The sequence below is a fragment of the Balaenoptera ricei genome, chromosome 12 (genome assembly GCF_028023285.1).
Source record: "Balaenoptera ricei isolate mBalRic1 chromosome 12, mBalRic1.hap2, whole genome shotgun sequence".
Taxonomy (NCBI): domain Eukaryota; kingdom Metazoa; phylum Chordata; class Mammalia; order Artiodactyla; family Balaenopteridae; genus Balaenoptera; species Balaenoptera ricei.
The window spans coordinates 34387499-35540931 of NC_082650.1; the positions used below are offsets into that span (position 1 = coordinate 34387499).

General features: G+C 36.3%; 6 protein-coding genes and 1 pseudogene across 10 annotated transcripts; 5 read left to right on the forward strand and 2 right to left on the reverse strand.

Moving 5' to 3' along the window:
- The first annotated feature begins 83083 nt into the window (after window positions 1–83083).
- Window positions 83084–636816, forward strand: PTPRK (protein tyrosine phosphatase receptor type K). Of its 4 annotated transcripts, XM_059941248.1 has the most exons (32): window positions 83088–83461; window positions 202374–202496; window positions 285419–285690; window positions 365013–365094; window positions 367595–367710; window positions 385584–385758; window positions 422053–422346; window positions 520727–521029; window positions 528080–528189; window positions 529229–529430; window positions 532934–533039; window positions 542307–542580; window positions 545540–545576; window positions 593853–593991; window positions 602111–602271; window positions 604101–604136; window positions 606069–606080; window positions 608406–608590; window positions 610284–610371; window positions 611469–611545; window positions 614294–614330; window positions 615637–615734; window positions 616162–616278; window positions 621043–621197; window positions 623842–623977; window positions 624169–624318; window positions 625205–625378; window positions 628262–628393; window positions 628534–628659; window positions 631268–631431; window positions 631966–632101; window positions 635330–636816. In XM_059941248.1, exons 1-32 carry the CDS (start codon window positions 83365–83367, stop codon window positions 635381–635383), a joined length of 4368 nt encoding a protein of 1455 aa, XP_059797231.1. In that variant the 5' UTR covers window positions 83088–83364; the 3' UTR covers window positions 635384–636816. The 4 variants fall into 4 exon arrangements, with proteins under 4 accessions (XP_059797230.1, XP_059797231.1, XP_059797229.1 ...); XM_059941246.1 differs by lacking the exons at window positions 604101–604136; window positions 606069–606080 and having other exon boundaries at window positions 593856–593991; XM_059941245.1 differs by lacking the exons at window positions 604101–604136; window positions 606069–606080 and having other exon boundaries at window positions 83089–83461.
- A 15833-nt stretch (window positions 636817–652649) lies between these two features.
- On the reverse strand, window positions 652650–657232 carry LOC132376070 (ADP-ribosylation factor-related protein 1-like; annotated as a pseudogene).
- Window positions 657233–697055: 39823 nt separating this feature from the next.
- Window positions 697056–864322, forward strand: THEMIS (thymocyte selection associated). Its single transcript, XM_059941616.1, has 6 exons — window positions 697056–697146; window positions 731666–731824; window positions 754618–755076; window positions 781338–782386; window positions 852233–852386; window positions 864213–864322. The coding sequence occupies exons 1-6, from the start codon at window positions 697056–697058 to the stop codon at window positions 864320–864322; spliced, it is 2022 nt and encodes a 673-aa protein (XP_059797599.1).
- Window positions 864323–947222: 82900 nt separating this feature from the next.
- LOC132376073 (protein LEG1 homolog) lies at window positions 947223–964300 on the forward strand. Its single transcript, XM_059941617.1, has 7 exons — window positions 947223–947518; window positions 953539–953552; window positions 956270–956347; window positions 956664–956848; window positions 957746–957864; window positions 959678–959916; window positions 964203–964300. The coding sequence occupies exons 1-7, from the start codon at window positions 947223–947225 to the stop codon at window positions 964298–964300; spliced, it is 1029 nt and encodes a 342-aa protein (XP_059797600.1).
- Window positions 964301–975253: 10953 nt separating this feature from the next.
- On the reverse strand, window positions 975254–992318 carry LOC132376074 (protein LEG1 homolog). The gene is made up of 6 exons (XM_059941618.1): window positions 992018–992318; window positions 990091–990177; window positions 988452–988636; window positions 987428–987528; window positions 983424–983662; window positions 975254–975387 (listed from the first exon to the last, which is right to left on the reverse strand). Exons 1-6 carry the CDS (start codon window positions 992316–992318, stop codon window positions 975254–975256), a joined length of 1047 nt encoding a protein of 348 aa, XP_059797601.1.
- A 39887-nt stretch (window positions 992319–1032205) lies between these two features.
- MTCL3 (MTCL family member 3) lies at window positions 1032206–1075372 on the forward strand. The gene is made up of 7 exons (XM_059941249.1): window positions 1032206–1032252; window positions 1034171–1035393; window positions 1035863–1036087; window positions 1037889–1038047; window positions 1067342–1067413; window positions 1072652–1073827; window positions 1075262–1075372. The coding sequence occupies exons 2-7, from the start codon at window positions 1034266–1034268 to the stop codon at window positions 1075370–1075372; spliced, it is 2871 nt and encodes a 956-aa protein (XP_059797232.1). The 5' UTR covers window positions 1032206–1032252; window positions 1034171–1034265.
- Window positions 1075373–1075492: 120 nt separating this feature from the next.
- On the forward strand, window positions 1075493–1112212 carry KIAA0408 (KIAA0408 ortholog). Of its 2 annotated transcripts, none has more exons than XM_059941251.1 (6): window positions 1075493–1075567; window positions 1092740–1092994; window positions 1102802–1103161; window positions 1103250–1103329; window positions 1105135–1106467; window positions 1108622–1112212. In XM_059941251.1, the coding sequence occupies exons 2-6, from the start codon at window positions 1092860–1092862 to the stop codon at window positions 1108793–1108795; spliced, it is 2082 nt and encodes a 693-aa protein (XP_059797234.1). In that variant the 5' UTR covers window positions 1075493–1075567; window positions 1092740–1092859; the 3' UTR covers window positions 1108796–1112212. The 2 variants fall into 2 exon arrangements, with proteins under 2 accessions (XP_059797234.1, XP_059797233.1); XM_059941250.1 differs by lacking the exon at window positions 1075493–1075567 and adding an exon at window positions 1087395–1087631.
- Window positions 1112213–1153433: the final 41221 nt, after the last annotated feature.

The following is a 1153433-nucleotide window of genomic DNA, read 5'->3' on the forward strand; positions in this document are numbered from 1 at the left end:
GGTGGGGCTAATGGCGGACTCTGGGGGGGCTCATTCCAAGAACTTCTGTTGCCAATGTCCTTGTCCCCGTGGTGAGCCACAGCCACCCCCAGCCTCTGCAGGAGACCCTCCAACACTAGCAGGTAGGTCTGGTTCAGTCTCCAGTGGGGTTACTGCTCCTTCCCCTGGGTCCTAATGCACACACTACTTTGTGTGTGCCCTCCAAGAGTGGAGTCTCTGTTTCCCCCAGTCCGTTGAAGTCCTGCAATCAAGTCCCACTAGCCTTCAAAGTCTGATTCTCTAGGAATTCCTCCTCCCCTTGCTATCCCCCAGGTTGGAAAGCCTGACGTGGGGCTCAGAACCTTCATTCCAGTGGGTGGACTTCTATGGCATAAGTTTTCTCCAGTTTGTGAGTCACCCACCCAGCGGTTATGGGATTTGATTTGTGATTGCACCCCTCCTACTGTCTCATTGCAGCTTCTCTTTTGTCTTTGGATGTGGGGTATCTTTTTTGGTGAGTTCCAGTGTCTTCTGGTCGATGATTGTTCAGCAGTTAGCTGTGATTCCAGTGCTCTCACAAGAGGGAGTCTCTCGTTCTCCAGGATGGAATTTCTTCTGGACTCTGCTGTGTACCTTCCACTCTCTCCTCTTCAGAAATAGGACAGCAAGTAGTCTTCCCTCCAAGGAAATGGCAAGCTAAGTCGTGACTATGCAACAAAGTCTTTTTTACTCCATTGGAATCACTGTTTAAAATTTCACGTTGAGCTTTTACATTTCCTTAATATTCATGAAGGGGCCTGGGTGGTAGACAGAGTCCAATCTTTAGTCTGTATTGGATTTTTGTAACCAGTACTTCCTAGATCTATTTGTACTAATTATTCTCTAGAATAATACTGAATAACAAAGGCATTTTCTGTTCTTTATGATTTTAACAATCACTCATTATAATTAAAATGCCTTGAAAATACCTTATTTTCCCTGGAATGATGAAAAAACTTAGAAAGAACTAAAAGAGCTATTATTTTGACTTAAACAACAATTACTCTTTCGCTCCCATCACAACTCTTTCTTACTCCCAATACAGGGTTTGGTAATTTGGAAAAAAGAAGAGACAGGTAATGAAAAGAATTATGTGAAACTATCTCTTTTAACCAATTCAAAACTTCACTTTTAGAGGCCAAGTGACTACTGTATTTATTATTCAATAAACTTGTAATTTCTAACAATGACACAAAATTTTATAACAATCAGGCCATTTGTTTTTCCCAGGAAGCTTGCCATAATAGAATTACCTTTCAAACTGCATACTGTTATTATTCAATGGTATTAAAACACTCCTACCGTGAGCATTAATTTGCACAAACTACCATTGCACTTGCTACTCATGAAAATACAAATAATAAATTACACATTTCAAAACTACATTTGAATTTGAAAATATGTCCAATATCACTGGTTATCCCAAATAGAAGGAACTAGCTGTGGTAACTGGGTAAAAATATGACTGCTTACATCTGATGTTTTCCAATAAGAGAATTTCATGTGCAAAAAAAAAATGTAGTTGTTTATAATTATGAGGACTGTTTTTTGTGAGCCATCCTCCTCATTTCTCCTTTGAGAGAAAGTCAATACAGTAAACCGTGGCTCTCCCATAAAATTTAGGGTATATGTTTGTAACACCTAATTTGTACCCGATACTGGGAATATTGATAGAGACTAAGTCTGCAGGACGGGCACAGTCTAGTGGAACAATAGACATATCCATCAATTACTACAATTTAAGTTATAATGGGGCTAAAAGATTCAGTGAGAGCTATATTAGTTAAGATTAAATTAGCGGCTATGATGGATAAATTCCAAAATTTCAGTGATTTAACACCATGGAAGTTTGTTTATTTCTCACTCCTACAATGGTCCCATGCAGGAGTTGCTAGTTGGGCAGTTCTCCTCCAAGCAATGACTCAGGCACCTGGTCTCTATTTTTCCGACAGTTCTACCAGCCTCAATACACAGCTCCTGACATATCCTTGAGGGGTTCTTAAACCAGCCATCTGAAAGTGGAGGATGTCATTTGGGAGGAATTTAGAGTGAAGCCTAAGAGCTCCACTAAACACATTGTTTCCACTCACATTCTATGGCCATGTCAAACAAGTGAGGCTCTGCAATGTTTCCTTGTGTGCCAGAAAGAAAAAGAAATGTATTTGTTATTCTCCAGCAAGGTCTGCACAGAACTAGGGAAATAAAAGGAAATTTCACAGGGATGTTAATTCTGCTACTAATTTTTCAGAGACATATCCACTTTCCAGGTAAACAACGCATTGCTAAGAACAGCTGAGGCAGAGGTAACAGCTTATGTAAAGGCAAAGAAACATGGAATCATCTGGAGTATTGGTGGAAGAGTAGGCTATACAGTGTGGGTGGAGTGTAGGATGCAAGGTAGCAAGACATGAAACTAGAAAACCAGAGACCAGATTATTTAGTTCATCTCCACAAAACCTATTGCACATTATATTTTATATGCTTTTAGGAGTTGAAATGAGAAAGAACATACAGAAAGAGCCTCATCAACAGAAAGCTGCTTCCAGTTCAGTGGAGATCACAAGAAGAGAAACCTGATTAAGAAAAAAGATAGACTCATGACATATTTAAGGGAAGAATCAATAGGACTTTGTGTCTGATGGATGGGAGGTGGCAGGAAAGATAAGAGGAATAGGCAGGGATGAAAAGAGAAGTATAAAATGACTTCCAGGTTTCTCACTTGGGAGACTGGATAACTAGGAGGGGGAATGCAGGAATAGAAATATATTTGAGAATGGGTAGGGTCAATTAATGAAATTTATTTTAAACCTTTTGAGCTCTAGGATATGGGACATCCATCTCAAGACTAGCAAGTCTTAAAATTCACATTTTGTGTGATTACGATTTTGCTCAATCATGGTGAAATGCATCATGGAGGAGTGGGGAGGAGCACATCATGGAGAGTGGCCAGTGAGCTGCACTTGGAGATCTGCCTGAAGGACCCAGAGGAGAACCACACTTGCGTTACTATCAAAAAAATCCCACCTGGATTGCAAATTGGTGCAGCCGCCAGGAAAAACAGTATGGAGGGTCCTCAAAAAACTAAAAATAGAGTTGCCATATGATCCAGCAATCTCACTCCTGGGCATATATCCAGACAAAACTATAATTCAGAAAGATACATGCACCCTTATGTTCATAGTAGCACTATTTACAATAGCCAAGACTTGGAAGCAACTTAAATGTCCATCGACAGATGAACGGATAAAGAAGATGTGTTATATATATACAATGGAATATTACTCAGCCACAGAAAGAATAAAATAATGCCACTTGTAGCAACATGGATGGACCTAGAGATTATCACACTAAGTGAAGTCAGAAAGAGAAAGACAAACACCATATGACATCACTTACACGTGGAATCTAAAACATGACACAAATGAACTTACCTAAGAAACAGAAACAGACTCACAGATATAGAGGATAGACTTGTGGTTTCCAAGGGGGTGAGGGAAGGAAGGGTTAGGTGTTTGAGATTAGTAGTTACAAACTATTATATAGAGAATGGATAAACAACAAGGTCCTACTGTGTAACACAGGGAACTATATTCAATATCCTGTGATAAATCATAATGGAAAAGAATATATATGTATAACTGAATCACTTTGCTGTACAGCAGAAATTAACAAAACATTGTAAATCAGCTGTACTTCAATAAAGTGAAAAAAAAAAATCCCACCAGTCATCTGGTACTGGAGAGACCATCAGCAAGGAGTCCCCACAAGCACAACAGGCTGTACATGAAGGCAGGGCCCTTCCTCCACTCCTTGGTTGGGGACACCGACAAGGGCCAGGTGTCGGCCAGCCAGGAGCTCAAGTAACAGGCCTCTATCTGGCCAAGAAATATGAATGGAACCTGGCCCAGGCCAGAAGAATGCCGTTCTTTGGGCCGGCCAGCAGCAGCCCTATCATTTTCCCCGACATCAGCAAGGGTGCGCAGAACCTCAAGTAGAACAGTGCCGCCTGGTGGCCGGCCTCCGGGGGCCACCGAGTAGGTGCGCTGCGCCAGTAGCACAGGAGGGGCCCTGCGCCTCGACGTGACGTGACGCTGCACGGATCTATCCTGAGCGTCCCCACGCCAGGGCGCTACGTCTACGTCACGCCGGCCACCAGCCCTGCACCGAGCGCCCATCTCCTTGTGGAGGTCTGTGTCTGCACCAAGGGCCGGGTGGCATCTACCAGGCCCTGAACAGGTAGCGGGGCCGTGTCTTAGAGGAGGCTCCGGTGGCCGGCACCACCATATTTTTCGTTAAGTCCCATCCGCGAGGCCTTTGGCTTCACCTCCGACCTGAGGTCCACACCGGCCGCCAGCCCTGTGCGTGTCTGACCCCCGCCGACCCTGCCCGCGGACCCCTTCCACCACACCGGCAGCCCCAGCCAGGTCACGCGGAGACACGTAAGCACAAAGGCCTGAAGGAAGGCGTACCCAGCCCCAGACAACTTACGGGACAGATTATAGGCGGCCTCGCAGCCCCTCCGCCCAGGCGGGATTCGGCGCAGCACCTGCGTCCAGCTGGCGATCGACCGCAGCCACGAACCCTCGCGTCCTCCTGGCGACGCCTCGCGAGACTGTCCGGAGCCCTGATGCCCCGCCTGACAGGGTTCTGGGGCCCACTGCGTGTCGTCTCTTCACGTGAACACTGGATACCATTTATTTCCTTATCTATTTGAAGATTTCAGAGCAACAGAAACACCCTCGCAGCAGGTACTTATTGGCTGGTGGAAGTGGCTTTGGGGGTGAGACCCAACACTTTTTCATTTCTTCAGGGGGAAACTCAAATGTCCTCCCAAAACATTTTAAATTAACGCATTAAGAGGTTTATGTGGGTACAAATTTTTTTTTTTTGTCTCAGTCATTCACAGCTGGCTAGAATCAGGCTCTATTGTTTCTGTCTCTTCACTCTATTTGCCGTATCTCCTACTCGAACTTCTTCCGAGTTGGTCAATAACACTTTTATTCTATAATAAAAAAAAAAGCAGCCTCCTATAAAATACCTCATCTAGCTATCACTCCATTAGACAAAATACTTTCCAAAAAAAAAAAGAGAGAAAGAAAAGAAAGGAAAAGGACTTCCTTACTTCCTGTGTCCACCCCATAGAGTTCTGTCCAATCACAGGAACGAAACTGCTTTCGTTAATGTATGCCATGAATCATCTTCTAATTGACAAAACCAGTAGATTCTTTTCACTCAGGCTACCAGGAGTCTTTGGGAATGTGGCTTTTTTTGACCACACCCCTCCAATTAACAGTATCTGCCCCCTCCAGGTGTGATGATAATGCTCTCTCTTGCCTTGTAAATACTATCCTCTGCTGCCACTCCAGCATATACCAAATTGTGATGATTGAAGCTGAGGTTCTGAATGTTTTGAAAAGTTTAAATAAGAAATCTATCATAGATAATAAACTCTCCTTCCAGAATGGTGCCGTGAAATCATGACCTTTTGACCAAGGCAGATAGTTACTCTCCATCTGTGAGGACATCAGCAATTATATGTCCAGCATCACTCTCTCCTTCTTCAAGTCATGGAACCTCTCCTTTCCTCCTGATGACTGTCTGTCTCCCATGCTGGAGTTAGTGGTTGGGTGGGCAATCAAAGGGCCACATTTACTCCATCACACTACAGGATTGGAAATGTGTATTAGTTTGCTAGGGCGGCCAAGACAAAGTACCAAAGACTGGATGGCTTGCTGAAACAATAAAAATTTATTTTCTCACAGTTCCAAAGGCTAGAAGTCCAGGATCAAGGTGTCAGTAGGGTTGATATCTTTTGAGGCCTCACTCTCTGGCTTGTAGACGGCTATCTGCTCCCTATACCTTCACATGGTCTTCCCCTCTGTACACATCTGTGTCTAAATTTCCTCTTCTTGTAAGAACATCAGTCATATTGGATTAGGGCCTGCCCTAATGACCTCATTTTAACTTAATCACATCCTTAAAGAACATATTCCAAGAAATACAGTCACATTCTGAGTTACTAGGGGTTAGAAATTCAAAATATGAATTTGGGGGAGAATACAATTTGGCCCATACCTGGGTGAACCAAAGCTGGCCAATCAGTATATCCCATGCCCCTGAATAGAGAAGTTGGTCCCATATGGGGATATTTTCAGGCAAGGTTATGCAGTGTCTTTTTGAGGATTGATAAATATGTGGAAAAAGGAAGGTCATATCCTACTTTCTGAGATCCACAGTTCCAAAAATGATATAGGTTTGGAGCTTACCTATAAGCTTACAAGGCTTCTTTTTTTAGCCACGTAGAGGGAAAACTGTCAAGGATCAACATGAGGAAAAAAGACGTGAGAGACAGAGAGGAGGAGAAAGAATTCTGATATTATTTGACCACACATATCCAGCATGTCTAAACTAGGGAACTTCTATAATTTTTACTTGAGGCCATATGTTTTTCTTTTACTAACTAGTGTCACTTCCAATTGAAAAAAGCCAAACAAACTGTACCGTGGAAAAATAGATACATTTGGCAAAGTAAGGTAGACTGACTGTTGTGTTGCTGTAAATATGAGTCAATCATAGGTTACCAAACATTGCTAACAGTCAGTGCCCCTACTGAAACAAATCTAGGATGTGTTGCAGATCAAGTGATCACTACCCTCCAGAATTTTTCCCTGTATGGAACTTCTTGGTAAAGGGAGGCCATGACAAGTCCTTGGTAATAACTTGAGAACAACTTCAGTTCCTCAACCAACTTTTTATTGGACTCCACCAACATACCCATTAATATGCAAGACAAGAAGAGCATGAACAAACAATTCACAGAGGAGAAATTTCTCAACCTTTCTTGCAGTATTAATGCAAAATAAGGCAAGGTGTCATTTTTCCACTATAAATTTGTGAAAATGTGTCACAATCCTAGTGCTGATCATGAAGTATTTTCTAGCTCTCTTCCTTTTTTGTACATGGTAGATTTGTATTTCCTGGGCAACTTATGACTAATGGTGATGTGAACATAAGTGCTACTTTTCACTTCCAGCTTAGAATATTTCATTTCTGATTTAAAACCCTCCAGATCTCTCCTGGGTAGGATTCCAGAGCAGAGTGCCCATCTAGCCTGAAAAAGATACATAGTTTGAGCAAGACATAAACCTAAGTTACTGTAAGTCACTAAGGTTTGGGGGTTGTTTGCTACTATGGATAATATAGCCTGTCCTGACTGAAACAAAATGTAAAACATGACAACATCCTATTTTGATGAAGCAGATTAAAATTGCATATTTATGTATTGTTAGTGACAAGTAAATTGGGGTAAATTTTTGAAGTATACATTGACAGGATGTCCTACGAGATCATTAAATTTTTAATCTTTCTTTTGGTAATATATCCTAATATAAAAAGGACAAAGGGAGAAAAGAAGTATTAGCACTGATAACAGAAGTTTTCTTTTCTAGAAAATCTAGGGCCAAATTAGTTTTAATAAAGTTCCAGTGTATTATAAGTTAAAAGTGCCTAAGCTGAGGTCAGGCCCTGTATTAGGGTTCTCCAGAGAAATAGAACCAATAGGCCATATATGGATATTTATTTAGGAATTTATTATAGATTTATTATCGGAATTGGCTTATGTGGTTTTCGAGGCCAAGAAATAGGACAATCTGCTGTCTGCAAGTGGAGAACCAGGAAAGCTGGTGGTATAATTCAGTCCAAAGTCTTGAGAATCCTAGGGGTGATGGTGTTAAGTCCAAGTCTGAGCACAAAAGATGGATATCTCAGCTCAAGTAGAGCGTGTGAATTCACCCTTCCTCCACCTTTTTGTCCCATATAAGTGCTCAACAGTTTGGATAATATCTACACACATTGGTGAAAGTGATTTTCTTTATTCAGTTTACTGATTCAAAAACTACTTTCTTCCAAAGATACCCTCACAGTCACACCCAGAAATAATATTTTACCAACTATCAAGGCATCTCTTAGCCCAGTTGAGCTGACACATCAAATCTTCCCCTTGTAAGCTAATTTTTCAAAGAAATTAAAGTCCATACTTATTCCTCTACAATTACTGCTGAATCCCGGCAGAAGCATCTCACTCAGACACCTGGGTGGGTTTCAAGTTTCTTCAGCAGCTGTGGCCTGGGATTTTTTATTACTGGAATGCTTGTGGTCTCTCATTCATGTTGATAAGTCCAAAGAGTTAGATGATTACACAAGATATTCAAGGCATGCACCTGTTAACAGTTTAATTTGTTTCTTAAATTGACCTCTTTATTTTATGTAGGACTCTCACCATTGGTAGGTTTTCGGTGACTATTTCTTTTTCATTTTCTTGACCTCTGAGGTTCTCTCTCAGGCCTGGCCATTTGTTTCATTTGTTTTTCAAATCATACTCTTTAGATCTCTGGCGTAACCACATGAAGTCAGTGAGTTTTTTATGTTCCAAAGGTACCTTCCCCACCCTAGAGTGGATAATCTCACCAAAACAGTAACAAACCCTGGCCTGGATTTAATCTTTTGCCTGGCTTACATTTAATATGGTTCAATTTGTTTGTCTTCCCTTAAAGTCTCCATCTACTCATTTTTTGAACATGTTCCCTAAGGACACAGGACTCTTCATGCTGACTATCCACCAGTAATAGCTTTGTCACCTCAAAACCCATCCAGCAGTTCTTTGAAGTGTTTACATTGCTCTTCCTTTCTCAAATCTGCTCAGATTTCTGTAACTATTTGGTGTAGCTCCCCGATCTTCAGGCGGTTCACTACTTGCCCTTTCCATAAGTATGATTGGAGTGAAAGGTAAGTAAATGGATTCCAACACCATTCTTGCCTGGAAGCTGGGAACTGAGACAAATGACATTAGTCATGCAGCCCAGCTCCAAATCTGCTTAAACTTCTAGTTGGCTTCACGCCTTCATTGAAGAACTAATCCACATTAGAATGGGATCTTCAATCACATATCAAAAGAAGTGAGAGGTTTTAAAATTTACAATTTGAGCCTTGGGGCATTTCATTAGATTAACAGATGGTATGCAACATATTGGGAAATACAGGAGCTAAAAATGGGATTGGCAAGGCTATACTCTCAGGGATCATTTCTATAGCTCATTACTAGAGAAGTTTCCCTGAACATGTAGAGCACTGATAATAAACCAGTGATCTAGTAAGTTAAAAAAAAAAAAAGGTGGGGGGATAAAACTCCTATAATAATGGGAGTTTTGTGTTTTGCTGTAGAGGAACTCTTTGTCTGCAAGACCCAGAGCCTTTAGACTTTAAAATAATAGAAAAAACTCTGGAATTTACTAGAATAGTTTTGAAGTTCTGGAGGCCAGAAATCCAAAATCAAAGTGCCAGCAATGTTCTCTCTTTTTTTTTTTTTTAAGTTATTATTTATTTATTTGGTTGTGCTGGGTCTTAGTTGCAGCATGCAAACTCTTTGTTGAGGCATGCACGTGGGATCTAGTTCCCTGACCCAGGATCGAATCCGGCTGGGCCCCCTTCTTTGGGAGCGTGAAGTCTTAACCACTGTGCCACCAGGGAAGTCCCCACCAGCCATGTTCTCTTAAGGCCTCTCTTTTTTGGCTTGCAGATGGCCATCTTCTCCCTGTTTCCTCCCGTGGCCTCTTCTCTGTGCATAGCCATCCCTGGTGTCTCTTTATCTTCTTATAAGGACACCAGTTACATTGGAATAGGGTGCCATCTTTAGGACATCACTTAACTTTAATTACCTTTTTTTAAAGCCCTGTCTCCAGATACAGTCACATTGGGGGTTAAGGTTGGACACATGAATTTGTTGTGGGGAAAGGAGGCACAGTTCAGTCCGTAACACCAGGTACATGGTGTACTTCAATAAGAAAGTTAAAAAGAAAAGATGAAGCAAACTCCATAAAATGGGAACACTTTAATGTAAACAAAGAGAGTGAATTCACTGTATGAGTTTAAGATATCCCAAACCTTCCAAGAAAAAATGTGATGGAGTGGGCATGAAGGTAGAGATGGGAGGCAGATGGGAGAGAGTAACAGGAAGGAGGTGAGAGAGAAAGAGATGTGGGGAAGGAGGAGAGAGGGGAGAAAAAGGGAAAGATGGAGAGGGGGTTAAAGAGAGAGGAGAGGAAGAGAAGGAGGGAAAGAGGAAAAGGGAGAGAACGAATAAATGGGACTCCACAAGAAGCAAATATATGGCTTAACGGTTAAGTAAATGAACACTGGAGGGTGACTGCCTGGGCTTATGTCTCAGTTCCGTCACTTAAGAGCTATGTGACCATGGGGAAATCACTAAATCGTTCTATGCCTTTGTTTCTTAACCTCTCAAATGAAGTAAAGAATATACCTACCTCATATTATAATTTATAGAATCAAATGAGCTAATACATGTACAGACTGGCATATGTTTAAGCAAGTGCTATGTAAACATCTACTATTATCAGTCAAGTTTAAGATTTCCACCTGAGATCCAACGTATAAACAACAAATGAGGACCTACCTGCCTCTGTGAAGATCCAGAGACAGTGCGCAGCTTGGGAAATAGCCCGTTCCCTTTTTCACTCCCATGCTTGCCTCTCCTGCTTGGGCCTAGGTTTGAATAATCACAGCCAGCTCCGAATATAGAGCTAGACAGATTGCTCCACTGAGCTGTGCTGAGGTGGCTGGGATGTACACTGTAGTTCTCGTGATTTTATTTATGCCTGATATTTCCCAGCATAAACCTAATTTCCCATCTAGGAAATGCTCATATCCTGCCTTTCCATGGTAAGGCTAAGTGAGAAATCTGTAGTTCTCAAATGTAATTTTTTCTACATGGGTTATCTTGCTAAGTTTTTTGCATTGAAACAACCAAAACAAAACAACACCTCAGCAAATACCTTTTTATTCCCCTCCAGTTCACTGTGATACAGGTTGATAGAGCACACCAACACTGAAGATTATCCTTTCTGAAATGTGAGAGTGTCGGTGTTTTGCCCATTTCCTACATGGGCACTTCCAGAGGCTACAACACCATGCAGTAACTGGGAGCTGGAAAACCACAGGTAACGTTTACTCTGTGTGCTTATTAAAAGGTGTTAACCAGTAATTGCATGGCATCACCCACCTAGACACATCTGAAACGGTGTTTTTACCCTGAGTCTGAGGTATGTTTCCTTGGCATAGATTTTTATAGCTTTTAAAAAGAATATGGTTCTATAGTAGATGCCAAATGTGTGGCTTCATCCAGTGCAATTCAGATGGCAGACAAGATGTGGTTCAGCAGTTATGGGGGTTGCAGTGAGTCAGCTATGGAGACAAACGTTTCCATGGTGACCTTCCCCATTCATCCATTGTGAGGCCTCCTTACACCCATGAGGATTGATGACATGGCATTAACACAGATAATCATAATGAAGAGAGCTCTCAAGACAGTGGGGCAACCCAACCCTGACATGTGTGAGGGTTCCATGGAGGAATTTAGCCAATGTGTAGAGGAAGAAAATATTGAACTACAGGGAAAGGAAATCCATTTCTTTTTCTTTTATAGAATAGTTTTCCTGCCAGAATGGACCCTGCTGCTGACAGACTTCTATAGTCTCCCCTCTGAGAATTCTCTTACTACTACGACAAAGTGAGGGTGGAAATAAGTAACCCAAAGAAGTGATTCACTAAAGGTCAAAAGACACAGGATGAGAGAATATAGAAGGGGCATAGGCTTAAACTCTACTCAGTCATCCTGGTTTGTTTGTTTGTTTAAATACTTTAAAATGTCCTTTAGGAGGTCCTTTTAGGAAAAGTCTTTTTCCTGAAAGACTTACCTTTTTCTATAGCTTCATGGCAACATTTTTGTTCCTTTCAGGGAAAAAGTGCTTTTCACATTGTGCTAATAGCAGCACTTTACTTCTGTGTTCACAGATGTAGGGCATTGTACAAACAGAGAATGTGAAACATTAGGAGTCTACTCTCTAACTCATATGCCAGCCTGGGTAAAATTATAGACACAAAGAGAGATTATGCTTTCTCAGAGCAGGATGCAGATTTTCACAGGCTCCCAGGGGATCGGGCCTTGTGATTTAGCTAGTTGTTTGCACGGTTATCTCATTTATTAAATTTTAAGATTCCATAGAGCAGAAACTTCATCTTATTCATCTTCAGCATTATCAGCTCCACTCCCACTGCACGCACACATGCAAATATACACAAGTACATGTGCACACGCAAACATTAATCTAGCATTATTCTTTATACACCACATACTATGTTACTACATATTTATTAAATGAGTGGATTTGATCAGCGACATAAAACCTCAGGTGAGGCAGTTAAGCACTTTGTATGTGAAGTTTTAGAAATCCATAGAGCTAAATTATAACAGTTTTTAAAACTATGTAGCACTGTTTTGCTTTTTTAAATGTTTACACAGTGGATTTGACACAAATACAATAAAGCCTGAGAGGCAGTAAATGACAAACATGTGTGAAGAAAATCAAGAGGCTCTGAAGGCAGCTGGACTATTCAGATTGATTAAATGACATCTGCAGAATGCTGATGGCTGGACCTACTGTGGCATTTATTAATCTATCAAACATTTATTGAGAACCTACTTTAATAGCTATTTGCTCTGTGCCAAGCACTATTCTAAGTGCTTTATGCATATTAACTTATTTAATCTTCCCTAAGAGGTAAACACGATTATTAAAATACCTATTTTTCATGCAAGTAAACTGAAATACAAGTAATTTAAGTAACTTGCCAAAATCCACACAGATAGTAGAGCTGGAGTCATAAATTGAACCAAGCAGCCAGGCTCCAGATCACAAGCTCTTAACCTCTGTGTGATAACTGCTGATCCTTGGGCTGGGAACTCAGAATAAAGCCAGAATCAGGAGGTACATACATTTTCTTTGTTTTCATAAAGCTTAGAGTTTTGAAGGAGAGACATGCTGAAAACAACCAATTACAATCACAAGTGGCAAGTGCTATATGAGAGCCAAGGAAGAACTGTAGAGACAGGGCAATATAAATCATCATAACCTAAGGATTATGAGGCTTCTCATAATGAGGAAAAGATCGAGATAGTAAATGAGGCGAGTGCCATTTTTGTACTGACCTTGTGATGGTCGTTGGTGATGAGGTATGAATGGCTGAGCCAGAGGTGTTGAGTCATATTCAGGTGGGAATCTTTCCAAGTGATTCCTAAGGTCAGCTGATGATCTTTGAGAGACACACTTCTGGTAAGTGTGTCACAGGACAGAAAGATAGCATCTGACTAGACAGGGACCATCATACCAGGTAAAATGTGTCAGCAGAGACTGTTGGGAGGGACAGTATTGCCACAAAGCTAGAAGTGTAGATGTGGACCTTCTAGAAAACAGCACAGTAATAATACTGAGAAGCTCTGCTAGGGTAAGAGAATGCCATAGATGTGAGAAACTTTGGGGAGCCAGGCACCTGCTAGAGAAAGTCCCTCTAAAAGTCAATCTAAATCTTAATGATAATTACAGTTTTATTCATCACCATAAAAGTTAGTACATATTGAACAGTTTCTATTTATCCAGCTTTATGCTAAGACTAGGGGGAAAGTATTATTATTACAATTGTTGTTGTCGTCATCATTGTTGTTTATCCTGATCAAAGTTACGACATAGTAGAGCTGAAGCTTTGACCCATTGTCATCGCACAACCCCCAGAAGTTGTTTGTCACTTAAGGTTGCTGATTGCCACCCTTTTGACTCCGAAGTTTGATAATCAAATCTATGGGGACACATTGAAAAAAATGTAAGTTTTTTTTTCTCACTTCAAAGTTTTTATGAATTTCAAGTATTGGTTGATTAGCTTCTTTCATACAACACTAATTACAGCAAAATATGTAGGGACAGGGCAAAGTGGAGGTTAGAAGAAGCCCTAAAACTGGGGAGAAATATATTTTAAAACATCAAGGAAATGAATAAACAAAGAATCAAGAAGACAGACATAAATATTGGAAGTCAGAGCAAGTCGGGAGTTTTAGAGGCCCCAGCAAACAGCTTCTAGATGATCAGCAGAAATAGAAGGGGTAAAAGCAAAATGTGTGACCAAACAGGCAGGCCATCAGAAATTGCCAGGGGAGCCAAAGAATTGTAGGGACAAAGCACGACTTGTGGGACAGGAAGCCAGGACAGGGACCCTGAGCCCAGGCGGCCTACTCTCCTGCACCTACTTCTTGGGTTCCCTCCCATCCTGCTGAGAATGAATGAGCCTGGGTGGAGAACCACATTTGGGGAGAGCAGAAGGCAGTAACCAGGAGTGAAGCTGTGAGTGGAGGCAGGTGCTGCTACATCTGAGTTAGTTTAAATTGTTAATGGCCTCTCAGTGTTTCCTAGGTATACCTCAATGATTAAAATAGCATTCATTTTTAAGAAATAAATGACTGAAAAATCATTCTTAAAATCTTCTGCGATAAGAAGGGTCTTATTTGGGAGCCACAAAATTTTAATGCTTTCTAGTACAATTCTTTCCTTCTGTAATTTTGCAATTGCCCTGTACCTTGCTTTCTGTATCCTCTCCTAACCATCATCCCTTCCAGGCTCTTCAGAGAGACCAAAATGTGGCATACTGGCGCATCATTTGAGTGTGTATTGCTCCTGACACCCATGTTTGAAGGCACTTTATGCATGGCCTAAATTGTACCTTTACATTTGATTACAATTACTTTACAGGATATTTGTTCATCTTTCGTGCATCATTACTAGGACTGCTAAATATTGGGAAAAGGGACTTGAAAATATCCTTTCTAAATTATGGCAATGCTTAGATAAATGTATTTCAATATCTAGGCACAATTAGTTAACGATACTATTCCTTTTTTTTTTTAATTTATTTATTTTTATTTTTGGCTATGTTGGGTCTTCGTTTCTGTGCAAGGGCTTTCTCTAGTTGCGGCAGGCGGGGGCCACTCTTCATGGTGGTGCGCGGACCTCTCACTATCGTGGCCTCTCTTGTTGCGGAGCGCAGGCTCCAGACGCGCAGGTTCAGTAGTTGTGGCTCACGGGCCTAGTTGCTCCGCGGCATGTGGGATCTTCCCAGACCAGGGCTCGAACCCGTGTCCCCTGCATTAGCAGGCAGATTCTCAACCACTGCGCCACCAGGGAAGCCCTCCTTTTTTAAAATATAGGTTCAACATAAGGTCGTTGAACTCAGATAACGTACTTATTTGAAGATCTATACCTGAATGAGTTTCAAGGAGAGTCCTCAAAATCTAACCAGTTCACTAATATTGTGGACCAGGGAGTAACTTCCCTATTTTAGCAATAGGAAGTATTTTTATGACCTATAGTACCTTGGGTGGTACTTTGGGGAATTATGAAGCAAGAATTTCCTTCCCTGTTCGCAAACCTCTAGCTACAAGTTATTGCCCTTGGTCTTGATGCTTCCGGCTGGCTTATTAAGGGTCTGATGTATTGTCTTTTGTCCTTTTGACTTCTGTCACTGTCTTCACTTTCCTGTCCTTTTTGTGGTATCTTCTCGGTTCTGGAATCTCTTTTTGGTTGCTTTTTCTCCCTTGTACAAAATGTTGTCTTGTCTTTTCAGCATTTCAAAAGGTTTCCCCAGTGACTTGAATTTGAAGAAAGCTGCATGGTCGCAGATCAGTGGAAAGCTTAGAATGACAGTGAAATCCCTAAACAGGGACTACTCTTTCTGAATAGGGAAACCTAAAAATAAAAGCTGTCTGCAGCTGGGACTGTGTGCCAAGACAACTATCACTGAAATGCAGAGGAAATTGAAAGCATAAATAAAAAACAACCTTGCTAGAAAGGACTAAGGTGTTAAATTGGTGCAAAGATAGAAATCTGGAAAAGGCCAACTTCATAGTAGGTGGTTTATCACCCACAGAGAGTTTAATATGGTGGAAGTTTGATTCATCCAAGAAATGTCAGCCCCAAGAATGCAAGGATACAGCAAAGAGGCTCTAAGTCAGCCTAACTTCCCCAAAACAACTGGAGAGCTCCACGTTCCCGGGGCACCACTATCTGCTTTTCTTCATTCTACACGAGGAGCCCTGATTATTTTCCACCAACGTGCTCCTTTGGAATGGCGATTTTTTTGAATCAGCAGTCCCAATTCCAAGTCTCCCTCTCCTTAACCCCATTCTTGCCTGGACTACATTTCACATCATCCTACTTTTGTGCTCCTGTAATCTCACTCTTACTGCTGTTCCAGTGCATTTTGACCTCCAGCTTTTCAACCCCTCCCTCTTAATCCTGTCTGTCATCCTTGCATAGTTTCACTTCCTTTTCTCTTGGAAAAGTTTAGACCACCCCCTTGGTTATCACTTGTTTGTACCCAGGCTGTGATAACATTTGAGGAAAAAGAAACATACAAATGTGCAACTAGCCCTACTGAAAATGTACAGTCCTCTCTTCACGGGACCATCCAATGCTGCTCGGCAATTCCAACGTGTCCCTGTTTCAGCTCCCTCATCTATGAGCCACAAATATGACTTCAAATCTTCACCAAGCTTCAAAATCCTCTTTATTCTGTATGTCCCATTGTTTCTTAACATATGATCTGTATGGAAAAAAGTGGGGCTCTCTATAGTACACAAGACTTCAAATTATTTCTATCTATATGGCATATCACGTACTTTCTACCAGCGTAGTTGAAAAAGTGCTCCTTCTAGTTCTTTTTATTTGATCACCCACTCTTCTGGCTTTCCTTCAGATTATAAAATCATGCTTATTTTTCTTAATTTAGCAGGAAAAAAAAATCTCTCAAACCTATGTTCCTTCTCTAGCTACCTTTCCTGCATTCTCCATCCTTCTATTGTTAAGAAGAATAGCCTTCACTTACCATCTTTACTTATTTACTCACTTCACCATATTTCATTTATTTAAAGAATATAATTCTTTAACATCATGATAAAGGAATGCATGTACCTATTTTTAAATAAAGAATTCCAGACCTACCACTGTCCCCCTCCCGATTTGGCTACTCTTGGGCACCTCTTTTAACACTTTCGGCCACATGAACACTACCATTTTAATATTACTCTTCACCAATGGATGTATTTTTTTCCTTCCCTTATTTAAATAGAGTGGATTCTTCAGTTCTGATAGAGCTTTCTGAGTTCTTGTGTATCTGAAAATGTTGCTGTTCTACACTCATGCTTGATTAATAGGTGATTTGGGCATTGAATTATTTGTTGAAAAACAGTTTCCCTCAGAATTTTGAAGTCAGTACCCCTCTGTCTCTAGCATCTAATGTTACTATTGAGAAGTTCACTGTTATTCCGATTATTGTTCTTTTTTTTATAGTCAATTTTAAAGTTAAAAAATTTCTCAAAATTCTCAAACATACAGAAAAGTTGCATAAGTAGTACAAAGAATTTTTTTTCCTGTTCTATCTGAGAATAAGTTATCAATCTGAAGCCTCAATACCCTGATTATTTTAGTATATATTTCCTAAAAACAAAGATATTCAATATGCTCCTACATAATAAAATGCAGCCATCAAAATCAGAAAATTAACATTGATGCAACACTGTCAGCTAACTGGTTTAATTCTTTAGGCTACCTCTTTGGACCCTATTCAAGTTTGCCAGTTGTTCCAATAATGTTTATATTTAAAGGATCCAGTTCAGAATCACCTCTTACAGGTCTCTTTAGTCTCCTTCAGTCTGGGACAATTCTTCAGTTTTTCCTTGGCTTTTATAACATTGACACTTTTGAGAAGGACAGGTCAGCTATTTTGTGGGACAAATGACCCTCCAGTTGGGTTTGTCTCATGATTAGATTCAGAGTATGCATTCTTGGCAGGACTATAACAGAAGTGGTGCTATAGCCCTCTCAGTGTATCATAACAGCTTTATAATGCATGGTCCATCTCTTTCCATTCTTTAGCTTTTAAACCTTTAAACCTGTGTCATTATATTAAAAAGTATATCTCAAGTAGACAACATGTAATTGGGTACTCCATTATTTATCTATTCTGACAGTCTTTGCGTCTTAATTGGTGTACTTAAATCATTTGAATTGATGTAACTATTGATAGGGTTGCATTTAAGGCTCCAATCTTACTATTGCTTTCCATTTGTCCCATTTCTTCTTTGTTCATTTTTTTTCCTCTTTTGTGTCTTTTGGATCATATAATTATTTTGTAGTGTTCAATTTTCTCTCCACTGTTGGCTTATTAGCTATATCTATTTGCTTTATATTTTTAGTGGTTTCTCTATGGTTTACAGTATACATCTTAACTTTTCACAATTTGCTTTTAAAAATTATTTAAATGATTTATTCAACATAAAAATAATATTATACCTCTTTATGTATAACGTGAGGACATTACAACTATAAACTTACATCTCTCCACTTGGCACTCTTGTTATCATATACTTTGCTTCATCAATCCCAAAATACATTGTCATTATTTTTGCTTTAAATAGTATGATATCATTTAAACAAGTAAAAAATAAACAAAACCAAAAAATAAGAATTTTGTGGAAGCTGAAAAGGTTCTGGAGATGGATGGTGGTGATGGTTATACAATAATGTGAATGTACTTAATACCACTGATCTGTACACTTAAAAATTATCAAAATGGAAAATTTTATGTTATGTATATTTTATTACAAGAAAAAAGAAAATATTTTATATTTACTGCTAATTTACCATTTCCGGCACTTTTGAGTCCTTTGTATACATCTGGGATCATTTACCTTCAACCTAAGAACTTTGTTTAATATTTCTTGTGGTTAAAATATGCTAGCAATTCTTCCAGCTTTTGTTCCTCTAAAAAAGTCTTGCAACAAAAGCAAAAACAAACAAGTGGGACTACATCTAACTAAAAAGCCTCTGAAACAAAATGAAAAGGCAGCCTACTGAATGGGAGAAAATAATTGCAAATCATGTATCTGATAAGAAGGTAATATCTGAAATATATAAAGAACTCATTCAAATCAATAGCGAAATGCAAAACAATCAGATTAAAAATGGGCAGACTATCTGAACATACATTTTTCCAAAGAACACAAACAGGTAGCCAACAGGTACATGAAAAATAATGCTCAACATCACTACATGAGGGAAATGCAAATCAAAACCCCAGTGAGCTGTCCTCTCACACCTGTTAGAATGGCTATCATCAAAAAGGCAAGAAATGACAAGAGTTGCCAAGGTTGTGGAGAAAAGGGAAGCCTTATGCACTTTTGGTGGAAATACAATGATGCAGCCACTATGGAGAACAATATGGATGTTCTTCAGAAATTTAAAAATAGAACTACCGTATCATCCAGCAATTCCACTCCTGGGTATTTATCTGAAGAAAACAAAAACACAAACATGAACAAATACGTGCACCTCTATGTTCACTCCAGCATTTTTTACAATAGCCAAGACATGGAAACTAACAATTGTCCATCGATGGATGAATAGATAAAGAAAACATGATATATTCATCCCATGAAATATTTTTCAGCCATTAAAAAAAATGAAATCTTACCATTTGCAACAACATGTATGGACCTTGAGGGCATTATGCTGAGTGAAATAAGTCAGACAGAGAAAGACAAATACCATATGATCTCACTTATATGTGGAATAAAAAAAAAAGACAAAACGGAGCTTGTAAATATGGAGAACAGACTGGTGGATGCCAGAAACTGGAGGTGGGGAGGTGGAAAGGGGTGGAATGGGTGAAGAGGATCAAAAGGTACAAACTTACGGTTATAAAATAAATAAGTCCTGAGGATGTAATATACAGCGTGGTGACTACAGTTAATAATACTGTATTTCATATTTGAAAGTAACTAAGAGAGTAAATCTTAGAAGTTCTCATCACAACAACAAAAAAATTATAACTACGTTTGGTGACAGATGTTAACTAGACTTATTGTGCTGATCATTTTGCAATATGTGCAAATATCAAATCATCATATGGTACACCTGAAACTAATATGTTATATGCCAATTATACCTCAAAATTTTTAAAAATAATTATCTAAATAAATAATTTAAAGTCCTTATTTGCGTGCTTTTTTTGAAAATATTTTGTTGGATATAAAATTCTTTTAGCATTTTAAAATACTGTTTCATTGCTTTCTGACTTGCATGTTTTTGAAAAAAAGTCATTCTCATGTGCCTTTTTTGCTTCTGGCAGGTAGGGCTTAACTCATTTCTGAAGGAATTACAGTGCCCTGCTATCTTTTGGCCAATGTCTGGAAATAATTGTTTCATATATTTGGTCCAGTTTTCTAATTGTTTACAGAGAAAAGGCATATTCTATACCAATTTTTTCCTCATGGATAAAGCAGAATTTGCCATCTCATCTCACAAATTATGTTAGATATAAATAAATTACTTCTTCCTATTAAAAGACAGAGGGCTTCCCTGGTGGCGCAGTGGTTGAGAGTCTGCCTGCCGATGCAGGGGACACGGGTTCGAGCCCTGGTCTGGGAAGATCCCACATGCCACGGAGCGACTAGGCCCGTGAGCCACAACTGCTGAGCCTGCGCGTCTGGAGCCTGTGCTCCGCAACGGGAGAGGCCGCGACGGTGAGAGGCCCGCGCACCGCGATGAAGAGTGGCCCCCGCTTGCCGCAACTGGAGAGGGCCCTCTCACAGAAACGAAGACCCAACGCAGCCATAAATAAATAAATAAATAAATTAAAAAAAAAAAAAAAAAGACAGAGATTCTTCACCTGGATTAAAAAACAACAACCACCACCAAAAACTCAAGACCAAACTATAACTTTTTATTCATTTTCTATTTCTCTCATCTGTTTATTTGTTCCTGTCTTCTTTCTTGCTTATTTTCTTTTAGATTAACTTGATTATTTTTTTCTTTGAATTCCTTTACTGGCTTTTTATTTTTAGTGGATGTTTAGGGGATTTCAACATGCATTATTAACCTACCATGGTCTACTTAGAGTTAATTTTATAACATTTTAAATAAAATGTAAGAACTTTGCAGAGTTCCTTTTATCCACTCCTGTCCTTTTTGTTATCGTTGCCATACATATTATTTCTACAAATATAGAGTTTATAGTTTCAATCATATAGTTTGTTTTCTCAATCATAGGTTTTTATCATATGAGTTTTACAGAAACTAATTGAATATAATTATATGTTTAGCCACGTATTTACCAAGCATAGATGAAAGAGATGGAGTTAAGAATGTGCTTGGGTCCCCATATTCTCAGAATTCTATATTACACCCTTCTTGTCATTCATGAAGGAAAGCAACTTCTCTCCCTCTCTTCTGTACTTCTGTGTTTATTCCACTGTAGTAGAGACTTTGTTAACCAGAAGCAAAAGCTAGACTCTGAAATGTTTCATCTCCATTTCTTCCAGTATCTGGTGTGTTCTCTCTAAAAGAAAAAAAAAATGTATCATATTATTTTTCTTGCTTAACTTTGCTGACTCTTCCCCTGACCCATATTTTGCTGTTTGAAATCCACTCTCTGTCTTGGTATCATCCATTAAATGGGCCTTGACTCAGTCTTGTGCCTTGTCTCTCATTCTGCTTTAGCCAGGCTGAGCTCCTTTTTGTTTCCTGAATTCACCCTGCCATTTCCCAGCCTGTGTTTTTCCTCTGGTTCTCCTTTGGAAGAAGAGTACCTTCATCCATTGACCATCTGGAAAAGCTCTTTTGAACACTCAGGTCATGCATCATCTGTACCCACAAAGCTTCTGTTTCATCTCCCCTCTCCCAGATGGTAAAAACCATACCTTCCTTTGGGCCCCCAGAGTGCCCTGTATCTCCTTCTGCCTTTGTTCTCTTAACATTTAACTGCACTTGTTTGTTTACCTGGCCTTTACAAGCATTTTTAGATCATAGAACACATCTCTTTCCTCTTTGTTTCTGGCACAGTGTCAGCACTAGAAGTTGCTGAATGAACAAATAACTAATTGACTGAATATATGAAGGAAGGAATATAAGTTTGAATGTATTAGGTTGTAGTGGGTAATTTTAAGGTGGTAAATATTTTAACAAGGAAGCAGTGTCTTAAACTGAAGAAGTTAAACTGAGACGAAAATGTAAAGATTATATCACATAGAAATAGTTAAGAATGACAAAAGATCCTATCTGAGATTTCTAAATATAAATTGGATCCCTGTGTACAAATTTTTCCATTTTTTCCCTTGAGAAGTATAGATTGGCATGCAATCTATAGCTGATTGGCATAGGATGCTCACAGCATCTGACCAAGCATAAGAAGCCAGCATAAGAGAGTTCAAGAAAAAGAATGTCTTCCATGGAAAGACAAAATGCAAATGCAAATGTGCTCGACCATTTCAGGAACTGGTAGAGGAATGGATTTAAAATTCTAAAAAATTTAAGTCCAAGGCAGAAAAAAAATATGTCTCTTAAAAAATCAGTGTTTCAGTGATGAACAATTTTGGCCAATTAAAGTTTAGACTAATTGCTATGGTGATTTTGGAAAAGAATGAAGCTAATGAGTTTCTGAATGTCAACTGCAATTTTTGAGTACTTTTAATTTGCAATCTCTTTATTTAATGGAGAAAGCATTGAAGACTCAGCCTGAATGTATTCAAACTGCATTTTAGTCTTTACAGCTGTACTTTACCATAGGAATTATATTTTACTATAATATCCACTCAGTTTTTAGAAGTAAAGTCTTAGATATCTCCTTTAGGAGTGTCAAATCATACCCTCTGTCAGATTCTAAAAATAAGTTTGTTCAGTGTTATACAGGATAAGACTCTGGCCTGATATACTAATCCTCTGATCTAGAGGAAAATAGTTGACAGATTGCTTGACCTAGCAGATCATTCAGATAGCTCTGCTAGGAGCAATGGCCCTGCCATTTTTTTTTAATATAAATTTTTGATTCTTATCAATTTTCACTGAAGGAAACTTTAAGAAAAATGCCCAAGGGTTTTTGAATTCACTGTAGTTTAAATGTCTATTTCAAGTAGATAGAAAGCAATCCTCTATCTTTCCTACTTGTGCAGAGGCAATTGGGGGAAATAATGAGTGACAATTGTCTTTTCCTTCCTGCTTTATATATTAATTACAATAAATGTAAAAATACAGCCCAGCCACCTACACATTTAAATCTACTTCAGCCTAGACATTTACCTAAAGATCAATAGTTAGAAACCCTCACAAACTATGTACATACATAAATAATGGGTGCTTTTCCTCCCACTTTAGAACTTTCCTTTTTATTTCCTAGTATTGATGTCTACAAAGAAAGGAGTGAAATGACACTACAAAGTCTAATGCACCAATCACGTGAGCCCCATCATACATGGGAGAGAAGTAATGAGATGATTTTTTTCATCTTTCTGCCTGCATTTTCCCCTCTTGATTTTTAGCACCAAGGTAATATTTGATATCAGAAAAAAATGCACCAAAATAAAAACATGAAAAGAAAAAAAAAAAACGTGGCGTCAAACCAAGGGTGACTTTCTGTGTCTGCATTTCAGATTCACACTGCCAATTATTTCAGACATAAGGAACTCAGAGACACAAGGATTACCTACTCCTACAAATACATTATTTTCCCCTTAGTTGTCAGGGTGGCAGGCAACACAAAAACAAACATGAAAATATGTATTTTCAATGTTTTTATATTCAGTTAATGGTTTACTAGTCCAACATTCACTAAAGCAAACTACTGTAGAAAAATGCCTGCCCTGTGGTTTCTCTCTCTCTGTCTCTCTTGCAATTGAAAGACTTTAATGAGAAATACCACTAGTTCTGAGGCTTTTAGTTAACATGCATAGGACTGAGTTATGAGCTTTGACTTTTCCCTGACTAACTCAAGGGCACTGATCTTTGCCTTTCTTTTTATTTTATTTTATTTTTTTGTTGCTATCATCCATTCTGTTTGTTTTCTTTTTTAAAATTGAAATATAGTTGATTTTGAATGTTAATTTCTGCTGTATAGCAAAGTGATTTAGTTATACATATATATATATATATACATTCTTTTTTTTGGTATTCTTTTCCATTATGGTTTATCACTGAATATTGAATATAGCTCCCTGTGCTATACAGTAGGACCTTGTTGCTTATCCATTCTATATATAATAGTTTGCATTTGCTAACCCCAAACTCCCTGATCTTTGAAATAAACTTTGCTCAAGATAAACAAACACACAAATGAGGAGTTCAGTACAATTACTTGAGCGCTAGATGGCATTAAATTTAACAAATAATATGTAGGTAATGGTTCATGTTATCTACAGATCTATTATGCTAAATTATATCTAATTGTACTTTTACAATAGACATTCATATACTTTTATCTCCATCAGTATTTGAGGCAAATAAATTCTACGAGAGAACTTGCACCCATCTCCAGTAGTGGTCAGTTATCAGAGCGATATTACACTTTAGTGATTATTTTAGACTCTCTACATACTACCTCCGTGTGCCTTCAAAATATTTTTCTGTAAATATTTAAATAATTTTTCAAAATCATACCATGGTATCTGAATAATTTAATAATATTTTAGAAATAGGAGGACTTTAAAGATTTTACAAAAAAAAAAAAGATTTACAGGCAAACCTCTTCCTTTGACATAAGAGAGACAAGACCCTAAGAGATTAAGTGATCTTCCCAAAGTCAAAAGTTGAGTTAGTGAACAAGGCAGAACTAGGAAACAAAGACTTCAAGTGTGAGATACATTCATCAGCACTAAATCATGATGAGATGTCAGAATGTTTTCATTGTCTTTTTTTTTTTTTTTCTCCAGAAGTTTATATTTTTAAAAGCTGCTTTTAATGGATTATTTCCTATGTGGTCCGGAGGCAGAGTCAAGATGGCGGTGTGGGAAGACGTGGCGTTAGCACCTCCCCACAACTAGGGTGCCTGCCAGCCGCTGGTGGGGGACTCTGATGCCCAAGGAGATGGGAGGAACCCCAAAGTGAACCTGCAGCTTGCGGGATCTTGTTTCATGAGCGCAGGGTTGGGTGGAAGCTCCTGCAGTGGGAGCTCTGAGTCCAAACCACTGGACTAATAGAGAACCTCAGACCCCAGGGAATATTCATCAGAGTGAGGTCTCATGGAGTTCCTCATCTCAGCACCAAGACCCAGCTCTACCCAAGAGCCTACAAACGCCAGTGTTGGAAGCCTCAGGCCAAACAACCAGTAAGACAGGAACACAATCCCACACATCAAAAAAAAAAAAAAAAAAAAAAAAATTGAGACAGCAAAAAAATATGTCACTGATGAAGGAGCAAGGTAAAAACATACAAGACCAAATAAATGAAGAGGAAATAGGCAATCTACCTGAAAAAGAATTCAGAGTAATGATAGTAAATATGATCCAGAATCTCGGAAGTAGAATGGAGGCACGGATTGAGAAAATACAATAAATGTTTAACAGAGATCTAGAAGAACTAAAGAACAAACAGAGATAAAAAACACAATAACTGAAATGAAAAATACACTAGAAGGAATCAATAGCAGAATAACTGAGGCAGAAGAACGAATAAGTGAGCTGGAAGACAAAATGGTGGAAATAACTGCCACGGAGCAGAATAAAGAAAAAAGAATGAAAAGAATTGAAGACAATCTCAGAGACCTCTGGGACAACACTAAATGCACCAACATTCGAATTATAGGGGTCCCAGAAGGAGAAGAGAAAAAGAAAGGGTCTGAGAAAATATTTGAAGAGATTATAGTTGAAAACTTCCCTAACATGGGAAAGGAAATAGTCACCCAAGTCCAGGAAGCACAGAGAATCCCATACAGGATAAGCCCTAGGAAAAACACACCAAGACACATATTAATCAAACTAAAAATATTAAATTCAAAGAAAAAATATTAAAAGCAGCAAGGGAAAAACAAAAAATAACATACAAAGGAATCCCCATAAGGTTATCAGCTGATTTTTCAGTGGAAACTCTGCAGACCAGAAGGGAGTGGCAGGATATACCTAAAGTGATGAAAGAGAAAAACCTACAACAAAGATTACCCAGCAAGAATCTCATTCAGATTTGATGGAGAAGTCAAAAGCTTTTCAGACAAGCAAAAGCTAAAAGAATTCAGCACCACCAAACCAGCTCTACAGCAAATGCTAAAGAAACTTCTCTAAGCAGGAAACACAAGAGAGAAAAAGACCCACAAAAACAAACCAAAATAATTAAGAAAATAGTGATAGGAACATACATATCGATAACAACCTTGAATGTAAATGGATTAAATGCCCCAACCAAAAGACACAGACTGGCTGAATGGATACAAAAGCAAGACCCATATATATGCTGTCTACAAGAGACCCACTTCAGACCTAGGGACACATACAGACTGAAAGTGAGGGCATGGAAAAAGATATTCCATGCAAATTGGAAATCAAAAGAAAGCTGGAGTAGCAATACTCGTATCAGATAAAATAGAGTTTAAAATAAAGACTGTTACTAGATATAAGGAGGGACACAACATAACAATCAAAGGATCAATCCAAGAAGAAGATATAACAATTATAAATGTTTATGCACCCAACATAGGAGCACCTCAATACATAAGGCAAGTGCTAACAGCCATGAAAGGAGAAATAGACAGTAACACAATAATAGTAGGGAACGTTAACACCCCACTTACACCAATGGACAGATCATCCAAACAAAATAAATAAGGAAACACAAGCTTTAAATGACACACTAGACCAGATAGATCTAATTGATATTTATAGAACATTCAACCCAAAAGTGGCAGAATACACTTTCTTCTCAAGTGCACATGGAACATTCTCCAGGATAGATCACATCTTGGGTCACAAATCAAGCCTCGGTAAATTTAAGAAAATTGAAATCATATCAAGCATCTTTTCTGACCACAACACTATGAGATTGGAAATCAATTACAAGAAAAAAACTGTAAAAAACACAAATACATGGAGGCTAAACAGTGTGCTACTAAATAACCAAGAGATCACTGAATAAATAAAAGAAGAAATTAAAAAATACATAGAAACAAATGACAATGAAAACACAAAGAATCAAAGCCTATGGGACGCAGCAAAAGCAGTTCTAACAGGAAAGTTTATAGCAATACAGTCTCACCTCAAGAAACAAGAAAAATCTCAAGCAATCTAACCCTACACTTAAAACGACTAGAGAAAGAAGAACAAGGAAAACCCAAAGTCAGTAGAAGAAAAGAAATCATAAAGATCAGAGCAGAAATAAATGAAATAGAAATGAAGAAAACAATAGCAAAATCAATAAAACTCAAAGCTGGTTCTTTGAGAAGATAAACCAAATTGATAAACCCTTAGCCAGACTCATCAAGAAAAAAAGGGAGAGGACACAAATCAATAAAATTAGAAATGAAAAAGGAGGAATCGCAACTGACACTGCAGAAATGCAGAGGATTGTAAGAGACTACTACAAACAACTATATGCCAATAAAATGGACAACCATGAAGAAATGGACAAATTCTTAGAAAGGTACAATTTTCTAAGACTGAACCAGGAAGAATTAGAACATATGAATAGACCTATCACAAGTAATGAAATTGAAACTGTAATTAAAAATCTTCCAACAAACAAAAGCCCAGGACCAGATGGCTTCACAGGCAAATTCTATCAAACATTTAGAGAAGAGCTAACACCAATCCTTCTCAAACTCTTCCAAAAAATTGCAGAGGGAGAAACACTCCCAAATTCATTCTACGAAGCCACCATCACCCTGATTTGAAAACCAGAAAAAGATATCACAAAAAAAGAAAAGTATAGACCAATATCACTGATGAATATAGATGCAAAAATCCTCAACAAAATATTAGCAAACAGAATCCAACACCACATTAAAAGGATCATACACCATGATCAAGTGGGATTTATCCTAGGGAGGCAAAGATTCTTCAATATACGCAAATCAATCGATGTGATACACCACATTAACAAACTAAGGAATAAAAACCATATGATCATCTCAATAAATGCAGAAAAAGCTTTTGACAAAAATTCAACACCCATATATGATAAAAACTCCAGAAAATGGGCATAGAGGGAACTTACCTCAACATAATAAAGGCCATATATGACACACCCACAGCAAGCATCATACTCAATGGTGAAAACCTGAAAGCATTTCCACTAAGATCAGGAACAAGACAAGGCTGTCCACTCTCATCACTCTTATTCAACATAGTTTTGGAAGTCCTAGCCACAGCAATCAGAGAAGAAAAAGAAATAAAAGGAATACAAATTGGAAAAGAAGAAGTAAAACTGTCACTGTTTGCCGACAACATGATATTGTACATAGAAAATCCTAAAGATGCCACCAGAAAACTACTAGAGCTAATCAATGAATTTAGTAAGGTTGCAGGATACAAAATTCATGCACAGAAATCTCTGGCATTCCTATACACCAACAATGAAAAATCAGAGAAATTAAAGAAACACTCCCATTTACCATTGCAAGGAAAAGAATAAAATACCTAGGAATAAACTTGCCTAAGGAGGAGAAAGACTTGTACTCAGAAAACTATAAAACCCTGAAAGAAATCAAAGATAACATAAAGAGATGGAGAAATATACCATGTTCTTGGATTGGGAGAATCAACATTGTGAAAATGACTATGCTACCCAAAGCAATCTACAGATTCAGTGCAATCCCTATCAAACTACCAATGGCATTCTTCAAGAATTAGAACAAAAAATTTTACAATTCATATGGAAACACAAAAGACCCCGAAGCCAAAGCAATCTGAGAAAGAAAAACGGAGTTGGAGGAATCAGGGTTCCCAACTTCAAACTATACCACAAAGCTATAGTAATCAAGACAAATATGGTACTGGTACAGAAACAGAAATATAGATCAGTGGTACAAGATAGAATGCCCAGAGATAAACGCATGCACATATGGGCACCTAATTTACAACAAAGTGGGCAAAAACATACAATGGAGAAAAGACATCCTCTTCAACAAGTGGTGCTAGGAAAATGGCAGCTACATGTAAAAGAATGGAATTAGAACACTACCTAACACCATACACAAAAATAAACTCCAAATGGATTAAAGACTTAAATGTAAGACCAGACACTATAAATCTCTTACAGGAAAACATAGGAAAAACACTCTTTGGCATAAACCACAGCAAGATCTTTTTTGGCCCACCTCCTAGATAATGGAAATAAAAACAAAAATAAACAAATAGGACTTAATTAAACTTAAAAGCTTTTGCATAGCAAAGGAAACCATAAGACAAAAAGACAACCCTCAGAATGGGAGAAAATATTTGCAAATGAAACAACAAAGGATTAATCTCCAAAATATACAAACAGCTCATGGAGCTCAATATCAAAAAAACAAACAATCCAGTTAAAAAATGGGTGGAAGACCTAAATAGACATTTCACCAAGGAAGACATACAAATGGCCAAGAGGCACATGAAAAGATGCTCAACATCACTAATTAGAGAAATGCAAATCAAAACTACAGTGAGGTATCACCTCACGCTGGTCAGAATGGCATTATCAAAAAATCTAGAAACAATAAATGTTGGAAAGGGTGTGGTGAAAATGGAACCCTCCTGCACTGTTGGTGGGAATGTAAATTGATACAAACACTGGAAAACAGTATGGAGGTTCCTTAAAACAACTAAAGATAGAACTACCATATGACCCAGCAATCCCACTACTGGGCATATACCCAGAGAAAACCATAATTCAAAATGAGACATATACCACGATGTTCATTGCAGCACTATTTGCAATAGCCAGGACATGGAACCAACCTAAATGTCCATCGACAGATGAACGGATAAAGAAGATGTGGCACATATATACAGTAGAATATTACTCAGCCATAAAAAGAAACGAAATTGAGTTCTTTGTAGTGAGGTGGTTGGACCTAGAGTCTGTCATACAGAGTGAAGTAGGTCAGAAAGAGAAAAACAAATACCATATGCTAGTGCATATATATATAGAATCTTAAAAAAAATGTTACTGATGAACCTAGCTGCAGGGAAGGAATAAAGCGGTAGACCTAGAAAATGGACTTGAGGACATGGGATGGGAGGGCAAAGCTGGGGCGAAGTGAGAGTAGCATTAACATATATACACTACCGAATGTAAAATAGTTGGCTGGTGGGAAGCAGCAGCATAGCACAGGGAGATCGGCTTGGTGCTTTGCATGACCTAGAGGGGTGGGATGGAGAGAATAGGAGGGAGGTGATATGGGGACATGTGTATGCATATGGCTGATTCGCTTTGTTGTGCAACAGAAACTAACACAGTATTGTGAAGCAGTTATACTCCAATAAAGATCTATTTAAAAAAAAAACAGAATCATGTGGTCCTGTGGACAAAGCCAAACATATTCAAATAAATGCTTAAATCCTAATTATTCACTAACACTTTATAGATAATCCTCAAACCTACTCAGCTGTGGGTCCCTGAATTTCTAACTGGGTTGATCTTATTTATACTTTATGTCAAGCAATAATGTTAAGAAATTAAAAAATAAAAATGGATTATTTTCTCACCAATTCCCTAAAATATAAGCTTTTATTTTCAAACCTTAAGGTTTTTTTTTTTTGAATTAAAAAAAGTACTTTCTGTTGAAGACTTAAGGGTTTTGTACATTAGGAAAGAATAACTTAGAATTTGGAAATTGACTTTAGAACTTTAGAAATGTTTGTCAGTTTATATTTCCCCTGAAAATCCATTTGGTATTCAAGACATTGATTCATCAAGGATTTAGGGGTACTTCGTTATACAATGCCGAAAGTGAACATGTATGTTTGACATCTGATTTTGGTTTTTTCCCTTTCCTACTTTAAGCCCATTTGGTATTTGGTGACAAGTAGAAGACTGCAAACTCAGTCAAGAAAAAAAATATTTTAAAAATAGACAAGTTAATAACTGTTTCATATTCAAGGGGTTTTATAGAAACTGACTGGCCCATTGAACTAACTGTGTTCTTTTTTTTAATGTGAACACCTTTGCAAATCCTTTAGTTTAATTTTGAAGAAGAGTATTTTGTTTGTTCTGTAGGACCTTGTGTCTAATGATGTAGCAGACATTAAGCAAATGTTACTGGAAGTTATTTGAGACTATGGCCTGAGACTTTTTCATTGTAAAAAGTATAAAGTCTGATATTTTATATTATATTTATACATGTAAATGCCTCACCACTTACTGAGTCACTCGTGAGAGAAATAGACTGCAGATTTAAGAGATCAAACCATAAGGGATCAGCAAAGCCATTCAAAGTTCCCCAATTAACAAATTTATGAATCAATCTTTTTTATAACTCAATTTAATTGATATTCCTTTTGTTATAGATTAAGAACTGAATTACACACACACACACACATTGGCCTGGTGTTCCATATTGAGAGATATGCATAAGTGATTGTTTTAAAGTGACTAATCATCTGTCCCGCCCTTACACGGATTGTACCCAGCCAGCCGTTGCTCAGTGACAGAAGCTGCTCTCCGTGGGATACAGCTTTGTATGTACACCTCTAGTCTAACAATTATAATGGTGCTTTTTATCATAATCACAAAGCATTTAATTGCACAGAGCAGTTTAGGAAACAGAGTCTAGGTCAAGACATCATAATCTAAGACAGATAACACTGACATGGAAAACATACAGGGTAGGCAGACAACAAAATATTAAGCAATGAGTAATTACAAAGATAAAACTTAGCAGTTTCACTGTATTTTTGTTCAGGGTAAATGCATTTTAGACAACTCACCTTTGACTGCTAAATGCTTTAAAGGGTCATCAGATGCTATTATTTCCTCACTGAGCTTTCATTACTCCAGAAATCATGCTTTCTGAGCACTTTATCACTGGATAAAGCGATAAAGGGTGAAATGAGGAATATAGTGAAAAATAAATAAGTTCCAAGAGTCATTTCTGTACAACATCATTTAAGCCAGGTGTTCTCACCTTGCACAACATGTACACAGCTAATTACTAAAGACCTCCCTCCTTCATACAAGGGATGACTATAATTATCAAGCATTTTTTGCATTCCTTAAAACATTGATTAAAAACACAAGAATAAAAATATTTTGGAAAAGGGTAAATAGGACAAAGAAATATATATTCAAGGAAATAGTAATAACAGCAATAATGATACTAATAACAAACAGCTATTCCTATTAAATCTTCCTACAATGATGTCAGACTCCTAATATTCTTTAAAAACCTTTTGGCTCTTACCAAAATATCTTTATTTCAAGAAGAGAAGGAAAATTTGGGCATTTTCAGGTATTTGTGTATTACAATGATTGGTTAGCAAAAAGAGGAAATTAAGGAGAAAGGCATTTTTTTCTTGGAATGTTTTCTGATATGGACTAATATATTTTAGTACCTACAACCTGCAATTTTGGAGTCAAACAAAATAAATCAATATGTAAACTGGTAAATATTTTAAAGGCTATCACTCCCTGGTGGTAAAAACTTTAAATTCAGTTTTCTATGCTTGCTAACGAGGAAACAAAATAATTATAAGTGTAAAAAAAAAAAGTTTGCCCTGAAATAAGGATTATAATAGTTTTAAGTTGCTAAGTTCTGGTCAAATCACACTCAGTTCTGCTTTAATGGAACATAGGTGTTTCTAAAAATCTCCACACTGGGCTTCCCTGGTGGCGCAGTGGTTAAGAATCCGCCTGCCAATGCAGGGGATACGGGTCCGATCCCTAGTCCGGGAAGATCCCACATGCCCCGTGTGCCACAACTACTGAGCCTGCGCTCTAGAGCCCGTGAGCCACAACTGCTGAAGCCTACACACCTAGAGCCCATGCTCCGCAACAAGAGAAGCCACCGCAATGAGAAGCCCGCACACCGCAACGAAGAGTAGACCCCGCTCGGGGCAACTAGAGAGGAAACTCGCGTGCAGCAACGAAGACCCAATGCAGCCAAAAATTAGTTAATTAATTAATTAATTTTTTAAAATCTCCACACTATGCAAAAGAATGCAATTAAAACCATAGGGGCTGGGGCATGATACTCCAAAAATTTGTCAGTGGAACATTAAAAAAAAAAAAAGTAAAAAACCTAATGAAAATGGTAGCACAGTTTTACACTTGTTAAATGGATAAGAAATACATAAATACTACAATAAATATGGCACTTTACTTTGAAAAGGACCTGAAGTTTGTTTGTGAAAGGGTCGCAGTTTGTGAGTCATTGTGAAGTGTGGAAGGAAGGTTTTCTGAGTCACCAGGAAGTGAAGCATCAGATGCGGATGAGTGTGAACCACTAATTATCCTTGTAAGGTGTGAATGTGTGTACATTTTGTACATTCCTAGGAGGTTCAGCTCAGCAGTGTACAGTTTCCTGTGTTTACCTGTTGTTTTTTTATAGCAGATGAAATGGTGCATAAGCAAAATTTGTCTTATGTGAAACTTCTTTCTTAAAATATCAATTGCATTGGAACACATTTTAAAAAAATAATCATTATAACAGAACTGACTGTACAAGGTTGGTTGAATTCAAAATGTTATTGGTATGTACCAGAACATAACAAGAAAACAATTTATCTGGGTCTCAATTGTCTGGTACACCTGAGTCTCAAATAGCAATTAAGTGAAAGTAAATGATCCTATGAAGTACACATGGAAACCGCAGGATAGTGACAGTTGAAGGAATTGTTAGACCAGAGCACTGGTTCTCAAACTCTAACGTGATCAGAATCAACTGCAGTGTTTGCTAAAACTCAGATTTGCCCACCCCCAAAGTTTTTGTTTCAGTATTTGCATTTCTAAAAGTATTCCCAGGAGATGCTGATGCTGCTGGTCCCTGGGCCACGCTTTGGGAACCACTTGGTTGAACCATACTAACGACTGCTGAAAACAGTTGACAGTACTGTGTGTCAGTACTTACACAGATGAGAAAATCTGTTTTCATTGTGGTTACCATGAAGAATGTGACTTTCTCATCAAAAGGATCCCAATAACCTTTCTCTAACTTTCTTTGCTCCTCTGTTAGTGGAAAAAACAAACAACAAAAAGAATAAAGACAAATTTAATGTTTAGGTTCATGCTGTATGATGGGCATTTTGATTACCACCTACAAGTATTTGTCATTCTCCATTGTACAGAAACCATGCACGTGTGGTGCAATTGGCCTCCTCCAAGGATGAGCCTTGATTAGAATAAATCATTTAGGTTAAACTCATTCCCCCTGGGCATCCATGATTGATTCACTCAGAGAAAAATTTAGAACTTCAATTCAACAGTTTGGGAAGCAATGTTTGCTTTTCTACAAACCTGAATTAAGAAACAGGTCACTCCAGAAGCTGCTGGCAGTCATTTTATAACCATAAGGCAAGACAGGCTGAGGGCGAAGCTGAAACTGAGGGAGGCCAGAGCCAAGAGAATTACCGAAAAATAGGGCTGGATTCCTCACTGAACAGAGCATGAAGCTCAGACTACCACTATGACTCTCAGTTATGAGAGTGAATTAACCACTTTTAATTTTTAAGCCACTTTAAGTTAGGTTTCTTGTTACTTTAACCAAGAATAAAGCAAACAGGGACTTCCTTGGTGGTCCAGTGGTTAAGACTTCGCGCTTCCACTGCCAGGGCTGGGGGCGCTCAGGTTCCATGCCTGGTCAGGGAACTAAGATCCTGCATATGGCATGGTGTGACCAAAAATTTAAAAATTAAAAAAAATAAAAGTTGCTGTGGGAAAAAAGAAAAAAAAAAGAATAAAACAAAGTCAAAAAACCCCACAAAACTCCTACCTGAATAGATACAGACAAAGGCAAGAAAAGACCAGAGCTAATAGGTAAATCAAGCAGCGAGCATATGGGAAGGATGCAACGTCTCCATAAAAATCTATTGATAAACCTTCTACTTAAATCAAACTTTGGCTATTTATACATCCAAGGACCAAGATCTTATTAGTAAGGATTCCAGGGGGAAAAAATTTCAGTTCCAGCTAGTACAGCCTGGAGAAATCCCCAAAAGGATCGAAGGAAACAAAGTGTCTAGAACAATTAAAGGTACCAGCTATTTCCATGGCCACCCTACCTAAACGTAGGTGACCTATCCAGAAGATGAATGTAATCCCCATTCAGGAGTGCAGTTAGTCATTCTTAATAATTATTTTGGTCAACTTCACAAAGTCTCAAGTAAAAAGAATCTTTCTGACCTATTATCCCATACAGATATCTGGACTGAGTAGACTCTACTGATTTTTATAGAGTTTTGGACAAAAAGTGAACAAACCCAGTTAGGCAGTCTTACTTCCACTCACCTTACAAAATTTCACCTTAACCAAATTTACTTCTGCCCAAATATGTTCAATTTTTACCAACAGAAAACAAACAAAAAACAGAGCCATGAAAAGTGAAAGATCCACGGAGTCAAGAAAAATAAATTTAATTTGCCAGTTTGCCTATCAGGAGAAAGATTCTTTCACTGTCATTTGGCCTAAGGGTAAATTAGGCCCACTAAACCAAATAGTTAAACAGAAAGAGCTTTATTTTAGGAGTGAGATAATCTATTGAAATCCCACCTCTGCTATTTAACTTTGGACAAGCTATTTAACGTTCTTGAGTACCAGATTTCTCATCTGTAAAACAGGGATAATATGTAATTTATAGAGGAAGTTTTCTGGTGTGAAAATTAAATAAGACAGCATGTAGAAAGCACCTTACAGTGCCTGATGGATATTAGATGCCTAATATATGATGGTTTCCTATCTTTCCCTTACTCTAAATACCTCATTAGCCTCTTAAAACAAAATATAAAATAGCTATATTTCACCAGATTATTTAGGATATTCATGGAGGAGGGCAATCTGAGTCCTGTTAACCATAGGTGCCTTGAGGGTATGGCTGTACTGGAGGGGTTATCACTTTGAGGGTCCTCTAAACAGTATTGGGTAAGGGGTATCTACTGGCAAAGGAAGCCATAATAATATTCAGGGCAATGTTCAGGTATATACGAGAAAGATAACAATTAGTTCCATAGAAACCAGATATACAAAGTGTTTCCTATTAACAAAAAGGTAGGAGTTCTTTATGTGCCACTTGACCAGCAGCTTTCACATTTGGCAGTGGGACATAAGACATAAGGACTGAGTGTGTCCATGGAAAGTAAGTCATCAAACAATGAAGCTGCAGGAAAATCATGTGGCATTTTAGGACTCATTTATAAACACATTCTCCTGGAACACTTCTACAAAGCTGGTGAAATTGTGGTCCAATTTACTCCTGCTTGCCAAACAGTAATAATATCAAACTGCTGAGTTTAAGAAGGAAAAGGAAAAAAAAAGGGAAAAAAAAAAAAAAAAAGAAGGAAAAGGATACCTTACCATGTATTAGTGGATGAGTAGCTAGAGTTTTGTTTTGTTTTTTTCTGGTTGTTTTAACCTTATTTTGTCACCTGCAATGTACTTTTAAAAAATCCTTGTCTGAATGATAGGTTCAGCTAAGAAAATTGTAGAATATAGTCTGAAAAACAGAATGCATAGTGTAGTAGTTTTGTGATTTTGCTGCCTGCCACTGTCACCTCATTATTCAAATGGTGTACCTGGGTGTTATTCAGAATATGTAATGTTATAAGAAAATTTAATTTCATGAGATATTAATTCATAAAGCATTCAAAAATTTCTATCATATTTATGGTGAATTTGTAGGACTCTGCCTAAAAGAATATAGAGAGATTAAAGAAAATATTTGTCTGGTGTTTAGCATACAGAGATGATTTTTTTCAATGAACGTGGCTGGATTCCCCATTGCACCATTACCAGCTAGATGACCTTGGACAGATAACCCAACAATTCCACACCATTAGGTACCAAAATTAGAGAGGGGTCAGTAAGTACCACATAGATCGTTGTGAAGAACAAATTAAATAATGAATATAAAGATATTTTCTAAATTGAAAAGTACTGAGGCAGTTTTGGAATATTTAATTGTTCTACATTCAAGCAGCTCAGCTACTTACACCTGTGTGACCCTGAGAAGTTATTTTGTCTAAGAGCCCAAGTTTTGCATCTATACATTGCAAAACAACAGTAATAACGCCTATCTTCTTATCTTATCTGCAGAATTCAAATGAAATTGTATTCTCCAAAAGAACATGGTCAACTGTAAAATATTATAAAATTTTAAGTGAATAGGTGTTCTTGTCCCAATTATACTAACATGAATTCTTAAAACAGAGACACTTCAGTTAAAAATATTAGATTATAAACTCCATGAAGTTAGCGATTCTGTTTTGTTCCTTGATGTATCTTGAACTCCTAGAGCAATATCTGATACATAGAAGGTACTCAATAAATACTTGTTCAATAAATATTAACATAAATATATAGAAAAATGTATTGAAGTTTCTATGTTAAAAGTGACAGGTTGGAAAAAGGAGATGATTTGTGTGCTACTAAGAAATCAACTGACAATGAGAATGAAGAATTTTCTGGAGGGTAAGGAAATTATTTGAGAGAGGACTGTGTACTTTTATTTCATGATTTACATTGGGAAAGTATAGCCATATTACCTTCTCCCTGGGGCCAAGCAATACATTGGTTTTCTTCCATATATATGAAAAAGAAAACAAATCAATGAAAATAAACTAGAAGCAAGCATTCAGCAATCTAGGCATCTTTTCAAGAAAAAATGTGATGTACCTCCTCAAATTGACATCCATTTGTCCCTACATCCTATATCTCTATCTGCATGTACACCTAAAGCTGAATTAAATAATTATTGCTCATAATAGTGACTCAGAATTCTCAAAGAAATGATGTCACATTCAGTGTTGTTCTTTCTAATTCAGAGAAGTATGTAATATGTTTCATAATTATATCCTACCAAAAAAAGAATTATTACTTTTTTAAGTTGTGGTATTTACTTCTTTCCTCCAAACATTTTAATTAAGCATCTACTATGTGTCATGAAATGTAGATAATTCAAAGAAAGAATAAATATTACCCATATTGTAATGGAGATTATAACTCAATGAAAGATAAAGAGAAATTTAACCTCTTTTTTATTTAAATTATTTTATTCAGTCTATCTATTTTCCTAGACCACCAGTAAATATATATCAGGTTTATTTTCTGTAAAATTTAAAGAACTAAGACATATTAATATGCATCTGGGTTGATATGCATTTTCCTTTCTGGGTAGCTTTGATTCTTACTATTAGTTTTTTGTTTGCTTTTGTGTATTTTTGTATGTGTAAGTGTATTAGTCAGGGTACAATAATGTTATCCTGTGTTATTGTCTAGCAGCTTTCAATGTGTATTTCTATCCAAGTATTCATCCACAGTGTATTATAATTATTAATTTACTTGCCTGTCTACCCAACAACTATAGTCTGGGTTTATTAGGGTATGGATTATCGTTTGACTTTGTTTCTCTAATATGTAGCTCGGTACCTGGGATATTATATACACTAAATAAATGTAGAAGGATGAAAGAAAGGAAGGGAAGGAGGAAGGAGATAAACATTCATGTAAATACGTGTCACAGTTTATTCCAGTGGTCACATGATCTGAACCAGGAGAAGTTCTAATATAGAAGTGAACATATTGATGCCAAATTATGCTGGAGATTTAGGAGCATACAAGAGCAATAGAAATAAGGCAATAAGTGATAAGTTTGGAATCAGGAATTAGATCATGTCTATCTACATGCCCTAGTTAACCTCATATATTCTTTTTTTTGAACATCTGTACTGGAGTATAATTGCTTTACAATGTTGTGTTAGTTTCTGATGTACAACAAAATGAATCAGCTATACATATACATATATCCCCATATCCCCTCCCTCTTGAGCCTCCCTCCCACTCTCCCTGTCCCACCCCTCTAGGTCATCACAAAGCATCGAGCTGATCTCCCTGTGCTATGCAGCAGCTTCCCACGAGCCATCCATTTTACGTTTGGTAGTGTATATATATCGATGCTACTCTCTCACTTCGTCCCAGCTTGCCTTTCTCCCCCTGTATCCTCAAGTCCATTCTCTACATCTGCATCTTTATTCCTGCCCTGCTACTAGGTTCATCAGTACTGTTTTTTTTAGGTTCCATATACATGTGTTAGCATCCGGTATTTGTTTTTCTCTTTCTGACTTACTTCACTCTGTATGACAGACTCTAGGTCCATCCACCTCATTACAAATAACTCAATTTCGTTCCTTTTTATGGCTGAGTAATATTCCATTGTATATATGTGCCACATCTTCTTTATTCGTTCATCTGTCGATGGACACTTAGGTTGCTTCCATGTCCTGGCTATTGTAAATAGTGCTTCAATGAACATTGTGGTACATGCATCTTTTAGAATTATGGTTTTCTCAGGGTATATGCCCCAGTAACCTCATACATTCTTTACACCACACAAAGAGAAGTCACAGCCTACTGAGCTGGATGGAGTCTACTTTCACAATACAAGTCACCTTGAGCCACGAGAGGTTCAGGTTTCCATAGCCAGAGGAAAGCAGAACATCGTGGTTGTTGCCTCAGTGACACAAGCAGGAGGTAGAGGAAGCCTTAATCATCCTCTCTTTATTTTTACCTTTGGGCCTAAACTACCTAGATAATTGGCTTACCTCTCCATTCTGCCTAGAATGTGGAATGTTGGCAGAGCTGCAAGAGGAAACTTGCCCAGGCTTAACCCATGGTACCAGTTTCTTCATTATTATTCACCCCACACTCTAAATAAACAATAAAACAACTAGTAACTCGCTGAGAAAGGCTCTGCCAAAATGACATGCCTGCTGCTTCCAGACTTGAGAAACAAACTCAAAAGTGATTTGCAGGAAAACAAAAGCACAAATAAAAATCTAGTCTGGTGCAGTCCTACAGAGCAGGTTTTACTGGTAGAGCGGTAGTCTCACTACTACACTACGTGAATGCTCTGTGCTTCAGCCCTAAGGGCATGCCCCCAGGGTTCTGGGATGGCTTCCCACCACCATTCTGTCCACAGAGGGCATTTCTCACTGGTATCTGTTAGGACAGCTGGAAAGATATTATTTTACCAAAATAAACTTTTTTTATTAAAAGTTATGATTGCACCTGCAATACAGCCCAGCATGTGGCATGTCAGCTTTGTTGTACCTTATTTTCCTTACTATTCCAGGAAAGATCTCTATCAATGACTGCCTGCAGAGTAGGGAAAAAATCCAAAATGGAGCATTATAACTTATAGCCTAGAGGATAAAAAAAGAAAAGAGAAAACAGCAACAACAACCTGGGATTCCATGTCCTCCTTTCCCTTAGGAAAGGGAAAGATTTACCTGATTTTGAGTATCTTAGTTCACATATGCAAGGCTATTTTTTATAAGTCTATGAGAAAAGAAAGTGCTGCATCCAGGCAGTTTTAAACGTATTTAAAATGTGGATGGATATTGCCAAATTACATGCCAAAGAAATGCCTTATGTATATGACCTCTCAAGTCTTACCCAAACCGCGTGCAGTTCATCCTCCATACTGGCTTGTGTGCAGGCTTGGGAGGCTGTGTTTTTCCCTATACTTTCTCCCCGTCCAGTCCTTTGTCTTTCTAAATATTTAGCTTAGGGACTTCCCTGGTGGTGCAGTGGTTAAGAATCCGCCTGCCAACGCAGGGGACACGGGTTCGAGCCCTGGTCTGGAAATATCCCACATGCTATGGAGCAACCAAGCCCATGTGCCACAACTACTGAGCCTGTGCTCTAGAGCCCGTGAGCCACAACAACTGAGCCTGTGTGCCACAACTACTGAAGCCCCCGTGCCTTGAGCCCGTGCTCCTCGACAAGAGAAGCCACGGCAATGAGAAGCCCGCGCACCGCAACGAAGAGTAGCCCCTGCTCGCCACAACTGGAGAAAGCCCGCGTGCAACAACGAAGACCCAATGCAGCCAAAAATAAATTAAAAAAAAAAAAAAAAAAAAAAAGGTCTGGGAGCCAGAGAAGTATTAAAATAAAATAAAATAAAATAAAATAAAATAAAATAAAGGTTTAGGTTAACTGGTCCCTACTCAGAGACACCTTTCTTCCCTACTGGGTTCCTTATGTGTTTTCTTCATCAAAATTTTTACAAATTATTACTACTTAATCTATTTCCTTATTTGTATCTATTTCCTTCAGTAGAATTTACATTCCCAAAGGGCAGGTACCTTCTCTGCCTTTTTGATCATTGCATTCTCAACACCTAGCTCTCTGCTTGACATATATTAAATACTCAGATATTTTGTTAAATGAATGAATGAATTGTGTAACCTGGTGTTAAATAACCATATTTAATTTATTGGCCTTGCTAATTATTTACTGCATGATCTTGAGAGTTAATTACCTCCCTAAATATCTTTTTATTTCCTTCCTTTTTAAAAATAATAATAGTTCTAACCACATAGAGATGTTGTGAGCATTAAGTGAAATTATGAGTAAAGAGCACCATGTGTAACAAAATAGAATTCAAAACAGTTATCTGTTATTGCCTAAACTAGAAAGAGGGGCAGGGAGATAGGCGAATGAGAGAACCCAACCAGGAACTCAGTGGGAATTGTATATTCACTCATGACAAGGGGAGGCAATTTGAGTTGTTGATTGGCAGTTTCCTGGAGGCAGAAGACCAACATCTGGTCGACCACAATTTGATTAGAAGGTGCACACATGCCTCTAGAAGGAGGAAATCGTTAAGGATACTTCTCCCATAAGACATTCAAGGGATAGGATTTCCACGAATTATTTTATTGAACTCCTTCTGGATGCTGTGGTGTCTTTCTGTAGGTCATCCCTGGAAGGAACCAACTGTGAAACATTTGTGACAGGGATAGGATTTTCAGGACTTTATGTTCAATGCCATCCTACCATCACCGCCCATCACTGTATAGCTAGAGACAAAAAAAGGTTGGGAGAAAAAATCTGAAACAGAATATTGAATCACTCTATTGCCTTTATTAAGGAAGCCAAAGAAATCTGTTGGAGTTTGACTTGTAACATCAGAGATGAGATTTACTCAATTGGAAAATGTGGAGACTTTTTTTTAAAAACCTAAAACATTCTACTTTGATGTATATTTGTATTTAAACTATCCCTATAAAAGTAAGGAATCTTTTGGTAATGAATTACATTATAAATCATATAAGTGAATTAAAAGTGTCACAAGAACAATACAATATTTATTTTAACTGAAAATGTGTGCAGATTATCATTTGGTAGCCAACATAAAATTAAGACACATTTTAATTTTTACCTAAAAATTTTTTAAAACTAGCCAATTATTGGTTTGAATTGTTTAGTTAATTTGCTTAATCTTGTCCTATTGCTTTGTGAAGGCTTTAACAAAGTATATTACACAAGCTCTATTTCATATGCTAGTCACAGGTTTACCAGAAGTTCTTTTTTTTTTAATTTTTAAAAAAATTTTATTATTTATTTATTTATTTATTTATTTATTTATTTTTGGCTGTGTTGGGTCTTCGTTGCTTTGTGCAAGCTTTCTCTAGTTGTAGTGAGTGGGGGCTACTCTTCGTTGCGGTGCACAGGCTTCTCATCGCGGTGGCTTCTCTTGTTGTGGAGCACAGGCACTAGGCACGCGGGCTTCAGTAGTTGTGGCTCGCAGGCTCTAGAGTGCAGGCTCAGTGGTTGTGGTGCACGTGCTTGGTTGCTCCGCGGCATGTGGGATCTTCCGCGAGCCGGGCTCGAACCCGTGTCCCTGCATTGGCAGGCGGATTCTTAACCACTGCATCCCCAGGGAAGTCCTCATTGATTGATTTTGATTGGCTGATTTTCCCCCTTAATGTGGGTTGTATTTTTTCCACTCTTTTTATGTCTAGAAAAATGTTATTAACCATCAGGCAATACAGATTTTACCTTATTGGGTGCTGGATATTTTGTATTCTAAAAATATTTTGAGCTTTTTCTGAGATAAAATAGTTTGATCCTTTGGAGTCCTGCTTTTAAGATTTTTTATGCAAGACTTGAGTCATGTGTATTTTAGTTAAATATTCCCAGTGCCAAGACTAGACCCTACTACCCAGGGCCCTGTGAATTGTGTAGTTTTCCAGTGTGGCTGATAGGTGCAATGACTATTCTCCATCCTACATGATAGATGGGTCCTGTTCCCTTTAATCATTTTGGGTGTTCTTTTCCCCTCAGTTACTATGGAGGTAGTTTTCTCAAATGCATGCACTGATCACTACTTTGCCGACTATACGAGGGTGATTCTCAGTAGTTGTCCAGAATTTTACTTTCATGTAGCTATTTCCTTTCTGGTACTCTAGCTGCCATGTGAACTTTAACTACGTTCTTCTTGGATTCTTAGCTCAGCCTCCTCAAATCAGGAAGTCCACTGATCTCCACCTGAGTTTACCCTCCGTATAATCTGGACATTCTCTCAAGGTTGGCGCAGTCAGAAGGTTCACCTCATTTGTTTCCTATCTGTGAAAGATCACTGTCCTTTGTTATATGAGGCCAATGTCTTGAAAACTGTTCTTTCCTATATGTGTCCAGATTTTTAGTTGTTTCAGATTGAAGAGTAAATCTTATTTTTCTTGTTCTATCTTGGCCACAAGTAAGGTCAATGTGTCTTTTAAACTCCATCTATGTCTATATCTATCTATCTATATGGATTTTTTATATATTCAGTTTTTAAGTTGGAGTTTAAATTCATGAGTCTAACCTATTTACATTCATCATTATTACTCATATACTTGAGTGTTTCACCAACCTTAACTTATTTTTGTTTACTGTTTCTTTTTAACACTTTATCTCCTAAAAAAAAACAAATCTAGTCTTCCCTATTAAGACAAGAAATTAGCAAGTTCTTAAATTCCTTAATTCTCCTCCACAACAATTCACATCGTGTAATTTTTTTCAAGGCTTTTAATTCTGGATTATTGTGGATGTATTTCCTCTTTTTATTTGGTCTTAAATAAATGGCTACAATAAGAACAAACTTCGCCAAGCCTGTCAATCACCTTTAATTCATATATATTTTGCAGCATCTCTTGGATTTTTCTCTCATCCTACTTTACTTAAAACTGTTGTCTCTGTGCGTTATCTCACGGCAATTCTCTTGAAACTTTCCATGCCTGAGAATTTTTTTTTTATTATGCTGGCATATTTGAAAATTCTATATTTTAAATTATTTTCCTTTAGTACTTATAAAATACCTCTTCGTTATCTTCTTATGTATGTTTGTTGAAAAATCTGATATCAATCTGATTTTAAAGTCTGTTAGTCTTTTATATATGTATATGGTGTGAATTTGGCTACCCACACTCTTATTTATGTATTTTGTTTTTTATTTTTCTAATATCTTCCATAATTTAAAATTCATAATCTGCTTCTGTGGAGATCTGTAATCCAGAAATTCGTTTTGAAATGGCTGTGCTCCTCACGTGTCCTGTTATGTTATTCTGTGAGTGCTTTTTCTTTAGGGATAGCTCCCAAGCTTTGCTGCCCATTAGAATCACCTGTGGAACTTTCAGAATCCCTAAAGTCAGGTCCCACTCCATAGAAATTAGATCAACATGTCTAGGAGTGAGAGCTAGGTGTTTTAGTTTTTTTTAACATCTCCATGTGATTTCAACAAAATTTGGGAACCACTGTTCTAGAAGTATCAGCTTTGCTGTCAAGCAATGTGTATTTCCCAATGTGTCAGCTCATTGAGTCAGGGAGTACCTGTGAGGGGGTTTGATGACTCCTAAGATGAAGAGTTCCAAATTCCAGAAAAATCACACCTTACTCCAAAAACCTCTCAGGTCAACGCTTCACCTTTCACCACCCTTGGTAGAATCAGTATTAGAGGGAGATACTCCTTAGATTATAATTCTTTAGTACTAAACTGTATAGAGAACCCCTTAATCACCAGGCCACACCCTACACCAACAAAATCCAAAGCTTTTAAGGGTGGGACCCAGGCATTCATTAGTATTTCTTAAAGTTCCATAGATAATTCCATTGTGCAGCTAAAACAGAGTACCACTCTCCCAAGAATTTGGAGAATGAGGGTGGAGACACAATTGCCTGAGGGTGGATTGTCTTCACCTATTTTTCTTAGTTCCTTAGAAGGAAAGAACTGTTTCTACTGACCAAAATTTACTCTTGAGGCTATTGGGACAAGAGTTCTGAGCAGGGATTTGGAGCAGGTGTTAACTGTACCAAGATAAAAGGGGACAGGGGAGCAAGAACAGAACTGAATCTTATCCCAGGCTAAAACCATCTGAGGGCATGCACACACACACACACACACACACACACACACACACACCCCAATTGCTGAGAGAGCAACAGAGAGGTGATAACCCAGTGTTGTTCATTTTCCTGTTCTGGTTGCTGAAGGTTGAAAATAAAAGAGGAATCTAGCAGTTGGACTAGTTTAGTATCTCGGTTAAAATCAGCATCAAAATCAGTGCAAATGAAAACCATTCCAAAAAATTAAATTAAATAAAAGCTTTGTACATAATGAAAAACAGAGTTAGGCTCTGGGTTCAGATGAAGTTTTGAACACCTTGTGGGCATGTGAATGTCATGCAAGATTTCTTGTTATGTAATTCCCTGTTATATAGAACTGCCCTGCACATTGCAGGACATCAATTATCCCTGGCTCCTGCCTTTCCCTCCAAATAATAATATATTGTGCCAAAATGTGAAGGGTCTTGCAAGCCCTGATAAATTTGAACCTTATCCTAAAAGTCACTGGAATATGTTAAAGTTTTTTTTTTTTAAGAAAGGAAAATACAAGGTTTAACTGAGCAGTAGTGAAGTAGACCAGGCTGTTAGTTCCTTAAGGGAGGCACCACCTTGGTGCCTGGGCTAAACCGGGGTTTAGTCAAGAACACGGCAAACAATAGACAATAAATAGATAGGTAGACGGATGGGTGGAAACAAAGAGAAAGAAAGAGACAGGGACAGAGACAGAACAGAGGCAGGAAGACCAGTTAGGGGGTTAATATAATTATTTAGTTAATTATTAAAGAAGTACCAAATTAAAGTAATAATAGTGGAATAACAAGAACCGAATAGATGAGAAATACTTAGAAGAAATAATCAATAGGTCCTGTGAAACAGTGCAACGTAGTAGCCAGAACAAGAATTCTGTAGCCCAGATAATCCCTGATTTAGGTAATAATTTCTTTTTATTTTTTAATTATTTGTTCTCTATGTAGTTCATTTTTGTTTTGTTTTGTTTTGGCCGTGCCACACGGCTTGCGGGATCTCAGTTCCCCAACCAGGGATTGAACGCAGGCCAGGGCAGTGAAAGCCTGGAATCCTAACCACTAGGCCACCAGGGAACTCCCAGTAATTCCTTTTAAGCACAGAGGAAGGACAATCACATGAGAAGTCCAAAGATAAAGCTACTAAATTGTTCGTTTCTGTAAGATATGCAGTTTCTCAAACTCATCTATATTTTTCATATAATGTATCAGCATACTCAGGTATATAATAAACTTCAATAAATAACCTGTTGATTTTGTATAAGTAAGCAAGGCTGTATTTTATTCACATAATCAAGCTGCTCAAATTTCCATCACTGTTGCAGCTTCAACAGTGGGTCTTTCTGATATTAGCTGTGGTTGAATGAGCAGGGTTTGGTACACATGTACAACCATTTTTTAACTGTTTTTCTAATTTTACACTTTATTGTTGTGGATTTTTGCCAGTTCTTTTTGGACTGATCATATTTTAAAAACACCTACTCACGCACATCATTAATTATCAAAACCAGTAACGTGTATATTTAAAAGAAAGCTTAGGCTGTGGCAAAGGAGTTTGAAGGGTGTTAGGTATAAAGGATATACATTGCTAATGTAGAAGTGAATTGAACAAATGCAGCAGTTTATGAGAGAATAAAATCGTTTGGAATGTAGGAGATTAAATGGATTAGAAAAAAAAAGCAAAAGGGCAAGAAAAATTAAAGAGAAGTAGGTCATAGATATCAGTGCAAAGAAGAGGAAGTCCCTGACAACCAGAGTGCCAAGGGCTAAGATTGAGTGCAGGATGGAAAAGAAAACGGAGCAGATTACAGAGAGCTTGAAAAAGAGAGAGAAACAAGAATGAGCAAAGGCTTGGTCATTGATTGATTGGGGTGACTTTGAACATCTTACAGAAGGATATAAAGAAGATGGGTTTAGTGAGAAGAAAAAAATTAAACACAAAAAAATATTTATTGCAGCATTATTCATAAGATATTATTCACAAAATTTGGAAACAACCTAAGTGTCAGTCAATAGGTGAATGGATAAAGAAGTGGCATATATATACAAAGGAATATTATTCAGCTATGAGAAAGAAGGAATGCTACCATTTGCAACAATGTGGATGGATCTTGAGGGCATTATGCCAAATAAGTTAGAAAAAAATACTGTATGATACCACTTACATGTGATGTGGAATCTAAAAAAGCTGAACTCAACAGAAACAGAGAATGGAATGGTGGTTACCAGGGGCTGGGGGAGGATGGGGGTGGCAGGGAGGAGATATTGGTGAAAGAGCAAAAAAAAAAAAAAGCCACAAAATACAGTGAGAAGAAAACAACAAAAGACATGTTAGTAAAATTAAAGTCACCGTGTAAAACTTATTAAGTGAAGCAGCAGAATTGAGGATGTTGCTACGGAGATAACTGAACTCAGAAAGAGAAAAAATCTTTTAGAGAAGTCAAACTACAATAAAACCCAAAGGAAGACACAAGTATTTATGATGTTTTTCATATCATAGTTCCAAGTAGCAAATTTGTTTAATACATCTGAGCACAGAACAAAAAAAAAAGCTTTCAGTGGTGTCAGAGAAAAAGTATACCTGGGAGGATACTGAAGAGGGCAACCTACCTGTGCTCTCAAATCTAATTTACAGAAACTAAATTATAGCAAGAGATGAGAATTAAATATTGAATAGTCAAGTAATTATGGCAAAGTTTTGGACATTGGGACAGTGGAGCACTTGTGGCTGGCAAGACCGTCAAAATGACGAGGCAGTTTGTCCTGAGTTCCTCCCATGTGTTAATCTTCCTTCCTTTTGAGTCCATCTAACCTCCCAGGTTCTTGGTCTTCTCAAGACCCTATCTCTTTTCCCCAGGGCCTGCCATTGGATAAGCATGGATAATCGCCATTAAAATGTTGGTTGATAATAGATTAATGTGTTTTGCATTTATACAGGAGACACTTGTGCAAATCCTTTTAGGCAAGTGGACAACGGCATGTATCACTGGGTGTTAAGAATATGACTGAGAGGAGTCAGAGCTGTCAAGACTGCTGGTCTCCCCTAGGCTCTTAGATGCACATCTTTTTTTTTTTTTTTTTTTGCATGTACAGTATTCTATAAAGAAATATATGTATGCCATGCCCTCCCAAAGGAAGATTTTATATCCCCATAGTCTAGAAGAAGTTAAGGAAATTTGAATTAAACCTAATATTCATCATCCTTCATCCCCACCCTTACCTTTATGGAATTATAAGCAGTGGGGAGAATTTTAAGGTGGACGGCATTCTAGGTGATAGAAAGGAGAAAAAAAATGACTAAAAAAGAAATGTGGTAGTATAGATTAATGTGAGTGGTGAAAATGTACATTTTCCAAGCTAATAGTTCTTTGGAAACTTAATGATTTTGAAAGCTAAGGTAACAAAGTGTAGAAAATGGAAAATAATTGGAAGAAAGGGAAAAAATAGCATAGAGAGTAGGAAGGCAAACAGGGTAGAATAACCTTATAATAATAATGTTTATTTTTTAATAACTTACTAACAGCAGATCTTGATCAATTATAAAATGTTTCTTCCACTGCATTCTCTTCTTACATACTTTGTGCCTCTTATCTATTCACAGCTGCAGATGAGCTTGTTCTCATCATAAGAGTAATTGAGTGTGAACATTATTTGAGCAGAGAAGGCTTTCTGAAGAGAGGTGTTGTATTGTTTATTGGTGGATACTGTCTCACACATACACAATGCATACACAGACCTCTGATAATATTTTATATCACATTTTGTGAAAATATTTTATAAACACTAATTAAATATCATAGAAGCTCCTATTAACAACATCTAAAGGGAAAGAACACAGTGAACCTACCAGTCCTGAGATTACTGGACAAGTATGAAGAACACAAATTCAAGAAGACTGTTGTGACCTCCAGATACCTGTTCTCTTCATGGTTCTGACAAATCTATTATAAACCTCTCCAATCACATATTTGATCAAAAATAAGCTGCATTTACATAATTGTTTAGTAGTTGTTTTGAAACAAATTATCATTTTATAAAGATATTTGTGAAGTTATAATCCTATATATTATTCTAAAATGTTGCCCTAAAATGCAATTTAGGTTATTTTTTTTTTCTATCTCTAATATTGTTTCAAGCTTTCTTGTTTTTCCAGGGCACTGTCTGTTTCTGATTCTTCCTTTCTCCTGCTTCCTTTTCAATGTTTATTTCCTCTCCTGATGTAATGTACCATCTTTTAATTATTTTATGTGCAGTCCATCTGTTAAAGTTCTGTTTCTATCTTTTTCTTCTATTCTCTCAATCTAATACATTATCCTCTCTGGATCATCTATGTTTTGCTCTCTCAGTATTAGGGGATTCCTAGTTATTTGCAAATAATATCGCAAGCTGATGCTAGATTGTAATAAGCCAGGGCCAAAATACGAAAGGCAAGGGCCAGGGAAGGAGGCCAACAGAGTAATAATTTGACAGGATCAGTGCTAAGACTTCCAGTCCTAAAATTATTTGAAATTTTTATTCATTGGTGTGCTTTATATTGATAATTTTCCACTTTGATAATTGCTCAAAAAATGTTTTTAAAAGAGAACATCAGGGACTTCCCTCATGACGCAGTGCATAAGAATCCGCCTGCCAATGCAGGGCACATGGTTTTGATCCCTGGTCCAGGAAGATCCCACATGCCGTGGAGCACCTAAGCCCGTGCACCACAACTACTGAGCCTGTGCTCTAGAGCCTGCAAGTCACGAGAGAAGCCACCGCAATGAGAAGCCCGTGCACCGCAACAGAGGATAGCCCCTGCTCACCACAACTAGAGGAAGCCTGAAAAAAAAAAAAAAAAAAAAAGAGAACATCAGCTGTGTTAAGTAGCTGATAAAGTGATGGTACACATATTGTGTTTTTCTTTGCAGAATTTCAGTATCTGAAGAACATCAAAATGTGTCCTCTTATTGTAGTATAGCATATTGACTTCATCAGTTAGATATAGGTAATCGTCCTCTTGTAATTGTGCACAAAAGCAGTTTATGATTTGTCATCTTTCCTACAAACTGTTCTCTCAGCATTGTCTGCATTCCCAGTCAAGTCATGCGGTATGTAGGGCTAGAAGGGCCCTAATAAATAAAGAATCTCTTTGATTAGGAGTTATCTCACTTGGCTGGAGGATATTGTGTTAGTTTCCCAGGGCTGCTGTAAGAAAGTGCCACAAACTCTGTGGCTTAAGACAGTAGAAATGTGTTGTCTCACAGTTCTGAAGACTAAAAGTCTGAAATCAAGATGTCAGCAAGGCCATGCTTTCTCTGAGAGTTTAGTAGAGGATTCTTCCTTGCCTCTTTCTAGATTCTGGTGGTAGCTGGCAATCCTTGGTGTTCCTTGGTTTATGGCAGAATAGCTCCAATCTCTGCCTGTCTTCACATGGCCTTCTTCCTGTGTGTGTCTCTGTGTCTCTGTTTTCTCTTCTTATAAGGACCCCAGGCATTGGATTAGGGTCCACTTTAATCCCGTATGGCCTCATCTTAACTTGATTACATATGCAAAAATCCTGTTTCCAAGTAAGGTCACATTCATAGATCCCAGGGTTAGGACTTCCACACACATATGTTCTTTGTTGACACAGTTCAATCCATAACAGATACCTTTCCTTTTGTTTCTCCCATTTGAAATCACAGTGATGAATTATCTAATATGATGCCATATATACTGGAGATGTTTAATTCACATTATTTGATTTTGATTTCTACACATATGCTTTTTACTATTAGTTATACTGGTGGTAATGGTCATAAGAAGAAAACTGCCAATGAGAAAGGATTTTCTGCTCTCATCTGTGAAAAACAGGTTGAAATACAAGTTTTAGTAATGTTATGTCACTCGATATTTTATATGTTGCTCAAATAATATTTTTGCTTTTATTTTTAGTACGTTTTTAGAAACACAAAATCCTTATTAAAATAAATTGAACTATGCTAAAATATCCAGGAGTAAATTGAGAAACTATCTTCATATGAAATAAAACTAGGACTACTTTAAAACAAAGTAATGCAACTCAGGCTTCGCTTGAATGAAGAGCAGATGTAAGATCTGAATATTCAATAACTACTGAGCAGAAAGAGTAAACCTCTATTTTTTGTTTGCTTCAGTTAATTATACTAATTACAATTAGAATTTCCACCATTAAAATTACCTGCAGCTGTATGGTTCTTGATGCTATTGTTGGTGTACACTGAAAATACTCCAACAGAGGGCACCAAGAATTGCTTGTGATTAACATACCCACACATTCTTGTCATTTTGGAAAGATTGCAGACAGCATAACAAAGTTATTGTGCTCTTGTGAAAGAATAATAGCATGTTTGAAGAGAGTGTATTAACCCTGTTGTAAAGTATTGATTGCACTCTGTATTAAAGGAAATGAAAGAACAAAGATAAAGTGTTTTTAATTCTTACCCTGTTTGCTCTTGCTTGTTTTATTCCATTTCAATTTACACCTATATTCAAGAACACTAAAAATATATCACTGGGCCTCAAAGGCAGTTTTATTTTTCCTACACACTTTTGTAACAATTTGATGTTTTAAAGAACAGATGTATAATTTAACTTAGGAAGTGATGAATAAGAAATATTGTCCAATCTCAAATAACTGTGAACTCAATTTGCTATGTTCACTATTATAAAAAAAGAAAAAGAGGAAGAAGGAGAATAGGAGGGAGGGGAAGGAAAGACAGAGAGAGACAGAGACAGAGAAAGAGAGAAGTTTTGTTATTTTGTTTTACTTTTTTGTTGACCTTCTGAAATTTCTATTTACTGGATAATCCTGGTTGTAAACTCCCAGAGAATATAATAATAAGCAAACAATCAATAGTTCTGAAATCCCAAGTTTGAAATTAGAAATTTTTAATGTTGTGCTGACCCTCATTAAAGACTATTAATGCCAATAATATGTTCACAAATATGAATATTCATCCAAACCAGCAACCCCTGTATATAAGGAACAAGCTCTTTGAAGATACAGAAATAATGGAAATTATTTGAATATTGGACTATTTTGTCATTGTTGAAAACAGGAAAGGGAATTACTGAAATTTTTGACTACAGAATTTATATTTACAACATTGTTGCTACTCCTTTGTTATATTACATTAAAAAAAGCTGTGCCTGAAAATAAGTAATATTTACATATTGATTGCTTCTCTATTCATTGTGGTGTAACAGGTCTTCAGAATATAGCTCATGAGTATTGATGTATAAAAATAAATTGGATTCCAAATAAATTTTCTTAAATGTTCAAAGTTTAAAATTTGAAATATTTTTTTAAATGAAAAAAATCACAAGATGAAGCTCCACAGTTTTGAGTGGCAGTTGATGGCCATTTCATGCATTATTTATTAGATATAATCCAATATTTAAAAATCAGATCAAATTCTCTTTTATTGTTAATGAACATGATTTGAAATTATCCTTGTGTGGTGATCTAGTAAGTATAAAAATCGGTCACCTTTTTTGAACTACTTCTTTTAAGAGCAGAGTTCCTGTAATTGCATTCTCATCTTTCTTTCTCTCTTTCCTTTTGAGATGTATCTGTAAAGACATTTGGCATCTCATCAGCAAAAACAGCAGCTGGAGAAAGGCCTTCCTATATGCTCTGTCAAGGGAATTGCAAGTTTAGGTGGGGTTTTAATAGACCTCAAGGATTTACTGACATAACATAGATTGCATGCTTTCATTCTATCTATTATTTGTGCCTTTCTCTTTTAATGTAAATGAAAACAATTACAGAGCAGAAAAGATAAAGCTCCCCTTTGAGAGTACTGTATTATAGCCCATGAAGAGGTATAAACTGACAAATACACACATAAGGTAGGTATTTACACATCAGATGACACTAGTTAAAATTAATTTCTATTTTGAAATTTCGTAGGGAACATCTGTGAAGATCAGCCTAAGGCAACAAATCAATAATATTCCATATAAGTCAAGGAAGGTTTTATTATTTTTTTTTATTCCGATTCACATGTTTTCTGGAACTGCTAGTGATTATCTGACATTTTTATACTTCTAATGTTGTTAATAAATTTTTTAAAGTTTGAACTTTAAAAAAATACAAATTAGACAAAATTCCCTGAATCTAGCCCTGAAGATTTCCTTCATAGTGTGCTGATAGTTCTTCAATGTGCAAGCCCCCATCCTACATGCTGTGGTACTACATCAGTCAGAAACTGTTCAACAAATTGAGACTCAAATCTCAATCTAAAAACAAAAAGGAAACTGTAAAAATATACTTGATAGGGCTGTGTTGAATATATGGAATGCAGACATTATAAAACAGTTCATTTACTCTGTGTTTGATTCATACTTAAAGAATCATAGAAATATAGAGATGGAGGTGGCCTCATCTGTCAAATTCAACATTCATTTTAAAGTAACATTTTTAATTTTAAAATTAAATCATATTTCTTGTGGTAATTTTAGGAAACAGATTTCATTTAAGCACCATAGATTGAACTCTTGTGTTTATTTCCACTCCCTCTAGAAATGAAAGGAATAAAAGTAATGGAACATAATGCTAATAAAAGAATAAACCTGTAAGGACAAAGAGAATTAAAGAGAAGACAATAGCAAGTCAGGGATGTGAACAAGTTTTGAAAATAAGAAGCAGATAACCATAGGCTGTGAAGCCAAGAGGAGGCTGAATAGGCTAGGTTAAATGCATCTCAAACTTTTCCTGTGAAATATCCATAATGACAGAGAAGAAAAGCTTATCTCCAAGGCTTGAGGGCTCAGCTCAAAGTAGGCTATCAAAAGCTGTGTAAGTTCTAAAGTCTTGAGTTTTATTTTTTAAATATTTGAAATTCCATGTTGTATCTGTATTTGTTTTAATTTTAAGTATTAAGTTATTTATTATTAAGTAAAATAAACAGTTAAAAAAAAAAGCAGATGGAGAGTAATCAAATTGGCAGAGCTAAATGAAGATGAAATCTAAGACCTGTAAAGGAGAATTTTGAAGATTAGCTAGCAGGTTCACCCCTCAGAATCCCAGAAAGCCTTGGGACAGAAGATCTCAGGACTGGTACAGGCAGAGGTGTGCTTGGAGCCCATGGACCCTCAGATCAGCTCCCCAGCTCTAGCAGAAGGCCTGAGGTTTAATCTGAGATACTGAGGCATTGCACTGACAAAAGGAATAGGTTAAGTGAAAGACTAAATGCTGAATACAGGCACACCTCATTTTAATGCACTTTGCTTTATTGTGCCTCATAGATAGTGAGGTTTTTTTTTTAACACATTGAAGGTTTGTGGCAGCCCTGCATCAAAGCAAGTCTATAGGTGCCATTTTTCCAACAGCATTTACTTACATCATGTCTCTGTGCACATTTTGGTAATTCTCACAATATTTCAAACTTTTTCATTATTATTATATTTGTTATGGGAATTAGTGATCTTTGATGTTACTATTGTAATTGTTTTTGGGGTACCCTCAACTGCATCCATGTAAGACAGCAAACTTAACTGATAAATGTGTCTGTCCTGACTGCCCCCAGAATCAGCTGTCCCCCCATCTCTCTCCCTCTCCTCAGGTCTCCTTATTGCCTGAGACACAACAATATTGAAATTAGGTCATTAATAACCCTACAATTGCCTCTTAAATGTTCAAGTGAAAGAAAGAGTCACACGTCTCCCATTTTACATCAAAAGCTAGAACTATGATTAAGCTTAGTGAGGAAGGCATGTCAAAAGCCAAGATAGGCTGAAAGCTAGGCATTTTGTGCCAAATAAATAGCAAAGTTGTGAATGCAAAGGAAAAGTTCTTGAAGGAAATTAGAAGTGCTACTCCAGTGAACACACTAATGATAAGAATGCAAAACAGCCTTATTGCTAATATGGAGAAAGTTTTAGTAGTCTAGATAGAAGATCCAGCCAGCCACAACATTACCTTAAACCAAAGCCTAATCCAGAGCAAGTCCCTACCTATCTTCAAAGCTATGAAGGCTAAGAGAGGTGAGGAAGCTGTAGAAGAAAAGTTTGAAGGTAGCAGAGGTTGATTCACGAGGTTTAAGGAAAGAAGAAATCTCCATGACATAAAAGTGCCAGGTAAAGCAGCAAGTACTGATGTAGAAGCTACAGCAATTATTCAGAAGATCTAGTTAAGATAATTAATGAAGGTGGCTATACTAAACCACCTTCTAAAAATCTAAAAAAGATTTTCTTTTTTCTTTTTTTTTCTTTTTGAAATCAGTCAATGTTTTATTTAGAAATTAGAAGCTCCTCTGAAAAGGGTTTATATATTTAGGAAGTACACTGGAGCACAACACTGGAGTTATGATGGTGATTGTTATTACATTCTTATAGCTGTGTGCAGGTCTTTCAACAGACACAAAAAATAGTTTTACAGAGAGCAAGAATTTTTAGACAACAAATTTTCAATGTAGGTGAAACAGCCTTCTATTTGAAGAAGATGCCAACTAGGACTTTCATAGCTAGAGAGGAGAAGTCAATGTCTGGCTTCAAAGCTTCATCAGACAGGTTGATTCTCTTGTTAGAGGTGATGTAGTTGTTGACTTTAAGTTGAAGCCAATGCTCATTTACAGTTCTGAAAGTCCTAGGGCCCTTAAGAATTATGCTCAATCCACTCTGCCTGTGCTCTGTAAATGGAACAACAACGCCTGGATGACAGCACATCTGTTGACAACATGATTTACTGAATAGCTTAAGCTCACTGTTTAGACCTACTGCTCAGAAAAAAAAGATTTCTTTCAAAGTATTACTGCTCATTGACAATGCACCTGGTCATCCAAGGGCTCTGATGGAGTTGTACAAGGAGATTCATGTTGTATTCATGACTGCTAACACAACATCTATTCTGCAGCCCATGGATCAAGGAGTAATTTCGACTTTCAAGTCTTATTGTTTAAGAAATCCATTTCATAAGGCTATAACTGCCATAGATAGTGATTCCTCTGATGGATCTGGGCAAAGTAAATTGAAAATTATCTGGGTAGGATAAACCATTCTAGATAGCATTAAGAACATTTGTGATTCATGGGAAGAGGTCAAAATATCAACATTAACAGGAGCTGGGAAGAAGTTGATTCCAACCCTCATGGATGACTTTGAGGAGTTCAGGACTTCAGTGGAGAAAATCACTGCAGATGTGGTAAAAACAGCAAGAGAACTGGAACTAGAAGTGAAGCCTGAAGGTGTGACTTAATTGCTGCAATCTCATGATAAAACTTTAACAAATGAGGAGTTGTTTCTTATGGATGAGCAAAGAAAATGGTTTCTTAAGATGGAAACTACTCCTGGTGAAGATGCTGAGAAGATAGATGAAATGACAAGAAAGGATTTAGAATATTACATAAACTTAGTTGATAAAGCAGTGGCAGGGTTTGAGAGGACTGACTCCAGTTTTGAAAGAAGTTCTACTGTGAGTAAAATGCTATCAAATAGCATTGCATGCTACAGAGAAATCATTTGTGAAAAGAAATGTCAACCAGTGTGGCAAACTTCATTATTGTCTTATTTTAAGAAATTACCGCAGCCATCCCAGCCTTCGGCAGCCACCACCCTGATCAGTCAGCAGCCATTGACAGCGAGGCAAGACCCTCCACCCGCAAAAAGATTATGATTCATTAAAGGCTCAGATGATGGTTAGCATTTGTTTAGCAACAAAATATTTTTAGATTAATATATGTACATTTTTAGACATAATGCTATTGCACACTTAACGGACTACAGTGTAGTATACACATAATTTTTATATTCACTGGGAAATCAAAAAATTCATGTGACTAGCTTTATTGCAATATTTGCTTTATTGTGGTGGTCTGGAAACAAACCTGCAATATCTCAGAGGTATGCCTGTAGTTATTACTCCCATCCCACTAACAACTATCTTCCATTGCCAATGTCCAAGGACATCAACAACAAGCTACAAATCCCAGCACACTTGAAGAAAACTTCCAACATTAAACACAGAGGACAAAACATGAAATTTGACAGTTTACTCTCTCATCAACAGTATATGGGAATACCTATTATTTCCACACCTCCTTCAGTCTTGGATATCTATAATCATTTAAAATAAAATAATCTCTTGTTAAGTATACTTATTACCACAGTAAATAAAATAAATAAATAAGCAAATATACAAATAAATAATAATCAAAGCAGAGTGTTTATATAAATTGTCCAAAGCATAGTAAGTGATAAAGTGGTACAAGTAGGATCTGAACCCAGTTAGTTACGCTCCAGAGCTCATGCTTTTAGCAACTTAATCTCTTTAGAATATGGATTATGCATATTACTTTCCAATTTGTTGTTTGCTTTCTGAACTTTGATATTTGTAAATTTGTTGATTTATTGCTGTTCAGATGGCTAATTTTTTGGTATTCAAATCTGCCCATCCTCTTTTAATGGCTATTTTAAAAAATGAAAAATTTTCCACATCAAGACTGTATCAAATATAATGATAGTTCATTCCTTTTTATTGCTGAGTAGTTTTCATGGAATGGATGTACTTTTGAGAGACATTCAACTATTTAGAGACATTTTAGCTTTTTCCAGCTTGAGGCTATGGCAAATAAAAGTGCTAAACAATCATGTACAAGTTTTATGTGCACATTAATTTTCATTTCTCTAGGATAGATGCTCAAGAGTACAATTGCTGCAATGTATGGTAAATATATATAGTTTTTAAAGAAGCTGTCAAACTATTTTCCAGAGGGGCTGTAATTTATATTCCCAACAGCAAGTATGAGAGATTGAGTTTCTCCACATCCTCGCTAGCATTTGGTATTGTGACCATTCTTTTATTTTAGCTATTTTAGTATATGTGAAGTGATATCTCATCATGGTCTTAATTTGTATTTCTCTAATGGCTGATGATGCACAACATCTTTTCGTGTGCTTATTTGCCATCTGTATAGCCTCTCCATTTGTTTTGAAATGTCTCTTCATTTGTTTTGTTTGAAATTTTTTTTTTGTCTTTTACTGTTGAGTTATGAGAATTCTTAAATATTCAAAATAGGAGTCCTTTGTCTGACGAAGTATACAGACAGTTTCTCTCAGTCTGTAGCTTGTCTTTTTATCATCTTAACAGGCTCTTTTGAAGAGCAAAATTTCTTAATATTGATGAAGGCAAGTTTATTGGACTTCTTTTCATCTAGAGATCATGGGGTATTTTTTGTTTTTTGGCGGGGTGTCACGTCTAAGGCTCTTCACTAAGCCCTAAATTCTAAAGATTTTATCCTATATAATCTTTGAAACATTTTACAGTTTTTGTTTTACACTTAAATCTATGATCCATTTTGAGTTAATATTTGTATAAGGTGCAACGTTTTGGTGAAGGAATTTTTGCCTGTGGTTATCCCATTGCTCCAGCACTATTTGTTAAAAAAGACTCTCCTTCATCCATTGAATTGCTTTTATCATTTCTGTAAAAAATCAGTTGGCCATAGTTGTTTAGAGCTATATATGAGTCTTTTATTCTGTTCTATTGATATATGTGTCTCTCCCTGAACCAACACCACACAGTTTTTATTACTGTAGTTACGTATGTATTGAAATCAAGTAAAATAATTTTTCCTGCTTTATTCTTCTTTTTCAAAATTCTTTCCTGTTTTAGTTCCTTTGCCTTTCCATATAAATTTAGAAAAAAATCTTTTTTATTTCTAAAAGCAAATATCTGTGGAATTTTGACAAGAATTACATTATACTTATATATCAATTTGGGAAAAATTGACATCTATACTATGTTGAAGCTTCCAATCCAAGAATATATTACATCTATCCATTAATTTAGAAATTTAATCATGTCTTCCCTCATCATTTTATAATTTTCAGCATACAAGTCCTGGATATGTTTTGTTAGGGTTACACCTAAATTTTTTGAGTGATTGTAAACGGTATTGCATTTTTAATTTCAGTGATCGATCATGTATTCATTGTTAGAATATTAAAATGCAATTGATTTTGTGTCTTGATCTTGTATCTTGTGACTTCGCTGAACTCAATTATTAGTTCTAGGAGTTTCTTTGTAAACTCCTTAGGATTGTTTATGTAGAATATGGTGTCTGCAATTACAGACAATTTTGTTCCTATTTCATCTGTATGCCTTTTATTTCTTTTTCTTAATTTATTGTGCCAGCTACAACTTCCAGTACCATGTTGAATAGCCATGGTGAGAGTAGACATACTTCCCTTGTTCTTGATGTTAGGAGAAAAACAATAAATATTTAACCATTAAGTATATCGGTTAGAGGTTTTCTGTAGATGTTCTTTATCAATCTGAGGAGTTGCCCCTCTATTCCAAGTCTTCTGAGAGTTTTTATCATAGGTAGGTTTTGAATTTTGTCAAATGTTTTTCTATAATATGATCATGTGATATTTCTTCTTTATCTTATTAATATGATGAGTTCTATTGATTGCATTTCAAATATTGATGTATCCTTGTATCTTTGGACTAAATCCCACTAGCTCATAGTGTATAATTCTCTTTACATTGCTGAATTCAATTTGTTAATATTTTCTTAAGAATTTTGGCATCTCTATTTGGAGGAGATATTGATTTATATTTTCTTCTTTTGTACCATCTTGTTTTGATTTTAGTATCAGGGAAATACTAGCTTTATAAGATGATTTAGGAAGTACTCCTGTTTTATGGAAGTGATTATATAGAATTAGCATTGACTCTTCTTTAAATGTTTGGTAGGATTCTGCAATGAAACCATCTGAGTCAATATTTGGGAAGAGAGTTTTTAATTATAAATACAATTTTCTTCATATTTGTAAGGCTATTCAAATTATCTATTTCATATTGAGTTGAGTTAATTTGTGCTTTTTTGAGAAAATATTTCACCTCAGATAAGTAGTCAAATTTATGAGTTTAATGTTGTTTGTAGTACAGTATTCCTTTACTATCATTGTAATGGCTGCAGGATAATGTAGTGATATCCCCTGTTTCATTACTGGTGTTCGTAATTTATGCCTTTTTGTTGTTGTTAGTTTTGCTAGAGATTGTTAAATGTATTGATCTTTTCAAAGAACTGTTTTTTTCTTTATTTTTCCCATAGTTTTTATTTTCAATTTCATGTATATCTGTTCTTTACTTTATTATTATTTATTTTTTAATTATTTCCTTCCTTTTGGTTGCTTTGGTTTTGTTTTTCTTATTTTTCTAGGTCCTTAAGGACCTAGGAAAATAAGTTTAGATTATTGATTTGAGACTTTCCCTTTTCTAATGTAAGCATTTAGTGCTATAAATTTCCCTCCCAGCATTGCCTTACCTATGTCCCATACATTTTGATTTTTTTTCCATTTTCATTCAGTTCAATGTATTTCTTTTCCTTGAGACTTCTTTTTTGACCCATGAATTATTTAGAAGTGTGTTGTTTAGTTTCCTAGTGTTTGGAGATTTTCCTGTTACCATTTTTGTTATTGATTTCTAGTTTGATTCTATTGTCATCAGAGAACATACTCTTTATAATTTCAATTCCTTTTAATTTGTTGAGGTTTGTTTTATGGCCTACAATATGATCTATCTTGGTATATGTTCTGTAGCACTTGTAAGTATTCTGCTGTTTTGGGGTAGAATTTTCAATCTCAATTAGATCTCACTGGCTGATGGTGTTGTTGAGCTCTTCTAAATCCTGTCTTGTTTTTCTATCGATTTTTGACAGAGGATGGTTGAAGTCTTCAAGTATAATTATGGCTATACCTATTTCTCCTTTCGGTTCTATCAGTTTTTACTTCACACATTTTACAACTCATTGTTCAGTGAGTACACATTTAGGATTGCTGTGTCTTCTTGATGGTTTGACCCTTTTGTCATTGTATAATGGCCTTTTCTGTGTCTAGTAATTTTCTTTGTTCTTAAGTCTACTTTATCTGATATGAATACTGCCACTCCTGCTTTCTTTTGATTAAGGTTTGCATAGTATACCTTTTTCTATCCTTTTCGTTTCAATCTATCTATGTCATTACACTTGAAGTGACTTTGTTGTAGACAGTATATGGTTAGGCCATGTATTTTTATCCACTCTGCCAATATCTGTCTTTTCCTTGTGTTTGTATAATTTACATTTAGTGCAATTATCAACACATTAGGGTTCAAGTGTGCCATTTTATTTTTTGTTTTCTGTTTGTTCTTTCTTTTGCATTTATATGTTTTTTTCTTGCTGTCTTGCAGGTTACTTGAACATGTTTTAGAATTCCATTTTGATTTATCTACAGACAGTCCCTGACTTTGATGTTTCAACTTACGGTTTTTTGGCTTACTATGGTATGAAAGCTATATGCATTCAGTAGAAACTGTACTTCAAATTTTGAATTTTGATCTTTTCCTGGGCTAGTGATACACGTGTGATACTCTTTCATGATGCTGGGCAGTGGTAGCAAGCTGCAGCTCCCAGCCAAACACATGATCCCAAGAGTAAACAACCAGTACACTTATAGCCATTTTGTTCCCACACAACCATTCTGTTTTTCACTTTCAGTACAGTATTCAATAAATTACATGAGATATTCAACACCTTATTATAAAATAGGCTTTGTGTTAGAAGATTTTGCCCGACTGTAGGCTAATGTAAGCATTCTGAGTACATTTAAGGTAGGCTAGGCTAAGCTATTCTATTCAGTAGATTTGGTGTATTAAATGCATTTTCAACTTGTAATGAGTTTATGGAGACATAACCCCATCATAAGTTGAGGGGGTTGTGTATAGAATTTTTAAGTGTATGTCTTTGTATGTATTTTTTAGTAGCTATGCTGTTTATCACATTTTATGTACCTAACATACCACAGTCTACTGCTGTTGATAATTTACTAGGTCAAGTGACATGTAGAAACCTTAGCTCCCTTACAATCCTTTACCCATTTATAATATGTCTTAAATATTCCCTCTACATACCCTTAGAACCACATCACACACTGTTACAATTATTGCTTCAACTGTCAAACACAATTTGAAAACTCAGAAAGAGAAGAAAAAAATTATTGTAAGTAAACACATATTTACCTTTCCATTTTTTTCAAGATTTATTCTTTTATTATTTCCTTCCTGTTAGGGAACTTCCTTTAGCCATTATTTGAGGACTGGTCTACTGGAAACAAATTCTCTAAGTTTTTCTTCATCGGAACATTTCTTGATTTCCACTTTATTCTTAAAGAATATATTTGCTAGATATAGACCTCTGGGTTGACAGACCTTTTCTTTAACCACTTGAAAAATATTGTGCCACATTTTAGTGGTCTTCATGGTTTCTGATGAGAAATCTACTGTCATTTGAATTGTTTTCTCCCTTTGGGTAATGTGTCATCGCTCTCTCTCTCTGCTTTAAATAGTTTGTCTTTAGTTTTCAAAAGTTTGATACTCATGTAGCTTAGTGTGAATTTCTTTGTGTTTGTCCTATTCAGGTTTATTTACGTCCTTGAATCACTCTATATTTACCTGAAAAAATTGAATTTGTAGTTAAAAACTTTCCCACAAAGAAAATTCTAGCCCTAGATGACTTTACTGGTGAATTCTGCCGAACATTCATTAAAGACATAATACCAAGTATTTGCAAAATGTTACAGACAATTAAAGAGGAAGGAATACTTCCCATGTCACTCTATGATGCTAGCACTAGTATGCTAATACCAAAATCAGACAAATATTTATGATGGGCGTAGATGAAATAGTTCTTAAAATTTTAGCAAAACTGAAATCAATAATATATAAGTTAACCTAAGTAATTCACCATATTAACAGACTAAAAAGGAAAAACTCTTTGCAGAAAAAAATGCAGAAAAAACATTTGACAAATTCAATATTCACTCCTGATAAAAACTCTCAACTGACTAGGAATAGAAGGAAAGATCTTCAACCTGATAAGGGCCACAATCTGCAATTAACCTACATGTACTTAGAGTAACAGCATGGATGGGTTTCAAAATAGACTGAACGAAATAACTCAGTCAAAAAAGAAATACACATTGTATGATTCCATTCATATAAAATCATAGTAAATACATACTAATCTATAGTGACAGAAAACAGATTAGTGGTTGTCTGAGGACAAGATGGGAGAGAAGGCCCAGAGGAGTGGAAGGAAAGGGTGACAGAAAATCTTGAAGAAACTTTTGGGGGTGCTGAATAAGTTCATTATCTTGAGTGTGTTGATGTTTTCACAGATGTACACATATGTCAAAATTTATCAAATTGTGTACTTAAATATGTGCAGTTTATAGTAGGATATATTTACCATTCTGAGTTGATAGAAATTTTACCAAGTTAAAGAAGTTTACTCTCAAATTCGTATTTTTCTATCCAGACCAAATGTCATTAACATATGAGCTATGTTTGATTAATTTATATGATCATATTATCATTTGATCAAGTGCTATCTAATAGCATTTTCATAATAAAGACAGAGTTAATTACAATTATTTTAAATAGGGCAATATTCATGTATTTAACTTCCATATGAGAAAAAAAAGCATTGTATTTCAAGAGAAGGGCTTCACATTGCATCAGATTTCTTAAAGATAATATTCATTTGAAGGAAGAAAGGACAAATGAGCAGGAAGCAGGGAAGAAAAGATGGAAGGAATAAGGGAGGGAGAGAAGAAAAGAAGGAAGAAAGGAAGGGAAAGACCTAACATAGGCAAAAGTTTATATCTTTTTGTATTAATAACTTGACTTCTGAATTCCCATATATAAAAATCATAAAAAATTTTTTATCATCAAAGAAAGGAAATATAAATATTCCAGGTTTATATATGAGATATAGTACTAAATGGGAAAGAAATGGACCGGTACAGTAAACAATTACATGATTCACAGAGCAGGATGGCAGAGCACCAAGGGCCATCTATCAAAAACTTTGAAGACAGCTGGATTATAGTAGATAATCATGGGACTCTTAGCAGTTAGGATACAGTGCCAGGCATCACTTTTTGAGATGTGTTGCTAAAATGAAACTTCTACATTTAAATAAGATTACCTAGAATTTAGCATTCTATTTCCCACCGTGATAAGGAATCATATCTTTTTGTTTGTTGGTTTTCAAATGGATACCCTTGTATAACATCTAGTGTTCTCCCCTGTTCTGTAATAGAAATAATTTCAATTCCACTTTTAATGGATCACAAAAGAGGCTCTGAATTATTAACCCCTGATCAATTTCTAAACAAAGCTGACCTTTAATGTAGTCCAAGTTTACTGAAATTTTACAAAATAGAAATAAAGAAGAAAAGTTGAGAGTCAATACAACAAGAATAATCCTAAAGGAAATCCACATCTGCAACCTCTTTCCTGAAATTCATGGGGCAAGATGTATATCAGAGTTAAGAACTTTTAGAATTTTAGAGCAGTGATATGGTACATATACCATATATCACATACATCTACAGTGGAGTCTGTAGAAGCACTGTAATCAAAGGCTCAGCTATTTTTGCAGGGAAATGTGTTAACATCCATAAGTGTGTAAAATTGAGATCATAAATAATCTCATGTTCAGCTAGGTTTTGCCGTCGTATGAGTTTCAAAACATCTTCTGGTATCCAGACTATTTTGGATTTCAGATTTGCAGATAAGGCATTATGGACCTGTAATTTCAATATGTTGAGAAGAAGAGAAGAAAACTGTGGCATAAAACTGGAGGAGATAGCCTTAAATATGAAAAATAAAGTATATGCACACATTTTAACAGATTGCCATTAACTTTCAAAGAGATGATAATATAGATATATGGCTGGTAGTTTTCAACTATTCTATTTCAATTTCATTTTTCCAGAATTTTAACAGAATGGCCATGTATTTTCTGAAAAGTGTGGCTATGGATCACGAAACTAATGTTTTTTTAGAGAAAACCTCAAGAATTATGAATGGTGGTGTGGTAGGCAGAACCGTAAAAATTATAATATATCATATTTAAGATAACATACTTAAGATATACTTTTATATATACTTATATTAAATTTAAGATAGTAAATTATGTTCCTATTACATTGGAACCTCATTATGATACTATCATCAGGGTCTGTGTAGAACAAACTTATAGATAAGACTATCACAGTGAAATCTTTCAGGTCTAAAATGTAGTACATTGAGACTGAGGGCCAACTGACTTCTGTTTCCTTTTTAATGAAAGAAAACAAGATAGCAGGAAAGGAAGAAGAGAAGGAAGGAAGGAAAGAAGGAAGGAAGGAAGGAAGGGGGGAAGGGAGGGAGAAATCAAAGTGTATTTCATTCTGGTGAATAATGTATTAGACATTTCATATTGGATGATAGAAATTGTTAGCTCAGGCTTCCTGCTTAAATTAAAATATGCATTAATTTCAGCATGGTTTTCATATGTAATATTGTTTTTTAGAAACTTGATTTTTATTCAGATTAGGTTGGACTTTAATAAATTGAAAAGAAATTCTGAGTGCACAAAGTAGCCTGAGTATTTATAATGTTAATACTACTAAAATGCCATGTGCCTGTTCCCACTCCTAAGCAATTATAAACTCTAATGTTTTTCTCTGAATCATTTAATAAGTAAGTCTTTCTCTTCATTTCGTTGACACCTTCTCCCTTAAATTTCAAAATGTTTACCCATATAAAGAAACAAAATTATTGTAATTAATTTCAAAATATAGTAGACAAACAGCTTTCTCTTAAACATGATTATTTTTAAGCGTAGTTGAGGTCAGATGAGGGAAGAAAAGGATAACTATTAAAACAACAAGAAGAAAGCCATTCTGTTCCCAGCGCCATGTGAAGTCATTTCACATATGTTACTATTATTTAACCTTCATCACAACACCCTCATATGTATACTATTGTATATTTTACAGGTAAATTAATGAGATTTACCGAAGTCACAATTATGAACGGTTTCTCTGTCTCTGGATTGGTAGCCTTTTCTTAATATCAGACTACTTCCTTTTTTCCTCATTCTGCAAAAGATTGAATCTATAGACCCACGTAAATATTCTCCTGATGCTAAGAGCTTAATGGAATTCTCAACTAAATTCTCCCACTAAAACATCAAAGCATACAGATTCTCTCCCAAAGTTTCTGGCGACAGGCTTACCTGGTCACTTTGGCGCTACACAAAGTAGAGTGTAAGAAATTGAATCAGGAGCTCAGATGCTTAATTTGTGCTATTATCCCCACACATACAGCCTACTAGTTGTTTTTAGCTTCATATATTCCCTAATCTGCAATCTGGGGCTCTCAATGCCCATCATTCTTTTGTCTCTCTATTAGAATGGGACATTTTAAGATTGAATGAAATTAGATATGCTTCAAAAGCAGCATCTCTGAAATATTATTATGCCCTATTGCAACCCACATTTCTCTCTCTTTGTCCAGAATGTTCAGGCAACTTCAAGTAGTGCCCAGATGTTTTGAGACATTTGATTAGCAGGAGTTATTCCTCTGAAAGTGTGAGGGATTTATTTTGAGATGTGTGCTGTTACTCTGACTGCTGCTATAAAGCAGTGGGTTGTTCTTTCCTTTTTGCCATAGGAGTACTTTATAATTTCAGTAAGATTCTCTCTGCATGAAATAATGTACTTTAATGTAGATTTCCTGCAGCAATCCACAAATACTTCTCTGTGGGATTTTACATTTCAACCAATTCAATGTACTCATATCACTTTAAAATTCATTTTTACTTACATTTTTATGATGTTCACCCTGACTAGTAATTTTAGCCTTACCATAGATATTTTTTGTCATGTTCTCTCTAAATCTTAAAGCCCTAGAACTCTGAACCACAAGGCAAAAGTTTGTTGTTGTTTTTTTTTTTTTTCTTGGACCTCCTTTCTAATATGGAATGACAAGTCTTAGGTCATAAAATATTAAATAAAAATGAAAAATTTCCTCAATGTTAACATGATTAGCTTGGATTAAAAAATAAAAGAGTCTGGCTTTTGCTAACTTGCATTACAGTCTGACCAAGGTAGAGCAACATTCTTATTTGGGTACAGCCTACATACATATTTTTTTCCGATCCCAGACTGGTTCTTTTGGTTTAAGCTTTTTAATTCCAGTTCCAATTTCAATAAACTTTATTGGCATGGCAAGGAATGCAAGCATGGCTAGAATCCATAAATTATGTTTGTGACTTTAAGGCAGAAGGTTTCACAGAGGAAATGGGACTTTTCTCCTTGCATCTTCATTTTCCATTAAGTAAGGGAAATGGAAGAGAATATTTCAGTCCTAGTAAGAGAGCAGAAGGAAAAAAATGGACTTCTCAGTGGGGCTGCTTTTTGCAATGAGCCATGAGCTAGAAGCAAACTTTGTCTTTAAAAAAATAAAAGAAATACCAATTCAGTATTTTATATCAAAATAAAATGTATATATAAGAGAATATGTAGGTTCTGTGAGGCCTGAAGTCTAATACAACTATGTGGACCCTTTATAAGAAAAGAAATTACAATTAAAATTTAATTAGATTCAAAAGTGAATATTTAAGATGATAAAAAAGCACAATAAATTGTGTATTTTTAAAAGCTGACAAATAAACATCACAAAATTCAAGAAAAAACTAACATTATTAATGTCATTAATTAATTATAATTAATTAACTGCCCATCATACCTGTATAATACTTTTTTCTTTATGTGACGATTTCTATGTTTTCTTTAAATGGAATGAAAAGATAATTCAGCCTGTCTTCTAGTCTTGTAGAACAAATGAGTTTTAATTAATGCTGGTTTAGAAACCTTTATTTCAGCCTCACAGCTGGTGGTTGGTATTGTCATGTGAAGATGCCCCTATATTGGAATGCCCAAAATAGGTGACTTTAAAAAACAGACATACACAATGTTTGTAGTACTGCTTTAGGTGTGTGCCCTACAATCAATCTGAAGAGTTCTATAAATTCCATTTTGCATAATTCTCATCAAAAAGAGAAAAATGTATGGTGCATTTGCAGTTGTGTATGCTGTGTTATTTAGTATGTTTCCAACAGAAGAGGACTTCTGTTTTGAGTAGTCAGCCTCCCCTTGCTTTCGCTATTCAATGTTTGGAAAAGTTATCTCAGGCTAGCTTCTGGCTCCACAGATTTCAAAACCCTTTTCTCCTCCGCAACCTGCTTATATACTCTACTGTCAATTACTGTAGAGCCAGTTCACATACAATTTCTGCTCTTCCATCTTCATATCATGACCCTGGGGGTATCAGCACAGACTATCCATGGAAGCCATTTCTACACCAGGACCAGAAATAACTTAACTCTACATGAAAGTGATTGCAAACCACAAAAATGTGTTCCACTAAATCAGGATTTCTCAGCCTGGCAATATTGACATTTTGGGCCCAATAAATCTTTGTTGGTGGGAGGGAGGGACATTCTTTGAATTCCAGGTGTTTGGCAGCCTCTCTCTCCTCTGTATGCCAGTAACATTCCCACCTCCCACCCAAGTTGTGAAACCCAAAAATGTCTCTAGACATTGCTGAATATCTCTTGATGGGCAAAATTGTCCCCAGCTGATAATCAATGCATTAGACAATCAATTGCGTTCCCAGCTCATCTAATTAACTGAATACCAAAAAACTTCACTACTACTCCAATATCTCTCAGTAGGGCAAAACATGGCACAGGGAAAGATGAAGAGGAAAGAGACAAAATCTTAACCAATTGCACATATAATAACTTTTATCTTCCACAGATTTTACAAAAAGCTTATGGTGATATGTGCACCTTGTTAGGGACTTCCCATGGTTTTGGAAGGGGTCAATGTAAGAGGCTTTATAGATTAAGGTTCATTAACTTTAATAAATCCATTTCTGTTTGTAGTTGAGACTAGAAAGAAAATAATAACCGTTGATATTTTTATACTCTATTATTCAAGGGTTCCCTAAACTTGGATAAAATGTTGCTAGTAGGTAGTGGTTGTTTAAATTGTACTGAATAGGGAAAAGCCTGGGTTTCCTCATTCATTATTACTCTCCTTGGTCTCTAGGGTGAAAGTCTGTTAGTGAAAAACATATGTGTAGTGTTCAAATAATAAGGAACTGAGCATTAAATTAAGTTAAATATGTTTCTTGCCCGCGGTGTGATGTTTTTCAAGCAAAAACTTGATGTTTTTCAAGTTGATGATAAAGCCCTTTTTCAGGGAACAGTCTTATTTTCTCACCAGACACTAGTATCATTTGGAAAAGAGTTTGATGAATGCTGGTGTTATGGTAAGAAGATGGCATTTGGCACGAGGCAGTTTGGGGTCCAAATCTTGCCTCAGCTCTTTACTGCAATATGGCCATTATAAAGTCAATTAACCTCTCCAAGTCTCTGAAATCTTATCTACAAAACTGTGATCGAAATACCTGCCCTATTGTATTATTGTGAGGTTTAAACACAACCCACAGAAAGTACCTTGTGCTTTCTATGGTACATGGTACATGTACCCATAAATCACACCTCCTGTTGATGTTTTAGTGTGTTCCTTGAAACACTTTAAGGAAGCATTAATCTGAAATCATAGGGAAGACATTTGTATGGAGTTGTAATTCTATTAGTTTTTACTTAATGTAGATTGATTGAGTTTCTAGGGAGAATGAAATCTGCCTGGATTTGTTGAACCCCATGAAATGCTCAATAGTTATTTGTGTAAAAATCTCTCAGCTCTAGAAGAAGCAAACAGCTTTTTCTAGTAGAGATTGATTCACTATTAATTTAATATGGTCTTACACGAAATAGTAGTATTCTTAGTAAGGTTATACACCAAGTAGCAACCATGGTTGTGTCTAAGTGGGTAGGAGTTGTGACGTTTTACAAGTTTTCTTCTTTCTAATTTTTCTGTCATGGGTGTATATTATTTTTTGTAATGAGGAAATAAGTTATTTTAAAAATTTAAAATAGTAAACTCCTGAGTATTTTGTTGTCAATGTTCTGGTAATGCTTATGTTCCTAGTAGGAAGGTAGTGCTGTACAAAACACAATTCTTCTGAGACCTAAAAATAATCATAGCCTTTAAAACTAAAATCGATCTTAAGGATTATCTTTTCCTGTGATTTCCTATGAAATATGAAGAAATGGATTCCTGGAAGTTTAGAGTACTTGCAAGCAGTTAATTAATGATAGAACCAGGACTCCTGTGCGTTTCAACATGTTTCTGTGTAACAAACAATGAAGATCCTAGGTGACTGGGAGAAGGGTTGATTAAAAGGAATGTTCACGATTCAGGTACTGTCAGTTCCATTATTCATATTTTAATTCCTTCCAAATTATCCTACTAGTGGAATCCCAACTGCCTTGTTGCTTTGCCTCTTAAAACAAACTCTCAATAGCAAAAGTCTAAAATAGTCACAGTCTTATGATCTTCCCCTGTCCCCATCTCCCTTTTGACATTTTCTCCCAAATTCTGAATCTATGTCTTCTCCACTACCCACTGTCTTTCGCTATTCCTGGCTGCTTAAAGTCTCTATCCTGGCCTTCACGCCAAACCTCCCTGTTTTAAAATGTTTAGGATTCCAAATTCTTCCCTCCTTCCCTAGCTCTGGTTAACTCCAACTTAAACTTCAAGATTTACCTCAAATCTGTAATCCTCTCTCTGAAGCCTATACCCAGTTCCCAAGGCAGCACTGGTGGTTGTTCCTTACAGTTTTCATTTATTAATGTTGTGTTGTATTTCTTTCCCCAACTGGCATATGAGTCAGACAAGTCTTCTCCATTTTTGTAACAAGTTAACCTGAAATAGGATGCTAAATAAATAGAGCCTGAATGAGTGAATTAGCCTCCCGAAGGTAGCTCATGACCTCTAGATGTTTAGGGGAAAAGGATATGATAAAATAATTCAAACTGTGGTATAAATGACTGATAGAACTTCTACTCTACCCTCACAGGAACATTTGAATGCTTGATAGGACAAGTAAAATGATGGCATTTTAGACAAAGTGACTCTGGAGAGTGTCTATAATTCATAACACATAGGCAACCAGGCTGTCCTGTTACATAGACTGATCTGTACTTGAAGTACGCAGCGACTAGAATAGTCTGGTACAAGGAACTAGTAAGGCAAAACACTGGGAAATCCTAGGAAGGCATTGGGAAGTTGGAGGGAGAGGAAGAAATGAGAAAATAGGCTCAAACAACTAGTATTGCAGGTCCTAAAGCAGAAACTGGCAACAGAAACCTAGGATCACTGTTCGTCATAGAGGTTTGGTCACCAAACTGCTCTTTCACGGTATTAAATTAAATACAGCCTCTTCTATGGTTGACATCAGAATAAATTTCATCCTCCAGTTTCACATTTCAGTAGCGGAAACAGACAACCCAGATCCCAAATTGTCCCCATAAAAAGTGAGAGAAACAGATGGGAGGGGAATAAGCAGAGTGAAGATATTTTGTCACCCATCCTTGCTTAGAAAATGACAGAAATTAATTGCTTCTCTATCTGTGTTTTCAAAGCCGGTTGTTTGTACCTCAGTTGTGCCTATCATTTTTGCCTTTACTCCTAATTCTTTTCCACATGTCACCCTCCAAGTCCCCACACTCACCATTAGATGGTAGCTTAAGCTCTTGGAGGTATGGGACCCTGTGCGCTACCTCCTTACCCTTCAATGCCCGGTAGAGAGCATTAAATACATCAGTAGAAAGAAAGGGAGAGGAAGGAGGGAGGGAAAGATGCAGAGAGAAATTGCCCTATTAGGAAGGTATTGATTAGCCTGGGGTGGCCGGCGGGCAGGGGGTGGAGGTTGCGGGGGAGTGGAGGTAATTGGATGAGCTGGAGTTGGAAAAACGGAGGTAGAAGGTTAAGAGGAAGAAAAGGGAGATGGAGATGACAGACCAATTGCAAAACCTAGTTTCATATTCACTTGCATTTTCTGTGATAACTGCTGAGAGTTTTTCAGAGTCTGGTGTTTCAATTTGTATTGAAGTAGTTAGGGCCAACTTTTCAAATTATTCCACTGCTAAATGATTAATCTACCCCCGGGCTCCTTAGTAAACTGATCAGCAGCTGTATTACTACCGGACAAAATAATTCTGTGATGTGTCTTGTCACTTGCCAACTCAGGTGTAATTTTTCTTCATTGAGAAATCATACCTTTGGATCTGAATCACATACTTTCTTTTTAATGCAGGAGTAGGTTGCAGTAATTTAAAGGCATTTCTAGTGTCTTACCTAGTCCCCTCAAACATGTCTATTTGCTAAGATTTATAGATTCTGTACCAAGATTTATTTTTCTTGATGGTTTTGTTAAGAATTTGGAAGACCTGGTAGGTCATCCTAATACCTTTCTCTCACCAAAATCCAAGGATAACTGGCAGAATGTCACATAGAGGAGATAGAAACTTAAAAGCTACTAGAATTCTGTGATTTAGAGATGAATAAACTTAGGTTACATTTTAACCAGTAGCCTTTCCTTATGTAGATACCATTCCTGGCACCATTCACCCTGACAAGGGGTTAATTAGCATATGCTTGAGGATGCACTATTAACTCTTAGGGCACTTTAACTTTCTGTGACTTGGCAATTTTCATCTAAAAAGATTTACAAGCAGGAAGGTAGAACCTCTTGAGTTATGCTATAGATCTACAAAACTTAAGTACCCATTCTCCTGGGGTAGTTTTGCGTATTTATTGGGAGACTTAGCTTTTGATTTACAAAAATAAAACCAATACATTAAAATATAAATAAGTAAATGTATCAAGGTAAAAGGAAAACCAGGGTAGAAGAGTAAAATGAGACCACTGGAAATTGAGTATATAAAAATGTAGGCCAATAAGTTGTACATAATTGCTAAATAATGACCACAAATTTAGCTCTGAGTTTCCCAGCAGCCAAAGTAAAAATGGAAACCCAGATAGTTACACAATTATTCATAAAATATAAAAAGACATGGTTTCAAAGAAAAAAAATGTTATCTCTTAATCATACAATCTTTTCTTATACTGAGTAAAAATTTTACTTTTGCTAACATTATTACCAAAGTGAATTGAACCCAGGCTTGGTTTCAAATGCAAAATACAACAAAATTATCTATGTTTGTGACATTTTTGAGATATCACAATATCAGTTGTAATGATGGCAGTTATTTCTATACAACAAAATTATCTATGTTTGTGACATTTTTGAGATATCACAATATCAGTTGTAATGATGGCAGTTATTTCTTGGCCATCTATATATTTTACTTGGTTATCATCCATCTCCCTCTGTTAGAATATAAATACAGTGCAGAGATTTTTGCCTACTTTGCACCCTGTTGTTTAAGCAGAATAGTACCCAGCACTGTGAGGCACACAGTGAATATTTATTAAATAAATGAAGAAAAAATCAGGCTGTGTAGGACAGGCTGACAGGAGAGATGTCTTGAGTCACACCACCCTAATTAAGGGTGTATAACCAGTAACTGGATCCTACGCTATCAACCTGATTACGATTTGTTTACTGAGATATTTTACAATGGAAAGACAACATTCTGAATATGAGGTATGAACTTACCTTTCCTTTCTTGAAGCTATCTAGAAAGGGACAAAATCCTCAAACACTCCGATCTAAGATGAATTCAACAGCCCTAAACTGTTTTAGGGTGCAATCTCACTTTACCCAGGATGCATTGGATTTAGAATCACAGCTCTCATTGCTGCAGCAGGAACTGAGTTCTGAGTATCATACAATGAGTTGTAAACCTAAACCTTCAATATCTCTGTGTGCAGATAAGTGATGTTGACAGCTGTTTGTTATGCACAAAAGAAAATATTTCATTAGCAGGAAGAACACAAAAAGAAATAAACGAATATGTCTGCATTCTTGGTCAATATTGTAGCTATAAACAAAAATGTATTAGAAATGAAATAAAGGAAAAAATGAGCTTCAATATCTTGCATCAGAATAATAGTTTTAAACTCCAATGGCCATAGGAGTTAAGATTTTCTTACTCTGTTCTTTTGTTCTTAAACCTTCTCTCCAGGGGTTTGTTCTTTCATTATCTCAGAATTCTACATCTTTTCCTGCCAGACTATAAAGCCATTTGACCTTGAAAAGTCTTTTCATTCATCCATCTATCCATTCATTCATTCCTCAACTCCATGCATCCATTCATTCATTCTTCATCTATCATTAATTGAAAAACTATGTGACAGTAATTATTTTATGGGTGGAGATACAATGATAAACAATACACAATCCTTGACTTCCGCCAAATTAGAGTGACAGCCTATGCACCAATGAAACAAAAATTTGATTTCTGAGGAGGCAATGATCCCTAGAATTAATGACCAACTGATTCATGTAAAAAAGATTCAAGCAAGTGGTTATGATGACATGGGCTGTGGGCCTTGTAGAAAATAGAGGAAATATAGTCTTAGCCCTTTCAATATGTTATAATCTATAGAAGACAATACAGTGAAAGTTACCACAGGAAATATACCAAATGTAAATGATGGTTAATCTTCAAGATAACTATTATAAAGGCTATTTCCTAGTTTATGTGTTCCTCTGACTAAAGAATATAGTTATACCAAACCAAAATGTGATTGCTAGCATTTATAGTAAAGGATTTGTAGCAGAAGGTTAAGAAATGTATTCATAGCAAATATAGAAGCTTACAAATACACTTTTAAAATTTTATAAATTTTCTACCACAAGTGAACCTTTGTATGGTATTTCAATATATTTTTACCATTCAAAATTAGCGGGAGTTTTTAATTTGGAGGAAAGTTTATTTTATTTTTTTTCCAGTTTTATTGAATATGTTGACATACAGACTGTATAAATTTAAGGTGTACAGTATAATGATTTGAGTTACATACATCATATGATGACCACAGTAAGTTTAGTGAATATCCATCATCTCATATAGATACAAATAAAAGAAAAAGAAAAAATATTTTTTCCTTGTGATGAGAACACAAGATTTACTCTCTTAATAACTTTCATATATAACATACAGCAGTGTTAATTATATTAATAATGTTGTACATTACATCCCTAGTACTTATTTATCTTATATTTGGAAGTTTGTACCTTTTGACCACCTTTATCCAATGCCCTGTGCCCCTCCTCTGGCAATCACAAATCTGATCTTTTTTTCTACGAGTTTGTTTTGAAGTATAACTAACACTATGTTAGTTCCTTTTGCACAATGTAGTGTGATTTGATATTTCTATACATTTCAAAATGTTCACCACGATAGTTCTAGTTACCATCTGTCACCATACAAGGATATTACATTATTATTGACTATATTTCCCACACTGTACATTTCACCCTATGACTCATTTTGAAGTTTGTACTTCTTAATTTCCCTCACCTATTTCACTCATCCTACACTCCCATCCCCTCTGGCAACCACCTGTTTGTTCACTATAGCTATGAGTCTGTTTCTGTTTTGTTGTTTGTTCATTTGTTTTGTTTTTTAGATTCCATTGTACATATAAGTGAAATCATATAGTATTTGTCTTTGTCTGACTTATTTCATTTAGCATAATGTCCTCTAGGTCTATCCATGTTGTCACAAATGGCAAGGTTTCATTCTTTTTATGGCTGAGTAATATTCCATTGTATATATATATACCACATCTTCTTTACTCAATTCAACTATTGATGTCCACTTAGGTGCTTCTATATCTTGGTTATTGTAAATAATGCTACAATGAGCATAAGGGTGCATGTATCTTTTCTAATTAGAGTTTTTGTTTTCTTTGGAAAAATACCCTAGAGTGGAATTGCTGGATATATGGTAGTTCTATTTTTAATTTTTTGGAGGAAACTCCATACTGTGGAGTTCTATAGTGGCTGCACCAATTTATGTCCCCACTAACAGTATACGAGGGTTCCCGTTTCTTCACATTCTCATCAACATTTATTATTTCTTGTCTTTTTGATAATAGCCATTCTGACAGGTGTGAGGAGATAACTCATTGTGGTCAAAGTGAGTGTTTTGAAATGGCATATTTCTTAACACTGCAGACTGTAGAGTCAGAGTGCCTGGATTTGTGCTTTAGCTCACCACTTAAGCAGATTGCTTAATCTACTTGAGCACCAGTTTTCTTATTTTTCGTTTGAGCTTATAAAGTGGGTATAATATCTTTAAGGATCAAATGAGATAACCCATGTGTATTAAGCTTCCTATTGATGCTGTAACAAATTATTACAAACTTAGTAGCTAAAAATTATACAAATTTATTATCTTACAGTTCTGGAGGTCAGAGAAGTGTATTTCAGTGGACTAATTAAAATGAAGGTGTTAGTAGGGCTGCATTCCACATGGAGGCTCTAGAGGAGAATCTATTCATTTGACTTTCCCAGCTTCTAAAAGCCACCTGCATTCCTTGGCTCCTGGCCCCTTCCCTGTCTTGAAAGCTAGCAGTGTAGCATTATCTCTCTCGTCTCTCATCTCTGCTTCCATCCTTCCATTTTTTTCTCCCTTACTCTATTGCTTCTCTCTTATAAGGACCCTGTGAATTACTTTGGGCCCATCCAGATATTCCAGGATAATGCCATCTCAAGATCCTTAACTTAATCACATCTGTAAAGTCTCATTTGCCATATAAAGGAATATATTCACATATTCACAGTTTCCAGGGATTTTTGGGGGAGGGTGGGAGCTTGTCATTATTCTGCCTACCAACCCACATAAAATGTTTTTTTTAATTAGCTAATATTATTATTTCTATGTACATTCCCATTGACAACCAAGCTTCTCTAAAGTTTATAAAAATTAGTTAACTGACCATTTTACATTATGCAGAAACTGAACTGAACTAAAACTGGGTTTTAATCAACTCAGCCTCTGATTCTTTTCCCAGACTATTGTAGTTTGTCATCCTTTGACTTTCTGCTGAGATCAGTGGACCATTAGCTTATATCAGCTGTAGTTGTCAACAAGTGAAGGGCTAATTGACTATTTCATTATGGCCCCAAAGAAATTACATGTGATTTTAATACTCCACTGTGCTTGTATGGCTATTTCCTAATGAACTCTGAGTTTATTTAGTTTAGGCAGTTGTGAAGCTTTAAAAGCATATAAACGGATGTTACGACATAAAGGTATTTTATATGTCTTCTGACAGAACTTCTCAGGTGATTTAAAAACGTTCAACAACGAAATGAGAACTTACTTCCAGGATAGATAGGTATTGCAGTCAATGAGAGGCACATTTTGAGCAAACTATTTCATAGAAAGCCTGTTCAAGCTCAGAAAAGTAGTTTACATCTCATGCCTTTTTTCCCCCTGCCAGTCACAACTATCACTTTCTTCAAGATATAGCTTAAAACTGGTCATCCCCAAAAGCTTTTCCCTCCTACTGCACTTCATCAGGACCTAATATTTTGCTATCTATTTCTTCACATTTTGAATATATTATATCACACACACACACACACACACACGCATGCATGATTTGTTTTCTATTATTATTTTTTGTCTGTTAATCTCAAATGTAAACTGCTCTCCTGTATCTCTCATAGAGTAACTAGCAGCGTGTTGTACACTTAATAAATGCTTTCAAGTGACAAAATGAGTTCTTTGTTTTGGTTAAACAGGACTTCAGCACTGAAATGAGCCCCTATGTTTGTGTGTAGGTTTTAATGGTTCATTTTCTTGTCTGACTTCCCCTGGTTATGAATGTGGTGGCAGCACCAACAGTGTAGGGAGGATTTTATTGGAGAACATTTGGAGGATTAGAAAAATCTCTAGAGCTTTGGAAGCACCACATTTTGTGTTCAGAATTCTATTTCATTCTGTCTCAAGACCAGAATAAGCAAAGAAGAAAGATGGCAAGATCCACAGGGTTCCATATGTGAAGCCAGCCCCCGCCCCTCCGAAGTAAGTGGGAGGAAGGAAGGAACATGATCACTAGAGAATTTCTCATTCAGCTCTATTAATTCTCCTCAGGCTGCAACTTTGCATACAAGCTTTTAACCCTGCAAAATGTATTATTGAATACATGATGTATTTAATTAGTTTTAAGAGTTATCCTCTTTCTTGGGTTTTACTAAAATAAAAAACAAAAAAATACCCCAGGATAATTTGTCTATTCAGACCAAAATAATTCAAACAGGATTCAATGGGATGCTGTATAGCTGGTGCCCTTTATGCCTTTTTTCTTATAGTGAGCCAGGGGAAAAGATACTTTTTTTGGTGTGGAAATTGCCCACTAGTATAAAGGTTGAATAAGATACCATATAGATACCATATAGTAGATACCATATAGGTACCATATAGTACCCCAGAAAAAGTTATTTATCAAACACATACTAAGGTATCATGAAGACCAAACATTTTTTTCCCTCAATCTTTTATTAACATCATTAGACTAGGCTTTTTGAAAATGGGGAGAGACTCTGAAGTCAGAATATACCAGATCTGGAAGTGACTGTCAAGTCCCATCCCTCCACCTCAATCCAATTCACACTTTTATGATTGGCTTCCTTTTTGACCCATGCTTGTTAATTATATCCAGCTGTATATATCCAATTTGCTCTTCCAAATTGACAACACTGAGCTCTCAAGCTGCTCACATTTTTTTTTTTTCCCTTCCCTGGATAAAACCTTTGGATCATGCATTATCTTGACTAGTGTTTTCTAAACTAATCTTCAGTTATGGATATTTTAAAGGGTTCAAGGGACTCACAAAATAACGCTGGGTTTGCGTACAGTGTGTTTCTTTCCATTTGATCCAAAATTTCCTAAGAGCATACAGAGAGGAGGATTTCCTTAGAGACTTATAAGCACATAGCTATCACAATTCCATTTGTTTCTGGAGGCTCTGGTGTCAAGATCTCAGTAGTAACTGGCCATGTTCCAGCACTACTCCTGGGATCAATGGGCTTTGACCTAGTCTCCAACGCTTATCCAGAACAATAGCTTTCAAAGGCATAACACGCTTTTTTTTTTCTGGAAGTCCCTGTTCTGTTCAAGGGCTTTATTGTCAGAAATTCTCTGCCCCTCCCTTCCTGGAGGACTCTACTGACAACATACATACCCATGCAAGGCTATGACTGTGAGGAAGTGCTTTTAGTTTTTTGTTTGTTTGGTTTTGTTTTTTCTGCTTTCAGAGAGAAAATAGAACCTCATTTCCATCCACTAGCCTAAGAAGCTCTATCTAATGAATTGGCATTGAGAAGTTTGACAACTAATTCAAATGAACGTTTTTAGAGATGAGAATTAGGTACATTGATATTGGGGGAATGGGGGAAAAATGAAATTCAGAATCAGAATATGCAGTTCAGAGTGACAGCTTTGCTATTGACCAGCGTCAAATTTTGGCCAAGTATTTCAATGCCTCTAAACTTGGGTTTCCTTATCAGTTAAGTGAAAATTAATAATGCTACCTGCCCTGCCTACTTTGCAGGGTTGGAGCGAGGATAGATTGAGATCATGTGGGTGAAAAGGCATTACAAACTGAAAAGCATAATATAAGCAATCAGTTGTTATTAACAAACTGAGAATATTATCTAATTGCTTATAAATACATGCTGTGGGTACACTCATGGTCTCTCAGTGGGTAAATAAAACCTTGCTTTTGCTGGGTACATGTTTGCACATAATCCTTCAGTGAACAAGAAAAGAACATTTACTCAGCAGTTAATATCATCCGGGCCCTTTCATATCTATACCTATAACTAAATTTACATCTTTACAAAAATACATATTAAAATATACTATATTTCATTTAGTCCTCTGAAAAATCTGATTGATAAGCCTCGGTTTCATATGAAAGAAATTGAGACACAGAGATGTTAATGCTGCTTAAAGCAGTGCTTCCCAAATTCTGTTCCCTGGAACCCTAATCCTGAGAAATACTTCTCTTTTAAGGAGTTCTGTTGTCCAAAACTTTGAGAAACGATGTATTCTTTTCCTCTCTCCAACAGATTCACTTTGTACAATACCATACTGGTAACCATTGAAAAGTTCTGCAGTAAAGAAGCCAGCTATAGTAAAGGAACCTGTTTAACTTTGCTCAATCTAGAGTTAAAGCTAATTTGATCTGAAGACCCTATTTTCCAATTTTACTTGCTAAATTTTGATAGAACTGGGATTCTACAGAAAACATTTTGTCAAATGTAGATCTAAAATTTTGACTGGAGTTATTTCTTGGTAAATCTGCAATCAATCAGACTACAAACCTGTCTTCTTTAAAAAGATATACTATAACCACATACCAAAAATGGTAGGAAAATAGGGAAGGGCAGTTATAAAATGTTACTATTCTACATTTACTTCTAATTATATCAATATTATGGTTTATGGGGGGTTTTTTCAGCCTTTTTTCTTTTCTTATTTGTAATCATAGTATATGTTGACTTCATCTTCCGATTATTTAAATGTAGTAAAACATGTATAACATAAAAATTACCACTTTAACCATTTTTAAGTATACAGTTCCATGGCATTATGTACTTTTACATTGTTGTGCAACCATCACCACCATTCATCTCCAGAACTTTTTCATCTTCCCAAACTGAAGATTTATCTGTATTGTCTTCTGATCTTTTTTTTTTTCACCCAACATTCTATCAGAAACATCTTCCCACTTTGCAGCTTACTCTTTTTTTAATACCTTCATTTCTAGTGGTTGTGAGATATTCAATACAGATAATGCTCATGAATCTGCCTATGGTTGGACTTTTGTATTATTTCCAGTTTTCCCTTTTGTAAGTGATAAATATCTTTGTGTCTGTAACACTTCCCATATTTTGGATTATTTCCTTTGAATAGCTAGTAGATTAAAGAATACAAACATTTTAGTGATTTTTTTGAACACATGTTGACAATTTTTTTTGTTATATCAAATTTACACTTCTATTGTTTGATTGATACATTCATCCATTCTTTCAAATTAACAAAGACCTAGTAAATTCCTAATATTTGCCGAGTACTATGTGAAAGACACATATATTCTCTACTCAAATGATTTCAATATACCGTGGCCAGCATTAGGTATTGTGGCCAGCATTAGTGACAACTAAGGACAAAAGTACTGATTTACTTGTCCAAAAGTTTTGTTGCATTGCTTTGATTTTTAGTGAGAAGACATCCTTGCTAGTTTGCTGACTCCATTTGAGGATTTCCTGGTCCCTCTTTGTTTCCCCTCCCCCACTTCTTACCCATATATGTGCTGTTGGACAAATTAATCTCTAACTTTGTTTCCTCATTTGTCAAATGAGAGTAATAACTGTACTGGTGTCATAGGATTGTTGTCTTAACCCAAGGAGACTTTGTATATCTTAATGTCTCAATGAGACATTATGTATTTTAAACCAGTGCCTAGCACATTGTAAGCACTCTGTAAACATTACTTGTTACTGTTATTACTTCCTGAATGGAGAAAGTGAGATGAATCTTCTGTCAGTTGACCCAAGGAATGGGCAAGCTAGAACTGTGTGCACTTTGCCCTGGCACTGTATGTCAATTTTTAAACAAGCTTTCTGTGTGTTTAAACAAACAAACCTACCAAGTCATGAACTCTGTCAGGAATAGAACAGATTAATTAGTATATGGATGGGGGAGGAGGGGTGTTTGTTTTTCCTGAGACATATTATTGCTAAGTTTTACAAAGTTCTGCTTAGTCCTTTAACAGGAAAATATATGTCCTTCAGTTTTTGTTACCTAGGATTTAGGAATATTCTTCAAAGAAATAGGAACAGTGATGTGCTAACAGTTATAGGTTAATGACTTAAAAAGTAATCTACATTGCACCCTAAGGAAGAATGAACTTATTGCTGAATTGAATTGACAAGTGCTGAGCTAGTCAGTGTGCCAATGAGACAGCTATGAGACTGCCAGTTACGTTTAATCAAGCGTCTATTCTTATCAAATTTTTATAAAGAAGTATTTTCCTTGCTGATTGGTATATATATATATGTGCGCGTATATATATAACGAGTTCTATCATAAACCTGGTCTTTCATAGCGTATACTTAATCTGAATAAAGGGATATGTGTCCTGGTAAATTGTGTGAATATTATATTAAATTGAATGTCACATTGTCCGTGATTTACAAAAGCTAAAGATGTCTGAGTAACTGACAGATGTCAATCAAGAGATTCCATTGTTCTAGGAATTGTATATATGACACCAAAATTCTGAATAAAAATTATTTATTCTGTGACCACATCTATTTTATTCGCTATTTTACAAAAATGAATGAAGTATGCACTATACAGTCTTTTCACAGAAGCAAGTATAAATGTGGCATATGGTGAAACCACTTAAAGCTTCTGAAGAATCAGCAAACTGTAAAATACTTTACTGTCATAATATAGCATTATTTTCCTCCGGATGAAATCATTTGTTGCTGTTTTCATTGTCCGTGTAAAGTTCTTTTGTTAAATACTTATGTCTTAAATATCTCTTAGATATTAAAATCAAAACAAAAAGCCTTTCCTACTCCAGCATACCCTCGTGTTAAGGCAAGGATAATAAGCCCTGATGCAGTTGTTAGGTTCTTCCGGAGGGAAGTAGAAAGAGGCCGGAAGGTTTCAGAACTACAAGCAAAGTCAGTGAAGCAGAGAGTAAATCCAAATAATTCGGCAAATGACAAACCAAAAAGGAGACATGCCAGCTGTTCACACTGGGAAGTTACTGAACATTTATTTTGGTTCAAGTTTTATTTTTATATGAAGAAGGAACAATAAGTTTTCTACGGGGGTGGGGTGTCTCATTCCTTATTACACGAATAGGGAACAGAGAGTTTGCGATGCAGGTGGGTGTTTCCTCTGGGCGCTTCTACACTCCCCCTTCTTCCTACCGGTCACCGATACGGTAGGACCTCCGTCTTGGGGACAGAACCCCGGGGCGCCTCTGCTTGGGCGGCGGGGTTTCTCCGCGTTCATCCTCTGGGGTCCCGCCACACTGCTTACCCAACTCTCGCTTTTCGAACTGCGATTTCTGAAACAGAGCCGACAACGGCGCGGGTCCCCTTTCGCGCCCGCTGCCCCCGTGCGGCGGCGGGCGGCTGGGCCCGGGCGGCGAACAAAGGCGGCGCGGAGCGCGGGGCGCGCGGCCGGGGTTGGCGCGCGTCTCTCCGGCAGGAGGCGGCGGCGGCGGCGGCGGCGGCGGCGGCGCCGCGCCCGAGCCTGCATTCCTCAGAAGCGCCCGGAGCCCGCGGGGCGACGTCACCCCCGGCTCCGCCCCCATCCCTCCCAGAGCAAAGTAACTCTTGACTAACAGGAGAGCCTGTGCCGAGCATGGAGAGCTGCTGCCGCGGCCGGCCGGCGACTCGGGCGACGCTGGCGCCCCAAAGGTAGTTTGGCGACCGCGGAGCAGGAAAAAGTGCGGGCGGGAGGCTGTCCACTCCCCGCCCTCACCCCGCCGGGCCCGGCCGACCCCTCAGCTGTGGATTTCGCTGAGATTCCCCCCGGCAGCTCTTTGCAAAGCGGCTTGAAACTTCTCCCAAAGTCGACATGGATACAGCGGCGGCGGCGCTGCCTGCTTTTGTGGCGCTTTTGCTCCTCTCCCCTTGGCCTCTCCTGGGGTCGGCCCAAGGCCAGTTCTCCGCAGGTGAGTGGCCGAGGAGGCGTCCGGAGCTCCGACGAATGCCCCCGACCCGGGGCTCGCCAGGGGTGGAGCCGGCTCCTCTCTAGGGCCGGGGGGCAAGGGTTTGGGGGAAGCTTTCGCGACCCGGGGTGGGGGTACCGGGCAGAGGGAGAGATGTCCCCAGACTTCGTGCCAGGTGGGACGCGGGGCACCGGGCTGGGCGCCACGGGGGCAGGTAAGTTTCCTCGTCGCGACCCATTGTTCCTGGAGGAGGATCGCTCCGGGCGCAGGCGGGCAGGGCTGTGCGGGAGTGCGCGAGACAGTGCTTTTCTTGGGGAACTGGGAGCCTCGGCGTCCGGCGCCGGCTGCACCGCGCCGGGGAAGAGAGAAGGAAAAAGTAGTTACGACTCTGGGGACTGCTACTCTGTTGCTCGTAGTGCGGGCTTGTTGCTCTCCGCCGCTAGAGCGTTACAAAAAACATTTCCCGGGGAAGCCATTGTCAGAAAGGTGGAGACTCGAAGGGAGTGACCTCGGCGCGCTTTGCCAGGTGCTTTTTGTCCCGGGAATAACCTCTCCTGACTATTGTCTAACTACTTCCCCGTCCCTCCCCCAGTCCTTGTCTCCTCCTCCAGCGTTGGGCTGCTCCTGGGTTCGCCCCGTGGGTTAGGGCGCTGCGCGGAGTAGGTTCTGTGTGTGTGTTGGCGGAGCCTGTAAGATGTTTTGAAACATGATTCTAAGGATCCACGCCGAGCCGTCCTGGGCAGCGAGGTCTGGGCGCCGGGTCCGGGAAGCCTGACCCGCGGTGTGGGAGCCCGCTTCTCCGGCAGAGCCACCGCGAAGCTGACCCAGCTCCTCCCGGAGCCGGCCTGCGTGATGGGGGCTACAAACGACTGCCGCCCGCCCAGAGAACCCAAGAGGAGGCATCCGGTGCGGTCTCGCCAGTTAGCCCTTTGGGTTCTAGTAAAACCACTTAGAGAAGTCCGTGAAACCCCATTTCTCCCAGTCCCGTCCTCCGTTCCCTTCCAGTTTTGTGATCCTTCCTGGCGGTTGCTTCTTTCGTTCTCTCCTCTGGGGGCTCTGAAGTTTCACCAGGTGGACGCTGGGGAGCAGGCTCCCGGGCGATCGTCTGCCTCCCGCCAGTCCAGACAACTTTTCTGGCCAGCCCACCCAGCTCTGCTTGGCTGGCGAGCGCATCCGCTTCCTTGGTTCGCGGTGCAGATGGAGACGCAGAGGTGGCCGAGGGCTGCTGGACAAGACGGGGGAAGCGACAGCCGCGCTCCTGGCTGAGGCCACAGGACGCGGAGAACGGACGAACTTTGCACTGTCAGTTTCTCTCGTTGTGGCTGCCTGGTTTCCTGGAAGTAAACTCAAATTGTTTTCCGGAGTAATGTTTATTTCCCTTCCGTTCTCTTTCCCCCCTTTAGAACTCTGTAAAAGGAGGTAGATAACAAATTCAGATGGCAGCATGTGCTGTGCACTCAGGCAGGTTATGAAATGCAGCGAGTACAGGAAAAATTATGTATACAGGTGATGTATACAGAGGACAACAGCTATGTGCAATGAATGATCCGATAGCCTAATTTTAATTCTTTCTGGAGTAAGCATTACTGCAAGCATGTCTGACATATAATGCCCGTTGGTACTGGAAGCGTGCTTGATGTAAGACATTACATGCAGGCGAGTTGGAGTGGGTATTGATTTCTGCAGTGTTTGTCAATGCACGGAGAGCCTACGCTTGAAAAGGCATGTAGTTTGTTAATTGAAAGTTGGAATTCTACCAGTTGCATGATTAAACTTACATGTATTCAAAATTTGCAACTATTAATGTCTCAACAACTGATGGATATATTTTCATCTGTAAAGAAAATTTTCTTTTTCTCTTTTCAAATGTTATTTACCCTTTAATGAGCAAGTAAATATTAAATTTCCTCCAGCGGAATGTACAGATGAGCTTTTCTGATCCCTGGAGTTCAGATATCTCTAATGAACAGTTATGTTCTTAGACATGCAGTTCCAAGTAATTTAACTAAATAAGCCTGGCTTTTCTTTTTTGACAAAGCAAAACATTCGACTTTATTTTATAGTTAAGTGAAAGAATGTGCAGTCCTAACAAATACAATTGTGGCAGGACTGTATCTCAAAATTTTGCCATTCAGGATTTGTATATATGCCCAGAAATGAATGTCTTTTATTCCCACAGTTCAGATTGTGGGTCTGCCTTTCTCCATAAGGTAAACTTTTGCTTTGTAAAAATTTGCATTTTCTGCTTCACCTAAGTCATTTGTTATTCTTCTGTCATCAGATTTTATGGCAGTCAGATTTGTTGCAAAGACACGGGGTCAGAGATTGGAGGTGTATTCTTTCTTGCGTTTTTTTCTTACATTCTACTTTAAATGATGAACTTTTATTTCTCTTGAGAAATTTAAATAAAAATGCTTTAAAAGTGTAAAACAAATACATGTTCAGAACTTTAAAATATGTTTTAAAAATCACACTTATTAGGCCATTTTCCACTCTTAGATATTATTGTGTGCTTCCTAACATGGTGAGCCTCAAAAGCAAAACTTGAAAGACTACAGATTGTTGGATCTTTGATATATCATGTACTCATCCAGTCTGCTTTCTTTAAACCACAGTTTAGGAACATTTTCGTCATTTTGAATTTTTTCTTAGCTTTTGGGGTTAAGGTGTAAAAATGCTACATGGTGAGCCTCTTGAAAACCTGAACTTCCAGAGCTTTTATAAATCTCAACTTAAATTCTTTCAGTTTGATGGCTCACTTAACACCTAAAAAAATGTGTCATATCTGTGTTACATCTGGGGAAATTGAGGCATAGAAGCACAAGGATGTGCTGAAGTTTATTCACTGGGTTGTGTAGTTGCCATCTCTTGATATAATGTGAGAAAGTTTTTTGGATTAGGACTCAGATGACAAAATCAGTCATAGATGAGGTACCTGGAGACTCAGCTTTCTCATCTGTAAAATGGGGATAATAATACCTGTTCTGACCTTTCCTCATGCTTTTTATGAGGATGGTGTGAAATAGTTTATATGAGCTGGAACTGTATATTGTCAAACATTATGCAGCTATCTGGGGTGTAATCATCATATATTAAAGTAGCTAAGTGTCTTGACTTCAGTCTTTTCTTGCTCCCCCAGTCTGTCCTAGTAAGCGCAGACTGTTCAGGAGTGTGTGTGTGTGTGTGTGTGTGTGTGTGTGTGTGTATTTGTGTGTGTGTGTCACTCAGCCATTCATTCAAATTGTTAAATATAAACATCCTAGATTGGCCAGACCATAATTTTATCAGCACATTGAGAGAAATTATCCTTTAATTTTTTTTTTTTTACTTACCTTCCGTGAATCCTTACTTGAGCTGAACCTGTGGAAGAGTCACTATTAACATTCATAGTATTCAAACTATAGAAGAAATTTATTTTTAGTCAATTTCTTTAGCTGTCTGTTTAACTATTGGCTGTTCACCCTTTTCATCTCAGTGGGAGAAAAATATGTGGCTTTTTAGATGCAGTCTTATCAGTGACCTAGAGAGGGACTATTGTCTCTGTAGTATGATGTGAGCCTGGAAATGCAACTCCAGATCCTGCCTTGGATATAGTTACTGGCATGTCACACTGTAAGCGTTTACTTACTTGATCCCTTAGAACCTTGCAACTCATCTAAGCAGTGCCACTTTCCCAGTGTCTCACTCTTTGCTGTCTCTGTATGTGAGTTAAATTTCTCTTATACTTATTATCTCTACTGGGAAGATACATCAGAGAGACAGCTTTTTAAAGGTTTGCCTGTCGGTTTTCTGGTTTTGATTGGCCAGAATCTCTCGATCCCTCAATTCATTAAAACTCCAAGTTCTAAGCTATTAATAATATGTAACCAGACATTTCTGGGACTGGTTTTTCTTTCACCAGTCTCCATATAACTGACTCTGTTGATTTTCCTACATTGCAAGATGTCGTTTTGTGTCTGGCCAACCCAGACGGGAAGAGGCAGGTCTGGCTGCTATTTGGGCTTTGGCATGTGTGCTGCTGACAGCTCTTCTCTTTGTATTCATAAATGTGAATTTGAAAAATAAATCCACCCCTCTGCCATTCTGCCCCTCTCCCACACTCCTTCCCACTCCCCTCTAGCAACAACAAAGCCCCACGTGCAGATACACAAAATCACAGCCTTTTTGTTTTCACCAAATATCTTTTGGTGCTGATCATGTTCTTAGAAACTGGAAATATGACTCAACTATTACCCAGAGCAAACGCCAGTCCTCCCACCTAATCTCATATTTTAGGCAGTGATGGTTTACTACACGTTTTTATGGCCTTTATCAAACATTTAATTCATGTGATATGGTCCTGTATAGAGAAACTAGGTTGTTGCCTACTAATGCTTTTGAAGTGCTGTGGTCTAGGTCTGCTCAAGATGGTGTTAAAGACAGTGTAAGTCATGCTAAATATGGATCTGCTTCTCTGAGGCATGGAAAATGCTGTCCTCCTCTGCCTTGTGCTCTTCCTATTTCCCCTACTTGCTCTTCACGGAGGGCAGGAAGAGGATTGTTGGAAGACTGAGAGCAGGAAACATCAAGGGAGTTTACAGATTGTTCTTAAAGACAAAACAAAACACTGGGATCGTGTGTGTGTGTGTGTGTGTGTATGTGTGTGTGTGTGTGTGTGTGTGTTTGATCTTTAATTTTCTAAAGAGGGAAAAAAGCCCTATTTTTGATTTGTTTATTGGAATCAGCCTTTGCCTTTGCCCGAACACATTCATTTTTTATTTACTTATTTATTTATTTAATTTATTTATTTTTGGCTGTGTTGGGTCTTCGTTGCTGTGTGCAGGCTTTCTCTAGTTGAGGTGAGCAGGCTTCTCATTGCGGTGGCTTCTCTTGTTGCAGAGCAGGGGCTCTAGGCACATGGGCTTCAGTAGTTGTGGCTCGCAGGCTCAGTAGTTGTGGCTCGCGGGCTCTAGAGCGCAGGCTCAGTAGTTGTGGCAAACGGGCTTAGTTGTTCCGCTGCATGTGGGATCTTCCTGGACCAGGGCTCTAACCCATGTCCCCTGCATTGGCAGGCAGATTCTTAACCACCGTGCCACCAGGGAAGCCCCACATTCATTTCTTATTCTGTGGATGTAAAAACTTCCCTCTGTGTCTTCCTCTCAGACTTTACCCTTTGATCATATGTGTCTGGTTTGTGTTCCTTTATCAGATGGTGTTTCTTTTTGCCTAAAAATGTTGTAATTGCTTTTGAACATGACTTGTTTTTCCTTCATCAAAACTCATGCTGTTTGTCATAGTTCTGAATAATGGTATTTTGTCAATTCATGATGTCTTAAATGGGTATTTGATAACAAAGTAAGTACATCAATCAAACTAATTTTTATTTCAACTGAAGGTAGAAATAAACTTGTAAATCCATGAAATAATCTTTTAATGTCACAGAGTATTTGTTTGTGCTTATATATCTCTCAATGGAAGAGAGACTTTGAGTTCCTTTTTGTAAATGGGGTTAGAAAAAATTTGAGTGCCACATTGCCTGTTATTTTGAGATAGTGACATACATCTGGGCTTTGGAAAACTTTAAAAGTTGTGTTTGAATGTGTGATGTCAATGAGAAGTCTGGAGGTAGATGGTTTACAAACTTCAAATTCCGTCTTAGTGGAAATTGTGTTTTTATGAGAAATGCTCTTAAACATAGTTCCCCATAAAAGGTTTTATTAATTCCATGAAAATTCTGTTGGGAAAGGTATGTTTATTTTCCTGCAGTATTCTTATGGGGATTCTTTTGATTTGTAGTTAGTATTTTAGTAATAAAAACTGAACTTACATAATTAAAAAAGTTTTGTGTGGTTTTGCAGATGGTTGAGCTTCTGGGAAACATTGGGCTTGGGATGTAAGAATCACATCGATCCTGTTGTGGAACATTGCCATTTCCCCACTTAACTCTGGTTGAGTTTTTTGGCATTCTCCTCTGTGTGTTGGTAATCCATAAAAATTACAAGTGGCTTATTTTGTCACTTACAATTGTTTTAGGAGCAAATTAAGTGGTCCTGAATGAAATAATCCATGTTTCCACTTTATATGATTGTAGATAGAGCTCTGTTAATAAAAATGATGAACAGAGCAGTGCTGGCTGAATCCTTTTACAGGTGTCATTCTAGGAATTATTTTCAAAAGAAGAATTCAGAAACAAATCCAAATAAAATAGTGTCTAGAGTTACTGTTTGCATTTATTTTGTTGAGAAAATTGAAAGATGTAAATATGTGTATTCACACACACACATATCTTAACAATGATAGAACATCATTGTCCAAAGGTTCGAGTGAGAAGGAAACCAAGGATATCTACAGATAGGATCAAACTCCTATACTTATATTCTAGATAGAGTATTGAAAGTAGAGAATTATTTTGTCAATTTCGTAGATGAAGAAACTGAAATGGAAAATATATAAACTATATAGTATATAATATACTGCACTGTACTATACTTTAAAGGAGATAATAAGAAACCTAATTCCAATAGATTGGTATCTATTTATATAAACTCTTCCAAATGCAGCCTGTGCCTTAACCAGCTGCTTGTAGGCTGATTCTCCAAACCCAGTCCAGGGCAGCAGCTGATCAGCTACAGAAATTCCCCTAGTCCTTGTTGGACGGTAGGGTGCTAGCAGCTGCTTAAGTGGCAGACCGGCCACAGCTCCTTGATGTGGTGATTCGACTTAGGTCATCTGGCAAATTCAAGAGTAGAGAGAGGAAGACTTTCTAATGCCCTCACTGCCCATTTAAAGGTTGATGGCTGATTGCTTCATGGTCATTGGATTCATCAATGGCAAGATGCCCTAGAATTTTGCTACTTGAATTATGGTCCACGGACCAGCAGCATCAGCATCACCTGGGAACTTGCGATGATCTTGTGATATATCAGGGCCCACCCCAGACCTACTGCCTCAGAATCTGCATTTTAATAAAATCCCCAGGTGATTTGCTTGAACATTTAATTTTTGAGAAACACTGCTCTAGGACAAAGAAAGATCAGCTTGAGGGGCTCCCTGGTGGCGCAGTGGTTGAGAATCCGCCTGCCGATGCAGGGGACACAGGTTCGAGCCCTGGTCTGGGAAGAGCCCACATGCCGCGGAGCAACTAAGCCCGTGAGCCACAACGACTGAGCCTGCGCGTCTGGAGACTGTGCTCTGCAACAAGAGAGGCCGCGACAGTGAGAGGCCCACGCACCGCGATGAAGAGTGGCCCCCGCTCGCCGCAACTAGAGATAGCCCTCGCACAGAAACGAAGACCCAACACAGCCAAAAATAAATAAATAAATAAGTAAATAAATTAAAAAAAAAAAAGAAAGATCAGCTTGAAAAGATTTGCCACATGCTCTTTACTGTAGAGTGGTAAGAGTACTGTGAAAGGATTCATTACAACATGAAACAAATTTCCCTGGAATTATATTTCTGATCAGTATTTACTGAATTATAATTTAACACCCCAGATGCATCAAAACAACAATACTGTTCAGGTTTTTTAAAAAAAGAATACTTAGACAATTTTGAAAAAAATATTTCATGAGAGAATAAACATAAGGCTAAATACTTTTAGCTATGAACGTATTATATAAGAATATTTAAAGGTAAACATATTATCTGAGGGACCAAACATGATATATGCCAATCATTTTTACTTTGCATATTGACATGTTGATATGGAAGACGATAATTCCCTCTTTTTTTAACTAGTAACTGCAGTTTCTTGTTTTATATTTCTCTTTCTCTTCTAAGTGTATTTTAAGGATTTTTGTAATAAGGAGCTCATTTATAGGACAGTCAAATTTAATGAATGGGAGTTAGGTAGAATGCATTAAATATCACTGGTGTTCTTTTTACTATCCTTTGTGCTCATATTTAAGAACAGAGATTCTTGTCAGTTTTCTCCAGAGAAAAATTATGATGTAATAGACAGTGTACACTGTTCATATCAGAACACAATTTTACTTGCATTTTGTAGCTTGCTTTAGCATTCTTTGAGAAAATGAATTTTCCCAGAAGACCTAATTGCCTTCTTATTAATGAGCCTGTAAGTGTGTTTTGTTATCCATTTACTATTCTAAATGTGTCTACTTTTGCTGGCTGTTTGAACAGTGAAGTCTCTGATTAAATCACGATTGCTCTATTTGTTTTTGCCATTCACTAGCGACTCAGAAAATACTGGCATAATGACATGGTTATGGCAGAAATTAATGAAAAACAAGAGATATAAATTAATGTTAACCCATAATAGTTGTATTGTGATATCAGGACATGGAGTTTGGGGCAGTGCACAGCAGAATTCTCTACATGTTTGATACTATAAGTGAAAGTCTGCTTAACCTGTATTGTTTTAAATACACAAAATGTAGTTACTGGATTAATGAATACAAATCAGTGACTTCCACGTTTACTTGATTTAGACATTAGAGTTCAAAAGAAGAGGTTTAATTGCGGACAGATCAGTGTTAGAGAACTTAGTGATGGAGAGAAACTCTCAAAGGTACTTCCATACATCTTGAAGAACTTTAAAGTCTAAAGTCTCTGATTTGTTACCTTTTCTAGTTTTACACCAAATTCTTGCTGTTTGTACTAATTCTACTTGTATTCCTGTCAGCAATAATTAGGTTCATTTATTCCCTCACACATTAGAGAGGACAGAGCAAAAAGCAGTTGTCAAAACAACAATTGGAACTACCATTTACTGAGTGCCTACAACCTGCCAGGCCTTATGATCGGTGTTTTACGTAATTTAAAATCCTCACCATAATCCTTTAAGATCAGCATCATTTCCATTTTGCAAACTGTGGCCTAGAGAGGTTAAGTATTAACTTGCCTCAGGTGACAGTGTGAGGGACTAGTAGAGCCAAGATTCATTATTGAATATATACACAGATGTAGCAATAAGACATTTTTTTGGTTACTTAGTGGCAGAAAATGCAGCCTAGACTGGTTGCAACAAAAGGGGAATTTATTGTCTCTCCTAACTGACCATTCAGGTGGAGCTTTACTTAGGAGTTCACATAATTCCACTGGGATGTGACCTTTCTCTGCCTGCTCAACCTAACTTTGGTGTGCTCCAGAACTTCGGTCTTAGGCTTCTTGTAGAGGCGAGGTGCTTTCGGCAGCTTCCAGGTTCTGGTCCCTTAGGAAAATGTGAACTGTGTGCTGGGCACCTGAAAAGGCCCTGTGGTTCACTGGCCTTGGATTCAGTGAATCATATCTCCAGCTCCTGAGGGGAAGTAGGCTGATTGGCTTAGTTTACTAGCATTCTGGGTTCAGCCCTAGGTCCCCCAACCAGGTCATGTGGACTGATGGGGGCGAGGGGACTGTGGATGAAACGATCAGTTGTCAACAGATAGAAGGATAGGTTCTGGAAAAGCAGCCTAAACCACAGTGTGGTTACTTGTGATAGAATTAAATAAGTCGTGAGCAGTGAAAGCAGAGAGTGGTGTACGTGTGTGTGTATTTATAATCCTTCTGAGCGCGGGTGAAAGGAGGTGGTGGGGAAAAGACAGATGGAGCAGATAGTTCCCTGCTCTGGACCACTAGGTGGTAATATCAGGAAGACACGGTGGTCTAAGCCTTAGTCTCTAAGGGGAAGGAGGTGGAGGAGGAAGAGAGGAAGGAGGCTGTCAGATGGTGGCAGGTTTGTGTGCACTGCAGATCAGCTGTTCATCATTTAGGGAGTGTTTCTTTTTTGGTCTTTAAGCCCTGCTTTAAAGCATGCATTTTATTATTTTCATGATTGTTTTCTCTTTGCCTCAGTATTGAATAAGTCCAACATTAAAATTTGACAGAATTTTGAGTGTTAAAAGGGACCTTTGAAACAAATGCCTCTTAATTTGCTATAACTTGCCCAAAGTCATATAGCTTGAAAGAACTTGAGGTCAAACTTGAGATTTTGATTTATTTGGTCACTGTTATTAAAACATTTGCGTTGTTTTTGCTTAGTGGTTATTTATATAGATAGTTATTATTTAAGGTTTTAAAAAATTATTTTAGTTTGTACTCTGAAGTTCTAAAACCAGTGTTTCCAAGGGCAAACCTGACTTGACTGGCTTTGATTAGAATAGTATTCCAAGTATGAGGTGATAATAAGTTGTGTGTCTGTGAATGAAAGAGATCATTTTATTTATTTATTTATTTATTTTTGGCCTTGCCGTGTGGCTTGCAGGATCTTAGTTCCCTGACCAGGGATCGAACCCGTGCCCCCTACAATGGAAGCTCAGAGTCCTAACCACTGGACCACCAGGGAATTCCCAGAAAGAGACCATTTTAGATAATTGCTTGTTTTTTTCAGTTATCCTGCAGGATTTATTTACATATATATGTGCACGAACAGGTGTTTGCATGTATGCATTTGTTTGTTTTCAATAGATGCCAAAGGGTAAGCTACCATGGTAAATGATGCTAATTGACACAGAGAAAACCTAGTTAACTCTTCACTTTGGAAACAAATTTTGAACAACTCAAGAGGTGAAGGTGAACTTGTTTATAGTTTTGATCCTCTCAACTCTTGCTGCCTGACTTTATAATGCATATCTGAAAACATGGGATGTTGGACAGAGTTGCTGTGAGAAGGTACTGAATAATGAATGAAGTGTAGAGAAGTAGCAGCTGTTTGCCTAGCCTCCCCCTCTCACGGTGAGAGATTTATCTCCCGGGCCTGAGTGAGATAGGCGGCCTGCCGCTGGCTGTGCCTGAGGATCAGGCGCCCAAGTGTGGCTGTGCCAGTTTAGACTAGAGTGTCCTCCCTTCTCTGGCCAGAGCAGCTGGCCTGGCACTTAGGGGTGAAGGCAGTGGTTAGGGAGGAAGGTTGTTGACTGCTGTTTGTTCAGCATGCTTCCTTCTGTCGCTGGAGGTTTGCTTTCACACACCTTTGTTATCTTAAAGAACTTAATGAATTATTATTTTCTTCTCTGTGTGTTGCCTGTTTTCTCTAGGACTCTTTTTTTTACCCCTTATTATACCTTCATCAGGTGTGATAGCTGTGACTCCTGAATGGTGAAGTTTGTAATAATTTGCCTAACACCCTGCTTGTTTGAAGCAGAGTGCTGTATAGTCTTGATCCATTTTTGCCTCTTTATCTAAATTTGTATTTAAGTACTTAGGGAGTACATGAGGTGAAGGATTTAGCAGCGATCTGCTTCAGAGAGAGCAGGAGGATTCTTTGGATTCTTTGGAGGTCTGTGTACAGAGCATTTTAGTGCACAGAGCATTGGGCTTCTGTAAGACTGTGTCCCACGCTTAGCTCTGTCACTTTCAGGCTCTGAGATTTGGAGTAATTCCTTTCTTCTTGACCTTGGTTTCCTTATCACTAAAATGGGAATATTACAATGAAGAGTCATTTTAATAGCTTCTCTAGTTACTCAATAGGACACTTTTAAAGGTAAAATGAGTAATATGTGTGAAAGTGTTTTTCTGATTGGAAAGTACCATAAAAATGTAAATTTTTGGGGGGTGAATAGAAACTTGGATAATAAAGAAATTATTGTGTTGAAGGCATAAAATACATGGTGAAGAACGGAAATGAAAACAATAGATGCTTTGTATATTTGCATATCTAAGTTACGCATTGCCATCTAAGTTGTTTGCATATCTAAGCTTTTGGGGAAAGTGGTATGGAAGAGTCAGTAAGATTCTTGTGAACAATGAGTAATTTTGTTATGTATCATAAAACTTAGCCCCCATTTTCACATATCTGTAAGTTTTACTCTTATGTAAGTTTTCATATATATATGTAAGTTTCATATATATATGTAAGTTTTACTCTCTTGTGTTCCAAAACATTTTTTGTACTTTCGCCAGATATGTTAATGAAGATTATGTGATTATAAAATATTTTTACTGATAATTTTTGAACATGTGTTTTAAGGACTGTGCTCATATATAGCAAGTTGTGTGTACAGTTTTTCTTCTTGAATATTTTCATGAAGAGAGAAAAAAATGCTCTTGCTGTCTGAGCTGGTTTGTAATTGGTGAGAGCACGATTGTAAGGTTTGCATCGATTTATTTACTCTTCCACTCCACAGTTCTTTGAGCGTCTACTATGTGTCAGTACTGTGGCAGGGCCTGGGTATGCTGGTGGGCACAGATATGACTTTTGTGACAGTTAAGCAGTGGTAACCTTCGCATAGCTCCGCATTTAGCAACTCACGGGTGAAGTCTGGAGCTGTTTTGTGACTGACCTTACCCCTGTGGCTTGGCAAGTCTCAAAGCCGAAGTCTGTCTCTCACAATTTGTGGGTCCACAATGCAGTGTGTCAGCAGTCTTTCCATATCCTTGATTCTACACATAGAAAACTAGAAGCTTACCAAAAAAGAAATACGCAGAGATATGCTGCAGTGATAGTAAAATTCCACCAAGTGGAAATTCCCCAAAGTTGACTAATCGGAAGTGTAAACAAGTCGGCAGAGGAGAGAGCACGTTTATTTTCTGGAAGCTTACTTTTCTCCCTTTAGAGGCAGGATGAGGAAGGTGGGGAGGCGTCCTCACGGCGGACAGTGTATGTAAATAATGTCTTCACAACCTCAGCATTCTTGCTCAGAGGCCCTGGATTTTGGGCCGCAGATTCATACTGGCTGTGCCTGCAGCTGCTTATCAACGGCCGCTGGTGCCTCGACTCTGACCTGTCTCCTCTCTACTGCTTCAGGGGGGCGTGTTGTCCTGAGCGGTGGGCAGCCACTAGGGAGGGGATCCGGAGAGGCAGCTGGGAATGAGAGTGGACCTTGACCATCCCCCAAACTGCCCTTGCACCTGCATCCTGGAAGCGGAGCAAATTCTATTCCTGGCGCCTGGGTCAATCATTTTGAAGGGGAGCAACAGTACTGTCATTTCAATACACCTGTTGCCCTACTAGGAAATGGAGATTCTGAACATCTGTATGAAAGGAGGCCCACAGGACTTGCAGTGGGTGAATGAAGGAGAAAAGTAATTTTGGAAATGTGTAAACTTTTTTGAAGCAAAATCAAAATTGCCAAATTACGAAGACGCAAGCTTCAAAAGTAGAAATTTAGAAAACTGTTTTAGTCGAGTCACTAACATTTTATGCCCATTTCATATTTAAGCAAAGGACAGTCAGAATATATAGCATAATATTTAAGATCACAGACTTTGGAACCTGACTGCCCGAGTGTGAATACTGGTTCCGGCATTTCCTTGCTATGTGACCCAACCACATTCCTTCAGTTTCCACATCTGGTAAAATGGGATGATTCAAGTACCTATCTCAGATGTTTGTTTTGAGGAATACTGAGTTAAAGTGCTTAAGAGTGCCTGGCACACTAATAAAATTCATCCACTTTAGCTTTTATTATTATCATCATCATCTTTTTGTTTTTGAGCAGAGAAATGTTTATTGAAGGGCCAAGCAAGGAGAATGGGCCCTTGGCCTTGGGGTTCATGCTCAAAACCCCAAACTCCCTGATGGTTTTCAAGGAGAAGTTTTTTATAGGCAAAATTTGGGGTGACGGCTGCAGGGTGCATGACTTTCTTCTGATTGGCTGGTGGTGAGGTAACAGGGCGGTGTTCCAGGCATCTTGTGCTCAGCCTGAAGTTGCCATCCTCCACCTGGGTGGGGGCCTTGGTTCCTGGTCTCAGGGCTTAATGAAGCTCAGGTTCTTGATGTCTCATCACAGAAAGAATTCAGTGAGAGACAAAGTGATAGGTAAGAAGTGGATTTATTTAGAGAGACACACTCCATAGACAGAATGTGGGCCGTCTCAGAAGGCGAGAGGCCATCGTCATCATTATTACTGGACTAAATTAAACAATGTTTGCAGAATATCCTGATCCCATGCTGTTATCTTTTAAAATTTCTGACTGCATTATCTTTTACTTTAAAATAAAACCAGCAGAGAGTAGATAACAGGATGCCTGAAATAGATCAACTCATCTGCCAGGTTAACAAAGACCACAGCAAGCACTATAAAGAATATAATTCGGTGTTTATGAAAGCAATAGGCAAATTTACACTGATTCCTAAGAATCAGAATCTTAGAATGACAAAAATAAAACAAACCAAAAAACACTATCAAGTGATGGGTGTGGGAGCTAGAGTGAATGTGATCAAGTTTTTGGTGTAAAATGCCTAAAACAATCTGTGGAAAATGCATTTAACATTTTTTAGGGAGCCTGCAGGAGGTGGGAAATTTGGGACATTGGTGAAACAGCTTACCCCTGGAGAGATTTAATCTCAGTTAAAATATGGAAACTCTAATTCAGGAATAAGATTAAAATGAGAATTGACCAGAAAGTTAAGTGTGATCTATACCACTTCAAGAAGTGTCCATCCCAGTGAGACTAGTGTCTTGTCTAGGAGCAGCACTCAGATTTAGAAATGAGATTATTAGAATTAAGCAGAGATAGGGAGGCTCCTTAGCTCCTAAAGAATGTTGTTTAACTAAAGGATATAGAAAAGGATATCTGTACTGCTTCATTTGCATTTGACACACGGTAAGTAAATACATTACGGGCATTTAGAATAGCCGTTTACCTATGAATTTTAGATAACTTTTTTTTTGTTTTCTTTTTCTTTTTGTTGATGTTTAGTCCTCCTTAGCCTTGGTAGTTTCAAATCTGTTTTTCAAGCCATTGTCAACAGGGTAAAGCCCTTTTAGAGTCCTGCTGTATGGAGTGTGGGGCTGGTTGAACTTTTGACAACTGTTAGCTCACTTGCACAGCTGCCCTTTGGCCAGTCAGTGCAGATGAAAGCCTTCTAAACTTGAACAAGGATTTCATGTCCAATTCAAGCTTTGGATTTCTTGTTCTCTTTCACCTTCTTACTGCATCTCTTCTAGCTTTAATTGAAATAAACTTCCCTTTTCCATGGGTTATATCTGTGAAAATGTTTGCTCCCCAGATATAATTAAACATTCTTGTCAGTTTTTTTTTTTTTCTAAGTCAGAAGCTATTTGTACTGCAGGCTTGAATCTTGCAGAAATAAGTGCTCTTATAATATTCAGTTTACCATAATAATGCAATTTTGTATCCTCACTGGTTGCTCCTCCTGACTGGGTCTTTGTGATTCTGGTGGTAGCAGGTCTTCATAAGCTCCTCTCCATTTACAAAGTAAGTTTCTTAAGATGTTGTCATTTTGGTACACTGTATGACCAGGTTCATGTCTTAATAAAAAGGAGCATTAAAAAACAAACTTCTGGGCCTTCCCTAGTGGCACAGTCGTTAAGAATCCGCCTGACAATGCAAGGGACACGGGTTTGAGCCCTGGCCCGGGAAGATCCCACATGCTGCGGAGCAACTAAACCCGTGTGCCACAACTACTGAGCCAGCGCTCTAGAGCCTGCAAGCCACAACTACTGAGCCTGCGAGCCACAACTACTGAAGCCCGCACGCCTAGAGCCCCTGCTCCGCAACAAGAGAAGCCGCCGCAGTGAGAAGCCTGCGTACAACAATGAAGACCCAATGCAGCCAAAAATAAATAAAATAAATTTATTTTAAAAAATACCCAAAAACTTCTGTGGCACATGTAATCTTAAGTGAGTTGTTTTTTAAAAAAAAATTAATTAATTTATTTTTGGCTGCGTTGGGTCTTCATTGCTGCGTGCGGGCTTTTCCAAGTTGCGGCGAGCAGGGGCCACTCCTCGTTGCCGTGCACAGGCATCTCACTGCGGTGGCTTCTCTTGTTGCGGAGCACGGGCTCCAGGTGCGTGGGCTTTAGTAGTTGTGGCACGTGGGCTCAGTAGTTGTGGCTCGTGGGCTCTAGAGTGCAGTCTCAGTAGTTGTGGCACAGGGGCCCAGCCACTCCACAGCATGTGGGATCTTCCCGGACCAGGGCTCGAACCTGTGTCCCCTGCATTGGCAGGAGGATTCTTAACCACTGTGCCACCAGGGAAGTCCCAGCACATGTAATCTTAAATATAGATCCATTCAAAAAAGGGGATGTGTACCTTGACTGTTTGTTGTCTGCTCCAGAATCATGACCCAGTTATTTGGAAAGCAGACTGATCCTTATATATTTCATAACAAACATAAGGGATATTGAATCAGAAGAAGACTGAGAATGACAGACCTATGTATAATAGACCGAATACTTAAATATAATAATCTATACAGGAACTGTAAATTCTAGTTAGTGTGGTTCAGACTGTGGCTTCCAATCTTTTTGCATGAGGGAATTGGACAAGCCCATAACCAGGTGCAGATATCTCTTGAAGGACCAGGTGCTCTGACTCCTTGCTCTTAAGGCAAAGTCTTAGATTTTGAGAGTAGATTGTGACCTTTCCTGGTCTGTTTTTTTTTTTTTTTTGGATGTTTATAACATCTTTATTCATAATTGCCAAGACTTGAACCAACCAAGATGTTCTTCAGTAGGTGAATGGATAAATAAACGTGGGTGCATTTAGACAATGAGATATTTATTTAGCACTAAAAAGAAATGAGCTATCAAACCATGAAAAGACATGCATATTAAGAAGTGAAAAGTCGATCTGAAAGGCTACATACTGTATAATTCCAACTATATAACATTCTGGAGAAGGCAAAACTATGGAAACAGTAAAAAGATGAATGGTTGTGGGGCAGTGGGGGAGGGGAGGGATGAACAGGCAGAGCACAGAGGAGCTTTAAGGCAGTGAGACTATTCTGTATGATAGTGCAGTGGTGGATACATGTCATTATACATTTGTCAAAACCCATAGAATGTACATCAAGAGTAAAGATGGCCTTTGGGTGATAATGATGAGTCAATGTGGTTCGTCGATTGTAACAAACATACCACGCTTGTGTGGGATGTGGAGAGTAGGGGAGGCTGTGAGTGTGTGAGGAGAGGGGGTATATGGGGAAAAATATGTATATATATATTATAGCTTATACAAATGATAATCCACTTTTTAAAAAATAAATTTATTTACTTTTATTTTTGGCTGCGTTGGGTCTTCGTTGCTGCTCACGGGCTTTCTCTAGTTGCGGCGAGCGGGGGCTACTCTTCGTTGCGGTGCACGGGCTGCTCATTGCAGTGGCTTCTCTTGTTGCGGAGCACGGGCTCTAGGTGCGCGGGCTCAGTAGTTGTGGCTCGCAGGCTCTAGAACGCAGGGTCAGTAGTTGTGGCGCATGGGCTTAATTGCTCTGTGACATGTGGGATCTTCCTGGACCAGGGCTCAAACCCATGCCCGCTGCATTGGCAGGCAGATTCTTAACCACTGTGCCACCAGGGAAGCCCCAGTAATCCACTTTTAAGAGAGGAGAGATAGGAAAGAGGGAGCTACACAATCAAACAAATATATTGGGTATGAATCTTAGTTTGCTAAATTTATTTTCCTTAAATCAAGTTAATTCTGACTCTAAGACTTCATCCTTCCTACAAAAATCCATCTTGGGCACTGTTGGGCCCCTCCCCCTGATGCTGAAAGCTCAGCTTCTCTGTGCACCGGTGCCAAATCAAATCTTGGAGACGGAGTTTTGGGTGAAGTAGAAAAGGATAGCTTTTTTGCTTGGCAGGCAAAGGGGGACACAGTGGGCTCCTGCCCTTGAAAACTATGTGTCCTCACCCAGGAGGATTTGATAAGGAATCCTGGTTTTGTTTTTTTTTTTTTTTTTGGACGCTTGGCATGTGGGATCGTAGTTCCCCGACCAGGGGTCGAACCTGCGCCCCTTGTATTGGAAGCACAGAGGCTTAACCGCTGGACCGTCTGGCCCATTCTTATCAGGAGTGCAGATCCTAGGTGAGGCCTGGGAATTGCTTTGAGGGCTGTTGTTCACTTCTTTAGCTTAGGTACAGGAATCCATAGGGCAGTGCTTTGGGTTTCCCACAAGTACATGCTGTTCACCGAAGTATCTATTTAAGATCTTTCCTGGTCTCTTCACAGTTTGCTCACAGTTTGCAGTCAGGACAGTAATAGATAGAAGCACTCTATCCAATGCCATCACTCATTCATAATTACACCACAAGCTTCCCTGGTTGCCGACACATTTTCGAAAAGCATGTAATTTTATTAAGAGTGTCTCATGTTGCTTTCAAATATAGTCAAGTAAAGAGGACGAGAGAAAGGAGGGGCAGGATGTCATATCAGCATTTATTTTTTCAGGTGCCAATGCCTTGAAAACAGTGAGAGTTTTCCTTTGAGGTGGAGACTTATAGTTGTTGACACCCTCATCTATTGTTGTTGGGATTATGGCTACACCAAGTGTTGTCTTTTATGTGAGCAATGACAAAAAGGATGTGTCTATTCTGTACATTATGGCAATAGACTTAAACTTTAATGACAGCATGTCAAATATAATATTCTTTTGAGCTTGTTAAAGTAGGAGATACCAGTCTAAATTATTAGCACTTTCCTTTTAGCAATACCTTGTTGGGGCAGGCAACGTTGTTATGTGCACTCATATGATAGATTAAGATCCCTGTTAGAGGCTGGTGAGCTAGTGGCCTCTTGATTCACTAAGATGTATATGGCAGAGCTTGTCTCAGTTCTTTCATGTTAATTTGGTTAAGTTCACCAAGCGTTTAATGCATGTCCATTTTGTGCCAAGCAGTGTGTTTAGCCCAGAGGGCAAAAAGATGAAAAAGTTGACTAAGTCCCTATACTCACAGACTAGTTGGGATCTAGAAATATAAAAGGTATAATTCAGAGTAGGGGGGTACTCTGAATGAGAGAGACATGGGGCAAGGACCATCAGGACATGGGCAAAGGACACTCACTCTGGGGGTGATTAGTTAGGCCTTTCTGGATCAGAATGCCAACCATGGCAGAATTCCCAAGAACGGGCACACAATGCTACCTTTTTTATGTAAAGCATATATTTCGTATCGTAAATTTATTTGAGGTCTTGGTTTAATGATATTTTATATTATTATTTTCCACTGAATTATGCAGTTGATAGCTAAAGTTACTTCTGGTTCTTTTGCTTGATTTAAACATTTTTTCATTATTTAATCTCTACCAGTGTCAAATACAAATGAAATGTTTGTTTTAACACATGCTCTTTTATATTTATTTCTATAAGGCAAGAATATTCCATGTTCTAAAAAATGTCCTATAGGTTAAACCTGCTAAATGAAAATTCCTGTGCATGCCCGTATGCCTTTTTTAGGCTCTGCCCACAAAAAAGTTAGTGTCTAAAAGTAAGATATGCATACTTTAGAGTATATTGCAAGATTTTTTTTTTGAAATTGGCAGATAGTGAATATGTTTTGTACGTGTGTTTTTTTCTTTTTGATAGGAGGGTGTGTATGTGTGTATGTATGTATGTGTTCACTGAGTTTTGCAATATGACAAAGTGCTGACTGTGCCCAAGTGACTTATTTTGGCAAAATGGATTTCTCTCTGTATATCTAATATAAAATCTTTCATCTCATATCTGGGGAAAATCTGTCTTCCCTCATATAAGACAATTTCAAGAAATTGGAAGCATTCCAAACTTTACAATTTGAAACTAATTCCATAACAAAATGTTTCCAGTCTAATCAAAACAAAATATAGATTTTAATTCTTCTCAATTAGTGGTCTCCCATTCTTGAAGAAACTAAGTGGGAAAAAAGAGACAAATATTACTCAATATTAACAAAACGTGTACAGGCATACCTCAGAGACGTTGTGTGTTTGGTTCCAGACCGCTGCAATAAAGTGAACGTCGAAATAGAGAGTCACACGAAGTTTTTGGTTTCCCAGTGCATATAAAACTTACGTTTACACTATACTGGAGTCTATTAAGTGTGCAATAGCAGTATGTCTAAAAAACAGTGTACATACCTTAATTAAAAAATACTTGATTGCTAAAAAAATGCTAACCATCCTCTGAGTCTTCAGTGAGTTGTGGTAGTAACATCAAAGGTCACTGATCACAGATCACCTTAACAAGTATAATAATAATGAAAAAATTTGAAATACTGTGAGAATTACCAAAATGTGACACAGCGACACGAAGTACGTAAGTACTGTTGGAAAAATGGCGCTGAAAGACTTGCTCAACACAGGGTTGTCACAGACCTTCAAGTTGTAAAAAACTCAGTATCTGCAAAGTGTAGTAAAGCCAAGTGCAGGAAAACAAGTTATGCCTGTAGTATGTAATTGAAACTTCTGTTTTCTGCACTTACATGGTCATAAAAAAGAGGCATATGTTCATATAAACTCTCAGGGATTTACTTTATAAAATCAATTTCTATTGTGTGACCTGGGATCAGTAGACTTTAAACTCAGTCTCTTATCTTTATGCCTAGAATACTCTAGCAATTAATTGATATTCACAAAGATGACTGAATTAGCTGTATAATCAAAGATTTAATTATGCTAGGTATATTGTAATTCATAAGGCTGGAAAGCTTACCAAGAGTGGTCACAGTGATTGAAATGAAAGACTCCCCCCACCCCCATTCTGAGTTAATCACATGATTATATTAGCTGGGACCACCCATTTTAGAGCATCTGTTTTTGAGAGACAGCTTCCACTTTGCATTATTTTGTATCTCAACACTGTTTATTCAGCAGAGCCTGATAAAGATCTGTAATTCATTTCTCACTATATTTAGCCACTTTTTCACTGAAGCCTGATGACATGACACAACAATGATTTTACCTGAGCATCAGGATTTTACCTGATCTGTGTCAGTAACTGAAGCCCTTAGTGTATATTTCTCTGGGTTGTTTACAGGTCACGTCTAGACTGTCATTTCAAGGGCAAAAAATATATCCTTTTTAATGTTTTAGGTCCACTAACCTATGATGACATTTACTTTTAGAAGTATTATTTTCAGTAACTAACATTTTAGGGTTTACTGGGTCCAGCACTGAGCTAAGAACTTTATAAGCCTCAGCTCAGTAGTTTCAAAATGCACGTGACCACCCATTTTGTGGGTACCAAATTCAATTTAGTTGGTAGCAACCAGTTTTTAAAAAAATGAAATAGAAGAATATATATTAATAACAGCAATAATAAAAATAAGCATGTATCTTATAGAGGAAGTATTGTTTCTTGAAACTTTGGCCTTTATTACATAGATTTATTTATCTTTATGTTTCTGTGTACTGAGTCAGAATGTGAGATGAATTTTCCTCTGTGGCTCTGACCAAAAAAGTGGGAAAGCCTCTACACTTTTTTTCACATAATGCTCGCTACAATCCTATGAAGTAATCCTAGGTCTGTGATGTGTCCAAAGTCAACAGTTTATAAACTCCAAGGTCATTCTTTAGCTATTATGTTGTGGCACTTCTAGCAGATTACAAAGAGCACAGGTTTTGCTTAATTTGGCAAATTACTGATTTAACTTCCCCGGGCCTCTTTCCTTACCCTCCATTGGGGAGAATGCTACCACCACCACCCTAACTCTTTACAGGCTTGTAAGGATCAAGTAAGGTAATTGATGTAAATATGCTCTTCTAACCTTAAAGGAGCTATACACAAAGTAAGGTATTAGTAGTACAGTAACTTGCTCTCTGCCTCTTCAGAGGCTTCATTGACTACCAGGTTTGACTAGAGATGGTCGGATTTAAGTGCCTTTTAAAGTATTTTTCAAACTCACAAGTCTCCAATTCATTGTTTCATGAGTAGAAATCATTCCTGTCGAGTACTTTTAATAGTTTTTGTTTCTTGTTTATGACAAGATGTTGTGAATAAAGTAGCTATGATTTTTATTTATATTTACTTTTCCTATTTTGGTGATATTCTTTACAGAACAACAGAAGGCAAATGTACTTTGGACATACCTGTACAAGCTCATTATCTACATGTGTCTTCAAATAAACCCGCATCTTGGTTTTAAAAGAAAAATAACACTGTAAATAAAACTTGATTTTCAACAAAAATTTGAAATACCAGTGGAACATTCAGTGGAACATCTAAAAAGTTCTAAATAAAAAGATATCCAAGATGTATAGAAAAACAACAGCAGTGGAACAGAAAGCAAACATAAAACCTCCAATTGATGATAAAACTTTTGAGTGGAGGTATTTTAATAAATACAAGTAGCCAGTAAAGTAGCTAGTTGTCTACTGCCTGTCTCCTCTCCTTCTGTCTCTCTTTCTTTTCTCTTTCACTCTTTCTCTTTCTCTCTCTCTCCCCCCAGTCATCTGTCTTTCTATCTATGTGGCCATCTGGTATGTTTTTACTCCGTATTTATTCTGTGGCCTAATTTCAGGATATAATGATAAAAACATGCATATTTTGCATTTTGTATGTCAGTATGGAATAACCTCATAATTCAGTATACATTCAGAGGCTTAGAGTTATGAACGTTATCGTCATTAAGCAGATTTCTCAACATTTAGAGGAACAGGAAGTTATCTGGACAGAGGAGCATTGATGCCTCTCTTCTCCAGCAGCTCCTGAGTCTAGTCTTAACTAAAAGCACAGGAGGATATTGGGATGCAAATTAAGTAGAGGCAGGCTCTTTGCCAAGTGTTGTTTATTGAGCTGAGTAAACGTCTCATGAGTGGGTTGGAGGGAGGTGGTTAGTTTAAGTGGGCAGGAAGAGCCCCCATACTCCAAGTGCTGAGATTTCTCAAAGAAATACCCCAAATGTGGATTCCTGGGCCCCTGCAGGGAGGGGCAGGCCTTCTGGAATTGTCCTTAGATTGCAAGTGAGGGTCCTTCGAATGCAAGTGTGGCTGTGATTTATCTTTTTAACAACTTGAGAAAAAAAGTGTTAAGGAAATAGGATAACTACAGTTTCGGGGGATTTATTTACAGTTCCTAAGAGAACTAATTGTTTTACTTTTTCACACTTCATATATAAACAGTATGCTAATAGCAAAGCACCCATACCTATTCATGAGAAAAATCCTCTAGAGGACTTAATGTTAGTCAACATGTTAAAAAACACTCACTGTTAGAAACAGTACTTTGAAGTATAAAAAATTTTTTCTTTTAAAGTATTCATCAATTCAAAATTTAAAATGATTCACAGAATCACCTCACACCACCTTCAATTAATGAGATTTTACTGTTTTTGTGTTAGTTAGATCGACAGAAAGGGAGGGGAAAAAACCCTTCTGATAAGTGATAATCACTTAAACTTTGGATCGAAACTAAGAGCACAGGGCTTCTCAAAATATGCATGAATTAATACTGGGAGAGAATGTGTAAGAGTGATGGAATAATGAGAAATAAAGGAGGGGAAATGGGAAGGATTCAGTCAAAACAAGAAAGCCAAAGTATTTAAGTGTACAACTCTCATTTTTGATGTTACTTGGTTAAGTGTGAAATTTTACATTTACTCATTTCAAAGCAAGATAAAAATCTCAAGTATTTAGAGTTAATTTTATTTCTGTCTACATTGTTTTAAAAGTTTTATTTTTTCAGTGTATAGCCAGGGATAATTAAGTTAAAAATATTTAAAAAGGGAGTTTAACGTTATTCAGTCCCTCATTCCCTGTCAGCTTAAAACTATTATATTAAGATTAGTGTTCTGTTACTGATTAGCACTTGAATGTTTATTTTATACCTCTGAAGTGAAAATTTACTTCACTGCTGGCAGTGTAGAATACAGTCATCTCCAATGTTGACAATTACCATAAGGCAATTTTATAAGTGATTAGTCCCATGCTGTTGTGTGTGTGGAAGGGTTATGGCATAGAGTTATTTTGTTATCCTTTTCGGATATTATCCCTTTTAGTTTATAAGTAATCTGATGTTTGTTACCTGTAATGTTTTACTGATTCCAGAGCCCCTCTGGCCTTCTTTAGTTTACTGTGATGCCAAGCATTATAAACATATTTTGAGTAAAAATTTCTGAGGGAAAACTATCATCTTTTCTGTTTATAAAGAATTTTATTATAAAATGAGAGCAGTTCCACAAGCCGCACCTGAAAATGTCACATCACATCATCGTTAGTTCATTATCATACCGTGTGTAACACTTATTTAGAAGCAGAGTTGGTTTATACGATGTTTGTTTGTTTAAAAGATAATGAATTTCACTGGATGGTAATAATTTTAAAGGCTGTGTATGTTTTTACTAATGGTCAAGCTAAAGGAAGTGACATTATTTTAAATATTGCTGTCTTTAGGATCTTCTAGGACAAGGCCATGTACAGATTAAATCTGGACCTGGTCTCAAAATCCCAGATCCTAAATTAAATTTAAGTTATTTCATTTTGACTTAATAGTTTATATTAAAAATAGTCATTTATTAAATACTACTATATGTATAGCATTTAGATAGAAACTGTCAAGATATAAAGTATATGATAAATTCCTTACTAGATGAAGTATATAACAATCATAGGAAGAATTTTATAGTTAATATTCTTTGTTTTTCACTTTACTACAGGACAGGATTTTATGACTAGCTCCCTCTCTGTCTAACCTACTTTTCAACCTCAAGATTTAAGAAATTGTTTTTTTCTAGCTATCACATTGCTGTCATCTAAGATCAGACTTCCTCATTAGGCCTGCTTCTTCTCCCAGGATTTTGGAGGACACTCAATGAATCTTTAAATATACATTGAGCATCTTCACCGTGGCATGTTTTTAGGGACTGAGGACATGGTCCCTTACATCATGAACCTTTCCTCATGGTCCTTAAAGTCTAGGGTAGACTGATGTTAAACAGATACTTATACATAATTAAGTAATGATAAGGTTGTAAAGTTCTATAAAGAAATGTAGGGAGAAATATAAGGAGAAGTTCTCTCAGGAAGATTACCCTTGCCTTGAAGTCACTGAGAACCCAAGAGTGAACGGGAATTCTTGACTCTAAGAAAGCTGGGCAGAAGATACCAAGCAAAGAGCACAGCCTGCATGAAGGCATGAAGACTGGAGAGAAGGTGGTATTTTGTAGCAACTGACAAAAGCCGACCGTGGTTGGAGAGGAGACTGTGAAGAGGAGCTTGGCTATAAGTAATTGTGAGGATTTTTTTATAAGGAAAAAGGGGAACCAAAGTGGGCGAAAGACATCATCCGATTTTCATTTTATAAGGATCACTCTGAGAACAGTGTGAAAAATGGTTTGGATAAGACCATATGGATTTGGGGGAGACCAGTTAGGAAGACATCCTGGTAATCTCAGGGATGATAGTGGTCTGGATGAGGGTAGGGTGAGAGAACGGACAGGTAAGAGAGGTATTTTGAAGGTAGGAACGATAGAGCTTACTGATAGATTTGTGGGGATTTAGAGGAAAGGATGAGAGATGCTGCCTAAGCACCTGGTTTAAACTGTAACATTTACCAAGATAGAGAACATGAAAGTTGGGTGTTTTGGACCTTTGCCTCCCTAAGAATTTAAAAACAAATTTGCATGTTACTTTTCCCCTGCTTGATTGTATTTTAGGCATCATGATTGAATATTCTAACTTCAAAATTGTTTCCCTTTCTACTGTGGTTTAAGGGATATGTGTAAATATATGTACATGTGTGTCTGTTGAAAACTTAGTCATTGAAAATTACCCATTTCAGTTCCAAGCTGGCTCCTTATCCTCGGGCACCTTTCTGTATTGATTCTTTCTCTCCTTTATACTTTAGCTTCCTTGAGCGATAACCTTTACTCTTTTCGAAGTTCTTCCCCTGTTACCTTTCTCTTCTTTAGAGTATATATAAATACATATATCTGTATATGTATGCCCCAACCCTTACATATATACACAGTTTCTTTTAGATTGCATGGAGTTGGTGTGTAATAAGATATGGAGGAAGGAAGAACACTTTAAAAAAATTGCTTTCTTTAATGACTTGTCTTAGAAAATGGACACATACGAGAACTGAGAATCTTTTTTTTTGGAAAATAGCAAAGATTTTACCATTTGGCTGCTTACTAAAGTCAGAAAAATAGGAGTTCAACTCTTATTTTTCCCCACATACTTTGAGGGCATTATGACAATTTTAACGTGAATTGTAAAGTGTAGGAGGTATACTCTAATTCCCTTTCATGCACATAAATCAAGTTTCAGGCTCTTTCAGAAATGTTTACTAGAAAACATCATGGGCAGACTTTAAAATGCTTTTGGATTGCATGACGGCATGGTGCCCCTTCGATAGAAGGCTTGTAATATTTTATTTTCTTTCCCAAAGAGTCAAGATAAATCCTGTAAACGTTTTTTTCTTGTTTTGTTGTTTCTGTTGTACCATTGTGTTTGGCTCTAAGCTTTTACCCCCCCAGGAAACAAGTGTTTTCTTACTTTGGGGCTCCTACTGAGTCCTCCAGCTGTTGGGCAGCGGTTTCAAAGCTGTTCCTTATTTACACACTGTAATTCTGGCTGGTCAGAAAACTTCCTAAGTCTTGTCTGAAGTATAATAATACGAATTGTAAGAGATGTATTTTGAAGGGAAAATCTTTGTCAAAACTTACCAGAATGTAGCTTATTTTATTATTTAACATAACACCTGATTTAATTAAATTATTATATGCTTTTAAAAAACTGGTCACGATGAACTTCAGCACAAGACCTAGTCTGCAAAACCTCAAGCAAATTCATGAATAGCCAGTTAGTAACAGCAAATGTGTTAAGCCATGAGTGTATGCTAGGCACTGTGTTGGGTCTGTTTAGATTTTGCCCTCCAGGAACTTCAGTCTGTTGAGAGAAATGGACTTGTTGAGAAACATTCTAACTCACTTAGGAATGAAATGCTGAGAGACAACAGACTGGGGAAAAACTGGCTCTCCCTGGAAAAGTCGAGAAAAGCAGCACAGATGAGGGAACAGCTGTGTTAAGTCTTACCCTTGGAGTTTCCAGATGAAGAACAGGGGAGTGGCTTACATATTTACAGCATACCAGTATGATAAATTCGATAATAGTGTTAGGTTTTGGCATTGTGGGAACACACTGAAGAGCCAGATTACTCAATTGGGGATGGTTGGATGGAGTTTACCTAGTAAGTGATAGCAGTTTTGAGATCTAAAGACGTGCAGGAATGAGAAGGTTAAGAGAGAGCCAAGGAGGATTTTCGAGGCAGAGAGAGTAGCCTGTGAAGGGCCCAGAAATAAAGCAGTAAGAACTGGTACTGGTGTCTTTGAAGACACTAGAGGTGAATGTGGCAAGTTGTTGGGGCTAGATTGGAAAACCCTTGGGTCTTGTGCCATGGAGTGTCGACTTTATCTTGGAGACAACCTGATGATATTGAAGGGTTTTAGGCAGGGGAGCGATAGGATCAGACTTCCACAATTAGAAGATTATGTTAAATTCATTTAAAAAATTGGGAACATTGGTGAATCAATTCCCAGGGGGAGCTTCATCACCTAGAACTCTTCCTGCCTTAATGCTTGGGCTCTTAGTTACCTAGCAGCCTTGCTTAGCTTTTAGCATCCTGTGCTTGTTGTAATTTTTGCTACCCTTGTCCTTTCTGCTATCAGCCATTTTCTTCTGCACCTGTCATGTATGTGGTACACAGAGCCCTGACCAGGATCATGAAGGGCGATTGAAAAAGTAACAAGATAAAAAATTATATATTAATGTAAGCCTAATTTTAAGTTGGTGGTAGATTTTGGTGTTCGTATGAGTACTTGAGTCTGTCTAAATTAATCTGACCTTCTCATCACTGTTTTCCAGCTTGGGAATTGACCTCAGGTAAAATAATTGGAAATTACTGGTATAACCCAAACTACAGTACAGCTGCCAAGTGTGGATACATGGGAGTCAGGCTGCTTTTGTCTGCTTCCTCATAAACATTCCTTCCGCATTCTTTATCAGTACCTAATCCTGAGACACAAAAAGCCTTTGTGTCCCACTGGGAATGTGAGAAAATCAAACCTATATATTGGTTTTGCTCCTGGTTAGGAACTACTAACATTTCTATATTAACCACCCTGGTTTTGAATTGAGATAAATGTTTCCAGAAAGATGTGTCCTACATTTTCCCCTAAGATATCACCATTCCCATACAAGACATTTTAAAGACAGATTACTAATGTCTGTTTTCATCCACCTGATGCTGTGATTTGTGGGTACTTGTTAGAAATGTAAATTTAATGGAACTTAGCCTAATAGTAAGCACTTATATAGTACGTCCCGTGTGCCAGACACCTTATGTAAATTAACACATTTAATCTTCACTACATCATCTGAGGGTAGGTATTACTGTTATACACTCTTAGAAACTGACTTGTGATCCCCCCCCCCCCCATTCATATGTTGAAGTCCTAACTCGGAATGTGACTGTATTTGAAGGTAGAGCCTTTAATGAGCTAATTAAAGTTAAATGAGGTCATAAGGGTGGGGCCCTAATCCAATAGAACTGGTGTCTTTATAAGAAGAGAAAGACACCGGGGATGCAAGTGCACAGAGAAGAGGCCATGGGAGGACACAGGGAGAAGGCAGCCATCTGCCAGCCAAGGAGAGAACCCTCAGGAGAACCTTGATAGCACACTGATCTTGGACTTCCAGAACTTCAAGAAAATAAATGCATTGTTTAAGCCACTTAGTGTGTGGTATATTGTTATGGCAGCCCTTATAGATTAATAAAGACCAATTTTGCATATGAGGAAATGGAGGCACAGAGATATTAAGCAACTGGCTCAAGGTCATACAGCTAGAAAATGACCAAGTCAGGAATCACACTTGGAAAGTGTGATTATTTAATCAATGTGGTTAACCACTATGCTGTACTGGTTCTCATGTGGACAGAGCTTCCCACTAACTGGGCCTGGGTTGTGTGACTACATACTGCCTCTGGCATTTTCCCTTCCCTCCTTTCCTCTGCCCACCTCCTTGCTTTCTAGTGCACAGTATCCATGGCGTGTTCACTTTGGGCTGTACTGTATAGGAATGATATATCTGTAGAATCCCTTATTTTTATCATGGTTAGTAATTTGCGTGGCTCAAACAATTTCATGGTTCAGAATGAGCAGGGTCAGCAAACACTGTTGAAATTTTCTTGTCTTGCATTAACTTCTCAAATGATAGCAAAACTCACCTTCATTTTTTCCCAGCATTAGTATCATTATTTCTGTTACAGGATGCTTTTGTAGTATATCCCTGATTGCCATCTTTTGGAAAGGAATTTCTGGGAAAGGACAGGAAGAGGGAAAGGGAGAAATTAGAGGAAAATTTATTAGAATTAAAGTGTCCATGTTGGGACTTCCCTGGTGGTGCAGTGGTTAAGAATCCGCCTGCCAATGCAGGGGACACGGGTTCGAGCTCTGGTCCGGGAAGATCCCACATGCTGTGGAGCAACTAAGCCTGTGTGCCACAACTACTGAGCCTGCGCTTTAGAGCCCACGAGCCACAACTATTGAGCCTGAGTGCCACAACTACTGAAGCCCGTGCGCCTAGAGCCCGTGCTCCACAACAAGAGAAGCCACTGCAATGAGAAGCCTGCACACTGCAATGAAGAGTATCCCCCGCTCGCCCCAACTAGAGAAAGCCCACACATAGCAGTGAAGACCCAGAACAGCCAAAAATAAATAAATAAATAAATTTATTAAAAAAAAAAAAAGTGTCCATGTTAATGCCCAAGACTGGTCTAACTGATGGATTGAATGCTTTTTAATTATTTTAAAGCATGTTTAATATGTTGTATGTTTTAAAATGGTCTTTAAAATATAATAGTGTTTTTGGTAGATATTTACTTATGCCTCATTAAACCTAAAGAAATGGTGCAGTTGTAAAAATGCTGTGACCATTGAGGGTAGGTACATTGTGGGATCTTGCCTGAAAATACATACAGAATGGATTACATACATAGCTACATTGGGATTGGTCTGGGAAATAATTATTTCTGAGCTTATTAACCATTTCCCATGCATTTGCAAATGTGTAGGTTGTATAGGAAAGCAAAACTTATAAATGAATACTTGGACTCTTGTCCTGATCTTCCTTTTAAGATGTAAGTAATAAAGGGAGACTACTTTATGTACTTTGTCAGGTGCCTTTCATATAAATATAATTTGATACAGATATTTAGACATAGATGAAAATAATTACACTGTAGTGATTAATGTTAAGATTTTATATTTTACTTAATTTATATGATTGACTATTACATGATAAGCATAGTTTAGTTTCTGAAATCATGTTAATATCACTTTTTTTTTTTAAACTTTTGGCTTTATTTTATTTATTTAATTTATTTATTTATGGCTGTGTTGGGTCTTCGTTTCTGGGCGAGGGCTTTCTCTTGTTGGGGCAAGTGGGGGCCACTCTTCATCGCGGTATGCGGGCCTCTCACTATCGCGGCCTCTCTTGCTGCGGAGCACAGGCTCCAGATGCGCAGGCTCAGTAATTGTGGCTCACGGGCCTAGTTGCTCCGCGGCATGTGGGATCCTCCCAGGCCAGGGCTCGAACCCGTGTCCCCCGCACCGGCAGGCAGACTCTCAACCACTGCGCCACCAGGGAAGCCCCCACTTCACTTTTTATTATGATAGATTGGAAGAAACAAGGTATTATGCTTTACTTTAAGTGTGAAACTTGAAACATAAACTGCCTTAGAATGATTTATGAAGTGTTTTTTGTCTATCAAGGAATCACTTTATCTCTGTATTTCTGTGTATAATTTCAGTAGAAAATATATTTTATTTTCAAAATAAGATATTTGTCTTTATAAAATAGTTACCTTATTTAATACCTGAATGTACCCTCCTCAGTTTATGTCACTGAAATTGGATGCTGTGGAAATATTTTCAAAACACTAGGCTTATGATTTGTGGAAAGTATATTAGAGAATCACATGAATTGTATTTTTTTTTTAAGTATGCTCTTTTCTGAAGCCTAGTCACAATAAAAATAAAAGGATGTAATTTTTGAGAAAAATTATTTTCATATACAGTAGATTTTTTTTCTTTCCCATTAGAGATCAATGACTTTATGTCAGTGCAATTTTTTTTTTTTTTTAATGTCTCTAAGCTTGGTCTAGTTTTAAACCATTTTATTTGCCAGTGAAAGGCGAAAGAAAGTAATTATTGCATGTTTCATTACAGATGAAACTCAGTTTTAAAAATTCTAATCAGATTTTAAAGAATTAAATGACATTTAAATTTATTTATTGAAAAACTTCAATACCACTGTAACAATGTAAGTATAACGATTTTCTTCCTGAACGACATTCCCTCAATACTTACTCCCAGAAATGCTAAATCTGGGCTACTTATTGGCAAAACTAACTGTAAATAGGTTTTTTTTTTTTTTCTCTCTGCATTCAAGCAGTTTTAACATGGAATTATCTAACAGGCCTCTGATACACCAATTCCAATGTGCGTTTTTTTTTTCTTTTTTCAACACCACCAAGCACTTAACTAAGTTCTGACACTGTTTACCTGGAGATAACATCAGACTCCACAGGTTAAGGGCTCAGCCCTGTAAGGCTATCCCTGCTCCTTCAGATGCCAATCGCAAGTCCAGGTTGTCACCTGTGCTTCTGATAGACTATAGATCGGTGGTTCCCACAGCCTCCTCCTTGACTTTAATTAATTTGCTAGAGTGGCTACAGAAATCAGAGAAACATTTTACTTACTAGATCACGGGTTTATTATAAAAGGATATAATTCAGGAACAGCCAGATGGAAGAGATGCACATGGCAAGGTATAGGGAAAGGGCTCAGGGCTTCCATGCCCTCTCCAGGCACCCCACTCCCCCAAAATCTTCATGTTTTCACCAACCCAGTAGCTCTCTGAACCCAGTTCTTTTGGGTTTTTATGGAGGCTCCATTACAGAGGCAAGATTGATTAAATAATTGGCCCTTGGCAATAGAGTTAACCTCCAGCCTCTCTTCCCTCCCCAGAGGTGTTTTGTGTTGTGAGGGGGTGGGACTGAAAAGTTCCAACCCTCCAATCGCGTGATGGGTTCCCCTGGCAACCAGCCCCCTTCTCTAGGTGCTTTTCAAAGGTCATCGCATTAACATGAACTCAGGTGTGGTTGAAAGGGATTTGTTATGAATATCAAGACCTTTATTGCTCTTTTCACTTAGGAAATGCCAAGTGTTTCAGGAGCTCTGTGCTGGAAACAGGGCTGAAGACCAACGTATATTTCATATTATAAATCACAGTATCACGGTGCTCAACATGGAAGGTGAGGTGGAACCCTTGTTTCAAGGATAATTATGTGCTGTTATTTAGGTTCCAAATATTATATTCTTTTGGGTCCTAGAGCAGGCAACTGTGGTTTGTGGATGCCCAGCATCTATTCTGCATTCTGAGAGCAGCACCCAGATTTTGCATCGTGAAAGTACACCCCCTCATTGTATGCAGTCTTGGAGGAACTTTTAGTCAGCGTGTCCTTTATCCAGAGGTGGATAGCTGAGACACATTAGGGAGATAAGCGTCCTACCCTAGGATTTCTTAAAGTGAGACAAGAAAGTCATTTGCTAACAGGTGGTGAATTTGTAAGATTTAAAATGTTAGAGCTCATGACATCCATCTTTCCTGCCTTGTGGAGAAAGCAGTAGAAGAGTATTAGAGGAACTGAAGATTTCCCACCCTATTAAAAATCCCTGGTTCTGACTATTAAAACCAAGGCAACAGGCTCCAAATGGAGTTGCTTATTCTAAGCCTCAGGTCACAAAACCAAGATTTAATTACAGTTTTATCTCCCGGAAGTGGAATCTTAAACCAGTCAATCAGGAATCACCTGATCAGCTCTAATTAGGTAATCTGCCTAATAGACCCTAAGGAAAGTAACATTGCAATAACCATTCCACTTTTTAGCCTAATATTCTTTGTTCTTGCTAGGAACTATGAAAGTCTTTCATTTTGTACAGCAGCTTGGAGCTGCTATGTATCTGCTAGATTGGGTGCTGCTGATTTGTGAATTGTTGAATAAAGTCAATAAGATCTTTAAAATTTAGCAGTTGAATTTTGTTTTTTAACTCAACTATTTATGAGAACTAGGTTTTTCCTTGCATATCTTATGGTTTATTATTCAACACTTCCTTTGATTCCACAAGTCAATACATTTCTCCTTTTGCCTAAGCTAATTTGAGTTCACTTTCTGTCACTTATGACCAAACTCATAATCAAATTGTTTTTTTCTGTGTTCATATTTCTTTTATAATTTATTTATTTATTTATTTATTTATGGCTGACTTGGGTCTTGCTGCGCGCGGGCTTTCTCTAGTTGCAGCGAGTGGGGGCTACTCTTCATTGCGGTGCGCGGGCTTCTTATTGTGGTGGCTTCTCTTGTTGTGGAGCACGGGCTCTAGGCTTGCGGGCTTCAGTAGTTGTGGCTCGTGGGCTCTAGAGCGCAGGCTCAGTAGTTGTGGCGCATGGGCTTAATTGCTCCGTGGCATGTGGGATCTTCCCGGACCAGGGCTCAAACCCGTGTCCCCTGCATTGCAGGCGGATCCTTAACCACTGTGCCACCAGGGAAGCCCTGATTTGTATTTCCTGAAAGGAAGGAATGATTGAGTTTTAAAACGTGATTTGATTTGAACAAACTCTGCTTAATAAATTTATTTTTGAGGACACTATTTGTAGAAAAAATTTAGATGGGGATAATTTTCCATTGCCTCTTTCTGCATTACTGAAGTATAACTCAGTATTTTCTTAACATTTTGTTTTTTAAATAGAGCATTACCAAAAGTCATTTACAAATGACTTATTTGCATTTTAAAAGTTTACTTTACAAAGGATTACTCAGGAAATATTTTCTTCCCTAGTTTACTTCTGACCCTGGGAACAAATAGTCTTAGTATTATCATTTGATAACTGGCTCAACAACAATGAAATTAGTGTCACAGATTCAGTTTTACTCAAGTTTGTTGAAGCTAGTATTAGATTGTTTAACTTGTTAAAACTTGGAGATAGATGTTTATTGATGGTTAATAATTCACTTGAAAATGTAGTTAAGATTATAAACAGGATTAAAACAATCAGTAGAAAGCATTACTTTTTAAGATTTAGATTTTAATTTTACTCTTAGGAGTTTAAGAATGTTGCTAAGCATTTACTGTTAAGGCTTCTATAAAAGGAAGTAGAAAGAAGAATTAGTGGAACTGAAACCCACTATTCTTGGGAAAATCTAGCTTTGATAAAAGATTACTGCTTATTAAACCTGTTTTATACTGTCTTGGAAACAATTTAAGACCAAGGGTGATGGATAAGCCCATGAATACCGCATGAAAAAAAAAACCAGCTTTTTTTTTTTTTTTTTTGACTTGATAAACGTGGCTATTATGGCCATTGTAATATGTGTATCATCAGTTCCTATATTTGAAGGACACTTTGGTCAGTAGTCAGGGTATGTTTCTGAGGAATCCAGGGACATTGGGGATATATAACAAAACCATGAAGAGGAGAAAATAAATTGAAAAAGAAATGACTGACTCTGGAAATTACCAGGACATCCTGCCCAGGATGTCATTATCAAATCTGTGTTCCGTTATTTTTATGAAAAGATAAAATCCATACACACCAGAAGACAACGGCAAACTGAGACATAATTGGTCTGTGATGATCAAGGACATTTCATATTGCATTAGCCTAGTACTTTTAATTAGGGTTTCAGTTTAATTACAGTATAATTATAAACTAGTTGTAGGCACTATCTGATGATAGAGTATAGAGATTTTACTTAAGACTTCATATCAAGTGATAGCCATGATTGCATGCAAAATGACATTGAATGCACAGCGCAGCGTCCACGAGCTGTACATTAGGGAAATGTGTGGGTTCCTTTACTACATTAGATTCCCATTATTATGTTGTTTTCTGTTCCCTTGTTCATCTTCATGAGTAAATAGTTACTCAGAAAGAGAGTCAGGCTCAATATTACTATACTTAAACTACACTTGTTCATAATATATGAGGAAAAGAAGATGAGAAAGAAAAGGAAGTGAAAAATCAGAATTATTAATTTTGAATTATATTACTTCTATGAAAGGCTGCTTTTTTGTTTTTAAACACTCAGAGTAGTGGAAAATAAGATGTAAATGAGTCAATAGGATAAAATATGTTGGTAGAAAAAAATCCCTTTCTTGTAGGCCTTGATAAGGTAATGTATTGCTCAAGCATTAAAAATGAATAAATAGAAAAATTACTGAGCCTAGTATTGATGATATTCCTACACTATTAAGAGCCCATGTCAAAATACTTAATAATAGATATTCAGATTAGTAAAGTTTTATTTTATCAAGAATCTTGCATCTAAGGAAGTTAGCCCTAAGTTGGCTCGGTTAGGAAAAAAACGTGATGTCGATGCATCAAGTGGTTTTACGAGCAGGATACCACCTGGTTCCTCCTTGCTCTGACTTCATTTATTGTTGTCTGGGATAATGAGGACTGTTCATTGGCTTATGCCTTTACTTGTAAGAGACAGATGCTATCTGATCTCTCCTGTCAGAAGAATTCCCAGAATAAGCCATTCAACCAAGAACAATCGGTGTCTTGTTGATTGCAAACAGTAGGGAATTCTCTGTATTCTCTTGTACCCAGCTTTTTCTGTTTTTGTTTGCCCACCGGTAGCAGAAACTGTTCACTGACTGACTAACTGAAGGGGCATATCAGTGGCTTTTTTTTTTTTTAAATTAAATTTGTTTATTTATTTATTTATTTATGGCTGCGGCGGGTCTTCGTTGCTGCGCTCTGGCTTTCTCTAGTTGTGGTGAGCGGGGGGCTACTCTTCGTTGCGGTGTGCGGGCTTCTCATTGTGGTGGCTTCTCTTGTTGCGGTGCGTGGGCTCTAGGCGTGCATGCTTCAGTAGTTGTGACACTCGGGCTCAGTAGCTGTGGCTCACAGGCCCTAGAGCGCAGGCTCAGTAGTTGTGGCGCACGGGCTTAGTTGCTCTGCGGCATGTGGGATCTTCCCGGACCAGGGCTCGAACCCGTGTTCCCTGTATTGGCAGGCGATTCTCAACCACTGCGCCACCAGGGAAGCCCCACATCAGTGGCTTTTGAGAAGATACTGCTTTTCTGTGATTTGGCTGTTCTTTATTACTGTGATGTAACCAGTCAGTATCTGAAAATGTCCACATTGCCAGTACACTTTTAGCATTTCTGTTGAGCCTGTCTCCTACTGTGTGTTTCTGTTTGTCTCTTCTGAAATATACCTTTTATTTTAAACAGGTCTCTCTTTTTAGTCTTTCTTTTCTTTCTCCACCTCCTCTTCTAATTTCTCATCACTATGATCACACATCATTGATAGTCCAGATTTTCTTTCAGTCTGTTCCCATTTCAGAGTAGTTTAAGCCATACATTGTGGCTAAAAACAAACACAGTGCAGTGTAATATGAATGATGAGAAAATATAGATACTGCCAGACCACAAGGAATATGTTTTTGATTTCATTTATAGGCTGGGGTGGATATTATAGCTCTGGCTATTTCACTTGGTACTTCACTTCTTCAGAGGGCTGGGGAATATTGTTCAATATTATCCAGGTCTTATTAGGGCTCTTCAGTCACTTTTCTTGTTTGAATACAGCAAGAACATGCTTTCTGTCACTAGGAGTGAGGGTTAAAAACAAGCAGACAAACGACAACATATAAGAATCCCTGTAAACTGCTGATTTGTATTAATGCCTGAAATCCATGCAACAGGATTTATGTATTCATTCATTTATTTTTATGTATTTTATTTTTTTGACAGTGATTCGATTAGAACAAAATTATATTCTGAGAAGAAGATGCACAGCAGCCAGTTGGTCCATTTTAGAACCACTCTTGAGTTAGTTAGCAAGCCTTTACTGAGTGCTTGTCTTCTGGAAAATAGTATGCTATGTAGTCCTGGAAGAGGTAAAAGACCTGTAAGACCTGGTTCCTTTAAGTATGTAAATCTTGTTGGCAACTCTTGAAATGTCTGTTTATAAAAATTCTTGGTAGAAACTGAAGACCAGCTCACAGTAAGTTAACAATATTACAGTTTAAAACAAATGAACTAAAGGGATATAACATGATCAAAAATATGAGGTAACTGAGGAGTGATGTTTGAATCTGGTCAAGAAAGGAGGAGATAGATTTAGAACTGGAAGAGAAAAAGGTGTGAAAGGGTTTGTTTTTTTAATAAAGGGGGACTTGATACCACAGTCTTTGCGGTACAATATTGCAGATGTTGCATGGGGAAATAGGAAAATAATGAATCACATCATCACTTAGAAAGTGAGTCTGCATTCATTCATCTTACGTCAGCCCACTGACTCAAGGTCTGGACTGGTTAGTCTCTCAGCAATTGTTGTAGGTTGTAAGCATCCAACACTATAAAGCAGTATAAATACAAAACATTTAGTATGCAAAATTGCAAAATTTTAAAAAGATAAAGGATTTCATGTTCTAAATCTTGACAAAACCATTGGTATATGAGGTAAGGCAAGTGACCAGTTAACAGTTGAGCTTAAGTAATTGGCTGTATATTTAGTTTTTGTGGTAGAACAAAGTTAAAGAATTCGTATGAGATGATGAAAATGCATTTTCAAAATTACTCCGAAAGATAAGGTGTAATTAGGGCTCTTAAATAATTTTTTTGCTGTTTGAAATTGGAATTGGAAATGCAAGACTAATTGAGTCCCATATTTGTCTTAAAACTGTTGTCAGGACTCAAGCATGGGTCAAAAATAGAGGATTGTCTTTGCAGGGTGTTGTATGTACACTCAGCAGTGGGGTTAAAAGTTATGTTGGTATTAGCATAACAAAAAGAGTGACTTAGAGAAGAGGGGTATAATGATGAGTAATGAGAAATGAGTTTGGAGAAACAGTGAAAGTATGTTTAAGGGCTTGAATGGACCAGTGTAAGATTTTAGGCCTTCTATAGTGTGATGCATTAAGACTCAGAGTTGGCCTTGGCCATGGTGGTTGATGTGATTTGGGGAAGTGTCCTGATGCAGTGGGTAGAACACTAGACTGGAAGTCATGAACCCTGTGTTCTGTAGCCTTGGCTCCATCTCCCAACTATTGATATATATGTAAACATGGGAAGTTACTTCACCTCTTTGAGCCTTTGTTTTTCATCAGGAGAATAAGGGTGTTAGACTGATCTGTCAGGTGTCCTCGGTATTTGGTAAAGGTTATTCTGACAATTCAGTTATAGAAGAAGAAAATGAAGGTGGATGGATGAGCTAGAGACTTATTGTTAATTTATGTGTGAGGAGTAGGGGCTTGGGCTGGAATGACATTTAAGAATGAAGAGGAAAGAGAGATCTGGGAGATATGGTAGAGGTAGAAATGGCAGAGTTTGCAGATGAGTTGAAGGTTGAGGATGAAGAAGAGGGAAAGAGTCAAAAATAACTCTACATTTTGGAGCCTAGGGGATTGGGAGGACTGAGTGAACATTGTTGACAGTTATGGGAAATTTGCGAACACTTGCTTATTGTTGAGGGGAAGAAGATGAGCTCAGGTTTTCACATGTCAAATGTTAGTTGACATCTGAGTGAGATGTCCTGCAGGCATCTGGAAGTACCAGAGTGAAAGAGGGATGAGAGAGGTCAGGCCTGGTGATGGCTCCTGGGTGTCAGCCACAGACTGTCTTCAGAACTGAAATGAATGAGCTCATTGAGGAAGAAATGGGAAGAAGAAAAGAGCATGGGCCTAAGGTTGGAGGGAAGATGGGGGAAAATCCTTCATGTAATTTATAGCCAACGGTGTGGAAGTTAAGGCCAATAATAAATTAGAGAAATGAGAGAAGGCCAAGGGGACCCGAGAGGTTGAGAAAGCCACTGAGTTTGGTTTTGAGACAGTAGGTACCTCGGGTAGTCTCCTTGTACTATTTCCAGAATATTAAAGTGTAAGAAAGAATTTTATGGAAGAAGTAGAAATTATAAGAATGGACTCCCTATTTTAACCACAGGACAGAATATGGAAGTTCTAATAAGTAGGAAAATAAACATTCTGAAGTAAAATTCAAGACACTCAATTTAGTGTGCCAAGAGAGAAGAAAAATGTTTTTCCCCCCTTTAAGTCTGACTTCAGTGAGCAATTACAATCCTTTCTAATCATTCCTTTTTCAAATCCTACCTAAACTGCACTACCCTTTACTCAAACAAAGCATATCCTTTGCAGGAAGGCAGAGAGAGGAAACCTGTGTGTGACATATCCTCTTCCATAACTATTGAGATTAAAAGTATACCGCCTCCCAATCTGTTTACTACAAAGAGGCCCTGGGCCAGCTTTGTTTGATCACCCCCATCTGTAAACACTATGTGTGAGTTCAGATGGATTTTGTTACAGTGGAATTTGGACAGTGGGATTGAGTCAATACCGGACTTTATGATGCTGTTTAGTTTGTAAATAAGAACTTGAAGGAGGATTTATAGTAGGTAACATCTACCCGAGAATGGCAAAGATTACTGTCTTCCTCCCTGCCCCCAGCTAATTTTCATTGTCGTAATCATTTCAGAAGTAAAATGCAGATTTTTTTTTTTTTTTTTCCCCATCTGAGACATCTAATTAATTTCACTAACTTGGCACTGGAACCATACATTTTATTGAGCCTGGGGAAGTAAAGCACTAGTGAACATCTGGACTATTGAGTACACCACTAACATTGTGGCAGGACCAGAAGTCTCCTGGATCTCAGATGGGCTAGTCACTGAGCAGTTGTGTCTTTTTTCCATCTAGAACTATACCAGGTCCACTCTGGTATAGTCAGTATTCGCTGAGGCTTCACCCCAGCCTCAGAACCACCCTTCTGCCCACTGAGAATATGTGGCTTTCTGTGTAGCCTTCTTGGAAGGATTGGGTACCCCACTACCTTGGGTGACGAAGATTAACCCTGGAGGATGGTAAATGCTCAACTCACCCATTAGTCCAGGAAGAGGAAGTGCTGTAGGAAATGGCTGCTGACTTGTGAATCCTAGGAATTTTATTCTGAACAGTATATCTTATCCTAGAACTGAATGCACTTCTTTTTTTTTTTTTTGGCCTCACCACGAGACATTTGGGATCTTAGTTCCCGGACCAGGGATCAAACCCGTGCCCCCTGCAGTGGAAGTGTGGCGTCTTAACCACTGGACTGCCAGGGAAGTCCCTGAATGTACTTCTTAATTTGCCTGCAAATTAACAAAACTTTTAAGATAATTGTTTTACTAATTTTTTTCTAGCTATAATACTTCTTTTCTTTGATGTGGGCAGAACTATGAAAATGTTCTGCTAAGTAACAGAAACCCAAGGCACGATTATCTTTCCTTTTGCTGAAAAACAAACAAACAAAACCCCACATGTATTTGAGATCATCTCTTTCCTAGAGTGGCAAAAGCATCCTAAAAATGCAAAATGGCCTGTATCCACACTCTTGTTTTGCAGCATTATTTTGTTTGCCTTTGTTAAGATAAAGGTCATGTTCGGTTTCCCTGAAAACATGTATTCCGCTTTCCAGAGGCGATAGGTGACCAAAGGCACGTGAGAGCAGTCCCAGCATAAGTAAATAAAAGTACCCAGCAGTACTTCAGGTAGGAGGCAGTTCACAGGGAGGGAGAATAAACCACTACAAGTATTTGCCTCTGACCCGTGCGTGCATCCCATTGCAGCCACCAAAGCTCAGACACAATAATGGCGCTGGACTGGATCCAGTGAGGAAGGAAGAAGTGAAGTTCTTATGTATATGCTGTTATCGCTATCAGAAAACAAAGGCATGGGGAGGAGAGATGTGGGCAAGGTGGGAAGGAATCCATGAACCACAAGCAAAATTGTGCCGGTTCTTAAACTCTTTGATCTTTGTTTCATTGAGGATTGATATCAAAACAGTGTCTCCAGAGATTGCCTACATTCATTAGTTACAAGTTGGGAGGAATGCCTTGCCCCTTCTTTCATTTACTTTTATTTAAATAGCATCAACACATCCCTTTACATGTAGTGCCCCATTCTTTCTCTAATTTAATGATAGTGGCAATGGCATATGGAGAATGATGGCAGAGAGTGGAGCTATTAATGTCTCAGAGTTGAGCTCTGCCTCTTCCCTCAGACCTATGAAATGAGGGTGGTTTTTGAATAAGAACTTTATTATCATCAACTTTGCTGTATTCTGAATGGAGAAAAAAGGCAGTATTTAACTTGTATATTTGAATATGTTCTATATGTGCCAAGTTTACATCACAAATATCGGCTGCTTTTTTACACAAAAGTTTTTCTTCTCCGAGTGTTTTAGAAAGCACTAGGTAAACGTGTTCTTTTTTTTAGTGTTTTTTAAATAATAATAGTTGATTTATGGTGGTTGCTCCTCTTGAAGTTTAGCTTTAAGACTTTATAGGTTACAAAAAAGAGATTGCAACTTCATGGTAAATGTTGACTGTAACCATGAAAATAATGGTATTACCTTTTTCTTTTTTCTCTCTCTCTCTCAGCTATAATATGTCTGCAAGAGAGTCCTAAGTGTAACTGTGTGTATTTTTTTAATAGAATTTGTTAGCTTCCTGAAATAAGATTGGCTTGCTTTATTTGTCAGTAAGTGTGTTACTTTTTCCAACATTTCATGCAGGGTAATTTCACACCAAAATGGGTAAACATTTTTATTCTATGTGGCATTCTTGACTGTTCTGTTTCTTTTTAAAATCACGTTTTAACTTTTTATTGCCTCTTTATTAAGTGTTCGGAAAACCAAACACATGGAAGCGTTCTTATTTCACGTATTGGTGGTAACTGACAACCTAGTAAAATTTGATTTTTTTTTTCAATTTCAAGATTGATTTTTTTAAAAAGCAGTTTAGAAAGAACCCATGTTTGTTGACATTTATCATCATCTAGACCTTAATATCACATGGTCTAAGTTCCTCATTAATTATTTGCAGGTTTCCAGGACTGAAGTGATAAACCATAAACCTGAAAAATATGCAGTAATTTGCTGAATCAAGTCAAAATGAAATTATGATTTTTTAGCCATGAGTGAAACTAAATTATTTAAAAAGACTACCAAATCATAGTAAAGAGAGTATTGAAATAAAACTAAATCTACATATTTTATACACTTATTAAACCAAACCTGCTTTATTAAAATAACTTTATGATTCTCTAGTGTATTATTTATACATATTTAATCCAAAGATTAACACCTACCTGACAATACTGCTTACATAGTTTTGGATGAGTTGACCTCAGACAAAAAGGATGCTCCCCAGTGCACAGGACATGCTGGACATATTCACAGCCAGGATACTATGTGAGATGTTCTTGAGGTTCTGTTTACATGACCCCAGTACAAACAAGACTGCTTTTTGGTGTGAGAGGAAATGATGCCGGTGAACATAAGGATTACCATTGGGAGGTGTAGTTCATGGACAGCAGAATTAAATCTGCACTATGCGTGCCCTCTTTGGGGAATTACAGATCGAAATAATGAATGAAACATAACAGAAAACCTAAGTGGGGAAAACATCTTTTCTAATCTTTTGATCTGTCTGTCAAAACCGGTGCTAATTTTGAAGAATTGATGCAATGTTGATGGAATGACTTTGATGTAAGTATGAAATACTGTACAGAAATACTTAACACTGAACACGGTACTAGGATGTGGCCGTAAACCCCCTCTTTATTAGGAAGTGCCATCTGTTTCTTCTCTAAAAGAAATTTAAAATGTTTTTCTCATCAGTGAAATATGCTTGACTCTCACCCAAAATGATATCCCAGCTCAGACCTTACCTCTGTGCTTGAGATCTGTTTAAGGCAATAACCCACTGGGATGCTCCGGAGTGTTTATCTTAATCTCAGCATATTTATAAGCAGCTGTATCATTTGCTCTCAAGCATGCTTCATACCAGTCCTTCAGAGTTCCAGTTACCAAACTGATTCTTTCTCTTTCCTTCCTTACACCAAAACCTCTACTGTCTCTTTAAATTTTCCCATACCTGCACCTCCTGCTTATTGCAACTGCTCTTTCGAAGACCCTCAAAATATCCTTCCTGGACTATTGCAGTAGCCTCCTTATCTGCTCTCTTGCCTTGGCTTCATAGATAACCTCCTCTAACCAATCCATCTTTCACCGTGCTCTCAAAGAGATTTGTCTGACACAAAAATCTGATCATGTGAGTCCTTTCTTAAATGTTCACTGCTTCCCTATGGCCAAAGGAATATAGCTTTACCTCTTAAATGGTTTCTATGTATGAGGTACTCTTTAAATATATTATCTTGTATAATCCTCACAGCAAGTAAATGAGGTACTTACTAACCCATATTATCTCCATTTTACAAACGAGGAAACAGACACAGAGCGTTTAAGTACCTGGCCCAGGGTCACATAGCTGATAATGACAGGGCCCGAATCCGGCCCAGGGAGCCTGACGCTAAACCCACTGTCTGTAAAAACTATGCTATGATGCTTCTAACTTCTTAGCTTCTCACAAAGGCAGGGTTTGAAATCCAAAGTGGATGGAGAGAGGATGTACTCATTTTATATCTTCATACACTTGTGTGTGTGGCCTGCCTTGCCACTTCCTATAAAGGTGATTGTTTTAAATTTTATGGTATAAAATTAGTGTGGAAAGGCAATAGTTCTTGGTCTGAGAGCTGGTATATCATAACTACTAATGGTTCTTAAAATATTAGGTACATTGTATGGCTTCAGCTTTAGTTGAGTTATTAGGCATTTTTAAGTGTGTTTGCCACACTCATACATGATCTTTTTCTTTTTTTGGAGGTGTCCTTTTCTGTCCTTGTGTAGTTGACCGTTTGCGGTATACATTTTGCTCCAGACAAAAATATAATGACACTGAGCATTGGTATGAAGATTCTTCACTTCTTGCTCCGGCCTCAGGCAATCATGAGTTTTCAGTTGTTGCAGAAGTTCAAAAAACTTAAATTTTGATAGACAGAGCCATTGAAAGCTTTTTGTCTTAAAGTTTGATTTGATAAAAGGAATATACAAATACAAATATACAACCTCATTTTACCAACTCCTTACCATTCTTTCAATTCACAGTTTATTCTAAACATTTACTCTGTCTTCTGAGGTCACTGATTTTCCTTCTAGTGTCAGGTAAGTTAGAAAGATTATTTTTTCCATTGAAAAATGTATTGTTTCCCGGTCATAGTTCAGACATTTGCGAATGACTCCGAACAAGTCAATGTCTAATGTATCTTCCATATGACAACCCTTCATCTATTAGATGACAGCCATCATGTCCCCCTGTGTCATCTCTCTTTTAAATGCATATTCAGATTCCTCCCACAACATGACTTTCAGGGTTTTTTTTTGCCATCATGGTCCCACTTTGAATTAGAAGACCCAAGTATACAATAAGTAGATATGGTTTAGTGCCGCCTAGAATATCAGTGGCAGATATCTTAAATAGAACCTCATTATTGGTTGCTGTTATGGTTGAATTGTGTCCCTCCAAAATTCATGTGTTGAAGTCCCAACTCTCAGTACCTCAGAATGTGACTGTATTTGGAGATAGAGCCTTTAAAGAGGTACTAAGGTAAAATGAGATTATGAGTGGGCCTTAATCCAATGCAACTGGTGTCCTCATAAGAAGAGGTTAGGAAGAAAAAAAAAAAAAGAATAATAAGAAATTAGGGCATAGACAAGTATAGTGGGAAGACCATGTGAGGACACAGTGAGAAGGTGGCCATGTGTAAGCCAAGGAGAGAGACCTTTTAAGAACACAATCTGCCAAATCCTTGATCTTGGACTTCTACCTCCAGAATTGTGAGAAAATAAGTTTCTGTTCTTTTCAGCCACAAGTCTGTGGTATTTTGTTAGGGCAGCCTTAATAAACTAATATAGTCCCTAAACTTTGTACCCTAATTCCTCAAGCCCAAGACAGTGGTAGTTGAACCCTGTGGCCGTGGTAGGTTAAGTGGAAAGGAGTGATTTATGCACAGACTCACAATTGAGATTACACAAAATGTTAGAGGTTTTTTTGTGTTATTTTGTCTTGGATGTCTCTTTTCTACTTTGTACTATAGAAATCAATGTTCATTTTTGAGTGAAAACAGTGGAAGTTAAAAAATATAGCTTTTAAACATAACTGGTAATTCACAGGGTAGGTTTTGTATAATATAAGTGGGAACTGTACAAGATAGGTTTTGTGTGCTGATGAGCAAGGGATTCTGATTATTTGAATGTTGAGAACATTTGCCTGAATTGGTATTCTGGAGCCTGAGAGACTTTAGGACCATCAAAAACTAAGAGTTCTAGAAGTTCTAAAATTCTCTAAGAGCTCCTTGAAAAATAACTAGGAACAGATGAGTCATTTAATATTTCTGAACATCTGATTTCTGATCATAAACTGATACCATCTTGGATTCTGTGATATTACAAACAAATTAAGAAATTACCATTTTGCATCTATCAGTAAAAATTGACTTGGGAAAGAATCATTAGTGGATGTTAAATTGGGGGCAGAACAAGTTTGATGGAGGGTAGAATGTTTACCTGGTCTTGAAGCATCACTGCAGATAAGAGTACTTATATAGTGGAGAAACAGAACATCAAAATTAACATCTTTAAGGAGGGGCACACAGATATCATATGCACCTGGGTATGATACCATAAGAAAAACACAAAATTATTTTTGTAGTGTTCTGACAACAAGTGCATTAGCTGAATCTAACCATGAGGAAACATCAGATAAACCCAAATAGAGGAATATTCTAAGAAATACCTGGCTTGACTTCTTCAAAATGACAATGTCATTAAAGACAAAGAAAAGCTGAGGGATTGTTTTGGATTAAAGGAGGAAGAGAGATGTGAAAATTAAATGCAATGTATGTTCCTGGATTGAATCCTGGACTGAGAAGTATAGGTAAAAAGACATTATTGAGACAACTGACAGTGGAACATGAAGCATGAATTATATCAGGGATAAGCAACACTTTTTTTCTGTAAATGACCAAATAGTAAAATTTTTAGGCTTTGCAGGCCATACTGTCTCTCTTGAAACAACTACTCAACTCTGCTGTTCTTCACATTGTTGCCATGGACAAAACAGAAAAGAATGGGCATGGCTGGGTTCCAGTAAAATTTTATTTACAAAATCACTTGTAGGTCAGTTTTGGCTCAAGGGTTTGCTGGACCCTATATTATGTAATCGTATTGTATCAATGTTAAAGTTTCTGAATGTGATAACAGTATTGTGGTTATGTAAGAAAGTATTCTTGTGGTTTGGAAATATACACCATGGAAATACTGGGGGGTAAAGGACATGTTGTATGCAACCTACTGTCTAATTGTTTAGGAAACATAACTAAATTGTATACAGTTATATAGAATAAATATTAAATATATGGAAAGAGAAAGAAAACAAATGTGACAAAATATTGAAAATTGGTGAATTTGGTTAGTAAAGGATATACAGGTGTTCTTTGTATCATTCTTGCAACTTTTCTATAGGTTTGAAATTATTTCAGGATAAAAAGGTAAAAGCAAATTAACAGAGTTCCCGATACTGAAAGGAGGTAGGGAAGCAAAAAACAAAAGTAACAGTCAACACACACGGGCACACACACACACAGCCACTCCCTGTGTTTGGCTGTGTTGCACCATCTGTGACATACAGAACCATGTGAATAAACAGAAGCTACAAAACCAGGCTTCTGGGGGACTATTCAAATAAAATAGGCAGAATTCATGAGGGAAGAAAAAACAGAACAGAATTAAGAACAAAGGCTCAGCAGAACCTCCTGATTTCACATGGCTTTCATGCTCTCTTGAGGGACAAAGCCTTGGGGAGAAAGGGAGATGTGGAGGCGTTGCTTCTCCTTTTGCTCTGCCTTCCTTATCCTCCTCCCGGTCTCAGTCTCTCTTTCCTGCCCTCTCTCCCCAACCCCCTCCTCACCCTTTTTGTTTCTGTTGTTGGCCTGTTTTTAGTCTTCTTCCTCCCTTCCTCTACTTTTCACCTCCTTCTCATAAGGTAACACATGGATTTGCTTCTGATATAGTCTTATACCTTAACTCTGTTAAAATCATTGTAGAGAAACCATAATCAGTACAACTATGTTCAAAGCATTTGAAACCCAGCCCCGAAACTGCAATATGAAAATATCCAGTGTTAACCTCACACACACTCACATATACCTGCTGGACCTCTAGCTTGTGATTAAAAATAGGAAGGAATGTGGTTCAACTGTGAGTCCATTAGCCTGGTCCATTTCACAGTCAGGCTACTTTCTCTGTATTGATTGGCCTGCTTTTGGGGGGTGTGTGTGTGTGTGCTGGAGATTGTTTTGTATCTGTTAAGTGCATTTCTGATTTCCATTTTTCACTTACTGGTAATTGTTTCCCTTTAAGACCTCTCTTTTCCCCACTGATATAGTCCCTATCCCATCTCTATCGCCCCATCTGCACCAAACTCTTCTTGACAGCTGTCTTTCCTTTTTTGTTGCATGTAAAACAGTGTTTATTTTATTTTTAAAAGATGTATGATGTGATGATTTAATATACATACACACTGTGAAATGATTACCACAATCAAGTTAATACATTCACCATCTCACATAAGTTACCATGTTTGCTTTATGTGCTGATAACACTTAAGATCTAGTCTCTTAGCAAATTTCAAGTGAACAATGCAGTATTATTAACTATACATTATCACCATGCTGTACATTAAATCCATAGAACTTACTCATAACTGAAAGTGTGTATGCTTTGACCAACACCTCCCCATTTCCTCCCTCCCCACCACCCCCATCAGTCCCTGGAAACCACTGTCCTGTTCTCTGTCATGGTTCCACGACTTTTTTTTTCTTATCATCATTGTTTTTCTTCTGGAACAGGATTGTCCCATCCTTTTCTGCTTATATTCCATAATATCTAGAATCCTCTGCCCCATTCATTTTTCTTTTTCCTATGCATTTCCTGCCACAATTTTTGCTTCCAGATACACACACATAAAATCACATAATTATCAGAAAACTGGATATTCTGCAAATACCTTTATAATTAGGCATATTTATGATAGTGGTTGGGAAAATGTTGCATATATACGTACTCTGTTTTTGTCTACTGGCCTCAATTGTTAGTTACTCTCAGGCATACTAAATTCATTTAAAGCCAAGAGAACATTATTGCATAAAATTTGTTTTTAAATGTTGTCCTTCAGTAGTGTTTGTTGAAGGCACTATCACGGATTCTAACGATATGATATTTTGACTCTCCAGCTTAAAGGAGACTTAGGTTAGCCCTTAATGTAATGTGGCTTTAACTCTCCTAATCTGGTTGCTTTTCATTTTGGTGGCATGCTGTCCTTTTTAAGAGAAAGAAATTCACTGCATGGTTAAATATAGTGAAAATGAGTAGGTTTTTTTTTTTTTTTTTTTTTTAAACTGTGGATATTAAGCCATATAACCAGGACTTGTAATAGTTTACAGGAAAGGCTTTTTAGACATTAAAAAAGGAGATATTGTTTCTTCTCTAGATAATGCGTTATTGAACCTGTAAAGGTCTGTATGTTAAGAATTATTTAAAAGCAAAATTCTTCACTGATTCTTCATTGATTTTTTTTTTTTTTCTGCCTTGCCTCTTCTAAGATGACAACAATGAAAAAAGGTGCCTGAAACTACTAACTGAAGCATTCTTTTGCTTGAACTTGGTCTTTTTGAAAGATGAGAGAAGTGACATAGTAAAACAAAGAAATTGTTTAGAGGCCTAAGGTAAAAAACAGTAGGTTACAATGAATAATTTTGTGAACTTAGATTTACTTTCACATGATTATTTTTGTTAAAAAGCTCATTAGAGGTTAACAAAAATGATTTCATAGAAAAGAAAACAAGACTCAAAACAATTAATAATTAGCATTCATGAAACAGGGAAACAAAGAACTTTAGAGCTCAAAGGAATCTTAAGAACATTCCAACAAACTCCATTATATGAAAAATAAGGACACTGAGGCCCAAGGAGAAGTAACTTAACTAATTGTTTTAGTGAGGCCCGAAGTAGACCATGAGTTTTTGTTTGTTAACTACATGGGTGGTTACTTTACCGTTATGCTTAGGAATAACAGAATGTATGAAATATTTTGATAGTTTTAAAGTTTTTATTATATTAGTTTATGATTGCTGCAACAAAGTTAGTGGCTTAAAATGACAAAAATTTATTAATTTATATTTTTGGAGGTCAGAGGGCAGATGGGGTCTCACTGGGCTAAAATCAAAGCAGGTCTGGATTTCTTCTGGAAGCTTTAGGGAGGGATCCATTTCCTTGCCTTTTCCAGCTTCTGGAGGTCGCCTACCTTCCTTGGCTCCTCGTCCCCTTTCTCTGTTTTTAAAGTCAGCATGGTCAGGCCACACACTTGCCACAGTGCTGTCTCTCTGGTTCTCTTCTTCTGCTTCCTCTTCCACACGTAAGGACAATAATGATTACATTGGGTTTACCAGGTAATTCAGGATAATCTCCTTGTCTCAAAGCCAGCTGATTAGCAACCTTAATTCCATCTGCAACCTTAACTCCTCTTTGTCACATAATCTAACATATTCATGGTTTCCAGAGATTAGGATATAGACATTTTGGGGGGTCATTATTGCATCACAAGTGTTAATCTAAGTACTCATGTTAAAATAAAAATGTGACTAGAATCACCTAAATGCTTATTTGTTTGGAGGCACAGATACAGACTTATTTGATTGTTTAATGTTCCTGTTTCTCCCACATCCTCAACCCTTATGTTAGGGTATTTCCTTAAAGGTACTCTAGGGTGTTAATAAATAACAACAATATAAGAAATGGCCAGCATTTTGTTTTACTGGATTTGAAGTGGCTTTCCAGGTCAGGATATAAATTATTTTGGAGGTATTTTCAAGTTACTGGGAGTTGAGCAACTCAGGCTGCTCTCTTCGGGCAGATTCTTACCCTGATAATTTGTAACAACTTCCCTTGGCGTATATCTACAGCTAAGCATACAAGATAACCTTTTGTTTCTTGATAGATGGCTTAATATATGCTTTCTAGGTAGATAAAATAAATGGAGGAAAGCACTCATTTATAGCGGTCATTTCTATTTTTTCAAGGTTAGATACTGGTCTAGTTTTGTTAATCTTGCCGTGGATATTGTGATCTTATTTTGCTACAACTGTGAAAAGTACATTTATCATTGCTATCAACAGACTACCTTGTTTCAAAGTTGTGAGATGTATTTATCAAAGAGAGCTTCTGTGAGAAAGGAATTTACATTGTGGTGATGAAATCAGATACATTAAGACTTTTTTTGGGAAAAGGTGTTTAATGTGTATATTGAATTTCCCTAGTCTGAGGCAGTATTTCTGTTTGGTACACAGATTTTAGAAAATTATTTCTGATTGAGATAGATGAATTGCAACTTTAAAAGGGTTGGAGAAATATCTGATTAAAGGAAAGTGACAAACACTAGTTAGGTGGGAGGTAGGAGAATATAGAGCTAGTAGCAATATGTTTCTTTGTGTCCGGTCGGGGGAGGTGGAGATGTCTATAAATGAATGGCCAGTGAGGAGGTCTGGATGCTGTCCATGGAAAGTCATAGAATTACTGGTGGGTTGGTTAGGAAATCCTTTTCCTTAAACCGATTCCAGAAGAATTTTTTAGTTATAAAATTTTATGTCAGAGATAATAGATTGAACAGTGATATGAAGTCGAGCACTGAAAAAAATAAGGAGTCAGTCTAAATAGAGACAAATTACATTACTTGAAAATAAACTTTATATAATAAGAAATGTCCAGCGGTGGTGTTGACAGGCAGTTAAATGACGGTCCTAATAAACTCCTGCCGAAGAGAATAGTTAACTGAAACCTTGGAATTCAAGATTTGTGTGATGCTGCCAGACTGAAATTTGTCCAATGTTCTGTGTATTTTGCATATATATTTAGTAAACATAGGAATATCAACTTGTTAATATTTGTAGAAAGTGTGAATCCCAAATTAATTTGTCCTGATGACTCAATCACCAATAAAAAAGATTATCAAGTAAGATTTCTCAAATTAGAACAGTCTTTATTTATTTGACAAGGACTTGAGTGTCTACTAATTACCTGGTACTATGCCAGATGGTAGATGGAGGATACTGAATATAAGCAAATTTAGTCTTTGACCTCATGGAGTTTATAGTCTAATGAGGAAGATACATATTAAATAAGATATACAATATTAAGATACATGCTGCTATGAGTATCTGGAAAAGCTTCCCCCAAAAGGTGAGTTGTGATTTGAGGGACAAATATAAATTAATAAAGTAAAGAGAGATGAATTGGAGGACAAAGTGTTCTAGTTTGAGGGAACAGCATTTACAAAGATTGTGTGACTGAAGGTGCTGGAATCCACAGAGTACAGAGTGGGAGAATGTGTTGAGTGAGATGAAGATGAAGAGGAAGATGATGCTCAGACTAAGGGTGGACAATAGGAAGTCATTCAAGGGTTGAAAAAAGGAGTGGTAATGGTGGTGATAAAATTGCATTTCTGTTTCAGAAGATCATTTTGGCTACAATGTAGAAAGAATGGAAACAGGTAGGAGTGGCACAGAAAAAGGAGTTGAAACCTCTTTAATTATATGGGTGAGAGAAGTTGGTAACTTGGTTGTCTTGGAGGATATGGAAAGAAGGGGATGGACTTGAGAGAAAGAAGGTAAAATCTCAAGATTTGGTGATGGTTTGAATGGGGGATGAGAGAGAAGGTGGAGTCAAGACTGTATCCTGTTTTTTTCTGGGTAAATCTGGATGATAGGAGGTATTATTTACCGAGAGAGGGAGCCCTGGAAGAGGACCACGTTTGAAGGTGAGGATGAGGATGTAGATTATAAGCTTAGATATGGATATGTCAAAAATGTCTTTATGACAGAGAAGTTGAGAGATCAACTTAGGCAATTGGATATATAGGTCTAGAGTGCAAAGGAAATGTTTGGATTAGAGAACTTTATGAGACATCTGCTTTAGCTTGTAATTGAAGCTATTGATACTGATAAGAGATTCCAACATTTAATAACCAATGAGAGGACAGTGAATCTGCAAAGAAAACCTAGGAGTGGCCAGAAAAGTTGGAAGAAATAGTAGCTACACATCATAGAAAGCAAGAATGTGAAGAGGATGGAGTGGTCATCAGTATTGAATTCTGCCGAAATATCAAGAATAGTGAAGGCTGAAAAATGTGCATTGCATGGCTGATGTGTAAGTCACCTGTGACTTTAGTCAAAGTGGAATCAATGGCATGATTTCTTATGGTGGGTTGTAATTCTTCTGGGAATGGATACTTAAACTTACCAGAAGTGGTCATTTGCTATTTTATAGAATTCTCATCCGTATGCAGGGTTTACTTTCTTCTTCTTTTCCTCCTTCATTTAACTTACCCTCTCAAAACCAAAATAGGATTTGCCATTGTTAACAATGCACTATTTGCCCTGATATGAACATAACTTTTCTTTGTTCCTCTTGTCCAAAATATAATAGTAAAAGCATCTTTTGTTATTTTTAGTATCTCTCAGGAGTCTTAGTTCATTCACAACTTTAGTCTCCCAACATTATTTGAGGGTACATTTCATCTGTGTAATTTTGTTCTCTTAGTTTTATTTAAATTTTATGTATAGTAAATACCTTGGCTCAAAGAAAGTACTGTGTGCGTTGCTTTTAAGTATACCCTACCTTTCTAGCTGATTCATTTTAATCTCATATTCAGTTGTTTGTTTGTTAGAATGAGCCATACTCCCTTTCCTCTGTACTAGCAAAGTCGTTATTAGTTTTTTCCCATCCCCAGTTAAAAATGATTTATTTAAAAAATGTCTATATATCTGACCATAGCTGCTCTTCCCCGCCCTGGTTATTAGGAAGGAACGTAATTCTCTCCCATGTTTCTAATCACTTTGCATTTCAAAGATTTTCAAAAATTTAAAAATTTCTAGTCATTTAATATATTTCAAAGGCTTGAAATGCAGCTACCGCCAGTTGTTACCCTAGGGCCAGTAGGAGTCTTGTACATTATGCATAGGAAACTTTTCAACTGTAATTGTTTTATTTTTTAGATTAAAAAAACCCCTTATTTGTTGGTATACTTGCCATTCTTGCCCATACTATTGTCTTCTTTAAATGTCAGGACCGACTTGCAGTTTGTATGGATTGTCTGACACATGAATTAATAGGTAAGATATTGTATAGCCAGTGTATTTTTCTTCTTGTTAGATTTCTACTATTTGTAATTGTAACATTGACAAAGACTTGGAGGCAGATATTATGAAGGCAGTTTGAATCAAGTAAAGCGGCAGTAGCTGCTACAAAGAAGCGTTCAGTAGTTGTTTCACTTCATCTGAATCACGGTTGTCAGGGCTTGCTTCTTGGGCAGGCAACCAGTGCAGTCACACAGGGCCTCAAATTCAGAAGAGGGCACACACTTGGGGTTTAATGCCCCGAGATTGCTGTCTTGAAATTTGTATTAATTTTATCTTTGATTTGAGTTTTGTAAATGGGACAATGGAGCAGGAGATTAAGTAAGGCTTGGGCCCTCAGCTCACATGTGGTCCGCCTCCCATTGCCTCTTGTCCCCATGGGTTGGGTTCTTGGACACGTGCTCTTCTGCCCCGCCCACTCCAGTGATTCTTCACCCTCTGCCCTTGAAGGGAGCTTGGGTGCTGGTGCAGGGAGGGTTGAATCTAGAGTGTGCCTCTTGCTTATTGAGTTACAGTAAAGGGGCCCAGGCACATTTGAGGAGCTGTAATCACCCCATGAGTATTCCCACGTCTAAGAGAGCTTGACATTAAACAGCAAATAAAAAATATTATGTGATATTGAGACACTGTGAAAGAAAGAAGGATAAAAGAAATATTTCCTGGATTTTGAACAAGGATCCTGCTTTTTCATTTTGCTTTGGTCAAATTATGTAGTTGGCCCTGACAACTGTTAACAGTGAACTAGTGCCCAGAAACAAACTTCACCTTTGCAACTTATTGTGTTACAGTATTATCAATAAAACATTTTCTGTATGTTTACAGTTTTCTTTGAAACATGGCATATGAATGGATTTCATTGTACTTAGAACCCAAATATTTTATAATAGTGGTTTGGTTGTCTTTCCACAGATCATGCTGTTAGTCTTTCCGTTTAAATTTCATTAAAAAAAAAAAACTTTTGAAACTGTGCTATTTATACCCTCACAATAGTAACAAATGGAATTTGAATTTAAAATATGGATTTTCAAAACTAATTCCAAATATTGTACAGTTATGTTTACCCTTTTTGAAAAATAAGCTGCTTGATAGTAATTGTTTAATAAAAAGGCTTCTTCATAATCTTTTTTTTTATTATGATTGCACTTCAATTCATGACAGTGTTGGGAGACTTATTTTTAAGTTGAGCACGATCATTCATTACCTCTCCCTGACCCCCATTGTGCATCTCAGCCATTCTTTCACCCTCAATGCACTTAAGTTATCAAACTGCTTTCGTTGGAAAATATAAATTTTATTTGTTTTACTGATGGTCATATTTGCTTTGGACAAGGCCTTTTAATACATAAGAGTAGTGTAGGGCTGCCCATGGCAAATTCTCAAACCGCTTTTCAGCATAAAAATCAAACCCAAGAGAAAGAGAGAATAAGTTGTATTTAATCTTTACATCCATAGCTCGTGTGACCTGTTATTACCATTTCTGTAGACCAGCAATATTTTTGTCATGTTGTTGTTATCTTAAAAAAAAAAAACCTCAATGACTTTATTTCTAAATTAAAAAAAAATATGGGTGTTTTTGGTTGCATTTTCTCTTTTGTCATGAGTTGGAAGAGTTGATCATGCTGGTGTTCCAGTTGCTTACTGGGGACTGTGCTGGAGCAGTTGGGTAGCTGTCATTGTTGTTGTTGTTTTAACTAAAACAAAGTTTCTAAAGGGCTGTTTGTGAAATACATAAGGGAATGTTCAAAGACTGCTAAGTTATTGCTTTTGATTTCAGAGATCTGCTTTGTTGATTTTATACAAATTAACTTTTAGCTTTCTTTAATGTCTACTAAGGCAGATCACACAAATGGATATTTTGGGCTATTAATGCATGCCTCTGTTTCTCAAAAGTTCTAGGGATCTTAAGGAATTTACTTTGGCTTCTATGCCAGTATTTATCTAGTTTGTGGCTTAGCATTTTCTTTCCATCTAGGGGTTAGACTGCCCCTCTGACTTAATAATGGTGATTTTCTAAATGATTTCGCAACTGAAGCAACTATTTATCTATATAAAGATACAGGAAGCTTTTGTGTTGATTTTAATTTGGCTTTTTGCCTATATTATGCAATAATGAATAGGTGCTTGCATGCCAGGCATAATTTAGTTTATCTCTAAGTTTGTCATGGAATTCAAAGGTGAAATCATTTATTTAAAAGTAAAGTTTGACTTTTCTAGAGAAGACTGAATTATTTTGTAGAAATTATAATAAAATTTGAATTAAAATGTTTCAAATTTTGCTAATAGCTACCTTAATTTTATGTTGTAGTTATCTAGAAGGGCACATTATTTAAAATTAAAGTGTAAATTTGTTGTATATAAAACAACTTAAGGTAGAATACTAATGATGTAGCACTACATACCAATAAGAATTCTTAGAGTGGCTGGTGGATGTTGGCTACATATGGTATGAAGTTATAGTTTATAGGTAAATTGAGGCTTTAGTAGTTTGAAGAAGAGAATGCACATCACAGACATGACGCATATGTAAGTAAGCAGAGCTCCAAATCTTACACTGGTTACTAACCCTGGGAATCGCATGCTAGAGGTTACTGGGTGATGAGTACACTAACATCAAGCAGGCTTTTCATTTTAAACTGTTTTAATACAGGCAATTCAAGTGTAAAAGAGCACAGAGTGAGGATAAGACAAACTTGGAAGGGTAGTGCTGGATTCTCCCAGCTGTGAATAAATTCCATCACCTCTAAACCATTTCCAGTCACTTTATCTGCATCTGTCATATAGGGGGTATCACTTTCTAACTTAAGAGTTTTAAAAAATGTTTCTCTCTCTTTCTTGGTGATATTTTATCGAGGACAGGCATATATTGCCTTTCTAGTCTCCCCAGTAACCCGGTTAGTCGGTTAATTCTCCCATGTGTCATACACTATGGTAAGTACTATAGATGTGGGACTCAAAAAATGTTTCATTTTTTTTTAGAATTAAAATATGTCTGTCTTTTTTTTCCCCTGATAGTCTTCCATTCTCAACTCTGTTTACACTTTATGTTCTTCATTTCTCATTGTTTCTAATTATTCTCTTCTTTCTCTGATGTCCCTCTCCTGTTACTTTCTCTCTAAATCTATCCTGCCCAAATGGTAGCAACTAGCCACATGTATCTTTTGAGCCCTTAAAATGTGGCTAGTCGAAATTGAGATCTGAGATAAATGTACGTTACATAGTGGATATGTTTTGAAGAAAAGAGTGTAAAATATTTTCATTTTTATATTGATCACATATTGAAGTGGTAATATTTTGTATATATTGCATTAAATAAAATATTATTAAAATTAATGTCATGATTTTTACTTTATAAAATGCAGCTAACTAGAAAATTTAGAGTTATGTCTATGGGTCTAATTATATGTCTATTGGAAAGTGCTTCTCTAGATCCTTTTACTGATTTTTTTTTACTAATCCTCTTCAGACACCTTCCTTCCTGTTTTATCCTCATTGGCCCCCTCCCAATATTCTCAGAGGTCAGAAATTAGAAAAATGGCAAATCTCTTGAAACTGTCTTTACAACAATAAATGCTGAAGAGGGTGTGGAGAAAAGGAAACCCTCTTGCACTGTTGGTGGGAATGTAAATCGATACAGCCACTATGGAGAACAGTATAGTTACTGTTCTGTTACAGTATAGTTAAGTATAGTTCCTTAAAAAACTAAAAATAGAACTACCATATGACCCAGCAATCCAACTACTGGGCTTATACCCTGAGAAAACCACAATTCAAAAAGACGCATACACCCCAATGTTCATTGCAGCACTATTTACAATAGCCAGGACATGGAAGCAACCTAAGCGTCCATCGACAGATGAATGGATAAAGAAGATGTGGCACATATATACAATGGAATATTACTCAGCCATTAAAAGGAACAAAATTGGGTCATTTGTAGAGATGTGGATGGACCTAGATACTGTCATACAGAGTGAAGTAAGTCAGAAAGAGAAAAACAAATACAGTATATTAATGCATATATGTGGAATCTAGAAAAATGGTACAGATGAACCTATTTATAGAGCACAAATAGAGACACAGACGTAGAGAACAAACATATGGACACCAAGAGGGGAAAGGGGGAGTGGGATGAATTGGGAGATGGGGATTGACATATGTACACTACTATGTATAAAATAGATAACTACTGAGAACCTGCTGTATATCACAGAGAACTCTACGCAGTGCTCTGTGGTGACCTAAATGGGAAGGAAATCCAAAAAAAAAGGGGATATATGTATACATATAGCTGATTCACTTCGCAGTACAGCAGAAACTAACACAACATTGTAAAGCAACTATACCCCAATTAAAAAAAAGAAAGATTGATTATTTAGCAATAACGAGCCGTGGAGTACTGATACATGCTACCACATGGATGGACCTTAAAAACATTATGCTAAGTGAAAGAAGCCAATCATAATAGAAAGTATACTAAATGAGTTCACTTATATGCAGTGTGTAAAATAGGTAAATTGCTAGAGACAAATTAGATCAGTGGTTACCTAAGGGAGGGGGGAAGGTGTTGTGAGGAATGGCTACTGGTAGGTACTAGGTTTTTTTTAGGAGAGAAGAGATGTAAAATTACATAGTGGTGATTGTTGGGCAACTCTGAATATACTAAAAAACCACTGAATTGTATACTTTAACAGGATGAATTTTGTGGTATGTGAATTATATCTCAATAAAGCTGTTAAAACTAGATCATTCTCATCACATCATACTGTCATGAGGTTGGTCTTTTTGGTACTCTGCTTTCCTTTTTCTGCTTCTTAGGGCAAATTTTCCTTATTCTTTATTAATCAATTTAGCCTTCCTAGAAATTAAGTGTATGTTCTTTTTAATGTAAGTAGTGGTCAGGTGCTTTTGTCTTAAAAAAGGAAAAAATAGGTCAATATGTGTTGGAACTTTTGTAAGCAGTTACAATCCGTTTTTAAAATTGGTGTGTGTGCAGAATAGTTATTTTAATGCAGTTTTCCCCCTCAGGGGACTTGTTAGGCAAATGTATTTAAGTATTATTTTAATGCATTCTTATAGCTTTTATTTATTCCTTGTATCTCCATGATGTTTCAACGTCTGTTGAATTGTGGCTTTTCATTAGGATATCTGGATTTCTTATATATAAAAAAAGAGTAACAAAAGAGAAAAAAAATCTTTTCTTCCAAGATGGTTACACATATCTATTTTATACTACAAGTGCATAAATATGTATTTTTTCCTAACAGTTCTGGACAATACATGGGTCTGTGTGCTGAAGAGAAATATTTTGATTAAATTGGTCCATTATAAAAAATGAAAAATGATTAGTCTGAAAGAGTATTTTTTAAACAATTTCTTTCAAGCTGCAGTTTTTTCTTTTACCATTTTCCTTTAAAGATGGCTGCAAGTTGTAATATCTTAAGAAAATATTATTTTTATATTTATACCTATAAATGTTAATTATTTTATATCTGTCCTCTGTTTTGAGGTGCTTACTTTTCTAACCTTCAAAATAAATACGTAAGTAAACAGTTATAAAACTAATATAAATTTTGACAGATGCTACCTGCCCCTTTCATCCATTTGACCTTAAGTGAGTTGGACTGTTTTATCATTTCTTACAGAAGTTCAGCGTCTTTAATGGAGAAGCTTTTTTCTTGCATCTTTTCCATCAGCTGCAATTGTGTCTCCACTACATTAGGTGTGCTTTGTTTCTCCTAAGTGAAGAATATTATAATCACTTGAATTGTGCCAGTAGCTTAATGAGCAAGGAACCCCCAAATCTGCAACTATAATCATCCTTAATGATTGCTTCTTTTGGAAGGAAAAGGATGTTCTTCATGGTTTTCAAGCCACAGTTGGACCATATAACAAATAAATAATCAGTGATGTATTATGACTCTCTGTCTCTTTGTATCTTTTCCCTTTAATTATAGACTATTTGCTATTGACTGAATGTTGGTGTCATCCTAAAGTTTATATGTTGAAACCTAATCCCCAGCGTGATGGTATTGGGAGGTAGGGTCTTTGGAGCTATTATTAGGTCATGGGGGTGGAACTCTTGTGAATGGGATTAGTGCCCTTATAAAAGAGTTCCCAGACAGCTCCCTTGCCCACATCTGCCATATGAGGACACAAGGAAAAGACAACCACCTATGAACGAGGAAGTGGGTTCTCACCAGACACCAGATCTGCCAGTGTCTTGATCTTGAACTTCCTAGCCTCCAAGACTGTGAGAAAGAAATTTCTGTTGTTTATAAGCCACGCAGTCTCGGTATTTTGTTATAGAATCCCAAATAGACTGAGACATTACTGTTATCTTCAATGTAATGTTGTTATTTTGATAGATAAACACCATTATTGCCTTATTTATTAAAAATGGTAGTCCATGAAGGTTTAGCACTTGGAGGAACTTAAAGAATTATAGTAACAGACTATAGGCACACCTCATTTTACTGTGCTTTGCCTTATTTTGCTTCACAGATAGTGCATTTTTTACAAATTGAAGGTTTGTGGAAACTTTGTGTTGAGCAAGTCTGTCAGCGCCATTTTTCCAACAGTGTTTGCTTACTTTGTGTCTCTGTGTTACATTTTTGGTAATTCTTGCAATATTTCAAACTTTCATTATTATTATATTTGTTATGGTGATCTGTGATCATTAATCTCTGATGTTACTATTATGACTTGCTGAAGACTTAGATATTGGTTAGAATTTTTTAGCAATAAAGTATTTTTAAATTAAGATATGTACATTTTTTAGACAATGCTACTGCATACTTAATAGACTGTAGTTTGGTGTAAACATAACTTTTATAAGCACTGGGAAACCAAAAAATTTGTGTGACTTGCTTTACTGCAATGTTTACTTGATCACAGTGGTCTGGAACGGAACTCTTGGTATCTCTCTGAGATATGCCTATGCTAGCAGCTTCTTGTAGTCCGTAGAGGGAGGGGCCAGCCTGAGGGCCTTTGTTTTTTCACTGGTCCAAATGACTCTGTTTTTGCTGTGGGTGTCAGGTTGTTTTTTTGTTGTTTTTTTTGGGTTTATTTATTTATTTTTTTATTTATGGCTGTGTTGGGTCTTCGTTTCTGTGCGAGGGCTTTCTCTAGTTGCGGCAAGTGGGGGCCACTCTTCATCGCGGTGCGCGGGCCTCTCATTATCGTGGCCTCTCTTGTTGGGGAGCACAGGCTCCAGACGCGCAGGCTCAGTAGTTGTGGCTCACGGGCCTAGTTGCTCCGCGGCATGTGGGATCTTCCCAGACCAGGGCTTGAACCCGTGTCCCCTGCATTGGCAGGCAGATTCTCAACCACTGCGCCACCAGGGAAGCCCCAGGTTGTTTTTTAATAGCAGCTCTGGGTACAAAGGTTTCAAAGTCATCTTTTCGGAGTCCATAGAAAGCACTCAGATGGTGTGAGGATGGCCTGTATCATTTGCTTCCAAGGTGGAACTTGGTGAGATGGTAAAAGGTGCTCTGAGGGCTGTGGGTTTCCTTTCCTTTTTTCTTTTTTCCATTGTAACAGTGGGCGGTGAACTTTGCCATGTTTTGGTACCGTGTCCTGACTTTTGTAGAAACTGGGTATATTAGTTAGTGTGATAATCGAACGACAAGGAGATGTTTTGATTTACTGGATATTAAAACTTTAAGGAACATAGAGATCATGATTTTCCAGATGAGGAGTCTACCAAAGATCCCACCACACTGAGCATCCTCTTTCTTCCTTTATAATACACTCCCGATAAATTTAACCCATAGTACCCACCTTTAGATATACCAGCTTTCAAGCTATGAGGATAGATTTTTATATGCATATAATTTTAAAGTAAATGCATGTATTTTCAAAATTCAGTGGGCTTTAATAATCAAAGGAATATGTTTATTATTTAATGGCCATGAGAAAAGTTACTGATCAATATGTGTTTGCCTTTTTACTGGTGATAGAGATGGGTGTGGGGAACAGTAAGGAGAAGATGAATATAATGGATTTCTTTCATATGTTTAACAAAAGATTACATTTAAAAATGCTCTGGTTCTTTCAAGTGGTGTGTTTTTTTTTATTGTGAACAATTTAAATGAGATAACCATTTATTTCTAGTCAAAACTCAGATATCTAGTGTATTTATGATCTTTTCTGAGGTTGTATTTTAAATTTCTTTGTATAGAGTTATCTATCTATCTACCTTGCAGGTGTGTGGCTACATACTCCTAATCTGTGAGGAGATTTGTAGCTTTTTATTAACTTCATTTTGTCTTTATTTTATAATAAAGACAATAAACTGGTTGGCTTAATTTCAAGGATAAGCAATGCCTGTCAGATGAGTTACTTTTCATCTCTCCTCCCTTTCCTGGCTTTGTTTCCATCCGTTCCCCAAAATATTTACATCTTTTCCAATTTTTAGTTTTGATAAGGGAAGGGGATTGATTTTGTTGTTTATCTTTACAACTCGCACCATTAGATTCAGGTGAAATGGCTGGAAATCTGCCCATATTTCCGCATAGTGTTGCCCCAGCAGAGAAAGTTGAGAATAGGAATCGAGCACTTGTCTGCCGCTTGTACATTTGACAGTACAAGGTGTTTGAGGGCAATACATGTGGAAATGTTAAGGAGTAACATCAATAATGCTGTGGCTACACAGATGGTGTAATTAGCCCACAATGGGGAAGAGCAACGTTTTCATGTTTGGATAAAAAGAGCTCACTGTGGGTGGTAGAGTAAGAGGTTCCAAACGACAATATCCTTTTCTTTTTAAATTAATTAATTAATTAATTTATGGCTGTGCTGCGTCTTCATTGCTGCGCTCGAGCTTTCTCTAGTTGTGGTGAGCGGAGGCTACTCTTTGTTGCAGTGTGCGGGCTTCTCACTGCAGTGGCTACTCTTGTGGAGCACGGGCTCTAGGCACATGGGTTTCAGTAGTTGTGGCATGTGGGCTCAGTAGTTGTGGCACACGGGCTTAGTTGCTCTGTGTCATGTGGGATCTTCCTGGACCAGGGCTCGAACCCGTGTCCCCTGCATTGGCAGGCAGATTCTTTTTTTTTTTTTTTAAACATCTTTATTGGAGTATAATTGCTTTACAATGGTGTGTTAGTTTCTGCTTTATAACAAAGTGAATCAGTTATACATATACATATATCTCCATATCTCTTCCCTTTTGCGTCTCCCTCCCTCCCACTCTCCCTATCCCACCCCTCTAGGTGGTCACAAAGCACCGAGCTGATCTCCCTGTGCTATGCGGCTGCTTCCCACTAGCTATCTATTTTACATTTGGTAGTGTATATATGTCCATGCCACTCTCTCACTTTGTCCCAGCTTACCCTTCCCCCTCCCCGTGTCCTCAAGTCCATTCTCTAGTATGTCTGTGTCTTTATTCCCGTCTTGCCCCTAGGTCCTTTGTGACCTTTTTTTTTTTTTTTTACATTCCATATATATGTGTTAGCATACGGTATTTGTTTTTCTCTTTCTGACTTACTTCACTCTGTATGACAGACTCTAACTCCATCCACCTCATTACAAACACCTCCATTTCATTTCTTTTTATGGCTGAGTAATATTCCATTGTATATATGTGCCACATCTTCTTTATCCATTCATCTGTCGATGGACACTTAGGTTGCTTCCATGACCTGGCTATTGTAAACAGAGCTGCAATGAACATTGTGGTACACGACTCTTTTTGAATTATGCTTTTCTCAGGGTATATGCCCAGTAGTGGGATTGCTGGGTCATATGGTAGTTCTATTTTTAGTTTTTTAAGGAACCTCCATACTGTTCTCCATAGTGGCTGTATCAGTTTACATTCCCACCAACAGTGCAAGAGGGTTCCCTTTGCTCCACACCCTCTGCAGCATTTATTGTTTGTAGATTTTTTGATGATGGCCATTCTCACCGGTGTGAAATGGTATCTCATTGTAGCAGGCAGATTCTTAACCACTGTGCCACCAGGGAAGTCCTGAATGACAATATCTTATAAAGATTAGGAGAGTGATGGTTTCATACTTCATGGTTTAGGCATGTATGTATATATGTGTACATATACATAATCTCTAAGCCTATTTTATTTAAGTATATTAACCCTTGTTACATTTAGAAAAATTCTCTATTAAGTGAATTCAGCTTAGTCCAGGAGATATGGCTAAGTACTGTGGAGGATTCAGAAACAAATTTGGTCTTTATATCAAATAACCAATTTTCTGGAAGAAGTTCATAGGACAGTGGCAAATAGAGGACCCCACAAACATTTTTATAGCAAAAGTATATTGTAAATGATTAGTTGTGTGAGTTACTTAACCAAGTGTAGTATTCCTCAGAAGGAAAATATTTTCAATAGATGGTGGAAAGAAGTTTAAGGACTGAGTGTGTATCTTCATCATCTAACATTGTCACCACTTCTCTACGTGAAATAGTTTGCTTTTGTCAAATTTGGTTTATTCTGAACTTGGTTATTTATATTTTTACACAGCACAAAACTGATACAACAAGCAAGAAAACACACTGAAATGGATAAAAAGACTATGGCAAGCCCTTCTGTTTGTATAATTTGAACGTTTTCCTCAGTAAAAATTCAGAAGTTGAAATTAGTTGTATTCTGTTCAAATTGATCTTAAACTCAAATTTTTATAATAATGTAAATTTAAAATAATACCTGACACTTTGGTTAATTATTAGAGAGATATTTGCAAAGATATTTTCCCCCCTTGTCAGCCCATCTGCTCCTGTGGTACAGTCATAATGCAGAAACATTGACATCTCAATTATTTCCATGGCAACAAATTGATGTCAGGATCTCACATTTGACTTCACCGCAGGACCAAATAGAATTTGGATTACAGGGGTGGATTGGGAGTTCTTATTGAAGCCCAGATCTTTAAGAAAGAAAATTAAATATCTTTGGGAAATAATTTTAAGCTTTTAAAAAATGTAAGTGGGACTTCCCTGGTGGTGCAGTGGTTAAGAATCTGCCTGCCAATGCAGGGGACATGGGTTCGAGCCCTGGTCCGGGAAGATCCCACGTGCTTCAGAGCAACAAAGCCCATGCTCCACAACTACTGAGCCTGCGCGCTATAGCCCACGAGCCTCAACTACTGAGCCCACGTGCCACAACTACTAAAGTCCGCGGTCCCAGACCCTGTGCTCCACAAGAGAAGCCAAAGCAATGAGAAGCCCGCACACTGAAACGAAGGGTAGCCCCTGCTCGCCGCAACTAGAGGAAGCTCATGCATAGCAACAAAGACCCAATGCAGCCAAAAAAATAAAAAATAAAATTTAAAAAAAGTAAGTGTACTTTTAAAGAGGAAAGTATAAAACTATACATAAAGTATATGAATACTCTTCTATCTTTCTATGTATACAAAGCGATAATGAAGGGCATTTACTCTCTGTGTGATATTTGCAAGTAAGAGTTTGCATCTGATTTAATGTTCACTCAGAAACTTAGAAAACTAGAAACTCAGGCAGTTGTCAGTAGTTCAGAATAGTAAAGGTCCAGAACCATCTTACTTTTCGTTAAGTAATGTATATAAACTGTCAATATGTGGTAGCTCAGCCTTAAATTATATACTCTCTTCGTCTTTGGTTTAGGATATCATAATTATAGACGATCCTCCACACTGTATGGATGGCTTAGTTTCAAAGATTTTGTGGTATTTTGCCTTCCTTCTTGTGTCATTTTGTGCTCCATTGAAGAATATTTAGTATTCTACTACTTATTCCAGATACGAGTTCTGCCCATTCTTAATTGCTAACTCTCAGGGGAAACAGTTAGATTTGATCCCTATGAACAAACTTCTCTATTGAATCTAAAGTTATTTCTGACATTTCTCTGTTCCATAGCCCTTTGTGTGTAATTTGTCATAAGGCTGGCCTCATTTTCAAGTTCGTTTGGGCTTCTGACCTCCCTGACTATATAGTGAAGGGCAGGGACCATGTCTTTATACTCTCAGTGTCTGGCAGTGGGTACTTTGTTTGTTGAAAAATAGATGTGATCTCATGGATCGTCAGGGTATACAGATTTTCAGAACCTTGGCGATGTCACTCCATTCGACTGCTGGGTTTTGAGTTTTGCAGGTTTAAAATTTTGGTTTAATCTGTTTTTTAGGAGACTGATTCATCATAAGCAAACTGCAAAGAAACTGACTTATGATGTATAATTGGAGGTAATTTCCTGATTCTGTCTCTCTATTAATTTCTTTTGATGACCAAGTTCATGAACGAGATAGCATTATTGATTAGATGGTTTCTAGGTGAACCAGTGCTGGAACTTGGTGAATTAGGTGTTCAGAGTATTTTGGTTGCTGTATAAATTGTCTCTGGACTTACTTGCTAACCATGTCTAGGATGAAAGAGTTTTCTCACTCTGAACTGTACTGGACAAATACCACTGCCGCTGTGACCGTTAATTTTATATGTGTACTTGACTGGGCTAAGGGTATGCCCAGACAGCTGGCAGAACATTTCTGTGTGTATCTGTGAGGGTGTTTCCACATGAGATTTAGCATTTGAATTGATAGACTGAGTAAAGAAGATCACCCTCACCGATGCTGGTGAGCATCATCCAATCCTTTGAGGGTCTGACTAGAACAAAAAGCCACAGGAAGCGCGAATTTGCTCTCTGGTTGAGCTGAGACATCCATCTTCTGCTCTCGGACATTGAAGCTCCTGGTTCTTGAGCCTCCTGTTACCGAACGCAAGTCCATGTGCCGGATGCACAGTGAGGCCAAACAATACCAAAACGTTGGAGTTTGAAGTGGAGAAAGGTTTCTTGTAGGGCCATGCAAGGAGACGGGCAGCTCATGCCTTAAAAAACCCCAAACTCCCCGAAAGCTTTCAGCAAAGCCCTTTTATAAGAAAGGTGAGGGAGGGGCATGGTTAGTTTTTACAAGCTTCTTGGCGTCAGATCCTTTGTTCTTGAGGTCAGGTCACGAGGTTCCTGGAAACCTCCACCAAAACAAATGTTATTCTCTGTTCTGACAAGAAGGGGCAAGGTCCCAAGGCTCAGCTTTCAGTCTGCAAGGTCCAGGCCCGGGCTAAGAGGAGGGGTCCCTGCGTGGGCCGGTTGCCCTGACCGGGAGTGTTTGTCCAGCACCCAGTCTGGGTCCTCCTGCCAGTGCCCAGGCCCTGCTGAAGAGGCAGATCTCAGCTGGTGGCGCCCTCGGGGCCAGGTCCTCAGACCCTTCCCAGCTGTCATCACTGAGGGAGCCAGGTGCCCACGACCCACCCAGCTCTCAGGGTTTTCATTTAAACCGGAGAGAATCATTTGTATAGGATCAATAGGAATACATGTGGCAAACACCAATCAGGTGAACTCCCAGCTCACAGCAATTGCCCTTCTTTGAGAATAGCCCCAGCCACAGAGGTGGACCTGAACTAATGATCTGCAGTGTCCTTGCACCTTAACCCTGACCTCCGGCCACCTCCTAGGGGTAGATGGCTGATCTAAGCTGGACCAAGCTTTGAAACTTGAACGGAGAGACTGAAGCTGGTTGAAGCTCTTACCTTGATGGCAGTGTCTGTACACTCCAACTGCTGAGGCCTCCATGCCCTGTGACCCATGGAGACTGCCACCACCATTAGGTCACGGAGGTAGCGCTGGGGGAGAGGTTCTCTGCTGCTTCAAGGCCTGGGCCTGGTCAGTGGGTGGCAGTGAAGAGGACTCTGGAGCTCTGCGGGACACAGCCCTCAGCCTGTCCCCGGGCCCCCCAGTTCACTGGCCAGCCCCAAGGCCAGAGGGTCTGGAGGGGCGCCGGTGAGAAGGCCGCCTCCATCAGCCTCTCGCTGCACTCCCGGCCTCGAGGACCACTGCGAGGCTGTGTGTTGGCGGAGCAGGACCTCTAACCGCAGCGCTAACGGTTGCACGCTAATGGTCATGCACTGTCGTACGATAAAGGTTCCCCGATAACGGTTGAGCTAACAGCTGTGCGCCCACCCCTGCCCCTATTACATTCCCACTCAGCCCAGGACTTACACCATTGGCCTCCCTCTTCTCAGGCCTTCAAACTCAAACAGAATTATACCACTGGCTTTCCTGGTTCTCCAGCTTGCAGATGGCAGATCATGGGACTTCCTGACCTCCATAGTCTTGTGAGCCAATTCCTATAATAAGTGTGTGTATACATATGTATGTATATACACATATATAATATTATGCAATTAGTTATTTATATGTAATATACATAATATATATTATATTATGTATTTCTATTGGTTCTGTTTCTTTGGAGAATCCTGACTCATACAACAACCAATAATTATGTTCTTCTCTTCCCCGAAAATGGCTTGCATATCTTCGCCCTTGCTTTAATTATTACTTCAGACAATAGAGTGTGAGTAAACTTGTAATAGTTCACTTATGTGTCATGTTCTAACTTTCCTGAGAATACACTCTGGGACTCTGCGACGATGACTGCCAATGTGTGTCAAAGGTTTACTCTGTACCTGACATTGTGCTAAGTTCTTTATGTGCATGATCACATTCAGATTGTTTTAATAACCCTAGGCGATAACTACTCTTGCTTTCCTATGTGACAGAGTGGGAAAACGAGGTAGAGAAACATGCAGTAACTGGCCTCAAATCACATCCTGGGATAAGTGAGGAGCTGGGATTTAAATCTGATTCTGGAGTCAGGGCACTTGCCATTGGGCTCATATCCAGGTTGATAGATTTTTTTTAAAGGTGGGATATGCTGCTTTCTAATTTTTTTGTTGTTTCATTGTTGTTAATTTTTATTGTTTTCAGTATTGGAAGGTGAGCTTGTTTCCAAATTCTGAGAAAGTCTCACTGTAGTGAGAGCTTAAGTGGGAATGGTAGTTTCCTACCTGCAGTATCCCTGCTTTCAAGGTCACAGAAGCAGAGAATTGGCATGAGGCTAAAAAGAAAATGAGTGTACTTAATGATAAGAATTTTAATGAGATTTCAAATGAGCAAATATACCCATTTTGGGATCATTTAATTTTTTTCCATGCAGCTTAATAGCATTGCAGTAAAAACTTACTAATTTAAGAATTGTGGGCAACACCTGTCTGAATTAACAAAGTCTAAATCATAAAATAATGTTGTAGAAATTGTTTTATTATTTTTCTGATACATATAACTAGCCTATCAATTAGGAGCCGAAAAAACTAAGCTTCTGAGTTACTTACTAGAATAGTTCATTTTACATTAGTACTCTATCTTCAATCTTCTTTATGCTATTAATTGCCTTCTAAATTACTCTGATATTTTCTACATAGAGATCAGTTCTTTGTGAAAGGCTTTCATATACAGCATTATATTTAACACTCACAAGAACCCTTGGTTTTCAGACTAGTCAATTTGATGTGAAAGGAGAACAGTAAAATGATTTCTTCAGGACCACATGGCTGGTTAGCCAGAGCCTGGTCTGGAACCTGTGTCATTTGAGGCATTTTATTATCAATACATTAATATATACTGTTTAGACAATCATTTTTGAATTATCAAAGTTTGTTTAACAGCATCTGAACTTGTGTTTTTCCCCTTCATTCATCCCTCTCTCCCTCCTTCCCTCCCTTCCCTTCCCTTTCCTTCCTTCCTTATTATGAAGTATGCAGGGAATGTGTTTTTCTTTGGCAGATTTTCTGCTTTTTAATTTTCTTGGTGGTCATTTAAAATTTTCATTAAGTTCTTGTTACTATTCAAATTTATGCTCATTGGATCGGATTATTTTAGAATGTGGTTAAGTTACTGATTGCATTTGTTTCCTAGTGTTTTGTCATTTGGAATATCTATCTAGAATTAATCTGAAATAGTCCCTGTAATTGACTGTTGCAGTGTTTTAAGATAGGAATAAAGTAGATCCCTCTTCTGTTCTCTAAATTCTACTTGTATTCAGAGCCCTGAAGATTGTAAGTAATAGAATTGGCACTGACTATTTTGAACAAAGAAACAAAAATCATTATAAGGACATTGGGGTGCCTAGTTACTAAGGGACAAGAACATGGTGAGTTTCAGGATCAACTAGAGTCAGGAACTTTTTGTCTGTTTATCTTCTTTCCCTTGTCTGCTTCCATCATACCCTCTTTTCTGCTTCTGACTCCATCACGACTTACTCTTCGTATCCTGCCCTCCCTTATTCCTCTTTCCTCGTTCTTCTTCATGCTTTTACTCTTACCTCTTTTTCCTCTTCTCCCTTTTCTCTCTCTCTTTCTCTTCCCTTTCCTCTTCTGTTTTCCCTCTCCTCCTCTCCTCAAACCCCTCCTCCTTTCCTACTAACCTCTTCCCCCTCAAGTACTTCTACTGCACCATATCTCAAGGAATATAAGGACTGATTGCCTCACATTTACTGGTGGTAAGATTGACCAGTGGCTTCAGGTGGTAAAAGCCTAATCGTTCTATTATAGGATTTCTCATCAATCTTATACCTAATGATTCATTTGTCATTCATTGATGACCATTGCCTTACTCCATTTAGGGTTGCAAAATGGAGATTTCCTGATTATATCGTTCCTTCTCCATATATTATCTAGAAATATTTTCTATAGAAGAACTTTTTTTTAATCTGCTAGGGCCATTTGGTTACCTTGAAATACAGTTCATAATGAGAAGGTGGGACAATTCTCTTATGTGTCAGTTTTCAGCATGCTAAGTTGGATCCTCAGCATGCCTTGTATTTTTTAAAATTTCTGCAGATGATTCTTATGTGCAGCTAGGATCGAGACGCACCAATCTAGAGCTTGGATGTATCTCAGATTCCAAAGTCTTATTGCTTATTATAAGAGCAAACTTACAAGATAACTATTGTTCTTACTACATGATATATTCCTTTGCCAAACTTTATCACAGCATATGGATTTCATTCAAAGCAATTTATGTAGGTGTGTTCTGGGAGTTGCTTGTTTACTTTTGTTAAATTACAAACTAAAGTAAATGAACCATAGAGGAAGCACTCTCAAGGCAACCTGAAAATAATAATATGCTAGCTAATATTTCTTCCAGGCTTATTCTGTGCCCAGCTTTATGCTTAGCCCTTTACAATCATTAGCCCATTTGACCCTCAAAACATCTTGTAGAGAATCTAATTCTTCATGAAGTGGAGGAGGAACTGGAAGCTGAAATATATCTACTTGTCTAAAGTCATGGGATTAGCAAAGGGTGGGGCTGGGGCTGATAGGTGCAGACAGCTGGGAGACCCAGAGCCTGTGCAGTGGATCCCGGTTCTCTGCTCCTGTCAGAGTGGGATATTTCCTATGTTTAATCCCATCCTATCCTTTGTGTGGATTTCTTTTACTTTTATGCTGTGGCAAAGAAATGGAATGACTCTGCGTTTTTAACCTTCAGATTATGCCACAGAAAAATGGTCATATGTATAGTTGTATATGATGATTGGAATTTTATTAGACCATTATAAGTAGCACTTTTTGAATGGTTACAATGTGGTTACTTACCTTTATGATATCTTTCAATCATAAAGTCTACAGGTTAGTTGTTTTTAGTTCTTCTGTATGTCTGAGGAAATAGGCTTAAGGAAGTTAAGTGTTCAGTGTCAGTCACACAGTGAACTTTGAACCAAGGCTCCTCTGCACAGGGTTTATTCTTAACCACCTTATGCTGATAAGGTAGAGGAAGAGTTAATAGGAATTAAGAGTGGTTTGGAGAGCAGCATATAACCTTTTCCAGAAGCCATTTAAGGTTGTTTCTCAGCCAGTACAGGAGACCTACCTAGCAATGAACAACATGAATTTTAGAGAGTGTGATCCAGTTAACTTTCTCAATGTCAGAACTTGGTCATATCTCTGTAGCCTGTTTACATTTTTTTAGTTACTCCCTAGTGTTGAACAGCGAAGGAATAAAGTGTCAACTAATCGTGACCAGCTTAGAATTTTGCTGTGGTTTTTCAGTAGGTGTTGCTCATTATTTGGAATTGAGCGCTCAAAAGAGATCTTGTTGTATCTTATTCTTCTGTGGCTTGCCTCATTGTAGATGTGGAATTTAAACTTAAGAAAGTATGCTTGTATTATTTTCTCCAGTGATAAAAGCTTAGGTTTTAGAGGTACATAATTTTACCTTATCTAAAGTTTTAAAAATCTTTAAGCTTATAAAGAGGATACAGTGAATCCCTACGATACTCTTTGGTAGTAAAGAGTAACCAGCAACAAATTAACTCGGGGGGAAAAAGTGATTTGAAGGTTATACCAAATGCACTTTTGCATACTTTAAGTGAAAAGGAGGGAAGACTCAGATGGGAGGCCTTGCTTATTTAAAAGGTGAGGGGGACCTTTTATATGACAGTTGGAAAATCCAGAAAAAGTGAAGGGAGACCAAAACAAACAAAAACCACAGGAAATATGATAAGCAGAAATTAATAGTGGCAACTTGAACTGGTAAGAAGCATTCTGCATTCTGAACTGGCAGAACAGTGATGCTGACTTTGAGCGTGGGTTCAAGCTGCCGCATGTCCTGTACCCAGACGGTTCTGGGATGACGAGGACGTCTCCTTGTGAGACTGTAAGCAACTTGAGGGCAAGAACTAAGCACTTTCATCTTGTATGCTGAGGAGTTAACATAGTGCTTGGCATTTTATAGGCTCTGTTGTGTGCCTAGGAAAAGTGTATCTTAATTTTATTAGGGGTTTGGTAAAAATCCTGTCGGAGAATTATGTTATAAAGTAGTTAATGAGCCTTTAGTTTAGGTCAGTGGTTCTTAAACTTTTTGGACCCATAAGGATCCATTTATCATTTTAAAAATTATTGGGGACACAAAAGAACTTTTGTTTATGTAGGTTATGTCTACCGATATATACCATACACCATGTAAGAAATTAAAACTGAGAAGTTTAAAAAATAATAATTAAAAAATCCATTACATGTTAACATAAAACATATTTTTGTGGGAAAAAACCCCTACATTTCTGGAACAAAAAATTTAGTGAGAAGGCTGGCATTTCTCTACGTATTTTACAATTCTCTTTATTTTTATTTTATTTTATCTTTATCTATTTTTTTGGCTGCGTTGGTTCTTCGTTGCTGCGCGTGGGCTTTCTCTCGTTGCTGTGAGCAGGGGCTACTCTTCGTTGCGGTGCGCGGGCCTCATTGCGGTGGCTTTTCGTGTTGCGGAGCAGGGCTCTAGTTGCACGGGCTTCAGTAGTTGTGGCATGTGGGTTCAGTAGTTGTGGCTCGCGGGCTCTAGAGCGCAGGCTCAGTAGTTGTGGTGCACAGGCTTAGTTGTTCTGCAGCATGTGGGATCTTTCCGGACCAGGGCTCGAACCCGTGTCCCCTGCATTGGCAGGCAGATTCTTAACCACTATGCCACCAGGGAAGCCCCTACAATTCTCTTTAATTTCTAGTTTATTAGAAGACAGCTAGGTTTTTGTATCTGTTTCTGCATTCAGTCTCTTGTAATATGTTCTTTTGGTGGAATATATGAAAGAAAAGGGAGATGTATTTTAATAGACTTAGAAGATGTTCTTCTTTGATACTGCACTAAACCTCTACAGATTGTAATTTCCTAAAGGTTAGTTTCAATGAAGAAGAATCGAAACCTTTACAATGAAAATTTGGTACTTTGTTACAGTAAAATACGTTGGTATTTTTGTTCTTTGTATAGATCTTTACCTATGCATGATTTGTAACATCATGCATTGGTCAATTGGAAAATATCAGTTCACTAAGTTGTACAGATCTTCTGGATGTGGACGTATTTCATTATGTGTGTAATCAAACAATAACATTTCTTAATATCAGAAGATGGCTTTTTAAGTGTTGGAAAGCTGTCAGGCTCAGGATGGTGGATAAAATTTTCAAGATATTAATTTTCACTTAAAAGTTCAGTTTTTATCATTGGCAACAGACATTGTCAGTTATTTTCCTTGAAGTGACAGGCTCACTTGCTCTTTTTCCTGAAAATGTTAGTCATACCCAATTCTGAATAGGTTGTCTTCAGTTACTCATTCAAGTAAAAAATAGTGTTTTATGAAAAGAGTGGCTAGTTCACCCCATATCTCAGTCTCATAATAAGTTAAGGGTAATAAGTTAAGGGTGTTTGACTCTTCAGTTACTGCATTCACTTGGGGTCTAATCTACACATAAGTATTAAATATTTATTCCTAATTTTGGTTAACAATTTAAAAAATTGCACCTTGGGGAAAAAAACCATTTTTTTTTTTTTAACCTGGGAAGCAGAGATCGTATTATGTCTTTCTGTTTTTCTCCTTCCCCCCTTTTCTTTCAGGTTTCCCTTGTGAGGAAAAAAGCAACACTAAAGTATTAGTTAGAACCATGAGAGAAGTGTCCTTCTAACAATAATAATGCTTATAATGCATTTTCTTCTTTTTTTAAAAATAAATCTATTTATTTATTTATTTTTGGCTGCGTAGGGTCTTCGTTGCTGCATGTGGGCTTTCTCTAGTTGTGGCAAGTGGGGGCTGCTCTTCATTGTAGTGCGTGGGCTTCTCATTGTGGTGGCTTGTCTTGTTGCAGAGCACAGCACGGGCTCTAGGCACACGGGCTGCAGTAGTTGTGGCACGCGGGCTCAGTAGTTGTGGCTTGCGGGCTCTAGAGCACAGGCTCAGTAGTTGTGGCACACGGGCTTAGTCACTCCACGGCATGTGGGATCTTCCCGGACCAGGGCTCGAACTCACGTCCCCTGCATTGGCAGGCGGATTCTTAACCACTGCGCCACCAGGGAAGCCCTGCGTTTTCTTTTCAAGTTATACAAGAACTTAAAACAGTTCCATAGGTTGATGTCAAATACCAGGAAAGACCAAAATAGTAAATTCTAATGAAATAATAAAATATAGATATTAGTCTGTGTTTTAAATAATGCAAAGTTACATAGATAAAGGAATAGGTTTTTAAAAATGTTTTACAGGAGCCTGTTTTCAACTATGTACAGTATACAATTTTGTGACGCCCCCTCCTGATGCATATGCATGTTTATGTTTAAAAATTGCTCAGTACAAACATTTAAACACAATTTGTAAAACTGGAATGTCATAAGGAAGGAACGCACAAGAATTGATGTGATCTTTCCTACTGACACATGGCAAAATATTTTGTCAGGGTACCACTTTTAAATGTTGTACTTGGTTAATATTTTTTTGTGCTAGGTTAATGATTACAGTTGAAGTTGTAAATGATATTTGTAATTTCTTGCCCCTACCCTACTCCAAACATACAGAGTAAAACATCTTTGATTCCTGATGGCAAAGAGCTAGCATCTTAAAGAGCCACACACATAAATAATTTATTTCCAATAATTATTTAGTGCCTCATATATGCCATGCTCTGTGCTGGGGGCTAAAGATAAAAGAGCAGCAAGATAATAAGGTCTTTATAGTTTAACAGAGGGAGACAGTGGGGAATGTAAGTGAGGAAAAAGTGTTATGAGGTCTATAATAGGAATAGATACTGGGGGCTCAGAGTTTAATTTTATGGAGAAGGGAGTATGTGAAGCGAAAAGACCAGAAAAGTCTTTGCAGAACAGGTGACCAACTGGAATTATTTGTACTCAAATGATGTAATAATTATAAATAGGAATTATTTATTGATTCTCTAGGACTCTAGAACCAAGGTTATTAAAAAAATTAATAGTTCTTAGTTTAGTCCACAAAAAGTTTATGAAACATCTATAGCATCTATTATCTGGCAGGCCCTAGTGTTGCTGGCATGAATAGCCTTGTCCTTATTATTAACTGGGTCACAGTCTAGTGGGAGAGTCACATAATTTTAGTATAATATAGTAATAAGTACTGTGAAGGTGAAATACGCAGAAGGGCATCTAACATGGCCAGTGGCTGGCCAGATCAATAAGACATTTGTGTTTGCTAAAACGTAAAGAAAAATGTTCAGTAAGTCATGGAATATTTTCTTATGTACATGACACCAATATTTCTAAATAAAAAGAGAGGCTTTGGGGCTTCCCTGGTGGCGCAGTGGCTAAGAATCTGCCTGCCAATATAGGGGACACGGGTTCGAGCCCTGATCCGGGGAGATCCCACATGCCGCGGAGTAACTAAGCCCGTGCGCCACAACTACTGAGCCTGTGGGCTAGAGCCTGCGTGCCACAACTACTGAGCCTGCGTGCCACAGCTACTGAAGCCCGTGCGCCTAGAGCCCGTGCTCCGCAACAAGAGAAGCCACTGCAATGAGAAGCCTACGCACCGCAACGAAGAGTAGTCTCCGCTTGAGGCAAGTAAAAGAAACCCGCGTGCAGTGAGGGCCCAACGCAGCTAAAAATAAAATAAATAAATAAACAAATAAATAAATTTTAAAAAGAAAAAAAGAGAGAGAGGCTTTGCTTTTGCATTGTGCATATTTCTTATCATTAAGGAACATGGTCTTGCTTCTGCACACTGGAAAATGGCCAAGGTTTTTCCACTACCTTCAAGCACCCATAACAGGTTAAGCCTGGTTCAAACCCTAATCCCATCACTAATTAGCTATTAGGTTCTTGAATCAGTTATGTAACTCCTCTAAACTGTACTTTCTTCATCTGTGATGAGAGTAAACATAGTAGTTAACTCCTTGGGTTTTAGTGAGCATTTAATGAGATAATCTACATACAGTGCTTAGCTTGGTGCCTGGCATGTGGTAGATGCTTGTTATATGTTAGCAATTATTATTTTGTCTTAAACTACTTTAACAAATCACCTAGCAGTTAGACCTCAAAATAACTCCAAAATAGACTTCTTTCTTGTTTCCCAGGTTAGGTGGAAATATTGGCATTCTTGCCTAGCCCCGTGCTACTAACCAAGAGAAGCTTGTCTGCTCAAACTGGTGTTGGTAATGATTTCGTAGAGAGTAATTCTATCCAACTCTTTTCCGTTAAAGTGGGATAATAAATATTTTCTAATCCCACACTGTGTACACAGTGCTGTGATAAGTATTCTAGAGGTAGGAAACTGGAAACTGAAATTATCTTTGTCCATAAGAAGCTTACACTTTATCGTCATAAGTAAGATAAGTATTTAAATAACTAGGCATAGAACATAGTGAAAAAAAAAAGGATCGATTATTACTTAGCTTTGTCTCATTTAAGCTTTAGATTTTCTGAGGGGTAAAAAACCGTAAGATTGTAGTTGTTAGAAAAGGCCTTTGTTAAAAAGATGTTTTGAGAATATTCCCCTACTGTTTTCCTTAGTTTGATTTGCAAGCTGGAGCAGGTATTAAAGATGAAGTGTTCTGGTGGGAACGGTAGCCTGGAGCGCTTGAAGCATTGCTAATTTCGAACCTTGTAATTTAGTTAAATTGAAACATAACTGCATTTAGATGAATGGGCTGCTAGTTTCCCTTCCCAAAGCAAACATGCCAACCTTTCATTAGTTCTTATCTGTGCTATGGCTTCTGTGCTATTCTGATCTGCTCTTTTACACGTAATTGACATGTTACGGTGGTGCAGATTTTTTTATTATGAAAAAAAGAGCTTCAAAAAAAAAAAAAGAATTAGGGATGCTTTCCATAGCATATTACATCAATCATTTTACGTTTTGAAGTGAGAATGAGGGAGTGATTCCAGGTAACTTGATGTTCCCTGTGGAAGGTGGTTTGGCTCAAACTTTTACAAACCCGGGAATGAGTAAGTGACACAGTAGGTCTGATTACAAGTACAGTTTATCTTCATTTGGAATCCATGACTTCTATTAAATTTAATTACTCCCCCCCCCCCACCCCGTGGCCTCTATTAAATTTAATTAATTTCCCCTGCAGCTGGCATAGTGGAGGTGCTGTTCCTAAATGAAGGTGATTGCTAATTGAGGGAGTTTTCTGTAAGAGGTTTCTTAGGCTTTCTCTTGTTTATTTGTAAATCTCTTACCTAGCCAGACATCTCAGGACATTAGTGAGAAGTCACAGGTTGCAAAGTCGTACATGAGTTATCACCATTACCTAGAGAAATCTGTGAGGTTTTCTGTTTTGTTTTGTTTTCTCTTCTGATCCTTCAGTTAACATGTCTTTTTGGTGAGAGGCCAGCCTAGGTTTCTAAGCAAAGAAAACGGGCCCAGTCTTAACCTCGACAAGATGGGACGTGTTAGGCCCATCTACACGTGGAGGTTTCTGGCAACTGTACCAAGGTTAGCTGCTGTTCAATTTCAAAAACACAGAGGAAGAGAGGCAAAGAATTCAGCATTTGTGGACAGTGTATTACCCGTCTAACAATTATTATTTGGGGAACTCTCTCAAATTAGACAATCTTATTAATTTGGTTTCTCACCAGGACTGTATAATTGTACTGATAATATAAACATCAGTATATATTCCTAAGGCAAAACCAAAAATTTCAAAACATTAAAAAAAATCAAGGGCTTCCCTGGTGGCGCAGTGGTTGAGAATCTGCCTGCCAATGCAAGAGACACGGGTTCGAGCCCTGGTCTGGGAAGGTCCCACATGCCGCGGAGCAACTAGGCCCGTGAGCCACAACTACTGAGCCTGCGCGTCTGGAGCCTGTGCTCCACAACAAGAGAGGCCGCGATAGTGAGAGGCCCACGCACCGCGATGAAGACTGGCCCCCGTGCGCCGCAACTGGAGAAAGCCCTCGCACAGAGACGAAGACCCAACACAGCCAAAAAAAAAATAAGTAAATAAAAGAATTAACTAAATGTAGATCAAAACATAAATCTCTAAAAAAAAAAAAAAAAAAAAAAAAATCAAGATATGTAAGGACTTCCCTGGCACCTCCAGTGGTTAAGACTCCATGCTTCCACTGCAGGGGCATGGGTTCCAACCCAGGTCGGGGAACTAAGATACCACATGCCGAGCAGTGCGGACAAAAAAAAAAAGAAAAAAACAAAACTGGCATATTTTCATTAAAAAAAAATCAAGATATGTAAATATTACATACCTATTGCCCTTGCTTGGTTCCTACAAGTTGGCCACATGGTAGAAAGAAAAAAATGTATAATGTAAATAGATCTGTATTCATTTAATGCATTTTTATTCTCAGCCTTTCAATTTTTAATAGAAAAGAACTTTCATTTTTGAGCATCAGTATGTGCCAGAAATTATATATACATTGTATATACACACATATTATATATATATGTATCTATATATAAATTTTCTTAGCAGCCCAGTAAAGTATTCTTTATACATGAAGAGTTGAGGCTCAAGTTCTTGTTTCTTCTGTCAGTAATTAAATGCCCATTTAAGTGGTATGTGAAAGTCCTGGCTTTGGAGGAAATTTTCTTGTTCTTTGAATGGACAATACTTGGATGATACTCTTTTATCAACAAGCTCCTTCAAAAGCTATTTCCTGTGTTTTTCATTATCTCATTCTCTGTTTTTTTCTCCTACCTTTCTAGCCCCATCTGCTTAGCTCAAACTGGGAAGTCCATTATCTCTTCAAATTTCAATTTTAGTTTGATGTCCTTGGGGCTTCATAATGGCCTTCTCTTTTTTATTCTATATTCTCTTCTTGATCATTTAATCCTAGAGTTACTAGTACCATCTAGAAACCCATTCATTACCCTAAATTTATAACTCCAGTCCTGACCTCTCTTCTGAGCCAGTTAAAACCAGAGTTGGACAGTAGTTAAAGTGGTAAAAACAGATTTTATTCAGGAGCTATTGCAACAGGGAAATAGAGACCTTAGTATAGAACAGGGCTTCATTCGAATACAGCATGGACAAGTGGGGATTCATAGCCAAGGAGTAGGGTGGGTGTCAGTGGATGGAAAATTACTAAGAGGAAACATCAGGAGTAAGGGGGGATTCTGGTTGAACCTCCTTGGCAGGGTTCTTGCTGAAGGCAGGCCAGGGTGATGGGATATCATGAGGGGAAATGGTGGAAGATGAGGAATTTGATCTGATATTGAGGTTGATCAGATTTCCAGGGTGGGTGCAGGATTTTTGCTAAGATTGGGCTATGCAGGTCTGGCAAACATGGGGCCTAGTCAAGAAAAAGGCTCAGAGGAGCCTGTATAAAGTTTGGTCAAGGGGACGTCTCTGTCAAGCTCCAGGACCTTCCTTTCACTCATTCCATGTCTCCATTTGGTTATTTCCTAGTCATAATAAATTGAAATAATCGAATTCCTGTACAAATCTGTGTTTTCTTCTTCCAGCCCTCCCTGCTAGCCTTGACTCAGTGGTTACTATCAGAAACCTGGGAGTCAGTCTTAATCTCTCCCTCTCCCTCGTGCCTTGCCTTCAAGCATTAAGCGCTATTTAGTCTATTATCAGATCTTTCTTCTTTCTTTTCTTTTCTTTTTTTTTTTTTTTTTTTGGGCTGCATTGAGTCTTCCTTGCTGTGCGCTAGCTTTCTCTAGTTGCGGCGAGTGGGCTTCTCATTGGGTGGCTTCTCTTGTTGTGGAACACGGGCTCAGTAGTTGTGGTGCACAGGCTCAGTAGTTGTGGCACACGAGCTTAGTTGCTCCGCGGCATGTGGGAGCTTCCCAGACCAGGGATTGAACCATGTCCCCTGCCTTTGCAGGTGGATTCTTAACCACTGTGCCGCCAGGGAAGTCCCCAGATCTTTCTACTTTATTACATTTACCCCATCCTCACCATTTTAGTCTATGCCACTGAGACTACTGTATTTGCTCCCTAATTTATTTAGAGTTCCCTCAAATCCATTCTTCATAGAGTATGTTATCTTTAAATTGCAATTATGATCCTTTTACTTTTCTTTTTCCCTGCTCCTCTCCTCCTCCCCTTTTCCTCCCTTCCCTTTTCCTTTACCCATGTACTCTGTCTACTCTGCCCTTATCTCCTCCTTCCTTTCTTCCTTTCCAATCTTCCTCACTCCTCCTCTCTTATCTTCTCATCTCTCCCTTCTACAGGTACCTGGCGAATGGAATGATTAAAGACTTCTGTGTTTTAACTCAACTGTGGTACTTATCCATGACTTAGACTGAGCTTATTAAAAAAAGTATAGATTATCTTGTTGTTATTATTTTTTTTAGAATGACCAGAATGTTTTTCTCTGCCACCATTTTAAAGAAGTTAATCTATTTGTTTCTTATATTTATTTCTTTGTGAAATGTAGCCTCTCTTGCTATGTTATAATGTTATTATAACTTGATTTGCCAGATTTATTTTAAAATTGCAACCAACTTATAAAGTTTTGAACTTTACAGTTCTGCTAAAAATACACATTTGTGTGCTATTCACCAATGCTATCAGAATTTGAATTGCTTTTACAATAAATCTTGATTTTTCTTCTCGATTAGTCATTAAGGCTCCTGATCATTCGTTACTTCACAGATACTGTATTAATGTACTGGCTATACTAATTAAAGCCATGGAAACACATGAATTAGCTCTCTCAGTTAACCCTTCGTATGCCTGTGCCTGTCCTCAGTTATTCTACTCAGGACATAGTGGAGACTGCCCTACCATTTTGGCACAACTTTAGTTTGAATATATTTTTTTGCCGTGTATGTATGAAGACATACTTTTATTCATTGGAATCTCATCACTGCATAGGAGAAATGACATAGGTGGTTGTTAGGGGACAAGAACCTGGGGTTAGAAACAAGTAGGTATATTTTATGGGCACTGGTGGCTCAATTTTCTACAAGGGAGAGGTTTATGGATAGCCTTGTGTTGCGGGCAGGAGGCCAAAGGGCTTGTTATGAAGCTGCATTTGATAGCAAGCAAATGTTTATTTACTTGGAATGTAGTTTAATTGAGGTGATTTGGGGGGCCTGAGAAAAGGAGGGGGTAGGAGGTTAGACTTTATATTCCTCGTACACTCTGGTCCCACCAATGTTGAAGGAACGAAAGAGATAAACGACAGAGATAAAGTAATGGAAGAGTTACAAAAGGGGGTAGACAGTGTACAGAAAAGTGAGGTGACTATGGCAGTAAGGCTAGAAGCATTTTATCTGGCAGGGAAGAGAGAATTCAGTGAGGAAAATCCACCTGCTTCATTTATTTAGGGTTCCAGAATTAACTTTTGCATATTTAAACTTTTACAAATCTGCATCTCTATTCAGAATTGTAACTAGCATAATAGTATTATAAAGTACATTGAGGACATGTCCACTAGTATTCATCTTTGTCTGTCTTTTTTGATATTTATTCAAATATCTTTTTAGTACCTGAGATTTGACTTTTGCTGGTTCCTTGGTTGGTCTGGATTTGGAAGTCTGAGGTCTCTGAAGGGTTAGTTATGCTTGTTCTTTAGATGTGACTAGCTACTGAGTGTTAGTGGTGGCTGTGGTTTCTTCTGAACTGTTCCTCGACTTTTCTGCTGGCTTCTCTTTAGGATGATGGTACAGACCATTTGTGCTTTCTTAACCTTTTCTTTTTACCGTAATAGTGAATAACACTAGCTGCCTAGCTTTCATGTGTAACCACCCTATACATGTCAGCTTAAATTACTAATCTGTGATTACCTTTTAGGAAGTCAATATTAGTGAATCTGTCTTGTTATTTTTTTTGTTGTTGTTGGAACCGATTGGGTTATACATTTATTATTTTGCCTTTCTTTATGGAAGACAGTTTTGTCTGACTCCCAAGCTAACATAGATTAGTGCTCTTCTGGGTTGTCTAGAGGAGAAAGATAAGTGCCTTAATATAGGGAGGCCAGGACTGGCCTTAGGAAGAGGAGCTTTGAGTGTGAACTCTGGTTGTCACAAGCAAGAAAACAAGTGCTTTTAATCAATTGACTTAATTTTCTAATCTTTGGTTTTCTTATTCATAAAAGAGAACTTCAGAACACCTAGGCCAGGCTGACCTAGCTCTTTGTTGATTACTTCTGCCCGATCATATGTTCTCCCTGCACTGCCTGAAGTTTTCATTTCACATTTTCATGTTTTCTGAAATAGCACCACTTAAGGGCTAATGTGGATGATTAAGTCTACTTAAAAAAACATCAAATGCTTTTCAGGGGTTTAAGTGGCTACCCAAAGTTCCTATTGTAGGTAGGATGTGAATAAACTGTTTACAGAAAAAGAAATACAAACTTTTAAATAGATGAAAAGATGCTCAATTACCCTCATAATAAATAAATGCAAATTAAAATTATAGAGAAATGCTATTTTTTTCACCTATCAGATTGACAGATGTCCAGAAATTGGATAATGCTCTGTTAGCAAAGGTTTTGGAAACAGGCATTCTCTTACATGTTGTTTGGTGTGTAAGTTGGAACACACACCATAGGGGATAATTTAGCAATGCCCCTCAAATACAGATGGATATATCCAATAACACCTCCCATGGGAATTTATTAAAAATATCTATGTACAAGATGTTCATTGCAGTATGTTTTTAATAACAAAAGATTGAAAGCAACTAAATGCCTACCAATAGGGAACTACTTAAATCAACTTGTCCATTTATACAGTGGAATACTCCCCAGCTGTTGAAAAACGAATGAGGCAGTCCTTTATATACCGATATGGAAAGGTCTTCAAGACATTTTATTAAAGATAAAAAAAAATTTTTTTAAGGATACCCAACAACATGTATAATTTGCTGCCTTTTCTATTAAATAAGGGAGAAAATAAAGTGTATTCCCATTTGCTTGCGTACACACATACATGCGTATAAAAAAAAACTTAGCAAGAATCCAGAAGATAAATGGTTACAGTTACCTGTGGAAGGGGAAATTTTCACTATATTCTTTTAAGTTAAAAAAAAATTTGAAACACGCAAATATATTATCTATTTTAAATTTAATTTTTTAAATTAATTTTTGGCTAAGTTGAGTCATTGTTGCTGCGTGCAGGCTTTCTGTAGTTGCGGCTAGCGGGGGCTACTCTTCGTTGCGGTCCGTGGGCTTCTTGTTGCGGTGGCTTCTTTTTGTGGTGGCTTCTCGTTGAGGAGCACGGGCTCTAGGCGTGTGGGCTTCAGTAGTTGTGGCATACGTGATCAGTAGTTGTGGCTTGCAGCCTCCAGAGTGCAGGCTCAGTAGTTGTGGCGCACGGGCTTAGTTTCTCCACGGCATATGGGACAAGGGCTTGAACCCCGGGTCCCCTGCATTGGCAGGCAGATTCCTAACCGCTGCACCACCAAGGAAGCCCTTAAATTTAATTTAAAAAACAATACTTTAGTATGAAATAATTTAATTACATTGTTTCCTTCTTAACACTTACTTGAAATGAGTTGCCGTGAGGTGAGGGAAAAGTTTTGATTAGGAAGGAAGGAGGAATGTGGCAATTGCCTAGCATTCAGTCCTCAGGTGAGGCAGGAGACCCCCCCATTCCCTACAGTGGGGGACATCTTGCAGCCCCTGGGAGATCTCAGAATTAGGTAGTAGGAGCTTTGCAAGAAAATGGAGGTAAAAGGATGCCAAAGGCTAGTTTAAATTACTTTGAAATTTTGCTTACAGCCAACTAACTCCAAGCAAAGCAAAAGGTAGGATGGGGACATTCTTCTTCCTTATCCCTCTCCTGCTTCTTGTGTGAATCAGAATTTAAATCAGATTCAGAACCAAGTTTTAAAGCAGAGCTTTGAATTAGCACATGGTTGAGGTATATTACAGGCCAAATATATTTAATTATCTACTCTGGGAACCTTAACGTTTAGAAGTCTGGTTGCAATGAGTTTTCACTTTCAACAAACTAATTCTCAAACATTTGTAAGACTAATTAGGAATAGCATGTAATAATTTGCAGGGCCCTAGACCCTGTCATTCATTGTAGACTTTACTCTTTGGTGTTTGGCCTTTTTCCCCCCATACATTCTCTTTACCCTAAAGCATAGATTTTAGAATCCTGGAATCATACTAGAAATCATGAAGATAATATGTCAAAGGAGATTCTGTTATTGTAAACCTACTATAATTCTTTCACAGTTGAATTAGCCCTACGTAATAAGGCTGATTGTTTCAAATTATATCCGTTTGAACAGTTTTTCATTTTTCTTAATTATTCTTTTATTAAAAAATATATTGTACACTTGCCATGGGCAGAATTTATTTATGGCTGTGTGAATTCACTGGTGAATCAGACAGAGTTTTGGTGCCATTTAATTTGTAGTTTTATAGAAAAAGATGTTCATCTACTGTGTTCCTTCATAACCGCCTCCCCATGCCCTTTGGTAATTTAATTGTAAAATATTATGAAGTAGGAGGAGAGGTGAAAGACGCATAATTGCTCAGCTATTGTTTCTCTTCTAAGTAGTCAATTCACGTTTAGTAAAGAACTTTATCACCATTTACTGGACTCTTGATCTCTTAAGAAATGTTTCTCATTTTTAAAATGAGAATTAAAATTAAAATTAAAAGTAATTCCTTGATTGCTGCTAAGAACTTTGTAAGCAAATCTTGGTATGCTCCTTATATTATAAATATATTATTGTGTAATGGAAAGAACATAAGATTTGGAGATCTGATTGGAATACTGACCCATAACTTCCTAATTTTATGGTCATATTTAAGTATTTGTCTTTGAACTTTAGTTTCAGTGGGGAAGCAAAAGCTACCTCCCAGAGTTGATGCGAAGATTGGAGGTGTTTATTGTATGCCTGGCATAGAGTAGGAGCTCTGTAAATGCTAGCCATTATTTGATAATTAGTTCAAAAGCAGCTAGCTGATCACTTAGAGCTTAAGAGGCGGTACTTGTATTTGGTAACATGTTCACATTTCAGCTTTAGAGCCTTATCTCCCTTCTCTTTAGGCTTTTCTCAGCCTAACTTGGCACCGGGAGCAGCCCTTGTTGGCTATTTATATCTCTTTGTAAGTTGATAATGCATTGCATCGGAGGTGGGGCTACAGCTCTTTGATTTGATCCCCAAATCAAAGGAGGTAAGATAAAGGCAGATGGAGAGAGCTAGAAGTAGTTGGACAGAGGTAGAGAGATGAAGGCTGACTAGTTCTCTCCTCTCTATTCCCTGCCTGCGGCAAGCAGCCAGCTGTTTCCTTAATTCAAACTTCTCTGGGCCCCAGCAGTGATAAAGCACATTCTTCTTAGAGAAATCCCTTCTGGCAATTGCCATTTCAAAGAAGAAACTTAGAGTAGAAGAATCATTTTGATTTAGAGTGTTAAAGTGTGTGTTAAGAGTAGATAGAGTGAAGAGCCAGGGATTGGCAGCCATTTAAAGGTGGCATGCCAAATCTTCATTTATTCCTTCACTCCTAAGCAGAGGTGGAAATGTCGGTGGGGGTCACTCAGAGACAAGCCTCTCTTTTGAATCCCCTGTGCTGTGAAGTGGTTTATACAGTGAATCAGCTTCAACATACACATTCCATTGAACCCAGTACTTCTAGGAATAGCGACACCTTCTGGCCAGTGGTAGGAAATGTCTGTTTTATCAATAAGTTCCACTCATTCACTCTCCTCAGGGCCCTTGTGCTATATCCCTATGGCACCACCCAACAGGGAATAGCACTGCCTGTACTGTTGCTTTTGGGTGTGCCTTCATAACTTCTCCACTTACCTCATTTAATTTTATCTCATTCAATTTCTTTCTAGCAAGAACTTCTTTATCTCCATTCTTTTCTCTCTTCCATATTTGGCCAGCTAAATTTTAGGAGAATCTTTCACAAAAGCAATATAGCATAAAAGTTAAGGCTGTAGAGTGTGACTGCCTGCGTTTTTAATTCCTCTTCCTACCTGGTGGTCTTGGGCAAGTTAGCTTGTACTCTGTGTCTTTGCTTTCTATAAAATGGGGAAAATAATACCTACCTTACAGGGCTGTTTTGAGGCTAAAATAAAATGATGTATGTAAAGTTCTCAGCATGTCATTTTATGCAAAAAGTTACCCACTGATTGTTAGCTTTTATTATTTAGCTGCCACTGTGCCCTTTCATTTATGTGCCATAAATCATTTCAATTGATGAAATTAGTGTCAGTATATACTCAAAGCATGGAAGAGAAAAAAGGTGCTTTAGAGAAAGTAGCTTTGCAACAATTTCTGAAGTGAGCAAAACTGTCAAAAGTTGTCTTCAGAAACTTTATGCATAATCTCCAAATACGCCTCCTCCACAAATTTTCAAATTTCCTTTTCTTTAAGCTCCAGCAGGTGAGATAGATATATTTTGAAAGGTTCCTTCAGTTGGATTATTTTACCATTTTAATTGCTAGTATTGCTACTTGATTATTTTCTGTCATTTTCTAATTTAAATGCAGAATTTTAAAACTATACTTTAAAACTGGATTTAAACTGCCTACCAATCTTTAGGGGGCTATCCTGGGAAAGTAAGCATTGTTTTAAATAATTTGGAGAAATGTTGGTTGAGACCTTAAAGAGTAACTTACAAATGATTTTTTTGTATATCGCCTAGGAGGTTATTCTTTGTTACTCTACCTGTGACTCTCCAAAACTTGTAAGAAGTCTAAGTCTTGCCTTTTATATTGTCTTATTTTTTATCTTTTATTTTTTTCATTTTGGCAAGCCAATTAGTTGGCTTCTCTTCTTAAACTACATTCAGTCCTAATGCCAAAATGTTTGTTTCTGGTTACGTGAGAGCTCGATTGGACGACTAGAAAGGGAGGTTGTTTACAGTCTAATTTCTCAGTACTGGCTCTTCTGAAAATTTTTGTCCAGCTTCACATATTGGCCAAGCTATGACAATACAAAAGGGGTTTACTTCACAAATAGTCATGATTTCTCTCCTGCCTTTGATCCATCAACTCTTTGTGACTTGTACCTTGAGAATAGTCTCTAATCACTGTTTGGGTCAGCATTTCTCTTTGAAGTAACGGATAAGGAACTGCTTTAAAATCACTCACTAGCAAGATAGAAAACTATCATTTTCTTCTACTTTCATCAGCTGACCCAGGCTGTTCTGTATGACTCTTGGTCTTTGCCCAGCCTCTTCCTGGGTACTATAGTAAATTCAGACCTAAGCCATTGGATAGTTATGTTGAGATCATTTCTACATCAAGAAAATAAATTTAATTATCATTATTGGTGATAGATGTACATTATACCTTCAGTCAAACTGTTTCATCCTCAAAAGTCCAGCTGATTTTTAGGAGAAGCTATTTAATTACGCATTTGTAGGACTCAGAATATTAGACCCGGTCATAATGGCTATTGCAAGCCAAGCTTTTGGAAGTTTTAAACTTTGGAATTGTTTTAAACAACTGTGGACTCTATTCGGGAGAATTTCAACCATAGGCATTTAAAAAATTTTTATAATAAAGACACATGAGGTTTACACATGAGGAATATTTAAATTCCTTCCTTGAAGTGAAATAATTCTATTTATTCAACTTTATCTTGGAATGGACCAGCATAAGAGAGACTCTAGTACTTCGAATTTGATTTTTTTTTAAATAAATTTTTTTAAACTTGTATTTTATTTTTTTTTAACATCTTTATTGGAGTATAATTGCTTTACAATGGTGTGTTAGTTTCTGCTTTATAACAAAGTGAATCAGCTATACGTATACATATATAAAAATAAATTACATAACATTTACTGAGTTTTTGAAGTGTCAATCATACTCCATGTGCACAATCTCATTTAATACTTCGATGTATATATATATATATATATATATATATATATATATATGGCAAGTTCTATGCCTGACTCATATAGCAAGTAAATAAACTGAGATTTCAGGAGGTGAAGCAGTTTGATCAAGGTCACATAGCTATTAAGTGGTAAATCTACCCTACTGTTGCTGACAACTTTGCTCTACTGCCCTCTGTATCGTACATCTCTCCAAAAAAGGTGGAAGGGAGGTTCAGAAGTATCTCCGTACTCTCTAGTACGAGTAGTTTTGAAACTAAGTAAAACACCTTATTGGCAAAGCCCTGTATGCCTTCTTGTTTATACTGGCTGGTTTGCTCAGGAGAAGAAGCCACATCCTGTAACTGTGCTCAGAGACTGTGGGTTTTAGTATATCTACCTGTCTCCTCAGAGAGGTGGTGAAGATAATATAATATTATATTATCGCTTAATATAATATTGTTGCTTCAATTCACCTGGGCTGTTTTGTAGGCTAGTTTGTCATCCTTCTGAAGGAGTGATTTTACCTGTGTGGTTCCTAGACTGTTGTCTAAATGGATTAAAAAATAGGTGTGTCAGCCGCTACTTGCTAATGATAGTTGGGATCAAATTCTCCAGGATTGCCTGGGAGATCTCTGACTTGGGTTGTGGGTGGCTCTATATGGAACTTCTCAAAAGAAAGTTGTCCTTCTGTCTTCTCTATTGTGGCTTATGGATTGTGTTCCTGTGACTATCTGCTCTGCTCTCGTGCCTTCCTCATTATCTATTCAAAAGAGGGTGAAAGTTTCTTAGAAATTTCTAAAAAAAAATTAGAAAATGCTATGGAAATTGAATAATTAAAGAATAAAAGATAAAATACTTAAATACTTAAAAGATAAAATATTTAAAATATTAAACTCAGAATAAAATAAAATTACAAAATCAGCTAAATGGATACTTTGATTAAGGAAAGTATTAAGGAAAGAAAATTTAAAGTCACAAGATAAATACTAAATAAAAGTTTATAGCAAAAATATAAAAGTTAAATTGAATAAACTACATTGATATGTATGTGTGTGTGTGTGTGTTTGAGTGTGTGTGTGTGTCTGTATATATCTGTGAAACACAACATACCTATATGCTAGAGGTAACATTGGTTTAGACTAATCTTATGTTTCATGCTTTTGGTCAAATGACACAACTGAGCCCTTTGTGAGAATATTAGTTCAACTCTGGAAATCTTGAATTGATGACCCACCTTAAATAGTTTCATCTTGGGAGGAAAATAGGATCATAGGCATATTTTTGTATGGTTCAGATGAGAGCTGATAATCTTATAGTTTGTAATGGATAGGTTCTACAATTTTATATAAAGCATGTTAAATTGCTACATAACCATAGTTCTACAATAACAATAACTTGCATTTGTTTAGCCCTTTGTCTCTAAGAACTGCTCTCAATTACATTATTGCATTTTCAAATGCACCAAAGGCACACTTTGATTTTATATATTACAGTAATAATTCCTAAAAAGTTTAGTTTACTTCAGCAGCTTTTTTTCCCCTTTGCAACTGAATCCTATTTAAAATATAGCAAGGTATGCATACAATATAATATGTTATCACAATTTACCTGTTAGGTAAGTGAGGATTTTTGAATTTCTGTGGGAAATTCAAAAATTTTTCAGTGGGATTTTTGAATTTCTGTTTGAGGTTTTAAAAACAAAATCCTTTGAAAATAGTAGTTATAAATGTGATCTTGGTGGTTTATAACAATTCTAACAAATTATATTACATACAGCTGTAAGGGGCTATGTTTTCAACACTTTCTCCTCTCTCCCCTTCCCTGTACCTCCACCTCCTCACCTTCCCCTCCTTCCCTCCCTTTCTCCCTCCCTCCCTCCCTTTCTTCCTGTATCAAAGGTAAGAAAATACTTAATACATTTTCCTCCTATTTCTACAAAGATAGGGGGTGGAAAACAGTAAATTTTTAAATGAAAATGTCAGGGTACCACGATATCTCTACCCTGTCCTTAGGCCAAGTCTTATTCATTTGGGCATTTCTCTTGGCTTTATAAGGAAACAGTTTTACTGTTGGGTATCCGTGATTTAAAAGGAGATCTCACGTTAAGTTTTACTGTGCACTTAAATGAGGTTTTATAAGAGACTCTTGCTTCATTAAAAAGGAAAGAAAAACAAGCAGTTAGATCCAGTAGGATGCTAGACTATTTAATGGTTTAAGATAAGCATGTCTTGAGCTTTTCCAGTTCACAATGAGGACTGCCTTTCGGTTGATATGCTCTTGACATTATTTGTAGCATGTGATAAGTTTAAAAGCATATTTTAAAAAATGATTTTATTCTGATATCATCAGCCTTGACTACTAGTTGAGTTGGAGAGATTGGAATCTGTTCTCTTATTTATTAAATGAAACATTTTTCAGAATGCTTAGCTCACGAGACAGTTTGTATTGTTTTTCAAAATATGTTTTAGATATAATAGACACTTGTGTTTTAAGACTGTATATTTATTTAAAATTTGTAAAGAACCTCCCCAACACAAACACAAAATCCAAACATTTGCATAATAATGAAGAATATTTTAAAAATCACCATGTTGACTAATATTTATTTTTATGTGGGAGTGTGTGATAGGCATTGGGGAGGGAGGGCCTAGTATGTACTTGCTCTTTCTGGAAGATGCCATGTATATTCACATCTCCAGACCTCTGCTTAGGCATACTTGGTGCCAGTCCAGGGCCTGGCACATTCTAGGCTGCTTCATCAATATTTACTGAATTAATGTCTCCTTTTTTCCCAATGTGGCCTTTCTTGTCTTTTTCCCATGACAAATTTTTGCTTATATTTCAAGGTCAAATCTAAAAGTCACCTCTTTGTGGTTTCCCTTCTTTTTTTGTTTCAGCAGAATTAAATATTTTATGTGTGTTTTGTTACACTCTTATAATAGTATCTACAATGCTACATTAGTTATTGTTCTTTCTGTCTTTTTTATCATCATTAAAGGCATGTAACATGTTTTAGTTATCATTACATCACCAGCTTTTAAAATACTACTCCCTGATATAATAGGCACTCAATAAATGCTTGTTAAGTCAAATAAAACCTAACAGGGTTCAAAGGGGGGTGACTTAGAAAGGGAGCTAACATGTGTTGATTGCCTAGTCTATGTTAAGCTCTTCATTAGTTACTTGAGAATTCAGTGCCACATAATATTTCAAATAATCTTGGGAGAGGAGGTACTATCCCTATTTTACCTTTTTTACCTTCAATGAGGAAACTAAGTGGCTGACAAGTACAGAACTAGGCTTTCTCCTCTTTTGTCTCCTATCAAAGCTGTATTAAGCTGTCTCCTGAGAGTTTTTTTGCAGCTTTTTTCTTTTTCTTTCTTAAGTCATTGCTAAGCTCAGATGGTAGAGTCTACTATTTTCAAATCTAAGTTTCTTTACTTAAATTGCTCATATTATAAAAACATACCCAATTTCCCATTCATTTATCAAGGTGATTCCATTATTCCTACAAGTAACCTTTTCATCATCAGAATCACATGTAAAATCTCTTACAAACTACTGTGGATTGAATTCTGATTGTTTATGACTAAAATACCTTAGAAGTGAATTAAAAAATGAAAACAACACCCATAATTTAAAATTAACTTTACACAACGTTGAAAATTATGCAAACGTATCTCATCATAGTGGATGTTCTCAACTGTATTTGATCTTAATTACTTTCAGTCTTTCAAGACAGAAGTCATACAATTAATAATATACACTGCGTTGTGTAGAGTAAGTTTACATTCTGAATCACTAAGGCAAACTTCTAGAAGGGCCTCTAGTGTGTGTATATATAGATCGATAGATAGATAGATATTCACATTTATATATTTGTATTTATATTTATTTATTCACAGTGATGCCTCTTACTTTAAAACACTTCTCTGCCCCTGTGTCTCATCACTAGAATGCATTGGAATACATTGTAAGGGGATATATTTTACAGATGAGTTGGATAGGGATGTTTTTAGTTGTCAGACTTTCTTTTGCTCTCACTTTGGAAGTGGTGCTGTTACCTTTGTTTCAGCATAGTCTAGCCCTTGCTGTTAAAATGGTGGGCTTTAGGAAGGATCTTACTTCCAGATTATTTTTTAATTAGTAGGATAGGATCAGGGAATATGAATATTTTTATCAGGAATCCAAATAGATTTTGATATTGGTAATTAGCTCAGTTGCTTGGAATAATGTAGTAGTCAATTTGAAGTCATAGGTTTATTACCTGGTGGGCCACCTGGTGGTTCCTGAAAGATTGCTTCTACCTAAGCATTTTGTACTTGATGTTTGCTCTGCCTGGAATGACTCTTCACCACAAATCTTCACTGGAATCCTTCGTTCACTCATTACAGCTCCTCCTACGGGAGGTGTGCATCCCCACTACTGTTCTGCATTACATTCCCAAAATTACCTGCCATTGCTTGTGGAATGTAGACTCTGAATATTTCACTGTGTTTTATTTTTGGAATGCTCAGAACAGTGCCTGGCATTTAATAAATATTTATAGAACAAGCTGAAAGTTTGTATAGATAGTTAGGCCCAAGATCTTTTTAGTGGTCTACTACGGATGTGCATCTTTAGAGTGCTAGGATGGCTTTCCCCTGGCCTAGGGGTATGATGCTCAGTGATAGCGCAGTCCTGCTCTAGAATTCCAAGCAGCTTCAGTTGTTGAATAGACTCAGTGTTAGCCCTGAGCAAGTGAATCCTTAGGAAGAAGATTCATCAGTCCACAGTGCCTACAGATTCTTATATGATTCCTTATTTCACTGTATATGGAAAGGACAGTGCTAAATGTTTTATTGTTTATTGTCTCGCTAGCTGGTGGTGGTTGGTACTGGAAGTGGGGAGGCTGATGGAGGGAGAGGTTAAGGAGAAAGGACTGATTCTGGTGTGGCAGTCATCTGGGAACTGACAAAATTTTTTAAATTTTACTTTGAAGAACACAGAGGTAATTAATTAATTAAATCTTTAATCTAAAAATAATTAAATCATGAAAAGTTTTGAAAATCATGTTTGTCTTTTACGCTGTCATTTTCCTAGAGGACACATTTCACTTGTCTATGAAGGAGTACAGACATTATTTTCCAGTATCTTGACGTACCTTCAGACTGTCAGTAATGGCAGGAAGTGTGCTGGTTGAGAGGAGTGGCTCTCCAACCACTGAATGTAATTGCAGAGTATTTCTTGTGTGCTTTATAGAAGGCAAGTAGGAGAGGATGGTGGCTAAGAGTTTGGACTCTGGAGTCAGATTACCTGGGCTAAAGTCCCGGAATATCCTTAGTGTACAAGCTGTGTGAACTTGGGTGAATTATGTAACACCTCCCTAGGTTTTCTTGTCTGTGGAGATAATGATAGTGCTTTCTTCATAGAGCTGTGGGGAGGGTTAAATGAGATAATGCATGTAAAACACATAAACATTCTCTGGCACATCATGAGTGGCAATAATTGTTATTATTAATACAGTCAGTGCTAGCTCTACACCCTTAACACATGCCTGTTCAGTACTGATGCACATTAGAAAACATCATGGGGAAATACATTAAAGTATGGTCATAATCTTTCAACTTTTTGGTGTTTTATGTTTTGAAAGGAGAACTTGTGCTTTGGCAGTTGCAATGCTGGCTAAGTGGAGGACTCCCTATGGAAGGTTGAAATTGATGAATACCTGAAAAAGTCAAAGCTCTGAAATCTTCAGAGTGTTATCAGTTTATTAAAAAAAAGAAAAATGTTTCCTTGACAGTTCTAATTTGAAATTGGAACACTGTGTATTTAATTTCAGGTAAATCAAGAAAGAATGGCTTTTTAAGGTTATCTTATGCAGGAACAAATGCTTTTCTTTTGTTTTCACCTCCTCCCCCCAAACATGGGTTATAAAGCCTTTTTAGTTACAAATGACAAGATAAAGTGACAAAATGTTCAGTAAAACTTTAAAACTACAACTGTTTCTTTTGAAAATGTTAGATTTTGTTCCTATATAATTTTAAAGATGTGGTGAGTATTGAAAGTGCCGACTCTTTTTATTCATTTTCTCAAAGCAGAAAGCTTTCGATGGAGCATGGTGTGTGATAGGGGTCATAGGGAGTTATAAGAAGTTATAAGGATTAGGCTACATTTGAATTTTTCACTTAAGAAATAATCAAAACCCACTCTTGGGTGCTGAGAAGAATAAAAAGGTGAATAAGGCCCAGATGCTGCTTTCAAAGGGATTATAAAGATTGAATAAAATACTAGAAAAATAGCTTTAATAGAAAGTAGAAGGTGGTAGACAATGAAAGAAAAGTAGAATCAGTGTTCTCTGGGAGGTATTTCTTCCAGCGAGGGACCTCAAGAAGAGCTTTAAAAATGAGTTAGTGTTTGAACTGGGCCTGGAATTGATAAATACCATTGCACATTGGAGGCCATGAGGGGGAAATGCATCCTTGACAGGGCCAAGGGCCACAGGGCCTTGCATTATTGCAGGGCCAAGCAAGGAGAATGGATGGCTCGTGCTCAAAAACCCTGAACTTCCTGATGGTTTTTGGGAAACGTTTTTATAGGCAGAATTTGTGGTGAGGGCTGTAAGGTGTGTGGCTTTCTTCTGATTGGTTAGTGGTGAGGTAGCAGGGGGTGCTCCAGGAATCTTGCCCTCAGCCTGAAGTTGCCATCCTCCACCTGGGTGGGGGCCTTGGTTCTGCAGAAGAACTCAAAGATATTGTTATATATATTCCTTGAGGAGGAACCAGGACCCTGCCCCAAGGCTGCACTATTGTTTCTTGACTGCTCCTTCCTTGTTTCTGCATTCCCGCCCATCCCTGATTAACAACTGTTAGAATCTGCCCTTCAGAACTCAGGGAGGGTCAAGAAGGCTGAATGAAGCCTATTTCCTACAAACAAGAAGTAGGGGACACAGAAAGGATTTGTACCCAGGAGCCCCACGGGGTCCTGCTCGGTTTCAATGTTCTCTACTCCTTTTTAGAAGAGAGAGGATACCAGAAGAGTCTCCTCTAGTCGTTTGGGCCAAAGGAAGTGCAGATTTGATTGAGAGAAAAGGAGTGACTGAGCATCAGAACCAGGATTCCCTCAGGACTTTTGCCATAGGCTTTTTCAAGCTGTTAGTAAAAGGGAGGGAATCCTTCTGAACTTCCACAGGTATCACTTACGTATTTACTTTCTAAGCCCTATTTTATCCAGCCACTGTGAATAGTGTGCCTTGAGGTTAAATGCTGCATTTTTGAGAGGTGTGGACCTTACCCTCAGTCTTCTGGATATTAATTTGACAAGATAACAGGCTTAAACTTCCCTTCTCAAAGTGATTTTTCAGTGGTAGCCATTCTTTCCCTTCAGAAGATCTTTACTCTCTTGCTGGAAAAATAAAAAGTTTGTACCACATTTTATTTGCTGTAGTTCTCTTAAGAGTAATTTAATCTGTTATTTTTCCTTAAGATTAAATAAATTAAAACATATGTTCACCACTATACATTCTATTCTTACAGTCTGAAGAACTCAAGAAATGTTTATTAAAGAGAAAACACCAACTCTCCCACCCAAACAGAAATATCAATCCAGCAAATTATTATGAAAAGACATAAGGTTTAAATATATAATTCTTACATTGCTCCAAAATATATTGTTTGACTCTATATACTGGCATAAATGTTAATGTCATGAAACTCATGATTGTATTTTTTTTCTTCTCTTACTCCCCTGTCCCTGCCACCTCAATGAAACAACAACAAAAACTATTAAAGTCCCAGAACTTGTCCGTACTGGTTTCATGGAGTTTAGTCACTTTATAAAATGTTAAGCTTTTCTTTTTCCTTTTATAATTTTTAGATTGATAGTGTTCCTAGGTCATGAGAAGAATCTAAAACTAGTTTTTATTTATTGTTAGTCACAGAGCTGTTATTACTAACCAATGGTCACATCCTCATTAAAAACAGCAAGAGAAAAAAATTCAGTTTCCTCTTTTTAAATCAGAAAAGCTGGCCTTTCCAAGGTTTTTCGGCCAGACAATTTAATTTGATCTTAGGTGCTCAGAAAAGAACACACCCAACTTTACTCATCAAAGGGTTTTTAACTGCCAGAGAGAGCTGGACTTGTTTTAAGATGACTGTATGCTAGTCTCAGTTTGAACCACAGAGATTAGGGAACACAGAGAGTAATTTTGAGGATTTTTATTTTAGCTCAGCATGTATACCACTGACTGCCCAGGTTATTATGTTAGTCACTTAAAGTTTTTAACCTCAGTTTTTAAACATTTCTAAAGATCAGAAATGCTCAGTTTATTTTTTTAAAAACATCTGTGATACGTTATAAACTATTTTGAGATCTTTGGGAAAAAAGCATTCTCCCATGCTATAATGAATGGGACCAATATTTTGTTAGTTAAGAATCGTTTGGTTATAGACAAAGGTCTGATGGTTTGAGGGGGAAAAGAAATGTATTAGAAAACTACATGGGAATCTAATGAAGTCCAAGGATAAACTGAATAATAAACAAGTCATAGGGAGGTCAAGCATGCAGTCTGACCTCTGGAACAAGTAAAACCAGGACACAGAACCCCTCAGGGTGCCATCTTCATTTCATTTCTCTATTTCTTTGTGTGTTGGCTTAATTTTTCTTTCTTTGAGGAACATTCTTTTTTTCAACACAGTAGTACGACTGTTGAGAGTTCTTAAATTTTATATCCTAATTTCTATTAGCAGAGTGAGTCTTAACCAGGCCCAAAATTCCAGGCAGGGAATTCTCATGTGTTGGGTTTGGTTCCACCCTTGTGCCAATTCACTATGGTAAGGGCAATGGTCAGAGGAACTGGCATTACAGTTCCCTGAATAACCATGTTGATTTGGAGTGAGGCTGCTGTAGGACCTACAGATATGTGCTGTGCAAAAATCCCATGTGTGGCCATGGCAAAAATAATGACTTGCATATGGTACTTGATTTGAAATTTTCTGAATAAATTACTGGTAATTGTATCTGTGTGAATTATCCTAGTGGCACGTGTTTTGTTTTCCAGAGTATAAGACAGTTTTGTGGTACTTCAGATCTTTCACAGAGAGTTGTATTTGTTGGGAGAAAGTGGAGAGGAGTGGATTTTTATTTTAGAATGATTATAAGGTATCAAAATCAATTTAAACACACACGTATGCACACACACAAGAACTACAACATTAAATTCATAGCTTAGGGCTTCCCTGGTGGCGCAGTGGTTGAGAATCTGCCTGCCAATGCAGGGAACACGGGTTCGAGCCCTGGTCTGGGAAGATCCCACATGCCGCGGAGCAACTAGGCCCATGAGCCATAATTACTGAGCCTGCGCGTCTGGAGCCTGTGCTCCGCAACAAGAGAGGCCGCGATAGTGAGAGGCCCGCGCACCACGATGAAGAGTGACCCCCACTTGCCGCAACTGGAGAAAGCCCTCGCACAGAAGCCAAGACCCAACACAGCCATAAATAAATAAATAAAAAATTTAAAAAAAAAAGAAATTGAAAATTGTATTAAAAAAATTCATAGCTTAAATAACATTAAAAATGTGTGCATGGGGAAAAATAATGCATGATAGAAAATCTAACCTAACCTTTTATCAGCACACTTAGGAAATCTACAATATGAAAAAGGGGTTGCAGGCAGGGGCAACTCGGAATAGAGGTACAAAGCAGCTCTGTTGGCTCCTGGTTGCTGGCCTGGGCTCTGAGGTGGGTGAGCCTTTGTATGTTGCTTAGCAATGTGTGTTTTTTTTGTTTAAATGGATCTTGCCTCATGAATCATGAATTGTTAGTTTACAAGAGTAAGGTGTTCTTACAAGCCTGCCAAAACGGTAACCAAACCCAGGCCCATTTTATACCAGAAGGATTTTAAGAACAGAATTTTAGCTTCTCAGTTTTATTGTGGAGCTTGAAGAAATATTATTTGATGATAATTCTGTCATTATAATCAACCTCTCACTCTCTGCTTTTTGTATGAAGATCTTTGTGATTCCAGCTGAAAAAGAACAATACTGACTAATTCTACTGTTTAGCAACTCATTCTGGGTATATTGTGTGGGGTGGAAAGCAGAGAGGTGCTATCTTGTTTAGTTACTGAGTCCTTCCTTCCTGAAATGGATTGTAACTCTGGAAGCGTGAGTATTAAAGATAGTCTTGAATGCTTTGTAAAAAATCATGTTCTCACTATTCAAGACGTTTAGAATCTCTCTCAGAAGAGTGTTCTGTTTGATTAAAAAAAAAATAAAGATTAAAAAAAAAACCCAACCAAACAATAAATACTTATTTCCCCACTCTTACCTTATTTCCATTAAAAAAGTGAGAATCCACTTTTTTTCTCCTTTCATCCAAAAAGGGAAAAAAAACTGACTAATATCTTCTGCCACAAACACCAGTGTTCTTTTATAATACTAATGGAGGGCTTCCCTGGTGGCGCAGTGGTTAAGAATCCTCCAGCCAATGCAGGGGACACGGGTTCGATCCCTGGTCCGGGAAGATCCCACATGCCGCGGAGCAATGAAGCCCGTGTGCCACAACTACTGAGCCCGTGTGCCACAACTACTGAAACCTGCACGCCTAGAGCCTGTGCTCCACGACGAGAAGCCACCGCAATGAGAAGCCGTGCACTGCAACAAAGAGTAGCCCCCTCTCGCCGCAACTAGAGAAAAGCCTGCGCGCAGCCACGAAGACCCAATGCCATAAATAAATAAATAAATAAATACTAATGGGACTATTTCTGACAACCAGTCCCCCTTTTCTGTTTTTATACCCCCATTTACTCCCACCTTTCCAAACTAATAAACTCAAAAATTATATTCCCCAACTTTATTTTATGTGGTGAGATTCCCCCCCCCCCAAAAAAACTTTGTTGCTGTAATAATTTTTAAGACAAAATATTTTAATAGTTTTCTTTACTGGTTAATATACTAAAATAGAGTAAACTTTTATTTGTTTAAAAATCACAAGTGGGAAAAATAAACTTGCTGGTTTCATGAATATTGGTTTAAAATAATCTGAGAATGAATGAATTTGTATATACGAGCAACTAGAAGCTGATGTAGGAAGGGCAGGGTGGAAGTTTGAGAGGCAGAGGAGCTGTTGAGGCAGGAAGATAGGATATCTCACCTGGGCAAAGAAAGTCTCTTCCGAATACCAAAATTGGATTTTATCATTTTCTCTAGAGTTGAGGATGATTTATACTAAGAACAACCATTTAATTTGTCTTCATCTCCTTCAGATAAAATCTGCACGCACTGTTTCTTTCTGTCCTATGCTGTTCACAGTCTGAATGTGCTCCTTCAGTGCTAGTTGGCGGAATCTTTTTTTTTTTTTAATTTTTATTTATTTATTTATTTATGGCTGTGTTGGGTCTTCGTTTCTGTGCGAGGGCTTTCTCCAGTTGCGGCAAGCGGGGGCCACTCTTCATCGCGGTGCGCGGACCTGTCATTATCGTGGCCTCTCTTGTTGGGGAGCACAGGCTCCAGACGCGCAGGCTCAGTAGTTGTGGCTTACGATTGGAGTTGCTCCATGGCATGTGGGATCTTCCCAGACCAGGGCTCGAACCCGTGTCCCCTGCATTGGCAGGCAGATTCTCAACCACTGCGCCACCAGGGAAGCCCTGGCTGAATCCTTTTAAGGCTTAGTCTTGGTGCTGCCATTTCCATAAAATCCTGACCATTAAGTGGCAAATGTGAAAGTGTTCCTGCTTTCTTCTAAGCAGTTACATAATTTTGCTTGTGCTTTCTGTTTTAATTACCACAGATGGCTCTGTGTTGTTGTTTTGTATCCTTGCCCAGGCTTCTCCATGCAACTCTAAGCTCTCTGAGGGCAGCTGCAAGGTCTCATTCATCAAAGCAAGAGCCACTTATCTAGTGTAGGGTCTTGGATTTAGTAGGTGGTAATTAAACAGTTATTGATTTAAAGCAACAGTTGATTCACAGATCAAAGAAGGAAAAAGATAATACATTTTAGCTTTTTACTAGGAAGACTTTCAGGCAAATTTGTGCAAAGTTATAGCTTTGTATTTATTTTAATGATTACTTTCACTATGTGTAGGAAAAAAGACCATTCCCAGAATTCCAACCTCATTGGACAAGTTATATTTTTATCTTTCAATTTGAGTTAGTCATTTGGGATGACTGTTTTTCTCTGTAGACTTTATAGCCAAAGACATCAAAGACCTTTCCTTTTTTAGGGAGAACAAACAGCAATATTTTAAGCAATAGGCAAAGTAGAGTGAGTACACATGAACAGTGTTTGGAAATGTATTGGCATAAACTCACGACAAAGTAGATCTTATACATGTTCAATGTTATGCATGATTATTCATTTGCTGTGTATTAATTGGGCTTCCTTACTAAGCATCTACTGTGATGGATTTCATACCTAGCTAAACCAACCTCCTGAGTTTCCACAAGAGGAATGTGTTGATCTTGGGAATCTTGGAAGCACACTTTTGGATCCTTTGGTACTTTCTTTTCTATAGGGAAGATTTTAGATGAACAGATGTTTTTCTCACCATTTTTGCTTAACAACTTTTTGTTGAAAACACAAAGAACATGTGATCCTTTTCAATCCCAGAATTGTTCTTGCCTGGTTCTTCAGCACTGGTAGGGAGGGGTGCCCAGGGCAGCAAGTTTGTTGGAAATTTAAAGTCTTCAGCATGTTCTCAGGTTTATTTCCTATTGAATTCCAATGACCTGTTCTTCTACTTTCCGTTGTTCGAAAGAGGCAACTAAAAGCCACATCTACTCCTTTTAGTCTCCATTTTCTTCCTTTCTTGGTCTGTAATACACAAATTGAATAGATCCCTATGTTTCAAGTAATAGCCCCTTTCCCCCAAATGTTTTTTACTCCCGAATGTTTTCTGAGCTTCATGTAGTAAGATTAAAAAAGAACCCTGGTGCTACTATTTATAATTTACTTGGGATTATTGGATACTAGTTATTTGTAGACATTTGGAGATGTCTCCATGAAGCCCTGATAAGAATTTCAGAAGGAAAGAAGGCCAAAGCCTTTATGTAATTGACTGAGTATATTGAGGAAGTGTCGTGGATGGTGACATAATAGAGTGCTTTACAGAGCTAGAGGGAATCACTGGAGTGTACTATTAGTGAGCAGGGGGAAGCATCAAAAATAGGGATAGGAACCCATGCCTTTGGATTGGAAGAATCAATATTGTTAAAATGGCCATACTACCCAAAGCAATCTACAGATTTAATGTGATCCCTATCAAATTATCCATGACATTTTTCACAGAACTAGAACAAATAATCCTAAAATTTATATGGAATCACAAAAGACCCAGAATTGCCAAAGCAACCCTGAGGGAAAAGAACAAAGCTGGAAGCATAACCCTCTTAGATTGCAGACAATACTAAAAAGCTACAGTAATCAAAACAGCATGGCATTGGCACAAAACAGACATATGGATCAATGGAACAGAATAGAGAGCTCAGAAATAAACCCACACACCTAATGGTCAACTAATCTTCAACAAAGGAGGCAAGAATGGAGAAAAGAGAGTCTCTTTGGCAAGTGGTGTTGGGAAACCTGGACAACAGCATGTAAATCAATGAAGTTAGAACACTCCCTCACACCATACACAAAAATAAACTCAAAATGGCTTAAATACTTAAATATAAGACAGGATACCATAAAACTCCTAGAAGAGAACATAGGCAAAACATTCTCTGACATAAATTGTACCAATGTTTTCTTAGGTCAGTCTCCCAAGGTAATAGAAATAAAAGCAAAAATAAACAAATGGGACCTAATCAAACTTACAAGCTTTTGTATAGCAAAGGAAACCATAAACAAAATGAAAAGACAACCTATGGACTGGGAGAAAATATTTGCAAACGATGCCCCCTGCTGTTTTCTTTGTCTGGCGGTCTTCATTCTTCCTTCAAAACTTAGTTCATATGTCAGATTTTCTGTGAAATCGTTGTTAACTACCTACCCAAGTATAGTGTTTATTAATCACTTCTCCTGTTGCTATACGTATGCTGTATATTTCTCATATTGTAATCACTTACTTATATTTCTCCTGCTCCCTTTATGGCAGCCACTTCATCCATTATCTAATGCAGTACTGGTACTACTGGTACTTCAATTAGTGTTTATTGATTTGAATTCTTTACTGGTAATTAGATTCATTGAGCTCTGATATTACCTGAGAAGATGTTATCAGCCCCAAACATTTAATCCCAGCCATCACAAACTTAACACAACCAAGCTTTTTAAAAATCATACATATAATAATGTTTTTCGTCTTATATTTTCAATTATTTGCAACAGTTTTAATTAAAACCTTTCTATGTTTCATGTACCTAGCTATGTTCACACAGCCTACTGTGATTGAGGGAACAAAATCCAGTCTCTCATAGATGGGGACTTAATGTTACTGTAATTGTAACAATTGTTGGGTTATGGGTTTTTTTTTTCCATGACACTATCTTCTACAAGGCTCTTCTGCTGTCTCTTGTGTTCAGGTGCAACTCCTTAGCTTGTCTGTTCTCTCAGAATTGAGAAGGGGACTTGACAATTGGAAATTATCCTCAAGAGTCATCTCTGCCAAAGTGGTTTGTGAGAGTGATTTGTGAAAATGTTTTTTTTCCTCACTACTGTACATCTCAAATGGAGCCTTATTCACTACTGAAATATGAATACCTTTTTGTGTGTTTATTAAAATAATAAACTATTATTTATTGAAAGGAAAAGCTTTCTTTAATTGTGGCAATTGTCTTGTGGCCTTGGGCATTAAGCACAAATTAAGTTTTTATATGATGCCTCATCCAGGTTTTTCTCAAGAATAAAAAGCAAAATTCTTAGAGAAAAATCTCTTTTTAAAATTTTTCACATAGAAGCCTTAGCATTGGAGAATTCTAAGGTTGTTGAGGAGGAGATTTGGAAGGGGACATTCAGAGAATAGCTCTTCCAGTTTGTTCTGACCCTTGAGTCATGGGAGCAAGTGAGCAGAAATTAAAGAAATTTTATCAAAGAAAAACCGATTACCTGTTTACTTACACCTAATCTAGACTGTGTGCTTATGAACAGTTACTGCTGTTTCCTCATTCTCCTGTATGTCATCAAAACCCCAGTTGCTTTTGTTTTTCACATGGATTGAAAAGTATACAAGCTTTTGAAAGAGATACAGGTTTCAGTTTACCAATTAATAGTTATAGTACCTTGGCCAAATTGATGAACTGTTCTGTATCTCAGTTTTCTGAACTGGAAAAAAAAAAAAAAGACTCGTAAAAGTTAATAGGTCCCTAAAGGAAGCAGAAACTCCAGTACTGAGATTCTGATGCCCCATGGGTCACAACTTGGAGAAAAAAAGAAACTGTATCCATTCAGTTTCATTTTCTGAAAATGAGAACATCTTCACTGACTCTGTTTGTAGATATTAAATGAAATTAAGTATTCATATTAAATGAAAAAATCTGGAAGTTAATATTTGTAAATATTCAATTAATTATATAAAATTTAAAAAATGTTTGTAAATTTTAAACAGTAGTATTATCTACAGTATCTGATGCATAATATGTGATTTACAAAAAATACTTAAGTTTCTTTTTTCAAAATTTGATCTTTGAACTGTTTGGTTTCTCATATTCTAAACCACATTTAGAAAAGCTTACAGATGGCTTTATTACAATAGATTAACTGGGACAAGGCAGTGAAAGAACTAATCTCCAGAAAATGAAGTTTTGAAAATAGTTAGTGGCAAAGCAATCCAACTGCTCTTCTGTTTGATTCATTTAAAAAAAAAAAAATTAGGTGAATGATATACAATATCTGCTATCTAAAAAATTCTTCCATTCTGAGGAAATTTCATTTGTGAACACTAGCAAAAAAAAATTTTTTTAATTAAATTGGCTGATAAAGCTGAACAATAAACATTGGAGGACAGTGTGTAATAGAGGAAAAAGAATTGCTGGACAAGGAGAAAGGGATCCTGGGATTGAGTGTCTCTTTCACCATTTACTGAGTCTGGGAAAGTCAGTTAACCTTAGAGAGTCCCCAGTGTAAAAGGAGGCTGGGATACCTTTCCTGCCTGGAGGTAGGGAACTGATGAAGGTAAAATCTTGATGTCCCTTTTCTTCTGATACTTACATACCAGGAGTTGGATAAAATGTAGTCTTTTTCTATGAACATTCATTTTACATAATACTACAAATATATTTAGTACAAACAGTCTTGTGCCTTAGAGTTTGGGAAGTATCACATAGAATTTTTTTCTCCACGTGCAGTTTCTCTTAAAGGCTGAATGGATCCAGTTTCTTTTTTCCCCAAGTTGTGACCCATGGACTCATCAGAATCTCAGTACTGTAATTTCTGCTTCCTTTAGGTACCTATTAATTTTTATTAGTCTTTTTTTTTTTTTTTGGATCAGGGTTGTAAGGTCAATTCAATAGGATGGAAAGAGAAAAATTAAGGAATAGACCAGTTTGAATACGAAAAAGTCAACAGAAATGAAGCTTTGTTTTGAAAAGTTGGCTCAGTAGGGGAGGGCAGTCCTCATACAGTGATCATTATAGACTAAGCTTCACATATATACACCTGTAGACCTCCTACTTAACTAAATTTTGGTCAAGATTAAACAAAAAGTGACCTATGCTTAAATGATCATTAAAGTCTTTTCCAATTCTGAAGTTTAGTGGTTCTATTACACACAATAAGCTGTAGTCTTTGGGAAGATAAAATTTCTCAAAAGTGTCATACCGTTCCATCGGAATTGTTAAGGGAGTTCAAAGCCATCATGGTGCAATACCATTGATACCACAGAGGTCCTTGCCTTGGATGTGAAAATATCCAAGCAGATGCAGAGAGGCCATCTGTCCTGAGACTCTAGAGGACATTCCTGTACTGGGTGGAGAATTGTACTCAATGAGCTTGAGGATCTTTTGCAGCTCCTCGCATTCTCAAATTCTTTAATTTTATTTTATTTCATTTATTTACCTTTAATTTATTTTTAATTTTTTTATTTTTGGCCACGCTGCGTGTCTTGTGGGATCTTCGTTCCTCAACCAGGGATCACACCTGGGCCCTCAGCAGTGAGAGCATGGGGTCTTGACCACTGGACGGCCAGGGAGTTCCCAAATTCTTTGATTTGAAATAAATGAGCATTTAAAATAAGTGGAGCCCTGCATTTTCCTAGAAAACTAGGGTGGACTTCATTGAGGTAAGGGAAAAATTAATGTTCTTTTAATACACTGGTCTAAACATCACTCCATGCAGATAGACACTTGGCAGATATCCCTGATGTTTAGTTTCTTTTTCCTTATGGGATTGCTTTGAGCTCTGTCAGGAGTCAGGTTAGAATGTCACTGCCTGTCCTGCTTTAGTGGTATGTAGGCAGGCTTAAATACAGTTACCATCCTCAAATAGCTAGCTCTAGTAAATTAAATGCCATCTACTACTAAAGAAATACATGGGTTGTAGATGCTGAAATAAACTGGGTTAAAAGTATTTATTACACAAAAGAGATGCTAGCTGAAAGAGGCATGTATCTTTGCTCTCCCAACAGTTTCTCACTTGTAAATGGCATCTCTGAAGGGATGTCCAAATTCCTGGTGCGGGCATGGAGAGTAGACAGCTGAGTCACAGCTGCTAAAATGAGACTATGCCTCCTTCCCCCTCTCCAAGAGAAGAAATGAAGAAAGAGGTGAAAGAGAATTCGTGCCAATAGCTTACTTAAAATTCACTGGTTTGAGAAGTCTATGAGATTCTTAGGCCGAGAGGAAGCCATTACGTAACTACATGGGAGTGTTTGGAGCATGAAATCTGCTTTTCCTAAGGGACCTCTTGTAATTGATCATAGTTTGTGCAAAAATGTATCTTATTTCTCTAGAGATTTTTCCTGCATTTGTAGGAATGACTGTATTATCTGGCATATGGGTTGCGACTGCTTGTTTAGTCTGCATTTTGATTTGGTAATACCTGGCTTGCTTGTTGGCTTTTCTCCTCAAGTTTGATGCTGCTCTTCCCTTTGAAACGCTTATTCCCATCCATTTGAAGAAAGTTCAGAAATACCAACTTTGCTTGGATTTGGATCCTGGATTGGTGCCTCACTAGCAATGTGACCTTGAGCTAATAACTGAAGCTCAGGTAAACTAAGCTTACCTTAGTTTCTTCATCTACAAAATGGAAGTACTGATAGTACCTACTTTTTCAGGTTACTGTGAGGATTAAATGAATTACTTCACATAAAGTGTTTAGGATAGTACCTTGTCCATAGTAGCCACTCCACGTAGTTAGCTGCAATTATTGCTGTTGCTGCTGGTGCAGTTTTCATCTCTACTATAGTGATGTGTGTTTCTTTTACTACTTCTAACACATTTATACTTCTGTATAAAGAATATCCTATATATATAAAGATATAAAGAATATCCCCTTTTGGTAGTAGCATTGAAGGTGAGTACAGAGAGATAGTAATCTACCAAAAAAGTTAACATGCCAGCTAAGAGGAAGAGCACTAAGAAATTAACATCTGTTCAATATCACCATTATAAATATTGTTTTAGAAATTCCTGTGGATTTAGATAATTATACATACACAAACACACAAAGGAGAACAAATGTAGCATTATATAGACATTATGAATTTATACTTTGGAGTCCTGGTAGCGTGAACTGTAACACTATTAGATTTACAGCATTGGCAAAATGGCTGGGTACTATAAATTTTAGGAAAGTGGTAGCTTTCCTAAATCTTAGCAATAAGCAGTAAGATAATATAATGTGGGAAAGCCTAGAAAGAAACACACACCAAAATGTTTGCACTGATTATCTCTGTTTGGTGGGAATATATGTGATTATTTTTAATTAAAAAAAAAAACAAACCTGTTTAGTGCTTACTATGTGCTGTGAACTGTGTTAAATATTTTTTCATGTGAAAAATAGCTGTTGGCTTTACACTTTGTATTCTTATCAAATATTTTCATTAATCTCCTCTGAGAACCATAAAGCCTTTCTGAGTTTTATTTGTGAATTCTAATGCATCTAAAAATTGTAATTGCAAAAACACATACCAAATGGTACACATTGTAATTTCCTATTACTTATGTCTGCTTGAAGCTGTCAATATGTAGAGAATAGTTTTGATCATAGGATTGAAATAAAGCTGCTCTCAATTTTGGAGTGGAAACTTGAAAAATCTCCTCCTTTCTCTGTATGAAAATACGTGTTTATATGTTCTGGTGTATAATGTATACAATCATGTTGACTGGTTTAGGTCTGCCTTTTCTCCATGGTAACATTGAGATTTGGGGGAAAAAAAAAAGCTATGCCAGACACACTGTGTCCTTAGAGAGATTTACTTTGTGTCTTAGATGTTGAAGAAGAGAGGTGTGTTCATTGGTTTTCTTTGGAAGCTGTGGTTGCTATTGTGATTATAAATTTAAGTCTGGGAAGAAAGTTTGACCACTGAAGGCTCAGCCAAGTTAGTGATTGGGCAGGAAGTCAGCTCTCCTGCCTTCAATTACTCACTTTTCAGTTCCCTTCCCCTGCGCCTTCTACACCAGTTTTTTATAGTACTATAAAATTTTATTCTTTGACTCACACAATTCTCACTTCACCCTTGGAGGTGTAATTATTGCCATTAAGTCAGATTCAATAGTCTTTCACTCATTAAGCTTTTGTGGTCTTTAAAGAAATTACAGATAACCCAGTTCAAGACTGCATTTTGTAGACATTGCCACAGCCTGGGGCAAGGCCACATGACAAGTCACTAGCTTTTAATGACTTTCAATGTTTTGGTAGAAATATTTTTTCTTGAAAATATGACCATGTTATAGCCAGTATCCCCACAGCAAAAATAAGTCTTTTGGTCTGTGTTACAAGATGCTTCACATACATGAAAAACAAATCCTAATATGAAGCATAGCCAATCCCTTTTATGTGGACTACTGAGGGGTGGGGTAGGGGTGGACTGCAGAATCGTGTAAATGGATTATGCTCGTCTTGTGGGGGGATATTTGCTTGTAGACCTGATCGCAGCAAGGAGAAGATTCCTAGCCTCACACATTTCCCTTTCGTGTGGCAGTCCTTAACAGGTTGGAGGTTAAAACCTGCTGAGCAAGAATCTGAATGCCTCTTACTTGTCTTAAAAACATCTGTGTGTATGTGGGCAGTTCTTAAAGAGATGCAACTTCATACGATTCATTGTATCACGAGTGGTTGGCCACTTATACCTGACTTATGCCTTTGCCACTTAGATTGAGTCAGGTACAAACTTCACTGTCATATCCATCTAGGCCTCACGTTAGTGGTCTCTGCCCCCCTACCCTCCACCCCCTTGGACCCTTCACGCTCTTAGTCTTTAGCACAGCTCCCCCACTCCCACCCCTCCCAAGTCTCTTCTGTTTCTTCCCCAAAAGATGCTTTCATTCCTCTGAGTCTCTGTCACCTAGTTTCTGTAACCCAACAGCCCTTCTCCCTGTTACTACTCACTCCATAGAGCATTTCCTGAAAGAATCTTAGTCAAATACAGCTACTTGGAATATCAGCTGACTGCTTGCTCTAAACCATGATTTTCGTGTCTCACTTCCTCCAGTTCTACTTCCTCCATGCATCATCTTGATCAAACTAAAATCTATGTTAACATCTAACTTGTAGTCTAAAATTAAATGCAAAATTGAGAGATAAGAGGAGGGGTTAGGCAGGTACTTGAAGTTGGAAGATATTTTCCTATTTCCTCTAATAAGGTTAACATGTGATTTCACTAACTGATTGAATTATATTCTACCAATTGAAAGTGCTTTTCTAGAAACAGGCTTTATTTTACTAATATCAGATTATTAGAAACATTTTGAATTAAATAATAAGTAGTAGACAGATAGTCATAATCATAATCCAAGCATTTCATATGGAAATACATATATGTATGCATTCTCTGACAAAGTTATTAACCCATCCTTTGCAGATAAAGTAGCATCAGAAAAGCTTTTGACATGTTTAGCTCTCTATTATGCCGTAATCTACTTTTCATTCTGGTTGTACCTTCAGATGAGGCCTGAACTTACTGAACTGATAAGTGGAAAGGAACCATGTTATATTATTAGATGTCAGGAGAATACTAGGAAGTTATACTCAAAGCCATTCTTTTAGATAATTTTATTTTGGAATGACGATGCTATTGCTGTAATCAGTCTTATCTTGAATGGTTTATCATAGACTGTTACTTCTCATAAGCAGTTTTTCTTTGTTTCCCCAATCTGGTTAAATAGCCAGTTGAAAGAATTGGTGGCTAGGAGGGATACTTTCATATCATTGATCTCCTATGACATGTTCTTCTTTCCATTTGTGCATTTGATTCAACATTTTTTTTACCTCTATCTTTGCATCTTTTTATTGTCTTAACATTTACCAAATAATTGTAGATTCTATATTGCCTCTTAATATATGCTTTGTCTTTATCTTCATGAATCGATAGTGTTGAATATTTACGTTTCTCATGTGAATTAAGTATTAAAATACCTTACTAGTGCTCATTAGTACAAAGTTTGTGATTTTATTTGTGAATAATTTTGCTGTAAGTGCCCTTCAAGCTTGAAGGTAGTCCTTGTCTTTGGATGCTATTGAGAAGACCCATACATAATTTGTTTTGCTTTTTTTTTTTGGAAATTGGTTGGCCTAGCTCGTATTTATAGGACTGAGGACTGCACGTATGTGAATATTTATGTAGGGTAGATTTCGAGAAGTGTTATTGCTGGTTTGAAAGGCAAGTGATTAAAAACCAAATTGCCCCCCTCCCCCCAGCCAAAAGTGCCTTTTGCTCTGCTGTTGTTACCCCGTGTACTGTCAACACTAGATATTATTAATCTTTAAAGTTTTGCAAATGATATGAACAAAAATGCTCACTTTTGTTACAATTTGCCTTTACTCGAATAGTGAGGATGGTAACCTTAGGTTTACTAAGACATTAATTAGGGGCAATTTGTTTTTACTAATTATTTGCTAGGATGGGCTTGTCAGATTTGCACTGTAATAATGTCTTTTATTTTATCTACTTTTAGAGCTTTGACAATTTCAAAATACAAGCTATGGCTTGAGGTGAGAAGTGAGGCAGGAAAGCTGTCCTGTGGCACAGCAGATACCATACTTCAAAGGCTATCTCCATACTGTTAACTGCTTTTAATCTATTATTCAAATCTGTGTGCCAGCTTCTCACCCCTCATATTTGAAAATAAAAAATTTCCAGGTTTTCATGGTTCATTCTGAAGAAAAGTGCTTGCCTTTTATCTGTAAACTGTACAGTTCAATGGATTTAAAGTCGGTCATTATGTTTTAGAGCAAAACCTGGAGGGAAAATTAAAGTAAGTATGTTAAATAAATGGGATATAATGCTTTCAGTCAATCATCCAAATTTAATGAGACAAGGATATTTCAAGTCTGTAGACAGTTTTATACCTACTATTCTTGGGAGCCAAGAGCCGCTGATATGCATGGAGTTTGCAACAAAAGAAAGTTAACTTATCTGTATGAAATTATTCTTCCAGGCCCAGACCTCTTTCTGCACTGAAGCATTTTTTTATATTTTTGAATTTCACATGAAATGCTATTACAGGCAGAGTCAACATCTTTAAAATATTTTTATTATGTAAGAATAGTTGAATTGTGGTAGTTTATATTTTAGGAGTTCTGCTAGGGAGTAGAGTCAGTGGTGGCATGAATTTCTGACATATAACTGAATTTTTTTATCATATGAGCTGCTTTATCTTTTTACAAAGGCCCAGGAATGATGGGATATTGTTGTAAGCTCATTTTCTGTTTTCTAATCCTTCAGATTTTGGTCATACTACTTTAAAAATGTCATGTAAATATGAAACAATAATAAGGATCTCATCTAGATGTTTTCTGAACTAAAACCCAAACTTGATGCCTTAAATGTGCATAGCATGTAGCTTTACTAGTCATAGGGTATTGTGGAGAAATTTTTAAAATTAATTGGCACAGCATTCCTATGTAGTAGGTGGAAGTAGAAATGGAAAAGTGAAGCCAAATTGGATGTTTTTGTTTTTGTTTTTTGGTATTGAAATGAGAAAATAAGGATACAGCCAAACCTGAATCTCACTCAGTGAGGCCCTGTGTAAAACCTTATTCATCATTCTCCCAATTATGACTCTCTTTATTAGGTTAGAGTGACTGTTGACTTACATATCACTTAATTGTCTGTGTTGAGCATTGGTTTTTGCTGGTTGAGGGATCTTTATTTTATGTGGTGATTCCACTAAATGGTAACCATATGCACTGTCCTGAGAAAGGAAATTTGAGCAGAGAAAGTTATTATAATTCAGCCTTCAACACTGGCTTGGTCAGAAGTTGAAGTTTTTAAAGGCTAGTAAAAGTCTCACCAAAACATTGGTTAAAGCCCCGATTACTTCCTTTATGAGAAAGGGGGCAGAGATCTCTGACAACAAGGTCTCTAACATCACTCAATATTAATGTAAGGATTTCCTTGTGTTTGGTTGAGTGGCTTGTTTGCTGTGGACTTGGTAAAAGGCCAAACTGACTGTTTAAATGATGCTTAGAATGAAAGAACTGATTAATACATCTGAAATCAGTAGTTAATATACTGATAGAAATGATAATATCCAGCTTTTTTTCCTAAATAAAGAAAATGGCAGAAAGAACTGTCTTTACTCTTAAGAATATATTTTAAGAACTGTGGAAAACCCAAACATTGACCTGTACACCTTCTATATTACACCAAGTCTAGAAACATTTCAATAGGAAAGGGGCTTCAAATTAATGAAAAAGATAATTTTTTCTTTTTACTTTCAAGATGCACTTTAATTACCTAAATTAGTTATTTTTTTCGAAGTGTATTTCAGTCTTACAAAACCGAACTGTTGAACTTCTTAAAATGTAGCTGAGAATATTTGATTCCTTTGCCAATCTGCTATATTTTGAACTCAAAACCTCAAGGCAGATCTTTGCCCTTCCTCTAGGAGGTTGGGTTATGGAATTCTGTTTTACATGGCTTCAGCATTTTGCAGAACTCCCTTCATAAATGAAAAATGATCCATCACCCATCATGCTTGAGCTGAGTCAGGAGCAACTGCTGAAATAAGCCAGAATGTGTCTGATATGGGTGAAGTGGAGCCCACCAGGAATCCCTCCATGAGAAACAAAACAAAACAAAGAAATGTTTAAATGTGAGCTTGGATGGTTTCCAGTTTTACCAAAATGTAAATATGGCTTCAGTTGTGAATTTTATTTTTCAGTACATTTACTCTCTATTACTTTGTTCAATGGGTTTCTCTAGATTGTGTATCTAACGCTAGACAAAAAAGATGAGATTTTACTGGAATAGAAAAAAATGATGAAAAATAGGAAAAGAAATTTAGGTAAATACATTATTGATCTTTGCAAAAACACCTGGTTCCTTATCCTAGGACTCATGTTAGGGCTACTGCAAAAATTGCCAGAACAAAGTTGCTTTTGATTTATTTTAATGTTTTTAAAGATAGAAAAGCCACTTGTTTATACATGTTTTAGGGGAGATGAGGTGAAAGTGAGGGTTGCCAAACAAGAGTGATAGGACAGTGCTATGATCATATACATTCTCAGCCTTAAGTCACTGTATTGAAATAAAATTCTTTGCTGAAGTTACTAGTTAATCAGCCTGGCTTTTATAGCTCTGTCCAATAAAGAACCTTTCCTATTGCTGGCATCAAGTCTAGGAGACTTTGACATGTAATATGGTTGAAAGTTTACTACATTTTGTCCACAAAGGATGCAGCACCCCGTACTATCACCTGGGTGAGATGGGTAATACTCTCTTTGTTGAGCAATAGCTTGAGGTTATGCTGATTGAAGGGAGCTGCACTGTATGATTCTGAAGATGTCTAATCACACTTCATTTGAGGAGCCATTTAATGTCATGGTCAAGAGTAAAGAACCTATATAGTATCTGGGTTCAGATCCTGACTCTGACACTTTCTTGCTCTGTAACTCTGGGAAATTTTAATTTTTTCTAGTATGAGGTACTTTTTATTAATATGTTCCTTTTACATTTTAATAAACCTGTTTTCATCTGTGAAATCATTTCTATGGCTGTTTGGCATGTAATCATCCATTAGCTCCATAATGAGGTTGGATGAAGTCACATATGTACTGTCAGGGCTGCCCAGGTCTCAAAGGCTTAGTTTTGGACCTCAGCTTGTACCTGAGACCTGAAAATAAGGCATAGAGACTTGGATTGCTTACGTCTGTCTTCTGGGTACCGTCCCACAATGGACATATGCTTGTGTGTAGTGGAAACAGAGGATTGCCATCCTGTTTTCTTTTTCTCATATCTATTGGGTTGGCCAAAAAGTTCGTTATGGAAAAACTTGAACGAACTTTTCGGCCAGCCCAATACTTCCCTGATTCACGCAATTACTCTTAATTTTATTTCACTTATAGAAAGAGCACCAGACTAGTGACCCATAGTTGGAGATAATAAATGATTGAGTGAATAAATGTATTTGTGTTCACACACACTGTATATTTGACTATTTGCATGCATGTATGCATGTATCAATGTATGCTGGCTCACTGTGTAAAATATATTTCCCTTTGTTGTCTTAAAAGCTTGAAGCCCAGACTAGAGGACCTTGAAAGTGTCTTCAGCTCTCTCATATTCTCACTTTCTGATTTAGACCTCTGTCCAGCCAGACAATCTGATTTGGTTTTAGACGTAGAACTGTCGTTGACCCCATTTCCAGTTTCAGTTTCCTGGCTGTGGCCTATTGCCACTCGTCTTGATATATGAGAAAGAAAATCAAGTCATATGGAGGTGATGCAGAAATCAAAGACCCTTGTTTGTAAGCTTTTAACCAGACTGTGTACTACCTATAATTTTCAAGGATACTTAAGATCAGAGTGATCTAACCCAGGGGTTGGTGAACTATGGCCTGATGGCTAAACCCAGCTTGCCACCTGTTTTTGTAATAAAAGGTTTTTTTTTAATTTAACTTTATTATTATTTGGCTGCATTGGGTCTTAGTTGCGGCACGTGGGAATTTCATTGCAGCATGCAAGATCTTCATTGCAGCATGCGGGATCTTTCATTGCGGCACGTGGGCTTCTCTAGTTGCATCGCGCGGGCTTCTCTCTCGTTGTGTTGCACGGGCTCTAGAGCGTGCAGGCTTAGTTGCCCTGCAGTATGTGGGATCTTAGTTCCCTGACCAGGGATTGAACCCAGGTTGCTTGCATTGGAAGGCGGATTCTTAACCACTGGACCACCAGGGAAGTCCCATAAAAGTTTTATTTGAACACAGCCATACCCATTTGTTAGGTATTTTCTGTGGCTGCTTTCTTGCTACAATGACAACAGTTATGTAGTTGTGACAGAAATGATATGGTCTGCAAAACCTAAAATATTTATTAATTGGCTTTTTACAGTTGAAGTTTGCTGACCCTTGATCTAAAGTAAGGTGTTTCCTTATTGAAAGCATATCTGATGAGTGTTCAGGGAAAACTGGTAATGGTAATATGGTAATATTGTCTTTATGGGAACTCTCTTTAGTCTTTCTGGATAAACTATATGGAAACCATAAGTTTCTTTCTTCGACTTTGCTGTTTAATATGTGCATAGGTTTGCATTTGTATAGCATATATACAGAGTACACTGTTAAGAATGGAACATGAAAAAATAAGGTGCTGTTAAAAAAAACTTGTTGAGTGTTAGGGGCTTTACATGCATTATCACTAATCCTCATACAACTGTACTGTAGCTATTATTATCTTGATTTTATTGGGAAGGAAATTGAAGCTCAAAGAAATAAAATAGGAAAGCTGTATATGTGCTTAGCCATCTCTCCATGTTTCATCTAGAAATGCTGTCTCTTTCTTCTGCCATCTAAGTGGTGGTATGTACCAGTTCCTTAAAATTCCTTAAGTCTTCTTAATTGAAGTTGAGGAGATTTTAATATTGCTTCTCTGCAAAGATGGAGGGGAGTAAATCTAGACTTATTTTTCTATTCTGGTTATTTTAGTCTTATTAAAAGATTATTCAGTCAATTGGAGTATAGCATTTGCTTCTCCAATTTGAAGAAGCAACTTGAATAGAAGTCTTACTAGCTAAATAATCTTGGATTGTATGTATTAAACATATATTCTTGGCTAGAAATGGAACTCTAGAGATGAACAATTAGATAATTTATGGGTGTGTTTGAAATGAGCTCTTCTCTCATTATTAAGAGTCATTTATATCTATCAATATAGGTTGGGTTTGGATTTCCATTATGTGTTTCAAGTTCCTTTTCCTTTATGGAGGAGCTAGGCTCAAATAATATTTTCTTCTACTACTTAACTACTAGCAGGGCAAAAGAGTTTTCTTCTGGATCTGAAGTTGTTATCTTTTAAGGAACTCTTATTCATAAATTTTCTTATTTTTCTTCATTAGATCTTCTTTGGTATTGAACCAGAGTGACGCATTAAGACCAGTGACTCATACTTATGACCTCAAAGGCATTCGTTCTTTGCATCTACTTGGATTTTTTTTCCTATTTGAATTTCAGTACTTAAATTGAGAACAAGCATTGTTTATCCTTAGACTGGAGGTAAACTTCCTAAGCATTGACTATGATAAGTCAAATCTTATTTTGTATCTTCAATATTCCCAAAAGTTGAAAGGAAAAAAAAATATTTTAAGATATCCCAGTAGATTTCAGAGGAAATATGAACTTTATTTAAAAGCATTAATTTTTACACTTTGTAAAAATCTGCTTTTCTGGGAGAAGACAATATTGACTCAGATTATGAATGGAATTACATTTAAGAGATTCAGTAATAAGTTACTTTTCTGTTCTTTTAAATTTTTGTGTGTGAAATGTATCAGTTTCTTTGTAATGGGTTTTGGGGCTTATACCAGTAAAATTATATTATGGTCTGATTAGCATAGACAAAGATGATCTATTCAAAGTTAGTTTAATTCAGTATTGCATGTGTCCTAATGTGACATATGTTAATCTTTCATTGTGTTGTTAATGGAAGAAAGATTATTTCAAAGTTGATGATCACTTACATGAGCAAAGTTGTGTATCACAGCTTAATTCACAATTGGAAAATATTAATGTGCCCATTTTTGAGGGTCATAAAACAGCAGTGTTAAGGACATTGCATTTGCCAACATATTTTATCTAGGACTTTACTCTTACTTTTCAAAACCCTGTATATTCCAATCATTTTAAGAAAATAAAAACAAAAAATGATCTGTATCTTGAGCTAAATGAAGCTTGTTCTTTACAAATAGTAAAGAACCATGAAAGATAATTCTGTGTGTTTCTTGCTATTAGATTCAATCAGAAAATTAAGACTGCATAGGTGCCTTGGAAGGGAGAATGTGGAACGTCCTAGTACAATAGCTTTCAAAAGAATGTCCTCCATAAAATGTTCAGAGTTGTCCAGGGCCTTACTGACCTTTTATTTTTCTCCAATTCATCTTTGTTCTAAATTAACCTGACCCTGGGTTTTATTGAAAAGTTGGATATCAGAAGGGATTTGAGTTTAGTATTCATTCTTTTATGATTCCACAGAAAGAATCTCTGTTTCCATACTCTCTCATAGAGCTATCTGTTTAAATAAATACTCAAGAATCTCTCTAAATGCTAGATGTTTAGGCAATATAATTTTGGGGATAGGAATACTTCTAGTTCTTGTACCTAATGTTTCTTAATACCTATCTTTTCTTTGAGTTGCTTAGGAATGTAAAGAAATTCAGGCAAGTCCAAATTAGCTTGACTTTTATTTTAGGTGACAGCTTGCAAAGCCCCACAAATGGGTTGTCATAGTGGAAGCAGACCGTTGCAGTGAAAGATCTGTCCTTTAGCTGACTGACTGGCATAGAGGAATTAGCAATCTGAAATGGCTCTTCAGAAGTAATTTTCCTCCAAGGGTCAAGGAACTTGCAGTTGCCGTTTCGCTGAAATGATTTTGCTGTACTCCCTGTAGTCCTGTCACCAGTAGCAAATACAAAAACTGAAAATGTAAGGTGTTTCCTTGTTCATTTTCATCCCCTCTGCCTCAGGACATTTCGTGAGCACCATTTCAGTATTGCCTCCTTTTGTCTAGCTCAGTGAAACTTTAAATTCATAAATTATGTTTTTATTTATGAATTAGAACCTTGCTATTTCTCTTTTAAATAGATCATAATACTACATATAAAAATGTCTGAACAGAGGCGCATGTGTATAGAAGACTATGTATTAAAGAAGACTTTGTTTTTAGGGCTTTCTAGTGAGCCTTAAATGGTAAACTGGGATTATACAAAATGGAATTAGCTCAAATTATATTATGTGCTATCTGTTGTAAGGTTGAACCAAATTATCTACCTCCGTTTTCCCTCATTACTCTTTAAACTCTACATAGCTGTTGTTATTATTGTTGTTATCACTATTATTATTAATGTGGCTTGAATTGTGTCATACTCCTGGATAAAATCCTTTAATGGCTTCATACAATTATAGAATAAAATCTAAATGTTTTATAGTATCTAAAAATGTTTCATATTTAGTTTTGTTTCTATTTTGTCCCCTACATACTTTTCATGCTCATTACACAGAATTATTTGAGATTATTTGAGACTCTCCAACATCTCATGTTTCTTAAGATTTGTTATGCCCTTGCTTTTGCTTTTTTTCTAATTTCAATCCAATTTCCTTTCTGGCCTGGCACATCCTTACTCATCTTTAGGCCTAACTCCATGAAGCCTTCCAAAACCAACTCAAGTATAGGTAGCCAATTCATTTGTCATTTGTGTTCTTTGTGACTTTGGTCATACTGTTATGATCCCTTGTAACATACTGTATTTTATATATATATACTCTCCCATGCATGTCTGTCTATCCCATTCATCAGGCCAATAATAGTATTTTTTGTATTTTTTATACCCAGTCTGATACACTGTATTAGTCCTTAACTTTGAAATACAAAATTCTTTACAAAAAGATTCATAAACATCTTTTACCAAAGATTTATTCCTATGTTACACATGTGGTGGATAGATATATTGTACCTCTTAGATTAGAATTTATTGTAAATTATAAAATAAAAAGTCATCTTTAAAAAATTCTTTTATCACTCAAGTCAGATCGACCAGAAACTTTTCCCAAGACTCTTGACTGATACGGCAGTGAAGTGCAGCAAATAACAGGGGTTGACCCACTTATTTTGTATAGCTACTCCTAGTTGTTATTGCTAATAAGAATCCTGGAGTCTAAAATTAACAATGGCTATGAAGGACAGCAATTAATCCCATTTGTCTTCCAAATGAGCCAATGTAGGTTCCATAGGTAGTTTAAATTTATATACGGAGGTCACTCACATTATTACAAAGGGCAGTGGAAGCCCTGAAGGTATGTGTTGCACAGCAGTGAGTCATTTTAGGATTGTGAGAGCAAAATATATTTTGAGAAAAACTTTCCCCTTGCTATGTGAAGATTCATTTCCTAGCAACCTCTTTTCATTGATTAATTTTAAATTAAAAAATAAATCATTTTTCATGAGAGCATTTATATAAAGGCTATTTTAGGCCTTTATATTTAAAAGACAACATTAAGCTTTCAAGCTGCTGAAGTTTGGTTATTTTAAAGGATTGATGTGGTCATAAGAGTGATTCAAGGATACCCATATATATATATTCCACTTTTGAAAAAGGTTCTTTGGGCCATAGTGTCATCTGGACATTTCTGATTTTGCCTTCTTTGCCTGTAATGCTGGCTTGTCTCTGTCATTGGTGAGGAATATAACTTTTTTCATATTCAGATTGATAAATTTTTGATGAGGAAAATGAATTCTCTGTTTACAGAGAAGAATTTATAGGCCTGAAGTTTATCACCCTCTAGCCTGCTGTTTGGTCAGAGAATTCACTGAGTTTCTTCACAAAGATCCCCATGGAAACTAAACAAATAAGCTACTTGAAAGGAGACAGGTTATTGGTTTTTCTCATTAAACCTACTGCTGAATTTTCATTAGTTCTAATCCATTTTCTTTCAAGATTAGACATATAGGCCAGTTCTGATTTTCATGAATTGAATAAACTAAATATGTTGAGTTGTGTGTGCCTGTATATGTAGGCTGAGAAGCAAAAGTAATTATTCTACTTCTGCCATACAATTACCCCAGAAAATAAAGCCAGGAAAAATGACTGATGTAAAGGGGAAAGGCTACCTTCATTTTTAAAAAAGAGGTTATTAAATAAAGTGGAAGTAGTGAGAGTGATTGTAGGCTAATCTGATCGGTTTTATGCTTCGTTCAGTTTTTTCCCACTTTTAAGTCATAATTGTGTGTGAAAGCAATCTAAATGAAGTATGGAAGCATGTTTCACTGACCTCAAACACTTTAGACCTCATAAAGCTGTAAGTATTTCATTTGCTATTATGAGTAGATTTCAAAGTGTTCTTCTAAAGCAAGAAATTTGGTCAAATTTAATTATTAACTTCACCTTTTTGAACTTGCTGTATAAAGAAAGACAATTTTCACTTTTTTCTTTCCTCCCTTTCTCCCTGCTAAAGTTGTTAAAAACTAGATTGCAGGTGGTTTGTATATTTCCAGAAAGCCTCACTATTACATATATCTTCTAATATTATTCATATCTAAAAATCTCAGCCTTACTTCTGAGGCTCAAACCACTATCTTATTCACACAAGATACGGATAGTAATTTCATTTTATGTGAACATTTAATGAAAATAGTGATAAATAGGAGTACCATTTATTATTAAATTTATGAGTACCACATTGTACATTTCAGTATAATGTTTTCTTCTCCAGCACATTCTACTGTTTAAAATGTAACAGTAGTTCTTCTTTTCCCCTTTCAGGTGGCTGTACTTTTGATGATGGTCCGGGAGTTTGTGATTACCACCAGGATCTATATGATGACTTTGAATGGGTTCATGTTAGTGCTCAAGAACCTCATTATCTGCCACCCGAGATGCCACAAGGTGAGAATCCTTCTGTTTATCCAGTGTTGGAAAAATCCCTCTGGAATGTGTAGCATTTTCTTTTTTTTTTTTTTTTTTTTTTTTTCACACACACACACTGTATTTTATTTTTACAAGAGATAAATCGACTGACACCAAGCATTGTACATGGATGACCACAACAAAAGCAACAATGATTGCAATTACCAAACATAGCATTTTCTTATGTTAGGTATAGTACAGTAATTTAATTATTATAATAAACTAGTGTGGTAAAACTGATTGACCCCATCAAAGACCCTCGATGGTTTCTTTGCCTTTCCCTCAATAACTTTATATAATCCTATTTTCCTCAAGAATGTTCACTGTATCTTCATTATCTCTAACTCTGGAAAAATAGAAACATTAGTTTTTTTCCCCCTGTTCAATAAAAAGCAAAATGGAAATGAAACCAAGAAATAAAAAAATAAATAAAATGAAGAACAAACAAAATAGTCTAAAAATGAGTTCAGCTCACTTACTACCTATTCTATTAAATCACAAGATTTGATCTAAGCAGACTGAAGGGAAACATTTTTATTTCATGGTAGGGAGAGAGCTTATCTCATTCCACTGGCCATGAGCATACCAGTGGCTCTGAGGAGAGGCAGCCTGGAGACCAAACTGTCAAATGGAGAGATCTTTTATGAGTGGATTGTAGAAAAATAGGGCTGAGCCCTACTTTCTTTACCTTGACCTTGTTACATCCTTTGAATTTTGGTTTTGTGAAATAGTACATCTTCTTATTGTTTAAGCCAGTTTGAACTGTGTTTTCTCTTAACTGACATAGGATATTAACATATACATACCATTTTATACAGTAGCAGACTAATGTTTGTGCCTTCAATTCTGCATATTAATTTTGAATTAATTCCAAGCTCTGTGCATATATGTTTACCAATCACTTATTAAATTGAGAAATTGAAAATGCAGACAGGAATTTTAAAATACTAAAGATAATGAATTATTTTTCTAAAATTTAGAAATAAACAAGCATGGAATATAATTATGTATGATCCCATATATAATATGCAATATAATTATATTTAATAATGTAATACATTAGTTACTATTTAATAATATGTAATTACTTTATTATAGTATAATATCATACATAATTGATGGGATGATTGCCTATTATTAATAACTTAAGTTTTAAAATATATTTTCAGTATTTTAATCATGATTATAAACACTTTATAACTAATTTTTCTTATTGGTCCACACTGTGATGTGCGTTTTGAGAGTAGGGTGAATTAAATCTACTTTTTATTCTAAATTGTCACTTATCTCCCCCCGCCCCCCCCGACTTTCCGCTTTGGTATCCATAGATTTGTTTTCTAAGTCTGTGAGTCTGTTTCTGTTTTATAAATAAGTTCATTTGTATCATTTTTTTTTAGATTCCACATATAAGTATATCATGATATTTGTCTTCTTCTGTCTGACTTACTTCACTTGGTATGACAATCTCTGGGTCCATCCATGTTGCTGCAAATGGCATTATTTCATTATTTTTTATGGCTGAGTAGTATTCCATTGTGTGTGTGTATGTGTATATATATACACATATATACCACATCTTCTTTATCCATTCATCTGTCAATGGACAATTAGGTTGCTTCCATGTCTTGGCTATTGTAAATAGTGCTGCTATGAACATTGGGATGCATTATCTTTTTGAAGTATGGTTTTCTCCAGATATATGCCCAGGAGTGGGATTGCTGGATCATATGGTAATTCTGTTTTCAGTTTTATAAGGAACCTCCATGCTGCTCTCCATAGTGGCTGTACCAATTTACATTCATGCCAACAGTGTAGGAGGGTTCCCTTTTCTCCACATCCTCTCCAGCGTTTATTGTTTGTGGACTTTTTTAATGATGGCCATTCTGACTGGTGTGACGTGATACCTCATTGTAGTTTTGATTTACATTTCTCTGATAATTAGTGGTGTTGAGCATCTTTTCATGTGCCTACTGGCCATCTGAATGTCTTCTTTGGAGAAATGTTTACTTAAGTCTTCTGCCCATTTTTTGATTGGGTTGTTTGTTTTAGACGCATTTAGTTGTGTAAGTAGGTTTGTATTTTTCTTTCAGAGGTACATAACCATATTTCTCTGGTACATTTTAATTAAAGAAACTCCTGTAATATTTCACCTGAGTTTTCTCTGTGGTATATTTAGACTGAATTTTTTATATAAAAGTAAAAAGGGTAGGCTGGGATGCACATATTTTGACTGTTTATCATCAGAGAACAATCAGAAAGATGTTGATTTATGGAAATGTTACCATTGTTAATTACTATTGAAGATGGGTAATGAATAGCTGAAGAGATACTGCTCAGGTGACCTTGCTGGTTCACCATTGATGAACAGCTTAATCGGTGGTTACAGTACGGGATGATGTGCACAGAAAATGAAAGTGTTAGAAATTCAGCCACATCTTCCAATTAATAGGACATTAATTAATTAATCATGCAGAGGAGGGAAAAAGGTCACAGCCACTTTATTTTTGCCAAATATAATTTGTGTTTGGTTTTCAGATAAGGTGAAAGAAAGCATCCGTGTATATATTCTTCTTTCACTGTTCTCTTTTTACAATCTATACTGTTTTTTTCATTTTCCTTCTGATATTCCTTTAAAATGCTCACTGAACATTATCTATTCATAAATTGGGAAAAAGAAGACATTTAGATTTATCTTATTAAAATTTTATGAATGATAATTTTATTTTAAAGTAAATAGTAAATGTTAATGCTTACTTTTTTCAATTATTTAAAAAAGAGAACTCAAACATTTAGCAACTCGAAAGTAAGAAGGCTGGGCCTGTGATGCAAACTTGTTAATTGAACTCTCTTTACAATACTTGGACATTGTTAATTGACTTCTGTTTATTGATCTTTTTGGAATGAAAAGGTAGACGGGAAGATGAAAGAGAGGGTGAATAAATAGATTAGAATAAGAAAAGAATTGGTCTTCCCTGGTGGCACAGTGGTTAAGAATCCGCCTGCCAATGCAGGGGACACGGGTTTGAGCCCTGGTCCGGGAATGTCCCACATACCGTGGAGCAACTAAGCCTACGTGCCACAACTACTGAGACTGTGCTCTAGAGCCTGCAAGTCACAACTACTGAAGCCCGTGCGCCTACAGCCCGTGCTCCACAACAAGAGAAGCCACCGCAATGAGAAGCCCGCACACCGCAAGGAAGAGTAGCCCCTGCTCTCTGCAGCTAGAGGAAGCCCACGCACAACAATGAAGACCCAACGCAGCCAAAAATAAATAACTTAATTAAAAAAATAAAGAGAGAGAAAAGAATAAGAAAAGAATGAAGATGGGTAGAAAAGAAGGAAATTATTTCTTCTCATTTGAAGACGTAATGCTGTCAATAATTGCTTAAAGTGTTCTTCAGCAAAACTGCCTTTGTCAGGTGACAATGATGGTGGCTGAAAGGCCAGCTAAGTACGCTTAAAATAGCATGCAAAAGAATGAGTATATCCTAATGGCCAAAAATCATATGAAAATATGAGCACCTGCTCAACTCAGTCATCAAAGGAATACAAATTAAAACCACAATGAGAAACTTCTACACACTGAGCAGAAAGATGAAAATCAAAATTTCAAGTGTTGGTGAGAGTACGGAGAAAGTGAAACTCTTCATATACTGTACTATGGTCAGGTATAAATCTGTACAGCCATTTTGTACAGCCTAATGACCCAACAGATCCATTTTGGGGTATATGCCCAGCAGAACTGAGTACACATGTTTTCCAAATGACATGTACAAGAGTATTTACAGCATCAGTATCCAAAATAGTCCCAAACTGAAAACAATCCAAATGTCTGTCAACAGTGCAATGAATAAATAAATGGTGATTAGTCACATAATGGAATATTACACTGCAATGTAAAGGAACAAACTGTTGCCGTATATGATATGGATGAATTTCACACACACAATCTTGAGGGAAAGAAACACAAAAGGATAATGTACTGTATTTCATTTATGTAAATTTCAAAACCAGGCAAAACAAATTGATGATAAAAGTCAGGGTATTATTTACCTCCAGGAAGGGCTGGCAGGGGTTGGGGATGGTTAGTGCTTGGAAGGTGGCATGAAGGGGGCTTCTGGATGCTGGTAATACAGTCTTTCTTTAACTGGATGGTATTTTCACAGGTATACTCAAACTGAAAATCATTGAGCTCTACAGTTATGAGCTGTGTACTTTCCTCTATGTATCTTATATGTTAATAGAAAATGACAAAAAACAGTAAATAAAACCAACACTCGCAAGGATACTTTGGGGAAACTAGACTAAGAATTAAAAAATGTTATAGATTAGAATGAAAGGTATATAATAGGATACCTCAGATGGGCTCAAACTCCTTTTTTCTCACCAACCTGGACCCCCTCCCCCACATTCAAAGATAATATGCTCTTTGACATCTCTGAGCCTTTGTATGTTCTCTTCCCACTGTTGAGACAATTCTCTGTTCGCTTACCACTCACCAAATTCCTATCCATTCTTACTATGTCTACTTAAGTTCCATCTGCTTTGGGAAGATTTTCCTGGTTGGCATGGAGCTTTTATATAATATTTCTTCTATCCTCACATTCAGATATGCTCCCCACTGTACTTGGTACGTATTTCAATTGCTATGATAGTACTTTTTAAAATACCTCCTTCTCTCCACTAAACTATAATGTCCTTATAAACATGAATCATATTTTTCATCTTTGATTTCCCAAGGCACTATTTCATTTTACTTAGGAAAATTGTCAACTTATATCATGTGGTTTAAATATGTTGGTCAAGGGTTAAACAAAAAAGGTCTTTCTCTTGCTAAAAAATTAATTGAATAAGAAAAAATACTTCATTTCCCAATATTATATTCAGCTCAGATTTTAATGTAGTTAGAAGATCTTCACATACTTACTAATATTTAGCTTTGCCTTTATAAATGATTTCACCTATTTATTTTGGATATAATTTTAAATATTATTAATACTAAAGAAGGAGCTCCCTTTTAGGATCTCACTCTTTCTTTTGTCTTTTGCTAGTCAAATTAATCCCAATCTTCTACTCCTCAAAAGTCTAGTCTATAAAAATCAAATCCATAGAGAATGAGAAATGTTGCAGGGAACTGGAAATTGTTCTTCTGTCTCAAATATATCTGTGTTCATGACCTTGTTTGTCAGATGTTCCTTTATACTTGTGACATCACGAAACAAATTCATTGGATAATTTTACTACATGTTCTGACCTAGATCTGAGCATAGAGATCATGATTGACATCTCAATACATTTATCTTCAAGTGTAATTATAACTGCTTTTTCTTTTTAACAGGTTTTTGTAAAATGACTAATTGAATTTTAGAGTCTCTAGAGTACCCATTTGACAGCTTAAAATTATGCTACATTGTATCCTACCTTGAATTTTGTACTTTTCACTGATAATAATACACTATACAGAGTTCCATCTGTAAAATGGAATAGAATAGACATTCTTTCTGTCTATGTATCTATGTATCTATCTGTGTATCTAAAAGGCCTTTGTCATTAAATTAATCTGAAGATTGAAGTAAGAAACCATTCCTCCTTTGCTGTAAAGCTTAGTGAGGTGTGATTCAATAGTTTAAGGCCCTACTAGATCTCAATTTTGCCCTCTTATCAAATCCTCAAACTAAAATTTAGAGAGCAAATGGCATTACACTGAGAACGATAAGAAATGAAATGTGCCTTTATATTTACATATTATTTTTAGAACTGTGTATCCTTTTTTTCTTTTTTTTTTTTTATCCCAGAGTTTAAACATAAATTATTAGCCAGGTTGTTAAAATAAGGCTTGCTTTCTTCAATATCTATTTGGAGAAACTAAATGTGTTTTGTATTCAATAGTGAGCATGCATAGGTATCATGATTTTGTGCCCTGGCTTTCTTCTGAGAGTGTTATATAGTGAAAATTGAATAAAATATTTGATTTATATGATAACATTTGATAACTAACAGAATTTCAGCTAAGTTTTTCTATGTAATGATAATAGTCTCTTAGTTTTCTAAGACAAGACTTAGGCAAAATTTACTAAAAAATATTAGTATCCAGTGTATCATATTTTAATATATCTAAGAAATTTCAAGGGCATTTTTCCATTTCTAACCTATAGTCTATCTCTCTGGGAACCTTAGTCACTCATTAAAATGAGTGGATCACCTTGCCTAATATTTCCGTTACCCTCTTGTAGACAATTGATAATAAGGCATGGGTTTCTTTTTTTTTTTAATTGATTTTTATTTATTTTTAATTTAATTTAATTTTTTTATACAGCAGGTTATTATTAGTTATTTTATACATATATGTCAATCCCAACCTCCCAATTATCCTCGCCCCCGGCTTTCCCCCCTTGGTGTCCATACGTTTGTTCTCTACATATTTGTCTCTATATCTGCCTTGCAAACCGTTCATCTGTACCGTTTTTCTAGACTCCACATATATGTTTTAATATATGATATTTGTTTTTCTCTTTCTGACTTACTTCACTCTGTATGACAATCTCTAGGTCCATCCACATCTCTACAAATGACCCAAATTCCATCCTTTTTATGGCTGAGTAATATTCCATTGTGTATATGTACCACATATTCTGTACCCATTCATCTGTCGATGGGCATTTAGGTTGCTTCCATGACCTGGCTATTGTAAAGAGTGCTGTAGTGAACATTGGGGTGCATGTGTCTTTTTGAATTATGGTTTTCTCTGGGTATATGCCCAGTACTGGGATTGCTGAGTCATATGGTAATTCTGTTTTTAGTTTTTTAAGGGACCTCCATACTGTTCTCCATAGTGGCTGTATCAATTTACATTCCCACCAACAGTGCAAGAGGGTTCCCTTTTCTCCACACCCTCTCCAGCATTTGTTGTTTGTAGATTTTCTGATGATGCCCATTCTAACTGGTGTGAGGGGATACCTCATTGTAGTTTTGATTTGCATTTCTCTAATAATTAGTGATGTTGAGCAGCTTTTCATGTGCCTCTTGGCCATCTGAATGTCTTCTTTGGAGAAATGTCTTTTTAGATCTTCTGCCCATTTTTGGATTGGGTTGTTTGTTTTTTTAATGTTGAGCTGCATGAGCTGTTTATATATTTTGGAGATTAATCCTTTGTCCATTGATTCGTTTGCAAATATTTTCTCCCATTCTGAGGGTTGTCTTTGCGTCTTGTTTATGGTTTCCTTTGCTGTACAAAAGCTTCTAAGTTTCATTAGGTCCTATTTGTTTATTTTTGTTTTTATTTCCATTACTCTAGGAGGTGGGTCAGAAAAGATCTTGCTGTGATGTATGTCAAAGAGTGTTCTTCCTATGTTTTCCTCTGAGAGTTTTATGGTGTCTGGTCTTACATTTAGGTCTTATTCCATTTTGAGTTTATTTTTGTGTATGGTGTTAGGGAGCGTTCTAATTTCATTGTTTTACATATAGCTGTCCAGTTTTCTCAGCACCACTTATTGAAGAGACTGTCTTCTCCATTGTATATGCTTGCCTCCTTTGTCATAGATTAGTTGACCATAGGTGCATGGGTTTTATCTCTGGGCTTTCTATCCTGTTCCATTGATCTGTATTTCTGTTTTTGTGCCAGTACCATATTGTCTTAACTGCTGTTACTTTGTAGTATAGTCTGAAGTCAGGGAGTCTGATTCCTCCAGCTCCGTTTTTTCCCCTCAAGATTGCTTTGGCTATTCAGGGTCTTTTGTGTCTCCATACAAATTTTAAGATTTTTTATTCTAGTTCTGTAAAAAATGCCATTAGTACTTTGATAGGGATTGCATTGAATCTGTAGATTGCTTGGAGTAGTATAGTCATTTTCACAATATTGATTCTTCCAATCCAAGAACATGGTATATCTCTCCATCTGTTTGCATCATCTTTGATTTCTTTCATCAGTTTCTTATAGTTTTCTGAGTACAGGTCTTTTACCTCCTTAGATAGGTTTATTACTAGGTATTTTATTCTTTTTTGTTGCAATGGTAAATAGGATTGTTTCCTTAATTTCTCTTTCTGATCTTTCATTGTTAGTGTATAGGAATGCAAGAGATTTCTGTGCATTAATTTTGTATCCTGCAACTTTACCAAATTGATTGATTATCTCTAGTAGTTTTCTGGGGGCATCTTTAGGATTCTCTATGTATAGTATCATGTCATCTGCAAACAGTGACAGTTTTAGGTCTTCTTTTCCAATTTGTATTCCTTTTATTTCTTTTTCTTCTCTGATTGTGTGGTTAGGACTTCCAAAATTATGTTGAATAATAGTGGTGAGAGTGGACATCCTTGTCTTGTTCCTGATCTTAGAGGAAATGCTTTCAGTTTTTCACCCTTGAGAATGATGTTTGCTGTGCATCTGTCGTATATGGCCTTTATTATGTTGAGGTAGATTCCCTCAATGCCCACTTTCTGGAGAGTTTTTTATCATAAATGGGTGTTGAATTTTGTCAAAAGCTTTTTCTGCATCTATTGAGATGATCATATGGTTTTTATTCTTCAGTTGATAATATGGTGTATCACATTGATTGATATGTGCATATTGAAGAATCCTTGCATCCCTGGGATAAATCCCACTTTATCATGGTGTATGTTCCTTTTAATGTGTTGAGGGATACTGTTTGCTAGTATTTTGTTGAGGATTTTTGCTTCTATATTCCTCAGTGATTTTGGTCTGTAGTTTTCTTTTTTTGTAGTATCTTTGTCTGGTTTTGGAATCAGGGTGATGTTGGCCTTGTAGAATGAATTTGGGAGTGTTCCTTCCTCTGCAGTTTTTTTGGAAGAGTTTGAGAAAGATGGGTGTTAGCTCTTCTCTAAATGTTTGATAGAATTCACCTGTGAAGCCATGTGGTCCTGGGGTTTTGTTTGTTGGAAGATTTTTAATCACAGCTTCAATTTCATTCCTTGTGATTGGTCTGTTCATATTTTCTATTTCTTCCTGGTTCAGTCTTGGAAGGTTATACCTTTCTAAGAATTTGTCCATTTCTTCCAGGTTGTCCATTTTATTGACATAGAGGTGCTGGTAGTAGTCTATTATGATGCTTTGTATTTGCGGTGTCCGTTGTAACTTCTACTCTTTCATTTCTAAATTTATTGATTTGAGTCCTCTCCCTCTTTTTCTTGATGAGTCTGGCTAATGGTTTATCAATTTTGTTTATCTTCTCAAAGAACCAGCTTTTAGTTGTATTGATCTTTGCTATTGTTTTCTTTGTTTCTATTTCATTTACTTCTGCTCTGATCTTTATGATTTCTTTTCTACACTGACGTTGGGTTTTGTTTGTTCTTCTTTCTCTAGTTCCTTTAGGTATAAGGTTAGATTGTTTATTTGAGATTTTTCTTGTTCCTTGAGGTAGGATTGTATTACTATAAACTTCCCTCTTAGAACTGCTTTTGCTGCATGCCATAGTTTTTGGATCATCGTGTTTTTGTTGTCATTTGTCTCTACTATTTTTTGATTTCCTATTGGTTATCCTCTTGGTGATCTCTTGGTTATTTAGTAACGTATTGTTTATCCTCCATGTGTTTGTGTTTTTTACGTTTTTTTCCCTGTTATTGATTTCTAATCTCATAGCGTTGTGGTCAGAAAAGATGCTTGATATGATTTCAGTTTTCTTAAATTTACTGAGGTTTGATTTGTGACCCAAGATGTGATCTATCCTCAGGAATGTTCCATGTGCATTTGAGAAGAAAGTGTAATCAATCTGCTGTTTTCAGATGGAATGTCCTATAAATATCAGTTAAATCTATTTGGTCTATTGTGTCATTTAAAGCTTGTGTTTCCTTATTAATTTTCTGTCTGGATGATCTGTCCATTGGTGTAAGTGAGGTGTTAAAGTCCCCCACTATTATTGTGTTACTGTCCATTTCCCCTTTTATAGTTGTTAGCAGTTGCCTTATGTATTGAGGTGCTCCTATGTTGGGTGCATATATATTTATAATTGTTATATCTTCTTCTTGGAATGATCCCTTGATCATTATGTAGTGTCCTTCCTTGTCTCTTGTAACATTCTTTATTTTAAAGTCTATTTTATCTGATAGGAGTATTGCTACTCCAGCTTTCTTTTGATTTCCATTTGTGTGGAATATCTTTTTCCATCCCCTCACTTTCAGTCTGTATATGTCCCTAGGTCTGAAGTGGGTCTCTTATAGACAGCATATATATGGGTCTTGTTTTCGTATCCATTCAGTGAGCCAGAGTCTTTTGGTTGAAGCATTTAATCCATTCACATTTAAGATAATTATCAATATGTATGTTCCTCTGACCATTTTCTTAATTGTTTTGGGTTTGTTTTTGTAGGTCCTTTTCTTCTCGTGTTTCCCACTTAGAGAAGTTCCTTTAGCGTTTGTTGTAGAGCTGGTTTGGTGCTGAATTCTCTTAGCTTTTGCTTGTCTGTAAAGCTTTTGATTTCTCCCATCAAATCTGAGTGAGATCCTTGCCGGGTAGAGTAATCTTGGTTGTAGGTTCTTCCCTTTCATCACTTTAAATATATCATGCCACTGCCTTATGGCTTGTAGAGTTTCTGCTAAGAAATCATCTGTTAACCTTCTGGGAGTTCCCATGTATGTTATTTGTCATTTTTCCCTTGCTGCTTTTAATAATTTTTCTTTGTTTTTAATTTTTGTCAGTTTGATTACTGTGTGTCTCGGGTGTTTCTCCTTGGGTTTTTCCTGCCTGTGAGTCTCTGTGCTTCCTGGACTTGGGTGGCTATTTCTTTTCCCTTGTTAGGGGAGTTTTTGACTATAATCTCTTCACATATTTTCTCTGGTCCTTTCTCTCTCTCTTCTCCTTCTGGGACCCCTATAATGTGAATGTTGGTGTGTTTAATGTTGTCCTAGAGGTTGAGGTTGTCTTCATTTCTTTTTTCTTTATTCTGTTCCACGGCAGTGATTTCCACCATTCTGTCTTCCAGGTCACTTATCCTTTCTTCTGCTTCAGTTATTCTGCTATTGATTCCTTCTAGTGTAGTTTTCATTTCCGTTATTGTATTGTTCATCTCTGTTTTTTTGTTCTTTACTTCTTCTAGGTGTTTGTTCTTTAAGTCTTCTGGGTCTTTGTTAAACATTTCTTGCATCTTCTCGACCTTTTCCTCCATTCTTTTCCCAAGGTCCTGGATCATCTTCACTATCATTATTTTGAATTCTTTTTCTGGAAGGTTGCCTACCTCCACTTCATTTAGTTGTTTTATCTTGTTCCTTCATTTGGTACATAGTTCTCTGCCTTTTCATTTTGTCTATCACACTGCAAATGTGGTTTTCGTTCCCCACGCTGCAAGATTGTAGTTCTTCTTGCTTCTGCTGTCTGCCCTCTCAAGGCATGCGTTTCTGCAAGGTCATAATTGCTAAATTCTCACACACTGAATTAACAGAATTTTTTGACAGCAAATCCAACAGAGTCAAAATATGGCAGTGAACTGTAGAATGAAGTTATGTGCATATAGTGTTTGTTAAGAGATACTGAGTTGCAGTGTTATTGCCAGTTTTGTTTATGTCACAGGATAGAGGAAATCAGGCCAAAATATTGGTTTATTTTCTGTTTGTCATCTAGTTATTATTGTCTGTGAATACTAACAAGGATAATGTGTGTTATGAACCTGTGCTGTTGTCTGAAGGAGAACTTGAGAGATGGGTTGTAGTGGGGAGAAGAACGGAAGGGTGGCAAGAAGGAGAGAGAGGGAAAAGGTAAGAGACAGAGCCTGAAAACGTCAGAAGTTTAAAGCTGGAAGGTTATGCATCAAAATCATTTGATTTTCAGGTTAAAAAAAAATGGTAGAGTTCTTTTTTTGAAAGCAATACTTCTCAGCACTCAAATATGTAAAATTCATAACAAGGAGCCACTGGTTCCAGAACCTGCTTGCTTTGTACTCCCTACCTACCTCCTCTACCCGTTTCCTCTCTACCTTCCAGCTCCATCAAGATGGCTTCTCTGAAAAACACTTACAGAAGTCAGGCTCCAAGAGACATTTTGCAAACAATGGTTAGATGCACACTGAACACTTTCAGATAAGCATCTCTGAAATGAGTGTACTTGCTACCATTACCTGTGACTTACTGGTAGTTTACTGGGTTTTACTGTACCAGGAGCATGAGATATATTTTTAATCCTCACATGAACCCTACAAAATTAGTGACATTTTAGACATAAATAGAGTAAATAACTAGGTGAAAGCAACCGAGGGGCAGAGTTTCAAGTTAGGTCTGTCTGTCTAATATCACAGTTACTCTTGCCACAGTGCCATCCTGCTTCATAGTTGTAGTGTAGCTGATAAATTTCCTTGGCTTGGTCTTAGATCTCTAAATCCTGTATAAAGTGAGCTATATATTAGACTTAATCCACAATGATTTCCTACTACTTCATGTAAAATACTATTTCTTTACAAAATTTAACAGCTTTAAATAATTGTGTCTTAATCATCATATGAAATGAGATCTGAGACCCCCAGTTGTTTGGAATTGCTGCCGAGCTTCAGGGTTTCCTCTGTGACATTCTCACCCCCTAGTGAGATGCTTTGTCCTTTTTTTGATTTACCTGTATGTTATTTTTAGTTATTTGATGAATACTTGCTGCATGGCTGTCTAAGCAAGCCTTTTGAAACACATATATTACCTGCTGTCTCATTAGAGCATGTATGGTAGAAGAAAAATTTTTGGACTAAAGAACTCAGACTAAAGGTTAGGGTTTGAAAATAATCTTAAGACTTTGTTTGCAATGGGGTATTTTAGGACTAGAATTATGGGCTTATTTCCATGTGCTCTTCCAAAACCATGTCATCATGTGTCTGTTGGTGCTTTTGCCTTCAGCACAGAGAAGACAATTTACCACATTTGAGTTGCTTATTAAAAACAGTGGGAGTTGGAGGCAGTGCAGGGTCAGAGAGTGAAAGGCTGTAAAGGACTACGTGAAGGGTGAGCTACTTCATGAGGACCAGTTTTTAATGTAAGTACTATTACCCTTGTGGACATAAATGCAGCATGAAGAATGTCTAAATTACAGTGGACAGAAATGGCATGCTGAGACAGGAATATTTTCCTGTTATTTCAAGTATGAAATGTATCTAGGTTAGATATGTCCCGATATATCTCAGGGGAGGAAAACAGGCCAGTATTTAAAAAAAAAAAGAGGAAGAAAAGAGATTAATATTGGTGTCAGTGCTAGAGAACTTCCAACCTCCTAAATGAATTGGGGGTAAGAATACAGAGTAATCTCGAAGACTATGCAGTCACCTTTAACATATGCCTTAAAATCAATACATGGCCCAAGGAAACAAAATTACTTTTCCTTGGGGGGAGTGTGACTGAAAGTACAGTTACGACCTTATACTTTCCTCTCTAAAAATAAACTTGCCTCATGATGGCTAAAGAACTCTCTTAGACACTCTCAGCTTAAAAGCTTTGTCTTCAAACACAAGAAGAATGACAGGGGAAATAATTATGCAAAAAAGCAATGAAATCTAAGTGATTAAATTAGAGATTATTTAAAAATATATGATGTTAATTTTCTCATATAGTTAATATTGTGAAAAATATAGAGCTATGCATATATATTTATCATTACATAAAAAGAGACTTTGGAAATCTTGGACGATTGTCAGTCCAACCTTATATATGTCGAGAGTATGGTGGTATGTTGACAGACCTCTTCCCCCTACTTCAGAGAGGAAATTATTGATTGAGAAATATTTCTTAACAAAAGTGAATGTTTTATATATTTAGAGCACATGACAACTTATAAACGCCAGCAGCATCATGAAATCTTCACCTCGGGACAATAAAAAGATATGCTGACTTGCTTCTTGTTGTTTATGAGAATAAAATTAAATAGGACAGTTCCACAAATTTCATGAAGTCAATTATATATTTCTGTACCTCCCTCCCTTCCCCAGTTCTGAAATAGTTGGTGAATTAAATAGAAAAGTAGAATGGCAAATCTGGCTATTTAAAAATTATGTTTTGAGTGTGTGATTTTTATCCAAGCTAGGTTAGACTTAATAGATAATTTTTTTAAAAAATGCTTTTCTGACCAATTCTATCCATTCCTAGGCATTTTTATATGACATTTCACTTAATTCTCATAAAAGCCCTTTCAGGTATGTATTAACGCTTGCTATAGATGAGGGAACTGAGGCTCCTAGAGGTCAAGTAAGTTTCCAGAGGTTTCATGTCTTGGGAAACTCAAGATTGGGAATCCAGGTATGTAGAAATATAGGAGAAAGATCTCAATTTTGAACTCTATGTAAACAAATTGGAGTACAGATCCTTCTTTAGAGAATACAGAAAAAAAAGCTTCAGGGCTGACTTGGAAGTATGGCAGAAGTTACATCTCTCATGCTTTCTCCAGCTCTAAATAATGGAAAGCCCAACTCAAAATGTCTTTAAACCACAAATAAGGAAAGCTGCTTTCACATAACAGGAGGTCCAGGATTGTCTAATTAAGTGGTTCAGTGATGTCCTCAAGATTCCAGGTTCTTTTGTCTCTCTGCTCCTCTACTCTTAAGGTCATCTTTTAACCTCAGGCTAGCTCCCCTCATGGGTATAAGATCTGCAGCTATTCTAGGTATTAACATGAAGAAAAAGAGGTTGTCTCTTCATTATGTCTGTTTTTATTTTTTTAATCAACATAAAGAACTTTTCTGAGGTACTCATCAACAGATTTCTCTTCTTGTCCAGTTGGCCAAAATTATGTCCCATATCTATGCCTAAACCAATCAGTGATGAGCAGAATAAGACATGATTGGCTGATACTATAAAGCCTGTCCTCCTCCCCTAATTGGAACTGAGGTTGAAGTTAATGCTGGTTTCTCCTGATACATGTGGCTAGCCAGGTTGTAATGGAATAAGGACGGGAGGATACTGGGTAGGTAAACAACGGTGCCCATTACAAAACTATCTAATGCAGATATAGTAGGAGAGATATATAGGTAGTAGAATTCAGAAGCTGTGAGATTTAGAAGAGTGAACAAATAAAGCAGTTATTATAGCAGCATGATATTCTCTAATGCTTGTCAGCCTAGTGTCAGTTTTTCCTTGATTTCAAAGCATTTACTGTATCTGAAACTTGAGAAATGGGAAATCTTCCCGCCTTAGTAAATTTATTTGTTTTCTAACCGCAATTGTTACTATTGAGAGTTTTTATATTCTCTCTTTTTTCTTATGACATAGAAGAAATAAGTCAACATAGTTTATAAAAACTCAAAACCTAAAAATGACTCAAGTATTATATAATGTAAATGAACACGTGCTAAAGATATATTTAATTCATTAATTTGGGAACCAGCAATATGGTAAGGCTGGTTCAAAAGATTATAGGAACAAGGGAGGCATTTATAGTCACTGAAAGAAAGAATGCTGAAGTAAGATTCCTAATTTTATACTAAATAAATTAATGTCTAGGAGGGCAATACATTTGAAACCTTTGAGGTTATCTTTACTACCAAACAGAAATCATTTGCCACTCTACTAGACAAAATTTATTTGTATTTTTCTCGTTTAAGTTTGTATTGCCATGAGCTTTCTGCAAATTAACATCTTCTCTCACAGATTTATAAAATGTCTTAATAATGAATAGTGACTCAGACAGAGGTACGTAAAATTAAAGAATCAGCTAATCCTTGGGTGAAGGATATGTAGTTATTCTTTTGCCTAGTTCCATGTTTTGGAACTTTTTTAACAGTTCCCCCTTATGATCGTAAATACTCTCCAGAGATAATTCTTGTTAAAAACAACAAAAAAAGATGGTTGAAATATATAGAGCATACCAAACAATTATTTTTAGTTTCTGTGGTCTCATAAGTTAAGGGAACAAGTCTTTGTGGTTGTCCAAAGCCCCATAGGAAATTTCACAGTTTATGAGGAAAGGCTTTTTGAAATTTTTATTTTTCTGAATTTAGGGTCTTATTATGCAGGCAGAATCAAATGATTTATTGCAGGAGATTAGTCACTTGACTAAGATAGTAGCATAGGTGCCTGAGAACAAAGAATAATATCAATATTTTAATATTGCTCATAGTAATATTTATTACCATAGTAATTATATTAATTTCTATTAATATTTAGTATTTAAAAATAAAATAGAATATAATGTAATTATAAGAAAACTGTTCTAGAAGTAATGAAGTTGTGTTTGTTTTTAAAAATCAAAACCATAATAAAATCAACTTAATGCACAAAAGAATTTATCTGTAGAGGTACAGACTCTATGCTCAAATTACACAGAAAGTTGGGAATAATTTTTACAACCTCTTTTTAAGAGGAGATTGAAATTGCTAAGATCAATTTGTTATTTTAACAGAAAGAAAACATAATTCTAGTCTGGCATTAATGTGATATTTGGCAGTAAAAGCTAAGAAAAAATTACGAGAAAGACTGTCAAAACTGAGCCAAAGTTTTCAACACAGTTCATCACCTCTTTTCAGGACACATTATTTGCAGGTATTATACTTCAAAAATACTCCAAAATAAATAAATTTTTCTCTGCAAACTTATTAGAGTTTCTTATATCCACTGAAGTTTTACCTGGACTAATTTCTTTCAATGTTCTAAAACAATCATACTTATTTTTTCCTTTAAGACAAACTTTCTATCTTTACCCTTGCACATAATAGGTCATCCCTTGGTTCATAGGCATCTCCACTTAATGTCAAAAGTCTGTTTCCGAAAAGTAGATATTCTCTGTGAGAATGCTAAATAACAAGGAGTCAATTTCCTATTATTTTATTATTTATTTTTATTTATTTATTTATTTATTTTGGCTGTGTTGGGTCTTCGTTTCTGTGCGAGGGCTTTCTCTAGTTGCGGCGAGCGGGGGCCACTCTTCATCGCGGTGCGCGGGCCTCTCACTGTCGCGGCCTCTCTTGTTGTGGAGCACAGGCTCCAGATGCGCAGGCTCAGTAGTTGTGGCTCACGGGCCTAGTTGCTCCGCGGCATGTGGGATCTTCCCAGACCAGGGCTCGAACCCGTGTTCCCTGCATTGGCAGGCAGATACTCAACCACTGTGCCACCAGGGAAGCCCCAATTTCCTATTATTTTAAATGGGAAAAAATGTAATGTGTTAGATTGCTAACCAAAATGCCTGATCAGTTAATTAAAATGTTGCTGAAATATAGCATACATAATAGGTTATCAAAGTAGGTGGTATAATGCTTGAAAAAATTTTTTCCTGATCCAAAAAAATTATTATGATCCAAATAACTAAATTTATTACAGTTTCTTTGTATGGAATACGTTGCTTTATAGTCATTATATCTGCACACATACCACTTGTAGTCATTCTGAGCTTTTCAAAATATTTAGACAATTCTGATGTTCTACTGTGTTTGGATGTAACTCACAACTCTTGCCATGCATAGTTTTATTTATCAACTATATTGATGTTTTGAGTCATAAGTAAAAATATTTTTTCAGAAAAAATATTGGCCAAAAATCTTTGTATTGAGAGGTATCTCTATTAAGTTGGATATTAAACCAAGAATCATTCTACTGATAAAAATGTTAACAAGGGAAACATTTTGTGGGAACACCTGTGTATGGAATGTATCAGAAGTTCACCTGACACTGGTTGTCAGGACAAAGGTTTTATTTATTTATTTATTTATTTATTTATTTATTTATTTTTTATTGGGTAAAATTGGTTTATGACATTATATGTTTCATGTGTACAACATTATATTTCTACTTCTGTATACACTATGGTGTGCTCACCACTGAACATTTATTTTCTATCCATCACCATACAGTTGATCCTTTTTACCCATTTCCCCACCCCCCACCCCAGCCCCTTCCCCTCTGGTAACCACTACCCTGTTCTCTGTATCTTCATATTTGTTAAGACAAAGTTATTCTTTAATGAGAAAGGAGTAATTTTTAAAAAAGGAATAAGTTAATTTGAAAGTCTTGATTTAATTGTTGGTAAAGAGCAAACCTGTTCAGGTACAAATATACTTCCTAAATTAGTAGCTACTTCAACAAATAGATAATTCTCTGAAATGTTTAAGAAATAAATTCAGTGTTAACTGTAGATAGCATTTAGTATTCAGTTTGTCTCATGGTTCTAGTGTTTCACTCTACTCCATACAGGACTAAGAAGTAACTTAGAATTTTACAGAAAGTAAAAATCTGTTCCAACTGTAAAAGACTTGTGAATGTAACCCTACTGCTGATTTTGACTTTCATTTATTTATTTATTTATTTATTTATGGTTGTGTTGGGCCATTGTTGCTGTGCGCAGGCTTTCTCTAGTTGTGGCGAACGGGGGCTACTCTTCGTTGCAGTGTGCGGGCTTCTCATTGCTGTGGCTTCTCTTTGTTGCAGAGCATGGGCTCTAGGCGCCTGGGCTTCAGTAGTTGTGCCATGTGGGCTCAGTAGTTCTAGCTCACGGGCTCTAGAGCATAGGCTCAGTAGTTGTGGCGCAGGGCTTAGTTGCTCCGAGGCATGTGGGATCTTCCCAGACCAGGGCTCAAACCCTTGTCCCCTGCATTGGCAGGTGGATTCTTAACCACTACGCCACCAGGGAAGTCCCTTGGCTTTCAGTTTTGTGGCTTAAAACATTGATATCTAAAACAAAGCTAAAGGATATGATAGTGTTCATAAAGTTATGTAATTCTTGAAAATAAAGTTAAGAGACTGAAGCTTAAAATAAAGAATCAAGTGAAACAATACCACCATTCACTTTCGTGCACTGTTTGTTACATAGACCTGCAATAAATAATTGTTGAATGAATGACTCAAAATCTTTTAAACTATGATTGAGTTTTCTCGACATTTTTTCTTGAGCACATATATTAATTATCTTGAAATTCAAATTATTTTTGCATAAATAAGTAGAAGGAATGATAATATTGATAAAAAATGAGAAAAGGGGGTGTTTTAGAAAATGATTTGAATTAACTGCTGTTAATGTATTCTGTTGCTAAATTGGCCTTTTTAAACATTTCCACGTAGATGAATGGAATGGATCTAGTACTTACAAGGATGGTCTGAGTGGGTTTAATTCCAACCCTGTTGTATTTCATCTTTCTGTATGTAGAAATGATCTCTGGTACTTCTCTTGTCATTTTTATACTATTTTCTGATGGTTAACACTATAATAATATTTCATTGTGTTTATGTGTATGCTATGTGAAATTTTTGGAGTTTCAGATCTTTGCAGCAGTTTTGGAAGATGATATTTCATGTTATGTTTTATAGTGTAACTTGGCTACTGAGAGTATAATTGTGACAATGAAACCTTGCTTGATGTGATAGGCACTGATTTTTAATTTTTTTTTTTTACTGAATTGCTCATGTAGATTCATTGTCAGTGAAATCGAGAAAGGGTCTGCTTAGCTTGGTAGAGGTGAATATTTCTTCTGTTCTCTTTTACTCAAAACTAAAATCAATGAAGACAATAAGCCAGTGGGAAGAGCTGACTATTGCTGTTATATGTCACATTCCTCATCATAAAGTCCAGGTTTCTGTCTAGTCACAGTGTTTATATAAACCCTTTGTACTGAAATCCATTTTAAAAAATAGGACAGCTTTCATGTTATTCTCTTGTTTGTGCAGGCTGAACAATTTTTTACTGGACCAATGGCAGTGATCCAAATGTTGTTTGGAATTTCAAATGCTCTATATCTGTGTTTAGAAAGTGGATACCTATAGGCCCCAAGAAATCATTTAAGTGGAATGAATAAAGAGAAATGAGTGGTCAACAGAAATGATTTATAATTTTCATATAGGTTCTTGCTGCTTTTAAATATTCACTACCCTTTTTTTTTTAATGGATACTTGACTATACAAGTTTTTACTGTAATACTATATTATAATAATATAATAATAATAGTATACCATTAAAGAAGGCATTTTCCTTTGTGCTCAATTTTCCTTGTATTTTGACACTTGAAATCCCCAAATTCAGGGTATTGTAAAAACCCCTTGGTTGGTAGCACCAGACTAGTTCCCTTAGCATCATCAAAATAAGTTTCCATTAAATCTAAAAGAGACTTTAGAGATTGTCTCTAGACCAACTTTTCATTTTACAAATAGAATAGTGTAGGAATAGGTTAACTGACACAGGAACCAGAGTAAACTGAATTCAAATCCAACTTCTGTTGCTTGCTATTTGGTCATGATACAGAACCTTTCTGAGCTTCCATTATCTCATCAGTACATTTGGAATAATAAAATTCTTTCTCAGTCTCTCTCCCCGCCTCTTCCCTCCCTCCCTCAATTTTGCAGTATCAGTGGAAGTAAATGTCTGTGCAGCATTTGATAGTATCTAGCATGTAGTTGATACTTATTAAATATTATTTCTCTTTTTCCCTATGGCCCAAGGTGACATGGCTGGTTAGTAAACTCATTAATCTGTAAGCAATTGGTTTGAATTCCTTTCACTTACTTTTTTTAGCAAGGAATAAATTGCCTTTCCCCATTATACTTTTTCAGCAGCTCATTAGGAATTATTTTATGTCCAATTCAGAAAATTACCTTTCCTACATAATTGTTCACTTAATGCAGGTGCTTTGCACTATGACACATAATAATATCTGAAAATGATTTCCACAGAACAGTATTGCAGGTCAACTTGAACTTCTCAAATATTATTCTTAACAAGGATAGGATATTTAGGATATGGAAGTAATTTTGGAAAAGGTTTATTCTTTCTCAACTTTTTAAGACTTTCTACATAATTATATCTCTATTTGGCTTACTGAATTGCTCTGTGATCATTCTTATTTTAACATTTGAAAAATGAAATACATCATTTTACTTTGGATTTTATTTAATGTTGAAAGCAGCTGCAGCCTATAATGTCATAAAGGCATAGAAAGAAGATACATAAAAGCATTTGAAACATTGTGAAACTGGAAACATTTAAAGAAAGTGTCTTGTGCTACCAAAACTGAGTGTCTGTTACTATACAAATATCTTCAGGCAAACGCCAGTAAATATCCAGATTTGAAAAATTGCAGATCTGAATCTGTCTGATAAGGTTTATTGCCGTTATCTTTCAAATCTGAATTTTCTGTCATGCAAACTGATTTTTATAGCTTAAAATAAAACTTGTACAAGTACTTACTCAGCATCTACATATTTGGGGAAAAGTTTAACCTTTTATCAGAGGCTAGAGATATGCTCAGGTTGCTAGTTGTAAGTTCTTGTTCTAATGAGAAAATAGATTATGTCAGCTCTTTTGATGCCTTGGTTTCCTCTTTTGAAGAGTGAGAGAAAGGTAAGTTCAATTCCCTCTGCTCTTTATACATCTCATCTACATATTGCATTAATAATGCATTTTTATGCGGTTTATGAACCTTTAAAAATTGTCATATTGTATATATGGTGTTTGTATCTGTGTGTAGGTATGTATGTGATTTTCCAGGGAAATATTAGATGCTGAATATCAGAAAAAATCACACAGAATAGTACAGAATTCTTTAATAGAGTCCAAAATTGGACAGTTCTCTAAGGCACAGTTCTTAGGGGAAGGTTGAGTTTTTAATGGGGAACAGAACTCGCACTTTGCTCCTCTCCTGCTCTGTTATTTTGTACTGACTCAATCAAAGATGATATCTTTCTACAAAGTTTCCCCTATGTCCTTTTAATTTTATCTTGACTACTTCAAAGAGAGTCATATCTAGAGTTTAAAGGATTTTAAAATCCTTTATTTTCAAAGGATTTTTCTCTGAAACTTTTTTCCTCCCAATTAACCTGTTCCTAGGTTAATTCTGTTACTAGATGAACCCATTTTTGATGTTCTTCATGCCACATGGTGTTGGGATTGAAGGCTTATTTTCAGAGGTTTATATCCAGGATGAACAGGAGTTGGAAAGTCCCTTCCCTACTTTTTCTTCCATGTACGTGTCCATGGGAAAGCTTAGATAAAATACTTCATTGTGTTCTCCATTTCCTGCAACTTATTGTTGATTATTCCAGGTAAAACCATCAGTAAAAACAAGCGGAATAAATAAGAACAAAACATTATGAAACAAACAAACAAAAAATAAAAACTGAGGGGATTTGCTCTCCACTCTGTGAAGTGAATACCCTGGACTCAATACCTTGGACTCAAAGCTTTTTCTCCCTGATCTAGCCAACTAGTGTTAGAGAGGACAATATGACTTCCTAAGCATTTCCCAAGAGTCTGTGAATATCTACAACCTGTAAAGGATTTAATGTTTTGGGGAGATATACCCAATACCTTATGAGGAAAAGGAAGTAATCAAAGCAATTTTTACTGTGAGCTTATTATTTTGGAAGATGGAGGCTCTAGATTCTAACACTTACGACTTGGACATAAGTCCACATGATTTGGACAAATGGTCCCGTCTTTAAAGATAAAATCAGGATGGGACTTCCCTGGCGGTCCAGTGGTTAAGACTTCACCTTCCAGTGCAGGGGGTGCGGGTTCAGGGAGCTAAGATCCCACATGCCTCGGGGCCGAAAAACCAAAACATAAAACAGAAGCAATATTGTAACAAATTCAAGAAAGACTTTAAAAATGGTTTGCATCAAAAAAAAAAAATCTTAAAAAATAAGATAAAATCAGGACATTAATAGTTGCCCTTCCTTTCCAAGATGGTAGTTGTAAGGACCAAAATAATACATGGTTGTGAACATACTTTGAAAACAGTGAAAGTAGATTTTAATAACCCCGACAAGTACTAAGGGTATTGTGTTGGTAACGTACATGGATTGGTCTTGTGTCTTTAATTATTCCATGTCATTTTAGTAGCCAGTACTTCAGAGGAGAGAGTGAATTATATGGTTCCGAGAAGTGCATTGTATTTCATATAATTGATTCATGGTATTTTATCCCATGACTGTAGGTAGCAGTGGCAGAGTGTAGAGAGAGAGTGGGAAGCAAGAACCAGGTACACTGGAGTATGTGGAAATAAAGTGGCTGAAATAGGAGTTGACTAAGTTCCGAAAAGAACAGAGTAGAGCTTTTAGTCAGAAGCTAGGCAGTCTAATAGAAGACTTTCAGGGAGATGAGGCAAGTAGCCAATAATTAGGTACTATGTTTTACTTTTTTTTCCTAATAGTGCCTACAGTAATACTTTACTGTGGTAAATATTCAAAACTTAAAATAGCTTCTTACAGTTTAGTCTCTAAGATCATTTTAGTTGTAACAAATAACTCATCATTTCATTCTGTTATCTTCAATCTTATTTGAACTTTATATAATGTAACAACTATACTGGAATGGAGGTAAAGGTAGAAGATAGTTATACATAAGTAACCCTAGCATTTTAAAAGAGAAAATAGAAGACATCAGGAAGTGACAATATTCTCTGTAAAATTTCCCCCAAAGTGAATATATATAATTTTTAGTTATGTAGCACATTTCATGGAATAATTTGGGCTTCTTTGAAAAAAAGGAGAGGTTCTACATATGCATTAACAGTAATTATTTTGGAGAACAGTCTTTGCTTTCAGATTCATGAAAGGTGTTTTTCTCAACATTTCTTCTTTATTTGTATTTTCAGTGGAGATTTGTCATGCCCATTTTTTCTCTGATCTTATAACTATACATGTATAGTGTACAGAAATTTATTTATTAATTTAATATTTATTTATTTATTTATTTGGCTGTGTTAGGTCTTAGTTGTGGCACGTGGGCTCTTCGTTGCGGCACGCGGGCTTCTCCAGTTGTGGCGTGCGGGCTCTAGAACACGCGGGCTCAGTAGTTGCAGCGCATGGGCTTAGCTGCCCCACAGCATGTGGGATCTTAGTTCCCCAGACCAGGGATTGAACCTGAGTCCCTTGCATTGGAAGGTGGATTCTTAACCACTGGACCACCAGGGAAGTCCTCCAAAATTTAAATAACTTAGAAAACCATTAAAAAATCACAAATAAGTTTCATAACCAAGAGAAAACCACTATCAATATTTGATGTTATTTTTATTTTGCTCCCAATGAGAGTATATGTACATTATATTGTGTTAGCATGGTGTTTATGTGTACATCTCTGTGTATGTATACGTATGTTTACGTGATGAAATAATGACCCTATAGGATATAAGATTCTTCCCCTTTTTTTTATTACCTAATATATTATCTGTATTTCCTTATCTTTCAAGATAATTTTGGAATGGGTTACATATAAAGATTCTTTGCCATATGAAAGTGACATACATTTTAAAATATTTCCACAATACCAGGCATATATATCTTCCCTTTTTTTTATTATTATTATAATTAATGCTGCAATAAATATCCAAAACTTCTATAGTTTATAATTGTCATCTTTGAGAAGGTTGGTTCAATAAGAACTATTCAGTCTTAGGTCTTCTTGGCAGTCCAGTGGTTAAGAATCCACGCTTCCAATGCAGAGGGCACGGGTTTGATCCGTGGTCGAGGAACTAATATCCCATGTGCCACGTGGCACAGCCAAAAAAAAGGAACTACTCAGTCTTGTCCAGAGGCAGAGCATAGCTTATGTTTTATTTACCTTACTTTACTATTTACTTTCTACTATATAAATGTAATAATTTATATATATATAAATGAAAGTAGCTTATAATTCATTTATTAAAATATAACTTTCACTTTAACATGTATAGTTAATTTGTTGTATTTCTGTAAAGATTTGTGAGGCTTCAGATCCTCAAAAGCATACAGTGTCCACAGATTACATCTGAAACATATTTCTTGACTGTATTGGAGTTAAACAGGACAAGAAACAAGTCGTCTTTTTCACATTAAGAAAGGAAGAGTTTTAACGTATTTAAAATACAACCTAATTTATATGCTTATAACAGTTCTGAAATGGATTAAAGTCTGTAGAGTGAATGGAAATTGCATGTAGTTCTCATTTTAGTTGACCTTCCATGTTAATTAGGACATTTTTTTCATTTATTTTGGAGTTAAGTACATTTTCTTTGTCTAGTAAACTTTGATTCTGTTTTTTTTTTTTGGCTTCTTCTTGCTTTAATGAAGTTGATCACTTTCAGATCCCTTTTGACTTTCCTCAAAATTTTGGATAACATTTAAGTACGGTGATGAAGATAATTCAGTCAGTTCTAATGACCACCTATTACTTACCAACTCATTCATTAATTCACTTTACAAATATTCATTTAATAACGTATGTGCCAGGCATTCTTCCAGGCACTTGGGATAAATTCAAGAACAAAATAGATGGAATTACTTACCCTCAAGGAGCTTATATTTTGAAGGAAGAAAGATAGTAAAAAGTTAGAAGTAAAATATACAGTGATTCTGAGTGCCATGGAGAAAAATAAAGACTTAGAAGATTGTGATGGAGCAAACCATGCAGATATCCAGGGGAAAAGCATTCCAGGCAGAGGGGTCAGTGAGTGGGAAATCTCTGAAGGAGGAGCATGCCAGCATTTGGGCTGAAGAAGAGTGAGTGTGAGGGGTTGTAGTAGGAGATGAAGTCAGGGCAGTAATGGTGATTGTATAGGACCATCCACAGGACTTTGCATGATTTTAAGTGGAGTGACGTGATTTGACTTGTATCTTTATTTTTATTTTTAATTATTTTGTTTTTTTATTAATTTTTATTGGAGTGTAGTTCCCTACAATGTTATGTTAGTTTCTACTGTACAGCAAAATGAATCAGCTATACATATACATATATCCCCTCTTTTTTGGATTTCCTTCCCATTTAGGTCACCACAGTGCATTAAGTAGAGTTCCCTGGGCTATACAGTATGTTCTCATTAGTTATCTATTTTATATATAGTATCAATAGTGTATATGTGTCAATCCCAATCTCCCAATTCCTCCCACCCCCGCTTCCCCTTGGTATCCATACATTTGTTCTCCATATCTGTGTCTCTATTTCTGGTTTGCAAATAAGATCATCTATACCATTTTTCTAGATTCCACATATATACGTTAATATACGATATTTGTTTTTCTCTTTCTGACTTACATCACTCTGTATGACAGTCTCTAGGTCCCTCCATGTCTCTGCAGATGACCCAGTTTTGTTCCTTTTTATGGCTGAGTAATAGTCCATTGTATATATGTACCACATCTTCTTTATCCATTGACTTGTATCTTGATAGGGTCAAACTGACTGAACGATGTGAAGAGTGGACACTGGAATGGAGCAAGAGTAGAAACAAGGAGACCAGTTAGGAGCCTGTTGTGATAATCTAAGTGAGAGAAGATTGTGGCTTGGGACCAGGATATAGTCAAAGGAGGTGTTTAAACATTAGGGTTAATGGGATTGGGTGACAGATTGGATTCATTGTGTCTAGTATGAATAAAAAGTGTTTCGGCCTGAGCACTTGGAAGGATGGAATAGATGTGAACTGAGATAATGATGAATGTGGGCAGGGCAGATATTTGGAGAGGAACAGGAGTTAGGTTTAGAGATGTTGTATTTGAAGTACCTACATATTTTCCAAGTCTGATATTTGGGGGAGAGGACTATCTGGGAGTTTCCATGAAAACTAGATGCGATCACAATAGTAGGTATGAATAGGGAGCAGAAGGGCTCCAAGATCTGAACCAAGCATTACGCCAATGACTAGAGATCGAACATGAAGAGAAATATACAAAGGGAACTAAGCAGTAATGGCCTGTGTCATCAGAGGAATATGCCCCATATTGACAAATACAGCAACAAATACTGAGAATGATACAAGTGAATTTAGAGTAGCATAGAATTATAAAAATCTGTCTATTTTTCTATCTTTATCAATAAAAGAAGGAAAATAATATGAAACAAGGTGTGAAATTAAAATTTAAATGTACACTGGGGAGGTCCTCGAAGGTTGGAAGATAAGGACTATATTATTGTTCCTTTGGCTGTCTTCTTTTTTTATGCAGCAGATAAATAAATGAAATACAATAATTGCAACGTGATAAAAGGTAATCATACATGCAGTAGAAACATTTTTGGTACTCAAGAGATAGTTTTTGTAGAGATAGTTTTTGTAGTGAGACCACGGGGTACCCATAGGTCAGCAAAATGTTTGTCTCATAAATTTGGGCTGACCACTAACACAAGGACAATTGGATGATGGAAAACCCCACATTCTCGATCACTATATATGAAAATGTATTTATTTTATAATTGCCTTTAATAATTTGTAATGTATTAGTATTAGCATAATGGACTATTAGGATACTAGGCCTAGAAGAGAAGATAATTTCAAGTAACATTTAGGGAATGTATTAAAGCAATTGTTGAACGCTTGTTCTCAGAGCTGTCTGCATTTTAGAATATCTGGGGATTCTTTATAAAGGACCAATGCCACACCCTCAGAAACTCTTGTTTAATTGGTTTCAGTTAGGGCCAGGGTATAGATATTTATTTAAAGTTCCCCAGGAGATTCTAATGTACAACATCAAATTAATAAACATCAAGTAATGGAAGCAAAGGGCATGTTTATCTGTGTATGTTTTGTGTAAACCATTTCTAGCATTTTGTGTTACAGTGGTCCATCCTGTTTTGTTATAGATGCATCAGTGCCTGATTGATGTATATGTACTGCACATCAAAATGTGAATTGACATAGACGCGTAGTGCATAAAGTCAGGGAATAATAAAGTTTAAGGCCTAAGCCTTGAAATTGTATTTAAGCATATCATCATTGGGTGAAAAATTCTAAAAATAACATATGAACAGTAGGAACAAATTGAGTTGGTTGACTAGCAGCCTTAGTACAGAATTTTTGGAGGGAACTTATGGTGTGCTGTTGTGCACCTTGCTTTTACTTGGAAATACTAACTAAAAATATATTGGAATGTTTCCAATCTTAGATTACCATTTCCTGCCTTGCAATTGCTTGTCTCACTTTCCAACATTTACAGTGTATGGTGCATCCACATGGGACTATATACACACCCAAATTCACATACACAGATGTACCAGTCTTTTCTGTTCATTTCCCCATTCCATGTTCTATTCAAAATTTGGCAAGGAGAATTGAAACAATTTATGACACTGACTTATTAGAAATGTCTTTGTGAAATACCAAGAAGTTAGATACACTTTTTTGAGAGCAGAGTAAGTGTCTATTCTGTATTCCATGGAGTAGTCATTTGTACCAGTCATCAGAATATCATGTTTGAGCATTTAAAATACAGCCTAACTAAAATTGTCAGTCCTAGTTATCATTATCTGTCCTCAGTAACTTAAAGTTAAGTAAAAAAGCCAACTGCAGATAGCCTTTATTTGTCCTTAGGTTTCTGGCTTACTCTTTAACTCTTTGAAATTCATTTCAAGGATTAAATGAACAAGGTATACAATGTGCCTACTGTACCCCTGTCACTTTTCCTTTGATTTTCCTGGGTATATTGAATGTGGGAATGGATTGACACCTAATATTTGGCTTAATTCTCTTGTTCTTGGATGTTCTTGTGGATGTGTGTATGAATCACCACATCCAGAGCATTAGAAAATCTTTTCTACAGACTCTCCCTCAGTTTTACTTATTTCTAGTTTGTGTTTATCGCCATTCATTACCTAGTATCCTTGTGCCATGCCTCTGAAGTCCATTCCTCTATTATGATATAGGCACCTGGTAGCAGAGCTATTTCTAGAAAACCTTATTTGGCAGTTTAAAAGTTCTATAGTCATAACTTGGACATAGAATAAGAAGACTTGGGCTTCAGGCTACGTAAACCAGTTAATTTATGCTAGAGAAAGGCGTGCTAACTGCATAGGCCTAAAATAACAGGGACAAACCTAGGACAATTGGGACGGTGTTCATTCCATGCAGCTGTGTGTAATCTCTACGCATTTTTCCTTGCAATAAAATGTCATTGAACTCATAGCTTAAACAGTTTCGTCAAAGAACTGAGAACTTGGGATGAGGAATGAAATCTGGAATGGCCAGTCTTTCTTGGGGTTAAGTACACATTTACTTGTTATTCAGGGAAGCAAAAATTTGTTTGGTTGGGTGCGTTAGTGGTTACAGTGGTTACAGCCACATCCCAGTGGCTCCCAGTATCCCATTTTGACCTTTTGGAAGGAAAGAGGTTGGGTAGCAAAGAAATGAGCTAGGGTGGAAATATGCTGATGAGGTGTGAGAAGGACAGTGGCAGATTGAGGAGACATTGAGTTGTTACAGTTGTTACAGTAACTACCATTCAGATAAGAGTAATGACAATATTACAACAGTTGTCAAAATCTAAATAGATTGCATTCAAATATTTTTATGAGAATGTATACAATTAACATATGCTAAGAAGCTGTGCAATTTGGGCTAGAAATGCTTTGCAATAAAAGTGTTATTTCATGTGATTGATATGGAAGTAACCATTTATTTTTACTAGCTAACTCCACATTATAGTACAGATAGAGTCCAAACTGATTAAACAGAGGCAACTAATAAAATGAATTGGGAGAATAATAATGGAGAGGGGCAAGAATCGAAGGGAAAGCAAATGTTTTTTGAGTCTCTTGTTGGTAGGGGTGGCAGGAGTGACAGAGTGTGGAAGAGCATGGTATAATTCACAGACAAATCCCAGTATTTCTGTTTATTCAGTTTCAATTCACTGGGTTGTCTGATTATAATTGAGTTGTTCATATTGTGCTCTTGAAATGTTTTGAGGCAAATGAAATCTTCTAAGAATTCAATTATACTGAAACAGTAGCCCTAAGACATCATAAAGTTATTGCCTATGTTAACAAAGGGCAAAATGAGAAAATATGATGTATATTTAGCTGTGTTGGTGTGATTGCCTCGAACCAAATACTTAAAATTATTTTGAAGGCAAACAGACTTTAACAGTGAATTTTTTGTAATAAATCACAAAGGTAATCTTTTTATCCTTAAAGTAATAAAAGTTCTTTTTAATAAGTTAATGGATTTAAAAAAAAATATAGTAACAAAAATCTAGAACTAGTTTACAAAATGGTGATTTTCTTTTTGGGTGGTACTTTTATAGTGAAATTTGAAATGTTTAGGTGATAATTTTTTGGTTTTTTTTCCCACCAGATTAATTTTTAATGCAGATCATTGTTTATACTTTGGAAATGTGATAGACAAATTAATAAACCATCTACTGATGTATTTCATTTATTTTTCTGTTAGGGCACATTTTATTTTTATTTTTAAAATGGAGACAACATTGATTTGTAAGATTATATACGTTTCAAGTGTACATTGTGTTTCTACTTCTGTATACCCTACATCGTGCTTACTGCCAAAACTTTAGTTTCCATTTGTCACCATACAGTTTATCGTCTTTACCCATTTCACCCTGCTCCATCCTCACCCCTTCCCTTTTGGTTATCACTACTCTGTTCTCTGTATCTATGTGTTTGGTTTGGTTTGTTCATTTATTTTATTTTGTGTTGTTGTTTGTTTGCTTATTAGTTTTTTTTATATATCACCTGTGAGTGAAATTGTACCGTATTTGTCTTTTTTCACCTGACTTATTTGCAGGTGATAATTTTGAATTTAAAACTTAAGAGTTTTCTTGAGTGGAAAAGTTTCATCAGAAAAAATAGTGTCCATTTAAATAGGTTTTAAAATAGAAAAATGCGAACGTGATAGGATGAATTATCTTGATGTTAAAAAGGCACTGCTTCATGGATAATATTACTATGAAAAACTACTTGAGACCCCTAAAGGCCTATAAAAGAGAAATATTTTATTTAGGAAATGAAAAAAAATATTTGGAGCAATAGCTTAGGGAACCCTGAGTTCAATTCCCTATTTTACTGTTAATTCTGTAGCTGTGAGCAACTAATTTAACTTTCCAAAACCGTTTCCTCATTTGGGTAAAGAATGAATAATACTTTCCAGCTACATCAATAACAGGGATGCCCTGTTGGATGATGATGTTTATTTAGTACATTAAGCTCTGTAGGTGGGAAGGCAAGTACTACAATATGAGCACAAGTTGTTATCATTGAACTGCTTGTTTTTTTTAAAAAATGTTTATTTAAAAAGATATTTATTTTGGGTCTGTTATGTGCAAGAGACCAAATGGCATGTCCTTCCTGGTAGATTCTAAGCCTCTGAAATGCTGCTTCCATTTTTTACTCATTGTTGTATCCTGTCTGTTTAAGATCTTGCTTTGAATCTTCTACATGGGAATAATCAGCAAATGTTTATTTAGGCCGTAAATATGAATGATGTAGTTTTATAAGTATACCTTAAGACATAAAATGTGTGTATGTGTGTGTGTATGGGGGAGACAAACTGAATTAGGAGAGACTTTCGTTTCGAACAAGAGCTCCTAACTTTATTTGCCTTCACTGTTATTTCCTTCATGATTAAACTGTGCCTTACCCTCAAATTTCAATCTCTTATGTGCTTTTGTTTTATTCTGAGTTTTTTCCCCCAAATTTTGAATGGTTTGTCCCTCTACAAAACTGTTGGCTTTAGAGAAAAGGGACTCATGTTCCCTACTTTCTACTTACCTTCCCTCATCAGAATGAAATGCTCAGTTCTGAAGTAGATTTCAGAAATATGACATCCACATCTATATGGCATAGGCCACATTAGGTATACACTAAAATGCAAAAGAAGAGATATAACTTAAATAAATTTTAAAGAATTTCTAAAGCTTGTTTTTTTAAAGATTTATTAAATTTTCATAATCTACAAATTTCTCAAAAAATGTATGTTGAGTTTGGAAGAAAGTAATTTCTATAAAATTTAATCAACTAAATGTACTTGGACATGTAATACAACTAAATTTCTTTTAAATATCCACTTCTATGTCAAGAATTTAAGGATGAAGAATAGTCAGTTTTCATCTATAGCATTTTATTTCACCAGGTGAAAGGCAAAATTAAATCTAGATTTATCAGATCATGGCCTGATACATTTTGAATGTCTTATAGGTCTATCCATACTGTGCTTATCTACTGAGGATTTACTTAGAATGCTCAGTTTTGAACCTTATTTACCTATGGAACCTTTTCATTTTCTCTTCAGAGCTCTTTGAAGTTAAACTGTACTTTGGAAATATCCTACTTTGTAAAATCATTATTATTGCACTTTTGAAAACTACATCTCTTCTTCAGGAACGTATAAGTAGGAAATGATTCAGTGAAACTTCGGTAAGAGTGGTGGGACAGTGAGGAGGCAAAAATCAGTATATAAATATACTTTCACAGTAACTTTTTTTCCCTTGATGAAATGCCTACTATATCTTAAAGGCAGAAAGCTTGACTTGTGAAGTGGTGGTGGAATTTAAATTGCATGCAAAGTTAAGGCTCTTTATAAGAAAGTGAATTAAGTCAACTGTGCAGTTTAGTTCTTTGGTGACTTGTTCTTTCGGAAAGAAGTGAAGAGTTTTATTCTTATATATTCTCTGAATAATGGAAAGATTTTCTGGTATCTGAATTTTAAATACCATTATTGTAGTCTGTAATCTTACAGTACTTTGGAACTAGGGAGTGCTTTAGAAACCTAGCTCAATTTCCTTACTTTATGGATATGAAAATTTAGTCCCAGAGAATTAGCCATACTTGTTTGGTGAAGAGCATAGAGCTACTTAGAGTTTGGTTATAATAGTGGTGGCTGGCCGGTCTCTCACTCTGAACCTGTGACGCTAAAGAGTTAAAAAAAAAGAACTTCTGACTCAGATACTCCTCATTCCAGTTAGTAGGAATCTTGGGTCAGTAGCACTTACTTTGTGTTAAAAATAAATTGGAAGTAACTTGAAAATAAAGATAAAGCTTCACTGGGGGAGAATTAGGATTACTCAAAGGAAGCTACAACTAGTCAGAGGAAGCAACTTGTAAAGACAGGATCTTGCTCATTGGCCTTGTAACAACAGATTGCCTGCATTTTTATTTTATTTTTTTTAACAGGAGTTAATTGTTAAGGCACCTCTCTCCCTTTATTGGAATTGCTTTTACACTAATTGATTTTCTTTTGTTTGTTTAATTAGAGTAAGCGTGGATCATGGCCCTGTCCTTTTCTTTTCATCCCAGACCCTCCTTTAATTTATTTTCTCTGCTCTCTGTCACCCTAAATTCAGTTATTCTTTCCTTCAGTCTGTGCTTCCTGTTTCCCTCCTCATCCCCAACACGCTTCCTTTTCCATGTCTAAATTTCAGTGAAATTGATTTTACAATTTCCTGACATTTGTAGTTTTAATGCCAATGACATAAAATAAGCTCAACGATTCTGGAATGAGATGGCATCTATGCATTTTGCGTTAGTTTTGATTGTGGAAGTGGGGAAGGCTATATGGATGCACATTAGAGAGTCAAATCATAAAAATTAGGTGCTAGATTCACTTCACTTTAATTACTCTATAACATTGAACTAACATTGTAACTCATCAAAGTGAGAATATTTTTTTCCCGAAGGTTCTCTCAAACTCTCAAATAGGGCATTACTTTGTGCTTTTTATAGTAGTTAATGGTTTCCATTTTAGCACTGCTATTATGCGCTGAGAGACCTGTGTTTGATGTAGAGACCTAGTATTCATGAGGCCCAAGTTAGGGGTTTGATTTATATATGAAACAACTTCTGAGTGTCTAGAAGGAGAGACACTCTTTATTGCCATACTTACTATTATCATTTGTTTTAATATGAGCCTCTGTCAACACGACTCAGAGATTCAGCAAAGGGCAGTGGTAATCAAACCTGATTGCTTAGACTCTAAGGGAGCTTAAAAAAAATACTGGTGCTGGTTCCACTTGAGGCCAATGAAATTTAACTCCAGAGAGAGGGCCAGAGTGTTGGTGTTTTTAAAAGTGCTCCAAGGTGTGTCAGGACAGAGAATATTGGATACACTATGAGGATTTCTGAATTCACCAAGATTTGGATTTGAGAAGTCTACTATTTTGGGCCCAAGTGGGTATTCTCATGAGTGTTTTACAGATACCTAAAGTTCTAGAATCCTGTGATATATTGGTAATTTTTCTTTAAGTAAATATTGTCAAACTGGATAGAATCAATGGTAGAAGGGTTGGGGGGGCCTGGATAATTCAGTATCGCTTATTGCCAATGCCGGAAAACAGCATGAAGACTACCACGTGCAGTAGAACTGCATTTAATTTAACCATACATCACATCAACAAATACTTATTTAGGGCCTGCTATGTATCAGACACAGGGGTTAGAAAAGTGAACAAGATAGTAAACTATTCTGCCCCATGGAGTTTAGATCCTTAAAGGAAGATGCCGCATAACGACCAAGGTACTTTCATTTAGTAGGTCCAACACAGCTCCTATCCTCCATGCCCCGACCCCTGACATCCCTAGTGTTGGAACAACTGAGCATCAGATGAGTAGTTTGCTTGGAGTTAGAAGTCCTCTTCTATGAAGACACATATTTTCTGACACTGGAGTCATCCTCTGCATCTAAAGAAGCTGATACTGTGAGCTAGAGGAAGGAAGTGACAAGATGAAGGGTATAGCAGATCCACGTTTGCTGTCTCACATGCATGTTCATTAAATCTAAAAGCAGGCAAACTGCATTTAAATTCTAATGATTCTAATTCACTATCTTTCCTGGTTCTTGAACCCACACAGTTAATTTGATATCATTTAAGTACGTACATGAGCTGCCTCCACATCCTCATTGTATATTATTATTGCTGTAAAACTGCAGGGCACTGTGGACACAAAGGCTCTGGGGTCAGAAAGACCTGGTTCATTTCTCAACTCTGTCTCCTATAGTGATTGTTACCTTAAACTTCTTTAGGCCTTTATTTATTCAGCCATAAATATGATAAAATGATATCTACTTTGTAGGGATCTTGTGCAGGTTTGACAGATATAAAGCCCTTAGCCTGGTACTTGGTATATATAGAGATGCTTAGTAAACAGAAGTATTTGTGTTATTATGGAAAGGAGCAGCAATTTTTATTTAATACTTAAAATCGAGAAATAGGGACATTATAAGAACTTTAATGTACCACAACAGAAGAGGTGTGAGACATAATTTGTATAAATCCTTTAGTTTAAGGTTTAAGTGTTTTAACTAAATCTGTTGGATTAGTTAGAACTGCTTTGGATAGCTACAATGTTTTTGCCCAAGTGATTCAAGCTTACTTTTCTGCAGACTTTTTCAGAAGAGTGCCCTAACATCTATAATTTATCAGCTAAAGAGCTGGTCAGAGTGATAAGCTACACAGAAGCACCTAGGGTTCAGTTCATTTCTGTGCTTACCTTGGGCTTCTTTGATTCCTATACTGACAAGTTTTTCTAATGGTGAAGAGCTAGTCCATCAGGTGTACTCTGTGGAAAGGCTTATCTGTTTTAAACTCAAATAACTCGTATTTTGTGACTGATTTGAACACAGAGGAAATCTCCTGGCTCAGTTCTTCCACCATGTTTGCAAAAAGATTCAGAAACCAGGAAAACACTACTTTCTGTGGCTTGAGATATGGGTGACAGGTATCACAGTTAAGATACTACTGATAGTTTCTTTGGGAATACTCAAGAATGGCTTGGCATTTGGATATCAAACCTGATAGGGTTTAAACCAATCTTATCAGGTTTTCCCTGTTTTTGATTTAACTTAAACATTACGCAGAACAATTGTCTTGGAAAACACCCAGCCCTGGAGCTAGGAGAGGGACCTGTTCTCTCTGTTCTAAAAGACTGATATCCACAGGTTATGTAACAAACACGTAATCACAGTCCTAAAGTGCCAAAATGCTATCAGTAGCTGAAGTAGGCACACCATGCTAGTGGGTATGTACCACTGAGGTACTTGTACGCGTGAGTGTGAATGGCCACTGACTAGAAGAAAAGCCATTTCCACTTCAGGTCAGTTATAAAAGGCTTTGGAAGGACTTTTATAATCTAAATTTTAATCCGCTGAAAGTACTTTCATTTTGCCAATAAAGTTGTTCTTATATAAATAACACCTCAATTTTCCTTTCACCTCTACCTCTATTCAAATGAAATAAAGTCTCAAATGACACATAAGACCCTTAAACTTTAAACCCAGAAATGACTTTTATTTTTTTAATTTTTTAATTAATTAATTAGTTAATTAAGTTATTTTTGGCTGCGTTAGGTCTTCATTGATGTGTGCGGGCTTTCTCTAGTTGCGGTGAGCGGGGGCTACTCTTCGTTGCGGTGCGCGGGCTTCTCATTGTGGTGGCTTCTCTCATTACAGAGCACGGGCTCTAGGCATGCGGGCTTCAGTAGTAGTGGCACACGGTCTCAGTAGTTGTGGCTGGTGGGCTCTAGAGCGCAGGCTTAGTAGTTGTGGTGCACGGGCTTAGTTGCTCCACAGCATGTGGGATCTTCCCGGACCAGGGCTCGAACCCGTGTCCCCTGCATTGGCAGATGGATTCTTAACCACTGTGTCACTGGGGAAGTCCCAGAAATGACTTTAAAACTGACTAAATATCATTTGATTGTTCCTGGCTGTGGAGATTTAGATTAAGATTGTTAGGAAAAAGAAAACTGAGCATGTGGGTTATACCCCAGATTAGAGCTTGAATGTGGCCTATGATGCCTGCAAGTTTTATTCACATCCATATTTACTTCCTGTGGCCTATTGTGCTAGGTTCTGTAAGATGCTTCCAAGAAATTGGAGATAGGTTTGAATCACATTGTTTATTAGATATTCTTTGCCATTTTTGAAATATATCTAATGCAGATATATGCTGATACAGTATATTTATAATAACCTGTTCTCAATTTTGCCACTAACAGTACAGAAATATAGCTCATCATAGTCACACTGTGACTAGGAAAGGATGAAGTCATTGATTCCATCACAGCAGTACTGTTTAATAAACTCATACTTGGATATATGAGATGACAGGAAAAGGAAAGTTTTTTTTTTTAAATTGATTCAGAATATTAAAGACATTATAGGCCTATGGGTCACCCTAAAAGGAAAAACCAGTATGTGGTAGAAATGATGTGACTATTCATTACTATATTTAAATTAAAATGTGCACATGTAAACTGTGTTTACATAGGTGAAATAAACAAGTGAGGTAACTGTTATCCATATACTTTAAAGTAAATTAAGCATTGTTGCTTGGGAAGTATTATTTATTTATTTGTTTGTTTAATTTGTTTTGGAGAAGTCAGTAATCATTATTGACTCTATTGAAAAGCTTAATAATGCCTTCACTTTCCTTTTTGAATGTTTTTAAAAGCTTATCAAGATGTGAGAGATATTCATGAGAATAAATTGAAGCTGTTTTCATGCAGGTGACAAATCAGTTATCTGTTTCTAATGATATGTTTTTACAGTCATCCTGTATTACAACATGTGTTGAATTCAGTAGAAGTAACGCAGACTTCTGCAACTGTCTGGCAGGTTTATGTATGGATCATTTTGCCCCCATAACAGGACAAGAAATAAAATGTAATTGTTTGAATGCCGTTTGCTTCTAAGAAATATATAAAAATCTGAAAGTCAGCATTGAGAATGTTTAATAAAAATTAGGCCTTGAACAAACCCATGTGACTCTGAATCACAATATGTTAGACTTTTATTATATAACACAGTATAAGTTTCCACATTTGAGTTACTATAATTATATAATAATGAGATGATAAAATTTGAGTATGGTCTGTTTATTGCATAAATTGCTAGATATCTAATTTGGAGGTTACGATAACACCAAAAAGTTCAGGATTTTTCTCTGTTAATTACTAACTGGGGGATTTGGTTTCCTCATCTATATAATGGGAAGGGGACTGATTAAATAATTTGTTCCTTCTACTTCTGAAATGCTGCAAATTTGATAAGGTAATGAACCATGAATATGAGTATAGAAGTATCATTGGAAAGGTATTGTCTATCAAAAGCAGCATGTTACAAACTTAAATTCTGGGCCCGAAGGAAACACATAGGAAATTCTCCAGATTTACAAAAGGGGAATTTGCTCTTTAATGGGCTTTCTAGGGACTGTTTGAATTGTGTTGTGAATATTTTTACTTCGCCATGATTGACCAAACATCAGTGGTAAAAGTAATAGATAGAAATGAATGACCAGGAAACTGATCCCCATATAAAGAAGATATAGTGTTTATGCCTGTTTCTAGTGAGATTGCAATTTATGAACCCCAGTAATAGGGAGGGACCTGAAGAAGGCTTCCAGATGTGCAGTTAAGAATGGAAGCAGATACTATTATACCAAATAGTTTAGAACAGTCCATTGTTTTGACTATCTCTTTGATTTTGGAAGGTCTTTTGGTTGAGCTAGACTAGATTATGTTGTAGTTCCTGATTAATCATGGCATTCAGGGACAACACCAATTTATTTCTTACTAATGTTACCTGTCCATAGCAGGTCATTGGGAACTTTGTACCCAGTTGTAGTTGTAGTGACTACAACTCAGAGACCCATGCTGACTGAAGCTCTGCATGTTTGTAATTGCACCGTTTGGATCACTGAACTTTCTCTATCTCAGTGGTAAGGGAAGACAGTGACTAGAAAATCTCCATGGGCATTCTGCTGCTTTTTTCATTGGTCAAAAAAGTCACATTGCATCATCTAACTACAAGTGGGTTGGGAAATGTGGACAGCAGATGGAATGCCTGATGCTCATCACTGCCGGTGAGACAGAGATGCTACAGAAGAAGGTTGCCTACCTCTTTCTACCTTTTTAAGTTTAGAGAGTTGTATTAACTACAAAAAATTTGACTTTTATTACTGGATTTGCAGTAATTCTTTTCCTTCCTAGCTTTTTTTTTTTATTAATTTATTTATTTTTGGCTGTGTTGGGTCTTCGTTTCTGTACGAGGGCTTTCTCTAGTTGCGGCAAGTGGGAGCCACTCTTCATCGCGGTGCGCGGGCCTCTCACTATCGCGGGCTCTCTTGTTGCGGAGCACAGGCTCCAGACTCACAGGCTCAGTAGTTGTGGCTCACGGACCCAGTTGCTCCGCGGCATGTGGGGTCTTCCCAGTCCAGGGCTCGAACCCGTGTCCCCTGCATTGGTAGGCGGATTCTCAACTGCTGCACCACCAGGGAAGCCCCTTCCTATCTTTATTTCTCTTTTTGGTACCAGTTCTCTTCAGTTTATGATGCCCTATTTCATGATAGTTCAATTTTCCGTTTACACTGTGTCATTAGCACGATGACATCTTTGTTTGAGGGGAAAGTATATGTACATTTGATCTGGGCATTTAAATTTATTTTACTTTATTTTTTTGGTGTACATGTATCTTTTAAAAAAATTTTTCAATTTTATTTTATTTTTTTATACAGCAGGTTCTTATTAGTCATACATTTTATACACATCAGTGTATACATGTCAATCCCAATCTCCCAATTCATCCCACCACCACCCCACCCCCCACTTGCCCCCCTTGGTGTCCATACGTTTGCTCTCTACATCGGTGTCTCTATTTCTGCACTGCAAACCGGTTCATCTGTACCATTTTTCTAGGTTCCACATATGTGCATTAATATACAATATGTGTTTTTCTCTTTCTGACTTACTTCACTCTGTATGACAGTCTCTAGATCCATCCACGTCTCAACAAATGACCCAATTTCGTTCTTTTATGGCTGAGTAATATTCCATTGTATATATGTACCACATCTTCTTTATACATTCGTCTGTCGATGGGCATTTAGGTTGCTTCCATGACGTGGTTATTGTAAATAGTGCTGCAGTGAACATTGGGGTGCATGTGTCTTTTTGAATTATGGTTTTCTATGGGTATGTGTCCAGTAGTGGGATTACTGGATCATATGGTAATTCTATTTTTAGTTTTTTAAGGAACCTCCATACTGTTCTCCATAGTGACTGTATCAATTTACATTCCCACCAACAGTGCAAGAGGGTTCCCTTTTCTCCACACCCTCTCCAGCATTTGTTGTTTGTAGATTTTCTGATGATGGCCATTCTGACTGGTGTGAGGTGATACCTCATTGTAGTTTTGATTTGCATTTCTCTGATAATCAGTGATGCTGAGCAGCTTTTCATGTGCTTCTTGGCCATCTGTATGTCTTCTTTGGAGAAATGTCTATTTAGGTCTTCTGCCCATTTTTGGATTGGATTGTTTGTTTTTTTAATGTTGAGCTGCATGAGCTGTTTATATATTTTGGAGATTAATCCTTTGTCCGTTGATTCATTTGCAAATATTTTCTCCCATTCTGAGGTTGTCTTTTTGTCTTGTTTATGGTTTCCTTTGCTGTGCAAAAGGTTTGAAGATTCATTAGGTCCCATTTGTTTATTTTTGTTTTTATTTCCATTACTCTAGGAGGTGGATCAAAAAAGATCTTGCTGTGATTTATGTCAAAGAGTGTTCTTCCTATGTTTTCCTCTGAGAGTTTTATGGTGTCTGGTCTTACATTTAGGTCTTATTCCATTTTGAGTTTATTTTTGTGTATGGTGTTAGGGAGTGTTCTAATTTCATTCTTTTACATGTAGCTGTCCAGTTTTCCCAGCACCACTTATTGAAGAGACTGTCTTTTCTCCATTGTATATCCTTGCCTCCTTTGTCATAGATTAGTTGACCATAGGTATGTGGGTTTATCTGTGGTCTTTCTATCTTGTTCCACTGATCTATGTTTCTGTTTTTGTGCCAGTACCATATTGTCTTGATCACTGTAGCTTTGTGGTATAGTCTGAAGTCAGGGAGTCTGATTCCTCCAGCTCCATTTTTTTCCCTCAAGACTGCTTTGGCTATTCAGGGTCTTTTGTGTCTCCATACAAATTGTGAAATTTTTTGTTCTAGTTCTGTAAAAAATGCCATTGGTAATTTGATAGGGATTGCGTTGAATCTGTAGATTGCTTTGGGTAGTATAGTCATTTTCACAATATTGATTCTTCCAATCCAAGAACATGGTATATCTCTCCATCTGTTTGTGTCATCTTTAATTTCTTTCATCAGTGTCTTACAGTTTTCTGCATACAGGTGTTTTGTCTAACTAGGTAGGCTTATTCCTAGGTATTTTATGCTTTTTATTGCAATGGTAAATGGGAGTGTTTCCTTAATTTCTCTTTCAGATTTTTCATCATTAGTGTATAGGAATGCAAGAGATTTCTGTGCATTAATTTTGTATCCTGCAACTTTACCAAATTCATTGATTAGCTCTAGTAGTTTTCTGGTGGCAGTTTTAGGATTCTCTATGTATAGTATCATGTCATCTGCAAACAGTGACAGTTTTACTTCTTCTTTTCCAATTTGTATTCCTTTTATTTCTTTTTCTTCTCTGATTGCCATGGCTAGGCCTTCCAAAACTATGTTGAATAATAGTGGTGAGAGTGGACATCCTTGTCTTGTTCCTGATCTTAGAGGAAATGCTTTCAGTTTTTCACCCTTGAGAATGATGTTTGCTGTGGGTTTGTCGTATATGGCCTTTATGATGTTGAGGTAAGTTCCCTCTATGCCCACTTTCTGGAGAGTTTTTATCATAAATGGGTGTTGAATTTTGTCAAAAACTTTTTCTGCATCTATTGAGATGATTGTTTGGTTTTTATTCTTCAATTTGTTAATATGGTGTATCACATTGATTGATTTGCGTATATTGAAGAATCCTTGCATCCCTGGGATAAATCCCACTTGATCGTGGTGTATGATCCTTTTAATGTGTTGTTGGATTCTGTTTGCTAGTATTTTGTTGAGGATTTTTGCATCTATATTCATCAGTGATATTGGTCTGTAATTTTCTTTTTTTGTAGTGTCTTTGTCTGGTTTTGGTATCAGGGTGATGGTGGCCTCATAGAATGAGTTTGGGAGTGTTCCTTCCTCTGCAATTTTTTGGAAGAGTTTGAGAAGGATAGGTGTTAGCTCTTCTCTAAATGTTTGATAGAATTCACCTGTGAAGCCATCTGGTCCTGGACTTTTGTTTGTTGGAAGATTTTTAATCACAGTTTCAATTTCATTACTTGTGATTGGTCTGTTCATATTTTCTGTTTCTTCCTGGTTCAGTCTTGGAAGGTTATACCTTTCTAAAAATTTGTCCATTTCTTCCAGGTTGTCCATTTTATTGGCATAAAGTTGCTTGTAGTAGTCTCTTAGGATGCTTTGTATTTCTGCGGTGTCTGTTGTAAGTTCTCCTTTTTCCTTTCTAATTTTATTGATTTGAGTCCTCTCCATGTTTTTCTTGATGAGTCTGGCTAATGGTTTATCAATTTTGTTTATCTTCTCAAAGAACCAGCTTTTAGTTTTATTGACCTTTGCTATTGTTTTCTTTGTTTTTATTTCATTTACTTCTGCTCTGATCTTTATGATTTCTTTCCTTCTGCTAACTTTGGGGGTTTTTTGTTCTTATTTCTCTAGTTCCTTTAGGTGTAAGTTTAGATTGTTTATTTGAGATTTTTCTTGTTTCTTGAGGTAGGCTTGTATAGCTATAAACTTCCCTCTTAGAACTGCTTTTGCTGCATCCCATAGGTTTTGGATCGTCGTGTTTTCATTGTCATTTGTCTCTAGGTATATCTTGATTTCCTCTTTGATTTCTTCAGTGATCTCCTGGTTATTTAGTAGCATATTGTTTAGCCTCCATGTGTTTGTGGTTTTTTTTTTGTTTTTTTCCCTGTAATTCATTTCTAATCTCATAGTGTTGTGGTCAGAAAAGATGCTTGATATGATTTCAATTTTCTTAAATTTACTGAGACTTGATTTGTGACCCAAGATGTGATCTATCCTGGAGAATGTTCCATGTGCACTTGAGAAGAAAGTGTAATCTGCTGTTTTTGGATGGACTGTCCTATAAATATCAATTAAATCTATCTGGTCTATTGTGTCATTTAAAGGTTCTGTTTCCTTATTTATTTTTATTTTGGATGATCTGTCCATTGGTGTAAGTGAAGTGTTAAAAGTCCCCCACTATTATTGTGTTACTGTTGTTTTCCTCTTTTATAGCTGTTAGCAGTTGCCTTATGTATTGAGGTGCTCCTATGTTGGGTGCATATATATTTATAATTGTTATATCTTCTTCTTGGATTGATCCCTTGATCATTATGTAGTGTCCTTCCTTGTCTCTTGTAACATTCTTTATTTTAAAGTCTATTTTATCTGACATGAGTATTGCTACTCCAGCTTTCTTTTGATTTCCATTTTCATGGAATATCTTTTTCCATCCGCTCACTTTCAGTCTGAATGTGTCCCTAGGTCTGAAGTGGATCTCTTGTAGACAACATATATATGGGTCTTGTTTTTGTATCCATTCAGCAAGCCTGTGTCTTTTGGTTGGAGCATTTAATCCATTCACGTTTAAGGTAATTATCGATATGTGTGTTCCTATGACCATTTTCTTAATTGTTTTGGGTTTGTTTTTGTAGGTCCCTTTCTTCTCTTGTGTTTCCCACTTAGAGATGTACCTTTAGCATTTGTTGTAGAGCTGGTTTGGTGGTGCTGAATTCTCTTAGCTTTTGTTTGTCTGTAAAGCTTTTGATTTCTCCATTGAATCTGAATGAGATCCTTGCCGGGTAGAGTAATCTTGGTTGTAGTTTCTTCCCTTTCATCACTTTAAGTATATCATGCCACTCCCTTCTGGCTTGTAGAGTTTCTGCTGAGAAATCATCTGTTAACCTTCTGGGAGTTCCCTTGTATGTTATTTGTTGTTTTTCCCTTGCTGCTTTTAATAATTTTTCTTTGTCTTTAATTTTTGCCAGTTTGATTACTATGTGTCTCGGCGTGTTTCTCCTTGGGTTTATCCTGTATGGGACTCTCTGTGCTTCCTGGACTTGGGTCACTATTTCCTTTCCAATGTTAGGGAAGTTTTCGACTATAATCTCTTCAAATATTTTCTCTGGTCCTTTCTCTCTCTCTTCTCCTTCTGGGACCCCTATAATGCGAATGTTGTTGCGTTTAATGTTGTCCCAGAGGTCACTCAGGCTGTTTTCATTTCTTTTCATTCTTTTTCTTTATTCTGTTCCGCAGCAGTGAATTCCACCTTTCTGTCTTTCAGGTCACTTATCCGTTCTTCTACCTCAGTTATTCTGCTATTGATTCCTTCTAGTGTAGTTTTCATTTCAGTTATTGTATTTTTCATCTCTGTTTGTTCTGTAATTCTTCTAGGTCTTTGTTAAACATTTCTTGCATATTCTCGATCTTTGCCTCCATTCTTTTTCTGAGGTCCTAAATCATCTTCACTGTCATTATTCTGAATTCTTTTTCTGGAAGGTTGCGTATTTCCACTTCATTTAGTTGTTTTTCTGGGGTTTTATCTTGTTCCTTCATCTGGGACATAGCCCTCTGCCTTTTCATCTTGTCTCTCTTTCTGTGAATGTGGTTTTTGTTCCACAGGCTGCAGGATTGTAGTTCTTCTTGCTTCTGCTGTCTGCCCTCTGACATTTAAATTTATTGGCTTGACCTCTATTTGGTGCTCTTTGAAGAAAAACATATTACGCACATATTTATATTTATACTATGTAATTTTTCTCTTTGCAGTTTTGGCATTAAATATGGTTTTTACCCTCATTTATAAATGCAATTTTATTTGATACTGGGTTTTTTAATTTTTTTTTTAAGATTTTAAAAAATTTTATTTTATTTATTATCATTTATTTTTGGCTGCGTTGGGTCTTCGTTGCTGAGCGTGGGCTTTCTCTAGTTGTGGCAAGCGGAGGCTACTCCTGGTTGTGGTGCGTGGGCTTCTCATTGCAGTGGCTTCTTTTTTTGCGGAGCATGGGCTCTAGGCATGCAGGCTTCAGTAGTTGTGGCTCATGGGCTCTAGAGTACAGGCTCCGTAGTTGTGGCTCATGGGCTTAGTTACTCCGTGGCATGTGGGATCTTCCCGGAGCAGGGCTTGAACCTGCATCCCCTGCATTCACAGGCGGATTCTTAACCACTGTGCCACCAGGGAAGCCCCTGGGTCTTTTAAATTTTTAATTCAACATTTAAAATTCAGTAAGCCTGGCAATTCAATGATCCTTAATCTGTCTTTTTTAAATGTAGAAACCAAGATTTCTGTTATTCTTTACCAAAAAGTTGCACACCCATTCTTTCTCTTAATTCTCCTCAATGGTTAATGAGGAATCAAAAGAGTTTCCTTTATAAATGACTTTGAGTATAATTTAGATTCTGTTTATAAATCCTCTCCAGAATAGTACATACTTAAAATGACCTGGTTATATCTGTGTACTCAAATTTACAAATTAAGTACACAAAAGATTCTGTTCTATGCTCTAAGATATAAAATATGGATATATTTTAATTAAATTTGGTTTATATATTACTCTGTTAAAATGTCGAGGTAGTATATGAGTGGGTGGGAATAAGCTGGAAACTATGAAATGTGTTATTTGCAAGGCATTTATTTGACAAAGCTATCTCTATTTAGATGAATTAAACAACTTAATATACTATTTAAATATACAAAATGTTTCATATTTATTGGAAATTTTACGTAAGTTAAGGGATAATCCACTGTGCTTAATGGCCCTTGTAGAGTCAAACCTGTGCTATAAAAAGTTAAAAACAAACAAACAAAATAATGGAAAGTAGTAGCTAGATATTGTTTTGTTGTTGTTTTTTAATGGAGAAATAGAGGTTTAGTTTCATAGAGGAAAACAATAACCATTCCTAGGCACAAAATGGGAGAGCATATTTTCTCATAGGTAAATATTTTTCTTTCTTGAGATAGTAATTTTATGTGTATGGTTTGTCCAGGGACTACCTATATGTAGAGTTAAAAGTTGTATTGTTGAAATAAGTTCTGGAATCCTTATAAACTGTGCTACGTATGAAACATTCTTAATAACTGAAAAGCTAGTCCTTATGGATTTAGATACTTGACACTTGGCCATATTCATTTCAAGTAGTTAATTATTCTTAATATGCTCTGAATTCTTAAGTGTAAGAAAGAAATAATGGGGGTAGTGAGTGTCCTATGTCCCATTTTCAATGTTTCAAAAAAGTTTAAAGGCTATTGTATATTTACCATTGTAAATTTGTTCATTCTAACACAATATCGAAATTCTCTAATTTTTATTGAAATTGTATTATTTCAGAATTGTGACATAAGTTATTTCTTGTTACTCAGAGGTCTGGATTGGCAGTATTTATATATCTGAAACTAAAAAAAAAAAAAAAAATTTAGTACAGTAATGTTGTGTTGAAAACAAGCTCAGGCTAATTTTAGTCATAAGGGGCGTTGGAATGACATTGCCATCCAGCCCAGATTAGTTTCTTCACTGTCTGTTTCCTCTTTGTTTATCTAAAAGCGTATAAAGGCACATTGACATTTTACGAAGGCTCAAATCAACATAAAGAGAATCACGTGGGGTCTAAGAGATTATGAACATTTTGGAGAAGTAGTCTAGGAGTTCTGCCAAGGGAAGTAGAAGACATAGACTAAATTTGGAGGTGAGTAAATGGCTTCGTACTTACCATCCATATTAGGTTAGTACTCTGGATGTGTTTCTCAAATGCTAATTAGTGATTCACCTTGACGTTATGTAATAGCAGCTGTCCTCACGTCTTAATGTTCTCTGACTGATGAAATTTCAAGAAGATGCTGTTCAAAAGAGCAAAAATTTGGAATCCTGTCTGTACCACTTACTGGCCCTTATACAAAGGGCCAGTAAAGAAATACAAAGATTAAGTGAGGATTAAATGAAATAATATTTGGCAAGGTTTAGTAGTCTGGCCTTATACATATTAGGAGATCAATAACTGTTGGTTGTTTTTCTGATAGTAAAGTGAACAAGCCCTGGGAAATAAGAGGCGTTTAAGTTTTTTAAACTTTCTTAGATTTATATTAAAATGATGGGAATTTTATGGGATGTTCTCTTAAACTTTTTTATTCTCAACAGATTATGCATATCTCAAAGAGTTTTTTTTATTATAAAAACTTTGTAGGATCTAATCGTGAGTAACAACGAATGTAAACATGCTTATATTTGAAAGGAAATAAGAAATTTCTATTTATTTTAGATAAATGCATGTTAATGAAGAAGCCTTTCCTCTAACGTACATCACTCAGGAAGCAGTGAATTGAACTACAGCAGTGGAAAATGTGTGTGAAAGAGACCAGCCTTCTCTTGATTCTATACTAAAGGATAATTCCAGCTGAGCAGTCTATTGAAATATTACTGTGTAGCCTATGGCTAATTCCTCACTTATCAATTGAGCTAGTTGGGAGGCACTCACAGATCTGTTTCAGACTTTTTTTGATTTGCAAAGGTACACACATAAATTTTCACTTTCGGATTGCTAGTAAATGTTATAAAAATTTTATTCTTTAGAGAAAATTGAATTATACCACTGTATAGAGAATAACATTAGATTTACTCAAAAATAGAAAATATTCTTTTTAAATCAAATAAAATGAAAATGTTAGTAAATTTATAGAGTATAAGTACTATTGCAAATTTAAAACAAGAATTTTTGCAGGCAATTGAAATGCATGATTCTTAAATATTTAATCATGTGTATAAAATGCAATATAATGTAGTAATCCATGAGGCACAAAATGCAAGCATAAAATAAATGAAATAATATCATGTGGCTATCAAACTGGAAAATGGAAACCATTTCTTAAAATTAACTGTTTCTTACTCGATAAATCTCTCTGAGATTCAGCAAGACAGTGATTTTTCTAGTGTTATATAAGCTGACTTTCCTAAAGCTTCCTTTAAGTTATCCACCATTTGTTTTCTTGGGTTGCCAGGGGTGGAGTGGGTACAGCATACTAGGAAATCCTGTCGCTCTTTTTCAAAGTGTGACCCAAGGACCCCACACAGCAGAATTTCTTTGGGCGCTTATTTTAACTGGGAGACTCCTGGGCCCAAACATCAGAATGTGGTATCTGGAAATTGTGCTTATTAATGAGCAACCATTGTGTTGTGTGGTTGCCCTCCAGTTGGAATCCTGTGCCATATTTGAGTGCCAATACCGTGGGGAGTATGTACCTTAATGAGGCAAGGCTAGAGAGGATATTGCCTGTATCACATATCCTTCCTAACTAGCTTATGTGGTGGAAACCATGAGCATAAATATCACATAGGTAAAGACTTTTATCCATATGTGTATCAGTCTTCCCACTTTTCTCCTTCTGCCTTCAAATCTGAGCCGTCTATTATATTTTCAGGAACTACTCTTCCCATCTGAAATCTATTGCTGCTTTCCAGCTGCTGCCTGCAGATATTTAAAAATTGAAACGAGCATCTTGTTTCATATTATCTTTCTGCCTACCCATGTGCTGAGATAATGCACTGCACATTTTTGTTATTCAGTTGAACAAGAGTTCTATTTGCATGATTTATCAAGATGATTATTTGCTTTGAAACAGCAGATTGAGAAAGACATCTCACTTCCAGGTAATCTGCTACTGAGGAAAGCCCAGTATCGTTGAGTTATTCCACTCTCCAGTGAGAATTTTTGGTAGACTAAACCTCCCAGTCTTTGGAAAATGCCCTAGAGCTGTGCTCAAGGTTTCTTCTTTCATCTTTTTCTCATTCTTCTACTGTGGCTGAAACTTAGGGACGTGCAACCCGTTCTACTAACATTTCTCTGTGGTTGGAGCAGTGTTTTCATTCAACTGCACACAGCTGGGTTGTTCTGAATAGGTAGCAGGTATTGAACTCTTCAGGTGACACAGAAGCCATGAGCTGTGGTACAGGAAGAGGAAGGGCCAACTTGCACAGAAAGGTATGAGAGAGAACCGCCCACCTCCTCCGCTGATGGTGTCTGAATGGGATTGTAGGCTCTGGCCTGAATATGCCCTCTCCTTCAGGGCTAAGGACCATTATAGTAAATAGTGATTATTGTGGACCAAGTGGAATTTGGTCTCTGCTTTATTACAACTGCTTAGATTATCACTGGCTGCTCTTACCACTCTTTACTTCTGAATAAGTAAACCTGTTTTGATGTATTGGAGTATTAAAGGTTATAAAAATACATTGAATTTAACTTTGAGAAAAGTTTACAAGTCTGAAATAATATTGTAATTGATGCAGGCTCTTTGAATGGGCCTATTCTCTATAATCATTCATGTACTTCACAGAAATTTCATGAGTGTAGTTATGGCAAAGAGAGGTGATTGAAAAGCTATATAACATCACTACTAGTTAGTGTTAAAACATATCAGTACTTCATATATTCCTAAATGTGATGCTACATCTTAAATTTCTAGAAAAGAATGCACTGGTAAAAGAGATGTTTATAGTCAAGTTAGGAGGACAGACATAAACAATAGTTCCAGTGTAGGAAGACATATTACCAATACAATATGATCAACAATAAGTTAATTATAGTAAAGTGCTTGAAATGGAAATATTGTATCATTTTTCTATCATTTTGAAAAATAAAGACAGTTGCTCTTGAATATTTGTAATTAATTATAATTATGAATGATAATTATGAATATAATTAAGCATGCATTTTTATAACTATTTGGGTAGTGTTGATCTCTTTTTCTGGTTACAGAGAGCTAGTTAGTCTATAAATATAAATAGGCTGAGGCTGGGAACAGTGTGTACTGTGACAGTGGCCAGAAATGCTGAATTCTTAACATACATGGTGGGACTAGGTATCTGGGTGCTGGGGCTCCCCATGTAGGCAGTGCAAAATAGACCTCTCTCCATACTTCTTTCCTACTCCTGCCTTTCTTGCCCTCTAAGGGAAGTGACTACTTCTTAGATCATGTTATACAACTTGTAAAAGGCAGTTAGTAATCAGAGGTCCTTGATCTCTATCTTTGCCTTTTTCCTGCTGCTTAATATTGTGATATCAAATGAGACTATTAAAATATGAACTCTGATCTATAACTGGTTAAATAGTTTCTAAGTTACAACTACAGAATGAACACACTTAAAGCTCAGATTTAATAGCATGATAGATGCTACCTTGCATTGTTTTCTTCTGTAATTGCAAATATAGCAAAAGAAAATATGGAAGATGAAAAATGTCTCAGTTTTTTGGTTTATGAGGAATGGATCTTTGTACCCTGTCTCATCTCCCAACACTTCCGGGCTCCATCTCATTCTTAAATTGTGTCTAGAAATTTTAAACATTCTTAATTTCCAAATCCCAGCTTCACCATGAAGTACTACCCTTATGTAAAGTCCTGAAATTCACATTTCTTCTACTCTTTCTTTGAAATTTAACATTTCCTCCCTTGTAGAATTAGAAAAGCTATGTACCATGTTAGAAAATGCATGGGACTAAAGTGGAGTCAGAAATCATGGCTTATAGTTTCAACACTGATCCTGGTTTGTCTTCATGATGTAGAGCAAACTGAAATATTTCCAGACTTACATTGTCCATACTAGTTTGGAAAGTGATCTGAAGTAGAAATATAGATTTGTGCATCATCAGCACCAATTGATGGCTGAAGCCATGATTCTGTGGTAGATTGTCCATGAAACATTGCAATTTCTGTTGTGAAGAAAGAAACTCAGATGAAAATCTTTAACTTAGGTATCGGCAGAGAAAGAGGAGGCCATAAGAAAATTGAGGAGGATCATCAGAGAGGTAGCAGGAAAAACAGCAATAGTTGTGTCAGAAAATACAAGAATTTAAAGAATGCAGAAGAATGGTAAATTCCTCTTGTTTCTATGGAAAGATATACTAAGGTGAGAAACGCCCAATAGATTCATTAATTAAGGACTCATTGGTGACCTTGGTGGAAATAGTTTTACCCACTGAAGCAGACAAAAGCAAGGTTGCAGTGAAGTGAGCTCACTGGGCAAGTGAGGAACCCCATTGATTATGCCTTCAGTAAGCTTGGGTGGAGATGGGGAAAACACAGGAGATAGAGAGGAATGTGGACCGAAATGAGGGGCTGCTGGTGCTGTGATGATGGAGGAGGTTGTACGCAGGGGCTAATCAGTCAAGAGGGATGGACTAAAGAGACAGGAGAGAATGGGTATAACTGTTGGAGGAGGACCGGGAAGAGAGTGAGGCCCTGCACCTAGAGAGAAGGCTTAGCCTTGAACAGGATGAGTAACACCTGTGGCCTAGACGTTTCTCCATTTGGCTCAGTTAAACACATTGTGTGGACTGATTTTCCTTGATTTACTTTGCCCAAAGCTATTTGCCTTTCAGTTGGCTCACCGATGTTTAACAACGGATGCTTTGAGAATGACTAGGGCAAAACCGCATTCAGCAGCAATCTCAAATTATGAAATTCCAGCAGAAAAAACTGTTCTTGTGTAGAAAAACTGGGAACTTTAGTGAAAATATTTTTTAAAAATTTACTTAAATTCTTTATTTTTCAGTTGCTAGAATTTTACAATATGATAGGCACACATACACACTCAGACTCGTACATTATTATTGGTAGAGAACGGCTGCTCTACACACTCTAGGCCCTCTACAAATATGTGTGGACTGTGCCTTGTTAAATATATTAAAAAACCTTTCTTGGATAAGAATGGAAAGGGAAAGTACAAGACCGACAGTATCAAATTTTAAGTATTTCAATTCTGCTCTTTTAAATTTCAAATAATTTGGACATCCTGGATAGAAATGTACTTTTCTATTATCTTTGGTAAAATGATTTGCCCAGCAGCTGCAGCCTATACTGTTTCACTTTTCGACACAGCATAATTTACTGAACTCAGTTGTTCTGAGTGTAGGTGTAGGAAAACTCTTTCATCTTCACAACATTAACATTCAGAGGGTAAACACTGCTAAAGAGAGGATGTTTAAGTAGTGTACAATAATGAAGTCAATATACCTTTAAGAATTTCAGAGTTCGCTGTTACCATAAGGAAAACATAGCCTTTTGTTTCTATAAAAATAATCTTAACCCTCCAGCAAAGTGTTAAATTCATTTAAACATCTACTATCCTTAATTTCTGTTAAATATTTGCCAATGAAATAAAAATACTTATTTTAAAACATGCTACAATTTGGACTTGAATGGATAAGAGCGGACCATGAGAGACTGAAAGCATGTGATTACAGAGCAGTCCAGATGAAAATGGTCTGGGCTTGAATCTGAGCTCCATCATATATCAGCTGTGTAATTTTTAGTTAGTTTAAACTGTCTAGGACTCGTATTTCATATGAAACAGGAACAATAATAGTACCTTCGCACTGTCATACGAATTGAATGAGTTAAAATTTATAAAATGCTTAGCACATTGCCCTACTCTTTCTAATGATGTTAGCCATTCTTATTGCTGTTTATATTGATTCCTGTGTTGGGTAGTAAAAGAAAATTGAATAAAAACCATAACACATTCAGAATATATTATGTAAAGAAATGCACTTTATAAGAATGCGTATCCTAGGAATCTAACTTTGTTTGGGAGAAAATCATTTCCATATATAGAAAAAACAAATATGTTAAAATGTAAATAAACAGTGATTATCTCTGGGTGGTATGGTTATGAGTGCTTTTAATTTTAACTTTTTTGCATTTTTCATATTTTCTATGAGCATGCATTACTTTTGTAAAATGTATGTAGCAAATGTTATGAGATAATACAGATCATTCTAAATATGAAATATTTGGAGATTAAATGCAAAGTTTAACAAGAATACAAGATGAGTCTTTTTATATTTGGGATGCAATTCCCTTCTAAAAAATTGAAGCACTTTCTGGATTTAATCAATGAGCATGGTAATTAAGTGGATGTTTTTAGCAGATTTTACATCCTGGGATAAGATTCTTTTGCTACCCTGCAGCACACTTTTGAGATGGCTCATCCTAATGTCAGTGGGTGTCTGTTCAAGACGTGAAAACCAGCATTTTAGCATGGAAATTGCTGGGTAAAGCAGAGTAAAATTAAAATAAGATAAAAACAAAACCAAACCAAAACCCCACTAAACCATGTCTAAATTATTTCTAGAGGGTTTTTTATTTCTTACATTAGTAACAGTAGATAGTCATGAGATGATTTTAAACTCCAGAATTTGGACAGTGTTCTTTCACTAGAGTTCAGTATTAACATGGTTATTAATACCAGTATGACTGTGTTTGTGGTTTCTTTTCAGGCTTATGTTTTCATATTATGAGAGTTCACATTTACTGGGAACATTTATTACAGTCTCTCTCAATATCTACATAAGGAGGAAGTAAAGGATACGATGAAGAATTTTTTGGCAATAATGCCTGGGAAAGTAGGGGATCACATACTAGTTGGTATATGGGACAAGTTCAAGCAGCCTTTGCTTGTACTGCTGTTTACCAATCCACCAGCAACATGGTCAAATTTCAGTTACTCTGGTTTATTAACTGTGAGTAGTTGCATAAAACACAAACCTTACTGCTAGGTGTTCAGCCCACAAATCATTATATAAATAACACATGTGCATCATGATCAATGACAAATCACGTACCTTCTTTCAAAATCTGTTGGTAAGCGGTCGCTGCTCATCTGTCTTCAGTTCAGGCAGACAGCAAGCATGTAGTTGTGTTGCCTCCTTGTCTCCCTGTGGTCAACCTACAGGACATTTTATAGAAATGGGTAATTTAAAGAGTAAATTGTCTGACAAAGATGAAAGTGCAGCGAAGAAACAAAAAGTGATAATGCTGGAAGTAAAATTTGAATTGAACTTAAATGGAGTCAGGAGAAGAAATTGCTGACCATGGAAATGTTGATCTTCCAGCTCTTGAGACTAGATATATGGACAGAGAAACTTATTGAAGGAGAATATATTGTCATAAATGAGAAAGGGGGTTGTGACAATAAAGGAAAAGATGTCCCAGACGTGACACTGGCAAAATACTCAGATTAAAGGAATTCTCATAGTTATTTCACGACAAGTGCAAAGGATAAAATGTTGGAAGCTAATCCAGATTTAGATAGGAATGTGACAAATGATGGAGGCATAAAATACCCACTAGCTCCATATATAAGACTTATGAAGGAGGCAAGCCCTGCTCAAACTACTTTTGATAATTGTGTAATTCAGTTTTTATTTTTGAGATAATTGTAGATTCATATACAATTTCAAGAAATAATAGAGCTCTTCTGAATCTTTCATCCATTTCACCCCCATGATACTCTTACATTTTGCATAACTATGGTACAGTAGCACAACCTGGAAAAGGATATTGATACACCCTGACCTTATTCAGATATCGCTGGTTTTACATGAACTTCTATGTGTGCGTGTGCACACATGTATGTGCATATGCATGTGTATCTGTGTGTATGTAGGCAGTTCTGTGCAATTTTATCACTTGTGTATATTCATATAACCACCAACCTGGTCAAGATATTGAACAATTTTGTTACCACAGTATCCCTTGGGCCGCGCTTTTATAGCCACATCTACTTCTTCCTGCCCCTTCATCAATACCCACTGGGAACCACTAAACATTTCTCCTTCTCAGTAATTTTGTCATTTCTAGAATGTTATATAAAGGGAGTGTGTGTGTGTGTGTGTGTGTGTGTGTGTGTATGTACAGTATGTACTTTTTTTAAGTCTGTGTAATTCCCTTGAGATCCATGCGTGTTATTGAGTGTATTTGTAGTTTCTTTTTATTGCTGAGTAGTATTCTGTAGTATGTATGTACCAGTGTTTTTTTAACCATTCTATCATTGCAGGACATTTTTGTTGTTTGTTATTTGGCTATTATGAATAAAGTCGTTACACTTTTCTACATGCTTTTGTGTGTAACTGTAGATTTCTATTTTTTGATAAATGCTCAGAGTGCAGTTGCTGTATAGTATGGTAGATGAATGTTTAGTTTTATAAAAAATTGTCAATCTGTTTTACAAAGTGTCTGAGCCATTTTATATTCCCACTGGCATTGTATGAGTGATCCTTTTTCTCAGCATCTTCTCCAGCACTGGGTGTTAGCACTGGTTTTTATTTTAGCCATTTTGATTGTTTTTTAGTGATCTCATTGTGGTTTTAATTTGCATTTCTCTAATGGTTAGTAATACTGAATGTCTTTTCATGTGATTATTTGCCATGTCTAAAATGTCTTCAGTGAGGTGTCTCTTTGTTGAGTTTTTAATGTCCTTTATATTAATGTTTTCTCAACATTTTTAATGTTTTATGTTTGAGTGTACCAAATAATTATTAGTTTCACTTTTTTTCATTTCCCTGTAAATTTATGATTGAAAGTAAGAATTTTTTAGAACTTTGACAAAAAATTTTAAAGAATGTTTGAATAATCATAAATTTCCTTATTGACTATAAAGGTTTATTTGCACAGGTTTAGCATGCATGCTAATTTTTACAGCCCCACACTGCTGAGCAAAGTTGAGGACTGTCTGTAGCATTATAAATGTGAAATGTGGTTTGTTAGGGGGGATATACACAATGCTGTGGAAGCTCACAGCCTTTGAGAGTGTGATGTCTCATTTGGGATCTGTACATGGATAAGAGCTAGCCCGGCAGAGATAGGTGGAAAGGCCACCTTCCAGGCAGAGAGAACTGCATATACAAAGACTTGGAGGTATGAGAGAGCATAGCACTTTAGAGGAAATAAAAGAAGTTCAGTATGTCTGAAGCATGGTGCAAGAAGGGCTATGGAGAAGCTGCAAAGATAGGAGATAGGGTCAGAAAGATATTGTAATCTGTGTTACAACACATGGTCTTTATACGGGGGTCATGGGAGAGACCCAGTTAAATCTGAAATTCACAGAGATCTCTTTGACCACAGTATGGAAAATGAATTGTAGGATAATACAACTAAAATATTAAGTACTTTATAGAAGTGTTTTACATTCAGAGATGTTCTAGTGTTTGTGCTTGTTTTGGTGTTTGTGGGCAGTGGATGATTTTTGTTTGCAGAATGGTTCAAATTGATTATATACTAACCCAAATGCCTAATATCAAAATGTAAAACTGGTTAAAGTTGAACTATTATGCTTAAAGTTGAGGTGGATAGTCCAGACTCCAAAGCACCACCTGATTCTCCTTTCCTGCTTCTGATCAGATCTTGACTGCATCTCTTCAAACCTCGAATACAGTGTCGCTTGTAGGCTGGAGTGCATGGCAGAGAGGCCCCTTACCATTTCAACCATGACATTTTAGCTTTTACTTCTTTTGTGTAAATTTCATTGCATGATTTCATTTTTATAAAAAATCTTCCTAAGAAAATATTCGAAAATCCTTACCCTAAGCGTTTTGGAAATTCACCTTGGTAAATTCTAATTTAGAGAAGGGAAGTTTTAAACACTGGGATACATTTTTAGCAAGAACTAGGTGAGAAAATGAACTATCAGGAACTTTTATTTAATCAGTTTGACTTGTGAAAATTATGTCCTCAGAGATATCTTTTATTTTTGAAGTTTAAGTTGCCATGTCCCTTACAGTCATCTATCAGATCTTCTGTCAGATCTTGACGGAATTATAGTGATGATTTTTCTCTATCCTACCTGTATGAACATGTTGTATTTAAACTCGCACTTCATTTTCTATGGTATAAAATCACCAATCCCTTTATACAAAGTAGGACTACTGTTGTTTTTGGATTTACAGATGTTTTTGTTCTACATTTATATCAAGTCACCACTCATTTTGACACAATGGTGCTACCCTTTTATTTCCTTGAGGTTGTGAGATTCCTTACACTTTTTTTTTTTTTTTAAATTCACGTTCTTTTATTTATTTATTTATTTATTTATTTATTTATTTATTTATTTATTTATTTATTTATTTATTTATGGCTGTGTTGGGTCTTCGTTTCTGTGCAAGGGCTTTCTCTAGTTGCGGCAAGCGGGGACCACTCTTCATCGCGGTGCGCGGGCCTCTCACCATCGCGGCCTCTCCTGTTGCAGAGCACAGGCTCCAGACGCGCAGGCTCAGTAATTGTGGCTCACGGGCCCAGTTGCTCCGTGGCATGTGGGATCCTCCCAGACCAGGGCTCGAACCCGTGTCCCCTGCATTGGCAGGCAGATTCTCAACCACTGCGCCACCAGGGAAGCCCGAGATTCCTTACTCTTGATCAAGTTCCTCACTCTTCAGGCCCTTGGACTTCAATTAGTAGGATGTGGTAGAAGTTACAACTTCAAGATTGAATGAGTCATTTTTTAACCATTTTTAGAATCCTGGCTGATTTTAGGATTTGTCTCACTGGTGTGATTCAATACCTAGCAAAGTGTCACGCATTCTTGTATTTACGTAAAGTTCCCTAGAATTGAAAAAGTAGACAGAGCTGAAACCTTTTTTTTTTTTTTAAACTTCTAGATTAGAGAGTAGGGGCAAAAGAGTACTACATTAAATTGGAGATAAAAGACTAGCTTTCTGGTTCCTAAGGAGTTAACACGGTTTGCAAATTCAAAGATCTGCTAGGCCAATAGGTAGTAAGAGCTTAGTGATAATTTTTCCATTTAAAGTTTAAATATTGAAGAATATTCCAGTCCACAGTGTTTTTTTCTGTTTGTTTGTTTGCTTGTCTTTTGTCATGCTGAGATATAGGCCCAGTGCTTCCATTACTTTCAGTTATTCTAGAAAAGCCAGAAATCTTGATTTTTATGTTAGTTTCTTTTTTTTAAAAACATTGGCTTAAGTGTTTACAAAACACTCTAAGCCACGCAAAACATTTCTGTGGACAGATTGCACCCTTCATCTATCAGTTTGAAAACCTTGATCCAGAATACACATTACTGGATTTTATCAATGTTCGTTTCATCGATGAATACCTCTCTGGGTGCTCATCCCTACCCTCTGTCCCCTTTTTCTTTAAGGGCATTTTGATACTGTTGATAAGTCTACTTGTCCTTAAATTTTATCAAAGTTAGTTTCCTGTCCACCCTCCACCTTTGCACTCCCAAAACATGTAATATCTGCTGGGCTGTTTTTTTACAACAGACTGAAGCCTTTGAAGTTTAAGAACTTTTTTTATATCTGACCCTGATTGGTACCTTCAGTACTTTCTTCCTTGACTGTGAGCTAGTCTATGAGTATCCTATAAAAATTTAGTGTCTTTGATCATCTAGCTGTTCATTCTGGCCTCTTATTTCTGGCTCCTCTCCTGCTGCCTGGAGTTTTTACGTCTTACTTTCTGCCATCCCCATCAAGTGCATGCATGGGTAGGTCCACCTACGTGGACTTGGTACATGGTTTTCTCTCGGTACTGGCCACAGTGAAAATGCTGCTTCATGTTCTGAAACTGATGGGTAGATTGCCCGCCTGTCCTGATTTTTCTGGGACAGTCCTGGTTTATACTAGTTACCTGCGCATAATTATATATAGTGTCTGTTTCACTCTGTGTTTTTGTTTGGAGAAAGTCTTAAATGGTCACCCCGGGCCTTTTCTTTTACAGTCGTTACTGAGTTTCCACTGTTGGAAACCTAGCCCAAACTCCAATACTCAAGTAGATTTCAAATGCATAAAATTTCCTTATTGCTCAAGTAAAACAAAACAGAATGTAACACCTGTCTTTTCAACAGCACTTCTTTTCATCCAAATTCTGCATGTATTTTACGAATAAAGCCCATGATGTCCACTGATTTCTGTTGAGTACTGTGAACATAGTTGTGTTACCTTTCCCTCTTAGCAGAATCAGCTTCTGAAGATACGCTTATTTGTTGTTTACTAAGTCAGTAAAACAGCAGAAGCTTTTTACCTAAATTGTCTCAGTGGGCCTTTCACTGCATGTTTCATTTATTCATTTATTTATATTTGATACAATAAAAAGAAGATAAAAAGGCCGAGATCATGAAAGCATAAAGCTAGAATGAATTTCTATTTTTTCCTGTTGATAAAATCTCTCATTCATCTGCATTTGTTCATTCAATTATAAAGCACTATCTCAGGAATTTAATTCTTGAAAAAAATCCTCTGGGGAATACTTATGAGCAAATTTATTTCTAATTTTGTTTCCTGCTTACATTTCACTAAGTGAAAGAGCCTAAGAGGTGTGAGGAATAGTAAAAAAAAAAAAAAACAAAAGTAACATCACATGTTTTTAGGTTTGCTGTAGTAATTCCCATTGCCCTTGGTTGACTGCATTATTTTTTTTCCTTTTTGTGGATTTCGTTCTTGAGTTCTTTGGAACTCTCATAAGAATTTTCTATTATGCCTTATTCATATGTCTTTTCATGATTTCTCATTTACCTTCATTTCTTTCTTTACCTATAATTGCCTTCATGTGTAGTATAAGGGAAGGTTGGTACGGTATGGAAATCTCTGTTTGCAAAAGCCCATAGCAATTACCATCGTTCTTAGATAGTTGGGTTATCATTTACTTTCTTATTTAATAAGGACACAGTCATTCCTGTGCTGTGGTGCCACATATTTTTATTCATTGGTAGCCAAATTAGTGATTATTTTTCTTATCAGTGCTCAACAGGATGTTTGATTTGCTCCACCTCCAATTTAGAAATTAAATTATAGACCTTCCAAGTTTTCATACATGGCTTATTAATGGCATAGCTAAAAATACTTAACAACTAACTGAAAAGTAATTCTCTTCAGTTTGACTGCTAGGATTATGTTTCTGGTAAAACTTCTCACATAATGCAAGTAGGAAAAAATAAAAATTGATTGTATATTTTGTTAAAATAAATTAAGTATTTCAATTTAAAAATGGATATTTGGATTGTAATTCTCATAGAAAGTTTTTATAAATTGTTATGACTTTAATACTATGAATAAAATACAATAAGCACAGGTCTTAATTGCAATCATATTTTAAAGATTTGGGGAAGGGTTTTGTTATGTTAGTATAACTAAGAGACATTTCAATATATTGAACAACTATTTTATTTGCAAGTGTAGGGTACTTTTTTATTGGCCTAGAGATGGTAGGTTTGGAATTCAAAAGTTTAACTAGAAGTCTTCATCAACATTTGACTAAAATAACTAATTTTGGCACAGTTTTACTACTTGGAACTTTCATTAATCAGATATGTTAGTTAATATTACATTCTTTTCATATAATGAGTTAATTGGGAGTTTTATTTGCAAATTATGTAAATAAATACATATTTGGAAATCATATAGCTTAATTTGATGTTTTCATACTAATAATGCTATGGTGACTTTTGAATATTATTCTTCGTCACAGCTTTTTACCAAAGCATCTGTGTTTGTGTGAAATCTACAATAGATGACCTATGTTGAGAACCATGTCTTAATATTTTTTGTCATGATGTTTGGGTTATTGACATAATCAAATTTCTATGGCTACTATATCTCTGACTAAGCAAGATTTCAAGAATTTAGAATCAACATTTTGAGCAAAAATGAAAACAGCTAATTCATGTTGCTTAGTCATGAAATATTATGTTTTGATGCTGGGTTGCACTTTTAAATTTCAATTACAAGGTAGAAATTGAAGTGTTATTAATATATAAATGTAGGAAACTTTTAATTTCTTAAAGAGTTTATTTCCAGATAATGGAATTCACTAGCTGAATTTGTCATGGTTAAATATTAGTGTACATATATTTAACTGTATTTTGTATGAGAATAAGAACAGTAATTAAACTTAAAAAATGTATGAAGTGTGAGATTGCTCTACCTTTGCATGCACCTGCTGCCCCCTCCATATCTCATATATATTCATATATAGACTTACAGATTAAATGAAAAACTTAAAGGTCTCTGATATAGGGTGGGCTTTTCTGCTTCTTAGAAACATAAGCAAATGAATGAAAAATAATCTCAATATATTACATTGACCTTTCTTCACTATAGATTTAATTCCTGTTCTGCAAGTTTAGATATACCTCAGAATGGTAGATATTGGCTCTGCAATGAGTTTAGTCCATCTTTCAGTTACCTGAATTAGCAACATTTTTATGGTGCCGTTTTGACAAGGGAGAAGGTATAATCTATTGATGCTATTCTTGTTGTCTCAAGGAGACAAAGTCAGACCTCCCCCTGAGTCACTAGACAAAGCCACCGTGATTTAAATGATACCTCTTCTCACCTCTCCTTCCCATTACTCCCACTGTCCCACCACGCTTGCTGGTGAATGACTAAGATTTCTTTCACCGTCACATATCAAAGATTAAAAGAGTAATTTATATTATTGTTCCTAGTGAGATTGTAATAGTAACATTGTAATAGTCAGTTGTTAGGAAGCCTCATTTACTGTTTCATGTGCTTGAGAGTCAAAGTATTATCACTTAAGTTCAGACTTTTGATGCATATAAATTAATATTTTTAAATTCCTTTCCTATTGTTATTAGGATAACAAGCATGGGATTCTCATTTGTCATAGATTTACCATGCTCCAAGCCTCATATTGAGTGCTTTGCTGATACTCTCCCATATATTCTTTGTGCCAGTCCTATGAGGCAGGCTATGTTATCCCTGTTTGATCGGTAAAGGACCTGTGTTTTAGAAAAGAGAAATAATGTGCTCAAGATCACCATATTAACATGTATTCAAGTGAGTTGGTTGACCCCATCTGAATTGTTGGGAATAATTTTAAGCTTTGTAAGTGTTTTATCTTTCCCTAAAGCCTGTCTGTTTATTGAGAACTAGAATCTGCACTGGATTAATTTGTCAGGCAGCTGAAAAGAAAAACAATTCTATTTCATATAATTTATGAAACATTTTGGATTGGGACTTTACAGCAGACTATCTATTAATAAGATCATTATACTCAGGAAATTAATTGAAGTTTTATTATACTATAGGATGTATCAGAAAATTGGCTAAAACCTCCAACTTTCTTAATGACAGGATTACTCACTGTCAGGCAAAAATAAAAGACTGCTTCTCAGTGTTCATCTTTCCATTTTCCTTTGCTTCCTTGACTATTTAAAATATTTGTCATTTAGGTATGTCTCTCAAATTCAGTGTTTTTCAGATTTTTAATGTATAAAACATATGGCAAAATGAAATGATCTCTAAGGTCCCTAAAACCTCAGAATTTTGTGAGATTGTGGCCGCTCAGAGCCTAACAGGGAAACATCAGCAATATAATACCCTTCTGTCTCCCTTTTCTTTCCTGCTTCTGGCTGTTATTCATCAGAATATTTTTGAGACAGCAGGTGTATACTAAGGTGAAAGTACATTCTTTTCTGCTTTTCACTAAAAAGGTGAAAGTAGATAAATAGGACATTTATTGCCTGAGATATATGTCCTTTTAAAATGTAACTTAAAAAAAATAGATACAGTAAGTATTAAAAAAAGAACACCAACCGCTTTCCTTTGTAGTTAAAATTGAGTGCTTCTATTTTGAGGATTAGATACATATAATTCTAATGGAAATAAAGCTTATACATTTAGATTCATTATCTCGGAGCATTTGGTATAACACGCAAGGCTGTATTAAACACCTTCATGGTAACAAGATATATCAGTGAGAAGGGATACAAATGCAGGTAGTGTATTCTTCCTTTGCATGGTGATTAGCACATATATTATCTCTCCAGTCTGACTTATGTACTGAAGAGAAATCCTAGATAGTGTTGGAGGAGAAATAAATTGGAAAACATTCTTGCTTCTCCTGAAGCTAAGCTTCACATCATAACTTAATTATTTGTGTCTCAGATGTTGGGATTTTCTCAAATGTCAGTGATTGAATTAGCCAGTACTTATTGATTCTTGACCCCTTCTTTAGTACAGTGCTGGATGCTGTCGCTTGAAGCAGTGTAGGGTATTGTCATCAGCAAGATGACTTGTCTTCTTGAGGAGATGGCGGACACACACAGAATAATTAAAGAATAGACAACAGGATGAAAGCAGCTACCATCCACTCGATACTTCCTTTGTGCCAGTCTCAAAGTTAAGTGTTTCATGTATATAATGGGAACAAAAATGTACCTTCTTGTCTGTACCTGAAGGCTCAATTCCCTTTGGTGTCACATCAAAGAGAAGCATATATTCAATATCAAAAAGCGTTTAAAGTAGCATGCATGCATTCACTGAAGACTCCTGCAGATTTATGTGTATGTATGTATGTGTGTATCAATGTATTTGTGTTTGTGTGTATGATACATATCATGATAAATGGAAAAACTGCTTTTATAAAAACTCTATATGGCTCCTCAAAGGTCCACATCACTAATTTTGGCTCTAATTTTGTGCGTCTTTGCAAAAAAATAACCTTTATATTGGCTTTGTATTTAGAAATCTACCTTTTACTTACATTCAGGGTCAGTGTTTTCTGTTCCCCAGATAACTTTCTGCCCTTTGTTAAATAAACAAATGTATAGTTTCTCTAGATCCATTAAAAAAATTTCCCCATTTATTCTCTCTGTCAACAGGGGTATGACAAAAACTGAGGAGTACAAACAAAAGTCCTCCTTAGAAATGGGTGATTGGAGAGAGTGAAAGAAAGACTGAGAATAATCATAGTTTTATTTTGTTGAGCCTGGCTGCGTATGTCCTACATTGTGCTGTATCACCTTATGTTTTACAATATTTTGGTAAACACAGCTCTCCAATTGTTAGCAAATTCAGGATAAGGATCCCGATGTAACTTGAGTTTATTTTTGAAAGATGAGTGTGATTTCTTTGGCTGAGTGGTGATGGGAGGGTTTCTGAGAGAGGGAGCAGCCTCAGTGGATGCAGAGAGGATGGCATAAGAGAAATATTCACCCTGGTACTGTTGATCAGAATACAGTTGCTGACTTGATTACAACAAAAAATCAATATGAGGGATTTGGGCTTTTTTTGGCGGGTGGTGAGAAGAGTAATGAAGGATTTTTGACATAAGAAACCAAAGCGTAGAAATTTCTTGTTGGTGTTTTTTCTACGCAATATTTGAAACATTTAAAGGGATAAATCTATTCCATGTATGCCTCCCAAAATTTCTATAAAGCAAGTGGTGTTATCTCTCTTTTGCTGATAAGGAGCCCAGTTCTCTAAAAGGGGAAGCAAGTTGTGAAAGTCACTTAACTTTTAAGCAATAGAGCCAGGATTTGAACCAAGTTTGATCTGAATTCAGAGTTCATTCTCTTAACTATGTGCTTAGAAAAATAGACAACATTGCAGATGTTTTTTAGTTTAAGATCTGTCCTGTTTATTTCAACTGGACTTGGGAGAAATAAGAACTTTGCCCTTGTATATTTTGTTAAGCAGCTAAAAATGCAAACAACTCTGTTTCACATAAATTTATGAAATGTTTTTCGATAAAGCGTTTAACAGCTGAATTTCTATTTAAAAGTTTTTAAGGGAATTTGTTAATGGAAGTTTTACTGTACTATAGAGATAGCCTGTATGAAATAACCTTTTATGTGAATTAGGTCATCTTCTATTTCTTTATTTTACTTTTATTATTTAAATGTTAGAAAACCTTGTATTACTTTCATTAATGATAACAAAATATCTATTGATTTAAAAAAAATTTATTTAGTTAATTTATTTTTGGCTGCGTTGGGTCTTCATTGTTGCGCACAGGCTTTCTCTAGTTGCAGTGAGCGGGGGCTACTCTTCGTTGTGGTGCACGGGCTTCTCATTGCTGTGGCTTCTCTTGTTGCAGAGCACAGGCTCTAGGCACATGGGCTTCAGTAGTTGTGGCACGCAGGCTCAGTAGTTGTGGCTTGCGGGCTCTAGAGCGCAGGCTCAGTAGTTGTGGTGCATGGGCTTAGTTGCTCCGCGGCATGTGGGATCTTCCCGGACCAGGGCTCGAACCCGTGTCCCCTGCATTGGCAGGCAGATTCTTAACCACTGTGCCACCAGGGAAGCCCCTATCTATTAATTTTTTTTAAATGCTTTATATAGACATTTATAGCATCTGTCTTACAATATTGTTCAGATATCCAGAATAATGTTCTTTAGGAAGATAGGGGACATCTTTCTTGCTTTTCTGATTTTAAAAGAAATCTTTGTGAATTTTTACTAATCAAAATGATGATTGATGTAGGTTTTGTAAGCTGTGCTTTTGAAGATAAGAAAGATTTCTTTTAATCAAGAGATTTCTTCTTTGAAAATTTGCTAGAATGAACTATTAAAATAAAAAGATGATTTTTCAAAGTCTTCTTTGAATTTGTTACAACTTTTGACTGTAGTTCTATCATTTAAATTTTGTTCTCAATTTGGATTTTCTGCTTTGCTTTAAGTGGGGATCCATTTACAATTTATAATACATTTTAATGCAATTTATAATAGTCTGTTCTACAGCCAGCACACTGCTATTCAAGGAAGATGAGGTTGTGTTGGGACAGAGGTATAACTACACGATGGGCATTTTTTTCTTGACGTAACTGTGTTCAGTTTTAGTATTGAGATAAATAACCAGTAGATGGTTTTACTTCTTAGATTTAGCTTAGCAGGCAATCACAATTGACTGTCTTCTCCATTCACAGTTTTATGTAGAATTGGCTTTTGGGTTTTTGGCAAAGTGGTATAGGCATGTATGGAAAACTTGACCTTAGTAACAAGTCAGGGCTGTCTTAATTTACTAATCATTCATTATTTAATTTATATACTTTCATATAACTTTCATTGTTACACAGATAATTAGAGGTGGCTTACCTCTAAGATAATTACCCAAATGACCAAGATAAATAAGGAGAAAAGACTCCTGCTATGTGAGAAAGCAAATATGATTATAAAATCAAGTTCATAGCCAATAAACCTAAATTTTCCAGCCACTGAGGCCTACATTGCTGTTCTAGCTGAACTTCAAATTAGACGCAACCTTCCTGGCACCAACTTGAAAAGAAAATACATAATTAACTATTTAGTTTTTACTACTTTCAGGGGCAGCAAAGCCTTTCCTAGTATTAAATTCTAAAGCTGCGGGCAAAGAGGAAACCATAGAACATAAAGTGGGGGTGAATCCCTCTGAATACCTTTTGAAAAATGTTTTTCTTTAGAAAAGTTAAAGAAACTTTAACTTTCAGATATCTGTATTGTAAATGATAAATTTGCATTTACAGCTATCTGTATTGTAAATGATAAATCTTCCTTGAGGCTGAGTTTATTATTAAGTGAGCTAGGGCAGTGCTTCTCAAACTACAATCTATAGGTACATTCTCTGAGTTCTATGAAACTTTTAAAAATTGTATGGGCTTTTTTGAGTCTAAAATTAATATTATACATATTTAAGATGATGCAGATGATTAAGAAATAATTTAAAGGCATTATTTCCATTTGTGTTGATGTTATATCTTTGCTAAGGGAAAGTACAAATTGCATCAGTTTAGGGCACAAATGAAGGTTTAACAGTAGTTCACACAGAGAAAAGTGATGGGAGCATTTAGCTACTATGTGGCAGATAATACATACTATAAGTGTGAGAAGCTTATAGTAAACTGTGCCATTTATATTAGCTGATATCATACTATTTTTTACCATATATATTGTGTAGGTCCTGAGTTTGTATATATTAGCTTGAAAAAAGTTCATTAACAATAAATATAGTAAATAATCAGAAAAGAAATGTTTATAAATGGCTTTAAGTTTTTTCTATTATTGTGTTTTGGGATGCACTGTTAAATTATTGGCCCAACAGAAACATGAATCAGGGGCTATAAATCACTATCAAAGAAAAATAACAAAGATATAATAACACTGACTGAAATGATGTTTCATTGTGATCAAAATCAAAAGAAGAATCAAATCCAAAAGTGAAATGTAATTATACAAAAAAGTATACACGTTTTCACTATTAAATGTAATATTTGCAATATTGATTCTGCAAAACATAATTTATTACATTAAATCAGTTTTAATTTAAATGTTATTGATTTTTACATTTGTTTTTATGGATAAGAGTATGATAAACTCTTGTTATAATAAGTTAATGCTCAGAGATTATCTGTGTATAGTTTAACACTGAGGTCTGTGAGAAAGTTTTCCTTTTTAAAGATTAGTATTTTACTCAGGTTTGAGAAACACCGAATTAGGGGTTTAGTCCTAAACGGTTTCCTGCCCGTAGGGATTTAACAGACCATGCTTTCTTGCACATTTGAAGTTTGCTAAAGTAAAAGTAATAATGCTTACTCAGTTGCTGGGTCTGCTAGAATGAGGGGATTCCTTATGTGATTGGCATACCGAGACTGGTGCTTGAAACAAATGTTTATCAACAGAGAGAGTCTTGAAATCCTATATGGTTCTGTATTTATGTTATGAGATTTATGTTATTTACGTATTTATGTTATGAGACATATGGGTTTACTCTGACTGTTCAGACCAATGAACTCTTAGCTATTTTTACTGATTTGATAGAGAACCAAGAAATAGTTTATACTTAGACAAAATGACTAATTTTAGGAGGAAATTGTATCCACTGGAGAAATCTTATCCTTCTTGCAGGCCATCTGAACAAATCTATGTAGTTGGTCTGAGAACTAGATTCCTCAGGCATCTGCCTCTCTCCTTTGATCACCTCCTTAACAGTTTACAGCTCTCTCACCACCACCCTTTTTATCTTGTTTTGTATGGGACGGGGCTTGGGGTAGTAATTTTGACCTTTGGATTTCATCCTACATATGATGCTAGGCACCTAGAAAGGTGGGTGGAACCATTCTTTCCATTACTACCTTAAGGAACTTGATCCTGAGGCCATTTCTACCTGTAAAAGAAGAATCTGAGTCCCTGTGGTAAGACTGGTGTCCCTCGTGGGACCTTTTCTAAATCTAAGGGAAGTCCTGAGCCCCCTGTCCTTTGTGGAAGCCCAAGGTTGATATTAGCGTGAATTTCTTCATTCAGCAGATGTCGCTGCAGCTAGTATATCCATAAACTTGTTTGAGTCTCATTTATTTATTTATTTTCATTTTTTCAGGTGTAGAAGGACATTTATGTGCTTTTCTGTGTTCCAGGAAACAATTTTAGGCCAAAACTACTGTGGAGAGGATAATCACAATGGTGTTTCAATCACAATTAGTTCTAATTTTCCTTCTCTAGATAGGTTTGTCTGTTTTAGCATCTTGTCAATTTTTTCTTCGCCAGAACACATTGTCTTTTAAAATGAATGCTGCTCAGGATAAATATACAACACACTCAACAGGGAATTTTGGTTTTGCATTTGAAAAAAATAAATCAGGAGACAACTGTTCAGATTCAAAGATGTGTTTATTGAAGGTCAAGAGGTGAATATACTCGAGATACCCAAACTAGTTATGTGTGCTTGTGAGTGCAAGATTAAGTAGCTTTCATCCAGCTGCAGACAGAATCTGTTGTGAGGTCTTGGAAATCACTGAAATGGCTAATCGCTATTGAAATAACATTTTGGTAAAAGATGGTAAGAACATTCGTAGTTATCAGAGATAGCCATATAAGTTAGAGGTTTAGAATGAATTTCTCTCTTGTCTTCTGAAGTATTTCTATCAATATTAGTGATAAAAAGGTTTGCAATCAGATTGTTGTGTTCCGTGTTCCATAATAATATGTGGCGTGACATTAATTGGATTAACTTTACTCTGTAGCATCATGTTTATAAAATATTTAAGATTTTGTTGAAAAGTTTATAAAAAGCAAAAAACACAGTAGGATTATGGAATTTACTTACATGTGTAAATATAAGTGGAGATAATTCACAAATGTGTTTATAGCTAAGATCTTTCCTCTAAGATACAGAATCATACATCCAATTGCCTACTTGACATCTTCTCCGGTATGTTTCAACAAAATTAATGCCCCTTCTTCCTTAGATGATACTTGTTATTCTTTTTGGCAGCCTTTCTTATATTTGGTGAATTTCTTGCCTTATGAGTTCTCATGGCTTCAGAAAGAAGTCCAACACCTTTAAGCCATCCTTATAGCTAGGGTATTGATAGGTGACCAAATCTCCACCATTCAGACCGCCCAAAGGAGGTTTGATTAGGAAGCTATTGGCTGCAGAAAGGAGGCATCATGAGGTTTTCTTCTGCAGAGAGTAGAAGCATAGACATCCATGGCCAGCAATGTATAGGACTCAGCCTGGGTGTTGGGAGGAGTGTTGTTTGCACTGAACCATGGGTCTCCATTGAAGCGGTCCTCGGGTATATTTTGGTCATCGTCTGGGCTGTCTAATGTTCTTTAATAGGTTTCTTTTTTGCTGAAAATGGTATAGTAGCTTCTGTTGTTTACAATAAAAATCTTGAACTGAACTTTCCCCCCAAAATGATCTCTGTCTAGTGTGCCAAGACTCAGGAAATTGCACTACTGTCTATTTGGGTATTTGAGCAAGAAACATAGTTGTACATTATGGACCCCTGTCTCTTCTTCACTTCTGTTTCTCATGCAACACCAATTCTTGTGATTTTTACCTCTTATATAGGTTTTGAATGGTTGCTTCACATTATCTTCACCATCTACTATCATAATTAAATAAGGGTTTCTCTTTGGGGATGCTGTAACTATTTCCTAACTGGTCTCTACACTATAGCCAGAGTGATTTTCTAAAATGTAAATCTGATTTAGGACAGCAACCTCTGCTTGCCCCAGCTTAACTCTTCTCTATGTCTTTCTGTAACAGTTAAGATAAAGGCGAAAGTCCTCATTTTGTTTATAAGGCCTTCTTGGGCTGTTCACTTCCTTCATCTCCATCTTCATCTCCCCCATTTTCTCCTACCCAGCCAAACTTTCAGTCTCTCTTATTCATTATACTCTGCCGTGCTCCAGGTCCTTCACGCAAGCTGTTTCTACTGTCCTAAATGATCTTCCTTCTCTTCAGCTATAACTCTCATGCTTCAGATCACAGATCTTTCTTCATATCACATCCTTTCCCTTTTCTGAGATAAAGGATCTCATTATACAATCTCACAGCCAACCTCTTTTTTAAGGAGGCAGAGATTTGTTTTGACATATATTTTTTGACCCTTTGATTATTTTTGTGATACTTCATCCATGTAGACAAGCCCCATGAAGGAAAAGTACTGAAATGATATTTGTTAGAGCATTTTAAATACATTTCACTAGGTTTCCCGAGCAATTAAAAAAATTTAAATTATGTGTTACCTTTGTAAACTGAACTTCTTCTTATCCTCTTTGACAGGCAGTATCATATAGAGAGGCTAAAGAAGTTGGTTTTAGTGTTAGATTTGGATTGAGTTCTGAGCAAGTAAAGTTACTTTTCTAAACCCCACATTCGTCTGTATAATATTAAGCACTTTACATATTCAATGTCTTTCTCACTGGAATGTTGGATGATTTAAATAAGATATTTTTACTGTTTTAAATAGTTCCATTAATATATTCCAGTTAACCTCCATCATCACGTGCTATGTGTAGCACATCATCTGCTATGTGTATATCACTGTGCAGAATCAGAGGCAGTAGAAGTTTAACTTTAAGAAGTTTACTGTCGAGTTTGGAAAATTCTACATATTATAAACTCCAAGGTAGGAAATGTAAAATTTGTTAATTACCTACAAAGTTATATGTTCAATCATAGGAATTCCTAGAGAAGGTAGGAATTAGGCTCCACAGGGGAGAAAAAGAGACCACAAGCCTTCTAAGCAAAAAGGAGGGGTAAAACAAGGCAAAAAAGCATGTTGTATCATTATGAATTGTGAACTATGAGTTCATGCTGGTGATTCGTGGCAGATGAGCAACACAAGGTTTATATGGACCATACTTGTGAGGATTCTGAGTACCAGATGAAGTGTACGGTATTATCTGTGTCTGTGCATACACGTGGTTACATCTAGTGGACGTGTAACACCATGATTGGAGTGTCACTGCCAGTTCATGGTACTTGCAGAGTTTAGTCACTACTTGTAGGACCATTTAAAAGTAATTACTTTTTTTTTTTTTTTAAAGTTATGTAAACAGTTCTTAGGGAGATATTTGGTAATTTTATAGTTAGAAGGAAAAAATGTTGGAGACCTATCCCTGCTTCTGGTTATCCTCAAGGGAGAAGAACTTGATCCTCTTCTGTGTGCTTAAGGTATTTCCACTTATCTTATGAATATTACTGAAATCCTGAAAGTACATCTCAATAGTAGATTGAGTCAAAATTTTGAAGTTATTGAAATTTACCTCTTCCCTTCTCCACATTCTCCTTTTGCGGGGGGCGGGGATGGTGGTTTGGGAAACACCTGTGCTTGATTGTTGGTCAGAGTTCCCACTGTTACTTGTTTTGGCTGAAACTATTTTCTATTTTAGCTTCTACAGTACATCCCAGAGGGAAGCTTTAAAAAGTTAGCGTGGGAACTGAAACTCTACAATTTCTCAATGTTTGTGTTCACTCATTGAGCCTTAAGTTAGCATTTATGAAAACAAAATACAGTCCTTATTTGCTCTTAGGGCAACAAGAGCACTGTTGGAGTGGAGGTCACTTGTTCACTTGCATCATGCAATTTTTCTGGTTATGTTTAGAAGGACTGTTTTGTTGGAAGAATATCCTTGGGTGATTATATGTGCTAAGAGGAAGTTGAATTAATCGTATTTCAGCAGTCAGAGAAGTATTTGCCTGTTCTTCCTTTCCTCACCATTGACCAATACGGCAGTTTACAATTGACCAGGTGTGTTTTGGTGGGATTTTTTTCCTTTAAAAATTTTTTTTTTCTTTTAATAGCAGCTGGATTGGCAGCATTGGAGATGGAATAGCTTATCCTAGAGAACAGTATTATGCTTTGTTCTAGTATTGGGAACCACTAATTCCACTAGAGCTATCTTAAATTAATGTAGGCTCAGGAGACTTCAAAAGGGCCTTGTAGTTTTAAAAAATTTTATATCACATCCTTGAATTATAGAAGACTAATCGTCTTGTGACCAAAAGCAACAATCTCTGCATTTGAGGTGATGATATCATTCTCTTTTGCTTTCTTGTTTCCTGGAACTTCAGTTTCTTTTATCATATTTGGATGGTTTATGAAGTGACTTGGGAAGACAGAAAATAAATGTAACCCCAGTTTTTTCTACCACTGCCTTCGTGCCTCTTTTCTCTTGTCTTTCCAAATTTTACATTTAAAGTGTAAGCACTTCTTTCTTCTCTTTTTTTCACCTCTCTTGGACTCTTTTCTTTATTTCTCTATATTCGATTTCTCACTTTTCTCTCATGTTCTGTGTTCTCATTCCCTTTTGCTTTTTTTACACTTTGTCTTTTGCCTTCTAAGGCAGGCACTGTTTTCAAAAACAAGCAGACAGATTTTTGGTTTAAATAATACATTGTAAGTAAAAAAATAAAAATATGTTTTTACTTTGATAGTTCCTATTTCTGTAATCCCCATAACAATCCTCTCAAACAGTATTTTTATTATATCTATGACACTTATCTTTTCTGGGACTGATTTTCATCAGTAAAATGGTAGAGGAGAGGTGGATGGCTGGGGTAAATGGTGTCAGAGCCAGGCTGCAGAATCAGGTCTCTGACTTCAGAGCCTGAATTTTTAACCTTTTCATAGATGGGAATATGACTTCCTTTGGGTGAGAGTGGAATGAATGTTGTTCCTTCCTTTCAGGTCTTTTATAAAGCGTCTTCTATTGTAATTTGGAACTTTAGGGTTTACTAAAAGAAGCAACTTCCTTGGTTGCCAGTTGAATTCTTGTAGCCTGATTATCCTTGAACCTGAGAACTCAGCTGAGAAATTTTGCTCAACCTGAGTTGTTCTCTGATTGATCATTGCTTGCCATTTGCTTATTCAGTAGTTGTTGACTCTTGTTACTAATTTTAAGTCAAAATAAAGTCTTATTCTTCTGGTATATGGCATATTAACATTTTAAAATAGATTTTTGGTACCCTTAGACATACTGTGACTGCTGAGTAGGGTATTTTGTTTTTGGGAATATCCATTTAAATGGAAATAAGTAAATACTATACCCTCATTCTGGACTGACCTTAAGTTCTGGTCTTTCATTATTAACAGAATTAAGCTATATCCAGACAACAGGCTGGAATTGTTAATGTGATATTTAGTCTTTAGGCAGTTTCCAGAGACCTCAGGCTATACTATCTTCTCATACCTTTCAGTGTTCTTTTCAGTCTTGGTTCCTTTGAAAAGGCAAGTGATGATTACAAAATTAGCTATGGAATAAAGACTCTCTTGCCTTTTGGGGTAATGCAACTCTGATCATTCTCTCTGAAGTTGCTTTTCATTTTAGCAACTGCTTCTCAAAACATTTCAGTACCACATAACACAAAAGCTACACAGTTTGGAGAGCCGTGGGGGGGAAGTGCCAAGATTTCAGAAATCAGAGAAATCTTAGAACAAAGATCTTAAACTTAGATTTATGAGTTTTATAGCTGTTGGTAATGTTATGTCTATGTGTGTTTCCAGTGTGTATTTATACCAGACTTTAAAGATAAAAAGTGAAAAGGGTAGAGTTAGAAAGAAATAGGCAAGAAGGAGGTGGGAAAGAGGGTTGATTCACATGGGTTGAAAGGAGTTAGGTAGAATCTTGAAGGGAAGTGTTGAGAAAGGATTGAGTGCTTCTGTATTGGAAGTTTTAAAGCTTACTATTCTTTAACATTGTTATTTCATTTTTCACCTTTGAAAATGTTCTTTTCATACATTTTCCAGTTTTATTCTATGTACTATTTGATAGAGAAAGGAATGAATATGACCAAAGGAACACATATTAAGGACTCGCCTAATCAGTGTGTTTTAGCACATCATACAGACAGTCTCATTTAGTCCTGACAGTAGACCTAAGGCGTTTAGGTGTTCCAAGATAAAGAAACCAAGACAGAGAAAGGTTTAATTATTTGCCCAAGCTAGAGAGTTGAATAGATGGTTAAGGAGTAGGGAAAACTGGAGTCCTAAAAGATCCTGATGAGAAAAGCACAGCAGGTTATAAAATTAGCCTCTCTTTAAGAGAGGTTGGGTGATTATTAATAATAGGTCTTTTTGATAATAGGTTGCACAGATTTTCTGTGTCATACAGGTGAAAATGAAAATTCAGGTAGTCAAAGTAAGGGCCAATTAAGTTCATGTTTTTGCTTTGTAAGATGTTGTAGGGGAAGGAGATTAAACTGTAGCACAATGTTTGGCCCAGTTCCTAGATCTTTTTTTTTTTTTTTTAAATATAAATTTATTGGGGCTTCCCTAGTGGCGCAGTGGTTGAGAATCTGCCTGCCAATGCCGGGCACATGGGTTCGAGCCCTGGTCTGGGAAGATCCCACATGCCGCAGAGCGGCTGGGCCCGTGAGCCACAACTACTGAGCCTGCGCGTCTGGAGCCTGTGCTCCGCAATGGGAGAGGCCGCGGCAGTGAGAGGCCCGCGCGCCGCGATGAAGAGTGGCCCCCGCTTGCCAGAACTGGAGAAAGCCCTCACACAGAAACGAAGACCCAACACAGCCAAATTTATTTATTTATTTATGGCTGTGTTGGGTCTTCATTGCTGTACACGGGCTTTCTCCAGTTGTGGCGAGCAGGGGCTACTCTTCATTGCAGTGTGCGGGCTTCTCATTGTGGTGGCTTCTCTCTTGAGAGCACGGGCTTCAGTAGTTGTGGCACGCGGGCTCAGTAGTTGTGGCTCATGGGCTCTAGATTGCAGGCTCAGTAGTTGTGGCACATGGGCTTAGTTGCTCCGTGGCATGTGGGATCTTCCTGAATCAGTGCTCGAACCCATGTCCCCTGCCTTGGCAGGCAGATTCTTAACCACTGCGCCACCAGGGAAGTCCCTCGTTCTTAGATCGTAATGTGTAGCAGGTAAACTTCCTGAGGTGACTAGTCTCCCAAGAAGGAGAAATGTTGTGCTATTTTACCTGAAACCTTCTTCTTACAGTTCTGTGTTTTCTGAAAGTTTCAGATGCCGTTCTTGAACATAAAATACATTTTATTTTCAAATGTAAGTTGGCTACCTAGAACAAGTACAAAGCCCTTACTCAGGGATTAAGAGAAATTTTATTCCTGCAGAATGTTGATGAAAATGTTTTATGTTTTGTCAAGGCAATTGAAGGGACATTTTCGGGAGAGTAAAGTTGTTGGAATAGAATCCTGTGAAGTTGCACGTTCTGTCCTTTTGTGTTGGAGTTTGGGGGACGAATTTACTTTTTCTAAATGTGTGCCTCATTCTGTCCTTTAGAAACAAACTTTATAATGTAGGGGGTGAATCTAATAGAAGGCATTATCTTAAGAAATAATGGAAGGTAAATGTTTGAAGAAAATAATAATAGACCATGAAAAAAGTGAGGGCACCTATGTCAACCTTACCAAAATAATGGAATCTCTGGGGGGAACTGTCAACATTGAGAACATTGTTTTTTTCTTTTTTTTTTTAGAACATTGTTTAAAGTTATTTGATTCAATGATTTATTTTTCTTTTTTGTTCTATCTTTGAAAAAACAACACTGCTACAATTTTTGAAATTCTTCATTTTTGCTCACTTTTATCGGAGTTCACCAAGAGTTTATATGTGCAGAATTCCTCTATTAGGTGCTAGGAGGAAAAAGAGGTTTCTGACCTTGAAAAGATTGCGCTGGGGCTGGGGAGATGCACCAACCAATATGGTATATGTGGTACATAAGAGAGCATTATAGAAATGCTACAGACATGCAGAGCAGGAAACCTGAATAGATGGTTGTCAAATGTTGTCGTAAAAGCCTTCCACTCCATGCTGAAGGCTCCTGACGTTGTTCTAGATTTTTGAATGAACAAGATAGATTGAAGTACAACTTTCTTGTGGAGTTTTTCAATCAGGTAAACAAATTAATTAGATTTGGTAAATGGCAAGTGCTATGAAGGCAATAACAAAGAATGGCATGTTAGAAAGAATCTTGGAAGGAACTACTTAACAGACCAAGGAATGCTTCACCAACATACGGTATTTGAGATGAGACCTGAATGATAAAAATAAGCCAGCTGAGGAGAGAGTATTCCAAGCGGAGGAAAATCCAGTGTAGAAACACTGACACAGACATAAGCTTGGATCTTTAGCATGGCAGACATAGCTTGGATCTGGAGCATGTTGAGTAAAAGCAGAAAGGGGTAGGAGACAGTGTGAGAGAGGAAGGCAGGGGCAAGATTATACTGAAGCTGAGAGGTTAAAAAGTTTGGATTTAATTCTCAGTGCAGTGTGGAGATGAGAAAAGATTGTATGTTTTGAAAAAATCTGGCTGCCTGTGGAAAACTACTGCAGGGCTGCTAGTGTGGAATTCATGAAACCTGTTAGGAGCCTCTTCTAGTTGTCCTCCTGAGAGGTGAGAGGGACTTGATAAACTAGTGAGGATGAAGAAAAGTTGGATGGATTGAGGAGACAGTTTAGAGGCAATAGGAATTGCCAGTGGATTACAAGAGGAAAGTGAGGGAAAGGGAAACATCAAACTGATTTCTAGGTTCTTAGCTTTAGTTACTTGGTATATCATGTTGCCACCTAATCAGATGAAGCAAAATTGGGGTGAGGAGAACAAAGTTGATTAAAGGAAATGAGAAGCTGAAAAATATTGTGAAAAATAAGACATTGCCTTCAGTTTAGTAATGGCCACATAAATGCTTAGAGATATTAATTTTACAACAAAGAAAAAAATCATCCCAGATGGACTGGGACCCAGATTGCTATTTCAGTCGTCACTATTCTCTCTATCCAGCGGTCCTGATTATGGCTTCTTAAGCTGGCTGGGCATGAAATTATATTAGTGTTCAGTGTCTTTAGTTTTTTCACATCAACAGTTTCTGGCATGTCCTTTGTTTCTGCTGGGAAAATCTCACTCAGGGCCAAGAACTAACTGTTTTGCACAGTGTGCTGGTGTTTTGGTAGCTTTTGGTAGCTATTCAACATGGTCTTCAGAACACACAAAAATGCTTTTCTTATTAAGGTAGAATATTACTTAGCCTTTGGACTTGGGCTGGAACTATACCATTGGCTTTCCTGGGTCTGTACTTCTCAGCCTCTGTAATCACATAAGCCAGTTCCGTCCAATAAACCTCTTTCTTTCTTGTGTGTGTGTGTGTGTATTTGTTTGTTTTTCTGATGTACCTTGATCAATACACCCTTTATATTAATACTGGTGTAAAACTATTCAGTCTTTTTGATTTTTATTCTCCAGACATCCAACATCCCAGTAAAGACTTTTGTTTTATAGAGATCTTTAAACCATGCAGTGACTGAATGAGGAAGTAGATTCAGTATAAATAAGTGCACTGATAATGTTCTCATTATAGCATGAAGTTAAAGAGAATTGTGCATATTAAAATATAGTGATTTCTTCATATGTAGTCCAGGGACCACTATGGGTCCCCAAGACCATTTCAGAGTATCTGTGAGGTCAAAACTACTGTCAAAATAACACTAAGATACTCCTTTTCCTTTTTTCCCTTTCATTTTCTCATGAGTGTATGGTAGAATTTCTCAGAGGCTACATGATGTGTAATATTACAACAGATTGAATGAAGAAGTAAAAATGAGAATCTAAGTATCTTCTATTAAGTCATACATTAAAGAGATTTGCAAAAATATGCCTCCATACTATATTTTTTGGGAAAATGTAGTAATTTTTCATAAAATATTTTATTTGGGTTATATATAAGGGCTTTATTACTGTTAATATTAACTGAATTAACAAATGTTTTTGAAATTTCTTGGTTTGAATTCCTCATATGGTCAATATTGATAGAGAAGAACTCACAGGAACAAAAGCTCTTTGATATTCTCAATATTTTTTAAGAGTGGAAAAGGGGTCTCCTAAAACTAAAATGTTTGAGAGCCATTGCTCTAATAGAAGGTTTTGTATATATATGAGTGGCTCTGACAAAAATGTTAAGTGCATGCGTACTTCCAAACATTATACTCTTTGATCAAATGATTCTGTTTGAAAGCAGCATAAGTCAGTTCCAGTTGTTTGCTTTTTTGTTGTTGTTGTTTTGACATTTTCAGATAATTTATCTCAAGTAGAGTTGGTACTGCCTCAACAGTTATATGCTGTTATATTCTAAGAGCTAGTCTGTTTGTCTCCTTCTCACTCATTCAGTCATTCAGTTAACCAAAGAAATTCTCATTGAACCTCTACTATATGCAAAGTTGTTGTTTAATGCAGTGTCAGTTCATTGCTAAGCTGCTCTAAATCTACCCTGCAGTACCTGCTGTGTGAGAGTGGAGCTTGACCCTTTAAGCATTTCTCCTTTGTAACTAGCACAATGTTAAGCTTTGTCAGTAGAGGGTGCTGAGGGGGCATTTTAGTGGGAAGGAACTTTTACTCTTTTTTTAAAAAAAATTTTTGGCTGCATTGGGTCTTCGTTGCAGCACGCAGGGTCTTTCGTTGTGGCGCGCCAGCTCTCCGTTGCGGTGCACGGGCTTCTCTCTAGCAGTGGTGTGTGGGTTTTCTCTCTCTAGTTGTGGCACGTGAGCTCTGTAGTTTGCAGCATGAAGGCTCTCTAGTTGAGGCGCGCGAGCTCAGCAGCTGTGTCACACGGGTTGCCCCGCGGCATGTGGGATCTTAGCTTTCCGCCCAGGGATGGCCCCCGCGTCCCCAGCATTGGAAGGCGGATTCTTTACCACTGGACCCCCAGGGAAGTCCCTGGAGCTTTTACTCTTGACTGAACTTTGTTTGTATTTTAGTTTCTTCTTGCTGGTCCTGCGTAGCTGTGCATCTCCCATTGCATGCAGTGCCTCCGTGAGCTTGCAGCCCCAGCCCTGGCCTGGTGACTACCTTGCCGTGGCCCTCCCAGCATTCACATAGCTCACTCCAAACCCTGCTATGTGGGAGCGTTTCCTGCTTACCCCGCAGGTGTGGACCAGCTCTAGACTGAGTGACCCAGCAAAGGTCTTCACCACCCAGTGGGCTGCAACCACACCTTTTAAGGGGATCTGATTCTAGGCAGCCTCACTCCCTTTTCTACATTTTTTTTTTCCTGCCTTGGGTATTGTGGTTACCTTTAGAGTTCTCTTTATACTTTTAAAGTCTCTACCCTCTTGTAGTTAATAATTCTTTATATTATACTTTTACTGTTACGTTTACTGTGTGACTTCTCTCTTCTTATTGGACTCTGAATGAATCACGTGCTTTCTAAGAGAACATTATTACTCTTCTGTGGGAGATAAATGTTCCTATGCAAATTATTTAAAATTTGTATAAGAACATTGTATTGTATAATGAAGGGATAGAACCAGAAAGGCAGAAACTGTGTATTGAAGGCAGGGAAAGGTCAAGGCCGTCTGGGGCTGAAGAAGAATAGTGAGTAAAAATTGGCTAGGGGCTGAGATGAGCGGAGGATTTCTTATAAGAGCATGAGCCTGTTCTGGAGGAGAAAACTGGCATGATATGTGGAGAAAATAGTGACCGCTCTGTCAGTTTGGGGAAGCTGGTTTGTGAAGAGTAGTGGGAGGTAATGTGGAAAAAGTACTTTGGGGCAAGATCATGGAGTGTGGTCAGTACTAAGCAGAGAAGTAGAAATTTCTCTCTGCTTACTTTCTAGGGAAAATTCAATGGATATTGAATAAAACTGACTTAATAGAAATATTGTTAATATACAATAAACGAGTTTTAGGAAGAAGTGTGGAAACCTATTTATCATTCATTATTTTCTTAACAATTCATCCTATTGTCTGTGTTACTATGTTTTTCCTAGAAGTATAGCTTAAAGATAAAATTTTCACTAGTACAGAAAATCCATTGGGCATTATTTGTTTATCTAGATATTAGACTGTGGTGTTTATGAATATGGGACTTGTTTTCTTTGTGTCTTCTTTTAAATAAAAACTGCTACTTAGTCTAAGTACTTGCAGCCTCTCTCTTTTTTAATGAACTGAAAGAAATGAGAAGTTCCTGGTTTTTGTATTGTGTGTTTTTGAAAGCCAAGTTGCTGTTAATCTGTAGGATTCAACTAGGATTTATTTTTAAAAGGCAAAAAAAACACAACAACCCTGTGTTTATTTCCTAAGTATTTATCATTATTCATTTGATGTTCCTGATGTAAGATAACATTCATGTAGTCTTTTTTTTTTTAAAGTGCGAATCTAATGCATGTTCATTGTAGAACATGCAGTGAATATATGTGAACAAAAATAAGAAAACAGAAGACAAAGTACAACTTCCCCCTGATAGCGCAGTTAACATTTTGCTATGTATTTTTTGTTCTTTTCCAGTCAAATGCATGTTTATGTGTACATATATGAATACACCCACACACTTACACAAATGCATTTATTTAATATAATATATTTTCATAAATGAGTATAATATCTTATAACCTGCATATTTTACTTAACGTATTATATCTTCCATTAAATGGTTTTAATAATATCCTTTTAATGACTTCATAATTATTCATCAAACTATTTTATCATAATTTTACAAATTGCCTATTATTGGACATTTAAATACTTTTGCTTTTCTTTATTTTAAGCAGTGTAATGATGAGATAGACATCTTTTTTAGGCTATATCTTTGGACAGATACATGATTATTTTGCTAGTGTACATTCTTAGATTTGGAATTGCCAGACCAGAGGGCATATATCTTTTAAGGTTTTTGATTCTCATTGACAAATTACTTTACAGGAAGTTTACACTTTAAAAAAAATTATAATTATAACCATTTACATTTTCCTCCTCTGTCTTAAATGATATATTTGAGAACTCTATTGCTCAAGAGACTGTAAAGAATATTTGTAAGGCCACACTAAAGAAGTTACATTGATTAAAATTAGTACATTATATGTGTGTACACACAGATACTTCATTATTAAGCCTTGAGATAGCTAAATTACAACTGAATAGAACTAAACTCATCAGAAATCTGAGGGATTAGTTAGCTGATAACAAAACAATAGTAAATAAGCTTAAATTATAACATAAAGAATGAAGGAAGAACGTATTACACACTTCTTGACCCTACTGGTTGGTAGCCAGTTATGCTGGGAGTCTGTGGAAGTAATTTTTAGAAGTTGATAAGAATAGCATAGTGTTCTCTATGTTTGGGATGATGGAAGGGAATCTTGTGTCAAACAGGCAGCTACCTCCATGGTGCCTACGGGGTAAATTGCCACTATTTGAAGTCAGATGGCAGAAGGATTTAGATGGCTTTTTGATGCTAGTGCTTCTTCCTTTCTGGAACTGTGAAATAAATACATATTATTCCATAGCACTCAGAAAATGTAGCAATAGTCAGGCTGCATTGAAAGAAGCCCATTTAGCAGAAACACTCTATAGAAATAAAATATCAGCACTTCTAAAAATTTATTTAACTTGCACCAAATGCCCTTGAAATGCTGAAATAGTTTGGACAAGGTTTTATTTTGTGGCTTTTGTCTTTCTAATGATCAAATTGGTAATTCCTACAAGTTAATATACTTTGCTGATCCCATTTTCTTAATAAGAAAATTATTGTAGCTTAAAAGTGCAACTGGCTGAAAATTGCTAAATGGTCTTAATGGTAAATATCATACTATATAATTAAAATGTGAGACAAAACATTTTATTTCAAAGTTTATTTTACAATGGAAGAAAATAACTATTTGAAAGCCTGTAAATCATTTAGAGGGCACTACTTTAAAATTGACAATCAGAAGCCATAATTGATGCAGACTTGTAAAAATAATTAAAACCCACTACTGCCATAATAGGTCACTGAAAAAAGTTGTGATAGCCGTGGAGAAATAGGTCACTAGGTTTGTGAAGAAGCTGAGTCCCAATAACACGAAGTAACTTATCCAAGATCTCAGGCCTGGTCCTACTTAAAAGCCATAACCATAATTGATCTGTTCTGCTGTGGTGAATCTGAAAGACATCTCTGCAATTCAACCATGGACTTCAGAATGTGTGTATAACCAAGAATAGAAACATCCTGCTTCTATAAATTGTGTTGGGATCCAGGATATCCTATTTAAAAGAGAAAGACATAATTTCTTCAAAATATACACGGCCATTTTATTCTATTAATGTGCGATCTGTGAGAATCAGGGGAGAACAAAGGAGAAAAGAAAAGAATTCCAGGTTACAAGAGAAGATGAGAACTGGGAAAAATGAAGCGAAAGTAATGTCAATTACTGTCACTATAGTAAGTTTATTCTGTACTTGGCTTGGTAACTGACAGTGTTATCACATGAACTCTTTACAAAATTTCTGAACCGTAAAGTACCACTGACCAGGAATTAGTAAAATTTGAAATTTCAGTTTCTAAAGTAGTTGAAGCCCTCTTATCTGCTGTGATTTGAACTTGTAGTTGGGGGTTAATTGAACTAGTTAGATGGGTAGTCAATGAGTGTTTAGTGCGTCATGGCAACAGTTACTGTGTTTTAAGGAGGAGACACAGAGGGTTGATTAAAATTCTTCAAGTTCATCAGTAAGAGAGGTCCAAGTGTAACCTTTGTAACACTGGGTTCTGTAACACTACATCTAATACATTTCGGTTAAAATTACACCCTGGGGAAAGATATTTTACAATAAAATTTGTGTTCTACGTTAAGTGTGATAAATGGGTGTCATTACTTAAAATGTAAATAGTTACATTTTTGTGATACATGTCTTTGTTAAAATCCAAAGGGACATGGGAAAAACTGGTTGTTTTTCTGAAGAGGTCCTAGGACTAATATCAGCAGCTAATGTATATACTTAGCACTATATGACTTTGCCTGCCACGCCAAGAGTGTGTGTTTGGGGGTGGAACTATGAGGAACTGGGAGGTTGAGACTCTTTATGTTCTTTGCCTCCTCATGATAGATTACCAGGGAATGTTTAAGCCAAAGGTAGTGGAGTAGATTAGTGATTTTCAAACCAGATTTCTTGCAGCTCTAGAAGAGCTTAGGGACTATTACAGAATTGGGGACAACAGCAATGGTGATTAGCTGACAGGTTAGTGGAGGAGGCTTCAAGTAGGTGAATCTACTGTGTGTCAGAGTCTCAGCTCTAAAGGTTTTGGCATGTTAAACTTCAGCCCTCACACTTACACTGCAAAGTATCCATATTCCCCGAACAAGTCCAGAGTTCTAGTACATTGCAAAAGGTCACACAACTTGCATAAACGATAATCTTGGCATCTGAAATCAGAAATGATTCCAGTGCCTGCACTCTTAGCCCCTCTCTGCATTAATATTATGAATGGGGAAAAGGAAAAATACACTCCCTATGTAAACCAGGCCAATAACATATTTCTTTTGTTTGTTTATTTTTTTTGTTTGTTTGATAAAAGACCTTTGTTTAGCAAGACTAGAGATTATTTAGAGTGGGATCTGGACTTGAACCAGGCTCTACATGGTCTGTTTGACTTAGAAGAAGTTACTAATTGTGCCTCAATTTCCTAATTTGTAAAATAGGAATAATAACATGTTGTGAAGAGTAAATGAATTTGTACATGTTATGTACTTTGAACAATGTCTGTTACCCACTATAAATTCAATTCATCTACTTGTTTGATACCTTTTTATACCTCTGTTCTGGAAGATAGTCTTTTAAAATTAAATTTAATACTCAGAATAGATTAGTATTTTCGCTTTCTTTCTATTCTTATATTTCCCCTTTTGCTTATATATCTATTTAGCTTTATTTTATGTAATGTCATTTCAGGTTCCTATATGATAGTGGATTCTTCAGATCATGACCCTGGAGAAAAAGCCAGACTTCAGCTGCCTACAATGAAGGAGAACGACACTCACTGTATCGACTTCAGTTACCTATTATACAGCCAGAAAGGGTTGAATCCTGGCACTTTGAACATACTGGTTAGGGTGAATAAAGGCCCTCTTGCCAATCCAATATGGAATGTGACCGGATTCACAGGTAGAGACTGGCTTCGGGCTGAGCTAGCAGTGAGCACCTTTTGGCCCAATGAATATCAGGTAATCACCTCTTCTTTTCTGGTTCATGCTTTGATGTCATTGGATCTCACTGTGTATGTAATACTTAGAGGTAAATACTAGCCCCATAGGAATGAGAGATTGTTTCTTTAGCTCTCCTCCAGTGCTATGCTTGAGGAAATGTTTGACTACATTGGCACAAAGTCTTCAAAGTAGAGAAAATATTTCAACATATGGAAAAATGTAGTTTAGGTACAAAATTTGTTGGTTGTTTGGCAAAGAGCTGCTTATTGACAGATATATTTCTATGTCTCTGTTTAGGAAGAAATAGGCTTTTTGAGTTGAGTGTACTATTCAGACTGGATTGGTTTACTGGCTTCTTGAAAATAACATTTGAAAAATAAACATGAAATAGTGTTTCATGAAATATGTTATCTAAGGGGGAGGCATTTTCAATAATTTTAAAATATTTTTGTCAATTACATGGAGTATAAAAATAGGCAAACAAAACCTCACCAAGAATTGAGTGGGGGACAGTTTTGACTTCAAGGTAGCACTAAAGAATTTCAGTAAGAGTTTAGAGTCTTCATTCTAGTGACGAAGTGAATGCTTCATTCCATCCCACTGCCACTTGACTGCCTCTAATTACTTATTATTACTCATAAGTCTCCCTTACATGGCCTATCATGGCATCTCCAGCCCCAACTATAAAAAAAAATAAGCAACCAACAAAAAAAGTTGTCCATATGTCTTTGGATCTTCCCCCCCCCCCCCCCCCCCAGAAATGTTTGATTTAATTATGAGTAAACCAGACAATGAATAGTGTCAATACCTACATTGTGATTTGTGTGACAGAGTTTATATGGTTGAACCAAAGAAGTCCATTTACCAGTTTGGAAAGTTGTTCAGTAATCTTCATTGTAAGGTTCAGGACCTGGTAACAGAAAGTTACCTCTTCTGAAAGTTCATTTCTGTGTTAGATCTTGAGATTTAAACTTTTTAAAAGATTTGCCTGTTCGTAGCTTATTATAGAACCTAATGGGAATGAGTTTATGTAAAAGTATATTTTTTATTATTGTTGGTGAGTAATTTATAAGCTAATAGTTTTATTTCTGCTTTTTAAAAAAGCATGTTAGGCTTATCTTTATTCCTGGGAAGAGGGGAGAGGAAATCAATGCATTCTTTTAATTGCTTTGTTTTGAGTTGATTTTTTATTTTATTAAAAGTCTCTTACTTCATACAGGTAAGGTTCTCCATTCAGGGTTATGTGTCTATGAAGATTTCAGTGGATTTTTATTAGGTACTAGTTGATTGCATTATTCCTGAACAGAAGGACGTTTCCCTTCAGTCCTGGAGAGCCACCTGCTTCTTCAGGGCGCATAGCTCTGGGCGGGCTGCTTATGTGGTAGGTGAGTGGGTGGAGGTGTGTGAAACTAATGCTGAAGCACGGAAGCAAGGTTAACGGCCTCATCTGTTGACAACAGTGGGTTGATAACTCTCATTGCCGGGTCACCCTTACAGCACATTATCATTATACTGATTTCTTTAGAATCTGTTATTGGAGCTTAACCTAACACTAAAAAGAAAAAGCTCTGATTCAGCAAAGTAAAACTGTCCACAGATTCAGCCTCCTTAAACGAAATTAAAGCTCAGATAACAAAAAATCTAGCAAAATTATTAAAAATTTGGGTTCTGGAGTAAGGTTGCATATATTCAACCCTGTTTGTTGTTTGCTACCTGCGTAGATGGTACATTAAAGAATCAAATTGTTAGTTGTATCTTTGAAAATAAAACCCATAGAAGTAGATTTTGATAAATCCAGCAAATAATGTATCTATGGTATCATATGGCTGATCCTTTGTAACTAAGAAATGGCATACATGTAATTACTTTTTCCTATTTTTTTGCTAAGATCTATCTTTGAATCATTGATATTAATAGCATTTTCTTTTTTTTTTTTTTACCAAATTGTAGTTTCTATTTTATTTTATTATTTTTTATTGAAGTATAGTTGATTTACAATGTTGTGTTAATTTCTGCTGTACAGCAAAGTGATTCAGTTATACATATATACATTCTTTTTTATATTCTTTTCCATTATTGTTTGTCACAGGATATTGAATATAGTTCCCTGTGCTATGCATTAGGACCTTGTTTATCCATTCTACATGTAATAGTTTGCATCTGCTAACCCCAGACTCCTAGTCCATCCCTCCCTCACCGCCCCCAATATCATTTTCTTATGGCACAGATTTCTGGAATGTTAATTTTAATGTTGAGTTATAGTACCAAGAGCTGGATGAACGCTTCTTTGTTCAGTCTCATTTTGCATGACAAAGCTGCCTAGGTTACTTGTACCTGTGGTATTTTAAAGCAAACAGTGCAAAAGGAACCTGTGCAAGTTTCAGCCTGGCTAGTGAGATCTTTTTGGAAATCTCTTGTCAGAGAAAATGATTGCTAAATACATAGAACCTGTGGGTAAATGCCTCTTTGTTGCAGACTGAAATTTGAGCAATAGGTCATTTTTTAAGTGATTACTTTGCTTCCACATGCTTTTCCTTAACTTGCAAAACTTAACAATCAATGAGAGCAAATAACAGAGCAGAATATTTTTTATTCATGTGCTTAGTGCTCAATAAATTACTTGATTGATGTTTTCATCGATTTTGTCATTTAGATACCTAGTGGTATCTGTGTATCAGTTAATTAGAAACAACTATATTAATGTAGCATTTTTGCTATTAGGAAATAGCATGAAAAACTTTTGACTATTGCTTAATGCAGACTCTTTATGGATTTTTAAAAATTAAAATATAGCCATTGCAATGTGCCATGTTATAAGCCTACTCTTTCATTCTTAAAGAAACACTGCATATTTTTAATGTTCTCAGACTCTATAGAGTCTAAATAGAGTTATGATATTCATAGAAATTGTTCTCCTTGGTTCCACAGTTTACTCAGCTTCTCTTCTCCAGAGATCTTACACTCTTCAAACTTGTTCTTTAACCTTGTTTTTTAACTTCTCATTTTTCTTTTGTGTGTCTAGTGAAGACTCCTTTCTCTTCTTTGCTTGAGCCATTCCTTATCCGACCATCCCTTTGGTACAACCCCTTTTCACCCAACTTTAACAATAACAACAGAAGCAATCAAAAAGAAAATAGGCTGAGAGAGCTCCTACCTTTAATTAGTATAGGATAACTTTTGTATAAAAACCATGATCCTGGGAGTGAAAACAAAATACTCCTTACAAGCTAGCTCTTCTCTTTTCCATTTTTCTGTTGAACTAAATATCTGAAAAAGATATAGCACACCTTTGGTGTGATTTTCCCTTCCCAGAGATTCCATCTTAGCAGATACCTAAAGAGAAGATTGATGTGGTAATTTAATTATTTAAGCTGTGGACTATTCAATAATGAGGAGATGCCAGTTTTTAACCCCAAGAAACTTAACCTCTGATTTGAAAAAAAAAATACATGAAATTGTGAAATGAAGGCAAAAATGATTCTCTGAATAATGAATTTTGGTTACCTGGAAGATCAGGATAAGGGTCCTTGTCTCTGGGACCAGCCCTTCCTGGGCAAATCTTGACTCTACTATTTAGCGGATGTGCAGCCTGGGGAATATTCTTTAATCTCTTTGACTGTAGTTTCCTCATCTGAAAAATGAGGATCACAACAGTACCCACCTCACTGGGTTGTTCTAAGTACTGAGTTAATACATAGTGTTTAGAAAAGTATCTGACACATAGTAGGGGTTTACCATAAATTAGGTTGATGTTATGATGAGTAAACAAAAAGATTGTGAACTCTATTGGATTTAATAAGTGCTCAGCATTTTCTTCTATTGTGAAAGCATACTATTCTTTTCTTTTTGAACACAGTTTTTTTTAGAGCAGTTTTAGGTTCACAGCAAATTTGAGAGGAAGGTACAGAGATTTCCCCATATCCCCCCAGTTCCCACACATGTATAGCTGCCCCCATTATCAACATCTCCCACCAGAGAGGTACAACAGATGAACCTATATTTGGTACAATAGATGAACCTATATTGACACATCATAATCACTCAAACTCTGTAGTTAATTTTAGGGTTCACTCTTGGTGTTGAACATTCTAAGAGTTTAGACAAATGTATAATGACATGTATTCATCATTATAGAATCAGAGTATTTTTACTGCCCTAAAAGTCTTGTGTGTTCCACCTATTCATTCCTCCCCATCCCTACTCTCTTTTTTTTAAGGTTTTTTGTTTATTAAAACATCTGATTTTTTTGCACATTATTAGCATGAGGTCACACCATGCTAACCTCTGGGGATAAAGTCCTTCTTCTCTTGAAGCTTACAGTCTAGCTTGGCCCTGTAGAAGATAAAAATGTAAATCAGATGTAGGGTCTGCCTTTAAGGAGCCTAGTCCAGATGGGAAGGTGAGATATATGTAGATAAAACTTTGAAACAATGTAGCATTATTAAATGACTTAAGAGGGGCAGATCTAAAGTGTAGTGGGGAAAATGAAAACAAAAGACTTGTTTCCAAAGTAATTTGAGGCAGCAATGGGACTATAATTCTTGTTGCTTGATTTCTCTATTCCTAGATGAGTTTGCTTTCCACCGTACCTCATTGTTTTTGTTAAACCACCGTTATTTGGAACGAACACTTTCTATAGTGAAACACAACAAGCAAAAGTAAATTGCATTTATGACATAAGCATTGCAGTGATACAACTAATATATAAGGAACTGTTTCTCACCTGTGTCTTCAGAAGTAATAGATGTCTTTTTAGCTCAGTATACTAATTATAGAAAGTATCATATTACATGTATTTTATTTGCCATGGTTGCAAGTTGCTAATTCTTCCTGTTTTTATAGGCCTTAAGTAAGTACTGTAAATTTCTTAATTGCTCTAAACAGAAGTAAAAAGAAAAAAAAAAAAACAACAACCCAAACATTATGAGTTATTATCTCAGTGTTAAATTTCAACTGAAGATCAGCATACCTCTAAAAGTGTTATTTTCTCCACTCTGGAAATCTGACCTGTCTTGTATGTGTAAAACTAAATTCTGCTCTTGGATTAAATCCATTAGTTTCTTACTGAACAGCGAGGTTGTTACCAAATGAGGCAGGCAGACATAACTTCCAAAACTATTAGTGGAAACCTAATCTGCTGGTTTCCATTAACTAGGTGCACATCATTAATCACAAAAATGTTGCGTGATGAAAACTACAGGGGTTTGGCCTGAAATTGGAAAGTGATAATATAGCTGAATATGCCTTTTTTTTTTTTTCTTCACCTCCTAATTCACTGAGAAATAAATGCTGAACTTTTGCCACCCATTTTCTTCTTAACATTTTTCACTGGTTTAAAAAACTGTAAGAACTGGACAAGCATTGGGGTCTTTTGTTTTTGTCTCCTTTTTAAAGGTTTGTGTTAACATGCATTGCACTGATATTTTGGCAATGAAATGTTTGTTACACTCCAGAGATGCTACTTCTTTGGATCCAAGAAGATTGGGACTTAAACCAAAGGACTGTTTACTTAAATAAAACGTCTCTAAAAGATTGATCTCGAAGGACGGAGCTGAAGTAAGAGCATGCTCATGAACCATCCATGCAGAGAGTGAGGAAAGAGGATATCACTCCTGTGCCATAGCTCTTGGAATGCTCCCAATTTTTACTGCTCCTCATCCAACCATGTAGAGCCCCACTGAAGAGAGGAGGGTGGCAAGATTTTTCTTTTGTAGATGGATTTTCTTTCCTAGTCTGCTTGAGCTGCCATAACAAAATACTATAGACTGAGTGGCTTAAACAACAGAAATTTATTTCTCTCATGGTGTGAAGGCCAAAGATCAAAGAGTTGGTCTATTTGTTTCCTGACGAGAGCTCTCTTTCTGGCTTGCAGATGGCCACCTTCTCCCTGTGTCCTCACATAATGAACAGAGAGAGCTCTGGTGTCTCATCCTCTTCTTATAAAAGGGCACCAGGCCTATTGGATTAGGGTCCCACACTTTTGACCTCACTTAACCTTAATTACCCCCTACAGGCCCAATCTCCAAATACAGTCACAATGGTGATTAGGACTTCAACATATGAATTTGGTGGGAGCGGACACAATTCAGTGCATAGCACTAGGTATATCTTACAGCTGTAACTTCATTTATAACCATTATAAATGACTCTGGCTCATTATCTTGTATGACAATATTGCAGATATTATTAATTTCCTGTTGAATAGTCATTCTACTCACTTTTTTCCATGTTGGCTAGGTACCCTCCCACCTTACTTACTTTCCCAACTTACTTTGCAGGTAGGAGTGGTCATGTGACCAGCTCTGGCTAATGAGTTATGATGGAAAGTCAGCTGGGAGACTTCTGGGAAAGGTGTTATTTTCCCTGATTAAAAAGAGATACATGTGGTTGCATGAGAACATGATGCTTGGCACTACTGTAGTTATTTTGTAACTCTGAGGAAGAAGATAACAAACTGAGGGTAACAGAAGAAAGTATGGAAGGAGTCAGGGGCCTACTCTCAGACAAAATAATAACACCAGCAACAATAACAATAACAATAATAACTTTCAAAACAACTTTTAGTTGAGTATTCTCCTATGCAGCCCAAAGCACCCTAATATGTCACATCTTTGTTGACCTTTCAGGCAATCCCACCTCTTAACACATGTTTGTAGATAGCACATGTGAGACATATGGCAGAATTAAAAGTATACGTATCTATCTATGAATGAAACAATTAATATTTTTCAGTCCAGTTGCAGGGAGAAGACAAAGCTATATACCTGAAAATGTAAATAAGACTGTAATAGAATGAGTCAATGACTGAAGGGAGTAGAAAGAAAGGAAGGAAGGATAATTTGTTGAGTGTCTACCATGCATAAGACACTGAACTGGATACTTCCATATATGTCATCTTTACTTTGTTTTAATATTTGATCAAGTGCTAAGTGAATGTTTCTTATCTTCATACATGGACTAAGTTGCTGGTTATTAAGTGGTTGAAATTATTCCCCTTTTCCTTTTTACTAATTTAACCTTGCTTTTAAAATTTTGGAATTTAGCCATATCAGTGACATCTGAAGTTGACTAACTTCATAACTAAATAGGCTTATTTTAGTTCTGGTAACAGTAATTGCCTAACATGGGCATTTTGGCTCATTTTTACCTTCTGTTTGATAGGCTGTTAACAAAGCAGCTTTTTGCTGCTCATTTTTACTCTTAATGTTTCCTTATTTGTTTCATTTAAAGTACTCCAAATAGGTTTGAAAAAACTTTCACATTATTATAGTCATCGTTTTCTTAAAACTTATCATCCTATGAGGATGACTTCTCTCTGTTTCCTGATGGTGATTTGCTTTTATTATAAAACACCTGCTTTACTTTTCCTTTGGACTCTGTTTGCATTGATTCATTGATGAAACTTAGAGTGTGTAAACAAATGTAAATAAATGAAAAAAAGAGTCCTGTTAACACAGTGATTATTGCAAGCATATGACAGAAGTCTGTTGTTATTCTACTAAGTCATACCTGTTTTCATTTAGTGTAGCAGGAGCTGTCAAGTGTCCCTTCACTAATTCTTTTGAGAAATATTTCCATGAAATTAATGCACTTCCCTTTTAATAGCAGATTGAAAAATAATGAGCAGTAAGCAGAGTTAGGCAGTGTTTGTTCAGCTTATGACTTTTTCTTAGGCGTTTGTTTCATCCAAGGAGACTGGGGAAGACAGATGCTCCAAAGGGTGGAAGAGATGCCCGTACCTCGCTTGCTCACTCACTTGCGTTCAGCCCATCTTGTTGAATCCAAATTAACACACTACTGATTCTTTGTTTTCCATACCTCAGTATCCATTAATTACATACATTTAATGGGCTAATCTTCATGTACCAAGATGAAAAAAAAAATGTATACTACTGGGGCAGGATTCCTAGCCAAATACAAAAAAATATAAGAACCATTTCCTTCTAATCCGTTTAATCTGACAATGCTGTACCATTTATTAATGCAATACCATATCAATGAGAAAAATATAGATAACAATTTAAAATCAATTCTTTGTTCAGTGATTTATGTCTGCTGACTTTGATGGTTAATTGGAATTCCCCCCCCACCCCCACCAAGGGCTTTTGATTTTCTGTACAATCTGAATTTCTATGCGACCTCTTTGTCCATTTCCATGTCAAAGACTGATTTTTCTTTATTTTATGTTTACGTGGTGTGTAACAAAATATTGCTTCCTCAAGGGAAAAACAAAACTAAACTGGATGACATTATGTTTTTATCTAAAATTTAACTTTTTTGCTGTGGTGATTTCAGTTTCCATTCTTAGAACATAATGGAAAAAGGAAAGGTTGTAATTATCTATTTTAGCATAAGCTTTTCAATTGAAAGAGTATGGTAGGGAGGAAATATAAAGGAAATGTGAGACATATTTGTAGTTCGTATCTAGTTTACTATTCCTTTTGATTATTCTGTTATTAGTAATAAAAGTTGGAATTTAAAGGAAAGCAAACTTTGGACACTGTAAATTAAAACATCCACTTATGTAATCTAGTGGACATTATGGTTAATTTTAGCTGTTTTGATTTTCAAAAGGTATTTTTAAAGCTGTCCTTATAAAGCTAGCTGCTACCTGTTATTTCTGCATTTAGTTACATAAATAACCACTGCACACACCACTGGAATTCCCTGATGAGATTTAGATCCTTAATATTCTTTGAATGATCTTTTAAAAAAATCATTCTTCTCAGCTTTCTGGAAGCAGTAAATCAATTCTCATTTTTTGCTTAAAAATAAGGTGTTTACATTATATTTACATTCTTATATTTTAAAAACATCTATATGACTGGACACCCAGATTATAAACAAATACATTTATTGACTGAGTTAACTTAATTTGAGGAATTTTAATTTTTGAGTGAGTTATTTTGTATTACCCTATATATTGATTAAAATTATTTTATGTATTTAATAAAATATTGTCAAAAATAAAAAAAAATAAGGTGTATAGTCATAAATTTATACCAAGTAATAATTCAATAAAGTAATAAAGAATGGAAAATTTCTAGCACCTAGAGATCAAAGATTGGTTCAAACTTCAACATCTTTAGATCCTGGAGTTTTGCAACAGCAGCACAAATATAATACTTGGGAACAGATACAGCGATTCTCTGGGTTAATATTTATTAAAGGACACTTTTGGTTTGGTTGTGAACTTCAGTATGTTAAACTTACAAAGGAATGAAGTCAGTTTAGCCCCATAAATATCAGAGTGAATTTCTGTCCTGTTTTTGTTTTGGTTGCTGTTTGTTTTCTTTTTCTTTTATGTTTTCCCCTCATATTATCCACCCCCTTCCTTTGGGGAGAGGTAGTTATAAGCAAACCAATAAATACATAACCAAATAACTATTTTTTGAGTATGTTTATAACATTAGGTTTTGTGATATGTTGCATGAGAATTAGAAGTAGACGGTCTCATTTTTTTATGTTGGTAGAGAATAAAGCTGAGGTCATTTTATATATAGGGTAAAGGTTTAAATTAGAAGCCTTTTGGTCTGTGTTCAATCCCAGGTCCATTGATCATCACGTCCTTGTTCACTGAGTGGCTCTTTTGTGTGACCTTTTGAGTTTCAGTCCCTACAATATGGGATGATAGCTAGTCTACTAATTATACATGTGTTTTATGAGGTAATGAAAGCCTCAAAGTATTCTCTTTAACGCTCTTATTTACAAATGAAAGGTACCAACTAAAGCTAGCAAAGTCAAAAAGAGATAGAATTGAAAAGATTTGGGATTCTGTCACAGCATGTTAGGGAAGTAGAATATCCAAGCCTGAAGAAGGTAGGGGCCCTGGAATAGCAACAATAACATTGACTTTTTCTCTGTATGTCACCATGAATGACTCACTAATTTATCCCTTTCACAAGTATTTATCAAAGCAACCTAATCTATGTCAAGCACTATTCTGGCTGCTGGGGATATACAGTTCAAGGTTCCTATTCTCCCAGGAGTTCTACTCTAGGGGTGGGAGGGGGGAAAACAGATAGATAAATAAATGAGCAAAATATCAGAATGCAATAAGTGCTAAAAAATGGAAGTAGAATAATGTGAGAGTTAGAGTTCTGGAAACCATCTTGGACCAGGTGGTTCAGGAAAAACTATAGGAGAAAGTGATTTTTCACCTGGAGATCTGAATGGTGAAAGGGGTCCAGGCACACAAAGATCAGGGAAATGCAGCAGAAACAGAGCAAACAGCTAATTCAAGGCCCTAAATTTGGGGAGATTGGCATCGTGGAGGGATAGAGGACAGGTGGAGGAATGGTCAAAGGAGACCTTTTCTAGGATGAGATGGGCAGGTTCTAGTTATGTGGAGCTTTGTCATCCAAGGAAAGACTTTCAACATGTCTAAAAAGATTTTTATAAAGGGATTCTATTTACTCATTTTTGGTCTCATCTTGGAAATGTTCCAAATATATATTCTTCTTTAGTCTTTTCACAGCTTACTCTCCAGTCACAGCTCTGCTTGTGTCCCCTCTTGATAATGGTAACAGTTCTCTGTTTCCCTTGCCTTCAATTCTATTATAAATCAGTTACTTTTGGGGGATGGTATTTTGCTGATATTGACCTCCTCAGATTTTGCCAGTGTTTCCTTTAAAGTCAAAATGTTTAGCCTTCATTTGAGGTCCTTCATAATTTAGCCTCAGTCAACTGCTCCAATCTCTTTACCATTATTTTTTTACAGGCACCCTCTGCTTTAGTCAAACTGCAAGATGCTCTAATTGTTCTTTGGGCACTTTGCGTGTATATGTGAATGTAAATATGATATATATATATCATATTTTATATATATATATATATATATACACCTTAATATATAAATATATAATATATATACTATGTACCTTATATATAATATGTATACCTTATATATAAGTATTATATAATATATATTATATACTATATATATACCTTCTAAAATGCCTTTGTTTCTTCCTTTGCCTCGCCCAGGTTCTATTAATCTTTTAAGACCCAACGTTATGCCCACTTCTACCATGAAGCATTTGTTAGTCACTTCACTTCTCCTTATATCTTTATTGCTTACATTGCTATTTAGACATTTAACTTGTAATATTTCAGAGAGTTTTATGTTTTGTGCCCCCAAGTGGATTATAGAACCTCTTTGAAAAGGGACTGGGTGTGCCGTAAAGACAGTGTAATATTTATGTGGTGCTTTGTATTTTGAAAGCAGTTTGACAAATTAAAAAAAAAATTCATCTTCACAGTAGCATTTAGAGGTCATTAGGAAAAGGAGAACTATTTTTATTTTAGAGATAAGGACTGAGAGAGGATAAGTGACTTGTTTAAGGTCATGTTGCTAGCTAGAATTGAGTTAGGTCCCCTAAAGGTAAATTCTAGTTCCTCTCTTATGTATCAGGCTGTCTGTTTGTTTATTGATAATGATTTTTCAGTCTCGGTCTCAAAAGAAAATTTGATTTGCTGATTAAATATTAAGTGATGGGATAAGAGTAAGGTTATAGTTATTTCACTTCCATACAATATCTCAGGAAGTTCTTCCTTATTATTATTTGCTAATATTTCTTTAAAAACATTGAATATTTTTATGGTTTGTCTGTCAAGAATTGATTGGATGAAGTAAGCTGAACACTTAAGGGCCAGCTCAGAACTTTGGTGGATTGGATTTCAATTCCTTTCCATAACCAAGTATTTACTGAGTTGTTATTACATGCTTGGCACTAATGTAGGCTCTGGGAGAAAACAAACAAGTATGAAAACAATTTCATACCTTTCTTTACGGAATATAGAGTCCACTCAGGAAACTGGCCATGTGTTGACAAGTTTTGGTGGTAGGTGATGGTTAAATGGGGTTCTGTTATACAGTTATCTCTAATTTTATATATATTTGAAAATGCCATAATAAAACAATGGGAAAAAAAAAAGTCTTCTGAGGGAGATGAAACTTCCATATTGGCGGTCTTGTATTGTTATTTAATTAAATGGCCAAAGAAGTGAAGAAAACAATGCTGTTAAAGGAGCTCCAAGAAGGAAGCAACACACAGGCTCTGTGGTCAGACAAAAATGGAGTGGGATCTGGGTATGCAAAAGCAGGAGTAAAAAGGGGTTTAGGTTTCCTCATTGCCAGGCATAGATAGCGCCCTCTGCTGTCAGAAATGAGAATGATCATATTGTGTGAGGGGACAGCCACCCTGGTCTGGCTGAAGTGGAGGATTTTGACATGAAGAGGAGTGACAGATGATGTTGAATCGGTTGCACCCTATTATTCAGAAGTTTCCAAATCCAGGTGGTGAGATTTGTTTGTTAATTTGACTCCTAAATGTTTGTGGACCACTCAGAAAAGTCTATAATCAGCATAGCAGCGTGATGACAGTGATGATTTTTAAAAGTCATTCTTTTTAAGGCTAAGCTCAGCAGATCAAAGGTGGACCTTAACTCAGCATTTGCTGGTTATCCCCACACTGCTATTATTCAAGCTCCATATGTTCAAACCAGACTCTTGAAGTTGTGATGTTCAACATTTTTGCATGAAGACCTGTGGGGGGGCAAGGCATATTTTTGTTATTTAGTTCCCTTTCTGCTAGGTAGAAATTTATTTATTAAGAAAGGTAATCAGGTTTTGGCAGACAAACTCACATTTGAAAAAAAATGTCTATTCAAGGATTCTGCCTTTGTCAACAGAATTGCTAAATTTTGTTCATTTAAGCTTATTTTTTCCACTGGGATTGCGGGGGAACTTTCCTTTATTATAAAGGATGAAGGCTGTCCAGGTGATGCTCTTCTCCATCTGCCCGTTAAGTCCTTAATCTCCTACAGTGGGTGGCTTCTAATCTTTTATTTGCTTTATGTACCAGTGGCTCCAAGTTGGACAAGTTCTGTGTCACATATGCCAACAAAGTAAGTTTCCTTGTGCCATAAAAGGGCATGCTATGACCCAAGATCTCTGGAAAATAAAGTGGCTTGCTGTTCACAAGCGGGCCTGCTGGTTTTAATGCAACCCAGTTAGTAAATGGCATTCGCTCACTATACAACCAGGAGTGCCCTATTGATTGGTGGCAGGAAGCTCCTTGTTCACGTTGAGATTTCCTTTTGCAGGGTTGCTAGCCCCTGAGAGTTGTCAGTGTGTTGCCTTTGTGATGCAGTGAAAGGTCCTTTCTGCTTTTTTTCTTTGCTGTTTACTTCTCAGTTTGGAGCCAGCTGAGTTATTTAGTCAAGGGCCTGAGTTATAAGGCACAGAAGTTTTATTTTTTTTATTTATTTATTTTTAAAATTATTTATTTATTTATTTGGTTGCACTGGGTCTTAGTTGTGGCTCGCTGGCTCCTTAGTTGCGGCTTGCTGGCTCCTTAATTGCGGCAGTCAGGCTCCCCACGTGTGACGTGGGAACTCTTAGTTGTGGCATGCATGTTGGGATCTAGTTCCCTGACCAGGGATAGAACCCGGGCCCCCTGCATTGGGAACGTGGAGTCTTCACCACTGCGCCACCAGGGAAGTCCCAAGGCACAGAAGTTTTAAATGAGTTTGTTTTTGGATTTTCCTTGGTCAGGGTTCTTTTTGGAAGAAAGTCAAGCAAATAATACAGGAGGCAAAGTTATCCACTGCTTCTTAGTTATCACTCTACTGCCTTAAATTCAGTGGGCTACCTTGTCAAGGGGTTATGCCCTGAATTGAATTTCAGCCTTGAACCCCACTCTACTTCAGAGAGCGCTCACGTTGCAGAAACATTCTTCTCACTTCAGAAACATAAACCTTCCTAACAAATCATCTTTACACCCGGTGAGATCTTTTATCTATCAGCTACCTTATGTGATAACTGGGACTCAGAAGGACAGTCACAATCCATTTCCTCTGTTCTTCAAGTAAAAGCCCATAAAGAGTATAACTAACTTAGTAGAGGATAGTGCTTGTTAAGTCAAGACAGGGGATAGCACACTTAACTTTAAAAAAAGAAAGAAAAAGAAAGCGTTGTTCCTCATCCAGTACTTTTGCATCTCCGATTAGCAGTCATATAAATGGATGACACTGGTTTGTAGAAGCAGAGACTGGAACTTTTTATTTTATTTTTTCAATCTCATTGCCACTACTAAAAAGACAGTGGATAGGGAGATTACTTAAACCATGATTTGTGATCATATTGCCTGGAGGGGGTGAATTGGTATCAAATGGGAAATTTTCTATAAAAATGGTGTTTGTTAACTTTGAGGAGAAGGAGAAATTTATTAAAATGATGAATATTTTAATTTGGAGGGAATCATATGCATTAAGAGAGACATGTGGGCTTTTTATCACAACCGGACCACACAAAATTGCTTTAATTTCTAAGTGTTACCACGTTCTCTCCTTCAGCAATATAAAGCAGTTAGGGCCATGAGAAGTTAATTACACCTTCTGATGTAAAAGACTCTGGAGGCAGTGCCTGCAGTGAGAGGAAGTTCAAGGTGTTTTACAGAGCAGCTCCCTGCATCCCTGCATAGCTGTTGTTTTGTGAAGGGTCCAAGAGCCTCACTTATAGACCAGGGCTTCTGCATCTGGTCTCTGACACTTCCCTACTGTTTGGGTCATTCCCAGAGACTCTTGACTCTTCCTAGACTCTGGATTCCCTCACCCCTCTCTGCCTTCAGCCTTGCTCTGGAGGCCCAGTAGCATCTACCACCCCTGTCCCAACGGAAACAGTGTCCCTCTTAGGAGAGAATCTTGTCCTTGGACCAGGAGCTAGGAGAATTGGGGAGTGGGACAAGTGATGCTTTGCCATACCCTTTAATAAGACCCATTTTTAAAAGTCTAGGGAGTGCTCAGTTGGATTAGACTTGTGGTGAGTTAAAAGGAATGATGAGAAAGTTGAACTCTTTGAACTAAGAAGCCATTCTGTAGCAGAGGTGTAATTTATAGCCTATTGACTATTTTTTCTGACTGTTGAGTGAGACATTTAGGGAATAGTTACCTTATCATTTTTTAATGCCCAAGATTATAATATTATTTATTTAAAAGTGACATATAATCTCTACAGTTACCTCCTTTCTCCTGTGTCTTTCGTTCCTCTCTCCAGGCCCACCCCAATATGTCCCATGTGCCCACTTGCCTGCCCCTCTCTCCACAAACATGCAAAGTTTCATCCAGCTGAAAAAAATGTGTGCTGTACTTCCATGCGTAGCTATCTCCACAGTCCAGCTTCTGCAGAGGGTGGTTGTTACTTGCTGCCTCAGGTTCCTCTCAAGGTGTTCTCATACCTTATAGCTTGGTTGTTCTCTCTTTCATGCATCTGAAAATTACTGTCTTGAGATGATGTCTCTAACATTTGTTTCCCGTTCCAATTCCCCTTGACTTCGGTGTAACATTTGACATTCCTGGACTCTCTTTTTCTTCCTTAAATCTAAAAGCCTATATTATCCTTTTTTTTTTAAATGTCTCTGAATATTTATTCATCTTTATCCTTTTCTGGTCTTTTTTTCTGTCTAATTCTTCTAAATGTAAGCAGTTCTGAGTATTTAGTCAGTTTTCTTTTATTAATATTTATTTTAATGAAATATTTTATAAAAATATGACTATGCACAAGATACAAAGAACAGTAAAACAAATGTACATGTACCCATAAATCAACGGAAGTAATATCACCAGACCCTTCTGAGAGTCTCTTTCCATTCAGACTTTCTTTTTCTTACCTTGACTTATTTAAAACAAATATTTTATTAAATTTTTAATGTTTTTGAGATATTATATAAATGGTATCATGCTCCATGCATCTTGGGCCACTTAACTGCTGCTGCCAACCCCACAACATTCAATATCCGTAACATCTATGTTTTTTGTGTAGCTGTATTCTTCTTCACTGCTGTATTGTATTCTGTTTTTGAATATGCTAAAAGTAATTATCCAGTTTTCTGCCTATGGATATTTGGGTAGCTCTTGGGCTCCCTAGTTGCTGTGTTACAAAGAAATGTTGTGCATGTGCATACATTCTTGTGCATCTGTCTTTGTGCACAGGTACACGCTCTTCTCTTGTTGTGAAATGCAAAGTCATGCGGAGTATACATTTTCGACTTGATAAGATGGCCCTAAGTTGTTTGCCAAAGTGGTTGAATATTGGCATTCCAACCAACATGGTGTAAACACTTCTATTATTGTATATTCTTACCCAAAATAACTATACTTGATATTGCTAGATTTTCAGATTTTTCAGAAAGGTATTTTTAGATTTTTCAGATTTCCTTTTCCATTGAGTGGGTGTAAGATTGTAATCGAAATTTGCAATTCTTTTTCTGAATTTTTCTGAGTATTGTTGAGGTTGAGAGGATTTTCGAATGTTTGTATTTGTGTTTCGACTTTCTTCAAGTGCCTATTTATGTCGTTAGCCCATTTTTCTACTGTTTTATCCGTTTCTTATTAATTGGTAAACATTACTTAGTCTGGATATTAATCATTTGACAATAATGTGTTTTTTTCAAGTTTGGCTTTAAGTTTTCACTTTTGGTACAGTTCTGTAGACAAAATTTTAACTTTAATGTTGATGATTTTATTGAAATTTCATGTACAGATTAAAAAAACGTTTTAAGAAACCCTTCCCAACTCTGAGGTTATTTTTGTCTATGTTTCTTTTAAACATTTTATGATTTTCCTTTAAAATTTAAGTATTTAGGGATCTTGGAAGTGATTTTATATATGGTGTGAAGTAGGGCTTTTTATGATCATCTTTATTGGTGCTGAACTCATGAATGTGCATTCTCCCCTCCCTGTCTCTGAATGTGTGTATATGTATTTAATTCATATTTGCATTTTGTTTTGATATATTTTCTTGAGCCCTGAGCCCTCTTTCCAACTGCCTGCTAAAAATTTCCATGTTGATGTACATCACCTTAAACTCATATCTAAAATAGAATTCCTTTTCCTACGCTTTCCCAGCCCTCACCCCTACATCTAACAAGTTCCTGAATTCTTTGAATGTTTCCTTTAAAATGAGTTTTTATCTGATTGTTTTTATTTCTGCTACTGCCCTTTTCATACGATGCGACCTAAACCTCATATCTCTGTAATGTTTCAAGTAGACTCCCTGCATCTCTATTTTTCCTAACCTAATCATGGGTGCTGACACTATATTGGTATTAATCTTTCTAAAGCAAGACTTTGAGTCTCTCCAATTAAAATGCCTTTATTAACTCCTCGTTGTTCTCATGCTAAAGGGTCTACTCCCTAAGGCTTTCCAGTTTTTCTTATGTCTAGCCCCAACTCTGCTTTACCTTATCTTCCTCTACAAAATCTCTCTTCTTCTAAATTAGTTTCTCTTTAGATTGTCTGGTGCTTTTTATTTTCATTCATTACATCATTCCATTGTACCCATTGTTCTATTTCTTGGAAAACCTAAATCAAACCCTTTCTATCATTATTTTGGCATTCGTGTTTCACTGACTTATAACTTTCTGAAGGTTTTTGTTGAACAAAAGGTACCAAGTTTTATCATTTTGTTGTAGTCCCTGTAGCACCCATTATAATACTTAGCACGTAATAGATAATTAATAAATATTGGTGGGTTGATTAGTAGAAGGATACTAATTTTATGCAATGCAATTGTATTTGGATTGCCCTGGGTGAGTTTTTAAATTTTTATTTGATTTGAGGAATTGGGTTTTAAAAATTTCTACATCAAACAAATTTTATTTGGGAAAATGACAGACTCTATGTTTTTCTGAGCGATCCAATTTTTCAGTCTCCATGGAGAGTCTTTTCTTCCTAAATTATAGGTATTTTGTAATGCTAACTGTAAGTAGTTAATTTCTATTTTTTTCTTGATTTCGTTTTTTTTCTGTAGCTTTCTTCAGTTTCTCAGTATCCCTGCTGAAAGAATCCTTCCACATTCTAATAGACATTTTCTTTCCTTTCTATTTTCTATAAACAGTCTAAGTACTAGTGAAAAATGCCTAGACTAACTATTCAAGCCAGATAGCGGAGAAAAGGAAACTTTAAATCCTCTAAGCTGCTAGTAATATAGACAGTGAATTTAATATTTTTTGGTGATTCATGCAAGGTAGGGAAAAAAGGAAAGAAAACGGAAAATCTGTTCAAGCCTCTCCATTAGTCAATTTTATTTCAGCTGTTAATTGTTCTGCACCAAATGGCAGTGATAAATCAATGAAATGGTGGCTTTGAAAAGGAGGTTCTTAAAAATCTACTGAAAGGCATATCAACCTTTCTTTTCTCTCTTTTCAAACTTGCAAACAGTAAGTCTCCTCTAAAGCAATTGAGAAGAAAATGCTTAGAAGACAGGTAGAATAAAGAGCTATTCTTATTTTCAGAAACATTTTTATTTAAGAAAAGAAATACAGAAATAGCAAAATAGGAATAGAGCTGTGCTAGCCAATCCAGTCCTTAAACTGCTATGATTAGAATGATTCATTTCTCATAAGTTTTGTTTTATAAAACACATGTTTCTTGTCTTTTACCTTTTTAGATTATCAGCCTGTTACCACCCTCCTAGATGTAATAGGGAACATATACTGATTGTATGTTAAAATGAATTCTCTGGGAATTTAATATTCTCAATTCTCTTAAACATATAAATCTTGAAATGCTTTTTTTTTTTTTGTGCACAGTCACATTTCTTAATAGACATAAAGATGGCTTTTAAACTTAGTAATTGGTTGAGTTATACATGTTTTCAACTGAAAGGCTTTAATGATTATTTTATCCAACCCCCTGATTTTGGAGACTCATTGAGGCTACATGATCTGTGCGTGTCATACAGAGAAAAGTGCCTGAGTGGGCCAGGATTCCCTTTCTGTTCAACTACTTTCAAGATAACTAGCTATTTTAAGCATTTCACAATCACGTAACTTCTTCCCCTTAAAGTCAAAGATTATTTTGTGTATTTTTATCATTTGCATCCCTTGAAATGACTTGTTGTATACAATATAATGAATCACGGATAGTTAAATAAGTTAAAATATATGGGTAATGTTTTGCTTTCCTGATGATGGATGCTGCTACCTTCAATACCGACGTAAATTAAAGAATACATTACTCTGAAGGTTATCCTATAATATTTTTTTTCCGTAAAGAAGTTGTGTTCCTTTTTCTTAGTATTATACTTTGGTTTTACTTGTCAGGATTATGTGGAAAGAGCCCTTACATCATCCCAAATTTACCACTGAAGAGCAGAAAACACTGGTGTGGCTCTCTTAGTCTTTTTAAGTGAGCCACAGGCAAAATATGGAACACACTTAATTGTAGTTTTAATGCTCCGGAATTGCATAAGTCATGGGCTGTGATTGGATCTTCCATGACTGTGTTTTATTCTGACCACAGTGCAGCTTTTGTTGTTTGACTGTAAACACCTCTGTTATTTCGACAGGTATCAAGACTTCAAGTAATTGTTAAGTGAGTGTTGTAATTGAGATAATCTACTCTTGGAACTGCAATAACAGTGGAAATCTTTTGCTCTTTAAATTCTGTGTAAACATAGTCCAAGCGTTTTAAAGAAAAACTTTTCCATTTTAGAAAAAGAGATTTGCTTGAACAATTTATTTTAATGGAATAAAATTAAGTAATGAATCTTAATGCCACAGCTTTAACTGAAGTCTTCTAGCTTAAGAAAATCGCTTTATAGGAGAGATTAGGTTAACCTCTTGAGGTAGTACAGAGTCACTTTTACTTAGAGACTACATGATTTATAACAAAGTAATATGAGTGAATATTGAATGGCATTCCACCCATATTTAAACACTCAGGCAGTGGCATGGAAAAGAATTGATGAAAAATGTAATAGGACAAATACACTAATGGATGTGATCTCCAAATATTTATTACTGTCCCCATCTTGAGCCATAGGCATACCTTCACCCATATTCCTCTCCACCAGCCAAGGGCATCTTCCTATAGATTGACAGCTACCTTAACTCCTTAAAGGAAGACCACTAATAGAGATCCATAGTAAAAAAGTCTAGAGGTAGAGTTCAGTGGATGAAAAAGGGGACTAACTTTGTAAGATCTAGCTGGAATGCAGAGCTGATAAGGTACTGGAATTAGCTTACCATTTAGAAGACTGTTTTAGTAGTTTAGGTCAGAGATAGAAACAGAGGACCGGAAATAGGCTGAGACTGACAGTGCGGACTTGAATGAAATCAATTTATTTCCCAGAAATGGTTCGGAGATGGAATTGATAGGAGTTGAAGGTTGATTTGGCATGTGGGATTAGAGTAAGAAGGAAGAGGTAATGCTGTGTTTTCTAATTGTGCAGGTGTCATGGAGTGTGGTGCTATTTGTTGTGATATGGGTTATTTGAGAGGAGGCAGATTGGTGTGTGTGTGTGTGTGTGTATGCTGAGAGTTGTGGACCTGGATGATGCTGATTTGTTTGACTGTGGGTCATCCATGTGGAGTTGACTTATAGTTTGGATATCCTAAAGGTCAGGAGAAAGATCTTTTTAAAACAGATTTGAAAGTCATAAGCATGAAGATGCTGATAAAAATCAGAGGAGGCTAGTATTGCTCAGGATGAATAAATTGAGTAAGAAGAGAGTTTCATAAACATTGGTAATCTGTAGAAGAGTCCAGCAAGTCAAGTCTGAAAAGGAGAAAGAAGGGAGATACAAAGAATGAAGAGAAAATCATGAAATTGAGTGACAGGAAATTTAAGGGAAGAGACCATTTCAAGGAAGTTTGATAATATCAAATCCTGCAGAAATCTCAAAGAAGATCAAATAAAAGGGGTTTATAGACTTTAACATGGAAGACTTTACTTTTAACTTCTAAATACATGTTTTGAGTAAATAGAGAAAAAGAAGGGTAAATAGTTCTGGGGCAGAGGATATTCTTTTTTTTTTTCCTGGCTTCTTATAAAAATGAGGGATTTTGTTTGTTTTTTTTTTTTCTTTTTGATTTGTTTTGTTTGCTTTTTTGCTTGTTCACAATTTTTAGTTTAGTGGTAGGAACTTAAAATGAATGAAACTATCAGCATCATCTGCCATTCTTAGTATATGTTTCTGAATGTGCTACAAAATAACCTCCCCGATGCAAGCAAGGCAATAAATGTACATAATTTTATTTTAGATTAGATAGATCATTGAGATAATATCCTTATCCTAAAAGAAGAATGAAATAATACAGTTTTCCAGAAGTAGAAACAAGACAGTCTAGTTATCAAAGAATAGCAGCAATGATGATCCTTTTAAAAGAGTATGTATATTAAGACAAAATTCCATAAATTGTATTTATAATAGTTAGATGTGCATTTGTAGAATAAATGTTTTTTCTAAAAAGAAGAAAACATAATTTTTGCTTTTACAATTTAAATAAATATTTTAGAAATGTAGATACTCTATGCTTGGAATCATAACATGCTTTTGTGTTTAACATTTCTCTTCTTATGTTTTATCCTCTATTTTATTTTTTGTAAATTTATTTATTTATTTATTTGGCCGTGTTGGGTCTTCGTTGCTGCATGCAGGCTTCCTCTGGTTGCGGTGAGCAGGGGCTACTCTTCGTTGCGGTGCGCGGGCTTCTCATTGTGGTGGCTTCTCCTTGTAGAGCACAGGCTCTAGGCGCATGGGCTTAAGAAGTTGTGGCACGCAGGCTCAGTAGTTGTGGCTCATGGGCTCTCTAGAGCGAGCGCAGGCTCAGTAGTTGTGGCAGACAGGCTTAGTTGCTCTGCGGCATGTGGGATCTTCCTGGACCAGGGCTTGAACCCATGTCCCCTGCATTGGCAGGCGGATTCTTAACCAGTGCACCACCAGGGAAGTCCCTATCTTCTATTTTAAAGCAGCTAATGATTAAAACACAAAATTCACCTACGCTTGAATGTGAAATATACTGTTACTGAACAACTTTAAAATATTGAGAGGGTGATGAAAAGTACTATTTTGGTTTCTGTACTTATCACCAAGCATCAGGGCAGTTGAGAAAACTGACAAGAAAATTTCTAATTTTAAGATCTGAAAAAGATAATTTGAGTAAAACATTGTTATTTCGGGAAAGATAGAATTGTATTAAAAGCTATGCTAAAATTATTTACAATCATACAATTGTTATATTTTATGCCTATATTAAAAATAAAGTCGTGATATTTACTTTCTATTATTGCAAACATTAATTCATTTATTGAACAAATATTTTTCAAGGGCCTTCTTCATGTCAGGCACTGTTCTGGGTACTCACAATGTACCAGTGAGTAAAAGAAACAAGTAAATTGCTACTCTGAAGCAACTTATATTATGGCGGGTCACAGGAGACAGTAAACAGTTATAATAATATTATAAGTAAGACTAGAAGGTAGTAACAGCTACAGAAAGGAAAATAGAGCAGGACGGTAGGTGGTGTTGAGAGTTGAAGGGCGGGGGCCGGTTGTAATTTTACACTCCATATTCTGGGTGGGTTTCACTGAGTAGGCTCTTGGAGAAAGATGGAAAGAAGATAAGGGTATAAACCTTATGGTTATCTGTCAGAAAGTGTTGCAGGTAAGGGAAGAGCCAGGGCAAAGGCCATATGGCGAAACATACCTAGCGTGTTCAGGAGTAGCCACTATGGAGGCCACAATGAGGGCCGTGAACCGGGGAGAAGAGAAGGAGGTGAGGATTATAAGGAGGTGTTGGGTCAGCTCATTTTGAAACTTGTAGTGCCCAGGAAGGACTTGACTTTTACTCAGAGGGTAGAGGGTGTAGAGATTCATTGGAAGCTTCTGAGTAGAGGAGAAACTTGATTTTGGTGAGTTTAATTATTTTTCATGTTCTTTAGCACATACTCTATAAGATTGTAAATTTAAACTTTTTTGTTAATGTTTATAACAGTGTGCTATAGATAATTGCTACAGTGTAGCCTACAGGCCATGTATGGAATTGTTGTGTGACTCTTTAGCGTCCTGAAGTTTAAGGTCTGTCGGGTCTGCATATGCCTCATTTTCAGAATCCTAAAAGTTTAATTTTGGAAAATTAAGATTTATTTAAAATAATCACCTTGACTTGTAGATGTGGAAACTAATTTGCCTAAGATTACTCAGTTGGATTTGCCAGAGCTAGGATTAGGGTTTAGGTTTCCCGAATATAAATGAGAATTATAAGCGAGAACCAAAAACTACCTACTATGATCAGATTTGTACTCAGTGCCTTACTAATTTTCTTCTAATCCAATTTCACCACTTAAATTACATTGCTGCATCTTTAACACATCTCTTTGTCTAGGTCTGAGTGGATCACTGCTTTTACTACTGGGTCTTTCCTATTAATTACTGTATCAGAATCAATCCTTCTTCTCCTCCTCAGCATCAGTTTTTAAGCATTCTTGCTTTATATGCACCTTGATAGATACTTATAGTCCATTCCCGCCTGATGGTTTTTGCATATCCTGCAGCAGAGTTGGGAAAATTGTGATCAAATCTAGCCTATGACCTGTTTTTGTACATCGTGATCCAGTAATGGTTTTTGCAAAAGAAGACTATTTCATGACATGTGAAAATTATATGAAATCAAAATTTGTTGTCCATAAATATAGCTTTATTGACACACGGCCGTGGTCTCGTGCTGCAGTGGCAGAGTTGAGTAATTGTGACAGAGAGCATATGGCCCTCAGAGCCTTAAGTGTTTTTTATGAGGCATTTTAAAGAAAAAGTTTGGTGACCTCTGTCCCAGAGCAGTGCTTCTCAGACTTTGCTACGCATAGAGTTGCCTGGAGGGCTTGTTAAAACCCAGGTTCCCAGGCATCATCACTCAGAGGTTCTGATTCCATCAGTATAGGGTGGAGCCTGAGACTCTGGATTCTACTCTCAAGCAATCCAAATCCAGCCAGGCCACAGAATGAACACATTTCATACCATTGCCTTAAAGTGGTCCTTCTTGAATTTAATGCCTGTCTTAGCTGAACTTCCCCTGTCTTACAATCATTAACCAATTTTGGAGGAAGAAAGTGGAAAGGGTTGTCTTTGGTGAACCTTAAAGCAGCCTGCTCCAAGCAGCAGACCTAGTTCAAACACTGTACTCTTAACATACATCTGAGTGTATTTTAATATAAAAATATCCATTCCTTCTTTCCTACTCTGTCCTTCCTACATAAAATCTTCTATATACTCCTGTTTATCCTGACTTAGATGCCTTTGCAGAAACTTCCTAATTGCCGTGTATAAATGACTGTGTTAAACTGAATGGTTAATAACACTAATGGTATTTTACATTTTATTTTTCTGAATTATCTCATCCTTGGACTGGTCAAGGTTCCTTTTGTCTTTTTAAACAGTGAAAACAAGTCAGGGCCATAAAGTTTCTATTAAATTATTTTAAATTTGAAGAACAGTGGTTCAAAAATATTCATATGGCGATGCATACATAGTTTATTGTATAGTCTATGCCTCAAGTGCAAGCTAATCATATAGTTAATTTATGGAAGAAAATCCAGTATTCATAACCTAAGGATTTCCATACAGTATAATGAAATCACATATGTAGTTATATACTTGCATATGTAGGATATTATATACTTTCTGTTTCATAATGTAATTCTGCACCAATGTATTTTTTTAATGACTCTAGCTTTGCTCCCAGAGGTGTATGATTTCTTTTTGAGTTGGTCAGCCCTCTGTCATTTATTCATATTTGCAGAATGGTAATAATTTCTACAGTCATGAATTATTTAACAAAACTTAATTGAATTTAGGATAAGGCAGAGGCAGGATATATATTATACAAATATTATGTAAACTCTACATTTAGCATATCTTAAGCCATCAGAGTGAATAAGGTGAAAATTAGACTCCTAGCCAATGTGATTTTTAGCTAAATCTAAAAGTTTTGTTGGTTACTGCAGGTATACTCCAGGTTCAAATATACTGTCTGTCTACCAAAATGAGAGAGATGAAATGCAATTAGCTTTATCTCTTGTCCTAAAACTTTAATTTAGTAAATTAACTTAATAAAACTCAGTATGTAAAATGCAAGCAGGGAACTGAGTCTACCTTCTTTTTGGGCATCTACCCTGTGCTTTTTGCACATGAGTTACCTGTGCTACTCAGTCACAAAAAGGTTGCTGAAATGAATCGAACTCTATTTCAGTCAGTGGGGTACCTCCTCTTTCCTCAGATTGTTTAATTATTATTGTTATTTAATTTTAGTAGACTCAACAGATTGTAACTCAGATAATTTCTGGAAAAATGTTTTGATCTATTATATTGCTGTGGAAGAGGTCTGAGTTTTACTTTCCCTAAATTTTATTAGGTACTTTACCTCTGTCATAGATAGGCTGGTGAATGAAGTTTGGTATTTCTGGTAAGGTTTTAGAAATCTCAGCCACGTGAAACAGAGAATAGCTCTATGAAAGTTTGAAACACAGAATCATTTTTGTAACAACAAGTTACCTCTACTTGCTTTATACTGATATCTTTACTTGCATCATCTATCAATACTTTGACCTTCACAACAACTGGATGAAGTGAAATATCATGTCCAATTTAAAAAGGAGGAAACTAAAGACTTAGTGAATTTTACTTAACCAGGGTCACAAAGCTAATCAATTTCACTTGTGCGTTGAACCCCAAACCATCACACTCCATTGGCTATTCTTTGACCACTAAGGCATTTTGTTTTTTTAATAAAGGTTTTTGGAATTCCTTCTGCAGATAGTCATTCTTTTAGATGTTGGGATAAAAATATGGATTACCCAATGCTGTTACCTTAGAGTAGTTTCCTGTCTTGTTGGGGATGCAAAGGAAACAATAAATAATTACACTAAAGTTCAAGTGCTATAATGGATGTATGCCAGTGTATTAGGGAACACAAAATGATTACCTATTGCCTGAGACTGGCAAAAGAATTCATAGGGCACTATGCACCTGTCCTGAAAGAAGCATTGCATTTTGTTTTTGGGAAAAGGGGGAAGTTCATGACAGAGAATGTAACACATATAAATCTAGAATATTAAAGAGATGTTTTGGGAATTGTATTTCTTTGTGTCTGGAGCCTGGGAAAAATAAATGTAAAAAACTACTTGACATAGAAGTCAATGTTTTGAAAGGGAAATATAGGTTAAGTTCTCATTTATACACATACTAATTTTTAGTTTTGATTAAATTGCAATTAGAATATCAACAGGAATGTTATTTAATATGCTTAAAAATATTCTGGTCTTCATATAAACCAGTGTAAACCAGTATTTTTCAAAGTCTTTTTAAAAAGTTCATTTGAACTTTCTTTTCAAATATAATATTAAAAGATTTATGTTTAAAATATATGGCATAATTTTTATGAGAAAGATATGGATTACAATCATGAAGTCAACAACACACAATTATATAAAACTTACCTGTATATGTGTTACTAATATTTGTTTTATTTTTCTTGTGAATTTTTTATTGTAGTGTACAAATATACACTACAAATATTGTAGTGATATTACTGTATTTCTCTGTATATTCTCAACTGTTTTTTGCAAGTTCATAAAATATATAGTAATCTTTCTTATGGACATCTGACCAACTTTTTAATTCAAATTTTTTTAGTATTTTATTGGTAGCCAATGATATCTTCTGTGACGAATGCCATATAGATCTTTTCCTCTCTAACAATGTTGTATTTTATTTCTCTTTCATGCTATAGTGCATTGGCATGAACTTCTAAAACCATAGATTTCCCCTAAGTAGTCCAAGGAGTTAAAAGTTCTGGTGAGAGGACCTCACTCTTTATCTGTAACAAGAGAAGTAAAAACAAATGCCTATCAGGGCCAACCTAATAACATAGATGTGCGAGCTGGACCAGTTGTAAGAAAGTTGAAAGTGACAGAACCAGAGAACTAGGGAGGGTATTCTTTTAACACACCACGTCAGTCAATCACAACACATATGCAGATTGATTCAGGTAAAGGACTGCTGTTAGGTGATCCCAACTGAGAAAGAATGTAGTACTCCTGAAGAGATTGCTAGTTGTAACCAGAGCAGCATTAGAAATATCAGTATGCTGTAGGAGCTGTTAAATGCTGGCTGTCACAGGGTATTGATGGTAAAACAACACCACCCCATGGAGAGCCTCTGAGCTCAAATTCTGTAGCTCAGCCCCCTTCCAAATGTTGTGGCCTTGAACATGTTGCTTACTGTATTAGTTTTCTCTTGCTGCTGTAACAAATCAACCACAAATTTAGTGACTTAAAACTCCCAAGTGCATGATCTTACAGTTCTGTAGGTCAGAAGTCTGACGTGGTCTCTCTGGGCTAAAATCAAGATGTGTTTAGCAGTGTGTTTCTTTCCAGAGGCTCTTGGAGGGAGTGTTTCCTTGGCTTTTCTAGCTTCAAGAGGCTACCCACATGTATTCTTAGCCCTTGGTCCTTTCCATCTTCAAAACCGACAGCAGCGGGTTAAACCCTTCAACATTGCATCACTCTGATTTCTTCTGCAGTTACATGCCTCTGACTTTCATGTCCCTCTTCCACTTTTGAGAACTCTTTATGATTATATTGGGCCTACCTGAGTAATCCAGGGTACTCTCCCCATCTCAAGGCCAGCTGATTAGCAACCTTAATGCCCTTTTGCAAGCTTAATTCAATCTGCAACTTTAATTCCCCTTTGCCACGTAACAACATAGTCACAGTTTCTGGGGATTAGTATGTAGATATTTTCTGGGGCCATTATTCTGCCTACTAACCTTTTATTTTTAGTTCCTTCATTTGTCAAATGAGACTGTTGTGAAGATTAACAACAAAAACAATAAATTGTATGAAGTGCCTTGTCTAATGCCTGGTATATAGTAGCTGGCATTCAATAAGTGGTATCTGCTGTTATTTCTTGTTTCCTGCATTGCCTTTCCTATTACGCTTCCACTTTCTTATTGTGCTCTGTATTTCAAAAATCAATCTTCACAGGTTTTCTCTGGTGATTAAAAGTTTCAGATGTGTTGCTTTCATACTAATAAGCATACAGAGGGGCTTAAATAAGTTAGAAATTTTGAGAGCTTAAAAAATTAAATTGCTTATATGTAGAATCCTTTAAAGCATCCTCTGATTCTCTATCCTATATCCTAATGCTCCTGTTCTGTGAAACTACACCTTGTTCTCAAACTTGAGCAGGCATCAGAATACCTGCAAGGTTTGGTAAACTTAGATTTTTGGGCCCCATCCACAGAGCAGAATCATTAGGACTAGGAAAGAACCTGAGAGGTTGCATTTCCAACAATGTCCCAGGGGGTATTGAATGCTGTTGGTCTGGAACCACTGCCTTTTGAGAACCACTGCTCTAAAAATAGCCATGAAGAAAATGGGGTTTATTTGGCTTTCTTCCTGTGTGCCCCTAAGTGTATCTCTGTGTTTTCTGTTTTGTTTTGTTTTGGTTGTTAGCTCCTTAAATACTGATAAGATCTGGGTGGTGGTGGAAAGTGTAAATTTTTAATGGAAACGCGTAAGCATTTCTTTAAATCCAGAATGCAAATATGGTCTCTAAAACATTGTTATTTGAAGTGAAACAAATTATAACCGTGAGGTAGATATAAAAAATCTGGACCTAGATATAAAAAAAATAGCCAAGGAAGACTATCTGACCAGGATTCATGTGGATTTTTTGCTTATTTCCCATCTTTTTTTCAGTCAGTTTAGCAGGCAGTTTTCCAATTGTGAAAATCATAAAACTGAATGGTTCTCCATCTGATTGTGTTACTGCTTCACAAATCAAGTGTCTTTTAATAATACTGTCTTGAAGTTAGTAAACATAGTGCCATTATTTTGCAACATGGGGCGAAATTATTTTATTCATGAAAGATAAAATGTTAAATTAATAATGTTGTTTGACACATCTTTGAAATTGTCCTTGAGTTATAGTACTATAAAATACCTAACAATTTGTGCCATGTTTAAACTCAGATTTACTTTGCTATAGAACCCTATAATAAGTTTCTGAAACTTATTTCTTCATACAGTATATTATGATGGCACGGGTCAAATTTTCTGTATTTATCTATGTGGTAGAGAATGATATCTTAAAGGGAGGGAAAAAGACCTCAGAAAAGTCTCATTAAAACCTTCATGTATTGTTAAAAAAGTTCAGCCATACAGAATCAAGTTTTTTTTTTTTTAAAAAAAAACATGATTCTTTAAGAAGTTTAAGGTCATTGCATTGATTGGATAATAGAGAATCAAATGCATTGTTGAAACACTTTGAATTTTTGAGTGATTTAAACTATTTAAGTCAAACATTCTTTCTCAATACTTTTGAACTCAGACTGGAGTTGGATTTTATAAATTCGATTTGTGGCTCATTTCCTAGAAGACTGTCCCTTAAGATAGACATTAATTCATTGCTAACGAGTTGTGTTTGTTGTAATATTAATGTTGATTGAAAGATCTGAGTGACACACAGCTCCCAGAACTCTGATATGCACAAGAATCTCTAGAATTTAGGGTCTACACCAGTGGTTTGTAAATGTCAGAGGGCCTAAGAATCATTTGGTTTGCTTCTTAAAGATGCAGGTCCAAAGGATTCCACCACTCAGAGATGATGACTCACTAGATCTTCAGTAGAATTTAGAAATTCTCATTTATAGCATTTATTTTGGATGTTTCATATGCAAATTACTCAGGGACCCCACTGTGAGAAGTACTGGTCTAGGTTATAGTGATGGTGGGCATAGATTTGATGGGAGAAAGAATGGATCCTTGAAGATGGAAAATGGACCATGGCCAACATAGTGATAAAAAGGAAGAAGAAAGGTCAGGAGCCTGACATAGAAGGTGCATGTGTGTGTGTGTGTGTATGTGTGTGTGTCACCTGTGTGTACCTGTGTGTGAGTGTGTGTGTGTGCATGTGTATATATAGCGAGAGGGATTGGGGAAGGCCAAGAAATGAGCATTGAGTAACATCCATAATTATGAAATAAATTAAATAAAATGAACCCCAAAATGAGAACAGCCAATGAGCGTACAGTGAGCTAAAAATTTTCACTGTTGTGAAGCCAAGGCATTTCAATGTCAAGAAGCAAGCCATGCACCTGAAGAATGACCTTTGTGTCTAATAATTATCCTGCTTCAATGAAAAGGGCTCTGGTAGAGTTTCGGGCGAAGAAGCCATATCTCAGTGGGTTGATAAGTTAGTTGGAGTTTATAAAATACAGAACGTAAGTAGAGAGTTGGAATTTGGATGAGAAGAGTATGTTTGGACAGTAGCCACAGGATAATCATGATCCAGGGAAGGGTTTTAAAAATGAAAGGAACTACTTGAGTATATTTATAAAAGGCTAATGGAAAGGAACAAATAGAAAGGAAATACTAAAGATAACAGAAGAAATTGACAGATGAAATGAGATCCAGGAAAGCAAGTAGTCAAAGCATAGAGTTGGCCATGAAAAGGTGAGATGAACTCATTGTCCAACAATGATGGAAAGCAGGAACAATGTTGGGCATGCACAGAAATTTATAGCTTGATGACAAGTTAAAGGAAGTGGTGTCTGATTTCTTTGATTTTTCTTGATAAAGGTTGAGAGAAGAGGCTTACTGTGTATGTGAGGTTGATGAACAAGCAGTGCAAAGGCATCAGGGTTACAAGTTAGAGAGGAATTTAAATGATCAACTGTGGGGTTTAAAGTAAATAAAGCATTGGCGCATTGGAGGTTTCTCTTAGGTGTAAAAGCAGAAAGCGAGGGGGAATTTTAAATTATGTTCCTTGGGAGAAATCCTGCTTTTGTCCATGAATGATTAATTGCTGTAGGAGTTGTCCTCCTGAGCAAGAGTTTTCAGACATTGGACATCAGGCAATAGAGTATTGTAATCCCTGATAGAAGAGAAACAAATGAGATGATCCCTAGGATTGTCTCAGTTTATAGCCTGGAGGTAGTTTTCAATCCTGGCACGGGGAGAAGACCCTAAACAGAATCGAGCACTTTTACTGAGATCTCTTTTATCTCAGGAGACTTGAGGTCAGAGTTGGGGAGGCTGAAGTGGTGAGAATTTGTGGGAAACGGAAGTGTAGAGAAAGATGCACAGGGAGAGAGAGCTCCAGATATTTGCAGAAGGATCCTTGCAAGTTGGCATATACATGAGTGAAACTCCGAGAGGCAGGATGAAGAATCACTGGAAAGCAGTAGGACAGATAATTCTCAGAATTCACCCAGAGCTCAGGCTTATTTGCATTTCCACCAGCCAGGATGGAGAGCCTTCATTACACACAGAGTATTAGGTAGAGTCCACAGAATGATATTGCCTATTCAAGGGAGTAAATTGGCCTTATTTTAAAGGCTGCTCGAGACCCACCATAACAACGCTTAAAACCAACACTTCAAGGGATCATATCGAATCACATGTAATAGTGTGCGCCCGCCCCACCCCCCACAAAGCGCCATACTCTTTAAAGCGATACTACAAAATCTAGCACCAAATGTACAATCCACAATGTTTAGCATTCAATAAAAAAATTATCTTGCACGCAAAGAGGCGGGAAACTATGAACTATAACTAGTAGTCGGAAAAAATAATCAAAGAAACACACCCTGGAAAGGTAGAGATGATGCAGTTTGCAGACAAAGATGTTAAACAGCTATTGTATGCATATGTGCCATATGCACAAGAGACAAAGGAAAATGTGAGATGATAAGGAGGGAAATGGAAGATACAGGAACGAACCAAATGGAACTTCAAGGGATATTCCTATTGTTTTGAAGCCATAGCAATAGAAAGTATCAAAACTAAAGAAGAGAAAAAATACAGATGAACAGAGTCTCAGTGAGCTCAGAGTCTCATCAAGCAGCCTAACATGTGTAATCGGTGTCCCACAGGACAAGAGAAGGAGAACAGAAAAATATTTGGAAATTAATGGCCCAATATTTTCCCAATTTGATGAAAACTATAAACTCACAAATCCAAAAGGACAATGAATTCCAAGTAGAATGAATGGAAATTAAACCACACCAGGGTACAATCACAGTAAAGTGACTGAATACCAGTGATAAAGAGAAAATTCTAAAAGCAGTCAGAGGAAAAAGGCATAACCCCACTCTCTGCCATGGGGAGAAGATATTCACAATAGAGCTGGATTTCAGTTTCACCCTGGGGTCGGTTGAGACAGCCAGCAGCATTCAGAGCTAGATGACTGGGTCCCACATAGAGGGGAATTTAGCAATGGCAGGGATCTTCCAGAGGGCATGTGGAACAGCATTTTTGGGGGATTAGGGGGAGAGGGAAGGGAGTCATTGAGATTGAGTAGAACTATGAAAACTAATCCTCTGGTGTCTGAGGAGTGCTAGGATTGTAATGAAGAGCCTCAGTGTTCTTGACTTTGATTTATGACATTTTGATATTAGAAATGGCTAAGAATCTCAGACAGTGACCAGTGTGGCCTCAGGACAGTGATGTGCTTTGCTACAACATTTGCACAGGGATGGCAGAAATCAGTTTTTAGTTCTTGTAAAATTTTGGTAGGAAGAAGAGAGCTTTCCTCTTAATATTGTATATGAGTACAGAGTATTGGTATATAGACTCAGGAAGAATGAGGACTACATTTGTTTTATTCAACTTTATATTCTCATGGCAAAGCACAGTGCCTGGCCCATAACTTGGGATTTAGTAAGATATTTAATGAACTTTTCCATGCTCTCTTAATTGGTGGCAATTCTTTAATACCAGAAACAAACTGAGATTTAAAAAAATCTGCAACAAATCCCACATACTTACCAGCCAAGAACAATCACAATGGCCTGAAGTTTTGTTAAATAATTGTATAGTAGAGCCTTTTGGAAATATTATTTGCGGTCTACTTTCCTGAACTTGAAAGGGAAGATGATGCTTTCTGACCTATTTAGTATGTATTATGAACAATAATTATAAAATGTCATGTACTTTATAAAATGTTCTGTAAATGCATCTCTTCTATAAATATCATGCCGATTTTAAAAAAATAGGTCATTGTGTTTTTGTCCTTCCAAACTCATATAAAATTGAGAAAAATCTTTAGGAGTCTTGTTGAAAAGTAGAAACATTCATTGTTGCATTCTATACCATTCATTGAGTGAACATTTTAAGCAGGGGCCACATGAGGCCAAGAGTTGGAGAAGGCAGAGTTTCTGTCCTTTCAGAATAAACACATGGGTCAGTATTGATGGCCACATCAGTATATGAAAAGTATCATGTGATTAGCTCAGGCTACGTGCTCTGACTGTGAAGCAGGGAGGCTGAGTATGGAGGTGCGTATCTATCTAATCAACATGATGTAGATTTTAAGGATTTTAAAGAGGGATTTGAATGGTTAGGATTGAGTCCTGGGAACAGAGAGTGGTATTTAAAAAGGTGTTTGGGCTTTTTCAATGAATTGGGAAAGTCCAAACTAATAGAATTTAGGATTAGTTTTGGAATGGAGAGCCAGAACATAACAGCCTGAATGGGGCCAGTTTGTGAAGACCTGTGAATGCCAGGCTAACAAGTTTGAGCTGTATTCAGGAAAAAAATAGAGAACCACTCTGAAGGTTTACCTGTGATGAATATCTTCGGAGCCTTGCTTTAGGGAAATTTAAGTTTCTGCCATTTCTAGATCACAGGAGTCAGGAGTCAGGTGGATTTGTTCGTGGGCTCTTGTAGTAGTCTAGGTATAGTGTGCTAAGGGCCTAAAGAGTGGAGTACAGTGTGAAAGAGAAGTGAAGGGTGGATATCAGAGATATTGTTAGGAACTGCTTATATTATACAACGAAATGAGTGGATCCTTAGATTGATGAGTTGCTGCTTTGCTGCATCCTTCAAGGGCAGTTTAATTATTTCTGTAACTATTTATTCTATTTTCCTAATAAATGCTATTGATTTTAATTTTAGTGTAAATATGCATATTGCTTCTATTCATATTGTTTTTCAGTCTATATTCCTGTATCAGAAAATGATCATTTAGGAATGATTAATTTGTGGAGTAGAACATTGAAAATTATTGAACGTACTAGGCAATGTTTATGAATTTATAATAATGAAATAATGATTTGCACATAAAACTCCACGCTTTTAAAAATGCTTTCCCCCCACAAAAGCCATATTATGGATATGAGAAGGAAGAACTATCTTTTACGTGGTTACATAACTGTGAAACTCCTCTCATAAATCAAAAAGGTACTAATTGTATTTTTAGCTCTCCTAAATAACTTTTACTCCTAGGTTAATATATATTTCTGACTCCTGTTTGCTGACTAGATTGGGCTCTACTTTAGGCCTTCTCCTTTTTGGTTCCCTGTCACCCTTGTCGTTTTCTAAACTGAGGGGGGCACCCTTGGAGAAAATGGTCTGTGAAGGACGTTTGCACACTCAGGACTCTGTAGCCAGGGCAGGTAAGGAGGGAGCCTAGGGGTGAATGCAAGCTGCGTTCTGGCTGTACTTGCCTTCCAGGAGGAATGGGGCACATTGTCCAGGGAAAGTGTGGCCTGTTTTAACCCCTTGTGGTGGGCTGGTTTGTTGCAATGCCCATGGAAGAAGCACCAGGCTTTGTTGTGTTTATTTGTAGGACTAATATACCCATATTTCTTATATTTAGTTTCCCCTCTAATCTCTTTCAGCAGGTATCTCATTCACTTTGGTCCCAATTGCCATTTCGTTTTACTCTCATAGCTATATTATTGCCTATTTTTTCTTTTCTGGTATAGTAAATACATGATGTTTGTAAGGTATTTTTGGAAAAGAACTCAGTGTTTTCTGGAGGTATCTACTAATTAATCTTTACAGAAGCCCAGTGAGGTAGATAGGGCTGGATAAGGGTTTTCAGCACACAATTCACTAGACCATGCTATCTCTCTGTTATGACAGAGGATTATTATTATGTTAAAATGTTTATATATTGAGTACATAAATTTGTAGAGATTGATGTAAACCGAATCCTTTAGCAAAAATATGAACATGCTGTGGCATAAAATTGGAATTGTAAAGCATGGTTTATCAACTTCTGGTGTTTAAAGAATTATTTCCTGTCCACACAGTGAACCCCTTTTGGATGGATTTGTTTCCTTTATCTTGTTTCTTAGGGAGCCAGGGGAGGGGAGGTGGGGCAGTGAGCTACTGAACTGGGATTCCAGCAAGTGACAAACTCTGATTCTTGATATCATGATTTAAAAATTACAGCAAGCTCCTCTGCCATGTGTGAGACTCATGTTCATGTATAGAATAGCTTAACTGACTTATTAGTATTTCTGTGTTGATATACTGATAATATTTATTGAAACCAAGGCAGGTGTTTATGCTTTTATAGAGCTTGATGTGGCTCATCTGGATTACACTTTTTTCAAAACAAAATCGTGCTAAAGACTTTCTGACTTAAGGGAGGAAGCTTCACTATGTTTCTTAATTAAAAGCAAGATGTAGTTCTAAGGTGCCTTAGTATTTCCCCCACTGTATCATATGGATTCACTGGGAAAATAGCAAATAAGTGATGTGGAGAGGGAGGGCTGGAAAGGGAGGTCTTCCTATCTCTTCCCTTCTCTTTTTGCTCAATTTATGCATGCTGCCTTTCTCTTCCCACTCTTGCAACTGTTGAACAAGTAGGAAAGTACTGTTCTTAGATTCCCATTCTGTCTACACACACAAAGATAGCAGATTAATTCTGGTGGGGATTCTTGGGTGTATCAGAGAATCTTGGGAGCTGTAAGAAAATGGAGTCTGTGTATAGATACATGGCCGCTACTCTGCACCTCTCTGTCTTCTATCAGGATTACAATAGAGAGGGATGTATCGTGGGCTTGGAATCTGTAGGATGACAAGTGCAGAGAGAAGTTGTTTTTTGTTTTTATTAATTTGTTTATTTTATTTATTTATTTTTTTGGATGCATTGGGTCTTCATGCTGTGTGCGGGCTTTCTCTAGTTGTGGCAAGCGGGGGCTACTCTTCATTGCAGTGCGCAGGCTTCTCATTGTGGTGGCTTCTCTTGTTGTGGAGCACGGGCTCTAGGCCTGCGGACTTCAGTAGTTGTGGCACACGGGCTCAGTAGTTGTGGCTCGCGGGCTCTGGAGCACAGGTTCTGTAGTTGTGGCGCATGGACATGTAGTTGCTCCATGGCATGTGGGATCTTCCCGGACCAGGGCTCGAACCCATGTCCCCTGCATTGGCAGGTGGATTCTTAACCACTGCGCCACCAAGGAAGTCCGAGAAGTTGTTTTAATGTGTAGGCATATGGGCTCCAGGTTGATGGGGAGGTGTTCTCTTATCACTGAGATTGAAGGGAAGTGCTCCTTCCTGGGAAGGAGTTATGGGAAATAGGATTCCAATTTTATATAAGGCCCTGATTCTGGACCACTCAAGTGCCAGGCATGAGGGAGTTCCTGATGGTTTGTAAGAGGGGGAGAGTGGGGTAGTAAAAGTGAAATTAAAGGAAAACTAATTTATCAACCATTTAGCCTCAGAGAGTCTCCTGCTGGGCTCCTGAACTCCATTTCACATGCATTTGGAGGGAATGTTTGGTGGGGGGGCAGTGGGGTTTATCTTTCTTATATGTCTAAGGTACAGATTATTTCTGAATAGACAAAAGCTAAAGATTGTTTTCTTTGCCATTAGACCCTAAAGCTCAGTCCTAGCCTCTGGTCTTTGCCTTGTTTGGAGAACCCCAGTCTGGACAGGCCCTGTTCTCCATTTACCCCACCCTAGCCCCAGCTGCCCCCCAGCTGCCTTGGCTTTGGATGGCCATTTGACCCCTGACCAGCTCTGCAGGCTTCTGCAGAGTGGATCCAGTTAGTGGGGTCTGCACGATGTCGAACTATCTTTTTGTGTTGATGTAGAGAAATAATTGCTGCTTTTGTGCTGTAAAATGTGGCTGAATATTTGCAAATGTAGATTTCCTTTACGAACTCTAATTCTCTTAAACGGTCAAAATATGAAATCATTAGTACATAAGTTTTTCCTTGAAAGTTTGATTTGCTTAAGGAACAAAGCATTTTTTTGAAAATAATTATTCAAGTAATTTGCTACAAAAAGTATGGAAAATAGATTTTGAAATTACTCTTAAGTCCTAAACATCTAACATAACTATGATGACTATATTAACATTTTCTAGATTTTTCTAAGTATGTTTCATAGTTGTGGTCATAGTATAAGTAAGCTATCATATCCAGTTTAAAAATCTAGATGTTTGACTATAATAAAGTTTTCCCACCTCATTCTGACATTTTTTTGTGATTATAATTTTAAGACTGGAGATAATACTCGAGAAAAATGTTATAGTTGACTTAGTAATTCAGTTGATTTTATATTTTTTCTCAAATTTTGCATATACATTTTTTATTTTACCATATTTTATATTATTGCTTTACACCTTAATTCCCTCAGGATGGCATTTGACCTCAAAAAAGGTGACTCATGAGCTATATTATTGTTAAATGGCTTTCTAAAAATATTGTGTCACCAAAAGTTATTTTTTAAACATATGTTTTATTAGGTCGTATTATTTTCTTCTTTGATGAAATTTCCTGATAGTACATTCACAAAGAGGAGAAGGACGGTGACAATTGTATGGCCACTAAGGTCATATATAAATATATTTTAAAATGTTTTCACTGACACTGAGAAGCTACTAAGCACCTATCACCACGATGGGTTCCAGGCCCCCAGGGATGAATCTGCAGAGCCCTGCCCCTAATCCTGCAAGCCCAGAGGGACACTGGCTAGAGCAGACTGATTTAAGAGATGGATATGAGGTTGTTTTGTTTTTAAGCCTTGATATTTATCATAGATACATGATTTTTAAAAAGTTACTGCTACTAATAAAGGTAAACATCAGAAGCTTTTCTTTTTCTCTTTCTCATTGTTTCTCTGTCTGTCTCTGTGTCTCTATGTCTGTGTCTGTTTCTCTGTCTTTCTGTCTCTGTCTCTCTGTGTCTCTATGTCTCCTTGTCTGTATGTCTCTGACTCTTTCTCTCTCTCTGGGTCTCTTCTAGTAAGTCAGTAATTAACAAACCCTTTACTGCCTGATCATGGGCTTTTCCAGCCTGCTGGTAACTATAATTTACAAATTTGCTGGTAGTGAGATGCTTAGAAATAACTTGGTGGCGCTGTGGTTAAGAATCCGCCTGCCAATGCAGGGGACACGGGTTCGAGCCCTGGTCAGGGAAGATCCCACATGCCGTGGAGCAGCTAAACCCATGTGCCACAACTACTGAGTCTGCACTCTAGAGCCCGCAAGCCACAACTACTGAGCCCACGTGCCACAGCTACTGAAGCCCGCGTGCCTAGAGCCCGTGCTCCGCAACAAGAGAAGCCATTGCAATGAGAAGCCCGTGCACCGCAACGAAGAGTAGGCCCCGCTCGCCGCAGCTAGAGAAAGCCCGTGCGCAGCAATGAAGACCCAACGCGGCCAAAAATAATAATAATAAATAAATAAAAATTAAAAAAAAAAAAAAAGAAATGACTTCGAATTTGAGAAGTGGTTAATAATAAAGGCTTTAGTGTTTACCATCAATTCTTTCTTCCACCCACTGACTAAAATTTAGGAGGGAAATGTGTAGCAGAAATCATATATAACTATTCTTTTCAAAATACAATAAGTAATATTTTAATAGTCACTTTGGGGATGCATTTTTGCATTCCTTTTCATGCCTAACTATCTGAAATGTTTCAAAAGAAACTTGAGAGTGTTTTCTTCCATTGGTTTCAATTAAAAAAAGGGGGGAAAAACAGCTTTTTGGTTTACTGCTAAAGTGTATATCCACTTGGCTTCCAACTGCATCAATCCCTATCAAATGACTGTTGCTGTAACGGATTTACCTGGCAAGCAATTCTGTAGTCTGCTAAGGAAAACCGTTCACTGGGGAATGAGTACATTTTACTTTGTGTTTTTAATTAAAGGTGTCTAATGCTGGAGTGCCTGTTGCTTTTCCATTTTTCAAACATCACAAGTCAATTCTTTTTTATTTTTCTTAATGTAGGGTCTGATTTACATTAACTTCTTTGTTGTTGTTAATCGGAATCAGGCTGTAACACATTCAAAGAACAGACTTAAGCCCTAAGCAGTTTTTTCCAGGCAGCTTTTAAAAATCTGTCCTCAGTAGAAATTTGGGAAAATTGTTCCTCCAGGGACTGGTGTGATTTCCAGCTCTGAATTCTGTTATATTCAGCTTATAATGGCTCACAGTGTGAGCTACTTCTAGTCTAAATAAGTGCTTAGGCCATATCTCAGGGTGATTAATGACTGAGTGGGAAAGGTAAACACAGCACTTTGTAGACTGAAGACCAGAACAAACCAGTCTGATTCTACTCCCTTCCCTGGCCTCTTGGCCCAGGTCCCCTTCCTGGATTATTCTTATTACTGATTGGAAGTCTCCACTCTTTTTTTCTGTATGAGTATGTTGGGGTGTAGTAGGAGCACTAACCTGAGAAATCAGGAAGTTTGTGTTTGAACCAAGGATTGTACATTGTCTCTAATACATTTTATCTTGTTAGATGTATCACATTATCCCAGCGTGTAAAGAATTTTTTTCCCCTAATTTTCTCAGCCAGTGTATTAGGTATTCTCTACGATCTTGTGTGTGTTTGATAAGTATTAGCTAGTTATGTTCTCTTTCAAGTGTTTGATAATAATAATAAATAGACTAAGGCTAAAGACTGAGCCCTGTGGCTTTGTGCAGGATGGCTTCTTCCTGCTTGATAACAGTGCATTAGTCACTTCTTTTTCCAGTATAGAAGTTAGACTAGTCAGAAAGTGACATTACTATGTTATTATCCATCTGTCATTTCTGCATATTGCCCATAAGGGGAGTACAAGAGATTTTACCAAAAATGCTTTAGTGAAATATGGACAAATTATGAACTGCATCATTTCCTTTATCTATTATTCTGGTAGTTCTAGCTTTTTGTTGGAATTACTCAGAAAATATTCATTTAAATATTAAGAGAATTTCACTGAGAACTTGGAAACGTTGATTTGTAGGATTTTTAACTCAGTATGTTCAGTTTGTAAAATAATGGGACTGTCTTTGTCCTTGTGTTCGTATATTACACTCATTTTTATTATTCTCAGTATTCGCAAATAGCACATTGGATCATTCAGCCATTCATTCAGCAAATAGTTTTAAGTACTAGAGAGGAGACCATGTACTTCTCCAAGTTTTCTCCATAACTTAAGAGTATAAGTTGTTTGGACTAGGAGGCTGGAATTAATTCAAGATGGCTATTAATTTAAGCCTAAGCGATTGACTGAGGTCATTTCATAAATCATGCTAGAATGTTATTCTAACCACAAAGAAACTAATGTCTATTCTTTCCTCAACCTTTACTTCTTTGGCCAGGAGTCTCTTATGAGCTAGGCTGCCAAAGATCGACATCGACTCTCCACCCCAATTATTGATCTCATTTCAGAATCAGTCTCTATATTACTGTTTCTAGAGTCAGGGTCAGCAAGAATATTGTTTTGAGAGAAGAAGTTCCATATTTCATTAGGGTAAAATATGATTGTATTCTAACCTCTCTTTTTAAATTGATTCGCAGTGTTTTGACAGAGCTCTTACAAGCCTGTTCTCTAATAGAGGACAAAATATAACCATTTTCTTATAGATAGTTTGTCATCATTTTGTTATCTCAATCTGAAAGTGGCATACATTGACAACTGCTCCAGCTGTTAATGTGTTATTTTCTTTTGTCAGTGTACTGTGACTGACATTTATTTGAAGGACCCATACAAGTTACCCTGGTTTATACTTCACAGGTAGTATTTCTTAAGCTTAGCTCCAGTTTAAACTTCCTATGTTTGTTTTACTGAATTACTTTTTTTTTTTTTCCAGTCAACTGAAGCAGACAGCTGCTTTCGCATTAGTGAAACTTTTTTTCAGGTTCACACTGTTTTGCCATGCTATAAGGAATAGACTTTCCAGGCAGCAGATCATGCACTGTCTTTTAGTTAGAGAAGACTTAGAAAAACTTTTCTAAGGAAATCTCTATTCTTGTGGTGTTGCCCTCAACAACGAAGGGGCACCCATGTGGACATGGTCGAGTTTTTTTAAGGCAAGATTCCTTAATTCTCATTAAAGTATATGAACTCCTTATACATAATTTCTTAAAATTTAGAGTTTGTTGAAACATGTGGCTGCATTTGATTGGCATTGTTGAATAGTTTTGTGCCATAGCCCTTTTCAAGGAAGGGAGCAGTCTTGAACTCATTGGAGCTCATAGTTTAGAGAAACAGTATTTGGGGAAGATTGCTTGAAAGATAGGCAATCCTTTTTTCCTCTAGGTTTCCCATATTATCTAAAAGCCATCTCCAAATCAAACGAGATCTTCAGAGACTAGCACAAGGAACACGTCAGTTTGACTCCCAAAGAAATTATTTTAGTGAATCAAATTACACTGGGAGCTGCATGCTACATTTATTGCTAGAAAGCTTAGAACCAATTTATGGCTCTCTAATATGAAGTATATAAATGTTTATGGTAAACATATTTGAGCTTTATTTCTGGCTCTAATTGATGTCTTTATTCTCATTTTTCTCCTTCTTTCTCTCTGATTTTACACTTGTGGAATTTTCTTGTAGTTAATGTATCTTTTCAGCTGCCTTTAGTCTTTTCTAGAAAGGAGGCAGATCTAAATAAATAAATATAAAACATCTGTAAGCAGGAAAGAATAGTTAGGAAAGAAATAAATTTGTTTTCTTTTTGAACTTCTTTTGAACTTCTGTTCTATGTTTAAAGACAATATTTTTGCTGTCTTAAGATGTACTGGTAAATGCTGTTAGTAGACATAAATAAATTTATGTTTAAATTACTTACAGACATCATAAAACTTTACATATGTTGCCTCGAGCAGAATCTTACGCTCTTGTTTATTCAGTGATTTAGTACATTGGCATTTGTAATTAAGACATACTATCTTATATTAACAAATTATTTTAATATTTAATTATTTAATATTTATTTGATATTTAATTAAATAAGCTTATCTTATGTACATATTTCAAAACTCTTTAAAGGTTTACATGTACCATTACACTGGTTAAATTCTACAAAGTAAGCATGGCTTATATATAATACCCCCATTTTGGAGGGTTGGTTGGTTTTGATTTGCCCCAAAAAACAAAGAAAAATATATCATGTGGCAAAGAAAAGTAAGATACTCAATCTTGAAAGAACCTTAAGAGTTACTTATAATTTATCGAATATAACAAGTTATCTTTTTAGCCCCAGAAAAAATGAATACTTAAAGGGACCTTAGAAAGCATTTTGTCCAGCTTTCTCATTTTATGGGTGAAAACAATTGGGGTCCTAAATTTGCCACTCATGTGATATTGTACAATGGGTTATTGACAGTGGGATTTCAAGTCCTATCTCTCAGTAACCAGTCCTCTTTGTGTTGTGCCATGTCTCCTGTTGCTGTTGTCCATTCTCATTCCAGAACACTCAAATGAATATTAAATCTCCTTGTAAGGTCTACGCATTGAGACCACGCTTACCCCCTGCAATAGAGTTGAGTAGTCTAATCCTTATACCCGGTGATTACCATCAGAAACTTCAAATCCTGGTTCAGTATTTTTCTCCTTTCAGTCCCTCATTATTGTAACCATTCCTAAAATTAACGCACTGCCCTCACTTACTAATTTAGTACCTCTTTTCTCTTTACAGACAAATAGACCCAGAGGGGCCTATAGGCACTTAAACTCTTTCTTTACCCTTTTCAGGTTACATTATGGAATCTTCCTGTTGGTTATAAACAAACAAACAAACAAACAAAAACCCCACAAATAAATAAATATATAGAGTAAACCATCTCAGGGCTCTGAGCATTCAACTTCACATTGAGAAAAGTAAACAAAAATATATAGAAATAATTCTTGCAGTGTTGCATGCAAAGTAGGAGCACAGGCTTTGGAATCATTTGAGTTCATTTACTGTGAACTCAGTGAAATTAGTCAACATCTGTGAAGCTTAGTATCTTCATCTGTAAAATAGGGATAATACTTACATCATAAGTGTGTTGTTATGAATAAAATGAAGCACTGTCATGTGCTGCACATGCTGTTGAAGCACAAGGTACTTGTGCACATGGTAAGTGTTCATACTAGTGTCTGATGTATTGCAGTCACACAGATTTACTTATTCTTCACTGGGGAAACAGGAGCCTAACATAGCTTATGGTGTAATTGAATTGATAGTATTGCAAGGTGCTTTCAAATGTGATTCTGTTGAATAATTTTAGTTATCAGACCTCAGCAGCAACAAAAAGGCCATGTTCATTCATATTGCTTTTGTTGATTAGCTTAAACCAGAAATTTGCCTTTTGACTTTTTCCATGATAATCAAAAATGGTACAGACAGGTATTCATTTTATCCAAATCAGGCTATTTCACTTGACACTCTTCCATGAGCTGGCCTACAGATTTAATGGGGAGACAACCTACTTGTAACTTTTAGGAGGTATTTCTGAATCATTTGTCTGTACCCAGAATAAAAATGCTTTCAAGTCTGTTTCTGTGGTGACCAACGGAACAACCTGGGCTTTTTATATGAGCGTGAATGCCAGTGATTTCCTCTGCAGATATATCTGCCCATGGGACTGTGACATAATTTTAAGTTTATTTAGGAGAAATTTAAGTCCTAGGAAGCAGTTCACTATGACTCGATAGTAAATTTTAAAATGCTCTCCAAAGTATTTTCAAGTTATGTTTTTAATAATTACTGAGGTATCTTTATAGACTCATAGTAATAATTTATTTAGCCAAATATTTGATTACAGTTGTAGTTTTCTGATTTTTATAGAATGGCAGTTTCTTTAGAGGATGGAAAATTGATTTAGTTATCAGAGACAAAGTCTGGGCAGGGAGACTGTACCCAGTGTCCTGTGTCCTAGGAATGCACTTCTTCCAGGAAAATAAAAACAATAACAACAAAACCAACAATTTGCTGTTGCTGTTGTAATTTGTAAAAATCTTGTTTATTTGAAATAGTGGGTCATTATTTGGACTTGCTATTTCTATTGGCCAACATTTTAAAAATTATAATTATATCGTAAAAGTGGAATTTAAACATTTGCCCCTTACAAAATAAGATCTTGATCTTTTAGTGACATTAGTCTAGTGGTTTATGTTGTTTTCACTTTACTATAATACATTCAATAAACTATGTTCACTAATAATTGAAAAAGGAACCCTGGCTTATCTATATGACTATGTATTTGGGAAAGAGATGGGATATAACTTTATAATAATAGTTTTAAATTTTATTCACTGAATAATTATTTGATTTTGATAGTGAGAAGAAAGCTTGTAAAATTCATACTATTATGGGGCTCTTGAGACATTACAGTAATAAATTGCTACTTCTGCATTGACTAATATTCCACATATCCTTACTAGAATTCTTCTTAACTGGGAATTCCTTGAATGTATTCAAGGGTGATGATTCTAGATATTCCTGTATCCAAAATGGACTGTTGGTCCATTTCACATGGACATCCTTTGGTCTAGAGTTCAATTTTGAAGTGATTACAGCCAAAGACATTGCATGTTAGATTGTAAATTTGAAGGAATTTCGAAGCCTCAGTTTCAAAATCTGGGGTCTGTGGATCACTAGGTTGTCCAGTTTTGATCTTGAACTGCTTATAAACTTAATTTTACATACTCTATTAGGGTAGAGGATCTGTGGTTTTCACAGAGTGGGTTTTGGGACTTCACAAAGATTAAATACCACTGCTTTCTGTAAGTACTTGATATATTCTTTAACAGCATACTAAAAATCCATTGTTTATTATATTTAACTTACGTTTTCATGGTTAATGCATATGTGGTTAAATCCATTATAATTAACACATGCAAAACATTATGGTTGATATTAGGGTTCTTGTTTTAGAAGATTGAATTGTTAATATAATTAAGGGTGCTATTAATATGATAATACTTATTTTCCTGATAAACTTCCAATTAAACTACTCAGTTTGATATTAATTTTACGTGCATTTGTTCCATCTCTCCCAAATAGAGTGAATAAATCTGTCAAGTTTGTTAAGGGCACAGAGCATTGGCCAGAGATTATTCAACAATAGTCTTGGAAGAGAACCAGAGATACTGTAATCACAGTTCGCCAAGTTTGAGTAATGATTTCTTTAAAATTGAGAACACCTGTGTGCTCGTGTTTTTTTGAATCCTTTAGACTTTGATCGAGGAGGGGGCCTTCAGAGCTTAGGCCAGGATGCCAATAGAGATTTGCACCTGATCAGACCTTTCTTTTTTTGAGTAGATAGTAGCTGCTTCTGCCAGAAAACCAGATCAAAGCATAGCAGGGGAGATTACTACATTGGTTTTATCAGCCACTTTCCAGTTACAGCTCTTGTAAAGCTGATAACAGTGTGGGGGGTGAATAAAATCATCTGCTTTCAACCTTCCTGTGGTGCTTTCATCATGATTTGTTTAAGAACCAGGGAGGACCACGTCTACAGTGTGTGGACACCTGGTCGGTCCCCTCTCCATCCCTGTCAAAGTTTAAAGCTCTTAACTAGTAATCATTGCTCTCACTCCAGGGCAGTTGGGTACCATGTTTCCTTTGCTATTAACGTGGCAACTGCTGTGGCACCTTTGGCACCTGGTTTCTGCCAGCCATCTCAGTTACCTTGGATTAACTTCAGATGACTGGTTTTTGGAGGTTTGTGTTTCTCCTACTGTTATCAAGGCAAAGGGTTGCAGTTTCTATTCCCTCCCTGCACAGACCATAGCACTCATGCAGCCTTTTGTCTGTTTTTTTGTTGTTGTTGTTTTAAAATTTCTTCAAGGCTGTTCTTGATGTTAAGGAGCTGAATAAAGCAAGTCTTACTTGCCACAGGTTGGCAATTGAAGTCAGAATCCTGGCTCTTTAAGATTTAAAAAGAAAAAAGGACCATAGCTACCCCGTCCTGCCCTCTTGTTTTATATAGCATATATACTAAAAAACAAAGCAAGAGTTAGAATCTTGGCTTCTTGATGCCTGACTAGTTCACTGATTCCTGTGTGGAAAAGTGCTACACTGGCTACATTTAAACAGACTGTTTCCTGAGATGGTTTTATTTTTATTTTTTTGGTGGAGAAATAAAATTAAAAATTTCCTGAGTAGCATTTTAAACACATATGCACTATCTAAATAATCTTCAAAAGTGCATTCTAAAATCCTGGGTGCTCATACTGTACACTCCCTAGAGACACATGTATATATGATGTTTCTGAGATTTCTGGCATCTGTTCCATATGTGGAAAATGCTCAGAACTGAATATGTGGAATTGCCTCTTTTATGTGGAATACGTTTACTTTGTAGCACATTGGCTCTCCTCTTATGGCCAGTGTGTACTAATTACTTATGGCCATTGTATATGGTTTTGTAAAGTTGGGGAATGAAGGTTAAGTATCTTGACCTTTGAACCAGTAGAACTCAGTTAAAGTCCTGTTTCTGTCTCTAATATACTGAAATCATTTTGAATCCAATTTAATCTACGTGTGTCTCTTTTTTTATCTGAAAAAAATATGATGTTGCAATTTAGACACTTCCTAAGGTTTCCTCAGTACTGAAATTCTGGGAGATGACTTGGAATATAATTTTCCTAGTTAAAATGATTATATTTGTGTATGAATATATTTGCATTTTTCTTTTGTTTTCATAAGGTATGATTGACATCGTCATAATTTATTGATGTCAGAAACTCTACCCAACTTATAACATTATTCCTATGGGAAAGCATAATCCTCTTTACAGCCATCTGTAAGATGTGGTTTCTAGGAAACCTTCGTGGCCCAAAAGTAAGCACTGCCTGCTATGGGTTAAAGATAACCGGCTAGAAAGTGCAATCAGCAGAAGGGAAGTTAATTTAATTGGTTTAAAGACTTTCTTGTAGCCACAGAGAATGCTAAATTGATTTTGCCTTATTACATAGAAAAACTGCAGCACATTCATTAAACAGGAGGAGTTACTTTTGGAGAATATATTACCTTCTACATACTACACCAATGATTTTAAGATACTTAAAAACAACGATCCCAAATTTAACATCTGTCAGTTCTTATCCCTAGGACTTTTGCAGGTGGTAAAGGAAATGCATGCAAATAAACAAAGATTTTGCATAAACATAGCTGGCTGCTTTCTGTTTTCAGTTATCAATAGTTTAGACATGCACTGTTTATATTTACTCTTTATACTTCAACTATGTCCCAATTTCTATATTTCTATCAGTGACACATCATTCTCAGAATCTCTCTGGTTGGAAACTTTGCAGTTGAAACTGATTCAACTTTATCATAACCCAAACTGCTCTTCATTTTTCCATGATAAAGTCAGTTCTTGAATTGCATTGTCTTTGTAATGTGTTTCATGTCTGGGTAACATTCTTATTCCCACCATTAGCTAGATTTCTATATGTCATTCTCCTGATTAACTGGCCTCTTTGGCATCAGTATCCAAAGTTAAGGCATCCTGCAAACTGACTTTGCGAGCCTCTCCAGCTTTACCTGACTTTTAGTCTCTCCTCTGTGTTTCAGCAGATCTATGTAGCTACAGCTACCATAGCCCATATAAGTTTGTTTTGTAACTTCCTTCATTTTACCTAGTCTCTGGCTTCTTGATTGTTCGGATTGTCTTTATTTTAGCTTTGTAGCCAAATGTCCTGATACATTGCCTGACATTATAAATAGATGCTTTTAAAAATTACTTTTTCTGCTGCTGAGCACAGGATTCATGTATTCTACTGTAACCTCTCTTCTCCATATTGTCTTGCTCAGTGCTGGGCACAAAATTAGTTGCTAAAATTAAAAATTGCCACTTGAACCCTTATCTCAATTTAAGTACTTCTGTATTTTTGATTTAAGCTATTTAATGATTTTTGTTTCACGGATATTTGCCTACTCAAAGCATTCTCAGTTTTAGTACTTAAAATATCACGTACTACTTTTTATACATGTAATTGTGGAAATTTAGTTTTTCTTCATGTATTTTCAGTGACAGGTTTACAGCATTTACTTGTAGCTGTAGGCTTACAATTAGGGAATTTCATTCTTATTCTAATAATGGAGAAATTAATGAATTTAATGACTGGATTAGTTACAAATTTTTGCAGGACAGTTAGATGCCATTTTCTTTTTTTATAAGATTGATAAACTCTGGAATTTTGCAGACCATTTTATTAAACTGTTTGCCTTTGTTTTATCAAAGGGAATAAATTCCTGCCCTCTGGGACTTTTCTGGAACTAATTAGCCCTGAGCTTGTGAGCTTGAGACACTTTTACCACGTTACTCTCCTGTCTGATTTTAACTTGACAAGGGAATTAATGATTGATGTGATCTCTTTTTTCTGTCTGTAACATCAGAGAGATAGCTTATTGTATACGATTTCACCTGAACTGTTTCTTTTCATGAGGGCAAAAGTACAAGAAATGACTGAAGAAGATCGCATAATAGATGAACAGTCACAAGCCATCTTCATTGAGTTCGTATTTACATTTTATTGGCAGAAAGCAAATGATAAGACTAATGATTATTTCCCTTAGGATGTTAAGCATATAGTTCTCCCTTTCCTAACAAAGTAAGGAAAGAAATCTGAAAAGTATCTCTCAAAGCAATACATTAAATCTTCTACTTTTGTTTGTAGACTCATTAATAAACACTTTATCTTATTTTGTCTTAAGAGACTATATAGGTAGCAAAAAGTAAAATACTAAGGATGGGTTCAAGATACTGAAAATATTTTCCTTTAGATGACATTTATATTAAAGAGGACTTAGCACCCCAGATAAAGGACTGATTTAGGGGCAGATGATCATGTTATTGCACAGTAATTTAACTAGAGCCATTGTGTTTTAGAGATTGTAAAACAAATGAATTGTTAAAAATAATTTTACTGTTCAGTGGGGCACAGTGATTATTACAGAATAATGATAGTTTCTATTGGTAATGCAGCTGGCAAATACAAGTAAACTGCTTTACTCTTTTTGTCTGTCTTTGATGCTTTGCCTTTCTGAATATGGACCCTGTTTCCCAAGAAGACTGAAAGCATAAGTATTTCTAATAGTTCTCTGTCTTATATAAACTTTAATTAATGGTTCTCTCACTTTCTTTGCATTTTATATTTCCTCTCATGTAAGAAATATGTCTTTTTGTGTTCGATAACGGATTACTCTTGGAATTTAGTGACAAAGGTGGGTTAATTTAAGTCATCACCATCAATTTAACAAGCACCTCTGGCAATATGTTTTTCATTTTTAAAAAATTGTATCATGAAGCAAAATGATACAGCAATGATTATAGGATAATCACACACCTCTGGGCATAAGAATGGGAAAGGTGCAAAAAAAAAAAAAGAATGGGAAAGGTGCAAACAAATGTATCTATTCCTTTGACATGATGATTATTTCATAATAACTGAGTGCTTCATTCCAATCTTCCCTGCCACTAGTATCCCATTTTTTTCCCTTACTCTATTAGGCTGAATGAGGAATAATAGAATTTTTCTCAAAATATGATGCTAAAATATGATGCTGGTAGTTTTATGATGGTTCAGTATATATTTCAGCTCAACTGTATATTTCCTTATAATCACAAGGAAATCAGAATGGTCCATTAGCCCAAGAAGTTGATATAATAGAGAAAATAGATTTTTTTAAGCTCTTTTGTTCATGCCTTTCCTAATAAGACTTACCAGATCTTTTTTCATAAATCTCAGATTTTAACTTATATTCCATTGCTACTGACAGCTTTGATATACATTCTTGTGTGTGTGGATTTGCACTATTCTTAGGATATTTAAGCTAGAAATGAACATTTTACTCAGTGTTTCAGGAGCCATACATAGCCATGGTTCTAAGACCACAGACAAGGGAGTTTTATATGTTGTTGCTGTTAACTGTGGAGTCTTGTGGGTTGTTTGGTCAAGTACTTAGTGTAAACTTTTCTGGGGAAGATGTTTTGTGAATTGTTGGTAGTAGCTGAATATTGGGGGAAGAGTTACACAGTTTTAAAAAGCATGGGCTTTAGGATTAAATCCAGTTCTAGTAAAATCCCAGCTGAATCACTAGCTATCTTTTTCCTTATAAACTTATTTATGGCGTCTAGACCTCAAATTTTTTCAGAAGGGCCTAAGGCACTGTCTGGCAAATGAGTGTTCAATGAATAGTAGTTCTTTGTTTTTTCCATCTCATGTTTGCCCTCATGTTCATAAGTTTGGTTGGACTATGTGTGTTGAACGGGTGGGTGGGTCTGAGGTAGTGGTTGAGAGCTTTGTATAGAGACACGAATAAAGACACCCAGGCATTGTTCTATTCCTGGGGATAACATGAGTTACACAAGAGATTCCTGAAATCCTGAAAGGTCATTATAACTGTTTCTTGTCAACATACTGGAGGCCTTTGCTGAGAGCTGTAGGAAGCCTCACTGAAGCCATGACCTTTCTTGATGGGACTCTGATAGGAAATGAAGAATGTATTGAAAGCCTATGTATTGAATCCATGTTAGAAGAGTTCACATGTTATCACATGACTCCCTCAAATCAGCCCTGTGTTTCAAAGAATGAAGAAGGGACGTGGGAGGCTCATATAACATTCTCAGAGTCACAGAGTAAATGATGACCCAGGATCCCAGCCCAGGTGGGTCAAGGCTGAATTATAAACCTAATCATGGCTATTTTTGGTTTGTATGTTTTACATATATATGTGCCCACATGTTTTTATTCTTTGTTTTTATTATAGATGTGAAAAAAATATATAAATAAAGGAGAGATTTTTGATCCCATGAAACACAAGTTTTTTTTTTTTTTTTTTTTTTTTTTTTTTCACACACACACTGTACTTTATTTTTACAAGAGATAAATCGACTGAAACACAAGTTTTAAATGATACAGCAGTTAATAGGTTTTGGTGAAGTAATAAACGATAGGGAAATAAGAGAAAGAACATAAAATAGTTCATATTTTATTGACTGACCTAGTGACTTCCATTCCTGTAAATTGGTTTAAGAAATGCATTACATTTTTGCCTGTTCAAAGATGCGTTTATGGCATGTAGATGAATGAAAGACTTTCCTCCTTTTCCCATTAGTTTGTACAGACTCGTCAGTAATATTGATTTGTTATTTTCTGGGTGTGCATTAATATGTGGATATGTTGTTTCTGCTTGTTCCTGAAAATCTAAATATCAAGAGTAGCGTTTAATTAGCTGTACTTTTATAAGATTAATAACATAATAGCCAATCTCATAATAAATAATAAAATGTTTCATTGTAATATTTGTTGATAATCTCTAGAACAGAGTGAGATCTAATATTCGAGTGGATTGCTTAGCAATTTTCCCCCAAAATTACACTCTTCTATATGCCTTCATATTCTACTTCAATTTCATGTTTTCACTTACATCCACAGGCAAGCCCTGTTGGTTAAACAAACTTGGAAATGCTTGGAAATGTTATTCCCAAGAAGCACATAAAAGCTTTTGAGTTGAGACTTGGTTTAGTACAAGATTGTTTTATTTCTGGCACCCTGTATGCCTTGCCTGAATCCTTCCCTTTGGCATCGTTGTATACTTAGTTAAGTAATCACTTCCCTGGTCTTCCGGTGACCAGATCTTCCGGTAGTGATCTGCTGGTGAGCTAGAATCATGATTCTAGAGAGACCTTACAGATATTATGGTCCAGTGATTTAATTTTATGGAAGAAAGAATTGTGGCCCAGAGACACTGACCCAGTATCACCTGTAAGTGGCATAACCAGGATTAGAACCCGGGCCTGATTTCTAAAACCAGTGTTCTTTAGCTCATACCTAACTGTGTAGGCCTTTGAGTGTATTCAAGTTTTGGCTTGTAGGAGAGCATAGTATTTAGTTTTTCTCAGCTTCATTTTTAGTATCTGTAGGGCATGACTGTTAATAACCGTCCTACCTACCTTGCATCTGTTTTCTGTGAAGAAAATAAAAGAAAGTAGTGCATTAAGATACTATAGTGTTGTGGGTCTTAATAATGATGACTTGCATATTTAGAGCACTTTATAGCCCTTCACATTTGCTGTTAATCTGTGTTGGAGAAAAGATGCCCACATAGAAATAGCAGGACAGCATATATCACCCCTGTGTGGCATCATTGTTTAAAAGAGCAGGTTGTTTTTCTGTAAAGGAAAGGTTATTTTTTAAATCTTGGTTTTCTTGTTAGCAGTGTATACCTAGCATGCTACTCTAAATACCTTAAGCTATATCAAACCAGTTTGATGAGAGGTTTCAGGAAACCACTAGCCATTATTTTCATACTTTGGACAGATTTCATTATTTTTGGTCATTTTCAGTTATTAAAATCCAGGTCAGCCCAGTTTAAGTTTACATGCTCTAATTTTGCCTTTCCTCCACTCACTGTCACCTAGACTTGCAGTTGAGCTTTTGAAGGAGAGAAGTCAGTATACAGCTGACTGTTTCTTTTGTCTTTTTTGCCAGGACTGGGTTTGGAAGCAGACATAAAGGGAGCAGAGGTCTTCTTCCTTAACTGGACCTATGTCAGATGTGGGGAGGAACCCCTGATTTTACTATGAGTTTGCTTCTTTTATGGCTTTTCGCTTTGCTTCAGAGCTCCACTCATGGGTGTGGGCTTTCCTCATAGCTGCCATAGGGATGATTTACTTGACCTGGTATTCTGCTTCACACCAGCCCCCTCTATCCTCAAGGACTCCCTTGGAAAGAGGCTACTATGTCCCTCCCAAACCTTTACCAATGGTCCACCACTCTGACCTTTCCAGCCGGGTGGCCCCTCACTTAGCTGCTGCCTGGGGAGACCTGGAGCTCCCAGTACCATCTCCCTTTCTTTCCACAGTCTCCATGTGGAGACAGGCGAACTGCCCCCATGTCCGCAGGACAGCAAGGAAACTCCCCTGTACCTTCCAGACACATTAGTGCTGTGCAAGAGCTGGCTTGTACTGGCTCACAAAAGCTGATTGTTAAATTTTTAGGAATTTTGTGATCTTGCTGTTAACATAGCCATTACTAATTACATTATATAAGTGAATAATCAAATAAATTATATTAAAAACAAAGTAATAAATATTTAAAACTGATCACTTCCTAGTTAATTTACTGCATTTTATTATCTATACTCTTGATGTTGTTTGCATCTGTTGTCTTTTTATGGTGGAAAATACTATATAATAGCAAGCTACTGCATGTCTCTTCCCACTCTGCATTCAGTAACTTCTCATTTGTAGCTTGAAATTGGCCATGGTGGGAGTATTTTCGCCACTGAAATAACAAGTGCCACAAGCCAGGATCTGTCTCTCCCCTGCTTCCCAGTAGGTTGTTGAACATTTACCAGCATACCACTGGGCTCACTGCATTATGGTCCCTTCTGATCCTACCGTTGTAGGCCACCACAGCAAGTGTCTCTCCGTTAACAATCTCCTCTTCATTCTTATGTGATTTTTACCCAATTCTTCCAAAGGCTTTCTCAGGAAGCATTTTTCTGGGAGCCATTTGCCTTCTCACAGGTACTCCCAGTCCTGATGAGTGATTCTTTTAGAACTTCCTTCTACTTGGCCTTGGAAAGGTTCCGGTGGGGTAAGGTTCCCTGCTTCCCCTCCCTCACAGAGGTGGGGGTGCCCATCATGGACAATAATGTATTTCTCTCCCTTGTCAGATCAGCTGGCTGTCAAGTTAGTGGGCTGTGTAGGGCTGGACCTTCCATTGTTCAGCAAACCCTGCAGGAAGATAGGCTGTAACTGTTTATGAATTATCTAGAATGTCAAGTATACTTAGAACATTTTTTGCCTTTGGTTTTGTACGGCAGTTTCAAATTCTTGCAAAAAAGAAGTACCAGTTAATCTGCTATTATAAAAAGACTAAAAGAGCCAGAGTATTTTGTATATTTTAGTTATTTAACAAAGTAGACTTTTCATGTCGATGTTTCATATTGACATGTAAACTAATAAAAGTAAAATGTAGATATTTCTGTTGTCTAAGGCTCTGCTCTTAAACTGATTTTCTAAAGCAACTGACAGTTCAGATGATTTTGGGTAAAGTGTCTATTACTCTCTCCCCTCTTCTCTGCCCCACCACCCTCCATAGCCTGTAGGTGGGGATAGTTTAAGATTTACCTTTTTAAAAGAAAACTTAAATAAACACTCTCATTTCTTTTCCTTGGGAAGTTAGTATTCTCTTTGTATGTGGAGAGTTTAACACTTTTCAAAGAATTCACTCCTACAAAAAAAAGGGTCCAAAAATTTAGGATTGTAAGACACATATTGATGATCAACATTTGTATTTTAACTTAAGACTCAATCTGATTCCCTTAAGATAAAAATCTCCTTTTACGAGAGTATAGTTTATAATACATTTTCACTGCATAAACTTACTTGGTTTCAAAAATTTAATCTTGAGTTTGTCTCACACTGTTTGAATCTAGGGAGAAAGCATGTTGGAAATTGGACATTAAATTGGTGTATCAACAGTTTTGTGTTGTAGTATAACTTTCACCCATGCTGCTTATTTTGTCATCCGTAAAATTGGGATGAAATCCAAACTTGGAAAGTAATATTTGACTGTAATAGCAAACCATATAGCACTGCATGATCCATATAAAGCACCCTTGACCTGTTTTGTCATTTGTACACATGGAGAGACTTTTCTCAGGCTGAGTAGCTACTGGTGTTGGATTCTAGATTTCATCATGTTACTCTTGCTTGTTTGGTGCCATTAAATAATTAGTCCACCATGTAAGGGCTCAACTCAAAGCTTTCCGTAAGAGTAGAGCCTATTCTTGATCCTTATGGAATTTAGATTGCTCTTATATGAAAATTTACTGTGACACTCCATTTATGTCTTTTTTACTTTTGACTTCACTAGCCTTAATATACCTCCTAAATGCTATTCTCCAAATTTGTTGAAATGCATATTTCAGAGCTCTACTGTCCAATGAGGTAGTGACTAGGTAGATGTGATTATTTAAATTTAATGAAAGCTAAACATGGCAACATAGTGCCCATCAATAGATGAATGGATGAAGAATCTGTGGTATAGATATATATTGGAATATTACTCAGCCATAAAAAAGAATGACATCTTGCCATTTCTGACAACATAGATGGACTTAGAGGGTATTATGCTAAGTGAAATAAAGCAGACATAGAAAGACGAATACTGTATTCACTTATATATGGATTCTACAAAACAAAACAAATGAACAAATACAACCAAAGATAAATACAGTCATAGATACAGAGAACAAACAGGTGGTTGCCAGAGGGGATGGGAAGGATTAGAGAAATAGGTGAGGGAATTAAGAGGTACAAACTTACAATTACAAAACAAATGAGTCATGGCGATGAAATGTACAGTGTGGGAAATATAGTTAATGATAATGTAATATCTTTGTATGGTGACAGATGGTAACTAGACTTATCTTGGTGATCATTTTGTAATGTATAGAAATATCGAATCACTTTTTTGTGCACCAGGAACTAACATAGTATTGTGGGTCAATTGTACTTCAAAAACAAACAAACAAACAAACTCATAGAAAAAGAGATCATATTTGTGGTTACCAGAGGCGTGGGGGTGGGAGAATTGGATGAAGATGGTCAAAAGGTACAAATTTCCAGTAACAAGATAAATAGGTACTTAGGGATGTAATGTAAAACATGGTAAATATAGTTAACACTGCTGTATGTTATATATAAAAGCTTTTAAGAGAGTAAATCCTAGGAGTTCTCATCACAAGGAAAAAATATTTTTTTCTTTTTCTTTTCTTTTTTTTAATCGATATGGCATGATGGATGTTCACTAAACTTATTGTGGTAATCATTTCATGATTCATTTAACTCAAGCCATTATGCTGTACATCTTAAACATATACAGTGCTGTATATCAGTTATATCTCAGTAAAACTGGAAGGTTAAGAAGTTAAAACAAATACTCCTTTGTTTAAAAAAGAAAAATATATTTACTCAGCCACGCATTTCAAGAGCTGAATGCCTACATGTTGCTGGGCCACAATGTAGGATGAATAGAGAACGTTTCCACGTGGCACACAGTTCTGTTGGATGGTATTGCTCTAGACTCTGCATCTCCCTTATGTAGTACCTGTCCTTTAGTAACTGTAGACATGCGGCTAGATTGTATTGTATTTTAAACATTTTGCTAATTCAAAAATTGGGAAAAAATGTATCTTATAAAGAAAGTATAATAAAAATAAACCTATGGTAAAGACAGCATAGTGTTTTACCTGTTAAAATAACTTAAGGACCAGCTTGGAAAATTAACTGTTATTTGTTTTTTGTAACATTATTTTTCCCCTCTAGAAACATCATCTTCAAATTTCAAATCCATACAACCCATTGAAAAGTCTCTGTGAATATTGATTTCTGTTTTTATATCTTTGATCATATGAGCCAAAGGATATAAATCAGTGAATCGTCTAATATGTTGAAAAAGAAATTGAAGTTTTGTTTTGAATTTCTAATTTTAAGCATTGGGTTTGATATAGAGTAAAAAAGCTATGACAAGATGGAATTTATATTTGTGCAGGTAAAATGAAAAATGAAGTTCAGAGCTGGATAGAGTGACAGATCAAGTTGGGTATAAAAGAAATTATGGCTAAACAGGTTCAGGATGAAAAATTGATTAGAGACCTCAGCCTGTAACTAACGAGAGAAGTGGAAAAGCTAAGAGATTGCAAATCAGTTTTGTAATTTAGGTTAATATTTTGTTTTTCAGATTTTAAAGGGGAACTATACCATTAAATGTTAAGCTTTTAAAGGAGTGTTTCTTAGGTGCCTTTAGAGTAACTTGTTATGACATCCTATTTTTTTTTTCTGTAAAATCTTCTAATGTATTTGAAATTTCAGTGACAGCATACTCTAATACTGGACTTGAGCTAAAAATGAAGTTTGTTGAAAATAATTTTTTAAAATAGTGGTTATATAAATCTTTAATTGCTTAGGAGATTAATAAACTGCTTTCAGAAATGGACATTACACAAGTATCTCCAAGGAGAGTGTTCCCATCTCTCCAACTCAAATTAGAAAAGCAGTACACTACAGCCCTATGACTGGCTGGCCTCCCTAACTCTCTCACTTCCTTTTTTCCTACCTGAAGATGTGTGTATGGAAGGCATACCACATGCCACTTGCTATGCTGGACATTGAGGCTGGCAAAGACAAGGACCATTTTCTCCATTTCATAGGCCATACCCATAGTTAATACCATCGTCACCCTTTCCTCGAGTAACTGCAGTGGTCCCCTTAATATTGCTTCTGCTTCTGGCTCTTACTCTCCCACAAAATACTTACCCCACAGTTGTCACAATCAGTTTCTTTAGATCATAATTCGGATTAAGTCTCTCCTCTGCTATAAGCCTGTTCTACTACATTTAGAATAAAATCCGATCTCTTTTTTAAAAAATGGATTTTAAAATATATTTTTGAGGAAGCCATGTCATCAAAAATGTAGTTCAGAGAATGATAATATAATCTATGGGCCTAAAAAAGATTTTCTAAATTACGTCAGTAATATATAGATAAATTATAAAAATTCAAATACAGAAGTTGAAAAAATAAAAAAGTGAAACTCCTCCATATTATTTCACCCCTTCTACCCAACACCTCCCTCGAGGTAACTACCATTGGTTGGGTCTATATGCTTTAAGACTTTTTTCTATGAAATTACAGTCATGATTTTACCTTCTCAGAGATTTCCCTGATCACATGTCTCATCCTCTGTTCTTTGTCACCATAACATATGTTCACTTATTGTCTTTCTTCTATATTAGAATGTTTTTTATGAAGGCACCAAATTTTTCCATGTTGTTCATCTCTTGTTCATTTTCAGGTGTTAATAGATAGCTATTAAACATTCAAATGCATATGCTATGCTAAAAGGGTCAGTAGACAATGAAGCCAGTATTTTAATTCCATATTTATCTCCTTTACTTTCCCATTGCCTTGGATTTCTCAATTATCTCTAGTATTAGCATGGGCACTTCAGGAAAAGGGAAAGGAAAATATAAAATCAAGACTTAGCTGGGAATTCCCTGGCGGCCCAGTGGTTAAGATTCTGCACTCTCACTGCCAAGGGCCCAGGTTCAGTCCCTGGTTGGGGAACTAAAATCCCACAAGCTGTGAGGCCAAAAAAAAAAAAAAAACCCACTAATCTATTAGCCAATTAAACCATGCATGATTAACTCTGTGGTATCATTGTATGTGTAAAATATTTTGATCTTTTAAGCATAATCATATGTATTGCCTTGCTTGATTTAGCATTATGCAGTGATCTTATTAAAGACATTTGAAGGGATTTCCCGTAACCTTTATCCTTTTGCAGAAGAAAATAGGTACAAACAGTATAGATACAGCTAAACTAGTGTCTTTTAAAAATGAAGAAAACTGAGGTGTAAGTAAAAAGGAAATCATTTTATTTCCTGTAAATTCCTCCTGGTGCATCTCCTCAAAATATCATATTTAAGTAATTCTTAGTGGTCCTAATTCATTTCTGAATAAAAAATACATTCTGGCTATTTTTCTTTCTGCCAAGCTTTTCACCAGTAAAGTTTAGGTCTATTTACAATTCAGAGAGCCCTCTGATTTTTGAGAGTCCAGAGTTTGAATTAGTTCAGTAAATCGTTGGTTTTTTGGTGACATACAATATAGGGAAAATTAAAGATGAATTTTCACCCCTCTCCTATCTATGAAAACTGGATTTAACATAGAGTGAAAGGAATAAAAACTTTGCATTTTATTACATGAACTTCACTTACTGTTTTATAAATCTCAGAGTGAAGGCAACGTTTATGACATTATTTTCAGTCTCATTAAATTTAAGTAAAGCCTCTAAGATTATTTACTTTAAACACTGGTGTTTTGGTAGTAAAATTTTGGATTAATAAAACAAACAAACAAACAAACTACACACACACACGTTTTCCTGGAGATATAATAATACATACTTGCTCTCTTCATAAATATGTATATGAATATAGGGATAAAAATCTTCTCACATTGTTGTACATGTGTGCAATAGATATTTCTTGATTGGCTGAGTGATATCCAAGCATGTTTAGGTGTAATTTTAGATGTTTAGTTCCTTCTGATGAGATTCCAGTCCTTCATTCTAGTTATTGCTGCCAGTGTCCTTTTTTAGGTGCAAATCAATCACATTAGGTACTTCTTTCTTTCTGGTGACTATCAAATATTACTCACTGCAGACATTTTTTTGATGGATAAATGAGTAGCCAATTGTTTAAACTTTATAAAATTAGTATTTTATACAGACATTCGTATATTTTAATTTTAGCTGGGTATCTGAAAAAGACAACCCATGAGTCCAACCATGAATTGATTTTCCATGCAAAGAGAAAGATACTGAAGCAAGAAGACAGGTTCTTAGAACCAACTCTTCCATTACTAATTGTAGGACCAAGACAAAGACTTCTAGCTCTGTTTCTTTATCTCTGAACCAAGGTAGATCAGTTCAGATGCATGGTTCTCAGACATGAGCCTGCATCAGAATCAACTGGAGAGACTTTGCGGATGAGGCCTAAGTATTTTGCATTTCTAACAAGTCCCCAGATGTTGTTGATGCTGGACCATTGGCCTGGCCTCTCCAAGGTATTTTTGCAACCTTCAGCATATATATGATTTGCTAATATATTAATGTCTGTGCAGAACCAGGGCAAAGTTTAAGAAGGTTAAATATCTTCTGAAGTCTCTGGAAAAGGGCTTTGATTTTTAAAAATTTCTAATCTACTTCTAGATTCATTTGAGTGACTCTTTCAGGTCACCTAAATCGCTTTAGGTTGGTTTCTATTGTTTATGCTGTTCATTAAAGAACATAGTTGGTCATTACAGTGTCTGTCACATTCCCTCACCTATAACTAAATCCTGTGAAAAAAATTAAGGCTTTTCCTCCCTTCTCATTCCCTTTTCACAGTAAAGATAGAGCTTATCTTTCACTATCTATCTTTGAAGGCCAATTTTATTCCATTCCTTTTGTCTGCTGTGGGTAACAAAAATGGTTTATGAACCAATCACATTTTTTATATAGTTTTAGGCTTTTGTAATTACACAAAGAGTTCCAATGATTTCTTTCTCATCAGTATTGTTATTTCTAAAATTCTCTGCCTCAGATAACCCATTTTTTGATTTCCAGATACCCTGAGGGGTTATGAGATTCTTCAAAAAAATTATTGATTTTATAATATAAAAAGGGATGTCCATTTTCCTTTTTTGATTGAGATTTCAGACTTCAGTACTAGCTAACTTCAGATCTCTGAGTATTCTAGATAAAAACTTTTTGTCTTAAAATTTTATCAAGAAAGATTCTTAAAGTATGACTGTGTCTTTCACTGATGTATGACACATGATTATTTTATTAACTATGTCACCGAATATTTTAGTTGATATTCTATAAAGAATTAAATGAAGGGTTTCCCTGGTGGCGCAGTGGTTGAGAATCTGCCTGCCAATGCAGGGGACACGGGTTCGAGCCCTGGTCTGGGAAGATCCCACATGCCGCTGAGCAACTAGGCCCGTGAGCCACAACTACTGAGCCTGTGCGTCTGGAGCTTGTGCTCCGCAATAGGAGAGGCCGCGATAGTGAGAGGCCCGCGTGGCGCGATGAAGAGTGGCCCCCGCTTGCCGCAGCTAGAGAAAGCCCTCGCACAGAAACGAAGACCCAACACAGCCATAAATAAATAAATAAATAAATAAATAAATAAATAATAAAAATAAAGGAATTCTTTTTTTTTTTTAAAAGAATTAAATGAAATGTATACTTTTAGTTAATTAAGCTCAGAATTTTTAAATAAAAAAGTCAAGGCAGATATGTGTCTGCACATTTCTGTGTATGCACCCATTTTTCAGCAGTGCTGGGATGTCTAGCATTATTCTAGTGCTAGGATTTCTTCTAAAGTTTCCCACTAATATCTTAAATTATATAATAGCTAGTTATATCTGTACTATTTAATCCTTAGAGCCAAAGATATCACTGTTCTTGCCCATTTACCTGCAAAATAAAATGGGAAAAAAATTTATGGAGTTATTTATCCCTATGTTCAACTAAGTACACAAATTGGTTACACTGATTAACTTTGTGTAAAAATCTCTCCCTTCCCTAACCATAACCTGTTTTTTCAAGAGGGAAAGGTTACTTGTAGTACTTTTGAAATTACTTAATTCTTAAGCCAATATGATGAAAATAAAGAGTTCTTTTTTTACACGTGGTCTTAACAAAACAATTACTTATTAATATGTTTGCATTTGTGATGTGAGGGCTCAGGTTTAGCATTCAGTTGAACTTTACCTTGATGTAGTCTGATCTGGTTATACTACCTGTTGAATGGTATTTAATTACCTGGTTCACGTAAAACTTGCTTTTCTCTATAATATAAATGCATACTACCAACAGATTTTGTATGTTGATAGATTTTTAGTGTGATAGTACGTATAGGTTGCTCTGCTCATTTTAATTTTCTTAATTGAGCTCCATGAGTATAGATTAAAGCTCTTGAGAGTCACTTATATTTGGTGAGAAAAAGACTTACTGTGTTAGTTTGAAAGAATTTTTTTCAGATATAGTTGTGCAAGTGAAGTGATCTGCTTCTGCTATGTGTGAGATTGGACTGTTGGTGCTAAAATTTAAAAGGTTCTGCCTGTGGATTGCAGGAAGACAAATGGCACATCTCTAGAAGCAAGGAAAAATAGTGCTGTAATTCAGTGTCATGTTGATAGAAATAGCAACCTTAACCAGTCATCTTTTATTTCTGGCTCAGACAACTAACTATAAAATATAACCCAGATGGTGGAGCTATGATAGCAAAGATACAGAAATGACATTTTGCTGATGAATTTGCTACCCTTTGCTTCTCCACTTTCAGTTTTATACCAGATCTTTTATGATGTAAGTTGTTTGCTTATGTATTTAAGGACAGACCCATAGGATGAAAAATGTGATGAATGGCATTTTTAGATCTTGGATTATTTTAGTTAACTTTTATTTCATTTCCCTCTTCTAATTGCCTTTTTGACTTTTCCTCTCTTATTGCTAAATTCATACTCTAACGTAAATTAGGCTGTGCCATGAATAATGGGTCCTACTTCAATTTATTTCTGATACATATTTAAAGGCATTTCGAATATAGTATTATGCTCAGTCTGTCTGCCTGTCTTGGAATTGGGTATTCTAAAGAATGAAGGGAGTTGAACACATTATACTGTGGTATCTAGTCTCAGCTGGGTTCACCATAGTAGGCCTCCAGTTGAGATAAAAAAGTTTTCATGAAAGGGTAGTTTAGTGATGCTGGTGTAGGATTGTTTAAAATGTTTTTTGCATTAGAGATTAAGAATGGGTAAGGTAGTGGGTGTGTTACTGCAGTACTAAAGAGGTAAGAGAGGTGCTTCAAGATGGCAGAAGAGTAAGAAGTGGAGATCACCTTCTTCCCCACAAATACATCAGAAATACATCCACATGTCGAATAACTCCTACAGAACACCTACTGAAAGCTGGCAGAAGAACTCAGACCTCCCAAAAGGCAAGAAACTCCCCATGTACCTAGGTAGGGCAAAAGAAAAAAGAAAAAACAGAGACAAAAGAATAGGGACGGGACCTGCACCAGTGGGAGGGAGTTGTGAAGGAGGAAAGGTTTCCACACACTAGGAAGCCCCTTCGCGGGTGGCGGAGGGGGGAAGCTTCAGAGCCATGGAGGAGAGCACAGCAACAAGGGTGCAGAGAGCAAAGCAGAGAGATTCCCGCACAGAGGATCGGTGCTGACCAGCACTCACCAGCCTGAGAGGCCTGTCTGCTCATCAGCTGGGATGGGTTGGGGCTGGGAGCTGAGGCTCAGGCTTCGGAGGTCAGATCCAAGGGAGAGGACTGGGGTTGGCTGTGTGAACACAGCCTGAAGGGGGCTAGTGTGGCGCAGCTAGCTGGGAGGGAGTCCGGGAAAAAATCTGGAGCTGCCTAAGAGGCAAGAGACCACTGTTGCTGGGTGTGCGAGGAGAGGGGATTCAGAGCACCACCAAAACAAGCTCCAGAGATGGGCGCGAGCTACAGCTATCCGTGCGAACCCCAGAGATGGGCATGAAACACTAAGGCTGCTGCTGCAGCCATCAAGAAGCCTGTGTGCAAGCACAGGTCACTATCCACACCTCCCCTCCAGGGAGCCTGTACAGCCCACCACTGCCAGGGTCCCGTGATCCAGGGACAACTTCCCTGGGAGAACACACGGCACGCCTCAGGCTGTTGCAATGTCATGCTGGCCTCTGCCGCCACAGGCTCGCCCTGCACTCCATACCCCTCCCTCCCCCCGGCCTGAGTGAGCCAGAGCCCCGTAATCAGCTGCTCCTTTAACCCTGTCCTGTCTGAGTGAAGAACAGACACCCTCAGGTGACCTACACACAAAGGCAGGGCCAAATCCAAAGCTGAACCCCAGGAGCTGTGCGAACAAAGAAGAGAAAGGGAAATCTCTCCCAGCAGCCTCAGGAGCAGTGGAATAAATCTCCACAATCAACTTGATGTACCCTGCATCTGTGGAATACCTGAATACATAACGAATCATCCCAAATTGAGGCGGTGGACTTTGGAAGCAATGATATATATATTTCTTTCCTTTTTCTTTTTTTGTGAGTATGTATGTGTATGCTTCTGTGTGTGATTTTGTCTGTATAGCTTTGCTTTTACCTTTTGTCCTAGGGTTCTGTCTGTACTTTTTTTTTTTTTTAGTATAAGTTTTAGAACTTGTTATCATTGGTGGATTTGTTTTTGTTTTGGTTGCTCTCTTCGTTCTTTTTTTTTATTACTTAAAATATTTTTTAATTTTTAATAATTATTTTAAATTTTTACTTTAATAACTTTATTTTATTTTAGTTTTTGTTTGTTTCTTTCTTTTTTTCTTCCTCTTATTCTGAGCCGTGTGGATGAAAGGGTCTTGGTGCTCCAGCCAGGCGTCAGGCCTGTGCCTCTGAGGTGGGAGAGACGAGTTCAGGATATTGGTCCACCAGAGACCTCCCAGTTCCACATAATATCAAATGGCGAAAGCTCTCCCAGAGATCTCCATCTCAATGCCAAGACCCCGCTCGACTCAACAACCAGCAAGATACATGCTGGACACCCTATGCCAAACAACTAGCAAGACAGGAACACAACCCCACCCATTAGCAGAGAGGCTGCCTAAAATCATAATAAGGCCACAGTCACACCAAAACACACCACCAGACACGGACCTGCCCACCAGGAAGACAAGATCCAGCCTCATCCACCAGAACACAGGCACTAGTCCCCTCCACCAGGAAGCCTACACAACCCACTGAACCAACCTTAGACACTGGGGGCAGACATCAAAAACAGCGGGAACTACAAACCTGCAGCCTGCGAAAAGGAAACCCCAAACACAGTAAGTTAAGTAAAATGTGAAGACAGTCACACAGCAGATGAAGGAGCAGGGTAAAAACTCACCAGACCAAACAAATGAAGAGGAAGTAGGCAGTCTACCTGAAAAAGAATTCAGAATAATGATAGTAAAGATGATCCAAAATCTTGGAAATAGAATGGAGAAAATACAAAAACTTTTAACAAGGACCTAGAAGAACTAAAGAGCAAGTGAACAATGATGAACAACACAATAAATGAAATGAAAAATTCTCTAGAAGGAATCAATAACAGAATAACTGAGGCAGAAGAATGGATAAGTGACCTGGAAGATAAAATAGTGGAAAAAACGACTGCAAAGCAGAATAAAGAAAAAAGAATGAAAAGAATTAAGGACAGTCTCAGAGACCTCTGGGACATTAAACACACGAACATTGGAATTATAGGGGTCCCAGAAGAAGAAGAGAAAAAGAAAGGGACTGAGAAAATATTTGAAGAGATTATAGTTGAAAACTTCCCTCATATGGGAAAGGAAACAGTTAATCAAGTCCAGGAAGCACAGAGAGTCGCATACAGGATAAATCCAAGGAGAAACACGCTAAGACACATATTAATCAAGCTATCAAAAATTAAATACAAAGAAAAAATATTAAAAGCAGCAAGGGAAAAACAACAAATAACATACAAGGGAATCCCCATAAGGTTAACAGGTGATCTTTCAGCAGAAACTCTGCAAGCCAGAAGGGAGTGGCAGGACATATTTAAAGAGATGAAAGGGAAAAACCTACAACCAAGATTACTCTATCCAGCAAGGATATCATTCAGATTTGACGGAGAAATTAAAACCATTACAGACAAGCAAAAGCTAAGAGAATTCAGCACCACTGGACCAGCTTTACAGAAGCAGTTAGCAGAAGGAAAGAAATCATAAAGATCAGATCAGAAATAAATGAAAAAGAAATGAAGGAAACAATAGCTAAGATCAGTAAAACTAAAAGCTGGTTCTTCGAGAAGGTAAACAAAATTGATAAACCATTAGCCAGGCTCATCAAGAAAAAAAGGGAAAAGACTCAATAGAATTAGAAATGAAAAAGGAGAAGTAACAACTGACACTGCAGAAATACAAACGATCATGAGAGATTACTACAAGCAGCTCTATGCCAATAAAATGGGAAACCTGGAAGAAATGGACAAATTCTCAGGAAAGCACAACCTTCCGAGACTGAACCAGGAAGAAATAGAAAATATAAACAGACCAGTCACAAGCACTGAAATTGAAACTGTGATTAAAAACCTTCCAACAAACTAAAGCCCAAGACCAGATGGCTTCACAGGCGAATTCTATCAAACATTTAGAGAAGAACTAACACCTATCCTTCTCAAACTCTTCCAAAATATAGCAGAGGGAGGAACACTCCCAAACTCATTCTACGAGGCCACCATCACCCTGATACCAAAACCAGACAAAGATGTCACAAAGAAAGAAAACTACAGGCCAATATCACTGATGAACATAGATGCAAAAATCCTCAACAAAATACTAGCAAATACAATCCAACAGTACATTAAAAAAGATCATACACCATGATCAAGTGGGGTGTATCCCAGGAATTCAAGGATTCTTCAATATATGCAAATCAATCAATGTGATACACCATATTAACAAATTGAAGAATAAAAACCATATGATCATCTCAATAGATGCAGAAAAAGCTTTCAACAAAATTCAACACGCATTTATGATAAAAGCCCTCCAGAAAGTAAGCATAGAGGGAACTTACCTCAACATAATAAAGGCATAGGTGACAAACCCACAGCCAACATCGTCCACAATGGTGAAAAATGGAGACCATTTCCACTAAGATCAGGACCAAGACAAGGTTGCCCACTCTCACCACTATTATTCAACATAATTTTGGAAGTTTTAGCCACAGCAATCAGAGAAGAAAAAGAAATAAAAGGAATCCAAAACAGAAAAGAAGTAAAGCTGTCACTGTTTGCAGATGACATGATACTATACATAGAGAATCCTAAAGATGCTACCAGAAAACTACTAGAGGTAATCAATGAATTTGGTAAAGTAGCAGGATACAAAATTAATGCACAGAAATCTCTTGCATTCCTATACACTAATGATGAAAAATCTGAAAGAGAATGTAAGGAAACACTCCCCATTTACCATTGCAACAAAAAGAATAAAATATCTAGGAATAAACCTACCTAAGGAGACAAAAGACCTGTATGCAGAAAATTATAAGACACTGATGAAAGAAATTAAAGATGGTACAGATAGATGGAGAGATATACCATGTTCTTGGATTGCAAGAACCAACATTGTGAAAATGACTATACTACCCAAAGCAATCTACAGATTCAATGTGATCCCTATCAAACTACCTCTGGCATTTTTCACAGAGCTAGAACAAAAAATTTCACAATTTGTATGGAAACACAAAAGACCCCGAATAGCCAAAGCGATCTTGAGAAAGAAAAACTGAGCTGGAGGAATCAGGCTCCCTGACTTCCGACTATACTACAAAGCTACAGTAATCAAGACAGTATGGTACTGGCACAAAAACAGAAATATAGATCAATGGAACAGGATAGAAAATCCAGAGATAAACCCATGCACATATGGTCACCTTATGTTTGATAAAGGAGGCAAGAATATACATTGGAGAAAAGACAGCCTCTTCAATAAGGGGTGCTGGGAAAACTGGACAGCTACATGTAAAAGAATGAAATTAGAACACTCCCTAACACCATACACAAAAATAAACTCAAAATGGGTTAAAGACCTGAGTGTAAGGCTAACCACTATAAAACTCTTAGAGGAAAACATAGGCAGAACACTCTATGACATGAATCACAGCAAGATCCTTTTTGACTCACCTCCTAGAGAAATGGAAATAAAAATAAACAAGTGGGACCTAATGAAAGTTAAAAGCTTTTGCACAGCAAAGGAGACCATAAACAAGACGAAAAGACAACCCTCAGAATGGGAGAAAATATTTGCAAATGAAGCAACTGACAAAGGTTTAATTTCCAAAATTTACAAGCATTCATGCAGCTCAATATCAAAAAAACAAACACTTGAATCCAAAAATGGTCAGAAGACCTTAATAGACATTTCTCCAAAGAAGATATACAGATTGCCAACAAATAAATGAAATAATGCTCAACATCATTAATCATTAGATAAATGCAAATCAAAACTACAGTGAGATATCCCCTCACACCAGTCAGAATGGCCATCATCAAAAAATCTACAAACAATAAATGCTGGGCAGGCTGTGGAGAAAAGGGAACCGTGTTGCACTATTGGTGGGAATGTAAATTGATACAGCCACTATGGAGAACAGTATGGAGGTTCCTTCAAAAACTAAAAATAGAACTACCATACGACCCAGCAATCCCACTACTGGGCATATACTCTGAGAAAACCATAATTCAAAAAGAGTCATGTACCACAATGTTCATTGCAGCTCTATTTACAATAGCCAGGACATGGAAGCAACCTAAGTGTCCATCAACAGATGAATGGATAAAGAAGAAGTGGCGCGTATATACAATGGAATATTACTCAGCCATCAAAAGAAACGAAATTGAGTTATTTGTAATGAGGTGGATGGGCCTATAGTGTGTCATACAGAGTGAAGTAAGTCAGAAAGAGAAAAACAAATACTGTATGCTAACACATATATATGGAATCTAGAAAAAAAAAAAGGTCATGAAGAACCTAGGGGCAGGACAGGAATAAAGATGCAGACCTACTAGAGAATGGACTTGAGGACACAGGGAGGGGGAAGGGTAAGCTGGGACAAAGTGAGAGAGTGACATGTACATACATACACTACCAAATGTAAAACTGATAGCTAGTGGGAAGCAGCCACATAGCCCAGGGAGATTGGCTTGGTGCTTTGTGACCACCTAGAGGGGTGGGATAGGGAGGGTGGGAGGGAGACACAAGAGGGAGGAGATATGGGGATATATGTATATGTATAGCTGATTCACTTTGTTATAAAGCACGAACTAACACACCATTGTAAAGCAATTATACTCCAATAAAGATGTTAAAATAAATAAATTGGTAAGAGTTGTTTCCTCATGGTGTCCGGCATCATTGCCACCTGAAACTGCCCTCTTGCCTTATTTCTCAAAGGCTGGGGTCTTAGGGCAGTGCCCATTGGATCAGTCACTGGAGAAGGATAGGAAAGGGAGGAAAGGGTTAACATTTATGGAGAACCTTTCAAATTGTGTATAATCTCTTTTAATCCTCACAATGACTCCATGAGGTCAGCACAGGGAATTGAGTTGAGGTCTGTGACTCGGAGTTGAGGCTCTGCCTGATGCTGGTGTGCTCTTGTCTGTGTTTTGCATTTGTGTGTGTGTGTGTGTCTCCATTATCATAAAAGACATATCAAAATCTTGTTTTTTAAATTAATTAATTTATGGCTGTGTTGGGTATTTGCTGCTGGGCACGAGGTTTCTCTAGTTGAGGCGAGCAGGGGTTGCTCTTCCTTGTGGTGTGTGGGCTTCTCATTGTGGTGGCTTGTCTTGTGGAGCACGGGCTCTAGGCGCGCCGGCTTCAGTAGTTGTGGCTCGCAGGCTCTGGAGCGCAGGCTCAGTAGTTGTGGCACACGTGCTTAGTTGCTCCGCAGCATGTGGGATCTTCCCAGAGCAGGGCTCGAACCCATGTCCCCTGCATTGGCAAGTGGATTCTTAACCACTGCGCCACCAGGGAAGTCCCTCAAAACCTTTTTGAGAAAGCAGTATATGCCTTCCTCCTCCCCAAAGTCATCTTAATAATATAGAGAACATGCAAAGAACACAAAAATTCCTCTTGCATTTATTTTGTAAGTATTATTTATTCTTGTTTCAAGTTTTAAGTTTATCTGTTTTCAGAGATGAAGTTTTGGTGTCTCTTAGCCATATTAAGGAGTCATGTGTTTTTTTATACGTATGAATGTACATCAATACCTATTCAAATTAAAAGGACCATTGACAGTTTTTTACAAGTGTGTGTTTAAGGAATGAAAATTAATTTAAATAACTAATGGACTATTATTATGAGCATAGACATTCTGGTTTAAGCTCTAAAAATGATTATTATTAGTTCCTTTATTTAGATCTTCTAGATACTTTTGGTGATTACATTAGAGACAGCCAACTCCCTGGGCTAATTTGAAGCATAGGAATGTACTATGCTTGCATATTTGTTTTAGTGTGGAGCTTTCTCAGACAGCCTTCTTTGGGCTTTTATTTTATACAGTCTACTCTGGTGTGAAATCTCTTAGGTTTTATTTTCTCCTTTTGATCTGTGGTCCTGCATTTTTTACTTTTGTCTGGACACTGGCATGTGCTTTCACTGATGTTCTGTTTTTTATCAGGCAAACACAATACCACTCTGGAAAAGGGTTGCAGTTGCTTTTGATGCAAGTGCGGTCTTGTTATACCTGCTGTTGTCATCCATGTTAGATAATGTAGCGGTCCCTCTCATCACTTAGGCAATTTAAACCTCAGGATATTTTTGTAACATTGACATTTTATTCAAGAACACTTGTCACCACTATACACAGAATTTGCATGCAAAAATCTACTGAGGTCACTATTGTATTATTATAATTGTGTGCGGATAGATAGGACTGTGTGTGCGTACGTGCGTGTGCTTCTGTTGCATGGTAGGCCTTGTAACTATACAAAAAACCTGTATGTATTCAGGTAACAGTGTAGGTTTTGGAATCTCTGGAACCCTCATTACTCTCTGCAGACTGCACAGTCCTAATGTTAAGTCTTGACAGGACTAGTCCTCCTAAGAAACTGATCATATTTAATCTCAGGACATCTTAAGGAAAATGACTGATTTTGAGTCTTTACATACCTGTAAGTCATGGAGGTGCTACGGATAGCTAAACTCTGAAATATGAAAGGGTTTTAGATGAAGAATCAATTTCGGCTATATTATATGTCTTAACTGCCTTCCATATTTAGTATGCATTATAATTAGAATCCTCTAATTACTCTCACAAGCAGCTTTAAAGCCAAAGAATATACCTGTATTTCTTTGACTTACATATTTTTTCTAGGTACCTTTTGCAGTTGCAGGCATTTATCTTTTTCAGGAGCTAAATAAACAAGTAAGCAAGCTGTAGGCAAGGGCTGTTAACAATGCATTTGTTTCAGAAAACCCCCAGGCCTTTACTTAAGACATTTTCACGTGTTAGACTCTTAGAAACCAACTATTACATGACTCAATAGGCAAGCCAGCCTGGCATGTAGGGGTCTAACAGGGAGAAGCTCCTTTTCTATAATACTTTCAGCAAATCTTTATTGAGAAAGCAGAACCCCAGACTGACAGTGCCTGTGAGAGGAGCTACAGTGGGGGACAGTGACGGCTAGCTGTACGCTGGACTTTTGGTATCACCTGCCAGTTATGTGTGTATTAATTTTTAAGTATGAACAGAAATAGAATATTTTCACACTTGAAAAGAAACTGGATTCTATATTTTGAAGTTTCCACATAGGTATTTGACTTACTCAGTTTAAGATCTTCTGGGGCCTGTAAGCAGAAATTTATTCCTCACAGCATTATTTAACTATTCAAGGGAAGTAATTATGTTTTCATGATTTCTAAAGTAGCTTGGGAAAATTATCTGGTACTTTCTCAAGGGAGAGTCATTTTATTATGTCAACAAAATTTTATGAGTTAGGTAAAAGTGAATTAAATACCTTATCCCATAATTCCCCTGAAAACAAAACTATTAGCTAGAATTAACTGATGCATGGTTGTTTTCTGTAACATGTTGGAACTCTTTCCAAGCCCCAGTTTTCAACAGGATTCTTGTGGTTCACTGATGCTGTGGGGAATAAACAGGTCACTGCCCTCAATGAGTTTGTATTTCAGTAGTAAAGATAAACCTTGAAAATTTATTGAGACAATTAATTATGTTATAATAATCATGCTCTGTTTGTGGCTCTAGACTGAGGACACTTCTTCCCAAACAGTCTCTAAAAGGGCAGATATTAATACCCTGCAACTTAGGATCAGGTTAATGGATGGGAAACACCCGTGCCCCTTTGAATTCTTTCAACCATGCCATCACCCTCATGATTGCCTTCCTCTGGATCCCAAGTCATTTTCTTCTATTCATCCTGAACTTCAGTACTGGTGTCAAACTTGCTTTCTTCACTCCCAAGGCCCACCATTATCCTGATGGCTTTGGTATATTTGTGGAAAGTTCCTTCACCTCCTCATCTCCAAAAATCACCTACCTTTTTTAACCTGCTGCTCTTATTATACAGATCTTATAATATCTCACAAGGGTTCTAGCTTTACATGTAAACATCTCACCTTCTGACCATAACATAAATTAATCTCTTTCTACTTGATTAATTTCACTGAGATCATCCATTAGCCTCATGGGGAGCATCCGTTGATCAAACCATCTGTCTTTTGCTAATTCATCAATTTGCTCATTGTATCAAAATTTGATTTCTTTGTAATCTTTTTTTGGTCACATTTTCTATTTCCATAAACTCCTTGATTCCTTTTTTTCTGTCTACTTTTTAATGAGCTTAAAATCAAGCAAATTCTATTTTAAATAGAATCACGCTCCATGGTAGATCAGGATCACTAGAAATTCACAGTCACTAACTTCCGATGGGCCCACAATACTCCTGGAGATCCTATCACACTTTTCGTTTCAATTCCTTTTCTCCTCTTCTCTCCATTCTACTCCATTCATTTCTCTCCTAACTCCAACCGCTCCTCCTTCCCACTAGCTCATCCCTTGTAGCTGAGAAAACTGAGGCCATACAAGAGAAACTCCCTTATCTACCAATCCTACAAATCCTACTCTTATCTTCATTCATCCTCTCCTTCTTTCCTCATGTTATAAAAGAAGTAGAGCCCCTCCTCTCACCTGTGATTTGGATCCCGTGCTATTCTATCTCACATTAACAGTTATTTCTCTCATGTACACTCAAACATTCCCTTCAAATTGAATCATCCTCATCAACTTCAAAACATCTAAGTGTTTTCCATCCTAAAAATGATAATAAAAAGTTGAACGCTTCCCTTGACCCCATATCTTCTTCCATCCTTGGTTAGATTTCTCCACCGATTCAGGCATACTTCCTGTAGGAGGGTTACAAACATCTCCACTCCTGTGCTGTCTTCATTATTGTCTAATATGGTTTCCATTTCTGTTACTTCATACGATGGTACTTCAGTTGGTCACTCTTAATCACAGTGTTACATATAAGGAGTGGTTTTGTTCCAGCTTTACTGAGATATAATTGACATATAACATTATGTAAGTTTAAGGTGTACAATGTGCTGATTCGATACAAGTATGTATTGCAGAATGATTACCACTATAGCATTAGCTAACACCACCCTGTCACATAATTACCATTTCTTTTTCGTCATGGGAACATTTAAGATTCACTCTCTTAGCAACTTTCAAGTATGTAATACAGTGGTTTTAAACACAATCACCATGCTATACATTAGATCCGCAGAAATTATTCATCTTATAACCAGAAATTTGTGTTCTCTGGTATGACATCATTTCTATGTGGAATCAAAAAAAAAAAAACAAACCCTCAAAGAAACAGAGACTAGAATGTTGGATACTAGGGTCTGGGGTTTGGGAGAAGTGGGGATATGTTGGTCACAGTGTACAAACTTCTAGTTATAAGATATATATGAGGGTGTTTTTAATCTCCATCTTACTTAGTGTTTGATCAGCATTTGGTCCTGACATCTCTTCTCCTTTAGATATTCTTTTATTGGCTTTTATGATACCATGTACATCCATTTCCCTTTTATATCTCTACACACTTTATTTTTTCTCAGTTTCCTCTGTCTTTTTGTAGGTTCATCTTCCTTTATCCTATCAGGGTGAAAAGTATGGCAAAAAGAGAGAAGGTGGCTTGGGATGGATCCTTGAGAATCCAATGTTTAGAGTTTGCATGAGAGAAAGAGAAGTCAATTATATGTAATGATGCTAACATACTTATGTTCCTGTATATTATACACTGTGTGTGTGTATATATGTATATATAATTTGTTATTGTTGTTGTTCAGCTAGCATCTATTGAATGTCTGCTATGTGCCAGGTAGTAAGAATAAGCTTTGAGGACACAAAGTTGAGTCAAGCACAGCTCCTTACTTTGAGGCCTCACATTGACATCAGAGATGTAGATGTATGTGCTTTACTAGCACTGATATGGATGGACCTGCAGCTTTAGTAATGTTGGTTAAGATGACTGTTTTATTCAGGTGACTATTTTATTACAGATGGCTATTTTATTCATTATCCAAATTTGGACAGGAACATATAGAAGTAAACCTATTTCTATTCTGCAGGTTTTCATTTTGTTACATTTATTCTTTGAAGGCAAATGTGTAATTTACTTTGAACTTTACATTAACGATATTCAGTGTTTTAAGCATCAAATCACAGAAAACATATTTGAGGAGGTTTATGGGAACAAAATACCAGTTTATTCTAGGGTATTTTGGGTTTTTTTAAATTTTATTTTCCAGATTCAGGGCAGGGAGTTAAGTTTTTGAAAAGAGAGGAGGGAATGGGAAGAAATTTCATTTTAGTACATGTGTCCTTTATGGATATTTTCTTCCCATGATGGCAGTGGTGCCCCTTAACCTAGAATGCTTACCGTGTGCCAGGAGCTGTGCTAAATGGTTCACGTGTGTTATCTCATTTAATTCCCCCTTAACCTTGAGGTGGATACTAATAGTTTCTTTTTATAGAAAAAGAAACTTAGGTTTAGACTGTACATCAGTTAAATTACATAAGTAACTTTACATATGTTTTTCTATAAGTTAAAGTTAACATTTAAAGAATGTGAACTCCATGTATATCTGACTTTGGAGCCTACACTTTTAACACTGTGATATATTGAAAGAAAAATAAGTGCAAGTTTTTATTTCAGATTTTTCTCATGTCCATAATGTCTTGTCTTACATGGCATTCCATATATCATTTAATCATTTCACATATACCATTCAATCTTCACAACAAACCTGAGTTATGGGCAAGGCCAGTATTGCCCATCTGAGGCTCTGAAGACATGGTTAAATTAGTTGCCTGGGTTACATGTGATAGCAAAGCAGCAACCAGAGCCCAGGCTCCTTACTTTGAGTTCGGCTTTCCATTATATGAGGTACTTCTTCTGCATTAATTCAGTTTGCCAAAAGATAAAGTTGTTCTTGTTCTTTAGGGTTCGCCGCCTCCCCTCCTTTAATTTGACTTGACTTCACTTATTTAGTTAATAATCCAAGAATGTTGCTAGAGTAGCAAAAATTTGATTAGAATCATCACCTTCAGTATTTCAGGTGACAGAGTGGAGTGGAAACAGCATGAAAAGCAGAGCCCTTTCATTCTGTTCTCAGGCTGGCCTCCTGGATGGGTTCAAGTTGACATCTGGTATGGCTTCCCTTGCTGTCTTCTCCTGGGAAGCCCTAGTTTTCTATTTGACACCCAGCATTAGCTCTGACCTGAGCATTAGCCCAAGCAAGTTTTGCATAATTAAGCTGTTGAGATTGGTTTTCCCTGAGTGGACAGAAGAGACTTACAAGGTGAGGGCTCTGTTAAAGTGATAAAGCTGATTAGATACTTAGCAGTAAAGGAATCTGATCTTAGAAATTTCCTCTTGCTCTAGTTAATGAGGCAGAGACAACACTTAGGGAAAATGAGGTCACTAAAAAGAGAAACAGTTTTTCTTTTCTTTACTAAAGAACCAATTCTTTCACTCCCTTTTAAATCAAGGCCTAAATTTATTGTCCAGAATAAAGCTCAATTTAAATGAACAAATAAGAAACTTTTCCTCAGGGGTGTAGTAAACATGTTTAAACTTACCACCTACGAAGTAAAACAATTCGAGAAAGTAAAACTAAGATAAGCCTAGAATTAAAATAATTTAATTAATGCTGACTGTAACAAACCTGAAATAATGAACTGATTAATTATTCAGCTGTGTGGTCTATTCATAAGAATGTATTTTTTCCAAAAATAATTTTCTCATTTTTTCTTTCTATACTTTCCCTTTCCTTGGACTACCATTCGAGCAAGTAAAACTTGTTTTCCTGGGATATTCTTATACAAATGTCCTATATTAACAATGTTCATAATCTTACCTTTTGGTTTATATAGCACTTTTACAGATGCTACTGTTTAATCCTCACAAAACTTTATAATGAAAGCTGCATTATCTCCATATTATGGAGTTGGGACTTGTCTCTTAAAGGTTATGTGATTTGCTCAAGAATTTGTAAATAGGAGAGTTGGGTGTCAAATACAAATTTTCTCACCCCCGAGAAAGTGGCCTGTACCACAATTGCTCCAAGTTATACATTATTTAAAGTCTCTACTTCTCGCCTCTATTTCTTGCTAAACCTTTGTTCCAATATTTAGAAAGTGACATGACAGTTGTTCTCATGTCAAATACCTTCATGTGAAATGCAAATGATATGTATACACACACTCACGTATACACACACTCACACATACACACACATATATTTCTGTCTTTATAGATTAGCCCTCCTTTCATCATGAAGTATTTGTCTTCCCCCAAAAACCTCATTCTCCTACTTCTCAGCTTTAACTTATTCCAGGGAAATTAATAGTCATAAAGGGCAAACTTGAAGTAGAAAAGAACTAACACAGGAGGTAGCTTATGATGGGAGTAATTGGAGGGGAGGTGAACCATCCACCCAGCCTGCTGTGTCCCATTGTCATTGGCTTTGGGGTGGATGTAGATATGGTATGAGAATGGGAAGGATGTAATGCTGATGATACTATTTAGTCAATAGAATATCTAATTAGTTTGCTATTTAAAATGACACTTTAAAAATTTAACATATTAAACTTTTAAAGGAAATTTAAAGTCTATTTAAATGAAATGTTTTACTCTGTTTGTTTCTTGATCTTGAGAGGAAGTGTAGGGAAGCTGATGGAAGATTAGATCCTGGAGGTTGACTTGGGTCCATCCCTGGCTCTACGACTTGTTAGCTGTTAGACTTTGGTGCAGTCACTTAACTTTCTTTAAATTGAGGATAAAAATAATAACTACCTCATATGATTGTAGTGAAGATGTAATGAATTTGTGTGTGTGCAGAGAGAGAGAGAGAGAGAAAGAGAGAGGAGGGAAGCAACAGCAGATGTGAGCATGAATGAGCATGCTCAGTTAGAACAGTCTCTTGAGTATAGTAAGTGCTCAGTAAAAACAATAAAAACAATCAAACTTATCCTCCTCCACTTCAGTAAAACTGTGTCAGAAGTTACCAGAGAACCCTTAATGGCTAACTTTAATTGATACTTTTTTAGTTTTCCTTGACCTCTCTCCTACAGTTCATGTTTTTTGCCATAGTCTGCGTCTATTTTATTCAGACTCTTAAATTTCTAGTTTGTTGTTCTATTTTTACACAGTTACAGCAAGCTTCAGTGTTTTCACTTTCTCCCATAGAGGCCCTAAATCTGTGCTGAGCTAGAACCACAGCCTGATTCCAGAACTGGCAAATAGTCCCATGGGAAAGAAGATCCGGGGATCACATTGGAGAGATCCTGTCCTCCTAAAATTTGTGCTCATCTAGATGCCATTGTTTACGCAGATATCTGATGTTTTAAAATTATGGTCATTGTAATTTATCTGGCCTTTTCTAATCCTTTTGTTGGGAGTGTTGACCTGCCTGACTGGGGGGAGTGCCTCCTCGACCATTCTGTCTGAATCGTACTTTGTTGGCCTTACCTCTGCTGGCTGTCTTCTTGCCTTCCATGTCATGGTTTGCTGCTCTTTATCTTCTATGCCGTCTTACTCACCAATCCCTGTAACTTTCAGATCTATAGCTTACTCACTGCTGTGATGATGACTTCCAAATCTATAGCTTTATTTTAAAGCCATCTCTTCTCTTTGAGATATGTCTGTCTAGTTATCTCCTAAGCATTTACCCCATATGTATCTTAGGCTAATCGCATCTGAAATGTCTGAAATGTACTTAGTTATCTTCTCCCTCAAATTTGTATCTTTTTCTGTATCAGGTGTTCTGGCTAGGCATCCTTATAGTGTTGGGGCATGGGGTAGGCTGCCCCAAAATGTGCCTCAGCGGTGTACTGATTATTTTCAATGAGTTTCTTAAGAAATGGCCAGTGCAAGAGGGATACTCTGACCCTTCTTTCTGTCTTTCTGAAAGCAGGAAATAAATCTCTCATGTGAAAGGTTGTACCCCCTGCATCTGGAGGTAGAAGAACACCCTTATCACCCTTATCTCTTATCAGAGATAGAGAATGTGGAGCTGAAAAGTCTGTGTAAACAAACCTTGCTACTTCACTAATTTACTACCCCAGGTCCAAACTCTGTTTAGGTTCTTCACTAATTGAGCACCCAAAAATGTTTCCTGTCGCTTCCTCACAAATTTATTGTTTCTTTGTCTAAAAAGCATAAAAGCTACCTGCTTTGGCCACTTCTTAGGTCCCATTTCTATGAGGCCTGCGGGAAGTTTCCTCCTTCTCGACAACAGACAATAGCATTATCTACCTAGAGACCCAGGCCAGGAATGAGAATTTTCCTATTATTTCTATACAACTAATGAATCAATAATTTCTATTTTGTCTATTTCTTTAGTATTATTTCTTTTATCTCTCCTTTTTCTTCTCATCTTTCTATTTTCACTGCTACTAGCATATTATTTGTTTGTTTCTAGTCTTCTTTGGGGCCATCCTCCACCTTTTAGCCAAATATATTTCTTTATTTTTTTATTTTTATTTTTTAAAATTTATTTATTTATTCATTTATTTTTGGCTGCGTTGGGTCTTCGTTGCTGCATGGGCTTTCTCCAGTTGCAGCGAGTGGGGGCCACTCTTTGTTGCGGTGCACGGGCTTCTCATTGCGGTGGCTTCTCTTGTTGCGGAGCACAGGCTCTAGGCACACGGGCTTCAGTAGTTGTGGCACGTGGGCTCAGTAGTTGTGACTCGTGGGTTCTAGAGCGCAGGCTCAGTAGTTGTGGCGCACAGGATTAGTTGCTCCATGGCATGTGGGATCTTCCCAGACCAGGGATCGAACCCGTGTCCCCTGCACTGGCAGGCAGATTCTTAACCACTGCGCCACCAGGGAAGTCCCAAGCCAAATATATTTGTAATAGACCAATTAGATTATATTTTATTCCTACTTTAAATATCAATTTCCAATATGTTTCCTAAAATGTTTTGCAAAACACTCCAAAGATAACCTATGTCTCTCCACGAATAAAGGAGCCCATAGTCAAATAAAATGTTGAAATGTGGCATGCTTAATCCGTTTTCTCTTGAAGAGTCACAGCACACATTACTAAGGGAAAGTCTTTACGAAGTTCTGTGATTGACTGTAACAACAAAATTCTAAAACATTAGCTTATATTTGAACATTGATTTTTAAAAATATATTTATTAAAATATTTATTAATAATATATATATTTTTAATTGATTAATCATTGACAGGATATGCTCCTGACTTCACTCCCATGGTATTCAAAGTCTTCCATGCCTACTTCTCTAATTTCATCTCTTCCCTCTTGAGTCTTTGTAACTATACAGATTACATTCATTTGGTTTCCCAAACACAGAGTTCTGTTCTATTCCACTGTATATGGTTCCTTTTGCCTGGAGTAACACTAATCTATCTGATGACCTCTGTCTTTGAAAATTCAGCTATTTAAAAGCTTAGATCAGTTGATGTCTTTGCTGGTTAACATACTGCTTGGCACATTTGTAGGTGCTCAATATATGTTAAATAAATAACAAAAATGGAAAAAGTCAATAAGGGAAAAATGTAGAGATATGAGATTTGCTCTATCTGCCTATTCATTCTGCCTGTATATTGCCCATTCAGGAAATCTACAACACTTAATAATAGTTGCTTAAAAAATTTAGTGAGAACTGCTTGACCCCAATAATTTAATTGCTCTTCAAAAAAATGTTGTTTACCTGTACAAGGTTTAGGAAATTACATTATAAGATGAAATTTTAATTCTTATTGGATGAAAATTAAATTTTAATTTTCGTAAGTGTGTTATAGCTATTTTTCTTTCACTGTGAAAATTCCTTAAAATTGATTGCTGTAAGTGTTTTCTATTTCTTCCTGACAGGTAATATTTGAAGCTGAAGTCTCAGGAGGGAGAAGTGGTTATATTGCCATTGATGACATCCAAGTCCTGAGTTATCCTTGTGGTAGGTTGTGATTAAGAACTGTATTTTTCTATATCCTTTCAACACTTGTCTTATATTGGTAGTGACTATTGATTATCACTTGGTCATTGCTGTCTCTTTTGTTGTTACTCATAGCCTTTTGTTCAGTTTTAAAAGAACACTGAAATATTTCTAGAGTTTTTGAATCAAATATTTTTCAGACTTGTACTACACATGTTAAAGGATTCTTTTAATTAATTACTGTTCAAAAGAAAACCACAGTCCCAAAAATGGCATCACTCATGCTAAAAGTTCATGATACAAAACCTAGATTTATACCTGATCCAACTGCAGTTTCAGCTTCTTCCAGAAATGTTATCTTAATTGACCAGTCTGGATTTCATGGTCAAGCACCAGTAGGATAATCTGTCCTGTGATCCCTCTCCATCTCCCAGAGAAAGAAGAGGTGATCTGAATCATAAAACCCTTGCTGTTCCTCAAAGAAGATGTCCTGGCCTAAAAATTATTACTTCTTTTCTTTTTGCTAGTAGCTCCCTTGCCCCACTCTTCTTCTTATAAAAACCTTCCATTTTGTACAACCCCTTCGATCTGTCTTATAGTTAATAGTTGGGATGCTGCCTGATTCATGAATCCCCTAATAAAGCCTGTTAGATCTTCAGTTTATTTAGTTGACATTATTTTTGACAGAAAAAATTAAAAATGTAAATGAAACTCTAGGTAGGACTCATTCCATCTTTTGGTATTATTAAATTGCCTAGGAAAGCAAAGAATAACAAATCAGTTCAGTGAAAAGAAAGTAAAAAGAAGCCTCACCAACTTATGTGATCTGCTAAGTTGAAAGTTGGGGTGAAATGAAGAAAATGAATTAACTCATTCCAAACTTAAGACTAATTTTTTAATGTCATAATAAATTTCTGGCTAATTCATATTAAACAACAAAACAATAGAAAGCACACAAAACAAGGAACTCAATTTATTAACACATAGTTTGGTATGTCCTTAGATGCACATTGATTGGTCTTCAGATGGGGTAACTACATTTGTGTTTATATCACATACCCTGAAAGACAATTATTGCATGCATTCAGTAGAGCCAGGCATAAAACTGTTGGTATAAATTCAGACTTAAGCTATATCTCCCAACAGCAGTGATTTATAGGGCCCCTGAATTCTAGATGATCTCTTCAGTAACCCTCCTGGTGGAAATTCTCTAATACTTTATAAGCAGCATGCACAGGGGGCACCATGCCAGGGGCCAAGGCTCATGCTCCTGCTAACTGGTTGTCAAACCCTAGTGTGCCTCAGAATCACCAACTGGATGTGGCAGATCACACATTGCTTGGCCCCTCGCCTGGTTCTGATTGTTCCCAGGTGATACTAATGCTGGATAGTCTTGAGTTCACAATTTGAGAACCACTGTTCTAGCTTGTGTTCTAGTGCAAGCATTCCTTTTTCTGAAGCACCTACTGAGATGAGGCACTGGAGAAAGATGTAGCAGGCAAAGGTCAAATGATTCATTACATGTGGTGTATTCTGAGAAAAAGGAGAACAAAAGTATCTCACACAAAGTTCAAGTTGGTTTACTAAGCTCCTTCAGTCCATTCATATATGAGAATGACGTTTCCATCTACTGTTCATTTACACTTCTTGAAAGAAGATATTAAAGAAAGGCTTTCATGAGTAAACAAGTTAAAAAATACAGAAATTGAGCACAACAGTAGTTTCATTGTGATATGGTCCTCCATGCACTATCTTTACTCACTGAGGCTTAGCTTTTCCCGTTTATGTTTCCTTTCAGTTGAAAACATGAATAAGCTTCAGTTTTAAAAAGTAATTATAGAGAATGCTTGTTTGACAGTCATATAACTCATGTATATTTTGATGGCAGTCATCATTTTTTTGTTGGTCTAATACTTCTTTTGGGTAACTTTCTTAGGACTATGAAGGAATAGGAGGTGGATTTAACAACAGTTAAGCTAATACTCTGAGAGGAAGAAGAACAGTCCCTTACCTTGTTCTTTGAAGTACTAGAGGATTATAGTTATTGAAATTTCTTTAAAAAAGAAAAGAAAGATGTAACTGCTTAAATTGTAACTTAATAGTTCAACGGCCATGTATTTGTCAGTTTTTGAGCTGTCATTCTATGTTTTCCTTATAGTTTTCTATTACGCTCTGCTTTGTGCCTATTTGATCTCTTTTGTTTGCTTTGACTTGTAACTGTTTTATTATCACCCTAATGCAACATGCTACGGGGGTCCTCCAGCAGTTATCGTTGGGTGCTCACTCTGTATAGAATTGCTCTAGCAATTATGGGGCGATACGTAATAAAGCTATTAAAAAAAGAGAACTGAGCGTGAGAGAGGCAACAGTGTCTTTCAGCACAGAGAAAACTCAATTTTCTTTCATACGACATTAGTCTTGGCCAAAGGTAAAAGTATGAACAACATTATTCTGTTGGGAAAAAGTAACACGGCATGTTTTCTTCATGTGGAAAAAAGTCATTTTTTTCTTGCCTTCACAGATAAATCTCCTCATTTCCTCCGTCTGGGGGATGTAGAGGTCAATGCAGGGCAGAATGCTACATTTCAGTGTATCGCTACAGGGAGAGACGCTGTACATAACAAGTTATGGCTGCAGGTAAGGCCACATTGGCAGCTGGACTAAAGGGTACACTTGATTTTTAAAAAATCACAAATTCTTTCTCCCTGTGTATGTGTGTGCGGGGGTGGGGGGTGGAATATGTGTGTGACAGGTTGTCTTTTGTGTAGGTTTGATTTAATTTGCTGCAGATTCATTTCAGATATTTCTATTTTTGGAATATGAATAAAAATATAACAGTGTATAGTTAATAAGTATTTGGGTGAGTTATTCATGAACTCATTAGAGAATCATAATTCTCTAATGTTGTGTCCAAACTGTAAAAACAATTTTTCTAGATCCATTCAAAATAGGAAAAAAATCTCATTTAATATTTTGAAAACAACTTACAAGAGCATAGTACTTAAGCAGGAACTGTCATACTCTGATAAAGTTTTCAAAAGTATTTTAAGAAACCTTTGGGAGTATTTCTGGAAATGTGAATTGGAAGAGAGCCAATTAGAATTTTTTTCAGGATTTTTGTGTATAAGGGTTAATCACAGATCTGAGGACAAGATATTTGCCTTGCACATATTAAATCCGCAATAAATGTGTATTTAATGAATTGCAGTTTAGCATACGTGTTGGGGAAATGTAAATGGTGCATATAAAGAGCTTTAAAAGAATCTGTGAGAAAACAGTGACTAAGGAATGTGCCATATCTTCAGAGAATATCTGTCAATCCTGGGGCAGAGGTGGGTGGGGAGGTGGGAGGAGCTAAGAGCAACTAAAGCCTTGAGGCTGGACCTAGGGCAGATGACTGTTGAGCTAAATATTTGAAGCTAGAATGTAAGAAATAATATTCTCTGAGCACCTTTATTATTATTATTATTGTTTAATTCTGTTTGCACCAGAATGAGGAAAGGGATTTAATTAGTTAGAATTTTAAATTCCTGAGAATGCCAATAGAGACCAAAAAGGAAAATCATTAGCTTAGTTTCTTGAACATAGACATCAGGCTTTATTTTATGATACCTTTAGAGAGATAAAATTAGTGTCAAGGATCATCATTAGGTTTCAGGAAGTTGGGGTAATAATTATAATAAATGATTATTGAAATCATACCAATATAATGCCTGATATTGTACTGGGTGTTATAAATGTGTTTTTTCATTCAATTCCCACATCCAATCGGATGTTATAACAGATGTATTTCATATAAATCTAATTATAGCTACTTTTGTAATTTATTTGATATGTGGATATCAGGATACCATCCTGAATACGTGAAAAGGAAATGAACTCTCTCCTTTTTTCCCTGTGATTATGCTAATTTCCACTACAAGTATTTAAATATAAGATAATTCTTCCTGCAGAGTGTATTGTATAATGTACAACTTGTTTCATCATCTAAACATCCAGTTAGAATCCCTCTTAACTTTCTCTGTCTCTCAGCCTATATATTGATAGTATTAAGAATGTGTTTAGATATATTTTCTAATTACTTTGCTAGTCATTTTTCATTTACGTAGAGACATTTTTGGCATTTGATTTTTATTGTTATCTATATAGTCTTGTCTTGGAGAACCAGAGACTCCGCAGTCTGCCCCTGGGTTTACACCCCAGGATTTAATGTGACGTTGAAATAAAAAGGGTTTTGTGTACTTAGACACCAGCTGCCTTGTGGCAACAAAGACTTTCTGGCCCTGCTGGTCTGAGTGGGTTGCAGTCAAAATACTACTCGTTTATTGTTTGTTTCTTACTTTTGTAAATTGGCTCATTTCATTATAGTTTTAAAAAATTTTCCTCTTGCCATTTTTCAAATAAAGATGAGAGATAAAAATATTCTGTTCAATTTCTGTTCTGCTTTCTTTTTTCTCCTCTTCTTTCTCTTTACAGTTTCCAAGGTGAATTTATATATTTCTCATCTATTTTGACATTGCCCAATTCTTCAGCAACTTACATGCTTATTCATGAAAAAGCTTTCCTGCCTTTTTCAATAATACCACTTAAATTACCTTAACTTATTCTCTTGAATCATTCTTCTCCATATTTAAGAAACATTGAAGATTATCAATTGCCTGGTTTAGGGTTGTTTTCAAATAAATAAGACTGAGATATAGAGATAAAGGTGTAGATATATGGATATAATTGATATGTGTGCATCTATAGAGTGAGTGAATCAGAAAGTGGCCATTGATTAAAAAAAATGATCCATCTTTTGCTGAAACTAGTAGAAACATAATAAAGGGAGAAGAATCTTGGTTCCACAGTGCATCTACAGGCCAACACACACAGATAGATGTCAAGTTATTTTTGCTTGGTGTAGAACAACTTCCTAAAGGTCAAGGGGCCCAGTTCTTAATTCTAACCTTAATTCTAACTCTAATTCTTATAACCCAGTTAATTGTATTGGCTTAGAGAATTCATTGAACTTTTCCAGGCCATAGATTTTTTTTATCTATAAAAGGAGATGTGGGTAGAGACCAAAATCCCTTACAGCTGTAAGATGCTAAACCAGGTCTCTACATTATTTTCGATGGTCTGAAACATGGCCTTGATCACCTTTTTTTGTTTCATGGAGGAATATAAAATTTTTAAGTTATTAGTTTTGTGTGGGAAAAAAATCATTCGTTAAATTAAGTATCATTGTGAGAACAACTGCTTAAAATCTCTGCTGACTGCTGTGAACGAATGTACTCTGAAGTAACTCAGAATGAAAGGTCTTTGCATCCTATTACAAAAGTAATGGAATAATGGAGTAGCTGTTACACCTGCCAGGGTCAGGTGTAATAAAAATGGCCATCAACTTTTTATGTCCTCCAAATCACTTATATAATATAATAATACTGAGCTTCAATTGGTAAGTGTTGTTTGAATATGGTGTAAAAGAGCAAAAACTAGAAAGCGTCCAATTTTCTATTTTAAATGAAAAATGATACACTACAACTGCCATGAATACCTGATAGTATATGACATTTAAAGTAATTTATGTATAGAATACATTTAGAGAATAACTTCGCACTTGTTTACTGTCTTTAGCTTACAATTGATATTTCAATCATTTTTATTGTTTAAAATGACATACAAATTAGGTAAATTAAAGAATGGAGCACAAAAAAGCAGACAGTGAGTTACCTGAGATAATCTGGGATAGTCCATAAGACATATCATAGTGGGTCTGCTATATCTTTAGGGAGTGTTCTTTTTTTTTTTTAATATTTATTTATTTAATTTATTTTTTTGTCTGCGTCGGGTCTTAGTTGCCACTCACAGGCTTTCCTCTAGTTGTGGCATGCAGGTTTTCTCTCTCTGGTTGTGGCGTGCAGACTCCAGAGCACGTGGGCTCTGTAGTTTGCGGCGCGCGAACTCAGTAGTTGTGGTGCGCGGGCTTAGTTGCCCTGCGGCATGTGGGATCTTAGTTCCCCAACCAGGGATGGAACCCTCATCCCCTGCATTGGAAGGCAGACTCCTTATCACTGGACCACTAGGGAAGTCCCTTTACGGAGTTTTCTTTCCTGCAAGATCTCAGATTATAAAATTAGAGAGTCTTAAAAGAAGGTCATTCACTCTAGACATTTAGAAAACAATGACAAAATATATAAGCCAAATTAACCTCCTTGCACATGCTGAGCGAACTACTGATGCATAAAACAATATGGATGAATGTTTTTAAAAGTCCATTGGTGTAGCATTATGCATAATGGATATAGCACAACCAAAAGAAATACCTTCAATAAAATATATCATGCTCTAGTGTAAAAAAAAATGTCCATTGGTGTCAGCAAGTATGTTATGCAGTTCATTCATATTGGATAAGGGAGTTAGGATAAAGTCTTTAGTTGCTCCTAGAGAACTTCCAAATTCGTTTTCTTTCGTAACACTCAGTGAAGTAGCTTGCATTCTAGATATGAACACAACTTTTTTTTTCAGCTTACAATTTGCAGTTTTCCCCACGCGAACAGATGTTTTTTAATGCTTACAACAAGTTTTAAAACTATACCATTTTGTGTTCCTAAGGAACCCCCAATGGTAGAGAATTTGTGGATCATAACTTAAGGCTTATGATAAAACCCAGGTTATACGAAATAAGATCATAAGTGAGATTTTAATGTATAATTTTATGTTTAATGTTTTTCAATGTTCAGTTTATAGTGAAATAAAATAATAAAAATATCTGTTTATATTCCTGAGAGGTACCAGATAATTTTCTCACAGGAAAGAAAAAAAATAGGTTATATATGTTCGTGGGTTAAAAATTTTAGTCATGTCCTTTTTATTTCAACACAATAATATGGATAGTAGATAAAGTGATCACAGGAAAAAGTGAATATATAAGGGAACAATAACATATGACACAGCAGTTCCACTCCTAAGTAGTTGCATAAGAGAAATAAAAGCATGTGTTCACAAAAAGACTTGTGGAAGAATGTTTATAACAGCTTTATTCATTATAACCAGTAATTGTAAAGAACCCAAATGTCCGTTAACAGGAGAATGGATAAACAATTTGTGGTTCATTCACACTACTCAGCAATAAATTAGAAAGCATGCACTACTGATACCAGCATTTATAAAGCTCAGCAATATTATGCTTTCTGAAAGAGAAGAGACACAAAAGAGTGCATGCCTTATGACTCTATAGATGCTAATCTATGGTGATAGAAATCAGAACAGTATTTGACTTGGGGTAGGGGGTGATTAGGAACTGGAAGTGAGCAGGGAAACTTTTTGAGGTAAAGTAAGTGTCATATAGCTTTATTGGGGCTTTGGGTCTATGGGTGTATATACATTTGTCAGAAGTTAAGATTTATCCAATTTGCTGTATATAGTGTACCTTAATTATCCATGAATGAGGAGAAAGTGAGTATATGAAACATTTCCTCAAATAACCAAATCACTGGCAGTACTAGTCATGCTGTAGATCAGCGGTCCCCAACCTTTTTGGCCCCAGGGACCGGTTTTGTGGAAGACAGTTTTTCCACGGATGGAGGGGGGCAGTTTAGGCGGCAATGCGAGCGATGGCGGGGATGGTTCAGGCGGCAATGCAAGCGATGGGGAGCTGAGCCTTACCGGTCCGTGGCCCGGGGGTTGGGGACCCCTGCCGTAGATGGCAATAGCCTAGTACAAACATTACCTGCATTTTTGTCCATCTTGTCCATTTGAAGTAATTGGATTAGGTTCAAGGGTGATTTTTAATCATCAGTGTAAACTGAAATATAGAATAAAGCATGTTCTGAGTGTTCTATTATCAGAACATGTTATAACGCTCGAGGATGTGAAAGAGTTGAAACGGGTTGGGCTGTAACTTATAAATTAGTATTCTTTCATGAAGGTCCGGTGTAGGTGGACACCTACATGACAAATCAAATAGAACCCATTGCTGGAACATCTGTCAGACCATATGCTTTGGCCTCAGGTTCAGTGTAGAAACGAAAATGCTAATGACTCCATCCATCATTACAGAGCTTGGTGGGCATGCATCATTGGGTTGGACAGAGAAATTCACCAGCGGAGTAACTGAAAGCAGGGAATTGTGTGGGGAGATTTGGTGGCACCGTTCGTTTTGGTGAATTGAAATGAGGCTGTTTAATGTGTGACTGGTAATTCTATGCAGATTGCCATCAAAGCTGTGGCAGTTGGGCCAGTCTGTCAGTAATCTCCCCAGGTGCTGACACGGCACCTCCTGAGTAGGCCTGCCAAAACAGGAAAGCCAGCCATCACTTTGCCCTTGGTGAGGCTCGTCACTGCTAATGTACTGTGATACAGCTAGTTTCTCAGCCAAAGGAAATGTCATTCCTTCTGGAGCAATAGATAATTAAGCAATACATTGAGAGTAAAATTAGTATAATTAGGTGCAGATTGCTCTAAAAAACAACCAGAGAGAGGCTGACCTTTTGCAGTACCAACTGTTGCCAGCTGAGGGTCAATGAAAATGGTTGGTCTGAAACGTCTGACCATAAAGTGTTTTATCTATCCAGGCAAATGTAATAGCCTTGTTCCTGTACTACATGGGAATATCATCATGTAGCATTGGAAATGAGAAGCATGATTTTTAAAAAAATGAATAATTTGAGTACAAAAGTACTCAAATTTTATCTGGTGAAATATATCACTACAATCACTACAATCTGGTGAAATATATCACTACAACTAGTCATTGCTCACAAAGCTCTTTTTGATGCTGCCATGCTATAGTATTTTCTTGTGTCTGTTTATACTGTCGTATGAAGTGCCTGGAATCTTGTATCATGTTTAATTTCCACAAGAGATTTTACTATCCCTGAAACTATTTCTTTTTGAGAAAAAAAAATCTGGTAATTTTCCATTTATTATAATGAAGTGAAAATGTTGGAGGAAATTTATCTATGCCTAGAAACATGCAGTTTACAGTGGGCAACTCATTGAGAACTAATTTGAGAGGACTATTTCAAAGCCAAACTGATTAAACATTTAATATATGATCAGCTCACATTGGATACCATGGGGGTGGGGAGAGAAAGGAATGAGATAATGTGAAATTGTCCTAATGTCTAGACTTGGTGAAAGTTCTGACGTTTTCGAGATTGGCCCTAAGAGTGGCTGACACATATCTGAAATATTAGAATAACAAAAGGCAGCAGCATATAATTACTAGGACATTTGGTAAAGTTGAAGAAATAATGTCAGAATGGCTAAAGGTACATTGTATAAATATATCTTGAGATTTGTGGGAGACTGGATAAGTTTCTTAAAATCTTAGAATATTGGGAATATACAGGAGGGATTTAGTTTGTTTTTTATAGATAGTAAAGTACAATAATAACTAGTGGTTTGAAGCTGTTTGGTGAGAGATATAAGCTGATTATGAGGAAGACCTTTGTAATTGTAGGGCTGTTGAAACCTAGAATGAGCTACTGTAGGAGGTAGTAAAATTAGGGGAAGTGTCCAAGCATAATCTGGTTAAGTACTTGCTAGAGATGTAGAGGACATTTAAGCATGAGGCTGAATGCTTTTTTAAGATCCTTTCAGCCCTGAGAGATACTTGTATAACCAAATAAGAAAAGATCGTATGGAGTCTAAGCCCAGCGCTTTTTCAGAGTTGAGAGAGAGCATCACAGACTGGAGTGTTTGGTGAAATCATTAAGGAAGATTTGATTGAGTCTTTGAAGGACATATAGGACTTGGATAAGCAAGGATTAAGTGGGCATGCTTATCACTGCAGTTTAGTGTATGTGTGTGCTGGTGGGGTAGGAACATCAAGAGAAGAATCTTCTTGAAGTGTAAGGTTCACAATGGGAAGTAGAGGTAAATATAGTTTATGGCAGGGTTGGGACTAGGCCATGATGGAGACAAAAGCAAGAAAGAAGCTTCTGCTGGCAGTACAGACATCAAGTAGTGAAGGCCTAGGACTGGACAACGCCGGTGGATTTGGAAGAAATGTGAAGAGGGGAGGAGAAGGACCAATGAAAGAAGACACAGAGTTTGGATCTGGTTGGTACCAGGTGAAAGAATTTGGAAGAGTGAAATAGTAAAGATGGCTTTTTAAATTTCCTCAAACGTTTATTTTTTACAGCCAGTCTGTGAATTTGTTTTCCCATTTTCTGTCTGGGAACTAATTTACCTGCTCGACGCATTTGTTTACTTTTTTCCCCTTCTGCCTTGGTAATTGCATGTGAGTTTTCCTAAATAGGAGTGAAAAATGAGGAGACATTCCCATTCCTTTTGACTCTTTAGCCTTGAAAAAATTTTACCAAGACAGTTTGAAGCTTGTGGCCAAATTAAAAACCTCTGGGTGTTCCTGATTTCACTTAGGAGAATTCATCTGTGGGAAGGCTGTTGGTGCTTTCAGCCTTGCCTTCTGTAACTTGTGGCTCACAGAACAGGACCCGTGTCAGAGAAGAGTATTAACCATGTCTGTTGTGCTTTCCTGACTCCTTGTAAACTGATAGATGAACACTAGCCTGCTACTTAATTCTAATTTTCTCTGTTTATCCTGTTTAAGCATTAGTGATTTTTTCTCTGTGTATATGCTGATTTACAATTAATTCTGCTCCACTTAAGAGACCATGTTCTATTTGGTAGCTAATGGCTATCACTCTTATCAGTCCTGCTTTTCCTGAGGACCTTGTTTTATTCGAGTTCATGGCATTATATTCTTCCTTCATGGCTTCATGTAAAGAATTATAATCATTGGTCTTGAAGTAAAATCACTGACCAAGTATCATGGATTGTAATGTTTATCTTTTACCCTTGGCATTTTGGGTGTGTATGTATGTAACAACGAGCATCAGAAAGTTTAATTGTATTTAATTTTTAGAATTTCCAAATATTCCTGAGGTCATTTTGGTTGGCTTTGTGTGGCTTTCTACCATAAACAGTTCAGTGCCTTAAAGATACGAAGCATTCTTTTCCTTCTTCAATAATTCATAAACTCTGAGTTTGTTGTCTACAGATTACATAATTGACTATAAATGAATGATGTGTGGAATAGTCTTTATCTTCTTTATGTATCCCTGGAACATGACTCTAAAGGCCTGGCAGTCATAGAAGCTCAAGGATTTCTTCTTATCGATATCTATAAATAACAATTTACTACTTTTTCTGTACAAGAATAATGCACTCTCCTACTGTTCTCAGAGCTGCCCTTTCGGTGTGTTTTTCAGGTCACGTCTAGCACTTTACAACTTTCCATTGAACTCCTGTGATCAGTGTTACAACATGGGGCTCTGGCAGTGGGCTGGGTTTCTTCTCTATGAAAAGTAGTCTGATTTAAAGATAGTATATTTATAAAATTCTTTTATTTTAAAATAAAACATAGAGAAAACCTCACAAAAATGAAAAACTATGACTCAATGAATTTTTATGATACCCACCACACAGGTCAAGAGAAAGACTTTGCCAGCCATCGTAGAGGCTCTTTCCAAGTGGTCCATCCCAGACACAAATGAGCCATCTCTCTACAAATAATAAGTTGTAGCCTACCCCTACAAATAATAATTATCATGACTTTCAGCCCTTGTATTTTTTTCCTGTTTTTTTTCCACTTACATATATTTAGTCTCCTTAGATACTATAGATTAGTCTTGTCTATTTTTTTAAAATATGTCTTTTAGAATCCCTTTAATCTGTGTGTTTGTCCTCTCTTGTGTTTGTCACAGTTTATCTGTTGAGGAACCCAGGCCATTTGACTTGTAGTTTTCACACAGTCTGCATTTTACTGATTGCATACAAATGTCCTCTTCAGTTCAACATGTTCCTTTTAATTTCCTGAAAATTGGCAGCCAGATCTAGAGTCAAGTTTGATCCTCTGGCAATGCTAGAGGAGGTGTATGGTGTGATTACCAGAGGCACAAAATGTCTCCTATTTCTTTTTGTGATTCTGATACCAATTGATGCTTAATGCCTATATTCATTCCTGGTGGTTGTAAATTGTGATATTCTAATTTTATTATTTCTTTTGTATTTTGTTTAATTAATGAAGACACACTTTCATCATCTCCTATCTGGCTACCCAGTGACATAGTTCATTTTAGGAAAGGCGTGGTAACTTCTCAAATCTTTGCTTTAATTATTGGTTTTCAATATAATTTTTTGGTTCCTATCATCCTCCAAAGGTGACTGATTCTTCTTCCTCTTTTTTTAATATCATGAACTTATGGATTTAAGCGTATTTAATAGACTTCAATTCATTGCAATTAATACTATTTTTAAGACTCAGATCATCCCAGGTTGGCTCCAGTGTCCATTTGATATAACTTCAGTAGTCTTCGATAGCTTTCTTGTATTGCTATCTGATGTCAGTGTCATCTTGCACATTTTCTCTTTCAGACCTGGTACCCTGTTTTACAATTTTGAGAAATTATATTTCAGGACCATTATGTGAATGCTGAGGGGCATTCATTGCTAGATCTTTTCAGTGAACATAACTAAGAAAAATATACACATATATTTAAAGGTAAAATAACTATTAGTTTATATTGATATTTCAAATTCAAGCCTAAAGTTTTTCACTTAATGTTTTCTTTATTACAGTTTGTCAGTTACATCTTCTTTTTATCCACACTAATATTTTTGGTTCTCAATGACACAGAGAAAGAGACAATAAGAATATCCCATAATCACTCATTTTTAAATCTCATGTTATTTTGAATACTTGTACCCTATCTCCATTGTTAGCATAGAACCATTGCATATTGTACTCTCTCCCATTTAGCCCTTATTTGGTGTTAGTTCTATGTGTAGCTATGTTTTTTAATGTTCATCATCATTATGTATGTCATGTCTTCTTAGTAATTTTGGTTGTTTGAAACTTATTTTCTGGGAGATTCCACAGGAATAGCTCATGTAAATAATATTCCCTGAGCTCTTGGATGTTGATAATAGTTTATATGTGCCCTTGGTTCTTAAGTCAGTTTTGAAGGTTATAAAATCATTCATTCGCATTTTCTTTCCTTGAGTAACTTAAATGTGTTACTTCATTTTCTTGTGGCATAAAGCCTTGCTGTCAAAGTCTGATAATAAATTTTCTTTTCCTTATAAGTCTCCTACCTGCTTTTCTAGGTAGTCAAAGGATTTTTTTTTTCTATTTCTTTAAAGATTTTAGTTTTGTAAGAATCTATATCAAGGTAGCAAATACATGGTTACCCAGAACTTAAACTTCTGTAGGTATTTGATCAGGGATATCTATCTAATGGTGATATTTTGCATATCTCTATTACTGCATCATGCTATGGACTAGCAGTGTCTTCTTTACCAGTGACACTGGAGTTATTTGTACCTTTAAATCTAATCAGATTAGAGAACCAATTCCAGAAAACCCAGAGCCAGACCAAATCAGAAAACTCATCCCTAAAAATCTTTTCCTCCAGAACCATTTCTAGTAACAAAATCATCTCTGTTAGTCAGGGTTCAAACATGAACAGCAGACCAGAAGGAGAGATGATAGATAGATAGATAGATAGATAGATAGATAGATAGATAGATAGATAGATTTTTTTTTTTTTCAAGAGATTTGTTGCAAGGAATTGGTTTTTGTGATTGTGGAACCTGGCTGGGCAAGTCTGAAGTCTGTAGTCAAGCGCTTCGAGAGGGCAGGCTGGAGTATTCAGGCACAGACTAAAGTTGCTCTTCACAGGTAGAATTTCTTCTGCTTCAGGGAAGCCTCCGATCCATTCTTAAGACCTTTCAACTGATTGAATCAAGTCCACCCAGATTATCTAGGCTATTCTCCCTTACTTAATGTCATTTGGGTATGGACTTAAATCCCATCTGCAAAATACCTTAGTAGAGACACCTAGGTTAGTGTTTTGATTGAATAACTGGCAACTGTAGCCTAGTCAGGTTGATACATTAAAAGACCATGACAGTTATCAAATATATTATTCACTTAGATATTGTTTTGATTATTATCTTCGTAATATTGCTATTATCAGGATTTGCAGTTAGAACTTTTGCACAATTATCTCACCTAATATTCTCAGCATCTCTGTTGAATAAGCTGTTACAAATTGATATCCCCATTTTTAGAAGAAAAGGCAGAGATTTGAGAAGTAATGAGAAACTGTGAAGCTAATAAATAGTCATTGCAGGACTAGAACGTAGGTATCATCTCCCATAGTTCGGTCTACTTACTCTGCCCTCTTTGTGTGGCTCCTCGTATTGGTCGCCTTGTCCCAACATTGCAAAGACACCTTCACTTCTTAGGTTAAAGTTCATTTTCTTGTTTAATACCTGACAGTTTTTGTGAAACTTGGTTAATGATCCTGATTCTAGTAATTTGCTATCGCCAGCACATTTTTACCCTACTTTATATCAGAATTATAATATTTGCCTCCTCTTTCTTTTTCTGTGTCAAATATCATTTGCCTTGTTCAGTACTTTTATTGCCGTATAGTAAATATGTTGTGAACTTAGTATTGTAATTTTAGGGTAATTTCTCCTAGAGGAATGCTATTTTCTTATTGTTTGATCTATTGAAATCAATATAATAATTTCTAACGGATGTAAATGAGTGCTTTTCTCAAAATAGTAACAGTGTTTCTAATTTTAGAAATTTATAAATTTCTAAACCTTTAAGTTTGCCATGATCCTCTTTCATTTTTCTAAAATTCTTTGCTTTAATTGTTCAATAATAATGATGATGATGATAGCTTTATCATACCTATGAGAAAGAAAAACATTTCATATGGCAGACAAGCCCCAGTAAGGAACCCTCAGGTCCTTGGAATTAATTTGGCTGGATTGTTGTATGAGTCACATCAACCTTACTTAATTACAGTGCGCAAATTTACAGACATTAGTTTTGGAAAAAGGGCAAGTACTGACAAATTATATGCGGTCCTCTTAATATTATTCAATAGGAACTTAAATACCTAACATAGGAAAACAGTCTCTTTCCAGTTTCTCCAACTCTAAGAGGATGGAGGAGACATGTATCATTGTGTGCCCAGGAAAGGCAGTGAAAAATAAATAAAGCAATAAATGTAATTTAATTTTTTCTTCAAGCCAATAGAGTGAAATAATCTCTGCAAGTGTTCTAAGTGCTGCATTATTGAATTTAAAATTAAATTGGATTAATTATATTCCTCAAGCTTTGAAAAGAGAAGCTGAAATAAACTGTTCCATATTTTAACCATACCACATTAGCTTTTAGGATTTCAAGTTGAAAGTAAGTAATAGAAAACCAAACATATTACATCACTTAACAGGAAGTCCAGAAATAAGGGGGCTCTAAGAGCTGTTGACACCATTTTATTTTATTTCAATTTTAAATTTTTCTCAAGAGAACAAAGTGAGGATTTATTAAGTGGTAGTACACTCTCAGGGGGAGAGTGGGCAGACTCAGGTGAGTAGCTGCCGACACCATTTTAGAGACGTGATCAAGAACCTGATCCTGTCTTTCTCCTCAATGCGCCATTCTCAGCATTTTAGTCATGGCATTGAGAAAAAGAAAAGGGGACTCACTGTGTTTTCTCTAGAAGTGAGGAAACCTTTCTGGAAATGACTTGGCTTATTCCTATTATTTCTCATTGGCCAGAATCACACCCATTTTTAGACCTGTCATCTTTTCATGGGAACAGGACCTCCATCATGTTTTCAACCAGTGTCTCAAGCTGAAATATCTTGCTGCATAACCGAGGGATCTTGTAAAAATGCAGATTTTGTTTCACTAGATCTAGAGTGATCTCTAGACTTTGCATTTGTAACAATCTGACAGGTGATCCTAATGCTACAATTTATTATAGATATTGGGAATTAACCAGTATTACCACTACACTACTTTATGCCAGGAACTGAACTTGTCAAATAAATACTGCATGCACCCTGCATGATGAAGCTTACTTAGTTTACTAGAGGAGTCATAATAGTAATTCCAGTGACTTGCCTAGAGTTACTTGGTAAGTGACGAGTCTCAGCAACCTGTACTGGAGACAGAATAAATAAGAAAGCATGACAAGGATCCGGGGAGGAGGGGAGAGGAATGAAAAAACAAAGTGCTAGGTTATAATCCTTGGATCATATAATTTTGTGGTTCATTTCTTAGTATTTCTCAGGGTTGGGGATTTTGAAATGGAGAATCACATAAAAATCTCAAAGCAGGATAAAGAGCCCAGAACTGAAGAATATAAGACAGAAAACTATATGCAAACACTGCTGTATAAGAGATAAATTTACCATTACTTCTTATTTCCTTCTTCCATAGCCCTGCCCACTCTGCTAAATTGATAGCTTGTAGGCAGGCAAAGACCTGTTATTTTGGATTATAAAAGAAAAAGTTATCATTATTTTTGACTTCTGAAATGTACATATCATGAATTGCTACTTTGAAATGTAATGCCTTACTGAAAGTAAATAAAGCAAATAAAGTAAATAAAGCAATGTCTAATATAGTAGATTACATTTTCTCATTGATACAATGCATTGATCAAGACTCAACAACAAATAATCAACTCACTGGACTGTACCTATGATACAAATGAAACAAAAAGCAGCTTTGGTTTATTTTAGAGGAAATACTACTGGATTTTGTGTCTTTAAACCTAGTTTTGAGTTTTAATCCTGCTACTAACAGGCTGTGTATCGCATTTTTAATCTTTCTGAATTCTGATTTTATAATCTTTAAATGGAAATGACTATCACAGAAGGTTTGTAATAGAGAACAGTGACAGAACCAAGGTAATAGCTAATATAGTATGAGGTACATGGAGGTGCTTATTAAATGATTTTTGAAGAAAAATCTGAATATTATGACTCTATATTATTTTTATTGTTATTTCAAGAGATAAATAGCACCTAAGTGTACTATGCTTATTAATTATAGAAACAATGTATATCCTATATAAGCATATATAGTTATGTTAGTATAGTAATGTACACAAATACAAACACAATGTAATCAACTTTGTGATCTCCTGATGGTCCTCAACATCTCTGAGTTCAGAAAGAGCTTGGCATAAATGATCTCTAGATGTCCTTGAGTTTCTGTATTTCTGTAGCTTCCTTTTATTATTAATTTTAATTCATGATTTTTATATATTTTGTTATAAAAATTTATGAAAAACTAAGGAAGTTTTACATGACTTTTGTCTCTAAAAATATCAGCGAATTTAGTTCATTTTAACAAAGAACTTGAGTACCCACTAAATAATGATAACATACTACATATAAGATGCTGTGGAAGAAAAAATACAAGATTTGGAGCCCTACCTTCAGGATGATTTCAGTACACAAAAAGGTAAAAGGACATATATAGAATATAGTGTAGAAGAGATTCAAGATAGAAATGCTGGTGATTACATTTTTATGATGATCTTTGAGTTTTTGAGACACTTCATGGTAATTTCAGTGGGAATGGAAAGTGAAGAGTATGTATAAGTTGATGAAATGTGAGGTTGAGGCAGAGAAGACGTTGTTAGATTTCATAGCTCGTGGCACTGTGGGCATCAACTAGGAATATCTAAGAGCTCTTGGTCTCCCTTGTTGGGTAATTCAGATTTTTCATGAGAGCAAATGAGTGATTGCAAAAGTCAGTAGTGGTCCTGTAATTGTTGCAAAGAAATAGTGTATATCCTGTATTGGCAGTGTATAACAATGGAAAGTTTTTAAAAATCCAGAATTCTTTCAGGCTAGTGAAAATCTCTGAAATGGCTGCTTGTAAAAGTAAAGGGTCAGAAAGTAAGGTCTCATTGACAATGCAGAAGATTGAAACAATAGGAGACAATGCCACGGGCAATTGTGATTCAGACTGAGAAAACTATCTTAGCACAGGGACAAGGTAGTAACGAAGGCTGTTGGGCATCACTGAGGCCAGAGTGAGTTTTGGGATCACTGAGAATATTCACAGAACTATGGTGGAGAGGATAATCTGACCTGATAGATAACTGACTGGAAGGCTATTTGGGCAAGCTGGGAACTCTGGAAGTTGAGAGGCTGTTGAGTGGGATAGTGAAAGAGTGGCCTGCAAGTGAGGAACCAGGATAAAGGGTAAGAAAGTAGAAGAAAATGTGCCCTCCTTTGAGAAAAGTTTGGAGGAAAGTGTTATTGTGAGATGAATGTCAATTAAGATGGAAAGATGAAATAATAATTATTCAGAGGGAAACATTAAGGGTACTTAGTAACTCTTCACAAGAGAAGACGGATTTTTTGAAAAAGACATGGTGTTAAAAGACGTGAGTGTTGTGTGTGCACAAGCAAGATGATTTAGAAGACAAGGCGGGCAGCAGGAGTTGGCTGGTCTTGCCAAAGGAAGAACTGAGAAAGGTGATGGAAGATGGAGAGCACCACTGGAGGGGTGAATTAGGGGAGGATGAGGTGAGGGCATGTACCTGTCTAAACAGTGCTGAGTCATGGTCTGCCTTCCAATTAGAAAGATGGTATCAAATGATATGATAATTGAAAAAAATGCTGTTTGAGATTCTCATGTGTAAAATTTTTGTTTGTTTGTTCATGTGGTTTATAGGGAAAGAGAATTTAGGCTAGATTTTATGGATTTATATTTTAGGGCTTTTGAGTATAAGCTGCTTTTTCTCTTTATTATTATTCAAGGGAATGAGCAGGGGATCTTGGTGCAAAAATCATGGAATATGTGGGTCAGGAAAGAAGAGTCAACAAAACACTGAATGAGTGAAAAATTTTGACTTTAGTCAAAATTGGGACTTTTTTATCCTTAGGTATATATGCATATACAGACACATACGCATATGTATAACATAATTTGCACATATATATCATTTCAGATATGGAGAAGGGTGTTAAAGGTACAGTGGATTTTAGGATTTTAAAAATTATTAAAGTAATAGGATGATTCCTTTATTATTTACCTGTTTAAAAAATGCAAAGTGTTTCAAACATACAAAAACAATTATAAAAAAAGATAAATTGATCACTAACATACCCACCACTCTAATTTAATAGAAGTTGACATTTTTCATTTTTGTCTCCTATCTTAATTTTTGTTAAGGATTTTTTTTTTTTAAGATTTAAACATGTATTTCAGTGGAATGCAGGAGATGTTCAACTTTTTTTTTTTTTTACCAGGACCCTACTGGTTTTAGTTTGCTTAGTTTAACTGCCACATTGAATTTTACTGAATGGATAAATCTCAGTTTATTTACCCACCACTCAGGAATATGTGGATCTTTCCCATACTTAACTATTACAAACGATTCTGAGTTCAACATTCTTGTACATATCTGCGTGATCACACATAGAAGAGTGATCCAAACATAGAAATGTAGAAATGGAACTGTTGGGTCCTAAGTTTTATGCATCTTCAACTTTACTAGATAGTAACAAATTATTTTCTAAAATGACTGTAACCATTTACACTTCTAGTAATTTTACGGTTCTGTTTTCTATATCTAGTGATGAAATGATATTTCAAGTAGTGTGAAAGGGTACCAGGAGTAATTAGCATTTTACCAACAAGAAGTTAAGATGAGGATCGTGACCAATTCTCTCTCATAGTTGTAGCTTTTCTTTGCCCTTTGTGCTATCTTTGACATAAAGAATTTTAAAATTTAAGTTGAGGATCTCTTTTCATGGTTATTAGACATACACATTTTCTCTTTTTATAGCTTGTCCATTTTTTGATAGGGTGGTTTGTCTTTTTTCTTATTGAACTGTAGATGAATTTTACATAACCTGGCTATTTATCTTTTGATGATTATTTTCATGACAAATATCTTATTACAGTTTGTGGCTTGCTTTTTTCACTTTATTTATGGTGTCTTTCAATATATAGAAGTTAGAAATTTTATTATAGTTGAATATTTCAACCATTTCCTTTATGGTCTTGTGTGAGGCACCCTGATAATGTAAATATGTTTTTCCAATAGTTCATTTTAAAAGTTGACAGATATGCTTTTAACTTTTAGGTTCCTTTGATTATTTCTTTTAAATGGTATAAATTGGCTGTCATTAATGCCAAAGAGATAAAATTTTGCAAAGAGTACAGATTTTGGTTTGACTCTAAATTATTCATTAGTATTTTATAGTCATGATCGCATGCTACACATTTAGAATAGATGCATTGGGCATGGTCTCAGTCTCCTGAAGGGGACAAACCTATTAAGCACATGCAGTATAGTATAAGGGCGAAAAGAAGACTTTATATATAGAGAGGCTGGCAGAAGGGAGGGGGCAGTGGATCATTTGCCAAAGAGCCATTAACTGTCCTGCTAATTCATATACTCTGGGCTAATAACAATTTTATGGAAAACTGAGATTACTATTATATAGTTTCAGCACTTCACCCCTTAAAGGATAGCAGTGTTTACTTACATACTTTTCCTGATTGAAAGACAATGGTAAAAATTTGTGGGGCTACACAGATATTTTCCGCCTAATTTTAACAAACAAGAATAACTTACCACAGATGTTCGTTGCCAAGATGCTTTAGATTTCTAGAAATGTTAAGAACCTGTTTTTTAAAGATTGGTTTCTGTTTACAGAGGCGAAATGGAGAAGATATACCAGTAGCCCAGACTAAGAACATCAATCACAGAAGATTTGCTGCTTCCTTTAGATTGCAAGAAGTGACAAAAACTGACCAGGATTTGTATCGCTGTGTAACTCAGTCAGAACGAGGTTCTGGTGTGTCCAATTTTGCTCAACTTATTGTAAGAGGTAAAGTAAAATTGCTTTCACTTCATGAAATGACATCACTTCATTAGAACAAATGCAACTTTTGTAGATATTTGGATCGATTTTTAAATCAAGTACTCTTCATCTCAAGTCACTATAAAACCATATCATTATAAAAGTTCTGAAAATGTCTTAAGGTCAAATTAAGACTGTAGTTGTATAGTTTGTCAGGCAAGTTTATAGTTGTATAGTTTGTCAGGCAAGTTTTCAACAAATGATTTCTATCGAAGGGAATCTCTTTTTAAAAGCTCTAATAGGGCTAAACATATAAAATACTTTATTCCATATTGCCATCATCTAGTTTGCATTTTAACTTTAGATTGATTTTTCCTGTTTACAATAGTTCTCTAGATACTTTAGTTTTTCAAAGCATTGTGGCAATTATGTCAAGGTCAAAGTTTCTATCCCCATGTATACCAGTAAATTTTACCGGTATCAAAACCCAGTTGTGGATGTTCACTAATTCTGGCCCCCTATGGAATCTTAGAAAATTAGACTTTCTAAGAGGTCCTCAGTATTCTGGGATACTAAGGCTACCAGAAGAATTGTGAGGGATTATGACGTACAAGTACATATCTTTAGTGAATACTGGAAAAACAAGTACAAGTGCTCAATGTATATTACATTCATTGAAAATTGACTGAGTCCCTATATATTCCACTGTTCTAGATTGTGGAGATACAGTGATTAGTAGAATACAAAGACTCTGCCCGTATATAGCTTAAAACTGAGGTATATTAGGAACATCATATAGGAAGATGTTGAAAATGTAGTATCAAGTCATGGTATGTGTTATGAATAAAAATAAATACACAAAATGACAGGGATTGATATTTTAGTTAAGATTATCTGGAAGGCCTCTTTGAGAACATGACAACTGAGCTGAAACCTTAAAAAAATGACAACGTCAGCCATGTGAAAATTTAGAGGAAAAGCAGCTTTGTTGAATAGGCTATCATGCATCAGTCGATTATGACACAAATGAAAATAATTATAAACCATGTAAGTCTCTTCAAGGAGAAGTTTGGCAGATTTTAACAGAAACATCTAAAATGGACTGAGATTTGTCAGAGACATCAGGGAAGGCCTTTGTCAATGACTTTCTTTGAGATAGAATCTGAAAGTTGAGAAAAAGTTGCCCAGATGCGGGTTGTGGATGTGAGGGGCAGGGGTAAGAGAAAGAAGGACCAGCAAGCAGAGAGCAAGGCATGTGTCAGTGCTTCGAGGCTGGAAGGAGAAAATGAGATACATCCATATTCAAGTTAATATATTTATAATGCTTGACAGCAAATGTATTTTGATGTCATGTATTATTTCATTTTAAGATTTACTTGATTTTAATACTTTAACCTTTAGTACTTTTAGAAGAAAATTGAAATTCAGACTATTTGATAATTGCCCAGAGCCACAAAGATCTAATAACTGGCTGAGCCAGAGTTTAATTCCATGTTTCTTAACTCCTGGTGCCAGGCTCATTCCTTTCCACCACAGCTTTATCTCACATTAACATTATTAAATAAGGCTATTAGCCACTTGTAATGCTTTTGTCACGAGAGATTCTGTAGCTCATCCAAAAAAAAAAAAGTTCATCTTTGTAAATTGGATAGGACTCTATTACAAATAAAACTTCTCTCATGGCTCCTGAGTTAGCTTATATCACCTGCTTAAGTTCATGAAATCATAGCCCCAATTCACTGACAAATAAGAAAATATGATAATATTTAACTCTAGTGTTTAGATAGGGAGGCAGTTTAACTTATGTTCATATATGTTTGTATATTCATCTTTGGTGAGCCCTCTTGCTGCATCTTTCTCACCTGAGCCTGAAGGTACTTTTGAAAAGCTTGAAGGTGTCCTTGTGTAATCTTCAGAGTGACTAAGATGCTATGGATACAGGAAGGTGGGTGTATTCTTGAGTCATCAAGCTCACTGTATCTTCACGGTACTTGTAGGTGCATGCACGATGTGCAGCCCCTGAAGGAGATGGTGGCTTTTAATAGTGCAGCTAGAGTGCTTTTGAATAACTTACAGTTATATACTTATATCAATATAGATATAGATACATAGATAGAAAAATTTTTTGAGGGAGTGGCCCCCGATGCATTCAACAATTCATAGAAGGCAGAGTCGAAGCTTTTATCCAGGTGTTCTCTTTAAAGATAAATTTCCTTCTTTCAGATAGCCATTTAATGCCTGTTTATTTTAAAAGAGATTTATTTTGGATTACTAGATTTCTCTTGTTTACCTGATCTGAAAAGTAGATTTTATCAAAGCTTGGTGTTCTTTACTTGGAGAAACTCCATTATGGCTATTCTAGGAGTGTCGCTTGTGGAGTGAATAATTATTTCAGTAAGATTTATAAAAGGACACTCCTTGAGTTTCATAGAAAGTTTTGGCTGTTTTTCTTTCCCTTTTTAAATTTTTTTATTTTTTAAGAAAGTCCTGGCATTTAACCTATATTTTGTTTTAGATTTTATATTGTACCTGTTGGTTTAAGATATGATGGCGCTTTGAATGTACTCTCCAGAGTGTGTTAACATTTTAGAAATGTATTTTGATAGTTTTGGCAGTTTTCTTTTTCTTTTCAACATATTCTAGTTTGTCATGTATCTAATACTTACAGGTGATACTCTGCTTGGTGTTTTATTTGAAAACTAATATAAAGCAATACATTTTCTTGTTTGTCCAGATAACCACTGAATAAATATTGCTAACCACAAAACACACCCTTCAGGGTCAGCTCTCCTGGTGTTGAAATAGTGCTGAGAATTAACTATGGTGACAGGTCTTGTCTCTCATTGGCACTTTCAAAGCTGACATCCTGTTACATGGATACAAAAGATGGTAATTTTAAAGGAAATTTTTGGGGCAGTGATATGAATAGTCCTTAATAAGATCTGGCATAGTATTGCCTGTTGTCAAAGATGACCCAAGGGTAAGAGTTTATTAGTGCATTTTCTCCTAAACTGAAAGTGACAGGGCATGCTTAAGGCTTTTTGGTTGCTGTTTGTTACAAATGAAAATTTCACTGCAAAATTCTCATGTTGAAGAGTATTGATCCCTGTGCTCCCACAGCCAGAGGAAGAAAAAATAAAGTACGCTGAATTTATCACGACTTTAGGTTTGCTTCCAGATCGTTTTGAGTAATGATAACATTTTGTTTGTGAAAGCCAATCTTTATTGACAAAGAAGTTTTTACAGAGATGAGATGAAGAGCAGATATTTTGCTCCATGTTTCTACAAAATGGAAGTGTAAAAAATGTGAAATAGTTGAAATGATGTTTACAAGCTTCAGACTAAAAGCACCACCTTTGTAGTCTAAGTTATGTTATAGATTCTCAATCTTGATCTCATTTTCAGTCTTCTCCTTTCTTTTCCACCTGGCTGAATCAAAGACCCAACTAAATTTCTAGCCAACTGACCCACAATGAACTATAAAATTCTGATTGCTACAACTGACACTCAATTTCCATTCCCATTTGTTAGCTGTGCTTTTTAAATTATTTTTATCTGTGAAACTCCAATTACATTTTTGAAGTTCTTTAATGTGAAAAGCATAGCATTTTGTTTGTCTTTGTTGTTGGTTGGACTTTAAAATTTTAGTGGCAACTATTAGCCATTATCAAAATTCTCTGGACATACATATTCTGTTACTATTTTTATCTATTCCTAATGAATACCACTGACCTCTAGCTGTAAAGTGAGGTGAATGTCAACACATGTACCAGTGTAGGTGGGCCTGTAAAACAAATTTTGGTGTTTAAAATCATAAGGACTTTGGATTCTTGTTGGTACTTCCCTTTGTAAGACAATACAAATTAATGTAAAAAATAAAAATGTATTTGCTGACTTTTATAACTAGAAGGTGCAGAGATAGGCTTCAGGGTTGGTTCATTTAGTCAGGAAGGATCCAGGTTCTTTCCAGTTCTTCACTCTGCAGTTCATAGTTTTGGTTTTTATCCTAAGCCAGTGTCTCTTCATGGTCATAGGCTAGCCATATGGCTACATACTTCTTTGGTCTCATCTACTTGGGGATAGAGAGGTTACGACCTCTCACAGGTATCCAAAATTGCATGGCTGCATATGGAGAGACAACTGGAATGGCCAGTAGAGAACTTCTGTAAGTGGGACTACAGAGCATAACAATGCTATTCAAAGGCAGTCATTATTTCTATTCAGGTAAAATAGGAATTGAGGAAATTTTTCAAAAGAAGGTACAACTTTGCTGTGCAAAAGCTTTTAAGTTTCATTAGGTCCCATTTGTTTATTTGTGTTCTTATTTCCATTTCTCTGGGAGCTGGGTGAAAAAGAATCTTGCTGTGATGTATGTCATAGAGTGTTCTGCCTATGTTTTCCTCTAAGAGTTTGATAGTGTCTGGCCTTACACTTAGGTCTTTAATCCATTTTGAGTTTATTTTTGTGCATGGTGTCAGGGAGTGTTCTAATTTCATACTTTTACATGTATCTTTCCAATTTTCCCAGCACCACTTATTGAAGAGGCTGTCTTTTCTCCAGCAATCCCACTACTGGGCATATACCCTGAGAAAACCATAGTTCAAAAAGAGTCATGTACCAAAATGTTCATTGCAGCTCTATTTACAATAGCCAGGACATGGAAGCAACCTAAATGTCCATCGACAGATGAATGGATAAAGAAGATGTGGCACATATATACAATGGAATATTACTCAGCCATAAAAAGAAATGAAATGGAGGTATTTGTAATGAGGTGGATGGAGTTAGAGTCTGTCATACAGAGTGAAGTAAGTCAGAAAGAGAAAAACAAATACAGTATGCTAACACATATATACGGAATCTAAGGAAAAAAAAAAAAAAGGCCATGAAGAACCTAGTGGCGAGACAGGAATAAAGACACAGACCTACTAGAGAATGGACTTGAGGATATGGGGAAGGGGTGGGGTGAGATGTGACAGGGTGAGAGAGTGTCATGGACATATATACATTACCAAATGTAAAATAGATAGCTAGTGGGAAGCAGCTGCATAGCACAGGGAGATCAGCTCGGTGCTTTGTGACCACCTAGAGGGGTGGGATGGGGAGGGTGGGAGGGAGGGAGATGCAAGAGGGAAGAGATATGGGAACATATTGTATATGTATAACTGATTCACTTTGTTATAAAGCAGAAGCTAACACACCATTGTAAGGCAATTATACTTCAATAAAGATGTTTAAAAAAAAATAAAAAAAAAAAAAAGAAGGTACAACTTTACCTTGAAGGACATGCAGAGTTCGGAACTTGGTAATGTGGCAGAAGGGTGTAGTTTATGTTCCATTAGAGTATGTCTAGTTCATCTTTGCTTGGTACAGCACCTAGCACATTTTTTTACTCGAAGACGATAAATAAAATGTAGTTGAAGTCAGAGCGTGGGTCTGACCCAAAAAGATACAGGGAATGGATTATGAACCGCATTCCGCCCTTACCTACAGATGGAGGGAAGATTGCTGGCATACAGGAAAAGATGATGGCAGTTGTTTTTTGTAGGGTCTGAACCTGTCGCTTTCCTTCTCATATGAACTAGGGAGGGTGACTTTTTGTTTAGCATGAATTTTCTTCTCACTTGAAAAACAATCTTGATTTAACTAATATGTTGTATTCTATATTTTTTTTGCGTATATCAGTTAAAAATCAGATCTGACGGTCTCATTTTAGTATTTTTATATTAGAAGCAAGGACATTTGGGAAGTGGAAAACATGACATATTAATACTTTCGTTAGTTGGTGGTGAAAAGCCATGGAATTTCTAGCTTGAGTCCTTCAGCATTCTGCTTAATACCACACACTATTGATTTTTAACTAGTTTTCATAGCACAGCTGCCAGACTCTTGAATTCATATAAAGGTCCTTTTTCTTAATGGTGACTTGAAGATCCCTTTTCTTTGCTTCCATTGTGAAAACTAGTCAACTTGACAGGAAATTTAGAGTTACCTTGGAGAATTCAATTTAAACATTTATGTTTTATAAAATCTAAACTATAATAAAAGTCTAAGAATGCATGGATAAACCACATACAAATTTCCCCCAACTGCCCTCACGTCGCTAGGAAAGCACCTGCAGTCAGTCAGGGGATACCAAATGTTTCAAATATGGAGGAGATCCCAAATGTTGCATATCTAAAAATGTTACATTGCTACCCTTGAGTATGATAAAAGGAACATTTGGAGTCTCCTCTCATCCATAGTAGCTACTTGTAATTCAGGTGATTCAAGGTACAAGATGTCTGGTACATTTTTAAATTCTAAATGAGCAAAAGGATACTGGAGGTCCTTATTTCAGATAGTATATTATTACTGAAACTCTGTTCTATCCACTTTTGTGTACCATTATTACAAATACTTTTTGCTATTAATTTTCTCCTCCTCTGAGTTTCCTTATGCTACTTGATGAAAATGGTAGAGTGTAGCACTTGTCTTGCCCGAGTGGTTATTTTCATGCTATTTATTTTCTTGTTTGTTTTAAAAATGGAAATGCAATGAGAGTTCTTTCCCAAAGGATTTCTGAGTGTGTTTGCATTGGTGAGTCACGCGTAGAGCTCTACCTAATGTTTAGCAGTTGAATTGCTGGTCACTTTTTTTGGAGTGTGTCTTTGGAGATTTTGCTTTTGTTGAAGCTTTCTTCTTAAGAATTTGAGAAAGATCAAAGAGGAAGCAGAATGATTTGCATGCCGAATAATTCTTTCTGTTGAACTCTAGGGAATTTGATTTCAGAGCACTATATTTTCCTTCTGAGCCTCTTAATTCTGTTCTCTTGGGGTTTGTGATAAATGTAATTTGCGTTCGTTTGTTCTAAAGGATATATATCAACTTCCCAGACTAACAGTTTGGGACTAACTGATTTATATTCCCCTCCCTGCTCATTCTTTTTCTTTCTCTTACCTACCCCAAACCAAAAAGGAAGCAATGAAGTCAATTTGTAATTTCATTGAAAAATCAGCTAGCAGCCTTTATTGAGTATTTAAAATGGTAAGTAATAGACACCAGGAAATTACAAAGAAACCTCAGACATAGTTTCAGCTCTCAAGCAATTTATAATTTAATTAATTGTATAGGAAAATGTAGAATTCTTGAATATTTTGACAGAGTTTTGACTTTGATTTTGGTCACATTTTTAATTCCATAGGAGGGAAAAAATAAGATCCCCTAACAAATAGAAAATATACCAAAAAAAAGAAGAAAAAAAAAGAAAATATACCAATGGGTATTTACCAAATTTATTAAGCACTATTTTGGTAAATAATGTTGTACTATAGAGTCTTATACCATTATAAACAGAAGCTCTATAGCTGACAGATTGAAATCAGTCATCAAGTCAGAGAGATACTTCATAGTGTTCAGTGGTACAATGTGTATAGATGGTGGTATAAGTATTGTGGTGGGACATGACTTGAGTTTCTTCCACTTTCCCACCACTTCATCTTCTTAGAGAGTCGATAATAGCAGACTTCCCAACCAGTGTATGACTGACAGGTGAATTTCAGTGTTTAGCTTTTTGTAGTTAACATAAACTATTTGCCAGTTAGATGTTCACATCTTTTTAAAAGCTAGCTAATACACATTCTGCTTACTAGTAAAATGGCATCAGGAACTTGACTTACTAAGTACAAATTAGGAAATACACAGTAACAGAAAACACTCATGAAATGTTAGGTAGAAGTTAAATATTAGGTAAATCAGTCAAAACCAACTTGTTCAACAAAGTCTATCATATTACCGTAGAAAGCACTTTTCTTTCCAGCTGGGTTAATATAAATCATGTTATTTCCTTTTCTGAGAAACATTTAGTCTAGTAAGAAATAAAAACAATTGTAAGGTCAACACAAATAAGTACAGGTAAACATTTATGTTTTGTTAGTCCTCACCATGGATTTTATTTAGTTCATAGTTACTAGTTTTTATAAAAAAGAAAAAAAAATTGTACCATTTTAGTGTTAACAGTGAGGATTTGGAGACTAAGGACTGGACAGAGGTTAAATAATTTTGGGAGTGTATGTGCAGCTTTTCTCAGTACATAAATCCATAAGAACCTCTCCTTATACAGCTTTCTCTTAGCTCTGATGTTTGTTTTTAGAGAAGTGGCCTACAGAGGTGGTCTGATCTCTTATGGGCTATAGGGACAGGATTACATTTAACTTTAGGATATAATTTGGAAGATAACTTTGTTTTGCTCTCCATTTCCTGCTTTCTGACCCCTAAACCAAGAACATATTTTGTTGTCTTTTCTGCAGTGTTGTGCAATTCGAAATCAGATTCAGTTACAATGGCATAGAATCTGTTCTTGTGTTAAGGCAACAAAGAAACTGCAAATGAATGAACCTGTACGCTTGTTAGAAAGAAATTTTACCCACATGGTTATTTACATCTTCCTAATTGCCACTGGCATTTTCTGTCCTCTTCATATGCATATGGAAGAAACCATTGCTATTCTCATGTTACCATGCTACTCCCTCCAGTGACTTTCCTTCACATTAAGGAAAAAGAAAAATTACAGCACTTTCCTGGTCCAAAAGGCTTTAAATGAAATATGCCCTGGGTACCACTCAAAACTTATTTCCTATCACTCACTGCCTTCCTTAATCCACAGCAAGCATACTGACTCTTCCAAGCATACTCCTGCCTTAGGGCTGTTACACTTGCTGTTTCCTCCACCTGAACTTTCTTCGTTCCCTCAAATACATGTATAATTTCACATTCTTATCTCATTCGGGTTTCTCTCATTTCTTCCCAAAATACCTAAAGGCCAAATGATAGTTATTTTCTGGTACAGAAGAAAATTCATTGATTTTGTTTTACAATTTTTTGCTCCAGAGTTATTTAGCTCTAAGTTTTCAAAAGATCTTTATGTAATGCCTACCATTACTATGTGCAGAACAAATATTTGTACAAGACAGTGGTCTCAAATACACTCACATTGTTGGGTGAAATACAGCAGATAGAAATATGAATGTTATTTGACTGCTTCTTTAATTTTCCAAATTTTATTACATATCCTTTGGGTGCTTAGCACTTTCTTTACCTTTAATGCCATTGCTTTTATCCATATCACCATCTTCTTTTTACTGTACTTTTTACTTTTTTTAAATTAAGAAAATTTTTTGTGCCGATACTTAATTTCTTTATTTTTTATTGAAGTATAATTGATTAACAGTATTATATTAGTTTCAGGTGTACAACATAGTGATTCAATATTTTTATAGATTATACTCCATTTAAAGTTATTACAAAATAATGGCTATATTTCCCTGTGCAGTACAATATATCCTTGTTGCTTATTTATTTTATACATAGTGGTTTGTATCTCTTAATCCCATACCCCTATCTTTCCCTCTCCCCACTCCCCACTGGTAACCACTAGTTTATTCTCTATATCTGTGAGCTTTTTACTTCACTAAAAGTGCTCACTGGTCTCCCCACATCAGCACTTGCCTCCTCCAGGTCAGTCTTCGCACAGTAGTAGACAGACTGACTATATCACACAAAGTAAGTCAGTGTATGCTCTTCCCATTCTCATGGCTTCTTGTTCATGCAGTATCAATCCCAGATGTCTCATCGCAATCTCTAAGGCCCATCATCATCTGGCTCTGCCCACCTCTCCAGTCCAGATTCTCCTTTGTTCACCAAACTCTAGCAAAACTGGCCTTCTTTCACTTGCTTTAACGTGCTATGCTGTCTTCAACCTTAGGGCGTAGGTGTTTTCTGTCTGCAGTGCATCTTCACAAGTCTTCAGTATATTACTGCATTCCTAACATCTGCCTCCACCGCTAGATTGACTAAGTCAAGGACTCTTCCTTTTTGCTTGTTTACTATTGTATTTCTATAGCCAGCACCATGGCTAATACCCAGCAGATATAATCAAATAATTCAAAAAATAGCATAGATTGTAAAGTGCCATATCAATGACAAGGTCTTCATGTGTAGAACAGAGGAGAACAGCTTCATCCTTGACTTTAGTGGTCAGGGAATGAGCTGATGAAGAGGCAATGTTTCATCTTACCATTGATGGACGGGTAGAGGCCTAACTGTGGAGCAATTTGAATGCCAGACTAAGGAATATAAATTATTATGTCATTTGATCTGGGAACTTTTGGGAGTTTTGTGGTAGGTTACTCATGTATTCATATCTGTCTCAGAGAACTAGGATGAGAGATGATTTGGAGAATGATGAGTTTGCAGGGAGTAAGTTTAGGGGACTCTAAAAATCTTAAAAACTTGAGATGGTAAGGCATCCTTGAGGGGGATTGTGATGGAAAGGGCAAGTCAAGGTTGAGAGATAATGGTGGAGATATTGTTAAGAATATTGTGAAATGACAGGGGAAAGAATAGTCAGCCTGGGATACTAGGTGAAATATGGTATTACGGACAAAAATTTGGAAGACCTGTAGAAGAACTTATTTGAGAGTATAGATGGTAATTTTAGTTGTAAACTCTTGATTGGGGTACTGGAGAGACAGGTTTTAAATCTTTAGGCACGTGGGAAAGGCTTCAACTAGTTGAAGGTTATTAAACAGGGATTCAACACAAGATAAATTAAACAGTAGATAGTGTATAGAAATTCTTCGTATTTTGTAAGCTTCCATTTCATTGTCTTTAGCCAATATCATCAGAATTTTTCATGTTGTTAAACTTAGGATAAAAGCAGATGTATGCAGTTAAATGGAAAATTTAGAAAGAGAACCCTGACATGATTAAATATAATCTCTGTCTTTATTCCTGACATTATTCATATATAAAAACACATGTGAGATATATCATGTGTAAACATTTTTTCCCCTGCTGCTTGACGTAGATTCCTGGTTGGATTTGAGACTATCTGTTAAGTGGAAATCTTTTTCCTGTTCTCTGTAAAAACTTTTTACTTCATAGAAACAAAGCAAGCTCTCCAAAGACTTCACTTTCTCTGCTCTTCAGAATTTGAGTGCCCCCCATGCTCCTAGACATGTCTTTTTCTTACATCAATTTTTTAAAGCATTGGAAGGGGGGAGGTTTTCTTTCTAAGACTTTTGTCCAACAGCATTTCTCAATCCTCAAAGAATGTCATTCACTGCAGCGGGTCATTTAAAAATATTTACTTAAGGATAGATAGAGTTCCCACCTGCCATAATTGTTCTATGTTAAACCCCCCCACCAGGTTTGACATTTCTTTGTATTGTGCAGGATTGTTAAAAAGTAGTTACCATGACCAGACTGGCTGATGCATCACAATGATGAAAATCGGGGTGTTTGGGATTCAACATGGATGGTGGAAATGCAAGATGTCAGCGGAGCTGTATATTAAAGAGAATTTGAATTGGAAACCGAATCCCAATCTGCCACTGGGAACATTTTGATCATTTTGATTTATTAAACTTTTATAACAGCATTCAGATGGAGCAGAATTAAAACCTTTTAGTCTTGGATAGTTTATGGTACACCAACCACTGTGTAACTGGTATCATTTTTGAAGGTTCTCTTAGCATTCAGTGAGGAAGGAAAAGAATGGGTAGGTGAGAGATTTATTTTAAAAGGCAGTTTTGACAAATATTCTTGCATTTAACTTTTAATCCTTGTCTTTTGTTTGCATTGTGTCAAGGATGAAAACACATCTTGCAGTTTCAACCTACTAAGTACATTAAAGTTCTGATTTTTACTAATAAGTATATTTGAAACTCTGATTAATAGTTTTCAGATTAAAGTATTGCATTTATGTACATATCATAGGCTGTCTTTTCTTTCTGGCTTGTGTGCTTTTGCACTCAGAGGCATCTATATCTGTCTATATCTGTTTGTGTTTCTGAGTCTTATGAATAAATATTCAAGTAGAAATACTAATGCAATTCTGAAGCCTAACTTGCAAAACAAAACAAAATAATGTATTTTCCTACAATTATTGGAATTCTGTATCTTGGATTTTTTAAAAATCATCTTTCGGCATCAGTAAGCATTGGTATTCTTTCCTGAACTGTGGCTCTGTAATAAAGAGAATTCAATTACTATTAGAGAGGCACTGTAGGTTAAAGGCATTACAGGTTCACACTTGGTTTTGCAGCTGGGAGAGGGTACTTAGCTGTGAATCAAGAATGATGCAAAAGATGGATGAGACAGAGTTCAAGGAGCAGTAATGTGAGGGTCCAGGACTATCGTTTCAAGCTGTCTGTGCAGCAATGATGGATGGTTTGGTGGCAAGAAGTAATAATACCAGATGATGAAAGGTGCATCTCAGCCTCTTGAGCCACAGCATACCAGCTACCTGTTGGAGTTCTGCGGCATAATGATTCCTGATTTGCAACCAAATGGTTTTGCTGCATTTAGCAACCCAGATTTCTGGCAGCTCTGAAGGAAGCAAGTAGAATATCAAACACTCCTGACATTGTAAATTTAATTACCTCATATTTATGCATAGTAGTTGTTAACGGGATCTTATAAGCTATGCTAATATGGTAGGTAATTTGTTACCTCCAGAAATCACTTTCCATGTGTCTTCTGATCATTATCATGAAACATGATAAATGATCTAGCCCATGAGGTATAAATGAAAATGAAATGGATAATTGGATTCTATGTCTAAATTGTGGCTGGAATAGTCACAGCAATTATAATTGAATTTATCCCATAAAAATGTGTTTGGCAATATATTAGTGACCTTTCATCATCTTGAGCCTATGGTGTTACATGAAACTATTCTTAAGATACTTATAAGAAGTTTATCACAATTATTTTTTAAAATTCTCCAACACTTTAAATTTTCTCTTTTCTTGCTTTACTTGCCTATATTTTTAAAGTACTATCTTGTTTATCTACAATGGGTTTAACCAACTGATACTGATAATCTTCTTTTGATACTGAAAATAAAGTGTTCTGTTGTTGCCAATGCCTTGATTGTATGACTTAGCAACAATGCAGGATACAACTGAAACTGTTTTTATGAATACCTTTTGTCATTAGCAGCACATTTCTTTCTGCTGGGTGTTAGAACTATACCTTCTTGCTGAATGTGTGTGTTTTATTTGATTCCTATAAGAGAATTTCTCTGAAATACTAAAATAAAATAGAGTTTGTTTCAAATATCATCAGACTTCTATTCTTTCTCTCTCACTTCTTTTCAATTCACTTTAAATAACAAAAATATTATTTTACTATAAACATTAAAAACTCCAATTTATTCATTGATTTGATTAACATTTTTGAGCAGTGACCATAGGCTGATCATTGTAATTTTTACTAATAAAAATAACTAAACACATGATCTTTAGGGTCTTATAATTCTATATGTAGCTATGGGGATATCTAAGTCTTTAAATTATAACTTATTATTATACTTCTTCTGTGTGCATGGTAATACTATAATCCCTTTCTCTTTTCTAGTTTTTTTCCCATGATGGTCCAAGAAGCCAATAAAACTTCTGTTTATGCCTCTCCTTTTAATTTCCAACTAAAAAATAGCAATTCCAGATGTAGTTAATAAGAAGTACATGGAAATTAAAAAGTTATCTGTAAATGTGACTTTTCTTTTGACTGAAATATGTCAATAAGGAGAGCATGTCCCTAGGGATTTGTTTCTCCTCTTGAATTTTTGTGCCTGAAATTACTTCACTTTCCTTTTATGCTGGTAGTCAGTGTAGCTTAGCACCAACTCATAAGCTTATTTTAGTAACTGGTTGAAGTAAAAGGGGATGGTGAACATGGGTAAGCCATTTATTCTTCTTTCTAGGTGAATGTAAATTTAATAAATCAGAATATAAATATTCAGTATAACCTGTAATTAAAGCACCCATTTGTAATAATTTTACACTGTGTCAGGTGCTGTGATATATGGTTTACATGCATTATTTCTCTAATTTCATATTAACAACTTTTAACATACGCATTTTACCCATAGGGAACCTGAGGCTGATTGGTAAAGTTGCTCAGATCAGATGGCCTTTAGGGGCTGACCCCAGATTGTAACCCCAGTCTAACTCCAGAGCTCATACTGTTTTCACCTCACCGTGGCAACAGTATGGTATGCCATGTGCTATACTGCTTGACTACTGTTTTTAACTGCATCCTGCCCTGGTAAGTAGTGTGATACCTATAACCTATCATTTTATACCAGTGATTCTCAAAAGAAGAACAGGGAATGTATGACACTTTTAAAATAAAATACAGGGTATTTTAAAAACTGTGACCACCACACATATCCCTATCCTAGATTCTGATGTACTAACATAAACATTTGTGTGCATTCATGTTCACATGTCAAATTGTACATGCTCACTCAACCTAGATTTCAGCAAGCCTAGGAGGGCTTTGTTAGAATCTAGGCAGAATCTTGCACATCTGTGGTTTATGAAAAGCTAGGAAACTATTCTGATATTCCTTCTGCATTCTTCTTCCCCTCTTCCCTGAACATTCTTCTTGGATTTTACATCAAGAATTATGAACTGCCTCTGTAGCTGTACAAAACTTTGGAAATATTTTACATCTCTAATAAGATTCTCTGGATTTTAAATCTTCCTTGATTGTGGAAAAAAATAAATTATTCAAAATTCAATAGACTGTCCTCTTTCTGAGGGTACAGTGCTTGGTAGTAAAAGAAAGTCCATCAGCTCTTATCCTTAATTTCATAAGAATATTAAAAACTTCAGGCAGCTTCCTGGATGGCACTCAGCAAGGTGGGTTCTTCTTTGGTCTAGTCATCTTTGATCAAGTCAGATGAAAATCTCAGACTCTTAGTCTTGTTCATATTTTTAAAAATTTCTTTCTTTATAGACTACCTCTATCATCTTATCATTTTTAACTTGGTGAAGTAGGACTTAGAAAACTTTTAATGTATGCTCTGGAGGAAGTTTTCTCCTCCACTTACTCTATTTTTATATTCAAGGTAGGGATGTGCTCTGAGTAGCTCTTCACACTGAAAGTCAAATCAGGAACCAGATTCTCTTTTTTGAATTATTCACTTGCAGGGTAGCTCCATTTCTGTGTTTGCTGAGTAAAAATCCAGAGAGATGCTATGAGATGGGCTCACAGAGTTTTTCTTTGAACTAACAGTGACAATGCAATCGAAGTTCAAATAACGTCAAGACACTAATGACCTGAAATTGGCATGATTCCAGAATAATGTTAAGTAACAGTAAATTTCAATGGAGAGATGCTATGGGAAATGTGTGAACTGTGTAAAAGTAGTATATCATATATAGATGAATTCAAATAAGTAATTCTCAAGAACGTATAGTTAAAAGCAGAAAAAGTTCACTTGATGCTTGTATATAATGTAGTCACCACATAATACGTTTTATTGTACAAAGGTGACTATAGAACTCAACTGCTCCCTCCAAGATGAACTTGACTCCTCTTAAAAGCAGAAAGGTTTTAATGCCTAAACTTTTGCAGATAAACATACCTCTTGTTTCTTTTGAACTCAGAGATTCTTACATTTTACAAGCCAAAAGAGCTGGTACAATGATGTATATAAGGAAAAAGACATAAACTAGTCTTTGTGAGTGATTCAGGAATTTTCAAGAGAAATTTTGACCTAATTAGATTTTTGCCATAAATAGTGACTTTAAATTTCAAATCTCAGGATGAGATTCTAATTGTATTGTGTTGAGTTGTGTGTGTGTGTGTGTGTGTGTGTGTGTGTGTGTGTGTGTGGTGACATGGGGGTTTCTGGGCAGGAGTCTGGGACCAATTAGATACAGAGCCACCTTTCTCTTTACTTATTTTTTAATTTCTTATTTAAGTAGAGTGTAGATATGCAGAAAATTGTGCATTGAATATATAGCTTGATAAATGTATGGCCTGATGAATTTTCACAAACTAAATATACCCAGAATCCACATCAAAAAATAGAATATTACCAGCAACCCAGAAGCCCCCGTCACTCACCTGCAGTCACTAACCCAACTGCTCCAGAGTAATGATTGTCCCTGGTTTCTAATAGTAATAAATAACTTAGGTAAATGGAATTCTACAGTTTATACTCTTTCATCTGGCTTCTCTCTCCAGCATTGTGAAATTCATTCATATTGTTGTATGTATCTGTAGATCATTTGACATCATAGTTGTAAAATATTCTATCTTATGAATGTGCTACAATTTATGCATTTTACTGATGATAGGCATTTGACTTTTAAGGAACAGTTATACTCATTTTGGGGGAGCATCTACCTGGAAGTGGAATTGCTAGGTAATAGCATATGCTTAGGTTCAGCTTCAGTAGGTATAGCGGTTTTTGAATTTACTGTATCAATATATACTCCACCTTTCAGCTTGAAAGTTCTAGTTGTTCCATGTCCTCACCAACACTAGATATTATCCTACCTTAAATTACCTTTTTATGTTCATTCTTTCCTTTGTTCATAAATGCATTTATTCAACAATCATCGATTGCCTAATGTGCTAAGCACTGAAGTCTGAAGTCACAGACTTAAAGACAATATAAGTCTTTAAGGAGCTTGATAACTAGAGAGAGAGAGAAAAATATAAATGAATCTCTTACAAGAAAAGGTACATTTATTTCAGGCTAGAGAGCGTGTGCTGAGGAAGGCTTCTCAGAGGCAGTGATAAATGAGCTGGGAGTTTTGCTAGGTCTATAAATGGTAAAAGAGCACTTCAGGCAGCATATAAATGGTGAAGGTAGATGAACACAAAAGAAAATTTTCCCATAGAAAATACAAGTTGTTATATATGAACATGCGATTGGAATTGGAGAGCGGTAAGACGTGAGGCTGGACAGGTAAGCAGGGGACAGATCATGGAAGAGCAGTATTTTTATGTTAAGAAATTTGCAACTTTCATCAGAGTTTTCCTTCAACCTCTTAATAAGACATAATTTTCCATTTATCTACTGCTGCATAATAAAATACCCCAAAACTTACTGGCATAAAACAATAACCATTTTATAATGCTCACAGCTTCTGGGAACCAGAAATTCAGAAATGCACAACAGGGGTGGGTTTTTCCTGTCCCAGGATGTTTGCATCCTCAGCCAGGAATACTCACATTGAACAGCTGAAGGTGACTCAGACTCCTGGAGGTGAGAATCATCTAGAAACTTCTTCATGCACATGTCTGACACCTGGACTGGAATAACTCCACCAGCTAACTGAACTTTTAACGTGGTGGCTCAGGGCTCCAAGAGCAAATAGTCCAGGTTCCATTGAACAGAGGGGAAGCTGCGTGGTCTCTTGTGACCTAGCCTCAAGTCTCATTCCACCACTTCCACTGTGTTCTATATATTTAGGCAGGTCCAATATCACCCAGACTCAAGAAGACAGAACATGGATGCAACCTCTCAAAAGGAGGGTTTTCAAAAAATTTGTGGCCGTGTTTTCAAATCACCACAGTAACTATGTTATTTTATGTTTTTTTTAAAAATTTTCCTGTGTGTTATCTATAGTACTGTGATAATCACAAAAACTAATATTTTTTTTCCCCTAGCCATTCTGCCTGTAATCACAGAAACTAGTAGTTTTTTCCCTAACCATTCTGCCCGTATCCCACACCTGGCACCATGGCACAGAGTACATAGGCTTGACCTTTGACTTCTTCCTTATCACCTAATTGACATTTGATTTCATAAGGAAGAGAATATGAATTTACAATCAGTAAAGTGTCCATTTAACATAGTTTGCATTTATATATTAAAATTAAATAACTTTTGAAGCAAGATGAAAAATAAACAGGCACAAATTAGTGCCTATACATTTTAAACATAACATTATGCCTTACAGGAGTAATACATCTGGTATAGCTCTATGATTAATTTCCAAAATAACTTTCTTGACCTTTGCCCAATGTCAGATTCTTAATTTAAAACCCAAACATGGACATAGACATACATTTAAAAATATAAGTGTATGGTTTTGGAACAAGAAATGGTATCCTTCAGGTACAACAGGGAGATCTCTCAGCTATCTACTTTTTTAAGTGTGTCATTTTACAAAAATTAATACCAAAGAAGCATGATACTTTTTCCTCCTTTTTATAATACTTAAAATAGTAGGCTTCCTTACCCAATACCTAATTATCTTAAGTTCACTGATAGAGGTACTGTTTACAAGATTCTTTGGTGCCTATGAAAATGTATGCACATTTTACTTATGTTTGTTTTCTTCCCCCTACCAAATTTTCAGTTGATCTGGTTAACGTTGCAGAAGGATGGGAAATTTGAAGTTCACAGAAAGAATATATGAATAGTTTGCATCAGTAGCCATTTCATGCCCTTATTTGTAAAAGGCGTGATATTTATCAAAGTAGAAAAGGGAGGTTTCTTGTCACTTAGTAGCAGCGGCTGTGGAAGAAGAGCCCAACCCCTTAGCTGTATAATTGCATTACTTATGGTCTTGACACCCTTTATTTTACTACTAGAAACTTTCCCTAGCTGTGCACTGATGGTTTACAACTTGGACTGCCTTCCAACATTTTATGTTTAGATGATATACTTTATTTTGATATTCTGAATGTCTAGACGCCCCGTTATGGTGTGGAAATAGGGGTGGTTGAATGGAATGGAAATAACAGGTCTCTTGCTGGCTGAGCTGTCACACTAGTGTAAAACGTCCTTGGGCAGGTAACTGTTTACATGGCTAAATATTTTTAAAGTGTCACTATCTTGTTACTTTATCAGATAGGTCTGTAGTTATTATTGCCAGCCTCCTATTTCCATCTGATTATAAAACTAGGTGTGGTTATCTTATTTTTGATGACATTCTGACTAATGGGGATGATTAAAATAATTATTCAGAAGTCCTTGTAATTATGGTGACCACATTGATGGCTCTATTTTTATGGCATTCCCTTTTGTTCATTGTTATACCTGTATACTCTTGAGTTACCCATAAAAACCTGCTTTTATTAGTTCAGAGACTAGGTTCAGAAATCTGTCCTCTGGTCCTCTGTTCAAATCCCCTGACTCTTTCAAAGTTGCCATCAGGAAGAGTTGATCTGGAGTCACTGACCACATCTGATAAACCCATTTCACATCAAAAGTTCTTGATTTCCTGATTTAATCAAGGGCATCTAACCCCATAGGACACATAATTGTTTTTTGTTTTGTTTAATCTCAGAATTGAGGAAATGTTCTGTAATTGCTAATTTATATCATTTGTTCTTTGAAATGAATATATATTAGGAATCTTTAAAGTACAAAACTGACTTGGGTCTGTATTAGCTAATGACACAGTTTCTTTGACGTGAAGATTTTGAAAGTCTGAAAATTTATGCTTTTTGAACTGGAAAGCATCCTAAAAATTATGACTATGCTGGAGTTAGTAGTACATTCATAAAGCCTATTATCTAAAGGAGCTATCTATAGGACCGAAGTCTTATTTAATTGTTTTTACTATGTTATCACAAATTCTAATAAAAAAGTAACTATATCACTTATACACATAGAGGAATATGCCTGTCTAAAAGATGGTCACTCTCTTCCTTCCAGAGTCATGTAGCAATAACGGGTCAATGATAGTTTCCTGATTAACTTGGGGTAAATAAAGTGTTAGATTTTACATGCCTGGGAACCAGGATCATTGAATGGAGGGAGTGAATAGTATCTCCTGATTCCATTACTTGACTAAGTCATTACACTAAAAAAAAATAACCATCTGTTGCTGGCTACATATACATAAAAACTGCATGCATCATTTTGAATTGACTTGGAATAATCACAAAGTACGTATTCATAACAAACATATGCTTATTATGTGTTATATTACAATGAGTCAACACAGCAGAGTATTTAAACCCAACGATCAAGATGGCCAACTTATATTGTGTATGGTTATAATTAAATTTTGGAAAATTCTTCTAATTTCATAGGTTTAAATTTTTTTTATTTTGGAATTTAGATTCATGAGATTTTTTAAAATGTTTTTAATATTCTAGATTTGGAAGATTCAGGATATTTTTAAATAATACTTTTTTCTTGATTATGTTATATGTGTTACATATACATGTATGTAAACATGTATATATGTGTGTATATGTGTGTAGATAGAGAAAGAGAGAGAGAGAAAAAAGAGACAGATTATAATCTAGTTACAGAGATTTTGCAGTGGAGATTTTCTTTTAATTGCTATCTTTTGATTTAATGGAGTCAGCCATTGTGTCTTTACACATATTAATATAAAATGAATATAAATAGTATTACTCCAAATCCTTTGGCCTATTTAAATTCTAGGCATATTTAACATATTACTGGGACATATATTATCATTGCCAAACACAGTTCTCCTCCTTTCTCCTACCATATATTTTTTATTGTCTTACCTCATGAAGGTGACTGATGAGATGGTGATGTGATTACCTGTGTATGACCCTAGACTTGAGGGATCCAAACAAAGAGTTGAAGACTCTCCCAGTTTTACTGCTTACCTGATTGTTATTCTTGAAATCAATTGGATGTTCTTTCCCTGGAATGCATGAACAGTTTGAACTCTGACCAAGCTGAAATGAGGGATTAAACAGCCATAAGAGAAATATTCTGTATTAGTTTATGACTCAATCAAACGGATCTATAATTTTCATCATAACATATGAGGTTTGCCGCCATGCCATATGGATTGTGGTAGTGATGGAGTCTTTTGTAAAGTTGTTGACTTATTACAGTAATTCATAATTCTGAACCAATTCATTGCATAGATATAATTAGAGTATAGTTTGGGGACAAAATGAGATAAAAATGTATAGTTATCTCACAGTTTTATATTACATGGACTAAAAAGCAAATAAACTTTTAAAAATCCCCTTTCATATACCCTAAATATGAACCTAACCTTGTTTTTAGTTTCTGCTGGCAGATCTAAAACAGTATGCTGCTGCTGTGCCTTTTTATGTCAAGCAGGTAATAAAGTTATTGCAGCAGTGTTTTCAAATCAAGATGAATAAAATGCCATGGTAATATATAGGATATAAAATTCAGTATGCAAAATTTGCAGTTTTGTTGCTGAAATGATTCTTCTTATTTCAGCACTTTAGGCAGCAGGAAAGAGCCATGTCATAGAGATTAAATACTGTAATTCCACAGACCTTGCAGTTAAAAAACAATGAATACATATCACATGGGGATTGAAAGACAAAATAGCTGTTTAATATGAAGAGTGGCATATTTAGTATCAAAATTTTTTCCTACCCTGAATTAAATTTTTGTTCAAGAAACTCAAGTTATTGGTATACATTCTGCTATTATTAGTGCAATTGTATATTTTGATAAAATGATTGATATTTTATATTCAAATTTGTATATATATATGAAATTTTTCTTCACATGGAAAATCTTTTTTTTTTTTAAAGTTTAATTGATTTGATTTGACTGAAAGACAAAAAAGAATTATTATATGGGTTTGTAACTGTGCCTTTTTTTACAAGCTGGATAAATCATTTGATGCCACTCGGTCACTAAGCAATTGCCTAGAAAGTGTTCCTTTGTTCCAGTCAACTAACTCCTTTAATTAAATAGTAACATTTTGTAGGTGCTGTGTATCACCGTCAGAGCAATTGGCTAGCTACATGGTTCAGAGCTCAAGGTGGTAAATCTTACATTTTGAGGACTTAATTTCATCATCTCAAAACAAACAAATTAATAGATAAATACACAAAGTTTTACTATTGCCATCTCCAAATTATGGTTCTCACACTGAAGTAGCAATCTGTGTTTTCACGTATGGAATAGACAGAATTTATGTAGATAAATTTTTCTTACAGTGGCATGGATAACTTTTTTTTTCAAGAAAAAAAATGTTGAGCCAGCCACTCATTCTGTAATGATATTATTGAACTTAGGCACTGCGACAGACACTGAGATTGTAACAGTGAGAAAGTTTTATGAGCACGTTACAAATTTTATTGGAAAATAGAGAAAAAAGAAAAAGCAAGACCACTCGTGGTCTCACAGTTCCCCAATCACTTATTAGCTTTTTGGTGTATTTCCTTCTGGTGGTGGTGGTTGGTGGTTTTCCTTCCTTTCTTTTACTCTTTTCCTTTCTTTCTTTCTTTCTTTCTTTCTTTCTTTCTTTCTGTCTGTCTGTCTTTCTTTTATTAATAGGGATATACTCTTTACTTTTTAAAATGAAAACAAATGACATTTGTTGTATAATCTTCACAACTTGTGTTCTTGAACTGTATGGTGAAATTCTATTGAAATACCACAATTTGTGTCACCATTTTCCTATTGTAGAATATTTTGATTGCTTAATTTTTTGCTCTTCTAAATATAGATTTAATCATCTCCTTACATTAAATTTCCAGAAGTGGGATTACTTTAGTCTATAAACACATTTTTATTTCTTGATATATAGTTTTCCAAAAACGTCAGTTCAGCCGTCGATGGGCAAGTTGTATACTCACATGCCCATTTAACTGTGCCTCACTGACAATGGTCAAGCCTGTGTGAGTAAATGATCACATGTTTAGGGTTCGCACCCTCTTCAAAATTCTGCTCCAATACTCTTTTGAGAAATAGAAATGTAAGTGATGTAATTTTAGGTATGCATAACCCGTGGATTGCTGAGGGGAGATTATTTTTAACATTGTGGTGTTTCTCCAAAAGAGCCTTTGGTATTTTGGACTGGAGGATTCTTCATTATGTGGGCCTATCCTGTGCATTTCATGATCAAGTAATCCTGGCCCCAGCCTACTCAAAGCAAGTGACACTCCTCAGTCATTTGAACAACTACTGTCAGTGGAAAATCACTGGGAGAGAATGAAGAAAGTCTTGTTTAGATGGATATAATTAATGCTGATAAAAACACATAGTATAAACATACATGATATATCATTTAAAAAGGACTTTGTTGTTCAATTGTATGTTTTCACTTTATTTAAACTATTTCTGCCTACTTATAGCTGTAAAATCATGGGTGCTTACTTCATGCGTCTCAGAATTTTTTGTGTATGTGAAATGTTGTGAGTATGGGCAGTGGGGCACAGCACACACTCTTTCCATGGTCTACACCCATGTAATTTTCATGGAGATGATAATAGGTAACAGTGGCTCCTTTTGATTGATACTTGGTCTAGGTGCTGGCATAAGAACCTCAGGTTTAACAACGTCCAAACTTTGTCATATCTTAGCATTAACTTTATTTGACCAGTTCAAGCTTATGAGCCACCTGAATGATATGATTTGAAAAAAGTATCTTTCATTGGATTGTTGGATTTAAAAGAATTTTAATATATTAAATAAAATTTTTTGATTTAAAAATCTATCAATGCACAAATGTATAAACACAATTAAAATAGTAATTTATCTGCAAGGTGATTTATAGAATTTACTGACTACTTAATTAATAGGAGCAAACATTATGAGATAGTAGCCAAAAGAGTGAAAGGAGAGGTATTTGGCTTCCTAAGGAATTTGTTAGGACTGGAAATCTGAGCTTTCAGAGAGATAACAGATTGAAAATCATGAAAGAACTGTTACTCTTCTCATAAATCTGCATTACAGTTTATAAAATGTGGCTGCAGGAGAAACCTTGTTGAATATGTCTGAATATTTTCAAATATGTATTTCATGTTTTTGCCTCTAAGGAAAAAAATGAAACAAATTATGTTGCCATACATATGACATTAAGTGTGCCAAAACACTGCTTCTAATTATCTATAACCTGCTTTCCATGTCTTATGGGAGAAAAGGCCACCTTCCATTCATCAGTGTTATTATTTCAAATTTCTTGAAACACTCAAGTACCATTAAATTATATTGTTATCCTTTTGAGGCATAATTTAAGATCATTTAAAATTATTATAGGGTAGCTGATAAATAAATGCTTGAATTATTTAGTACACTGATGTTATTCTTCCTGCTCTCCATCTCTAATGTTCTTTTCTGTTTACTTGAGCATTTAATATGTGATAAGGAAGAAGGTTAAACAACATGAAGCATGAACTTGTGAATATTCTTTTTTAACTGGAACTAGATCAAAATTTTAATGAGAAGAATGATAAAGAAGTAGAATAACATTGATTTGAAGTGATCTGTTCATTTAAGTAAACAAATGATAGCAAATAAGAAAATATCTATCTCCAAGGCAAATATTCTAATTTGATTTTTACAGGAATTTAGACATAGTAAGGGAACATTGACTCTTTGTAGCCATTTTGAGTAGTAATTTTTATCATCTCTATTTTCATTTCATTTAAAAAAATAGCAAAAACCAGGCAATGTAGTTACATTATTGCCTCTTAATTCCACTGCTCTGAACCTAGATAGGAAATTTTCCTAGGAGAATTATTTTCCTAGCTTCCTACCACCTGGAGAAAAGTTGGAGCTGAGATGTCTCCCAGGAGGAAGGATGAGTTCATAGTCCATGTCAGTGATAGGCTGAAAAATGGCACCAAAGATACAAGATCCTAATCTCTGGAACCCATGACTATTACCTTATCTGGAAAAATGGTCTTTGAGGATGTGCTTAAGAGTCTTGAGATGGGAGCGTATCTTGGATTATCCATGTGGACCTTGCATGTAGATATAATCACAAGAATCCTTATAAGTAGAGGGGAGAGATGGATTTGACTACAGAGAAGACGAGAAGGCAGTGTGAACAGTGAAATAGAGATTGCAGTGATGTGGCCACAAGACAAGGAATGCCAGCAGCTAGCAGATATTGGAAAAGGCGAGGAACTGATTCTCCCCTAGAGCCTTTGGAGGAAGTATGTCCTGGTACCACCTTGATTTCGATCCAGTGATACTGATTTGGAACACCTGGACTCCGGAATCATGAGAGAATAAATTTCTGTTATTTTAAACCTCCACATTTGTGTTAATTTGTTACAGCGGCCTTAGGAGACAAAGGCATTGTCATTGCCTGCTTCTAAAGTGAGAAGGCCAATCTCGAGATACTTTTTTGTCAAGGCTTCTTTGACAAGTAAATAAAACAATTTGGAAGGAGATAGGATTGAGAGGTATTTAATATATTTATTTGGAAAGACAAATGTAGAAGTGTCATTTACTTGATATTTACTTTGCTGAGTGACTTTTTCTAGCTTCATAGCTTCTATGTCTGATTTTGCATTTTATTAATTAACTCGATGTTGATAAGTGACACATGTTTGTAATATAACATTGTAATAGGAATAATTGGATGAGAATATTCTTTCATAATGACTTACCTTGATTTCAAGACACTTAAAAACTATTTGAAATAAAAAAGACAAATAAAGCAATTTGAATGTATAAGTGCAATTTTATAATAGGTTTAGCTCTAGAATAATGAATATAAGCCATTAATTGAAATTTAGTTGGTAACATCAGCAAAGTTCATCTTGTATTTTGGGGATTGCATGCTTCAGTTGTTACCTGCTGTACATTTGGGATTTATTCACACCACACCTCTGGGTCTGATAGTGTATTAAGTTATGAAGAATATTAATATTGCTGCTGAACAATTACTTGTTCATTCGCTAACTGATTAAAATTCATGCATAATTTATTGAAATGAATAGAGATTTTATAAATAAGCCTCCTTGTTCTCAAGGGCCTAAATACAAAATGCATATGCTAATATGAGGCTACTTTTTACCTCCACCATAAAAATTTAATATGTATCGGTATATTAGTCTCATTAATGCTAGGTTTCACTTATAATCATGCTGTTAGTCAATGTATATGTTTTTAAGCCTCTCTGAACTTTGCCACAGTTCCAAATCTGAGCTACTGCTTTGATTACTGGACTGCTCCTTTTGTTGGCTTGACCATAGTAAGTGAGATGTAAAACTGATCAGAGTGAATTGTTGCCCTTCTTTGGGCCAAGAACCTGATTACATCAAACTCAGTTCTTCATGTACACAAGACACTAGTGTTGAATATTAATTTTCCATTTTAAAATTTATATGCTCTCTGGCAGAAACAAAACAAAGCAAAATAGCATCAAATATAGGGCTTGTTGACATATTTAGAAATGCAAAGTCTTTTAAAATTCTTAAAATTATGCCTAGTTTACCAATGAGGAAATTGTAATGCTAAGAAGTTAAATAACAAATTCAAGTTTACTCAGCTATTAGTGTATGCATTTTTTGAAACTAAATCTCTTGATTTTAAATTTCATTTTCTTTTACATGTCATTTCTTTAAAGATAGAAATGATAGAAGAAATGTTATGCTTTACTTTTTCACTTGTTTCTAATAATATGTTTTGCTGTAGCTTTCCCCCTCCTCTCATTTCCATCTTCTGCTCTCCTCTTTTGTTTTCTCCTTATTTTCCATGACAGTGATGTGCAGGGTTTTGATGGGTGAGATTTAACATTCAATATACACTTATTAGGTCAGGTTTCACAATACCCATAAATTTATAGATTAATAACCAAGGCTTGTTATTTATAATTCATTTGACAAATTGTTATGTCATGTTAAATATCAGACCTCTTCAGGTTATTGTTCAGCTGTAATTTGAGTGAGGCATTGCTGCTCTGGGTTAGAACCCCAGTAAGCTGTGAATTTAGCATCATTTCCTACTTAGATTAGTCAGTACATGAGCCATCTGGAATGAAAACAAACATTGCACATATGAGGCAGCTCAGTTTATTCGCAAAATACAGACTGCTTCTTAAAATATGTGCAACATTGAGTTAGTCTGGGAAGATATTTGCATTTTTTCTGTTACATTCATTTCTCTATTCAGTTTCATTTTAGTTTAAGGTTTAGAAAGTATATCAGTGTTCTGTTTGTCTACCAAAACTTTTGTGAGCTTGAAATACAGTTGTTAGACTAGTTGGTAAAACTTCATGATATGAATTGTCTAGCTTTATCTTTCTTTAGCTGATAAATGAAAATTCTAAACTATTTTGGTATTATTTAAACATTTTCTTCTGTAACTTCTCAGTTGAAGTCAGTTGTGAAATTGGAAATAATTCACCCTCTACCCAATTTTTACTATATATTGTTGAAACAATTTTCAAACCATAAGGAAGAGGTTTTGTACTTAAAGTTTATAAATCGGGTGTTAAGAACTACTTTTCCATAGAAATAGAAATAATTCTAAATGTAAACAGTTTAAATAGCATGTGAATTATCTTTTTAAATCTTAGCTTTATTTTCGCTTATTTTTTTTTTCCCTTTGGCTGTGCTATGCAGCATGTGGGATCTTAATTCCCAGACTAGGGATTGAACCTGTGCCCCCTGCAGTGGAAGCACGGAGACGTAACCACGGGACTACCAGGGAAGTCCTGCTTTATTTCCACTTTAAACAGGGGCAATAGTGAAGCACAAGTTCGTATAATTTTACTGATAACTGGTTTGAAAGCTGTTGTCATAATGAGCCATGATTTTTGATGGGAGTAACTTTATATTCTTCAAGTGATTTTGGAGAGAAAAAAATTAGTATTACTCACTAAATACCTCTCACCCCACCATCTATTATTCTTTATCTCAGTATCTGTTTTCTACATAACTCTCAATTGAAAATAATGAATTTGTTGATTTATTGTTATTATGTCTCCCTTGCCATACTATATGAATAACCAATGTGTGGAATAGCTTAGCAATTAGCTACTCAGTAAATATTTGTCATATGAATTTTGGAGGAAACTTCTTGAAAATTACTTTAACCTGTGTAGAGACTTAGGCCAGCTGTCTTATTCCTTATGTTAAGGATGTTTGTAACGAAGGAGTTCATAAGGTGGAAACTATACTTTGGAGTTTAAAAGCAAATCCTGGGCTACAGCTGGAAACCTGTAGCAGAAGGTAGAACCTGTCTATGAGTTTTTGGCACTGTCGTATTCTAAACATTCATTGCCATTAAGATAGAAAATCCAGTTTAAAAAATATTGGCTGTTTTTTCTTAGCTTCTGTCTATCTGCATCTTCTCCAATCCACCCCTACCTGCGATGGAGGGGAGGACGCTGAGAGAAGCATTGTTAGGTTGCATTTAATAGTTTTTTTGGTTTTTTTTTTACCAGTGATATTGAGCATCCTTTCATATTTTTATTGGCCATTTGGTACCCTCTTTGAAGTGTCAAACTCCTGCTCATTTTTCTTTTTTTCAGATTTCACTTGTTTATTTTTTTTTATACTTTTTTTTTAACATCTTTATTGGAGTGTAATTGCTTTACGATCGTGTGTTAGTTTCTGCTTTATAATAAAGTGAATCAGTTATACATATACATATATCCCCATACCTCTTCCCTCTTGCACCTCCCTCCCTCCCACCCTCTCTATCCCACCCCTCTAGGTGGTCACAAAGCACCGAGCTAATCTCCCTCTGCTATGCGGCTGCTTCCCACTAGCTATCTATTTTACATTTGGTAGTGTATATATGTCCATGCCACTCTCTCACTTTGTCCCAGCTTACCCTTCCCCTCCCTGTATCCTCAAGTCCATTCTTTAGTAGGTCTGCGTCTTTATTCCCGTCTTGCCCCTAGGTTCTTCATGACCTTTTTTTTTTTTTTTTTTTTTTTTTTACATTCCATATATATGTGTTAGCATAAGGTATTTTTTTTTTTTTCTCTTTCTGACTTACTTCACTCTGTATGACAGACTCTAACTCCATCCACCTCACTACAAATAACTCAATTTTGTTTCTTTTTATGGCTGAGTAATATTCCGTTGTATATATGTGCCACATCTTCTTTATCCATTCATCTGTTGATGGACACTTAGGTTGCTTCCATGTCCTGCCTATTGTAAATAGAGCTGCAGTGAACATTGTGGTACATGACTCTTTTTGAATTATGGTTTTCTCAGGGTATATGCCCAGTAGTGAGATTGCAGGGTCGTATGGTAGTTCTATTTTTAGTTTTTTAAGGAACCTCCATACTGTTCTCCAAAGTGGCTGTATCAATTTACATTCCAACCAAGTGCAAGAGGGTACCCTTTTCTCCACACCCTCTCCAGCATTTATTGTTTCTAGATTTTTTGATGATGGCCATTCTGACTGGTGTGAGATGATATCTCATTGTAATTTTGATTTGCATTTCTCTAATGATTAATGATGTTGAGCATTCTTTCATGTGTTTGTTGGTAATCTATATATCTTCTGTGGAGAAATGTCTATTTAGGTCTTCTGACCATTTTTGGATTGGGTTATTTGCTTTTTTGATATTAGGCTGCATGAGCTGCTTGTAGATTTTGGAGATTAATCCTTTGTCAGTTGCTTCATTTGCAAATATTTTCTCCCATGCTGAGGGTTGTCTTTTGGTCTTGTTTATGGTTTCCTCTGCTGTGCAAAAGCTTTTAAGTTTCATTAGGTCCCATTTGCTTATTTTTGTTTTTATTTCCATTTCTCTAGGAGATGGGTCAAAAAGGATCTGTGATTTATATCATAGAGTGTTCTGCCTGTTTTCCTCTAAGAGTTTCATAGTGTCTGGCCTTACATTTAGGTCTTTAATCCATTTTGAGTTTATTTTTGTGTATGGTGTTAGGGAGTGTTCTAATTTCATTCTTTTACATGTAGCTGTCCAGTTTTCCCAGCTCTACTTATTGAAGAGGCTGTCTTTTCTCCACTGTATATGCTTGCCTCCTTTATCAAAGATAAGGTGACCATATGTGTGTGGGTTTATCTTTGCCTTTCTGTCCTGTTCCATTGATCTATATTTCTGTTTTTGTGCTAGTAACATACTGTCTTGATGACTGTAGCTTTGTAGTATAATCTGAAGTCCGGGAGCCTGATTCCTCCAGCTCCGTTTTTGTTTCTCAAGATCGCTTTGGCTGTTCGGGGTCTTTTGTGTTTCCATACAAATTGTGAAATTTTTTGTTCTAGTTCTGTGAAAAATGCCAGTGGTAGTTTGATAGGGATTGCATTGAATCTGTAGATGGCTGTGGGTAGTAGGGTCATTTTGACAATGTTGATTCTTCCAATCCAAGAAAATGGTATATCTCTCCATCTGTTGGTATCATCTTTAATTTCTTTCATCAGTGTCCTATAATTTTCTGCATACAGGTCTTTTGTCTCCTTAGGTAGGTTTATTCCTAGATATTTTATTCTTTTTGTTGCAATGGTAGATGGGAGTGTTTTCTTAATTTCACTTTCAGATTTTTCATCATTAATGTATAGGAATGCAAGAGATTTCTGTGCATTAATTTTGTATCCTGCTACTTTACCAAATTCATTGATTAGCTCTAGGAGTTTTCTGGTAGCATCTTCAGGATTCTGTTTGTATAGTATCATGTCATCTGCAAACAGTGACAGCTTTACTTCTTCTTTTCCGATTTGGATTCCTTTAATTTCTTTTTCTCTTCTGATTGCTGTGGCTAAAACTTCCAAAACTATGTTGAATAATAGTGGTGAAAGTGAGCAACCTTGTCTTGCTCCTGATCTTACTGGAAATGGTTTCAGTTTTTCACCATTGAGGACGATGTTAGCTGTGTGTTTCTCATCTATGGCCTTTATTATGTTGAGGTAAGTTTCCTCTGTGCCTACTTTCTGGAGGGTTTTTATCATAAATGGGTGTTGAAGTTTGTCAAAAGCATCTATCTGCATCTATTGAGATGATCATATGGTTTTTATCCTTCAGTTTGTTAATATGGTGTATCACATTGATTGATTTGTGTATATTGAAGACTCCTTGCATTTCTGGGATAAACCCCACTTGATCATGGTGTATGATCCTTTTAATGTGCTGTTGGCTTCTGTTTGCTAGTATTTTGTTGAGGATTTTTGCATCTATGTTCATCAGTGATATTGGCCTGTAGCTTTCTTTCTTTGTGACATCTTTGTCTGATTTTGGTATCAGGGTGATGGTGGCCTCGTAAAATGAGGTTGGGAGTGTTCCTCCCTCTGCTATATTTTGGAAGAGTTTGAGAAGGATAGGTGTTAGCTCTTCTCTAAATGTTTGATAGAATTCACCTGTGAAGCCATCTGGTCCTGGGGTGTTGTTTGTTGGAAGATTTTTCATCACAGTTTCAATTTCATTACTTGTGCTTTCTCTGTTCATATTTTCTATTTCTTCCTGGTTCAGTCTCGGAAGGTTGTGCTTTCCTAAGAATTTGTCCAGTTCTTCCAGTTTGTCCATTTTATTGGCATTTAGTTGCTTGTAGTAATCTCTCATGATCCTTTGTATTTCTGCAGTGTCAGTTGTTACTTCTCCTTTTTCACTTCTAATTCTATTGACTTGAGTCTTCTCCCTTTTTTTCTTGATGAGTCTGGCTAGTGGTTTATCAATTTAGTTTATCTTCTCAAATAACCAGCTCTTAGTTTTATTGATCTTTGCTATTGTTTCCTTCATTTCTTTTTCATTTATTTCTGATCTGATCTTTATGATTTCTTTCCTTCTGCTAACTTTGGGGTTTTTTGTTCTTCTTTCCCTTACTGCTTTAGTTGTAAGTTTAGGTTGTTTATTTGAGATGTTCCTTGTTTCTTAAGGTAGGCTTGTATTGCTATAAACTTCCCTCTTAGAACTGCTTTTGCTGTGTCCCATAGGTTTTGGGTCGTCTTGTTTTCATTGTCATTTGTTTCTAGGTATTTTTTGATTTCCTCTTTGATTTCTTCAGTGATCTCTTGGTTATTAAGTAGTGTACTGTTTAGCCTCCACATGTTTGTATTTTTTACAGATTTTTTCCTGTAATTGATATCTAGTCTCATAGCGTTGTGGTTGGAAAAGAAACTTGATACGACCTCAGTTTTCTTAAATTTACCAAGGCTTGATTTGTGACCCAAGATATGATCTATCCTGGAGAATGTTCCATGAGCACTTGAGAAGAAAGTGTATTCTGCTGTTTTTGGATGGAATGTCCTATAAATATCAATTAAGTCCATCTTGTTTAATGTATCATTTAAAGCTTGTGTTTCCTTATTTATTTTCATTTTGGATGATCTGTCCATTGGTGAAAGTGGGGTGTTAAAGTCCCCTACTATGATTGTGTTGCTGTCGATTTCCCCTTTTATGGCTATTAGCATTTGCCTTATGTATTGAGGTAGCTCCTATGTTGGGTGCATAAATATTTACAATTGTTATATCTTCCTCTTGGATTGATCCCTTGATCATTAGGTACTGTCCTTCTTTGTCTCTTGTAATAGTCTTTATTTTCAAGTCTATTTTGTCTGATATGAGAATTGCTACTCCAGCTCTCTTTTGATTTCCATTTGCATGGAATATCTTTTTCCATCCCCTCACTTTCAGTCTGTATGTGTCCCTAGATCTCAAGTGGGTCTCTTGTAGATAGCATATATATGGGTCTTGTTTTTGTATCCATTCAGCCAGTCTATGTCTTTTGGTTGGAGCATTTAATCCATTTACATTTAAGGTAATTATCAATATGTATGTTCCTATTACCATTTTCTTAATTGTTTTGGGTTTGTTATTGTAGGTCTTTTCCTTCTCTTGTTTTACCTGCCTAGAGAAGTTCCTTTAGCATTTGTTGTAAAGCTGGTTTGGTGGTGCTAAACTCTCTTAGCTTTTGCTTGTCTGTAATGGTTTTAATTTCTCCATCAAATCTGAATGATATCCTTGCTGGGTAGAGTAATCTTGGTTGTAGGTTTTTCCCTTTCATCACTTTAAATATGTCCTGCCACTCCCTTCTGGCTTGCAGAGTTTCTGCTGAAAGATCAGCTGTTAACCTTATGGGGATTCCCTTGTATGTTATTTGTTGTTTTTCCCTTACTGCTTTTAATATTTGTTCTTTGTATTTAATTTTTGATAGTTTGATTACTATGTGTCTTGTCGTGTTTCTCCTTGGATTTATCCTGTGTGGAACTCTCTGAACTTCCTAGACTTGATTGACTATTTCTTTCCCATATTGGGGAAGTTTTCAACTATAATCTCTTCAAATATTTTCTCAGTCCCTTTCTTTTTCTTTTCTTCTTCTGGGACCCCTATACTTCGAATGTTGGTGGGTTTAATGTTGTCCCAGAGGTCTCTGAGACTGTCCTCAATTCTTTTCATTCTTTTTTCTCTATTCTGCTCTGCAGTACTTATTTCCACTATTTTACCTTCCAGGTCACTTATCAGTTCTTTTGCCTCAGTTATTCTGCTATTTATCCCTTCTAGAGAATTTTTAATTTCATTTATTGTGTTGGTCGTCACTGTTTGTTTGCTCTTTATTTCTTCTAGGTCCTTGTTAAACGTTTCTTGTATTTTCTCCATTCTATTTCCAAGAGTTTGGATCATCTTTACTACCATTATTCTGAATTCTTTTTCAGAATAGGTAGACTTTTTCAAAATAGGTAGACTGCCTATTTTCTCTTCATTTGTTTGGTCTGGTGGGTTTTTACCCTGGTCCTTCATCTGCTGTGTGATTCTCTGTCTTCTCATTTTGCTTAACTTACTATGTTTGGGGTCTCCTTATTGCAGGCTGCAGGTTCATAGTTCCCGTTGTTTTTGGTGTCTGCCCCCAGTGGCTAAGGTTGTTTCAGTGGATTGTGTAGGCTTCCTGGTGGAGGGGACTAGTGCCTGTTCTGGTGGATGAGGCTGGATCTTGTGTTTCTGGTGGCCAGGTCCATGCCTGGTGGTGTGTTTTGGTGTGACTGTGGCCTTATTATGATTTTAGGCAGCCTTTCTGCTAATGGGTGGTGTTGTTTTCCTGTCTTGCTAGTTGTTTGGCATAGTGTGTCCAGCAGTGTAGCTTGCTGGTCGTTGAGTGGAGCTGGGTCTTGGCACTGAGACGGAGATCTCTGGGAGATTTTCACTGTTTGATATTACGTGGACCTGGGAGGTCTCTTTTGGACCAATGTCCTGAACTTGGCTCTCCCACCTCAGAGGCAGAGCCCTGATGTCTGGCTGGAGCACCAAGAGCTTGTCATCCACATGGCTCAGAAAAAAAGCGAGAAAAGAAAGAAAGAAAGAAAGAAGAAGATAGAATAAAATAAAATAAAATAAAGTTATTAAAATAAAAAGTAATTATTAAAAAAAAATTGTTTTAAGTAATAAAAAAAAAAAGAAAATGAAGAGAGCAAGAAACCAAAAAACAAATCCACCACTGATAACTGGCACTAAGAACTATACTAAAAGAAACCCCAAAAAATAAAAACGGACAGACAGAACCCTAGAACAAATGGTAAAAGCAAAGCTATACAGACAGAATCACTCACAGAAGCATACACATGTACACTCACAAAAAGAGAAAAAGGGAAAAATATATATATATTGTTGCTCCCAAAGTCCACCTCAATTTGGGATGATTCGTTGTCTGTTCAGGTATTCCACAGATGCAGGGTACATACGTTGATTGTGGAGATTTAATCCGCTGCTCCTGAGGCTGCTGGGAGAAATTTCCCTTTCTCCTCTTTGTTTGCACAGCTCCAGGGGTTCAGCTTTTGATTTGGACCCGCCTCTGCATGTAGGTCGCCTGAGGGCATCTGTTCTTCGCTCAGACAGGATGGGGTTAAAGGAGCAGCTGATTCGGGGGCTCTGGCTGATTCGGGGGCTCTGGCTCACTCAGGCCGGGGGTTGGGGGAGGGAGGGGTACGGAGGCGGGGCGAGCCTGTGCGTGCAGCAGAGGCCGGCGTGACGTTGCACCAGCCTGAGGCATGCCGTGTGTTCTCCAAGGTAAGTTGTCCCTGGATCACGGGACCCTGGCAGTGGCGGGCTGCACAGGCTCCTGGGAGGGGCGGTGTGGATAGTGACTTGTGCTCGCACACAGGCTTCTTGGTGGCTGCAGCAGCAGCCTTAGCGTCTCCTGCCTGTCTCTGGGGTCCGCGCTGATAGCCGCGGCTCACGCCCGTCTCTGGAGCTCCTTTAAGCGGCGCTCTGAATCCCCTCTCCTTGCACACCATGAAACAAAGAGGCAAGAAAATGTCTTGCCTTTTCCGCAGCTCCAAACTTTTTCCCGGACTCCTTCCCGGCTAGCTGTGGCGCACTAGCCCCCTTCCGGCTGTGTTCACGCAGCCAACCCCAGTCCCCTCCCTGCGATTCGACCTCCGAAGCCCGAGCCTCAGCTCCCAGCCCCCGCCCGCCCCGGCTGGTGAGCAGACAAGCCTCTCGGGCTGGTGAGTGCTGCTCGGCACTGCTCCTCTGTGCGGGAATCTCTCCACTTTGCCCTCCGCACCCCTGTGGCTGCGCTCTCCTCCGTGGCTCCGAAGCTTACCCCCTCCACCACCCGCAGTCTCCACCCGCAAAGGGGCTTCCTAGTGTGTGTAGACCTTTCCTCCTTCACAGCTCCCTCCCAGTGGCGCAGGTCCCGTCCCTATTCTTTTGTCTCTGTTTCTTTTTTTCTTTTGCCCTACCCAAGTACGTGGGGAGTTTCTTGCCTTTTGGGAGGTCTGAGGTCTTCTGCCAGCGTTCAGTAGGTGTTCTGTAGGAGTTGTTCCACATGTAGATGTATTTCTGATGCATTTGTGGGGAGGAAGGTGATCTCTGCGTCTTACTCTTCCGCCATCTTGAAGCTCCTCCCATTTAATAGTATTTCTTCATATAATTTGCTTTAACTCTTTTAAAATACCTTTAAAAGAATTTAGGGGCAGTTATCACTTTTTATAGATTAACACTTTCCTTTAAAGTCTTTTGGCCTCACCAATAAGTGTTCTTCCAGAGATTCAAAGAAGATCCCACCTGGTAGCAATGTACTAATTAGAGGCCATATGGACAGAGCTAGAGCTATGGGGTCCATAAAATTCAGTATCAAATTTTACCTCATTGTTGTTAAGGGAAAAAATGCTCTAATTCATTATTTCCATAAGTTCAAACATTGGTATAATGTTTCCCAAAGTTTCTTTCAAGCAAAATATCTAAGCTATTTAAAATTAAATTACAGTGTACCTTTGACATTTGAGTTTAATACTTGATGCATTGCCTTATCACATGCTACTCCCAAAGGCCAGTGATACAGAGTGATTTGTGATTTTCCTCCGTGTAAATTTCAGTTTCCTACACCAAGAGGTGGATGTATGGAAACAAGTCAGCACTGGGCATCAGCCCCTGAGTTCAGCTTTGCTTTGCCTTCTTTTCATTTCATCTGCAGGAAGTCTGCTGAAGTAAAAAGAAAAAAAACAAAACAAAACCAACAAAAACAATACTTGGGCATATTTCATGAACGAAATGAGTTATAGCAGTATTCATTAATTTGGAGATTTGTAAATGTCTTAGTATGCCAAGAATGTCAAAGATCAACTGTACTGTGTTTAGTAGCTAATCAGAGCTATCCATCTCTAAGTATTTTCTCTTTATTTCCCTTGGTTACCGTGTCTTTACAAATTTGTCTCCTGGAGAGGTATGTTTTTAATAAAAGAAAACTTGTGGCAAAAGGGTCATATTCCATGTGTGAAAGTATTTGCTCTTTAAAAGTACAGTTTCCAGACCACTCATTCCCAATTTTAAGTATTTATTATAAACTCCTAAATAAATTATTCCTTAAGCCTTTAGACTTAAAGAGATATTACTATATCTATGTACTATAGTCTTTTGGATTTTTAACTAATGAAATTGCACATTTGTCTCCTAGAACCACCAAGACCCATTGCTCCTCCCCAGCTGCTTGGCGTTGGGCCTACATATTTGCTGATTCAGCTAAATGCCAACTCCATCATTGGCGATGGTCCCATCATTCTGAAAGAAGTGGAGTACAGAATGACATCAGGATCCTGGACAGAAACCCATGCAGTCAATGCTCCAACTTATAAATTATGGCATTTGGATCCAGATACTGAATATGAGATCCGTGTTCTACTTACAAGACCTGGTGAAGGTGGGACGGGGCTTCCAGGACCTCCACTAATCACCAGAACCAAATGTGCAGGTAAGACTGAAGAGCTGGCCACTCTGCCAGTGAAGGAATCTAGCATAAGACATATAATATTCATACAATATTAAAAGTACTAATTATTTGGTACATGATTAGTCACACTATTCTAAGACTTCCAGTTGTAACCTTAAGTATGTCATAAATTTGACTTATTTAAGGGCAGTGTGAGTGTTTCTCTTTTATTTTTCAGTAGTATTATGAATCCACAGTCTTTTCTTTCATGGTAATTTTGCTCGGCTTGCTTGTATTTAGTCCAAAATCTCTGATTGATGCAGGTGAGTGTATTATATAGAGAGAAAACCTTTGCAGTTCAAGCAAATGTTGAATACCTTTCTACTATGTGGAAATTGTCTTCCTCGATAATTTTGTTATGGTCAGTGCAGAGGCCACATCTGATAATACACATAAGAAAAGTTACTCTGAGCCAATCCTCAGTAAGATAACCCTTCAATTCAGAAAATCCTGTTGTTGAGGATTAATGCAGCAGCTTGGCACCCAGCTGTAAGATACAGAGGCTTTCCTTATGTTTAAGCCTTGTATTGCCCTCCTAATGCCTGAAACAGAGTGGTGAAAATAATAGCACATGGAGAAAACACAAAGAAAGAATAAAAAGTGAAATAAAAAGTAATATAAAAGCATACATCCTAGTTCCTTATTGTACGATTGTTATAATGAGAGAAAATGTTAGCTATTTATTAGAGGCCCCTGAAAAGTTGGTCTAAGTTATTAGAGTATACTTTTAGTGCACTGTTTATTTTATTATTGAAAATAGTTTAATTTTTTAGTTCAGTGAAAGAGACATTTTTTATCCATCAAGCATTATGTTGAAACACCTGCAAAGTTAGTACCTGGGTCTATGCGTCTTGAACATTTATAGATTTAGGTTCTGAATATTGAAAACTAAGACCATGGGGATCTATGAAAATGTAAATGCCTGTAAAATGTCTTTTATTTCTTTAACATCTATTTAGCAGTTACAGTATTCTGAGGCTACCCACAAAGAGTACTGATCTAAGATCAAAGCAAAACCCATGCAATTACCTAATGTACTGTCATCCGTAAATAGTTTTTATTCTGGCTCAATTTTTATATGTTAATATTTATATATTAATTGTGAATATTAATATATTTCATATATTAATATTGAAAAATGCTCACCAATAGGAAGCTTAACTGCTCCATCATTAGTCTCAGATGTAGACAATAGAGAGTCTAGTAATTTGCTGATTGGTGTCATACATTTATCCTGTGGTTGAAAAATAGCTTAACCTCAAAAACACTGGGTAAGTCTCCATGGCTCAGCCTAAATCACGCAATTTGCTTTTCAAATTTGTTGTACAGCTAAGTCTTTTCATTCTAGGTAATGTGACAAATTATTCTTATTGTAGTAGATGAACTTCCTGAGGGGAAAAACAACTTAACTCTACAACCTCAACTAGTCAGAGAAATAATTTAAAAAGGAGACAATATGGAAACTGAGAAGTAGCTCACTCTTCCAAATTTAATATCCAATGCTGGGCTTCCCTGGTGGCGCAGTGGTTGAGAATCTGCCTGCCAATGCAGGGGACACGGATTCGAGCCCTGGCCTGGGAGGATCCCACATGCCGCGGAGCAACTGGGCCCGTGAGCCACAATTACTGAGCCTGCGCGTCTGGAGCCTGTGCTCCGCAACAAGAGAGGCCGTGATAGTGAGAGGCCCGCGCACCGCGACGAAGAGTGGCCCCCACTCGCCGCAACTAGAGAAAGCCTTCACACAGAAATGAAGACCCAACACAGCCAAAAATAAATAAAGTAATTAAAAAAAAAAATCCAATGCTAACATAAAAAGATGAATAGTGATGTCCATTTTACTGAAGATATTGCCTACACATATTTTCTGATAAAATTACCTTTTTCTGCCTACATTTAATCCTTATAAGGTATATACAAATTAAAATAATAAGTGTTAATTTACTATTCCAGAGATCTTCCTTGTGACTTTTTGTGCCCTAACTTCTTTCTTTTAAATATCTCATCTACCTTCTTATTTTTTTATTTCATCAAAATAGATCCTTAAAAATTCACAGTACCACACAATGTGTTGTTAATATAATGTAATTTTTTAACTTAGGAATTCTTTGAAATCGGCCATTGGTGTGAGGGCCAATGGAGATGGCAAATAAATGAAACTGTGGGGTTTTTTTTAAATATATCTTTATTGGAGTATAATTGCTTTACAATGTTGTATTAGTTTCTGTTGTACAACAAAGTGAATCAGCTATGAGTATACATATATCCCCATATCTCCTCCCTCTTGAGCCTCCCTCCCATCCTCCCTATCCCACCCCTCTAGGTCGTCACAAAGCATCCAGCTGATCTCCCTGTGCTGTGGAACAGCTTCCCACTAGCCATCCATTTTACATTTGGTAGTGTATATATGTCAATGCTACTCTCTCACTTCATCCCAGTTTCCCCTTCCCCCCTGTGTCCTCAAGTCCGTTCTCTACTCTGCATCTCTATTCCTGCCCTGCCACTAGGTTTATCAGTACTGTTTTTTTAGATTCCATATATGTACATTAGCATATGGCATTTCTTTTTCTATTTCTGACTTACTTCACTCTGTATGAATAACTCAATTTTGTTCCTTTTTATGGCTGAGTAATGTTCCATTGTGTATATGTGCCACATCTTCTTTATCCATAGCAAGATCTTTTTTGACCCACCTCCTAGAGTAATGGAAATAAAATACAAAATAAACAAATGGGACCTAATGAAACTTAAAAGTTTTTGCACAGCAAAGGAAATCATAAACTAGACGAAAAGACAACCCTCAGAATGGGAGAAAATATTTGCAAACGAAGCAACTGACAAAAGATTAATCTCCAAAATATACAAGCAGCTCATGCAACTCAATATAAAAAAAACAAACAACCCAATCCAAAAATGGGCAGAAGACCTAAATAGACATTTCTTCAAAGAAGACATACAGATTGCCAACGAACACATGAAAGGATGCTCAACATCACTAATCATTAGAGAAATGCAGATCAAAACCACAATGAGGTATCACCTCACACCAGTCAGAATGGCCATAATCAAAAAATCTACAAACAATAAATGCTGGAGAGGGTGTGGAGAAAAGGGAACTCTCTTGCACTGTTGGTGGGAATGTAAATTGATACAGCCACTATGGAGAACAGTATGGAGGTCCCTTAAAAAACTAAAAATAGAACTACCATATGACCCAGCAATCCCACTACTGGGCATATACCCTGAGAAAACCATAATTCAAAAAGACACATGCACCCCAATGTTCATTGCAGCACTGTTTACAGTTGCCAGGACATGGAAGCAACCTAAATGTCCATCGACAGATGAATGGATAATGAAATTGTGTTTTAAGGCTAGTTATGCTGTATTAAGTGGATGAAAACAACATGTTGATGAGCACTGATTTATCCCTATTGAATACTTATGTTCAGAATGCATATTGAGCTGCAGTAAGTAAAAATAGGACTGTAAAGTTCTTTGAGGTATTTTACTTTGAGAATAACCTTATCTGTATGGGAGGGGATAGAGTAAAAATAACTTATACTCATAGCTGCTTTCAAATTTATAAATGTCTTACATTTTGAAATAATATTGGTCTTTTTTTCTGATATGTTATTTGAGAAACATTTAAGTTGTGGGCTCTGTGGCATAAAATGGTATCAAGCTCACTCATCTGTAGTTTTACTTCCAACTGTAAAAATTTTTTTTTTAAACTATCTTTCACATGTGGTGAGTCTTTGTCACATATCTTTATTAATTTATTAATGTCCTTATAAGATGTGTTTGATGCAGGTTTTATGGTAAAAAAAAAAAAAGCGCTTATAGACTAGATTTCCAGGTACGTTGTAGATTGGAGAGAAACTGGTTACTGTTTTATAGGAGTGTCTACTAATCTTGCTCTATTATTAGAAAAAGAGGGAAAGCTTATGCAATTATATATTCTATTAATTTTTAAATAATCCTGAAAAACAGAAGTTGGATATAATTGATAAACATTACGTGTCTAAATACAGAGTCAGTAAAGGTTAAATTTATGATGTCCATCCACTTCTCTTCAAGGTTCCTTTCCCCAAGTTTAAGATCCCTCAGACCCTACCAGCACCAGCATCATCACTAGACTCAGCCTGGTGTTTTATAACAACAAAATAGAACACAACTTACACTATGATATTATCTGATATTTAGTACAAAAATTCTTCATAGTCTGGGGAAATGATCCCTTTAAGACACCAAACATAACTTTTGGAGAAGTTCCCATCTAATTCTATTAAATTGTGCAAACTCTGAATACTGGTTCTATAAACCATTCCATTTTAACAAATATTAGGAGAATGTCATGTTGTAGGGTAGTGTTTTACCATTAATATCATCTGGTTGAGTAAATATTCATTGCTTTGAAATAGCTATTTTAATGCATTCTACATGTTAGACCACCAAGAAGCCTTTTAAGATAAGTATAAAATTTTTTAGCTATATGTATGTGTCTGATATCAATTTCACATGAATTTCTTATAGGTAACAAAGGGATGATGATTACTTTCAGTGTCTCAGAAATTCTTATTTATTTTGGTGTATCACAGAGGAACAATTTTTGACTCCTAGGGACCTATCAAAGAGTAAATTAGTTACTACTTAGTATCTTAAAAACTCCATTTTAATGTAGTTAAGCCTTTGAAATTTTACTTCTGGCAATAGTAAACTTTTTCTTTCTTGGCAGAGATCTGTCAATAAATAATTTTACAGCAAGTTAATGAAATGGTTTTATTTATGTATTAATGAGTATATTTTGTATTTTAAATGCAAGTGTAGATTTTCATAATTCAGTATTGATTGGTACTGCTTTATAATTATTTGGATATTATTATCCCAATTTTGTAGCTGGTGAATCTAAGATTCAGGAAAAACAAAATAAAAAACAGTGATTTGTCTAACCTCAGCCAACTGGGCAACTGGGGCTCACACCCATTTTCTGGAACTTGAAAAGCCTGAATTTTTTCCCCTCTTTCTTCTACTATAGGCGATCTTCCCCCCCACCCCCCCACAACCCGCTTCCGGAGAGTGTAGCCTGAGTAAATGAAAGTATGACGTCTGGGAGGCATGTACATTTTAAAAAATTGAATCTTCATGACTGAATTATTCCTTGAGAAAACATAGCTTAATGTTTGCAACTTCAATTTTATTGAAAGCACAATGGATTAGTGTGCTTAACACTCAAGTGTACACTCTTAAAATTTTAAACAGTTAAAGAAGTGTAAAAAATGTTTTACACTATCCTTTTCTGAAAATGTCCTACCTAGTTGCCAAAGCTGTGTCTTTGTTTTCTTTCTGAAGTACATTAAAATCATTTGGTAAGTGCAATTACCTGCTTCAGGGTTACTCAAGTTAGGAGAGGTGGTAATTACAGCCTCTGGTGGCTGTAGCCACTTACACTTGCCTCATGCTTCTCTATGTGCCTGAAGGGTATGATTACTTAGTTGTTAGCTTACAGCCTGACCCATGTTATTGTTCACATAATGCTTTTTCAGGCATTTTATACATTTTTAAAAAGGTATAAATGTGACATTGTCTTAAGTGGGAAGTAATTCAAAAACTCCATTGAACAGTCAAAGAAAGCATACTTGTTTCTTCAGTGTGTCTGTTTCCTCTGGGTATACCATCTGGTACAGAAGCTAAGAAAATACAGTTTTCTCTTTCTCTTATTAAATGGAAATGAAATATGCCATCATCAGAAATTGTCTCCATTGCTTGCTTTGGCAATTGCATGTTAAAATTGCTCTTTTAAATTGCCTTCTGCTTCTGGGTAACCCATTGTGGCACTGCTTTATGATTAACTGACATTTTAACAGCATCTCCTTCATAGGGAAAGTCAAGAGTTCAGGGTGTCCAGAACGTCGTATATTTACACAGTTGGGAAAGCTACTCTCTACTCTTACATTGAAGTCCAGTGCTCTTGGCAATTCTCACTGAAAAATGTAGATCTATGAAGCAGTGAAAAAGAGAGTGTCTTATTTTAAACGTAAACATTTACTAAAACTGAATTTTTTTTCTCTCCTAAGTCCACAATGGAAGGAAACAAAACAAAACAATACTCAGGCATACACCAGAAACCACAGAGTAAGGAATTAAATTTTGGCCTTTTGGCTATAGTATCATCAGCAAAGTGGAACCATATATTGATTTTTATTGTAGTCTAAGATAGTTATCAATCACAAAGACTATTTATCATTGAAACTCAGCCTTGCAGTTAAACAAAAAACAAAATAAACAGCTCTGTAAGGATTGGTATGGTTTAACAGTGTAAGGTTGCCATATGGTTTGATTTCAGTTGAAGGCTTATATCAGTGCTTGTTTTAAAATTTTTTTGAAATTTATTAATATGATTTTTACATGGCTTCTTTATTGTTTTTGAGCAAAAATTTTAAAAGGCAATGCTATTATTATTGAAGTCAAAAAAACTAAATATAAAAAGCCATAAGAAAAGTAATGGAAAACAACAGTTCTTCAGTTTTCTTAAAAATCTAAAAGAGTAAAAAACCCTCTTATAGATTTTTTTCCTTTTTTAGTGAGTAATAACCTGATTTTGTTTTTCAGATTCTGTAGGGAATATTTCAGTTTGATAGACATTTATCTATTCAGAGAAACTTTTATTGGCTTTGTTGTTTGTTAACAGCACTGGGTTAAGTACTAGGTCTTCAAAGTTATACAAGCAGTGCCTTGCACTGAAGTTCCTAGTAGTCATGAGGGACAGCGCTATAAACAAAGAGTAAAATGCAAAGTGAGAACACTGAAGCTCTTCCTGTTTTTCAAGAAAGTGTTTCCGAGAAGCTGTCACCAGGAAAGGATGGCTTTTAAACTGGATCTTAAAAATTGACTATGAGTTTTTAAGGCAGAAAGAACAGAAAATAGAATAAAAAACAGAGGGAACCATATGCTTATGCCAGTTGTTAACATTGCTGATGTTTTTTGGATTATGAAAATAGATGGAGCATTGGCTGACTCTGGGCTGTGGTAGAACAGAAGCTGCAGGTGGGATGTGGCCAGGGCTAATGTAGCCCAGGCTGCTATCCTGTTATTTTTAAGAAGCAGATTGACATTACTGGATTTGCTTTTAGAAAGGTCATCTCTCTGTGGAAGAGGAGTTAGAGCTAAGGAAAGACTGGGAGCAGAAAGACCATGAAAACATGCTTATAATCAAAATATGCTGTCTATTATCTTCACTATAGCATGTCTCTCACTGTAGATCAGAAATAGGAAATATATAAATTCCTGGAAATATTGTCATTTCTAATAATCAGGAAAGTTCCTTTCATTAAAGGGATTTTAAAGATATTTTATAGGTGATCTAACTTACTTTATTGTTTGATTTACTTTTCTTTTTCAAATATGTGGGTCAACCATTGTCCTTAATGCGCATGCAAAATCCATGGTATAATACGTTATTGTAGAGGAGAAAATTATGAAGGATTGGAGAGAAATTCAAGAGCTACTGTGTATTTGATGGGATATTTATTCATTTCATAAATTTTATTGAGGTCAGAGTTGCTTACATTGCCATGCTGAGGACTGTAGAAGATACAACATTAGTAGGACAGGCTTCCTACTCTTCAGGAACTGACAGTCTAGTGTTAGAAACCATAATACCAATAAAAACATAGTAAGTTATATAATAAAAATACGAAGCACTTTGGAACTCCAGAAATGAGAAGGTTAATTTCTGACCCCAAAACCATTTTTCTCAAGCAATATGTTTGAAAACAATATCAACCATTCTTTCCTGAACACAGCTAGATTAACACTTGTTAGACTTATCCCTAATTCCTTAACTGTGAAATAATGTATAAAACAATGTGCAGCCGGTAGTCACCATAAGGATGATTTGCCTTCTCTTTTTCCTTTCTTCTAACACATAGGGAAACTATATGCAAAAATGGAGGCATTAAATTGAAAATATAATTCACATCCTAATTTTTAAAAAATTTTTAAAAAGATTTATTATTTATTTATTTTATTTATTTATTTTTTGTCTGCGTCGGGTCTTAGTTGCAGCATGCAGGATCTTTGTTGAGGCATATGGGATCTTTTTCGTTCGGCGCGCGGTCCGCTGGGGTTTCTTTCTAGTTGCAGTGCGCCGGCTTCTCTCTAGTTGTGCTGTGCAGGTTTTCTCTTCTTTAGTTGTGGCGCGCAGGCTCCAGGGCGTGTGGGCTCTGTAGTTGTGGCACACGGGCTTTGTTGCTCCGCGGCATGTGGAATCCCAGTTCCCCCACCAGGGATCGAACCCGCGTCCCCTGCATTGTAAGGCGGATTCTTTACCACTGGTCCACCAGGGAAGTCCCTCACATCCTAATTTAAATTATCAAAGTAATTTGTGTGGTTGCTTTTGAATTCTCTGGGGCCCATGGATTATAGCAATGTTATTCTAAATTTCAATGGAGAGAGAGATTAATTTATAATATAAGCAACTTCTGTTAACTCTGCTAGTGATCTATAATGCTAGGAACCCCAGTATAAGAGTCATGAAAGTTGAACAAATATGAAATCCTCTTTCCCACTGCCCCTTTTGTTTTTTGCCTCAGGCATGGGATGTACTGTTAACCATACGTACAGTTTATGGCACGTTTTCTAATAGCTGTGTAACTAATTAAATAGAGTTGGGCTGCTTTCAGCTTAAAATTGTCTTCTTTTGACTTATTTGGTTGCTAGAAAGCATTTGGTAACCAGTAAAAAATGACACTTTTAATTTATCCACAGTACTTTACTACATGCTGAGTCTGTTAACAGTATCATTAAGTGCTCTTTTTATTGGCTTCATTTGTTTTTATTGAATTTTGCATATGCAATAAAGCTGACAGGTGAAAATGATTTGAATAACAGCATCAGTTCCATTAAATATCCTGGATATCTCCTCTGGTCCTAGGTTTTTATTTGATATTAGAAAGTAGAAATAGTAGCAAAATAATATCTTAATAATGTCTTAAGTGATAATAACATAAGAATATCTGAAGAAGAAAACGACATGGGTAGAATTAAGAAGCTATGGGTCAAGATATCAAACACTAAGGGATGTGTTCTGTATGAAGGATGGGCTCAAGTGACTTAGCCTGTGAACTTCAGACCTCTTCAACGGTGCCATTTTGGTTACACTGGTACACAGACTTGTCCTTGATTTTCTTCCTTTTTACCCAGAGAATCTACCTTTGTCTTCAGTTGTCACTGCCTGTTTACTTCCTTATTTGAATTATAATTTATTTTCTTTGCTTTGGAATAAAAAGCAAAATTCTTAAAGTCAGGCTTTGGCAAAAAAAAAAATTGCAGTCACATTTTCTTGGGTAGGGTTTGGTGGGGGAGGAGTACAGCTTATTATTTTTGGAACTCACTTATTTAGAAACATTCTAGTTATAGTTAGTATTTTTGAAGAGTGTTGGTCATTTTGTATGATTTCTTGAGTGGAAAAAATTACTTTATAAAGATGTATCTCGTTATTTTCATAATTTAACTTTACTCTTAAAATCTGAGGATGTGATCATCATCTGAGAATTTCATTTTTTGATCTTCACTGTCTTCCTATAAGATACGGCCTTATTATAGCTAATAATTGCTGTAAGGATGACTCTTCCATCCTTTTTCCTTTCCACCAACCTGTATATAAACTACAGAGGAGAAAAAAGCATATTTGAAGGAAAAATAATGAGTGGATTCTAATCTTTAGTATTGTAAGTTACGTTACACTTTTTGAACCCAACAAAAAATGAACTTCAAAGGGCAGAAATTCATGCGTTCATGTCACCCTAAGCAAGATACGTGCAAATTCAGCTGTCACTACATATGACATGGCCTAGAAATCATTGAGTGATGTCCATTTTAATTGTCTCGGCCAAATAATATGGGTGAAGTTTGAGTTAAAATAAGTCATCTTTCATTTTCTGACTTTGTTACTATTTCCTACCTCAATGTAGTACTTCAAAATAAAAATATAATCATTAAAAAAGTTTATTTTTACGTGTTACTGTATTTTTAAGCCGATACTGTTAAAATATATGAACATCATATTTTTTGTACTGTTACATGTGAATCTATAATACTTTATTGTCAAAATACCTTTGTTTTAACATATTATATATACATATATATATAATAGGATCCCCTTTTAACAGTAATTATAGAAGGAAAGTGAAATAATTTCTCTGCCAGTTATTAGGCATTTCTTAAGTCAAGAGCACCATATACATAGGATGCTCACTCAAAATTTATGGTAACATTTATTGGAAATCATAATATATTGCTTTGCTAGACCTTTTTCTTCTCTGAGATATATCTTACAGGTGAACAGTGGAATGGATATGTAGTTTTGAAATATAAATGGCAGTATTCTTTGACAAGTTTGTTTAGATACTTCATTAACTATTTTTTTAACTCTTTTTTTGCCATCCAGTAAATTATAACAATAAAAGAAGTTTAAGAACATGTTTTAGAGGTTTAATTTCTCCAATACTGAACAATATAATCTTAAGCTGTCACTCATTTTATCACCATTATATGATGGCATTTTAGAGCTTTTGGGAAAAAATGTAACTTAAAAACAAATTGGTATATTGATGAATTTGTGATTTTTGGACCGATATGTTGGAGCTCACTCTAGTAGTTTAAGAACTGCAATATGAAGATAACAGTAGCTGTTCCTTCACCGTGCATTATCATGAAACGTGATGATGCTGTAGAGCATGAAGCTTTGTTTTCTTAAAACACAATTTACATACATCAGATTATTAACATAGACTTTCTGATGGGTTGGGCCAGCAGTTCTGTTGTCCTTGATTTAGTCAATGAATTTTGAACTCCTACCAGCACTATGGTAGAGCTGGGCAAAACGTGAAGAGATGACAACTTTTCTCATTTATCTTGTTTTTAAAAGTAAAATTAACAGGTAACTTAGTTAACTTCTAACAAGTGACAGAATGTGGAAACTGACTCATTCTATTTAATTTTACTTAAATGGGTTATTTTTCCTCTGTATTTCCAACTCACATAAAGTACATCAGTAGAATACAGAACTCTGCTTATTTTTGAAAGCAACAGGGAGAAAAATTTTTCTCTGAGTCCTCCTTCCAGCTGGCTCAGATAATCCTTTAATTTCTGCCTCCTCTTTATTTCTGGCTTACTGTCCATCAATGGGAACACGCATTTTTGTAAGGCTATGAACCAGTTACTTTCACAGCAGGTCAGCTCATTGAATTAAATTAATATTTGATTTTCTCAGCTTAAATGAACCAGTTTAGGTTTCCCTTTAAAATTTTTGCAATCAGTTTTAACAATTTGGATACCGCCTTAAAAATTATATAACTGAGGAATACTGAAAAGCAGAATTATTGTTCCAGAGTTCCCTTTTGTGTTTCTCCATTCTCTCTTCTGGTGAATTCTGCATCATAGGTATATGTGTGCACTGTGCATGTGTCTGCTCTCTAAAATAACCAGCTTTGCTCTGCTTAGGAGGAGAAAATGTGCTAGGGGAGCACTAACTATCCCTAAGCTTAATTTTTTTGGAGGTGCCTTACTGGAAGTCCCAGATTTCGTAAAGACTTCATTAGAATACATACACCCAAATAGTTTTTATACATTATCCATAACAAAGCATTACACTAAATTTCACAAATAGAATTTTTAAAAAAAAGCATTTTCAACACTACAGTGTTTATGCAACTATTGTCATTTTTGTCAATGCAGTATTATTTTTCTCCATGCCCATGCTTTTTTCTTTAAGATGTAAGTATAAGATATATACAAGTTTACATTCTGCTTATTTTACTTGCTGTGATATTAACTCATTTCCCATGTTCCCACAGGACATTCTAACCATCATCTTTAGTGATTGCTTAATATTCTATTGGATATATGTGCTAGAATATATTTAACCATTCTAATAAAGGTTTAGGCTAACTCCAATGATTGGCTATTGTGAATGTTGCAGTGAGGATTATGCACTTGTCCTTTTTCTACGTGGCTGAAAAGTACTTGACACATACTCTTCAGCTACTCTGTAAGTACTGTATTAGTACACTTTAATGGACCAGCAAGGGCATGCATTCAGTCATGCAGTTTTAGCACAAGAAAGTACTTTATAATTAATCAAGTCCATGTCCCCCATTCATAACTATTCTGCACAGAGACTCAGTGAGGTGATCTGATCAATATCTTACAGCTATTTGATGAGAAAACCAAAACTATTATTCAGATTGCACTTTTTTGTTGTTGTTTTTAAACATTCATGTGACTCCCTTTTTAAAAAAAAATTTTTTTTTTTTAATTTATATTTTTGGCTGTGTTGGGTCTTCATTGCTGCTCACAGGCTTTCTCTACTTGCAGCGAGGGGGGCTACTCTTCGTTGTGGTGCATTGGCTTCTCATTGCAGTGGCTTTTCCTGTTGCGGAGCACGGGCTCTGGGCGCACGGGCTCAGTAGTTGTGGCACGCAGGCTCTAGAGCGCAGGCTCAGTAGTTGCGCACGGGCTTACTTGCTCCGGGGCATGTGGGATCTTCCCAGACCAGGGCTCGAACCCGTGTCCCGTGCATTGGCAGGTGGATTCTTAACCACTGCGCCACCAGGGAAGTCCCACAGATTGCATTTTCTTGTTTTCTTTTATGTGAGTGTGTCCTACGTGCCAGATAGCGCCTTGAGTGCTGGGTATTCTAAAACGAAGACTCTGCTCTGCAGCCACTCAAAATCTGGGGAATCATGATCATAGTAATTACCATGCATTGAGTACTTACTATGCACCAGGCACTAGTGTAAACTCTCAGATTCAAATCCAGGCTGCCTGATTGCATATCTTTGCTGAGCTGCCCAGAGAGTTTAGCAGATAGGTATATAGGTAAATAATTAGACCAATAAGTGGCATAATAGATGTGCTTTCAGGATTTATGGAAGCACAAAGGAGCCTTGAAGTAGGAGTAGAATTTTATGAAGCAGCAGATCATGAGCAATTATGAGCTGAGATTTGTGAGTCAGTAAAATCTAGATTAAAAGCTGACTCTAATATTTACTACTGGGCAAGTAAGAATCTCTCTAATGTTTCATATTGTCATCTGTAAAATTATGATCAATAATTGTACCTGCCCAACTTGCTGTTTCTGAGGTAATCAGTCACGTGCTAAAGCTAAGAACTGATTGTTAAATTTTCAGGAATTTTGCCAGCCAGTTTTAAAATCATTATTAAAGAATAAATCATACAAACTTACAATTATATCAATTATATTTTAAACAAAAGTAATACATACTCAAAGGTTCCTAACTATTTTAATATAGTGAACTATAATCTATGTTCTTGAGACTATCTGTGTCTATTTTATCTGTATGTTGGAGATAAGACACATGAACGTTTATCTCTTCCAGTTCTGTCTTGGGAAGCTTAAAACTGTAGTGGGAATATTAGAGCATGGAGATTGGCAAATGCTGCAAATCAGGACTTTTTTCCCTCACCACCTCCTCTGTTTTCTGGAGAGCCAAAACCATGTTGAAAGTGCTAAACATTTTCCAGCACACCACTAGAGATAATGCATGCAAAATGCTTACTTAGCGCAGAAACAACCCACAGTAAATATTAGCCATTTCTACATAACAAGCCATTTCACTAAAAACAACTTTTCTCTGATATTTAAAAAATTACTAACATGCAGAATATCTGAAAGAATTATGCATTGAACACAACTACAGTTTTCCTTTTGTTGTACTTCCTATATCACATATCTATCCATCTTTCCAACTTTTTATTCGTCTATCAGTACATCTTAACTTTTTAACATTATTTTTTAATACATTAGAATATTTTGTTCAAGGGAGTGATTTTTAAAGAATAGTTAAAGAATAAGTAGTTTGAATATTTTTACTGAAATGTTTAGAATGGTTTGGTTTTTAGAAATATTTCTCTAGTGGTTGTTGGGAAAAGGATTGAAAGGAGAGTTCAGGAGATTTAGAAGGCTTCTAATATCAGTCTAGGCAAAAAATGGATCAGTGCTTGAACTGAAGCAGTGCAGATAAGGATTCCAATGCTGAGGCAGAGATGAAAGAGATTTGAGAGTTGCAATCAGTAGAATTTTGTGACACATTGGAAGGAATTCTGGCTTGGAAAAGTAAGGTATAGTGACAGGTTTTAACTTGAAGGGGTAAAACATTGGGAAAGTGTTGGAAGGGAGGTTGCTATGTTTAGTTTTAGAAATGAGATATTGGGTAGGCAGTTAGTTTTATTCATGGATCTACAGTTCAATAGAGAGGGTAGAGAGCAGGATATACAGATTTGGGCGTCATCACCATTTCATTCGTGATGTTGGAGTCATAGGTATGCTTTCCTTGAATTAGAAATTCAAGTAAATTTTGTTCAACCACATTTAAAAAAAATTTGGGGGGGGGTTGAATTATATTGTATACATTAATATCTTTTTGCATGAACTATTCAGATTACTGAAACTGTTAAATGTTTTTATGTAGAACCAACTTAAAAAAATACAGTGGCTGTTTTTTATTTACAAATGCATTAAACTTGATCAGTATATACTTTAAAAAGACTGATTAGTTTGTCAAATTATGACATCCGTAGTTACATTTTAAGTGTTCCCCATAATGGGTAGCTCAGAGCATTATGCTAAAGACAGAATCAAAATGTGGTTTAGTTTTGGTTTTCACCAGCTGATCCTAGGTGAACTTGCCCTCTGTTGAGTGCATTTCTGTCTTCTTTCCCATTTGCTCTCTGACCTCCTTTGGTACCTCATCTCAAAGATTCATGGTGTTCTTATGCAGAATGCATGCCTTTCAGGAACTCCACACCATGACAGGAGAGGGTCATGAGCACGTGTAGGAGGGATTAACAGCAGCAGGGACTTGGTCATTCTTTGGGATGCTAGTATGCGACAAACAGTTGTGTTTGCACTAATATCCTAATAGAACTTTGAGTTATAACAACTTATTTTTTCAGTTTTGTATCAAATTCTACACTTGAGTGCTTTGAAAATGAACTAAAATAATTACTGTGATTCTTTATACCCTCAAACCAGAAGCCTCTGTAGGACAAATTTAAATAACTAGACTTTCCAAGGATTTTCACCAGAGCAAATGAAATAAAGTACCTATTTCAGTGAATAGCAGAAAATAAGTGTTTCTTTGTCAGATTTTAGTGGAATGTTCTTGTAGTCTAAAAAGTAGGTCGGCAAGACTGAGATTGTATTGTAAAACAGCAGTACAAATATCTTCTTAAGGAAATGACTCTACAGTTACCTATTATTAAAAAAAACAGAAATTTTAGTGATTTATTCCTTAAACTATTCCTTAGTCTTTGAGTATAATGCTAATTATATGGACTAGGTTAATTGGATTTCTACTTTTTTTAGCTGATCACTTTTTCTCTCAGTTACAATATTTTATAATTGTAATTTCGTAAATAATCAGTAAGCCCTTTTTAAAGCTCTGTTTATTCTAATCATTTAGTTGTGTACAATTTCAATGAAAGGATTCTCAAAATACATTCTAAAGTTGGTTAATCAATTCTTTTATTATCTTTTAAGATGAGTTGGTATGACCTCTATTATGAAATTGACTCTCAGAGAAAGTGTCAAAGTTGGAAATCTATTAAGCTCCTGGAAATATATTTTGACAGAAACATGTATACATATATTTGTAACAGTAAAGTTAAAATTGAGTAATATTACTATTATTTTAACTTTAAAATCATGAATTGATCTGATGCAGAAATCTTCAGGAGTTAGAAGTATTCTTTTAAAAAAAATAAGAGGGTATAATCACAGCCTTTTAATATACCTGTCATCAAAAGTCTGAATAATAGAGAAATGAACATGGACCTGCATGCAGCAGAACAGTAGAGCAGAGATGCTCCCATATTACAAACAGTACACAATATTTTAATTTTCATGGGACTAGTAAACCATTTATTATATTACGGTTTTTAGCAATGAATAGTGCATATGTCTTCAGTTAAAAATATATCCTTGGCTTGGACAGGTGGTATTTAAGAAGTTTGGAGTGAGAAATGGTTTGGCAGTGTAACAAGGCATGGTAAAGTGCCTACCTTGAAAAGAAAGAAAAAGAGATAGACATTTCCCATTACTACCTACTGTTAAGGCGCTCACTTTATCCCTAAACCTCATGCTTGTGGCAATAATCATGCATTGTCATTTTCTGTACTAATATGAAAGGGCAATTCAATCTTTTTGACAAATACTGCATCACTTATGGCTTGGCAAATTTTCATCACACAAACCCAGTTGATACATATATAGGTTGTGACACTCTGGCTGAAATGACTTTGGATTAACTGTATCGAGGAAAGTAAAATTTTATTTAAGGCGTTATTTTTCTTCCATTTTCCTTTTCCTCTCTTCCCACCCCAGCCTACCCTCACTCTTGCCCTGAGTTCAAATTCATCCTACTTCCTTGTTCCTTTGTAACTATATCATTATATCCAGAAAATGTCTTACAGTGAAATTGAAGGAAGCTTTCCATGTATGTTTGTAATTTGCTACTTTGTTTATATTTTCTCAATTGTGTATGCACATCTATGTCCACATGCACCAATGTACAGTCTAAGGGATTCACAAAATTTTTGCTTTCTTACTGGGGCTCTTTTCTCTAAAAAGACCTATTGTATAGTTTTTATAACCGTAGCCTCTTAGAGTCATTCATAGTCTCTGAGTTGGTGTGAAGTATGAACAAAAAAACAAAGGCTTTTTGCTTTGATGATGTTATAGTTACAAGTTTTGTACTCCTAAAATGTCCTTTGCAATCATGCCTGGTTTGGAAGTAGTTGTTTTACTTTTTTTCTTCTTTAGTTGCTACATCTTAGTTGCTATATCTCTCGTGGAGAGGAAATGAAAGGTTTATTACATTATTACTTTAAAAGATGACACATGAATTCTGTGCTGACTCCCAAAGTGGCACTCCTGAGAAAGAGGTCATTTCTCTGGTAACTTAATATGCCAGGTAAGATTTGCTTGTATTTTAAATAAAGTTACTGAGTTAGGAAATATTAACTTTAGAAAATGCAGACTAAAATCAATAGTTTTTCTAAACCCCCAAACAAGATTGCAAAGGAATTATTCATGTCTTTATCCTCTTTATCATTCTTTCTCAGTGAAGTACCCTATGTTGAGTAAAAGCATAACAAGAATAACAAGTAGAAAAATTTTATATATGATTTTTAATTTAGAAATTAATGATTACAGTCTTTTTTCCATAGCAAATAGCAAATGTAATAAACTTTTTGGGAAAAATGTTTGGTATAGTTTTTAATTTAAACTTGTACCTTTAAGATAGATTTCATTTGCTAGAGTGCTTGCCATCAAACACGATATTAATGAAATCTTTACTATTAAAATTGGATTGTTTTTTCCTGGCCCTGTACATATTCTGCCATTTTGCTTTTCTCACCAACCAAGTTGTAATAGTATTTTGTATTGTGGTGAGGTTTGAACATATACTTATTTATAAGGCACAGTACAGGCTTTGTCTCAGGTTAAACACTGGAATGCTTCCAAAGAAGTTTTTTTTTGTTATCATTGTTGATTAATTTTGGAAATTTGTATATTTTAATCCTGAAGTGGCTAGTTGTTGTTTGATGATATTGATAACCTAAGTGAACTTAAGTAACAGAAAACATAATACCAGTGTTGATTTTACAGGATATAAAACATTATTCAAATAGTCTTTATTTTATTATTTATATATTTACATACAATTATATGTGTTATTTACATCCTTCTTAATTTCAAGAACAATTTGAGATGGTTTACTAGAACATACAAGATTGAACAGAAGAAAAGGAATTGATAAGTAACTTGGGAGAAAAAGAGACACTAGGGGAAAAAAACAGATAGATTTAGGGGGTAATAAGAGTAAACAAACATTTATGTCATTGAATCTGGTGTTATTAGGTAGACCATAGATTTGGTTCTGAGTTTATTAGTAGTAAAAGCAAAATCTGTGTCAGTTAATAACTATGATATTGTTTATAATAAAAAGCTAATGTTTCAATCACTTACAGCATTCTAAGAACTGTGCTCAGTATTTGACACGTAATTATGTTATTTAATTATTGCAATGCCCCACAAAGTGGTGATTTGTTCAATTTTACGTATGCCAGAGAGGAATCTCAAAGAAGTTAAGAGTTTTGTCCCAGGTCACACAGCTATTAACTGGTTGAGCTCGGATGTGAATCTGGATACTTCTGACTCCAAGATCCGTAGTCTTATCCACAGAAGTCATAGTTTTCATAAGATAAATAAGTCAGTTTCTTCAGGAAAATATACCTTGTCTTAATTCTGAGCCTAAGATAAAAAAAAAATCTTCTCTGGAGCTCAGCCTTGGTTTAAGGATAAACTGGAGCCTCTCTAGAGGACTGTCTGTAATGCATATCCTTCAGGCAATCCTTTTGAGTATCTCTTTCCTCTTGTTGCTACCAAATTATTTTGTCTTGAGGCTATGAGCAAATTGATTTTCTAAAAGCTAGTCTCCTATGAACAGTTAATATTAAAGCCACAGGAAAACTTGCTGGTCAGAATTTTAGTATCTTTTTCCTCATCAAGATCTAGAAAAAATACTCATATAATTGATACCTAAGCTAGAAATTCATCTATCACACAGAATTTTGATAAATATCCAATGCTATATTACATAGTTTTAAACCATTTTTACATATCTGTTTGCTTTTCTATCATCTTTTACCTATCGAACTATAGTTGTTCTATTTTATAAACTTTTACAAAGATGATAAATTAGGTTTTAGTTTCATTAATTTTTAATAAATCCTTGAATATTCATTCATAGTACCACATGAACTTTATAATAAACTTTATTACTTATTTTACTAAGGTAGAGGTATTTTTGAAAGTTTGTCTTAGTGAAGGCAATGCAAAAAAATTAAAAAATATCCTCATTAGTGGTTACGAAAATCTTGATTATTTTACTTACCTAGTTGTGTGTAGGTTTTGGGTCTGCTTTGTATTACTTTATGTATGTAGATATTTTAAAAATAAGGTTCGTATTTCCTAATTGTTTTTAGTGCCCGTGAAGTCAGTTTGATTTTTCTATTGCATTCCTATCATAGTTTTAAAGGTTGAAATCAAGTGTACAAGAAAAGAACAAAATTGCCTAAATGTTCTATCATGCAGGAAAAAAAAATTCGATCATTAACTTTTGGTGAATTTCATTTCATGCATCACTTTCTATGTGCATGTGTGTGTATGTATTCATATGTGTGTAAAGAGGAAAAAGAGAGAGGAAAGGGTTAATGGTTGGATAAAATAACTTGTAAAATATATTCCATATGCACTAGTTCTTAACAATAAATATTTAATTAATTTTTCTATAATAAAATAGGAAACTAGGTAAAACTAAAATAATGACCATCAGCTAGGTAAAATGTTCCCATCACAAGTGTTTCTTTCCATTCTTTCTTTGGTTCCTTCCTTCATAGAAGTTTTATTCAATGCAACGCACCAAAAATTCCTGGGTGATTTTATAGCAATTCTAAACATAAACTTGCACACATAAAATTTATAGGATATCCATGAAAACATGTAGAATTGCATCTGTGAGATTTGTATGAAGGAGTGTTATGTTTGTTATAATATGGGAAAACAAATCTAGTCAATGAGGTCAAGTATGTTTTAAAGATCACACGAGGTAAGAAAATGGATCGTAATAAATATTATAGGGTCAAAATCATTATATTTTGAAATTCAGTATTTATTTTGGATGGTAACTCTTGACTTTTTGCTATAAACATGAATATCCTAATTCACTACCACTAATTATTAATTAATTAATAACGTATTAGAAATATTGTTATTTTACATTGTGATGTTATGTAACATTTGTATTTCATTTTGTAGCCATAATTCTTACTGCTTTTTCACACTACTTCCACATTTAAATGCTTGTAACCAGTCATTTTACCATGATTTATCTACTCCTTTGTTTTTCGTTTGGTATATCCCTTTTGACTGGAATATTCCCAATAGATTGTTTTGGAGAATGTGGTGTTTTGAAGGTATTTTTAAAAATGTATTAAATGTATGAACAAATATATCAAATAACCTTTTCTCTTAGTTGTAAGTTTTGATAATTATCCATGTAGAACCATATCAGTCCAGTTTATTAATTTGTGGCTGAAAAATTATTCCACTCTGTGACTTGTCATTTAGTACCATTCCTCTGTAGATGGTCATTTACATTATTTCCAGGTTTTTTTCAATTATAAACAATGCTGTAATGAACATTTTTGTGTATGTCGTCTTCTAGAATATACAAGTTTTTCTCTGGTATATAACTAAAATTGGAATGGTAATGTCATATGGTATATCCATATTCACTTTTACTAGAAATTGTCAAATTGCATTCCAAAGTCTTATATTTGTTAATACTTTGACCGGCAATTATTAGAGTTCCAACTTCTGTACTTCTTCTCTAGTATTTGATATCGTCAGACTTTAACTTTTGGCACCCTGAGTGTAAAACTGAAATTTGTTTTTTTAATTTATATTTACATATTTTAATTATTTACCTAATTAACCCAAGCTTGAACATCTTCTTACTTGGTCATTTGGATTTCCTTCTTTGTGAATTGTGGCAACTTAATTTTCATCTCCTTTTGTTTTATAGCCCCTTCTTTGAACTTTAATTGTTTACAATTAGAACATTTTTATTCTCTGAAATTTCTTTGAAAATATGGAATCACTTGAATGTCTCCCTGTTTTCTTTCAGCTAATTTCATTTTTCTGTATATTGTCTACCTTTTTACAAATGTTCCTTTCCTCTGGCCTTCCTCCCACCTTCAGTGATTTGCTAAATGTTTTTAACCTTCCACCATCCCCAACTGTATCTTTATTTTATGCCTTTTTAAAGCAGTATTTATTAAATGCACATCAGCAAACTAGTTCATTCCAACTAATGATTAGAATGCAGATATTAAGACCCAGTTCTGTATTTAATAACTTTTTAAAGATGGAGATATTAATTCTGTATTAATGGTGTCAAAGCCGACTCATATTTTTTTATCACAAGTTGGAGGTGCTGGAGAGTTGTAGTTTTACCAGAATAAACCATAATATTACTGGTCAGCCAATTTCATGTAATATCATGTATAAAACTCAAAGTCTAAAGCTATTAATAATCCAGAACAACCAGTGGGTAAAGATTTTCTTTTATGGAGAAAGCAGCTGAGACATAAACATAGGGTCACAACTTGTAATAACTAAGACTATAGGATCATGCTTTATTTGAGAACAGATGCCGTACTTTCTCCGTGATGAGAGTTACACTGCTGAATTTGAACAGTTGTGTCAGAGTATTGCCTTTGTCTCTGATCATCATTAAAGTTCCTTTTCAAATATCTTTATTTATGCATGGATGTCTATATTTATGTATAAGATGTGCCGTATAGTAGCTTCAGTGATGGCCATTACTGGGCGATGTATAGAGTTGGTTATGGCATGTCCTCTAGAAGACAATGGTTGGAGATATTCATGAGAGATTTATGTGTGTGATGGGAGGGAGTTGTAAGGAAAGATGATGGAGGAGACTGGAAAATATTCCTTTGAAACAAGGGTTCTTAACCTGGGTGTTTTTGAATTAAACTCAGACTGCTGGAGAATTTGTACATAAAAAAAAAATTACATCTTATTTTCTCTAACTTCCAACTCTGAGTATTTCCTTTAATTGTGAATAAAGGCCACAACCCATGATAGTATTAGTAACATCGATGACTTTATTTCTAACAAACATCACAGATATTTTCATATCACATTACAGATGTTGTAGATAACTTGAAATATCACTTACCCTTACCACTACTTTTAAATTGCAGTAGTTTATAGACCTGTCTCTATTTAATGCATTACTAAACACGTTTATTACTATATTACATATTTAAAAGATAATATATACCTGTTATTCATTATAACTTGTTTCCAATGCAATTCTCTGTATTTTATGCATTTGTAAACCTTCTTCTCATAAGAGGACTGGACTTTAGTAGACTGCCAAAGGGAGTCATGACATAAAAAAGTGTAGGAACCTTTGCTATAAGTGTAAGCTAACTCAGCTTGCTTTTAACCTGCCTTTTCCAAATATGACAGCATCTCTCCATTTTCTCTGCCATCAAGCATAAAGTTCTAAGGGAAACTGAACTTTGAAATTGAAAAATATTTTTCTACCAATCTGTTTATCACATTGTTTTATTTTTATGGAATAAATGTACCCCAAATAATAGGGGAAAAGACAAATTGGTAACTTATTTATGTCTGTTCCAGCCCAAAGACATTTAAAACATCACAGTGGAGAAAAAGCAGAATGATAACTGCATTTACAAAAATTTCTCGTTAGAAAAAAAGGATTTTGTTTTAATAATTGATGGCATAGAAACATCACAGGTTCTATTCCTTAATAATCTTAGGTTTCATTTTGATGGTTTGAAATAATTCTAAGAAGAATTACTGATACAGTGATAAAGTAATAAGAACACCTAAAATTGTGCTAGTCACATAGAAAAGAAAAAGGAAAAGCATGTCATTGTTGATGTCCACATACTATTTTTTTCTGAGGTCTTGATCACCATCTCTGAGAAGGACACTCTGCAGATCTTATTAATATTTGCAGCTTTCTGTAATTTGTTTCACTGCTCAATTTTGAACATTAATGGACCTCACCCAGATAGAGTTAACTGGAAAGAGAATTTACTCATTCTTTGACTAATTGAACACATAAGAACGTATTTAGTTCATTCTAGGATTGAAATGCAGCCTTCGCCCAGGATTTGACAATTATTTCTAAATATAATTGGATCTATTGCTTTTACCTCAGGCTCTTTCTCTATATGTAACAAGTTTAAGACAGTTTTAGTGAGTGTATTAGCTATGCCCACATTCTGGCTTTCCTCCCACAGATAGACTTGGTCAAGCTCAAAAGATCTAGGCCATTATCTTTTTATTCTCTCTCTTACACACAAACTCACAAACACACCCACAGACATAGAGGAGAAAACAAGATAAAATGAGTAAAATTAGAAAAAAAAAAAGGTTAAGATTCAGTTCATTGGTAGTCGTGTTATATAGCATACATTTTTATTCACATATGTAAAATCTATGTCTTAAATAATATCAAACATTAGTTAAAATGCTTGCAAAACATTGAAGTCTTGCAGTCCTACATAAAAGATAAACAGCAAAACTAATATCTCCATTAGGTTCTAAAATAGTATATTTTCACTTACTGTTATTTAAATGTCATCCCCATTTCCTTTTTCTAGTGCTGATGTTAACCTTGTGAGCTCTAAATTGTCTGGAAGTTAATGGTCTGTTATATGAGTATAATAGTTCTTAGTGAAAGAATATTAGATTATGTTATGCAGTTTGAAATGTACCTTGATCTCTATCTCGTAATAATGACATAGTCTTGCTTGAAATTAAGAACATTTGTTTCTTTTTGCTGATGCTGTACTTAGTATAAATGAAGGATTTTTTTTTATCTTGATAAACATTTATTTGCCCATCATCACACCCTGGTTCAGGGTGAAAAATAAGAGAATGAAAATGACCATACATTCTAAAGGGTAGAGTGTTCTTTGTGAAAATCAAAATTTGAAAATTATTATATTAAAGTTAGCAAATTCAGAAGCATTATGTTCTGTCAGGACCCGTATATGCCCCTGTCAAGCTTTTTGAGAGTTTTATTTTTTTTAATTTTATAAGAGTTAAATTTGAATTGAAGCTAATGTAACTGACAAGAGGGAAATAGAAGCAATTGGCTTGCACTAAACAAGTTTGAATGGTTGTTAATGTGAATGACTTTCAGGCAGTGAATGTCAGAGAACAGTAGATTACTTTCTTTACCTCAGGCATTTTAAGCCATCTCCTGTGGTAGAATGACATAATTTCTCTCCCTCTCTCTTGAATCTAGGAAGCAAAGTAATTGGAGTCTGGTAATTTTGGCCTATGGCTGATGAAGATAAATCATAACGAGCTATGGAATACACACTGACAATTCACATAGGGCTACTAGAACATGAACTTTCAGTAATGCACCAATCAAATATTATTTCCTTCTGATTTATACTCAAGAAAGCCCTGGAACTGTTAATTATGAATGCAATCATCATTTGTTATTTTTGACAAAATTTCACATGCTAAACAAATTGTTTCAAAATGTAAGCTTGTGTCTTTTAGAACATGGGCTAGAGTCTTATCCTTTCAATTATATCCAGTATATATGATTTTAAGCTAGCATATTTAATACAAACTATTTGAGGTTTGAAAATAATAGAGGTGGAAGAGAATTCAAGACCATCTGGTCTAGCCCCTTTCCTTAAGGCTCATGAATGTATAAAAGTCATCTTGAACAGATGGAGGTGTAGTCCCCTAAAATTTTATAGAAATAGAGGTTCTAAAGCTCCTTCAGTAACTCATTTGATCACTCTGTTTGCTCAGGGACTCATATTCAAACTATTTTCATTTAAATCCATCTTCTAATGTCATTTTCTAGGCTTTTGAAGACTAAATCACCTCAGTGTTTCAAGTGGTCAATATAAATTTGTTAAACTACATATTTATTAATATTTATTTAGTAGCATGTATTGATTATTTTCAGTGCATTAGACGCTGTACTAAGTATTCATTTACATTATTGTACCAGTTCAACAAAGGAAAGTAATGTGGACAAGACAGACATCCAATGAAAACTTGAGCTATAACTTTAATTCAAATTTTTCTGACTCAGTTCTTTTCCACTGAACTGTCTCCTCAGTGTGAGAGCCCAGACTCCTTCTTCCCTCTTTAAGTTAAATTTCCATGGCTTTGTGGTTCCTCTACTTTGTAACATGTTACTGACTCCTTTCCTTAGCTAATGGGAGTATAATCGATGTTTCTCAACCACTTTCTCATTGTCACCCACTCCCCTCAGAGCCATTGTAGAATTTTTAAAATCTCCTCCCATGAAATTTTAATTCCACACACACACTATATACCTGTTTATGTACTGTATATAAAAAAAAGAGTAATATTTTTTGTCCCCTCCAAGAACCAATTTTCATCCCCTTGGGGTAAAATTGCTCCCCTTTAAAATGAATATGGTACATCTCTATTACTCTATCTTTTGGATTGTATAAGTGCACAGTTACTTTACTTGACATTAATGACATGTTTATTTGTTGTATGAGGAGTAATAATAAATCGATAGTAATCCTTTTTCAAATTAAATGAGTTTTTCATTGTCCTGAAAAAAGAAGACTAATTTTGAATAATTGTATAAATATCAGGGCATAAGTGAAACATGATACTTCTTTAATAATATGTAATTTGTGCTACTGGGAAAAAACCCCTCAGGACATAAGTAAATGCGATATGGCCATTTTTGTCTGTTTTGTAGACCTTGTGCCAAATTTTGTATCTACAGACATCCCATTCTTACTATAAATCTATATTCTTTTCTGTTTTGACATCACAATCTATTACCATAGAAATGATTGATACCTTACATTTATCTTTCTGTCTTCACAGCAGGTTCATAAGGAGATTGTCAGGGGAAAAAATAGACTTTATTGGCACCAGCAAACTTTTAAAGATAATGTACCTTGTTTTATGTTCATCTTCATTTTCCTTTAAAATTCAAGAGTTACAAATTGCTGCTTTAGAAAGTGTATAAACTTTGCTTTTCATTCTGTGATTTCTTTCAGTAACCATATTGGAATGTGATGTTGTCTAAAGAATTAAAATAATTGGTTTTACACAGTTTTTATTTTATACCTTAAATATAAAATTAGCTCGTACCACTGGCTAAGAAACTGTACTAACTGAACATATCCAGCTTTATCATGTTCTGTAGGAATATAGCAGTTAGGAGTAAGCCTCATTGGTTGGTTCTTATACTGGGCAAGAAACCGGAAGGTGAGAGAAGTTACTTGGAGCTTCCAAATGTAGTCTGTGGAAAGTTTCTAGTCTGGGACTTGGATCTACTTCATTGCATCAAAAAAGTGAAAAACTGAATCTTGAAACATTTTCATACCTTTCTGGAGGTACACTCTATATGCAATTATTCACAGAGATGAAACTGACAATTTAGGTTTTAGAATCTTCCTTTCATAATAGTATCCATTTCTATTTTTCATGAAAGTTATTTTTGTTCTGTACTGAATTTTACAACCCTTCAGACTTAAGAGAGGCATTTCGGCAGTGTCTTTTGTCACCTAAAACTAATTTTGACCTCATTGATGACCCCATCTATGTCCAGAAATTAAAAGGAATGCTATATAATAAATTGAAAGCAACACATTTGGCCCTCAAAATCATTTTCATGTATATTAGTCCTGAGGAGTTCAAAGGAACTTCAGAAATTATCACTTGTGAGGGGAGACTTTTGCCAGCTATGACATTTTCCGGATACATATAGAAAAGAAGGGTAGTATATATCAAAGTGAATGAAATAGAAGAATTAAACAGGTTTCCAGTTCAAATGGAGAGAAAGGGAAAAAAAGCTAAAATAAATGACTATTTGATAAAGGTCTCCGAAGAAGACAGAGAAATCCGAAGTGGCCACTGCAAATATGTTTCAAGTTACTTAAAGAGTCAAGTATTTGAGAGCACTAGTGCTTCATGTGCATTTAGATGTAGACCTCTGTAAGTTAACTCCTGGCGATTTATCTTGAAATGTCTGTGTGTTGTGGAAAAAGTACTCAGGCTTCCCTCAGAAGCCTTGCCCCTCTACTGTTAAGTGTGTTCACATCCCAGGGTTAACTCAACTCAGTCAATAAGAACTACACGGAGAGGACATTCATCAAAAAGTTGTCATTTTATCATGGATGCTTTAAAAATTATTTTTCTTGAGTATTTATATTTAATGCCTTTGGATGAGAGAGAAAATTAGATATTCAAATGATTGTGGAATGTTTTTGACCATTCCACAATGGTGATTGTCATAACAATCTAAAACAAATAATCAGGTCACTGATATTAGAAAAATGTCATTCTTTGTAGTGCTTGTGGTTGTTTTTAGTCAAATGTGATGTACTTCATATGTTTACTTTATGTATATATACCAATTAATGTAATAAATATATGTCAAAAATGATAATAAATAACATAATATAATTTATATGTTTTAAGAGGTGAGATAATCCTGACAAGTCTTGAAGTACCTTTCCCCTTTAAAAGGAAAAGTGATAGTGTCCAAAGGATGCAATAGTGTTCAGGGGGTTTAAGGAGACTGTGAAAAATCTGGCCTATGCTCAGACATGAAAGCATAGTAACTCTCCACTGGGGACTAGAGCAACATTCTGTGATCAGACACATTAATACCTCTGCAGAAAAAAGAAGGGGGATGACCAAACACTATAAATTACTTCATCATTGTTCCGAATTTGGATAAACGATTATAGGCCTGTGTTAACTCATTTAAATTCTCACAAGATGAGGTATTAAGCCCATTTTAAAGGCAAAGAAACGGAAACAAAGAGAAATTAGGTGCTTCTTTTTAGTCACACAGTTATTAAAAGAAGGAACCAGGATTTAAACTACGGCAGCCTGGCTCCAACAATCCCTAATTGTAACCGCTGATGCTGTGGCTGCTTCTCTGACATACATACGTGCATACGTGCATGCATGTGTACAGACAGGGACACTTACACATAAGCAAGCAAGCAACAAGACCCATTTACAGGCGGGTCCTGAAAATTCCAATCATTTATGTAATTGTTTTAAATAAAACTTATATTCTTATAATAATACCTATTTTATGTTGCATTTAAATTTTGTTGCTAATAGATATTAACTAAGTTTTTTATTCTCTATTTTAATAAATATTGTTGAAACTTGTATATAACTTATATTTAGTTTCTTTTTCTGTAAATTCCACATTTGGTGTTTTAACTTCAGGTAAAATGTATAAATTATTAGTTTATGCTAGGCATTGCAATTCTGTGACAGATTATAGAAAAATACTTGGATGACCAAACACAGAACAAAATTAGATGAAGATTTGAACAAATCAACTAATAACTATTGAAGCTAGGTACATGATGGTTTATTACATTATTCTACTTTGCCATATGTTTAACATTTTCCATAATAAATAGAAAAATGAAATATAACTTTGTGCATCTAACTATATTTTCATCTTGTATCACTACCCAAGTAACAAGTTATGAGAATTTATAATAGCTACAAATTGAGTTATCATTTTCATTATTTTTGAAATTATCTCTAATTGCATTTTTATCTCCTGTTTGATGAAGTAATTACTTAGGTGAATCATTTATTTTGTACCATATATCCAGTTAGTTTTAATTATGTGTACTACATTGTGGTCACAAAATGAGATAGTACAATTTATGCCTTTTCAGAATTTATTAAACTTTTCTTCATTAACCAAGTAAATGATGCTTTTTTTTTTTTTGCACAGATATGTGTACTGTGAAATGTAGGCATTCTCTTTTAAAATGTGATACTTTACTATAATTCAATCTTTTGTCATTATATTATTAAGGTCAGCTATGTCACTTTTGGTTACAGTGATCTTTTAGAGATGCTAATAATAGAATTATCAAAAATAAATTTTGAGCCCAGGACCAGATGGCTTCACAGGCAAATTCTATCAAACATTTAGAGAAGGGCTAACACCTATCCTTCTCAAACTCTTCCAAAATATAGCAGAGGGAGGAACACTCCCAAACTCATTCTACGAGGCCACCATCACCCTGATACCAAAACTAGAAAAAGATGTCACAAAGAAAGAAAACTACAGGCCAATATCACTAATGAACATAGACGCAAAAATCCTCAACAAAATACTAGCAAACAGAATCCAACAGCACATTAAAAGGATCATACACCATGATCAAGTTGGGTTTATCCCAGGAATGCAAGGATTCTTCAATATATGCAAATCAATCAATGTGATACACCATATTAACAAACTGAAGGATAAAAACCATATGATCATCTCAATAGATGCAGAGAAAGCTTTCGACAAAATTCAACACCCATTTATGATAAAAACCCTCCAGAAAGTAGACATAGAGGGAACTTACCTCAACATAATAAAGGCCATATATGAAAAACCCACAACCAACATCGTTCTCAATGATGAAAAACTGAAACCATTTCTTCTAAGATCAGGAACAAGACAAGGTTGTCCACTCTCACCACTATCATTCAACATAGTTTTGGAAGTTTTAGCCACAGCAATTAGAGAAGAAAAAGAAATAAAAGGAATCCAAATCGGAAGAAAAGAAGTAAACTGTCACTGTTTGCAGATGACATGATACTATACATAGAGAATCCTAAAGATGCTACCAGAAAACTACTAGAGCTAATCAATGAATTTGGTGAAGTAGCAGGATACAAAATTAATGCACAGAAATCTCTTGCATTCCTATACACTAATGATGAAAAATCTGAAAGAGAAATTAAGGGAACACTCCCATTTACCATTGCAACAAAAAGAATAAAATACCTAGGAATAAACCTACCTAAGGAGACAAAAGACCTGTATGCAGAAAACTATAAGACACTGATGAAAGAAATTAAAGATGATACCAACAGATGGAGAGATATACCATGTTCTTGGATTGGAAGAATCAACATTGTGAAAATGACTCTACTACCCAAAGCAATCTACAGATTCAATGTAATCCCTATCAAACTACCAATGGCATTTTTCACAGAACTAGAACAAAAAATTTCACAATTTGTATGGAAACACAAAAGACCCCGAATAGCCAAAGCAGTCTTGAGAAAGAAAAATGGAGCTGGAGGAATCAGGCCCCCTGACTTCAGACTATACTACAAAGCTACAGTAATCAAGACAGTATGGTACTGGCACAAAAACAGAAAGATAGATCAATGGAACAGGGTAGAAAGCCCAGAGATAAACCCATGCACATATGGTCACCTTATCTTTGATAAAGGAGGCAAGAGTATACAGTGGAGAAAAGACAGCCTCTTCAATAAGTGGTGCTGGGAAAACTGGACAGCTACATGTGAAAGAATGAAATTAGAACACTCCCTAACACCATACACAAAAAATAAACTCAAAATGGATTAAAGACCTAAATGTAAGGCCAGACACTTTAAAACTCTTAGAGGAAAACATAGGCAGAAACTCTATGACATAAATCACAGCGAGATCCGTTTTGACCCACCTCTTAGAGAAATGGAAATAAAAACAAAAATAAGCAAATGGGACCTAATGAAACTTAAAAGCTTTTGCACAGGAAAGGAAACCATAAACAAGATGAAAAGACAACCCTCAGAATGGGAGAAAATATTTACAAATGAAGCAACTGACAAAGGATTAATCTCCAAAATTTACAAGCAGCTCATGCAGCCTAATATCAAAAAAACAAACAACCCAATCCAAAAATGGTCAGAAGACCTAAATAGACATTTCTCCATAGAAGACATACAGATTGCCAACAAACATATGAAAGAATGCTCAACATCACTAATCATTAGAGAAATGCAAATCAAAACTACAATGAGGTAGCTCCTCACACTAGTCAGAATGGCCATCATCAAAAAATCTACAAACAATAAATGCTGGAGAGGGTGTGGAGAAAAGGGAACCCTCTTGCACTGATGGACTGATGGTGAGAATGTAAATTGATACAGCCACTATGGAGAACGGTATGGAGGTTCCTTAAAAAACTAAAAATAGAACTACCATACGACCCAGCAGTCCCACTCCTGGGCATATACCCTGAGAAAACCATAATTCAAAAAGAGTCATGTGGCACAATGTTCATTGCAGCTCTATTTACAATAGCCAAGACATGGAAGCAACCTAAGTGTCCATCGACAGATGAATGGATAAAGAAAATGTGGCACATATGTACAATGTAATATTACTCAGCCATAAAAGGAAACAAAATTTAATTATTTGTAGTGAGGTGGATGGACCTAGAGACTGTCATACAGAGTGAAGTAAGTCAGAAAGAGAAAAACAAATATCGTATGCTAACACATATATATGGAATCTTAAAAAAAAAATGGTTATGAAGAACCTAGAGGCAGGACAGGAATAAAGACGCAGACATAGAGAATGGACTTGAGGATATGGGGAGGGGGTGGGGTGAGATGTGACAGGGTAAGAGAGTGTCATGGACATATATACACTACCAAATGTAAAATAGATAGCTAGTGGGAAGCAGCCGCATAGCACAGGGAGATCAGCTTGGTGCTTTGTGACCACCTAGAGGGGTGGGATAGGGAGGGTGGGAGGGAGACACAAGAGGGAGGAGATATGGGGATATATGTATATGTATAGCTCATTCACTTTGTTGTAAAGCAGAAACTAACACACCATTGTAAAGCAATTATACTCCAATAAAGATGTTAAAAAAATAATAATAAATTTTGATCATTTTCTTCTTGTTTTTAGTAATATTTTTTGCTGCTGATATTCTAATACTATAGTCTTAAATACATACTCTTTTGTAATTTAACAATTATTTATTATGAATTAAATTATCTCTGTCAGTATACAGTACCTCAATTAATTATTAATATGTTGATCATTTAGTAACAAATGCCTATAAGAGATGTGACATGCAAATGGGATCACTAAATTATGTATAACAACTGTGACCCATTTGTTAAGTCTAAGCAAATAACCCTGACTCAGCTTTCTCTTTCCTTCTTATGGAATTTTTCTATCATACTCATAGCCTGTTTCAGTCATAAGTCAGTTCTTAGCTAAAGAATACATGTTTCTAAATTCCTAATCTTCCATCATCATTATTGATGGTATTTATGGAGTTTTACTTTTTTCTTGGGACCATGGAGAGTGAAGCTTATTTTGATAAATGGAGGCTGTAACTGCACCTTTATATTGGTTGTCGTAAACCCTTTTTAGCTATTTTAATAATTTAGAAGAAAAGTCCATTTTTTATGGGAATATTGCATGGATACATTTCCATCAAATGAAATGATTAACAAGGCCTTGATGAAGTTCATATTTTTCATTTAGCAGGAATTGTATCTAGAATGTTGTCGTTGTCTGTCAGAACAGCAATGTAATGCTTTTATCTTAAATTCTTTCTAAACTGGCTGATTCTTGAAGGGGAGGGCAGTGTTTTTACTTACATAGTCATTGTAGCCTGAAAGATGGATTTCAATCTGTAGAGCTGTGGTGAAAATGTAATGCTAATTGTAGTTTGAATGGTCCAGTCACCTTCTGATAGTACGGTTTTACACCCAAGTAAGTTAAATCAAATTCTGGAAAACACATTTTCTTTCTTCTGATAGCAAATGCATAATATGCTCTAACTAATGGGAAAACCCACATGCTGGAGAAAGATGAACATGATTAAATAGATTTAATTATTTTTCTTATACTATATATTAATAGCTTTCTCAACCATGTCCCAGCAACTGAGCACATTGTGCTATGTACCTTACTGAGAAAATTGTCTCATTTTATCAGTCTTCACCATCTTGCCTTTTTTTGCCTTTTTTTCACCACCTTTGCCATTTTAATTTATTGCAGTTCTGTTTTTCTCATGTCTCTGATCTTCTTTTGATTTTACATATAATATATACCAGTTATTTATGTTTTGTTTTGTTAATCAACTAATTTCTTCATGTATTTTATTTTATTTTTCCCAAACACATTCTGTGCTCCTTGAAGGCAAAAACTGTCCTAGTTCTGGGCCATATTTCTTATTGTATTCCGTTTTAGAGAGATGGAAGGCATGTGACAAATTCTAGTTTGAGTTATTTAATTTTAAAAAGAGCAATTGCTCTTCCGTGTGTCAGTTCTTCAGATATGTTTTGAGTTCTGACCTGTCTCAGGCAGGTCACTAGGTCATTCCCCTGAGACTTAAGTGATGCCTGATAATTCTGTCACCTTCTGTCTTTCCTGAGGTGCTCCCTCTTTGTGAGTCACAACATATAAATGCTGCTGTCGTTTGTCATGATCCTCCAACTCTCAGCGAACTTTTCTTATTTTTCATCGTCATTTTGCCACCTAGGTCATGCTTTTTCCACACTTCACTCTACTACCACTTTAGGTGCCTTAACTAGCCAGATAGGTAACTCATTTCTTAGAGTATTTTCTTTTTAAATGAATCCGTGCATGCATTCCTCAGACCCTTTGATTTCTACCATTAAACTTATCAATTCAACCTCTTCCTCTGTACTACTCTCATTGTTTTTTCTATCCCATTATAAACCCCAATTCCTCAGTCTCTCTCAGCTTGTTCACACCCTCCGCCCTCTATCAGATTCTGTTACTTGAGTATTTTACCACTTTAGTCCTTGGCTAAGTTGAATAAACCTTCATGTCTCCCCCTTCATGATACCGTGTGACCAGAAGTTCTTTCACTGTACTGATTGGCTTTAGTGCAAGCCCAGTTTACCATCAGTACTTTCATTCATCAGTACTCTATTCAACTCATTTCTGAGAGCAAATGCTGACCCTAATAATGGCCCTTTCTTTCAAACACCTAATTACTCTCTTAACTCTCATTTGAAAATCTTACCTTTGATTTTAGTGAGAAAAATCAAAGCCATCTGATCTCAACTCTACAATTGATTTACTCTTTCTTCCCTTTCTTTCCTGAACGTAACCATTTTTCAGAATTTACTACTTACTACCTTCCTTCTGATCGTGTGGCAAGTACATCCTATGTTTTTTTCAGGTATAATAACCCTTTTCCAAGTCCACTTAATCTTGGCTGCTTGTATCTTTCCAGAGACCTTCTTCAAATAATTTGTCTTATGTGTTTCTCTCATTCATCACATCGATTCTTTCAAACAGCCTGCAAATATTCATATTCTTAAATCTCTTTATCAAAGAAAAAAACCCTGTTATTTTGGGCCCAATGGTCTTTTTTTCCTTCACTAATAAAGTTCTCAAAAGAGTTGCCTTTTTCTACTATACTTTCTGTCTGTATAGTATTTACTCACTCATTCATCATCTGTTATGCTGTTTCTTTGAAAACTCCGTTGAAACTTCTCTTTTAGAAGTTTGTAATAACTTTCTAATAGGCAAACCCAAGTCATTCCTCTTACACACCACCTCTCTAGAGGAGAAGATTTTGTGTATAATACAGTAAGCATAAATTTATAGAATATGCATATTACTTGCATATATTTATGCTACATCTGAATATATACATATTTTAAAATTTGTTTTAAAATTTCATCTATGAAGAATTTATTGTTTTTTCTGCTACTTGTTGGAGATTAGCTCATTAGATGAGTATTGATCTCTGTCTGGGTTCTTTTACCATTTATATTTTCTTCTCGTATCTAATATAACAAAATAATCTACTAAAGTTGATGTTATGTTCTCCTGTAGTGATGAATAAACATACGAAGTTTAAGTTAGTTCTCCGAGATCACATAGACACAGTCTGGGTTTGACCTTGAATTTGCCTCTTTTTATAGCCTGCATTTTCTTCCTTCCATATTTGTATGTTCATAAACTTGTGACTCCTCAATAAAAATATGAGATCAAGGAAGGAAGGAAGAAAGGGAGAGATAAACAGATGTTTATGTTATATGATAACAAGGCACATTTTCAAAGCATTGATAGCAGTCAACTGTTTGGAAGTTGCAGTGAAGCAGGGAAGGCTGAACAGAAGGAACGGCATTTGGGATGCCTCTGGAAAGATGAGCAAGACAGGCAGGGGACGGAAGGGATATCGTATTACCAAGAGGGGGAATGGTGAGTGCAAAGTACAGCCCCTTCTGAGTCCAGTGAATCTAGAATATAGGGCATATACCAATTTAGTTGGTTTTAGTTGTTTGCTTCACAAACAGTGGAAGGGTTACATAGCTCCTCTCTCACGTCCAGTTGTTTTTGTTTTTTTGAACACTCAGTTTATTTGGCCTATTGCCTCGTATATACTTGTGTTGAGTCAAAGGAGTAAAATCAGAAACGATTTTATGTGATATTAAAAGCTTTAAAAAGCAGCACTAGGCCCAGTGCAGTAATTATAGATCTGTTACCTCATCTTCACCCCAACCCCTGGGGACTTTATTTTTGGCTTGCTTGTACAGTGATTGTATCAAAAATTACAGCCAAATTCACTGAACTTCTTGGCATTCTTGGCAACCCAAATTGATACTGTTGAATGTTGTAAGACTACATCCTGCTTCTAGCCCAGGAGCATGCATTCTGTCTCTTTCACCTAGTGGAATGATAAGAATCACTTAGGGTTACTGAGGAAGAGCCCATAATTCTTATGAAATCCTGGCATGTTGTAACTCCCAGACACCTTTCCACCTAGCAAACATCTATAATTACCTGAAAGTGATCTCAGTTTTAAAGGCATTTAGCAATGATTATTTCTTCTCTTACCTATCATTTATTTGCACACAGATCCAAAGCTGATTTATTTTGGCAGAATGGAGGAGGGAGAGAGGAATGATGAGAGTAATAAAAATGGGCTTCATTGTCGAAAAATAAAGTTATGCTCCCAACACTGTATAATCTTCTATTTACTGAGACTTTGCCCACCCCTGCCTTTATTGAGACTTTACCAAGTGCTAGATTCTTTACCAAGTATTTGCATGCTTTATCTATTTAAATTCTCACAGTTACCCAGAATGTACATATCCTTAACCCCACTTAAAATAAGTGAAGCTATAACCTTAGCGAGATTAGGCGAGTGTCACACGGTGAATGCTAGATCGAGATTGGACTTTGTGCTCATCAGATTCCAAAACTGTCTACTGCATGTGCACAACACTGTATTGCTACTGCAAAATAACAACTATTAAAAGTTTAAAATAGTGTTCTTAAGTCAGACAAATCTAAAACACCATTACAGCACATTTCACATTTATTATATAATATTTTCATCTTATGATTATCATCAATGTATTATTATTTCATTAGCTATGCTGTGTCATAAAGATTGTGTTTGATATTCAGTGATAGCCTATACCATAATATGAAGCAGGCTGATTCAATTTATGGTTCCCTTTGATTAAAATGCATCATTCATTTATGTAAGATATGGTAGATGAATTCCCCTTGAAATCATGGGAACAGGTAATTAGTTCTGTCATTTTCCCAAACTTTGGCTTTGTTCTTTTTCTGGAAAGACATTATATACTCTTAGAGTAAACCAGATCTCATTCCCACAAAGTTAATTAACACACAAATAAATTTCTTACACACTAGTAATTGTTTTTACTAAGTAAATCAATGTAGCTAGAAATATTTTTAATCAGAAAAATTTTAAACATTTTTTTCATAACACTAACATGTTTTGGAAGTCTTGCAAAGATAAGAAACAGAAAACTAATGCATTCTTTCTGCACAATCAGCCAGTTCTCGGTTTTTGCTCTGATTGGTACATTGAAGAAATGCTAATAATATATTGGCAACCTGTTAAGGAATATCAAGTCTTCTCAGGAAATGAATAACAAAATGCTAATGGTTAGCATTTAACCATCTGAGTCAGAAGGGATTATAGAAGAACATTTGTATATTCTCCCTACCAAGGGACGGTTGCCCCGTGTAATTATCCAACACAGGAGTTAGTGGTACCTTCCAGATCATTTCTGGAGTAGAAATTCTTTGAAGGAAAAACTGTTTTGTTATAATTATTAACTGTAATTCCTACTGCCTTGCATAGCCCTTTGTATAGTGTATGCTATATAATATATGATAATATATGCTAATGAAATTTCTGAATGAATATTTTTAAATAATCAGGATTTTCTACCTCACAAAGCAACCCTTTTTTATTTTTAGACAGCATCTACCTACTGAAGAAAATGTATTCTCATTCATCCTTTCGGCACTAACTAGCAACACCCTAATTATTCTTCCATGATGGTCCTGCAGATGTTCGAACAAGTTCATCAGCGTCCCCCTTAAAATTTTCAGTGGTTCAACCAATTCTGGAGGTGATAGGTTTTTCTCCTCCCTTTTTCTGGTCAGTAAGATTACATTGCAATTCTTGGCAGCCGTTTCTTGGCTCAAGTTTAGCAGCCAGTTCAAATTCCTGTGTGTTTTTTGTTGTTTCTCTCCATCGTATGATTATTAGATAAATTGAGCTTTTAACCTTCTCCACCACAAGGAAGATTCCACACACTGTACAAGCAGTGAAATGGGGGAAATTGAGCAGGCAGAGCAGCCTTTGCTTTAGTGGGTGTAGGGAGGAAGGACAACTATAAACTTACATTCATGGTTTTGGTCCCTCACATATTTTCTTATGCAGAACACTGTCTCATTTCTCAGGTTTTATTGTTTGTATGTTTGTTTGTTTCTTTATCTTATGTTGTTTTCACATGAACTGTTGTTGGGCCAGGGCATACACATATGCATTTATATGAGAGAATTTTTAAAACACAACTGTAGCGCTCTTTGTTGAACCCTCACAGTCAATGAAGATTTCTCTGTTTGAGTATTGAAAGCTATTGACTTTTATTTTGTGCATCCATTTTCTTTCTAATGATATTATGTTTTTGTCAATTGTATAGTCTTAAGACTATAAAATTTACAGATGTTTGGAAATAGCTCTCCCCTGGAAGAGAGGCACTGGTAAACTTGTTTGAATGATGACCATCTGAAGGACCATCGTGGAAAAAAAAAATTAATGTTTTGCTGTTTAGTGCTAGAAGGATGAATGCTACCTCTGAAAACATAAAATGTCACTGGTTTCTTATCATTTTAAATACAAAAATTATAGAAAAAGTATAACTATTTAGCCTTAAGCAGATTATTACTTTATTAGAATGTTTAAGCACTTCTAAATGTTATCATTTTTATTCATAAATGTTTCCCATATCTATTTGCATAAACCATGTGTAAATGTTGCATAAACCATGTGTTATGTTCTATACATCATACTTTTTTTTTTAAATTTAGAAATGTTTATTCTTGGAGATCTCTCTATTTACCTGGGCTGTACAGCACTAGTTCTAGATCGAACTGCTTTAACAGAAATATATTTTAATATTATGTGGATGATTTTCACTCAGAACTTTTCTAGGCAACGGTCGTCTTTGGACAATCTCTTTGTCTTTTGTCAATTATTTCACAGGCCATCACAAATTAGGTTGTTCAAAACCACTTAATAGTAAATCAACTATACTTCAATTAAAATAAATAAATAAATAAATAATTTAAAATGCAAAAACAAACAGACAAACAAAAAACCCCACCCCAAACCACTTAATAGAAATCATCCTGAAAAAATCCTCTCAAAGAGTAGAGTTAGCTAAATTTTTGTTTTATTTTCTTTTGTCTTTCTTTTCTTGGTTTCTTCTTTAGACTTGCATTATTTGGTTTTCACTTGTTAATTACTTTGGAAAAAATTGCATTATTCCTAATTATTATAGTCAATATCTAATTATCTTTGGGAATATGTTGAGTTTAAATCAGTGACTGCAAAAATTCCATATAAAGTATGTGTAGATCTATATTACACAATATATATTAAAACTCCTATTACATTTTTATATATAGTGAAAACCAGTGTATTTGCTACTTAAGCAAATAGTTAAAAAATGAAAGTAATATTCTTTTTATACAAAGCAATACCTCAGAAGATAACAGGAGAGCAAACTGAGGTAGAAGAATGATCTAATTAGATTGGAATACAAGAAATGTTCCCACTTTAGTTCTCAAGTGCCCATTTTTTCAAGCTGTTCATTTGTATTAAAACATGTTCCAAGTTAAAGCAATCATATGATGCTTATAGATTGTTCAAGTGAGATATGCAATTGTTGAGCATTGTACACTGCTCCACAGAATGATATTAAAGTATTAATTTTAATACCTGTCATGGCTTCTTATATCATATTTGCAGAATGGATTGCAGAAAAATGTCATTTAGCTGAATTTGTCTATATATTAAAACCACATGGTAAAACACAATTCCAACAAACAACAAATTATATAAAGAAGTACATTGGAATTTAAAAATTTTAAATCAGGTTGAGATATTATTTAGATAGAATAAAATTAAATATGCCCTTTTCAATACACAGTTGTATGAGTTATCACAAACCACTTCCATAATCAGGTTATAAAACATTTCCATCACTCCCAAAAGTTTCCTCATGCCCCTCTGTAGTCACATTTCAATGTCAGTAGCTTTACTGTCTCCATTCTTGCAGAGCCACAACCAGAAAGGGAATAAACCTCTAACTCCAGATTCAGTGGAAGTAGCTGACCTAGGTCAGGGGCCACCCCTCCATCCATAACCACATGTGGAGGGGCAGAGGACCACACCTGACCCAGCTGTGGCCAAAGCTGGGTTTGTGAGGAGATGGGACGCCCGTCAAACCAAATCAAAGAAAGAGCATTTCCCAGAAAATGCTTTGTCTTCCCAAAGGCACAGGCTTGGAGTGCTAGGAACATAAAATAATGAATGTCTATTCATTATACTAATTTGGTAAAAATTAATTAACCAAATAGTTACAATTATTTTTTTTTAAATAGGAAAGACTTTTAATATGCTAACTGTAAGATATCTAGGTTGCAAGGTAATAGATATATCTGATGTAAAAGAAAATTTATTTATCATGCCCATATAATTTGAATTTATGTTTACTGTTTATTAAAAAATAAGGGTAATCTTTTGATCATGTTTAACTCCTCCAAATAAAATAGATTTTTCACTCCTGTTTCTTTACCTCAAGAATAAAAAAATATATGACTTTTTTATTTTAATTTTTTTTAATATTCTGAATCTCACCTAAGTATATTTGTTGTTTAGTAATGAGTACACAGTAAAATCAGCTTTGATCCAAAGTCAAAGAGACTCAGGTCCCTTCATAAGTAAAGGAGCAATATCTTATGAATTGACTTACAGTTTTCTTGAAAGGCAATGTGATTTAATTGTTCATGATTTCATTTCATTAGGCGGTTTTCTGTATAAAGCTTGTTACAGGTGATTGCATCCCAAACATCTTAAAGTAATTGTAGACACTTGTTCTTACATAGCTTTTGTGAAGTAAACTTTAAACAACATGTCAAACAGTTAAAACTTAGCCCCTGTCATGACGGTACTGCCCTTCCTGAGGGATGGAGCTCATGCCTGCTATTTTTTCCCTAACTTTGGAGCACACGGTAAAGAAACACTAAAAGTATAATTTGAAAAGATACATGCACCCCAGTGTTCATAGCAGCACTATTTATAGTAGCCAAGACCTGAAAGCAAGTGCCCTTCAACAGACAGTGACTGGCTTAAGAAGATGTGGTATATATATATACATAATGGAATATTACTCAGATAGAAAAAAGAATGAAATATTGCTATTTACAGCAACATGAATAGACCTAGAGTATATTATACTTAGTGAAATAGGTCAGACAAAGACAAATATCATATGATATCACTTGTATGTAGAATCTAAAAATAATACAAATGAATCTATATACAAAACAGAAACAGGCTCACAGACATAGAAAGCAAACTTATGATTGCTAAAGCGGAAAAGAAAGGGAAGGGGGGACAAACTAGGGGTATAGGATTCACAGATACAAACTACTATGCATAAAATAGAAGTGCAACAAGGATTTATTGTATATTATAGAGAATTATACTTAATATCTTAAAATAACCTATAATGGAATATAATCAGAAAACAATAACTGAATCAATGTGCTATACACCTGAAAGTAACACAATATTGTAAATCAACTATACTTCAATTTTTAAAAAGTGTATCATTGTGAAAGAAAGTACACATGTATGTTTACAAAACCACAGAAACCTTTCACCATTATCCAAATACTTGTGAGAATGCCGTACTAGTTGTCTTAGGTTATATATCTGGTGAAATGCATAGAGTTATTCAATACCATTGAATACCTACTGTGTGCCAGGTAGTATGGGAACTCAGTAGCAAAAAAATAAAATTATAGACTTCATGGAACTGAACTTGTGTTGGAAGAACAAACAATAAAAAATAACCATGTAAGAATGCTGAGTAAAATATAAAAGCTAGGAGGAAAACTAATGCAAGGGGATGGAAAGCGTCGGCAAGGTTTTATTTTGATAAATAACAGGTGATGGTCAGGAAAGTCCTCTCTGAGATGGTGACATGAGAACTGAGGTGAATAAGATAAGGAGAAAGCCATGTGGCTTTCTGGGGAAGAATATTCCAGCAAGGGAAACAACCAGAGCTAGGCCTGACCCCAGCAGTGCTGTTCAAAGTGTGATCATTGGGCTGGTGCCTGAGACAAGCTGTTTATCACTGATGTACAACAAGACAAGAGAGAACGTGAGAGTGAGCTTTTATAGCAATTTGATATAGTAATTGTGTGTGTTGAATCTGGTATTTGATACATGGTGTGTGTCTTTGCTTTTCTATTTCAGTATTAATCATTTATTTTTATTGTATTCAACAGAAGTTTAGGTTCCCATTAGATTGGGGTGTAGGGGCTGGTCCTATACCCAAGGTAATTTGAGAAACTGCGTTAGAGGAAGAGAAAGGACCACTGGTGTAAGGAGAGAGGACCTTGGATCACTGAGCTGCTATAGGACAATGAAGAGGTTCTCCTGAGTCAAAAAAAACCAAGCTAAGCACCTAAGAGTAAGAGTGGAGATGGAAAAGATGTGGGGAGAGAGGTGTGAAATAGTCCTCCCAGGGGAGTGAATAGATTGGGAAATAGAGTAGTTGCCTGGCTATTCTGAGGACACACCTCAGGTTTGTGGTCAAAAATTGAATGTGAAACCAGTCATCATGGTTGTGCAGGGTTTTGTTTTGTTTTTTATCCTTGGGCAAATTTCAGCTATTCCATTACAAGGGCAGAATAGGCAGAGAATGGAATTTAACTGGGAGTTGGGATTTCTCCAGGAAAGTAATAAGAAGAGCAAAAGAATTGAGAGCTTATGAAAGGATGTACTTATAATGATGTTCTTGGAATCTAAGCTGGGCAAGGAGGGAAGAGAGGTCATAAGAGGATGATGATCAGTGACAAGACGGTTGGATCAGTGGACTAGGAGTCCCAGGGAGGTCAAAGCAGTCCTGCAAGGGGAGTATTGGAGAGCGTGGCCTGACAGGTGGGAATAGATAGTCAATGAGAGGGATGCCCAAATTGGTGTTTTGGAAATGTTGCAATTCTTGGTGATGATTGAGGTGGGAAAGAGGTCACAGTGATTATGGTAATATGCTAAAATACTAATGAAGAACCTCATTTTCAGGCTTATGTAGGACAACATAGCATTACACTGCCATAGCACTACACTACCACAGTTTTAGGTGAAGCTGTCACCATTAAAAAGAAAAATACGTAATTGTTCCAATGACATTTAATGTTTCAAATCAAATCATTAAAAAGGTTTTCATCAAATGCTCTTATTAAGTGAATGTATAGTTCCCTTCCATTTCTGTGTCTTATGAGAGGTGAACTCTGTTCTGTGTTTGGTGATAAGTCAATATACTGGAAGAAAGGGAAGAGAGAGTGAGGAGTTGAGTTACAATCTTTGTGTCTGATATCATGTAGCTTAATACCAATCTCTTGCTTTTTCTTTTAGCTCCACTATGTCTGGGAGTTGGAGAGGAGGCATTTCTAGTGGAGGGATCTGCATGATAGGAGAGAAAGGTGGGGCAGGGGGAGTGTAATAAATTTCAGGACCAATCAGCTTTGGAAAAATAATACTGAACGTTTTGAATCATCTTTAACGTGGATAGGTTTTGAAAAGCGTTTTGAGAATAAGTCAGTGTTTTAGATCAGAGACTATAAATGTCTTGAAGAGTTATATTAACAATAATATAAAATTATGTTTAAGAAGCAATGTACCAAATTGTCTCTGTTTTGCTGTGGCTTAATATATGATAGTACCAAAATCTTCCTGTGTGTGAAATATGCATTTATATGTATAATATCAGGATACTTAGATGATGAGTTATTGCATGAATAGAAGAGCATTCGTGCCTTATTAGACTTCATTTTTTGTTAAAGACTAAGATTTACTGGTATTTTCTTCTTGAGTCCACTTCTGTATAAAAAAAGCACTTCAAAAGTTTCCTCTATGTTACCATCTCTATAAGAAATATATTTTTATTTGGAAGACACATGTCTGTGAAAGTAATATATATATGTTGTGGTATTTATATTCATAACCTCCAAAGGAATGTTATATTCATAACTTTCAGTGTACTTCCGTGTTTGACTTGCCTGGATGAGAGTTGTGGTGGATTTGTTCACCTTAGATGATATTTATTCCTTTTACTTCATTACACATAATCCACCTGTGCAAGATCTTAAGGCCTGTGGTAGACTTTATACTCTACTAGACAGCTTATCAGCTTCTCTGCAGGCTTCTCAATTTGAATTTTAAAATAAAAAAGAATGAATTTGTGTTGCTTGTTGAGCCCATGTTCTGAGCTACGTTGGCTCTCTGGTTCTGGGATGATAACTAAAGAATCGAAAGCAAGTTCATGATTGTCATTTACAATGGCTGTATTATATCTATACGGTCTTTATATATACATATACACATACATTTACATATACATATACTTATATGTTTAGATACACATTAATAATATGTAACTATTTGCACATGTATATGTTAGTGTATCTTTGGGGTATTTAAGGAGTAAGGGAAAAGAGCTGGTTATTGATTATCAGAAAGAATTTGATTCTTGGAAGAAAAAATACTTTCTCAATTTAGATGTGCAGTATAGTGTACCTTCTACTTAAAAAAATGATCAGTCTTATAAAATTAAAGGTAAAATTGAAAAACATTGAAATGTTTTCCTTCTGGCTTCTCTATGAAAGAAGGTTTAAACAAATTGTTTAAATGCATCCCAGTACATAAAAAAGGGCAAAATATCAGAAACCTAAGGCCAAGTTGAGAGGGAACAATTTTATAATCAAAACAAATAAATATAAAATGCTTTTGCAGCCAAGGTTGAATTAATACTCTTGCTTTAGCGCATAAGAAAGCTTTTTAAAAGGTAGTCAAAGACTGTTCCTCAGGTTTGCACTCAGATCTGTATCTTTCTGATACTGCGTTTAGCTGTTTGAGGACTCCATACTTCAAAACAGCATGGAATTTTAGTAGAGGAGTTTTCTTTTGTTTTGTTTATGCTTTTATTGTTCTAAGGTATATGTTAAGGACTAAAAGCATTTTAAAATCATCCTCTCACATTTATTTCTTTTCGAAGAGCTTATTATTTAATATGTTCTTTGTAACTTTTCTGGTAGTAGTTGAAAATATAAATAAGAATTTGTCCCATTTTTTAAAATCTGTATCTTTTTCTCAACATATATAGAAGAATATTATTTTATCTTTGGAGATATGACAATATTAGTCAATAATTTGTACAGAAATTTTAAGCTTCTTTGTCAAGATTGTTCCCTTGAGCCATAAGGGGAGTAAATGTTAGTTATATATTTTCAAAGTTTCCTTTATGGTACAATAAATTGACATACTATTTAATAAAATATTGCACAAATGAAAATAATCTAGATCTTCCTTTGTAGTTTAATTTCACCAAGAATCAAGCGTTCACATGCTTAAATTTTTCTTACCAATCATGAAATCAAGTTGTGTTTAATAGGTGATCAAAATGCATTGAGTGTAAAAGTGCCAGTTAATAGGCTTACTAGAAGAAAAGTGACGGACACCAAAACAGGCTTCAAGCCATGGAAACAATTCTCCTTTATGATCCTTGCTTCTAAATACAGTCTTCTGCTACCTGGTGAAAGCAAAATGCTGTGTCCTTTTTACATAGTTAATCTTCATATTTAAGGGGTATAGATTATTTCTGCCAATATGAGATTATTTTGTTAAAATGAAAACTGAGCTTTTGTATGAATTTTAAAGTATTTTCAAATGCAAAAGCCAAGAAAAAAATTTAAACCTGTAAGACCAATTGCATTTATCTACCTCCTTCATTTGTATCTGGTCTTTTCTCCTGAAAATGTTTACCTGTAAAATGGGCATCCTAAATTCTAGTCATAGTAATTCTTGAGAGTGTATTCAGTAGCTCAAATAATCAATTTAATCCTTTTTGAAAAAAAATCAATTTTTCCCACAAATCATTGAAAAATTACATGTATAAGACTCAGTAGTCAATGTATTCAAATCACGTTTGTTGTAAGAATCATGGAACCAAAAGACACCATAGCAATAATTCAGGCTGAGGATGGGACTGGTAAAATAGAGATGCCACAAGCATCTTGACATTTATTGTGAGATATTTAACTGCTGTTAAATATACTTTGAGTTATTTATTTCAAAGGTAATGTTTGAAATTAAAGGTAAATATGCTTATATATATATTTTAATTCACCAATTTCAAAGGCCTCTTGTACAAATTATATCTCATCCCTATAGCATTATAATATAGTCTCCTCATTTTGTTTATCTGATTCTAAATGATGCCTTATGTTTAGGGTTATTCTTCAAAGTGGTGTGAACAATATTTTAGCTGTTGTAAATGTTAGTCATATACATCTAGATTCCCAGGTGTGCAATGAATTCTACATATTGCCTGTGTTAAAGAGTCAGGAAGCAACGTATGCATTTGGATGGAAGAAAAGTGTGCAGTAGCATTTTGAACAGGAAATGAGGATATGTTTTCCTCCACTGCAGAAAGAGGGATGATGGGATGATGGTGTCCGAGTAGTCAGGGCTGTTCACAGCATTTGTTGGAGTTCTGTTTTCTGTTCTCTCAATTTTAATTTTAGTTACTCAATGCAGGTTTATTTGTGTTTAAAAGAAAACGTTGCTAGAGAAATAAAAGCAAAACCACTGTGTCCTAAGTGGACAGTGTAGAATTAAAACTAAGCGTCTGGTATCTGACATCAGTTGAATTTGGAGAACTAAAGCAGTCTACTCTCCTTAGCTCTTCAGTACCCCATAGCTGACCCAGAGCTGCAGATGTTGATTCTCAAATCCAGAAACTGTCAATGAAGGATGACCTGGATTTAGGTATGTTTATATATTAGGATTAGTGCTAGAAAGAGAGAGACAGAAAAGGAGAGGAGAGGAGAGGAGAGAGATTTATTGACTGCATTAACTTCATGATCAAAAGGAACCCTAATCATTCAAAAGGACTTCCCCAAAGTTTTATGTTTCTTTATTAGTGTAAAAACCTACTTTCCTAACTATAATGATCTTAATAGGGGACCTTTGAGAGCAAAAAGAAGATAGGAGCTCTTTAAACTATAGTTTTATGAGATTCCACATTTCACGTTAGTGACATGTCTTTTTTTGGTGACATTTTATTCTTAAAATGTTTGCATAACTATAAAGCTATTCAAGCTCTCATCACTTCACTTGTGGACCAATGTAGCTGCTTTCAAGATGACTTATCTTTTTCCAGACTTTCCTAGGAAAAAAAATCTATTCTATACACCAACAGATTTATTTTTTCTTACACTGTTTTTTATCATACTTGGTTTCCATGCTCTAAACTTGTAAAGGCTTAGCACTGGTTGCAGAAAGTCCAAATTCTTCATCTAGAATTTAAGATTCTCGATAATGTGGCTGTTCTCTGTGTAATTTTACCTCCTACTGGTCTCTGACCAGAGCCAAAACTTCCCCTGGATACATTCTTTTCATTCTACACTGTCTCCTGACCACAAGGGTTGTTCATGCTGTTTTCTCCAGACTGCTCCAGCTCACGTGATTCTCCCTTTCTCTGAACTTTCACTGATAAATACCCCTGCATGTGTTGCTTAGTTGCCTACCCCTCACTCCATTTGATTTAAGTCTCTTGGGGAGACAGAAACCTTGTCATTTCTGTTTTATTTCCCACATCGCTGCTCTGATGAGGAAGGCTGTCTGCAGAGAAAGCACTCAAGTGATTACAGAATATGTCCATTAAGTTTCCCCAATGCAAGACCCTTACTTTGTCTCCCATTATGCTTCTACTCCGAAAACTAAACAGAGGATCTGAAAGGCTCAGGATTGCTGGTGCTCCAAAGACAGGGTGTCTAGTTCCCTGAAATCCTGAATAATGGGTGGGAAAAATCATTGTTTCAGTATAAAAATGAAATTGATTAGCAAATGAAATAGTAATAAAGAAAAATGAGCATGATTTCACTTAATTGAAAGAGAGGTGAAAATAATCGAAACTAGTACTTTCAAAAAAAAGTCAAGGTGGTAAAAGCATCAAGGAGAGTTTAAGAAGTTTTGGGTAAGTCAGTTGGACAATAATTTCTAAGATGTAGAAAAAACATTGAATCATTTTGAGTAAGAAATGAAATTATGGAAATATGCAAGTAAATGAGGTTTCATGAGGTTTCCCCATCTTTGTTGATCACTGCTCAGGAATCTGTACCCAGACTGCCTATCGGATCTTCCCTACTGAAAGGCAGGAAAGAATCAAAAAGGGAAAATGAGACACGTAATTTAACTACTGTATATGGTTTGTATACCTACTTTATATTCATATGAGGTTGGCCAAAAAACAATCTCTAGTAGGCAAGATAAAATTATTCTGGTCAATCTCTGGTATTTACAGGGACAGTACGTGTTCAACATCTCTTTTATATTTCTTAATATCTAAACAAGAAGATGTAGATGATTTCCATTTTTTATTTGAGGACTGAGTATATATTAGCTCTTTCAAAGAAAAGTAATTTGGCCCAGATCCAGAAACACATGTTCCCTTGATAATAATAAGCCTTTATTTTTATAAAACTATATATGTTGAAAATGAAATATTTGTTGCTTAATGAATTTGTAGCAGGTGTTTATGTTTCAAATGGACAAGAAAAAAACTGAAGAGAGAGATAACCAATTTTGTGAGATGATCCTCCTTTGTTTTTCTTGATTAATAGTTGGTATTCTTGGAAATAATTCATAAGAGATATATAACTTTGCATTTACTGCTTGGAAAGTTCCATGTGATCTACTAAATATTGCATTGCTATATTATTTTAGCTTGTGGGAACATTTAGTATAATTACTTTGGCTGTTCTTCATTAGATTGTGAGCCTCCCTTTGCTTCAAAAAGAGTATCTTGGATGCCATTTGGGTTCAGTAAATAGCTATTTGTTACTGTTAAGAGATACTGAGATTTCTATTTTAAATGGTGTTTGGCTAGCAGCGCTGGACATAACATCTCTAAACTTCCCACCAAAATGACTATAAAGACCCAGAAAAAGATGAAAGTTCACAATATGGAAAGCATAGACTTTTGGGCAACTTGCTGCCAGAATTTGGGAAGAATTCTGGATGTATTTCCTGTATTTGATTTCAGAAGACTTCAAGAGTACAGCAGTTGAAGTAATTTTATAGTGAACACCTGTATACTAACCAGCTATTATCATGTTACTCTGCTTTCTTTGTCATACATATATCCATAGCTCTGTTGTTGGAACTGGATTTTTAAATGCAGTTGATGGGTTACCTGTGCTGTACTTCTGGATAAAGCTAACTAAGCTTGCTTGAAGCACAAAGTAAAAACTGTATTGAACCTGACTTAATAAACATTTTTCTCAAAGTGAAAAACTGGGCAACTACTCCTATATTGTAGAAGTTTTGCTTCTCAAAGTAAACCCCATCTTCAAGTACCTACTTATTGGTTTAAAAGTACATTCAAGAAAGTAACAGGGTATAAATGAGAAATAAGGAGGAGAGAATATGTGGTTATATTTTGCACCCTGCAGAGTACAGTTCCTGCAAGTGCGACACTATAAACAAAAGAGGAAAATCCCAGGTAGCAGTTTATGTTGGAGCTTCTCATTTTTAGGGTATTCCAGCTGTTCTGAACATTAGACGTCTCGGAATGGGAGAAGAATAAGATCCACCTTAGGGCTGTGGAGCTTCACCAGAGATAGTCAGCTAGATTCTAGAGCTTGGAAAGGAACCATGCACATCAACTAGCCATCGCATAGCCATGGGATCAGCCGTCACAAGAGGACATATGGAGTGGAACAAAGAGCAAAAGATGCATTGTTTTTGTTAGATATCACCCCAAGTTCAGTCTAGCTCTAGGCTTATCCAAAAATACATAAACAAAGAAGTAGCATAGGAACTTTTTTTAATAAAAATACTATAGAATTAGTCAACAATAGTAAATACCTGAAGAAAATGCAACAGCATCTACAGTGTTTTGAGGAAAAGTAGTGAGTCAGAAATTTTATACCAGTCTGATTAACATTCATATGAGAAGGCAACAAAAAGGCATTTTTATTAAGCAGGAATTTAGAAAATACACCCTCATACAACATGCATGAAAAAAGTAAGAGTCTGAAGATGCCATGACATTCAATTAGTCGGACATCTTCCTTTACACATTTGGATCCCACATCTGAGGAACTTAGTTGGGATGTATGTTTGATAGGTGAGGCCCAGAAAGAACTTTGTGTTGTCTGTAATGCCTTTCTCAGATGTTCTACTATTTCCTCATTTTCTGATACCACATGTATGAGTTTGCCAAGGTTGCCATAACAAAATACCAGAGACTGCATGGTTTGAACAACAGAAACTTATTTTATCACAGTTCTAGAGGCTAGAAGTTCAAAGATCAAGGTGTCAACAGGTTTGATTTCTCGTGAGGCCTCTCTCATTGGCTTGCGGATGGCAGCCTTCTCGCTGTGTCATCACATGGTCTTTCCTCTGTGCATTTGCTGCATCCCTGATGTCTCTGTGTGTCCAAATTTCCTCTTCTTGTAACACCCAGGGCCCACCTTAAGGGTCTCTTTTTAACTTAATCATCTCTTTAAAGACCCTTTCTCCAAATATCATCACATTCTGAAGTACTGGGGTTTAGATACGAATTTGGTGGGGGGGGCACAATTCAGCCCATAACACCATATTTAATCAGGTATCTGATGACCTCTTAAAACTCTACCAGATGCTATTCTTTCTTGAGCACTTGATAGAAATGGCCAACTTCTTTACCTGAGTGTAACACTCAGAGGCAAACTCAGAGCACATACTGTAGACTTGGTTCACGGTTACAAAACAGCAGCATTTGTAAATTAGCAGCACTGAGAGACTCAGAAATCACGGCAATATCCTAGATGCAAAGTTAGCTAAGAAAGCCTTGCTTCTAAAAGAAAGTGGATGGTGCAGACCCTCATGCAACTCCACCGGAGTGTCCACTTTGAAAGTGTATTAGGGTTCTAGCAGCCAGATGGGCATCACATTGTTCAAGGTCACTTCCTAGGCAGAATCTCAACAGCACTGAAAAGCAGTTCTGAGAAACCCTGGCTTCACGTGGCTGAGTTTAAGCAAAGAGTCAACAGGGGCTTTTTGTTGTAGAAGCAGCAACAAGTGGCTAAGACTCAGCAATGGCTTCCACCTGGGGGAGCCCAAGCCATAGTGAAAGGTGGACCCTGGCACAATGGCTTCACCAAACCAAGAGCTCCAACTCTCCATCAATAGCCCTCCAACTTGTTAAGAAACAGAGTTCAACAGCAGTTGCCATGAACTATGAGGGTGAAAAGAAGAGGTCACACAGGCTTTGTTTGTGAACACAATCAGTCATGGTTAGAACTTGCCCCTCATCTTTAAGACTAAATAAAGAAGAAAATAAAAAATGTGGTGATGTATTAGTCAGGGTTCTCCAGAAAAGCAGAGCAATTTGAATGTGTGTGTGTGTGTGTGTGTGTGTGTGTGTGTGTGTGTGTGTGTATGTGGGGGCTGAGGGGGGTGGATAGAAAGGAAAAAAGAGAGAAAGACTGATGTTTAAGGAGTTGACTCATGGGGTTGTAGAGGTTGGTAAGTCCAAAACTTGCAGGGCAGGCTGAGAGGCCATAAAATCTGGCAGGAGATGTTGTTGCAGTGTTGAGTCCAGAGGCAGTCTAGGGGCAGACTTTTTCGGGGGATCTCAATCTTTTCTCTTAAGGCCTTCCACTGATTGGATGGGGCCCATCCATATAACGAAGATTAATCTGCTTTACTCAAAAGTCTACTAGTTAAATGTTAATTACATCTAAAATCTTCCTTTACAGCAACATCTAGTTTGGTGTTTGCCACACAACAGGGCACCATGGCAGCATAGCTAAGTTGGCACTTAACATTAACCAGCACAGGTGACTAGGAAAGGTTCCCCAAATTTGATGAATGAAGAATACTACACTCACAATGGAGGAGGAGAGCACAGTGTGGACAATATTATAAAAAACACTTCAGAAAATATCATATTTGACTACTCAGCCATAAAAAGGAATGAAATAATGCCATTTGCAGCACATGGATGGATGAACCTAGAGAGTGTCATACTGAGTGAAGTAAGTCTGAAAGAGAAAGACAAATACCATATGATATCACTTATATGTGGAATCTAAAATATACCACAAATGAACCTATCTACAAAACAGAAACAGACTCATAGACACAGAGAATAGACGTGTGGTTGCCAAGGGGTGGGGGTAGGGAGAGGGATGGACTGGGAGTTTGGGGTTGGTAGATGCAAACTATTACATTTAGAATGGATAAACAACAAGGTCCTACTGCATAGCACAGGGAACTGTATTCAGTATCCTGTGATGAACCACAATGGAAAAGAATATAGAAAAAGAACGTCTGTATGTGTATAACTGAGTCACCTTGCTGTACAGCAGAGATTGTCACAACATTGTGAATCAACTATATACTTATATAAAAATTTTTTTTAATCAATAAAAAAGGAAAATATACTTGTATTCTTAGTACAACTTAAAAAAAAATAAAGTCTCTGAGATAAGAGCAGCCAGAACTCAGGAATATTTTTTTCAGGTTATGCATGCTTAAGAGAAGCTATAAATATGCATGTATGTTTGTTTTGGCATCATAGAGGTGCACTTGGCTGCGGAAATGGAAATATATGCATCACCACAAATGCAGTTTACTCTGTGCTAATCAGTAGTGAATAGTTTTATTAATGAGTATTTCAATAATATTATTATTGAAACCATTCAAAGTAAAAAATCAGAACTCATGGTGTGCCAAAACTGTTTTGCCAATTTGGTTTCAGGGAACAGTGTTTGAATCTTAAAATAGCTGGAATTTTATACCATTCTAATGATTTATAGGTAGAAAAAAGCTAGAATGTTTGGCATTGGGACCATTCTGGAATAGAAGGGACATAGAGTTGCGTGCGATAAGTATTTGAGATCCACAGCATCCAGTGTATTACTTTTTACTTTGAAGATTTTCCTTTAGTCATTATTGCATACAGATAGTGATGAAAGTATTACTTGCCTGTGGCTTTGCCCTTTTTTTTTTTTTTAATTTATTTATTTATTTATGGCTGTGTTGGGTCTTCGTTTCTGTGGGAGAGCTTTCTCTAGTTGCAGCAAGTTGGGGCCACTCTCCATCGCGGTGTGCGGGCCTCTCATTATCGCGGCCTCTCCTGTTGCGGAGCACAGGCTCCAGACGCGCAGGCTCAGTAGTTGTGGCTCACGGGCCTAGTTGCTCCGCGGCATGTGGGATCTTCCCAGACCAGGGCTTGAACCCGTGTCCCCTGCATTAGCAGGCAGATTCTCAACCACTGCGCCACCAGGGAAGCCCGTGGCTTTGCCCTTTAACAGCATATTCATTAAGATATCCAATTTGAATTTTTACATTGTGAAATGCATTTCTTCAAAATATAAACTCTTACCGTTTTGATCCTCCAAAAGAAGTTTAAAAATGTTATCTCATTTATAATTTTGTCATCAGTTGTGGATACATAAACTTGAATCAAATGTAATACCTTCGGGCTTCCCTGGTGGCGCAGTGGTTGAGAATCTGCCTGCTAATGCAGGGGACACGGGTTCGAGCCCTGGTCTGGGAAGATCCCACATGCCACGGAGCAACTGGGCCCGTGAGCCACAACTACTGAGCCTGCGCATCTGGAGCTTGTGCTCCGCAACAAGAGAGGCCGCGAAAGTGAGAGGCCCGCGCACCGCGATGAAGAGTGGCCCCCGCTTGCCGCAACTAGAGAAAGCCCTTGCACAGAAACGAAGACCCAACACAGCCAAAAATAAATAAATAAATAAATAATAAAAATAAAGGAATTCCTTTAAAAAAAATGTAATCCCTTCATAAGGATGTTTCAAAGTAAAAAAGAAAAAAAAAATCTAAAGTCACTGCATGTTTTGTTTTTAAAATTTTATCCAGGCAAATGAGAAATACCAAGATTCCTAATATTCTTAAGTTTAGCTCATCATCTGTATGTGTCCTGTACGAAAATATGTTTTGTTTCTGATATTTACATTAGATATCAGAATGATACAAATTTCAAAGTGGAAGAGATCTTAGAGATCGGTTGTCAGGATCATCATGTCTTATAAATCACATCGTTCTATTCATAGTGTCCAAAGGAAAGTTACTGTATAGAGCAAGGGATATCAAACTCATTTGTAAATTATATGCCTAAAATTCTAAATGTTCATTTTCAACATTTGATACTAAATAGCTGTTTTTAATCTCTTCCTACATAAATACTCTGAGCTAAAATTCTCAGCATGTTCCTCTCATCCTTAAGATTGAATGTTGACTAATGACACCTTGTTAGAAAGGTATCTGTTCTATTTCATTTTTTAACTGATGTGATAATGTGAGTCAGTCTCTGACAGTCTCGGTAGCTTTTGAGTGTCTCTCTATGGAGAGTTGCTCTCTTACTGGAATGGAAGATGTTGACATCCAGGTGTTCAAATCTGGCTGATGGGAAAATCATGATCATTCTCTAGTTTACATGTCATCAGGTTTTAGAAAATGACATGAAGAATAGCTGTTAATATTTGCTAGTTTATCATTAGACTTAAATCAGCATAGGTAGAACTCAGGTTGTGTGTGGTGGGAAAATTTTTGTGGAATATAGAATGAACGTGATATTCATATACTAAATGAAAATCAAGTATGCCATACATTTAACTAATGTTGCTTATCTTTTGTCCATGTAGTGGTGGTGTCATCTGTGTGATTCTGGAAAGATCTATGATAAAGCTTGATATTAGTAATATTCTCCAAAATCAGGGAAGCAGCTGTAAATGATGACACTAGTTCTTGTTTTAATTGCACAGCCTGTAAATATTTCTATTCTTGATCTTTTATCTTATAAAATATTTTTAGTGTGCGCTTTATTTCACTGCTTCGATTGTAGATGTAGAGCATTTTGTAGTACAGTGGTTTATAATTATTTGTCTGAAAAAAGTATATGGCCTTTGAAGACATCAATGGCAATAATTATTTAAATATTTTGTATACAAACTATTAACCAGTATCACATTTTTCTTTAGTGCAAAGATCAGAGCTAAAATTAAAAAACACTAATGACTCAGTTTGCAGACTTTGAATCACATTATCACATTATCATAGCATTAGTTGCTTCTAACTTAACATTATTAAATAAAAATAGTGAAAAAAATCCTAGAAGAGTTAATCATGCTTTCTTATAAACTGTGAGATGGTTGTTTGGGGATATCCCTTTTAAAACTCAGTCTCATTAAAAGAAAAAAAAAAGCACGATTATAAAACTTCACTTGACTTGAAGGAGGACATTTTATTCTGCAGGTGTCCTAATTTTACTTCTGGCTGGAGGGACACTGGAAGGTTTTCTGCCAAAATAGCAGTGAGAGTTGGATATCTATTCTATACTGAGATGCTGAGATGTCTGGGAGCAGAAAAGAGCTGATTTTACTGTTGAGCAGTAGTTAATAGCCTACCTGTGTCCAAATGCACACCTGCCATCCCCTCACAAGCAGATGCAGACTAGAGCATGCTTAGTGGTGTTATCTCGCCTGACGTGGCTCCCCATAGATTTTTATTAGGTCATGTGTCCTTTGTTGCCCCCACCTGATCACCATGTTATGCCACCAAGAAGTAGTTTTTCAAGTAACACACAGCTGAGATTTGGAAGATTGCCAAAGTCACAATTGCTGCTTTATCTTCCAGTGACTTTGAAATAAAGCCACGGCATGAACTGAATGCTCCAAACTCTGTCCTGACACAATCTGTAATATATTATTTCAGTTATGCTTTTTACTGCATCTTAGGGAATTGATTTTTCTTGTCAGTATAACACCCTCCCCTCAATTCTCTCCTCTTGAAATGGAAGAGAGAAAGAAAAAAAATTTAGTGCACAAGGTGTTTGGAAAGAGGAGCAGAAAGTAGGCATTTACAATCCCATGAGGATGTGAAATGGATGGAAATTATAAGACAGAAGACAACAATTGCTCTTTCATGCAACAGCAAATTATATAGTTCTGGAGTGGAAGACTGACCGCAGAACCTTGTAGCTTTCAAAGCAAGTTCCTTAAAATATAATTCAGTTATTCAGTTGTTTGAATGTGTTTCATATCCAGTGTTCCCTTATTAGTTAGTGTGTCTGTTTCCAGAATCTTGGGCTTCTAAATTAGAGGTGAAATCTCCCCATTTTCATATACGTTCTGTACCAATACCATCCTTTTGTCTGTGGAAAAACAGTTCAGTGTTCAACTAGTCCCCAAGCATTTAATTGCCAAGTGAATTTTCAAAATGTGACATGGAGAGTTAAAATGACAATAGACATGTTCAGTGCTCAATAAGTCTTCTGGTAAATAACTGTATTTAATTTGCTTAACCCAGCATTTCCTAAACTAGAAAACAAACAAACAAAAAAACCCTTTTACCCTATGATGCCTATTTTTTTTCTCACTATATTGGATTAATGTGTAGATAAGAGAATTGCATAGATTCAAAAGACAGACAAGAAAAATTGATAGGACTTGATGAGATAGGAATATGCAGGTAAGGTGAGCCAGGTTCCTAGGTCTCCAACTTGTAACTTAGTGGCTGACGGTACAGCTCACTGAGATGGGACACTGGTGTATACGTCCTGGCAACAAAGTGGGCCTATTGTTCTTACATTGAAGGAAAGCTGGTCAATCAGTACATTGCAAGATTTACTACTGAGAGAACATCCTTAGAAGTAATGTAATGTTTACAGAAATAGGTTTCGTATTCTAACTATGTGAGGAAATTGAATTTAAAAGTATGAGCTAGAAAAATTATAGCCAGAATAATTAGAACAAATTATATTCCACATTAAGATGCCTTAATCTTTTGACCCAAGCAATTATTTAATTTATGCATTATTATCATTAAAAATATTCTATGATTTAGACAAAATATGCCATATTATATTCTTGCTGTATTCTCTTAAATCTTCTCACCCAGCAACAGGAGCAGAGTTGTGCATTCCGAACTGGCAAGATGATTGTCTGAATGTGACATTATCTGATGACACTCAGAAAGCCTTTAAACATAAAAGATATAGAGAAATGCTTCATTGCTTTCCTTGGATGGAATTTTTTTTTCTTTGAGCCTGAGCAAGATTAATGTTCTCAACTGACATGATGACACATCTAGTCATGAAATGACAATGAAGAGTATACGACATGGGAGAAGGGACATGCCTAATAAAATGCACTACCTTAATTTTTTTCTAAATACTAATAGTTTGAGATTGTTCTGAAGGTAATGATGTTCAACTTGTAAATGGATTGAATGGGCTATTATGTTTTTACATTTATGTGCATGCCCTGATTTTGTTAGCAGTGATAGATCACCTCACTTCTGCCTTGACTCTTGTGTCTCAGAGAAGTGATGGCATTTCTTATTCCCTTCAGTTAAATTTAGCAAACATTTATTGAGCAACGTCTCTGTTTAAGGTACTGTGAAACTGCCTCTTGTATGAATGTAACAAAGAGGAAGACAAGAATCTGAGAGCATCAACCTAATTTCAGCAAATACTTAATTCCTGGTGATGAAAGCTAATCAGTGATTGAATGAAAAAAGTAACTAGCAGTATTACATTGAAGCAATGGATTCTAGTGTGATAAGGCAAAAATATTTTTTTATTTTTCATATAAGCCAATATATTGCTGAAAACATGCACCACACATGAATAATACTGGTAAATATTATATCTTGAATAGCTATGATGAGATGGCTTACTCTGAGAGGTATGGAAGAATCATTTGTGGAGACATTGAGCAAAGAGTAGAATAATCAGAATTACAAGAAATAAGTAGATGTAGGCAAAGTCCCAAGCCAACTTAAACAGATAACAGATAAAATTGTATAATTTTCAAAGCAAGAATGAAGACCCATATTAAACCAAGATCTTTGGCTCTACAAATCATGAGTCAAATAAACAGTATATGCAACTAGCGGAAGCATTTCATGGTGGAATCAGTAGTTCCTTTTTAGCCTCATTTTTCAAAATGGGCACTGGTAACATCTTTGATAGAAAGAACTCTTGTTGCAGTACTTGGTTGAAGTATTGAAGTATTAGTTCGTGTCATTTCTGGGGCTTATTTAGCTCTCATCTGTCATCCATTCCAAAAACATATTTTTTGTACCTAATATTAGCTTGTAAATATACCAAAGTAACTCAGCCATCAAACTTTTCCATCAAAGAACTCTGGCATTAGAGAAGATGGACCACAACCTCTGGGAGAGCCTGACTTCTTCATCTCCAACAGGACAATTCCTTTGAAAGTTTTGGCTATGTCTTAAAAATTCATGTGAATTTTCTATTCTTTCTTCTGGCATTTTAACGTAATTTCTCCCCTAAATCTTTGGAATCCAAGGAAGGTTGGTCATAGTTAACTTGTGGTTCCTCCTGTTTCTGGTGGACACACACACATATACCCTCATTTGAGATACAGTATCATACAGATGTTGCTCTTAAGGACTTTACCATGAAGTTTTGAAACATTTGCTCTGAGTACTCTGAGAGTTCTGGGAAGGGAGTTGATGGCTGGGCCTGTGTCCATTGAGAAGGAAATTTTTCAGCAGGGCCTTGAAGGATAGGAGTGCTTTTGGTACTCTGAGAAAAAGAAAAGGAGAAGACCGTCCAATCTCAAGGAAGGTGCCAACACTTGCATAAGCAGTGTGCCTGGAGGATGGGGTGAGAGTATCTAAAGATGAAGATGGGAAGATGGATAGATATCACCCTTTTGGCTTACTTTGAAAACTAAGGATTTGGGTCCTCATACAGTAAGTTTTTCTTCAGCGTTGAAAGTCATTTTTTAAAAATGAAATCAATGTGAAAGCCCAACAGATACTTCTATAAACATGCATTTATTTCAAAAGTTTATAAACTTTCCTTATAAACCAAGGGTATTTTGATAAAAACAAAAATTGAACTTTGTTGGTTTGGGATGAGGGCTGCTGTCTTACTGGCCTCAACATGAGGTTGATTTCTGCACTTTTTTGGTTTCATGGTATCAGGGAAATCTCAATTCATGTAGATAATTCATGTAATTGAAAAAATGTATTTTAGTAGTTTATTTTGCAATCTTAGGATAATCTCTTATAAAACTGATTCAGAGGCTTAAAAGAATAATTGGAAATTGTTGTTTTAGTGCAGAATCACTAAGAGACTTCAACTGCTGTTCACAATGCTTACTAGCAAAGAGTTCAATTTGGGTGAAGCAAACCAAAATGTTGTAGGGTACCATTTCAAAATACTCTCAGTTATGTCAAGGTTCTACTCAGTCAGATATTCAGTACAAGTTTGCAAAGTCATTTTTACCTTACATTGTACGTTGAGTCTAAATAGCAAGTTTTAGTTTCATCAAAGAGATATTCCTGGCAGGTAACATTTTGACCCTGCATCAAGAAAGTGAGTTTGTTCAGCTAAATAAAATCCTAAGCCAAAAGCAAGCCAGAACATTGCATCTCTGTCCTAGTTGAGATATTTATCTAAAAAGGCCTCCTCAGCAGAAAAAATTTTAAAAAGTGATTATTCTTCTCATTTCCAGTGGTTGATTAACACCTTGCCTCATGAGCAGCAGTGAGCTTTGGTTTGTAACAAGAAATTCTGAAAGTCCCTGCTGTAATTTATTTAAACACTGTTCGTGACTATGAAAGACAAGTTGTAGGCCATTATCTCACAGTGTTTCGTAAGATGCTGTCCTTCCTAAACAGAGTGTGCTTGGTAGTACAGCACATCACAGCTGCCTGCATGTAGTTCAGCCTTTACTTTTGTACAGGCTGCCACTGCGCTAGTTCCCACCAATACCATAGCATTTTCCTAACGTGCTGCCCTGTGTGGCCTTGGACAACTGAGTAGACCTCTCTATAGCTCAGGGCCCTAATTGGATAATATGATGATCCTAGTAATACTTCATAATCCTAGTACTATTTCATAATAATAGTTGTGAGGATTAAAAGAGCTAACGTCTATTAAATAATTAGCCTTGTGCTTGGCAGATAGTAGGTTATAAAGGGTTGAATTGCGTCCCTTCAAAAGATAGGTTGAAGTCCTAATCCCCATTACCAGTGACTGGGACCTTATTTGGAAATAGTATTTTTGAATATTAATTAAGATGAGGTCATACTGGGTGGATCCTCAATCCAATCACCGATATACTTGTAGGAGGAGAACAGACACTCAGGCAAGAAGGCCATGTGAAAATAGAGACGAAGGTAGGAGTTACGTTGACACAAACCAAGGAAAAAGCACCAAGGATTGCCAGCAGCCACCAGAAATTAAGAGAAAGGCACAGAACAGTTTCATTTTCAGAACCTTTAGAAGAAACCAACTCCCCTAACACCTTGATTTCAGATTTCTAGCCATAATGACAAAAGTGTACATTTCTGTTCTTTTAAGCTATCCATTTTGTGGTAATTTGTTATAACAGCCCTAGAAACTAATACAGTAAGTAATCAACAATTTGTAGCTATTACTGTCAACACTGTTATTAAAACTAAGTACATATTTAATGTCAGACATAAATTCTGTTGGTTTTTAATAGCATGGCATTGTAGAATATATGCTAAAACAAACTCAGAACTTTGTTTCATCCCATGGTCATGTTGTAATTTGATTCCTCCCTGAAATAATTTTTCAGGTTTTCACTGCATTCTACACACTGAGGTCTCAGACACTTGTTATTGCCACAAATAGTGAACCCAGCTGGCAGGAAGTAATCATAATATTTTCCATGTTAGATGAACCTTTGCTTCTGAGTGATAATTTTGGATATACTGCTTTTATACTGTTGTCAATATTGTCTACACAGGTTGAAAAATTACATTGTACAAATATGATCTGTCATTTATTATTGATCCTTACAATCTTGACCCTTCTAGCATCAAATTTCTTCAGAAATTTTTTTAGTAGTACTTATTTCTAATCACTTGAAATATTTTAGTATTAAAATTTAAATAAGCAGTACCCACAACTGAGCCCAATAGTTTAAATTCATTCTACAAGTATTTATTGGCCCCCTCATATGTGCCAGAAAGTTGTTCAAGGTATTTGGAACATGTTGGTGAACAAAACAAAGATCTCTGCCTTTTGGGGACAATAATATAGTAAATAAGTCAATCGTATAGTAAGTTGGAAGGTAAAAATTAGGAAAAATATCTTCACCATGACAAGAACATGAGCCAAAGATATGTACCTCAGCTTGGTTTGAAATTTAACTGAATGCACTGAACATACATAAAAGTAATATCCTTCCCTTAGGATTGAGAACAAGGTAAAGATATCTTTTCTCACCAATTTTATTTAACAACATACAGTAGTCCCTCCCCCCTTTTTTATGGGGGGATACATTCCAAAACCCGCAGTGGATGCCTGAAACCACCGATAGTACAGAACCCTATATATACTGTTTTTTCCTATATATGCAATCCTATGATAAAGCTTAATTTATATATTAGGCACAATAAGAGTAACAACAATAACAATGAAATTGAACAACAAAAAAGTTATGTCATAAAAGTTATGTGAATGAGGTCTCTCTCAAAATATTGTATTGTACTTCTTAACCCTTCTTCTTGTGATGGTGTGAGATGATAGAATGTCTATGTGATGAGATGAAAAAAGGTGAGTGACTTAGGTATTGTGTCCTAGCCTTAGGCTACTATTGACTTTCTAAGGATGTGTCAGAAGTAGGATTACCTGCTTCTGGTGATCCTGGATCATCGACCCATATTGATGTAGATGGCTGGATGTCAGGACAGATGATGTGATGGTTGGGGTCTCAGGGGTTATGGAGTGGGACAGTTTGAGGTTCCATCACGCTACCCAGAATCGTGCACAATTTAAAACTTATGAATTGTATATTTCTGGAATTTTTCATTTAGTATTTTCAGACCACAGTTGACCGTGATAACTGAAACTGTGGAAAGAGAAACTGTGGGTAAGGGGGGAATACTGTACTAGAAGTCCTAGTTAGTACAGTAAGGCAAGAAAAAGAAATAACCTGTATACAGACTGTAAAGTAAGAAATAAAACTGTCCTTACTCCAAAACGTTATGATTTATGTTGAAAATCCCAAAAGACCTACTAAAAACCTCTTGGAAATAATTGCAAATATAAAAATGTCACATGATATAAGGTCAATATAAAATAGTCAGTTGCTTATTTCTGTAGCAACAGTAAATAATTGGAGTTTCAAGTTTTCCCTCTGAAAATGATTTACTCTCTTATTTGGATTTCCCTCTCACTAGTATAATTTTCTTCCCCCTCCTTCCTGCACATGCACACATATGCTTTTTTATCCATTTAATTCATGTCTTCCCCCCAAAACTTAAAAATTCCATCTTAATGATGTAAAGACAAAAACTCTGCTGCAAGCAAATGTAGCATTTCTAGAGGCTAATAAAAGTAGGTAGTTGCCAAGTAAATGTATATGATGAAATAAGTGATTCAAATAGAACAATTAACAGATGGTAGGAACAATTATATATTCATATTCCTGGCCAACAGCATTTGGTAGATATAATTACCTTACAGGTGTTAACTGCCCTTCTATCATGGAATGAGACATCTCTGAACACTAGAGAGGCACAGTTTAATGACTGATGGCCACAAATTAGTAAAAATTCTTTTGGCTCATTTTTTTAGACATGAATCAAAGAACTAAATTCAGTTCTTGGAGGCTAGTGCTAAGTTCAGCAAAAGTGAAACTTAGACAGGAGAGCAGGTGTGGTGTAATCTTAATGTTCATTGCTGGGGTGGGAAAAAAAAAAAAAAGCCCTTAGCATAAAAAGACATTTAAAATTCACTCAACATTTGGAAGGTACAAAGTCCAAAAGGCAGTCATTTAGGGAAAAGGAGGCAGCTGTTATGAAGTATTCCTTTGAGTTTTAAAAAATTAGCTAAGTTTCATGCGCAAAATAATATTATAATACTATTTTCAAAAAAGGTTCTGTGTAGATTAAGTTTGTATATATTTCATTATAGCCTTAAGAGTATTATACTAGAATGAAGAAAAAATATAACTTTTAATGTTGTTAATGTTTTAATTATTTTGACCAGAAATATTTGAAAACAAAGACAAACACTAACATACGTAAATTAGGTCAGTCAAGCATTGCCATTTTAATTTTATTTTTGTATTGTGAAGAATAAATATTTGGCACTTCCATTTAGCATTTCTATCAGTTGCAGCTATCAGCCCAAGGAGGTGTTAAATGAATCTCAGTTCCCACCAAGAATGATATTGTCTGATAAAATTTGGAGATTTCCTCAATTCCCTTCTAACTTCTAGTAACACTGAATCTCTGAATTTGAGCTATACTCAGCATCATCATTTAATGCTTATTTATATTACTGTCATTTAATTTTTCATTATGCTTTTCTAATTGTTGGCTTTATTGTTTTACAAAGTAATAGTTTCACAACTATTTTGTAAAGTCCTTGAACATAAATACAGCTCTTCTCAATTATCTTATTTATTGCTGGACAAATAGTTATTAATCAATAAATATCAATGTTTTTGATTAATTGATAAAAACATTCTAAGTAATCTATTTTTAATTGTATTTCTTCTCTTTCAATTCTGTGCAAGAAAAACAGAATGGAGTTTTTTCTCTAAAAATTGGGAAAATATTCCTTTAATTCATTTAGTACTTTAAAATGTATACTTTTGGTGACACATTTTTAAAGTTGTTAAGTTGTCCATCTAATGTATGGAGGTGGATTAGTATGGAGGAAAGTATTTATTGTGGTATATTCCTTTTTTGTCTTGTAATGAAAAGTTGGATTTTAGTAATATAAATGTTATTTTATTGAAATAGCTCATAATTTTCCTTTAACATTATATTCCCTATGATAGCAGTTGAAATTAAGTTATGTGTTGAAATCCTTTAAAAAAAATCAAACTGAAAGGCAGGATTTGACTTCTATTGTCTAAAATATTCTTCAACAAACCTGGTGCTTTAAATTTCTCCTTCTTCTTGTGCAGTTAAAGACGTTTTACTTTTCTGCCTTGATCATGGTGAATAGTCAATAAGTAAAGTTTTCCAAAAGCAATTAAATATATAAAATACAATCATTATCACACACCTCCACTCTTACCTGGTATCTAGGTTATGACTTTGGTAATACATTAGCATTAAAAGATTGTCACTCCACCCACATGGCAATGTGTATGCAGTGCCTTTTTGATAGATTTCAAATAGTGGAATTACTGTATTCAAGATAAATAATTTGAAATTGAGATAAAGATTTATGTTTAGTGACACTCTTGCTTTAGGTTGGAAACAGCTCAGAAGCTTCTGAGTTGGAAATTGTTTAAAAAAAAGAAAAAAGTTGCGCTTCCTGATAGAAGACTTTTAAGAATAATATTTCAAGTATTTCTTAATATTAGGAGCAAAATGCCAAACTCATTATTGGGACTATAATCTCAATTTTTAACCACATCTGTGAGAAGAGATTTGTATAGGAAAGGACTAGGATTGGTATGAAAAAAAATTAATAGTATTATCTTTGAAAGTAGGATTAAGTTTAAAAATTATATAGTGATAACAAAATATAAAACTGGAAAGTCTTTGGTAAATTAAGAACATTTATTTCAATAAGCATTTTTAAAAAATTTTATTGGTTTGCAATATTGAAGAACCAGAATTCTTCCTACATTACTGTGACCTTGCACAAAACATTTAACCTTATTTTTAATATGGATATAACAATAGGAATAATCTCATATTGTTGTCGTTGGAATTAAAGGGAATGACATGTAAAGCAAATAAGTTCCCAATTTACACCCACTTTAATATATGCTGTCATTAATTAATTTTTAAAATATGTTCAGTATAAAACTGAACTGAAATATGTTATATAAAACTGAGGTCTTTCTCTTTTGGGATAAAGTCAATTTGATCCTGAGTAAATTTACTCTTCTAGCTATTATTTTCTCATAGACAGCTTTAGCTTATTCCTTGAAATAACTGCCAAAGTCAGCATCACTATTAGAAATAAATCCTTTGAGGAAATATTTTCAAGCCACTATTATATAGTTCTGAATTTTTAAAACATTCCTAAGGAAGTTTGTGAAATGTTTTTAGCAAGAAGGCAAATTTTCAAAACCTTTTTATATTTTAAGAGACTTTGTATTCTTCACTTGGAGAATAAAGTTGATACTTAAGTAACAATCCATCTAAAATAGAATGTCATTTTGATCTTTGAAAATTAAGGGGAATAACAATCAAAAAGTATAAGTTTTTAACAGATCCACAGCTTGTCAATTTTTTGTTTAGTTATATTTTCATGCTAAAATTTTTTTTAAATATGTTTTTATTACTAGAGAGAATCAAGCCCGTATAAGTATGCTTTACTAGCATATTAGATTTCATTTAATTAATGGATTATGTATGAGTCTAACAGATGGGTGAAATTTAAATTTACTCATGTCACTTTAATTTGTTCGCTTGGCTTTTTCAAAGCAGCTGATTTATACTATTAGGGTATTTAAATTATGTTCCTGACTGTTCTGTTCAAGACTAAATAGACCCTTACCTGAGAGAAATCCAACAAATGAAGTGTACTGGCAAAATTATGTATAGGGAAGGGAAATGCTTGTGTGGTTCAAAACTTCTGAAAAAGTTCCTTACAAGACAAAGCTAAAGAAAGCTGATGACCAAGGATTAACAGGAAAATTTCCTTCTCAGATTTAAAACTGTAGAACTGATAGAAAGCAAGACCAGAAATAAATGGACTTCTCAAGTGGAAAGAGGTTAATAATGGGTGCCCTCAGGATCAATTTTAGTAGTGATGGTATTAAATCTATTAATGATTTAGAAGACAAGATGGAGAAGTTTTGCTAATGTCATCATTTTATTTATCATAAAACAAGGAAAGATTAAGAACATAGCTTAAATAAAAGTACATTTTAAAAAAATTCATAGGTCATTATAAACATAAAAATCAAAAGAGTGAATTCCAAACTTTTGGCTGTCCTATACATGCATATTAATGACTCAGAGGAAACTGATGAGAGAAAACTTTTCAAGCTTTACTGTTAACATACCAGAAATGATGTGTAATTCAGCTTTCTTCTTGCTTTTCTGAATTCTGTTTTCCCTATTCATCAAAAGAAGTCTCCATATTAGAGAAAAATATAGTAAGGAAAAATAATATATATATATGTGTGTGTCTATACACACACACACCCCAAAACTATATTTAGAGCAAACTGCTTATTTCTTTTAATTCCTGAATTGAGACTAGATAGCTGATGCTAGTGCCATGGTATTTGCTCAATGCAGGCATGCCATGATGCAATCCATGGTAATCCAGATTTATTGCCATTGGATGTAAGTCAAGTCTTACATCCTTTACTGTAAAGTCTGATGGATAGAAGAATAAGTGGAGTTATTTTAAATCATAGGTCACTATAATTATTATTTATTAGCATCATTTTTGTTTGCCTGTGAATGTTATTGTAATCAGAAAACCTTTGGATGATACCTGGATCCCTTCTACTTTTTGCATTGAGGCAGCCTCCTTGTGGAGTTTGTGCATTTTCTGGCTCCATCACAGATAAATAGCTTAATTATGAAAACACAAGAATCTTAGAACTTTGGAACAAGAATATATCAATAAATACTTATATCCCCCAAACTAAATAACACTGAAAAAGAAGCTATGTAGATCTTAATGGATAAAAAAAAATTAGACTGGAGATATAAAATAGAGAAAGCTGCAGAATATAAATATAATATTATAAAATGTCATCTTTGGGAAATACCAATTTCTGTAAACAATGCAATCAAACTTATTAATTTGAGATTCTTCCTTCTAAAGCTTGAAAGTCTGCACAACTAAGAATGTCATATTCCTTTTAGCAGTATTACCTAATCAATTTGTTTTTGCTCAATTGTTATTGAATATATATTGATAATTACCCCAAGTTACAATCACACAAAGCTTAGTACAGAAATTGGTTTTCAAACTGCATTTTATAGAACTGTGTCTTCTAGGAGGAACTTTAGGAGATCATGAATGCTGTCATCCATAATTCTGGAATTCAGATAGAATTGTTCATCAAAACAGCTTTGCTATTTGCCACATCTTACCTGTTTCTCTTTGATTATGCCATGTCTTATCTGTTTGAAAGATTATTATAGAGAAGACTCCTAATTTTCTTCCAGATACATAATTATCAATATATTAACATGAACTTGTAGCATGACCTTTTCATAATTGAGAATAAATCAAATGACTTGATATTTTAAATAAGGATCAGATGATATTGCTACTACATTTCAAAGATTAAGTATCGAACACATTAATTAATTATAAATTAAATAAGGAAAGACAAGCAGTATATAAAACTTCTAAGAGGTTATGGACTCTAAATCTAAATTTAGATAGTTCTATATCCCTGTTAACCTTAAGCCATATCTCACCAGTTAACAGATACTGTAGACAGAAGAAGACAGATTAGGACATCGAGTATCGAAGATACAACTAAAAGCATCATAGATTCCCTAAAAACATAATGAAGACAGAAAAAATCTTTTGAGAAGCAACAGATCATTGAAACAAGCTGTGACTTGCAAATATATTAGCAGTAGTCTGTGATTAGGCTTGGGGAAGGTAGTAGTGGGAATTCAGCGTGAGAGTAGAGAGAGGTTTGTGATTGTATACCATTCTATGCATTTGTTTTGCAATTAAAAATTTTTTTAAGCTTGTGGCTAGTATGCATTAAGGATTCAAGGGTAAAAAAGATATGCATTGCATAACATATTCAATTAATTTTCATCTATTTTATTTTTAAGGTAAGACTTGGTCAGTATAAGAACATGTGAACATTGAGATTTTTAATTCTAAGCTCAAAACTAATAATAAAATATACTTTTAGACATATATATTTTCAAATCCCTTTCCATATATATTACTTAATGTCATAATCATATCAGCCTTGAGAGCTCTTGTAAGATAGGTATTAGTATTCCCATTTTATTGATAGAAAAAAGCTTCCGTAAAATTGTAGTGTGAAATTTCTCTCACTCTTTTAAATAATCTTAAATAGTTTCTGTTATTTACCAGGTACTTCCAAAGTTTATTTTTATAATCCATTTTTCTTGATAAAATCATTTTCTTGTAGCTGTATACATTTCTGTATATATCTTTTGATATTCTGCACATTTTGACCTAAGCATATGTTGAATTGTGCGAGGGAAACACCCATGGGAAAATAGAGGCAGGGTGGAGAATCCTAATTTATACATGAGCACAGAGGTTGTATTGCCTGGAGAACTTGCTTAGTTCTGATTGTCCTACATGTATGAGCCAGAGGATCTTGGGGGACAAGTGTGTTTGACTCAGAGACACAGAGAGTAAGTGACTGTGTTCGGTCACTGAGCCATTCAGGTTAGCTAGAGTCCAGCATGATTGTGGGTGTGGTGAGAGGTGCAGGCCAATAATCAGAACATGCCCACAAAGCAGAGTGTGTGTGCTTTCAGGGCTGTTTGGCATTATCCTGAATGTGATTGAGAGTAGAGGATTGACATGATGGCATTACATATTAGGAATAGTACCTTTGAGAACAGTATTTTCATTTTTTTTTTTCAATCACAAATTAAGGCACATGCATAAACAGACTGGTGATGGCAGAAAAACATAAAGACTGTAGTCTTTTTATCTATGGCACAACTTGACGTGGGTACCACCTCTTTCATAAGCCTAATCGCCTGGACTTGCCACTCCTGTTTCTTTATCACCACCACACCTGCCTTTATTTCCATGGCCTCCCTGGGCTGCCCTATGCTCTGCCTCTGGGCTTTCAAGCTGAGCTGCCTGCCGGGAACACACCAACAACTGATTAATCAGTTCTCATACCCCTGCAAGGTGCAAATGACATGGTTCTTCTTCAAGGGAGCTTTCTTGATGCCTTATTACCAGTCAAAGCTCCCTTGTTGTATGTTGTCATAATTCCTTGTAGTTTACCTTTAAAACAGTAATCACAATTTTAATTAAACAATATATGATACCAGTAGGATATATATATTATATAAATAAAGGCAGTATGTATATGTATTTATGTATATATATATGTATATCTGTTATTGTGTGTGTGCAGAAAAAGTTAACAGTGACACTTTGTAATTTTTTCTAGATATTTTTCTTCTATCTGTGTGTACATATGTGTATTGTATCTGGGTGTGGTTAACTGAAACGAGTCCATAGATATGTTTTGTGTCCATCATTGTATGGCTGTTGTACTAAGAATATATTTTCCTGTGTAATTAGAAACAAGGGAAGGCAGAACTGAAGGAGATTAGTAAGGAGGCTCTTTCATTGTTCTAAGTGAGCTCTGGGAGTAATAAGGAAGGGATGAATATTACAGTAATAAATAGTAAGATTTGGAAGTTGATTTGATGTGAATGTATGGAAGATGGGGACAATTCGTTTATACAGGGTGACTCTTGGGTTTGAGCAAATGGGTGGGTGATGTCGAAGGAGGAACCAGTTTGGAAAGAGAAATAGAGAAAGAAAATGATGAGTTCAGTTACTGACATGAGTTTGAGTTGCTTGTAAGAACTCAGACTACATTTACCCAGTGAATTAGGCTATTCTAATTCACCACTAAAGTGAAAGCAAAAGAATATGGCCTCTGAACTCAATGTGCTAAACTGTCTTTAGGTACCATGTTTAAAAAAGGCTTAGTGAATTATTAAGGGAGATTATGACTCCTCTTCCCCTAGAGGCATTTTTTACGTGCACAGAAGCATTTGTCTGCTGTGTTTTGAAAATGATCTTGCCAAGGCAAGGGAATTGCCAGCCCAGATAACCTGTCAAGAACTCTCACATCCCAGAGCTTTGAATCTGTGATAACTTATCTTTATCTTGACTCTATCACATGCTTCTTGTGTACCACAGTTTTCATAAACAAATGTTTTCCTTTTGCTAAGCCAATAAGAATTCATTGTAATTTACTAAAATATGTTTTCTCCATTTTCAGTGTGACCTGAACTAAGTGCAGAAAGCAAGGGCTTAGCATCATTAAAAGCTACAATTTAAATAGGTATATTAAAAAGTTTGAATATTAAGTTAAAGTCAATTTATAAAAAGTAAACTTTTTGTTAAGTAAATCTGTAACTATCCTCGTAACCATCTGTCTGGCTCATCACGATTTACTTCACCTTCCTCAAACATGGATAGTGAGAGTAGTGATTAGAAGAATAATTTTATTAAAGCTATGAAACCTTTACCATTACCCTCTCCTCCATTCTTACAGGTAAAATTGAGCATTCATTTGATTGTAAGTCATGTTTTGATACATCTCCTGTGTATTAGATATTGGGTTAGATTCTGAAAATATAAAAACAAAAAAGAATTAGAGTTGCTTACATTCTAGTAGTAGAGATAAATATATACACTGATAATTTAAAAGTGTAAGTTCCATGATATCAGTATCACAAAGCCTTATAAATGCAGATAACTGAGCAAGGAGAAGATGTGGGATCAGGGAAAAATCCCTGGAGAACATCTAAGCTCATATAGAAAGAAAATACCTAAATGATATTCAGCTAAGTGATATTAAAGGATGGCAGGGAGGAGTTAGCCAGACGGAGTGTTGAAAGAGGGAGGGGCCATCAGAGAGGGAAGTGTGTTATATTAGGGGACACAGCAAAACAGAACTATGGAGGTAAGAAAGATGCATGTAATATGAAGAACTACAGATAATTTGGTATTCCAGAAACATGAAAAGGGAAACAGTGGTGAGAAGACAGTGAAGAGGTAAAGGGAGCCTGGATCAATGAAGGTATTATGTACTTTGCCAAGGAATTTGAACTTTACCGATTAGGTCAGTGTTATTAACAACTTTGGTATCTACAAGTAGCATGTGGGAGTTTAAAGCAACTTAGAAAACACAGTTATAGGTATATTTTAAAATAAAACTTTATTTTCAATTAAAATTGATATTTGTTTCATATTAGAAAAAATGTCATTAATTGCAATTTTCATTGTTACTTGTATGTAGATTTAAGATGAATATTCTGAGAAACATCTTAAGTTCTAGATCCATTCTGTGTTTTCTCTTTTCCTTATTTCCTCTAACTTAGTAAGTACTAACTCTTAATTATAGGTCAATGGGAATGATCTCTAGCAAGTGTTTAGTGGCTCTCAGTTCTGGGTGTTTAGAGCTAATGTGGAACCAGAGGTGATGAATAGATATTTTATTGGAAAATACATTTAGCAAATTGTCAGAGTCTAAGTTGGCAAGTGTATCCTTCTCAGAAGATAGTTAAATGTTCAATTAAATGTTTTAACTTAAGACATAATGACAAATTGATATTAATATACTCTTTTGTTGAATTCAGGACTAGAAATTTTTTTTTCATGTTTCGTTGCAGCATTGGATATGTTTTTAAATATATGTACCAACAGGACACCAACCTCTGTCTCCTCTGTCTCTAAAAATATAAAAAACCATTATGTGTTGAACTAGATTAAAGTTGCAGCAATTGTATTGTTGTATTGCTATTCAGTCATTTTTTTTTAAAGATTTATTTTATTGATTAATTGATTGATTGATTGCTATGTTGGGTCTTCGTTTCTGTGCTAGGGCTTTCTCTAGTTGTGGCAAGCAGGGGCCACTCGTCATCGTGGTGCACGGGCCTCTCACTATCGCGGCCTCTCTTGTTGTGGAGCACAGGCTCCAGACGCTTAGGCTCAGTAGTTGTGGCTCACGGGCCCAGTTGCTCCGCGGCATGTGAGATCCTCCCAGACCAGGGCTCGAACCCGTGTCCCCTGCATTAGCAGGCAGACTCTCAACCACTGCGCCACCAGGGAAGCCCCGCTATTCAGTCATTTTAAGAAATCTTTCTGATCCTCAGAATTAAATATGGTGATATTTTGTCTTTGATATGATAGGTTTAGACTATTCAATAAATTGAATATATTGTGGAAATTGGGTTATTTGGGCATGCCACTTGAAATCATTGAAATGGTCTTGTGGAGAAAGAAATGTGTTTATCACATCCTTCATTGCGAAACCCTGTGTGAGCTTCTTTCCCCTTGACAGTCAGCATACACCAGTATGGCAGGACAGTTTCGTATTCACTGCCCATTTCTTCACTCAATACACAGAAAATCAACGTGATTATATTCCCCACTTTATTATTTCCTTCAACACTGAATGAAGATCTGGTAGCATTATGCTTGACTCTTGGCTGTTATCAATGAATAAAATATCTGTACTGACACTTGAGTTTTATTTAATTCTCTATTCAGAGTGCCAACTTTCCCCTCTGCATACTTAGCTGTGTTCCATCGTGTTGAATTCACTGCCTTGTTTCCACATCTGTATGTAGTCCTGGTTTGGGGGGACGACCGGTACCCAAATTTATGGAGCATTCTGCCCTCAAGTTTATTCCACATATCCATCAAGAGCAAATCCTCTGCACATCAGTGATTTGTTCAACTGTTGAATGGAGTGTGTTACTACTTCCAAGAGGCATTGCTCTTCCACATCATAGAGTTCCTCCATGTTGACATTATGCAATGTCTAACAATGTTCATTGGTGTAGACATTTTGTCAATAGTTTTTCCTGACTTTTTGAGTGTATAATATTTATTATTAATTGTCTCAGTGACTTTATGAGCCTCTCAGAAATAGTGTGAATTTGAAATCTGCTTTTGGTCCCCTCTCATCTTTGGTGACTAAAGTTATCAACTTCATCACTGAAAGCATTATTTTGCTCTTACTCTGTAAAAACTTGTTTAGTTTATTACAGAGATTACTGAGCTTGTTTTATAAATGCTGAGAACGTGGCAATAGATCTAAGCCACTATTTGACAATATTTTATTACAGACAGTACAATGAGATTTAGAAATGTAAGAAACTGCAAGTTTCAAGTACTTAAGTTGTACATAACTTTTTTTTTGTTCTTTTTAAATCACTGCTTGTCTTAGCACAAAGAGATTTACATTATATTTTGACACTTGAATCTTGTTCACTCTTTATTTTAAGGACATGGATATGTTGTTCCTTATGTTTTTAGGTTTCGATAAACCAATTCTGAGACATTAATACATTTTTAATTGGTGCCATTTAGCAACAAAAAAAACAATTAAAAAAAATTTAACATGTGTGAATAATAGCACACACAGCTTGAAAATAAATAGATGAGAGAACTAGACAAGCACAGTACTTATGGCAGGTGTGTGCCATTAATAATGTAACAATTATTAAGGATGTTAAGTGGGTTACACTGAAAATCATAATGAACCTTATATTTCAAACTTTTGACACATGTGAAAAAGGGCAAGAATGGGAAGGATGAGCTCATTTAGAAGGGTAGTTTGGCTATTCATTTGCATTTAGCTACTCTGATGTTATTTAAAGAGATATGGACACAATTGTATAAATTAAATGTAACTACTAGAACATAGTAGGTATTTTACATTTTTTAAATGTTGTAGTAAATTTTAATCCCTTTCTGTGGAAAACTCTCTCTATATATATCATTACTTATGTTTTGCAGATTCCTTAATACAAATTCTGTACACTGTTAGAAACTAGTATTGTTTTTGAGTCCGCCAAAATTTGAATTCTGGTTGAGCCATCAATAAGTTACTCATATCCCTCCTAGTCTCAGGTTCATGTTTTATAAAATTTGGGGGAAAAAATATCTACCTTTTAGAGTTGCTGTGAGCATTGAGTAAAATAATATACTTGAAGCTTTTTCCATGGCATGCAGTATGTATTTAATGCTATGATGCCTGCATTTTTTTCCTGCGCTCTATAACCACATCAAAAATTTTTAATTTCGTTTTGCTTCTTTTGTCATTTTATTGTTTTTTTTTTTACTATGTTTAATTGTCTTAGCTAATTTTTATTTAGCAACATGACTAATTTGCTATTTTAGCATCAAATAGAGGAAGCAATAAATTTACTGTAATTTTTTAGTTGAGAGATCATTTTCAACTTCATGTAAAATTAAGAGAAAATTGCAGGGATGAGATGGTTGACAAATGAAAAGAAGTACAGTTGTGTCAAAGGGAAAGTAGAGGCCTCTTGCTGCAGGGTCTTTGGCCTGTGCCCAGGAAGGGGGCTGCATCTTGCTCAGCAGGAAATGCCATCTCAATTATGCCTCTCAATGTGAGTTCTCACCCAGTGATGCAGAGCAGCAGTGAGGGGATCACACATTCTATTGGAGAAACTTGAAAGTCTTTCTTTCCCAAATTGTCACAAGTACGATTATTTAACACAGATATTTTCATCATATTTTTAAAAGAAACGTGATGAAATAATTGATATACTATTAACACTTTTTTGTTTCAGTCTTTGAAAACATAACTAATGATTCTTTTATTTAAAATTATATATATTTTACTTGAACATAAAGTTTGAAGATATTGAATAAATATTATTTATTTCCCCATCACTTTTTTGCATTATACTACTTTGGACTAGAGGTTCTATTACATGCTTTTGCTCACTCAGGAGACATCAATCAAAAAATGAGATGGTTGTGTTTAAAGGAAACAGATTTAATGTGTTAACTACTGCAAGTTATTCATTCTTTCATGCATTAGGTTAATTTTAAGGAAGTATTTACTATGTGACATTGTGCTTGAATCCATGATGGATGCAAAGAAATATGGCATAACTCTTGTCTTCATAAAATGCATAGTTCCCTTGGAAGAGAGAAGACATTCTAAAAAACCAGCAAATATTCAAATTAGAGACTATTAACTTTACCAGGATGAGTAACAGCCATGATGATGAGCTTGAATAATTGTTTTAGTTAATATTTTCCGTATATAGTGTTGAGGATGTCAGGAAAATATGGATGACATTCTTGAAAGAAGATTCCCTAAATGGTTATAATAATCAAAATGGGAATGCTTTAAGGAAAATGTTTCAAAATGTCTTTAACGTATATATTTCTGATGTACTTCATTCCTTGATGAACCAGAGAAATGAGTTATGCTTTACTTTAGAAAATGTACACAAAAATGCATTCTCGAAGGGGGGAAAAAAAAAAGAATGAGATGGAACTGCCAAACCTCAGTTGCTGAGTACTACATTTTAATTTTAATGGTTTTTTAAAGGCCCTTCCCTTATGGTATAATTTTTTTTAAAACAAACAGAAATCTTACATGCAAGTGAAGTTCAGTAACCTTAATTGTTGAAATATAATTATTTGAATTTTTATATGTGGTTTATTTATGAGAATGTATTAGTAGATGACTGAATATATTGTCCTATATTTAAGACAAATTATCATAATTTCAGAAGAATCCAAAAATTAACCACTTGGATATTTCTTTAAATTAAAACCAATTTTGAAGAATTCATAGTAAAGTGCCTTTTGTTAAGCACTCAGATAGTTTGGGCTTGCCAAGTTCTTTTTTTACATTTACAAAAGACATGCTAAAATGTTCCAAGAAACCATTAGCGTATATTAGAATATTAAAAATAGCTAAAGTTTGATCATGACATTTGGTTGTTGGAAATGTCCTTAAGCAACCATTCAGATAGAAGGTAAATAAACAGCAAAACCTCTTAACTCTCCCTATAGCTTTACATTCAAAACAAGATTTCTTGAAATTTTCAGTCCTAGTGTTTAATTATTTATTGAAAACTTCACTTATAGAGAAAAAGTGTATGCATTCACATGTGAAAATGAGTGGGTAGGCTCAAGGGATTCCGTTTATGTTCAGCAGCACTATCTATCCATTTGTAAAGTTCTCTGTTAGATTTCTGTTTGATTTTAGTTTTTATTTCAAGTTGATGTTTTCCTTAGTACCTTACACACATATTCTCCAAGTACCTGAAAATGGGCCGAGTAATCCAGAAACTATGCTTTAAAAAGTTTATTTAACTTGACATTTTGAAAATTATAAATGAATGCTTTTACTTTCTTCTTGGAGAGTAGAAGATGGATAAATAGCCATAGGTGACAGGTAATCCAGTTTGGGGCAAGGCTGGGGAGGGGTGAAAACTTCTTCCCAAACTTCTCTGGGATTTTATTCTCACAAGTGATAATGTTCGTAGACCATCAATATAGAATTATAATAAAATTAATAGCTACATTTTATTTATAAAATGTGCCAGGTAGTTTTCTAAGCACTTTACATATAGCATCTTACTTTATTCTTACTATCATTCTTTGAGGTAGGTACTATTTTTTCCCAAATTTTGTGGATTTGAGAATGATGCATATGGATGTTAAGTAACGTACACTCTGGTAACCAAAAGTCTGATTCCACAGTCCATTCCCTTTAACCTGTTTCATATATGTATACGGTCTATTCACGAGCAGAGGTCTCTGTCCTCCTATTGTGGCTAAATTCAGTAACTTAAGAAATGTACCACATGTAGAAACACATAGAGGCTAGGAAATAGTCTTGTGAAATTTGTTCTAGGTCACTAAAATAAACAGGCTAGTATAAATAAAAGCAGTGCCCAAAAGAACTTGGCCCCAGGAATCAGAGAGCATGATTGACAGTAAACTCATGGTAAACAGTACCATACTGAGGCAGGCTCTAATTAAAGAACTAATTCTTTAGGTCTCCATGCAAATGAAAAAGATGTTTAATATGTGTTTAATGACAGCATCTGTTCTACAGTGAAACCTAAAACAAAATCAATTATTTATGAATTAAGCTCAATTTATATAGAATATCTAATTTTTAAGCTGAAGTATCAAATCATCTAAATTACCAAAAGTTTATTGTTCCTGTGCTTTGAAAATAACATCCATTGACTTCAAGGATTTTCTTTTTTCTGTCTTGATGAGGTTTATTTTGATATGTAGTGTTCAAAGCCCTTAGATTTCATAACAACCCCTTTAGGGTAAATTTGCTTAAAGTTAATATATTCATCGCTTTCTTATTCTATGCTTAGCACTGAATAAGAAATAAGTGAAGTAGTAAATATGTTCCTTGCCCTGGAGAAACTTGCTCTCTAGTTGAGAAAATAAGAAAAATACTTGAAAGATCAAAAAACAATAGAAGGCAGTTTAAAATGAATATCATTAAACCAGCCTGATATTCATGATAGGTAAAAATGTTAAAGTACTTTTCAAGTTTCTGACATTAAATGAACACTTCCTCTGTCAAAGATTTTCCACCTTAGTTTTTCGGTCTGCAATAACGTTTTCCCCTCCTGTCATTTGATTTCTCCCAGTAATTTGACATTTTTATTATTCAAATTGAAATCTTTACTTTGCTTCTTAAGCATGAAAACATGTTAAGGCTATTTCTAGAGGACGCATGTGGTCAGTAGTTTACATTTCATTTTATAGCTAAATTCAGATGTAGAATTTTAAATGTGGCTTTTCTGTTATTAAAAGTTAGCGTCAATCAGCCAAAATATGTAGCTCATTTATTATGTGCCAGGAACTTACTCACTGCAGAAGATACAAAGATCCATTAATTCATCATTCATTCATTCATTCATCAGCCCAAATATTTATTGAATAGTGATTATGTACCAAGCATTTCAGTATGACAAAGCAGGAAATAATAAAAGTAAAATTTAAATGATATTAGATGGCATTAAGTACTAGGGAGAAAAATGAAGCAGTAAACAGACACTGGATTTTAAATAATATGATCAAGGAAAGCTTCACTGACATGTGACCTTTAAATAAAGCCCCGTAGCAGGAGATGGAGTGAGACAAATGGCTATCTGGGAGAACATTCTAGGCAAAGAGAAGAGGAAGTGCAAGGGCCCTGCCAGAGACAAAAAATGTGCCTGACATGTTTAAGTGGAGTCTACTGTGTAGATTAGACCAAGAGTAGTGGGAGATGAGGCCAGACTGGGAGCAAGGTTGGGGGTGGGGTGGGTAGGAGAATGTGCAGCACCCAGAAGCCCATTGTGATGACTGACTTTCACTCTTACTCTGACTTAGGTGGGCATCACTGGAGGATTTTTCAGGGTCCCTCTGACAACTGTGTGAAAGAGGAGCAAAGGAAGAAGTAGGGGTTCATTCCAGTTTAGTCTGGATTCAGTTTCACTGATTGCAGCCCCAGCTGATAGTGGCTAAGATCAAAGAAATAACAACGGTGGAAGTAACCATAAGCGGTCAGATGCTAAACGTATGTTGCAGAGAGTAGGAATAGAATTGATGATGAAATGGATGTAAAGTATAAGGTGAAAGAAGGCCTTAGGAGGACTCCAAGGTTTTTGGCCTGGATACCTAGAATATGGAGTTATTTTACTGAGATGGGGAAGACTTGCATAAATTGTTTAAGGATAAATAGGCTGTAGTATAGCAGTAGGTCAGTTTTGCAGACATTGTTTGAGATGCCCATTAGACCACTCAGCTGAGATGTTTGAAAAGTAATTGGATATATGAATCTGGAATTCAGGGAGAGAGCCAGCTGGAGATTAATATTCAAAAGCGTTTATCTTTCCCATACACACTTTGCTTCTCCCTACATGAATGAATACAGTGATGGAGAAATACTAAAAGTATGGGTGGAAGTTCTTCTCTGTCCAAAATGGCAGCCAGGATTCTCTGCAACCCTGTTATTTTTGTTCATTTGTTTTGTTTTGTTTTTTCTGAAGGTCCTTCATACCCACTCCCTTCACAATGAAAATATCTAGTTATCCAAAAAAAGAGCTTGACTGTTACTGCTATGGTGAAACAACTGATTGTTCCTGTCATTGAAGTTGTACAGTTTCATTTACCTCTTTGGTCCAATAGTGTTTTATTCTTACCACATTAAGGTACAGCTTACCTGCCTGTGGACCTGTACCTCACCACATTGTGAGTTGTACAGGGAAAGGAGTCATGTCTTAATTATTTTTTTATCCTAGGGAACTATTCTGGCCCATTTGTATTTACTTGCTAAATATTTGTTAAAGTTAATTATTTTAGTAAGAGCTGATTTTAGAGTTTATTCTATGTTTTAAAAATTGACTCTATATGGCAAATGTATTAGCTGATGAATTATTTTAACATTTATTTATTTAGCACTATTTCTTCAAAGCCCATTTTATATGTACTGTTTATTTCTACATAGGGCATAGTTTCTGATTTCAAGTTTCCATATTAACATAGGAAACCTGAACACACAGACACACAGAATGAATGGAAGATATTATGCATTAAATGCCTTAATACAGGTACAGGTAAAAGTTTCTGAGAATTAAAGATCATTTATCACTTTGTCAGGCTTCCTGGGGCAAACTTTCACTGGGAAGATAGTATATTTCTAACTGGATGTTGAACTACTTCAATAGGAAGATCTACAAAAGGAAGATATTCTAAATAGATGGAATGAAACGGACAATAGTACATATGTTGGGCAGCTCTGTACTAGCTTTGGTACCTGATGAGTTGATTGGCTAGAGTGCAGCACATGGGGAGAAGTATATGATACAAAGTTGTATTAGGGAATACTTCTATGTACTTTGTATTAAGAGATTCTTGGGTTATACAACAAGGTTTTTTGGGTTTTGGGTTGTTTGCTTTTTGTTTTGTTTTTTTTAAACTATATTTGTTTAGCCTACCTAGGAAACCTCCAACAATGGTTTGAATGGACAAGTTATGTAATTAGAAATGCACTTTGGAAGATCTGGTTGAAGAAGGCACTGGGAAGTCTTGGTAGTAACAAGAATTTCAGGCCCTGGGTTAAAGAGAGGGTCTGAGAAATACCATAGATCTTACGAAATGATGTAGTAAATAGATGTGGTAATTTATGAGGGGCTATGTGAGGAACAGAGGAGTCAATGATATGGTCAAGGTTTTAGTCTAGGAACTAAAGCCTTTAATAGAAACAGGGAGGTTAGAATGAGGCACTCATGAAAAGAAGATGATAAATCTTGTTTTAAAGGTATTGTATTTGAGCATCCAGGTGGAAATCTACAGGCAATTGAAATTCAGAGCCAGCAAGAGATGGTTTGGAACTGGTCATATGGATTTGGATATGGAAAGAATATGATGACTAAAGTAGCATATGCACAGAAAAACATAAAAATAATTCTTCAGTGCTTTTACACTTTTACACACTTTCTCTTTCACGTACAGTTTGTGAATGTCTAGAAATTAGGAACTTTCATAATACTTCAAATTTAGCATTACTAGGACTTATTTGTGGAAACAAAAGAAAGCAATCTCCCAGGTTGTCGTTTCTATGTGTTGTCACCGTTTTATGTTATTCTGTGGAATCATTTGAAAATATTAGTAAATTTTATTTTATTATTTATTTATTTATTTTTACATCTTTACTGGAATATAATTGCTTTACAACGGTGTGTTAGTATCTGCTTTATAACAAAGTGAATGAGCTATACATATACATATATCCCCATATCCCCTCCCTCTTGTGTCTCCCTCCCACCCTCCCTATCCCACCCCTCTAGGTGGTCACAGAGCACCAAGCTGATCTCCCTGTGCTATGTGGCTGCTTCCCACTAGCTATCTATTTTACATTTGATAGTGTATATACGTCCATGCCACTCTCTCACTTTGTCCCAGCTTACCTTTCCCCCTCCCCGTGTCCTCAAGTCCATTCTCTACATCTGTGTCTTTATTCCTGTCCTGCCCATAGGTCCTTCATAACCATTTTTTAAAAATTCCATATATATGTGTTACCATATGGTATTCATTTTTCTCTTTATGACTTACTTCACTCTGTATGACAGACTCTAGGTCCATCCACCTCACTCCAAATAACTCAATTTCGTTTCTCTTTATGGCTGAGTAATATTCCATTGTATATATATGCCACATCTTCTTTATCCATTCATCTGTCGATGGACACTTAGGTTGCTTCCATGTCTTCACTATTGTAAAGAGAGCTGCTATGAACATTGTGGTGCATGACTCTTTTTGAATTATGGTTTTCTCAGGGTATATGCCCAGTAGTGGGATTGCTGGGTCATATGGTAGTTCTATTTTTAGTTTTTGAAGGAACCTCCATACTCTTCTCCATAGTGGCTGTATCAATTTACATTCCCAACAACAGTGCAAGAGGATTCCCTTTCCTCACACCCTCTCCAGCATTTACTGTTTGTAGATTTTTTGATTATGGCCGTTCTGACTGGTGTGAGGTGATACCTCATTGTAGTTTTGATTTGCATTTCTCTAATGGTTAATGATGTTGAGCATTCTTCCATGTGTTTGTTGGCAATCTGTATACCTTCTTTGGAGAAATGTCTATTTAGGACTTCTGCTCTTTCTTGGATTGGGTTGTTTGTTATTTGGATATTGAGCTGCATGAATTGCTTGTAAATTTTAGAGATTAATCCTTTGTCAGTTGCTTCATTTGCAAATATTTTCTCCCATTCTGAGGTTTGTCTTTTCGTCTTGTTATGGTTTCCTTTGCTGTGCAAAAGCTTTTAAGTTTCATTATGCCCCATTTGTTTATTTTTGTTTTCATTTCCATTTCTCTAGGAGGTGGGTCAAAAAGGATCATGCTGTGACTTATGTCATAGAGTGTTCTGCCTATGTTTTACTCTAAGAGTTTTATAGTGTCTGACCTTACATTTAGGTCTTCAATCCATTTTGAGTTTATTTTTGTGTATGGTGTTAGGGGTGTTCTAATTTCATTCTTTTACATGTAGCTGTCCAGTTTTCCCAGCATCACTTATTGAAGAGGCTGTCTTTTCTCCATTGTATATTCTTGCCTCCTTTATCAAAAATAAGGTGACCTTATGTGCGTGGGTTTATCTCTGGGCTTTCTATCCTGTTCCATTGATCTATATTTCTGTTTTTGTACCAGTACCATACTGTCCTGATTACTGTAGCTTTGTAGTATAGCCTGAAGTCTGGGAGCCTGATTCCTCCAGCTCCGTTTTTCTTTCTCAAGATTGCTTTGGTGATTCAGGGTCTTTTGTGTTTCCATACAAATTGTGAAATTTTTTGTTCTAGTTCTGTGAAAAATGCTGTCGGTAGTTTGTTGGGGATTGCACTTAATCTGTAGATTGCTTTGGGTAGTATAGTCATTTGCACAATGTTGATTCTTCCAATCCAAGAACATGGTATATCTCTCCATCAGTTTGTATGGTCTTTAATTTCTTTCATCAGTGTCTTATAGTTTTCTGTATACAGGTCTTTTGTCTCTTTAGGTAGGTTTATTCCTAGGTATTTTATTCTTTTCATTGTAATGGTAAATGAGAGTGTTTCCTTAATCTCTCTTTCAGATTTTTCATCATTAGTGTGTAGGAATGCAAGAGATTTCTGTGCATTAATTTTGTATCCTGCTACTTTACCAAATTCATTGATTAGCTCTAGTAGTTTTCTGGTAGCGTCTTTAGGATTCTCTATGTGTGTCATCTGCAAACAGTGACAGCTTTACTTCTTCTTTTCTGATTTGGATTCCTTTTATTTCTTTTTCTTCTCTGATTGCTGTGGCTAAAACTTCCAAAACTATGTTCAATAATATTGGTGAGAGTGGGCAACGTTGTCTTATTCCTGATCTTAGTGGAAATGGTTTCAGTTTTTAACCATTGAGAACGATGTTGGCTGTAGGTTTGCCATATATGGCCTTTATCAACACCATTTTTTATCATAAATGGGTGTTAAATTTTGTCAAAAGATTTTTCTGCGTCTATTGAGATGATCTTTTTTCCTTCAATTTGTTAATATGGTGTATCACATTGATTGATTTGCATATATTGAAGAATCCTTGCATTCCTGGGATAAACCCCACTTGATCATGGTATATGATCCTTTTAATGTGCTGTTGGATTCAGTTTGCTAGTATTTTGTTGAGGATTTTTGCATCTATGTTCATCAGTGATATTGGCCTGTAGTTTTCTTTCTTTGTGACATCTTTGTCTAGTTTTGGTATCAGGGTGATGGTGGCCTCATAGAATGAGTTTGGGAGTGTTCCTCCCTCTGCTATATTTTGGAAGAGTTTGAGAAGGATAGGTGTTAGCTCTTCTCTAAATGTTGATAGAATTCGTCTGTGAAGCCATCTGGTCCTGGGCTTTTGTTTGTTGGAAGATTTTTAATCACAGTTTCAATTTCAGTGCTTGTGATTGGTCTGTTTATATTTTCTATTTCTTCCTGGTTCAGTCTCGGAAGGTTGTGCTTTTCTAAGAATGTGTCCATTTTTTCCAGGTTTTCCATTTTATTGGCATATAGTTGCTTGTACTAATATCTCATGATCTTTGTATTTCTGCAGTGTCAGTTGTTACTTCTCCTTCTTCATTTCTAATTCTATTGATTTGAGTCTTCTCCCTTTTTTTCTTGATGAGTCTGGCTAATGGTTTATCAATTTTGTTTATCTTCTCAAAGAACCAGCTTTTAGTTTTATTGATCTTTGCTATTGTTTCCTTCATTTCTTTTTCATTTATTTCTCATCTGATTTTTATGATTTCTTTCCTTCTGCTAACTTTGGGGGTTTTTTGTTGTTGTTGTTGTTCTTTCTCTAATTGCTTTAGGTGTAAGGTTAGGTTGTTTATTTGAGATTTTTCTTGTTTCTTGAGCTAGGATTATATTGCTATAAACTTTCTGTTAGAACTGCTTTTGCTGAATCCCATAGGTTTTGGGTCGTCGTGTTTTCATTGTCAGTTGTTTCTAGGTAATTTTTGATTTCCTCTTTGATTTCTTCAGTGATCTCTAGGTTTTTAAGTAGTGTATTGTTTAGCCTCCATATGGTTGTATATTTTACAGATTTTTTCCTGTAATTGATATCTAGTCTCAGAGCGTTGTGGTTGGAAAAGATACTGGATACAATTTCAATTTTCTTAAATTTACCAAGGCTTGATTTGTGACGCAAGATATGATCTATCCTGAAGAATGTTCCATGAGCACTTGAGAAGAAAGTGTATTCTGTTGTTTTTGGATGGAATGTCCTATAAATATCAATTAAGTCCATCTTGTTTAATGTATCATTTAAAGCTTGTTTTTCCTTATTTGTTTTCATTTTAGATGATCTGTCCATTGGTGAAAGTGGGGTGTTAGAGTCCCCTACTATGATTATGTTACTGTCGATTTCCCCTTTTATGGCTCTTAGCATTTGACTTATGTATTGAGGTGCTTTTATGTTGGGTGCATAAATATTTACAATTGTTATATCTTCTTCTTGGATTGACCCCTTGATCATTATGTAGTGTCCTTCTTTGTCTCTTGTAATAGTCTTTATTTTAAAGTCTATTTTGTTTGATATGAGAATTGCTACTCCAGCTTTCTTTTGATTTCATTTGCATGGAATATGTTTTTCCCATCCCTCATTTTCGGTCTGTATGTGTCCCTAGGTCTGAAGTGGGTCTCTTTTAGACAGCATATATACGGGTCTTGTTTTTCTAACCATTCAGCCAGTCTATGTCTTTTGGTTGGAGAATTTAATCCATTTACATTTAAGGTAATTATCAATGTGTATGTTCCTATTACCATTTTCTTAATTGTTTTGGGTTTGTTATTGTAGGTCTTTTCCTTCTCTTGTGTTTCCTGCCTAGAGAAGTTCCTTTAGCATTTGAGTAAAGCTGGCTTGGTTGTGCTGAATTCTCTTAGCTTTTGCTTGTCTGTAAAGGTTTTAATTTCTCCTTTGAATCTGAATGAGATCCTTGCTGAGTAGAGTCATCTTGGTTGTTTTTCCCTTTCATTGCTTTAAATATGTCCTGCCACTTCCTTCTGGCTTGCAGAGTTTCTGATGAAAGATCAGCTGTTAACCTTATGGGGATTCCCTTGTATGCTATTTGTTGCTTTCTCTTGCTGCTTTTAATATTTTTCCTTGTATTTAATTTTTGCTAGTTTGATTAATATGTGTCTTGGAGTGTTTCTCCTTGGATTTGTCCTGTATGGGACTCTCTGCCCTTCCTGGACTTGACTGACTATTTCCTTTCCCATGTTAGGGAAGTTTTCACTGTAATCTCTTCAAATATTTTCTCAGACCCTTTCTTTTTCTCTTCTTCTTCTGGGACCCATATAATTTGAATGTTGGTGCGTTTAATGCTGTCCCAGAGGTCTCTGAGACTGTCCTCAATTCTTTTCATTCTTTTTTCTTTATTCTGCTCTGCAGTAGTTATTTCCACTATTTTCTCTTTCAGTTCATTTATCTGTTCTTCTGCCTCAGTTGTTCTGCTATTGATTCCTTCTAGAGAATTTTTCGTTTCATTTATTGTGTTGTTCATCACTGTTCGTTTGCTGTTTAGTTCTTCTAGTTCCTTTGTAAACGTTTCTTAGATTTTCTCCATTCTATTTCCAAGATTTTGGATCATCTTTACTATCATTATTCTGAATTCTTTTTCAGGTAGACTGCCTCTTTCCTCTTCATTTGTGTGGTCTGGTGGGTTTTTACCTTGCTCCTTCATCTGCTGTGTATGTCTCTGTCTTCTCATTTTGCTTAACTTACTGTGTTTGGGGTCTCCTTGTCGCAGGCTGCAGATTCGTACTTCCCGTTGTTTTTGGCATCTGCCCCCAGTGGGGAAGGTTGGTTCAGTGGATTGTATAGGCTTCCTGGTGGAGGGGACTAGTGTCTGTGTTCTGGTGGATGAGGGTGGATATTGTCTTTCTGTTTGGTAGGTCTGCGTCCCGTGGTGTGTTTTCAGGTGTCTGTGACCTTATTATGATTTTAGGCAGCCTGTCTGCTAATTGGTGTCGTTGTGTTCCTGTCTTGCTAGTTGTTTTGGCATAGGGTGTCCAGCACTGGAGCTTGCTGGTCATTGAGTGGAGGTGGGTCTTAGCGTTGAGATGGAGATCTCTGGGAGAGCTTTCGCCGTTTGATATTACGTGGAGCTGGGAGGTCTCTGGTGGACCAATGTCCTGAACTTGGCTCTCCCACCTCAGAGGCACAGGCCTGACACCCAGCCGGAGCACCAAGACCCTGTCAGCCACATGGCTCAGAGGAAAAGGGGAAAAAAAAGACAGAAAGAAAGAAAAAAATAAAGTAAAATAAAGGTATTAAAATAAAATATAATTATTAAAAACAAAAAAATTTTTAAAGTAATAAAAAAAGAAAAAAGAAAAAAAAGAAAGAAAGAAAGAAAAGAAAGAAAGAAGAGAGCAACCAAACGAAAAAACTCCACCAATGATAACAAGCGCTAAAAAGTATACTAAAAAAAAAAAAAGAAAAGGCAGCAGAACCCTAGGACAAATGGTAAAAGCAAAGCTATACACACAAAATCACACACAGAAGCATACACATACGTACTCACAAAAAGAGAAAAAGGAAAAAAAAAATATATCGTTGTTCTCAAAGTCCATTGCTTTAATTTTGGGATGATTTGTTGTCTATTCAGGTATTCCACAGCTGTAGGGTACATCAAGTTGATTGTGGAGATTAAATCCGCTGCTCCTGAGGCTGCTGGGAGAGATTTCCCTTTTTCTTCTTTGTTTGCACAGCTCCCGGGGTTCAGCTTTGGATTTGGACCCGCCTCTGCGTGTAGGTTGCCTGAGGGCGTCTGTTCTTCGCTCAGACAGGTTGGGGTTAAAGGAGCAGCTGATTCAGGGGCTCTGGCTCACTCAGGCCAGGGTGAGGGAGGGGTACGGAATGCGGGGCGAGCCTGCAGTGGTAGAGGCCGGCGTGACGTTGCACAGCCTGAGGCGTGCTGTGTGTTCTTCCAGGCAAGTTGTCCCTGGATCACGGGACCCTGGCAGTGGTGGGCTGCACAGGCTCCTGGGAGGGGAGGTGTGGAGAGTGACCTGTGCTCGCACACAGGCTTCTTGGTGGCTGCAGCAGCAGCCTTAGCGTCTCATGCCTGTCTCTGGGGTCCGTGCTGATAGCCGCGGCTCGCGCCCGTCTCTGGAGCTCGTTTAGGCGGTGCTCTGAATCCCCTCTTCTCGCGCACTCAGCAAAGTGGTCTCTTGCCTCTTAGGCAGTTCCAGACTTTTTCCCGGACTCCCTCCTGGCTAGCTGTGGCGCACTAGCCCCCTTCAGGCTGTGTTCACGCAGCCAACCCCAGTCCTCTCCCTGGGATCTGACCTCCGAAGCCTTAGCCTCAGCTCCCAGCCCCCGCCCGTCCCGGCGAGTGAGCAGACAAGCCTCTCGGGCTGGTGAGTGCTGGTCGGCACCGATCCTCTGTGCGGGAATCTCTCTGCTTTGCCCTCCACACCCCTGTTGCTATGCCCTCCTCCATGGCTCCGAAGCTTCCCCCCTCTGCCACCCCCCGTCTCCGCCCGCGAAGGGGCTTCCTAGTGTGTGGAGACCTTTCCTCCTTCACAGCTCCCTCCCACTGGTGCAGGTCCCGTCCCTATTCTTTTGTCTCTGTTTTTTCTTTTTTCTTTTGCCCTACCCAGGTACGTGGGGAGTTTCTTGCCTTTTGGGGGATCTGAGGTCTTCTGCCAGTTTTCAGTAGGTGTTCTGTAGGGGTTGTTCCACATGTAGATGTATTTCTGATGTATTTGTGGGGTGGAAGTTGATCTCCACATCTTACTCTTCTGTCATCTTGAAGGTCTCCCCCTAAAAATATTAGTAAATTTTAATAGAAAATATCTTCATCAACTATCTTGCATAAAGTATGATAAATAGGTTCCTTTTTTATTTTTACAATTTAAGAGGATGTCATTTTTTTCAAGTCCCTTATAAAACACACTGGAACATTTGCCTCACCATGTAGACTGGCTCAAGGCATTCCATGCTCTAAAACTAATTGTTGAATAACTTTTCAAATATAAGGAGAGGAATTATTCAGGATTCCCATCAAGATGAATCACCTTTTACTTATTTCTGCCTTATGTGTCATCATATATAGGACTTAAGCAGATCTTGGACATACTCAATTAGAATAATAAAAGATTTCACAAAGGAATAAAGGTGAAATAATGTTCAGAAATCTGTAATAAAACATTAAAAAAGTAAGATTTTTATTGTGGAAAATATTAGCACCTCCCCCCTCTCGGCATTTGCTGAGTTTATAGATGTTTATTGATTTTTTTCTGGACAATCTCAGACCTTAAAATAGTGGGCATAAAATATACAGCAGTTCCTTAAAAGTTTTTAATGTAGGAATATTCATAAAGCAGATTTGGATATGAATTTTATATTCACTAGTTTATTTGCTAACTTTAAAATGATTATATTTATTTTTCTAGTAATTAAATTTGTCCTCGTTCCTTTATCTTAAAAGAGATCATGAATCTTCAGTTGTAATATAGGCTCAGTTTGTCCCAGGTGGAAGTTAAGGAGTTCATTATTCTTATCTCTGTCAATTTCCTAATTTACAAATGAGCTGAAGCAATTAATTCTTGCAAGTCTCCTGTATTAATTATAGTGTTAGGCAGGTTTCCTTGTGGTTTTGTAATTCTTTTTGTCACATTTTCACTCTGTTTACTATCTCAGCTTGATGCTTGTTGACATGCTGATTCATGTTTTAGTGTACTAGAAGGGTTTTATTCATCTGGAGGAATGAGTATAAAGAGGTCACACCTTATCATCACACTGGCATTTCTAGTGTGTGTCGAGCATGTATCTCCTTTTAATTTAATTTCTGAAAAATGTACAGGGATTTCTGCAGCTAAGCTTTACAAATCAATAAAATTTGTAATCAAGGCTGTCTAATCTCTAAACCTGATACAAAACTTCACAACTATTGATTACATGTGAAGGATCTGCAAGCTGTTAATCATGCATGAAAGCATAGAATAAATGGTGGCTTCAGAAAAGGAAATGGACAAATAATCATCACCCCTGCAGTCCTTATCTGTCTTTCTGTTCCCCTGAAGCAAGCATGTTACCAGACTTTCATTTTATTAAATCAAATGATATATTAAAGTGTGTCAATAGCCATTATCACTTTCAAAATTTGTATTACTCTAGCCTTTTTCTATTATAATTTAGAAATTTTCTCATCTTTCTTCAGAAAAATGATCCAAAGCAAATTAGTTTATTTTGTAAGTTTCCAGAAGGAATGAAAGAAGGACCTAAGTTGATGTATTAAAATCATAATCTTTGTTGGGAGTGAAATGAGCCATACATACTTGGAATATCATTATAATGTAATTGTTGTAGTTTATTTTGGGTGGTCTTGGGGGGTCTTCATGCCATAAGATAGCCTCACTTAAAATGGGCCCTCCTAACCTCTCATTTACTAATATACTTTATAATAATTTCCGAGTTTGAATTGACTGGCTTGACTCATTCAAGTACAGATGTAAGATGTTTACAAAGGAGTTATGTAGTTGAGGAAAACATGTACTATTTCTGCATCTAAGTAGTATTAGAGGGATTTGGATAAAAATATATATGTAAATGTATTTTTATGTTAGACCTATCCATTCAAAAGTAAAGAAATTTAGATTATATTGCTGATTCACTTTATATATACCTGTAAACTTATATTGATATAAAAATTAAAATATTTTAATAAATGTGTTGCAGCGATGGATTAGGGTGCTAGAAAACGACTCTAAATTATTATAGCTTAGAATAAAGTATTGACATGTCTTATACCTCATAGAATTATTAGTCCAATATTTAATATATTAGTATCTGTGGGAGCATAGTGAAGAAATGAACCTGCCCTCAAAGAGCATACAGGAAATAAAGACAAAAATATATTCATTTAAAGTAGTTTTTTAAATCTTATATCATACTGCCACAATATTTGGCACATGCCAGGCCCTTAATAAATGTTTACTTTAATACAAAAAGAATACTGAATAAGCATGTAGTGGCTCAGCACAACTCATTATTAGAGAAATAAAATTTGTAAAGTACTGTTCTATGGAGGGATCACTGGCATAATCTTCACAAAAATATTTAGGTAATTTACCAAGTGAAGAGATTAGGGATAGGGATTATATCAAAATGCTGAACAATTACTAACCACAAAATCTCATCAGTGGCAGAAGGCCTCTGATGATCTTGTCTGGCTCACAGATCTGCTGGTGGACTGGCAATTGGCTGGTCTAGATGACCTTTGCTGGTGCAACGAGGTGACTAACTCAGCTCTGTTCCACGTGCATTTCTTAGTCCAGAAGTGATGGTGGAGGTGTAAGAGCAAGAGGAGCTCACAGGACTTTTTGAGATATAGGCTGAAAATTAGCACACCACCACTTTTGCCTCATTCTGTTGACCAAAGCAAGTCATGAGGCAAGCCCCGAATCAAAAGATGGGGAAATTAACCCCACTTCTTTGGTGTGAAGGGTTGTAAAATCACATGGCCAACAGTGTGGATACAAAGAGAGGTGATGGGGCTTCCCTGGTGGCGCAGTGGTTGAGAATCTGCCTGCTAATGCAGGGGACAGGGGTTTGAGCCCTGGTCTGGGAAGATCCCACATGCCACGGAGCAACTAGGCCCGTGAGCCACAGCTACTGAGCCTGAGCGTCTGGAGCCTGTGCTCTGCAATAAGAGAGGCCGCGATAGTGAGAGGCCCGCGCACCGCGATGAAGAGTGGCTCCTGCTTGCCGCAACTAGAGAAAGCCCTCACACAGAAACAAAGACCCAACACAGACAAAAATAAATAAAATAAATTAATTTTAAAAAAAAGAGTAAATACTAACTTGATAGGAAAAAAAAAAAAGAGAGGTGATGAATTGGAGCCATCACAGAATTGAGTTCTTAAGTTCTATTTTCATTAGCTCTTGAACATAAAACATATTAAAATTAGTTGCTTTATTGTTCAGAAAATGAAGTTTCCAAGCATATACTATGGGCCAACCACTTTGCTTGGCATACAAAATATTTGCCTCATTTTTTAGTACAACCTAAGAAGTGTGTCATTTATCTTCTTTTTAGGGGTGGAGAAGGCATTGAAAATTCCCTCTAGAGTTTTGTCATTGCTGTATACAGCTCCTCTCCAGTCATCTTATTTTATACACTGTATATTACGAAGTAGTTTTTTCCAGATTACTTTTTTAGGGTAATATACAACTCACTGTACGTTTTTGTATGTGATTAATGCTGTTGCTAAATATTTTTATGAAAAATAAAGTTTGTTTTTACACTAGGGGTAGATTATTCTCTGCTTTTTTTCCTTCAATAAATTTTTTAAAATGCCTTTTCTCTTTCTATTTTATGTTTTATCCAAGTATAGGTGGCTAGCTATAAAAAATGTTTTATTTTTTGCATTGTTTAAAGTATAACATATAAGCAGAATATGCAGTATGAGAGATGAATTGAAGTGGATTGATTGACTGTAATTACATGGTTCTTCCAACACAGTCTGATATTATTAGATAAAAATTTAAGCAAAAAACATTAAAGAGCCCCCAAATTTTCAACTCCCCATGTTTTGAGAATTAGGTTTAATAAGACATTCAGTAGGATTTATCTATTGGAAAAATAGTTATTTTTGTCTTTTTTTTCCACGTCACTTTGGTAGTAAGTTCTTGTGAAAATCAAACAATTTCCTTAGCACTATTGTAGAGAGTATGCAAATGTTATTAGAATTATCTGATGAACTTCAGTCAGACTCTTGAGAGCAGTGAAGATGACATATTTTGGTTTAATTTGATAATGTGCTTAGTATCGTTCTGAAGGTACTGGGTAAATATTTCTGTGACTCTGCAGGAGAGCTGAGTGAGCCATGCACCCCCTGTCATTCTATATCCCCTGAAGGCAAACATGTCATTTCAGCAACACAGCCAGAAAGCCAAAAGAGCTGACAGCTGGTTTGTGGTTATTCCTGGACCTGAGGCTCCCTCATATTACAGTACTAATCAAGTCATCTCACCAACTTATCATTAACTCAATTTGACCCGTGGGAGCAGAGATGAAATCTTTTTGGCAAGACTAATGATGCCGTAAGACTGAAAAGATGTGCAGTGTAAAACCTTGATTATCCTCAGTCATTACCATGAGGAAAAGAATAAAAATACAAAGCATCAATAGAGAAAAGTAAAGACAATGTCTTCCAAAGCATTTCAGTTTTTTCCTCCCCCAAGGTATGCCAATGTTTTCTTCCTTTTTTAAAAAAAAAAAAAAAATTCAACTTTGTTCAGAAATTTCATCTCAATTATTTTTTATTTTACACCAACAAATATTTTCTCTAACAGTCAGGAAGTTCACTTTCCTTGTGTTTGTTTTGATAAATGGAATGGAAATTGTGCTTTGCAGTCAGCTTCTAAGGTTTCTGATGAAAAGGCAGCCAGAAGCACGATGCTCCCTGTCATGCTTCAGTGTTCTTAGTTTGTGACATCTTTGACAACATCTTCCTTTTCTTCTTGGCATGAGCTTTGGGACATCTTCTATTTCTCTCTGACTGACAGCTGGATAATAAGTTTTATCATTAAAAACTGATTCTGGGGAAATGTGATCCCTGCCCTCAATTCTCTTGTAGCTGCTAAAGCTTTTGTTTTCACAACTCTTTCAGAGTAACCAGAGATTATCACTAGAGAAGGATCTGGATATTGACCTGTCATGTCATGTGTTGTTTAACAAATACCCAAAATTGAATTTCCTTTTATCTGTTATCTAGAACCACTTATTAAATCATCTTGCTGTTGAGAGGTGACTCAAAGTCAACAGGTCCTGTCTACTCATGTTGCCTTAATTTTTCTTAATCTTCAGAGAATTATTAAGTAGTTCTTCATTTTATCCTATCAAGTTGTGTTAAATATTTGACACAAAAACTATTACAAGCATAAATTCCATGCTCGATCTGTTTAGAATTTAAGTAAGGGCAGTGATATGTTATTTCTTTATTTATCTGCTAATTGTATATTACTGGTCATAGATTTGATATGTAACTTTTCTGCTATTTCTTTTTATTTCTTCTTGATTTCATGTGGCTTTTCTCACTGTAACAACTAGGAAATAGGTGAACAATAAAAGGAAAAATGGAATGGGAAAAGTTAGTAAACCTGGCTGATCAACTTTTGGCAGAAAAATAAAGAAAACCATTGTCTACTGAAGTCACACTCCTTCTTGGCACCTTATTCTCCCCTAACACATTGCAATCTTTGGATTTTTCCACTTCCAGTGTCTGCACACTTGACAAAACCTCCAAATTAATTTTTCTAAAGTAGTTAATTAATTGTGTTAATTTCCTGCTCAGTTACTTTCCATTGGCTCTTAGATCAAGTTACCTCTTATCATGACATCCAAAGTTTTTCCAATCTTTTCCCAACCAATTTTTCCTATATAACCTCCTATTAGATAACTTGTACAGCAACCAAATGGGATTACATATTTTTTCCAATTGTGTTCATATTTATTCATCTTGTTTCCTCTGCATTTTTATTATTTATCCAAACTATGTCTATAGATCTTCTTGCCTTACCCATGGAGACCAAATGCAAATATCTCTTCCATTTGACAGGTGGAAGTTGTTTCTCTCTCTTGAATTCCTATAGTATTTTATTCCATTCATATACCATTTATATCATACTGTTTTAATTTTTTTTCTTAGTTTATCATCTTTACTAAATAAATATTAAGCTCCTTGAGGTCTATTATTGTTTTATTCACTTTAGAATCCTCCACAGTGTCTGGTATCATACACTTTATATAATAGGCAATCTATTTTTTTTCACAATAGATGGATTACTTGTTCAAAATATTTTAGTATGATCCTTTGCTGCATGAAGGTCACTCCCTTGCTATATTTATTCCCAAGTTTCTGCCAGAATTTTGCCCCACAACTTTTTCCAATTCCTTGTTTCTCTCCCAAATTTCCTTTTACTAGAAAATCAAAATGAGAGAGAAGGAAAGAGAACTGTTTTATAAACACATGTATGGAATACCTAACAAAAATTTGAAAATGAAAAGTAAAAAATTGGGAAGAAGAAAGAACATTTAGTAAAATTCAAACCACTTGACAAGTAGTGCATTGATGAATGTGATCCCCATTGTTTTATCATCATTGTGGTGACCTATGTTGTTATATAAATACTGTTTACTGTGACGCCTCTATGTGCCATTCACTGTACTAGGTCATTTATTTAAATTATTTAATCCTTAAAACAGCACTTATGCCCAGCTTTATATAACATAGTGAGTCCTGAGCAATATCTTTCTACTTCCGTTTATTCTACAAAAGTTAATTATTCCAATTTTAAAAGTATAAATTTTTACTTATGCATTCATATCTCAGAAATACAACGTAATTATTGGTGAGGCACAAGACTAATGGATCAGGGTGAGGAATTTAGGTAATTTTCTTGTCAAATTCTCTGATAGAATTTTCTTTGAATGGATTTCATGGTAGTAGAACAGTCTCAAGTCCCTGCTGTTTATATACTGATTTTAAAAAATCTATGTATATGTGGTTGTCAGCCCATGTCAGAGCTAACAGACTTCAGAGGTGTTGCGTAGCAGAGTGCCTATTGTATGTGTCTATGTATGTGTATGTGCTTATATATGTATATGTGAATATATACATAGATGTACATGCATGAATACATATATATGATTATAACATATATGTAAATATAGCTGAGACTATCCAACCTCAATAAAAACTGGAAAAAAATAAAGCACATGTCAATTAAATAAGTGTAATTAGACAGTGACTTCCTCTGAATTACTGCAGATGCCTTAGAGCTCAAAATAATTGAATTTTGACTTTAGATGTGTTTCTGCGTACGTGTGTGTGTGTGTTTACTTTGTTGTATGTTGGTTTCTGAATATTGCCCTAGGTGGCAGTAAGATTATATTTTAAGTCACTATTTTAGTAATAACAATTCATTTTGCAGCATTTCTTCAAGCCATTGTGAAAAATATAGATTTTAAATACCATATTGACCTCGTAGAAAGATTCTTTGCCTATTAAAAAGCTATTTCTTTTCACAAATCTTTGTTTTTTTTACCAGTTAATAAAGTGTTGGCAACTGATATTATGATTGTGGTTTATGCACATATGTATAGGATTTCTAAAGCTACCTTTTCCAGATTTTAAATTAGAGTTTTAAAATCTAATTTATATTAGTGTCAAAGTTAGCAGCATTTAAATACACCAAAACAGAATTCTCACTCAAAGTGAACTCTATGTATTTTTTTTACATACTACCAATACATAATAAATATATCTTTTGCCAACTCTTAAAAATGAATAATTGAGGATGTGGAGCTATTGTGTCCTTCACAGTGTCTGGGTATGCTTTTATTTTACTTTTTTTATTTTAATTTCAAATACGAGAATAAAAAGAGTGGGGGTAGTGAGTTCCTTCTGCTTTTGACAGCGAGTCCCTCAGTATGCACACATTTACATCTCTTCTGGCTCTTCCGAGCCTAGAGAAACCCCAAGTTCCTCCAAACTTTGACTTGCTCTAGGGCTATTCAGAATGTCAGGCAGTTCTAATAGGCAGTCAGCTAGCTGCAGCAGCTGAGCAGAAATTGAATAGCACATACATTCCCTATTTTCAGTGCTCCATAAAAGGGTTGAATGAAGGAAGCCGAAAGGCAAAAGAAATTGGATATAATGAGATTAGTTAGGAGAAGAAAATTTCTATTTATTTTTATAATTATTTAACTTTATAAATAGAGAAATTAATTTTTAAAATTATTTTATTATTAGTTTGGGAGAAAATGTAAATATGTAGTCAGTAATTTGACAGGCAAATTGTAGAGGCTTTTAGTCCATGAAGTGTTAAGTAGGTTTTTTTTCTTTACCATTTTGCGTTTCCACTTTTTTTCACATTCGTGTGTACACTTTTTTTTATTTCTTTTTTTTAAAAGAGGCCTCTAAATTTGCTGTTCAGAAATACGGTCCCTCTGTGATGACTAAAGTCATGTGTAAACTTTAAGCCATTCCTATGAATATCCACTTTTTTTGTTGTTTTTTGTTCTGTTTTTAGGGGTTTTATTGGTCTTGTAGTTTCTAATCATTGCCAAAGTTACTAAGGTAAAATTTTCCTCCACTCCTACCAATGAAGTTGTGTCATACATCTGTAAAACAGATTCTTTTAAAAATTTTATTTCATTTAATTTTTTAATACATTATACCCCCTTTACTTATTTCTCTGACCCCTCATCCCCTGCTTCTGGCAACTGCCAATCTGTTCTCTGTAACTGATCTATGATCTTGTTATTTTGGTTATTTTTTGTTTTTGTTTTTAAGACCCCACACATAAGAGAGATTATATGGTATTGTCTTTCTCTGTCTGATTTATTTCATTTAGCATAATACCCTGAAAGTCTATCCATGTTGTTGCAAATGTCAAGATTTCGCTCTTTTTCATGGCTTAATAATATTCCATGGTATATATGCATATATGCATAGATATGCATAGATATGTATATGTAAACACATCTTCTTTACTCATTCATCCCTTGATGGACACTTGTGTTGTTTCCTTGTAAATAGTGCTTCAGTGAACATGGGGGTGCATATATCTTTTCAGTTAGTGTTTTTATTTTCTGCAGATAAATACCCCAAAGTGGAATTGCTGAATCATATGGTAGTTCTGTTTTTAATTGAGGAACCTTAATACTGTTTTCCGTAGTGGCTGCACCAATTTATATTCCCAACAGTGCACAAGGGATCCCTTTTCTCCACATCCTCACCAACACTTGTTATTTCTTGTCTTTTTGATGACAGCCATTTTGAGAGGTGTGAGGCAATATCTTGTACTTTTGGTTTGCATTTCCCTGATGATTACTGATGTTGAACATCTTTTCATGTACCTGTTGACCATCTGTGTGTCTTCTTTGGGAAAATGTCTATTTGGATCTTGTGCCCATTTTTTAATCAGCTTGTTTGGGTTTTTTTGCTATTGAGTTGTAGGAGTTCTTTATATATTTTTGGATATTAACTACTTATCAGATATATGATTTGCAAATATTTTCTTCCATTCAGTAGGTTACCTTTTCATTTTGTTGATGGTTTCCATTGCTGTGCAGAAGCTTTTTAGTATGATGTAGTCCCACTTATTTATTTTTGCTTTTGTTGCCTTTGCTTTTGGTGTCAGATTCAAAAAAATCATGCCCTAGACCTGTGTCAAGGAGCTTACCACCTTTTTTTTTTTTTGGGGGGGGGAGTTTTATGGTTTCAGGTCTTTAATCCATTTTGAGCTAATTTTTGTATATGTTGTAAGACAGTGGTTGTGTTTCACTCTTTTGCATATGACTGTCCAGTTTTCCCAACACCATTTAATGAAGAGATAGTTCTTTCCCCATTGTATATTCTTGACTCCTTTGTCATAAGTTAATTGACCAGATATGTGTGCATTTATTTCTGGGCTCTCTATTCTGTCCATTCATCTATGCGTCTGTTTTAGTACAAATATCATATCGTTTTAATTATTTTAACTTTGTAATATAGTTTGAAATCAGAGAGCGTGACGCCTCCGGCTTTGTTCTTTTTTCTCAAGATTACTTTGGCTATTTGGGGTTTTTTTGTGGTTTCATACAAATTTTAGGATTATTTGTTTTATTTCTTCGAAAAAATGCCATTGGAATTTTGATAGGGATTGCATTGAATCTGTAGATTGCTTTCAGTAGTATGGCCATTTTAACAATATTGATTTTTCAAATCCATGAGTGCTGAATATCTTTCATTTGTGTCTTCTTCAATTTCTTTATGCTTTTCTTAGTCTTTTAAAGTTGTATTAGAATGCAGGGTAAGTGCAAATTGAATAGTGGTATAAAATGAAAAGATGTATGAAAGAGAATGATCACTTGGAAAAAGAGAAGTTTATAAAGGAATAAGATGTCAGATTCAAAATGAAGGGTGTATGAAAACAGGTATATGACTACTAGACCTAAAAAAATTAAAACAGAGGAATAAATATTTATTGGTGTTTTCTTTTATTGCTGTATGGGATATTTGCATTCATATGCATCAGGTATTTTCTGGAGAAATTTCTCAATCTAGACACTTTTAGAACAACGTATGGACTAACTGCAATGTGGCCACTCAGTTGTATCTGATTGCTACCTAACAGGCAGCAAAGTCACAATTTATCTGGGAAGTTTTTGGATGATCCTACCTATAAGTGCCTAGCCAGTTTGTGGGCAGTGATGCCAAAGACTGTGTTTTTAGTCTAACTAGACGGAAAGGAAAATGTCATCATCTCACTCTTGTGCCTGGCAGGGAAAATGAAAACATAGCGCTAGACATATAAAGAGATTTTTTAAAATGATTAAAAAACCACATCTTTCTTCCAGCCTACTTAACACTGAAACAAAAGTGGTAAAATAGGGGGACTGGATATTGTAAACAATCAGAAGATCAGACAGAATTTAAAACCTAAACTTTGGATTCTACCAAAGATTAATTTGCATATATATATGTGTGTTTTTATAGTTTTGAGGTTTTAAATTAAATGGCCACCAGAGTGTATTTCAGATTGCACATTAAATATATTGAACTGGAATCCCAATTTGGGTTTGCCATCTGTGTGCCATGCTGATTATTTTTACACAACTAAGATTTTAATCTCAAAAATGAAAATTTATAAAAACACCCATATTGGACTTTTTGTATTACTTATTTTTCTTCACTTTTTCCCTACTGATTTCTATTTTTCATGAGCACTAACAATCCCTAGTGAGTTAATGGAGGCACCAACAAGGCCTCAACCTTGACCGTGACTTTAATCTCTTTGTCAAATCAATGTATTAAAGTTTTGCTGTGTATTGGTTTGTTTACTGTGTAGACTTTGCCACGGCCATGACTTTCATAGGGTAATTATTTTGATTAAGTTAGATGATTAAAGTTAGTCTTGCATGAGAAAAGTATACACTTGGGAAGCAGTGATGGATGGATTCCAGTCTTCAGAGTGTTTAGTTCTGCCAGCATTTTCCAGTTGAATGGAAATTCACTTCCCAGTTTGGTTTCGGTGACACTGAATGGATTGTCAAACCTGAGCATTTCCTAGAGAAAGACAAAAAGAGATCAAGAAGGATAGATGACAATGTGAATATCCACATGTGTTCTTGCAATTTTTCTCAGATATTTTTCTGCTTTGATGAACAACATCATTACTGAAATAATAAATGTTAATATCTGCATCATTTTTGTAAATGGTAGTTTAGTGTTACGATTAGACTAATTAGTATACAGCATAGCTTGGTGACATGACAAATCAGAGAGCAGAACATGTTGACTCTTATCCATTATGATGTATTAGCTAATTCACTTGCTCAATAATGACCAAAGAAAGATGGGGAATAGGGCAGTAACAACAGAAACAACTATAAAAGCATTGTGGCTACATTTTCAGGTTTCTATTTTTCTGCCATGTTCCTGAGTACTATGGATTGTGGACATTTTACTTCCCATTTCTCTTCCCATTGGTAAATCATAGCCCTGACAGAAACCTTTAAGAATAAGATCATGAGTAATAAAGAAAATGAGAATGAACGATGACTTCCAGATTTTCCTAGGTTTACACATGCTATGTCATGCTCAGTGTTAAATTTTTTCAAGATTATTCATGGTAAAGTTGACAGCTATCTGTGTCTTTGATTTATTTTTCAGAACCTATGCGAACCCCAAAGACTTTAAAGATTGCTGAGATACAGGCAAGACGCATTGCTGTGGACTGGGAATCCCTGGGTTACAACATCACTCGTTGCCACACTTTTAATGTCACTATCTGCTACCATTACTTCCATGGTCACAATGAGAGCAAGGCAGACTGTTTGGACATGGACCCCAAAGCCCCTCAGCATGTTGTGAACCATCTGCCACCTTATACAAACGTCAGCCTCAAGATGATCCTAACCAATCCAGAAGGCAGGAAGGAGAGTGAAGAGACGATTATTCAAACTGATGAAGATGGTATGTTCATACTTCCTTATTTTTAAAGGGGGGAATTATATGACAAGAATTATGTACTTGCTTACAGTTTTGTCTAGAGTCCCCAAAATTGAATTGGATTCTGAAATCTGCTAAATACTTTTAACAGGGTTAACTTTGGAAACGGTTTGCTTTTAACAAAAAACTTAATATTCTTCAGGGTAGCATCAAATACTAAATGAACTATTCCTTTATTGTTTTCCATTTTTATACAATATTAGAAAAGTAGCAACTACACTAAAAGTCTAAATAAAGTTTTTATCAAATGTTCAAAAATAATTTTCACCATTTGTGGCACTACATCGATTACCTATTGGTGAAATGCACTTAGTTAAAAATTTAGTTTTTTGCATTTTACAGATCAATAGTAATAGCTTTCATTTCCTTTAGATTTGAAAGCAGCATTGTTTACCTATTCTATTCATTTTTAGATAGTTTTATGTAATTATAAATATAAAAGAAGGTCAAAGTTTATATGTTTAAGTCTAAATAAAGGTCCTTATCAGATATTGGCAAGCTATCATCTTTTATCCATCTTTTTACCACCCAAGTAATTGAATTATAACTTGCCCAATTTCTATGTGTATTACTTCTAAATTATTGAATAATAGGAAGAAACATTTATATTAATATTATAAGTTACACACACATACTATAGTATGTCATTAATGTGAATTTGAATACATTTTCTGATTTTAAAAAAATGTATCCTAGACAAAAATATATAAAAATGATAATCTAATAATAACACTGTATTCTTCCAATGTAAGACATTTCATTTGCAATATTTCCTTTTATGAATGAAAGCGTGCAGGGGGAAAAAAGTGTGCTATATAGTGAATTGAGGCAAAACCGAACTGGGAGTCAGGAATCATGAGCTTTCAGTCCTGGCTCTAATAACTCTGTAACCTTAGCAAATCCTTTCACCCCTCTAGTTCTCTATTTCTCAACTCTATATGAAAAGGTTAAATTAGATGATGTCTAAGGTTCCATCTACATTTTTATTTGGGTTTCAGAAAACAGGATGTATATGATACCCAAGTGTTCCCAATTTCCCTCGAGTTCTGAACTTTAGGCTCAGATGTATATTTTGATGCCTACCAAGTATGAGATTGCCATAAAATGGGTCAATATTCCATATTTTCTAGAAATTCTCCTTATTACTTCAAGCTTTCTCGCTCTGAAAAATGGAAATGATCTTGGATTATTCTGCTGTTTTTGTTGTAATAAAGGGAAGTGAGAGCCTTTTAACCTCATTTAGCTCAGACTTTCAAGGAAACAGTATTGTCCTAAAATTATGCATATTCATAAAATTTCAAAGAATAAACCTAAGACTTATTCATGATAAATGTATTTTTGTCATCTTTGAGACAATAAAACAGTCACCTCAGCTATCATGTTTGAACTTGCACTTAATCAAAGCATTAATAACATTTTAAAGAACAAACCCTGCTTTTATACATAAACACACAAACACTCGTATTACCCCCCCTGCCCCCCACACATACACAACACACACACAACACATGCTTATGAAAGAAACAGTGGTTGAGTGTAGTTGTTTCATACGTAGAGTATCAAAATGGGAAGTCTAAGCATGGATTCAAAAGCTCTGAAAAATCTCTATCTCATTTTATAAAGTGGGATAAATATTATGTCTATATTATACTAGACATTTTTAAGTATAGTTGATTTATAAATTGTGTTAGTTTCAGGTGCACAGCAAAGTGATTCAGTTTTTTTTTTTTTCAGATTATATTCCATTATAGTTTATTTCAAGATCTTGAATTTAATTCCCTGTGCTATACAGTAAATACTTGTTGCTTATCTATTTTATGTATAGTAGTTCATATCCATTAATCCCATACTCCTACTTTATCCCTCCCTCCCTCCATCTCCCCTTTGGTAACCATGAGTTTGTTTTCTGTGTCTGTAAGTCTGTTTCTGTTTTGTATATAGATTCATTTGCATTGTTTTTAGGTTCCACATGTAAGTGATACCATATAGTATGTGTCTGTCTGACTTAGATCACTAAGTGTAGGATTCCCTAGATCCATCTATGTTGCTGCAAATGGCAACATTTCATTCTTTTTTATGACTGAGTAATATTTCATTGTGTATATATATACCACATCTTCTTAAGCCAATTGTCTGTTTATGGGTACTTGGGTTGTTTCCATGTCTTGACTATTGTAAATAGTGCTGCTATGAACATTGGAGTGCATGTATCGTTTTGAATTATTAGAGTTTTTGTCTTTTCTGGATATATACCCAGAAGTGGGATTGCTGGATCATATGGTAGCTCTATTTGTAGTTTTTTAAGGAACCTCCATACTGTTCTCCATAGTGGCTGCACCAGTTTACATTCCAGCCAACAGTGTGCGGATATTCCCTTTTCTCCACACCCTCTCCAGCATTTATTATTTGCAGACTTTTTGATGATGGCCATTCTGACCACTGTGAGGTGATACGTCATTGTGGGTTTGATTTGCATTTCTCTAAGGATTAGGTTATTGACCATCTTTTCCTGTGCCTGTTGCCCATATGTATGTCTTCTTTGGAAAAATGTCTATTTAGGTTTTCTGCCCATTTTTTGATTGGGTTGTTTGGGTTTTTTTGACATTCAGTTGTACAAGCAGTTTGTATATTTGGGTATTAACCCCTTGTCGGTCACATTGTTTGCAAATATTTTCTCCCATTCTGCAGGTTGTCTTTTAGTTTTGTTGATGGTTTCCTTTGCTGTACAAAAGCTTTTAAGTTTGATTAGGTCCCATTTGTTCATTGTACACTATACATTTTATAATCCGTGATTTTAGTAATAAGAATGTACTCACGTTTTATTGCCTGCACTTAAAATTGAAAAAAAAAAGATTTCTTTTTTTTTATCATTATTGGAGTATAACTGCTTTACAATGGTGTGTTAGTTTCTGCTTTATAACAAAGTGAATCAGATATAGATATATATATATATATATATATATATATATATATATATATCCCCATATCTCCTCCCTCTTGCGTTTCCCTCCCACCCTCCCTATCCCACCCCTCTAGGTGGTCACAAAGCACCGAGCTGATCTCCCTGTGCTATGCGGCAGCTTCCCACTAGCTATCTGTTTTACATTTGGTAGTATATATAAGTCCATGCCACTCTCACTTCATCCCAGCTTACCATTCCGCATCCCCGTGTCCTCAAGTCCATTCTCTACAACTGCATCTTTATTCCTGTCCTGCCCCTAGGTTCTTCAGAACCTTTTTTTTTTTTTTTTAGATTCCATATATATGAAAAAACATGATTTATTAATTGGTAATGTTAGTCTCAGTTATGTGAGTTTTGTAGTTCTTCAGTCAATCATTCTCTAACAATATAATTCATTTTGATGGTATTCTTTAGTATGAGTTTTTAGTCTGCTTTTCTTTCCACAAACCTAAGAATGCAGTCAGGCTTATATAATCTTTTTTCATACTGCATTAAAATTTTTAATGTATTTTTGGATACACATACGACTAGATTACTAATCAGGAAGTGAATTGCCATGGAAATTTAAATTAGGTCCTAAAATTGATCAAACTCATGACTGTGTTATTTATTTCATCTAGAAATAGTTTTGTAAAAGTAAAATGGCATTAACTATTTGGTCTAATTTCAATAATATTTCTTACTTATGTTTTATTTTAACCTCTGTTTTGAAGAATTTTTTATTGTTTGTAATGATATTGAAGTGCATGTTATTATTTCATGGTAGTACAGTCACAAAGTAATTCCTTCTACTGTAAGGGTTTTTAAATTTTTTGCTTTATATATAAGACTAAATGATTGAAGTACAAGCTTTCTATGAAGTATTTGCAATTAATTCAGGCTCCAAATCTGCTCATTATAAACTCCAGTTTCTACATAGAGTACTTGATGTGTCTTAATGTTCCTGAATTGGGGGGGGGGGTGACAGAATATCTAAATCATAATCTATTGTTGGAAGATCGATGGATTACGATGATCTAATTAAGTCAGTCTTGCTAAATTATTGCTGCCCTATATACATAGAAAAATAATAAATTATCAGCCATCTAATAAAAGAATATAATTTCATGAAAAGAATTCTGGGTACATCCATAAACCATGAGAGCAAAGCTAGAATGATTTCCCACCAGAACCCTAAGGTAGAATTTATATTTAATTTATTGCATGTATTTTTTAATGCACGGGTAGAATTTTGTGTAAGAGATTTTGTTTTCATTTTTTATTCTAGCAATCATAAAAATCAATATTGTGAAGTTAGCTCAGCAGAAAAGCCTGGTTTGGGGACATTTTTTGACTAATACAAAGCTATTTTTAAATGTACATTTATTATATTTTAAAGGCTGTAAAGCTTATTTAATGTAATCTTGCCCCACCCACATTTCATTTTCCTCTCTTCCACTTTGAGAGTTATAAGGGACTTTTTTATGTGCAAAAAAAAAAAAATTTAGCTGAAACAGCTCTCAAATAAATTACAAGCAGGGGAATAAAAGTCAGCATTCTGTCTCCATTAAAAGTTGTTGATGTGGAAATGTGAGAGGACATTTCCTGCACTATGAAGACTGCCATGATGATGGTCTTAGTAACTTCATGTTGTATTTACACAAATCATATGTACATATAGATGTCTGTATATAGAATTGTCTTCCTTCAAACATAGAAAATTATTGAATACAGGTTGTCTGTAGAAAATTATTGAATATAGTTTGTCTGTGCCCTCACCCCTTTCCTCCACATGTTTTATGTGTGTGTTTTGTAGTTCACCTAAGTGTAATTCTTTTTCTCATTCACTATACTGGTCTCAGTGCAAGATCAGTAGTGTGGAACTTTCTTGGCTATAATTTTCCCACAAACTTTTCCATAAGTATATGAAGTGAATCCTGTTGACAAAGTAGAACATGTATAAGAAGAGCAGAGAAATACACAAATTCCAGGAAGGCTACTTTCCATTTCTACCCTTCTCTCAATGTAGAATTTACAAACATTTAAAACTATCCTTGGGACTTCCCTGGCAGTCCAGTGGTTAACACTCTGCACTTCCAATGCATAGGGCACAGGTTTGATCCCTGGTCAGGGAACTAAGATCCTGCATGCCGTACAGTGCAGCCAAAAAATAAAATAAAATAGAATAAAATAATAGAATAAAATAGAATAAAATAAAATACCATCTATAGCTTTCAAATAATAAAATTAAAAAAAATAAATTAAAAAAAACTATCCTTATTTGTGAACAATTTGAAACATATCCATGCCATTTCATATTATTTTTTTGACCAAATCGTGTTTGGTGAACACAGGTAGTAATTATAATACCATCAAATAAACATTTACTCACTAGTTGGGGCTTTACTTCCTCCTCCCCGCAACAGCCACCCTCTATGAGAGTTGTGGAGAGGCAAATAAATACTTTCCCTTAACTACAATTGTAAGCTTATGTCACTTGAGTGGAATGGAAACAACAGGTACTCTCTTAGGAAACAAACCAAGGCCCATGGTAGCCTCAGCAGATGCCACAGATTACACACAGGGGCCATCACGGGCCCTCTGACTCGATAACTGCATAGCCTGTGCCAATACTGTGGACCTGGGGGTCGAGGGGAGTGGATGCCTTAGGTTAACTTTTCCCCAAGCCCTCGGCTGTTAGATGCATGAATATATCTTCTGGAGTTTAGTCCTAGCATCTTTTCTGTTTACTGTGGATTTTTTCCTTTATGAATTCATTATTAATATGCCAAATTATGTTGGCTCTCCCAGAGGTCATAACATCATTCATCATCTGCTTGTAGATTGAAATAAATCTTACTCTTTTGACATACCATTCAGAATTTCTTGATGCTGCTGGCCACATTGCAATGCATTTACTTTGATCCAGTGATTTTTAATTTATTTCAGTCCTCACAAAATTGCTGTGTACTCTGAAACTACATTTCTAGATAATGTCATGTGTAAAGTTCACTGAAACGTTAGATTAAGGAAAAATATTAATTAAAAAACATATTTGCCCAATATTGGGTTGATATTTTCAAGAGAAAGCATATTTTTAAGCAAAGTAGGATGGATAGGATATATTTTTAAGCATTATGAGAACAAGAAACTGGATATTTATGTAAATAAATAGCAACCGAATATTTAAATAAAATACATACAAGGAAAATACACAATAACAAAAGTATCTCGTATCTTGTATTTTGTCTATAGAAGCTGACACATCATTCATTGCTGCCACTGGGTTATATGACATTTGCAAATAAGGACTGGAATGGTTTCTCAAATCTTGTCATACCTGGGGACACTTCAAAACCAGTTATGTTGATAGTTGAGTTCTAAACAAGTCCAGTGTTATAAAATGGTTGGATTCTTAGCTTTGAAAAAGGGAATTTCATTTGAAAGACTGAAGCAATGACTTTAAAACCTATTCATCTTAAGGAGTTTTTTAAAAATTGTAATAATCAATGCTCTTTTTTTAAGTTATAGAAATGTAATAAGTACAGCTATAAAAGTCAGATTGACTGTTAATGAACATTTCAATTCAGTACTATATAGTTTGGCTTTTGAGTCTAAGGAGTGTTAATTATTATTATAATTTATTATTGTATGAACATTGTTTATGGAGACACTTGAGGGGCTTATAATAATCTTCAAAAAATCTTTCAGGGAAATCTTTCAGGGAAAGCTCTGTTCTTGAAACGAATTACAAATGAGATCTTCATGTCATTAGAGGTATACAACAGAGAAAACTAGACTACACAATTTATTCAGCTCTCTAAGGTGATAGAATATTCTTCTGAATAAAAATAACTTTGCAGTTGTACATAATCTGCATTAGAAGCTTATAGATTGATTTACTTTGAATTCCCATGTATTCCCATGTATTAAAAACTTGCCATACAGCTTATTTTCTTTTTAAGGACACATTTTTATTTATTTTATTTACTTTTAACCTGTTTAGCTTATATGTTTACTTTTTCTGTTTCTGATATAAGGATCCTTATAACCAAAAATGTATTTATTTGTAGTGCCTGGCCCTGTACCAGTCAGTTCTCTTCAAGGAACATCCTTTGAAAATAAGATCTTCTTGAACTGGAAAGAACCTTTGGATCCAAATGGAATCATCACTCAATATGAGGTACTGGGAAAATAAGGAAGTTTATTGAAATATGGATTGAAGGGGAGAGTAAAAGAAAATGTTAGAGGAAAATAATGGAAAAGAAGTAAGTGAGAATTGGGGATTAAAATCAATGTTAGTTCTTCTCTGTTTTAATTTATAAATTCCTTTATTCCAAAATTAAGCATCAAAACAAATATTATATGGCACCTAGAGTTTTCAAATTCTTAAGTAAATGTTGTTGTTTTAGAGAAGTAGGATGGGCCTTGTCAAACAGACTTACTGGTGATTGTAAAGAATAAACTTTTATAAAATTAAGAAACTCATATTTCATACTATGATTTAGGAGAGGCCATTCAATGTCAGTTGTTTCAGAGTAGGGAAGAAACACCTAAAAAGCAAAATATATCATAAACCTGACTATTACAGAGCTTCATCTCAACTTTGAATATAAATCATTACCTTATTTTTAAATATGAGAACCTGAAAAGAAGAAAAGAAAGCATCATTTTAATTGCACAAATGTGTAGTTCTGTTCCTGGGTAGTCAATATTGATTATAGCATAAAATACTTACTTTCTATTGGCAACAGAGGACATCACAGGAATGGGGAGTTTTGTGTGCAGAGAGTTTATTAAACTATTCTATTTCACTTCTAGTGATTGGTCTGTTCAAATTATCTATTTCTTCTTGATGCAGTTTTGGTGGGACTTTCTGGGTTTCATATGCATTATATTATATATGTCTGTAAGATTATATATAGATATATATTCATATTTAAGAATATTCATTTATCTTTTGATGGAAGAAAATAGATGTATATTGATCCAGTCACATAACTCTAGGTTTATCTGTGGATGAATAGATAAATAGACAGACAGACAATAGCTACAGAATGACAGTGAAATAACCATATCAAAAAGAGAAGGAAAAGAAGTGAAAAAAATGTGATTCATTCCACACAGATGCCCTTGAACGCTATCTTACTTAAAGGGGGTTTATTTAGAATGTATTATGACTTATATTGGATATGTAATAGGAAATATATTTCTTAAAACAGGTCAGTTACAGCAGCATAAGATCATTTGATCCTGCAGTTCCAGTGGCTGGGCCTCCCCAGACTGTATCAAATTTATGGAACAGTACACACCATGTCTTCATGCATCTCCATCCTGGAACCACCTACCAGTTTTTCATAAGAGCCAGCACAGTCAAAGGCTTTGGGCCAGCCACAGCCATCAATGTGACCACCAATATCTCAGGTATGCAAATGAATACAGGGCAAACAGAATTGGTTTGTAATAGCATGTCCTAGAGAATCACATATACACTGAGTGTAATTCACCTCATTTATTGAATCTTTAACATAATTAGTCATGATTGAAGGCACTTTAAAGAATTATCTGAATACAGTTTATTATTTGTTATATGTCCAAACCCCCAAAATCTCAAAATCTCTGTCATTTTTAATTGACAAAGGTATTTTTAAAGACTATATTATATCTTAATTAGAAATTTTTAAAAGTTCATTATGAAAGTTCATATTAAAAACCTATTATACGTTTGAGGAGTTGGTAATTATTAATGGTATCTGATCTTTACTGTAAATGGATTTTATCAAAAGCATGGTAGAAGATCCTTGCAGTACTACATACTTTGTCTCTCTGTTCCATTTTTCCCTGACATTCTGATAATTTTATGACAAATAAATATGAACTGTTCTTTCTCTTAGAGATCTCACATAAATTCATCTAAATTTCAGAATGGTAATGTGCAGGAGAATTTTAGGTTGATTAACAAATACAATTAAATTTCACATTATGTTATGTTCACAATTTCACAGTTTGCTAGGAATTAGCTTTGCAATATGCCCTGTATCTACCCCAGCGTATGTGTATTAATATTTTATCTTATTTATTTAAGATTACTAAAACGGATATATGTTACTTATGTAACTGAAAAGTTAAATTTGAAAAATAAATGTTTTAAAGGGTCAACCACTTAATATATTAAAATACTAATTTTGAATTTGTAAAGTCTTTTTGTTCCTTCATGTTCATTTTTATTATAGTTCTACATAGCATATATTGGTGGTATATCATAATACATCATTAAAAAATCTCTACCATTCTTCTGAAAATACATAATTTGAATCAGAAAGAAACCACATACTCTAATTTTTTTTAAGTCTAAAATTTTATTTGGAAATTTCGAATATAATATAAAACTTTAAAAATTTATGTCATGGAAAAAATTATTCCAATATGAGTTATGGTTCCTTTTGCATAGCATTTGATATATCTTAATAGTCTAATAGAAAAGAATTTTAAAATAGTATTCATTATGTTAGAAAATAGCAAGGTATTAAAATTGCCAATTCTTTTCTTGATGGAACAATTCTAAATCATCAATTTAAATATTTATTGAAATTATTTTACTAGAAAATATGACTTGGTGATATGATAATATAGTAAAACATATTTCCCACCCTTTAGAATTAGTAATAGTGCTATAAATAAGATCCTTCAGCAGAGATATGTACAAAATTTACATAAACTTTATAAAACTGAGAACATTGAACAAATGAACATTATTGAGAGCCAAAATTTATTGTGGTCCAGACACAATTTTTTTTTTTATTGAGTAAAAAAACTTATAAAGACCAGAACACCCACCTAGCATTTTCTTTGAGTTATTTAACTGCAGTTTCACTTGAAGCAACCTACGTACATGGATACTTGATTTGAACTTTAAAACTTGGTTGCAATCACTGTATCTTGGGAACACATAGTAATCAAGCTAAGGCTAATGAAATTTATGGTTAGTGTGATTCTCAGGCTCACTTGAACTTTTAAGGTAATATATTGTTCTTTATCCCTTGAGTCCAGTAATTCTATCTTTCAGCATTTTAAAAGCAACTTAAATTAAAGTGAAATCAAGTTATTGGAGGCATGATGCTTGGCAGTATTGTTTACATGTATGTGTATGTGTGTGTGTGTATGTATAATACACATATATATTATACACCCATATAAAATTATACTCATATACATATTATGCCTATATAGTATCTGTTGATTCTACTTGTAAATAACTCTCAGATAATTTACCTCTTTCTAAACTGTTTCTTTCCATCTGGATCATATTTTGAGCAGATCATTGACATATCTTTCTAAGCAGCATCCTTGCCTTTAGACTTGCCTTGCTCCAGTGTTTTTTTCTATTCATCTTTGTACAACATATATTTCTTCCTTAATTTTTTTCAAAATCAAGTATATTATATCCAATATGATAAAGCCCAAACATCCTTGCATGATTAGCATTTGTGGCCCTTCATTTTATGGCCCCTCCCATCCTCCACTCCTACCCATGAATCCGAAGTTCCAGGCATAGCAAACTAATTGTAGCTGTTAGAACACTCTGTGTCCTTTCACGTGATGATATCTTCAGATATTCTGATTCCTCTCTCTGGAATATTATTCCATGCATTCTCTTTCTGATGAGTTTTTACTCTTCTTTTAACATTCAGCTCAAGCATTGCCTAAACAGTGAAGTCTTCTGTTTCATCTTCCCAATCCCCAACACTAGTTTAGACAAGTGTGGTCCCCCAGCATCAACTAGTTTAGACAGCTGTGGTCCCCCAGCATCCAGATCACCTGGAAATATCCTGGAAATGTACATTATCAGGCCCCTCCCCAGACCCACTGAATCAGAAACTGTAGGGGAGAGGGGCAGCGATCTGTGTTTTAAGAAGCCCTCCAGGTGCTTCTGATCTCCCTAGTTTGAGAACCACTGTGTTGGCTAATTAACTGTCCCCTCTTTTGGTGACCTAAATTTTGCTATAATTTTTTTGCTTTTTATAAGACTCTCACGCTTGATAAATGTGAATCCCTACTTTTAATTCTATAAATGTCAGAAACCACACTTCATTTGCTTTTATATTTATAGCATGTCTCGTAAAATTTGACACATAATAAATATTCAGTAAACGTTGAATGAATGAATGAAATACTCTAAAATTTTTATTAAATACTATTTGTTCTCAATTTTTCTGTTAATGCATACATTTCACTGTTCATATACTCCCTTAAACATCTTTCTGCATGGAAAGAATCAAAAGCCATTTGAAGTTATTCACCCAGTTCAAGATTAGGAAGCCCTCTCACCCTCAAGCATTGTCAAATATTTTGAAAATTTTTAAGTTTCTTCTTTTCAAGAATGTGGCAACTAATGCACTAGTTTATGGTAAATAACAGCTAAAGTTCCCATTCCCATTCAACATGCTTCCTAGATTTCTATTGTGACCACAGTGGTGAAAGCAGTCCAGGCTAATGCTGGGTCATTCCACAACCATTAGGTCATAAGCAGCACCACCTTTCCCAGGCAGCCCTTTACCTAGGTTCCTGCCATTTCTATCTCCACATTTCCAGGTGCAGCCAGGCCTATGCTGTTAACACCTTCCTCCCATCCCATCAATGCTGATTTCACGATCTCAGGACACTAAAAGCTAAAACATCGTCACAAAATGTTTGGAGTGTGTGTCACATGTTGCCAGATTATAATTTAAATTTCAACAACAAATCTTTGCTTCATATCTTCTGCTGCTTTAGGTTCCTGGAGTTAACATTCAGTGGCATATGTTAAGGTACAGTTTAGATATTAAGTATTGATTTTTCCCTTAGTGAGGATCATTTATTCATTTTGAACTATGATATATTTCTATTCATTGATTGAAACTTTTTTTTCCTCATTAATCATTTATCAGCTCCAACTTTACCTGACTATGAAGGAGTTGATGCCTCTCTCAATGAAACTGCCACCACAATAACTGTATTGTTGAGACCAGCACAGGCTAAAGGTGCACCCATCAGGTAAGAGGGGGAGGGGATTTTGAGATATTCATGAACTGAACCATTCACTTCTCTGTGCTGTTTCATTTAACAGCTTTGCTCTTTGATTTTATTTTCTCTAGTCCCATTTCATTTCCCTTCCTCTGTTAGCATCTATGGTATATGAGCTTCGAAGGTATTTGTCAGGTATAGAATGAGAAAATAACTCCTGTCCATTGCATTAAATCTGTTATGAATAATTTCATGAGTGATTGAAAAATAGGAAGCTTTGAGGAAATAAAAGGAGAATAGTTAAAATGAATGCAGCCTATGTGACCTATAATTCCTAAATTGTTGCTTATCGGGAATTCCACAGTAAATATTAAAATTCAATTTGCCATTTACTTTATCTATCCAGTATTAAAATCTCCCACCTTATCCTCATCTTGCAGAAATTATGAGCCATGTTATTTTCAGGGATTGAGTCAAATCATTCTAACGACTTTAATTCCTGTGCGTTTGTAATTAGACAGATTGTCCAAAACTTAGGCAAGTTTCCATTTGAAACTTGTAGATTTTGTGGATATTTTTGTTTTCATACTTCTGTTGAGAAATAAATCAAGGCACAGAAATTAGTGCAGGTATTTCATAATTGAGTTATATCAAGTTGTTTACATATTCATTAAAAAATAAAATTAATCTTTGTTCTATGTGTAAAATGAATACATTTGACCTTATGAGCACATATTAACCATTTAAATAATCCTATATCATTGGAAAGGAAGAAATATTTTTGTTAATTTGAAAAAAAATTGATAAAAGAACCTGAGTCCATAAAGGAGACTCTTACCTCATGTCTGGCTGAAAATCACGGTAATACCACACCAGAGAAAAAGAGATGATTGGATACATTTGTAATATAAACACTTGTGAAACACTGGCTACTTGAAAATGCAAAGTCCATACTGCTATTCATGAATGAGTGATCTGTGAGTGAGTCTGATTGCTGATCCAAAGGAGAAAGAGAAAATGCCTGCATTCAACATCGTTTACTATTGACCAGTAATCAGAGTCATTCACATGTTCCTACCTGTGATAAAATTTACTTCATAGTTGTTCAGTTCTGCTACTGTTTAATGAGCTACCAGTTACTTGCAATTATCTTTTAAGAGTTAGATATTTGAGTGAACTCAGCTTTACTTAATGTGAGCTGCACACACAGTATATTATTATTATTGCACAATAGTGCTACATAATGTAAATTACCCTCTTTATTAATTTAATCAAATTATTACACAAACATTAACGGACCATGAATTTTGTGCCAGACACTGTGCTAAGCATTGTAAATCAAAGATAAAATGATCACAACAAAACACAAACCTTTGCCCAGATTTGTCATGGACGATGAGAGGGGCCGGCAGCCTTGTAAATCCTTTGCTCATAGTTGGTGTTCACAAACTTTATTGTATTAGTGAGTATATTATCGATAACATGTTTTTAAGTCAAAAGTCTTTCTTTGATTTTATTTACATTTACTTACCACAAAATTTCTAATTTCCAGGAATACTACAAGAAGAAATAATTAAATATTTTTTAAAATAAAAAGTTTTTTAAAAGAATGTTACTACCAAGAAAAAATCTGTTTCCCAACTGACTTGCCCAGCTACTTGGGATCACCCATAGGTGGGGGCCGGTGGCAGGACCAGACTGGTCTAGTCAAGCTATTAGGCTTCAGATGAGCCCTGCCTCCTTTGCTTGTTTGACTCATCCAGTCGGGTAATCTTGTCTTCCTTCCTCTGACCACATTCCTACCTTCAACACTGCTACCAGTAACTGGAGCCTGATCTTGAGGCTCATCTTGTCCAATGCTCGAATTTCTTTGAAAATGAGGACGCAATTTGATGTAATCCATTTTCATATCACTGTATTTATGGTACTTCAAATCTTTGATTGGATCCTCATCACTTCCTTCAGATTCTTGAAACTATTTGACTTTCTACCCAATTTCTTTTTTATTTATGTCAGTCTATCAGAATCTCTTTTCTGCTAATGCTTGTTGCCATTCCACTTTGTCTGTGGCCCATCACCTCCCCTCTGGATAAAAGCCAGACCTGTTTACCACCTAGCTAAACCTCCTTAGAGTATCCATTTGTTAGCTTTGTCTGCTATCACAGGCCCTAAATACTAGGTTCTATCTTCCCCTACTTTACAGTACTACTAGCCTCTGCCAGACTGCATTTTACCATCAGTTTGTTCCAACTCCAGTGGAAATATAAATCTTTCTCCTCTGGTCTTCCTAATGTCAAACAAACTCCAATTTCCAAAGCCTCTGTTATAGCGCATAGGAAATCCTTGTTACGCAGAGTTTGTACATTTAGTTTAGTTTAGTTGTATCAAAAAAGCTAAAATTACCAATGGTTTCCATATAAATTTATTGATTTAATAGCATTCAATATGTGCCAGAAGCTGAGATGGATACTTAGAATAGAAATCATGAAAGGAAATGTAGTATGTACCCTCAAGTGGAGGTGGTAGACTCATAAATGAATGGTAACAATGCAGTATGATAAGTGAAGTGACAGCAGTTAGAAAATGTGGTACTAGAGCTGAGTTTTGAAGGAGAAGTAGAAATGAGCTTAGCCAAGGGTCACTTGGAGGAGAGGGGAGAGGTTGCTCAGAAGAAAAGGGACAATGGGCTTTCCAAACGACCACAAAGAGAAAGACTGGATATGTGACATAGTGTAGCGTGTTCTATTGATAGAACAGCAAGTAGTTCAGGTCATTGAGAAGGAAGGGTGTGTGGGAGAAGTAACAGGAGCTGAGATTGGAGAAATAAGCAAGAGCCCTAGCAAGAGGCTGTTTAGTGTCCGTCTAAAAACTGAAGGTGGCCACAGAAGGATTTTAAGTGGAAACTATCTTGAGCAATTGTATATTCATAGAAAGATCACTCTGAGTAGAAACATGGAGAATGAACTGAGGGTAAACCAGACCTGAAGGCCCAATGGTCTCAATGAGAAGAGCTACTGGATCACACTACAATGAAAGCAATGGAAATGCAGGTGAGGCTGTGCCTCCCATATAAGGTTTTACTGTGGTAGGGTGTATAAAGCTTGGTGAGAGGAGTGATAGAATGGAGACTATGGGTGAGAGATGATGGTAGCTTTTATTCTAGAAGTGATAACAGAGCAAAAAGTCATCTAAGAATTCAAGATATTGGTTTTTTGAGGTTTTTAAGTAATAACAAATATTTTTATTGTTTTATTTGATTGCTACCCCAAATCAAACAAAAGGCGTGCTCTCTCTTTGGAATGAGTTCTTTGGTATATTATAAATTATATAATATTTTTGTATATTTGCCTATCTTACCAATGCTTTAACCCAGCTTTCTTTCTAAGGTGTCATGATGTGTACAAAATATTGTACACCCCAGTGAAAAATCCTGTTCTGAATAATGCAGAACTCAGTATCACCAACCACTTTGTTCTTCAGTATTCATTAAGATGGTGTCCATATGCTAACGTAAAACTTGTGCAATGTAGTTCTGGCAAGTGTGGTTCTTTGACAAAATTAATTTTTGAATATATAATCATTCTAAAGGTTGAAAGTTGACTTAAGTAGACCTTTGAATCTCCTTACCAACTTTTTGAGATCTAGCCTGAAAACTGTCCTCACTTGACAATCATTACTACGATTCAAAATGAATATTACCCACATTTGGAATCAGTTCCCTAGAATGCATCATTTATTTTTTTCTGAAACATTTTATATTCTTCTTAAATGAACTCAAGTTCTAACCTGAGTAGGTATAATTATAAATTAGAATGTGTAGAATGTCCCATTTATTAAAAGATTGATCCAATGTAACTATGTTTTCAAATAGCAGCAGAATATTGCTAAAATACAGAGAAGAATTCCTCATTGGTGAACTCAGTTTATTGTAAGGTGTAATAATGAATGTGTGTTTTATCACAGCATTTTCCAAATATAAGCTCTACCTATTTTAAGCTGGCAGGAAGCTATCTATTCTAGGGTATAACTAAATGTTTATTTTGTAGGTAAAACCTAAACTTGCATTTTAAAATATTAAGTACCATATATTTTTAGATAGGTAACTAGGATATAGTCATGAAATGCCATCAAAACCATCATTTCTTCCACAGTTATATTAGGAAAAGAAATTGTCTGATGCTCAGTATTAGCTTAACAGAAATACGGATCAGAATATAGAACTGAGTTTAGTTGGAGTTCAAAACTTGTATGTTGGAGTTATTCCCTGGGTCAGTTGGTCACATATACACAGCTTGAAACATTAGGACTACCGTCCTCATAGATCTGCAGAATATTTCATTACATCTGAGAATTTTAAAGAGATCAAATAGTTGCATCTGATTTTTCTTGCCACTGTCATGACACAGAACTTACTTGAATTCCAGATAAAAGTGCTTTGAAATTTAAACAAAGATGGAAATAATCCTTTTGGCCCATTTTATGGGCACACAGGTCATGTGGTCCAAATAAAATCGAATAGATGTTATTTTAACTTAATGTTTATTCTATAGAATCATAGTAGGTAGAATTTTTTTTTCTAACAGAAACCATGAGGAGGTGTGCCCTTTGTGTTAAATCTTCTTTCCAGCCTTTAGAGGACTTCAGCCCAGCCAACAACTTTTGTGACCTTGAGAAACTCTGAGCCAGAACCCCTAGCTGAGCCACTCCCAAGTTCCTGATCCCTAGAAACTGTGGGATAATAAATGCCTGTTGTTTTGAGCCACAGAGTTTGGGGATAACTTGTTATGCAGCAGGAGATAACTAATACAAGCACCCGCAAAGCTGAAGCTTTCTCTTCCTTCAGGTTTCTGCTTAAAGGGCACATAGGTCTTTCTTGACCACTGCTTATAAAATAGAACTCTTCATCCTGTCATTCCCTATGCCCCATCTTGATTTATTTTTCTTTATTGTTTTTATCCCCTCTTCAACATATGTGTAGTTTTTAAAAAAATTTATTTTTATTTTTTTATATTTCCCTAGTAAAATGTAAGTTTCATGAGAGGGGAGACTTTTACTACTATGCTCATTATTGTAACCTCAGCACTTAAAATGGTGCATGGATACTATTATAATAGTATAATACCAGATAATATTTGTAACATAGCATGGTAGTGATAAAAGCAATAAATATTATAAGACAGTGGTTCTTGGCCTTTTCTCAACCCCAGAATTCCTGAGGGATACTACTGATGGTACCTATCAGTGCATCTGTGGCATTATCATTTGTGGGTGGATTAAGGACTAAATTGAAAAGGCATCCCACATGACTGAGTTCTACCCATAGTTCACCCTTTTGTTACCTCTACCTCAAGAATTACTTCCATTGGCTTTAGGAGACTGAGTGAACTAGTTAGAGAAGGCTTTATGTCAGAAGTAGAAAAGCTAGAAAAGGAGAAAGGAGGAAACTCTTTGACAGTATATTTGGTATGTTTAGGTAACAATGGTCATACAAGTTTGAGATGGATGATATACATTAGGAGGTAGTGAGAGCAAGATGGAGATACCAGGATGTGGTAAGATATTAACCCCAGTGTAGTGAGAATAGATTTTGATAATGGGAGAGCATCACATAATTTTGACAAAGCTGAGTGTTGGAGAAGAGTAGTTAATGTCCAGAGTGGTGTTTTAGGAAAATATCAGCAGTGTTCAAAATGATTCTCTTTTGCATTCTCCATGAACAGTTCATGGCATACAGAGAATACTCAAAAGATAATTGACAGAATGTATGGTTAGGTAGGTGGGTGCCTAGATTACCTGAAGGAGAAAATGAAGGCAAGAAAACTAGACCAGTAATATGAACATTAAGTTATAAATACCTCCCTAATGATGGAAGCAATAGGGATGAAAAGAAATGGTATATTGCAAGGGAGCTAGAACATGATTAAAAATAAAATTGGTTAAACTTAATGCCAGCATTTTGAGCTTTGTTGATTCAGGAACTAATAGTTCCTCTTACAGAAATAGGAAAGTTGTGATAGACCTGGATTGTATGTTTAAGGAGTGAAGAAATGGAGAGCAGGAAATGTGATGTGCACCAAAATGGTCATTAAACCTTTACTTCTGTGCATTATCAAAATGTTGGCATTGGGGCAGTCAGTAGGAACAATGGTGGTTATGAGATCTTGGGAAGTCTATCGATGAGAGGAACTGTAAAACATTGGAGCTAGGGACTTTCTCCTGAAGCTTTAAGCGGACATTTTAGATAAAAAATGAGGAAGTATACAATTGTATAATTTGTTATTTGATATCACCTAGAAGTTGTACAAGCGAAAACTTAAACCGGAATCACAGAGGGTATACTTTCTAATGGGTTAAAAAAAAAATCCATTGTAGGTTGTTATAGGTGACTTTGAGTTCATCTCCAACATTTTTAAACATTAAATAATGAAGAATATCTACCATGTCTATCATATAATTGCTTTGAGCTAATGGCAAAATCCCTGTGTATATTTTTTTTACAGTCTTATAACTGAAGGGAAATTGTATGATGAGAAGTCATTATTTGGCCTCCTAAAAAACTAAAAATGACTACCTACCAATGTTTAATCAAACTAAATTACAGTATAGTGAAATCATTTTTAGTTTTTTGACATAAAGAAATCATATTTTGAGTATTAAGTAAAGATTCATGATGCCAGTATATTGATTTTAACTTAATTGTAGAAATATTTTAAAAATTAATTAAAAGGAATGGGGAAATATGAAATATAGGTAGAGTGAATAAAACTATCCAGTGGCTTTGGAATATTTAAATTTGCCAGAGTACTAAGCTCAAATAATATTTAGATCTTGCTAGAGTTAAGTACCATTAGGTAATTAGACCCCACAAGGATGAAAGAGCACAGACCCATTGCATGTAATCAGTCAAGTCACTTCTAATTTGATTTCCCATTCCTTATTTTCTGTCCTTTAATTAATTTGTATTGATAAATAAGAAAGTAGCAGGGAAAAAACAACTTTAGAAAAATGTGGAATATGTGGTAAAGAACAACCTACTCAGACAAATTGAACAATGAAGGTAAGATCATTTATTTTAAAAAGAACTTTATAATTTTTAGTTTGGGGCTCCATCTCAAGTTCGATGAGATCTTTCCCAAAGAGCAGATCGTACCTTTTCTTCCTTTACTCCCCTCCAACATCGGCAGTTTGCTTTTGTTCTTAATAGATCTGAAGAGACAAGCTGTCTTGTGTGAAGTTCCTTAATTTGGAATGTACAACCTATGTCATTTTAATAGAATTAGTTAAGACTGAATGTTCACCAGATGTTCTGGATTTTTCTAGAGGTATGGACTAATTAACAAGGAATTTATTTTTAAAGATTAGGTTAAATGATTAACAAGGATGGGTAATTATTATTATTGCCCATTAGCGCAAGAATATAAGGTTAGATTTATTTGAGGAGTGTGCATGTGAGAGTTTATCTACACATATGTATGTATCCACAGGATACACAGATGTATAACATACAAATAGAGATTCTAAATTAAAAATAAACAGAAAAAGAAAAGACTAGGTTTGCCTAACATACCATATGTCAGCTATGATCTCGCTCCTTTTTTTTTTTCTCTCCAAGGGCTATGCTTATGTATTTCCTATATTTTAAAAGTGACAAGTGCCTGCTCCACAGACCCCTCAGAGAGCATGTATCTTGACAATAGCGTTCCCTGGAGCTTAGAGACCCAACTTGGCAGAGGTATAGAGAATGATGCAGTACATATAATTTCAAATAACATAGAATTCTGCCTTAGTTACTTGCCCAAATCTCAATTTCTGACATTTGTACAATTTCTGTCCTATTTCTAAAGGAAAGGAGATGGATACCAACCTACCAATTTCTTAGCATTATTTTAATGGAAAATGGGAACTTGAATAATTAGGAAGAAAAGAAAATCTTTAATTTATAAAGCTCCTTTCTCTTAATCTATGTTAAGTTTTCTGTTTCTAGGTATAACAGAGTTTATATTAAGTTAGAGTTTTATACTAGATTCTAAAGTGGCATAAAATTTAATGTTTAATTGCCTTCGATGCAAATTTTATCTCTCTCTCGCCTTTCTTTATTTTTTGGAAGTTCATTAAAGAAAATATTCTATTGCTGCTGGAGATCCCTTGAATAGAAACTGGTTTCTCTGTATAGAATGAGCATATTTGCCTGGAAATTCAAGATTCAAACACACATCCCTACACACAGCTTATTTATATTTAATTTATATGTGACCATAGTGCCTTCTCTCATAATTGTCAGGAATTTTAAAATATATTTCTTTTAAATTCATAATATATATGTAATATACAAAATATATAAAAATATATTGATAATGTCAATTTTCTCAGTTGTACATTACCTAAAAACAGTTTGCCTAAAGAATGTTCTACAAAGAAAATTATTAATATACCAGTTGCAGAAATTGATTAAAATTTTAATTAGTGATGAGGCAGATCTTTATTTTAAAGTTGCATTATTTTCTCTCTCCTTTCCTCTATAAAAGATTAGCTATTAGAGAAAAGTTTTAAGACTTTTAAGAAAGGTATTAGAAGGTTTAAGTTTGAGGTTTAATAGGCCAAATGCCATCTGTTCCTACAATTTGTAACATTTTATTATTAACAACTCTAGCAGAAGGAGGCAGTCTATTTCGGTGGCGAGGACAGATTTCTGTCCATCTGTGCCTGTATTGCAGTGTGTCACTTGTGCTTTAGATCTGCATAGCTCTGAGCCGAAGTTGATGCCATGGCAAGGTCAAGAGGTGGAGAAGCCTGTCAGCACATTCTGTCTCTAACGCGATGACAATCACAAACTGGGGCTTCAAGCCCCGCCCTGAGGCAGTCACTCTGTTGGGCCTTGGAGCTGGGCCTTCCACACTATGATTTCAAAGGAAAATGTTAACTTTAAACCTTTTAAAATATCAGACAAAGAACTTAATGTATGATGTGTCTCTGCTTAATGTCAGGTTCCTTATTAGGGTGGTTCATCTCTCAACATTTAAAAATGCATAGAGTTCTGTGGTGATTCGTCTTTTTTTTTTTTTTTTTTTTCTTCAGGTCCTTAGTAATTACATTGGGGTTAGAGGGAAGCAGAATCCATGTGAAATTCTATTTTACTGCGAAATAGCTTGAAAACCAGAATGCAGGAGGTTAAGTCTGACTTGAAAGACTTTGAAACGTTGCGTGTTGACATTAAGTACCCTGTTCCTTTTTTGAGAAATCTCACTATCTAGAATCTCTAAATGTGTGCTTTTTTTTTTTTTTTCTTTTTCCAAAAAGTGCCTATCAGATTGTTGTGGAGGAACTGCACCCTCACCGAACCAAGAGAGAAGCCAGAGCCATGGAATGCTACCAGGTTCCTGTCACATACCAAAATGCCATGAATGGGGGTGCACCGTACTACTTCGCTGCTGAACTACCCCCAGGGAATCTTCCCGAACCTGCCCCATTCACGGTGGGCGATAATAGGACCTATCAGGGCTTTTGGAACCCCCCTTTGGCTCCACGCAAAGGATACAACATCTATTTCCAGGCAATGAGCAGCGTGGAGAAGGTGAGCTTCCTCCAAGATTTTGCTTCTTCACTGACCTGAGGAAAAGCTGCTGTCGAATTTTATAAATACTCAGTAACATTTGTCAGGTGAAAAAAATAAAAAGTGAGAAACAATCGGTGTGTAGGGGGTGTGTTGTTTCTGTTCCCAGCAACATGCACGGTTTGGGGCCTACTGTAGGGCTGGGGCCCCATGCCAATTACATCGCCCAGCATTCCTGTTTCCTGGTAACTGCTTCTCCTTGAGCGCTCTTCAGGAAAGCCCACAAGGGCAATGGTGAGTAAAATGATTTGAAAAGGTGGATGTGCTGCTGCCGGGACTCCAGCCCCAATAAATATGGAGCATTGTTTTGTCTTCTTTGCTCAATAGTGGCACGCTTCAGAAGATTAAATTTACTGCAGGATAAACAGAATGCGTGTTCCACAGCAGGCTAATAAGCCCTTATAAACTTTTCAGGGGTTACAAGCCAAATAGCAAATAACTAGTAACAGTCCTCTGATTACAAAGTAATAGGGCGCCTGAGGTATATCGTGACAAAACCGAAACAGAAGGCAGCTTGGCGAGGGTGGAATGCTGTGCGGTTAAAGAAGTCTCTTTTCCGTCTCCCTGGCTGCCCTTCTTCTTCCCATTCTGGACACAGTTGTTTTTGAACACTGCCATGGATCCCAAATGAGTATTGAAGAGGGAAACACAACAGGAAGTTAGAAACTACCAGTGGTTCCATACGTGGGGAAATAACCTGGCCTTTCATGTCTCATGCTCTTCTCTTGAAAGATTTTCTTTCCTAAAACATTTTTTTTTTTTTTTTTTTTTTGCAGGGCAGTGTAGAAAAAAAAAATGTTGAGAGTAGAAACCTTCTACAACTTAAAATTCAATAGAAGAATGACATTTTTATGTACTTGTAGCTATATAGGAAATTGCTGGGTTTGGGTAATTGAGTCCCTGAGGTGGGTAACTGGCAGATGTGAAATATGTGCTATCCAATTGCAAAAGCCCTATTATATCTTGGAAGAGTTTCATTGGAAGATATAACAATCCATTTGCATTTCTGTAAGGGGCCGTGAGAACTTAGGGTATTGACTGGCTGCTTTTGAATGAAAGCTTTATCTTTGTGCTTACCTGCATGGCTGGTTTACAGTATATGGAAAGAAAAATGCCACAGCATCTTCTAAGATGTACTTCAAAGCCAGAGGCTGCTCATGTTTTAAAATGCTCTTCTCATCTTCTAGTTTATTTTTACCTAAGTGGGAGTTGGCTGCCCACTTCCCACCCACACATCATTCCATGCCACTACCATGATGGGACTGCTCAAAAAAGAGACAACCATGGAAGTTTTATTCCATTCTGGGTATAAAGTAGCATGGTTCAGTGTCTGGGTATTCATCTTTAGAAAGGTGAGAGATTCCAAATTAACTTTTGTTACTTGGTCTGTGGTATGAGAGAAGTGTTAATGAATGTCTGTTACTTACAAAGAATTTTCTCTGGCACTCTTTAAAAGCTTTGATATGAATTTTCTCTTCTAATTGCTAATATATCTACATGTGGTTTAATCAAAGTACAGAGTAGCAAGAATATATTTCACAGTTATCTTGGAAAAAAGTTTTAAAATTGACATGGCTCCTGTCAGCAGAGGCTGGTAATCCTGATAGACTTAACAGCAATTGCTTTTAGGAAATCAAAGTCCCTTTGAGCCTTTATGGGCATGTGAAACAGTTTCTTGGAGCTTACTAGGAAGGCTTCAGGTCACAGTTAAATAATAGAAGTGCAGATTTTCATTTTTAATTACTAATTTCCCCCTCAATGCTTTATTTTGTTTAATTTAAAAATAACAAATGCCTAAGAGAAAAGTATATAAAGTCTTGGTTTATCAATCTATAGAACTGCTCAAGATGGAGTTACAAATGCACCTTGAAAACGGATAGCCTCTGTTTTGTTCACTGTCTTTAACATCTTTTCCAACCTCTTGTACATTCAAAGATATAAGCTGAATGAACTAAATCCTGAAGGAATGAGGTGCAGACCTAGCGCTGTGTTCCACACCCTAGTACCCCCCCACAACATTTAAAAACAGAAGAAAAAGAGATTTTTAAAATTCTGAAATGTCTTGTCTTTTACCATTTCTACTTCTACTTCCTCAATCCCATCTGTCTAGCAAGAGGAGGAAAATAATCCCACCAAGAAATATTTAATCCCTAACAACTAAATTAAAAAGGAGAAAAGAACAGATAAAATATGCTGCAACTGTGATGCAATTTTTTGATGATCTTTCTAACTTTCATCATTTAGCTCTTTAGTCATGCTGAGATCCAAGTGAAAGTATATAATGTTCAGCTTTGGTCTGAGTCTACAGCTATGAGGTGAAAATGAAATTTATATTTGGGGGACTTCCCTGGTGCTGCAGTAGATGAGACTCCATGCTCCCAATGCAGGGGGTCTGGGTTCGATCCCTGGCCAGGGAACTAGATCCCACATGCCTGCCGCAACTAAGAGTTCGCATGCCACAGCTAAGGAGGCTACATGCCTCAAATAAGGAACCCTGCTGCAACTAAGACGTGGTGCAACCAAATAAATAAATAAATATTTTTTTTAAAAAACAGAAAGAAATTTATATTTGGGTCTGATTTGTATTAGCTTTGCAAATACATTTTTCTTTCTGATCATTCAGAAAGTACAGTAAATGCAAATAGAATGCTATACTGCTTGTCCCAGACAAGATAGCCTGTTTCATTACAAGGTGAAGACAGATACCTACACCTTTAGAAAATACTAAAATTTTTTAAAGTTATTTTAGATTTTTAAAAGATCTCTGCATGAACATAAATAAAGAATCATGTCCTTAATACCGCTATTCTATTCTTTATAAACCTGTTTTATAACCCCAGATTGATCTTCATACTAGTTATAGTTTATGAAATATCTATAACTGACCGTTTTCTTTCATTTTTTTTTTTTCCTCCCTCAGGAAACTAAAACCCAGTGTGTAAGAATTGCTACCAAAGGTAAGAGGTTTGCTTTTTTTTTTTCCCCAAATTCCATTCGCCAACTTTCTAAAATGAAAGAGCTTTTTCCCTGTTTCAGGGCTAATTAAAGGTGGCACTTCTATTACAGAGTATTTGTAGTAGGGCCTAGTTAAACTGCCAGCCAAGTTCTCTGACTCACTTGGGTGTCTTTAACATGTAATGGAGTGATACTTTCCATCCTCTAGTATTTGACTGGAGTCTTGTTTTGAGAATAGGAAAGATTTAGAAAACTTTAGAAGGACTTGTTTCTGCCATTTAGTATCTGAAAGGTCTTGTGCTGCTGATCAGCCAACATATTAGGAAAAGCTCAGCAATATCAGCTGAAAATAGCATATTCCTTATTTAAAAACCTCTGTTACTTTCTGTGGTAGACAATCAAACACAAAAAGATGGAGCTAGTCTAGGCATATGCAAGGGTATGGACAGAGACGGGTCCATATTGGTAGTGCAGTTTGATTGAAGATGCTTTACTTTTTTTTTATTTAAAAAAATTTTTTAATCCAACTGATGCCAAGAAATTAGATCTGGGAATAGCCAAGGCTGTTCCTCCTGATATTGCATATTATAGTTTAGTTGCCTTGTTTCTTTAAGAGAAAACATTTTCATCTTTGAATGAATATTTAGAGTTCAGAGTGGGAGAAAGTCTCCTGCATTCACAATGTTTATAATCCTTCACTTAAGAGTTATTTGACTGTGCCAACAAGGGAGAGAGAGCTACTTGGTGTATGTATTCTAGCAAGAGAAATGAGAAAAAGCTGTTCGCATGCAGAGGTAGGGCTCCACAGAGGGTTGGTGCTTTGGGTGGTTTGCTGCCAGAATTAGTATTAGGCCCCCATTCATGAGCAGTAGTTGATTCATTTGGAGTAAAAATGAATGGCCATATTCTGTTTGTGCTGGCATCTTTCCTTTCATCATTTTTCTCCATCTAATCATCAATCTGCTCAATTAAGCATTTGTTTTATACTCTTGATTTGTAAAGGCAATAACAAAAGACTATTCCCTTGACTCATGAGGAGTAATAAAAAAGCTTCACAGAAGAGAAAAAATATACACTTTTTCAATTCAAATACTGAGATTCCTCATGATATTTTAACCAATAAAGCAATCCTAAATGAAGGAAAAGAGAAAGTATATACAGATGCATATAATGTATAGGCATTTATTTTATTTTAAAAGCTTGGCATATGGATCAAGAGTTAAAGTTGAAATTTTTAGAAGATAATAGCAGATGGCATTTAGGACCTATGCTTTTCCGGATTTGAAATAGAACCAGAAATGTAAAATGGTCTCATGTCAGCCTGTGAGAAGTTTTTTAGATATGGATAAATGATTCTAAAATTTAAAATTTTCTTATTCGGCTATTTAATTATTTGCATTTATATAAGCTTAAGTGTCATTTTGTCCCACGCTCAATACAAATAAAATTATGATGACAAATATCATTATATTTTGACTGCAGGAGAGTTGGGATTATGGAAATTAGATTTACCATGTGGCATAGAATATTTGCCAGAAACTCAGAGGTAGTAAGATAGGGTCCATTTGTGGTAGTTTCTTCTTTACCTAATAATCTAGCCCTGCTGTACAGCTGGGTCTCAGGTTGACAGTGTGGTTTACTGCGTGAAAGAAATCTGGCCCCAGACTATCTGGGTTCAAATCCTGACTTTGCCCCTTCTTACTATTCTTTAAAGTTGAGCAAAATATTTAACCTCTCATTCTAAAAATAAGAATGATAGAGTACCTACCCCTTACTATTATTGTGAAGATTAAAATAATTTATATATACAAAATGCCTGAATAGTACCTAGTATACTATAACTATCAGTTAAGAGTTAACTGCAATTTTATCATCACCATAATTATCATAATCCTTTCGTACCTTGCTTCAGAAGGACATAATCTGTGTTATGTAGTAATGAAAGAAATAAAAATAAAAATGAAACTTAAGTTTTCATGATAGAGATTACTTGGGGAAAAAGTAAGGGTTTTTTTTTTTTTTTTAATTTGTTTATTTTTAATATGTTTCTATCCAGATCTAATGTAATGCCTTCTCTGGACACTTAGCATTTTTCTACATAGAAAAAAAACACATTATTAAGGTAAAATTACTTTTTGCCTGACTATGTTTTAAACTAACAGCATACAAGTATGGTCAGCTTTGGTATAAAAATTTTCAGTATGAAAATTAAAACGTTTCTGGCAGGGCATGTTGAAGATACACTTATTAAATGACGTAACCATATTGACTAGGAAGCGAAGAAGGAACCTTCTGGGCAAGGAATGATTCAATATTTCACAGGTGTCTTGTATACATAGGCAAAAACCTATTAAGGTGTATACTCAAAATGTGTGTACTGGGGCTTCCCTGGTGGCGCATTCGTTAAGAATCTGCCTGCCAATGCAGGGGACACGAGTTCGAGCCCTGGTCAGGGAGGATCCCACATGCCCCGAAGCAGCTAGGCCCCTGCACCACAACTACTAAGTCTGCGCTCTAGAGTCCACGCGCCACAACTACTGAAGCCCGTGGGCCTAGAGCCTATCCTCCTCAACAAGAGAGGCCACTGCAATGAGAAGCCCGCGCACCACAACGAAGAGTAGCCCCCACTCGCCGTAACTAGGGAGAGCCCGCGTGCAGCAACAAAGACCCAACACAGCCAAAAATAAATAAAAATATAATAAATAAATTTTTTTAAAAATGTGTGCACTGTACTGACTTAGGGCACTGGAAATTCTTGTGGGAAATGTGAAAGAATTTAAAAGCCAAGAACAAGTAGCCCACACACTAGAATAGCATGATCATTTTGAAAATATTTTGACTTGTGAAAATTATTCTAAAAAATTTCCAATGTAATGGATTGTTTCCTGCCTTCTTGGAAGTCACACCTGTTGGTAGCCAACAAAAAAAGAGAATACATACGTTGACTGGTAAAGAAAACATATGAATAATCAACGTCATAATGTCTAAAATAAATAGTGATGTGAATATATATTATGAGACAAAAGAAGCGTTCTGGGAGTTAGGTTCATTGCGGTTGGGATCATTGGTCCTGCTCTCTGACTCACATTTAGTTAAGAAGTCCTTGAGAAGATATGTGTCAGGAATGGAGTGGAAGGGTTAATCTAAATTATACTGGAAATCATGAAAGTCATACCGTTTATAAAATAGCATATCCAAAACCAAAATTGTAAACATACGAAAAGGAATTTAGTCCGCTGCTATCTTTGGAAAGCAAAAAGGAGAATAAGTCTCAGGAAAGGTTTCTTTTGTACATCAAGAAAAAGGGCCAAGCTTGGAAAGTCACTTGTCCAGTGAAGAGCATCGTGCAACTTGCATGCTCAACATGTATAGGCACAAGTCTCTCTGACCACTGAAAGAACTGACCACTGATATCAGTTTGCTTTATGTCTTTTTACATATAATTTATAACAATGCTCGAAACTGATATACACCCACAAAATTATTTGTAAATTAGCAGCTAAGAATCTTGTGCCATGGTGCCATAAAGAATGTGTACCACTATAACTTTTATTTTTTTCTCAAGGAAACTATTCAGTGAGTGATATTTTAATGGTTAGATTTAAATATGAAAATATTATATGATTATAATAGAAATTACTCAGTGGGTTTTCAAAAGTAGTTCTCAGGAAATATGCTTTATTCATATTAAACTAACAAGAGATGCATTTCAATTGAATTTTTATTTTATCTTGGTCAATAATATCTAGCATATTATATCATTTAAAATATTCTCATTATATAAATAATCATTTATGGAACCACATACTCAATTTACATAAAATTATTCTATAAGCAAGCAAGCATTGATAAGTAATCAAGATATCAAATAATTCCCTAGAATAAAACTAAGAAATAAGACCAATAGTATATGAAATTGAAAGTATTATAATCTGTTTATATAAGTAGTTTACATTTTGAAACTATTTTGATTGTGTCCAATTTCCCCTCATCTGCATTTCTGGTTTTTTTTTTAGAAGAAAACTGGTAACTTAAAATTTTAATTTCGATGGAGGTTCCTCTGTTGGTAAAATCTGTCCATTTCCAATAAAAGCTATCAAGTTTAATAGAACAGAAAAGTGTAATATAAGTAAATTTATTTGAACATAGCATTTAAGGTTAAAAAGAGGATTTTTTCTTAAGTTAATGAAATACAGCTACTTTTTATGTTGTGACAAACCCTTAAGTTTTCAAGTCAAGAATGGATTTTATTCCAAATCTCCATTTGTAAATAGTTTGCTTTGGCAAACTGCTGTTTGTCTACCCATTAACCATTCTTTGACTTCTTCCAATTTCATTTGGATATCAATATGCCAGTCATGTATTTAGCATTTATTTAATGCCTGTTGTACACCAAACAATGTTCTATGCCTTGGGGATAGAGCAGTAAATAAATATAGACAAAGCCCTAACTTCTATGAACTTAAATCCCAGTAGAGGGAAACAGACCAGACACAAATTCTTTGCAGAGAAATAAAGCAGTAAGTGAGGATAGGGAATGCTGGGACTTGTGTCTAGGGCATTGCTATTTTGTATACAGTTATCAGAGAAAGACACACTGGTGAGATGAAGGAAATGAGGAAGGGACCCATGTAGGGGAGCAGCTTTCACGGCAGAAGGAACACATGCAAAGACCTTGAGGGCAAATTACCTTCGCTGCTCAGGGAAGGTGAGCTCAGACTCGGGATGAATCAGATTGGTCTTAATTAGCGATTCTCAAACTTTAGCTTGAGTCAGAATTACCTGGAGGGCTTGTTAAAGCGGATTGTTGAGCCTCAACTCCACAATTTCTGAATCAGTAGTCCTGGAGAGGGGCTCAAGAATGTGCATTTCTCACAGGTTTGCAGCTGAGACTGATGCCATTGCTCAGGTGACTACACTTTGATAATCACTGGTCTTCCAAGAAAATTTTTTCTTCCTGACTTTTGGAAAGGAGAGATAGCAGAGACTACCCCCAACCCATCCATCTTATTTTGAGCATTATTTTGTAAGGATGTGATATTTAGAAAGTTGAGAACCAAATTGGCTAAAAAGAGGAGAACATCAAAGAAAACAAATAAGCCAACTCAAAGCCCTAACAACTCTGAGCTGAGATACCCATTGCTGGAACTCCTTAACTCCAAATATTTATGTGTGAAAATAATAAATGTCCTTATTATCAAAACCACTACTGGTGGGTAATCTGTTACTTGCAGCAGGTAGTGTCTGAACTGACATTTGATTTTTATTTCCCCTTAGGAATAATAATGAAAAATAGTAGTTTGGTTCCAAGATGAGGTATAAAGGACCAGCTATTTCATGGAACGATTGGAAGAGAGCACTTAAAGTCCATATAACTCAATCATTGACCTTTAAAAGTAGGGAATCTCCTGTTAGGTGTCAGTCTAGAATATCAGGAACCCGTTTGTTGCCTTGGCATATGTACTTTGGTAGGATTATCCTTACTTGGTCCTCGAAGGAGCTGGAAAGGGGGAACCCACATGGTTCTTCTAGAAGCCATGGAAAGAAGAGAATTCCAAACACTAAAGCAAGCATATGTCCATTCATCCATTCATTTAATATCAGCTTATTTATTCTTTTGATAAACCCAAAGTTGACCTGTGATTGTGAAAGGTGTTGGTTTAACTCTTTTGTATATTCCCATCCTGGGAATGGTCTAAATCAGATCATTATTAATTCAGAATATTACTTATATTAAACAGTGATGATATAGGTCTTTGCCAACCCCTCAAAATATCTTGACTTCACTGCTAGCATGCATGTTAAACATGCATTCCAATATTAAGAAAAATTCGCTTGTCACAAAAGAGTAGGTGTGCATGGAAGATTTTATCCAATATATATGGAAGCATACAAACACTGGTAATATTTTATTTACTTTATTCTTTCTTCCTTCCTTTGCTATTTATTCCCTAATTACTGGATAAAGAATAGTTTCTTAAAAAACATTTGCTTCATAGTTTTAGTTTTGTCTTATGCTCCTTTTGTCAAATTTTTTTTTTTTGGTGCCCTTTTCTCTGAGTGTGCAGATGGATGAAAGTGCCTTATTTTAAGTGATCAGGCATTCAAAAATAACAAGCATGAGAAGAAAAAGAACACTTAGCCTGTCAAGAAGTTACAGTAATACCATGGAAGCTCCATTTGGTTGTACCACGTGTGTAGAATCTTTCTGACTGAATTCATTCCCACCATATTTATCACACATGAACTTGAGTACATATCAACAATCTCGGCTCTTAAATTGCACTCTTGGGCAGTATCCTTCACAGCTGCAGAGAAGGGGGATTTGAAAGTAGGGGTGAGGTCTGAAGAAAAAAATATATTTAATTGGATTTCAGGCTCTAAAACACTAACCTTAATTTCTTAAATTTTACGAAGATGCTTTATATTTTGCCAGCTACATGTTGAAGGAAATGGTAAAGCATCAGGAAGAAATTTTCAGATCCATTTATACCGCTTTTTATGCTGATGGAAACTAAGGTCAACTGTGATACTTTAGTCTGGCTATTAAGAAATTCTGGGTAGGGGTGGGGCTTTTCTTGGTCCTGAGGATAGAATTAGCTTTGAGGAAGCTGCCAGCTCTTCTGAAAAATTGTAATCAGCAAGAATAACTTTGTTCTTCCTCTGAATGCCTAAGTACTTTGGCTGGTACTCACACCCCTTTCTCTCCCAAAGGAAAAGAATGTGCATCATTCTTCTTGCCTATTGTATCTATGTACTCGTTTTCAAAAATTAATCTGATTTGGGGTTTCATTTTTCTTCAACTCAGAAGGGAGGGAATTGCAGGAAAGTATATTGGTAATAGACTACAGCCCGAGGAAAACGAAAGTATATCTAAGTGAAACCAAGCAGGGAGGAAGTACAATTTTAATAAAGCTTAAATCAGTGATTCATGGCTTGGAACTAACCTCTGTCAGGCAGCAATATTTCCTGGTGCTCTGTCAAAGGCCTTATCATTGTAAATTCTTTTTTTTTTTTAATACAGAGAAAGTTACTAAAAATTAACAGCTAGTAGATTTTTTTCAACTTATTTGCAAAGCTAAAATATTCCTTTGCTTTTAAAAAACTAGAGTAGAAGAAAAGCATAATATTTCTACAGTGAAGTCAAAGGCTAATGATTCTCCAAATTATATATTATTCCGAAATTTCTTAGGATGAAGAACTCTCTAGATGGAGTGTAAGGTTTATGAGGGTAGGGGTAACATCCGCTTACATTTGTGAAGTCCATGCCTGATATTTAATATAAATGCAGTCTCTTTGGAATGAATGAATATTATTGTCCAGAATTATTTCACTTTTCAATGCCTTGAAGATATATTAGTCGTCTTCTTTTACTACGGCTCTGTTTTATTGACATACTTGAGTAATAATTTGAAGTGTTTCTTTTTAATCTACAGAAAAAGAAAAAAATTAATGAATAAAAAGTTTGCCCTCTTGGTATTCCAAGTCAGTTTTTGCTTCCCTTCCATCTAAACTATACTACAGTCTTAGAATGTAAAAAAAATTATGTAGAAAGAAAAGTTTTGCTTGAGTTATTCATTTTATTTTTTCTTATATTAATTTTTACCTTTTTCTTTATGAGGAGAGTAGGTTTAGAAAGTAGTTAAAGACTAGTAAAACTAGAATAAAAATTGTGTGTGTAATCTAAGTATGTATGCTGTGTAAGTATTCTGCTAAAGTAATGGGCAGTTTTCAAAAACAGAAAAGTTACTGATGGGAAATTTCTGGCTAGTGATGATTTTTAATTCATTTTAAGAAGCCAATTGAACTTTATTAACTTATTATTATACTTATTTCTTATAATTTTTAGCAGTTGTACATTAAGAAAATATTACTAGTTTATTTTGCAGACATTTTAGAAATTTCAAGAGCATTTCCTCTATTTTTGTAACAAACTATTTTTGAAATTGAAAATAATGCTTACATACACACACCTGTTATATACAGAATATTAACATGAGCCAGGAATGCAGGTGGCCTCAGGAAACTAGAAAGGACAAAGAAATGATTTTCCCCTTTGAGCCTCCAGAAGGAACACAGGCCTGCCAAACCTCAATTTCAGTGCCATAACATTCATTTAGGACTTCTTTTTTTTTTTTTTTTTTTTTTTTAAATTTTATGTATTTATTTATTTATGGCTGTGTTGGGTCTTCGTTTCTGTGCGAGGGCTTTCTCCAGTTGCGGCAAGCGGGGGCCACTCTTCATCGCGGGGCGCGGGCCTCTCACTATCGCGGCCTTTCTTGTTGCGGAGCACAGGCTCCAGACGCGCAGGCTCAGTAGTTGTGGCTCACGGGCCCATTTGCTCCGCGGCATGTGGGATCTTCCCGGACCAGGGCTCGAACCCGTGTGCCCTGCATTGGCAGGCAGACTCCCAACCACTGCACCACCAGGGAAGCCCCCATTTAGGACTTCTGACATCTAGAACCATAGATAATAAATTTGTGTTGTTTTAACTCACGAATGCGTGGCAATTTGTTACAGCATAAAAAGTAACTAATACAGATTTTGGTGCTTGGAAGTGGGGTCCTGCTGTAACAAATACCTAAAAATATGGACATGACTTTGGAAGTGGGCAGGGGCAGGGGCTTGGAAGAATTTTGAGGAGCAGGACAGAAAAAGCTTGAATTGCCTTTAACATACTGTCAGTAGAAACGTGAATGCTGAAGTGTCTACTGACAAGGGCTCAGAAGAAAATGAGGAACATGTTGCTGGAAACTGTAAGAAAAAGGATCCTTTATATGCGCCAGAAATTTAGCTGAATTGTGTTCTGCAGTTATATGGGAAGCAAAATTTGTAAACGATGAATTTGGATATGTAGGTGAGGAGATTTCTAAGCACTGTTGAACGTGCAGCCTTTCTGCAAACACACACGTTCACACACACACACACATTTATTATTTGTTGGTATTATTATCTTTATATAGTGGCAGTACAGATTCCCTATTTTAATCCTTTGATTTTGAACAAGGCAAATGCTAAACAATAGAAAACTTAAATTATTTTTATTCTTAGTAATTAAAAACAGGTCTTTAGAGTGAATCCCCACATCAAAAGGATTACGTTAGTTTTACTGCAGTATTATGGTAACATGAGCTCTGCCTCTCTTTTTTTTCTGTATTTATCCGATTGTAGGAATAAAAGATTAAAATCCAGTTTGGCCTCATTGAAGCACATTTGCAGAGTGTTATAGAGCATTGGTTTATGATTATTGCTCCATAATACACAAAGTATTCTTTATCCCCTATCAGTTTAGTGTCTGAAATTATGCATTCTATTCAGTTTTTAATGAAATGTGGATTACTTTAAAGATTATCTCTCTGATTTAATAAATGGCATTAGAGTAGAAAGTTAATTGGATCTTTCTTGAATGAGCAGTGACCACTATGTGTGATTGATAGGAGGAAAAGACAGTGAATAACATTTTTTGATTTGTTTTATGTGTTTAAGACTTTTAGATTAGTAAAGTGGGTATTTTTGTGATCAGTTTTCTCAAGTAAATTATGTAGCACCTATTACCCTTGTAAAAATCATGGTAAAATTCTAATTTCTTTTAAAAATAAAAATTTCTCAGATTTTGTGAAATTGAGATATAAAAAATGCCCCATACTTGAACACATATAATTTAGTGTGTTTACATTTTAAAGACAGAAAATGAATGTTATCACCCAAACATCGAAATAGTTCTAGATTTGTCACCTTCCGTTTTTTACACGAATTTCAACTGAACTTTAAAATTCGGAATCTTGTTCACTTCTTTCATTGTCTGCTCTTTATTCCAAGAGCCCCTGCTGAATTTACTGGCAAAGAGATTACCACTTCCGCGTCCTTTCTTTAGGAAATGCAGAAATTCATGTTTGTAAATATGATGCTAGAGGTGACAAAGTGATTATCACCACATTTTGTATATCCCTGGTGGTAGCAGAAGGAAGTTTACAGTTTAAGTACCACTGGCCTTTCATGAAATATACAAATTGTCCTTTTAAACCAGTGTTACTCTTCCTGATAGATGTTTGTGTGTGCAGGTGTGCCTTCCATATTGTAAATTCAAAAAGACAGTGTTTTCTTTGCTGGCTGTTGCTGTTATTTACAACACCTGGCTTTACATCTGTGCCTTTAAAGTCCCAGTCTTTGCCTTTGAGGAAACCATCAATTCTTGTATACCTCCTGCTTTCTTGGTCTCTTTGCTGCTATTCTTTCCCAGGTGAAAATCCAACTAGGCTATGCCTTTGAGGTAGGATTTCACTCTACTAGTAAAACTTTCCTCTGCTTTCCCTGATACCATCATCTCAGTTCTGACTCCTTTATAAAAAGCTGCTTTGTATTGGCCAGGTATTCTTCTGACATATTCAGCCAGTAGGGGAGATAGTTTGAAGTAAACGTGGTTCATTGGTGGTGATCTAACAGTGCACTAAAGACAAGAGCAAATAAGAAAATTTTTGTGGAGAAATAAGGAAGAAAGAAAACTATAGATCCTAGGAAGTATGTAGCTAAGACTTCACCTCACATAATTCAGCTTTTCTATAGGCTTCCTACCATATCGATTTTCAGAAGTGCTCATGGTAACAACTACTTTTGTTGGTCTGTGATTTTTTTTAATTTAAGTTTCACATCATCATTGTGGCCAATAGTCATCCCTGGACTACATCTTTGTCCATTGCTTAATTCCCTACACCTACCTGTTCCACCAGCTGCTAAACATTGGGAATTTGGTCATCCATCCACAATGTATTTATTGTGTGCTTACTCTCTGTCAGGCACTCAGCCAGATATTGAGCTTCAAGTGAGAGGGTTGTGGGATGGAGAGCAGGACACCTGTATGCAGTTACTATGCAGAGCAGGTTTGGGGTAAAAATAGTCATTGGCCACATCTGTCTTAAATCATGAGCTATCATCTTCTTCAGGGAGATTCCTCAACTCTGCCAGGATCTGTTCTTGGAAATAGGATGCTTCTCTTTTCATTTTGGTAGGATATTTACAGTCTATGTTATAGACTTGTTATAATCTAGAGTTAACTAAGAACCTGCATTAAACAAATATCTTCCTGTATGAAAACTATGGAGGTGTTTTTGTTCAGATTTTGTGAAACAAGTCACCAACCTAAGGTTGTGTTGTAGATACAAAATTTTACATGTTTACCTAATGTGGGGATCTCTTTCCAGACTTATTTATGATCATAGAGGCATATCTATATTTCTGTTTCTACCTAAAGATAGATTTTTTAAAAATTTGCCATCATCCTAAGAGAGTGGTCTGAAGCTTGCATTTTTTTAACACCTTTATTGGAGTATAATTGCTTTACAATGTTGTGTTAGTTTCTGCTGTATAACAAAGTGAATCAGCTATATGTATACATATATCCACATATCCCCTCCCTCTTGCATCTCCCTCCCACCTGCCCTATCCCCCCCTCTAGGTGGTCATTAAGGACTGAACTGATCTCCCTGTGTGATGCAGCTGCTTCCCACTAGCTATCTATTTTACATTTGGTAGTGTATATATGTCAGTGCTACTCTCTCACTTGGTCCCAGCTTAACTTCCCTGCTCCCCATGTCCTTGAGTCCATTCTCTACGTCTGCATCTATATTCCTGTCCTGCTCCTAGGTTCGTCAGAACCATTTTTTTTTTTTTTTTTTTAGATTCCATATATATGTGTTAGCATGTGGTATTTGTTTTTCTCTTTCGAACTTACTTCACTCTGTATGAGACACTCTAGGTCCATCCACCTCACTACAAAAACTCGATTTCATTTCTTTTTATGGCTGAGTAATATTCCATTGTATATATGTGCCACATCTTCTTTATCCATTCATCTGTTGATGGACACTTAGGTTGCTTCCATGACCTGGCTATTGTACATAGTGCTGCAGTGAACATTGTGGTACATGTCTCTTTTTGAATTATAGTTTTCTCAGGGTATATGCTCAGTAGTGGGATTGCTGGGTCATATGGTAGTTCTATTTTTAGTTTTTTAAGGAACCTCCGTACTGTTCTCCATAGTGGCTGTATCAATTTACATTCCCACCAACAGTGTAAGAGGGTTCCCTTTTCTCCACACCCTCTCCAACATTTATTGTTTGTAGATTTTTTTGATGATGGCCATTCTGTCCGATGTGTGGTGATACCTCATTGTAGTTTTGATTTGCATTTCTCTAATGATTAGTGATGTTGAGCATCCTTTCATGTGTTTGTTGGCAATCTGTATATCTTCTTTGGAGGAATGTCTATTTAGGTCTTCTGGCCATTTTTGGATTGGGTTGTTTGTTTTTTTGATACTGAGCTGTATGAGCTGCTTGTATATTTTGGAGATTAATCCTTTGTCAGTTGCTTCATTTGCAAATATTTTCTCCCATTCTGAGGGTTGTCTTTTCATCTTGTTTATGATTTCCTTTGCTGTGCAAAAGCTTTTAAGTTTCATTAGGTCCCATTTCTTTATTTCTGTTTTTATTTCCCTTTTCACTAGGAGGTGGGTCAAAAAGGATCTTGCTTTGATTTATGTCATAGAGTGTTCCTACTGTTTTCCTCTAAGAGTTTTAGAGTGTTTGGCCTTACATTTAGGTCTTTAATCCATTTTGAGTTTCTTTTGGTATATGGTGTTAGGGAGTGTTCTAATTTCATTCTTTTACATGTAGCTGTCCAGTTTTCCCAGCACCACTTATTGAAGAGGCTGTCTTTTCTCCATTGTATACTCTTGCCTCCTTTATCAAAGATAAGGTGACCATATGTGCGTGGGTTTATCTCTGGGCTTTCTATCCTGTTCCATTGTCTATATTTCTATTTTTTTGCCAGTACCATACTGTCTTGATTACTGTAGCTTTGTAGTATAGTCTGAGTCAGGGAGCCTGATTCCTCCCGCTCTGTTTTTCCTAAACAAGATTGCTTTGTCTCTTTGGGGTCTTTTGTGTATCCATACAAATTGTGAAATTTTTTGTTCTAGCTCTGTGAAAAATGCCATTGGTGGTTTGATGGGGATTTCATTGAATCTGTAGATTGCTTTCGGTAGTATAGTCATTTTCACAATGTTGATTCTTCCAACCCAAGAACATGGTATATCTCTCCATCTGTTTGTATCGTCTTTAATTTCTCTCATCAGTATCTTATAGTTTTCTGCATACAGGTCTTTTGTCTCCTTAGGTAGGTTTATTCCTAGGTATTTTATTCTTTTTGTTGCAGTGGTAAATGGGAGAGTTTCCTTAATTTCTATTTCAGATTTTTCATCATTAGTGTATAGGAATGCAGGAGATTTCTGTGCATTAATTTTGTATCCTGCTGCTTTACCAAATTCATTCATTAGCTCTAGTAGTTTCCTGGTAGTGTTTTTAGGATTCTCTATGTATAGTATCATGTCATCTGCAAACAGTGACAATTTTACTTCTTCCTTTCCGATTTAGATTCCTTTTATTTCTTTTTCTTCTCCGATTACTGTGGCTAAACTTCCGAAAGTATGTTGAATAATAATAATGGTGAGAATGGGCAACCTTGTCTTGTTCCTGATCTTAGAGGAAATGGTTTCAGTTTTTCACCACTAAGAATGATGTTGGCTGTGGGTTTGTCATATATGGCCTTTATTATATTGATGTAGCTTCCCTCTATGCCTACTTTCTGGAGGGTTTTTATCATAAATGCATGTTGAATTTTGTCGAAAGCTTTTTCTGCATCTATTGAGATGGTCATATGGTTTTTCTCCTTCAAATTGTTAATATGGTGTGTCACATTGATTGATTTGCATATGTTGTAGATTTCTTGCATTCCTGGGATAAACCCCACTTGATCATGGTATATGATCCTTTTAATGTTCTGTTGGACACTATTTGCTAGTATTTTGTTGAGGATTTTTAAATCTATGTTCATCAGTGATATTGGCCTGTAGTTTTCTTTCTTTGTAACATCTTTGTCTGGTTTTGATATCAGGGTGATGGTGGCCTCGTAGAATGAGTTTGGGAGTGTTCCTCCCTCTGCTATATTTTGGAAGAGTTTGAGAAGGATAGGTGTTAGCTCTTCTCTAAATGTTTGATAGAATTCGCCTGTGAAGCCATCTGGTCCTGGGCTTATGTTTGTTGGAAGATTTTTAATCACAATTTCAATTTCAGGGATTGTGATTAGTTTGTTTATATTGTCTATTTCTTCCTGGTTGAGTCTCAGAAGGTTGTGCTTTTGTAAGAGTTTGTCCATTTCTTCCAGGTTGTCCATTTTATTGGCATATAGTTGCTTGTAGTAATCTCTCATGATCCTTTGTATTTCTGCAGTGTCAGTTGTTACTTCTCCTTTTACATTTCTAATTCTGTTGATTTGAGTCTTCTCCCTTTTTTTCTTGATGAGTCTGGCTAATGGTTTATCAATTTTGTTTACCTTCTCAAAGAACCAGCTTTTAGTTTTATTGATCTTTGTTATTGTTTCCTTCATTCCTTTTCATTTATTTCTGGTCTGATCTTTATGATTTCTTTCCTTCTGCTAACTTTAGGGTTTTTTTTGTTTTTCTTTCTCTAATTGCTTTTGGTGTAAGGTTAGGTTGTTTATTTGAGATATTTCTTGTTCCTTGAGGTAGGATTGTATTGCTGTAAACTTCCCTCTTAGAACTGCTTTTACTGCATCCCAGAGCTTTTGGGTCATCGTGTTTTCATTGTCATTTTTTTCTAGGTATTTTGGGATTTCCTCTTTGATTTCTTCAGTGATCTCTTGGTTATTTGGTAGCATATTGTTTAGCCTCCCTGTTTGTGTATTTTACAGTTTTTTTCCGTAGTTGATATCTAGTCTCATAGCATTGTGGTCAGAGAAGATACTTGATATGATTTCAATTTTCTTAAATTTACCAAGGCTTGATTTGTGACCCAAGATATGATCTATCCTGGAGAATGTTCCATGAGCACTTGAGAAGAAAGTGGATTCTGTTGTTTTTGGATAGAATGTCCTGTAAATATGCATTAAGTCCATCTTGTTTAATCTGTCATTTAAAGGTGTGTTTCCTTATTTGTTTTCATTTTGGATGATCTGTCCATTTGTGAAAGTGAGGTGTTAAAGTCCCCTACTATTATTATGTTACTGTCAATTTCCCCTTTTATGGCTGTTAGCATTTGCCTTATGTATTGAGGTGCTTCTATGTTGGGTGCATAAATATTTACATTTGTTATATCTTCCTTTGTTTGGTCTGGTGGGTTTTTACCTTGCTCCTTCATCTGCTGCATATTTCTCTGTCTTCTCATTCTGTTTAACTTACTGTGTTTGGAGGTCTCCTATTCGCAGGCTGCAGGTTTGTAGTTCCTATTGTTTTTGGTGTCTGCCCCCAGTGGGTGAGGTTGGTTCAGTGGCTTGTGTAGGCTTCCTGGTGGAGGTGACTTGTGCCTGTGTTCTGGTGGGTGCGGCTGGATCTTGTCTTTCTGGTGGGCAGGGCCACATCTGATGGTGCGTTTTGGGATATCTTTGAAGTTAGTACGATTTTAGGCAGCATCTCTGCTAATGGACAGGGTTGTGTTCCTGTCTTGCTAGTTGTTTGGCTGGGGCATCCAGCACCGGAGCTTGCTCTCCATTGCATGGAGCTGGGTCTTAGCACTGAGACGGAGATCTCTGGGAGAGCTCTCTCTGATTGATATTATGTGGGGCAGGGAGGTTTCTGGTGGTCAAGTGTCCTGAACTTGGCTCTCCCACCTCAGAGGCTGAGGCCTGACACCAGGCTGGAGCACCACAACCCTGTCAGCCACATGGCTCAGAAGAAAAGGCAGGAAAAAAGAAAGAAAAAATAATAATAAATTTTTAAAAAATTATTAAAATTAAAAAATTTAAATAATAATTTTTAAAAAAGAGAGCAACCAAACCAATAAACAAATCTACCCATGATAACAAGCACTGACAACTATACTAAAATAAACATGAATATCAGAAACAAATCAGTTGCAGACAGCAAACCCAAGTCTACAATTGCCCCCAAAGTCCACCGCCTCAATTTTGGGATGATTCGTTGTCTATTCAGGTATTCCACAGATGCAGCATACATCAAGTTGATTGTGGGGATTTAATCTGCTGCTCCTGAGGCTACACGGAGAAATTTCCCTTTCTCTTCTTTGTTCGCACAGCTCCTGGGGTTCAGCTTTGGTTTTAGCCCCACCTCTGCTTCTAGGTCACCCTCAGGCATCTGTTCCCACCCAGACAGGACGGGGTTAAAGCAGCTGTTGATTAGGGGGCTCTTGCTTATTCAGGCCGGGGGGAAGAGAGGGGTATGGTAGTTATAATTGGAATGTGAGGCTAGCCTGTGGCGGCAGAGGCCGGCATTATGTTGAAACAGCCTGAGGCGCTCCGTGTGTTCTCCTGGGGAAGTTGTCCCTGGATCACGGGACCCTGGCAGTGGCGGGCTGCACAGGCTCCGGGGTTGTGGTTGGGGGGCAGATAGTGACCTGTGCTTGCACACAGGATTCTTGGTGGCTGCAGCAGCAGCATTAGCATTGCATGCCCGTCTCCAGGGTCTGCGCTGCTAGCCGCAGCTCACGCCTGTCTGTGGAGCTCATTTAGGTGGTGCTCTACCTTCTGTGGGCAGACAGGGAAGGAATCCTCTCTCCTCGCACACCCCGAAACAATGGTCTCTTGCCTCTTAGGCAGGTCCAGAGTTTTTCCCGGACTCCCTCCTGGCCAGCTGTGGTGCACTAGCCCCCTTCAGGCTGTGTTCATGCAGCAAACCCCAGTCCTCTCCCTGGGGTCTGACCTCCGAAGCCCGAGCCTCAGCTCCCAGCCCCCACCTGCCCCAGCAGGTGAGCAGACAAGCCTCTCCTCTCAGGAGTGCTGCTTGGCACCGATCCTCTGTGCGGGAATCTCTCCGCTTTGCCCTCAGCACCCCTGTTGCCGCGCTCTCCTCCGTGGCTCTGAAGCTTCCCCCACACCACTCCCCGTCTCCACCAGTGAAGGGGCTTCCTAGTGTGTGAGAACTTTTCCTCCTTCACAGCTCCCTCCCAGAGGTGAAGGCCCCGTCCCTATTGTTTTGTCTCTGTTTTTTGTTTTTTCTTTTGCCCTACCCAGGTACGTGGGGATTTTCTTGCCTTTTGGGAAGTCTGAGGTCTTCTGCCAGCGTCCAGTACATGTTCTGTAGGAGTTGTTCCACATGTAGATGTATTTTTGATGTATTTGTGGGGAGGAAGGTGATCTCCACTTCTTACTCCTCCGCCATCTTGAAAGTCCCCCCCTGAAGCTTGCATTTTTTTAACTTAAAATGTCTTGGACATATTTTCAATTTAGAAAATACAGATATTCCATTGTGTGAATGTATGTTTAATCCTTCCCCTATTGGTGGACATTTAGGATGTTCAAAAGTGTTACTATTACATACAATAGTGAATTAAACGTTGTTGGCTAAGATGTTTATATTTTCTGTTATAGGACAAATTCCTAAAAGTGATATTTCTAAGTCATATATATATGTTAAAATATTACAAATTACAGTCAAAAAGAATTATATAAATTTACATTTCAAACAGTATATTAGAATGCTGGTTTCTCCATACCCTTATCACTACTAACTGATACCAGTCTTTTAAGATTTTGCTTGTCTAATGGGTTTTATTGTTAAATGATCCACATATTGATACCACTGATTGTTGCTTTAAAACCATCCTGTAAAGAATGAAGAGATGATCACAGGAACACAGTTAACTATTTATGTGGTGAATTTTGTTTCAAGTTGATGAATGAAAAAAATTAACAAACATTCCAAAGTCTTTTATTGAAGTCTGCTGCTTTGAGAAAACCTGGAAATACTTCAGTTTGCTTTGAAATATTTTCAAGTGCATAGCGGTTTTGTAACATTTCCTGAGCTACAATAGGTTGTAAACCATCTTGGTTTATGATATGCTTTTATTAATCACTGACCGTCTGATTTCAGAATTCTTCAGACATTCTCACAGTGAGTGGGGAAGTATTCATAGAAGTTGTGAAAAGTGTCCTTTTTTTTATTCTTTAAAAGCAAACAAAATGTGTCAAAAAATAATCAGAGTGGAGGAAATCATGAGTAGCCACAGGAATAAGTTGGGATTCATTTGGTAAGCTGGTTGGCAGAGGCAAATGTGGAGAGTATTTTTAAATTCACTGCTAAGAAAAATTTTTAATCCAGTTTAAAGTAGCTATTTGAAAAAGTCACACAATACTTTGCAGAGTGACAACAAGACAAATGTCACAACAATCATAAAAAAATACATAAAGTACATTAGTATTTTAAACTTCTCCTGGAAAAAAAATGGTTACATCTCTTTTAAGATATATATCCAAGCTGAAAAAAAGTTAGAAAAATATGCACATCACCAGCTAAGTTCAGTTTGAATTGTGTTTACCAGATGTTTGGATAGAAATCTTTTTCAGTGTTCAATATATGATGTCTGTGAAACATTGCTGTAAAACATCTAAGCTGTATATCCTGTTTGTTGATAAAGAACATATGTTTTGGGGAATCGGTGTTAAAACCACATGGAAATTTATTGTAAAGCAAAAATTACAGTTTTACTCTCAATATAATAATTGTTTTAAAATTCTTAAAAAACAAAGCGAAATTTCACCATGATATATACAGTCATCTAAAGTAATATATGGCAGAGAAAATATAAGAATATTTCACACTGCTAAACTGTGGACTACTTCTGTTTCAGAGGAATTCAGTTTTAGACCTGCCCAAATAACCTGTGATGTGCTCATCTCCCTGATCTCTTGTCATGATCACAAGATATTTATTTACTGAAATGATGCTAAAAATGATTTCTGCAGATGCCTAAAACATGACTTCCTTCTCTCTATTTTTCTGTATCAAAATAAAGACTTCATTGAGATAAATATGTACTAAAATCCTAATTATGCTAGACTTACATGTGTTAGTATCATATGAATAATGAAATCTAAATTTGATTTTCTAAATATTTTAAGTAAGCGTCTTAAGCCTTGATAGGCCAAGGTCCAGGAGACTCTGAGAAGTCTGGAGCCTCAGGTGGAGAACCCTCTCAGAAGACTGACTTGCCCTGCATTTTCTTCATGCTTTTATTTGGATTCATTCACAGGAACAGTTGCTCATCATGCAGGGTATCAGGAAATGACCTAAATTAACTTTTCTGCAGGAAGTAGAAGAACCTCAGGATAGGAGACTCCAGTTTCAAATTTCCCCTGAGGTGTAAATTAATTCAGTCTTTATCTGGGATGACTTAAACGACTTAGTATATAATGTCTCTTGTTTCTCCCAAAGAGGATCTATGAGCATCAGAGACCCGGGTCTAGTGATCAGATACACAGGACTGCTTACTGAGAGGAGGCAGAAAAATCTGATCAGCTCAAGATAAAAGGGTGGGGGCGGGTGGCACTGTGAACAAGACTCACAACTAAAAGACTGAGTTAGGAGGAAGACTGAAAGAAATCAGGTCATTAATTTAAAAAGAGAAAAAAAGGGATTATCGGTAGTCCTTCTCAAGGAAACTTTATAATTTTGAGAGGTACCTATTTTTTTTTTGGCCATTTTGTTAATTCTTTATTTCCTATATTTATTTCAATATGTTATTAAGAATGTGTCATGCTGTGTATTAAGTATAAACAGTCTCAGGAGAGCAAAGATGAATGAGATATGTTTATTGATCCGTAGGCACTGACACCCTACTTTTCTACATTGTTTTTCTTGCCATTTTCCATTGATGAAAGTTATTTATTTTCTCTTTTGTCTATGGCTTATAACTATCATTTCCCCTCTTAAATATTTTTTTGGTAATAATTTCTTACCTATAAAGGTAGTGTTCTTTATACAACTATGTTACTAGCAGCCAACTTAGAGTTTGGTTATCTGAAAAACTATTTGTCTCCAAAGATCTCCTGAATGGAGCTGCTCCTAGGACCATGATGTGGCCACCACAGAATATAAGATCTTGTAAAACTCAGTGGTTTTGTTGAACTCATTCTCCCTCGGCCCTTGGATTCCCTGTGCCTTAATTGCCTGGACCTCTTTTTGTTCATATTTTGAGGAAATTTTATGGAACAGAGATTCCCAAACCATACTAGTCCTCAAAATAACAACTATTTGGTAAGGCCTTCTTTACTGTCATGAAACAAAATCCATTCAGTGTACGAACATACATAATTTTTAAAAGTAATCAATAAAGTTTCCCAACACTAATATATAAAAGAGCTAAAGGAAATAACTTAAGATAGTGTGTACTTCATTACCTAAATGATTGGACACAACCACACAAAAAACATGTGGAATACTCTGATGTTTGCTGCTATTCTTAGAATCACAGACTGCAACATGTATTAATGCAGACTGCTCTGCCCTCCCACAACTAAATATTATAGAGCCTCAACTGTAATCATTGGGAGACCTAAATGTCCCTACACATTTTCTAGGTGCTTCCAGAAGTCACTAGTTGCCCTACTGAGAACCACTGTTATAGAACTTAACCTTCCATACCAGTGCATATTTTTGGCATTTGTCTCTATTTGGTTGCTCCAAGGAACGCTTTGCTGTGGAGCGTCTGTGAGCACAGAATCATAGAATATTTTCTTTTTCGAGTTCCCAAAATAGAACCCAGACATGCCACACTTGGACATGATACATTTTAGTGAGCATATCTTCAAGTGGTAGATTATAAATTGAAAATCTGAATTTCCTTGTATCATTACCATGTTGCCATCATGTGTCCAGATGTATTGGCAGAAACCACTCACTGCAGGATTTGGTAATGTTTCATGAAAAGAGAATTAATATAATTGTTTTTAATAAGTAATGTCCTTTGAGTGGGAAGACAGCATTTTAAACAGCAAAAAAAAAAAAAAAAGAGAACTCCCTAATTTTTTTTTTTTTAACCAGCACAAGCAACATTAAATAAGTGGTTTCAAAATCATGTGTATTTCACTTTCCTCTTTCTTCTTGCTGCTATTTCTTTGTCACCCAGCTCACATAACCACAAAACACGACATTCCTTCACATATGTGCTTCTCTACCAATTTTTCACTTTATACCACTTTGATTTAAACATTTCACTCAAATCAGTCCACAAATATTAAGGAACTATATACTTTACATATCTCCAGTTCATGTTTCAGCATCACATCTTGCCCATCTACTGCTGATTTCCCAATCCTTTTTCTTCAGATTAAAAACAAAACAAAAATAGCATCTGACACAACTACTCTACTCTCCAAAGAGGAATTGTAAAGTATAAAACTTTAACAGTTTTAAATGCTAAAACTGTTAACATTTAAAAATGTTAAAAACTTTTTTGAAGGCCTGTTTTAAAATCTATGGAGACTATAGGTTTCACGCAACTCAGATCCCTTGTCTTCTTTGGTATCAGTCTCTACATCACCTCATTTACTTTACAGTGCCTCGGATATTTACTATTTTTGTACTAGCTACATGAATGAATGAATGAGTGAATGAATAAAATGTGTTTGTTAAACATGCAAATATAAAATCTAAACAAGTAAATATATTTCTTCAGTGAGGATTTCAATGATTCTTTTCCTTTACCAGAGGGTAGCTTGTACCAAACACTTCGGTTGAAACGCTGCTGATCACAAAAAGGCCATCAATTTGAATGCATGTTATAGCTTTTCAATCATGTTGTTGGATTATTTCCTGAAAACCTAAAGAAGTTGATTGGGCTGCCTTAGCTGCCTTTCTCTGAAGTGAGACACATTTAGTCTTTAATGGCTTTAACTGTGCACATAGTTCTTTCTGTTTTTATTTTATTTTATTTTTTTAATGCACTGCCCTTTGTATAAAAAAATAATATGGATAACGTAATTTTGAAGATGGTTTAGTTACCGTGTGTACATTTTGACCAGGGCATAGCTTGTACTGGGGAACCCATCTGCATTCAAAAAACTGGTCATATGTGTAAAGGAGTGTTTCTTTTTATGTGAAGACGTGTGATACCTGAGGGATTCAAATTCTCATTAGCATTCATAGGGCCCTAATCAGATCCAATATTGTGTACAATACTATTCCTGACTGGTGAAACTGACCTTTAATCACCAATGTTACCTTATAGCACAAAATCTTTCATTAAATATAAAACCACCATTTCATTTAACTTCTAAATCTGTGTCAGTAAAATAAAACAAAAATTTATCTTAATGCAGTAATAGCAGACATATGCTGTTCTATTCTAAAATCCTCAGAAATCTGGCAAGGTGAAAATTGTGAACATAGCTATGATCTCATGAAGTTCGAATATAGTCCTAAACGTTTTGGAAAGAGATTTGTGAGCTGGATTTTCATGCTCTAAATCTGACTTCAACAACTGCTACTTTCTACCACAGTTTAGCCAGTATACCTAAGTATCTCCAGACATTTCCCAGCAAAATCCACTTTCAGACTAAGAGCATAGCTCTGGCATCTGTGTCAGGTCCTAAGTGCTCCCCTTATGTACCAAAGTCTGTAGTTCTTTTCTTAGTTACTAAGCAGGGAATACAAACAACTGGAAACGATTTAGAAGGACTGAAAATGTGTTCAGTCTTTTCCTATCTTCTTCACATCTCTTACTTTCTCCACTTCCCAAAAGCCCCGTATTGTCTTCACCCACATTCCCATCAGTTTCAGACATAAAAACTCAACTGCTTTCTTTCTGGAAAGATCACATAGCTTAGAACTAGTTTAAGGTACACTTCTCAGTTATCAAAATCAATCTTTAAAAAATATATTTATTATGCAAGGGAATAAGACCTGGTGCCAGGTGCCCGCAGTCCTGTCGTGACTGTGCTTTTTGTTTTTCACCTGGTGAACCTCACTGCTGCCGATTTTCCTTCAGCAGCCAGACCTACATCTGTGCCAGACGCTACTGACTCCTTTCTTCATGGGACTGATTTAAAATATAAAAAACTGAAGAACATACATAACCTTTCAACCCTTGGAAACCAGAATTACTGCATCTGTTCATCCTCTTAGAGAGCTGTATGTTTTCACCCTGATAGTTTGACTGTTCATATTTGATGCTTGGTTTTTTAATCTAATTATCATCAGTTTATGGGCAAAAGTAAGACATTATAAATAATGACCTTTATATTTGGTTGAAAATTTCCTGGATTATAATCAGAGTTTAGAATTACTCTCCTAGAAGTATGACTTGATGAAGCTATTGGAGCGGTGGCCTTTACAAACCTTTAACAAAATAGGGAAAGTCCTGTTACTGATCTTCATTAGGTGACTGGCTAAGCTTGTGGGAATTAGCATGACACATCACACAGAGCCAGAAGCCAGAAGGAGGAAACCACAAGGAGGCTGAGAAACAGCACACAACCCAGAAGCAGGGGTGGGGTGGGGCAGGAACCAACCAGTACTGACTTGCAGGGAAGACTAAGTTGGGAGGCAGAGCTTACATGCTGGAGGTGAGAGGCATAAGCTGAGGAAGCCACCAGAGTCTGCCTTCTGCAGAAGCTGGAAGTTAGGAACAGGTCAGAGGTCAAAATCAGACAGGATTTTGAGATCGGAGCAGGCACAACAAACAAGAAATGCTTGAACTGTTCAAATAAAGCCCGCCTTCCGCAGGAAGTCCCTGCTCTTGTGACTGCTACTAGACTGCCGCCAGCTGGAAGCTGAGACAAGTGCAGCTTGGTAGCTTGTCGCACCTGGAGGGCCTTGACCTGGGGAGAAGGTGCAGCAAAAAACAGGGCCTGAGCTCCAGGACACTGATTCAGACAGGCCACTAGACCAACTGGTCAGCTGCTTTTCTTATAGGGAAAGAAAGTAGGGGGTGATTCATCTCTTAGTCACTTTAAATTTTAGTGTTTCTTAAGCTGTCTTAACTTAGTTCAAAATCTACAAATTGAAAGACAAAGGAAAAGACAAGGAAAGATGAGAAAAGATTGAGCTGGGCTCAATTTGATTGCAAAACATTTGGAGGAATGGGTTATTGGGGGACAGAAGCATAGGTGATTTTTAAAACTGGAATTTGAAGTTTCGGTACTTGGCTTTTTCTCATTATCTGTCTGCTCCCTGCAAAACCCCACAATAAAGATAATTACCACAGTCTAGTCTTACATAGAACATACAGAAGTTTTATACCAACACTGAAATTACTGCATCAGTTTTTTTCTGAAAATGACTCAGGAGAGTTCAATTTCACGTCTCTCCTCTTCTGAATTTCCAACATTTATTCTGCAGCATTTACATAGTCACACAACTTGTACTGTGATTTTGTGCATTTTATTTCCAGACAAGGTGCAAAGTTTCAGAAGACAGGAACTATACCTTTAGCTGTGATGTGAAGGGAAATGTACCAGGCTTTGGAATCAGATAATCTGGGTTCTACAAATCAAGTTGTGTGGCCTTAGCCAAATCACCAGTCAACAGCGTTACCTAAACTGTACATCCAGTTAGATGAGTGGTTTTTGAGGATGTGGGGCAAGATGAAGTCAGAGCATTCAAAGCTTAATTTCCTTATCTCTGCTTCAGCTACTGTGTCTGCCCTCTCATTTATTTCTTTTCTTGGGCTTCTACATAGGACTTTAAAATTTCCTTGCTATTAAAAGTTTTGGTGATATGGTGATGTCTAACATCACTTCCAAACATGGAGTTTCATCTTATTTTAGTTTATCTGCCAGACATATCTTTAGTGTCTTTCTTTGGACCTAGTAACTGTCTAATAAATATTTGTTAGGGGAGAAAAATGAATGCTGTGACTCAATCATGCAATGTTCAGATGTTCATAACAATTTCCATGTGAAAAGTTTTGTGTAGCCTGTAGCGAATGACATTTTTGACTTTTGAGGAGAACTCCTTTCATGTCAGCTTGAAATTTTTCTTGAACTTGATCTCTGACTTAGGGAAATAAGAAGCAAACCTGATGTGCACGTGCTTTGTGCAGAGAATGAGCTGCTTTTAAGAGAATAATCCAACCGCTATCTGATCAACCATGTAGGATTGATTCTGTGGGAATGAAGAAACCTTCCTTTTTCAGTTTGAGTCACACATATGAAGGCTTTGATAAGATTAAAATAATCCAAGGAAGCAATTTCAAGACACACAGCTAGAAACAGGAACTAAGAAACATCCATGTCTCATATGACACAGTTACCTAATGGAAGAATCAGGTTTTAAGGACCTTCTACAGGTAATGTCAGGATATACAGATAAATATGAACAGCTCTGGCTGAGCTAGAAACACTGCTGGCTAAGTTAGAAATCCTATGATGTGTATCTTTCAAAATGTCTCTTGCTGCTTTATATTCTTTTTTTAAAGAGCTGGTTATGCTGTCACTTGAAGGTTGTATTTTTTTATGATTCTTGTCACTTTTGGTGCTCTGTCTTTTACCAAGCGTGTGGACCCATTCCCAAGTTTCTGTGAATGTTAGCTGCCAGTGGCTCACAACTCCCCTCTGCTCTTCAGAATCATTTCTGGTTTAAAAGCATTTACATTTCCCAGGGCTTTATGTGCTCACCTCCTAACTCTGTCAGCTTACAGCTGGTAACTAACTGACATGAAGGTACAAAAGCCAGCTCCCTCATTTCAAGGTGAGGTTGGCTCTGGGGCAGTTCACTCTCCTGAGCTTCCCCTTGGGGTCAGTCTGAAGTTAGACTCCAGCTGAGACCACAGTCTTACCTGTCTTATCCTGCTGCCCTCTCTCCTTTTCTCCTGAGAGCACTCCCTTCAGTCATGTGCACCCGAATCCTTCTCTCAGGCTCTGCTTCTCGGGAACCTAACCCAAAGCAGTGATGCATTGAAGAGCATTGATCCTGTCATCCTCTCTCTTCCATCCTCAGTCTCCAGCATATCTGGAACACCACGCTCACAAGTATTTTGAAGAGTGGGCAAAGTAAGAAATTTGACCTTCCATTGGGCAAGTCCTCACTCTGAAATATGGATAATTGAAGTCACAAGCAGTCTAGCACAATTTTAACCTTACTTTGAATCTGAATTCTTAGCTCACTAAAAGAATTAGGAAGTTGGCAGAATTGGGGAGCAGAATTATGACCATGTCAAAGTGGAATCAATTTACCATCCTAACCTGCCATCAGAAACTGTCAAACATCATATCAAATAGAAGAGGTTCTCACTGATGGAAGTGTACAAAAATACTCAATTAACATAATTATGTTGCACACCTACCCTCTGCCACATTGAAAAAAATAAGATGTGGCTCATGCTTTCAAGGAATTGTGAATAGTGAGAGAGCCTGAAAGATGAGCTAATAATTGTGATAGAATGTGCCAAGACAGAAAAAAGAATGCTGTACAAAATGACACTTGTGATCGGCTGGTGGAAAGACCAGAGACCTTATCTAGAATAGGGACCAGTATGAGCAAATTTAATGGAATGTTCAGGAAAAACTATGTAGAGAAATTAGGCTAAAAGGCATGTTGATGCAGGGTTATAGGAGGACTGTAAGACTCAGGGTTAAACTTAATCTTGAGAGCAGGAGCCAGCTATCAATAGTTCTTTAGGGTTTCATTTTCTCCTCTGCTTTAAAAAATTATTAAAACAATTTTATAACATGAAATGTTTTGAAACATATATCCTTAAAGAATTATTATCATTTTGCTTGTTTCCTTCCTCTTATCAAATGCTTACATAAATATTTTCCATAATTGTAGCAATTGTAATTTCTTATTATTTGTACTTACTGTTGTATCATGAGCTTGTCCCACATTATATGTTTTCAGTTTCGGTGGCTAAATACCGTTATTTAATTTACATCCTCATTTTCATTTTCTCTGAAAGTTTTGTAAGATATTAAACAGGCCAATAGTAGGAAAACCACACATGAATGCTGGAGATAGATAGAGATGAGTGGGACTTGGAATCAGAAACTTCAATAAGGGAAGCACTGCCAGGTAGACCAGGGAAGAGGTGATACCAGCCTCTGTGTCTTCATCCTCATCTGTAAAGGAAGATACAAATACCTGCCTCACCAGCCTTATAGGTGCTTGTGAAAGTTGATTGAAATAATATATCAAAAGAACTTGGCATTTAAGAAGCTCTTAAGTTATCATTCATTCAACAGAGGAAGTTGTGAAAAAAATTTTTAGAAGGTCACTTTGACGTTTAGGCACACAATTTCCTGAAAGATTCATTGAACTGTTTGAAGGCAGGCGCTGTCTTAACTCATTTTCATGTGCTAACTATACCATTTGACTTACATTTTTGCCCAGCGTACATATTTCTTCAATGAATGAACTAATGAACAACCAGACAATAATTACCTATTTGCTAGATGGACAAACAATTCTGTCTATTGGGAATCATGCTAGTAGAGTCTGCTACTAAGAAAAATGATATATGCGCTGTTCCAAGATACGATGAATAAGTGAAAATACTTTAGTCATCACATGGTGATGTTAGGTATTTTCTTCTCTTGCTAGTGAAAGTGTATGTTAGCTGTGTACATTAATGGGGCCAGACTAGTGATTGTTGTAAATTATGAGACAAGTGGTGAGGTCCCTCAAGAATCCAGAGTTCTCTGGGCACTGTGAAATATAAGTCAAGTCTGGAAAAGAAGTGAATTGTCTTTTTCCTTTGTGGCACTGAACTCACTTATAATTTTTTGTTTAACGTCTGTCTCCCCTTCTGGACTGTAGGCTCCATGAGAGCAGGGCTTGGGTCACCCTTGAGTCTGCCCTCAGCCGCTTTCACAGCAGGTGCTCAAAAATATTTATTAAGTGAATTAACAAATACAAACTGAATGAATGAAATGGGGAGATGGTTAGAATGTTGGGTAAGCCACAATTTCAGTGTGAAGATGTGTTCTATTTATTGCAAGGGGAAGGGAAATAATATAAAATGATTAATAGCTTCCTCATCTACCACTGAATCCCTGTTCCATTTTAAAAATAATTTTTAAAACGTTTGCATGAGACACTCTATGCAAAAAAATGCTAGTAATATTTTGCAAAATTATGTAATCTTGCCAAAGTGTGTTGTATGTTGCATGCCAGTAATTTTTTACTCCATAATTTTGATACTTAATCTATATATTAAGTTCCTGCTATGTGCAAAGCACTTCCAGATGTATATTCAATTATCTAAATATGTATTCAGTGATCTTCAAAACAAACCTAAAGAGCAGGATTTATCCCATTTTAAAGTTGAGAAAATTGGGTCTCAACAAAGCAGAGTAACTTGGCCAGAGTACACAGCAATTTTTCCTGCTGCCCTTTTGACCTGTAAAACGGTGTCATACCTGGTTCTTTGGCTATTCTAATAACAGTAAAACAAACCTGTAAACTCATTCTAAGATATTTATAGAGAGAGCTGATAAAAATACAAGCTAGACATAATATGATTTTCATCATTATAATACAGAACCACATATGTAGATAAAATTTTCATGGACCATAAACTTTTGGAGAACTATTGATATATTGTCAACTGCTTTATCAAATTTGTCCCCAAAATGCTCCTTGTCAATTTCTAGTTGCTATCTATTAATGGATTATAGGCTTTAGATGTATCATACTTAGTAACTCATTTATTCCATGCATGAGGTTTAAAATAATATATATATATATTTTTTCACTTTACAAAGAACTTAAGTCTTTTGTGCAATTTGAAAATGTCCAAATAAACATGTTCCTTGCCCTCTAGTTCTCATACTGAAAAATAACAATTAAAAATAACCTTTTGGGTAAATACTTCCCCTGTTTATCTAAACTTAGAATAGGACTAAACCAAGAGTTTTGCTTTCCTTGGCTTCTTCCATAATAACCTACTATCATGGTTTGTTGGGAGTTTTTTTTCCATCCACAATTTCTTAGCATGTTTTGCCAGCTTTTACTCCTTTTTTGGTGTTTCTTGGGGCTTGGATAGGGGCCCTCTTCTCCTCTCACTTGGATTTGCTGTACAAGACTTTACCATAGCTGCAGTCATGTTCTGTTTTAGGATGACTTTCAAACCTGTATCTCTTAGATATCTCTTCCAAGTTACAGCCCTGTAGCTGTAATATCTCTTTTTCACTGGCACGTATACTCAAGAAGATCAAAACTAATCTGATCTTTCCCCCCTACAATTTGCCTCTATTCCAGTGTTCTTTATCTCAGTTTATATCACTACCATCCACTGAGTAGTTCAAATACTTGGGAATTATGGTTGACTCTTTTCTCTTCCTAACATCCCCTATCCAACCAATCATCAAACACTATTAATCCACTACCTACATTTCTTAAATCTGTCTGTTTTTCTTCCCCATGGCCACCGCTACTAGTTCAGTCAAAGCCACTTTCATCTCTTGTGTGCACCGCTGTAGTATCACCATAGCTGGTCCTTCCGGTCTGCCATTGCCTTCTTCCTACTGACTCTTCATATTCTAACCAGAGAGAACATTTAAAAATGAAAATCTGTTTATGACACTTGTTTGAAATACTCGTTGTGGTTTCCAAATGCTCTTAAAATAAAGGTTAAAATCTTTAGTGTGGCCTACAAAGCCCTGCATTATCTGGTTGTAACCTAGCTCTCAAGTGCGGCCTTGTGTCAGTTCCCACTAGTTAGCCACACTAAGCTGTCTTTAATTGCTTGTCGCAAGAAGGCCTTTGAACCTGTCTGAAATGTTTACCCACCCTGTTACCTTTGTTTTTAACCCCTACTCAGGGCTTGGATCTGGGCCCTCTTCCTTGTACTCTTGCTACAAGATTTTTGTGTGGCTGCAGTCACTATACTACAGTATACTAATATTCTATAGTAGGATGCTCGTAAACCTGTTTCTCTTATCTCTGACCTCTCTGCATAGTTACAGCCCTAAGATAGCAGTATCTATGCATTCAACATCTTTGTCTCACTGGCACACACCCTTGAGGCCTCAGTATAATTATCCTTTTCTTATTCCCCAAACTAGATTAGAATCTTCTCATAATACCCTATCTTTTATGTCGGAAGATTTATCACAGTTAGTTGTATACCGTCTTTTCCCCTTTAAGCTAAAAAGATAGGTTCTAACTCTTACGGGCTGATACATCCCCAGCATCTATCCAGCACCTGGCATGTAAAAGTATTCAAGTATTTGTTGAACAAATAAAGACTCTATACTTCTTGGCTTGGATAAAATAAATTTGTCTATGATCTCCTATATTTTGAAATTTCAAAAATGATGTATGTACTCTTTGATAGTACATATTATTTGAATGTACACTTTGAAAGAGGTTTTTTCCCCAGAGAAATCATATCATTTGAAAGACTAAAGCATATGCTATAATGTAGTCCTTTAACAGTTATTTCTCTTCTTTGAAACAATAATTTTTATTCTGGGTAGCTATTTAAAATAACCAATTTCAATTATAAATCTTGCCCCTCTTTAGTCATTCAAATCCTTAAGAAATATATATTATGTGTCTTATAGTAACTATCCTTTTTACTAAGAAAAGATCATCTTTCTCCTTTATAATTTGACTGGGGAAGCAAAGTCATATAGTCAGAACTACTTTGCCCAAAGTAGAGAACAAGCTTGATTAATTGAACAGTTATTGAACCTCAGCCATATGAACGTCTCTTTAGCAACATATGGATGGATAGATCCATATGAGTAAGACAGTCCTTGCCTTTAAGGAGCTCACAGTGTAATGGGGAAAATATATGTATATTTAGTGAAGTATGAAACAAGGAATAATCCAGACCTTTTTTTAAAAGACCGTTAAGTGAGATTCTAATTTTAAAAAGATTTTTTTTAAAAAAAGACCATGAGATTTTCATATATAAAGTGGTAACTTGTTACCAGAGCAAGTGGTGGAAGCATCATGGAAAAGATGGATTTGAGATAGACATTGAAGGAACAAAGGAGATTGGACTTGCAGCAAAGGGATAGAGCAGGACCGCAGCTGGAGATGCAATGAGTTTAGAACATGTGAAGAAACGAGAGGAATTAGGGTATTGGACTCCTTTCATTATATTAAGGGCTTTGTGAAAATAAGGTTGGAGTATATGAATGATTCTCATACCTTTTCCAAATATAGCCCTTCAGCTCTTGAGAAACAGCTATTATGACTGCATTGTGTTATCTTACCTGATTTAAAGGAAGGACCATTTTGGTACATGTACACATAGAATAATAAAGTTTTGAAGCACATCACAGGCCCTTCTCTAGCTACTGTGTGTGTGAGTATGTGCAGAATGAGGAGAGGTTCTGTTAGCAAAAAAAACAAATAACTAAACAGTGGGAATGAAGAGAAGCAGACCTGCGACAAGCACTGTCAAAGGTGGCAAATTGTCATCTTTGTCTTCTCTGTTCCCTGCCACTCAGCACCATCACTTTGATTTCTTTCCTTTGGAATTCTCTTGATTACCTACCACGTTCATCTTGAAAAATATTCTTTAAAACACATTAGAAAGCATACAGATTTTAATAGGCTGAATAATGGCCACCTAAAACTATCAGGTCCTGATCTCTGGAACCTATAAATGTTACCTCATAAGGAAAAAGAATATCTGCAGATATAATTAAGTTAAGGATCTTGACAAGAGATTATCCTGTATTAACTGGATGGGCCCTAATCCAATCATGTGTCTATTATAAGAAAGAGGCAAAAGAAAACTTGACACCCAGAAGAGAAGACAACATGACCACAGAGACAGAGGTTGGAGTGATGTGATGCTAACAGCCGCCAAAGCTGGAAGAGCCAAGGATGGTCTTCTACCCTAGAGCCTTTGGAGGGAGCATAAACAGGCCAATACTTTGATTTTGGCCCAGTTATACTGTTTTTGGACCTCTGATCCCCAGAACTGTAAGAGAATAAATGGGTGTTGTCTTAAGCCACCAAGTTGTGGTAAATTTGTTACAGAGACCGTTGGAAACGAATATGTAGATAGAAAATTATTTTATGAACTTTTCTCTTAGGTGTAGCTGTTTAGTCGGCATTTTATCTTTTTTGAGCAAGGATATAACCAGTGTTTTCTAAACTACAAACCATTGATATTCATCTTTATTTAAATGTGTTTATGTAGTCTTTCTCTATAAGGTAGGACAATTTAGCAAAGATTTATAAGAATATCTTGTCTCCTTTGAGGTTCAGCTTAGATAACTTTGATATTACAAGAGTTGGAGAAAACAATCTGTCTGAATCAGAGACTTTGGAATAAGAATTTATAGAAACTAATGAAGAAAAACAAAACTTGGCCTCATAGGGAAAGAATGTCTTATGCAAATCTTTGTTGTTAGCCAAGTTCACATACCCAGAATACAAAACTCTGTTTCAATGTTTGTTGGGGACTTGGAAATAGCTTGAGATAATGTAATTTAAAAGGGCTGGTAAATTCCTTTAGCTTTGTAGAATTTATTCCATATATGTCAGAGATATGCTTGTTGTACTGCAAAATAAACTAGCACTGTGTGGCCTTCCTTGAAAAGGTAAATATTGCTCTTACATTTTATTCTTTCATATTCATTTTATTGATACATGCTAATGAACTGCAAAAATGTAGTGGCAGTACTGCAAAGTCGACTGGTAAATTCTGGGAATTATCATAGATCAGTTCAAATGTAGTTCTAATTTTATGTAGTACAAAACTATTAAATTATTAATTTCCATTCCTGCTACTGAATTTATATTTATTGTAAATGCAAACATATAACAGTAACCATTAATATTTTCTTTTCCCTTAAAAAATGTGCTGGGTAGACAAGAGGATTCATAAGATTGTGGTTTGCTGATGCCATAGCAACATAGTCTTATATTGAGAACATCATCTGTTACATTGCAAGTAGTTGTGGTCACGTGCTTAGAATCGACTTTCAGTTGCTAAAGTACATGGTGACATGATAGGATATGATTTATCCAGATGTTTACACAGCTGTTACAAAGAAATATTTTAGTGTGTTCATATGGCTTAAAATGTTATGTATTTAAAGGATTGCATTACTGTTATGACTTGGAATATTTAAGTAGCTTTGAACTTCATGAGTAGGTTCAATGCCTGTTTTGAAAACAAAAATATGGATGGACAGAGACTAAAATCTCTGAATTATCTGATTGCCCTAGAGGTGTTCTCTGATTGCAAAAATAAGAGATTAAATGGTTCTATTTTAAAATATACTACTTGAGAAGTGATTGTTTCTTTGTTTTTATCATATTTTTGAAAAGAATACTTCCCAGAAGAGTTTTAATAGTAAACCATAGCAAAATATAGAACGTTCAAACAAGCTGGGGGCAAATTCAGTGCTGGAAATAATATGAATGGTAGTGTATTACTCAGAGTTCTCCAGAGAGATGGAGCCAATAAGAAGTTAGTAGGGAAGGGCTACAGAACAGATGAATGGGTCTGAGGTTGTCTGGTCCTCTCTAAAGAGGGGTACTGGTTTCAATATACAAGTTTAAGTCATACAGATTCCCAAGTGAGTGGTAACCACTGATCTCTGATAGAAGCTCCCTGCCTCCGTCTCAGTTCTTAACTGGAACACTAGTATAGCTGGGCACCCTCTCTGTTCCTGTCCAGAGGTGGGTCTCTTCACTTAGCTATGCAGAGCAGTAAAATATGTTTATTCTTACCATGGTGTGCTGCGTAAAATTGCCTGTAAATTCTCTGATAAATTCTAGTAGTTTTCAGAGATTAGTTAAAATGTAATTCTAGCTTCATACCCTATTAAAATAACACTTTTTTAAACTTGATACTAAATTTATACATTTATTGTATTGCAAACATAATAGGGAATCATTAATCTTGTCTTTTTCTTTAAAAATGTTACTGGAAAACAAGAGGATTTATAAGATCATAGTTTGCTGATCCATTTTAAAAGCCACTGGCTTTCCAGATCCGAGGAAATGGAGCAAATCAGGCCCATCCCTTCCCACCCATGTACCCACCCCATTTTGTTCCACCAGATTAAATGGTTCAAACTGCAAGCAACATGGTTATTCAAGGTCTTGTCCTGAAGGAAGACTGTAATGGTGAAGAAGGGATACATAGGGGAATTATAACTGACTTAAGTATACTTAGTTCCTTTACCATCAGTGAGAAGCATGCTTCTATACTTAGACCTTCCACAAGAGGTTTCCTTTAAGGACACCTCTCCTTCCTTCCCCATTCTTTCCTTCTTAAAGCTACTCTGAGAGTCTTCAGACTCTCACTCCTTCTTTTAGAAACCATCAAATGTGCCCGCAGAAGAATGTGTCACACTTGGCATCCTTCTTTCCTGCTACAAAATGGAGCCCTCAGTCATTAGCCAGATGTTCTATTTCTTCAGGTCTATGAGGCAGGTTAGAGCATGTTGAGAAGGTGAATTCAGGTGGATTATGATATGACTGGAGGAACCTAATTCCAGTGCAGTTTCCTTTCCAGGGAGAGTTGTGTCATGGTTGGTTCCTTTTATGAAATCCCCTGTGGTATAAGGATACCTTGCAAAGAGAAGAATATTTTTTTCGAACACAGCACAGTTGAAACCCAGGATTGAATTTGTCTCCTATCAGCATGTTTTGGGGCTCATCATTTAGAATAATCAGACCTACTCATTCCCACTATCCATTGGTAGCAGGTAAACATGTCCATGACTGAGCAAAAAGTTTGTGCTACCTGAGAACTGCTTGTTCACAAGCGAATTCACACTCCTTGTCAAGGCTCATTCATTTTGCTACCAGAGAGGGATGGGGCCAGCCGTCTTGTGTCGATTTGGATTGAATTCCTTTTGATTCTCTGTCCACTTCTGATGAAAGAGTAGTGGGTGGAATTTTGCCAGTTCACACCTTATAAATGCAGCTTGGAAATCACAGGTGCAACATGGGTGTGCAGGTGAGAGTGGAGAGCTTGTGTGAGGCACACACACACACATGCACACACACTACTGCTCTTGTTTTCTGCAGACTCAAGACTAAGCTGTTGGAGACATCTCACAGATCTAATATGATATGGAAAAGAGATGTGGAGCAAACCGAGTGACCCTTATCTAGAGGAAATGAAAGGAAAAGAAGTTGAAAGAAGGAAATGAAAGAGTTAAAACAGACACTAATCTTTATTCTTGCAAAACTGAAGGAATTATTATGCTGCAAAAACCAATAAGAAAAACAGAGTAGAGCCTATGATTTTACCTGATTTTTTGCTTGTAATTTCACCTTGTTCTTTGTCAAGGCAATTAGAAATCAATCTTCAGTTAAGAATCTTGGAATAATTGTTAATATGCACATGATGTTATTATTAATAATTTATTGACTATCTTTAATGATCACAGTTCCTCAAATTATACTTCGTTGTTCAGATTTTAATCTTTGCTTTACCTCTGTTGCCCTTTTCCTGGCTTCTGCTAATCCCACTATTGAGTTCGCTACAGGTAAGAGAAGTTCAGTATTCTTAAAGAAGAACAGTGTATTGAGGATGGGATTTTATGAAGTAAGTGTCTTATCTCTGTGTCAGAGCATGTTGGTTTATGTAGTGATCTCCAGTACTTAAGGTTAGACAGGATCTAGCACATCATCTACCAAGTGTGTATAAACTTTGTAGAAGAGCACAATTTTCCTTTGAAACGTTTGGCTTTCTATATTCCCAAAATATAAAAACGTATTAGGTTGGGGGGACTGAAAAAGAAATATGCTTATAAAATCTAAGGCTCAGAGAAGCCCATAAAAAAGAGCAAGTTCACATTGAGGTTAATGGAAGAGTTGTTGATCAGCATTGTCCAAGAAGAGCAGATCTGCCAGCGAGTATTGAGGACTGGGAACCCAGCTGTGGGATCTGGTGATACTGGGGGACAGTGCCTCAGAGATCTCTTCAGAATAAATGACATTTTTCTTTTTCCCCATAAGCTAGGAGTCCTTGACAGTAGCAGGACTCATTTGGAGTGAGGTGCTTAGAAACCAGCTTTAAGGAATTCAAAACAGAAAGTGGAAGAAGTATGTGAGCAGTGGATTCAGTGAGCTTGGAGGTAATTGAAAAAGCAAATATACTAAAGGTCAAAGAAAAATGAGGCCACTTGTTTGAGGGCTCTGAGAATTAGATCTTAAGGGAAGAAAAGTAAGGGACCAACAGTTGGGATGGCAAACAGGCAAAAAGACAAAACAAACAAAACAAAAAACCCACCGTGGTTTAAAAATTAGTCACAGTGGAATATAAAGTGAGGATAAAGGATAAAGGAAAAGAGGATATTTCTCAGGGTATGGGAGAGCTGAAGCCACCACTGATGGGCATTCTTCTTCTGAGAATGAATTTATACCAAATACATACCTTTTAAAATAATAGGCACAAAGGTTAGGTAGCCTATTTGCATTTACACTATAAAACTCTTATCTCCCAAACAGTGTCGTGGTTAAATCTCTAACTCATATGAGGGATTTGGAGATCAAGTATTTCCTGAATCCCTACTATTTGCTAGAGAGAGAGAGAGAGATGCTGGTGTATGCCCTCAAAGAAGAAAAGATATGGAAAACACACATAGGAAACAAACCTTGATGAACTTTCTTTAAGATTATCTCATTTACTCCTTAGAATATGTATGAAAGAGTATTATTGCCCCATTTCATAAAAGAAACTGATATTCAGAGAAGATGTCTAATTTCCCCCGAGTTCATATAATCAGTGAATGTTAACCTTGCTCCTCCCAAAACTCCACCCTACCTCTATTAGGCTGTGATTTACAGTACAGGTAAGAAACAGAATCTATAAGGGCATAGGAATTCAGAAGAGCGTGAGATTGAAGAACAGAGGCAGCCTTCATTGAGGAGATAGAAATTTTCTATTGAAAGGGTCCTATTTAGACAAGGGGAGGGCTTTGAGTGGAAAAAAAAGGCTTATTATCTAGAAGTGTACAAAATGTAATTGATTAAAGTATCTTGGATTTAAGTGTTTGCTAGATATTTTGAGAAGTAGAAATTGTGAAATATAGCCAGGGCTTAGATAACTTTACACCATCAAGAACCATTTAAAAATGCGCCTCCTAACTGTTCACTCACAGCCAAAAGATATTTTAGGATTAAAACCAATCTCAAGTTCTAAAACATTTATTAATAATTTAGACTTTATACTAAATTATCTTAGAAAAGTTGGAACTCAAATAAAATCACTTTTTAATCTGGCTCCTCTGCACAGTATTAAGGCAGCCTATAATTTAGTAAATAAACACCTGTGAAAATTGCACTGCAACCTCTATTAATATGATTTAAACCATGTTGCATGCTCTCCTGAGATATGCCAGATTAATGAATTTTCCAAGGCTTGGTGGAAAATGACCTGCTGAAAATGAAAGTGGGATTCATAACTAAAAGCAGTCAAAAAGCAGCTAATCTTAATCCCATTTTACAAATAATGAAAATGGAAATAGGTTAAAGGTAGGTCATATTTATTTTAGACTACATCACATCCTTGTAACATCCACATTTGAGCACTAATAAAGGTTTTCTTTGGTTTCTGTTTCTTTCTCTATTATTTCAAATTATATTATATTACATTCAAGTGTGTGTGTGTGTGAGTGTGTGTGTGTGTGCGTGTGTGTGTGTTTCCTGTTTGTGCTCTAAATGACATATTGGGATGACTGGCCCAGATCTGGCATTCTGAGTTCTGTGCCAACAAAAATGTCAAGTGCATTTGCCTTTTAATTAAATGCAGTGCCTGCATTTAATATTCCAGATTTTTCCCTGAAGAAGAGACTTTCCTGATCTTGTAGTTTATAGGAGAAAAAAAAAATCACTGACATTATCATGAAGCTTTCTTCCCCTGACAACACCAGATATCTACATTATCACTTTATAAACATTTCACTTTAAGGTTCAGGTTTAGTTGTTCTGTAGCCTACTTTTATACACACTGTGCGTGGATACGTGATCCAGCGTTGTTTGTTTTAATTTATTCCTCTTATTTCTCAGTAATCTTCAGCTCAATCTACTTTATTCTTAATAGGCCACTACTACTTGGATGTCCTACATGTAATAATTAGTATGTGGAAAGTGTAGTTCCTTACCATTTACACTTTCCTTTCCACTTCCTGTACCTTTGGCATAAATGTTGGCCAGCTCATTATTCCCCAGGGTCATAGCATTATATTATTTGTCTTCTTATTTTTTTACTTCCCCAAGTTAATTTTAATTCACTCTATTGTTATTCTTTGATCACCTGTATTACTTGAGGTTTAAAAAAAAACCTTTTTTTTTAAATCAGGTAGACAGCTCTATAATCTCTGAACCCCCTTTAATACCTAGTACAGAGAAAAGGCTTTCAAAACATTTTGCTACTGATATGGTATACTCTTCCTTTTCTCAGTAAAAAGCCACACTATCTACCTCCAAGTTTTGTTCAGAGAAATCGTCCCTCACCTTTGAATCTAAAGCGGTCACCATGGTCTTCTGCCTCATCCCCTATTTTAATTCTCAGTGTAGAACTTCCCACTATCAGATGATGCTTATTTACTTGCATCTCATCTGCTTCACAACACAGGGATGTAAATTGCATGAGAGCAGAGATATTCTCTGTCTTGTTCAGTGGTGAATCTTCGGAGCTTAGAATTGTGCCAGGTACACGCCAGGGACGACAGTTAATTCATTTATTAATGAAAGGAAGGAAAACCATGCCTTCATGGATTTAAGAGTCCATTCATCCATCTATCTACTCATGACTGATTTTTTCTAGAAAGGATTTGGTTTGACTGCCAATTTATTTGTATTTTTATCTCTCCAACTTTACTCCTTTCTTTATGTTTAGGTAGTGATTGAAGTTGATACCTCTCTGATCTCTTTCTCTCACTCTCTCGCTCTCTCTTTGAGTTCACAGTGGCAAAAAATATTCCTAAAATAGGTGGCTAATCACATTTCTCCCAAGTGAAAGCGCTAGATAGGAGTCAGGAAGCATGAACTATATTTTTAATTGTGTCAATAACTGATACTGTGACCATGAAAAAGCCATTCACCTCTTCTGAGTTTTTTCCTTATCTAAAAATCAGAGTTGGACTTTGATGTTGAATAATTCTAAGAAATGTTTTAGGATGTCAACAAACCAGATACAGTTTTATGCCCCTATTCAGGACCCCTGGTTGTTCCTCTTTTTAGTACTTGGCATATTCTGCTAATAAGTACAATTATTTAAGTACTTATCATTTTGCTTCTAGATTATATACTCTCTAAAGGAAGAGCATTTGTTCATCTTTCTGGTTTTTAGCCTAATACAGTCTTTTGTACCCCTGAGGTATTCAACAAATATGGGATGTGATAAAGAGTAATGTTAATAACTCTGTATTTTTAGAAATTAGACTTCTCTCCGTTTGATGCTGTTTATTTGAACATGTATTAGCTATGGTTCAAAAATCTAGATTTGGTAAAAGAGTTTCATCTGAATTTAATTATGCTTTATTTAATTATTACACTTACTGAGACCTTATGTACCAGGTATTGTCCTAAGGACTTTATGTATTTTAGCACATGCCATCTTTCCATCGATCTAGAACCTAGGTATCTTTATCATTTCTATTTTACTGATAAGAAAACTTAGGAATGCCGTGGTTAAATAACTTTCTCAAGATTACCCAGCTAGTGAGTGGCAGAGCTGGGACTGAAACCCAGATCAATTGTTTTGTTATAACAAAAATATAGAGCTGGTACTTTTGAGGGGTTGCAGAGATGGTCCGAGCCCTATGTCACCTCATGGGTACTGGCAGAAGCTGAAGCAAGTTCTCTTTTTTAGATGAAAGCATGATCAATTTAGGTCTGCAGGATTCTCACAGACTATCATAAAGCAATTAACTCACAATCAAAGGTCCCCAAGCATTCATGAAAGTAATTCACTGTGAGGGATAGCAGAAAAAACAGATCTTATTTCCCAAAGGACTGCAGGGATTAGGGTTGTCAGGTACAGAATACAAAAGCGCTATGAGCCGTGTACACAATATTTAAAGAAACAAAAGTGCAAATCATAAAGATTAGCAAGATACTATCAGGAGTTGCTAAACAAAGAACCATTTGCAAAGAACCAAATGGAACTTTTAGGAAGAGAAGCACAATTGTTTGAATTGAAAAATAAGTCTTTGGCTGTGGCTGGACTACTTCGACAGCAGCTTTAACAGAAGTGAAGGGATCACTTATCAGCTGGACTTTAATCTGAAGAAGTTACCCGTGGCAAAACATAAAGACCAGTCAAGATACTTCAGAGGAAGAGGACTAGGCATGGAAACATGCCCATCATATATTATAACACACTATGGAGCTATAGTACTTAAAACCATGTTATGTCAGTACAGAATATTGTCTCTTGGTAAATAATGGAAAATCTGGAAACTGAATTCCTCCATTTATATAATTTGGATATAGGACAGAAGTGGTTTTGTAGATCATTTGGATAAATTGAAAACTTGTCCACAGATAACTGGATATTTATGTGAGGGGGAGGGGCCTGAAATACCTTCCTACTGTATATTATACTCAGAAAGCAATTCCAGATAGAGCCAGGGTTAAATATGAAATACACAGTTTTAAAACTTTTAGAGAAAAAAGAAGAGATTGTTTTTATGAATTCAAATAAATGATTAATATATTTGACTTCACTAAAATTAAGAACTGCTATTCGTCAAGATACTATATTTAAAGTGAAAGAAATGTCACCCACTAGAAGGTATTTGCAACACTTATAACTGACAAAGGATTAGTATCCACACATAAAGTATTACTATAAACAGATAAGAAAAAGATGAAACCCAAATGGAAAAAATGGGTCAAAGTTGTACACCAAGCATTTCAGAAAAGAAGTACGTATAAATATTTCAAATAAGTATCTCAAAGATGATATTAGTAATCAAATGCATATTAGATATCATTTTCTAGCACTAAATTGGCAAAAATTACAAAAGTCTGATAATACAAAGTTTTAAGATGTAATTTAAACAGAGTTTACATACACTGCTGTGGGTGTGTTAAATCAGTAACAATTTGTCATTATCTTGTAAGGTGGAATATTTGCAATCATATAATAGTTGCAGTCAAAATCTGCTGGATGCAATCCAAGGGAGCACAGTTTGCCAAACCCTGGAATAGATGGAGGATTATTTCAGTATTTGGGGAATGGCTGATGCTTTTAACTGATTCGGGTTGTAAGATACCCTAAAGCAGTGGTCCCCAACCTTTGTGGCACCAGGGACTGGTTTCGTGGGATACAATTTTTCCACGGACGGGGTGGGGTGAGGGGTTGGTTTAAGAGGTAATGCAAGCAATGGGGAGCAGCAGTTGAAGCTTCACTCCCTCGCCCGCAGATCACCTGCTGCTGGGCGGCCCGGGTGGGCTGGCGGCCCCTGCCCTAAAGTAATTGTCAGTAGATGAGATTGAAAAGGTTGATTAGAGCCTCATATTGAAAGGCCTTATATGCCATACCAAGAACTTTTGCCATTCCTCTTGAATGGAAAGCAGTTAAAGGAGTCATTTAATCACATTTACATCTTAGAAAACTCCTTTTGGTGGCAATAGAGAGGATAAATCTGAGGAGGCCTACATGGGAAGCAGAAAGGCTTAGTGAAAAAGCAGGATGACTGGGTCTTGATCTGAGGCAGTGAGAAGATGGAATGGAGAATTAAGGACAGATTTCAGAGATAACTTAGTAGACAGACTCCACTGTGTTTAAGAAGTAAGAGAGCACACTAAGTCTCTACTTTACCCAATTAAATAAATTGAAAGGGGAAACTTAATGGAAAATCCATATGTAAAATTAAATATTTGCCCTTCATTAAATTACCGTGAAATAAAAAATAATATTTTACATGGTTTTTGACTTTTAAGTACATTCCTGAAATGTGATACTTATTTCTTTTGCTTTTTCAAAAAGTATTTCTATTATTTCTTCAGGATTTTATATAACATTTTGAACTATGGTTTTAAAAACAAATTTAGAGACTCGAAGACTACAAAAAGTTGCTTAAGCAGTGTGAAATTAAGTTTAAATATTTGTAATATTAATCTATACTTTAATTTCATAGTGTTTAAAGCCTCCATAGACTTCTGCACTGTTATTTTCCACATCAGAAATTTTCAGATAATACCCATATCTTTATTAAATAAGAACAAAAATTATATTCTAGTTATTATTTAAAGAAAATATGTGACATATAGCTGTTTTCCCTTTTCACCAATATAAAACTCTGATAGACCCTGTGTTTTATTCAATAATCTAAGACAATTTTCATAAGATCATATGACATGATGAAGCAAGTGACTTCAAAGAATCCCTAAGTTAAATAATGCATGCTTCAAGATGCCCTTAAGGCTTAGACATCCACTGCGGCAGACTATTTAATTAATAACATGCACTTTACAAAACTCATCATTATATATTTATACAATAGACTGCTAAGATTTTTTTAAAACTTTTTCAGTAATGTCAGTTCCCCTATTCATAATTTTTAATTTTGATATGATGGACCCAAAGGGCTAACATCCAGGCCATCTCTACCCAGGGCAGCAGCATCTACTTCTGCTTTCCACTACAAGTGTTTCAGTTTATAAAAAATATTTCCCGTCATTATGTCACTTACTATTTCTAAAAGCTATATAACATAGGCACTGTTATTATTTTTACTTTTTGATGAGATATTAACTCTAAGAGATGCTAACTTGCTATTGCCACACAGCAAATAAGAGAAGGAACTCAGAATTAAAATAGAGTCTTGCTGATATCAAATCTCCTGTACTTCGCATGATGCTGGAATTTCCCTGCACTTGGGTTTGGTGGTAGATGTGGCAGATGGTAGAAAAGGTTAGCCTTGTGAAGGAATGGCTAGCAGAAGGGGTCGAAATTTCTAGAGACAATTTAGAAATGTATGTACCAAGTTCGTCTTATGCCAACACCCGAAAAAACAAGATATATATGTCTGGTCAAATATATCCTTGTGTTTTTTAAAAAAGACAACAGATTTTCTTTATGCCACTACAATCAACCATAGGCAGGTTTAGTTTTATTCTTTCATTTATTCAACCAATACTTTGTACTGTTGCTCCTTTCCAGGTCCTACTGGAAGTACAATGGTAAGCAAAATAAACATGGTCCCTGCTTTAATGAACTTTATTTTAACAGCAGTGGGAAGCCGTTGGAGGGTTCTAATTAGTGGAGTGACATGGTACAGTCTTAGAAAGACTATGTGCTGCAATGTTGGTTTTGATGTGGGTTAGGCTTAGAGAATGCAGTCAGGGAGATAAGACCAGTGGCAGCTGTATAATCTGGGTGAAGGATGATGTTGACCGGAGTTAAGGTAGTAGCAGTGGGGATGGAAAAAGTAGAGACAGGAGATATTTAGGAAGTAGTAGTACTTTGAAACTAATTGTATGAGGAAAAAAAGTCAAGTGACCATACATGCCAGTTTGCCCAGGACAATTCTAGTTTTTGCCTTTTGTCCTGTCATAATTATTAAGAGTATCCCCCTTTACTTTAAAAAGCATTCCAGTTTGGATGATAAATTATATGTTAATCCTAGAGATAAGGAGAGGAGGATGCAAGAATGGTGCTCAGGTTTCTGGCTTGAACACTGTGTAGAAAGTTGTGTCATTTTCTGAAAGGTGACACACTAGGGGAAGAACCGGTGTGAGGGTAAGATTATGAGTTCAGATTTGGATATAGTGTGTTGAAGGTGACTTTCCTACATTGAGGTGCAGACATATAACAAGAATCAGATGACTATATGGGTCAGGAGTTCAGGTTGGAGGCCTTAGTTAGAGATATGTGAATATGGTATCTCTCTCTCTCAAAATATCTTATTGTATGTACCCTTCTTCTTGCAGTGATGTGAGATGATAAAATGCCTACCTGATGAGATGAAGTGAGGTAAATGACATAAGCATTGTGTCCTAGTGTTAGGCTACTATTGACCTTCTAACGATGTATCAGAAGTAGGATCATCTGCTTCAGGTGATCCTGAATCATGGAGCCATGATGAAGTCGATAGTTGGATGTCAGGAGCAGATGATGTGATGGTTGGGGATCCTGGGTGGGAAGGATTGGGATGGTGCGAGATTTCATCATGCTACTCAGAACAGTATGCAAGTTAAAACTTATGAAGTGTTTATTTCTGGAATTTTCCATTTAATATTTTTGGACCACAGTTTACCACTGGAACTATGGAAGGTGAAACTGGTTAAGGGGGGACTACTGTGTATTGATTTGAGAGTGACCAGCATGGATGGCAACTGAAGTGACAGAAGTGGATGAAATTACCAAGCCAGAAAGTATGGAAAACTGTATCAAGAGGTTCAAGTTGTCGCTGAGGAACTCAAAGCAGCACCCAGTTTTAAGGGAAACTTGGGAGGGACTCACAAAGGAGATCTGGAAAGAAAAAGCTAGTCATAGGAAAACTGGGAGATGGCCAAGTAATGGAAGCCCTAGGAAAGGACTGTTTCACAGAAAGAGTGGATAGCAATGTCAGATGCTATCAAGAGGTTGCATGAAATAAGAAAAGTTGTACATTGAACTCAGTAACCAGTAAGTCATTAGAGATGGTGGTGATGGTAGGTTGGTGGCATTGGTAGACATAAGCCTGATTATAGGATTTTAAGTAATGATTGGAAAGTGAGCGTGAACAATTTTTCAGAATTATAACTGAAGAGAAAAGAAAGCATTAGTGAAATACCTGGAGAATATGCAGAATTTGCAGGACGATGGTGTCTCTAAAGCCGCTGTGAGATCACCTAATATATTGTACTTAGAGGCTTCTATCTCTAATATCCATCATGAAGATGGATTGCATTTGTATGATTGCAGCTATTGTGTAATTTTAATTAAATTTATGTATTTTTAGGTATTTGTATATTTTTTACCTAAATTTTTTAGGTAAATTCTTTTTAAGTAGTGGGAGCAAGGACACAATTTATAAAGTTGCTTTAATTATTTTTGCCCCAAAAATGCATCTCATAAATTTGCTCCATAAAAATAAAATACTGCCTTAGTTTTTTTCCCACTGTCCAAAAAATTATGCTGCTCTAGGCTTCAGAACACTGCGGATTCTTTGAATATTCTTTGGCAGATAAAAAAGGTAAAGATTTATGGCAAAGGAAAGCATTTCTGAAAAAGGTGCTCCACATTGCCTTTGTGTACGTGCATAAATTATAAACGGGGCTCAGGGGTGCAGTCACTATAATAGCTTTTTGCTCTCTTTGAAGAAAATAGAAAATGCTCACTTAGGGGCTAGTGCTTGTGTTTCCATTAATGAATCTTCTAAGGTTGAATGATTTTAAATAGGATATTTATGTTCCTTGGTTTAGCAGGGCAAGAACTGGGAGAAATACATGTGATTAAGGTATCTAATGTAATAAATTTATACAGACATTTAATAAAAATGCTGTTAGTAATAATAATAATAACTCATAGCTAAAGACTTTGAGGAGGATTCACAATCAAGGGAAAACAACCACCAAATCATATGTTCCTGGAGAACTTGATTAGCCTTCAATGCTCAAGATTTATAATGATTTGAAGCACTGACGAACAACTCTTTTGCACCAGAGTTGTAATCATGACAAACTAGCAATCTTACCCAACTCAAATGAATGAACTTGGCGTTTTTTTCTTTCTTAACCACTTGGTAAATATTAATTGAAGTCCATTGTTTTACAAGTACATATATTCTATGACTTTATAGTGGTAACACTGTTTTACATAATAGATTATAAATGTTTCACTACTTTGCACCCTGAATACACCTGCAAGGTTATCAGTATCCTTGGTCAGAAATTTACTTTTAGATTTGGCTTTTCTTTTCTGGAAATATGTTTAGATTAATTTATTAGCAGATCTATATTATTTAATGAGACTTTTAAAAAATTCTTTATCTTCTGTATTTGAAATTGTTTACCCATCACCTACATGTCACTTTTGTTATATAATAATTAATCACAGTTAGTATTAAGTCTGGATGTTCGTACTTCATGATGATAGTCCATTTTGCACCTGTGTATATTGTGAGGGTTGTCTGCTTCTGGTGGAGCTTAGCAGTTCTGAAGATTCTTATGAAATATAACATATGCTACTTACAGCATAATATCTTTGTAAAGTTATTCTATAATAGCATGTGTTTAATTGAATTAAAGTGTTATATTAAAAATATATTTACCTCACTGAACAAGAAATAATCTTACAAAGACTTTCAGAAAGTTTAATTCTGTGAGTTAAGTCAGAAAATCACAAAGGGATCATTATCCTTGCCCTTTGAAAGCCACATGTAACACAGAAACTTATGAGCGTAAGCTTTAAATAGTGAATAATGATGATTCGTTGCATGCCCTAAAGTTTTTTCTAGAGATTTCTACATCATTGTCTCCCTATTTCAAGCAGTAACTGTGTCAAACCAATCCAATTTGAGAATTACAAACAATAAGTATATTCTTTTTAGCTTTATATCCAACTTTGAAATATACTCCCCCTGTTTTTATTGAATATATATGTATACATACATAAATACACACATACATTTATACATACACACACACTGATATACGTATGTATTTCTAAAGTTGCTCTTGGGAAAGAAGAGATCTCCATTATATTTAATGCATGTTTTGATGAACTGAAACAGAATATGTAGTTTGAAATGTGGTAAGCATTGAACTACCTCTATTTGAGATTGGAAATTCCCTGAAGCCTGGATGTAATGGAAAGTGTCAAGTCAGAAAGGAAAACTCCCTTGCTTACCAGAAGAAACAAACTGAAGGCTTGCTTTTCTTTCTTGAGAATTATAGTTACCAAATACTGGGCCATGGGGATTTTATCCTATCCAATTGAAATAGATAAATTAAGACAGTTATAGTGAATTATTTTCCAAAGTTAACTGTGTTCTCCCTAACACTTTTCTTCAAACTATGTTTCCTACTGGTTTACCTTTAAATCGCCATTTTATGAAATGACACTGATATTAGATATATTAGTTCTTTTTAATTTCCTACTTGGAAAAATTAAAAGTTAATGACCTTGTGACCATCCCCTTTGGGAGGAAACTGTGGCTGGTTGGAAAACTGAAGTGGATATTTAAATGTGCAGAACTGGGGGTGAAAGCAGAGGTTGGGGGTAAAGAAGCCAAGAGAGAGAAGCTAAAGAAGAAAGTACTGGTATGTAGAAAAATGGGTAATTTAAAAAGGGAATTATCAAATTATCCATTAGGAAGGTCTGAGGTTAGATTTAGGGATCCTTTTGTTTGTTCATTCAGCCATCATCTCTTGACACTGATGGTTACTTTAAGACAGTTTCCCAAATGTGCCTAATTCTAAGAATCACCTGTCCTCTGTCACACAGATTCTTAGCAAGAGGGGCCATGGATCTGGAAACATTGAGAAATGCTGCTTTAGAAGACAGAAGATATGTTAGATTTTTGTCTCTGTTCTTGAGCAATTTCTAATCTGTCCTATATCTCTAAGCCTCAGGTTTTTTAATCTGTAAAATGTAGATAATAATGCTTTCCTTGCCAGTTTTAACGGCAAATGAGGTAAAAAGAAGATGTCTTCCAAGGGTTACTGGAGCTTGTAAATTGAGTAGGATTTATAATATTAATTGTGTATGTATGTGGAGGATGGTGGTGGCTTTGAGAAAGAAAGAAAGTGAGGCGATTACAAAGAATTAAAAAAAAATTTTTTCATCTTCTCAAAGTTCTGTTTCCCAAGTTTATTACCTGGCTTTTATTTGTTAAGAGAATGTGAAATATTCCTTAATGAATCTGTTTTCCTTTGCTTATTCTTGTCTTCCTCCAAACCAACTGTTTATTTCAAATCTTTTTTTTTAAAATATTTATTTATTAACATCTTTATTGGAGTATAATTGCTTTACAATGGTGTGTTAGTTTCTGCTTTATAACAAAGTGAATCAGTTATACATATACATATGTTCCCATATCTCTTCCCTCTTGCATCTCCCTCCCTCCCACCCTCCCTATCCCACCACATCATAAACTCACACCTCCAGCACTTAGACTAGGCATTTATTTAACCTAACCCTTTGTGTCCCAGACAAATGCCCTTGACACTGCTTTAAAGGCCCAAGCACAACACCTTGCATTTTAGTGGAGAAGTGATTATTGAATGAAGTGATAAAAGAATGAATCTCTAAATTTGACCCTGTCTCTTTCCACTGTACTATTTGCTAAAACTCCTGTGTTCTTACTTTTAAGGATACTTGGAGAAAAACAGTTCACCATTCCCTTTGATAGTTATTTCTAAGTTTTTATTTTTTTATGTTAACAAAATCTCTCTTCAAAAGTTTCCCTTAAAAAAAAAAAAAAAAGTTTCCCTTTACCGTTAAGTCTCTCATGCTGGAGTTTAGCATGCTACTGTATTTATATTTTCGAGTTATCTTTATTCAAATAAAATAAATTGTCTTTTTGTAGTAATCTTTAGCTGGGAATAATTTTCCTTTCTGTGATAATTAGCTGCTTTCAGTAACTTATTTTTTTGATTCATTTAGCAGCAGCAACAGAAGAACCAGAAGTGATTCCAGACCCAGCCAAGCAGACAGACAGAGTGGTGAAAATAGCAGGAATTAGTGCTGGGATTTTGGTGTTCATCCTTTTGCTCCTAGTTGTCATATTAATTGTAAAAAAGAGGTAAGACCTGATTTTGTTCTGTCCCACTCACTTACCATATGTCACTGTCAGTAGTTTTGAAGCACTTTTTTTTGTTTCCCTGAGTGTTTTTAAATTAGAACAAACAACAAGAATTGAATTTTAACAATGTTGCCAGCATCTGGGTCTATTTCTTATGCTTTGCAAATAAATTCTTATTGGTTATTTGCAGTTTAATTTTGGATATAAAATATACTTTTTGTCAATTTAACCTTGAAATTAATGTATGAATTTAAATTCCTCGAACGCTTGAGTTATTAACGTATCTTACGTTTTGAAGCATTATGTATTGCGAATGGCAAAATAAGAGTTTATTATGATATTTGGGTTATGGTCTATGAATTATTTTGTACTCTTACCCTGTTTTTCTGAATGTTGGCTACAAATAAGATAAGAAGAATATGGGCATTATTTTACAAAATTGTATATTTATATTCACTGACTAAATATTTCAGCACTTTAATATGAAGAGTCAATTCTTTTTAATTGAGCATTAGTCTTTTATACTATATCAACCAATATCGCCATCTTCTGGAATTATATGAAGATATTAAGACCTACAGGAATTTAAATTGAATTCTATTTGGGAGATTAAGGTATACTTCTACCAGAAAACATTTCAAAGAATACAGTTTTTATAACTTGAACTTTTTCCTATTCCATAAGGTGTCATTATCTGTAAGGCATTGTTTTAGATATTAATACAACTCTCCAATCTTTCCAATCGTATGTTTTAAATAATATTAAAATTTGGAAGGATTTAAAAACAAATCTTTACAGAGTATAGTCCTAAAATACTTTGGTGTATAGAAGTGTTTGTCATTCATTAATTATATTGACTATAATAAAAGATGTTGCTTACATTATATTAAATCATATAATGTACTATTTTGATTGTTATTTTTGTACTCAAAATAAATCATTAATAATATAGATAAGACTCATACTACATGTTTAATGATTCCATGAGAGTTTATTTTAATGTATTGCCTCTTTACAATTATCCCCTGGAGATATATATGTTGGAGAAGACACATCTGCATTAGAAACATTAGGTATGCATTGTAGTGTTTTGTGTTAAATTAGCTACATACGTGCTTTCCCCAATAGTGCTTTCTCTTTTTGCTGTTGTCTACCTCTGTGGTTGGAAAATACATCATATTTGAGACAGGAAGATTTAAGTATTTTACTAACACAAATTTGCCAATCAAGATCAATAAAATCTTTGAATATAACTTTCAGATCTTATGTTTCCATTTAGTTTAAATTTATATTTGGAGAGTTAAACTAAACAGTTTAGAGAGTTAATTAAACTTTGCTTTAGAGTTAAAATTATCTCAGCCACTTCAGATTGGATATGAAAACATAAAAATGGCCTCTGGTTATGTCTTCACTCAGTTAGAATTGGGTTAAACTTACTGATTTTATTGGTTAATTATTTGAAAACACTTACTTATCATTATAAAATTTCTTATCTGTGGCCGTCTGTTTTAAAAAAAACTGAAACATAAATTTTCTAAAGTACACCAAAACAATCTCTAAGCGTGATTTTTTGTGTGTGGGTAAAATGCTCTGACAGCTCTCTAAAATTGCCTAATGCATCAAATTCTTTTTCTGGTTCATATTTTAAATGGTTGGATAAATGAGCCTTTCTATGAAAATGTTTAATGTTTGAGTTTTCATAATTATGCTTTAATTGATTGTCTTCTACTAGAAAGTATGCTAGGGCTTTTGTTTCTCTTCCTCATCACTACCTCTAGGACTAGAAAAGTTGCAATTCTATAGATAGATGAAGTTACATGTTTAGATATATTACCTTCTAGTGTATAATATAACTAAGAATCCCTTACGTACCTAAGAAACTTTGTAATGACTTTTAGTTGTATGTAGTGTGTCACACATATATTGTGTATGACAATCACAAATATGTTTATTATACATACACAAAAGCATAGATATATAACAGTATTGGTTAGTATCAAAGTTAACAATTTTAGTATATAATGTAGTTTCCCTACATTACATACTAATACACAAATTTATAATAAAAATAATGGAAAAGCAAATTATTTTAGCCCCTTAGGATCTTTATTTTTGTGGGAAATTGTTAAGTTTCTCAAAACTTTATCCCTCACTGGGAATAGTATACGTAGGTATATTTCTCATGTTGAAAAAAAAAATCTGTGTATTTTTGGTTGTTGTATAAAGAAATGGTTTGGAATTTAATTTAGTAAAATTCTACAGCTAAGGGTATATCTAAAGTAAGTTTTTAGGCTAAGAAAAGGGATATTGCATCTTTCAAAACGCAATGTCATTTTAATTTAATCACTGTTGAATTATTTCCAAATGTATGCCATTTTTTCATTGGTTATGTATTATTTTAAATTTGCAGCATGAATACATTAATAATTCCAAATGTAAATTTGAAATTATGCTTCAGTACAGTAAATGTTTGTGTGTGATATCATGGTCACATACATCTACTGTAGAAATAAATATCTTTGTGCATATATAGTGTATGGTGCATATGTATATTCACATAATATATGTATGTACCTGTGTATTAATAAGATATAATGACTTATTTATAGAAATTTAGGTGTCATTCTGCACATATTCTATATTAACCTAATAGATCTTTATGTTTTGTATCTAAAAAAAAATAGTCAATTTAGTGTAGAAGTTCTATACACAGCTGTTCCATCTGTCATGACATTTAGATGGTAATGGATGATATTATGCTTAACTGCATGTTGAAAATACACAATCCATTTAATTTTTCAATTTTTTTGGCTATAAAAAAGTCAGCATGTTATTTTTTCCAAATTATGTATTTTATATTTTATTTTCTATTGCATATCTGTTTAATTGCATGGCAAAAGATATCTAACCAATGCATGAGCAAATTGAAATACAAACCAAAAAAACATGAATTTTATTTTATTTTATTTTATTTTTTAACGCACATTTTTCTGCTTTATTGAATGTGACAGAGTCACGCTTTTCATTCACCATTGCTTCTCTTTTTCCACTGTCTGTGATTTGCTTGCCAGGAGGAGCTACTATTCTTACTCCTACTACCTGTAAGTAGAAAATGGGTGATATATGACTTTACATGTGTTAAAGATGCAGTATCCCTTTTCAAAAAAATACATAAATAAAACCCAAACCAAAAAACAGAATGTTTGCAATTTTGGTGACATTTCAAAAAATATGTTTTCCTGGACTCTAAAACTATAAAGTTTACCTATTAACCTATTTTGTTAATCTTTTTAAAAAGGGATATTGTATTTCTGTATGTTCAGCTACTTTTAATTTTTATTTACAATTTTCCATAAGTAGCCATAGTCTACAGCCTAAAGCATCATTTATTTACTTAAGTCAAACCTGTACCTTATCAATATGATGTCTCACTATCTGGTAAAGTAGAGATAGGGTTTGTAATTCACTAATACCTATCTTTACATAACACTTATGTTTGACAAAATGAGCCAAGTGATGTATTCATAGAAGAACATTCAAAATGCCTTCACAGAATGTGAATCAGGTCAGGTCTTACTGTGATAACATCTCTCTCCACATTTCCAGGAATCCAGGATGGGTTATAACTTCAGAACACCTTTTGGTCTGCTAAAAGCATAATGTTGCGGTGACAAAGAAATAAAAAATTCTTTTTAGAGAAGAAATTTTGAGTTTGTTTATTATGACTTAAATAGGACAATGATTTTGTAAAACCAAGACCAAAAAAAGAAAAAGAAAACCTGTCAACCTACACAAAACACACCTAGGTGTCACATATCTCCTTTTGTCCTCCAAAGTTTTAGCTCTTCCTGTGCTTAGGTATGAAATGCTACTTTGGATGACGAAGGCGAGTATTGTCCACTCTATTTCACTAATCATTTTCAGTTTATTACCTTAAATTCCAGGGTATTCATCCAATCCAAAGGAATGATACAACAAAGTTTTCTTGGTCAGTGCTTGATCAATATTTGATCCACCAAATTTTGAGACTTAAAGATGGTGATTAAGTACTTTTGGGGCATATATCCCACAATATTTATTTCACTAGGTAAATTTAAGCTAGCTTTACTAAAAATTTTGCTAAGAGTCTCAATGACTATAACAGAATTCTGCCAACATTTTAAATATTATAAACATTTGGCTTCTTAAAATCTGCTAAAATAAGCAGGTGTAAAGTAGCAGTGCTCCTAGCTTATTGTGATGAATCATAATGTCCTTGTTAAATCATGTTTGATGAAGCCAAAGGTAATTAAATGTACCATTTCATACAATGATGGAGCACTTTTCCTCTTTATAGCCCACCCATAAATCCACCTGCAGAAGTTTATGCTGTTGGCTGCTTTGATAATGAAAGTCATTTGCACATCTGTCAAACTCAAGGAGTTGCAAAATGATTTGCTTAACTGTCCTGAAGTGTACATTATATATGCTGGTTGTTCAGAGAGAGACAAAGCATCAAACATGCAGGAATCAGTAAATGTTTAATTATGAGAACATCAATAAGCTTACCATTAGCCATCCATTTATCTATAATGTTAGAATGGGATTGCCTTTTTAGTTGATAGGTAGCATTTCTATATTCTAGACTATGTGGTGGGTTTTGATACTGTCATTGTAATACTTAGGGTTACTGGCATTATCAATCATAATTAGAAAAAATGCTGCAGACCTATGTTTTTAAAACCTGCTTGAATAGATGTAGTGAAGCTACTATGAATTAGACATTTTTAAAATAAAACTAGAAATAAAATAGAGTAAAACTTAAAAGAAAACCAGGTGTGATCTTTGAACTAAAATTCATTGGCATCATCATAGTAAACTGTCAGTTCTTGATCAAAACACTTAACTCTAATGCTGATTTTTATTTCTTTTGTAATAACCTGAATTAAAGCCTACCTCACAGGGTTGTTGTGAGGATTAAGGTATAAGAACCAAGGTGATAGTGTACAGTTGGCAGATATTAACAAAGGTTATATATGTTCACCCATAATTTGTCGACTAACAAAGGTTTGTGAATCTGAAAAGTCCTTCAGTGCCATGAAAACTTTTGCCTGTCATGCGTTTGACAAGTTCATTACTTCTTATTTTTCCTCAATCATAAAATATGTTTAAATTATATGTTTTAAATAAAGCCTCAAAATTTAAACATCTTTTCCACTTGCCTTGAACTATTCATCTTCAAATTTTTTACATTATTTTTCATCCAAATTTCAAGTTGTCTTATTTTTATCCACTTCAATCTCTCAAATTTTTTGAGGAATGAATTCATCCTTTCTTCTTATCCAAGAAACAAAGATTGGAAGTTATTTCTTAAACTTTAAAATGGCAAAACATTTGCGCTACATTGATATTATTCTCAAATTTATAACAACTAATGTTTAACTCCTAGAGCAGTGGATGCTTCATATTACAGTACACTTGGTAATGTGGCAATTAAAAAAAAAAGTGAGTAACTGGATATAGTATAAGGGCTTAGGCCTTGGAACCAGGTCATTCTTTACTGCTTATTAGATTAATAACCTTGGCCAAGTTATTTAACTTGTCTGAGCCTGAGTGAGCTCATCTATACAATTAGAATTCTCATGCCTTTTTCAGTTCATTGATCTGAGAATTAATTGAGTTAACAAATGACAAGTGCCAAGCACATACCAGACCTAATTCATCCATTCAACAAGTATTTATTGAGTGTTTGCTATATGCCAGACACTGCTCTAAGTGCTAGGGATATACAGACGGTTCTTCCATTCATGGAACATACAGTGGGGAAAACAATTAAAAGCATACTCACAATAATAATGTGATGAGTGTTATTACAGGCAGAAAACATGTTGCTATAAAAATACCTACCAGGGAAACCTAACCTGAGACAGGTTGTATTGGGTTCAGTCAGAGAAGTCTCCCTGATGAGGCAAGACAGAATGGAAGTTAACCAGATATTAGAGGTAAAAAAACACTGTAGGTCAAAGAACAAATATCCTATAGGTAAGTTTGGAAATGTCCTAGAGGTAAGTTTGGAAAGTGAAGCCTATAGACTAACATATGACCTGCTGATGTGTAATTTGCCCCACACACTCTTTCAAAAAATAGAACCACTTGAAAGAATAAGGAAATTTAACATAAATATTCAGAGTCATGACTTCTCTTTAAAAATAATTTTAAAATGAGAAACTCAACTCTGGGATCAAATGCCAATATTCACTTAGGCAAGTTGCCCCCTAAACTGCTCTCCAGTTCTCTGCAGTCCCCACCCTACCATGTGGTGTCTCATCACAGGCAACAGCACTATTTATGTTCCCTGTGTGAAACCTGTAAGGGTTTTACAGGGTTTTTGCCCCCTAACCTAGAAAAAAGAGATAAGAGATCTTTCAGTGAATAGAGCAAATATTGCTACTAAGTGATGGTGGTGGTGACAGTGGTTGTGATGGTATAGTGGTAGTGATGGTGGTGGTGACAGTGGTTGTGATGGGGTAGTGGTAGTGATGGTGGTGGTGACAGTGGTTGTGATGGTGTAGTGGTAGTGATGGTGGTGGTGACAGTGGTTGTGATGGTATAGTGGTAGTGATGATGGTGGTGGTGGTAGTTCTTGTTACAGTTTTGTCATTGTTTTCTTACTGATAATACTGTCCTTATCATTATTATTATTTCTAAAAAATTAATGCCATTTCCATCCCTAAAGCCTAGTTTATGACTATCTTACTTAGGTATCAGATCTGCTATGTCAATATATTGGGTACTGTTGGGTATGTACCCCTGAGGCCAAGTACTATAATTCTCAAAGAAAAATATCCTACACGTGAGTAGCTCTCAAATCACCAGATTAATTTTCTAAAGGAAAAGCCTTTGGACATAAACACAACTACTAAATAAGTCTTTTTTTTTTTTAGGTATTTGTAGTATATTTACTCTAGTACAGATACTCATGAGAATCAGAAGAATTTATCCTAGCTAATAATCCAGCTGAGAAATGTTACTCTTAAAACAACTAAAAAATACTTCCAAAGCAACGTAAACTGCTGCCATAAACTTAGAAACATAATCTGGCTACTACAGGCATTTAGAGTTTCTTTATTTCTTTTTAGAGTGCCTTATTAATGTGAGATAAATGTTTTATATGCCTTTAATAGGTTTTTAACTGCATGTTTCATGAGTAACATTCACAAAGAACCAGAATGTATTTCACATCCTTGGTATGTAAGATAAAGATATCAGTGTTTGAGTAGCTCAAAAGTCTAACTCTGCTAATTTCCAAATCCCCTGTGTCATTTGCCTTGCTGCATTCGTAAGGCCATTCTGTACTTGGTACTCTGCCATGGGGTTCTGAAACACATTTTTAGGATTTGACCATGTTTGTCATTCAGTATTATGATCATTTGTATAATATCTCTGCATAGCATTTTCCAAACTTTTCTCAAAGTACTTTTCTTATAAAGTATATAATTTTCCCATATATTCCTGAGTATTTGCATTATATCTAGCTGTGGTTGATTCTACAAGTTTCTAGGTTAGGTTTGGATTAATATTATAAATATATTGCTACATATGTTAATTCTACATGTTGCATTTTTACTGAACAGTAGAACAAAGAGTGAAGAATGGGATTTCCTTATCTATTTTAGTTGGATGACTATAGTAAAATAAACTTGAAAAAGTAGTCATGTTATTCCCCCAGAAGAACTTCTAAAAGTTGCTCAAGCGTGTTAATCACCCAGGAGGAAAACCAAAATTTAGCATTAGCTTAAGTTTTCCTTGAGCAACTCTACTAAGGAAGTATTTACTTACTGTTTTAATAAAGTATAGTCATGCTTTATGATATTTTATTTTAATGATAAAATACAAGAAGTGATGAGACATTTGGGTTGACAGCTTGAATGTTGAAATATCCATATGACAAAACAATTTTATAGCAATCAACAAATATCGTTTGGATGTCAAACTTAATTCCTGAAATTATGACATGTTTTTAGAGTTTCTAAACCAAATCTGTATTCTTATCCTCGGGCTTCCCTGAACTATTTACTGCTGGTGTCAACTCTCCTTCAAGCCTCACGCTAAGGTTTCCCTTTGGTGTTTGTCTTGGCAGCAAGCTTGCTAAAAAACGCAAAGATGCCCTGGGGAACACCCGGCAGGAGATGACGCACATGGTGAATGCTATGGATCGAAGTTATGCTGATCAGAGCACTCTGCATGCAGAAGACCCTCTTTCCATCACCTTCATGGACCAACATAATTTTAGTCCAAGATGTAAGTTCTTCATCAAAATTTTAATCAAAGATTTTTAAAGTTCTTTAATGTCTCTCTGAATTCAACACATTACCTTTTGAATAGTGAGGGGAAACAAGAAAGAGAGATGGGAAAAGTAGCTGGAAAGAGAAAAAGTGATATAGAATATTATGGAGTTTATCAGAAAGCTTATTTTCAGTCTTGATATTGGATTTAGTTGAACTTCAAACGGTATGAATTTTATTACTATGTTATAAGACATATCCATATACCACTCACCAAATCTTACGTTATTGCTTTAGGTTAAAATATACTTGATTGCCTACACAAAATTAGTTCATGTCAGAATTTATTTATAATTGTTTTGCCATTTGAGTCTTCCTTTGTGTAAGATAAAGTTCCTTTTGAGATAAGAAATATCATAATTCTTTCTGGGAGTTATTGGCATGGGAAAGTTATTCTATTTAATTATTCTATAGACTTCTGGAGAATTTCAGTAATAAAAAGTTAACCAGGGAAAAGAGGAATCTACATACTCTTAAGTATCTGGTGTGAAGTCCAAAAGTTTACTTGAATTGAGGGATTGGCAGGGAATGGTGAAATCCATCCATTCACCTATCCATGTTAAGAATACCTCATGTTGATCTATGAAGGCAGATCTTTTAAAATACTGTCTTTTAAAATATTTCCTCTGAAGTAGTATACTGCCTCACAATCAGTATTATTGTTTATCTTCGAATTTTCTTTGATTTTTATATCTTGTTCTATAGCACTGTCTTTATTTTGTTACTTTAAGTTAAATTACCTGACTGTCTCTTCAAATCCCCAAGTAAAATTGGTACTTGAAGAAGGCAAATTTTGTTTATCCTTGGCCTTGTGTACACAGAGGCATTTTGTCACAGATCCCAGAGATATGTTTACCTCAGTTTGGGAAGCACATGTATAAGGAAAGAAGTAAACAATAGAAGTATTATTTTCGATACAGATTATAAACATATGGAATGGTAAGATTGAGAAAATAAAGTATTTGTAGCTTGTATGCATTTATGGCTTTTCAGAAAGGAATTTTTTTCTGAAATGTTCAGCTTGGTGAAAACTTTTAGTAGTTATTGGCCATCATTTTCTCTGATATATATCTACACCAAATTATTAGTTAGAAATGTTGTAATGAGTCATTTTGGATTTAGTTTTGATAATGATAAAGCTTTTCTGATCTATTTTATTTTCATTTCACTATAAGATAAATGATAGAGAAAAACATAAAATCTTATTATTGTTGAAAGTAAGTTTTGTTAAAAATATAGATGTATCATCTCTCTAACCACTTGATTTAAAAATTAATCAGTTAAGGATTTGAAAGGATTTTTGTTTCCAAAGCTTTTCTATCTACTGACTGTGTACCTTATTAGGAGGCTTGAATTTAGCAGTATAACTATAAATATACACTTATGAACTTGGAGAAAGGATTAAATCTATTTCCCAAAGTTAACTAAAAAAATTTATTTGGAATGAATATAAGATAATTACTTCTCTAAGTACCTCACACTTGATAAATCTAAAATACATGTTTTTCCCCCTTAATTTTATAATCTTTATAATGTCATGCTGAATCTTCTTGGCTTTTAAAATTGAACTGACTACTGAAATATATTTATAGATGCACCTTTCCTGGTATTTTGAGATAACCCAAGCTTTGAAAAAGAGAATTTTACCTTTGCAGGTTATAGTAATCAAAGAAAGTTTAATAGTTATATTTCTTAAGAAATGATAAATCTATTTTAAAGCAAAAAAAGAGCATAAAATACAACTTTAGGGCAATATGTTCCTTCATGAGCTTTGTTTTCCTACAGTGCCCAATGATCCACTTGTGCCGACTGCTGTGTTAGGTGAGGCCCTAATTCTTTGTCATCCTTTTTTGCATGGATCACCCCTCCTTGCATGGGTTATAGCTTTGTCTACGCAGTAATTATTTACAGCACAGGAAGCAGTTTGATTTTGAAAATATAGTCCTGGTTTTATCAAAGAGAGCAACTGTGGTCAACACAATTAGATCTAGTGCATTTCAAATTAGTAAGGTATGCTTTTTTAAAACAACATATTCTTTCATTCTTGGTTCTGTTAGATTTGGAGTGAAAGTACAAGGGCCCCCAATATATAACTAATGTTTATATATGCAAGTAAGTAGAATGAACCCAAATGCACACATTTCAGGGGCCAGTGCTACCTGAATAATTAGTTTATATATAAAAATCTACCTGATTTAAAGGGATTTTCTAAATCCTCCTAATTTTATAGCAACTAAAGAACACATTTCCAAGTAAACATTAGGAATGTGTGCATGTGCTTTAGTTTTGTCTTTGTTAAGAATTTATAAATGCAGGTACAGTTGCTACAATATTGATATGGAGTTTTGCATTCTACGTGCATCTTACATAAGTGTTATCTTTCAACAAATTTAGAATAAGCCAAGATTTACCACTATATAACATCTAAGACAACTGATATTGCTAGTGATGAATAAGACCTTTTCAGCTCTAAAATTAAAATAATGTTTAATCCAACTGTATGTTTAAGAATAGAATGAGTTTCATTTCAATTTGTACTCTATTCCTTGACTGATTATACACCAATGATTCATGACCAGCTTGCTCGTATGTTCGCAAGTTGTCTTATCAGTTTGATCCCCGTGCTTCTAATATTTAAGATTTAACCAGAGAAGTGTAGAAATTGCCAGATAAATGTATCTTAAAAGTTCCCAGTTCTCATGTTTTATATTTAAATTTCTTTGAACATAAAACATTAGCTTACACATGTTTTTATTATCCATATATTCAATGTTTAATTATATTTTAAAAATATGTTGGAACAATACAACTAACTCAGTTAAGCAAAATATACCTCTTTTTCACTAAAATAATTATTAAAAATTATAATTTTATAATATAAAAATATATTCTAAAAGAATCTGTCTCTGATTGCACTCTCCCTTTGATGTCCACACCAGTAATGGCAGGGAAGTGAGCTGGGGAACTTGCCCCAAGGGATGGTCTGATCACGTAGGAAGGAGCCAGGAATCATGATCTTTGGGAGGCATCAAATGCCTCTGAAAATGTCATCTTCTGTTGAGCACTGTAGAATGCTGTCAGCATCAAACTAATAAGTTAAATTCAATTAAGTTATTAAAAACTCAAGGAAAAAGATAGTTACCTCACTATTAAAATTTCATTACAGTAATATTCAAGGACATGTAGAATTAGGTCTAAGTCTCAGTCCTCTTGTGGACTCACAGTATGAACTCATGAAAATACCTTTGTCTTTGCTTCTCCATCTGTAAAGTAATATAATATTTCTTACCATACCTTTTCCTCAGAGCTTAGTAAAGAGAAAAGGAGATAATGTATAAAGTTTAAAAGATTATTGTAATAATTTTCCCTGTGAAAGAGGATATTTTTGTTTAAGGAAGGCTAGAGTTAACACAATAGAGTTATAAAATCTGTTCATTTAAACGGTCATTGTGCATTTTATTTCACTTTGAAAGTCAAGCTGATTTTTTTTTTATATTTCTTCTTAAAAGCTAAAAAGCTCGTTAATCATACCAGATTTAGAAATGATTTGTTGCATTTTTTCATCATTCTTGGAATCACCGTGTTTACAGTTGTTTTGCATCCAGTTGATTTTGTATTTATAAAGCAATTTTTGAAGTCACTTCAAATATTGCTTGATATTAATATCTGCTTACTGATTTAAAAAGAAGTTAGAAATTTTTGTATTGATTCATATTTTTGTTTTTTGTGTTCTACTGCTTCATTGGGTTAAAGTCCCTATAACTGGTAAGTGTATTACAAAGAACTCTAGGAAACCTTTCCATCAAGGAAATATTTGAAGTTATTCTTAAATGTGTGATAAGGATAATGCTTAGTACATGTACTCTTACTTCTAGTCACATTATTAGGTAATTTAATGAGGTAGAAATGTATAGAGATTAATAATTCATGTGTGATTATTTTAAAAAATACTGCTCATTGTACTACTGTATTAAAGCTTAATGCAAAACAAAAGGCACTGTCTACTTCATATTGAGACATAATCATGTAAGATTTGGAATATGGGTGAATTCTGTGTTTCTCATTGAGCCTTTTACAAATGTAAATATTCCACTGCTCCAGCAGGTGCAATGTGCGCTCTGGGGCTGCTTCACAGAGCACTGACTACCTTACTCCAGCTTGGGTCATTGCGTTTTGCCTCCCTGACGTTGTTCTCTTTACTTCTCATCCTAAGCTTTATATTCTGTGATAGTGCCCAAATCGGTGGCTTCTGAATTTAATTTTATTGGGGAGATGTATATATTCTTTATGTCAGTGTATTGATTACAGTAGTTTAGCAAAGATAGATCAATTGAGTGTTGTCTCATAGAAAAAACAGGAAACTCTCATAAATCATGTTTGCTAGCAAATGTTTGTGTGTAGAGGGGTGGGAAACCAGAGTAAAGAGCATTAATTCATTTGGGTGTTTTTAGGTCACAAAAGAATCCAGCAGAGTTTTGTTTTTTTGTTTTTTTAGTTCAATGTAGAGTTTTAGAAGTAAATTCAAAAAGAAAAAATGCATTCATTCTAATAAGAGAAAGTAAAGTAAATGCAATCAAGCTAAATTATAGAAGCATACAAATCTGATTGTGGGGTTCTTTTTTTTTTTTTTTTTTTTTCCTTCTCCAGGAAGAAAACATGTTTATCATGGGGACAACAATTCATTTTTTGCCATATCCTATTTGTAGAGTTGGTGATAGAACAGGCAAATGTACCAGCACTTGAAATATGTTTAACTGTTAACTAAATATCGTTCTCTACAGTATGCATTATCATTAAAACAAAAGTTCCCCTAAGAGTGTATTTTCTCCTCTGTTAATGAGTATGGCAGTGTAATGTTTTCTAAAGTAACACCCCTTAAAACATTTGTTTTTTTTTTTAACATGGTAAGTTTAAATGTGCTGACTATAAGCATGCTTCTTCTCATTGTAATGATTAGTACTGTGGTCATTAAAATAATATTTATTTTTCAGAGGTAAAATGTTCTTGTTCTTTTCTTCCTTCTTATGACAGAGACTTAAGAGTTTCTTTTCATTTTAAGCTAACAACACAGTTGAGGTGGGGCCTATACTTAAATGTGGGTGGTGAGGGATTTAATGGATTTTTAACTAACTGAGTCATTGAAATATGTATTGAGTGACTGCTTTGCACCAGGCACTAAGAATAAGGAGAAAAATATGACTGTTGTCTCTACATGCTAAGTATTGAGAGTTTAGTGAGGAAAATAGATCAGTAAGTAAATGATTAAAATACACTGTAAGTGAAATGAATGTAGGAGAACAGGAGGCCATGGGAACACAAAGCAGGTGCTTTGTAGCTCAGCCTCGATGGGCCGAGGAAGAATTCCAGAGGAAGTTCCTAAATATTTTGCCCCAGAGACATACCCCCGTTTCTTTTATACAGTAGCCAGAAAAGTCAAAATGTATCAGCAATAAAAACACAACAATAATAATAAACCAAGGGAATGGAGATCAAGTATAAATGCACATGTAACCTGGCTAGCAGACGTAGTGGGCCCAGGGGCTGATTCTGTAGAATGTTCATGTTTCCCAGTCTGGGAGTGTATCGTGGTAAAAAGCCGGAGGTGGAAGGGCATAGTACGGCCACAGGGCAAGAAGAGCAACCCTGTGGGGATGGGTTGCCTAGAGGGAGGTTGGGATATGGGTGGGAAAGAATTTGTTCAATTTAATCAACAATGAAAACACTCTCCAGTTGGCAACTTGATCTTCTGGTCCCACTCTATACTGCTCTGACTGCAGGTACAAGAAAAAGTCAGAACTCAGCAAAATCTCCCACTTACAGTTTTTAAAAGTGGATCAGGTGTCTCTCTCTACATCTCACAGCATGTATTGTCTTACTGATATACACATGATATACCCTGACCTCCCACCTTGAGCTGAAGTAAAGGGCTTTGTCTTTATAGGGATGCTGCCCTAGGTCTATACTATATTTCTTTCCCTTCCTCCTATTATCAGAAAGATCATAAGATCTTAAAATCTTATTTGCATAGATATATATTAAACAAGGTAACTTTGTCTTTTTTTTAATCTTCTGGAATCTGAAAAATGGCAGATGAGAACCACAGTGCTACAGCAGAATCCAGTCGTCTTCTGGATGTACCTCGCTACCTGTGTGAGGGGACAGAATCCCCTTACCAGACGGGACAGCTGCACCCAGCCATCAGGGTAGCCGACTTACTGCAGCACATTAATCTCATGAAGACATCAGACAGCTATGGGTTCAAAGAGGAATATGAGGTGAAAGTTTCAATACTATGTTGAATTTCATTTCTAACCATGATACCCAGCACCATTTAACAGCTTTAACATAGCAAGCAGTGGAATACTCTGTAGACTGTCTAATCCTTTCTTTGCAAATGTACAATCAAGTGTACATATGAGGAGAGGGGGGTAGATGGATTGAAAGAAAAGGGTACTTCCTGGGGATATATCTGGGTCAAAATTAATTTTAAGAAATAAAAAAATATTGGATCCCATAATTTATTTGACTGTTATTTAAAAACCACTTTGTTAGACTTTATATTTCCCCCACTCAAAAATCCATAGCAAGATACCTTGAGTCCCATTGTATCATTGCAGGTTCTGCTATTTGAAAGACCTAAGCAGTGGATGCTTTTCTGCCTCTTTGCTTGTTGACCCTTTGTTGAGAAATAAGATCTAGCTTTGTGCCCTAAATGTACTACTTGTCACTCTGAGTTTTGTTTTGAGGATTATAGGTCGAGGGGGACTGGGAAGAAAAACAGAGCACGGAAAATCCAGGCAATAAAAAGAAGCCCAAAAAAGGACATGGGAAATTCTTCTTTCATCTTTATTGCCCCTTGCTACTCAAACCAAAATACCAAGATTATACTACAAAGGAAGTGATTTAAACTAACCATCCCAATAAACATAGTATAGCAAAAAAGAAACAGTTCCTCTGACACTTTTCAATTACTGAGAAGTATCAGTCTGGGGTGTAGAAGAAAGTTCCTCCACCACTATACACACATACCTAAAGTAAAAGAGAACAAGCAGTACTTTACTTTGAAAGACCACCTAAAATACATCTAACTTCGTAAGGAATCTTCTAAACACTACCTTTTATTTAAGATTACTTGTTATACCTTAGTTTGGGAGTGAGTAAATTTATTTTTGAATTTTGAATGTTGGTTTTAGATATATGCAGGAAACACTATGCTGTGGAAACAAAACAGTGCAAGGAATTACAATATTCTGCCAGAGCTGGGTTTTTTTTTTTTTTGTTCATTACATGTATATTCTTGTGTACCTCACTTCAAAGACCGTTGACTCTTTGAAGACCCCATTTCCTGTGTTGAGCAAAGTTTAAGTTTTTCTGCAAAAAGAAATCTATACCCATATTTTAAATTGCTGCATATGGTAATTAAACCAATCAACAATTTCATCTGTTCCAAGATTCTTGGAGATAGTGACTCTTTTTAATTTCCATATGGTCTCTTGTAGAGACTCAGTCCTTTCCACGATCTTCAAAGAAACTGAAATGTGGTGTATTGCACACGATTTAATGAATAATTATGGGAGAAAACAGGTTTTCTTTTTCCTGTTAGAAATGCTAAAGGAAGCAAACTTTTGAAAGATGCTCATTAAAAGTAGTTTTGAAGTTTTTGATGCTTCCTCTAGTTCCATCTCACAAAGTTATGGTGATCTTAAATTTGAAATACTTTCAAGGTCCTTTTTTTCCCCCTAAAGTTGTTTCTTGTCCTTAATTTGAACTCAGTCCAATCCAAGATGAACAAGTAGGAGTCCAACAAACAAGCTTTGAGGTCTGAAAATTGAACTTGTTTACTGCTGCAGTACTCCCTTCCTCCCTGAGAAGATGGCTTTTACTATTTTGGTCTTCAGAACAGACAGACCTGATTCAAGAAAAGGAATAAAATTCAGTGTGCTTGTTAATTTTGCTTTTTTTTTCTAGAGCTTCTTTGAAGGACAGTCAGCATCTTGGGATGTAGCTAAAAAAGATCAAAATAGAGCAAAAAACCGATATGGAAACATTATAGCATGTAAGTTCTCTTACAATTCTTGGTGAAAGTAAATACTCTGTGTAGAAGATAAAGAGTAATTTGCAATTCCTCCTTATATGGTTTTAAACTTTAAAAAAATCCCAGAGGGTGGCACATCTGTTCATAAAATAATCTATTTAATATTAAAACAGCATTGGCTATTGGCAGGGATTCAGAAATTGTCATCATCCTCATTAATTAATTGACTCAGACTCTTCACCGTGTGGAGATAACGTGCCACTTGATTTTATGTTTGCACATAAATGCATGGGGGTGTCATTAACAGCTGAAAATATTAGAATAACAAATACGAAGGATTTTTTTCAGTCATAAATTGCTATAACTCTTCCACCAAACATATTCAAGGTGGGAGTGTTGTTCTTTCCATATACCATATTTCCTTTCTTGGAGCCAGTGCCTGAACCCCAGGTGTTCCATGTTACTTATAATAAGGGACTTCCTCCTGATGAAGTCTTTACAATGTATTCATGAGATAAATAAATTGATTATCATATGAAACCAAAGGGGCAGTAAGAAAAGTAACAGATAGTTTAGCTTGTAACTAACTGCTGATTTACTTAGACCACTTTATTCTCAATTTAAATTATTTTACACTGTCTTTTGAATACATCAGAATTTAACCTTGACTCTCACAAAATAAGAAGTTGAGAGCAGGGGTTCGAAATTCACTCCCTAGTTCTGTGGCTCATTTGCTGTAAAGTAAGGGGAGAAAAGATCCCACCCATATAAAATCATGCCTAACAAGCAAGATTAGGAGTTAAGGCAAGTTCAGTTCTTTAGAAAAATTTATGACTCAAATGATAATTTGTCAGACATTATCATGTCCTCTAAAAGCTTCCCGACTATAAAGATGCTAGTCATTGAAGCTTTTTAACAGAATATTATCATTGTAATAAGTAATGAACTCATTAATGTTCTTGCATTTCTTCAAATGACTGGTATCCAAGGAAATTTTGAAAGTATATTATGGATAATCAGTTGTTAACCACTGAATTATTTTAAGTCTCTACTAGGGTCATTGTCTCAGAACAGGGGGAAAATTTAATAGCTTTTCTTTTATCCTTTAAAAAATTTAGATGATCACTCCAGAGTAATTTTGCAACCTGTTGAGGATGATCCTTCTTCAGATTACATTAATGCCAACTATATAGATGTAAGTATTTTTATCCTTCAGTATGCCCAATTTGTTGGCTTATATATGTAAATCTTTTTGCTTGTTATTACCTATAAAGTGATTGCTAGCTTTTTAAAATAAAGAACAAACTGTACACTTTTCCTTGTTCTACGTCCTAGTACTTACTGACGTTGTTGTGCTTTCTTTCACACCTGACTTTGGTTTGGGCTGTAGATTTGGCTGTACAGGGATGTAAGTACCACTATATGTAAATAACAGCACCCTATTATAAATATTTAATGTTAACTACTCAATTACAGTTACTACTAATGCTTACTACTAGTTATCTCTGCATGCTTCCCCTAATTAGCCTCATACGGTATACCTATGTTCATTTTTTTGTAACTCCTTTACATGTGTAAAGATCTATTTTACCTCTTTCCCTTTTCTATGTTTAGAAAAACAGGACCATTTTTAGCTTTTGACAATTTATTATGTACTCGAGTTTTATTTGTTGATGGTTTCTGTTTCTGGTTTTTATTCCTTACCCTTCCCCAAACATATGTGAGAAGCTGGATAGTATGATGTGTATTAGTGTTTCTGAAATTTTACTTTTTCACATTTGACTTCTGATGTTAAAAATGGGTAGGGAGACTATTTTGTGGTGTGTGGTATTGGTTTGTAAAGTATTAAAATTACTTAGGCAAAATAATTACTAAATTGCATTTGTAAAATACACATATCGCACATATATATTGAATCATACAAATGAAAGTTTGTTTTGATCATACATTCTGCTGTTCAGTTTTGGTTACAAACATATCTACATGTAAATTCTTTATTTAATGGAAAGTAATTATCAAAAAAAATAAAATATTAAGGAGGCAATATATTACATTACATATAAGAAGGACAGGCTCTGTTCATACTTCCTGGTTCAGAATCACACTGGAAATTGTGAGAATGTTGATTCATCTCTCTGTGCCTCAGTTTCCTCATCTTTACAGTGGGGGTAATAATAATACCACTAACCTCATCATTTTGTTGTGAGAATTAAATGAAGTAATTCATGTTGAGCATTTAGCACAATGCCTAGCACATATTAAGCACTCATTAAACTTAAGCTATTTTATTAAAAAAATAATCCAAACCTAGGTGTGCTGAAATTAATTAATTCTAAATATGCATTAATTGTAAGGCAAAAGGTAGAAATATCAAGTATTGCAGCATATATGATACATTTTTAGATATATAAAAGATATGAAAATGAGGACCCAACTTTTTCTAATTTCTATAAATAGAAAATAATTTTTATCACATTTATTAAGCTCATGTTTTACTGTTATTTTGTGAATTGTCATTATTTATATATTTGAATTAATGAATTTTATTAAGTATAATCTCTGAGTATATTGGTTAAATTTCTGATCATCATTTTACTCTCATTCAATATTTCAAATTTATCAGACATCTCAACATGGAAAACTAAACTTAACAGTCTACTCTCTAGAATAAAAATATCAGCAGTTCTCTGACAAATTTGTACTTGTTCTTACCTATTTAGCTTAACCTTGGTTTTCTGCCAAGACCCTGGCAGGACATTTGGTCCTATCCGAAACATCCATAAGACATTTGGTCCATGCCAAAAGGTCCTTGATATTTCGTCCTGTCCAAAATGTCCATGGAGACATTTGGTCCATGCCAAAAGTCTTTGATATTTGGTGCCATCCAAAACCATTTGTCATGGACCTAGTAAGCTCATGCACATTTTAGATGGAACCAAATTTTAAGGACCTTTCAGCATACACTAAGGGTCTTGTGGACATTTTGGACACAACCAAGGGATCCTGTAAATATCAAGAACCTTGACATGGACCAAATGTCTTAAGGATATTTTGGTTAGGACCAGATTGCTAACTCAGGCTTTTACTAAAGCCCTTTGCTCAAGACACAACAAAGTCAAAGCTTAACCTTATTATACCGTTAACATTTTTGCTATTCATGGTCTTTTGGAATTCAAACCAGTTGAAAGCAGCTAACAACTTATCCCTTATCTGGAATAATTTCTTTATTGAAACAATATTAAGTGCTTAACCACATAGAACTCAAGGCACACTAAAAAAAAGAAAGAAGGAAATACTAAACCTTTTGTTCAGGATAAGATGCATTTTTTAAAAGATTTATTTCCCTATATATGTGTGTACTATAATTATGTGTGTGTAAATTAATATTATCAGCACACACAAAATAGTTTTGGCAGATTCCTGAACATATTATAGAACAGAAATATCCTCTAAAAAATCTCAGCAGGACTTTGACTTGATGCACACATGCATTGTCCAGCTCTAACATTGGAATGTTGTTATTTTTTTATGGTTCTAATATGTCGTTGTCTATTTGTAATGCAGTGTGTTGTACTTTTGGATGATAAAATAAGAATTAGTATTTTTGAACACAATTTTGCCAGGAATGAATGACTAAAGATTAACATGAAGGCATAAACATTTTAGTGAAACCAAACAAAATCTATGAAGTTATTTCCTAGCAAACAAAACTCAATTATGTAATATATATTTTAATCAGAGCCCTTAAAATATTTAATTTTTGCTTTATTTTTACCTTTCAGATAACCTAGGTTTGAGAAGTGAACTATGAGTTCACTACTCATTTCTGGACTTTTTACTGTAACTTAATCTTAACAGGTGGTTGTCTTCATCTTTTTATGCCTTCATTCATTTATTTCTGACACTGATATAAAATGATGACCAATTTGTTCTCCTATTTTAGGGCTACCAGAGACCGAGCCACTACATTGCAACTCAAGGTAAAACTTTGCCTTTTTAAATGTAATAGAGTAACCAAACTTGCTTAAATCATCCATGTGATTTTTTTTTGTAATTTTATCTGAATTAACTGAAAAAAAAAGATCAGCTTTTCTGATTAACACTGCTTTTTATTCATTTGTATAATACAAATTGTTTTATCCATTTAAAATGTATATAAATTAAACCTTGATTTATTTTTTTAATTAAAAGTAAAAGAGAAGCTGCTGGTAGTTTTGAGATTTGTTTCTTAGTATCCTGATGTCCCAGAGCACTAGTCAACAGGGATGGGCAGAGAAATTACTTATTTTTTGATGAAAGCAAGTTAGATCTCATCTTGTGTAAGGTGCCTGTTTTCTTGCAACAGAGTCTGTCGGCCTGGCACGTGATAGTACCCAAGACCAACACTGCTATAATGAGATACTGGACTGTCTTGCAACAATTTTTTTAAAGTCAAGACTAAGACAAAACAAAGGGCTAAAGGGAACTTGGTCGAGTTCATTCTTCATGGAAAATAAGAAGACAGTAAAGAAATCTTGTTATAGTGGCATACTGGGAAATAAAAGTATACTAACAATAACACCAAAACTACTCTAGTTATCTCCCCAAACTGACCACTGACCATCAGAAGAGAAACCTGCACATCTTATTTTATAAAAGACGAAAGTAAAACAAAAGTTAATTTGCTTTTTTGACAGAGGTCATTTCTAAGTGTTTTTCACATATCTTTGGTGTAATTGAGTTTAATTATAAACTCTTTAAAGTTAGAAACATCATCCATGGTGAATAATATTCTTGTTTCATGGTATAGGGTAGAGTAGAGCCCAGTAGCTGGTTTTGCAGTTCAGAGATGATACTGTAAGATTAGAATGTGTCCTTATATGTATGATAGTTCTTCATTAACCCCTAAACATGCACTGTTTATAAATGATGTGTGTATATTTATTTGGTAATATGTGCTGTTTGGTTGATGGTGGTGTAAGACTTCCTATTTTGACGTGTACATGAAGATGCATTAAAGTAACTTAGAGACAGTTATAAGTACCCTAAAAACTAGTGATTTCTTCTTCTGAATTTGAAAACATAGAAGGCAAACTGAAACAAACAAACTTGTACATGCCTATGTTTTTGCCTTTAGTGTGAATTTAGATATGAACTGAATTTAAGTACTTTCAGTGACATTTTGTGTTAGACCTTTAATTTTTCTTCTTTGGGTCATTTAGTTTATATTGCTTTTTATCTTATCTAAACTTCTTAATAACTACAAAATTTCTCTGATAGCATAATATTCAAATTAATTTTTTATAGGCCCAGTTCATGAAACAGTATATGATTTCTGGAGAATGATTTGGCAAGAGCAGTCTGCCTGCATTGTGATGGTTACAAATTTAGTTGAAGTTGGCCGGGTAAGAGGCACAAAAAAATCTGTGTGTCACAGAATATGACTGTAAGTTGAATAGCAAAACATAACACACTTAAAATAGAATATCATTCAATTGTTTGAAAACAAATTCTTAGGCATACCATTTCAAGTGAGTGCTCCTAAGTGAGGCTTTGATTGCTGAGAAATTATTTCTTATTTAATAAATAAAATAATAAAATAAAATGAGCTTTGATTTTATACTAGAATCTAATTGCATTATCAGGCTTGTATGTTTTTATGAAATTACACAAAATCTTTCTGTTTATTGTGTAACAGATTATTTTATCTCATTTATAGATTTTTACACTGTCTTTTAATTGTGACCTGAAGAGTTATCACCGAAATTAAATCATCTTGGTTAATGTGTATTATATACTCAGGTTCACCTATATATACTTTTTGTTGTTTAGGTTAAGTGCTATAAGTATTGGCCTGATGATACTGAAGTTTATGGTGACTTCAAAGTAACTTGTGTAGAAATGGAACCACTTGCTGAATATGTAGTCAGGACATTCACCCTGGAAAGGGTAAGTACCCTAAAGTTCTACAAAAATATGTATATTGCAACTGTTTGGTTTTTTTTCTTAAAATCCATGTTAAGATTTGTCTTGATGATGCTATCATATCTATTCATTCATTCATTCCACAGATATTTATTTGAGAGCAGAACATGTGCCGGGCATGTTTCTAAATCTTGGGACACATATTAAATCCCTGCTCCTGTGGAGCTTATAATCTGTTGAGGGGAGAAAGACAATAAAAATTAACAAATAAACAAATACATCATATATTTTGAAAAGTACCATGGAGAAAAATAATGTTGGGAATGGAAGTAGGGAAAATTGCTGAGGTAGAGGAAGGAATGGCCTACAGTTTTAACAGAATGATCAGGAAAAGAGTTGTTGAGAAAGTAACATGAGTAAGGCTTGAAGGAAATGAGGGAGTGAGTGATATAACTATTATATAACCCAGGGAAGTTGTCCCAGGCAGAATATTCCTGATGGAGGGAAGAGTCATTTCAGAGACCTAGAGGCATGATATTCCTCTCACCATGAGAAACAGCCAGGAGTCTAGGGTATTCAGAGATGGGTAAGTGAAGGGGAAAGAAATATGAGATAAAGTCAGAGAAATAACAGAGCCAGATAAGTGAGCCCTTATGAGCTACTATGATGATTTTAGTTTGTATTATAGGTAAAAGTAGCCAGCCATTGGAGGGTTTAAGCCCAGGAGTAACATGATCTGACTTTTTTTTAACAGGATCAGAAAGACTGAAGCAGAGTGGGCAGTGTAAGTGGACTGAAGTAAGACGTAGGAGCAATAACATACATTGTTGCAGAAAAGTTTAATAAATTTGACCACACAAAAGTATAAAATTATCTGTATCAAAAAATTTTTAATTAAAAGATGCACACACAACAAAAAAAATCTGTGATTATTTAATATTCTTAATTCATAGCGTTAATATAAATAGAAAGGAAACAATAGAATCCCCCCCAAAAAAGCAACTGCTAAGCAGCCTATTGAAAATGTTTAACCTCATGATATACCATTTTGTACTTTGAAATCAACCAGAACTTTTTAAAAAAGAATGATAATCCTTATTGATTTTAAGGATATGGTGAGACAGATATTTTCATATGTAGCTGATCGTACTTAAATTGGCATAAACCCTCTGTAAATCAGTAAAGCAGTGTATCTACAGAACTTTAAAATATTGATGTCCTTTGACCAAGAAACTTACCTTCTATGAATCTATCCTAAGAAATTTATTTAAAATACAATGACTCATATATAGTCTTGGGAAATTATAGATAACCATAACTGTCCACAATAGATAGTTAAATTATACATCTATGATCTGGAAATACCACTCTTTACAAATGATACTTATAAGTAATTTTACCATCATAAAAAATAATTAGGGGAAATATTAAATGGAAAGTACCATCATACAGAACAACATAATTATGATGATCACAACTATAAAGTATGTACGAAAATTTCTTAGACAAATCAAGTAGAAAAAAATAAGCAAAGATATAGGAGATTTCAAGAAAAGAACCATCAAGCATGATTTAATGAATAGCTAGATCCCATTATTATGGAAAGAAAGAATTTGGAATATACGTTCTTCTTGTAAGTTCATTAATGTTTTATAAAAAATCAATCATGAACTTAGTTATAAAGGAAATCTGAATATATAACAAAAACTCAAGACGTTTCCAAAATCCAATGGAAAATAAAAACAAATCACTGACCAACGATCCCCCAAATTAGGCTCAGAAATCACCAAAGCCTCTTTTGAATAATCTTTGAACTATAGTCTTAAAACTGAAATTATATTGTAGAGATAAACAATTTCACGTCAAAATTTCCCACAAGTTATCTTATGAGAAAAATATCTACTAAAAAATGATTTGTATTTTGAAAGGCAGTCTAAAATCTTGTGAAAATTCATAAAACTAGAAAATCAGAAACAAAAGTCAATAAAACAAAGGAAAAATTAAATATAAAACTGAAACACAAACAAAAAAGAATAAATTTAATCAAAGAGCTATTTCCTTGAAAAGAGGAATAAAGTAACTAAACCACTTGTCAATTCCAAATGAAGAACAATCAAAACAAAATATGCAACATTAGACAACACAAAAGGTGTATAACTACAGTTACAGTGCTATTAGGAAAATTATAAAAAATAGTACGTGTGAACTTGGAGACAGATTTAGTCTAGGTACACTGATATTCTAGCAAATAATAACTTCCAAAATTTGATTCAAAGAGGGTTAGGAATCTGAACAGATAGTAAAAGAAAATAGAAAGAGTGTTAAAATTTGCCATTAAAATTGCATTACGGTTTCATAATTGAGGTTTCTTTAACCTTTAAAGAATAACTAATGAATAGCTAATGCCTAAGTTAATCAAACTATTTAGGCCATAGAAAATCATTAAAACCAACTAAATGTATTTTAAAAGCTAGCATAACTGTGATAACAGAACCACATAGAAACAGGACTCTCTCAAGCTCTTCTCTCTGTCTCTATCTCTCTTTCAATCTCTCTCTCCCTTTCTCAAGTATGTACACACACATACATTGCAGACCAATTTCATTCAAGAACATGCTGAAAATTTGAATCCAGCAGTGAATTAAGAAAAGATCACAACATGATCTTTCATGATTGTTTTTTAAGAATGCAAGGATTTTACAACTGTGGTAGGAAATCTAGCAGGATATTTCATTATTTCAGTGCATTACAGGAGCAAAACCATATGATTTTATTAATAGATATTGTAATGCACTTAATTTTATTTAAAAGACATTTATAGTCATACTCTAATTATATTAGAAAAATAAGGAGACTTGCTAAACATGATAAAGGTGATTCAACAATAATCAGTTGCATGCATGTTAAGGAATGAAAAACTAGGGGCATTGAAGTTATAATCAGAAATGCAATGTGGATAATCATCCTCACTAGTATTCAACATTTTTGGAAGCTCTAGGAAATGAAATAAGACAACAAAAGGAATAAACAGCAAAACTATTAAAAGGGACAAAATTATTTTAAGGTGTAATGATTTTATACCAAGAAAACAGGAGATAATGTTTTTAAATGGAACTAAAAAGCATTTAGTTAAGTGACTAATTCAAGATAAATATTCATATCCTAGCTTTTCTTCATGTTAGCAATAAACAGATATAGATATTAAAAAATCTTTCACAATATTAAAAAAAATTCTGTAGTGTCCAGGAATATATTTAACAAGAAAGATACTGGTCTTAAGTGAATAAAACCACAAAAATGTATTGAAGGACACAAAATAAGATGTGAATAAATGGAAACACGCACCATGTCTCAGAATGGGAATACTTGGCATTAATACCTTGTTATGGATTTGACACAATACTAATTGTAACATTATTGGGGTTTTATTTTTAATTTATTTTCTTGTTATTTAGAAAAAACACTGAAAAAGAGTGATTTTTTTTTTAAATCACATATTTGAAAATCACTCAGGAATATTTAAGTAAAATGAACAGTAAGGGAACATGCATCGCCAAATATTAAAATTTTCTAAAAAGAGCAAGGTCCTTACAGCAACTCCAGCAAAAGGATCAACGCAGAGGAGATGAAGTGATTGTCTAAAGTCAGATCTTTGAATAATTTATGGCATTCCTCACCAGAGCTGACTTGAAAAGTAGTTAAGAAAGTGATTTTATTTGCACAATTCCATGGTGATATTTATCATTGTCACTATTATACTTATTTGTTGAGCCCTGCTTTGTGTATGGTATTGTACTAGGAATGGGGAAGAAAAAGAATTATAAGATATGATCAGTGGCTTCCAAGGTTTGTGTGGTATTAGTCTGTTTAAGATGGAATCTAAAGATAAACTTTCTCAATTTAGTTCATTTATTTAATGCAATTTTCCCACCTTTTCTGAGGAACAAGTGAGACTGAGATTCACAGATATCTCACAGTAGAGTTGGAAATATATGGATCATAGTGGGGTTTGGGGGGCTACAAATGTGGATTCTTAAAAATAAATTACGCAGCATTTCATCTATATTCTCCAAGCACTGCTACTACAATCTACAGGCTTCTTTTAACAAAAAGGAAGGGAAGAGCTTTGAAGTGTGTATTGAAAGGGTTCTCTTAAATTAACCCAACAGGAGAGGGACACAACAATGGATGCTTTGCTTCTTTCATTTTGTATTTTTGTTGCCATAAATAATCCTCTGTGTGCTGAATTATTTCAGAGTTTAGGAAAATAGTCTGCCCAAAGAACAGTTTAGCTGTCTGTATATTTTTACAAACCAATCTAGAGTAGTACTGTTCTGGAAAATCCCTATATGCTATGCTTCAAAACTATTTTCAACATGGATAAGCAAGGCATCAAAATCTCTGTGAGGTGAAAAGTAGAAAGTTGCTTTTATACACCACTTGAGAACTCAGTGCATTGGGTCAGTAGGGCAGCATTTTAACTTCCCATTTCTTCCTTTTCCCCTAATCATTTTATGTGTTGTCATTCCAAGTAAGGAACAGACTGTCAAGGTAAATAAAATTTACCCAGACTTATAGAACTGAGCAAGACTTCTAATTTTCTCTCTTTGGCAGTTGTCTGACAATAAAGGTAAGCTCCTAGGCCATGTCAGCATCCTTTTTCAGAAAAAGCATGATCTTTGATAAATTTCTCATTTTTTTCGTTGTCAATCAGGTCTAGTACTCGTGGTTGTCTTTAATGGCTCTATTTTGGTCCTTTTGAAAACACTTCTTTACCTGTTTGCACAGAGGGGATACAGTGAGATGCGTGAAGTTAAACAGTTCCATTTCACCGGCTGGCCTGACCATGGAGTACCCTACCATGCTACAGGCCTTCTTTCCTTTATCCGGCGGGTCAAGTTCTCCAACCCTCCCAGCGCTGGCCCCATCGTTGTGCATTGCAGGTAAGTGGTAGTCCAAATGGCATTGACTGGGTGCAGCCAGCTTTTTAAAAATATCCAGACAAGGTTTGTAACCACAAAAACTAATGCATACTGACAACAGGCGTCCCCAACCCCTGGCCTGGTACTGGTCCGCGGCCTGTTAGGAACCGGGCCGCAGGGCAGGAGGTGAGCGGCAGGCGAGGGGGGGGCGGGTGCCAAAAAGGTTGGGGACTGCTGGCTTACAAGGTTTCAGCTTTCATGTATTACAGATAGGGTAAAACAGTAATAAAATAAAAGTTAACTCTAAGGAAGATATAAAATAGAAACTTCAGAAATAAATATATTCATCATAATGTGTGTAGTATTGTCTATAATTGCAAGTGTAGAAACTCTGCCTTTTAGTGGCAACATCTGTGTGTGTGTTGTGGTGGATTTTTTTTTTTTTAATCACTTTTGCAAATCCCATATTATATTATGGAATGGTAGGTAAAGATAGAGGTTTCTTGCCTATCTAGTAAATTCCCAATAGAATCCCAGCTTTTAAAACTAAATTTGGTAAAAATAAAATACGGTGTGTGTGTGTGAAAAAAAAAAAAAAAAATACAACAATTCCATCATTGCTAAAAGTTTTCTCATGCCCTTTCCAGTTTATTGTCCTTCCCACACAGAGGCAACCATTATTCTGATTTCTATCACCACAGATTTGCTTTGCCAGGCCTTGAACTTCACATATATACAATCATACTTATGTCTTCTTTGTGTCTGACTTCTTTTGATCAACTTAATGTTTTCGAGATTCATCCAGTGTGTTGCTTTTATCAGTAGTTTATTTCCTTTTACTGCTAAATAATATTCTGTTTTATGGACATATATCACAATTTGTTTATCCATTTTCCTGTTGATGAATATTGGCTTTGGTGCCAATTTTTGGTTAGTATGAATAAAGCATCTAAGAATAAAAAAAAAACAACTAAATTTGAGGCATACAGAGTTATTAAATGGTCTAAATTGCAAGAATTTGTGCTGTAAGACAGCTACTTAAGAATTTTTTTTTTTTTTTAAAAAGCCACCCATCAGAGAACCTTGAAGACTACATCAGTAAAATCCAGCAAATATATGCCAGAAAAATGTGATCATCCAGACTTTCTTCTGATTAGAAACTTCTCTTAAAACAAGCATTTGGAGACACTAAAAGCAAATTACATGGCCTCATTTTGAGATATGAACAGAAAAATATGTACTGAATCTGAAAAGCTTTTCCTAAATGCTGCACACTATTTTCAAATACTATCCCTTCCAAGCTACATAATAGGTTGTGCTTAAGCATTTTTTTTCTTTCTGAAAATCCAGCCTATTCAGTATTTAAATGACCATGTATAAAAGGGGAAAAATAAAGCACAGAAAATACAATAAAAGTAAGGCGGCCCATTAGGATCAGATACTGTGTACCTTGCAAAAAAAATCTGTTCAATCCTCCTCAAGAAATCTGATGTACTCTTCAATTACTTTCTTGTCTCAAATCCTGGGAACAGTGATTGAGAAGATGGTAGGCGAAAAAAAGAAATAGAGATAGCCACAATACCTTTTACTTAAATTTCTTAAGTAACAGTAAGTTTAAGAGAAATGACCAAATCTGGACAACAAAGAAATAATGTTAATAGTCTATCTATGCATTTAGAAAATGAGATAAATGGGTTTTCAATTATGCGGTGTCCTGACTTATCATAGAGGTTTACTTTCCTATGAATTGCTTGCTTCAGAAGTGCTCCAAGATTCTCAGATACTCACTTGAAACAGAAGTGTCATTTTCTACTTACACTTGGGTATCTGAATTTATGGAAAAGAGGAAGCTAACTACAAAGTGAATTTCCTGTAAAAATCCCAACTATATCTTGTTTGCTCCATTGACTTCTATTTATAATTGGAGAAATATTTGGAGAAATATTTCCAGTGGGTAAAATAATCAACAGTGAATTATGATTCAACTACTGAATTAAATACAGTAAGATAGTGGCATTTTTGTGACCTGTTAAGAATTATATTTCATGCCTCACAATTCATTTTCATCTTCTCTTTGGATCACCATTCAAATATTCTTTTTACTGTTGGTCTCCTCCCCATTGATAACCGCCATTTTCTTCCCCACCCTCACTATTAACACTTCCCCCGAATTGTGACTCCTCAGATTTTCCATTTAAAGGTTTTGGAATTAATGTTCTTTTGCCTTGACAAGAGTCTGTCTGACTAAGACAGCATTCCTGCATTTTGCCTGAGTGCCCACAACCACGTGAGTGTGAGTCTCTCAGTCTCAGGTGAAAGTTTAAAGCACGAATCCACTCCTTGATCAATTCTATGAGCCTGAAATTTATGCAAAGTGAAGACTGTAAGAGAGCTATGTAACTTGAGTGACATATATACATTATTTTCAAAACACAGTTTGATTTGCAAAGCTTGTATCTTTTCATTTGTTCCAATCCTCAGTTTACACCAAAGTAGATACTCTACATGAAGTTATTTGTTCATTAATAAGCATTTACACAGTAAGTACAAATTATGTATTGTACTTTGTTAAATCAGTTTGATTCCACTTATTTGAAAATCAGAAGGATCTTTCAATTTTCATAGACATGCTTCCTGCAGTTCTTTAGGTCTGTTTATTTTTCAGTGCTGGTGCTGGACGAACTGGTTGTTACATTGTGATTGACATCATGCTGGACATGGCTGAAAGAGAGGGTGTTGTTGACATCTACAACTGTGTCAAAGCCTTAAGATCTCGTCGTATCAATATGGTCCAGACAGAGGTGTGTTGATTGCTGATTAACCTCTAGTGGCCTTTTTTTGTTGTTTGCTTTCCAATATTTATCAAACTAAATACTAGGTGTTTTTCACATAGAATCGATATTAGCTCATCAAGTCATATAGAAAAAATTCTTTGATGACAGAACATTTATATTAAATATTATGAAATTTTTCTTTTTCTTTCTTTTGATAGGAACAGTACATTTTTATTCATGATGCCATTTTAGAAGCCTGCTTATGTGGAGAAACTGCCATACCTGTCTGTGAATTTAAAGCTGCATATTTTGATATGATTAGAATAGACTCCCAGACAAACTCTTCACATCTCAAAGATGAATTCCAGGTATTTACTATTTCTACGACCTCTTTTATGAACAACTTATTACAATTTGTTCTGGGCAGTCTTAATTCTTCTAAGAAACATCTTTCAAGTCAAATTTATAACCTTTGACCCTATTTTAAGTATAATATAATACCCGTCTCTTTCATTATACGTATTATGGAGTCACTTTTGTGTTAATGAGCTCATATCTGCTGTATCTTGAAGGGCAAATGAGTTCAGACTCAGGGAAAAGTGTGGGCAAAGGTATCATAAAAGTCAAATTTAGTGGTAATTTGGGTGTGTTTACAACCTTTTTCCAAATGCAGTCCTATGGATTTTAACCTTCTATGTTACTCACAACGTGAGATCAAGAACATTAATAATAATAGCTAGAGTTTGTGCTAAATATCGTCTCTAAATAATCCCCAATGTTTTCATTGCCCTTAAAACACCCCTAAAGCTATGTGACTATGAAGTCAAGAATAACTCTAGAAACCTAATACTTTCATTCTTTGCCCAGTGCTCTTTCCAACATGCAATAGCACGTCTTCAAATATGGCATATTAAAATGTTATTACAAATGATAACTTTATGATGGGTCATCATCATGGGCCACTCTGATTGCATTTTCTTTGGTTAGGCAATACATTTTGCAGGTTGCTGTGTTGTTTAGCATCCCTTTCCCTTTTAAGAAGAGACCCATTGTACAATGTGTGTATTGTTTCTTTGTCACTTCTCTGGCTTCATTAGCTTTAACTACAAAGTCTATCAGCATGTCATCGTGGCAAATGCCATTGGCTTGCACAAATCCTTCACTTTCTACTTGGCCTCCAAAATGCTTGATAGATCTGTGTTATGCTATTAAATGGGTCACTGTCTTTTAACCTGGGTTCCCTTTTCTTTTCAGACCTTGAATTCAGTCACCCCTCGACTACAAGCTGAGGACTGCAGTATAGCTTGCCTGCCAAGGAACCATGACAAGAACCGTTTCATGGACATGCTGCCACCTGACAGATGTCTGCCTTTTTTAATTACAATTGATGGGGAGAGTAGTAACTACATCAATGCTGCTCTTATGGACGTAAGAGACTGCTCTCTTTGTTAGTGTAAAGTGTCATGAAAAGCTGCAAAATTGATGAACACTGGCTAGTTCTCTTTTCAAGAAAATTTAAATGGCCTAAAAAGGAAAATTTGAAACTTACATTGAAATACAAATTTTTTTTGGAGAATGATTTTGAATTTCCCTTACAGTGATTCTTAGGCACTATAAATTTTAGACTTGACTATAAGTTTGGCACTTGGTTGTCAATTATTATAAAATTTCTGTACAAGAAATATCTACAGGTGATAGTTTTTATCCTAATTATTTTCAGGAAAGAGAATCATGCTTATCTATTTCGAAGTTTTAAAATCACAGAATGCCATATTCTACTGAAATTGTGTTAGTTTGGAAATTTTTATCTCTGACATTTAATGTTCCAATACTTTATAGCTAACTTGTTATATTGGTTATTAATTAATAGAGACTAGATATAAATAACTAAGGAAGACATGGAAGATATCATGGTAACACATCGATCATAATGAAGGAACTCTCTTACCCCACCCCAATCTTCACACTTAGATGGTAGAGCATGTACTCAGCATGTTAGCGTCCCATAGACAGAACAATACAGAAAGAGAATTTTAAATTAGTCTTTGACCACCTTGTTTTGCTTACCTTGGGAAGAAGTAAGAAGGGTTTCAAGTTCAGAATCCTTTTAGTTTATCACCTTCATTCATAAGCATCTCTAGTTTTTGCCCTTTAGGCTATGGAACTGTAGTAAGGAGAAATCAGAAGTCAGGGTTCACTCCTGGGTGACTAATAATGAAGCTTTCTAAGTAATTGCTCCTATTGTGTTTCCAAAATTAGCTTCTGATAGTAGAGACTTAGAAAAGCCCACATTCCAATTCTAACTTTCACCCAGTTGCTTTGATCTTTTTATTCTAATGCGTGGAATAGTTTAAAGGCAAGCTCAAGTAGAAAGATGCCACTCTTGCTGTGACCAGAGTCTTGCCTTGTCATTACTCATATCTCCTGAAATCACATTGGATCCTCATTATACTTTTTCTTCCAATTTTAATTGTCTGGAAAGGCAAACATACTAAATACAGAGAAAACCCACAGAACTTTTTGTTTCTGAGCCAGTTTAGATTTGGATGAAAAAAGGCCGTGTGAAAAAGGGAAAAAGAAAATACTAGGAAAGAATATTGATGAGGCATGTGTTTGAGGCACTTTTTGTCTTTGGCATTTCTTTCAAATTTTTTCCTAATTTTCGGATTGTTTTCTAGTCAATATGAAGACTGAAGCTTGTATTCTACCTGTTATTATTCTCTGTTTAATTCCCTGTGATTCAACACAGATATATTTTATAGGTGAAACTGCCCTGTGGATTTAGTAGTGTGGTTAGGGCTTCAGAAATTTCAGTTGGGTTTGGCTTATAAGAGTGGGCTCACTGGTCAACACTCCCCACCTTCTCCTGCCCTCTCTACCCCCATCGAAAGAGGCATATACCCTGCGCCATACCTGTGAAGAATTAGGAGGTAAGGCCAAGGATCCTGTGATTTCAAAGCCTTAGATGTGCTCTTGCATTTAGAGAGGAAGGAAAAAGGAAATCTTCAGTCTTCTCCCACATCATCTGCTCCTCATCTATATCCCCTCCCCTGTGACTCAAAACAGGAATAAAAGGCTTTTAGCCTTTGACTTACTTTCCCATGGAGCAGACGTTTAATTGGAAGGGAAGCTTACTTCTTTCTTCTGATCCTTTCCCATGAGCTTTCATACCCTCTTTAGGAGGGTACTCACCCCAACTGTGGGTGTGACTTTGTGAGGTCTTAAGGTCAAGTAGAAGAAGCCGGTGAATTACTATCTCCTCAGATTTATCCTGAAGTCTTCCATGGAGTGAAATGCTATGGTTAGCAGCATTTCCCAAATGGTGATAGGATCTATGAAGTTTAAAGGTCAATTTCTACACTGGTTTAAGACACTTGAAGGACTTAAAGAGTAGTATGATACAAATGAGTTAGGAGATCACTGACAATTTTTATCAGCATTAAAGAAATCCATCTCAGGCAACTGTCTAGTAATATTTTTACAAATCATTAATTTCATAGAAATATATATTTCTTTTTTAGTGCAGATCATTAGTCTGTAGAATGACAGATTGACTGGCCAGATGAGCCTATCCTCTCCTTCTGGAAAGAGATAATGCGCTGTGTCCCAATCAAGGGGCATTTGGTAAACAAGGAGACATTCCCTCTTATGTGGGCCCAGGAAATGCATTGGTTTTACTCTTTGGCACTTGAAAAATCTTAAATGATTGAAACCATCATTCTGATCATTGATATACATTAGAAATGCCCAGAAAACTATGGAAAGTGGATTGCCTACAAGATGTGTTGATAGTGTCGATATAATATAAAAGCACAAGAGTTTGAGGCACATGTGGTTTTTCTTATTTGGAGTGGAGGAGAGCCAAACAGTTCCATTCACAGCTGATAGCAGATAGACATAGATAGATACACGGAGACACACACACGCCAGGGAATTTTATGCCTTTAACCTCTTAGACTTTGGAAGACTGAAACAGTCCAACAGGTACCTCACAAAGGATGTTAGCCTCAAGAAGTTTTCTTTTCTTTTTTTTTGGTATTTGTGCTATATTTACTTTTATCAACAAAATAAAACAAATTCTTGGCTTACCTTACTGCTGAGGCATCAAAGTCATACAACAGATTGACTGATTACTAGTTGCAGTATATTGCAATGGTCCAAATCTGTTCTTCCATGGCTTAAGCAGCAGGCTGGCTCCATCTCCATGTTGTGTCTTACTGGCCCTACATTGAAGTGTACTGAATCTGTTCGTACAACTAATTATTCATTTGAAGTTCTTATGTTTCCCCATCTACCTTGTTTTTTTCACAGAGCTACAGGCAACCAGCTGCTTTCATCGTCACACAGTACCCTCTGCCAAACACTGTGAAAGACTTCTGGAGATTAGTGTATGATTATGGCTGTACCTCCATTGTGATGTTAAATGAAGTCGACTTGTCCCAGGTTAATGGTTATAGGTTGCTTTTGTGTACTTACGCACAACTTAATAAGGTAGTAATAAAATGGTAAAATCTGCTTTATACTACCCTAGTTAGAAAAAATAATGCTCATTTTCTTTTTCTTTCAAAACATTCATCATCTAGGGCTGCCCTCAGTACTGGCCAGAAGAAGGGATGCTACGATATGGCCCTATCCAAGTGGAATGTATGTCTTGTTCAATGGACTGTGATGTGATAAACCGGATTTTTAGGATATGCAATCTAACAAGAGTAAGTCATTAATGATTTTAACTGAGCTGATCCAGAACCAGGTGACCATAACCATGATGGGGTATGTTTCCATTCAGACAAAAGAGAGAGTAAAACTAATAAGCATTATATAATCATTCCCAAGGCTAGTAATCATCTCATGCCTTAGCACTGGAATAAAAATGCATTCTAAAAACAGGAAAGCAGAAATGCTGGAAGCTAGGTTTCCTGGTCAGTTACTAGCCTATTGTATTCTATATGGAAATCTAAATTCAGATTCCTAGGTTCAAGTGAGTTTGATTGTCTGTGCCTGGCCCCTGAGTATAAGTAGACTTATCTCGAGGTTGACTGCATGTTTTATTAGCATTGATAATCCAACCCAGAAGAGGCATGCAATTGAAAAATAAGAATATAATACTGATGACAGGAGGAAGTGATAAGTCGGACTAGCCATTGTAGAAGGGTTCCGTGTCACTATTCCAGTTCTGCTTGTAAGAGAGGGCCCCAGGCATGAAGGAAAAAGTAAATCACAGCCATCACCAATTCTCCTCCTACAGCTCATCTACAATTTCATCTTTCTAAATGTCCCAGCATCTGGCTTTGCCCAAATCTATAGCTAGATCGAGTGCTGCTACCACTGTGCCTTTTCCCAGCAGCTAAGTAGCAACTGTGTCCTTCAGAAGTCTTTCTTTCCTTGACACTTCATGTGTTTTGCCATCAGTGACAAATTGTGTGGGGTCTCTCCTTCAAAAAACCAAAAAGTACTAATAAAAACTGTTTAGATTATGTAACCACATAGCAAGCAGAATTTGAAAAGAAAGCAGTAGTAACTTCTATGGAATTATGGTCTTTTTAAAGAGCTAGGTTACTCTTTTTTAGAGCAGCAATTCTATGTATGTGTCTTGTTTTAAGTGTGTGATTAGAATTGTCATGTTTCAGTGTTTCTCACATCAAAATGGCTATATGTGTTTCTGGTTAATAAGTCTATATGTGTATAAGTAGAGAAGAAATTCATATCCAATTCTATTGCTCATTTCAGTGGAGAAAAAAAGGATAACTTCAATCATGTCATAATATTCATGCATATCTTAGATGTTAATTTAAAGGAATCTCATTATGTCTGCACATCTGTTACATTATGGTTCTAGTAATATTTTAGCTGAGAAACCGTAGCTGCTAAACTAAGAAAGTAAGACCTGTCTGTTAATTGAGCTGTTTATATGAAAAATATTCTAGGAACAGGAACTGAAATTTGCGTTACATTTTTTTTTGGTCAGCATATTTATCTTCCTCTGTATTTGGTGTTCTGGTCCATATTAGTGCGTGATTTTTCTTTCTGTTCCCATTCTCATTATTTAATATCATTCACCTCACCAAATATTTAGTATGCGCCAACTAGAGGTTGGGTGTTATACTAGATAGTATAGATTGTCCTACCAAAAGATGCATGAGCCCTTGCCATGTGAAGCTTCAGATCTGATGCCTTATGATATGGCTTACTTGTGCATTACAAATTCTTCCTTACATTTTCATATGAAGGTTTAAGGTCTTGATTCATTTATTCAACAATACTGTTCTTTGGAAAGTATTTTGCTAGGTTCTAGGATAGAGATTTTAAGGGAAAAAGAGATTATCTTGTCCTTAAAGAATTTGTATTTTGTCAGGGAAGACAAACATTAAAAAACTTATATAATCATTTACAAATAAATGAAATTTTACAGAGAAAAAGTACAAAATACAGAGGATTTGGGTGATCTGACATAGCTGGGTGATCTGAGAAGACTTCTTTGAGGTAGTGATATTTAAGTCAAAATTTGAAAAATTTGTAGGAGCTCTCTGGGCATGGGATAGCCAGCTACCTTGGTTTACACAGGACAGGGAGGTTTCCTAGAACACATGAATTTCAGTGCAAAGACCAGAAAAGTCCAAGGCAAACCCAAGACAAGTTGATCACTCTGTTTGGGACTGAGAAAAGCAAGCAAGAAGGAGATGTTCAAGGTGAAGGGGAGAGTATGTGCAAAGTTCCCAAGGCAAGAAATGACTTGATAAATAGATTAAGAGAAGGCCAGTGTGTCTAGAACTTGAATAGGTTGTTAGAATAAAGGGAAGTTAGAGAAAGAGGTGGAGCCTTATCATATAGGTATTTTTAAGCCATGGCAGCAATTTGGGTTTTATGCTAAGATCATTTGGAAGCCATTAAATCAGGAAGTGACAAGATCATATTTGCATTTAAAAATAATCATGATGCCTTCGGTAAGAATGGTTTGAAAGGAGATCAAAGTTTGTTCAGGGAGATCAACTAAGAAGTGATTATTATGATTTGTGATTGAGAGTGCAATGTTGTCAGTGGCAATAAAGAGGAGGTGAATTTGAAAGTTATTTAAGAAGTAAAAACATAGGAATTGATTATTGGATATGGAGCATGAGGGAGAAGCTTGTATAACGGATAATTCTCATGTAACTTAGAATGTTTCTGCACTGGTATGTACATATTCTGGACTTGCATCAGCTAGATTCAATCCATTGTAAGTGTCATTTATGTCATGGTGTAAATTGATATGAACCTTTTACTTTTTAGTAAAAATTCTAGCCCCAACTTATTTACATAAAAATACTTTTCCCTCTGCAGCCACAGGAAGGTTATCTGATGGTGCAGCAGTTTCAATATCTAGGGTGGGCTTCTCATCGAGAAGTGCCTGGCTCCAAACGGTCATTTTTGAAGCTGATACTGCAGGTGGAAAAATGGCAGGAGGAATGCGAGGACGGGGAGGGCCGAACAATCATCCACTGCCTGTGAGTGTGGTGGCTTGGCTTGGCCATCTGGGGGGCCTTGGTGGTCATTTCCTCATTAGTCTTCACGTTTTCTATGTTAAAGAGTAGCCAACTCCCATCTTACAGACCTTGACTAGATATTCTTTTGAAACAATCTTCCTGTTTCTTGATTCTATAATTCACTACTAACTTAAACTTTTGTATTTTTTAAATTGCTTATTGTATAGTTATTATATAGTTTAAACTCTTTTGAACACTACTCTGAATAACTTTTCTGATTTATGCTGTGTACAAATCTATCAAAATCTCAAAGTATCTAGGTTGCAGCCATCTATACCTATAACATGTCCCTAAGTATAAGCTACTGAGTTAATGTCATCCTCAAGTATCTTTCTTTTTTGTTCTCTACACATACATGCACACATGTGAAGCAAAATTAAAACACAAAGGGAAAAAATTTGAAAGATAATGTTTTCTTTTCCCAAACATATGATTGTGTGACCTATGGTCACCAAAAGCTTCACTCTAAAATGCCTTTGCTTTCTTTGCTTTTAGAAATGGTGGTGGGCGAAGTGGCATGTTCTGTGCTATAGGCATCGTTGTTGAAATGGTGAAACGGCAAAATGTTGTCGATGTGTTCCATGCTGTCAAGACGCTAAGGAACAGCAAGCCAAACATGGTGGAAGCCCCGGTGAGTCACAGTCTTGAACGCAGAAGGGAGGGTAGAGATTAGTCAATCATATACCTACTTGTTGATTTGACTTGATACACACATAGCGAATCATATGTATAAATGTGTCTTTGTGGGGACTTTCCTGCTTAATTGATGAATTGCCAAGTATCCCTCTTTACCCACATAAACATAATCACATATTGCCTAAACTGCTAATGATGAAGAAAACTACTTTCATTTAACTTGGGAAATGTATAGGATTTTTGTTTGTTTCTTCTGAGCAATAAATATTTGCTACAGTAAAATTTGGTAAATGGTTCTATAATAAGAAAATCCTGCTAGCTAGGTTTTATTCTTGTTTATTTTTATTTCTTAAACAATATTGAGTTAACTGGTAAAACATTTTGAGGGATATACTCATAGGTTGCATCTAGCACTTTTTATATCAGTTCTTTTTGTTTGTTTCTTTGTATTTTTAATTTATTTTTGGCTGTGTTGGGTCTTCGTTGCTGCGCATGGGCTTTCTCTAGTTGCAGCAAGTGGGAGATATTCTTCATCACAGTGCGTGGGCTTCTCATTACAGTGGCTTCTCTTGTTGCGGAGCACGGGCTCTAGGCGCGCGGGCTTCAGTAGCTGCAGGACGCAGGCTCAGTCGTTGTGGTGCACAGGCTTAGTTGCTCCATGGCATATGGGATCTTACTGGGCCAGGGATCAAACCCGTGTCCCCTGCATTGACAGGCAGATTCTCAACCACTGCGCCACCAGGGAAGCCCTGCATCTAGCACTTTAGACACCCAGTGTTTTTAAAGGGCAAATGAAATTTATTTTAGTCATTATCTATAATTCTTCATTGCTGGTCAAATTATAATTTTTTAAACTATCGCCATTGACAGTTTTCAGCTTTACCAATTTTAGAACGTAGTTCATGTGATATTATTTGAATTAGCCAGGGCTCACAAATCACAACACAGATTACAAAATAAGAGCAGGGAGGTATGTGTATGTAGGAGCTCGTCTGGTTGAAGCTGTATGCAGAGGAAGAAAGTTAAACTTCTCTAGCACATTCGACTTCTAAAGTGATGGCTGTGGGTTATACATATGTGCATGGTAGGATAAGGTCAGGGGCAGCTGTGTAGTTTATGCTCACAGAAAAGTAAACCAGAAAAACCAAGACATCATTGTTGCTTGCCCTACATTTATCAAGATGATCAGATAACAAAAGTGAGCAATTCAATAAACCTTTAAAGTATTTTCACCACTTCCTGCTCATGGATTGTTCACACAGGAGGTGCATTGCTTCCTGAGACAAAATCTGAAGAGTTACATTTATACTGTTTCACTTTGAAGAACGTCACAGACTTCTTCCCCTTCTACAAGTCCTCAAAGCCCCTCTACTCCAGCTCATACCTTAGGTATTGCTGTTGTCCCGATAAGATGATACTGGCTTTGACTGGGGTGTTGGCAATGGAGCTGGAGGAAGTGGGGAGATAGATTTGAGGAATTTTTGAGGTAGAACTCTGAGGTCTTTTTACAAAATGGGCGGGTAATGGTTAGGTCTTTAAACTCTCTGCTGTCTGAAGAGTTTTTAATGTAAACTCTGCCTCTATCTCTCAGATCAAGTCTTCCAAAATCATCAATAAGATCACTTCTGGCCGCAGCATTCAAATCATACTTCCAAATTTAACTCTGATTTCTCACTGTTCCTTAAAAAAAAAAAAGTCTATGATTAAACTCTGCCATTCTAGAACGTTCTTAAGAGTTACTATTTACCTTTATATTCATGTCCCATGAATCCTGACTAAACACCCAATTTGTGTTTAATCAAGGTTAATGATTAGTTCAGCGTGCTGTTGAATTGAACTGACGAGTTTGGTAAGAAAATTTAGAGAGTAAACCAAATTGCTAGAGACTGATTAAAGAGACGTAACAGTTCCCAAGCACTTTTTGGTTCTTGAGATGCACTTGCCACAGTGGTAGGCTAATTTAAATCACACCTACTTGATAATTAGGGTAGGATTGATAAAGACCTCTTGGGGAAAGTTTTTATTTCCCTCATTTATTGCTGGAGACACCTGGAAGTTCTCTTTTGAAATAATATGCGTTTTAGATTGTTCTCTAATTCAGCCTGAATTTTACCCACTTGGACTGAATTGGGAAGATTTTAATACATATTGCAAGTAATAATTTGTAATGCAGTCTGAATTTTTCTAAATTCTTCATAATGGAGCGACACACAGATGGACTGAGAGGAAAGGCAGTTTTAACTCAAAAATTTTTGTCAACCAAGTTGTCTTAAATAAATAAAGGCAGAAGAAATAAATTTTTCTGGTAAAAGTAAGCTCAAAAATATTTAAGAACCACTAACCATTTTTGAAAAATTTACTTAAATTCTCTGATAGACCAAAAACTGTGTCAAAAATTAAGAATTTGGATGTTCACGTATGTAAGTCAAATCATTATGCCGTACACCTTAAACATACAGTGCTATATGTCAATTATATCTCAATAAAACTGGAAGAAGAAATTAAGAATTTGGAATTGTTGAGTGGCAGTCTGAAATGACTGGCTTTTTTTAATACCACTAAGGAAAATATCTGAAGTGCGGAGAAAAATATTTGCATGTTCACTCTAGGATTATTTACAGTAAAGAAAAAAATAAATGCAATATTACAGTCAATCCACATATTAGACTTTTATGAAGTATTAAAAGAGGTGTTAAATAACATAAGAAAAGGATACATAACAATGCTAAACAACAGAAAATAAAATATAAAGTTATATCCCCAAACATAGATAAGCAATTAATATTTATTCTAAAGTAATTATTATTTCAACAATGCATAAAAATGGACTGAATTAACACTAAGGTAGTATCTTAAAACAGTTGTTTCTGATAACAGATTTATAGAGACTTTTTCTGATTATCTTTTTCTATACTTGGAAATTTTTCTGTACTGATCAGGTATTACTATTATAATCAGATAATACTGCAGATTTTTTAAATTTGATATAAAATATGAGGCAAAGAGAACATATCTTTTTACATCAAGTTCCTTTTTCTTAAACAGCAATCATTAGACTCAAATGTAAAATATGCATGCCTGATGTTAAACTTGTATATAGAAAAAAAATCTGTAATTCTTGAAAAATCTAAACTGAATGCAAGTATTCATTTGATAGCTATTATTCTCCATTCTTCTCCTTTTTCTTAACTTTGCTCCACCCTTTTGTTTTAACATCTTTCAGGAACAGTACCGTTTCTGCTACGACGTAGCTTTGGAGTACCTGGAGTCATCTTAGTTGGGGGAGACTTCAAAGTGCATCCAAGCAGAGCCCATTCATCTGTTGAGCCAGCAGCTGTTGTACGTGTCACACCTGTGCAGAAAGATTCTAATGTGGGGGGTGGGAGGCTTTTACATTTGAGAGGTAAAAGTATTTTTCTTATGAAGTTGTGTATCTTAATAAAAAAGACTCAGTTTCTATTATTGTACAAAAGCATCAACATTTCGTGCCACATAAATTTTATTTAATAAGAAGCAAATGCAAATGAGAACTTCTTAGTGTTTGTCCAGTGAACACGCAGCCTCTTCTCTCCTGGCTTTGGTAGAGCAGCCACCACGTGTTGCATGAATCAATACTTTCTCTGTGGCATTTTTCTCCCTTTTTCAGATAAAAGATGTTAAATCTTTCAAGGAAGAAGAAAGAAAAGCTGTGCAAATTCATAGGAAAGTTCATTTTTTAATATGTTTCAAGTGTAGCAGATCTCTATATAAATATATAAATGTATATAACTGGCTTATTTTCCTTTAATGTGCAATGATGGCTGGATCATTTAAAGTTCTTTTTAGAAAACAACATAAGCCAAAGACTCAAGTGTAAATATGTCTATATGGAGAAAGCACATTATATTTATTGGTTACTTACATTCCTTTTTTGATGGCTAAACTACTACCACCACACAATCATTTTTTTTTTCTGAAGAAAGCTTTTTCTTTCACTAAAATCAACTGTAAACAATTTTTGTAGATTATTTTTTGTATGGTTAGTGTAAGTAGAGGATAAACTTTTTATTCATAAACCAGGAAGCAATGTTCTTTATAGTGAATCTCTTGTGTACATGCTTGTGAATTAAATTTATGTAAAACACCTTGGCAATTGGGTCTTTTAATGTAGGACCAAATTAAAACATTTTGCTGAAAATATATAATTTTCCACGATTTCCTTAGGTCAGTAATGGTTTGGTGATCATATATGAGAATTGCACACATTCAAAGGCCTTGCTGATGACTTGCATAATGTTGAACATAACCTTTAAGCATAATTTAAGTTTTAAAGGAATTGGTCTTTTCAGCCTATGACCACGCACTGGTCAAGAAATCAAGATGGCAACATTTATGCTTTCAGGGTCAAGTGTTAGCAAACTGTAAACTGTCAAGGTGATCCAGTGTTTCTTTTGATGTGTACATGCACAAGCTTTGGGTTCTGAGCATAGGAAGTGTGAACAAATCGATGCCAGAATCCTGTTTTGTGCATCATCGTGGGATTCTCAAGTGAACCTTTCTAAATGTGGTCTTGCACACATGCTCCGTGTAGCTGTAACTTCATATCATCAGCTTGCAGTTTGTTATTGACTAAAGCATTCCAGTATCCTCTTTCTAGATTGCCAGTTCATGACATGGTGCTTATGAAGATTTAATTAAAGTAAGAGTGAAATAAAATTGTTATAATTACAACAGTTATTGTTTGCACATCATTTTCTGCCCTTAATTTTCATACCTTCACTCCCAAATAAATACCTTATTCTCATTGATACAAGTAGACCACATAAAATCTATTAAAAGTAAAACTTGGGACTTCCCTGGCGGTCCAGTGGTTAAGACTCCACGCTTCCACTGCAGGGGGTGTGGGATCAATCCCTGGTGGGGGAACTAAGGTCCTACATGCTGCGTGGCACAGCCAAAAAAAACACAAAAAACTGATGTCCAAGCAGTAATTTCTTTCACTTTTGTTCTTTAAATTGAATTTCAAAAACTCCAAATGAGTGGAAAGAAAAAAAGGCCAGGGGATTGACATTGATTTTTTTTTTTTTTTGAGTTACTATATTTATATGTTACTATCTCTTTATATACATTTCCTTATTTCTTCCTTATAACAAACTTGACAGATAGTAATTGTCATCCCTATTTTACCGATGATAAAACTGAAGTTGAGAAGGTAAATGATTTGTCAACAGATTTAAATCTGAGTCTGATTTAGCAGCTCACTCTCTTCCAGTAAACACACTGCTTCCCTGATGACATGGCAAGGGAAATTTGGCACTTCATTCTTATTGTTCCTCATTAATTGATTTTCTCATAAAGTATTATCTTTATGGGTATCTTCAAACTTCCACTTGCTGTGTACATTATTAGAACATTTGTGACTTTCATTCGTAAGAATTTAGATAAGAGAACTTATCTTTTCCTAGGAAGAGTAATTTTCATTTAAACACGGATGCATTTAACAAAAAATCCACAAACTCACTCAAGATTGCATTACCCAGTAATGTTCATGATGTTGAAGGATTCTGCTTTGCAGCATGACCCTGATTTCATTTCTATTCACAGGATTAAACCCACACATAACCAAAATCACCATGAGTACCACTGACCACAAAACTCAGAGGTCCGTGTGGCCTCCAAAATTCAAGCAAAGAACAAAAAGAGTCCTCTTTCTCTCTAACAGAAAATAAAAATGTTACGCTTGCTTTGTTCAGGCACCACCACAGAGGCCAGTGCACCTGGAGACAACTGTACTGGGGGAGAAGGGTGGGATGTTATATCTGTTTTTCTTAATACTCTTATTCAAAAATTCATACTTTATACCGTTGTGGAGTAGTCCCATGCATGGCCATGTCCCACTCAGCTGTGTCCCTTTAGGCAGGAGATGTCTTAGTAGAACTCTTAAAATATGCTCTGCTTTTCACAGTTAAAGGCCTCCTATCTCTATGTCAGTTATTCCTTAAATGGCTGTCATGACGTGGAATTTTATAGATTCCCTTCCTCTATATTATCACTAGGGAAATGTTGGAAGTGGGTGGGCAGAGACACACAGCAACTGGGAATTCGAGTTTTAACCAATCTTGAAAATAAGTGTTAACCTTCTTGTCTGTGCTGCCTAGCCTTTTTCTAATGTTTAGTCTTTGAAGAAAGAAAAGGGTTTTGCATGAATGTGTTGCAGCCAAATGATCTCTGACATTGAGAGATAAACAAAAAGGAAGATATTTCTGACTGGACCAGTAGGGAGAGGAGACGTTTTTACCTCTCTACTGATGTGCTCATTCAGTATTCACCTCGCCATCTCTTGGGTTCCAGGTCCTCGTGTAATAAGCTTGGAGATCAGCCATCAACAGCTGCTCCCTCTCAAATCTGCTCTGTTGCCAGAAAATGGTGTCCGTAAAAAAAGTTCCCGGCATATTATTTCATAAAGTCTCCCCACAGCTTAGGGAGGCTTGGAGTGGGAGAGATATTATCTGAATTTGTTCACAACTCTGGTCTATTCAAGTGGTCTGCAGAGTATTAGAAAATTATCTCTCTGAAACTAAAAAGAAAAGCTCTGTCTCGGGATCTGCTTTAAATAAGCTATCAGTGGCTTCTGGAATAGAAATTGTCCAAAAATCAATGGAAATGTGGTAGATATATAACACTTCCGCACTTCCAGCTTCCTCCAAAGTGAATTGAAATGCTAACCTGGAAGATAACAAACACCAGAGAGACACTGTTGTTATCACATCCCGAAAGAAAACAATGGAAGGGGTTTCTAAACTGTTGAAGCAAACATAAAGTCCCTGTTGAATATCTGAAAGCTCTTTCTTTAATGTTCAGATCTGCTCGGGGTGGGAATGGTAGGGAGATTTTATGACAGATACTATCTCTCGTGATGCACTTGCCAGTTGTAGAAAAGGAGCTACAATACCTGAAATCTAACCCAGAAAATTGTGTGCTGATTTATTCTGATGTAGTTGTGTTCATTTCAACTTAGTCTTATTAGTCTTGTCAGTTTTATCAGTCTTAATTCAGATAGAGGAAATATAGCATTTAGGACAAAAATACAAACCCTCAGTACTTAGATGCAATCTATGTAGATACAGAATATGAAGAACAAAAATATCTAAATTGAATCACCAATGAGTTATTTCCTTAAATAGTTGTTTGAATGTACAGACGGGCAAAGGCCATATGTTCCCACTATGTTGCATAGTCTAAGAGACAAAATCAAACTGGAAAAGTAGAGAAAACAAGATCGTCATGGCATCCACTTGTTATTTGTTGAGAAAGAGGAGATGCCTGCGGAGCCAGCGGGTATTGTGAGTGAGAGAAGTAGGCCAGGTATATTTCAGAATGGTCATTCCGTTTGTATTATTACAACAGACATCTTCAATGTATGGATTTCTACAGGGGTATTTTTCATCTCAACAAAAATATATCTGCTTCCCATTTTTACTAAAACACATATTCCTTTTGGTCCATTTGGCTTTTTCTTACTTTTGACTGAAATACGGATAGTAGATATTCTGCCATCTTCAGCTCTACTACAAGAAACACAATAGCATGAAACTGATGATAAATGACAACTGTTGTTTGACATGGGGACCAGAGGCAACGATGTGGGGAGGCCAACTCCCACTTGGACCCGAAAGCACAAGTGATGCCCAAAGAGAATGCTCCTCATCTCCCAGTAGTGTTTGCCGCATGAGAATACGGCCCAACAGTGTCTCATCTCTCAAGAGGATGTGGAAATCTAAACCTTTATGTGAACTCTTAAAATTTTTGAATATTAGCAACCAGTTAAATTCAAAAACAAAAATATACCCCTGACCCAACTCTGTGAAAAACAAAACCTGTCAGAAGGCTGCATCTGGTTGTCTAAGTTTGTGACCTCCATTGTAGAATAATTGTTGTTTTACTGTTCTGACTTTCTAAAAATGTGTTTTAGAGAAACATGAGTTTTAGTTGTCTCTAAATAGCTATCATAACTTTTTCATACTTGTTCTTGGTTTCCTATTTACCTTATTTTCTCACATATTTTTCTGTTTTAAAAATATATGTAGTTGAATCTTAACTCTTAAGATGAAGAAAAACAAGGTCGATGTCCCCGCTCCCTCCTACCTGGACTAAATTCAGAAGAGCATATTTCAGAAAGTAATTCACACATTTCACCTAATAAGCACCCCCAAAATGATGACTAGAAAATAATTCTTCTGGAAATAATAGTACTGAGAGCTCAAAAGGGGAGCCCTTGTTCTGTGAGCCATGGGATAGCCTGAACTGTTTTAGCACAAGTGCAGTAAAGCATCTGTGGAAGCACCACACTCCAGATTGTGATGGTACATGCTGACTTACATGGCAGGTGCAAAACATTTTGGGCTCTTGCCAGCCCACGGTGGGAACCTGAACTCCAGTTCCATAAATCTAATTACCTGGCGCACAGTCAGCAGACTGGATTTCTCTTCACCTTCATGTTATATTCTTGGAATGACAGTGAGTAAGTATTTGTTAATTACTTGCTTTCCAGTGTTAAGTTCTGTATTGCCTGAGTGCTCAAATGTGGTCATTGAGGAAAAAAATACCTTCACATAAGAAATCCACATGAAATCATGGATGTTACAGGGATATTAGAGATGATCAAATCCAATGCCCTTATTGTTAAGTTTAAGAAAGTAAAACCTAGAGGAGTCATATGTCTATCAGTAAAGGGTCAGATAATAAATATTTTAAGTTTTGCCCACCGTTGGTCTTTGTTACCTTTGTCGTTAGACCTTCCTTAGAGAATGGCTAAAGGAAATTCTTCAAACAAAAAAAGAAATAATTTAAAAAAAGAGGAAATTTCAAGCATCAGAAAGGAAGAACAGTGGAAAGAGCAGAATTATGGGTATATAAAATAGAATATCCCTTTCCCCATGTATGAGTTTTATAAATTATATTTGATGATTGAAACAAAAATTACAATACCATCTGACATTCAAGAAAGTAATATTTAAAAGTAGGAAAGAAAAAGGGATCTAAATAGAAGTAAGGTTTCCAGACTTTACTGTAAGTGGTAAAATAATGATACCACTAGATTATAATGTCATATATTTATATTGTAATGCCCAGAGAAACCACTGAGAAAACTACACCAAGAGATACACTCAAAAACACTATATATGAATGAAGATAAAATCTTAAAACATGCTTACACAACACACAGGAAATTAAGGAAAGCAAAACTGGAATAAGAACCAGACAAAATAAACAGAATAATAATAATAAAAAGGCAGATTTAAGTGCTAACATACCATACTCAACAGAGACAGTACAAAAAAAGTAAAATTATAAACAAATATATCTCATGAATTTTACATAAAAATTTTCAACAAAATATTAGCAAACTGAATCCAATAAAGTAAAAAGAAATGCACGTAACCAAGTGGGATGATTTCCATGTATGCAAGGCTGGTTCAACATTTGAAACTCAATCAATGTTATGCATCATATATCAACAAGCTAAAGGAAAAAAAAGCATATGATTATATTAATTTGAAAAACCATTTGATAAAATCCAACACTCATGGATGATAAAAGCTCTCTAGAAGGGAACTTCCTCAACTTGATAACATCTAAAAAAATATTTACAGCTAACTTCATAAAAAATAGTGTAAGACTGAATGCTTTCTCCCTAATCTTGAGAACAAGACAAATAAAATATCACTATTTTATTCAACACAGTACTGGAATTTCTAGCTTGCAATAAGGCAAGAAGAAGAAACAAAAGCCATACAAATTTGAAATATAAAATAAAACTTTTCCTGTTTACAGATGGCATGATTATGTAGAAAATCCCAAAGAACCTACAAAAATCCTAGAACAAATAAGTGAGTTAAGTAAATTCACAGGATACAAGATCAACACAAGAATGTCAATTGCATTCCTATACATTAAAAATAAAAGTTATGAAACTGAATAACACAATACCATTTATCATTGCTCATAAGAAAATGAAATACATAGATATACACTTATCAAAACATGTACAGGATTTACATGTTGAAAATTACAAAATTCTGATAAAAGGAATCAAAGTATACCTAGACAAATGGAGAGATACATTTGTTCAGGGACTGGAAGATTCAACATAGTAAAAATGACAGTTCTTTTCAATTGATCTATAGGTTTAATGCAGTTTCTATAAAAATTTTCTAAACAGTTTTTTTAGATATAGACAAGCTTATTCTAAAATGCATATGGAAAGGCATAGCTAAAATAGCTAAATAATCTTGACAAAGAATAAAAATGTGTGGGGGAGGGAATCATTCCATCCATTACTGAGGCATCTATGTTGCTATATTAATTGGAAGAGGGCAGTATTGGTTATAGAAAAAAAATAGAAGATTTTCTGAATTTAGGACTAAGCGGAGTTCTTAGACTTAACCCCCAAAACATGATTCCTATAACTAAAAATTGATAATTTGGGCCTCATCACAATTAAATATTTTGCTCTGTGAAAACCCATGTGAAGAGGATGAAGACCAGGATTAGAAGAAAATATTTACAAATTTTATATCCAGTAAAAGGACCAGCATCTAGAATATATAAAGAAGTCTCAAAACTCAACAGTAAAAAAAAAAAAAAAACACAATTTAAAAATGTGCCAAAGACATGAACAGACATCTCGCTGAAGAGGATATACAGATAACAAGCTTATTGGAAAGATGTTCAACATTGGTAGCCATTAGGAAAATGGGTATCATAATGAGCGTCACTGCACATGCATCAGAATGGCTAAGACAAACCTTAGTGACAACATCAAACACCAAAAGTTGGTGAGGTTGCAGAGAAACTGGACCAGGCATATATAGCTGATAGAATGGTAGAGCCATTCTGGAAGAGCATGACAGATTCTTATAAAACTGAACATGCAATAACATACAACCCAGAAATTATGTTCCTAGGCATTTATCCCAGAAAAATGAAAACTTAATGTTCACATATGAATATTCATAGCAGCTTTATTTGTAATAACCCAAAACTGGAAACAGCCCAGAGAGCCTATACCAGGTAAGTGGTTAAACAAACTGTGGTATATCCCTACTATGGAGCACTACTCAGCAATGAAAAATAAAAAACTACTGATATAGGCAACAACTTGAAAGAATCTCCAGGGAATTATAATAGGTGAAAAAAGCCAATCCCAGTAGGGTACATGCTAAAAAGCCAATCCCAATAAGGTATATGCTATATGATTCCACTTACATAACATTTTGAAATGACAGAATTTTAGAAATGGAGAATATATTACTTGTTACCAAGAATTAGGAATGTCGGTGTGGTGGGTGAATGGGAGGTGAGTGTGGTTATAAAAGGGCAACATAAAGGATCCTTGTGGTAATGGAACCATTTGGTATCTTACCTGTGGTGGTGGGTGAATGAACCTAAATATGTGACAAAATTGGACAATGTTTCAAGTGACCTGGATAGCTGCAGATAATAAGGGAAAGAATCCTTTCAATCCAAGACCCCAAAATAGGAAGAAGCTATGTGTACAGGGAAGAGAAAGTGGCCAGTGAGGCTGGCGCCCACTGAGCAGACTAGTACAATGTGAGGTCAGCAAGAGTGGTCCACGGCATGTGGGCTTAGTAAACCAGAGCCAAGAGTTTGGATATATTATTCATCTTTGTCCTCCATTCTCTCCACCCTCAAAATGTAAAATCCATGGCTTAACACATTGTATTACACATGGCAGATTTCAATAAATGTTTATTATGTGTAATCTAAGCCAGATCTAGAATCTAAGCCTCTTTTTCCTTCTGTTTTCCTCACAACATCATACAGTGTCTCTGATTCTAAAAAAAAAAAAGCAGACAAATAAATGAAACCCACAGGCATCTGCTCCTGGGAACTTTCCAGGATTTTCCTTTGAGTACACTAGGTAGCTCATTCCCCTAAGTACTTTGGCACTTCATACGTAGTATTCATGAATTCAATGAACTGTTTAGTGAGTAGTTTGACTCTGGACCGTGAGAAACAAAAACTAAATCTGGGTCTAAGGAGGCTATGGCAATTCATCCAGTTCAATATCACTGATGGAATATAAGCAAAATCTTCCTCCATTCCAGTCCAAACACATAAATGACAACAACATATAAACATATAAGCGCAGAGGCTACTATGAAAACTGGAAATGAAAATCTCATCAATCAGAAATGCAGAGGCTTTCCTAAAAAGCATATTGAACGCCACAGCAGCGAGTAGGGGCTGAAACTGTGTAACCTGGGGGTGTCAGGGAAGATGGGCCAGCCCCAAACTGAAGTCACAGGGCTGACTGTGGGCTCTTGGACCACACTGTGTCTGCATATTGGAGCCTGAACTGTATCAGGGCAGGAGAAGAACAGCCTGCCCTTGACTGAAAGATGGCATCACCCACCTATACCTAATGGAGACTCAAAGTCGAGAAACATGTTACTTACTCTGGGTAAGAATCCTGAGATTGTATTAGATTCTTAAGGCTGTTGTAACAAATTACCACAAACCAGGTGGCTTAAAACAACAGAAACTTATTGTCTCAGTTCTGGAGGTTGGAAGTCTGAAACTGAAGTGTCCGCCAGGCCATATGCTCTCTGACACCTATAGGGGAGAATCCTTCCTTGCATATTCTAGCTTCTGGTGGGTTATCAGCAATCCTTAACACCCCTTCTCTTGCAGCTGCATTACTCTAATCTCTACCCACATCTTCACATGGTATTCCTCCTGTGTCTCTTCTCTTATGAAACCAGTCATATTGGATTAAGGGCTCCCCTTACTACAGTACGACCTCATTTTAACTTAACTAACTGCATTTGCAATGACCTTATTTCCAAATAAGTTCATATTCTGAGGTACTGGAGGTTAGGACTTCAACATGTCTTTTTGGAGGACACAGTTCAAGCCACAACACACAGCAATAGATAATTAACACACCCAGCCAAACTATGCACGTGTAGGGGGGGAATGAAGATATTTTCAGGCATAGTCATCCCATAACAGTGATGTATACAGAACTTCATCTGCAGTGGTTACTGCTAGACTATCCTTTTTTACATATTTATGTATCCATAAAATATGGTTTTATTGGATTTTAAATATTATATAAATGTTATAGTGTGGGTATCCTGCTGCTGCTTCCTGTTTTTCACTTGTTATATTCTTGAGATTTACTTACTTTGGAAAGCTAGTTCAATTTTTAAAATTCCTATATGGTATTTGATTGTAGACACATAACCTATTTTATCAAAATTTTCTCTCGTGGAGGAATGTATGTTATTCTCTATTTGCCTTTCAAGAGTGCATATTTTTCTCTACTGACCTTTTAAGAGTCATCCTCTGCCCTTCTCTACCTGGCTGTGTGTCCTGGGAAGCTGACCTCTTGGGACAGCATCACTGGTACTCCCTTGCTCTCTGACTTAGTGTTGGGTTTGGCCAAGGCCAGGCACCAATGGGAGACCAGGTGGCAGGAGGACAGTGTGGTGGTGCTTTCCCCCTGCTGGTCCACATTTTTTATAGTGGCTGCCCTCTACCAACCTTTTGGAGGGCAACATTTCACCTCTGACTTCAGCTCTCCAAATTCTAGTAACACTGCTTCATCCTTCGGGTCTCAAGCTGATAATGACTTTCATCCCTTGCTACTTCCTGGGTGCTTTACCAATCTTTGTTGGTCCCCTAAACTTGCTAAAACTTGTAAACAGTCCTTTTTTAAAATCTTTCTATTTACTGTTTGACTACACCATCTATTTCTTGTCCAAATCTTGACTGATACACTAACTGGTTCCAGAAGTTGCCCTAAGACACAGTCCATCAAACTGGATTACAGAATTAGGTCATTTATACATTTGATGAGTGCGTGGATGAACTCTTCACCAAGGGGAAATGGGACCTTGGTAATATGAGGCAAACAATAGCTGGTATCTTTATTAAAACAAGTCTGCCTCTGGCATGTGATATGTGCCTACTGAACTAGCAAATGTCTTTCCTTTAGTTTCCATCAGCAAGTATAACCTGCAACATCTCACCTTTGCCCAGGGGTTCAGCAGTACACCTTTGCTGTCTTTTATCAAAGCAATGTCTGATCTCTGTCATATTATAGTCTAGACTAGAGCAGTGATCCTCACCAAGTGTCATTTGTGAACTGGTTTCTGGTCCATGTTTCTTACATGTTCCCAATGAATTAGGGAGCTTGCACCAGAATGTGAACTATGGCACTAAGTACACTGTTCTGTTCAGCTGACAATTTTTTCTTAGCAAGACTTTTTCGATGAGGGAGCAGTGCATTGATTTACATTCTGGTATAAGCTCTTTTCATCATTGTCACAGACCACGGCTTTGAATAGCTGATATTCTGGTCTGGGGGGACCTTGATTACCTTGACATGGAACAGGGTATCATGTTGGGACATCAGGAAGAAACTAATAACCAGATGCCTTAGGAAGAAAAAGCGTAGTTGAGGAAGGGAGGCAACCATGTGAACGTTCACAGATCTCTGATGTTATGAAGTTTCTAGTAGGACAATGGTATAAAAACGTCAAGATATTCCCTCTTAAATGAGAGACAAGTTGCCTCACTTTGCACAGCCCACAGCGGAAAGAGCCCTAGGACTTAACTTATCTACGGCATTATATTTGGGCATACTGCTCTGATCCATCTACAAGGTAACTTGTAAGGCTTCCTGTTGCAAGAGGTATGTGGAGCAAGAGAGGGTCTGCAGCAGGTCCAAGTTTTTACACAAGGTGACCTGCCACTTAGGTCTATGACCCAGAAGACCGAGTAGTACTTGAAAAATTTGTGGCAGAAAGGGATGAAGTATGTGCCAGCAATAGTAACATCACAAAGCAGATCCCTGAGGTTTTGGAAGGAAGCCTATTTCCTCTTCTGCCAACCACTATTTTCCAGTGGCAAAGCTGCTTTGTGTTTACTACTAGGCTCTAATAGAAAAGAAACAGCCCAATATGGTGTAGAACACCACGTGACTCTAAGAATGGACTATAAGAATGTCTACCATCAACTGAAGACATTATGAAGTTGGATGTGTGCAACAGCATTCATTCCCTTATGAAATGTGATTGGTATGTATGTATGTGCAAGACTGAGCCTGAGCGGGTCAAGAAACCACAAGTAAATTTCAGGAGTGATGGCTCAGACTCCGCTGACATCTGCTCCTGCTCTTCACTTTCTCTTCCCTAATTCTTCTGGCCTTGTTGAGATCCTAAAATCATCGTGGTCTTATTAGTCAGTGGCCAGATTGTTGACATGTCAGCACCATTTCCAGCTTTCTTGTTTTGCAGAGTCTAGGACAAGGGTTGGCAAACAACTGTCTGTGGCCCAAATTCAGCCTGCCACCTGTATTGTACTGCTCAAAGCTGAGAATGGTTTTTACAAATGTAAATGGTTGGGGGGAAAAAAAATCAAAAGAAAAATAAGAGTTTATAACATGCAAACACTATCTGAGATTCAAATTTCAGTGTCTCTATGTACTTACTTTTCACACTACATTGACAAAGCCTAAAATATTCACCATCTGGCCCGTTATAGAAAAATTTTGTTGACTCTGATCTGGAAGCCTGGAAACTATGTTGCCCAAAATTCCTAGTAGATTAGATTCCACTCATGAGAGGTTCTCATAGGAGATTGAGAAGGAAGAAAAGAAGCAGAAGGTAGTTTTCTCCTGTGAGGTGTTAGGAAACTTCATGAGCTTTGGCAAACAGCTGATAGGAGGTGTCGCTAGCAGCTTCTGGGCTTCCTCTTGTGAATTAGCCACAAAGGTCCAGCAGAGATCACAGGTGACTCCTGTACTTTATCGTATCCTGAATTTGAATGGCATTTTCCCCTAGGCTTCACTCTTCCCACCCTTCCAAAGACTTGTGTGGGCTTTGCATTCCCATATTCAATTCCTTCTTCCTGGAAGTACCTACATTAAGTATTTCTGATCTTCTACCCAAACCTTTCTGAGCCAATAAGAAAAACACTGAATCACTGAGGGAAAGAGAGTAGCTAGCACATAGCTGCTGCCATAACTGGAATTATGTGTTCTGTGAGAGCATACAATAAAGGAATTCTTACTTATTCTGAGAAATCAGGTAAAGTTTCCCTGAGGAAGTGAAGACTGATCTTAGATCTGAAAGAATAAGAATTAACCAGGCAAAGGACTGGAACTTTCAGGCCAGAGGAAGTGTTATAGGAATGAGGGCTGGTATGCAAATAACCCTTTAGAAGGAAGAATATGGTGCTATAAAGAGAAAAATGCCAGTGGGACTGAAACTTCGAGAGCAACATGCAAGAGAAAGCTGGACAGAGAGAGAGAGAAAGGCCATGTAATGCAGAAGCTTCTAGGCTGTGTTAAGGGTTAGTGTCTTTCTCCCATGAACTATGGGAAACATTTTCATGACCTCTGTTGGTCATGAAAACTTTATGAAAGAGATGACATGAGAGATGGGATTCACTAGCGGGTGGGAGAGTGGTGAGAGAGGAGGGCATTCCAACAATGGCACAAGACATCTTAGTGAATTATTTATCAGCCAGTGTAGCTGGAGCAGAGTATAGTGGAGATTAACTTAAAGACAAAGTGGAGAACCTACCATGGCAAGGGTTTCGATTTTATTTTGTTGGCAATGAAACATTATTCCGGCAACCATAGAGACACTTCTGGAGATGGTTTTTGTAGTAAACAAACTGAAATATCCAATTTGAATTTAGGTTGAGAAATACTGCTGGCTTTTGTTAATGATAGTGTTTTTGTGGTTCTTGAAATGAGACAAGAGGCTTAAAGATACAGGAAATTGGTGGCTTTGGTAAAGACTTTACATTGTTTCATATTAAAAAGAGCCGCTGCGGGGGTTTCAAAGGAAATAGGTTATGGCACTTTTTAATATTAGATGAGTAAGTACCACATCTCCTAGGCTGTGTCTTCAGTATCCAGCACTGGCAATCTTATCTCATGAAGAAGGCAAGAAAAGGATGCTAATTGAAATTTGACACACAGGTCTTGAGAGACATGCATGCAAGCAGTTTATTGGAGAAGTGGTCTTGAGAACAGCATATGAGAGGGGTGAAGAAAGCAGGATGGAGCAGAGGGAAAAGTTTAACCATGATGCAGTTGCAACAGAGCTGGGATGGCCCTTCAGAGTTGCAGGTTGCCCCAACGGAGGCAAAGAGGTTAGGTTTTGTACCCCTGCATCAACCAATCACTGGCACCAGGCTACCCAGAGGGAAGGGACGTAACCTTGGATGAGGAAGCTTCCACAAACCAAGGGTAATTCTCAGAGAAGCGTTCAGCTAAGAGCTGTCAATAGTCAACACTTCTGACAACTGGGGAATGGGCACATAGGCTCCGAGGAGGGACCTGGGAGGTACACCGCAGCATTTATTACATTTCACCCCTGTGTGTCTCTTGTATCCATTTACTTCACATAATGAATTTATCCCATCTGAAATCAGCTCTTCCAGGATTCTGGTTGGCCTCTGTTACCAGGAAAACATGCAAGAGAAGAGTTAACAGCACAAACTGAAGACCCCACTGCTGCAGCTAAGTTCAGGGATATACATCATCTCCCTCCTTTACTACTCATTCTGGATTTACCTCACCATTGACTAGCTCTCTGCTGGTCTTGATGGCTTATGTGGTTGAGTGATGCAGATTCTTATCCATGAGGGATGAGAGCCCCTAGTCCTGTGCATTTCCCAAGCAATAACTGCTGTACTTGACTATTTACTGTCAATAATGAACATAGGAGAACCAACAGATGCCCCAGTGGACCACTTGGACGGCAAATGAATTCTTCCCTATCCCTATTATGTACCAGCAGCCTTGCCTCCCTATGAATATCAGGATCAATTATACCTGCCATGATGGTGCCACCATTGCTTGCCTGCTGAACTCTGGGTACAAGAAGTTTGAAGTGTCCAGGGGTCAATTTTGACTTAAAGTTTGGTGGGACTCTTACTGTGTCCTCTGGCGGAAGGGTTCTCTGTCTGGAAACCAGAATATCTAGAGCCATGGAGTCTAGAGTTAAAGCTATAGGAAGCAAAACTCCGAGTAGGTGTCTGAGATTGATTATCATTAGAGACACTCTTACCTGCACCCCTTGGTTCCTGTGTCCAGGTGTTTATATATTGGGGACCCAGCACAATATAACGGATGTTGATTTTGGGGAAGTGTCATATCATGAAGGATGGTGCCCCATTATCCAAGCTGGTGTCTCATCTGCACATTCCATCACCCCACCAAGCTGGTAGTTTCCAGGTAACACAGAATGTAACAGGACCAATGGAACCCATAACCATGTGCTCATGACTGGACCACTTTTTCTTTAAAATGTTTCCTCTGGTTTTGTTTGTTGTTTTGAGGGATCCCATGTTGGTAGATTAAAAACTCTGTAAATCTTTGTATAGTGATACTGGTTGAGGTCTTGAAAGTAATAAAGGTAACCCGTACTCAGAATAATTGTCGGTTCAAGTCAATATAAATCACTGGTTTTTGCAGTGTAGAAGGAATCCAATGTACTCAACTTGCCACCAGATGACTGGTTCATCTCCTCAAGGGATTGTACCATATTGGAGGCTCAGTATTGGTCTCAGTTGCTGTCAGATTGGACATTTGCCAGTGGCTAAGGACATAGGCTGTGTAAGCATCAATTAGCTGTTGAATTCTGTCCACTTGGTTGTGGTGGATATTCTCTGGTATTAATATACAATACAAGGATCTTCATACTCCGTATCCCCCTTGATAAATATAGCCAATACATCTCTCCCTGCAGTCTTCCAATTTTTCTCATACCAGGGCCCCAAACAAATAGCCAAGCCATCCGTCACTGTCCATGAATCAATGTATGTTCATACATGACTATTTCTTTTTCCATACAAAGTCAATGACCAGGAGCACTGCCCAAAACTTTATTGAGTGCTGTAATTTTCTCTAGCCACTGTCTTTCAAGGCCACCACTAAGTGGGGCTGTAGTGAAATAGCTGTCTATTTTCAGCCTATACCCATATGCTGAGTCAACCAATTTATGAATTTAGCTTGGCCTTTTCTCCTCCAACTTTAGATGGTCACTTCTCACTTAGCTATTGCTACTTGATGAGAGAAGAGTTTTGGTGCAACAGTAGTGGGTGACATGGCAGTCTGCACTGTTTCACCAGTATCTCATTCCAGTTCACCATTGGTAAAAATTCTAAGAATCGCACTGCAAATGATAGGGTCCTTATTGCCACATAGCCAGCAGTGGATCTGGATCCAAAATCACATTTCTGCGTTTGCTTCCTAGGTATACTCCTAGTACCAAATCTCTTAGGTTAAATTCCACAGTAAATAGATTCTAAGACTCTAGCATCTGCATGCAGGTTTATTGGGGAGTGCTTTTACTGGGGAACAACACAAGTGAGGGATGAGGAAGGTAAAACAGGGCAGAGGATGAAACTGAACTGTGATTATTTGTAACAGAGGCCTCACCTGATCCTATGGATGTTTCTGAAACTGGGAGAGCCCCTCAGAATTGTCTCAGTTGAGTCAGGAGGATCAAGAATTTTGCACCACGACTTTGACTACTCATTAAATTCAAGCAGCCCTCAAGGAAGTGTTTTAATATTGACTAAGGCTATTTCTTTCAACCAAGGATAATTCTAGAGATGAACTCAGTTGAGAGCCATTGGCAGCAACACTCCTAGTAGCTGAGAGAATGAATGCATTAGTTTTGAGCCCTTAACATTTATTTCAACTGAAGTAATAATCAAAAGTATGAAAAAAGTTACTAAAGTTACTAAAGTAATAATCAAAATATGAAACCAATATATATTTAGTCTTTTAAAAAAAGGAAAACATGCAGAAATATGTAATCTTGTAATATTTGTATTACAAGAAGTGGAAAGATAAAAGAACAGAAGCACTAAGCCTTTGGGGCCAGTCCACCTTTAATGATTTATATTTCCCCTCCAGCTAAATTTGACTTTAAAGAAATCCCTGCCCACCATACCGGGTTTGAAGACCCAGAAAAGACAAGCACTGAGGATTTTATAATAATGCTATAATCAACTTTGGGCAGAGGAAATTTTTCAAAACTGATACCTCTGACACTAGGAGTTCTGGTTCTTAAGGAAACACAGGGGAACTCTCTTATAATTTCATAACCACTTTTAAAGAATTTTAAGTAGTTCCATTTTGCCACTTGAGACATCTCTTTTACATAAAAATTAGAGAAAGCATAGACTGCATCCTAAATGTTTGGTTTCAAGTCCTATCTGCCACCTAATAGCTGGATGACAAACAAGTTTTTAATTTCCCTATGCCTCAGTTTCCTCATATTTAAATATATGGGAAAGATAATGAACCTACCTCATGGGTTGATAGGATTAAATGAGCTAAGAAAAGTACTTTGTATGGTGACTGACATCACTCAATCAATGATTGTGGTTATTATTTTGTTGTCTAAGTAGGTGTTTTGCTATCCCTTCATACATAATCTTGATAATCTTATGGTATTTTAGCAGATGAGACACACTGTGTCTTCTCTATTGTGTTGTGCTGGTCTTTACCGCATATTTTGGATTCCACATATTGCTGTTGGGGCGGATGCAAACTGGTTCACTGAGATTAACTGTGGAATCTGTGTCAAAAATAACCCATTTATGCCAGGACTGACACTACAAATCTAGACCCTTGGTACCAAAATAGGAAATGGATTCTTAGCCCAGATTTTGCCATATTTTAGTGTTTTTAGAGATCATGAGGATTATGTTATATTCCTTTTTAATTATTTATTTTTGGATATATTAAGGCTAGATAAAGTACGAGTGCTATCATTGTAACGTGTTTACAGAATAATCCAATCTTGGTAGGGTACAAGCAGGAAAGTTTAATTTTTCTTCACTATTGCTTTCAATCTGTTTGGTTTGATCTAGTCTTCTTCATCCCTTGATGAAGAAGGGCAGGCAGATGTCATAGCTTCCTGAGAACTTTCAACTAAAAGGAGTTTATGTGTTATAAGTTCCACAACAGACTACAACATGACTTACATCTTAATCCAGTTTTTAAAAGCAACTCCCTTCCCTATCCTAACTCACGCTGACCTAGGGCTTGTGGTCTTGAATTAGTGGAGGGCCTATTCATTTATTCCTCCTCCCTCTTACCTGACATGAAAGAAATCTGAAGCAGCACAGTGAAGGAGAAAAGAGATTAGAACCAAAGTGCAAGCTTTTAATTTACTTTGTACTTCTTTGGTCCTGCAATTTTATTTTCTCTTGGCTACTGTTGATAGGTTGTCAATGCCTGCTCTGGGACAGACACCCAAATGCCAGCTTGTGCTGCATTTCATTCTTTGGCGGAGTTGTGGGGATTTCTGCACCGCATGGTTTAATGATATCGACGATGTCCTCTCCGGCTGACATCTTGTCATGCCCAACTCAGACCCTACACCTGGTGGGTTTATTCCGCAGTCTCTCACTTTTTTTTTTTTTTTTTTTTAGTCTCTCACTTTTGGGCTTCCACTGCGCCAGCCATCCACCTTCATAAATGGGGACCTTCAACATAGATTCATCCTGGCTCTGTCATGGCAGACTGTTGGGAGTTGTGACTGTTTATGGCTCCCTACCTTCAGGCCCTGCAATAAGGGGCTGCTTCACTTAACTTCAGCGTTATCCAGATACGAGGTAGGTATATGATTCTATGTCTGTGTATGCTCCCAAACTCCAGAGGACACAGGTTAAGCTACTGAGAATTCTCTCACTGCACCCCAGCTTGGTGCAGTGAGCTTGGGAGGGTCTATGAGTTTCTGACGCTTAGCAAATATGGGAGTGAGATGAGCATCTCTGGATTCTTCTCTTGGACAGCACAGCTCTTGAGGAGAAGAGGGATGTGAAAAGAAGAAAGGAAGATGGGAAAAGCCACAGCCCTTTTCTTCAACCTAGTAATGATTATCTGAAAAGACAACTATTTTTACTTCCAAGAAACCCTTTCCAAACTTCTGGTCTTCTCTGGATGTGGGTGATGGTCTGATGATGGCAGAATTGTTTGACATACCTTCAAAAAAGCCCCTCAGAGATGTGTATATTGGTCCTTCTTTAGGCTGAGTGGGTTCCTATCATTTATGACTTATAAGGTTGGTAATTTAGACAAAATTCTGAAAGATAAAAAAAAAAAATTCAATTTATCTCTGGGGTATGGTGGATAATTTATCTCTTTGTTCTTTAGCTTTCTCATTTGCAAAAGGGATAAGATAATAGTACCTACATAGAAAGTTGTTGTGAAGCTTAAATAAGGTAATCCATGTAAAAGCTATAGCTGTTTAACACATTTTTTTTTTTTTTTTAAACAAAGCAAATGGAAAAACCACAAGGCAAAGCAACCCCAGGCCCCAGGATGGGTGGCACCGGGCGGGCAAGAGCTCCCGCGGCTCTGGGGATGAGCGGTGGGCGCCAGGGGGCGTGGCTGCGCTTGCGTGACGTCCTGCTGCCGGCGGCCGGCGCACGTTCCGCACGACGCGCTTCACCGACGCCCTCGCGCAGCCCCTTGCCTGTGAGGGCCGAGCAGGCCTGGGTCAGGCTGGCGCGCCCGCCCGGTCTTGGAGGTGCAGTGCCTGAACGCGGTCTGGATGTCGCGGATCCAGAGGCAAGTCTCAACGTCCTGCTTGCTGGCCAGCACCAGGATGGGGACGCGGCCCAGCGCCTCGCTCGTGACCGTCTTCTCCAACGCTTGGACCCGGACAGTCTCTCCTCCTCCGTGGAGGCCATGACATAGAGGACGCCGTGGCCCTCTGCTTGGTCCTTGTCGCACAAGGACTGCAGCTCTTCCTGCCCCGCACCCCCCCCCCCCCGCCCAAACCCCGCAGCAGGAGGCGAGCCTTTCCTGCGTCCACAGTGCCGAGGTTTAGACCCACGGTGGTGGTGATTTCGGACAGAATCATCCCCTTGGAGTTCTTATGAAACCGGGTTTTTGACCGCTCCAAGACAGTAGTCCTCACGGCGTTGTCCAGACCCAGGATCAGGATGCCGTACTGGTCCTTCAGAAGCATGTCCTTGTACAGGTGACGTCCTGCACCCACCCCTGGCCCCTGGAGCCACCGCGCGCCCGACGGCCCGTGGGCCGTCCCAAGCACAGTTCTTCGTACACGGTAAGAATTCAATCAGGGTGAGCCACCATCATATAATCTGGTATCTTTATTTCACTATAAATAAATGTTGATGGAGTGTATGTTTGTTCGTTTACTTAACATATATTTACCAAACATTTAACTGTCATAGGAACTTTGGGGAGAGGTAATGAAACAATCAGCCGTCGTGAAGCTTATGTTCTAGCGGGGGGAGGGAAATAATAAACAATCGAATAAGATTTATAATGTGTCAGATAAAGATTAGTGCTATGAAGAAAAATAAACAGGGGGAGTGGATCAGGGGTGTGGAGAAGTGCTGCTATTTTAAGTGATGTAAGGACTCACTGATGAGGTGACATTTGAGCAGTGATCTGAGGTAAAGAATGTTATTCAGCATGTTAGCAGAAAATGTGTTAATTAAATTCAGTATTACAATCTCCAAAAGTGTGATACTATTTATAACTCAAACAGATAACTAAGCCGTATGCCCAATGAAGAAAAAAATTACCTTGAATCGAGTAGATTAATTCAGTTATTCAGGAGAGAGTTTATACTGTATATTAAAAATATATATTGGTCCAGCCTGGAAATCTTCCTTTTTCTTGCCTTTTATCTTGTCTTGTGATTTTTTTTGTTTAAGGTCAGGCATGAGATAATAAGAATTATAAACAGGCCCTTAGTGTGAGGTTCTATGTTAATCTGGCTAGAGGTTGGGCTGTGTTTAATGTTTGCTCTAGCCGTAGGTGCCACTGGCTTCAGATTCCTGGAGTGTACTTGTTTTTGTCTCCCTGTTTTTGGAAGCTTCCCTAAGAATTCCTCCTTAGATAAAGTCTGCACCTTGCAGCTCTTTCAGTGTTATCTACTGTTATTATACTGGAGTCCTGTTGGTGTGGTAGTAGGGTGTGTGGGTGGAAAAGTGATCTATAATCTTATGATTAAAAGTCAGTCATTTAGTGGGCCTGTGTCCCTGGGTTTTGACTTTCATAAGTGTTTCTTTGCTCTCTTCTTTCCCCCTTAGGTGAGACAGGAAGGCTAGAGGGAGCTGGAGTTGGGTGAAGACCCTTCCTTCTACCTAGGGTAAGTTGCTGGTAGAGTCTTTTTCCCTGGAGAGTAGGCCTTTGTTATAGAGAATGCTCCAGATGTATTTCAAAATGATTACTTTTCCTCCGCCTGCCAGAGCCAGGATGGGATAGTTCATAGCTGTTCGCTGAAAACCTGGAGGGTTCCCAGAATGAAAACCAATGAAAGTATAGGAGCAAGATCTTATTTTTAAAAGAATAATTATTGACATACAGCTTATTAGAGATATGCACAAATCATAAGTGTACAGCTCAATAAATTTTCACCAAGAGAAAGTACCCATATAACCAGCAACCTGATCAAGAAATAGAACATTGGCAGCGTCCCAGAACCCCACTAATGACCACTTCCAGTCACTATGCTTTCCAAGGTAGTCGTTATCCTAACTTCTCACAGTATAGATTAGTTTTGCCTATTTTTGAGCTTTATATAAATGAAATCAAAAAGAAGGAATTCTTTTGTGTTTGGCTTTATTTCAATCAACATAATGTTTGTAAGATTAAACTGTGCTATTCCATGTAGAAGGAGTTCATTCACTCTCATTACTGCATAGCATTTCATTGTATGAATGTAAAATCATTTATTCATTCATTCTGCTGTGATGAACCTTTGAATTGTTTCCTTTTTTACTTTTTTAAGGAGAGTGCTGCTATGCACTAGTGTACATGCCTTTTCATGAACATATGTAGTTGTTTCTGCTAAGTGTATATCCAAGTTTATATCTAGGAGTGGAATATACATATTTGTCACTAGTAGATACTGAATGCCAAATAGACGTGCAAGTGGCTGTAACACTTTCAACATATGAGAGTTTGAGTCGCTCCACATGCGCACCAATACTTGCTATGATCAGTCTTTTTCCATTTAGCCATTTTTGTGCGTGTTATGTGAAAAGAGCAGCTGATAAAATGTAAAACCTACCTGTTAGTTTTGAATATTGGCTGCATGCGGTCTTGAACTCCGAGTTTTGTCTCTTCAGCACCTTGATATTTTCAGAAGTTCTCTGTGGGTTCTCTGCCTCCTTGCAGTTGCCCCCTGACTAGACCCGTTGTCCAGAATCTTGGTCTCTCACTGTGTTCCAGAAATTGGCAGATTCCCTGAAGGAAGTATGTTTTTCATCTCCTTTGTTTTTTTTTCTTTTTGTGGCTTGAAACAGCAATCATCATTTTGTTATCTCTCACAGTTTCTGTGGGTAAAAAATTTGGAAAGGTTCAACTCAGGGTATTCCATGAAATTGCAGTCAGTGATGTGAAACAAGAACAGTGGAAGCTGCAACAGCTGGGCACTGCCTCTTCATGTAATCTTGGGGCCTCTCTCTTCATGTAGTCTTGAGTATCTCCATATGGGTTCTACATGTGGTCTAGTTTGGGCTTCTTACAGCGTGGTGGCCTCAGGGCAGTTGGACTACTTATGTGGTGGCTGTAGGACTTTGCTCCTCAAGTTCTGTGCTTCAGCAGTCCTCCAGCACCTTCAAAATTATATATGTGTGTGTGGTATATACATACATACATATAGACATACGTATAGACATATGTATATATGTATGTATATATACATATACATGCATGTATATATCACACATCATAAACAGAAGTAGAAATAGAAGTCCTATTTGATGAGTCTTATTTATTTGTTCTTAGGAACACTTGTAAGGGTTTCTCTGAAACAAAAAATGATTTTTGCTATTTGGTTCGTTTGCTTGTTTTTTAAGAGAGAAAATTCTAGCCAACGTAGTCTCTAAACATTATATCTCTTCCACAGGAGAATCAATATAGAATAAGCTAGTCTGAAATTTGTGGATTTCCAATTCTAAATAGAGTGTCATGAATTCATGCTTAAAGCTTTTGGTATAACCCATTTTCAGAAGTGTTGAGGACAGCACTTATAATACACGGTATACATCAAATGCCCTGCATTGATCTACAATTTAGTAGAAAGGCAGACAGATAAATGCGCTGACATCATTTTGTCATCCACAAACATACCACTAAATGTATTTCTGAAAGTGTTGAAAAGAGCAGTGGGTACTGTCATTTTATGAAATGTACTGCATTTGTATTGAGAACTGATGGGGAAAAGAAAATAATCCACTGTGAATGTGCTTTAACCAAGAGACTGGATTTTTCTAAAAACAAAAAAGCAAAAAACAGTAAAGTAGTTGCCTTAAGGTCACAACACTCAAAGAAGTGGTGAGTCAGCAAAACAAAACTAAGATAAATCATCAGGAGGAAGAAAATGTTGAAAGACAAATATAGAATTATTTCTGTTCTTTTGGTTTTTTATTTTTCCAAATAAATTACTTGCAATTTAACCAAGGTCTACTCAAAGGGTAGAGAATTGTTCTGTGATGTTTTTAAAAGAGCAAATATTACATGATGCTGTTATCAAACTTCTAACCCCAACCATATTTAAGTTGCTAAAAATTTAAAGCATGCTTTACTGCGTGAATGGCTACACCAAATAACAGATTTTCAATGTAGGCAAAACAGCCTTATATTGGAAGAAGATGCCATGTAAGAATTTTATAGCTAGAGAGGAGACATTATTTCCTGGCCTAAAAGCTTCAAAGGACAGACTGACTCCCTTGTTAGGGCCTAATGCACCTGGTGACTTTAAATTGAACCCAATGCTCACTTACCGTTCTGAAAAATCCTAGGGCCCTTCAGAATTATGCTCAATCTACTCTGCCTGTGCTCTATAAATGGAACAACAAAGCCTGGATGACAGCACATCTGTTTACCTCATGGTTTACTACATATTTGAAACCCACTGTGGAGACCTATGGCTCAGAGGAAAGATTCCTTCCAAAATATTACTGCTCATTGATGATGCACCTGGTCACCCAAGAGCTCTGATGAAGGTGTGTAATGAGAATAATGTTTTCATGCCTGCTAACACAATATCCATTCTGCAGCCCATGGATTAAGGAGTGATTTTGATTTTCAAGTCTCATGATTTAACAATATATTTCATAAGACTATAGCTGCCATAGATAGTAATTACTCTGATGGACTGGGGTAAAGTAACTTAAAAACCTTCTGGAAAGGATTCACCATTCTAGATGTCATTAAGAACATCCGTGATTCATGGGAAAAGCTCAAAATATCAGCATTAACAGGAGTTGGGAAGAAGTTGATCTAACCCTCATGAATGACTTGGAGGGGTTCAAGACTTCACTGGAGGAAATAACTGCAGATGAAGTGGAAATAGCAAGAGAACTGGAATTAGAAGTGGAACCTGAAGATGCAACTGAATTGCTTGCAATCTCATGATAAAACTTGAATGGATGAAGAATTGCTTTTTATGGATGAACAAAGAAAGTGGCTTCTTGAGATGGAATCTACTCCTGGTGAAGGTGCTGTGAAGATTGTTGAAATGGCAACAAAGGATTTGGAATATTTCATAAACTTGCTTAATAGAGCAGCAGCAGGGTTTGAGAAGAATGACTCCAGTTTTGAAAGTTTTATTATGGGTCAGATGTTATCAAATGGCATTGCATGCTACAGAGAAATTGTTCGTGAGAGGAAGAGTCCATAGATGCGGCAAACTTCACTGGTGTCTTATTTTAAGAAATTACCGCAGCCATCCACCCTGATCTGTCAGCAGCCGTAGACATCGAGGCAAGACCCTCTACCAGCAAAAAGTTTACAGCTTGCTGAAGGCTCAGGTGATGGTTAGCATTTTTAATTAAGGCACGTACACTGTTTTTTAGGTGTAATGCTACTGCACACTTTAAATAGACTACAGCATAGTGTACACATGACTTTTATATACACTGGGAAACCCAACAATTTGTGTGACTCCCTTTATTGTGACATTTGCTTTATTGTGGTAGTCTGTAACTGAACCCACAGTATCTCTGAGGTATGTCTGTATTTTCTGCGCCTAATTGGGTGAAGAGTATCTTACTTTGAGGTGGTGACCAAAGCATAAAGGTCAAACAGATGCCTGCCCTTGTCAGAGACTCCCTCTTCCCCTTCCATGTTCAGGAATCTTGTGTGTTTAGCATTGGCCAGGTTTGCCAGTGCTGTTCAGTCCGAGATCTCAGAGCTGGTACTGGCCCCCAGTGTATGCCCTGAGATTGGAGAATGCTCTGCACCCACCATGTTATTGGTTTTATATGGTACTCTGGCACTCTGGTGGATCCGTAGGCCTGAGAATTATAGGGGTGGACTGCAAGGCTTGAGTGCTTCCTCCTGTTGTCCCAGGTAGATGGGCCTTCAAAGAGGGAAGCTCCCTCTCATCCCTCAGTGTAGTGTCAGAGAAGTTCAAAGCCAAAACTGTTTTGGGTTCCCAAGGCTACAGCTTCTTTTGTTACAATAAAGTGTTGTCACTGCATAATGCAGTGTTTACAGTGAAAAATAGGTAATATTAACAGCAAGAATTTATTACATTGCTTTTAAGCTTAGCTTATATAACAGACATGCAGTGAATAATAGGTGCTATTATTAACTTCATTTCACAGGTGAGAAAATAGAGGCACAGAGATGTTAAGTAAATTACACAAGATCACATAAAACAGAAGAATTGTCCACAGTAAATAAGTATCATCATTGAAGATCAAGTTCACAGAGATGTAGTTGGATTATTCCACTCTTCTTGCCATGCTGATGGCTGCTAGTGCAGATTCCTGGCCTGGGCAGAGGGGATAAACCCCACTCCTCCGGAGATACTGTGTCAAGAGATCTCCATGCAAAAACTGACCAGGGGGGGCTTCCCTGGTGGCGCAGTGGTTGAGAATCTGCCTGCCAATGCAGGGGACACGGGTTCGTGCCCCGGTCCGGGAAGATCCCACATGCCGTGGAGCAACTAGGCCCGTGAGCCACAATTACTGAGCCTGCGCGTCTGGAGCCTGTGCTCCGCAACAAGAGAGGCCGCGATAGTGAGAGGCCCGCACACCATGATGAAGAGTGGTCCCCGCTTGCCGGAACTAGAGAAAGCCCTCGCACAGAAACGAAGACCCAACGCAGCCATAAATAAATAAATAAATAAATAAATAAATAAATAAATAAAATTAAAAACAAACAAACAAACAAAAAAAACTGGCCAGGGCTGTCAGGGCTACAGTTTTTGAGATGCATTCACTTCCCCAGAGTGTTAGTCTATTCTGCATCAGATCTCCTTCCAGTTTTTTCAGCTCAGAGATCAAACATTTTATTTTTTCCTTTTCCTCTATTCCAATCCACTGCTTCTGTCTCTTGTGGTAGTTTTATTTTAGGTTCTCCATTGTCCTTCCCTGTAACTAAACCTTAGTCAGGCCTTCTCTTTCTCTCTCCAAAAGGTTTCCTTAGTTTTATGATTTTCTCACTGAATGTAATCCTGAAGATGATGCAGTGTGCAAATAGGTATCACATGATAATGATGACGATGACGATGATGATGATGATGATGATCGTGATGATGATGGTGAAGAAACTTTCCTACTATAATACAACTTTGAATCAAACTTTGGCCATAGTATATAATATTCCAGATATGCTAGTATCAGTCAAGTCTGTCTATTTAGAGCTTCATCATGAATAGGGAGTAGTCACAATATTTACCCCTAAGGCTTGGATAAGTGGATTTGAAGTTTCTTCTGGTTGTATTAGAAGAAAGATGATTGTTAATTTCTAACTTGCCAAACAGCTACACAAGGTTCCTGCTGCTTCATGTTTGCTGTGCACACCATTTGTTAAACATTTTCTCACTGCACACATCTTCCCTCTGAAGGACTCCTAAGAAGCCTTGACTGCTGTTTTGATTCCATGAGCATTTTTTTGAGAGCCCGTATATGTTATATATAGTGTTGGGAGACCCAAACTCGAGTTAGACAAAGTCCCTTTCTCCAAGGAGCACTTTTGATCTGTTTGGGTAATAATCTCTGGGTCTAAGGGTAGGATATATCTAATACAGAAATGTGTTCCTTCCCTCAACTAAACTTCATCTAACAAATGAAGACATAAGTGTCAAAAGGCTAGATCTCTGATTTTCAGTGGTTAGCAAAAAAGAAAAAATGTTTCAGGTTTAACAGCTATATACAAAATATGTAAAGACACTGGATTGTCAGATAATTATGTCACCCAGTTAAATTTGAATTTCAGGTAAACAATGAATATTTTTTATTTTTACTTGCTAAATGTGGCAACCTTAACAAAGTGAGAATGTGTGTTAATTCCTGTTTATGATAAATATTATTATTTTTTCAAGAAGGAATGACATAGTAGAAAAGGAAAGAGATTTGGAATCAGCTAGATGTGGATTAAAGTGTGATTTTATCAGTATCTTGCTAGGTGACAGTGGGAAAATAATTTGTCTCTGAACCTCAGTTTTCTCGCAGAAATGGTAACAATTATGGTCAAATGTTGTTGAATGGCTCATTAGTGATATATAAAAATAGCTAGCATATAGTGGGGACTGTATTATTTTCACTTGCCAGTGGCGGTAATAGTAATAATAATAATAAAAAAAAAAACTAACATTTATTCAACACTATGTGCTAAGGACTCCACATGTATATATTAACCCATTTCATCCTCACTACAACTTCTTGGGGTAGATAAACAATTTTTTTTGTTTTAAAGATAAGACATATGAAGCACAGAAAGTCACACAGCCAGTTTATGTGCAAAACAGGATTAAACATTATGCCATAGTGTCTTTCCTCTATGCACCATTTAGAAACAATGATTTTAGACAGACTAGTGTGACTAGCAGCAATACAAATATTTGATGGCTGTTGAAGATCAGAGATGCTCAAAAGAACATTAGTGTGAGAGGCAGGAGCGTAACTATGGACTCCTTCACCACCAAGGGCCAGCAGAACCACCTTGTCAGAGTTATTGGTCTTTTCAGTTACATCTTGGGATGGAGATGCTTGTCACTGCTACTGCTGCTGTTGATGATGATGATGATAATAATAATAAAATAATAATAGCAGCTAACATATATTGATCATTTACCATGCGCCAGACCATAGTTTAAGCATTTTACATGATTAATCTACTTAATCCTTACAAGATTTATAAATAAGGAAACTGCGTCTCAGAGAATTTAAATAATTCACACAGTTCAATCACCCCTCTTTTACTTCAACAATGAACATTTACAAAACCTGACCATAGCTATAATTAATCCTTTATTCCTCTATGTTCCTGTAGAATTAGTCACTTTTAAAGTACTTCTCATAATGTTAATTAAAACTTTTCTACTTTTTCCTTGAGAAAGAGATTCTTGTTTTACTTTTCCCTGTATCCTCCCAGCATTCTACATTGGACATGGCTGTTCTGGTTATCTATTGCTACATGATAATCCATTCCAAAACTTAGTTGCTTAAAATAACAATATATCTTTTATCTTTTCTGGGTGTTGACAGACTCAGTGGTTGGTTGTTTCTTAGGGTCATTCATGTGGTTGCAGTCAGATGGCCTGTGGCTGGAGTCATCAAAAAGCTTCCTCACTCATGTGTCTGTCACTAGGGCCCATCAGCCATCTCTCCCACATGGCCTCTGTGTGTGGTTAGCCTGGGCTTCCTCATACAGTGAGACTCAAGGGCATTAACGTTCTCACAAGGTGACTGACTTCTCCCCAGGACAGGCATTTCAAAAAATACGAAGTAGAAGCTACCAGTTTTTCAAGGCCTGGCTCAAAAAAGGAACAACATTAATTCTGCCCAGTCAGTTATTCTAATTGGTCAGAGCTTTTGCAGAGCCCATCTAGATTCAAAAGAAAGGAAAATAGACACCCCCCGCCACCTCACCAGATCTCAATTTGAAAAGTGTCAAAGAATGTGTGGCCATCTTTAATCTACCACACTGGAGTTTCTCAGTAAGTGTTAGATAGGTGGATTAATGGATGGATAAATGAAAAAGATCTAGGCCAAAGAAAGCAAATGGATGAGGAGAAATGAGGGGTAAAGATTAAAAATAAAAATATTTACAAAGAATACTACTAGTTAAAGTTTACAAGTACCTGGGAGCATGTGTCATGTTCTAGATATTACAATGGAAAATATATAGGTAAAAGATACAATATATACATATCTTAAATATGACACAGGTTCTTCCTTTTCATACTAATACATTGGAATGGAGGTATTTGGAAAATTTTAATAGGCATAATGGCTCTTGGCATTGCCTTTTGATCAGATTGGCTTATTCTTCTCTCCTATTTTCATTCAAGTGTTTCTTCTCCACTTAAGAGTTTACTTTTGAAAAGTCAGAGACTTGGAGCACTCTACCGTTTTCCCCCATGTCTCTCCTATTCTTTTGCCTAAGAAATTTCAAATAATGTAGTGGTTTTATAATTTTTTTCTTTCCCTAAATGCTGAAAGTGATTCTAGACCTCAGCTTCCATTTTATTTTGAAGACTTCTACATAGTAGGTAGAAGAATTCAGTTATTTCATAGCCATCATAACCAGAACAAACTTCCTTGACTCTTTTTTTTTTTAATTTTTATTTATTTATTTATTTTTGGCTGTGTTGGGTCTTCGTTTCTATGCGAGGGCTTTGTCTAGTTGTGGCAAGTGGGGGCCACTCTTCATCGCGGTGCGCGGGTCTCTCACTATCACGGCCTCTCTTGTTGCGGAGCACAGGCTCCAGACGCGCAGGCTCAGTAGTTGTGGCTCACGGGCCCAGTTGCTCCGCGGCATGTGGGATCTTCCCAGACCAGGGCTCGAACCTGTGTCCCCTGCATTGGCAGGCGGACTCTCAACCACTGCGCCACCAGGGAAGCCCTCCTTGACTCTTGATATGTTCATTGATGCTTCTGTCTCAAACCTTCTTCTGTCCCCATCTCTGAGAAATTGCTTTTTAAACTTGCACAAATTATTTCAACTTCCTCACTGCTTCTTAGAGAAGAGTAGAGAAAAATATGGGACATGAACAGGGACATAATGAGAGAGTAAAAACCGCCAGGACTTTAAATGTTAAAATCAACAAAATATGCAAAATGCCTTGAGGCAATGTAATATCACTGTCTCACAGAAGGCAGAAAATTACTAGGAGAAATTTAAATGATGTGCTGGAGAATGTCAACTGCATTCGGAATGGAGCTTTGGATTTTTATAGGAATTGAATACACATTTCAGTCATTAAAATGAAACACTCTGAAATTGTTTCAGATTGAACTTTACATGGGCCGAGGAAGAAATTACAATTAAATATATCATGCCAAGTTTTTAATTTATGAAATGAGACATGGGGTTTTCTGAGAAAGGAAATAAAATGAAAGTTTGTCTCTAGAATCCCTTCCATTCCTAGGGTGTCAAATTTGGGGACCAAAATTTCACCTCCATATCCACCCCATTAAAACCCTGTGGGAAATGATGTAGATATGACCTTCAGGGGCTTCTAGAGAGTGAGTAATAACCAGAAGCAAACAGATAATAAATCCTCTTTGCAGTGATTTGTTTTCAGGTGTTTCTTCTTAATAACCCCTGAACAAAATAATTTTATTACAGTCTCCTCTCCGCTTCACTGTACCTCCACTGCTGGGGTCATGGGCTTTATTTGGTTACCACATTCTGCTTTTTATTTCTGATCTCATTATATTTCTATTTTGTTGATTTTGCGTCTCCTCAGTTACACGTATCTGGGTTTCTAACCTAAATGCAATTCTTAATTGCCCATTTAATTGATGATGTGGATGTGGCATCCTTGACCTTGGACAGTCACTAGTGAACCACCCAGTTAACCAAAGAGGCCCAGACTCTTTCTGGGGAGTCTTCCGAGACATTCACTCATGAACTGGGCCTCTGTGTCCCCTGCTCAGAAATATACAAAATCTCAAAGGGACTGCCAGGTATATCACCCGCTTTGCCCTGCAGATGGTAGGGGCTTCCAGCCATCCAGACAAGAATAATCCTGTGAGGATCACAGGTAACACAGGGATTCTTGACTGAGGTGACACCACCTTTTTTATCCAATTATCCTTCTAACACACCACATCTTAAAAATCCCTTCCCAAATACTCTATCAACTTTGTTCTTCCCACTGGTCCCCACCAAACTTCGTTTGCTACCTCAGGTTGTTTTTAGATTCTGCCCAGCATGTTTTTTTTTGTTTGTTTGTTTTGTTTGTTTTTTTTAATATCCTTTTCTTTCCCATATTACAACCCACAACAACAATTAGAGATCTTTCTTCAGCTGTGGAAGGTGAATCATTCTTTCAGTTAAAAATAAAAATGTGTAGTTACTCACACAAATATGATATCAGAATCTGGGTTCTTAGAAGATAATAGCCCAGCTTCAGAAAGAACTTAGTTCTTTCTATGCCTCTTCCTTTTCTCAGTCCTGTCATTCTTCTCTCACACCTCTGAGACCCAGTATTATACTCATTTTTCATTTTCCTGCTCTGATAGGAAGGATTTGAAAATTATATCAAGAGTAATTGGCAACACAGAAGTTTTCTCAATGCAATAAAAAATCTAGCAGTAGGTAATCCTGGATTGGTATAGCAACCCTGTGATACCCTTAGGATGATCCAGTTCCTTCTGTAATTCCTTTTCTTTTAAATAAACTTCTTATTTTAGAATAGTTTTAGATTTACAGAAAAATCATAAAGATCATACAGAAAATTGTTATGTATGTCCAATTTCCCATTATTAACGTCTTGCATCTTATGTACATTTGTCACAATTAACAAATCAATATTGATGCACAATTATTAACTAAACTCTAGACATTATTCAGATTTTATTAGTTGTTTCCTAATGTTATTTTACTGTGCCAGAATCCCATCAAGGATACTGTATTACATTTACTTGTGACATCTTCTTAGGCTCCTCTGAGCTGTGACAGTTCTCAGACTTACCCTGTTTCTAATGACCTTGACAGTTTTGAGGGGTATTGGTCAGATATTTTGTAGAATGTCCCTCAATTGTGGTTTGTCTGATGGTCTTCTCATTGTTAGACTAGAGCTATAGGTTTGGGGAAGAAAACTCTAGAGGTGAAGTGCTATTAGTATTTCATTATATCAAAGGTACATGCGATCAACATGACATCACTGTTGACTTTGATTATCTAGTTAAGGTAGTGTTAGGTTTCTCAACTGTAGAGTTAACTTTTCCCCCTTTCCAAAGTGTACTTTTTGGAAGGAGGTCATTATAATCGTGACACAAAGCTTGGGGAATTATGCTCTACCTCCTGGGGGAGGGGGGAATATATCTACATAAATTATTTGCAATTGTTCTGAATAAGATATTTGTCTTTTCCTTCATTTATTTATTTATTCAAACATTTGTTTATATCAGTATGGACTCATGAGTATTTATTTTTTACTTGGGGTTATAATCCGATATTCTTTTTCAAATCGTTTCTAGATTTGGCCATTGAGATTCTTTCAGTTTGTTTCTGTGTCCCTTTGAAATACCCTATCAGTGTGTGTGTGTGTGTGTGTGTGTGTGTGTGTGTGTGTGTTTGTGTTTTGTTGTGTTTGAGTACTTCCTTTCTGGCACAACGAAATACTCCAGGCTCATCCTGTATAGTTCCTACCCCAGTCCTAAAATTAGTCATCCATTTACTTAACCATTCAATACCAGTATACATGTATAGCAGTGTCAGAATTATATCCCATACCCCCATGGGAAAGAACTAAATGGATGGTGGTTGTGAAAACCAGTCTCTCACTGTTGGTGTGGGAGGTTAGAAATAAGGGGAGGACGCTAGAATGATCCATGCAGTAATAGATTAGCATTAAAGACATCACTATGAACTCATGTTTAGCTTAATAGAAATATTTATAAATATGCATGTACATGAGGGATTCTATACACATAGATATATTTCTTTGCTCTGTCATCTGAATAAGCCTAGAAACAATGACATCCCAGAGGCAATGAGTACACCTAGTACTCAGATCTTGGCTTCTAGTACCATCCTGCAATAAAAGGAACTAGGACTCCTTGGAGAAATGACTGATTGTAGGATTGGGGCAGGAAATATACAAGATGAGCCTGGAGCTTGTATTTGCATTTGATTAGTTTTCTCATCCTGCTTTCAGTCTTTGGAAATTAAAAGTCCAAAGCCCTCTTTTAATTTTCAGTATTCTCGAACACAATTCTTTTAAAACGTTATAGGCTTCCTGTGTATTAATTCTGATTTATTTCATTAGACAAAAGCCACACCCACAGATATCTTCAAGGTTAGCCCTTTTCTACCTTCAGTTTACCTGTGAGGTTGCTGAGGGACAGTGCTCTTAAGGTTCACAGAAATCTTTTTGTTTAACTGAAAGGCATGCCCTTAAGGTCTTTTTCAGCCTTTTTGTCTGTCCAGAAGGTGCCAAGAGGCCCTGCCTTAGGTTTTTCTGATACTCCATAGTCACATTTTGGATTTGATCTTTGGCTTGGGACCCTTTCTCATTTTGAGAGGCTTTTGCTAGCTGAAAGGACTGTTTCAAGGGCCTTTGCATACTCTTCAAATCCAATTCAAACCTGCATAATTGTTTTTCAGTTCATCTCTTCTCTCATTTTACCGTAGGCAGCTCAAAGAAACCAGGCAGCGCTCTCAACGTTCGACCTGGAAATTTCCTTAGTTAGATCACCAAGTTCATCAGGTACATTCTCTGTTTTCCATGTTACTTCAGATGACAGCTTTGTTCAATTTTCTGTCACTATATAAAAGGATCTCCTTTCCTTAACCTTCTAATAATATTTTCCTTACTTTCCTTCAAGCTTCCACAGACAGCTTCCTTGAGGTCTTTTAAAACCTTACTAAAATTTTCTCCAGGCCTTTTAGGCTTTCCTAAATAGTCTCTTCAAGGCTCTTCCAGCTTCTGCCTGGTCTCAAATCCAGTGTCACATATTTTTGGTTTTTATTGTGGTACCCACTTTCAGGTATTAGATTCTGTTCTAGTTCTCTATTGCTGCATTACAACTTATGGGTCAACAACAATAATTTCATTCCCTGCTGTGGTAAATTTGGGAAGGGCTTGAGTGTGTAGTTCTGATTCAGAGCCTCATGCAGCTGCAGTCAGTGACTGAAGCCGGAGAAGGTGAGAGCTGCATCCCTCTGTCTTCTTGTGGTCTTAGGGCTTCTTTATTGGTCCCCCTATGTGGGTTGGTTTGGGCTTCCTTACAGCATGGTGGCCTCAGGGTAGTTGGACTGCCTATGTGGTAGGTGAGGGAAGCAGCATGAGAGTTTGAGCAAGCAAGAAAGAAGGTGAAATGCCTTTAGGCATCTATCCTCACAATTTATACAGCATGTTACCTCCCATATTCAGCTGGTTTCGAGAGCCCCTATACATTCAAGGGGAAATTACATTCCATCTTTTGAAGGAGAAGGGAAAGGGTATAAAGGCACAGTTTTATTTTGTATACCTGTGATTAGTACAAAAAGCCTTTGCCTTTGGCATGCAAAAATATAGAGATGGTGGACCTGTTGGAAAAAAAACGCCAGGACCCTCTGGGAAGCAAGCCCCCTCTGCTGCCTAGAAATAAAAGTTATAGATAATTACTTTTTTTGCAGTAAAATATACACAATGTAACATTTGCCATTTTTAATCAATTTTAAGTGCACATTTCACAATGCTGTCCATTGAATACCTTCACAATGTTGTATAACGATCACCACTCTTCAAGAGAAATCATTGCTTTTGGCAGAGGACCAGTTCATGAAGACCTGAACCAAGTTCAATGACAAGGAAGAAACCACAGCGTCTAAAGAGGAACTGTGCTAAGACTGAAAGATTTGGGGCTGGTGACCTAGGCTTAGTGCAAGGGCTGTGGAGGGCTTAATCAGGTGCTTATGTATCACCCAGATACCCTGCTGTTAGCAGCCGTGATGGCAGGTGCTGGGCTTTAGAGAAGAGTAGAAAAGTAGTTGGAAAAATGAAGAAAATATGACTATATTTTCTCTAATTTTGTATAACTCATCATGCCTGTTGCTTAGAGTTAAGCCTGCATACACTGATCTTCAAAAACTAGAAGAAGTTGACTTTGAATTTAACTTTCAGTTTAATATATTCTTAGCAACTGTGTTCACTAGAGTGGGGGTTATTTCATTTCTGACTCCTAGTAACTCAGGCATTAGAACAGATAAGGAAAGTGACAAGTCCGTTTTCATTCTAGTATTATTATAGCTCTTTGCTGTCAGGAAAGCCAGGCTGTTTTGCTTCCTTTCTGTAGGAAATTGTCAGTTGATAGGCAAAACTTCAAGAATAATTAAAGAAATAGGATATGTTCCCTCCCTTGGGAAAATCAGTCTTTTGCAAATGTATTTAAATGAATTCAGTATCCTTTCCTTTTAATAGTGCTTATCTGGGTGAAAACATTTATTTTAGATTTTATTATGGCACCCAGAAAACTATGATGCCTCTTTAAAAATAAATTATAGTGTAAAAGCCACAGAGGAAGCTGATTGAAAGAAAAAACCTCAGGAACATTCCTTGTGTCTCCTGCTGTCTCATATGCACTTAAAGTATGCCAAATAAGTCTCACAACACTTCCTGTTACCCGAGACTATCTTGAAGTGTCTCAGTAAATGTTTAATGCATCTCTGTCTCTTATTCAGCATGCCAGGAGGAGAAAGATTTGTTTTTGGCAGAGGTGGGTTTTGACAGATGCCACAGGTTAATTCAGCAGGTGTTATTGCATTTGTGTAAATCAAGGAGGTTTGACAGCTGCTCAGAAATACTAGACGTTCTCTTTGGGAAACGAGACTTTGACACGTGGATTAGGTCACAAATGAGTGTCAATTCATCTGTTCACCTCACTTCTTCCTCCATAAAAACACGAAAAGATTGTTTTCATCAATATAAATACCCCTACTTTGAGAATGCTCAAGGCCGTGGTGTTTGTGTTTAGAACTGGAGATGAGATGGCAGAGCTGTTTGGAGGACTGACATGGGAATAGAGATACTAATAGTTCTAGAACCATCAAAAGGTTCACCATGTGCTTGGTGCACTGTGGGTGTGTGTGATATGTCATTTCACTCTTATGGCAATACTCTGTGAGTGATACAATTACTATCTTGTTTTAAAGATGAGAAAGCCAAGACTTGCAGAGTTTAAATGACTTGCTTAGGGTCTGCCTGGTGAGGTGCAGTACAGGAACTAAATGACTTCATGGTCAATAGCACCACCTACTACACTGTGTTGGAAAAGAGGCAGACAGGAAGGAGGAAGGAAATGTGTGGACCTTCATGAAACTATTCAACCTCATTTGATATGTATTCATTCAGTGCAATTTACCAATTATAAAACATGGAAGACATTAGATTTGCATAGCTGATTATAGTTGCTCTCAAAACAGAGAGTAAAGTGAAGTAGAAAATTGCTCAAAACCAGAAGTCAAAAGATTTGGATTTCAGTTCCACCTCTATTACAAACTAGCTGAGTGAACATGAGAGGGTTACTTAGACTCTTTTGTGACATGCAGAGGAAATAAAAATGAAAGATGGAGAGCGAACACTTTAAGTTCCAGATGGCTTTTTGATTTGTGGTTCCAGTTTTTACCTGATCCCCAGCTGCAAGCTTGCCATTAAACAATTCTGAAAGCTTATAATAATTTTACTCTTCAGATTAATCTAACTGGAATTGGTTGCTGTTACTTTCAGCTAACACAGCAGGAAATACTGAATCTGGTCCAATCTGAGTTTAACCACATCAAGATTTTAGAGCTCTACCCCCCTTTGTAGACATACCAGGTTCACAAATCGAGCATTCTGAAGACTCAAGGTTTATATTTACCCTTACAAGGTTTATATTTACGTTGGTCTCCTTTGCTGGTGTGTGGGCATGAGGGGGAGGGGCCTTTCATGGCACCCTTCTTCCCTTCAGGAGAGGAGAAGACCTGGGCTGCTCCAGTGCCCTTATGTAGATAATAATCCTTAACATCAGCCTCTGTGATCAAATGTACAGCTCTTTGCAGAATAGTACCTTCTACATAAGACTTTTGAGGGCCATAATTACCACAAGTTATATATATATATATATATATATATATATATATATATATATATATATATATATATAGTCTCAGGGTTTTCTTCCTTCAACTAGCCAATTCAAGTAGCCAGACACAGTTTAGATAAGAATTTCTTTAAAAAAAAAAGATTGCCATTACCAGCAGAGTCAGGTTGATAATCCTTCTCTTTCTTTAGGATTAAAATGCTAATCATAGGGCATGTGTTACGGGTTTATTCATTTACTTTTAATGGTGGGAGTCTGTCCTTTGGAGTCTTAAGTGCCAGTTTGGATTTAATGATAAGGCACTGTCTATACTATACTGCCATTAAGGTCTGTCTAAGAAAATGGCCAATAGAGAATGACTTCTAAGTTTAGTCAAGTCATGCATGATTCTTAACAACCATCACTGAACTTTGGAGTGAGAACTTTAACAGCCTAGTGGTTAAGGTTCTCTCAGATATCAGTGAGATAAGGTGAGTCATGCTAACTTCAGCAGAAAGGAGAAATGTATTAGAAGCATATTATGATACCTCATAAGATCCAAGGAAATGTTAAAAATCATTAGGCCTTTGAAATGTGGAAACCAGGCAGATCTCAGAAGCAGGAGTTTGTGGCTAGTTCTGCAAAAGTTCTATCTTTAAAGACACTTAATTCCCAATTTCCAGCATGTCTTTAGTCCAAAATCTAAAATTCTGGGGGAAAGAATCTGATTGGCCCAGCTTGTCTCATCCCTTGAGGACGGATGTTGGTCCCTCCTCAATCAACCGTGGTCCAGAAAGTGATCATACAATACAATTATGGCTGGGAGGCACCCCAGCTAATGATTCCAAGAGCAAGGGCTTGGCAGATAGATCAAAAGGATGTTAAACAATGATCATCCTGAGGAGCTTTGACACAAGGAAGCACTTAGAACTGCCGATTTGGGGGACTAATGTGAAAGACTAGGTAGAATGCTCATACATTCCAGATTCTTCTGCCCTGGTTCCTGTCTTGCTTTTAGCATCCTGTCAATTCTGTGTACATTATTCCACTAATACATTCCTCCGTATTGCTTTAATTAACATTTATAAGTGTTACTTGCAACCAAAGGACTCTAGATGACACAGAGGTTGGTAGCAGAAGCAGCTACTGTGTGTTACAGTCCCAAAGTATAACTGGAGAACCAACTCCATTCTGCTCTCTTGACTGACTTCCAGACCACATCTGAGATAGCTTTGGGAGGATTTGGAGACCATCCCACTTTTGTAAACCTTATTTTATAGTTTGTGAGATTTGGGATTAGTTTAGAGTTTGAGTAATCCAGTACTTTGTCATTTGTCAGGCTTTGTTTTCTTTAGAAATAAAACTCTTTAAAAGTTTTTTTGGTCATTTGCTTCTGTCTATTTCCATTTCCTGGACTTTATGGACTAGATTTCAAACCCAGTGATTTTACAGAATCAAACTCTTGGATTCTAGTTCTGGCCGGAGAGTCTCAATTTCTTATCAGTGAACCTGAGCCTAGATGTTTTGACTGGTCCAACAACTTAATGGTCTCTATCTTGTGCTTTGGGGCAATCTGAAACAATTGCCTGGTAGTATGTTATTTAAGGTCCTTGGCTGCAAGCAACAGAAATTGAATCTGGTTTAAGTAAAAAGGAAATTTATTTTAAGCTTATTAGAGAGTTCACTGACTACTAGAAGGTGGAATTATCAGATTTAGAATCTAACAGTGCAGCAGGAAGTAATTAACTATCTTGTCTTAGTGTTGTTAACCACCGAAATGAATGAACTTCATTCACTTTATTTTTCTTGCTCTCTTTATCTTATTGTTCTCAACATTTAAGTTTCCCACAGAGAGGATATGGTTCTAACTTTGGTCATCCTTCTAACTCTTTCCCTAAGTTTATTTTTTTTTTCCAATAAAAGAATTTGATTGTAATGTTAAAAAAATAGAAATTCTTTCTAACACTTTCTCTAGGTTTCAAAATATGAAATAATTTTTAAATTAAACAAATATAAAGCTAATTTTCTGACTCTGCCCATTTCCATAAAAATAGGAACTTCTGCAGTCTATCTTAAATGCTGGAAAAAAGTTTGCCCATTCATCTTCCTTACTTGCTTCTCCCACAGGAAAAAATCCTTTTCTGGTAAGATTGGGATAAAGGTTCCTGTGTGGTTCACGCTTTCTTTCTCTCTTTCTCTCTCTTTCTCTCCTGCCCCCAGGTGGGCTACTTTATCTTTCTTTGCCCCACTTTAATTAGTAAGCACAGCCAAGTCAGAGCCCAAGACCTGTTTTCTAGAGATAAGCCAGAAAGTATGACTTGTGAAGGAGGTTGTGAATTTTCTAAAGTTTAGAATCTGGAACTTAAACTCTCTCAACTGTCAGTTCCAAACTCTGGACTTGGAGGAAGGTGGCTGGAGGCTCTAATTTAGCCGATATTCACAGATCTGTTCTCTACCCTAGCTGTACCAAACAAACAACAAATAGATAACATACTGCCATCATCACTTTGCTTCCTATGTTTGCTTTCAGTTTTGTTTGTTCCTAAAGGGGAGGAATACTAAGCCCCATTCAACACCCCAACAAAAGCTTTAAAAGGTTTTTCTGTGGTTTTTCTAAAAGTACATTTTCTATAAATAGGGCAAAAGATGGATCCATCAGTAATGTACTGTTATATTGGGACTTCAATATATGTAAAATTAAAATAATATAGAGTTGAGAATAGAATGTTGAGGAAAAAAAATTAACCAAGGAATTGAAAGATGTGTACACTGAATACTATAAAACATTGATGAAAGAAATCAAAGACACATGTAAATGGAAAGATATCCTGAGTTCATGGATTAGAAGAATTAATATTGTTAAAATGTCTATTCTACCCAATGCAGTCTACAAATTCAGTGCAATCCCCATAAAAATTCCAATGACATTTTTTACAGAAATAGTAAAAACAATATTAAAATTTGTGTGGAACTACAAAACAACCCAAGTAGCAAAAGCAATCTTGAGCAAGAAGAACAAAGCTGGAGACATTACACTTCCTGATTTCAAATGACATTACAAAGACATAGTAATCAAAACAGTATGGTACTTTTTATAAAAAACAGGCACAGAGCAATGCAACAGAATAAAGAACCCAGAAATTAACCCACACATATACAGTCAACTAATTTTTGACAGAGGAGCCAAGAATGCACAATGGGAAAAGGATAGTCTCTTCAATAAATGGTATTGGGAAAAGTGGATGGCCACATGCAAAAAAATTAAATTGGACACTTACAAAGAAAACTCAAACTCAAAATGAATTAAAGATTTAAACATAAGGCCTAAAACCGTAAAATTCCTAGAAGAAAACATAGGGAAAAACCACCTTGATATTGGTCTTGACAATGATTTTTTTTTGGATCTGATACCAAAAACGTAAGCAAAAAATAAACAAGTGGGAATACATTAAACTAAAAAGTTTCCACACACCAAAGGAAACCATCAACAAAAATGAAAATGGAACCTATGGGAGAAAATATTTGCAAACTGTCTATTGGATAAGGGTTGATATCCAAAATATATAAGAAACTCAGACAACTCATAACTAAAGCAAAACCAAACAACCCAATTAAAAAATGGGCAAAGGACCTAAATAGTCATTTTTCCTGGGAAGACATACAAATGGCCAGCAAGTAAATGAAAATATATACTCAGCATTGCTAATCACCAGAAAATGCAAATCAAGACCACAATGAGATATCACCTCAAACCTGTTAGAACAACTACTATCATAAAGTCAAAAGATAACAGGTCCTGCTGAGGATGTGGAGAAAAGGGAACCCTGTATATTGTTGGTGGAAATGGAAATTGGCACATTATGGAAAGTAATATGGAGGTTCCTCAAAAAATTAAAAATAGAACTACCACATGATCCAGCAATCTCAATTCTGCATATATAGCCAGAGGAAATAAAAACAGGATCTTGAAGAGATATCTGTACTTCCACTCATTATTCACAGTAGACAAGATATGGAAACAATGTAAGTGTATATTAGTGGATGCAGATAAAGATAAAGAAAATGTGATATATGTGGTAGAATATGATTCAGCCTTAAAAAAGAAGGAAATCCTGCCATTAGTGATAACATGGATGAACCTGGAGGACATTATTTTAAGTAAAGTAATCCAGACACAAATAAAAATATCACATAATCTCACTTACATGTGGAATAAAGAAAAAGAAAACTTGAACTCATTATAATAGAGAATAGAATGATGGTTACCAGAAATTGGGGGGTCGGGGGAAAAGGGGCATATTGATCAAATGGTGCAAACTTTCCCTTATAAGATGAGTAAGTTCTGGAGGCCTAATGTACAGAATGGTGACTATATTTATGTATTATATACTTGAAATTTGTAGATTTCAAGTGTTCTCACCACAAAAAAATTTAAAAAGGTAACTATTTGAGATGATGCATATGTTTGTGATTGTGTTAATTAATGACTATGGTAATCATTTCACAGTGTATGCATTTATCAAACGTGTTGTACACCTTAAATTTTTATTTCTCGATTATACTTCAATAAAGCTGGAAACAAGTAATACAGAGTTGATTCTAAAAATGGTTCAGCACCAACAATTAGCAGTTCTTTGGGTTCACTGGTAATTGTAAACTAAAGTCAAGTTGTGTTTCAAGTCACTTCTTCTGATAACCAAACCATGTACATTTATAAAATATTGTACTTGGAATTTTATCTGTAATACTGAATTATTTCAAACAAAATTGAACTTTGTAGAGGTTATACAGCTATGTCCTGACTACTGAAGAAAAGGATCCTTTCACTTTTAAAATTCTATTGTTATGTGAAATGATATATAGCATAAGGGATTCATGCCATAGGGATTTCCAAAGTAACCAAAAAAAAAAAAGGAATATAATTTTTTCTTAGTATCTTCACAGATGTGCCCTTATAGGAATAATAGTATAAGACTTAGCATCTACCATTTCTCCACTATTCAGTAAGGGATCTGAGAAAAATATTTCCTCGAGATTAGGTCCTAAGAAACACACAGTCCTTGACTGTCACCACTGATTCAATACTGGTAGTCCAGGAATATGGTACACGTGACTGAATTCTAAGGTATGAGCTATAAAATCTTATTCAGAAAAAAAAAATTTAACCTCTTAATGTGGTTGATATTTGCTTCAAAGACAGATTAAATAATGTATTGGAGATTCAAAGCCTGGATTAATAGTCCTACTTCAACTGAGAGTCTCTGCTTGAGACAAACGCCCTAGCATTGGCCTGTGACCAGGTCTGGTCTTGACCTTACTCTGTCATCTTAAGAAAAAGAAGAGGAGGGTGAAGTAGAACTTAACCTGCTTCAGTTTCAGATAATTTAATTAAATACAAATATGTGAAAGCTGTTCATTTCTTCGTTTAGAAAATATTTCTTAGCACAGTGCTTGGAACTATGAAGCACATGTAGCTGAATTAGACACAAATACTTCCCTTAGGAATTTACAATCTAGAAACAGAAAAAAGTACGCAAAAGACCACTTAATAAGAGATGTTTGGCTAATGAGACTTCTGTGAAAGAAGAGAGAATTTTGAAAATGGTTGAAAGATCAGAAAAGGCTTCATAGAGCTAAAGGAATTAGAGCTGAACCTTAAAAGATGAGTGTAGGAGGCATTATTATTTCGTTCTCACCCAGCATCTCTTTGCCTTTCTCCAAGGGAGGAATCACTTCCTACTTCACTCTTCATCGAGGTGTTTTGTATTGTGTCCGAATGGGCTTCAGACCTAACCTGGCCAGTCAGAGCATTTCAGTCTCCTGGCTGCTGAGGCTGTTCGGGGATGGATGAATAACCCAGCCAGACTGCTGAGAAAAGCACACAATAATGATCTTTTTTCCACTGGATTAGTGGCATGTTCCTGGAAGAATACGTGGTTCTGTGCATGGGTTAACGTATCTGAAATCTCTGTACATGTATACTGGGATTGAACAAGTAAGTAATTGAATGGCAGATAGTGGGAGGCAGATTTCTCCTGTTTGGAGTGGAAGGTTACAAATGAGCAAGGGGAGAAGGCTAGAATAAACTAGAAGTACTGGTTTGGAGTTGGAGACATCAGTATGAGTTCATGTCTAGCTTTATGTAGATACAGACAAATGCATATAGAAATATTTATAGATATGTATGTTTACAATGGTCAAAACTGGAACAATTTGAGCTACAAAGTTTATAAAACAAAGTGGTATTAGAGGATAACCCAAAGTATAAAATAAATATCCATGAATCCATACTGATGTAAATACATGATTGAATTAATAAATAAATGAAGGAGAAGACATTTTATAAATCTCTCATTCAGCAGAATTACAAATTATTTATGTAGCTACTCCCTCCTCAAGGAGCTGGAATGCAAATTCCCACCCCTTAAGGGTAGACTATGCTAATTACTTGCTTCCAAAGAGAATAGTATGAAAGGAAGGGAAATGTAAATTGGAGAAACCTGGTAAACACACTACCTTAGATGATTAAAGTTATCATCATCAGTGACAAGTCATATTAGCAGCATAAATCCTTGATATGATGAAGTGGGAATAGATTTCTTCTCTGTGGTCTTTCTGCCCAAGCCCATAACCTCAGTCTAACCATGAGAAAAACATCAGACAAACCCAAATTGAGAGGCATTCTACAAAATACCTGACCAGTACTCCTCAAATTGCAAGGTCATCAAAAACAAGGAATGTTTGAGAAACTGTCACAGCTTAAGGAGCCTAGGGAATCATGACAACTAAATGTGAATAGGTATCTTGGATGGGATTCTAGAACAGAAAAAGTACATTAGTAAAGATTTAATAAAATTCTAATTAAGTACAGAGTTTAGTTAATCGCAATATTGGTTTCTAACTTGTGACAGAAGCACCACAGCAATGTAAAATGTTAGCAATGGGGGAAATGGGTGTGGAGGTTACAGGAAATCTCTGTACTAACTTTGCAACTTTTCTGTAGATCTACAACCTATTCTAAAATTAATTATTTAAATACAAAAAATGATTGTTGCTCTACTTTATAAGCTCCATTTTAAATGTGAAGTCCTCTAATGATCTTCTTTGCTTCATGGTGATGGTAGGAACTGGCTCCCCACACCTTGTTCTACTTAGACAGTTTTATTTTGGGAATAGTGTTGCAGGAAATAGATTAAAAATATTAAATTACTTTTGAATACATACCATCAGAAAACAAATACTCACATAATGTGGTTGTTACTGTTTATGACGTTAAGAATTTTCTTCCCTGATAACAAACTCTTGAAGATAAAGAATGAAATAAATACCTCTCCTAAAACAATAAGGTCTCAAAATAATGAGGCCGGTTACAGTGCTCTCAGAGTTTAATTGGAAAACATAGTCACTGAGAAGGTAATTTGAACTATGACTATAAATTTTTTTGAAGAATCATCATCTGTAACAAGTCTTTTACTTCATTTATTCTTAGCTATTTCACATAAACGGAAAAAATTTTTCTTAAAGAAATTGGATGCACTAGAAAGTAATGAAATCTAAAGTCATTCTTTTTGTACAAAGTGAATCTGTAAACCTCTCCAGTTGCTACCTTTTCAGTCCCTTTCTTTGAGATTTTTACTTGACGGGGGTGGGGTAAGGGAAAGTAGTTTCTCAACAAATTGCCTTCTTTCCATAAGTAGTTCCTGCCCTGGGTTTTCTTGTCACAAAAATCTGTAACTTTTCCAACTTTGAAAATTATTTCAGTCAAATTGTGTATCATGTGCTTACTTTGTAAAATAGAAGAATTTTGAGAAGCATAATGATCTCAGTCTGTATTGCTTATCTGCCAAGGGAGAAAATTAGGCTCTTCAGTTATTTAAATACTTCAGGAAATAGGAATCCTGGGTCATTCTCTCTTTAGCATATGTATATGCAAAAAATAATAATATATTTTTAGTGGGGGTTGTTATTTTACATTTGTATGTTTTTGTTGCTATCTCTATCACTTTCCCCATAATCAATTTGCTATTGATATTACAGAGTTTTGGTCACCTGTTACCTCCCAGCCTTAATCCGGTGCAAAAAGAACTTGTTTATAAAGAATAATTTCAGGTGAAGAGAAAGGTCTGTTACTCAAAAAACTGACTTGGGTTAAAGAAATACATAATCTAAGTTAAATTTACCAAGCTAAATAATTTACATTTAACATGTATTTTAGTATTTTATTTTGATAATATATTTTATTTTTATTATGAATTTATATTTAATACATTCTTTTAGTTTTAGGTCCAAATTCAGAAAGAAAAGTCCTGACTTTTTAAAGAGGTTGGCAACCTATCAGTGTTTAATTTGTATTGTAAACTATTTTAAATATTTTTAAAATTTATTTTTATTAATGCTTGGGACTGAATTGTTTCTCAGAGACTGTAAGATATTACCACACTGAAACATGACATCCTCGATTATCTTTCAGATATAAGAAATTTGTGAAAAAGAGAAAAGAACTGTTAAAAGTGGGAATATCCTTTCTGCAAGCATATTGCAGTTAAGTTTTTAAATAATGTTATATCGTCAGAAGAAAACGTTAGAGTTATATCACAGAACTTGCATCATTGGGAGAGAAAAAATGGCGTCTCTTTTATTAGTGGAGCGGTTTTATTTTTTGATTAGTCATTATGGTTCTGAGGAGAGGGGTTGAGAACTATGGCAGGGAGAAATGCCAGCGACGAATTCATACGATGATGCCAACATCCACGTCATTCCTCTCCCCAAGATTCGTGTTTCTACTGCTGCCCCTGCTCTGCACTGTCTGGCAACAGGCAGAACTCCGTGCAAAGAAATCCATCCATTTGAATAAAGCCTCGGCAAGGTGAGCAGGTTTAGCTACCTAACTGCGGCTTAACCTGAGGAACATTCTCCTTAGGGAAACCCAGTCTTAACTCTTCACATGTCTTGGGTCTGGTGTCCCGCCTGTGTGTTCCCATAAAGTAGGCTCCTCATCTCTACGGAGAACTTTATATAACTTTATACACTGGGTTGTGATCTTAATTTGTGTGCATTGTCTGCTAAAATGTAACCTATCTAAGGGCTTATTTATATTCTCAGTGCCTTGTATAACCAAAGGCACAGAGGAAGGGTCAACAAATGTTTGCTGGAAGAACAAGCATTAAGCATTAGGGTAGAAAACAGGATGACCAGAATGATAAACCTACTTGGGAAGAATTATGAGCCCTGCCTTGAGCTTTATCCAAAAAGAGAATAAAAATGCTAGGAGGCATAAGCTACTTTGAAAGTGGGGCCATGATGAAGGTTGTGAGTTACTTACACAGAGAGTCACTGGGGAAGGTGAAAGATTTTAATTTAGCAATCCTTTTAAAGATGTGCAGTTTTAAAGATGCCCATGTAGATTTTGACACGATAAATAGGTTGTTTTATAGCAGATTTTAATTTTCTTTCTAGATTTTTAAAATAATTTGTACTCATTTCTCTGAATTAAAAATGTACACAATTACATCTCCACTTGGAGATGGAAAAACAAGGTGATCAAAGTACTGGAAACAGGGAGCCATTTATGGCACTGGGAACACTTTTGGTAGACATACTATGATTTTGCCCATCGAACACCGATTTCTCCTTTTTTGGGTAATATCACACTGCTTTTCCTTTGAGAGGTCTCTCCCAACTCTGTTTTTTGTGACTTTTTTGTGGGGCAACTGCCTAATAAAATCTGGAGTAGAGCACATGAACTTGATCTGGGAAACTAGTGTATTCCATTTTCTAAGTCCTAGTAGTTGGTTTAGAGATAGACATGTAATACAAGTTGAATCAATCAGAGCTTATCCTGGGACTTTTCCTGGTATAAAAAGAAAGTACATTTAGTCCTCCACATCCACAGGTTTTTCATCCATAGTTGGTTGAATCTCTGAATGGGAAACCTGCAGATGTGGAGGGCCAACTGTATTCATTGTACTGTGCCATTTTATATAAGGGACTTGAGCATCTGATTTGGGTATGGCAATCAGGGGTTTTGGAACCAATCCTGTGCTGATACTGAGGGATGACTGTAGTTTCTTTCCATTGCACTTGGATCTATGAAGATGTAGGTCTTGAGTTGCCAGGGGTCAACACAACCTGAAATGCAACCTGTGCAGAAGAAAGCTGAGCCTGATGCCCTGATAATATTGTGTAGCTCTCCAGAAGCAGCCATCCTGTAGCTAGAATTACTTCTTAATTCATCAATGACTTGAACCAATAAATTCCACATTTTAAGCAAAAATCAGGGCGTGATTCCTCTTTTCTAGGCAAGGCCAAATTCTTGATTTTTCCGAATAAACAATGAAGAGAAAGTTTTAGAAAATGAAGAGATTTATGTATCAGTCAAAATAATCTCTAAGATTGAGTCTTCACTCAAAGGAATAGTATGTCATATTCAGATATTAAAATACTGGTTTTAAATCCCTGCTTTGTAGTTCATGCAGTGAGGGGTTTTTGTTTCTTTTTGTTTGTTTGTTTTTTTAGTGTTCCGGTAGTTCTCACATTTTAACAAAGTAGCTACAGAGAGATTAGCAAAGGAATGGACATTTTATGCAAAGCTTGTTCTTAGCTTTTCTTTTTTTCCAGCATTACTTTCCTTAGGGCAGAAATCATTGGCAATGACAACACTAACTATAACTCTAATATCTCGTTTGAGGTGTATTGATGGGCAGGTCCATCTCTGTTCTTTAGTAAATGCATTGAGGAGCAAGCTCAGAGAGTTTTCTCAACAGAAATAGATTTTTTTCAACAGGAACTTTAGAAGCATGTTTGAATTATTGGAATGATGTGAAATGCATCTTTCTGAGAGAAATGCCATTAGACATTTGATGAGGCTTACTTGAGAACAAAACCTTTCAGTCACAAGTATTTGTTCCCTCTTTTCCTAAAAGAAAGGACCAAATTTCATGCACAGGATGCTTCGTCTATAAAGGGGTCAATTTGGCCACAAGTCCTGTGGAGCAGGCTGTTTGAGTTGAGTTCCTGTCACTTGTAATTTATTTATTGCAAGGGAGAGACTTCAGATAATAACCACTGAAGAATAAAATGCTGAAGAGTTTTAATAAGGGGAATGACTTGGTAAGATTCATACTTTAGAATGATTACTCAGGCTTAACAGTGAGGAAGGAGGCTCTAAAAATTTGATAGTCTAAGAGCTTTTTCCCTAATATTGGCAGGAGATGGTGGTGGCCTTCATTACATAGGCACAGTAGGCTTGGGGAGAGGTAGAAGACTTGAGAAATGTCCCAGCAGTAGACCTGGATTCCCTCAGTGATCATTTGGTAGAGCAGACGGCAGAGAGGAAAGTGTCACTAATAAGACCCAGGATTCTGGCTTGGAAAGTGGGATGGAGGGTGGTGTTTGTGTGTGTATGGGGGGTGGGGAGGTTGGGAGTGGGGACAGCAAGAGGAATGAAACATTCAATTTGGGGCATGTTGAATTTAAGGTTTGAAAAATATCCAAAAGGTTTTATGTAGATCTGGATCTCAGAAAAGAGTCTGAGGCCAGAGACACAGATTTAGAAGCCATCACCATACCAGTTCAGATCAAAGGATCAAAGATCATAATGGGAAACCCTTTTGTAATTTGATTACAAAACCCTTTGTAATAAGTAATTCCACTTCTTACAGTCATATTTATTTTTGGCTAGCATTCCCTTTTCTGAGAATAAGTTACACATATTTAGTAGAGATCAGGTAATTCCACATAAAAGTAATAATGTGGCCATCATTTTTTAAAATGAGTATTAGTTGCAAACATATAAAGGTAAGTTAACAAGAAAAACACCATCTTAAATTTTTCTTGAAAAATTTGAAAAAGCTGGAGATGCAACAGCCTTGTTTTCTTGAACTCAGACCTTTCAGTGCTTTATATTACCTTTTACTCAGACCTTTCAGTGCTTTATATTACCTTTTACATTACTTTTAAGATAAAATTTGCATTTGAATACCCAAGACAAATGTTGTGAGTGAAAACACTACAATATTTTTTTTAAATTAATTAATTATTTATTTATTTATGGCTGTGTTGGGTCTTCGTTTCTGTACGAGGGCTTTTCTCTAGTTGCGGCGAGTGGGGGCCACTCTTCATCGCGGTGCGCCGGCGGCCTCTCACTATCCCGGCCTCTCTTGTTGCGGAGCACAGGCTCCAGATGCGCAGGCTCAGTAATTGTGGCTCACGGGCCTAGTTGCTCCGCGGCATGTGGGATCTTCCCAGACCAGGGCTCGAACCCGTGTCGCCTGCATTGGCAGGCAGATTCTCAACCACTGCGCCACCAGGGAAGCCCAACACTACAATATTTGAACTCAGACCTTTCAGTGCTTTATATTACCTTTTACATTACTTTTAAGATAAAATTTGTATTTGAATACCCAAGACAAATGTTGTGAGTGAAAACACTACAATATTTAAAAAGCAGACAGAAAGGAGGCTGTAAAAAAGACCAAGAAGTGGCAGGTAGAAAAATAGAATGAAAAATGAGGAAAGCCAAAAAAAGGATATTTCAAGGAAAAGGCCATAATTGTAAATATGAAGGTAAGGTAAGGAATAAAAAATGTCCACAGGATATAATAAAGAGGAACAGGGTAATAGGTGGCTTGGGTGTAAACAGTGCAAAAAAGGTGCTAGAAACCACAGAATTTAAAAAGAAAGTAATCTTTATTTGTTCAAGAGAAAAAAATACCTTAGTAGTTCATTGACTTTTAATCTTTAAAATTTTTTCTTCTAAAAACACACACTCACACACATTAGAATATAAAATTTGTTACCTACTCTATGTTTTTTTTTTTATGCTGCTTCTCCTCTATCCTCAATTTTTAGCATTATATTGTTAGTATTTTCTCATAAGTTTTTTCCTTGAAATTTTTTTTAGTGGCAGCATAGTATAGTCATGTGGATAATTGATGTAAGTACTTCCCCACTCTTGTACTTTAAGTTTTTTTTCGCCTTTTTTTGGCCATTAAAAAGAATAAGCACTTCAATGAATGATATAAATTTTTTTGCATATCTGATTATACTAGATCGAATTATTTTGAATTTAAGTTACTAGAGCAAATGGATTTCAAGATAGATCACATCAGTTTTCAGTATATGTGAGTGACTATATTCTGCACCCTCAGCAATGTGGATTTCATGAGTTAAATATTCGGTGGTTCCATCAGCTATTGAATATATATGTAAATGTTTCTTACTGTGAAGGTGGATTCTTTGTCATAATTTGGTTAATTTTTCTTTAGATACTTTGAAGCTATGTTATTGGGTGCGTTACAGATTTAGACCTGACATCTTCCTTGTGAGTTGATCAGTTTTTCATTAAGTTCCTTTTCTGTCTAATAATGCTTTTTGTCTTTAAATCTACTTTATCTGACATTGATGTAGTTTCCTGAGCTTTCTTTTGCTTAATATTTTCTTGGTATAGATTTTCCCATCCCTTTACCTTTAGACTTTTCTGTGTACTTACAATTAAAGTATATCTTTTTAAAGCAACATATATTTTCAACATGCAATTTGCCAATATTAGTTTATTACTCACTGTTAATTTAATATTTATTTGTATATTAATTTAATTTAAATTAATTCAACAAAGAATATATTTGAGTTTATTTCTACCACCTTATTATCTACCAACTATTTTAGGGTCCTTTTTCTTTCCTTCCTTGCCTTTTTTTCTGGATTAATCAAAAAATAGTTTTATTATTCCATTTACTATATTTTAGTGGTTTTCCTAGAAATTATAACATGCATCCTTATTTCAGTCCAGTGCTAACAATTACTTTTACAACTTCTCTAGAAGCCTAGAAACTTGGATATTTAAACTCATTTACTAGTTCTTTCTTTTGCATTATTGTTCTATGTTACAATATACACACGAACTATAACTAGTTTGCATATATTTAAAAATTTTTAAACCATTAAAATTATTGTTTTGGGGGCTTCCCTGGTGGCGCAGTGGTTGAGAATCTGCCTGCTAATGCAGGGGACACGGGTTCGAGCTCTGGTCTGGGAGGATCCCACATGCCGCGGAGCAACTAGGCCCGTGGGCTACAATTGCTGAGCCTGCGCGTCTGGAGCCTGTGCTCCGCAACAAGAGAGGCCGCGATAGTGAGAGGCCCGCGCACCGCGATGAAGAGTGGCCCCCGCTTGCCACAACTGGAGAAAGCCCTCGCACAGAAACGAAGACCCAACACAGCCATTAATAAATAAATAAATTAATTAATTAAAAAAACAAACAAACAAACAAATAAAAATTATTGTTTTGTACAGTCAATATTTAGTTAACCCATGTATTTACCCTCTTCATTCCTTCTTGCATTTTTGACTTTCAGTCTGAGATTATTTTCATTTTACCTGAAAAACACCCTTTAGAATTTGTTTTAGTGCAGGTCTACTGAAGACAAATTTTTTTAGTTTTTGTCAGAAAATGTCTTTGTTTTGCTTTAACTTTTGTAGATCATTTTCTCTGGATGTAGGATTTTAAATTGATAGTCATTTTCTCTCAGCATTTTAATGATGCTATTCCATGTGTTCTGGCATTATTGGTTTTTGTAAATAAGTCAGCTATAGTCTTACTGTTAATTCTTTGAAGGTGATGATTTTTTCCCCTCGTATTGCATTTAAGAAATTCTCTTTGACTTTGGTTTTTAAAAGTTTTAGTATGTTGTTCCTCGGTATATTTTTCTTTGTATTTATCCTCTTTGGTATTCTTGGCAATTCTTCAATCTAAAGATCGATGTCTTTTTCAGCTTTGGAGACTCTCCAACCACTATTTCTTGAAATATTGCTTCTCCCTCTATTCTCTTTCTCCTTTCATGTTATGACTCAATTTACATGCACTTAAGGACCTTTTAACTATGGTGGAAATATCCCTTATATCCTATTCTTAATGGTCCCTTAATTTTTATCTCTCTGTAGATATTTTCTACTCCCCCTATTTCCAGTTCAACAGTCTTCTCTTACTAGTATATGTCCACATTGCTGTTAAATCACTATTGAATTCTTAATTTCAATTATTGTATTTTTCAACTCTAGAATATTCATTGAATAGTTTTTATGAATGGCGGTTCTCTTCTGAAATTCCTCCTTCTTGTCTTATAGTTTTGAACATGTTAATAAAAATTATTTAAAATTGCACACCCAGTAATTCCTATATCTGAGACCCCGATGGGTTTGTTTTAATGGCCTCTTCTTTTTTTACTTTGTCCTGTCTTCTGACATGCTTAGTCTCTCTTTTCTTTCTTTCTTCCTTTCTCCCTTCTTTCCTTCCTTCCTTCTCTTAGATGTTATCTTTAAAAAATTTAGAAGTTCTGGAGTTCTGGTTATTTTTCTCCTAAGGAAGCTTTTATCTGGCAGCTAAAATGGGCAGATTACCTTAATCCAATCAGGGATTGATCTCAATTTAGTCTGGGCTTCGATTTTTGTGAGGCCTATTTTATTCATAGTCAACTCTGTCTTTTAGGGAGCAGTCTTCTGGGGACCGTGCTGAAGACACAGGGCATTTACTGGAGCCGCTCCCTGCAGGCCCTGTCTTCCCAGCTCTATGAGACTCTGACAAGCACTGCTGGATTCTTCAGCTTCTTACAGAAGAAACTTTCTAGCTGCTGTCTCATACAGTCAACCCTGTGCTGCTTTTGAATGGACCAAACCCTGAAGGGGAAACGTGGTGCTGAACCACTCATACCTCTGAGTTTCCCTGGCTGCCTTGCTAGCCCCAAATTCCAATTATTGTCTCCCTAGCTATGTGCAGCTGCTAAAGACTAAACTCGGCTTCTTTCCTCCTTTACCAACCCCCCCCCCCCTTTTTTGACATACCTAGCAATAATCACTTTATTTTTAAATTTAATTTAATTAATTTATTTGTACAGCAGGTTCTTATTAGTTACTTATTTTATACATATTAATGTATATATGTCAATCCGAATCTCCCAATTCATCCCACCACCACCCCACCCTCCATATATTTGTTCTCTACATCTGTGTCTCTATTTCTGCCTTGCAAACTGGTTCAGCTGTACCATTTTTCTAGATTCTGCATATATGAGTTAATATACGATATTTGTTTTTTTCTTTCTGATTTACTTCACACTGTGTGACAGTCTCTAGGTCCATCTGCATCTCTGCAAATGACCCAATTTTGTTCCTTTTTATGGCTGAGTAATATTCCATTGTATATATGTACCACAACTTCTTTATCCATTCGTCTGTTGATGGGCATTTAGGTTGCTTCCATGACCTGGCTATTGTAAACAGTGCTGCAATGAACATTGGGGTACATGTGCCTTTTTGAATTATGGTCTTCTCTGGGTATATGCCCAGTAGTGGGATTGCTGGATCATATGGTAATTCTATTTTTAGTTTTGTACTCTTCTCCATAGTGGCTGTATCAGTTTACATTCCCACCAACAGTGCAAGAGGGTTCCCCTTTCTCCACACCCTCTCCAGCATTTGTTCTTTGTAGATTTCCTGATGATGCCCATTCTAACCGGTATGAGGTGATACCTCATTGTAGTTTTGATTTGTATTTCTCTATTAATTAGTGATGTTGAGCAGCTTTTCATGTGCCTCTTGGCCATCTGTATGTCTTTGGAGAAATGTCTATTTAGGTCTTCTGCCCATTTTTTGATTGGGTTGTTTGTTTTTTAATATGGAGCTGCATGAACTGTTTATATGTTTTGGAGGCTAATTCTTTGTCCGTTGATTCTATTGCAAATATTTTCTCCCATTCTGAGTGTTGTCTTTTCGTCTTGTTTATAGTTTCCTTTGCTGTGCAAAAACTTTTAAGTTTCATTAGGTCCCATTTGTTTATTTTTGTTTTTATTTCCATTACTCTAAGAGGTAGTCAAAAAGGATGTTTCTGTGATTTATGTCATAGAATGTTCTTCCTATGTTTTCCTCTAAGAGTTTTATAGTGTCTGGTCTTACATTTAGGTACTTAATCCATTTTGAGTTTATTTTTGTGTATGGTGTTAGGGAGTGTTCTAATTTCATTCTTTTACATGTAGCTGTCCAGTTTTCCCAGAACCATTTATTGAAGAGACTGTCTTTTCTCCATTGTATATCCTTGCCTCCTTTGTCATAGATTAGTTGACCATAGGTGCGTAGGTTTAACCCTGGGCTTTCTATCCTGTTCCGCTGATCTGTATTTCTGTTTTTGTGTCGGTATTCATATTTTCTTGATTACTGTAGCTTTGTAGTATAGTGTGAAGTCAGGGAGTCTGATTCCTCCAGCTCCGTTTTCTTCCCTCAAGATTGCTTTGGCTGTTCGGGGTCTTTTGTGTCTCCCTACAAATTTTAAGATTTTTGTTCTAGTTCCGTAAAAAATGCCATTGGGTATTTGGTAGGGATTGCATTGAATCTGTAGATTGCTTTGGGTAGTATAGTCATTTTCACAATATTGATTTTTCCAATCCTAGAACATGGTGTATCTTTCCATCTGTTTGTGCCATCTTTGATTCTTTCATCAGTGTCTTATGATTTTCTGAGTACAGGTCTTTTACCTCCTTAGGTAGGTTTATTCCTAGGTATTTTATTCTTTTTGTTGCCATGGTGAATGGATTGTTTCCTTAATTTCTCTTTCTGAACTTCCATTGTTAGTGTATAGAAATGCAAGAGATTTCTGTGCATTAACTTTGTATCCTGCAACTTTACCAAATTCATTGATTAGCTCTAGTAGTTTTCTGGTGGCATCTTTAAGATTCTCTGTGTATAGTATCACGTCATCTGCAAACAGTGAGAGTTTTACTTCTTCTTTTCCAATTTGTATTCCTTTTATTTCTTTTTCTTCTCTGATTGTCGTGGCTAGGACTTCCAAAACTATGTTGAATAATAGTGGTGAGAGTGGACATCCTTGTCTTATTCGGGATCTTAGAGGAAATGCTTTCAGTTTTTCGCCATTGAGAATGATGTTTGTTTTGGGTTTGTCTTATATAGCCTTTATTACGTTGAGGTAGATTCCCGCTATGCCCACTTTCTGGAGAGTTTTTAATCATAAATGGGTTTTGAATTTTGTCAAAAGCTTTTTCTGCATCGATTGAGATGATCGTATGGTTTTTATTCTTCAATTTGTTAATATGTTGTATCACATACACCATTGTGTATCAGTCATTGATTGATTTGCGTATATTGAAGAATCCTTGCATCCCTGGGATAAATCCCACTTGATCATAGTGTATGATGCTTTTAATGTGTTGCTAGATTCTGTTTGCTAGGATTTTGTTGAGGATTCTTGCATCTATATTCATCAGTGATACTGGTCTGTAACTTTCTTTATTTGTAGTATCTTTGTTTGGTTTTGGTATCAGGGTGATGGTGGCCTTGTGGAATGAGTTTGGGAGTGTTCCTTCCTCTGCAATTTTTTGGAGGAGTTTGAGGAGGATGGATGTTAGCGCTTCTCTAAATGTTGGATAGAATTCACCTGTGAATCTTCGTTTCTGTGTGAGGGCTTTCTCTAGTTGTGGCGAGCGGGGGCCACTCTTCATCGTGGTGTGCGGGCCTCTCACTGTCGCGGCCACTCTTGTTGTGGAGCACGGGCTCCAGATGCGCAGGCTCAGCAGTTGTGGCTCATGGGCCTAGTTGCTCCGCGGCATGTGGGATCTTCCCAGACCAGGGCTCGAACCCGTGTCCCCTGCATTGGCAGGCAGATTCTCAACCACTGCGCCACCAGGGAAGCCCCTGATTTCTTTAGTGATTTATTGGTTATTCAGTAACGTATTGTTTAACCTCCATGTGTTTGTGTTTTTTACGTTTTTTTCCCTGTAATTTATTTCTAATCTCAAACTGTTGTGGTTGGAAAAGATGCCTTATATGATTTCAGTTTTCTTAAATTTACCGAGGCTTGATTTGTGACCCAAGATGTGATCTATCCTGGAGAACGTTCCATGTGCACTTAAGAAAGAAGTGTAATCTGCTGTTTTCTGATGGAATGTCCTGTAAATATCAATTAAAGCTATCTGATCTATTGTGTCATCTAAAGCTTGTGTTTCCTTATTAATTTTCTGTCTGGATGATCTGTCCATTGGTGTAAGTGAGGTGTAAAAGTCACCTACTATTAGTGTATTACTGTCGATTTCCTTTTTTTTTTTTTTTAATATTTTATTTATTTATTTATTTACTTATGGCTGTGTTGGGTCTTCGTTTCTGTGCGAGGGCTTTCTCCAGTTGCGGCAAGTGGGGGCCATTCTTCATCACGGTGCGCGGGCCTCTCACCATCGCGGCCTCTCTTGTTGCAGAGCACAGGCTCCAGACGCGCAGGCTCAGTAGTTGTGGCTCACGGGCTTAGTTGCTCCGCGGCATGTGGGATCCTCCCAGACCAGGGCTCAAACCCGTGTCCCCTGCATTGGCAGGCAGATTCTCAACCACTGCGCCACGAGGGAAGCCCCGATTTCCTCTTATACAGCGGTTCGCATTTGCCTTATGTATTGAGGTGCTCCTATGTTGGTGCATATATATTTATAATTGTTATATCTTCTTCTTGGATTGATCCCTTGGTCATTATATAGTTTCCTTCCTTGTCTCTTGTAACATTCTTTATTTTAAAGTCTATTTTATCTGATATGAGTATTACTACTCCAGGTTTCTTTTGATTTCCATTTGCCTGGAAAATCTTTTTCCTCCCCTCACTTTCAGTCTGTATGTGTCCCTAGGTCTGAAGTGGGTCTCTTGTAGAAAGCATATATATATGGGTCTTGTTTTTGTATCCATTCAGCGAGCCTGTGTCTTTTGGTTGGAGCATTTAATCCATTCACATTTAAGATAATTAATGATATGTATGTTCCTATTACCATTTTCTTAACTGTTTTGGGTTTGTTTTTGTAGGTCCTTTTCTTCTCGTGTGTTTCCCACTTAGAGAAGTTCCTGTAGCATTTGTTGTAGAGCTGGTTTGGTGGTGCTGAATTTTCTTAGCTTTTGCTTGTCTGTAGAGCTTTTGATTTCTCCATCAAATCTGAATGAGATCCTTGCTGGGTAGAGTAATCTTGGTTGTAGGTTCTTCCCTTTCATCACTTTAAATATATTGTGCCACTGCCTTCTGGCTTGTAGAGTTTCTGCTGAGAAATCATCTGTTAACCTTCTGGGAGTGCCCTTGTATGTTATTTGTTGTTTTTCCCTTGCTGCTTTTAATAATTTTTCTCTGTCTTTAATTTTTGTCAATTTGATTACTATGTGTCTTGGTGTGTTTCTCCTTGGGTTTATCCTGCCTGGGACTGTCTGTGCTTCCTGGACTTGGGTGGCAATTTCCTTTCCCTTGTTAGGGGAGTTTTTGACTATAATCTCTTCCAATGTTTTCTCAGGTTCTTTCTCTCTCTGTTCTCCTTCTGGGACCCCTATAATGCAAATGTTGGTAGGTTTAATGTTGTCCCAGAGGTTGAGATTGTCTTCATTTCTTTTCATTCTTTTTTCTTTATTCTGTTCCATGGCAGTGATTTTCACCATTCTGTCTTCCAGGTCACTTATCCTTTCTTCTGCTTCAGTTATTCTGCTATTGATTCCTTGTAGTGTATTTTTCATTTCAGTTATTGTTTTGTTCATCTCTGTTTGTTTGTTCCTTAATTCTTCTAGGTATTTGCTCTTTAATTCTTCTATGCCTTTGTTAAACATTTCTTGCATCTTCTCGATCTTTGCCTCCATTCTTTTTCCGAGGTCCTGGATCATCTTCACTGTCATTATTCTGAATTCTTTTTCTGGAAGTTCGCCTATCTCCACTTCATTTAGTTGTTTTTCTGGGGTTTTATCTTGTTTCTTCATCTAGTCCATAGTCCTATGCCTTTTCATTTTGTCTATCTTTCTGTGAATGAGGTTTTCATTCCACAGCCTGCAGGATTGGAGTTCTTCTTGTTTCTGCTGTCTGCCCTCTGGTGGATGAGGCTATCTAAGAGGCTTGTGCAAGCTTCCTGATGGGAGGGACTGGTGGTGGGTAGAGCTGGGTGTTCCTCTGGTGGGCAGAGCTCAGTAAAACTTTAATCTGCTTGTCTGATGATGGGTGGGGCCGAGTTCCCTCCCTGTTGGTTGTTTGGCCCGAGGCGACCCAGCCCTGGAGGCTCAGGCTCTTTGGTGGGGCTAATGGTGGACTCTGGGAGGGCTCATGCCAAGGAGTACTTCCCAGAACTTCTGCTGCCAGTTTCCTTGTCCCCATGGTGAGCCACAGCCGCCCCCATCTCTGCAGGAGACCCTCCAACAGTAGCAGGTAGGTCTGGTTCAGTCTCCTATGGAGTCAGTGCTCCTTCCTCCTGGGTCTTGATGCACACACTAGTTTGTGTGTGCCCTCCAAGAGTGGATTCTCTGTTTCCCCCGGTCCTGTCAAAGTCCTGCAATCAAATACCGCTAGCCTTCAAAGTCTGATTCTCTGGGAATTCCTCCTCCTGTTGCTGGACCCCCAGGTTGGGAAGCCTGATGTGGGGCTCCGAACCTTCACTTCACTTCTCTTTTCTCTTTGGATGTGAGGTATCTTTTTTGGTGAGTTCCAGTGTCTTCTTGTTGATGATTGTTTAGCAGTCAGTTGTGATTCTGGTGCTCTCACAAGAGGGAGTGAGTGCACGTCCTTCTCCTCCACCATCTTGAACTAATCTCTTTACTACCACTTTTTGCTTTGCTTCTCAGCTTCTCTCTTGGTGCCAACTACTAATCCACAAATGCCTTGAGGGGAAAAGAAGTGTAGAATATTGGATTCCCCTCACTTTGTGTTTCCCTGCCTTTCAAGATCTTGACTCTCAAGTCCTGACTGCCCTGATGGCTCTCTTGTTCTTTAAAACAGGTTTAAAAAAATTATCCACTTCTCAAGTTGTCCTTGGTGGAAGAGTTGGTCAAATCCAAGCTCATAGCCAGAAGCAGAAGTCCTTAAATATTTTTATTTTGTGTGAATAATAAGTGATCTTTATAGATCCAGGACATTTTTTATTGAAAGTATTTTTTCTGTTTTGTTAAAGCTCATTTTTAATTTATAGAAGTATTTCATATGTCTGTTGTCAAATTTATTAGTCTTTTCCTTTAAGACTTCCATTGATGCTAAGAAATAGTTCTTTCCTTACTTCTCCAGATATTTTTCTATTTTTTTCCTTTGGTTTATTTTTACTTAAATTTAATTTTTCAATTGATATAAATTTAATTTTGTTGCATAGAATTTTGGGAAACTTATTTTAAAAATTATTTAACCACTATTTGTTGGATGAAATATTTTTCCCTACTGCTTTGAAATTTCATCTTTTTCATATAGTAAATTATTACCTATACTGTTGATTGAAGTAAAAATGCAAAACGTGAGAGCTGTGAGTTTCAGTTTTATTTGAGGACTTGTTGAGGACTATAGCACAGGAGACAGTCTCTCAGATAGCTCTGAGGAACTTCTCAGAAGGGGTGGGGTGGGAGGTCAGCATATATGTAATTCTGGAGAAGGCGTACGTGCAATCAAGCACACAGCTCAGTGGAAGATTGCTGCTAGTCATGAGGAACAGATATTTCAGTTAATGATTTTAGTACTTTTCTATGAATGGGAAGATGCAAGACAGTGAGTTCTTAAAATTTTCTCCTGAGAATACCTAACTATCTGAAGGCCTGTTCTGCCAGTTTTCCCGCAGCACCGACTGCCTCATTCCTGATCTCCGTCCTGAACTCCTTTCAGGATGTGTTGAAGACCAACAACTGCAGTGGCTAATGACTCAGTTCTTGTAAAACTGGGTGGTGAGGGACCGTCTTTAGTTGGCAATGCCTTGCTTTATTTCTGAATTCTCATTGATCAGACTATTATTATACCTGTAATCTGCTGTTTCGGTTATTAAACTTTAATAATTGATTTTACTACTTTGTTGTTCAGGTACTCTTATTATTCTTATTTGTCAATTTCATCTTGGCTGTTCATGTCAGGATTTCTTTGCCTACAGTGTCAGAAGTGATTATGATCCGAACTAAAGTAGTAATGGTGGAGATACAGAGCAAGAACAAAGTGAGTGTTATTGATTATTGCCACCTATAGTGCTTGAGGGATTTGGAGGCTGGATATGGCATCTCCCATGATGCAGCCTTCTGGCTTGAGAAAGTGAGAGAATTGTAGTGTCATTAACTAAGATTGAGAGAAAGAAAGAAGCAGAATGTAACAGAAAGGGAAGATCATTTGTTGAAAGAGCAAAAGCAGGAGTAGCAAAGACAATTGTAAAAGATTGGTAATATTTTGAAATAGCTTCTTTGACTAGTAAGATAGAAAGTTGATGTGGGAAAATATTTTAAAAATCAAGTGAAGTCCAGTTTGGTTTAGATATCAAATGAAATTTGCTGTGGTACCAGTTCGAACAGATGTACGATTTTAAAGGAGCAGTCCATAGCAGCTCTTTTCATATATTCAACCATGTGAGATACAGTTAGGCTGTAAACAATTTTTGTAGTCGATTGAAGGGCCTAAGCTTGGGAGAAGGGGTGCAGAAGGCAGACTGATCAAGTTTAGGAGGTTTTTGAGCAAAAAAGTTGCAAATGAGGAAGTAGAAGCTACTGGTGAAAAAACTATTGATGTGGCCTTATAAATTTTAGTTTTGTAAAGAAAGAAATGAAGCCAGGCAGATTATTGCAAGTATCAAATATGATTTGAAGAACTGAAAGAGTTTTATAAGCTCTATATCAAAATAAGGCAGTGCTTTTTATTTTCTTAGATATGTACGTGAAAGTGGAGCTGGGATGTGCTCTGACCCTCTCTCTCTGGCTATGCTCTTTGCCGCCTAAGGCTAAAACAGTTTCTAGACAGGGAGCTTGGAGTCCAATTTATAGGGAGAATATGCAGCTTCTTAGCTTCTTTCACTGTATTTATACCAACCAGTGTTCTTTTAGTCACCCTTAAAGAGACTTAAAAAATATCACCTTGAACTGTATACTCTAGCTCTAAAATATTGTCTTATTTAAATACAAAGACTAGAGAGTGGAATATTTTTAAGAGATTTACTTTTATGAGGCTTCTCTTTCTTCCTTTGACTTTGGTCATCCTCACCCCTCCCCACTGCAAATTTGGACCTCATGATCAGAATTGTAGAATTTTGGCCTTGGAAGAAATTGTACAATTTATTTGACTCTAACTTTTTCTCCATTAAATAAATGAGACAAATGAGGGACAGAGAAGACAGGCTGATGTCACCTGTAAGTCAAAAGCAGAGCTAAACCCAGGAAATTCAGGTTTCCTAATAACGGATTTAGATACTTTCACTATAGTGCGGCGATTAGAAAATTAATATTAATTTACTGTATCACTTTGCATAGTACACTCCTCCCCCACTCTCCTTTAATATTCAGTTTTAATGTGGAAGAATAAAAAGTGGTTTCGATCCTCTCTCTTCAGAGTATCAGATTTCTGAAAAGAGCTGACACAAAGCACTTTTGTAACCAAATTTAATATAAAAGCACTGAGAGTATGCAAATAAAGCACAGAGCCAAACTTTAGAAGTGAAGTAAAGAGATAAAGAATTAATATGGTGCCCTTTTTAAGATTAGACTTCAGTCCTGAATTCCTGTTCTTTCCTGGTTGACAAGCCACAAGCAACTGTGACCTCAAACATCCTAGCCTCTGCTTGAGATGCACACCTGGACCAGCGACAGACAAAGAGAGCTACTTGTCAATTCTCGCTTTTTTGGCAGTGTCTGTTCAGATATGCTCACCACACCCCCATCCTGTTCTACTTCAGTGTTAGAAGGAAATGAAGCCACAATGAGAACTAAAAAGAGCTGTAACACCTTTTATCCCCTGCCTCCTTACTGCCCTCCCCACACAGAGCTACTCCACCCAAGTCAGGCTCAGTGTGACATTCCTGCCTGAGAAAGGAATGATGAGGTGAGACTACACTTGCAGACAAGTGACACCCAGAAGCCAAAAGCTTCTGTAAGTACCAGGTCTGCACAAGACCCAAGCCAAAGCAATGGCATTGTCGCTGGAAGAATTCATCCACTCCCTTGACCTCAGGACCCTCCCCAGGGTCCTAGAAATTCAGTCAGGCTTCTATTTTGAAGGTAAGCACCTTCCTATCTCTGGCTAGAAAGTGCTCATGAGGTATATACTCTTGGGAATTTTAGGGTAATTTTTAACAGAATATATGAATTCTGTTAGAGGAAAGGTGGTCATCAGAGAAAGTAATTAACTGAGGAATGGTAGAGACCCAATAGTGTTGGAGAAGGGAGAAACGAGATAGGACTCTGGGGGTGGATAGGGACTAGGAATTGAGTGAAGCTTCTTGGCCTTCAAATAGTTCAACACGAATGATGAATTATTTCTGCCTTTTCTTTGAAATTGGTTGTAACTCGAGTGAAAAGTTAAGTTTTCCATATCTATGTTTCTAGAATATAAAATATAGTTTTAAAAAAAGCAACTATTAAAAGCACAGCATTTAGAAAGAAAACTTCACCAAACTCTTAACCACTTCTAAAAGTTGCTTGTATCAGCGCTTCTCTCACTCTTTCTGTAGTGGCCTAACTTCCAGTTTCTGAAATAATGGCATTCTTATTTGAAGGTATAGAAGTTAATGTTTACTAATTACAAGATAATTTTTAAAGAATCTATGGCAGAGTTCTAAAGTCAGAGTTCAACTAAGATTATTGAATAAGTTAGTGTGCTTTGGTGTAACTTAGTGTATTAATTCAGTAAAAGAGCATTAAGACCTACAACACATACAACACATACCCTAGAATATTTAAGCAGTGGTTTGAATACATGTAAGGCAGAGTCATTTTCTGGGCAAAAATGCATTTTTGGTTCCAAGAGTCGTAGAACTGAGTCAGTAGTAGAATCAAATACAGAAAAACTACTGGGAAGATGAAGAATTTTTGGTAGGCAAATCTTTTCCTTTTATAGACAAAATAATTTTTTAGGTATTATATTATGAAATAAAACAAAGCTTGACAAATGTCAGACCCAGTTCATACACCCACACACACACACACACACACACACACACACACAAAAGCACACATACACACACCTGTAGGCAATGAATTGGTGCAGGCAGCCTTCAGTTTTATATAGACCGTTTTGTTTAATTCATTTGTAAATTGATTATTTTGAATCAGACCATATTTTTCCATATATATAATATCATGAAATGTATCTTTGTTCTTAAGCTGGCCCCAAGTCATTTTTTTTGGTCTCATTTTTTTGTGCTTTTGAGGTTTCTCGTAAGAAAGTTCTTCATGCTCGGTTTACAAAGATATTTTCCTGTTATTTTATATCAACTTTACAGTTTTATATTTCACATTTAATTTTTAAACTATGCCATGAAGGGCAGAGGAATCCAGTTTTAGCTTTTTTCCGTATAATAACCACAATTTCCCAGCACCATTTACTAAGCTAGTTATCCTTTCCCCTTTGGTTTGTGTTGCTGTCTTAAAATTATGCTCACATCTGGGTTGGTCTGTCTCTGAAATATCTCTTCTATTTCTTTAGTCTGTGTTTTCTCAATTGTGTTGAAGCATTATTTTTGTAACTATGGCTCTGGAATAATAGTTCATGTATAAACCAATCTCTTGTTTTTACTCCTTTATTCTAAGTTGATGTAGCTATTCATAGACCTTTCAAACATGTCTTTAAATAAATCAACTGATTACTTTAAAAATCCAACTGGAATTTGTATTGGATTATATTGATTTTATAGATTAACTTGGGAAGAATTGAGTTTTACACTAAGTCTTACAAAAGAACATAGTCTCTCCATGTGTTCAGACTATCTTTATCTTTTAATACTTTACTATTATGTTATACCTCAATTAAGAGAAAGAAGCATACACCTTGATGAATTTTCACAAATTAAGTACATTCATGTAACCACCATCGTGGTCAAGAAATAGAAAATTACAAGTATTCTGGAAGTTCCATCTTATACCCTTTCTCAATCATTATCCACGTTCCTCCCCAAAAGTAACCATTATCATGAATTTTGCCCATTTATGAACTTTATATTAATGGAAAATTATAATATGTATCTTTTTATGTTTGGCATATCTGTTCAACATTATCTTTGTAAAATTAATCCATGCTCTTCTATATAGCTTATTTATTCCAGTGTGTATAATATTCCATTGGATGAATATATCACTATTTATCCATTCCACTACTAATGGACATTTGGATTATTTCCAGTTGGAGATGTCAACAGTAATGTTGTCATGAACATTCTTGTACATGTGTGTTCACATGTGTATAGCATTCAATTGGGTGTATAAATGAGTGGAATTGCCACATGACACAGTGTGAATACGTTCAGCCTGGGTAGTTAATGGAAAACAAGTTTCCTAAGTACTAATAGTTATACCACTTTACATTCCTACCAGCAGAATATGAGAGCTCTAATTAACCCATATTTTTGACAACACTTGATATTATCAGTCTTTTTAAAATAATTGAGATTTAATTTAGATATAACATTGTATTAGTTTCAGGTGTACAAAATAATGATTCAATATTTGTATGTATAGCAAAATGATCACCACAGTAAGTCTAGTTAACATTTGTTACCACATGTAATTACAATTTTTTTCTTGTGATGGGAACGTCTAAGATTTACTTTCTTAGCAACTTTCAGAGCCTGGCTGTCTCCTCAAAAGACAAGGATTTAATTATGTAAGTGATAAGGCATACTGATAAAGCACTGGGTTTTTAAAAAATCTCCCTTATGATTAAAAATGCAGCCAAGTTTGAGAACTACTACTGTAAAATTGGTTCTCCCATTTATTATTAGCAGTGCATTGGTTTAGAGAGAATTCACATCATTTTAAATGAAGTCTTCTGATCCACGAGCCTAGTATATCTGTCTAGTTATATGAATAGATCTCTTTTCGCTTCTGTCAATAACATTCTATAATTTTTATTTGTGGAGTTCTTACATTTCTATTTCAGATGTATTCTTAGTTATTTGATTTTTAAAATTCCATTATAAGTGGTATCTTTTGAAGTTTTCATTTTTTCTTTGTTGTGTTTGTTGAATTCTAAGAATATATCTTTAGATTATTTTAGATTTGTTATATACACATTTAAGTTTTCTCTGTATATTGATTGAATCTTATTTCTTCTTTCCAATGATTGTACTTTATTTTCCTTCAGTTGAAGTACTAGCTAGTGCTTCTAGTATAATACTGAATAAGAGTAATGATAAAGGACCTCCTTGTGTCACTCACAACCATAGAGAGAAAGTTTTAATAATTTATCATTAAATATAATGTTTGTTTTAGTTTAAAGAAGTTTCTAGTTTTCTACCAGTTTTTTAAGAAGTCATGAATGTATGTTTAATTTATCAAATATTTTTCTATAACTTTTGTGGTGATAATATGATTTTTTACATTGATTTTTTTTGAATGTTAAGCCATTTATTTGTGGAATAAGATCAATTTGGTGATATATCACTGAATTCAGTTTATTAGTTTTAAAGAACTTTTGTATTTCTTTTAGGGTATGAAATTGGCTTATAATTTTTATTTCTTATAACATCCTACCAAGGTTTTTGTGTCATGTTGAAATTATAGAACTTCTTGGGTTAAGTCTTTTTCTCTCCTTCTAAAGATATTATATAAATTAGATGTCATTTTTTATTTAAATATTTAGTAGAATTCCAAATGAAGCCATTCTGAGCTGGGATTTCTAAAGTAGACATGTTTTTAATTATGACTTCAGTTTTTTAAACAGTAAGGTCTTCCCATCCATGAGCATAGTTTATCTCTCATTAAAACAAACAAACAAACAAAAAGCTCATTTTTTGGATTATGTATTAGAAGTTTAAAAAAATGTCTCCATAGAGATCTTGTGTATTCTAAGCTAGTTCCTAGAGTGCAGACACGTACACATACTATATTGCTATATTGACAGATAATCGTATTTCCTCTGTTCTCACTGGTACCACTGAAATGGAAAAATGCAGGTGAATATTATTAGCAGTACTGATGAACTCTCATTAATTCTCATAGTTTATCTTTTTTATTTCTCTGGTTTTCCTAAAATAGATATTGATGTCATTAGAAAATATCGAGTTGTGTCTCTTCCCTACTATGTTCAACAACTGTCTGCTTTTTCTTACCTTCATAGTATAGTCCAGGGCCTCCAGTACTGTGTTAAATAATGGGAATTCTGAATCATAAAGAAAATGCGTCTAAAATTCCTCCATTAAGTGTAATGCTCTAGAACTGGTCTTTAACTATCACTAAATTAAGCAAGTTCCTATCTATTCCTTGCTTTCTAGGTATTTTCATAATAAATAGGTATTGAACTTAATACTGTATTATTGACTAAGATAATAATGTGGTTTGGTTTCTTTAGTCTGCTAATGTAAATTACCTTTAAAGACTTTTCAAATTGAAGGATCCTTTCATATTATACGTATATACATTTGAAATACAGTGTAGGAGTTTGATATTATATTTAAGATTTTTGCATTTGATCGTAATTGAAATGAGCTAATAGACTCATCTACTATTTTAGATTCAAGATAACACTAGCTTTCTAAAATGAGCTACATAGATTTTGTTGTTTTCTATTTTCTGAGGTATTTGCAAAAAAACGAAATGGGCTTTAAACTCTTCCTTTAATTTGGCAGAATTCTGTAAGAACTACTGGGCATGTAATTTTTTGGAGGGAAATCAGAATTTGGTTTTGTTAAAATTCTCTGTTGTTTTGCTTCTCTCATTGATTTCTGACTTGATCTTCATTATTTTCTTGCGTCCTCTGTTTGCTCTCTTGCTCCTTTTCTAGCTTCCTAGTTTAATTCACAGTCATTTTAAAAACGTTTCTTGCTTCTTGATAAGTGTGCTTAAACCTGTATTTTTCTCTAAATATTTCTTTGTTTCCCATAAATTTTGCCATGTAGTATTTTCACTCTTACTCAGTTCTACGAACACTTTTTCCTTTTAAATCCAATGGCTATTTATTTTATTTACTGATAATATAAAATTTCCTTTAGCTGTTCTTTGCTTTTAATTACTAATTCTCTTGTATGTTGTTAGAGAACAATAGTCTGTATTATATTATTGTTCCTTTGAAATTGATTCAGGCTTCCTTTATGACATGAAACATGTCCTATTTTGGAAATATTTCATATGAGCTCAAAAAAGCATGTTTTGTTGTTTAGTACACTATCTCTCTATATATACCAAATAGCTTGTTTTTAATTGTTTTGTTCAGATCTTGCTCTCACTGCTTATTTTTCTTCTGCTTTACCTGTCATTTTCTGAGAGGGTTATGTGAAATAGTCCTTCAGCAGTTCATTTTTCTAGTTCACTCCTAATTTCTTTCTATCTTTTGTTCCATCATATTTTTGAGGTTTAGTTGTTGCATGCGCTTATGCTATGAGGGTTATATCCTCAACTCTATTATTATCATCCTTTTCCCTATATAGCTTTTTATTAAGTCCTATTTTGTTTGATAATCATATTGCTACTCCAGTTTTCTTTTGGAATATTTTTTTCTAAGCATTTATTTCCATGTTTTTGGTGTCTCTTGTTTTAAGTGCAAGGAAACATATTCTTCCTCCTCTTCATGCTTCTCGTGTTGGTGCAGGCAGGGGAACCAGGTTTCACCCGTGCTGTGGTGATGACTCCATGACAGGAGATTTTTGGGGAATGGAGGTTTGAAGGAACTTGAGGAAGGCGACATGAAGTCATGTAAGGTTCTGTGGTACTGGATTGAATACTCCCAGTTTACAACAACAATGATAATAGGCAGCATGATACACTCAATAGCACGTTGCTCAGGCACTTATTGAATTGCCCTACCTCATGAGATAAGGCATAGATCTGTGTGCTATAAACTCAGGACTTGGCCTCCTGACTGTTTACACATGAGAGATGATTTCATGGTCAACTTACAACATTCAACATTTGTTTTGTCCCTCTCTTAAGAAAAAAGAAAGCTTCATCATAACCTTGAAAATTGATGTGAAGTTTTTTTTTGATGTGAAGATCAATTGAGCTATTGTATATAAAATAGCAAAATGGCTGACTAATAGAAATCTTGCAGTAAATCTTAACTATTATTATTGTGATTACCATAATATTGGCATATTATGAGGAAAACTGATCAACCATTTCTAAAAAGTAAAACTAATTTGAATTCCCCTATTGCTGCATATCCCAACATAAGTTAAAATGGAGGAAAAATATTAAAAGTTAAAATATTAACAATAAAAATGCTCAAAGAAGCCACAGAAGAATATTAAACTAGGGACTCTAAAAAATGAAAACATTGAATTTATGAAATAGAAAACTTCCTTCTTGAAAAAAATTACACAAATGTGGATGAAAGACAAACTACAAACTGGGAAAATATTCACAATATATATAGCAGATAGAATGTAAATATCCTCAGTGTATAAAGAATTTATTAAATAACAATAAACAAACATGAATATAAAATTTTTAAACGGGAAAAAGATATAAAAGGCAGCTTACATGCCAGAATCATATAAAAATTTTCAAATTTACTAACAATAAAATGCAAATAAAGCAATAAATCAGTCAATCATTTCTTAGGTCACAGATATTAAAAAGATCCACAAAACCCAATGTAGGTATGAATGTGCAGAAATGAGGGGAGGCACAGGCGGTGGGTGTGTAAACGGTTACAGACTTTTTAGGTCTCAACTGGGCAATAAGCATCCACATATAACATGTTCATAAACATCTGCCCTCTAGAAATTAACTTAAAATATAATTACAAAAAGCAAAAATGATTATATTACAATGATCATAGCAGCATGTTTTATAGACAAACATCAAGTGAGCCTCAGCATGGACTAGCTTATATAAATTACAATAACACATTATCAAGCATTATTCAAAAGGCTAGAATCATGGAGGGGATGGGGTAAGCTGCTACCCTATTGGAGCTTATGTTCCAGTGGCTGGAACAAATGACAAACAACCCACAGGTTTAAAATATACACAAGTACCATGAAGATCTAAATAGGTAGAGAATAAAGCAAAGCAGAGGGGAAGAGATGATCTTTTGATAGGGTGATCAGGGCAGATATCTCTGATGAGATGAAATTTGAGCAGAGGCCAGAATAAACTAAGCAAATGAGCCTTGCACATTTCTGGAAGAACATTTCTGCTGAGGACAGAGCAAATGCAAACCACATAACAGATTTCTTCATCTAATTAAGAAACAAAGAGGAGACAGTGAGGATAAAGCAGAGCAATTGAAGGGAAGTGTAGTGGGAGATGAGGCTGAGGACGTGGGGATGTACAAATTTTGTAGGCCTTAAAGGCCATGGAACACATAATTTAGTACAGAGTGGGGCTGGGGAAGCAGGTGGAGACCTCTAAGATAAAATGATCAGGGAAGGCCACTCTAAAGAGCTGATTTAGTAGCAGAGACCTGAATGTTTAGAAGGAATCAGACAAGAAAATATCCGGGAGATGAGTGTTTCAGAGAGTGAACAGCTAGTGCAAACATTTGGGGACCAAAAGGGCCTTAGTCTGAGGAAGAGAAAAATATCCCTGTACCTTGAACATACAGAAGAAAGCAGAGAGGAAATCTTACGAGAAGAGGTTTAAGGAGTGGGCAAGAGCATTTCAAGGAGTTTAGATTTTATCAGTGCTAATGACCAGTTTGCAGCAAGAGATTGACAGGACCTGATCACCCTTTTAGGAGAATCATTGGCTGCTCTGGTGTTAGTGGGGCAAAAGTGGGTTGAGACACATTAGGACCATGTAATAATCCAGAAGAGAGATCATGGTGCCTTCATTCAGCTGGAAGAGAAATGACCAATTTAGTATATGCTTTGGAGGTAGAAATGTCAGGACTTGCTAATGGATTTGATATGAGGTGTGAGGAAGGGGAAGACTAAAGGATTCATGGGAGGACTTTGACCTAAATGATTAGGTTTGTGCATTTGACAAAGTTGTGAAGATCTGGGGAGAGAGAGTTTTGGTGGAAAAAATAAATTATATATAATTTATTTTTATTTATAATATAAACCTTAAACTATCAGTTTCTTTATTGATATTTATGGTCATTCTAAGGCATACAAAATAATTAAATTGTAAGAGGATAAAGTAAATATAAAATTAATAGTACTTTAAACATTAAATAAACATTATTTTAAACATAAACATTTAAATTTAAAAATTTAAAATTTAAATGTAATTTAAATTTTTATTAATAATAAAACCCATTTTCTCTCACAAAAGTTAACTTTGTTATAACATATTAACTATTATTGAACATTATTGAAAATATTAAACATTTCCATTACTGAATACTTCAATACTTGTAAAAATGTTGATTTAATATCGTGATAGAGTGATTCGAAGACATAGCTCTAATGTATTTATTTCAGTACTTGTAAATAATAGCTCTTAAAGATATCTTATAAAGGTCCAGTATACAGCATATATACACCATATAAAATATATGCTTAGGGAAGATTTATCATTAATGTTGGTGGCCATCAATCCATATGTGAAGTAACCTTCTTTATAAATCTGGTTTTGGCAGTTTCTTTAGACAGCAATTGTATGTAGCTGATGACAAGTTTGTACTAGGAATAAAAGTGTCATTCTGCCATCTTCTTGATAGGGTCTGCAATTTTCAATTCTGAAATGTCTTTGTAGGCATCTTACAAAGTTATTGTCTATTTTATGCGAGTTGAAATTAGATTATAGTAATTCTTAAAACAACTTTACTTGACACATGTAAAATCCATTATATGGAGGTATTGCAAGTATATGAATGAATTAAGACAATACTTTTAACTCTCATTTTTTTGGAATTCCCAATCTGTCTCAATATATTGTGGACTATACATGTCATGTGACCATCTGATGTAGGAATAAATTAAGATTTCTTTATTATTAAACACTAATGGAGTTTAAAATTAAATTTTAGAAAACCTTTGTATTAAATATTAGTATAGGTTAATTTTGTTTATGTAAAAATGAGTATGAATTGAAGGTCTAATATTTTCTTCTCTTATCTCACATCTTGTAAAAATAATTATCATAGATTTTTCTCTTTCTTTCAAGTACATCATAGAATTGGACTTCCCTATACTTTTGTGGCCATAGGACTTGCATTGGCCAATGTAATGAGAGCAGAAATAAGGTGTATCATTTTGGACTGATGCTTTAAGAACTAGTTCATAATTTAACATATTTCATCCTGGTAGATCATGTCAAAATGGAGCCTTCAACAGTCTGGGTCCCTAAGTAACTATAATTATTAGAGACCCTGCCCTCACCCACTTGAACTGAACATGTAATGAAATGAGAAATATACCTTTGTTACTTAAATCTCTGAGAATTTGAGGTTGTTCGTTATCTCAGCATAACAAAATTTCCTTACTGATACAAGTTATATTTATTATGACTGGAACTGCACTTACTATCAGTTAAACAAATTAGACATTAGACATTCTGGAGAGAGTCCTATAATGCCAGGAAAGTTAGTTGGTAATAATGTTACCACATGTTTATGGAAAGGTGAGTTCGCCGCTCTGTATTCAGGAAATATCTGTTGCTTTTTTGACTATTCTGCATATTGCTAACATTACCATCTAACACTATTTACTTCATATATGTAACCAGTTTGGTGTTGACTTAAAATTTTTGCAAAAACAAAGTTTGTTTGCATGATGATCTTGTTCAATGAACTGGATATTGAAAAAAAATCTATTTTTCTCTATAGAAATAATACGTGCGCATGGCTAGAAAGTTGGACAAAGTAGAAGCACAAATATTCAATAACTTCATCAAATAGAGAGAAACATGATTAACATTTTGATGTATTATCTTCTAATTTTTATAAAAGTATGAATTAACTTTTAAAAGGAGAAAAATTGATGCCAGTTTTCCCCCCATGCTTTATCCAGAATATCACCACTTGCACTGCAACCTCCATCTTCCCCCTTGGTTCAAATCATCATAACTTATTGCCAGGATTATCAAAATAGCCACCTAATTTGTCTCCCTACTTCTCTTTCACTCCTGAAGTCTATTCTCATAGCATTCAGAGTCATGCTTTTAAGTGGTATGCCAGATTATGCCATTCCTCTGTTAAAGAACCTCCTATGGCTCTCCCATTTTTTCTTAAAATAAGGACCTTACAATGGGTAATAAGGCCTTTTATTTTTCTCTCCTTACTCCCATTATTTCTCTGAGTTTATTGTTTACTAATCTTCTCCTCCTTGCCACACTGACCTCCTCACTGTTCCTCAAACTTGAGGATATGCTCCAGCCCTAAAGCTTTGCTCACACTCTTCCCTTGGGTTGGCAAGCTCTTCAACCAGATGTCAACTTGGCTAACTCCTTTCTCTATGAGACTTACCTGACCACCCTATTTAATACTGCAAATTTTCTGTTCCTCCTTCGCTATATTCCCTATCCTCATTATTATATTCTTCATTTTTTTGGAACCAAAACACTATCTTCTTCTTATATATCATGTAGGTATTATTTATTGTTTATTTTTTATCCTTTCCCATTAGATTTTTCTTATAGCTTAATTGATGTATAATTTTTTAAGCCATAAAATTCATCCATTATAGGTGTTCAATTCAATGATTTTTAGTAAATTTATAGAGTTGTGCAACCACCACCAATTTTAGACTATTTCCATCACCTCAAAGAAGTCCCTTGATCTATTTGCCAATCATTATTGCTTACATTTCCAGCCCCAGGAAACCACTGCTCTGCTTTCTATCTATAAATTTGCCTTTCCTGGACATTTCATATAAAATAAATCACACAGTATGTAGTCTTTTGAAACTAACTTCTTTTACTTAGCTTAATGTTTTTAAGGTTCATCTATGTTGGAGCATATATTAGTATTCTGGTGTGTTTTTGTTGCTAAATAGTATTTTATGTATGGATATACCACATTTTGTTTATCCAACACCAGTTAAAGGTCATTTGTATTATTTCCCTTTTGAAGATAACATGAATAATGTACCATTTTACGTTGCCATTTACAATGTATTTGGATTCCAGTTTCTCCAAATCCTTACCAAAACTTGGTACTGTCTTTTGTATTATAGCCAAAGGTATCTCATTGTAGTTTTAATTTCATTTCCTTAATGACAGGTGATGTTGAACATTTTTTCCTGTGCTTATTAGCAATTTATTTGTCTTTTTTGAAATAAAATGTCTCTTCAAATTTTTTGCCAATCTTTGTCCTCTTGTTATTGAGCTATAAGACTTATTTCTGTATTCTGGATATTTGATTTGCAAATATTTCCAGATATATAATCAAAAATATTTTCTTCCCTTCTGTGGCTTGTCTTTACACTTTCATAATGTTATCTTTTGAAACAAAAAGATTTTAAATTTAGAAGCCCATTTATCAATTTTTTTAGGGCTCATACTTTTGTTATCATGTTACCTAACCCAAAGTCACAAAAATTTCCTCCTATTTTGTGTTGGGGGCCTACCAGATCACTCCCAGTCTTGTTGATTTTCTAGAAATACAGAACTCAGAAAACCTGTTATACTCAGAGTTACGGTTTATCACAGGGAACGAATAGAAACTAAAGCCAGCAAAGGAAAAAGGCATATACGGCAAGGTGTATGAGAAAACAGGCACGAACTGCCAGTTATCCTCTCCCAGTGAAGATACATGGATAGTGCTTAATTCTCCTAGTGATGATGTGTCACAACAAGGACAAAGTATTTCCAGTTAGGGAAGCTCATCTGTGCCTTTGTGTCCAGTGTTTTTATGGGAGCAGTTACATAGGCATTGAGGATTTGTGTGACTGACCTTAGCTACTGGGTCTCTAGGCCCTCTAGAGATTAAGTGGTATGATCCAGGACCCCAAGTGAACAAAAACAGGCATTCACCATAGATCACATTGTTAGCATAAACTATCTGGTGTGGCCCAAGATCCCAGATATATAGAAACACTCTATCTGGCAGGATATTCCAAGGGCTTAGATGTTATCTCTCAGGAGCCAAGCAAGGGCTAGTCCTTTCTTTGAAATGTGCAGAGTTTGAGCACCCCAAGTAATAGTTAACCATTACTGCACAGTTTTTTTTTTTTTTACAAGAGTTTTATCTTATCTTTAGATCTAAGATCCATTTGAGTTAGCCAGAATTTTCAAAAGCCTTAATTCCAAGTAACAGAAGAATTAATCAACCTTCTACACAGTTACAAAGCATGCAGGTGATGATTTAAGTACAACAAGCTCTCTCTAGCTGAGAGAGGTGAGGGAGTTAACCAAACATACCTGGGTGAATGGCTTTCCAAGTTGAGAGAATATCTTTAGCGAAGTGTTATGGTGAGAGTGTGTTGGCATATTCCAGAAAAAGTGAGAAACCAGTAAGGCTGGAAGGAGGAGGAGAGTGAACAGAAATGATATCAGAGAGGAAATGGTGGAGAACCCTATATGGTCCTTTTGGATATTGTACGAGTTTTACTCTTAGAAGAATTGGGAACTTGGAGATATCAATCTACATTAGCAAAAACAACTAAAGCAATGCTAGAACTCTTCTCTTCACTATGACTAGAGACTCCATTAGCCATTTCTTCTGTTTATCAAAAAGAATAATGATGAAACCACATGTACATTTGCAGAAGTCAGAGCATAGTTTTGCTTAAATAAGCCCATAATTATGTTCAAAAGTGCTTCTTATTGCAATTTTTAAATACCATGAAAATGTTCTTCCCTCTTGGGAAAAGTAAGATTTGGAGGAGGTAATATTTTTAAATATTGTGTTTTGAATATAGTAAATATCATATTTCTTTTTCCTGCCAAAATATGTTAAAATCATGGAAATTATTCCTTTAAATTGTATATCTGCCTCCCTTCATTTCTTCCTTCTATCCTTCCTTCTACAAAATGAATAGAGTTTGATTCTTGCCCTTAAGGACTCCTTAGGCCAGTGAAAGAAGATAGATTGTTAAAAAATCAATATTTGTGGTACAATGTGAAAGGTGCTTTAATAGATATAAACTGTTCTGAGAACACTGGGAACTTACCACCCAAACAGCTTACCACACAAAAAACTTACCAAGAGGTGGTGGGTTTTTTTCTGCAGCCTATATAGAAGATGAGCAGGCAAATAAGAAAATTTCAGAATGAGAGAAAAGTGTTCAGATCATTGTACAAGTTTGGAATTTCGAAATATGGTCCAAGAACAGCTCAGGGAATAATAGGTGATCAGATAATTTGTGGTCATATTTTAAGTGGCTTCTGAACTATAATAAGGATATTTTTATGCTGTAATCAATAGGAACCTTTAAAAGGATATTATTTTTATAATGGGTTTTCCTGACTGTAAAAAAGTAAATCATGTTCATTGTAAATTTGAAAATTGTAGATAAAGCTAAAGAATTTCTGAAATGTTTAAAGCAAAAAAATCATCTCAGATGGTAGATTAGACATCCATTCCAGTAGAGGTTTACTAGATGGATATGAGACAAACAACAAGGAGCTAATAGCAGCTACAAATAGAAGGGAAAAGACAGGATCGGTGGTCTTTTTGGGTAGAATATTCTGAACTTGACAGTTTATGAGAAGCTGTGAGCAAGAGGGAGGAGTTGATGACAGACTGGAGGTTTCTGGGCTAAGTAAACGTGGTAGGTGATAAAAATATTACTTGTAAGACTTGCCACAAGAGCAGCAGTCATTTTGGAGATAGAGGCATGATTCAGTTACATTCCAGAGAGTATGAAGCTCCTGTAGGACATTCAGATGCAGATGAACAATAGCCCACAAAAATGTATGTCTGAAGTAAAAAGCATAGTAAAATTCTCAGATTTAATATTACAGAATAGTAAGTGCATGAAAGAAGTTTGTTTCAGGGATTGCCCTGTAGTCCATGTGTCAGGTCAGAAGAAATATGTGGATCTCAAAGAACACCAACATGGAAAATATGGATAGAGGAGGTGTTGGTCAAGCCAAAAAAAAAAAGAAAAAAGAAAAAAAAAGTCTCTGTTGGAGGAGAAACAGGAGAAAGTGGGCTAGTTTGTCAATGAAAATAAATGAATTAGAGCACTAGAATGAGAGAGTGTCAGAGATAAATGTTTGTTATCAGCACATAGTTTATGGTAGCTTAGTGATTATGATTATAGCTCTAAATACTGAAGGATTATTATGGGCCAGGTGTCTTTGTATAGATTTGGGTGTGTAAGCATATGTAATACATGTATAAATGTATTTTATATATGTATATGTCTATACATAAATATATGTGAATATATCTAATACAACACATTAATTTAACACAATTTAATTAAATAATACTTTATATATTCTCATCTATACACAAATTTAGTACAAGTACACATATATATTTAATCTTACTAAATTTTTTAATTAATTGTATTTATAAAGATATTTAATCCTTGGAGTTATCTGCTGAAATTATCATTATTATTTCCATTTTCAAGTCACCTGTTTGCCTATTTGCCCCAGGGATAAAACTTATAGTGAAGTTTATTCTTGCTCTGCCTACCTGAAGAGTTTACAAAATTCTATAGTGAATCCTATCCTTAGAGAACCATCAATGTTTTTAGAAATTTTATAACTATTTACTGTTTGACTATACAGTTGGATTATAAACATACACAAGAAATAAGTTGTATGAGATAAACATTTGTTTTGTCTTTTAATATCTTATTAGTGATTACTGGTTATAATTGCAGTTTGATAAGTATTGAAATATGACATTAAAAAATTAAACCAGTTAGATAAATATATTGAATAATGATACATAGTGAATTATGCATTATATGAACATGACTTTTATTAATTTGATGCATATATAAGAGTTCATATGGCAAAAAATTGTGCTATTTTAATGCCAACATAATTTTTTTATGGCTAATTGAATTTAATTTTCTTCAGTCTTAATTTAATCAGCTAGGGATATGGTAGTAAAATCAGTGAAAATTTGAAAATTATAGCATTGTATTGAACTTGCATTTATTCATATTTCATAGGCTTTAAATATTAGGACAAAAGAAAACTTTTTTCACTTTTTAATATGAATTCACAGTATTGATATTGGTTCATACAGACTCAAGAGAAATAAAATTATGTAAAAATCTAATGAAATAATGGCCTGTCACATTCTTAAAAAAGAATTTCAGCTAACTGAAAACAGCACCAGTATTTCTCTACATGAGCTTATATTTGTCACGATTTATTAAGGACAAGAATTACATTTCTAAAGTAAAATTTGCTACATATTTACAACATATTCTGTTGAGCTTCACAGGTTTAAAACTGCTCTTGATTCTGGATGACCTAAGTTCACAGAGAGTGAAAGTTGAATACTTTTTATATCTAAGCTTTAAAATTAAGTAAAACATTATATCCCAATATTTAAAATTGATAATATGATTTATTAAATAAATATAAATTTGCTCTATTTGTGTCAGTGGCAGGTTGGACACTAAAATGACTGTCAGAATAGAATTTGGCAAACCTAAACGTTCAGTTTTATTTGAAAAAATGTTGATTTGGTAATATGCAAAAATTACATTCATTAAGGCATAATCTTATTTGAAATGATGTTGAATTTTTTCCTATAAAAACTTCGGAATCATTTTTTATCTAAGGCTTAACACTTCTAAGAGCCAAATTGTAGCTACTGTACAATTTGGCTCTTAGATTGCCTTTAGGCCATACACTACAGATCAATGAATTACCCTTTCAGTGTAATTAAACATTACATTTTTAAAAATAGAATCAAAATATTTGAAGTTTAAAAATGTAAAAGAATTTTTAAAGTTTAGGGCAGTTTTGTGTTTGTACTTGAATGGAACACATTTTTCCCTAAAACTTAGCTGAAGCAGGCCTTATTTTAAGAAAAATCCCTAAAATAGGTACATTAAAAACAAGCAAAAGAAGCTCAGATAAGATAATATCAGTTGTATTATTTTCAAAAGCTGTGGAGGAAAATAACTGCCAGCAAAATTTTTGTGTTGTTTACTTAAGTGGAAATGTTCCAAAATGTGGGCATTTTTGTACAATGGCACATGTTATTCACATCTATTGTAGAATGTTCATACTTAAAATTTTCTAACTTAATTGTTAAGTACCAACCTTGACTATGCAATAAAAAGATAAAAAAATGGAGAGCTAGCCTATGTTTTTACATATAATCATATAAATATAGATTATTCATATACTTCCTTCATCTTATAAGTATAAAGAAGTGACTAAGCAATAAATTAAGTAAAACTTGTATTTTTTTATTGGCTGCTAGATTTTCAACTGCTGTGAAATAGACATTTTGGTTAGGGTTATTAACTACCAAATTCATTTGAATAGGTACAAATTATCAGTCAATTATTTAACATTGAAAAACACTTACTAAAGGAAAAGAAAATGAAAAAACTTTGCCTTACATGTAGTATTTTATACTTTTGTATACTATAATACTAATAAATTTTGTTAGGCCCTGCTAAATGACTGGTGAGTAAGCACTGAGAACGGGAGAGAAGGTAATTTCAAGTAAGGTGTTAAAAAAAATCTAAAAAATTATTTTTAGAAATGTCTATCTTTGATGCAGTATTCAAAGTCTTGAATTTGAAAACTACATTTTAATTGGGACATCTACTTTTTCTACTTCTAATAAATATTTGGAAAGATTGCACCTTTTTAAAACTAAGATTTTAGCAAAGCTGTTAGATGAAATTTACCTAAATGAAACAGAACTTTTTCATGTGAAATAATATTTTTAAATGGTGAAAGACATTATTTGAGAAGATTTTGTTGTTATTTTAAAGAAAAATAATTTATTAGGAAATGGGGACGGCTTCTACTAATCTACGTAATGAAATTAACTTTCTGATTTTCTGATTGTTATAATTAGGTCTAAACCGTTTTACTCTAGATTAGAAGGGTTGGTTTTAGTGATTCAGCACTTGTGTCAGTTAAGGAAAGAACACCTGCCCCGTAAACGATGTGTGAATTCTAACCACAGACCAAAGGACTTTTTTTGGTTACTTCTTTATTGACATCCGGAAAGGCCTAAAACATATTTAAAACAGTTTTTCCCAGAACTTGTGAAATCAAATCATGTGAGTTTTGAATTGTGTTCATTATCAGAGACCACTCTGATTTTGAATATTAGTAACATAGTTACTAATTTAAATAAATCCCTATTTAAATATATTATAGTGTATGTATTTATTCCAGTAATTAAAAAAAAATTCAGCAACGATTTAGCATGTTCAGAGAGATAATAGAAACTTGACAATAATAAAAATTTGAACTTGTCTTAGAACAGACACAGGCTGGACCTTCCTCTTTTCCTTCCCTCCCTCCCTGCCTCCCTTCCATTCTCCTTTGTACTTTAGTCATATGCAACTGGATACGTTTACAGATGCTCTTTGACAGTAATGTACTTTGAGTACCAGTTATGTGCTGTAGTAAAACAGAAGCGGGGGGGGGGGGGGGCGGGGGAGCGTATAAAATAACATCCACTGCTATCGTTTTTCTCTCAAAGAAAGGACAAATAATTAAGATAATAATAGAGATGACACCTAAAAAAATTCCAGGTCGACTATACACGCACTGCATGCTTTAAAAAATCAGGATTAGGAGGTGGCTGTGACCCTAGTGACCGGGCTGGGAGCGGGCTCCGGGGTCGGGTGTAAATCATGGCCGCCCGAGGAAGGTTAATGCAGGTGCAGCTTCCGTTAGCAGGTAGGAAAATACGCCACGGCGGGACCGGCCTGGAGAGGGAGGTTTGTAAATCCTGGAAGACCAGTTTAGTGAGACGCGTCGGATCGGACGCAGAGGGGGCAGCTCCGAGCTTGGAAGGTCAGCCACAGGCTGTGCGATTGCGATGCTGACGTCCCCACGCTGGCTGCCTCGGTCTGGTCTCTCCCAGTGCATCAGAGCCGCGACAGGAGAAGCAGCTGACTGGCCCAAGGATCCATTTTCGTTTTCTTTACTCTATACCCTGCCCTCTCGTAATTTGTCCATTAAAAAAAAAAAAGTGATTTTCTACATTTCTAGTAAATCTACTCTTTTTAGAATAAGACAGCATTCTGGATCAACAAAATTAACCTCCTCATTTTATAGAGGCAGAGACCTATCCACAAAGTCTTTGTGCAATTATTCTATCCACTGATTATTAATAAAAAGAAGAACAAAACTTTCTTTTTCAAATAACAGGGTCAACAATTATCTTTCTTAATGATACTTAACTATAAGGAAACATAAATAATCAAATGATTAAATAAATCTCCAAGAATATCCATTTATTCAGCTAATTCACTGAATGGCTGCTGAATACCTGGCAGTATGCTGAATTTGCAGTAACAAAGCTCATTAAGTCACCATAGCCCTCTCAAAGAAGTCAAGAATCCTCATGAAGTCAGACGTAACAGCTACAAAGGTGTGTCATATGGTGCTCTACACTAACAAACGATTGACGGGTTGTGTGATCACTCCTGGATTGATATATGATATACTTTTGGTCAACTACTAATTAGAACATCGGAATTTTCTGATAATATACCTAAGGAAACTTTCTTGGTATAGAAATAACATTATTTTGAAGAAGACTTCTTTAAAGATGACATTTAGTAAACAACTTCTTATTGCAATGTGCTTTAAAGTTTACATGAATGCTTTAAACCACTAAAGATGGAAGTAAGAATGGAAATTTTAATTTCTGCTGTTCTTCTCTTCTCTTCTTACTTGGAACAATAAGCCATTCGTTTGCAAGTTCTCATTAAAAATTTGACAGTGAAATTATCTACTGATAGATGCCATTCATCTGACAAATGACCTGCAGCATCGTATTTTTACTGTTGGGCTTCATGCTGGTTGGTTCTCTAGTTCGGTTTTCTCTAAAAAACAAAGCAGAATTATTCAAGGGAACATCATGTTTTAAAAAACCACAAGCTCAATGCTCAGTAAAATTTAGCAGCTCTTATTTATTGAAATAAACCCATGGTGAATATTAATTTCATCCTATTTATTAAGAGTAACTGATAAAAAAAAAGTCATGCCAAACTTTCTGGAGAAAATGACTTTTGTTGCAAACTGACCAGAATGGATTTTGTCATTCACCATTATTAGGTTATTTCTGGTAGATTTTGGTAGCCTTCAATCCTTGGAAGTACGTGGTCTCATACAATGAAATTTTGTCAAATGTAAGATGTTTACTTGCAAGCAGGCATCAAAACACTTATATGACCTGTGTGTCAGCTTGATGTAGTCCCATCTATTTGTCTTTTTAAATACTCTGACAGCACCTTGCATGCAAGGTTCATTAGAGACTTCTGCAGCAGTATTCCAGCTATCTTTCTAGTTAGATGACAAAACTGCTTTGAATCAACTGCTGAACCAGGATTGTGAAGCCCAGGGCCTGTATTGGGCTCACTAGATTCTTATACCCCTTTGCAGGAAGAGGAGCTCCTGTGTTACATTTGAAACTAATCAACACATTTTAAACACCACTCATTTCACCAATAAGGCAATCTTAAGACTGGTATTCATTATTCTAATTAGGAAAACTATGTTAATATGAGATAAATGTAGGTGACACTTGTGATAGTTGTTTTAAGAGTATGAACTTATGATTAATCTTTTTTGTGTTAACTAGTCACTCTGGGTTTATATTTCTGATTAGTGTACTTCAAATATTAACATTTTTCTCATCCCTTCCTCAGGGCTATAGGTTAAAAGTATTGAACACATACATGTGTATTTCATTGTCTATGCTGACGTATTTCAGGTAATAACATTAAATATTTATCTTTGCACGTGTCCCAGATACTCTATTCTCACTCTCAGGGGAGCAGATCCATCCAGAGTTGCTTTTGTTTTGCTTTTATTCTTGAAGATTTAACTAACTAACTCCCAAATTTGTATCATTTCCCAGGTTGACATATGTAGTTCTGATTTTCTTTTACTTATTTCATGATTTATAACAGTATTTCTCAAACCTAAGTAAACTTTGGAATCTACTAGGGAACTTTAAAAAAAGAAAACATATTCCTGGGTTCTACCCTGGAGAATCTGATTTAGAATTTTTGGAGTAAGCCCTAGAATCTGTATTTTAAAGTTTTCCCCAATTAATTCTGGTGCAGCCTGCTGGCAAACAGTTGTTTAAGAGGAACTGGATAGGACCATTTCTGCTTAAGGATGACCATTTGACGTTAGAAACAATATATCAGAAACTGAGCACGGTGTTTCCTTCCCAGTTTTTCCACATTTTAGTACACCAGCCTTCTCTTAGTGTCCCAGAATCATGGTCTGGGAGTCATTTTGGCCCCATTTTTCTGCTTTTCTTTCACCAGTTTGTGAAGGGCCATTTCAGTGTTTGCAGCTGCCATTATATTCGGGCTCTCTTCACTGCATACTTACACCCCGTGGCACCTGGTAACTTCTCATTGCCTCTCCTGTCTTTTGTTACTCTGCAAGCAGCTCTTAGGAGAACTTTCTTAGAACCATAGCAATATATTGCCTACAGTTCAAATCCGCTCTAAGTTCTCTCCGACCATTGGCTTTTTATTTTGTAATCAGATCATCTTGGAAAGACACTAGATGTCAGATAATTCTTTAATGCATATTAATTTGTTTAAATCTGAAAAGTGATATTTTTACTTTCTGGAATGCCTGTCCCATGAATATTAATAACCAGCCTTCCACATCGACCCCGTTTGGCCATAATCATACATCACCTACTACATATGTAAGAGACTGTACTTTAAGTTGTTTGTTGCTGACATCATTAGTATGAGAGGACAATCAAGGTGATACAAGGATGCCCAAATTACCCAAGCTCTGAAGCACTTTACCAATAACAAAACCTGGGCTCTCGTATAAGCTTTTTTTTTCTTTTAGTAGAAAAAGGAAATGCTTTTCAATATGGTAGCCACTAGCCATTATGTGGCTATTTAAATTTAAATTAATTAAACAAATTTTTGGGTTCCTCAGTTACATTAGTTACATTTCAAGTGCTCATGAGCCCCATGTGGCTGTTAGCTGCAGTGCTGGGCAGCTCAAATTATATGTCCATCCTTGCAGAAAGTTCTAATGGGCAGTGCTGCTCTAGAGTCCCTCTGGAAGTCCCAAAGGTAGGAAGAGGCTCACATCTTTTCCAGTATCAGTATAACCCACTGCCTCTATTTCTGCTATCATGACTCTCCTAAGGACTTACTGCAGTTTGGGGGTTATTCATTTTCTTCAGGCTCCTTCTACTGCTTCCCTTTGTCTGCATGTGTTCCTGTATTTGACTGAGGCTTTCTCAGCCTGACACTGGTATGAGAAGTTGCACTGCAGCACACGCATAGTACACACACACACACACACACCAACACACACATATATTTAAATTAAACCCTTTATTTTGAGATGATTGTGGACCCATGAAATTGTAAGCAATAATACAGAGAAATCCCATGTATCCTTCATCCAGTTTCGCCTGGTTGTAACATCTTACAAAGCTATATAGTACAACATCACAGCCAGGATATCGACATTGATGCAGTCAAGATACAGAGCATTTCTATCATCCTGTGATTCATGTTGCCCTTTTATAGCCACATCCATTTCCCACTCCCACCATCTCCTCCTTAACACCTTTTAACCATTATTCTATTCAGCATTTTAATAATTTTGCCATTTCAAAAGTGTTATATAAAGAGAATCATACAGTATGTAACCTTTTGGGACTGGCTTTTTCACTCAGCATAATTCTCTGGAGATTCATCCAGATTTTTGAATGAATTAATAGTTCATTCGTTTTTACTGCTGAGGGGTATTTCATAGTATGAATATACCACAATTTGTTTAACTATTCATATGTTGAAGAATATTTGGTCTGTTTCCTGTTCAGGGCTATTATGAATAAAGCTACTATAAACATTTGTAGACAAGTTTTTGTGTGAAAATAATTTTTTATTTCTCTGGGATTAATGCCCAAGAGTGAAATGCTGGTAGGTGCATGTTGTTATTTTTTTTTAGGAAACTGCCAAACTGTGTTTCTGTGTGGCTCTACCATTTTACATTCTCCTCAATAATGTACAAGTAATTCAGTTTCTCTGCACCCTTGCCAGCATTTGTTGTTGTCACTATTTTTTATTTTAGCCATTTTGATAGGTATGTAGTGACTCTCATTGTGGTTTTAATTTGTGCTCAGTAATGGCTAACAATGTGCTCATTTGCCATCTGTATATCTTCCTCAGTGAAATGATTGTTCATGTCTTTTGCCCATTTTCTAATTGGATTGATTTTTTTACTATTTGATTTTGAAAATTCTCTGTAAATTCTAGATATAAATTCTCTATCAGATACATGGTTTGCAAATATTTTCTCCTAATCTGTAGGTTGTCTTTTCATCTTTTTCACACTGGCTTTTACAGAGAGTTCTTTTTATTATTTTGAATGTGTGTTTAACTTTGTCAAATGCTTTTTCTGCATCAATTTATTTGGTCATATGCTTTTTCTTCTTTAGCCTATTAATATAGAGGATTACACTGATTGCTTTTTGAATATTGAGCCAACCTTGTATATTTGGGATTAACCACACTTGGTTATGATATATAATTTTTTTTATATGTTGCTGGATTCTATTAGCTAAAATTTTGTGAAGGATTTTTTTTTTGTCTGTATTGATGAGGGATATTGGTCTGCAGTTTTCTTTTTGGTGATGTCTGTCTGGTTTTGGTATAATGGTAGTATTAGATTCATAAGATAAATTGGTACATACTCTTCTCTTCTTCTGCTTTCTGGAAGAGATTGTGTAGAACTGATGAAAATACTTCCTGATAAGTTTTATAGAATTCTTTAGTGAAACAACCAGGGGCTGGAGATTTCTTTTTTAGGACTTTGTAACTATGAATCAATTCTCTTAATAGTTATAGGACTGAACCAATTATTCATTTTATTTTAGGTGAGTTGTGGTATATTGTGGTTTTTTGAGGAACTGGTTCGTTTCACCTCAATTGTTGAATTGTAAGCTAAGTTGTTTGTAGGATTCTCTTTTTTCCTTTTTGACGTCTGGAGGGTCTGTAGTCATATCCTCTGTTTTAGTCCTCTTATTTGTAATTTGTACCTTCTCTCTTTTTCAGAATTGCTAATGGTTTGTCAACTTTATTGATCTTTTCAAGGAATCATCTCTTTGCTTCATTGATTTTCTCTTTTTTTATGTTTTTCTTTCCAAGTTCTTGAGGAAGAAGCTTAGAATATTTGAGATTTTGCTCTTTTTTAATATGAGCATTTAGTAATATATATTTTCCCCTCAATACTTCCTTATCCTTATGAAAATTTGTGGTTTGCGATGTTGCAATTTTCTTTTGGTCCACAGATTATTTGGAGGTATGGTATTTAGTTTTCAAGTGTTTGGAGAATTTTTTATTATCTTTCTGTTATTTATTTTTAGTTTAATTCATTGTGGTCAAAGAATACTATGATTCAGTTCTTTAAATTTGTTGAGATTTGTTTTATGGCACAGGATATCTCAGTATATGTTCTAATGGGCACTTGAAAGCAATGTGTATTTGCTGTGTTAGGTATAGTGTTCTGTAAAGGTAGATTAGATCCTGTTGTTTGAAGGTGTCCTTGTTCTTCTATATCCTTACTGATAATCTATCTAATATTTTATCAGTTGTCAAGAGATGGATGTTACAGTCTCCAACTATAATTGTGGATTTGTCTGTTTCTCCTTTCAGTTATATCAGTTTTAGTTGGCATAGTTTGCAGCTCTGTTGTTTGATATATACATATTTAAGATTGCTGTATTTTCTTGGTAGACTGACCCTTTTATCATTATGTACTATCTGTCTCTGACCCTAGTAATTTTCTTCACTCCGAAGTTTACTGTATCTGATGTTCATATAGCTACTTCTGCTTTCCTTTGATAAATTTTTGTGTGATATATCTCTTTCCATCCATTTTCTTTCAACCTGCCTATATTGTTATATTTGAAAGGAGTCTTCTGTAGATAGCATATATTTGGGTCATGTTTTTTTTAATCCACTCTATCAATCTCTTTTTATTGATGTATTTAGATCATTTACATTTAATGTAACTATTGATATGTCAAGGCTTAAGTCTATTATATATTTAGTTTTCTGTTTGGTTTCTGTTTTTTGTTTATCCAACAGGGGGTGAGGTGTATGACCTCATTATTGCCATAATAATGGGGTTAGAAGCCCAGTTTCCCCTTTCAGCCTCTGTTGACACTCAAAAAGGAAGGGATCCTTCTGACTGCTGGTCAGAGTACTGGCTCCTCACTAGGCTTTCGCTGATACCACTCTTGATAGCTGGGATAATAGTGCTTATTACTCTTGCACACATGGCCTCCAGTTACACCTTGTGATGGGGTGGTGCCTTATTACATTGGGTAGTGGTAAAAGTCCTAATTTTTCACTGGACATCCTCTGACATCACCCCAAGGGGAGGAGAAAGTGTGCCTCAGTACTGCTCGGTAGGGTTGGAAGTCCAGGCTCCTCACTTGGTTTACCTGACAGAAAATGGGAGTTATTACTGTCTCACAAAGATGCAAGTCCCATCTCTCAACTCTGCCTTTTCTGACACAACCTCAGCAAAGGGTGGGTGAGTGTTTTATTATACTCATTGTGTGTGAGATTCTAATGACTCTACTCAGCCTTTCCTGGTGTAGGTGGTTGTGGAACCAAACATTTTTCTGTGGTATTTGGCTTGAGTAGAGTGATTACTGTCAAAAAGTTTTCTGTTTTACTAGGCTGTTCCTTCCCTGGATTTTTGGCTAGAGAGAACAGGATTTATTGGAGATTTTTTTTTGTCTGTACCCATTGGCATTTCTAGGTTGCTAGTATCTTCAGCTTCAAGTCTGGAATACATGAGGTTAGGAAAATGTATGTCTACTTCATCTTCCCAGAAACAGAAGTCCCAGTTGAAGCCTTTTAATAAGACTTTACTATAAACTTGAGATTAATACACCTAGCACTCAGTAAATACTTGTTGAATGGTTTTATAAATAAATATAATACAAATGTACTATTCATGGAACCCAAACCCAGGCCCTTTCTCCTAGTACATGCAGTTTTCTTTCATAGTACTTATCATTTCGTAATCATATATTTGTATGATTGTTTGATTAATGCCTTTTATTTCAGTGTATTAAATATTTCGTGAAGGTTAAGACTACATATCATTTGGTCACCATTATATCAGTAGTACTTACCATAGTTTTTTCGCTTGGCACATAGCATGTATTCAGTTAATTTGTTGATTATATTAATGTGGAACCACAGATACAGAGGGCTGACTGTACAGTATAGGCAGGTTTTCAACTACCTGGAAGGTAGGCGCCCCAAACCCCAGCGATGTTCAAGGGTCAACTGTATTTGTTTGGGTGGGGTAAATAAACAAGGTAACTTGCAGCCAGAGCCACCAGCCAAAGCCACTAGTCATCCCAGACCTATCTTAGTTGGTCACCTCAAGGAAGACGGATTTCAACATGTTGGCATACTTGTAATCCATTTGTGGCATACCAAGGTTCATTGGTACAAGGTGGGAAAAAATTGACCTTTGATGTATCTTTATTCCCAGCCCAAGTCCATCTTCTCAAGTTTCTATTTTCACTTTTGTAATTTTCTCTTTCTTAGGATGACAAAGAAAATAACAATTTTTTATTCAGGGAAAACCCCATCCCTATCCATAAGAAGACATATATTTTCATCTTAACCAAGAAAATCACACCAGTTTACAATAGTATAACATTTTACTGAATTATTCGGTCTTAAACAACATCATATGAAATAATAATAATGACACCAATAATGGCTAATATTTACTGGATCCTAAATAGATGCCAGATTCTGGGCTATGCACTTAAAAATTGATTATCTACTTTGATCCTCAAAGCAACTATCAGAGGTAAAATTACCACCTCATTTTAAAGATAAAGAAATTGAGGCACTATCCCCATTTTATAGAAGAAGATATTGCCTGAAGTCACACATTTATCAAATGTAGATCCTGGTTTTGAAACTGACTCTAGAGAAGGCATTCTTATCTGTGATTTTTACCTAATTAAATGCCTAGGAATGAATGGAGAGAAGAAGTGTGTGTGTGTGTGTGTGTGTGTGTGTGTGTGTGTGTGTAACAGTTGTATCTCCTAAGGGAGATAAAGTTCAACCCTGAAATTTCATCCTGCAGTCTCAACCTCAGCAACAGACCTCCTGTCTTTGGTGTTTCAAATAAAAATATACAGTTTTTTCTTCATAAGACAATGTAAGTTTTATAGGCACATGCAACCTAATTTAAATCCTGAAATATACATACCTTTCCCTCACCTCTTGGATCAGAGACTGTTAGCTGCCCCCCTAACTATATCTGTTCTCTCGGTCTTCTGTGGTAATAGAGCTTTCAGCTGTGAATGCCACTGCCTGGCTAAAGATGCTGCACAGCTCTCTTGAAGCTTAAAGTGGCCACTTGATTAAGTTTTGGCCAATGGGTTGTTATAGTATTTGACACGTGAAATTTCTATTGCATGCCACTGAAACAAAAGGAATGTTTCCTTCTCTTTATCTCTCTCACTAGCTGAATTTCAAACATGATGGTAGGAGCTGAAGCAGCCACCTTAGAACATACCCAAAAGGCACTATCAAACCTCTTCTGGAACAGTCAAGGGCATGTGTGTTTTTGAGGGGCATGATACCTTGTCACACAACTCCAAAATGCCACTGACATCCTTATAACTTGTACTTCTAGTAGTTTTATAATGGGCAACCTATGCTGTAAGCAGTGGCCCTGAACATATTTCAATCGTTTGACAGATTGATTTGTTATAAAGAGCAACTGGTGATGGCTATCTTCAAACATTTTAAGGCTGCTATATATAAGAATTAAATAGTTGTTTTCTGTATGATTCTAAGGGTAAAAATTGTTCTAATTATGTGTATATCCTATAAGAACACATATTACACTTAAAATATAGAGCTTTTTAACAGAATTGCTCAAAAGTAGAGTGGGTCACCTTAAAATAATTGGAATTCCATCAGTGAAACTGTTCAGATATAGTTTGGACAAATAGTTGGTAGAGATATTGTATAGACACTCAGTCATTTTAATATGTTAATAGGATGTGATGGTATTTAAGCTCCTGACACTAAGGCTAGTGATTCAAGAGATCGTTAGAATTAATGGCACTTGGCTTAGAAATATAAAATGAAATTGAAACCCATCCTACAGCTGCCATTGGGCTATATAAAGTTGTGATTATTATCAAGTTAGATGTTTTATGCCTCAATTCAGACAGCTGCCTGGAAAAAAATGACGGATTGAGGGACCCTGTATTCTTCTGCAGATTTCTTTTACTAAGCCTTTGAGGGTAAATTAGCCCAATCTGAAGATTAAAATCTTTAAAAATAAATATCACCCAAGAGGGCTTAAAGAAAGCAAGAAAAGTCATAGTACAGGACTGGGCTGGAATAATTTATACCTGGCTTACCATCTTCAATTGATGGATAGTCACCAGGAACTTTATGTTGATGAGGATTATTAGACCTCATCTGGATTCAGCTGGAAATGTGCCATGGTTGATTACTGATGGGAAGGGAGAATGGTAGAATATAGTATAGATATTTGCCATCTCTCTCATGGAGAATACCTGGCAAGTTAGTTAGATAGAACTCACAAAATTCATCTCTTAGGGGATTTCACCTGCTCCTGGCTTTGGTTCTTACTGTGTAGATCCAACAGTTCAAAGTGTCCGGGCTCAATTAGGTCCAAGCACTGCCTCATACAACTCAGAAGAGTATAATATACAAATCAGAGTGCCAATGTAGTAATTTGCAATTAGGACTATTACTGTCAAGTTGATTAAACTTCCTGTGTCTTTTAGTCAGGGCACTCAGGCTGCTGGTGGCATTGAGATAGATGAGTTAATAATACTGACTAAGATTTTGTGTATTAGGCTATAACTTTCCTTTTTCCAGTATGTTCAAATTTTACTCTAACTCTCTAACTCCCTGAGGCTACATCCTGTTTCCCTGCGCTGACTGACTGTGGTCATATTTGTACTTAACCATTTAGAGAAGTGCTTCTCAAACTATCTGTAGTGAAGGTCCAATTTATTTTCTTTTCCCAATCCATTATGGACTGGTACTTTAATAAAATGTAATACAAATGAATTATTATAAAAATAAAATAAAAAATAAAGACATACAAAATTCAAGCATTTTTTTATTATTTAAATCAATGAACATAAAATAACTTCAAAATTCATATTTCATAAGCAGAATAGCTAATGAAGTATTCAATGCTAATGAACTTAGGGAAAATTTATAATATAGTGAAGCTTCATTTTGTATGCCTTGGATAAACACATTATAGTTCATTGGAGCCCATGTATAAATAATTCAATCAGTGCATTGATTTTATGATTTTAAATGGCTATGGAGGTCTATGATAGCTTTATTTAACATTTAGGATATAAAACATAGGCAAGTATTTATATTAAAGTATAAAAAATGTACTTGAAATCAAGTCATTCCTAAAACAATAAACCAACTCCCAATGCAACATTGTTCATATAAGAAATTATAACATTAATTACGATGTAATTTTGAGAATTAAAATCTGGGTAAAATGTGGGGAATATTTGGCCAATAATAATGTCGGGAGATGCAGAATCACTGATTTGTTCCATCATCATAAGGAAATGTTTCATAGATATGTAGGAGGGATATTCATTTCATACATCTCAAATCCGTTTGGTCTGATACTTGTTGACACAAAGCTGTGATGATGACTTCTATCGTAACACCAACTTACAAACCCTCTAAGTACAGTTTTATTTAATCTATTAAATTGATTCCACCATTAAACAAACATCAAATTTTTAGCCGGTGAATGAAACTGTTACTCTTTCTTCCTCAACCACTAAAACTTAATCATCTAAATGCCTCACAGTTCACTCAGAGTAGTTGAAAAGTTGGACATTTTCTGGTTTCTGGGCTCACTATGATTTTAACCTGCTTTATTGACTCTCAGGCTCCACCCTTTTCCACCCATTGTGGTTTTCATTGCTTCCCCATGTTCAAATTTTATAAGACTCACCAATATTCACTATAGTTTCTAGCATATTTCTGTCTTAAACTTGATTTCCAGGATAACACTTAAACCCTGAATTCACATTAAAACCCCCCGTATTCTTAGAAGTAAGAGAGATTATACCTTAGCTCTACTTGGTGTTGGCCATCATTTTCCTTAATACTTGGTGCTACTGTTTTGCCCTCTTTATTATTGATATTTTGGCAGAAGGGAAGAGAGTCTCTATGACCTTGAAAGATCATTTTCGATCAATATTCGGATATACCTCTCAGTGGTATACCCAGTATCTAACTGGTAGAATCCATCCCTAGTAAAGCTGCAAGCTTGCTGTTTTATGCTTATTTATGTGCAAACTACATTCAAATATCATGTTCATCTATTTTTAGATATATTCTTCATGTAGTGCATGGGAATGACTTTGCCTTACAGGAGACGGAGATAGTCTCTTTATGGAATACTGGCCATGTAATAATAATAAAGAATAATCACAATTGTTTATGAGGAGCAAAGATAAATCTCTACTAGCAAGCCCAGTCTATAGACACTGTCATACAATATCAATCCTACTTTACAGAGTAAATTCCTAACTCCTCCAAACATATCTCAGATCATTCTATGAGCCTCATCCTCAAGTCCAGCAATATAAAAATTGTAAACATAATGAAAAATGGCAAACTTAACAAGCAGAGATTCATATTATAGAATTACCTGCCCTTAATATTCCTTGTCTAGGGAATTCACAAGGTGACCAGCTAATCTCACATATGCTTGTACATTTGTTATTAGTTATACCAAATGAAGATATAACCCATGCCAAAGCCTTGGGTTGACTATGCTTTAAACTGTTAATGGAGAAGGACTTCTACTATATTCACAATAATTTATTGTCATTTTACAGTAAAGCTAAGTTGTAATTTAACATTCACTAAGGATCCACTAATTGACAAAACTGTGCAATTAGCTGTGTGTATGTGAGGAGGGGTATAAATATAGTTAAGATGATGTCTCTTCTTTAGGATATCATAATAAGTTCTAAAGTATACATAATATCAATGGTCAGAAAATAATACCCTAACAGCAGACTGTGATAATGATCACATAGGGGCTATAATGGAGATACATGCAAAGTACTATTGGAGCACAGAGGAAAGAATTAATTCTTACTTAGGTGGGAATAAAGGAAGGCTTTGAAGAAGACAATGAATATGAGCTGAATCTTTAGGATTGGTTGAACTTTGACAGGCTGATGATGGGATGAGTGGCTGGTATGGTGGGGGTTGGAGATGGTGGGGTGGGGAATGGAAGAAATGAGTATATGTTGAGTAAAGGGAAAAACGCCTCTAAACAATGTAAGTTTCTTCTTCCCTGACTGCCACACATTTTCAACTTTGTAGAGGAAAAGGAAGAAAATCTATGGAACCAATTGTTTTGGTTTCTTCCATGTGATCACAGCATTGCTTATATGGATTGTCAAGTAAGGGATGGGCTCATAAAAGGATATTAATGTGTCATTTTTATTGAGCAAAGTAGCATTACAGAAAAGGTGATTTCAGAGGCACATGACTCTTTCATTACAGTCTTCAGGGGCAATGTTTGATCACTGAAAACAGGCTGCTTTGTTCAGCTTTCTCTGATGTTTGGCCTTATCCTGAACACATATGCTCTGACTTGGAAAGAATCAGTCTGTAAAGATTTAATAGATTCTAGATTTGCATATTCAAAATGCATGTCTTATGGTTAAAAATGAAATGAAAACTATTTTTATATCTATATTTACACAAACACATAGTTCAGACACACATCTCAGCAAATTTTTAAAAGGCAATTAGGCATATTATATGTGCCTGTTCTGAGATTATGAAAGTTGGCTGTTTTTTAAACTAACCATTTTATATTTTCACTGAAAAAAATGTATTTTAAGAGACACTATAATGATGATAACGATGTACAAGAACTCTTCAAGTTTCAGGGGTTTGAGATTTGCTGTATGTTCTTGTCGCCTATCATGGACATAACTTTCTAGAGTTGGGTGTCACTGACCTCTCTCTTTATTAAAATGAATTAATAGCTTTCTTGCTTAGAGAAAATTGGAAGTCACAAAGAATTAAAGATAAATGTTAAAGATTAACATTTCCATGAGGCTCTTTTCCTTACATGACTGAAAAAAGTGATTTTCTTTTTTCAAAGCGAGAGGGATGATTAGAAAGAGACCTGAGGTGTCAAAAGCCTTTTGTGTGGTGACTAAAACTCACAGAATTTTCTCTTAGAATTCTCTGGCTTCTATCCCCTGTGAATTGATATGTAATCTCACATAAACTCATCTTTTAATTTTGAATTCCAATGGAAAGTTTGAAAGAAAGATGGCATTCCAAGTGAGTCAGTTTGCTATACATTACATCTGCAATTAGACATTTGTTACGTTGAAATTAAGCCAAACAGACTTCCGCTGAAACAGGATAGGTCCAATTACATTCTATTTCGTGCGACACAGAAAAATCTTACCATGTCACTTTGCTATTTAAAATCCTTCCCTTTCCCTGTCCTTACTTACAACATCCTCCATCTCAGTGATGCTGAGTGCTTCCTCTACCTGACATGTCCTTCTCTCTCTTGGTGAGTTTTGCAGCAATCTCAGAACAGAGATTATTTCAGTTATACATTTGTTGTCTAGACCAGTGCTTTCCAAACCTTAATGTACGTATGAATCATCTGGGGGTCTTGTTAAAAATGCAGGTTCTGATTCAGCAGGTCTAGGGTCTGGCTAAGATCCTAACAAGCTCCCAGGTGATGCAGCAGGACACACTTTGGATAGCAAGCGCCTAGATACATATGACCTCTCATTAAGTTGTCATTAGTTCCTGGACACTGATAACTGGAAATGTAAATTCTCTGACTCTGAGGTTGCTTCAGACTTTGATTGGCTTTTTTGTTTATTGGTAATTTTTTTTTTTAAACTTTGGGTTTATTTATTTATTTATTTTTTATTTATGGCTGTGTTGGGTCTTCGTTTCTATGCGAGGGCTTTCTCTAGTTGCGGCAAGTGGGGGCCACTCTTCATCGCGGTGCGCGGGCCTCTCATTATCGCGGCCTCTCTTGTTGTGGAGCACAGGCTCCAGACGCGCAGGCTCAGTAGTTGTGGCTCACGGGCCTAGTTGCTCCGCGGCATGTGGGATCTTCCCAGACCAGGGCTCGAACCCGTGTCCCCTGCATTGCTGGCAGATTCTCAACCACTGCGCCACCAGGGAAGCCCTATTGGTAATTTTATAAAGACACTGCACGATCTGGATTCCCTCTACTTCTCCAGTCTCCTTTCTTACCAGTTCCCATTTCTTACTTTATATTTGAGACATAACAAATTATGTGAAGTTTCCAGAATGTATCAGACTCTTTCGCTTCTCACTGCCTTTGCAAATACTATATCCTCTGCCTGTCCTAACATTTTGTGATGCTTCCTTTAAAACTCAGCTTGGCTGTCATCTCCTCCACAAATCTTTCCCTAATCTCTTTCCCATATAATTGCTTAATTAAATGCCTCCAATTTACTCCCACAATGCCCTGTATTTTCTATATTATAACTTTCTCATAAACTGCTTCAATTGTCTGCTTACTTGTCTGTTCCCTTCAAAACAGTGCTTCTACGGGGAAGGCATATGCATTTTGTACTACTGCCAATTGCAATGTCTGACACATAGTAGGTATTCATTTAAGTTTGCTGAATGAATGAGGAAGGGAGGTTGATGTGTTGGTAGTTATGCAATAATATAATGCAATATTTTTTTCATGAAGCTTAAAATTGAATTGGGAGTAACAGAAACTAAAGTCGTAAAAGGTTAAGTACAGGATGAGATAATACTGTAGAAGTAAAATGTTACTATGTGATTAATTGCCGAATGAGGATCATAGAAAATAATTATTCTGAGTTGACTGGAAGAAAATGTCACTGTGGATTTATTATTATTTTTTAATATACCAGTTTGTTCCATGAGGGATTTGAGATGGCTGACAACACAATGTATTGGAGTTAATAAAAAGTATGAACGCATGTGTAGTTAAGGCAATAGTATGAGAAAAGGAGGGAGTTTAGAAGTATACAAGGAGCTCATATACTAGCATGTCTGCAAAAATGATCCTCATTAAATAATAGACAGTAAGGTTGGTGTGCTAATTTTCATTTCCACTCTGCCTGGGAGGCTGACTTCTGTGGAGTCAGCAGCTCCATTGTCCTCTGGCTTCTGGCTGAATTGGGGCAATGGGGTGCCCTGGCAGATGATCCAGTGGAGGAAAAAGAGTGAGATCAGGACATTTATGTTCTTGTGTTGCCTAGAACTGTCTGTGCCTGTGTGTAAATTGTCCCTTTGTTAAAATCTCCTTAAATTGTTTGAATTTGCGTGTGCCCCCTGCTGTCTGTAGAGACTTTGATACAACCACAGAGTTGTTTAAAGCTAGATTGAATGCTGGGCTTAATAACTTTTATGATAACCATTAATGCTATAAAAATATTTCAGGTACTTACTATATATCAGGCAAGATTCTATGAAGAGGTGTTTCAACAGAAGAATTCAGAAAAACAACCAACAAACCTAAAATCTTGTGCTCATATTATTTACATTTTAGTGTGGTAAAGAGGGTATAAATCATATTGGAAGCAAGGAAAAATTGATATGTTTCAAACCCCACAGTTCTTCAATGTTTATTTACATCAACCTCTAGTTTACTGCTTTATTGTAAAGCGGTAATATCCCAGAGATGTAGTTTTTGGGTTGTTTCCTTTTTACTGGGGGTAGATTACCCAGAACTTTTGCTTCTCCTCTTTCCTGTTGCTAATCTTTTGGTTATTTCACTGCTCAGTGTTCCTCCATCAGGAGATATAAAAAGGAAATAAATGGATGAAAAATTTAGCTTTGACATCTATGATAAAAGGTTTGTTAGGAAAGAGACTGAAATCCTGAACTAAAATGAAGCTTTTCAGTTTATCTGGGTTTGTCTGCCCCCTATTGCCATAAAGATGTTGAGAGTTGTTTCTAGCTTGTCAAAAACAAGAGATAAAATGGACAAAATGTTATATTCATGATGATGAAGAGAACTAGGTCTTATAAATAGATATGGTGCTCTTAATATGAAGCCCTGGTGTACAAATGCTCTGTCTTTGGATGTTAGATTGTATTACAACCTTGTTTGCAGTACTTACTCAGATCATTGTTGACTCATGTGAGTTTAATTCTATGACCTAGCCAAAAAAAGATCATAAATCCCAGCAGGGGAAGACATGGTTGTAGCTTGACCTTGGAAAGGTGAGCTAAAGGTGCTGAGGACCATAAATCCAATTTACAATAATAACAAAAATAAGATTGTTTACACTTTGCCCAGTGGATGAAGTGAAAATCTAATATTTTTCCTGGTACATGCTGTATATTTTGCCAAGCTTGATTAAATTCCTGTTTAGCAGGTATCTGAGAGGAACTGAATAAAAACACTTCATATGAGACTTTTGACTCCTACTTTGTTCTTAATTATTGAATTATTTTTTTAAAAGCTATTTTTTTTTCAGGTTCTATTTATGAAATGTTTGGAAATGAATGCTGTTTGTCAACAGGAGAAGTGATTAAAATTACTGGCCTCAAAATTAAGAAGATCATAGCTGAAATTTGTGAGCACACTGAAGGATGTGAGTCTCCACAACCATTTGAACTGCCTATGAATTTTCCAGGTACAGTATTTTGCAAGCATTTCTCATTTGTAAAACTGTATTCTTAAATGTTATATACGTCTCTACAACTGAAAACAATGAAAAAGTGGTAGTTTTTGTTTTTATTTACTCTAGGGCAGTGGATGAAAAAATCGGGATTCTTATAGTTTAGTGATTTTAAGGACTAATAGGCAAATATTTTCTCCCCTTTTCAGTAAACATTGTTTACTTAGGACTTAATATTTTCTGATAACAAATATTTAGTGAGTTTAACTATATGCACCATTAGTTGTGTCAGATAGTGGGAATGAAGAAATTAAAGATATATTTTCATAAGATATATAGAACTAATTAATATTTCCTAAACATATTTACCCTCTTTATTCCTAGCTCCCTGGATCACTGCTAAACTTCACTGTCTGGCCTTACTGACAAGTTTGGCTGCTCTTCTTTAACTAGTTAATCTTCAAAAATTAGGTCAGATATCAGGTCTCCTAGAAAACTTTTGCTGACTCTATAATCTAATCTAGATATCTCTATGTTCCCATAGTATCTTGGGCACCATAGCATGCACCTTATTGGGTAGTAATTAATGATTTTCTTATTTGTCTTATTCTTTAGACCAGGGTTGGCAGACTTTTTCTGTAAAGGACCAGATAGTAAATATTTTAGATTTTGCCTGCCAAATGGTCTCCATAACAACTACTCCACTCTGATGTTGTAACATGAAAGAAGCTACAGATACTACATAAACCAATGAGCACAGGTGTGGTTCAATAAAAATTTATTTACAAAAACAGGTGGCCAACAGAATTTGGCCTGTGAACTACAGTTTGCTGAACTCTGCTTGAGACTAAAACTCTTTGACAAATGAAATATGACATATGTGGCTTTATTTCTATGAACAAGCACATTTTCTGGCACGGGGAATGTGCTCAATAATTTCCTGTTGGTTGAATAATTGTTTATGAATGAATGATTAGTGAAAGAGGACAATCTAGTAAGCTGTTACAACATAATGTAGTTTATGGTATAACTGAAGTATGCATGGGTTCTGTGAGAGTCTTGATAAGATGGATCCAACTCCAGTTGGTTATGCTTCAGAGCATGGATTTCGGAATCATTATATTTGAATCCCAACTCTGTTACTTCTTAGTTAGGTAACCTTGCCAAATTATTTACCCTCTTCTCATGTAAAATGGGAATAATAATACTATCTCTTAGTGTTGTTGGGAGGATTAAATATTGAAATATATTTAGATTGGTTAGAGTGATACTTGCCATATAACAAGGGCTATAAAAAAGTGTCAGCTTATATTACCATTATTAACATTATTATCATCATTGGTGGAGTCAGGGAAAGCTTTTCAGAGAATGTTATTCTTGAGCTGAGGTTTGGAAAATTAAAATAAATTAACTGTATGAGGAGAGGATTATTCCAAGTGATCCAATATTTTATCCCTTTCAACTGAAATCTTACTCCTTGTTTAATTCTAATTACTCCTCATTACCCCATCCTATATAGCAATAGACTCCCAGTTAGATTTTAAACTCAAAGAATCCAATATGTTTTTAAGCCATCCTTCCTTATTTGTGAATTTTCCATTTCTTGGGGGGTTATGATTTCTAATTTTATTTTATTGTGGTCAGAAGACATACTTTGTCTTTTGAGACTAGTTTTATGGCTTAACATATGGCCTATCCTGGAGAATGTTCTGTGTTCACTTGAGAAGAATATATATTCTGCTGTTGTAGCATAGAGTGTTCTACAGATGTCTGTTGGTTTATAGGATTGTTCAAGTATTCTATGTCCTTGTGGATCTTTTGTCTAGTTCTGTCCCTTTTAGAAAGTGGAGTATTGAGGTTTCCAACTGTTATTGTTGAATTGTCTGTTTTTCTTTTCAGTTCTGTCAGCTCTAGCTTCATGTATTTGGGGACTCTGATGTAAGGTATATATGTGTTTATAATTGTTACCTCTTTGTGGTGGAGTTTCCCTTTTATCATTATATAATATTCTAAACAATTTTTTTTTAATCTATTTTTTTCTAATACTACTGTAGTCACTCCAGTTCTCTTTTGGTTACTATGTTCATGGTCCACCTTCTTCTATTCTTTTACTTTCAAATAACTTGTGTCTTTGAATCTGAAGTATGACTCTACAAGTAAGTTTCTTGTAGACAGTATATAGTTGGATGGGCTTTTTTTAAAAATCCATTCTGTCAACCTCTGCCTTTTAATTATTTAATCCATTTATATTTAGTGTAATTATTGGTAGTGTAAGATGTACATCTTCCATTTTGCTATTTGTTTTCCATATGTCTTAGGTCTTTTGTGTTTCTCTATTTGTCCATTTTTGCCTTCTTTTGTGTTAAATAGATATTTTCTAGTGTACAATTTTATTTCCCTTTTTTTTAAAAAAAAAATCTTTATTTTTTAGAGCTGTTTTAGGTTCGTTAGCAAATTTGAGCAGAAGGTACAGAGACTTCCCATATACTATACTACCTGTCTCAAATTTGCACAGCTTCCTCAATATCAAAATACCACTGTCTTTTCATGGTGTGTAACATATCTTTTTAGCACTGAATAATAGTTCATTGTCTGTATATACCACCGTTCATTTTGCTATTCACCTATTGAAGAACAACTTGGTTGCTTTCAAGTTTTGGCAATTATGAATAAACTCCTATAAACATTCATGTGCAGGTTTTTGTGTGAATATTAATTTTCAACTGATTTGGGTAAATACCAAGGAACATGATTGCTGGACCATATGGTAAGGATATGTTTAGTTTAAAGAAACTGCCAAACTGTCTTCCAAAATGGCTGCATCATTTTGCATTCCTACTAGCAATGAATGAGAATTCCTGGTGCTTTGCATCTTCATCAGCATTTTATGTTGTCAGTGTTTTGGATTTTGGCTCTTCTAATATGCATACAATTATGGTATCTTATTATTGTTTTAATTTTCAATTCCTTAATGACGTATAATGTTGAACATATTTTCATATGCTTATTTGCCATGCCACGTTCTTTGGTGAGGCATCTGTTCAGGTCTTTTGCCCACTTTCTAATCAGGTTATTTGTTTTATTATTGTTGGCTTTTAAGAGATCTTTGTGTATTCTGGATACAAGCCCTTTATCAGGTATGTCCTTTGCAAATATTTTGCAAATATTTTCTCTCAGACTGTAGCTTGTCTTCTCATTCTCTTGACAATATTATTCACTGAGCAATTTTTTAAAAATGAAGTCCAGCTTATCAATTATTTTTCTCATAGATTTTGCCTGTGGTGTCATGTCTGAAAATTCATCATCAAACGTAAGGTCATCTAGATTTTCTGCTACATTATCTTTTAAGAGTTTTATAGTTTTGCATTTTACACTTAGCTCTGTGATCTATTCTGAGTTGATTTGTGTGAAGAATGTAAGACCTGGGTCTAGATTCTTTTTTTTTCTTTTCTTAACATGTGAATGTACAATTGTTCTAGCACCATTTTTTGAAATTACAATTTTTGCTCCTTTGTCAAAGATCAGTTGACTATATTTAGATGGGTTTATTTCTGGGCTCTCCATTCTGTTTCACTGATTTGTTTATTCTTTCACCAGTACCACACTGTGTTGATTACTGCAGCTTTATAGTAAGTCTTGTCAGTTCTCTGGCTTTGTTCTCCTTTAATGTTGCTATCCTAGGTTTCTTGCCACTCCATATAAACCACAGAATCAGTTTGTCAGTATCCATGGAATAACTTACTGGGATTTTGATTGGCATTACATTAAAGCTATAGATGCAGCTGCGAAGAACTGACATCTAAACAATATTATATATTCCTATTCATGAAGATAGAATATATCTCCATTTATTTAGTTCTTTCATTTCTTTCATCAGAGTTTTGTAGTCTTCTTCATATAGATCTTGTACCTATTTTGTCAGATTTATACCTATTTCATTGTTTTGGTGCTAATGTAAGTGGTTTTGTGCCTTTAATTGCAAATTCCACTTGTTCATTGCTAGTATAAATAAAAGTGATTGACTTTTGTATATTAACGTTGTATCTTGAAACCTTGCTATACTTATTAGTTCTAGGAGTTTTTTATTGATCCTTTCAGATTATAATTGAATACATTGTTGATATTATTATGAGCAAGTAAAATTTGTAAGATTAACTAAGAATAAGAAAATAAAAGTTTTTACTTTATCCTCACTTGTTCCTTTTCTGCTGCTTTTCCTTTATGTAATTCCAAGTTTCTGACATACAATTTTTCTTCTCTCTGAAGAACGTTTTTTAACGTTTCTTGCAAAGCAGGTCTATTGGAACAAATTCCCTCAGTCATTGTTTGTCTGAGAAAGTCTTTAATTCTCCTTCACTTTTAAAGGATATTAGGATTCAGATTTCTTGGTTGGTGGGGTTTTTTTTCCTCAACGCTTTAAATATTTCACCTTCCTCTCTTCTTGCTTGCATGGTTTCTGAGGAGTAGTTAAATGCAATTCTTACCTCTGTTCTTCTACAAGTATGATAGGTAAGATTTTTTTCCTCTGACCTTTTTCAAGATTTTTTCATTATTTTTGATTGTATGCAGTTTGAATATGATGTTCTTATGAAGTTTTAAAAAAAATTCCTGTTTAGTGTTCTCTGAGCTTCCTGGATCTGTGGTTTGGTGTCTGGCATTAATTTGGGGGAAATTATCAATCATTATTTCTTCAATTATTTCTTCTGTTCTTCTTCTTTTAATACATTTATTTATTTATTTATTTATTTATTTATTTATTTATTTATTTATGGCTTTGTTGGGTCTTCATTGCTGCGCGCAGGCTTTCTCTAGTTGTGGAGAGCAGGGGCTACTCTTCGTTGCGGTGCCAGCTTCCCATTGTGGTGGCTTCTCTTGTTGCAGAGCACGGACTCTAGGTGTGTGGGCTTCAGTAGTTGTGGAACGTGGGCTTGGTAGTTGTGGCTTGTGGGCTCTAGAGCGCAGGCTCAGTAGTTGTGGCTCACGGGCTTAGTTGCTTTGTGGCATGTGGGATCTTCCTGGACCAGGGCTCGAGCCCATATCCCCTGCATTGGCAGGCAGATTCTTAGCGCCACCACGGAAGCCCATTGCTTCTGTTCTTACTTCTCTTTCTTTCCTTCTGATATTTCCATTATGCATATGTTACACCTTTTGTTGTTGTCATACAGTACTTGGATATTCTGTTCTGTGTTTTTGTTTTATATTTTTTTCCTCACTGCTTTTCTGTTTTAGAAAGTTCTATTGATATATCCTCAGGCTCAGAGATTCTTTCCTCAGCTATGTCCAGCCTACTAATGAGCCCATCAAAGGCATTCTTCATTTCCATTACAGTGTTTTTGATCTCTAGCACTTCATTTTGATTTTCTTTTATGCTTCTGTCTCTCTGCTTACGTTGCCCATCAGTTCTACTTTATCCACTAGAACCCTTAGCGTATTAATCATAATTGTTTTAAATTCCTGGTCTGATTGTTCCAACATTGCTGCCATATCTGTGTCTGATTCTGTGCTTGCTTTGTTTCTTCAATTGTCTTTTTTTGCTTTTTTTAGTATTCCTTGTACTTTTTTTTCATGATGGTTAGGCATCATGTACTGGTTAAAAGGAGCTGTAGTGAATAGGCCTTTATTAATGTGGCAATAAAGTGTGGCAGGAGCGGAAACATTCTCTAGTCCTATGATTGTTATAGTATTTTTGTGAGCTTGTGCCTCTGAATTGTGAACTTCACAAATGCCTCTCAGTCCCATTCTCTGCATCTTTAGGTGGAACGGGATGGCTGGAGTGGGTTGGAGTTGGGTATTTCCCTTCTCCCCTGTGGAAGACCAGAGCAGGCTAAAGCTGGGTATTTCCCTTTCCCCAAGTGGAAAGGTGAGAGTGGGCTTTTGTTGCATATTTTCCCTAAGTGGAAGGCTAGAGTGGGTGTTAGTTGTGTATTTTCATCCCTCTGGGTCAATGAGTCCTGATAAAACACCAATAGTTTCTCTCGAGGGCAGGTCTTATTAAGAACAGAATGCTCTGGCCTATTTCAAAATGGTTTCTTTTACTTTCCCCCCACCAGAAGCATGAGGGGATTTTTCTCTGATATTCACTGTGAGAGCCTGGTTAAGTTTTTGGTGGTAAAACTTAAAAAATTGTGGGCCCCCCTATGACTAAGTTTCCTGGAATTTTTTACTCTCAGACTTGTCCACTCTGAGCCTCTAGCAATTCATCAATTACAGGTCGTATTTGTCTACCCTGGTATTGGTTTTTGTAGCAGCTTCTTCTGTGGTAAATTGAGATTCTCTGTACTTGCCTGTCTGTCTCTCCAGTTTTGGAGGCAGTAGTTTGTCCTGTGATCTCACTTCTCTGATATATCTAGGAATAGTTGTTGATATTTCAGTTTGTTCAGCTTTTCACTTTTTTTTAGGACAGAGTGACAACTTCCAAACTCCTTATATGCCATGCCAGAAACCAGAAATCTGGTGGTTTTTTAAAAATACCCATATATATATTTAGTTATTTTATCAGTGGTAGCCTGGGGATTACAATTAATGACTTAATTTATAACAATCTAGTTTGGATTAATGAATTTAATTTCAATAGCATATAAAATTTGGCTCCCATATAGCTCTGTTTCTTACCCCTTGGTTCAAATTTTTATTATTATAAAAATTACATCTTTATACATTGTGTGCCCATCAGCACAGATTTGTAACTATTTTTTATGCAATTGTTTTTAAAATAAGATATGAGAAAAAAATTGAAAACAAAACATACATTTAAATTTTCTTTTAATTTACTTTCAGAGTTATTTTTACTGATACTCTATTTCTTCACATGGAATAGAGTTACTGACTTGTGTCCTTTCATTTCAGCCTAAAGGACCCCCTTTAGTGTTTCTTGTATGGCAGGTTTGGTAGTGTTAAATTCTGTCAGTTTTTGTTTATCTGGAAATGTCTTAATTTCTCCTTTATTTTTAAAGGATTTTTTTTTTCTGGACAGAGAATTTTTGGTTAATAGTCCTTTTCTTTCAGCACTTTTAAGTATGTCATCCCAGTGATTTCTGTCCTCCGTGGTTTCTAAGTAGAAATTAGCTTTTAATCTTATGAGAAACCCTTGTACATGATGAATCTTTTCTTCTCTTCTTTTTTCAAAATTCTCTAACTGTTGGTTTTCAGCAGTTTCATCATGATGTGTCTAGCCATGGATCTCTGAGTTTATTCTACCTGGAGTATGTTGAGATTCTTAAATGTGTAGATTAATGTTTTTCATCAAATTTTGGAAGTTTTTGCCATTATTTCCTGAAATATTTTTTCTACACTTTTTTCTCTCCTCTCCTTCTGAGGCATTCATTATTCACATATTGATATGCTTAATGGTGGACTTCCCTGATGGTGCAGTGTTTAAGACTCCACGCTCCCAATGCAGGGGCCGTGGGTTCGATCCCTGGTCAGGGAATTAAGATCCCACAAGTGGTGGGGTGCGGCCAATAAAAAGGAAAAAAAAAGAGGGTGTATTATATGCTTGATGGTGTCTCATAGGTCTTTGAGGCTTTGTTTATTTCTTTTCATACTTTTTATTTCTTAGAATGGATAATCTCAATTGACCTGTTTTCAAATTTGACTTATATTCTCTATTTGCTAAGACTTAATAAAATACTTTATTAAGTATTTCCATACTTCCTTTTCATTCATAAACATAGTTTCTTTTAGTTCTTAAAACGTATTTAATATAGCTGTTTAAATTCTTTCTCCAGGAATTCTAGTGTCTGGGCTTCCTCAGAAGCAGTTTCTATTGATTGATTTTTTTTCCCCTTGTTTATAGGCCAGATATTCTTGTTCCTTTGCCTGTCTCACAGTTTGTTGTTGAAAACTGGATATTTTCAACAATATAATGTGTCAGCTCTAGAAGTTGCATTCTCCTTCCTCCTCAGGGCTTGTTTTTGCTGGTTGTTTAGTGACTTTTCTGAACTAAATCTGTAAAGTCTGCATTCTTAGTCATGTGTGGTCATTGAAGTCTCTGCTCAATTAGCTTGGTGGGCAGTGAATGTCTGGACAGATATTTCCTTAAACAACTGGAACCAAGAAGTCTCCAGTCTTTGTTAAGAGGTTCTGTGTTCATTTGGAGGCATGCTTTCAACACTCAACCAGGCAATTGAAAATTCTTGCTTAGCTTTTACTTCCTGTTCATGGAGCGCTTCAAAGTCAACAAGATTTGAGAGCTTACAGACTTCTCAGGTCTTTCTTGAGCATGCACACAGTTCTGGGCATGTGCACAGTCATATACATGTATGTGGTCTTCTAGATTTCCAGGAATATGTTGGAACTTCTCAATGTCCTTGCGGACATCTCATTCCTCAGCTTTTCCTTTTAGGCTTTTTGGTTAGCCCATTTTTTCCCCCCAACTGTTATACACCACTGCAGGCAGCCACAAAAATTAAATAATTGCCTCTCATTGTTTTTGACAAATGCTCTGAGGAAAAGTATTTTCCACTCACTGAGCCCAAAATAGATCAAATAGAGACAGCATTACAAATAGAACCTTCCAGGAAGTCACCAGACATATCAAATAATGACAATTTTCTGAGAATGATCTTTGAAGGAACTCCAACTTCTTTCTCCTCCATCTTGTGACTGCTAGGCTGCTGGCTTTGCCATGACTGTGGGCTGTTGGTTTTCAGGGCTACTGTGGAGTTGAAGGGGGTTGGAAGAATGGGAATACAAGCAAGTTAAAATGCCACAAAGTTTGCTGTTCTTACCAAGATTCAGCTACTTTTTCATTAATAAATGTTCTCCAGATTGCTGCAATTCTTTGGTTAATTTCCAGAGTTCTGAAAAAATTAATCCTGATGATTTTTTTTTTACCAGTTTCTCTACTGCTTTTTGGAGGAGACAATTTTCAAAGGTCCTTATTCCACCATTTCACTGACATCATCCACCCTTCTGTATTGAAGTAAAGTATATGAACACAGATCCTTAATTTCTCACTGGTAGTTCAAAAATTTTGATGAAGATGACCATAACCTTGGAAAGGGTACCTAGGGTACCCTTTCTTTGCAAATAAAGATGCTCTACTGAAGAAAGATATCCAACCTTCAACCAGTAAATATAGCTTTATAGATGCAGCTCCAACAAATGAAAACTCAAGCAACAATTAGGAAAGAAAAGCTTTGTTAATTTGGCAAGGACTCTTTAAGGGAACAAACTGGAAGGTGATTTCTCACTAAAACGTAACTGGGAAACTAAACTTGCAATATACATAACTGGTTGCATATCCTATATTAATGTTATGTTTCCATATATCTTTATTATGTCCCCTCAAAAAATGTTCAATATATTAAATAAAAAGCAATCATTTCAGTTCTTTATGGAAATAAACATACTGCTTTAGAAGCATAATTTGTTATTTTAGAAGACAGCCCTCATAGCTAAGTCCTTTTATGAGCTAGGAAACATGCCATTCTTGCCAAACACAACAAAAATACATTCTGATATTTGGTAGTTGATTGCGTTGTCCACATAGATCAGTAAATCATGTAATTTTTGGGTTATAATGAAGTTCCAAATTTCTGGATTACTTCTTGGAAATATTTGTTCCTCCTTAATAGTGTTATTAAGCATGAATAATAAACGCTTTCTCTTTAGACATAAGAAATATCCTGAAAGAGTTTCAATACATCTTTTTCTGATGGACAGAGTTTATTTCTAAACAGCAAGTTTACATATTATCTCTAAACCATATGTTCAAGGAAGGTTGTGGTTGCATCTATAAAACCACCATTAAAATTACAAGGCTAGATTGAAGATATTTTTCTGTTTGAAGTTTTAGATCATATTTTATGAATTTTATTATTGTGGAGGAATTTTGTTGCTGGAGGCAACAAAATGTGTAAGAAATGTGATAGTAGAGCTTAGACATGGAACATTCTCTACTACTCTACAGTCTATCCTGACCACATCACACTCTCAAATGAGAATCCTAATGATGTGCCAGACACCTTTCTAATACTTTTGCATATAAAACTGTTCTAGGGGCTTCCCTGGTGGCACAGTGTTGGGGATCTGCCTGCCAATACAGGGGATACGGGTTTGAGCCCTAGTCTGGGAAGATCCCACATGCTGCGGAGCAACTAGGCCCGTGAGCCACAATTACTGAGCCTGCGCGTCTGGAGCTTGTGCTCTGCAACAAGAGAGGCCGCGATAGTGAGAGGCCTGCGCACCGTGATGAAGAGTGGCCCCCACTCGCCGCAACTAGAGAAAGCCCTCGCACAGAAACGAAGACCCAACACAGCCAAAAATAAATAAATTAAAAAAAAAAACCAAAACAAAAAAAACTGTTCTAAACACTTTTATGTATATATAGGTTACTAATTGAATTCACATTTTACATATGAGAAAACAGAGTTACAGAAAGGTCAAGTAACTTGCCCAAGATCACATAGTTAAGTAAGTGGTTATGTTAAATCTACACTAACACTGTTCAATAGAAATATAATGTGTATTCATCCAACATTATTTATGTGACTATCCCAGGAACTTCACTTCTTCGACACATGGTCCACTCCGTAGGGTTTTCCCTGAATGAGTGATCAGAGCAAGCCCAAGATGGAAACCATAGTCTTCTATAACCTAATCTCAGAAGTGAAATACCATCACTTCTGCTATATTCTTTTGATCAGACAGACACATGCTGGTGCAATCTGGGAGGGGATTGCACAAAGGTGTGACAACCAGGCGGCAGGGACAGGAATCACTAGAGCCATCTTAGAGGCTACCTAGCACAGATATTTTTAAAAGTAAAAAAACAAAAAAAAGTGAATTAATTTTAATCATGTATTTTAGTTAAAAATATGCATCTAAAATATTATCCTTTTAATATCTAATCAATAGAAAAATTATTGAGATATTTTACATTCTTTTCATGTTAAGTCTAAAACCCAGCATGTATTTTCCACTTACAGAACATATCAAGTCTGGCCATGCAAATTTCAAGTGGCCAAATTTCAAATGCTCAATACAGTGCTCCAACTGTGGTACTGTATTGGAGAGCACCAATACAGATCTAAACTGTTCCAGAGTCTGTGCTCTGAAGCACTTCTTCCTTAATCATAGAAAAGAGTGAGATGGTCTTTTTGTCAACCAACATCAGTGTTATAATGGGGATCCACAAATCCCCTGGATACGTGGCATCCTTTCTAACTTTCCTGTTATATGCAGTAAGCATTGTAATGTTAAAAAATCTAAATTAATGCTACTCCTAAATAACATGACATAGGAATTTTTAAATGAATGTTAGAAAATTTATTAACTATAAAATTTCCTTCATATGTTTAATGGATTTGAGTCATGCTTTAAAGACAAACTTTAGGCAGTGCTTACTACATAAATTAATTTCTACCAGATAAATGGAAAAATGGATTACATCTGTCAAGAGGTCAAGCCATCTCTAAGTAGCCTCGCAGCTGCCAGGCCGACTTGCCACACTTCATAAATTAGATCAGTAATGAAACAATAAGCCCATATGAATGTAGTAGTTGCTTCCTCATGGTACAGCAGACAGCATGAGCATCATGCTTTAATGGTTCCCCTTGAGCCCCATCTCCCATGGGTGAGATAGAACAGGCCAGGTGGGTGCCCAACGCACAGTGGAGGAACACTGAGTTTAGGAAATCCCCAAAGTATAAGAGGCTGATGGCCAATCTGCCATTCTTTGCCCTTGAAGAAAACATGTCTTTATTACCTTGGAATGTAAGAAAATCTCCTTGGAGGAGAGGAGGGAGACTTTAGTATCCTAGAATGCCTCTCAGGAAGGAGATACTCCCTATCATTTCCATACTGGTCAGGAAACAAATATTTTACCTCCAGTTTCTGAGGCATGTAGAAATGCTGTGGAGGATTATCTCCCAACATATCTATATCCCTTAGCAGTAAGACTGTTTCCAAAATCATTTTAATTATAAATGTGAAAAATATAGGAAAGTAGTAAGAATAACCAATGACAAAATTGGATTAATAATATAATTATTTCTTCACGAAATTGATTAAGGTTAAATGATTAAAATTTATGAAACTTGCTCCTTTATGCATGGATACCAAAACACCTAATACATACATAATGTATGTACATTCATACATTAAATATATTTAATAATAATTCACTTAAAATTCAAAACGAATTTTCTCATTGTTTCATTTGGGAAACTATGTACTTAATCGATAGAAAACATGTAATATTGCATTCAATGGTGATTTATTATATTTCATGTACCGTTGAAATGACTAAGTCTTTCACATTTAGCCATTTTATGATTGTAGCTATTTTTTGACTATAATATCAGTTTATAAAGGGACCTGATAGGAAAATTATGTAAAAATATTTAAAATATATTTGATAGCTTTATAGTAAATAACTTTTTGTCTTCTGTTTTTTAAATGACTTATGTTAAAAGAAGTAAGCTACAGGGCAGAATTTGCTCTTATTTTTCAGTCTGGATGTTATGATGACACATGATTCAGAAAAGCCCTAAATAGGGCTCCCTGCTTTTTGGACAATTTTCTATTCAAGGAGTCATGGACCATTCTTCCAAGTTTTCTCGGTCAACCTCTCTTAAGGCATCTCTTCCCCACTGTGCTCACTTAAGCAAAATAGATTCATCTATGCTTATTATACAAAATATTTCCCTAGACAAAAAGGGGTATTCTGCATATACGATGCAAGAAAATGTGAAGTAATCTAAATGCACAAAAAATTCAGACTTTTACACTAATTTTTAGTTCCATTTTTTTTTGGCCTATGTTTTCTTCACTTCAGTACATGATCAGATTTCTTTTCTAAGTCTTTGGTCTTTTGATAACTAAAATATATATTATCTGGAACACAAATGGACTGCAGTTCTAGGTCAAAATGTTCTTTTCACCCACCCATGTACATTTTAGAATCAGAACGGAATTCTGTCAGAAATATCATTTTAAAATAGGCTTTTCTACAACTGGCACTGTTCTATAAGTTCTCATAGTATTAATATTTTGTGCACATTTTCTAAAAATCTATCTCATCACTTTTTGCACTTACCATCTCCTTCTCTTTCATGCACAATTCCTTCAAAGCTATTTATGGTGTTGCCTCAACAGTATCACCATGGAGGAACTCTCATGAGGGGAACCAGACTGTCCAACCAAATTGTCTACTCAGGTCTTCATTTCCTGAAGTGGACATTGGCAAAACACGTTACTGTATTTATACATAATTACATATCAGAGATTTAGAGGTTCTGTCATTGGAACAAAAGATTTTTTTCAGTAGACTTTATTAGAGCAATTTTAGGCTTTCACAGCAAAATTGGCATAAAGTACAGAGATTTCCCATGATTTCCCATATACCTCTACATATGCATAGCCTCCTCCATTATTAACATCCCCTACCAGAGTGGTACGCTTGTTACAACTGATGAATTTACCTTGACACCTCATAATCATTCAAGTTCATGGTTTACATTGTAGTTTACTCTTGTTGTATGTTCTATGGGTTTAGACAAATGACATGTATCCACCATTATGGCATCATACAGAGTATTTTCACTGCCCTAACAATCCTATGTGTTCGGTCTGTTCATCCTGTCTCCCTCACAACCCCTGGCAAGCACTGATCTTTTTACTGTTTTTGTACTTTTGCCTTTTCCAAAGTGTCATACAGTTGGAATCATAGACTATGTAGTCTTTTCACATTGGCTTTTTTCCCTTAGTAATATGCATTTACAGTTCCCCTATGTCTTTTCATGGCTTTCTAGCTCACTTCTCTTTAGCGCTGAATAATATTCCATTGTCTGGGTGTACCACAGTTTATTTATACATTCACCTACTGAACGACATCTTAGTTGCTTCTAAGTTTTGGCAACTATAAATAAAGCTGCTATAAACGTCCATGTGTAGATTTTTGTATGGACATAAGGAACACAACTTTTTGAAGTTATAAAATGTATTGATTTTTCCCAAATTTACCAATGCCACATCTATCTTGTAGAAAATTAGAAAAGGGAAGAAAATGCAGGGGTGAGAGCATAGCACCCTATAATCTCATCACCAGAGCTATTTAGCATTAATATTTAGTTTCCTTCTATTGTTTTCCAGTAGTACACCTACACACATACAGACATGTTTTAATATAATGAGAAATAAGCCTATTTCTGAGGACTTGCCTATGTCATTAAATATTCCTCAAAACATAATTTTTATTTTCTATATAATAGTCCATCATATGCTTATACCATAATTAATAAATCCATTCCAAACATGGTCATTTATGCAATTTATGCTATAATGAACAGCCTTTTAACTGAAGTTTTGCCTGCATGTCTGATTATTATGATAGTTTCATATACATAAAATTATGACTTCAAAAGTAAAATGTTTTTAAAGCTTTTGATGCATATTGCCAAATCACATTCAGTAAAGATTCTGCCAATTTACATCCCACCAGGAACTAATGACAGGGCCCATCTACCTGCTTTTTTCAAGCTATTACTTAACTGTCCATCCTTCCTCACTCCCATTTTTTAAATTAACAGTTTTATTGAGCTATAATTTACATAGCATAGACTTCAGCTGTTTTAAATATACAGTTTAATGGTTTTTAGTGTCTCTGTCTCAGGTTTGTTTTTTTTAGCAACATGAGTTTAAATAAATGAAAAGAGGTAATTGTTAAGTGCTTACTACAAACTTTGGGCTGTAGAGGGTACTCAGTGATTGTTAAATATCTTTAAAAAACTTTAGAGAGGGTTCTTTGTTTCATGAGACCCAGCATGGTTAGGCCTCTAATGTTCTCATTTCAGCTCTATCTTCCTTATTATGAAAATAAGTTCTTCTGGCCTTTGGGGGCAGCTGGTCTATTATGCTTAGTTTTTGATGATAGGGTAAATTTTCATCTTTTTCTAACATATTCTGTGTCTTTTTGCAATACTTTATTGGGAAGTTAGAGATTGTCATGTCTAGGCTGCTAGATAGTTGACGTTTAAATCCCTCTTGATCAGATATTAACCATATAAAGCTCCAGTTTGTCTATCTGTAGTGTCTAAAGTGATCAACAACAGCAAATCCAGTCTCTCTGATCTTTCCTGCAAGCTATAGTCGGGGCCGATCTCTGAATAGTCTGAACTAGTTCCAAAGGCGTTACCTGCGACGGATCTCCCAATGCTCTAACAAGACTTATCTCAAAAACTGCCCATGAGCTCTTGCTGACTAAATACCCAGTCAGATCTTCTGTATGAGGTCCAGCAAACTGTTGCCCAGAGCCAATCCAGTGGAAATGATGGTGGGCTTGCCAGTTGAAGAGTTATTGCCAATTTCAGGTGGGATTTTCAAATTTATGTTATTCGAGTTAGTTTTTTGGTTGCCTAGTAATATGGGATCAAAAGGATGCGCTTAGGAAGAAAATGTTCCTTTATATATGCTGGCGAATTTAGGAAAAAAAAGTTTGGTTTTCTTTATTGTGCAGATCAAAATCTATTTAAATCTTAAGCTCTGAAATCCATTTAAAACTTATGGCTACGTTGGAAAATTATCTCTCTTCCTAATTTGAATTTAATGTAAACTGATTTTTAATTGTTTTGCATAATCATGGGTAACAGATTTTTTTGAGCACTGCATGGTAAAAATCAGCAAATATGTCAGACAAAGCACAACATTAAAGGAAACACCACAGCGTATGTTGACAGTTATAGAAGAATTGCTGCTGTTTTCACCCTTCACGCCAGAATAATTTTTTCAATATTTACCTCCCATGTGTAGAGAGGGAAACATATGGGGTTTTATATAATCATAAGCATAAACAGGTGGCTACTTAGGTACATTTAATTTGCAAGCAACATCAATACTGAACAACGCAATCAGCACCACATGGCTCCCAAACTCTTTCCACTAACATTCCATTAGCAAAATTAAGATCATTAAAATAGAGGGAGGGTACACTCCTCCCTCAGTTGGCTTCAACTACCCTTCAGAGCCATGAATAAAACACATTTTCAAAAATGCCTTGGCATTTTGCTGCTTCTTTTGTTCAAGGGAACTTCAGCAACTGTGTATAATATATACCTTGTGAATAACTACAACCAGCACAATATTTGCATTTAAAATGTGCTTACATCTCCCTATAATCTGCTTATTATGGACATAAAATGTTGGTGGTTAAATTCTAAGCAATTTATCAAAGCCTGGAGTCAGACAAATTCCTCAAAGCCACCTGGAAATATTTCCCCAAAGGCAGTCCACCTAAAGAGGTCACCTGAGGCTCTTTTCCATAATCAAACACTCTGGCAAAATCTGTAATGGTAGCTGGTAACTTTTTTTGCTCAGCCTGTGTCAGATACTGAACTGTGGATTCTACATATTTTGTCTCATCTAATTTGATCCAAACTGGATCCTCTTTGGCCCTGTAAGTATTCATCTCTCTGATGTTATAACCATCCTACAATGGCTTAGAATTCCAGAGTGAAAGAAAATGATATGAAAGAATAGCTATTATTTCTTGTATTTTGCTTTTTCAGTGCTTGCTCTGTGTCAAGTGCTATCTAAGCATGTTACATGTATTGACTCATTTAATCATCACAATGGCTTTATGAGGTAGATGAAACAATTTTCTCCATTTTACAGAAAAGGAAATTATAACCCTGAGAGTTTAAGTTCTCAAGTTTACACAGTGGGGAAAGGACTGAGACCAAACTTAAACCCAGGTTGTTTGAATCAAAAATTCATACTTTTAACCACTTCACTTTCCTGTTGGGATAGTAGTGTGTTGCTGGGCCTTAAAATTCTATTGCCTAAAGTCAGCAAGAGCCAGGAGTAGTAAATGTGTGATATTTTGATGGTCTCCTAATAAAGCCTCGTGAGAGATTTGGGGGACCTAATGTCTGTGGGCGTTCTTTCCAGTCCTGATACCTCTATGTGTCTTCTCAAGGGGCAGTGCTCTGGAGAACTGTAAGAGTCCAGAGAACTGTGCTCTTGCCAAGGTTTATGAGAAGAAGAATTTCTGACATCTTCTCGCCTCATCCTAGGTGTATTACTCATTCTCACTGCTTAGGAGAGAGAAAGCTTTAACATGAACAAGGATGTATGGCACTTTTAATAGTAAAGCCATGATTATAACAGAGATTTAGGCATTGATATCAAATTATATCATTTGATTTCAAAGTCTAACATTATTAATGTAAATTAGTTGTTAAATATCTCAAATGTATTAGATATTGCATATCACTCCTTTCAAGGCCTTACTGGGAAAATAAAGGTTTTTTCATGCAGTGGTTGAACCATTGAGGTAAAAATGAATCAAAAGATTTTACGATTTATTCTTTTTATTGCCAGGTAAAAGAACTATTAAAAATTGTTAATAGCTATTATAGATAATTCTGATTTCATTATACATGTAAAGACATTCACACATAGGAATTCTACAGCCACACTTAGCATCTAAAACACTTAACAAACTTGGTCACCATCTTAGATATGTCTTCTCCTCCTCCTAAATACTCCATTAAATTACTACACAAAATTTTCTTATGAATTTGACTTTCCTCACATTCCTTGTTTCTGCTCTTGGAGACTTCTGTCAAGATTGTTTGAATCACTCATTAGTTGATGATTTTCAATAATCTCAGAAATCTGGAGAATTTTCTCACAGTTTGGACATTATTATTATTATATGTTTCATTACTTTGCTCAAGAATTTTGAGTTTTTTGCTTTGATAGGGTATTTCATGCATCTCGTTTTAATCTGAAATTAAATAGAGGTGCTTGAGCTAAGATTCTAGTCAAAATACCAGATTTGGGATAGTCTTGAAGAAGATAGTTTTTGTAGGATGTGCTGACCTAAGAATTGTCTTGGAAATGTAACAAAATAATAGGAAAATGTGGAATGAGAAACCTATATAGGCAAGTATAAAGTAACAAGGATGCTTAGGAATTTGATTGCAGGACAAAGTGCCATTTTGAAGAGGCAGAGGCATACACTCACAAAAATAAGTGAAACACACTTTGCTTTATTGGCAGAGAGACAAGACACATGATCAAAAATATGTAGCAGTCTGATTTCTCTCTAAATCTTTTCCTTCACATAGCTCTGTCCATTAGAAATTTTTGAGCAGTATCTCAAATATATATGTATTTGTTTAAAATTATGGCAGCTATGTGTATATATGCATGTATATTTGATGTGTTGTTAATCTATATCTCAAAGGCAAATTTCTCTATGATGATAGTGGATGTGAATCCACATTTTGATAACTTTAAATTGTTAAAGAAGTTTCAGCCACTCTTCATATTTTATTAGACGAGAGTGTCATTGTTTTATTTCATAATATGGCTAAAGAAGAGATTGAGTGAGAGTAGAAATGTCGACTTCGTCCTTTTTTTTTGTTCACTTGTGTTTATATTAGTTTTATTTTCAATACATGATTTCTTTGCAAGAAATGTGTGAAGCCATTTATCCATTTTGTGAGATTTACTTTATTTAAAAACTGTGATAATGTATTCTGGAAACCCACTTACATATGGCCAGGTGGTCTGCAGCACACTCAAAGAACATGATCTTGTGGACAGCGCTGTCAACCCCTTCAGCTTGTGCAGTTCCCAGGCCTCCCACGTGCCTGTACCTCCAGGCACGTGGCCATCTGATGTATGAGGAGATGAGACTAGTGCCAATCAATGTCAAATATCAGTGAAGTTCACTTTCTTATGTTGCTCGTTTTAAAAAGTTCTAAGAATTTCTGCACCCAAAAGGAGGGTGAAAGGCTGGACAAACAATTTACGATTTACAATAATAATGAAAGGCTTAAATGTGTAACCCTATGATTAAGCCCTTGAGCTTTAGAGGCACAAAATCCTACTTGTATCTTATGAGCTGTGTGATGATAGAGAATTTATGGTATCTCTTCAAACTTTCCTGTGGTTATTTGTGAAGTGTTTGTTTTTTATTTCTAGCTACCTCGTATTGTAATTTGGAAAATTGAATTCTATCAGACATGTAAATTTCCAGCACATTCTAAGCTGCTAATATTTTAATAATCCTAATTTTGATGATATGAGAGGAAGATGAGAATTAGTACATAAAGTTCACTCTAAGATTCCTTATCTCAGAGATAGAGGGAATATGTTTGGTTGGAACTGTGAAAGCAAGCTAGAGATTAGACAAAGAAAAAAGATTGTGAACTCTTTTCACACATAACATCTTACACAATGATCTTATGTATATAAATAGTATTGTGATACACAGGTGGAAATTTTTAATTTTTTAAATTACTCCCTATTTGTGTGAGAATTGATGAGATAGAGAAAAAAGTAGAAAAAAATCTGATGAGTGTAAATTCTGCACGGTGAACCAGGAAGTTATTTTTGCTCTTCTCATACTGGAGGGTCTGGAAAGGCTGACCAATGCAAAGGGAGGGCCAACCTGTGAGACCACATACATATCTTGTGAACTGGAATAAACATGTTCTCATAGGAAATGTCCTTGTAAGTCATTTGTGTGACAGGGAGGTGGCCTGGGGTGGAGGTAAGATTATGAGACTTGGATTTAAAAGGTCTGACTTGAGATTCTATAGCCACGACTATGAAAATCATGACCGTTTTTATATCCCCCAGTAATAATATTTGTTTTACTGTTCTTGAAAGAATATAAATGATGCATATGAAAAAATTTGTTTAAGCTTGTAACTTTTTAAGCAAATTTCATTTGTTACTCTTACTATTAATAATAATGATTGCAGATCATTAAGAATTGGATAAAAATATAAACTCCCCAAAAGCCTGAGATTCAAGGACAAGATCTTAAAGACTAAATTTACTTATTGACTGTTTTTCAACAGATCAACTAATTGCATTTCCTTATAATTTTTGTTTCTCAAGGAACATACTCCTTATGAACAATTTCTCCTAGGTAAAAATGACACTAATATCCATTTTAATAGGTGACAATCAAATTTGGAAATAGAAATCTATTTTCTTTCTGCTTTTTAACTTACATTGTGAGGATTACATATTGGCTTATTTTATTATCTCTCTAATGATCACTCAGCTCCTGAAATATGTTTTGTGTTTTGAAAAAATAATAAATTATATTTTCTCTAGTATAAAACTATTTTTACACTCTTTCAGAAAAAGATGGAGAAAAAATTGGTTGAATTTAAAGCTGATCATATCTATGGTGCTATAGTTTATTCTGAAATTAAAGTTCCAATATGACATCATTCACATATATATATGTATATATACATATATATCTGTATATACTTGCCCTAGTTTATATGGTATCGAGTGGCTGTTTGTAAGAAGGGACTCTTTGGACTGGCTGCAATAACATATAAAGAAATAAGTTAATAATATATTTTTCCTGTACTCTGCCACTTAGTATGCTAAACTGTGTCCTTAATCATCTTCTAAGGGAAAACACACAGATTTCTTAGATAGATTTTTCTTGCAATAGAGACATCCAACAAGACAGCTCTGAAGTGTGTGATTAACTTGAAATAATAGTGGCCCTTAGGATTTCAGGCTTTTTCTACTTCATAACATTTTGGGTCTGTTATTACCTTAGGTGAGCCCAATTCCCCAGGAAAGAAGATGCTGAATTAATTCTTCTGTGACTTATGTCATCAATATAGCGAGGATAGATATGAAACCATGTTTCTTTACGCTTATGAGATTCTAGGTAGCTATTATTTAAACTTATTTCACAAAAACTGCTGAATTTTTTATACCCTGATGATGACTGTGGACTCTTAGAAATAAATCTTCACATGGAAACAAATGATATTAAACATGTGCATGCACTTGCACACGGGCATGTGCACACACACACACAAATTCAGTTACTGTGGAGAATTCGAGAGTACTGTTTTATTGGATTTTCCCTGATACAAGACATAATAAAATAAGAAGTTCCTTCAAAGTAAATGTTTCTTTGCCTTACTGTCTTCAAGCACACCATGCAGGGAATGAACACTATTTGATTTATAAAGGTTTTCAGGACAGATTGCACATGCTACCTTCCTCAGCCTTTGCCAGGATTGTATCACCCACTTTTTCAAAACATTTATATTTAAAAGTAACCAAAATCCTGTATTTTTTTTGTTTGAGCAAAGATTGACTAAAAAATAACATCATAAATCTTTGTACCATAACCCAAAATACACATAAGAGACATTGTAACCTGGTTAATAATAATTTGATACATAGATAAATTTAATTGGACTGTATTTTTGACTAAATGAATAAATAACTTTTACAAGCTATATCATTCTAGTAGGATTCTTTACACACTGCCTTCTTAGTGTATGCTATTATATAATAATTGTCTTAATTTACTTTGGGGTTAACAAAGCAATTACCTAATTTTTCCTTTGTTCTTATTTTCTCTGGAATTTATTAAAATTTATTCAATAAATAAATTTCTGAAAGTGCTACAAAACAGATGTGCTTATAAAATAAAAGCAAAATAATTCAAAGAGAAGAATGAAACTTAAACATGCAAGCATAAAAAGCTGTGTCTTAAAGAACAAAAATTCATTGTATCAGTGACTATCCCAATAGTATTAGAGGAAAAAATTTGAAATAGTGAAACTATGGCAAAATTAGAAAAGTAATGAGAAGAATGAATGATATATAATCAAGAGTATTCAATGCAGAACAACTACCTAACCTGGCATTTCTCAAGGAGAGTTATGTGGATCACTAATATATCGTGACATACTATTTTGTAGTTTATTTATGTATGTTTCCCCAAGAGTTTTATTTTATTTTATTTATTTTTTTATAGCTACTTTATTTATTTATTTATTTATTTATTTATTTATTTATTTATTTATTTATTCTTAGCTGTGTTGGGTCTTCGTTTCGTGCGAGGGCTTTCTCCAGCTGCGGCAAGTGGGGGCCACTCTTCATCATGGTGCGGGGGCCACTCTTCATCGCGGTGCGCGGGCCTCTCACTATCGCGGCCCCTCCCGTTGCGGGGCACAGGCTCCAGATGCGCAGGCTCAGCAGTTGTGGCTCACGGGCCCAGTTGCTCCGTGGCATGTGGGATCCTCCCAGACCAGGGCTCGAACCCGTGTCCCCTGCATTAGCAGGCAGATTCTCAACCACTGCACCACCAGGGAAGCCCCCCAAGAGTTTTAGAATGAAAGAAATTTGGGAAATTCTGCATGTTATATTCCCCTCTTGTGAGTCACAGTGCATCTGAAGTTTCTGAGAAATCTTAAATTACTTGGAAATATGTAGATACTTTTTATTGTGGTAAAATGCATATAACATCAAATTTACCATTTTAAAGTGTACAATTTAGTGTCATTACGTACATTCACAATGCGTTACAACCATCACCATGGTCTAGTTCCAGGTAATAACTGTGTAATCGTTAATTTGACCATGAAACAGTTTCCTTCTGGAATATCTTTTAATTTTGGTGTTTCCAGAGAATATATATGGAAATACTGATCTAATCCAATCCTTTCATTTTAAAAATTAAAAATGTGATCTTGAGAGATTAAATGCCTTGCTCAAGATCACACATGTGGTTGGGAGATAGCCAGTATCTCATGCAGATTGCATCTCCAGGAAGTGGGCCTTTTCTATTTCACGCTATTTTCCCCTTTCCATCTATGTGGCCTGTCTGGATCTGACAATCCAGTAACCTACAGAAAATACATTAAATTTTTACCTAGAAGAATTCAAGATTAAAACAAATATCTCTAATCTTGAAAAAGGTACATTACTTTTAAATGCTATGTTTACTTGTTTTATAACTCTCTCGCTGTGATTTTCTTATGAGAACTTTCTAATTCACAGAATTCTGTTCTCAGGTCTTTTTAAGATTGTGGCTGATAAAACTCCATACCTCACTATGGAAGAAATTACAAGAACCATCCATATTGGACCAAGTAGACTGGGACATCCTTGCTTCTATCATCAGAAGGATATAAAACTAGAGAATCTCATCATAAAGCATGGTGAGCAAATCATGCTCAACTCAGTCGAAGAGATCAATGGAGAAATAAGGGTGAACTGTGGTGTGCTAAGGAATCATCAAAATCACTCATTTACTTTGCCTTTGTCACAAGAAGGAGAGTTCTATGAGTGTGATGATGAACATATCTACACCCTAAAGGAAATTGTCCAATGGAAGATCCCCAAGAACAGAACACGAACTGTGAAACTTACAGACTTTTCAAATAAGTGGGACTTAACAAATCCATTTCCTAAAGGCTTTTATGGTGCTGTGATTCTCAAGCCTGTTTATGAAATTCAAGGTGTGATGAAATGTAAGTATCCCCTGAGAATGATGCTTTATGAACATGATTGTGGGGTTTGGGAAAGAGAAAAGCTTTAGTCTAAAGAATGGAACTCTGTCCCTGACTTGTCCATTAAGCCCACTGAGAGTTAGATTCTCATCTATAAATAAACAAATCATGTATTTGTTGCAAGACTCAAATTCAGTAATGTATGTAAGCAAATATTTTAAATTGTGTGGTGTTATCCAAATGTAAAATGCTGTAATTGTCAGGCACAGACAGATTAAAATATTTATTTTTATCACTGCCAGTTAAACAGGATCAGAAAAGAGCTACTTTTTAGAATAGAGAATTAATTGGCTAGAAAGAAACTTTCTTGTATGGAGGTGGTCAAAAAAGAGGTAAGAGTATAAAGTTTCTTTATGTGTCCCTTACTCCTACTTTTGTGAGAGCCTTTTTTCTTTTTTTTTTTTCCACCATCCCTCATTGGTCATAAATCCTCCTATTAGTTTGGAGTCCTTCTGACTTAAGGGAAAATTATATGACAAATTAATTCACACATAAGTGTGGGTTTAAAAGGATTCTATTGAAATATAGTTGTTTTACAATATTAGTTTCAGGTGTACAGCATAGTGATTCAATATTTTTATACATTATACTCCCTTTAGAATTATTACAAAATAATGGCTATATTTCCCTGTGCTGTACAATATATCCTTGTTGCTTATCTATCTTATACATAGTACTTTGTATATCTTAATCCCATACCCCTATCCTGATCCTCCCCCTTTCCCTCTTCCCACATAAGTGTATTTTCTTCATAAGATTTTTGCATTTTAAAATAGGAATAGCTGGAGAGAGCACTGTAATCCTAAAGAAATTAACACCTTGACTTTTTAAGATTATGGCACATAAGCATGACAAGTATGGAACAAAGAGTTCTGTATTTGCAGTCAAAAATCCTGAATTCTAACTCTGGTCAATAACTTAACAGGTGGTGGCTTTGAGTGAGCCATCTAAACTGCGTCTATACAATAAGGGGATGATGATATCCCTTTTGTCTGTGTCTTGGAGTTGTTTTGAGAATGAAATAAGGTTCTATTAAGATACTATATGTAATACACCCGAGAAAGAAAAGCAATATGTAAAAATGTTTGGTCAAAGAGTACCCCTTGGATATCTCAAATTCTATTTATCTCTGCTCCCATTAATATTGTTGGTCACATGCAATTGTGAAAAACTTGATGTGCCTTTTGAGTAGGTTTTAGAGCTGTGTTAAATTTTGTTACATACGTCTATTTAACCAGAAATCAATTAATTCATTTGAGCAAAAGGTGTAGGTAAGGAATTCCACTCAAGTAGTGATTTTTTTTTGTACTACAAAAAATTGAGGCCACAGCATGATTATTTTTTTAAGTTGACAAAAAATTGAAGTCGCAGCAAACTTTAGACCTCACATTAGTGTTTTGTCAGCTTTCCCAAAACGTACAATCAAAATTGATAACTGAGTTTTCATAAATAATGGATAGCATTTTCTCATTTTAAATTTTGTTATTTTTCTAAAACCATTGGCATCTCCTATCATGCAGATGCAAATGAAGGCGAACCCAGAACCTAAGCACATGAACAAGATGGTTACAGCATTTAATGAATTTAGGTTAGGGATCACGAAGGCCTTCACTGAGGAAATGACATTTAAACTAAGATCTGAAGGGTGAATAGGAGATGGGCAGGCTGAGAGAGAGGGGGCAACATTGGAGGAAGCAGACGCAGTTTGCAGGAAAGCAGGTAAGCAAGAGACTGTGGTTCCAGTGCACCTGGTGTGAGAAAAGAGAGAAGGCAGGCTGAGACAGATATCAAAACATGCAATGGGGTAGTGGAATCAGTCATGGAGGATCTTGAAATATATGTTAAGGGGTTAACATTTGTCCAAACAGAAAATTAATAATGGTTTTTCAGCTGGAGAAACAAGGTGGGAGAAGTGTAGTGAGGCCGCTTGTTCTGTGGCAGAGTACTGGGGGTTAATACAATAGTGATATAAGAGGGACAGCTCTTCTTAATGGGTATTTCAGAAGTACAGCTAGCCAGATCTGAAGGTCTATTGGAAGGGGAAAGAAGTTAACCTGATTCCCAGGCTTCTGGCTTGATCTGCTGGTTGAATGGTGGTGCAGTTTATTACATATAAACATTGACAGAAGAGCAGGGGATATTAACAGAAGTGTTTAGATGGACTTAAATATGGTTTCATGCTAGCTAAGGTCCCAGAAGAAAGCCTTTAGATGAAGTAAAATCCTTCCCCAAATGTTTTAGTCCAATTTCCATTCTTTAATGATATTAAAATTGAATTTTGATTTTAATTATTTTGGACCTTTAATTTCTTAGGGATTATTTTAAACATTAGTTCTCATTGTATAGCAATTTCAGGACAGATACTGTATGAGACTGCTTTGCATGTATACTGACTACAGAATATTTCCTTAAAATAGAGAATGGGTGTCCAACACAAAAAGTCAAATTTAAAAAATTATTGTTGTTATAGGCACTTTTCTTCTAAGTATAAAATGTAAACTGTTTTTTGATCAATTGTGGTCTTGTTTTACATGATTCTTTCTTATATTGAAGATTCATACTTGCCTTGAAGTCAAGGGCATGTTGCCTGCTAAGTTGTTTTCCAGTGACTTTGAGTGTCAGGCACAGTTCAAACTCCTCTTGACTTGAGTCCTTCTTTTCTAAAGTGACAAGAAAAAGAATAGGTCTGTCAGGGGTTGGAGATTTTAGAGAAACCTTAGGGGGGAAAGCAAGATGGAAAAGACTGAGAACTATAGGAAGCTATGAAATATTGATTTGTGGAAAAGAGAACATAGCAAGTAAATAGAGAAAAGAGGAAATATAAGATATTCTACTCCTAGTACTAGTTTTTAATGTTACTAATGGGAAAATTTAGGCTTTATAAAAAAGAAATGTAGCACAAAGTGTTTAAATGGAATATTTGTTCCTGGAAACTCTTGGTCACAGGCCAACCCCCTCTAACTCTTACCCTACACTTAATGATTTTTTAAAAACTAAATCTCTTTGGAAAAGAGGTATAAATAACCATCCAAGACCTCTAACTACTGGTTTCATATAAGTCATAGCAAAATATGTTTGTGCCTTTAACAGGAAGATAAAATTCATATTTGTGTAACAAATGGAATGCATAATATTTGCAAATGAAAAATGGAGCCAGCCGTTTAAAGCGGCTTCAAAAAAATCTTGATTTTAAAACTTTTTAATGGAGTTATGTTTTGGTGTATTGATTGATAAGTAGTTCTTTACTAGTGGAAATTTTAAGAGTTGGAAAGTTGCGTTTTGCTTTAGGAGAAAAACTTAGTGCCATTCAAATTTGGGAAAAAGTTTCTGCTCAAGTATATGACGTAATTCATTTATAAACAGAGGGCTGAAATCACACGAGCAGAATGGTGATATCAGAAAGGCAGTATCTGAATATTGTATAATAGGTGACAAATGAATAGAAGAAAAAAATACATTGATCTTTTAGTATTCTGAGGCTTTGTCTTTCTCTCATGTATTTTCAAAAATAATTTCCATTTTAATCAAAGTCAGACTTAAGTGTCAAATAGTAGTAAAAAGACAAAGTTACCAACAAACCTTGTGCCCTTGACCATTCCCAAATTTCCCCCACATTCTGCTACTCTGAGGTAACTCCTTTAAATATTTTGCTCCTGCTTTCTTGTATTTCCATTCACATTTCCAATAATATACGGATATTGCTATTTTTCAAGTGATCAGTTTTAGACAGTAACTACTGACTTCCATGTGTGGTGATGAAGATTTAATTATAGGTCTTATATTCCTACTTCCTCTTCCCTTTCCCCATTCTCTCAGTATATGATAAGTTATGGTTAAGCATTTGCAGTTTCATTATTGTGACAGTTCATTGCTGAATCAAGTGGTAGATAATGACCATAATTCCATTTCTGTATAACTTTATTTTTCTGTAATAATGACCTTACTATTTCATTTCTTAGTGTTCTTCAATCCTCTCCTAAGTCTTGAAGTATTTTCCAACATCTTTGTAAAAGAAAACAAAAAAAGCCATTCATTGCAATTTTCCAGAGCCCAAACTGTCAGGAGATCTACCTCTTCTGTTATTTTTTTTATCCTGAAGTATTCCTCCTGGAACCCTCCAACCTCATGCTCCAGTCTGTATTTGTGGCTCTCTAGAACTAATACATAGGTGCTTGTCTTAGCTTGGGATACTATTATAAAAATACCATAAACTGGGTGGCTTATAAGCAACAGAAATTTATTTCTTACAGTTCTAGAGCTGGAAGTCTGAGATTAGGGTGCCAGCACTGTGGAATTCTGGTGAGGAAACTCTTCCAGGTTGCAGATTGTGGACTTACAGTATCCTTATCCTTACAGTATCCTTACACAGAGAGCAGAGAGGGGAAGCAAAGCCTCTGGTGACTTTTATAAGGGCTCTGATCTCATTGATGAGGGCTCCATCCTCATGACCTCATCTAATTCTAATCACCTCCCAAAGATGCCACCTCCTGACCCCCTCACATTATGAAGTTGAGTTTCAACATATGAATATTAGGGGACACAAACATTTAGTCCATTACAGTGTTGTCCTGGGACTTCGATTTAACACCATCCTGGTGGTTACTCTTTGACTTGCTTCTGTGTTTACTAGCAATTTCTGGACTCAACTTATTGTTTCCAATATTGCCTTTGAGAGATTATCCATGGTATTCAGAAGTTTCACAGTAATGTGCTTTGTGGTAGGTCTGTTCTTTCATTGTGAGGAAAGTTTTCAGGTTGGAAATTTCTAGGATAAATTCTTTGATAATTGCCTTTCAACTGTTTTTTCTCTTCTCTCCTTCTGTAACTTCTAATCTCATGTTGAAGCTCCCATACTAATGTAGAACTATTTTCTTTATTTTATGTCTCCTTGTCTTTGGTTTACCTTCAGGGAAAATTTCTTAACTACATTTCCAACTGTTTTAATGAATTTTTAATTTCAGCTATCATATTTTTAATTTCTAAGAGTTATTTCTTATATCATTTTTTAACTGTTAACATGTTCTTGTTTTAAGGACTCAGTATCTTATCTCTCTGAGAATATACTACTATTTCTTAAAGTTTTCTACTGTTCCTTGCATTTTATCTGCCTCTTTTGGCCTTTTTTAAAGTTTTAGTCTGTCATTCTTGTTAAATGTTTTCCTCAAATTCTTGGTGATTATTTCCCGTTTGTTCATATTTACATGTTAGACACATTTTTAAATTTAATTTACAAGTGAGGCACTATTGATATACAAGCTCTTTGTTTTATGAATTTTAGGTTTCATTTTGTTGGCTTTTTCACTGGAGAATTCCCCAAATTCAGATCCTGTGAGTCTTTCCTCCAGGACTTGTTCAATTTCATCTGAAAAGAATCTTCTTGATACCTCCTGGGGGTTATGAAACTATTGTAACTGAGTGGGGAAGTTGCTGAGGCTTTCACTATTCCCCCATAGATTTAGACTTCCCTTCTTTGCTTTCAGTTCCATGCTTTTCCCCTGCTCACCTATGTCTACTTTCCAGATTCTATGACCCTGTCTGTACTCTTTCCTGCAGAGAGAGAGGTGGGAGGGGTTGTCACCTGTCTTCCCCAAATTAAAGCTGAAGACCTGGGTTTAACCACGCTTCAAACATTCACATAATCCCCTTGTTTTGTCCTCTACCTTCTCCTCCACCTTCAGAGGGGCTTTATGCCTCCAATTCGAAAACCTTTTGGGAGTTGTGTGGGGCAAAAAAGGCTGGCTTTTCACTGGACTCGAACTCCTTAGGCACATAGGCTTTCCTTTTTCTATTCTACCGAATCGTTGACCATTCTTCCATCTGAGTTCAATCTTTATCTAGTTTAAGGATTGCAGACATCTTTTAGATTCATTGACACTTTTTCTTTTTTCTTTCTTTTTCTCCTTTTTACCCTATGGCAAATTTGAGGGAAGAAAGAGTTGAAAAGCAACATATTTCACCCATAAACCTCACTACTTACTTAAATTGGTCCTAGGCCAGAGTTTTTCCTGGACCTAGTATAACCCTGAAAGGACTGGTTGCTAATATTACTAAGTGATAAGTGTAATTTATAAACTTAATCTTTTTAACACAACATAATTTTTAGTAATTTATGGAAGTATCTGAGTCAATCTCAATGCTTGAGATAAAGTAAATGTTCATTATTCAATAAATTAAATACATGAATGAATGAATGAAGCAACTAAAATAATTGCTTCTGTCTATATATGTTGTACAGTACAAAGTTCCTATTTAGGTTTCAATAAGGTTTTCTCACCCACCATATCCAGATTTGATTTGTTACAATGACATATTTATGAACTTAATAGCTAAGGAGAATGAATATTCACTTTATGGCACCAAAGTTGATATCACTTATACTTATATAACAGGTTCAATTTTTATTAGTGATGTTTTTCCTAATGTTTCCATGAAAGTACTGTGACATAACATGATCTTTAGAACCCGTGGATGCTCTAGCCAGCTTCCATTTCACTTTCTTCCTTTAGGCAGAAATCTTACTGCTAATAAAAACATCAAACAGCAAGCAAAGTACAGTTTTTACTATATATGTGTGTATATATATGTATATACATATATTTATTTATTTATTTATTTATTTATTCTTAAACTACCAATAATTAACGTTTGCTCATTCAGGGTTCTCCAGAGAAAAAGTATATAATGTTATATAAATTGATATTATATATTATATATAATTGTATTATATTATCTATACATGATTATATATGAATTAGTTATTTAATTAATTTTAAGGCCTTGGCTAATGTAATTATGGGGGCTAATAAGTTCTACATCTATAGGACAGGCTGACAAGCTGGAAACTCAGGCAGAAGTTTATGCTGCAGTCTTGAGGCAGAGTTTCTTCTTCTCTGGGAAACTTCTGTTTTTGCTCTTTAGACCTTCAGCTGATTGGATGAGGCTTATCCACATATTGAGGGTAACATCCTTTACTTAAAGTCAAGTTATTTGGATGGTAACCACGTCTACAAAATACCGTCACAGCAACACCTAGATCAGTGTTTGATTAAATAGCTGGCTACAACAGGCCAGTCAAGTTGACACATCAATGAAGAAAACATGTTAATTGTATCATTCAGTATAAGAAAACGGCTCTTCACTTTTCTTAGCTTTTATAAACTGAATGAAAATGTAAAAGACAGAGTAGTGTTACAAATAAAGCCATATCAAATGCAAGATTGCTCAAGGAAAGTCCTGATGATTTTTTTTTCTGCTACAAATGTTGGAGAGTGATCCAAAAGGAACTTTATCTAATTATAAATACAAACAGAAGTAGAACCAGAGGAGGACCACCCAACAAAATGGAAATTCACTGTATAGCTTCTCTTAAGTTGAAATGAAACTGAATAAATGGAAAAAAATTAATTCACAGAATATTTGTAAAGAAAATTGAGACCAAATAGATGAACTATAAAGCAAATTTTAATTTAAAAGTCTAGAATGAGGCAAGTTCAGAAATTATTAGTGCATCGAATAATCATTGTATAATGAAGAGTATGATGCGATGCAAAGATGTAAACAAAACAATTCACAGAATAAATGAGAGCTGGAGACAAAATTTATGAAAGCACTTTAGAGAAAAATAACTATAGTCTTGGAAAGTAAATTAAAAAATCAAACTTAGAAAGTGAAAATTTGCAAAAAATACATGAATTGTTTAATAATAATAATAATATAGGAGAAACTAGAAATTGAGAAAAACTGCAGGCTAGAATTTACAAAATTTGTTAAGAAAAAAATATGTAGAAAAATCCATCTTGCTTCAAGACTTGAATAAGATTGTCTCAGTAGATTTCCTACCATGTACTGCTAATTCAGGCCTAATTGCAAAGGATAGGTCCTTGAATGCTGAGTTGAGATAAAGAGTATTCCAGAATTGAGTATTAGCTGTTCAAGGAAGCATGCATTGCCTAACATTAACCAAACTTAAATGTATACCTTTGTTTCCTCTTTAAAGATAATTTTTAGTGGGGTCCCCCAAATTCACACTTGGCTAAAAGAGTTGTTGCAGTGGGAAATGCAGAAAAGCATCACATTATGATTAACATTAGCCCTAACTGTACAGGGACTTTCCCTGAAAGAATAGGCAGAAAGACAATGTTTAATGAAATGACTCAGAAGCAGAGAGAAGAAACTAATGCTACCTTTTTAGAGAAGATGGAATGGAAATTTTTTTCACAAGAGCTCCCTTTGGAAAACCAGAAAACGTACCCAAGCCAGAACAATTCATGTTTACCCAGGAAGAAAATTTGGGAAGTGTAAACTAAGGTTGCATGAGTATATATTGTTTTTACTTTAGATTAGTTTGAAACTGAAAAACTTGTAATAAACACCATCAGGAATGTCTCTCATGCTCCGAGTTGCTGTCTTCTTATCTCTTTATCAGTTTGAAGTCAAGATAACTTTTTTGGGAAATTTTCTAATTTAGCTCATTTTCTATAACCATTTTCATTTCTGGTGGTGGGAGGGAGGGTTACTTGTAAGATAAAAATGCTTGTTTAAAAATGTGTAATACACACACACACACACACACACACACTGGATATACCAAAATGTAAGCAGTGGTAGTCTAAAGCTGATAAAGATTGTAGTGTTTTATCTCCCCTCTTATTTTTAAAAAATATTTTTATAAGAGCATGTAACTTCTTGTTTATAAGAAAACCAAAACAAAAAATGTTGATTTATCTTTCTTTTGGACACATACTTAGATATAATGAAATTTGTCATAAAAATTAGTTAAGCCTATTTCAGTTTGAAAACTTAAGCATGTCATTTCCAAATTCTAGGTAACTTTTTTTTTTTAATTTTTGAAAAATTTATTTTATTTATTTTTTTATACAGCAGGTCCTTATTAGTCATCAGTTTTATACACATCAGTGTATACATGTCAACCCCAATCGCCCAATTCATCACCCCCACCCCCACCCCCCCACCGCTTTTCCACCTTGGGGTCCATTCATTTGTTCTCTACATCTGTTTCTCAATTTCTGCCCTGCAGACCGGTTCATCTGTACCATTTTTCTAGGTTCCACATATATGTGTTAATATACGATATTTGTTTTTCTCTTTCTGACTTACTTCACTCTGTATGACAGTCTCTAGATCCATCCACGTCTAAACAAATGACCCAATTTCATTCCTTTTTATGGCTGAGTAATATTCCATTGTATATATGTACCACAACTTCTTTATCCATTCGTCTGTTGATGGGCATTTAGGTTGCTTCCATGACCTGGCTATTGTAAAGAGTGCTGCAATGAACATTGGGGTGCATGTGTCTTTTTGAATTATGGTTTTCTCAGGGTATATGCCCAGTAGTGGGATTGCTGGATCATATAGTAATTCTATTTTTAGTTTTTTAAGGAACCTCCATACTGTTCTCCCTAGTGGCTGTATCAATTTACATTCCCACCAGCAGTGCAAGAGGGTTCCCTTTTCTCCACACCCTCTCCAGCATTTGTTGTTTGTAGATTTTCTGATGATACCCATTAGAAATGGTGTGAGGTGATACCTCATTGTAGTTTTGATTTGCATTTCTCTAATAATTAGTGATGTTGAGCATCTTTTCATGTGCTTCGTGGCCATCTGTATGTCTTTGGAGAAATGTCTATTTAGGTCTTCTGCCCATTTTTGGATTGGGTTGTGTTTTTTTTAATATTGAGCTGCATGAGCTATTTATATATTTTGGAGATTAATCCTTTGTCCGTTGATTCGTTTGCAAATATTTTCTCCCATTCTGAGGGTTGTCTTTTCATCTTGTTTATGGTTTCCTTTGCTGTGCAAAAGCTTTTAAGTTTCATTAGGCCCCATTTGTTTATTTTTGTTTTTATTTCCATTACTCTAGGAGGCGGATCAAAGAAGATCTTGCTGTGATTTATGTCAAAGAGTGTGTTTCCTATGTTTTCCTCTAAGAGTTTTATAGTGTCCGGGCTTACATTTAGGTCTCTAATCCATTTTGAGTTTATTTTTGTGTATGGTGTTAGGGAGTGTTCTAATTTCATTCTTTTACATGTAGCTGTCCAGTTTTCCCAGCACCGCTTATTGAAGAGACTGTCTTTTCTCCGTTGTATATCCTTGCCTCCTTTGTCATAGATTAGTTGACCATAGGTGCGTGGGTTTATCTCTGGGCTTTCTATCTTGTTCCATTGATCTGTCTTTCTGTTTTTGTGCCAGTACCATGTTGTCTTGATTACTGTAGCTTTGTAGTATAGTGTGAAGTCAGGGAGACTGATTCCTCCAGCTCCATTTTTTTCCCTCAAGACTGCTTTGGCTATTCGGGGTCTTTTGTGTCTCCATACAGATTTTAAGATTTTTTGTTCAAGTTCTGTAAAAAATGCCATTGGTAATTTGATAGGGATTGCATTGAATCTGTAGATTGCTTTGGGTAGTATAGTCATTTTCACAATATTGATTCTTCCAATCCAAGAACATGGTATATCTCTCCATCTGTTGGTATCATCTTTAATTTCTTTCATCAGTGTCTTATAGTTTTCTGAGTACAGGTCTTTTACCTCCTTAAGTAGGTTTATTCCTAGGTATTTTATTCTTTTTGTTGCAATGGTAAATGGGAGTGTTTCCTTAATTTCTCTTTCAGATTTTTCATCATTAGTATATAGGAATGCAAGAGATTTCTGTGCATTAATTTTGTATCCTGCAACTTTACCATATTCATTAATTAGCTCTAGCAGTTTTCTGGTGGCAGTTTTAGGATTCTCTATGTATAGTATCATGTCATCTGCAAACAGTGACAGTTTTACTTCTTCTTTTCCAATTTGTATTCCTTTTATTTCTTTTACTTCTCTGATTGCCATGGCTAGGACTTCCAAAACTATGTTGAATAATAGTGGTGAGAGTGGACATCCTTGTCTTTTTCCTGATCTGAGTGGAAATGCTTTCAGTTTTTCACCACTGAGAGTGATGTTTGCTGTGGGTTTGTCGTATATGGCCTTCATTATGTTGAGTAGGTTCCCTCTATGCCCACTTTCTGGAGAGTTTTTATCATACATGGGTGTTGAATTTTGTCAAAAGCTTTTTCTGCATCTATTGAGATGATCATATGGCTTTTGTACTTCAATTTGTTAATATGGTTTATCACATTGATTGATTTGCGTATATTGAAGAATCATTGCATCCCTGGGATAAATCCCACTTGATCATGGTGTATGATCCTTTTAATGTGTTGTTGGATTCTGTTTGCTAGTATTTTGTTGAGGATTTTTGCATCTATATTCATCAGTGATATTGGTCTGTAATTTTCTTTTTTTGTAGTACCTTTGTCTGGTTTTGGTATCAGGGTGATGGTGGCTTCATAGAATGAGTTTGGGAGTGTTCCTTCCTCTGCAATTTTTTGGAAGAGTTTGAGAAGGACAAGTGTTAGCTCTTCTCTGTTTGATAGAATTCACCTGTGAAGCCATCTGGTCCTGGACTTTTGTTTGTTGGAAGATTTTTAATCACAGTTTCAATTTCATTACTTGTGATTGGTCTGTTCATATTTTCTATTTCTTCCTGGTTCAGTCTTGGAAGGTTAAACCTTTCTAAAAATTTGTCCATTTCTTCCAGGTTGTCCATTTTATTGGCATAGGGTTGCTTGTAGTAGTCTCTTAGGATGCTTTGTATTTTTGTGGTGTCTGTTGTAACTTCTCCTTTTTCCTTTCTAATTTTATTGATTTGAGTCCTCTCCCTCTTTTTCTTGCTGAGTCTGGCTAATGGTTTATCAATTTTGTTTATCTTCTCAAAGAACCAGCTTTTAGTTTTATTGATCTTTGCTATTGTTTTCTTTGTTTCTATTTCATTTATTTCTGCTCTGATCTTTATGATTTCTTTCCTTCTACGAACTTTGGGTTTTGTTTGTTCTTCTTTCTCTAGTTCCTTTAGGTGTAAGGTTAGATTGTTTATTTGAGATTTTTCTTGTTTCTTGAGGTAGGCTTGTCTAGCTATTAACTTCCCTCTTAGAACTGCTTTTGCTGCTTCCCATAGGTTTTGGATCGTCGTGTTTTCATTGTCATGGAAGGTTGCCTATCTCCACTTCATTTAGTTGTTTTTCTGGGGTTTTATCTTGTTCCTTCATCTGGTACATAACCCTCTGCCTTTTCATCTTGTCTATCTTTCTGTGAATGTGTTTTTTTTTCCACAGGCTGCAGGATTGTAGTTCTTCTTGCTTCTGCTATCTGCCCTCTGGTGGATGAGCCTATCTTAGAGGCTTGTGCAAGTTTCCTGATGGGAGGGACTGGTCTTCTCATTCAATCTTAACAATAAACCTGCCAGTGTTGGAGGGTCTCCTGCAGAGGTGGGGGCAGCTGTGGCTCACCCTGGGGACAAGGACACTGGCAGCAGAAATTCTGGGAAGTACTCCTTGGTGTGAGCCCTCCTGGAGTCCACCATTCACCCCACCAATGGGCCTCAGGGCAAACAACCTCTAGGTAACTTTTTAAAAATGTTTTTATTTTAACTTTTGGCTATGGAGAACTTAAAACATGCAAGAGTAAAGAGAATAGTATAAGGAATAAGAAGGGTTTTGTTTTAATGTATTATCTAACATAACAGTAAAATATATAAAGTTTGAAGTTGATGCAAAAACAATTAAGTACAGTGAGTTGTCAGTACACTGGTTATCTATGGGCTTCACGGCAGTTAGTAGAGAAAGGTAAATGCTCTGAATCCAGCTTCTCTTCCCATTGTGCTGTCAAATTAATCTGCCAAAATCTATTTAATTTGGTCGTTATTAATCTCAAATATTCCAGGGGCAGATCCATCTTCAGACATAGTCTTACTTTCAGTGGGTCTCCTTTCAGTGGGTCCCGACTCCCTGCTCTAGTTTAAAATCCTGAGGCTGAATTACATGTTAATCACTGACTATATCCTATTTAGTCTGCTTCCTTATCTATGACTATAGTTTTCTTACCACCTATGATATTCTTTCTGCTATCCTATCTTGGCTTGTAGTATCTCCCCATCCTTAAAGACTCATGTTGTAGCCACCTCGTTCCTAATACCTATCTTTATCCCCATCCCAAAACTAGATGTGTTATTTATTCAACTTTTTCTGCCTACTATGGTTTTAATTGAGCCTTTTACATGATTCCATTTTCTTTCTTCCTCAGCATATCAATTATACTTTAAAAATATTTTTAGTCATTGCCTTAGAGTTTGCAATATGCATATATAATCCAAGTCCAACTTTCAACTAACACTATACAACTTCATGGCTAGGGCAGGTACCTTATAACAGAGTATTCCCAATTACTCTCTTTTGTCTCTTGTAACACTGCTGTCATTCATTTCATTATCCATGAGCTATAATCATCCAATATATTGCTGCTATTATTATTTTGAACAAACTGTTATCTGTTACATCAATTAAAAATAAGAAAAATAAAACATTTTATTTTGCCTTCATTTATTCCTTCTCTAATATTCTTCTTTCTTTATGTAGATCTGAGTTTCTGACATGTTTTCTTCTCTGTGAAGAACTTCTTTTATATTCCTTGCAAGGTAGGTCTACTGTTGACATATTCCCTCACTTTTGTTTGTCTGAGAAAGTCTTTATTTCTCTTTCACTTTTGTAGGGGAGGTAAAATTTTACGTTTACCCTCTTAGGGTTTTTTTGGCTGGGCCAGACAATTAAACTGACCTTAGACAGATGAAGAGGAGAAAAGCATACAAATTTGCATAAGTTTGACATGGAAGCCCTCATAAGAAAATGAAGACCCAAAGAAATGGTGAAACCTGCATGCTTTTAAATTGGGTTGAGCAACTGAGCTATTGTGGAAAAGTAAACTATGAAGTGAGGCCTAAGAGGATACAAATTATTTTAACAAGGTCTGTTTGTACAGAATTCTCTTGGCTTTGACTCCCTGTTAGAAGAGTGTTTTCTTTCTCCTGGTACTGAGGGCATCTTTAACATGAGAGTTTTTAGCTCCTGTTTTCAGGGAGAAAGGGGAGATTAGAATGTTCTTTTTGAATCTGCTGTTTTTCAAGTGCACTTAGCTCAAAATAACCCTTAAACCAAAGTGATATATTTTGGGATGGCATATTCTGCCACCCTTGACTTTTGAAGGATAATTTTGTCACATATAGAATTCTAGGTTGGTAATTTTTTCTCTTTCAACACTTTAAATATGCCATTTACTCTTTCTGCTTTCATGGTTTCTGAAGAGAAGTCCAGTGTAATTATTATCCTCCTTCCTCCACAGGCAAGGTGGGTTTTTTCTTCTGGCTTCTTCAAGTTTTCTCTCTTCTTTGATTTTCTGCAGTTTGAATATGATATGCCTAGGTGTTGACTTTTTGTATTTATCCTGCTTTTTGTTCTCTAAACTTCATTAATTTTGGAGAATTCTCAGCCATTATTACTTCATTATTGCTTCTGTTCCTTTCTCTCCTTTTTTCCTTCTGGAATTCCTATGTGTGTACGTTACAACCTTTGTAATTGTCCCACAGGTCTTGGAAATTCTGTGTTGTTGTTTTTCATTCTTTTGCTTTTCAGTTTGGGACGTTTCTATTGATCTATCTTCAAGCTCACTGATTCTTTCCTTAGCCATGTATAGCCTATTGATGAACACGTCAAAGTTATTCTTTAATTATTTTCCTGTGTTTTTAATTTCTAACATTTCCTTGTAGTTCTTTCCTAGAGTTTCCATCCCTCTGCTTACCTTAGCTATCTTTTCTTGCATTTTCTTCCATTAGAGCCCTTAATATATTAATCATATTTTAAGTTGCCAGTCTGATAATTCCAAAATCTCTTGCATATCTGAGTCTGGTTTTGATGCTTGCTTTGTCTCTTCAGACTATGCTGTTTGCCTTTTAACATACCTTGTAATTTTTTGTTGAAAGCTAGGCATGATGTATAGGGTAAAAGAAACTGAGGTAAATAGGCCTTTAGTGTGAGGTTTTAGGCTAGGAGTTAGGCTGTGTTCACTGTTTACTGTACCTGTAGGTGTCAGAAGCTAAAATTTTACATAATGTCCTTGTTTATTGTTTTCCCTGTTGTCTTTCCCTAGAGACCCCTTCTTAAATAGGATCATAAGTGCCATTCTTTCCATTGTAATCTCCTGTTATTATATAGAAGTCTTCTTGATATGGTTGGTGAGGTGTAGGGGAAGGGAAGCATGCTATAATCCTGTAATTATGTCTTAGTCTTTTACTGACCCTGCTTCTCAGCTTTTCTCCCCACATCTCCTTAGTGAGACAGAATGTCTGTCGGGGGCTGGAGTTGGGTAATTCCTTTCCCCCACATCAGTTATTAGACTGGTAAAACCCAAGTTGGTTAGGCTGTGGTAAAATAGTTTTCCTTCACTCAGGCCTTTTTTAAGGAGAAGTGAGTGATCTGAGTGTATTTCAAAATGGTTACTTTTCCCATCACCCTGCCTAAAGCATGAGGGGAATTTTCTCAGATCTTCACTCTGAGAACCTGGTGGGGCTCCTGGATGTAAACTCAGGAAACTGTGGGGGGATCCTGCTAAGCCTGGCCCTCCAGAAGTTTTATCTCTCAAGCTTGTCCATGCTTAGTCTCCAGCGGTTAGTCAGTTACTCTTAAAGTGTTCTTACCTTCGCTGGCTCCATCAGTGGTTTCTGCCCCCTATAAGCTGTATCTTTCTGTATTCACCCATCTTTCTAGTTTCGGGGGTGACAGTTTTTCCTGTGACTTCAATTATCTGATGGATCTAAGAAGAGTTGTTGATTTTCACTGCATGTGATGTTTCCCTGTATTGAATATTCTTTTAAAGGGTATGCATCATGACAATTTTATACCCTAAAATGTCTAGATTATTATTTTGTAGAAATTGAACAATAAAACTATTTATTGTATTGAATAAATCATTGAGTAAGATAAACTACAACCTAAAGCAACAAGTTTTAAATGAAATATACAATACCTTCTATGATGTATAGCTGGAGTTTTAGCAGTAGAAACTTTTCTCCCCCCAGTGAAATTTTACTTGGAACTCCACTTGCTTACTAGATCACAACTTTTACAGCTCAACCAAGAACATTGTTCTGGCAGTTGTTTTTCATTCATTCAATTCATTTATTGAGTATCTACTATGTGCTAGGGACCATGCTAGACACTAGGATATGTTGGTGAACAAAACAATCAAAGACTCCTATCCCTGTGGAGCATAAGTTCCATTTTGGGGAAACAAACAATAAATAATGATGATAATAAATAAGCAAACTATATGGAATGATTGAAGGTAAAGGATGACATTGAAAATAGAGAAACAGAGAAGGGCAAAGGACAGAGATAGTTGCATTTTTAAATAGAGCACTGTCTTAGTCCATTTTGTGGCTATAAAAAAATGCCATAGACTGGATGGCTTATAAACAACAGAAATTTATTTCTACAGTTCTGGAGATTGGGAAGTCCAAGATCAAGGTGCTGGCAGATTTGGTGTCTGGTGAAGGTCTACTTCCTAGTTCATAGGTGGCTGTTTTCTCGTTGTGTCCTCACATGTCAGAAGGGCAAGGGAGCTCTCTGGGGTCTCTTTTATAAGGGCAGTAATCTCATTACCTAATTACCTCCCAAAGGTCCCACCTCCAAATACCATCACATTGAGGATTAGGTTTTAACAAATGAATTTGGGGGAGGGGAACAAAAATTCAGACTATGGGAAGCACATTTTGGGGAAGTCTCATGGAGGAGATGACATTTAAGCAGACATGAAGAAGAAGAGGTGTTGGCCATAAATATATCGGGCTGAAGGATGTGGCAGGCAGAGGAAACAGGCTTTTTGAAAACCTGATTAACAACAAGGAGGTCATGGAGGGAGCAGTAAATTAGAATGAGGCAACCCAGTGGCAGATGAGATCAACGTGGTACCTAGGACCTCGGTTAAGTGCTTTGACTTTTACTGAAGTGAAAAGGACTGCCACTGTGGGGCAATGAACAGGAGAAAGATATGATCAATTTAACATTTAAAAAGACTGTCTGGCTTCCCTACAAAGATTTGACTGTAAGAAGACTGTTTAGGAAGCCACTGCAATAAACCAGGCAAGAAATAATGTAGCTTAGATCAGAGTGGTTCTGAGGTAATGGATGTTGAGTGTTAGGAAAAAAGACAGAGAAGCTAAGGTGTCTCAGATTTCTGCACCAAACAAGGAGAATGAGCAACAGATAGATTAGGTTTGGGTTGGGAAGATCAGAATTTCAGTTTAAGCATGTTAATTTTGAGACATCTATTAGATAGCCAAGTGGAGATCTTAAATAGATATTTAGAGTGCAGGAGAATTATTTGGCTAGAGATACATGTTGGGGAATCATCAGCATACAGATGGTACTTAAAAACATGAGACTGTGTAAGATCATGTGGGTGTGAGTGTGGACAGAGAAAGGAGGAGAACCAAGAAACATTAAAAGGTGTGTGTGGGGGGGGGAGAGTGGGTGGTATGTAGAGGAGAAGAAACCAGGAAGAAAGTTGAGAAGAATTATAAGAAGGAAATAAGTGAGGTGACTCTAGCAAAGAGTCGAATCTACTCTGTCAAATGCTGCTGATATATCAAGTAGGATGAGATAGGCTAGCACATCTTCAGTGAATTTGGTACAGAAGTATTGAAGATAGGTCAGGAATTGGGTACATAAAAATTTAACAGAAGTTAGATAGCCTGGCCCGGAGGCTTTCTCTGGCAATAAAGTTGTCCTAAGTTATTAAGACAATTCTTTCCCCACCGTACCCATTGTGCCCAAATACAGACTGGGATCTAGCTTGCATTAGGGTCCCTATGGTCAATTTAAAGCCCTCAGAAAGTCATTAATGGCATCTATTCTACCAGTGTCAAGTTGTTCCCTCAACTTGAGAAATGACCTGAGTCTATGAACCCATCTAGTCCTAGCTCTACAATTCTTAAACACAGCTCATTTTGTTTTTTTTTTTAAATGTGGGAAGGTTTTAATCCACAGTACTTTTGCATATATTCTGCCGTTGGCCAGCTAATATATTTTCTACATATATGACAAAGATACTGATTTCCAGATTGCTTTTGGTAACTCTAGCATTTGCTTTCTTTTTTTTTTCACACACACACACACACACACACTGTATTTTATTTTTACAAGAGATAAATAGACTGACACCAAGCATTGTACATGGATGACCACAACAAAAGCAACAATGATTGCAATTAACAAACATGAAACACACTCATACTATGTCATAATATTGACATTCAGTCCAGTAATCCTCCACTGTAACAGCTCCTTTACTTTGCAGTGAAAATTGATTTCTATATTCTTTGCCTCTGAGTCCTTGTGGGATTTTTTTTTTTAATTCAAACAGAAAGTCACAAAAATTATACTCATCCTCATCAGTTCACTCAGTCCCATGTAATTAATTTTTTTTTATCTTGATCTTTTGTTAGCACATTTATGAGTGCATCAGTTTTTCATTAGAGTTCTGAAAATGCTTATTCATTCAGTTCAGCAGTACAGTCAGTTACCAGAAACCTGTACTTGTCAGAGTCTTTTCTATGAATTTCTTGAAGATGAAACCCTTTTATAGGAACATATTTGCAAAAGCATCAGAGTACACCCAGAACTGTCTGTAAATGACAAAAGACTTAAAAATGACCACGGTTAAAGATTTGATGAAAGTTCATAATAATGCAGTTGACAAGAAAATTAGTTATTTCTGAGATATACATTTTAAAGTAATAACTAGGATTATGACTTATGACATTATACCAGAACATATAAGATTTTTAGAAATTTCATGTAATGTCTGAAACATTTATATTAACATATTTCCATACAAATAACCCAATGAAAGTTTAGTATTAGTTGTTTTTTTTTTTTTATACTGCAGGTTCTTATTAGTCATCAATTTTATACACATCACTGTATACATGTCAATCCCAATCGCCCAATTCAGCACACCACCATCCCCACCCCACCGCAGTTTTCCCCCCTTGGTGTCCAGATGTCTGTTCTCTACATCTGTGTCTCAACTTCTGCCCTGCAAACTGGCTCATCTGTACCATTTTTCTAGGTTCCACATACATGCATTAATATATGATATTTGTTTTTCTCTTTCTGACTTACTTCACTCTGTATGACAGTCTCTAGATCCATCCACGTCTCAACAAATGACTCAATTTCGTTCCTTTTTATGGCTGAGTAATATTCCATTGTATATATGTACCACAACTTCTTTATCCATTCGTCTGTTGATGGGCATTTAGGTTGCTTCCATGACCGGGCTATTGTAAATAGTGCTGCAATGAACATTGGGGTGCATGTGTCTTTTTGAATTTTGGTTTTCTCTGGGTATATGCCCAGTAGTGGGATTGCTGGATCATATGGTAGTTCTATTTTTAGTTTTTTAAGGAACCTCCATATTGTTCTCCATAGTGGCTATATCAATTTGCATTCCCACCAACAGTGCAAGAGGGTTCCCTTTTCTCCACACCCTCTCCAGGATTTGTTGTTTGTAGATTTTCTGATGATGCCCATTCTAACTGGTGTGAGGTGATACCTCATTGTAGTTTTGATTTGCATTTCTCTAATAATTAGTGATGTTGAGCATCTTTTCATGTGCTTCATGGCCGTCTGTATGTCTTCTTTGGAGAAATGTCTATTTAGGTCTTCTGCCCATTTTGGGATTGGGGTGTTTGTTTCTTTAATATTGAGCTGAATGAGCTGTTTATATATTTTGGAGATTAATCCTTTGTCCGTTGATTCGTTTGCAAATATTTTCTCCCATTCTGAGGGTTGTCTTTTCATCTTGTTTATGGTTTCCTTTGCTGTGCAAAAGCTTTGAAGTTTCATTAGGTCCCATTTGTTTATTTTTGTTTTTATTTCCATTACTCTAGGAGGCGGATCAAAAAAGATCTTGCTGTGATTTATGTCAAAGAGTGTTCTTCCTATGTTTTCCTCTAAGAGTTTTATAGTGTCCGGTCTTACATTTAGGTCTCTAATCCATTTTGAGTTTATTTTTGTGTATGGTGTTAGGGAGTGTTCTAATTTCATTCTTTTACATGTAGCTGTCCAGTTTTCCCAGCACCACTTATTGAAGAGACTGTCTTTTCTCCATGGTGTATCTTTGCCTCCTTTGTCATAGATTAGCTGACCATAGGTGCCTGGGTTTATCTCTGGGCTCTCTATCTTGTTCCATTGATCTATGTTTCTGTTTTTGTGCCAGTACCATATTGTCTTGATTACTGTAGCTTTGTAGTGTAGTGTGAAGTCAGAGAGTCTGATTCCTCCAGTTCCGTTTTTTTCCCTCAAGACTGCTTTGGCTATTCGGGGTCTTTTGTGTCTCCATACAGATTTTAAGATTTTTTGTTCAAGTTCTGTAAAAAATGCCATTGGTAATTTGATAGGGATTGCATTGAATCTGTAGATTGCTTTGGGTAGTATAGTCATTTTCACAATGTTGATTCTTCCAATCCAAGAACATGGTATATCTCTCCATCTGTTGGTATCATCTTTAATTTCTTTCATCAGTGTCTTATAGTTTTCTGAGTACAGGTCTTTTACCTCCTTAGGTAGGTTTATTCCTAGGTATTTTATTCTTTTTGTTGCAGTGGTAAATGGGAGGGTTTCCATAATTTCTCTTTCAGATTTTTCATCATTAGTGTATAGGAATGCAAGAGATTTCTGTGCATTATTTTGTATCCTGCAACTTTACCATATTCATTAATTAGCTCTAGCAGTTTTCTGGTGGCAGTTTTAGGACTCTCTATGTATAGTATCATGTCATCTTCAAACAGTGACAGTATTACTTCTTCTTTTCCAATTTGTATTCCTTTTATTTCTTTTTCTTCTCTGATTGCCGTGGCTAGGACTTCCAAAACTATGTTGAATAATAGTGGTGAGAGTGGACATCCTTGTCTCGTTCCTGATCTTAGAGGAAATGCTTTCAGCTTTTCACCATTGAGAATGATGTTTGCTGTGGGTTTGTCATACATGGCCTTTATTATGTTGAGGTAGGTTCCCTCTATGCCCACTTTCTGGAGAGTTTTTATCATACATGGGTGTTGACCTTTGTCAAAAGCTTTTTCTGCATCTATTGAGATGATCATATGGTTTTTCTTCTTCAATTTGTTAATATGGTGTATCACATTGATTGATTTGTGTATATTGAAGAATCCTTGCATCCCTGAGATAAATCCCACTTGATCGTGGTGTATGATCCTTTTAATGTGTTGTTGGATTCTGTTTGCTAGTATTTTGTTGAGGATTTTTGCATCTATATTCATCAGTGATATTGGTCTGTAATTTTCTGTTTTTGTAGTGTCTTTGTCTGGTTTTGGTATCAGGGTGATGGTGACCTCATAGAATGAGTTTGGGAGTGTTCCTTCCTCTTCAATTTTTTGGAAGAGTTTGAGAAAGATAGGTGTTAGCTCTTCTCTAAATGTTTGATAAAATTCATCTGTGAAGCCGTCTGGTCCTGAACTTTTGTTTGTTGGAAGATTTTTAATCACAGTTTCAATTTCATTACTTGTGATTGGTCTGTTCATATTTTCTGTTTCTTCCTGGTTCAGTCTTGGAAGGTTATACCTTTCTAAGAATTTGTCCATTTCTTCCAGGTTGTCCATTTTATTGGCATAAAGTTGCTTGTAGTAGTCTCTTAGGATGCTTTGTATTTCTGCGGTGTCTGTTGTAACTTCTCCTTTTTCATTTCTGATTTTATTGATTTGAGTCCTCTCCCTCTTTTTCTTGATGAGTCTGGCTAATGGCTTATCAATTTTGTTTATCTTCTCAAAGAACCAGCTTTTAGTTTTATTGATCTTTGCTATTGTTTTCTTTGTTTTTGTTTCATTTATTTCCGCTCTGATCTTTATGATTTCTTTCCTTCTGCTAGCTTTGGGTTTTGTTTGTTCTTCTTTCTCTAGTTTCTTTAGGTGTAAGTTTAGATTGTTTACTTGAGATTTTTCTTGTTTCTTGAGGTAGGCTTGTATAGCTATAAACTTCCCTCTTAGAACTGCTTTTGCTGCTTCCCATAGGTTTTGGGTCGTCGTGTTTTCATTGTCATTTGTCTCTAGGTATTTTTTGATTTCCTCTTTGATTTCTTCAGTGATCTCTTGATTATTTAGTAACGTATTGTTTAGCCTCCATGTGTTTGTGTTTTTTACGTTTTATTCCCTGTAATTCATTTCTAATCTCATAGCGTTGTGGTCAGAAAAGACGCTTGATATGATTTCAATTTTCTTAAATTTATTGAGGCTTGATTTGTGACCCAAGATGTGATCTATCCTGGAGAATGTTCCGTGCGCACTTGAGAAGAACGTGTAATCTGCTGTTTTTGGATGGAATGTCCTATAAATATCAATTAAAGATATCTGGTCTATTGTGTCATTTAAAGCTTCTGTTTCCTTATTTATTTTCATTTTGGATGATCTGTCCATTGGTGTAAGTGAAGTGTTAAAGTCCCCCACTATTATTGTGTTACTGTCAATTTCCTCTTTTATAGCTGTTAGCAGTTGTCTTATGTATTGAGGTGCTCCTATGTTGGGTGCATATATATTTATAATTGTTATATCTTCTTCTTGGATTGATCCCTTGATCATTATGTAGTGTCCTTCCTTGTCTCTTGTAACATTCTTTATTTTAAAGTCTATTTTATCTGATATGAGTATAGCTACTCCAGCTTTCTTTTGATTTCCATTTGCATGGAATATCTTTTTCCATCCCCTCACTTTCAGTCTGTATGTGTCCCTAGGTCTAAAGTGGGTCTCTTGTAGACAGCATATATATGGGTCTTGTTTTTGTATCCATTCAGCAAGCCTGTGTCTTTTGGTTGGAGCATTTAATCCATTCATGTTTAAGGTAGTTATCGATATGTATGTTCCTATGACCATTTTCTTAATTGTTTTGGGTTTGTTTTGGTAGGTCCTTTTCTTCTCTTGTGTTTCCCACTTAGAGAAGTTCCTTTAGCATTTGTTGTAGAGCTTGTTTGGTGGCGCTGAATTCTCTTAGCTTTTGCTTGTCTGTAAAGCTTTTGATTTCTCCATCAAATCTAAATGAGATCCTTGCCGGGTAGAGTAATCTTGGTTGTAGGTTCTTCCCATTCATCACTTTAAGTATATCATGCCACTCCCTTCTGGCTTGTAGAGTTTCTGCTGAGAAATCAGCTGTTAACCTTATGGGAGTTCCCTTGTATGTTATTTGTCGTTTTTCCCTTGCTGCTTTCAATAATTTTTCTTTGTCTTTAATTTTTGCCACTTTGATTACTATGTGTCTCGACGTGTTTCTCCTTGGGTTTATCCTGTATGGGACTCTCTGCGCTTCCTGGACTTGGGTGGCTATTTCCTTTCCCATGTTAGGGAAGTTTTCGACTATAATCTCTTCAAATATGTTCTCTGGTCCTTTCTCTCTCTCTTCTCCTTCTGGGACCCCTATAATGTGAATGTTGTTGCGTTTAATGTTGTCCCAGAGGTCTCTTAGGCTGTCTTCGTTTCTTTTCATTCTTTTTTCTTTAGTCTGTTCCCCAGCAGTGAATTCCACCATTCTGTCTTCCAGGTCACTTATCCGTTCTTCTGCCTCAGTTATTCTGCTATTGATTCCTTCTAGTGTAGTTTTCATTTCAGTTATTGTATTGGTCATCTCTGTTTGTTTGTTCTTTAATTCTTCTAGGTCTTTGTTAATCATTTCTTGCATCTTCTCAATCTTTGCCTCCATTCTTATTCCGAGGTCCTGGATCATCTTCACTATCATTATTCTGAATTCTTTTTCTGGAAGGTTGCCTATCTCCACTTCATTTAGTTGTTTTTCTGGGGTTTTTTCTTGTTCCTTCATCTGGTATATAGCCCTCTGCCTTTTCATCTTGTCTATCTTTCTGTAAATGTGGTTTTTGTTCCACAGCCTGCAGGATTGTAGTTTTTCTTGTTTCTGCTGTTTGCCCTCTGGTGGTTGAGGCTACCTAAGAGGCTTGATGGGAGGCTCTGGTGGTGGGTAGAACTGACTGTTGCTGTGGCAGTCAGAGCTCTGTAAAACTTTAATCCACTTGACTGTTGATGGGTGAGGCTGGGTTCCCTCCCTGTTGGTTGTTTTGCCTGAGGCAAGCCAACACTGGAGCCTACCTGGGCTCTTTGGTGGGGCTAATGACAGACTCTGGGAGGGCTCACGCCAAGGAATACTTCCCAGAACCTCTGCTGCTAGTGTCCTTCTCCCCACGGTGAAACAGAGCCAGCCCCCGCCTCTGCAGGAGACCCTCCAACACTAGCAGGTAGGTCTGGTTCAGTCTCCCCCAAGGTCACTGCTCCTTCCCCCGGGTCCCGATGCGCACACTATTCCGTGTGCGCCCTCCAAGAGTGGGGTCTCTGTTTCCCCCAGTCCTGTCGAAGTCCTGCAATCAATTCCCACTAGGCTTCAAAGTCTGATTCTCTATGAATTCCTCCTCCCGTTGCTGGACCCCCAGGTTGGGAAGCCTGACGTGGGGCTCAGAACCTTCACTCCAGTGGGTGGACTTCTGTGGTATAAGTGTTCACCAGTCTGTGAGTCACCCACCCAGCAGTTATGGGAGTTGATTTTACTCTGATTGTGCCCCTCCTACCATCTCACTGTGGCTTCTCCTCTGGCCTTGGACGTGGAGTATCCTCCTTGGTGAAGTCCAGTGTCTTCCTGTCGATGATTGTCCAGCAGCCAGTTGTGATTCTGTTGCTCTCGCAAGAGGGAGTGAGAGCACATCCTTCTACTCCGCCATCTTGGTTAATCTCTCCACACAGTTCATTTTGATTCAAATAAGTGTGATTTTAAAGTTTCTAAAATTACCTTGGGGTTCAGGGAAACCTGTGGCAACAATCTCAAAGGTTTGGGTTTGCTAAACTTTATAAAATGAACTGGTAAAGGTTTTTTTTAGTGTTCCCCCCACCCCGTTCTTTTTTTAATGGAGAATCTTTACAATTTTTATTGAACTTCAGCCTATAGGCAACCATCGGTTTTTTTCTTTTCTCTATTTTATGTTCAAGAAAATAAAGTAATGCAATTTCATACTGTGTTTTTAGGAACTCTGTTACACAGCATGTGCAAGTAATATGACACAAATTATAGTTTTCAGAGGCTGCATAAACAGTAATATAAAATGTAATAATATAGGTAATGTTTTATAAGAGAAACATTCTGTCTTCTAAATCTTCCAAATTATTAATTTTCAAAAGCATACAGGGAAGAAAGAATATTGACAGACGGGTGGCTAGATATACTGGGAAACAATGGTAGATTGTGAAAAGGCTATAAAACATTAAGTGTTAGGAAATTGTCAAGAAAATATAAACCATTATAAAATCCTGTTGATATTAACATATAACTTTATTTTTTTAATGTGAGACCATTTATAAGGATACTATGTGGGACAGTATATGGAGAGCAGAGGATTTCAGGACAATATTTTAAGTGTCTCTGTAGTCTCAAAGAAAGACTTCTGAGACAGTGGACTCTTGGAAAGAATACAGAGATTCATTAGTCCCCAGGGACACATTAGGCAAAGAATACGTTAGTAAGCACTCTACCAGCAAATCTAGTGTTCCTGAGTGGCTCCTTTGACTGTAACCCATCCTATGCCACTTCTTTTCTAACTAGATGTTAATATAGCACCAGCAGAGAAAGAAATAGTTTTCACATTGGAAAAAGACTGCGTTTTGGTATCCATTTCCATATATTAATCTTGAGTACTTTATATCCCAAGATTTTGCAATACGGTTATATCCCACAGGATAGAATTTGTATATAGAATGTGTCTTGGGCCTTATGCAGGAAGAGTCTTACTTGGAGTACCCAAACTTTCTTCTAGGATAATTTTACGTAAATATCTGGACCTCAAAAGCATGACCTAAAATGATATAATAAATTTTCTGGGAAAACACACACATATACGTTTAAACACGTGCACATATATTCATGTATGTTATGTGTGATAAAACTACAAAGAAAAACAAGGAATGGTTAACACCAAAATCAGGAGAATGATTACTCTTAGGTTGCAGTGAGGAGGATGTGATTTTGGTGAGGTTTGCAGGGCTCCAAGATACTGATTAATGTCTACTTCTAAAACTAGGCAGATTTATGGGTATTGTTTTTATTTACCATCTATTTCATTTTTAAATTTAAAAAAGGAAAGTCATACATAAGAAATGTTATATCATGAGCATCTGAGATTTTTTTTTAATGAAATTTATTTATGGTACCCCTGGAGTGATTTTAATACTACTTCAGAGCAACATTTTGATACACAAAATGTCTTTTTGTTTTCCAGTTAGAAAGGATATAGTCCGTATCCTCCCCAGTTTAGATGTTGAAGTCAAAGACATTACAGACAGTTATGATTCCAACTGGTTTCTTCAGCTGTTATCTACACAAGATCTTTTTGAAATGACCAGTAAAGAGTTCCCCATAGTGGCTGAAGTTATAGAAGCGCCCCAAGGAAACCAGCTACCCAGAAACGTTTTACAACCTGGGAAAACCATTGTGATCCACAAAAAGTGCCAGGCATCAAGGATCTTAGCTTCAGAAATTAGAAGCAATTTTCCTAAGAGACACTTCTTGATCCCCCCTAGCTATAAAGGCAAATTCAAGCGGCGACCTCGGGAGTTCCCAACCCCCTATGATCTTGAGATAGCAAAGAGTGAAAAGGAGCCTCTCCACGTGGTGGCCACCAAAGCCTTTCATTCCCCCCATGACGAGCTGTCATCTGTATCTGCCGGGGACCAGTTTCTAGTGCATCACTCACAGACGACGGAAGTCCTCTGTGAAGGGATCAAAAAAGTGGTGAACGTTCTGGCTTGTGAAAAAATCCTCAAAAAATCCTATGAGGCAGCACTGCTCCCTTTGTACATGGAAGGAGGTTTTGTAGAGGTGATTCATGATAAGAAGCAGTACCAGATTTCTGAGCTCTGTGCACAGTTCCACTTGCCCTTCAATGTGAAGGTTTCTGTGAGAGATCTTTTCACTGAAGAAGACATTTTGGCTGCTACACCAGGACTACGGTTGGAGGAAGCTATCACAGACTCTTATCTACTCATAAGTGACTTTGCCAACCCCAAGGAGTGCTGGGAAATTCCTGCTGGCCGCGTGAATATGACTGTTCAGTTAGTTAATAATTTGTCTGGGGATCCAGGATCATTTCTAGTCAGGACTCTGGTCGAAGAGATCCCTGAAGAACAGTATTATATGATGCGGAGATATGAAAACTCTTTCTCGTACCCCCCACCTCGCCCTCCCAAACATCCCTCCGTGGAGGAAACAAAGTTAAACCTGCTCAGCTTAGAAGAAGAAAAGACAGTGGGTCTGCCCAAGTCTCCCAAGGTAAGGCTATGATTTTGCAGTTTTTCCTCTTGAGTGTTTTTCTGGGGGCAAGTTATTTCAAGTCTCTTCTGAGTCTGGTTTTTGCTTACTTTTCTTCCTCTCATGCCATATTTGAAATGAGCCTTTCTGGTGCACAGTAGATGATTGAACATCAACAGAGCCTAAGCTGTTACAGCGTTTTGTATTTTGATGCTTAACCAGTAGATGTGACAAGAAGTTTAGGAATTAGAACTAGCAGGGATGACACATGATTACAAACTGCTGTTTCAGTGTGTTTTGGTAATTAGGAATGGTTTATAAGGTGCCTCAGAAGCAAACCTCTTTTATTTTGGAAGTGCTGTTCATGTTTTTCTAGGTGGAGTTGTTTTAATACTTCATCCAGGAAATGAGCACACAATCAACTCCCTTCTTCTGGGGGCGGGGGTACCAGTAGCATGCATCTATAGCACATGTCTTCATTTTGTTTTATGTGTGGAAAGATGTAAAAATATCTTGGCAGAACTGTGTGAGAACATGGGCATCTGCCCACATTCTGCCTGTCTGAGAATTGTCATCTTTAACAGTTATATTGAAAAACAAAATCAATAAAATTGCAGGCAGTATGAGATCATTACAGAATCCACAACTCCATAACCACTCTAAAGATGGGAGGGGAGGGGTTTCAGCTTCATTTCTGCTTAAAGTTTTTGCCTCTTAAAAACTGCCTGCTGAGTGCCTGGAAAGCACTTGCCCTTACACCACGGAGCTTAAGTCGTTTATCTGGCAGGCAGTGGTTCTCTGGTGTGTGGAAATAGTGCATTCTGCTCTGGCAGATGTTGTGCTAGCAGCTTGGGGAAACAAAGCAATTAGTAAAACAAAGAGAGATGCTGTGTTTACTCTCTATACTCAGGAATGATAGCAGCCTCAGGCTTCAAGGATGTGGGTATGGAAATACATTTAATTCTACATTTCAAAGATTGCATTCTGATTGTATGCTGGGGAAATCCAGTAAACATCTTCAAACTCATCCTCAGGAAAAGATAAAACCAGCAGAAATTTCCTTTCCAGAAAAATCAATTTTGAAACTAAACTAAACAACTCTTTCCAAATAATGTTGATTAACAGGCTGCTATTAATGTGGAGAGGGCCTGGCTTCTCCTGTTGAATATATTTTTATTACTGAATTGAATGATGTGAGAGATGGAATGCTGTTGTCATTTTTAGTGGGAAGCAGAATAATGTCCCATCCCCCTACCCCCATCCTCTCACCCCCACCCAAGGTGTCTATACCTAAGTCTCCAGAACTGTGAATATGCTACATTGGTTAGTAAAAGAGACTTTGCACATGTACTTAAAATTAAGGACCTTGAGATGAGATAATCCTGGATTATTCAGGTAGGTCCAAGTTAATCACAAGAGTCCTTAAAATATCTTTCTCACTTAAGGTCAGGGTCAGAGAAAGATGTGACTACAGAAGAATGTTAAAGAGATGCAGTGTTGCTACCTTTGAAGATGGAGGAAAGGATCATTGAGCCAAGGAATGCAGACGGTCTCTAGTAGCGAGAAAGACAAGGAAGCTTTCTTCCCTAGAGCCTCCAGAAAGGAGCACAGCTCTGCTAACACCTTACTTTTAGTCAATGAGACTCCTGTTGAATTTCTGACTTACAAAACTCCAAGATAATAAATTCATATTGTTTAAGGCACCAAGTTTATGTTACAGCAACAATAGAAAGCTAACATAGGACATAAGATTGGGAGGGAGGAATAAATAAAAACTTTAGATAGAAAAATCTGTATTTAAGTTAGGACTTGTTTTGCTGGCAAAGTGGCTTTTTTTCCCTTTTTCCTTTTAATGAAAGTAGTAGCTCAGGCACCCTTGGAGAACCTCAGGGTATACAGCTAGGCTTCAGGGACAACTGGAAACAGGATGTAGAACACAGCCAGAGTGGGTCTTCCTTTTCATCACACATTGGACATTACTTCTGACAGTTCCTGCATCTTGTAGTTTCATCACTAGAGAAGAACATAATCTCTTTGTTTAGTTCCAATTTTTAAAAAGGGAAGGACTTTGGATCACATGCCCATCTCTTGGTTCAATCAATTCATTGTCTGCCCCAGCTACAGCCAGGATTGGTGGGGAAGGGAATAAGGACTAGTTGACTCACATAATAGAAATATGTCTCAAATAACAGTATATGAAGGTCTGGAGATATAAAAAAGTAGATGCCTATTACAATCAGAAAGGAAGAGATCAAAACTCCTAAACTTCTAAGAAACCATTCGTAGAAAAAAATAAATTTAATAAATTTTAAATGCCCTTTGAAAGAATGTCAACTGAAAATGATCTACACGTTTTATTAGGAGAGAAACTCACAAAACAACAACGTTTCATCTAGGTTACTGCTTGGAGAAACCTTCAGTCCTCCTCCTATGTTTCTCCTTTACGCTCACACTACTGCCACACTCACAAAACCTCCGACACCAGATGTATGGAAATTTTCCCTCAGCAAGCGATTCTTTGACACCAGTTGGGTGTCCTGCAATTACTTAACTCAATTCAGACTCTGTCTACCTGGAGATAACATTAGATCCCACAGGTTAAGAGCTCAGTCCCACAGGTTAAGAGCTCACTCCCGCAAGACTGCTCCCCACTTCAGATGCCAATTGCAAGTAGTAGGTCCTCAGGTTACCGACAGCCTCTGTCTGACTTGGCTGCAAATCAGAGGTCCCCAGGACCCCCTCCTCAGGTTCCATTAATTTGCTAGAGTGGTTCACAGAACTCAGGGAAACACCTACTTACATTTACCAGTTAAAGGATATGATACAGAATACAGATGAACAGTCAGATAAAGAGACATGAAGGGTGAGGTCTGGAAGGGTCCCGAGAGCTCAGGAACTTCTGTCCCATAGAGTTAGGATATACCACCCCCCTGGTGTGTGGATGTGTCCACTAACCTGCAAGTTCTCTGAACCATGTACTTCTGGGAATTTTATGGAAGTTTCCTCATGTAAGCATGATCGATTATTAACTCCTTTTCCAGTTTCCCTTCTCCCCTCTCTGGAGAATGGGGATTGGGGCTGAAAATTCCAAGCTTCTAATTATGGCTTGGTGTTTCTGGTGGCCAGCCCCAATCCAGGAGCCATCCGGGAGCCCACCCAGAGTCGCCTCATTAGAACAAAAGACACTCCTATCACCCAGGAAATTCCAGGAGATGTAGGAGCCCTGTGTCAGAAGCTGGGGTCAAAGACCAAATATTAAAAAAGAAGATGCTCCTAGTGCTCTTATCATTCAGGAAGTTACAAGGGCTTCAGGAGCTTGGTGCCAGGACCCAGGGGCAGAGAGCAATACATCTATTTCCTATTATCTCCAGCTACTGAAAGAAAACAAATGCAATCTTTGACTAAATTCATACACGTAGGATTCCAGATCAACTTAATAATTCCTAACTACTTGTTCATTTTTCAGGCCCCGTATGGATTCTTGTGTCTAGTTCTGAGTCCCACTCCTAAAGAATATTGATTACCTGAACTTTGTTAAGATATTAAGAGTTGTTTGTTAAGATGTTAAAAAGTCCAGGAGCCATTTCCTTCTGTAAATGGTTTAGGGAACTGAGTGATAGTCTAAACTTGAATGACTTGGTACTAGATGATATTAGTTACTTTATACATTTAAAGAACTATGTTGTGGCAAAGATTGCATTCTTATTTTCCATTACAACACTAGCTGAGAGTGAAAGGGAGGACAATTTTGGAGTAATATGTTGGGACTTATTTCTTATCCCTGAAAAGGGTTCAGCAGAATCTAGGAAACCCTAGGTCAGTAATGGTGTCAGGAGATTTCTGCTTGGTTGAAAGTTTATCAATTGATTGAGAATCTATGATTCTTTGTTTATGATAAGTTTCATAATTTCTGGTGTGGTCGATAAAGAGCTATATTTTCTCTGAAATCAGTTTAAAGTGTCAGAGGATGCTATAATTTACCTGTGTGCAGACCTACTGACCTCCTTATTTTCAACAATTTGTCTCACCATGAAGGTAGGACTCCACTTAGTAGATCGTTTTTGAAATTTAAACAGAAGCTCTGTCAGTTTCTGCATAGTGTACTCGAAAAGTCTTGCAACCAACCATTTCTTATGATCACAGTCATCCTTTTATATATTTCTTTTATATTTCTTCTGATATCTACATTAAAGCTCTTCTATTTATGTATGCATTTGAAGTGGTTGGATAAGACTTTTTTTTAGCACTTTGCAGGCAGGAAGCAGCCACTGAAAACCAGCCTCTAAGGTTTTGGATTGTATGTGGAATATTGCTTTAAATTCAGAGAACAATTTGTAACGGTTATTCAGGGTTTAACTATTCAAACTGACTTAACTTATTAAAATACCTTATTACATATGTAGAGAAGAATATCAGATACTTCATTATATAGTTTACTTTTGTCTTCCTGGTATCATTAGCTTTACTAGATCATTTCTTGCATTTCACAACAGGATAGTTGTACAGGCTGTCTAATTAAGAAACTAAATGTACTCAGTGTTAGCCAAATTCACTTGTAGTAGATATCCATTGTCGGTTATGAACCCTACACATTCACGTAAGAAGTTTAGAAATTAAGGCTATCTGAGGACAGGTTATTGGAACTAGGATAAATAGAAAGAATTGTTTTCCAAGGTAAGATTGTCAACGGTTCTCTAATACCTAAATAAGAAAAAAACAACCGTATTAGGAATTTGAGAATTGTGGTTTGGATATAAGCAGGGGCAGATGAGATGGGGGATAGATTTCAACAGAATTGACTGCACATTTCCAGGCCCATGAAGTTTGACATTGAAGGATTTTTTTCTTGTTTTTTAAATGTGCTCGTTAACTGTTTGGGAAAATAATGTATGAAGTCTAAAAAAAAGGGATGAGAATGTATCAAGTGACCCTTCAAATTTCCTCTTAGGCTTATAACAACGTAAAAATAGTACCTTTAAGATTTGTGCATTCTAATACTTGATCAGATGAAAACAATATTATAAAGTCACTAAATAAATGAGGCTGGGCCTAAAATTCTGTTCTAAATAGCAATGTTGTGGGGTAAACTCTCCTTCCCTGGTGGTTAGTTTCTATGTCAGAATTAGTTTCAGATAGTTTGAAAGAGCATATTCTCGCTGGGGTTTTTGCCTGTCGTGGATATATATGGCTATGACTTCTGAGTGCCACATAGGAGAAATGTAACTTCTGTATTCTGATGAAAAAGTCTATAACCAGATAGAAAAACAAACCTTTGGTTGAAAGATGAGATATTCCACTCCTTCGGAGACTGCATCTGGGACCAGAAATCTTGCATTTCACTAACTCTGTTTGGCCATTTAATGCCCAGTGTCCACTTTGCTGCCGGAATTTCTAGATTTTGTTGGAGAAGAACACCCATGAGAGACATTAAGGCAAAGAGCATGGGAGGCAGTTATGGGAAGGTACTGTGAATTGAGCAGAAAACAAACCTTGTACCAGAACTAGAGTGAGAGCTGAAAAAAACAGAAGGAAAGCAATAGTTTCTGGGAAGTGCAGAGAGAGAACACTTCAGCAGCTGCTGCTGGGTGCTAAGACTCATTTCTGATCTGGTGTGACAGAGTGACTGAAAAGTGGTAAAGATACCCACACTCCTAGGCTAAATCTAGATCTTTAGAGACATCCACTCATTTGTTGTCTATAGCATATAGTCCCAAAGGGTGTGATTTGTTTTTGTTTTTGTTAACCTGATGTGGTGTAAAGACATTAAGCATGTTTGGATTTGTTACCAACTTTGCACTTCTGAAGATTGATGCCTGTCTATTCTTGGTGTGTCCTCTTGGTCTAACATAGAAGCTGAAAGTCTTTCCCTGTGAACAGAGAAAATTAACATTTCAGCCATTTTCAAACACCAAAGGCAAAGAATGTGAAACATAGACATACTTAAAAAATTGGGGGTTTAAATCCAAATAACAAGGAAAGTAAAGGGAATCTATGATCTTCCTTTAAAAAGACAAATTTTAACTGTGAGATACAATTTTAGTATACTTTAGCAGATATTTAAGCTGTTCTTAGGGCAGATTACTACATCGTGGTTTTTGAATTGCCTGCGGTTTGTGGTCTAGTAAATGGCATTAGCTTGTAAACAGCCAGCTATAGTAGGAAGAAGTGAAAAAGATGGGAGAAACAGGCAAAGGATGAATAAAGGAAGTGCTGAGTTGAAAATTAGCCAAACTCAAGTTCCAACTGAAACCTTGCAGGTAGAAATCTGTGCCCAATGGGAAACACAGAATATTTATAAGTTCTTTTGGTGCTTTTGGAAGTGGGAGGGTAATCAGAACTTTCAAACTTTTACTCTAGTTATGACATATACTACCTTAATATTCTAACTGAATAGCCGAAGAATGGTTTAGATGAGTTTTAAATGAAAAATAATTGGTTAAAGTAAGACATTAGAAAATATTGCCTGATTTTAAGGAAATTACAAGCGTTAAGTGAACAAGCTATCAAACTTATAAAAAAAATTATTTTCTCTAAAGAGTTTTTGTCCAGAGAACATTGTTTCCATTCTGGGGTGGTTGAAGTATACTCCTGCTTGGAAATACTTGAATGAATCAAGAATTTACCTGTCTTTGAGCTTTTTACCAACTGAGAATGCTCTCACTGGGGGAGTGAGGAAGGGCTGATGAAAAACATTAGTTAATATTGTTCCTTGCTTCTCTCTCCCATCTTTGGAGTCAAGAACTAAAATACCACCAAATATGTGATTATTATATTTTCAGTGTTAGCATTACTTTTTAGCTCCACAAAAAATGTAAATTAAAAAGTATTTATTTTTCCAGTGGATTTACAAAATCATTGAATGAAATTTGGAGTAAATAATTTCACATTAAATTTTTGGCCTTTACAAAGGTTAGAATAGTTTTCACTTTCTTAAATGTCCATAAGCTGTTTAGAAATGAGCAGCCATAACAGAAGAATCAGCAGTTTGGAATGTTCGATGCACAGTATGTATGAAGGGAGGGCATTTGACTTGCCAACTTCCTATAATCCCTATACTGATTTTAGTGTCTAGAATCTTTGAGTTGAGTGTGGGCTCACTAGATATTTAACTGCTGTTTTTTGAGCTCACTACCTTCATTTTCTTTTAAAATTTTAAAAAAATCCAAAGAGTAGTTGGAGAAAGCTAGAGAAGGTAAGTTCCAACTGGTTTTGCAGTTTCCAAAACTGATTTATCTGAGTTTTTCATTACTATATTTATCGGTTCTGAATTTATTTTAGAATAAAAACCTTGCCTCGAAATAAATTAATAAGACATAAGCTATATATTTGAGCAAATACGTTTCTTTCAAGTCAACCATTACTTTAAATCACTGATGTCAGACCTACATAAATGAGAACATATGCTTTGCTTTGCAAACCAAATTTCCTGTGTAAATGTTAAGATAGAAAATGAGCGTAAGATGGTTCTGAAAGAATGCATAAGATAGGCTTCCAAAAATTAGTATTTTTTTCAAAAAATTTATAGAGAAAGAAATGATTCATACAAATGCATTATTTGAGGGCAAACTTTCAACCAGCCTTTTACAGCATTAAATTATTTTTCGTTATACTTCATCCAGACTCTAACTTCAATATGATCATGATGTCCTGGTCATGCTGATCATGATGAAAAACACTTCTACTAACACAAATTGCTTTTAGTTATTTTGTAAGACATGCCATCGTTTACAACTTTTACTATGAACCAAGTACATAGCTAATTTTAAATCTGATGAGGAGAGGAAAAAATTAGAAATCTTATAAAATCAGAAAGCCATTGACTAAAAAATTAGCCAAAATGGGGCTTCCCTGGTGGTGCAGTGGTTGAGAATCCGCCTGCCAATGCAGGGGACATGGGTTCGAGCCCTGGTCTGGGAAGATCCCACATGCCACGGAGCAACTGGGCCCGTGAGCCACAACTTCTGAGCCTGCGCGTCTGGAGCCTGTGCTCCGCAACAAGAGAGGCCGCGATAGTGAGAGACCCGCACACCGCGATGAAGAGTGGCCCCCGCTTGCCGCAACTAGAGAAAGCCCTTGCACAGAAACAAAGACCCAACACAGCCAAAAATAAATTAATTAATTAAATAATTTAAAAAAAAATTAGCCAAAATGGAATAATTTTATATATCAAAGACCACAAGAACTGTATAATAAGTCTATAGTTATTTATGCAGATACAAAATGTAAAAGGACTGATTGTAAAATTATGGAGTTAGACAATATATATTGTAGGAGATAAGAATGGAGTTTTAACTTGTGACATTATGCTTATTTAGATGACTGAACTTTACATACCGTTTGTCCTTAAGGGAAGTTTGTTGTTTTCAAATGCTTTCCAAATATTAACTAATGTTTAAAAAGTATGCAATTACCAGTTGTGAGATAGGATAAAACACAAAGTCATAAGAGGTGTGTTCCTTTATTTGCTATCCAAGGATAGGAATTGCCCTACCCAAGCTATTTTTCTCCTCATTGTCTCTGGTTCCAGCTTCTTCCCTGAGCTGTAATCATTTCTGCTTTTTCCATTCACACTGGGCTCTTCTCCAGCCAAATTCTCTCTCACAGGTTGTCAGGCATCCTGTGTTCAATAAAATTTCATAAGGTCTATGATACAGACAGCTTTGGTCTGTATCAGTAATTAAAAAACCTCCTGCCCATTACTGAGCTCTTCCTCTGTTGCTGATATTATGCTAGGTGCTTACAGGTATTATTATCTTATTTAATCCTTCACACTGCTTCATGAAATGGGTCCTGTTATTTTTTGCAGGGGAGGTAATTGAGGCTGAGAAGTATGTAATGGTCATGGTTACAAGTGACACTTGGGTTGCCAAATTTTATGGTCAATCCTTAGTTCTCATATTATTTAGATACTAAGCAGTAAATGGCACAGTTGCATACCCCTTACTTTATGAAATTGTTTCTTTGTCTTCTGGAAAATCATGCCCTCCTGGTTTCCTTGTGCTGCACTGGTTGAATTTTCTTTTGAACTTCTTGCTGGTTCTTCCTCTGGTCTTCCTCATGTCTAAGTGTTCAAGTGCCTTGGAACACAATCCTTAATCTCTTCTCTATCCATGCTCACTTTTCAAGTTCCTGTCTATACTCACAAATTTCTCATTTTATACATCTAAAATGGCTCAGTAGAATTAGTCATGTATAAGGATTTATTAAGGAAAGCAACTGGAGATGATCTGTCTGTTTTTTAAAAAATCTATTTAAATGTGCTTGGATGTCATCTTTTAAGGAAAGTTCAGTCTTTGAGAGATGCCAGCCTATAACAGTGTGTCTGGTCTATAGCAGTTAACACTTTTCACGTACCTCTAGAAGATGTCAAAGGTCAGGGATGTGATGACATAAAGAAAGACGGTTCCTTCTAGCATGTTATTCTTGTAAATGTGGGTTTATTGCGCTCAGGATTTTTTTTTTTTTTTTTTTTCTGATCCAGTAATGGGAAAAAGCTGGAGAATACCTTGAATTATCTGAGAAGTTAGAATTTTAAGGAAGGTCTAAGGCCATTTCCAGCATCAGCAGAAAGTTCTTCAGTAACAATTCAGGTTTAGCTGCAATAAACTTCAGGAACTAGAACTAAGACTAGGACTAGGACTAGTAATTCTGAAATTTCCCATTAAGTCAGTGATAACACAGATCCAGAGAGAACAAGAAGCCTTTTCTTCATTAAGGGAGCTATGGACCTATAAAAGGAAAAAGACTAATAAGGGTTAATGGGTAAAGGATCTCAGAATAATGGAAACATTCTTAATAAGCCAAGAAAAATCAAAGCACATTACTGATACATAGAGGAAAACTAGAACTATATAATTGCAATAAAAGATTGAGGAGAAAGATTTAAAAATCTATTGGCTTGCATTTCTTTAAGTGTTACTCTAATTGTGCATTGTACATACAATGCTTTAAAATTATTTATATCAATAATTATTTTTAAATGTTAAAAATAATTATTGTAATTGTTTACACTTATTTTAGTTCCATAGACACAAAGGCTTAGTTATGTGCCATTTGCTGTGATAAGCACTGGAGACACATTAGGTGAATGAAATGCAGTATCTGTGCTCAGTGGACTTTCTGTCTAATGGATTAGACACAGGAAAACAGACAATTACAGTATGGAAACTGGAGAGAAGAGTCCTATTAGGGGGCCAGTATAGGGATTTGGAAGACAGCTTATTAAGATTTCCTATTGAAATGTGGGGTTGAGCTCAGAAAATGATATTTAATATCTGGATTGAAATATGTAAGTTTAGACAAGTAGAAATAGTCAGATGTAAAGTGATGTTTAGTGTGATCTAGCCAGAAGGAACATCCTGTGTTGGCAATAGTATGGAGATATAACCTTATCAGGATCTAGGAGATGTTTAAAATGGCTGTAGCAAAAAAGTGATTAATATGAGGGTAGAAGACCAAAGAGGGTCAGATGTAAAAGGTGGATCATTACCTAATTTCTTAGCTCAGGGTTCACAATTTGTTCAGTTCACTTCTTTTTTTTTTTTTTTTTTTTAATTTATTTATTTATCCATGGCTATGTTGGGTCTTCATTTCTGTGCGAGGGCTCTCTCCAGCTGTGGCAAGCGGGGGCCACTCTTCATCGCGGTGCGCGGGCCTCTCACTATCGCGGCCTCTCTTGTTGCGGAGCACAAGCTCCAGACGCGCAGGCTCAGTAGTTGTGGCGCACGGGCCCAGTCGCTCCGCGGCATGCGAGATCCTCCCAGACCAGGGCTCGAACCCGTGTGCCCTGCATTGGCAGGCAGATTCTCAACCACTGCGCCACCAGGGAAGCCCCCAGTTCACTTCTTAATCACTCTGTTTCAGATGGAGAATGAGACTTTCTCAATACCGAGTTATTAGGTTTCCTGCCACACCACGCTTTCCCAATGGACAGAACTCAGTTTTCATGTTACTCGACCTATCTATTACCTGGTTCCACTGTCAGGTGATTACATGATTGTGGACCTCTCTCTTCTTAGCTAATTTCCTAAGGCTTGTTACCATGTTCTTGGAGACCTCACCCACCATTACTGATTTTTCCTCCCTTTAATCATTTATTTTTTTCTGTTTTTCCAAGAGGTACTTTTTTTGTTACTTTCACCTCTTCTTTGACAATAAACTTTGGTGCCCCATGAAACCCACAGCTTAAACGTTTATCTTAGCACTTGAAAGAAACTAGTTCTTATTTTCTGTTTATCCTCCTAACTGTTAAAAAGAAATACTGCATTTCATTGTTTTAGTACACCAAAAAATGAAGAAAAACAAAATCAGTTGTATTCCATATTTAAAAAAAAAAAGACTGGTCCTTTCTAAACTGCTCTGTTTTTTAAGGAATTTGGACATTCTAAAGAGAAAAAATGGAGGCTATTGTAGGGTTTCCAGTTGGGAAATACAATAAAATTTCTATTTTAGATACAAAACATCTAGAAAAGGCAAGTTTATAGAGACAGAAAACAGAGAAGTGGTTGCCTAGGATGGGGGGTAGGAGTAGTGATGAAATGCAAACAGGCAGCATGGGGGAATTTTCTGGGTGATGAAAAAGTTCTAAAACTGGATTGTGGCAATAGTTGCACAACTATAAATTTATTAAATGCATTGAATTGTACACTTATAATGGTGACAACATCAATTATACCTCAATAAAGTTATTCAAATGTCTATTTTAGAAAAACACTCTAATTATAAAGCAAATAATCCATTCAAATAGAGGCAGGGAGACCAGTTAGAAAGCTAAAGTACTAATATAAGAGATAGAAGATGATTGCCTCTGTGACTGAAAGAGAAATATTCAAGAGAATTTTAGGTGATGCTATCTGTAGGATGTGTGATTGACGAAATGTAGGGAATAAGAAAGGCACTGTGTAAGGAAAATATCCAGACTTCTGACATAAGCATCAGAGTGGATGGTGATGAAATTCATTAACTCAGGAACACAGGACATAGGTAGAAGGATGGTTTTGCAGGGAAAAGGTGAGAGTTTATCTTAAAGTATGCTCAGAAATATCTGTGAGATGTCTGAGATGAGGTGTCTGGTGTGAAGTTAACAACGGTCTGTAGCTTGGGAAAGAATTCCAGGCTGAAGTTGATGATTCAAGTGTCAGCAAATATAAATGGTAAATGAAGTTCTGTGAGAGGATTATATGAAGCTGGAGAGTGTGTAGGTCATGAGAAAAAAAGATGGACTTCTGTGAGGAAGTCCAGCATACAAGGGACAAAAGAAGTACATAAAAAGCCTAAAAATAAACAATTGCAGAACTTTATTAACTAAATGCTTACAATGAATCAGTCACCATTCTGAACTTTTTTACATTGTATGGACTCATTTAATTCTCACAAAAATCCAGTGAAGGTAGTCCCAAAATTATTATCTCAATTCTACAGGTGATTAAGGCTCATCAACACTGTGTAACTTTCCAAGACCAAAAGTATGGATTATTACCCTTCAGGTAGAAATAATGAACAATATTTAAAGAGACTCAATGCCATTGAAAGTGCTTGTGATTTTAGAATCAAAATTCAAACCACGACTGATTGATGCTTTTATTTTTCTTCACAAAAAATTGTAGAAATCATCCATGTACTTAATTTGTACATAACTTAAAGTTTCACGGGACTGTAAATTGTCAAAGGAAAATTTTCTGAAACACAGCATCCTCTATTAAGGACCCTCACTGATGGAGGCTCCTTTTCTGGAACATGGCGGTTGTCACTGTGTAAATAAAGGAAGCTAGAGAATGGTGACCTGGGAATAAGGCACTGATGAGAGATCTCTAGCTCTAGCTCTATCCACTGCACACACTTAATTAGCCAAAGAAAAGTATAGTCCATGTCTAATTGGGGTGAGAAAGTGTAACCTTCCCTTATTCCTGGAAGTAGAAGGAAACCTGATACTAGTGAACAATACGACTACTATACTGTCTTTAAAAACATTAATCACATTTAATCCTCCTGTATTTCTTATCTTTCCAAATGCCACTACCATCTACTGAGTAGCCTAAACCAGACACCTAGGAACAATTGTTTTTTTTTCATCTTCCCACTTATCAATCATTAAATTCTATAGATTCTACTTCTTTAATATCTATTAAATAAATACTGCCTTACTTCAGGTCTTCATCATTTCTTGTATGGATTATTGAGACCATCTTTTAACTACAGTTGATTCTCGAACAACACAGGTTTGAATTGAGTGCATCCACTTGTATGCAGATTTTTTTTATAGTAAATATAGTAACCTTTATTTCTGGTCACACTATCAAATATATTATACAACTCACTGATATATTGATCATTGTAAAGGGAAAATCTTACTGAGTAACTCTTCTGCTCTTTGTGGTTTTCCTTTGAATTTTTTATCATCTTTATTTCTAAAGCCTTCCTCCTCTCCGTACCTTGCCTCACATTTACACTTCAGCCATACTGAATTTGTAGTTTGCAAAGACTTGATTCTTTCCTGAGTTCCCAATCTTTGAAAATGGAATTTTATTATTTTTATTTTTTTTAACAACTATTCATTGGGGACTTACTAAATTCCAAATAGCTAAATAATTCTCATTAAATCCTTTAAGTGTCCCTATGAGTGTTACTCTTATGCCTAATTTATAGACAAGGAAACTGAAACTCAGAGAATAACTGCCCATGGATGGACCTGAAAAACATTATGCTTAGGGAAATGTCAGGCACAGAAGGACATGCACCTCATTATTCTACGTTTATGAAGTATCTGAAGTAATCAAATTCATAGAATCAAAGAGTGGAATGGTGGTTGCTAGTGGAAGGAGGGGAAAATGGGAATTACTAATCAATGGACATAAGTTTCAGTTAAGCAAGATGAATTAGTTCTGGAGATCTGCTGTATGATATAGCACCTATATTCAACAATTTTGTATTATACACTTAAAAATATGTTAATAGGTAGCCCTCTTGTTAAGTGTTCTTTCCACAATAAAGCAATTTTTCACTTTTCATGAGACATGAAACAATTGGAGGATTGAGTAGGGGAATGACATAAACTGACAACGTTTTAAACTCATTCTGACTTTTGTGATGCTGTTAGACAGTAAGGGAGCAAGAATGGAAGCCAGGAGAGCAACTGGGGGACATGCCTCCATAATGCTGTCCTGAACCAGGGTGGTAGCAATGGCGGTAATAAGAAATGATGAGTTCTAGAAGTATTTCGAGTGCAAAGCCAAAAATATGTCTTCTGGGTTGCGTTTTTCCCTCTTACTTTCAATAAGGAATCTTCATCTTATAACTTCTCTACTGCTGACCTTTTAAATTTAGCTTATTTCTACCTGGGTTCTCTTAATAACATAATTTTCTTCTCTTGGACTTTATATGGACATAATTCTCTTTTAAAAATATTGAAAATTTAATCTTAGATGGCTATGATTTAAAAAAACAAAAAAAACAGAAAAAAAATCTGGAAATTAGGAGAACATGATTCTTGTCCTGGCTCTGTTACTAATTTGTCATGTGATCTGGGGTAATCGTAGCATCCTTGACTGTACAATAAGGTTGGAGTAAATAGTACCATTTCGTTGAGCTGAAGTATTCTACAAATCTCTGATTCCATATTTATACACTGGTCAGTAAAGAGTTAAAAGTTACTGAAAATCTTCATTTGAGTTCCATGAAATATCAACAGGTTGCTTTGCCATTAGTAAATAATTTTAAAGAGAAGAAACTGAAGTATCCAAAAATAAGCTTATGGTATTTTGGGGGGATGGTGGTCTCCCTGGTGACATTGCCTATAAGAGGAGCCCTTATCTGGAATGCTTGATTTAATGGGGCCTGTTTTGGCTTATTAATTCTGCATTTAGTAAGATTTGGCCCCTGTTTTCTCTTTTCTCTTTTTGTACTTCTCTGGGAAGATTTTCCCAGGAACTGCCTTTTTCAGAACCACCCTTCCCTATTTCAGTCCTGCACTTCCAAAACCTGTTTTATTGTGGTTGTGTCACTCCATTAGACATTCATACGGCAATATCTCCATCACCTTTTTATCCGCTTCATCTTAAAGTTTCCCTGTATTTGACACCCTTCTTGAGATTCCTTTCTAGGGCTACCAATTCCATCCCCATGTTGCCCACTAGAACCCATTCTTTGTGTGTAACTTGTCTCTGTTCTCACCTAGATCATGCAATGCATCTGATTCTATGCAATGGTGCAGCTTAGTCCTTCCAGATGCTAACTTAATTTGTTTTCAAAGGAATATAACAATATTGTTTTCCCCATCTCAAGGGTGTTACATTTGTGACTTTATCTGGCATTGAGAGACCAGAATTAAGACACTAAGAGGCTATGGAATGAAAGGCAGAAATAGCTTGTTCTTGCAAATGGAAAGAAATTTACTCCCATTTAGCTAAAAGCACAAGACCTTCCTAATCAAACAGTTAACATCATGACTAGGGCAGGGAAAAAGTATACTTGCTTAGTTATAATTGGTTCAGCTCACAGAAGTGGATTTCTCATTGTCTGTGCAGCTACAGGAAATATGGTTAATAAAAGCACATGTCAGCCTGATTGAAGCTGTTTTATAAAGCCCTGCCAGACCACTCTGTACAACTGTTATTTCCTATTATGAAAACTAAATCTTGAGTCATGGTTAAAAGGTAATCAGTGTTCAAGAGAGTGGTCTGTATAGGTAAGCAGTAATTCAGATTTGATTGGCAACATAGGCTTTTCAGGGAGTAGTTCAGAATGAGAAGCATTTTGAGAGAGCCAGAAACAATTCAAAATGATGATTCTCAGAATTTTCCTAACATTAGGTTATTGATAAATATGTTACAAAATTTTCAAATTGTGTCTTTCCTAGCAACTATAATAATAACACACAGTGGTTTTGTGTACTCCATCTCATTTGACCCCTATAACACAACCTTGTGATATAGGTACCTTTATCACCATTTTATAGCTCAGGAGACTTGCCCAAGGTTCCCAGTTTGCAGTCAGTGTCAGGGCGAAGTTTTCTTCCTGCTCTCCCGTCAGCAGAGCCCCTGTGCTTCTTATGGTCCCATGATGCCTCCTGGAAAGGTAGTGTATGAATGACTCTATCAGTTTTTTGCTGTATTGTTCCTTGCATGGAATCCATGTTGATTTTTCCATCACTGGCAAAACAGAGCAATAGTACCTTCATCACAGGGTGATTGTAAAGACAAAACCCTAAAAAATAACACGTCTAAAAATTAACATATCGAAAGGGACTTACTATGGCCTCACCTAAAAAGCTCAATTTCAGTTGTTTTATATGCAAATTTCATGATTTGAAATAAAGTTATTTCCTTTAGGTAAAAGGCATTGTGATGAGGTACATCAGTAACATAAATTTAGAAGCAAGCACATATTTGTTTTTATATAAGAATGCTGTTGCTACACATTGTTGGAGAGAAGAATGTTGTTGTAAACCATTTTCCTCTTTGGATCTGCACTGTTTCTGTAGTTCTGTGTGCTAACCAGAAGAACAAAGACTGTGGTAAGCCAATACACTTGGATTGTATATTGGCGTTGCTACCAACTTTTCTTTGAACTTTATAAAATTAATGACTCTCTAATTCTGTTCTATCTTCCTCTGAGAGAGAGCAGATCTAAGTTTCTGCATATTCCTCACTTTACTTAGGAGAATTTTCCAGTTCGGACCAAGTAATGAAGTTATCTTGGCCGTAGTTTCCTTGGAATTCCTTAGCATTTTATTTTTTATTTTACTACTTTACTTGCTAAAATTAATATTGATATACATACCTCCTTTGTTAGACCGGCATAGTCTGTGCACCAAATACCATATTTCAAATGAGTGTATGACTATCCTCAAAAGATGCTAAATAAGTCTTTGTCTAGGGCTGAACAAAAGAACAAATTTTCAAGGTACTTGAAATATCTACCAGAGAAAAACACTTGAATTATATACAGAACTCATGTAGTTTCAGTGCAAAGCTAAATAACTTTAGGACTTATTTCTAAGCTACATGCTAATCATACTCAATTATTTATCAAACTGTCTATTGGTTGGAATATGTAGGTATAACAAAACAAAACAAACAACAAACAAACAAAAACAACCATAACCCAGGATGGTCAGGCCATGTAGGTTATTACAGGCTATTGAAAGGACTCTTTTTTTCCTATGACTGAGATAGGGAACCACCAAAGGGTTTGGAGCAGAGATGTGGTATGATATGAGTTATGCTTTAAAAGAATCACTATGGCCCTAAGTGGATCCCAAATTATTAACATCAGCAATGCTCAAAACACCAAAGCTTCGTTTCTACAGTGTGACCTAGATATTATGACCATTTTATTATACTTTTGAAATTTATTTGAAAATATTTTTACTATATCAAAATAAATAAAGTCAATTTTATTTCTCTAATATTTTGTCATATTCTGGGCAAGCAGGTAGAGGGTAATGAGGATTGAGTGAGGTAACCTTGTCTGAACAGAATTTATAACATACAAAAATGTACTGTCTATTCAGTGATAAAAAGGGAGAATCTCTGCTGACATGATCATTTTTGTTGTATCTTTTCAAGAAAAGACATAGGAATAAAATGTAAAAAGAACTTATTTTCAATTAGGATACTACAGTCTAAAAATATATTTTAGTACCATGTTACTGCCAGTAAATGATTACTCTCAAAAAAGTTCATGTAGTTCAGACTAAGACAATAATAATGAATATCATTCATTTCTTTCATGAAAATGTCAATAATGATGAAGAAAGCATCTTACCTTTTTCCCCTTTACATTAGTATCCCAACCTTTTATTATTCAATAATAGAGAGTTGTAGAATAAATCAGGAAAGGTCGCTAGACTGTTTAGCCTCAATCCCTAGATCTGGTTACTGGAAGGCAAGTCACTGTGAATGCTATTGTGCTACCACAGGGTCCAAACTTTCTGAGGAAAGACAAATGGCAAACTTGGTTAAAGGATGATTGAAGAACAACCATGTCCTGGAATAAAGAGGTAGTATATTGCTTCAGAGGGATTATGAAACTTCTCTTTCCTGTACATATTCGCTTATATCCCAGAGTAAAAGTCTCTCCCTATTCAGAGGGGAGGATGGACCACTGTGCCAGCCAAATCTCTAAGTGTCACGCTTTTGTGAGTCTGTGGTACAATCCCTCTGTATGTGTAGGGTAATATCATGTTGCCATAGCCTTGCCAGTACTAAGATGCTCTGTAAATGATAAACTGTGTTCTGATCTGTAGACTTTGTGTTTCCTCTCAGGATATCTGTCTATCTATCTGTCTATCTATCTATCTATCTATTGATCGATCAATCGATTGATCTATCTATCTCCCTACCTATCTGTCCATTTACCTACCATTTACCTATCTACCCACCTATCACATTGGTGGTCTGACTTCTCATCTTATAAGTAATGTCTCAGACACATCACAATTTCAGATTAAACACTGATGTGTTCCCGTCATGAGGCTCATGCCACAGTGATGTTTGTATTGATGAGGAATGAGAGTCATTTTATGATATTAGTTGTTAAGATATTCTGTGTCATTTGTTCTCTATGATACATTCAAAAAAGTGATCCCAGAAATAATGTGTGTATACATATCGAGTTCTTCATAAACACATACTTGCAGGACTGTTCAGATGGATAGGTGAAAACATTTCCCTGGCTGTGATGATGAGTTTAAATTTTACTGAAACATAATACGTTTAAGTACAGATATGATGTCATATAAAGAACATCGTGACATGAGTGCAGCAGAGTGTCATGCTGGCATACTCGGTGGATTGGTGATCTCTGGAGCTTTTTTTTTTTTTTTTGCATGAGTAACTATGCAAGGTTTTTGCTTTCTGGTTAAAAGAAGGTGATGTGGTATGTATGGTATACATGTGTTTGTGTGTATGCGTGTGTATCTGCATGCAAGGGTGATGGAGAGAGCCAGAGGTAAATGAAAGAAGAAAGTTAGGAGATTTAGAATATGAAAGGGTAACCTGATATCTTATATTTTGATTGCCACAACGGGTATCACAGCTTCAAGAAGATGCAATGCTGAATAATTGCTGATGGTTGTTTTCAATAAAAGTCCTAGTGATAGGGCTATTCCCAGAGAGTGTGTGGAGTCAGGTCAAGGAATGGCAAGTCCTACAAAAGGAGCTTTTCCAGAGAGCTGCCAGATTGGTGTAATAGTGGTAATGCTCTAAGAATGAGGCTTTTTCTTTTTTTAAAAAAAAATTGCTTTATTGTGGAAAGAACACTTAACAAGAGGGCTACCTATTAACATATTTTTAAGTGTATAATACAAAATTGTTGAATATAGGTGCTATGTCATACAGCAGACCTCCAGAACTAATTCATCTTGCTTAACTGAAACTTATGTCCATTGATTAGTAATTCCCATTTTCCCCTCCTTCCACTAGCAACCACCATTCCACTCTTTGATTCTATGAATTTGATTACTTCAGATACTTCATAAACGTAGAATAATGAGGTGCATGTCCTTCTGTGCCTGACATTTCCCTAAGCATAATGTTTCTCAGGTCCATCCTTGTTGTCACAATTTCATAGGATTTCCTTCTTTTTTTAAGGCTGAACAGTATTCCACTGTATGTATAGACCATATTTTCTTTATCCATTCATCTATCAATGGGCATTTAGCTTGTTTTCACATCTTGGCTATTATGAATAGTGCTACAATGGATATGTGAGTGCATATATCTCTTTGAGATCCTGATTCCAATTCTTTTGGATAAATACCTATAAGTGGTATTACTGGATCATATGGTAGTTCTATTTTTAATTTTTTGAGGAACTCAAAACCCAGTGTGCCACTCTGCTGGCTGTAAGGCTGCTGGCTTTCACATCTACTGTGATTGCAAGGCTGCTGGTTTTCAAGGCTACAACAGAGCTGGGGAGAGAGAAATAGGACTAAAGCAAGTCAAGACCCTACAAAGCACACTGTTCTCATCAAGATTCAGTCATTTTTCTTGAATAATGACTTCTTGGATTCTTGCAAAATATTTAATTAATCTCTAGAGTTCTTAGAAAGTTGATTCTGATGATTTTTGCCAGTGTTCATTGCTTTTTTGGATGAGTGCAATTTGGAGGTCCTTAGTCCACAATTCCTAACTGTTGACCTTGGGCAAATTAGTTAACATCATTTTCCCCTCAGTTTTCACATTTGTAAAACGGGGATAATAACATGCCTCAGAAAATTTGTTGTGAGTATTAGGCAAATCCATTGAGGAAAAGCACTGAGAATAGTACTTGGCACATAACACCCAATGAACACTGACCAACAAGATCAGTTACATTCATTTTAAATACATAAGTTCAGATATTAACAGACTTATCCCTTTTAAATTTTGGTTTTATATTTACAATATAATCACATTTTATTTTTTCTGAATTCATTTATCTGGGTAGATAGATTTATAGATTATATTATACAAAGTTTCATACCACAGCAGTTGCTAATGTTTTACATTCCATTACATTGAATATTCCCTAAAGCTTTTCGAAACAATAACAGATGGCCAACCTGTTGGAGATATTATGATTATACTTACTGTTCAAATATGTAGGCTGAAAAATCACACTAAAACAGGGTACTTATGCCTTTTGTTACTTCAGAAAAATAAGCCTGTTACATTTATTTATGTACTTTTTTCCAGTGTGATTTACAAAATTGATCTTTTTGAGAGGATTGTCTCAAGATGAAAATATAAAATTTATTATATTTTATGAGATACCTAGAGTTATCAAGTCATTAAGTTTTTATGAAATATTTTAATGACAAACAAAGATGCTTCCTTAAGAGATCTCCTCCCAAGGGTGAGTGGATGTTAGAAGATGGGGCTCTTTCAGTGACTTAAATGTCAGCAAACTTGAGCCTGTCAGAGAAAGTAAATTGGAATTACATGAATGGGTTTAATATACAATTAAAATGGATAATTTGGACTATTTAGCAATAATAATTATCTATGAAAAATCATCAGTTAGTTGCTCTCTATTTTATAAATATATTGAGCATAATAGTCATGTAAATATTCATTTCATGTTTTCCTTTGGGATGTACTTTTTTAGTCAGTATTCTCAAGGCTCTGATTTTTGAATAAGCAAGCAAAGATGCCTATGTTGGTTTACCAGATGTTCTTCATCTTTAAGACTCAACTGAGATATTTTACTTATTACATTTTTGAAGTATTTTTATATGTTAAAGATTACATCAAATCAGATCTAGGGGAGATAAATACACTTCACACAAAACTTTCTAATTATATATCATTCTGAAAAAAAATTTGTTTCTTAAGAATCAACATTTTTACTTAATTTCATGTAATCTTTTCATGTGTACCATGGATATTTTATATATATGTTGATATTGTGTGACTGCCTTTGCTATCTGATGGTTTGGAAAGAAAAATGCTTTCATAGGTAAACCCTATGATAATTAGACTCTTTTAGTTGTTAGTACCAAAAAACTCATCCCAAACTGGCTTTAGTCCCTTTCTCCTCTCCTCATCTCTGTGGCCGACTTAAAAACCAGTCACCTTGCAGCCATCAGAGGGGCACACTAAAAATGAAGGGATGGAAAAAGATATTCCATGCAAATTGGAACCAAAGAGAGCAGAGGTGACTATACTTATATCAGATAGATATATTTATCTGAGCTTATATATCAAAAAATTAGACATTAAGTAAAAAATTGTCACAAGAGAGACAAAGAAGATCATTACATAATGATAAAAAGATCAGTTAAACAAGAAGACAAAACAATTTTAAATATATATATATACCCAACATCAGAGCATCTAAATATATAAAGCAAACATTGGCAGATCTGACAGTAGCAATAGACAGCAATACAATGATAATAGGAGACTTAAATAACCCACTTTCAATAACTGATAGATTACCCAGACAGAAAATCGGTAAGAAAACAGGACTTGAACACCACTAAACACCAAATGGACCTAACAGACATACACAGAACTTTCCACCCAACAGCAAGCAGACTACACATTCTTTTCAAGTGCACATGGAACATTCTCTAAGAAAGATCACATGCTAGATCACAAAGCAAGTCTTAACAAATTTAAGCAGATTGAAATTATCTCAAGTATATTTTCTGATCACAATGGAAATAGACTGGAAATCAATACAAAAGGAAATTGGAAAATCTCACAAATTAGTGGAAATTAAACAATATACTCTTGAACAACTATTGGGTCAAAAATAAAAGAGAAATTAGAAAATATCTTAGACAAACAAAAATGAAAGCACACCAAAATGAGATACAGCAAAAGCAATACTGAGAGGGAAGTTTAAAAACACCTACACTAAAAGAAGAAAATCTCAAATAAACCACTCAATTTTATACCTCAAGAAACTATAAAAAGGACCAACTAAGCCAAAATTAGCACAAAGAAGAAAATAATACAGATTAGAGCAGAAATAAATTAAACAGAGAATAGGAAAACATACAAAAAAAATCAATAAAACTAAGAATTGGTTTTTTGAAAAGATAAACAAAATTGATGAACCCTTAGCTAGACTAAGAAAAAATGAGTGACTGCTCAAATAAAATCAGAAATAAAAGAGAAGATATTACAAATGACACCACTGAAATAAAAATATCATAAGGGACTATTATGAACAATTATAAACCAACAAATTGGGCAATTAAATTCCTAGAAACATACAACCTACTAACACTGAATCAAAACAAGTAGAAAGCCTGAACAACCCAATAACAAATAAGGAGATTGCATCAGTAATCAAAAACCTCCCAAGAAACAAAAGCATGGACTAGCCAAGGATGGCTTTGCAGGTGAATTTACCAAATATTTAAAGAAGTACTGGGGGCTTCCCTGACGGCACAGTGGTTAAGAATCTGCCTGCCAATGCAGGGGACACAGGTTCGAGCCCTGGTCTGGGAAGATCCCACATGCCACAGAACAACTAAGCCTGTGCACCACAACTACTGAGCCTGCGCTCTAGAGCCTGCGAGCCACAGCTACTGAGCCCGTGTGCTACAACTACTGAAGCCCATGTGCCTAGAGCCTGTGCTCTGCAACAAGGCAAGCCACAGCAATGAGAAGTCCGTGCACCGCAATGAAGAGTAGCCCCCACTCGCTGCAACTAGAGAAAGCCTGCACGCAGCAACGAAGACCCAATGCAGCCAAAAGTAAATAAATAAATAAAATTAATTAAAAATAAATAAAGAAGTATTAATACTAATCCTTCTTAAGCTCTTCCAAAAAATAGAGAGAACACCTCCAAACTCATTTTATGAGACCAGCATCACCATGATACTAAAGCCAGACAAAGATACCACAAGAAAAGAAAACTACAGGCAAATAGCCCTGATGAACATGGATGCCAAAAGCCTCAATGAAGTATTAGCACACCAAATTAAACAGCACTTTAAAAGGATCATGTACCATGACCAAGTGGGGTTTATCCCTGGAATGCCAGAATGCGTCAACATATGCAAACCAATCAATGTGATACACCATATTAACAAAATGAAGGACAAAAATTGCATAATCATATCAGTTGTTGCAGAAAAAGCATTGGCAATATTCAAGACCCTTTTATGACAAAATTCTCAAAAAATTAAGTATAGTCAGAACTTAACACAAAAAAGACCATAAATGAAAAGCCCGTAGCTAACATACTCAGTGGTGAAAACTGAAAGCTTTTTCTCTGAGATCTGGAAAGTGGGCAAGGTTGCCTACTTGTCAATAAACGGTGCTGGGAAAACTGCATATCTACATGCAAAAATTAAATTGGACTCTTAGCTTTTACCATACACAAAAATTAACTCAAACTAGATTAAAGACTTACATGTAAGATCTGAAACTCCAAAAAGAAAGCATGGAGGAAAAGCTTCTTGACATGAGTCTTGGCAATGATTTCTTGGATACGATACCAAAGGCACAGGCAACAAAAGCAAAAATAGACACACAAAAAAGTGAGACTACATTAAACTAAAAAGCATCTGCATAGCAAAGAAAACTTTCTACATAGTGAAGAGGCAACTTATGGAATGGGAGAAAATGTTTGCAAGCTATATATCTGATAAGAGCTTAATTTCCAAAATATATAAGGAACTCCAACAACTCAATAGTAAAAAAAAAAAAAAAAAACAACGACTTGATTTTAAAAATGGGCAAAGGACTTGAGTAGACATTTTTCCACAGAAGACATACAAATGGTCAATAGGTATATGAAAAGGTGCTCACATCACTAATCATCATGAAAATGCCAATCAAAATTACAGTGGGATATCATCTCACACTTATTAGGATGACTATTATAAAAAAGAAAAAATATTACATATTGTTGAAGTTGTGGAGACATTGGAGCCCTTGTACATTATAGTGGGAATGTAAAATGTAGCTGCTATGGAAAACATTATGGAGTTTCCTCAAAAATTTCAAAATAGAACTACCATATGATCCAGCAATTTCACTTCTGGGTATATATCCAAAGAAAATGAAATCAGGCTGTCACAGAGATATGTGCATTCCCATTTTTGTTGCAATCTTATTCTTAATAACCATGATGTGGAAACAATCCAAATATCCATTGACAGATGAATGGATAAAGAAGATACATACATACCATGAAATATTATTCAGCCTTAAAATAGAAGGAAATACATGAATTTGTGACAACATGGATGGACCTGAAAGACATACAAAGTGAAATAAGTGAGCCACAGAAGGACAAATACTCTTGATTTCTCTTATTGAGGCATCTAAAGTAGTTAAGTATATAGAAGTAGATAATAGAATAGTAGTTACCCAGTGATGGGGGAGGGGGATATGGGGAGTTGCTCAATGGATAAATGTTAAAACAGATGAGCAAACTCCAGAGATTAATGTACAACATAGTGCCTATAGTTAATAAGGTATTGTTTACTTAAAAATGTGTTAAGAGGGTAGATATCATGTTAAGTGTTCTTAACACAAAACAGCAACAAAAACAAAGGGTCACAAGGAAACTTTCAGAGATGATGAATATGTTTACTACCGTGATTGTGGTAATAGTAACACGAGTGTATACCTATGTCACACTCACCAAGTTGTATGTGTTGATTATGTGCAGCTTTTTGTATACCAATTATACTTTAATAAAGGTGGAGAGAAGCAAAAAAAAAAAAAGAAAGAAAGAAAAAACTAATCTGGTTGGATGAAGTACTGCCTTCTGTAACTTACTAAAAAATAAAATGCAACTGTATGCTCTGTACAATATAGAAAGTGAAACCTTATACTCTGGTGATTTTGTTTCAAAGAAGAAATGGTTTATATAAGACAAAAAAGATCACTGTCTTGGTATACCTTTAGCATTCTGCCTGTTCTATGTAAAGGTGCTGGCAAATTAAAAAAGTTTAAACATGTAAGAAATTTTCAAATTTTATCTGATAATTAGATTCCTAGAAAGAGATGATAATCAATAAGCATATTAAATGTAAATGGGTATACATGCCAATAAAAGGCAGAAGTTCTCAGACAATAAAAAATAAAGACCCGACTATTGTCTACAGAAAATACATTTTAAATATAATAACTCAGGTTGAAAGTAGAAGAATGGAAATATGTATTCATTGGTTATACAAATAGCCATCATTGGGAGTGAGAAGCAGTTAACAAAAGGAAAGCTCACTCATTTCTAAATCTTAATTTAGTCTCAAATTCATTTCCTATATTCTGTGCTATAGGGAAAATTGTGAGAAAGCATCTTTCTTTTATATTTGCTTCTATTTGTTATATATTGCCAACTGGTTTGCTACTTTGGAGCATTAGCATATATATTATTATTTCAGTTATTATTACATATATTATTTATTACATATATTATTATTTTACTCCCTCAGTAATTCCTCCAGCATTAAGAATGCATTGAAATTTCTACATTCAGTGTAGGTACATACTCAACAAAATTCTGGAAAGCACCCCATTAGTGTGTTTGCAGTTGTGTATTTGTCAAGTTCCCACCACTGTAATAGTAAATTAAACAGCATTCCTACAGTCTTGATTTCATGACAAATAGATTCTGATGATTAATATGTTAGGAAACCTAGGTGCTCCTCCAGAGACAATTGCAAAACTCATGGATGTCTGTGTCCTTTCCACAAATGCTCTAAAGTAAAAGAGAAATCTTTAATGAATTATCCTACTCAGAAAGTTCAAGTAATATTTTTAAAAAGCCAGCCCTTTTATCATGTAAATAATTATTAATTGAATACAAGATATCAAAGAATCTGTGGGTAACAGAGCATAGCCCTAGCACAGCGGTGTTTATCCATCATCTGGTAAGCAGCACTCACCTAGTTCTTGATCCAGCACTAAATAAATTTTCATAGTCTAAAAGAAAATTAGCATGCTATCCTCAAAAGAGCCAAAATTGTTTTTTATTATTTTTATTAAAAACATAATTATTTGTATGATGATTTAGGCCTTATTAGGTTATGCTATCATATATCTTTTCTCTGTTTTGTATTTTAAGGAAAAAATCTTCAGATTTAAAAATTTCTTCTCCTTTAAAGATACTCTATTGAAAATGAAAAGCCCCAGTCGGAAAGAAAGTATTAGAGATTCTTATAGCTGACAAAGTGTTTGTATCTGTTATACATTCCAAAAAGTTACAACTCAACAATAAAACACACAAACACAATTGAAAAAAAGAGAGAAAAAAGATTTGACCAGACATTTTACAAAAGAAGTCATTTAAATGGTCGATAAATATATGAAAAAATGCCCTACATTTAAAATCATCATTATTAATAGTTAAATCACTACGAATTTCCAAATAGCTAAAGTTAGAAAGACTAACGATATCAAGTTTTAATGTGCTTGTGGAGGAACTGGAACTCTCATACACTACTGATGGGAATTAAGTGAAACAATTTTTTTAGAAAACTATATGACAGATGTTTTTAAAAAATTATATATAAATCTTCCATAAGACTTACCCATTCCATTTTAAGGTACTTACCAAAAAGATATGAAAACATATATATCCACACAAAGACATGTATAAGAATATTTATAGAGTCTTTATTTACTGTAACTCCAAACTGGAAACAATCTAATGTTATTTCACAGATGCATGGATAAACACATTGGTGTATAGTCACACCATGAAACCTTACTCAGCAGTGAAAAGGAATGCAAAGGCGTGAATTAATGTCAAAAGCATTATGCTGAGCCAAAGAAGACAGGCATTAGAGAGTAAATACTATATAATTCTAATTTATATAAAATTCTAGAAAGGGAAAACTGATCTATCATAACAGAGCAGATCGTATGTTGTCAGGGGTGGGAGACATTCACTGAAAAAAAGGCATGAAGTAATTTGGGGGTGTGATGGAATATTCTTAAAAGTTTTGTTTTCTTAGGGGAAAAATGGCAAACCCAGAGTGTTGCTAGTAAAGTATTGTGGCCTCCAGTTCAAGATCAGACCAAAGGTGTGACTGTAATTCTGTTGAGACTTCAGGAAATTGTAAAAAAGTGTCTCATTTTTCCTCTCAGTAGAAATTACTTCTAAGAATCTTGAGGACATGCCTCTTTGACCCTCTCTGCTGTGAGCCTCTGCATCCTCATAACTGACCCAAAATAAAGATCCCACCTAGAAAATATATGGGTATCATTTTTGTCTAATGAATTTGATTATAATTTATATATAACAAACCCACAGGTTTTGAAAAGAATTATACCAGCTTGGACTGAAAGGAACAAATTATTCAAAACAGAAAAAGCTTTTGAGCCCTCAAACTTTGTCCTGGCAGGAAAGAGACTGAGAACACTACTCAGCGGCAAACATGAACCATTTCTTAAGGAAAGACGATGTCTCGGAGGGTAGTGTCATGAGTCCTGAGTATGGGGCCAGTAGTCAAGAAGACCACCACCAGGGAACATATTTCGGTCCTAATCAACATATTTGCCTTCTGAGGAAAGTGAAATGGCAACTGTGCTCGCCTGGATCTCAGAATTTTTTCAGACCAGTGACCCCTATGTTACTCCCATTTTTCCCCCTCTTTTTGAGTGGAAGTATCTACTGTAGTTCTCCTGATCCTGTCTCCCCATTGTATGTTGGGTATGTGGGGGTCACATAGCTTGTTTACTTCATCATCTACAGATCAAGAAGAGGTACCCACGACTAACGTCAATTGCACCTGGGTCTGATTTACATCACGTGATCCTGGATTTAAAGTGTGATCCTGATGTTGAAATGGGATGCAACTTTGAGGGTTTAGGGAGTTTTGTGAGTGTTTTTTGAAAGCAGGAGGACTGTGCATCATCTTTGGCCAGAGGAATAACAGTGGTAGCTACTTTCCAAAGATGTCCCCTGTTGTGACTTTATTAAATAAATGTTTGTTAAGTAGAGTCCCAGCTTGTTGGATGGTGAGCTGAGGTTCAACAGAAGATTGCAAGAGAATTAAGACTGAGAAATTTATTACTCGCAGGTCCTGGAGAAAGTACATGGCAAGCCTGGGGGGACCACATAGCGAGGTCAAGGCAGGATGCAGCAGAGAGAGCTGGCAGGAACTGGGGCACATGCCTTTATTGGGGTCCCATGGGGTGCTTTGGGGTTTCTGATCTAATCCTGGACTGGCCAAACCAAAAAAGTGAAGTTTGGTATGCTCCATGGGGGTCTTATCTGTGGGGTGCATAAGGGAAAGACCTAGGAGACAAAGGAGACTTTATCACAAGGGCCTTTGGGGAAGTCATATCAAGAACTTAACATTTGCTTGGGACTCTGCAGGCTGTCATCTAGGACACGTGCTTACATGAAGGCCTGATGTTAGTTTAAGCCCCTCACAGGCTGCTTGGCCAAACAAAATGGAGGCCAAGACAACAATACCATGGAGTCGTTTAGCTATACTCTTAACCTCCCCCAATGAACCACACATCCTGGTCTTCAAGTCTCTCTGTAGTCCTCTATCACACTGGATCTGCACTAGCCTTGTGATTTGCTTTAACCAACTAAATGTAGTACAGGTGTCATTGAGCCAGTTCCTGGTCTAAGCCTGAAGTAGTCTTCGGAGGTTCTGCCTTGCTTTTTAGGAGAGCCCTGAGCTGCCAGGTACAAAAATTGGCTCTCTTGAAGAGCCCATTGGGACGCTCAATCGTCATAACATCCCAGCAGAGCCCGGCATTCTCCACCAAAGTGTCAGACACACAGTGTGCCACCTTGGATGCTGTAGACCCAGAGAACATCCCATAGAGCTGAGCTTAGTTGATTCACAGAATGGTGAAGATAATAAAATGGGGTTGTTTTAAACCACTAAATCTTGGGGTGATTTGTTGTGCAGTAATAGATAACTGACACACTCATACAAGCCACTAAAGATAAGATTTTATAGAATAAAAATGAATAAATTGGCTAATTATGATTTTCTCACTTTGAACTTGAGTTAAGGTTAACTCTTTTTCTCTGGTATATAATTACATGGCCACTGAGTCTTGTACAGCTGTTGCTGTATTAATTATTATGCTTTTGGTTGTTTAGCTTCTTTCTTAAGGTTGCTTTTTACAAAGTTAAATGAAAGTTTAAGCCATTTATAGATCTTGGCAGTGAAGAAGATACCAGATGTCACATATGTGATGAAAATATTCATAATCTTTCTGTTGTCTTTAAAAAAATCTTTTAACATCCTTTAGTGGAAGTTTAGATTTGTATCTGCTATCAGTCACAGGAAAGCAGATAGTTTTTTTTTTTAATGCATAAAGTATTTTAAAGAGATCTCTAAGTATTTTTAATAGTGTTTTTGTTTTAATGATGGAAAATGAGATAAAGAGACTCAAACATGTTCTAAAAATGTAAATTAATCTTTTGGAAGTTTCTAGCTTAGAACTTGGCATACTAGTCATGCTGAAATATATTAGGAGTATGTGTGATGATCAGAAACAACGATTCTTTAATAAGTTCGTACTGCAAAAACATGCTGATAGGTCTCAATGCTTCCACATTAGCTTAATTATAGGAAGCCATTACAAAAAGCTACATTCTTTGCCTTATTCCTCAAGGAACTGCATTTCAGGCCAAAGTTTTATTCTCTTATCAGCAAAATCTTGGGATTACCTCTAGCTTCTTAATTATTTTTCATCCTCAAAACCATGCAAAAAGTAACTTAGAGGCTTTTGGTATTTAGTTTGAATCAACATATCTTTATACACACACAGACATTGAACTCTGGAATTTATCCAGTACTATCAACTTGATTTAGCATAACTTCATTTTTATGCTAAGTAGCTCATGACTGGCAGAGCCAAGAGAAGTGTAATAAACAAATTTTACTTTTTATAGAACAAGAATTCCCTGGAGACTGAGTATTCTCCAACCTCCCCCCCCTTAAGTGAGCTACCTAAATGAAAAGATTGGACTCCTAAATTATTCACTAGAACTTTTTACATTTTTAGACTTCTCTGAGAGTGTACACATCATAATGACATTAGATTTAAAAGTTATTGCTGTTGTTTCCAGGAAAAAGCCTTAGGAATTAGAATCTGTTGGCAAGTATACTTACTAAAGAGAAGAATGGAATGACAGAAACAGGAAAATATTTAAGTGATTCTGGCTATACAGAAACAAACTATCACATCCAAGTTTTTTCCAGAGGATAACCTCTAGAGCTTAATCTTTAGGCAATTAAATTATAAAGAAACATTTTTTTTTAAGCTCAGATATAAGGACTCTTCCTTAAAAGTCCCTAGTGAACAGGTAAACACTCTCTCTGAAAAGTGGGCAAATGATATGAATAGCAAATTTACAGAAATACAAATGACCAAAAATTATGTGAAACACTTCTTAATCTCACTAAAAATCACAAATATGCAAATTTTAAAATATGATATTTTAATTCACTAGGGGCAAAAATGGGGAAAAAAAGAAAGATAATAAGTTAATCAAAAAGTGTGAGGAAACAGGTTCTCTTATGCCCTGTATGAATACTTTTTGACCTGGCAATTCCACTTACCATTATCTGGCTTTAGAAATCCCTCCATATGTGCATTCATAAGTATAAAAATTGTTGCATTGTTTCAAATAATGAACATATGGAAGCAATATAGATATCTATTAATAGGAGATGATTATATAATCTAAGAATATCCATAATGCATTTTATTTTATTTATTTTTTACTTTAAAATTTTTTTTATTGAAGTATAGTTGATTTACAATGTTGTGTTAATTTCAGGTGTATAACAAAGTGATTCAGCTATACATACATATATATCTATTTTTTCGGATTCTTTTCCTTTATAGATTATTACAAAATATTGAGTATAGTTCCCTGTGCTCTAACTTCCTTTCTGGTTACCTATTTTATATATGGTCGTGTGTATATGTTAATCCCAAGCTCCTAATTTACCCCTCCCCAACCTTTCCCCTTTGGTAACCATAAGTTGGTTTTCTATGTCTGTGGGTCTATTTCTGTTTTGTATATAAGTTTGTTTGTATCATTTTTTTTAGAGTCCACATATAAGCGATATCATATGATATTTGTCTTTCTCTGTCTGGCTTACTTCACTTAGTATGATAATCTCTAGGTCCATCCATGTTGCTGCAAATTACATTTTAAAAGAATGAGACAGATGTAGATGTATTGTAAAATAAAAGTATTCAAGATATATTATTAAGTGAAGAAAGCAAATTGTAAAACAAAGTACACATTTTTCCATTTATTAAAAAAATCACAAAACAAAACTACAAATTCACGTATGACCATATATGTATTCTGAAACATATATGTGATGTGATACAGGCATGCCATGCTGAGGATAGTGACCCTGGGGCAGGAGGAGGGAAAAATAATGAAGTAAGGGCTCTGCATATATTAATTCTGTAATTACACAGAAATAAAAAGAATGGGAAAAATTTAAGGTGCAACTTGAAAGAATCAAGGTTTTAAACTATGCTTAGGTTTTTGGTTTTGGTTTTAAACTATGCTTTTGGTTTTAAACTATGCTTAGGTAAACAATAATCAAATACTTTCATAATTCCAACTTTCAAAGTGAGGTTAGTGATTGCTATGGAATATAAATGTAATTTTTAAGGTCCATTATCTAATGGGGTATAAATAAAATCTTTGTAATCCAGAACAATAAGCATGATGGACAATAGACAGCAAAGCCTGAGTGTATGGACTTAGTGACACTGAACATGTTGCTTCACCTCTGTTCCTCTCTTTCCTCACTTGTAAAATGGACCTATTACGTTCCTGGGGGAGATCAAAGAAGATATTGTAGGAAAATATTTCATATGCTGCCAAGCACCTAAGTCCTCAGAAATTTATACCTGTTTTAATTTATTCATAATAAATAAAACAAACTTAGAAATTTAAAACAACATCTTCAGTCACTGATTAGAACAAAGTGAAGAAAGCCAGGGAGCACTAACTCAAATGATTAACCCAATTTAACGGAATCCTTAAAAACGTTAGTTTTATTCCACTCTATTTTTTTCCTCATTAAACTTTTCACTTGAAATGTAGCTTTAGCAAATCAAATAATTCTTCTAAATATAAGTAAATGTTTCCATGTCCCTGTAGAGCCATAAGCTGACCAGAATTCAGAACGCCACCTGGTAAAGGAAGGTCTGCAAAGTGAATTAGAAATGAACGTTGTCTTGTGATATGTTTGAAACACTGTAATACTTGCATTTTAAATTGAGCTCAACTTTGTATTGTTTAAGGTTAAAAGATTCTTCAGGGTTAGCCATATGATAAGCAAGAAAGACTGATTCTGTGCCACAGGAGCTAAGTAAGACCAGGACTGCCAAAACTATTAGAACCTGTTAGCAGAAAGCAAAGCCAATAAGAGGAACCCAAAGTGGTACTTCTACACTCAACACTGAGCTTTATCCAAGTAACTTTGTAGAAACGATGAGTAACTTGGGAACTTTTGTTTAGAAACATGATAATATTATTGGAACTGTTAAATTTCTGATCTGAATAATTGTCTGAATGCATAAATAATTCAGCTGATAATCGTGTTGTGTAATTTTAATATTCTGAATTTTAAAAATGTAATTAATACTGTTTGAAGGTCTCTTTCACATTTTGCCTTTATTCCTTCAAAAAAAGAAAGTTCCCTTATCTTTTTTCTTTTTGGAGGATGAGGCATACTCATATTTTAAAAGGAAGTGGTGATTAGCATCCCTATTCTGTTGTCTTCATTGGAAAGTATGGATTCTTTTTAGGTAAGCCAAGTCTCCCTTCAGACTACAAAACTGATGATGAAGCAAAAATATTCACACTTTGAAGTCAGAAGGAACAGCTTGCTGGGTTGACAGAGGCAAGTGGAGAGAAGTGTGCCTGGAGTTGTTAACGAATCCAGAAACACAGCATGGCATTTAAGTTAGTTAGAAGGAATGGAAGATGAATCCCTGGAATACAAATAATGTTAGTTAACATTTATTTTGCTCTGAAAGTACACCTCTTTAATTAAACGAAAGAAGCATCATATTCCTCTACCAATTTATAATCTGTATGAATGGAAAAATCATTAAGTAGCTAAGCTCAGAACTAAATAGACAATTTGTGTGTTTGTGTGCATGTGCTCAGAGAAAGAGATTGTAAGAGGAAATAGGAAGATATATTTATGGACCTTTGGGGGTTCTATCATAAACCATTAATAAATAACTCACCAATTTATTGGACCTGTTGAATAAATTTTACATTTTTACTTTCCTAAGAAAGGGAATTCTCTTATTTCTGGAAGTAGAATAGAAAAGAGGCCAACTGTGTATCTAATAACTACTATTTTTACCAATAGTATAAATTAAACATTTTTTAAAACAAAGATTTCCAAATACTACTCAATTCATGGTTTATGTTACATTCAATAAAATTATTCATTACTGTACCAGAGAAATAAAAGCTATATGGAATGTGTGAAATTCACTTAGGGGATTCCTGGTGGGAGTCATAAAGATATACACTCTTAAGAAGAGCTAAGACTGCAATGTAATGGGCCCACTGGATGATGATTCAGAGCTTGTTAGAATTCTCATGTTAAGGTGCCATGGACAGAGAAAATTAAACAGTGATTTCAGATGGGTCCCACAAATTGAAAGTCATGAGGGCAGATGCTCTGAATTTTGCAGGCTAAATTTTGATCCATTTTCATCTACATTAGCACCTCAATAAAACCTTGCTCTAGATTGTGTATCAATAAGGATTTATTTAAGGATAATTACAATTTTTTTTAAGGAATACTGTAATGGTCAGTTAGCATTCAAATATACTCAGTATACTTTTGATTAAACTGCTTTTATAATTCTTTTATTTGGCATTAAAAAAGTCTCTTCATTATTTTGCTAACAATCTTTAGGCACAATAATATGTAATAATTTGCAATTTACCACAACTGAAATTGAATCTCTTACGTTTTGAAGCTAGTGTGCTGTACTTAGCTTCGCCATCCATCTCAACTTGGGCTTTTATTGTTCTCTCTTCATCATCTTCTACACAGCTACACTCCATGATGAAAACTTTGTTGCTTTGTGAAATATTTCTCAGAAAATAGCCAACTGATAATGTTGGTGAGTAGTAAAGAGACCTAAGAAAGTAGCAATTCTTAACCCTCAAATAGCTTTATGCATGATTTTGGGCTTGTGTTTGTAGGACCGTTAAGAGTCTGAAGAAACCACTTATCTTTTTTTTTTCATTCTGTATTACTGAATTTTTAAAGAAGTAATTATGTACTATAATAGTATTCTTGACTTTGAAAATTCTTGAAAGTCTCAGGGAGTATCCCTTGAGAATGCTAGGGTCTCCTGTAGCAGGAATAGATTTATAGGACACTTGTAGTTTACGTGAAGCTTTGAAATTCAAAGTTAATGAGGTTCCCCCTTTCCCCTCCCCATGGTGGCCCATACAAATGCAGATGTCAGAACAAAATGAAGTAGAAACTCCTACTGCAGTTGGGGGGGGGTCTAACTTTATTATAATGTGGAAGGAAAGAGAGAGGACAAAACAATAACATTTATATTCATCTCTTCAGGAAAAAGCAGTGTTGGAACAGTTTCTGGAGATTTTAAGTAAGAAGTAAGAAAATATAGATATTCAGAAATCAAATGAGAGAATGTGTGGAGTAAGACAATACACAAGCTGTCACTGAGTCACGGTGTGATTACCAATGATCGCCATTGCCTTAGGGTAGAGCCAGCATGTAGAGCCAGACACAGGGTGTCTGTACTGAATCCTTACCAGGGGCATTATTTTAGACAATAAAGCCTTAAGTAGTCAAGGTGAAGGAAGACAAGGGAAGGTGTTAATGAACTAGAGTCCCATTCAGTCCCTCATTGAGGCTATGATATCTCTATACACACTTAATGAGCAGTTTATTTTATACTTTAATCTTGTTGATCACAGTATTCTCCTGCACGCATACATTTCATAACCACTTTTACTTTTTAATGTTTTAACATTTATTTAATATTAATTCTACTCAAAACGAAAGGGAAGCTACTAGAGTAAAAAATCCCCAAGTTTGTAGACTTCAGCCACATGAAAGAGAAAGACAAGCTAATATTTGGCAAATGACAAATATGCCAAATGGAAAAATATACAGCAAATAACTTTGGTCCTGAGTGGTTTTGTGAGTATTAAATGAGATAAAGCTTACACAATCCCAGGTACCTAGTAAGCACTCAGTGTTAGCAATCGCCTTTATCAGCCAATCTTAGGATACAGATTATGTTACACTCTTTTCTGTGTTTTTCTAAACTGGTGATTGATAACTTTATGCTCTCATTTATCTTTCTTAATTAAATCTAATTAAGCCAGCTTTTAGGAATAAGATTTATCTGTTATGTTCCCTCTAAGAATTATCTGTCCAACAGTAATATAATGTGAACTACAAATATGAGCCATATATGCAATTTTAAATTTTCTAGTAACCATATCAAAAAAAGAACAAGAATAAAAAAGTGAAATTAATTTGATTTATATACTTTAACCCAGTACTTACAGAATATTAATTTCATTGTTTTATATGTAATCATATAAAATTATTAACGAGATCATTTACATTTTTTAAGTTCAAAAAATCTAGTGTGTATATTACATTTACACACATCTCGGTTCATACTAGTCATATTTCAAGCATTCAATAGCCAATGAGACTATTAGTTACATATTGGATGATGCAGATATATATAAAGACAGAATAAACTAAGCTAAAGGAAGTCACCTCTAATTATGTATATTCAATTATTTGCAAGTGAATGAGCTAATTTTTTTTCATGGGTCACGATGGGTAGGGAGAGTAGCAAAGCTAGGACCAAAGACCTATCCTCCAACTTAGATATTTCAAACTTTTGTAGGACTCTATGATTATCTAATCATTAGAAGTTATCTATCCCTTTTTTTTCGGTGCAATAAAGAGCCTATTAGGTTTTCCTTTGATATTTATGATTTTAGTAAGTTTGGTGGACAACACTGAATGCCCTACTTCTGTTTATTTAGCCTAGAAATGCTTAGAGAGAGAAATAGCAGCAAGAAGAGATAATGTAGAAGGGATGATAGAAATGATTAGCTTAGCAAGGTCAAAGGTCAATGCCGAATATAATTTTCAGTGATTGATAAATATTGAAAACTGTTTAGATAGGGTAGAGAAAAATGATGTGGGAGGGTGGGTGCAGCTATTTTAATTAATTAGAGTGGTTAAGGAATGAAGTGAGCAGTCATGTGTATTTCTGGGAGAAGAACAGAGGCCAAGGGAACAGACAATGCAAAGGCCTTGAGATGATAAAGTTCTTGTTATGGCTGGAGTAAATATAAGAGGTAGAATACTAAGTTTGAAGTTTAGCAGGGAGCCAGATCATGTAGGCAATGATAATAACTTTAGATTTCTATTCTGAATAAGATAGGATGCTAATAGAGGGTTTTGAACAGGGAAGTAACATGATCTAATTTACATTTTGAAATGATCCTTTTAGCTTTCTATGAAGAGGAGATCGTAAAAGGTAAAGACAAAAATTTAAAAAAGTCTTTTAAATAATCCTGAGAATAGGTAATGGTGGCTTGGAGCAGAGATGTAGGGATGACTGTGATGAGACGTGGTTAGATGCTGGATATATTTGAAGATAGAGCCATCATAATTCATTGATATATATGAGACAGAGAAAAGGATGACTCCAAGGTTGTTAATTTGAGCAGTAGGAAGAAAGAACTTGCCATTTACTGAGATAGAGAAGATTGGTAAGGAAACATGGTTGAGAGGAGGGAAGCAATTAAGTTTCAGATATAAGTTTAAAATGCCTTGGACATACAGCTATACCCGTTGGAGGATAGTTGAATATGTATTATGTATTGAAGTCCAGTGATTAGGGAAGAGATTACAGTTGGAGATGTAATTTTGAGTGTCTTCAGTCTATATATGTGTAACTGATAACTGAGCAAATCTCAAAATTTATTTATAAATATTATTCATTGATTAATTTGATTAACATTTATGAGAGTACTGTGCTATGTTCTGTTTAATAATGATAAACAGAAATTTCTTTGCAATCACATCCCTCTATTTTAAAGTATTAATTTAATTACCCTATGTCAATTTATACTTAAATATTAAACTCCTTTTTTTTAACTAATTAAAATAAAGGCACTCTTCCTAAATTCTGAAAATATAACCATTTTCTGTAAGTAACACATAGTCATTTTAAAAGAGAAAATCTAATATGACTTCAGGCTTTTAGTATATCTTTTTTTCAAGACTCCTTGAATCGCTAGCATTGAGTTCTTTTGTTAGTTAAGTATTTTATACGTCCTTAAATTGTGCATAGAATTGCACCAACTACCTAAGTATCTGCTTAAAAATATAAAATTTAGACTAAAAAGTCTTGTAAACTTTTATTATAATTCTGATCATGTTACCAATAAAGAGCCAGTTTCATTTTTCATAAAATGATCCAGTAATACTTTCTTTTAAGAATGATTACCTAAATGATCTGTAGTCCATTCATTCTTCGATATACTCTAAACTTTTTCTTTGTATCAAGTCACACAATTATTCATATACTTGCTTTCTTGTAAAATATATTCTACTTTTTTGAGCTTTTTTACACATTAAGTGACTTTTTGTGTTGCTGCTGTAAGAAACACGACATTCCTGTTATTTTTTAAATTCAATAAATATCTGTTGAAAGCCTGCTAGGCTTTGAGTTCTTTATTTATTGTAGTGATATATATTTAAAATATGTATTTATTTCGAGGTAATTGTTAAGGAATTAGTTTCTTTCATTGTCATATAGAATTTTCATAAATTTTCATATATTTCTCTAAGAAATTGATTTATTTTTATCTTAAGATTAATATAAGTGTTAGAATTGATAATGTTGCCCTCATTTAGTAAACTAGGAAGTTCAGAATCTTTTTTACAATCCAACTCTCTCAACTGTAGAGGGCCTATGATTTGATGTTTGTATACTCTCTTTTTTGACTCTAATTTTGTTGTATTCTCAATTCTTAATTTTTTGTATTCTGTTGGTTTTATATATAATTGTAATCAATTCAGATCTCTTTTGTGATGAAGCTAAGTATATATGTATATATACATATATGCTTAGGTATATACATGTACATATTGTGGATATATCTATATCTACAGCTATATGTGTCTATGGAGAATAAGTTGTATTATTGTCAAAATATTTACTGCCCTTCTCTATCTGATTGTTCTTTACCAGGTTATTACTGAAGGAAGATAATATTCTCGGTACCACTGGTATCAGACTGGTCCAAGTGTCTTGACTTGGCTGATGAAATGTGACACATGTGACATATGCCACTTCCAAGCAAAAGCTTTTAGAGCCTGTACTTGGTTCCACCATTGTTCTGTTCCCTATGCCAATAAATTAGTAAGTCCTAGGTAGTAGCCACTCCTTCACCTTGGTCTCAGAGCTTAGCTACAGCTGAACCATGAAAAGCATATAACAGGAATAACAAATAAACCTATACTGTAACCCACTAAGAGCTGGTTAAACTAACTAATTTAAGCTAATACACTTTACTCATATATATATATATATACACATACACACATGCATGTATGTGTGTATATCTTATCTGTTATCTATCTATGTGATAAGTGAATTGATTTCTCTTTACATATAAAGTACCTAAACATATTAGTACCTTTAGAGATGATTACATTTTAAGTACATTTTCGTCTATTCAAAAATATAAATTTATGTATTTTTTCTAAGGTCTAGATACATCATCAGTAACTCCAAGTATAATTGTAGAAACAAATAACATATTATACCGTACATCATAGCTAATATGGCCACTAGCCATGTGGGGCTGTTTAAATTTAAATTAACTAAAATTAAAAATAAAGTTTCTTAGTTCAACTAGTCACACTTCAAGTGCTCAAATAGCCACATGTGGCCGGTGACTAGTGTAATGGATAGCACAGATATAGAACATTATTGTCATCCCAGAAAGTTCTGTTGGAAAGTTCTATTACAGAATAAAAGAATGTTCTTTTGACTTGCAGTACAGATATTTTTGATTTCCTACTTTTCCTTCTAAATAAAGTGGTGACCATTTTTTGATCATGGCACTATTTTATTATTATTTTTGCCACAAAATATCACAAATTGGCAGAAGCATTTTAATGAGGAAATATCTGAATTGAAAAGTCATTATATGTTGTTCACTTAATAGATGAAAAACCCAAGATAAATTGTTATCGCATTTTCTATTAGGATATAAATAATTGGACTGCAGAGCAGGCATATTTCAGAGTTCAAAGTGACATTACCACTCCCCCCATAAGAGCTAAATAGTGAGCCACTCTGATGGAACTCACTTTTAGAATTAATTTGACGAGTATATTAAAATACTACAAAATACACTATCACTCTAGACTTTATTTCTTCAGCTAAATGAGGTAGCTGTCATTTTAGTAAACAGTTAATAATTAGTGAAAAATACTAGATGATGCATTTGAGTGACAGTTAAGGGAGTCAGAGGAAAAAGCCAAAAGCTTCATTTAAAAGTGCCAGAATGCTTTCTGAAATGTTCTGTATACTGATCATTCTCATCTTATTATTTTTATTATCATCTTGTCAAAAGTAGCCATTAGAGGCAATGGGCATTCAGCCATGTTGAATAAAATTGAATTTCGTCATGGAAATATTCTGTTAGAAAATGTCACAATAGTTTCCATCTTTTGTGCTTCTAAAAGTGAAACTGATTAGTAATAACGTTAGGTATAGTAAAATGTGTCCAAGATTTCACAGTTGCTTTTGTGGCATTGATCTGCAAGTTAATGAGATTTTTGTGTGCTACCTTTCTAACCTGACAGCCGCCCTGTACAGTTGTTCTTACAAAGTCATACAGATGAGTACCTGCTTGCATATTGGTAGTTTTATATGTAGATTTTTAAGAGGTTACATTGAACAGGATTGAAATGAAATTCCTAATTTTTTAAAGATAACGATGATAAAGTCTTTCTTTTTTCAAAAAAGGAAGATAATTTAATGACATACCTTAGTTACATACCGTGAATCCTTTTCTGTACTTGGATGAGTTAGTGTTGACTATTGATTGCTAAAGCATGACATGTAGGATGAGAATGTTGCTGATTAAGTGCTGCTACTTTGATTGTGGACATTGTTGGTACAATGTGGACATTTGATTGTGGACATTGTTGGTACAATGCACAATTAAAAGTTAGAGTAAGTTGATATCAAAGTAAAAAAAAAAAATTTTTTTTAAATGGTATCTTGATATGCCAGATGGTTTCTTCCAGCATTCTGAAGGGTGTTGGAAAAAAATGTTTATTTTGGATCACAACATGAAATGTTAAACATTTTATTGGAAAACTCACAATTCTTGTTCCTTGATATCTCCATAGCTGTCTCAGTATAAATCCAAAACTTGCTTAGACCAGGAAGTCGAACTAACCAGTCTCTTAGAATAACATTTAATTTGAAAAGTATTTAGGTCTTTTTCATTTAGGGAGTTAGTGCCTCTCATGTGCTATAACCTTGAATTGCATTGCCTGCATCTAATTGGTGATGATGATGCTAATGCCAGATGTAGTTTGGGAGCATTATGTGTTCCTGGAAGAAATGTGTTCTGTACACGCTGGCAGTTTTAGAAGAAAGAGGCCTCGCATACCAGCAGACCAAGACTTTTCTTTAAAGAATCTATTACCAAAATAACAAGCTGTCATACAGTTTTTTAAGGAGGTCTTTTGAAAAGAATGAATGTGATGAAGTTTTAAGGTAACACTTAACCTGATTTCTTGGGAAAGTTTTCCAGGTAGTTACAGTATTTGCTAGAAGCATAGCCCTACATACATATTTCATTATGCACATTATGAAAATTCCCCAAATTGTCAGTAGGTAATTTATAAACAATTCACTAATTTGAACAGTTGCCACAATTCACCATTCTTTCCTCATCTGTTTTTGTTATCTCCAGGGCTGTCTTTCCCAAATCCCTGAAGCAGCATTCTGAATGTCCAGAATGCACTGCTATCTTCCTTCTTCCTAATATAACCCTCTTTTTAAAACTTTTGTTCCAAGCTCCAAGGTTATTTTATGATTCATTTAAAGCAATTTTCATATCAACCATTATTGGTCAGGAGATGGGCACATGATTCAAGGTTGCCCAGTGAGACCAAAGAGAGGAAATTATATTCCTTAGTTGAGGGAGAGGTGTCTCTGTCTTACAGTGGATGTGAACAAAGAAACATTTTGTGGAGTTGCTGCTAGTAGTTATCTTGTGACTATGACCAGAGTTGGACAGTGGATAGAATTAACATGCTAAGAATGGCAGAGTGGAGAGAAGCAAGAATCTGGGTCCGTAACAGCATCATTGCACCACAGCATCGTGAGTTGCAACTTCATACACATTTCACTGTAAAAATTATGTATTAAATATCAGTTTGAAAATATCATTTGTATTAAAGTTCAGCTGCATTAAAACAACTGTTATGAGAAAGTCCAGAAGTCTAGACATATGGTTAAGAATACTTTTATAGAAAAATTCTCTGAATCACTTACCCAAGTGTAGGAATACAACCCTTTGTAGGGTGGGGACTGCTTGTGTAATCTGTGCGTTGTAAAGCATTTAAGTAATGTGCAATGAATATTAAGTTGCCTCTTTATTATATCTTCACTTTCCCATAAATTTCAACCATTAACTTAAAATCGTGTCAGTAATTATCCAGTCTTGGAACAAACAGATTTTTCCTGCCTTAAATCAGATAAAAAGATTGAGTTTGACCATGTTTTGTGCTACCATTTGAGAATCTAAATCCAAACATTTACTAAGAGAATAGCTCTTATATTAATGATGCATTGACATCCTGATTTAGAATTTGTGATTAGGCATAAATAAAATTGTGCCTACAATTAATGAGTTGTTTTGTGTTTTCTTTTTCAGATTGACTATATAAACAAAATCAGTACTTGAAATATATATGAGGTGATACTTTCCATGTAGGTCAAGGCTATGACGAAAACTATGGTTGACTCAAAAAGATGATATATAAACCATAATATGTCATTTCTCTCAATTAAGAGAAAAATTTTTTTCAACTGCAGGTGATCAGAATATGCTATTACTTAGGAAAGGATACCAATAATTTCTTCTCTCCCCTGCAAGGACAGCTTTCTCATTACAACCCAGGTCCCATGGAGTTAGTTGACTGAGACCTGGACAGAAGTGTGGTAATATCTCCTAATAACAGTGATTATAATGAGGCCAATGACACTTTATTTGTGTAAACATTTTTGACAAGTATTTCCAAGTGCTCTGGGAGATAGTGCTCCCATTTGATAAAGAAATGAGCAGAGGTTAGGAATGACTTTTTATTAGTATCCCAGAAAAGATCAAGCAAAGTGCTTTTTTATTAATACCTTGATCTACCCAAAATTCCAAATCTATTTCTATATTCTGTAATACTCAGAACATGGTGTTTTTATGGTCAGTGGAGCTGGCTGCAATTCTCCATGATGGATTATGCTCTAATAAACTTCCAGTTCAGCTATCAGTCCCGGGGATAAAGCCTATTTTACAGCTTAAACTTCATCTTCAATCTAGTAAGGTCCAGGAACTTTTAACCCTATGGCCTGGTAATGCTTTGTCGGGGTCTTATAGAATAAGATTGCTTAACTGGAGTCTTAACCTCCTTTCAAAAATTCTCTAAAAAAATCTCCGGTCCTATCAAGGCATCTATTTCAGACTCACCTGTAAGTTTACTGCTACCTTAGTGATGCCACTTCCTGGGAAGGCATATGGGACATGAAGCAAAAATCCTGAGGGAGAAGTGAAAATGTGATACAGCCCTTTTATGAGTATAAATCATTCTTTTCTGTTTCAAATATTCTTTCAAAATAAGCTGCTGATGTGCAGTGCTTCATATCTAGTTTCATGAAGACTTTTCTTCCCCATTAACTTGACATAGAGAGCATCAATCCTGGGGTTGGAATAAATATTGAGTTCAGTTGCTTTGCTTGCAGTCAGTTTATAATCACCACATATCCTTATGCTCTTGTCATATCTGAACAATGGAGACTAAAGAAGTTGCTCACACGGTGAGGGGCATAGACTGAATTATTACGTGCTTTTCCAGATAAAGGAAAAACAGCTTTCACCCTGCAGTGAGCTCTAGATTCAACGAGGTATAACATCCTCAGGGCTGGCTCAAGTTTTACATATGAGGAAATTTTTTACCAATGGCAATATTCTGACATATGAAATTGTTATAGAGGCCATACTGAAAGAATCATGGAATGTTAAACCGAGTGAGACCTTAAAGTTCATCTTATGCTACTCCTTCATATACAGATATGCTATTTGCTCCTAATACATTGTCTAGCCTGGAATCAATAAAAAAATTAGGAGTCAAACTGAGAATGGACATTTAATCTCCTGGCTTTCAGTTCAGGCTGCTTTCACTATGAAATAATTTGAGGTATGAATATCAAATTTTAATTAAGTAAAGCATCTCATAATTATATTATTATAGGTTAACATGGAAGATGAGTTTCTGAGAAATTGTGACTTTCTAGATGTTATGTAGTAGTAACAGAACTTACATTAACATCCTTGTTTCTTTTTTAAAAATCGATGTATAATTGACATACACCATTGCACTAGTTTCAGGTGTACAGCATAGTAATTCTATATTTGTGTATTTTGTGAAATGATCAACACAGTAAGTCTAGTTAACATCTGTTACAGTACATAGTTAAAAACTTTTTTACTTGCGATAAGAATTTTTAAGATTTACCCTCTTGGCAACTTTCAAATATGTGACATAGTATTATTAACTATAGTCACCATGCTGTATATTACATAATTACGTCTTATTTATATTATACTTGGAAGTTTATACCTTTTGACCCCCTTCGCCCATTTTACCCACTTGTAACACCCCACCTCTGGCAACCACCAATTTGTTCTCTGTATCTATGAGCTTAGTGGTGTTTTTTGTTTGTTTGTTTTTGTTTTGTTTTTTAGAGCTGAGACCATATAATATTTGTATTTTTTTCTATCTGACTTATTTCACTTAACATAATACCTTTAAGTACTTATAGTTTGACGCAGTAGTGCAAGTTTGTTGTATAACATACCTGCATTGTTGTTTTTTCCATACAAAATTATAGCATAAAGATATTTATAAGTATTATAGGCCATCTTTTTAAATGACTATCTACCTTATGGATTCACCACAATTTCCCTAATTATTCTGCATTATTTGGAATTTTAATTGTCATTTGAATGGTTGTTTCTAATTTTTCTCTATAAAACATTTTATATTTAAGATTAGTTCTTAGGCTTATTTCCCACAAGTAGAATTATGGGTCAAGGGTATAGTAATATTTAAAAGCCTTGATACCTATTTCCAAATCACTTTCCATAAGAGTTAGGGAGTAATTTAAGCTCTCTCAAGTTAGTATGTGTGAGAGTGCCTTTTTGGTCACCTTGCTTGATTGCTTTGTGAAGTTAGAGGACTATTTTTAAATATCTCTAAAGCTCAGGAGCCATCTTGGCATAAGTTCCACTGTGTTTTGTTTCTTTCTGTTAGTCTTTTCCCCATACTTTTCAGTTGTACATTTAATACAATATGAAGGATCTTAGGTAATATAACGATATTAAGGGGAGTTGGGAAATTGAAGGAGGAAGAGAGCAAAAAGAGACTACTACAGACAAATTTTGTTTCTGCTGAAAATTTCCAAAGGATCAACCACTGTTTAACTTTCTGAGGTCAGTGAGCAGATGATTCTGGAAAATCTAATAAAGACATTTTCAGCTTCTGTAACTTATTGAAGAATAATTGCCAGGAGCAGGCAATGAAAAGTCTGTTCTAGGGGCAACTCTGATTATTGTATCTGATATAAGATTTTGGAAAGTTGGTCAATTTCAATGATTTAATAAAAGCTTTATTTCCAGATCTCAGTTATTTGTCTTTACTATCTAGTTTTTTTTCGGTGCCAAAAGCAATTTTCAAAGGGTAACATATTAAATTGTTAAAAGTAAAGCCTAGTGAGCTGTTGTACTTTTACCTATGGAAACACTTGTAGGCATAATACAGAAATGACTAGAATAATATTGAAAAACATACACTACTTTTCACTATTTATTCATATTTTCAACATAACTTATTCTAAATGCAAGATTTGCTTTTATGATACATTGTGTACCTGAGAAATTTGGGTTAAGATTTATGAAAGAAATTGAGTTAATCATCTTCATCTTCGTCATCACACATATGACAAGCAGCCTGGGACACAGTAAGATGTCTGTAGTTTTGTTTGAATTCAGCATCTGTCCACAAAGCTAATACCATAGCAACTAGAAAATGCTTGTGCATCTTTATTAGGAGAGTCTATCTTGAGAAACCTTTATACTCCATCCCCATTACATTTAAAGACTGAATAGCTCATCCTCTGAACATTACAGTTCTGCCCTATTCTTTTCCCAGATATCTCATTCTTTAACTCCTCTTGAACACCAAGCATATTTCTAACATGAATTTCTTTCTTTCATTCCATTCACATCCATGAATTTCTAAGTGTTAAGCTGACTTTTGCATTTAATTTAACTTTGGATAAGAGAAAAATTGAGGGTGATGACATTTTCTCAGTCTTAGACTCCATATCTGCAGTGTTTGGTGCCCAGATTAGCATACAAGTGACAAACTTGAAATTAAGAGGCTTTAATGCAAAACTAGCACCAGAGCTGAGATATTATTATTTTAACCTAGAGAAGACAGTCACCTACTGGTGCTTCTTGCCTTGCCCTTCCTTCAGTCTCCTCTGGACCACTTATTAGGATGCTGACCTTCCTCAAGAGAGTAGCCACTTTCTCTTTCTCCTTTCTTTTGTGAATCGTCTTTTCACACATTGTATATTATTTTAAGAGTAATTTGATCTTTTATTTGTTAGCCTTTTTAATAAATGATTTTTTTTAACTCAGGAAGAAATATTCTTCATGTCATTTTTTTATTGTGATAAAATATACATGAAGTAAATTTACCATTTTAATTGATTTTTAGGAACACAATTCAATGAGATTAAGTGTATTCATATTGTTGTGCAACCATCACCACAATCCATCTTAGGAACTTTTTCATATTCCCAAACTGAAACTTTGTACCCATTAAATAATAACTCCCCATTATCCCCCACCACTGTCACCAGACCCTGGCAACTACCATTCTACTTTCCACCTCTGTAAATTTGACTACTCTAGGTGCCTCATATAAGAAATCATACTATATTTGTTCTTTTGTGTCTGGCTTACTTCACTTACATAATAACTTTAAAATTCATTCATGTTGTAGCATGTGTCAGAATTTCTTTTTTTAAGGTTGAATAATATTCTACATTTTGTTTATCCATTCTTCTGTCAATGGACACTTGGCTTCCACCTTTGACTACTGTGAATAATGCTACTATGACCATTGACATACAATCATCTATTTGAGTCCCTGCTGTCTGTTCTTCTGGATGTATATCTAGAAGTTGCATTGCTAGGTCATATAGTAATTCTGTGTTTAATTTCTTTAGGAACCACCATGCTGTTTTCCACAATGATCCATATACTTTTCTCCCCTCTATTTCATTTAATTCTCTTGGCTTCTCTGCGAAGAACTTGTTTAAATTGTTTTCATTTACTTGTTCTGCAGCAACCACTTCTTTTGGCATTTTTCACTGGTGTCAGTTTATTATTTGCTTGGGGATCAACTGTCACCTGATGGGAAAGTATCTTGTGTTCCAATGATTTCTTCTGTGTTCCATCGAGCCTGAGCAGCCTCGTGTAACCTTGACCCTTATCTTGGTCAGCCAGTGACTGTTATTCCTATTTTGCAGATTGAGAAATTGATTAGATGAGCAGGTCTGTTATGAGAATGAGTTGGCATAGCTAAGGATTAACTGAAAGGCAGAGTAACCATAAACGACTTCCACATGTCGCTTAGGGAATTGGGAGAAGCTGGTTGTAAAATCAGTTTCTAAATTCCTAGCTGAATACTTTCTGCTGCATCTCTAGATTTTTGTATGCTTTAAGCCTTAAAATTTTATTCTAGAACAGTTGTAAATCCTTTGTTGGCTTATCCTCCTCATTCACTCCATTTTGCATTTTTATTTTGTTATGGAAAAGAGTGCATAATATGTCTGGGAGATTCTTCCTCCCTCTATGATTCTAAGTCTATAATGTTGCAAATGCAATTTGATAAGCAACAGCAAACAATGGTATTCTAGGAGCTATTTTCAAGATCAGAAGAAATATCAAAAGAAATAAAAACCATGATTTTATATTTAAATGAGCTGTAGGTTATTTGACCTTTAAAAGTACTGAAAACACACCAGAAAAATTAATAGCAAAGTTTAAAGGAAATGGTAAGCTTATCCATATGTTTATAATTTATGTATTGTGGACTGTTATCTTTTGCTGCTCCATTAACCACATGTTTGTTGAAAATAGTGAGGTTAGATAGTATATTTGCAGATTTAAAGCTGACTTTCCTACAGAGTTACAGTATTTGTAGGGTTTTATTGATTCTCATAGATGATATGTATAAAATTTAAGTACTTTTTAGGTGTGGGCAAGCAAATATGTGCAAATGTCTATATATACAATGAGGGGAAAAAGAAGGTGAAAATATTTTCAAACATGATTACAAAGGCAAAAATTTTTTTAAGCTTTTGATTTTTATATATATACACATGTATATATCATAAAATGCCTCCTAAATTCTTATTAGAATTTCTTAAAAAATATTGCAGGAAATGGTTTATAGTTGCATTTTGGAATCCTAGTAACTCATAAATGCTCTCTGGAGATCTAATGCTATGTCCATCACAGATTGCTTCAATAAATAATTCCTCCCCTTCTCCACAGCCATTTGTAACCATACTAGCTCTCTTTTTAAATAGCAAAAGAAAAAAAATTGGTCAGGTTGTTTATGCCTTCATGTCTTTATACAGCAATGCAGCAAAATGAGGCAGGTCTTACATATGATCAACATTTTTAAATTCCATTGGGAGGTTTTAGGCCAATTAAGAGGCATTTTGGGGAGAATCAATTGGATTGGCTGTGCAATTGGGTTTTATTAATAATAAGGTTATAAAAAATAACCTTATTAATCTCTTTTGTTCTATTTTTTTAACCACTGGGCTATGACTATGAACAACTTGAAATTTATATCCAATAAAAAGTTTTAGCAATGTTCAAATCCACTAGAGGCTTCCAAACTTCAGTAGTATTTGTCTGACAAGCTACTGTCATTAAACAGGGTCACAAACTGGTAACTTCAGCTCTGGAGTTGGTCACAAATATGGTCCTTACTTTTTTTTCCCATTGTTCATCTTCAGCCCTGTTTTATGGGCTCTGAAGGTGTTTGAGTTTCTAGCACCTAATTTCACAGGTATTTTAAGTGATTTTAGATGTCCTTTGTGATAAGATATTCCCAGCTTCCCAGAAAAGACCCATTAAGCAGAAAAAAAAACCATAATTAGGTTCCTATTGCCAAAGCTCTAATTATTTTTCTATTTCTTCCCCTGAAGGAATCAGGGGAGAATCTCTGCCTCAAGGTCCAAGGATCCCTTCTCCAGTGGTTCTTTTTCCAGCCCTGTCCTGACATGGCCATGCATACAATCAGATGATACTGGAGAAAATGGACATGGGCACTGGCCATTCAGACCATGTCTTACTTGAAAAGAGATGCTGATCTGCTTGGTACCAGTGCACATTAGCTGAATGTGAGCCCTTCAGTTAATGATATTGAAGCTACTTTATGTTTTTAACAATTAGTATAACAGAATCGTAGAGTACAAGAATATTGGCAAAGTGGCAGACTGCAGATTTATACAAAGCCTCATTTTAGTTTGGAACAACGTGTTAGGTTTACAGCATTAAGTAGGCTGCCCAGGCCCTCCCTGTTTCACATTCCACCTCCTCCTTCCCACTGGCTGTTTTTTTTCTTTATTCTTAGCCTTTGGAGTTAGTTGGAAGTAACTTTCATTTATTTTTGCCCCACAGTTTGCTCACGCTTGCTATCTCAACTCCTTTGTTCCATGGAAATGAAAATTTGTTTTTTGTCTTTGGCTTCTTATCCACCTTTTGGATCTAGCTCCCAAATGCTTCTCTTTGGACTGCATGTTTTGAGGTCTCCATCCCCAGGTGTTCACAGCACTGGCCTGTCCAATATACAAGACCAGAAGGCATCGATCAGATCTGTCTCCGAGTTACTCTTTTATCACCAGGGTCTTCACTTCTGTCTCTGCATCCTCTTGTTCTCTAGGAGGTGTCAGTTCATTTGTAGTTCACTTAGCAACAGCAATTCATCTGGGTACTATATGTAAAAGTTATTCTTCAGAGTTATAGAAACACCTAGGCTTAGGTCTATCCAAGAAAATATTGTGTTAGTGACAGATACCCTGAACCCAGTTTGGACTTAGTGTCCTCATATGGTTAATTATTTGCTCTCAGGTTTTGGTGGGCTAAACGTGGTCCCTAAAAATGTCTACATTTTAGTCACATGATAATTTAACTCTTACCCTGTATGACAAAAGAATGAATATTTCTTTGTATGGCAATGATGTGGTCAAGTTAAGGATCTTGAGAGGAGGAGGTTATCCTGGATTAACAGGTAAACCATAAATGACATCATACATATCTTATAAGAGAGAGCAAGTGAGGAACTTTAGACACACAGAACCACAGTGGAAAAGGCAATGTGAAGATGGAGGCAGGTGCTGAAATGAAGCAGCTGTGAGCCAAGAAACACCAAGGAATATCAACAGCCACCAGCAGCTGTCAAAAAAGCCTCCTCCTCCAGAGTCTCTGAAGAGAACATGGCCTTGCTGACACCTTGATTTCAAACTTCTGACCTCCAGAACTTTCAGAGAATAATTTCTGCTGTTTTAAGCCACCCAGTTTGTGGAAATTTGCTACAGCAGAGCTTCGGAATGAATATCAGACCCAGGTATCTCGGGGCTTCTCAGGGAACAATGAATAGGCATTTATTTCCCAGGCATTTTAGAATTTTGCAGAAATAGGCTAGTCAGAAAACCAACCATGAGTTAATTAATTGATTAACTAATCCATCACATATGTATTAAGAACTCACTGGAAATTTCAAAGGTGAACAAGCAGAGAGACTGCCAACAGCACACTATGTAGCAGGGTGGACTCGAAAATAAGCAAAGTCAGGGCCTGCTAGTGCGATGACAAAGCAAAGCACAGAAGAGGAAGCATGAAATGGGGCTGAGAAATAATCTTAACGGTCACAGAAAGTAGTCTGGAATTTGTCCTTTGGGCTATAGAATAGCGCTTATAGAGGAATTTTAAATACCGGAGAAGTTAAATTGAAAACTCTAATTTTATGTGAGAAACCTATGACTCTTCACTGTTGAATAAAATAGAAATATCTCTGTTTTCAACTCTCATGAACAATGCCAGAGCCTCTCCTTGTTGCATTGTTTCCCTGTTTGATTTGGTCCCCAATTCCCCATCCAGAGGAAATTTTCCTTTCCTATGCATGATTGTATCCACATATGCTACATTGTTTGGCAACTAGATTACAATCCCATTCTCTGTGGATGACTGTGAATTTAGTTCTGGGTATTGAATTTTTTTTTTTTACTTAAATTTATACTGAATTCTAACATTTGCTTTATATTATGTATATGAAAAATAATTTAAATTCTCTAGATGTGCAGCAGACATGTTGTGTGAAGTGGGGTGATGGGGAGAGAACGAGAATCTGGGGCAGGGTGGGACTTACCCATAGCTTTGTTCAGTAGTTGAACTTTTCTCTGTTGGTGTGAATAGTGCAGGGGAGGAAAAATATTTTTCCCTCTACTTTCTGGATTCTTGGCTGAGACCCTTGTAATAAAAGGCAGGTCAACAAGAGGAAAGCAAACAGAAGTTTATTAACATGTAGACCTCATGTGTACATAGGAGATACCCAGGGTAGCTGAGTATCCCAAAGAGGTAGCTTTAGAATTTAGGTTTAAATAGCATCTTAATCAGGAAAGGGGAGGGCGACATAGGCCCCTTAGGGGAGAGTAAATGATTTTTAGGAAAGATTAAGGGGGCCTTAGAAGAATAGATGGGAGCTATTACAGTTTGTGACAAAGTTTTTCTGAATGTGTTGTCGACTTCTGGTCTCTTCTGTGATAAGAGCCAATCCCGACCTGGTTGATGAAACTCCTAGGGAGGGAAATCTATGACAATTGAGTTCCTTTTGGAGGATCTGTCTATTAGTCAGATAAGGGCAGTCCAGAGACAGTCTCTCCCTGCATTTGCTATTTTTCAAGTGCCCACAGATCAAAATAATCAATATACCAAAGCAACATATTTTGGGGTGGCATGTCCTGAACTCCTACCGTCGTATTTTGAACTTACATGTTCTGCTACCCTTCAGTAGGAAAGACCCAAGGAGAAAAGGACAGAGCCTGACCTCAGATTTGCTTCCTGCAGTCACCATCATGCCCTTGACTGAGAAGATTCTTCTCCCAAGGCCCCTGTGAGAATATTCCAAATCTCTTCCCTATGTAAAGTATAGGGGTTGTGTGAATTCCCGTATTGAAAAAGTAGTCCACTAATACTGACCCCTGTCAGGGATGTGAATTTGTTATAGGTACAAATAAAAAATAATTAAGTTTGAAAATGCAATAAGGTTCTCGCTAGCAATGCAAAGAATGGATAAATTCTCCATTGCTATAATTTCTGAATGCAAATGTCACTGATCATTGAGATAAGCCTTTTATTCTAGAATTAGTTTATGATATATTCGTGCACATGTAGAGAGTAAAATTCTGCAACCTAACACATTAGTCAAAATGTCTCAGGGACATATGTATAAAAGAGGTAAAATTGAATGTATTTACATAGCTCCTTGCCAAGGAAATGAAAATGTTTTAAGTAAACACTATAGGAGCTGAGATTAGATGAGAATACTTGAGATACGGGTGGCATTTGAACACTTCTTACTTGGCTCCGCTTTGAGAAATACAATACTCTGAAACCTTCACTAGTGCATTTACCAGGCTCTTGGCATCCTGAACATCAAGAAAAGGTGCCAACTGTGATCCTGAGAAACTCAATGTAAGCCTAGAGTTTATGTAAATACCCTTTGTCCTGAAGATATACATATCACTTGAAAAACTAAAAACCTCTGCCCATGGAAGTCTCTCTTCAAATGAGACATTTAATCTTGGAGCCACGGAGTTCTGGCAGATTTCCCATATTCCATCCGAGTACATAGATGTAATGTCATTGCTTTGTCAGCAATGAACAGCTAGACTCTGGAAGGTAGCTGCGAAGAGTCAGGGAAGACTGCCATCTGGCGGTAATATAAAATTACTACTAAAACACAGTCAGAACCTCCCTGTTGCTTTATCAATATTTGCTTACAACCTAACTTTTAAAGCAAGAGTGAAATGATATTTTACTTTATTTTTTAATTTTTTTCAAGAGTTAAAATTTTAAGGCTCTTTTTTTCAAATTTTTATTGGAGTATAGTTGATTTACAATGTTGTGTTAGTTTCAAGTGTACAGCAAATGGCTCGGTTATACATATACATATCTCCACTCTTTTAGATTCTTTTCCCATATAGACCATTACAGAGTATTGAGTAGAGTTCCCTGTGCTATACAGTAGGTCCTTATTAGTTATCTATTTTATATATAGTAGTGTGTATATGTCAGTCCCAATCTCCCAATTTTCCTTCCCCCACCCCTTACGCCCTTGGTAACCATAAATTTGTTTTCTACATCTGTAACTCTATTTCTGTTTTGTAGATAAGTTCATTTGTACCCTGTTTTAGATTCCACATATAAGCGATATCATATGATATTTGTCTTTCTCTGTCTGACTTGTCATACTGAGTGAAGTAAGGCAAAGAGTAAAATGATATTTTAAATCAAACACCCCCGAGCAGTGTTTTAATTAATAACCAAAACACTATTATTGTTTTGCGAGTCCCTTCCTGCTTTTTGTTCTCCTCTTTTACTTTTTCTCTGACATGAAAAAGAAAGGCACTGATAGATATTTTTCTTTTATCCCATTTGGTTATTCAGTTTTCCTTACTCATCATTTTCTGATTTTCAGAAACTGAAACAAACCTTCTAATGACAATAAGGGTGACATAATACTACAATTGCATTAGAGGTCAAGAAGAATATAGAGGAATAAATAAAAAGCAAGTAATAAAAGTAATGTGAACATAGGTCTGAATCATAATGATGAGCCTTTAGCCTAGACTCTCTTGTCTTGTTTGCTTTTGAGGCTATTTTTTAATCTTTTGGTACTTGAGTTTCATTTATCAGTTTTGGTTCAGGGCTTCTCTTTCAACTGAGCTTCAACTTGACATGATAATGACAAATCATGTACTTGTGTAGAGATTTTAAAAGTGCTTATATGACCCTGGGTCTAGATTTTTGTTTTATAAAGCTCATATCAATACATCACTCTTAAATATCCCTTATCATCAGTTTTACTCTCTACTGAATTACTCTTTTTTCAGAGTAATGTGAAAGTGAGTTGAAGCATTTTCTGTAGAATTTCAAATGGTACGTATGTATGCATGTGTGAATGTGTGTATGTTAACTGTACTCCATATTCAATATTTTCTTAGTATGAAATTAAGGTCTCTCCACTCAGTGTAAAAATTATACATAGTAAAATTAATTTCCTCTCAGTATAATACTTTAGACATGAATTACTGAAATACCAAAAGAGATATGACATGTCTAAATTAGCGTTATTTATTTATTTATTTATTTATTTATTTCTGTGTTGGGTCTTCGTTTCTGTGCGAGGGCTTTCACCAGTTGCGGCAAGTGGGGGCCACTCTTCATCGCGGTGTGCGGGCCTCTCACTATCGTGGCCTCTCTTGTTGCGGAGCACAGGCTCCAGACGCGCAGGCTCAGTAATTGTGGCTCACAGGCCTAGTTGCTCCGCGGCATATGGGATCTTCCCAGACCAGGGCTCGAACCCGTGTCCCCTGCATTGGCAGGCAGATTCTCAACCACTGCGCCACCAGGGAAGCCCAGGGGTTTTTTTAAGTGAGAATTTCAGATATAGGTGGAAAAGACACCTGGATCCAAACATTCTTCTCTTCTCTCTTTATTCACTATAATTAGCCAAGAACAAATGCCGTCATGAATGTTGAACTGGCCGTATTGGAGGATCTGGTCTGCGTTACTAACAAATCCTCCCGGAGTGGTCCAGATCTATATGACTGGACTAACTGATGATTTCATTAACCAAGAATGTATGCAGTTTGATGAATGCCTAGAAGATTAGTGCCCCCAAAATCTTCAAGAAGAATGCATACTAGCTGATTTTCCTGGAGTCCCTTGGGAGAAACACTGATCATCATGAAATAAATACATCTCTGTGTTCCACATCTTAGAGCAGGCGACACAGAGTTGCCCATGTAAGAAACAGCTTCATCACCTGTTAATGCCTACCGTTCAGAGGAGCTGCCCTGGTGACTGGCATTTAGGGCTTTCCGAGGCTCTCAATATGCAAGGCAGATTGTCCCTGGTCTACAGCACAGGGCCTCTTGAACGCAGTGTCACCTGATTCAGAAGTTGTCTGGCTAGTTTTTGTTCTTCGAGGTGCCTTTCATGATCCCCAGTGTTGACTTTGAACACGCCACCAGGCAGCCTATTTTTATTCCTTCGCTCCGCCTTGTTGTTAGATTGCAGCCTTGCTCCCTGACCCCTGCCCCCTCCCTGCAACATTGTCCAAACTGCAATTTCCTGTGTAGCTCCTAGAGCAGTAGAGTCAGGTCTCTGAAATTCTCCTCCTCTGAGACTGTAGGAGACCTATCTATATCATCCTGGCCAAGAACTAACCACCAACCTCAACTTTAGAGAGATAAGAAGATTTAAGAAACTATAGCCTATTTTCTGAAATTCACTATACTTTTCATGTGTACTCACATTGTACATGAGTTTATTATTGTCCTGATCTCAAGTTAGGCCAAACTACTTTTTAACTTTTTATTCTGGAAAATTTCAAGTACATGCAAACATAGAAAGAATAGCATAATAAACTTCCCGGTATCCCTCACCCAGCTTCATCAACTACCAACTCAAGACAAGTTTTGTTTCACCTATATCCCTCACTCTTCAGCCCCACTGATATTTTGGAGAGGGGGAAAAAAAAAAGCAGACATAGTTTTACTTAATTTCATCAGCAAATACTTCAGTGGATATCTCTAAAATGTAGGGATTCTTAGAACAAACAATATCGTTGTCATACCTGAAAACATTAGCAATAACTCCTTATTGTTATAAAATAGCAAGTTAGAATTCAAATTTGTCTGGTTGTCTCATAAATGTTTTCTTACAGTTTGAATCAGGATCTAAATAAGGTGTATACATTGCAATTGAATGACATGTTTTCAAGTCTCTTTTAATCTATAGATTTCTTCCTGTTTTTTTCTCAACTTGTTGGAGAAACTGGGTTAGTTCTATAGTTTTCCACAGCATGAAGTTTGCCAATTGTTTCCCTGTGGTTGCTGGGAAGCAGGAGTGGAAATGCTTTTTCTTTTGCCAGTTACATAGAGCAACTTGTGTAGAAACTGGAATTAACTGTGATATTTTAGAGCCCTTTGTTGTTTTCCAAAACCTTCTATTTTTAGATTTCTTACACTTCACTAAGGATTTCTGTATATCAGGTTTTTTTTTTTTTTTTCCTGGTCTACCACATGTGATATATTCTAGATGAAATATGTTCTAGATGCCATACATTCTAAGATTGCTTTGCCTGTGAGTGGGCTTCCTTTCAAGATGTTCTGATGTGTTTTTTTGTGCATTGATAGTTGAATCTTGAAGCTCGAAAGATACAGATTTGATTTTTTGGAAAGACTACTCTATAAAAAGTGCTATGTATTTCTAGCAAGAGATACATAACATCTGGTTGTCTTTTGTTTTGGGGAGTTTTGTTTTGTTTTGTTTTTATAAAGTTAGCAGCTGTTGATGATCATTGTTAACTCAAATTATAGAGCAGTTCTGGCCACTGGATCTTGTTTCTGTTTCCAGAGAGTGGGTATCCCTAAGATGGGACCCTGCCTAGGTACACAGTGGCACCCTTGATTTCAGGAAATTGCACTACACTGCAGATTTGATAAACCTGGTCAAGGTATTTGAAAAGTGTATTTTCCAGTTTAAACAAAACCAAATCTCACAAAATGGACAATTTTTTTAAATTACAGAAAAAATACTGTAGATTAAAGATTATACTACTAAGGACACCATTAAAAGAGTGAAAAGATAAGCTACAGAGTGAGGAAGTCTATTTATAAAATAAATAAGGGATAGTAAAAAAGACTTGTATTCAGAGTATATAAAAAACTTTTACCAATCGATGATAAAAATACAGACAGCACAGTAGAGAAAATGGGCAAAACACTTGAATGTTTACTTCACAAAATAGGTACTTCACAATGACCAATATAACACTGAAGAACGGTTTAATCTCATTAGCCATCTGGGAAATGTAAATTAAAACCACCGTAAGATAACACTACAGAATCACAGAGTGGTTAAATAAAAAAACTGACAGTACCAAATCTTAGCAAGAATATGGAGAAACTGAAACTCATATACTCCTTATAAGAATATAATGTGGGAAATCATTTTGCAAGATCTACTAAAGCTGGGCATACACACCCTCTATGACCTAACAATTATGTGCCTACAGAAATGTACGTATATGTGCACCCAGAAGAAACGTGTATATATGTGCACAAAAAGACATGCATTGGAATATTTATAGCAGTATTATTTGTAATAGCTAAAAACTGGAAACAGCTCGAATGTTCTTCAATAGTAGAGTACATAAATAAATTTTGGTATATTCATACAACAGAATACTCTATGTAGTTATGGATAAAAAGAAAGAATCCAGACACAAAAGAGAACATACTCTGTTATTCACAGTATATAAAGTTTCCAAACAAGAAAGAAAACTAATCTATGATATTAGAAGTCAAGATGGTGTTTAGCTTTGGAGAAGAGGAATTGGAAATGTGAGTGGGTGGGGCATGAGGGAGCTGCTGAGGTGCTATTAACATTCTATTTTCAGATCTTACATAGGTGGTAGTGGTTACATAGGTGCATCCAATCTGTATCAAGTCATTGAGCTGTCGTTATGTGTGCATTTTTCTGAGAGTATTATATACCTTAGTAAATAAATTTATTAAAATATTGTACTTATAATGTAAGCAAAACAAAAAATAGAACTGACAATTTTCACACTTCTAATATTTCTCCATCAGCCACATTAAAAGGAAAAAAAAAAAAAAGAAGATGAGTTAATCATCCCCATCAATATGTCAGCCAAAAAGTTGAAATTATCAGAAAGATTGAAATAAGGATTTACAACCACTCTAAGCGACAACGAACTTCACCATATTTTGTACTGTGTTATGTGACATTAGCAACTGAGAAAATGAAACCTTAGTGATTAAAAATATATTTTAAAACTAAGCAGTAAGAATATGAAGACAATTGTCTATAGTCAGTGTTGTTTATAATTATGTTATTCTAAATCCAGTACTTCATTATATTTAAAATTCACTAAAATTAATGTTAACTCTTTTGAGTTTTTCCAATAGTAGTAAAGAAAAGAATTACATATTATTGTGTAATCTAGTTCTTCCTAAAAATGACTAATGTAATACAAAGAAGCAATATGGTGACAAATTAAAACTATTTCATTTTATGAAAATACTCTTAGAAGATGTATAGACAAAAAATGCTGAAGGTTTCAATATGCTAATACATGTAACAGGCATAGAATAGTGCCTGACACTTAGTAAGCACAAAATAAATGTTAGCTATTATTATTATTTGTACAAACAAATGACTCAGTGAGGGAGATTTTCCATAAAGTTACAAGAGAGTTCAGTTTTTTCCTGACATGCATGTTTATTATATTTGCTAGATTGTGCTTCAGTAATGAGACCCATAATGTATTTTTTGATGCATTGGAGAAGCCATGATTCTATATCTTAATAATTTCTTTAGTGAAACCATTGATTTATGGGTGAACTAAGTCCAACTAGTGGATAGAGGAGCTGCCTTGTCTAGAAGTTTTAAAAGTGATCCTACAGGAAGGTTAGAGTGATGAATCCACATATGAAATGCATTCCCAGTGTCATTATACGCAAGTTACTATAGCAAAGAAATTGTAGACAGAAGTTTACAAAGTCTTGCAGGATGTTTTGACTATGGTTAATTTATAGAAACAAAAGTAAAAAATATAGTAGTATCCTCATTAAACTTTGTGAGGTGGGGAATGATTATGGCATTCTCTTGTGCCATATAAAGATTTATTTATAAATTATGACAAATTATTTTTTCCAAAATTGAAGATTATTAGTATTAAGATTTATTTTACAAAAAGTCAAGTGTTCAAATTTGCCTACCTAATCCATGACTCCAAGTGCCTGTCGATAGTCTGTAACCTAGAGGAATACACACACACGTTCACAATTGAGCTGGCCCTTCAATTAAAAGGACAAAAAATAACTGTCATAAAAGAATCATCTATAATGAAGATTTTAAAAATGTATTGTTTTGAAATATTTCTGAATGCTATGTGCTTTCATTCCTGAAAATAATGTGCAACATATAAAACATCTCATCTTACAAACTTTAAAAACTTAGAAACAAAATTTTTAACCATTTACAAGTTCTTCCAAAGAATTTCAGTGGGTTTTGAACACAATAGTTAAAATATTAATTAATTAACTATCAACTCAAATCTGTTTAGTTTTTAAGAACAGTTGTACATTAGGGAAGATAAGGTGTTACTAGCTAACTTCAACATTATCTTTGCAAAATTAGTAGACATTGTTGAAAACTATGCCTCATGATTTAGTGAGAGCGATTAACAATGTACTTTTCCCATTTGGATCAATGTATTTTTGTGAAGCATCATTTTCTGTGGTTTATACTCAGTTTAACCATTTAATCTCAGTTTATAAATCAACTGGATTGTGAAGGAAACAAATGAATTGCTATAACACAAAGTGTTAAACCAAGATTTAGAAAATAATGAAAACTATTCAATCATTTTTCTCAGTATTATTAATAAATAAAATTTTGCTTAAAATATTTTTACTTCAACTTTATTATTTTTAAAGTTTCTACTTTGAGTTTTATAATGCATATGATGAATTAGTAGAGTAAATACACATAACTATATGTACTTTTATGTATTGGCACATGCATCAAATTTATGTTTTATACTTAAATTTTTTTTTTGTTATGAACACGCGATCAGAATGGTTTAGAGATCACTGATTTAGAGGTCGGTAAGAAAGAGAAAAGATGGAGAAAGAGATGAGTGAACGAGGATCCAAGAGAGTACAATGTTTCTGGAGACCGAGGGGAAAACGTATTAAAAAAAAGGTGAGGTGGTAAACAGTTATGTGCAGCCGAAAGCTCGGGAACCACGAGGTCTGAATAAAGGCCATGGGATTTGTGACTGATGATTAGAAAGTTATTGGTGAAAATATTTTTAATCAAGTGGTAGGAACAGAAACCAGATTCCATGCAGTAAATACCAGTTAATACGTGAGTGGGAGGGAAGGAAAAGGAGCAGTAAGAATAGATCACTCTCACTAAAGTTTGGCAGAAAACGAATGAAGAAATGGAGAGGCAGAGTCAGAGAATACAGTAGAAGTGGGCAGAGTAATTGAGTCAAGGGGAAAGTGGGAGAGAAAGGGTCACAGTCAGAGGAAGAGGCACTTTATAAAGAGGGCAGGACGCTTTGTAAGTCAGTAAGAAAGAAGAGAGATTGTGATTTTCTAAGAAAAGACAAGAAAGCTGTGGAAATTGATTTCAGATGGCCATGATATCAATAAATTAAGTGATTACATAACGTCCTATCATTGAGGAATGCCAGGTTGCAACTGTGAGCTTGATAAAGGAGGAAAAGATTTTGGAACATCGTCTATGGATGCCTCGCAAGGAACTGAAGCAGAGATCCTCAGATTACTGAGCAACACTGAGGACCCGATGTCACCAGGCAACATGAACTTATGTCAGAGACAAATAGGAAAATTATAAGACTCTTTTTTTTAAACCAGGAATGAGCTACCTCTTTGTGGGTGAGAGAACAGAAAGTGACTATTAGGGATTGGCAAAGAGAGTGGAATGGAACATGAGAATCTCACAACCACAGTGAGAAAACTGTTAACGTGTGGGTTCTAAGGACCCCTTGGGTAGGAAAACAAGTGAGGCAAGGAGGAGGCTGATAGAAAGAAGTGACTTGAAGACTGAGAGGAAAGAACAGGGCTAAGCAAGTGTGAGCACAGAGGGGAGTGCTAGAACTCAAGATCTTGATGATGGAGAAATTCTGAGGAACAATGAAGTCCAAGTTCTGACTGTACTTACAAGAAGTTAAAAAAGAGTAGAAAATAAAGTTCCACAGAGGTGTGAGCACGAAAGTCCTCTGATGTCATGCTGGTAGTGGGATGGCAAGGAGCAGGGCAGGAGCCGAAGAGGGCATTGTTAGCAAAGTGGGAGAGGATCCTGGAGATGATGGAAGGGTCATGCCAGGATTGTGTAGAAATTTAGAGAAGTTGTTGGATGGTGGTGCCAGACAATGCTTTATAAAGCGCTTGGGGAATAGGGTGTGTGAGTAGAAAGAGGTCAGAAAGGTAGCCTTCATGGGAAAGGGTTTCAAAGGAATGTTGCCAGGCTTGAGGTGAGGAGGTGGGAAGCAGCCTTCGAGGACTACATCCTATGTTGGTCTCTTGTTCACAATAGCAGGGGATTTTTACATTTTAGCAACACTTTGATGGCAAGAATGCCATTTAACATTTCATATAACGCAAATAGCTGAAGAAATAGTAAATTGTACTCAACAAAATTGTTGCTAGCTCAAATAATAGTATAGCAATGCTTTAAATCAGGTTGCCAGGATGGATGCCTTTCAAAGACTCATGTGAAAGGCTTTGTTCTAACACCCAGAAGGTTAAAAAGATTTCAAATGTAATTTTTAAGAAATGAATTTAGAATTCTTTTTATAGATACAGAACTATTATATGGTACACTGCAGTTCCCATCTGCCATCTGCAGCAAGCATTGCTCTGCTGGACATTTTTCAAATGCTATTCATATGTCTACTGATTCAAAACTAATTTCACCAAAAACTAATCTAAACAAAAAAAGTGTGTCGCATAATTTATGTTGCTGGAATTTCTGTTCTCCAATTCAAATTAAGATTAATTTTCCTGCCCTTTGGCCACAAATTACCCTTACAGAGTCTAAGAGTTAGGATTTTCCAATTAAGATAAGAGCCATGAAAGTTATAATAATAACCATGTGAATTAATTATTTTAAAATTTTCAGGAAGGCAAAATAAAGAAAAAGAAGAAAATTTATTTATACACAAAGAGCTATTCCAGTGTTCATAATAGCAATGCTATAAGTAAGGCAACCTTGGTATTTTGTAGGGGATGCACTTGTCACAGCAGCTCTAAAATAGCAAACGTTTTCGCACACTTGTCCATTATCTAATGAGGCAAACATCTTTGAGGGCAGTCAGACTTCTCATTTATTTCCTTAAGAATAACAAATGTACAGGTTAGCTGTCTCTTCTGAGCTTATTTTAAAATAAAGATATGTTGGTTAAGCATTTACGTCGTGTCCATTTCATCTTTGGCTAAATTCATAGAATATTAGAGTGGCAAGAAGTAGACTGAATTGAGCTCGACAAAACAGTGTAAAGAGGTTCTCTGCCCTGAGAGTCTGGAGGAAAATTCTTAAATTTCTTTCAATCAAGGTGTGTGATTATATTGAGTTCTTCTTGCATTTGTAAGCTAGGATTTGATTTTTCCCAAGGCAGTGGCCAAATCAACATCAAATCAGGATGGTGGGACTTCTAGATGTCAAATTGTCTAGTTGCCAGTTTTCAGCAAAGAGAGAACGATGCAACTGAAATATGTGAGTAGTTATAATATCTTCCTTTAGTACATAATATGTTCTGGAAACAGGTCTTTGAAAGTAGGCTTAAAGGTTTAAAGTAGGCTTAATAGTAAATGAAGGGCTTCTTTCCCAGAAAACATCATATAATCTGTGATGTATGGTGTATGATGGATGATAAGATCTCTAATCGCAATTCCAAAAGGGATAGTCTTCTTTGGATCTGGTCCCAGCAAGTCCAGCAGGAAGAGGAGGTCCTTGAAAGGCAGAGATGGAAGGTTCTCATGTCTTATCAGGGCAACTAGGGAAGCAGATACAGGCATCTTTCTTTTCCATGGGCCAGTTGTCTCTTCTCTGACCCAAAGGAAAGGGCAAGGCAAATAGAAAACCCCAACTCTTTTAAATGTCTGAGCTTCTGATGATACATGGAACAGGCTGGGAAAAGGGGGCTTGGTCCCACCTGTTAATCACAATTAGGTGCAAGAGCATCTAAGTGTCAAGCCACATGCATGCACCTGGGACTGTTGCTGAGGCCCCCAGTCAGTCGCCAGCTCAGAGCCCGGCCAGTGTGATCCCAATGGAAGAAGAAGGTGTGCATGGTTGAGGGAGGAAGAGCCCTGGCTGAGGAGGGTAAGTGATGCCAGCAAAGGGTCTCACCCAGGAAGACCACAGCCTGAAGCTCTGAGAATGGGAAAGGTGGAGATGGGCTTCTGATGGGCTGAAGAAATGAGGCCTGCCTACTACAGGCCTGGGCAACCCCCAGGCCCTCCCACCCGCTGCCCGCAAACAGCCTAAGGCTGGAAGGGACAGGAACGGTGTCAAAGGTGTCTTGTCTTTGGAATTGGGCGGAAAAAGCCCAAAAGCAGTCTCTTTCAATTGGTATGAAGAATGTTTTCTTTGCAGAAAAGGCAGTTAATTTGTATACATGGATAATTGTGTGAAGCCTCAGATTATCGTCTGAAAGAGAGGACTATTTATATGGATTGATCAATTTTAGATTATTTTTCAGTTTATATTCTTGCTTGTTTAAATATTTTCCTCAGGAAAAAACCCCAAACATTTGTCTCCATTTAGTTGAATCTGTATAGTGCACAATGAGAATTTATTACTTTTTCTAAACCACTTGATAACCTTCTAAATTATTTATGGTGATTCAACCATATAACAAACAAAACAAAACACATGCAAACACACACATGCACGCACACACACACACACACGCACACACATTAGAAAGACTATATAGAGGATTACATGTTCTCCCGGAATGATAATTTGAATGTGCACAGCAAACCTGTATTTCTTGTGATTGGATTTTGGTCCTTTATTTTAATGTATAGGCTCTGAATTATTGTTACTATTGTTTTTGTCTTAAGTAGAATTTAATTCTGAGGAAGAAAGTTCATGAGAAATTTTTTCCTGAATATCATTTGAAATTTCTTCTCAGCTATCCCTTGAGTTTACTACTCTGAAATGAAAAAGTACAGGCAGTGGAAAGGAGCAGTTGTTTATATAAGCAGAGAAGGAGGTCACTTTTTTTAGTCTGTTAGGAGAGTGATTGATTTTTTGCAAAGCAAAAAGTAAAGTACATTATCTGGGATACTTCATGTTGTTTTAAATGTGGATGATGTTTAGTCCCTGGGCCAAGACAGTCCCTATGTGGCTTTCTAAGTTTGAAAAGCAAGCCTTATTTACCCTTGGGGAGAAAAGACACAAAGTGAATGTAATCATGAACTGGGAATCTCAATAAATTGTTTGGAAAAGGGTAATTTTTACCCAACAACATGGCCTGAGGTATGAGATGAAAGATAGATTTGAAAAAGTCTTTCAAATTTTTTCATAGACATCTGGGTTGACTTTTTTGGGGCAGTGTTTATTTGTTCCTTTCTTTGTACATGAGGAAAATATCCAGTACCTTGTAATTGGATCATTGCTTTCAGCAGGAACACTAAAAGCCGTACTCAAACTCCAAGCCAAGAATAACATGAAAAATAATTTAATAGTCATTTTATATTAGCAGACAGGATGTTAATGACTCATTTCTAATGACAAGTTAAATGGAAATTACACAAAATGAACAGGATCTATTTTTCAAGTACTATAGAGTGGTCACAAAGGTCCGAGGCCTGCCAGTTCAAATTTATCTTTGTTCCTCTCTATTCTTTGCACACATCTTATTTTTCTCATTTTTCTATGGACTTGATCTTCAGGTTGAAAGCTTGCCGTCACTACAGCAGTGCCTGACAGAGGGTTTTATTTCTTCTATTACTGTCAGGCCACAAGCTCATGCCTCGGGAATATGTGTGTACACACTCAGTTCTTAAGTTCTCACTTTGCCTGGCGTCACCATTATTTGATTTATAATTTCCATAGATAGTGACCAATCTAACTTGAATCAGACATATGTATGGGATATTACATAACCATAGTGTTTGCAATGATTGCGGCAATGAGTTCATTTAAAAGCATGGGATTTGCGATGTGTTTTTATAATGGATAAAAGAAGTTAAAAATGTGTGTGCCTTTCAACTATATAATAAGCTTTACTGTTAGGAGTGAGTGGCTATCACTCCTAACATGTGAACATGTGACTATATATTGGTCATTGATAAGCTGGCTTCTTTTTCTTTAAAAGTCATAAAAATTAAGTCTGTATATTATTCACGCATTTCTTCATTCATTTAATATATAGCTATTTAATATTTACTATATTTAAATGCTGAAATAAGGACTAAGAATAGTGAATAGGAAAGACATAGTCTTTATTTTCAGTGGATTTCTATTTTAATCAGAAGATAGACACTAAACCTTAAACCAGCTATTATTTAATTGCATTTGTGAAAATTGCTGAGGAGAAACTTGTAGGAGCCCCAGACTTAGTAAAATTAAGGAAGAAGTGTTAGTGAACAATATTCTAGGCAAATGAAATAGCTGAGCCACAAGACAGGAGGGGAGAGGGGTGGGATTGTAGAGCTAAAGGACATTAGAATTGGAGTCCAGAGTGCTTGTCATGGCATACAAACCCCTGCCTCATCCCATTTCATAAATCTCTCCCCACCCACCCCTGGAATCATAAACATACACAGTAGATGGTTAATTAAGCCACGTGATTGTTGGGATTACCTAGGGATGGTAAAAAGAAAGCTGGATCAGTAACAAAACCTTGAGAAACTTTTACGGTCAATGTTTAGGTAAAGGAGGTTGAACCAGCAAAAAAGACTAAGAATGACTGGTCAGAAGCCAAGCATAGGGAGGTGACTAGACACAGCAAATACTGCTGATGGGAAAAAGGTAAAGTCTGACAGATTACAGACCAGACTTAAGTTTTAGAACTAGGATGGATGCTATGTAGAGAAAAAAAGGAAAAGATTCTAGAAAGCTAGTGGATCTGAGGTCCCAATGAGATCCAAGTATAGTCTTGGTGGCAAAAGCACTCTAGGAAGTGAGAGCATTCCCTGGAGTAGAGAGAGACACTCTACTTGAGGACAGGAGATTAGGTGAGAGAGGAGGACATTTAGTGATTTTGAAAGTGGAAAATGTTCAGGTTATGTCAGGTTTCAGACGTGACTCTGGGAGTGAAAGGCTAAGGTAGAGAAATGAAAAGTTCATTTGTAATAAGGAGATCCAGTCAAGGTGTTGAATGGAATGTTTGTGTAGATGTGAACATCATTCAGGATCATGGGGCTAGAAGAGAAAACAATAATCCAGTCTTTTTATGAAGGATGAATTGTGACTAGAGATTAGTAGGTAAATGATACCAACAATAAAGGAGATAGTGCATAGCTACATGGCAAGAATGTCAAAGCAGCAGGGATTTTTTGCAAGGAGCTAAGGACGCAATGGACAGCACTAGGTGCCAGAGTACCATCAGCCTGAGGGTATCTAGGGTGTTGAGGAATAAGCAGCCATCTTCACTTGCAACAGAAGTGCTGTCCTCAATGGAGAGTGGAACTTTAGTCAAGGTTGGAAGGTAGAGGAAATGTTCTGAAAGAAAGTTAAGTATGCGGTGAAATTTCCAAAGGCACAGTGGAAGGATCTGAGAGATAGAAAAAAAGAGAGGGAGAGAGAGACGGGGGCAGAGTGTAAAGCATTGTAAAGCAGAGTGGGAGGTGGGGTGGGGGTGGGGAACTGGTGCTCAGTGGAGAGCAATTGGCACTAAAAAAATGGAGCATTATGGGAATTTTATTGTAGCAGAAAATCAATACCTGGAGATGGTTTGAAGACTCAGGGACCTGGAGGGAAGGGCTAAGGAAACAAGGATTAGAGAACGTGTCAGGGTTAGTAGCTTAAGAGATGACTGCCTCACTAGGGCCTGGGAACAGGAGCTTGGCTGTAATAACTAAAGAAGAGCCTGGAAAGCCTGACAGAGCTTCACTAGAGGAGACCAAAATGTGGGGACTACCTCTAGCAAAGTGGGATTTTTAACTGTTGAAATGCTAATATGCTAATATTAGCATTAAATGCTAATATTATAAAATGTCCAACCTCATGGAAGCAACCTAAGTGTCCATCGACAGATGAATGGATAAAGAAGATGTGGCACATATATACAATGGAATATTACTCAGCCATAAAAGGAAACAAAATTGAGTTATTTGTAGTGAGGTGGTTGGGCCTAGAGTCTGTCATACAGAGTGAAGTAAGTCAGAAAGAGAAAAACAAATACCGTATGCTAACACATATATATGGAATCTAAAAACAAAAATGGTTCTGAAGAACCTAGGGGCAGGACAGGAATAAAGATGCAGATGTAGAGAATAGACTTGAGGACACAGGGAGGGAGAAGGGTAAGCTGAGACGAAGTGAGAGAGTGGCATGGACATATATACACTACTAAATATAAAATAGATAGCTAGTGGGAAGCAGCCGCATAGCACAGGGAGAAAAGCTCGGTGCTTTGTGACCACCTAGAGGGGTGGGATAGGGAGGGTGGGAGGGAGACACAAGAGGGAGGAGATATGGGGATATATGTATAGCTGATTCACTTTGTTATACAGCAGAAACTAACACACCATTGTAAAGCAATTATACTTCAATAAACATGTTAAAAAGAAAAAAAAAAAGGAGAGAAAAAATAAATAAATAAAACGCCCAACCTGCCAGAGGTTTGCACCAAGAAGCACCAGGCCTTTGCAATACTTGATCCATTCTGACCAAGAGTTCATTTTCTTTCCTCAACCTTTCATGTTAAGCTTTCAGGTTTAACAATTTTATTTAAATTCTGTTTCTTCTCTGAAGTCTGGGATATACTATAAATTACACAATTTGCATGAACTTTTTCTAACACTTTCAATTCCTCACTGTTTTAATATCATCAATTGCATTTGGTATGAAAAAGCAGGAAGCTACATTCCTTCTTTAATCTAGTTTATTGCTCAGTACTGAGAAACTATGATTTAATACTCATCTAATAACTTGAAATAATAATATTTTTTCCAAAGTGTCTAATTCAAAATCAGGAAAAGTATTTTTTTTCAAAGCTATGTGGTAGTACATGCTTGACAATAAATTTAAAAATTCATATCAAGTGATGGACTTAGCTTTTTGTGGGCTGTGGATGAGTCAAATGTAAACAAGTGTAGTGGGTTAGTTCTAGTTAATATCAACATTCAAACTCTGATCTTTTGAATTGTCCCTGGTAGTACCGTCAGGATTCCATCTTTTGTCATTAAAGAAGGAATTTGAGAATTATCTACAAATGACTTACCACACTCTTAATTCTCTGCTTAAACAGTTTAAGAAATTGTAGTTGAACAATTTAGAGACTAAGTTATATTTATGTTTATATTCTCACAATACTCCTAGTATCTGGGATACTATATATAAATGGTTGTTGGATGTGCCAGTTATCTATTGCCACACAATGCTGCATACTCACCAGAAAAACTTAGTGGCACCCAGCAAAAAACACATTTTTCATGAGGCTCTGGGGTTCAGCTGACCTGAATTAGTTTTAGCTGATCTGGGTTGGGTTTGCCCAAATATTTGAGTCTCTTCTGGCTGTTGGTTGTCTTAGCTTGGATGACTAGGGTAACATGATTCTGTTTTCTGTCCTGCTCAACCTCCAGAAGACTAGTCTAGGCATGTTCTCGTGGCACAGGGGAAGGACAAGAATGAGCAAAACCAATTGTGCAAGCATCTTTCAACTCTCTGTGTCACATGTGTCAATATTCCATTGGTCCAGAAAAAGTCACGTGGACAAGTCAAAAGTCACAGCAGGAGGGCACTGCAAGATTACACAGAAAGGACATGGATACAGAGAGAAGTGAAGAATTGGGGCCATTGGTGCAACTGGTCCACCACATTGAATGAATAAATGAACAAATGGATCACAGAGTGATGGGAAGAGCACTGGACTAAGGGTTGGGAGACATATCCCTGAGGCGTGGCACTGTTAATTTGGGTAAATTGTTTAATCATTCTGGACCCTAATTTCCTTATTGGCTCTTTCCAAGCTTTAAAAGCCTTTGATTCAAGCTTTTAATGAATATTTAATGAATTGAATGCTGTACACAGTCTGTAAGAGAAACTTAAGGAAAGTTGTTCATGATGCTATCCTTTAGGGAACCAAAATGGCTAGTGTGGATGGCCAAAATTGACTGGCTACTTTTGACTCTATGAATCTGAATATTTTGTAATCAGATTCAAACTGAAAAACTTCTATTCTGAATTTCGCTATGAAACAATGTGCTGAAAGTTCAATTTCCTTTTTAGGTCTTTAGTGTTTGCTCCTATCTGATGATTCTTTTGAAGAATACAATATGTCAGTACTACATCAAACACTATGACATTTCTTATATGTGAGGTGTGTTTTAGAGTCCATTGACGTTTTGCCTTAATAATTCATTGTTAGGATGAATTATCATTCTAAAATTTACTAGAGGAGCTTTATCAAATTTGGATAACGCTGATAAAAATGTGGGTTATTTTAAAGTAAATATTATGATTAGTTTTATAATATAAAAGGTACAGATAATACAAAATGAATCCTGTTCATTATATAATAAATAATTATGTAATATGTAATGAAATGCTGGATTACTAAACTATAAGAATAAAAACTGAGCAAAAAAGTTCTAAATAAAAATATTTTATAAGCTCCACAAGAAGAAAGTAATATACACAAACGGTCTTTCTTTGAAGATGATATTCTGTGTCTGAGATGACTTCTTATTTTAGTCACTTAGATTGCCTAAAAAATTCAACACCTAGATTACCAAAATAGGTGATGAAGATATAATTGAAGAAGATATAATCTGTAACTCACTTTGACATATAGAATGTTCTGTTTCAGATATACAGAAATAACTTGCCATATGATAAATGTTTATCCTTGTCCTACCTCTGGGAAACATTTAGTTTGCACTGATAATTTACTTGTGAAATCAATCACCCTGGCCTGTGTCATTTCAGAGTGTCCGTGTAGACAGATCCAAGAAACTGCACTCAAATCAAGCTGGCCTGGATTCCAAAGTACCAGTTGGTTGTCAAAATGATTTGGCTGATCTGGAGAAAGAGAAGAGAAAGACTGGGGAAACTGCAGTAGCAGACACCAATGCAACCACAGGTCGGTTAAGCCACAAGATATTGGTTTTAACTGCCTTTATGACAAATGCACAATGTACAGCTTCTTACTGCCATTTTATTTGGAATATATGACTTAGTCAAAGTGATGCGCCTGACCTGCGAATCTCACTGAAATTTAGTTTTAAGTGAAGCATAGTATTAAGCACTCATATTGATGATAGGTCTGTTCATTGTTTGCTGTTATTAGATTTTTCTTCTCATTTATGGTTTTCATGGCCAAGGAAGTGGTCTATTTTAATATTGCTTTTATTATCATGACAATAATATTTTTAAATGTGTGCTAAAATTAACAAGACGGTTTAATGGCTTGAGAAGAGGTCAAAATAATTGAGATGCTTTTAATTTTAAAAGTGTCAGATGAGTGACCTAATGCAGCCTTGAATTATAGTAGTTTAGTTTATAGAGATGGCGATCTGATATTTTTCATCTCTACTAAAAACAAAACAAGAGCAAATGGACTTGTGGAGAAGTTGATATCATTCAATTAAGCTACCCTGACTAACTTCCATATTGTGGAAATCTCGGATGAGTTAGCACCGGAAATGAGAATTTTCTTTCTTGGCAATATTTTAAACACACCAAAGAAGCTCAATTTCATTACACTTTATCTTTAAAACTTCACATTTCATTTGTAGAAAAGTTGAAACTGTAATTATTCTTAAGCATATGATTTGTTCTTTTCTCCTCCTTATTTGATTTTGTAGCCAGCACTCTTTTTTCCTCCCAGGGCATGTGAAAGTCAAAATACTACATATAAAGTCTCTGAAGTGTTTCTGCTGAAACTCTCTCTGTACAATCTGGGTTCTTTCATGTAGTTAACTTACTGGCTTCTGACACTCCTATAAAAATATCCCATAGAGCTTTTCTTATTACCTTTTCATTGACTCTTTCTGAATGATAAAAATGAAATTCTGTAAAGGACTTTGAAAACCATGCATATTGCAATTCCTCCAAATTTCAAATACTAACCAAGTGTGACTATAAAAGAAACAACTACTGCAGTGAAAATTGCTGCACTGTGTTGAGTCTCAGGCTATTATTAATTCATTGGAAACTATTTTTTCCTTAAGATTATGGACCCTAAAAGGTACCAGATAACACAATTGCTGAGATCAAAGTTTTTGTTTCAATCATAGGGAAACTTATTATCTGATCTTCCCCTCTGTGTGCATCTTCCTGGGATGCTATGTGACAGCCCCAGGTTTGCGCTCTGAATGAATAGTGCAGAGTATGTTACAGACCAGGGCAGAAACTGCTTTGAACCTATTGCCTATTAGTGATGGTTTAAGAAAAAAAGAGGACCCGAAATTAAAGTGATGATTCTACTAACCATCACTTAGTAGTGATGGTTAGTAGTAAGACTTACTAAGTTTACTCAAGAGAGTAAAATGAAATCTCCTTTCTTACCTTAATTTCAACATGCATTTATTTAAAAATTACCTAGTATGTGGTTCTGGGCAACATTTTCACTTGCTTTCCCATTTGAAATTACAATAAATTATAGAGTCTATCTTCATTATGAGTTATAATTGAATGACAGTTCCATACATAAAAATACAAAAGTAAAGCAAAAACATAATTCTTCAAAATTCATTTTTGTCTTGTGAAATATAGTATATTTTCTTCATTAAAAAAAAAACTCGGGCTTCCCTGGTGGTGCAGTGGTTGAGAATCCGCCTGCCAATGCAGGGGACACGGGTTCAAGCCCTGTTCTGGGAAGATCCCACATGCCGCGGAGCAACTGGGCCCGTGAGCCACAACTACTGAGCCTGCGCGTCTGGAGCCTGTGCTCTGCAACAAGAGAGGCCACGATAGTGAGAGGCCCGCGCACCGCGATGAAGAGTGGCCCCCGCTCACCGCAACTAGAGAAAGCCCTTGCACAGAAACGAAGACCCAACACAGCCAAAAATAAATAAATAAATAAATTAATTAATTAAAAAAAAAAAACTCTTTTGATCTATACTTAACATTTACTGTACTTGGAATGGATAGCACATCTGTGAATATTCATTAACCACCTTGGAGTTCAGGATAAGCAAATCATACTCTTTCTGAGCTTTCTCCTCTTTTTAAATTTTAGACATAAGTCAGTCATTTCCTAAATTCTCTTTGGATGAGAATGGCAGTTTTAGAGGCTCTGTGGCATATCACAGAGAAAACAAAGCAAAACAAAACAAAAAAAACCGTAGTAAGACAGGGGAGCTGCATCTCCAGTTTTGCTCCTTCTGGACACCCAGACCTTATTCTTTCAGTTAGATGAAGTGGAACCATTTCAGATATGTATCTAATAATTATACTAAAGGGAAGTCTTTATTTTGAAATTCACCATAGACAACTAGAAGATTCGCTGTAAATGGCTGAACACGTTATCTAATGAGAGTTTGCTCTGTTGAAGCCAGGAGCACAGGAAACTCTACCTCAGGATTGGTGCTGTCAGTCCCAGCTCCTCTTCAGTTAAGAAGCTGATGAAAATGCTTCACCAGATCTCATGGGTGACCTTCCTCTCTGGGTCCTTGATTCACTCTGGTTGCTCAACAAGGCCCATGTCTTATTTGGGGAACATTGTTATTAAGTCTGCACGTTGTTTTGTCCATAAATTACTAAAAGAACAGTTCTTTAAAAGTAGGATGATTAAGTGGTTAACTTTTGGAGTCTGAACTTAAGACTGCTAGGTTTAAACCTTGGCTCCCCTACTCGCCAGCTGTGTACCATGTCTCTATCTCTTTATTTGTAAACTTGGGTTAGTAATAGCGCTACACCATAGGCTATTTTGACAACTACATTAGATAAAATAGGTTAAAGTTAGTATAGTACATAATAAACTCCAGTTGAATCATAGCTATTCTAATTAACTTCTGCATATTTATGAGTTGATGGCTAAGGAAAAATTTGCTTCCTGACAGTATATTTTGCAAAGTGCTGGCTGTGACCACCTGATGTGGCTCTTGCAGTCTCTGAGTTTCTGTCTGTACTTTTTTTCCTTTGAGAACTATATCCTCTTGGGAATTTCATGGCCTCTATGAATTCTATGGATATGGGAAATGATTAGAAATCTTTTGGAGATGAGTCACTGAGTCCTCTGAGTCTAAGAAACAATACAATTGTGCAGAGACGTGGAAGCCCTGAGCCTCCCTAATGGACCCCTTCCCCTCCTTAACTCAGCTGCAGTAGCTCAGGAAGAGCACAGAGCTTCCCTGTTTAATCAGTGACAGTGCTATTGTTGGTAGATGACATGTGTTAAGTGCAAATGTTTGTTTTCAGCTGTTTGTTTTATGTCCAGTTCCCAGGATGAACTTGCAAGTGAAAAGTTTATTGAGAAGTGCTCTCAGCAACAACACATAAGGCAGAGGAACGAAAGCAGGTCTGAACAAAGGGAGAAGTGAAATCATAACAGAGTCACAAGAAAGACCTCAGCTGATCACACAGGGAGCTCTGGAGCTGGCGTGGCTCTTCAGAGTTGTCTTGTATTAGGGCGAGGGGACCAGGTTTTTATAGCCCCTGCTTCAGTCGATCATTGGAAGCAGCTGCCTTTGAGAAGGGGGCATGACTGTGGGCAAGGTGACTTCCTTCAGCCCGGGCAAAGTCATTTGGTATCAGAGGATTATCATTTAGTTGTGAGAAGGATCTGGTTATTATGTAGGTCACACATTAATTACAGACATTGCTTCTGGTGATCTGACTGGCTAAATAGAAGGCCGTTTTCTTTTTTCCTCTTTATGTGTCTATCTAGAAACTGCGATCTTTGCCAGAAAGGATAATCTTTTAAAATATACCTATTTGGTTTTACTCTACATAAATGTTCTCTACTGAGTAAATTTTATACGCTCCTGATCAACATTCTCTAACGGAATTTCCTTGCTTTTGAAGCTTCCACTATATTCCAATTATTCCTACATCTTTAGACTCATCCTCCATTAATTAGACTTGTCAAGTAGTGAGAAGACCCCTGGGCCAGAAAACAAAATGCAGGTACCATAAGGTCTAGTCCCAGCTCTGTACATCCAAATGTGCAGTCTTTCCACAGGCCATTTTATTTTTCTGAGTTATATTTCCCTCATCAAAATATGAGGTACCCCAGGAAATTTTTGTGCCCTGTCAATTGTGAAAGCATGTGATTAGATGGCCTATTCTGATATCATAGAGTCATGGCGCTGTTGTTCACCTCTAAGTAAGACCCACATAGAAATGATTCACCACATTTAGGGACATTCTTATTATGGCAAATTAAACGGGTAACAGGAAACAAGCTCCATGGAAAAGCTCTTCACCGAGGTCAAGATGGAAGCTAGAAAGAAAGAATGGATTTATAGGAAGGTAAAGAAGTCTTCATACTGGGCTTTAATTCAATCTTAGTTTTATTTTTTAACACCTTTATTGGCGTATAATTGCCAATACAATGGTGTGTTAGTTTCTGCTTTATAAGAAAGTGAATCAGCTATACATATACATATATCCCCATATTTCCACCCTCTTGCATCTCCCTCCCACCCTCCCTATCCCACCCCTCTAGGTGGTCACAAAGCACCGAGCTGATCTCCCTGTGCTATGCGGCTTCTCCCCACTAGCTATCTATTTTACATTTGGTAGTGTATATATGTCCATGCCACTCTCTCACTTCATCCCAGCTTCCCCTTTCCCCTCCTCGTGTCCTCAAGTCCATTCTGTACATCTGCATCTTTATTCCTGTCCTGCCCCTAGGTTCTTCAGAAATATTTTTTCTTTTTCTTTTTTTTTAGATTCCATATATATGTGTTAGCATACGGTATTTGTTTTTCTCTTTCTGACTTACTTCATTCTGTAAGACTCTAGGTCCATCCACCTCACTACAAATAACTCAATTTCATTTCTTTTCATGGCTGAGTAATATTCCATTGTATATATGTGCCACGTCTTCTTTATCCATTCATCTGTCGATGGACACTTAGGTTGCTTCCATGTCCTGGCTCTTGTAAATAGAGCTGCAATGAATGTTGTGGTACATGACTCCTTTTGAATTATGTTTTCTCAGGGTATATGCCCAGTAGTGGGATTGCTGGGTCATATGGTAGTTCTATTTTTAGTTTATTGAGGAACCTCCATACTGTTCTCCATAGTGGCTGTATCAATTTACATTCCCACCAACAGTACAAGAGGGTTCGCTTTTCTCCACACCCTCTCCACTGTTTATTGTTTGTAGATTTTTTGATGATGGCCATTCTGACCTCATTGTAGTTTTGATTTGCATTTCTCTGATTATTAGTGATGTTGAGCATCCTTTCATGTGTTTGTTGGCAACCTGTATATCTTCTTTGGAGAAATGTCTATTTAGGTCTTCTGCCCATTTTTGAATTGGGTTGTTTATTTTTCTGATATTGAGCTGCATGAGCTGCATGTATATTTTTGGAGATTAATCCTTTGTCAGTTGCTTCATTTGCAAATATTTTCTCCTGTTCTGAGGGTTGTCTTTTCATCTCATTTATGTTTTCCTTTGCTGTGCAAAAGCTTTTAAGTTTCATTAGGTCCCATTTGTTTATTTGTGTTTTTATTTCCCTTTCTCTAGGAGGTGGGTCACAAAGGATCTTGCTGTGATTTATGTCATAGAGTGTTCTGCCTATGTTTTCCTCTAAAAGTTTTAGAGTGTCTAGCCTTACATTTAGGTCTTTAATCCATTTTGAGTTTATTTTTGTGTATGGCGTTAGGGAATGTTCTAATTTCATTCTTTTACATGTAGCTGTCCAGTTTTCCCAGCACCACTTATGGAAGAGGCTGTCTTTTCTCCATTGTATATTCTTGCTTCCTTTATCAAACATAAGGTAACCATATGTGCGTGGGTTTATCTCTGGCCTTTCTATCCTGTTCCATTGATATATATTTCTGTTTTTGTGCCAGTACCATACTATCTTGATTATCGTAGCTTTGTAGTATAGCCTGAAGTCTGGGAGCCTGATTCCTCCAGCTCCATTTTTCTTTCTCAAGATTGCTTTGGCTATTCATGGTCTTTTGTGCTTCCATACAAATTGTGAAATTTTTTGTTCTAGTTCTGTGAAAAATGTCATTGGTAGTTTGCTAGGGATTGCATTGAATCTGTAGATTGCTTTGGGTAGTATAGTCATTTTCACAATGTTGATTCTTCCAATCCAAGAACATGGTATATCTTTCCATCTGTTTGTATCATCTTTAATTTCTTTCATCAGTGTCTTACAGTTTTCTGCATACAGGTCTTTTGTCTCCTTAGATAGACAAAAAGTATTTTATTCTTTTTGTTGCAATAGTAAATGGGAGTGTTTCCTTAATTTCTCTTTCAGATTTTTCATCATTAGTGTGTAGGAATGCAAGAGATTTCTGTGCATTAATTATGTATCCTGCTACTTTACCAAATTCATTGATTAGCTCTAGTAGTTTTCTGGTAGCATCTTTAGGATTCTCTATGTGTAGTATCATGTCATCTGCAAACAGTGACAGCTTTACTTCTTCTTTTCCGATTTGGATTCCTTCTATTTCTTTGTCTTCTCTGATTGCTGTGGCTAACACTTCCAAAACTATGTTGAATAACAGTGGTGAGAGTGGGCAACCTTGTCTTGTTCCTGATTTTAGAGGAAATGCTTTCAGTTTTTCACCATTGAGAACGATGCTGGCTGTGGGTTTGTCATCTATGGCCTTTATTATGTTGAGGTAAGTTCCCTCTATGCCTACTTTCTGGAGGGTTTTTTATCATAAGTGACTGTTGAATTTTGTTGAAAGCTTTTTCTGCCTCTATTGAGATGATCATGTGGTTTTTATTCTTCAGTTTGTTAATATGGTGCATCACATTGATTGGTTTGCGTATATTGAAGAATCCTTGCATCCTAAGATAAACCCCACTTGATCATGTTGTATGATCCTTTTAATGTGCTGTTGGATTCTGTTTGCTAGTATTTTGTTAAGGATTTTTGCATCTGTGTTCATCAGTGATATTGGCCTATAGTTTTCCTTTATTGTGACATCTTTGTCTGGTTTTGGTATCAGGGTGATGGTGGCCTCGTAGAATGAGTTTGGGAGTGTTCCTCCCTCTGTTATATTTTGGAAGAGTTTGAGAAGGATCAGTGTTAGCTCTTCTCTAAATGTTTGATAGAATTTGCCTGTGAAGCCATCTGGTCCTGGGCTTTTGTTTGTTGGAAGATTTTTAATCATAGTTTCAATTTCAGTGCTTGTGATTGGTCTGTTTATATTTTCTATTTCCTCCTGGTTCAGCCTTGGAAGGTTGTGCTTTTCTAAGAATTGGTCCATTTCTTCCAGGTTGTCCATTTTATTGGCATATGGTTGCTTGTAGTAATCTCTCATGATCCTTTGTATTTCTGCAGTGTCATTTGTTACTTTTCCTTTTTCATTTCTAATTCTATTGATTTGAGTCTTCTCCCTTTTTTTCTTGATGAGCCTGGCTAATGATTTATCAATTTTTTTTATCTTCTCAAAGAACCAGCTTTTAGTTTTATTGATCTTTGTTATTGTTTCCTTCATTTTTTTTCATCTATTTCTGATCTGATATTTATGATTTCTTTCCTTCTGCTAACTTTGGGGGTTTTTTGTTCTTCTTTCCTCTAATTGCTTTAGGTGTAAGGTTAGGGTGTTTATTTGAGAAATTTCTTGTTTCTTAAGGTAAAATTGTATTGCTATAAACTTCCCTCTTAGAACTGCTTTTGCTGCCTCCCATAGGTTTTGGGTCATCGTGTTTTCGTTGTCATTTGTGTCTAGGTATTTTTTGATTTCCTCTTTGATTTCTTCAGTGATCTCTTGGTTATTTAGTAGTATATTGTTTAGCTTCCATGTGTTTGTATTTTTTACAGATTTTTTTCCTGTTATTGATATCTAGTCTCATAGTGTTGTGGTCAGAAAAGATACTTGATACTATTTCAATTTTCTTAAATTTACCAAGGCTTGATTTGTGACCCAAGATATGATCTATCCTGAAGAATGTTCCATGAGCATTTGAGAAGAAAGTGTATTCTGTTGCTTTTGGATAGAATGTCCTATAAATATCAATTAAGTCCATCTTTTTTAATGTATCATTTAAAGCTTGTGTTTCCTTATTTATTTTCATTTTGGATGATCTGTCCATTGGTGAAAGTGGGGTGTTAAAGTCCCCTACTATGATTCTGTTACTGTCGATTTCCCCTTTTATGGCTGTTAGCATTTGCCTTATGTGTTGAGGTGCTCCTTTGTTGGGTGCATAAATATTTACAATTGTTATATCTTCTTCTTGGATTGATCCCTTGATCATTATGCAGTGTCCTTCTTTGTCTCTTGTAATAGTCTTCATTTTAAAGTCTATTTTGTCTGATAAGAGAATTGCTACTCCAGCTTTCTTTTGATTTCCATTTGCATGGAATATCTTTTTCCATCCCCTCAGTTTCAGTCTGTATGTGTCCCTAGGTCTGAAGTGGGTCTCTTGTAGACAGCATATATACATGTCTTGTTTTTGTATCCATTCAGCCAGTCTATGTCTTTTGGTTGGAGCACTTAATCCATTTACATTTAAGGTAATTATCAATATGTATGTTCCTATTCCCATTTTCTTAATTGTTTGGGGTTTGTTATTGTAGGTCTTTTCCTTCTCTTGTGTTTCCTACCTAGAGAAGTTCCTTTAGCATTTGTTGTAAAGCTGGTTTGGTGGTGCTGAACTTTCTCAGCTTTTGCTTGTCTGTACAGGTTTTAATTTCTCCATCAAATCTGAATGAGATCCTTGCTGGGTAGAGTAATCTTGGTTGTAGGTTTTTCCCTTTCATCACTTTAAATATGTTCTGCCACTCCCTTCTGACTTGCAGAGTTTCTGCTGAAAGATCAGATGTTAACCTTATGGGGATTCCCTGGTATGTTATTTGTTGTTTTTCCCTTGCTGCTTTTAATATTTTTTCTTTGTATTTAATTTTTGATAGTTTGTTTAACATGTGTCTTGGCATGTTTCCCCTTGAATTTATCCTGTATGGGACTCTCTGCCCTTCCTGGACTTGACTGACTATTTCCTTTCCTATATTAGGGAAGGAATATAGGAAATAATCTCTTCAAATATTTTCTCAGTCCCTTTCTTTTTCTCTTCTTCTTCTGAGATCCCTATAATTCGAATGTTGGTTCGTTTAATGTTGTCCCAGTGGTCTCTAAGACTACCCTCAGTTCTTTTCATTCTTTTTTCTTTATTCTGCTCTGCAGTAGTTATTTCCACTATTTTATCTTCCAGGTCACTTATTCGTTTTCTGCCTCAGTTATTCTGCTATTGATTCCTTCTAGAGAATTTTTAATTTCATTTATTGTGTTGTTCATCATTGTTTGTTTGCTCTGTAGTTCTTGTAGGTCCTTGTTAAACATCTCTTGTATTTTCTCCATTCTATTTCCAAGATTTTGCATCATCTTTACTATCATTACTCTGAATACTTTTTCAGGTAGACTGCCTACGTCCTCTTCATTTGTTTGGTCTGGTGGGTTTTTCCCTTGTTCCTTCATCTGCTGTGTGCTTCTCTGTCTTCTCATTTTGTTTAACTTACTGTGTTTGGGATCTCCTTTTTGCAGGCTGCAGGTTCGTAGTTCCTGTTGTTTTTGGTATCTGTCCCCAGTGGCTAAGGTTGGTTCAGTGGGTTGTGTAGGCTTCCTGGTGGAGGGGACTAGTGCCTGTGTTCTGGTGGATGAGGCTGGATCTTGTCTTTCTGGTGGGCAGGACCACATCCAGTGGTGTGTTTTGGGCACAAAACCGTTTTATGATTTTAGGCAGCCTCTCTGCTAATGGGTGGGGTTGTGCTCCTGTCTTGCTAGTTGTTTGGCGTAGGGTGTCCTGCAGTGTAGCTTGCTGGTCATTGAGTGGAGCTGGGTCTTAGTGCTGAGCTGGAGATATCTGGGAGAGCTTTCACTGTTTGATGTTACATGGAGCTGGGAGGTCTCTGGTGGACCAATGTCCTGAACTCAGCTCTCCCACCTCAGAGGCACAGGTCTGACACCTGGCCAGAGCACCAAGACCCTGTCAGCCACACAGCTCAGAAGAAAAGTAAGAAAAAAAGAAATAAATAAATAAATAAAATAAAGTTATTAAAATAAAAAAATTATTAAAAATAAAAAAATTAAAATGTAATTTAAAAAAACGGAAAGAAAGAAGAGAGCCACCAAACCAAAAAACAAATCCACCCATTATAACAAGTGCTAAAAAGTATACTGAAAAAAAAAAAAAAGGACAGACAGAGCCCTAAGACAAATGGTAAAAGCAAAGCTATACAGACAAAATCACACAAAGAATCATACACATACACACTCACAAAAAGAGAAAAAAGAAAAAAAATATATATCTTTTGGGGAGTCTGAGGTCTTCTGCCAGCATTCAGTAGGAGTTGTTCCACATGTAGATGTATTTCTGATGTGTATGTGGGCAGGAAGGTGACCTCCACGTCTTACTCCTCTGCCATCTTGAAGGTCTCTCCCAGGCTTCTTTTTTTTTTTGTTTTTTTAATTTACCACTTTAACCATTCTTTTTTTTTTTTTTTTTTAATTTATTTTTTTGTATTTATTTTTGGCTGTGTTGGGTCTTCGTTTCTGTGCGAGGGCTTTCTCTAGTTGCGGCAAGCAGGGGCCACTCTTCATCCTGGTGTGCAGGCCTCTCACCATCGCGGCCTCTCTTGTTTTGGAGCACAGGCTCCAGACGCGCAGGCTCAGTAGTTGTGGCTCACGGGCCCAGTTGCTCTGCGGCATGTGGGATCTTCCCAGACCAGGGCTCGAACCTGTGTCCCCTGCATTGGCAGGCGGACTCTCAACCACTGCGCCACCAGGGAAGCCCCCCGGCTTCTTTTTAACGCTGGTTTAACTAGCGCCTTCTCTAGGGCAGTGTTTAATAGCTTCTCCTGCTAAATGCTTCTATTTTTGCTGATGATTCTCAGCTGAATCAGATCCATTGCTCTTTCTGCTAGTGTTGCAGGGTCTCCTGCAGAGGCGGGGGGTGGCTGTGGCTCACCACAGGGACAAGGGCACTCTCAGTCTTAATGTTTAAACCTCAGATTTTCCTTTATGATGGGAAACAAAGCATAAGGCACTTCTCTATTAAAACTATTTTGAGAATTAGACAAGGTCCTATTTTAAAAACCTTGACTGAATGACTGTATATGTGTTATCAAGAGTTTGGTACTTTAGAAATAGTAAAATATATCCTTGCTTCTCAATTTTAAAAAATGTGGACTTCAATAATTCACTGTTATTCTAGATAATGTGTAATTCTAAGCACAATAATTACTTTTACTCCTAAGGACTAAATAAATCATTGTTTAAGATATTGGATAATTTCAAACTGGTAGTCCTAAAATCTGGTATATCTTTTGTTCTTCTACTTAACATCAATGCAGATTTTTCATAATGTAAACAAAATAATGACACCAGTAGAATTTCCCTTACATTTCCAGGGAATACTGTTTTCAGTTTAGAAATACTGACAGCCTAAAGTAAAATGTTATAAGATTGCTCTTCATTTTATAGCAACCTATTTCCCTCCTTTTGGAAGGCTTAAATGTTTAAGAATATGCTGGAAGGAGAACCGCAGTCATTTCATTCTTTGAACAATTCTGAAATATCATTTCCTATTAGGCAGTTGTGTGAGTACTGGCAGCCTTACCCCTCTTCTTCCCTAGAGATTAATTTATTTCCTGCAGTGCTTGCTTTTCTTGGAAAATCTGACTCGTCAGCCTTCACCAATGGGAGATCTCATCAGCAGAATGTTAATTATAAAAGCAAAACAATATACCATATTGAAAGGGAAAAACAATTCTCCAGGCAATGCAACCTTTTTCTTTTCTTTTCTTTTCTTTCCACTTCATTCTCTCCTCAGTCTGTGGCTGGACAGGAACATTATCCACTAGGGAAACATTCGGCGAGATGGTGTGGTATAGAGGAAATGTGCAGGCTTTGCCACCAGACAGACCCAAGACCGAACTCTAATTCAAAGAATGTTGAATTTCTTTGGGATTTTGTTTCTTTATCTGTAAAATAAAGATGAAAATACCTGCCTCACATGAAATTCTATAATGAGACTGGCACAGTGTAGACACTAGAAAATTATTCTTATCATTATTATAGCCTTCATTTAGCACCTACTGCATATTGATTGCTGTGGCATAATATTAACCATGTCTCATATTAGTTTATAAAAGAATCTATTAGAAATTTGAAGAAATATATCTTTCAGCTTTAGGAGTTAGACATATGAGAGCAAGACACCTTATTGAGATAGCCTAGTTGAAGTCTTGTCTTACTCTTCATTTCCTTTCTCTTCTCATTACTACTCATATTTTTCATAATGCTCGCTAGATACTTATGAACTTATTTTTTTTCACCAATAAGTTCTTTAAAAACTTCAAAAGCTATTTGCTAATAGTTTTAGATCTATCTATTCAGACTTGAAACTGCATTTGAGTTTATTAAAAATTATTTTCTCTAAAATAAAAATTGTCAATTTCTGTTTGATTCAGTCTTAGAAATAAAACTTTGGTGAGTTAAATCTTGAGACAAAGATTGTCAGCAAAGATTGTGGCAGCAAAGTAGAGATAAAGTTGAGAGATACCAAATGAAGAAACAAAATCAATCGTCTTAAGCCCAGAATGATCATTCTTTCAGTAGTATGATTATGATTAACAAGTCTGTTTAAGTAAATATCTTTTTTCTTATTTCTCCCATATGATTTTATGATTTCTGTGCAATACCAGAAAGAAAAGCAATTGAAGCATTAGATGATAAAACAGAAAAAGAGATGTCATGGTGTAAACGCATAACACCTGAGACCTGATACAGGGCTCCTACAGCAGACAGGAGCTCTGTGCATGGAGTGCAAATTATGATAGGTACTATTCTTTCACATGGCAAAATAATATTTTTCTTAAGACCAGTGACAGTATCTTAACTTGTGTAGAACAAGGGATTGGATCGATATGGTGACCTCTGCCTTTCACCTTTATGGAGTCACGTGCAAGTCATTGATTGATCCTTTTTAATGGTAAATGCATTTTTTGAAACTGTAGAGTTTTCCTATAAATAATAAGCTCTTGAGCCTCTCCCCAATTTCCTAATTTTCCTTATTAATAACTTCTAATCTTATCGTTTTAAATTTCCTTTCCCTTTTTTTTTTTCTAAACTTTTTTCTTATTGGCAAGTGACAATCTTTTTTTTAATCCATTATTTCAGTCAATTCTGGTTCTTACTTCGTTCATGAGACCCATCTTTATTTTGACCAATGAATTAAGCAAAGCAAAAAGGAACTGATGACTTTGAAAATTCATCTCAGTGAGTCTCTAAGTTCTTGTGCATAAAAAGTCACTTAATGAGTATGTTAAAAATACATATTCTTGGGATGTGCTCTCTAGAGTGGGGTTGGCAACCTCTGGTGGTGGGTCAAATCTGTCCCATTGCCTGTTATTGTACTGCCCCCAAGCTAAAAATATTTGGGTTTTTTTTTTTTTTAAGTTGAAAAAGAAAATTTTTCTGACACATGAAAATTATTTGAAATTCAAATTTCAATGTTTATATAAAGTTTGATTGGACCACAGCCATGCTTATTCATTTACACATTGCCTGTGGCTGCTTGTGTGCTGTATCAGCAGAACTGAGTAGTTTTGACAGAGACCATATGCAAAGCCTAAAATTTTTACTATCTGGCCCTCTAGAGGAAAAGTTTGCTAACCTCTGCTCTAGAGAATCTGATTCAGATGTTCTGAGAAAGGAACTAGGAATTGCTTTCAACATGTTTTTTGGGTGATTGTGATACAGGGATCTTTGATGACACTTTGAAAGGTAATGCAGTAGAAGAATTGTGAACAACCTGTCTCTTCTTCTCCCCTTCTCTTCATCACACCCACTCCATCAGCAAACCCTACTGGCTTTATCCTCAAACAGTATCTAGAATTTGTCTATTTTTTACCTTGTTCACTGCTATCATCCTAGTCCAAGCCATCATCATTTTTCATCTGGATTCTTGTTATTGGCTTCCTAACCAGTCAATCTTCTTCTGCCCTTGCCTCAGTATTGTCCATTCTCAACATGACAGCCAGAGTGAATGTGTCAAAACCTTAGTCATGTCATGTAACTCTTTTCTTCAAAGTCCTCCAGTGGTCTCTCTACTTCTCTTTTCTCTCTATTATAGCTACATTGGCTTCCCACTGTTCCTCAGAAACGCTAGGGGTGCTCCATCTTCAACACCAACACAGGCTATTTTCTCTAAGTGGTATAGTCTTCCCCCCAGAGATCTACATGGCTTTTATCTTTGTCTCATTTAGGTCTTTCCTTAGCCATTACCTTCTCGGCGATTCCTTTCATACACACCTTATTTAAAATTGTAATCTCTTTATCTGGGACTACCGATCTCCCTTATGCCAGCTAACATGCTACACACTTTGCTTCTTTATTTTGATTGTGAGCCACTTTCCCCACATGAGAGCACCATGAGGACAGGAATTTTTATCCATTTGCTCTATCTTTAGATTTAAAAGAGTTCCTGGCTTACTGTGGGTTCTCAATAAATATTTCTTGAATAGAGAAATGAACCCCAAACTCCCATTCTGTACTGGACAGATAATGTATGACACTTATCAAACATGCAAAAACAGTTGCCAGGAGTATAAATATACGAGTCATCTTTGAAAAATGATGTAATATCTTATAACCACCACAGATGAGAAGAAGAATTAAGCAGCTATTAACTTGTATCATTTGTTTTTTCAATCTCAACCAATAACTTAGTTACAAAAGATGCTAAGGGAAGGAAAGTAGAGGATGGGTACAAATATTAAAATGGGTACATGGATGAAAATTCAGTTGAAAATGTTTGGAAGAGATTTCAGGAAGTTTCACAAACAAGCTGCTTCCTAAAGCAGGTAGATGTGCTTACTGCAGGTTTTACTGTTCACCATCAGGTTGAGCAATTTGAGGACAGTGACACTCAGAGTTGCCAAAAGGGAAAATGTAGGGTGTGACTAGCCTTGGTTCAAGTAGCTGTTTAGGAAACACCAGCTTTATAAGAGAATGTAAAGCATTTTTAGATATACCTGAACTGGATTCCTCAAAAATAAGATGAAACGGAGATTTTCTTTGACTTAATACTCTCATTCAAAAAATTACTCATCTAATTTTATGGTATTTTTAAAGCTTCATTTTGTGGATTAAACAGTAGTCTATTCTTACAAAGATATAGATTTTGACTATGGAAGGACATTTTTACTATCAAAGAATCCATTTTAGAGAGAAAAACAAAACAAAACAAAATAAAACTTCATTCTGTATCTGTTCTTCTACGGATGAAGTATTTGGCTTGATCTCCAGGGAACTGAGTGTACATGATTCCACGTCCCTCAGTTAATATGATCATCTAAGTAACTATGAATACTCAAAACTAATCAGTCAATATTCAATTCAAAGTAAGAAACATCACCTCCAAGTTAAATCTGTGACATTTCCAAAGGAGTGGTCGATGAATGCCAAAAGATTTGAGGGCTTTAAATCAATTTGAATTTTAAAACCTAAATAATTGTCAGAGAAATCAGTTCTTTCACATTTTGAGATTTCTTGAAAGTTAATGCAATAAAGAACAAAGTTTCTCGCATAGCACAGGGACATCAGCTCTGTGCTTTGTGACCACCTAGAGGTGTGGGATAGGGAGGGCGGGAGGGAGGGAGATGCAAGAGGGAAGAGATATGGGGACATATGTATATGTATAACTGATTCACTTTGTTGTAAAGCAGAAACTAACACACCATTGTAAAGCAATTATACTCCAATAAAGATGTTAGAAAAAAAAAAAAAAAGAACAAAGTTTCTATGCAATGTGAAGTCAGCTTTGCCTACTTCAGCTGACCACTAAAGCACAGGCGTTATTTAGGGGATCCCTACCCTTGGTGGAAGATTGGGCTAGATCAGGTAGGGAGAGGCAACTTATAAGGTCCCTTCCAAAACTATGATTGCTTAAATCCTATTATTTTATATTGAGATAATCTAATTATTCTACTCCCTCACCTCCCATTTTTCTGCTTAACCCTGTACTATCTTAAATCAGTTTATTGACAAGGGAGAGTGAGACTAATAACTGTCAAGATGACAGATTGAACTTTCAAACTACAGGCTTATAATAGTTTTATGTGAATATGAGCTAGTAATAGCAAGTAATATTTATGTTGCACTTTACGTTTTACAAAGCACTTGCAGGTCCTTTATTTCATTTGATGTTTCCTCAACTCTATGATTCAGTTATTACTACCAAAACTCGTTCATTGGTAAGAAAATGGAATTCAGAGATTCCTCAAGACACATAGCGAGTGTGTCTTAGAATCAGGAGTCAGATGGAGTTCTTCAGATTGTTTCTCTGTACTACAATATATCTATTTCATTTGCCCTCCCCACCTCTCCCCTCAGGAAAAGCAACGCTGTGAGGAAAAAATTCGGTTGTTATCCATTTATGCAGATAAAAGCACAAAGATAGTAAATGGTAGAAGTGGGAATTAAATCTGGGCATACTGCCTAAAACTCCTGTGTTCTTTCAGCTGTAATATACATTCTACAGTGTGTAGTTTTATTGCTGTTTGTGATAAAAGAAAGACCTGAAAATCTAAAGGCAGCAGTTGGGGATAGTGGATGATGAGGAGAGAGAATGAAATCAAGGAAAGCATGGGATCCAGGCAATCTTCCTCTCATTGGACCCCACCTCCCAGCCCCCAGCACCACTTAGCACTGAGGGGAGATGTTGACAGAGGAAAGTAAATTCAGGCTGTTTAGGGGAATTAACATGATGTGCTGAGAAATTCTACTTCTTTCTGCTTTGACATCCCCTTTCTTCTTTCCCAGTTATTCTATGAGCTCCTCAGAGGTCATGAAACTGTATATTTTGTCTTTATATTTCACACATATAGTAAAAATAGCTAACAGTTGGTGAGACAGTAAACCTCTTTATTGTAAAATATAAAACTCTTTACATTTATTGACTCATTTAATCTTTGTCATAACCCTATAACATAAGCATTATTATCCCTTCCCCCCTCTTGTTTTCAAAGATGAGGAAATAAGGTACGTAAAGGTTAGTTAACTTCCTTAAGATTATATAGAGCCAGTGTGTAGTAGAAAAGGAAGGAAGAAAGAAGGAAGGAAGGAAGGAAGGGAAGTAGAGGAAGAGGGAGGAAAAGAGAGAGGAAGGGAGGAAGAAAGGAAGGAAGAAGAGGAGAAGGGAGGAAGGAAGGGAGGCAGGGAGGAAGTCATAGGCTAATGAGCGCTCAAGAGTGTCACCCTCAGGGTGTTCCTCTCCAGGTCCACGTGGCTAGCACTTAATATGTCACTAGTACAATAAGGTGTGGGAGAGTGAAAGAAAGGATCAGTCTTCTGTACCTCTTGACCATTATAGTTCATGCTGTTAGGGTTCTTTTCTTAAACCACCCATGCTCCACAAAGCCATAATGGAAAGAAATGTGTGTCTTCCCTGAACACAGACAGAATTCCTCTCTGCAATGTAGCTTGCTTTCCTTGCAAGTGTGACATGATGTGTTAATGTCAAGTCTGTGTATATGTTCATTAGAAGCTAGAGATCGTACAACTTATGCTTGAGGCCTGTTGCTTTTCTTCAGTTTAACATTATAGGTACCCTTTTCTCCTCTGCCATCTTTAGACCTCCACTAGGTTTGGGCTCCATTCCATAGCCATTGTGTCACAGCTGAGGTAATGGGTCTGCAATCAGACATTTTTTTAGAACACCATCAAGCTCCATCCAGCCTCTTACTAGCTGTGTGATTGCTCGGCAAGTCTCTTAACTACGCCTCAGATTCAGTTTTTTTACCTTACATTACCTAGAAAATAGAGTTTTTATAAGGATAAACTAAAATGCAAAGAAAAGCATTTTGTAAACTGAAAAACACTTTATAAATTTAAGGTATTATCTCACAGAAATATCTACTTTGTTTCTGAAGGGTTTGCATTAGTTCCTTGGGGTTTTTTTGGTTTTTTGGTTTTTTTTGGCTCTTCTTATTTTGTTCTCAATTAGTTGTCAAAAAAAAACATATATGCATGTGAGTTTCCTACAGACTGTTTGAAAGCAAGTAGTGTCTTTCCTATTTCTAATGCATATTTCTGATGGACCCCGCTTAATCTTTTTTTCTTACAGAAATCCTCAAAAATTAAAAACATCAAAAATAATGAGATGTGACTGAAGCCACTTGGGCAGTGAACATAAATGTTGCAATGGAAAAGCAAGCCTGGCCTTCTAGCTGAAAAAACAGCTATTCCCCAGTGGGCCCCAGAAGAAACTTGACTGGCCACTGCAAAGGAGAAAACAACCTTAAAAGTTTTAACAGATAAAACTTAAGGAGCAACCTCTGATATGGAATTCACATAGTCTATTCTGCTGTGTCAAAATCTATGTGCATTGTTTTATTGTTACTTAGGACATGTTTATTTAATGTGCACACTTTTTGTGGTTCTCATTTCCACTGCTGACAATTAAGCAATTGGAAATAAATTTTATATTTTAGTTTCCGAGTAAAACCAGTTGAAAATAAGATAAAAGCTCACCAAATATTTTCATTTTTCTCAATTTGTTTTGCCTTTTTTTTAGTGTTACCATCATTACTGTTAAAAATAACAAAAAATAATTAGATCTGAGAGTGATCAGGTTTCTTATCTGATTCCCTTGGAGCTGTGGAAATGAGTTTGACTTCACATTTTCATTTTGTTTTAGAAATACACAGTGAATAAGTGTGTTTGAGACTTGACAGCCAAAGCCATTGTTAATTACAGGAATTTTCCATTACTTTCTCCCCTGTCCCCTAATAACCAGAGTTCATTACTACAATATCACCAAAGATCTGATAATATGCCTTATTATTTTATGTACTGTACACTAGATAACTCTTTAGCTAAATGTTTATTAGGGTAGTAGGAAAGCCATTTCATTTAGTTATTATTTATGTATTAAGTATACAGGTACAACATTATTTTGCCTGTAACAAAATGAAGAGACAGAGAATTATACAGGAATTTAATTGCCAACTTTGGACTTGGTTCACAAGTTGTACTCTATACAAAAATTTAGGTAGTCTCATATCTCATAATTATTTTACATTATGTATAGAAATTATTCATTGGTTTAGTACTAAAGAGTTTCTGAAGATAACAAACAAATCATGAAAAAACTTTTCAACAGAAAAAAATTACAGTTAGAAATCTTTCATACAATGTTTATATTCTGATTTAGCTTACTTTTTGTATTTTTTTTTCTTCCTTTTTCAGTGGAAATGAACCCTGATTTCCAATACCCTAAGGATTATTTAGGGATTTGATGTGGTAATATATTGTTATTTATGATTTCTAAAATTTTCCGAGATGGTTTAACTTTTATCTATTTTGCTTGTTTGTGCCCGTAAGAACAAGAACTTTTAAAAGTTTATGTCCCCGTGTTTGATTATTGAAGTCCACTGAGAATCCTTTCTCAACAACCTTGGCAAACTCATAGAACTCATTGGCCAGTTTGTTATTTTTCAAATAATAATGAAAGGCTAGTATTTTTATTTGGTATATGAGAACAATTAAATCTGTGCTTTTAATAGGTATAGTTCTTTGATTAGAAAATCAAGAGAATGTATGTCTTAGTTTGGTCGTAAATCATCAAGAGCTTTCTAGTGGAAATTATATATAACATTTCTAACAATGTAAGTCCTTTTATGTACTGTGCTTCCAGCTCTCTTGAATTTGAAAGGTGTAATAAACTTCATGTTCATCTATGGAAGATTTTGAGAGGTTGAAAATAAATTTTCTTTCGCGTGTGTGTATGTTCTCTGTCACGTTTAATAACTATCTTCCTGTAACAACTAAGGTATTCTTTAACTAGGATTGAAATCAATCCTTAACTATTAAGGAAGAGGCTACCTGTGTTAAAGAAGCCAGGAGAAGAGGCTTCTTTACCTCCTCACCCTGATCCCTGCAACCAGGGACCTATAGTGCTGAGCGCAATGACCAGATTTCACAGTATGATGGGGCTGCATAGCTAGATGCCAAGACCTCCAATGATCAATGCTGCCCTCTTCCTACCTGAATCAAACAGTTTGGGGAAGGGGATGGAAAGGGAGTGAGAAATGAAGAAAGGAGTGTTCTTTGAGGTGTGTTTGGCTCTTATAACCAAGACTTTAATATAAAAAGTTTTTGTTTTAAGATCAAAGTCAACATTAATGAAACTTCTGGATGTTTATCCAAAGTCTTAAGTTACAAGTTACTTCTAAAAGGAAAAGGTTATGTAAAATTCCTGGGAAGGAAGAGTCAGAATTAGGATCTGAATATATCCTGATAGGCTGGAATACTAAAAACTGAGTCTAACAGAATGAAAGTACTCTTTTGATTTTACCATCAAAATATTTGCACAGTTTTACCACTTTTTACTGGTTTCTACTGGGCTTCCAGTGTGACCCAAGTTCAATTATCTCTTCTTGGGTTTCTGCAGTAACCCTGTAACCATTCTCCCCATTCCTGCTCTTGCTACCAATCAGTTTATTTTTAACACAGTAGTCAGAAATATCCATTAAAACATATATTATTTCACACCACAGTTTCTTCCCATCTCACTCAGAGTAAAAGCCAAAATTCCTAACATGATCTACAAAGCCCTACAGGATCTGTTCCTGTTACTTCTCTGACCTCTTGTCCCCTTTCTCAATGTGCGAAAGTCGTGCTGGCCTCCTCACTGTTCATAAGACAGGACAGGACGGTCTTGCCTCCAGGCCTTTGCCTTTGGTTTCTCTCCACCAGGAAAAGCTTTTTGCTCAAATATCTACACAGGTCAGTCCCTCACTTCATTCAGATTTCATACAAATACCTGCCCTGACCACACTACCTCAAACTGGGACCCCAACCCCACCTGGTTCTTCCTACTTTTTACTCTTTACTAAGGTAAGCAAACTTGGTACTGGGTAAGCCTAATGTGTCTTGTATATTGATTGACAATCTGAAACTGAAACTTATTCTAATGGTCTTGTCCTTGTAAGAATACAAAATAAACATAAAAATATTAGAAAAGAAGCAATAATTTTAAAATGTTTAAGCACAAAAGAAGAAAAAATTGTGGGGATAGTAGTTCTTAAGTCATCACCCAGAATGCAGCAAAAAAAGACAATAAGAAGTATAAAAGAGATGTTGAAAGACATTCAGATCAGTTTAAGAAGGCATAATTATTTAATTAGAGTTAGAGCAAGAGAAATTGGGAGACTGGTGCAAGGCTGAGGTGAGGCAATATTCAAAGAGATGATACCAGAGAACTTTCTAGAATTAATAAATGATACCAATTTCTCAGATTTAAAACATACAGAATATCTCAAGAAGGGTAAAAAACTAATTTCCCAACACATCATATAATAGTGAAATTTGAGAAGATGTCTACAAAGATAAGGCTGGGACATCAACTGGGGCAACAGTAAACTTTACCAAGGCCAAGACAGAAGCCAGAAGCCAGGGTACCGGGGGAAACACTCTTAAGAACTGTGAAACAAAATAATTTAAAAAAATAAGAATAAAAGACCTTTACACGTTAACAAAAACAGAGAGGACTTACAATCAATTGAATTATCAGCACAAGACTGTATAAAGGATGTACTCTAAGAAAGAAAATAAATCCAGAAATAAAGATCTGAGAATCAAGAAAGAATGGTACATTAAAAGAGAATTCAAAGAATGGGAGACTGTATTTGCTGTATACACATCCAACAAAAGAATTATATTCAGAATATATAAATAACTCCTACAAGTTATTAAGTAAAATGCAGACAACCTAATTTTAAGATAGGATAGAGGGCTTAAGCAGGCATTTCATAAACAAGGATATCCAAATGGATAATGAGCATATGTAAATGTGCTCAAAATCACAGCAATCTTTAGGAAAATGCAAATTAGAGCCATGATGACATATAACATTACAAATCCACCAGATGGCTAAGATTTTTTTGTTTTAAATAACAAGAACAAGTTTTGAAGAAAGTGTGGAACAATGAGAACTCACACATATTGCTGGTGGGAGTTTAAACTGATACATCTACTTTGGAAAACTACAGTATCCACCAAAGCTAAACAACTACTCCATGACTCAGAATTTCCACTCCTACGTGTAAATGAAACAAAACTGAGTGCATTAACCTACGAACAGGACATGTACAAACATGTTTGTAGCAGCCTTATTCAAACTGGGCATAATCCATGCCAATGAGCCATAGAATAGACAACTAGATTGTGGAAAATGCTACAGCAACATGAGTGCAATGATACATGCAACAATGTGAATATATTTCAAAGCCATAACACTGAATGATAGAATTCAGACACAGAAATAGTATATGCTGCATGATTTCTTTTATATTAAATTTAAGAGCTGGCAACACCGCTTTATGTTAATGTAAGGAAGTGTGTTGTTTGCACTTGGGTTGGTAATGCCAGGAGGAGGAACTGTCATGGCACCTGTAGGTGTGTCATTTAGCATATGCTAATGTATTACAACAAGCATATAATAAGGCTCTCGAGGTCTACTGGAAGTCAAATCTTCCACCATCTTGGGCCTAACTGGTTCTAACCAGTTTTTGTCGTATTTTTTTCTCAATGGCTGTGTCATTCTTTAAGGGTTGTGCCCTGCCCCCTTCCCTCCGTCTCAATAGTATGCTATTGGAGGAGGCAAGCTATATCATTTCTCTCTTCTCATTACATGGAAATAATTGCCTGATAATAACCTCATCTGGATTACTGGATTATATATTAGAAGTGTTAAAAGATAAAAGGTATCCATATATATTTCTCATTTAGATACTAAAAGTCTAAAATATAAATTAGTTTTATCAGGGTTTCCCTTAGGAGAGTGGGAATTAGACCATATATTTTGTTTCATATGACTTTTGGTGGTTTTTGTTGTCATGGTTTGTGTATGAATGCGTTAATTATTTCATTTTGGTATATGTATAGAAAGACGTACTCAAAATACTACTACTTTCCATTCTCACAACAAAGTCATGGAGAGGTGAAATTTTGGACATGGGTTTATAAAATCCTGGACAACTTGGTAGGCAAGAACAATCTAATTCCAGGGCTCATACCCCAAGCTGTGGAAATTAGAGGTAAAGATAGATTTTAAATAAATCTGTAAATCAGGACTGATAGAGTGGGAACTAAATAAAAAACTGCTAACAGGGTCTTTTCAAATTCCCTATAGATATTAATACTGGGGATTTGAGAATAGGTAATTAGAATTCATGGGAAACTGGGGAATTCTCCAAACTGTAGGTTTTTCTTATATTTTAAAATAATAATTTATTTATGTTTTTTAAAATAATAATGAGTGCCCGTAATAGTAAACAGTGAATCATTTTGTGTGGCAGAATTTTAGTGTCAGAGGTTTTCAGTTAAGAAATAAAATATGGTAATAAATGCATGTTTTCCTCTTAAGAAATAATAAATTGTGATAAGATGTAAAAATGTTGTTTACCTGAAGTAGGTATTTGATATTATAAAACATTTAAAGAAGGTAATATTAACAAAATAAATGTTAAATAAAATCATTAAAAATTAAATGATAACACAATTATTTATTATTTAAAAGTTATTATTTTTAAAATGAAATTTTACAACACATGAAGCAGTAATTGTCCCAATCCATAATCTTGATCTTTGTTTTGAGACAAATATTTCAGACATAGAAAATATTGCATTGATGTTGGTTGAATTATTAAGTTTGGGTATTAATGTACATGTTATTTCCCATAGACTCATTTCCATTTTAACAATAAAAATATTTTGTCTGCTTGATTTTGATTTTGCCATTAAAATCAATACTGCTTAGGCTATATTAGATTTTAGGTCAGTTCCTGATTTCATGTCAGAGTATTTAACAACAGCATTCCTATTTTCTTCTCCTTGCATTTCTTCTGTTAAAGTAGTTACAAAGAGCTACAGCCTAGAGCAAATAGTTCATCACTGTAAATGCCAGGCAACATTACTAGGATACCGTAGCATTCCAACCTCTGAGCAAGGTTAACAGTACTTCACAGAGTGAAGGGTCAAAATTGCCAAACTAATGGCTCTTTTGCTTCTGAAACTTGATAGTCTGGGGAACACTATTCGTCAATTTGTATGAAGTAAACTATGCATGTAAACTTGTTAAGTTTAATTTTATTTGCAAGAATACCTCACCATTAGCAGCAGCTGGGGCCACAAATACCCAGTTACAACATGGCAACAGCAACAAGAAAGAATGAACAATTAGATTGTGGTGCTTCTCTCCTACATGCTCCTGTTCTGATTCATAGACCTATCCACCTTGAAGTTTGACTCAATTAATGTCAAAACATAAGTTTAAGTTATGAAGAAGGAAGGAGAAGGCCTATGATTTCCCATGATTTCTGCAACTATAAACTTATTAATATTTTAAAATATTATTTCAAATGTCTTGCTCCATAAATTCATTTTAGGATACCAACCATTTGTTATGTTATTTTTACAGAGTATATTTAAACCCATCATAGATAGGAATTTCAGTAAATTTTTAAAAAAATACACTTTTATATTGAATAATATGCCCAGGATTGAAATTCAGGATTGCCCAGGATATGCCCAGGATTGAATTCAATATTTTGAATTATCCTAATTTTGTTTTTCTAAATTTATTGAAAAATTTACTCATTGGAAGAAAAAAACACAATTTCTATTTTCAAATGTTTCTGTGACCAATTACCTCCATATTCCAACAGCTGGCAGCCATGCTAAGTACTTTTAATGACAAAATCAGTCACTTCTATGTGACTGATCTATTAGTCATATAATTAAGGTAAAAAGTCTAAAAACCTTTTAGATTTCATTACCTATTTTTAGAAATTTTCTGGACAATAAGAATGACATAGAACTTTAATGATATCTTGTCAATAATTAGTCAAAATTCTTGTCATGTTATAAAGGTCAAAACAAATTTTTGAAAAAAGATTAAACCAAATTTATTTTAATTAATTTATATTACCATTGAAGTGTAAAGCAATACAAATTTTAAGTATATACAAAGTTAATAACAGTAAAAAAAAGACAAAGAAAAATGAAATGTATTTTAATATTTATAACAACTTTATTAAGGTATAATTGGCACACAATAAACTGCACATAATCACAATGGAAAATTGGATAAATTTGGACATATATTTATACACATAAAAGCATCACCTCAATCAACATAATGAACAACATGCCGTTCCTCTTACTTTTCTTTGTCTTTCTTCCCTGTCCTTATGTCACTACTTTCCATCTTCTTTCTATCATTGTAAATTAGTTTGCATTTTCCAGACTTTTTATAAGTGGAATCATGTAGTATATAATTTTTTGTCTGCCTTCTTGTATTTAGTGTAATTATTTTGAGTGTCATACATGTTATATTGCATATAAAATTGTTTATTCTTTATTTTGCTGAGTACTGTTTCATTGTATGGATAGACCACAAGTTGTTTATCCACTCCTCTGTTGATGGACATTTAAATTATTTCCAGGTTTTTGGCTATACAAATAATGTGCTATGAACAATTCTGTACTAATCCTTCTATGGAGAGATGCTTGGGTAAATATCTAGGAGTGAAATGTTTGGGTCATATAGTGGGTATGTGTTTAACTTTTTAAGAAACTACCAAAATGATTCCCATGATAGTCCTATTTTTTCATTTCAATCAGCAGTGTATGAGATTTTCGGTTGTTCCACAGTCTTGGTGTGGTAAGTCCAATGTGTGTGTGTGTGTGTGTGTGTGCATGTGCGTGTGTGTACAGGCAGTTCTTGCCTTGCACAGTTCCAACATGCACAATTTTCAGTCTATGGTTTAGTTAAATAACACCAAATAACACCAGTGCCCCAGCAACACAGTTCAAATTTCAGTTTCACAAAGAGCAAACATGGCTTCTAGCTCTTCAGTCCACAAATCCCTGTGTAAATAACACATGTACATATTGATCAGTGACAAATCACATCGATTCTTTTAAAGTATGTTGGTAACTGGGCACTTACTGCACATCTATTACCCAGTTCACACAAGAACAGCAAAGAATGTAGTATTGCTTCCCTGTCTCCCAGTGATAGTTCACCTGATGTTTTACACAATTGGATAATCCAAAGAAGGTTTCAAAGAAGCCAACCAAAATGAAAGTGTAGCAAATAAAAGAAACGTGAGAACACTGACAGTGAAACTCAAATCAAACAAGAATGGAGTTGTGGAAGAACAGCTCACTGTGAGAATGTTGGCACTGCTGCCGTTTGAGAGAGTTGAAGTATGCAGCCAGAGGAAATTGAAGGCATAAATGAGGAAAGTGGGTGTGGTAAAAAGGATGGATTCGTCTCAGAAGAGGTAGCAACAGCACAAATTTACATATTACAGGAACCCTCTGAGATATTTCACAACATTGAAGAGATACAATGTTGGATCCAAACTTAGAAAGAAGTATGACAATTCACCAAGGTGTGCTTGCTCTGTATTGTAAGATATACAATGAGAAAAAGAAGGCAGGGCCTGTTCACACTATTTCTGATGTGTTTTACAAAGAAACATGGCACTTCAATTCTCAATGTTGCCATTTTAAATTATAGTGTACTAGATAAATATTAGTTTTACTATTCTTTTTTATTTGCTTGTACATTTATAAATGACAATATGATTATTTAATGTCTAGACAAAATTTTTAAAGGTCATGGAAAAATTTTAATAGTTCCCATTGACTATTAAGAGCACTTTGCACAGTTTCAGTTTGCACAGTCATTTTTATGGTCCCTTACTTACTACCATGTAAAGCAACGAGTGAGGGCTAAATTATAGAAGTATATAGTTTGACTTTTGGGCAATAAATGTATTACAGTTTTTAAAATAACTAAGAGAGAATGTTACAACAATATTATATAGTAAGTGATACCAAAATAAGAAATGAATAATTAGTGACTGTTGGGAATGGTGTCAGGGCATCACACCAGACTCTCCTGCATCCTGGTGATGATGTATAGTTCCCATTATTCTAAGGCCATGGGGAGTCATTATCCTTGATGTATTATTACTTTCTAAATGTGTCTCACATCCATCTACTTCTGTCCATCTCTTTCTTGCCTTTACATGAACTTCTTTTTCTAACTGGCATGATCTTCTATCCCACCTCAATCAGGCTAGTGAACTGCAGCGTTCAAACATCTCCTCTGTGAATTCTGCAAGATTCATTCAAGCAGATGCTATCATCCCCACTTCTCCTCTACTACTACAGTACATAGCATACAACAACATATGTTCAGTGTTGTGAATACTTGTTTGCATATATTTTCACTGAGTTCCTGGTATTCAGGCAGTTTGTGTCATTTGTCTTTGTATTTGCAGTGACACATTGTAGGTATGTAATACATGATTTTTAAATGAATAAATTTTTAATGTTGTGTAAATTTAATTTACTATGCTGCCTTCAACATAAATTGTTATTTTAAGCTTTCTCTAGTATCATGAATGCATAATAGTTAAATGAAAGCATGAAATGAAAGACTTTGTTCAATGATGAATAAAAGAGACACTTGACCATTGGGGTATCTTTCAAGACAACATGTGTGACCCTGGAGCCATTTCTTTCCTGGGCTTGCAAAACATTTAGAAAACTAAAAAATAAATGCTGATATCATATGTAAAACTTTGAGAGCACTGATTTTGGAGTCAGGTTGACCTGAATTCAAACCTAGATTTGTCACTTACTGGTTGAATGATCACAGAAGTAGAACTTCATTTCTTTATTTATATAATAGGGTGGAGGGGGTCAGCCAATGACATCTGTCTCCAGAATTACCATGGAGATGAATTACGATGACAGATGCACATGAAGTACTACCCAGTGTCTGGCACTTGCAATGTGCATAAATAAACATTAATCTCTTTCCTCCATTTCTTCCCTCTCTTTTTAGATTGCAATCCTGTTTGTGTTTTCAGTATCTATACTATATGTTATATTATCAATTTTTGAAATAATCTTTTTGAGAATTTGAATTATGTTAATAGGAATTGTCTATAATCTTTTTTAAAATTGAAGTATAGTTGGTTTACAATGTGTTAGTTTCTGGTGCACACCAAAGTGATTCAGATATATATATGTACATGTATGTGTGTATATATACATATATATATATGTATATATATGTATATATATACATATATATATACACACACATATATATATATGCTTTTTCAGATTCTTTTCCATTATAGGTTGTTACAAGATGTTGAATATAGTTCCCTGTGCTATACAGCAGGACCTTGTTGTTTATATATTTTATTTATAGTAGTGTATAGCTGTTCATTCCAAGTTCCTAATTTATCCCTACCCCCATTTCCCCTTTGGTAACCATAAGTTTGCTTTCTATGTCTGTGAGTCTGTTTTGTAAATAAGTTCATTTGTATCATTTTTTAGATTCATGTAAGTGATATCATATGATATTTGTCTTTGTCTGACATACTTCACTTAGTATGATAATCTCTAGGTCCATCCATGTTGCTGTAAATGACATTATTTCATTCTTTTTAATGACTGAGTAGTATTCCATTGTATTACATCTTCTTTATCCATTCATCTGTTGATGGACACTTAGGTTGCTTTCCTGTCTTGGCTATTGTAAATAGTGCTTCCATGAACATTGGGGTGCATATATCTTTTTGAATTACTGTTTTCTCTGGATATACGCCCAGGAATGGGATTGCTGGATCATGTGGTAACTCTATTTTTAGTTTTTAAGGAACTTCCATACTGTTCTCCATAGTGGCTGCACCAATTTACATTCCCACCAACAGTGTAAGAGGGTTCCCTTTTCTCCACACCCTCTCCAGCATTTATTATTTGTAGACTTTTTGATGATGGCAATTCTGACTGGTGTTAAGTGATATGTCATTGTAATTTTGATTTGCATTTCTCAAATAAGTAGTGATGTTGAGCATTTTTCATGTGCCTGTTGGTCATCTGTATGTCTTCTTTGGAGAAATGTTTATTTAGGTCTGCTGCCTGTTTTTTGATTTTTTTTTTTTTGGATATTGAGCTGCATGACCTGTTTGTGTATTTTGGAAATTAAGCCCCTGTCAGTTGCATCATTTGTAAATATTTCTTCCAAGGAATCATCGATTTTCTGAGAGTTTTTAACCTGTATTCAACTCTTACTTATTTATTTATAGCCTGGCCATGAAAAATATAAAAACCCCAAGCAAGCTTTCTTTTGACCCAAGTAACTATTAGCTATTATTTCTTTACATGAGTATGAGCCCTCACTATCACTGTATGTATATTCAAGGATTGAAACCTGTTGTTCTTATTTCAAACTGTTGAGTAAAATAAATAATGGTTCAAAATCCATGCCAGTTCTATCAGTTAAAATAATAAAGAGTTATCTATAACAGGAGTTTTTAGATATTAATTTAACTTTTAGGGTTAAAGTTGGTAAAATTAAGTCCTGTCTGCTTTATACAGCAAAATTTTAGCCCTTCTTATGACAAGTAAAGCAGCTGAATACTGTTTAATGCTCAATGTATTAAATCCTATTGCTCATAAACCAAACAGTTGTGAATAACAATATGTGTATTGTATTTTTATATTATATATACATTAGAACTAATGCTTAGATTTCAGATTATATTGTTTTCTTTATTTATTTTATTTTATTTTAACCTAATTCAAAATACCTACCAAGAATTTTGGCATGTGACTGAATTCTAAGCAACAATGGAAATGAAGAGAAGGGTTGATCATAAGGATGACCACTAGATGTTGCTAGTTGTCTAGTTTATAAATCTAAGCAGCCATTTTCTCAAAAGTTTGCTTCCCCCTTATCTTCACCAATGTTTTCCAAACACAATATCTAATCCCATGCTGACTGTCAGTAAAATTGGAGTTTATAAAAAGCTAAAATTTGTGACATCCAAGTTTTAAAAAAAATCCTTCTAACTCCCCACTCTTTTTTTCTTTATATTCTAAAAGGTAAGAGATAGTTTATACCTTCCAAACCTAGAATTTAGTTATAATATCTAAAAAGTTATTCTTAATATAATTAAAAATGCATAAGCTGCCTCTTTCCATGCCCATATTAATTTAGATATTTTTACTGTAAGGACTACAAGTGATTCAGTTATGGTAAAATTTGGTCCAACAGGGCACATTTATTCTGGAGCTAGACTGAAAGAGTAACTGTCAAATTTTCAATTACAGACTGTTTCTTTTGCGATATAACCTAGGAGCTGGGGAAGGGCTGGAGCAGAACACTAGGATTCGGGGAAAGAATTTTCGGTTATGTCTGAAATCTGCAGAACTGGATGGGCAAAATTCTGGTAAGGCAGTTTTAATTATTGTTTCCATTAGTCGGGCAGGTTTTCATGTTTAATGTTTTTTGTTGTTGTTGTAGTTTTGTTTTTGTTTTTTTTTTTCTGTTCAAGAGCAATGAAGGAAGCAAAAGTAGTGAGACCCAAGAAAGGAACAGAGAGACTTCACATTACCTCCAGGTCAGTCAAAGGGCATGTTGCAAAGGATCTCTTATCTGAGGACCCCATGGAGAGGGCAGGCCAACTGTGGGAGAGCCATAAAGGTGCCCAGCAAGTGTTGTTGCAAAAACATTCGATGATATCTAGAAGTCACACTTCGTTTTTTGATCATGCATTGTAATGACATATCTATGATTGAACTTCTAATTCTTTTCCTATCCATGCCATACAATGTAAGATATATCAAAGAATTCGTAAAACCTGTAGAATAAGGTGTTTGTGGAGAAAACTTAAATCAGGCAACACTGTCCTATAAGTTAGCAAAGTCACTATGAAGGGCTGTTAATCTCTAGTAATAAGAATCCACTGTGATAGATCCTTTAGAAAAAGATTTCTTATCAACATTGTAGGAATGAGGGCTGCACTCCACAAAGGAAACCCAGGGTTTTTTTGCAAATTTTGCTTCATAATATTCAAATCTTAAAAAAAAAATTGTAGGAGTAAATGCAGACTTACTGAGTTTTCTCTGAGTCTCACCTTCCCTAATTGTCAAGGAGATGATTTGATAGTATCTGCCACTGAACCAAGTGCAGGCAAACTTCTTATCAGGCAAGAATGTAGGGATACACTATTTCTAACACACATCGAACTCACTCTGGATAGTTGATGGCTTTAGATTATGTCACTTATTAACACCCAGTTTTTTTTTTTTTTTTTTGTTTTTATAATCTAGGCATTGTTTATTTATTTATTTATTTATTTATTTATTTATTTATTTATTTATGACTGTGTTGGGTCTTCGTTTCTGTGCGAGGGCTTTCTCTAGTTGCGGCAAGTGGGGGCCACTCTTCATCGCGGTGCGCGGGCCTCTCACTATCACGGCCTCTCTTGTTGCGGACGGAGCACAGGCTCCAGACGCGCAGGCTCAGCAATTGTGGCTCACGGGCCTAGTCGCTCCGTGGCACGTGGGATCTTCCCAGACCAGGGCTCGAACCCGTGTCCCCTGCATTGGCAGGCAGATTCTCAACCACTGCGCCACCAAGGAAGCCCTAACACCCAGTTTTGATAGCACACACATTTCTGGTGTTATATGTTAAGAAGCAGCTTTATGTTGTGTTTATATACTGAATGTTAGGGAGTGATCTTCTAGTTAACCTTGTTTCACTCTTGTGCATTGCCTCATTTGTCATGTCATACTGCTAGCTGTTTTTATTCAAGAGTGCTGTGATCATGTATAGTTCTGTAATCTAAATATTCATATATGAAGATATTTACTCCCAATTACATAGCTGGTTCACTTCATTGTACAGCAGAAACTAAAACAACATTGTAAAGCAACTATACCCCAATTTAAAAAAAAAAGAGTTATAAGCAGAAATTGGTAATAAGTGAACTTTTAGAAAATGTCCTTGTAATATTTTGCTTTGGGAGGGAGGGTACATGACTGCTTTTTCACACAGTATTTTCTGCCTATTTTAATTTATAAACACAATATAATATTTTCTGGGTTTTGCTTCCTCAACAATTATTATATTAATAAATTAAAAAATTTAATGATATTTCTGGAGGAAAAATATGAGACCGAAAATGTGTTTTTACATCAAGTAGAAATGATGATTTGAAGTAATAAGAATCTAATGTTACTCATCATTTAAAATGTTGTCAGTAACTGTCAGGGACAAGCTATACACAGTCCATCAGTTCTTCAATAGGCCAACAAAATTACTGGAAGATGCCTATGAATGCTAACCTAAGGGGGAGGATCTTATTAATATTTAGGCAACAGTAAAGTCACTCTAACTGAAAATCAATTTTATTTATGCATGTAATTTTACAGTCTTATAAATGAGGGAGGAACACCATTTGTGGTTATTATATATATGTAAAACCTTTTATGCTTAAAACACAGGAAAAAGCTTACGTAGTATTAGATATGCATCTGGAATGATCTGAAATGCTTTCGAAGTGTATCATATACATAATGGCTAGAATCAGATTTGGGGTATATGCTTATGTGTTTTTCTGTTAGAATGTTAACACTTGTGAGAACTGAGGAAAAAATACAGCATTTAATCTAATAACATCTTAAAAAAACCTGGTTTTATAAAAGTGTAGTAAACCTATGTTTTCCATAATCAAACTTAGACCATGTCTGCTTTCTACAATAAGCCTTACTTTTGGCCAACAAATGCTCAGTTTTAAGCACAAAATTGTTTCTGATCAACTCTGTAAAAACCATTTCTAAAATTATATCTATACAAAGAGTTAGTTTTGGTAGATTTGAAATTTCAGTTAACTAAACCCCTCCTTCTCCTTCCTTCAAGATGTTGTGACTACATCTTTAATTTTGTTTGTAAAGAAAGGAATAGATGAGTACCTGTCAATACTTTGTTGAAGAGAATTGATAATGGTACATCATACTATAGTAGCATTATTACTACAATAATAATTTACATTTTCATTATAAGAATCTCAATTCTTAGAAAAATGTAAAGTTCAACACACCAAATACTTTACCTATTTTTAAATAAAAAAATTGTCCTTTTATACCTCAAAATAGTTAAAATGCATTTTGATTTTTTATTGCTGTTGGGAAAGATGAATGGCAGCTACTTTTTGTTATAGTTTTGTTGTATACATATAATTTTGTTTTGTTATACACACTAAAATTTAGCTGATCCCTTGATCAAAATTGTCTGTTGGTCTGAGAATATCTCATTATGTCAGAATCAACTGAAACAAGGAATGGTAATTCAAATAGATAAGAATTCATAATTGTAAAAACAATGACAGCCATTACTACAATTTATACTTTTCTATGTAAAACTGATGATTTTTTGAAGGATGGTGCTTTGTTTAGTTAAATTTAATCTATCAACATGGTAGAACAGTTTCTTCATATTTTATGCTTAATTTTGTATCATAAAATTACTGTCAATAATTTGTAAATAATTGAACTTGATATTCATAAAATTTAATTTTTAAAATATACACTTAAAGATAGCCCAGTTTAGAACATCCATTATTTGGGGGTAAGTTGGATATTATGTTTCTATTGATTTTCATAGGTATTTCAGAATATTTTTTACTATAGATACACATAGCTGATTTTATCATTTCTGAGTGTATTTCCATGACTAAAGATAGGGACCTAAGGATCTGAAATAGTTCATAAAAATCAAGCTAATCTGAAAATTGAGTCTCGATTCTAGATATGGGCTAACTAATAATTTTCTCATCATTCCGTATAATTCTTTATCTAAGAGGTTCTATATACCTTGTGGTTCAAAGCACATTTCTGGCAGTTCTGCAGAGTCCTGTTACCTTGTGCAGTTTCACAGACCACTTTTAAGGAAAACTAGGAAATATACTAAAGGAAAACTTGATTTGTGGTGTTGTTAAGTCCTAGGATATAAAGACCACAGGGTGGTGATATGATATAGGAAGAAACTATATGGCAGTTTGGTTTTTAGAAAGTGTTGTAATTTTTTATTTTCTTTTGTTTTTTAACAGTGTTCTCAGTTGAATAGATTCTTTGTAATAGGATTTTAGTTGGGTATTTTATTATTCAAATGAATCTAAGACTACATCAACTGTTAGCTGATAAACACAAGCTATCTCCAGATTCATGGAGAAGGAAGAGCTCAGAAAGGCCATTCACAAATTAAGAACTTCTGGGCATACTTCGACTTGCATATGCATAGATCTATTTCAAATTAGCATAAGATTTTGAGAACTGAGCTAAAAGTACATCGGATTTCCCGGATCCCAGACTGACTGCTAAATAGGGAACATATCCAGTAGCACTGTGGCATTGCAAAGGCTTCAAAAACCGAGCTGACATTGAAACCATAGCCTACAGAAGATGGGTAGAAATTCACAGTGTGAACTTTACTGGGTAGATTCTCTGCTAAAACAAAAATGTCAACATTCTCCAGGAGATTTAAACAATGCCCAGAGTCTCGTAATGTAACAATCAAGATGTCCAGGACACAATCCAAAATTACTTGGCTTACAAAGAGAGATGAAAATGTCAATTTTCATGGAAAAAGACAATTTACAGAAGCTTAGGATGAGATGATATAGATGTTGGAGTTGTTTGACAGAAACTTTAAAGCAGCTATCATAAAATTGCTCAAACATGTAATCATGAATATTCTTGAAACAAATAGAAATTTTTTAAAGTATTAAAGCAATAGAAGATATGTATAAATAGAAATTTTAACACAGAAATATATAATAATAAAAATAAAATACATGGTAGATGAACTCAGTAGCTGAATGGAATTGAGAGAAGAAAGATAGAGCAATGGAAATTAACCATATGAACAATAGAAAAGAGATTGAAAATTCTATATATCTCTTCCAGAAAATAGAAGAGAGGTAAACACTTTCCAACCCATTTTATAAGTCTATTATTACCCTGATAGTAAAACAAACAAACACACAGAGCAATATTTCTCATAAATTTTGATAGAAAAATCATCAATAAAATATTGGCAAATCAAGTTCAGCAATATATAAAATGAGTAATGCACTGCTATAAAGTGGAGTTTATCCTAATCATACAAAACTGATTTAAAAATCAGTGGATGTAGTCTGCATTTTTAACAATATAAAAAGTAAAATCTGTAAGATTATATCAATGCAAAATAAGCACTTGACAAAATACAAATTCTATCCATGGTTAAAAACTCTCAGAAAACTAGGAAGAGTTGGGAATTTCCTAAATCTGACTAAAAGACATTACAGAAACCCTACAGTTAATATCATACTTAATGATGAAAAGTTGAAAGATTTCCTCCTATGACTGAGGACAAGGTAAGGAAGTTCACTCTCACCACTCCCATTCAAAATTGTACAGAATGCTTAGTGCAATAGAGCAAGAAAAAGAAACAAAAGGCATACTTTTCAGAAAAAGAAATGAAACATTTCTCTTCACAGACAACATGCTTGTCTACATAGAAAATCTCAGAGAATCTACAAACAAATCTAAGAATTAAGTCAGCTTAGTAAGATTGCAGTATACAAGTCTGCACATCAAAATTAATCTTATGTCTATATATTAGCAAAGTACAATTGGAAACAAAAATTAGGAAAAAAAATTAATATGACTGAAAATATTTTATCCCAGATAAAATATTAAGATACAATTCTAACAAACATGTATAAGTCTTCATACTGAAAATTTTAAATTCTAACCAAAAAAAATCAAAGAATTAGAAAACATAGAGTCATGCTGTGTTTATTGTTGAAAGACTCATTTTTGTAAACACGTAAATTCTCCCCAATTTATATAAAAATTTAACACAATGCAATTGAAATCTCAGCAGGATTTTTAATATATAGACAAGTTGATTCACAAATTTATATGGAATAGCAAAGAGAATGTCAAGGGAAGTTGAATAACTAAACAATTTTGGAAAAGAAGAAGAATATATTTAAAGGAATAACATTACCTAGTTTTAAGACTTAGTATTACAAAGTTACAGTTATTAGGACAGTGTGATATAGGTGAAAGGGTAGACAGAGGATGGAACAGAGATTCCAGAAATAGACCCACTGACTCTAGAATAGACCCAATAAAGCCAGCTGACTTTTGACAAAAGAGCCAAAGAAATACTGTGGTCAAAGGATAGTCTTTTAAACAAATGTGTTGGGAAAATTGAACATCTGTATGTTAAAAATCAAACCTTGACATGACAACTTATATAAATATTAACTCAAAGAAAACCATAGACTTAAAAGTAAAATGTAAAATTATAAAACTTTCAAAAGAAAAAATGTAGGAGAAAATCTTTGTAACCTGGAGGTAGGCAACAAGTTCTTAGACTTGACACCAAAATCATAATTCATAAAAGAAAATAATAATAAATTGGATCTCATCAAAATTAAAAAGGTTTACCTTCCAAAAGACAGAATTAAGAAGATGAAAAGGAAGACTAGGAAGAAATGTTGGCAAATCATGTATCTAAAATGTACTTATACTCATCATATATAATAAACTCTCTAAGCTCAACATTTAGAAAACAAACAACCCAACTGAAAATGGGTATAGAACTTGAGACTATTCCATCCAAAGAGGGATATAAGGATGGGAAATAAGCACATAAAACAATATTCAATACAATTTGCCATTAAGAAAATGAAAATAAAAACTATGGTAAATACCACTATACATTTATTAGGATGGTTAAAATATTACTGACAATATCAAGTGTGGATGAGGATGTAGAGGAAGTGGAACTCTGTGGTGAGAATACCAAATAACATAGTTACTGTTATGGGTTGAATTGTGTCTTAACCCCCAGTACCTCTGAAGTTGACCTTATTTGAAATAGGGTTATTGCAAATGTAATTAGTTAAAACCAGGTCTTACTGGACTAGGGTGAGCCCTTAACCCAATATGACTGGTATCGGTATAAGAAGAAGAAATTTGGACACAATTATGCACACATGGAGAAAATCAAGTGAACATGAGAGATGAGGTGATGCATCTATAAGCCAAGGAACACAAAAGATTGCCAGCAAACCTCCAGAAGCTAGGAGAGAGAGGCATGAAACAGATTCTTCTTCACAGCTTCAGAAGGAACCAACCCTGTTGACACCTTGATCGTGAACTTCCAGCCTTCAGAATTGTGAGACAATTAATTTCTGTTGTTTAAGCCACGCAGTTGGTGGCACTTTGTTACAATAGCCCTCGTAAACTAAAACAGCCACTCTAGAAACACTTGGACAATTTCTTATAAAATTACACAGATACTTGCCATTGATACTACAATCCCACTCCTGGGCATCTACCATAGAGAAATGAAAATGTATGTTTACACATACATTATGATTGTTTATAACAATCATATAATGGATGATTATTTATAACAGTTCAATCTATAATTGCCAAAACCTGGAAAGAACCCAAATATCTTTCAGTGGGTGAATGGATAAACAAACTGGCACATCCATACAATGGAATACTACTCAGCAAAAAAATAATAAAACACAAGCAGAACAAAAAAACTCAACAACAACAAAACTCCTCAAAGAATTTAGTGAACTACAAAGCCTGAGCGAAAGAGCCAGTATCAAAATATCATGCTGTCTATAGGATTTTCTCAGAAAAATAAAACTATAGTCATGAAGTACAGATCAGTGGTTGCCAGAGATAGAGATGGGGGAAGTGGTCATTATAAAGGGATATCATGAAAGAGTCCTGGGGGTGATGAAACTCTTTTGTGTCCTGACTATAGTTAGTGTTTATATTACTTTATACACGTCTCAAAATTTATAGAACTGTGCACCAAAAGGAAAAAAAGTCAATTTTACTGTATTGTAATTTAAAGATAAAATAGTCTGAGCTGATCTGTATGATTTACAGTAGCATTTAAAAAGGACATATCAAGTCCTCTTGGATTAAAAGAAAAATAGAATAGTGGTGTTGAAGCAAATAATCAATAAACAATCTATAATAAGAAGTAGAAGAGAGTTTTATTTGAGCCAAACTGAGCACCATAGCCTGGGAGATACAGATTCAAGAAGCACCTAAATTGTGCTCCACGGGACCACAAAATGGGGAGGCTTATAAAGGCAAAAATGCAAAGTTACATGAATTGTCAAGAATTAGGATTAGAAGTAAGGGTACTTGTTAAGCAAGGATTGGTTGGGGTCCAAAATTGTTACATAAATACAACAGGAGACCTTGGAACCATAAGGTTGCAGATGGCAGCTGCTAGCAGATGTTGTTTTGAAAACAGCTGGTGGTGTCCATGAGTTTGACAGAGTTCAGAAAATTTAAGTTCTCAGTGATGCAAGAACATGTCTGAAACCATATCCACAATGGCCACCTGCCTCCATTTTGAATGCCTGGACCACTCTTACTCCATTTTGATTTTTAAATGCATTCTTTTCTTTAATGGTTAAAGCAGATGTACAATGCATGTTTGACAGGCCATACGGCAGGCTGCCTAGCTAACATAAAGTTCAAGCCAAATCATGTATAAGCCAGAATGACTTCCCCATACCTCAGTACACGAAAATTTCTTCCATCAGTGTTATGGACTTGATTTAAAATGAAAGAGGATGTAATCACCAGAACATGTTGGTTGAAAATGCATACAATTTGTATTCATAGACTCCTCATAGATTAAATTATTTTTTAAAAAGTATAATTTCCTAGCTATTAGTATAAAATAAAAAGCTTATTTTTTTCTCTTGGCTAAGTTTTTTAAAGTATGTTTTTTCTTTATTTTTTAATAAATATAATGATATTAATATCTTGGATCAAACTATAAAGAACATGATTTAGTTGATTAAAAGACCATGGGGTGAAAAATAAGAGTAAAATGATCAGAATACAACTTATGTGAATCTGCATAAAATTGACTTGGGAGAGAATTTTGAAATCAAGGATATATATTCAGATTTCATAAACTGAAAAATGGGTATGCTTGATTATAAATAATAAAATGCATGGCAAAAGTCACTATTTCATTTGCCATTTGCATCAACATGAATAGACTTTGGAGGGCATTATGCTAGATGAAATAAGTCAGACAGAGAAAGACAAATACTGTATAATATCACTTCTATGTGAATCTAAAAAATACAGCAAACTAATGAATAAAATAAAAAAGAAGCAGACTAACAGACATAGAGAACAAACTGGTGGTTACTGGTGGGGATAGGGAAGGGGAAGGGGCAATATAGAGGTAGGGGATTAAAAAAAGGGTTATTACAGAATTATATGAAATAATGTGTGTGAAATTTTTGAAAATTGTAAAGCAGTATAGAACTTGAAATATCTTTAATTCAATTTTTTAAAAAGTTAAAAAAACTAAAATGAAAAATTTGTTTTTAAAAGTCACTATTTCAAAAGTCAAAGAGAAAGAGAAAAAATTAAAAATTGTTTGTCACATAGAAAATGAAGTTTGTATAGAAAAATGCAAAGTGACATTATAACTTGAGTAGAAAATGAAAATTGGCAAAAACAGTCAAATCACAGCAAATAAGATAAAATTTGTCAATAAACACATGAAAATTTATTCAACCTCACTTGTAGTCTGGGAAATGTAAATTATAAGTAAACAAGCAATGGGGTGACATTTTTTCACCAATCAGATATCCCAAATTGGCAAATAATACAAACAATAAATTCATAGGTGATGATACCCAAATTTTAATACATATAAATAAGTACATATATGAAAACATGTCCAACCACACCAATGGAAAATGCAAATTTAAGAAACCCAATGAAATACCATTAATTCACCCACCAGAAAGAATAAAGTTAAAAGAAATAACTAGTTGGGGAAAAATTGTGATGCATTACACTCGTCTATTCAGGTAATATGTAGGTAATATGTAGATAATATTAAGAAACAAACATAAACTATTTTAGCTAGGAATTCTGAAGTGAAACTCATTCTAAAATATCCAAAGCTAAAGCTGTAAGAAAGAGAATATTTATTACAACCCTGTGGTGCCAAAAAGTGGATACAACATTAAATGTTCATTAAGTACAGCCCCAGTCACAAAAATATCTTTAAAATATGTATTTCATGGCCTATTTTCCTGCAATATATGCATACATACATACATACACACACACACACACACACACACACACACACACATATGTATTTTCATTTGAGAAGCAGGTCACTAATACCTTTATAGATTTACTAAAGTTGAACGTTTTTTTAATAGTCTCCTACAGAATTCAAAGTTAAGGTAGACTGAAAACGAGAGGGAAACTTGTTTTGAATTATACATTACAAAGATCACTGTGGGTGCTCATAGTGAGGTAATATTACCACTTCTTTTCAACCCATCCTTGGCTAGAACAAATAAATAAGGTACATCTACATGAGCCATGACACTGTGCTGTCAAGTATGAATTAATGGAGGTGGCTGTTTATGAGATGGGCAATAAGTAGACAAATATTTCTTATCCTTGTGCTAAAAACTTATCAAATGTGTACCTATTGTTGACAATTGTTCTTGGGTTACCCTTGCAATAACTTTTGTTTGTAAGTAGTATGTTTTTTTTCTCTTAAAGCTGTTTAATCATACTGGTAACAACTCTTGGAAGTAGTAATTGGAAACACCTAATTATACTGCACTGCTAGCTCTTCTTCCATCATCGCTTATGGCTTCAAGGAGTTTCCTATTTCAGATTGGTAGATAAAGAAAAATGGGCTGAGTTAATTGACCTTTCTGCAAGATATGATGATAACAGTCAAAAGTGGACTTCTGCAGCAACTCAATACATGCAGGGCTATTATAGGCTTAGACACTTCAGGATTAAAGTCTTGGGTCATTCCACAAGGACAAGAATTTTGATTAGGTTTAGAAGAGGTAAGTCACAATTTTCCCCCAACCAGTTCCAATAATGGCTACTATTGAGGATAGGTTTATTTTCTTCCTTGTTTGATTATTTATATATTTGTATCTTTTAAGTGGCTTCTTTTCCATTCCCTATAATTTAATATAAATTTGACCCTAAAATTTTACTGTTGGGTTGTAGAATGTCCAAGGGAAATTTGATTGAACCTAGAAGGGAAGGGAAATGATCATGATGGATACAGAGAGTAAATGACAAAACTTGGGTTCCCCACTTTCTGGATAGAGGAAGAACCTGTATTCATTTGTAGGAAGGATGGTGCCATCACATTTGATGGAACATGCGGTTGATTTTATTGTTGGCATTTGAAAATTAAATAAGGCTAGAAGGATGTTTACATATGCTGAGTTAACAGAAGTGTGGACTGTAACAATTTGCCTATTGTTAGTTCATCATCATCTTTAATCCCTTGGACTGACAGGGAAGACATTTCCTTGATTTACGTGTGAAGGAAAGTTCTGGATACAATTGCAGGATTTGTAAGGTGGAGAAGAAGAAGAAGCAGCCCTAATTCTTCTCTGACAGACGTGGGCAGATATCTGGGCAGGTTGCAGATGAGGTCTGTGTCAGACTCTGGGAATTATCCTATGAAAAACCTGCTTCAAAAATAATTAATTAATTAATTAAATAAAAAAAGAAGGTATCTGATAATTAAATAAAAAAAAGAAGGTATCTGAGAGTATTAAAAATATAGACAAATACTCTATGTTTCAGTCTCCTTATCTGCTGGATTCAGTGGCAGCTTTCCTTGAGCTTTGTTCCTCCAGCCCTAACAATAATTCTGCAATCACCTAATTTTTAGTGTTATATTTCTGCCTGCAACATCTAGAGTGATTACTGTTTTGCTGACCAATTTCTGATTGACAGACACACGTTCCAGATTATACTCTGCCACAAGCATGCAGCCCACATTTTTAGAGAACAGTACCCACTTGTATATGTATGTATAACTTTATGTTATGTAAAAATATCTATTTATGCTATTTAAAATGTTAATTGTTTTTATTCAGCACAGTTTTCGTCTCAGTTAAATGTTGAGATAATCAGTTTTAAATCATAAATCTTAACTTTAATGTCAGTTATGTTATAGTGTTTTAACAAAATCCCCTGTTAGAAACAAATAATGATCAAATTAATACTAGTTTATGATAAGATAATAAATAGATGTTAAGTGAAGAGTTATTCAAAATTATTCTTACACAGAATGGTTTCAATATAAGTATGAAAGAAAGAAAACAGAACAATTGGTATTGTTGTGTAACTCTGGTGTAAGACAGCCTCATAGTTTTTCAAGTGATGGGTCACAGTGCACAGTATGTAAGATTTGCAATAAAAATAAGGTTTCTTATATCTTGCTGCTCTTCATCCCTCCAGTCTAGCACCCATCCACATGATACAAGATGACTTTCACTCATCCAGCATTTACATTTACATTCCAATTGACAGGAATGAAGAAGTGGTCCCTAAAATCTTGAAAGACACGTTTGGAAATTCTACACGTGACTCTGCTCATGTCCCACTCCACGTGTCACAGGGCCATATCTATCTGAAAGGGATGCTGGAAAATGTAATCTTTGTTCAAGGTGTGTGTATGGAGGGGGAAATGATGCAGTGGGTGTTATGTGTAAAACTTTATTGAGTTATATTGCTGTGAGATAATGGGGAAGTGAACATGGAGGACAGCTAGAGGTCTTTGCCACCGACTGTACTCCTATCCACTCAAATATTTGTGTCTATCCTTTCCCCACAAGTCTAACACTCTTGCCATTTCCCTCTCCAAGGAAGCCAACCTCAAAATCCTTCTACAACCTGGTTAACCAGTGTTCACAGTTTTTGGGTGCTGTGTGGTCCTGTCAATATGATCCAGGTGAACTCCTCATAGTAGAATTAATGATAAATTAAAAATTTTTTTTTCTCTTCCTACTATGTAATACAACGTATACAATAGAAAGAGCATAACTAATTTAAAACTTTCCTTCTGAAAATGAAAGCATGGAAAGGTCCCAAATTACCTGAGTTTTGGTCACTTTCTATTATAAATTCAAGGCAGAGAGTGCTTCCTATAGCAGAGTTGTAGTCTCTTATACCTCTGCTTACAGGTTGGCTACATTCAGTTTAAATTCCTGTCTCTCTTAGGACTTTGAATCGAAAAAATACCAAAATTCTGAAAATTTCAGTCATGTCTTCTAATGTTGCAACTTTTCTTTGAGCAAGGTTTTTAGTCTATTGTATACCTGTCAATAGTTTATACAAATATTTTGCCAGTGCAGAGCAAGGATCACTAGGTTTCCAGTCTGAAACACCTCAATCTTTCTCACCTTCCCACAAATGCTTATACAAAGTAAAAGCCACAAATTTTGGACTTTTCTTCCTTCCTTCTTTTTTCTTTTTTTTTTTTTAAGAATCATATCAAACATGACCCTCTTTTAATATTAAATACTTGATGATACCTACTTTATAACTAGATATTGAAAGTCACAGAAAATATAAACTACCTACATACAAATTAAAAAACAACAGGATGCTCCAATTGAAACATGAAAGAGAAATGGAAGTAAACGAATATTAATGAAATAACATATTTTAATATATAAATGGTCAACCGCACTATTCCTATAAGTGGAATAATCTAAATAAGGCAGCTACAAGTGTAGACTCACTTGTATGTTTTTAAATGAGGAAAAAAAAAAAAAAAGAATGGTTTTCCCATTAATGATGTCATTCTCCAACATGATAAACTATTAATCACCTAACAAAATATCGCAGCAGTCTTCCCTGGAGTTACCTCATAGTGATATTTCTAGAAATTCAGTGAATATTAAAAATGCAAAAATATTCTGTTTAGAAATAAAATGGAATTAAGACCTAGGCTCAGATAATTATAAACAGATTTCTCAACCACATAAGTTGTCAGCAGGACATAGATTGATGACTTTTTTGTTTGTGGTTAACATTCCTCTAATTTGTCTGGAAGACTTTCACCTTGGTCTCCCCCACCCCTCAACGCACACACACTAAATGTTATTAGTGCCCTGTCCTAGAGAAGATTAGCATCTAAGTGAGGAATGAAGTCCTTTCAAAACTATGTGGCTCTAATGTGAGAAGTACTGCCTGACTCTCCTTTCCTGCTGTGTTTTTCCTCTGTGTTCCCATAGTACTCTGCTGATGATAGCATTCATTGTATAAGCCATGTTCACTTATCTGCTTATCAGTATTTCTACACAGACTGAGCTCCAGGTAGCAGGAACAACGTCTTTTTCAATTTTACAGTCATAGTGTCTAGCACAATGCCTAGCTCTTAATAACACTCAGAAAGTGTCAGCTGACTTATTGGAAAACCTAATGAATAAGAAGAATTTACAACATACTGTGTTAGAAGTGAAGTTGGTCATGTCCTCATGTGGGTGTTCCTCAACTAACTCATCCTGTCCAGGTTCTGGTGTTCATCTTTGTAGACACAGAAAGTTAATTTTGTTTCTGTGCACAACATTGGCAGAACTCCAGCAATTCATTTATATTAACCAAGTCAAAGAGAAACTCATTTAAATGAAGGAAGAGTTTTCGTTACTTACAATAGATAACATGGCTGCATACTCATGCTCTCCGGACATGGCATTTTGTCCCTGCAGAGGAAGCTACTGAAGAAACCAAATTGCTCAACAAACATAAAATCTGGGCAGAAGGAGTCAACCATTTGGGCTTAGGGGCTTGGATAATTAAGTTAACTGTTTGGTCTTAGAGGCTTGGGTCGTTCCGATGCATCAAGTCTTTGAAGATACATTAATAAGAGACATTTCTTATTACATTTCTCTGGTCTTATTTGGAATAAGAGACACGCTATTATTTTCTTCCTTTTCCAAAGGTATTTTATGGAATTATACTATGGATGGAATGGGAAAAGTTCCATTTTCTGTTAACATAATACTTCAAAGTAGCATAAACTTTCTTTTTTGTTTTTGACATAATTATATAGTGTACACTTTTGTGGAGTTTCATTCTTTTGCATGAAGCTATTCAGTTTTTCAAACACCATTTTTTGAAGAGGTGGTCTTTTCCCCATTGTACAATCTTGCCTCTTTTATCATAGATTAAGTGACATATGAGTATGGGTTTATTTGTGGGTTCTCTAGTTTGTTACATTGATCTCAGTATCAGTTTTGGGGCCAGTACCATATAGTTTTGATGACTGTAGCTCTGTGGTATAGTTTGAAAACAGGGAGCACCTTTGTTCTTCTTTCTCAAGGATGCTTTGTCTACCTGGGATCTTTTCTGGTTCCATACAAATTTTAGGATTATTTGTTATAGTTCTGTGAAAAATGCCTTGGGTATTTTAATAGGGACTGCATTGAATCTGTAGATTGCCTTGGGTAGGATAGTCGTTCTGACAATATTGATTCTTCCAATCTCAGAACACCATATATCTTTCCATCTGTTTGTGTCATCTTCAATTTCTTTCATCAGCATCTTATAGTTTTCAGAGCACAGGTCTTGTTACCTCCTTAGGTAGGCTTATGCCTAGGTATTTTATTCTTTTTGATGTGATGGTAAATGGGATTGTTTCCTTAATTTCTCTCTCTGATCTTTTGTTGTTAGAGTATAGAAATGCAACATGAAAGATGATGTTTTTTGCAACACTTTGTAGTAGCAAAAACTGTTATATGGTATTATTGAATATCATAAAGAGCAGCATAAATCATGGCATATATTAAAGAATGCTGACAATCCAGGAAGTTGTACTATGTATATCTGATATCATTTATTTACCTGCAAGATATATATATATCATGTATGTGTTATATATATATTTTATATATATATATATATAACACATACATATACAAGAAAGGACTACAAACTGATATATATATATATACATATATATATATATATATATACACTAAGATATTTATATATTAAAAGATTCCTCTGGGCGAGCATAGTGGAGTAATACTACAATAACTTTTAATTCAATCCTTATTGAAACAATTAAGGCCATCTGAATGAGGCACACTACTGCAGTGTGGAGGATGAATTAGTGGAGATGGCTATTTATGAGGTGAGAATAACTGGGAAAATCTTTCCTATGAAATTGAATGTGGACATCTTGTTGACAAATATACCTGGGTTTCCCTAGTGATAACTCTAATTTGTATATTTTTTCCTCTAAAGTCATTTAGTCATAGTGGAAACCACCATGGGAAAGAAGAAGTTCGAACCACCTATTCCTGCTGCATGACTACTTCTCCTCCAGCCCATACCTCCGACCTCATGGAGAGTCTCCCATTTCCGATTGATGTAGAAAGAGGGGAAAACATCTTTCCACATTGACTGAGTACCTGATAGTTTTGCATGTTGTGCTGGCAAAAACCAGAAACAGACCTCTGTAATCCTCAGGTGTGGACCTGATGGAAAATAGGGGTGGAAAATATTCCAGTGAGAAGAACTTTAAATAATGCATCTGCTTCTTCACTTTGCTTGGAGGGAGAGATGGCCAGAGGTACAGATCTACACTAGTTCATTGTCAGTGGTCAGACACTTAAAAAGGACAGTGGTGGTGAAGGTGGGTTGGAGGAAATCATGCAAAGATTTCAACAATTTAAGTTTCCTCTAAACAAAGCTGATTTGAATATTACTCCGGTTGAAAGATCAAACAGCAAAAAGCAGACATTTCTAAGCCCCCAACAGGGTAATACTCCCTCAGAGTATCACCAGCCTTCCTGGTGGCAAGTGATTTGTAGTACTTTCCTTCCAACATGGAAGGTGCAGGAGTTAATACTCATTGAAATAGAACCATATTCTGTAAGTGCATTTGCTTTCCCCAATTAAAATCTTCTGCCATACCAACTTTGTAGACTTGCTGAATGCTCTAATTATTGTTATAACGTTTCACATTGCATTGTTTCTGATCAAGGTGTTCGTTTTACCAGTACATATCCAGGGGATTCACTGCCTTTACTACACACCCATCACCGGAAGTAACAGACATGATATAAGAGTGAAAGAGCTTATATCCCATTTAAACCTTATCTCATACAGTTAGGGTGATATCCGAGGAGTTACGGTATATAACATGAACCAATTTTAATACGTGGAGACTTTTCTCCCATCAGAATTCTCAACCTGTGAACCAAGCAGTGGAGAATGAAAGTGACTCACTTTTAACTTAACCACTTAACTTTTCCTCTAATGGGCCACACACACATTCTCCTGTTCTCATGCCTTCAATTTTGTGCTCTACTGATTTAAATGTCTTTGGTCTTTTAAAACTATATTGAACCAAAAGAAGTACTGCTACCCAGTCATTTTGGGCTCCTATATTTTTTAATCGCCAAAAAAACCAGATTTTGTATTTCGTAGGTGACTGATGTTCATTATCCAAGGGAGGTAGGATTGCTGGTGTACACAGGGAATGAGGAGAAATCGGTCTGTTTTCCAAGTGACTATCTAGTTAACTTTTTAGTACTTTTATAACTAGTGATAAAAATTAATAGGAGAGTTCTGCAAACCAAAATGGGCAGGACTACTATAGTTCAGAGACTTCAAGAATACAGGTTTGAGTTATTCCACAAGTTAAACAACCAAGACCAGAACTTTGAATGAATATGGAAAAATCAGGTTTTAACTTTCCCATGACCACCTGTAATAATGGCTACTATAGAAACCAGGCAATTTTTTCCTTTCTTGATTATTTATATATTTGTATATTTTAACTGGTTTCTTCCCTATTCTCTCTCATATTATTTTGTGCAAGTTTGACCTAAAATACTAGTGGTTATGTTATAGAATGTCGAAGGAGGAGTTTGATTGAACTTGAAGGGGAAGGCTCATTAATCAGAAATGGGTACAGAGATTGAATGACAAAACTTGGGTTGCCTACCTTCTGGAGAGAGGAAGAACCTATATTCTTTTGTAAGAAGGTTGGGGCCATCATGTTTGATGGAACAGGATGTTGTTTTTATGGGTATTTGAAAGGATAGGATTATGTTTACATATGCTGAGTTGATAAGTGTATGGACTGTACAAATATGTTCCCCGATTTTAGTTCATCATCATCTTTAATCCCTTCGACAGGGGAAGACATTTCCTTGATTCACGTGTGAAGGAAGTTCTGGATACAATTACCTCATGAAGAGGTACTCATGCAGGATTTGTAAGGTGGAAGAGAAGAAGCAGCAGCCCTCCTTCTTCTCTTACAGATGTGGGCAGATATTCGGGCAGGTTGCTGATGAGGTCTGCATCGGACTCTGGGAATTCTCCGATGAAAAACTTATTTCAATATCAAAAATTACCTTAGGTCATAGGGGGCATTTTTATATTTGCAGCCTCCTGATCATTGGACCTTGAGGTTGTGCTTCCTGGACCCTGACTAATGGCCTCCAAAGATGTCCACACCCTAATCCATGAAACATGTGAATATATTACCTCGTATACCATAAAAATTAAGATTGCAGATGGAAGTAAGGGGACAGATATCCAGACGGGGAGATTATTCTGGATTATCCCAGTGGGTCCAATCTAACCACATGAGGTTTTAAAATCAGAGAACCTTTCCTGGCTGGGTTAGAGAGAGATGTGAGGACAGAGGAAGGATCAGAGAGATGCACAATGAAAAGGACTCCACCTGCCATTGCTGGACTTGAAAATGCTGGACACAACTATTAAAGAAATGATATTGAAATAGTTAGATATTTGCACTTGTAAGACAAATCACACGACTGTGAAAACTACTAATGAAACCTGATAAATGAGTATTTTCCTAATAACTGAAATATCATGGGAAGCATTGCCTTTGGTGACATCATTTTCCAAAATAATAAAAATATACAATTCTGAACAAAAGTATACACATTTTTCCCTTGAAATGTGTGGTCATTATACTTTTGGAAAATTAAGCACATTTTTAAGGTACAAAAATATTTTATATGTATAGACAATTACTCTCTAGACTAAGGAAACATGAAAAGGAAATCAAAAGAAATATAAAATAAATAAATGTATTTTAATATGTCAGTGCTGAAGCACAATCACACCACTTACTTTAAATAAAATCATCTTAATATGACAGCTATAAATGCAGACCCATATACCCATATATATGTTTTTACTAGAAGTAAAAATGCCATCAATGGCTTTTCTATCAGCGATTTTTTTTTTCCAACATTATAAAAACTCATCACTCAACACCATATTGTAACAACCTTCTCTTGAATTACCTCATAGTGGCACATATAGAAAAACAAATGAATATTTAATGTACAACAGATCATTTCTATTTAATGGAATTAAGATCTAGGCCCATCCACTCTGGAAAACAGTATGGAAGTTTCTCAGAAAACTAAAAATAGAATTACCATATGATCTAGCAATCCCACTTCTGGGCATATATCCAGGCAAAGCTGTAATTCAAAAAGATATATACACCCCTATGTTCATAGCAGCACTATTCACAATAGCAAAGATATGGAAACAACCTAAATGTCCATTGACAGAGCAATGGATAAAGAAGATGTGATACATACATACAATGGAGTACTACTCAGCCATAAAAAAGAACAAAATAATGCCATTTGCAGCAACATGGATGCAACTAGAGTTTATCATACTAAGTGAAGTAAGTCAGAAAGAGAAAGACGAATACCATATGATATCACTTATATGTGGAATCTAAAATATGACACAAATGAACCTACCTATGAAACAGAAACAGAATCATAGACATAGAGAACAGACTAGTGGTTGCCAACAGGGACAGGTTTGGGGGAGGGATGGAGTGGGAGGTTGGGGTTAGCAGATGTAAGCTTTTATATATATATAATGGATTAAAAACAAGGTCCTACTGTATAGCACTGAGAACCATATCCAATATCCTATGATAAACCATAATGAAAAAGAATATATAAAAAAATATGGTATATATATGTATAACTGAATCACTTTGCTGTACAGCAGTAATTAACACAACATTGTAAATCAATTATACTTCAATTTAAAAAAAAAAGAGCTAGGCTCAGAATTGCCTATTTTCAGCTACATGAGTACTTAGCTGAGTATTGATGTAGGATAATTATTTTGTGTGTGTGATTTCCCTCTATGTCTCTGGAAGTCTTTCACCCTTCCCTCCATACTAAATGACATTAGCATCCCACCCTAGGGAAGAGAAGCACCCTCAGCGAGGACCCCTTCCTTTCAAGCCTATGTAGATATAAATTGGGAATTACTATTGACTTTCCTCTCTTACTAAGATGCTTTTACTCTGTATTGTCAGAAGACTCTGAACTCACATGTATGTAAGCATTTACAACATGAGCCTTGTTCATTTATCTACTTTCCTAAACTGGACTAAGTTCCACCATAGTAAGAACTGTGTCTTTTTCAATTTTTTGTTCCCAGTCACATACACAGTACCTAGCTCATATTAAACACTCAATAAATTTTTGCTTAATTACTGGAAATTGAACAGATGGAAACATTTAAAAACCAATGGATGGAAGTGATCTTGGCCAGTTCCTCAGGCAAAGACTCCTTAGTCCTTGCCCAGGATTTGCTGTTCCTCTTTATGGACACAAAGTTTACTTTGTTTTTATGCCCAGTATTGATTGAACTTAGGCACTTGGTTCACATTAATCAAGCCAAACAAAACAAAACTTTATTTTAAACACAGGATTGATTTATATATTTACAACAGATAAGCCAGCGTGGCTGTATATTCATGCTCTTTAGATGTGACCTTTTGTCCCTGCAGAGAACTCTCCAGAGGAAGTCAAACTCCTCCACGAACAGAGAACCTGGGCAAATAAATAGCTTGAACCCACAGGCTTTTATCATTAAACTAAGGTATTCTGATGCATTCTCATTTCCTTAATGATCAATTAATAAGAAGACTATGACATTTCCCTCTGGCCTTTTTAGAACAGGAGACATACTGATTTCTTTTTTCAAAATTATTCTAAATACAGCTTCTTCTGTTAACACAATTCTTCAAAGTATCATAAGCTTTCTTTTTATTTTTGGCATGTCTTAATTAATTATATATTGTACACTTTTGAGGCAGTGGGACTTTCCAAAATTTTAGGATGACCTCCCCAAATAGAGATCTGATGTATATAAGTTATTTATCATTGGAGGGGGACCTTCAAGATGGTGAGGAGTAAGACCAGGAGATCAGCTTCCTCTCCACAAATACATCAGAAATACATCTACACGTGGAACAACTCCTACAGAACACTTACTGAATGCTGGCAGAAGACCTCAGACTTCCCAAAAGGCAAGAAACTCCCCACGTACCTGGGTAGGGCAAAAGAAAAAAGAAAAAACGGAGACAAAAGAATAGGGACGGGACCTGCGCCTGTGGGAGGGAGCTGTGAAGGAGGAAATGTTTCCACACACTAGGAAGCCCATTCACTGGGGGAGATGGGGGTGGGCGGGTGAGATGCTTCGGAGCCACGGAGGAGAGCACAGCAACAGTGGGGCAGACCGTAAAGCGGACAGTTTCCCGCACGGAGGATCAGTGCCGACAAGCACTCACCAGCCCGAGAGGCTTGTCTGCTCCCCCGCCGGGGTGGGCGAGGTCTGGGAGCTGAGGCTCAGGCTTCGGAGGTCGGATCCCAGGGAGAGGACTGGGGTTGGCTGCGTGAACACAGCCTGAAGGGGGCTAGTGTGCCACAGCTAGCCAGGAGGGAGTCCTGGAGAAAGTCTGGAACTGCCTAAGGGGCAAGAGACCATTGTTTCGGGGTCCGCAAGGAGAGGGGATTCAGAGCACCGCCTAAATGAGCTCCAGAGACAGGTGCGAGCCGCGGCTATCAGCATGGACCCCAGAGACGGGCATGAGACGCTAAGGCTGCTGCCGCCACCACCAAGAAGCCTGTGAGCAAGCAGGTCACTATCCACACCTCCCCTCCCAGGAGGCTGTGCAGCCCACCACTGCCAGGGTCCCGTGATCCAGGGACAACTTCCCCGGGAGAACACATGGCGCACCTCAGGCTGTTGCAACATCATGGCGGCCTCTGATGCCACAGGCTTGCCCCACATTCCAATTATAACTACCATAGCCCTCCCTTCCCCCGGCCTGAATGATCAAGAGCTCCCTAATCAGCCGCTGCTTTAACCCCATCCTGTCTGGGAGGAAAGAGATGCTGAGGGCGACCTATATACAGAGGTGGGGCCAAAAGCAAAGCTGACCCCCAGGAGCTGTGCAAACAAAGAAGAGAAAGGGAAATCTCTCCCAGCAGCCTCAGAAGCAGCAGATTAAACCTCCACAATCAACTTGATGTTCCTGCATCTGTGGAATACCTGAATAGACAACGAATCATCCCAAAATTGTGGCGGTGGACTTTGGGAACAACTATAGACTTGAGGTTTGCTTTCTGCAACTAATTTGTTCCTGGTTTTATGTTTACCTTAGTTTAGCATTTAGAGCTTGTTATCATTGGTACATTTGTTTATTGATTTGGTTGCTCTCTCCCTTTATATATATATAAATTTTTTTTTCCTTTTCTCTTTTTGTGAGTGTGTATGTGTATGCTTCTTTGTGTGGTTTTTGTCTGTATAGCTTTGCTTTTACCATTTGTCCTAGGGTTCTGTCTGTCGGGTTTTTTTTGTTGTTGTTTTGTAGGATAGTTTTTAGCACTTGTTATCATTGCTGGATTTCTTTTTTGGTTTGTTTGCTCTCTTCTTTCTTTCTTTCTTTTTTTTATTTTTGATAATTTTTAAAATTTTAATGACTATTTATTTTTAATACTTTTCTTTCTTTCTTTCTTTTTCTCCTTTTCTTCTGAGCCATGTGGCTGACAGGGTCTTGGTGCTCCGGCCAGATGTCAGGCCTGAGCCTCTGAGGTGGGAGAGCTGAGTTCAGGATATTGGTCCACCAGAGACCTCCTGGCACCATCTAATATCAAATGGTGAAAGCTCTCCCAGAGATCTCCATTTCAATGCTAAGACCAAGTTCCACTCAACGACGAGCAAGCTACAGTGCTGGACACCTTATGCCAAACAACTAGCAAGACAGGAACACAACCCCACCCATTAGCAGAGAGACTGCCTAAAATCATAATAAGTTCACAGACAGCCCAGAACACACCACCAGACATGGTTCTGCCCACCAGAAAGACAAGATGCAGCATCATCCAGCAGAACACAGGCACTAGTCTCCTCCACCAGGAAGCCTACAAAACCCACTGAACCAACCTTAGCCACTGGGGGCAGATGCCAAAAACAACGGGAAGTACGAACCTGCATCCTGCGAAAAGGATACCCCAAACACAGTAAGTTAAACAAAATGAGAAGACAGAGAAATACACAGCAGATGAAGGAGCAAGGTAACCCACCAGACCAAACAAATGAAGAGGACATAGGCAGTCTACCTGAAAAAGAATTCAGAGTAATGATAGTAGAGATGATCAAAAATCTTGGAAATAGAATGGAGAAAATGCAAGAAATGTTTAACAAGGACCTAGAAGAACTAAAGAACAAACAAACAATGATAAACAACTCAATAAATGAAATTAAAAATACTCTAGAAGGAATCAATAGCAGAATAACTGAAGCAGAAGAACAGATAAGTGACCTGGAAGATAAAATAGTGGAAATAACTGCCACAGAGCAGAATAAAGAAAAAAGAATGAAAAGAATTGAGGACAGTCTCAGAGACCTCTGGGACAACATTAAACACACCAACATTCTAATTATAGCTGTTCCAGAGGAAGAAGAGAAAAAGAAAGGGTCTGAGAAAATATTTGAAGAGACTATAGTTGAAAACTTCCCTAACATGGGAAAGGAAATACTCAATCAAGTCCAAGAAGCACAGAGAGTCCCATACAGGTTAAATCCAAGGAGAAACATGCCAAGACACATAGTAATCAAACTATGAAAAATTAAATAAAAAGAAAAAATATTAAAATCAGCAAGGGAAAAGCAACAAATAACATACAAGGGGATCCCCATAAGGTTAACAGGTGATCTTTTTTTTTTTTTTTTTTTAATTTTTTTTTTTTAATTTTTATTTATTTATTTATTTTTTTAATTTATGGCTATGTTGGGTCTTCGTTTCTGTGCGAGGGCTTTCACTAGTTGTGGCAAGTGGGGGCCACTCTTCATCACTGTGCGCGGGCCTCTCACTATCGCGGCCTCGCTTGTTGCGGAGCACAGGCTCCAGACACGCAGGCTCAGTAATTGTGGCTCACGGGCCCAGCCGCTCCACGGCATGTGGGATCCTCCCAGACCAGGGCTCGAACCCGTGTTCCCTGCATTAGCAGGCAGATTCTCAACCACTGCGCCACCAGGGAAGCCCTAACAGGTGATCTTTCAGCAGAAACTCTGCAAGCCAGAAGGGAGTGGCAGGATACATTCAAAGTGATGAAAGGGAAAAACCTACAACCAAGATAACTCTACCCAGCAAGGATCTCATTCAGATTCAATGGAGAAATTAAAACCTTTACAGACAAGCAAAAGCTAAGAGAATTCAGCACCACCAAACCAGCCTTACAACAAATGCTAAAGGAACTTCTCTAGGCAAGAAACACAAGAGAAGGAAAAGACCTACAAAAACAAACCCCAAACAATTAAGAAAATGGTAATAGGAACATATATATCGATAATTACCTTAAATGTAAATGGATTAAATGCTCCAACCAAAAGACATAGACTGGCTGAATGGATACCAAAACAAGACCCATATATATGCTGTCTACAAGAGACCCACTTCAGACCTAGGGACACATACAGACTGAAACTGAGGGGATGGAAAAAAATATTCCATGCAAATGGAAATCAAAAGAAAGCTGGAGTAGCAATTCTCTTATCAGACAAAATAGACTTTAAAATGAAGACTATTACAAGAGACAAAGAAGGACACTGCATAATGATCAAGGGATCAATCCAAGAAGAAGATATAACAATTGTAAATATTTATGCACCCAACATAGGAGCACTTCAATACATAGGCAAATGCTAACAGCCACAAAAGGGGAAATCAACAGTAGCACAATCATGGTAGGGGACTTTAACACCCCATTTTCACCAATGGACAGATCCTCCAAAGTGAAAATAAATAAGGAAACAAAAACTTTAAATGATACATTAAAATGATGGACTTAATTGATATTTATAGGACATTCCATGCAAAAACAACAGAATACACTTTCTTCTCAAGTGCTCATGGAATACTCTCCAGGATAGATCATATCTCGGATCACAAATCAAGCCTTGGTAAATTTAAGAATATTGAAATAGTATCAAGTATCTTTTCCGACCACAACGCTATGAGACGAGATATCTATTACAGGAAAAAATCTGTAAAAAATACAAACACATGGAGGCTAAATAATACACTACTAAATAACCAAGAGATCACTGAAGAAATCAAAGAGGAAATCAAAAAATCCCTAGACACAAATGACAGCAAAAACACGATGACCCAAAACTTATGGGATGCAGCAAAAGCAGTTCTAAGAGGGAAGTTTATAGCAATACAGTCCTACCTCAAGAAACAAGAAACATCTCAGATAAACAACCTAACCTTACACCTAAAGCAATTAGAGAAAGAAGAACAAAAAAAACGCCAAAGTTAGCACAAGGAAAGAAATCATAAAGATCAGACCAGAAACAAATGAAAAAGAAATGAAGGAAACAATAGCAAAGATCAATAAAATTAAAAGCTGGTTCTTTGAGAAGATAAACAAAATTGATAAACCATTAGCCAGACTCATCAAGAAAAAAAGGGAGAAGACTCAAATGAATAGAATTAGATATGAAAAAGGAGAAGTAACAACTGACACTGCAGAAATACAAAGGATCATGAGAGATTACTACAATCAACTATATGCCAATAAAATGGACAACCTGGAAGAAATGGACAAATTCTTAGAAAAGCACAACCCTCCGAGACTGAACCAGGAAGAAATAGAAAATGTAGACAGACTAATCACAAGCACTGAAATTGAAACTATGTTTAAAAATCTTCCAACAAACAAAGGCCCGGTACCAGATGGCTTCACAGGCGAAATCTATCAAACATTTAGGGAAGAACTAACACCGATCTTTCTCAAACTCTTCCAAAATATAGCAGAGGGAGGAACACTCCCAAACTCATTCTACGAGGCCACCATCACCCTGATACAGAAACCAGACAAAGATGTCACAAAGAAAGAAACTACAGGCCAATATTACTGATGAACATAGATGCAAAAATCCTCAATAAAATACTGGCAAACAATATCCAACAGCACATTAAAAGGATCATACACCATGATCAATTGGGGCTTATCCCAGCAATGCAAAGATTCTTTAATATATGCAAATCAATCAATGTGATACACCATATTAACAAACTGAAGAATAAAAACCATATGATCATCTCAATAGTTGCAGAAAAAGCTTTCAACAAAATTCAACAGTCATTTATGATAAAAACCCTCCAGAAAGTAGGCATAGAGGGAACTTACCTCAACATAATAAAGGCCATAGATGACAAACCCACAGCCAACATCATTCTCAATGGTGAAAAACTGAAACCACTTCCACTATGGTCAGGAACAAGACAAGGTTGCCCACTCTCACCACTGTTATTCAACATAGTTTTGGAAGCTTTAGCTACAGCAATCAGAGAAGAAAAAGAAATAAAGGAATCCAAATTGAAAAAGAAGAAGTAAAACTGTCACTATTTGCAGATGACATGATACTATACATAGAGAATCCTAAAGATGCTACCAGAAAACTACTAGAGCTAATCAATGAATTTGGTAAAGTAGCAGGATACAAAATTAATGCAAGAAATCTCTTGCATTCCCATACACTAATGAAGAAAAATCTGAAAGAGAAATTAAGGAAACACTCCCATTTACCCCTGCAACAAAAAGAATAAAATACCTAGGAATAAACTTACCTAAGGAGACAAAAGACCTGTATGCAGAAAATTATAGGACACTGATGAAAGAAATTAAAGATGATACAAACAGATGGAGAGATACACCATGTTCCTGGATTGGAAGAATCAATATTGTGAAAATGACTATACTACCCAAAGCAATCTACAGCTTCAAAGCAATCCCTATCAAACTACCAATGGCATTTTTCACGGAATTAGAACAAAAAATTTCACAATTTGTATGGAAACACAAAAGACCACGAATAGCCAAAGTGATCTTGAGAAAGAAAAATGGAGCTGGAGGAGTCAAGCTCCTGGACTTCAGAGTATACTATAAAGCTACAGTAATCAAGACAGTATAGTACTGGCACAAAAACAGAAATATAGATCAATGGAACAGGATAGAAAGTCCAGAGATAAACCCACGCACATATGGTTACCTTATTTTTGATAAAAGAGGCAAGAATATTCAGTGGAGAAAAGATAGCCTCTTCAATAAGTGGTGCTGGGAAAACTGGACAGCTACATGCAAAAGAATGAAATTAGAACACTCCCTAACACCACACGCAAAAATAAACTCAAAATGGATTAAAGACCTAAATGTAAGGCCAGACACTATAAAACTCTTAGAGGAAAATATAGGCAGAACACACTATGACATAAATCACAGCAAAATCCTTTTTGACCCACCTCCTAGAGAAATGGAAATAAAAACACAAATAAACAAATGAGACCTAATGAAACTTAAAAGCTTTCCACAGCAAAGAAACCATAAACAAGACCAAAAGACAACCCTCAGAATGGGAGAAAATATTTGCAAATGAAGCAACTGCCAAAGGATTAATCTCCAAAATATACAAGCAGCTCATGCAGCTCAATATCAAAAAGCAAACAACCCAATCCACAAATGGGCAGAAGACCTAAATAGACATTTCTCCAAAGAAGATATACAGGTTGCCAACAAACACATGAAAGGATGCTCAACATCATTAATCATTAGAGAAATGCAAATCAAAACTACAATGAGGTATCACCTCACACCAGTCAGAATGGCCATCATCAAAAAAATCTACAAATGGTAAATGCTGGAGAGGGTGTGGAGATAGGGGAATCCTCTTGCACTGTTGGTGGGAATGTAAACTGATAAAGCCACTATGGAGAATGGTATGGAAGTTCCTTAAAAAACTAAAAAAGGACTACCTTACCACCCAGCAATCCCACTACTGAGCATATACCCTGAGAAAACATAATTCAAAAGGAGTCATGTACCACAATGTTCATTGCAGCTCTATTTACAATAGCTAGCACATGGAAGCAACCTAAATGTCCATCAACAGATGAATGGATAAACAAGATGTGGCACATATATACAATGGAATATTACTCAGCCATAAAAAGAAACAACATTGAGTTATTTGTAGTGAGGTGGATGGACCTAGAGACTGTCATACAGAGTGAAGTAAGTCAGAAAGAGAAGAGCAAATACCATATGCTAACATATATATATGAAACTAAAAAAAAAAAATGGTTTGGAAGAACCTAGGTGCAGGACAGGAATAAAGACACAGACGTAGAGAATGGACTTGACGACATGGGGAGGGGGAAGGGTGAGCTGGGACGAAGTGAGAGAGTGGCATGGACATTTTTACACTACCAAATGTAAAACAGATAGCTAGTGGGAAGCAACCACATAGCACAGGGAGATCAGCTCAGTGCTTAGTGACCACCTAGAGGGGTGAGATAGGGAGGATGGGATGGAGATGCAAGAGAGAGGAAATATGGGGATATATGTATATGTATAGCTGATTCACTTTGTTATACAGCAGAAAGTAGCACACCACTGTAAAGCAATTATACTCCCATAAAGATGTTAAAAAATAAAATAAAATAAAATCCCAAAAAAATAAGAAAAAAAAAGTTATTTATCACTGAGTTTAAGGATCCTTTTCTAATATCACTAATCTTATATGATCAAAGTTATCTACTAAGTCATCAAAAATTACTTGATGACTAACAATTGGTGAAGCATTCTACTGAGTGCTTTCCTTTTCTTCTAACATTCTCCAGTGTTAGACTCCAACAATATTAGCACAGTCTCCTCAAAGGAACTTGAATGATTTTCACATTATGAACACTTGACTGAAGAAAACCTCAGCATTTTGGTCATATGTAGCCTACGGGAGGTCATCCCTTATTTTCTTTGGCTTGACTCATTTAGGCAAAATATTGTTTTACAAAGTTATGCAGGCCATCCCTTTTCAATCTCACACCTTTCAGTGCTTGTGACATACAGATAGTTTCATTGGTCACAGTCCACATTTCATCTTGTCTTCTAATACTGTCCTACTAAACTTTTTATAAAATTTGCAATACAGTAAAATCCACTCTTTCTCGTGTACAGATAATGGATTTTGACAAATGCATAGAGTCATGTCCCCAACACCACAGTATCATATACAACAATTCTTTCATAGAAATATTACACCTTGTTACCCCTAGGTAGTCAAACTTTTCTCCAAATCCAATCACTGGCAATGACAGATGTGTTGTTCATCCCATATTTTTGTCTTTTCCATGTCATATGAATGGAATCACACCCCATGTAGCTTTTTAGGTCTTGCCTTTTTTGTTTGTTTGTTTAACAAAATGAACTTGACTCATTTTTGTTGTTTCTGAATCAATAATTTGTTGCTTTTTATTGCTGATTAGAGTTCCATTATGATAAACAATACACACTAGTTTATTCATTCACCTGTTTAACAACTTCTGGATTGTTTTCCATTTTTTGCTATTTTAGCAACTATTAAAGTTGCTATTGATGTATGGGGTTTTTTTTTTTTTGAAATAAGGTAAATTTTCAAATCATTTGGGGAAATATCTAGATAAAAAATCATGTGGTCATATGTAATTCTATGTTTAACTTTATAAGAAACAGACAAACTAGTTTCCAGCAAAGCTCTACTATTTTGCATGTCCATTAGCAGTGAATGAGAGTTTCTGTTGCTGCCCATTCTGGCCAGCATTTATTACTGTCAGTTTTTTCCCTTCAATATTAACCATTAAAATAGGTGTATTTTGGTATTTCATTGTGGTTTTAGTTTATAGTTTCCTATTGACAAATTATATTGAGCATCTTTTTATGTGTTCTTTTGTCAACTATATATCTTCTCTGATGAGGTATCTGTTCAAAACTTTTATGTGTGTTTAACTGAATATATTGTTTTCTAAATCTTAAATTTTAAGAGTTCTTTTTTTTTTTTAAACATCTTTATTGAAGTATAATTGCCTTACAATGGTGTGTTAGCTTCTGCTTTATAACCAAGTGAATCAGTTATACATATACAATATGTTCCCATATCTCTTCCCTCTTGCATCTCCCTCCCTCCCACCCTCCCCATCCCACCCCTCTAGGTGGTCACAAAGCACCGAGCTGATCTCCCTGTGCTATGCGGCTGCTTCCCATTAGCTATCTATTTTACATTTGGTAGTGTATATATGTCCATGACACTCTCTCACCCTGTCACATCTCACCCCACCCCCTTCCCATATCCTCGAGTCCATTCTCTAGTAGGTCTGTGTCTTTATTCCCGTCTTGCCACTAGGTTCTTCATGGCCTTTTTTTTTTTTTTTTCCTTAGATTCCGTATATATGTGTTAGCATACTGTATTTGTTTTTCTCTTTCTGACTTACTTCACTCTGTATGACAGACTCTAACTCCATCCACCTCATTACAAATACCTCCATTTCATTTCTTTTTATGGCTGAGTAATATTCCATTGTATATATGTGCCACATCTTCTTTATCCATTCATCTGTCGATGGACATTTAGGTTGCTTCCATGTCCTGGCTATTGTAAATAGAGCTGCAATGAACATTTTGGTACATGACTCTTTTTGAACTATGGTTTTCTCAGGGTATATGCCCAGTAGTGGGATTGCTGGGTCATATGGTAGTTCTATTTGTAGTTTTTTAAGGAACCTCCATACTGTTCTCCATAGTGGCTGTATCAATTTACATTCCCACCAACAGTGCAAGAGTGTTCCCTTTCCTCCACACCCTCTCCAGCATTTATTGTTTCTAGATTTTTTGATGATGGCCATTCTGACCGGTGTGAGATGATATCTCATTGTAGTTTTGATTTGCATTTCTCTAATGATTAATGATGTTGAGCATTCTTTCATGTGTCTGTTGGCAATCTGTATATCTTCTTTGGAGAAATGTCTATTTAGGTCTTCTGCCCATTTTTGGATTGGGTTGTTTGTTTTTTTGTTATTGAGCTGCATGAGCTGCTTGTAAATCTTGGAGATTAATCCTTTGTCAGTTGCTTCATTTGCAAATATTTTCTCCTGTTCTGAGGGTTGTCTTTTGGTCTTGTTTATGGTTTCCTTTGCTGTGCAAAAGCTTTTAAGTTTCATTAGGTCCCATTTGTTTATTTGTGTTCTTATTTCCATTTCTCTGGGAGCTGGGTCAAAAAGACTCTTGCTGTGATGTATGTCATAGAGTGTTCTGCCTATGTTTTCCTCTAAGAGTTTGATAGTGTCTGGCCTTACACTTAGGTCTTTAATCCATTTTGAGTTTATTTTTGTGCATGGTGTCAGGGAGTGTTCTAATTTCATACTTTTACATGTATCTGTCCAATTTTCCCAGCACCACTTATTGAAGAGGCTGTCTTTTCTCCACTGTATATGCTTGCCTCCTTTATCAAAGATAAGGTGACCATATGTGTGTGGGTTTATCTCTGGGCTTTCTATCCTGTTCCATTGATTTATATTTCTGTTTTTGTGCCAGTACCAAACTGTCTTGATTACTGTAGCTTTGTAATATAGTCTGAAGTCAGGGAGCCTGATTCCCCCAGCTCCATTTTTCGTTCTCAAGATTGCTTTGGCTATTCGGGGTCTTTTGTGTTTCCATACAAATTGTGAAATTTTTTGTTCTAGTTCTGTGAAAAATGCCAGTGGTAGTTTGATAGGGATTGCATTGAATCTGTAGATTGCTTTGGGTAGTAGAGTCATTTTCACAATGTTGATTCTTCCAATCCAGGAACATGGTATATCTCTCCATCTATTTGTATCATCTTTAATTTCTTTCATCAGTGTCTTATAGCTTTCTGCATACAGATCTTTTGTCTCCTTAGGTAGGTTTATTCCTAGATAAGAGTTCTTTATGTATTCTAGATATAAGACCTACAGTAGCTATGTGATTTGCAAATACTTTCTGTCAGTGACTTATCTTTTTATTCTAACAGTGTCTTTTACTTAGCAAGAATTTTTATTTTTGTAAACCCCAATGTATCTATCTATCTGTCTATTATCTATCTATCTATCTATCTCTCTATCTATGTATCTATCTCTCTCTCTACATATGTGTGCTTTGTTTTGTTTTGTTTTTAGATTGTGCTTTTTGTGTTATATCTCAAAACATCACTAAAATCAAGGTCATGGAGATGTTTTCTTCTGAAAGTTTTAGTTTTGTAGTTTACATGTAGGTCAATAATCCATTTTGATCTAACTTTTATACAAACTGTGAGGCATATGCCAGGACTTGTATTTTTGCATATGGACATCCATTTATTCCAGCTCCTTTTCCTAAAAATACCCCAACTCAACTGCCTTTGCAGCTTTGTCAAAAATAAGTTGACAGTGTCTGTATGGGTCTATTTCTGTGCTCTCTGTTCTGTTCCGTTGACCTATCCTTTAATTAATACTATACTGTCTTGATTAACTGTATAATGTCTTCAAATTGACTAGTCCTCCTACTTCTTTCTTTTTTTTTTTGATTTATTTTTACTATTTGAGTTCTTTTGCCTTTCCATATAAATCTTGTAATCAGCTCATCCATGTTTACAATAAAAAAGAAACCTTCCTTGGATGTTAATGTGGGCTGCATTGAATCTAAATTTCAAATTTAGGAGAACTGACATTTTGGCTAATACTGAATCTTAGACTCAATAAACATATAGCTTATTGCCTATGACTCTTGGATTTGCATTTTTGGTGGTTGCTTTAGGGTTTATACCATGCATAATTAACTTATCCCAGTCAACTTTCAAGTGACTTTTATACCATGTCATGTACAGTATAAGAATCTTAATATATTTCCATTTTCCCCTTCTAGGCATAATATATTTGACTTATATATGTTATAAACCTCACAGTACATTGTTACCATTTTCGTTCAAATAGCCAACTATCTTTTCAGGGTTTTACATTTTAAGGAAAAAATCATATTTGTTTGTCCACGCCTGCCATTTACAGTGTTCTTCTCTCTTTTCTGCAGATCCACATCTCCATCAGATATGTTGCTTCTTCTGCCTAAATATCCTTCAACATTTCCAGTACTGTGGATCTGAAGGTGATCAACTCTTTCAGCTAGGGTATGTCTGAAGGATTCTTTATTTTATCTCTTTTAAAAATATTTTTTAGTGGGTGTGTAATTCTAGGTTATTATTTATTTATTTATTTAAAGGTGTTGCACTGTCTTCTTACTTGCATTGTGTGTGTGTGTATAAGGAGAAATCAGCTTATCTTTGTTTTTTTTTTTACATATGTCTTTTTATTCTTTCTGCTATTAAGATTTTATCTTAATCACTGGTTTTGAATAATTTCATTATGATATGCCTTGGTGCAGTTTTCTTCATGGTTATTGTATTTGGAGCTCATTGAGCTTGTTGGATCTATGGGCTATATTTTTCATCAAATTTGGAAAATTTTCAGCTTTTATTTCGTAAAATAATTTTCTATCTTGCCCCTTCTTCTGGGACTACAATTACATGTATATTATGGCAACTGGAGTTACCCCACAGCTCACTGATGTCCTTTTTTTTTTTTTTTTTTTTAATTATGTTTTTCTTTGTTTCTTGTAGGTACTTTTGTTGTCATTGTTGTTCTGACTTCAAGTTTACTACTATTCTGTCAGCCCTATCTAATTGGTTGTTAATATCACCAATAGTTTATCTAATTGGTTGTATATTTATCATTTGTAGTTTTTATCTCTAGGAGTTTGATTTGAGTCTTTTTTATATTTTCTATGTTTCTATGTTTGATGTCATAGTGTGACATCATAGAAAGATACTTGGGCTTTGTCCTTGGTTCCTGACATAGAAATCTTAAAATACTTGGAATTTCTTAAGTGATAAGGTGATAAGATTCTCTTTCATTCTAATGTGATGTTTCTTGGAGGCCTAGATAGTTTAGGATGGGGGATGGTTGCCAGAAAGACCAAGCTTTGGTTAGAAGCTTAGAACATTCAGTCCTATCCAAATGTCAGTTCTTGTGTGATAATTCTAATATAGTTTTCAATTCTGTATTGGTTTTTATTAATTGTTTTATCTCCTAATTTTGGTCATATTTGACTAATTTTGGCATGCAGAAAATTTTTGATTGCATGCCAAACATCTAAAGTTTTTTACTGTTTTGAAGGTTAAGTAAAAATGTATATATTAAATTAAATTAAATATAAAAGTTTTTTCATATTCAAGTCTTACTTATGAAGATATGTTAGACAGTACAACAGCAGTGTTCATTGTAGGGCAAGACCCTTCCATGTACTCTACACAGTGCCCTGTGAGTTATGATATTTTCAAGTCTGCGTTTTGGACACAGACACAATTTCTATCCATATGTAAGCACCAAGCAATAGAATAGAATATAGAATATATAGAATATATATATCATAGAATAATTATAAAATTACATGAAATAATAATTTAAAGGGCCTAACAAGTAATCAAAGGTAAACAAATGCTAGTTCTCTTTCCTCCCTACCACTAAGCCACCAAGCCACCAAAAAAAGTGTATTACAGACTGTACTGGATCATAGAGAAGTGTTTAGTTTCATCTTTTAATCTGTCCCAAGAGGAAAAAATGTTTTTATCTTTTATTTTGGGGACACAGGTTAGTGCCACCTGGGAGATACCTTTTACATAGGAATGAAAGTATTGGAGAGTGAGATCACTAAGATGGTGACATAGGCAGTTCCGTCACAAGAAGAACAACTAACATCTATTCAAGAACAAGACAGCAGGGCTTCCCTGGTGGCGCAGTGGTTGAGAATCTGCCTGCCAATGCAGGGGACATGGGTTCGAGCCCTGGTCTGGGAAGATCCCACATGCCACGGAGCAACTGGGCCCGTGAGCCACAACTACTGAGCCTGCGTGTCTGGAGCCTGTGCTCCGCAACAAGAGAGGCCACGATAGTGAGAGGCCTACGCACCACGATGAAGAGTGGCCCCGGCTCGCCGCAACTAGAGAAAGCCCTCGCACAGAAACGAAGACCCAACATGGCCAAAAAAATAAAAATAAATAAATTAATAAATTAAAAAAAAAAAAGAACAAGACAGCAGTGAGAGAATCCTAGAACACGGAGGTGAGGTTGAAGCACATCCCTACACGTCAGAGACCAAGACAGATCTAAACAGTGAATTCAGTAAAGTTGAGGGACACAAAAATAACATACAAAAATCAGTAGCATCTCTATTCATTAACAACAAAATTTAAAAAAAAAAGAAATAAAGGAATCAATCGCATTTATAAGAGTATCAAAAAAAATAAAATACATAGAAGTAAATTTAATTAAGGAGGTAAAAATCTCTACTCCAAAAATCAAAAGACGTTGATGAAAGAAATCAAAGAAGACATAAATAAATGGAAAGATATCCTGTGTTCATGGATTGGAAGAAATGATGCTGTCAAAATGTTGATACTACCAAAAACCATCTATAAATTCAATGTAATCCCTATCAAGATTCCAATGACATTTTTTTCTACAGAAGTAGAAAAAACACTCCTAAAATTTATATGGAGCCACATAATACTGAGAATAGCCAAAAAAGTCCTGAGAAAGAAGAACAAAGCAGGAGGTATCACACTTCCTGATTTCAGGCTATAGTCATCAAAACAGTATGGTACTGGCATAAAAACAGAAAAGTGGAACAGAATGGGTAGCCCAGAAATAAGCCCAAACATAATCAGTCAACTAATATCTGACAAGAGAGCCAAGAATACTCAATGGAGAAAAGAAAATGTCTTCAATAAATAGTATTGGGATAACTGAATAAATACATGTGAAAGGATGAAACTGGACCCATACCTTACACACTTACAAAAATTAACTCAAAATGAATTAAAGACTTAAATGTAAGACCTGAAAACATGAAACTCCTAGAAGAAAATATAGGAACAAAGCACACTGATATGAGTCTTGTTAATGATATTTTGAAAATGACACAAAAAGCACAAGCAATAAATTCAAAAATAAACAAGCAAGACTACACCAAACTTAAAACAGAGGAAACCATGAACAAAGTGAAAAGACAACATATTCAATAGGAAAAAAATATTTGCAAACCATGTATCTGATAAGGGGTTAATATCCAAAACATACTAACAACTCATACGACTCAGAGAAAAAAATAGATATTTCTCCAAAGAAGATATACAAAAGATCAATAGGTACATAAATAGATGCTCAACATCACAAGTTATTAGGGAAATGCAAATTAAAACTGCAATGAGATATATCACCTCACACCGTTAGAATGTCCATTATCAAAAAGACAAGCGATAACATATGCTGGCGTGGATGTGGAGAAAAGGGAACCCCTGTGCACTGTTGGTGGGACTGTAAATTGGTGCAACCATTATGGAAAAAGGTATGGAGGAGACTCAAAAAAGTAAAAATAGAACTCCATATGATCTAGCAATTCTATTTCTGGAAGTATATCCAAAGGGTAACAAAAACACTAACAAAAAGATATCTGCACCCCCATATTCATAGCAGCATTATTTACAATAGCCAAGACATGGAAACCTAAGCGTCCATTGATTGATGAAAGGTTAAAGAAGTTGTGGTGTACACATACAATGGAATATTATTCAGCCATAAAAAGCAAGGAAATCCTAACATTTGCTACAATATGGATGGACCTTAAGGCATTATGCTAAGTGAAATAAGTCAGAGAAAGACAAATATGATCTCACTTATATGTAGAATCTGAAAAAAAAAAAAACCTTGTAGAAAAAGAGATCATACTTGTGGTTGCCAGAGGAGGCAGCTGGGAGGAGAGGGAGTTGGAGGAAGGTGGTCAGAAAGTACAAACTTCCAGTTATAGGATAAATAGGTACTAGGGATGTAATGTACAACATGATGACTATAGCTAACACTGCTGTACGATATATTAAAACAAGATATGGAAATATCTGTAGTTATAATACAATTTTCTGTGCAATCTCCCTGGGGACTAATCAATTTAAAAGACCAAATAAGAATGGTAACTCTTACTATGGCCCTTCTCCAACTAGTTACTATTTATTTCATGCTTACTACATTCCAGCACCTTACTTTAGCCCGTTAGAGACATAGTTTTATTCAAACTTTACTATGATCTTAAAATTAATATTCTCATAGTACAGATAATTAAACAGAAGCTGGGAAAGGTTGAGTAATTTGCTTTTTATCACAAAGCTAGTAATAAAGTCTTAATATTCATCTTTCTATCTCTAAAATTCATTTTCTTAATCATTGTTCCAGTTTGCCCTCCTAAACCCCTTATCTACAAAAAAAAAAAAAAAACAACTTAATAATGATTTTTTATTTTATTTTCAATTGCAAGACTTATTTCAGGCCTTAAAGACCAATTTTACTGTAGGTGACATCTAACACATCTGCTCCTCTCAGTGGTTTATTCAGAAACATAAACTTCACTAAGTACAAAATTTTGAAAAAGTGAATCATGTAAATGTACATTTCAAAATAAACGTTGTACTTGGTAATGAACAAAATTCTTCTAGGCCCAGTATAGACAGTCCAAGGTAAAGTTTATATTGACAATCATCCACTCAAATTTGAAAATTAAGGTTAAAAGTAGAAATAAGTGGAATGAGGTCACCTAGTGCACCAAGTTTCAAATAATGAGAAAATGATTTGTCATCAAAAGGCTTGAAAATATTCCCTGAAATACCTATCTATCATTTGTGTCTTCTCCCCTATGTTTTGTATCACTAGTACTTTGGCTTCTCTTTGACAGCTAGATTAACAATCAAAATAGTTCTCTGATTGTCAAGCAGGAATGTAGAAGGATGTGTTTCATTAACAGAAGGTATGGATTTATGCCTGTGACCAAAGCCAGGCTGAGGAGTAGGCCTAGGAATAACCCAGACCTGGAAGCTGCTGGAATCCTGGTAGACAAGATGAACCCAGAATCAAGAAGTAGATAAATAGTCCAAAGACAGAATATACTAGAGTGAGTACTTGGTTGAAATGAGTTAGCATCTAGAATGAGAAGAAAGATACCAAACTGAAAATTGAGAAAATGCATTCAAGGTTGATTGGAAAGAGAGCTGGTTGGGCTTCAGAACCATCCCTAAGAGAGCTGAGAGGATAGGACAAGATGACTAATTCAAAATCTCTTTCTCAATTTAAGCAAAGAATCTCTACAAGTAACTTATATGTATTTAACATCATCTACATATATACCCAAACTGAAGTAAATAGTTTCCTTAGCCAATCATTATTTACTTCCTATTTGAGAGGTAAATAAATATAGGACATAGATAATTTGGAACTGAGTTGAATTAAGTGGATTCGTATACAAATATCTGCACGCAGAGTGTGTCCCTGATAGAAACTTTCTTGACCGTGATTAGGCCTAAGCTCTCATAGTCCTATGCATTTCCTAGAACCAACATAATGGTTTGTGGGATAAACAGGCTAAATTATATATCCTAAGCCTTAGTCATTTTGCTAACTCCTGCTTCGTGTAGATAGTTAATGATTCCAGATACCTTTCTCCTATTACATTACAGGCATTAACTTCTATGTGCTTGTTATATATTTCCTTGCTGCAATTGAATCTGAGTTTTTGGGGAATTTGCCATACGAAGTAGAGTTAGTATCTCGAGAGGAGTACAGATCTAACTTCTGTTATTCAATTGAGGAATGCCGTGCATCTTACCCACAAGCTATGGGTACAGCCAACAGGTTTTATAAGGTAAAATAATGCAATGATATTTTTATACGTGGAATGAATGAAGACACTGAAGGTCTTCTGTTGGGTTTATGATTTAAAAATAGATTAACTTCACATTTATATGTATATGAAATTATAAGTTTAGAGTTTTGTCCCTACCTCCTTGAATTGTTCCTATTAAGTATCCTGAAATGATACTAAATAGTTAATAGCAAATTGGTATATTGGATTTATAAAAAAGTTTTTTCAGTAGAATTGATGTAATAATTACCAAATTATGTTTGTCTCTGCAAATAGATTAGCATAAATCTTTCTGTATAGCAAACAAGTAAAGTTAAATGACATCTTTAAGTGTCAAAATTTATTCTGAAAATAAATTTCATTTCTAAACAATCAGCTAGATGAGTATTTCACAGTATTCTTCTTCAGGAATTCATGACATTGGTAATTAAATTTATTTTAATTTTATTTTAAAATCTTTTATTGATGTAAATCATATTATTCATTCTATAGTATCTGCAGTCTAGAAAGATGGTTTCCACTATCAGAGGTATTCCCCAGTATGACACAGATGAGGACACAGCAATTCTATATATGTGCGTGGGCCATCAAGATGCCATTGATGTTGCAAAACCAAATTTCAGTGATGTGTAAGATAATTCCTTTATGTGATACAATTAAACTCTCAGTTTCTTTCCGGCATTGTAAAACATAATATGTGTAAGGTTTTGTTTCTTCAAATATTCATTACTCATATTTTCCAGAAAATATCAGGAAATAGTCTTTCCATTTTTATTTGCAATTTGTCTAAGTGTCATCTTGTTCATCAGTGAAGTTACACATGAAAAGATGGCTGATTGTTTACAGTTCTTCTGGGAAGAAGTTCCATGCATTCTTTGACAGTATAGTTCATAGTAAAGTAGTTCTTTGTGTCTAATCAAGTTTTTTTTAATGGATGCAATGTTCGATTAATTTCTATTCTTAGATTCTAGATGTTTATATAAGGTAGCTATGCAAATAATGTGGTAAAAGATTCTGGCTGGATTTCAATTTGCAACACCACCCCTTACCTGCAAAACCAAAAATGGTTTAAAGTACATAGTATTAGTATGACTTTTTTTGTATTATCAGTGTTTCCTAGGAGAAGGTCTTATTAAGCAAGATCCATTGTTCAAATGTCAAAAACAGGTTGATCAATGTCTACATACAAGTGAGATATTTTTACATTAAAAAAATAACACTAATAAGTGAAGTCAAGTGACAAAATGTATCAAACCAGAAAATACCCAAATCGCCACAACAATGTTGAAGTAGAAGAAAAGGTTAGAAGGATTACACATTCTGGTTTTAAACTATATTATAAAACTATAGTAATCAAAACAGTAAGGTAATGACATACACAAAGGCACATAGATCAATGCAAAGAAATAAAGAGCCCAGAAATAAACCCAAACATATATGGTCAACTAATTTACACAAAGGAGGGAAGAATATACATGGGGAAAGGGCAGAACCCTTGATAAATGGTGTTGGGAAAACTGAAGAGCCACATGCCCAAAAAATGAGCTTGGACCATTATTTTACACCATATGCAAAACATAACTCAAGGTTGATTAAAGACTTGAGCATAAGACCTGAAACTGTAAAAGTCCTAAAACAAAACATAGATGGCAGGCTCCTTGATGTTGAATTTGACTCCAAAAGCAAAGGCAACAAAAGCAAATTAAAAAGTGGGACTACATCAAGCTAAAAACTTCTTTACAGCAAAGGAAACCATCAACAAAATGAAAAAGCAACCTAAGGAATGGGAGAAAACATTTGCAAGTCATATATCTGATAAGGAGCTAATATTCAAAATATATAAAGAATTCACACAACTCAGTAGCAAAAAAAAAAAAAAAAAACTGATTAAAAAAAGGGCAGAGGAATTGAATAGACATTTTTCAAAAAAAGACATACAACTGGCCAACAGGTACACTAAAAGGTGTTCAGCATCACTAATTATCAAGGAAATGCAAATCAAAAGCATAGTATCACCCCAAAACTGTTAGAATGGCTATCATCAAAACAAACAAAAAAAAAGACAGAGAGAAAGATAACAAGTGTTGGCAAAGATATAGAGAAAAGGGAACCATGGTATGCTGTTGAAGAGAATGTAAATGGGTGCAGCCACTATGGAAAACCGTATGGAGTTTCCTTAAATGATTACAAATAGAACTACTTTATAACCCATCAATTCAAACTACAGTGTATATATCTGAAGGAAACAAAATCACTTTTTTGAACAGATTGAAGACACGTCTGCACCCTCACGTTTACTGCAGCATTATATACAATAGCCAACACGTAGAAACAGCTTAAGTATCCACCAATGGATGAATGGATAAAGAAGATGTGAGATATATAGATATAGATATAGTTATATATGTATCTATCTATCTGTATCTATATAGATATAATTCAGCCATGAAAAAGAAAGAAATCTTGCCGTTTGTGACAACATGGATGGACCTTAGGGCATTATGCTAAGTGAAATAAGTCAGGCAGAGAAAGACAAATGCCATATGATCTTACTTATATGTGGAATCTAAGAATATTGAACTCACAGAAACCAATAATAGATTGGTGATTGTCAGAGGTATGGGTGGGAGGTGGGAAAAGTGGGTGAGGTGGATGAAAGGATAAACTTTTAATTACAAGATAAATAAGCCCTGGGATATAATGCACAGTGACTACAGTTAATAATACTGTATTGTATATTTGAAAGTCACTAAGAGAATAGATCGTAAAATTTCTCACGATAAAAAAATGTTGTAACTATCTAGGTGATGGACAATCACTTCACAATACATACATATATCAAATCGTTATATTGTACACCTTAAGCTAATACAATGTTAAATGTCAATTATATCTCAATAGAACTGGAAAAAAAGAGACACATTTTTAAAGTAAGCAACAAATATGTTAAAAGAAATATGTGATATATATTTACATCTGTATATATAAAGAAATATGGTAATTTAATAAGGAAAATACCAACAGTCCTGTAGAAATCTGTAAAAGATTTGAAAAAGCAATTCACACACAAAAATATGCATGTGGATATTTATGTTTAAAAATGGATGTGATCAAAAATTCAAGACTAGAGTGTTTAAAAGTTTGTGAGAATATATGCATTTTCCATCATTGTTGGAAAAAAATATTGGCAATATTCTTCTAAAATTTAAAATTCCACATACAATATTTTTTATCATTCATATATTATTGTCTCATAGCAAAATACACTCTACAAAACTGTTCACTAATGTAAGATTATTGGGAAAAGAATAAATAGACCAAACTATCATTTAAGTGGTCTTGATATGTGTATTATTATAAATTAATACAAGGTAATTCTATGCTAACTATAAAAAAGAATGCACAGGCTATTATGTACTGATATATTAAGATCAAGTTTTAAAACTCTTTTACAAAATTGTGTATATTTCTATTTGTGTTTATGAAAAGGTTGAATAAATTCATATCACACAACACCCCCCCAGATACACTCACACACACACACACACACACACATACAATGGAAAAACAGGGAGGGTGAGGGATTTACTTTTCAATATCTACCCTTTGTCTTTTTTACTTTCACATAAAGAATGGAAAAGTCATAGTAGGAAAGGAACCATAATGTTTTTAATAAATTAAGGCAGGTTAAGTTGCTTAATCATTTTTGCTAGGTGGAACAATAAATCAGAGACTTGGCATGCAAAATTTCTTCAGGACAAGTTCTTTACAGGCTTATATACAACTAAGGGAGGGTGTAAAGAATGTAATTTTAATTATTCCCTGTAGCAGCAGAATGACTCACAGTTCTTGGCATAAGAAGACATTTTGTAAGTATGTACCAAATCATTGAAACTACTCTGAAAGATACTAAAAAGCGTACAATTTCCTGTGACTTTGCCTGATATTATATTAAGACTTCCTGCCAAAATTCTTAAATAAGCATGAATGGGATAGTATTTCACAGAGAGTTCTCTCTCTCACGTTGGGATATTTTTCTCTTGGCCACTCAGAAATGTGACCAGAATTATTTAGGGATTCTCTAAGATTTCTTGTGAGATTATTATATTATTATTATAATATGACTGTTAACCATATGGCTAATACTTCCTTGCAATATATTCCTCAAGCATATTATCATAATTCTTATAAAGCAACCTCTATCGTCTTTTGTGTACAAAAGATTGCTGTAACTTGAATAGCCGTTGGAACCTACATTATTTAAAGCTTAGGTTTTCCTAAAGTAATACATTAACTATGAGCATAACCCTCACAATATTCTTATATTTGTTTGTATTCTTATATTTTTTCTCCCCCATTACCCAACACCTTTTTAAGGTGTCGATAGAGACAATGGCATATATTTTTCAAAGGTAAATTTACATCTTTCTCTGTTTAATCAGTTGTTGTTATAAAAATTTGGATATTTTAGATTGTTTCCCCAAGATATCTGGTACTCTTAAAACAATGTTTTGTTAAGTGAAGTTCCAAATTGTGTATTATACCTTATAGTGGTGGCAGAAAGATGAACATAATGTTGACCACACCACATCTCAGTTAATATACTACTTTTCCTAAGTTTCCTGCCCCACAAAAATACTCTTGCTCCATATACCATATATATATAACATATATTTCTTGTTATCAAGATAGTCACCAGCGATCCTTCTTAGGAAATTCTGGTTCCATCTGGCCTGGGAGGATAACAATAACCTAGCCACTGAGGAACAAGTTTTCACAACATATGTGCTCATGTATCATTGTGAAGCAATACCCACGGGCACAACACATGCCAATTCTGGCTCAAAACAGTGTGACTTTGATACCAAAGTGTATGTAAGTTCCTTTTCAATTCATGTTACCCTGGACATGAGGTAACAGAATTATAATAACCCCGTTTTCCAGTGACATTATATCAAGTTTAAGCTTGGGCAATGTTTCTACATGCCGAAGAATGGCAGATTGCCAGCAAATCACTAGGAGCGAGAGGAAAGGCATGGAACAGACTCTTCCTCACAGCCTTCGAAAGGAATCAGTCCTGCCAGCACCTTGATCTTAAGTTTCTAGACTCTAGAATTGTGAGAAAATAAATTCTGTTGTTTAAGCCGCTCAATTTGTGCTATTTTGTTAAGGCAGTCCTCGCAAAATTAATACAATTTCCTAATCCCCAGAACCTGAGAATATGTTACCTTTCATGACAAAAGAGACTTAACAGATGTGATTAATTTAAGGATCTTGAGATAGAGAAATTATCCTGAATTATCAGGTTCAGCCCAGTGTAATCACAAGATCCTTATAAGGGAGATGCAGGAAGCTTAGAGTGAGATGTGATGGTAGATGGGGTGACCGGAGTGAGCGGAGGTTGCAGTGGTGGCAGGAAGGGATCACAAGCTAAGAAATGGAAGTGGCATCTAGAAACCGTAAAAGACAAGGAAATGGATTCTCCCTTCAGATCCTTCAGTGGAATCAGTCCTGCGGACACCTTGAATTTAGGTGAAGCCAATATTTGGACTTCTGACCTCCAGAACGATAATATTTAGAATAAATTTGTGTTGTTTTAAGTCAGTAAGTTTGTAGCAATTTGTTACAGTGCAACAGGAAACTGCATGTCCTGGCACAGAGTTGATGATAAGCATACTGCTTCACCAGTTCAGTAATATACAGAGTCCATTTGCTAATTACTTCATCATTTTTCTAGTAACCAAGTGCTACCATTTACTTGGAAGAAAATCCTCTAACGTCTCTGAGTTAACTAGGTCCTGCTGTCTAACACGTCACATCCATTTACCAAGATCACCAGTCCTCTTTAGTGTATAGAGGAGAGTGGTGTTGAAACCACCATGAGTATTGTTTTTACTGAATATTACATCTCCAGAAGATATTTCTTTTTTCTTCCTACCACTACCCTACTCTGTCCCAGTAAAACAAAACCTGGAAAAACACCTATCTTTTTTGTTCCAGGATTCTCTTATATAGTCTTCTGTTTTCATGATCCTTGTCTCACTGAGGTGGGTAATTAAGAATGAGGCAGGTCTGGGGCCAACTCAATCAAAACAAGCCTAGGTTAAGGTTCAAAAGAACCCACATCCCCCAAACCATTGTGCTGAACACTAAGACTTTCCTAGGAAGCTATATGATTAAGTGCATGAAATGATTTTGTGACAATATAATCTTTTTTAGAAAATTGAACTTAGTACAAACTAGTGAGGAAATATGGTTGGAGCAAGAAGACATATGACCGGCAGACAATTTTTAGTATTTAACATAATTTGATACAGTCTACAGATTAGAAGAAAAGTAAATGAAAGTGGTCAAATAATAAGTGTATGTTTTTCCTTTCCTTGTGGTTGACATCAAAGTGTGTTCACTAGTTCTTTTATTTTTCCATAAAATGCTATGTATATGTTCTGTTCCACTGAACAAATGCTACTCTTATAATCAATTCTTTTATTCCTTAAGTCTTTACAGAAAAATTGGAAGCCAATTTACAGGTATGATTGGTTCCATAAATATGTTGCACTGAAATACATATCCAAAGATAGGCATCTATATATATATGGCTTTCCCCAGTGTAAATTGAGAAATCCTAAAAAATCTAACTGTATATAAAAGACATAAAACAGATAAGAAATATCAGGAAAGTGAAATATAAATGGGGATAGTGATGGGTTGTGGATAATATTTTTATCATGAATATTTAAAAATTTATATTATATAAATATCACATAATAACATATTTTTGTTCACTTAACCAGCCAGTCTTGAAAATTCTACTTATGCTCAGTAAGGGGATTTGGACTGTATTCTTGAGGGAGAAGACCAGAAACAACTGGAGTCCTTGCTTTCATCTTCAAGAGCCCATTCTGTGGAACCACTGCTAAGAAATAAAGTCATGGCCCCAGAAAACTCTAAAAGGGATCTAAACAATATATGAGGTGAAAGAACTCAAAGGCCTCATTGTCCTTTAGGCTGAAATTCACAAACCTATTCTATCTACTTCCTCATTTCTAACTAATTGACCAATAAAGCTCAACAGGGACTATACAAAAAATCAAATGGCAACATAAAGATACAAGAATTCCCATTTATAAATAACGGCATCATTTCAAAATTCACCTAGTATTACTTTAAATATTTTGTACTAACGTACGCAGAATTCCTTACCATTCCTTAACACTTTTCTGGCAAGCATTTAGTGTTCCAAAAATGGGAGCTCACTTGTTAAAGGGGCTCCATCAGCAGCTTTAAGCGTATGCTTAACAAGGGTTAGAGGTCCCCTGTATAAGTCAATCTATTTGCTTCTGAAAATTTCTCTCTTTCTTAGTTAGATTTTTGGATTTCAGCAACATTTCTGGACTTGTAATTACTAAAGTTTTGTAGATCATGTGATTCATGTTTAAAGCAGTTAGAAAAGTTATCACTTTCTTTCCAAATCTCTCTCCTAACCATCAAGATTCTATATCATCCACTTAATCTCTATCTAGAATATCTTTTATGCACAAAAGTCTTCTTTTAAGTAGGCTTCAGAATATCCACTTTGTCTGCCATACTGTTTTTCTTAACGTTGGCAGTGTCCTGATAAAGGAAAAAAATTACCCTCCTGACTGTCCCTATAGGAGTTGTTGGTTTCAAGTCTAGCAAGAAAGATTTATGGGGTGGGGCCTTTTGCTCTTGAATAATTCAGAGCTAGCATTCTAAGATAAAAATGCTACCGATAGTACCCAAACACTAAAAACTTGCCTCTTTTATGAATGTTGTTATACCAAGATCTGTCACCACAGTCCCTGAGAATAAAGTACTTGGGAACTCTATTCCAGATGTTCAAATCTTATAGGTTTCAGAAATTCTGCTTCTGCCTATTACAAAGATACTCCGACTGGACTGCCACCTGCATAAACAACTGAAAACTAGGATAAAACATATAAAATTTATTTCCAGACATGGGAAAATAATCAGAAGAGGGCAGTAATGATTTAGACCCAAGGAAACAAATCTAATGAGCCCTATAATAGCCATGGTTTTCTGCCATTTGGTAAGTTCAGGAAGAAAAACCCCAAAGACTCCAGAGTTTATGTTGACTTGAGGAGAAAAAGATTGGACTTTAGGGAAGTTGAAGCTATCAGAATTTGCAAAGTATAATGCCAGGAAAAAAGGGAAGCATGCATAGAAAGAACTGCAGAAATTTGCACAGAGTTCTCCTCCAATCTTTAAGTTAAATAGCAATCTGCGTATGTATAGAATGAAACTCTAAAAGGCCAAAGAAAAAACAATTACTGGGGGTGCTTAAGCCTTCAAATTCCCCAAGTTCATAGAAGGACAGCATTCACTCAAGTTTCCTCCAACCATATGGAAAAGATCTTGTTGAATAAGAAGAACATTCATTAGACACCCAATAAATGTGTTTTTAGTAGTAAGGATAACTATTCCCAAGTAAAGGTGGCTCTAGAATTGCTCCCAGGAAAACTGGTTTTTTTTTAATTGAAAATAGTTGACATATAATATTAGGTTAGTCTCAGGTGGATTGCATAGTGATTTGACATTTGTATACATTATGAAATGATCACTGCAATAAGTCTAGTAAATATCTGTTCTCATTCAAAGTTATTACAATATTATTGACCATATTTTTATGCTGTATGTTATATCCTCATGGCATATTTATTTTATAACTGGAAGTTTGTACCTCTAATCCCCTTCACCTATTTTGCCCACCGTACCCCCAGCAATCATCTGTTCCCTGTATCTATGAGTCCATGGAAAACAGTATAGAGCTTTCTCAAAAATTAAAAGTAGAACTGACATGTGATCCAGCAATTTCACTTCTGGGTATTCACCCAAAGAAAACAAAAACAATTCAAAAAGATATATGCACTTCAGTGTTTATTTCAGCATTATTTACAATAGCCAAGATATGGAAGCAACCTTAGTGTCCATTGACAGATAAATACACAAAAAAGAAAGACACACACACACACACACAAACACACACACAGAAATATTACTCAGTCATAAAAAAGAATGAAATCTTACTGTTTGCAACAAGATGGATGGACTAGAGGGCATCCTGTTAAGTGAAACGAGTCAGAGGAAGACAAATACTGTATGATCTCACTTTTATATGGATCCTAAAAACAAAACAAATGAACAAAAAAAACAAAATGAAAACACACTCATAGATACAGAGAGCAAATTGGTATCTGCCAGAGAGGAGAGTGTAGGGGGTTGTGTGAAATAGATAAAGGGGATTAAGAGGTTCAAACTTCCCGTTATGAAATAAATAAGTCACAGGGATGTAATATACAGCATAAGGAATATGGCCAATAATATTGTAAAAACTTTGTATGGAAACAGATCGTTACTAGAGTTATCATGGTGACCATTTCATAATGTATTTAAACGGTAAATCACTGTGTTGTACAGCTGAAACTAACAATATTGTACATCAACTATGTTTCATCAAAAATAAAAAGAAATTTGAAAGGAATATCAAAACTGTATCTGTAAAATTCACAAATATTTGGAAATTAAACAATAAAGGAACAAATAATTCATAAATAAAAGAAGATATGACAAAGAACATTTTTAAAAATTTACTAAATGAAAATAAAAATTTGACAGTCCAAAATTAGTGGAATGCTACTAAAGCAGTGCTTCAAAGGAAATTTATATTTTTTAATAGTTATATTGGAAAAAGAAATGGGGTCAAAAGCACTAATCATTTTCAACGTTAAGAATCAAGAAAAAGAAGACAAAAATAAACTCAAAGTACAATGAGAGGAAAAAAATAATGAGCAGAAATCAAGGAAATAGAAAATAGAAAAGAAGAATAAAGATCAACAAAGCCAGTATCAAGTTTTTTTAAAAATATGAGGAAAATTGATCTAGCTAGACAGATAAACAAAGAAGACATAAATTATCAATATCAAAATTTTATGAAGGAACATCACTACATACCCTATAGATGTTAAAAAGATAATAAGGAAATATTATGAGCAAAATGATGCTAATAAATTTGGCAACCTAAGTAAAATAGATTCATGAAAAGATACCATTTACCAAAACTGATTCGAGCAGATGTAGAAAAATGAATAACACTATTATTTATTAAAAATTTTGAATGCTTGATGTAATAACTTCCTTCAAACAGGATAGATGGCTTTACTGGTTGCCTCCGTCCTTCTAGGCTGCTATAACAAAAATGCCATAGACTGACTGACTTAAACAACAAGCATTTACTTCTCAGTTTTGGAGGCTGGGAAGTCCAACCTCAAGGTGCTGAGAGATTCAGTGTCTAGTGAGAACCAGCTACCTGGTTCATAGAAGGCCATCTTGTCTCTGTGTCCACACATGGCAAAAGGAGGAAGAAAGAACAAAAGAGCTCTCTGGGGTATCTTTTATAAGGGCACTAATCTTATTCATGACGATTCCACTCTCATGACCTAAACATCTCACAAGGCCCTCTCTTCCTATTATCATCAAATTGGGGGTTAGGATATCAACATATGAATTTGGGGGGAGGGGGACACAAACTTTCAGTCCATAACATTTCATCCCTGGCCTCCCAAATTTATGTCTTTCTTACATGAAAATTGTATTCATTCCATTCCAACAGCCCCAGAAGTCTTAACTCATTTCCACATCGTTCTAAAGTCTAAGTCCAAAGTCTCATTTAAATCCAATATGGATGGGACTCAAGGTACGATTCATCCTGAGGCAACTTCTTCTCTAGCTATGAACCTATGAAACCAAAGAAATGATGTATCTTCTAAGACAGAACAGGCATAAAATAGGTATTCCCATTCCAAAAGGGAGGAATAGGAAAAAGAAAGTGGTAACTGGTCCCAAGTAAGTCCAAAGCCTAAAACCTAAAAGGGCAAACAACATGAAATCGTAAGGCTTTTTGATTTGATTCTTTGCCCTCTGTACTCTCTGGAGGGTCAACATTACCCCAACAGCTCAGGCAGGGGTCCCTGCTTATTGATCACGTATTGAAAATAATTTTTTTGATTTATAGGGCAGAGGTGGTGATGGAAGGCATTTTTTTTATCTGCGTAAGTAACAGCATAAAACTGGGGAGCCTGCAAACTGAAACCACTGCCTTTGAGAACAGTGTATTTGCATACTTTTTTCAGAATACATCTGTTAATCTGAATTTGAATTGCACATTAGTGCAGGAGAAAAAGACAATTAGGATGCAGTGTTTGAAGATTTCTTGCCCTCCAAAAATAAATTGTCTCTGTCTGCTTCTTACTTATAGATATCCTTAAAATCATTAATTAAGTTTGGGGTTAGGAAAGATTTACAATTCATGTGAATCTGCTTTGACAGTCATATTCTTTGTGTTAACACATTCATAATAAGAGAAATGCAAATTAAGTACATACTGGCATACCATTTCTCTACTCTGAAATTAGCAAAGTGAGAAAACATGAAATCTTTAGTACTGGTAGCAGGGTAAAGCAGTACAAGACTCACAGAAGAATCTGGCCATATATAACAAAGCAACATTTATCCTCACTTTAAAAAAGCCTTTTTATTTTGCTATGATTATAGATTCATAGGAAAGTGCAAAAAAATGTACAGGGAGGTCTCAGTCACCCATCACCTAAACTCCCTCAATGTTAAGATTTTACATTATCAAAACCAGGATATTAACATTGTTTCAATCCATACAGCTTGTTCAGATTTCATCAGTTACAGCTGTACCCATTTGTGTACCTGCATGTGTGTGTATCTCTGCAAATTTATCACATGTGTAGCTTTGTGCAATTACTACCACAATTAATATACTTAACTGTACCATCATCACAAGACTCCGTCCTTCTACCTCTTCACATCCCCACTCACCTTATCCCTTCTCCTGCCCAAACCCTTGGCAATGACCAACCCATTCTTCATGACTATACTTATGTTATTTCACAAATATTATCAATATATAAATGGAACCATGTAATATGTTTTCTTTGAGACTGGCTTTTTTACTCAGAATAATTTTCTTGAGATTCATTCAAGTTGCTTGTTCATCAGTAGTTTGTTCCTTTTTATTGCTGAATAGTATTCTTTGACATAGATGTACAGTTTGTTTATACATCTATCCATTAATGTACTTGGGTTTCTGGCTGTTACAAATAAAGCTGCAATAAATATCTGTGTACAAATTTTCTGCATGAAAATAAGTTATCATTTCCCTGGGATGTATACCTAAGAGGTTAATTGCTGAGTCGTATGGTAAACCCATTTTTAGTACTAAAAGGAAGAGTCAAACTATTTTACAGAGTCGTTTTGCCATTTTACATTCCTGTCAGCAACATATGAATGATCCAATTCTCACATCCTAACTAGCATTTGTGTTATCACCACTTTTTATTTTAGCCATTTTGATAGGCATGTAATGATATCTTATTGTGTTTTTAATTTCAATTTCCTCAATAGTTAATGATGTTAAACATTTCTTCATGTGCTTATTTGACATCCATATCTCTTCTTACCTAAAATGTCCTTTTATGCTTTTTGCCCATTTTTTAAAATTAAAAAAATTTTTTTTGAAGTAGAGTTGATTTACAATGTTGTGTTAATTACTGCTATACAGCAAAGTGATTCAGTTATACATGTATATACATTCTTTTTTTATATATATTCTTTTCTACTATCCTTTATCATAGGATATTGAATGTAGCTCCCTGTGCTATACAGCAGGACCTTGTTGTTTATCCATTCTACATATAAAAGCTTACATCTACTCACCCCAACCCCCTCCCCCTTGGCAACCACCAGTCTGTTCTCTATGTCCAGTGATTCTGTTTCCGTTTTATAGATAAGTTCATTTGTGTCATACTTTATATTCCACGACATCATATGGTATTTGTCTTTCTCTTTCTGACTTACTCCACTTAATGTGATAATCTCTAGTTGCATCCATGTTGCTGCCAATGGCATTATTTTGTTCTTTTTTATGGCTGAGTAGTATCCATTGTATATATGTACCACATCTTCTTTATCCATTCATCTGTTGATGGGCATTTAGGTTGTTTCCATGTCTTGGCTATTGTAGCTTCTTTTGACCATCTTTAACTGGATGTGTTGTTTATTGTTGAGTTTTGAGAATTCTTTATATAGTCTAGATATAATTCCTTTTTAGATATGTGGTTTGCAGATATTTTCTCTCAGTCTGTAGCTTAGCTTGTCTTCATAATAGAATCTTTCACAGAGAAAAATTTGAAAATTTTATGTTCAATTTTTCAATTTTCCTTTTGTGGCTTATTCATTCTCTCAACAGAATCTTTCAGAGAACATTTGTGGGGTTTTTGCTGAGTCCAATTTATCAAATTTCCTTTTATGAATTTTCACTTTTAAGTGCTTTTGAAGTCAAGTCTAAGAACTCTGCCTAGTCCCAGATCCCAAACATTTTATCCTATGTTTTTCTAGAAGCTTTATAGTTTTGTTTTACATTTATGTCCCTGATATACTTTTGAGTAGATTTTTGTAGAAGGTGTGTAGACTAAATCAAGGTTTATTTATTTGTCTGTGGATGTCCAGTTTTTCCAGCACCATTTATTCAAAAAGCTATACCTCCTTTATTTAATTGCTTTTGCAACTTTGTCAAAAATTGTGCATAATTTGTGTAGATTTATTTCTAGTCTCCCTATTCTGTCCCATTGATCTATGTGTCTATTCTACCAATAGTACCACACTGTCATGATTCCTGTGGCTATGTAGGACGCCAAGATGAATGATTCTTCCCAATTTATTCTTCTAGTTCAAAATAGTTTTTAGTTATTATAGGTTCTTTCCCTTTCTGTAAAAATTTTAGAGTAAGATTGCTTATATCTCGTAAAAAAAAAAACACCTAGATTTTGATATGTTGGTAACAATTATATTAAACTTACAGATAAATTTAGGAGAAACTGACATCTTTACTATATTGAGTTTTCCAAACCACAAACATGGTATGTCTCCACAAGCATTTAGGTTTTCTTTGATTTCTTTCATCATGTAGATTTTTTTTACATGTTTTCTTAGATTCAAACCTAAGTATTTCATTTTCTTTGGAGCGATTGTAAATGGTATTTAAAAAAATTGGTTTCCACTTATTAATATATAGAAATGCTATTGATTTTTGTTTGTTAATCTTGTATCCTGGATAATTTTCTTGTTGTCCTTCTGTTATTAGTTTCTAGCTTGATTTCACTGTGGCCAGAAAACATACTCTCTATGATTTCAATTCTTTTAAGTTTGTGAAGGTTTATTTTATGTTCAGGATGTGTTCTATCTTTGTGACTGTTCCACAGGCACTTGAAAATAATCTGTATGTTGCTGCTATTGGGTGGAATGTACTATAAATGTCTATTAGATCCTCAAGCATTTATATGTTGGCTGTTTTAAAATCTTTGACAGATAATTCCAACATCTGATTTGCCTTGGTATTGACACTGATTGTAATTTCTCATGAAAATAGTGGTTTTTCTGGTTCTTAGCATATCTGGTGACTTCTACTGTGTCTTAGACATTTTGGTTATTATGTTAGAAGATTCTAAGTCCTATATAAATCTTCCATTTTAGCAGGGAATAGCCCTGTTTAGGTTAAGCATATGAATCTTGTCTACTCTTGTAGTCTTTAATCTTAATGACAGTTTTCTCAGCTCTTACAACGATATTCTGGTCTGGTGGTTCTTCTGGTGCTGTTGGGCTCCCACTCAATCTCTGCTGGTGCCATCTGTAAGGTAGAGGTCACTTCCCTGAGGCACCTGTAGTCACTGAGTGACCATCTAGGTGGGGGCAGAAACTGCAGGTGTGGAGGCCATAGAGACACAGGACTTCATGCTACTGGCCTTTTGGAGGGTAGGACTGTACATTCGTGCCTTGGCTGTGGAGCGGAAATTGAAATGGAATGGAATTTCCTCCTGCCATTGTGGCCAAAAAAATCGAAATGACCACTCATAGGATATTGGTGGAAAAAACTATTGAACATCTGCACGGAGCAATGCTAAGTAGTTAGCAAAAAAAAATTAAATAAAAAATATCTCTATGAGGACATATAGAGGAATTTCCCAGGGAAAAAAACTAAGTGAAAAAAATCAGGAAAGCAAAGAATAAACATAATATTCTACATTTTGTAGAAGAAGTATGGGATAAATAAGAGATAGATACAATAATATGGAGATAGATAAATAGATAGACAGATAAATATAGATGTAATATAGATATATTCATTTAAAAAAAAGAACAGAGAAAGGATAAACCAGAAACTATTTAATTGGTTACCCATGATGTGTGAGCAAAAATGGGTTGGGAAGGGGTAGGGAAAGAAATAAAAATTTGCGTATATATTTTCTCACAGTTTTGATATTTAAAATGTTAATAATCTATGTTAAAAATAAAATTAAATGAAGACAAGTTAAAAACATAAAACTGAATCCTAACATATACAAATTAACCTAATAGCATATCAAAGCGATAACACATACTCAGGCTTCACACATACAAATATTGCCTTTGATTACACCGCTAGAAGGTTACACCAATAGAAGCAGATTAATTACAATTTTTATATTATCTTTATTCAATTTTACATCAGAGATTATAACTAAAGTGCAAGAATCCTAATTTTGTGCCTGTAGTCTGTGATGTAGTAAACCACCTCGTGTCCTGGAAGATTATAAATGATGTCCTTAAGTAATTTTTCGGTTACTTCTGTTTCAGTGTCAGCACACATTTAGATCATTATGTCATCCCTTTATACAAAGCATCAAGTTTATTTTCTCAGGTAAATTTGAAGACATTTCAACAGATTAAATGATAGAAGACACGTTGGATTTAACAAAGAAAATGTGGGTGAAAATATTTATTACATGTTTACTGATAGTTAACTAAGAAAAAATATTGTCAAATAAACTTTCAGTGGATTTCACTTCCAGGTTATATTAAATTTTTGCATAAATTAGAAGTGGTTAACAGTTGATTGCCAAACTTTCTTGGTGCTGTGTCTTTACCCAAGACAAATAGCATGGACATCAAGTTCCATTTTAAGAATTGTGGAACGGTGGCCAAGATGGCAGAGTAGAGGACCCTGAGCTCACCTCCTCCCAAAGGCACACCAAAATTGCAACTATTTACAGAATAATTATTGATGAGAAAGACCAGAAGACTAGCAGAAAAAATCTCCTACAACTAAAGATTACAGAAGGAACCACAGTAAGACAGGTAGGAGAGGCAGAGGTAAGGTACACTTAAGACTCATACCCTGGGGGGCGGGGTCTGGGCAAGATGGCGGAAGAGTAAGACACGGAGATCACCTTCCTTCCCACAGATACAGTAGAAATACATCTACACGTGGAACTGCTCCTACAGAACACCCACTGAACGCTGGCAGAAGACGTCAGACCTCCCAAAAGGCAAGAAAATCCCCCCGTACTTGGGTAGGGCAAAAGAAAAAAGAAAAAACAGAGACAAAAGAATAGGGACGGGACCTGCGCCAGTGGAGGGAGCTGTGAAGGAGGAAAGGTTTCCACACACTAGGAAGCCCCTTCGCGGGCGGAGACTGCGGGTGGCGGAGGGGGGAAGCTTCGGAGCCACGGAGGAGAGCGCAGCCACAGGGGTGTGGAGGGCAAAGCGGAGAGATTCCCGCACGGAGGATCGGCGCCAACCAGCACTCACCAGCCCGAGAGGCTTGTCTGCTCACCCGCCGGGGCGGGCGGGGCTGGGAGCTGAGGCTCGGGCTTCGGTTGGATCACAGGGAGAGGACTGGGGTTGGCAGCGTGAACACAGCCTGAAGGGGTTAGTGCGCCACAGCTGCCGGGAGGGAGTCCGGGAAAAAGTCTGCAGCTGCCGAAGAGGCAAGAGACTTTTTCTTGCCTCTTTGTTTCACGGCGCGCAAGGAGAGGGGATTCAGAGCGCCGCCTAAACGAGCTCCAGAGACGGGCATGAGCCGCAGCTTTCAGCGCGGATCCCACAGCAACAGGGGCGCAGAGGGAAAAACGGAGAGATTCCCGCACAGAGGCTCGGCGCCGAGCAGCACTCAGCAGCCCGAGAGGCTTGTCTGCTCACCCGCCAGGGCGGGCGGGGGCTGGGAGCTGAGGCTCTGGCTTAGGTCGGATCTCAGGGAGAGGACTGGGGTTGGCGGCGTGAACACAGCCTGAAGGGGTTAGCGCACCACAGCTGGCCAGGAGGGAGCCCGGGAAAAAGTCTGCAGCTGCCGAAGAGGCAAGAGACTTTTTCTTGCCTCTTTGTTTCGCGGTGCGCAAGGAGAGGGGATTCAGAGCGCCGCCTAAACGAACTCCAGAGATGGGCGCGAGCCGCGGTTATCAGCGCGCACCACAGAGGCGGGCATGAGACGCGAAGGCTGCTACTGCCGCCGCCAAGAAGCCTGTGTGCAAGCACAGGTCACTCTCCACATTGCCCCTCCCAGAAGCTGGTGCAGCCCGCCACTGCCAGGGTCCCGTGATCCAGGGAAAACTTACCCGGGAGAATGCACGGCGGCGCCTCAGGCTGCTGCAACGTCACGCCGGCCTCTGCCACCGCAGGCTCGCCCTGCCTCCTCCGTACCGCTCCCTCCCCCCGGCCTGAGTGAGCCAGAGCCCCCGAAGCAGCTGCTCCTTTAACCCCGTTCTGTCTGGGCGGGGAACAGACGCCCTCAGGCGACCTACACGCAGAGGCGGGGTCAAATCCAAAGCTGAACCCCGGGAGCTGTGCGAACAAAGAAAAGAAAGGGAAATCTCTCCCAGCAGCCTCAGAAGCAGCGGATTAAAGCTCCACAAACAACTTGATGTGCCTGCATCTGTTGAACACCTGAATAGACAACGAATCATCCCAAATTCAGGAGGTGGACTTTGGGAGCAGGATATATTAATTTTTCCCCTTTTCCTTTTTTTGTGAGTGTATATGTGTATGCTTCTGGGTGAGATTTTGTCTGTATAGCTTTGCTTTCACCATTAGTCCTAGGGTTAGGTCCGTCCGTATTTTTTGTCTTTTTTTTTTTACTTAAAAAAATTTTTTTCCAATAAATGTTTTCTTACTAATTTTTTCCTCATTTTCTATTTTTTTTTTTTTTTAAACATCTTTATTGAAGTATAATTGCCTTACAATAGTGTGTTAGCTTCTGCTTTATAACAAAGTGAATCAGTTATACATATACAATATGTTCCCATTTCTCTTCCCTCTTGCATCTCCCTCCCTCCCACCCTCCCCATCCCACCCCTCTAGGTGGTCACAAAGCACCGAGCTGATCTCCCTGTGCTATGCGGCTGCTTCCCACTAGCTATCTATTTTACATTTGGTAGTGTATATATGTCCATGACACTCTCTTACCCTGTCACATCTTCATTTTCTATTTTTAAAAATTAAAAAAAAATTTTTAATAAGTTTTTTCATATTTTTTATTTTAAAAAATTTAAAAATTTTTTCTTAATAAATTTTTTCTTAATAATTTTTTTCATATTTTTTATTATAATAGCTTTATTTTATTTTATTTTATCCTCTTTCTTTCTATTTTTTCTCCCTTTTATTCTGAGCCATGTGGATGAAAGGCTCTTGGTGCTCCAGCCAGGCATCAGGGCTGTGCCTCTGAGGTGGGAGAGCCAACTTCAGGACACTGGTCCACAAGAGACCTCCCAGCTCCACGTAATACCAAACGGCGTAAATCTCTCAGAGATCTCCATCTCAACATCAAGACCCAGCTTCACTCAACGACCAGCAAGCTACAGTGCTGGACACCCTATGCCAAACAACTAGCAAGACAGGAACACAGCCCCATCCATTAGCAGAGAGGCTGCCTAAAATCATAATAAGGCCACAGACACTCCAAAATACACCACCAGATGTGGACGTGCCCACCAGAAAGACAAAATCCAGCCTCATCCACCAGAACTCAGGCACTAGTTCCCTCCACCAGGAAGCCTACACAACCCACTGAACCAACCTTAGCCACTGGGGACAGATACCAAAAACAACGGGAACTACGAACCTGCAGCCTGTGAAAAGGAGACCCCAAACACAGTAAGATAAGCAAAATGAGACGACAGAAAAACACACAGCAGATGAAGGAGCAGGGTCAAAACACACCAGACTTAACAAATGAAGAGGAAATAGGTAGTCTACCTGAAAAAGAATTCAGAACAATGATAGTAAGGATGATCCAAAATCTTGGAAATAGAATAGACAAAATGCAAGAAACATTTAACAAGGACGTAGAAGAACTAAAGAGGAACCAAGCAATGATGAAAAACACAATAAATGAAATTAAAAATACTCTAGATGGGATCAATAGCAGAATAACTGAGGCAGAAGAACGGATAAGTGACCTGGAAGATAAAATGGTGGAAATAACTACTGCAGAGCAGGATAAAGAAAAAAGAATGAAAAGAACTGAGGACAGTCTCAGAGACCTCTGGGACAACATTAAACGCACCAACATTTGAATTATAGGGGTCCCAGAAGAAGAAGAGAAAAAGAAAGGGACTGAGAAAATATTTGAAGAGATTATAGTTGAAAACTTCCCTAATATGGGAAAGGAAATAGTTAATCAAGTCCTGGAAGCACAGAGAGTCCCATACAGGATAAATCCAAGGAGAAACACGCCAAGACACATATTAATCAAACTATCAAAAATTAAATATAAAGAAAACATATTAAAAGCAGCAAGGGAAAAACAACACATAACACACAAGGGAATCCCCATAAGATTAACAGCTGATCTTTCAGCAGAAACTCTGCAGTCAGAAGGGAGTGGCAGAACATATTTAAAGTGATGAAAGGGAAAAACCTACAACCAAGATTACTCTACCCAGCAAGGATCTCATTCAGATTTGATGGAGAAATTAAAACCTGTACAGACAAGCAAAAGCTGAGAAAGTTCAGCACCACCAAACCAGCTTTACAACAAATGCTAAAGGAACTTCTCTAGGTAGGAAACACAAGAGAAGGAAAAGACCTACAATAACAAACCCCAAACAATTAAGAAAATGGGAATAGGAACATACATATTGATAATTACCTTAAATGTAAATGGATTAAGTGCTCCAACCAAAAGACATAGACTGGCTGAATGGATACAAAAACAAGACATGTATATATGCTGTCTACAAGAGACCCACTTCAGACCTAGAGACACATACACACTGAAAGTGAGGGGATGGAAAAAGATATTCCATGCAAATGGAAATCAAAAGAAAGCGGGAGTAGCAATTCTCATATCAGACAAAATGGACTTTAAAATAAAGACTATTACAAGAGACAAAGAAGGACACTATATAATGATCAAGGGATTGATCCAAGAGGAAGGTATAACAATTGAAAATATTTATGCACCCAACATAGGAGCACCTCAATACATAAGGCAAATACTAACAGCCATAAAAGGGGAAATCGACAGTAACACAATCATAGTAGGGGACTTTAACACCCCACTTTCACCAATGGACAGATCGTCCAAAATGAAAATAAATAAGGAAACACAAGCTTCAAATGATACATTAAACAAGATGGACTTAATTGATATTTATAGGACATTCCACCCAAAAACAACAGAATACACATTTTTCTCAAGTGCTCATGGAACATTCTCCAGGATAGATCATATCTTGGGTCACAAATCAAGCCTTGGTAAATTTAAGAAAATTGAAATCATATCAAGTATCTTTTCCGACCACAACGCTATGAAACTAGATATCAATTACAGGAAAAGATCTGTAAAAAATACAAACACATGGAGGCTACACAATACACTACTTAATAACGAAGTGATCACTGAAGAAATCAAAGGGGAAATCAAAAAATACCTAGAAACAAATGACAATGGAGACACGATGACCCAAAACCTATGGGATGCAGCAAAAGCAGTTCTAAGAGGGAAGTTTATAGCTATACAAGCCTACATCAAGAAACAGGAAACATCTCGAATAAACAACCTAACCTTGCACCTAAAGCAATTAGAGAAAGAAGAGCAAAAAAAACCCCAAAGCTAGCAGAAGGAAAGAAATCATAAAGATCAGATCAGAAATAAATGAAAAAGAAATGAAGGAAACAATAGCAAAAATCAATGAAACTAAAAGCTAGTTGTTCGAGAAGATGAACAAAATTGATAAACCATTAGCCAGACTCATCAAGAGAAAAAGGGAGAAGACTCAAATCAATAGAATTAGAAATGAAAAAGGAGAAGTAACCACTGACACTGCAGAAATACAAACGATCATGAGAGATTACTACAAGCAACTCTATGTCAATAAAATGGACAACCTGGAAGAAGTGGACAGATTCTTAGACATGCACAACCTGCCGAGACTGAACCAGGAAGAAATAGAAAATATAAACAGACCAATCACAAGCACTGAAATTGAAACTGTGATTAAAAATCTTCCAACAAACAAAAGCCCAGGACCAGATGGCTTCACAGGCGAATTCTATCAAACATTTAGAGAAGAGCTAACACCTATCCTTCTCAAACTCTTCCAAAATATTGCAGAGGGAGGAACACTCCCCAACTCATTCTATGAGGCCACCATCACCCTGATACCAAAACCAGACAAAGGTGTCACAATGAAAGAAAACTACAGGCCAATATCACTGATGAACATAGATGCAAAAATCCTCAACAAAATACTAGCAAACAGAATCCAACAGCACATTAAAAGGATCATACACCATGATCAAGTGGGGTTTATCCCAGGAATGCAAGGATTCTTCAATATATGCAAATCAATCAACGTGATACACCATATTAACAAATTGAAGGAGAAAAACCATATGATTATCTCAATAGAGGCAGAGAAAGCTTTCGACAAAATTCAACACCCATTTATGATAAAAGCCCTGCAGAAAGTAGGCATAGAGGGAACTTTCCTCAACATAATAAAGGCCATATATGACAAACCCACAGCCAACATTGTCCTCAATGGTGAAAAACTGAAACCATTTCCACTAAGATCCGGAACAAGACAAGGTTGCCCACTCTCACCACTATTATTCAACATAGTTTTGGAAGTGTTAGCCACAGCAATCAGAGAAGACAAAGAAATAGAAGGAATCCAAATCGGAAAAGAAGAAGTAAAGCTGTCACTGTTTGCAGATGACATGATACTATACATAGAGAATCCTAAAGATGCTACCAGAAAACTACTAGAACTAATCAATGAATTTGGTAAAGTAGCAGGATACAAAATTAATGCACAGAAATCTCTTGCATTCCTATATACTAATGATGAAATATCTGAAAGTGAAATTAAGAAAACACTCCCGTTTACCATTGCAACAAAAAGAATAAAATATCTAGGAATAAACCTACCTAAGGAGACAAAAGACCTGTATGCAGAAAATTATAGGACACTGATGAAAGAAATTAAAGATGATACAAATAGATGGAGAGATGTACCATGTTCTTGGATTGGAAGAATCAACGTTGTGAAAATGACTCTACTACCCAAAGCAATCTACAGATTCAATGCAATCCCTATCAAACTACCACTGGCATTTTTCACAGAACTAGAACAAAAAATTTCACAATTTGTATGGAAACACAAAAGACCCCGAATAGCCAAAGCAATCTTGAGAACGAAAAATGGAGCTGGGGGAATCAGGCTCCCTGACTTCAGACTATATTACAAAGCTACAGTAATCAAGACAGTTTGGTACCGGCACAAAAACAGAAATATAGATCAATGGAACAGGATAGAAAGCCCAGAGATAAACCCACGCACATATGGTCACCTTGTCTTTGATAAAGGAGGCAAGCATATACAGTGGAGAAAAGACAGCCTCTTCAATAAGTGGTGCTGGGAAAATTGGACAGATACATGTAAAAGTATGAAATTAGAACACTCCCTGACACCATGCACAAAAATAAACTCAAAATGGATTAAAGACCTAAGTGTAAGGCCAGACACTATCAAACTCTTAGAGGAAAACATAGGCAGAACACTCTTTGACATAAATCACAGCAAGATCCTTTTTGACCCAGCTCCTAGAGAAATGGAAATAAAAACACACATAAACAAATGGGACCTAATGAAACTTAAAAGCTTTTGCACAGCAAAGGAAACCATAAACAAGACCAAAAGACAGCCCTCAGAATGGGAGAAAATATTTGCAAATGAAGCAACTGACAAAGGATTAATCTCCAAGATTTACAAGCAGCTCATGCAGCTCAATAACAAAAAAACGAACAACCCAATCCAAAAATGGGCAGAAGACCTAAATAGACATTTCTCCAAAGAAGATATACAGATTGCCAACAAACACATGAAAGAATGCTCAACATCATTAATCATTAGAGAAATGCAAATCAAAACTACAATGAGGTATCATCTCACACCGGTCAGAATGGCCATCATCAAAAAATCTAGAAACAATAAATGCTGGAGAGGGTGTGGAGAAAAGGGAACCCTCTTGCACTGTTGGTGGGAATGTAAATTGATACAGCCACTATGGAGAACAGTATGGATGTTCCTTAAAAAACTAAAAATAGAACTACCATACAACCCAGCAATCTCACTACGGGGCATATACCCTGAGAAAACCATAATTCAAAAAGAGTCATGTACCAAAATGTTCATTGCAGCTCTATTTACAATAGCTAGGACATGGAAGCAACCTAAGTGTCCATCATCGGATGAATGGATAAAGAAGATGTGGCACATATATACAATGGAGTATTACTCAGCCATAAAAAGAAATGAAATGGAGGTATTTGTAATGAGGTGGATGGAGTTAGAGTCTGTCATACAGAGTGAAGTAAGTCAGAAAGAGAAAAACAAATACAGTATGCTAACACATATATATGGAATCTAAGGAGAAAAAAAAAAAAAAAGGTCATGAAGAACCTAGTGGCAAGACGGGAATAAAGACACAGACCTACTAGAGAATGGACTTGAGGATATGGGGAGGGGGAGGGGTGAGATGTGACAGGGTGAGAGAGTGTCATGGACATATATACACAACCAAACGTAAAATAGCTAGTGGGAAGCAGCCGCATAGCACAGGGAGATCATCTCGGTGCTTTGTGACCACCTAGAGGGTTGGGATAGGGAGGGTGGGAGGGAGGGAGATGCAAGAGGGAAGAGATATGGGGATATATGTGTATGTATAACTGATTCACTTTGTTATAAAGCAGAAACTAACCCACCATTGTAAAGCAATTATACTCCAATAAAGATGTTTTAAAAAAAAAAAAAAAAAAGACTCATACCCCAGGGTGGGAAACCCACAAATGGGAGAATAATTCTAATTGTAGACGTTCTTCCCAAGAAATAAGGGGTCCAAGCCCCCCTGGGCTCCCCAGCCCAGGGGTTCTCTACCAGGAAGATAAGCCCCAAGAACATTTGGCTTCGAAGGCCAGCGATGCTTACTTTCAGGAGAGTCAGAGGGCTGTGGGAAATAGAGACTCCACTTTTAAAGGGCACTCACAAAATCTCACATGCTCCAGGACCCAGGACATAAGCAGTAATTCAGAAGGAGCCTGGGTCAGACCTATCTGTTGATCCTGAAGAGCCTCCCGGAGAGGGAGGAGGCAACTGGAGCTCACCCTGGAAATGTAGACACTAGCGGCAGCCATTTTTGGTGTCCTACCATGAGGACACTGGTGCTGGCAAGCTCAGGGGAATCTTCCCTCTAGGTTATTAGCATTTGACCTGGCTCCACCCATCAGCCTGTCAAGATGCCTCAGGCCAAACAACTAGCCAGGGAGAGAAACAGCCCCCCACCAGATGCAGGCTGACTAAAGACCCCTGAGCCCACAGCTGCCCTGGGGTCCGGCCCTATCCTCAGTAATCCTTTATTGCACATCTCAAAGGCAAGAATCTTTACTATCTTTCTCACCATGGCAGGCCAGGGCTGTTGCAGAACCAGGAATAAGGTCATTGCTCAGCATCCATCAAATTAGGTCTGAAGGTTGGGAATGATTTTCTGATAAAGAGTTTTCTAGCAACTCATTGAGATTGGAATAAACACATAAGCACATGCATACAGGGAAGGGCTGGTCCTGCCTGGGTCCATGGCCTGCATGTTCCCAATCATGGCCCATAATTCTGGCCATAGTACTGGGGTTCTGAATGGACCATCTCCTGTGCATCACTCCTGAATCTTCTTGGCTGCAATTTTGAAGGCAGCCACTACTGCTAGAATGATTTCCATTCAGGCTTTGATCTGCTTTCTGCAGGTGCATCCTGCAGCTTAATTTCAGTCGCACCTTTTACTTCTCACCTACTACCCTGGGCATGTGTGCCTCTGCTACTACCTGGGATACCTGGAAGAACCCACTTAGCACACACACCTGTGTAACCAGAATTGCTGGAGAGTTTCTACCTTTTGGGTCTAAAGGACCTGTGACTAAAGGACAATGAGAGAAAATCCTTCTTATTTCCACCCTCAAGGTTAGTGATTCTTTCATAATGTTCCTTATCAGCCTCAAGACAACATTTAGCACCCATATCCTCACTGGAGGCAAGGCAATTATCTTTCCTTGTATTAGCTTTTCTTCCTTTCCTTTTTTTCCTTCCTCATTTTCTTTTACACTATAAGCCCCAAATAAACTACCTGCACAGAAGCCTTTGGCTCAGGTCCTGTTAATGTGGAATTGGGGTTGACAGTTCTGACATACAAGTCAGGGCTTGCACATGGACTGAAGTTTAAAAGAGATATGATGAAGCCCCCAAAATCATTAAAATGTCTTCCAAATTCTACCTAAAATTGTTTACTTTATCATTTTATATTGCTGAAATCCCACCAATTAGAGATTAATTTGGATAAACAGCCATCCTTTAAAATACAAGTACTTGTGGAAAGAACATGCAATTTACTATTATAGTTAATGTGAGAAACAAATAGAGACAGAAATAAATTTAAGAAGAAACCACCTCTTCCTAAAAATTTTAAAGACTGATACATAATCAACATTATTTATTTGGGAGATGAATAGCAAGGGAAGTACCCTGTTATCTCTGGCAAGGTATATCTTTATCTTCACCCTATCTTTAGCCAGGGAAGAGACCTGAAAGCATATGATTGGAAGAGGTATAAAAAAATTGTAGCTTCCTCCTCCATTTCCCAATAAAAGTTCTGTCATAATCTCAGTCTCCAGGTTAAACATCATGGCTTTTAATCTTTCCTGGGCCTGTGTAATAATAGGCTGTACTTTTGATTCTTTAGGAAGAATATCCAATATCTCAGATGTGTATCCCCCTCTGTGGAAAGAGAGTCCTGATCAGTTCAGTGACTACAAGGTAGAAAATGGAAAATACATCATTAATGTCTGGAATTACCTTGAGAGACTGGGGACATATAAAATCCTATTGAACAAGACAGGCAAGTATTTTGTAAAATTTGCACCAGAAAATGAACAAAATATTTTATGGGGACTGCCTGTGCATCACGGGTGGCAGTACAGGTAAGAATGACTCTCTTTTTCATTACAATGACTCTTTAATTTTGCTGTAAGTTAATTAGGAAGTAGTACCTTGTATATATAACACCACTTTTTTGAAAGTTGATTTTTTTTTCTCTCTTTCCCCTTCCTACTCCTTTTCCAACTATCTTTTTTCCTACTCCTCCTCTCTATTTTTGTCCTCATTTTTTCCTAATCTCTCTTCATCAAGCCTTTATGGAATGTCTGTATGGTTGTTCTACTAGGTGATGTCCAAGAGAACTGTGTGCAATAATAAACATTTTCTGTATTTGCACTGTCAGTGTGAGAGCAGGAGCCATATGTTCTTACATGCAGCTATTGGACACTTGTAATGGCTAATACTTCTGCAGAACTGAATTCTTAATTTTATTTAATTTCAATTAATTTTAAATTTAATAGCCGCAAATGGCTAGTGATTACCACATTCACTGAGGCACAGCATATTAGACCTGGTTTATTCAATATCAACAACTATTAATTGAGGTGCTACTATATACCAAGCCTAGTCTTAAGCACTGGGGAGTACATTCAGGAAAGAAACAGTTAAGGCAATATACATTAAATTCACAAGGGTGTATAAGATTAGTTTGCATCACCTAATGTTTAAATGTGATTAAGTAATCATGTAGATTGAAGTAAAAAAAGAAGCAAAAATGTCTGTGGTAGAACCTTTCTTTCATGTGTTCTTTACCTGAAAATAGCATCTACACTCAGGAATGAAAGTAGAGATTTGTTTTGGAACAAAAATATCCTAAGTCCTAAGCTATCTTGTTCTGGCTAACAATGGCATTCAAGAAATAAGGAAACTTTACCATCAACTCCCAGAAAATAGTGTTGGAAGAAAGGAATCAATGAGAAAATGTGTGCTGTTGGAGAAAAGATAAGGGAGGAGACTCTGAAAATTCTGGTCTGTGATAACATCCCAAGCTGGCATTAAAACCGAGCTTGTTAGGGAATCTCCTAACACCCAGCATAATTCCTATTCTTAGCCTATCCTTGGCATGGAGAAAAGGAATATCTGACCTCCTGAGACATGGTTCAGGAAGAGCCCAAACCTTAAGGTCCACTGTAAACAATAAGCAACTCCCCCAAAGGTGACACATGCTTACTCCCAGGAAAGTTTTCTACTCTGAGTCCAGAAATGAGCAAACAGCAAGGTAGAATGCCGGACTGGATACTTTAAAAAAATTTCATTTTCATTCAAGAACACAATAAAAGGAATTCCTCTCTTTTTTAAGTGGCTGATTTTACTTAGTTCTTAATTGAGTTGAACTCTATGATATAACTAGAGAAAAATCTTAACAGGATTAAAAATTATAAAAGGCTCCATAAAAGTATTTCACCAACAGTATGCTAAGTCTCAAAGATAAGATAAGGACTATAATCACAAGAGTAAATTAAAAAAGAGAGTGACAACCATGGGCTGAGATTATCATAAGAAGAAAGTAGGACCAAGGAGCTTGGTGAAGGCCTTGAGGGAATAATATCACAGAGATGGCAATGACAGCAGGTTGTATCAGGAGTAAGACTAACACGCTGGCAGGAGAACTGGAATGTGAAACAGAGTAGTGAGTGGTAAATTTGGGAAGATCAGTTAGTGCTTGTTTAAGAAATGTCTTTAAATTCAGACTAAGGAGTCTTAATTGGGCTCCTAAGCAATATGTTTGAGTTTAATAATGCTTGCACAATACTTAGGCCTTCTGAATGTTTGTTTCTTGCTTGCTTAGCAGAGTTTTTTTTATAGTTTTATTAATATATAATAAGAATACAATAAGTTGCCCATTTAAAAATGTATTCACTGATAAGTTTGAAATATGTATATAGCTTTGAACCCATCACCACAGAAAATGACCATATGCGTTACTCCAAAAACTTTGTTTTCCCCTTTGTATTCTCATCGTCAAGAACTTCCCTACCCCTTATGTCCACTCTCTCCCTGCCCTCCAAGCCACTAACTTCTCACCTCACCCTGCTCCCCAACTTCACAGGCACCACTGATCTGCTTTCTATCACTGCAGATTAGACAACGTTACCTAGAGTTTCATTTAAACAGTTGTGTACTCATTTTTGTCTGGTGTATTTCAATTGTCATAATTATTTTGAGATTCAGCAATCTACTTACATATGTCAATATTCATTTATTTTTATTGCTTAGCAGAAATTTCAATTGGAAAAATGTTGGAATTGGAAAGAGAATATTGAGGGTCTGAGGCAGGATAATGCCTTCCCTTAAAGGACTTCCAACATAGTTAAGAAGAAAAGTTAGAAATGATACAATCAGAGGAAAATAAAAGGTCAATGCATAAAATACTGGATAAAAGTGAGAGTGTTGTGAGCTGGAATAGTCTGGGAATAGAATAAGATTGGAAATGAATCTTGAAAAAAAGAGTAAATGTTGATAGATTAAAAAAGAAAAGTAATCCACAAATAAAGAAATAGAATGAGCTAAAGGACAGAGTTTGAAATTAGCATGGCATAATATAATTGGAAAATAGGGTAAGTTCATGGCAGAAATTTTAGTTTGAATAGTAAAAAATATAGCATTAATTTCATTCTTGAAAAAATGGGTACCAAAAAAACAGGTTTTGGTCAAGGTTATTGAGAATGATGTATTTCTTGCCATCAGAAACCAAGAAAAAAATTCTTCAGAGGAAAAATCAACAGGAGGTGAGCACAGTTTGGCTATAAAGGAGGAGAAAGTGCTAAAAGATGGCGGGAAGAGTAGTGGAATTCTTCTGACAAAAAGTGGAAAGTTCACGAAGCAGTGTCAAGAAAGACCTTTCCTGGGTGTAATGTCTCATGTCAGAGGGAAAGTGCACAGATTGGAAACCTATTAAGCTCACATTTGAGTAACAAGGAGGGGTGGAGGGAGAACTGGCAGGAAGTTTTTATCTAAAGTCCATATGTTATGAAGATCATAGGCATTGGAAATCATCTGAAGTGTTATATCATCACAAAGGTCTGGTGGCAAACTTCCAACAAGCCTGATTCAGATATCTTGGGAAAGCTGTCTCATTAGATGCCATCTGCTTCAATTCCAGGAAATCTTTACTTTCAGGTCACCAGATGATGTGCAGGTCCAGTCAGGGTCTGGTGATTTCTTTAGCTGTGTCATGTGAATCAAAGAGTCTTTTCCTGGAGTTTGATAGCACAAGTGTTGGTTAACAGTACCTGACAGGGGCCTTTCCAGTGAGGCTGAAGAGAGTTCTTCTAGAAGTGTCTTTTCCAATAGACAAAATTTCCTGGTAGCAAAGTGTAACTCTTAATGCCTTCATCTCCCAAGAGCACACTGTGAGAAGATTGCTCTACCGAAGCATTGTTATTTTTAATAGAAACAATTATGCCTTTGCAATATATAAGTATGTCCTTTTTCATCAGCTATGGGCCAAAAGAAGCAGTAATCAAGTGCATTAGGTATCCCATGACTATCTCAAAAGTTGAGAGTTTGTGAGTTCCAAAAGGATCTCACAGCAATCCTTTTGGGCAAGGTATTTGGAGGGCATCTACAAATTTCGCCAGTTGAGTCTTAATAATGCATTAGTGGAGACTTCCCTGGTGGCGTAGTGGTTAAGAATCCGTCTGCCAGTGCAGGGGACATGGATTCGAGCCCTGGTCCGGGAAGATCCCACATGCCTCGGAACCACAAAGTCCATACGCCACAACTATTGAGCCTGCGCTCTAGAGCCTGCGAGCCACAACTACTGAGCCTGCATGCCACAGCTACTGAAGCCCGCATGCCTAGAGCCCGTGCTCCACAACAAGAGAAGCCACTGCAATGAGAAGCCCGCGGACCGCAACGAAGAGTAGCGCCCTGCTCGCCATAATTAGAGAAAGCGGACCAGCAACAAAGACCCAATGTGGTGAAAAATAAATAAATAAAATTTAAAAATAATAATAATCATGCATTAGTGCATTCAACTAAACCAGAGGGTTAAAGATGATAAGCGCAGTGAAATAGTTATAAAACTGGCCAAACAGCACAGACTTAAAGTACTTGGCCAGTAAAATGAGTTCTTCAATCACTATGAAGTTTTAGAGGACTTCCCCAGGTAGGGATAATCTTTTCCAAAAGGACTTTTACCACGGAAGAGGCAGTAGGCTGTTTACAAGGGAGGGATTCAGTCTGATGTGAAAATATAGAGATTGTAACTAAAACATTTTTACCCATGAGACAAAGGAAGTTGTATGAAATCCATTTTTCCAGACTTCGGTCCGTTAGGCAGTTTAAAATGTCTAGGAGCAGTACGAACAGGCTTCTCTGCGTTGTACTTCAGATAAGTGGGACAAGTGAGACAGGCACTTTTTGTGGCCTTATTAATGTTTCTCTCCCAATACTGATTCATGAAGGCTATCATTTTGACAGTGGTGAAAGGTGGGAATTTTAGAGTCTCCAGTGGGACTGGGTTGTTGTTTGGTCAAACCAGAGCTTTCCTTTTTTTTACCAAACCAACAACTGTTAAATTTACAATCTTGTTTTTCCTGTCCTGAGGCCAACTGTTGGGCTTCTCTAGCCAGTTTTTCTAAGTTACCATTTGGGGGCCCTTTGGAACATGACAGAGGTTTGGCTGCTAATGCTACCTTTAAGGGCAGCATTCCTTGTGGAAATATTGGCAGGGTGATTTTACTTAGCTAACAGAATCAAGTTTAGAATGCCCTGGAATCTTTTTTTTTTTTTTTTTTTAGAGAGAGAATGTTTTGCTTATCTCTTTTACATTTTATTTATTTATTTATTTATGGCTGTGTTGGGTCTTAGTTTCTGCGCGAGGGCCTTCTCCAGCTGTGGCAAGTGGGGGCCACTCTTCATCGCGGTGCGCGGGCCTCTCACTATCGCGGCCTCTCTTGTTGCGGAGCACAGGCTCCAGACACGCAGGCTCAGTAATTGCGGCTCACGGGCCCAGCCGCTCCGCGGCACGTGGGATCTTCCGGGACCAGGGCTCGAGCCCGTGTCCCCTGCACCGGCAGGCAGATTCCCAACCACTGCGCCACCAGGGAAGCCCCTGCCCTGGAATCTTAATAATAGCTAAAGTTGCAGGTAAAAGTATTGCATTCAATAATTACTGAATATAGAGGCCATTTTAAATTTTATTTCCACAGAACGTAATTCCTCAAAGCCCCGTCACTGAGAATCAGAAGGACACTGGAAAGCCTGATTAGAAGACTGAAGGCTCATAAAACACTTAAATTTATAATAATCTCTTTCCAATGTCCTGGCTTATTGCAATAATATATGAAACTGGGAGGATTTTGTTTCACTTAAGAGCCTTCATTTCCTGGAGTTGAAGATTAAGAATTTTGGCAGTCTTCCTTTGAGGTGATTCATCTAGAGTATGAGACAGCTGGTTTGCCAGATTAACTGACTCTAGAGTAGACCTAGTTTCCTATTCCATCCTGGTCCTTTTTACTATAAGGGAAAGGTCCCAGTTCAATTCATGAATAAACATAGAGTTAAAAACTACCCAGGTGGAATCAACAACTAAAGGAAGGCCAGAATTTTCTTTAAAATCAACCTGAAGTTGGTTGTAATTGTCATGAACATGTTCATCAGATTTTTGTGTGCAAGCCTGAATTTTGTTCCAATCAACAGGTTTTGGAAAAGCCCTAGAAATTGCTTGATGAAGTCACCTAGAGATAGCTTGAGCCTGATCATATAGTAAGTTAGTGGGCTGATCTCCCAGTTGTCATTCTAGAGATCTTTCAGGATTTCCCTATTAGCAGGTTTTATGCAATGCTGAGCCTGGCCTTCACCAACAAGCATATGAACTAGCTAATATAAGTCAGAGAAACCAGTCTGGTAAGTTTGAATGACAATATTAAATTCCTTAGCAAATCTGTGAGGATCTCCAGTTATTTGGGGAAAATCTTTGACAATGACTTGCAGTTCAAATTTAGTGCAGGGAATATAAGAAATTAAGGGTTTGCTCTCTGGATCCTCAGAAGGCTTAATTTTAAAGGGACAGATTCTGACAAGTTCAGAAGAAAAGGGAATGGGGAGAATTTCAGAGAAAGGGGAAGTTGGGTGAGAGAGTTAGCATGGGGGAATTGAGGGTATAGAGGAGGTGTGTGTGGGTGGTGTAGAAGGAAGGGGGATGATGGCATCAGAGGTGGAGTCTGGCCAGGGAGAGCTGGGGAAAGAGACAGGTGGTGCTGAAGGAGGAACCAAGGGAGAAGAGCGTGAGGCTTTGGGAGACATTTTATCTTTTTTTAATTGTTTGTCTCAGTTCATCTTAAAATCTTAATTTGCAAAGATACAATTTTAGACTCCCAATAATATTGGGAAGCCTCAAGATACCAATTGAAACAAGCATTTCACTCAGTTCTGGAAATTTTTAAGCTATTGTAGTCCAATTTGGTTTTAAGAAAATTGTTTGGAGATTTCAAAAATTCCCCATAATGGCCATTGATATTTTTAATTGTTGTTTGGCCAGGTTGATCCATTTAGTTGCAGATGTGCACGAGGAAGGACCACTGTTTTTAAATATAAAATTGGCTGGAGTCCGGGGGGAGGGCGGGGGGCACTCTCAAAATTCTTAGGTAACTGGGATCCCATTTCTCAGAGGTTTTTCTTTAGAGTGAAAGTGAGGTAGGAGGTAGATGGGCCCCAGGGCTGAGCAGCTGGGGTTTGTCAAGTGGAGTAAATCGGAGCTTTGTTTTCCCTGACACTCCAAGGACAAAATTAGTGGCGGGAGCTGAGCCCTGCTGGAGCAAAGAGATAAGACGACCACATCTATCACTCCTGAGGTCAAGGAAACCTCCCCAACTGCACATGTACAGGAAGGCTCCTTGGGGGGTCAAAAAAGGAGGGAGCACCATCCCATAGTAGGTGTTTTAAAGCCCCCCGTAAGCCTCTGCTGGAATCCATCTTGGCAAAAAGATGTGTGCAAATATTGCATAGGGCCCTAAGATAGGTCAGATACGAGAAAAGAAAGGAGATAATTGGGCAGAGGAGAACAAAGTCTCAGAAGAACTGCCCCTACGTAAATGATCTGACTTTCTCTTTACTGTGCCCCTCCTCATTAAGGAGGACACCCACACCATTTCTCTCCAGGTGTGTATTCCTGTTTTGCTTCTGTCTAAATAAACTCTTTCTCTGTGTGCTCTCCCACATGTTGTGCTGTGTCTCTATTAATAAACTTTGTACCTGTTTTTGCAGTTTTTGCCTGCTTGAAATATTCTTGCTTTCAAATGGGGGCAAGAGCCAGGGCAACTTTGCTTCTAGCCTCTAGCCCCTGGTGGTCTAGCAGATAGGATTCCTGGTTTTCATCCAGGCTACTCAGGTTCAATTCCAGGGCAGGGAACTAAGATCTTGTTTCAAGACCACTAACTGCTGTCTCTCTGAGATCAAAGAACAATTTTCAAACAGCTTGAACAGCTTACAGCTCAAACAACTTGCAAGCCTAATACCAGCCAATGTTAAAAAACAGCTTGGTCCCAGAGAAGCCAGGCCAAAAGCCTTTTCAGCCAATTTCCAGAAAATAACCCCTTCCAAAGGAATAAGTCAAAGGCTAAAAAACCAACACGATTTCAGTGAAGCAAGGAATTCTTTCCCCTGTCCCAAAAGAATGGGTCTAAGGCATTTCAGCCTGCTTCAGTTGAAACAGTCTAACCTCAAAATCAGACCAAAATGCCAAACAGGTACTTGCATATAGAACAAGGACTTAACCAGAAAGACGAAACTTAAAATAGATCCCAAATAAAGCCTACAGAGCATCAAATGCAAAGAGAGCATGAGCTCAGATCTAGGAGAAAGACATACCTTCAAACTCCAGGGTCACTGAGAAAGCAGTGAGTGATAATGGGGTCAGTTGTGTGTACCACACCTGTTTGCTCCCAAGCCGGGAGTCTTTGAGGATCTTCTCTGGTCCCTGCATGGACCGCCAAAATGTTGGCCAAATAAACAAATAAATAAACAGCCAAATATTTCTCTAGGGAATATGGGTTTTTTCAGGATCAGCAGAGAATTGCAGTTTAGGGTCTGCAACCATGGAAAACAACATGCAAGTGCCCGCATGGCAAGGGAAGGAGCACACTTTTATAGAAGAAAAAGGAAGTTGGGAGGGCTATAGTAAACAAAGAGTCCATGGCTTTTCATTGGCTGAATCCCTGTGAGGAAAGAAAAGGAGTTTTTCTTCTTCCTGTTGGGATCTGCTATCATTGCAAGGTGTGAGATCTCTCCATTCTGGTCTCCCAAATTTTAATTTAATTTAATCTAATTTAATTTAATTTGGGTTTCTGTGGGTTTTTTTTTAATAAATAAATTTATTTATTTATTTTTGGCTGCGTTGGGTCTTTGTTGCTGCGCATGGGCTTTTCTCTAGTTGCAGCGAGCAGGGGCTACTGTTCGTTGCAGTGCGCGGGCTTCTCATTGCGGTGGCTTCTCTTGTTGCGGAGCATAGGCTCTAGGCACGCGGGCTTCAGTAGTTGTGGCTCGCGAGCTCTAGAATGCAGGCTCAGTAGTTGTGGCGCATGGGCTTAGTTGCTCCGCGGCATGTGGGATCTTCCTGGACCAGGGCTCAAACCCATGTCCCCTGCATTGGCAGGCAGATTCTCAACCACTGCGCCACCAGGGAAGCCCTGGGTTTCTGTTTGTTAATTTTTTTACAACAGTGATGGGAAAGCTGACACAATTCTTTAAAAGAAAAATATTTTGTGCATTTCTGTAAACCTAATGTATCTAGTATATCTACAGCTTAAAAATGAGCCTTGTAAACCCAGCCCTTGATCCTTTCTCTTTAGCTGATCCCACCCAAAGGGCAGACTGTGGCCATGAATCTGGGGATCATCTATGTATCTCTGTGGACAGTTGGTGGGCTGGTGAGTTTAAGGTAACAATCAAAACTCAAATTGATGACCTTTCCTCAAAGAATCAATTCAATCTAGAATCCCAATAATAGAAACAAAAATAGAAATGAGAACTACTGCTTTTACAAAAAAAAAAGAAAAATCTCTTTGACCCAAATATTGTGAATGTTCTGACATGAGGTTTTAGACAGTATTTTAAAAATTAGTAGTTAATTTATCCAATTATGAAAATATCAATTAGAGAAAGCTAGTAACCTCAAAACTTGCTTTAAATATATAGGACAAAAGTAGGAATTTGTAATACATTAATAACTTTTTGTTTATACAGACCTTAATTATTATCTCTCTGCAATACCCTTCCTTGCTGTGGTTGATTCTGACATAATGGGAATATCATCAGACAATGTCACCTTTCTGCCACCATCCGAGGATCAGATGAATTTTTGTTATAATGTTTCTAGCTGTTATTCATCCTTTCCAGATACAATGAAAAAATGGAATAAATTTTACCAGGTTTTGGTGGGGTTTTTTTTAGGGTTTTAAGTAATACTCTCCGAGAGTAGTCAGATAAATTTTGAATAATATTTAATGTAAGATTTTTTATGCATTGAACAGTATGTTCCTAAGGAATAAAGTTCTAGTATCTAAGTCTTTATTAGGATGACAACAATATTAATATGAGTAGATTACTGCATGACATCATATCTCATTAGCACCCACATTAATATTAAGACTGCCCTATCCATTCTTTTCACACCAAATAAATTATATTCAAAACCTGTAGAAATTATGTCTTCATAGTGCATGTTCATCACATTTTCAGGTCAAGTGAGCAGTAAACTCTATAAATACTACTAGGGAATAGATTGCAGTGAATTTGATCAGCTTATTTCAACTCACTTTATAAACCATCACCTGCACTGACTAAAATGATAATTTGACAATCAGAATCAAATGTTGATGTCCAAAGTGAAGTGTCATGGGTGAGAGTAAATGACCAAAGATCAGGTTTCCCTTTAGAGAACTTGTTCATTATACTGCATATGATTAGGTGAAAATACTCTTATACCTCCTCCCATTTCTCCCATTTCTGACTTTTAAAACTTTGTGGAAAGTTCATTGCATAGCAAGAGAAAAACAAATAAATGAAATACTACAGTATAAAATTCTGAGCATTTCAAAATCATATGGTTTATTTCTTTCAAATGGATTCAGTAATACTAGTAATTAATATAGTTAATATTAAGCTCTTTGGGGAGAATTAAGCATTAAGTCTTTTATACTTTAACTCTTAAATATTCTCCCCTCATTTAGAATATTGAAAAATTATATTTATAAATAGAATTGATTTTCAGAAAGAGAGATTGTTATAATTGCCTAAATATTAATAAGATTTTCCTTCTTGGATAGCAGGTAAAGTCATATTCTAGTAACTTTGATGACCTCTTGAAGTACTTATGGGTTGCACATGTCTCATCCTTGAAGGTTGCTCGTAAAAAATTTCACAATAGGGCTTCCCTGGTGGCGCAGTGGTTGAGAGTCCGCCTGCCAATGCGGGGGACCCGGGTTCGAGCCCTGGTCTGGGAAGATCCCACATGCCGCTAGAGCACCTGGGCCCGTGAGCCACAGTTACTGAGCCTGCGCGTCTGGAGCCTGTGCTCCGCAACAAGAGAGGCCATGATAGTGAGAGGCCCGTGCACCGCGATGAAGAGTGGCCCCTGCTAGCCGCAACTAGAGAAAGCCCTGGCACAGAAACGAAGACCCAACACAGCCAAGGATAAATAAATTAATTAATTAATTTAAAAAAAAAAATTTCACAATAGGTAAGAATGGATCTAAAGTTATTTTTTTAATCTTACACTATCTATCTTACACTATCTTTTTCACTGAAATCTTTTTCAATTTACCTGTATGTCAACCATTGGGAAGTATTATGATAAAGATAAAACTGATAAGAAAACATTTTACTGGATAAAACTTGAAAGTATTTTTTAAGTAGGTATATTTCCAGACCAGGTGATACAGATAATACAGATATAACATTATTCAATACAAATTAAAAATTAAAATTTCTTTGTCAATAAGAAGAGAAAATGGAATGTAAATTGGTGCAACCACTATAGAAAACAGTATGGAGAGTCCTCAAAATATTAAAAATAGAACTACCATATTATCCAGCAATTTTACTTCTGGGTATTTTTCTGAAAAAAAAAATGAAAACACTAATTTGAAAAAAATATATGCACCCCTCATGTTCATTGCAGCATTATTTACACTAGCCAAGACATGGAAACAACCTAAGTGTCCACCGACAGATGAATGGATAAAGAAAATGTGGTATATATACACAATGGGATATTATTCAGCCATAAAGAAGAAGGAAATTTTGCCATTTACAACAACATGGATGGACTTTGAGGGCATTACTCTAAGTGAAATAAGTCAGACAGAGAAAAACAAATACTGTGTGACCTCACTTATGTGTAGAATCTTAAAAACAAAACAAAACAAAAACAAAAGTCCCAAAAAACAAAAACCAAGCTCATAGACACAAAGAACAGATTGGTGGTTGCCAGAGGCGGGAGGTAGGTGAAATGCGGGAAAGGGTCAAAATGTACAAATTTCTAGTTATAAAATAAATGTCATGAAGACATAATGTACAGCATGGTGACTATAGTTAATGGTACTGTATTGCGTATATGAAAGTTTCTAAGAGAGTAGATATTAAAAGTTCTCATCACAAGAAAAAAATTTGTAACTGTGTAGGGTGACTAATGTTAACTAGACTTGCGGTGATCATTTTGCAATATACACAAATGTCAAATCATTATGTTGTACACCTGAAGAAAAAAAAAGAGAAAAATTGTCTGTCTAGTATATATCATTAGGAAAAAATATCAAACTACCTGAAAAGCAGGAAAAATTCTCCATAGGTTATTTCATTTTTCAGTGGTTACCTGAAATGAAAATCATGTGTCCTTAAAGAGATATCCAAATCCAGCAGAAATTGCTAATCCTCTTTGATTTATATCTTTACATTTTGAAACAATGAGAGTTGGTCACATTCCAGAGTTTATGCAAGTAGAGCATGTTTTATGAAAAAGGCAAAACATTTGACTAAAAGTACATATTTTCTGGGATGATAATTTCCAGATTTAAATTCTAAGAAAACCTCTTCAAAATTTCAAATCTAGGGGCTAAATCAATACCACATTTTTACAGTCTGTAATCTAAAAAGTAGAATAATGCAGTTTTGAAGAAATTAGCTGTTTTATAAGTTCAGTTGGCAAAGTTCTGAGTAGACTAATTCTAAATGCATACTCCCCCTCACTTGTCTATTAGGTTACAGCATTACTCTAAACAAGAAGCAGAGTTTGAAAGCAGCAGGGCTTTGTTTGTGGATTATTTAGCTCCACCCCTCTTCCCTTCAGCTTTGATTAGAACATATGAACTCCAGAAGGGCCTGCCAACACAAATGCTTGTTAGTGGGAATAAAGCCCCCTTCATCAGTGACTTTACAGGCTTTCAGAACACAGTCCTGCTTGGTCTAAATTTTCTCCACAAAGTGTATAAGTATACAGGTAAGTGACACAGAGACTTTATTTTTTTGTAAATTCTATATGTTGTGTTGATTTCATAGGTAATGAAATACCACTAGAATCATAATTATAAATCATTACAACAGATCGTCTAAAGAAAAAATGTTAACTTCCTGTACGTAGCTGTTTCAAAGTTTTCACAATAACTTTTGTGGGCTTTTTTTTTTTTTTTTTTAAATTTATTTTTGGCTGTGTTGGGTCTTCGTTGCTGCGTGCAGGCTTTCTCTAGTTGTGGCGAGCAGGGGCTACTCTTCGTTGCCGTGCACAAGCTTCTCAGTGCAGTGGCTTCTCTTGTTGTGGAGCACGGGCTCTAGGCACATGGGCTTCAGTAGTTGCAGCACATGGGCTCAGTAGTTGCAGTGCATGGGCTCTAGGGCATGAGGGCTTCAGTAGTTGTGGCACGTGGGCTCAGTAGTTGTGGTGCACAGGCTTAGTTGCTCCATGGCACGTGTGATCTTCCTGGACCAAGGATCGAACCTGGGTTCCCTGCATTGGCAGGTGGATTCTGAACCACTGAGCCACCAGGGAAGTCTTCTTTGTGGGCTTATGATGGGTTTCATTTAATGGGACATATTATAGGCCCTCCCTTACTTAGCATGTCCTCTCTTCTGGGGTCTTTGCACAAAAACAGCAGATCAGTACCACCACATTTTAGTTTGACAAGGAGATAAGAGGAATCTCTCTTTCTTGGATAAGTTTTGCTATTTTATTTTATTTTACTTTGTTTTAAAATGAAAAACATAATAAATATAATAATGATACTTGCCATGACTAACAGAACCATAAAATAATTGTGTTATGTGAACTTTCTTCAGCCAGTTCTACAGATTATAAACATAAAGAAAAAATCTGACCCCCTAAATTTCTGGTTTTGGAGGAGGTATATTTCTCCAAAATTTCCAAATCCTAGGCTTCCTAATAGTGGAAAACAGAAGAAATCACATAATGGTAAATTTGAAAATTACTGTATCATTCAATTTCCCAGATACTATTTATCATTTACCCTTGTTCTATTGATGAAAAAAAAAATATATATATATATATTTATATATATATATTTATATATATATGCACATATATCTAATTTCTATTCCCTAAAGCCAAATTCAGAAATAAGATATGAGTCAAAATAAAAATGAATGCATTGTAAATTTAAAATTGTGTATGCATTACTTAGGGTAACACGATATTTGAATAAATAAACTTTGAATTATAATGGCAAAACTCAATAGGATTCTATTTCTCCCTCGCATAATGATTCAGGATGTTTACTCAGTTGAAAGGAGGCTTTCTTCCATGGTAATTCAGGGACTTAAGATCCTTCAATCTGTGGCTCCATCAATCTTTACAGCTTCACCATTGTATGCTCACTACAAAAATCAAAGGAATTAGAGAGCTTAAAGAGAGACCCCCTTTTAAAGGCCTAGGACTAGAAGAGACAAGCATAACTTTATCTCACATACCTTTGGCAAAAATACAGCCCCACTGGATGGAGGATGGGAGGGACTTGGGAAAGTTCATTCTTGTCTGAGCCCCACTGATAGGAGAAACAAAATCTGTTGAATTGCTGGTCATCTTTGCCACATTGTCAGATACAGAAAGTAAAATCCAGGCCAAGGTGATTTAACAAACTTGAACTTCCCAGTATGTAAAGAATGAGGGATCAGATGAATGGTTAGAGTTTATTTCATTTAAAAATTATAAGATTTCTAAATTTTTGTAAGCTCTACTTTTACTAAAATTAGCTTTGGATTTGTTAAGGAGTTTTGAATTCACTGCAGGCTACAATAAAAAAGAAAAAGATGCAGAAAAGAAACAGTAGGGCTTCCCTGGTGGCGCAGTGGTTGAGAATCTGCCTGCCAATGCAGGAGACATGGGTTCGAGCCCTGGTCTGGGAAGATCCCACATGCCACGGAGCAACTAGGTCCGTGAGCCACCACTACTGACCCTGCGCGTCAGGAGCCTGTGCTCCTCAACAAGAGAGGCCGCGATAGTGAGAGGCCCGCGCACCGCGATGAAGAGTGGCCCCCGCTTGCCGCAACTAGAGGAAGCCCTCACACAGAAACGAAGACCCAACACAGCCAAAAATAAATAAATAAATTAAAAAAAAAAAAAAAGATGCAGCTTTAAAAAAAACTAGTCTTAAAAAAAAAAAAAGAAACAGTAAATTGGAACATAGTTAAACAAGTTACCTTGCTTCCTCACTTCCTCTAGTAATTGCATGCTCCCACTGATGCTCAGAATTCAGAAACTGTGCTGAAAACCTTGGCAGATATTTTTAGTTAATTCAAGTATAGACAAAATAATAATAAATAAAATATCATTAATCAAAATATTTTTACAGTTGAACATGTCTGGTTCATAGTTAACATATATTAAACTTTTTAACATAATATTCAACTACATTTTTTGATATAAAAAAATTTAAGATTTTTCTTTACACTAGCAACTGCACTAAATTTTCTTGTATTTTAGCCTTTATGCCATGATATTTTTGTGACTTTAAGTCTCCATTACTTTGGCATTAAAAAAAAATTATTTATTTACCTTAACCAAACTTGGGAAAAGTCATGCAAGGGAAAGTTTAGTCTGCAGATTATACCACTTGCTTGTGTGGCTGCCCTGCCTCACTCTTAGTGGTGGAAAAATATGGGGAAAAGAGTGAGTCCTGACTCCTGAGACTTTGATGTGTAAGTTCTAACCAATTCCAGTCAAGGACCTCCTGTAGAAGAATTAGGGGTAGAGCAAGAGTCCAGGGATGTTAATGGAAATAACTGCTCATAAAATAGAGTAATGGGAAATAAATATGATTTTCCCAACAGAGAACTAATAGAAGAAAAAGGGGCAATAGCCCAAGCTCAAGGCTTCTGTATCCTCTTTCTTGTTCATTAACTGATCAATCCATTCTGACACATTTGGTCTACCCAAAATTCACAACCGTTACTACTTTTTTCTATTTCCTAATAACATTTCATTTTATGACTATTATTTTCCTTATTTTTAAAATATATTCAATATATGTCTGTTATTTAAAATTCAAACACTACAGAAAGTTATTAAATGCAAATAAAACTTACCTTCTCCATCATCATCACTTAACCTCCATACCATGATTTCTTGCCTGATATATATACTTACATATATTTAAGTTTTGGGCCCACTTCTACAAAAATAATTATATGAACTAGTGAATATAAATAAATGAATAAATTATTTGATAAAAACTCTGTATTTGCATAAGAGATTATATGTATGGCACTGTTCTATGCTATATAGTTTTAACTAATCATGTATATTTTAGATATTAGCAAGTCAACAAATATTAACAGACATCATTCTCTTTAAATAATACATAACTTTCCACTGAATAGATTTATATTCCTTCCAATTTTAAGCAATGCAAAGTGACATTTGATGTCTACTTTCATTAATTTAATTTGTTGGAATGGTGACAGATTAAATTACTGGGAATGAATTTATGATCAGGTATTGCCAAATGGCAACAAAAGAGTGTGGTATAGATTATGTTCTTGTCAAAATAAAGACAAAAACAAAAAAACCCCACACACAAACTGTGTATGAAGGTTCATATTTCTGCATAGACACCAAAAATGAGTATTAGCAAACTTTAAAATTTGCAATAGTCTAATATGCAAAAAATATCACTTCACTTTTTTATGGGTCTTATTCTTTTAATCACTGCTGTATCCACTATTCTCTTCAGTTACTTATGTATCTTATAAATTTGAATATGAAGGCATAACATAATTTTAAAGAGCAAAACATGTTTTATTTTACATTTATACATTTAAAATGTATATGAAAACATGCTAATTTTATACTAATTGAAATTGAAATGAATTTTGTTAAATTGAATTTTGTTTTAAATAATTTCATCTTTTGGGATCAAAGTTAAAATTTTACCTACAACTTTTTTTTTTTTTTAATAAATTCATTTATTTTTTAATTTTTGGCTGTGTTGGGTCTTCATCGCTGTGCACGGGCTTTCTCTAGTTACGGCGAGCGGGGACTACTTTCGTTGCGGTGTGCGGGCTTCTAGTTGTGGTGACTTCTCTTGTTGCGGAGCACAGGCTCTAGAGCGCAGGCTCGGTAGTTGTGGCACACGGGCCTAGTTGCTCCGCGGCATGTGGGATCTTCCTGGACCAGGGCTCGAACCCGTGTCCCCTGCATTGGCAGGCGGACTCTTAACCACTGCGCCACCAGGGAAGTCCCTACCTACAACTTTTAAATGTCTTTAAATTTTCTAGGAAAACTGTCTCTCGTTATACGGAAAATTTTAATGAAGTTAAAAGTTACAAGAAAACTGTTTCTAGAGATTTTGGAATTCATTCATTGTTTTAACTAAATGCTCCTGGAAATTTATAATAAAATAAAAATCCACAATGATAAATTTTCAAGGAACAGTGTTCTCCAATAATAACTAAAATGTTAACTGTCCAGTATAGATTCAGTTGAATAACTGGCAAATGCTGATAAGTTAATAAAGGTAATAAAAACCTGATTGGACTTTTGGGATATTATTCTACTTAAATTGATTTCATGAAATTTAGAGGAATAGATTTTCATGGACAGTAGTCAAGAGGCAGAATATTTTAAATGAAAATCTGAATAGTGAATTTGAATTTCTAAAATGCTTAAAAATGAACTATTGGTTTAGAATGTATTACCTGATTTAGCAATGTTCTCTCTGAAAAAATTTAAAAATTATGTTCAGAATTTTTTAGTTCATATTTTATGGGATACTTCATTTTTATGGAATACTTCAGGGTCACAGAGGGCAACATTTCTCTCCTTTAAGAAGAGATAATACACAAGAAGGTGGCTCTGCCTCCTGCTAGTCCTCTTGGTGACTTTCCTTCCAAAGCTTTTATGAAGCCTGCTTACACAAGATTACATAGGGCTCCATCCACAGGCACAGTATACCCACTAGCAAACTATTTGGAAAAATAAAGTAAATAAATTGAGCTTGGTGAAATAACATTGGCATTAACATCAGAAAGACTAGAGTTTGTAGCTAAGCTCTTGCCATTTTCCAATTGGTGTCAGCTAGTTAAACCTAGAGCAACTAATCAAATTTCCCTGTACCTCAATATTCCTGTTGAAAAAATTAAGATTATAGACATAAAGAAGATTAATGAAGAGTCTACAAGACTTTTGTTATAAAGGTTGACTAGTTCAATAACCAGATGGTAGTGAGCATTCAGTATAATACATACAACACAGTAATTGTGGCACAGAGTACACATGTTTGATGAACAAGACAATTATATCAAAAATCAATTATTACTAAAGTGTAAACTCCAGTAATCTAGAACCATGAAATATACCCATAGTGAACTCCAGCAACTCTACCATTCATAGAAATCTTCATTTGCTAATATTTTAAACCATTTGTATTAGTTTCATTTTGCTGCTCTAGCAAATTATCACAAACTTGGAGGCTTTAAAACAACACAAATTGCATTGCAGCGCTGGAGATCACAAGTCTGAAATTGGTTTCTCTGGACAAAAATCAAGGTGTTAAACAGGACTGAGTTTCTTCTGGAAGGTATAGGGGAGAATCACTTCTCTTTTTTGCAATTTCTGGAAGGTGTCCTCATTCCTTTGTTCATGGCCTCTTCTTGCATCCTCAAAGCCGGTACCATGCATCTTCAAACCTCTCTCTGATTCTGACCTTCCTGTGTTTGTTTTTTTACTTATAAGGACCATCATGATTAGAATGAATTCACCCAAATAATCCAGGGTAGTCTCTCGTCTCAAGATCTTAATTTAGCCACATCTGCAAATCTCTTTCACCATCTAAGTCAACATATTCATGTATTCTTGGGGTTCAGACATGGATATCTTTTCAGAACCATTATTTCTGCTACCACAGCATTCATAAGATTATCTCTGTATTATATGTATTCAAGGATAGATATGAGAAAATGGCACAGTTGCAGTGCAATAAACACATGATAAGTTTCATCATCACAAAGTAATATACTATGTTTTTTCTACTGATGGCTTTAATACAATAGGAACTGTTCTATTTCATATCAGAAATGGTGGTTGGTAGTATCTTGATTAGTAATTATATTACAAATTTAAAATTAGAGTAATTTAGTTTCATGGAGTGAAATAGCTAGAGTAAATTAAGGAAAAAAGCTGGAGGATTTCTGTGGAGTACAAGAATGCTACTGCATTGAAACAGTGGGATGAAAGAGCAAATGATTGTCATTGGATATAAGAACTAACAGCTAAAAAAAATCATCAGGTACCAAATAAAGTACTTTTTATATTTCTTGAGCTTTAGGAGAACTCATTTCCGTTTATCACTGTGCATTGTATTTTTTCTTCCCTTGCTATATATAAACTGGCTTCCTTTACTCTATTTGCACATGACTCATTATTTCTGCCCAAAGCTCTAGAGCCTACATCAGTTTACAAGTTACAGGCTCGCAGCCCATAATGAACTGACCTATCCTTGTCAAAACACAAATTGCCTAGAGATAAATTTTGTTTGGTGAAATGTACCCTCTGTATTGGTTTTCCTGTTAGTTTTGCACGCGGGCTACAGTGAGCCGTGAACAAAGACTAATACAGTAACAGAGTAAAAATAATTGGCAATTGATCCATTTTATGAAGAGAATGAGTGGGCTGTGTTCAGAAAGGAACATATGGACTGAACATTTAATAGACAAACTATACACAGATGCCCACCCTCACCTGAGGTTCAGATCAAATAATGAAAAACTCTGAAGTGATTTATTGGTTCAGATAAATTATTTTTTAAACTTCACAATAATGATTAAGTTTATGGGATATATATATATATATATATATATATATATATATATATATATATATAGTCTAAAAAATTTATAAAAGGTAACTCCAAAAATGCTTTCCATGTTTTTAGTGTTCTCATACTTGCACTATAGCTTCAGGAAATAAAACTTAAGTAGAAAATTTTATAGACTAGAATTCTTACCATATGACTCTCTTAATTATCTTGTCTTTCTTATATGATGTTTATCTTTATCTCTATCTTCTGTTTACACCATATAATTGGGTCTTGATTTTTTTTATCCAGAGAAAAAACAATCATAATTCTGCCAACTGATGAATGTTGCTTGCCACCCGGTTCTATAAGAATTGAGTCAGTCATTAGCCACTGCAGTCACTGACCTACAATACACCCTAGAAAGAATTCAGGGTGCAGATCAAGAACAAGGCACTCCGTGCTCTGGGAAAACTAGAAGAACAGACCTTCAGATAGTTAGACATTTTCAGGAGAAGATTTTATGAACCCAGGTTCTCACATCTTCCCATACTTAGAAAAGCACTTAAATCATTAACTGAGATATCTGTCTCCCATGATGAGCAGTAACCTCTACCAAAATATGTGCTTGATTGCAAGTACCCCTTCACCAAAATCACATATATACTGGCCTCCCCACCTATCTCTTCAAAAAAGTTCCTCAGAGTTATTTGAGAGGTTGTCTCCTGGGCTATAGCCCTCAGTATGTCCCCAAATAAAACTGAACTCACAGCTCTCATGCTGTGCATTTTTATTTCAGGTGACAGCCCTTAACTTTTATGATTAGGCCATTTGTATTTAACATAATTTAAAATCTTTGGATTAAATCTACCAACCACAAAGAGGCATGTTTCTTTGTAATCACATTTACCTCTTTTTGCCTTTTTTGCAGAGAATTTTTTATGATTTCATTTTATCTCTACTATTTGCTTACTTCATATAACTTTAGAAATACAAATTATTTAAAATAATAAATCAGTTGTTCTAAGGACTACAGCATACAACCATAATTCATTAGTCTATCAAGTAATATTGTGTTACCTCATGTGTGGTACTAGAATATTCTAATTTGTTCTCTTCTTTGTGCTATGGTCATAATTTTACTTATATGATACAAACAAATTGCTATCATTTTTCTTTAAATGTTAATTGTCTTTTAGGGAAATTACTAATAAGCATGCAAAATTTATATTTGCTTTTTTAAATCATATCTAGCAGTCTTCATTATTTTTTTAGCTTCTGTTTGGTATCAAATTTCTTGTGTCTGAAGAACATCTTTAATATCTTTTTAATGCAGCCCTGCAGGTAATGAATTCTCTGTTTTGTTGTTGATAGTGGTATTGGTCACAGTAGTGGTGATGGTGGCATTTATTTTCATTTTGTTTTACTGAAAAAGCCTTTATTTCTCATTCATCTGTATTTTTTTGGCACACAGATTTCAATCTATAGTAATCTGTATAGTTTCTGAAGAGATGTCTCTTGGAATCTTTATTCTTCTGCATGTAATTTGTCTCTCTGGTGTCCTTTAATATGTTCTCTTTATCTTCGAATTCCATCAGTTTAAATATGATGTGTCTAGGTGTGTGCTGGGGAGATACTTATCCTCCTTGGTGTTCTCTATGATTCTTAGCTCTGTGTATTGATCTCTTTTATCATTTTTGGAAAATTCTCCAGCAATATCTTTTCAAATATTACTGCTCCATTCTCTCTTCTTTCTCCTTAGAAGATTCCAGTTATACAAATGATAGATTGCTTGATATTATTGTACAGATCCTTTATTCTCTGTTTTGATTTTTCACTCTTTCTTCTCTTTTGTTTCACTTTGAGTAATTTCTGCTGAGCTATCTTTGAGTTCATTAATTTTTCCTTAACTGTATGGAGTCTGCTGATGAGTCTATTAAAGGCATTTTTGAACCTCTATCACCGTGTGTGTGGTTTTCTTTAAAAATTACTAATATTTCCCTTTGATTCTTTTCCATAATTTTTTAATGTCTCTGTTGAAATTGCCCATTTATTTATGTTGTTGTCTACTTCTTCCCCTAAAACCTTTAATGTCTTAAACATAGTTCATTTAAATTCCCTGCCAGATAGTTTCATCTGAATCATGTATGATTCTGTGTCTACTAATTGTTTTTGTCTCTTGACAGTGGGTTATTTCTTCTTATTTTTTGTGTGTGACCCATAATTTTTGGTTGAAATCTAAACAACAGTGTAGAACAAGAGAAACCAGGGTAAAAAAGTGTTTATGCTAGGAAGTAGGCAGGCCTCTTATTCTGATAGGCTTTAAATTTGGAGGGAGTGAGCAAATGTAGCCAAGATTTGACCTGATTTGTGTTTTTCCTCAGGGAGATAAGGACTAAGTAAGGAAACAGAGCCATTCGATCTTACCAAATGTTACAGAATTTAGGAGACTTAATGTATCAATGAGTCACTAATTCAGGAAGCTTTTGATTGACTGACTGAAATAAACACTTATTGAATGCTATAGTGTGGTTCTAATTATGAATTTGGGGGGAAAAGAAATAATACATGATTCCTTATTTGGAGTGATTTATGGTTTAACAGAGAAGGCAGAGTAAATGGAAGGCAGTTTGTATTTTTAATACATTTTATGCATCAGCAATTTTATCTCATTTAATAACCACAAAAAGTTTATTCATTCAAAAAAAACTTATTTGTACCTACTCTATGAGAGATACTGTCCCAGGCCCTCATTGTATAGTAACAGAAAAAGTAGACAGAAATCTGTGACCTCAAGGAGGTTATATTCTCATCAGTTAGTTGGATAATAAGCAAACCTGATAGTCTTAGTAAATAGTACTGCTAAGGGGAAATAATTTAGGGAAAAGTGATAAGGAGTGCTAGAAGATATTGATAATGAAAAATGTTGCCTGCCATATCAGTAAACAAAGGATTCTGCAGCCATCAAGCTACTACAGCAAGACCCCCACCCCCACCCCCGCCACCTTGAGTCCTGAGGGAACTCAGGCTGGAGGAAAATAGACTGCCCGTTGCCAAGGCCTCAGCCACTGCAGCCACTCCCAACAGCGCACACTCAGGGGACTCAGGGTGGGAAAGTATCAGGGTAGGATACTTCCTCTATATGGCTGAGGTGCATAACAAAGGAATGATTTCAATGAGCCTAGACTCTTGCATCTTCCCATACATAGAAAAATGCTAAATTCTTTTTTTTTTAATTAATTAATTAATTTATTTATTTTTGGCTGTGTTGGGTCTTCGTTTCTGTGCGAGGGCTTTCTCTAGTTGTGGCAAGCGGGGGCCACTCTTCATCGCGGTGCGCGGGCCTCTCACTATCGTGGTCTCTCTTGTTGCGGAGCACAGGCTCCAGATGCGCAGGCCCAGTAGTTGTGGCTCACGGGCCCAGTTGCTCCGCGGCATGTGGGATCCTCCCAGACCAGGGTTCGAACCCGTGTCCCCTGCCTTGGCAGGCAGATTCTCAACCACTGCGCCACCAGGGAAGCCCAAAAATGCTAAATTCTTTAACTTGAGATATCTGGTTTTCTTTGATTGACAGTAATCTTTTGAAGTACCAACTTCCTGGTCTTTGTTGCAAAAAACTCTATATCCTGGCTCCTCCCTTACCTCTTTGGAGCAGTCTTTCAGAGCTATTTGAGAGGCTGTGTCCCGGGCTTAAGTCCTCAGTTTTGTCCACCAAAGAAAACATAATTCTCAACTTTTAGGTTGTGCATTTTTTTTCAGCCGACATTGAGCACCTTAAATGTTAAAAGGTTCATCAGTGATATCTTGCTAAGAAAGAGGTATTTCAGCCAAGATATGAAGGAGGAGAGGGAAGGAGCCTTGAGGGTATCTGGAGTAAGACTACTCCAGGCAAAGAGGAAGAGCAACCACAAAGTTTGAAAGTTGGGAGTAGGCCTGGTGTGCTCTTGGAAGAGCAGAAAGGCCATTAAACAAGGAGAAAAGAAGTAGGAGATATAATCAGAGTGATAATGGGTTTGGGAGGCCAACGTTTAGGACTCAGGTATATGAGGGCAGATTATGTAGGCTATTGTAGCTCACCATAAGGACTATTTTTTTTTTTTAACTTGGAAGGAAATGGAGAATATAGAGAAGGCTTCTGAGCAGAGGAGTGACCAAACTAGCTTCTCAGTTGAGACTGTACTGTAGAGGTAATGTGAAATCAGTAAGGAGGCTATTGTGATCATCCAGAGGACATATGGTGTTATCTTGGACCATAATAGAAATGGTAATAAGTGATTGTATTCTGGATATACTTTGAGTATAGTGCCAACATGATTTGTCAATGGATTGAGTATGAGGTATGAAAGGAAGAAAGATGTTATAAATGACTCCAAATTTGTCCCCTTTCTTTCCCTTCCCTTCCCTAACTTTCCTGAATAATTCACACAAAATCTAATAGGTAAACAGGGCAAGATAGGAGTTGGGGATAGAAGGGGAGTCAGGGTGACCCAGCATGGAGGTCCAGAGCCCAAGAAAGGTGAAAAAGGTGCACCCACAAAGAGGAGGCCCAGGTGTAGGAAAACAGAATTTAAACCCGGCTAGAGGGAATTCCCTGGTGGTCCAGTTGTTAAGACTCCGCGCTCCCAATGCAGGGGCCAGGGTTCCATCCCTCGTCTGGGAACGAGATCCCGCATGCAGCAACTAAAAGCCTGCATGCTGCAGCTAAATACTTGGCACAGCCAAATGAATAAATATTAAAAACACACACACACACACACACAAAAATTACCATTAAAAAAAGAAAAAGAAAAAGAAACGGCTAGAAAGACATTCCCTGAGAGGAAAGACCCAACATTGGGAGCCAGAGCCCTAACAATTTGCAGAGGGATTCACTGATAGAGGCTATATAGAATGGAACACTGGAGCCCAAATAGGGTGAGGAGGGCATCCATACAGAAGAGAGGTTGTGGCATAGATGAAAGATTGACTTATGTACAGAAAAATTAAATAAATGCGTATTTCAAAGTAATGGAAGACAAACGTTTTTTCACTGTTAGAGAGTTACAAACATGAAAAGTGTGAAAACTAAAATAACCCCTGTGCTGTTGGATTAGAATTGGAGGTATTGGTGTGAACTCAGGATTTTCAATATAAATAGATTAAAGGTAGGTAGGTAGGTAGGCAGATAGGTAGATAGAAAGATAGATAGATATAGAGGTGAATATATTTTATTATTTATTTTAATAGTCCATTATCCTAGTATTCATCAGTGGAAGTCCCTTTTGACATATATATCCATTTATTTTTAAACACTTCATTGTTTTCTGGAATTACAAGGTATTTCAAGCTCATCTTTTCCTTTACCTGCCTCAACCCTAGAATCAGCCATTTCTCAAAGGCATCCTTCTTCGTTTATTGGAAAATGGTGTTTTGAAGTCAGGATCTGAGTGGTTGATATGTTCATTATTTTGGGGATATCCAAGCTCACAGACCCTCTCCGTAGACACATATGCCTACTTTTTACTTCATTCATAACAGCAACTATTTGTTTCCCAGAAAGAAGACTGTCTGTCTTACTAGACTGTCTGTTGCAAACCTTGAAATGTGGCTCATTTTATATTGCAGTTGAGAACAAATGACTATTTTCTGCAATATATTTATTCCGATTTTTAAAAAATTTTAAAGTTAGTGTCAACATCAGCACTGCAAAGCTGGTTTCTTGAATATTAACTGAAATTATCTTTAAACATGTGCTGTTTTCTTACTGGCCCCATAAAACATGTAAATGTGTGATTATAAGTATATTTTCTATTTATGATACTTTTTAAAAATTTACATTAAGCAAAATAAAACTTCCCTGGTTATTAATAGAGTGAACTATGAATAATGAAGAAATTTTCTAGATCATCATGTGGACTAAGTATGCTGCCTGCCGTATCAGTAAACAAAGGATGTCACAGCCATCAGTGATTGCAGCCAACCTGATGGTGAGCCCTGAGGGAACTCGGGATGGAAACAAAGAATGCCTGCAATCTAGCAGTCATCAGACTGCAGCCACCCCCAGCAGTGCAGCTTGACGAAACTCAGGATGAGAAAACACAGGGTACTGGCCCCACATAGCTGAGGTGTATGTACACCAAAGGAATGATTTCAGTGAGCTCAGACTCTTGCATCTTCCCACACATAAAAAAGCGCTAAATTCCTTAACTTGAGATATCTGGTTTTCTTTAATTAACAACAATCTTTTGACGTTCCAACTACCTGCCCTTTGTTGCAAGAACTCCTATATATCCTGGCTCCCCCCTTGTCTCCTCAGAACAGTTTTCTCAACATTATCTAAGATGCTGTCTCCCAGGCTTGAAGTCCTAAGAATGTCTGCCAAATAAAACATACCTCTCAACTTTTAGGTTATGCATTTTTTTTCAGTCGACAATCACTAGACGGTAGTATATAACCTATTAAATATAGTATATTCCCTTTTTTTTGCTATTCTCTGTTATTTACCCTCCTCACCTACCCGACAGATTTTCTTGGTCTGCCTTTTTGCTTGCTGAGATGGAGTCAAAGCCTGTGTTCCCGGGGCACTGGAATTTGTTGATTTTTCTCTTTTTACTGGGAGTTATTTTGTCTTTTTAGCATTGTCTGTCTTCAAGTAATATTGAGGGTTTGGTTTTGTGCAGACATTTCATAAATGGACAGTTACTTCACATTTTTGGGGTAGAAGATTTTGGGAGAGTGTTTACTGCACTGCCTCTGTTGTCTACAGCAACCAGGAAATTCTCTGTGTGCTTTTGGATTCAATAAAAATTTAATCATGGTCTTGGCTCATCAAAGATGTTTTTACTGCACCAACAATACAATGCATGTCATTGATCTTTGAGCACAATTATTGTATGCTAACTTTTGTGGATGCCTACTACTCATTTGGAAGAGTCCTAGTCACTTTATATCGATGTTTTTATTGACTTCTCAAAATAATTCTGCAAGTAGGTTTTATAATCTCATTTTAACAATAAACTGAGGCACGGAGGGGGTTAGAAAAATAGCCCAAGTTCACCCTGGAAAACAATAGAGCTGAGATTTAAACTGTATCTTTTCTACTCTGATGCCCATATTATTGAAATCAATTTATCTAATTTCTTTTTCTACCCATTAGTGGGTAGAATTAGTCTATGGATGAGTCCTGGTGATAGGGACAGAGTAAAGGAACAAAGTAGGTAATTAAATAGTTAATCCTGCTAGGGGATTGTAAGTGCAGAAGAAAGTATGGGAGACCCCTGTATGTTAATGGTAACTCAAGACAGCAGGTTTGCTTAACCACAAAGCCAAGCAGGCTTGCATAGCAACAAAACCATGCAACAGAAGCCTGAGACATGCCCCCAAACAATAAAACAATGGTTGCATGAGACCCACATCCTGCCCAGTGAGCTCAGCAATTTAATGATTATAGGGCACACCCCTCTGCACACACTAAAAACAAAAATATAAGGAAAAGGTGACATTATACTAAAACCTGAGATGATTAACCATTTTTAGCATATGTTACCGTCTTTTTGCTCATTTCCATTCCTCCATGACAGTCCCAGCTTGACCACATAGGGACAAGAAAACTCCTCTGCCTGAAGTGGAGGAGGAACCGATGACGTCTCCTCAAGAATGAGGAAGAAGGTGGTCTTTTTCCCCTCCCCACTTTTCCTTTGATTATAGAAGTGTAGCCCACTAAGTTCTCAGGGCACAGCACCAGCACCCTTTCGCTAGCCTGCTTGTAAGCCTCACAAGTTTCCTATTCTAATAAATCACTTATTTATCACTTTGCCTCTCAATGAATTCTTTCTTCGCTGAGCCATAAAGAACTGGAGCTCCTTGGAGCCCCATGAAACTGACCTACTTTGTTCCTTTACTCTGTCCCTATCACTGGGAAAACCTTTATATGAAAGCTTCATGTGGCTCTACAAGTCACCACCTCCTGGCCAGTGGATACTGTCTCCTATGAGAGCAACCTTGAGAAATTTGATCCTTAAGCTTTCATTATCAAGTGTGGACTAAAGGAGGGGAAATTTACCTAATTGCTGTACACTTGTCAGTGAAAGCACACACAAAAAAACCCTAACAAACTAATTATATATTCTATTTGCCAGGTCAGTTTTATGAGTTTTAAAACTTTAATTGAATGTCAGTACTTCATTTTAAAATGTTCTGGACTTTGATTATAATTCAGCAAGACATATTGCTCTAAATTTCATGAAATCGGGTTACATAGGATAACAACAGAAGAGCCATACAAGTTTATTGTCTGTTTATTAATTTCATAGTGATTTGTGATAGCTTAATACAATTTTCTTTAGATCCTAAACACTTTAAGTGTTAATGAATTCAAAAATCAAGAATTACTAATTGAGCAAAATAATCATTGCATTAAGTTGAATTTAAAGTTAGGAATGCACGGACAAAATCCTAACAAATGAGCATAAGTCAAAAACACCAAAAACAAGAAAACTATATGATTATGATAGTGTTAAATTTTGAAATTACTGTTGCTCAATTTGTTAGAATTGTTCATTTTAATTCATTAATCATTTCCAGAAACGTTGGATTAAAGATTGCAAGGATTGCTTCAAAAATCTTTAGAGCTAGCTTCTTTGCAACCTGTGTCTTCATTAAAATTTTCCATATAGTCAAAGATAGTGAATCTGGGAAAAATATAAAATAATTACATGTAAATTTAAATGTATACCCATTTGCTAAAATGTTTATTTTAAATAAAATTCTATGTATTTGGATACAAATATATATGTACATGAAAATTATACACGTAAAGTTTTTAAATTTAAAATTAATTGACCAGATCTTCATACAAAAATCAGTAAGAAATATAAGCAATTAACCAGAAAACTGGGAAAAGCACACAAACACAAAGAATTGTAAATTCATATAAGAGTGAAGTAGCACTTTCTACATTACACACAAATTATAGAAATTGCTATATGATAGTAGGCTGGAGAAAATAAGAACCTTAATTCATAGTTTTATAACAAAAATGTAAACTCTGAAAATTTTTTTGAATACCATTTGGCAATATATGACCCATCAACTTGAATACATTTCCTTTCTACACATTTATTGGTAAAATAATAAATTATGGCAAGAAGTATATACATAAAATGCCATTGTTCCATTATTGCTACCAGCTTATAACAGAAAATAATGTCCACAGTTATGGTATATTCATTAAATGAAACACTACATATCATTTAAACAGAGTGGGTTGGATCAATATGTCCTGATACAGAAAAAGCTCCATGAAGATTTTCTAGTAAAAAGTATAGTGCAGAGCAGTGAGTATGATTTCATTTGTACGGACAACATAGGTTTTATTTATTCATTTATTTGCTCTGTTTTAAGTATTTTTTAAAATCCAATAAATTTGTACCAAGGACTGATTTTTTAAAATTAGGTGGAAGACCAAGAGATACAAGTGAAGAAAGATGGTAAAGAAGACTTTTATTTTCATTTGATGTGTCACTTAGACTTTTAAAGTTTGAATATATTAAATATACTTAAAAATAAATCAGTAAAATGTACAGTAATTGAAGTGCATTTTAAATAAAGAGAAAATAAGTTAGAGTTTTAAAAACAGTTTTTGAAAAGAAGAAATATTTTAGGTTACATCTGTTACTGTACAAGAGGTAACAGTTTGGCAGTATCCAGAATACTTGGTCCCAGGTATACTTCTTTTTCTTCCTAGGCTCTTTGGGGATAGGAGGATCATGCTTAATTTCCATTAAGAGCTATTTTCATGAACATCCTTTGCTCCTTTCCATGGAGATAAAGCATGTTCCCTGATTAATGGGTGTGAGCCTTCAGTTCATGCTTTTCAATTGGCTAGAGTTAATCTACTAAAGTCCTAAGATCCAGGAATAGCTCTTTTTCTCTTTTTTTCTATCTAGACTAGTGAGGAAGTGATACTAGGATACTGACCTATTCTGCAAACTTTCCCTTGGGTGCCCTTTCCCAGGTCTAGAGTAGGGGTATGTAGTAGGGAGAACATTGTTGCTGCATGTCTAAATCATATTCTTCAATTGTTTTCCAGCATTAAAGCTGAGGTTCCATTCACTCATTCCTTTGCTTGTCTTGACTGGTTTTGATTTTGGATAGGGGCAAAAAAAATGTGATCTTTGGTACTGCACAATTACCAGTACTCATTCCTTGAGGGATTTAACTCATATATATAACACTAGTCATTACTTATATTGGAGGCTGCGAAAGCTAATGTCCACAGAGACTAGGAAGGTAACATAAATGTTTGAGATTAGATAAATATAGAAAATTAGTAGTGGGAGTTGTGCATTGTGCAGCTGTGCACCCAAGGATTGCTGTGTCCATGGGACGCTGTTCACTGGGGCCAAGTGTTTGCAGACCTGGCCATGTGAAAACCCATGGAGGGAATTCAGGGATCCTGGAATTTCACCTTAAGATAAATCTGGGGTGGAGATGAAGAGGGAGAATAATAAAGAGAAAATAAAAAAGAAAATTAGTAGTGATGGTAGCTATAAAAACTATTTCAAGGAGAGGCAGTTCCTACTCAACTTCAGGAACTTGGTGACATGCAGAAATATGGGCCCACCATACCCTGCATTATAATGTTTTTAGTAGAGTCTCAGAAATTTAGATTCTTTTCATGAAATTTATCATTATTATATTTTCACAAATAATTTGATATCTTAAATATCTATATTTGTAGACCAAACGAAAATGCCTTGATCCATTATGGGGCCAGTGGTTTGCAAACTCTAATAATCTCCAAAATACTCTTCAATCCTAGATGTTTCATTATTGATTTTCTCCTTGGATGATCTATCTATTGATATGTTGAAGTCCCCTAGTATTATTTTTTTGCTATTTATTTCTCCCTTCAGATCTGTTAATACGTGCTTTATATATTTAGGTCCTCCTATGTTGGGTGCATAAATATTTACAAATGTTATATCCTCCTGTGGAATTGAACCTTTATTATTATATACTGATCCTCTTTGTCTCTTCTTACAATGTTTGTCTTAAAGTCTATTTTTTCTGATATAAGTATAGCTACCTGAGCTTTCTTTTGGTTTCCATTTGCATGGGGTATCTTTTTCCAACCCTTCACTTTCAGTCTGAGTTTCCTTAAAGCTGAGGTGAGTCTCTGTAGGCAGCATACAGTTGGGTCTTACCTTTTTTCCATTCAGCCATTCTATGTCTTTTGATTGGAGAATTTAGTCCATTGACAGTTAAAGTAATTATTGATAGGTATGGACTTATTGCCATTTTGTTCATTGTTTTCTGGTTGTTTTATAATTCCTTTGTGCTTTTCTTCTTCTCTTGCTCTCTTTCTATGTGATTGATGATTTTCTGTAGGGTATGCTTAGATTCCTTTCTCTTTACCTTTTTTTGTATCTACTATAGATTTTTGCTTTGTGGTTACCATGAGACTTACATAAAATATGTTATATTTATAACAGTCTACTTTAAGCCTACAACTTAAGTTTGAAGATATTCTAAAGTTCTACATTTTTACTCTCATGCCCCACCCCCCAAGTTTTATGTTCTCAGTGTCACAATTGACATCTCTTGTCTTATGTACCCATTAACAAGTAATTGTAGTTATAGTTATTTTTACTCTTTAGTCTTTTAATCTTCATACTAGATTCATAAATGATTAACCCACCACCATTACAACATTAGATTATTCTGAATTTAACTGTATTTTACCTTTATCAATGAGACATATTTTACATGTTTTCCTGTTACTAATTAGCACCCTTTTGTTTCAGCTTTAAAAAGTCCCTTTAACATTTCTTATAAGGCTGCTTCATGGTACTGAACTCCAGCTTTTGCTTTTCTTCAAAAAGCTGCCTTCAATTCTGACAAACAGCTTTGCCAGGTAGAGCGTTCTGATTTGGCAGGTTTCTTCTTTCAGCGCTTTGAATATATTGTGCCACTCCCTCTGGCCTGCAAAGCTCCTGCTGAAAAACCTGCTGACAGTCTTATGGAGGTTCCTTTCTACATAATAAGTTGCTTTTCTTCTGTTATTTTTAAGAGTCTGTCCTTGTCTTTAACTTTTGATAATTTAATTATAATGTGTCTTGGTGTGGGTCTCCTTAGGTTCATTTTATTTGGAACTTAAGCTATCTTTACTCTGTTTAATTTTTTTTTTTTTTTTTTTTTTGGTCACACTGGGATCTTAGTTCTCTGACCAGGGGTCGAATCCATGCCCCCAGCAGATCAGTGGAAGTGCAGAGTCCTAACCACTGGACCACCAGGGAATTCCATGCTTCTTTAGTTGGATGAATTTCAAGGCCTTGTCTTTGAGTTCATTGATCCTTTCTTCCACTTCAACAGTCTGTTGTTGAACCCCTCTATTGAATTTTTCAGTTCAGTTATTGTATTCTTCAGTTCTGTGATTTCTGTCTGGTATTTTCTCTCTGTCAAATTTTTTTTTAAATTAATTTATTTATTTATTTTTGGCTGTGTTGGGTCTTCGTTTCTGTGCAAGGGCTTTCTCTAGTTGCGGCAAGCGGGGGCCACTCTTCATCGCGGTGTGCGGGCCTCTCACTATCACGGCCTCTCTTGTTGCAGAGCACAGGCTCCAGACGCTCAGGCTCAGTAGTTGTGGCTCACGGGCCCAGTTGCTCCACGGCATGTGGGATCTTCCCAGACCAGGGCTCGAACCTGTGTCCCCTGCATTAGCAGGCAGATTCTCAACCACTGCGCCACCAGGGAAGTCCAAATTTTTTTACTTTTACTTTTTTACTTTACAATGTTCATGCATTGTTCTCCTGACCTCAGTGAGCATTTCATGACCAATATTTTGAACTCTTTATCAGGTAATCACTTATCTCTGTTTCATTAGGGTTTTCTTCTGAGGTGTTACCTTGTTCTTTCATTTGGAACATATTCCTTTTTTCTTCACATTTCTTGACTTTCTGTGTCAATTTCTATGCATTGTATAATACAGCCATCCCTCCCTGTCTTGAAGGAGTGGCCTTGTATAGGACATGAAATTTATCATTTAACCCTGACCCAGCTCTTGGTTGTTTCTCAATCTTTGTGATTGTCTAAGCAAATTTTTTGTTGTTCTTAGTGTCTTGCAGTAATTGAGGGTGTGCCAAGACCTGTCAGTGTCCCAAAGGGGAGGATCTCAGGTAGCACCTAGATGTAGGCTGATTGTAAGCTGGATCCTCAGGCAATAGTTTTTGTTTGTTACAGTCCTGTGGAATCCATGAACTTAATCTCTGCTGGAGAGCGCAGCCAGGCACTCAAGGGGTAGCCCCTGCATGGCAGCTGTAAAAAAGTGGGGCACCAAATGTGTGCACAAGTTCCTTTTGAGGATATATCAGCAATCTGGAGTGAGACAGAGGAAGAGTGTGAAGATGGCACCCAGTGGGTTTCCAGTCTCTGGAGAATATTGTAGCCAGCCCCTTGATGTGCATTAAGTTAGAAGACTGCTGTTCATTCTGCAGCTATTAAGATAAGCAAATAGGCCTCTTTCATGGAAAGACCGGGCCCATTTCAGTCTGCTGCCTCTGCTTTGGGCTCTGAGGGGCTTGCCACAGTGAGTTTGCACAAGCCCTTTGAGAAGTATCTCTTAGTTCACTTTAGCCTCCTGGGTCTCATGGATGCAATACCTGTTGCCTTTCAAAGCTAGATGTTTTGGCAGCCCATCTCTCAGGTGGAAGTCTTAAAAGCTGAGATGCCAGATCCAAACCCTTCACTACTCAGGGAGAATCTGGGAGTTGTAAGATCCCTCCGAGGCATGTGTCACTGTGCCAGGGGTGGGGTTTATAGCACAGATTCTCCTTCCTGTTTCAATGTGGGATTTTTTTCTCATTCACCTGATGTGTAGGAGTCACTCAGCTAGTTTCTGGATTCTTTCCAGAAGGAATTGTTTTGTATGTAGCCCTAGATTAAGTGTGTCTATTGAAAGAGGTAAGCTCAGGAGCCTCCTATGTTGCTATCTGAATTGAAGCTTTTGAGATGCCCAAGCTCATTTTCTCCCACTTCTTCACACATCACACTTCAGCAAACAGTTGTCCCCATTCAAAGAAAGGAGGATGAGACAATGACCTTCTTGGTCAGGATGGGGGCAGTGAAGGGGTCAGCTGGCCTCAGCCTTGAAACGTAAAGTTTAATAAGTTTTTAAAGCACTTTTAATTTCATTACCTTGAATCTAGCTTCTGACAGTTTTGAACCTTCACTCAGTCTTCATTGTTTATTTTCAATATCACCCATGAAAAAAACAAAAAACCTATGCAAGCTTTCTTTTCTTACTATTTATTTATTACCTAATATTATTTCTCAGCTTTAATATGAGTTCTTTAGTGTTAGAATATGTGTAGTCAAGGATTAAAAGCTGATGCCACTGAAGATGGAGAGGTTGTTGAGAATTTTACATAATTAGAAATAAAAAAACTCCTCCATGCCAATTCTTATCATCAGTGAAAATGTTAAAGAGCTAACTTGAGGCCTGAAAAGTTTGATTTTACTTATTTATTCAAATGAATTTAACTCAGGTTCCTTGTGAAGAACATCATAAAATACTTCTGGAGACTAAAAAGTGTTAAATGATACTTTGAAAGTATTTTTGTGAATGTAAATATGTATTTCTATTGAATTAATTTAAAATGTTCAGTTTTAAATGTCACTATTTGTATTTTAATTATGCTTTGCTTTCAATATATGTTTTCCCTATCCTCTGCTTATTTGGAAATTCCAAGGCCTTTGGCACTGTTACTGAAGTCTGAGTGTCAGTGGGAATGTGGAGAGTGGTTGGCCATGAGAATAATGGATAGATAATAGTAAATGCCTTATTATGTGATACCTAAACAGTTATGCTATCAAGGTTTATTTTTTTTTAAATCAGTAGTTTTCAATATTTAATCACCAATTTTTTTCTTGTGAGAGTAACTCAAAACCACATATTAAATCCAAAGCTAAATTTCAATAAAATTGAATCTTTTAATAAAATATTGTAGTATGGGCCTTCCAAGCTTTCAAGGACTTTCAACTCTTGACTTAGTTCTTTACCCTTTACATCTTAACAGGGAAGAGCCAGCTTATACCATCCAGGCCTAGAATGCAATTATACTATGTAATAATTTGGCAGAGATGGCTAGGCGACTCCTAAAATTCATGCATCTCCTTTCATGGTGTAGATTTGTCACACAAGAGTGGTTCCTGGGCAACAATTTAATTCCTTAGCCCTCTTTGCATCCAGATATGGGACAATGTGACTATTTCATACCAGTAGAGTATGAGATGAAGTGAGAGAAATATCCAGGCTTTCTCCAACACTATAGTGTCTTTCTGCTGGTGAAATGTGACTAATGTAGAGGTCAGGGTCTGGAAGAACCACAGATGTAAGGATCTTCAGTCTGCTACTCATTGTGTGAAGGAAAGCTGCCACGGACTGAGAACACTGCCCTGGAACCATTACTGGAGCAAGAAAAGACTTCAGTTGCATGAAGCCCCTAAAACGTTTGGGTTTTTTTACTCTACTTAATGCAAATAAGAGTTCAAAAACTTATAGCTTAATGTTTACTTGGCTTTTATGTCTTTTAAATCTTTCAGATTCATTTTTTTGTTTTTAAAATACTAATATTTTAATTATGTTTTAAGTTTGGTTCACTGCATAAGAGCATGTCTGGAAAATTAGGATGATGTAGTAATTCAAACTTGCAATTAAAGATTTCTTCTGGTTTTCACTCTGCTAGGAAACCTTACAATTGAGAGGCTGAAGCAGAATACTTCTGCCATGACTACTAAGGCTGGATGGAGGGAACTCACATAAGTCAGTTTGCTAGTTTTCTCATTAATCACGGCAGGTTTTCTTTTTTTTTTTTTTCTAAATCTGAGAGTGTTATTAAGGTTTTTCTTTAAAAAAATACTATAACAACAACAACAAAAAAGAATATATCTGGGTTTGTAGATGAATAAAGTACACGAAGTAGTCTGGTAGCCTCATGGGTAAATAAGGACCTGTATGGTCAGGCCCCATAAGATGGCTGCTCTTTTGCTGTCTGTATATGCCTTGCTCCACCCGGCACTGCCTTACCCTTAATTTATGTGCATGATTGCCTCCCCCTCCTAAGCTGAAACTTTAATCAGTAACTACCTTTGTGATCAGCTCAACCCTCAGCTAATGATTGTTCTGCAGTCCTCGGACCAGAACGGTTCCAGTATGTTGGGTACTCAACAGGAAAGAGCGGTCCTCGCAAGTTTCCAACTCAAAGAGCTGAGGGGAGGCATATTCCAACAATCCCCCTGGAAACCAAGGAGCCCTTCTGATGTCACGTCCCTTATAACTGATAGCCTCCTCCTCCCCTGTGTAGGGAAGGTTGTTACTGTGTCCTGCCGGCTATTGGCTGTACCACCGTGGGGTGTGGCTCCAGGACCTTTGCCTCTGACTTCGTAAGATTTCTTGTGCAGTAAATGGCTGAAGTCTCTGTAGCTGACATGGCTGGGCTGTTGCAAGGATTGCAGGACTGTGGGGTGCAGTCTAACAGGACCCATAAGAAAGGACAAGCCATGAATGCAAAGACCAAAATGTGTGTAATGGATACCCTTAAGAAACCATGACCTTCTTTGAGAGTGTGTGCTTTAACAACATATATCTCTGATAATCATTATTTCTTCCTTTATCTGTTCAACGCAATATTGATTTTCTTTAAGGTATTGTTTATAAGGCCTTTACCTGTAGCGTTATCCACTTCGTGAAGAAGATTTAGACCAAGCAGGACTGTGTTCTGAAAGTCAGTAAAGTCACAGATGAAGGGGGCTTTATCCCCATCAACAAGCACTCGTGGTGGCAGGCCCTTCTGGAACTCAGATATTCGAATAAAGGTTGTAGGAAAGCAGGCTGCAGCTAAATAGTCCAAAGCCACACACCAATCTCTTCCAAAATCTGCTTCTGGTTTAGAATAATATTCTAACCTAAAAGACAAGTGGAAACATGTACAATTATAATTACTCCACTCAGAATTTCAGCCTCGTCATTTTCTAGGAAAGATCACCTTCTGCCAACAAACTAAGAATGTAGTTTTTAGTTCTAGAATGTGATGGCTTGAGTGCCTGCCTTTGAAGATATAAGTAATTAAAATTTTAAATTTGGAAAGGACCATCCCATCAGTTGTTTATATTTTATTTTGAGTTTTTTTTTAATCTCTATTAACCAGATACCTTATACCTTGGGAATCATATAACCAGGTGTTAGACTATGACTAAGTAGTAGAAATGTGAGATAAAAATCAAAGTTTCCAAGATAAAGTCTCTGCTAGACTCAGACATCCTTAGTAAAACTGTTGATTTCCTGGGGTCAGGAGACCCCTAAAACACTGAGCATCTTAGAGAGACAGATGTCTGATTTTCTGGTCTGATTTTCTGAATACATGGGTTTTTTTCTAGTGGAGGAAATCTGCTGGGAAACCAAACTCTCACTTATTTGGGGAACAAGTTATTACAGTGGAAAGGTTACGGTGTAGTAATTCGTTTTATAACTATATAATTCATGGCTCCTGTCCCCACCCACTGCTGAACAACTTGCAGGTTTTGAACAAAGTTGTTCCCCCTGAAACACTGTCTAGTCCCTGCTTTGCTCACCAGCTACATCCTCTTTTAAGTCTCATCATAGGTGTCACCTCCTTCACAAAGTTTGCCATCCCACCTGAGGTGGAATCAACTACTTCCTACTCCACTATATTCCCAAAGCACTCTATTACTCATATATTTAAAAGTTTGTTTTCTCGTTAGATTATATTCAATTTTCTAGTAATTAGGTTATATTCTAATTTTTCTGTTTCCAAAGTACATACGTAGGATCTATTAAACAGAAAACATTTGCATCATGTTTGTCAATGTTAAGCAAATCATAACATAACCCAGAGAAGAAACCTTGCTGTGTTTCGCTCACATGCACACAGGCTCCTTCCTGCCTCTAACACCCAGAAGTGGAAGACTGCATACAGTGTGCTCTTAATGAGAGAAGAGTTTAGTATGGATTCACAGTTGACTATTTTTAGTCACATCACAGCTGATTATGAAGTAAGGATTAAAGGAAATGTGAATTCATAAGGATTTTGACCAATAGCCACGTAGCCCTAGTAACAATGGATTAAACAAATTGCAAGGGAGTCAGCAACACTAGGAAAGGGAGAAAGGGATGTGGGCACCAGATCAAGACACAGAGGCCATAGGAGCACAAGTGAAATTCAATGGAAGCCTTTCACATTATTCTATTGAATGTGCTATTGAACAATTCAACCAATAAGTCAGTTAAAATATGTCCAAGCAAAAAGAAAAATACACCTTAAAAGGCTCATTTTAATTTAAAATATATTTTAAAACATGAAATATATACATGTACCAGCCAATCTGAGGATCCAGGACCACAGAGTTTTATTTAAGTATATGTAGACTACACAGGGTTCAGTATTGTCTCATGTAAAGAAACAACTCCTAGTATTTATTTTTACCTAAAGAAAATAACTCATGAGGTTTTAAGGAAGTTCCCCAGGCTGTACAGATTGTAAACATGGCCTCAATTCTTCAATACTCTCTATGTCCCTGTTTTTTGGCATGTCATCTTCCAGTGCCCCTTCCCCAGATGCATACTACCATGTATAAAATAGATAAACAAGGATTTACTGTATAGCACAGGGGACTATATTCAATATCTTGTAATAAACTATAATGGAAAAGAATAAAAAAGAATATAGATACATATGTATGTATATGCACATATACATGTATATAAATATATATATGTACATATACATGTATATAAATATATATATATTTATATACATATATGTATAAAACCAAATTACCTTGCTGTATACCTAAAACTAACACAATATTGTCAATCAACTATACTTCAATTAAAAATTTAAAAATATGTATTAGCCCACTTGACACAGCATAAGCTTAAAATGCATTTTCACACTTGGTTTCTCTCTCTTGCTATTCTGTCATCACAGTGGAGAACACCCAGTCTTGCCTGATGGAGAACGAGAGACAAGTGGAGCAGAGCTGAGCTTTCCCACTCACCCCTGCGGGGCTGGTAAAAATCAGCCAACATGACATGAGCCCAGGAAAGATCCGCAGAGCTGCCCAGTTAAGCCTCAGGCACGTGAGCAATCAACGCTTACTGTCCTATGAGGCTGAGGGTTAATGGCTGTTGATTGTGCCTCACATTCTTGTGAGAAAAACTGGATGCAATACAGGGCCACGCATCTAATTAATTGCAGAGTCAGGACTGAAACCCTAGCAACTTGGCTTTAAAGCTCATGTTCTTTACAACTGCCCTCTACTGCCTCTTGTGATGATAATAGTTACTTTACATTGACTGCTTCTCATGTGACAGTGGTATGTTAAGCCTGATGCATATATAGACTTAATCCCCGAAATTACCCTATGTAGTATGTACTGTCATTATTACAAGTTCAAAGATGAGAAAACTTGAGTTTGTCACTGTTTGGATTGACCAATTTAATACCTAGTTGTTGAAACCAATAGGTAAAGGAGGACATATGCTGTGAATCTGCTAATCAGGTGATTTATTTACCTTATTGGATGATGGAGTTCATGAGACAGACAACAACCAGTGGAATATGAGGTACCCAACATTCTTGCCTGGATTTACAAATTTGCTTGTATAATGCCAATGAGCCCTGATTTTTGTTGTTGTTGTTCCTGTTTTATACTATACCCAGATTTCTAGCCCATACTTCACTCTTGGGGATTGACTCCACCCCCTAAATAGCGTCTGTAATCATTGATTTTATGCACCAACTTGACTGGGCCACAGGGTGCCCAGATATTTGGTCAAACATTATTTTGGGTATTTCTGTGAGGGTATTTTTGGAAGATATTACCATATAAATCTGTAGGCGGAGTAAAGAAACTTGCCCTCTATAATGTGGATAGGCTTCCTCCAATCAGTTGAAAGCCTGACTAGAACAAAAAATTAATCTTTCAGTGAGTAAGAGAGAATTCTCTTGGCTGAGGCCTTCAAACTGAGACATAGGCTCTTCCTGGTTCTATAGCAGCTGCAGCCTTTTTACTTGAACTGGACATTGGCTTTGCAAATTATAGATTTGCCACCCTCCATAGTCATAGGAGCCAGTTCCTTACAAAAAATCTATATCTATCTATCATGTATCTATAAATCCATCATCTCCTATTGGGTCTGTCTCTGTGAAGAACACTAACTAATACAGTGCTGTTCACATCTTAACACAAATCATTCTTACACTCTCACATCTAGGTGTATAATACTTCTAAGTGTACCTGTGGAGTGGCTTGATAATCTTCTAGGCTATTTTGTATGCAAACCCTGATGCTACTGAATTTTCTTCCCCAAGTATGTAGCCACCATATTATGTGTCTATGATTAAAAAAAAACAGTGATAATTTCTTTTCTTTTTTTTTTTTAATAGAGAGAAATTGGTTGTATGTTTTTTTGGTTGGGTGGGTGGTTGGTTGGTACAAGATTTTTCTTCTCAAATTTTTGCCCCTTCTTCATAAAACAATTTTTAAGCCTGACCATACTAAAATAATCACACATCATCATTAAAATCCCCAATGATTAAATATAATATTTAATAGGAAGATTGATATTAGAAAACGAATAAAAAGGCATAAATAAGCTGAAAAATTATTTGCCATATTAAGTAGAAATAACTTGGGATCCATTCTTACCTATCTTCAAAAATTTTGTAAGCATCTTTCAAGGCTGAGAGATGTGCATCCCACAAGTACTTCAACAAGTCATCAAAGCTACTAGAAGGTGACTGCAAACGCTATAGTAGAGAGAAGAAATTTATTCATATTTGAGCAACTATAACAATTCTTCTCTACAATTTAATTTTGTTCACATTTACAATTTAACAATATTCTACATGACAGGAAAGTTTTGTTTCTATGGATTAATTTTTGTAAGCCATTAGTGACTAACACTCTGTAAAGACTATAATAATTATCTATTATTAGTAGTAATACTGAGTGCATCTATAAGAGACGAACTGCATGTGTTTTCCCAAAAGTCAGTATTTTATACTGACCAAGAGAACTTTACTTTTTGTTTATCAGTTGTTTTTCTGCTACCATAGTTGAAATTACCACAAAAGTTTAACATTAAGAAAAGTGGGAAATTACCAGAATATTTAATTTAATCACATCTTTAAAAATGAACTAATAATCTATAGAACAAGTAAATTTATCTTTTAGCATTGATTTTGGTTCATGACTGTGCTTAACCAATGTAGTTTATTTTGGTCACTGAATATTTGGTTTTGATTGCCACATAATTGTTTAGTTATACCTATTTGTGACCGCTTATCAAATCACTTGAAATAAGTTAATTGACTATTCTAAAACCAACTCCATAATCATATTTCTCCCAAGTGTTATTGCTCAGTTGACTTGAAGGTTCAATTTACCAGAATAATCCTTTCATTCAGTGAGATATCCTATGTGCTCTCACATTTATGTATGGCTTATTTAGGGTGAGAAGAGTGGATAGATTTTCTGTTTCAGAGGGTGTAAATGACATGTAATGCCCTGCTGTAATGTAATGATATTAATATAACTGGCATAAAATTTTACATTTTTATAGCATATAATGCACACAAAAACCTAAACGGAAAGCATTACACAAAAAAAAGAAAAAGAAATTCTCTTACCACCTCCTAAGAAAGTAAATTATAAAACTTAATAAAGGTACCTTGTAGAGGGCATTCCACTTGTTCATCGTCTTAGGAAAGGATGACTGACAACTAGAAATATTAAGACAAAACTTTGTCTGGTCCTTCGGCGGTGGCAAAAGCAGGACTTGATCTGATGATATCCCCATTATGCCAGAATCAACCGCAGCAAGGAAGGGTAGTGCACATAGAAAGTAATTTATATCTGTAATTGCAAAATACTTATTATTACCACAAGCACTAACAAATGTGATAGAGGATATTTTAAAGTAATCTGTAAATCATTAAGCAAAAACTCACAGATCCAGAAACATGAAAAAAAGTCACTGCAAAATATTAAAAATCTCCCTAAGGATCATCTACATAACTTTAACATGTTTCTGTTAATAACTCTACAATTGGAAATGAATATGGGTTAAAATAGTCGACTACAATATTTTAAAACAAAAAGTAATTTTAATGAATTTGGTACCATTCATTTTTCAAAGCATTATGTAAAAATGGAAGAAATATATCTACTTGTGCACAGAATGATACAACACCTCTAGCTGAGGTTTTACCATGAAATGTGATTTTTTTCTGAATTATCTTAATATGGTTATAGTATTGATATTTTGTATTTTATTTAACCAAGTTTAATGTGCAACCATGATGTCACAAAGTCCTTGTCTTACATTAGGTCTTTAAAGCAAAAATGTTGGGTAAGTGTTGGCAATAGATCTTTGGATAATTAAATTAACACTGAATTAAGATTTTTTAAATTTCTCTCTAAATGGAACCTATTCCAGCAAATTTAGACATCATGATATAGTTGACTGTAAAGCTTGTTGTACTGATTCCCACTGGTGATGCAGAACATTTTTCATCATAGACATGTATTTTGAATGCAGTCCTACGCCCCAGGGTAGCAGGCTTATACTCCAAACTATGGAGTCCATGTGAGACAAAAGAAGCCTGAATTCTAGATCTGTAGTCGTGACTATTTGTGAGTCTTTGGAAAGACTCCACTGGTATCCTATGAGAAAAATAGGTAAAGGTGTATATGATGTGTGTCACTGCAAGAAAGTGAAATTTAATGTGACCTTGTTTCTAATTATTGGGAAATATGTCTAAGAAAGCGTGTGTAAATTAATTTCACTACTAAAATACAAAATAAAGTTAAAGAATTAGAAACTACCTTCTAATTATTTTAGTATTAAATATCTGACAGAGGCCTTAGATTACTGATTGATAGAACGATTTGTGGTAGATTAATCTCTGACATTTTATGAGTTTCAAAGTTAAACACATTTTATCTGAGCAAAATGAGAAGAAAGCATTATTTTCTTGTCCTCTCCTTTCTCATCCTTCCTCGTCCTTGGAGACTCCTCTGGCTAGTGGGACCTCCCATCTAACTGCCAATGCTGGTCGTTCAAAGGCCATCGTCCTTTGCTGTTCCTCAATTCAGTCCCCGTGTGAAATATGTCCGAAGGAATCATTATTGAAATTGTGGCCATAAATCCTAGAATGTGACATAAAGGCCACAAAGTACATGATGAAGTAAATTCCTTTTTACAGAGGAATAGCGCTGTTTTTGTTTTGTCTCTGTCCCTCAGATTTTAGGTTGAATATTTTCTTTGCAGGAAGGTTATTACCTATTTTGCTATTAAATGAACATACCAGCCCACCAACTGTCCACAGAGATGCACAAACGATCTCCAGATTCATAGCCACAGTCTGTCCTTCGGCTGGGATCAACTAATCTGCCTAGAAGAGAGAGGATGCATGGATTATTTATTATGCACATTTTGAAGATGGTAATAATTGTCCCTTACCTAGGCGCAGTTTGTTTGCAAAGATGCACAAACATTTCTCTTCTGATGACTTGTGTTTATCTTCCTATCACTCTTTACCCTTCATTTCCCATCTCAGAACCAAGTTCTATTCCTTCATCTAACATCACCGCGGTATTCCACTTTTGGGTTATCTGTTTTGAATATTATTTGCTTTTGTGACTATTCTCCTTTTCCTAACCTAATCGTTCTCAAAGCAATGATTGATAAAGAACCTGTTAATGCTGTTAACCTGCATGAATGTTACAAGTGTGAGTTTTCCTAATTGATTATTCCTCAGGCTGCACACGCACACGCGCGTGCACACACACCTGCACTCAGTCACATATACCTATGCCATGCTATTTCCAGGCTCTGTTCTGTAGCTTAATTTTCCATATTATTAAATCAGAATAGAATTTCTGGTGGTGGACCTAGGCATTGATATTTTTAAAAACTAGGTGGTTGTTTTCAACGTGCAGCTACACACGAGAACCTCTGCTTTTGTTCATTCTTTTATTCCCTAGTAGATTTTGTTTCTTTTTCCACAGTGAAATTCTGTCCACATTTCAAATCTCAGTTCAAATGCATTTTTTTTTCTGATTACTCCAGCTGACTCCACTGTGTCCCTTGTTTTGCACTTTAATTTTTAACAAAGGGTTGTTATTTATTGTTCTCTGTTTAATTTCTAATACCTTTCCTGTTTCAATTGTGTTGTAAGGTCTTTGACGGCAGGGAAACTGTCTGCAATACTTACTTACCCGCACCCCACAGCTGCTTTTAGAAAATGCCGGAGACATATAAGCCCATCATTAGATGAGTTTAGTCAGGCTTGATCATAATATGTGAATGTAATGAAAGAATAAGAAAAGCATTCAGCCTCTATCTACCGCTGGCCCCCAGGCCCCGGAGTCTGGCGTGCCTCCCATGGTGGGCTATGTGCTAATGATTTCTCCTGGATCTCTATCTTTTTGACTCTGAGGAAAGCCAGATAAATAGGAGTTGTTTTGAGTCTCAAGACATCACCTGACAAAAGTGGATGAATTGCCAACTTCAGTAGCTCCTGTATGTGACTCCTCCTCAGATCTTAGACAAACCTTAATCTTCTCCCTATATTTTTTCCAGCAGAACAGAACAAATTTCCTTATTGGTGGTGTTATCAGTATGGAGTGAATGAGGTACCACTCTGTTTCTTGAGCTTCTCCGTCAGCCAAAATATCTTATAATTTGTGAGTCTTTGGCCCAAACATATCTTCTAACTAAACACTAGAATGTATTTTATTTTTGAAAGGAATCAATCTTTTGCAGAGAAACATCCTCATGAAGAAGGTGCCACTCCTGCTTCTCTCCATCTCCATGTATAGGTTATCATAGTTAGAACTTTAAGAAATTCAAACTAATTTGACATCACCTTCTGCTTTTAATCCATATCTCCTTGACTGTTTTGTTCATCCCAGTGCTTAGAATAGAGTCTGGCACCTAGTAGGAGTTCCATAAATATTTGTAGAATGCCCAATAGGTTGGATATGAAGTCTTTTTGTGTTTGGCAACTATGCCATATGCCCCATTGCAGTTTCTAGTCAAAACAGGCAACACAGAAAGATTGATGGAGGAGAAGGAGAAGCAGTAGAAAAATAAGGGTTATGAGGGGAAAAGAGGAAAAAGAAAAGAATCAATTTTCAAAGACATGCTATGGTGTATACAGAGTTCCATTTCCCAATTACAACATGGTTATATTGGAAGATCATTAGAATAAAAACAAGGGTCATTCTTACCTGTAGTATATTGCCAGCCATGCTGCAAAGGCAATCCCCATAAAAAATTTTGTTCATTATCTGGTGCAAATTTTTCAAAATAACTGGCTGTTTTGTTCATGAGGATTTTATACATCCCCATTCTCTTAGAATATACCCAGGGATCAATAACATACTTTCCATTCTCCACCCTGTAGTCACTGAACTGACCAGGACTCTCACTCCACAGTGGGGGATACAGATCTGAGAGACTGAAAGCTCCTGCTAAAGAAACAGAAATGCAACCAACTAGTGCACAGGCCCAAGGAGGAAGGAAAGCCATCACGCCAGAGCTGGGGGTGGAGATTGTGGCAGAGCTTTTATTGGGACGTGGAGGAAGAAGTCATGGTATTTGCTTATATCCTAGCAAATCAAATCTCTGTTCTTTTTCCTGGAGATGATAGTCCTTCCCTGGGAAAGTCTTACCAGTGAAAACAAGCTGCTTACCCAGGTAAAGAGAACAAACTAGAGGATACCAGAAGGGAGAGAGAAGGGAAGGGGGGCAATTCGAGGTAGGGAATTAAGAGGTACAAACTACTATGTATAAAATAAATAATCAACAAGATCATATTATACAGCACAATATATATCTATATATATAAAAATATATAGCTATTATTTTGTAATAAATTTAAATTGAGTATAATCTATAAAAATGTTGAATCACTATGTTGTATACCTGAAACTAATATAATATTGTACATCAACTATACTTCAATTTTAAAAAAGGAAATGAAAAAAATGGCGGGCTTCCCTTGTTTAATAACATCATCAATATGTTATTCACATGACAGTTGAAAAAAGCTGTTGAAAATTTTAATGTTGAATGAGTCAATATTTTAAACACTTTTAGGAAACTGCTACTATATTTACATTGTCCTTTAATGCCTATGAAGTTAAGCACACTCCTACACATCTGTCTTGACCTTATTCATCTAGAAATATAAAGACATGGAATTTACTTATCTTTGCAGAAAAGAGTTTACATAGCAAACCTGAGATTGCTATTATAAGAAAAACCTGCTGGCAAGGTTGACCCTTGGCTGGCATTTGTGTACTTGGCTCTCAAAGTTCCCAATCTACAGCTAAGTGACAAGGTGATTAACTGTACCTAGACTGTGCAAACAATAAGGTATGTGTGAAACACCTGCTTCCTTGTAGAGTCTGGAATTTTCATATGTGACCAGCCCCCTAGTAAGCCAGAGGATGCCTATGTGACTAGACCCCCATAAACATCTTGGGCACTGAGCTTTTAATGGGCATCCCTGGGTGGAAACATCACACATATGTTGCTGCACGTTTGTTGCTGTGGGGAAAGTGTGCCCAGTGTGACCTCTCACCGGAGGGAGAGAGCATACCTGGAAACCTACACGTGCATTCCTCTAGACTCTGCCTGTGTCTTTTCCCTTAGGGTTCAGCTGCATATCCTACTACATCACTGTAGAGAATCTTATCCATGAGTATAACTACATGCTGAGTCCTGTGAGTACTTCTAGAGAATGTTTGATCATAGGTCCCTGATGGAAAACCTTCAGATGAGCATTAGTTTATCTCTCACCAAAGACTAAGAAAAAACTTTTTATACGTTTAGTTAGTATATTTATTGAATATGAAAACTGCTAGCTCCCATACTGAATCACATATCTCTAGATTCCAGAGGGAAAGACAGTCTAACCGATTCTAATTTCAGGTGTAATTTTCAACTAATATAAAAAAAATTCCTGGTGATTACAATTTCATTATAAAGGAATGGAATCCTCTAAAAGGGCTGAGTTTTCTCCATGCAAAAGCTATTCAACAGTGTTTTGGAGGGGGGGCAATGTACGTGAAATTGATATATTGGCTAACATATAAAATAGTTGAATTTTGGAACTCCTGCATCAGAACCTAAAGAATAGCTTAGGTTAGGATGGCCTATAATATTATAGATAAAACTACAGACACCTTCCAGGAGTTCCCGAGCCTAAATTATGATTTAAAAATATATCACATATGATATTAGAGTACTTCCGTCTCAAAAAGAAGCTTTAATATATTGCACAGTAAATATGAATGTTGATATACTAGGATTTATGAAAAATATATGAAAGATCCACTTAATAGAAGTTTCTGTTGCAAGGGAGAAGCTTGAAGTGTGCCTGTGTATCCAATAGGCCAAGCCAGTTCGTTGGCTAAAATTCCTAGTTAATTTCCAATTTTTCTTCTTCCTTAGAATTTTAGTTAGGAACATGGACAACCAGAATTAAGACTACATTTCCAGTATCCCTGGCCCAAGGAACCACGTTACTAATGGCTGGCCACTGGAACATAAATGGAAATGGTGCCCCCATGTCCCTTAAAAGAAGAAGACATGCCACTTCCTTATCCCTTCATCTGTGTTGTGGTTTGGATTGTGAAAGTGATGGCTAAAATTCCATCTCGACACTTAAGGACAATGATACTATCTTGGGAATGGTAGAATGCAAGGTAGATCCCCGAGCACTGTGGAGCCATACTTTCATCCTTCTTCTATTCCCCAGCCTTGGTCGAAGAGTAGAAAGATTTAGAGTGTTTTGTATGCAAAGCACATGGCTTTATGCTCACATATGAAGAGTCCTAGTAATCAATAAAATTCTTTGAACTGTCAGAAACAGAAGGTATAGTCAACGTTTCTAAAATAAAGTATCCCTACTCCAATAAAAATTAATTTTAAAAAACAAATAAAATAAAATAAGGTATCCCTAAATATTTAACTGGTTTATACTTAAGAGCATGTAAAATATTTTATAGTTAATATTTTAATTACACGTGATATATTTATACAAGTGTAATAGTATAGCAGATAGGCTATATTTTTCCTGATTAAATATTCCTTGGTTATACTTTTTTGTCTGAAATGGGTTATTATTAACTCCTTCGTAAAATTATCTTTATTCCCTCTACTATGGAATGAAATATAAAGGGAAAGAAGCAAAAACCAAAACCAAAATAAAAAAAGACAAAACACCAAAACTGCATCTTCATTGGAACAAGGACATGGATATACTTGAAAATTATACACTAGAAACATATTTAAAACAAAGATGTACCCTGAACTCCTTGACCTGGTATGCAGGTTAAACATTAACTTTTTGGGAGATCTAGAGCCACAAGAGGAGAATATCACTAGACACCCTGTTTGAAACCCCAGAAGAGAAGAAAGTGCGAGATAAATCACATCTACACATGATTTTGATTACCTAACTCTTACCCTTTGATTGAGGGCACTGTCCCTACAATCTCCACCAGCTTTCTACAAGACTTATTGGTTATCTCTTTAAATTTTCCATTTTTAAAAAATTACCTAATTCTAAGAGCTATCACTCCATTTCTGGAACACTGCAAAGTTAGGGTACTGCTGTCCCGAATTCTTGTCCCTCCTGATCCAATCCATCTTATGCAGTGCATTCAGAATAAGATCTCATGGCACTGTTTTGATCTTGTTATGACACCATTCAAGATATTACTATAAACCCTGCTCTCCACTTAACCAAGTCCAGACTACAATGTTTTGATCACCTGTCAGCTTTTCAACCTTATCCAACTATCTTCATTACAGAGAAATACCTCATCCACTGTCCCTTTGAATAATCCATTTGTGGTTTTCACACTTTATGTTTGATTGTAGCTTTCTCCTTCTCATCTCCACTTTACCCTATTGTACTTTTTTCAGTCAGCTCAAGTTCTATTCTCAAAAATCTTCCATGATTCAGCACATTGCTTTGCATGCAATAGATACACTTTCAGTGGACTTAATTTCATTTGCCTTTAAGAAATGAGATGTATTCTGAATATATTCTGAATAGGCCAATGTAAAAAGAGTTCAGTTACTCTGAAGAGTACAGTACGTAATGTTTCTTTTTTTCCTCTGGATACTTTCAGGAGTTTTCTTTGTTTTCAGCAGTTTGCATATAATATGCTAATGATTTTTTAAAATTTATGCATCCTGTTTGATGTTTTCTGTACTTCATGGGTTTGTAGTTTTATGTGTCATTAATTTTGGAAAATTCTGAGTCATTAGTATTTCAAATATTTCTTCTGCCCCATTCTCTTTTTTCTTTTCTATTTTTCCCTATCTTTTATTCATTTATGTTTTGGTAATTTCTATTCACCTATTTTCAAGTTCACCAATTTTTTTTTTGCCTCAGCAAAGTATATTAATGAGATATTGATATACCTTTCATAGACATTCCTCATCTCTGTTAACATTTCCATTTCTTATTTCTTAAGGTTTCTATCCTTTTGCTGAAATTAGCTGTATGATCTTGTATGTTGACCACCTCTTCCATTAGGGACTTTAACATATCAATCTTCGATATCTGAGTCTGGTGCTAATTTCTTTCCAGCTTGGAAGTACATTCATTTCTTTGACTTCATATGCTTCAAAAAAAATTTTGAGCATGGCAACGTACCAAAAAGGAATAATAAACATTAATTTTTTTTTGTACAAAGACAGGCTACATTAAATTCTGAGCTATTGGAACTTAGGTCATCTAGGTGCAGAAGTGCTCTTCACCCTCCTCTTGTTCTAGTTTTAGGCCTTCTGCCATGTATTTCCTTTTCCCCATGTTTACACAATTTTTATCTTACCTTCTCCCAGTGTCCTGAGAGTGACAGTTTGTTGCCGTATTATTCCCACACACAGAGATTAGGACTTCTGTTCCATAAAAGAATAAGAGAGAAGGGGCCAGAAGGAGTTTTTTGTCCCTCCTCCAGAAGCAGCTACTCCCCCTCTCTGCTTGCACATGGAGGAATCTTTCTCAAGACTCTCTGTGGTCTTCCTTGTAAGAAATAATATTGTTTTTTGCTGAAGTGCATGGGAGGTGAAAGGAAAGAGGAATCTGAAAGGTGACTCCCAGATATTTGGCTTGGCCTGAGACACGTACAGGTAGAATCCCCAAGGCCACTATATATCCATCCAGTCTTAGGCGAGAGATTTAACTCTTTCCAGACTCATCCTTGGAATGGAAGACTTGAACTTAAGTCTTTTTCCAGCTTCAGTGTGTTCTTGCCTTGAAATTACCTAAACCACCATAACTCAGAATTCAATGCAACTCATCTTTGTACAAAGGTAGATTAATATTTATTATGCCTTTTTGATATGTTGCCAGTTCTAAGTTGCCAGGTCATTGAGTTGAGTTATTTATGTACAGTGATGCTTTGACTGTCCTTTCTTTATTATCCAAGCAAAAATTTTCCCCAAGGTCTTCACATCCTTTGTTGATCACAATCAACAGCTAGAGACATGTCATTCTCTCAGAAAAATGAGATTTGGGGGGGATAGCTGTAGCAAATATTCTCAAGCACAAAGAGTTTCCTTCAAAATACTTGAACCTAGATTCACCTTTCTTTTGCTACACTGAATCCTCTCTGAGCTTTTTCCATTGTGTCCTCTGCTCCATTTTATTTTATTTTATTTATTTATTTTTTAATATCTTTATTGGAGTATAATTGCTTTACATTGTTGTGTTAGTTGCTGCTGTATAACAAAGTGAACCAGCTATAGGTATACATATATCCCATATCCCCTCCCTCTTGCGTCTCCCTCCCACCCTCCCTATCCCACCCCTCTAGGTGGTCACAAAGCACCAAGCTGATCTCCCTGTGCTATGCAGCTGCTTCCCACTAGCTATCTATTTTACATTTGGTAGTTGCTCCATTTTAAATAATTGACAAATATAATCCTCACCCTCTTCATAGACATTCCCTCCATTTCCATTGCTTTGTCTTTACTGACACTTGTCTTTCCTTCAACACTTGTCTTCCATGGAGAATAGTTCCTGGGCATCCTTATTCACTTACAGCTCGTAACTACCAGGCAGACTCACCAAGATGGAAACTACCCCACTGAACACCCTATTGACACGTTCCTATAACATCATCATTTCATTTACTTTCACTTCCATATCTCCATTCTTTTGGTGATTGCTGTGGATTTTTAACAATAATTCTTCCTTGTTTAAATGTTCTATTTAAAACCTTACCTGGGCTTCCCTGGTGGCACAGTGGTTGAGAATCTGCCTGCCAATGCAGGGACACGGGTGCAAGCCCTGGTCTGGGAAGATCCCACATGCCGCAGAGCAACTAGGCCCGTGAGCCACAACTGCTGAGCCTGCGCGTCTGGAGTCTGTGCTCCACAACAAGAGAAGCCGCGATAGTGAGAGGCCCGCACACCGCGATGAAGAGTGGCCCCCGCTTGCCACAACTAGAGAAAGCCCTCGCAGAGAAACGAAGACCCACCCAACACAGCCATAAATAAATAAATAAATAAACCCAAAGTTTAAAAAAAACAAAAAACCTTACCTGTTGTGTTTCTCCTTATTTTCTATCATTCATTATGTCAAAATGAATTCTCAGAATTAGACACTCCAGTAGAAACAGGAATATTTTCCTTGATAGTTTTGACACTCACCCTCTTGTGATAAAGCAGGTCCATAATCCTGTATGGATAATATCACTGTGTTAGATATAATGGCCACAAAATCTGTGCAGTTCCACCCATGAAGGGATAGAGTGTATTTCTCCACTTCAACTGAGATGATTGGTGATTTGCTTTGCCCACAGAATGTAGTGAAAGTGATGCTGAGCAACTTGCCAGCCTAGACATTAAGATGCCTTGCTCTTTCTGCTCTTGCCCTTTTAGAAAGCACACACCATGTGAACAAGCTCCATCTAGCTTGCTGAAGAGGTACATGGTGGAGAATCAGATGACAGGAAGCCAATCACCAAAGTTGAGGTTGTTCTATATCATACAGCTTCAATCCAGCCCCGAGATTACTAAAAAATCACATTAGTGAGCCAAGGCAAGAGCAACAGAAAATCTGCCAGCAGAGCCTAACCCAAACTGCTGACCCATAGACGGTGAGTTCATGCATGAATGTTGTTATAAGCTGCTAAGTTTGGGGGTGATTTGTAGCATAGCAATAGACAAATGATACAAATACACTAGTAATTTAGAATGCAAAAGTTTTTCAGGTTTTAGAAAGGTAAGTAAGTTTAAGAATATAAAAAATCATGATACATTCTAAAAACTTGCAGAGAGAAACATAATAATCGAATGACTTGGATATTCCACCAGTAACTGCAAAAAGACAATGGAGTAGAATTTTCAAAGCATTGAAGGAAAAAAACCTTAGATCCGAGGATTTTATATCCTATCAAACTGTCATTTACATTTCAGGACATAAGAAAATATATGCATTAAATAACCTCAAGTAGAGTCTGAGCCAAATCCCATAATCAAACACATTAAAGTTTATTCAATGCAACCTGAGGCCTTAGATTTCAGAAGACTGAATGAGTTTTGAATGAAGTATTCTAAACAAGAGAAAGAAGTCTAAGAGATCTTGCAAGAGATCTATGAAGTTTATGCAGTCAAATGAATAAAACTAAACACCTTGATAAAATTTCTTTTTGTCTTAGAAAAATACCAAATGTAAAGTACATATATTGTAAAATCGAGGGTAGTCATCAGTTAGATCCATTCAACTATGACTTGCTTAATAGGTAATGAACTGTAACTTGCTTTCACTGATCAAGCTCACTCTTTTTTGTTTTTACAAAAACTTAGACGTCCTCCAAGCATCACACAGCCTAAACAATAAGATGTTTATCTGAGCTGTTTTTCAGGAACTTGGAATCAGCTGTGTCCAATTTGAGCTTGAGTCGGTTAAGACTGGTTGGGACACCAACCTTCCAACTGGGCAATTGTAGTTCATCAACCCTGGTAGTCTGGAAGAGGAAAGGTGAGGATGTGACCTCCAGAAGTTAATTCATCTCCTGTTTTCCTTAGCTACTTCTAAACAGGGGCCGTTTATACTGCCCTGATTTTCTTCCTTAAAAAGCAGCAGGCAATGTGGTCGTTTTATTTATTTTTTTCTCACTGCCTGGCTGCATCCTGTTCCAGGTGAAAGCCACCCCCACCTTCACACAGTCACTTCAGGGATTTCTCTTTCTATTTTTTTCTTGGTGCTTTTCCTATGGGCTAATCTTGGAGGAGGGAATCAGGAATTATTCTAAATCGGCATTTTGATAGAAAGAGGAAACAAAACTGAAATCCAATTAGAACTTTCTCCAGTTTTCCTCCATGTCATCCTATATTACCACTCTTGCTCAGTTATGTTTCTTAAATATATTTTTATAATTGAGATTTCTGGATCCAAGGATATGAACATTTTTAAGGCTTTTGATACATACTGCCAAATTGCGATGAAAAATTTACAATAATTTACGATATAGCTGCTAATGAGAGTCTATTTTCCCAGTCTAGGGCTAACACTGGACTGATAGTATCTACATTTTTTTTTTCTGATTTGATAAGTCATAGTTTTAATTTTAAGCTTTTTCCTTGTGATGATAAATATTTTTATAAATTTATTAGCCATCTGTATTTCTTTATTATTGCATTTTCCCATCACATGTTTTGCCCACTTTTTCTTTAGGTGTATTACCTTTTTCTTATTGAATTAATAGTATTAATTTATGAATTAATTAATATTAATTTCTAATTAATAAATTTAAATGTAATATTACTTGATAATTTCTCTGCTTCTTCAGATTTATCACTACAACTCTCTATCAACAAAATACATATGGCAACATCGAGAATGTCTAATACTTTGAAATGTCCTTCATCTTAAATAGAAACATATTTTTTAATGTTTTTTAATATTTTCACTTTTTAAAACATTTGTTCATGTTCTATAAATAGATTTTACCAATTACCCTATTAAGTCTTAATTTATAAAATATATATGAATTGACCCGTTGGAAATATTCTCTGCTTGACTTTGAAATTGAGCATAGATTTTTTTTTTCTCTTGCTTAAATTAATTGTAACTTTACCTTACATTATTATGTTCCATCATTTTCTATACACCCTACTGCCCAGGCAACAGTGCCTCATTGTATTTTGCCCTAGCTTTTCCTTGTGTCACAGGAAATGCTTCCATGGCCTGTTGTAGTGTTCACAGTTTCATAGCCTGCACTACCTGAAATATCTTGTTGATGTGAGGAACTATTATATGGAGAACAATTTATTCCGCTTGTTTACTGGTGCCTCAAGCATAGGGTAGTGCATGGCACATTTTCAGACCAGGATTATTTAAATGTTAAATATAAAATGACAAACTTTTCAGATCTTTCACTGATTACACCCAGGCTGCTATGTTACTCTGAGTCCTTATCCTTTCTGCATTCTCAGACCCCCACTTTCTATCACCTCTGATTATCAGCTGTCCTCTCCCAGCTGTACTGTATTTATTACTTTTAATTTTTTTGTCACTTCTACTATAAGCTGGCACTACACTTAAACTCTCATTTTAAAATATACCACTCTATGTTTGTTTCTTTATTGTGTTGATGGTTTCCTTTTTTAAAGTCATCCCACCTGTTCTTCAGCTTCAGTGGGGCTCAGTTTTTATATAAAATCTGCAAAAAAGAGCCATCTTTGTTTCTGGTTCAGTAACTTCTCTACAACCTTTGGTTTATTTTCTCATTTTTCCTACTGTCATTACTGCTCAAACTCAGAAGACTATATGGTGGGTCATAAATAATATTGAGAGCACAATGTCATTGATGTCTGGTAGAGGTCTGAATACGTGCATAACCTTATTTTAGAAGTGATTATTTTTCAGCTTTTGCATCAGTAAAAGAGTATGCTATTTGCTCTGAATTACCCAAGATCTCAAAATAGTTTCAAATTACTCCATCTGCAGAGGGTACTTATTTCAACTAAATCCTGCCCAAAATGCCTTTTTCATGCATAAGGCCTAAGTAAGAATGCCTTTATTTTAAAATTATTACAGCTGTGATTGGACCTTACTACACCTACCTATGAGTCAGAAAATAAATTATTTTGTAGAGAAATAAGCTGTTAGCATCTATTTGAAATTAAACTTTTCTTTCTTGAAAGAAGTAGGATGGCAAAGGGTCCTCACCTCCCTACTTGCCCAGAGATAGTCATTGGTTCTGCCAGAGTAGCCAGGAGGCCTTCCTTTCCATATCAGTGAATGCCAAGAAGCTGTCTGACCTTTATGAGTTATGTAATTCCATACTATGGATGATTTATCTTATTGCTGGATGTCTCCTCATCCAGTAATCATTCTTTCTGTTCCCAGTGAGAAGCGTGACTGCTGCCTCAGGCTCATCTCCTTAGCCTCGTTCACACCACACCATGTTGGAAGGGCCCTTGATGAGGTTTCCTCCAGAACTTGCAGTCAGTTTTCCTGAAGTGTTAGAGAGGGCTCTCCTTCTGAGTTTCTTTGGTTGTCCAGGTCTATCTGAATGTTTCAATAGACCTTAAAAACATAAAAGTTAGGGAAAACAAGAATTATGGCATGTGACTTCCTATTGCCATGCTTTTCTTTTCCAAACACACATTGGGGTAAGTAAAAAAAAGGCTACAGGATTTTTACTTTTTCTATATTGTGTGCTGTTATATCCTAGATAACATGGCAAAAGAGGTGTCCTTTTTACACTACTCAGCAACTCAATGAACAGAGGTGATCAAGGCACTTCGTATGTAAAAATGAAGGAGTTCTGCTTAAGTAGAAGCCATGGGAGAATATCACTCTCATACTGAGAAAAAAAGCCATGTAATATTCAAAATCATAAATTTATTTCAGTCCATTGGAGAAATGCAATCAAAGGCAAAAACGTGAGCTGAATTCTAGAGAACATCAAGCCCTTCCAAGGACAGATGAGACCTAAGAAGTTTTGCTTTTGGCAGAGCATAGGGAAAGAGGTGGTAGCCATAATATGGGTAAGAGGAAAGCAACTGAAATTCTAACAAATTCTTAAAAGTTGTGTATGGACTAATATGACAGTTTAGAATCCCTGGGATCCCAAGACATGATAGGAATACAGATTTACTCAGCAGCTCTTTTTCCTGAGCTGCATCATATGGCTCATGAAAAAGATTTGGTACAGGTCAGGAGTCCTGCAGGAGTTCCCTCCATAGATGATTGCTGCTAAGAGACAGGTGCAATATTTGGACCATTCTCTCATATGAAACAAAAAGCTCTCTGATGCTTCAGGAGGACAGAAAACCCTATTGTTTCCTGGTCCCAGGTAAAGGTTACTTGCTGCTGAGGGAGAAACAGAAGTAAAGGACATCTGCTACTGCAAGGGGCAGAAGCCTCCTCATATCCAACATGCTGTACTGATACCAAGGAAAGGACCACTGCTGCTGGAGAGAGGCAGTAAACTCACTCCCATATGAGACACCCACCAGAATGTAAGTGGTGCAGCCACTATGGAAAACGATATGGAGTTTCTTCAAAATGTTACAATAGACTTACCACATGATCCAGGCAAAGGAGGCAAGAATACGCAATGGACAAAAGGTAGTCTCTTCAACAAGTGGTGCTGGGAAAACTCGACACATGTAAAAGAATGAAATTAGAACATTCTCTAACACTATATACAAAAATAAATTCAAAATGGATTGAAGACCTAAATGTAAGACCAGATACTATTAAACTCCTAGAGGAAAACATAGGCAGAACACTCTTTGACATAAATTGCAGCAGAAATGTTTTAGATCTGTCTCCTAGAGTAATGGAAATAAAAATAAAAATAAACAAATGGAACCTAATTAAACTTAAAAGCTTTTGCAAAGCAAAGGAAACCATAAACAAAATGAAAAGACAGCCTGCAGAATGGGAGAAAATATTTGCAAACAATGCTACCAACAAGGGATTAATCTCCAAAATATACAAACAGCACATACAACTCAACATCAAAAAAAAAACAACAAATTTAAAAAAAAATGGGCAGAAGATCTAAATAGACATTTCTCCAAAGAAGCATACAGATGGCCAATGGGCACATGAAAAGATGCTCAACATCGCTAATTATTAGAGAAACGCAAATCAAAACTACACTGAGGTATCACCTCATACCAGTCAGAATGGCCATCTTCAAAAAGTCTACAAATAATAAATGCTGGAAAGGGTGTAGAGAAAAAGGAACCCTCCTACACTCTTGGTGGGAATGTAAATTGGTACAACCATTATGGAGAACTGTATGGAGGGTCCTTAAAAAGCTAAAAATAGAGTACCATATGATCCAGTGATCCCACTCCTGGGCATGTATCCAGAGAAAACTATAATTCAAAAAGGTACATGCACCTCAATGTTTATGGAAGCACTACTTACAATAGTCAAGACATAGAAGCAACCTAAGTGTCCATCAACAGGTGAGTGAATAAAGAAGATGTGGTGTACATACACAATGGAATATTACTCAGTCATAAAAAAGAATGGAATAATGACATTTGCAGCAACATGGATGGACCTAGAGATTATCATACTAAGAGAAGTAAGTCAGACAAAGACAAATATTATATGATATCACTTGTATGTGGAATCTAAAAAAATGATATAAATGAACTTATTTAAAAAACAGAAATAGGGGGGAGGAGAGAAGATGGCGGAAGAGTAAGACGCGGAGATCACCTTCCTTCCCACAGATACAGTAGAAATACATCTACACGTGGAACTGCTCCTACAGAACACCCACTGAACGCTGGTAGAAAACGTCAGACCTCCCAAAAGGCAAGAAACTCCCCCCGTACTTGGGTAGGGCAAAAGAAAAAAGAAATAACAGAGACAAAAGAATAGGGACGGCACCTGCACCAGTGGGAGGGAGCTGTGAAGGAGGAAAGATTTCCACGCACTAGGAAGCCCCTTCGCGGGCAGAGACTGCGGGTGGCAGAGGAGGGAAGCTTCGGAGCCACAGAGGAGAGCACAGCCACAGGGGTGTGGAGGGCAAAGCGGAGAGATTCCCTCACTTCCCGCACGGAGGCTCGGCGCTGACCAGCACTCACCAGCCCGAGAGGCTTGTCTGCTCACCCGCCGGGGCGGGCGGGGCTGGGAGCTGAGGCTCGGGCTTCGGTCGGATCGCAGGGAGAGGACTGGGGTTGGCGGCGTGAACACAGCCTGAAGGGGTTAGTGCACCACAGTTAGCCAGGAGGGAGTCCGGGAAAAAGTCTGCAGCTGCCGAAGAGGCAAGAGACTTTTTCTTGCCTCTTTGTTTCGCGGCGTGCAAGGAGAGGGGATGCAGAGCGCCGCCTAAACGGACTCCAGAGGCTGGCGCGAGCCGCGGAGATCAGCGCGGACCCCAGGGACGGGCGTGAGACGCTGGGGCTGCTGCTGCCGCCTCCAAAAAGCCTGTGTGCGAGCACAGGTCACTCTCCACACCGCCCCTCCTGGGAGCCCGTGCAGCCCGCCACTGCCAGGGTCCCGTGATCCAGGGACAACTTCCCCGGGAGAATGCACTGCGCACCTCAGGCTGCTGCAACGTCACGCCGGCCTCTGACGCCGCAGGCTCGCCCCGCCTCCTCTGTACCCCTCCCTCCCCGCGGCCTGGGTGAGCCAGAGCCCCCGAAGCAGCTGCTCCTTTAACCCCGTCCTGTCTGGGCGGGGAACAGACGCCCTCAGGCGACCTACACGCAGAGGCAGGTCCAAATCCAAAGCTGATCCCCAGGAGCTGTGCGAACAGAGACGAGGAGGGGAAATCTCTCCCAGCAGCCTCAGAAGCAGCGGATTAAAATTCCACAAACAACTTGATGTGCCTGCATCTGTTGAATACCTGAATAGACAACGAATCATCCCAAATTCAGGAGGTGGACTTTGGGAGCAGGATATATTAATTTTTCCCCTTTCCCTTTTTTTTTGTGAGTGTATATGTATATGCTTCTGGGGGAGATTTTGTCTGTATAGCTTTGCTTTATAATAGCTTTATTTTACTTCACTATATTATAGCCTCTTTCTTTCTTTCTTTCTTTCTATTTTTTCTCCCTTTTACTCTGAGCTGTGTGGACGAAAGGCTCTTGGTGCTTCAGCCAGGCATCAGGGCTGTACCTCGGAGGTGGGAGAGCCAACTTCAGGACATTGGTCCACAAGAGACCTCCCAGCTCCACGTAATACCAAACAGCAAAAATCTCTCAGAGATCTCCATCTCAACATCAAGACCCAGCATCACTCAATGACCAGCAAGTTACAGTGCTGAACACCCTATGCCAAACAACTAGCAAGACAGGAACACAGCCCCATCCATTAGCAGAGAGGCTGCCTAAAATCATAATAAGGCCACAGACACCCCAAAATACACCACCAGACGTGGACGTGCCCACCAGAAAGACAAGATCCAGCTTCATCCACCAGAGCTCAGGCACTAGTTCCCTCCACCAGGAAGCCTACACAACCCACTGAACCAACCTTAGCCACTGGGGACAGATACCAAAAACAACGGGAACTACGAACCTGCAACCTGTGATAAGGAGACCCCAAACACAGTAAGATAAGCAAAATGAGATGACAGAAAAACACACAGCAGATGAAGGAGCAGGGTCAAAACACACTAGACTTAACAAATGAAGAGGAAATAGGTAGTCTACCTGAAAAAGAATTCAGAATAATGATAGTAAGAATGATCCAAAATCTTGGAAACAGAATAGACAAAACGCAAGAAACATTTAACAAGGACGTAGAAGAACTAAAGAGGAACCAAGCAATGATGAAAAACACAATAAATGAAATTAAAAATACTCTAGATGGGATCAATAGCAGAATAACTGAGGCAGAAGAAAGGATAAGTGACCTGGAAGATAAAATGGTGGAAATAACTACTGCAGAGCAGGATAAAGAAAAAAGAATGAAAAGAACTGAGGACAGTCTCAGAGACCTCTGGGACAATATTAAACGCACCAACATTCGAATTATAGGGGTCCCAGAAGAAGAAGAGAAAAAGAAAGGGACTGAGAAAATATTTGAAGAGATTATAGTTGAAAACTTCCCTAATATGGGAAAGGAAATAGTTAATCAAGTCCTGGAAGCACAGAGAGTCCCATACAGGATAAACCCAAGGAGAAACACGCCAAGACACATATTAATCAAACTGTCAAAAATTAAATATAAGGAAAACATATTAAAGGCAGCAAGGGAAAAAAACCAAATAACACACAAGGGAATCCCCATAAGGTTAACATCTGATCTTTCAGCAGAAACTCTGCAAGCCAGAAGGGAGTGGCAGGATATACTTAAAGTGATGAAGGAGAAAAACCTACAACCAAGATTACTCTACCCAGCAAGGATCTCATTCAGATGTGATGGAGAAATTAAAATCTTTACAGACAAGCAAAAGCTGAGAGAGTTCAGCACCACCAAACCAGCTTTACAACAAATGCTAAAGGAACTTCTCTAGGCAAGAAACACAAGAGAAGGAAAACACCTACAATAACAAACCCAAAACATTTAAGAAAATGGGAATAGGAACATACATATCGATAATTACCTTGAATGTAAATGGATTAAATGCTCCCACCAAAAGACACAGGCTGGCTGAATGGATACAAAAACAAGACCCATATATATGCTGTCTACAAGAGACCCACTTCAGACCTAGGGACACATACAGACTGAAAGTGAGGGGATGGAAAAAGATATTCCATGCAAATGGAAATCAGAAGAAAGCTGGAGTAGCAATTCTCATATCAGACAAAATAGACTTTAAAATAAAGACTATTACAAGAGACAAAGAAGGACACTATATAATGATCAAGGGATCGATCCAAGAGGAAGGTATAACAATTGTAAATATTTATGCACCCAACATAGGAGCACCTCAATACATAAGGCAAATACTAACAGCCATAAAAGGGGAAATCGACAGCAACACAATCATAGTAGGGGAATTTAACACCCCACTTTCACCAATGGACAGATCATCCAAAATGAAAATAAATAAGGAAACACAAGCTTTAAATGATACATTAAACAAGATGGACTTAATTGATATTTATAGGACTTTCCACCCCAAAACAACAGAATACACATTTTTCTCAAGTGCTCATGGAACATTCTCCAGGATAGATCATATCTTGGGTCACAAATCAAGCCTTGGTAAATTTAAGAAAATTGAAATCGTATCAAGTATCTTTTCCGACCACAACGCTATGAGACTAGATATCAATTACAGGAAAAGATCTGTAAAAAATACAAACACATGGAGGCTACACAATACACTACTTAATAACGAAGTGATCACTGAAGAAATCAAAGGGGAAATCAAAAAATACCTAGAAACAAATGACAATGGAGATACGACGACCCAAAACCTATGGGACACAGCAAAAGCAGTTCTAAGAGGGAAGTTTATAGCAATACAAGCCTACCTCAAGAAACAGGAAACATCTCGAATAAACAACCTAACCTTGCACCTAAAGCAATTAGAGAAAGAAGAACAAAAAAACCCCAAAGCTAGCAGAAGGAAAGAAATTATAAAGATCAGGTCAGAAATAAATGAAAAAGAAATGAAGGAAACAATAGCAAAAATCAATGAAACTAAAAGCTGGTTCTTTGAGAAGATAAACAAAATTGATAAACCATTAGCCAGACTCATCAAGAGAAAAAGGGAGAAGACTCAGATCAATAGAATTAGAAATGAAAAAGGAGAAGTAACCACTGACACTGCAGAAATACAAACGATCATGAGAGATTACTACAAGCAACTCTATGCCAATAAAATGGACAACCTGGAAGAAATGGACAGATTCTTAGAAATGCACAAACTGCCGAGACTGAACCAGGAAGAAATAGAAAATAAGAACAGACCAATCACAAGCACTGAAATTGAAACTGTGATTAAAAATCTTCCAACAAACAAAAGCCCAGGACCAGATGGCTTCACAGGCGAATTCTATCAAACATTTAGAGAAGAGCTAACACCTATCCTTCTCAAACTCTTCCAAAATATTGCAGAGGGAGGAACACTCCCAAACTCATTCTACGAGGCCACCATCACCCTGATACCAAAACCAGACAAAGGTGTCACAAAGAAAGAAAACTACAGGCCAATATCACTGATGAACATAGATGCAAAAATCCTCAACAAAATACTAGCAAACAGAATCCAACAGCACATTAAAAGGATCATACACCATGATCAAGTGGGGTTTATCCCAGGAATGCAAGGATTCTTCCATATACGCAAATCAATCAATGTGATACACCATATTAATAAATTGAAGGAGAAAAACCATATGATCATCTCAATAGATGCAGAGAAAGCTTTCGACAAAATTCAACACCCATTTATGATAAAAGCCCTGCAGAAAGTAGGCATAGAGGGAACTTTCCTCAACATAATAAAGGCCATATATGACAAACCCACAGCCAACATTGTCCTCAATGGTGAAAAACTGAAACCATTTCCACTAAGATCCGGAACAAGACAAGGTTGCCCACTCTCACCACTATTATTCAACATAGTTTTGGAAGTGTTAGCCACAGCAATCAGAGAAGACAAAGAAATAAAAGGAATCCAAATCGGAAAAGAAGAAGTAAAGCTGTCACTATTTGCAGATGACATGATACTATACATAGAGAATCCTAAAGATGCTACCAGAAAACTCCTAGAGCTAATCAATGAATTTGGTAAAGTAGCAGGATACAAAATTAATGCACAGAAATCTCTTGCATTTCTATACACTAATGACGAAAAATCTGAAAGTGAAATTAAGAAAACACTCCCGTTTACTATTGCAACAAAAAGAATAAAATATCTAGGAATAAACCTACCTAAGGAGACAAAAGACCTGTATGCAGAAAACTATAAGACACTGATGAAAGAAATTAAAGATGATACAAATAGATGGAGAGATATACCATGTTCCTGGATTGGAAGAATCAACATTGTGAAAATGACTCTACTACCCAAAGCAATCTACAGATTCAATGCAATCCCTATCAAACTACCACTGGCATTTTTCACAGAACTAGAACAAAAAATTTCACAATTTGTATGGAAACACAAAAGACCCCGAATAGCCAAAGCAATCTTGAGAATGAAAAATGGAGCTGGGGGAATCAGGCTCCCTGACTTCAGACTATATTACAAAGCTACAGTAATCAAGACAGTTTGGTACTGGCACAAAAACAGAAATATAGATCAATGGAACAGGATAGAAAGCCCAGAGATAAACCCACACACATATGGTCACCTTATCTTTGATAAAGGAGGCAAGCATATACAGTGGAGAAAAGACAGCCTCTTCAATAAGTGGTGCTGGGAAAATTGGACACGTACATGTAAAAGTATGAAATTAGAACACTCCCTGACACCATGCACAAAAATAAACTCAAAATGGATTAAAGACCTAAGTGTAAGGCCAGACACTATCAAACTCTTAGAGGAAAGCATAGGCAGAACACTCTATGACATACATCACAGCAAGATTCTTTTTGACCCAGCTCCCAGAGAAATGGAAATAAGAACACAAATAAACAAATGGGACCTAATGAAACTTAAAAGCTTTTGCACAGCAAAGGAAACCATAAACAAGACCAAAAGACAACCCTCAGAACAGGAGAAAATATTTGCAAATGAAGCAACTGACAAAGGATTAATCTCCAAGATTTACAAGCAGCTCATGCAGCTCAATAACAAAAAAACAAACAACTCAATCCAAAAATGGGCAGAAGACCTAAATAGACATTTCTCCAAAGAAGATATACAGATGGCCTACAGACACATGAAAGAATGCTCAACATCATTAATCATTAGAGAAATGCAAATCAGAACTACAATGAGATATCATCTCACACCGGTCAGAATGGCCATCATCAAAAAATCTAGAAACAATAAATGCTGGAGAGGGTGTGGAGGAAAGGGAACACTCTTGCACTGTTGGTGGGAATGTAAATTGATACAGCCACTATGGAGAACAGTATGGAGGTTCCTTAAAAAACTACAAATAGAACTACCATACGACCCAGCAATCCCAATACTGGGCATATACCCTGAGAAAACCATAGTTCAAAAAGAGTCATGTACCAAAATGTTCATTGCAGCTCTATTTACAATAGCCAGGACATGGAAGCAACCTAAATGTCCATCGACAGATGAATGGATAAAGAAGATGTGGCACATATATACAATGGAATATTACTCAGCCATAGAAAGAAATGAAATGGAGGTATTTGTAATGAGGTGGATGGAGTTAGAGTCTGTCATACAGAGTGAAGTAAGTCAGAAAGAGAAAAACAAATACAGTGTGCTAACACATATATACGGAATCTAAGGGAAAAAAAAAAAGGCCATGAAGAACCTAGTGGCAAGACGGGAATAAAGACACAGACCTACTAGAGAATGGACTTGAGGATATGGGGAGGGGGTGGGGTGAGATGTGACAGGGTAAGAGAGTGTCATGGACATATATCCACTACCAAATGTAAAATAGATAGCTAGTGGGAAGCAGCCGCATAGCACAGGGAGATCAGCTCGGTGCTTTGTGACCACCTAGAGGGGTGGGATGGGGAGGGTGGGAGGGAGGGAGATGCAAGAGGGAAGAGAAATGGGAACATATTGTATATGTATAACTGATTCACTTTGTTATAAAGCAGAAGCTAAAAAAAAAAAAAAAAGAATAACTTCAATGCAAAAAAAAAAAAAAAAAAAAAAAACCAGAAATAGACTCACAGACATAGGAAACAAACTTATGGTTACCAAAGAGGAAAGGGAATGGGGGAGGGATAAATTAGGAGTTTGGGATTAATATATACACACTAGTATATATAAAATAGATAACCAACAAGGACCTACTGTATAGCACAGGGAACTATACTTACAATATCTTGTAATAACCTATAATGGAAAAGAATCTAAAAAACAATATATATATGTATATGTACAACTGAATCACTTTGCTGTACACCTGAAACTAACACAACACTGTAAATCAACTAAATTTCAATTAAAAAATATTTTTAAAGTATACCTGCAGTAGGAAACCTTTTCCTGTAGGTCAAAATATACATAAATTTAAATTTTGAAAGATGTTATCATATGGAACTTCAGGAAGGATATATAATATTAATTTACGCTATTAATCTTATTAATGTGCACATCCCAACAACTCTCAGCAATGCTATTATAAATTGTTGTAATTTTTGCCAATATAACTGATAAAATAAAATTTTAATTCTTTTCTTTTTCTTTCTTTTTTTGTAAGATCAAGAAGCTTTGCAAATAATTTTTAACCAGTTCCTCCCTCTTGAATTAATTGCCTCTTCACTTTCTTATCTATTTTTTTTTTTTTTTCACACACACACACTGTATTTTATTTTTACAAGAGATAAATCGACTGACACCAAGCATTGTACATGGATGACCACAACAAAAGCAACAATGATTGCAATTACCAAACATGAAACAGACTCATACTATGTCATCTTATCTATTTTTGTGTTGGGATATTTCTTTTTCTTAATGATTTATATAATCTAATTATATAATATGGACTGGATATTAATTTTTTTCTGTAATGTGAGATGTATATTCCAACTCTGATTATGTTGGCTTAAATAAATACAAAGATTATTAATTTTTCTGATACAATTATGTCTTTATTGGATCTAATATATGAGTTGAGTGTATAAAGAGTTTCTTTTAGAATTAAGATGGTCAGAAGATAACAGAATAATTGCTATTTTTAACATATTAAAAAAAAATTACAAGAATCAACCCCAGCTATTACAATTCAATTTCCTTGAACATATATGTTTGTATGTTTGTAATCCTAAGATTTTGCTGAAGTAATGTTAGCCTTTGATGGTCAGCTGTCTATAAAAATATAACTTTATGTCTGTAAAACTGTAACCTAAAAAGAATAGTATTATGTTAGCATTATTGTAAAACTACGATAAAATCCAGAAGATAGTGTCAACCCAGTCTAAGGTTCTAAGTATTTATCAAATTTTAGGATATTACTTGAACTATTTTTACATTTTATCCCATTTACTTTTACATTGTTTAAAGACCTATAGTTCTGTTATATATCAATTTGTGATATAAATTCTTACATAGTAACATTGTAAGCATGGCCATTAACTTGATTCAAAGTTAAAGTCCTTTTATTTGTATGATAAATTTTAGCAGAAAAGCTTTTTCTTAAGGAATCAACATTTTAAAATTGGGAATAATATTTTCTCTAGAAATCCTTCAATTGCCCTTTTTCAAAATGATTTTAGCAATGCCTTAGTCATTCTGTATCAATCAGCACAGAAATTAAAATTACAATACATATTGCTGTTAGGAACTGGGATTTCCTTCAAGGGATTGTTGACTCTCAAACTCAGGGAGCCCCTGTTTAACAGAATCAAGAGGAGAGTAGCAAAATATAACAACGGTAATATACAAGGAATGACACAGAGCAACAGAGTTATGGTCGATGTTTTGGCTAATGATGGTCTATATGGTGAAGGAGATAGGGAGAAAATACAAAGAGTAAATAGACGAGGCACTAATGATGTATTCCAAATCCTGGTGACAAACACTTCTCCTTGTAGAAATTTAATGGACAAACAGACCATAAACCAACGATGGGCGTTCCATCAACAAACTCTAAAGTCACAGCATAGTGGCATTATGTGCCACTCACAGAAGATTGCTGGCCAGGACACAAACCAAAAATCAGTAAGAACATTAAATACTCTGCTGTCATAGTTACTCACCACTGTGTTCCCCAGGAACATAGACTCAAGAGATCCGACCACAAGCACTTCAGGCCCTGTGTTGATCTAAACCAGTGGTTCTCAACTAGGGGCGATTTTGCCAACTGGGGGACATTTGGCACAGTCTGGAAACATTTTTGGTTGTCATACCTGGAAGAGAGCATGCTGCTGACATCTAGCGGGCAGAGGCCAGACATGCTGCTACGAATCCCACAACGCACATGCCAGCCACTTCAATAATTATGTGGCCAGAAATGTAAATTAATGCCAAGGTTGAGAAACCCTGATCTAGATGAAGGAAAGCCAACAGGTTCACTGGTAACTCCAGGCCTTGTTCCCATGCAGGATCAATAAGAAGAGGATGGTCCTACGGTTCAAACATGCTAACCACCATCCAGAATTTGATGTTAGGAAACAAGGCATAGATTGTGTATCGTTTCTCTTAAGGAAATTTATCGTTTGGGTTTGATTAATAAAATCCTCTTGAAGGAAGGATGGATCTCTATTTTAACTTTTAACTACCATGTGGCGATAAATTATAAGGTCTACAGAAGAGAAAAATAAAACATATATATGGGCTAGGATTTAATTTCCTAGCAATTTTGAGTTAACAATTTCCATACCTGCCTCATTCCCCCTCTCAGGAGCCAGTGGACCATGATAGTAAGTAATAAATAAATAGGGACGGCACCTTGAGATGAGTGAGAGTTTTAAACTTTAGAACAGGAAGAAACATGAAAAATCATATAATCCAAAACACTCCTTTCATGTCCTAAGGAACTGAGGTCCAGTCCAGAGACATTGATTTGTCCCAAATCACATAGTGCACCAGGAATAGAAACAGGCCTACAACCCAGCTATAACGATTCTTCCATCTGGCACATTTATTTGCAAGAGATGTGCCCTACATTTAGAAGGCTGTAGCAATAGACCAGTCAAGAGAGTGAGCTGGAGATGATTCTGGCCACATGGAAGAACAAACAGTTCTAGGGAACAGGGGAGCATTTCTGCAGGGTTACCATACCAATGAGACAGCCTGCCAGCAGGGGGCGCACAGCTACCTTCTTGAAAAAAATTTCAATCATCCTAAGAAGTTACCAAGAAGATAAATCTTACCATCCACAGTTTGTGTCATTGAAGACAACTTGTTTTGGGACTTTGTAGAATTTTGAGATGTTAACTTACTTCAATTTGACAGCTATAGAAGAGGGAGATGACATTTTTTTTAAGGACACCTTAGTTATGGATCAGCTTCAGTATGATTGAAAGCATGGGAATTATTGTAAATATCCAGGCTGAGGGCAGAGAGTTGTCAAACCAAGTATTCAGTCCCTGAAAAAGTAACACAAGCCCTTCATCCTATGGTATCTTTAATAGAGTCGCAATAATGAGTTAATATGAGATTACATCTTAGACAAAATGAAGACAACTACGGCTAGATTTAGAATTAGTTTGACAGATCAGCCAGCGAACTGGATTATAGACGTCAGAGATCTAGTTGAGTTAAATAAAGAAACAGAAGAGATTCCAAGCATGGAGTGCGGACAGAGAGAACAGGTTTGATTTGGGACCAAAGTGCTGTTTTCCACTGAAGAAATAAAATGAGGATGTAAATTGTCTGAAGATGTCTGGGTATGAGAATGAAGGTGAGGTACAGTGGCATAGACTGGAGGTGGCACTAACATTCATTTTGAATTGTGAACTAAGTTTAAAAGCACACAAACAACTGAGAAAAGAGCTTTGGTGTTAAGTGGCATCCCTTTGTTGCAAGAAACTAATTTTTTAAATCAAGCATTACAGAAGTTTTTTTTTTTAATTGAAGTATAGGTGATTTACAATGTTGTGTTAATTTCTGCTGTACAGCAAAGTGGTTCAGTTACACATATATACTCTTTATCATATTTTTTTCCATTGTGGTTTATCCCAGGATATTGAATATAGTTCCCTGTGCTATACAGTAGGACCTTGTTTTCTATCCATCCTCTATATAATAGTTTGCATCTGCTAATCCCAAACTTCCAGTCTTTCCCTCCCCCACCCCCCTCCCCCTTGACAACCACAATTCTGTTCTCTATGTCTGTGAGTCCATTTCCGTTTTGTAGATAGGTTCATTTGTGTTGTAGTTTAGATTCCACACATAAGTGATATCCTATGGTATTTGTCTTTCTCCTTCTGACTTACTTCCTTTAGTATGATAACATCTAGGTCCATCAATGTTGCTGCAAATGGCATTCTTTCATTCTTTTTTTATGGCTGAGTTATCTTCCATTGTGTATATATATATATATATATATATATATATATATATATATATACCACAGAAGTTTTTTTTATGTCCCTGTCATACACAGGGGCAAATTTCCATACACCAAAACAAAAATTCAAGCATACGCTCTATAGATAAGAAGATTTGCCTCCCTCCTTTCTCAGCCTCCCCTGGTTCCCATGGACCGTAACAGAACACCATCCTGCCGAAAAGTGTGATTCAAACAATGACGACATTTCACTGTGAAAGACGCAATAAAACCTACCACTGCAAGAAACATCGATCAACCGATCGGAGTAGTTAAGTCTTTTGAAAAATCAGGCATTGATATGCTCAAACCTATAGTGGCCCCACTGGAAAAATACCTGTTATTCAGAGAGAATAATAAGAGAGGGTTTTTGTTTCCCTAATTAGTACACAGTGTTGATCTAAAATTCAACATTATTTCCTATGAAGGTTCTTTGCCAATATAAAATAGGAAAATATTTCATAGAATAATATAAATAAAAAACATTTTTTCAACACATGTGCTTAGTTTTCACTTCTTTTGGAAAGAGACACCTATTTATATTCATATTTTCACTTTGGAACCACAGTTCTTAATCCAGTGTTAATTAAGTTAATCAGGATAACACTTTTTAGAGAGCTACCACCACTGGTGTATGGTTGGAGCTGAGTTTTAATATATTATTTCCATCCGTCTTTAATACTTAAAGGAAGATTCACTTACATTTTGACACTTAAGAATTGAAAATAGTAGATTTTACTTTTGAAAGAGCCCTTTACCATTTCAAGTTTATTGGCTGAGATGATTTTTTTACATTATACCCATGGACACTGTAAAGAAATATTTTTTTAAAATTAAGAGCAATCAGAGAAAAATAACTTCCAGCAATTTCTGGAAGACATGATTACAGTGAGATTGAACTTGGTGAAGACAAACCACCCAGCAGTTCTCTAGCCTACCTGGAGAGTTGATGGACAGTTTTCAGAAAGATCTGAAAACACAATCAAGCTCCAAGGAGCAGGGAATTTAGGCAAGTCTAGCCTGAAGCAGGGCCGATGATGAGTGAGGAAGGGGAAAGGGAGTTCTCAGCCTTACCCTACACACCCTCATGGAAACACATGGAAGCTGGTTCATAGGCTATCACTCCTGCCTTGCACCTGGTGCGGATGGTATACCTGTAAGTGAATCCAACAGAAAGGTTATACTTGATTGAAAAACAAAGCAAAAACAAATCTAGCTATTCACATTAAAATCAAGAAGAATGTAATAAAAATGAGACTGTACCATTGCTTACTGTTGTTCAGCATTGTTTAGAGAGTTCAAACCAACAAAGGAAAGGGGGAAGGAAGGAAGGAAGGAGGAAGGGAGAAAGAAAGGAAGGACAGAAAAGAAGGAAGAAGGAAATAAAAGAAGGAAGAAGGGAGGAGGGAGGATCCTTTTGCTCTCACCCAGGATCATGCCTCTTCTCTTCATCCTGCCCTGGTACAGTTGTCACGTGCTCCATTTCATCCATTTCTAAGGATCTGGAGTAATGAATGGAGCAGTGGGAAGCATTTAAGAACCAAGAAGGGCCCCTTCCTTGCATGTCTCCTTAGGGTTATTTTGCTAAATTTGTCTCTGCCCCTTCCCTTACTTTACATTGCATATCCGAAAGGTGACTTTGTATCCAAGATTTGCCTCATACTTGGTCCTGGAAAGAAGGGTAGGTATAGGAACCATGGTCGCCAACAGTTGCAAAAGCCCCAATCTCAGGCTCAGGGAGTGAGAACAACAGTCTAGTAGAGAGGCTGGTGACCCTATTGCACACCCCCTGGGTGAGGAAAAGTCTCCCACCCCTTGGTAAATGGTACGCTTAGAAAGGCACCCAGGTGCCTAATATGAGGGAAGAGGGGAAAGGAGTAGTGAGGTGGGATAGAAAATTGTGGGCCTGCAGGAAACATGGCGGAGGTAGGCAAAAGAATATTTGCAAGTTCTCCTGGGGGTTTTGGACCTGTGAGTTTCCAGCAGGAAACGGAGGACTGAGGAAAATGTGGGAAATATTTGTAGAGAACATAGCAATTTGGAGTTGATTCTCATTCAAGGCCCATGGAAGGAAGGGGAAGGATTTCATCAATATTAGGACCCTCATTGGAAGGGACTCATTTTGAGAATCAACTCGCTTGGGATGGTCCTACCTGGAGGGTCTAAAAAGACCACATGGAACCAGAGACTTGGTCACAAAATCGATTAAAGCACACCGTCTTTGGAGCCCCATTCCCCCTCTTTGAATCATCCTTCAGAGGCTCCAGGGAAGAGACTTCTTGTTTCATCTGGTTTCCATCATAAACCAACTCAGCTAAAGCCTGGAGTCCTGTCAGCATTAGTGATGGGCCCATCGAACCTCTCCTTTTAGAGACTGACCTTAGGAAGAGTCATGGAGGCAGTTGTGCTTCTAAATCCTTAGGTCAGGTTAGAGGCAGGGCCAGGCCCAGCTGACCCAGGCAAGGACAAGTCCACTGCACTAGGCCTTGGAGAAGGACCTCCGACAGTGTGCTGAAGATACGCAGACACTCCCTAGCCCTTAAACACACCTGCCTGGATCCCATTGCTGACTTGTCTCTTAGTGTCACTGAATAATTTGCAAAACTGTTCCTGGCCACTGCCAAGAACAGGCTAAGTTATGTCTTATCATGGAGAATTGGTGATTAATACCGTTCGCTTCATTTTAATGTGCAAGGCTGTGGACCATGCCTAGAGGATGGCCAGGAATCCTGCATCCTGCTTGGATACAGAAGTGCTCTCCAGTACACTTTCCCAGTCTGGGGAACATGACCGAATGCCGATCCCCGAGATTCTGAGCCCTGAGTGTGTATACCAGTGTTGATTCCGGAGGAATCCCAGGCAATTCCTATGTCACCTCCAAATTTCTCTACAAGGAAGGAATGAGGTAGAGGGGGAGATACTGCAGGACATGCTGCTTTCTATAGCCTTGTAAAACATTTTTTAAATTGTGGTTAACATGATACTTAAAATAACTACTAGGAATCCAGATGGTTTCAATAAATATTCCAGATATACTTAGTAAAATATATTACCCACTCATTAATTCCAAATAAAATATAGTAATGACTACAGATATATATTTTATTATTGTAAGACTCCATTAAAAAGCAAAGACAACTTTGCTTCCACATAAAAGAGATCTATATGCAAAATGTATCTAGTTTTATATCTTACTCCTCAATTCCTTGCATTTGCCCGAACCTTAGTATACCAGGGCCCTGGAAACTGCTCCCATGATGGCAGTAGATACAGAAATTGAAAATTAGACTAATTAACAAGCTGGAATAGCAGCTCTTGTTTTACCTAAGGGAAGGATGGAATATTTCCATACATCATGAAATCTAGTTGCCTCAAGGGAAGAAAATATCACGTTCAAGTTACCTCTTACTCATGATTTTTTCTTTTCCCTTAGTGGATCATATCATAATTTGAATGACCTCGTCAAATAACTGAAGGGTTATAAATATTAGCCTGATTCCAGTCTTATAGAGCATGGTATGGTGAATCCTCTAAAGATATATAAAATCTCTTATTACACATCTAGTGCACCAGGAACAAATTTATTGATCACATGTACTATTGTTGCAGCAAAAATAGAAATGAAGTTTTCCCTCCCCTGAGAACAAGGAAAATAAAGGGAACAGTGAACAGGCTAGAGAAGAAACGTAACCTGGCCTGAAAAAGTTAATCATGTTGCAATGTAAATAGAAGTGAGAGTTTTCTTTCTTCTCCTGAGAGCAAGGAAAACAAAGGAAACAGCAAACAGGCTAGAGAAGAAACATAACCTGGCCTGAAAGAGTTAATGAGTCCTTGTTTTACTTTAACTGTCACTAATTTGTAGTAACTAGATTTGTCCTTTACAAAGCTAACCTCACTCCCTGACACTATGTAATTTACATTCGGCACCTATCGCCCCTAACTCTGTGTGAGTTACATCCCGTGTCTCTCACTCCCTAACCTTATTATGTCCCTGCACTTACATTCTATAAGCCCCTCGTAACAAATCATCCACTATAGTTTTTGCATTTCAGAAACAAGGTCACCAGCCGATAAACCAGAGGCAAACGGATGCAATTAACCAGACTGCCGGATCCCAATTACCGGGTGGCCTGACGCCAGCGATGACTGTTTTGAAATAATGCAAAGGAAAGGAAGAATGCAAGACCTTCACTGCTTTGATCATTATCATATACCCCACCCGGATTGCGATCCCCACATGTAAGATCTTCCCCGATTCCCAAGATGGGAGGGCACAGTTCTTGAGGTGCTAGCCTGCTGTGTCTTCCCTTCTGCCAGACAGAAAAATAAAGCCATCTGTCTCTCCCTCCAAAATCCCTGTCTCCGTATTTCTGTTCGGTCTTGGTGCACAGGGAAGCCAGTATTTCGGCAACACTATGAAATATCATTTCTGCAATAGAAATGTAAGTTTATACTAAAAAATTATCAAATGATGTTGAATTAAATATAACCTTAAAAATAGTCAAGTGGTCAGTATTTTTGTGTAAGGAAATCACTTTTCCCTTACCTAAAAATTGTGCTGTACTATGTAGAAATGATAAATGCTAGAATCCTGCTGTTGTAAATCACACATTTGGTAGCACCAGAGTGGATACGTGGATTCAGAACCAGGCTGACTGGCCAGCTCTGCACCCTGCAGCTCCTTCTCTCCTATCCTAGCAGCAAACTGCAGAGCAGGGCCAGTGCTCGCCTCTAGGATAAGCAAGCACATCTCCGGAAAGGCCTCTAGCACTTAATTTTTAACTTCATTCGTAGTAGCAAGTGTTTGTTTCCCAGAAAGAAGACTATCTGTTTTACTAGACTGCTGGTTGCCAACCTTGAAATCTGACTCATTTTATACCGCATTTGATAACAAATGACTATTTTCTGCAAGAGAATTCATTCTAATTTTTTTTTCAATTCAAAGTTATTGTTAACATCAGCCTTACAAGACTGGTTTCTTAAATATTAATTGGAATGATCCTTTAAATGTGCACTGTTTTATGACTAGGCCCATAAAATATGTAAATTTGTGAACATAAATATATTTCTAATTTATGATCCCTTTTTAAAGCTGACAGTAAACAAAACTTCCTCAGTTATTACAGTGAAATATGAATAATGAAATTCTGTAGATAACCACTAGATGGTGCTATATAACCTGTTAAATATAGCCTACCACCTTGTTTTCACCGCCCTCTGTTTCAGGCTCCTTCCAGATGGCTTTTTAATGATTGCAGGTCCAATTTTAACTAATATTTATTTAACGACTTCTATAGGTAGTGATCAAATGGCACTGTACTAGTTGAATGACCTTGGACAAGTCAGTTATCCTCCCTGTGCCTCAGTTTCCTCATCCATGAAATGAGCAGAAGAGTCTTTCTTCATGCAGGACCCCACGTCATGGCCTCTTGGTCTTGGCAGAATACACCAAGGGTGAGCCTATGACCTAAAAAGAGTGACTCAGAATCCTTCCCTTGGTTTTTTTCAAACTAGAATTAGGAAAAGCCAACCAGTGCCTCCTTGGAAGTGGGATCACCAAGATGTGGGAGGCAGGTGCTGGGGAAGCAGGGCAGGAACTGGCCTTGAGTAGAAGAAAATGAAGCTGAAAAGTAGAGACACAGAGACAAGAGGCCAAGAGAGTCCGAGCAGTGTTCAGGTCCCAAGGGTTGATTAGTCACACTTGTTTTATCACATTTGAAAACAGGGTGTCCCTCCAATAAATATCCCTTTTTGCCCCAGTTTGATTTGGATTATCATCACTTTAGCCAGAGGAATTCTTACTAATCCAGGTGGTCACTCATTCTGTTCATTCAAAAGTATAGCGAGAAGTTTAAGTCCTTACCCCATAATCTGTTCAAGTCTTAACTCCCATCGTATTTAATAATACCAAAAGAGAAAAAGTGCAAAGACGGCAAAAGGCAAAATAAGGAGAATAAGTTCCAAGCTTGTGACCCATTAGATATGAGTAGAACCTTGAAAGGAAGCGCCTCCCCAGAAATGCCAAGCACTTTGCAAATGGATGTTGCCTCTTACAACCATCACTTCAGTCCTAAAAGTCTGGATGGCTCAGCTTTCCCAAATATTCTGCTACTGGGAAGATCAATAGTTTTGGAGGGTAGGTAAGTGGCATAACTTTATTCTGTTAACTTAGAGTGGTCCTGATTCTACTCTTAAAAACTAATGGGATTAATATATATTTCACAGTACTTACATTCTCAGAAATTCAAGACTAAAGGAAATAGTAGAAGATACTAGGGTTCTGGTGCAGAACCTCAAAGCAATAAACCAGTGTAGATCTCTCTCTCTTTCTCTCTCTCTCTTTCCTCTCCCTCTCCCTTTTTCTCCAGCTCTCTCTGTCTCAGCAGAAAAATGTAGTATCTTGTGATCTATTCATGCCTTTGAAAGCAGAGTCTTAAGATGAGGACACTGCTGGGGGACAGGATCAGAAAGAACCTGGGGACTCATCTATTGTTTCATGACTTTTTCAGACCCAGCAGGAACATACCCTAAATTAGCTTGGAGCAGTACAGAATCGCTCCTCTGTTGATTAGTATGCAGGTCAAATACAGCTGTCCGATGTGTGGAGGAGCAATATAAAACATAAGAAGTAAAAACATGCTTTAAAAAAGTGTTCTATGACTGTAAAAAGTTTGTTTTCATTCATCCTCTACATCATTGCAATAAAGAACACTGTGGGTTCGAAACAATTAAAAAAAAAAAAATCTCAATAAACCATCACTCTTCCTCCGTAACAGCAGTGTCATTCTTCCAAACCTTCCCACCTTCTTTCTTGTTGAAAGTGGCCTAACAGTTTCCAGCTCTTGAAGATCACAGTATTATTAAGAATATCTGTGAAATGCCACTTCCCTCCACCCACTGTAGTTATTTCAGCCAATTCACTTTTTGTCCCTTTTGAATTCATAACTTTTGCTCCAGTTCTATAACCATTCCTAAACCAGATTCTGGTGATCTCAGATTGGATTACAGTAATCTCTTCCTTACTCTCTTTGTCTTCCTGAGATTTATTCTCTCTCTGACTGCAAGTAATCTTTAATCTTTTCTTCTAGTATCCATAGTATATCTCTGTTTCTTTGTATATCAAAGCAAAACTCTGTTTTGACATTTGAAACCTCCATGAATTCTTATTTACTTATGCACTGACTTTGTATTTATTCGTTCATTTGTCCAAATAAATAAAAACATTTTTGACTGCTTACTAAGGTCCTGCGTTTTGGGTCCTAGAGATAGAGCAGTGAAAAAACCCAAAGCTCTACCATCTTGTAGCTCCCATTTTAGACAGGAAAAATCAATTACTATGTTAAATATGTTAAATGAGTATGTTAAATGGAGATAAGTGCTATGAAGGGGGAAAAAGCATGGTAAGGAGGATAGAGATTGCTGAATGGGCACAAGTTTGTACAAAGAAATTAAGATATTGGGACAGTCAGAGAAGGTGACATTTGAAAAAAGACCAGAGGAGGTGTGGAGGTGAGGCAAGTGACTATTCTAGAGAAAAGCATTCTTAACAGAAGGGAAACAATGCTTCAAAAATCCTGAGTCATGAGTGTGCGTGTAGTGTTTGAGGAAAAAGCAAGGAGTCCAGTGTGAAAGGGGAGAGTGGGAGAGGAGCAGGGCAGAGAGAGTGAGGGAGCCAGACCCCCTGGCCTCCGTGAGCCATGCGTGTACCGTGGGTTTTGCCCTGGGAGAGATGGCAAGCCGTTTTAAGGTTTGAGCAGGAGAGCAACATGTTCTGACTTGCAGTTGAAAATATCACTCTGGTCACCCTGTGGACATTACTCACATAGGAAAGAGAGCAAGTGTAGAAGCAGGGAGATGCTCTCAGGGAAATGATCATTTTCCTTTGGACCCTGGTGGTAGCAGTGAGAGTAGTGAGAAATGAGTCTATATGGAAATTATTTTGTATTTACAGCTGACGAGACTACCTGATTGCTAAGGGGGTGTGTAGGGAAGAAGAAAGGAGTCAAGAATTTTGAATTAAATAACTGGAAAGGTGGAGTTATTACGGATGTTGGAAAACTGCTGAAGATACCTGAGTAGTCATTAACAGAAAAATTCTACATCTTTCACCTTGGCCTCCTTCCTTGCCTTAGTCTATATCTTTCATTTCCTTTGCTTAGGTTCCTCTTCCCTTTCGCAATATTCCCGTTCCACTGAGAATATTTATGAAGCACTCATAATTGGCAAAACCCTGCTCTAAAAGCTGGGAAGGATATAAAATATGTAAGATGTGGCCTCACACATCCCAATCTATATGAGAGGAATATTACATGCATTTGTGATAATACAGCAATATAATTCAAATATGCACATTTTTATGGATAAATAAACTTTTGCGAGCAAAGAACAGTGAATAGGTACATATACAGTAGGGATGTAACTATGAGCAAGACATGGCCCCTGTTCTCAAGAAGCTTATAACATATGCTGAAAGTCCAGTGAAAGTTCAATGAAAAATATGGAAAGAATGAAACAGAATTAAGGCAGAAATAGATCACTGTCAGCCAGGGGAATTCAATAAATGGGTCAAACCTGCAGTTCTCTCAAGGCCAGCTTGAGTTTTATCCTTCCATGAGGTTTTCCCTAACTAAATGTCTCTCCAGTAAGTTTCCTTAACACCTACATAAAATCAGCACTCATCTGATTTTCGCTTAGGTTTATATTTTCTTAGAAGTATCCATAAGTTATACTCTAGAATGTAAACATGAAAGCAGGAACTTTATCTTATTTAGTTTCCTTTGAACTTTGTAAACACTAAATATTGTAAAAACATTACAAAATATACCTGAATATTATAAAATGTCTTACATTGCTTTAAAATGCTTTTGGAAAAGGAGTGTGGAAGTGTAGGAGAGTCTTCCCAAAAGTCCAGAAAACTTCCACATTTTGAGTATATATATATTTGTCTATATATACAAATATATATATGAGATATATATATCCATGTATATATCTCATCCCAAACAGGAATCCACTAAATGTTGAAAGACTTAGTACAATGCTTGTTCCCTAATTTTAGTGCTTAGACTTTAAATCAAGCAACTGTACTATTTCCACATATTCTGTACAATTGCTATCAATCATGAGATGTGTGATTTAAAGGTTCCTTTCATCAGGCATTGCATGTTATTTTAACTTCCTCTGAAATATTTCTGATTTAAAGCACTATTACTGTGTGATAAAGATTAAAAGAAATAATGTATGGAAACACTATAGAGTTTGAAGCATTCTGTAAAGGTAGCATATTTTTCTAAACTACTAAAACCTGCTCTTATGCTAGTTCTGTCCATCCCTGGCAAGATGCTTTTGGTCAAAATGGGGAGTTTCATCTAGAATGGTTGACACTAGTTTGTTGCGTTGATGATTTTTTTACACTTCAGAGTTGTATACTTTTATGTGGTGTGTGTGTGTGTGTTCTTTAAACAAAATATTCTTCAGGTTGTCTCAGACCATCAATGACATTCATAGCATGAAGTTTTTGCCTTTTAAAAGTGCTGAGATTGACAAAACGTAGTGAAAAAAATCACTGCACAATACTGATCCTTTCATTTTGTCAGGCACTCTGTAGTTGGTTAAGTAAGATTTGAGGTTATCATAATAATGTAAACAGGCATATCATTTTTTCTTAGACTTCTTTATGCAAAAGAAAAAGAAAAAGTGAAAAAAAAGACAGCAAAGAAAAAATCATTCAAGTGAAGAAAATTTGTTCACACACACATCAACTAGCTCAAAATCCATAAAATTTACTGACTTTTAGTGGGTAGATTCAGGGAATGTTTATTCGTTTGTGTAACGATTTTATATTCTTCATTTCTAAAGGCAATTCAAAAGGTTTTCATAGTCTTCATTTCTACAAAAAATTTAAAATAGTGAATGAAAAACGAAATTTACAACATCATTCAGCTACATGGCAGAGACAAAAATCAACTAATTATAGTTTTCATACATAGCAACAAATAATTGGAAAATATAGTTGAGAAATATGCTGTTTACAATTGAAACAGATATTTTGAAATACCTGAAAATAAGGCCAAAACATAAGTGAAAGACTATAACGATGACAAAAAAGAAACATTATTAAGGACCATTTAAAATAATAAAAATCAACAGGTAGATTATGTTCCTAGCAAAAATACTCTAATATTATAAAGACATGAATTTTCCCAAGTAAATGTATAAAGCTAGATAATCACAGCAGAATTTCCATAAAACTTGATAAGCTAATTCTAAAGTTCAAATGAGAGAGAAAATGGAAATAAGGAAACAAGAAAAGATTTAAACGAATATGAGGGGACAAGCCCTACCAGAAAGCGACATGGTTTATGAATTTATTATAATTAAAGTAGCATATATCAGCATAGGAATAGATCAGTGAACAGACTGGGTATGCAGAAAAGACTACATTATTATCGGAATATAGAATATTATAAAAATAGTATGATAATTAACAGCATGCATTCTGGAGCTAGCATGGCTCGTTTCAAGTCTGAGTCTGACACTAAACTGTCACCTTGGGAAAATTATTTAATCTCACTGAACCTTGATATCCTAATGTATAAAATGGGAGTAGTAACAGTACCTACCTATTTTTAGGATTAAATTTATAAATCATATAAAATACTTGAAAGGTTGGACTACCTTCATCAGCAATCAAATGATGTTATTTATAACATTCATCATCACAGTAAGACAAAGAACAACAACAACTACTACGATTATCAGAGGAGAAAGGATAACTGATTATTCGTTTACTTAAACCAGACTTAAATTACTATATCACATCATTCACAAAAATAATTTCCAGATTTATTTGAAACAACTAATTTTTAAATTTTAAAAATTATATCTGAATTAAAGCTATGCATGAAAATATAATTATAATTTTGTAATGGGAAGACCTTTCTAAGCTAGATATAAAGACTGACAGCTGGGCTTCCCTGGTGGCGCAGTGGTTGAGAATCTGCCTGCTAATGCAGGGGACACGGGTTCGAGCCCTGGTCTGGGAAGATCCCACATGCCGCGGAGCAACTGGGCCCGTGAGCCACAACTACTGAGCCTGCGCGTCTGGAGCCTGTGCTCCGCAACAAGAGAAGCCGCGACAGTGAGAGGCCCGCGCACCGCGATGAAGAGTGGCCCCCACTTGCCGCAGCTAGGGGAAGCCCTCGCACAGAAACAAAGACCCAACACAGCCAAATAAATTAATTAATTTTAAAAAAAAAGACTAACAGCTATAAATATAATGATTGAAAAATGTATCCACATATTAATTAAAAATTTTGTGCAAAACACCATAAAGTCAAAAGGCAAAAGACATTCTGCAGACAATATTTACAAATAGAATATAGAAAAAGTTGTACTAAGATTTCCCAGTGAAGTATGGAGTAACTTAGGATGCCTATGATACTCATGTTAGGGAAATTTAATTATTGATGCAGGAGGATTTAGGGTAAGAAGATAAAAAATTATTAAAGCACTGCTATATGAAATTTGACAATTCTGAGCTATTAAACTAGAATTAGGGGAAATTTAATAACAAACTTAAATGTGTATAACATTTACATAATAACTACTAGACTTGTTAAAAATCTCCACTAAGATTAACATTGAATATGGAATGGGATTGAAATCAGATGCCTGATAATATTTTGGCTATAATGAGTGGCTAGACATTAAATTGAATTATCAAGCATTGATATTCATGAACATTTATAGAAGTAATGCAACAGAAGTTTGGCTACACAATACCCTGTTGCAAACTTCCACAACAGCAAAAGCAAGAGTGAATAAAATATCTGTGGTAGAGTAGCAATTTCTGCCATTCACAAGTAGCAATCTTAATCCAGTATATGAATTAAACCATAGGTTTTTGGTCCCAATGTTAAATTAAAATATGTGTACATTTAGTCCAAGAGATTGTATAATAGACTTTATTGAGAGGGCTGAAATTAGGCTAAACCCAAAGTATTATATGGTTTGGGTAGCCTGCTTAGAGATAAAAAGATAAATCATGGTGTTTACAACCCAAAGAGTCTACGATTCTTAAATTATTATCTAAAATGTAATCCAGATTACAAATGTGGTAGGTGATTGCATACCTATGTCAGTAAAGATCAAGACAATGGCACATATCCAAGCTAAATTACTCTCCAAAAACAGAGGATGGATCTGAAAATATCAGCTTTTCTCCGTCACTAACCAACCAATTTACCAACCAATCCAATCTCTATACTAACCAGCCTCAATGTGCCCAGCTCTCTGCTGAAGACAATGAGGGAAACAAGAGTATTATTTTAAGATATTTACTATCTGAGTGGACAATTATAAAATAATCCAAGATTAACCAAGCGTTTCTAACAGTGTCACATTGTTTATTAGTTCTGTGGAAATTCAAGAATAGTAGAATTTGGTGTAATATAATTATATTCCTAAAGTATTAATTGACAATAATAGCTAACATTTATTGATAGCTTACAGTGTCAGGCACATAGTAATTATCACTGATCATTAGTTATAATTAGTGCATGTTTCATGCGATATGAATTACTTTCACCATTGTATAATAATTATCACATAAATTAGGTACTATTAACATAAATTCAATAATATATGTTAAATTTATAAATAGATGAATGCATGAGTTAGTGTGAAAAAAGCTGAGGTTCAGAAATTTTAAATAACTTGCCTAAATTCATGTGACAGAAGGATTTGAAACTTAAACTAAACCTTAAAATATGGGTAGCTTTTGGACAGGAAAGGAAGACAGACGTACCAAGTATGGAAAATGACAAGAGGAAAAGTACACAAGCAAAACAAGACCACATACTTATGGGGAAAAGAGACAGTAAGTCTAAGAAGACAGAGAATATGTATTAGGGAATACATTTTGGCATAGGATGGGGACAGTGCAGCTCCTTAAAGTCTAGGAAGAAGAGTTTGAACATGACGCAGTGACTGTAAGAGTGACATGAGGAAAATGTTGTTTAATAAAGGTGTAAACTGGCAGCATTGGACAGTGTGGATTTAGCAGAAAGAATCTATCTAATATAGAAAGTATTTGCAGTAGTTTAGGATCTGGGTTTTGATAGTGATTGCACAGGAAATTTTAAAAAAAAGATAAGCCTAGGAAATATTTTGAAAGAAAAAAAAAATGGATATAGAAGCAAAGGAAAAATATTAAGCAATGAAGAACCCAGTGTTTAGTGGGAAAGTATATAAAATGATGATTTCACTAAAAGAAAAAAGATATAGAATACAGTTTTTTCTCAACTAAAAGAAAAATAGAATAGAAATCGATGCTAGTTAGAGGAAAGAGGAAAAATTCACATGGCATTTGAGGTGATAGTATTATTTCCACATGTAGAGAGCCTGTGCATATGTGAAAAGATCAGACTAGGATACCGGTGAAAAATCAGGCTTAGAGATTAAGATTTTTAAGTTATGGCATGAAAAACATGTGGGAAAAATATTAAAAAGGAGACTAAACGGAAAAGAGGACCTAAGTTCAAGTCTGATTGTGAACCGGAACTTGAGTAAGTCACTTAACATCACTGAAACTCAGTTACTCCATGTTTTAAATGGAGAAAATAGTATTTACTTCACAGTATTTTGAGCATACAAAGTGAAAGGCCCTTGCAAACTGTAAAACTATGTAGGTAAAGAGCTGTTATACAGTTAAAGTCATGAGAATCAAAGGGTAGATATTTTAAGCTATGTATTTCTTAAGGGCTTCGAAGTTGAGACCTTAGCCTTCCCCTGATCAAAGATCCACATTACTGTGCTATAGAGTGGATGATTTATTATTACACACATTAAAAGGTCAGTTGGCCAGTCTGCTTTTGAAACACAGTAAAAATAATACCTAAGCCTTTCTAAATTCTGACAAAATCTTTGAATAATCATCTTTGGTGCTTGCTTAATTGGAGAAATATAATTTTAACTAGCAAATAAAATAAATCAGATAAATTTCCAATTCCAAAGTTCTTGTTATGGCATATTTACATGAGTAAAGAAGCATCCTAAATATTGCTCATACTTAATCTTTATTATTAAAAAGTTTTCAACCTTGAAATTGCATAATACTATATTATAAAATGACACACTTAAGCACATTGACTGTTTGATTTAAGATGCATGATAATGAATTCTTGATTTTTATTAGACTTAAAGTTACTAATTGCATTGAAATAAATAATATTGCCTTAGGAAAAATTGAAACATAGATGCCTGAACAGAGTACAAGTTCTTAAAGAAGCAGGACCAGGTAGGTTTTCTGTCCACAGACTACGTTTATAATATTATTTGATTTGTAAAGATTAACCTGAAAAATATTTTATCCATTTTGGTTAAATGAATCTTAGTATTTCTTAAGGAAATTGCAACTCAAATTTGAGTACATAATGACAATTTATTATTTAGCATAAATTCCAAGTAAACTGTGATTACATTTTACTTTGCCTTTTTCTCTGTATTTTTGGTATGCTAGTCAAAGTCTGAGCTATTCATTATAGATGTCACAGACATCACATTTCCACCTTCCAAAAGTATTTAAAGGATTATATGGAAATTATCCCAATTCTCATCAATATGCTTAAGCCTGCCCAGACAGGAACTATTTCTTATCTTTGCATACCCAGGACCTTGGACAGTGCCAGGCATAAACTAGGCATTTATCTGTTTTGGAGCAGATGAGTACGTGAATGATTTTTTTCTGCTGCTATATTTGTCTTATATATTGCTGGAGATACTAATCACCAGGGCTTGAACATCTTTTTATTTTGCTGTAATGACACTGTTTGTATGCAAAACACTCCTAAATTGTGTTATTTCATTTTTAATGCAAGGTATTACACTTGGAAAATAAAATCTGTTACACTAAAATTCATATTAATATAAAAAATTATTCAAGATATTGACCTCATTTTACATACAAAACCACAATATTAATGTAAGAGAAATTTAAAATAAATAAAATACCCTTTCTAAAGCAGTGTTTATTTTCATTCCTATCTTCAAGTTCACCAAGGAATTCTTAAAGGTAAGGAGAACTTCATACTTCCCTCCACACCACTCCCCCTCCCATCACCACCAAAATATAAAAATAAACAAAACTAGAAGGGAAAAGAGAATTTTCCGGTCATTTCAAAATAGTATTACTGTGAAGCAGTATGGATTATTGTACATCGTAAAGGCAAATATTCTGAATTCCCTTTTTTCCCTGAATTTCCTTTAAATGCCTATCTTATAATAAATACATTAGATGATTCCTGTTACCCGCATGCACTACTATAAAGATTATGGATCCTAGTAATTGCTCCTTGTATTCACAGTGGAAACTGGAACTTAATAAAGGAGAGAAGAAAATGTACCGAAGGCAAACCCATCTGTGAAGGATCGCTGTAAACGGGTATTTATTCAGTTTGTACTAAATTAGTCGTGGCATGACAAGAACCCTTTGTCTGTGGGACCGTTGGTCTGGCAACCATTATCTATCCGTGGAAAAGACGTCTGAAGACTCCGCCCGTGCTGGGGGTGGGGAAGGCGCACCGCGTGGAGAGCTCGACTGAGAGTTAAAGTGAGCGAACAAAGAGAACTCCCAGCAGCCGCCCGCTAGCGCCTTGCCGCTGCATCAGGAGACGTCAGTCAAGCCCGGAAGGCTGTTGGAATCCGCCTCCCTGAGAAAAGCTCAAGTAAATAATTGATGGCGATTCATGCGGTCCAGGACAAAGCTTTGAGGAAAGCCAGTGCATCCGATTTCGAGCGGTTTGGGAATCTTCTGCCGAGTAAGGGGTCTGGGAGTGCCGCGAGGACTGTGAGCTTGGCTACGGGTCTTCCATCGCGGGCGTGGCTCTGGCCTTTTTGTCTTCTTGCCACCCGCCCCTCCGCCTCCTCACTCCGCCTTCTTCTCTTCCCTTTTGAAAGTAGCCTCTCTTTGGTTACTTCTACGCCGTCCTCCCTTGCAATCCCGCCCCCTCCCCTGCCCAGTCCGGTGAGGCCAGCTCACGAATATCAGTGCACTTTCCGGGGAGCGTCTGGCACGGCTTGGTACCTCGCGTGTTCGCCTGCTCAGAGCCGCAGCTCCAGCCCAGCCGCGGGCCGCCAGAGAGTAATCCGCTCTCCCGGCCGCTGAGCCTCCACGTTAACGCCATTGTCTGGAGAAACAGAGTGGGTGTGGAACTGGGGCGAACCGGTCCAAAGTCAAAAGTGCTCAGCCAGATAGTCGCATATATAATACTACGAAGTTAAACTTTCCTCGTCTCCGAAAAGACACAGTAAGAACCCTGAGGTCCCCGGAAGATCAGAAGGAAAGCGCTGTTGATTTGCTTCAGCTTCAAAACATCGCCTCTGCCAAGAAGTGAGCAGTTCTGGATTTTCTAAAGGGATGGGGAGGGTGAGTGGGCAGATAAAACTTGAGATTAAAAGTGTTGGTTTAGGCCGTGCTGGGGTTGCTTGGTTGGCGAATTTCATAGGAGAAGCCTCAAAGAGACACAGCATCCTGGCACTTTGTGAGAACCACGTGACAGCAGGCAGGTACCTTTGATTGTGGGAGCCGAGTTCCTGGAACTCGAGCTTTCTCCTGCGATAGAGCTGTATGGGGGCCGAATTAAGCGTTCTCTGGTGGCTCTCAGCTTCAGAGTGGTTCTGCTTAATTCAAAACAAAAATAAGTTTGCATTGGCAATATAACTTATTTGGGTGATCCTGGTTAGTGTGACCTGCCAATGAACTAGACCAGATATTCTAGGAGCATGTTGCTCTGGGAGAACATGTAGAAAATAAGTTGATGGATGACTCCTCCCTCCCCCTCCCCATGTCTTCTTTGTTCACTATTATTTTCCAAATTGAGTTGGAAGGAGATCTCAGAAAGAGAAAGGGAGGTGGAGGAGTCTTCCAGTAATATTTCTTTATAAAATGAGGGATTACTACACATTGACTAAGCTATGATACTTAGACAATAACAGGAATAATGCTAGTAAAGTAACTAGCAAGTATCTCCTCCCCTAACAGGAGGATTTTTTTTTTAAGCAGAACTTTCTGCCTAGTCATGCCCTTTTCAGTGCTTTAGAGAGAAATTATATTTCTAAGGAAAAGGCACCTAACTGAGTAGCTGACTAAGCAGCTGGATCACTAGGGAGAAGAAACCAGGAGGCAGTGGGTTTTGAGTTGCTATTTTCCAGATTTTAAAAGCCAATGATGGATTTATCATGGAAAAAATACAAAACAGAAGTTGATCTTACCACCATGAGTGAGGATGCACCAGCCTTCTTAGGTGCAGGGTCATTCTGTCTTAGAATTTGGCTTCATGGAAAGGACTGGGCACTTTAAAAGTACACCTTTGCCTGTTATGTACCATCTGAGAAGATGCTTAATAATGAAAATACTTTCTGTTTAGCAATTACACTTAAAACTAAAGCAATTCACAAGAACAATGAAATTTAGATAAGTGTAGAAAAAGTTATCACCTGTAATTTAAGAAATTGTGCAGAGCCACCAATAAGTTTTTCCAAATGATTTTTAATTTATTTCTCAAAACTAAAAAATAAATAAATTAAAAGAAAAAGAAAAATCCCTTCAGCGCTGCTAATGACTAAACCACATAGATGATTTTTAATGCCATATTTTCTTGAAACTGAAGTCGGCTTAAAGTCATTCATTATTTATATTTTCTTTTAGTTCTAGTCTAAAGGAAATTGGGTGTGTTTCTCTCACAAAGTGCAACATTAAGGGTTAGAGCTGTTTGAGAAGAGTATCATTTATCCATAACAAGTGTTCTCTAAGAAAAACCCTTTCATAACCCTTTTCATCTAATTGACACTTGGGAATATCAATTAAAACTTTCTCCATGAAATTAGGCTTTGAAACGCAGATGTGATAGTGAGGAAACCAAAGCTGAAAAATCAGGGTATTGACAGTTCTAGCATATGGACTTCTTTTCCTTCTGAAGCTTCTTGACCTTATCTTCTGAAACAAACAAACAAACTCCCTTCCCATCAATTCCTTTCTGACCCCATCCTTGCCATAACCTGCTACCGTGAGAATGGGAGGTTCATCAGCTTTCAGATCTTCATTTTACTGAGGTGGCGTGAGATGGAGATAGCGCCTCCCTGGGCAAAATAAGAATAGACACTTCTACATCCTAGTTCTAAAGTCTGGTCTTCTATTAAGCGCCATCCAAATCTCATTTTCTAGGGCTTCTCTTGTTACGGAAAATCACTCTTTGCTCTGTAACAATGCAGACACGCTGTGTGCTTTCCTTCTTTTGTTTCTGCCCCAGATTAGAAAGGAAGGTTGCTGGCAGTGAGGAGGGAAGAGAGTGATCTGGTGATGGACTATTGTAAATCGCCTCTGATAGATTCTTCCTAGACCGCAATGAGTCAGCCACCGACGGGGGGCGCTGCCCCTGCCACAGCCGCAGCTTCTGCCGCCACAGCTGCCACTGAGGCTCGCCTGCACCCGGAGGGCAGCAGCAGAAAGCAGCAGCGTGCTCAGTCACCCGCTAGACCGAGGGACAATTCGGCGCGACAGACCACCGCGGCCACCCGGTCCCCGGTAGGGGCTGGCACTAAACTCAATTCTATTCGACAGCAGCAGCTGCAGCAGCAGCAGCAGCAGGGCAACAAGACCGGGAGCCGCACGGCGCCTCCGGCCAGCGCCCGAGGAAGCGGAGGAGGGGCGGAGAAGGCCGCGCCCCTGGCGCCCAAGGGGGCCGTGCCGGGAGCTGTCCAGTCCTTGGCTGGTGCTGAAGCGGCCCCCGTGGCGACCCTGGCCCCGGTGGGTGTCAGGAGACCTGGCGCGTCGGCGGAGCCGCCCCGGGAGCTAGAGCCCGCGTCCTCTAAACTCGGGGAACCCCCTCCGCTTGGAGAAGGAGGAGGAGGAGGGGGTGGGGAAGGAGGAGGAGCCGGCAGCGGCTCTGGGGAAAGGGAGGGGGGCGCTCCGCAGCCGCCGCCGCCGCCGCCGCCGCCGCCGCCCAGGGGCTGGCGAGGGAAAAGCGTACGCGCTCAGCCGAGGGGCGGCAGTGGCGCGGAGGGGGCCTCCACCTCGCCATCCACCTCCTCTGCGGGCAAAACCCCAGGCTCCGGCAGCAGAAACTCCGGGATTGGCGTTGTGGGGCCTGGCAGCGGTGGCGGAGGGAGCTACTGGAAGGAAGGATGTCTGCAGTCTGAGCTCATCCAGTTCCATCTCAAGAAAGAGCGGGCGGCGGCGGCGGCGGCCGCGGCTCAGATGCACACTAAGAACGGCGGCGGCGGCAGCAACCGCAGCTCTCCGGTCGCTGGCGCCCCTGCCATTTTTGAGCCCCTCGCAGTCCCTCCCACCTCCCCAATGGCGGCGGCAGCAGAGGGCCCCCAGCAGGGCGCAGAGGGCAGCGCGAGCGGCGGCGGCGGCGGCATGCAGGCAGCGGCGCCCCCTTCGTCGCAGCCGCACCCGCAGCAGCTCCAGGAGCAGGAGGAAATGCAGGAGGAGATGGAGAAGCTGAGGGAGGAAAACGAGACTCTCAAGGTGAGGAGGTGGGGGGGGGGACGGGTTGGAGGAGGGGAGGTGTGGGCCTCGGAGCATTAGGGCGTGTCCTGGCGGGAGTGAGAGGCTGCTAACCTGTTAGGGAACCTTCAAGAGGGAGGGGAACAGGAAATGAGGGGAGGGGGTCCCTAGGCCCTTTCCGGATCTAAAAGGGCTTGCGATCAGCAGCGTTAGGTTTTTATTTAGATCCAAATCTGGGCCTTCGTTTCTCCGATCATTATGGTTTGGGTCACTTTTTCACGGACAGAGCTGGAGTAGGAGAGCGAGGGAAGGCCTAAAGAGGGCCCATTTTTTCTAGTTTCTTCTCGTTCATTCAGATCCGGGTCATTCCTGTCTCATGGAGAGGGAGCAGTAAAGCTGAGAATTTGGAGCTGGGATGGGGTGTAGACGGTGTATGTCCGAGGGGTGGGAGGCGAAGCTAATTTTGACCCGCGGCCTGTCACCGCCTCAGAACGAGATCGATGAACTGAGGACCGAGATGGACGAGATGAGGGACACTTTCTTCGAGGAGGATGCCTGTCAACTGCAGGAAATGCGCCACGAGTTGGAGAGAGCCAACAAAAACTGTCGGATCCTGCAGTACCGCCTCCGCAAAGCCGAGCGCAAACGGCTCCGCTACGCGCAGACCGGGGAAATCGACGGGGAGCTGTTGCGCAGCCTGGAGCAGGACCTCAAGGTGTGCGGCGCCGGGGCTCGGGGGGCGCGCGGCAGGGGCGGTGGGTGGGGACTCCGGTCAAGGGCGCTTTGCGTTGAAAGGCCTTCAGTGGTGATTGGCAAAGAGCTCTAGGGACACGGAGTTTCACAGCGCCAATCACAGAATATCAAGGTCCCGAAAGGGGAAGAGGTGAACAGACAGGTGGGTCTGAAGAATCGTGTGGTGGGGGGGGGGGGGGGGGGAGGGTCTTGCAGAGAGCGAGCTCTGTGGGCTCTCCTGGGAGAGGAGAGGTGGATTACAGAGGTGGTGGGAGGAGGGCGCCTCCTTCCGCGGCGGAAACAAGGGCGTGGCAGAGCGCAGTCCTTGATCTGACTTCCAGAGACTGTCCTCCAAGCGCAGGCCAGATGGAGTCTGGCACTCAGGAGCAGCGCGGTGAAGACCCCTTTAGTGGAGTTGGAGCCCAGAATAGGAACAGCACTGGGAAGATATTAGAGTTAAGATTTCTCTCTGAAAGCCGCCCCCGTCCCCAACGCCTTCTTCCCGAACTCCTTCCTTTCTGTAATTACCACTTAGATAACTCCCAGAAAGGAAAAACCGTCCAGCTTGTGGTCCCTTTTGGAAAAGTAAAGGGAGAGTGCGCTAAATGAAAGAACCATGTTCTTAGTGAGGTTGCTTCTTCAGAGTCTCACCCAGTGGATAAATTTCAACTTTGAAGTGCGTTTTTTAGATAGGTGTGGTCTGTTCGTTCGGTTTCACTGGAGGCAGATTCACTGACAACGCAAATCAGATGTTATCTTCATGGTCTGGGACAACAAACGAAATATAATTTTAATTGTATCAATTTCATGAAGATTAAAAGCCGAGTGTAATTATCTTGTATTTTTTTTAAAAGGAGGCCATGGGAAAACATTTTATGAAAGCCGTTGTATCATTTCTCTTTTTTTCCTTTTTCTGACATTTGTCGAGTGTTGACTAGGCAACAGGCACTGTGGCAACCATTGTTACTCATATTATTATTTCATTTAGTTCTCAAGGAAACAAGCCTGTAAGGAAGGGATTATGAATAGCATCATTTTACAGGTGCCCACGATGAACCTTTTACGGAAGTTAAGTGCCCAGCCCCTAGCCCTGGAACTTGGCTAGTAGTTTTTCAGGCTGGCTCCCCACTCAGTCCAAAACCACAGCCTGTGTCCTGAGCTACAGCACCACACTGCCCTAAAATTTCTGAGGCAATCTTAAAACAGGAGGCAAAAATGCACACACTAATTTAAACAAACAAACAAAGTCTCAAAGACTAAAATATTTCTTAAAACTAAGCACCTGGAATGATAGGATCAAAATTCAAGCCTCAGACCCTACCTGGGAATATTTTATTTTCTAGTCTTTAAAATAAGTGATAATGGAGGCATCTACCTCATAGTTTTGTTGTGGAATTAGAGATTTGTGAAATCTCTACACATGATAAAACACAGCTGAACATTTATAACCATGATGTCACGTAGACATTAAGGGAACAGAGTGGAGAGCCAGACTACCTGGCCACTTGTTAGCTGTGTCACCTTGAGCATATTATTTCACCTCCATGAGACTCAGTTTTCCTCATCTATAAAACAGGAATAATAATAGGATCTATTTCATGGGATTGTTGAGAGGGTTAAATGGTTTATGTATGTGAAATGGCTTATATGTAATGCATCTGGAATGATGCCTGGCATATGGTAGACACTATATACATATTGGTTCTAGTACTTTTAATATAACTTTAGCCCATTTACTGTATTGTCTTTAATTACATTTTGGTGTTAAAAACACTTTAATTTAGGTAGCAAAGGATGTATCTGTGAGACTTCACCATGAATTGGAAAATGTGGAAGAAAAGCGAACAACAACAGAAGATGAAAATGAGAAACTGAGGCAACAGCTTATAGAAGTTGAGATAGCAAAGCAAGCTCTGCAGAATGAACTGGAAAAAATGAAGGAGGTTAGTAATCGATTATCTCACGGTGTGCTATATATATTTAGCTCTTCATAGAGAGTACCAAAGACTAATATGACTGTTAAAATAATTCCATTTTTTATGATTATAGGACAGTTTGTTTTTCTCACCCAATATAGTAACAAATACATGATTTCATACTAATAAATAAGTAGCAAAGAAGAAATTCTGACCTCCACCCTACCTCTGACTTGACATATATGAGCTGTGACAGATGCTTCGTGTGTGACATCTAAATGGATGTTAATTAAATAAATTACACAGCTATACCAAACACAAAGGATATCAAGAGTATGAAGGAATAAGCCTTCTGTTAGTTGAGGGGAAGCACTAATCCTGTGAGATTACTACTGAGTTCACAGAACCACAGACTTTGAGGATGAAAAAGACCATAGAGACCATTCAGTCTAATCTAATCATTGCTTGATTCCTCCTTATAACAAAGCCCCCAAATGGTCTAATACTTAGAACTTCACCAGTGACTAGCCCTTAAGATCGTCTCCAGCAGCCAATTTTATCACAGCATAGCTCTGTTTAAGGTTTTCTTTGTTTTCAGTTGCAATCTATCTACTTGTAACCTTAATAAATTCATCTCAGTCCTACCCTTTCGGGTACAAGAGTCAGAGTTCTCTTCCACATCAGCTATTAGAAGATTCCTACCATGTTTCCCCTGAATCTTCTCAAAGAGCAAAATCAGTATCAAAGAAAATAACGAGAATAAAAGAAACAGATGTATCAAGAAATGATTAGAACTAACACACCATTGTAGAGCAATTATACTCCAATAAAGATGTTTAAAAAAAAATAGCTTTGTGATAAGTAACAGTTTGAATTAAAATAATATTCTTCCTTGAAAACTGCCTGAAAATGTACAGTGCAACTTATGAAAACCATTATTGAGAATTAGCAAATACACACATGGTCCTCTGAACATTTCCTCTGCTTAAATATGCAGAATTTAAATGAAAATCCTAATCTTCCCATAGACTAACTGAGATATTGGCACATTCCACTGCTGTGTTTTTCTCGAAATGGTATAAAAATATAACTACCACGTAACAGTGAAAATATCAGTTGTCAATTAAGAATGTGTGGCAGGAATTTGTAGAACACTGTTTCAGTGGGGTAAACTGTTTTGTGATCTAAGTTTCTACTTATTCTTATATTATCCTGAATTTAAACATTTTTAACATGACAAATTAGGGCAAAATCATTGTACTGATATGTGATTCTTAGCTAATACCTCAGGGTGGCTGTGTGCTACAGCAGGAAAACATGGTGGCTGGGAGCCTTGGGACCATCTTCACCAGTAACTAATCGGGTGACTTAAAAGTCCTCTAACTTCTGCTTGCCTCAGTGTATTCAGTCATAAAATGTTATTTTCAGTGAATCTCCGCACCTCTTGCAGCTATCATGACTCTTATCGTGAAGTCCAGGACATTACCATTAAAGAACAGCATAGATTTTTTTCTAAAATTGAGAGATCAAATATTAAATTAATATAAATATAAGGATAGGTTTCTTTGATAATAATGTACAGTTGAAGTTTGTGAAAAATTGAAAGTTTGAAAAAATTAAGTAGGTAGCTGTTATTTGGTGGGGCTGTCATAAGAAAGTAGTACAAACTGAGTGGCTTAAACAATAGAAGTTTATTTTCTCACAGTTCTGGAGACTAAAAGTCCAAAATCAAGGTGTTGGCAGGGTTGGTTTCTTCTGAGGGCTGTGAAGGAAGGATCTATTCCAGGCCTCTCTCCTTGGCTTATATATATGCATCTTCACACTCACATGGCATTCTCCCTGTAGCTGTCTATGACCAAATATCCCCTTCTTATAAGACACCAGTCATATTACATTAGGACCTGCTGTAATAGCTTTATTGTAGCTTGATTGTCTCAGTAAAGACCCTATCTCCAAATAAGGTCACATTCTGAGGTACTTGCTTGGTGTTAGGTCTTCAACATGTAAATTGCGGCAGGGGCACAATTCAACCTATAAGAATAGCAAAAAGAAAACTCATTGTCAGTTCCATAAGGCTCCATTCCATATTCAGACCTCACTTGCCTTCTTCCATACTCTTTGTTTATCCAATTAAAAATATTCAAGTCAAAACAAACTTCACTGATCATAAGGGATAAAAAAGAAATGCCTTGTGATTTGGCATTATATCAATGTTTTTCAAGTGGATATCTGGAAAGTTGGATTTAAGAATGGCATAAGAGCTTTCTGATTTTCATCCTGTGTCCAGGAAAGGGGGAAATTCCTGTAGACTGGCTGTCCATTAGCCAGAGAGATGAGACTTTTCCCATCTTAAAATAAAAGCCAAGATAATCTGGCTACCAGAAAAAAATGACTGGAATCTGGGGATGTCCTCAGGAGAATCATTGTAAGAATGCATTTCCTATTGTTCTCCACACTTTTTCTTACAACTGTTTCCTCCATCAGGGTTCTAACTCTGAATTAGGAAAATACTCTTGCTGCATTAGGCAGTGTGGGTATATGTTCATGCCAAAGAAGAAATTCTCATCCTCCTTGAACTTATAAAAGCCAAACTCCAATCCCTAATTGAGACTACAACAATAAAAGTGTAAAAAATTTAGGAGCAGGTATGCAGGACATCGGCTTTTAAAGTAACCTTTTATTTTTAAAATGGGCTCTAAAATAGCATTCACAGTTTGAGTAGGTGAGTGGTGATAGGGAAAAGAAATGGAAATAGAGAAGAAGGGAGAGAAAGCAGAAGTTAAATATCTGAAGGATTCTAAATGGTGCAATGAAGAGAAAGTGAAATATATTCTGGCAGAAAAGTTCCATAATCATTCACTAGAGGTTGACCTTCATAGTGTTCAGAAAAGTGTCAGAAATAGAAAAAGTAGTTTAAAAATAGTTTAGAAATCAGAAATGCTTCATTAAAATTAAGATTTTTGTAATGGTGATTTTGTTGTCCTCCAAAAAAATAAATATAAAAACTGAATTGCAATCATAACTGGCTTACTTTGTGCGGTAGAGGTTGTGAGTTTGAAGCCTGACTTGTCCCCATCTAACTGCAACAATTTCAGCTAACCATCTGCTTTCTTGTTTGTAAAATGAAAACATATTCAAGTCCTTGGTGAGTGTTAACCACACAACTTTTATCACTTTGAGGCGTTCTACCAGTGGAGAAAACAGAACCAGGCCAAGCTTTCCATTTTGAAGAAAATGCACTAGTTATGGAGTAAAATCATAAAATGCCCAATAGAATATACTAGAGAGAAGCAATCCTCCAACTTGCAGATTTTAGTTTCTTATGTGGAGTTATATAGATGTAGAACAGCACAACTGGGACCAGGAGGCCATCTGCTGGAGTTTGGAAACCATTTTCTAAGAGTTTAACTGGCTTCAAGGGTGTTGACCAATTGCTCTCAGGGCTGGTGGCTGCACAAGGTCCTGTGCACCTGCTCACATCCATCTGCTTCTCTTCTCCCCCTGAGAGTAGGGAGTCGGTACTGGGGGGAAAGAAGAGTTGAGTAGAGGCAGGATGGAGGTAATTAGTTGACTCTACTGCTACTCATTGCTTGTGTTGAAACAGCTGATGTTTTGCCATCTGTAAACAAGAGGGATCTCTTAGGATGCTGCCTTAGAATCTTTTTTTTTATATATAAATTTATTTTATTTATTTTTACTTTTGGCTGTGTGTTGTCTTCGTTGCTGTGCGCGGGCTTCTCACTGCAGTGGCTTCTCTGATTGCGGAGCACGGCACGCGGGCTTCAGTAGTTGTGGTGCACGGGCTTAGTTGCTCTGCAGCATGTGGGATCTGCCTGGACCAGGGCTCGAACCTGTGTCTCCTGCATTGGCAGGCGGATTCTTAACCACTGCGCCACCAGGGAAGCCCGCCTTAGAATCTTAATGGCATTCTCATCCCACTTATAAAACATTGATTACTACTGGCATTATGCTTTCTTGCAGTAGAAAAATGCCTTTACCTTTATGTAACCTGGGAAAAATGCTTTTCTATCTTTCAGCATCACAAACAGTCAGTGAGACAGAGGTTTTTGTAAAAGTTATTTTATGGAAACTACAACTAGCTCTTTGAATGCCAGGATGGGTTAATGCACATAGTGAGAATATAGAGTAGGCTATGTACAGTGTGGAGGAGGTTCTATGAGGGGTGAGTCTCTGCTACAGTTAATTGAGGATCACTGCCCTTTCTGAAGTCCTACCGCTGTGGGAACAACCTTTATTTTCAAAGCTTTGAAAGCCCTGTGCTCTTCAGGAGGAAGGCGTCTTCTCATGTCACCTTTAAAGTCTGGTACTTGGAGAAGCACTGCTGACAGATATTTGAGAAAAGAATGAACCAACAGAGGATCTTTAAAGATGGAAAAGGAAAAAAGAATAACAGTAACTGAGATGATGATGATAAGAACTGTTTGTTAGATCTTTTTCAGTTCAGAATCTTTGTGTTGTCTCATCCCTCACCCCGACCCAAGAATCTTAAAAGAAAATAATTTTCTTAGCTTTTACTGGCCTTTGCTCTAGGGGGCTGTTAACTGGCCTACTGCAATAGCACCATCTATCTTGGGACTTCTATTTTCTGTGCACTTGGTTAATATAGCCTATCTATTACAATGAACTTTCATTCTAGAACACAAAAATAATTAGTACTATAAATTTCAACAGTAGTGCCTCTGTTTTTTTAAAAAAATTTTATGGAGTACATAGAGAATATATCTGTTTCCTCAGACTCTCTGTACAGGCAGAACACTTTAATAAACAAATGCTTGTCCTGACTGTTTACAACGACCTACTTATTTTCTTATATAAAATAAAGAACTGATTGTAACCATACTTGGTTTTGATAGGGCATGTTTAAGTTATAAAGTGCAAAAAGAAATACTGCGTGATAAATCAGCAAAGAAGCAGCCCAAAAGACAGTTTAAATGGGGAATTTCTTTGGCATTCAAGTATTTTCCCCTGGTTCTGGTAAGTTAACTTATAATTTGAAAAATGGAACAGTAATCGTTGATATTTTTGATGAAATTACCATAAATATTTTGAAATGCATCAATTAAACACTATGACTTTAGTCACATCTTCTCAGAGGCAGTAGTTTATTGAATAACATAGGCAGGAATAAAAGAAACTAAATTAAAAGCAAAGAATAATGTGCCAGGTAAGCATAGAAAAGCTTGTCTTCCAGGTTACCAATTGTTGAAGTTTTAAAGATATAATGATTTCGGAATTATAAACCTTATTGGATTTTTTTTTTTAATTTTTAAATTTATTATTTATTTATTATTATTTTTTTTATTTTTGGCTGTGTTGGGTCTTCGTTTCTGTGTGAGGGCTTTCTCTAGCTGTGGCAAGCGGGGGCCACTCTTCATCGCGGTGTGCGGGCCTCTCACTATCGCGGCCTCTCTTGTTGCGGAGCACAGGCTCCAGATGTGCAGGCTCAGTAATTGTGGCTCACGGGCCCAGTTGCTCCGCGGCATATGGGATCTTCCCAGACCAGGGCTCGAACCCGTGTCCCCTGCATTGGCAGGCAGATTCTCAACCACTGCGCCACCAGGGAAGCCCCTTTATTGGATTTTTTAAACGAAATTACATATGCAATTATATGCACTCTGAAGTTATTCCCAAGAATCATTTGGGTAAATGGCACTTTTCTTTTACCCTGATGCCAAGTTCCCAGTAAAAGTGAAGTAGTACACAGATCAGAAAATCCCTGTTGGTGGCTTATTTTGTGAAAAATATTGACTTTTTATTATAAACCTCAAATTTCTGGGGTTTTTTTTACATAAAAGTACACATCAGTGTTACACACCCTGTACAATGGATCAGATTTCACTTCTTTTCTTGGCTGGAATTTCAAACTTTATATTCTTGAAACAGTAAGGCACTGTACAAATAATGAATTCTTACAATAATGGACTAAGCACCTCCCATTGAGTACACATGCAGTTACCATGGCTTCATAGAAATTGTTTAATAAATGATAAATGTATGTTGAAATGGTTGTTGCACTTGCTGGTAAACCATATCCATGGGAGCTAAGTCTCTCACCCTGGACTCTGCCAGTATAATAGAGGACTTGGGGCTTTAGGCTGAACTTTGAGTGCTCTGCCCCTGAAAACTGAGCAGCTGACCTGTGTTTCGGTATCTTCATGGAAGCATGTTACCACGTAGTTATTGAAGAGTTGTTTACTTCTCCGACTTCTCTATCCAACTTACTTTAAAAAGGGGTTTGAAATGGTTCTTGGTAAATCATAACCATTGAAATAAGGGTTTAAAACTTTGGTCACAGAAGAATTCTGGGAACATGAAGGAAAACTTAGTCCAGGGGATGTACACTGTTAATCTAAGTTTAGTAGCAGTCAAGTCAGGGAGAGAAATATTGAATGAAATTCTTACCTAGCTGTGACCTAATATGGAGGTAACACCAGGTTTCATGAGAGGTCTCCAGAATAACCATGAAGAAAATCAATTATAGTACAGCAGAATGTTGACAATTATAAACAGACTTTATGTGATGATGGGTGGCAACCAATGGATGGATGAGCCTTTGTAAAAATTGTCAGTTCTCACCTATACACTTAATAAATTAGGAATTTAAATTTTGCAGAAAATAAAGTTAAGACATTTTGTCATTAGCTGTGAATTTGAGGGTGACTTATTAAAAATCACATATGTCATGGAGTCTAGAAACTGGCTTTGAAGTCTCACCTCTCATTCCCTGTTATGTTGAGCAAATAATTTGAAATTTTTAGGCCTCAGTTTCTTTATCCATAAATGCAGAAATTAAACTAAATGCTCTCAAAGGTCTTTATAAAAATGTCATTTTCGACATTATCAGTTATCCATCTCTGTGCTTCCTGAAAGTTCTTTTCATAGTCAGGATGCCACTTCATATCACTATTATTTTATTACTGCAATTTTTTGTACATTCAATCAACAGGTATTTATTGAACAGTAATGTATTATCTGCTAGAATGTGGCCATATGGATACCATGGAGGCTACAAATATACAGATATCAGAGGACTTCCCTGGTGGTCCAGTGGTTAAGACTGCATTTCCACTGCAGTGGAATATATACACTGGGCAGTGTATACACACACACACGCACACACAGAGATATCAGAATGTTGCATTAAACTGAGAGTTTGCACTCACTGAGGGCTCTGCTGAAGGGTTTTCAACCACAGAGACCAAGACCTACAACACTGTCTCTGGTTGTTGCTACTATTCAGCATTCAAGGATCTGGTTTAGTGTAGAAATCAGAACTGAAGACCCGATGTGCAGGGCTGAGAATAAGTGAAGCTTTCTGAATAATCTGAGCCCCACTTTGTATGTAGTCTTAGTTCTCCAACCCATGGTAACCAAATAGTTCACCATCTTTTCCAATAAGAAATAAACCAGAGTATTGAATGATGGTACCTAGACATTCTAAGTTGTGCGGAAAGTCTCTGAGGTGAGTTCTTTAAACGTATAATTCTCTGCAGTGAAATCTGCCCCCGGAAGGCTGCCAGGTTCTCACCCTATGGTGTGTGGCACAAGTTAATGAGTGCTGATCATCAGTTAAACATCCAAACATTTGTCTTTAGCTATTATTAAAATAATATGAGACTTCTCTGATGTTTTTTGAAGGTGAGAGTCTTTATGTTTCCAAGAGCATAATAAGAATCTTTTTGAGGTCCTTTGGCCTTTGTTGTGTGTGTGTGACAGACAAAAACCTCGTGTAGAACCAACCCCCATTAAACAACCTAGTCCCTTCCTTACTCAGGGGTGTAGTTATGACCTATCTTGTCCCTGTGGTGCTTTTAGGCTTTGGGGCAGTAATTATCAACACTGTTCTCTACCACTGCCCTCTACCCATGGCCACCCTTGGCTGCCTGAGAACGGCCCTGCCTCTAGCAGTGGCAGAAAATAGCATCTACTGTCTGTCTCAGCCTTTTCCATGAGGCTAAAATCCCAAGACTTTGATCTGACTTTAATTTAGCAAATATTTTTAAACAAACATTTACTGAATATGTGTAGAGTGTGTATAAGGGAATAACAGTTAATGTCGCCATGAGAGTAGTAGTCTTTCCTAACAGAAAGTTAATTGCTTTCTGATAGAAAAGACAACCTTGTAGAGGTTGTATTTGACAGCAAAGTATTTGCATTACTGTACTGAATACTTTGATGTTCATTGTCTCAGTGTGGTGAACACTATGAAGACAGGGCCCTACCTATTTTGATCACTGTGGCACCTTCAGCATCCAGTTCAGTGCCTGGCTTGTAGTCAGTTAGACCATATATTCTGTAATATTATAACAACTTCTGTTTCATATTTAATTTGTCTAGAACTTTTTCCTGCACTAGAGTGTAAATTCCCTGAGGTTAAGGACTAAGTCTGTCTTATTCATCATTGTATCCACAACAGCCGGAAGTTGTTGACAAAATTTGACAAACAATAAATAATTTTGAATGAGAGAGTGAATGGAAATTAGGAGAGGTGTTTCAGGCCCTATTTTGCAGAGAGAACAAAAAACGTGACTCAGAATCAGGGCTCTTTCCATGGTGCTGAGGCTATACAAATAAGATGAGAAGGAAGCAGATGACTAACTCCAGCCTCACCCCACTTCCAGAATTAGAGGTCCCTTGAGATTTTGCTACCACCTAGAAATTTCCAGGCTTCTACCTTGCTTCTCCCAAACCCCGGTTATTCTCCAGAAGCAGCAACTCTTCCCTGAAACAAGATCTCATAGGCTTCTTGGGAGGGGGAATGAGGACGGGAGTTCAAAAACAAGAGGACAACTCTGATATCCTGGGTATCAGTTCTGCAGTTTAATTTCTGTGTTCTTTGGTGAGAAAGTGTGAACTGCATGTTTAGAGAATGGAGAAGGCTGCAGATCCTTTCATTCCCAAAAACTATCTAAATTTGCTTTAAATTTTCAATGTTTGGGACAGTCAATTCAGCAGTTAATTTGGCTGGGGAGATGTGGAAAATTACCCCAGGGCTGCAGTTGTTCAATAGCTACCAGTGTTGAGTACTAATTATAAGCCAGTCACTTTATGTATCATTGTGTTGTTAATAGTTTCATTTTAGAGATGAACACTCAATGCTCAGAAAGCAGGCCAGGTCCACCCTAGTCCATCTGCCTCCAAGCCCACGGTGTCCACTAGCCAGCTTGGCCTCACTGCAGGGACTCAGGCTGCCCCTTCCGTCTTCTTCCTGACCCACACATGACCTGCCCTCGGTAGGGACCTCAGTACTCCTAGGATCTTTAAGTTCTGTACCTCTAGCACACATTTAGGGACTGCTCTGGGCAGGCTTTGAGAGAATACTTCTAAGGTGTGTCTACAGGAAAAATCTATTTTATCTCACAAAAAGGGACTCTTTGGAGGAAAAAAAAACAAAAACAAAAACAACTAAGAACATAAAGCTAGAAAAATGTTTTCAGGTCTGTTGATCCTGGCTCTTCATTTTACAGATTTAATACCTGTGTTACTTCAGATAGGTTATTTAATGGCTGATTCTCAATTTAATCACCTCTTAAAGGAAAATAAATATTTTCCCTATCCAGTCTATTCACAAGGATAACAGGAGGTAACATAGGTAAAAGTGCCTGAAAAACTGTAAGGTATGATATAGACATCAGATTTTGTTGTTGTTAGTATAATAATATAATATGTGATAATAATATTATTATTATCACATAGCTCTAGATTAGCTGATTAAGACAACTCCTAGAAAGAAATTTTAAGTCCATGAGATTGAAACTTTAGATCTATTTAGGGCACTTGTTCTTTTATACAGGCCTTTGAAAACACTTTTGCTTTCTCTTTTCCCATGAATGTCTGCTACTTTCTGAAGTTCGCCCTTACACCTAGCTTCACTGTGGAACCATTCTAACTTCTGTCTGTCCTGAGGCATGAGGCATGGGGCCTGTCCTTAGTCCTTGCTGCTTCACCATCCATTAGCTCACATTTGCAATGGTTTTGGGGACGTGCTTACAACGAGGCTGCACTGTCTGCCCCTGCATCCATCAACAGCGCTAACAGCGCTAATTTGTCTGGATAAATGTTTCTCTCCTACCTTTGCTGCCCTATAAACATGCTTCTTAAAAAGAAACATCTTAGCAGGGAGAAGAGGGCTCTTGTATTCAAGCACAAGATACTTTAGATTGTTTTGTAGCTTTTGTTGACTCCACAGCTAAATGCTATGCTCTCTGAATTTAAGAACCATATTTCATTTAATTCACACACACACACCGTTAATACATACAAAAACTATCAATAAATGCACAGGCAAGAGAAGCAGTGTTTAAGAAGACATGATTGCTGTCAGAGGAGCCCAGTTTTAGCTCCTAAAATTAGAATTTACTTGGTTCCTCTGTTTTCCAATACTTGTATTACGTTTGAGTAAATATAACATGCAATTTCACTGTATATTAGGAAGTATTTTCCAAATTTAAAATTCAGTCATATATTGAATATTTTATACTTGATTGCATTTTAATGGAAATACAGTCACTTATTTGATGTCTGTTCTGATTCCATTTTTACATTTCAGGGTCAGTTAAAAGTGATCTTTATCCAGATGATAAATGACATTTGAAGATGACATTTAAATATGTCATTTAGCTACTCTCCTGACATTTTCCATTTTATACTTATATATTTTACTTAATGGAGCCATCTATATTCAACATGACAAGTCAGAAGCGCTTAAAATTAAAATTCAAAGTGTTCTATATTCATCTTCTGGCTAGCTCAGTTATGTCTAATTTGTCTAGCCAATCAATCATAGTGGTAAATAAAATTAAGTACATTATTTTTTCTTTCCTTCACAAAGCAAGCATTCTTACATTGGCCAAGAGCCTTGAATAATAGTAGAAATAATTAGACAGCCCAACTGATTATTGCATTCAAGTGCATAATGAGTGACTAATATGTTGGTGTGTGATTATATCCACTGTCTCCTTGCACATGGAAGAAAGGGTTTTCATAGAACTTTATGAAACGGTAGCCATCTGTTTGTATTTAGGAGGATCTGTTATATGGAAAGTATTGTCCTTCAAGGATAAAATGCAATTATCTAATTCATTTACTTAGAGATATGGCTAAATTAGAATAATTATGTTCTACAGTGATTCAGAAGATAAATTTTTAAAAAGTTCTAAAGATATTTTAAAGATATTTTTAATTCTACTAGTGTTAACTTTGAGTTTTGTTTTTTTTTTTAATACATAGCAAACAACTTTAATACAACCAGTTAGCATTTTGTTGACTTCACATAGGAATGCAGAATGAAATGTTTGAGTCAAAATTTTTTCTTCTCATATTATATATTTTTTTCCATTAGCTTCTGGCATTTGTTTTGCAGTAGAGAAGCGTGTGATTGGTCTGACTTTGATTCCTTTGTATATCAAATTATTTTCTCTCTGCATGTTTATGGATATTTTTCTTTACCCTTTGTATAAATCAGTGTCCTTTAGTAGGAAATAAAATTCACCCTAGATGGCTCAAATGAATAGGATTACTCACAGTGGTGTAGGTAGGATTAAGGGAACAAACTCTTAATTTGAGCTGGTGAGGCATTCAGAGAAGACTAGCAACAACACTTGGAAGCCATCAATACCCCTAGAGACGAGGACATTGCTGAGGAAATCGTGTTACAGGGGCCAGTGAAAGCTGGAACTGTGGAGAGGATCCACCTAGTGGGAGCTGTCATCTGGAGGGGTGTTAGCTACTACTAAGATGTGGTGTTGAAAAAAGTGAGGGAGCAAGGAGAATCCCCCTGAACTCTCTCTCTTCCTGCCCTCTATCCCTCAGCATTTCTGCCAGTGCCTTCAATTGGCCAAACCCAAGTAGAAGGTAATTGATAGGGGAGGGAGCCTGGATAAAACGGTCTGCAAAGGTCAACTTCTCAAAGTACAGAGCAGGGCAGAGAAGGGGCAAGAATGAATCTGGACAGCTGAAGGAGAATAACCAGTTTAAAAACACTGCCAGGGCATATCTAGGTGATGGTCTTTGTAATATACCCAAAATGTATAGACCCTTTAATTGGAAAATTAACATCTATTTATTAATTATCTCAGAGGAACTTTCTTGTAGTCTAGGCTTGATAATCACATATGCTCTATTTTTTCCCTAGGATTTTCTTCACTTTGTACTTCTTATACCTATTTTTCTCATCCTTTCACCTTTTTTATCCTTTTCACCTGTGTTGGACGATTTCTCAAGTTTGTTCTTAATATCACTGAGTTAATTGCTGTGTCCGTCATGCTCTTTAAAGATTCCAGTGCAAAATTTAATTTTTGCATTGAGTTTTAGTGTCCTTTGTGAATTTTCTTATTCCCAACAGCTCCCTATTTCAGAGATTAATCTCTTCTAGACGTTCTATTTTTAGTTCATAGGGGCTATATTTATTATCTTATTAAGAGTAAGATTATTAAGAATTTATTATCATATTAAGCAGTTTTCAAAGCTGCTTTCTGTACTTTGAAAATTATTTCAAAATAATATTCAGACTTTTTTTTGTTTTTTTCCTTTCTTTTTATCTGAACTTTTTCTTTTCTTTTCTTTCTTTCTTTCTTTATTTTTGGCCATGTCGCATGGCTTCCAGGATCTTAGCTCCCCACCAGGGATGGAACCCAGGCCCACAGCAGTGAAAGCACCGAGTCTTAACCACTGGACCGCCAGGGAATTCCCTGAATAGTTGTTTAAAATTGACCCAATACATTTTATTTTAACAGCTTTATTAAGGTGTAATTTACATATCATAAATTCACTTGTTTTAAGTGTACAATTTAATGTTTTTTAGTAAATGTGCAGAATTGTGCAACCATCTCCATAATCAATTTTTGAACATTTCTATCACTGCACAGAGATTCTTAGTGGCCATCTGCAGTCACCTTCTGTTCTCACCCCTGACCTCAATCGAGCACTAATATGTTTTCTACATCTATAGCTTTGTATTTTCTGAATATTTCATATAATTGTAATCATACCATATGTGGCCTTTGCAACTGGCTCCTTTCACTTAGCCTAATATTTTGATTTGTTTTGTTTTATTTTTTATTAAAGTATAGTTTATTTACAATGTGTTAGTTTCTGCTGTACAGCAAAGTGATTCAGTTATACATATATATATTCTTTTCCATTCTGGTTTATTACAGGATATTGAATATAGTTCCCTGTGCTATACAGTAGGACCTTGTTGTTTATCTATAGTAGTTTGTATCTGCTAATCCCAAACTCCTAATTTATCCCTCCCCTACCCCTTTTCTCTTTGGTAACCCTAAGTCTGTTTCTGTTTCTTAAATAGTTCATTTGTGTCATATTTTATATTCCACATATAAGTGATATCATATGGCATTTGTCTTTGTCTTTCTGACTTACTTCACATAGTATGCTAATCTCTAGGTCCATCCATGTTGCTGCAAATTAGCCTAATGTTTTTGAGCTTGATTCTTGTTGTAGTGTGTATCAGTACTTATTCCTTTTTATTTCTAAATAATACTCAATTGTGTGTGTGTGTGTATATATATATATGTATATATATGTATATATGTATACATCACATTGTTTACCCATTCATTAGTTGATGGACATTGGATTTTTTCCATTTTTATTAATAATGCTGCTATGAGCCTTCACATATAAGTTTTTGTGTGGACCTGTGTTTCAATATCTTTAAATAGATATCTAAGAGTAGAATTTATGGGTCATATGATGTATTTATATTTAACTTTTTAAAGAAACTGCCAAACTTCTTTTCAAAGTGGCTGTACCAACCACTTTACATTCTCACCAGCAGTGGAGGAGGGTTCCAATTTATCAACATCCTTGTCAACACTTATTACCTACCTTTTTTATTATAGCTATTTTATTGAACGTTAAGCGGGATACCTTTGTGGTTTAAATTTGTGTTTCCCCAATGATGCTGAACATCTTTTCATGTGCTTATTTTCCATTCATATATCTTTTGTGCAATGTCTTTTCAGTTTTCTGTTTATTTTGAGTTGGATTATTAGTCTACATATTCTTGAGTTCGAATTTAAGCTCTTTATATATTCTGGATACAAGCCTTTTATCAGATGTATGATTTGCAATGTTTTCTTCTGTGGCTTGTCTTTACTTTTTTTTTTTTTTTCAAAAGAGAGAAAGTCTTTTATTTATTTATTTATTTATTTATGGCTGTGTTGGGTCTTCGTTTCTGTGCGAGGGCTTTCTCTAGTTGTGGCAAGTGGGGGCCACTCTTCATCGCGGTGCGCGGGCCTCTCACTATCGCGGCCTCTCTTGCTGTGGAGCACAGGCTCCAGACGCGCAGGCTCAGTAGCTATGGCTCACGGGCCTAGTTGCTCCGTGGCATGTGGGATCTTCCCAGACCAGGGCTCGAACCCGTGTGCCCTGCATTGGCAGGCAGATTCTCAACCACTGCGCCACCAGGGAAGCCCTGTCTTTACTTTTTTAATGGTGCTTTTTAAAATGCAAAAGTTTTACATTTTGATGAAGTCCGATTTATAAATGTTTTTTCTTTTATCACTTGTGCTTTTGGTGTCACATCTAAGACATCTTCACCTAACCCACAGGAAAATCATTCTATTGTTTGTTTTTTTTTTCTAAGAGTTTCCTAGTTTTAGAAATTACACTCAGGTCTACGATCAGTTTTGAATTAACTTATGTGTATGGTGTGAGTTAGGTTTCTAAATTCATCTTTTTGCATGTGGAGTTCCAGTTGCCCCAGCACCACTTGTGGAAAAGACTATCCTTTCCCTATTGAAGTGTCTTTGTCCAATGCACTTTTGTCTCTTTTTCTAATTTTTGTTTCTTTTTCGAAACTGTTATTATTGAATGTCAGATTTTCTTTTTAAATTCAATCTTGGCTCAAGACACTCACTGTGTAACTTTTTCTTAGTCCCCCTCAGTGCCGGTTCTCAGATCCAAAGCTGTGGTGCAACTTGATATGCACAACTCCAGCCCAATTTCTGTTGGCTAGTAGACATTCATCTTCTTGGCCTATTCTGAAAGAACATAGGAAAGTCTACTACTGCAGCACTCAGGCACACTGACTATGAAGAAAATTTGAATCTTAGAAACATTTGAAACAGCTTGTAGTTGTTCTTTGCCTACTTTAGTTTAAGAAAAACAATAAACCCCAATATAGGTGCCCCCAAGGCTTTTCTGTCTATGCTTCTACCCATGATGCCCTGGATAAGGAAAGAGTATATCTCTTGATTCATTGCACAATTAATTATCTAGCTCCTTCCCTACTTGGTTCCTACTTGTCTTGGAGTTTTAATAACCAGAGAGCTACTGATTGCAAAGGGGCCAGGCCATTTCTCCCGATACATGGTAAAGTAGAGCTTGTGCAATATTTTTGCATGTATTGAGGAAAGTAGGGATGTAGAAGTGTTGGCTGCCTAGTTGTTTGGTTTTTTTTTTTAATAACTTTATTGAGGTATGTTTTATATATCATATAGTTCAGCGGTCCCCAACCTTTTTGGCACCAGGGACCGGTTTCATGGAGGACAATTTTTCCATGGACCAGCGTAGGGGGGTATGGTTTTGGGATGATTCAAGCACATTACATTTATTGTGCACTTTATTTCTATTATTATTACCTTGTAATATATAATGAAATAATTATATAACTCATCATAATGCAGAATCAGTGGGAACCCTGAGCTTGTTTTCCTGCAACTAGATGGTCCCGTCTGGGGGTGATGGGAGACAGTGACAACCGAAGTGTGTTGCTTATGTCCAGTCTACTCCGTAAGATGCAGCTTAATTGTCACTTGCCACTCACTGTTAGGGCTTTGATATGAGTCTGCAAGCAACTGATTTATTATGGTCTCTGTGCAGTGAAACCTCTCTGCTAATGATAACCTGTATTTGCATCTGCTCCCCAGTGCTAGTGTCACCGCCTCAGCTCCACCTCAGATCATCAGGCATTAGATTCTCTTAAGGAGCGTGCAACCTAGATCCCTCGCATGCACAGTTCACAGTAGGGTTCACGCTCCTATGAGAATCTAATGCCGCCACTGATCTGACAGGAGGTGGAGCTCAGGCGGTAATGCGAGCGATGGGGGAGCGGCTGTAAATACAGATGAAGCTTCGCTCACTCGTCCGCTGCTCACCTCCTGCTGTGCAGCCCGATTCCTAACAGGCTACAGACCTGTATCAGTCTGTGGCCCGGGGATTGGGGATCCCTGATATAGTTAACCCATTCCAGCTGTACGATTCAATGTTTTTTTCTTCAGCAAATTTTCCAAGTTGTACAATTATTACAATAAATCGGTGTTAGAACAGTTTTATCACCTCTGTAAGATCCCTCATGCCCATTTACTGTTAATCCCCAACCGCTAATCTACTTCCTATATCTATTGACTTCCCTTTTCTAGACATTCATATAAACGAAATCATACAATGTATGATTTCTGCCTGGCTTCTTTCCCTTAACATAATGTTTTTGAGGCTCATCTGTGTCATATCATGTATCAGTAGTTCATTTTTTATTGCTGAATAGTATTCTATTACGTGGATACTACACTTTATGTATCTACTCATCAGTAGGTGGACATTTAGGTTGTTCCCATTTGAGCTATTATGAATAATGCTTAACAATATTCTTGTGCAAGTCCTTGGTGAATATAAGTTTTCATTTTTCTTGGGTATATACTTGAGTGGAATTGCTGAGTCATATGGCAAATTTGTGTTTAACTTTTAAGCAACAGGGATGTCTAGTCCTGATTGAGTTGCAGCTCCAGTTCTTTTGTTTCAGAGGCTACATATAAGATACAGTATTTCTTTGTTGAATTCCACTGATGCTATCGTTGAAGGAACATTTTCTCAGATTCTGACAAATGCTTGACCATTAATCTTAGTTTCCAGTCTTACTGCATGTACATTTTAATCTTTGCCTTCAAGTATATTTTAATAGGAAGAAAGAGATAGCTTCATGTCATGTTATCCCAAATTCTTTTAATTAAAGTAACAATGTGAACAGGGTAAATTTTCTTTAAAAAATAATACGTTAGGAAATGAATCTGGTTCATCTGTGATTACTTTCCATAACTTCCTTAATATATGGAATATTTTATTCCTATTCCGGTGATAGCTCATGCTCTATGTTCATGCATGTATCTTCCAGGTACTTATTTATTATTTATAAAGGGACTAATGTATGTGTAGCTGTTAAGTTGCTCTCATGTCTAAAGAAGATGTGTGTGAATATGTGTGCATTCTTTAACATTGTATTAAGGAATTAAGTAAATTTATTTAGCCTAAAATATGGTACTTGTTTTTGTTCAAATTAAAATTTCAGAAATTTAGTGATTTTCCATTTATTCCAAAGTAACTTTGAAATGAGCTGATTTGATCAAAAACAGTACACTTCCAAAGGATATCAAGCTATCCCTTAATATAAAGTAAAATAAGATTATAACTTATTTCAGTGAGCATGTGTTCTCATATCTCTAATAGATTTCAAACTATGTGTTTGGTATATGGATAGATAGAGGTTACAGAGATTCTATCTTTGTGTTTTAGAATTCACTGAGCAATTTTTAAGATGTGCTGAAATTCTTTCCAGGACCTAAAACACATACATGTGTACACGTGCACATACTCTCACATGGTCCGATGCATACACACACATATTTACATGTGCATATATGCACATAGACATACACCCACACTCCTACTCACTTGCTCTATGAATGTGCATGTATACATGCAAACAAAACACAGTCTGTGGATGTATTATTTGCTTTTAAAAGTTTGGATTTGGTTCTTCGCTTTTAAATACGCTCTGTGAATTTTTTTAAAACCAATTACTTCTGCCTCTACTTTCTCTATCTTTAAAAATGGTAAAAGGCCAATTTCCCAGGAATAAGTTGATTATCATTGAATTAAACCATGGAAACAAGATTTTTTTCCAATCCATTTAAGACTTGTAGAGAAAATATTCTATGATTATACTTTATTTATGATTTTTACTTGATGCATGGATTGAGGTTACAGAGATTGTGATTGGCATGCTGTATTTATAAATGTTTTCATGTTATTTCAACTACATGTCTAGTACATACCTATTATACTCTAATAAAAGAATATGTAGGCAGAATCCTCTTTTGTAGCAATCAAGAAAAATACAGGCAAGGACAGAACAAAAAAAATTGTTAGCGTACTAGACCAGTAAACCCAAATTAATAATGAAATTTAATATGAATAAATGTGATATCTTACAATTTGATTTTTTAAAATTTACACCAATACAAAAAGGAGAGAAATATATTCATAGCCATTTACACAAAAAAGGCTTAGGGAGTTAAGTTGACTCTAAGCTAGACATGAAACCATGTCATATGATGAATGCTTAAAAGTACTGGGGATTATATACAGACTGGAGAAGAAAATACTTGAGATGTGATCACTCCCTTCTAAATGAAAGGATTTAATATAGAAGATAAAGTAGATTTATTCTTTGAATCACTTTAAGTGATTTCTACTTTAAGTGGATTTGAGATGAAAATAAAGACATTTTATCCATTAGAGCCATTTGTAAAGGGATTGTATTGCCTGCCTCCTATTGAAGCAAGCTCCTGGAAGAGCACAGGCAGGGTCTAGGTGGTATAGAAAGCATTCCTGTAAGGTACTGAATGGAAGATTGAGTTTCTTGGGCTCCTTCCACACATGTGACCTTAGCAGTCCAGAGCAGAGTTTGATCATTCTGCTGTCACTCGGGGGTCAAACAGGTTATATGAATGAGTGAACCTATCTGTGTTGAGTGATGGGGCTAAATGGATACTGTATGTATGTCTCAGTAGTCAGTTTCAATCCAAGGTTGCCACGCCATAATCAGGACCCAACTTTACCAGGTCTTCCAATTTTTCAACTGAAACTAGAAATCTTAATTTTTAAAATGTAAACTGTCCACATTTTAAAATTTAGCAACTAATTCCAAAAATTTTAAAGCACAATTATGGGCTATCACTTTTTAACTTAGTTTAGGAATTATCCCAGAAACTTGCTTCTACTCCCCCGCCTCCAAAGTGCATTTTGGGAATTACTGAATACTCTGACCTTTGAAATTTTATCACTAAATATCTAAATGTGTGATTGTGTAAAGAATAATTTTAAAGCACCTGTGTAATACCCACCCCTTAGCATCCTGTCATCTTTAATGGCACTTCAAACATATTTCTTACAAGATTCTAAAGTTGATACAAAAATGATGTTAATATCACTGCATTAATTAAGTAGAAGCTGGTCGATACACAATATAAAAACTGGACAAATCATTATTTTAACGTACAAATGCTGGCCGCGATTTTTTTTCTTTGCCTTATTATAGAGAAAAGCCATAAGAAACTGCTTTCACTGCCCAGCCATAATTTTCTAAATGCACTTTAATTACTAAATGCAGTGGTGCTTAGAACTCAATTCATTAACTAGAGCAAATTAGAAGGGAATATAAATCTCCACATTTGCTGATGACATTCATCACTTAGTAAGCATACATTTACTGTGGAGCAAGTATCTAAGACATAAAGTAATTTTTTAGTGATTATTACTTCAAAAGTCATTAACCAGGCTCTCGGGTTTAAAAAAAATAGTCTCAAATGAGAAAGCTTCCAGTCCTGTATCTATTCATTTGTGCGGGACTTTCTGAGGCCTTTTCAGGATATACCTATCCAAGTGTAATATGTGATATGAATATCAGAGAAGCACTCTTATCATGTTGCCTTTGCTTTTTTAAAGCAAGGTGGTCTTGTTTGGGGATCAGTTTATTATTGATAATTTGGAAGACCTTCTAACAACCTACACCCTGCTCCAATAGAGGATTTCTAAAATGATGTAAGAGATTCTAGTATCAGAAACTCTCTCACCAGTAGCCTTGAACCCTTTGAATATCTTCAAGTAGCTTAGAGAATACAGAGACTAATTCTGTCTAAGGAACCGGAGGTGTTTGGTCATATAGTATAAGGCACACAATGGAAGGCAGGCAATTATTGGGTCCAAACCTAACTTTTAAAAGGGCTGTTTTTTACAAAGATTTTATAAGCCCCAACTACTATAGTATTATCTCCAGTTTCCTCCCAATTTCATCTCCTCTAGTTCTATAGCAACCACATCCCATTAATGAGAGAAACCTTCATTTTTTTCCCTTCTGACATCAACGGTCCTTCAGACCTTTTGGATTTTCTGGAGTTAAGTTCAATATTTTGCTTTTCAAGTTTCTGGCTTACCTAAATTTCACTGTACTAATTATGGAAAGTGAGTTCCAATCTAACAACATTTAAGCACTAGTAACAAGCAATATTCTAGGAAGAGAGCAGAAGAGATCTAAAATAATGATTGGCACCAAAGAATGACTTTTAAAAAGGAAAGACACTATGCAACTCTAGAGCCATTCAAAGCCATGTGGCCCTGAGGAGATAATCCTGACTCCCACATAGGCAAAAGTTCTAATGTTTTCTCTTTCATTGGTGGCTTGGTTTGATAGCATGCTCTACAAAATTCATGCATTAATATTCTTTAGCAATAAAGAATTTATACAACTCTATAGTCAGTCTGACCTCTGCTGTGGATATCTACATCAGCACAAAGGGAGAAGGATGATGGAGCCAAGAAAAGGAAAATTCATTGGATTCTTTTATTTTAAAAAAACCCTTTAAATAACAAAGAACATGATCCCAGCTATTTCAATTTGGCATTGGTTCGAAGTAGAGCAGAAAACTAGCTTTTCCAGCTTTTAAAAGTGTTTACTTAGGCATTCACTGTAGGTAAGAAAAAATAAGTTTTGAAGCCTCATAACTCAGAAGGGGCCTGGGCTTATGGGACAGAAGGAAAAGATAACCTTCTGGCAGAAGACGGTTGATTTATTCTTGCAGATGTGGGTCTCCACCTCCATGACACACACTTCTGTATGCCAGATACAGCTCTCCATGTGTGACATGTACCTCTGTGATAATATTCAGAAGATAATATTCATCTTACCCAAGAATGAAAAATTCAGTTTTTATTTATTAGTATTTTCTGGGAACAAATCCCAGATTTAAACTGTTGATTAATTTTCTTCCCCAAATCTTCCAAAGTTGTTTCTTGGAATAGATTTATTAATGACAACTTTCTTTTCCTCTCTTCTCTATTCTATTCTTTTCTAAATTCTGGCCTTTTAAACTAACAATCAGTAGGAGTTTGGGAAATCTAGTCCTTAAAAGGCAATTGAGAATTTTCTCAATACAGCTTTCTTTGATTTTTTTATGTTTCAACTCTGTAAATTGACTTAATTAGGAAGTTTTGTAAAATTATTTTTCTTCCCTTGCCTAAGAAAACTATAGAAACAAAAGGACAAATAAAACTGACAGATATAAATTAGAAACCTAGATTGAGGGAAGCACTGTAAAGATGTGTACATCACTTCTTCTGAAAAAGGAAGGATAAAAGCTAAGTTCAAATAGAAGAAGTACTTCAAAAATGTGCTGAGCCAGACCCTGTATTAAGCTTGACTGTTAGGATGAACTTTATTAGCATTTAACTTGTATCACGCCTTCAGTGCTAATTAAACACCTTCTTCTATTAAAAGAAGCATCTTAAGAGAAGCATCTGCATTTTAGAACTGAAAGGTAAGCTTTTATGATAACTTATTTAAAGCTCAGTTTTATTAAAAAAATATTTTATGGAATCAAAATATTGACAAAAATAGGGGAAAAATAAAAACAAAGAAAGTACATTGACTTTCTTTTTTTCCTATGTTTTTTGATCCTCCCTTCAGCTCTTTTTCCTGGCCTTTTATGTATGTCTTTTGCTTTTCTGGCATTTGAATAAAGGATTCTTTTTAATAAATATCAACTGAATATTTTTCAAACTCAATGATGAAAAATATTTGGTAAATGTAATAGCTTTTTATGTGCAACAAACTATCACAAAACTTAGTGGCATTAAACAGTCATTTATTTGCCTAATTCTTTTGCCCTCTGTATGGATTATTCTGGTCTCATTTGGGTCCCCAAATATATTTGTGGTTAGCTGACAGTCAGTTGGGAGGTTCTACTTCTGGGAGTTGGCTGGCTGTTGGCTAGGACAATGGGAATAACTAGGCCATGTGACTCTTTTCATCCAGCAGGCTATCCCAGACTTGTCACATGGAGGGGGAGCATGTTTCCAAGAGAGAATGAGCAGAAATGTGCACGATCTCTTGAGGGTAGAGTCAGAACTAGCATGTCATCTTTCCTACCACATTTTACTCCTACTGTATTTTATTGGTCAAAGCGGGTCACAAGGCCAGCCCAGTTTGAAGAGGTGCAGAAAAAGACTCTGCCTCTTAATGGGGCACATTGTAAATGGACTATTTACTGGGAGGGGAAAAATACAGCCAGTTTTGTAAACGGTTTCACTGTGGAAAGCCTTTATCACTAATAAAGTCTTAAGTCTAATGTATAAGAGACACTGGTAGGAACCCAAAGGTTAGGTTCCTTTATGCCCATAATTTCCAGATTATGTTTTGTAGATCCTTGGTGAATTATATTACATGGAAAGTAACTTAGTTCACATAAGAATTATCACATTGATGTTTCCCCAAGGCTAGGGAAAGTGAAAGAGCATGGAGAGTCATTGACTTGGTTCCTTCCACGACTGAGAGCTAAGAAGAGGTCACTTAAGAATGCACTTTGGAGAAGAGTGTCTTGATCCGGGCTTGAGGGCAGGAAGAGAAGCAGAGACTCTGTAGACTTCCAGGGCCAGGGACAGAAGAGAAACTGTTGGAGAGGTGCTGATGCGAAGAAGCCACAAAGGCAGATAGGCCATCAAAGAGTGTTGGTACCAAATATCCTTTACAAAATGGTTTTGAGACCTAGAATCTTAATTTATCACGCTGGGAAGGTGAATTGGTAAAAATCAAAAAAAGTATTAGAACAGAACAAAGGTGTATCATATGTCCCATTTTAAATACTTTTCAGCTCATACATTTTTTACTCTTTAGTCTTTTTGTTGAAAAGGTTGAGACACTTTGTTTTTCTAAGCTTTAAATGGAACTTTTAAAATGGACTTGTTTGTTTTAACCTACCAATTTCTTGGATTAGGATGCTTCAAAAACAAATCTAGGTAAAAAATAAGGTTGAAGTAGCTATTTTCTCATCCAACTGACATTGTCAGAGTAACTACTTTGTGCCAGGTATATTTCTAAGAGCCAGAGCTATCACAGAACGTTACAAAGGTCCTGCATGGGTGGAGCTCACATTCCAGAATGAGACAGACATGAAACAGATACACAAGTCAGAGGGTGAGAGGAGGTCTGGAGAAAAGTAAAGCGGGGTTATGAAGACAAGGAGTGTGTGGAGCAAGAGAGTAGAGGAGGTATTTTGTAGGGACTTTTACCTGTTTTTTTATACAGAGTGGTCTGGGAAGGTCTCTCTAATTAGGGACCCTGAATGAGCTGTGGGAGTGGGTGGTGAGAGTGTATGAAGGAAGAGTGTTGCAGGCAGAGGAAAGGCCCCATCTGGAGCATGCTTGGCATGTTTGAGGAACCACAAGGATGTTGGTGACACTGGAGCCGGGAAAGCAGAGGAGGAGTGAGGTGGGGATGAGGTTGGAGAGCTTGTTTGGGGTGGGGGGCAGGGCTGACCACATAGAGCAGGCTTGTGGTTCAGAGCCAGCTGTACATTTTACCCACTGTGGGAGCTTGGAAAAAATTCCTGAGCCCAACCCCAGAATCTATTGAAATTTGTCTGGGTTGAAGCTTGGTCATGTCTTTTTAAAATGTTACCAGGACAAATCCAGTGTGTAGTCAAGGTCTCCTGTGCCTTAGTAAAGCATGGCTCTGACTGAGCGAGATGGAAAACCACTGGAAGTTTTGCCAGAGAAGAGTAACAAGACCTGATCATCCTAGCATGCCTCCTTCACCCACGTTCCCTTTGCTCCTCAAGATCATGTCTTGTATAAAGCTTGGGACCCTGCCTCATACGTTTAGGGGAGAGGGTGGAGAATGTGGTCATGGGCAAGATCTCTGGGTGCTCTTACCTGCCCCTCCTCTGCCAGGTGTCAAGGATGTAACACAAGGCAAGGAGGAGGACTTCTAGGGAGAAGAGCCTCTCCTGTTCCCTTTCAAAATGGGTTGCTATAACAAAATCCCACCGACTGGTTGGCTTATAAACAACAGAAATTTATTTCTCACAGTTTGTGAAGTCCCAGCTCAGCGTGCCAGCATGGCCAAGTGAGAGCCCTCTTCCAGGTCACAAACTTGTATACTCATATGGCGGAAGAGGCTCGAGAGCTCCGTGGGGTCTCTTTTAAAAGGGCGCTAATCCCATTCTTAAGGGCTCCACTCTCATGATCTAAGCACCTCCCAAAGGTCCTACCTCCTGTTACCACCATCTTAGGCATTAGGATTTCAACATATGAATTTTGAGGAGACACAAACTTTCATACGGTAGCAGAGCCAGAGTTCCTGGCTCTTTCAGTTTACCTCCAGCCTTCAGTCAGAAATCCCCATGCCTCACTTCCAATGTCACCCTGAAGTCACAAGCATTCACAGGATGACTGTGAGAACCAGTGAGTGTATATGTCACTTCTGCTGATTTCTGTGTTGACAATAGAAAAATACATTGCTCAGTGTAATATATGTAAACTAGTGCCTCAAACCCATGCAGCTATGATGTAATAGCATACAGAAGGATATGCCCAGAAATAATATAACCCTCTACTTTACTTCTTTTGGAGTAGCAGTGGGATGTAATTGTTCAGAGCAAAAGCTGTGAAGCTGGATAACTTACATCCTGGCTCTAACACTTGCTAGCTAAGTGGTTTATCCTTTGTGTGCTTTGGATAATGGTGGCAAACTCCTAAGACTGGTAAGATTAAATGAATGGATACATATTAAGTACTTAGGGAAGTACATGGCACACATTTAGTGCTCCATAAATCCTATATTAATACAGTTACAGTTTCCTTCTTGATTTAATCACTGTACAAATGGATCCCTCTTTAATTTTATTAAAAACGTAGGAGAGGGGCTTCCCTGGTGGCACAGTGGTTGAGAATCTGCCTGCCAATGCAGGGGACATGGGTTCGAGCCCTGGGCTGGGAAGATCCCACATGCCGCGGAGCAACTAGGCCCGTGAGCCACAACTACTGAGCCTGCGCGTCTGGAGCCTGTGCTCCGCAACAAGAGAGGCCGCGATAGTGAGGGGCCCGCGCACCGCGATGAAGAGTGGCCCCCGCTTGCCGCAACTGGAGAAAGCCCTCGCACAGAAACTAAGACCCAACACAGCCATAATAAATAAATAAATAGATATATTGAAAAACGAAAAACAAAAACATAGGAGATTAGGAGATTTTTGTACAAATAATATGTATAAAAATAACATTTTAGACAGGTTCGTCTCTGTTGTTTAATTGCTAAAAACACAAAGAGATCATATATTAAGAAGTGTACCAAATTTTAATCGAGGAAGAAAGTCAGTCTCAAAACATTTTAGAACACAAATCCAATTTATATAATTGCTGTGCAAACAATTTTTGGTAAAACTCTAATTCCTGGCCTTCACGTGGATAAAAAGAACAGCAGTCTCTTTTGGATAGCTGAGGATGGGAATGCAAAGGATTAAGATGTGGACAAGTCATGTTTTCAACATATTTATCTAGAGAGCCACCTGAAGTGCCTACTTTGAGAACAAAGATGAAAATGTGAGATTTAGTTCTAGCCTCCTAAACTGGTCCCCTTATAGAGGTTCCTAGATTTAGTGCATGAACGTGGGATGGGATGATTGGGGGGAGGTGACAAAATTTTATCCTCATGGGAAAGAGACTGTTTAGACTTACCTTATTTCTCCAGCTTTCTCTTCCCAAATGAATCTCTCATCTTTGTTTCATTGGAGTCAGAAAGTTAATAAAAACTTACAGGAATACGAAAAGATGATTAAATATTTATTGAAAATTTAAATGTGATACTTAAAGGTACAGGTAGTCCTGGGGGTTCCTTAAAGGCAATATATTTTTATTTAGGGGGAAACCTTCTCTCAGAGCTTTACTTGAGTTTGACATACCACTTGAGTGATGTTTAAATAAAAGTAAAATAGAAAATGCCTCTTAAGAAAGGATGGCCTAGTTTCAGCATTTCTCCTGTATTAATTTAGAGGGCTCATTTTAACATTGCCCACAGGAGAAAATCTAAATTTCTCATCTCCGCAAGCTGACCTCGGTCCCTGAAGCGTCGTCTTCTACCTCGTCTCTATAGTGTCTCTGTCTCCATTCATCTGTAAGGCACGCTTATTCCTCCACACCTTTGCCCTTGCTGTTTACTTGGTTTTATTTCTATTGAAATGTTGCACATCCTTCAAAGGTCAGTGCTCTTGGATGATTTTCTCTGATTTCTCCACATCTGGAATCATAGCTGTTTCTTTGCTCTCTCAATCGTTTGTTTGTTCTTTATTCATAAATGCAGTTAATTCTGTCTACTGTTTTAACTAATTATCTGCATTCTTTTTACCGTCATAAACAGTTAGCTCTTTGGGAGGAGAGTAAAATATTTCTCATATTTGTATAACCGTACTGTACCGTATATATGCCAGAACTCAACAATATATATGGAATTAATGAAAAACAAAACCCCCCCAAAAAGTTCTCAGAACCAGAGCATACTTCCCTTCATTTCACTTGCATGTCATCCCTTTACCTCATGGTCATTTGGACTGCCACCTTTGTGTCTTTGTATTTCTTCTATGACAATATGATTATAGATACTCCTTTAATGATTAAATTTAACTAATCTAATAATGTAATTTAATCATTATGATTTAATTATTCTAATTAATTGGATAATTAAATTTAGTAAATTAATAATTTAGTAATTAAACCTCTTAATACTTCTAATTGACCTTAGGACAATAATTTGACTTGATGAGGTAAAATCCAAACTTTATTCAATGTCCTTCAAGATCTGATAGTAAATCCCATGTCACCCTCTCCTCACACTTTGTTACAGCCATCCCAAATATCTTTGTGTTCCAGAAATGGTCTTTCTCCATGGAATGCTTTGTTCTTCCCTTTGCCCTCCTGTCCATCTTCAGCTGTGTTAATCCTCATCTACCAGATTCAAGATAAGCTGTTACTTCTTTCTGGAAATCATCTCTAGTTCCCCATACCGTCTCCAGTCCTAGACTGGATTAAGCCTTTCTTCTTTGTTTTCTAATAAATAATAAAGATCAGAAGGACTTGGGTCAAGATCTGATTTTGCTACTTACCAAGCAGTGACTTTAGACCAGTGCTTCTCACAGTTTATCATGCATCAGAATCACCTGGAGAGCTGGTTAAATTGTGGCTCACTGGGCCCCATCTCCAGAGTTTCTGATTCAGTAGTTCTGGGATGGGTCCCGAGAATTTGCATTTATCACAAGTTACCAAGTGACACTGATGATGTTGTTCTGGGGATCGTACTTTGAGAACCACTGCTTTAAATAATCTAGTTAACCTCTCTAAGCTTTAGTGTTACCATCTGCAAAATGAGACTAAACGGGTGTTTTAAGAATTAGTTGGGGTAATGGATATAAAGTGTTTGACATGAATTAGTCCTCAATCAATGCCAGTTAATATTGCTTCTGCATTATCATTGCTTTCATCGCACTGTATTAAATTGCAGACTGAACTGACCATTTGCCAAGTAAATCAAGAACCTCATAATGAGCAGAGACTGCTGTTTCTATTATGGTACCTTATGAAGTGCATTAGTAAGTGCTAAATAAACACATAATGGAGTAAATTCAAAGTAAGAGCATTCCATAAATATTTAACAAAATAAACTCAGGTGTTCTTTGTAGGTAGCCCCTCTACAGAACGTTCCGGGATTCCCTAGTTCAGCTCACTATATTCTTGGTTTTCTTGAGACTGTTTTTGCTGCTTGGTTCCTAAATCACTTTTGGTTATGGTGAATCAGTCCCCACAGCTTCTGTTTCTAAGAAAATTATACAAGCAACATGGAGAATGTCTGTGAACTAGAAATAAATAACCACGTAGAATATTCATTTGGCTCTGTAGTTTCCTTTTTATACTGAATGAAAGCAGTTGCAGCATGAACGTATGCCAGCATTTAACACTGGAACTGGGTTAGAAATTAACATGTGAAGAATTTAATTTGCAGTTCTTGGCAAATTCATGAAGCCTGCTCTTGAGAGAAACCGTGCCTCCTTTTACTGTCAGCCTGTACCGCCATCCTCCTCTTTGACCTCAGAATCTCATATTTCATATTCACTCCTTAGTTCAGAAATATTTTTTTCAACATCTGCTGTGTGGCAACTATTATTCTCCTGGTGGTGATGCCACACTAGGACAAAGTCCCTTCTTTACAGAACCTAAAGCATGGCATTTGCCAACTTGTACTTTGTTTGCATCCCTGTCTCCCACGCTAAATTGTGAGCTTACTAATGGTAGGTACGTTATTTAATTGTGTATCCAGCTCAGTATTTGGTACATGGTAGATATTCATACATACAGTTACTATTCATACAGAGGAACTTTATTTTAATGGTGGTGAGAAATGGAACTGAGCACCAGAGATCAATACTGCTGGTCCATGAAAGGATTTGACACTAGATGTGTATTTTTTGACCTACAAAGTGTTATTTGTTTGAATTTCAATTAGAGCCAGCCAATAAAATGGGGGAGATTTTACATAACAATCCAGATCTCCTGCTTCTTTTGAAAAAGCCTACATTCCTAATTCCCTCTCAGCCGGCTCCTTTAGATGGAGCATGCCATCTCCATTTTACTATAACCCCTACTATTCCCTACTGTATTACATGTGTGTGGAAGATTGTATATGAACATGTGTATTATGTTTGTCTACATGCATGTGTGGTGAGGAAAGAATGAAATTCTTCAAATTCTACATAAATCCACTGAAAGTTTGTCTTTATAAGCTTATAACAACCTAAGTCCAACTGCAAATAATACCATATTCCTTTTTTTTCTTTAATGATGTAGAATGCTAACAAGGATTTTTCATTTGAATAATATAATACATTGAGTTATCAATCTAAATTTTCTCCAAATTGCTTTTCTGCATTTTTATAGTAGGTTTCCTATATTTCTCAAATCAACTTGATAATTGCCAGCTACTCTTCCATTGTGATATATATCCCCATCCAGAGTAAAATATATCTAAATCTATCTGGTTTGGGTTTTTTTCCCTCCCTTATGGCTATTAAACTAACACTTTTCATTTGGCTTGGTTTTATCATAGGAAATTAGGACACTTAAAAATATAAAATTGAATTAAAATTGTAGTTTACCACACTAAATCTATTCATGCTTTATTTCAGCTATCTTTAAAGAGAAGAGGAAGCAAAGATTTGCCAAAATCTGAAAAGAAGGCTCAACAGACTCCCACAGAGGTATGTGGAAATAAAATTTCAGCTAGTACATCAAACATCTCTAAATGTATATAATAATAAGCTACATCTATAAGTAGACATAGTAACCAGATACACTCATGTAAAACAGAGTTAAATTATGCATATCAATTATGTAGCTGTAGATGCAGGAGACAATATAAAGCATTCAGTATCTTTTCTTTAAAAGCTAGCACTAACATCCCTGTTATTATTGCTTTTGCATTGTAAGCACACAGCAGAATGTCATTAGTACTTTATGTGTTGCTACATTTAAGAACTGTACCCATGGTGCTAATCTTGTTCACTCATAATTAATAAGGACAATAGAATAGCTATTCCTATAGTATCAGGAGAGAGTAAAGAAAGGAATGTTGTAGGAAGGGTGGCAGAGTGGAGAGAGAGACTCCTGATGGCTATGGAGAGTCCTAGAATGCAGTAGTTCTCTCTACCAATGACTGGGGAAGCAAAATAAAGGAAATTAAGGAATAAAAATAAAACTTAAAACATGTCTTCAACGTGGACTTGTTAAGAATCTTAGAAACACAGCCACAGTAAAGACTAGGTCTACTTTTAGGGTGAGCAGAGGTGCTGGTGGATGTAATAAAGGAGATTTTAAAACAGAAGAGGAAATATTTAGGGACAGCTATGATATTATGGCTCGTTAAAAATACTTGGCTAGATATTGATTTTTAAATGTGTAAGTTGGGATCTATAGGCCTGTAGCATATGTACTTTTTTTTATTCTTACAAGGGGTTTTCTCATTAGATAATAATTTTAACTAAAGCAATACTTAAATATTCAAAATTTGAAAAAGTTGATCTCACTTTTTTAAAAGCATAACATATTAATTAATTGTTAATTTTCCTCTTCCTCACTCTCCCTGCTCTGTCCTTGGTTAATTTTTCCCCTGGTGCTGGACATGAACATTTATAGGCCTCAGCAGTTCTAGAATCCCAGAGTCTCCAACCAAAATCATCTCCTTTTTGCACCTTTCTCATCATCCCCTTAATAAGTTCATATATGCTCTGTCACCGCAACTCTCCCACTGTGTCTTTGCCATAATGTTATGCATCAGTTCTCTTCCCCACCTCACTGAGGGAAAGGTGCTATATGCTCCCCGTTCTAAAACTCTTAAGTCAGCTTTAATCAACAGTTTATTTTTTTTAACTCATGTTTGTCCTATTCTTATACTTCACATGGTAAAGCTTATTTATTTTTTTCAACAACATTCTCTAATCCAGGAATTCTTAACTGTTTGTTCCTGGCTCTGTGGACCCCCACTCCGTGTGCACAGGGGCACTTTTCTGCAAAAGACATACGCAGCTTTCGTCAACTTCTCAGTGGGACCTGGGACCTTACAACAGTCAAGACATGTTGCAATCCACCAGTTTTTATTTCATGCACATAAATGTCCTGGGAAATTTACAAGGACGCTATTATGGCCTTTGAAGTCCCTGCTATCATTTCCAATTCATTTATTTTCAGAGGTTATTACCTGTCTTTTTTCAAAAACCCACCCCAGAAGATTGATCGGACTGTCTCAGATGGGAGATCTCAATTATAAAATAGTCCATAGATGATTCTATTGCTCAGTCAAGGTTGAGGACCATTGAGTCACATACTTATGTTAGGGCAAGCATCCCATATTGTTGTAATTCATATTTACATATTCATCTCCCGTACTTAGCCAGGGCATATTGTAGGCAGGGGCTATCTTATTCAGCTTGCACTCATCAGTGTCTAGTGTCTGGCACTCTGCAGCAGGATCAATATGCGCTTTTGAATACTCCCATGTCCCCCTTTTCTAGATGAGCCATATGAAATTGCCAACATGCTGCTGGTTCTGACCTACACAAATGGCAATTTCATATGGTTCAACCTGCTATTATTTATATAGCTTTTTATTTCATTTTGTTCAGTTTCTTCTATGTATTCCTCACATGTTCCTCCAGCAGCACAGTGACTTCATATACTGAGAAATGGTATTGCATAGCAGTTAAAAACAGTAACTTTAGAGTCAGGTTGCCTACATGGAAATCTCTGCCACATACCAGCTACATGGCCTTAGACAAGTTGTTTCCTCATCCTTAAAATGGGGTCATAATGGAGAGTTGTACAGATTAAATGAGTTAATATATGTAATTTATCAGAGTGCAACTTAGCTTCCAGTAGTGGCTAGGTTAAAGCCAAGCTCAGTTCACTTCTTTGGACCCTCATCATCTTTATGTTCCCCTTCCTCTTATGTCATCTGTATCTTCTTAAGACTGAGTCTTTAACATACACAAAAATAAGAGACAGCTTGCTTCACATCTTAAAGCATTGTAATGTTTCTTGACTGGCATTCACTGTGAAAAACAGGAGCAAGCGTTTCTGATCAGTTACATTTCAACCAGGCACTTTCCATACAATCTCTGATTTTAATGATTTCACATTTATATATGAGATTTCCCTGCCCAGTTCCAAACAGAGCCTACAATAGTTAGGTTATAGGATGAGAATGCAAGGCACATTGGCATACAGGATTCTTAAACTTTTGTCATTGCAGAAACTACCATACTTGGTATCTTGAAAAGACTTCTCTTAAAATAAATAAAATAATCATCATGCCCATCATTCCCCTTCCTTCATCATGACTTTGTTACATGCAATATATGTCCAACTCTTAAAATACTTTTCATGTTTTCATCCCTTTGGGCAGGAGAGCTTACACGTACACAAATCAAATATCCTCCTCTTTTATATTTGCTTTACATAGTCCAGCGAAGTGTTATTCTGTTCCAGTCTGTGATTTATATCACATCCATTGCTGTTTTGGTTAGATTCAAAGTGCAGTATTATAACATTTTTTTTTCTTACTAGCAAATAAAGGCCTTGCCTTGCAATCAAGGACTTTGATAGAACATGCAGCCCAGCTAGCTTCCCAATCTCACCTGCTCTACTTCCCAACAGAGCCTAGTCTAGATAAAAGCATGTTTGATATACATATTGTTGGTCACCTTTTCAAACATTATTTCTAATTCTGGCTTTAATGACCTTTGACTCTCCTGCTCCCTGCCCCAACTTTTAATCATTTCTTCTCAGTCTCCCTTTCTTTTTTTCTCCTCTTTGATTGCCTCTGAAGCCATTGCAATAGCTTCAACCATCACCTCTATGCATCTCATCCTCATGTCCTCCCCTCTGGGCCTGAGCTGTCCTCTAGGTCCGGCGCTGTAATCTTGGTAATCTGGGGCCTGAGATTCCACATGCCTGTTGATAGATGTTTCCACTGGGTATCCCTCCACCGACACACCTCAAAGGCAGCATTTTAATGTACTTAAATCCATATTCTTCCCATAAAACTTGATCCTCTTTGTTCAGTCTCTGTCCCTATTATTGGCAACACGGTCCACCAAGGCACCCAAGCTCAAAACATTGGGGTTATCTTTGACTCTTCTGCTGATGTGATGTTAGACATTGTAATATGTCCTTGGTTTCATCCTCACTGAATTAGTTCAGGGGCCCGAACACATAGTCTCTTGCAGGGCAGCTTCTTTCTTCGCTTGTGAAATGGATTCTCACATCGAATCTTTCTGTGACTTATATTCTTATCCTTCTTTTTCACTATGCTCCTGGAGTTCTCTCAGTTCTCTGTGCTTCTCTCTTTTCTTCTAAACCCCTTCTAAAGGGAAGCATACAAGCCAGCACATCTGATTTTGTTATTTTACCTCATTGCCCTACTTTTTTCCTCTCATGCATCTTTTCTAGACGCAACATGTGCAGTGGAAAAAATATGATTTTTGGAATCAGTCTGAATACAGATGTGCTCTGTCACATCAATTTGCGCTCTACCATGTAGCTGCCTTATCTGCAAAGTAGACATAGTATATCATCTTCCTCGCGGGGCTGATGTGAGGATATAATGATGTAAGGAATGTGTTATTCAGGCTCTGCACACTCAGCAACTCTCATACTAATTCTTATTAGTGGATGGGAGCAATAGGAGCCCAGTGCCCTGCTCTCCATCTCTTCTCTCGCAAAAGCTCTGGGCCATATTTATTGAGCATCTCTGGCAGGAGCTCATTATTCCCCTCACCTTCACCATCAGTGGTTGCTACTTTTTTACCAGAATTCATCTCAAACACAGCTGACTCAGTTCTGGAAAAGGCATTTTTACTCCTTCCCATTTTTTAAAATGAGGAAGCCAAAGTCCACAGAAGTTACATGGTATGCCCAAAGTGCATACTTAAAAGAGAGTTTTGGGAAATTGTCCTTGGGAAATCTGTCCTTGGACATAATAATGTGTTTTTATATTAGCTCTCTGAGAAAGAGTTGATTTCCATTTTTCTGTTTGCAGTTTTCCATTTAGTTAATGATTAGGGTTTGAAGGTTGTCCTAAGAATGTGTGAGAAGAACTTCTACAGGGTCTACTCCATCATCCTTTTACCAGGCAGAACTAGTTCTATCCATTTCAGACTGATGGAAATAAATCCAATTTTAAAAGTGATCTAGATGGAACACTTACCAATTTCTTCTTGGATGGACCATTCCAGTGTTAAACTTTCCCTACTTTAAAGCCCTTTCAGAACAATTCTCCCTTGAATAAAGATGGAGGACAGATTACTTGCTGTATGGCCGAGTGATCATGTACCAAACTAAGCTTTAGTGTCAGAACCGAATTCCAATTTCATCTTTGTCCTTTGCCACTTATGAGCTATGTAACCTTGAACAAGCTATTGAACATCTTTAAACCAGGAATTTTAATACCTACTCATAAGCTTTGCACGTTAAATTAGGTCATACATGTGAAGAACTTTACAGTATCTGGCTAAGAGTCAGAGCTCAATAAATGGCAGTGAGTACATATTAAGCACATGCTCCTTCCAGGGAAGAGGTTTCATATTTACTACAGTCAGGGGAACTCAAAGCATGAGAAAAACAAAACAAACAAAATGAACATTGTTGAAAATGACAGCCAAACAGTTGTCTGCAGTGAGAACGTATAATTCTCTGAATAGTGATGACCACAGTTTTTCTCTTTTTATATTCCCTTCTCTTTTTGTTTCCAGGATGTAGTATTGTCCTAATCTTTTCTCTGCCAAAGAATTTAAATGATTTGGAAAAATTGTACAGCATCTACTTCTCTGTCTCTCTGTCTCATTAAATCTTATTTACAAGAAAAAGGGGTTATTTTTGCAGGTGGTCTTATTTACATAAAAATGATCTCCTGTCCGCTTCCCTTTTTTTTTCCCCCAAATGAGGAGGACAAAGAAGATCTGAAATGCCAGCTGCAGTTCGTGAAGGAAGAAGCTGCTTTGATGAGAAAGAAAATGGCCAAGATTGATAAGGAAAAGGACAGATTCGAACACGAGCTCCAGAAGTACAGATCCTTTTATGGGGATCTGGACAGTCCTCTGCCTAAAGGAGAAGCCGGGGGGCCTCCCAGCACCAGAGAGGCTGAGCTCAAGCTGCGGCTGAGGCTGGTGGAGGAAGAAGCCAACATCCTGGGCAGAAAAATCGTCGAACTGGAGGTGGAGAACAGAGGCCTGAAGGCGGAACTGGACGACCTGAAGGGCGACGACTTTAACGGCTCGGCCAACCCCCTCCTGAGGGAGCAGAGCGAATCCCTGTCGGAGCTGCGGCAGCACCTGCAGCTGGTGGAAGACGAGACGGAGCTGCTGCGGAGGAACGTGGCCGACCTGGAGGAGCAGAACAAGCGCATCACGGCGGAGCTCAACAAGTACAAGTACAAGTCGGGCGGCCACGAGAGCGCGCGGCACCACGACAGCGCCAAGACCGAGGCCCTGCAGGAGGAGCTGAAGGCGGCTCGCCTGCAGATCAACGAGCTCAGCGGCAAGGTCATGCAGCTGCAGTACGAGAACCGCGTGCTCATGTCCAACATGCAGCGCTACGACCTGGCCTCGCACCTGGGCATCCGCGGCAGCCCCCGCGACAGCGACGCCGAGAGCGATGCGGGCAAGAAGGAGAGCGACGACGACTCGCGGCCGCCGCACCGCAAGCGCGAAGGGCCCATCGGCGGCGAGAGCGACTCGGAGGAGGTGCGCAACATCCGCTGCCTCACGCCCACCCGCTCCTTCTACCCGGCGCCCGGGCCCTGGCCCAAGAGCTTCTCTGACCGGCAGCAGATGAAGGACATCCGCTCGGAGGCCGAGCGCCTGGGCAAGACCATCGACCGGCTCATCGCCGACACCAGCACCATCATCACCGAGGCGCGCATCTACGTGGCCAACGGGGACCTGTTCGGACTGATGGACGAGGAGGACGATGGCAGCCGCATCCGCGAGCACGAGCTGCTGTACCGCATCAACGCGCAGATGAAGGCCTTCCGCAAGGAGCTGCAGACCTTCATCGACCGCCTCGAGGTGCCCAAGTCTGCGGACGACGCCGGCGCCGAGGAGCCCATATCCGTGAGTCAGGTACAGTTCTGCCTATTGCGAGCCACGGCGATGGCGAGGCTGGTCCGCGGAGCCGCGGTCCCTGGAGGGGCGACTCCGCGCACCGACCTCCAAGCCCCGCTTTAGGGAAGTCCCAGCTCAGAGCCTCTCTGGGCTTGGAAGCCCCATGGCGCACTTGTTCTTTCACACTGTCCTTCTTCAGGCCTGAGGTTTTTCGTAATCCAATCGCTTAGTAACTATTCTCCCTCTGTTTTGCTTAAAAGGGAAATTTACCCGCCTCCCCCTCTCCCCATCCCCCCACCCCCAGTTTTTGTGTAAAGATGAAAGGATTTCTAAAATATATTATTATTGAAGGTCGACATTTTCAATATTACTCTACTGATTCTAATAGATTGAGCTGCAAGAACATTCCGAATAGAAATCTTCAATTGCTGATCGGTGGTTTTCGAGCCGAGATTCAAATTAAGCTTAAAATATTTTCAAATCACTAAATGACCAGGATTGATGCGTAACTCCTGGAAAGAATGTAGAAAGCAGAGGTAAAGAGAGATGGTATTGTGTCTGGATTCCCTGCCAAGAGGAGCAAATAGGAGCCGCTGATGTACCTGCCACACATCGAAGTAACATGATCTTTATTTCTAGAGAAAATCACTGTCTGCTCTATAACAGAGAATCTCAGGACTGGGGAAGGAGTGTTATACCTTAGCTTTAAGGCAACACTAATTCAGAGAAATAGTAATAACTATTCCCGAACAGGGAAAACCAGCATTTTTCCTTCATCCTAATTGTAGAGGCACACCCGATGAGTTGGACTGATCTGCTCTAGCCAGGTATGGTGGCCAAAGACTGATGCATTTTGTCAGGGTTAAGCACGGAAGAGAGTTTAACAGGCAGTGCTACTCCTCTAGCAAGGCTGGTATCTTGTATCCCTTGGAGAACCCACGGAAGAACAACAGCATGCATGGCTTTTAAGACACGCAAGAGGGTTAAACTTAAAAATCACTTTATACACAGAAGCATGATATTAGATTAACTGCCTGTTAGTCACAACTAGAAAAATTGCAACCCCATCGCTTATTTATCTTGCATGCTGCTTTGCTTTGCTATTTAAAAAAAAAAAAAAACTTTTATAATAAAACTTGTTGAATTTCGAAATGTTAAAGATTTTTTCCCTCTATGTATTATATCACATAGTTGGTTTTTAATTTCCTAGTTTCAGATTTTTGAATACTTTGAGCATGTGGTTTTTCAATTATACTCTCAGGGTGAAGAGATAGAAATCAGAGTGAGAGAAAGTACTGTACATAATAGTAGGTTTTCAGACTTTGTAAATATATATAAGGGAGGGTTCTCTATCGTAAGTTGAATGAATGCTTAGATTAGTTGATATAAACTTAAGTTTTAAAAATTATTATTAATGAATTCTTCTTTTTGTCTTTGCATTTACCTTCCCAGATGTTCCAGCCTATCATTTTACTTATTCTCATTCTTGTATTATTTTCATCACTTTCTTACACAACAATATTTAAACTTGTCTTCCTTTTTACACTGTTTTTTGTACTGTAAATCTTTCATCATTTACCATTCATTGTAGTATTTTCAGTTTGTTTGTTTTGTTCACCCTTCAAGACAAGAAGTAAAAGAAGTATAATTTTTGTAGTAACCAATGCTATAAAAACACTGAAGACTGCTTATTTCTTTAAAAAGACACATCTTACCACTACTAAATTCAATAAGAAGCCTGAGCATTAAATGTTTCAGGTAAGGGAGTAAGTATGACTTCTCTTTTTATAAATCATTTTAATTTTACTTCTTTCTTTTACATCTTGATTTGCACTCTACTTAAATCACTGTAAGAATGACTGTAAAAATTGCCTAGGTCTCTCAATTGTTTCTCAGTATTTGACTATTATGATAATTCAAAAGCTGGACATTCACAAGTTGGTCACATCTTAGAAAATATATAGATTTATAAAGTACTTTTGCTAGGTTGCATCAGACTAACAACATAATTTTGATAACCAGTAAATATCAATGAAAATTATGGTGAACAAATGAAATATGACCATCATGGGAACTAAACTATTTATTGTGATACTGATGGTGTTCTGTCTAAAAAGATGTGTTTGGAAGCATGAGAGTGGATTAGGCCTTAGTTCATTGAGAAAGTAATTATCTTCATCCTATTAGATTTGACCAGCTTCAACCATTCCAACCAAACCAACCATTTCTGCATTTACCTGTTATACTTGGAGCCATATATTGCTAATCAAGTTTTTTGCCTGGAGTCCTGTCCTCTATAATAGGTTACCACACAGAACTGCTTCTGGAGCAGGAAATATGCTAGAAATACAGTATATTAAATATTTTGAGTAGGGAAAAGAATAGTCATTCTGTAGAATTTCATTAAATCACAGTCCAAAGCCAGTAGCATAGTTCCAGTGGGAGTTGCTCTCTAGACAAACTTACTTTGGTGAACCTCAACATTACCCTTTCTCCTCCTACCTAAAGTGGCCTGGATAGGTTTCCTGTACCCAAAAGGTCCTATTCTGTCCACCTCATTGGCAATTTACAGAGTGGAAAGCTGGACTGCGCTACTGCCACCAAGATTCAGAAATACTAGCACTCGTTGACATCACAGATGTAGAGATACTTGCATGTTGGTTGGTGGATATGAAAATCTGTAGTAAAGTGAAGTATCTTGCCCTCAGCATAAAAAATAATATATGGAAAATCTTTGCTCTAATACAACATTTGGCACTAGCAACAGTCTTTTGAGTCCTCATCCCCCAGCACGTCAGTTTCCCTTTGAGTATTAATTTAATAAAAAGAAAAACTACATAATAGTCTAAAATTTAGTTTATAATACCTGCTCTTAATCTCCATGGTTTTCAATTTAATTTTGGTTTTCATTTGGTTTTGTTTTGAGGGGAGGAGAGACTGGGAGTGAGGAGTGGTTGACCAGCAGTTTGAATCTGTCACTACATACTTGCGGCTTTTTGTCTTAGAGATTCAAATGGCTAGATAGAACTTCATGACAAGAACAAATGAAATAACATAAATGCTATACTTAATTATTCAAGTGTTACTTTTAAAAAATTTTCATCTCAGGAAAAGCAACCACTTTAAAAATCAAAATTTGTCTGTTAGATCCTTGGTCAACCCCTAGACCACCATCTCAGAGGAACCATTTTGGCAATGGAAGTGGAACTGAAGGTAAATGTTTGAGGCTGAAATTTATCTGAAATATTTATTGCCTTGGGAGCCAGATACAGCCAGCTAAGCAATGACTCTCAGCTACCTATGGAGCATTTGGTAGCTTATGGAGGTGTTGCCGGTTCCAGTCACAATGACTGGAAGCTCATTGGCATTTAGAGGAAAGGGGTCAGAATTTCAAATAACTGTCCGGCCCAGATTCCTAACATTATCCCTGTGGGGAAGCAGGGCATGCAGTGCGCTTGTTCACCTCAGAAGGATCGTGGATATTCCGTACCCTGTGTGGCTTTAAGAAACTGGCTTTAGAATTGAAACTTTCTTTACCACAAGGAGAATCAAGAACTAAATATCTAGATCAGTGGTTTTCAACCTTAGCCACGCATCAGAATTCCTGGAATGCTTTTAGAGTTGAGACCCTACTTCACACTAATTGAAACTGAATGTGTGAGCCCAGGCATTTATATATATAATTTTTTAAACTCCCAAGAACCAATTCTTCAGATGTTTGAATTATCAAAAATATGTAGATACAGCTTATACCAAGGTTATAGTAAACCATGTGATAATAGCTGTATAGAATCATCAGTTGTCTAGGTTTTAGTAGACCTTAAAGTTCCAGGCATTCAGTGGATATCTGTATCCTCTCTAGGGCATTTCCACCTTTGTCATACGGCCTTTGCCACAAGTCCTCTAATGACAAAGCAGTTCTCTTTCCACACTGATGATAGTGTTAGAAAACTCCCCTTTCATTCATACAGGTGTTTAAAGCAAACAATATCAGAGAAGACGAATAGGAATAATACATGACAGAAAGGAGAACTGAGGTCAATATTGTGTGTGTGCAGGGTCACACACACACTTGGAGATACAGACACATGTGAATGCTGAATTAAAGCCTCAAGATGATCTCACACACACACCCTAACAAACCACCACTTTGTCATTATACAGTCATCTCTGCCACAAAGCTTCCCCATGTGATCCACAGAGAGGATATGGTGTCCCAGCAAGAATGATGGGTGCCAACTGATTCTACCCTCCAAACCCAGATGAGAAAGCATACACAAAGAGATGTGAGAATGGAGCAAAAAGATAGAGTATGGATCCTTTGTCTACTTAACAAACATTTTGAAGTGTCCCTATGTTAGGTATAGAGGAAATTGAGGTTCAGTTTCTACTTTTTCACAGCTTTTAATTGATTGATTGACCAGGACAGACATGTAAACAGCTAACTCTGACATGTACTCTTATTGAAGTGCAAAAAAAGGTTTGTGGTTGCAATTTATTGTTCATTGCATACCTGAGAGCATGTTAGATTTCCCTAAGAGAACACAATAAAATCCCTAGGCATTCTTGGTTGGAATAATACCATAAATCAATGCAGGGGTGGTACATATACCTCAACAATATCTTGTGACCTGAGCAAGAAAGGAGATGCTAACCAAGGGATGGCTGGGCTAACCAAAACACCAGCCTTGCCCTCAGATCTCTTGTGAGGAATTAAAGTCATCCTGGCAGCAAGGGTATTAATCTTACCTATGGCTTCCTAAGGCATTGACTTTATAGAAGAATTTCATGACAATTTTGAACTCCATCCAGGCTCTTCATATATGCAACCCCAGTAAGATAATGATGAGGGGAAACAGGACAGACTTGGAGGCTCTTTCCAACTGTGCTCTACCCACTGCATAGCCGGCTTCTCAGTTTGTGCCTGTGTGTATGCACACACCTCTACACACTGTGGTGTGCAGTAGGAAATGCACCTAGTGTCAGAGAATTCAGACCTGCATCTATCTTAGGGGACTGCTGGGGGCTGGTAGTTGGAAGGTGGTCTCAGCAAACTGCCAGGAGGCACAAGGTGACCTTGTCCCTTGCCTTCTTCTCCCTGGAACTTCAGGCTGTTCTATGAGCACCAGGGATCTAGGGTGCATCTCTCCCTTACACCACAGGGCATAGTCATGGGAAGAAAAGTTAACAAAGATGGCACCCAGGACCTCAGAAAGAGAGTCCCCAGTATCTCTTTCCCCTCCCCTTTGATCCTGTTCCTTGCATTGTCTTTGTTGTATAAAGCTAGCCCTAAAAGAGGAACACCCAGGCTTCTTTGTTCATGAGGAAAACAAAATCCTCCAATTATTGAGCCAAGGAATCTTCTCATGTTTGCACCTTTGAATCTGTGCTATTTAAACATCACGCTGAAAATAAGTTCAAACAAACAAAAAATTCCTTTGTGTGCACATTCTTGGGTGTAGGAAGGAATGTCTTTGGTAATTTGGCCTAGATTTAAGAAAAAAAAGAATTCAATTGGCTACTTTTAAGCAGAACAGGCTCAAACTCATAAAACAAGGGAAAATTCAATGCTCAGCCTGGAATGTGTATTGGCTTGCATTCTCCAGCCTTCATTTCAATCTGTGTGGTAGAGTGGGATACGGTTATTTCATCAGCTGCCAATGAAATTTGGAATGTCAATTTGGTAGCTAAGCCTTAACTCTAAATATTCATGCGGTGTTGGTGGCTATATTCTTATAGAACCACAGCCCACTTTCCTCTGGTAGAGTCATGCTTTGGGTGAGATGCCCTAATTCAATATAAGGATTGAAGAGAAAGTGGTAGAGGATAATATCAGATAGAGGGAAAAGTTGACAGCACTTTTAGGAACCACTTTCAAGTAGAGTGCTGTTATAATCTCGCTTGATCAGAGAATAGGAGCAGCAAAGGCAACACTTGCCTGTTAAAAAGAAGGAAAAATCTCCACCTTACACTTCCCACTGTCAAACCAGCCTGTGATGTCTCAAAGAACCTCGTCTTGTCTTATGACTCAGATGGTTATGTTTACTAAGCTTAAATGTATTGACATTTCTTGATTATTCAATTTCATTGTTACAGTTATAAAAGGTTTTTTTAGTTCATAGTTATCTGAGTTTTCCTACAGCTAAATCAAATACCATGAAAATCCAACATCTGAAAATAAAATTGTAAGATTTTATAAATTCATAAAATTTACTATAAGAGTATATAATCAGTGGTGGTTAGCAGTTTTTCAGCCTTTCAAAAAATATTCATGTAACTGTTTGGACTTGTGGATGAGAATGCTTCTTTGTATGTTGTCTAAACCAAAATTTCTGTTTAGGGTATTTCAAGTTCAGTTCATAATATTTTGCTTTTGTTTTGATTCTTTTTCTTTTAAATTATCAGAACATTTTTAGGCAGATTAGGTAAATAATTTAAAAGTTTTATCTTGTACCAAGATAGATATTAAATAAACAGTATGTTGGAGGATTGCACTAATTGAAAAACTAGAGCCTTTCAGAAACGTTTAGAAGAGTTACTCATTTCACAAAATGGGAAGGGACCCTGAAGTATTCAGGAATGATACGACTATTTCAGGAGCTTTGTTATACTGCCGACTCCAAAGATGGAACTCTGGAAATCATTGATTCTGAAAAAGTGTGCTTTACATGTTTATTTTCTGTAGTCTCTTCTGAGTGTTTTGAGTTGAGCTGCTTATAAAATCTGTGTTAACAAGCAAGAGGCATAAGTGATCATCGAAGGCTGACAAACATTTGTTCCTTTCTGAGATTGTTCAACATAATGTACCTGTGAAGGCAGCAAGTCAGCTCTTTGAGTTCATGTTGAAAGTTCCTGCCTTAACCAATGTGTTTGAAAATTTAAAGAGTCTGAGGGGCAGAGAGAAGCTCATCAGTTTGTCCACTTGCCTCAAATGGCTTAGTAAGGAAAGAGAATTTAAGAGCTTTTTAAAAAAAATACCTTATACTGTCTTTTATTTGTTAATGTCAGAAAACTCAGTTTAGCATCTAGTTTGTAATTCCCTTTCTTTTTCATGAACATGTGCAATTTTTGTACAATCCATTCCCTTTGTCATTCCCTCTGTATTATTAACTCCTGGACAGATAAAACAGACTTAGACTATTTAAATAGACATCCTATGTGTCAGCCTAGATCAGTCATTTAGAACTTTGAAGGGGGGAGGGGATGGTGGTTAACATAATGAGTCAGCAAAATTAATTTATTCTGGATTTTGGAACCTGAGCTCCTTTACCTGAAAGGAAATGTGTATCTGCAGAGGCACCAGAACCACCGTATGGAAGGTCTTAGCATTACTCTACCTGCTGAGACTCCATGTAGTGGAAAAAGCCCCAGGAAAGCAGCCAGAGGAGGTAGTTGAAGGAAAATGAGGATCCCCCAGCAATGGACCCTCAAATCTTGGAGTGAGAAAGCTCTCCAGGAAGTGAAACTCATGCCTCTGGTCACACTTGTCACTTTCGAGGGAATGTGATTTATTCCCAAGTAGCTATTTGTTTGAAGTACTCATATTTGTGGAAAGTAGATGGATTAAAAATAGTAGGGTAGATGCTAAATAATTGGAAAAGAAAGAATGAAGGAATCTTACTGTGCAAAATATTTCAGTGGCAACGACAACAAAAGAATATAGTGTAAGGGCCAAGCATAGGCGTCAAGGCATTGTTAGAGTCTCTGTGGGCTTAACTAAGAGATCTTGGTGTAGAGAGTGGGTCCAGCTGTCTCTGCAGAAGTCCTCTGATTGGAGTGGACCCAAGACTACACTGAAGTGTGGCTGTGGGCCTCCCTTCCTGGACCCTCATCTCCAGATCCTTTACCGTAGCCTTCTCACATCATGATGCCACATTTCTTTGCACCTGGGCACCAAGACCTCTCACATTAGCCCCTCAAAATCTAGCACCACTCATACAGTTCCTCTTTTTGATCTTCCGTCTCTCTCCCTGCTCCACGGCCCACGAATGAAAAAGACTACTTTCCCCGGGCTCCGATCAAAGCTTACCTATATTGACTGTTCCTTCCAGCCCTTTTGTGTGTTAGCTGTTCCTTTTTTTCTTTTAGATGGGTTTGTAATCACAGCAATTGAGTTATCTAAACTTCAATTTGTTCCTCTTTAGAGTTTCTAGTTCCTTGTTACAGTGCTCTGCACTTCTATCAATCATCTTTCTTACTCCTTTAGCATTTTTATTACCTCCTTTTTGAACTAGGGGTCTGGTAGTCTGGAGAGATCTGTTTCATTGCTTGTTCTTTCAGGGGATTTCTCTTGTTCTTTTAATTGGGAGTAGCAGCTCTCCTTTTCTGAGCAAAGTTGTGACTAGCCAGTAATCACTTCCTTTGTCAATGGCATTTGATTAGACAGTTACTAAACATATAACGCTGTCTCCTGAAGGTGATAAATCTAACATTTCTGGTAGAAGAGATAGGTGGGGTAGCAACACCCTGGGATGGGGCAGGACGGGGAGAATACAGATCAATTTCTTTGTCCTTCAAATTATACTCCCTAAATGGCCTCTCAGCCCTGCTTTCCTGCTAGAACTTCCTAACAGAAGTGACTCAGGGTGGCCCTCTTGTGGTGGACAGGCATTCCCAAGGCCCTTTTCTGGAATGAAATGAGAGGTAGCCCTGGAATGGTTCCTGTATTACTTAGCTTTTGTTGTCATCATTATCAACATCTCCCAAGTAAAGAATCTGGAAATAATATAGTGAGATGCTAAAAACAAATTTGAAAACCGTAGGGAAGATCTGTCTCTAGTCTTAAATAGCTCACGTTTTTAAAATGTTTTATTGTTTTGTTTCTTCAAACTATAGACCAGTACTTTAAAAAATAAAATAAAACAGATAGTTTGAAACTGTTTCTTTTGAATATTTCTGTCATCTGGAAATGCCTGTACATAAGCCCCATGACAGATTTGCTTGGCTAAAAAATCTGTTGACATGTCACCATCCCTCAGAATAGAAGAGACAGCCAGCATCCCATGATTCTAGGGAAAAACATCCAGCAGTGGGAAAACAGCACATTAGCTGAAACACAACAACCTAAGCATGTAACTTCCATGGATAATAAATACTTTGTGTGTGACTCTCTTAATTTTATAATCTAAAACAGATTCTAATAAGTGTAAACATATTTCTTTTACTAACACAGAGTCCGAACTCTGTCATTCTAGGACTCAAATAACACAGGACCAAATTTGACAGACTCAGCTGTAGAACTTTATAAAAATTAAGAAAACTGGGCCTCACCACTGGATGGTCTAGTTCAGAAAGTGGAGGAAAGTTCCAGCTTTAGGAACGTTTTTTTTTTTTTTTTAATATTTATTTATTTATTTTTGGCTGTGTTGGGTCTTCTGTGCGAGTTGGGTTTCTGTGCAAGGGCTTTCTCTAGTTGCGGCAAGCGGGGGCCACTCTTCATCGCGGTGCGCAGGCCTCTCACTGTCGCGGCCTCTCCCGTTGCGGGGCACAGGCTCCAGACGCGCAGGCTCAGTAGTTGTGGCTCACAGGCCCAGTTGCACCGCGGCATGTGGGATCTTCCCAGACCAGGGCTCGAACCCGTGTCCCCCGCATTGGCAGGCAGATTCTCAACCACTGCGCCACCAGGGAAGCCCCAGCTTTAGGAACTTTTAAATAATTCTTTGAGTGATTGCAGTGTGCAGCAAGGCCTGAGAGTAACACAACACAGAACTGTGGTCCCCTTGGTGCAATGCTATGGAGACTACCAGGAGAAGCACTCCACATTTGTTTATAAATTTGTTTCAAGGAATACTCAGGAAGTGGACAGTCATGCTGCAGGTCACATTTCAGGGATCTTCAGAGTTGATGGACTTGTTGAGGACAAAGATTTGTCTTTTTCTTCCAGTCCTCAGGATCTAACACTACACCTGGCCCAGAGCTGGTGCTCACAAATATTTGTTAAGTGGAATGTTAATTGGAATGCCCAAGACCTCTCCCTAAGAATGGAAGATCGTTTAATGCTCAAGAGAGTTCTGCTAAACAACTGAGATGTATCGTAAAGCTCTTTGAAAATTGTAAAGGGCAGACATTATTCTAGAAGGAAGGATTATTTAAAATGCCACATGTAACAGCTTCTTTTTTTTGGCTGTGTTGGGTCTTTGTTGCTGCCCGGGCTTTCTCTAGTTGCAGCAAGCAGGGGCTCCTCTTTGTTGCGGTGTGCGGGCTTCTCTGCAGTGGCTTCTCGTTGCGGAGCACGGGCCCCAGAACGCGCAGGCTTCAGTAGTTGTGGTGTGCAGGCTCAGTAGTTGTGGCTCGCGGGCTCTAGAGCGCAGGCTCAGTAGTTGTGGCACACGGGCTTAGTTGCTCCGCGGCATGTGGGATCTTCCCGGACCAGGGATCAAACCCGTGTCCCCTGCAGTGGCAGGCGATTCTTAACCACTGTGCCACCAGCGAAGTCCCCTAGCTTCTAAATTATAATATGCAATAAGAATGAGTTCAGTTTTTCAAAGTCACCTCTTTTCCAATTTTTTCCATATCGTTTATAATGAAAATAGAAATACGATACCCCTTTAACTGGTAAATATGTTTAAAGAGTAAAAGAAGAAGGGGCTGAAAAACTATACAAGCAAGAAATCAGAAGCCACCCAGTATAAAGAGATTAAATAAGTAACTGCTTCGTGGTGCTTCAAGATCATCCTTCAGACAGAAAACTGTAAATTAAATGTGCAGTGGTATACTAAAGGCAAAGTTGGTGCATTTATCCCTAGATTTTCTTCCATCACTAAGTTAAAATTCTTTTGTCTTCGTATTCTGACTGAGGATTTACATTATTGAAGGATACAAACCTCTTTAAATAAATAGCCATGAAGATAAATACTCTTGTTATATGACTCCTATGTTATACTTGGAAGATGAAGTATTAGCTCCCTCATTTGGGACTTAGAAGAGAACTGAATTTAAGATTTGATAAAGCCAGAAATAAATGTCTCACGCCCCAAACTCTTATCCCTGGGTTCTATTCCCTTCCTTGAGCCCCTTGGAATTTTAAACTTTAAGGCACTCCTTCAGGAATTAGAAGACCTGGATTCTATTCCTGGCATTGCTAGTTAGTGCCTTTGTGACCTTGAGCAAATGGCTTAACATCAGGGCCTCTTTCCTCAGCTGTAAAATGAGAAGCTTGGCTAGATGATTTCAGGGGTTCTTTCTGGCTCTAAAATTCTGTAAGTCTGGAAACACCTGCTAGTGACATTTATGCACTCATTGCTCTTTCCCCCTTTCCAAAATGTTTTAGTTTGTGGCTTAATAGCATCATTTATATAGATCTTTTCAAACCCTTTCCAAGATTTTCTTTTTTTGTTTCTTGATAGCAGCTCATGTTTCTACATTTACTTTACATTAAGAATTGTTACATGCATTTCTTTACATATTTGTTATACACTGAAATAGGATTAGTATGACATCAGATATGAATGATTCTTCCAAATTCTCTCTAATATATAGAGCAATAATTTGAGTCACTTTCATATTTGAAGGTTTAAATATTTAAATGGATTAAAAGTGACCTGGATTGTGCAACAAATTGCATTTTTTTCCATAAGGTTTTCAGCCATTTGACACCTGCTTGAAAATGTCAGGCGCTTCAAGATGTCTGAATATCACTATAGGGCTGGGTATACCAGCATCTGTTTTCAAAATCCATTCGTTTCATGTACATAACAGCAGGAACTTTTCTTAAAACAAAGCTTTCTTAGAAGTTTTTAGTGGAAAGGTTCAGAAATACCTGAGCTGAGTATTTATTGCCTTTGTATGCTGTCATCTAATTGCATTGCTTTATTTCTCTGGGGTATGAAATATAGCATGGAAATTTTAGCTAATATACATAAAAAATTATTCAACAGAAAGGGTTGGTAAGTACTACAATTAATGGTAGACTGGGGTGAAATTCTGTCAAAGTTTTTTGTCCCTAGTTTTTTATTCTATGTTTGATATAATTTAAGGTCAAGTTTACCATGACAAGAAGCAGATGAAGCACCTGCAATAAATAATTACTGGGACATCCATGAAAAAGGGCATTGAAACAGGTGCTATTGAGGGATAATATAGAGGATAGCACAACATAATTCCTACTGCAATTAGCTACAGATTATCTGAAGTTCTGATAGGGTGTAGAAAACAGTCTCAATTTGATTTACCAATGACACGTGGAAATTAAGAGGTCTGGAGTGGAAGAGAGGTCCGGAGTGCCCTGATAAGGGCAAAGGCAGAATGAACTAACATTTCTTAAGTGCCTGGCACTGTAAGTACCCCCTCATACTCGTACAACATCTTTACAAAGTAAATATAATTATCCCCTTACAGAAGTAACAAACTCAAAGTTCACACAGATAAGTAGTGGCAGTAATTTGAAACCAATATCTCTGTGACAAAATTCCAGGGTCTTCAGTTAGAGAAACCGGTTCCAAGACCTACTTCTCTGCGTGGTCAAGTTCCTGTGAATTTTGGCAAGATACTCTGCCTCTTTGAACCTTGGTTTTATCAGTAAACTTGGGTTAATATCTACAGACACATTTTCTGTGAGAGTGAGCTAAGATAAAGATACATTAGATATTAGAAGTACTTAGCACAGAGCCTTGCAGAGAGCAGTCTCTCCATGAGTCATCACTATTATTACTCTAATTATTATTGTTGTTGTTATTGCTTTTGAGATTTGGGGGCGGAGGGGGTGGGTTGCTTTTTTTTTTTTTTTGGCTTTTGAGATTTTGATGCCAGGCTTTCAAAACACAGAGTACGATTTCATTCAATTGTCCTACATGTACTAAAGTCCTACTATGAGTAGGTTATTCTTAGTAAACTTTTTAACTCCCCATGAAATATTTATCTGGAATCTGGAAGCAGGCAAAAATAATGTGAGAGGGATTATGTAATGCTTTAATGACCACACAGACTTTAGACTTGAGGATAAGCCCTTATTATTTAAACTTTTATGTAGCTTATTCGCTGAATTAGGCTGCAGCACACCTTCATTGAAAACAAGTACATGGGTATCTCATTGGTTTTTTCCTTACCACAATAAGTATCATCCTTTCCCATGGGCTCTGATTTCCTCTAGCAGAAAGACATCACCATCACTATAGATATAAGCAGCAAGCTGCCATAGGATCACAAAGAACTAGAAGGCTGGTCTTCATATATGCCATTTCTACTTTATTTCAAGACAGAAGTTTGATACCTTTTCACAAATCTTTTGAGATTATATACATAAAATTTCTGCACATATTGTTCTGCCACATCCAGACACCAACTTCCAAAGGCACCGAAAAGTACATTTTGAAAAGGGGAGAGAGGTAGGCAAAGAGATGATTCTTGGCTGTAAAAAAGGAGTTAACTTTTCCAAATAAATGGAATGTAAAATTGGCCATTGTCATTGTGTGATATTAACACCAGCTCTTTTGGCAAGTTTGGAAATACTGGGCTCCCTTATAAAAGTTAAAAATGTCCTGGACCTGGAGTTGTTTACCCAGAGTGGGAGCTGCTCTAAAGTTACAGAGCTTTGGTTGGAAGAGATAGCTTGAAGGCCGCCTCCGAGAAACTGACGTCACACTAGCCTCAGCTGCTGCTGTGACATGAGCGGAGCAGCTTTTTGATTTGTGAAATGGTGGAGGTTTCAAAGGGACTTGTCAGTATCTCTCTGTTGAATGGTTGGACTTATTTTGCATTCCCATTTTGTGCAAAGAAGCAAGATTCACCGTGCTGAGACTTTTCTCTTTAAAACAACCGGCTGTCCTCCCATTGCTAGATTGACCAGTGGTCGGACAGCCATAGGATTTCTCCCCAGAGCAAAAAGGTATGTTTCTTTCTGGCAGTTTGAAAGCAAGTGACTAATTGTGGTAAAACATAGAGGGGCCGCTGTTGACATATTTGAAACTGTAGATACTGTTTAAGTGGAGGGTGATTTCAACATCTGCCTGATTCAGTGTCTGTGCCTTGGCTTAAAAACAGTGGGGCAGGATGCGTAACGGATTTTACTGACTCCCAGGGAAGAGAAGGTCCAGCTGCTGTGAGTGGATTTCCTGACTCCGGACTGATGGTACCATCTGCTCTCTGAGACTGTGTTTTTGAAACACTGCTTCTCAGTACTTTGCACACCACTTTCCCTACCATAAGATTTCACTAAATTTATTTTTTAGAACACTATTTTCATTAGGATGAAGACTTTTTAACATTTGCAGAGTAAAGTTCACAACCATTGAAATTGCTGGTATTTGAAAATTGCAGTGAAAAATAAATCAGTGAAATTTCATCCAAGATGATGGTTTGCTCACTGCATGATAAGTGTTTCTGTGATTTGAGTTGAAGTGCATGCCATTCATAATGGGTTAATCTGCAATTAGGAGGGAACCTTACCACTACAGCTTCTACTGTTTAAGCTGGTTAAGTTTAGGTGTTTGTTTATCCAAGCCAAATGCGTCTTTCAAAGCTTTTATGAGCTAAGAGAAGTAAAATCAGTGCTCCTGTATGTTGGATATTTTCTAGTTTGAATATATAACTGGAGAGAAAACAAGGAGAAGATAATAAAATGAAAAGGCAAAATTGATTTCTTCAGAATTGCACGTGGTAGTATCCCTTTGACCCTATTGGAACATGAGGAACGATGCTGAAATAGCAAGAAATAGCAATTTTTTAAAATTCCCTTTTGCTTTGTAACAAAATCAAGTCATAGTTTTCTTTGGAAAAATGCATTCACCAGTGAACAGTAGGGGAGGAATAAGGTCTTATAATCAGTTGAAATGATGCAAGTGATTCATGATAGCCTAGAGAAAGGGCTAGAGAATCTTGGAGGCAAATGGTGCATAACTTTGATGGTTATAGACGTGGGAATTCCTAATTCTTCAAAGGTAAGAGGAAGCAAAGCATCTCCAAGGCAAATGATGGTTCTAGAAATTGTAAGATTGACAGTACCTACTGTGTGTGGCATTCCTATTGGAATAGGTAACCTCCTACAAATGAAAATTTTTCAATTATATGAAAAGCAGTATGTTTATCAAAAGGAAATCAGAGAGCAAGAAACAAACACTCTGAACAAAACTCTCAGAAGAGAGAAGTTGCAATCGAGTCAACTCCCCTAACGCTGTTTCATTTGTTTGGCTAAAGTCCAGTTTTCAATAGGGGAGATGAAGGTTGCAATGGTAACAACCAAGGTGTTGTAAGAAGGGAGCACCCCTCAGACGAAGAAGTGTTACCATGACCTACTTGAGGCTAACATGGGAAATAGAAATGATTTTTTGTGAAACTGCTGTGTTACTCTTAAATTTTGCTTCCTAGTAGGGCCGGAAGGTTAGCAGACCTATTTTCCTCCCATCATCATACTTATGCAACCCACTCACAACCCTTCCACAATTCTGGCTTCCGGCCTTGGGGAGGGGGAAGTAGGTTAAAATGGATTATGTAATGCTTGCTTAGAGTTGTTGGGGGAAGAACGTGTGCATGACTAAGTAGTGCAGCTCCCTCTGTCCTTCTACATTTGCTCTAATCAAATTTTATTCTGAATGAAATTCTGGAGGGAGTGAAATGAAATGGAGAGTGAAGGGTGCAGATCGCAGAAATTCTTCCTTATCTCCCACAGAGATACCAATATCTGTGGGCGAAAACAAGTGACAACTAGGAACAAAGAGAACTTTTATACTTGCCTCAGCAGAAAGCACTGAAATTGAGTTTTTGAATCGGCTGAGCCATTTTACCCCATAACTTTTCATTACAGAACGTTATGTCCCTACAAAATTGCTCTATTAGTTGGATTTTTTTTAACATTTAGGGAGAATTATAACAAAAGCAGTTTCATATAAGATTTGTCTATTCAAATTTTTGCTAACAATAAAAAAATTTCCTAAATATTTAACCTGCCTTGTATTCTTAAAATACTTGAAAAATACTGAGGGCAAAGGAAAACTGTTAAAAATATGAGTTCACACAATTACACTTGCTTCTATGAATTTTCTAATTAAATCAAAATCAAAATCAGTTTTATTCTAGAGGAAGATAAATAAAAGGAAGGCGGGTAGGGGGAACACAAAACGGGAGGGAGACAAGGACAGAAGGAAGAAACCAAGAAACAGGCATTTATTGAGCGTCCATTATGATCCAAAACAGTGTTAGTCACTTTGATTAAGCATTCTCTTTCATGCACATTTAATTCTCCCAAAACTCTATGGACCCCACTTTATTTTTAGAGGAGAAAGCAGTATAGTCAGCCGTATTACGTTTGACATTTATGACAAGACATAAATACTAGGAAGGGGAAATAAACCCTCCCACAGAAATTGGCACAGATATTGCCCTACAGGAATTTTCTTTCCAAGGCTTGTTTTTTATCCATAACCATTACATTTTAAGGCACTAGATATTGCTCTGGTCCTGGAAAGGGGAAGCTCTGTAGATTGGCCCTTCTCCGTATTAAGTGATGAATTTGGCTCTTTGCAATTAAGTGCAGGATTCTCTCTGCTTCGGGAACATTACCTGGGTTCATGTATAGTCCTGTTACCAGGAGCAAGCCTGATTGAGGGTTTTCCTGGATGATCTTCTTCAGGTAGGTAAAAAAAGAAAAGGGTCTGGTGCCCTTTCACCCTGACCTGGAAGCGGTTCAAGAAGAGTTAGAAATAAAAAGAAAAATTGGAGCCATTTGCTACATAATTGTAGGAGAAACTTCATGATGATTTCTGAACATTTACAGTGTTTAAAGACGGAATGAAACATGGAGTATCATAGGACCTCTTCTCCAGGTAGCTTGAAATTAGTCTGCTCTCTTTCTGTAACACCCTTGGTTAAATCTGCAACTACCTCTTGATGTCTTAAACCACTTCACTCTTCCTAAGAAGTTTCAATGTTAAATACCTGCTAGTCAGCAAGATAGTTTCAGCTCACAGTTAATTACATATAGTTTAAAGCAGTCTGCAGTCTCTGAAAATTAGCACTGTCTGCATTTCCTGCGAATAGTTATTAGATGAACCTAGAAATTAATAGGTAATCAAGATCAATAACAGATTCACCAAAACACAAAATTCTGTACATTCTTTACTATCTTCATTTTGTTATGTCTCCATCAACAGATTTACTTTGGGGCAACTTGCATTTGCTGTGGCAGGTACTTGTGGTCACTGTCTCACAGGATTGGAGGGTAGCAAAAGGAAGGAAGGATGACAGAGAGGATGGAAAGTGAGATTAGAAAAAGGGCATGGCTGAGTGGATAAAATGAGACGTGATAGTGTTTTTAATGGCTAAATCTGAAATTACTTGTTTTTCTTGGCTGAATTAGTCATAGTTTTGTGAGTGCCAAAGAAATAGGTAAGAATGATCAAAGTATCTGGAGCAAAATTTTTGAGAGAAGAGTAACTATATAGATCCCAATATTATTAGGGTGTTTTTGAGGGTGGAGCCCTGCATATAGCACTGACATTTTAAAATCCTTATTAGTCTATTATAATTCATTAATAGATTGCAGCTCAAACATACATGTTTGGAACAGTTTACCACTTGGATATGCATGTTCAGAGCAGTCTGACAGAAATCGAATGTCTTCAATGTTTATCTTATATTTGGGATATAAAATATGCGGCCGTCTTCTATGACTGCAGAATGGAGCTTGCTTCCTGGTTATGTGGGCTTCATTAGACAATGCCAGCACCCAGGCAGCTACTGAGTCTCGAGAACTTTGCTCAAAATTAGCATCAGCTGCCACCTGGTAAGTTAAGGCATTTTGGTCATGGCCAAATTAGCTTTTTTTTGGCCAACTCTTTAGCTTTTTAAAAGCTGAAGAGTTAAGACTTCTTATAGGAGTGATTATCTTAGAAGGAGATTCAAACATTTTAAATGTGCTTTTCTACCCATTAAAAAATGTATCTGACTTTAGTAATAAAAATATTCTCAGTGGAAGTCAGCACAAGATTTTTTAAAGCAAAAAATAGGCGAAATTTTATATTTCTCAAACCAATTTGCAGTCCATATGTCATTTAATCTTCGTAATAACCCTGTGGATATCCCCCATTTTAATATAAATAAACTAAATCTCAGAAATTTTAGGTGGTTTATAACAGAGTTACCAATCAGGTATTTTAAAGTTCATCTTCAGATCCTGAATACACATGCCCTAAATGCTAGAAATCTACTTATTTCAGTCACTCCTTAATATGATCAAGAATTTCCCTGCAAACTGATGAAAACATTTTTTTCATTTCTCTGTATTCAGTATCAGAACATAGGTTCTGATATATAGTCTATTAGAAGGAAAAAAGAGCATGGATAAGTTTTAACATATGGCTTTCAGGATAATTTTGCTGCTTTTACATTTTACTTGATGAAATAAAATAATGACAATATTTTTTTATGCTTTAGTTTGGTTTCTTGCTGATAACATCAGTCCCAGACTTACTACCAACATTGGGGTCTTATTGATACAGTAATCACGTTTGCCACAAGCTTGAACTCTGAGTGTAAAATTGAGATTGTAGCCCAATACCGTCTCAGGACTTTAAGTCACAGAAATGTATAATCTGGTTGCATCAGAACAGAAGGAGTAATTCTATTGCAGCAGAATCTACCACAGTTGTGTAGATGTGACCACACAGTTGAATTTCATACTTCCACTCTTAGATATTCATGAAAAATTCTATGTTTAGATTAGGTGGTTAGTTAAAGGAATACTTATATCTCACACATGCATTTAACCATTCTATCCACTGTAATGTTACTGTCTGGTCTCAGAAAGGGGAAGAAAAAAAGTTTGGATGATACTTTTTTCTTTGACTGTGTTAGTTTCTCCTTAGGCAGATATTTTTGTCATCTCTTCTTTTGAGTCCAATTTTCCTAAAGTTTGTTTATGTCAGGGGCTCTTGACAAACTGATAAAATGTTTCCAGAAAGCACATGGATTTGGAACTCTCTCTTGTTATGTTTATATTAGGCTTTATTTTAAAGGCAAGTGAGACTGCTTCAAATAAAACAACTCCAAGCTTCCAAGAAACAGTTAAGAGAAGGCAGAGACGGGCAGAAACACCCCTTCACGAACACTCATACGGTTGCCATGGACCTACATAAGCAGTGGGAGAACACAGAGACTAACTGGCACAAGGAAAAGATGGAATTACTGGACCAGTTTGACAATGAAAGAAAGGAATGGGAAAGTCAATGGAAGATCATGCAGAAGAAGATAGAAGAGGTACAAGTTGATTTGTTTTGAATGCACTGGAAACTTAAAACTCAGAATGAAAATTCTGTTGGTTTGTTTTGTATTGGAAACTATTTTTACTTTCCAATTCCACCTAAAAGATGCATGTCTCAGTGATATTTACTAGACCCAAAATAGCATAACCTAACCCAATGGTACCGTAGAGACTATGCTTATTTTATAACTTTGCATGCAAATTAGAACTTGAAATGTCTTTCTAAAGTGTATCAATTTATTATTTTCTGAGTAGAGTGCCGTGGTATCAAAAGTGAGGTATGTATTTTGCATGAGTTTTCAAATTCTAGGCCCAGGATGAAAACAGAAGAAAAACATAATTAGTGGAACATATTTTAGTAAAATTATAATTGGGCATTAAAATACAGATCTTTTCTGAGATGACTTATGAATAATGTCTACTAAAGGCAGTTATGTATTAGATAATTCAGTATAATCAAAAAGAGTGTCATATATCAAAAAGAAAATGGAGGTGGACATGGTATTTATCCTGGCAAGGTGTGGCCCATTTATTGGCACATTTATTTGGAAAGAGTTTATAAAAAATGACATGCCGAGACTCTGATACAAATAATAATTTTATTCCTTCACCCTGTTTGGCCCAGAATATTTCCTTTAAGTATCTGCATTGATGTATATTCAAGCTTGTTCCAACTGAAAATTATTTATACTTATCTTGCTTTCTTGTAACATTCCCTGCTGTTGACTTATATGGTTTTGTGCACATTGCCAAGGCAGTTATTTTAACAGACTCCTTGGCCTTTATTCACAGACAATCAAAGCTGGTGCTTTATGTGTTTATAATGCAAATATTTTTCTTATTAACAACCCTATAATTGGTTATGAATAAAATACAAATTGGCATGCTAAAAGGAAAAATAAAAAAGAATAACCATGTGACTATTCTAAAATAGAGCTGAGAAGGCAGGCATGTAGTATACGATTACAGATTGAAAGGAGAATTTACTTCTCATCCTTCTATAGTTTGGAAAATGCGTTTTGCTTGCTCTCTTAACTTCTCCACCCAGAGGCTCAGATTTGATCAACAGGGAGATGGCTAGGTCAAATCAAAATCCACCACTCCAATTCGAAACCTGAACTCATTGGCTTCCAAAGGTTTGAAAGGTCCAGTTAGTAACAATCTCAGATAATTCTAGCATCCAAGCAAAATAATTAAGGGAATCAGGATTAGTCTAGCCAGTTGTTTAAGCCATGTAGCTAAGATATTCTGCTGTCTGGTTAAATTTGTTATTGTCAAATAATTATTCTGACAGCTCTGTAGATTCCATCTATGGAAAATATTAGCCTTATCAATTAGTAGGCATTAAAAATACTTTAAACATAGGTGATAGTCCATAAAAATACTGACAGAAGGGCTGGAATATTTTTTCTTTATCTTGGACAGTGGCTGTGGTGCTATTTATGTCATTCTGCCTGCAGTATACAACACCATACCTGGGAATATGTTTAGATAATGTGCTTACCCAAACTACCCACCCAGAGATGATACTGAATACTAGCATTCATGCTCCCCTTTTCATACTAATATAGTTGTCCCTCAGTATACGTGGGAGATTGGTTCCAGGAGCCCCCGTGGATACCAAAATTCATGGATGCTCTCAAGTTCCTGATATAAAATGGTATAGTATGTATGTATTTTTTCCCACTCCCAGCTTTGTACCTGTAAGAATGTACCTTCTTAGAGGCTACAAAGCTGGGAGTATAAAACAGGAGGAAATTGTCCTCACATGTCACAGAAAATCAAGACAGTATTTTTAACTAAAATTAAAAATCAACGCTTGGAAAAAATGTAACATGCCACAAGCATAATAGACTGTATTTCTTTCGTATTTATCACTAAGCTCTGTGTATTAAATCAGACACAACTTATTAAGCCATATATTAGAAAATAATACATTTCCCGGTGCATGCATATAACTTCTGTGATTCCAAGTAAAAATGTCATTAGTTAGAGGATCAGTGTTGGGTATTAAGATACTAATGATTCTTTGTTCAGCGACTATCCGCAATCATTGCATTTGCTATTACAAAACGAAGATGTACGTACTTGGATCTTTGAAACCTGGACTAATCCAGATAGATACCCTTAATAGAGTTAATAGATGCCTGACCATTTTTTTATCACATTGCCATCTTTCCTGATTGTCTCCTTTGTTTGAATGATCAGATAACCATTGAAAAGAGCTGGGTACCAAGTAACACAGATTTCCTTTTACAAAATAAATGGTTTTCCATCAATAATATAATATTTGTTTATTCATACTTCACCTAAGTCCCCCAGAGAATTTAAGATGTCAAATAAAATTATATGTAAGGTAAAGTATTCCAAAACTAGAAGAGAAAGATGAGATGAAGACAAGAGGAAGGATCCTTTGTGAAATGCATGCAGCAAATCTATCTTACTAGTAAGTAACAAAAAATGATCAAATGTATATTTCTCAGTATTCAGAAAACCAAAGCAAACCTATTTCCCAGAAATAGTACTTTCGTCCCTGATTTTGCAACTAAAGCAATTTTGTTTCCACCCATGACTCCTCTAAAAGAGGACAGTGCTACCAATAGCATCCTTAGATTTAGCATGGTGTTTTGAGGGTTGCTTCTTATAATGTCCCTCAAAGTCAGCCAAAATTATAATGGCCACAACTGTTCAGTACAGATAATTTTACAGGGGCCAAAACAGTTGATTCATGGCTGCAATTTGATGCTATCCTGACTTCATCCAACTACAGATTTGTAAGTATTTAGGGCATAAATGCATGGCATATCCTTCAGGCATTAACTATGTTATAGTGCTTCACTCATCTGAGATTTGGGTAAATATTGGGCAGCAGTAAATTTGTTATTCTTTTTTTTTTTTTAACATCTTTACTGGAGTATAATTGCTTCACAGTGGTATGTTAGTTTCTCCTGTATAACAAAGTGAATCAGCTATACGTGTACATATATCCCCATATCTCCTCCCTCTTGTATCTCCCTCCCACCCTCCCTATCCCACCCCTCTAGGTGGACACAAAGCACCGAGCTGATCTCCCTATGCTACGCGGCTGCTTCCCACTAACTATTTTACATTTGGTAGTGTATATATGTCCATGCCACTCTATCACTTTGTCCCAGCTTACCCTTACCCCTACCTGTGTCCTCAAGTCCATTCTCTACGTCTGTGTCTTTATTCCGGTCCTGCCCCTAGGTTCTCCAGAACAATTTTTTTTTTTTTTAGATTCCATATATATCTGTTAGCCTACGGTATTTGTTTTTCTCTTTCTGACTTACTTCACTCTGTATGACAGTCTCTTGGTCCATCCGCCTCACTACAAAAGACCCAATTTCATTTCTTTTTATGGCTGAGTAATATTCCATTGTATATATGTGCCACATATTCTTTATCCATTCATCTGTTGATGGACACTTAGGTTGCTTCCATGTCCTGGCTATTGTAAATAGAGCTGCAATGAACATTGTGGGGCATGACTCTTTTTGAATTATGGTTTTCTCAGGGTATATGCGCAGTAGTGGGATTGCTGGGTCATATGATACTTCTATTTTTAGTTTTTTAAGGAGACTCCATACTGTTTTCCATAGTGGCTGTATCAATTTACATTCCCACCAACAGTGCAAGAGGGTTCCCTTTTCTCCACACCCTCTCCAGCATTTATTGTTTGTAGATTTTTTGATGATGGCCATTCTGACTGGTGTGAGGTGATAACCTCATTGTAGTTTTGATTTGCATTTCTCTAATGATTAGTGATTTTGAGCATCCTTTCATGTCTTTGTTGGCAATCTGTGTATCTTCTTTGGAGAAATGTCTATTTAGGTCTTCTGCCCGTTTGTGGATTGGGTTGTTTGTTTTTTTGATATTGAGCTGCATGAGCTGCTTGTAAATTTTGGAGATTAGTCCTTTGCTAGTTGCTTTGTTTGCAAATATTTTCTACCATTCTGAGGGTTGTCTTCTCGTGTCTTTTATGGTTTCCTTTGCTGTGCAAAAGATTTTAGTTTCATTAGGTCCCATTTGTTTATTTTTGTTTTTATTTCCATTTCTCTAGGAGGTGGGTCAAAAAGGATCTTGCTGTGATTTATGTCATAGAGTGTTCTGCCTATGTTTTCCTCTAAGAGTTTGATAGTGTCTGGCCTTACATTTAGGTCTTTAATCCATTTTGAGTTTATTTTTGTGTACGGTGTTAGGGAGTGTTCTAATTTCATCCTTTTACATGTATCTGTCCAGTTTTCCCAGCACCACTTATTGAAGAGGCTGTCTTTTCTCCACTGTATATTCTTGCCTCCTTTATCAAACATAACGTGACCATATGTGTGTGGGTTTACCTCTGGGCTTTCTATCCTGTTCCATTGATCTGTGTTTCTGTTTTTGTGCCAGTGCCATGCTGTCTTGATTACTGTAACTTTGTAGTATAGTGTGAAGTCCAGGGGCCTGATTCCTCCAGCTCCATTTTTCTTTCTCAAGATTGCTTTGGCTATTCGGGGTCTTTTGTGTTTCCATACAAATTGTGCAATTTTTTTTTCTAGTTCCGTGAAAAATACCATTGGTAGTTTGAGAGTAGTTTGATTGCATTGAATCTGTAGATTGCTTTGGGTAGTATAGTCATTTTCACAATGTTGATTGTTCCAATCCAAGTACATGGTATATCTCTCCATCTGTTTGCATCATCTTTAATTTCTTTCATCAGTGTCTTATAGTTTTCTGCATACAAGTCTTTTGTCTCCTTAGGTAGGTTTATTTCTAGGTATTTTATTCTTTTTGTTGCAGTGGTAAATGAGAGTGTTTCCTTAATTTCTCTTTCAGATTTTTCATCATTAGTGTGTAGGAATGCAAGAGATTTCTGTGCATTAATTTTGTATCCTGCTACACTACCAAATTCATTGATTAGCTCTGGTAGTTTTCTGGTAGCATCTTTAGGACTCCCTATGTATAGTATCATGTCATCTGCAAACAGTGACAGTTTTACTCTTCTTTTCCGATTTGGACTCCTTTTGTTTTCTTTTTCTTCTCTGATTGCTGTGGCTAAAAGTTCCAAAACTATGTTGAATAATAGTAGTGAGAGTGGGCAACCTTGTTTTGTTCCTGATCTTAGTGGAAATGGTTTCAGTTTTTTACCATTGAGAACAATGTTGGCTGTGGGTTTGTCATATATGGCCTTTATTATGTTGAGGTGAGTTCCCTCTATGCCTACTTTCTGCAGGGCTTTTATCATAAATGGGTGATGAATTTTGTCGAAAGCTTTTTCTACATCTATTGAGATGATCATATGGTTTTTATTCTTCAGTTTGTTAATATGATGTATCACATTGATTGATTTGTGTATATTGAAGAATCCTTGCATTCCTGGGATAAACCCCACTTGATCATGGTGTATGATCCTTTTAATGTGCTGTTGGATTCTGTTTGCTAGTATTTTGTTGAGGATTTTTGCATCTATTTCATCAGTGATATTGACCTGTAGTTTTCTTTCTTTGTGACATCTTTGTCTGGTTTTGGTATCAGGGTGATGGTGGCCTCGTAGAATGAGTTTGGGAGTGTTCCTCCCTCTGCTATATTTTGGAAGAGTTTGAGAAGGATAGGTGCTAGCTCTTCTCTAGATGTTTGATAGAATTCACCTGTGAAGCCATCTGATCCTGGGCTTTTGTTTGTTGGAAGATTTTTAATCACAGTTTCAATTTCAGTGCTTGTGATTGGTCTGTTTATATTTTCTATTTCTTCCTGGTTCACTCTCAGAAGGTTGTGCTTTTCTAAGAATTTGTCCATTTCTTCCAGGTTGTCCATTTTATTGGCATATAGTTGCTTGTAGTAATCTCTCATGATCCTTTGTATTTCTGCAGTGTCAGTTGTTACTTCTCCTTTTTCATTTCTAATTCTATTGATTTGAGTCTTCCCCTTTTTTTCTTGATGAGTCTGGCTAATGGTTTATCAATTTTGTTTGTCTTCTCAAAGAACCAGCTTTTAGTTTTATTGATCTTTTCTATCATTTCCTTCATTTCTTTTTCATCTATTTCTGATCTGATCTTTATGATTTCTTTCCTTCTGCTAACTTTGGAGTTTTTTTGTTCTTCTTTCTCTAATTGCTTTAGGTGTAAGGTTAGGTTTTTTATTTGAGATTTCTCTTGTTTCTTGAGGTAGGATTGTATTGCTACAAACTTCATCATGTTTTCATTGTCATTTGTTTCTAGGTATTTTAAATTTTTCTCTTTGATTTCTTCAGTGATCTCTTGGTTATTTAGTAGTGTATTGTTTAGCCTCCCTGTGTTTGTATTTTTTCCAAATTTTTTCCTGTAATTGATATCTAGGCTCATAGTGTTGTTGTCAGAAAAGATACTTGATACGATTTCAATTTTCTTAAATTTACCAAGGCTTGATTTGTGACCCAAGATATGATCTATCCTGGACAATGTTCCTCGAGCACTTAAGAAGAAAGTGTATTCTGTTGTTTTTGGATGGAATGTCCTATAAATATCAATTAAGTCCATCTTGTTTAATGTATCATTTAAAGCTTGTGTTTCCTTATTTATTTTCATTTTGGATGATCTGTCCATTGGTGAAAGTGGGGTGTTAAAGTCCCCTTCTATGATTGTGTTACTGTCGATTTCCCCTTTTATGGCTGTTAACATTTGCCTTATGTACTGAGGTGCTCCTATTTTGGGTGCATAAATATTTACAATTGCTATATCTTCTTCTTGGATTGATCCTTTGATCATTATGTAGTGTCCTTCTTTGTCTCTTGTAATAGTCTTTATTTTAAAGTCTATTTTGTCTGATATGAGAATTGCCACTCTAGCTATCTTTTGATTTCCATTTACATGGAATATCTTTTTCCATCCCCTCACTTTCAGTCTGTATGTGTCCCTAGGTCTAAAGTGAGTCTCTTGTAAACAGCATATATACGGGTCTTGTTTTTGTATCCATTCTGCCATTCTATGTGTTTTCGTGGGAGCATTTAATCCATTTACATTTAAGGTAGTTATCGATATGTATGTTCCTATTACCATTTTCTTAATTGTTTTGGGTTTGTTATTGTAGGTCTTTTCCTTCTCTTGTGTTTCCTGCCTAAAGAAGTTCCTTTAGCATTTGTTGTAAAGCTGGTTTGGTGGTGCTGAATTCTCTTAGCTTTTGCTTGTCTGTAGAGGTTTTAATTTCTCCGTGGAACCTGAATGACATCCTTGCTGGGTAATCTTTTTTTTTTTTTTTAAAAGAAATTCACGTTCTTTTATTTATTTATTTATTTATTTATTTATTTATTTATTTATGACTGTGTTGAGTCTTCGTTTCTGTGCGAGGGCTTTCTCTAGTTGCGGCAAGTGGGGACCACTCTTCATCGCGGTGCGCGGGCCTCTCACCATCGCGGCCTCTCTTGTTGCGGAGCACAGGCTCCAGATGTGCAGGCTCAGTAATTGTGGCTCACGGGCCCAGTTGCTCCGTGGCATGTGGGATCTTCCCAGACCAGGGCTCGAACCCGTGTCCCCTGCATTGGCAGGCAGATTCTCAACCACTGCGCCACCAGGGAAGCCCCGTTGCTGGGTAATCTTGATTGTAGGTTTTTCCCTTTTATCATTTTAAATATGTCCTGCCACTCCCTTCTGGCTTGCAGAGTTTCTGCTGAAAGATGAGCTGTTAACCTTATGGGGAGTCCCTTGTGTGTTATTTGTTGTTTTTCCCTTGCTGCTTTTAATATTTTTTCTTTGTATTTAATTTTTTTTGATAGTTTGATTAATATGTGTCTTGGCATGTTTCTCCTTGGATTTATCCTGTATGGGACCCTCTGCCCTTCCTGGACTTGACTGACTATTTCCTTTCCTATATTAGGGAAGGAATATAGGAAATAATCTCTTCAAATATTTTCTCAGTCCCTTTCTTTTTCTCTTTTTCTTCTGGGGCCTCTACAATTCTTATGTTGGTGCGTTTAATGTTGTCTCAGAGGTCTCTGAGACTGTCCTCAATTCTTTTCATTCTTTTTTCTTTATTCTGCTCTGTGGTAGTTATCTCCACTATTTTACCTTCCAGGTCACTTATCCGTTCTTCTGCCTCAGTTATTCTGCTATTGGTTCCTTATAGAGAATTTTTAACTTCATTTATTGTGTTGTTCATCATTGTTTGTTTGCTCTTTATTTCTTCTAGTCCCTTGTTAAACGTTTCTTATATTTTCTCCATTCTATTTCCAAGATTTTGGATCGTCTTTACTATCATTACTCTGAATTCTTTTTCAGGTAGACTGCCTCTTTCCTCTTCATTTGTTTGTTGTGGTGGGTTTTTACCTTGCTCCTTCATCTGCTGTGTATTTCTCTGTCTTCTCATTTTGCTTAATTTACTGTGTTTGGAGTCTCCTTTTCACAGGCTGCAGGTTCGTAGTTTGCATTGTGTATTGTGTCTGCCCCCAGTGGGTAAGTTTGGTTCAGTGGGTTGTGTAGGCTTCCTGGTGGAGGCGACTGGTGCCTGTGTTTTGGTGGATGATGCTGGATCTTGTCTTTCTGGTGGGCAGAACCACATCCGGTGGTGTGTTTTGAGGTGTCTGTGAACTTAGTATGATTTTAGGCAGCCTCTCTGCTAATGGGTGGGGTTGTGTTCCTGTCTTGCTAGTTGTTTGGAATGGAGTGTCCAGCACAGTAGCTTGCTGGTTGTTGAGTGGAGCTGGGTCTTAGTGTTGAGATGGAGATCTCTGGGAGAGCTTTCGCTGTTTGATATTTCGTGGAGCCGGGAGGTCTCTGGTGGACCAATGCCCTGAACTCAGCTCTCCCACCTCAGAGGTTCAGGCCTGACACCTGGCCAGAGCACCAAGACCCTGTAAGCCACTCGGCTGCTAGTGCTGGAGGGTCTCCTGCAGAGGCGGGGGACGGCTGGGGCTCACGGCTGGGGCAAGGATCTGGGAGCAGAAGTTCTCTGTTATTCTTTGAATAATATATGTAGTGCAGATATAGGTTGTGACTGTAAAATGTAGAGTCATTTGCTTTAATAGTTCTCTGACTGTCTTTGGAATTTGACAAGCTTTCCCAGAACACAAGCCTGAAGAGAAAGCCAGTAATAGCCTGCAGGTTAAACTGAACTCTCAAGAAGTAATTTGGGGCCCACTTTAGCATAGACTAATAGATGATCAACGCCTTAGAGTTCTATTGTATTACCTAAGACAGGGTCACATTTGTTTTAATTAGGACAGGAAACATTTTTTGAATGTATGTAGCCTTGGAAGTAAAAAAAAAAAAAAAAGTCTCAGAATTACCTATCCCTCACCAAGGTAACTTCCAAAAGTAACATATTTTGATTGCAAAATGTCTACTTAGGGACACAATTAGCTGAGTTACTATATGAGATTGTCAACTATTTAGACAGTTAAATGTTGGCATATAGGATCATATATTTTTAAAATATGACCTTAATGTTAGTTAAACTCTTGCTTCTCTCTGAAAGCAGTTAGAGAGCATTGCCAGTAATTGATTCGAGTCATTCCAATTTTGTTAACAGTGCTTCTGTATCATCATGTTTTCTATATATAAACACAGGTTTGTTTCATTTTTGAATGGGTTGATTTCTACTCAGAAGAATAGAAATTACCATCCATGCTTTGACCTACTAAAAGTAGTCTTTGTGGTTCTTCAAAGTTGTTCCAGCTAATCCAGACTTCAGAAGTGTTATTTGGAAGCATAAGCGTTAATACCGTGGGGTAGTATATAGTAATATGGCAAAGAAAACTCAGAACAGTACGCATAGTATCAAAAATATTGAGAGAGTGGATTAGGGGGAAATTTTTATCTTTGTTTTCCTTACAGCTCTGCCATGAAGTAAAGCTTCGGAGGAAAATCAACATGAGTGAACGTGCGATCATTGATCTTGATCGTGAAAAGGCCATTCAAGACGAAATGATGGAATCTTCTCCAAATTGTCCCAATTCAAGACAATGTGAATTTACAGGGATGAATCACAGGGATGGTCTGGGAAAAAAAGGTAAAGCAGAGCAGAGCTTACTCAGTGAAAGAAATCAAATGCGTAAGGAACAAAAAACAATCAAAAAATCAAAAGTAGGGTTAATGGATTCTATGGCCACAGACAACCAAAAGGAATGTGAGACCCCGCCTGACCTGAGGACTTCTGAGGAAGAGAACAAGAGCTGCTCTGGCGCCCTCAACACAGTAAGTAAGCCAGGATTGGCCTAGGAGTGTTTCTAAAGACATATTTACATTTCAAAGTGCTAACATACTATTGTTTATATGTATAAAGGCTCTTGAAGAACTTGCCAAAGTTAGTGAAGAATTATGCAGCTTTCAAGAGGAAATTCGAAAGCGTTCTAACCACAGAAGGTAGGCTGGTACATCTATGATGATTTTTATGTTGGAAAATCAAAAAGAATGTTGTTTTTAGTTAATGAATCCAAACTTCCTTTAGCATCTAACACTTTGTTAGTGAGAATTAATAATGCTGTTAAAATACGTTATCTTAGGAGATAAAAACTTAAATTGTATGTTTCTCTGTTCACTAATTCTTAAAGCAAATCTAGTTCTCTTTGTAGTTTGACTCTTAGGCGTACTTTACTTTTTTGGTGTTTAGTGAAGTTATACTAACCATAATAAATAATAAAATAACAAGTAAACTCCAATGGAGTTCTTTTTTATTTTGAGTATTTGGCCAGTGGAAGAGTATACTGGGTTAATCTAGTTAAATACATCTTTAAACTATGTCAAGTTTAACAATGTGGTGTTTTAATTATATAATGATGTTCTACTGAAACATTTTGAGCCATTTATTTTTCTACATTTATTATATATATAATGGAAGCATTCATAATTTTCAGAATAACATATTGTAAATATGTACACACATACATATTTATACAGTGCTGTAAAACATGCTCTTTCAGTTCAGAAGCACCCTTATAACCATAAGGGTAAGTTTTAGCCAAATTGAAAAATAAATTGGAATTCTCTACAAGTTAAGTAAAGATGGATTGTTCTAGGATCACTATTTATCTCCTAGTGGGGCAGTATACTTCTCTTAGAAGCTATAGGAATGTGGACCCTTATTTTTCTTTAGCTTTTTTGAAGCTCAGAGAGAATTTTTGTACTGACTTACAATAGATTTTCTTACCCAGCCATGATTTTTACATAATTTTGCCTTCCACTTTTCCATTTAGCTTTTGTCTACTACTCTCTGCTAATGGGTATTTGTCTGCACTTTATTGTAAGCTATCTCGTAATAAAAGTTGAAGAGATATAAATATGATTATATGTATCAATATGATTAATTAATGTTAATTTGTGAACCCACATTCTTGCTATATTTAGGTTTTTATTTCAATAATTCTTACTTGCCAATTTTTTTTTACAAACCACACCTGGTATAAAGTTCTCACTGCCACTTATGGCCTTTCGAGAAAAGCTCAAAATCCTTAGTATGTAATTCAAAGTCATTACAGTTTGACCTAATATTTCTCTTTTATTTGCCGTCATCCTTACCACTTTTTTATATTCCATCCACACCAAAGTACTCACTGTTCCTTGAATAGCCACACTGTTTGTACTGCAGCTCTCTTTTGCTTATATGTCCTTTACTCATAAAAAAAAAAAAAGATGATCACTTTTCTTTCATGCCCAAATAACACCTTCCATTTGGTATTGCTCATGTCTGTTTGCGCTTTGATTCAGATTTCTGTCACACTATTTAGAATGTTATTTCAAATTCATGGGGAGGAGTTTGAGCTCAGAAGATGTTATAAATCGGAATTCAGTAGGCAAAGCGGATATAAGGAAATGGCAAGAGAAAACCTATAGAAATGGGAATGCCAATAGCAGGCACCCAAGAGACTACACACAGTCGAGTCTGAGTGTAGGTGAAGTTTTAGGTAATAGAAAAAAATGAGAGACACAGTTAAAAAGATAGTTTGGGTCAGACTATGTATATGGAGTTGAATACAACACTGAGAGGTGGCCTTCATCCTGCAGTAAAAGGGACTTGAAGTTTTGTACTGTGGGATTTATATAAAAATAATGTTTAAGGAAGTTGTGACTCCTTTTCCTATAACAGAATCCATTGCTTTAGCCCCAGTGTCTTTTAAGAGCTTATCATAAATAAAGTCATCACTAATATACCATGTTTTATAATTGTCTAGGATGAAGTCAGATTCTTTTCTCCAGGAAACACCAGTTGTAATTAATATGCCTTATGGAGATCACATGATCAACAACAACCAGTGCATTACTTCAGCCAATTTAGAAAAAGAGAAAAAGAAAAATAGAAAGAATCTGAGCTGTACTGATGTTTTCCAAAACAGTTCTAAGAAAAAAGGTGGAATTGATACAACTGATCTGCAAAGAAGTGAAACCCCACCAGTTCCTCCTCCAAGAAGTACATCTCGAAATTTTCCCAGCTCATGTTCTGCACAAGCCCATGAAAGTTTGAAGGAAAGTTCAGACCACAACGGCTGGGTGGCCCAAGAAGGTCAAGGCGAAAAGAACTGCAACCCTCATTTCCTCTGGAGGCAAGACAAGATGCCTATACTGTGTCTAAATGAAGGGAAGACTTTGAAAGATGGTATCACATTTTCTTCTTTGGCACCAGAAACCAAAATAGATAAGAAGCCTTCATGTAATGAAAATGTTGGACTTACCATGTGGTCATGTGACACTGGGATTGGTGCAAAAAATAGCCCCTCTACACCATGGTTTCAGAAAACCTGTTCTATTCCCAATAAGCCAAAATATGAAAAGGTGATTCCAGATCACCCTGCTAAATCTCATCCTGATCTTCACACAAGCAATGTCTGTAGCTCCTTGCTGACACAGAGCAGTGGCCCACTGAGAAGTTTCAGTTGTGGCTTTGAAAGGACTACTAAGAATGAAAAGCTGGCAGCAAAGACTGATGAATTTAACAGAATCGTATTTAGAACAAATAGAAATTGTCATGCAGTACAGCAAAGTCAAAGCTACTCAGAACCATCTGAAGATCTTCAGCCCTGTAATACTTTACTTTCTTGCACAGGTAACATCTCAGAAAGTGACAGTGTATCTGACATTCTGAAAACCAGTGCCCCCATGCCTGTGCCCAGGGAAAATGTGCATGATAATTCCACCAAAAAACCCACAACAGGCCTATTCAGACAAATGCAGGAACACATAAGCCCTAGCAGTTACCGGAATATGCTCCACGAGCATGACTGGAGACCAAGTAATTTGTCTGGCCGACCAAGGTCAGCTGATCCCAGGTCAAATTATGGTGTGGTGGAAAAGCTGCTGAAAACCTATGAGACATCATCGGGGTCCGCATTGCAAAATTCTAAATGCTTCCAGGCTAATTGGACCAAGTGTAATTCTGATGTCAGTGGTGGAGCCACATTAAGTCAGCATTTTAAAAAGTTCCAAATAGAACAAGAGCTTCAGCAAAAGCCAGCTATGTGTGGAGCGCAGCAAGTGAAGCAAGGAGCAGATCGGAAAGAGGTAACTGAGGTGAGAAAGAAATTTAACATATTTTGGTAGAACTGCATCCATATTTAGCAATGGCTCAGAGTTCAGTCAGTTGCCCATTCATATAAATAGAATGTAGGCACGTGTTTTGACATCTTCTTCGTTCCTTGACCCTTCATTTGTGAATAAATATAAACCTTAGAATTGTAACTCAACATGAACTTTTAAAAGCATAGTTTTTAAGTCTGGGTTTAGCACATTATAACTTTTATTTAAATTCTGAAATGGCACAACACAATGTAATAAATTAAATTCTTAAGAACCTCAAAAAGATCAAATGTTTGTTGTGTTTCTTTCTTGAAAAAATATTCTGAATGTGCATCTGTTCATTTATAGAATCTTATCCTGTTAAAGTGTTTATATTTTTAAAAGTATATGGGAAGTATTTATAAATAACTCGCACTTTTTGGTTATTAGCTATGGTTGGTTCAGTCATTCCCAGAATTTGATTCATGTTCTTCCTCAGGGGATTAGTCACATGAATATGAGTTTGGGTGAAAAAAAATCATTTAAAATAGTGCCTTATGCAGTTCTCTTATTGTGGAACTAAAAGGCAGTATATGAAAATAAAAATGATAGTATAACGTAAAAAAATTTAAGATCATTATTATTTGTATAAATTCTTTGTGTGGAAATTGCCCGCCCCCCAAAAAAATGGGTATTTAAATAAACTGTTACCCTTTCTTTATTCCAGTTTGCTTGCAAAAGAGTATAATCTTAGAGGATAAAAAGAGGTTGAGGAGATTTGTATTTACAATGAAGAGCTATCCATCAGCACCTTTTATGCATAATTTATAAAAAGTTACAAGGTGACATATTGTTATAATTAGCCAATGCTTTGAAAATCCTGGTTTTACATAGTGCAATGTATATGCACCATTGTTTTAAACGAGGCAGGTTGCCTCCTTCTGGTGTAAGAAATTATTTTTATGAGGCTTTCAAGCCCTACAAAAGTATCAGTTTACATGTAGTTTATCAGAAACTTTGCCTGTTTGCCCAAAGTACAAATAATTATCCTGCTTTTCTATTTTTGTTTTTTTTAGTTGAGCCCATAAATACCTGTAAGGTCCTGTGGCTTCAGATGGGAAATGAAAGCACATATACAATAATCAGCCAAAATTCTCATGAACAAATATTACTAAATATCTCCCATTTTTGTACTGATTGGAGGTTTGGGAAGGGTCCTCTGCTGTCGATCGTTAAGAGTAGTTCCCCATCCCTCCCCCCCAGGAACAGGTTTAAAAAAATAAGACTCCAAGGAGAGAAAAAGCAAATGCAGGTTACTCTCATAGAAATAAAGGCTGCCCTTACTGCCTGTCTCAGGTGAAAGAGCACAGGCTTTGTTAAGAAGGTCAGTAAGAATCAAAGGTACAAAATGTGTCATGAAAGCTTTTTAACTGTTTCTTAATGTCAAGAGTCCTAGAATGCTTTTCTTCCATTAAAATAAAAAGAAAGAGAAGTAGGAAGAAATGAAAGAAAGCGAAAGGAAGAGAAGGGAAAGGTTTTCAGTCTTCGGAAGATACCCAAGATAGATCGCAACTCTTTCTTAGCAAATAGAATGAAGTTATATTTTAAAGTATTTTAATGACAATTTTGAAACTTTGTAGAGATAGTAACAGTGGTTCTTAGTGGAAAAGAAAAGATAGCATCAGACAAATCATTTGGTGGTTTGTGTGCCTTTTGCTTATGATCTCTAAAAGTGTCAATAACTTGACATAAAATAACTGGACATAAATTAATTCTTCTTTAAATTATTATCTTTAAAAAAAAAACACTAAAATATCCTAACACTCCACTAAGAAAAATCTTTAGTTCTATCATATCAATTTTATCTAACATGAACTTTTGAGTTCTAACATAACATTAACTCATGTTTAGTTGTAAAAAGAAATCAGTTGTATTAAAACTTGTCAGTGTGGAGATCTACAAGATTATCAAATGCCATATTCATATTAAAATTGAATTGTTTTGATTAAAACATTCAAGACCAGGAATAGCTTCTTAAATTTTCAATGCTTTTTCTTGCTTATAAACGTGGTAATACAATACATTAATCCTATAGTTGGGATCCATAATATATTAAGCTCATTGTTTGTGTCTGAATAGTGAGATGAATGTCTTCATTTGTGTCTTAAGGAATCCATGGCAGTGAAATCCTCACATGGAAAAGGATTTTCCCGACCTGCTAGACCAGCAAATCGCCGTCTCCCGTCCAGGTGGGCATCCAGATCTCCATCGGCACCCCCTGCCTTGCGGAGAACTGTCCACAACTTTCCCATTTCTCTGCGATCAGAAGCATCGATGGTCTGAGTCTCTGGCCTGGATTACTAGATTACAAAAGTCCCAATTGCCAAACAGAGTATTCTGAGTGTTTACAACCAATTCTGTCTCTTCTGTGTCTTTCAAGATTACTGGGACAATTGAAATCTTAACTTCCCATCAGTCTTCAGTGTTTTTAATCTGTGGAACAATTATCTTCCTGTATTTTGATTTTTTAGATCAGAATTTTTTAATGCCATCCTCATTAGTTTGCCAATATGATTTAAGTTGAAACAATGTACTATATTGTATATTCCAACTTTGTTGCAAGTGGCAGAAAGCAAGGTTATTTGCATGGCCGTGTGTTTTGTAGGTGCATGTGTTGATATAGGAAGTATCAGTATGTATTTAGATAAGAAAAACTTACGTGCTAGTGTTGACTTTGAAATTATAACATGTATACCTATATATTCTTTGTGTTTATTTAAAATTTTTAAAAATATACAGTATTATTTATATTTTTTATACCTTTTAATAGGTATCCACTTAAGGCTCTTGAGGTACCTATATTAACTAACCACTTCCTTGGTCCCAACTACATACAAAACTAATTATACATATATCTAACGTTAGTAGATTTCTACAGACAACTCATAGTTCCTTAACCCATATAAAGATAGACTAATACCATTGATCGCCTTGTTTACTCTTTTAAATAAATTAAAGTGTCACAGGTTTAAACAGATTAGCCTTCTAAAGCAAACGTAAAATGTTCACAAAAGCTTTGATATATCATTCAGCAGTCTATTGCAGTTTTCCCTGTATAGTTGATCCTCAGAGCCAGCATCCTAAGACTGCTTTATAAACGATGTGACTAAACCATGAATTCATTTTGGCAACTTCAGTAACAAAATACCTTAAATAGGATATAGAAAGAAATTCAGTTATGCTGAATTCTGCTCTTTGGTAAAATTATAGTAAATTTTTGTTCAGCTACTTTATTTGGAGTCATACATATTGAGAGGTAAGTTATTCACTTTTTCCTTTTTCTAACCTTTTCCCGAAAATTAGTAGATAAGAGACTAATTCAATTTTTTATTAACAAAGAAAATCAGGAATGATATTTCATTGAGAGCTGAATTATATTTCTTATAGTGTACTACATTAAAAAAGCCTTAAACTAACCTTTGGCATCCATGGGCAGCATAAGGGGCAGAAACTTTTTTTGGGCCACAGTTCATGAACAGTGAGCATATTATATCTATATTGAGAACTGACAGAAATATGAGTGTTGAGGTGCTTGGAATTCTACGTGAAAGATCTTAGAAGCAACTTTGCTCTCCGTTGTCTCTATATAAAACCAGCTACGTTATTAGATAGTAATTCTATTTAAGCTTTTCTTTTACTAGCAAAAAGGTTAAGGAATTCTTATGACAAAAGTATTCAAAGAACCTTCTCCTTGTGATACATTCTAACAATTTAGAGAAATTCACTTCATTATACCATGATTTGAGGTAAAGTAATTAATTTTCAAATCCCAGACTGCCTTAAAGGCTCAAGACTGTTGCATGGTGATGGACAGATTCATACTTACCAATAGGAGAGCTTCCAGGAGTTGAGCAGAATTAAACTTCTAGAATGTGAGGTTGGAGCAGATGATAAGTAAAGGCTATAGATCCAGTCTTTTAATTCTTGTTTCTTTCAAGAATATCCTTTTCCATAGGAAGACTATCAGAGAAAAGTAACCTAGACATCAAATGATGTCACTCATATAATATGCTTTTCATCTAGAAGGGAGAAAACACTGGGGAGGTGGGAGCCTATGGCATAAAATGATGGACCTGGTAGGAAGATTCTGCTGTGTAACACTGGAGAGCCTGCCCAAGGGCTGTGTGACATAGCTGCTCCTCTCCTTCACTGCATTCCAGGTAGTCTGATGTGGATCTGTGGTTCCTAACTTGAATTACAAGTCAGAATATTGAAGATTGTTTTTTAAATTAGATTCCTGACCTCACCCCATAATTACTAAAGCAGAATTTCCAAGGGTGGGGAGGGAATCTTGAGTCTTTAATGAAACAAAGCAAAATATTTGATTAGGGAGATTTGGAAGCAGTGACATTGATTCATACCCCAGTGGATGGGCACCATTGGGTAGTCATGTTACTTCTCTGGAACTTGCCTTTGTTATCTGTAAATTAAAAGGGTAATATCGTCAGGCATCACAATTTTATGCCACTTGTTCTAACCGTTTGAATGAAACAGGGGGACACGTTTTAACATCTTATTTTGACAAAAATCATAGAATATTAGAGCTGAAAAAAAAAACTTAGCATCTAGTCCAACTCCTTGATTGTAAAGACAGAAAAACTAAAACAAAGATTATTTGAATGTTTTGTTTTCTCTTTTTAAATATTTTACAATTTTTATGGAAAAACCTACGAGTTAAATGGAAATTATCCTTGAAAATACATGTTTGATGTATCGTGATTTTTAACCAGTAGTTTTTCTACTTTGGATGGGCATTTTCTTCCCAACAACATACCCTTTATTATGCCATCATTGCTGGATTTAAGAGCTTTGTAAACATTTCAGAAGCACTTGATTAGAAGTTTTCCCTGTCAGACTTTGGAGGGGGAAATCTTATATTATTTCAATAGAGGGTTATTGATATTATAGGTTGATCTCAGAAAGGAATAAGAATGAGGCAGAGAAGAGTGCTTGAGTTTCTGTGGGTGTGCGTGTGTGCACACACGTGCACAACCCTTGCCCGAGTTCTCCATATTCCCTTATGCCCGAAGCCAAATATAAATGATGTTGCATAATTCATTTTATCAAAAATTATCCATAACTTTCATTTATTTTTACATAGACAGTGAAGATGACGAGATATTAACATGCACAAAACATGATTTACCTCTACATAGAGGATTTAGCCAGACTCCATGTCATCCTGAAAAAACATCTGGACCTAAAAAGGAGAATCTGCTTTCCTACAAAGATTTTTAAAATTATTTTTAGGCACACTTGCTGACAAACAACTACTTGATAATGAAATCTCTTCAGTCATTGGAAGCTATCAAGTAAAATAGGTGGGGAAACACTTGCTGTGGCATCGGTATACGTGAGGAACATTTTTATTTTCCTCCTTTTCTGGTGAAACTCCAGCTGAGAGTTTTTTTAAGTCTAAACTCAAATATGTACACAGTTCAACCTAGCTTCTCCTAAAACGTCTCTAGATAGTAGAGTCTAAAGACCAAGCCTGCCTGATTCCTACACCCGGCCGTATGCCAACACATCTAGTTTCTCATGTACTGACACCATTTTGTGCCCATTTTTCTGCTTATTGAGTCCAATTAAGTTTTGTTTGAAAAAGGAATACTCCTCTGAAATTTGCTTTTACATGATTAAATTAGTTAAATTATTTTTAGGCATATTACAATTTCTAATATAGTACGATTTTACTTCAAATTCTGCACATTTCTTCTTAAATAACAGGTACCTTTATCAGAATCTAGAACCATAACTTACTCATTTTACTATAGCTCAGAAAATATGCTCCTTCAAAAAATGAGCTTCATAAAGCAAAAAAATCAAAGCAAAGAAAAAAAAGTTGGGGGAGGACTTTTAAGACAAGTGTCTACTCAACATTTTTAAATCTTTGTCTCAGTGGGAAAAAAATCATAAGACTTAAAATCTGACATATATTACAATGATCTCATGAATCCAACAGGTAAGACTGGCAAATTCTGGAAAAAAAATATTCTGCTTATATGAAGCTGTGATGGAGTCTAGAAATGAGAGAAGAATCTAGAATAGGAAGGACCTTAGAAACCACCCAGAGCAATCTCATCTAGAGGAGAGAAACCCGAAACTTGGAGAGGTCTGCATGGCTGCCAAGGTTATAGGGCCAGGAACCCAGCCAGATTCAAACACCAGTGGTTTGCCTCCTTGTACACCCATGTGCATCTGGGACTTGATGGTTTGCAAAGCACATTCATATGCCTTGACTTGTTTACTTGTTAACAAGCTTCAAGGCAACCATTGTGATTTCTCATTACAGAAGGAAAAATTAAATAGCCAAGATAATAGAATAAATATTTCCCAAGATAACGTTTAGAAATAAATAGGTGGCTCTTCGACTCTTAGTTCAGGTTCTTTTCCCAAAGAAGAGAAGAGGAAGGCAAAGAGTGAATAGTTCCTTTTCAATTATGTTTTATGCATGACAATGGAATTGTTTATTTTGCTTTCATTGAGAATTTCTCTTAATTTTTTTATTAACATCTTTATCAGGGTATAATTGCTTTACAAGGGTCTGTTAGTTTCGGCTTTATAACAAAGTGAATCAGCTATACATATACATACATACCCATATCTCCTCCTTCTTGCGTTTCCCTCCCACCCTCCCTATCCCACCCCTCTAGATGGTCACAAAGCACCGAGCTGACCTCCCTGTGCTATGCAGCTGCTTCCCACTAGCTATCTATTTTATATTTGGTAGTGTATATATTTCCATGCCCCTCTCTCACTTTGTCCCAGCTTACCCTTCCCCCTCCCCGTGTCCTCAAGTCCATTCTCTATGTTTGCGCCTTTATTCTGTGGCCCGTGGAGGCATTCTGTGTCACCAATCTGGAAGCTCTCCGAAATCCCTCCTTTTGGATTTTAATGGTGACCGAGAATTTCTCTTAATTTTGTCTTCCAGTGATCTTAACCAAAATTCATCATTCATGATATGTATGATTTCAGTTCTTCCAAGAGATATTATTCAAGAGGTCATGAAGTCTCACTTTATGAAAATAATTTAACTTTTGATGCTTATGCTCTGATATTGTATAACTTTTGTATGTAAGTCAAAATGTTAAAGGTAAAAACCATTAAGTATCCCAATAAGTATCCAAAGCAATTCTCATCTATAGCAGCAATTGAATCCTGACCTCTTCAATCTTCAAAAGAATCACAGAAAATGTTCACTCTGTATGACTTATGTGTACTCCAGAATAAATGCACACATTTCCCTTGGAGCATGCAGTTATTTCCAATTTATAATTTCACTCTAAAATTAGTTGAGTCCCATCAATTTCTTTTTGAGGCTTTATTCTCCAGTTAAATTATTTACTCATGTAATTTTATAAAAATCACTGAACAAATTTAATCCAGCTATTTGGGATCTGCATATTTTTTTCCACATAATGCTATTCAGCCTCAAAGTAGCACCAAATTATACAACTTGAACTATAAAATTTTTTATTTCAGTCTTTGCAAGAAATTTTTGTGTTAAAATTAACCCAGTAAAGGATTCTCTGAGTTAATGATACCTAGAGTGAAATAGTTAATTTGCAATGAAAGCCAGAAAAACTTATTTTTAAAAGGAAGTTATATAAAGGAGTAAAAGGGGACAATATTCTATCTCTGTATGTTTAAATTCAGGAGGTAAATCATTGAGAATAAAGTTTCTTCCTGGGAAATCCCAGGCAAGGAGAGAGGAGCTGAAACCAGGCTTGTCACCATTTCATAATGACGGAAACTGGTGGTGGTGTAGCCCAGTGAGCCAAAGCTAAATGAACTCATGACATTTTCAACACAGCAAAAGCAACCACTAGGCTTTCCCAGGCAAACTGAGGGCCTGGGAAAAGTACAATATCAAGGACTCCAGGGTGGATGTGCTCAGGAGTCAGACAGGTGTTCATCTTCATGGAGATTCCTCATAAAGCATCAGAGACCTGACACTGAATCCAGGGCCAGGGTAGGAATGAAGTGTCCAGAGAAGGCAAATAGCAAGAGCAAGATACTAGATCAAGAAACCTAGTCCTGGGAACCAGCATGTAGGAAATTTAAGAGATAAAACTAGAGGTTGGGAGGGAAATTTCCATTGGAAATAGGAACGGAGAGGTTTTCACCAGCGTACCAGATCTTTACCGAAGTTGGGAGCCAAGAAGACTTGCATAGCAAGTGAAGGACCCATTTGTAGGGAATTAAGAGTGTAACCACCAGAAACTAAAATAAATGGAGGATCAGTGCAACTTGAGCTCTGATTTTGAAAGACAAGTGAAGGCGATGAGGTATGGACTGATGTTCTCTTCTTTTCACTGTCCTTTTATTGTCATTTTCCTGTGACTCTGCTGCCAGAATCTAAAATTTTATCTAGATAATCTCATAAATAAGTCATCTGTATCTTCACATAATAGACCATAAGAGCAAAACTAGGTACCCCAGAGACTGAAAGTGACATTTTTCTTCAATAAAAAATAAAAATAGGCACATCATCAAAGAGTAACACCATTTTTAGAAGAACTTAGAAAATTACTGTATATATGAAGTGGATCAGCATAGGTAACACCCAGATTTCATCTGAGAATAGAATACAGTCTTAGAGAAAAAGAAATGCAATGTTATTATAACTAAAGAAGGTGAAACTTAATCAACTTCTCTGAGCTCTGTCTGAATGGAAAGGAGGTAGATTTCATGGAGCAGAGGAAAAGGTATCTGAGACCAAGAGTATCAAGTGTTGATCCACTGTTGTCCAGTTAAAAAAAAAAGGCCAGGGTCTGAGAACATGAAGTTTCTGACCACAGGATTATTCGGTTCTGTCTCGGGAGGAAGAGGTTCCCACACACTGATCTGTGCCACAAGGTCACCCAATGCCATCAGCTCACTTTTTCCACACTAACTCAAGCACCCTTCTGATTCTCAAACTAACGACCTAGATATTGAGAGAAGTAAGACAGCATCCAGACTGGTGTTCTTTGACTATTTCCAGGAAGTTTTTCTCTAAGAGCAGAGAAAAGAAATCGCTACCCAAAGGTCTCTGATGTTGTCTAAAATTCTTTAATTTGGGGGGGTTGTAACTTGAAAATTTTTACAGTCCTTAAACAAACAGGAATTTTGTTTGCTTTGTTCACTGCCTTTGCCAAGCACTTAGGAAGGTGCCAGCAGAGAGTAAGCTCAATAAAATGTTTGTTGAATAAATTAACAAAAAATTTTTGTTAGGTATTTAACAATAACAGAATGAAATGTTTTAATCACCTCCTATCAGGAACTTCAAAATAGGTTTTCCTGTCTGCTTCCTTATTTAATTACCACTGGACTGAATTTATTTATTTCCTAAAATTGAGCCACCTGAATTTACATTGTATAGTCATTTCTCTTCTTGTCATAGTGTCACCATATTTTTAGCACTTAAAATGTGCATACAAATTGAGATCATTTTTTTCACTCTTTTGTAAACTTTATAAGCATAATCACTGAGGCAAGATACAAGATCACTACCAAAGAGATAGTATTCCTCTGTGTTTGAATTGACTGCTGGTAGAAATTTTGTTAAGTATCTTTTAGCTGAAAAGTTGACATGTTATATGAAATATTGTAAGGCTGTCTCTTTTATTGTCTTAGGAGAAAAACAGTTGAAGGGCCTTTGTGAAGGAAAAAAAATAACACTATATGGACTAACTTTTATCACAGGTCACTGAATTAAAATTTCCAACATTTCATTGTCGATAAGGTCAACTCTTTACAACTCTCACACTTTAATTCTGCTGCCATCTTATCACGCCCAGTGAAAGCTTTCACAATTTCACTTTCACAAAGAATTCAATCTTAACAAGTTTTTGCTAAATAAGCCAACTCTGAGGACTGCTGTTTATCATTAGCCAAAGCAGTGATTCATCATTTTAACCCATATTTTAGCCATTTTTACAAGTTTTTAATTCTCCATTTAAAAAAGAGTAATTCTACTAAATTGAAAATCTGATCAGCATTTTTCTCTGTCTAAACCAGCACATATACATGTAAAAGAGCAAGTTTTCAGACTCATTTCCCATTTCCTTATAAATGTATCTAAAAGATAAGCATCTAAATTATTATTTTTGCTAATTTTCAACAAAATTCAGCATTTATTTCCAACCCACTAATACACAAAGAAAAGCAAAAAACAAACTCTTTGAAAGGAGGTATTTTTGATGCACTGCTTCAGGGCTGCTGATTCATGCAGGATATAAAAAGTGACCTTCCCCATCAATGTCAACATCATAGATTCGTTTCTCTGCATACACTCACCAATGTGTATTTTCATTCATTAAAAATAAATCTCATATATAGTTGAAAATTTATTTTTACTGTTATTTTACTCTAAATCATCCATACAAAATTAATGGGCAAGGATTAATTAAATTGCCAAATTATCAGTGTCCATGCTTTTCAGTTAAAATAACGAGCAAAGTTAACGTTCATGTCTCAATCAGTCATTCCAGGATATACTTCTGGTGTGTTAGAACTATTGAACATCATTTAATAATTGTATCTTTTTCACCTTGTCAGTTTCTTTTTAAGCCCCAAACAGGGCATTCCTACCTAATATTTTTTTTCTCTGTTGGTGCGACATTTTCTGGTTGTTTGAACAGTTCATTTTAATATTAACCACAAGAACAGTGATGGTTTATGCATTTATTCTCAGGGTTTTATCCACTGAAAGATATAAAGGACTAGACCTTTGGCAGGTCCACGATATTATAGCTCATATTTCAAATATGCCTCTAAGTACATCCTACTATTTTTAGATGGCAGCTACCTAGTACTAGTTCAGCAGTAAAGAGAATGGTCTATGACCTTTTCACCATCATTTTCACTGGAAAAACTCATCTCTCTGACCTTTGGTGATTTCTGGATGTACTAAAAATTTTAAATCATCTGTTTTATTTTACTCAATATTCAGCTTGTGATCCAGACTTCCTGTATTAAATCACAAAGTGTATTTCCTGTAGGGAATACAATTTTTAAATTACTACACTTTAAATGTATAAGTGAAAAAATGATAACACACACAGTACAGATTTTTTTAGTATATATATTTGCTATTGGCAGGAAGTAGAACTTAGAAGGAATCAAGCACTTGTAAACAAAATACACAATGACAGTAATTGTTAGAAATTCTTAAACTCCGTTTTGGAATCAATGACTTTACATGGCATGTAATCTAAAGTTTGAAAACACTGACTCTCGCAGTAACTAATTAATTTCTCTAAAGACTGGCTGTGCAAGTCTCTGAAGACACGTGACGAAATCTCGCTTTTCAGCTTTTCCGCTCTAGCAGCCAGTGCCGTGAGCAGCCTTAGCACACTCTGTTCTTCCCCTAGTAGCATGTTCAGATTAATTTCTTGGGATGGTAATGTTGTCAGCCCTTTATTCCCTCAGCAAGGGAGTACCAAATTTTCCAATCAACAATCGTGCCTAAGCAGGCTATGCTTTCTAGGCTTACATAAAAGCAGCAAATATTCACCAACAAAGAAAATCAGATTATCTACTTTTCATTGAGTTGGCATGTACTAAACACAGTTTTTTACACTTTTTATTTTGAAGTAATAATAGACTCATAGGAAGTTGAGAAAATAGAACAAAGAATACCCCATGCATCCTTTTGTACCCAGCCTCCCCTGATGATGACATCTTATAAAGCTCTAGTATAAAATCAAAACCAGGAAATTGACATTAGGATATTACCGTTTTAAAACCTGCATTCATTTGTGTGTGTGTGTGTAAGTGTGTAAGTGTGCAGTTTTATGCACTTTTTTTCATGTACAAATTTGTATAATTACCACCACAATCAAAATAATTGCTTGTTCTATCATCACAAAAGAACATCCTTTGCTGCCTCTGCGTGTTTGTGTCTCTCTCCTTCCTGCACTACACCCATCCTTGTGCCCTGGCAACCACTAACCTGTTCTCCATCTCTCTAGTTTTATCAATTCAAAGATGCTATATGAATGGAATCATATACAATGAAATGTTGTGAAATTAACTTCTTTCACTAAACGTAATGTCCTTGGGGGTCCATTTGGTTTGTTGCGTGTATCATTAGTTCACTACTTTTTATTGCTGAGTAGTATTCCATTGCATGGATGTAACAGAGTTCGTTCAACCATACATCCACTTAAAGACATTGAGTAGTTTTCAGTATTTTACTATATAAACTGCTCTAAACATTTAAAGGTTTTTGTGTGAAATAAGTTTTCATTTCACTGGGGTAAATGCCCAAAAAGAGTACAATTGCTGGGTAGTATGTTAAGTGTATTTTTAGTTTTGTAAAATCCGGAAAACCATTTTCCAGAGTGGATGTACCATTTTACATTCCCAAAAACAGTGTATTCGAAATCCAGTTTCTCTTCACCCTCCCCAATATTTGTTATTATTATAATTTTTTATTTTAAATGTTCTAATAGGCAGTAATATCTCATTGTGGTTTTTGTTTGCATGTCCCTGTGGTTTTTGTTTGCATTTTCCTCCACCAGAGTGGAGGAAACCAGAGTGCCATCCAGCCCACTGCATACCACCTGTCCACCTTGATGCCAGACAAGGATGGAGACTTGGCTCTCCACTTGGCCCTGGAGACAACAGGTATGCAGACTAAAGACTAGCGCAGCTTGCGCCTCCTCATTCTACTTCATTGATGCCGTGGTGGGGTGGAGGCTCAGCTTCCAGCTGGACTCCACTACCACTACTACCCAGGAAGAAATACCAGAGCATCGCCACCTTCCTCGACTGAGTAAGAGGTAGATTTGGCTCCCCACTTATCTTTGCCAAAACCACGGAGGGTGTGCGGTCCGTGAGGTGGACAGCGTATTGTATTGTAGTGGTATTTTGCTGGAGTACAGTGGGTATTGTCAAGAAGCTTTTATGTTCTGTTAGGCTGCCTTTTTCTGGTCCTTTGACCAGAACAAATAGGCTTTGCTTGGAGTTCGTTTTGCCTGTGCCTGTTGGTCCAGGTTGCAGGCTTCCCCGGTGCCCTGTCTGAGTTACATGAAAGGCCAAAAGAAAAACCAAGGAACTGAATCCCATGCCGTGCCTCACATCCTGGGGTAACTGGTCCCTCTTCCATCTTTATCCCAGCTTTCAGAGACTTCTGATGTTTGTTTATTGTGTTATGTCCAGTGTGTTTAAAGAAAAACAACCTGGGAAAAATTGGGCTACTTCACATTGGCTAGAACAAGAAGTCTTCCCCAAGCAATTTCTTTTTGTAAAAGCTTTAATGAGATGTAATTCATAAACCATAAAGTTCATGATTTTAATGTGCATAATACAGTGGGTTTTAGTTTGTTATCAGAATTATACAACCATCACCACCATCTGATTGTAGGACATTTTCATCACCCCAAAAAGAAATCCTGCACTAATAATAGTTACTCTCCATTTCACCCCCTACACTCTCCTTTCCCCTCCCCCGCCCCACACAAGCCCATGGCAACTACTAATCTACTTTCTTCATGGATTTGGCTTTCTGGAAATTTCATATAAATGGAATCATATGATATATGGCTTTTTATAACTGGTTTCTTTTACCTAGCATAATTTGCTCAAGGTTCCTTCACATTGTAGCATGTGTAAGTACTTCACTTCTTTTGTTTCCCAGTAATATTCCACTGTATGGTTAGAACACATTTTTTCCCATTCATTAGTTGATAGACTTTTTGGGTTGTTTCAGTTTGTGGGCTATTATAAATAATGCTGCTCAGAACATTCAGGTACAGGTTTTTGAAAGAATATATGCTTCATTTCTCTTGACCAGATAGCTACGTATGGAATTTCTGACTCACATGGTAAGTCTACGTTTAACATTTTGAGGAGCTACCAAATATTTTTCCAAAGTGGCTTCTCCATTTTACAGCCTCACTAGCAATGTACGAGGGTTCCAGTATCTTCACACCCTTGGTAACACTTTATATTGTCAGGATTTTTTATTTTAGCTGTCCTGCTGAATGTGAAGTGGTATCTCTGTGTGTTTGATTTGCATCTCCCTAATGATGAATGATGTTAAGCATCTTTATGTGTGCTTATTGGCTATGTGTTTGTCTTCATTGGAGAACTATCTATTCAAATTATTTCCCAATGTTTAACTTTGTTGTCTTGTTGACTTTTAGGAATTTTTTACATATTCTGGACACAAGTTCCTTATCAGATACATGATTTGCAAATATTTTCTATTATTCTGTTTTTTTTTTTTAATTTTCTTAATGGCATCCTTTGAAGCACAAAATTCTTAATTTTGATGAAGTCCAATTTATCTGTTTTTTCTTTTGTCACTTGCATGTTCCATGTAATATCTAAAAAACCATTGCCTAATGCAAGGTTATAAAGATTCATTCCCATATTTCTATAAGTATGTTGCTTTTTAGCTTACTTTTAGTTTTATGATCCATTTTTAGTCAATTTTTGTATATGATATGAAGCAAGGCTCTAACTATATTATTATGGATGTGGATACCCAATTTCCCCAGCATAACTGATAAAAATAAATGATTTATTTCTGGACTCTCAGTTCTATTCCACTAATCTGTGTGTCTATCTTGATGCAAATACAACATTGATTACTGTAGCTTTAGAGTAAGTTTCTGGGCTCCTTACATTCCCATATAAATTTTAGGATCAGCTTATCACTTTCTGCAAAAGAAGAATGCAGCCGGGTTTTGGGTAGGGATTATATTCAATCTGTAGATCAATATGGAGACTACTGCCATCTTTATAAGTCTTCTGATCCACAAACATGTGATATCTTTTCATTTATTTCTATCTTCTTTAATTTCTTTCCATAGTGTTTTGTAGTTTCCAGTGTATGAGTTTTGCACTTTTTTTGTTACAGTTTTAATCATTTTATTCTTTCTGATGCTATTGTACATGGAATTGTTTCTTTTTATTTTCAGATTGCTCATTAAGAGTGTATAGAAATACAATTTATTTTTATATATTGATCCCGTGTCTGGCAATCTTGCTGAATTCATTTGTTAGTGCTAATATTTGTGTGTATATGGTGGGGTGTTTCCTTAGGATTTTCTACATACAAGATCATAGCATCTGCAAATAGACATAGTTCTACTTCCTTCATTCTAATCAGGAAGTCTTTCATTTCTTTTTCTTCACCAATTGACCGGGATAGAATATCCAGAACAATGTTAAATAGAAGCAGCAAGAGTGGACAGCCTTGTCTTATTCTAATCTTAGGGGGAAAGCATCAGTCTTTCATTATTAAGTATGATGTTAGCTATAGGCTTTTCACAGTTCTTCATTATCAGTTTGAAAATTTTTCCTTTTATTTCTTAGTTGAGTGGGGTTTTTTGTTGTTGTTAGGTGAGTGTTTTTTTTTTTTTATCATGAAATGGGGTTGGCTTTTGCTGAATGTTTTTTCTGCATCTGTTGAAATAATCATGTGATTTTTGTCTTTTATTCATTTGATATGGTGGACTACATTGATTGAGTTGATATGCTAAACCAAACTTGAAATCCTGTAATAAGTCCTAGTTGGTCATGGTGTATAATCCCTTTTATATGTTACTGGCTTCAGTTTGCTAGTATTTTGTCATTGAGGGTTTTTGTATCTATGTTCATAGTGGATATCGGTCTGTAGAATTTTTGTGATATCTTTATACATTGTTTTGGTATGAGGGTAATATTGGTAATACTGGCCTCATAGAATGTGATGTGAAGTGTTCCTCCTCCTTTTATTTTTTGGAGAGTTTGTGAAGGATTGGTATTAATTTTTCTTCAAGTGTTTGGTAGAATTCAGTAATAAAATTTTCTGCCCAAAACTTTTAAGCGTGAAGAAAATATTGTCTTTTTAAACACAAATCTCAAAGTAAATATACATTCCAGTAAGCTGCGTTGAGTTTATAATATTAAAACCACTTCTATTTACATTTCCAAAGCATGAAGGTACTTTATCATTCTTTTGTAAAACCATATACCTTGCTATAAAAAGAGCCTAATTCTTAAGGTGCCTCTTCATTCTGGTGTCAAAGACAGATGTCCTGTTTGTAGTGTAGGATTTCTAGTGGCTTCGTATCAGTACTTTATCAGTCAGGGGCCAGTCAGGAAAACAGAAACAATGGTAGGAATCTAAACACAAAAGAACAGGAAATTGATAACAAAGGTACTGGCATTTCTGGAAGAACAAACTGATGTTGGGGACTAGAGAAGCAAGAAAGAAGAAGTTGTAATACCTAGAGATTAGGAGCAGCTAATGTTCCTGGCCTGGAGCACACACTTTATGCTGCGCTGTTGGAAGCTCTGTCAGGGCTGATTCTAGGATGTGAAATAAGGACCATTTCGTATAGAAAAGTGCAGCTTCCATTTGGACTGTCGAGTCTGAAATCACCTCACCTCCACTACCATTACGACGACACCAGCAGTTACCACTGGGTGGGAGCTAGAAGCCAGAAGCTTCTCTTTTCCTTTATCATCCTGATCTCCTGCCAGTATCAAAGGAGCTTAAGATGTGTAGTCTTCCAGCCCTGACCATACACAGCAGAGTCTACAAAGGCAAGTGAGAGAATCCAAAATGCTTCTGTAGAACTTATTATAAAATTAAACATTTGATTTAAAATGCCTTAACAGGAAAAATGATAGTACATGGCACCTGTTGGGAAACTTTATTTTTTACCCCAATATTTTACAGCAAAATGAAATTAGCACCAATATGTAGCAGGATCATTTACTTATAGATCTCAGTAAAAGTGACAAAGAGGGTTTATAGGCTTAAATTGGCACAGAGTACTACATAGAAATTTCAAACTGCTAGTAAGAGGACAAAGAAGTTTGTGGGGTTTTTTTTCCCAAATTGTACTCAGGATATTAACTTGTTTGTGTGAAGGAGAAGAGCAAGGAATAAGTCTGCTCTTCTTTTATGGTATTGAATACCATAAAAGTATTTAATCCATTCAAAAAAAGAGAAGATTAATAAATCAGTGAGGATCATCCTTTAAACTGCATTTCACCTGTGTGCCCTAAGCAAGCACCTCTTACCCAGGTCATCCTAATTTAATTTACAAAACCTGAAAATATATTCATTCACCTGGTATCTCTTCTCCAACTCTGTAATTTACACTCTAAAATGTTCATGGCTTATTCAACAAAACTTCCATAATTATTTAAATGAAAAGACAGATCTGGTTCTAAATCACATGACTGTTACTGCCCCCAAATTCAGGCAGTGCATGTCATGCAATGGGGGCACAGACACACACAACATTAGCAGCCAGAGGTATAAAAGTGAAGTGGCTGTCCTGGGGAAACATACAGTCAGGCACACTCAACGACAGCAAGGCACACCCCATCCCACTGACCAGCATGCCCTGCAAAGCTCACAGAGGCAAGCTGAGGAGGGGAGAGCAGGACTCCCTCATCATAGAAAGGGCTCTAGGAGAAAGACCTCACCAGATACTACTATTCTACATACTAATAGAGAAAGAGGGGTAGGAAATGGCCACTTGATGTTGACAGTGTAACAAGGGGAGCTTCTTTTAATAATGTCATGGGACATTAAAAACAACCTTGTTGGAAAGGGAGAGCTCCAGAGCTCAGGCACTGCTGTCAGCTTGTTCTTTCATCAGGCTGACTCAGACCAGAGTCTAGCTAGCTACCAAAAGGGGGAGGAAATGAACTACTGACACCAGCCATCTCAAGGTGTCTCTCCTTATATCTGTGAACGGTAGCAGCCAGGGAAAGAGAAAGAAGAATTTAGAGAAGTTTAGAGGACTTAGTAGCAAATAGGCACTTAATCTTTTGACTGTAGGAAAAAATGTTGTTATACTGTAGAATGGAAAAATGTAATGGGATTTCACTTATATATAGCAAATACCTTTGTATTTTCTACTCAAAATTTTATAGAAACAGATATGTGTAAAGAGAAAACAAATTTTAAAAGATATAAACAAAATATGATTTATTTTATTTAGTCTTTCAAATGATTTTTATCTTCTAGTGTCCTAATTAGAAAATTAACTTAATTTTCCTCTAAAGAATAAGAAAAAAATCTTTTTATCTTATAAATAAATCACTTTCTATTCATTTAAATTATATAAGCATTATCTGTTAGCTTAATTGTGTTTAATCTATTAACTTATTTTAAATAATAGACTATAAAATACTGAGCTAATGACCCTGACCCGGGTTAAGAAATTGCCATCCTGAGGAAAACTGTTCCAATAAGCATATTTATGATGACCATACATGTGGGGTTGCTATACTTGACAATTATAAATACAGAATGCCCAATTAAATTTGAACTTCAGGTAATCGGTTCATAATCACCTTATTGGTTTATTCTACTCTGAACCAATTGTTAACACAAAGATAGATCAATAGATGATGGATGATGATGGTAGGTAGATAGATAGATAGGTAGACAGATAGATAGATAGATAGATAGATAGGTAGATAGAACACAATATTTGGGACACACATGCTAAAACATTTCTTGTTGTTTTCTGATTCTCAATAGAGGAAAGAAAGAAAAAAGAAATATTTTTAAACCAGAAAGCAGAGACCAAGGGAAGGGCTAACCAGACTAACAATAAACTGGTTGCTTTGTAAAGCAGAGGAGGTTTTAAGTTGATCTCCATGGGAGACCGGTGGAGCTCCTAGTTGCTGCAAGATATGTATTTCTCAAGCTTAAAACCCTACAACATGCAGCTCAGAAGAAAATGGAACAATCAAAGAATTCTTTTGACTTGGAAAAGTCAGTCTGGAGCTAAAAGGAGTTTATGGCTTAGAGTAGGAGAAACTAATAAAGTAGTTATAAACTGTTAACAAAAAGATTAAGAAATCAATTACAAAATAGAAGCTAATTACAAAATAAGCTATTTTTTCCATTGTATTCATAATAATGCTTATTATATAAAATTTGAAATTTTCAGAGAAATATAATTAAAAACACTATGTTTTCCCAACCCAAAAAAGTAATAGAGAAAGACAGCACTTTTATTTTTGAGGTGTTAAACCAGACTATAATGCACATCACAGGTAACCAGCTAAGAGATTGCGAAGACAGAAAGGAGTCTTACCCTCTTACATAGCCAAGCTGATACAGTCCATTGCACACCTATTTTCTTTTTTTTTTTTAACATCTTTATTGGAGTATAATTGCTTTACAATGGTGTGTTAGTTTCTGCTTTATAACAAAGTGAATCAGCCATACATATACATATATCCCCATATATCCTCCCTCTTGAGTCTGTTTCCCACCCTCCGTATCCCACCCCTCTAGGTCGTCACAAAGCACCGAGCTGATCTCCCTGTGCCATGCGGCTGCTTCCCACTAGCTATCTATTTTACATTTGGTAGTGTATACATGTCCATGCCACTCTCTCACTTCGTCCCAGCTTCCCCTTCCCCCTCCCCGTGTCCTCAAGTCCATTCTCTACGTCTGCGTCTTTATTCCTGTCCTGCCCCTAGGTTCTTCAGAACCAATTTTTTTTTTAGATTCCATATGTATGTGTTAGCATATGGTATTTGTTTTTCTCTTTCTGACTTACTTCACTCTGTATGACAGACTCTAGAACATCTATTTTCAAGGTAATAATAACTAATCCTCAAAGGGAGGACCGGGCAGCACCGTCTGGCATGTAGAGTTCATCCTAAATTCACCTGGTAATTGGGGTGGCCATCTGTGTTAGCTAATTGACCTATCCAGAGGGAAAGCAAACTTCTCACGTTCTTATGACAGAAGGTAGTTTTGCAACTTGGAGCCAGGTGCCCACTGAAGTTAGGCTCCTGCCCATCCACAGAGACTGGGAGATAGGGATGCCGTCTTCCTCAGTGTTTACATTTCCTGTTGTGTGTGATGGGGGCGGTGGAGGGGGCAGGAAGACTTAAACATTTACTTCTCATAGCTCTGGAGGCTAGGAAGTCCAAAATCAAGGCGGCCGACAGATTGGACAGGTTTGGTGTCTCGTGAGGACCCTTCCTGGTTCATAGACTTCCAGGTTCATTGTGCTCACTGTGTCCTCACAGGGCAGAAAGTTTGATGTTTACATTTCAAAGAGACGGTCCCCAGATCTTTGAGAGAAAATGTTCCTGGTTCATAAAGCTGACAAAGGACTATCTAGTCTCCAAAAGGATTTACATATATTTCAAAAAGAGGAGAAATTACAGTTACAAGTTTTCTGAAGTAAATGCTCTGAGAATAAAGGAAGAGAGGAAGATTTCTTCCCTTATTTTCAACAAAAAGAAATAAGCCTCTTATTTTTAAATTGTATTTTCCCTTAAATATTATAAGAAAAGTTAAGGAGGTATCTTGATACTATCTATACGTAGATATAATCCCTTTAGCGTTCTGGTATATTTTCTTTTATAATATTTTATATGTCACTTTGTTTCTATAGCTTTAATTGTACAATATAGACATAATTTTGTGTCTGACTTTTTTCTCTTAACGTTACCCTATGTTATTACAAATATCGCTTTTAATGGTAATATTTTAATTGTTGCATTATGGTTCATTTTATACAACAGTTAATATTTTGGTGGATAAAGCTTTTATTCCTGCATATTTAACATTATTTTCTTTTGAAAGATTATCAGAGGAACTTCCCTGGTGGTCCAGTGGGTAAGACTCTGCACTCCCAATGCAGGGGGCCTGGGTTCGATCCCTGGTCAGGGAACTAGATCCAGCATGCATGCCACAACTAAGAGTCTGCATGCCCCAACTAAGTCTTCATGCTGCAACTAAAAGATCCCACATGCTGCAACGAAGATCCTGCGTGCCACAACTAACACCCAGCACAGCCTAAATAAATAAAGAAGTAAATAAATATTTTTTAAAAAGAAAGATTATCAGGAATAAGATTTCTAAGTAAATAAGAATGAACCTTTTAAAGCTTTTGATAGATGTTGCTGAGTTGCTAAAAGTTACTTTTCTAAATAACACAGCATGTTTTATCCAGTAGTTTTTCTCTCCCTCATTCTTCAAGCAACTGCACAGTTCCTTTGATTTTTAAAGTGACTTGAACAATTCCTTCTCCTTAATCCAATTAAATCCTCTAAAGCATTTAGAACTATTGGGAATCATGAAAAAAATAGTTTATTTTTTTCCCTCTTTTTAGGGAGAGCCCACAAGTTTTGCCCTCATTGGAAGCCATCACTTGACAGTGAGCCATCACTGACAAGTCAACAGCAGCTACCAAAGATAAGAGGAGAAGGAATACTGGATGAATCTCACGTTGCCTTTGACCATGCTTTGAAGCCTTAATGAACACTTGTGATAATTGTATCCTCATATAGAAAAAACAGATTGCTCAACTTCAAATTAATAACTGAAAGGTGACTTTGAAATAATCTATTTGGCTGCATTACATATTTTTCTTGCTCTGCTGCAGGCTGTCCTGTTTACCCTAGAGACAGACTAAAGTAAACCCTGGAGACTCCACTGACTTGAGTCTCTGAAGCAGCCACTGAAGTCCTTTGATCAATGGATTAAAAAAAAAATAGGTCCCTAAAACAAAGCATCTTTTCTCTCTCCCTACCCCATCCCCAGCTTTTCCACTTTTGTCAGCTGTTTGAAAGATCTAATTAAAGCCACTGTGTTTTGATACACAGGCAGCGCCCAATAGGTTGAATTACAAGTCATTCTGTAGTCAGAGATTCAAGTCAGTGTTCTAGCTTTTAAAGCTAAAACAGTGAGTAATAGGTTACATTTGATCAAATTCAGCATCGGTTTTCAGGCAGAGAGATAAAATGGAGGGATATATAATTTTTTAATTAATATACAGAACTTAGCTCCTCTTTGTCACAATTCTGTTTTAAATTACCCCACGTTCCCTGTAATTAACAACAACAAAGAATTAAGCACTATCTTCACATATTGCTAACCAACTAATAAGATATTTAACGTGAGATACTCTGGAAGCATTTTATCACTGTATCAAATCCACCCCATTAGTTGACAAATATCTTTGTTTATATAGAATAGAAAAGTACTTGGCCAGGCGTATTGAGGAGACAAAGTATAAGAACTATACAGCATTCTCAAGAATTCAGGATGTAGATGGAGAAAAAATACAATAAAATACAATACATAAAATTGTAACTAAAACAATACATGGTATTAAACAATAATTATGATATACTCAATATTTCTATAATTTATTAAAGTGTACTAAGTTTGGCCTTCACTAAAACTCTGAATTTGGTATTATTACCACCATACAATGGATGAAGAAATTAGGATTTAGGGAGACAGGAACTTGCCCAAGATTTCACTTCTAGTAAGAGATAAAGTCTGACATCAAATTCATGATTCTGAGTATTGTAGGCAATTAAATGTCTAGAAAATCAAAATTGGAGGGGAGCATTTATGACAGATGCTGGATTTGACTGGACCTAGGCACATAGGTCATGTTAAGTGAAAGACAACTTTGTTGGCAAAGGCATGACAAATAGGAATTCCTGAGGCCTCCATTGGAATTTGGAGAACAGTGAGTGGACCAGGTTGCCTGGAGGGGAGGCTTCAGGAGAGACTGGAATGATAAGGCTAAAATGTTTATACTTTATTACGTAAACCAGTGGGTACTAATGAAAATTTTGAAACAAGTGAGTGACATTTTATCTTTGAAGAAAATGACAGTAGGCTTCAATAAAGTATATGAGTCAAAAACGTTCATTATATTTTTAAGAAATTACTTCTAGGAACTCAGGACTGCCATACTATGCCAGAATATATTTTCAGACCACTAAACTTGGCAAAAATGTTATAGGTATCAACTGTCAAAATCCCTTCCCAGATGCTCCTATTGTATTTGATAGTAGCTAAAGGATATCCATTCATGTCAACTGTTTCTTTGTAGAAATGCCCCAAAATTCTGAGGACCATTTTTCTGGTTAAGAAACTTAGGTCATTGTTATCTTAATAAATAGACTTTGTTTTCAGGGACTTTGAACATATTCTGAGGCAGTGTTGTTTCTCAATCCTTGAGATTCCAGGAAACTGGGAAGAGGCAAGGCAGAGAGGAAGTGAATGGCACAACAGTGACATGGGTTTGGAGTCTACTGGGTGAGGCTTTAAGACAGCTAATAGATTCCAGTCTGGGGTTAGGGGACATTGCTTCTTTGTCTTTCTTTTTCAGGTCAGAGCTGACTAGCTTCCGTCTTGCAATAGAATAAAGGTGTATAGCACTGGTTCTTTCTCAAACACAACTTTGTCCCTCTTCTAAAACTCTTTGTCAGTGAAGCATAGGGAGAATCTATGAGTCTGAAGGATTCACTAAAATTGTTCTTATGAATACTATGCCAGTTAATTTTATAACACTATATGGAAACAAGACACACCAGGATGGATAAGATTAATTAGCATTCTGAAAATGTTCTCAACGTTTAAATAACTGGAGATAAACGTAGAAGCAACATAATGGAAAGTTATTCTTTCACTTATTCCTTTTCTTCTATTCTCTGATTCCACATATCTTGATATTTTAAAAACATGCAAGATTTATTTGTTCTTATGTATATCTTGAAGAGCTTGGTATAATTGATACCCGTGGAATATGATTATAATTTTTATGGCATTATTTGACTCTCAGAATTAAAAGACAGTCATCACCGAACCACAAATATGAGTTAACCTATATTTTATTGAGCCTCTGCACACACCACCATTTTAGACATCATAGTAACCTGGGCCTTTGCCCTCAAGTATTAAAACATGCTTATAGAGAAAAACATACATGCTTTGAAGCATTTCCAAAGTTAGCAGTCAGTAAGCATAAAACAGTACTGTAATAGCACAAATTAAATGCATACATGTGGAAATGACAGACTAGACAGATTGAGTAATAATATTTCTGACAGACTAGACAGATTGAGTAATAATATTTCTGACCACATATGGTGCCTCTGTCCCACTCGGCAGATGGAGATTTATTTTCAAGTTCCCAGGATTTGCCAAGCCCCATTCTATGACCTACACAAAATAGGTCATCTTTGTTCCATCTGATTAAAACCCTGATGACATTGCCAGTCCTGAATATAAAACAAAAATGAAGCTTCTAACACTGTAACCCAAAATACACAGGGGGATGAAGAAATTCCTCTAGATTCATAGAAATCCATAAGAGGATTAGCGGTCATTTTAATAAGCCAAAAGACCCAAAGAAATGCTATGCACGATATTCAGAGAATAAAAGATCTCATTTATTTCGTTCAACAAATATTTATCAAGCACCTTTACGTATTAGGCATTGTTGTGGGTCTGGGTGAATACAAGCTGATAAAATCCCTTCCCTTGGCGCTTACAGTTTAGTGAAGGAAGAAAAACCAAGAAAAAACATACAGAGAAAAGATTTTGGACGCCAGGTGGGAAGTAGGATGTTGGAAAATGAACTAGAAAGAAGACAGAATGTGCTGGAATGGGGATTCAATTTAAACAGAGTGATTAATGAAGGCTCATTGGGAAGAGGATATTTGAGCCAGGCTCATAAGAACGTGAGGGAGTGAACTCTGTAGGTATCTGGGGGAAATGTGTTCTAGGTAGAAGGAATAACAAGACCAAATGTCCTGAGGCAGTGGAGTGTCTGGTGAGTGAGAGACCCAGTAAAGAGGCCAGTGTGGCTGGAGAAGAGGGAGCAAGAGAGAGAAAAATAGAAGAGACTGGAAGGGTCATGGGAAGCCAGGTTGTGTAAGGCCGGCTGAGATGTTTTAAAGGCTTACACTTCCACTCCAAGCAAAATAGAAAGCCCTGGCAGGGCTTTAAGCAAAGGAACGACATGATCTTACACATGTTTTAAAGGCATGGCTCTGATGCTGTGTTGAGAATTTAAAAGAAAAATCTAAACAAACAATTCTCCTTTGCCTTGAAAACAAGGAGTCCATAGAAGTAGTATCTATCAATCGAAAAAAGAAATGCCTTGTCCTTTGTACAAAGATGTGGCTCCTTCGTTTGGGCATTTGGCAGAAAAATGGTGGTAAAGTTGGAGCTGATGCCTCCACCCTGTCTAACACTGTCACGCTCCTGCCCAGTGCACACAGAGGAGCCAGCTGGCCAGGATTAGGTGCTTCCTCCCACACAGGGAATGAAGGAAGGCGTGGGCCTGGGGAGCTTATCATTGGCAAGTGCAAAGTGAACGACTTCTCTCTCTCCTCCTGTTCCTACTAAGATGAAAATCAGCTTAATCTCAAGAGCAAATAAACAGCATTTTTACTGATAAAAATAAGGTTTCTTTACTTCAATTACTTTCTCGGAAAATATATATACAGCACTCAATCCTCAGAGTAAAATGCAAAATCCCAAACCTGACATCCAAGGCCTCATCACCACAGCCCTGCTCTTCCTCCCATCTTCTATTTTTTCTGAACACAGACAGCGAGCGTTAGCCAAACCAAACAGCCATTTTCTGCTCCTTTGCTCATGTTATTTGCTCTGCCTGAAAAGCTTCCCTAACTCCCACTTCTCCTGATCCAAAATGAAGCTACAAAATGAAGTTGAAAGAGCAAAAACTTAAAATGAGGAGCCTGGGTGACTAACTATTAAACTTTGACCCCCGTCTCTTAAACTTCCTCAGCCCATCTCCTTATTTGCCTCACATAGTGTGTTATATGCCAACTAGATGATATATGTGAAAGTCCTTATAGATTACAAAATAAAAACATCACATGAATTTATTTAGTCAATAAATATTTATTTCATTGAAGGGGACAGATTGAAGAGAATAGAGGGAATGTAGGAAGAATTCAGGAATAAGAAAGCTCAGTGATGAGTGCTGTCACAGAGGGGGTCTATGGCTGCCTAAGGAGGCTCTCCTCCACTGCACCTAGTCATATGGTGGAGAGAAAATAATAGTCCCACCCCTAACCCTCATGGGGCCTGGGGCAATTGTACAAAATGGAGACCCATATTCTATGTGTCACGTACCTTCATAACAACAAAATTGCAAAATACCTGTAAAACTACGGTTTTCATATAACTTGAAAATCTGAGAAACACCAAAGTTGGCTGAATTCAATTACTATTACACATGTCCAGGATTCTATTTATAGACTGGTGGTGTGATGAGTAATAAAATAAAGGCAAGCATAATTAATGAATAATTTAATGCATTCTATTAAATTTATTTTTCTTGTCTTCATTTTGAGAAAACCACTAATGCTGTGCTAGAAGTATAAAATACACACAGAATTTGAAGACCTGCTACCCCAGAAAAAGAATGTAAAGTATCTCATTAATTTTTGTATTGATTAAATATTGATATAATATTTTGTAAATATTGGATTAAGTAAAACACTATCGAAATTAAAAAATATATATATATAGTACGTATTGACTTTCACATGTTTTAGATAAAACTAGGCACTGAGCAGTCTAACGCTAATTTGGGATAAGTCCCCTTTCATTTTATTTCTGAGGCAGGGAAGATGATAGTGATCATTGCTCCTTCAATCCTTTCCTTGAACAGACATAAGAAGAACATGGCAGGAACAAGGGCTGGAGCTCAAGAACCTGACTCAGCCTAAGTCCACCTTTGGCCATGCTATGCCTTGTTACAAGAGAGTAACTATGAGCCTGATTATTAGTGCAGAGGGAAGGTGGAGAGGACTGAATACTATTGGCTCTGCAAACAGGAAGAATCTGCAGTGCCTGGAGGACGGCATGATCTCGCAGCTCCCAGAAAACCGTACCCAGAAAAACCTCCTTCCTCACCGAAACTTGACATCCTGGAAAGAATTTCTTTCTAAAGTCACAGGAGGAAAGGGATAGCATCCAAACTACCTCCCATAAAACTGTATTTCAGGTTCTATGTAAGTCAAAAAGTGTCTGTGAAATCAAGGACTTAGGAGTTCCCAGAAATAACCTTGAAATTGAAAAGTAGTTGTAAGTGACTTATAGTCTGTCAGACGGGTTTTGCATCTTTAAGCATGCCACTGGTATGAATTAGTACCCAGCTAATTTAAATAAAAGCAGATTCAGATAAATCTAGGTTAAAATTTTTATATCATTCCCTTTTAATCTGGATTTTTTGGTGTGGAAGTAACCCGGGGATTTGGCACATTCAGGATGTGTGGGCATAGGATAGGGCTTGGAGTTTGATCACAGGGGCAGGGAATTAAATTCCTTCCCACTAGTAGAGGAGAGTTGCGGGGAAAGGTGTTACGGTATCCACGCGAAGTTGGCACTTCCCATGCGGCAGCCTGGGAGGAAGGGAGAGTAAGGTCCAGCGTCCACTACTCGGCGTGACTCGGAGCAGAGCAACAGGCCAGGAGGCCAAGCAGCCAAAAACGTGGCAGATAGGCAGAGAGAGAAAAAAAGAGCCTGTTGACAATCAGTGACTAACCAACTGTTATAAGAGAACGTTGTTTGTCCCGGTGCGAGACAAAGAAACAGTACGGACAAAGAAACAAGTGGGGTACAGCTCTCCCCTTCCTGAGCTGTTAAATTTGATGTGTAGCTGGCTTTAGGTAGGTAGAAAGACAAGTGAGAGGAAAAGGATTAGATCAGGAAGGACAGAAGAATCTCATCCAAACTGGGGTTAAATGTAACAAAAACATTAATATTGATATCAGAGCTCAGATGGATGTTAACTTAGAGAAAGGCATGGCAAAATTCCTCCCTGAAATTTTGTATGTTTTTAAATGTATGTTTTACTGCCTGTAACCACCAAAGGTAGCCTGTTTGTGACTCTTCTTTCTGGACGGCAGATACGTAGATATATGTTGATATTTACCTTTTTTCATTATTTATTCGACAAATATTCACTGGTCTTTTTCTTCTGGTTAGATCACAGTGAAAAACGAAAACAGGAAACTTTCTAATTTTTTGACTCCTATCTTTTTACGGTATAATTTAAAAATAATTCTTCTAATTAAACATTTCTCAAAGAGGTGATATTTGAATGAGCATGTTGTAAGCTTTGAACATGGAGAATATTTACTCTGCTTTTTCTCCCAGTCCAACAGAGCAATTTTGAAAACTGTGCTAAAAGCATTTACTTACAAGATCATATCTGGGCCAAAATACTTGATAATTATCAAACTGGCTGCAAGAGAGGAATGAGATTAAGAAGACAGGCCATTCTGCATATTATCAAAAGGAGGCAAGGGATCAGGGGCACTACCAATCATTTTCACTAAAGTATTGTAAATCTAAATTTTCCACATGCCTGAGACATAGTTTTATTATTGTAAAGGTTATCTTACATGTGAAAAAAATATACCTTTTTATAGATTCATTGATTTTCGTTATATAAACAATAAAACCATGTATTCGAAGGGTGCAAATAATTATACTAAAGTGCTACTGGTATGTGTGTTCATGTGATGAGGTGTGTTCTTCCCTCACTCCTCTGCTTTCTAAATTTTAGACTTTCTTCTATGATTTAAATAACACATATTAGGAGGAAGGGAAGGTTCTTGCACCTAGCCATGACATTCACGTAGGAAAATCTCCGATTTATATCAACCTGTTGGTTTTTTTCTCTCATCTACTGAGCAAGCTAGAGGAAATCCTATACCTCTGAGAGTTAGTATGTCGCCACAAGGGGCAACCGTCAAGCTTATCAGGGCCTCAGTGCCTGCCACTCTTTTATTTTTCCCAAGCCATCTCTCTCCTACTGCCTTATGGGTATTTCAGTCCTACATTTTCCCAAAACCCTCTATTTCATATTCCCTCCTTGTTTTCAACAGTTTATCTTATTTTTAACTGAAAGAAAAGAAAAATAGGAATCATTCTGCAAGAACAGTGTTACCTTTCTCTACATCACACCATCACTCCCTCCTCCTCTCAAAGGTTGGCTCTTTCTCCTGGTGCCCTAAAAACAATCTCTCTTTCAGTCTCTAACCTGTTCTTGACAAGGGAGACAATAGAGGTTATACTCTCTGCTGGAAAGTTCATTGTTAACAAATCCAACTGTGAGGAAATCTAGGGTCATCTGTTCCTAGACATGAGTAGTACCTGCAGTAAACAGTCACTAGATCAGGAAAGGGTCTCAATAGGTACAATACCTTCATGTTATTCCTTAATTTATTTAACAAATATCGAATGTCCTCAAAAATGTTTACAGTCAAGAGGGAGGAAACATATTAAGCCAGTAATTACACAGATCATTAATTAATTATATTCTATGAAATGCTCTGAAGGAAAGATACAGGATGTTGAGAGTATATAACAGGGGACCTAAACTACGGCATTAGAAAAGCCTTCCCTGAGAAAACGTCAGTTAATTGAGAAGTGGAAGATAAGTAGGAGTTAGTTAAATGAACTGATGGGGAAAGGGCCTTTTAGGCAAAGTGATCATAAAGCCTGGCATGAAACTTGAAAGCTATGAAAATTGAAAGTAGGTCAGTGTGGCTAGAGTTTATTGACCAAGGAGAAGAAAGGGTAAAGAAGGAGCTTCATAGATATGCTGGGACCAGATCTTGGAGGAGCCTGGTCTTATCCTGTGATCTTATCCTGCAGGAGCAATGGAAAGCCACTGAAGGATTTAAATCGATTGGCCTTATTTGCATTGTTTTTAAATGTAGATTTCAGATTTTTTGTTACCAGCACCAACTAAAACACTACTTCTTTAACCCATAAAATGCATATTAAATTCCAAGAATACATTACTATTGGGTGTTTCTTTCTGGTTATCTAAATCCCACACCATTGAATGCACAGCTCACCTTTACTTCCATGAAGCCTTCTTTGAGGATTTCAGGGCTCAGTGATTTACAATTTTGTGAATTCTTAGAGCCATTGCAGCCTTGTCATTCCCTGTCAGAACATTAGCTTCAGGAGGACAGGTGTTACTGTCTGTTGTCTTCACTGATCTATCCCTATCACATCAAATAGGACCTCGCCATACGTGGTGCTCAGTAAATATTTGTTAAATGAAAGAAGGTACTGCCCTCAGTAAGGTTTTGGGATTCAGGATTTGTAATAGTCGTTTTGGAATTGTTATATTAATTTATTATTAAGCCTACTTTGCCTGAAAAAAAAAATTCTGTCAAAATGCAGCAAATATACATATTTGTTTAAGATATATATGTTGATATCTTCATAAATGTCCTGCTTCACATATAGTTTATATATAATATAGTAAATTATACATATGTATTAAACATATATTTATGCAAAGCAGAACATTTTTAAAGATACAAACTCACAGATTTGGAGGAAATGCTGAATGCAGATTCCAAGAAATATAGGAACCAGGGTAACTCTGGGGATCTCAGCCATGGAAACCCTCAGATGGTCTTTTTAGGGCCTTGCCTTCTGTGTTTGTGCGACTTCACTTCAGATTGAGATTTTTAGGAGATGACAATTAGCACAGTTTGGAATCCATGCATTGCTTGCCCTCTACCCCTTTGAATCTGGGATGAGGGAGGGACAACTTCCAAAAGGAAAAGTGAGGTGCTATTAACAGGCACCAGAACAGCTGACAAGGGAACATCTGCAATAAATAACAGATGACCAACACACAGTTGACCCTCCATATCCACAGGTTCCACATCCTTTGATTCAACCAAACACAGATCAAAAATATTCAGAAAAAAAATTCCAGAAAATTTCCAAAAGCAAAACTTGAAATTGCCCACATGCTGGCAACTATTAAAATAGCATTTGCATTGTATTATAAGTAATCTAGAGATGATTTAACGTGTAAAGGAGAATGTACATGAGATATATGCAAATACTATGTCATTTTATATAGGGGACTTGAGCATCCTCAAATTTTGGTATCTGTGGACTGGGGGTGGGGTGCAGAAGGAGGGTGGTAGGTCCTGGAACCAATCCCCCACAGAAAGTGCAGAACAACTGTGTTCACTTTACCATGATGCAGTGTCTCTTCCTTTAATTAAATGCTATAATAGACAACAAGGTATAGGTACAAAGAGGCTTCAGTTCCTGAAAACTTAGAACAGTATGGAACTATTATCTATATTTATGTAAAAGAATAATTACTTATAATTAATAATTTATTTATAATTTTATATGATTCATATTAAAATGTAGACCAATGTGATGAATTCTAAAAATGGTCACAAACTCTTTCTTTCCCTGAACCCATGTCCTTACAATTTGACTTTACAGGTCCTCTTATTAATAGGTGGAATCTTGGGCTTCCCTGGTGGCGCAGTGGTTGAGAGTCTGCCTGCCAATGCAGGGCACACGGGTTCGAGTCCTGGTCTGGGAAGATCCCACATGCCACGGAGCAGCTAGGCCCGTGCGCCACAACTACTGAGCCTGCGCGTCTGGAGCCTGTGCTCCGCAACAAGAGAGGCCGCGACAGTGAGCGGCGGGCGCACCGCGATGAAGAGTGGCCCCCGCTTGCCACAACTAGAGAAAGCCCTCGCACAGAGACGAAGACCCAACACAGCCAAAAATAAATAAATAAATAAACAAAGTAAACAATGTGTTTTAAAGAAAATACATTAAAAAAAAAAAAGACTAAAGTTTAAAAAAAAAAAATAGGTGGAATCTTTTCACCTTTGATTTGGACATTAGCAAGGGAGACACGAGCAGCAGAAGCTTGACAAGCAGTTGCACATTGGAGCTTGACCATATGAACAAGCACACATGGCTAGTCAAGACAAGGATGACAGACTGCATAGAGAAGACACAAGCCATGCCAGCTGAGGCCTCCCAGACCAACCGCCAGCCAACCTGGGCTGACTGCAGACACATGAGTAAGACCTGCAGACTCAGACCAGTGGAGCCCAAACAAAATTTCATGAGCCAAATAAATGTTTGTTGCTTCATGGAGTTAAGTTTTGGTGTGGTGTGCCATGAAGTGAAATCCAACATATATAATCGGTAAATTAACATTATAAGCATAAGAAATAAAAATGAAAAAAGCAAGTCGAGCAAATTCAACCATGACCATGTATGTTGTCTCTCTTCCTCATCTGATCCGATAAGTGTTCTTTAAGACAAGATAGTATGTGAAACTAAGCCAATTCTGAATTAACCTCTTAATTTCCTTTTTTGATTCATTCCCTTAGTAGGAGCCATACCTTAGATTTCAGGTACTCTGATTCTTTTGTTTTCAGAGTAACTCGTACCTGTTTGATTCTAGGTTTTGTTGTTGGTTGATGTGTCTCTTTTGTTTTAATTTACAAAATTAAAAAAAAAAGAAGCTTCTCTCCCTCGTTGATCTTTAAAAAACAACATTTTCCAGAGCTTCTTCTCACAGTTCTTTCTTGGATAAAGTCTACCATCTGAAAAAACAGAAAGCAAATTTTCTCTTTCTGGCTCTCCTTTGCCTTTCACTTTTAATAGTGATGTTCTCTGCTGATATTCTTGGTTGTTTTCAATGAATTTCACAGATGAGCACTCCCAGTCCCACTCCCAGTTCGTTATAGCCCATGGAAATTTCTTTCCTCTTATAACATCTCATCTTTCTTCTGATTGTGAATGAAAATTAGCAAGACACATAACAAAGTTAACATTGAATACAGAAATTGAAGACAGAAGTCCAGCAGATCTAAGTTCAAACACCACCTTTGTCACTTAAAGACCTATGGCACATTATTTACATTTCCATTCTTCATTTTTCTCATTTGCAAAATGGGAGTAAGTTATAATTTATAGGATTGTTAAGAATAAATGAGTATTTATAAAAGTATTTTGATAGTTCTTGATGTAATAAAAATTCTCAGTAGAGGTGTTTTATTACGGTTTTCATATGTTTAGTATTTGTCCAAGTGCATTGTTTCCAAAGTTATTTATTGACAATCCAGAGAAGATGAAGACAAACCTATAATGTTAACATGAAGAAAAAGAAGGAACAATTCAAAATATTCAAAACACTTTTATTAGTTTATCTCACCTAAACTTCACATAATCCTATGAAATGGTTATTATCATCACCCACTTAATAGATTTGTAGAGTGAAATCTGTCAGTGTAAGTGTCCTTTATAAATTCACACAACTTTGAAGTGGTCACCACTCAAATAGAGACCCATTTGGCTCCCAGTCTCATGCTTTCTGACAACTGCATGCTGGCATACCCTCTGCTATCACAGAACAAGTGTCTCACATGTTGGGAGTAATCTTCAGGAAGGCAACGCTGAAAACCACTGTATATGCAGTCAGTCAAGCCTTGCTCAACTTTTAATTCAACTGATGAAACAGAAGCTTTGGGTCTTCTATCCCCAAAGTTGCTGATGCCACATCAAAATCTTAGAAAAAGTCTTCAGAGGTTATCAAATATTTCTCGTATCATACAATATCATACCATACCATATTCTTCCCTTTAGAAATATTGGCTAAAATACTAAAAACAAAAAAAAAAAAATAATAGGATAATTCTTTGTCTTTGCTGTCTCTCACATAGGTCCAGAAATATAAAAAAGCTTCTAGAAGGAAAAATAGTACTCACAGAAAAGCCCAAGAACACTAATTTCAAAATTCTTCCTTTGTCTGCTGTAAGGTTTTATTCAGATGTGCATCCCACATTATATAAGTTGCATTACTTAAAGTACTACAGTGTGATTTCTATAACTTGCATAATGCACTAAAGAAATGAAATGGGTCAGATTGCAATTTCATTTCATTGTGCAATAACTTGTCTTAGAATCAGGGTCTATTACTCTATTCCCAAACTTACCCCATCTTTGTATTCTAATGTTACTTAACTGAGATATTTTTGATCAATTAATATACAGTATTTCATTTTGAGAAGCAGAAAGTCATTATTGGATCATGTGATAAAAAGATCATACTAAGAAAAATAACAGGTGGTGCTTCAAATTGTTTAAAAATTAGTCATGAAAGCAAATTTTTACTGCTGACAGTTTTGGCAGAATGCAAAGAGCTGCATCACCAGAACTTATAGATGTACCAAGCAAACAAGCAACAGATGTCGGGCAGACAAACATAGATTCCACAGTTGCTCCCATCATTTGAGCAATACTTAATTGTGTGGTTAGCACCTCAGTCCTTGTTAACATGCCCTAGAGGCCAAGGAAAATATTCTAATCCAGCATGATATTCTCTGATTTACAAGTTCTATCAGAGATTTCTTAGTGTTGATATTTTTAATCCACAGAAGTGTGATTATATTTAAAAATGAGCTGTACATTTATTAAAAAGAGAACATTTTTAATATTTTTCCTAGCAAGCAATAATGAGGAATAGATCCAGAATGCCAGAGTAAATCTTTGGTTTATGTTTTGAATGTTAAAAAGTAAAATGTTTTAAATGGCTCCATAAAGCTGATAAAATAAGATGACTGATTCCAGAGTTGGGGCAAGGAAGGTACAAGATGAGCCTGGAAGCCATTGTTGTGCCAGAAATTAAGGAAGTACTCATGAGAAAGGAAACAAAACAGAACAAAAAAACAACAAAACAAACCCACAATGCGGGCACAAATAAGTAATACAGAAGACAGCCTGAAGTGTCTCCACTTCGGCAATCTGAGACATTTTAATTATTCAAATACATAAAGATGGTAATGTCATCAAATAAAATAGGAATCCATGAGTCCACATTAGAGATAGATAAATAGAGGAGAGGAAAAGCCCTTCCTTAGAGTAGAATGACAACAAATACACGTGGAACGAGCACTGGAGTTGTGAAACTATTTTGCCTCCATTATAGTAAATATTGATTTGGGCAAGAATAATCAATAGATGGATATGAAGGCAGGGGCTAGGGATAAGTTCGATGAGTTTGTTGAATAGCAGAATTGTTTCAACCCCATAGACTGTTTATCAGTTTCAAGGAGGAAGTTAGTAAGGATACAGTGGAGAAACCAGGCAACATACTGACTAGTGATCAAAATTAACATCACCAAGAAGGGGTTGGTGGATATCATGTGACTCCAGATATGACACCCTAAAAAGAACACAACATCACTTTTGTAGCATTCTGGCCAGGAAGGCACTACCTGTATCTAACTATGAAAAAAACATCAGACAAATAAATATTTAGGAATATTCTATGAAATAACTTGACCATAGTCCCCAAAATACCAGCCTCATAGGCTGGTGAACTATTTCAGATGATAGAATACAGAAACGTGACAACTTCCTGCAATGTGTGAGCCTAGACTAGTCTTATACTGAAAAAAAAGACTACATAAACATTATGAGAAAATTGTCCAAATGGTAATATAAATTGTTGATTTGTTAAAGCTATTGTATCAATGCTAAACTTACTGAGTGCGATATTGTGGTAGTATAAGTTATTCAAATTTTTCTTGTAACTTTCCTATAATTTGAAACTACTTTAAAATAAAAAGTTTGGAAAAAAAGAAAACATATAAGAAATGTGTTATATTATTCTATTCCAATAGTTCATAGTACTTTATAATAGATTACTTCATGTAGATACATACATAAAACAAACATATTTACACCAAATTAGCAGAAAACCAAATTGGTGATGTAAATCAGTTAACTTTTTAGTATATATAATGGATTTATCTCCCCCATCATGATCTAATGTATTTTTTTTAACATCTTTATTGGAGTATAATTGCTTTACAATGGTGTGTTAGTTTCTGCTGTATAACAAAGTGAATCAGCTCTATGTATACATATATCCCCATATCCCCTCCCTCTTGCATCTCCCTCCCACCCTCCCTATCCCACCCCTCTAGGTGGTCACAAAGCACGGAGCTGATCTCCCTGTGCCATGCAGCTGCTTCCCATTAGCTATCTATCTTACATTGGTAGTGTATATATGTCAATGCTACTCTCTCACTTCGTCCCAGCTTACCCTTCCCCCTCCCCGTGTCCTTAAGTCCATTCTCTACCTCTGTCTTTATTTCTGTCCTGACCCTAGATTCTTCAGAACCTTTTTTTTTTTTTTTAGATTCCATATATATGTGTTAGCATACGGTATTTGTTTTTCTCTTTATGACTTACTTCACTCTGTATGACAGACTCTAGGTCCATCCACCTCCCTACAAATAACTCGATTCCATTTCTTTTTATGGCTAATATTCCATTGTATAATGTGCCACATCTTCTTTATCCATTCATCTGTCGATGGACACTTAGGTTGCTTCCATGTCCTGGCTATTGTAAACAGAGCTGCGATGAACATTGTGGTACATGACTCTTTGAATTATGGTTTTCTCAGGGTATATGCCCAGCAGTGGGATTGCTGGGCCATATGGTAGTTCTGTTTTTAGTTTTTTAAGGAACCTCCATACTGTTCTCCATAGTGGCTGTATCAATTTACATTCCCACCAACAGTGCAAGAGGGTCTAATTCATTTTCAATATGTGCGTTACAACTTTGTTCTGGCCCTATCCATCTGTATCCATTCTAATTTCAATTATTTTAGTAACTAGCATTGCAAGTTATCTGTGTTACTGTTTCAATTAATTAAAAAATGGATAATACCAGAAAGCTGGACCACACTTCTATTTAAGCCCCCTGGGTTAATTAAATAAGTGCCGTAGAAATATGGTCCAGTTTTCCAGTATTATTATCAATAGCAGGAAATAAAGTCTTTTTTTTTAAGCTAGTAGCTGTCACTATATTTACCTATTCTTTTATTTCCTGATTATTGAGAACAAAGCAAGACCATCTATACTAGTGAAAACTTTTTTTAACTACTGGAAAAGCAGAATAATAATTGTTCTACAAGTGACCTCAGGGTTTTATACAGTCTCAGATGTCCGAAACTGAACTCTATGCTATATTCTTAGACTTGTTTAACACATTTCTACTATATGCAGTATTTATTCTATTTCCTGAGCTAGAAAACTTGGAGCTTCTTTTTCCAACATCCATCCAGTCAAACCTCTTGGTTACAGCAGATGTATCTCTTTATTCTGCCCACATGAAACTGTTCATCATTTCCCAAACATCACAAGTTCCTGTTAGAACTTTGTGCTTTTGTACATGCTGTTACTTGCAAGGAAGTATTGTTCTTTCTGTCTGGCCAACTTTTCTCATCCTTCGTGTTCTGTCTCAAATGTCCCCAAACATACTAAGCAACACCCTCCCCTGTGCTCCAGTAGCAATTCTATCATTTTTGTGGTATTCTGGTATTTTAATTTATCTGTTTACAGGCCTGCCTGACACCAGAGACTATGAAATCCTTCAGAATAAGGAACATCTCTTATACATCTTTATATCTCATTCAGGATGTGGAATGTGCATCATAAAAAGCAAGTATTCAATAAATGTGGAATGAATGAATGTAAGAATAAATAAAAAACAAATGGATGAATAACATAGAATGAAATTAAAAAGCTAACATCTCTGGGGGAAGCAGGGAAGAGGTAAGACTTTTTAGGAAATAAAGAGTTAGGAATGTTCAGCCATTTGAAATTTACAGAATATCAATCTACATATGTGTCTGGTCATATGTATATTGCAGTTTTTTGAATGGAAGTTCTCTGGGATCCAAAAGAAGAGTCCTTAGATCAAACTTGGAAATGACTCAAAGCAATGGCAGAAAAAGGGGCTGAGAGTCTTGGTTCATGACAAGGTGAAATCTGCCAATCATGTCCGGGCAGGAGCAGGAAAGGCCTTCCTCTTAAAGATGACACCCCTCTTGCACAGCAAATCTCTGTGAGCTGTCTTTCGGCCTGTGACGATTCTTAGTCTTCATGCATTTTTATGGTGCAAGTCATCTCTCTGTCTTTATCATTCTTTGTCTACTACTCTGAGTCATGTACCTAAGAACTACATGGCCTTGTTCTGTATACAACCCTACGACTTCACCTTGGTTCATGGGATAGCCTTGTAACTCACCAACACCTGGCCTGGCCTCAGCTTCCTCCTAGCCAAATAAGGGAGAGGAACTCTAATAGTCCAGAAGCTTCCTTCTAGGTCTAAAATTGTGTGATTCTAATGATAATATCAGGTTATACTAGTAACACAGGTTATCTGGTAGGTTGCCAGCTGAAAATCACTAGTCCATCCCATGGATGAAGGCTTTGAGGTTGAGAGTGACATAATAACTCAAGGAGACTTTTGCAGTGGTTGAGCTGAGAGAAGCCACCCTCCTAGTGAGCCACCTGGCCTAGGTAGGCAGCCGCGTCACCAACAGTGTGCTGAGCTTTACCTACAGAAGACTAGCCTCTCAGATGTCCTTGAGTCCACGTGGTGAGCAGAGCTAAAAATCCTAAATAGCTCCTGGGTCTCCTAGGCTCTGTTTTTGTAGATGTAAAAATAGAAGAACATTGTGTATTAGGTCTTTTATAAACCATAAACTGTAAATACCAAAACACATGCTTCCACTGGAGAGAAGGGGTAGGAGTTTATCATCCACCTGGCCTGAGGGAGGCAACAGGATAATTGATATGCCCGTTATTTATAGCCGGGCAGTAATATCATGTTGGTCATTTTAGCTGTATAAGAAAAGAATGTTTTTAATTCCTGAATAAGTCCTGGATCATATTTAAATGATATCAAGCATCCAAATAAGAAAAGCAATCTTTGTGTGATAAATGAATGGGAAAATGAATGAATGCCGCTCAGCTTGATGTTATACAGGCAAAATAGCTTATAATTTGATGGAATGTTACAAATCCATACAGATCATTCTTGACATTACACAGATGTGGCCTCAGGCTTTGTCAGAGGTGAACCACTCAGAAAATTATGAGCTTTGGGAGACAGGGTGGTGAATGGGTTGTCTGAGCCGGTTGCATTGTTTATACATACCCTATTGCTATGAAGTTTTCACTTAGCTTACATCAGGCAGCCACTGCAATGCAGTGCACACTTGTCCTGCCAAGTGCACGATGACTCCAAGACATTGTATTCTTAGTCATGGAAATAGCTACAGCATTGCAAAAATGCGTGATACTCTCTACCCCACACTATGGTTAGTGCCTTCTGGTCTTATTCAGTCACGTTAACGTGCCCAGAGATTTCTTGGCCTTGTAAACTGTGTGTTCTCATCCAGACACAATTTCTGGCTTGTCTCTGTCCTCTTCTCACAAAAGGTACTTTGAGTTCATTTATTTTATTAGTTCTAGTAGAGAATAGAATATCAGAATCTGTCTGATATGCTGAATTAAATTCTAAGGGAAGTGTTATTAGTACATTTTTATGTAATGGAAATATTAAATAAATTAGGATGCCATATATCTCTTTCTTCAACATCTTTAAATAACTGGTTGAAGTTTTCTTCTTTATTTTTATTAATTTATGCCACTGATGACTTCAAAAGGCAGCTCTTAAAAACAGGAAGACATATTTAATAGGCTCTTTGGAGCTAAGGTGAGATGTCTGAACTACAAGTACAGAGGTGAGAATATTTATAAATAATCTACAAATGTTGAAGATAAAATGTTGCAGGGAAAACTGCCTAGAAAGAGATGGTATTTAAAAAAAGGGAGCAGGGTGAAGGTGGGGGGAACTAGTAAGGGACCCTTGTGGAAGAGTTGCACCCAAAAGAAATTTAGCAATTAGTAAGAACAGTTTCACAATGGGGAGAATAGAACCCAACTTCCATTGGAAGAGTATAGGGAATATTAGGAAGTAAGGAGTTCTGAAAGGAAGAAGAGATAAAATTTCACACTACCACTGATTGTCTGAGGAATTTTTCTGACCCTCAACACGATGCAGAGGAAAGGACCTGGGTATTAGCTGAGTGGTCACTAGCTGGCCCACTGCACTATCTAGAATGACAGCACAGGCAAAGGTCTTTACAGCAGATTCAAAGAATTCACACCCCAGGGTCCACTTGGGTTTAATGCTATTAACAGACATGAGTCCTGTGTTTTACACAAAGTTGTTGTCTTTATTATTTTCTTCTCTTCAAGTATTCTTTTTTGATGTGAATTACACTAGCCTGTAAAAAAAAAAAAAGAATTGACTGAATGAACTGAGTTGTTCTAAAGAACACAACTGCTATTAAGGAGAAGACACAGTAAACTCTGCAAGCTTGTGCTGCTTCCTGATTCCAAAAAAAATGGCATCAGAAAGTAAAGCCTCAGTAACAAAGTCCTTGAATGTGGCTAATTAATAGATCCTTCTGGGGGAGTTAGGAGTGAGAGTGCTGGTCATGGAACCCTTTACTTTTACTCTGCTGCTTCAACCCCTACTAGCTTATCGGTTTATCTGCCTCTTTGCTACATGCATTTCTAGTAGCATTGATTGGTACTTTTGGCACCTTCTGTGGTTAAATAAAACCCACCTTTCTCTGGGAACCAACCCTAACACCAGGAAGTAAGGGTTCCTAAGGACCCTTATCTGTGGAAAATATCATTGTCAACATAGCCATAGCTATTTGATCCAAGGATGGATTCCAGAGCCATCTGGAATGTCCTGTAAAACCTGACTTTTAATTTTTTTCCTTTTTTTTAATACAACTGCCTGAGTTAAGTTTGGATTGCTGAGGCATCCACTTCAAAGAGGCATCCACTTCAAAGATGGCTTTCTAGAATAAACACATTGCCAGCCATAGGACTAGATAAAGAGCCAGGTCACCTTCCCCCACTGAGACCCCTTTGTTTTAGAGACCTTTGTTGATTTCAATAACTGACCAGTTGGACCACTTGTTTTTTCTCTTCCCAAACTTTAAATTCCAGCTCCTATACTTTAAATTCACTAAGAAAGAGTAGAGTGCACCCCTGAAACCCTAGGCCCCCATCCTTGACTCCAGTAAAAGCAGAACTCCAGGCCTGTTCTCTCTCTCTCTCTCCCCCGGCCCCCAAACAACCTCACCATTAGGCCCCAGGTGTGCCATGTGCTTTCCAGGACCTGTGGGTAATAAACCTTTTTTTTTTTTCAAAGTTTCCTGATGGTTATTGCTGAAAGGCATCTTGCAATCATAATAAGAACCACAGGGCTGATCCAGCCACAACATTGGTTATTGACAGGCTGGGATCGGCACAAAACAACTGGTCAATCAGAAGAAAGAATAGAGAGCCTGGGAGTTAGTTGAGCTGAGTTCTTTAAATGGAAGGGAGAATCTGGACCACAATGTTTACAGTCTCCTGATACTGGGTTTCTGGATCTGCCTTCTTCCTTCCTTTCTTGCATCTTCATTTTTCTTTTGATTTTGTGAGATATGTCCATCTTCCAACAAATTCCCTGTTTTTGCTTATGCTAGTCAGAATTCGTTCCTACTGCTCCCAACCAAAAGAATGTAATGAATGCTCTTAATATAGAGATGACTTGAAGTTAAAGAAAGGCACATTCCTAGGAGAGTGCGTGGAAGAATTGGCATTCTCTGGTTTTCAGTGGAATCTTGTGCCGGTGATTGTGTGCTGCCCCATCAGAGCACCTAACCACACACTGTACTTGGATTGTCTGTTTCATTGTCAGATTCCCCACTAGACTGTAAGCTTCACAAAGGAAGGGAACATTAGTGATCTGCACATTAATGAATCCCATGCACTTAACACAGGGCCTGACATTTCATAGTTGTGCCAATATTATTGAGTGAAACAGTTAATGAGCTAGACACCTTATCATCCTTACCGTGGTCCATTTGGCAAAACTGGCTAAGTTCATTTTGTATTACCACCACATAATTGTTAATACTATGTTCTTTTGATTTATTGCAGGGCTTACGTTTATACTGGCATACAGTTTTCTTCTTCTACTAAATCTTAAACCTAGGTCAATTCCTTTGTTTTATAGAGCTATGTTTATCCTGAACTCATGAGCGTAAGATCATGACTTTACTCAGAAAGTGAGTTTCAAACATGAAAAATGATGAAAATGAAGTGTTGACTAACAAAAAAATAACAAAAATGTACTTGCAAGGAACTACAAACAGCTGACCCAACAGATTATTCTTTCTGATCCATTCATTCATGTGAGAAAGAAGATAGATACCTCTCCATCTGATCCTCTTGTTCAGTGGAAAGTCAGTCATCTCTTGGTGGGCTGGTGGGCATCTAGTGAAGCTAATGCAGTTTGCAAAGCATTAGAAGCAGAAACCTCACATCCTGGGCTTAGCTGAAAGGAGTGAGGGAGGTTATTGTCTGGTGAGTGATCTGAGTCTAGATTAAAACAGCTGTGGAGCAACTAGATCCTGACTTGCCTATTTACAAAATTTTCCTTTCTTCCAGTATATAACATGTATAAACATCTGACCTAAGAGTTAGGGTTCCGAATGTGGGTGCTGGTAAATGTTTTACAACTGGTTTTCTGGGGGAAGAAATAAACAAAAAAAGCGGTGATTGTAGCATTTGCTGATTTCCATGGTGTACATTGTTTCTAACATGGCCAATTTCCAGGTACCAGTGTGATATCAAGTAGCTCACAAAATTCCTGAATATTTATCGGTTGATTCTCATGAGCTGGTATAGGTAAACTCCAACACACCACTGATCCTCTTCCTTGGAGGGTGTTTATCACACACCTCAGTCCATTATGGTGTTTGGTTTCGTTAACTGACACATGCATACTTATATTCATTTACTAAACTAACACTTATGAAGTGTCTTGTGACAGAAATGGGAGATAAAAAGACTAACTCTACCCTCTAAGGGTTAATAGTCTAACAGAGACAAATTTTTTAACAATAACAGATAATATTAGAGGTATGTACAGGCTATATGGGGCCACAAACAAGAAAGTACTTAAATCTACGTGAGGAGGCAAAGGAACATAATATTAACTATTTAGTCATTTAATGAGCATGCTTTTAGCAATGGTTATTACCAAGAATGCTAAGCATTTGATCATACAAAGGCAAATTAGATACTTCTAGAGAGGGCTTCACATTATAGCAGGAAAGATAAGTAAGTAAATGATCATAATCTGGTATAAGTACAATTATGGAAGTGGATATTAGAAGCAGTGATGGCATATAAAAAGCATAAGATCCACACAGCTTGGTATAACCCACAAGACCTCAGTCACAGGGCCCCTTGGTGTCTCTCTATACTCATTTCCGACATACCGTATAATCCATGCTCTGCTCTAACTGAGTGTCTTGAAACTCCTTTAAAATGCCCGTTTCCTGCCACTGAAACTCGGGCTTTCCTCTTCTGGATTCAAGTGAATATTTCCATATAACTTTTTTGAAGGGAAACATACTAGAACAGTCTTTGTCTATCTTTCTGTCAGGCATTCTTCTTTGCTTTGCTTTTTGAAAAATGTCATATTAATTTATATAATTTTCACATAATAAAACTTGCCATTTTATTAGTTCGGCAAGCCTTTTGCATTCCAGACCATCTAAGATGATCTTACTTCTTCTGAAGTGTGTCTTTAAATGCTGCTTTATGGTAGACTCTGGGAAGGTAGTAAACTCAGTTTTTTACTTGTAAATATTTTTATTTTCCTTTCATTCTAAAAGATTTTGCTAAACATGCAATTCTAAGTTGAGAGTTATTTTCTCTCAATAATTTGAAGATGTTATTCCGCTCTCTTCTAGATTTCATTGTTGCTGTTGAAAAGTTTGCTGTAATACTATTATTGTTATTACTCCTCTGTAGTTTGGAATGGAAAGAATAACAATGGGTCTGGAAGCCATTCCTTGCTCCACAAGGACACCAGAGGCAAGCTTGACCCTGAGCAGAACTCCTTGCAAATGTTAACTGGTGGAATTTACTGACTAAGAAGTACATGAGGGCTATGCAGGGGTTTCGATGTGCTGATTACAGAGCTAGGAATGCTTTTAGCATGGTGGATCTGTTCCATGCAGATTGGTCACTGTAAATAACCTGCAATTTATATACTGCCATTGCACTGAAGAATGGAAGGTGTGTACAGTGGCTTTCCTGTGCTAACTTGGCCCATACTCAGTTCTCAACACTCTAAAAGCAACCACATACTGGTGAGGGAAAGGGATTCTGAAAATGGTGTCTGACAGTTTCGGGTCTCCTGGATATTGATGTTGAATACACTTCAGTGTTTTGTGTGAGTCTGTTGAACAGTTTGAGTCTGTGATTTTACACAGGTATCTGTTCTTCCTCTTCAACTAATTTAAGAACTCCCCCCCACTTTGGTGTTATGCAGTTTCACAATGGTTTGCTATGTATGCATTTATTTTTTATAAATTACAGTATATCTTTAATTGTTTTTTGCTTCCAGGATCTGTAGATTCATATTTTTCAATAGTTCTGGAATGTTTTCAGTCATTACCTCATTGAACATTGTTATTCCTCTAGTCTCTCAAATCTATCTTTTCTAGCTCTTCAATTAGATGAAAGTTAGACATTTTCATGCATTTCTTTTAAATACTCTTTAATATATTTGTTTTCCCTTTATCCTATAGTCTGTAATATTTTTTCAGATATAAATTCCATTTGAGTAATTCTCTTCTAATTTACTGTTTAACTATCCATTTTGGTTTTATTTTAACAAATACTTTTTTTACTTCTGAAAGCTTCACTTACCTCTGTTTTCCAAGTATTATTTATTCTTGATAGATTTTTATTGCTTGCTTATCTTGTGTAAGAATAAGCTATGTTCTTAAAATTTTACAATAGGATATCAATGTGATTTCTCATAGCTGTATTTGTGATGAGAAATGTGAAATACCAACACTTGAAGTATAGCATAAAAATGACCCCAAGTTGACTGTGATTCGACACTTATCACAAGATTATTTGGGATATCTGAAATTACAAAGGAAGTGTAGTGGACCTGCTCATTTTCCAAATCCTCTAATATCTCTAGTCTGCATCTATATTATAAATTAGCCCTCAGTGAAACAATAACAGTGTTATATTTCTATCATTTATTTATCACTTTCTACATCCTATGTATTGATTCAAAACTATTTTACAAGATAGGTGCTGGTATTATTCTTATTTTACATATGCGAAAACTCAAACTTAAAGAATGTGTGTAACAGTTACACAACTAGCAGGACCCAGGATTCAAATTCAGGATTGCTCAACTCCAAATTCCAAAAGCATTTGAACAAAGCATGAAATTATTTATCAAAATAGTACCTAATTTCCCTTACATAAGAACTGACTTGAAAATTTCTCTTTAAATGCAGCATAAGAAAAAGATTGCCACTATAACCCAAAGGACACGCTTTCTGCTATAAGATCACTAGAATTATAACACCTCATCTGATTTTCTCTGTATCTTATCTGTCAGAAATCTCAAAGTAAAACAGAATATCTACCTGCCATAATAACCTATAGTCAGATGCCTGGTAGTAAATATCAATTTGCTTTTGTCTTTTTTTTGCACTGTTTTAATTCTTTTACTTTTATATTTCCTTTAACTTTTAAAGAGTTTCAAATATTTTTTATAATGCAGGCAGGATATCTTTAAAAACTCAAATTAATGTGCTAGGTATGAGAAATATTCATTGCCTCAACATTAATGGCAAGTTCAGTTTAGTTCAGTCAAAATTATTATTTTTTGTTTCAGAAGCCATCTTCAGCCTTAGTTGACTGTAACAGCGGCTCAGTCTTTGAGGAGTTTGCAGACAACTTATGTGGTCAACTTACTTCCCAACAGAAGTGTGGCTTGTTGTGTTTTTCTTAGGCTCATACATTAAACACTACAGGTAGCAAGGAATCTTCTTTTCACCACCTACCATCCCCACCTATATTTCCACATTTATATGTATCCACCCTTGAAAAATTAGACCCAAAGGGTGTGCATTACCATCTTTTATTTAGTCTTTGTTGAAAAAATATCCTCAAATGTTGCCAAAAGCCAAGAAAGAAAATTATGTTTTTTGTTGTTATTATTATCCCAGTTATAATCTTTTATCTTTTTTTTATAAAGCGACTACAACTCTTTTTTTTTTTTTAATTTTTATTTATTTATTTATTTTTATATTTCTGGCTGTGTTGGGTCTTCGTTTCTGTGCGAGGGCTTTCTCCAGTTGCGGCAAGTGGGGGCCACTCTTCATTGCGGTGCGAGGGCTTCTCACTATCGTGGCCTCTCTTGTTGCGGAGCACAGGCTCCAGATGTGCAGGCTCAGTAATTGTGGCTCACGGGCCTAGTTGCTCTGCGGCATGTGGGATCTTCCCAGACCAGGGCTCGAACCCGTGTCTCCTGCATTGGCAGGCAGATTCTCAACCACTGCACCACCAGGGAAGCCCTATAATCTTTTATCTTGATAACATTTCAACTCTTTGATCATTGCAAAATGTACATATTTTAGAATGAACTAAAATTATTTATTTCTAGATCACTAGTATTTGTTAAAGGCCTATTGTATCCATATTTGTACTAGATATTATGAAATTTAATAAAGCAATAAATAGATACGTTCAAAACAATAAACATGAAAAGTATACAAAAATAAACAACCTGAATATAATTCTAAAGGTGAAGTTATATGATATAAGCAAAATAGAGAGGTATGTTTCCGGACACATCACGTGAAATGTTAATGGGTAACTTGGCATTAGTCAGACAGTTAAGCATTTTAATTGATAGTAAAAAAATGGGAAACTTCTCTGGTTGGGAGAACAGGATGAACAGAGAATATAAAGGGGAAAGAGAAGAAGGAGAGTAGTCTCTCTGAGAAGTATATCTGGGAACAAGGAATCACAGGCCATTGTAAGCCAGGCAAGGGGGAGGCAGAGTGGACAGGGGCACAGCACAGTGGGTAATAGCCCCAGTTCTACAGCCATGTAACTTGAGATAGAGTCTCAGAGGCTGATGAACAGAGGACTTAAACTTTAGGCTGGCACTTCTGCAAGATCATAAAGGATAATATTTCAATTAATTAAATTTCAAAGTGGGTGGTAGTTGTGTTTTCTGTTTGTCTTGCCATCTTTTAAAATATAAATTGCTACATTCACCTAAACAAAAACAGTTGGTGATCAATTTAAAGACAGATGGCACAGATATTTTTCCCTACAAGTATGGCTTTTTTACAGTTGTGATATTTTCTTTCCTGAAATTCAATTTTTAAAGATCTCAAAGGAAGCATTTCTAAAATATAAATGATGACTGCAGTAGAGAAAAAAAAAAAGCATACTGATTACTGAACTCAACTGTAAGAGCAAATGAGTTCCAGTGGAATATGGCTTGTGTGTCCAAATGTGTTCTAGCCATGAGGTCAAGAGGCCATGATGTCAAAGCCACCCTTACTTGTCTGAAGAGTCAGTG

Excerpts from the sequence above, each read along its gene's own strand:
- PTPRK (XM_059941248.1), top strand. The coding sequence starts at position 83,365 with ATGGATACAGCGGCGGCGGCGCTGCCTGCTTTTGTGGCGCTTTTGCTC. Across the intron at positions 422,347-520,726 it reads CACCAGAACCAAATGTGCAG|AACCTATGCGAACCCCAAAG; the intron begins GTAAGACTGAAG and ends TTTATTTTTCAG. Across the intron at positions 631,432-631,965 it reads CGAACAATCATCCACTGCCT|AAATGGTGGTGGGCGAAGTG; the intron begins GTGAGTGTGGTG and ends CTTTGCTTTTAG.
- THEMIS (XM_059941616.1), top strand. The coding sequence starts at position 697,056 with ATGGCATTGTCGCTGGAAGAATTCATCCACTCCCTTGACCTCAGGACC. Across the intron at positions 697,147-731,665 it reads GTCAGGCTTCTATTTTGAAG|GTTCTATTTATGAAATGTTT; the intron begins GTAAGCACCTTC and ends TTTTTTTTTCAG. Across the intron at positions 782,387-852,232 it reads GTCTGCCCAAGTCTCCCAAG|AGTGTCCGTGTAGACAGATC; the intron begins GTAAGGCTATGA and ends GTGTCATTTCAG.
- LOC132376073 (XM_059941617.1), top strand. The coding sequence starts at position 947,223 with ATGGCTTTTAATCTTTCCTGGGCCTGTGTAATAATAGGCTGTACTTTT. Across the intron at positions 956,348-956,663 it reads TGTGGACAGTTGGTGGGCTG|ACCTTAATTATTATCTCTCT; the intron begins GTGAGTTTAAGG and ends TTGTTTATACAG. Across the intron at positions 957,865-959,677 it reads AGGGCTTCCCTGGTGGCGCA|GTTACAGCATTACTCTAAAC; the intron begins GTGGTTGAGAGT and ends CTTGTCTATTAG.
- LOC132376074 (XM_059941618.1), bottom strand. The coding sequence starts at position 992,318 with ATGGCTTTCCTTCCTCCTTGGGCCTGTGCACTAGTTGGTTGCATTTCT. Across the intron at positions 990,178-992,017 it reads TGGCTGGCAATATACTACAG|GCAGATTAGTTGATCCCAGC; the intron begins GTAAGAATGACC and ends TCTCTCTTCTAG. Across the intron at positions 983,663-987,427 it reads TACAAAATTTTTGAAGATAG|GTTAGAATATTATTCTAAAC; the intron begins GTAAGAATGGAT and ends CTTGTCTTTTAG.
- MTCL3 (XM_059941249.1), top strand. The coding sequence starts at position 1,034,266 with ATGAGTCAGCCACCGACGGGGGGCGCTGCCCCTGCCACAGCCGCAGCT. Across the intron at positions 1,067,414-1,072,651 it reads CTCAACAGACTCCCACAGAG|GAGGACAAAGAAGATCTGAA; the intron begins GTATGTGGAAAT and ends CCCCCAAATGAG. Across the intron at positions 1,073,828-1,075,261 it reads AGCCCATATCCGTGAGTCAG|ATGTTCCAGCCTATCATTTT; the intron begins GTACAGTTCTGC and ends TTACCTTCCCAG.
- KIAA0408 (XM_059941251.1), top strand. The coding sequence starts at position 1,092,860 with ATGGACCTACATAAGCAGTGGGAGAACACAGAGACTAACTGGCACAAG. Across the intron at positions 1,103,330-1,105,134 it reads AAGCGTTCTAACCACAGAAG|GATGAAGTCAGATTCTTTTC; the intron begins GTAGGCTGGTAC and ends ATAATTGTCTAG. Across the intron at positions 1,106,468-1,108,621 it reads ATCGGAAAGAGGTAACTGAG|GAATCCATGGCAGTGAAATC; the intron begins GTGAGAAAGAAA and ends TTGTGTCTTAAG.